This window comes from Aptenodytes patagonicus, chromosome 12, assembly GCF_965638725.1.
Source record: "Aptenodytes patagonicus chromosome 12, bAptPat1.pri.cur, whole genome shotgun sequence".
Taxonomy (NCBI): domain Eukaryota; kingdom Metazoa; phylum Chordata; class Aves; order Sphenisciformes; family Spheniscidae; genus Aptenodytes; species Aptenodytes patagonicus.
Window position 1 is genome coordinate 16,901,084 of NC_134960.1, and position 1,129,393 is coordinate 18,030,476.

At 39.2% G+C, this 1,129,393-nt stretch overlaps 4 protein-coding genes across 17 annotated transcripts; 3 read left to right on the top strand and 1 right to left on the bottom strand.

Moving 5' to 3' along the window:
- Nucleotides 1–194,779: 194,779 nt before the first annotated feature.
- Nucleotides 194,780–957,853, top strand: TENM2 (teneurin transmembrane protein 2). 12 transcript variants are annotated; one of them, XM_076350345.1, is made up of 32 exons: nucleotides 194,780–194,816; nucleotides 301,855–301,964; nucleotides 393,589–393,879; nucleotides 442,344–442,619; nucleotides 628,025–628,108; nucleotides 712,785–712,994; nucleotides 769,648–769,882; nucleotides 782,998–783,236; nucleotides 822,139–822,261; nucleotides 833,996–834,201; nucleotides 842,310–842,505; nucleotides 845,362–845,463; nucleotides 865,093–865,287; nucleotides 870,725–870,925; nucleotides 872,423–872,635; nucleotides 903,179–903,325; nucleotides 914,351–914,561; nucleotides 919,142–919,261; nucleotides 920,776–921,037; nucleotides 921,746–922,013; nucleotides 923,191–923,334; nucleotides 924,887–925,136; nucleotides 928,090–928,110; nucleotides 932,213–932,445; nucleotides 933,975–934,129; nucleotides 934,623–935,497; nucleotides 942,227–942,402; nucleotides 943,967–944,202; nucleotides 948,729–949,025; nucleotides 949,945–951,559; nucleotides 954,590–954,720; nucleotides 955,957–957,853. In XM_076350345.1, the coding sequence occupies exons 3-32, from the start codon at nucleotides 393,654–393,656 to the stop codon at nucleotides 956,716–956,718; spliced, it is 8,409 nt and encodes a 2,802-aa protein (XP_076206460.1). In that variant the 5' UTR covers nucleotides 194,780–194,816; nucleotides 301,855–301,964; nucleotides 393,589–393,653; the 3' UTR covers nucleotides 956,719–957,853. The 12 variants fall into 12 exon arrangements, with proteins under 12 accessions (XP_076206460.1, XP_076206459.1, XP_076206463.1 ...); XM_076350344.1 differs by lacking the exon at nucleotides 194,780–194,816 and adding an exon at nucleotides 235,531–235,665; XM_076350348.1 differs by lacking the exon at nucleotides 194,780–194,816 and adding an exon at nucleotides 235,531–235,665 and having other exon boundaries at nucleotides 872,423–872,608.
- A 17,461-nt stretch (nucleotides 957,854–975,314) lies between these two features.
- Nucleotides 975,315–1,049,593, top strand: WWC1 (WW and C2 domain containing 1). Of its 2 annotated transcripts, none has more exons than XM_076350484.1 (23): nucleotides 975,315–975,506; nucleotides 1,010,387–1,010,496; nucleotides 1,016,285–1,016,488; nucleotides 1,018,205–1,018,281; nucleotides 1,019,215–1,019,294; nucleotides 1,020,231–1,020,360; nucleotides 1,020,925–1,021,071; nucleotides 1,022,134–1,022,207; nucleotides 1,027,441–1,027,683; nucleotides 1,029,177–1,029,266; nucleotides 1,031,630–1,032,168; nucleotides 1,036,348–1,036,456; nucleotides 1,038,246–1,038,326; nucleotides 1,039,254–1,039,340; nucleotides 1,040,106–1,040,298; nucleotides 1,041,679–1,041,831; nucleotides 1,042,436–1,042,536; nucleotides 1,043,335–1,043,482; nucleotides 1,044,187–1,044,351; nucleotides 1,045,789–1,045,881; nucleotides 1,046,746–1,046,976; nucleotides 1,048,192–1,048,313; nucleotides 1,048,847–1,049,593. In XM_076350484.1, the coding sequence occupies exons 1-23, from the start codon at nucleotides 975,388–975,390 to the stop codon at nucleotides 1,048,911–1,048,913; spliced, it is 3,363 nt and encodes a 1,120-aa protein (XP_076206599.1). In that variant the 5' UTR covers nucleotides 975,315–975,387; the 3' UTR covers nucleotides 1,048,914–1,049,593. The 2 variants fall into 2 exon arrangements, with proteins under 2 accessions (XP_076206599.1, XP_076206600.1); XM_076350485.1 differs by lacking the exon at nucleotides 975,315–975,506 and adding an exon at nucleotides 989,314–989,412.
- Nucleotides 1,049,594–1,050,770: 1,177 nt separating this feature from the next.
- Nucleotides 1,050,771–1,069,904, top strand: RARS1 (arginyl-tRNA synthetase 1). 2 transcript variants are annotated; one of them, XM_076350375.1, is made up of 16 exons: nucleotides 1,050,780–1,050,827; nucleotides 1,052,737–1,052,836; nucleotides 1,056,624–1,056,758; nucleotides 1,057,272–1,057,460; nucleotides 1,061,236–1,061,347; nucleotides 1,062,376–1,062,476; nucleotides 1,062,960–1,063,081; nucleotides 1,063,410–1,063,530; nucleotides 1,063,844–1,063,973; nucleotides 1,064,304–1,064,408; nucleotides 1,065,353–1,065,531; nucleotides 1,066,066–1,066,175; nucleotides 1,066,888–1,066,993; nucleotides 1,068,226–1,068,398; nucleotides 1,069,134–1,069,381; nucleotides 1,069,755–1,069,904. In XM_076350375.1, the coding sequence occupies exons 4-16, from the start codon at nucleotides 1,057,308–1,057,310 to the stop codon at nucleotides 1,069,862–1,069,864; spliced, it is 1,770 nt and encodes a 589-aa protein (XP_076206490.1). In that variant the 5' UTR covers nucleotides 1,050,780–1,050,827; nucleotides 1,052,737–1,052,836; nucleotides 1,056,624–1,056,758; nucleotides 1,057,272–1,057,307; the 3' UTR covers nucleotides 1,069,865–1,069,904. The 2 variants fall into 2 exon arrangements, with proteins under 2 accessions (XP_076206489.1, XP_076206490.1); XM_076350374.1 differs by lacking the exon at nucleotides 1,052,737–1,052,836 and having other exon boundaries at nucleotides 1,050,771–1,050,827.
- A 328-nt stretch (nucleotides 1,069,905–1,070,232) lies between these two features.
- On the bottom strand, nucleotides 1,070,233–1,123,663 carry LOC143166189 (rho GTPase-activating protein 7-like). The gene is made up of 12 exons (XM_076350373.1): nucleotides 1,123,507–1,123,663; nucleotides 1,085,986–1,086,057; nucleotides 1,084,413–1,084,494; nucleotides 1,082,903–1,082,966; nucleotides 1,080,306–1,081,654; nucleotides 1,079,680–1,079,850; nucleotides 1,078,804–1,078,963; nucleotides 1,077,169–1,077,367; nucleotides 1,075,195–1,075,414; nucleotides 1,073,239–1,073,353; nucleotides 1,071,543–1,072,769; nucleotides 1,070,233–1,070,411 (listed from the first exon to the last, which is right to left on the bottom strand). Exons 1-11 carry the CDS (start codon nucleotides 1,123,556–1,123,558, stop codon nucleotides 1,072,752–1,072,754), a joined length of 2,502 nt encoding a protein of 833 aa, XP_076206488.1. The 5' UTR covers nucleotides 1,123,559–1,123,663; the 3' UTR covers nucleotides 1,070,233–1,070,411; nucleotides 1,071,543–1,072,751.
- Nucleotides 1,123,664–1,129,393: the final 5,730 nt, after the last annotated feature.

Consider the following 1,129,393-nt stretch of genomic DNA (forward strand, 5'->3'; position numbering starts at 1 on the left):
GAGATTGATTTGTAGAGCTTGCAGGCCTGCTTTACTTCAGCTCCACTGAACTATCTCCAGGTATGACATTTTATTGTTCTTGACAGAGAAATGAGTGCTGATGGAAGTATAAATATCTTGGAAGAAATAGAAGTTGTAACCATTAGTTTGACAGAGTAGGCTTTAGAGGTGGAAGTGTCTTCCATGTTTAGACAGGAAACCATGCTGCAGAGGGGGAGTGCTCCAGGATTACTGTTTTCCTGGTGCCTTTCTCATTTCACTACAACGTGTAAATGGAAACGAGTAGGTAAGACATAGTGTCAGCATCTTAAAGTTTAGTTATGAGCAGCTACCTCGTCATGAAAAATGTCTATTTAGATTCCAAAAATTGTCTTGATACTGTTTAACATCTTTTCACACTGCACACTGTATGTCATTCAGCTTTTTATTGTTCTGATTTCAGTCATGTGGAAGTGCTAAAGTTAAAAGCCACAAAGATTAGTTACTTTTCCATCTAAGATTTTTCATCTACTTTTCCATCCCTACTAAGAATTATGCTTAACGTGGTCTCTTTCCAAGCATATATGTACAACTAAATGCTGAAATGAATAAAATTCTTAAGAGTGACTGAATTCTTCTTGTGGGCTACTAATGAAAAATGATGTATAAATATGATTCGTCATTGAAAATGACAGTTGGAGAAACTGGGTCATTTGTTAAGCTAGATCTAGTAACCAGACCCAGACTTATTCTTTAGATGATATGGAAGATTATTGTGTATCAAAAGAAAAATCATGAAAAAGAGGCTGTGATGGCAGGGGTGACTGTTACAGAAGTTATCATCTTCTGACTTAGAAGGTTGATTTTATTTTTATCATATTGTGCAGTCTCCTCTATCTGGTCTGTAACATCAGTAGAGAAGTTTCTCTCTTCTTCCTCATTGATCATCCCTGATACATGGTTGAACACCTTATTCGTGTAAATCTTTCTGAAGTGTTCCACATTGGCCTCACCCCATTGTTAGAAAGCTGGCATGGTGCCTTTGAGTTGGGATCTAAAACTTATGAAGAATGTGCTCCCCTCGGATTCTTTAATGTGCATTGTGAGGGGCTCTTTTTATAGTATCTAATGAGCTGTCCCACAAATGCGCTGAACATTGTCATCAATCACTTCAGGGTGCTCCTTATTCACTTCTCCTTTTCCTCCAAGAGACAGTTAAGTGAGAATATTTGAGTCCAGCAAGAAAAGTGCTCCCTATGTAAGCAGCCTTTTTCAAAGCCATGAGAAGGATGCATATGATTTCTCTAAGACACCAGTGAGCAGGTCCTGCCTATATGAAGTGTAGTGCTTCATGGTCACCTTCCCCTTACTGAGGAATTACTACCTTTGAAATTATCAGACAGGCACTCTAGCACCGAGAGCAGAGAATTTCATTTCTTGTGTCCCCAGATGTTGTATCTATGTCATAACCAGTCAGGATGATACAGGAATTTCATAGATGTCACAGGCTGTAGGAGGTTGTAGCCAACAAATTATTTTTACTCTTGCAGCTGTGTAAAACGTTTGACATGTTAAATATTAGCAGTAAGTAGAACATAAAAACTCAGATGTGGACTGCATCATTACTGGAACAATCCCATTGTCCTCCCAAAATGAAAGCTAATACAGTTAAGTATTTCCAGTTAATGCATGGAGAGTTAAAAATTTCAGTCCTAGTTCTGCCATCAAGATTTTGTTGTTTGGCCCAAAAGATGTAATTTATTCAGTTTTAGTTTCTTTCTTTAAAAGGAGGATAATACTTGCCCTGTAGGGGATTAAAGGAACGTTTGCTTCTATAAAGGTGTAAGTAGTTGTAGCAAGAACAGTAGAGGGACTTCCAGGCAGCAGCTGCTGTTTGCATAGTTTCCTCTACCTCTTGATTAGGGTACTCAAAAAAGTGATGCTCAATAATCAGACTAGGGTAAAGTTTCTAAATTTGTACAATTATTTGTTCAAATGAAAACTTGGTTTGCAAATTGGGTAGTGAATGACCATCAAACTAGGAGGCACAGGTGAACAAAATTGACCAATGCAGCTAGGGAACTAAAATGAAAACTGTCCTTTCTGTACAAGAATTGTTGGTTTAACTGATGGCCTGCATAACAGTGATATATCTTAGTCACTGAATGAAGAAATGTTTGTCCTACAACAAAGCCCTGGAGCCCATAATTCATACCATTTTGTGCTGTACCAAGTAATTTCAAATTTGGGAATGGAAGAATACAGTCTTACTGTTCCTGCATGTTCTCCGGATTGCCACTATTGATAGTCTTCTTGAAGAAAAAGGGCTGCATGTCTTAGATTTAAAGGAGGTTATGGCTAGATTCTTGTAATTGCTAAATATGTATGCCCATATATGACCACATAAATGACTTTTAAAATCTAATCCATTACCTTTCTCTAATCACTGCAAACTACTAGTGATAAAAGTTCAGATCTATATATTGCTTTATGTCAAGTAAAGAACTATTTTTTGAAATAGTCAATCTTAAAATATTGATGGAGTTCACTGGATTTCAGATGATAAAGGTAAAGATTTCATTTGGTCTGGTAGGTGATCAGTTCATTGAGGTTTTATTAAGCAATTAAAACAGTTACCACTTTCCTTTCATCTTTTAGAGCAGCACCCTCCATCCAGTTTTGTCTTCAGTGAATAGAATTTTGCAATGCTGGCCTGCTATTGAACCACCAGTAATAGGTATATTCACAAGTAGCTGAATGACTGCTTATTTATTTTATATTTTAATTTGATCTTGTTAAGGTTTGGCATTTTATTTCAGACATTACCATTCTGCATTCTGTTTCCAAGAATGGTGAAGTTCTCTGTGCTAGAAGATGATTTGGAAAACTTCCAGGCATTGCATAAAGGGGCTGTGTCTTACGGATGTTATAGTCAGGCTTCACGATATAAGGAATATCCTGTATGTTCCTCAGTAGACCTTTAAGTGCTAGTTTTGTCTAATAAAGTCCTGCAGTTCTGCATAGCTGCTTGTTAGATTTATTTTTCTCTCCTTGTGTAGCAGAAATCAAGTTGACAAAGGAGGAGCACAGCTTCCTAGGGCCATTGCAGGGATAGTGGACTAATGTTACCTGAAAGATGAGGAGATACTTCGGTACATAATAGGTTGGTCCTCGCACATGATTTTTAATCACTGTATTTTTTGCAGTTGAATGAAGTTAAAGCATCTCATGAGCAGCTTTCATGTAGCATGGGTAGGAAACAACCACACAGAAAGGAGTTACGGAATACCATAGTGGCAGCTGTAACACTATGGCACTGCTAGCTGACCTACACTCCATTGGCAAGGCACCTTGCAGGCTCAGTTGTTGGTATTTTCCCCAGTTACAAGTGAGTTGTTGGTCAGTTGTTATGTTACATGAGCAGTTTCTATTTCACCTCTTTATCATTTAAACATTTTTTGAACTTGCTAATGCAAATTATTTGGTTGGATGATACTACATTCTCATTCAAGCATGGATTAAGTTTGTTACATTTAAATTGGTGAAAGCACAAAATTTCTTCTAATAGTAAAAATAATCTACAGATATTTCCCTGTTTCAGATTGCTGCAAGGGAGTATTTTATTTTGCCTTAAAAGTGGTAACGTTTGAATTGAAGGCAGTGAGATCAAATGTGAGAAGAATATGCCAGCATTATAAATGCCGTTTCTTTTTTTCTTTTTAAGTGTTAGATATATAAATGCATTAGCTAACAAAGATATGATTGAAGTGTGGTTTTGGATGCCAGCCTACATATTGTGATATGCAGCTTGGCCAAAAAAAAAAAAAAAGAAATAATAAAAAGGAGAGGCTTTAGCCCCTTAGGCAAAGCTTGGATTAGGCCCACTTTCCTCAGGGAAGTACTTGTCCTCATTCTTCACTCGTGCAGTTTGTATTCATTTGTATTCAAACTACTGTATCTTTCTGTCACTATGAACAAAGTTACCTTTAAAAAGTCATCTATGAATATCATCATGGAGACTGACTTTTATCTTAACCCTGTAGGTCAACAGTATAAAAAATAAGAGCATTCGGATTCAGGTCTCTTTGACCTTTTCAGACTACATGAATCTGCTTAATTTTTTTTACAGCTGAAAATCATTTTACAGGAGAAAAAAAAATTATTGCAGAATAGATCTAAGTAATAGAATGTGATTGTTGAAAATGGGAATATGACCCTTTAATTACCCATTGTCAAAGGAGGATTATTTAACTACATTGCATTATGTACATGTGCTTTTTTTCCCAGTATTATTAACACCATTGTGATTTGTTAACAAAATATTACAGGGAAACTAACCTGCTAGGAGGTATTCTGGGGGATTAGTGTGTTGCCTACTGCTGTTGGCTTTAGCAGCTGTAACTATCTTTTTTCCTGCCTTCACTGTTGGACTTTGAATTGTGCTGTAGCTCAAAGCCATTTCCTGTTCATTTGTATTCCACCAGATTATACAATTAGCTGGTTGGTGCACCCTTGTTAGCCAGATAGATTATTTCCATTTGGATTCCATCATTTTACTGAAAACTCATGAAAATGCAGATTGGGAAGCTTAGCAGATGAAATAAATAGAAGTAAGGATATGTACCTTATCCATCGCTCCCCTCAGACTAGCCTTGCAGCTTCTTCAGAGAATGCTGTCCCAGCATGAGGAAACTCTCAATCAGTTTTAGTTACATCTTGTCACAGACACAATAAATCCTTGGGCAATCCAGTTCCGCTTAGTGTTTCAGAGTCAGAAAAAAAGCCCTGGTGTACCAAAGGGAGCTATATGCACTGTTGGCGTTGATATTGCATCTCTAAATGCTAAAGCATTTATGGCACAACAGTGTAATTACCTAGCCAGGTATATTTGACAGTATAATCGAATGTTTTCTTAAGGCTCTCATGAAAGATTTTGTTCTGTTAGCTAATTTACTGTGCTCATTCATACCATGATTATCACAGAAGTAGCTAGTATACATCTCCCACGTTGCATTAGGTTTCAATAAAGATTGTGGAAGGCTCATTTCTTTTTTGATCAGAGCCCCAAAAGATAAATGTCTAAAACAATTTTAATAAGTAACTTTGTGTCTCCCGAGTGTTGTGTCCATTCCTTTTGTTGTCCCTTGATTTCTCTACAGCTCATTCAATGTAAAATACAGAGTATTAATGAAATCATATTCATTAAGAACAAGTAAGAAGCTATGAAAAATATTATTTAGTAAATAGGAGTAAACAAAGACTGTGGAATTTGGTACTTCTGTTTGTTGTTGTTCCCTAACTTCAGCATATGGAAGAAAGAGCAGGGTAGGGAATATAGCACTGTAGGATCCATTTCTCACTGTAAATTTACTCGTACAGCTCTGGGTGATGCACGAGAGTGTGTCCAGTGAAAGCTACTGAGCTTGTCATCTTCACTAACCCTAATGCTGCATCCTGTAGTTCCACACTGCTCTTTGGTCTTTCCTGCGGGCAGTCAGCTCATAACGTGTGCTGCTTATAATCAAAGAGAAGGCAAAAAAAGGAAAGAGAAGTAACAGAACTAAGGTAAAATGTAGGCACTTCTGGATTGCCTTCTCATTTCTCTCTCTGTGTTGTTGCGTGACCTGAGGCCATGCTGGGGTGTGTCTGCCTGCAGCATGTAAGTGCCCCACAGTCGGTTGTGGCTCAGCAGTGACTGTGTTGTAGCACAGAGATGCCAAAACTATCACAGTCTCTTCAGGAGCCAGGGGCCATCTAGGTATAAAAGCTATTAAAAATCCATATGTGTGCGGATTTGTCCTTTGACTAATGCAGTCATTTAGATTTGGTCTCTGGAGCTATTCTAGAAATTGAAACTTAAGTCATTAATGCATAGTGCTGATAATACCATGACTAAATTAATTTGTGCATTTATGTTAAGTAAATAAGTAAAATAATAATCCTTACAAAGGAAAAAACATAATAAAACAAATGTCTTCCAAAGTATGGGGACTCCTGGCTTAGCTACTCTTCTTCATAATGTTTTTTTCAAGTGTGAAGGGGAGGATGATCCAACTGACTGGATTAATAATAAATTTCCGTGGTACATTTATGGAAGGGGAAGGTACGTACTAGGAGCAGGCTGAGAAAAATTTCATATACTCATTAATACCTCTAAAGATCAGTTCTGAGATAGGACGCTAAATAGTTGTTTTACACCTGAGAATACGATCCTATTTATTTAGGTATTTTAGAAAAATTCTGAATATACAATTCCTTGTTTACTCTAAACATGTATTATTGATATTGCGGCAGGGAATGTCATTGCATTAGTTTGACTACTTTGAGAAAGGCAAAGACTTTTAGCTAATGAAAGATGTTTACTTTCTTTCAAGCACCTTTATCAGAACTTGCAATAAGAATTGCACCTTTGCAGGGCCCCCGCCGCCATACCCTCCTCTTCAGTCTTGCCAGTTTCAGAGAGAAAAGCCTGTCACAGAGGCAAATTGCAAAGACACTTTCACTCTTATTACATATGTTTTTACTGAACTTACAAAGCTGCCAAACCAACTATTTTGCTGAGCCCTGAAACTGTGTGTGAGCATGTGCGCACACATGTGCGCACACAGCTTTTTTCCTTACAGATGCTGTTTTCCTCATGCTAGAAAGACTTGGTACAGCTGCTGCGTTGTCATTTTTTTATCAAATCGCTCTATACTTTGGTTGCATCTTTTTCAAGTGTCTCCTTCTAAGCACAGGAAAAAAGGCATTTCTAAATATATTCAGTTAAGGAATTATTTTTGAGTCAAATAGTTATTTATAGCCATTCCCTAAAGATGCTGTTGTATGTAAGGCAGAATACCGAAGTGATGAAGACAGGTATTGATTATCACCCCCAAAAAGAGCTGGAAGAAAACAGAGGAAGCTGTCCAGCTGAAATCATACCATATCAACTCCTTCAGGGTATTTTCATTTTCATCACTGCTGCTGTTCTTTCCTTCACTTTTTTTTTTTTTTTTTTTTTTTTTAATTTGTCTCTTGCACAGGATAGAGTAATGATGTTTGGGAATTAATCTCTGATATATTTTGCAAGCTGTAAACAGTCACCTCTTCATAGTTGCATGGTAACTGTTGTCTCAAAATGGAGGTGGAGCTGGAAGAACGGGGTTTGAGATCTTAATCACTCTCATTTTGTTCTTGTATTATAACATCTTTTAAAAACTAACTTTGGTTTAACATAGTCTGCTATGCTGTCATAGGCTAGAAAAAGGGACCAAATTAACTTAGTCATAGTAAGGTGAAAGAAAAATACAGTAATGATGTTTAAATAGACAATGACTTTATGGGCCCCTTTTCATTAAAACTGTTCAGCAGGAACAAATACCTTACCTAGAGTACAGTTTTTTAGTTCTTCTGCACTCTCACATTATCATATTTAGAAAAAGCAGGTGGAATTCTCTCCATCTCAGCATTAGAAGAACCATTATCACAAAGGTTGCAGGGCTGGTCACAGGTTTCTTGCTGTAGTAGGTACTGCAGTCTACCTTCCGATTGCTTTTTGTCTTCTCTTCGCTCTCTTTTCTTCAGCAGAGACATCTTCAGTTCCTTCTGGTCCTTTGGAGGCTGAGTATGGCCCTTTTAGCCAAGTGTCCACACTTGTATCAGTGCACAAGGATGGACAAACATAATATGAGTGGGTTAAACACTATTAGTACAGATTAAGATTATTTTGGTGTGAGGAGTAGTAAAAGGCAATTAGGTATATGTTTTCAGCTGCAACAAAGGCAATCCAGTGCTCTCCTGGAATGTGAATGCCAGGGATTTCCATGGGGTGTTATATGGGATATATGTACATGTGGTTGGGTGGCTGGTAGCTGAAGTGGTAAAACAATAGATAAAGAAGGAAGCCGTAAGAGCCTGCACATCTCAGAGAAGCTCCTATGAGACCCAGAGCTACGGTTTTGTGTGTGGGTTCTGCCACGTAACTCCTGGTTAGCTTCCAAGCAAAAAAAAAAAAAAAAAGCGTTTCTGCTAGTGTTCTCTTGCTAACTGGCTTACTCAAAAATCTGAGTTCTGACTAGTTGCTACTAGTTCTATCTAGTTGCTGTATGAGATTCAACAAGGCCAAGTGCCGGGTCCTGCACTTTGGCCACAACAACCCCATGCAGCGCTACAGGCTTGGGGAAGAGTGGCTGGAAAGCTGCCTGTCGGACCTGGGGGTGTTGGTTGACAGCCGGCTGAACATGAGCCGGCAGTGTGCCCAGGCGGCCAAGAAGGCCAATGGCATCCCGGCCTGCATCAGAAATAGCGTGGCCAGCAGGAGCAGGGAAGTGATGGTGCCCCTGTACTCGGCACTGCTGAGGCCGCACCTCGAATACTGTGTTCAGTTTGGGGCCCCTCACTACAAGAAGGACGTCGAGGTGCTGGAGCGTGTCCAGAGAAGGGCAACGAGGCTGGTGAAGGGTCTGGAGCACAAGTCTTATGAGGAGCGGCTGAGGGAACTGGGACTGTTTAGCCTGGAGAAAAGGAGGCTGAGGGGAGACCTCATCGCTCTCTACAACTCCCTGAAAGGAGGTTGTAGCGAGGTGGGGGTCGGTCTCTTCTCCCAAGTAACAAGCAATAGGACAAGAGACAATGGCCTCAAGTTGCACCAGGGGAGGTTTAGATTGGACGTGAGGAAAAATGTCTTTACTGAAAGAGTGGTGAAACATTGGAACAGGCTGCCCAGGGAAGTGGTGGAGTCCCCATCCCTGGAAGTACTTAAAAGAGGTATAGATGAGGCACTTAGGGACATGGTTTAGTGGACACGGTCGTGTTGGGTTGACGGTTGGACTCGATGATCTTAGAGGTCTTTTCCAACCTTAATGATTCTATGATTCTATGATTCTACTCAAAACATGTAGCTGTAGCATCGACACGAGCTATTTTAGTTACAAAGTTTCCAAAAGAAAGCCAGATAAAGCAACAGTAAGGGAAAAAGGGGGTTGCCGGTACACTGTACTTCATCAGCTTTATAACTATTTGTCCCAATGGAAAGATGGGATCAGCAATTGTTATCAACAAATGGCTAGGAAAGTCATTGCCATGGCGATTACATAGATGTGCAAGATCCACTCATCTCCAGCATTGTTTTAGAAATATGCAGTCCTGTGCAACAGTGATGTGGAGCTCCAGGCACATTATGTCCTGTCCTGTCAGATATCAGCATAGGATGCAGCTAAGGAGGGCCACAGTCCTCCTGACAATGCTTGCCAAAGTGCTCCCACTGCTATTGCAGTTTCAGATGAGTGGTTAAAATAACCTGTTGTGTTCCAGCAACTTGAACTGTGGAGCACTAATTGCGTTATGTTGATGCTATGGTAGTTGTGGTTCCTGTTTTATTTCTTTGTAATAATTGTTACGATTTTGTATTATGTTATACCTGGCACAGACTCCAAGAGTTGGTAATTCCACTTCCCTAGTTATAGTCTCATCAATTGAATGTGTTTTGATTTCTATCTTTGGAACAAAGGGATTAATTTCATAGTGCGATTGTTTTATTTCCACTTCATCTTGTTAGAGCTGCTGAACATAGAAGGTGTAGAACAAATCAACAAACAAGAAAGGTTGAACTTTATAATTTACAGTGTGTAGTTAAAAAAAAATTGAATATGAGGAAAAATTCTGGGGCCTGCTACAAGTGTAAACAGGCTTTTGCCTTTTCACAGAAAACCATGGACTGTCTGTTTACACTGTTGTAACAAAGATCCAAAATTGGCTGAGGCTCTTGGGGGGAGCCTGGATTTCTCCTTCCTAGTCTGTTTCCTGCTATTCCCATTTGCAGGTCATGCCAATAGCGAGGCTGTGTATGTATTCCCGATAGATGCACATGTGCACATACACGCCCCCCCCCCCCCCCTTCACATGCTAGGATACATAGATCAACACAGAGCATTGCCTTTATTGGCACCCACAGCACTTACATGAACACGAACAACAACTCCTGTTCCTCCTCTCCGAATCATTAGGAAGTTGAGTATTTAGTGTGTGCATGTATATACACATATACATACAAATATATATTTATAATCTCTGTCTTGATTCACAGTCACTCTCATATTTGCGGAGCCCTCAAACCTTGGATATAAAACCATGCAGAACTGATGCCCTGATTCTTGGCCCCTCCATCTCCAGCCTGGGTTTTTTTCCAGTTTCTAGTCTCTTCCTGCTTGCCAGCTACTACAGCTTGATTGGAGTTCTCACTTCCTCAGGTGTCTTAAGCCCTACACTGGACCATAAGTCCACACAGAATCCAAGCCCAGAACCTAAGCCCTGTTTATCCTGTCTCCATCTCCAGCCTCGCATCTTTCAAGGACTTACTGGCTAGTCAAGCCTGAAGTTTGCTAGCAAATCACACACACATAAACACACCAGAGAGCAAAGTTGCACATAAAATAGGTGGATGGAGTTTCATGAGACTGCAGTTAAGAAGCACAGGGCTTGGCCAGACAAGTATACTGAACAGCAGCTTGCTTGTATGCAACCAGGCTTTTTTCTTTTCTTTTCTTTTTATATTAACCCTCCTCTCCATCTTCCCATGCTTACTTCTCCCCAATCCACCTTGATCTTAAGCATTCCTTTGCATGTTCCCATAAGCTGCTTATAACATCCCATAAATTTTGCACAGTCCCACAACCCCCCTGCAATAAAATCAGTCATTCCTGTGAGACTCAATAATCTTGTTTCCATCCCTTCTTATCAGGTCTTCGGGACTTTGAATGGTTCCTTCAGTGGCCCATCATTCAGGGACCTGAGACTTCTATCTTAGGTATTGTCTTCATCATCTCCCGGTTTTTAGGGTTTGAGCATCTAGGTGTGATTTATTGCTTTTGCTGTCTTTTGTCTTTGTTTTTATGCTGAATAGCCTTAACTGGATACCCTGTCAAGCCAGATGTCCTTACATGCCAGGTATTTTTTGTTGTAGCAGCAATTTAGTATGAATTCAGATTTCATCTGTTCTTTCATAGCCAAAACAAACCCAACGGGAAATCATAAATCTGGATGTATGGTGAACCCTGGCTAATATGACAGAAATGTGTATGCACACTTCTGATATAAATTAGCCTTGCATAATGACACAGACTCAGTATTAATTTGACTATGGAACCTTTTTTTTTCCCCTGCATGTCACTGTGAGCTTTATATGTACATCTAGTAGGGAAAGAGTAAAGCAGGGCACAATAACATAAAATGCTCACATTTTACATTGGGGATATACATAACAATTGGAGTAAGGTCAAGAGTAGAATCAGGCACGTGTGTAAGCGTGAGTCACTGGTCTATGAATTACAGGGTAAATTGACACCTCGGCTGTGAATTGTCTGTGGGATGGAGTACTCTCTTCTTTGGTTTGTACAGCACAGAATATGGTGCCATTAAAAACAGCCACTAACAACTACAACAGTAGCCTTATATTTTCTGCAATCCTGGTGGCTCCCTTGTATTTGTAGGCAGCCACAAGGACCAAAATGTAAGAGCATAGAGTGATTAAGCTGAAGAGGAAAGGAAATGAGTTTGAATGTTATGTGATTGGCGAGATGGAAGAAGCAGTGCAAGCGGCCCAAGTGCAATAGGAAGCTTTTCAGTTCAAGGTCATAAATATGAAACTTTCCCAAGCTGGCAGTGACCAAAAGCCTTAACCATCTGAAAGCAACATCACCCAGTAATGACAGAGATTGGAAGCAGGAATGTAGAAAGACGTGAAAAGCTTTTGAAAGTGCCCTTGCAGGCTAATACTGTTATTCCAGTGAATAAGTCTCTTGAAGGCTGTGAGTCTGTGGCCATTTATCTGGTAGGCTTGCTATTCATCTCCTTCGAGTGTAGTGTAAATGCACTGTATTAGGGTCATGATGAGAGCAAACCTAAAACGTTTAAATATTAGAAATGAGTTAGCCAGCTATCCAGCAGGAAAGTACAGAGTATTGCAAGCGCAAACACAAAGAAATCAGGGAAACAAAAGATAACATTTGGAAAGAGGTGGCTGCACTGGGACTTGTGATCTTACAAACAAGTCTGTTAAGGAGGAGGGACTGTTTGATGGTATATAGGACACCTTTTCTCTGGCAAAATGAGGAGAAAATATTGAGTATTCTTTTAAAAAGACTTCTCCCTGCTTCCAAAATATTTTACAGACACAAAAAACAAGAATGCACAGAAACAAAATCATGCCTAGATTGCTCAAAAGTTTAAAACGTTGATAAAGAGGAAATTGTGATAGAACAGACTGAGGAAAAGTCATGCTGCTTCTATTTCTGAAGGCTTAAGAAGGAAATACTGAGAGAATGTACAGTAGAGAAGAAAGGGTTGGAATATAACACTTGGAGTATATTTTAGTATTGAGACAGATAAAATGATCCAGATTATCTTGCCTTAATGTCTCTAAAAAAAAATGAGATAAGGAGGAAGAGCTTGCAAACAGTACTGGCAAAAAACAGGTATTTGTTCATATTTCACCACTGAAACAGCACCTCATCTCCACCTGTGACGAGTGTCTAAAACCTGAATCCAAATCCAGATATCAGTTTGACATTTAGAGTTTGTTTCTTTAGCAGAAACGGGAACCTCAAATCTACACACAGCATTTGGGAGTATGAAATCCATATATAAAACAGGAGACAGACTTTTCTTCCTGCCTTCTTTTTACCAGAAAGGAAGAGAGAGTAGTTGAAAGGCTTTTATTATTTTTAAGAAGCAGTGTTTTAATTAAAACCTGGAAAAAAATCACATTAGTGAGACTTGTATGAAAGAGGATATGGTGCTCCAGAATGTATTGGGTGGAGGTTTTACTGTCCTGTTCCTTTCTGCTATGTTAAGGAAAGGAATCTTAGTTTACTTCTGGAATGATAGAATAGTTCCTCAGAGGAGGAGTGAGTTAGCTAAGGTTTTCAGTGTCTTGTCCAGTCTAGTTCTGAATATCTCCAAGGATGGAGATACCACAGTCTCTCTAGGCAAATTATTCCAGTGTTTGAATGATGATGCCAAAGAGGAGTTAGTTGTAATTTTAATTGCAAATCAAAACTAATCTGGAGAAGGAGCTTAACAATATTTGAGATCAGAGCCTTCCTCAATTTGCGCAAGATCTGCATTTTCAACAAAATATATTAAATCTTCCTCATTGTTGCTTGGTTTGAAGGCTCTAGTTTAACTGTGTCAGTGTAAAATTCTTCTTTACAGAGGATGCAAGTTACTCTTGTTTCTAAGCTGGAGTAAGATGTAGTGGTGCATATAATCTCTAATTTGAGGCTTTGTATTGCTACGGCCACAGAGTACGTCTGGTTGTTACTTTTCACTTACAAGGTTTTCTCCCAGAACATAAGCATTACTTGGAAAGAAACATCTTTCTTTAGAAACAGTGAGACTTTTCTATTTTTTTTTTCCCCACAAAGTATTTCAATACCCTCAATTAAAATTTTTGCTGAAAAAAATCCAAAATTCTTGTTCAAAGAATATTGGAATTTTTCACTTACGAAAAATAATCTGTAACTGAAGACTTTAAGAGATTTTTTTTTAATAATTTGAAGACAATTGTAAAGAACTTTATATACAAAATGAACAGTTTTACATATAATTATCAAGAAAGAATCTTTCCTGAAATATGTTATTTTTCCTCACTTTCAACAAATCATGTTAAAATGTTTTGGTGATGTGACAGGACTTTTTTCTTTAATGATTAAAATGCTTATATATATAGAAATCTTACTCCTTATTTTGCCAAGTACATAGTGAAAGCTATTTCTGTTTGAAAAACTAAGAAATACTTTTATGTAACATCACTGACATCTGAATGAACAAGGCAAATTTCTACCAATTTTCAGTATACTGCCAATGCTTATGGCAAGTCAAGTTTTTCAAGGCCCTTGCTCGTAGGAGATGTCAAGGGAATGTCAGATACCAGTGTTCAAGCTATGTAAGTAAGGTAAGTATATGTTAACGCTGTTTAAGTAAATTCATTTAAGTATCAGAAACAGTGCTGTAAAGTTATATCAGCTTCTCATTTAAATAGTCTAGGCAGATTGGGGCACTAACAGTGATTTGCTTTTCAGTTACCTGGACATAGCACACCATTGCATCACGTAGATTTGTTTGTGGTTGCAGAAAGAAAAATTGAAAGTGTGAACACCAGAGGCCTTAATCTCACAGAGCAAATAAGAAGAGCCCTGAATATACTATATTTTAAGTGTTCCAACTTTTAAGCCATGGCTGCATTGTATATGACTTTCTATGTTTGTAGGCCCTTACAGGGTAGCACCTGTCTGTCTTCTATCTAGCAGCAGGTAGACCTGCTCTTAAGAAGAACATTTTATGGGGTATTTACGAATGTGAACAGAGGGACTGATCTCTGTAGGCTTCCAGTGTAGAGAAAAGAGAAACACAGATTTTATTCAAAGCCAAAGCCAAAATCACTCTTGAGAACTCACTGACTTGGTTGAATAGAGAAAGGGGCAGGAGAGACATGGGTTAAAGTTAACATTTACGGATATCTTCTTGTTCCGTTTTACAGTCATATATTAAACCATGTAGACTGAGAAGAGGAAACCCATTCCTCAACTACTAGAATCATAATAATGCATGAGTTTTGCCAAGAAAAAAGGGCTAGGGATGTGTAAAATGTAGCTCAACTTGAAAGAAAATGCAAAGCATGTTGAGGAAGAGTGGTACTGTTGGTTTTCTTCCCTACACTTTAAAATGTTCCTCACTTGGGTTCTGACTTTGCAATCCTTTGATTTTTCCAAAATGTATTTAGACAGGAGGCTTCATCATCAAGAAATAAACTGTCTTAATTAGTACAGTTTTTAATTGAATAAAAGCAGATTTTTCACAAATGATTTTTTTCAGTGGGCCACAAACCCACTTTTGGTAAAACATTAGGTGAAACCACACTCTCAGGTTCTAAGCTTGAAAACCTCAAAACAAAAAGTACCGCTTGTCTGGAGTGTAGCCAAGCTAAAGATGTTCTGACATTCTCTGACATGATCCTTTTGCATGTTTTTCATGCGTACTGTGATCACAAGCCTCTTGGCTCATCTGTGCTGGGCCTCTCATCACAGAGTCACTCCAATTTCTGTAACAAATTAAATGGTCATTGGGTTAGAAAGGGAATCTCTCCATAGCACAGTCCTACCAGTTATGGGTGCAGAGAGTGGTAAGGAATGTCCTTGAAAGCCTGCATCCCAGCAGATAGCCCCATTCCTTCTTGTTTTCTGTCTGCTTCAGAGGCAAAAATACACCTTAAATAGAAAGTGAAAAAAATCTCATTTATAGCCAGCGTTGAACAGGAATATTCTTGAAATCTTGAAAAGGATGGGAGAACTTCTCACATAGGAAGTTGTAATCATAAAGGATTGGTAAATCTTAGCTGTAATCCAACAGATTATAGCTTAAAACCCAAACATATAGTTAAAACCCATTTAAATAAGCAATGTATATCACCACTGACTGGAAAAAGTATGAGAGATTCTCCTCCCAGTTGTATGTTTCAGTATCTTTCAAAAACTTCAGAACAATCTTGAGAATTTTGTTATGTGGATTCCTTACGGTATTTCTTAGGGTATATCTTCTTTGGAGATGCGCACAACCTGCATTTGCTATTCTGTTTTCTGGACAGCAGCTTTGCTAAGCTTTGAAAAGAGGATGTTAGCATTTTTAAAGCTTTTTTTCCCCTTTTTATTATATGAATCAGTGTTCTTGAAGGAGTCAAAGTTCACTCCTCCTGCTGCATTACAATGCCTTTCAGTCTAATATTAGAGAGCGAGTCCCATTTTACTTTGTAATACGAAGCTTCACTTCGGCATTAATTTCATTCGGAAAGCAGCTGCACTTATAATAGATTCCTTTTAAGCAAAATGGAAAATATACATTTATCAAATGACTTTCTTCCAGTAATGCTGCAGCGGTCTTTATTGCATCAAAGTTGTCAGTAATCAGCCCATCTTTCTGAATAAAGATGTGCCAAATAATAGAAGCAGGCTTCATATTGAATAAGCAATAAGTGAATTCTATGGTAGGTGGACAGACAGACACTATCTCAGCTTTTACAATATGATGTATTTATTTATGCCCACATCACATAGCTTTAGCAAATGACTATTGGGGAATATTTCCTACATGGACATAGCAAGTGACGTTATCAAAATAAAAATCACCCTTTTCAAAGTGTTTTGCCTAGGATACTAATAACACCTTATTACAGACGAAAGATTTTTAAAATCAGCCTTAACAGCTTTATCTTTCTCTGTGGAGACTTTCTTTCTTTTTTTCTTCCAATGTGGTTATTTAATGACTAACATTTTCAGCAGAACATCAGTTTCACAGTCTGGTTCAGCACAGTTTTGTTCTGTTTGTCTTTGTAACTAAAGCAACGTTTAGATTGCATTTTTATTTTGGGGGTTTGTTTTTACTACTTGGGAAAATGCTAGGTCCAATTGAAATGTTAATTCAATTATAAATTTATAAGTTTAATTCTGAATATTCTGTGGATCGGAGTATCCATTCTTATGAAGAGAAATTACTGATAAACTATTCTTTGGTTACACAGAGAGACTAACGTTAATCACTTGATCCTGCTCTGCTGAGCCAAGCATTTGACATGAAATAAAGGATACTTCAGCATTTTTCATAGTTCATTCTATGGATTTTAGAATTCTGGAGGTTAGTGTTTTATAATCTCTCCTGTCCTTATATTAAACATCTTCAGGGACACTTATTCTTGCAGGAGTTGTGATGCAGGATTAAGCAGTGGAGATGGAAAGAAAGGGAAGATCTTTTCACTTACTCCTGATGTTCTGGTTGTAAGGTGTTGAACCCTGCCTATTCCACAAGCCCAGAAATCCCACTGATCAGACTTACACATTTATGGCAAAATCAATCTGAAAGTGTCAAAATCAATTTGAAAGTGCTTAACTAGGACAGTATATCATATTCCTATTATGATTCTTTTCCCCAGATATTTAAAATGACAGTATCATTTTGTTTTCTGACATAAAGTGGTCCCAGGGAAATAGCACGTGATAAACAGTAACAGGTTTGAAAAGGAGTTAAGGGGGAGGAGAAGTCCGCTCCTCCATACTTTTCTTTCCTGCCTGCTTGCCAATCAAGATCAAGTCTGAGTTGGAAAATAATTTGAATATTATAAAAAAACCCAACCTATAAATAAAAGCATAGTCAGTCAGCAATAAATGAATCAAAATAATCACAATTGCATCGTAATCACCAGGTTCCAAATTCCAGTGGTCTGAATATTTCTTTTCTGACTGAGATGTTCACAGTAGCTATATAGGTAGTGGGTAGAGATACCCCCAGTAAGACAGCCACTAAAATCAATGGAATTGCACTGCTTAGAAATCTCGACAACTATATTGGCCTAGGTCTCTTTCATCTCTTTAGAGCTGAGAATCCTGCTATCTTTAGTTTAATGTGTGCTTGCTAAGCCTTACAACAAAACACTCAGGAATTGCGGCAGCAATTGGATGCAGTCTGGGAAACCCCACAATTAGGGTAAAGGTCCAGCACCATCTGTCTTCTAGGTTGTTGCATACTATAAGATGCAGCAAATATCATACCCTGTTTTTTTCCTTTACTGCGTAAATGAGTAGAAAGTAAGGCAGGGCAGAGTTCAGTTAAGCTGCAGTACTTTTCTGCGGTAGTAGTGTAAGTTCCCAAACTACATGCAAAGCTTCAGCTATAGTTCCCTCCTCAATGAGCTCCAAGTCTTAGAAATTAAAAAGGGGGACACCCCCACCCCCCCCAAATCTCCAACACCTCTGGCCATAGTTGTGTGAGACTGGCTGATCTAATTGATCTTACCTCCTCAGGGAAGCTTCTCTTTACATTATTAATAGCATAGCCACTTGCCTGATAAACTGGTATCTAGTAATTCTCTTGCACAGGTCCATCAGCAGATTAGGGCAGTCCTTAACTGATGTGCAGTGCTGAAACACTACTACACTGAGCTGCAGAAGCTGATTTTTTTCGAAAGCTACGCTGCAGGTTGAATTACAGCTGGCTGGGATACAACTTCTGTAGTTGTGATTGGCTAGCAGCAAGTCTAATCCACATTGCATTTAGAGAATAAGGCAAACTCCTTGAGAGACAGTATGTCTATATAATTCATTTAGGTTTTTGCATATGGAAACAATCACTTTTTAGATAATGCATTAAATAAAAAATTTAACTATGGTATGTGCATTATAACAACGCTACGAAAATACAAAGCAAGGGTGCAATTATAACTATTGTTTATTAAGGTAAAAGAGCTTTTTCCTGTTGTATCACCTGAGTATTCATTCAAGTGAGTGTGGTGTATATGTGAAAGGATCACTATGTGCACTTGCATATGAATAATTCTGTGAAGCGAAAGCATTATTTTACTTGAAGACACAAGGGATATTTTAGCTAAATTACACTAGAGTAAAAAGAGAATGCACTTGAATACTCATAGAAACTGTCTGCTTCCTTACTAAAGAACATTTATAAATAAGATGAGGCCAACCATATACTTAAAGTGGATTTAACTCCTTGTATTTTCTTATGCTTCAAATGTTAACTATTTTTATAGGACTTCAGCAAAATAATGATCACTCTTTGAAGACCAATCATTTTAAAATTTATAAACATAGAGCCATAACATGTGTGTATCCATCAAGTAAGTAATTTAGCTACAGGCTAAGAAACCAATGCTCAACAGTTGTATATTTGCTCATCATAAAAAGATTCTTTTAAGAGTAAATTGTTAGTTGAGCGAAGTAAGGCAGTTCTCTGTAATAACTGTCTTATACTTAATCCATATAAGAAATAGATGAGTAAGGGGAAAAATTTCAGAGGACTTGCATATTTATAACTTGTTCTTCACTCACAAAATCAGCTCTACAATTATGATTAGATCATACTGAAGATCTTAGTGTTCATTTGCAGAGCCTGATAGTGGACCAGCACAGAATTATATGAGGAGATATTTTCCTATTTGGCTCTACTTGAGTGCCTACAACAACGCTTATCTGAGTAAGAAAAATGTTTTTAAAATAATTTCTTAATTTCTTGCATAGACCTCTGCCACAAGACACTGGGGTATTGGTTTGTTTGCAGTCTTGCAAAGCTTATTTTCATTAGTTCCTGTACAACGGGGGACAGAAATGACCATTCTGAGTCATTCCGTATGAAAGGCTAAGAAAAGCCAGCAACTGGCTGAAGGTACTAAACAAGACAAAGTATTGTACCCCTGTTCTTTGTGTCCACCCCTTCCCCATTCCATGGGGAGAAGAGATGAAATAAAACAGAACGACCGTGCAGGGGGTTTATTTGGTGTTTCCACAGACAAAATTATGGTTTTGAGAAAATACAACTTTATGGATAGGATTTAAAATCCTCACTCTGCCAGTGATGAGTTGTGTAACCTTCAGTTAGTTCCCTAAGCCTTCCTTTGGACTACAATTAGTTTGGGGGACTTTTTGACCAGTTTATAACTCTCTGCTATTTTTTTTTTTTTTAAACACACTAGGCTTCAGCAGTTTCCATTGACTTAAGCTCCAACTTCAATCTGTTAGCAGTCCTGAAATTTACCCCGAAAGAAAATAAAATTCAACTGGTCTCCAGATTTACTGTAAACATTGAAAATATTTGTCATCTCTTTCCCTCAGTTTTTCCATTTGTACAATGGAATGCATCTGTTTTGTAGAGAATGCTAGAGACAAAGATGAAAATGAATCTGTAGGATGATGCAAACATTTCTGGAGTGTGAAGGATAAAAGATTAAGTTTTAAAAATACTAAAAAAATAAGTTACTGTTTATTTGCAGTATAGTTAAAGAGATTTAACTGTTTTGCACAATAAGGTTAAGTAATAGGAAATAAGAAAGTCTTTTTAAGAATTATGTAATTGTGCATGGACAGGCAGATGAAAATTATTTTTCTTTCAGGTGTATAAATTGCTGCTCTTCTTTCCTTCATTTGTCTGAGATCTATCCACTAGATGGATTAACTTAGGTTTTCCATTTGTTGCAAAAAACACAAGAGGAATTAACAGATTGTGCATTTACTTGATGGGCCTGCATGTAATCTGCTTTTTTAAAACTGCATATTTCACTTTCTCCACAGTAGAATGTCTTTGGCAAAGTTCCAAACTCTTGGGATACAACTGTAAGGTGTTTTTTTTCATTTTCTTAATTATTCATTTCTGACAAGAAAAGAGAAAGAGCTAGGAAGCTTTCCTATATTAATTCTGCCATATATAAATTTTTAAGCAGAGGAATGCAACTGTATACAAATTATCCCCAAGTGCAGCTGAAGTTTCAAAGCAGGCTGATGCAGCCTCTGAATCAAGTTACTGAGGTTAGGCCCCTTCCAGGAAATATTTACATAAATTCTATGGGAAATATTTGCATTCATGAAGTTGTGTGCGTGTGTGTGTGTCATAATGCGTAATGGTGACTTGGGAAGAGAAACGCCATCACTCCAGACGTGTCCCCCCCCCTTCTTCTTCCCCCAGCTTTATATGCTGAGCATGACATCATATGGTGTGGAATATCCCTTTGGTCAGTTGGGGTCAGCTGTCCTGGCCGTGTCCCCTCCCAGCTTCTTGTGCACCCCCAGCCTGCTCGCTGGTGGGGCTGGGTGGAGCAGTGCTATTGCACTATTAAGCAAAAGCTAAAACCTCCTTGTGTTATCAACACTGTTTAGGCCACAGATCGAAAACACAGCACTATATGAGCTGTTACGAAGAAAATAAACTCCATCTCAGCCAAAACCAGTACACATCTTTATCTGTTATTTTATTCCATATGAAGAATAACTGGAATCAAATGAATGTGTTAGCTGTGCTTTATTCTGCAGTATAACTCAAACTTCTCACACTTCAATGTTAGACTAGCTTTCAAATGTCTACTTTCTTTTCCAGTGCTATTAGTAGAACAGCATAATACAATACCAACGTACCCAGTGGCAGCAGGTGTTGTATTTTCTGTTTTAAGGAAGAGCTCTGAGGCTTGTTTCACATTGCTGAGAAGAAAAAGTAACTTTTCCATGAAGAAATAAAAATAAGCAAAGAAATTACAGAAACTTTGAATTCACCCCTGTAGAGCATGTGTTTCAGATAACTAATTTTTAGGTCTTATTTTTTGCATACCCCAGTTGTCTTAGCAGTTCTATGCAAGTTTTGAGCTCTGGGTGGAATTGGTAGCACTTTGCTGTCTTAAGTGCCAGATCTGTAGGTTGCTAGATACAGCAGAGTGATATTAATTGTTCTAGAATTGGGCACAGCAAAACTGTGCTTATTAAGTTAGAGACTAAAAGAAAAAAAATCAAGCATTGGTTGTGCCAGCTGATTATTGTGAGTTAGAGGAGGAATCTATGTTTGTTAAGTGATTATTCTATAACATGATGATAACTGAAAGAAAATATGGATAATCTTATTTATCTTTTTATTTGACTCTCTTTCTCTCTGAAAAAATTAAATGAATGTAGAGGTCGAAGATTCTGAATCAGATTTCTAATAAGCCATAACTGCTACTCACAGTGAGATTTTTTCCCCTACTGGGAATAATGTTGTGCATCTTTCCTTTTTCGAAGAAAAAAGTGGAAGGGTACAACAACTCCTTATGATTTTCTGCAAGTTACTATGCATTTATTATGATTGTGACATTGAAGTCTATACTCTTTTTTGACACAAGAAAGGAAAAAGTGTAAGTAAAATGTTGGTTTAAAAAGTATTAAACTCAGAATTTTGACATCATTGCACAATTAGCTCTTACATTAAGCATTTATGGCAGCTACAAGTTCACAGCATGGTTTTTGAGGCAGTAACAAATGGCAGGGGGGACAAAACCAGAATGAGTGCAATTGACATTTTACAGTCAGAACAAAGGGTTGAAAGTGTATGGCTTGAATACAACTACTTATGTATTACACATTAGCCCCTTAAACTAGAACTAAACTCAGTATCACCCCTTAAAGAGGCTTCATGCAGTTAATTATTAGTAAATTAAGTCCTTCAATCATTCTGAAGGTTGAAGAACATTAAATTATATAGTGTTTACCAAATGATGGCCAAAATCTGACTTAATTTACACTCTGGAGTCAATGGTGTTCAAGAGGTTGTGAATCAGGGCAGAGTCTGGCCCTCTTAATAATTAAAGTAGAACAAAAATAAAGAGCTCATTCAGAATGTCACTGTGAGTCTGCAAAGCCTTATGGTATAGAACCGTACACCTCCAGGAACACAGTGCTACGTAGCAGTATGACAGAGAGGAGAGGAAAACTCACTCCACTTCAGGGGCTTTCTTGAATAAAAATTATTTGTATGGATGTTCTGCAGTTTTGCTGTGAGCCTTGGGGAATGCCTTTGATGCACTTGATTAGGGAACAAGATCTCAACCTTGTAGACTCAGTATGATCTTCACATGTTTAAATACAGATAATTAGTCTCAGTTCTCTTCTTTTTCTTTTTTTTTTTAAACTTACGCCCTCATGTTTTGTTTTTTTTTTTCTCCTTTCTTGTTCTATTCATTGATTATAAGAGTTTGTTTAATTGCCAGTGCAATACCCTGTTCCTAATTTATGCAGTATAAATGACTATGTCTAATTTTTATTTTGGAATACAAGTTGATATATATTTTAAAACAGATTTTAAAAGGGAGTAGGAAATTCCTTCTCATCTATCTATGTAGTGTAATGGAGTGAAGTGCAAAGATTCCTAATCTAGCTCCAAGCATTCTGACATATGCAGTATCATGGTGAGATCCTAGCTCAGGAGCAGCATAGCCGAGTTGGGAAGTAGGTGTGTCCTCACATAACCTGTAAAAAGTATAAGCTTCTGCTGGGGTCCACGTTTGCTACATCTTCTCTGACATGAGCTTTTCAGCAGGATAAATGTGATGTGCAGAAGGCTGTACTCAGTTCTAGTGGCATAGTTCACAGGTATGCACTGTATGCAGGGATGGGGAAAAGATTGGTGGGAGTAGTTACCCTGCACATAGCCAACAAGGTGGATGTCATTATTTAGAATGTCTGAAAATTGTATGATGAGCCCTGGGATTCAGTATGTGGTTATCCATCATGAGAGTGCTTTGGCCTACAGACTTATTTTAGTCCATGATTCTTTGCTGTCCTAAAATATGGTGTATTCTGTCAAATACTCACATGAATTCAGCTATGTAGGTGGGTAAATATGTGTGGCTAAGCCATTTTTTTCTATCATCATGGATGAAAGCTTGATTTTCAGCCTTGTTGAACATAGTTTTGCTCTGATTACTCAGCTCTAAAGAGGCATTGGTCCAAGGTAAATTTTGGGCAAAGCATATTCCACCATATCTGGAAAATGTTCTGGTAGTTTTAATTCTCTCTCCATTGGCAGACTTGATACTGACTGGTTCAAATTATTTAACTATGGAGTTACCCATTTTCCATATCTGTAAATAAATTCCCTTTCTCAGAGAGGTATTGAAAAGATAATTCACTTGCTTATTTCATGGACTTCAAACCTAATGAGTAATACACGGAGTACATTAGTCTCTGATTCCTGTTTTTCAGTATGTGCCCATCTTGTGTACGGAAAGAAGAGGATCGCAGAAAGGTTCAGAAGCCTGGCATGCTCTGAGCAACCTGATCTAGTTGAAGATGTCCCTGCCCACGGCAGGAGGTTGGACTAGATGACCTTCAGAGGTCCCTTCCAACCCAAACTAGTCTATGATTCTGTGATTCTATGCTACTGTCTGAGGGACTTTTTTATGAAGCCATTTCAAAGTGGTTTTGTAGACAATGTACAGTATGATGATTCTATGTCAGAGCATTATACAGGGAATGTATAATGTCAGAGCATTATACAGGGAGTTTACTGTGCATATTTGTTTATGTGCCAGGATGTGTTCTAGCGTTGAGGTGTCAAATCCACAGATCAGAGTCTTACCTTTAATCATGCTACTCGGGCACAGGTTAAAGTAAAACAACACACCCCTGTCATGGTTTAACCACAGCCAGCAACTGAGCATCATGCAGCCGCTCGCTCACTTCCCCCTGGTGGGGTGGGGAATGAATTGGAAGGGTAAAAGTGAGAAAACTCGTGGCTTGAGATAAAGACAGTTTAATAGGTAAAGCAAAAACAAAGCAAACCAAGGAATTCATTCACTCCTTCCCATCGGCAGGCAGGTGTTCAGCCATCCCCAGGAAAGCAGGGCTCCATCACGCGTAACGGTGACTTGGGAAGACAAACGCCATCGCTCCGAACGTCCCCCCCTTCCTTCTTCTTCCCCCAGCTTTATATGCTGAGCATGACACCATATGGTGTGGGATATCCCTTTGGTCAGTTGGGGTCAGCTGTGCTGGCTGTGTCCCCTCCCAGCTTCTTGTGCACCCCCAGCCTGCTCGCTGGTGGGGTGGGGTGAGAAGCAGAAGAGGCCTTGACTGTGTGTCAGCACTGCTCAGCAGTAACGAAAACATCCCTATGTTGTCAACACTGTTTTCAGCACAAATCCAAACCATAGCCCCATACTAGCTGCTGTGAAGAAAATTAACTCCATCCCAGCCAAAAGCAGCACAACCCCTCCTCCCAAAAACCCCAATGAAAACTGCTGGTTGTGTTCCGCTCTGATGTGCCAGTTCAAAATGGCTTTCTGTCTCACTCCACTGGTTTCTTGGAGGTGGGAATTGATCTGTGAATCTCTTGCATGATATGTTTGAAATATTTATCTGAGGTTGAACTGTCAGGTGGTGTCCAACTCACTTATTACTAGGCAGCAGAGGGAGGCTGGGCTGTCAGGAAGTTATCATTTTCATAAGATATGGCTCTCTGTTGATATTTATGGACAGCAGGTTCTATGCTTTGTTAAACTTTGCAACTAGAAGAGCTAGTTGCAAGGTATTTGATTTAAATGCTGAAAATGGTAAAGTGAGCATAACAGTAAATTATATCCAAACAATGTTAGCATTGTCATTATCTGTAATATTAATGGTCTTTTTTTTTTCTTATTTCTCTTTGCACCTTTATTCTTAGAATTTTTTTTTTTTTTGCTTTCCCTTTTCCTCATTTGCTTTTGCCCTAAGTTTTTCTTCTCTAAACATGTCAGTGACTGGCTTGCAACCCAGTGTAATTGGTACCTGGTAAATGACCTGTGGCTTTTTTCTTGTTCTGAATACTCCGTGATCTACCTGAGCTAAGTGAAACATGCCTTCAGGGTGCTACAAAGTTTGCCATGATCAAAGACTCGAGGACTTTTCTCATGGTGCAACCAGGCACCAATAAACACTTGGCTTACCTCCTATGAATTGTAAGTTTCGTTTTGCTGCAGACTATTAGTAAGAAACCATCAGATGAAATCAGACATGTCATTTTTCCTGTTGCGTGCTCTCTCTTATGCCAACATTATGCCATAATACAATACTACTGTCTGTTCTGTGGGAACATGGTGCTACATACAGCCAAGACTGAAAGGTTTCATTATATTTTGTATTCCAGGAGCGTGACAGACATTTTTACATTATATAAACTACCTAAAATTCTAATTCTTAAATGTTTTCATTGTCTGAAAGGCACATCTTATAGCTGTGGGATAGGAATGTTATCTTTAGGTCAAATTACTGTGTGCTGAAGCATGACCCAATTTTCAGTTTAATGTGAATCCTATTTTTGGTTGTGCAAAAAAATATAAGAAATACCCAATGACTGTGAGGTGCTTATTTCAGTTTTATTAAAGAGCTGCTGATTGCATGTTATGGGATGCTATAAAATTGAAACTGCCTTATTTAAAAGCATTCTCGCTTGTGCGATGGTATAAAGGTTGATTTTGTAGCTGTGTAGATATTGTGTGAGGTTATTTAGATAGTGGTTCTTCATCTGCAGATACTTTCTGTTCTTTCTCTTAAAAAAAGAAGTCCTGACACTTTTACATTGTGACAGTTAATCTTTAATTCTTCACCATACCAATTAACTGTGAACTATTAGAGAAACAATAAGCCATGAATCATCAGCTACAAGTAGGCAGAGAGTTTAATAGTCAAGAGATTGAGCATTTCTTAATCTTATATACACTCAACATCAAAGTGAATAAATCCAAGGTTAAAGAGAAAGGCTATCACATTCCCCACTGGTTTTGAAAACAACTTATTTCTTTCTCTTTTGTTCATCTGCTAATACAACGCAACAAAAGGAAGGATCTGATTCTGCAATCCTTGATTTGTACAAGAAGCTCTTATTTCTATATCAGTCACACTAAGCAGAATATATTATTAATAGACATTCACAGTATACAAATAAAATTTATGAGAACAAACAGCCTACTTCTGTAAACTTTTAGTTCTGTGGAGAGTCCTCATGAAAATGAATACTCCCATTTCAAGGGTATTACATGTGGCAGTACAGCTATTCAATTAAGAGCCTTTGAAACCTTTAAAAGCTTGTACTCTGCCTAACTATGAGCATATAAATAGTCTTTGGCTTTCATAGAGTTACTCATCTATCAGAAGTTAAGCTGGAGTTTGTGTATATTGCTGGATCGGTGACAGACTCTCCTGCGTCTTGAAGAACAAAGTTACTAGATCAAAAGGCTGAAGCCATTTCTGTGGTCAGAACTGCATGGGAATTGGGCTGTTTCGCCTTAAAGATTTTGAAAACGATTAGTTTGTGTAGTAGTACTTCCTAAATACAGTTAACAACTACAGAAGGTTATCTAGAAAGAATAGTTCAGATTATATTTATAATTAAAACCGTTGCCACATGCTAAACAGAATTGGATGCTATGCATTTACAGAAAACTAACTGTCTTCAGAGCAAGCAGCTACATTTCAGACAGGGCAAATGCAACTGGAAGAGTTTCACAAATGCAGTGTCTGTAAGTCAGGTTTTTTATACACAGTTGTAGAGCATTTCACTCTAATAGGGCTCCTGCAATGAGCTGACGTTCAGATCAGTGAGCATGCTCTGCCTGGTTGGAACTTTTTTAAAATTCTAAGTGAAGCAGGCTCAAATTTGGATTTCTGCACCTTCTCACGAGATCGGTAAGCAGAGGTAGGCTGGTATATTCTGGAGAATATTTTTCTGTAGGAAAATACTCATCAAAAGTGACAGTCTGAAGGAGAAAGGAGTAAATTAAAAAGACTGTTTCAAACCTAAATTTGGAAATGTTTTCAGTTGTTAGAAGATACTGCACAAATGGTTTGAAGAAGCCTTGAATCTCTCAAAATGACTCATTTGGGTGGTCTTTGAACATTTGATGGGAGGTGGCTTACGTCAGAGTAATTTCTTATTTCATAATCCGTACTTAATTTGCCAAATTAGCATGTTTTACAGATGTCTGTGCAAACACTAACAAAATATTCAATCCAACATTGAAATAGGAGGAAGATTGAATTTAGTTGTTGGTATATAGAATCATAGAATCGTTTAGGTTGGAAAAGCCCTTTAAGATCATCAAGTCCAACCGTTAACCTAGCACTGCCAAGTCCACCACTAAACCACGTCCCTAAGCACCACATCTACATATCTTTTAAATACCTCCGGGGATGGTGACTCCACCACTTCCCTGGGCAGCCTGTTCCAATGTTTCACCACTCTTTCAGTAAAGACATTTTTCCTCACGTCCAATCTAAACCTCCCCTGCCGCAACTTGAGGCCATTTCCTCTCGTCCTATCGCTTGTTACTTGGGAGAAGAGACCAACACCCACCTCGCTACAACCTCCTTTCAGGGAGTTGTAGAGAGCGATGAGGTCTCCCCTCAGCCTCCTTTTCTCCAGGCTAAACAGTCCCAGTTGCCTCAGCCGCTCCTCAGAAGACTTGTGCTCCAGACCCCTCACCAGCTTCGTTGCTTTTCTTTGGACACGCTCCAGGAATATCATTAAGTAGCATCCATCTAGATACTTTACAAAGACTTCTAATTTTAGCCATTTTAGATATTTTTAGTTTTGATAGTAAATGTTTCAGACAACTCTAGTGTTAATGCACCTGAGGCCAGTGCTGCTTCCTTGCCATTATGTTTCCCTTCTCAGCCATTTTTAGAGTAATTGTAGGAAATTCTGGAAGTGTTTCCTTGCTCAGGTATTCCAAGAAAAAAAATATTTAATCCGAAAAAACACAGGACTCGATTACATTCTGCTGTTGTTCTTTTTCCAAAGCAGTTTGTTGCCAATAAAATTTCCTCGATACCACTGAAGGTTCTAATGTGTTTAAATAAATTAAATAGGAGAATTAATAAAATTGTACTCTGTATCATTAGGAGTAACGAGTAGCTAAAAATCCTCCTCTGTTGGAAATGTAGAATTCCTTAATTCATATTTCAGTATCAATAATGCTGATATAGGGGAAACAAGTAAAAGGTGTTAAGGGGCCTGTTAAGAATCATTATGTGATCTAGTTCCACAAAGATAAAAGCAAATGTTGAGATAGAATTTTATCTGCATTAAGTTACTAATTTACTATCACATTAGTTATGAACCAGAATGGAAACATTCTCTTCTGATCAGGATGACAGTAATCAGAGTACAGGCTTGGAAGGGACCTGAAAAATTGTTCTGGACCATCCGCAATCTCTGGGCAGAATGTTCCAGTCTGGTATTTCTTTGCAGTGAAACTTCCTTCCAATTGCTACATTTTCAAGAAGTCTGTGAATTTAAAAGAACAAAGACTTTTTTCTCAAAAATCCCCAATGATCTATTTCTCCAACAGTCTGTGAGAATATTTGTAATCACTCCTACTTAAAAACTAATGAATTCTCCAACAGTATTTCATTTATACTGATCTTCCTTTAGCCTGCAGTCTATCAAGATTTACTCTGAATTACCAGTTTACTGTTAGGTATTGAGACAGAGTTTCTGTGTATTTAAAGTAATGGGAGCTTTGGAAGAAGGAGTTGAAAGGAGGAGTGAAAGGTGGTGTGCAGTGTTTGAAGTAAACAGTGTATTTACATGAATTCTTTGCTTTGTGATCCAAATCCAGTGCCGAGAAAACGTGTTATTTTCATGTTTAGGGCACACATTCTTCTAGGTTGGTGATTTCTATAGTAAACTGGGATCCAAGAAGCTCTCATTGTTGTCCCTCTGTACTACAACTTTTTTTTAGGGTCAGTATCCTGAGAACCTTGTCTACACAGAAGACTGCTGTATTCCATGACTAGCAGTTTCAAACCCGGGGTGAGCACAAAACAGAGTGGGGCACTATTTCTTTTCTTTTACTGTCTGAATGGAAATTAGTAGACTGTGGTTGGTATTATGAGATTATGAGAAAGAGGCAAGAATAAATCATATAAAGGCATACAGAAATAGTCAGTATGTCTATCAATGTGCTTTTATACTCTGGAAGGATGATTTCCATAAAACACTGGTGGAAAGGGAGGAGGAGGTGGAGAAATGAGTCGTTCAGGAGATGGTCTGTGCTGTCAGGAGAAGTTGCTGAAGTCCTAAATGCTGCTTAGAAAACACACTGAGAACTGAGCCAGAAACTTCCAGATAGTTTCTGGAAGTTTCTTAGATAAGAGAGATGCTACATTTTGTGTCAAAACAGCAAAAAGCTTCTATCCTTTTCCATCTCACTTCAGAGAGACCTGTAACCTAAACTACGAGTGATGGTGATAGTAGTCTTTTAATGGGAATTTTAAACAAATAGAAGTGCACATAAAAGAATACTACAGACTAATTTGGAGTTGCCAGCAGTTTTTACAATGTTTTTTGATCCTTTGCCTTTCTGAGCAATGGGCTTATTCTCTGTTGAACTGTGAAACTGAAGTATTCTTACAAAGGTCAAGTTAATATTGTATTTATCTGTGGTGGTACTTTTGTGTGGGGAAGTCATAGAACAAACTCAAGTGAAGTATTTTTCCCCTCCTTAAAATATATAATTATAATAACTTTGTATTTCATTTCTCTTGAAAGTTGAATAGCAATAACACTCCTGTAAAAGAATTTACATTTGAAAGAACAGTTTTGAAATTCTGATGCACATTTGATACACCTTTACCTCTCAAAGAACACTAAAGTTTAACTTAAAAGTCAGTTTTAATCAGAATTTCTTCCTTGGTTATTGTTATTTTTCTTTTTTTTTTTTTAGGATGGATATATATGTACGTACTATTCTTTCCTGCTATTTCAAAATAATTTAAACCTAGATATATTCTGTGATATTTTTTTTTTTCTGAATCACTCTCATTTTTAAAAATTTATACCAGACTTTTGCAACTCTCTGCTGACGATAACTGTCTGGACTATATCTCCAGTCTTTTTAAGGGCCAGAAAAAGTATTAATCTAGAGAGTTATGCTGTGGCTTAGCAATGGAGGATCACTTCTTATTTTATTTGCTGACTATTTCTTCTTGTTTGCTATTTATGAAAAGCTTTTTTACAGTTGCATGGATTTTTTGGCTATTACTTTTTGCATGGAAGGTCCAGCAGTTTACAGCAAAAAATAAATTTATGTTCCCTAACTCATCTTGCAGTTTGGACCTTAAACTCATGCCCTTTGTGTGTGGTGGGGACCCTCATCTTACTCCCCAACTAATGACATAATTGTGCTCTTTTTTTAAGCAGTTATTGCATTGTATTGACAGAAAAAGTTACTGTGATGCTGAATTACTGGCTGTTTGTTTGGGGTATTGCTTTTGTCACAGAAAGATTTTCTGTTCTTTTATTGAGGGATTTACCATCTTGTAATGATACAGTAAGAAACTGTATTTTTAAAATCAGATGCAATTACACTTTTCATCAACATTCATATTATAGTTTTTAGCAGTTTCTGAAGAGCGGTGGTAGATAGTTGGCCTGAGATGTAGAGCTACCTGCTGCTATTCAAGGAACAAAGAAAAAAAGCTTTAGCCCATGTATTTCTGAAATAAACTTTTCTGTTTTAATAACAAGCTGATACATAGTGATACTCTGTCAGTTCTAAAAAAATCTGTCATCCTCCCTTCCCTTTTCTCCTGGGGTTATGTTACACAAAGTGTTTAAATTGTAATATAGTTTGTAATGGGATAGTGTGTGTCATTGTATAAGCACTGTACACATTTCCTATCTTCCAGACTACCAGAAAATTATAATAGTGTCATAGTAAATAGAGAAGCCTAATGCAAGAATTTTCAAGTCACTGAAGAGACTAGGAAATGGCCTCATGGGATGTTTTTCTGATCCAGTCTGACCAATCCAGACTTTCAACACCTGCAATGTTACATGTAGATAAAGCATCAGATGTTTAAAAAAAACCCCACCAAAACCCAAAAAACCTCAACAACCAAATGTAATCAACATGGTTGTTGTAGTTTTTGTTGCAGCTGCTACAACAATGAGCAATTTAGTAAGGCTTATAGGATTAGGATTTAGCAGTATAGTTTGGCAAATACAGTATAATGCCATTTAAAACTCTGCCATTTCTCCACAGAATCATCATGTTATAAAGCATACCATGCATGGCATTACAAGGTAAATATCACCACATTCCATCATCAGCTCACCAAGTCTATGCTCCAGCGTATTAACATAGCTGAAAATGAAAAAATGCTTCTCAGTCCTGTTTAAAAAACAAACAAACAAAACCAAAAACCAAAGAGAAAAAGATGTAAAAGTGCAGTCAGTAGGAATTCTGCTGTTGTCGTCAGTGGAACCAGCTGACTCCCACCAACTCCCAGCATGTATAACGTTCTCTTCTTGCTGTCTTTTCATTAAGTCGGGTCCAGTACCTTTCTTTTTTCTTTTCTTCTGTCTTCTTTAATGTTTTCTATACTCATTTCAGTGATGCAGTTTCTAGAACAGCCCCTCAAATAGCTGAAGACCAGCAAATTGACCTAGGCATGAGAAAAAGTTGTTGAAAAGCAGGAGGATGGAAATTTTCCTTGTCGGCTTTCCCAAAAGAAAACATATCATGTTACTACTCCCAGAGGGTATCATTACATTAGTGTCGTGTGAATTAGCACCCACTCAGTGGGGAATTCACATCTCTGGACTCCTGCCGTGGGTTCTTTACAAGCACAAACAGACATTGGTTACACAGGTAACTTTTGAGTATTTTGATTATTTTCTGTGCAGCCATAATGTTTAGAAATTACCTATGCAGTTTTTAAAAGTAAAGCTGAGATTGAAAAGCAGTGCAATATCCCAACCCATTGCTCTTGCCATATTGATACAGGGAACATTTCTTACTCTTTGGGAAATGCTGCTGAGAGAGTAGAGACAACCACCCATTCTTGTGAATGCTGTTAGTATTTCCTAACCTTTGTTGCTGGCTAACACTTTGAATAGCAAAAGTAGTATGGAAAAAGCACTTATTTTCATTTGTGTATGTGCATAATTGTGAGCTTACAGAGGGGATTTAGAATTTAACCATATTCTTGAATGTGAGAACTCAATGGCAAAGTCTGCCCTTCAGGTTACACAGCTGCAAACTCCAAAATACATTTGCAACCGCTTTGTACTCATATGTCAAAGCCTGAAAACACAATGAAGCTCTTGAATTTTGACCCTCAGGGAGCACTGCCCTGTCATCTTGGGTCCCGCAACACTTTCCAGTGATGCCTCATTAGCATGGAACTGTTTACAAGTAGTGATTCACTGTGGAGAGGAAGGAGGGGCAGTGGACTGTGAACACATGATATGATAAGGGCTAGCATACATTGACATAGGAGTTGACATACAGGTATTTGGTCCCAGGGATCAAGCTCAGTCATTCAGTGAATATGGCTGTAAATACATGACTGTTAAGAGTTTCACTAAGTCTATAAACGCTGCTTCAGAGAGGCCTGCTTTTAGAGCGAGAGAGATACAGCAGGGTCCAAACTCATCTGAAGACTTTGCATAGATCTTACCGCACCTTCTCCTTTTACAGCAAGTGTCCCCAGAAGGACTTTGAATTTCAGAGGCAAAGTTCTACTAAAACATCTGCTAGAATCATGAAATTGCAATCAGCTTGGTAAGATAACAATCAAAGGATTGTACCTTGCAGGGGCAGTTATTTCCTCCACACTTTCAGTCCAGCAACTCATCGGCAACAAGTTCATTACATCTGTTCGGGTTCTTTGGAAAAGTCCCTTTATCCTTATTACTCCCGAGACCTAGTTTTGTTCCTTGTTTTATTTAGCAGTTTCCTCCTCTCTGCTTGAACTATAGATTCTACCAGTCTGAATGTCTCACTTGCCCCAGTGCAAAAATGGCCACCCATCCACCCTCACCCCCAATCTCAGCTGCACACAGAGGAAGACCCATCCAATCCCCTCTTCCTTTCAGTGGGTTACACCTGCCCCAGAAGCAGCAGCCAGAAAAAGTTAACATGGTCCCCCGCATTACCACCCATTCATTCACACTTTAAGGGAGGATAACGTGATGCACAGCAGATTATAAATAAGCGATAAACTCATGCCATCTATCAAGGGTGGAACATTCAAAGTGTTGCTAGTTGAGAATAAATCATAATGTTTATGTCCTGTCCATGTCAAAGGACTGATATACAAAGAGGATAATGGTGAATTTTTGTAACTGTTTGCTTTTGTGATTCAAATACAAAGCACACATTATGAATCTGAGAGTTGATGACTGTTACTTTGGGGGGAAAAATATGACCATATAAAGTCAAGCCTTTACCACAGTTCTTGTGGGTAAAACCAGCTTCGTTCACAAGGATATGCTCATATCAGCACCAAAACTAAATAATTATTTCTAAAGCTGAGTCATACAGTCAAATAGAATTTAAGTAGCTTCCATGTTACTTCGCTCACAACACATAGCAGCTCTGAATCTTGATCCAGATTGTCAGTGATGTAAATCAGTATAGAGCTATCAAGGTCAGCAGACAGTCTAGGTTCCCACCAGCTTAGCTATGTATTGGAACTGGACATGTAGCAGTGGACTCCCAGACTTTTTGGGGCAATAGAGTTTGCAGTAGAAAAAGTGAACCCAAAACATATGTCATATTAAGTTTTAATCCTGTGCTCTTTCTTCTTTTTAGAAATGGTTCACTCAGTCTCCTAATCACAGTGTATTATGTTGCTGCTTCACAATCACACTCCAAATGCAAATCACTTCGTTGGTTTCTTAGTGACAGCAAGCCCTGTCAGCAGTAGGTACTTTGAATATGCCAATAAGATTTTAACTGCTTTGAAATGGTTGCAAGGGACACTGTTTCGGGAGATTACAATCAGGGCATTCCGTCAGAGAGCTGCTAAAATAGCAGTGCTTTATTTCCACCAGCCTATATGCAATGAGCTAATAAGTGATTACTGTCTTTGTATCTTTATGTTTGAGGACTAGGCAGAGCATTTCGTTCAGTGAACAATGATTGTGTCTTCTTAAGGCATATGCAGCTTCATTAATATTAATGAAGCTTGCATGCATGCATCAGAAAGGGCTTATACCCTATATAATCACTATTTATCTAGGCAAATTTAGCTTCATCATTGTCTATTTACTAAAAATAAGCCTTGTGCAGTTGATTTATAACTTTTGCCTGGTTTGCGTTGTGAACAGTTACCGTTGTCTTGATCTCTGAGACTATGAAACCACCTTCTGCTTGTTTAAGAGAAGGAAACTAACTGTGACCTTTACAAAAGGGGTGTCCATTTGGCAGTTGTCCATCTGTCATTTGGAGAATCTGTGGACAAAGAAGGTAAAAGCTTAGAGATTAACACAGAAGTTCAACAGGTTTTGTTATCGTTTTCCTGTGATTCTAGTTCAACATTTTAAACGCAGTGTAAAACGCTGCGTGTGAAGTTGCAGTGGAGATCAGAAGGGAGCAAATGCTATTCAGAGCACTTTCGACACTACAAGTGCTTCTGACAAGCCTGTTCCTTTCATTCAGTTTGAACTGTTGGCTCGACAAGCTGAGTTTTTCTTTAAGCATTTAGAAATTATATTCGTAAAGAAGAGATGAGAAAGGGGAATCTGCCTTTAAACTACTGAAAAGTGTTCATTGACATCACAAGTGTTAATATGTGTCTTCACATGTAATTTTGATATGTATATACAGACAAATAATTTTTCTAAGTTCTTTTCACCAATTTAATTAAAAAAATAATCTATACAATTAAAAAAGTACCTTTTTCTAAATGAAGTTGATTATCAGCCAAGATTCAGAGGTACCTGTGATAGAAAACGAAGTGATGGAAATTTCTGAAATTTGGTCAGATGGCCATATATGTAGCCGTTGGCTTACCTAGTGTAAGCCATCCCATCAAGATAGATAATTATATTAAGTAGTAAACTGTATAATATTTGGGAATTGCAGTGAATATATAGCTGAATCTCAGCTGCCATTGCAATATCCCGGGAAAAAGAACATATGTAATTCTTGGGTGTGTAAATAGAGGAAAACTAAGTAGCAGAGGGATAATACGTTGATTCTCTATATGTAGTTTATAGGTCTACTAATTCTCTCCAGATTTCAAATAAATAGGAGAATAACTACAAGGATGATCAGGTACTGAAAAACATGCCTTATGGTGAAAGATTCTAGGAATTCAATCTGATGGATAGCACTTTTGAAAATAGCTACATGTTTTTGAAATCTCCAAGATCCACATTACTCTAACATTGCTACAAGGTATAAATCTGGTCACATTTTTTGATGAAGCACCTCATTTTTAAAAAAAAAAAAAGTAGGCACATTCAATCTTTTTATTCTGAAAAAGAGAGATGTAGAGTACCTGCTCTTGTCTGTCTAAATAAATCCCATGCAAATATGCCTGCATGCAGCACATGGAAGAAGCTCGAGTTCAAGTCTGACAAGGTATATGCATGGGGTTGTCATTAACTTAATTTTAACAACAGAAAAGCTCTTAGGATTTGACCTTTTCTGACCCTGAATAAGTTTCTTCATTATTCCATGCCTCAGCTGCCAATATTTGACAGGGATATAATATATTGAATCTAATCTTGTCCTGTTCCTTGAAGTTCTGGAGTTTCTGGGAGTACAGCTCTGAGAGATTCTACCCTTTCTTAATAAATCCTTTTTAAGCAGGTGGTAAAGCTAGTGTAGTCCCTAAGATGAGAGGCTGAAAACAGAATTTCTCCTTCAAATTTAAAGGAAGACCTCTGTGATCATCTGCTATTATTTTATTCTTCAAATAAACTTCTTTTATTCCTCGCTTATATAATCCTTTGTTACACTATGAATAGAGGCTGACAAAATCACGTGGTCTCTTGGATGAGTTGCTTTGCCTCTGGGTCAGTCAACTTCCAAGACTTCCAGGTTTCCATGTCACGGGCTAGTTTATACCATTCCCGATTGTCCCAACCTGAGGCTATTCTTTCAGGGACAAAGGCTTTCCCAGCAGCTCATTTAGCATAATTTTAAATGCCTTCTAGCCTTTTGGAGCACTCTGCTCTTTATAGGCCATTTGATTGAATTCCAGGTATCTTCTAAGTAAGTCCAACTACTTGTTTTAGCTGTCTTTCACAGAGAGACATTTCTCAGTTCATACTATTCTAACTTTAGCTTTTCATTTAGGTAACACTATGCCAAATCTTTTCTGTTCAGCAGTTTCCTTCTGCAAATTCACACTCTTCTATTTCTTTAGAACAATGTCCCTTGTATTAGTGTTCTTGAGGATAAACCATTCCTTACCTTACCTGCATAACAGACAAAAATGGTGTCTTGCCCCCAAATGCTCTTGGTGTTCAAATGTTCTCTGCAGTATCCTGCTATGAGAAAGCTTTCTTTTGATACAGCTTGACAGCTGGAGACAATTCCCTCTTTCTTGGTCTTTGTCTTAGCCTGCTCTTTAGGATGCTTCTGTAGATTTTATTGTCTAATCTCCGTTAGGTATCTTAAAGAGCACTTTTTGATACTCTGGAAACCAGGCTAGGAACCCCAGCACCTGGGTGCTTGGTCTTGGGATGTCCTGGTGCTCAGTTTGTAGATCTGCACACCCTAAGGTGAGGAACGCATTCTTACCTAATTGTTTTGGAATCACCCTTGACTCAAGGTAGGTCAAAGTCAGATGCAAAGAAAACAAGTTTTTCACAGTATCCAAAAACCCCCAAATGTTTGTAAAGGATGTAAGTGAAAAATGAAAACAAGCAAAGCAATAACCCATTTTACTTAAAGACATGCTTTACTTACCCTAAAATTACATCAGAAAGTCTTCTCTGTCTTTATGCAAGGACTTTCTTCACACTACTATGGCAGGGATAAATTCTTTCTACATTATTTGTGTCTTATATTTGTATTATATTAAGCTAACCTAAGTCCAGGCTGCTGTGATTTTGCCCTCACTTCTGGTCATGGTTGTGCTTTGTTCTGGTACTGGTGTTGGTGTATCCCAGCAGGTAAGCCCAGACAGGGAGGCAATGCAAATAAGAACAACCTTACAAAAAAAGTATCGGGGGACCAGAATCTTGTACGTAAAGGATTTCCTTTAGAATTTTTACTCTGGAAACATAGTGAACAAAGACTAATAGTCAAATTGCATTTCAGGTTTGTAAAAGCAAAAGACAAAAATAATATTGTTCTCGTGAATTATGAGAGGGTGACACCTGCTATTGTATTTCAAGGTGGTTACCTAATATTGTATCTAATGCTTAATTTTTTTCATGTTTTCTTTCCCAATCTTTTTCATTCAGTTATTTCTTTACTTTCAGTCAAAGAAATTGGAATTTTAGAATTAGATCCAGATTTTTGTGAATCTACTTAAGTTTCCTTTCATTTTACAATAATTGTGAATTCAGTAGAATGATTAAAAATTAAATATCTCAGAAATAATTGATAACAGACAAGGCTACATAGGTAAAAGCTAACAGATATGTGAAAATACGTACTATATGCTTTACATAATCAACAACAAACTAGGAGCTCCAAAGGTCTAGAAATTTTTCAGAAATCAGATGCAAACAGATACTGCTTTGACTAACAGGGTTTGATTTAAGTAATTTAACTAGAATGAGGTCACATTCCAAAACAAACTAGGTGGATTCATTGTGGATAAGTACTGCATGCTGTGCCTGAATCCACACAATCACTTTCCAGGTCTGAAAATAGATTCACTCATGCGGGTAAGCTTGGAGACATTATTCATCGTTACTATTACTTTTTTTTTAATAGTACATAAAAAGAGAACTGAGGCTCTTTATGTATGAAGGGAAAGACATTCTTCTCAGGATTATTTACAGTCTAACATACACTACACATTTAGAAAGGAGTGGCAGAAAAATGAAATAAAATAAATCTCTGACCCTTTTTGTCTGCCTTATTTTTAAAAATTTTTTGCCTGTTTTCTGTTACCGCTTCTACTAGGTCCTGAGCTTCCAAAAAGATCTTCCCTCCATACAAAGAGCACCTACTGCTAACCACTGCACACAAATTCTTGCATGTTCTCTGTTTCTTCTGTCCTTTATTTTACTTTGAATATTTATATAGTGTCCTCTTGTCATTCCACTCTTTTGGAGACTGGAACTCTGACCCTTTATTTTCCAGACCTGGTGAGTGTTCACAGTTCTTTCTTGGTTTTGTGTCCATTCCGTTCTCCTATAATACATGAAGGTGGACTCTGCCCGTATTAGAGATTCCACTACGTAGGAAAGAGACTAATATGCAGTGGTTAACTAAATGAATTTGAGACCAACAACACTTCTAGCACATTACTTGAGGATATGCTTGCAAATGAGAAAGTTTAGTAGTCCAACCTGTTTTTTTTTCTTGTTGCAATGAGAAAGGCGCAGTCCTGATATTTAGGCTGATGCCTTAAAACATACTAATTTAGGAGGAGTGTGGGGGTGTGTACCTATTTAATGGGCCTATCCAAAGCTACTATCTCTTAATTTGATACAAGGCCTTGACAGAGGATTAATTCCTTAGATCTATATTGAAACTTACTACATAGTACTGTCTTTTTCTTTGTGCGTTTTTGGGGGAGTTTACCCTTTTTCCCCCTTTCTAAGCTTTAACTGTAAAGCATGCTGCAGTTCTTATCAAGACAGCACAAGTTCATTCTGAAATCGATACTAGATATGAAGTGCCTTTCTAGCCACCTCCCAGTGATTATAGATCTCACTGCTTTTAACAATCTGCTTGACTATGGAGGCTAATGGTGCTTGAAATAATTTTAAAATTTAGGCCGGAAAATTCATTGTACAACTGATGATATAAAACAGGATCCTTAGATATTGACATAATCTTTTTGCATCTATAATTTCTCAGTGCTATAAGAAATAGGAATAAGTGGAGCATATTTTTACAGTCAGTGTGTGTTAGCTACTGATATTATTTCTGTAGTCATATGGTAGAAACTATACTATATTAGTTAAACTAAACTATACTACTATACTATGTTATGCAATTACAAGTGAAATTACTAGTGAAAACTCCCTAGGAAGTGAAGTTCTAATTGGGTAAAGAAATAAAAGAGGATTCATCATCTGAAGTATTCAGAGCATTACATTTTACATACTCTTGAGAGAGGCTAAGCAAAGTGCAAAGCAGTGAAGAAACAGACCTCACTCAGGCTGTGGGAGTAGTGCTTGAAGCTCTGAGAATGAAAGCAGTCAGTTTTCACGTGCTGGTTTTGTTCTGGAAGTTCTTCCAAAATGGAAGCTGTGGACCAGCTGCTTTGAATCAGGTAAGCCAAACTTAAGCCACAAGCAAGGTCTTCCTGTTCAGTGCCACAGGCCCTGGGAGACATGGTGAAGAGGAGGAGTCAAGAGCACCTTTTGGAGGAGGGTATTTCCTAGTGAGATGAGTCTTCTTGGCTTGGGCGTTCATTTTACAGTTGCGAAAAGAGAATTCAGTCTCTGCTGAATCACTTCAGCCCCAGCACAGAAAATCTCGTATTTTCCTTCAATGGTTCGAACTTGCTTATGGATTTCTTTTTAGATTATTCCCAGCAGTCACAGGCGTTGTCTTACCGATATATTTATCTCCTCTTATTTATTGCAGTGGTGCGGACTATGACACTCAACTCTTGGCTAAACCTTCCTGTAGTATTTTTTTCTTGACTAAATGTTAAAAGAAATTGATCGAGGATGATTTTTAATTATAAAAGTGCTTTGAAAAGATTTTTTTTCACCTGTATAATTAGAAGACATTTTTAAAGAAAATTTTCTAGTCAATTAGTCCCTAATGAAGCTCAATTTGTTTTACAAATTAACCTTTTCTTAAAATAACAGGATGATTTAATGCAAGAGTTATTCTGCTTATTTCAGTCTGTACTACAAGTCCTCTCTTTCACAAATATACATCCCTCCTAAGTCAGTAGGAGATAGGATTTAAGTTAATAGGTTTTTGGTCCCTAAAGCTTAACTTAAGCTTATATGTTGACTGTGTAACACTGGCATACTAAGGCTCTTCCCAGAACTTTGGTTTGAGCTCTGGCTTCATTCTTGCTCCAAACCTTGTTGCGCTGTGGTCCTGAAATCAATGTATTGACTCTCCATGAAATTAAGGGTGCCATATAAAATCTGGTTGCCAGTTTTTCAGGCTCTTCATGATTTTGCTCTCTGTTTATTGGAGTCAGCCCTGCTGCATTGCTTAGTGGCCAAGCCTACTCACAGCTTTGTTTGTGACTGTGTCTGATTCTGTCCTTTCTCTGGTGCAAAAAAGCTAAAATTTCCTTGGAGTCAGTGGGGTTAGAGGAGTGTAAGAGAAGTTTGCATTGTAGGAAGATAGGACTGTACTTGGCTGTAGGTTATACAGACTTAAGTCCACAGACCCCGTAGCCTTCTCTTGTGTACACTGCAGTTGCAGAGTGAGTCTTTCCAGGGGTGTTTGGGGTCCGTGCTGCCTGTGTGCTCTACCCCATCGCAGATGCTTCTTTGTTCTTTGAACTGACTTCTTAGTACAGCTGTCTGTTCTAATGAAGTGGGGAAGTGAAATGGTAATTGGTTTAAATGACTTTTTTATTGCATGGATTTTACTTTGAAATAATCATAGTTCATATTTTAGGGTACTACGTAAAAATGTTTTGTGTATTATGACGGTGTTCAGTAGTATGTTGTATTAATCATTGACTGAATGAAGTACTACCATTAAAGTCTGCCTGTATTTACAACTGTACATTTTTACTGCATTTAGGTCAATGTATATGACTTGTGACTAATAAGATAGAAAATAATAAACAATAATAACAGCAACTGAAATATTTGCCGTTCTCAGCCAAGTTTCATCATTGAGAAGGGGATTTTTAGAGACAGTAAGGGCAGTTAGGCATCCAGTTCCTGTTGAAAGCTCATAGAAGTTGAGTTCCTTAACTTTCCTTACTTGTGCCTATGAGAACTTTCTGTTTAATATTGTTGCTGAACACTGCCCGTGCATATTAGCAGCCGTAACAGCTTTGAGGCCCGATTCCTTTCTTTGAAGGTGAACGCATGATGCTCATTCTGTCTCCCACTGTGGTTGTGTGTTGACATGGGGGGGGGTAATGGGGAAGCGCAGTGGTGCCCCACCTCTGCTCTGCCAAGGTGGCATTGTGGTTCACTTCAGTTGCTTTTAATACTGGAATACTGCTGGGAACTGAGTCTGGAAGAAAATCCTGGGGGAATACTGATTTTGTTACGTATTTGGGAAAATGTGCCGTGTATAAAAAGGTCCTAGGACTCTGACTGGTTTGCGCATCTCTCCTATCCTTAGGAAAGGCAGTATCATTTGACTGTAATTGGACAAACAGGTCTTTCCTAAAGGGTTATTGTGCTATCTGCTATGAAGAGAGATGATAGTTGTAGGCAACCTGAATTCAGCTGGAGTTCAGCTACCTGCAGGGAAAATGCTGACTGAGCTGGGTATTGAAAGCACCTCAGGAAGCTCAGGTAAGAAAGCCGGTCTGCATATTACTCCAAGTTATTCTGAAGAGAAAACCACAGCTAACGTTTCTGCTTTAAATTTTGTGCAGCCATTGATAATTTTGAAGTGGCTTAGAACAGGAGATGGCCTTTTATTCATTTACTTTTTTGATTTGTAATGGTAAGCCAGATTTAGGCATAACTATGAGCAAGTTCTATTGAAATGAGAAGTCTGGGGCTGGCTGGTAGTTAAGTGGACTTACATTTAGAGAGTTCTGGACAGAATTAACAATTGGAGCATTTGTTTCTCTTCATCCTGTCTCCTACAGGCATTAGCTCATATTACTAAAGAAAGAAACAAAACACAGGTTAACAAGACTCTTGTTTAAAAGGAGGTTAAGACTGAAAACAGCAGATGCATTGCAAAACTGACTGATCACAATTTAAAATATTTACCTGATGAATATAGTAATGCCTGTCGTCTTAGAGATATACACTGCCTCTACCCTGTTTTTCCCACCATATTCATTCAGGGTGAGATTTTGTCTGGCACGCACACCTATTTATTTAGTGAAACGTTCACATGATGTGCCTGTCTTTCTTAGTGTGCAGAGTTTAGTGCTTCCCGGCTTTTTCCCCAACACTTTCACATTAGGAAAACTGCTGTATCTCTCTGCCTATGTACTGTTCTGTTCTCAGCTGTGTCTGTCTAGATGCCATGCTCACTGAGTATGGATTGCATTTGAATACAACCTGACACAGCGTGGCACTTACAGGCTCGGGCAGTTAGGCATTAGCGTCATACCAAGTAAAAGATGGTGGCAACACGTCAATGGAAATAGTTGCAAGTATATGCAATATAGCTGTTTAATGATCTTATCTCTCCTGTGGGATCTTTTCCAATATCTCTTTAAAAGTTAGATCATTCACAATCAAGGAGGAAAAGAGAGGAACAAATACAGTGCATCTCCCTATTAAGGACCGAAGCTTCTCCAGCTTCCAGTTTCTAATAGAAACTCCAGGTCTTTCAGTACTGTGTACATTTTATTTAGGAATAAGTGCACTTTTCAGATTTTCTACTCAGGGCCAAATAAGCTCTTCTGTTAAAGAACTGCAGTAAGAGTGGTATTCCCTTGTTTCCACCCTTTTGGATTGAAGTGACTTTATATGCTGCATGCTGAGCTGTTATAGTTGGGTCAGTGCAAGGTTAGACATCTCACCATGATTACCAACAGTGATTTTTCAAAAAGTGAATTTAACATGGCAGTCAAGAATAAACAGCATGAAAAATTGTAATTTGTCTCACCAAAACATGCAGTTAAATGGAAGATAAATATATGTCATTAATTAAGTGTAGTTGATTTAGCTGACAGTGGTAGAAATTTGAGAATACTTTTATTATGCTCTAATTCTTCTATGTTCATTCTTCAATGCAAGTACTGTACTTGAAACTAATTTTCATCTATTACACATTTCATAATACTATTAGTCTGATTAATTAATGCATAATACATCCTGGAGACTAATTTGTTTACTCCTAGCAGGCTCATTAGGACTTACTATATGAATTGGATTTTAAAGTGAGCCACCTTCTAAAGATTGAATCATATGTCTGCTTTGCAGTAAACTGGCAAATGAAAATCTGGTAATCTGTATCCCTCGTTGATACGCAGAAGCGTGTTAAGAGTTTACTGAAGCTAGACGCATAGCGAGACACTTCTCGCAACTAAAAAAATGTATTTCCTTACGATAGCTATAGCTTTATATATTTCAAACTGAAATACTGATTTATTAGGACAATTTGCCACTACTGTGAATCTGAATGGAGTAGTACATGCATTTTTATTTTGCATTCAAATGCATGCTGTATTCTCATAGGTTTTCACCTTTGTTATTTTACTTTTTAATGATATTGTCTAACCAGAATGAATGGATAGCTCTGCACTGAAGCTAAACATTCACCAAACACAGTAAAATTTGGGAGAGTTCCCTTGAGTGCTGTGAGTCAGTCTAGACTTTGTTGCCTGCTGCTGTATAATAATGTCACAATGTTACAACTGTTTGCCCAACTGACCTAAGAGGAACTTTCATTTTTTAAGTCCTGGTTTTTCGTACTAGCATGAACTCTGCATGTTTTGTAATACTGGTGCAAGCAGTGTTAGAGAATTGGGTATCATTACAGAAAGAGCCAGAGGTGGTGGCTCCTCTAGGAGTATATATACTTACGTAATTATGTATAAGTTCCCATATATATGTGTCTGTGTGTATCTATATAGCGTATATATATTTATAAAAATACTTTACTCATTACTACCCTCCTAGTTCTGAACCAGTCGTTAAAGCTGATTTGAATTCTTTCTGTTTTCTATCTGTTAACCTTTTCAATAGAAGAGGTAGCAGGTCAATGCTTTTCCAAAAGTTGTGTCTTAGGCCAGTATTCTCTGCAGACAGGTGACTTACAAATGCTCTTAAGTTAGTTATGGTCAGTAACCACAAGTTCTGAAATAAATTATGATGAACTTGGATTGGAAAACTTCCCAGAACAGGCTGTGTAATCATAGAATCATAGAATCATTGAGGTTGGAAAAGACCTCTAAGATCATTGAGTCCAACCATCGACCCAACACCACCACCCAATAAACCATGTCCCTAAGCGCCTCATCTACTCGTCTTTTAAATACCTCCAGGGATGGGGACTCCACCACTTCCCTGGGCAGCCTGTTCCAATGTTTCACCACTCTTTCAGTAAAGACATTTTTCCTCACGACCAATCTAAACCTCCCCTGGCGCAACTTGAGGCCATTTCCTCTCATCCTAATGAGACTTCCTGCTTTCTGTCAACTATACCTTTCCTACTGTGAAAATAGTCTTCTTTTCACAGTATTGGGAACCTCATGTTTGAGCTCTGCCTTGATTAGGAAAATGTGAATCCACAAAATGAAGAGAATGAGTTAACCGAGTTTTTCTTTCATCCCCCTTCACAAAGAGTTCAAGTTAAAATAGCAATAACTTAGAGGGCTTTCAGTTGTGCAGTTGTGCAGCTGATTTAGCTGTCTTTATTCTTCTTTCAGGAGGAATATTTGCATTCCTCTTCATGCTACTGTGAAATCACAGATGGCCTTAAAGTTTTTAGGTGGTGTCCCATTCTTTCTTTTCATCTTTTTTCTTCTTCTTATCACACAACCTTTTATCTCACTGAATAGAGATGATCTACAAATCAGTCTTTAGACTGAAATCTTAGCCCTGCCGAGGGAATTAGGAGGTTTGTTATTTATTTTAGAGTCTAGATTTTGAGTGTTAGCCTTTTGTTGGTCATAAAATTTGCCATGGATTTGTGCCTTTTGTTTATTTCGTGGACGTTTACCAGAAACATCTATTGTTTATGACCAGTAAAGGAAGTCCATTTTCTGAATCATCCTGGGAAGATCAGCATATTGCTTCACACATGTATGTTACATGCTTTAGTAAATATGTTAAGTTTGGATTTGAAAGAGCTTCACCTTGTTATTGTGTAGCATATGTTTTGACAGGCACATATACAAAACATAATATCTCTATCTTTTGCTAGTTGCTTGTTGTTGTGTTAATTGAATACACGGTGTAAATCTTCGGCACCAGTACTTTGTCATTGTACTTGAAACAAAACAGGTCTTGGAAAAAACTGCAGTGTTTCTTGGATTATGGAAAATGGAATTGCCCACTAATAGCTCTCAGTCTTACTAAGATGGAGATTAATATAGAGTCTCCTGTCTTTCAGGGATAATAACACGAATGCTTTTGTCTTGCAGAATTTATCTTTCTAAGTTTTGGAATAGAGAAGGGTTGACAAACTAACTCTCTCTCTCTAAATTATCTCCATCCTCCTAAATCATATTGTGAGCTAGATGTTCTTCTCCAGCAGATATTCTGGAATAGCCAATAAACAAGCAGTTCTGAACGAGATTGTCATGATTATATGCATAACCTGTAAATATGATCTCATCAACACTATTTTATTCCGGTGGTTATACTTAAAGTCAATTATTATATAATTCAACTAAAATAATTGTGTATTTTATGTAAAAACCCTATTTAAAAAAAATTAGTTACTTTTTATAAACCCTGAATTGCACATTCCTTACAGAAATACATCACTGAAAATCAGCTAGGCAGTAACCAATATTTCTGGAACGTCAGTACACTCAAATTGATGGTCAGTTTGTAAAAAAAAATTTCTTGAGGATTGTCCTGTGTTTGTTCCTCTGGGATATTATCCTTTCGGGTCATTCTAGAGGCATTCCAAGAGGTGCCTGCACTGGAAATAGTACTGTTGTGCCAAGCAAATGTAAGGAATAAGCTGGTGGCCTAATTACTCAGTATGGTTCAAAATCTTGTGTTCACAAAATTCCCTTGTTTCTCACTGCCTCCAAACTCCAGCTTCAGTGACAGAGAAATAAAAACCCACCTCTGCTCTGAGATTTGAATTTCTACTTCATAACTGCTGTAGTATACAGATGATCTTGATTTATGTTAAGAATGAAGTTTGGGACCAAGTTTATGCACCTCTGATAAATTGGCAGCTACCCAGCAAATACATCAAGAGGTATGTTTGCTCTTTTAGATGTCAGAGTAGGCGTCGTGGAGTGAAACACATTTCTCAGACGCTTCTCCTTGACAACACTATCGGAAACACTTAGAGTTAAGTCTTGATCCCTGGAATGCAATAGAGTTTTGGTTTTGCCTTGAGTGGGAAGAGAATGTGCCCCTGAAAGCAGTTAGTGGAGAGCCCAGGACAAGCTAATTTGTTTTGCTAACGCAGTTCAGCTATGTTAGAAAACACTTTTCAAAAAGAATTAAACTTTCCTCTGGTATGGACAGGACTAATGAAACTTCCTTCAGAGCCCATCAGCACCATTCTTGTATAATCAACCAGAGGCACTGCTGTCTAGTGACAGGAGACACCGTCCAATCCTAATGGAAACCAGTAGCATCTGCTGTGTGAGTGGGTAAGCAAAACCGACAGGTTAAGATGTCTTGAGAGCTCTTTTGCAGCAGCAGGTATTTTATGTGATTCAAAACAGGGTAGACAAAGCTTCCCTTGATGAGTCTTCAGCATCTGTCCTTATCTGTAATTCCATGGGTCTGAGTAAACTCCTTTACCTCAGCAATACTGCTGCCTGTAAGTTCAAGTAATAAGACTCTGGGAATATCTCGTGTGACAGTTTTAAAGAAATGAATTGTTTAATATTAAGCACTTGTTTCCAAACTGCCTGAAACTATGTAGAGGATAAGCAAAGCATATAACTGTCCTTCAGCACTGTTGATTAAAGCTTAGATTATTTCAGCTGGTTAAAACAATTTGTCTGGCCATTGATATTCCTGTGGCAGAGACCAGAGCTCACGTGCAGAAAGCAATTCTAGCATCATCCAGAAGGTTACGTGTTCAGCACTTGGTACTCTGTGCTGGGCTCCCCACAAACCATCGGGAAAGAAAGGGAAATTCAGTACTCTTCCTTCTATTTTACCAGTTTGCAATCTTTTATTAAATTACATTGCATGTAATTATTGAGCGAGGAACTTTCTTGTTAAGTGGCTTTGGGAAGTAGATATTTATGTGTCACCTGCAACCATGTTTTAGCAAGCTGCAGGTTTCTACGGAGATATATGCCTTTATTGCTAGCCTGTGAGTGGAATATTTAGCACCAGCTACAGTGAGTAGTGCAAAGAGGCTGTAGATGTGGAGTCACTTACGAATGTACACTACTTAGAATAAGTATAATTTACAGGGTCCTGGGAATCTTTGACCTGCAGAATTGAAGGATCCATAAGCAAGTGAGTATACCGGGACATAAAACACTTCTGGCAGCTCCTCACCCATTGTATTGCTTAAAGCCATATTGTTTCTACTTCTCATTTTGTGTTGCTTAGATTTACCTCAGAGACATATAGTAAGAATAATAAGTAATCATCTGGTTTTTCTTCTGTTCTTAATTCTAATTGACATGCAAACACGCACCACAAATTTTTCAGCTTTTTCCACCATTACAGCTACCAAAAAGGCATGAAATGTACATAAAGGCTAGCAATGCAGGATTTTTCTTTTTTTTTCTCATTAACATTGCTAATGGAAAAAGAAAGTTTACGCCCCAGCTAATTACTTAGAAGCTTGTCCAGTATTATTTCCAGACTAGCAGAAGCTGGGAAGTTATATTCATCCTTTGAGAAGAAGAATGCAGTGATTAAATGGGATGAGAAAGAGTTTGAATAATTTTTAAAGAACCATATTTAGCAACTCTTGGATTTGGGTTTGATATTATGGCAATGCATGTGCATTATACTGATGGAGGTGAAAAGCTATCTGCCTCTTATGGGATGGAGGTGCAGAGGCGTATATCAGAGAAAAGGGAGTGTGCATTGTAACATATACGGTAGTGACCCATGTGATTACTTTAAGGGCATTGGTGTATGTTCTTGGAATTCTAAATTACACAACTGACTTGAAAATCATAGTCAATAATCTGCTAAAAATTCCTTTATTCTGATGATCACCTGTGCAGCTGATGAAAGCATGTGTTTCCAAAGGAAAATTATTCTTTTGTTTTTTTAAACACAGAGTACGGTAAGTTGTAATGAGCATGTGCACACTAAACAGTTAATTTAATTAAGCTTCCATAAGCATAATGCAGGATGAATTCAAGGATATTCAGCATTACCTCTGGCTGATTTCAGATACGTTGCACAAGATTAAAAGGACTTGATGTTTTCAATAGCAAGATGTCTTAGGCCACAGTTTCAGCACTGCTACTGAAAAAAAGTAGTACCTCTCTCTGTTTTCCAAGCTGGCCTTTCATTTCAGTCTTTTGCTCTCTGCCACTACAAGCATTTGTGCAGCTGTCATGAAAGGGATAAGGGAGTTAATCTAGATAAAAAACAATCTAGTACCATCTAATTTCAGAAAGCTTTTTTTAATTCATTTATCTTTTTTAATGATAGCAAGACCTTAATAAGGCATTGTCAAATGCAAGAATGTTCTTCCCCTAAGTTTAGACATAAATGCTGCCTCTTACACCAAAGGCATTGGATCTTGGCTCTTTCTGAAAGCAACGCAGATTCCTTTCTATATTCTAGGGCATTTGTATGATGTTGTATTAGAAAACCTATTGTTTAAATCATCAATTGGCTTCCCATCCTAGTTTACTTCATATCATGTTCGTTTGTCAGCAGTTGGCTTTTTCTCCTACGACAGTTTATAAAAGTTTCAACATATCAACACTGCAATCTGCTCCAAATTACATTTCATAGTACACAGCTCAGTTTCCTTCAATACCGAGCGACAGTGCACTACCATCAGCGTCTACGCTGGATTCCTTCCAGAAGGACTTGTGCTGCGTCGGTGTGTGCATGGCCGTGGTGCTGTATACGATGTGCACCTCACAGCAGTTGTGCTGTAGTTTACCATTTGCCTGAGATCTGATAATCTCATGAGATTTTCTATAGAATTAGTCTGGGTTTAATTCATATCATATTCTGAATCCTCTCAACTGCCTTACAGTAATTTCACCCAGAAAACAAAGTAACATAATGTGAATCCACCCAGTATTGTAGCCACAGGGACAAGTTTATAGTTGAAAGCAGCATTACAAAAAGACTCTAAATTCAGGCACATTTTGTACAAACTTCCTGATAATGTCAGTGCCTAGTATGGATCAGACCTGGTGCCATGCAGATTGCTGCTCGCACTCTCCGTTTGTGCAGTCCTTTGAAAGCCACTGCAGTTTTTGCTGGTAGAAAGCAGTGAGTGTCATGGTTCATCTTATAGGTATTTCAGAAGTGTTGAAAACCATCAGTGAGCTTTGAGGGAATTGAGTGGACGTTTGAGTAGTCGCCTTCCCCGAAACTGCAGAACCTGTAACAGGTGAATTGCTATGGCAATGAAGGAAAAATTTTCAGTCTGATGTAAATCACTGAAGTCAGGTGTAACCCTGACTGACTAAAGCCACAGCAAACGTGGCTGTTTACACCAATAAAGACAAGACTTTCCCTCTAATCTTGCAGTCCATGTACTAAATTAAGATGCACTCTAAATGGTGTAGCTAACGAGAAATACAACTTACGTGTTTCTTTTAATTTTAAAAGAACAGTCAGTTGAATCTGCTTTATTGCTTGATTTGCATCCTTTATGTGTACTGTAAATTAAAAACTTACTTTTTTTTTTTTAGATCTATTGAAATCCTTTTTCCCTCCCCGTACTTAATACTTTCACCTCCCTCCCAGGCTGCCTTCTGTTTGTCATTGTGTGCATTGCACAAGGACAGCTTCAGACGAGCAATATTCCCAGCTTTAAACAAGAATCTGCTTAAAAATTCTCTTTGAGGAAAAAACATACGTAGAACATCATCCTTCGTAATCACATTAGTAAGAGACTAAAGTAATTTCTTATTGCCTTTGCAAATTAGGATTTCGTTAGCATGCTTTTTATTTCTTCCAAAGTTTGTCTTAATGAATACACCAATCTCAGTTAGTAAGAGAAAATGGTAGAAACGCTGTCAGAAGAATTTAATTACACTCAGCAGTAAGTATGCATGTTGACAATAATACTTTTTTTTTTTACAGATAAACACTAGATGTTGAGGTCACAAGGAAAAAAAAGAATAAAAATGTGATTCTGTTGAGAATGATTTTTCTAAAGATTTTTGCATTTAAGAATGTGAAGGTAGGCTGTAATTTTGCTTATCAACCGGATCAATAATCCATTCCTGAAATTATTTCCAATTTCCTTTACTGTGATGTTGATTTGGGGGGAAGGTGGCAGGAGTAGGAAAAGGAGAGGGAACAGAAAAAAATCATTTTTTCTGTCTGCTGATAGACTAGCGATCCCTGAATCTTCAATACAATTGCAAAACTGGAAATATAACAGAGAATGTTCGCTTTTATTCATTTTCGCAAGTACATGATTTATATAAAATTGTTACGATTTTTTTTCATGGCAAAATACAAGGCTTATTCTTCTTACTCAAAAAAAGAAAAACCACATTCATTTCAGAGGGAGCAAAACTGAGCCTGTATTTTTTTAAAGGGGTTATGATTTTTAAGAAAACTTCCACCCGTTAGGCTATGCTTCCTGTGTGTGCCAGGAATGCCCTAGTAGGATATTTGAATTTAGCTAAGATATTCAGAAGTAACTAATAATTTTGTGTTCTTCATTCTTCAGAAACCAAAAATTCGGTGCAAAAGTATCTTGATGCCCCAGAATGCGTATTTTTAGGTTCTTTTTCCTTCTTCTCCCTCCAATATGAAAGTTTCTCAGAAAACCGCCTGTTAGTTTGCACAGTCAGATCTGGTTTCTTATACTAGGTAAAACGATTTATCAGCAGATAGATTTGCACATGGGTATCATTCTTCAGAACAATAGCTTCCTTCACTTTGTAGGGATCAAAGTTGGCAAGGCTAGATTGTAACACAACAGAGATGGTTTTCAACTGCAGTGCTTGCAGTGAAAGGAGTGAAAATGGAACGTGTGCTGAACTTCCCCAGGTTGCTCACAAATGTGCTTTGGGTTAAGCCTTTTTCCTAATAACTTCCTGCATGTGGGGTGCTTGCTGGTTTAACAGGGATTCTCAGAAAGTACTTCTTCCCAAATCCCTTATATTCCTACCTGCACTGTAGCTTGTGGAGCTGTATGGGGAGAGCATCCTGTTACTCTCTAAATACTTTGGTAATGCTGAGTTTCCCCCAATACTGTTCTGAAGTGTTTGGGTAGCCAGTTCTTAAGGGTTGCTGCTTATGTAGGAATAGTATGTTTCATTGTCTGTTGTTTTCACTTCTACTGATAAATCATTCTTACTACAGACTGAGATAAATGTATTTATTTATAAAATTTGAAACTCTAAATCTTTGAAAAAGCTGTTGGCTAGGACTTGCAAGACATGCAGTTAAACCATGTTTATCCAAAGTTCGAGTTTGGATCTTGCAGACAAACACTTAACCCCTATGGTCAGACGCCGCCATGGTACACAGATACCATACATCCACTCGTTGTGTTCAGAGGAGAAAATTGCAGGTTAGCCAAGCTATGTTAACCTTTTCATCCTCTTCATTTCTTAGTGTCTTTGTTACATTTCACTTTGCTGATAAATCTTTTCTTCTTTCTCCCATTTTTTAGTCCTTCAAAGATTATCTGAATCTTTATCTCAGTCAAAAGGATTTGTTCCTTTTTCTTCTGTTTGCCCCCTCCTGGGAGTGCTAATACCAGCGCTAATGAGCATGTCCAGTTGCAATATTGCATATCTAGCCAGATGTGCAGCGATTAATTGCTGATGGGCTAATGGCTTTGCAGTGGCTTAGCCAGCTGTGCAGCAGAGTGCCCTCTACACAGGGATGGGTAGTGCTGAACTGAGTCAAGTCCTTTTGCATTCCATTTGTGCCAATAATTTCCTTATCAAGTTTCATACGTTAACATCTGGAATTAATAGTAAATTCAGATCTGCTCATACACATGCCACGTAGGTGCAGAGATACGGACACCTAAACAATGTGATATGCTGGAAGGATTGCTGGGAGGAACGTTAGTCTGATAAGAGCTTGTCTGGACACTACAGCTGGTAACCACACTTAGTTTTTTGCGAAGGGAAAATAGGAATCAGAAGTAAACACTCTCTTACTATGAGCATTTTATCTGGAGCTTACCTCAGAGAAATATGGAAAGTCAAAATACAGACACCACAAAAACACACACACACACAAAAATAAATTATTACTACACCAGCATTCTGTTGAACAAAACCTTCCTTTTCCAAAATGGGAGCTTTGCTGAAAATCCCACATACAAGGTGAAGGACAGACTGAAACATGCAGCCTGCTGATCCAACGCTTCAGTGAGAACAGATGGTATTCTGAAACAGTCCATTTGTGATCATTCCATAATAAAGATTAAAGTTGCATATTCCCCAACAGAGGTGCTTTCGGCAGCCTGCCAATTCACGAGCAAGTTCTTGGCCCTCCTCTTCCAGCATTTGACTCCTTTTTGTTTTTTTCAACTTACCCGAATCATACAATTTTTCCAATGATAAATCTTTCTATAAAAAGTCAAGATAAAGAAAAGGTTTTATATCACCATTGTTTTCCTGTTATAATAGTCTATTAACGACAGTAGGAAATTTTTTTATTGTTCCAGACCATAGTCTTACAGTAATGTTTTTAGTCATACACATGTTGGAGCTGTACTCCGTTTCCAAGGTGTGTGAGGTTGATAATTACACAATGAATGCAGGGCATTCTTGCATTGAATTTGTCCTTGTGAGCTAAGAAGTGTGGGGGTGTTATAACAAGGCAGCAGCTGTAACTGACATTCTAATCACAGTTGGGAGTCGGATATAAATTAATTAATTTTTTTTTTTTTTTTTTTGGTAAGTTGGCTGCAAACTGTTATGTTACTGGTTATAGTGGAGGTCATACCCTGACAGGTTGTATAGTAGCAGACAACCATCTGATAACCTGGGATAGCAACACTGAAAAAATAATAAGCTGCTTATAAATGCTATGTGTACAGGCATTACATCACAGTTGTAAGCTTAATGTGGTCTGAATTTTGATGCATTTGCTGTAAAATTGATATCTACATTTTCAGAGGTCCATTCTTTTCTGTTATTTTTTTATATGGCATGTCAGTTTTAGAACATTGTCCATGTATCATCTTATTGGTGTTACATTTGAAATATATATCTATATGTATGCCGAAAAAGAAGTTTTTAAAGCAACGCTTGAACTATGAATGCACATATCAGTGTATTATAATAACGCATAAGCGAATAGGTATTCAGGCCCTGATTCACTCAGTTGTTTGGAAGGCATTGAGTTCTTACTGTATTTTGATCAAAGTAGGTGTTCATTAAAATTGAAACAAACGCTCGCTCAATTACTTGCTGTTCAGTAACCACACAGATGAGGAAGCTTTGTTTGAATTCTGTAATTCTTATAACACTTGCTGGAATTATGCCAATTTGCAATCTATGAGATGGAGAATACTGATACATCAAGGATGCAGTTAAGATTAACTAGTGTCTGTATGGGATGTACGTAATACTATGTGTTTCTTTCTCTCCATAAATACTGTTTCCTATTATGTTAGATAATGAATGTAAATGCCTTCTTACTGTAAATACTATATATTATCTCTGAAGAGATCTTCTGCCTTCCACTATTATTTTAGAAACCATTAGAGGAACCTTTTTAACATTTAATACTTGGTTGCATTGCTGTGTCAGTTGCAGTGATTGCCTCATCCTTGAGGCTGGTGGCTTTGATGCCAAAAATAAGAAATGTGAATGGTAGGACTTTTGTAAATAACACTGAATGCTTTTTGAGAACATGGCCCAGCATAAAACAAAACACCAAATAAATACATTTGAAGCTCTGAAACAATAAGTAATTAAGAATTCTGGGTACTGTCTTTACTGAAAGAGATAAAAGGAAAGTAAAAAGTGCTTGGTGGCCTCTACAGAGATTCTTGACTAGTATAGCTAAAATGATAATGTTTGGTTATAGTGCATGGGTGTGTAGGGTCAAATGTATTAGTTGTATTGTGTTATTGGAGGCAATTTTGTAGCTTGAATATACCATGGCACGTTCATATCATATCATCTCTGGGCAGGCAAAGACATAATTCCAAGTAGGCCACAGCCTTAGAAAAACAAGGTTGCTAAATAAGATTAAAAGATCTTTGAAGGCAAGGCTTGAATGAGAATTGTAATACTTTGTGCTGTTGAAGTAAATTCTGTTCAACGCTAATCAGTGGGAACCATGTTAATAAAAATCGAATATGATCATTTATTAGGTTTCTCTCTGTGTGCTGTCATTTTCTCACCTAGAAGAACTAACCATTACTTTAGGTTAAATGTTTGAAACTGCTCACAACAGTCACATTTCTTTGTTCTTTGACTGTCACAATCCAGAGATCCTTCACAGAATCATTCTATAACCAGTTCTCCATTTATCTTCAGATGTCATGTGAAGAGGTGCAAAAGTGCATCATATGAGAACAGACTACATGTAAACAATGCTGTTACCTGAACTAGACTTTGATTCATGGTGTCAGGATTCTTGCTGTGAGGTGCAGCATCCGTTACCAGAGCTTCATTTCCTTTTTTCAAAGAGCTAAGAGTCCCTAGTAAAATTGCAATGGGCCACATCGTAAGAGGTTTCCATATGTTCTTCCTAACAATTAAAACATTTATAAATCTCTTTTTTTCCATAACACATGTATTTCTATGTTGTAGTTGGGAAAGACCTGAACTTTTGTCACTTTGACGAGCTTATAGCATCACCACAGTACTTAAATGTACTTTACCTGGTTTAGTTTGTAAAAGTTGCTGACTTTGGCTGACTTTGCAGTGGCCCAAGTATCGGTAATGATCTTTATGCTAAAGCTAACACAAGCACTACCCTCCCAAATGGAGCACATTAAAGGTAGGATGATTATTTCCTTTCTCCTCTTGACTACCTGGTGAAGTCAAACTCTCACAGAGGAGCACGGGCTGACTCCTTTCTAAGGGCGCATGGGCTACTCTGGCTGGTTACTACGAGTAGGTAAGTACTGTGCTCTTCCCATCTCTTGCAACAATGATGACAGAATCATTGTCTCATAAATCTGCCCAGAGGATGCTAACAGAAGAAAAGCTGGTGGTGTCTTTCCACCAGTGCAACCTCTTTTGTTCTCTTTTACAGTGCTTCCTTGCAGAGCTCCTTCCTAAAAAGTTGTCCCTATCCCTCTCTCACTTTAAATGAGCACGTGTTTTGTTACGTGTCCCTAAAATACATCATGATCATCAAAAGGAATGAGAACTTATGTGTCCTGCCATGAGAACTGTGTCCTGCCACAGCTTAGTCTCTCTGTATGGAATAGAATAGTTTGGTCTACAGACTGAGACATTTAAATTCCTCCCAGCTGTAACCTCGGAGAAGCTCCGAAAGTATCTGACAGCTCTGTTGGGCTGTACTTCTGGAGCCGTTAGCAAAAGTGTCACATGAAGTTAGCACATGAGCTGTATTAGAGAAACAGTATGTACATACATATATGCAACATGTACCTGTGTGTATTTTCATTTTATTGTTAGGTGTGAAACTTGAATTTTTCTATTCCAATGCAAACTTTGGGCCTCTTTATGTTTCCTTTCTGCTTTTCTTTTTTGTATTTTTATACCACTGTTAAATTATAGAAATAGAGAAAGCAGTACTGCAGGATCTTTAATATTATGCTAGCAGATAGCAGCGTTCCCAGTTTCTGGATTGGGCATTCCACTTTTTTTCTCTATTTCTCTAGCTGAAAACATCTGCTTTTGGAGACAAATGTAGTCATGTTGGTACCACGTGGAATCTTAAGTAGGGCAATATTGTTAGTGTAATTCCCAGAGGTGTGTGCTATGTCTAAAGCCAGCGGTGATCTAAACAACTGAAACCGGAGTAAGAGCATGTCTTTGAAAATAACGTGTAAAGATAAATTGTTTGACACAGGCTCTTTGGTGAATTTAAAATGGGTTAAAGAGCAGTAGCAGATGTCTAGTTGAAGCAGGTCTGTTTATGTCTTCTCTGATTTTTAGTCCTGCGTGTTTGGTTTGGGGGGGGGGGGGGGAGGGAGTCACTGAATGTAACAAAATAAACTGACCCTCCACATCTTCACCTGCTGTTACTCAGGGGGAATGTGATGCTGTGACATCTTCCATACCTCTGTTTTGAAATTCATCTAAGGTTACTCAGAAGAGAGACTACTTGAGTGTCTGCATCTAAAGCTGGGGAGTGAACGGTTGTCCTGTGTCGGGGGGGGAAGGAAGGTTTACTGTTAGAAATAATTTTTTCATGGCCATGCAAAGCAATTGCATCTGTTCTCACACTCAGCCAGAGTTAGAGGAAGGATGTAAGACTGTCAGAATAAACAAAGTGGCAAGACTAAGTGGCACGAAAACCATTAGAGAAATACTTAACTATATGTTTGGTTTATTTATTTAATCTTCTTTTTACTCCCTTACTTAGTACTTAAGTTCTCTCTCTCCTTAGTACTTAAGTTCTCTCTCTCCTTTTTTGACCGATTCATAATTGGTGTAATATATATCCCAGTTTACCTCACATTTTGAATTTTTCTTGATGTCTAGCTTTAAGTTGCTGAGTAGAAGTAGATGTAAAACTGATACAAATAAGGGAAAGAGCCGCTTCTCACTGGATTTAGCACTCAGTTAGGCAAACGCTTATATAAAGAGTACCTGTATTCCTTCTGAGGTTTGGATATCTACGTAAAATCAAGACTGGAATTTCTCTGTACCTTGAAGTAGACACTGTTTAGCTACATTAAACAAAGTGTTTGCCAGGAACCCGATGTGAAGCTTTCCCATGTGTGCTGCTGTTCGTCATACAACAGGAATGTAACTAACTTTAAAGCAAAGCGATCTCACTGGGAAGGGCAGACCCAAGCTGGCAGTGGGAGACGTCCTTTGGGCAGTCACCGAGAGCACTGAAGAGTAACTAAAAATAGATGGATTTTGTTGCCTTTGTGTTTTACGCTGTTTGAGTGTTAGTTACTGCAAGATGAATGGCAGTAGAGGCAAGACATTCCCCATTGCCTCTTTCTTGTGAAAGCTATTAAACAGCTTTCAAATGTGCCTGCATCATTCTTGGTTTGTTTTCTTTTAACTTGGGCTCGTTTCTCTCATCTCTGTGAGTTCATTACTACTGTGAGATCACTCTGTGCAAAGACTGATTTAATACATGGAGGTAGATCTTCAGCTGGTGTAAATCAGCCTTTAATGTTCTTGGGGTTTGACTGATTTACATCACATTATGATTCAGTCTTTACCTCCAGGCTTAAAATTTATAAGCCAAACAATTTATACTGCAACCATTTCACACTGTTTTACATAACAAATATTTTAAATCCATGGTCTCCTTGGATCCTAATTTTTGGGTTAAGTTTTCAGTTATATCCAGGCAAATGACACAGTGTTACTGATTGTGTGCTTTTCCAGACAGATTTTAATTCATGACGTTCCTTTAAACTAAGGAAGCATCATGTTTGCTGCTGCATGCCTTTGTCCACTGCAGCTAATTACCAAGCTGTGTGCATAAGAAAAAGCATTTCTGTTCTCATCATCCTTCCCTGGCTGTGATTCTTTCCAGGTTGCCACAATCAAGTATTTGTAGCATCACAGTTCATTACTGCAGAAGCGAGTTTGATGTCACAGAATCATTGTTTTCTTCTCTGTGCCTCTAGTTGAGAAGAGGAACAGACTGTAATTAGGAGGGAAGCCACTTCTGTGGTACATGTGCACATGTGCGGTCTTGGAAATCAGCAGTGATAAAGAAGAGAATACACAAAAATAAATCATTTTAAATAGAATTATTAGAAGATGTGATTTGAAGGTGACGACTGAAAAAATTATTTGAAGATGATGCTATATGAAAGATAAAAGGCAGTTCATGCACCTAAGGTTAATTTTGTCCTAAAGAGATGAAGTAGGATTAAGAGTATTTATATCCAACTTGAATTAGCTGACAACTTGATTACAGAGTATTTTGTTGACTGATAGATACATTCAAAGAGATTGAGTTCCAGTGCTGAGGAAGAGCAACTCCAAATCCAAGAATTAAAATGTGAGAAATAGTAGCATGAGTCTCACAATCATGTGGTATTTTCAGGTACAGTTCTGTTTCAGGGGTCCCTGCTAATCCGTTCACCCTGCTCCCCACTGGGTCAGTGCAACTGTTTGTTGAGTTGCATCATAACCAAAATGATTGAAATTATTACATTTAGAAACAAAATAACTGTCTTTGGTGGCAAAAAGGAAGGTCTGGATTTTTTAAATCCAGATTCTCTCCCGGTATGGCCCCACAACAGCTATGCTGGTACCAGGGAACAGCCCTGCAAAGAGCTGCTGCCTGCCCGTTGCCTGACTTGCGCAAGAATGGCTCTTTGTGTGGCCCCGCAGAGAACTGCTGTGAGACCTCAAACTGATTGCTGGGGAAAGGTTTCTGGTTTGGGTATTGGTTTTATCTGCAGATTTCACTTAGCAGTCACACAAAAAGATGTTCAGAAGCGTGGCCCTCTGATAGGTGCTGCCCAAAGAGCAGCAGGGGGCTGGTGCCCAGCAGGTGGCTTTCCCCTTCCCTCTCTTGACCTCTCTTGCCCTAAGTTTTAAGGTTGTATTAAACAGTTATGTATAATCTGTGTTTTACTTAGACTACACTTTTTCTTATTAGAGTGGATGAAGGAACTACAGGCCTGAAAGCCAGTCAGCTTTTCCCATGTCTAATCAAAGTATTAGATTACTAAATATACAGTATCAGGTTTTGAACATCAGTGCTCCTTACTCTTGTTTACTGCTCTTGTGGTATCGTGGAGTTTCCATTACCAGTAATACAAGTAGATATGCTTATGTAATCAGTAGAGCTATTTTAGATTTTTTTAAACCACAGAATTAAGGACATTAAAACCCAACATTTGCATTACTGCAGCATCAAAATTATAATTTTAATAGCCCAAAGTCAGTGCAAAAAATGTTTCATATACCAAAGAGCATTTCGCCAATTTTCTTCATACTATTCCATGCTCAGTTACGACATGACTATGAATGCAAATACTATTTTTTCAAAACCCTGTGAGGATAATACTATTCTTATCAGTGTTAGATGTCCAAATATTAACTTTGAAAATGTCAGAAGATACACACAGTGAATATGATTTAATGATACTGAGAAGCCATAAGATATTTAATTCCTGATTTTGAAGGTTTATATTTTGTCTTCGCTAATGCCAGTTCTTATTTAATTGGCACTGGGTTTTTTTAACAGCATTGCCAGCGATTTTGCCAGTATTGCTGGCAAATGACAGTGTCATTTAATTTTAGAAAGTTTTTTACATGCATTATTTTACTTTTCCTTTCAAGAAAGTTGTTCTCCTTGGAAACCAAAAAAAAAAAACCCACAAAACCAAACCAAAGACATGGAATTGTGCTAAGCCTTTTTTGACAGTTTGTAGGATCACTGGTACCACTAATAAATAATGTGAGGAAATTCTCCAATATTTTGCACACTAGCTGAAAGTTCATCAATCTCTTTTCTTTTGGTTCTACAACAGTAAGGAGATACGTACTGATTTTTACAGTCAGTTCATTGGGCTTGTGATACCACGTTGAAGCCTTATCAGCACATTGAGAACAGTCTCTCCAAATGGAGTTTAGGCTAGATTCCAGACTCAACATTTTTTGTTAAGGTAATCAGATTATTTCCATAATGTGGACTGAGACTCACATTTGATCTCACCAATAGAAAGGTTGTGGCTCAATGGGCCTTTCTGTAGCTTCTGTTACTGCTGTGACTCTGTGAGTCTTCATTTCTTGTTCTGATTTAAAGTCCCAGCTCTTGTGACAAAGTGATGATGAGCTGTACCATAGGTAGTGGTTTGCTCTGTTCAGGGTAACATCTGTTAGACCCAAAATTTTGTTGAAGCCCCACAAGTAACAAATGAGAAAATCTTGGTGTCCAATTATGTGTATGGTACTAGTGTATTATATTATACAAAATAACAAAAAAAAGCACCAAAAATTATAATGATAATTAGTTTCCCCAGCTGTGCAGGAGAATTAGGCATTTGTTAAGGCGTTAGAAAGCAGGGGGGCATAGACTGGTCAGTGAAAATATGCTATTGATCAGTGTCCTTAGAATGTGCATTTTTACTACTGGATTCAGTCCCAGAATGATTTGGCTCTGGTTTGTATAACATAGAGAACTTCAGCTCTCTTGTCCTTGATAGAATAGAGCCTTACAGCGTCACAGTTTTAGCTGGTTAACCACTATAGAAAAGGAAGGTGCACATTTCGTGAGTATCCAATTGTAGCGGATCTGGTGCAAATCAGTAAAATGCTGCCTGCAAATTAAGCCATCAGTACTCTTTCTTGTATACTACTACTATGTTTTTAAGGGTGCAAGAGAAGATGATGAAAATGAGTCCGATCTGTAGTTCCTAGCAGCTAACTGGAGTTTTTTCAGTAAGTTCTAAATTATAGCGGGATGTAAGATGGGAGCCTGCAGAGGGCGAAAGGTAGGAAAAAGGAGGGTGCAGCAGGTATTGAACAGCAATACGGATTGAATACAAATTAGCTCAAAGTTAGAGCTGGTAGGATCTTAAAAGTGATGTAGATGAACTCCATAAAAATTCACTGTATGTTTCAGTAAGGTTCCTTGAAAAATCATTCTGGCATAGAGTACATATTTTTAACACTTCACAGTGAGAGCAAAAGCAGAAGTATACAGATTTTTAAATAATTCTTCTAAGATCAAATTAAAAGATTACTCAGGCTCCTCAACTAATCACACATTTATTAAAAATCTATTTAAAGCAGTCCATTGTTCTCCATAAATATTCATGTTTATTTTAATAAGTGCTTTACAGATTTATTTTAATTCCACCTAAAACCCTCCAGTGGCTAGAAAACTTCATATTCAAGTCCAGGTGTACAGACAAATCTGGAATGTGTTTTCAACATGCTGTAGCATAGTTATTAAGAGTATTATTAATGACAGCTATTTTTGTTGTTGTTTTTGATTGCCACAAGAGAACACAGGAGCTTGCAGCTGGGATTCTTTGAAGCAACATTCTATTCTTTAGGGAGCTGTTATTTCAATAAAAACAATGAAATCAGTTAGCATAGGTAATAAAATAATTATAGTAATTTATTTTGGCTATTAAGTGTTGAATCCCCTTAGCTAATCATCCACTTAAAGCTGTTACTCAAAGTGCCCTGGCTGCTTTTGCCTTAAAGTTAAACATCATGAATTCTTATTCACTGATAAATCCATTTTTAATAAATGCCTGCTGTGCTTTTCTACTTGTGTTAATCTGAACGCTATCAATAATGTAATGTATTGTTACCCAAAACTAGTGAAGGATATTTCCCATTGTCCCATCAATAAGAACAGTCATTCCTTGACTTCTTTGTACCTGGTTACAACCGTACTTAAAGCTGACTTGCCTGCAGTTAGAAAAAGCTCATCGCTCACAAACAAGAGCGGTATTAGAGGATAGTTTGTTCATGGGGTGTTCAGAAAACCCTGTGCGTGAGCTGGCTGGACATCCTTCCTTCCAGCATGTGCATCAACAGAAGCGCTCATCTTCCAGTACTGCTCTGAAACCAGTACAAGTTGTTCTCTTCTATTAAAGTTTGCTTCATTTTACTTTGTTGTAGCTTCTAATAAGCCCTTTAAATGACCAAAACCAAAACAGACAAAGGTTAATTTCTGTCTTAACTCAGAAAATAGTGTTCGTCTCGCTTAAGAGAAGAACTGTGGGCCTTCCTTTCTTTTATAGAGCAAGAGTCCAGGGAATCTGTAAAAAGTCTGATTCTAACTCCTCTTTTCGGAATGACCGTGTTTTTTTACAGAGATCAGAATTTGAACCTTCAGAATGTTATTGCTAAAGTAGTACTGAATAAATTAATCATTATAGATGAACTGACAAGAGTCAACCTCTGTCATCTTTAGAGAAAACATCATTTTTTTGTGTTTTAACATCGTTTCCCTTGAGCTGACTCAACTACTCACTTCCTCAGATACAGGACAGTAGAAAGCTATTCAGTGAAAGCTTCGTATGACATAGATGAACACACGTATATATGGGGTATAGAATTAAGATACTATCAACTTATTTATAAATGTATGATCTAAAATCAATTGAAATCAGTAAAAAATGTTCCAAAGACTTCAGGAGACTTACAGTCAGATTTCATGGGCCATGTCCAGCAAGAGGTATAAACATGACTAAATCCAAGTATGTGAATGGTTCCAGTGAGGTTCGCCCCTGTGTAAAGCTGTCTCATTCCTTTTCTCTAAGTCAGAGCCTTACAAGCATATGACAAAATGAAAAATCCCTCAGTGAAAAACTGTGTATCAGTAGCAACAATCTATATTGAAGTTGGTACTGCAATGGTAATTTTAGCTGCTTTACTACTGTATTTTGTCTCTCAGTCCACAAAAAGCGAGAGCTTCTAAAGTAGTAAATCTACTCAAGGAAGAAAGCTGAATTTTTAAATAAGTGGAAAAGAGATTCCAGGATTTGGGCAATCCAGAATGTGGTTTCTGAGATGTATGGGCTTCATGATGATCATGAGGGTTTGGAAAGGTTGGCCCCTTGTAGAAGGGTGTTTGGGATGGCAGTTGGGTTTTTCTGTTTGTTTCTATGTTTATTTGTATTTTGCCTCATAATGCTTAATAGTGGTGACTATTTTCAGGCAGTTTCACTGTTTGGTACTCCTGAGAAGTACAGGGACGATCTTTCCTTCAAGAGTCCTCTGAAACTGAGAAGGAAACGCTGGCTTAGCCTGAATATTTTAAGGAAAAAAGAACAGTTTTCCTCTTGTTAGGTATGTCAACTTTTGCACCCCAATTAAATTTTAAATAATCCTCAAAAGTTGAACAATATCTGTGTTAGGCTGTGATAGAATTGATACGTCATTGAAATAATTCTCTAGATCTCTGCTTTTAAATACTGACTGACTTAAAACTCAGAATGTTGGGAAGGCCATTATTAAGGGATTTTGATATCCACATTTCTCTCTTTTTCAAGGGGTGTTTTTTGTTTTCTTTTAGGAGGGATATAAATCAACATCTTTTGGGAGTTTCAGCCAGGGAGTGAATAGGAATGATGCATTGCATCATTTTATTCCTTTAGGAATCATATTTTACTCACACTGAAGTACCAAAAATTGCCATCTTTCATGCAAATGGATGAAATAGACTTTTTTTTTTTTCCTCCTTGCATTTCTGACTGTTAATACCTAATGTGGATGTTTCTTTTTCTTTATTGTGCCTTTAAATCTATTATTCACTTACATATCTTGGTAGAGGCAATGTCGAGGTCCCCTTTAATGTGAAAGTGAGGGAGTGGTGAGATTACATGGTTATTGCCGGCCATGAATGAATTCTGCAATGCACAGTTTGAGATCACCTATAACATAAAAAGCAAAATAAATACATTCTTCTGCTCAGCTTTGATAACCCTTATAAAGAACCTGGAATATTGTTCTTCCATTTGAAAGTTACTCTAAATAGCCTACTAATTGTTCGTTTATCATTAATTTAATTTAAATAAGGAAGAGTTACTATTTCTTGGAAATGTAAAAAAATCTTCCAGTAATTAGTCTGCTTCAAAAATGGAAATTTAAATTCTAATCTGATAAACGCAGGTGTGACTAAATTAATGTTATGTTAGTAACTTAATTGACTACATTAGTAATAATAAAAAGTTAAATACATATACAATTGTTCATGACTTTAAAATATAATCTGGTTATTTTAGTAGTTTACAGAATGTCTTTCATATTCTGTTATTTAATTTGTAATTTTGTTGGATAGAAAACTGCAACTTTTTATGTACTTTGCAGTAACAATACAACTAGCAAGAGAAAAGTTTTTCTTAAAGCCTCTGCTCTGGAGATCATTTGATTACTGAGCATCACAGCTTTCACGTGCATAAAGAAAAAAGCTTGAAAATGTACTCAAAAATATTTTATAGAGGGGAAATAAATAAGATTACAAAAAGTACTGGTTTAGAGGTTGCACTTTGTAAAGACAGTATCATGTTGTGAAACAGCTTGCTAATGGTTTTTGACTGCTTTTGTTCATCAGTATTTAATTCAAGGTTTCCTTTAAATCTTAGACCTTCTTTATTTTCTGTTTTGATAAATGTTGGAAATGGGAAAGGCAGTAGTACAAGAAATACAAATTTGCAGGCCAAAGAGTGTGTGACTCTGGTGGTCAATTTAGGGATATCACTGTATAAAATCTTACATTAAAAAAAAATTAGAAAAAAGGTACTCTAAGCTCATTGTCAAACAGTACAGTACCCACAGACTTTTTCAGTCACCATGAAGCTTTTCCTCTCAAAATGCAGCAAAATCTGTCACTTAGAAGCAAGAAAAAATTTCTGTAAGTGATGGATTTAACACACTGGATAACCTTTTCATTAGACAATTATGTGTTTCAGTCCATGGGATATGAACTGTATATTTTTTGTAGTATGTTTTCAGATGTCAGTGACCCTATTTCATGGAATATAAGTCACACTGTGAATTTAAAGATCTGAAGAAAATCAATAGATGAGACATTGAAGACTTATATAAACTGAAAATATTTTTTTCATTTTTTCCCTCTCTTTTTTAATCTTCTTGCTGAAAGCTCAACCCAAACATCAAAAAATCATTTAAATACTTGGGTAATAATTACTAGAGTCTTGGATTTTACTGTAAAGAGCTTTTGTATCCTAGCAGTATTTGAAGTCCTAATCCACTAGGTACAATACCTCTGGGTAAGACACCAGTAATGTGAGAGAGTTAATCCATTGAGCAATAAAAAGTATTGCTCTACATCAGTTTTGAAAATCTTCTCTTACCTTCACAATCAATAAAACCCAAATTGTACAGACACAATTCACATTAAATTAATTAGGGTGCTTGACATAATTACATTTATAATTACATATGCATGCATTTGGTGTTAATAGTAGGGGAGACATTTTCACAAACATACCTTTCACTAGCGCCTTAATCAAAGTTAAAGAAATTAGAGTATCCTTTAATATGCTTCCCCCCTATAATTCCCACCTATGTGTGCAAAACAATCACCTTGTTCCTGTCTGTTTCCCACCTGTCTCACAGATTTGAAAGTTCAGGTTTGGACACTTGACATTTTAAGAGCAAACCCCATTCTCAGAAGTGCATGAATAGGAATTTAAACACGTTTCCCAGAAAAAATCCCTGGATCACCATATGCACTGATTATATGTAATCCAACAGGTTTAATCCTGAAAAAGATGCCATTTATGGATGCTTTAGTGATTGTAGGGATGCAATTTTATATTCTCTTGTTAAAGCTGTTCAGGATTTGCAAACAGGCAGAGCTTTGGAGTTCTCTGCCTAATTGTCTTGTATGCATGGATATAAACTATGAAAATCACTTTAATAGTGAAACAAGAGAGGAAACAAAGAATACAACAAAGTGGAACAACAGCCCCAGTCGAACTATCACAAATTTCACGGACACTTATCCTGCCACTTAGTCAGACTTAATAATCATCTAACCTTTTTGAATGAACAAAATGCCAGCAAAAATGGCATTTCTTAATGCAATACAAATTTAAACAGAAAATAAAAAAACCCCATCAGTGCAGGTATGCAGAGTAAGTATTTATCAACTATTATTCATTCAGTTGGTTTCTACTCAGGAAACAGGGATTGTTGGAAGGACTCTGAAAGACAGGTATGGATTAGTCTCAGGTAAATAATCATATTTACCTATGATGAAGCAAAACCCCAGTTTATGTATGGTATTATTAAAAAAATATCGCATTTATATAGTAACAACTCAGAAGTTGTTGATTATTTTCATCATTGCAATTTCTTATTTTATTTTATGCCTTTATGTTAATTTCTAGTTAAAAATATAAATAAACAGTGAGGAGAACATCTTCAGTTTACAGAATCTGGGCATATGTTTGTGTTTCAATTTGTGTATTTTTATTTTAGTTGGTCGATACTGTATTTCTCAAGTAGAATTGTGCACATAAATTGATAAGAATTCATCTTAAGGCTATGTTCAACTTAATGATACATATGGGAATGATTACACATCTAAAAAATTGCTGACAAGGTAATTAAAAAGTTAAAACATTCTAAAAATCAACCATAACTCTCAGACTTATGGCAAGCATTTTGGCTCAAAAATTGGTCCGTGCTTTACTTCTTATGATGGTTAGTTTTAAGAAACTATTCATATTTAACTTTCAGCTTTAAAGCAGTGTTATAACAACTTCATTCATTTTATAATGTGTCATTCTGCTTTCAGGTACTTCAGACAATGTCTTAGAGGCTGTGTTTTTCTAATGAAAGGCCATTAGAGGTACAGGCAGGAACTTATGCTGCGTAACAGGTCATGGTGGGAACTTCGTCGAGAACATGGATTGCTATAAAACTGTTGCAAGATATACGTAGTTTAGTGCTGCAAATTCTTCCAGCTGAGAATTTATAATGCAAAACTTCACTTTGAGAGTGAAATTGTATCACAAGCAATAAAAAGTTGCCCTAGATTTGTAAATGCCATGAAGAACAATGTGAGCATCAGACAAAAGTGGATAATATTGCAGGAGAGTATCTCAAACATCTATGTGGATGTGAAAACTGTGACCAAGGAAGATGAAGGAACTTGCTTAAGGTCAGAGTAGGACTCGGATCTCTTGTGCATCATCACTACGCGATACTGCTCATGCAACATTTCCTAAACCTTATGTGCCCAAGTTACCCACTTTTGCTTATTCAGTTGATCTAATAAAATCTGGATACTTTTCAGTATTGATTGGCGTAAGTGTGGCTTAATGGCAGAATCATTACTTTTTTAATCTTGGAACTGCCAGCCCTTACTATTCTCAACTGAAATTCGGTTTCTTCGATTAAGGACTGCCATTACTAATTGTTTTTAAATGTTGCTTGGATGGTTCTAGTTCAAAAAGTTTAGTTCTTCAGCAGTATCTTATAGTTCTACACTCTTCATAATTCATTAAAACTTTACGTTCTGTGGCATGACCAAAGCCAGAAAAGGGAAGCTGATAGAAAATCCTGGAACAAAAGCTAGAACTTAAATGATAACTTTCAGAAAATAGTGGCTTAATGGCTTTATGCATTGCATATGAGCTGCATCTTTATGTCCATTCATTCTTTGCATTAAACTGATGCGTGTCTGGTAGCAACCATAACTGAGTTTGCCTACCTATCTCACATCTACTCATACAGTTCTGGAGGAAAGGTCAGATAAGGATAATATGTCAAAAGGGTATAATTAAGATTCAGAAAGATTAATACCTGTGGTATTTAGTGAAATTGCCTTCAGGTGGAATGCTCATCTATTACTTTGATATTTAACATTTCTGCTGTTAAAATGTTAGTGCTTATAAAGTACAAAATCGGTGGCAGACATTTGGTTTATATACTCTTTTTATAAAAAAAAAAAAACCCATAGGAGAAGCAATCAGGTCGGGTTTTTTACCTGGAATTCTTATGTGTAAGTCTTTCAGTATTTCCACTATAAATTTGTATTTGGTAGGGTTATTTAAATTATGTCAATCAGTTTGACAAGTGGTGTCAATTTGAGAGGGTGGGGGAGAACATACCAGTAACAGCATCTGAGATATGTGTAATGATCTCTAGTGAAATGAAAATGATACATCTGTAGGATGAAGAGGAATAAATGTTATTTAATTCAACATGAAGAAAAAGATCTTCTTAACATGATTCAGCACATACTTAATACATAATTGAAAGCAGATGAGTAGCCTCACTGGAGTTTGTGGTGCATAGGAGCTACAGTTCCTCCAACTATTCCAGCTACTATACAAACACGTAAAAGATGGCACACTTCCCAAAAAGTTCAGTTAAGATGAGAAGACTAGTGCAAACTGACACCCCAAAGTAGGTAAAGTTAAAATAGTAACTAGTCAGGTATGAACATAATGAAGTAATAACTTTTTTTTTTTTACTCATTATGAATGTTGCAAATAGTTTTTTCTTATACACATTCCCTTCAAGTAAAAAAAAATATGCTGAAAATGATAGCAAAACAATCAAATCTGAATGAAAATCTACATCATTTTCCTAAATCCTTGTCCATTGTTTTATCTTTAGTTTCTAAAGTAAATGAAAATTTTGCTTTATTGAGAAATAGATCCTGCAAGACTTTTACATGAATCATCCTTCTACAAATGGAGCTGATAATTAAGTGAGTCATAGGTAGAGAACTTCTAGATTTACCCTGTAAAACTTCTGCATGGCTTTGCTGCAGGTATAACAAGTCTCAGGATTTAGAGTACTGGCAGTACTAAATATGCTGTATTAAATGTTGTATTACACCACACGTGCTACCATTAAATTTAAAAATTCCTGTTAGTGTAACGATAGGATCTTAAACTGCATTCAAAGCAAGAAAATTTGGAGCTATCACCACTAGAATAAGTCATGTAAGAGTTTACAGGATGACACCCCAAAATTTCTGCGGTTCTGAAAAGAGTATAATTACTGTGAGTGTCATATCACTACTTTGTTGATTTAATTGTGGGTGCATTTTATTTAAAAAAATTACAAATATGTTTAGTTAACGTAATTAACAGTGTGTGTCTGTCCTTCTTGGCCTGGGCCTGACTGTACTTCCAGCTGAGCACAGAAGGAGATTTGGAAGGTTCAGGATACTTCTGGTTTAAAAGAGCTTTCACTGGCTGTCTTCCAAAGCTTCGGGAATGTCTTTGTACTCAATTATCATGTAGGAAAATCATTTCTTTATCTGTTGGTAGAGTTTTAATTCTTTTCTTATACTGGGAAGAAGCATTCAGCCTTCTAAAACTGAAATACAACTTTTTATTTCTCTTCTGATTCTGAAAGGTTTGTAAAGGTATGATAATTATCTCACATAATCACATCATAAGCCACAACGATACATTTAGAAAACAGCTAAGATGGATATAGACTAGACAAGGTGCTGTAGGGATTCAGAAGACAGTAACTCTAGGAATTTTTAAACAAGTACATGATTTAGCTTACTGGAAGTTTCATCGTGTAAATCTGATGGTTGAATGTTATGTGATAACAAGTTCTTTTTCTGATCGTTGAAAACAGATGCAAAATCAGGAACCAAAACAACTACTTTGATGTCTTGTAAGACTCTGACAAAGCTAATAACTTTGTATTCACATAAAAGACAAGGTTATCGCTTAGGCTATTGTGAGAAGAATGTGCTGTTTGTTTGCAAGTGTGCTATAAAGGCTCAGGGTCCAGAAATACTGTGGGTTGAGATTTTTTTTTCATATTTAAGTATATAGTCCTAGTGAGTCTACTAAAATGATTCACATAAGAGTTTGTGGGATCACACCCAAAGATTTTTGCTGTTCTGTGTAATTACTATGTATGTTACATTCTAGACTACATTTTATTCTTCTATATCTACAGATAGATCTTGCTGTGATCTGCAAGTCTCCTCTACATGTTTGGAATTGCAATTTAACCTAAGAGCTGCACTCACTGTTACTGAATATGTGACTGCACTTTAAAAAGTAGAATATATTTAGAGTTGCCTTCAGACCCACAGCTGCCACTTTCACAGGAGTCTTATTGAGCCCACAATTTAATTGACACGCCTCATGTAAAATTTCCCATTAAGCGACAGTATGTTGTTTTGTAACTACTAGACGTTGCTTTGTTTAAAATGCATGGTAATTACTTATGCATCTTTTATGGCTTACTGGAAGAAAGTAACAGGAAGGGAATGAGTATTAAGGACTAAGAGAAGACTGAAAGGAAAGAGAGAGGGTAAGCTGAGAAATGGGAGAGATGGAAATTTGTTTGGAATAAATGCAGGTATGGTGTCCGGTATTCTTGCAGCTCGATGTAATGGAGTATCATGACTACAGAGGCTTAAATGGAGCTCACAGCTGAGTGGGGGAGAAAAAGTGGGAAAGTATTGGGGGGCGGGGGTGAGTAGGATGAGGGATCAGCTATAGCTGGAAAGGGCCAAGGCAATCATTAGAGCTCAAAGTGCATTTGATGTGATGGGTGCTGAAGATACAAGCAAGGTTAAAGGGTTTGCAGCCCTTCTTGCTGCCATTTATGGCATTGATTTTGGAACAGAAGGGAGATATGAGGATGAGGCTATAGCCTGGAAGCTGTTCTGGACTCTGCATTACCCCCTGAGTATAAAAAAGGCCAGACACGCCTTTTCCTTTCTGCAGCTGGCCAGAAAAAAAATGTTGGAGATGAACCTTTCTGGTTTAGACTTAAATAACACCATGCTCCTCTGGAACTACCAAATGTGTACAGTGATTAAACACCTTGTTGAATTTTACTTTAATTTGTCAGCATTTGATGGAAAAATATAAATGTTCAGTGTCATAGCTCATTTTTAAAAGTAAAATAGACAAAACAATTGAAACAAAAAAGATTTAAGGTTCTTTCATTCAGTCTTTACTCAGGCAGAATTTCCAATGAAGTGGGCAGTTCAGTAAGGATTGGGAGAGAAGTAAAAACTTTTTTATTTTAGCGACTTTGAGCTCTCTGAAAAGTAGCTAAAATAGAAACTCAAACTGAGTTTTTCATTGCCAGATATTTGCAGAATGATAGTAAGTTCTGTAAGTACACCTGCTTCGATAATGGATTTTTTTACCCCTCCCTTTTAAGGAGAAACAAGAATTAGAAATACTATCCCATGCATCTCATCCGTTTAGAATCACATATGCTTTACCTGCATGTACCGAGGTTTTCTAAGTATGCAGCAATTGCTCTTTGAATTACTTGAGTACTTGCTGATTTCCCATTGCCTGTATTATCTACTTAATTAACTAGTTGTGTCTCTTAACTCGTTATCAACTTTTTTTTTTTTTTTTGTGGCAACAAAGGCAATTGCATTGAAGACTTAAGAAGCATGCAGAGGATGTTTGTCACTCATGAAGGCATGATTTGCCTTTGTAAACTGCAGGTATCAAAGCAGCTTTTCTATTCTGTTTGGACACACCGCGTAGTAACAGGGGGATGAGAGGCAGCTGTGCTTCAGACCACATGAGGTAATTTGCACACATTTTAATTGCCTTTTAGAGAGCATGAAGGAGTTCCAAATAGTCTAATGAGTTCCAGCAAGCACCTGTGAAATGCTTTTAGACCACCATGTAAAACAGAAATTAAGAAAGAAATAAAGCACAAATCTAGCATTTATATTCTAATGGAGGTTAGAGAGGAAAAATATATTTTCTTAAGTGCTCACCACATTCGAGACAAAAATGAAGAAAACAACAAACAATTCTATATTTTCATACCAACAAAAAGTTAAAGAGCCAAATTTCAGCAAATGGTCTTTGTGGAACAGTCAATATAGGAGCCTTAGGAGTAGAGGCTTGTTTGAGGTTGCATTATAAATAGTTTCAATGTATAAATGTATTTTTAATCATTGTGTTGTAACTCAGCAAAGTAATTATGGTCAGTTTTAACTTCAAGTGTATGGGACTGTATCCACTTAAATCAGATGTGTTCTTGAGTGCTTTTTCTCCCTTGGGACTTAAAAATAACAGCAGAATCTCATTGCAAAGATCCTGCAAATGATTTAATTATATTTATGCTTATGTAGTGTTCTGTATAAATGTATTTTTGTTGGAATTGTGGGTTGAAAACCTCTGATGATAGTGAATTTGTTGTTTATGTTTAATATTTAACAGTTTAATGGAAATAGTACATGAAATCCACAGTGTAGTTGGTCCTTGAGGTGGAGCCTTGGGTAACATGAGTTATTTACCCCCATTATCCTTCAGCTCTATAAAATACAACTTATCACTCCTATCAAGAATGCCATGAGATTTTGAATGTGCAAGGACAAGAACTTTTTTGAAGTAGATCGCTTAGGGAAAATGTTCAGAAATTTAGAAAAATTATTCCAAAACCAATACAATTGTAAGCCTTATAGAAGGTAGACTTTGTGGACATTGTTGTGTGGTGGCTTGTTTTTCAAAACCTATACTGGGAGGATTTGCAGAAGGAAATATTTCTAAAATTTCTTTCTTTGGCCTTTAGTAAATGCGTAACAGTAAGTGCCCTTTTGCCTTCAAGAAATCCAGCAAGTTGATGGAAGTTATTTAAGTTGTACATTAAATATACAGTAGAAGAATACCAATTTGACAAGAAAAATTGTATGTTTGACATTTTGCATGTCTTCATTTGAACTTGCAAGACTGATTTGTGGCATGCAATAACGTTGTCTTAGGCCTCTTTGGAAATGTTATAGTTCTCAAATGATGAGAACGCTGAATGTTTGGCTTTATAGAGAAAGGAAGGAAAGTTTGCTGTTTGAATGACATGAATGAAATGACAGTTCATCTCTAGAATAAGACATTGTGCTGTGAGGCTGCTGTATCATTACTTCCTTAGCAATGAAAAATTCCATTAAAAATCATCTCTATCGCATGCTTTGTCATAACGTATATTCTTCCTCACTGGCAAGGACAAAACTGTTTAGGGTATATGAGTTGAAGGAAAGACTTTATAGATACGATGCATGCTGTTGTTTAGAAGAGATACTAAATGAGGGAGAAAATGTAGAATATCCATTCCTCTCTTCTGATTAATCCTCAGGAATGTCCTCTTTTTTTCAGATGAAGTTCAGACATGAATAGGAGATAAATTAATCCATCTTTCATTTCTGACACAATAGAGGCAGACTTGAGGAAAAAAACATTTCCCTATCATGTACAAATTAAACAATGTCTTAGATGTGGAATTTTTTTTCTGGAACGATGTAAGTTTTCTCCTGTTGTGCAGGGACTAAAGGGGTACAATAGACAGCATCAAGGAAGTGACAAGGTAGGACTGAAGTGGCGTTATGACAGTCAGCATGTTACAGAATTTGCAGCACAGTGTAAATAGCTGCCAAATAAAGTCGCAGGGTAATCCAAAAGTCTCGGGATGGCATGGCAGCATGTGGTGACATGAGGGCTGAATTGAGGACATTACATATTAACTACTGAGCAGTCGCGCTCAATAAAATTACTATTAATCAGCAACAAACACTGCAACATCGGGAATAATCCCTTATGAAACCACAGGAACTGAAGGTGAGCCTCAACGCATCAGGTATCAATACTTCCAATAAAACTTAGAAAAGCCTAGCAGGAACACATGTTTCTTTCAGAAGTAAAATGCCACATCCTCTTTTGCATGTAAGAAGGTCTCTAAATTTAAGAATGAGCAATGCTTTTTATTTTTGTGGAAACAGAAAAAGATCTATATTGACCATTGGAGATGATTAAAAGTGTAGAAGCCCTGCGTTAATACAGAGGGATTTAAGAACAAGAAGTTTTTCAATTCTAATCAGCTCAAAGAATCTTAATGGAAAAAAAAACTTTTAAAATGCTGTTTTATTGAAAACGCAATGTTTTATACTGAGTAGTTATTTTGTGAAATTTTGATTGGGAACAATTAATCTGAATAACTTAAATTCCGTTTAATTTCAGTATTAAAATATCTTATTTTGCTTGTAATATTTTAATATGTTTTGTTTTATTTGTTAATGTAATTATTTAATATTATGTATCCTATTTTATATTACAATACCTACAAGTTATTTCTGCTCAGCATTTGAATCTTGTGATAAAGTTGATTTAAACCTGATTTTTTAAGGTGTTTGCAAAAATACTGTCAATGATTTAATCATAAAATCCACACTGAGTGGTATGGAAGTTGCAAATAATAAAGTAATATAGTAATAAAGATCTACCTGAGGACATTGCGAGTCCTTTAAGTTAAGGCTTCGTAAGGTATGTTCCAGGTACTTTAAAAACAGTAAACACTGCTAGAAAAAATAATAGCCGGGGTTAACATTTTTATATTCTATCCACATCCACCTCAGGTTCATTTTCCTTTCATTTTTATCTACTTATTTTGTCTGTTCTTTTTTCCTCTCCTTCCTTCCTTCTCTGTGCTTTGAAAAGATTGTAGTGTATGAAGACTCTTCTCTCTGTTCTTGTTTAAGAATTGAGGAACTGTTACGAAAGATTCCTCTCTTTCATCCATACATTTCTTTTGTTTACCCCCTCCTTCTTCTCTGGCATGTCTGAACATCTTTTGCCACCTTTCCTCTAGATTTTGTAAAGCATCAGAGCACACTTTGCTCCAGCCATATCTCTTTATATTTTCAAGAATTTTCACCCTCTTGCTCCTATGTACTTTTAAAAGGGCTAACCACTGTGCAAACATTAAAAATCAATAAAACCATTATTCATAATTTCATTATAACATCATTCTAATTCCAAAGATAAAGAAACCCTAGTTTCCCACATAAGGAAACTGAAGCAGAGTGAGATTAAATTTGTTTTAAAATTGCTATCACTTTGACATAGCCCATATAAGATATTTTTGGTATGATTTTTAAAAATATGTAAAACTTACTCATCCGACTGATTTGTGTTAGAGGTGTGCCTAATCATCAACTCTGGGAACTATGCTTTCACTTGTCATCTCCCACAATCAAAACATGTTTTTGAAGAACTGGTCTGAAATAGCATAACCCTTGTGAATAAAAACTATTCCATGTGTGCCAAGGTGAATGTCTTCTGATAGGTTTTATTTCCATTATGCACTTCTGGACGATTTTTGAAGAGAGGGATGCGTCTTGCTTGCACAGGCTTGCTCACCATCTCATGAAGACGAGGGGTCTGGCTCTAGGGTAATCCTGAGATTCTGCAGAAACTCAGATCTACAGGATTCGGGGGTGGGGGTGGGGAATCAATCTGTAGGGATAAGGTGGTTAACTTTTGATTTCAAAGACAACCCTTATTACTTGTGAAGTACTTGAGATAGGCAGTTTTGTGATGTAGTTAGACTCTGCTTGATTGAAGTTAATTATTTAAATAAATACGCTTTTTTCTTTATTAGTATCTTTTATACGTAAGTGATTTATCTCGTTGTTATCGTCATAAATATCCTGCAACATTACCAAACACCATTCAAAAACTATTACCTCCCCTTGATAATGGTATTATCTCTTTTCAGGATAGCCTGAGGAGTTCCTTGCAGCCTGAATGCGCTGGAAAGCTTGTCTTTTGTCTGTGTTTGCCAGCAAATCCTCTTTGCCTATGGTGACTTTTGAATTTTTTTTTTAGGCTGTCCATGCTCAGTTTATTTTGAAACTTAAGTTTTCCCTTACTTTTTCCTCTGAAATTGCAGTAGAGTTTCTGTCAAGATTTGATTATGGAGAGAAATATCCTTACTTGAGCACAGAGTTAAAATAGTGGTAAGTATTTTGATATGCAAAAAGACTAAATTTTACAGTACATTACATATAAACAGAGGTTTTGCTCGGTCTGGCCTTGCAAGGGACAGTTTGGTCTATGCTATTAAAAAAACCCTAAAACCAAAACAACGTGATTTAGTGTTTCCTTAATGACACCAAGGATATTTTGAGTGTCTTAGTTAAGTTGGTGTATAAATCCTGTTTACATTAATCACTACTCTGTAATAATAGAAGGATATTCTTACTTTCAGAAGGAGGTTGGCACTAATGGCTCTCTAGAGTCTGGGGACTGTGAAATTCAGTCTGGAAAAAAATTCAAGCAGATTGATAGGTGTTGTCCAGGCTCTTCAAAGTTAAGCACTGAAGAATTGCTATCTTGTATTGGAAGTCTGGTTTAGCAAATCTCTCTCTGTCCCTGCTAAGTGGCAGGTGTACCTGTTCTACTTCTCAGGACTCATGAAAAGTAGAGATGATTTGGGAGGAGGGAATACTTTTCTATTAAAGGAGAAGCTGAAATAAGGAAAATTGACTGTTCAGATAGCCCAGTAAAGCCTTAAGTAAGGAAAGTAATCAATGACCAAGCAAAAAGCTTTAAGATATTATATACTTCTTTCCTGAAATATATAGCAGTAAAGGATTTCTAGCATGAGGGTCTTATGAGTATTCATCTCATAGTGGGGTGTAGAAAGTCAGCGAATAGATGGAAAAATGTAAGGAAAAGTAATAGCCTGTTTTTATTCTAGGTACTAACCTATACAGTTGCTAGTGAAGGGTGCACAAGACTGGGGGTGGGGGGAGAGGGAGGAGGTGTTAAACCATGTAATAGTGAAGTTTAGGTTGATCTAGACACAGCATAGTCTATATAGGCATCCTTAAATAGGGTAGAAATACTTGATATGTAACAGTGCATAATTCCAAATTGTTACAACACAGTCCAGAGGTTTGTATACCTCCAAAGAGAGTACAGGGAAAAGCATCTGTTAGAATCAAAATTATATCATTTTTTACAAATTGTTTGTTAGGGATGAAATTTCTGATTGTGGTAAACTGAGAAAAATCTGCATTACTTGTTATGACCATGCTTCGCTTTTCCATTTGCTTCTTTATTGTGATCTACCTACTATGGAGTTGCCCAAAAAGAAATCTTAAAGGAATGGAGTAGGGAAGAGAAAAAAAGGATTTGTCCCGCTTTGTTAAGGCATGTTCTCTATTTGGCTTCCCTCCAGCTAGAATGGATTATTATTTCCAGGTTTAAAGCCTGGCATCAAAGAAGATCCCATGTCCATAGTAAAGATAGGGGAACTGAGTAAATGACTGCCCAGGGTGTCAGTGAAAAGCTGACAGTTTGGCAAAGGCTTATAGAGGGAGAAAGGTAGAAAATGAAGCAGAAGCCATCTGCTTCTCTTTACCACGGGTGAAACAAACTGGTATAAGTGATAACCGTGTTTGTTGGCCTTTGCCTGTTCATACCTTTTGTCTCCCTACTTTATATTTTTGAGGAATAAGTAAATAATGCTTTTCCCTGAAGATCCACGTCACTGCAGACTTGTCACAGACTCCTAGGAGGAAATCCTCATGGATGCCAAACCCCAACTGGAACTTGTTGTCACAGACACCATAGGGAAGTTCCTATGGATGCCAAAAGCCCAACAGAGACACTGTCATTAACGTGACTGGGAACCAGACAGGTGTATTCCCGCGCTGGAGAGTGCTTGGATTACACAGACCTCTGCTGAGCGCGGTACGTGAAGCCAGGTGTCAGTCTTACACCAAAATGGAACCAGAGGGAGAGGTGCGGTTTAGAGAGAAGCTGCTGTTATACAGTCAGTCTAAATTAGGAAAAAGACAGAAATATGAATTAGTAATCATTCATCATCTTTAGTAAAGAGTTCAGTCATCTGACTTTTAAAAAAAAGTAACATTTTTCTATTAACAGCCACTTCTATCACAAACATACATAATGTTTATAACAATGTTTTAGGATGTGAACCCTCTCCCTCTACATTTTTTTTTTTAAAACATACTGTCATTCAGAAGAACAAAGTAAATGTTGCTAAATGCTTTTAGTGAAAGCAGAGTAAATGTAGAGCAAATGCTTAGACGTGTTTCACATTTTTATCACAAGGACTGCTTTTTACCTCTGCATGAAATGCTAAAAGCTGTAGCACAAGTACAGCTGAACCACAAAGCAAGACTAATTTTATTTTAATCAAGGTAGAAAATTTGAGCTTTCTAAATTACACGGGTAATATTGTAAAAAGTTTGGGAAAATAGGTCACTGTAGTGTTTGAATTGGAGTCAGGCTTCCACTGCTGGCCTTCCACCCTCAGACTTTTGGAATGTATCATCAAGAATTTACAAATAATTAAGCCAAACCAAAATATAGTCTTACATTGTCCAGAACACAAGCCTCGTACTCTTATGGTCTTTATTTGTATAAAATAAGGTGTCCACATATAGTCCTTTACCCACCATTGATTACCTAATTACACAATCACTCCGTCAGTAAATCAGCACAACATCTGTGACCCTACATGTCAACTGCAGTAGCCCCCTCTGATTCCCCAGGAGCTTTGCTGAGGCGGTTCTGCTGACATAATGTATTCATTATCCATTAGGTCTGGCACACGCTCTGCAGTGCTCAATTACAATACAATCGAGCGGAGGGCCTGGTGTCAGCCGATGTAATGACTTTCTGATTATCTGTCTTTAAATGATGAATGAAATGAAAATGTACTATTCAAACCAAATGTAAGATTGCTAAAGATGCTAAATGAAAATTTTACGTATACATTTTATGGAAAGAGGGATGAGGTTAGAGGGTAAGGGTTTGCCTCCCATTCAAAAATGAGAAGGTAGAAATCTTTTCTTAAACAACTGTAAAACCATCTGGTGGAACGATGCTGCCTTCAAAGTTGTGGTCTTGTGCCTATGCATTTTCTGACCATCCCAGATGTTTTCAGTCTCCCAATAATTCATTGGAAGGATTTATATTTCAATGATTTTTTTCAATTAATTTCATCTTTTCCTTTTTTGTCAGAGAGACTCAGTTGCTTGAGTTAACTTTGTGTGTAATAACACTTCTTTAGACTAAAGTTGATGATAATAGAGACCTGCAATAATGAGTCACTTCCAACTTCATGTATTTTTTAATTTTATGAATTATGGGAAAAAAAAATGCTCTACATGGTTTCACTTTGAAATACATGTCTATGTGGAACTCTCTATTTTATAGCTTATTGTTAAAGAGGTGTTTGGGAGCAACAGTCCTGGCCTCCTGAACATAAAAGATGTTCATGTTGTGCAATACCAATCTGTAAAACCTTGGATGACAAATGATGTCAATCACTGCCAGATGTGGTTTCTTACATCATTTCTTAAAATCACAACTTTAAACAGCCTGTAACTAAGTCTCAAAGAGTAGGCTATTATCTCATAGAGTAAACACAACGTATCAGTATGGGGAATAATATTTTAACTGAACAGTATCCTTCAAAGTAGACTAAAACAAAATGAGAGATTTCAGTATATGCCAGGATTATAAATAGATGGGAGAGTCATAAGCATTCTGCTGTTCAAATAATTGTGAAGCAGATGTTTGATGGTACAGTCATTTCTGTCTCTGTTTACATCTTCAGTTATTTTAGTTATAATTGAAAATCCCATAAAGCTGCATGTTGGAGCGCTCTTTGAATCTTACTTAAATTATCGCTTCCCATTTTACGCCCTTAAGTTGAATATTTCAAGCTTTTGAGCGGTGCGCAGCTTTTCTGGGAAATGTAGCTCTATCTTTTCAACCACACTGTGACCAGTTGCAGGGCTAATTTTTTGCCAGAATACCATCATGGAACTTATTTAAGACTTTTACAATGCGTCCAGATATATCAGCATCCTGATATCTCAGTTCTTGTACTACTTTTAATACAAAATTATTTTGACCTGACACACACTGTGGACAAATGAATTTTGTTGCTTGTAAACCTTGTGTGCATGTTCTAAGTATACATTACATGAGTAATAAATACAATTGCAATACAGAAGTCTATACTGAATGAAAACAAAGGCAGGCAGTGGCAACCCTCTGGAATTTGTAAAGACGTCCAGTTCAGTTATAAAACTTGATGCTGCACAGCAGCTGAAATAAATGTTTTTTTTACAAATATTCTCCTATTTGGGGAGCTTGAGGGAAGGAATCAAAAGAAATGTGGGTACCTTACTGGTGCTTCATGATTTATGACAAATTTATGATTATACTTTAGGCAGAAATGAATCTGAGTTGAAAGTGTCATCTCTAAATGAAGAACTACCCAAAGATTTTGTTGCACTCAGATGTGTATTTGGGGTTGAGTCAGCCCTTTCTAAAAGCAAGAGCATTGAAAAGATTTGTAGCCCCTTAAGAACTTTGGAAACTTCTATATTCCCCAGGCCCCAGGATCTCATTTTGAGTAGATACTTAATAATAAGCTTTCTGATCAAAACCAGAGAAATATGCCAACATAACATGAGATAGAGATGCTGTCAACAGTCAGAGGGACATTCTGCCCTTACAAATACGTTAGTTGAATCTAAAACAAGGGGCAAAGTTGCTCTGGGCTGGTCTCAGGGATCCAGATGGATCATACAACCTCATGAAAGGAAATTGTGGAGTCAATTAAATAAGAGGAGACCTGCTGGTGAAATAATTTTAACAAATACATTACTGTTGTTCATACTGTTCATACTATTTTAACCATCATCATAGGACCATTCTATGCCCCTTTTCTTTTAGCTTTTAAAAAATAAAGGACTGATTTTTTTAGAAGTCAGTAAATTCTTTCAGTTGAATTATTTTGTCAGATGGCAAAAGAAATGTCTGCGTGCAAACATTTACTACATTTGAAGATAAAGATGTTTCCGTCAAATTTAGTTATAGCACAGACCCACCCCCCACTCTAAAAAATAAAACAAAATGAAAAATTCCCATAATTTAATATTTTCACTTGGCTGTAGAACCCAAACATATGAGAAGTTGAAATGTCTCACAAGTAATTCTTGTTTTCTTCATTTAATTTTCTCCACTCTTTCCTCATTGGGTATAATCCTCTAGCAGCTCTGAAGATTTGTAGTATCAGGTAACAAAGCTGGGATAATGCAGCAGAGTGCAAACCCTAGGCTGTTCCTTAAGTAGAGGAGAGAGGTGACCTCTGGAAGAATAATGCATTTTAGTGCTGCTCCACTGGATTTACTCCTGTTTGTGCTTGTTAGTGTTAGAAGGCAAAAAGCCAGACAGCAAGGAGAAAAAAAAGTGTGAGGAAAGTCAAATAACGGTAAATGCTTGGAAAGATTGTAGTAATTTTATAACTTTAATATTAGGTTAGAAAATTTGCAGGTTTACAAGTTAATTGGCATAAATACACATACTAAAATAATTATAAATTAATATTGAAGGCTAAATATAGTATCTTGCTGTTTCTTCTGTAAAACAGGTGCTGATCTTCTGTGAAATAACTCTAGAGACTCTCATGAACGACATATAGTTAGTATTTGTTAGTATTTTAATGTTAGAGAATTAGAGAGAATTCATGTGAGCATTTTGTCATTCGAAGCAATTTCTTTCCTCACTTTTCCTTTCTTTCTTCCTTTCTTTTTCACACTAGAGCTTTTCCTCACTGGGGCAAGGTGCTCTCCCAGAATGCCAACCCCACTGATGCACACCCTCTGTGCCAACGTACAGCCAGTGATACATTTGATAGATAAATTCCATGGAGTGAAATTATGAAATTTAGTGTACATGCTAATTTCACTGTAAACTCCAAGGGGTTTGGCAACTGTGGGGAATTAATGGAGTACAGCCTGAAGCAGTACTTTCCTGCCCTGCAGGTCCTGACACTATACCCACAAAAGAGCTCAAGGTGTCGCCTTTGTTTTAAAGGAAGGTATCTAATGCCTGGATTTATCCTAGCCTGGGATACAACTCCCCTTGGGTTTTGAATTACCTCAAGTGATTTACAGCTCGTGCTGAAAGGCTCTGTTATATTCCCAGGCTTTGTTAGTGGCATAGGCTGAATGATTTAAGATGGTGGTTATCAGAGGTTATTGTGGTGTCTGGATAACATGAGGAGCTTCGTGCTTGTGTTTCCCACTCATGTAGTTTTCTCAACCTTTTATATGCAGGGCATATAGACTTAGCTTTCTGGGAAGAAAAAAAAAGAAAACCATTGTGACAACCAAGTAGAATTAAACTAATCTTTCAGTGGTCAGTTATTTTCCTCCATTTTGTTTAATCATACACATGTAGAAATGTACTGCATATATTTTTTTTTAATCACCTCATGACCACCTTATAATATCTTCTGACATGCGATGCTGCGCAGACAGTTAAGCTGAGAAGCACAGTCTTCAAGGACAGTCTGGAAAGCTTAAGACACCTGCTTTCCATGATATCAGCTACAGCTGCTCAAAGATGCTGTGGTCTAAAAAGTGTTTTTAGTCTCCCACGAGTAGTTGGAACACATACTTATCCATTTCAGTGATATTAGATGTCATCTGCTAGCCCTATTATTCTGCTTGCTAGTGATACAAGAATATTTATGCAAGTAAAAGCTACAACTCTAAGGCCTTTCCCCAATCTTTGATAGAATAGTGACGTGCACATTACTGATCTACGTGTGTGGGCGTATTTTAGATACCCAGAAAAATGCATAGGTGCTTACCAAAGGAGTTGTAAGTTTCTACTGAAATATATACGGATAGTGTTGGGAAACAAACAGGCTTTTAATTAGAAAACTTATATTGCTACTAATTGGAAATACAGTTTCAAGTCTCTTAATAAAAATAACATTTTAATCTCAGGTCTCTTACAATACTGATCAGTAATTTAAATACTCAACAACTGGAAGGCCAATTTTTTGCAAGCTGTGTGTGTGGGGGTTTTTGTGTGAGTTGTTAATAGCTGTTCTCAGCAATCAGCACATTTCAAAGCCAGGTTTAAAACATTGTGCTTGTGAGTCTAACTTTTCCTCTCGTTTTCATGCTTGATCACTGGTTTGCCTCAGATAAATGACAGAGACAAGTGGGCCGAATGAAGTCTTCTGGGTTTTATAATCGTTTAATAACAATACCTTATAATTTGATAAATACAGAAAGCACAACATGTCTTAGTAGCTTACAAAATAAAGTTGAATCTCCGTTTTCAAAGTAGCAGAGATTACAGCCTCTTTCACTTGGTTTTCAGGTTTTGATTGACAATGATTTTCCTACAGTTTTCCCCTGCTTCAAAATATCATGGGAAGGATATTACGCATTCCCAACCTGTCAGCTTTGGCTGCCTTACAGAGTGTTCAATTACGCTCTAATCGAGTAGCTGCCCAATGTAGGCCACATAATGACTTCCTGATTATCTGACTTTAAATGATAAATGAAATGAATATGTAACATTCTCTTGAAATACAGGATAGTCACTGAGCCAAATGAAAACTGATTTTGTGCCCTTTTGTCTGAAAAAAAATTATATTTTCTTGTAATTCCGTTCAACAGCTGTTCTGTTGCTTGTTTTGCCTTCATTAAGATAAACACGGAATGAGTTATCTAGGAAAACAATAGTCTTCATTTTTGTGTTCAAACAGATGCTGAAGGTGTTAAACAGTGTTTAGATTGTTCTCCTTCCTCTCTTTACATTGACTTGTTATAAAAAGCAAGGTCAGATTTATATGATCAGTTCCTTCTGGGAATATTTCAATACATGCTGGCACTGCAACAAGTCTGTTTTGAGTAACGTATTATACAGACAACATTAAGGTCTGAATAAATTATTTAGTGGTGATAGTGCTAGGTGTTTTTCATTTCCAGTCTGTGGTATTAGTACTAAGCAACCAATACGGCATTTGAAATCAAATAAACCTCTACCACGTCACTGGGGTAGCATACATTTATTATGCCAAAGTCAGAGCAGTGTCTCATAATGATCTTTCAAAGGCTTGTCGGGGAGATTCTCCGACCTCTTTACCCAACAGCCTATGATAGGCATCTTTCTAAAGCACTTCTGCTTAATTTTAGGTATGATAGTTTGAGCCAAAGTGATTTGTGAAAAGTTGCCTCGATATAAAGACTTAAAGCAGCTCCTGATTTTTTGACACATTAGCCTAATACTTGTGGCTTCTAAACCACTAGGAATATCATGTGATATAATAGATAAAAAGAATACTCATGGTGAAGTTCAGCTCATTTTGAACTTTGTTAATTGGCTAAAGCTGTCCAGGACCAGCTCCTAGATGAAAGATGTACTTTGACCCCATTCTGAGCATTCCATCCCTGAACTCGGTTAGCTCCTAAACTACATTCTTTCTGATTTTCAGCCTAATGTGAAGATACAACAGCCATGTAAAATTTTCCAACATGGCTGCAGCAGAACTGTCTTTCCAGTATAGTCTCTTTGTAATTCTTCTTCTTCTTCTTAGGCAGATCATGGCTGGGAGCAGGATCTCAAGGCCCACTTAATTGTTTCTTGAAAATGCTCTAGTGATTGAAATATTTGAGAGAAACATCCCCTCTTTGTAGGGCAGCATTTTGGGAAGGACCCCCTCCCCGCAGTACTAAATCCCTTTCATGAAAGAAGTTGATGGAAATCATGCAACAGGCAGATTGATGATTATCCAGTGTGTTGAGACACATCATGTCCCTGTATGTCAGATCAGATGACAGAAGAAAGCTGTGCGTGCGTGCGCGCACACACTTTCCCCTGTTTCAATTCCAGGTGTCAAGCATGAAAAATCAGGTTGACCTGATCAGCAGATCATTTCCGCAAACCAGCAGGTCTACTTTTGAAATCTCTCCTATATGTTTATGTTGTCACCCCAAGAACTGTCACCCAAAGTTTGCATTTCAGCAGTTAATGGATGTATTTTGCATGCTTTAAAATATTATAATGTAGTTTTTGCACTATTGCGTCTTTATATCATGAGAGGAGCTCTGACTTGAGGAGGAACGCATTCTGGGAGGGAAGAAGTTAGTGACCATTTCTGTAGTGCTTTTGAGAGTAGGTACCAAGGGAGTGAGCCAAAAGAATCTGGTCAGCAGACAAAATAGCACTGATGAGACAAATCAGAAAGCAGGTAGAGAGTCCACAGATGTTGGCAACAACTTCATCAAGTCAACAACCTACCATAAAGAGATGATAGCCAAGCTCAGCTTAACTTGAAGTAGCAAAGGTGCCTTCCTGTGTTGTACAGCCCTGTCAGTGTGCTTAAACTTAATGCACCTTTAGACTCAACTGTATTCCCATAATTTTTACCCAGCTATTCTCCCTATTCCGCTTCTAGTGGCTGGTAATATGTTTTACCAAATTTGAGAATTGAATTACCTAAAGAAAACTATTTAAGGTTTGAAAACAAGGTATGCTTGTGGTTTAGTAGATTGTGATTCAGGAGATCTAAACTCCTGTTGTAATTTTTTTTCCCGTGTCACAAATGGAGTGACTTAAAAGGAATTAAAGTGAATTTTTAGGTATTAAATAACATCTATTTTGAAATGAAATAAAAAATTCCCCGATTCTGGAAAGACGTCGTGTTTCTAATTAAACTTCTTGGGGCTACATTATAACAGTCTTTCTAACTACCATCTCACAGTTGGAACATAAAACAGAAGTAAAACTAAAGGTACCTGGGCTCTTACACAGTTAAAGTATGTTCAGTTGCCCAAGTTCTCTTGATTTCATACTGCTGTGCTTGTGATTCTTTAAATTAGCTACAGCTGAGTTGGCTGCAGCTAATGGATAGTTGCTGTGAGCTGGTTATTTCCTTAGTAGATCTGAAGTGAGATGGAGGATATTTCTATTTTCTGATTAGGTAAGGTAGTATTTATACATCGAACAAACAAATTTAATTAATTAAAAATGTCTCTTTTCTTCTTATTTTCTTTCTTCCCCTTTCTCTTTTTTTTTTCCTGCACTAACTGTTATTATGCCAAACTGAGGTAATGGTAGTGTATGTCTATACTGCTGCAATGACAACTCTTACTTATGTAGGCTGGCTAGTTACCTGTTCCTAACCCCCTGCACTTCAGTACAATCAACTACCTGAGTATTTGCTCTGGGTTTTATTTGTTGTTCTTGTTTTCTTTTTTTTTAACAGATAAAGTGCATTTCTATGTAGCTGCTGTGTTAATTTTAGCAGTGCTTGAGCTGCCTACTTAAAAGGGATGTCCATATGTCACAGTAATGCATGTAATGTCTATATGTCACAGTAATGCTCTCTGTGGTTTAAAAGGTATTTTGAAAAACCTAAATAATGCAAAATTAAGAAGAGAGAAAGTTAATTTAGTTGGCTCTTAGTTCATCTCTTGTAAACACTTCTTTACTGAGAGCATTCTCAAAGCAAGAAAGACTACAAATATAATTCTGAGAAATACGTTTATTAAACAAATGAGGGGAAGAGGAAGTCAATCCAATATGTGTTCTGTCTTATTTCAAAAGTTGCTGTGGGAAGAATGTGCCAATGTATTTTGCCATGCTTTATGATGCATACCTTTCCCTTTCTTTCACTTTCTTTCCTCCTCATTTCTCTACGCTGTCCATAAAGAGAAAGAAATGATGGGCTGAGAGGCACTCTCAGGTGGGTCTGAGCACTGAGGAGGGCTTCTTAGTAAAGACTGGTTGCTGCATGTTAATGGTGAACTCTGCCAGAGGAGGAAAATAAAAAGAAAGGCAGCAGTGAGAAAGGGTGTAGACTTTTCAGACAGAAAAACAGATACTTTGCCTGCTTTCTTCCTGGTAACAGCTTTGCTAAGAGCAACCCAGGTAATCTAGTCATAGGACTTTGTTAGTTCTCTAATCTAGATGACAAAATATAAAACTGATTTAGGAAAACCACTGTATTTAGCCCGGTAGCTATTTACACCTGTGTTGCTGGGTATCTCTTAAAGAGGCAAATCAGCTAAATTAAAGCTTTCTGATCTAAACACAGGCAATATGGTTCGAATTGTGTTATAAAATGTCCAGTTTTGAAGCTAAAGATGACAAAGGAAAATAGTACTAAAACACGATCCTTAAAGAAGAAAGGGGGGAAAAAAGGCAGCAGCAGAAACCTTTGTTTAGAAATACCTATAAGAGTCTTTCTTCCCAGCCTTCTGTTACACTTCTGCAGTATGAAAACCTGTAGATAGTCCAGGAGGGTATTACCCTGATTAATTCTGTAATGTTTTATTGGGCCTTAGAAAGGCTAAGTGAAGATGGCATACAAACTGTTCATCAAGTCTGGTATGAACACAAAAACACAGAGAAATTTTTCTGAACCTGTACTTAGATTGGTATGTGTGATTGGTATGTGCTCTAATGATGTTAATCAGCTAAGCAATTTGTGATACATTTTTCATTTTTGAAACTTGATTGTGCAAGCAGCGTAGTTGGTCCAGACAGAACAGAATGGAAATATCTGTAAAGGGAAAGATGACCTGTTGCTAATTCCCCAGAATGAGCGTATGTTGCTCCTTGATGATCAAGAGTGAGAGATCAGAAAGGATGATTATTTTAAGAACGATATTTGCCCTTTTATTGACTCTCTCTGAATTCAGATGAGTTAGATGAAATACATAACTTACTGTCGTGTCTACATGTAGGATTCATGAATGCTGCTAGGGGGTATGTAGCATAATGACTGATAGAACTGTGTTGGCGAGTTGTGCGTTTCTAATTCTATCAAGATTGTTTCCTCTCAGAGTCAATTACTCCATGGAAAATTCAGGTACGAGCAGGAGCTCTGTGAGTTCACACCAGCGCTCCTTGAGGGCTAGGAACCAGTGTGTAGCATTTTTTCCAGCAGTTATCAAGTGTTTAATTTTTCATATTTTTTCTAGTACTGGTTAATAAGTACCAACACAAAATTAATAGTTAGTGTTTGTGTGGTTGGTACACCAAGTCCTGTGCATTTTGAGGGATGTAAATTGTCTTGGCAGGTTTTGGATACTCAGCAGCAATCATGCATTTGTAAGTGGGGGGTAATGCAGCATATGAAATAATGGTCTCGGATCCTCTTTGAGAAATTTTGAAGGAATTTACTCTTGAGAAGGGGAAAAAGAAAATCGCGGGTGTCACTGAGTCTTGATGCATATGGTAGTTCTAAGATGTTTGGTTGGTTTTTAAAACGACTCAATAAATAAATAATAATGAAAAAATTTCTAACTTTGCAACTGAACGCTGTTTTTTGGGGGACAATACTGATGGTGTTGCTATCGTTGTAACCAATACAGGTATTAAGTAAAGTATTCATCCCTGCATATGTAGGAACATAAGTGAAATTGTGAAGCTGAACTTGACTGAAAAGCTCTAGGGTTTTAAAATACAGGAGGCCTCAAAATTTGTTTATATATTTATCAAATTAGCAACAACTACCTGAAAACTGCATGTGTAGTCTGAAAGACAAAAGGCACAATCCACTGAGAAATGATCCAGCGGTAACCAAATGAAAACTCAGTTTTCCTGCCCCAGCATGGGTCCTCTCCACAGGCTGCAGGGAAGTGCCTGCTCCTGCCGTGCCCCTGCCCTGGGCCGCAGGGGAGTCTTCTGCTGCGGTGCCTGCAGCGCCTCCTCCCCTCCTTCTTCTCTGGCCTTGCCATTCCCAGGGCTGTTTCTCGCACTTTTTTTCCTCACAGCCAGGTAGCAGCCCTTTCTGGAACATGTTTTTCCAGAGGCTCCACCAGCCTGGCTGATGGGCTCAGCTGTGTCCTGTGGTGGGGCCAGCTAGAAGGGGCCTCTCCTCACAGAGGGGCCGGCAGGCCCTGGGCATGGACACCCCACACAGTCTGTGTAAGGCATACAGCGGGATGTCATCTGGGATGAGGCTGAGGAGGTAAAATCTTGAAATGAGGAGAAGTGTAAACTGAGGTAGTAATTGGCTAGAGGACAGAAAGTGAAAATGATATTGGAAGCAGTAGGATCAAGTTGTTTAAGAACGTGTTTTGCTCTAGTACTTCTGTAACTGGTGCAAAACATACCAGCGTAGGTGACGTTTGCTGGTATAAAAAAATAAGACATTGTCATTCCAGCATACAGGAAAGCTGGATGACACTGGGGGCAGCAGTAACAGACATGGAATTTAAATCCAGTAGTATGAAATGTGGGGTATGTAAACAAGGAATCGGAAGAGTTCTGCTGTGAGTTTGAAGCTTGTCAGCTGGACACACAAAATGAGACCTGGGTGTACGGGCTGGTCCGAGGATGACTGCTAGCCACGAGTGCCACTTGCCCATAGAGTGCAATTGGTAAAATACATGCTATAGACAGGGAAGTGTTAAAATGACCTTGCATTGGGGTACAGTGTTTAAAATCTGGTTTTCCATGTTAAATAAATAGGGGGGAAAAAGGATCGGTCAGATACTGTACAATGACAATTAGGATAATGGGTAACCTGCCATGCAAATGAGTCTGAAAGGCCTTTAATCATTGGGCCTGCATGAGAAAGGATCTGAATTTATAACTACTTGTTATAAATGCATTAAGAATAAATATTGGGAAAGGGAAAAGAACTATTTAACCTGAAGGAAAATATTGGTAAAAGAACCAAAATGTACCATCTGGCCATGATTAAACTGGATTCTGTCCTACCTACTGGAGGATCCAGAGTCTCCTTTGGATAGCTTAATGGGGTGTGCGGAACTGACTTATTTTAAGACAGAGTGGTGTCAGTTTACAAAGAAAATAATAATGGGGGTAATTGCAATAGCAAAGGATTGTCTCAGTTATCCAGAATTTCTTTTCCAGATGTGTAACTGTTTCTTCAGTTCTTGAGGTGTCTTTTCCTCTATAAAAGGATACATCTAAGTCAAGACATTCCACCTCCTTTTACAAAACAGAAGTGTAGCCTTGCAGTATTAAATGTGGTGGGAGATTAGTGGGTAGCATCTTTGGGAGCAGAGAGGGGCCATAAATAATCATTACTGCCATGTGAAAAGCAAAGGACTTAAGAAGAGTGAGCTGAAGTATTTGCTTTTTTTCCTTCAACCCCGTCAATGTTGACATTTGACATAAGGTAGGAGAAGGGCTGTGAGCAAAATGTAATGATTATAAGCAACAGCAAAATATATTTAATTGCAGAATAATGTTGAATGTGGATTGTCTGATAATGTGTTAATAGTACTCTAACTATTGATAATCACTAAGACTGCCACTGGACATTATTTTTAAAGAGGAAAGTATGGCTTAATGAAGTTTTGAAGTTTGACTGTTGCAGAAATCATACGTGTTCTTTTCTGATAGTAGCTAGTGTCTGTCAGTACTGCACTTAGCTTGTAATAAAGCACAGGTATACATCTTGCCACCTTTGCACTGTACTACATCAGTTATCTGTACTGAAGTCATGTTGTGCTTTATATAGAGAGCCTCTTTCAGAATAAATCTTGGGGTTTTTTTCTTTTTCTGATGGTCATTTGAAAAATGCATATCCAGGAATATGTTGTTAATCAAAATGTTGTACATAATTATGATACTTGGAAGCAATTTGTCCAGAAAAACACACAAGCTATGAAGTAGTTGCATGTACACAGGTTGACATTCTTTTAATGTTCTGTGTTTCAATTCATTCATGAAACGGTTCTGCTTAAAATTGAAAGAGAAGATATGGCTGTTCTTATCTGGGATATGAAAATATCTGAGTAAGGTGGAGTTAGTACAGACATTTTTTTTTCTGAAAATTCTGAAATTTTTCAACCATTTATGCTTCTGTATCCTGGCTGACTTAGCAAAGTTTAAGAGGACTCTGACTATTTCATTAAACACTTCCATTTTGATTATTGGGAATGAAAATGGGGAATAAACAAGAGGAGTTAGAGACACGTGCATGCCTGCAGGGCTACAACCTTATTGGCATCACAGAGACATGGTGGGATGGCTCCTATGACTGGAGTGTTGGGATGGAGGGATACAGGCTCTTTAGGAAGGACAGGCAGGGGAGATGAGGAGGGGGTGTCGCCCTCTATGTCAATGACCAGCTGGAGTGCATGGAACTCTGCCTGGGGCTGGATGAGGAGCTGACAGAGAGCTTATGGGTCAGAATTAAAGGGAAGGCAGGGACAGGTGACATTACAGTGGGGGTCTGCTACAGGCCACCCAGCCAGGAAGACCGAGTGGATGAGGCCCTCTATAGACAGAGAGGAGCAGCCTCACACTCACAAGCCCTGGTCCTCATGGGGGATTTCAACAACCCCGATATCTGTTGGAGGGACAACATGGCAGGGCATAAGCAATCCGGGAGGTTCCTGGAGTGCGTCGATGATAACTTCCTTCTCCAAGTGGTAGAGGAGCCAATGAGGAGAAGTGCTATGCTGGACCTTGTTCTCACCAACAAGGAGAGGCTGGTGGGGAATGTGAAGCTTAAGGGCAGCCTTGGCTGCAGTGACCATGAAACGGTGGAGTTCCAAGATCCTTAGGGCACAGAGGAGGCCATAAAGCAAGCTCACTACCCTGGACTTCAGGAGAGCAGACTTTGGCCTCCTCAGGGATCTGCTTGGTAGAGTGCCATGGGACAAAGCCCAGGAGGGAAGAGGGGCCCAAGAAAGCTGGGCAATATTCAAGGATCACCTCCTCCAATGAGGTGATGCATCCCAACAAAGAGGAAGTCAGGCAGAAACGCCAGGAGGCCTGCATGGATGAACCAGGAGCTCCTGGACAAACTCAGACACAAAAAGGAAGCCTACAGAGGGTGGAAGCAAGGACAGGTAGCCTGGGAGGAGTACAGAGAAATTGTCTGAGCAGCCAGGGATCAGGTTAGGAAAGCTAAAGCCCTGATAGAATTAAATCTGGCCAGGGACGTCAAGGGCAAGAAGAAAAGATTCTGTAGGTACGTCGGGGATGAAAGGAAGACTAGGGAAAACGTGGGCCTTCTCTGGAACGACACGGGAGACCTGGTTACCCGGGATATGGAGAAGGCGGAGGCACTCAATGACTTTTTTGCCTCAGTCTTCACCAGCAAGTGCTCAAGCCTCACCACCCAAGCCACAGAAGGCAAAGGTGGGGACTGGGAGAATGAAGAGCCACCCACTGTGGGAGAACATCAGGTTTGAGACCATCTAAGGCACCTGAAAGTGCACGAGTCCATGGGACCCGATGAGATCCATCCGCGGGTCCTGAAGGAACTGGCGGATGAAGTTGCTAAGCCACTATCCATCCTATTTGAGAAGTCGTGGCAGTCCGGTGAAGCTCCCACTGACTGGAAAAGGGAAAACATAGCCCCCATTTTCAAAAAGGGAAGAAAGGAAGACCCGGGGAACTACAGGCCAGTCAGTCTCACCCCCGTGCCTGGGAAGATCATGGAGCAGATCCTCCTGGAAGCTATGCTAAGGCACATGGAGGACAGGGAGGTGATTCGAGACAGCCAGCATGGCTTTACCAAGGGCAAGTCCTGCCTGACCAACCTAGTGGCCTTCCATGATGGAGTGACTACATCAGTGGACATGTGAAGGGCTACAGATGTCTGTCTGGACCTCTGTAAGGCCTTGGACCTGGTCCCCCACAACATCCTTCTCTCTCAACTGGAGAGAGACGGATTTGATGGGTGGACTGTCCGGTGGGTGAGGAATTGGTTGGATGGTCGCATCCAGAGGGTAGTGGTCAATGCCTCAATGTCCAGATGGAGACTGGTGACGAGTGGCATCCCGCAGGGGTCCGTACTGGGACCGGTACTGTTTAATATCTTCATCAATGACATAGACACAGTGGGATTGAGTGCACCCTCAGCAAGTTTGCAGATGACACCAAGCTGAGTGGTGCGGTCGACACGCCAGAGGGACAGGATGCCATCCAGAGGGACCTGGACAAGCTTGAGAAGTGGGCCTGTGTGAACCTCCTGAGGTTCAACAAGGCCAAGTGCAGGGTCCTGCACCTGGGTCGGGGCAACCCCCGGTATCAGTACAGGCTGGGGGATGAAGGGATTGCGAGCAGCCCTGCCGAGAAGGACTTGGGGGTACTGGTGGATGAAAAGCTGGACATGAGCCAGCACTGTGCGCTCGCAGCCCAGAAGGCCAATTGTACCCTGGGCTGCCTCAAAAGAAGCGTGGCCAGCAGGGATGCAGAGGGATTCTGCCCCTCTGCTCTGCTCTGGTGAGACCCCACCTGGAGTACTGCGTCCAGCTCTGGAGCCCTCAGCATAAGAAAGACATGGACCTGTTGGAGCGGGTCCAGAAGAGGGCCATGAAAATGATCAGGGGGATGGAACACCTCTCCTATGAAGAAAGGCTGAGAGAGTTGGGGTTGTTCAGCCTGGAGAAGAGAAGGCTTCAGGGAGACCTTCTTGCAGCCTATTAGTACTTAAAGGGGGCTTATAAAAAAGATGGCAGCGGACTTTTTAGCAGGGCCTGTTGCGACAGGACAAGGGGGAATGGTTTTAAACTAAAGGGGGGCAGATTTAGACTAGATTTAAGGAAGAAATTTTTTTACGCTGAGGGTGGTGAAACACTGGAACAGGTTTTGCCCAGAGAGGTGGTGGATGCCCCATCCCTGGCAACATTCCAGGTCAGGTTGGACGGGGCTCTGAGCAACGTGATCTAGTTGAAGATGTCCCTGCCCAGGGCAGGGGGGTTGGACAAGATGACCTTTAGAGGTCCCTTCCAACCCAACATATTCTATGTTTCTATGGAAATCAATTAAGGGAGGAAATGCAGCTGGGATGTACATATCGAAGACTTTCTAGGCAACCCAAAGTAAATCTGCCAAGGGTAAATATATATATTCTGCCTTGAAGATATTTCTTCAGAGAATGGGATGTCATCTCCTAGTCCTTTGTAATACATATATACTGAGAAAAAGCCAGAGTATCCAGACACACAGAAAAGAATCCCGAAAATCACTGTGATTTCAGAATTTCAAATTAGGAAGAAAAGAATAGTTAAGTCAACAAAACCATTTGGTGTTTGTTTCCTGAAGAAAGTGGTAGCAATGCACAGGTAGTTTGTACCAAGGAAGTTTGAGCTTTGCACTTTTCGAACCTGGGCCCTGGCTCTGCTCCTGAGCTCTGCCTGGGCTCCATCCACTGACTCTCAGCATCTGCCACTGAGTTTGCCCCTGGATAAAGTCAACATTCAAAACAGCATACCCTATGTGGTGATGAGGGCTCAGAAATGAATTCTTAAAACATCTCTACAGATTTTAGAACAGGGTACGTGATTTAACACTGAAATATTTGCATACCTGCTCCTTCCCCTCCCCCCCCCCCCGCCCCTTTTCTGGATGTACGTGATAAATGACAGATTCTCTCAGATAATATTCATGTGGTACTCCAAAATAATTCTGCAGACATGGTAAAAGCTTTTAGAGACTGTAAAACTGATTATCTCTTCTGTAGCTCTTTTCATCTTCAAAGCACTTACCAACATTAACTAATTAATCCTCACAGCGTCCCTCTGAGTTAGATATCATTGCCATTATACAGATGAAGGAATTGAAGCAAACACTTTGACTAGCTCATGATCACCAAGACAGTTGGTGACAGTGATGGAATTAGAATGCACAGACCTGTACTTCCAGGTTCTCTGTTCAAACCGCCACGCCGTTCCTCTCTTGACAAATGTACATATAGGTATTAATACCCTCACTGTGGCTGAGGGCTGAGTTTCTGTTAATGAAATCCTGTTAGGAGTTGCTTTGATGGGAAATTTGTTTGTAGTCAGACAGACTATTATCTTTTTAAACTCCTCTTCTGCAACTTTTTCCTGAATGGTCCAGAGTGCAAGCATGAATGGGTTGCCCCAGAAAAAATTTACTTTGGATACAGCTATAGCTAATTTTCATCATAGAATCATTAAGGTTGGAAAAGACCTCTAAGATCATCGAGTCCAACCGTCAACCCAACACCACCATGCCCACTAAACCATGTCCCTAAGTGCCTCATCTACTCGTCTTTTAAATACCTCCAGGGATGGGGACTCAACCCCTTCCCTGGGCAGCCTGTTCCAATGTTTCACCACTCTTTCAGTAAAGACATTTTTCCTCACGTCCAATCTAAACCTCCCCTGGCACAACTTGAGGCCATTTCCTCTCATCTTAGAGAGGAATTTTAAAATGCTTCAGGTAATTACTAAAAAAGTTAAACTCTTCAGAAAATGAAAGTTGCATTTCTTGGTGGTGCACTGAAAAATTTAAGTCAGAAATAACTTATGATCTGTATCAATTCTGCTCTCTATCGGATAAATTCCTTAGCGGGGTAGCATGTCGAGTATCCTGGGCCTGCTCCTTGCTGACTTCAGATGCATTAGATGAGCTCCTGGCTGTATTCCGTTACAAGGAAGCCTGATGAGGACATGAAGAAAGACAAGAATGGGGGCACCCAAACTGTAGCTAAGTGCTATGACAATATTTTCAAATCAGATTATATAAATTTTTTGCAGCTCCTCATGTGCTGTGGGTTTTTTTTCTCAGTAAAATAGATACTTTCATGAAAAAAATTGTTTTGCTGAAAATTCTGTTCTCTAACCCCTAAAAGTTCTATCAAAACTCCATTTTTGTGGAGCCTTGAGAAAAGGCTCACTAGATATAACAGCTAGGTTACACATCTAGGTAGCCACATCTTTTATGATGAGGCTTGGGTGTATAGGCAATACTGAAGAACAGGGGAAGTTTTCGTCTGTGATTTTTCACAGGTTTTTATGAGTGATGAATGAGGAGGATCAGAACATGAACTTTAAGGCAACTAGTGAATGCGATGCTGAGCATAGGTCAATTTACAATGAACGTAAATATTACTACTACAGAAAGCATAATTAAAGCATACAGTAATGATGAGTGCCCAGATCTGCCTGGAGAATCCATGCGGAAAATCTACACAGAAAATCCTCCTGGTTAAAAAGTGGAAGGCTCCCTATTTGCTAATTGTCAAACTCCCACACTGGCTAGTGCTGCTGCTGCCCAGAGTAAAAATATATTGACTGTCACGTCCCACCTACAAGAAGGGGAGAGTGATTAAGGTCCGCAAATCCCCTCGGTGTGGACTAAGGTGAGGTAACACTCAAGGTCCATACACGAACATCAGCTTTAATGGAACGAACACTATAAGCATCAACCCTCTGTGTATTAATATGTCACATAAGCTAAGTGGCTTTGTAAGAAGTTGAGGTAGGCCTTGTGTTACTTAGCAGCATCAAGGGCGAAGAACGAGAAGGAGGAGCCGGGGCGGGGAGAGCGAGAGAGAGCTGGGAAGCGAGAGAGAGAGAAATCGCCAATCCTGGATCCAGCATCAGACCTGCCAACGGGGGTTGTCGGTGTGGAGAGCGCCCCAAGGAGGCTCGTGTGCGCCCCTATTTATTGGCCCCAGTCCAAGGTTTCTAGAATCTTCTCTCCCCCCAGCTTCAGGAGTGGTTGAGACATTAGTCAGTCAAGGAGAGTGACACTGGGCCACCCTCCCTGTGGCTGGCTTCTGGAGCTTTCTCTTGGGGCATTGTCTGTGCTCACAGCACAGTCACTTGGGCCTCGTCCCTTACATTGACTTAAGCAGAAACTACCATTTGATGTAAAACTTACTCTGTTGAGTAGAGGATGTACAGTGAGGCTGGGAGCCTATTTGCTTTAAAATCTGGGTTTGCCTCTTGGCAAACCTCTGCTCCGCAGTGTGAAAGATCATTAAGGAGATTTAAACTAGTGCAGCAGCACAGGGTGCGTGGCCTACAGTATGTGGAAAGATCTAGAAAACTGTATGACAGACTGCTGTACAGACCTTAATACAACTGATTCTTTTTTTTTCCCTTTAAATGATCAAAATAAATAAAAATCTTCAGATCTCCAGATCTGTCTCTTAGAATATAAAATGATAGCTCAAAATTTGAGGATTTAAGTTTATGTTAGGTGTCAGAAAGAGTTCAAAATGTTTCTGCTCCTTCCTCACGTGTCTGTACAGTGTTGGTTTCCTCTACAAAATTGAAAATGTGGTCTCTTACTTGCATATTGTGTAACAATGGACAAAAGATTAAGTAAATATAAATCTCACAGAGTTTAAGTCTATTAGAGCAGGAAAGCAATAAAGACTGGAGAAGGTTTGTTTATTTTTGATAAGTGGTCTAAAAATGATCACAAAAGGATAGGATTTGGAAGTTCTGTGAGTACAGAAAGGTACTCTGAGAAGGAGGGCAGAGTGGGGGCTCTGGTGTTGTCAATGAAAAGTGTACAAAGTTCAGCAGACGTGCTGTTGAAAAAATCAGGAAGTATAAAATTAATATTTAACCAGATTACTACATTTTGTCTGCTTCATTAATTTTTCATTAATTTATGAAAATGCTGTTGATGGAAATAATATTGACAGGGTGTGTTGTTTTGGTTTGATTGTTTGGTTTTTTTTAATATCTTCTGGTAAATGGAAACTTATCTTCCTTATGAACACAAACCATCTAACAAGCCGTATTGGGCAAATGCTCTAATAAGACAATAATTATTAGGGCATGGTGCATTAATGTTTTATGTTGTTCATAACTCAGCTTTAAGAGATTAATAATGGAGATGTGAGTGGAATGTTGTCTTAAGTGTTTATGATTATGTTAATATTAAGACATACTGTAGGAAAGGAAATTACTTTCAGGTAGTCACCCTTTTTTTTGTAGAGAGAGTGTTCTGAAGGAAATGTTGTGTCCATTTTCTTCCAGTAATTCTTAGGCAGTTCTGCTCAAGTGAAGTGATAGGAGCAACTCTCCATGACTACAAATCCACGAGAACCTATTATCACTGTTCTACAATTCCAAAGTTGCTTGAGCTGCAACTCTTTGGCCCCAAATTATTGGGGAGCAAGAATTCCAGAACCTTAATTCATTTCAGAAATTTCACAGTTATTCCTTCTATGTCTGAAACAAACCCTAACGCCTCAGAACTCTGATATGTTTTGAACTGTGCATTTGGATTGGCAAAGCCACTTCTGAAGAAGAATGCTTGGAAAATTTGGAGGTAATATTTAATCACAATGACAAGCTGAACAAATGTAGTAAGGAGAAAGAAAAGCAATAATCTATGTGGAAATGAGCGGAACATAGAGCATGGTGGAGTTTTGTAAATGTCTTTAACTAGTTGTGGGCATAGCATACGCATTCTGATTGCAGATATTTTTTTCCTCTCTTTTTTCAATCTTAAGCAATTGCTGAGTATCCTCCTCCCTTCAAGAAGTCACTGAAACAAAAGCGCCTTTTGTAGGAGATGAGAATTCTTTGCTGTGTATTAGAAACTAAAATATCTCTTAGAAGTTGTGTTGTGTCATTTTGATGCTGTAGGTAGAATACAAATGTATGCATATTTTTATAGCGTATTTCTGTCTGGCCCTCTTTTGTCACAGAGTATATGTATCTATGAGGTCTTCACTTGGCTCCATTCTTCTGTGTTGAATTTTTTGCTCTCTGCCCCTTCTCTTCATATCTTTATCACATTTTCTAATCAGAACCTGAACCCAGTAACAGTTGAGTTGAGCTTTTAAGATCATGAAGTGAGGTAGAAGTTAAGCAATACAAGTTCACGTATGCAGAAGTGCTCCTACTACCAGCATATCACGAGCTTGATCAAACTTGCAAACTTATTTGTGTTTTCTTCTTGCTTTTAAGTGCCTGCACACATATTGTTAATATTCATACCTAATGTGTGAAACACACAACCGTTTATCACAGCCCAGCAGGCAGGATACAGATGTTTTCAAACACCACTGTATCCTTATCTCAATAGTGTTAATATTATCCCCTGCCAAAACAGACATGATATATTGAAGTATCTGTAACCATTACAGGATCTCTGCATATTCCTTGAATTTAGCCTGCAGCAGATCTGTCATCCATGGTGATCCTGATGTTGCAGCTGATGGTGCAAGAAGCAGCTTAAAAATATTGTCAGAGCATTGGTGCTGACTTAAAAGCAGTATAGCCTCTACTGACCTGTGAATTGAGATGTCCATTAAGCTAGACTGCCTGCTTTTCCACATTCCCTACCGCGTCTTTATATTCTGATAGTAGTTCTCCTTCATGTTTGTAACCCTCTGTCAGTTAGAGATGGGGTTCAGATCATAGTCACAAGCTAGCTAGAATCATAGTTAGGGGCCAAACTTATCTAATTTTAAAGCTTATCAGTAGTTAATGAAATAGGTTCTAATCCACCAAAGTCTGTTTGAGTTTTGGGAAAACTTTCTTTTCTTTTTTTTTTTCTGACTGGATTAAACCTGACACCATAACATAGGAAAAAGACAAGTCCAATACTGCAAACCATTTTCTGTTTTATTATCTACAATATTTGTATCCTGCAGTGTTCAATTACACCACAATTGTGCAGAGATCCAATCTTTGCAACGTAATGACTTCCTGATGATCTGTCTTTAAATGATAAATGAAAAGAATATGCCGCCTTCCAGCTGCATATACAACAAAGTTTATTGCCACTCAAACCTGCTTTTTATTCCTCGGGTGGATGGGGAGGTGTAGAAGGAAGGTTAAAAATGTCCGTGTTACACTCTTTTCTAACCTGTTCTCATATGGTTACGTTACTTGGATATATTTCCAATGTTGTTCAACTTCCCTGAAATAAATCTTCCCGAAATTCAAAGGGGAAAAGTGGATGGGGTTAATCTCAGGATTTTGCAACAGAGTTTAGATCAAATCAAAACCCTTGGCTACTGGTGAACCACAGGTTCTTGATCATGTAAGTCCCTCCATCACCCACTCCAGCATGGCACTTTTGAAATGTAGAAATCTGTCACTTCTGAGATAAACCCACTAATCCACCTCTCTCCTTGGCACATTCTCTGTTCAGTGAGCAGATTTCTTATATGGATATTTTCTATCACTTTTGCCAGTGCTACCTCTGTGTCATAAGCTGATGGCTTTAACTAGTGATTTTCTGTTTTTCAGATTCAACAGAGAAATCCAAACACTGCTCTGTGAAGTGTTTTCAGAGTTCATCCCCTGCTGAAAGTCTCCTCTAAGGTAATGGTTACGAATGACAGCAAGCGTATGGTAAACAAAATTTCTGAAAAATGTTTCTTGCTCATCCAGAAAGCTTGTGAATTCTGTAGTCTGCGTTACTCCTCTCAGCCAGCCTCTGTCAGTCGTGCGGGTTAAATATCCGTACAAGTCTTTGTTCTGGTTATTTTTGGTTAGGCTTTTTAATCATACTTCCACTTTCCATGCTGTTGTCCAAATTTTGCAGTTTCATATCTCTGCTTGTGCTATCTTTTCCTTTTTTGCAGTCATCTGATCTCAATATCCTGCTTGAATTTTTCTCTGTGTCCTCTCTGAGAGGACACAGTCAAGTGTCAATCAAGTCAACTTGATTAGCGCCTTTAGCTGTTCTTACTTCTTTGCCACATCTGCTCAACTATTCAGTTTACTTCTCTGTTAAGAATATTTTTGGTGTTCAGCATGTGTATGGTCATGCTAATGAGCTTGTGCACTTTATTTCTGAAATAACTCTTAATCTAGTTCCGGTGCGGTTTGTATATAAGCTCATTGTTTGTGTGACAACGTTGTCTGTGTTTCACAAGGTTTTCGAGTGTAATGGTTACTTTTGGGTTCTCTGGTGGAATGTTTGTATGTTCAAATCCTCAAGATTCAATATGTGTATATATATATATATGCGCCTAAATCACTAAGTGAGATTCTTTTTTGAGAAGAGAGGACATTGTGATGACTGTAAGGTCCTTATAATCTATTGATCTGCTTCCTGAGCTATGTTGATAGTTTTGTGCTTTGCAGAATAAACATCATCTATTGTATTATAGCACAGGCTGTAGTCATGGGTTTTTTTGGATTCCTACTGACACTCTTGCAGCAGTCTGCTTCCCTCTTCTTGGGCTTCTTTTATGATGAAGTCTTATTATTTGAGAAAATAAAAATGTGTATGTTATTCACAACGCTTTGGCTCCTTGTTGAAAATTAAAGACGTAGGACATAATCATGAGTCTTTTCAAGTACTTGTATTGATTACTATTACTGTATTGTTTAGATTAGGATGCAGCAAGATGGTAAATTGCTAACCATGTGTCACTGTTTTGTAGTTCACTATTGTAAGGAATTACTGAGGAGGGTTTTTCTCTGTTCCTGTGTGCTACCCTAGCACTTATTTGTTTATTTATTTATTATTTCTCTAGGGTTTTAGTGGTGTGTTTTACAATATGGTTCTTTTTCACAGCAAAAGAAGATCTTGTCAGCAGAAGATTATGGCACATATAAATGGGTGACGTGAGGGGTTGTATCCGTCTGTAGCTTCCCTTTCCGCTTTCAAGTCAGGCATGTACTGAAAGACCTATTTCTGAGTTTTGAGATTCAACATAGTAACACTTAAGAATGCTACTTCCATAATTTCACTGTTTGTTTGGTTTTTGGGAGACAAGTTTTGTAGTTAGAGTTGATCACAGGATTGCTCATACATGCATGTTTCACTGCCAGTTGAAAAATCTGCAGCCTGTATATGGTCCAGCCAGGCAAAATGTGTTAGAGGACTGAAAAGTTTAGACAGTGATTATTCCGGAAAACTTAATAGTAGTCAACTTAGAGGAAATTAACCCACTTGTCAGGGGGAAGATATGGTCAGAAACCTAGAGAAACACAGAGTTACACTAATTGGCAATGGAAAATCATAATCCTCCTCTGTCACCAGACTTTCTTCATTTTGTCATCGTGTGTCCCCCTGTCACCTTCCCCTGATGACTGCCAGCCTCTGCAGTCCCAAAGACTCTGGAATTTGTTATGCTAATACACCATAACCCATAAGCAAGTTGTTGGATCTGATCTTTCACTTTCTTAGCAGCAACACCTGAAAGGTCATCAGTCTCTAAGCAGGTTTCAAATATTCAAGTGCACTCTTCAGCCATGACCTCTGGTTTTGTGCATACGTTAATTATTCAGCACTGATAACTAGGGGAGAAAAACAATTTGAAATTTGACATTTTGTATCATAGGTCATCCCTTAAATTGTATTAATTACATTAATTCCTTCAGATTCCTAAACGAATTGGTCGGATTGCTCAAGAGGACAACAATTTGGAATAAATAGTTCTACTAGTAGTTTTTAAGTAATAAATGTGTTAAAAGGAAGTGAATGCAATCCAGAGGATATGCCCCAAACAACTGGATTAGAATATGTAGTAGCAATGCACAGGGGATTTTTTTTGCATATTGTAAATTGACTAGGTGTGTTAATACAGTTTCTCATGAGGTGGTAATTACACTTAAGGAAAATGTAAGGTAAATTTCAGCGATTCGAAGCCACATTCTCTACGTTTCTTTCTTGAGATTCAGATAATTGAAGAGCTCATGGTTTATGCAAAATAATTACTTCATACTTTTCTTCTGCATGGGGATTCTTTGTTTGCATCTTTAATAACCCTAAATGTGATCAACTCAGTTTGGAACTGATACCTTAGTTTCAATGCTGGAGTTACTTAGGTTGTTTAGGTCCACAAGCAACCTTGGAGGGCAGCTAAGGAAGCTGTCTAGTTTCTTTTGTCTCTAAAAGCTTCCACTGCTTCTGTCTCGCTTTGCTGCCTTGTATAATGCATAAAAGAACACTTCAAAAAGTTTCATATTTATGGAATTGCTTTGAAAACTTGAAGTATATTGTTTTGGAAATTATTGTACAATAGAAGAAAATAATTTAAATACGAATTAAAATATTGAAATCAGTACCTGGAGGGATTATAAACGATTATAAAGGATTTTGCCCATCATGAAGAAAAAGCAAAGCTGCTGTAAAAGCAAAGCTGTCCTGTGAAAACACTGGATGGAAAGAATAAAGAATTACTGAAGTAATTATGACTTCTCAATGGCAATTGATATTTACTCATTAGTGGTGTTTGGGTTCTTTTTTTGATTTTGTGGGGGTTTTTTTCCAGCTATGCCAAATAGACCATTTTATAATAATCTTCAGCTAATGACACTTAGATTCTGTGGTAAAGCATTTGGGTTTTTTCTCCCTTCAAAGCTTTTTTTGTTTTTCCCCCCCTTTCTCATTTTTTCCTGCATATAAGTCTTTGAGAAAATATCTTGTTTCTGTTTGGCTACTGCAAGTATACTACCATTGGAGCAGGGCATCCACTTCCAAGAAATTTGGATGACAATACTTCACAGCCAGCTACAAATATTTATAACCTTGAGGTCGTCTTTGATCCTAAATCAGCTTTCAATTACCATGTTCGTTACACTGGAAAAAAATGATATTATCATTTCCAGAATACAGCAAACTCAGGAGGGTGCAGTTATTTTAAGGCTTCTATTACTAATTATAGCTAACTTATTACCATACATTGTTGCTGGCCTTCCAGAATACTTGTTTATATAGAATTCATCAGCTATTGGATTAATTTCCTGAAATTTTACATGGACCATTGCACAAGTGTTGAGATAGCCACAGTATTATTTATGAGAAAACTTTGGATTACTTTGTAAATTCTATTCCTTTCTTATCCAAGACAGAGAGCAAAACACCACGAATCCTGAGCTATTTGTTTAAAATTATAATGAATGTTAGATCAAATTTTGGATTTGTTCTTTGTCTTTCAGGATTGTGATATGCTTTGAAATTCTCAAACGTGCTGGATGCAATTTTGAGTAGGAATGTTTGCAATATGTAGAGTCAGTGTCATATATTATGACCTCTGTAAGCTCACTTGCACTGTGATGTTAAATACATCAAAGAACTCTGGTTGAATTAGGCAGGAAAGTTGTAAGAGGGTATCAGCATGAAACTGTTGTATAAAAGACCTCCATCCAACACATTTTCTAGACACACATTTTGCTATTGTAGTCTTCAAGAAAATCTTTGATGCATTAAAAATACTGTATGTCTTTTACTTGACACAAATTTTTGTGTGTCAGTATGATTCAGTCTTTATTGAAATGTGCATATTTATTAAAAACTTAAGAAATATAAATTGAAATTGAGGACTCAAGTGATCAGCACCATCTATTTATTATGTATTTATTTTTTTCTTTTTTCCTTTTTTCCCTTTTTCTTTTTTTTTTATATCCCCCCCCCCGTGTCTTCTGTGATCTGATTATACAATATGTTCGGATGAACATTTGAGATCAGGAGAAATTCAAATGCAGTTGATCCCCAAGATTCCCTTATTTACTTTTCTGGTAAAACAAACAAACAAACAAAAAACCCAAAAAAGGGAAAATTAATAAATCTCTTTCCTCTATATGAACTGTTTCCCTCATTCATAGGGCTGTGATGTGACAAATAGACAAGAAAGTTGGTATTATGCACACACTTGTAAATTAATAGCAGGTTTCTCACTAAGGATAGAAAGGCATAGAAGAAAAGATTGATTTCTAGCATGGTGGGCAAGAGACCTGAAACGAGCATAGAGCTCTACTGACTACGTTATTTAGTTACTGCTCACCAGAAGGAAGCAAACTGTCTATGTGATAGTAACTTGCAGCCAGAATAGAATGTTCTCGTTTCGGAGAAGCTTATCAATCATTTTTGAATCTCTGTTTTCGGATTAGACAGCTAGTGCTTTACTTGTTTTGCTGTTTAGCATGTTCTAGCATTGGTTCTTTCTTTAGTAATATATGACTTGATTATGTATTTGTGTCGTGCTTTTTAATAATTGCTAAAGTTTGGCTATTGAAGACTGTCAGATTTTCCTTTTTGTAAATGTTAATTGAAGGGGGGGAAGTATTTTTTTCTTTAGTCGCCTTATGTTCCTGTTGCTCTGTGAGTAAACAACAAAAAAATCCAACTTGATATTTTAACTTCCCCATATGATTAACCTTTTCATCAGATGAGCGTAGTGAAAATCTACATGAAATAGTTGTTCTTCTCTCCAGTATAACCTCACGTATTTAATGCCAAATCCATCCTTGCACCAACATCTTTAACAAAATGGAAAGGGGGGCTGCCAGTGTAGCTGTGTATTGAGCACTGATAATAGGTTTTGCCTTTTTGCCAGTGGACTTCTTCAGAAAAGTTGTTGAGAAATAGAATCTCTCTGTGACTCCTGTACCAAAGTCTACAATGATTATTATAACAAGTACTCCATTAAGAGACAGTGCTATCACATTAACGTGGAGGCTCCAAACTGTTTACTTTTCTCCCTAAAATGTTTTCTGGTGCAATAGTGAGGTATCTTTTCATGTCAGTGGTACGGGAACTTTATGGATAGATCAAAGGTTGCATTCACTTAATACTAGTCTCTGTTTTAAGTATAAAGACAAGAGGCCTGAAGTAGAATATGAAAGCACTATGATGGTACTGTAATCTCTCAAGGTGTTAATCAGAAAGTGCCAGCAGAAAACTTGAAAGAGCAAAATGCAAATAAAGAGAATAGGGAGATAACGAGTTGTGTGGAAGTGCCAGAGCATTGTGGGATATTTATTTTTACTTTTTAAGTCCAAGGTAAGTGCAGGGACTTGTTTTGGAAGATAACCTGCTAGTTTTTAATGAAATAACAAGTTAGGCGAAAAGATGGACAGGGAAGATTTTGAGGAAAGGTCTTGGAGCAACGTTGTTTTGCCTGCTATGTTGGATTAATAGCTGTACAACACCTGCATTTTGACTGCACATTACTGAAGGCACCCATTCTTCACCTACCGTTTTAGCAAGTATCTGTGATAGTGAGACTGAGTGCTAGGCAAAAACATGAATAAAAATTATGCTTAGTTGCACAGCAGCTTCAGGTGTGAGCATTTTTGCATACAGTGTGCACGTGCATTCATGAATGTGCACGTGTACAGAAGGGCATGGACATACGCATTTCTAAATCCAGGCATCAGCTTTCTGGTACTAGGAAAGGACATGTGCGTCAACTAAGGAAAAGCATTATATTCTTATGTAATATTTAAGATTATTTGCATTTTAGTCCTTCCTTTTTATAAAGCTGGAAGTTTTCTTTAGAGACATTTAAGTATTTGGATATAATTCTCTTCATATGTAAAAACCTCATCACTTTCTACAAAGTGAAGAGTAATCTCTCTGCTGTAATTCTTTGCTCCATAATCTCCTATGTATAGCTTAGCTGCAAGGTTGGTCATACCTCGTGTTCTTTAAGGATTGTTTACACAAGCAGTTTGCTCATTTATCTATTTATAAATATGATTTGTGCAAATGAAATCAAAATTTGTTCCCTTTACAGTACTACTGTTTCTATTTGCATTGGTAAAAGAATAATTAATGCGTAAATATCCTTCAGAAAATACAGAATAAACTTTATATGTACAAAATTTCAGTTTCAGATTAATTACCCTGCAGTCAGTACAGGGTGATGTTTATTTTAGATGTCTTAAAACTGTAGATTATTGCTGCTGGATAGTTATACCTTGGCCAAAAATGAATGAAAAAGTGACATATGACTGATGCTCCTGTGTGCAGATTATCTTATTGCCGGTGAAAGAAACTATTAGAGACAAGGAAATACACCTCAGAGTTGTAGCGAAGTCATCGTTTTTTTGGTGAGGATCTTGTGATTTATCAAAGAGACATTGCATTGCAGTGCACTGGGTCTTTGAGAGACAGCTCATCATAATCTCTGGGGCCGTGACCTAACAGATTAAATAGAACGATGAGTTTGTGTTGTCAGAGCAATTCTGTCTAGAGGACAAAACATTTTATTTAGGCGGTAGATTGATGGGATTAAAGCTTTAAATTTATTTACTTTACACACACAAATTTACTGTAAATTGTTTTTTATTAAACCAGCCACTGGATTGTTAAAGGAATTATTTTAGGACAGATGAGTTCATTTAAATGAAGAGTGAAGGATCAAAACCCTCAGAATTTATTAGTAAACTCAGTCCCTGCCATTCCTTTGCTCAAAAGCAACATAATCTTTTCTTATTTTATGTTTATTTTAACTTGCAGACTGTTTGGAAGAACTGGAGACATATAATCCTGTCTCTATTCCTTTTCAGCACTAAATAAACTTGGAGTGCCACAAGGTATCCCAATAATCAGAAATTCAAATAATTCTTAAGGTGGAGAGAGATGCTATTTTCTTTAAACACTTTTGAAAAATGGCACAAATAAATAGTATCTATTATTTGTGGTCCCTTGATTTGTTGTCGCTATGCAACTCTTCAGAATAAACAGAGAAACATGCTATGAAAGCATATATCCTTTTCACAAATGCAGTTCTTCACTCTAAGAAAATTACCTAAATGTTTAAATAAGCAGTTTACAGTGAGAGCCTTTTCATTGTCTTTCTCTTTCCCTGTAATGCTCAGCAGGTGTTTAAATGTTTTATTTTTCCACTTTAAACTATCAGTGTGAAGGAATACCAATAGTTTTAGATAATCCAAAATTCCCTTTGCTCAGCTTCTTAGTTTACAGTTATGTATGTGAGTTAGAAATCTATTACTGTGTGTACATCTTCCACCCAAATCTATTCACCAAGCATCAAAACTCATCAGTGAGATGGAATAATGCCATTTAATTAGTCTTTGATATACAGTTAAATTAGGTCTTAATAAGGTGTAGTGCATCCTAAAATCAATTATCTTGCTCTTCTTAATAAGAGCAACTAATTAGTAGGTAAATTGCCACAGTTCCCCTTTTATCCTACAGTTTTTACAGTCTTGTGGAGGAGATTAGGCTGAGGAAATTACTCCCCAATAGCTCAGAGAAATTTTAGGGCATGCCTCAGAAAATGCTTTGCCAAGCAAACTGTGGTACAGAAAAGAAACAAAAAAGAAATAGAGGGGGGGGGGAAGAAAGAAGTCTCATCAAAACCACTGAATTCCTTGATAATTTTGCCCAAACTCCTTGTGTCAGGTCACCTCCCTGACAAAAGCAAACAGAAACTAGGTGTTGCCCCGCCTGCAGCAATCTGTTAATGTACAGTGAGTGTCTGTCCTGGGGTTCATTTCAATGCGGTCATCGGTTAACCAAAATATCTTTTTTTTTTTTTTTTTTAATGGAAAATTGTGCAGCTGCAAACAAAGGACACTTTATGGGCCTGAAGCACAGTCTTTACAAAATACGGCTTTATGTGGAGAACGACTTTCTTTTAGATGGAGAATCCAAGTCTCAAAGAGGAAAATAATTGCCACGTCATATGAAAGAAGAGCACAGTGGTCATGGAAAAAGTCAGTATTTATCCATAGGTACCAAAATTGTTACATGGTTTAAGCACAAAAGTGTTGCATTTGAGATCTCATTTTTTAGCAAATCCTTCCAGCTTCTTCAAATGGAAGTTTCTTCCATTTTTTAATCTATATTCCCAGTTACAACAAACTAACTGCTGGAAAAAAATTGTGAGTACAAGGAGAGTATTGCAAAGAGTGCTCAGGAAATCTTCACAACTTCCATCTGTCTCAACATGCTACTAGACATCTACTGACTTTGACAGACCCTGATTTCATCCAGTCGTGTAGGCTAGTATACAGTATATTGCCATAGATTTGTCAAATTTGATGGCGCCTTGTAGAGTTTTTGCTCTCAAAAGATGGTGTCATTCTCTGTCATTGGATAGTCTTTTTTTTTATCATGGTCAAACATTTGAAGGGAACTCAAGGACACGCTTGTGATTAATCAACGAAGGGAGAGGCTTTTTTTCATTCTTTTTCTGCTGCTACTACATCCTGCACATACTAGTCCCTTCACGCTGAACTCTTTTGCCAAGCATGTCAGAGAGATTTTACAACTGTGAAAGTGTGATGTTATTGCTTCAGTTTCCCTTATGCTTATTGTTGCAGTTTTTCTAGACACTTTCTGGTGTTAGTCGTTAATGACAACACAGTGCCCCTGTTTAGAGAGCCTCATGAGGTTGCCGTCTGTTCTTTGTTTTTTCTCCCTGCTGCATTACTCCTGCTTTTTGTGGAAGGAAACGTTCTGAAGGCAGCCATTCCTCCCTGTGAGACTTGATGAAATGATGTATTCTTTGATATCTATTCCTGATTCAAATGCTTCTCCCAGTAATTCAGTTCATGATCTTAACAGTACCAGAAAACTGTGAGAAGCAGTCCTCCTATTTGACTTTTAACTGGTCTGTGACAGGTGATTATAGTAATGAATATCTGAATCTCCAGACAGTAACACTTACATTAGCATCTCTGATATTATGTCAGTGGTCTTTTTGTTGGTGATCGGCTTAAGCGGCAGAGAAGAAAACCAAACGTGCCATCCAATTCCCTTGCATGTTCTCTGTCTGTATATAATCAATACAGAATCTGTACACAAAATGTTAATATGCCCTAATATAGTGCATGTACCAGTATCTGTGCTCTGCACACATGCTAATAAAATGAGTCACAAACTTGCTGAGCACTTTCAGCGAAAGCCTATGACGGCAAGGGGGGAACCAACAAAAAACTAGTGAACACTGTATTTTGGGCTTGCCTTTGGTGCCTCAGATGAATTCTCAAGCCCCTTTAGCTTTTCTGACCCTCTCCTCGACAGTGGAAAGTTAAGATGGGGTGGAGATTTTAGTAGTCCACAATCCAGCCTAGGTGCAGTTTAAGCACCTATGTTAAGCCTGCTTCCGCTGATAGCCTCACATTTAACAGGACTGAAGGAAATAAAATGAACTAATAGTATGGCTTCATGAAGCTTTTATGGCTTCATGGGAACCATGTTTTCTATAGAAGTGGGTATCTAGTTTCTGGATGGATGCTAGTTGCAAGTTTTAAGCTATTTTTAAAGCATATACTTTAATATTTTTTTTAATCAAAGTTGGAATAGTGGATTAGACTAACTTGTAATTAGTAATGAAACACTCTGGGCAGTTCGGAAAAAGCCGTTAAGTGTGTTCCTAGCAGTCTTGTTTGTATGTTTGATTTCACATGTATGCAATTTCTTTTAAAAAATTAGAAAAAGTCAACAAGCTTTGAAACACAGCTGGAGAATGTAAAATATCAGGAATCCTTCCATTGACCTCTGCAGATTTTAGATCTGGTTCATAATGGGCACTAAAAGGTCATCATCTCCCACTCTCCCTTTTCCCCAGCTGTACATCTTATGTGAAGGCCAAGTTGGAACCCACAGGGGTCACAACAGCTTAGCTGGGTTTCAGAAACAGCTGTGCCCCCATGCCCCCTAAGCAATTTTTTATTATAATATTTTTTGACTTGCAACAATAGGTTTGGATCAAACTGTTGCCATAATAAGTACAAACAAGCTGTTTAAGGGGTAACAGAAGGTCATTTTACTGAGTGAAGATGAATGTTGATCGCTGTTTTTTCCAATTTATTATGTAGTCCTGACAAAATTATCATGCTGGTTTTACTTTCTCTTCCGTATCTCTCTCTCCTTTTCCCATTTTGCGGTGGACCTGGTTAAGGTAGGAGTCTTTGTTCTTGCAAAATATTGAAGGGTTCATGGCATGCAAGTTTGAGAAAATATCTAAGTCAATATGTTTGCAGTTAAATTAAGTTCATTTTTCCTTCATGAAGAATAGCCGAAGAGAAATAAAAGATATGTTTGTCTTCTTGTCTATTCCCTGCTACAATAGTAATGCATCTTATCCCTGCCAAGGGGCATGGTGGACCTGGATGAGATCACCAGACAGGACAAATTTCATCTCCAAATGCCCTCTTACGTTATCCCTCCTTTGACAGCTTTTATTGCTTGACCCACAACTCTGTGAAGTGAGGTGGTTTCTCCTCAGCAATATCCATCGATTGTATCTATAGATCAGTGATGCATGTTTTATTTAAAACTGAAAAAATATTGGCTAAAATTGGCAACCTATGTTCAGTGTCAGGGAATTAACAATTGAGGAGGTCTCTTCTATTCCCTGTCAATCTTGTCTCCTCAAAGGAGCTTGGACATTTTGTTGCTGTCACCTTGCTACGGTTGTATCATGATTTACGTCTGCAGCTTGTAAACAACAGTACTGCGAGCAGTTTGACAAGTGGCAGTTTCGCTAGTAAACAAATCAGCGATGCACTTAGAGTGATTAACAGGGATTGCCAGCATTTGAGGTGGAGTTGGTGCCTGAAACGAAGTTTGCCCTAAGCAGACCTTCACGTTTAGGATGCCCCTATTGGGGGGGGGGGGAAAACCGATAAAATTACCTTCTGGCTTCAGGTGTAATGCCCGTGTAAGATTCATGCTTTAATCAGTAGTTTGTGTGAAACTTTTGGTGTTGTCTGATCCACTTGCATTCTGTGGGTATTGTTCCAAAGACTGATTCCAAAATCGAAGACCAAAGATCTCTATCCAACAAGATCTTTGTGAGGCAGTTACTTGTTCATTTCAGTAAGTAAAGGAAAGAAAACGTCAGCACAGGAATAAAGCCTTGGCTGCAGTTACAGCTACAACTTGGTGCAGAAGATGAAACAGGCAACTTTCAAATTCTGTGACAAACTTGCCCACATGTACCTATTTTTATTCTGTCTTTGATTATTTGTCAAATGGATTTTTTCATACATTCCAAAGGTAACACTTCAGGCTTGTGTATGTGTTGTCTGCTGTTACCCTGAGGTAACCTTTCAGAGCCTCACCCCAGAGGCATGTTTAAGAGCAATGCTTTGACTTAAAGAAACATACAGACGCGAACAGAAAATGGAATTTGAATCATTAGAACAAAATCTCCCTGACCTTAAGTTCAAATGATCACAGCTGTAATGGGCTATGGAGTTGCTTATCATGAACTTTTCAGAATTCCACTCTTAACCTTATTACAATTCAAGTTAAAATGTTATTTAAAACCACCAGACCTCTTTGCAGGCAGAGACCAGTGACTTTACTGTCCTTTTCCCTATATGACTGTTGAATCATGCATCAGTGCAAAGTGAGTATAAAACACTACCAAAGAAGAAAGACCGTTCAAGTATTTAAAATTAACTTTGTGGTGATAGAAAGGACTACACAGAGTAACTGGTGTTAGAAATCAACTGTAGGGTGGCTGCATCCTGGTCTTCAATATTAATGAAGGGTTGTTAGTTCATCTAGAAGTCTACTTTGCTAGATTTGCTACTTCCCCATACATACCTGTGTGATTTGTCTCCCCATTCCGTGTCTTCTCCGCATTGACAATGATCTGTGCTGATTTAAAGACTAAGATTGTGATCAGAACCATGACATACCACAGGTTGAAATTTTTTTTATGTATACATCTTTTCAGCAGGAATTTGATTCCTGTCCTCCCTCTCTTCTTTGAGATAAAGCCTTCTAGCCTCTCCAGGAGTCTGGGGAAAAACAAAAATGTCAGCAGCTGTGCAACAAATTATAAATTTCACCTGCATTTAAAATTTAATTTAAAATGATCTAACCTTGTCTTATTTTAAATGCCAGCAAGTTTGATATTTCTTTTTACATTAACTTGAATTTACTTCCTAAAATGATAGATGGTTATAAATATTTCTTAATCCATTGGCTGTTAATCATTTTATGTTTCATCTCAGTGCTTTGGGTAAACAGAATCCTATAAAACAGTAACTGACAAGTAACTTTCTTATCCTGTTGCTTCCTTGCTACTGCAAGTATTTAATTCCCTGGGTTTTTTTCCTACCACTTCCCACTTATCTCTACATTTTGTCTTTTCCTTTCCCCCTTGTCTTCATTTTCTGCTTTTACTTCTCAATTTCTTTTTAATTTTACAGCCCTCTCCTCAAAACACACAAGACTAGGAGCAAAATGAAGCAGCATCCTTCCTTCCCTTCTTCCCTCCCCCCTTTCCTGCCCCAAGCATGGGGATTTGCCCTTGTCCAGAGGCAAAGCTCATTACAGCCCCAGCCGAGGGCAGCATGTAGCAGCTACAGTAAATTCAAAACTCTTCTCAGTCTTTGTGGCTCTAGCTCTGGGGAGAGTATGCGCAGCAATACATTGTTTTATTCAGTGCAATTATAACAATCTGCCACCCTTGGCAAAACTCCTTTGCACTGGGGAGGAGGCTGGGGGACCAGGATGGAGGATGTCACAGAGCAAAGCTGGGAATGGAGACGGCAGCAGCAAATTATCAGGTTAGTTTTCCACTCTCGCCAGCCTTCTTCCCTTATGCAAGTGTGTGCTTTACCTATGACTACTGTTGTCATACAGCTGGATAATTGTGTAAATAGTAATTGACTTATCTTGACCTATTGTTCCATTTCAGAAACAGGTTATTTAACAAATGAATGTCAAATGCTTTCCCCTAATTTATGAATTGTACTGCTACTGCATGGGAAGTGTTATGACTTTGAAGTTAGTTTAATAACGAAGGCATTGTGTTTTTGTTACCATCCATTATGGTCACAATTAATCCTGGCTGAATACTACACTGCCACACGGGAATCTTAAATTATGCAACTGGATTTTTTTTCTTTTGGAAATAATATTAGCAGTGTGTTGTACGTTGTCCAGTCCTGCTGGACGTCATGAGGATGGTGAGAATACTCCGTACAATTTCCATTCCTATTTTAGCTTGAATGTTTCCCCTAGTATTGTGGTGCCTTTAGACTTTCATTTGCACAGAAACACTTATCAGTATAAGTGATTTATTCAGCATTTGTCACTTCACATTACAATTATGTTATCTGAAGACAGAATTACATAATGCGCTATCAGATATGAATATGGATTGTTTTGCTGCAAAGTGGCAGATCGCGCGTGTGTGTATACTTTCTTCCATCAGATATGGAAAATGCAAAAACAAATGTAGAAGGGCAAAAGTATCAGATGTATAGCTTTTATCTTGCTAAGGAGTTCAGAAAAAAAAAATATTACTGTGATTAGTGTCCTTAGTTTGATATATTTCCATTTCAGTCAGTAGCCAATTTTATCATCTGAGTGCTGAGACCAGTATGTGTATACTTTTCTAAATAACATATTTTTAAAGCTTGATGCTAGTCTTTCCTTTCTGGAAGACCCCAACAATGTTCCAAAGGAACAAGGGGTTCAGGTCTGTTTTCATAGGATGAAGTCTCACATCAAAAGGTGCTGCTTTTTCCCAGCCTGTGGTGGCCTCTTACTCAGCTGGGCTCATGCGTCACTGGAAGCTCTAATAAATATTTTGCTGCCATTGATTTCGCATTAACTGCATGACAACACTGCTTCAAGCTTTCTAGGCTTCTACTTTTTTTATCTTTTGAGCACAGATGCAGATTACACGTCCTTCCCTTCTCTGTGCAAGCCACTGTTTGTGCTAGACAGCATGCCGCAGAGAAGGGGGATACCCATCTCAACTAATCACAGGCTAAAAGCTTCTGTCGCAGCCAAGAACTTTTTAACCTGTCTGTATATATCCAAACTCAGAAAGGAATTCCTTTACTCTTCCAATTCTGATGACTCTGAATCATTTTTTGCTGAAGCTCTGCCTTTCTTTCTGTCTTGTGCTGCCTATGTTGTTTCGTGGGCATTCTGGTAATGAGGAATCTTTCGTAACTGTGAGTTGTCTGCGGTGCAGTTCCTCTGTGTGACCAAGTGATGTTGTTTATCCCTGTTCCAGTAATCTTTAGGCTATTGTTGTGTTTACAGGAGGTTTTACCCAAAGGGGAATTACAGTCTCATATTATAAGGCTCATTTGAGTCCTGATCCAAGGGAAATTATTCAGAGGCTCTAAAGCAATGACAGATGTGACAGTATTGCTGTCCTCACTTGTACAAAGTAATTTTCATATATTTGCCCCCTGACCTTTGTCTTTATCGTTGATGTTGGATTTATCCTTGCCAGCTGCCCTGTCTGGAGTTCTCCGCTTCCTTTAAATTTTGCTAGACACTTTGTCCATTCCTTAACCAAGCCTGAAAGGTCAGGGACTACTAACGCATTTAAGATAATATTCTCCATATATTTTAGGTCAGAATCTTTCCTTCTTTCCTCCATTGTTAGTACAGGGTTTAGTGAGGTAAAATTAGATACTGTCTTAGCACAGATAATCCTACGTAGTCAAATAGGAAACAAACCTGTATGAACTATAACAGGCTTGACATTAAGATGCAAATATTATGGTTTTATTTCCATTTTGTTGTTTGAGACTTAGGTGTTCACAGTTCCAATTTTGTTTTCACAACCATGAAAACAAAAAACTTGAAAGTTTCTAGCTTGCATGGCTGATGTGTAGAAGACTCTAAGAAATAAAAACATCTGCTTGGTGAATTTGCAATATTGTTGCATGGGATATCAAGCAGATTCTGTCCTGCTCTTTGTGTTGCGGTTTTTGTTTGTTTGTTTTACAAAATTAACAACAAAAATAGGCAGGTCTGTTTCTTTCTTGGGTAAATTTTTACACCGTTTCTACACTTACCTCTCCTTTAGGTCAAGGCCTCATGACAGTTTTCCTTTTTTTTTTTTTTTTTTTACTCACAAATTAAGCACATGAATACTTCTTTTATTATCTATGTTTTTTATATTCAGTTCAGAAATACAAATATAATTATGAATGAAATGAAGAGAAATTCTGTTTACAATAAAGTCTCAAAACACAGCACTATTCTTACGATTTATGAAACACATTTATGCAAAACCTAAATATTTAAAATAATTTAGACCTATTTCTTCTGTTTATTGGTCTAGAAAGAAATAATCCATAACTAAGTGGGATACTTAAGTATCTCATCTTTAAAAATCAATTTAAAGTCAGTTACTACTGTTTGGTTTTTGGGTTTTTTTTTATTGATTGGTTGGGTTTTAGCACTCTTGATAACTATTCAAAATAACCACACAAGAAGTCTGCCCATTTTAAGCTGCTCAATTTTATGCACAGGACTACACGTGATACTGTTTTCTGTGTATTTCTTTGTGGAATACAGCAACAAACCACTGAAAGAGAAGCTGCTTTTGTCCAATAATTTTAACCCCATGGTAGGTTTCTCCCACAGTTTTCCTGTAAACAGTCATAATAATTAAGGTCTGCAAATGGTACTTCAGTAGATGGTGCCATCTTTGAAGAACTTTATTGCCATAAAATGGTCGCTTTGTGTGCAAGCATTGCAGTTTCAGATTATAGACAGTCAAATCAAGGATATGAGGGACTAAATATTGTCAGTGTGATCATTGGCCATGGGGTGGGGGAACATTTCTGCATTCATTAGTCAGTAAACAAGTTGTAGGAAATAGGTGAATTAATGTTCATTAGCAAGTAACTTATTATAAATAAATGTCATATAAATGTGATACTTGCTGAAGACGTTAAGCATACAATGTAGATATCTGTGTCTCAACTTACAAGCTTTGTGTGTGTGTAAAATAACACATTAATTATGATTGAAAACAAGATACTGTTTATCTGAACCAAGGAACCACCCCAAAACCCATCATGATTACCAATATTTTCCAAAATAACTTTATATTTGAGTAACTTTGCTGTAGTGAGATGTAATTAACTTAATTTCTCTGGTGATTTTGAATCTTCATGAGATATATCTAGCCTCTTCATCGGTGTTATAAAGAACCAGGTACATGGTATCATAAATTCAATAGTAATCATATTGACAATTAGTTTAGTTGATTTTTTTTTAATTATTGTTTCCATAGATTAATTTGGCTTAAGGGTTTTTATGAGGTAGGAAGATTCTACAGTGTAAAGCTAAATATGGAGACAGAATTATGTTGACCAATGAAGGACCAGCATCTCTCATGTCACTGTAATGAAAACAAAATTAAATTCTACTTGCACCTCCTAACTGGCTGTAATTACAACATTGGCTGCAATTCATTTGAAGAAATTTGTTTTTCAAGTAATTTGCCGATATAAATTATGACAAAAATATTTATGAAACTACTTAAGCAGTTTGGCAAAAATGTGCCACCTGATAAAGAGAAAGAAACGTCATTACAGACAAGTTCACGTGATGATTTTTAGGGTCTTCCTTTTCAGCATCATTGTCCAGGAATTAAAAAAGAGTATTTGTTGCCTTGTATATCTCATCGATAGATTATCGTAGTAAAATTTCATAATGAACATAGGGAAGTTCATTAGGGGAAGATGAAAACTCATACAACTGAGAGGAAATGCTTGTGAAGAAATAGCACTGAGAGGCCTTGATGTGATAGCGGGAAAACAAATTAGATGTTAATCTCCACAGTGATATAGCTGCAAAAGTGGTCAGTGCTACCATAAGCAGCATATATAAAGTCATCTGAGTTTTGGACAGGGGAATAAGAGACCTTTTCAGTAAAGCTCATGAAATAATAAACTCAAGATACCACATTACTGCTATGTTTGATCAATTATAATCTGCTTAGAGAAAAGCAAGCTAGATAAGGAAGCTAGAGTCAGATTTAAAGAACAGTAATGCTTGAGAAATGCTTGGGAAATAGCAGTTTCATTTGACATTTTAAGGAATATATTGTTCACCTACTCAACTACATTGCAACAAAACTGCAGGCTTTGTTATTACAGGATCAAGATGCTGAAGGCCACATTTTTAAAGCTTTACAGTGCTTAAATACTTTAGGCAGACAATGAGTTTCTTAGGCATGTATAAGATGACATGCATAATATATACTATTGTCATACAGTGCCCTCAAACAGAGTACAGTTACATGCCCAAGTACCTTCACAGTTTTCCTTTCATGTTTTAAAAGGGACAAAACATACATTTACTGTTGACTATCTGGGCCACTTACTTCCTTCTGAACAAAACTAGGTTAGTAAAAAACACAGTGAAGGCAACTTAGATTACACACACACACACACACACACATATATATTTTACATACCTATGTACAAATTAAACTAGTGATCATTCTTCCTATAGGCAATATATATCTTGTGGCCTTGTTGGAAATCAAATTCTTCGGAGCGCCAAGGAACAATATTCCCTAAGGGAATGGAAACAAACAAGCTCTTAAACTTGAATCCATAAAAATCCAAAAATTTACAGTAAGTATGTCGCCAGGAGTATTTTGAATCTCCTAATAAAGAACTTAAAAGATAAGGGCAACAGGGGTAGTTGTTACCTATGACACAAAATATTTCTATAATCTTTTCTCAGCAATCTCTTGAAAGTAACACTGATTTTTCTATGCTATTAACAAGAAGATTTAATCTCTGGTAACTTGCTAGGCATTTCACCATGTCTTCAATAGAAATAAAACTGGATCTATTTGACTCTCAATTTGTCATATGCCATGTTTGACACACAGTGTTTGAGTTGCTTAGTGTTGTGTTATTAATTATGTTCATTGTAATCTAGCAACATTAAACAGAAAGTATATTCACAGGGGATTCAGTTTCAGTTGGAGTACCGTAAGCTGTTAGGTAAATGAAAACAACAGAGAAGTTCTGGAAACATTAGAAATGTAGCCGTCAGTTCAAGTTCTGTTCATCATGAAAAAATGCAGACTAATAAAACTGAGAGAAGTGATGACAAATATGACCATGTCCATTTTAGCAGCCATCCAAAAAAGCTCCTACTCAGTAATTTCAGGACTGATTGAAAAAAGTGTGTATACTTCAGCAGAAATGAAGGTAGTGTTAGCATTGTTTGGATAATTGGTTATGTCAGATATGAGGGGACCATATGTAAGATATTGTAAACATGAACTAGACCTTAACATTTGAAAGAGCATTAATATGAACAGGAGGTATTTCTCCCATTATATTTGGGTGTAGCAAGAGAGAAAAAAAATCTATATAAACTTTAAAAATACCTACAGAAGCAAACAGGCTTGCTGCGTTTTTCTATTTGAAAATTGAAGAGATTGCAGCATTTTCTCAATCAGTGTTTCTGAAAAGTGAAAAGAAACAAAAATCTTTAGAAAAAGAAAGTATGAAAAGCCCCATTATACTATGTGAAAATATATTCTTGTATAAAAACTTGTCATACAAGAAGCAAATGGGTGCAAGTTTCCCTTCTCTGTTTGCTGAAGTGATGTGTAAAGCTGTTAGAATAAACAGTAAGCAGAATATTTTATAGAAATCATTTCAGACATAGCTGTTGCTTGCTAAAATACTTGTTCAAAACAAGCTTATGTTATATAAAACAGACCTGTAAAGAACAGAGGCACTGTTCGCCAGGCTTTATCAGAAAGGGACCAAGGTAGAAAATAAGCTTTGTGTTCATACCGTTCTTATAAGAACATGCTTTGTCTAGACTTTGTATTTACATTTTTTTAAAAAGTGGATTCTGACAGTATAGAAGAAAACATGGTAGAAAACACGGGAAATAAAGGTCCAAATAGTATCTTATAGTTTTATATTGTATCTTTCAAATTTAAATGTATTGAATAGGTTGCAAAATTAACACTCCCATTCTGAGCTTTCTTCCTTCACTTTGTGTTTTTCTGTCTCTCTGGCATGTTCCATTGACTTTTTTTTTTTTTTTTGCAATATTAATCTTAGCCAAAATGAATGAGGCATTTAATCTCTCAGCACTCCTCCCCCTTCCTCCTCACCACTTTCAAAAAGACAGTTCTTATTCAGATCTGTGAGCTAGCAGCTCTTTTGGACTTTTCCTTTTTCCCTATTATGTCAAAATCTCACAGTATGTCCCTCAACAAAATGTGTGCTATCAGGCTTAATTGCTTCATCCTCATTGTCAACTTCTTTACTGATACAGCATTCTTTGCTTTGGCTCCTCTTCAGTCCCTAATAAATACAACAAATTATTTGTCTGACCTGGCAATTTGTTAATGTTATCTCAATTCTGCAGATCTTAAGCTGTATGATGGCAAACTCAGCCTTCTCAACTCTATGTTGGTATCCAGCTCATTTATTTTTCTTTGAACCTGCCCCATCTTCCCTCATGGCACTTTATTTTGTTAGGTTTTTTGTTCCTGAAACATTGTCTATTGTCTTTTCTTTTTGAGCCCTTCATTATGAAGGACCACTTCTTTTTGAATCTTTGGAAAATGTTGGTCATACCACACAGATTTAATGTAGACAAACAGCCTAGTCTCAACAACTCTTTCTGGTGCCTTTCCCAGCTTAAGGTAGAAAAGCAAAGAAGGATGTTGTCTGCTCATAGAAAGGTACTCTATTCTGTAACTGGAAGTGTTTTAGGATAGCAAATCATGTCCTGAGCATGAACTTTTCATATCTCATTTCTATGTCAATGCAGTTGGATTATATTTTTTTTAGGATAGCCATTAAGCCGCTGAAAAAAGAAAATAGATCACCAAATTGATTATTTGCACAGTTATCAAAATGAAAGACTTAAAATTGCTGCAGATTGAAATTAGATAAATCAAATCAATTTCAGAATTTTTCAGTGAAAGCAAAGGAATGGAAACAGACTGCATTTAAGTATTATTCATGCTTTTATCTAACAGTTTGAGAGATCATGAAAGAAAAAGCCTCAAAAACAACACCCTTCTATCCCATTCCATTGATCCGGAGTTGCTCTAATAGTATTTAAAAAAAAAAACAAACCCACGTTTCAGTGACTGAGTTAATTTTAAACGCCCTTTATTTTCTTCTAATTTTCAAATACTATATCCATTTTGATTACTCTTTGAGAGAGATGAGGATAAGTGGGTTGGGCTGAAACAGGTAAGGTTTGGGTAATAGCTGTGAAGGAAGCAGAGCCAATTTGAATGTGTGATCAACAATCCTGTTTCTTTGAGTTTTTGGATTGCATACATACGTACTCCCTGTCATCTTCCACATCAAGCCCAAGGGGTCTTAAACAATATTTTAGGTAACGTACTAGACATTTCATTTTCTTTAGAAGAACCCAATTATGCTAGAAATTAATAATTAAAAATTATAAATAGAATAGAGAGGAAAACATGAATATTATATCCTACGGCTACATTTTTCAGCATGGTGTGCAGGGAATTAGGTGCAAAAATCCCATTTATGTTAATGGATCTTGCGTGTCTAATTCCTCATACACTACGGTGCAAATTTACCCCCTGGTGTCTTTGATAGTACAGAGGACCAGCACAGAGGGGGAGAAGAGTGAGTGATTTATTTGATGACCTGTCAATCATAATGGCAACTGGAGAAAATTGCAAAGCTGATTTTAACCTCTGTAGAAACAGCTAGTTAGACCATATGCTTTTTTTCTCTTGCCAGATGTCATCATTCATCAATTTCTCATTAAGAAAATGGCACTCTAAAAAAAAAAAAAAAAAAGTAAGTAAAGGTTTGTCTTTTTTTTTTTTTTTTTTTAAAAAGCGTCCAGAATATCAAACTGTAAAAAACAGGATGAGGTAGACCTTTTCATAAAGGCAACTACTCTATGCTCTTTAATTTTTGCAACTACAGGTTCAGACTGGAATGCTTAAACCTGTCACTATCTAGTTTTTTAAAAGAATTTTACATATTTACAATATTTTCAAAATTGGAGACCATAAAAAAAAAAAAATTATCCATTTATTCTGATGATCCTTAATCCTGCAGAGTAATCTAGATGTTCAGTGTACTATCTGAAGTTTTATTTTCTTTTTGTATCTTAGAGCTGGAGGTCACATATAACTACTTAAGCTCATTCAACCTGTATGGATAATAGGGGTCTTCTGGCTACTGTGGTGTGTTTGGTATTTAAAAACAAACAAACCAACAAACAAAAGTCACTGACAGGTAACAAAAATGTTAACATCAGAATAAGGCATTATTTGCTCTTATTTTCCTGAAGGCTGTCAAGAGTCAGTGTACAAAGAAGGCTTTTTAGCTAAGTTGTCATTTTTGCTGCTACACTGGTTAAATTTAAATATAGTTAAATAACTCCTTTGTTTTTTTCTTTTTTTCTAATATGTGCTTAAAGCATTCTGGAGAGCCATAGGACATCATTTTCCAAATGTGACATACCCTCTCTTGTATAAATAACATCAACACGTTGTAAGTGTTTGGTAGGCTGCCGTTAAACACCTGTTTTGTTATTAATATTTTATTGCCCTATGTTTTCCAAGATATTTTGACACTTGCTATTATTTCAAATGCAGCTTTTCTTGGAGTTTTTAATGGTTTGTGTATACCTGTAGACAGTTTCAAGATCTTGAAGGTGTCACAACATGTTAAGTAGGCAAATCAGCTAACACAGTAGTTTCAAGAAAGATAATTTTCTTTGCATAACTTCAATCTGCATCATTTTGCATGACTTATTAACGGGAACTGACTCATTGACAAACAAGGCAGATAGCTTATAGAATAGAGAATGTTTCAGAGTAGATGTCTTCAAAAAGCTAAGCACCGATCAAAATTCTGAATTTCCTGTTGCTGACAGACAGTTCAAAATTTGTAGAGGCTGCTTACGGTTAAGATTTCATTGGAAAGCTTTCCACAAGTATATTACAGTTTTGATATATATAAAGTGTTTAACTTTACAGCTGTCAGACCTTCATTCATTCAACCTCGCTCAGTAGTTCAAATCTAAATTTCTAAAGGTCATATATGGGACTGTAATTGTTTTAACATTTTAATTTTCTTTTTTCATTTACTCCTTCCAATCCTGGAGCGAGTGGGACAGCGAAGGTCAGAGTAACGGTGAAAATGGAGAGTTCTGACTTTTTATTCATATAACGAGATACTGTGCATCTGGTCAAAAATGTATGCTGTCATTACACTGCATTGCTATTGACCTCCACCCTTTTCTCCCGACTACACCCTTCCTAGGATAAGAGATGATTCACAGCCTGTGACAGCTTAACACTGAGTCTCTCTGCCAAAGACTGCTGATTGTTCCGAATCATGTGTGGTGATCAGTTTTCTGATATGAACTACTATCACAAAGCAGAACACCAAATTCTGTTTGTTTAGGAACTTGTGTTAGACAAAACAGCTGTCCTAGATGTGAAAGGATTAGTGTTTTATCTACTAAAGCAGGCCTCAGTTCTACCTTTTTCTAAAATGAATTATAAAGCTAGTAAATAGTGTTTTCACTTCTTATGTTTTATACCAAAACAAAAGTTTGAAAGAACTGTCGCTCTTCTCTTCTGTCTGGGTTGTTTGTCATGTGCTGTGATAGCGACTTCAGAAGAGAAACTGGCTCTTTTCTCCACTTCTTCACAGATGGTGGCTGTTTTGAACACTCATACAAAGCTTTAGTAGCAACTATCCAAACACACTATCCTGTGTTTGGGAGTTTTCATGAAGAGCAAAGAAAAAGCTGCCTGCATGCTTTAAAAGCAATTAAGAAGCTAGAAGTCAATGCTAAATCTTTGTCCTTTTTCAGGTAAAACTTCGTATTAACTTCAAAGACAGTGTGCTGGACTAAAGTCTTTAGGATCAAACTTTCAGCAAATAAAGATTTTGATATTTAAATCTCTTTCTGTAACTGTTATTTTGCTTAGTAGGAAGGAGGCAGCTCTTCTCACAAAACAAGATTTATCAGAAGGACTTTGAAGTTTAAAAATACGGATGAATACATTTGACTTTTTAAATATTTGAACAGTTAACATGACTTAAACTGCCTACGTGATGACACTTTGACTAAAGAGAGGTTATCTTTTTCATATGTATGCATTATAAGAACACACGTAGAGTCCAATTTTTCATTGCTGTCTGGGTACAGTGTGCTGCCTCACAGACACAAAAAAAGGTCCTTTGGATGTTGAGCAACTGAAGGTTTTTTTGCTTTATAAAACTTCTCTGCAAGCCTGACAGCAGCAAACATTCTTCAAATAGAAGAAGAGTGATTAAGCTACTACCCCATTTAATAATCCCTGATGCCAGAATGGTCCCTTGCAGCTGTCAGTAGTTGCATAGCAGATGTAGCAGTGTGGGCTGGACTAGTTTTCAGTCCTCCTTAGGGTCGTGCACAGTGCACAGTCCAGTTTCCTCTGTCACCCCTGATTTCTGACCTGGAGCCCAGCAAGCTGAGGACTCGGCTGCGTGCTCATGAAGATGTGTGGAACAGAAGAGCACTAAGGGAGTTGTTTGCAAATGACTTACTGGGTTTCATCAGCTGAAAGTATTTCATCTCTTGTAGTTACTGAAAATGGGAATTATAAAATTCAGAAAACTGATGTGAAAGAGTAGCTCACAAAAGTTTGTGGGACATTTCCTTCCATCAAGTACTTGCCTAGAGTTCATAGCGAATCTGAATATACACTAGTATAGACAGGCTTAGCAATCTACTTTGTGGGAAGATTTTAAAAAGCATTAAGTACTGCTGGGCACCCAAATTCATGCTAATTTAGGAGTGGAGCCCTACCTTACCACATTTTATGCCCAGGAATGTGGCCTCTTGGGAGTAACACTGTTATTCAGTAATATTTGTGCTTATTCATCATGAGCATTACCGAGGTTTTTCCTCCTTTCTTTTATGTTCATGTGATCAACAAGTAATTCAGTGTATTATTGTGTGTACTAGTATTATTTTTCCTGCCTGATTTAAAGAGACTACCCAAGTAGAGAGTCCTATGTCTGTCATCATCCCTGTTACATATGCTTGATATGTCTCATCAAATGGGAGCATTTCTGTAAAGGCTACTGTCTGATCTAGCCCAGGTAGAATCATAGAATCATAGAATCATAGAATCATTGAGGTTGGAAAAGACCTCTAAGATCATCGAGCCCAACCGTCAACCCAACACCACCATGCCCACTAAACCATGTCCCTAAGCGCCTCATCTACACGTCTTTTAAAAACCTCCAGGGATGGGGACTCCACCACTTCCCTGGGCAGCCTGTTCCAATGTTTCACCACTCTTTCAGTAAAGACATTTTTCCTTACATCCAATCTAAACCTCCCCTGCCGCAACTTGAGGCCATTTCCTCTTGTCCTATCGCTTGTTACTTCGGAGAAGAGACCAACACCCACCTCGCTACAACCTCCTTTCAGGGAGTTGTAGAGAGCGATGAGGTCTCCCCTCAGCCTCCTTTTCTCCAGGCTGAACAGTCCCAGTTCCCTCAGCCGCTCCTCATAAGACTTGTTCTCCAGACCCTTCATCAGCCTCGTTGCCCTTCTCTGGACACGCTCCAGCACCTCGACGTCCTTCTTGTAGTGAGGGGCCCAAAACTGAACACAGTATTCGAGGTGCGGCCTCACCAGGGCCGAGTACAGGGGCACGATCACTTCCCTACTCCTACTGGCCACACTATTTCTGATACAGGCCAGGATGCCATTGGCCTTCTTGGCCACCTGGGCACACTGCCGGCTCATGTTCAGCCGGCTGTCGACCAACACCCCCAGGTCCTTCTCTGCTGGGCAGCTTTCCAGCCACTCTTCCCCAAGCCTGTAGCGCTGCATGGGGTTGTTGTGGCCGAAGTGCAGGACCCGGCACTTGTCCTTGTTGAACCTCATACAGTTGGCCTGGGCCCATCGATCCAGCCTGTCCAGGTCCCTCTGCAGAGCCTTCCTACCCTCGAGCAGATCAACACTCCCACCCAACTTGGTGTCGTCTGCGAACTTACTGAGGGTGCACTCAATCCCCTCATCCAGATCATCAATAAAGATATTAAACAAGACCGGCCCCAAAACTGAGCCCTGGGGAACACCGCTCGTGACCGGCCGCCAACTGGATGTAACTCCATTCACCACAACTCTCTGGGCCCGGCCATCCAGCCAGTTTTTGACCCAGCGCAGAGTCCACCTGTCTAAGCCGTGAGCCGCCAGCTTCTCGAGGAGAATGCTGTGGGAGACAGTGTCAAAGGCCTTGCTGAAGTCCAGGTAGACCACATCCACAGCCTTTCCCTCATCCACTAGGCGGGTCACCTGGTCATAGAAGGAGATCAGGTTGGTCAAGCAGGACCTGCCTCTCATGAACCCGTGCTGGCTAGGCCGGATCCCCTGGTTGTCCCGCTCATGCCTTGTGAGCGCCCTCAAGATGAGCCGCTCCATAATCTTCCCCGGCACCGAGGTCAGGCTGACAGGCCTGTAGTTCCCCGGATCCTCCTTCCGGCCCTTCCTGTAGATGGGCGTCACATTGGCAAGCCTCCAGTCATCTGGGACCTCCCCCGTTAACCAGGACTGCTGATAAATGATGGAGAGCGGCTTGGCGAGCACCTCCGCCAGCTCCCTCAGCACTCTCGGGTGGATCCCATCCGGCCCCATAGACTTGTGAGTGTCCAGGTGGCATAGCAGGTCATTGACTGCTTCCTCCTGGATTACGGGGGGTTCATCCTGCTCGCCGTCCCCATCTTTCAGCTCGGGGGGCCGAGTACCCTGAGGATAACTGGTCTGCCTGTTAAAGACTGAGGCAAAGAAGGCATTGAGTACCTCAGCCTTTTCCTCATCCTCAGTGACAATGTTCCCCCTTGCATCCAATAAAGGATGGAGATTCTCCTTGGCTCTCTTTTTGTCATTAATATATTTGTAAAAACTTTTTTTGTTGCCTTTAATGACAGCGGCCAGATTGCGTTCTAGCTGGGCTTTTGCCTTTCTCATTTCTTCTCTGCACGACCTAACAAGATCCCTGTACTCTTCTTGAGTCGCCTGCCCCTTCTTCCACAAGCGGTAAACTCTCCTTTTTTTCCTGAGTCCCAGCAAGAGCTCCCCGTTCAGCCAGGCCGGTCGTCTTCCCCGCCCATTCTTCTTACGGCGGGACAGCCTGCTCCTGCGCCTTTAAGACTTCCTTCTTGAAGATCGTCCAGCCTTCCTGGACCCCTTTGCCCTTCAGGACCGTCTCCCATGGGACTCTCTCAACCAGCGTCCTGAACAGGCCAAAGTCCGCCCTCCGGAAGTCCATGGTTGTGGTTTTGCTGTCCCCCCTCCTTACTTCACCAAGAAGCGAGAATTCTATCATTTCATGGTCGCTAAGCCCAAGACAGCCTCCGACCACCACATCTCCCACCAGTCCTTCTCTGTTTGTAAACAGCAGGTCGAGCGAGGCACCTCTCCTGGTAGGCTCACTTACCAGCTGTGTCAGGAAGTTGTCTTCCACACACTCCAGGAACCTCCTAGACTGCTTCCTCTCTGCCGTGTTGTATTTCCAGCAGACGTCCGGGAAGTTGAAGTCCCCCACGAGAACAAGGGCTAGCGATTGAGAAGCTTCTGCCAGCCGCTTATAGAACGCTTCATCCGCCCCTTCATCCTGGTTGGGTGGTCTATAACAGACTCCCAGCAGGATATCTGCCTCGTTGGCCTTCCCCCTCATCCTTACCCATAGACACTCAACCGTACCATCATCACAATCGTTGAGCTCTATACAATCAAAACACTCCCTAACATACAGGGCCACCCCACCGCCTCTCCTTCCTCGCCTGTCCCTTCTGAAGAGTCTGTAGCCATCCATTGCAGCACTCCAGTCATGAGAGTCACCCCACCATGTTTCTGTGAGGGTGACTAAGTCATATCTCTCCCGCTGCACAATGGCTTCCAGCTCCTCCTGCTTGCCGCCCATGCTAGTTGAATTCTAGGCCAGGTTGAATTCTAGGTAGTTGAATTCTAGGCCAGGTCCCTGTTTATAAGTGCAGATTGGAATAGGCAGAAATTGTCATCCTTAAAAATGCATGTTTAGCACTGGATTTCACAGATGAAAAGATTAACTTGCACACCAAGTAAAAACTTTTTCTACCACTGAAAATGCATACCAACTAAGCATTCTTTGCTAGTCTTGTCTCTAGATGCACCATTACAAGGAAAGCAGTTTCAAATAAGCCAAGTAAATACTTAGCTGTATTCTACTCCTTGGAGAGTAGAGAGCAGTGGTAGTCACTGCTATAAACGTTGCAGGAATTTTGCTCCTCCTTGGCTCACTCATCTCTTCATCTTCCTCCAGCTTCTGTTTCTTCAGAGGCCTATCTGTATCCCAAATGGCTGCGGCAAATAACGCCAGTTAGCTGCTCTCAAAACACATTATGAAGGAGGAATTACTTGAAATTTCTTTGTGCATAGCTAGACAGAGTGCTACATGATAAAGCCCACAGTTCTTGTAGTCCAAATCCAGCAAGTTATGCTAAACCTTGATTCCTTACATTAAATGATGTTATGGGGTCTATGGGTAGAACATATTTCTCTTCATTATGAGTAAAGATCTTTTACCTTTTCTCAGAAGCACTCTGTGGCAAAAATGTTGCTGCAAGTAGTATGAGCTTTTTTTGACATTTCTTTATATTTTAGTAGAATTCCGTCAGTCATGTCTCGAATCTATTCTGTAAAATATTTACCGAGAAATCCATTTTGTTACCACAAAATCATGTCTGTTACTTTTAAACAATTTTGATAGTGGTTTAAACAGCAATAAAAGGTATTGTGAAAACCTTTTTCAGAGCTAGAAATTGGTCCAGACAAATCCTATAAACTGGAAGAAAATATTAGTATATTTTACAGGACTATGTTTCCTAACTAGTTAAAATAATTTCTTATCAGGGTTCCAGTTTATCCTAGCTTTATTAAAGGGTTCCGTCCAGCAGGGTGCTAAGCTCTCTGTCTTTAACTGCAAAAAAACATTTAAACAAGTTCTTAGCTAACTAAATAATCTTGTTGACGTGAGCCTACAGATGTGCTTAAAGTTGAACACGTATTTTGCTGGATGAACACTGACATCATATGATAAAATGGAGTCTTAAGTATGTAAGATGGAAAAAAATATGAGGGAAAATGTGGTTCCACAAAATTTAAAAATGTAAATTGCTTTTAAGCATCTTAAATGCGTTTCCCTAGAAATGGCTACCTTTCCCAGGTGAGTTTGATATTGCAAAAAGATGATGGCAGCCAAGGGCTCACTTGTTTCTGTTGTTCCTTGGATTCTCTTGTGAGCATACCATGTAGCAAAACACTTAGGTATGTATCTTTTAAATATGAATGTGAACCCAGTCATCAAAAGAGAATTATGTGACAGTGAACACAGAAAAGATTAAACATACAAACATTAGGCTCAGGAGAGACCTTATCGCGCTCTACAACTACCTGGAAGGAGGTTGTAGCGAGGTGGGTGTCGGTCTCTTCTCCCAAGTAACAAGCGATAGGACGAGAGGAAATGGCCTCAAGTTGCGGCAGGGGAGGTTTAGATTGGACGTGAGGAAAAATGTCTTTACTGAAAGAGTGGTGAAACATTGGAACAGGCTGCCCAGGGAAGTGGTGGAGTCCCCATCTCTGGAAGTATTTAAAAGACGATGAGGCGCTTAGGGACATGGTTTAGTGGGCATGGTGGTGTTGGGTCAACGGTTGGACTCGATGATCTTAGAGGTCTTTTCCAACCTTAATGATTCTTTGACTCTATGATTCTACAAAGTCGCACTTGAGGTTCAGAATGTCCTTAGGAGCTTTACTAAATGGCAAGCTCAGTTACAAGGTTCTTAGTGGTGCCATTAGGTTGGTCCTGTTGTCCGTGCACAGCTGCAGCAGGAATGGCATCATGCTAAACTCTAAACTATACAGTGACCAGTAGGCTGATTTTATGTATTGGCTCACTGAGGCTTTTGATTCAGGATATGACGTGTCATTGTATTCTGTAGTGTGACTGTTACTGTGCTGCTTTCCTAGGATACCTACAGTTTGTCTGCCTCAAAATAACTGTCTGGCTTTTGTTTCCTGCCCCTGCATTTTTGTGGTATGTATTATAGGCAAGTAGGATGTCTGTTGTCTTTTTGATCCTTGAGTATTTTATTAATCAAATCATTATTAATTGGAGTAGGCAAGAAGAGAGGAAAGGAGAAGAAACAGTTTACTTAAAAGTAATGTGACAGGCTCATAGAAACATTTGTTAGGCTTTTAATAATCCATTTATGGAAATAGCATGTTGGCTCAGTGGAGTAATTGTATAGTCTGTTAGCCTCCCTGTTCCTAAGGAGTTCAGCCCAGCGTTGATGTTCAGGTCAGTGCTTCATTTTGGTGTTGAGAGGTAAGCATCTGAATTTTGATTTAGTTCTCTCTTGTTCTCAGAAGGGGGGAGAACCCCTCAAGTTTCCAATGGTCATTGGGAAAACTCAGAGAGAAAACCAGTTCAAGTTATGTAGCTTGCTGCTTGAATTCAAGAACAGAGAAGACTTCAGTCAATCACAGTTAGATGTTTATATGAATAGAAGTTTCATCTGAATTTGATTTTGTGAAATTTATAAATAAATTGCCTCATTAAAACAATTTCCAAAAATTGGAAGGGGGAAAAAAAAAGAGAGTAACAGCAGCCGTATTCTCTTTTCTTTTCCTGGAATTAGATGTGCAGAGCAGATAAGCACCTCAGATATATATACAACAGTCTGTATAATAAAGAACAGTAGACTTTAAGTACCGTTATGTCATTTTGATGTCCCACTCATTCCACTCGCTTGCCATGCCCCACACCTAGAAATATCTAGTCTTTACACAGAGATTAAAGCAGAATCAATACAAAGCAAATAGAATAGCCATTTTCATCTTTTTTCCCAACTCTTTTTCGTTCTACGCTATTTTCAATGAATCACTTCTGAAATTATATTCTTGAAAGCAAGAGAGATTTTTTCCTCTCTTATTATTTTCTGAAGTTCATTGTTCTTGGGAGGTGGAAGATTCAGAATGCTATAAAGGAAAATATCACGCCACAAATAGTAGATAGGGATAATAAACTTGATTATTTTTTTTTTCTTTTAATGCATTTTAGCTAGAGATACTGGGACTTGGAGCACAAAGATTACTTGATTTTTCCATCATCAGTGGCTTTTGAGCAACTTTGAACAAACGTGTATGTTCTTGCTCTCCGTTAAGACTGTTTTGTGGTATGAATTATTTTTGACTGGAGTTTTGAGTTTTAACAAGTCATTTGAGGTGAGAAACCCAGATGCTAAGGGTGATGAAGAATTTTATTCTAATAAATAATAGAGAATTTTTTGTGGCTTGTTTATGGGGTAGTAGATGCTCATTCACTCTGGGACATTGTGTCTCAAACTGAGGGTCATGATCACCAGAGGAGTTCAAAGGGGTTATGAAGTGTTAGCTGCAGTCAAGAGCAATTCATTTCCTCCTGTGTCAGCAGTGGTTTAATTCCTTTAAGGAGGAGAGAGAAAAGACACTGGAAATGTTTACTATTTTTAATTGCTCTCTGCAGTTGAATTTCTTCTAGATGGAAAAGTAAGTGTAAATACTAGTCAACTGACTTAGACCCATATTTTGTTGCCTAGCACTGGAGGAATTGGTTTCACAGGAAGACAGATGAATCAAAATGGGTAACGCTACTAAAAAGAAATGCTGGATACACAAGTTGTTTTTAACAGGTTATATCACTGGTCCATGATTTGGGACACTTTCTGAACACACATCAGTATTATACTATCATAGCATTGATATGCTATGGCTTTGAATCTGTCCCTGGTGTTCTCTGCCAGCCCGCTTCCAGAACTGTCACATGCTGTGAGAGCCTTGAGACACGGCTCCCTTGTGAGCAGGTGAAGACCGTCTCAAATGTTGTCTCAGGATACCAGTGCACACCAGCTTAGATAAAGCCAAGTGATTCTTAGGGTGACCAGGCCTGGAATGGTCCTGCCTTACTTTTTCTGCCTTTAAGCTGTGTTTTTACCTTTTCTGTATAGTGGTAATCTAGTGATGGGGTGTGGAGAGAATTTAGGATATGGGTATAACCAAAAAATTACTGGGGAGGGAGGCTGGGTGATGGGGACGATGAACTAGATCACTACGTGTTTGTAAAAGCACAGTACTAGCCCAAGGGGAGGACACAAAAAGTCAGGGCAGGGTTGTCCGGTGGAATCCTTGCTTAAATTGCCCAAAACCACCGTGCAATCTTATGCTCAGCATGTCAGCACTCATATGCATCAGCTCAATTTTTTCTTGGAGACTCAAGGGTAATGCAAGGAAAGAACTGAGGTTTGCCCCTTAAGGAGATGGATATCGTTTCACACTATACGATGTTTAATTGCCACCTACAGAATAACATTTTTTCAATAAAGAACACAGAAATGAACTCCTGCAATCCCAGTCTTGTACATAGTCAGTGCACTGCTTAAAGAAGCAAAGCTGTTACGGACAGAGAACATGAATCCCCTGAGAAAATGAATCTCGAGCTAAACTGTAAGCTACAAGAATAAACCAGCAAAGCTGATTTGGATGAATGTTATAAATAAATAAATAAATCTTCATTTCTAATTTGCATGAGGGATTAATAAAAAACCCCCAAACAAACAACTTTAAAAAGATGAGACATAGATGCAATTTTATTTCTTGGGATTATAAAATAGAATACACAATGGAAATTCATCTAAAATTTTGCTTACATAAGGTGATTCAGTACTGTGTAATCCTTTCCAACCCACATAATTGTAACTTTGGAAATATAATACTCACGAGGCTAAGATATTCAAGTTAGTATTCAGAGCTCTTATGTATGTTCCAATAATGCACTTGATTGAGAATACAGTTGAGTCCTCTTTTTTTTTTTTTTTTGTTTTTAAACAAAGCAAGAAAACGGTCCTTGCAGGACTCTTGGGATGTGCAGTACAAATGAAAAGTGAAGATATAAATGGACCTACACTGAAACAGACATATCGTTCTTTTCAAGTCTGTGTTTGGATTGATCTTTGAAGGACAATATGAAAAATCTTTTTTTTAAATGCTTTATTTTCATCTTAAATTAACTTCTTTTTCTTTAACTCATCTTGACTATTGAATGAACCCAAGGGTAAAATGCAGATTCTGTTTTAATGTTATTTTGCATAATGCATTTGCACATTGTGAGTAATGGTACCCAGAAGGAAAGAAGCAGTGTTTAATTATATAATTCTACAGTTCTTTCTGTTACCTTTCATATTTTGATTCTATTCATTTGTAACATGTTAACAACAAACATACATGTTTTGAAATGTATTTGGGCTAATAGACACTTCTACCTTTCAAGAATACTAGTGTTAAATGTTTGTAGTCTTTCAAAAATGCTATGCAATTTTTGTTTATTTTCATTGCAGCCAGACAACATGAATGACTACAAATATATATGTGTATATCTTAAGCATATGCATGCATATGCATATTTGTTATGCATGAGATTTCTGTGGCAGGTAAGATTTCTTGATACAGCTAGTATCAAGATAGTTCTTTCGATCGCTTAATCAGAGTTTGAACGAGCACAAGAAAGTGTGAAGCTGTATAAATGCTTCTCTGTAAAGCTTTCCATATTTCAGAATAGCCAGTGCTGGTTATGTGCTTTTGCTGGAATATTTGACTGCACGAGGTGCAGAATGTTGTCTCAGACTGTGCTGGAAGCTGAGAATGTCTGGCACCTCACACGCTCCTTTTTTGGTAGCGTAAATGCAAAGACTGATGTGACTGATGTGATACTAGACTGTTGAGACCGGTGGGACTTCAGTACAATATACACTGCATCTTAAAAAGCTGACTCAGTAAAAAGGTAAGAATTTGCCTAGTATGATTAGGGTTATTCATGCATGTATGTGCCTGAATTTAAACGTTACTTACAAGCATTGAGACTGAAAATATCTAAATTTTGTTCTGTTTCTTTGTGAATTCAGTGAGTGCTCTATATATGATTTAAGGTTACATATAATTTTGAACAATTTTAACTAATGCAAGCTCTGAAACAGTTTGCTGAATGGAAGTCATTACATCTAGGGTTCTCACACACGTGTGTGTGCGTATATATAATTAAAAAGAAAGTTATTTAGCATAGTATGCCATATTTCAATTTAGGAAGGATCTAGAGAGTTACTGTAGTCCGATTTATTGTAGAAGCTCTGGAAAGTGAGGTTTATATTGTCTTGAGCTATTTCAGTGGTGTTGCTGGCATGACACTATAATCCAAAGGACAGAATATCAATAAAGCTAGGATGTACAGGAATGTAAACAAGCTTTAGAAAAAATGTCCAACAGTTTGTTAAATAGACCACAACAAAACAAGTCCATTATCATTGCAAAAACAGCTCTGAACTTAGTATGTCTAATTATCTGAATAGCTTGGAAAAACATAATTAATCCATCAGCAATATTCGGTATTCTAATTCCGATACTGGATGGTGAGTTTTATGTTTATTTATAGCTCTGTCAATATATTGGCATCTCCTAAAGATGAATAAACATAAGATTTTTTTTTTTTTTTTTTCTTCCTTATATGATTCTTAGTCTGGCTGAGTTTGGGAATGTAGTCCAAATCCCAATTTTTTTTTTTTTTGTTTAAATATAGAATGTTCTTTTTATTTAATGTTGAAGAAGGAGATTTTTGCATTAATCTCTAATATTGTTACCGTTTCAGGAAGCCTTCTCGGCAAATGTTTTGCTGCGTCTCCAAACATGGTAACTTACCTTTGTGTGCTGGATGTTTCAAAGTAATATACTTTATTTAAATTTCAAACATGCTAATGTAATGGGAGCCCATAGATGCTTGAGTGACTTGTACAGGGCTACACAGTACGCTGTTGATTTCTGTGAAATCTGGATTGCATCATAAGGAGTTGATTCAAAATCAGGTGTGAATGTAAACGGCATTGAAACTCAAGCTGATTAATCTGGTTCCAAGTTCTCTGTATATACGCAGGCAGAGTAGGTGTTTAAGTTCTTGAGTTACTGTGGCATCTGCAGCAGGAGCCAGCCGGGATCAGTTTGCAACTCTCCTCTGGGGCAGCACGTGCTGCCAGGGTGGGATAGCCCTGCCACCGCTCACTGCAGCCTTGCTGAAGCCCAGCAGAGGAACACCCGAGCCTAGAAACCCAGTTGTCTTCTCATCCAAAACTTTTACTTTGCTCTTTTAAATAGCGTTGGCATATGACAGGGTGAAGAAATGGGAAGGTATGGTATCTTTTCTGAGAGTATATATAGCTTCCAGGACCATAAATTTTTCACTAGCTTTATATATACCTATTAAGCCTCTTTATAAGTCCTTTTAAATCTAGTTTGTATTCCAGGTGGCACGTTTTTTACCATTTGCTCTTTCTGTTTGCAATCTTTTCATACTGATAATATTGAAATACACTGATCTCTTAAAACACAAACAAATGTCTTCAGAGTTTGCGAATCAAATAATATATGGGAAGAAATCAATATTTATGTTTCTCCAAGTTACAAAAAATGCCAGTCAAACCAATGCTCCTCAAACATGTTGAAAAGTAGTTTTGGGTGCTTTCTTCTATTTTCATTTTATACTATACCCTCTACTTTTCCTCTACCATACATATGTTATTGAATCTCATTGTTCTAATGACAGTAAATAAGCACAAGTGAAAGTATTACAGTATAGAAGTTCATTGTGTAAATAGGTTATCACTCACTTCACATTTGGTGTTGATTACTTCAGTCTGGCTTACCACCTATGTATACTTCGATCTTCTAATATGATTGGCTCTGTTCGGTTTTCCTTGAGGTGTGCAAATTTCATAGCCCTCAGCACTGTATGGCTTATAATGGATAGACAGTTCAGAAGAGTAGCAGCTCAACAAGATTCAGCCTCTCCAAAATCAGCCAGCCATGGAGCTGTGTGTGGTGATGACACTTTATCTTACCAAAGTGTTTTCCTAGTGGTTTACAACTCTCATATCTGTAGGAGCCTTATCTAATTGCTCTGCACAGAGTATCTGCATACGTGTCTATTTCTTTCACCCCAAATATCTTTGCTAGTGGTTTTTTTTTCATTTCTTACTTAGATGGGCTGTCACTGTCTCAGGAAGAGCTAAGAAGTACCATAAGTACAAACTGCATGTGCCAAATTGTTACAATGTGATGACAAACAGGAGATTTTTATGGCAAAAATCACACGGCTCCATGACTTCTTTAATGGCAGAGTGGTTTTTTTGCTCCTGTCTTAAATACAAGACAACTTTGAGTCAGCTAAGTATGCGTGTAACTTTTTAGTTCATAAACACACTGTTATATGTCAGCTGCCCTGCTTTGCCAGCCCCCTCATTTACAGTCTGCCTCTTGTCCACAGAAATAATGTGTGTAGTATGCACCACTCCCCACCCGTTCATGATAATAAATTTTGAATAGCTTAGCCATGAAGGCCTTTTTATGATCCTTACATTTCTGTTGCAACAAGTTTAAACGGTATCTCATTAATTTCACTCTGTTGATCATCTGTTCAGCCTTTGATTTAATTTTATGGAATTGCCTCTTTCGTCTCAGGAAACACATAGACAGAGTCAGCTTCAGACCCCGTCCACGCGCGACGGGGTCCCGCTCTGACTCTCAGACCCTCTCACTAGAAATTAGTAGCAATAACTGTATGTATAAAACTTAACAGATATAAAATATTGACCTGTAGGTGCTTGTGTTGAAAATGTTAAAAGAACACAACTCTCTTCCTCTAAATGAATGTTGTACTATATAACTGTGCTCAAAGAGGTGACAAAGCTTCTTGAAGAGGCAGATTTATTAATTATGGAAACTGTACTGGTGTCTAAATGTGGGGAGAAGGATCTGAAGTATTGTGGGACTACTGTAAAATGGAAAAAAAAACTTTGGCAAACTTTTTAAAAGTAACTGTGCACTGGAAAGAAAAGCGTATGTGTGTTTCCCAGTAATCTGGTCCCTGGCAGCAGTTTAAGACTGTGGAAGTGAGTCTTCTAATCTAGATGGTGGATGAATGAGGAAAATTTGATTCGATTTAATTTCATTTAAAAGAATGAGTCAGTGGGCCAACTCTAAAGACTCCTCAGGAGTTATTATGAAACATGATCTAAATAATTTGTTAATATATAATTTTTATCTGGCAGTTTAACGTGAGAAATATATATGCTAAAATGTTAGCATTTAGAGACCCACAGATAATGTGCAGAACGTCTACAGGAGTGTGCTCTCAAGTGGTGTTTATATTCTTCATTTTCTATTCAGTGAAGTTCCTTTATTGTCTGCTTGTCTAGTAACTGAACATATATTTCAAGTGAGAAGAAGGCAAAGTGAGTTGTGTTTTTACCTATTTGAAATAGATTTGGTGTTTTTCCTGCCTTTTGTGTAGACATGGTTTGGCAGGTCTTTTGTATTTCAGATCCTGTAACATTGATGGAAAACAAGTATTCCAGGCTTTGGAGAGGTTTGTTCCCTGAATGACAGGGACAGGATTTCAGCTTGTAGTGAAAAGAGAAAGTAATGGTTACAGGAATATTTATACTTCCAGATGTTTTAAGGGAAATCTGAAATTCTGCAAGATCTTTTTAAAACAAGAAGTCCTAGAAGTACATTTTTTTCCTGGTAACTTGGTAAATGTATCAATGATACTGATTTTCAAATAAATTTTCAAGTGGCTTCCTATATTGTTTACATTAAAAGAATTTTGTAAATTGAGTCTTCATACCATTACTGTTTTGTGATCAAGGCAAAAATACTCGGTATAAAAGCTTTGAGAAAAGGTTTAGTCCTTTAGTAGGCTAAATCAGACTCCTGTTAACACTGAGTTTAGAATAAAACCTTGGGACTTTATTAATACTTTAATTAATTTTCCACTTAAATAATATTCATAAGATAGCTTGTAAAGGAAACACAAGCTTTTTCTTGACTTCCAAAACCAAAGTAACAATGAATAAGCAATATAATAAGGGTTATTTTTAAATTTTGACAAAGGAATGAAACAATCTATTATTAGTATATACTGTACTATGATATGTGTATAGTATATACTATTAATATTTACTGTTACAGAATTTGTTTTAACATTATTTACATTGCTATTAAATGCAAGGTAAAGTTATATTATCCTTGAGGGTAACAAAGTTTCCTTCTATTTCAGTGTTTGTGCAAGCTTCCATGAGAGCAGTGTTTAGATATTGCTTTTCCTGATATCAAACAAAATCAAATTCACTAAACGTCATGGAAAAAAATTCTAATGCTAACGCGCCCAAGCTGTGGATTGTAGAGCTCGTTGTTTTGTGAGTTTGAAGTTAATTGTTCAAACCTGTTGTCTCCAGGACTGGAAAGGGATACTCATCAATAGGATTTTACTTCTCTGGAGAATATTGATAGCAGAGCTTTAGTCTTTTCTTCTCAGTTTAAATAAAACGTATCAAAAAACCCAAAGCAAAACAAACTGAGGTGAAGGAAGAAGAATAGAGTGAAAAGAGTGAACCATAGGTCCTTATATGATGAATGATCTGGGGCATCTTTCCCAAATAACTGACTGCAGGGTAGTTTTACACAATAATGGAACGAACCATTTTTTTACGGTCTTCTCCTATGTTGTCTTATTAGGTGTTCATGTAACCAGTTGCACAGATGAGCTGAAGAGTGGTTGGAATTTTCTAGTTCTTTTTCTTCACAGTAGAGCTTTAATGTACAACTATCGATAGAAGAAGATTGTAAATCAATACATTATTATTCCACATATTGTGCATTCTCCTTTCTGCTGGTCTTTGAATACTAACATTTTAGGATTATACATGTGTGTTAAGAATGCATTGAAATCATTAGCAGCATGATACTTGATTTTACATTTAATAGAGTTGCTCATAAGACACTTGTTGCTGTACTGTTGCGCAAAGAGAAATCACATGAGCATGGTGTTGGGATCTTTTTTTCAGAAAAGCATATTTTGCTCTTCAGTATAGGTTTTTTATACCCAATAATTACGTACAAACCATTCATTCAGTGTTATCCTGATTTTCAGAGCTGCTGAACACATTCATTTTTCAGTGAAACTGAAGAGAATGCTCTGTTTTCATTATTTTCAAAACTATGGCCATATATGTACAGTGGAATGATATTGCTGTACAATAGTGCACTTTTTACTCAGATTTTGCTTTTTGCTGTTCACAAGTGACTCTTGCTGGCTTATGTCAATTGTCCTGCAGGAAGATTTGAGCAGTCATCTGTTTCGTAATTGCCACTCTTTCCTAAATCATTTGCATCTGGGTTGAAGAAATTCTCCTTCTCTTGAAATATTCTGCACACATTTGGTTTAAAATCAGATATTGTCGTGTTAAAGTGTGAATACCCACAACTGAATAAGAGCATCAACTCACTCTCCACTTTATGTCCAATCACATAACATTTACTTAGCAAAAAAACCAAACCCCCCAAAGCCCCAAATTTAAAAAAAAAATTAGTATCCACCAGAAAACAAAGGAACTCTCTGCATTATCCCTAATTACATACCGTGTACTTTGAAAACCACCCACAAAAATATCACACTAGAATTACAGAGAAACCAGTCCTCATTATCTCTTTTATGGAATGAAAGAAATAGTAATTTGCAGAAAACCATACAAATTTAAGTAGCATTTTAAACAGATCAAAAAGGGAAAAGCCAACCAACTTCTTTTCTATTGTGATATTCAGAAAATGATGAAAATTGAAAAATACTTGTTTCCTTTTATGAACTTATGTTTCATTTTCAAAAGCGACTTGTATAAAAAAAAAATCTACGGTGTGTAAAGGATTGGTTAGTGGGTTGTCAAAAGTGCTTATATACTAGCTTCCTTTGAAACAAATGTAGTCTGGAACTTCTGAATATCACTGTCATTGCCTGTCTGCTTCTTCGGAACTATCTTTAAAAAGATCTGGTCTGTGGATATTTAGAAGACTACTGCTTAAATCATTTGGGAGGGAAGGAGGGGAAGACTTTGTCTTCTCAGTCAAGTGCATGCTTTTGATTTCTTTCTTTATGTCAATAAGTACAGTCCTCAGATGTTTGTCTGTGATAAAGTTTTCTTCTGAATTTTTTTTTCCTTTTTTTTTTGAGTCTTGTTCTTAAAAATGAGCAGCTTGGGATTTGTCTGCTCCGAAACTGCATTCAGGTTGCACAGCAGACTTCACAGTCTAGGCCTAGATGGGAGTTAGGGAAGTCTGATAGCTAGGAGTAGAGCTGCTAATTTTTATGTTCCCAATTGTTAAAGAATTCATAGCCATGAGGTGTGCGGGGAGGTTCCCCGACCAGTGCATGGAGAGTCCAGGCACCTTGGGACGGGGGTCAGTGGGGATTTCTACAATAGCCACAAGATGAGGATGACAACAAGGGCATATCTTGAACTTTTCTCCATGTGAAATTAGTTTCTCAGTTGAAGGATGAATTTATAGTAACTTTGTCACATGAGAATGGACAAGGACATGTGTGCGAGGATCAGCTCCCATGTCCTCTCAAAGGGGCGGTGCGTGCGGTAGCTGCCTGATTTGGCATCAGGCCTGGGCTGATGAACTTGACTCTTCTGATCAGATGAAGTGTCATCTTCCTCTTTTCCTGCTTCTGTTTTACACAGACACTTGATGTTTGCCTGCTCTGTGACTCACGTGTAGCCAGGAGAATTAATGAAATAAAACCCTAGAAAAAATGAAAAGACTGAAAATTTAATAGTTTAAATTAGAAGGAATGTTTAATTAGGACATTCCTTTGGTATTATTATTTTTTGGCAACTCTTCTATAATTCTGATGCCTAAAGAATACTTCAGAATAATCTCCCTTTAATCAACAAATATCCCTAAAAAAAAAAAGAAATTCAGGTAGTACTTCAGCGGAATTTAAAAAGCATTGTATTCTAAGGAAACAAAATTAAACTCCCCAAAATATTTGTCAGGAAAAAATGGAACAGCCTTATATGCCTTCTTTATCAAATATAAGAAAAAGGGAAATAAACATTAATTTTACTCTATTACTTTATGGAATTTTATTTAAAGACAATTTAATGATGAAATTCATCTCATTTTCTCTGAAGCCCCCATTACTCTTTTCAAGTATTTGTGATTTTCTTTATCACGACCTAATTCTCAAAAAGGAATCATTGTAAATTCTACTATATTTTTTTTGCACACAAAATATGCTTATGTTTGTTTGTTAGAAGATGTAGTTGCTGAATTTTGGTTCTTTATATTAAATACCATGAGGTTTTCAGATTTTAAAATAACAAGCTCATTCAAAATTTGAGCAAATACTCCTCCAGTGTAATAAAGGATGTGCAAATAATGCAAGGGTAAATCAATATACATTTGTCTCTGACAGTGATGCTGAAGACTTTCTCTATTCAGCATGGCTTCAAGCATGTACATCTGTGATTTTTAAGTTTTCCTCTTACTTTTTCCTTTCAATTTTTATCTACTTCTTTTCTCCACCTTCTTTCTTTCCATTAACAAATGAGATAATACAGAAAAGTCACCTTTCCTGTGGGTTCCCCAGAATTGCTTGGTTATAACAAGTAAGATTGTAATTTCTATTGAGGCTTTTTAGAACTAATGAAAATTATCAACATGTCACACAGCTGCATTTCAGTTTTGTTTGTCAGAGCCCAGAACAGAATTGATTTTATAAATAGATCCTAAATGTGAGCACAAAATGTGCATACTGATGAGTTCATGATAAGACTTCGTTTAGAAATACTTTTACAATTTATCCATGAAGAGGAAAAAGAATTATATGTCAAACAGAACAATGTACAGCAATTTTTTCTGAAGTCATTTATGCAACTCCATATCCTTCAAAAAATATCCTACATAAGTGGTTTTTGCTTTATGCTCATTGATGAGATAGAAGAAGGTTTCATGTGTATTAGAAAGAAATCACATGCTCTGGAAAATGGAACATCTTGTTTTACTGTAACACAGATTCAATGAGTCTGACAGGGGTTTTTTAGATAAAGTTAATTAAAATCAAATTGATCTGGGCTCCTTTTCCCTACTTGAATTTTTTTACAATCATATTAGAGATGGTGAAGAAGTGTCGTGGTTTAACCCCAGCTGGCAACTAAGCGCCACGCAGCCGCTCGCTCACTCCCCCCGCAGTGGGATGGGGGAGAGAATCGGAAGAGCACAAGTGAGAATGCTCATGGGTTGAGATAAGAACAGTTTAATAATTGAACTACTACTAATACTACTACTACTACTACTATTGTAATGAAAAGCAAAATAACAGAAAAAGAGAGAAATAAAACCCAGGAAAGACAAGTGATGCAAATGAAAAACAGTTGCTCACCACCTGCCGACCGATGCCCAGCCAGTCCCCGAGCAGCGGCCCCCCCGGCCAGCTTCCCCCAGTTTATGTGCTGAGCATGACGTCCCATGGTATGGAATGTCCCTTTGGCCAGTTTGGGTCAGCTGTCCTGGCTGTGCCCCCTCCCAGCTTCTTGTGCACCCCCAGCCTGCTCAGTCAGTAGAGCATGGGAAGGAAGCTGAAAAGTCCTTGACTAGTGTAAGCACTGCTCAACAACAACTAAAACATCAGTGTGTTATCAACATAATTCTCATCCTAAATTCAAAACACAGCACTGTACTAGCTCATGGGAAGAAAAGTAACTCTATCCCAGCTGAAACCAGGGCAAGGAGAAACAAGAGAAAGAGGAATAGCTCTAGTGGGAGGTCAGAGGTTTCCTACGTCCTTTTTAAGAACAGCTCCTCTTCTGCCAGTGACTTTTCTCAGCAAGGAGGTGGTGTAGCAGCTAGTTCTGATGTCTGAAGATCAGTCGCTCTTTGGTGACTCGGGGGGCTGCTCAGCTAGTCAGGTAGCTTATAAAATGTTATGGTCACACCCTTATGTAAGCCTTTTTTTCTCCATTTGCAAACTGGTTTGAGCGCTGAGTCTTTTTCCTGTTAAACTGAATCCTGCAGGTTCATAACTAACAAGTGCTTTGTCTTGCCAACCACCAGCAGAGCTTGCATATGCAATACACAATTCTGCAGAGTCCAAATATGGGGTGGCAATAGAGCTCTTAAGGTCATGTGAAGACCCTGCTCTTTGTATTAAAATATTAAAATATTCCTCCCAGCATCACTCTAAGCAGGAGTTATATTAATCTGCAGCTGTAAGAAATTTTCTATGTTTATATACCCAGCCTGAAGAAGAGAGTAAGAAGAAACTAAAGATGCTTCAGCAAACATTTTTTGCGTAGATACCGATAGGAAGGTAAAGAGATTTGTCTGTTGTTGTGTCTGTTGCAACCCAAGCAGGGTCCCAAGCTTGTTCTGGCATACCTTCTTAGGAAATGTGCCTTTCACTGCAGGTCGACTGTGGCACTCCCGTGCATCATAGTTCACAAGTTTGTCTTGGTATTTAACCTGCGTATACCTCATGGTTCCAGTCTTCACATAGCCTCACTTTTTCTTTTTTTTTTTGACATCTTGAGCAGTTCTTCTCCTCTTGAGACTTTCATTGCATTTTTCAGAATTGGAATCCAGCTCTTTTTTTCTGATATTGTTGATTCTGACACAGACTGTGGAGTCGTGTTGTCGTTCACAGAGAAAAGTTCAGAACTTCCTGCTTTTGGGGATTATGTTATGCTTTTACCAGAGGTGTGGATATTTGTAAACTGGTTTGCTAGCTGGAGTTGTGCTTCCGTTCTGAAGGAACTATGCAAAGACAACAACCCTCATCCTTCTGGGGCTTAACATACATTTGTTTATATCATGCACTGAAAAAAAATTACTGCACATGTAGAGGCTGTGTGCGTGCTTGATGTGTTTTGAAGAAGTGTTCACAGACTTCAATACGATGGTTTTGCTGGTACTGTATTATTTTGATGAATGTGGCTGTAGTATTTGCATTTGTTTCTGGTGCTATGTAGGCCTTTTTGTGACATCTATTAGGTGGAAGTGCTTCTAGGTTTTGTGACTTGATTTCATAAAATCAATGCCCTCTGCAGTATTTTATATTAGATTTTGGCTGGCTGGTCCTCCTCATTTAAGCAGCAGATTGCTATATCCAGCTCACCTTGGATCTAACTTTGAAGAGGTTGGACTAGATGACCTCCTTTGGTCTTTTCCAACCTAAATTATTGCATGGCTGGATGATTCCTACTGCTTGTAGAATGATTTAATTTCTAATAAGCAACAGAGAAGGATGAATACGTTCTTCCAAAGCCTGGACGATGCTAGTTTCCAGCGTACTCTTCACAAGGTTAATACATAGACTGGTATAACTTTCAGGGGTGTCTTCAGGATTATCCAAATTCACTGTCTGCAGTGACCTGGAAATATTTTCTGTCTAGTTTTCTTATAATAATCAGATTATGTTGAACATCAAAATATAAAAGCTGGTTGGACCATGATAATTTGGTACTGGTAATCAAAGCCATTTGTATTGAATGAAAAGAAGCAAAAATCAGATATATAGCACACTTTCCATCAAAGCTGAAATGTGCTTTGCTGTTTTGAATTATAGATCAGGTGTATGTCCACTATGTGTCATTCAGTTGCCAAGGTATCATAGAATCATAGAATACGTTGGGTTAGAAGGGACCTCTAAAGGTCATCTAGTCCAACCCCCCTGCCCTGGGCAGGGACATCTTCAACTAGATCGGGTTGCTCAGAGCCCCGTCCAACCTGACCTGGAATGTTGCCAGGGATGGGGCATCTATCACCTCTCTGGGCAACCTGGGCCAGTGCTTCACCACCCTCAGCATAAGAAATTTCTTCCTTATAGCTAGTCTAAATCTACCCCCCTTCAGTTTAAAGCCATTCCCCCTTGTCCTGTTGCAACAGGCCCTGCTAAAAAGTTTGCCGCCATCTTTTTTGTAAGCCCCCTTTAAGTACCGATAGGCTGCAATAAGGTCTCCCCGAAGCCTTCTCTTCTCCAGGCTGGACAACCCTAACTCTCTCAGCCTTTCTTCATAGGAAAGGTGTTCCATCCCCCGATCATTGTCGTGGCCCTCTTCTGGACCCGCTCCAACAGGTCTGTGTCTTTCTCATGCTGAGGGCTCCAGAGCTGGACGCAGGACTCCAGGTGGGGTCTCCCCAGAGCAGAGGAGAGGGGCAGAATCCCCTCCCTTGACCTGCTGGCCACGCTTCTTTTGAGGCAGCCCAGGATACGGTTGGCCTTCTGGGCTGTGAGCGCACATTGCTGGCTCATGTCCAGCTTTTCATCCACCAGTACCCCCAAGTCCTTCTCGGCAGGGCTGCTCGCAATCCCTTCATCCCCCAGCCTGGATTGATACTGGGGCTTGCCCCGACCCAGGTGCAGGACCTTGCACTTGGCCTTGTTGAACCTCAGGAGGTTCACACAGGCCCACTTCTCAAGCTTGTCCAGGTCCCTCTGGACGGCATCCCGTCCCTCTGGCGTGTCGACCGCACCACTCAGCTTGGTGTCATCTGCAAACTTGCTGAGGGTGCCCTCGATCCCACTGTCTATGTCATTGATGAAGATATTAAACAGTACTGGTCCCAGTACGGACCCCTGCGGGACGCCACTCGTCACCAATCTCCATCTGGACATTGAGCCCTTGACCACTACCCTCTGGATGCGACCATCCAACCAATTACTCACCCACCAGACAGCCCACCCATCAAATCCGTCTCTCTCCAGTTGAGAGAGAAGGATGTTGTGGGGGACCGTGTCCAAGGCCTTACAGAGGTCCAGACAGACGACATCTGTAGCCCTTCCCATGTCCACTGATGTAGTCACTCCATCATGGAAGGCCGGACTTGCCCTTGGTGAAGCCATGCTGGCTGCCTCAAATCACCTCCCTGTCCTCCATGTGCCTTAGCATAGCTTCCAGGAGGATCTGCTCCATGATCTTCCCAGGCATGGGGGTGAGACTGACTGGCCTGTAGTTCCCCGGGTCTTCCTTTCTTCCCTTTTTGAAAATGGGGGTTATGTTTCCCCTTTTCCAGTCAGTGGGGACTTCACCGGACTGCCACGACTTCTCAAATAGGATGGATAGTGGCTTAGCAACTTCATCCGCCAGTTCCTTCAGGACCGGCAGACGGATCTCATCAGGTCCCATGGACTTGTGCACTTTCAGGTGTCTTAGATGGTCTCGCACCTGATCTTCTCCCACAGTGGGAGAAGATCATTCATTCTCCCAGTCCCCACCTTTGCCTTCTGTGGCTTGGGTGGTGAGGCTCAAGCACTTTATGGCCTCGCTGAATACATAAAATATGACTTTAGGGAAACTGTGCACATGATCAACGTACAAAATGGCATGGTAATACAGCTGAAATCAGTGGTATCGTTCTGAAGAGCATGTACAATCCACCTAATGCTGAGTGGCCTCTAAAGCTTGGCTGACATTAAAACATTATTCTCTAAATCAGTGATTGTAATAACCATTCTGTTTTGTGATGTTCAGAAAATAATATTTGTGCCATAGAATGGTTGTGGATATCTTTGAAAAATCAACATCTGATCACTGATAGGAAAGTAAAATTACCTGTTTAGATTCCTAGGTATTTATATTTGTATTGAACATAACGAGTATGGCTGACATCACTAGTAATAACATAAGGAGCAAAAAATTGAGATACATAAAACGTTGGAGCAGAGCTGAAATGATATTTGTAGCGTGCACATGTGTTGCATTAAAGCTAAAATAATTTTGTTGGATTTTTTTTGTTTTAAAAGTTCATGCTGCCTTGGTCTATTTTCCCATTAGTTTCCGTATTATCCTAGCAAGAAGAGTCAGTCATTTTTTTTCTTTAAGTTATAATTTGTCAACTGTATTTCTCTGCCAGATTATTTTGTCACTGTTGTGCTACGTACCCCTTTTAAAGTGATTTGCCTTTTTAGTAAGCACTCAAAAATAAAACGCATGGCAGAAAAATTTTGATTCAGCCACTCTGCAGAAGTGAGCATTGTCCATGGCTTTGATTTTACAGATTAATACTTCTGCCTTCATCTCTCCAAATATAGTTTTGACAACATAGCTGACAGATTAGCCCTTTTATTAATTCTGTTCCTAAAACCTCATTGCTAGCTATGAATTTATGTGTTGTACAAAATTAATATATAGAACAAAGGCTGTCAGAGTGTGAGTATCAGTCAAAGACTTATTCAGGTCCTTTTACTTTAGTTTCTTTGGAGAGATAAAATGCATCTTTCATTTTTGAAGGAAAATTATTTTAAGTGTTTATCTGCATTCTCTTATTTTAAATATCTCATTCTCAGTAGTTTAGGCCTGGGTGAGTAAGGGTAAATAGATGCACTGATGCAAATCCATGGTTTGATTTCAAGTTGGATTGGTCCTTGTAATTCTGTGCCACAAATTTAACAGAAGGTGCCTTATACAAATTACAGCTTGTTCAAAATGTAGCTGCCAGAATATTAATTTGAACAAAATATTCATAACCCACATTTTTTTCAACTTCTGGATCTTTTGCTGAGTTTTCCAATCCGTTGATTCTGTGCTTCTGTGTATTTCCTGATTAACTGGCAAGTTCTTGAAAAAAGCCATCTTAGGGATTCCTTGTGTTCCTCTGAACCCAGGCCGATTTCTGTCTTTTTTGTCATGCTCTTTTGAATGTCTGCTCGTTAATCCAGCACATATAAATGAGTGGCTGGTATGACTGTGTCTATTTGTGAGTTATTTCGTTTTGATACAGACTGAATCGATTGATTCTGGCTGATATACAAGACATCTTTCCAGTCTCACATAACTAGACCTGATGGCCTGACTTAGATTTTCCGTGGGATTGAAGTGCTTTTAAGTGGCATATTATGGAAGCACATGTGACTTTCATATCGGAGCTGGACATGGCCCCCCCTTCCACATTCTCAGAAATACATTCTCCTGCAGAATGGCTCTGAGTACGGACCGGGAGCCACACCCTGCCTTCCTGTCTGTCCAGGATTTCAGGTGAGACTCCTAACTTGCAGAGGGCTCACACAAAGGTTGTTTGAGAGTAAACTGACAGAACAAAGAATAGGTTAAAGCTAAAGAATAATGCCTAAGCATCCGTCATAGGCTGGCAGAGAGATACCTCTGTCTTCCACGGCAAAGTAACACGAGGTATAATAGAGCTGTCCTAGCGTTGCATGGTTTGTGCAACGGGATGTGATGTATGGCTGCTGCCTCATGTCTGTGTCCAGTTTCTTATAGTCTCTTACAAAATGGAGTTCTAAAACAGTTACAAAGTTGAAGATTACCTTAACGGATATTAATATACTGGTTTGATTGTATTTGGATTGCTTCCTAAGGAGAAAATGTTATTTATATTATAACTGTCAGAGAATGGAAGAAGAATTGCATTAACAAACGCATTACATCCATTTGTTTATAGATCCAGACTCCCTTAGGGAATGCTGCCAAACATGATATTCCTCACATTTGGTTTGTAAGTTGCATCTTACAGTAGAAAAATATATGCTGTAAATGCATTATCATCCTCATAACTGAGGCCTTGATTAAATAGAAAATTTAAACACATCCTTAAATCTCACTGAGGCCAGGGGGGCATAAAAATTAGCTGAAAATTAAGTGTATGTTCAACATCTTTAATGACTTAGCTATATTCTGTTGCTGGGCCCAGAATTTTAAGAAATGTATTTTTGAAATTATTCTGATGTGGTGCAGTGTATTTATGAAGTAAACATCCGTTTTCTTCTTTTTTTCTTTTTTCTCAAACATACTCATTTCACAGGTTTGATTAATTCTTTCATACTGCTAAGTCTTTTGACTGTGGTTTAATGGTGTCCTGTTTTTTCAATATGAATAGGAAATAAATGTATAGGAGTGCTATCTTTAGGCCAGAATCTGACATCTTCACATGTCAAAAGGTGACCTACTCTGTATAGGACCATATTAAATTTATCTTATTCTCAGGATAAAATATTTCTCAATGTGATCAAGGACAGCAAAATCTGATTTATACATTAGGAAAATACTACATGCTTGCAGAGTTTCATTTATTGTACCTTAGCAACATAGGTTAGTCCAAGTGGCCATCTCAAGACAAGGCTCATAGCTGTTAGTGCTGTGGAGGCCAGTGTCAAGGCCCCTGGTTTTAGTTTTGCTTTTCTTATAGTTGCCCTTTTAAAATTAATTTCTGTGAAAGATGTTTCCATAAAAGACATTTGGGGAATGGCAGTGGCTGCTAAAGTTAAAGCTTCATGTTGACAACATGAGACTTAGTCTCATGAAATGTTAACGCAATTTTCCAAGGTGCTCTAAAATCCAATATCCAACTGAAGTAATCTTCCACCGTGAGGTGACTACTAAATTAAGGAAATATACATAAAGAAATCTTTTTATAATGTATGATTTAGAAATGTTCCTTACATAATTGATCTTTCCACATTGTTTAAATAAGATTTCCATATGCTTAATTAAAATAAAGTCAAGTTTGGGGAAAAAAAAAAAAAAATAAAAAAAATGGAACATGCGAGTTCAACACTAGCTTGGGTGAGAGATAATCATATTTAAACTGGAAATATAAACCCACTCTAACATAAACTTATATTGTACCAGAAATAAAAGTTCATGCTTTACAGAAATTGTGGAAGCCTCTCTGCTGATTTTCAGTCTTTCAGAACCTGCGCAATAATTTAAAAGAATTAGGTGTTAATCTGTGGTCTGTATATTCAGTATATAAATAATAGTTTTAATCACTGTCAGGTCCTGCATCTCTGGAGGGTAAAATGTTTCTAAAAAAGAGTCCTGATCACTTGCAAACAGGTTGTCCCAAGAGCAATGAAACAGCAAAACAGGATTTCTTCTGTGTTTCTGCTCTGGGTCCCCACGCCCTTCATCACAGTAACTCCTGTCACCTCATTTGTTCCCATGTACATCACACTACTCCCCACTAACCACGTAGCGTATCCTGTCCTGCTCGGCTGCAGGTAATGGGCATGCCTACCGCAGTGCAAACGTCTGCTCACAAAGGCACGGATTTAAATTTTTCTCTGCTACTAGATGAAATTTTATAAAACTTACAGAAATGTCATTATATTTGAAGCCTCAGATTTAGTTGAACTTGATTCTAGAAACATATTAGAGATTTTTGAGGAGGAGCAAAGGTGGCTGGCAGCTTTCTGCAGCTCGGTGCCCATGCATTATTGCTTCAGCAACTGAGACTAAAGAAGAACTTTCCCGCCCTTTAATTAGGAAGTTATTATCTATAGCTGCTTAAGGAAGCAGCTCTAAAACTTGAGGGGCATCTTCTCTGTTCATCTTCCCAAGTGCTCTTTTCCTTATTTCATCAAGGGTATCATCGTAAATGTCAATACAAGTTACATGAAAATGTCTCTTAGGCCAGCAGTTATGTATTCATGGAGTCAACGGGTGAATTTTCATGCAGTGCTGGGTAGTTTAAGGTGGAGGGAAGCTTATCATGAAGCCCTGCAAGGAAAAAATGTAGAGGCTTAAGGCAACTCTTAAATTTAGGAGTGGAAGGTGTTGGGAGTTCTAGTCTTTAGCAATAAGGCAGATGTCTTTTTTTGGTTTATGGTATGAAGTGTGTTTAAAATCATTTGGAAAGTGTTAACTGATGAATAAGCAGCTTTTACCGGAAGCTTTTAATGTGAATTTTTGGATTGTGTATTACAAGCAATGAAAATCTTGTAACACTGGAATGCAAAAAGCAATGTACCTTATCAGCTTTTGTGAAAAATAAACCATATTACATGTATTTACACTAATTGTATAATTAGACATTCAAATTACAGTATGTAAATACTTAGTAATCAGCTGAAATTTGCTTTGAAAAACAAGATAATTCCCTCAACGCAGGCTACCTTAAAAGAATGGTAAGTTAGGAGAAACCCCATGAAAGTACAATGAGAAAATTAGCCTGCAGTAATGAAAACCTCAATAACTGGGGAGCAATGTGTAATTCCATCATTTCCTTTTCTGTGCAGCTATATTTAATGATTTGAAGCCTAATCAGGTGATGTGCTGAGCACAGTGAAATGAGTAGGAGTTCTCAAGAGTCTGTAATGCTAGAGCCCAGCTCACTTTAAGGATTTGCCTTATTCCCCTAAAAAAGGGGGAATCTCTCTTTTCTCTTTAGAAGACCCCTCGCCCTTTAGAAGATGTCTTGGAAGTTACATGGAGTGAGGAGTTGAATGTGTCAACGAGCCACATCGTGAAACTACAGCCAAACATACTTAAAAAGGCAGTACTAGGCCTGGGGAGTTTTGCTGACTTAACGAAATCCTTAATATTTGTTATGGTTATTCCATCTCAGCCTAAACCTGTTCTAGATACAGTGTGTAAATAAAAACATTTCTCCCCATGGAACCTTACTCTTTCAGTGTTAAATAATCGAGCATCATTTTTGTAAATTGCTGGTTGTTGTTCTTGACTGACATGTTTACTCAGATAATGTAACAGTTTTTCTCAAAGAAATCTACTTAGTGTCTAGATGACATAAACATGTTTTTTTTGTGGAAGAAAGAATTCCCAAGTGTTCTTTACAGTTCTGCCTAATTCTCTTTCAGGCTTACAGCCTCGTTTGATTTTTTCCCTTCCTTAGTACTGGTTCAATTACAGTCTATATTTGCCTATATCTGTAAAAAGTGCATTTGGCGAGTCTAGGAATGGTGTCTGCTTAGGAAACACCTTCCTCCTGGGTAGACTGAACCTCATGAATCAATTATAGCCTGCGCTGCTGCTGCTGCTGCTGGTTTTGCTGACTGGCACGAGTGGATGCGATAAGCCACACAGTTTGCTTGACACTGATCTTCCCTAACGCTAACTTGCTTTACTTTTGTAAATGTGGCCCTTGCGGCGGTGAAATGAGAGGTGACGGACTGCAGTCGCATAACACAAATCAGCACGGCTTTCATATGAGAAAGTGTTCTTCAGGGCTAGTGACTCAGAAAATGATGGTTATATCCTGACCTGGGTGCTGACACTTCTTCACTTCTGTGGTATGACAGTAAATGCAAGGAGTGAAGGGCTGGGATAATTTGGAGATGTTGAGAATTTTGGGAAAGAGAGAAGGAGGCAAGAGTGTCATGAGATGGACCCCTATGCCAGGTTTTCTTAGCAGGTGGAAAGCTTTTAAAATTTAGTTCAGTATTACAGTTAAATTTGGAGCAGCAATAAAACTGAGTCAGTACAGTAACAAAGAGCAGTAATGCTTTACAAAAATGTTTAAACTGTTGTATAACCAGTATTATTAGTTTATACTAACATAAAATAATATATAACCAGTTATTATTATAATTGTTGTACTTAAAACCTTTATCTTGTTGGTCCTCAAGACCTAAGTGGAGAGGTTTTGCTTTTTGTGACAAAACTGGTTGATCTCAATCTGTTTAACAGACAGGGAACAACTGTGTGTTCTTTGCTCGCTATCCACATTAGGTAAGAGAGCCATTAAATAGGATCTTCAGGTCTATCATCTCATTGCCTGAATTGCTGAGGAACCCCTGGCAGGTACTGCAGCAAAATTGGGTTTTCAGGCACTGAAGGGCAGTGTGCCAGATCATGGGTTTCTTTCCCAAACATAAAGTGGGCTGGTAAAGAAATTTATCAGGCGATAAGAAATGCTGCTTTATACAGAATTAGGCTGGTAAGTGGATCAGCATCGTCCCCTGGCTCAGCTGGGTCTGGACTGCAGCAGGAGCCAGGAGCTGAGAGCTGGCCCCAGCTCCAGCCCCACCGCGTGCCTCGGCTGCGCCTTTGCCCTGGCACCTGCATTTCAGGTTGCTGAGCATCTGGTTGTAATAGAGCATAAGATTATGTGCAGTAACAACTTGGAAATGTTGAATAATGGTCATCTTGACCAGCTACAGGGAGCCTGCTCTTGCAGGTTATGGTTATGTACTTGCAGGTTATATATTCAAGAGCTTGAATTAGGTAAATTCACTGGTAAATTGAAGTAATCCAAGCATGGCAAGGGCGCATCCTTTGTAATCCAAACACATGATCAGGATAACCATGAATATGCTTTGCACTGAATACATAATGTAGCAGCTTAGAACATAGACTTGCTGTGAAGACAGCCATGATGAGCAAATTTTGGACTACAGATGATGGACATTTAGACTTCAGTGGTAACTGAGAGGGTAGCAATACCATTGTATTGTATTGCGAAGTTATTTTCCTTTGCTACTTGAGTGAAGACAACCTTAATGAAAACCAACAAATGACCTCTGTAGCCATAAACTTGATCCAAGTTTCCTAATTGATTCACGGGAAGACATTTTTGGGAAAGCAATTGCTGGTGTAGGAGACATGACAAGGATAGAGATGACAGAGACAGAAAAGACTCTGGGCAGTGCTGTGATCTCAAGATGACTCGCAGAGGCTGACGAGACTGAGTCATTCCACTTAAAAACAGTGTAGTCACTACTACTGATAAAGACACTAAAAAGATTCCTTTGACATTTCCAATATTTGGATTTTCCTATCCATCAGCTCTTAAAGAAGATCCCTAGCTTTATAAAACCAATAGGCTTTTGTGTGCAATACATTCATAGCGGTACCTGTAGAGACTTGATCAGTTTCCCAGTTCTACTAGGAAAAAACTGAATTGTCACTCTCTAAAAGAAAGAACTACAGTAAAGGATTATAATATCAAAATGAATCTGCAGGCATTTCCAGGAAACAACAATTCGACCCAACAGTCAAGATGGCAGTGGCTTTAAAAAAACTGTCCTTCGTCCCAAGATGGGAAAAATTCCCAAGATGACAGTGACAGTTTCTCCAGTAACTCAGTTGAAGGCAGTTTAGATCATTTGATCTGAGACAAAAGAGCATATTTGAACATACCAGAGTCACAGATCCAGGTACAAAGCAAAAGATGTGTCAGCTCTAAAATCCAGTGTAGTGCTTCAAGGCTATGCTCTTAGAGGGTCTCTTGCATACAGTATTTTTCTTTCTATACCACCAGCCATCAAGCATCTAAACTGCAGGCTCCTTAGTTCATCACATACTAGAAATACACACAGCAAAATACTCCAATAGTTGTCAGAGATTTATTTAAAATTAATAGCAATTCAACATACAACAGCCGAAACTTGCCATAATGTTTTATTTTTGTGTATGAAACAGGACTTTCTGGAAGTGTTCATTTTTGACCAATACATAGTATCTTATCATGTCAATCAGGATAATGGTTCTGTGTAGCTTTTCCTTATCTGAGAGGATATATTTGATCAAAAAACTCTTTAAGCATTCTTATGTTAACGCCCTCTGTCTAAAGGAAAACTGACAGCTTAGTTTTCAATGAGAGCTTTTTATTAACCCCAATATATGGATGTTTATTAATGCGTTTCCCTTGAGCTTTGCTTATTTGTAACAGAACAAAATGCTTCAAATGATAGCAATTTGAAAAATCTGATTCTCCTTCTTGTAATTTAAGGTGTCTCCTTGTCATATATATATTTGGACAAGCGCTGTTCAGAATTTGGATTCAGATCCGTTCTATGAAAAGCAATGTCTTTAATATTTCTCCAAATGCTGTTGCTCCATTACCTATTGTTGTTTTTTCATGTACATAGCTGTCAATATTGCTGCTCGCATGCTTCTTTAGGGAGACTTGATTAAAATCAATAAGTTATTGGGAAGCGCTCAATTAGCAGTCTTTCACTTCTGGTGGTGATGCCTGCTAAGCCTGTGCTTTAAGCACAATATTTCTGCATGACTTTTCAGTCCAGATGTACACATTAATCAAATGAAGAGTAAAACAAGAAACCTTGAGTATACTACTGTGTCTTTGATTAGGACACCCGACTGGATGATGGCAGGCACAGGTGTACATGGAAGTGGCAGGCTGAAATCTTGTTAATGTAAGATACCAATCACTTCAGTGGATCAGCGAGGCAATAACTAGATCCCCACAGTAAAATAAGAGAATGAACGGGAGCCAAGTCCTTTATCCTTTGCTTTCAGTTCAGTCTTTTGGATCTCCCCATCCCTTTTGTCTTCTATGCTTGCCCTAATGATACCACAAAAGAATGTGGTGTCGATTTAAATCTTTTTTTCTTCCATTAGGTTCAAGTGCACTGTGAAATCCAGGTTCTTTTTCTGTGAGATTAAATTTTAGGATTTCAATTTCATGGGCACAACCATAAGGTGCTTCCACTAAGAATTCATGCCAGTTATTTGTACTAATTAATAATCCCCTTCTGTGTCACTGTGCATTCGTGTTCCAATGCAAAATATTCCTTCCCAATTTCCCTTTATTAACCACACCTTAAACCTCATTCTAACTAAACAAAAAGGACAAATTACTCAGAAATGCAGTCTCTGTCAAACTGTCAAGCAGTTACAGGAAGATAGCAATTAAGAAAAGCTAGAAGCAATTTGAAGTCAGAGTTGCAGATCGATAGTCAAAGGAGCAATCAGCTTTCACAGACCTTTGGCTGGCCATGAGACGCTAACGCTCTGTGCAAGGCAAGCACTTGCTTTACGTTTTTGAGCAAGCACTTTCTTTCCGTGCTTCTTGGAGATGTTCATCACCTGGTGTCAGGTCGTCCATCTCATGAGATGCTTGGTTGACACATTGTTATTTTTTCCAAAGTCTAGATTATATAGTACATGTATATAGCTTGCCATATTTGGATGGGAAGAACAGAGTATTCAGAATGAGTTATTCACAGTTCCAGCTGTTTTTCACAGCACTGACTACACTTTTTTGTGAGTATCTCTTATTACCCCAGACCTGGAGAGAGCCACTAACTGCTTATTTGTGGGTGTGGTGCAGACTCACTTCAGTAGCATTTGTTACTAGAAAGTACATGGAGCTTGAAGAAAGTCACTTTTTTGGGCACTATTAAAAATTAAATGAATAAAAATAAAGGCTTTCAAGCATCTACATGTACTTGTTTAGCTTGTCAAAATATTAGCATTGCCCTGTTTTTGGCAATTTCCAAATACATTACTGTGAAATGTGTGCCATCTGCTCACTGTTTTGTAAAGTACTGCAGTGCAATGTTGAGATTGGTATGAAAGGTCTCAGCTCGGCTTCTTCACCAGTGCCATTGCACCCAGCACAGCTGTCCTCTGAGCTCTTCCCTGGGCCACTCTGCTGGCCTCGAGGCTTTCTGAGAACGTCAGCCAACCTGCCTTGCTACTTCTTGAGTGCCCTCACGGAGCCTCATGACTGCACTTGTGGGTTTGGGTGAATTGGGGTTCGAGTGAAATGTCATGATGCCAGACTGAGGAAGAGCACGTGTCCATTATACCTTCTCTGACTCAATGTAGTTTATCCTGAAAGGCAGTAAAGACAGGGACAATGCATGTATCTTCTTCCTGGAGTCCCACCCCAAGGGTCTGAAAAGCAGCTGTTCCAGGAAGCATTCCTAATTGCACGGTCTTGACACAACCCAGCTCTCAAAGCCAAAGAAGAGATCACACATTTCAGAGTTGTTGTGCAGCATAAAAATCATGTAGATATGTCTTGGAAGCCTCAGGGATATCCCACAGGTTTTCTCACGGTTGGGGTGAAGGGAGGGAAAGTCACATTGTTTTCTGTGATGAATTACATTTGCACTTCTCCTCTAATTGGAAAATGTGAGATTATATGTAGAAAGAAATCTTCTAAGAATTTATGCTCAGTGGAAATGAAAGATGTGTTTTTAATTCAGATTAGGTACCACTGTAATTTCTCTTGGCCACTCCATACTTAATTTCCCTCTGTCTTCCTCACTCATATGTTGAACTTCCCTGTTTAAAATTTTAGGATTCATTCTCTCTCCTCCAATAATCTGTCATTTTCCAAATTGATTTTTCTTCTTCTTTCATTACAATGCAACACTGTTTCTTTGTTGACATTACTTTTGGTTTCTCACCATCCTTTTTTCCTTCACTTGCCATGTCTATGCCAAATATTCTGTAACAGACTCGTGCTCACAAACACTCTCTCTGTCCCCTTGTTTAATTGCTGTTCCTTCTGAACTCTTCCAATTCTCACCTCCCTATTCTGAGTCCCATATTTCATCTGTGCCAATTTTTATTACTGCCACTTTTATCTGTGTCTCCTTCAAGCTTCCATCACCCTTTGTGTTACCGCAAACTAATGATCAAGTGGGAAGTGTATCTGCTCTTTTATTCTTTCTTCTTTCAACACCAGTGTGATTAATCCTAGTCTTTCTGATTGGCCCATGCAATGATGATTGAGCTGTCGTTCAGGCTTTCACCCTGTCTTACCACTGGTATGAAATTGAACTTCAAACCGTGAGAGCATTCAGCACTGTCAGGAAAATGTGAGTCAGTAATTTACAAAGTGGCTTTGCGTTTCATAGTCTATCCCAACTTATTAATGCAGAAAATACTCTTTAGGACTTATTAATGAATCAGGATACAGCAATGCCACTACATTACGTAATCTTGCATCCCTCGAGATGAATGAATTATGGATACAAAACCATTATCACTCCCTTTTAGCAACATTTTCACTTTCTCTCATACTGTGTACCTGTGACTTGTTGGCAATGCTGTTTCCTCCCTCCCCCAGTATATTGCAAAACTCCTGGAAGCTTTGTATTTTTATTATTTTTGTAGAAGTGCTTTCATAGTTTTTCCACTGAATTCCCTTTCCTTTTGCTGTTATGCCATTAACCTCTTAAAGCTTACATTTATCGCTTTATTCATTTTAATAATTTTATTTGATGAATGAGAAACATCATATAATGCAAAGTGTTTTCAAAATCACTGACAAATAAAATTGATACCATTAAGGTTCTTCTGTATTTATATTGGAATTTCTAATGTGGAAAATTCAGAAGTTCAGAGACACCACAAGGAAAACTGCCTTTGTCAAAAGTGTTGGTACTTAATCTGAAATATGAACATGTGGTCTAGGCCTCCTTTAAAATTCTGCTCATGATACTGGAAGAAGAATCTTATGAAAATGAAACTTCTCTTATTAATAAAAGTGAACTAAATTTTTTGGCATCTCCAACTAAGGTTTGAGACATTTTTTCTTTTAATGCAAATGTCCTCTTTTTCTGATCAAAAAGCCTGTACACCCTCCCCATGCGTGAAGTTCCTTTAATGGCATCTTTTCAAATGTATCATAGTGCATATTCAGTATAATTTATAAATAATGTGGTGTGTTAGGTCAAATCATCTTATAATGTTACATCAAGAAACGGGGATGTGGCAGCCTTCAAGGCAGAGCTCCTGTAGAGGCAAGGCACTGTATTAATCTCTTTTCCTTTTTGATTTCCACTTTTCCCTCTCCAGTTTTTTAATCCCCTTTCACAAGTGGAGTAACTAAAATGAACAGAGAATTGGAATATACCTTTAAAAAGTACAGTGAATCGGTTTCTGTTAAACCTCACTGTGTAAGAATGGGCCAGTGAAACCGGCACGAAGTCGGATGAGAGAGAGATATTAATTCATCTTCTGTCACTTCTGAGAGCAGAGTTCAAACCAATCCAAGGAGACAAAAAAGACTTTTTGCATGTGTGCTTAATGTGTATAGTTGTCAGCAGTGAGGTACTTCAAACTGCTCTGCCCTAGTTTCCAGTTTATAGAAGTATCACAACCCCAACTGCAAGGTCTTGGTTTTGGAAACAGCCCAGGAGGTGCACTCAACAAGCTGGTATTTTGTTAGCAGCACACGAGTAAGTTAAGGTGCCGCTGGAAGGGCCTGATCAAGGGATGCTATGCCAGCAGGCGAGCTTATTCTTTCGAAGACTCTGAAATTATTGTTTAGGAGAGGGGTTTGGATGTTGTGTGCTGGGAGGATGTCTGATTTAAAGAAAGTAAGCCCAGAATAAAAAAAAAAAAAAGTAATGTCAGACATTTGATAATTGTCTACTTGTTGACCATCCTAACGCAACCAATAACGTGTAACGTAAATTTGGCCATGGACCATTTACAATTTCTGAACAATGTGATCTCAGTTGTGACTCTGACCTGTGGCCCTGGGAGAGGTTAAGCAGAGGCTTACTGAGCCCAGAGAGGTCTCCCGTGGCACAGGGTGCCTGAGGCAGCTTCAGCGGGCCTCAAAATGGAGCAGTAGGGTGCGTGGCTCTCACTACACCTGTTTAAAAGTGTACAGGTTATGTTTCTTTACATGTGAGACCAGACTGGAGAAGTTAGTATTATTATCAGTGCTAGGCTAATGCAGGCTTGTGTGCAGAGATTATTTCTGTTCCCTGAAAAAAGTACTTGAATGTGTGTATATACAGAAAAGGTTACGCGTGTCCTCCAGCTTCCCTGTCTGCCAGACAAGATCAGGTACTGTCAGTACCTGCAGGAATTGCCTCAGCGTTGCTGACATTCGGCTTATTGCAATTTTGTGAGGCAATCCTATAGATTTTAATACGTCTTAATCAAATAGCATTTGATAAAATGCATTTGGTAGAGTTTTCTAGAAATGTTTCTAACACCTACAGAAAGCAATAGAATTATTATTTTATCTTTTTAAACCACAAGACATATTTCTGTAATATTACTAAAGCAATTTATTAAAGTTTTAGAAATAATTTCTATAGTTCTAATATTTTACCTTTTTCCACTGTCTTCTGCAGAATGTTCGAATAAAGGCAGAGGGCAAGTTGTCCACTATTTAACGGCAGTAGTATGGCAATTTAGAAGGAAAAATAAAGTGGACGATATGTCAGTAGGATTTAACTGGATGCCAAGAGTAGCAGGCTAGCTTTTCTGCAGCAAAAGAAAGGATGATTTTTTTTTTAATTACGGCAATGTTAACATTGCCACTTTTTACAACTCCTACACAAGATGTAATCTCTAATGACAAATATCTCTAATATTCTGTTAGGACATTAGTTCAGCATTATTTCTAAGGGAAATATGCTATTCACTGCATTTCTGTAGCAACTTCTGATAACAGTTATTTTGGTTAAAGCAAAAACTGAGGCAAGAAAAATCAGATTTTGAACTGCAAGCCAGACCAGTAACTCACTCTGTACAGCTAAGGAGCTGGACTGACACAAAGCACTGACACAGCTTTCATTAATGGTGTGTGGGAAGATTGAATGATTGGTCTCCATATTTTAAGCCCAAAGATTCCAGTCCTTTAACAGCCCTGTAAGCGTGATCGATATCTTTTATTCCATTTTTACATGTTGCAGACATGAAAGCACAAAAAAAGATAAATCTTGCATTTTTATTATTGGAAAAAATGTTCAGTTTTTAGTCTGCTAACTGGTTTATGTACAATGCATCTTACACGTCCAGTGGTACTTTACTTGAGCTTGGCTAAGGAGGCTGTGAATAGGTTAAGGACACAGCAAAGCTCCAAGAATAGGGAAAAAGCACGTGCTTTAGTCATAAGGCATATCTTGGACCCATTCTTGCTTTATTCTAAGAACATATACCTCTCTATTGTTTTCCTCTTCTTTTTGATATATTCTTGAATGATTACTTTGCCTGCATTCATAGAAGTTGCCTCACCAAGTCTGTCTGGAATTACTTTGTTCTTTTACCAAGAAATGTCGGATTGTGTCAAACAAGTTCAACAGTGAGTCTGCATATGTACTTCTGCTCAGCGTTTTGCCTGTAATTTTTCTTCTCTCCATCTGTTAATTATATGTAGTGGCTTATGAAGGATTACATTAAAATATTTTAAATAATTGATATGATAGGGGATACTATTAGTCACCATTATCACCAATAGGTGATAATTTTCTGCTCTGTCCCTTCTGTTTGGGGAGAATGGAGGACAAGTCTGCTAACAGGGAAAAGAAATGCTGAGTAGATTAAAGAAATGTTGGACTTGATTCATTTCTCTCACACGCACTGTACCTCCACTGATTTCACAGAATTGCTCCTGATTTATATCACTGTAATGTAGAGGAAAATCAGCCCCTTAAACTATACTACTGTATGTGATTCTTTTTGTGTTTTGTCATCCTATAATGTACATTTTGTATTTTTAATATTGTTACACATCTTTCAGATCACAATCACTTTATATGTAAACTCCTAAGAACAATATTATCTATTATAACATAGTGGTGTTTCTTAATACTTTAGACTTCTGTATGATATGATTTGAAACTATGGTGGTCTTCATCTTTCCTGTAAGACTTGAGATTTTAAATATATATTTTTAATATTCCTTGAGCAAAGTATTTAATTCTCAGTATATGTCAGACATTCTAACTGATGAGAGTAGAGTTTTGGACTTTAAAAGGTGTAGTGTAATATATTTGAAAATATAGAGTGTAATACAAATATTGTTAAATAAAAGTAGAACTGTACTTTTCAGAAACAAAAAGATTTCTGAACAAGAACAGATTATAAAGAGAGCTGTATGGAATTTTCTTAAGATTCCGTAATTGGTGGAAAATGTGAAAATTGCATTTGTGAATGAATAAGTAAACAACTGTTGCACACTTTTCCTTAAAAAAAACCCAGATGCCCCGCCCTTAGGTTTTACTCTAAAAACGTTTATAGTTCGAGGAGTGGGTGTGAACTTCAGCTGTTGCAGAAAGCCTCAGAAATAATAGGCACATGGAAAGTGTGTTGGAAAATTCTCCTTCTGAAGCCATGGTATATTGGTCTAGAAAGAAACCCTAAAGCAACTGTGTATGCATTAATAGCTGTCCAACATATCAAAGAGCTTAAAGAGTTGAATAGGTTGGTGATGTGTTAGACGTCGCCAGTTATTTCTTTATTCAGCTTGCCTTTTTCAATAGCGTAGCAGGGTTTGCATAGATGTTTCATTCACACATGACCTTGAAGTCCTGAAGGATCAAGTTACCTTATGTTGAACTTGAATTTCACCTTGAGGCTAGCCCTGCTTTCAGTGAGGGGCTGGACCAGATGATTTCCAGAGGTTCTTTCCAGTCTGAATTGTTCTATATGATAATATGATGCAGAGAGTTGTTAATCAGCTTCTGTTGCCCGATTCTACAGGGAACATAATTATTAAGGTGCAACGTCCCACTGAAGAGCTGAGTACATAATGAAAAACTAATTATTAATTCACAAATTCTGTCTGAAATACAAATTGCAAAATATTGCTGTGTGGATGTTAATGTATAGATGTTCCCGAACACTTTTTGTGTTTGATGAAAAAAGTCTCCTGATCCTAAAAGCGCCCTAAATTTTAGCATAGTTACCAAACTCCAAGTGTACAGCAGCCTTGACCTTAGTTTATTTTTTATTTGATCACGTGGTTAAAAACAATAAAAATCATGTAGCGGAAGTGACTGGCTGTTGAAACAGCAAGCATCTTACAGTTTGGAAAATCGTAAGTAGTTTATGAGAGAGTGACAAAAGAGGGATACATTTGTAATTAATGTTGTTCACCACAAAGAGCTTCGACAGCTCCAGTGAAAAAAAGGACAGAAGCTATATTTAGGATAAGAGTTATACAGAACCAGTATACTGTACTTAAATACTCATAATCTCCCTTCCCTGTTCTTCTCTCCACCAAAAAAAATCCCAACAAACCCACAAAACCCAAAAAGCCTCAAGAAAATTCTTCAGCATCTTTGGAAAAATAAAACTGTACCTGCATAAGAAGAGAGTAAAATTACAGGGGGGGGGATTGGGTGGAGGGGCTGAATCTGAAGAAAGAGTCAGAAAGGTAAAGGCTCCAAATGAGGTATCATTAACAAACCATGTAAAAGGCAGAAGAGCATGCTTTTAAAATGCATAAGAAGCCAGGGAATAACAAAAGGAATTGTCGGGTCTTCTGCTTAAGAAGATGGAAGGAAAAAAAATGGTATGTAGAAAGCTGAAAAGCTTAATAGCTACTTTGCGTTAGCCCTTCACTAAAAAGATAATAGTTACTGACTTAATGCACTAATAGTAGTAACGTAAAGGTGAGATGGAATCAGGAAGGAACAGGTTAAAAAGTGCCTACCAATTTAAGATGGAACACATTAAAATAATCTCTGGAGAGCCAGGCAAAATTCTCCCCGGAGTGAGGTAACATCAGTATCAAAGCCATTGGCAATTTAATTAGTGAATTCATGGAGGGCAGGGAATTTCACTGGGGCTGGAAATGAATGCCATAGAATGAAATCAAGCAGGTGTAAGAACCTCATACTCAAATTCCGCTTTTTCAATTCAGATCTTTAGGCCCAAGGGAATATTCTGCTGCTCTGAAAATCCGTTGTTCAGTGTGGTATACGGCCCTGACTGAACAGCCTGTGAACCTGGCTTGCTAATTAGTACTTATTTTGGCAGTGGTCGTTATATGGCCAACAGCCAGTCTTACAGGCTGCGGGGACGCGTTCTGCAAAGACGTGGACTTTGAGTGGCAAACGTTACATGATATCATTTCCTACAACAGTAAGTCAACCTCCCAGTCTGCAACGGTACTATCTGATTGATAACTCGCATTATTTTTTAAAGTTGAGGGACTCAACAATATTGTGCTAAACACACATGAAGAGGAAGCATGAAATTGCTGTGGTTGCTGTCCAATCTTTTCTTTATAATTATTTTATAAGCTGCCATCTGTAATTAAGTTTAAACTGTCAGTGGTTCCATAGCATAGTGGTGTCACTGATAATAACATGTACACAATTATATAATCCTTTCTATTGGGAAACATCAAAAAATCATGGCTGGGGATACATAATGCTTTTTTCAAATAAGAGAGCAGATAAAACAGAAATTTCAATGGATTCTTATAAACCAACATTCTTATTGTTGTTATCCTTCCTTTTTTCTTTTTAATCTCTGAAAACAGGATATTTTTGGATCTAGAATATTTCTATATTTCGTTTGTTAAACAATCGTCCTCAGTTAAGTTCAGGTTCCGATTTTAGAATGGGAAAGCAAACAGCAGCAGAGTGCAGGCAGGATTTTCCTTTCAGAATTTTTTTACCTGTGTCATTTGCTCTGTGAAAATTCTGCCAGATAGTTGTCACCTACTTGCACCTTTTCCAGTTTTCCTGATGTGGAGGAGGTATTAAAATCTGTCTCTCCTTTGGGGGAAGCTTATGCAACCAAGCACATGCTTCTTATGAGCCCTTAGGCTCTCTCTGTTAAAACATTCCATCAAAGCCTAAAGCAGCTGCGTATCAAGCAGTGGTAGAAGCAAAGCAGGAGCTCAAAAATGTTGCCGGCCCTCCTCAGAATAAGAGAGCATGTTCAATAACAGGCGAATGATGAATTTCTCCAGGCACTCCTCACCCCTGGGGCCCCTGTGGGAAGTCTGCCATGCAGGAGTGGTTCTCACTCTGTGGGCAAATCCTCCCATTGATAGCAGAACACAAGAGGAGTTAAGTGTAATTTGCTTCACCCTATTTCTATAAAAGATGATGTAAATGTCCTGGGTTTATAGTGTATACATAACATACACAATTATCATATATTTATATATGGTATATACGGGTATATATTTACCCATATATTTGTACACTATCAATGACTGCAGTCTTTTATAGTTTCTATTGAAACACCTGTACCGCTACATGATCCTTCCTTCTCCTTCCCACCCTCAAAATCTCTGGCTAAGACTATTTGTATTCATCTTGGCCAACTTTAGAGGCCACATATTGTCATATCCCACAGTTGTGATTCCCCTTGTAGATGGGAGAGTTTATGCTCCCTGTCCAAATAAGAGGAGAAAACAAAAGCCCTTCGAGGCTGTCTCTAGTGACATCTCTGTCTTGTGTCCTCTTCTCAGCAATCATTTCTGTCTACCTCTCATTCTGTTTGTGAACCCATCTGGGATTATGTGTTATGTTAACATAACACACAGTTATATGTGTGCCAAACCTTTCCCAATATTTCTGTAAGTGATACAACAGATCTTCAGCTGTACAGCAGCAGCTTGGGACTGGATGGGATGCCGTCAAAGGTGCGGAGGGAGTTGGCCCATGTCATTGTGAGGCTACTGTTTACTGTCCTTGAAAGGTTGTGGCAAATGGGGAAGGGAAGAAGCAGGAAAAAGCAAATGTTACAGCCAGCTTGGTAAAAGACAAGGCGGAGGGTCCCCCAAGGAGGATCTGGGGGTCCTAGTGGAAAGGAAGTTGACTATGAGACAGCTTAGCCCTTCTTTTAAAAGGAGATTTCATTAGATGATGTCAAGGTAACCTTCTAACCTTAATTTTTCTATGACTTTTTGCATTTCTCTGACATTGTTATGTATAGGATTCCCAGCTCTGGGCTTGTATGACCTCATGAGTTCATCCATCCTTAACGCCCTTGTCCAATAGCTCCCACATTGGCCATCAGCAATCCCAGAGCTGTATGTGCTCCACAGCGAGCACTGGGGAGCCCCGTGGAGGGTCGCTCCATTTGTTCTTTGCTGCCTAGCAGGGCTGCGAGGTCCATGGAGATGGCGTCAGGAAGCTGCCTGCAGTCCTGCTTCTTTGTATGGTTCTGCTGAAGGTGCTGAAAAAGCCTGTGGCATTTTTCTATCAGCTGTGCATGGAGAAACTGTCATCCCCTGCAAACGGTCTCTGAAGTATGGGGGTGGGGGAATCTTCAGCCATTTGTTGCTCTGATTGGATTCATCTGTTTTTCATGTTTGCCGATACCATAAATCGTGGCTGTAGACATTCGGATCTTTTTCTCCTACTTGGATGGGCACTTGTGTCGCATAAGGGGAGTTGGATTCCAGAGCAGGAAGTTGTTGAATTTGGTCTGTTTAATGATTGTCGATTTTTCTGCCAGCAATATACCATTTTTTGACTGATGTTACTGAATATTTGGGGAGTGACTGTAGTAATGGTTACTTTTTTTTTAAAAAAAAGGTAAAAGCAAGAGGTCTCACATATCTGCAATATATATGTGATGTTAGATATGTGAGTTACATGTTGCAGTGTAGACAGCAATTTCCCTGGGGACAGCATGGGTGACTGTGAGGGCAGGGTGGCCTGAAGATAAGGGCTATCTGCTACGTTGGCATGAAATACTAGTAGCGAGCATTTAATGTGTTTTTGCTTTCCCACTTTATTTCAAAAGCAGAATTAAAAGGATTTTGTTGCATTAAAACAAAACCTTTTACAAATTAATATCCCTGTCAATGCTTGCACTTCATATAACTTTTCCAGTCTGACAGTGAACAATGACAGTGAGGGCAGATCATTTTTAGGAAGTTGCTTTAAAGAAAAGGCAGAAAAAGAAACCTTTGTAATTATAAACCCTGATTATGTAAAGTAGATACGGGCTTTTTTGCTTGGCTTGTGTGTTTCTCTTTTAATATGTCTTGTTTAGAAGTCCAAGTGCTGAAATGGAGGATTTTAATTTAACATTTAAAAGGCAATTAAATATCTGCTTCCTTATTGTGTAGCGCTCTGCTTATAATCTTTAGAGTTAGCTTATTTAGCTTTATAGCAGCATTCCTGTATGCTGTTTGGGTCTTTGAACCTCGTTGCTCCCCCTCCTCATTTTATTATCATAAAATTCAAAATACTTGACAAGAGAAAGGACTTCAGAGACTACAGCACAATCATACTTCCCCGACATCAAAGTGAGAAAAGACTGTGAGATGAGCCATCTTGACCAACATGAAACAGGACTTTGACATTGTAATGCATTGACATCACTCTCATTTAATCTTGTTTTTTTTCTTTTTTTTATTTAGGACAATAAAAAGAGGATATCCTAAGGACACTTAGGACTTACGCAACCCATAAGTGAGCAGAGGTGTAAAAAGCATCCGTAGCCCCACTTTGCTTTGAAAAGAGAAACAAATCTACCAATCAGTATAGGGATTGCCTGGCTGAATGTCACATATAATGCTCAATGCCCTGGTGTTTCCTTGCTGGTCACTAAAATATAAAATCAGAAATTGATTTATTATACCAGCTTAGCAGCGAACAAGTAGCACGTGATGCTGATAATACACTGGAACCTAAAAACACACAAGCCTTACGGTATGCCAAATAAATGTGACTTTTTTAAAAGTTATTTTTAATAACAGCATAAAATGAAAATCCTGTTCTTTGGTATCCTAAATTCAACCTCAGTAGGCTAATGCCATTATTACTGAAAAATAGTTCCTTAAATATAAGTTGGAAAATAGTTACTAGAATCACATTGTCATTATAGGAAAATGTAGCTCTTTAGAACCTGGGAAATATATGTGTTTGAAATGCAGTTCATGGAAGGCATGCATTTACACGCTCAGGAAAATTCTGCTTGTAAAACAGATAAGTGCTTTGTACAGTACGTCTTATAATTTCTCAGCTACTGGGAGATTATCACAAGTTAAGTTTTGTGTTAGCCTGCCTGAGGACAAGAGCTCTTTGCTAAATTCTAATTGATTTGACTTATTGTGCTTAAATATATTTTGTTGTGATTATTCAATAGACGAATATGCAAAATTGTTTTTTATCGTCAATGTGACACTGATAAGCAAACAGTCTATGTGCTATATTTTGAAAGTGTCAAAGTATTAAGAGTAAAATCTTGAAATAAAAAGAAAAAATAAATTTAAAAAAAAAAAAGAAAAAAGAAAACCAAAAGCCTATCGGGGTATTTTCCGATACTGTCTGCAGCACGGCATGATGTTGTGCTGTTACTCTAGGTAGAATGTGAGCAGAGCTATAGGCAAAAATGAAGTAAGTGCATCTCGGGAAAAAAAATAGAATTTTAAAATTATTGTCATTTTAGTGTTTTGACTTTTTTTAACATTTAAGAAATGTGTTTAATGAAAATACATCTCACTGACAGTGTGTCTTCGAGCTAGAGTATTTATTTATGGGCATAACTGTATTTACTAAACATTGGACAGAATGTATTAATGGACATAGCATGACTGGTGTTATAAGTAGATTCTTATATTTTATTCCTGTTAGGTTCCTGATGGTTTTTATTAAATAAATATTTTGTGATGAATTAAATAGACGTTTCTTTTAAATAGAATATGGTTTGCTGTATATTGAATATGAAGACAAAGATTCACAGTAAAAAATGAATCCTTTAAATAAGAATGTAAATAGCATAAGTCAGCTTTGAATGGGCAACCCTTATATCTGCAAGTGAGGTATTTTTTTCTTGTCTGCTTTGTCTCTGAATGCATGTCTCTAGCACGGTTATGATAAATAATTATCTACTGAATCATTTAGAGCTGGTGGAGGGAAAGTAGCACATAGAGGACTTACCTGGCTAAACTGATAGGGAATGCTTTATAAAAGTAAGGCATTGCAGAAAAGTAATAATATTTATGCTCTTTTTTTCATGACAAGTAGCTGTCTTTATCTCCTCATCAGAATGTTTATATTATCCCGTGCTGTAAATTAGACACAATGCTGTGCGTTATGACAGGCTGAAAAAAAGACATTAAAAGGGTATGAAATTAAGACAACAAAATACTTGAATTGTTAGTGATTACTGAAAAGGATATCGCGTCTCCTGTTCTCACTGATGTAGTCAGGAATAAGCAAGTTCTGCTGTATTTCTGAAATGGGCTGATGGTGTGCGTGGAGGGAAGACAAGCACGCTGATGTATAGACAAGTGGTCACTGATTTTGCTTTAAAAAGGACTTAGAGCAAGCAAAGGAGGAAAGTCTTTTCCTGCAGTAACGCAGTGAAGTCCGTTGTTGCTATGGTCTCAATTGGGTGCCTGGAAGCACTGATGTATGTGTGAAATGTTTTCATATCACAAACATATTAGCAACTTACTTGATACCAAGCACAGAAAAAGACACGCGTACTGTTCATGCATATCCTTGTTTTCCTCTTTTTTGTACTATAGTAAAGTGAGGGTGGTTTTGGCAGCCAATTTGATGTCAGGTCTTTCTGTGATTCTTTCTTAGCACTCATCAGGGTGCCGACAGACTAAAGCCATCCAGCATGAAGAGATTTTTCACATCGCAGTTGCAGAAGCAAACTACTTCTTGCCAAGCACAGAAAATACCAATAAACATTACATATTCACATTTCCCTTTTGTTGTTTAATAAGGGAAAGGTGTCCTGGTGATTTTTCAGCCATCAAGCAGGAAAAATTACAACTTCTTTTCTTCTCTTTTTGCTCTTTTGTCAACAGAGAGTCTCCTTTCCTCAGCCTTCTGCTGTAAACTATAGAGAGCATATAGAGAGTCTCAATAGGAAACATAATGGGAAAATATGAAATTGCACAGCTCGGTTGCCAATCGCAAATGAAGGCTCCTCTCCTTTGGCTGTATGTGGGTTTCTTTGTTAGCCAGAATTGTTTCTCTGATTTTCAGAGGCCTGTTGGGATATGTCTGCTTTCTCCAAACACTCTACTGTAAGATTTATTAATGAGAGTTGTATGCGTGCAACCTAGATTTCCCCCTTTGTCTTTTTAGTAGGGTTTTTTTTTTGCTGTAACAGCTACCTCTTCTGTTGTGTCAGGTGGTGTACGGCACTGCTCCGCAAAGCACCTCCCAAATACAGAGTAGTCTGAGGGGCCACTTTTGAAATAACCAATTAATAACGTGTGTGTGTGTAAATGAAATTCTTTGCTTTAAAGTCCCATTTGCTTAATTTTAGTGCCACCACCAAGAACTGTCATCCTCTCCTTCTCCCTACTTACACTGTAAGTTTCGGCTCAGTGAGAAAAGAAATTTGCCCAAGCTTTTTTTTTTTCTTTTTTTTTCTTTTTCTTTTTTCCCCCTGAAGATGACAGAATCCAGATCCTTGTGCAAAATAGCTATGGAAATTCCTCCTTCGTTAGGCTTGAAATATCTTTACTAATCTTTAAGTCTACTAATTTACTCTGTCTGCCAACATGAATTTGGCTCAGTTCCTTACATGACACTAAACCACTGCTAAACTACTATTACTATCTTAATCTTTTTTGTATACTAGTAGTCATAATAAACAAGCAATAATAAATACCATCAGTAGACATAAATACTAATATTCCACGTGAATTTCTATTTTTCTGTTTTGTTTCATTCATGGTAACAAAGAATGAAAATTGAAATAAATATGAAGCCTTGCCATTATTCTGAAAAGTTTTGCTCTTAGCCTTTGTGGTCATTCAGTAATCTCTCTGGTAGGCGTTTACTTCTGCTGCTTATGTACGTGAACTGAACTGTGCAGCAAATATATATACTTTGTCTTTCATTTAAATGATGACTCCAGCTTAAAATGATCTGGTCCCTTCAGGCACTTGATTTTTTTCCTAGTACTTTGGGGTTGATTTATGTCTTATAGATGGCAAATTGTAGATGTAGAAAATAAGACAATGTTCCAACAGTGCTGTTCATGAACAGTATTCCAGTATTTTACTTAATGTCTGCTTCTGTGTCTCCTTAAATGTACAAGTCAGGCACCACCTCTGTTGCTGGCAGACCCTTTAGAAACTATTACATCTTAATGCTTGTAAAAGTACTGACGTACTTTTACTTCTTTAGCAAATGTAATATATTGTATATAGTATATATAAAATTTAACATTTCCAAAGTATCTTGGAAATACATAAGAAACATACAGATCAACTCTTAGGGAGTCATCTAGTGTGCTGTATTTTTCTCAAACTCCAGTTATTTTCCCAATAAATTCTGATAGTAATTTTGGTTTAGTATGCTAATATAGAAAGTAATCATAGTTTATATTTAGGATACTGGGAAGGATCCTTGTGTAGCTCCATATTAGACTACAGTCTGATTTCTCTTTTCATTCTGAGATATGAATTTATATGACTGGCTGCTCTGGGAAGTTCTGGTAAGAGTTTTCTAATACATTGCTTGGCAAAATAATCATACTGTATTGAATGAATTCATACATTAGCATGACTCACGTACAAGGCTGAGCAATTGCACAGTTAAGCCAGCCACTTCCAGTAAATAGAATTCAAAATCTCATGTTTATTTTAATTTTATTTACTGTATTGCATATGCATATTTTCATATTTTTCCAAGAAAACATGATTGCTCCCCCCACCCCGCCTCACACTCTAATTGGCAGATAGGAGTGACACCTTCTCAGATGGCTAAAAAAACCCCCAACTTTCACATGCGGAGTCATATTTTTCTGAAGCTGCATATCTTTTAGAAAACAGGTCCCTCTATGTAAATCAGTATGGAAAGACAATACTGAAAACCTGCCTGGCAGAAAACAGTTAAAGCTGTTTGACCAGGAGATCTTGTCAAAATACAATTGTTCTGTTACAGATTTGTACATTTAAAAAAAAAATTAAAAGGGTAACTAGAAAAAAAAAGGAAATATTAAGAGAGAGAAATTTGAGCAAATGACATCAACACATTTAGAGTCTCTGAAACTGTCCTGTTCTCTTTAGGAAATAATGTAAGCCTTGTTGAAAGAAGTGCTTTATCATACCGCTGTATACAAAGAGGATTTGGATTTCAGAAACTGAATTCAAATCTAAATGTTTTTCAAGATGCAGAGTTAACACTGAATCTCTTTAAACTTATTTTAATATATTAAGATTTCTGATTTAGAAAATTATTTTAGAATTTGGCTTAAGCTTTTTACTTTGGACATTTCTCTTTCCATTGAATTGGGCACAAAGGGTTCTCATGCATCTTCAAATATCCAATTTTTTTCAGTCCATTATCTCGTACAAGGTGGGATATTTATCTTGTCATCATTCACTCTTACCGTCTGCCCTGCTTGAAGGAGAGTTACGGGCCAATATCTGGCAATTCACTGGATACAGACTCAGATTGTAAAATTATATTCTGCGTAGATAAGCGTAGCTAATGTGGGGGTGAATTAGGGTGAGATGTAAGTGTCACACATCACAGTGTGCATTAGAAATGGTTTGAACTAGCTGGAGGCATCAGTCCTTAACTCGAAGTCCCAAAATTCACCCAAGGTGATTTATGAGCAGCCGGTTGATGCAAACCCTTCCTTGGGTGCATTGCTGCTGTAGCACCGGTGCGTGGGTTATCGGCCAAGGTAGGTAGTTGTTCGCACTTCACCTGTCAGTAGCTGATGCTTCTGTATTTCTCTTTCATTTTCAGACATATTAAAAATTTATCACAAACATTTAAGGAAGAAAAATGCATTGACTTTTCTGAAAGCAATTTGTTAATTAACATCAAAGGGATGAAATTTGCCTTGCATTGCCTGGTGAGTGGCATTCTTCCATCGTCCTGGTTGCTATGGCGATGAAGGAAACTCGTTTGTTCCGGGTCACTCCTAAATTTGCACATGAAAGCATTAGAGATTACTGCTGTCTAATCAAGTTATATGGAAAAGTTTAAAGGGAGGTACAATGTTTTACAGCCAGCAACCCTCAACAGAATAAAACACAATAGCTGAGAAAAAGGATTATCTCGTGCTTTTAAAAACATACTAGGAAAGTTCAAAATGGTGTGAAAGCTTTTTTAGCCAAACATCTTGATTTTTTAATGCTATTTTCTAAATGAGGAATGTAGAATCACGTTTCTAATAAAGAATTAGTGTATGCGTTGCCCAACTCCAGGGCTGGATTCAGCATAATGAATAAGGCATGTGCTATGCATTCATTAAATGATTTTACTTTTGAACTCCAGATTCTTCTGTGTCACAGTCCTTGGTATCGCCGCATCACCACTGAAGTACAAAAAAAAATTGTTGCTCTGAGTATGAATTAAATTCTCAAAAGCAAAGAAGTCAGGACTTGACACTGAACTTCCAATAGGAAGCCTCGGGAGAAGCCCTCATCTTGCTGCAGATACTTACTGGCAGCAGAGTCTGCATGCAGCACATGCGGACTGTATTGCGTCTGCGTGTTTGAAGGTATTCTGCAATGCTTTAGGAAATACCAGGTGCATACCATCGTAGAGATGAGCTTGTATTTTCATGTATGGATTAGGCTTTTTCTCTTTTTTTGGCCATTATTTTATTTATTTTTGTTGATTATTAGATTTTCATGACTTGCAATTTCCGAATAATGTGTCAGTCATAAGAAATGCTGTTTAAATGGAAAAGTCTAGAGCTTTAACAGCAGTTATGCAAAGAGCTCCATTACAGAACAGAACATTGTTACCTTAATTCTTAATATTTATGATTCAACAGTACTGTTCAGAGACCACAACTGAAGAAACATAATGAGTTCTTCAAGTTATCTTTTAAATTCAATATAAACAAGCATATAGCATCCTGTATCTTAATTATATATGAGGATATTCTTGCTATAAAATAGCATTGTTGTCATGGAAGCAATCAAGACCCAGCAACAAGGAAGCTGTGTTTGATTGACCAAGGCTGTTTTTAACAGTACATGGTAAAAAAAATAACCATGTTAAAGTAACTGCTGAAGAAATGTATCTGCTTAAACGTTGACTTATTTCTCAGTACTAAACTGGCATTTTTCACTCGTAAAGCAAAGTATAAGATATGTTTTGTGATGGTACAAATTAGTACCATGAAAATGTAGGAGACTGTGTATACACTTACGTCCTTACTAAAGAGAGATCAACTATAGTAGCAGAACATTGAGGTATGCATCCATGTTTGCCTATATATGAGGAAGGATCAATTAAGAATGATGTACCAGTTACATACATTTATTAATCCGTAATTTTTTATCATCCCATACTGCTAAGAGACTCATATCTATACCTCTTGATTCTACTTCTGACAATTTGAGATTTTTATGTGTGATTTCCCCCCTAGCATTTCCCTATGGAGCAGAAATATGCTTATGTTCTATATTAGTCTGTCTGATCTGTTTGTCTGTTCTACAACCTAGGTCCAGATACCTGATGGTCTTTAAGGAGCACACTCTATAAACATGATGGAAAGCGTTAGTATGTGTGAGAGTTTGAGATTGATGAGTTTTTTCATGTCTCAGGTGAAATACAGAATTCCAAAGACTTAATCACATACCTTGTACTCAATTTATTATTCTTTGATCTGCTGTCTTCTACTTTCTACCAAAAGATTTATCACTTCCTAAGTTTCTAGGTTTTAAGATATAAGAAGTGTATGTATCCTGTCTTATGCACGAGGTATATAAATTCCTACAGGACTGCATGTGCAACACGGAAATCCATATAGATATCTATTGTCCTTACATTTGCCTACGGAAGAAATCTGCCGTGTGCCAATATTGACAACTCAGTAGCCTAAATGCAGCCGTTCTGCTCTGCGGGCTCTTCACAAGAAACGCCTGGTAGCTCTTACCCTCTGCCCTGCAGCAGGGGCCCACAGTGGAGGGGGGAGGTAGTTGAACACTGGGGCTCTCCATTACTTTCCAGCTTGCCTAACCATCACTTCAAGGTTATTAGGTTCCAATATATGGCAAAAAGAGCATTTTACTGAAGCCAATAGTAATCTTTTCAGCAAAGTGATTAAGCGTGTGTTTAAGTGCCTCGCTGGATCAGTATCTTCAATAACACTGCTGACTCTAGTGGAGCCATGGTTAATCCTCATGGGCTAATATTTACGTGGAAGGGGACTTCTGACTCATAGTTCTCAAAAATCAAACTCAAGTTAATAAAAAAGAACAAAATGAATGTAAAAAGGAAGGTTAGCTATATCAATTTTTCTCTCAAGGCTTAGTGGTGACATTATCCATCTAACAACAAACCAAAATGACACACATGATGTTACCCATTTTTTTAGTACTCGTTATTTGTAATTATATACAAAATCACAAACACAATCATCGTCAAACACTGAAAAAAAAATCACAAACATTATTCGAATTCGAGAGGGCTTTTCTGTTCTTCGCCTTACTGGCTATTTTTAAACTGGGTTTGTTGGTGGAATGGCTGTTCTTTGTATAAAAACGGCCCTAACCACTTACAAGCAAATATATTCACACATGAGTAGGCATATTTTCTATTTTTCAGTTTAAGAAATGTTTTGCCTACGCCAGGAACAAAAGTGATACCATGATTTTAGCTGACCAGTTGCACATCGTGAATAATGCAGAGTGAAAATTCACCAGCAACTCTGATGCTGAGATATGTTCTCACCCAGGGTCCACTAATTGTGATCTGATTCATATAAGGTAGCCTGCTTATAAATGCGTTGTGAACAGAAAAAGGAATACATTCTCAACAAACAGTATTTTCAATAATTTTACCAGCTTCAGTCACAACCTTTCATTTCATTTCAAAATCCAGCTCTTTCTGCTGTACCCTATTTTGATCTGAAATGATAGAATTAATTTCTTTCCTTATTCAGCATTTAAAAAGCATCCATTTCCTAATTCAGCTTTACAGCAAATCTCTCAGTTACTTTTTAAGCATACAAGCAAAATAGTATTTTATGAAAATGAAGTAAGTATCAGAAGGACTAGATACTTACTGTGATTGTGCTCCCTTTCTTGCTGAAGGAAGGAAAAGAGAACAACATGCTAGGTTCTCCTTAGCCCTTTTCATGTCCTTTAAATATACAATTTTATATAATAAGCAGTTGGCAATTTTAAGAAAATACTGCGGTTATGAATGATGAATAACCATTGCATCATCTTGCGTTTTCATTTTTATTTTGGAATTGTGATTCTACACTGAAAACTGACTCAAAACTGGACATACTGATAATTTGATAGAAGATGAAAATAGTATTTTTCTCTCCTAGATCCGTGCAAGTGAGTAAGAATCGTTACTTAATGAATGACTTTTAGAAGATGCATTGTGAAGGAATGGAACCTGAGCAGCTTCTTAAACAAATAGAGAGCAAAAGAGATGACAAAGTTATTGTGAAGAAAGATGGGTTTTGAAATGTAAGGAACAGAAAGCTGACAGCTAAGGGCCCGACTTTTCCTTCGAGGGGCCCTCCACACGTGGCTTTTTGAATACTCACATGGGAGAATGAGCGTGGCCTGAATGCCATCTCCTTTCTCTCTCCCTGTGCTATTTTCCATAGTAGCAAGACATGGGGAGATTTTCAAGAGGTGGGGTGGTCTTTTGGGGATCGTTCACAGCACCCAACGGTAAGGGACTTAGCTGGTGAGTCTTCAGAAGCTGCTCAAGAACCAGTGGAATGAAGTAGGTTCCTCCAGAGGTCACTCGGAGTATCAGTGCTTGGCTCCGCTTGCACTGAAGTTGTGTGATCTCTTTGCACAGAAATTACTTAAAACATTTTAAGCTCCTTTCATCCCCCTTTGTCCGTATTCAGAGCAGTCTTCACAATGTCAGTGTGGATATATCATCAGAAAACAGAATGAGAGAATGTGGAGACCTTTTTTCTGTGCCGAATGACACCAGCCTCTGCTGTCCTGTCTTCGCATCCCCTCGTGGGTGCTCCAGCTGGAGCAGCTCAGAGTGTTTCATTTCATTTTCCCATGTAGATGGTAACACCCCCCACACTTATCCTATTCTGAAAATAGAATGAAGTAAGAGTAGGAATGGTTAGAGACCTTGGTGACAAGTGAAATGCAAGGATTTCTACTCCTTCATTGTTGTTTTAAAGCTGGTACAGGTTTGCAGCAGTGTGAAAGTTCATTCCTAATAGGCAAGTTCTCACATCCCAAGCCTCAGGCTACAGTCAGATATAATTAACACCCTTTGACAGTCTCAGAAGGCAGCACAAAGACCATCTGAGCTGGGGAGGTTGAAAAACCCTGTTTCCATTGCAGCTGAGATCTTCAAGGCTGAGGCACTTTGTTGAGAGAAGTGTGGAGAAGTCAGCATTGCTGCTGTCTAAGCTTTAGCTCTTCTGCTGATAATACGGATATTGGGGACTGTGACTGTGGAACCTTTTAGTAGCCTAAAAAAACCCCTTTCCCTAATGTTAAGTGAAGTATTAGAAGAATAAAAATGTGGCATAAAAGTATCAAATGCATGAGAATGTTCACAGTTTTTACTTAAATTAGTTTTGATTCTCTCAAAAGAAAAAAAAAGGCAGAAAAAAATAGAAACAGCACCATCTTACAGCATGAAATCTTTCTGGCATTGGTGGAGCAGTCTGTTTTCCACCTCTCCCAGTATTCATTGTTTGTTCCAGATTCGTTACAGTAATATTGCTTTTTCCAGTGCTATATTGTTGTGATAAATGCATGCGTATTTTCTTCAGCCCTGAATTTTGGCTTCAAGGAATTGATTCAGGCTGGTATTTTTCACAAATAAGCTATTATAAGAACTTCAGAGAGAGAAAATAACTTTCGCTTTCAAAATGAATTGGCTGCTGAGATCAGGAGCTGGAAACGTCTGGTGTGGCACCTGTAGTTACCCTGGGCTTTCGGGGTCATGTGCAGGCACGGAAGTGAGAAGGGGTCTGACTTCCAAAGATGCTGGAGTTCCTGAGAGTTGTTAGCGTTTCTGATAATTACACCTGTTTTATTTCTGGTGATTATTTTAGGACTGAATCTTTAGCTTTTGAAAATATTTTATATTAAATTTTATTATTGAAAATAAAGCGTAACTTAGTTGTTTGATTTCCTCTAAATGTTAATGAATTTTGTGAGATCTACTAACATTTCTGAAATGCTCAGAAAACCAAAATATTCTCTCGTAGCTGTTTACCTTCTGAAGCAGTTATTTACCTGCTAAAAATCAGGTGGACTGTCCAGATTTCTAAAGGCTTAATGGAATATAATCACTAATGATGTGCTAATTTTTCTCTTAAGCGTTTCGTTATACTTTAGGCTGTGAGAATGAAATCAAATGGAAACAGAAATATAAGGGAGTGCCGTGAAATGACAACTGTTGTTATACTGTACTACACATACACATACTGCACGTCTTGAGTTTACTGTCTATGAATTTCCTGACTTAGGTTACGTATTTCAGTTATTTTGGTTTCCTCAGTTCATTGGTCTGAAAAGTAGAAATAAAGCATCCAGCTCTTTACATAGTGGGAACAAGAGTCATAAGTTGCCAAATACTGCACTAACTTTTGAGTTACTTCTAGCTATCACAGATACATGCATCATTTCAGAGGCATCCTCCAGTTTTTTATCTCTGAACTCTTCTCAACTCATTCCTAATGAACATTACTAGAAGTACACTCGTGAATGTTAATAAAATACAATATAGTGTTAAGAGCTAATCCAGTTAAATGTCCATTAGACTCTCTAATTCTATCTATTTGTCATTCATGCAAAAGCAGATTTTACTGGCGTATCTTTTAAAATGCCTCAGGTTCATTTTGCGCTCTTCCTTAGCTCGTAGCCTCAGAATAAAGAAGGAAAAGTGCTGGTAATATAGACTGAAATGAAATATGTTTGTCTCTCTCTGCTTTTTTTTCTGTTCTGCGTGGCTCACAAACTGCTGTGTACTTGGCACTAAATCCACATGAGAAAGTAGAGTTATATTGTGAAATGGCAGCAGTTACTGCAGCATGGTTTCAGGACAGACTCACAGCTGTCAGCTTTTGGATCAGTCAAGTGTGGAGTTAGTGCAGGGAAAATGTTTAGCCTCAAGGGGGAGAAAGCCAGCTGCCATGTCCATTAGCACCCTTTGTTGACCATCCAAGAACACCGGCGGCATCCAAGGCAGCTTTGTCCCAGCTCTCTTTGCTGGAGGAAATTACTGGAAGATGCCCAGTATGTGGGCAGAGAATGGCATGGGTAAAAATAAGGGAGAGGTAGAAGTGCATTTAGATTTTGAGATACAGGTTGTTTGATTCTTTGGGTATCCTCAAGTGGAGACTTAATTTGCACCTGTCCTTTCAAAAAGGGATTAATGAAACTTGACAGAAGAAAAGACAGTTAGCCCCTTTGCCTTGCATGGCAGGTACAGAAAAAACAGGCCCCTCAAAAGGATAATGAACGGAATGTGCTAATATTTGAGCCAGCACTTTCAAAATCCTCAATTAATTTTGGGGCTGAGGATATTGGGTGCTCAATCTGAGCACTCCAGCTGCACTTGAATTATCTGAGACTGTAGATGCTTGGGATCTCCTAAAATGAGATCCCAGCTGTTTCTGGTTGATAAGTCTAAAATTAGTAATCACTTTTGACAATTTTATTTTAAATTAAAAATTAAGTGCTTTCATTCATTATTTGTATTACATCATAGCACTTGGGAGCCCAGTCACAAATCAGGGCCCTACATTATTCAGTACATACAGACAAAGAACAAAAGATTGTCCTTGTCCCAGAGATCTTACAGGTTAACTATAAAACCATGTATAAGAAACAAAGTAAAGGATACAAGGATACTGTGAGATACCATCCATCAGCATTGTCTCAACATAACCAGGAGCCTAAGCAGTGGCAACTTGTTGCTTTGTTTGTAAAAATAAATATTAAAAAAAAAGGGGGGGGGCAGCGGTTTAAGGGAAGATTGAAAAGAAAACAAAGCAGCAGCTCTTTTGGATTATCTGTCAAGCTATGCACTTCACATCCACTGAGTATATGGTGCTGCAGTTGGTATGGAAAGTTATTCTTATACCTGCAACGGATGGATGTCTCTGTGTTAGTATTTCAATACATTACCATTTGTTCTTGTTCTAAAATTATTGTTTCCTCTTTTTTTGTTGCTATTCTTCCTGGGACTATAATCAACAGATGAAGCATTATTTCTGTATAGATTATAGTTGTTTGAATTGAATAATAACGTATCATAAAGCAAGACAGAGAAATTACTATTGATGTCCAGATGAATATCACCCAATGAAAATTCTCACCTTTAAGAGTTAAGAGAAGTTAAGTACTAAGTAGAAGGAGGTACAGTTGACACCGTGACAAAAACTCACACAATAATGCAGTGTGTTTGTATTTTATACTAATTTCCTCATATAAGCTTTAGAGTGTGTGTGTACGTACAGTTGTGTGCGTACTGTATGCGTGGATGGAGGAAAATAAAACATACAGGGAGATATCTGACTACTTTGTTCTCCTTTTGTATGCGCGCTGCTATTATTCCCTAACTAATTCTTATTATAAGACTGAAGCATTGTATTTCAGTCTGTGAAAAATATGCCATTGTTTAAATAAACAATGTAGAGGCAAGAATTTGTTTGAGTCATTACAGAACGATGTATACACAAAGAACAAAATCCTTAGCAGGTAGCTTGATTGTAGTTATGTCAAGTCTCCCTAGCACGGATGGTGCATCCACAATGCTGTAAGTCCACAGTAGATAAAGAGTATTTATGTCTGTACTTATTCATGGCAGAAGGAGAAATTGTATTGACAATGCAGACAAAGAATTTTTGAAGAGTAGTTTACAGTTTGCTGGAGGAAAAGAATAGTACAAAACCAAAGGATAGTAAACCTATACACTCACCATTTCTGTCAACATTTTTACTTTTTAATTCATTTTTATTTATGAGACTGAGCCAAAATCCTGAATCTGATCATCATATTTGGATGAGACTGGGAAACAGATGTGAATTTTAGCATTCAGATATATCCTAGCTATCTGACTGGCTGTCTGCTGGTTATTTTTTATAGTTTTAATCACTTCCTCAAGTACATGACATATTCTTGATCTGGGCCAGATTTTTCCATCTTGGCATTAAGCGATAAGGAATTATTCCTCTGTGTAGGTGCAGGTGCAATGAAGAATTATCCTGACTGCTTATGGCTTTCTAATTCAAATGAGATAATCATAGAAGGTTGTGTAAATCTACTAACAGCTGAGAATACCCCCAAAAATATCCATGCAAACATCCTACAAGAAATGTTCTCTCATGGACCCCAAAAGAGAATTTTTTAAATCTAGAAGTTTCTTGCAAAGTTTCATTTAAAATATTATATTTACTTCAGACTTTCTTGTCTTCTGCAGGACCCTCTTAGCCCTGAAAACCTTTCTTATCCTCCTACACTCCACATTCAGCTTGTTCTTGATTACAGTTATTTTACCACTGTAAGAATTCTATTTCCAAAAATACATATGAAAGCTTTTATTTCTGTGCTATTCAGCAGAAAATAACCACAGCATGGAGGCCACAGAAAATTGTGGATCTTGTTTCCTGCCTACTTGCATTAAACAGTAAAGAACTAAGGCCACCAAACCATTTCCATCCACCTGTGTGTATATCTCCTCTGGAGACCTGATATTGAGCTTTCTATCTCTAATAAAGCCCTTCCACTTGATTTACAAAGGCTGGTCATCTCCATACTCCAAAACAATATTTTGTCTAATTACTTAGGCAAAACCAGACCGAATGTCTTCCACAATCACTTCCAGTGAGGGGCTTGTCCTGTTAGAAGGAAAGGGGAAAAAAAAAAGGAGGAAGAAAAAAGCCGTTCTGGCTTTAAATTCCTTGCTTTCACAAGCAAGATGGTCGCAATCATTTTAAAATAATTCTATTCTAGATTATCAAGGCTTTGCTTGCAGTCATGGGTAGTGAACCTTCAGCCAGTCTTAAAACATTTCTAGGAACACTTACCAATACCGTTTGATTTGGTCAGTTCCCCAGAATTTCCAGAGGAGATACTAACCCTGATTGTTCTCCATTCATGGACAAGGGGACAATGATTAGATACAACATTAAACGGCCAAAAGGGCAGGTTTATTTATTTGATCTTTTTTTTCTTTTTCCTTCAGGAATTAGTATTTCGAGAATTACCTTTAGCTGGTGAATGAAGGAGGGGTGCTGTTACAGAGTCTCTCAGTAGGGCTGAAAGGAGCCATTCTGTATCTTTGACTTCCAGGGAGTGGTTGTTATTAGCTCAAAATAAAACAAGTGTTAACAACAGGACGTGTCAATAGTTAGATATAACTTCAGTGAAAATTATTTTCAATTAAGTGATTGGACTGTTTACATTTCAGTACGCTTTAATAGAATTAGACTATTTATTGTGAAGGTGCTGTTAATATAACAAATGAAAAGAGAATAAAACTGCATGAAAATGTTGCCATGCTTGTAATAATTAATGTTTTTAAAAAGTAGAGATATAGTAGGTGAGGTTTTGTTTGGGTTTTTTTTCGGCCATTCGACCAGCCCTAACATCAAACCTATCTCTTTTAAACTTTCTAAAATATCAACATTTTGCAGCAGTAAAATGAAAGTGGTATTTTTCTCTAGAGAGTTTAATTTTCAGCAATTTCATGATAATGGATGAAAGTTTTTCCCCAGCATGGATCTTAAGCATCATTGAAGCCCAGTTTTAAGAGTGCAAGCTTGATTTGTGACATTTACATCTCTTAATGTATAAAGAAATTTTGTGAAAGACCATTTATTTTTTCTACTTGTATCATTTTGAAATGTTCACACTTAGTCACGTTCGGAGCGTGTTGAAGACTTCCCCCTGTTCCACAGCTGATTACCAGCATTTCCAGAAAGTTAATATACTCACCAGCCTTACTCCAGTTCAGCAACGCTTCCCCAGCCGTCACAGTCCTTTCACAACACATTCACTGGTCTGTGTTTCACACATTAATGTAGGCACCACGACAATGCAGAGGGCATGATGAATGAGGCTTTCCCTGGACTCCACTTTTCTGCATGCTTTGTTCATCATTTTGATGGAGTTACATACGTGAATTTATGTCAGAAGGGTCATGTAATCTGATTTCTAGATCTGTGCACAAAGATGGGTCTTTATCTAATTACTCCTGTATAAGAGGAGTGACTTATTTTTATGAATAGTGTATTTTGGAAACCCATTCAGTCTAGGTTTAAAGATTTTAGGAAATGAGAATGTACAAATTCACTTGGTAGTTCTTTCCAATGATTAATTGATGTTAATGTAACATGTCATTGGATAAGAAAAAGAGAAAAAGATTCTGACATGACTATAATAGGAAAATTCTCAGCTTCAGAAATGGTAGATATTTCATTGTGTTTAATTTTCCTTTCATTTATGAGTTACTGGAAATTTGCTGATAAACTGAATAGGAATTGGAATAGGTTCTAGTAGCTCAAGTATTTAAAAAATAATAAAGTCTGTTAACTATTCTGTTTACTATCAAAATAATTAATCAAATTAGAACAAGGTGGCTGTGGATTCTTTTTTTGTTTTATTATTTTATTTCTGGGTTTTGGGTTTTTTCATTTTTATTCTCTGTAATAGGAGTGATAGAACTAAGTGATATCTGTGGGGTTTTTGTGTATTTTTTTACGATCTTGTAGACATGTTTTCAATACAAGGATGCACATATACACCAACACAAGATGCATAGTTAGGAAACTGCAGTTTCTGCAGAGCGGAGTCCTCTGAGATTTCAAAATCTAAGTGGAGTGTTTCAAGTAATGCTTAGGTTTTGAACTAAGTCTTTGCACGGGATAAATTTTGCTGCCAGAGATATGGAACTCCAGGTGGAACTCTGGTGTACATCTAGGAGTGTTTAATAAATAAAATAAAAAAATCTTTATTGTGTCATTCATAATTTGGAAAAAAACCACCATAGTGTCAGAGGAGTTTATTGCCTTAAATTTGATGATGCCTTCCTTACAGACCGTTAATTTTTCCATTTGAACGAAAAAATGTCATGTATTCCCCCAATTGAAAACTTGTGAGACCAAGCAATTTTGTAGATTTTCTTCATCTTCTCATCTTTTAATAATTTTCTTGCTGCTGTAGAGAAGATGGTAATATAATGGGCAAAACATTATGGGGAAAGCATATAAAATTTCAAATGGTGATAGCAAACCCCTGAGGAAAAATATTTCCATCACAAAGTGTTCTCTTTTCAAGGGATCTTTGAAGTCTGTCATAGGACTCCACATTCAAAAATCTTCCTGCTTTGTTTCTTTTTAAAATTAATCATTTGAACATTTTTGGGGGCTTCAAATGTTTACTGGGTGATTATTAAGACAGTGAAGTACTGAAGAAGACTCATGAGGCTACGTATTCACCCTCATAGCCTTTTTATATTTTATTTTGACAAACCATCAATTGGAATTTTTAATTCAAACTATTCTCAAATGTTACAGCATTTTTACACAGTATATTATCAAAGTATCAAGTCCTTTGATAAGGGTAATTAAACATGCCAAGTTTGTTTCCATAGCCCTAAGTCTGCAATTGCTTGGTCTTTCATTATGTTACATGACTTGCTTCAGCTTGCTGTATTTATTTACAGCAAAGCCAATGGCAATGCTCCATCCAGTTCTACATGGTGGTATATTTATCATCAGAGTTGATGATAAAGAATTATTTTGGAATAGATAATAAAACAATGGACATTAGAAAGTGCAATCACAGAGAAATAAATGTCAGTTTTACATTGATTATTGATGAGAGTTGTCTGGATAGAACAAGAGTTTTATATGTGCCCTTTATTTGGGAAGACAGAAGAAGAAATAGAAACGGCATCCCTATTTCTCAGAAAAAAGTATTTTAATGGGTTATATGAAATAATAATTTTTTTTTAAATTAAATGAGGTATAGACTTTATGGATTTTAATGTAGTTTAAATGTAGGTTTTGTGAGGTTTTACAAACCCATACCTGCCACATAGTGAGTGTCATGACCTTCATCTCCTAACAGAACCTGAAAATGCCAACCCAGGGAAATACTCGCTTTTGCATGGTCTCCACTGTTGAAGCGGGAAACCTGCTGCAAGTTGTGGCCATCCTGCAGACAGCTTCTGCACCTAGTATGAACATTTGACTGGGGGAGAAGAATCACATTTCAAGTATTCTTCACCACTGGTAATAAGAGTGTATCTCTGTTTTGAAAAAAAATATGCTTTGAATTAGAACCCAAATGTTATGCTAGTGGGATCATTTTCCCTGTCCTCAAGTTGGCACTGAGTAAGGTGGTTTTCTTCTTTTTCTAGCCAGGGAATGAAGAGGAAATCTCTAATAATCTATAATTGTCTTGGTTTCACAACATAATACCTGCTTTGTGACACATACGCTGGCTGACCCTTTTTATTTTCTGTCTCTTTGTCAGAGAGTGCTGGAATTTCCCACTGTTGTGCCCTTGATTTTGTCATTGGAATATATCCTAGCAGAAATTTCAGTTCACAGAGCAAGGTCCTCTTTATTTTAGATTTGTGTAAAAGTTAACAAATTACAAGTATTTTAATAAAGGCAGTAGTGGTAGCTCAGGAATAAGGTTTAGACTTAATGTCTGTGCCAGGGAGTACAGTAACTCTAGTCAAAAATAAAAGCATGTAAAATGGCATACTACTGACATGAGCTGATTATGATAATGCCTTAGTACAAATTTTTGAAAATCAGATACTACAAAAATATACCATTAACTTTATGTTAATAAAATATTTTGCTTGATGTCTTTTAAATTATTCATTTGAAGTAGTCTAAAAATATAAAAGATCTCTTATTATCATTCAATTTACATGATTACTTTAAGTTCACTTTTTTGGTTTAACATAAACAGAGTATAAAATTCCCATCAAGCTTTTGGATATTTAAAATGTATCATTTTTATGCAAAAATTGGAGCCTGTTAGGATGTTAAGGTTGTCATTAGTATAAATATAACTTCAATTTCTGATTTGAAACTATTTTACACATAGAAATTACTGCGTTTGCTGATTTGACTCATTATTTCTGCTTTGATTATTCATGTGCTCTTTTGAAAAACACAGTTTTAAAAAATAAAAGCTAAAAAGCTCTATAAATTGACTTAAAGTATTATTATGAGCATTTCTTGTAAGTAACGCAGGAATCAAGGTAGCCATGGAAGGAGACATTGGCTTATTGAATATGTGAGTTGTTGTTTTTTAAGTAAGCTGAGCTTTGTATGAACAGTGGCGTTAATCCAAGTATGAGTAAGGCACTTTAGGGCTCCCCAAAGCAAGTAAAGTGAAGCAGGTATCTTTTCCTGAGATGGAAGCCTCCATCAGCCCTTGCACGGAGGCTGAGCGACCTCTCTGCATTATTTGCTGGTGGCTGAAATTTGGAGAAGGTGTTACGCGATCCTCCGCTGTCTCTGGTCGTGTGAGATGACAGATTCGTACAAGTTTCTGACCTTTATGATCACTGTTGTTTCCCAGTAGTGGCAATTTCTAGAGTCTCAGATGATTTTTTTTGTTTTCCCTTATCTATTTCTATTTGACTGTAAAGTCTATTTCCTTTCACTGTAAAGGCAATTTTAACCATGCAGACTTGTCATCAGACTTTTGAGTCTGATTCAGCTGTCTTCATGAACACCCCGTCACTTTAATACCATGGCCCACCCAGAGTCTGCACCTCAGTGCCGCATTTAAACGTATACCTGAAGCGAGCCACCCTGACTCAGCAAGCTGCTACCCGGTGCCACAAGTACACTGTGTCATGTGAATCCAAAATTGTGCGAAAAGGACGGCGGTTGCAAAAGTCAACTCTCAGCACTTAGTTTTATGGTGATGAACGGAATTTTATTTGGGACTTCCTATGGAGAGCTGTGTGCACAAAGGATTGCAAGACTAGGGAGATAAACCTTGGCAACTGGAATAAGGCCACAAAATGAATAAGCCAGCTTTTCAGTCATTCACAAGGGATACGGTCTGAAATCAAGTCAGCCCTGGATTGCCATCAGCCGGCATATGCAGGGGATTCTCACAGCTGCTGTGCTCAAGCCTTGTTTATTGTAGGTCACAGAAAATAGATGGTTTCATTTCTTATTTCTAAGAGTCATCTCCATTTTCTGTGCTATAGACTTAATCCACACCAAAGCCATTCTGGCTGAGAAACACTAGACAATGTTATTTCCCTCTGATTAGCACTTTTTCCCAAATGGTTGTTTAATCTCCATATCTAGGTTAATTTGAAATAGCAACTGAGAACACAGAGACTTCCAAGAAGGAAGGAAATATATTGTACTGCTTTGCTAAAAAATGAGCTTGACAAAGTAAAGGCATTTGGATGTGGTGTTTGCTATTAAAAGGCACTTTCCATGGCTGATACCATTTGCACGAGTGCCATACTGTCTTAAGTTCTGTTTCTAGAGTTACTGTGAAAACTGAAGAAATTTAATATGATGGGCGTTTTGCAGGTAGTCATAGAGTCTAACTTTAGGAATTCAACTGATGTTCCCAAGATAGGCAGCTTGTGTCATTGGCTATCTTTATACTCGGGTGGGAGAGGAGGATGATTTTTGAAGCATTTCAGGGAAGTCTAAGTAAAGTCATCTCTAAGTTAAGGCTCTTTCACCCTTTTTATTGCTGTACAGAGGACCCAATGGTTAATTTAGGTGTTTCTATTGGATATAAGACTAGGTAGTATAAATATTCCTCCCTCCCCTTTTTGCAGTTTAGCCATGAAGCACAATTAAACCAGCCAATTTTTGGAACGTCTTTGATGCCCTTAGAGGTTTGTTAGTGAAACAGAACTTCCTTTGTTTGACAGAAGATTCATTGCATGAAAACACTTAAACCCCAAAGATTTCATGAACATAGGTGCAGTAATGTAATAATCTATGTCTTTAAAGCTTTTGTTACCTTCAGGAGCTTGCAGAGTACAGAACAAAGCCAATAAGCATTGCAGATTATCCTGTATATTTTCTAATTATATCACTGTGTTTCTCTGGTTTAAGTTCATAAATGGCTGCTGGGTTTGATGACAGCCCGTATCTCAAAGGTGTCAGCTACTACAACACAACTTAATTTAGAACTGCAAGGTTCAGAGAAAGTTTTTCCCTTAACTTGTAAATACAGAAACCCTAGTAAAGGGATTTTTTTTCTCAGTACCATTATGTAGGCATCCAGGTAAGGAACTGTCAGTCAAGTGCTTGATAGATGCATTTTTTCATTTCCCCAGATTATGTAGCCCAAACTACAGAACATAAAAGCAATCTTCATTGGCATCCTAACCAACAAATGTATTGTGTTATATAGAGATATCACTAAAACTTGTTAATCTGGTTGCATTTTTGAAGATTTAACATAACCAGATAGAGGTATAACAGTTAATCATTTTTCACTAGTTGGCAGTTTGGCACAACTATGTTTTTGGCATTCTTGACATCCATAGCTTCGTACACAGTGTGGACATTAGTGTGTCACAGCAGCAAGAAGGCAAAGTATGTTTGGTACCTGAGGCGGTAATTACTCACAAGAAGTTACAGACAGAGAAAATGTAGCCTAAAACCTCTTCCAGGTAGTAATTCCTAACAGAAGGGTTAGAAGCAAGTTTGTGTAATATATGAGGCTCTGAAACTGATAAAGCCTGTTGGAGATGTTTTCTTTCTTTAAACTGGTAAGTCATCTTGTGATGCATGGTATCAGGTCATGTCAAACAAACAGGTGATGTGACAAAATGACCATCAGTTCAGCAGTGTAAAACAAAGTGGTTTTCTTAAATTGCCTTTCGTTTAACCTTGTTAAAAGTAGTGATATAGAGAAAAAGAGCCTCCATTATTCCGTCTTTTCTATAGAATCAGACTAATATTTTGTCTAATGAAATTCAGGGTAGAGCTATTAGCTGCTTCCATAATTGTAGAAATTGCTTGAAATATGACTGTGCTACTTGCAACCATAAAATCAACTGAGAGATGATTGATTAATAGATATGTAACAGATGTCTGTTGAATCAGCTGAAGAGAAGTGCTATGACCTACCAAGCATGCATCAATATAGCTGCTCTTTGTCACAAAATAAAAGACCTCCTTTCAAAATGTACACTTCAGGAAGAGATAGGGAGTACAACACTTTTGTCTCCTAAATACATCTGTACTCTTCATTTACAAATGTCAGGTTTCGGTGAAGGGTGTGCCACAAAACTCTCTTCCCTCTGAGTTCATCAGTGTCTGTCATTGAGCTGGTGTGTGCCCCTGGGACCTCCTGGGTAGCTTGTGTTACTAAACTGACTGAGGTGGGAATTTGCCCAAATTACTTTTCTGAAGAAGTAATGATGATGCCCTGTACTAGCTACTGGGATGAAAATTAACTCTATTCCAGCTGAAACTAGGACAGATGGGTCTTCAGGGGTTCCAGGGCAGGTGCAGTCTGCAAAGTCAGAAATGTGATGCACAGGTCAATGATAAACCTTTCCTCTCCCGGCAGTTGGAGTGGAGCACTTTCTGGACAGCAGTTACTCCCTCCTCACCGAAAAACAGGGAAACCTGGGAGCCGTTCACAGTTCTGACTCTTACATGTTCATTATGTGGAGCGTCTTATGAGGAGTCTTATGAGGAGTGGCTGAGGGAACTGGGGTTGTTCAGCCTGGAGAAAAGGAGGCTGAGGGGAGACCTCATCGCTCTCTACAACTACCTGAAAGGAGGTTGTAGCGAGGTGGGGGTCGGTCTCTTCTCCCAAGTAACAAGCGATGGGACGAGAGGAAACGGCCTCAAGATGCACCAGGGAGGTTTAGATTGGATATTAGGAAAAATTTCTTCACTGAAAGGGTTGTCAAGCATTGGAACAGGCTGCCCAGGGAAGTGGTTGAGTCCCCATCCCTGGAGGTATTTAAAAGACGTGTAGATGAGGCGCTTAGGGACATGGTTTAGTGGTGGACTTGGCAGTGCTAGGTTAACGGTTAGACTCGATGATCTTAGAGGTCTTTTCCAACCTAAATGATTCTATGATTATTCCCTGCGATACCAGTTTGGACCCATCAGCAATCCTAAAAAAAATTGACATCATTAGAAAAATAAAAAATCTTCAGCAAAGGAATTTCATACCTATTTCCACATTCCATTTTTATCTTGCATTGTACAAATGTCTTAGCTGAAAGTACAAAATGCTAAATTTGGCACTTGTGCACATACTGCACTGTCTCGTACAATACGTAACCTTGCTAGCTGGAGACAAAGCAGGATGTTATGCAATGAAAGTGTTTTTACTTTGTGCGTTAGTTTCCAGCTTTAGGGTTTTTTTAAAGTTTTGTTTAGTTTCCTTTTTAGCTCTAGTTTCTTTGTTACTTTATTCTCCTTTTCTTTTGGTCAGCTCTCACAAGACTCCTACGCCAAGGTGTGGAACGTTCTGCATTGTTTTGCAGCAGCATCTGTCTCTCTGGGAGGAATTGGAGTTTGTTTCACTGGCAACTACGAAATCACCACTGGGTCTGTCATGCGGTTAAGCTGCAGATGGTTTGCATGAGTTGCTTGTTTCAACTGCATGAAATGTCCCTCTGGACTCTGCTGTGATTCTGAGGAATATATGCACTATCAGTCACATGAAAACGAAATCATGTTTTACTTTTCTGTGACATTAATCCTCGCTAGCTATAGGTTTAGTTGTACAGTTCAGCTGCTTCTTCAGGTGGGGGAAGGAAGACGCACCAGTGGGATGCAATAGTAAGCTATAACGAACCTTTCACAGGCATCGTACAGCCTGGTTTAACCTCAGGAGATACCACTGCTGATAGTCAGGGATGGATGGGAAAGAAAATCCTCGCATAGAAGTTTATGTCAAGTATCATATCAGAAAGGAAACTTTTTTTTCCCCTCAATGGATTGCCAGTACAAAAAGGTTTCAAATAAATATAATAAACAGTTTTCTCCTTTACAGTAATTTTTAAAAGATACATTCTCTTTTTCAGAAGAGTTTATATAAAACAGAGGCTGTGGTGGTCAAGCTACTTTTCCTTCACAATGTAACATTTTTATATGCAGCCATGCTTGATGTGAAAGCCACAGGCAATGCTGCAGCTTGTTGTTGATGGTTTGTCACTCATCTAGTTTCTCTGGCACAATTTATGTATATGCAAATACAAATTCTTGTCATGCCGCTAGATATTTTAAATGTCAAAAAACTCTGGTTACCCTGTACAAGAGTAGAGGCTTACAATGCTTGCATGCGCATCATGGCTCAGAAAGAGATTACAGATCAGCTGAAATTATAGTAATATTTCACATAGAAAATACTGAATATATTGAGGAGGAGAGGTTATTGTCTTTATGAATTTAAGGCTCATGAAAGGTGTCCAGTTATCACATCTGAAGTTTCATATCTAATTATTGTTAACCTAAGACACCAGCACATTGTGGTTAGAGACAGCACGGCAATGTTTTCAAAAAGTTTCTTCATCATTTAGATACGAAAGAAATGGCCACACTTTCAAATGTTCTCATTATGTGAGATATTGACCCCTTTTGAAGGTCTGGATAGAAATGGCAGGAGGGGAAATCTTGAGTGCTGAATCCTTCTGCAAATCTCCCATTTACTCTTATCAAACTTAAAAAATCCCCAAATACACAATTTTGTTACTCATATTCATTATTTAGCTGGCTCATAGATTCTTAAATGAATGTATTTCATACTATTTTAAAAATGCTGAATAATATTTTTAGATTCCAGAGATTGACACTTTAACTGAATATTGAGATCCCGTTAAAATGGGATGTTTAATTTGACATAACACGCATGGATGGTCTGAACAGTAGGACAGAAGGCTAGACTGGTCAGCCTCTAGGTAAATAAGATGATAAAGAAACTACAAACATACCTGAGGTGAATAGGACTTCGATATATCAATCTCAAGTTGTAGATGAGATGCAGAAGTCTATTACTAAATGGTTGTTTTCATGAAAAAGAAGCAGCTTTGGGGTGAACTGGAAGCCAGCTTTCAGCATCAGGTATCAGTTGTCTGTATCAGGAGACAAACCTTCAGTTGTCAGACCTCTGTGATGTTCTGGTGAGAGGATATGAAACCACAGGCTGTAACAAATTGCAAGATTATGAATGTTGCATCTTCCCTATTTCCTCTTTCTCTACTTGAAAGACAAAGTTACAAACTAAATAGAAAAAAGAGAACCTCTGCATTTTCTTGTGAAGTAAAAGTTCCTGACTTGAACTCTTTAGTTTGTGAAAGGGGTGTGGGGTGTGGAAGTCACTTTGAAGTGTTAAGCTTTGTCTTCCTGGGGAGTAACTATATGTAAAGGCAGAGCTGCGATATTGGCTCGCCAAGTGTTGTGCCACCTGCTCGCCGTGTAAGTGACCTTGGGATTGTAACACAGTCACACAGCAGTAGTCTGACGCTTCAAGTCTGAAACTGTTTGCCGATGGCAGCTTTATTTTATTTGTGTGGAAATTGCTCAGCTCTGACATTTATAGCGTGATTGTTGCTCTGCTCAGATCCTTCTCTGATCTATTGATCTGTGCTTTCTATTCTACTGACAAAGTATTCCGTACTCATTTATAAATACTTGAAATTATCACAAGTCATCACCATAATATTTTGATATAAATCGGACATTCACAGATTGCTGAAAGGTCATGATGCCAGTAGGAAACAATGTGACTCAACCCCCAGTCTTAGCGGCATTCATCTGAAAGCAGAAGTACCTTGTATACAAGCTTACAGTACGGGCTCACATTCTGAATTTTTGTTTTCCCCTTTCATTAGTGGGATTGGAAAAGTAGCCAGATTTGGGAAAGAGCTGTCTTGCACAGTGCTGGAGAATGCAGCTTTTGATTCCATCCCACACTCTTCTGGGTGTGAAATATGAGAGGCTGAAACTATCCCACATTAGTTGCGTTCAGCTGATACGAGTCTCCTGTGCTGTACTGCCACTGAGCTCACATAGGTAGGTCTATCCTGAGGAAGAGTCCCTGTACTTCCCTCTTCTGCACCAGACAGAAATGTAGAAAAGCAGATCATGTAGAAAATAAACCAGCAGTTTGTATGTCTAAAATAGTTATACTGTTAAATATAACAGTAAATCCAAAAGAAATTTTTAATTGATAAAAGAATTGATTAATAACTGCTTGCAGAAGTTGTGTCAAATGCAGACAAAGTTGGCAGTGGCTAAAATTTTCTAATTTGAGCACTTGAAATGTTTAGTGGCAACGTGAAATTGTTTTGGGAGTTATAGTCCATGTCTCAGTTGATACGTGTCTATATTACTGATCATAATGACATATATTTTTTCATATTTGCCAAGAATAGAACCAGAAGAGCGCTCCACAGTGAGAGAATGATTTCCATCCTAACTCACATACATTATCCTTTCACCTCATTTGGAGAAGTGAAATTTCTCACTCATAAGAGACCAGGCTGTTGGGACTTACAAAATCTGTGCTGATCGTGATGATAACATACTGTGCAATACACAGAAAAATATTTTGCCAAAAGCTTCACTAGAAAAAGGAGATTTACTTCATTTATAAAGTCTCAGACCTAAGACACTACTAATGGTCTCTTAAGAAAAGAGAAGAGATCCTGTTTGAAACACAACATGGATTTCTTCAAACAACATGGAGGGTTAAGACGGTAGGAGAAAGAGAAGTTTTACAGGAACTGTTTACTTACTAACCAAGGCACATAGCCTGACTCGTGTACTCTGGAAGTAGATCAGACTGGCAAAAGACCAAGGATCATACAGAAGCTTAATATGATTTGCTATTTTTTTGTAGGATTCTGTCTCATAACTGTTGAGAAGTAATCATGATTGCTGCCATAAAGGAAAAGAATAGCAGCTTCCCATGAAGCAAAAATTAACAATAATATGCAGAAAATATTGGAATACATGTTGGATGCCAACAAGTAAGAATAACAGAAAAGCACGACTGCATGAATAAGAACTTCTTACTGCTCTTTTAATAACACTTTTAGAGCAATTTGGAACTGAGTTAGTGTACTGATAAATGCTTCCTGGAAATAGTCAAAATGGTTAAGGTTTTTGTGGTGGTGTTTAAACATGTCTGAATTTTAAGGATAGAATGTATATATGAAGAGAAGAATAATTCAAGAATTCATGTACAGAAAAAGGAAAAAAAAAATTAGGAAACTAGTGCTAAAGAGAGAAAAACTCATGAGAATTAGATTGAAAATGATCTTTAGCATTTACCATTTCTCCTAGGAACTTACCATCGTTTCCAGCTGGTGTTTTTATTAAAGGCTTTGCACAATGCGAAACATTGGGAAAACTTGCAATGTATTTTCCCGCTGTTTGTTCCTCCTAATTTAGTTGTTCAGTCATAAACAGAAAAGGATGCATAACATTTCCTCATACTTTAGATATAAGCAAAAATTGATGATCGGAAAAATTCTCATAGAATTTCTATCCTCCACCCTCATTTTCAGACGATCAATAAAACTAAGGAAATAAAAGAAGGCGGTGGCTACTATAGTTGGTAATAAAAAGACTTTTGTGACTCTCAGTGACTTATTCATTGCATCAGTGACTGTCAAGTGTCGGGTGCATAACAATTTCTCCTTTTCTCAGACTAATATATCCATAATCAACAGCTGGTGTTTGCGGAAGGATTATACAGTTTGCAGATCAGGCAAAACATGAGTGTAGACACTCCTAACCTGGCTCGACAAATGCCATTATATCTTAAAAAATCAAGGCCAGGATGAGCTTTGCCTGGTGCCCCTTGGTCTGGGGCCCACTCAGGGACCCCAGCTGGGTGCATTCAGTTATATCACAAACTTTTCCTCTGTTACATTTTCATGTCATGTTTTTGTACATAACTTGTCATGAATGAGATGGATGGATTTCACAAGAGTGATGGATGTTATCCATCCTTTTGGTTAATCCAAGTTATCCTGCCACGTTTATTGTCTTAGATACTTGTGCATTAGTTGTAATACTGTTGTGCCTGCAGTCCATTCTGCTGTCATTAGAATAGATGTTTTGTTTGGATGTAAAATATTCTGAAAGGTATTTTCATCACCTCGGAGTCAATGTGGTGGGTCCATGCCATGTTGGAGAAGGAAGACCTTGTATAAATAACAATAGAAGACGTAACTGTCATTTGAACAAATTCTTAAATAAAAACATTTGAAATTACACTTTGTGTTAGCTACAGAATACTTCCTCAGCTCTTCATGTTGAAGTTCAGCTGCATATGGCACTGTCATTTTTTCAGAGAAGATTCTCATTCTTCCAGAAAGAATATGTATCAATTTTTAAAGTTATATTTACAAGTAACCTACAGAAGACCTGCTGATGTCTTGAATTTTCATAAGGCATTCTTTTATGAATTACAGATTCATAAAACATCTCAGTAATTGTAGCTTGGGTATTTGAATGTATCATGGCTACTCCTGGTGCAATGCATTTTCCATTATAAATAAGATTCTGCTTATAAGGCCTGTCCCCCAGTAAACTGCAGTAAACAAGATATTGTCTCCAATTGAAAGACATTCAGCTTCAAAACAAAATGGATGATAAAGGCCTGCTTGCTTTTCCTTTTTTTTTCCCCCCTTTTTTTTAACTGTGATAAAATCTCTTACGGTTTATTCTTCATCCACGTCTAATGCACTTTAATATTTTAATTTATTTAAGGCTCCTAAAAATACTGAATTGTACAATATTCAGAATTTTTAGCTGAATACAGTGAGCAGAAGTCTCTACTTGAATATGTAACTGAATATATACTGCTAAAACAGGAGCACTCTAATGAGTGTAATAGCCAAAAATGACTTGTGCTGTTACAGTTCATAAAGCCTTGGTTATCTGATGAGGAAACCATAATCGTGAACTTAATACAAGTGGAATCTAAGCTATTTAACATTACCAGTCCCTTAAATGCACTTTGAAGAAGCATTTGCTTCTTTAACTGTCTTACAACCTGTATCAGAATTGAATAGCCACACTCATGTATGTTCAGTTTCTGCTTAGTATTTTCACTCAGTGTATTTGGATGTGGTTTATATACATAGTAAATAAACTGTTTATCATTTATATTCCTTTTGAAGGTTTTTTTTTACAATTTGAAACTCATTCTTAAGTATGTTAAGGAAGAAAACACATAATATGAAAACAGTTACTTCAGTTGCATATGCTATTGTCATCTATTTGCATGCAAGTTAATTTGCAAGAGTGGTTTAACTGATAACTGAACTTTTTTAAACAGATGTACATATGCTGTGTGTCTGTCGTAAAAAAATGGAAGTCCTCATTCCAGTTCTTGGAGAACTGAATGTGTAAATCTTCTGTCTGATTCAGATGGCCCAATTTTTCACATGCAAAGATTCATCAGAAACCTCATGAAATCCCTAAGTTCCTCTGTAAAATGTCACAAATGAATTTTCATACTGTAAAAATTACTGATCCAAATCAGAATCTTAGATATTTATCCTTAATAAAAGGACACTAAAAAATTCAGGTTATTAAAATATTGTGACTTTGGGGGGGAGATGGTGATTATCTTTATGAGGAAAAGCAGAAAAATTATCCACTGCCACCATATTTAGTTTACAGACTCTCTTTCTTAAGATGAAGGTATCCTTCTCTGTTAAGAAGAAAGATAATTTGTCTAAAAAAATGTAGGAAAGAAAGAAAATGGTCAAAAACCTCAGCTATTATTATATGGGTAGCTAGAGAGAAGGGATCAAATTCCTAAGAGTTCCAGAATTTTTATTAAATCTACTAACGTCTTCTCTATTTAGATGCATATGAAATAATCAACACATCAAATTTAATATATATATGTAATCAGTGATCTGATAAAAACTGTAGCCCTTATGCCAAATTTATACGCGTTATTCCCCCTTTTATAATTATACTGATATTCTCCATTGTGAGAGAAACACAATAGGAACTCTCATATTATTAAAAAACCCCAAAACTATCAAATTTGTAGAACAATTATTCACTGTAGTTGCCTGTAATCTTCCAGAATCTTTATTCTTTGTGTGTAGATACTTTCTTATAAGTACATTAATAAAGAATAAATCTAAATAAGATAAGGAGAGAAAATTGGAAGCCTTCTCAATACATTTTCTTCCCCACAGCAGGAATTACAAAATAATTTTGTTTCTTTTTTCCAGTTCTTTGCTGTTGCCCAGCCAACACCTGAGGGATCACGAACAAACCTGGGAGTAAGTAATTAAAATTCAAAGCTTCAGCATTCAGATACTTTTTACACTTTCTTTTGCTTCCAACTAGCAAGGAATTTTCCAGACAAGCTTTTAATTAACAGGTGAGTTTAATTGCTATGTGAGTTTTCTGTAAATGGAAAGGATATCAGCGAGAAGTATGGGAGGACTCTCTCATACTCACAGTTTAAGACCATTAGTTTATTTGTACATTGATGTTTTTGTTGAATCAATTTTCTTTAGTGAATAAATAAAACAGAAGATACAAATAATGGAAAGAGCTGATGGAGAGTTAACCAGAGTGATGGCTAACTTTCATAGCACCTCCTAACACAAAACTCTACCTCAACTATACCTGACAGAGATTAGCCTGCTGTCTCTATTAAAAAATAAGTGATGGAACTTCATAGGCACCGTAAGCAAGCTGTTGTGCGTAAATAAACTTCATGTGATTTCATTAGGTTGGGACTAATTTCACCTAACTTTGCCACCTAAAATACAGGTGTCAACCTGTATTTTACAATCCAATACTGGACTTGTATTCCAGTGAGTGGAGAGTCAGAAGTGTTGTTGAACCCACCTTAAAATGAGAAGAGTCACCTTCTGTAGGTGGCTAAAACCCTGGCTTCAAAATGCCTTAATTTAGACAACAGAAATTAATTCCCTAATGTTTAACATGAATCTTCCTCATTGCAATTTAAGACTGTTGGGTTGTTTGGGGTGGTGGGGTTTGTTTTTTTTTTTTGCTTACTAGGGGTATGGAATTGTAAGTGTGGGTGAGGTTTTTTAGGGCTTTTTAAATGGTTGATTTCTGAAGGCAGACCAAAATATTGTGAAATCTGATAATGTACTCTTTGTTATGAAGCCAGCCATTTTAAGAGATTAAGCCATGCTGTGAACTGGAGGTATTTTATGAGTTAGAGAAGCAACCAGCCAAAGAGTTTCTTGTGATTAAGATAGTAGTAGGACAGCACACAGATTTGTTCATGAAAAGATTTATTTCCTCCTCCATCATTACTGCTCTAGCTCCATATGAGTCTGGTGGGAGAGTTGGGGAGAAAACAATGGTATAGTGTAGTTAACATGCTCTTGACACCAAGTTCCATATTTTCATCTTACTGCCACTCTTTCTGAGTGTTTGTTGCCATATTTATTTGTCTCGGTATACTTATGTGTATAAGCAAGTGATTTCTACCTTGAGCAAGAGTGACCTAGTTGGGCATTTCATATAAAATTGTCTTGTAATTGGATTGTGCAAGCTCGTACAAGAATATTTATAAATTATTGCGTTCATATGAAGACGGCCTAGCTTTTCTGTGAGAGTATTTGACCTGTCTTTGTGAAATACGATCTTTCAAGGAAGAAAAATGTGGATAACATTGTTTAAAAAAAAAAGTGTTTTTCAATGAGGTACATTTTTCACAATAAACATTAAAATTACTCCAGCCTTTCAAATAATTTTTAGAATTTCCCACCTTATGAGCATTATATAATTCCTTGCAGGTAGAACTAAGGATATGGTTAAATACGACATTTATTACATTTGTAAGGAAAGACCAAGCAGTTTGCTGCTGCAGAAAATACCAGGTATTTTCGGAAAAACGCCAAGCTGTCTTTGCAAAGGTATGGGTGTCCCTTACAAACTTCATCCCCCCTTTCTACACAGGCCCTGAAAATGAATAGTCTTTCCTGGGGACTTTCTGATGTGATGGAAACAGGAGACAACTTTTCTCCGTGTGTGTTAATCCGGGTATCATCTCATTCTGGCTGTAGGATAGACTTTGTGTTGGTTGCGCTTGGCATGCTATAGCTTTGCTGGTTATGTTTGACAGTGAGGCGGGGGTTTTTGTTTCCTTTAGGGTTTTTTTTTAGTGTACAGTTGTATCTATGGATTACTTGGAGTAAGCAAAGGTGAGAATTATGTTAATTTCCATTTAAGACCTCTGAAACGTAGGTTTAAGATGTTCCTTTCTGTCTTGATGGCTTTCTTTTGTTTGATATCAATGACATTTATTTTTTTCCTGTTCAACATGCATAACACACTGCTCAGAGAGATTCTTTAATAAAAAAAAAAGCGAAGTGGGAGGAAAATGACGGTGCAATGCAATATGCTGATTCTACTTAACTCCATTTCTCAACATATGAAAACCTGCCTGCTTCATGAAAAAAACAACTCATTTAATTAGGCCCTCATTTCCATGAATCCCATCATCCAAATGTATCCTCTTGTCAAACGGGCTTGCCTTTATAACCTTGCAATCCATCATGGCCATGTTAGAGGAAGGGCTTCTCTAGCTAGAGAAGCATTTTGTTCTCCAATTCCTAGTGCCTACTAAAACTACTTCCATCTTTTCCATTTGCTACGTGTATTTATTTCTTTAGAATTAAACGTGAGCAATGATCCCTATAACAAAGCTGTACATGTACAGGTAGTGTTGTATTCAAGTACATAAACTTAAAAATTTGAGGTTCAGAAAGGAACTTGAGAACTCAACTACCCAGCTAATTACCAAACGCTTGTCTCCATGCACTGACCAGCTAGGGAACATGCCTCTTTTTTCTTCTAAACAGATGGTGCTTTCAGCATACTGTAAGGTCACCAAATTCAAGCTGTTACAAACCAAAAACCAATTCCAAAGTTTTGCAGCTCTCACAGAGATGGCTTTGCCAAGCAACCCACTCTGTTATAATGTGGAGGAACTGGTGTACTAGGCACACTAGTGGCAGAATGTCACCGAGCATCCGGGAGGCTGATCTAAGTCACTCCTTGGGACTGATCCAAGGATCAGAGAGTAAAGGCTTAAAGCCACCTTTAACTTCCCAGGAGCTGAACTGGGCATCGTAATACTAACCCGAAGAGCTGGCTCAAAGCTTTATGAAATTGTAGAATATGTGAAAGCAAGCTGTGAAGACTTAATCCAGATAATATCACAGTGGTGTAACGCTGGGCTGGGGCAGCAACTGGGAGATTTGGCAGGGGCTATGTCGCAAAATGGCCAGCATTTCCTTCTTCAGGTTTATTATTTCTTTGTTAAAATAAAAGATAGGTTGTTAAAACAAACATTTTCAAAGTATTTCACCATATACTGAACAGTGAGCACTGCTGTACACTGAGAAACAAATTAATGAATCAAACATTGCAGCACTATCCACAGGGGCTCGTTTAAAAGCAAATGCATGACAGAGCTGGAAACCAGCTTAAATGCAAATGAGCCAATGTGACGAAATCTGTAATGTTTGATTCATTAATTTGTCTCTCATCGTACAGCAGTGATCATTGTTTAGTGTGTGCTACTAATGAAAGACCCTTAAAGACAAGGATTTCCAACTTTATAGATGAGCTTTACTTTAACAGAGAAGCTCTGTCACAAAACCTTTTATGATGTGAGATTCTTGCAGCATCTGTACTAATTAGTTTCATAAAAAAAGTAGTATTTAATATATATTTTAGTTTCCTTATGATGCAGGCTAGCAGATGGAAAGAAGGAGAGCCAGCATCATAGGATCCACTAGCTTTCCAAAGGCCACCAGCAGCTAATATGTTATAGTTAAAAGGAGAAAAATACTGGGGGGAAAAAAAAATCCTGACTATGTGATGAAATAGAAAAGACCCCCTCCAATCTTTAGATACAGTTACTTTCCAGAAGATTTTAATCCACTGTAAAAACATGATTGAATGCCCAAAAGGGGTGGGGAGGTGGTTACCTTTATTGTTTACCTTTTATAGAAGTTAAACTATTAAATGTCAGTTTTGATAGATATTCTGGTAATGTATATGCAATCTTGTATAACAGTGACATCAGCCTCTATTTGTCAGCTCCTTTACTCCCAGCCTATAGTTGTGTTTCTGTTCTCAGTCGTTCACATGACTATAAGATCGGGGAAGACAGGACAGAAAAGGATTATCGAATTAAATGGCCACTGTAAAGCATATCATGAAATATAGCAATCTGGGCTCCAGTGACAAAGAAAATTCTACCTGAGTCGGTCTCAGCATTTACAGCCATAAATACAGAAATTTGTATAGGCTTGTTTTTGTTAGGATTCATCGATATGATGATGGCTTTGATTAGTAAGGATCTCCACATGTCATTTTTGAGAGATGGGTGGCACTAGCCTCACAGTGTACTGAAAAAAAGAGAGAGAGAAGTCTTTTGTAGCTTAGCAGCAGCACATAATAAAAAATTGGCTCGCTTAGGATTCACATTTTTGAGATTCTTGTTCCAAATCCAAACAACATGCACTAGGCCAATCTGTCTGTTTATTTCCATTCTGTATTTACAATGGGGTGACATTTAGGCAAGTACAGTGCTAATTGCCTTGCAGGTACCTCTAGGTATTGACATCTACAATTAATCACAAAGCAGGTACACTCTTGATTCAAACATACCAATTTTTATCACGTCACCATAGAAATGTGATTTATTTACCAGATTCTGAAGCCATTTTTTCTGGTAGGACAGCTTCTGTTCTCTTGGCTTTTTCTGAGATTGCAAACTAAGATGTCAAATATTGTCTGCTACAAAACAGCTAGGTCTTGAGGGCAACTAGAGAAGGTTGTAACGTCATTAGTAATGACATATAAAGGATCTTTTCCGTGGAAATGACTGTCTAAAATCAAATCATAGAAAATCTGGCCCTGCTGTAAACAGAATTTGGTTTTCGTGGCATACTGTATACTGAACCAAAACAATATACACTTTTTCAATGTCTACCAAAACCACTCGAAAAAGGGGATTGAAATAGGCGTTTAGAAATGTATGAATCATGATTAAGATTTTTCTCAGTGAAAAGTTTCTGGAGTCTGCTGTCCTTAGATGTCCTTCGATGTGGAGTAAGCTGTCAGGATGAAACTTTGGAAAACCAATGAACCAAAGAAAAGAAACCCACGTGCAAAGACATTAGAAAGTAAATTCCACAAAAGTTTCATTTCTGTTTTCACCTAGCATTGAACATGTGTTAGACTTCGATTTTTCACTTAAATCTCTTTTTCTATGCATAGTTTTCTGTGTGGTAGCCACTTAGTTTTCAGCTTCCCCAGCACCATTTAATCTCCATTTCTGTCTACCATCCTATCTTACTGTAGATTAATGGTGTTATATATCTTCTCTGGATTCAAAATTACTTTGAAATTTCTAGGAAGAAAATAGCTAATTTTTTAGTCCACTAGTTTTGTTTTGCTAAAGCCAGTGGCAAAAATCCTCCTTGTGTCAATGATTCAGAACCAAGACCAAAGAATGCTGCAGAGTAGTTTGCATAAAGCCATAGCTTTACCTGCCCGTTTTCCTTTAATCCAGTTAAAAATAATTTTTGTGGGTGTTTTTGAATTTAGGAAACGACTATTTCTTGTAACAGCAGCATCTTCTACCCTAGAACGGGTATGACATTTAATTACCTATTCTATGCTCCCCTTTTGAACGCGTTGTCTCCTATTCTCTGTGATTAGAAATACAATATTGGGTGGGCTTTCCACCCCGGGCACAATGATTTGTGTGGCTTCTTTCTGAAAAGGCAATTGTGCATTCTGTGGGTAGGCATGGGAGCAGCGGGATAAAGAGCTGGGCAAGGTAGCTGTTGTGCCTTCCAGCCGAGAAGTAAACTGCAGGTGTGCTGCTAGAGATATATAGCGGGGCGAAACACAGGATGGAGGGTTGAAGAAGCTCAGGAGAGGAACTGCGGAGCTGACTGAAGACAGCCGACTGCTGTGGTGTTGAAATATTTATTCTCTTTAATCACTAAACTAGTTCCACAGTGCTGGCACAAAAGGGTTAACAGTAATACCAGGGACATAGAGTAAGTTGATCTTGTGGTTAGTATGATTTTTTTGGTCTCTCTTCTTTTGTATTTTTTATATTATTAATTTCTGTCTATTAGATCTTTTCTAGTCTTTGAAGTCCTACCTAGCACACTGTTTTTTTTTCTTCAAAACAATTTTTGCTTATCTTGAGATTCACAGCTTTATTGTGGCTCTTATGTTGATGAAGCATTTTCTCGTGGTTATGTTTATTTCCATTCACAAACCGTTGTGTGTCTATTTCTTCCCTTCTGAATGTCGTTCCATTTCTTAGCAGCCTCTTTTCACCATCTCTTTTAGCATGTCCAATCCTTTACATCAGTCTTTCGGATGGTTTAATTCCTCAATGCTTCAACTGATGGTATCAGACCTGTTTATGTTACTAGGCGCAGCCAAAGATTTATAACTTGTATGCGCCGTTCCGCTTCATGCACATGTTTATTAGTAAGCTGGTAATGTTGTAAGAAGTTGCACTAGCCATTGCCTGATGCAGTGTACAAAAATTACAGTATAGTAATTCAATAATATGTTATCTCAAAAGAAGGTTGTGCTTATGAACTTTTACTCTCTATTCAAGCTACAGCAGGTGGTTTTAGCTAGTTAAACAAAACTTTAAAAACTTTCTTCTTTAGGTTATTTTAAGATATCGTAGAAGCTTTACAAATCAAAAGGTGGTGTTGCTAAACAACTGAACTAAATACTTCACAAGCCACTAGAGATTTTATTTCAGCATTTTCCAAAGTGTTTCCGTTGAACAAAAAAATGTGGCGCCTTTCTCTTTACTCACATTCTATTTTAATGTTATGTAAAGTAGCTTTCAAAAGTGACAGTCACTGCTCCTAGCCCACAGTCTACACCCAAGAACGTTTTTAGTTTTTCCCTTAAGTGTTTAGGAAATAACTTTGTAGTTTAAGTATAGGCATGAGAAAACAAAGAAACTGGAGATAACAGAAGAGATTTAAAATTAATAAAAAAGTTGCAGTTGCTTAAAACTCTTTCCAAGGTCACCGACCTGTATGTTTAAGATCTTGAAAGAGCAAGCATTGGCATTGTTTGAAGGCTCAGACGTGGTCTGAACAGTTCCCTGGTTACCACACCACACTGCAGACGTGGTCAGTCAGAGGAGTGCAGGGCAGAGATTGCTGAGCTAACTGAAGGGGTGTCGGTGAGCACAGGAGACAGGGCGGGATTCCTGGCGGGGCTACAGCTGCCTATGTACAGCGCTGCCCGCGTGCCACTGTGCCCTGACTGATGTAAAAGAGATTCCGTACGCTAATACTGTTGCACAAAGGCCCAAATGGCAGAGCGGTATATTAGTTTTATTCTTGTCAGCCTTTTTAAGGATTCTGCTCTAAACAGACTGACAAGTATATGACAGAAAGGTTGACTGAGTAGTTTGCTTGGAGTGTAAATAAAACTGGAACAATTTTTAATTTAAAAAGAGCTGTAAAAGAAGATGATGAGTAATATCTAAACCCTACTGAGAAATTCTGCTATCATGGCTGCCTTCTCCATAGCCATAGACATTCCTTGACATAAAGAAAAAATCCTCACGCTGAGGACAGTCCAGCACTGGAGCAGGTTGCCCGGAGAGGCTGTGGAATCTCCATCCGTGAGTTTTTCAAGTCTGGAACAACCCCTGTGTTGAGCTCAGGGTTGGGACAGTTGTTGTCCTCTTCTCTGATTCATCCTTTCCATGAATGAATCTCAAAGTATCTCTAAAAAGAGATACAGGTGATTTGGGGGATAATTGGGACAGAGTGAGCTGAAGCAACTCGTTAAAGGTTACCCAGCCGGGCAGTTGTGGAGTTGGTGATAGCCAACAAATCTGCTTTCCAGTGCTGTTCCCTTTACACATTGCACACTCTTGCGTAATTGCAGAGATGCATGAGCTGGCTGAAGGCATGTTCCTGAGCCACGTGGCATCGTACTAGTGACCGAAGAGGAGAGCAGCTGCCGAAGCATGGTCCTGCGTCCATGGTCACACATACTGCTTCTCAGCAGGGCTAATTAGTTTGGAGGCAGCACCAAGCTGACACAGGCAGACTGGTTCTGGTTCTGGGGCTGGCTACCTCGGTCTGGGGTAACATGAGTCCACCGCACCACACTCAATTGTATGTCCTGGACTTGTCTGTAGCTTTTCCGTGACAGGGGCAATGCAGTTTTGTGTTCATATCATACAGATGTTATTAGAATTTTTTTTTATTATATTTTACAGAAAGTTTTCTGAGAAAATACGGAAACCTGATCAGTATTAAAAAGAAAATCTCTTGTCTGTCAGAGAAAGCACGGGAGCCAGCACTGGCCTCTGAACCAGACAGCTGAGAAGCTTAAACTGCATGAAGAAAACACAAAGTGAAGTCCCCCATGAAGTTTGTAACACTAGATGAGCTGTAGCACCCTATCACATTATTCTTAGTGCCTTCTAGATATTTCAGGAGAGCACACAAGAGCTACCCTGTGACTGTTACAAAACCAAGTAAGTGCTCACAGCATGCGAGACTGTGTTAGGATGAGTTATGTTTGGTGCGTGGTGCTTCTTCAAGGCCGGTTTGACCCTTCATGTAAGTTATGTGCATTATTAGCAATAGAAATTGATCCCATGAAAGTAGCATAACATAAATAGATCAGTTCTGAAGACTCATTACCAGGATAAGCGAATATCATGTATTATGTTTTGTAATGTATTCTTTTATTTCATTTTTAAGTACCGCATAGCTGCTTAATCAAAAAGCAGTAGTGCTGCCCATTTTCCTCTTGTGTAAAATTTAATTTAATTCTTGTGAAGAATCTTTAAGAAATAACATCAGGAATTGCAGTATATGTTAAAAGACATCGTACAGAAAAACCTCACAGACTTCCTAGTTAGTTAACTGGTCTTTCTTTAGATCTGAGTTTCCCCTCTTTGTGTTGTAAGACATATGACTAAACCAATTTGGTCTTTAATCCATAGAACATGTTGTCAGCCTCGCCTGTCTGTTTTTGTGTCAGTGCTTACTTGACTATGACTACAGATGTGAAAAATTGAATAGTAATAAGTCTCTTGTTTATATTTGATATGCAATTTTTAGATGTTTTATGCTCTTTCCATATATACATTTGCTGAGAACTAGTCTTTAAAATTACTTTTTACTTATCTTCATGACTCTAGACTTTGAAGTAATACTTCAATGACAGGTGAACTGAGACATTTTAACAGTTTCTGAACAGGGTCTGAACAGACCTCTCGGTATTCTGTACCATGCTAAAGAACTCCTTCCCTCTTGAAAGTTTTATCATGTAGGAGGCTATTAAAGTTATGAGTTTAGGCTGAGGCATGAATAAATCCCGAGTCTTACTGATGATGTCATTATAGCGGTCAATAAAATACATAGAAGCAAACGCTTTTCATGGTACTAAGATCAGCTAACTAAATCAGGATACACGAGCAATTAACTCTTTAATTAAGATGAATGGATGACATTAGCCCTCCTTAAACCCTGCTCGTCAGCATTTACAAATAGAAAAAGACGGATGTCTCCTTCCCAAGAAATCTAGCTTTTATTTTTCATTCTTTGACAGCATCTCATTCTTTCCACTTTGTAAACAGATTCACTGATGAACACTGCCAACCGCAGAGATTTAAACAGCCCTGTTCAATCAGTGCTATTTCTCATTGCTCAGAGGTAATGTATATGAATTTAATTCATTTTCTAGGCAAGTTGCATTGAATCTGTTTCTAATTGAGAAAAGGAAAGGGCTTTTGATGCCTATATATATAAGATCATATGAATTCAATCAGCATGACATGTTAGGGGACACATAGTTAAGTACTATGAAACTTCCTGCCTTTGAACTGTGTTACTAGTTCTAACAAAGGTGTGTGTAAATTGAAGGAATAAAGTCTCTCAGTTCGCTGTCCTTGCAAATCAGAATAATCTGTCTGGAAGCACATAGATTATCTCTCCCTACATTTAATACACGTATTGCAGTATATTTTCAGAAACATTCAGATTTCCCAGTGATTGAGGTGTTATTGCCCTTTTGTAATCCTACAAAATTGCAGGTTTCCTACTAATAAAGTCAATTTATTGCTACTTTCTATTTTTAATGCTATATGGTGCATATACAAATTCTGGAAAGGAGTAGTCTGTTTTCCTACTACATGTATTCAAATAGCATACCCCACATGTGTAGGGGACAGATTGGAATCAACATTAACTACTGAAAACAGGAATTTGGTATTGTTTTCACTCATAATTCTACATGTGTGTCATGTTTCGGGTACAGCTTTTATCTGTATTGATGCTACTGTTGGTAATTTTTCTGAAGCAGAATTTTGCGAGGCAATATTAGGATATTGCTTTCTACTTTTGTAACAAGTCCTTTGTTCAGAGTCAGAAATGCTGGACATGTATTTAAACCCAGCCTCTCTGAAGAATAGAAAGTCTGTAATGATCTTTCCTCCCGTAGTTGCACCATCAGCTGAGGGAAAAAAAAAGTTCACTGCATGTATTATGTTTCTGGTACAGCAGTATAGGGTTGCAGCAAAGAAGCAGAACAGTTCTTCTTTGAACATAGGCAGATTTTTGCATAGTCGTTGGTTTAACAGCAGTTAAGAATAATGACATTTTCAGCTTTCATGTACACTTACCCACACACACATTAAAAGTAGTAGTCCAAACGTTTTCCTGAAATACGTTAGCTCTCTGGCCTGACCTAACGCATCTATATCCTGCTGCTGGTGTCAGGTACATGAAATTATTCAGATAATTTTCTTGTCCCTGTTGTGCGATGTTCTGTTAACCACAAGCCCCATCCGCAAGATGATTCTTACGAGATCCTTTGCCAAGACTATTTTGGTTTCTTTTAATTAAAAAAAAAAAGAAAATAGTTCAAGAAGGTGGAGACATATATATAGGAACGAAGTGGGAAGTTGTGCCATTGCAGTACAGACTACTGAAATTTCTAGCAAACATTTTAAAACGAGGACTGAAAACAATGTTTTATGAGTATTAGTCACACAGGTACTGAAGAAAGAACATAACAAAGGAGTCAGACACGAGGCAGTTTGAAAGCATACAGCTACGCTGTGATCAGCAAGGCTGCTACGTGTAGTAAATCAGCACATGCTGCTCTTCATGTTGCTCCGGCCAGTGCTGCTGCTCGTACCCAAGCGAGCGAGTTTAAAGTTTAGCTTCGCATCTCTGTGTTACGCTGCTGCCTACTCTTTGATGCACCCTGAGAGCTTGAGGCAAGTCCCGCAGATTTCAGTGCACGTTGGATCACCGGCTGCACAGGTGTGGGAAAACACGACATGAAAGCGTCTCCAGCCGAGCGGTGAGGGGGCGAGGGCACAGGGACCGCACAGGCTGTACCACCGCGTTCTTACAGGAGGCCGGAGGCTGCACGGGCATCAGCCCGCACAACCACGCTGCTGGCAGCCGAGCTGCGCCTTCGCAGACCCGTGGTGGGAACGGGTGGGAGCCTGACGCCCGCTCCGCAGCCCAGTGGGGCCAGGTCAATTCCTGCGCTCGCCCCGCTCCCGCGGAGAGGGGCCGTTTCCATTTCTATGGTAACGGGCCCCTCATGTGCCTATCGGCTCCCAGGAAAACATCTTACCCACTGCACAGGATGGTTCATGGCAAGTCTTTTACTTCAGTCATTGTTTCTGGTGTAGATGTAACTTTACAGCGTGTCGGTATGACGGCTTTTGATACTTTTAATGCTTACTTATCATTAAACTTTCCATGAAGTTCCCATGTTTTGATTATAATTTTAGTCATTTTGGTTTTAGAAGGCTTGAGAGGATTGCGCTGAGATGTGAGGATGCTTTTAACCTCCAAGTCAGCCTTCTAGGGTGCCTCTTAACCTTCAAATTGCTTGTATGTTCGCAGGGGTGATCCTTATAGGTTGGTACGTGTTCAGTTCTGCTGAAATGATAGCCTGACCACTTGCCACGGAGCTGTGGTTATCTGCATTGATATATTAGCTTTATTACTGATAGCTCAGATATAAGTAACGGTGAAGACACAGCAGCACAGGCTGGTGCAGAGCACAGACTGGCTCTGCCAGCGTCCAGCAAGGAGCCCGGCTGTGCTGGCACAGCCTGCACTGCCGCCTGGTTAGGCAGACTGCCGCCAGCGCTGGGTGCCTCCGGGCGCTCCGCTTGTGCTGCCCACTTGCAGCATGAACACAGACAAAGGACTGATTTGGTAAAATAATTCTCTGTAGTTGTAACTTTGCTTTGAATATTAAGTGCCAGTCAGTGCTTCTAATAAGGACCATACCTTCAAGATCAGTTTGAAACGTTAGGCCTCTATATCCATATGGACATGTACATAAAGCGATCAGATCGCTAACCTCTAGGGGACAGGTCTAGAATTAGGTGTCTAAATAAGAATTTAATTCTTTGCTGTCTCAATTTGAAGTCATTCTGCTCCTTAAAGTCTTAATAGGAAAACCGTTGGAAATTTTATGCAGAAACCTTCTTTGACAGAATATCATTGCTGACAATTAAAGACGGAGATGGGACTGTCAAAGCCCAAGCAACTTAGGTAGTAAAACCTGTTCCAAAATGAATGTAACTTACGCATCTGTTTGTTAAACAATTTTTTACAATCCCATTGCATTTTAAAGCAGGAATTAAAATGATTTTCATATATACCTAAGCATATGTTGATATATAGAGATGTAGATATAAAATTATTTTCAAATACACATATATATCTCTCTAGTTATGGGGGAAAGAAATTTTGCATCCAGCTGGTTGGGAAATTAGTGCTTATGAAAAGGCAGCACTCACCGCTTATATATTTGTAAAAAAGTGAAGTAGTGCTATTTAAAAAGATAAGAGGACATTAAGATGGAAGACGTGAAATAAATAACAAGTCCATAGTGGAAATGGAGAACAATCAGAAAGAAAGTTGATTACTTCATTTTACAACTGACAGTTCCGTGAAGTTTCTGTTTTAATATTATGTGCAAGCCAAACTGCCAGGTTTTATTTATCATCTGATATAACTCTAGCTCTAGTCCAGGATACTGGAAAACCTCTCTTGTAGAGTTTTCCCTCTTTAACCTCAAATGAAAACTGGCATTCCATCTGGATAGTGTCCAATGTGTCACATTTTGGTAGTCATCAACCAGCTCGCCTTATAAATCAAGAGCACTGATTAAATAATCAAGATTTTTGAAATGCCTTGAGGGAGCTGTACGTTTTTTGCATCAGTGATTAGTATTCAGTGGTAACACTGAAATCTATTTGAGCTGCGGATATAAAACTGCATTTTGCATACTAGGCATAATTAGAGAGATTATATGCAGAAAGTGTGCTTCCCCTAAGACAGCAGAAGGTTATGACTTTTGCCATGGCTCCAGTGTTAGTTTAAGTGAGCTTTGTCCTTGCTGTTGTACAGCCCTTCATTCACCTGAATAAAATCTTTTCTGCAGCTGTGTACTGGGAAAATGAAAACTCTAGGTAATAACTTTCATAGGGCAGCTGGTTAAATAAAACTCTAGCCCCTGAATGGAAAGCAATTTTAATTAAAGATCTTTTCAGTTACTAAAACTTATCTTATATTGTATCATTTCTTTTGTTGTTACAAGTAAGCATTTTGTCATTTAAATCATTCCCTCAAAACACATATTACTGGCAACAAGGGGGGACTGCAGTCTACAAAAGAGACAATAGTTATTGGTTGCAAAAGAGTCTGGTTAAGAAATAAGCTGTTGTTCATAACAAAAAATAGAATCTAAGCCCTAAATCCAGTACAGAACTTACAAGAAGTATAGGAATATAAATCAAAAAATGCTTTCCTGAAAACCCGTGCTCAGATTGTGCCAAACTTTGCAGGTTGCGTCAGTTGTTTTTACCCCCCTCCTCCTTTCAAACGGGTCAGTTCTGTGTCTCTGGATACCCACTCGGATCTGAGTGACGAGAGCAAACTCTGCACAAAATGTAGCAGTGACTGAGCGCTAAGCTGCCCAGAGCCTGCGAGTTCAGGTGTATTCCCCACAGTCATGCTGCCAGCTACGGAGTTTTCCTGGGCAACACTGAGCAGTGAGAGACTCTCCCTCCTTGCAGACTGATCTTCCCAGCTCCCAGACTGACCGGTTTTAGCTAAATGAAAGTGTATCGTGTTACCCTTTAGGTAGGCTGGAGAGAATGTCTGGAGAGCACTGTATTTCCCCAGGTTTGAGACCACCGCTGTTGTTAGGATAGCGTGCCCTGATGTTAAGCAATTATATTTAAATTACCCTTACCTCAAAAATTTAAAAAGTACAAAAAATCCTTGCAACTGTCAAAAGAATGTTTGAGCCTTGCCGTACATCGATCCACGTATTTCCTATAACCTCGCAGTGTGATGTGTAATCATACTTAATGCAGTCTGCATAAGTGGGCTTAATGCATGCTCATCACTGGCCTGGAGGTGATTAGAGATGATGATGTATAATCATTCGGAAGGGCGAAAGGAATGATGACTTGGGGTTGATCTACCCCGCTTCCTAGCCCTGTCCTTGCTGGATACTCTGACAGCCTTCCGTATTCATTCATAGCCCACTGGAAGGCAACGGTAGTAGTACCAATGCTTGTCCTGCCTACCAACAAACCTCCAGACCTGAAAAAAGGTGGGTTTTTTTGTCTCGCTGCATCAATTAGCCTTAGAAAGATAATAACTTCTCCTTCAAACTTTGCTTATACCCTTAGATTATCACGACCACAACAATACCATTGCTTTATCTGCTATAAAAGAGGGCTCTCTCCCAGAAAATGGAGGGCCTGAGTTCATGGTCTTTTTTGATGGGGAATTTCCCTTTCACGTTTTTCTCACACTCCACTTGAAATTCTGCTATGATGCAGAAGGGAATTCGAGCCTTATTCCACCGGTGAGAAAGGGCAGAAGAAGTAGCATGGACTGGAGCACAGGAAGCCCTTCCTTTCAGCTTTCATATCTCTGTACTGTTTTTGTATTTTATGTTAAATGGTTATTGGATAAAAATGCATTACGTGAGGATAGGGTTCTGTATAGTAAAGAAAATGGGGCAGACTCTGGCATGACATCATTCGCATGCATACAGCTAGATTTTCGTATATTGAAAACAGGCTGGGTGGGAATGGTCTTTGGCCAATGCCATCACCTCAACTGCATGCAAGAGTTGTCTGGGAGAGCGCTAGCAGACTTAGGCCAAAAGCACATTGAGGATCACGCTAAACACGCTCACACCCGTGCCTGGCCCAAGTGTAACCTTCACACTCCTGTCTGGTGAAATCCTTACCAATTAGGCATGTAAGCACTTCACTGAATCTAGCCTTAAGGCAGCAAGCACTATTGCGCACACTTCTGTAGATGTGAAACTAAATTAAAGCATGGGAAATATTTTCAGGTTCCTGGATGAAAGAAACTGCGTAACTGAAAGGTGTTATTGCTGCATTGTTTTGATAGGTATAAATACATAAAAACATTGATATAGACTCACACAAAATACTGGCTACAACCAGAAAATGACTTAAGAGAAAAGTGTGGCTGTTAATATCCCTACCTTCTCCTTGTCCCATGCTAGGGGTGGCATTGCTTAATAATCCCAGTTGTGGTAAAAATCGTATAGTCATTAAGATCCAGTATCTGCAGTAGTTAAGCAGAATTTAACATTAGGTGGGGAAAAAAAAAGATTAGGATGTAAATGTAGATGTTCTGCAATTTTAAGCACATACTGTTTTTTTCTAGGTCAGGTTCATAGCTAATTCCACTGACATTTAATGTGCTAGAGTATGTGGAATGTGATCTCTGCATGTTCCAACTGAATGCTTCTTCATTTCATACAGTAAATTGGAGATTAAAGATGTTTGAACATATCATACTGTACTAGTTTTGGTGTTTGATGAATATACTGTCCTTCAATTGCTATGTTAGTCAGTTATCTGTTATTGATGCAGGCTTTGCTTGTCTCGCTTTTAAAGACAGCTACATTTTTACCCCCCATTTCTTCCTGATTTTTAATAATAAATAGCATACATTGTGAGAAGATCAGCTGCTTACTTTTTAAGTTCACTAATATTCAGCGCTGGTAACTTCTAAGTTACTGCAATTACCAATTTCCTGTTAATCAGTACAGTATCTTCTAGTATGGCTAAAACTTCCTCATCTTTATTTTCAAGAAAATAATACTATAAAATAATTTGTCATTGACCCTGGTTTCATAGTATTGCAAGTCCCTTTCCTTTAGTTGATTTCATCCTGATTCCTGCTGTTGGCATCAAGCAAAAGGTTGGGACCATTAGCTCTCGAGGTAGGTATTTTTTTCAAATATTTTTGGGGCAGACCTCTACAGACTTGTCATTTAGCTACTCCGCAATACCACTTTTCTACATAGTGATTCTTTTCATTTCCTGTTGGTCCAGTAGGTCCACTATCTCCCTTACAGGCTTTCTGCTTGGTAGCCTGGAAGCATTTTTTACTAGTTGTTTTATGGCTGTGACTAATTGCTTTTCAAGTGTTTCCACAGGCCTCCAAATTTCAGTCTTCTATTTCACCTGAAATATAAGCACTTCTCATTGGCTTTATCTGAGTCTCTTTATTAAAGACTAAATTTTTGCTTTGCCTTTAACTGTGATATTTTCATTCTTTAGATTTAATAGCTGGAGTTACATCTTGGCATATATATAGAGGTACAGTACATGGGCAGAGAGGGTTCTTAACAAAAGAAGGAGAGAAAGACAGTTTTGTGGTTTGGTAGACAAAAATCAACTTTAGAGATTTAAGGGCTTATTTGCAGGGTACAATACATTATTAGCTGATCTTCTCAGGAAAATTCCCTGCTGAGGTTTGTGAATGTTTTGGTGGGAGTGAGTAGGGAAGACTGAACAGAGCCCATTGATGTGGGTATTTTAATCCGTGTGCCTCTTAGCTTAATACAGAACATTAAATTACTCTGCTGAATAATTAGGCATTTGTCAAGGAAAATAGATACTTATTAATGGATGATTTGCCATGTTTTATCCTCTCCACAGCAGACATGCTTACTATTCTATTATTTAGAGAGTGCAAAAAGTTCTCTGTATTCATCTACTTGGTTATGAACCTGAAATCTCATTCTCTTCATTTAGTGATGTTTCTATGTAGAAACTTCTGGCTCCACTTTTCTTAATTTTTTCAAACTGTAAGTTCTCATAATTCTTTTACATTATGCTTTAGTTTATGTATTATTATGAATAAATGTTTCCCAGACTTGATCCTTGCAGTAGCTGGAGCACTGTGTCCAGTTCTGGGCTCCGCAGTACAAAAGAGATCTGGAGCTACCGGAGAGAGTCCAGCAAAGGGCCGCTAAAACGATGAAGGGACTGGAGCATCTCGCATATAAGGAAAGGCAGAGAGCTCTGGGACTCTTCCGCCTATTCAGCCTAGAGAAGAGAATGCTCGGGGGGGGATCTCATCAATGTGTACGAATCCCTGAAGGGAGGATGCAAAGAAGATGGAGCCAGGCTGTTTTCCGTGGCGTCCAGTGGCAGGACCAGAGGCAATGGGCACAAACGGAAACACACGAGGCTCTGTCAGAACATCAGGAAACACTTTACTGTGAGGGTGACTGAGCGCTGGAGCAGGTTGCCCAGAGAGGTTGTGGAGTCTCCGTCCTTGGAGATATTCAAAAGCTGTCTGGGCATGGTCCTGGGCAACCAGCTCTAGGTGGTCTTGCTTGAACAGGGGGGGTTGGACAAGATGACCTCCAGAGGTCCCCGCCAACCTCAGCCATTCTGTGATTCTGTGTGATTGTGTATGATGATGGTCGAATTCACCAGACATGGACAAATGTAATAAAAAAAGCTGATGCCACCTTTACGTGGACATGCATGACTATATCGAGTACCTGCAATTCACAGTAAAATATGGCCACACTGCAGCAGTTAATTTAATAAAATACTAGTTGCTAAAATATCATTTTCTAAAATAAACATAAGAGATGTGGTGTATTGTAACTAAAAGCATGTGAAAGCCTTTCACAGTGATATCACATTATCACAAATATTTCTTGTTACAGGAAAAACACTATTTTTTGCTGATACTAGTGACAGCAGAAGCAGGAGGCAGTAATAGGATTGAAAAGGGTTGAAAAGGAAAACAACAAAAATAACTGGTCTGAGGTTTTTGGATGTTCTACCTATTGGGGGTTACATGTAAAGAATTATCTAAGAAATAATACATTCAGCAGGTGACATAAGTAATTGAATTATACAAGGATAAAGTGCTCAGTTTCATCAAGGGTTTAACTCCATGCCCACTGAATGCAGTAGCCAGACTCTCATGGGCTTTAGATCAAACCTCAAATAAAACAGTTTGATTAGTGCTTTTTGACCAGTATAGCAGCAAGTCTGTGTGAACTTAGTCTCATGCTGTGTTTTTTAGCATATTCAAACGGATTATAACATAACGATCAACATGCTGTATGCCTTCAGTCTAATAAACTTAGTGTATGCCAATTTTAATTAATGTAAATGCCCTCTTGCACTTATTTTAAATATTGATGGATGTTTGGATCTCCTTTTTTAATTCATGCAATACTAATTTTTATCACCTTGCAAACTAATGTTCTCCATGATGACCTGACAAGGTAAGTTGTAGATGTGATGTAATGGGAAGTTTCTTGTCATAAATGTAGCTGCTCAGGACACATACAATTTCCAGCCATTCAATCCCCTGGCAGAACTAGGAGAAAATTCTGCAGGTTATACCCAGATAGTATACTGACCACACATCTGTATCAGGGATAAAAAAAACCCAACAAGTGATAATGTTTATAAAAAGATTGCAGTGATAGAAGACTAAACTTTATCAGTGTGCTCCAGACCGGCCCGTCACTTCTCTGGCAACACTGCCATAAAGTGGTCTAACGTGTTTCTGCCTCCGAGAATCATTCCAGTAATAAAGTACAATACCATTTTGTGCATTTATGCTCACTTAGCTGCGTTGTTTCTCCACACAGAGAGGAGGGATATCTCACCTCCCTCTCAGAACAACTGCACTCCAGCCGGCAAACACTGCTCTAGCTGAACAATTCGGATAAGTATTTATAATAAGCTATTGCAACCGCTCCAACTCATTCTTTGCTTTTCTATATCAGATTTTGCATTTAGCATTTTCTTTTCTCATTTCATCTGTTATACTAGCTAGATTCCTCACAGATTCACTCCAAATAGCAACAACAAATTAATACTACCATTAACAGAATTGTATTATGTTTCTACTAATAATGGAATATTTTTCTACAATTTAGGGTACATAAAGTGGAATAAACAGATATTCTGCTATTCCTTGGTGGCCTTGTTTCTTCTCTGTAGGAGGCAGCAAGTCTTTCATTTCAGCATGCTGTCCTCAAAGTTCATGCCATTTGGAGGCTAAGCTGTGGATGACAAACTGCAAAGCTGACAGGAAAACATGCAAGGTTGATATATAAAACAAGCTACGCTGTTCGTGCTTTGGCTGTCATCACTGCTTTCAGGAAAATAAATAATACTGCCTCAGTCTGTGCAACGCTCCTTAATAGTTTCTTCAGCTTACGTGGGGAATACTACAAATTTCTTTTGGATAAATTTGGAATCTAAGAACTGCAGTTTTCTAAAACAAATTCAGAAAAAGAAGTATTTTTTCCAAACAAATTCATAAAAGAAAAAAGCTTATATAACTTGTTCCCAAATTGAACAAAGCTGACAGAAAAGTGATGGTCCCTTTCATGAACTGTGAAAAATGCCGTAGATATTTCTCTGGCTTAACAACCAAATGAAAACATTCTCTATTCACCACTAGTTCTGCAAATTTTGCTGCAAGCTCCAACAGCTTTACACCAAGAAGACCCAAAGGAATTTTCCATCAAAGCAGAAGTGTGCACCACATGAGCAGGTGAAAATGTGATGGAGAAAGGTGTGATGTCTCTGTGTTTGCTATAAGCGTAACCCATGCCAGCCTTCATCTAATATACAATATTTTGTTTTATTTTCAAATTCCTGTGGATTTAGTAGATGAACGTTATCCTTGTGAGAAAATTATTATTTGGCATTCACGTACATAATGTTATGCTAATATATCCTTAAAAAAAACAGAATTCATCTTGTCTGTTAACATGCTGCAAAACACACATGTAATAGAAAGGGATATTTAAAACAGCTTTATTTCATTATCTCATTTGTTATGTTGTAGGTTGGCAACTAATTAGTATAGATATTTGAAGTTACAGATCGAGAGAAACTAAATTACTGCGCTCTAATATAATTAATCATAGAAAACTTTTGTTCAGCAGCTAATCTTCTGTTAGCTACTTCACTTCTTGTTGATACTCATAACTTTGATTAAGATTTTTGCTGCTTTATTTAACATCATAGCTTATTAATATGAGATTCAGTGAAGTACCTGCTGCCTCTGGAATAACATTCCCAGAAAGATTTGGAATGAAAATCCTCCTGGTGCTAGACTTCAACAAGAAATAGCATATATAAACCACCAAGGGTCAATGTATGCTAGCAGCCCATTGGAGAAGAATTCCTCAGGGTATTAGACATTCTTCCCTTTTATGCCCTTCCCTCTAGTTATTCCCCTATGCTTTCAGATGTTCAAACTACTAAGTGTACAGCCACAGCTAAAAGGGATGGAAGACAGTAGTAATCCAAACCAAGACCAAGGTTCTTGCTAGCCCCTTTGGAAACCTACAGCAGCGATACTGCAAGGGTGGAACTCAGTGGCATTTTGTGAGTGTCCTTCAACTGTTAACATGTACGTGAGAGAGTGGGATAGGGTCTGCATACTGTATCTGACTCAATATGATTTAAATACCTCGTCTTACTTTACTCCTAGAGTTGGTATGCTGTTCAGCACTATTTCCTATCCTTTCATTTACCTAGACAAATTATCTCTGTGAAGCAGAAATATCTGGTAAGATTTCAAAAGTGAAAATAAATTATCCCATAATAAAGTTCAGTAGCATTATCCTGTTACGATTTTCTTTTCAGGTGAAAAAGTGACAGGATACATAGGTCTATGTTATTTCATAGGCATAACCTATCCTTGACAAAAATATAAAGCCACTTTCAAGAAGCACTTGCACATACTTTAGTGTGCGCCTGTGTTCTGGCTCAGATCATTTCAACAGCCTTGCTTTTGATAACAATGGGAATGCAGGAAGCTCTAAGAAACTTTGAATTTACAGTCACTGCTCCCTAGAATCTTCCTGACTGCAGCCCCTCTACCGCAAAGAGATCGTGAAGTAGTTTTCTCCTCATTATGGTTACAGGTTGGGTTGGTCAGTTTTTGCTTTACAGTCTCCAACATGACTGCAGGTTTATCACACATCTGTACGCAGGTCTCTATTTCCAAAATGTTTTTAAGGAAGATCTGCTCATAAATTCCTTTGGAAATATGTGGTAAGCATACTCAGTGAGCTTGCTTGCTGTCATGGTATGGAAGAAGGGATAATATCTTTTATTAGGCCAACTAGCATTGTTAGCTTTTGGTGGTTCAGGATCTGAAAAAAAGACTTGTATGTCCACAAGCTTGTCAACTTTTTCAAATAATGTTTGCTGGTCTAATTGAAAATACTATTTCAGAAACAGGCCTTACCTTGCCTGTTTTATTGCCAGTACAATTATAAAGAGGTATTAAATTAGGAAACTAAACATGGACATGCTTAATCTGTATGTTTTTTAATCTAAAGGATTTTATCTAGACAATTTGTTACCAATTGCAACACTCAACATACTGTTGTGGTTTAACCCAGCAGGCAGCTAAACACCACACAGCCGTTCGCTCGCTCCCCCTCCCCCAGTGGGGTGGGGGAGAGAATCGGGGATAAACAAAGTAAAATTCATGGGTTGAGATAAAGACAGTTTAATAGGACAGAAAAGGAAGGGAAAATAATAATAATAATGATAAAAGAATATACAAAATAAGTGATGCACAGTGCAGTTTCTCACCACCCGCCGACCGATGCCCAGCCAGTCCCCGAGCAGCGGCCCCCCTGGCCAGCTTTCCCCAGTTGATGTGCTGAGCATGACGTCCCATGGTATGGAATGTCCCTTTGGCCAGTTGGGGTCAGCTGTCCTGGCTGTGCCCCCTCCCAGCTTCTTGTGCACCTCCAGCCTTCTCAGTCAGTAGAGCATGGGAAGTTGAAAAGTCCTTGACTAGTGTAAGCATTACCTAGCAACAACTAAAACATCGGTGTGTTATCAACATTATTCTCATCCTAAATCCAAAACACAGCACTGTACCAGCTACTGGGAAGAAAAGTAACTCTATCCCAGCTGAAACCAGGACACATACGAATAAAATATCTGAGCAATCCTTTAGAAATGCCAACTAAACAGGACGACAGGCTATTGACCAGTCAGTTGGGAAACACTGTTTAGTCTGTTTACTAAATGTTAGAATATTTTAAAAATGAATTGTTTTTACTGTAACATGGCATTACTCAGAATACACCAACAGAAAATAACTAGTTATAAAATAGTACCTTTTGTTGGGGTAACATATTGATAAACATTTTAAAATTCCTATTTTTTATTTGATTTCACTGTGTGTATGAGTCTTTTGGTGTAATTTGACACAAGTGTAACCTATATTCATACGCTAACCGTGTATTTATGTTGATAGTTATTTGCAATTCATGCTTTAGTGGCCATTTATATAGTTTTACTTATCATGTCAGCCAGCTCTGACGTTATCACGACTCCAATTTGTTATATGCTTTAAAAAATGAATAGCAAATAGGCAAGGACTAAGCAAAGCACACACCGTTTTAAGAATAACAAACCACAAACTGATACAGTAGTAGTAACGAATGTATAACAAACACTTTCTTTTAACCAAAATCCACTTTATGGGATGTTTGCAAATAGGAGGAAAGAAAAGTTATTGGACAGATTGTCTGCTGAAGTAATATTTACGGCTCAAATAATGATATTAATACCATTGAATGGGGAAATTTGTTATAGGAGATAAAAAATATTTAGAAAGTAAAAACAATTTTTCTCATTCTATTTTAGTAAGTGGATGATACGTTTTCTGCTATATATCTGAAGGTTTTTTTTTTCCCCAAGTATCATTATACTGGGATTAATTATAGTAAAAAGTAGGAAATACCATACAAATAACGATTGTGTACTGGTGAACAGCTTCAGGTATCTTTCAGGATTTTATTTTGAAAATTTGATAATGAGGAAAAGCTGTTAAAACTCTAACACCCAAAATATTTGTAAGAGCAGAAGGATATACATAATATAAATGCAAGATTTTTCCCTTCTATATATTCTGCTGGATTTTTAATTGCATTTTGTTCTTATCCAAAATTAAGATTTGATATTACAAGTTTAAGTGACACAGAGATTTCTTTAGACACCAGTTTTATATATGTAGATATAAAATGAAATGCACAAATGTAGAACACTAGGCTCTACTAGGCTATAATACTTTATGGTTAGTGTCCTGCGGTATTTATTATTTTCTTATTTTCTTAAAGATGCTTGAAAACAAAAAGCCAGCTGCATCATTTTATGAAGTACAAAATAAATGTCCATTTTACAGAATCAGGAGTCAGAATCAGAAATGTGTGAGCTCTGAATTGTGGTCACACTGTATTACACTGCTTCATTTCTTTGTAAAAATTTGTTTGATTTGCATGGAGATCATCCGTAAAACGTTATGAGTCAACACATTAATGGACTTTTTCTTTGTAAATCAAAATTCCCAGTGATCTCACCAATCTATCTCTAGCGAGAGCTATGATGTGAATGTTAACACATAAAGAAGTGCCAGTATTTGGTGCAAGTCTCTGGAAAAAACATTTTTTGGATGTTAGTGACAGCATCTGGGACTTTTCTGTTCCAGCTCTCTTTGTTGCTACAGAGAAGCTGCACTGGTAATAACAACGGTGGGAAACAGTGAACAAAAGATTTCACTTTATGCTTTCCCTTTAGGAAATTAATATGCCTGTTCTCCTCCTCAGGCCTTGATCTCACCATGAAATTAAGAACATGCAAGTCATAATTCTGCTTAAACACATTTTTGCTGACATAATTCATGGACAAATACTGTGAATAATCATGCACAGGTATTATTACTGTGTATGGTCTCTTATAAATAAATCAATAGTAGTACATGAATTACAGACTTCCAGCAAGAGTAGGGTTTCACAGAATGACAGGCTTTAAGGCCAAAGGGGATCATTAGATTGTGTAACCTGACCTTCTCTATAGCGTATCACATAATTTCATCCATTTACTCTGTACTGACTCCAATAACTTATGTTTGACTAACACATCTCTTCTATATTTGCCTTTATATTGAGTTTCTTGGCCAAAAATCCATTACCATTTTTGTCAGGTCTACCGTCACCTAAAAGAACTTTTGAGGATTTCTTTTACTGTATTACAAACCTGTCATTGGGAATGTGGTGCCAAGTTCCTTTAAATGGCAGTGATTACCCTAGAGTCTACAGTTTTGCATGATCAGTGGAGTTTGTGTTGGGCTTTGGGATTCTTTTGAGTGAAATAGGCATCAAAAATATACTACTGCCTGCCGTATTCTCTTATTTATAGTTTTTTGTTAGGAAGTTTTAAAATTTTTCAAAGAAACTGGTTACGTTAGTAAAAAAACAATGTTTCTGCCATTTTCAAAAGAAACATCATATACTAAAAATGCATTCTAACACCATCCAGACCCTTCCTCTCAATCTTTTTTTATCCTATATAATTCATAATGACATCTGGTATGTTCCTGCTGGCATTGTAGCACAGATGATTAGAGAAGTATTTTTAAACAGGAAAGGGAGATTTGGGGACACATACATTTGAACTGTGTGGCTGTTGCTCCCAAGGTGGACATTGCCAGCATTCTTCAGCCTCCCAGATGTATATTGGCACGCTGAAATAACGGTATTGTGTTTAAATCATCCATCTCCTCCAGGCTGTTAGAGATTTGCATTGCCAGAATTTATTGTCTGTTTGTAGTGAATTAATTTTTGAAGAGATGTTTAAAGACATGGCTTTGCTTTACGTCACAGATTATTCTTCATGTTTTTTTCAGGGGAATTTTTAGGCTAAACAAAAATTACTTTGGATCATCAAGATATAAAACTACTTTAAAGTATTTCTGTAAATTTGATTCCAGTAATATGTTCCTTACGGTATTCCTTATCTTCCTTGTAAAAAAAACAAATAGAGAAAACCCCAAACAAATAAACAAAAAACTCCCTCAAAACAAAAAATAAAGTGAAGAGCAGATATTCTTCTTGTCGATCTCCTGTAACTGAATAGAGGAGGCTTTTTTCTTGCTGGCTCTCTTAGAGCTCTAAGAGGACTCCCTGTAAAGGTAACAAAGACTCAAAAATTCAGTTGGAGCATTTAAATTAGGAGCCTTATTCTCTTCCTCATAATACAGCTTGTGTTCCTATAGATACTTAAGTGTCAAGTCCGATGGTGTTGAATACCTGTGTGCAGGCTGTGTTCCTGAATGCATTCGGACGGTACCCAGACCCAGCTGTACAAAATACACCGAAAGCATGAAATGAAGTCCGTGAACTAGCTCTTTTACTAAATTCTTTATACCCTGATTGAACAGTCGTATGATATTTTCAACAGCAAGAAGGCAAACAACGGTAACTTCACGCACAAACTGGAAGGTTTTATCTTCATAGATTAGCATATAAGGTTTAAGCATCTTGTAAAATTAATTGGAGGGGAGCTAACAGTTCCTGAACACTTCTCATGCCTGCCATTACTTCTAAGGTTTTGTTTTGCTACTTATTTAAAGGTGATCTACCTTTTTGGCAAACCTAGTGCTTTCAGATATTTTTAATAAATTCACAGTACAAAGTATCTGAAGTACAGAGATTTTATAACGAGCAACAAAAATGAGAGAGATTTTATTAGGCTGTGTAACTACCACTTGCAGATTAATTTTAATTGGTGAAATAACAAATTGCTGGTTTAGCTCTTTAAGCTTTTGACCTAATAACTGCACTGTTTTTCATGAAACATCTCCTTTGGATGTAGCTAGAGGCTTTCTCAGTCGTTTCGTTCGCAAACATATAAATTACTCTCTGGTATTAGTTATTAGTTAACATACTTTTCTAACTGTACTTACGATTCTCTAGTGACATGCTACTGTTCTCTTACAGCTTTTTGTGTGACTTTTCAAATGAAAAGATCTTTGTCAACCAACTCCTAAGCGCCACTTCACACAGAAACACTTGCATTGTCTATATTATGAATTGCAGAGCAGCATTGCTCCTGTTCGTCCCCTCTCCTTCCCTCCCCTCCTTGCAACCCAGTCTTTGCCACGTACAGACAAACAATTCAGTAAAAAAAAAAAAAAAAAAAAAAAAAAATCTGGACCATATCTCAATGTATTAATACTGCTTGTTATGTAATATCATCTTACCACATAGCGATGTCATTTTCATACAGATTTCTTTCTTGATGTTCTACACCCCATCCAGGATGCGGGGTTTAACATTCACTCTCTTTTGCTATATAATTGAAGAGCGTATAAATATATATCTATAATCTGATATCCCTGAGAGCAGTTGTCTCCAGCAATCTGAGAAACTCATCTGTTGATATTCCTTGGCTTTTTTTTTATTAAATTAAATGTGTCACAGTGGAGTCAGAGACCTACTGAGTTACTTCGTCGAATTATTTCCCCCTCCTCAGACTGTTCCAATATTTAAACAGAATTCTGTATATTTTCTTGCTTTTAAATGAGACCATTGTTATTCATAACTTTATTAAATAGGAAAAACTGTCCTCTTAAATTGATTCTAATATAAAAAGCTGTAGATGTACACTGATCTCTTTTCTTTGACCAAAACAGAAATTATCTTATGAATCATACTCGATTGTTACGGTTCTCCACTTTGAAACAAGCTAGCCCGTATAGCAAACTAGGCTTCGCAAAAGTGGCTTTACACAGATTTTTCCTGACGGGGAAAACCCATACCTGACGCAGTCAGAAAGGATTTTGATAGACCCAGGAAGAATGGATTTTTGTCTGTAAAAGAGGACCAGAAACCTTAAAAAAAAAAAATCCTTTAAGATACTATTTTAGTCAAGCAAAAGATTTTTCTCTCTTTCTTTATCTAGTCAATCTATACAATTGCTGCAGAAGTTCTGTGGACAGAAGGATTACAAACAAAGTTCAGGTGTCCTACCACTAAAGCACTGGCATCTGGTTTGTAGTCAAGTGTTATAGACCAATTTAATTTAAATTATTAATTAATTAATTTATTTACCAGTCCTTTGAAAGCGTCCTAAGATTTCCTTGTAGCAGTGCTCATTCTGAGGGAAGTAATGCATTAATTTGTAATCCATGTAGACATTAGTCTGACGATATTCTCTTATTAGAAGAGAAATATTAGTACAAAACTAAAGGAATAGCCAAAAAAATGATGAAACCATGTCGTTAACTCTTTCACTTTTAAAGAATAAAATGAACAGAAAAGAATAGATACCTAGATATTTTGTTAATATTTATTAAGGACTCAAGATAGCTTTCCAGTTTTTACTGAAGTAACTACTGAGTACACATTTCTGGTTTAAGAAATGTAAGAGTGATTTTATAATTTTTTTGGCTATCCCTTTTTCTGAGGATTTTTTAAAATAGAAATAGGTTTGCTGCTTTGTCAGCGTTCATCACTTCTGATTGGTTATTCCTTGCATGGCCAACTTCAGCCCTTGGGTAAGCGATGTGGATTCTTCCAAATGAGGAGATTGCTGACTGATTTGTAGCTGCTGTGAGCTACACTGACCTGTTTCCAGCTACATGTGATGTTTAAGCTGGAGACTAAAACAACTTACTGGACAGTAAGACAGACAGAACGTCTCGTAAGAAAAATTCTATTATCAGATAAATATTTTTAGTAATGAGAGAGCAGGATGTAGTCATGCTAGATGCTTAATCTGAATGCCAACAACTCTTCAGATCACAATACATTTATAACATTTTCCATTTCCAAACAATGAGCAATCAAACATTAGCTAATTAAAATGCCTTCAGTGGTGAAAGAAAATATAAAAATACATGAAATTATCAAACAAAAAAAAAAGTGACTAATTTGTCAGCTTCACCACCACTTTACAAGTAGCAGCAGCCAAGTTATCCCTACACTGCCTATCAATCAATTTCACTTTTTACAGCTGATAAGATATTATCTAATTAAATTATGTTTTAATTGACTTTGACTTTTAATGCAAGGAAAATGGCATATGCTTTCCATTAAAATACTCCCTACTCATTTCTGTATGCTGTGATTGTCATTATGCAGTTAACAGTTGCTCCATAGTGGTATGGAGTCTCCACATTTTCTCCTTAAACAAGGATCCTGAAATAAATGCGGAGTTATTTTCTGTACCCTAATATAATTCTTTTAATTGTTGGCAATATTGAGTAATGCCCACTTATACTCTGTTGTCATTCTCGGAGTTATTCAAATAGTGTCTTTAGAAACATTTGTTTCCACGTGTGACTGCATTTACAATTAGAATGCCAGTCCTGGAAAACACAGTCTCCCTATTTTTCACACTGAGTTACTTACTAATTACCTTTCAAAATATTTGGTTTTTATAAGACTGTAATGAAACGCATAGATAGAAGTCGTATTCCTGCTTTATGATATGACAGTTAAAGTTAATTACAGTACAAAAACGTGTGTTAGTAAGAATGTGCCAGAATTAGGACTGTAGATCCCGTTGAGCCTCTCAGCGCTGGTATGGTTGTCCTGCATACGATGGCAAGCATACAAGGGCTGTACTGATAAATAGACCAGATCCAAGATGTAAAATTTAAAGAGGACTCTTCTCCAAGTATCTCTTCTGCATCTGCAAAGCAAAGGGTGGGAAGGAAGCAGGCAATTTCTTGACAGTTCCTATTCTTCAATTCAGAAAATACAGGAGTGTTTTGGGGGCTGGTATTTTGGACGATTCAAAACACACTTCATCTTAATTCAGCTCAGAAGTAAAAAAAGGTAAGCAAGCTATAAACAGACACCGCTGCAAGATATGAAAGCAAACCCAGAAAAACAACAAAAAAGAGACAACTTTTTTCTCTGGGCTTTGAGATAACCAGACTGGAGGAAAAATCGAAGTGCAGCCATGCTGCATATAGTTTACTGTCTGACCCCGAAATTAATTTCTAGACCAGTTGCAAAGAAAACATCACCTCACTTGTACATGAAGGCTTCTGTCACACTATCACACAATTACTCAACATTTAGCAGTCACTCATTGCCATATGGACCTAATACTATGCCCCTTGCACCTGGTTTGCAAACAAAGTAAGAAGTGCTGCAGCTGTATTTTCCAGCCATTCCTTCGGTGAACAGATAATGATATAGCCAATGCTGAGATATTTAATGTGCATAGTGGACATTTTAGTCCCTGCACGAGTCCTTAATCTCCCTAGGATCCACAGGAAGAAAATTATTTGATATAAGAACCTTTGATATTACAAGTTGTATTTAACATTTCAAGGCTCATTTGAATCAGCTCAGCTCACTGAACTGCTCAAGCATACAGGACAACACATCCTGTAGAGAGGAAAAACCTATAGATATGTTTTGTAGCCTAAAGGTATATTACAAAAAATCACGGAAAAATGAGTTGCTGAAGATAAGGCCCAAAATTTTATTGGTGCCATTCATTTCAGAAGCCATCTGACAGCTCAGGCCTGGTGCATTACAGAACAGAAGGGTAGATGGATCAGGAGCAAAAAATAGTACTGAGATTTCCATGACACATTGGGGAGCTTAGAATCATAGACTAGTTTGGGTTGGAAGGGACCTCTAAAGGTCATCTAGTCCAGCCCCCCTGCCGTGGGCAGGGAGTTAAGACAGAAATTCTGTTATGACATGACCCACAAATACCTGTAGAGCATGAGTCGATGAAATTTCGTATTGATGCAAACTACTATATCATAAAACTGTATCATGATTCCTTTTCCCCTGCTGTAATCCATTAAGATGCTAGCAAATTTGAGTTTTCAGTGGAGATGTGCAGGCAATAACATCTACCTACTGTGCCTTGGCAATGTACTAATGGCTATTGCCAAACACTTACTGTAAGTATTCAGCCAGGTTTCTGCCCACAGCAGAAATAAATGAATAAATATGCTTTTACACAGTTGTGCTACCCATGTTAACACATTGTTTTGTAACCTCAGTATAAAATAGAAAAAAACAAATCATTTCAGGGGTTATGTATTTTGTGGTACGTTGAAGATGGCATCCTAAACGGAAGGTTTTATGCCTTTAGAAAAGTCTATCTTTGTACTACTCAAAGTGCTTGGCTTCCAAGTGTAGCACTATAAAAAGAGTGCTTTCTGCAGATCTGTCTTTTTAACGAAGTATATATGCTGATAATGTTGAACCGATCCTGGGGCTTTACTCGGGTGACATTCTCAGTGACCCAGTGGGACAGATTTGGCCGGGGGGGCATTTCTGTTAACAGGCCTGAAGGATTAAACTTCCATTTGATTTCTACAACCAGCACAGTTTGTGACAAGACGCTTACATTTCTATAGGTGGCATAAAGTTATTGCAAGGAAAAGGCATGATAGAATGTGCACATTTTCTTCTCGCGGTGTTTCTTGGAGAGACAATGCAAGTCAGTGGTCAAAGAATCAAAAAGTCAGAAAATCCAGTGAAAAAAGATATATTTTTAGAGGAAATCAAACTGCCTGATATATAAGCTTGTCTTTGTAGAAAGAATAATTATATATAACTATATATAGCGGTACCTCCTAGGAAGGACAAAAGGACACAGTGATACGCTGCCCAGTTACGGTAGGGGAAGGTCTGGTGTGGGCTCTTGGAAGCCAGTAAAATGCTCTGTGTTAATTCAAATCAATTGTGGGTCATGTCTTAGATTTGTAATAATTACATTAAAAGTATTGTGATTAAAAACAAACCCTAGCTCTTTCAATATATATAAATACAGTGGGAATTAACATACACCTTACAAGATCTTTCACAAATGCAGTTAATTTTCACGTTGTTTTTTTTTTTTTTTATACTAGGCAATACTCAAAATCCAGAGGAAGAGGTTGCAATCTACAGGAAGCTGGCAGGTCAAATTTTAAAATTATGTAAACTCTAGTATAATTAGGCTGACAAAACCGATATAAGCAGTAAGGTAATGAAACTTGCATTTACTGGGTATTCAGAGAATATGCAAAATCATTTAAATTTACATACTGAGGGGGAGAAAATGTGGTTTAGCAGAGGCAATTAACATGAGAAAGTAAGACAGATGCTGTGCAAATAATTCATAATGAATAATTTCTTTGCTCCATTTTGTGTTTGCAAGTTTTCCAAACAAACTAGTTTTTCTGATGTATATGTTCAAACTGTTTGCTGAATAATATCTATGCATAATTTTTTGTCTGTAATTCATTCATAAGCAGAGCTTTTTGAATATTCAAGGTTTTTTTGAATGGGTATGTAGGTTGTACAACACATTTCTCTTTTCCAATTGGAGAAACATATCTTATAGGTTCTGCTATGAATAATCACAATATTTAACAATATTTGCTTCATTATTTTACCAAACATTCCTGCTAGTAAACTCATTTGTTCAAATAATCATGGAAAAAGAGATGCAAACAAAAGCAAATAAATTAGGCTGGCATCCCCTCTTTTGTTTCTCATTTGAGAAAAAGAATTGTACTGTCCGTAATTCTGTTTGTCTTTAATTAAAATACATGAGGAAACTGAAAATACAAGATCACAGTCTTAAAGACGCTCAGGTTTCACATGGCTGTAGTGTGGAGTTACACTTAACCACGCAGAGTTCCTTGCCCAAATGGCTGTGCTCTAATTTACTTCACAGGTTCCTGTTGGCTGGTTTTCTGCCAGTTGTGCAGAGCCACCAAATGGCAAACGGGCGTTTCTTGACTACGGTCTGCTCTTTAAGCTCACCGTCCGAGTAACTGATGGGATGGGCGGCTTGCGCCTCCACTTATGTTACGGCTGAGTTTCCGTCCGTTCTGTAGCCAAACGTGGTATCAGCTTCTGCTGTATAGCATAAAGGAAAGACTCACATGTAGGTAGATAATGAAGATAAATATACTATTTGTTGGCAGTCAGGGTGATTAATTGCAAGAGGCGAGCTTAATTATGCCAGTAGTAATAATTGGTGTCATGGACAGACACCAGGTTTTTTATGGCCCATTGTTAGAAATGTGTTGAAGCTTGAATATGAACGCATTGATGAATTAGTACAAATTGTGTCTTCTTATGTAACAGGTATATATTCTTAATTACATTTAGAGTCATATTTATTTGGAACGCTGGAAAAGTCAGTTTTTACTCTTTCTGTAAGTGAAGCAGGTCATCAGACCTGAGGGACTGCAGCATTCTTATGAGAAATTGTGTATGATGAACTCGACGATGAGTAAATTCCATTTGCAGAATCTTACTAGCAATGTAAAAAAATTTATTTGATTCTATATATTTATTTTGTACATGTTTTTATATTTAATATATTTATATTCCAGTGTTTCTATTTCAGTTTACTATTTCAATAGTGGTAACAAAAAAAAAAGTAATCTTGGAATTAGTGAGCTAAGTTTCACATTCCGAAGGAAACAGTGGGAGAATTTTAAGTTCCCTTTTTGAGGTACCTTTATATCCCATTTATACACTGGCACTGAGGATCTGACAGTCTCAACTTACACCTTTTTTTCCTCAGATCAGAAAGCAGCCTGGGAATAGCTTATGACATGAGAAATACAAAGGATCTCCCAAACCTTTCTCACACTAATAGGACAGGAGAATGCAGAGAACATAGAAATGCAGTTTCACAAATGTCAATTCTGCAAACATGTATCAGTGGGAAAGTTCTGCCATTCTCATATTTCACATTGAAAAATGTGCGAACACCAAGGCAATTATTTTAAATAACTGAAGTATACCTATGTGTCTTTGGAAGAGAATGGAAATAATAGAATAACTTGCTCAGTAAGTCCTGGTGTAGTAGTGTGTTAACCAGCAATTACAAGTTCCTTTGGGTACAAAGAAATGATGTCTTTAATGAGCATGGCAAACTAAACAATTGTTTGAAAATACAGAAAAATAACAATGAAGTGACATTAAAACTAGAAGGAAATTGTACTTCACTAATTTGGCAGATGTTATATAGCAAACATGATTTCATTTTTTTAAGTAAGATATATAAATTAAAGTAAGAAAACAACAGAAAAGAAAACATTCATTAAAATAATCTAGTTCAGTATATGTTCTCACTGTTCCTTAGGTTACTTGCCTTCTCTTACCTTTTTCAGCATTTCAAATTTCAACTTCAAAAAACATCTAGACATAGTAAACCTTACAATTATTATGTTTTGTTGTCTTCTTTCCTATTTATCTACAGTTTAAAAGAACATGTTTTGGTATTTCATTAGTGATTGCTATAATACATTATTTTTGTAATCTTAAAACAGACATTCTAGATGATACATCCCTGCAAATATAATTCCTGCTCTACCTTCCCATTCTTCTATGGCTGCCTTCATTTCTTTTTGCGCTGCAGGAGTTCTTACTGGTAGGAGTGATAAATGAACATGTTTCTTTGCAGTATACATATTTACAGTAAATAAACTGTGTATACCATATCACTTTATAAATCTATTGCCCGGTGCTGTTATAGCCAATGCATTGCGTACTGGGCTTCTCATGGACTGCTCACTGCAGTTTGACACAACAGGTAATGAAAGGAGATCAGGCATGAAAACTTCCTCTTTATCTTGCACCTTTCGTCACACAAAGTCACTGATAACAGCTAAGTTCATCATCCTTCTTTCATACAATATTCAGGAAATCAGGCACTTAAACCATGACCTTCACAGAGGAAGGACTGTGTCATCTTGTTTAGTCAGTAGCAAAAATTGGGGCCCTGATCCTGAATGGAGTTGTTGGGTTTTGTCAGAAGACAAATGAAGCAAGTGAATAATTTTGTGTGCTTGTATGGAACTTCTTTTCAAGGAAAATATTTTGCATTAAAAGAAAAGAGGGTAGAAGAAGGCACAGAGCATAAAAATTACTCCTGAAAGATGGGGCTAAATTTAGGTTAGGCAAAGCAAAAATAAAATTGTTTAACTAATAGCTTACTTAAAATAAATATCAGTTACATAGCCTCTATTATTTCATTATTTTATTAAAAATGCTATGCCGTAACACAGAATTTATGTTAACTGTTGGAAAAAAGTTATCCTGAGAATTTTGTGTTCGTTTATTATTATTTAATATTTCTCATTGTCTTGGTAATTCTTGCATACTGAAAAAATGAAAAGAATATTGCTCAATTATATTTTCTAATGCCGAGTCAGCCTACAAAACATAGTATTTTTAGGTAACACAGTCAGCTTTTCCTCCCTCTGTTTAATTCCTCCCCCAGTCTCCAGTGTGGTCTTATTTAAAAGGAACAAATGCTGTTAGTGAATTTGCATTGGCATTTTATGTAGGGACAGAAGTGTATCACTTAGAAGGTAAACTGTCACAAATCACATTCCCTATTTTATATATAGTACACTTCCATTTTTACTTTTTTTTGGTTCTCATAATTCTTTCCCCGATGATTCTTTGCATTTTTACATGCACCTTCCAGTGGATGGTTTGTCTGCACCTTTTTACATGCTTACTGCTGAAGCAGACTGCTAACTTAGTATTGCTTTTGAGTCAGACTTTAAATCTTGTCCTGACTGAATTAATTTCAGTATTATGCAAAATAGCTACTGTATCCTTTACACCTTGCTAGCTTCTTTTTCTCTTTTCTTTCTCTATGTATTCTTCCAGACAGATCATTCTACCACTTCTTGTGGCTAAAACAATTTAACTGACCTTTCACCTAGACTAGGTACTAGAACTGTCTGTGTGTGTTGCCCTTTACCTAAACTTAGTTTCATTTACTCTTGTGCAGAGTATGTATCTGCGGTGTACCTCATCCACACCAATACCACTTCATGCAGAGCTAAGAAAAAATACTTCTGATATCAGAAATAAATGTAATTTTATCCTTAGTTCACTTTGTCTGTGAACTTATTGTTACTAACCAGCATGCTCCCTGACCTCCATGGTTTTTATCATAATCACCTTGTAGTATTTTCTCCCAGACCAAAAATGCAGAGGCATTTCTATATACAGACAACCACATAACGCATATACTTTTTCTTTAATCTAATGGTTACAACCTCTCAGTAATTACTGCAGGAAGACAAGTGAAACTGTTCATCCTCTGTGGTGTTAGAGTCATTAAAATGGCTAAGAGAATTAACATTGTAATAGCTTGCAATTACACTCAATAGCAGTCGGTAACTTGCAAAACCAAACTAAGGGCTAGTTAACAACTGTATCTTCCATTTATGTTACAACAGTAATGAGAATACAGATCTCAGTATTCAGGAACTGGAATCTAAAATGTGTATTAGAAACCAGTATGACTCCAGTAACTGCATGGGCCAGAAGAAGGTAAGAGACCTGGGTCCTGATTCACACCAGTAAGCATTGCCCTGATACTCGTGTATTGAGTTTAACATTTGTATTAGCAGTTTAGGATTATTACATAAGCGCTCTTCGCACGGTAACTACAGGGGAAACAGTGCATCCCACCAACTCTTCAACAGCGACACCCAGTTTCAATACCCACGAGGTGGTGTCTCCCGAGAGCTGGACAATTTGAACACAAAAATTCTTCTCAGACCCCACTGAATTCTCCTCTTGATCTGCCAGATGAGGAAAGGCTCATCATTTGCTTAGAGATGGCACTAGTCCGCTTTAACAATGAGTTGGCAGCCATATTCCTCAGAATTAGTTTGACAGGTTTGTGGTCAGCAAAGATAATATAGGGGAGAAGGGGTTTAGGCATGTCAAGTCTGGAGTTTCATGTATGTAGAACACATTATCGACATGCACCAGGACAGAGAGGTGGTATTCTGCTGAATTTTGCATGGGGATGGGGCTTCATTAGGGATGGCTGTGCGTACCGAACGTGCTCATTTGCAGACAGCAATTTCTCTGACAAAAATTGATCCCTCTTTCAGTACAGCGGTGTTCTCTGCCTGTGAAAGTCTGCACATTTTCTTTACTTTCCGCTGAGCAGGTATTACCTACAAAGACTTTCCATCTTTTTTCCTCCTCTTCTTCTTCCAGAACTGCAAACTTGTTGATGGCTTTGAATTGTTCAGAGCCGTTCAAGCATATAGCAAGCATATAGCTTTCTACCTGCTCGGTACTTCCATTTGAGCCATTTCAAAGACAGGCTGTAATTCTTACAAGGTAGATGGGCTGGCTGGAGAAGGGAAGGGGGAAGAAAAAAAGGCTAAAGGGACTTGAAACTACCTGAAAATACTAGTACAATTGCAACACCTTTCTCTTCTTTTTGTTTGACAAATTACAGACAGCTTCTGGCAATATTTAAGAGGTGACACGAACTCCCTTATTTTAATGTCAAACATGCACCACATTTACTGAATTACCAAAGATGGTAATTCTGGTGTGTTAAAATTCTGTATCTTGCTGCTCCTCCTCTGTTGGTAGCTCACTGCATGATACTTGGGTATTTCTCCCGTACCACTTCCTTGAAACAGATACTCCTATGCGTATTGCTTTTTTAATAATTTTTTTATAATTCAGACTACTGTTTGGAGGACGTATTTCTTACTGTGCAATTGCAGGCGTAGGATTATGAATGAAAATAGGACATCTAAATCAGGTGCAACTAATGATATTCCAGTATATATAATAAATGTGGGAAATTGTACCAATTAATAAAAATAATCCTCTTTACAATGTGTTAAAGCGTTTGAGAGGCATTGTTCAGTAAGATAAGCTCTCTCTTTATTCTGAAGAGTTGAGCCTTATGTTGTTACGGTGGATCATTGCATATGACGATTTATAGCTTACAGGGTTGGAAAAAACTATGCTTATCATCTGGTGTGACCTCCTGTGTCATGCCAGCCAGTGAACTTCACCTGAACTTCACCCAAGTAACCACTCCATCAATCCCATGACTTATATTTGAGATGCAGCATATCTTACAGAAAGATTTTCAGTTCTATTTAAAGACTCCAAGCAACACAGAATTCACATTCCATAGGTAAAATGTTCCAGTCATTAATTAGCTGCAGTATTAAAATTTCACCTTCATTGTACAATGCATTTCCATAGCATCAGCTTCCAGAAACTGTCTTTAATTGTGGCTGTTTTGATCAAGCTATAGCAATGCGCGTGGTGGAACAGCTACATACTAATAGAGGAATAATGATATATAGGGACACATTGAAAAATCAGCAGTTCCAGGTTAGAAAATTCAAACACGTGCTTAAAAGGCAAGGGGACAAGCATCCGGCATTTATCTCCAGTAAACTGCAACTCTTTTTTATTGTCTCCTTTTTCCTTTCCTTTCAAATCACGCTGAAGGTCAATTTTTCAAAGAAGCGTGAGAAAGAGAACCATGGCCCTTCTGCAAGTGGACAAGATGTTCTCGTGTCAGCAGGTTCTGTGAGTGACAAGGTGATACTGAGAGAGACTCCAAAGACATTAGGGACTGAAGCTAGTAAAGAATGCAGGTTCTAGGCTGTGTGCCACAGGCCTACCTTTTAAGCATCTCAGGCATGGAGCAGTAACTGATATAGCCAACAGGAAACGGGACAATGATACGTCTGCAGTCCCATTCCTCGGGCACTTTACTAAAGTCTGAAGAAATACGCTTATGTTCACTTGGGATTCACTGCTTGGAACTTGTTCTTGAAGGTAGGCACTTACATTCTTTCCTCTAAAGAACTAAACAGAGCTAAAGGATTTAAAACTTGCTAGAGGAGGAGTAGTCTGTGGTCACCATTTACTTACTAACCCAGTAGTTAAGAGTTCTAATCCAAGAAATGAAGTATTTGGTTTATTCTCCTCAGCCTCATGCATATTCAGTCTCATGTCTCCCATTCCCAGGAGAATACCCTTACCACCAGATTAAAGGGATGGTAACAAACCTCTCTTCCGTCGAAGCTGTATCACCACATCTAAAAGAATCCAAGATCAATTTAAATAGAGAACAAGAGGAAGAGAGCATGGCTCCCTGTCTTCTATTTAGGACTCTCACTTTAGGGAGAAGACATGGTTATTGTCTCTCAGATACTCTAATTTTTATATAGTTATCATTTATCCTAAGTGTGGACACAAAGCCAGTATTCCCACATTGGTCTTACTAATAATGCCTAGACATGTAACTTCTGTTTACTTTTGCGTCGATACTCTCTCCGCTACCTGTCCACTCACAGCTGTCATCTTTACTAACCCGTAACAGTGGGAGCATATAGCCACTCATTCACCAGGACAAACTGATGCTGTTTACTGTAAACTGCCTTCCAGAAAACAATCCCCCAACCTGAAATCTAACCCGCGTTCTTTTTCACTGGATACCTGACCTTGACTTCAACACTCCTGTTGAACAAATGAGGCCACCTTACCAAGGCGTCTAGATTGGTCTACACCATTAACCCGTATCCGTCATAATTGACCATCAACAAATCTTTGTCACGTGGCATTTAATCAGCCACTTGTTTGTTCTCTCTCAAATCACTGGTGTATTAAGTGGCTTTGTAATATTCTGTGTATCACTACTAGAAATACTCCAGTGAGATGAAGATTTACAAATATATTCGGACTGTATGGGCTAAACGTATTTTGGTTTTTGCTAATTTCTGTTTAATCATCATAAAGATCAAGTCACATGCTTTGTGGACTGCTATTACAGACATTCCATTACCTTTTTCACTGAAATTTGCGTTGCATCAAAATGTAGTTTGGCAAGATTTGTTTCCCATCTGAGCGTAATTCTCAGTCTTTCTTCCTGATAGGGACAACTCATTACTTACCTGCAACAATCTTTTTAATACATCTCTAACATCCATTTTTGCAATGTAGTTTATTTTCAAGCGGAGAGATTATTTCCAGTAAAATGACTATCACAGAATCTCCGTACAGAAGTCTCTCTGCAGAATCAAGACATCACCATGCATATTACATTAAAATTTAGACCACAGCATTTGAGACAAGGACGCATCTTGAAATCCGTGAAATGCCATAGACAAAGGTGAGGCCAGGGAGAAGTTGTGGCTACGTGGATCTTCTTCACCCCTGTGAATAGATGCAGTCCTCAAGCTACAGCATTGTATGTAATTTACCAAGCTCTACTATTATGCTCAGCTCTCCCCTCTTCTCAATTAACCTTGAAAAGCTGAGAGATACTTCCCTGCTGATTTCTGGATTGCCCCTTAAAACTCCTGCTCTTTGTTGACGGTTACAAGACTACAGTTGCAGTTGGAGAATTAACTCTGCTGTAGTTTCTCTCTAATCAGACATTTACAGTACGCTTTTCCCAGCTACAGGTAATCCAATGTGCTCTCGTTTACTTCATTTCTCCACACAGATTTTCTATTTTATGGAATACAGACATGAAGATTGTTATGTTTTAGCAGCACTGTTAGCCCTGCTGCTGTGCATTACCCATGTCTAAGTCTCCTTTTCATTGCTGTTTCCGTATATCCTGGTTAATTTAAGTTGCTACTTTCCTCCTGGCCTTGCCAAGAATCGGTATGAAGTCTTGTAGGTTGACATCAGCTTGTGTCTAGCCGTTCACCATTCTCTCGTTTCCTGATCTACTTTGCTTTAATGCTCCCTTTTTTTGGTGCCATTGCTGCTTTCACAGATGCGCAGTAAAGGGGGGGGGGGGGAATTTAAGGTTAAATAATAGTCAACATTTAATTATGCTTTACAGAAAAGGTAAGCATTCTGCGCAGCATTTGGAAGTAACATTACATAGAAGGCCATGTCCGAGGCTCACCCATGGCCAGTGCATTGAGAAGGGGAAGGTTATGGCTAAACTAATTCCTTCCTGAAGAAGTGCAGAAGAGTTTGTCGAAACGTTTCTAACTTGTGGCGAAAGGATGGGAGCAATTTTTTAACAGGTTTTTTCCCGTGATGAGATTTTGCGGTTGCTCCCTCTCCCCGTTGGCTCCTCGCGGCCCGGCCTGCCCGCAGCGGCAGCCCGCACGCTGAGGAGGTGGGGCGGCGGGAGGTGCGGGGGGCGGCTGAGGGGCCAGGCTCGCCCGCGCCCGCCGTTACCTCAGCGCCGCCGCCTCCTCACGGCTCCGGCGGGGAAGGGCCGGCAGTGGCCGCGGCCCTCCGCGGGGGCGGCCTCCGTCCTTCCCCTCCCGATCCTCGTCCTCTCGCCGGGGCGACGGGACAGGCATCCCGACGCCGGCTTCGCCCGCCGGCAGCACCGTCCCCCCCCCCCCCCCCGCCCCGGGGCCGTTAGCCCGGCTCGCCCGGCGGAGGCGAGGGGCCTCCCCCGCTCCCGCACCTCTGCGGCAGCGCTCGGCTGGGGCAGCCCGGCCGCTCCGCCGAGGGACGGGCGCGGCGCGAAGCGCTGACGCCCGCTATGCGCAGTAACGGTCAAGGAAACAGGGACACCCGCACAGCGCCGCGGGGGCCCGCGGCGTGACGGCGAGGTGCCGCCGCCCCCGTCGCCGCGCGGCAGCCCTCAGAGCCGCTCCGCCGCCGGCGGCCGCCCCTCGCCGCGCCGCCGCCCGCCCCGGCGGCGCGCGGGGGCCCTGCGCGCGCGCGGCCGGGTGCCGAGCGCGGGGATTGGCTGGCGGCCCCGGCCGCGGCGCGTGCAGCCGGGGGCCGGCGGGGCTGCAGCCAGAGCGCGGCTGGCGCAGGCGGCTGCCGGGGCCCGCGCTCCCTCCGCCCGCCCTCCGCGGCGGCGGCGGCGGCTCCTCCGCTCCGCTCCGCTCCGCTCCGCTCCGCTCCCCGGGGGCGGTGGGAGGCTGCTGCTGTTCCCGCTGCTCTGCTCCTCGGGGGAGGGACGGGACGGGAAGGGAAGGGAGAGGAGAGGAGAGCAGAGCAGAGCAGAGCAAAGCGAAGCGAAGGAAGGGAAGGGAAAGGAAAGGAAAGGAAGGGGGTGTCCCTCGCCAGTGAAGGAATCCGCACCGGTGCTAAGTTATCTCCCAGGGACGGTGTGAGGCACTCGGGCTGCTCAACCTGCTGCTGCTGCTGCTGGTAAATGCTCTTCACTTCTTACTTGCCTACATGCTCAGGGCTCTCCTTACGGCTTTTCGTTCGGCAACAGCGCCTAAAGCTGCAGCGTTTCTGTCTCTGTCGCTCCCGTCCTTTTTACCTTCCCCCCCACCCCCCCTTTTCTGTAATTGCGTTAGTGGAGTTGACAACTTCTGATATGTGTCTCAAAACCAGGCAGTAAGTGTTTTGTTTCCTGGAGCCGTTTAATTCAGCAGTTGGAGAGGTCATTAGTCGCATGAGTTCCAGGGAAAGAGGATTCTGTGCCTCTGCAATAAGTGCTGCTGCTGCTTTTCTGCCCATTAATTCTCATCCTTGATGGCTGGTATTTCTTTTATTTTTACGGCGTTTTAATGTTGCCTTTGTTCTGTAAGCTGTTTCTTTTTTTTTTTCTTTTCTTTTTCCCCTTTCTTCTGGGATTGAAGTACAATTTTTTTTTTTTTTTTTCAGTTTTTGCCAACAGTGTGGAAAGGTATCTCTGATTCAGAAACTATTGTCCACAGTGCGTCTTGGTTAGGAGCAGGCAGAAATAAGAGAAGGCAGGCATTTGTATTCCGAAAGGGAGTTAAAGAAAAAAAAAGCTGCTTTGCATCATTGCTGCAGATTTGCAGGAAGCAGTAAGGGACAATAATATTATGTTGTTTGCAAAGATAATAAACATAGAAGCGCTTTGGTGTTTCACGTATAGCCCTGCGACTGAGCTGTTTCGAAATTGCACTTAATAAATTCATAGCTGTGGCGGAAGAGCTTGCTGGCATGTATTGCATACATTGCTGAGACAATGTAGCAACGTATGCTAACACCAGACCAAGTCCCTGTCAGACCTTACGTGGAGTGGCAGTTTGACAAGATGCTCTTTTGTTTCTTGCATGCTCCCAAACTGAAATTTAAATAAGGTGGCTTAATGGATGTGAATTGAGCTCTTAACTCTTTATTTCTGAACCAGGCTCCTTTTTCAACACTTCTTGTCAGGATGCTTGTACATGCTAGTGTAAACATTTATCTGTAGCAATTTCAGATGATTTAATACTACTGATGTCTTAATGTGTGCTTTTTATGCTTTTTTTTTTTTGTACTTCCATACTTAAGTGTTCTGTCCTTTTAAAAGGCTCAAAATGTAATGGCAAGTATTGTCTCTGTATGTGTATATGGGTGTACATAAATATTTATATATTTATATATGTAATGTTTCACTTGTACTTGTTTAAATTTACCAAACCTCGTATTACATGGAGAAGACAGGTATTATAACAGAATTGAAATGCAGGAACACAGAATTAAAGGAGACTTTGTTTATAATATTTAGTTGTATAGTTAAAAGATTATATAAGATCAAAGAAATTCAAAATGCATGCATTCTAAAGAAGTGAAGTCTCGAAGTAGTAGTATTGTAGCAATTTAAGAAAATAAAGCTTGACTGAAACAATACGGAATGCAAGTTGTCAATAAGTATGTGTAGTTATCTAATATTCTCGTAGAGCACTTTATGGAATGCTGTTTAAAATCTGATGTATTTAAAAACGTACTCTTTGTTAAGTGCAGAGTTAAAGAAAAAGTAGTATCACCTGTTAATATGGTTACTTTATGCAAGTTTAATAGCTAACCTTGGTTGTACATTCTCAAAGTTTTTCTCAAACTTCAGAAGAATGGAGAGAGAGGTGATTCTGTCTTGAAGACATTTGCATTATCATTCAAATTATACTGATTTGAGAAACTGGTGAATCTCCACCATTTAGAACGATGACAGGTATTTTTCTAAGCGGCTTATTTAAGTGCTAGGTAAAGTGGATTTCTACAAGGGGCTGACAACCTAAAGATAGGTGGCATTTCTTGCATTGTCAAGGTTTAAAATATATACAGACAATGTATTTGGACATCATTTTCCTGTGCATTGGCAAATCGGTAACCAGGTTGATGATTAATTTAGCTTGGCCAATATGCTGAGGTTTCTAGTCGCTGAGTAGTAAATAAAAACTATTCATATATTACACTGATATAGATTGTGTGGTATTTAAAAACCCAGCTGTGAGGTCTGAGCTTTAATTCATTTAGAGAGGAAAACTTTTTTAGCTGTGGTTTCTTAGTGTCCTGGTAAGGTCTAAGAACACACAGAAGTATTTTTTTTCCAATTGTTAACACATGCTCAGCATATTTTAAAAAAAAAAAAAGTTTTGATCCAGATAATCTGTTTGAATTTTTATTCTGCTTATTTTTAAACATTTCCTACTAAGACAGTGCTTATATGAAAACAATAATCTTTTAATTCTCTGTGTGCTTATTTTTCATGTGGATAATGAAAATAAAATAATCATGGTTTTGTGTCATTAGATTTCAACTGTTTATGTAGCTTGGGTAAAATTAACACATGAATATCACCAGTGATATTTTCCTCTAATTAAATTGAACTATATTTTCATTTTTAATATTTTGTACTAAAAGTCAAAGAGCTGCATGAGAAGATAGAGGAGGCACTTTCTCTTTTTAGGTCACAGAGATTAACGGTGGTAGGAGCATTGATTTGAGGGGGCTAACAGTTAAATTTCTTTGCCTTCTTAAAGAACATTTTTATTTCTGGGAAAAACAGCAATATATATGTATCGACTAGTGATATATTATGGTCATGGCTTTGGCATTTTCCTGTCAAATACTGTCTTTTTTGTTTGTGCAGTCAAAGAAAATTTCTTATGAACAGTATTGCTGTTAGAGTAAGTAATGGTGTAAGCTGTATTGGTGATCTTGTGCTTAAAATTATTTAGAACAACATAGAAAAGGAAAAATGTTTGTTCAGTTCAATCAAGGTCAATGTCTAGACTTTCTTGTCTGAGAGGTCAAACTAAACTGAAGGTCAAATTAGATGGAGACAAAGCTCAAGCCACTGTTAGACCACTCAAGTCAATATACCGATGTTTGAAAAGCTGTTTTGTGTTTGTTTGCAGTTTACTGTGAATTTAATCCCTCAATCCTTAATGTTTTTGGCAAAAGGCGCACATAGGAGCAGCACTACTGAAGTCCATGCTTAAAGACGACACCAAAAATTTATTGGACTGATCCTTTAAATAAGAATTTTTTTTTATATAAATGCGTAGTTGTAAAAAGTCTGCACTCCCCCGCCCTGGATCCGTAACAGGAAGTACAACCTTAGAATATAAATTAAATTCATTTCTACTAAACTGATTGATAAGAGATGTTTTAGTCCTGGCTTGCTTTTTCAGAAGGTTGGTATGTAATGGAAATGGCAAGTTTTTTCCAGGCTTTTTTTTTTTTCCTTTTTAACTATACTTTACTTGTAATTTCAAAGGTCTTTATCAGGAAGAATAGTTTTATATAATACTTACTGTGCTACAATAGAAAAGATAGCTTTGCTGGTACTAAACATATGCAGAACTGGTCCATACTTTCTGACCTGAGGTGTCACATCCCAGAGCCTTCATACCAGCTGATAGTGACTCATCTTTCTAATTTCTTACTGCACAAAACAGCTCCTGTACAGTGTACTTTTAGTTTATGTAGGAGGCAGAGTATGAAATGACTCTGGCTGCATCAGACTGTTCCAACCATAGACCGGACCAAATCTGTGTCCTGGTCGTCTCTGTAGTCTCAAAGAGCCCCTTGTTCTGATCCTTATTCAGAGTCACTTAGCTGAGTGGCTACAGCAATGTGTAAAATATCTTCTGCAATACAGTCTCACCTAATCCGCATATGGATTTAAAAGATACTTTGGGGCGTTCTCTGTTAGCTGAATTTTGTCTCGCAATTATTGGTCTGCATTGGGATCTCATAATGCTGTTGAAGTTCAAATATGTTGTTTTAAATCCACCTTGCTGACTAACTCAATATTTTCAGATAGCCTTTTCGGATAAGCAGCAAGCGCGCTAAGCTTAGATTTTATTCATTTTTTATTATTTTTTAAATAGATTCTTTTTGGTTGAATTGATTGACATTCAGTGCCAAATAGTAATAAATTGTCTACTTTCACGTTTATTGCTGAACACTAATAACCTAGTAGTCATCCAAATAGGGATGTAGTTATGAGATTTTTAGCAACAAGCTGCACAACACTGAATGAAAACTCATGTTTAGCTGAGCGGGTTGTGAATGGATACATGGTGCGTATACTGCCTTACACCAGTGGCAGTATTCAGAGGCATTCTGGGGTAATAGTTAAGGAAACAACTGATTTTAAGTCACGCTTCTTTCTTTAACTCAGGAACAGGTTTTGTAGAGGATACGTTTTATTGTCTGATGAACGGAAAGCAAAGTTGCACTGAGGTAGGGGCGTTTGGCTTCGGGGTTTGAGGATTTTTTTTGTTTTGTGTTTGTTTTGGTTTGGTTTTTTTAACTATAACGCCAGTCAAGCAGCATGGGGAAATTAAGAACAAGGTATCACCCTTTTTGTTTTTGGATAATAGTCTTCATTCTAGTTTTGTTGTTAAGGGGGTTTTTGGTATATAAATGTGTACATTTAGCCAAAACACTAACCGTAAGCCTTCAGAACTATAAATGTGTGTTACAATTGTATAAAATACATGAGTAGCTGCTCTTGAAGGACTTCCATACTAGTTTGGGGCACACCGTAGTTGCCTTTGTGTCTTTAGTAGGAGCATTTAAAGCTTTCGGTTGGTCTCAATTCTCCAGATTTATCTGTTGTTTTTCAGCCCAGGCAGGCAAGGAAAGCGCCAGGGATCATTCAGAGGGGTATGTGAGCCTATCAAAATCATTAATGAACAAATCAGTGAAACGCTTTATGGAAATAACTTCTGTATAAAGTCCTTCTGGAAGGTACCATGTGAAGTATGTGGAGAGGCAGCAATTAAAGCCCAGTACTGTACCTGCACCGCAGCTGTGCGGACAGGGTAGGCACAGTAAGCAAGGACAGCATGTAGTTTGATGCTGATGTGCTGTTTGGGGGAAGCAGTGTAAGTGGTAGGGGCAAAACTGCCTTCTCTTGCTTATCCTTGTTCACGTAAGGCTTTTGTGGGCACAGTGATATCAGCTAGTGTAAATTTTTGAACCACAGTCTGAGAGCCAGAGAAGCTTTTAGTGCGGATATGAATCCAGGTCTGCCTAATTTTAGCGTAGCACCTTAACATTGCGAGTCATCTTTTTACGTCAGTGTGCATATGTACAAGAGCAAACAGAGCCTGTCTCCATGTGTGTACTTCTGTGGTTAGCTATGTAAGAATCTAGATGCCTCCTGGGAAGTTTTATGTGTCTTCCCTTAACTCTGAACACAAAAATCTATTTTTTTAAATTATTTTTGTAGTGGAGAAAAATGAGAATGTTTAGGAAAGTCATGTTTCCTCAACTAATGAAGTTAGGAGTGTTGGTTCTGTTGTGTTTTTGAATGGCTCTGTACAGTGCTACATGTAAACTACACTGTGGAAAATGTAAGTTTAAAGAGGTGTGGATGAACGTATGTCGGTGGTAACTATACAAATTCTGTTCTGAAGCCGTTGTTACATAGTAGTGTAGCGCTTACGTGTAAACACATGTAAAAACAGTAAAATATAGGAAGTCCTGTTAAATGTAAACAACAGATTTTTCCAAAGCTTTTTGTGAGTATAGATTGCCTAGTGACTTTTCTAATCTCTCTTTAAAACGCAGCTATCTACAGTGAAATAAGTTATCATAATAGTGTGCTCCAACATTGTACCGCATACTAAAGAAATGGTAAGCACCTTTTTCAACCAAAAAAAAAAAAAATAGTTGAGTATTCAGAAAGGCAGAATACTTGGTGTTGAAATACAACAGTGACACTAGAGACAAGATTTTTGATATTGAAAATAAAGTTCATTTCACTTGCTACACTTATCTTGCTAATGTTATAGGAAATACGGTGTCTGAATTGGATTCTGGGGGAAAAATGAGGTGTTGGCTTTACACCGATTGAAATAAAGTAGCAAGGATAAATATTAAATGCATCATAGTACATAAAAATACATTCTCTGGGGAGGAATGTTACGCACTTCATACTTGCAACATTAAATGAGTTTTCTGAACCAAATTAAAACAAGTGATATGCAGCTTACTAAAGGAGTATAAAATAAATCAAATTTCATTAAAAATGCCTATCAGTGCACGCTGTTTGCCTAGTTCTGCTGTCACTGTGTAGATACCTACTTTCACCATTACTGAAGAATTAGGCATTTAATGAAAATAACTTTTCATCTTAGTTCATATTTACATAGATTACAGGTTTGGATATGCATGTGTGCAAGTTTTTGGTGCATTTGGTTTTGTGCCTAGGGACATTCAGAAAGTCATGGTCCGTCTGGAGTTGGCAAGAGTATAGTCTGGAACATAGAACTTTCTCTTAAGGCATGTTTTCTTGTCTAGGCATTTCTTCTAACTTTCCTCTACATCGTTTTGATACAGAGAAAATGGTTTTATCATTGTCTGTGGTTTTTGAGAGAGTGAGCTATGGCTGGTATACTAGTTTTGCATGAGAACACACAAATGTGAACATCCACAAAAACATAAGCCCATAAAAGGATAGGGAAATAGTTTTCTCTTCCACTTCAACATAGCTGACTGGGCACTAAAATCAAAAGGATTGTTAATGAATCTTACAGAAAAATAGTCTGCCAATTGTTTTGGCAGACTCCTTCCAATCATGGGGAAGTTTTGGACAAATCTTAGTTTATAGAAGAATATTTGAATGAGTTGAAACTTTATACTTGTAACTATAGCTGTAAGTAAACAGAACAGTACCATGAAACTGGATCTGTAATTTTAATAATCTTGTAACAGTTTGATTTGTCTGAGTGTTTATATGACACGTGTACAGTTACGTAAAACCTGATTGAGTTTATGTAAACATTTGTGTGACACAGGAAGGCCTGCTAGCAATGAAGATACAGAAAATTTCCATGGTGAATGGTTTCGATCAGTTCCTTCTGTTTTGGGAACATGTGGCCTAAATATCAGCTAAAGAACACTGTTGAGGGAAACTGTAAATGCGCAGATTGCAATTGGAAGTGAAGCAATAGAGAACAGATTTTTAAAGAAAGTTGACTGTTTAGAGATGAGTGGGTGCCTGTAAGATGATCAAAACTTCCTATTAGCTTTATTCACTTTAAGATCAATTCTTAATGTCCCTCTGGACTTTATCCTGCATTTGTAGCTGCGGAAAATCCTAGGTATTTCAGTTAAGGCACCTGAAATAAATGCGTATGTTTGGTGGTTAAGTCTTTTCAGGAAAGATTTATGAGAAGTAGACTGTCAGGTAGATTATTATTAATCTGAAAAGCAGGGTATGGTAACAAAGATTTGTATATTGCCTTGGTCACAAGAGGAACTAAACCTTTTTTTTTGTGGTTTTTTTTTGCTGAGAAGTGAGTTGGCTTTAGTTGTCTCCCTGCATAGAGACTAACCTAAATCTTGTCCTTTTACCTTTATCCAGCTGCTTGTTGTGGGAACAGAGCAGTCTGAGAAAAAGTCTCTTAGTGCAGTGCTAGATTTGGAGGTCACAGCTTTATTAACCAATACTGAAGTACATGGTATTCCAGTGCAAATCTTAGCTGGGGCCATTGGTGTCAGCTACAGAATGAAGAATAAGCTGTGCGGCTGTCTTTCTCCAGCTTCCCTACCTGCTAAGGGAGGATGAGTGAAATCCAGAATGTTGTCACCTTCTTTCTTCTGTGGAACCTACTTGAGGTTGAGAGATGACATGAGGGTGGAGCTGCACAGAGCATATCTTTTCAGAAAATCATATCAGTGGTCGGGACCAATGCCTAAGTGGCTCACTGTGCAGCAGAACTTGCTGCAGCATTTTTCTAGGGAATCAAAGTCACAATTATTTCAGTAATCCTTCTAAAACAGGCCCTCTGGAAGGTGGAAATATCTTCATGGTACTTTGACTGTTTCATTATTGCAGGGCAAAGGAGAGAAGTAGTATCTTTCAGATCACAACGTTGACAACCAGCATGCCTTCCATTGGTAACTGATCTTACCGTCACAGGAAAAAAGCTGAAATAGTGAATCCTCAGTGGATCACTGTCATTGCTCTCTTCCTCCTGCTCCTTGAGGATCATTCCCTAGCAAGGTGCTACCTCCTGCTTCGGGAGCCTGGCTACAAACAGCAGTTTCTTTCCTTCTAGGGCATGAAGAGGGGGGAGCAGGAGAATAATGCAGAAAAAATGTGACCCGAATATTGCCTCACCTGCCCTGTGGTGTGTCTTTTCTCTTTCAAAAGTGTATTCGTGGCCTTTGGCTCCACCACTGCATCGTTGTTGCTAGGGTGAGTGCCTACGAGACCTCGAGCCCTGCGTTCTGCCTCGGAGCAGTAGAGGGAAGGGCTGGCAGCTTCTCCTGGTATTGTGCTCCTTGTTGTATTACCAGTGAGGATTGCTAACTAATGAGTTGAATGAGAGAGACCTTTCCCTTCGCTTTCACAAGCAGCTGTCACTGCTGGAGAGAAGAAGTGGCGAGAGGTGAGAAGAACCTGTGGATTGCCTGTGGAGTATTTATTCTTCTACTGAAGCTCTAATTACCTAACTGAAACTCTTCTTCCATCTCTCCAGCAATCCCAGGGGCCTCCATAGGTTCCTCTAGTTCAGCTGGCATTCTGTATCAGCTACCTCCAGGCTTAAATTGCCTTTCTTTTTCCTGCATTGTTCCTTTAAAGGTGCAGTAATCACTTCCCCCTGTGTTTCTCAAACCATCCAAAATATAAGCCCTTAATAGATTGGTCTTTTACAGAGCAGCTTATGCATTTCCTCAATGCCTGTCACTCTTTGCCCATAACCTCCGTTGACTGCAAGTATTGGAGTTTATACATTGTCAGTTCTGTAGATCTTGAACTTAGCGCATGTTACAAGATTAAGATTTATAATTGTACCCCAGTTAGTTTAAGGCCAGCTTCTGGATGGCCCTTCCCCTTTGCACAAGGGTACTGGGATAGGGAGAGCTGCGTCATTCTGTTTGCCTCAGCAGTCGTCTTGGGGAAAATCAGAATTCAGGTTCTGTTGATACTCCCAACATAGATGGTCATTCCCTTCTTCTTTGGTGATGCCATGCAAAGGAGACAGCCACAATACTTTTTCATTCCCTTGCTCTTATAGAAAAGAAGCAGTATGAGGTGTGAGGTTTAGATCTTTTGAAAAGCTGCTTCGATTGCTGCTTTCTACTACCTCCATTTGCCAAAGGTTTTCCATCTAGCCCTGGATACCAAAGAGTCTCTCTGATTATTGAAAATTTCCTGGCCCCTAGAACAAAATGTTAGAAGTCCTATGTATAGTCAGATTGGGTTAGTCCTAGCGAGGCTGAAACCTGGTGGGTATTCCAAAAATCTTTAAGCAGTTTCCGTGAAAACAAATAATTTGTCCCTATGAATTGTAGAGTAGGAGTGTCTTTAAATTTGCAACATAACAATACTTAGATATAATGATAGTTAAGCCTTAATTAGGTATGTTTGAATAGTAGGGTCTGATCCTGTGAATAGTCATTATTGTCCTGCTGTTGTTCAAATGACTGTGTGTGAGAAAGGATCACCTGCTTAAGGCAAGCTCTGCTAGAACATGTTCTTCCCCGTCGTCCATTTGCAGTTTAGTTTAATTGATGCATTTGAAAAAAGGACACTTAAAAGATGGTTAGATGTCACTTTAATTTTGCTAATGAAATGCTGTTTAGTACTTAGTAGGCCATAATATTGGCACAGCAGAATCTATCATTCATAGCTAGCAAGTTTTATTTTCAAAATAAGCAGCAACAAACGTGTATCAAGCTTGAATTTGTGGCAGTTGAAGTTAATGGATGCCTCGCAATGATTGTAGTGACTTTGGATCAATCCTTGCTTATACATGCTACTTTTTTAGCTGGGTAGGGAGGCTAGCTTTCTTTGTTTCTAGGTGTTTTTCTTTAAAGAAAAAAAGATGGGGCCTGGCACCACACATTACACAAACAATTGCCAAGATTAAAGGAAAAATACTCAATACTTAAGAATGCTCTCCATTCAGGCAGTGCAAGCAGAAGTAGAACCAGGGACCCTTCTGGTAGTTCAAGAGCAGCTATGTGTTACTCCATCTGTGTCTTATTCTTTTTTGCAAACAAGGTATTGGCAGGCATGGCAGGCTGGAAGGACCATGGCCTGTGTGCTGTTTCCTGGGTCCATGTGGTGAGCTAGCAAAAATGTGGGTTAAAATCTTTCTTGCTGTCTTCCTTCTCACTTCACTTATCTGCTCTAAACTTAACTCTGGCACAGCTGTATTTTAAGCTCCAAGACATAAGCTCCATGGCCAAGAGTTATTTGACTTGGTTCAGTCAGTTCATGAATATTTTGGAGTATAATTCCTCAGATTTATTATGAACAGGTCTGTCCGTGTCAGAAGTCACGGTATGCATATCGCTGTGTATTTTAAAGTAATGCTTTCTGTGTCAGGTGGTTGGGTGGTGAATTTATCACATTTATGCTATGACCCTAAAAGGAATCTCTTTGGTTGGATGGTGGTACTTTTTCTCCCTTCCACCTTCCTTCCTCCCCCTTCCCTACCATGCTCCCCTCAGACATGACATTGATAGGGAAGGTTTTACAGGTGTAGTTTAATGTTTGTAGTTGACTATCTTATTGCCAGAAGTTGTATGAATACTTCGTGCCACTTCTCCTGTTGCGTATGAAATCGTATTTGTGTCTATTACCAGTAGATCGTAGCTAAATGCTGAATGTTATAAATTAATGTTTATTTCCACTTTGATTACTTTGGAAGTCCATAGAGCTATTATTTATCTTCCCTACTTAGCAGTTATTCAACATATCAGTTTGCTCACATAGTAAATCTGTAATAGCTTTTTGTATTATGGAAAACAATCCTTCCTTTAGTAGGGAAGCAGTGGTGCAGGATAAGCTAATGCACTGAAAAATAGGTTTAGTCTCCACTTAGAAAAAGGGCTGTTGCGGTCCCTCAGATAAGGGTCTGGATCCGTTGCTTCTGAACAGCAGACAGAATTCTGCTGGTCAGTTCACCCACTCAGCTTACAAACTGCACTTTCCTTCCAGACCCGACATAGTAGATTCAGTTGGGAACTGTATTTACTGCCTGAAATGTATCAGTTTTGTGGAAAGATGCATGTCTTTAGGTTTGCTAATTGCGCAGCTTTTGCTGCCGTGATTTTTTTTTTTTAATGCAAATGTTTCAATTAGAAAGTGTTTTGGAAGATGATAGAAGTTGGATGAGGTTCCAGTAGTGTAGGAGGGAAAGAAAAATTAATCCAATTTTTAATTTCAGATAAACAGCTTTATTATAGAGGCTATCTTCTCCCTTTGCAATTAGTCTGAACATGGACACGAGTCTTTTGAAATAACTAAAATGGCTATATTATATTTGGAATATATGGTAGCTAAGTGGCCTGTTCACTGATTGCTTTTAGCCCATTATGGGACCATATTCTTCTTTCAATTACCGAGGCTCAGGTTCAGTAGAATAATGAGTGCCCGGTTTAGCCCTTCTCTTTAAACTTCTACAAGATTGAAATCCTTCGGTGAGCAGGGCAGATGTACCTCACTGGTGACCATGACTATGTCATATAGTGCAGAAGCACCTGTGCTTCTCCCAAATGAAAACTGGGTGGCAGCACTAAAATCCCGCCGTCATCTTGTTTCCCATTTCCTTGCCATCTTTGAAGATCTGCGTTGACTAAAGCTGAAATTCTGGAATGTAAGAGCTGAGCTCCTCTTATTCCTGGGACACACCTGGCAAGGACTATTTCAGTCTTCTTATAAGACTTAATCCATTATCCCTGTGGATAATGAAATACAGTGGCTCACAGTGGAATACAGTGTCTCGATGGGAAGCATGCTTTTGGGAAAACTGAGTAAGGTGTAACTTGGAGCTACCTGCTTTTCTTTAGTGGTTTATTTATAGATGTCTCTAAGTCTGTTGTATATGAGTTATTCAGGACTTTGCAAGATGAATTTCTACAGTTTTGTTAGCAGAGAGTAGCTTCTTTCACTGTAAGATAGACTTCCCCCCCATCGTGTGTGTGTGTGTTATAGTTAAAGCTCGCTTCCAGGACACCGTTATCTTCTTTTTTGAGTGCCATGACTTAAAATGGCAAAGACGTTATACCTACATACAAAACATGGCCACAAAGGAACTCTTAATCTGCCTCCCCAATTCCTAGCTACCACTTCAACAACCTTTGAGTTATGTTCATCTTAGTTTTGAGGTCCACAGGACTTCTCCTCAGACCTTCTCATCTTTCTGCTTTCCCACCTCCTGGCAGGAATTCCAGCCCAGAAAGATTATTTGTTCTTTTCCACAGTCGCCACAGTGCTTCACTTCATGTACGCTTTGCACAACCCTGCTCTCACTTAGGACTTCCTTAAAGCTTGAATCTTTTTCACCAGAGAGACTGAGGTTAGAAATTGGAGAGAACAAACAAAACGAAAACGCTAAATCCCTTTTCAAATGATAACAATAGTATATCTGCGGAGGCTGTGAAATCCTCACCGTTACTGATGATATGGCACAGACTAGCCAAACATCCATCTAGGATGATAGCATTACCATTGATACAGTCTTGCCGTTAGGGGATAGGTTAGGCAACTCTGCAGTGGGCATCTCTCCCAGCTGTATTTTTCTGCAATGTACTGGACTAGCACTTTATGATAGAAATAGGTGGATCTAAACAGATGTCTACCAAAAACCCTCCAACTTTTTTTCCAAGTATGTTTCTTTAGAAATTTAATATATTTTTCAAGTTACTGCACTGGAATTTTGAGTTAGGACAACTGAAAACTTAGATAATTTGAGAATGGTAAAAATGGACTATAGCAGTTAGTGCTATTTGAGATTAAATAGAAATGTATATAGGTATCTGTGCATGGATGCGTGTGTAAGGTTTTGCAGCTTGCATACAAAAATCCTGGTGATTACAAGGTGGGAATATTGTGGTGTTTTTGTTAAACTGTTTTTCCCTTTTAAGGCTTCCTGTCTAAGCAAGCCCTTAATGTATGGAAAGAGGCTAAGATCACCAGTAAGATAGCTGTTTCGCTGAGCTGTTCTGTGAGTGCAGCAGCACCCTTCTAACTCCACAGTTGAAATTTTGCACTAATAAGTATTTATATATTCCAGGCAATTCATTTGGCATCATGCATCCTAAGAATAGCACCCAAATAGCTAATGAGACTTCATCAAATACCATGTAAAGAAAATGAAAGTGTCCTTATTTGGTAAATGAACCTGACATGAGAGAAATAAAAGTACAGAAAAGAAGATCATGCTTTAGATCGTACAGAAATACTGTGAGGAGAGGGTAATGGGAACAAAGTCTTCATGGTAGTCCCTAGAACGCACATGAAATAGAGTAAGATGAAAGATTTAAGCTATAATAGCTTTGTGAGGGAATGCCCTGCCTCTTTCCTTGTTTCCCTGTATTGCATCAGTACTGATCTTTTTAAATGTGGAAATAGGTGCCCTCTGTGACTACCACTGTATCAGTACTACAGAACAGCTCCTTGAACTCTGAATTCCACTGAGGTATCCCCTGATGCCCTAGATACTATTGAGGCTTTCCCTAGAAAACAAAATGGTTCAGAAGAAATGACCAATCATCCAGGCTGGCATAACCTTCCTGCATGCTTTTATAATATAAATTACAGTGGAATTAGGGAGTAAAATATTGAATATTGTCTCTTTTAATGCTATCCTTTGAAATTAATGGTAATGATGATTCCCCAGTTTGGGGAACATGGTAGTGGCTTTCTAGTGACTAATTGCTTCAGTCAGTAACGTAATAGATTTTTTGCAACATGATAATGAAAAAAATTCTAATGAAGGTCAGATAGCAAATGGCTACTGAATCGTTAGTTTTAAAAAATCTGTCAAACTTTGCAATAATTTTTTCAGGTTTTGTTAAGCAGGCTTTTTCACCCCTAGTGACAGAGCTGTGATCATTACAGATATTTCAGTGAATTTGTTGGAAGAACAGACCTAATCTATTAGGCTCTTGAAGAAGAGAATTGATGCTGCTTAGCTTGATGCATGATTTCAAAGCCCAGTTCAGTTTTCAGACTTTTTAGGTGAGATGGCATTGTTGAGCCTGACAGTTAAAACAGGACTGTGTGAAATCTCGTTTTGCTGTTTTACGTACTGGTTGAGTAGCCATCACAGATAACCCGATGGCATGATGCAGAGTGAATATATCACTATGGAACTAGCAAATGCTTTCCACTATATGTCTTTACTGTAGGTGACTAAATCAGTCACTTAGTGATGCAGGAATATCTAACTTTTAGACGAAAGTTTTGTTTTTGTAAGTTTGTAGGGTTTTTTGTTCGTAGTGGTAGTTTTGTTGGTTTGGGTTAGCGGATGAGGCTTTTCGTGTTACACAGGTAGAGGACTTTTACAAGGACATTGGAAGGAATGTGTCTTGTCTTAGAACATCTTGTAAACATGTTTCTAAATTGTGGCAAAAATCAAATGTGTTTTCTTGCTGTAGAATTTTTTTTCTCATTTGCATTTGTGAATCATTCATCTGTTTGTCATCAGCCAGTGATATTTCTGTAGTAAGTGAATTTGTTAGCTACCTACAAAGTAATTTTTTTGTACAGCATGCTGATTCCTATTATGGCCTAGTTATGTTAGCTACAAAACATTCATCTATGAAGCATTAGATAACTGTGATTATTCCTCTGAGTGATAGAAAGTAAACACAGAATAAAAGTTTAAAAAAAAAAATAGTCTCAAATCTTTGAGTATTGAAAGAAAAATGATGAAATTGCCTTCTCCTGTGAATCAGTAGTTTAAAGTGAGGGTAATACTACAAAAGTATAGTTCAAGTTAAGACTTGGCAGATAATCTCACATAAAATCCTTGCTGCTCAGAATCTATTTTGGAGAAAGCACAACACCATATAAGCTGTTATTTTGTTCCTGTGTTGAGATAAATTTGTTTAACTTTTGGAAGGATATGCATGTATACATAAGATTTCCTTCAAAAAAGTAAGTGTGGGAAGTTAAATTTCTGATTACTGGTTCCATGAAGATGGAAGAGAAAGTCTGAAACATTCTTGTTAAGAGGAGGTATTTAACTATAGAATTATTATTGAATTAAATAATTCCTATCATGTCTGTTGAGCTTTTTCATACCAAAATATTGTTTCCCATTTTAAGATCTCTGTGTGAAAATTGGAAGGGAATACAGATACTGACATTTTATAAAACCCCTAAATCTTCATCAGATACTAAAAGGCTTCTAATGACAGATCTGAAAAAATTTCCATTCAGTATATTGGAGAAGGGGGTTATGTATTATTTCAAAATTTAAAACCAGAACACAGTATAGTACAACATACAATATAGTACTTGATTGTACTACACATGCATAATATTGTTTTAGTATTCAATTTTTTTAAATTAAAAATCAAGCAGGTTATAACTGCTGTGAAGAAAACATGTGTGTACCTCATTAGGTTGCATTTAACTGCTATAACAAAACTAGACAAATAAATACATGCAGTCTGCAAGTCTTAAATTTACTATGTCAGAGAATTAAAAAAATACTTTAAAGCTTTACTAATTTTTTTTTTCATTTTCTAAAACATTTGTCTCTCTAATTTGCTTCTCTGTTACACTTTCACAATATGCATTTCTGGGGCAAAACCTATCCTAACAGGTTTCTTGTATATCTTCAGTGTAGCGATTATTTTTGCACAATGACTGTTAAATCCTTGATTATGTTGTGGGAAAAATGTAATGAAGATATCTAGCACCTCGTTTGAGAAGGAATAGCTGTTGTGTTGTTAATACGTTCAGTGTGGTGCTTATGCTTACCTTTCTGAGGTAAGATGTTAAGAAGGAAATTTGTATATCGTTCAGCTGCTATACTGAAAGTTACAAATTCATGGCTGATGCTAGGTGCGTTTGATTCTTGCGGCCATGCAGCGTGACAGGAATGCAGGTTAGAGGGCAGAGTTAATGGTCTTGCTGGTCTGGATTGCTTATGGTCCTAATCTCTGTGATTTTTCATCTCTGTGATGCAGAAAACTACACAACTTGCTTTGTCTGTTGAGCAGTTCACACTGCTTCCTAATGACCAAGGCATGTCAAAACCAATTCCATAACATGGTGTCGTCATCTAGTATTTACCTTTTGCTGGTGCAGCGTGAGCCAGGCATGGGTGTTGGCAGAACTGCTTGGGTCAGTTCTGTGTGACAGCGGGATTCACTTTATTTTGGTATCTGTTGCCTTTATAATACGTGCCCGTCATAAGAGAAGTGTCTGCCATGCTGCAGCTGGGGGTCTAGCCCTCTAATGGATCTATGATATGAAGTGCTAAGTGAATGAATTATGGTGATTCAGAAGGGTAGGAATTCTTAGATTTGTTATTGCGGTGAGTTGTTTTCTCCTCTCACTTGATGCAGTAGTGCTGTCCATCACTGGTGTGGTACCCTGTATGAGAAATTAAAGAGTGGATGCCTAATACCTGCAAACAGATCTTTCATTTTGTAATCTATGACAAGCTGACAGAACATGAGAAAACGTGATGGCCTTTCTGCTTCAGACATATCTATCTGTCTGGGTGTGAGTACCTTGTCTGTGACAGCAGCCAGCTCGGAAAAAAGTTCATGTGATGGTTAGATACGCATGGATATGCCTGTGCATCTCCAAATTAGATGTATAAAGTATTGTGGACAAACTTTTTAAACCAAGTGTGTTGTCACAGGTCTTTCCTGAACAGTTTATGAACTTGATCTCAATCTACTGGCACTTTGAATTCTGGGCTTTTCCAAGCTGTATGGAATGGTGAAGCAAGGTTTATTCTTGTTGCCGTATTCTCTGGGAGTGGACTTTTTGTTTATTGCATATTCTTAGAAGTGAAATTCTGAAGCCCAGATAGTTGTACCCTGATACCCTTCCACAACGGAAAATGCAAGCTTCCTGTTAGCCATGATTTCTCTCTCACAAAGGATGTGGCAAGTGTGGCAAATACCGTGAGCGGACTTAAAAATCTAATCTCACCTGCAGCCAACCCTCTTGATAGATCTGAAGAAAATGAGGTATTTCTTTATGCTGGCCACTTGCCAGTATCATCTAAAATCTGCATAGTAAGCACATCATTTCAGAGGAGCTTGGTCATAAAAGGTGGGTGGTTTGTCACCTTGGTTAAAGGTGATGAAGTTCAGAAACAAGAAGTTACAAGAAATAGGAGTTCTGTGTGTGGTTCAGACTGCAAGTACTATGGATTTCTTTCATTCTTTCACAGTTCACAGAAAATATATTCTCAAAGAGGCTGTATTTCATAATATTTAAAAAAAAGAAAAGAAAGCTATGATGGCTATATTGGATTTTTAAGTCAGCTTTGATTCCTGCCCCGCTGAACAGAAACGAGCAGCCTAATGTGGAGTCTTCAGAATGCTTAGCAAGTGGTGTTCAAACACCTGGTGTTATATCTAAATAGCTCTACCTCAGACTCAAGGAAAATGGATTAAATCCTGTATTAAATAAACCACTACAAGATTGGACTTCCCTGTTCATTGTGTATGAATGGTAAAGGCTGGGTCTACTTCCTTCTTGTAAGTTCTCTATTGTTTTTGTCTAAGTCATTACTCTTACATTTTTTTTGCAAACAACGTTACCAGTGTATTAGTGTATTACACTTTTAACCAGTCTGTTGGTTAAAAAGAAGTAAGGCTGTGTCTGGACCAGTTCTTGGCAACTGGCATCCCTTTGATAGCTAGGAATTGTGAATACTATATTAAAGTGTTTTCTTTTATAGCCTGTGCTTTGTGGAGATCCATTAGTAACCCTCCATTTGGGATGTGCTGCTTCTGACTTTGTCCACCGAGTTCAGCATTAATTGGAGGATATCTTTGCTTATGTGACTTGAATTCATACAGTATAAATGCCTAAGTGTTTTCAAGTCACTTTACTATGTACAATAACTTTTTATGTCTCTCTTTAATGGTAACACTTCATTCTCTTCAGCTTTTTAACAGCACGTAGAAACGAAGCAGATGACGGTAGCACTCGCTGTTCTATTCTAGGTTGCGTAGTCTTGCACGCTTGGGACTCTTCTCTGAACTTCTGCCATTTAGTTCTGTGGATAAGTAATCTCCTGGTATAACTCGGGAGGTGCAGTTCAGCTTTAAGTCTGTTAAGTTAGAACTTTGAAAATTAGGTAAAATCACACATCTTCACCACAGTTTTCATATTTTATGGGGTAAATTGATTTTTAAAACCTCACAAAATGTTTCTTGACCTGCAGATGTCAACAGACGATTGCAGTGTCTTCAGGAAGACAAATGCGTACGCTCTCACCATATATAAGAAACTTCACAGTTTAATTTTAGCAAAGTAAATACAAAACTATCTGATTCATAAAACGGAAAACAAACAAGTACTTGTTATTTGACCAAAAAGGATATGTTTTGGTATGGTCTCTTATGCATAATTTTGGAGAAACATATGAGAAAAAGTTTCTTTTTTGGATTTCCTTCCCAACATTTATGACAGATGATCGAGAAGCTAACATTTCATGGTCTCACAATACTCATTGTTGTAGAAGATTTGAAGGATTGCATCCCCATCTGGTCATTTGATGGAAACTTTTTGAAGCTTTGACAGTTGGTTTAGATTCTACAACACATCACAGCTTTGAGAGATCTTCCCCCAGCGTTATTCTGCTATCTGATTGAGTCTGCATTTACTAGAGATTACAGCTGTGATTATATAACCAAGAGATACAGGCAGATAGATAAAGATGAAAATCCTTTGTATTATTTGGCTTTGGTTTTGTTTTGTTGTGCATTGTTTTGTTTTGTTTTTCCCTCCCAGATTTGAGTTGAATATAGAAACTTGAGAGAAAGAAGTAGAACACAGACTTGGAAAAAGAAGACAGTAAATTGCAGTTAGAAACCGTATAAATCAGGGTTCTTGAGAAGCTGTGTCACCTTTACTATATGTATATTTGTCTATGTGTCTATACATACATAAGTGGAAAGGCTTACAGTGCAGATGCACTTGCTGTGAACTCAATAATGACAGTAAGAGTATTTTTTCTATGAAATGTAGGTTCCTTGTTAATTCTTAATTTGTATCTGATCATTTTTTATTTGGGTGAAGATGGTAGTGGTAAGTAGTTTTGCAGTAGAAGAATTCAAACTTAATTAGCAAAATGCAAAGCTATCTTCTTAGCCATCTTACTCTTTATCAAAGTAGGATTTTACACACAGCAACATTAATTACAATTAACTATAGCATTCTAATTTGTTGACTTTATTCAGAACTCTATTAGTGTTAAACAATTAATGGTTAAGTTGAACTTTAAAGTGGGTAAGAACATCATTCTAAGCTGTAATAGCTTAGTGGATGAGCATATTGTCCTAAATTGACTTAGCTACATCCTTAAATGGTTGCTGTATACAGTGCGCGTAATTATATGATGACTGAATGCTATTAAACGTATTGCTCTTTTAGGTACACGTCACAATATCATAGCAAATGTTTCTAAAATTTCCAGTTATGAAAAATTGTTGTTTTGGGCACTATCTTTAAGTGTTCACTGGACGAATTCTAGATCAATTTACAAAAATATACAGGTCAGAGGATTTGACTTATTACCTAAATCTGTTTTTGCATGTATGTTTACTTTTTGGCAATATTACTTGTCATTTGTGCTGGTAGAAAAATTATTTCAGACTTTGCTCAATAGCTTAATTCTCTTTCCATACGCTTTCAGTTATAGAGGATTTGCATTCATAACATATTTTTCTATTTAACATGCTTTATATTACAGTAGGAAATGGAGAAGAGAAATCGCTAGGCTGTTTAAAAATTCAAATAAATACGCTTGTCCTGTGAGTTACATTTGAATTCATACTTTTTTTTTTTCCCAAACTGCTAAGTGCAGTAAGGACACAATCCAATGATGTAGTAACCAGTTTTCTAAAATAAAAATATGCTAGCACACACACTAAAAAATAAATGTATGTAGGAAGGATATTTTCTCTTTACTTTTGCATTAATGTGTGTGGGAAGAATATTTTCTCCTTACTTTTGCATTACAACCACATGCACACAGACATATCTATTTCTCTCTCTATATTTATAAATACAGGCTATTCCTTTAAAGCCATCGTAAGGCAGTGTATGTAGTGGGAGCAGTCCAAGGCAGAAATAGTGTGACTGAAAACAGCTGTTGCATCCTGGTTCCCCCACTTGCTCCCTGGAGAAATAATAGGTTGCTTATCTCCGGACGGTAGTTGATTATTTTCTCCTACGCGTTCCTTGGCTGTTAGTGGGCTCATGGACGAGATGAGGCCGAATCACAGCACCATGTGTCTCTGCTTAACTCAGAGAGGATATAGTGTCCTTTCTAGTCTGTTCTTCCCCGTCAGAAAGCCAGCAGTGGCCTACACAGGAGAGTAACTAATTCATGCTCTCTGACCTTCTGCATGTAAAACAGGCAATATTATCATCCTCATTTGCACCTCTTTATTATTTACTATAGTGATAAAATCAGAGGTCCACAGGCAGGTTTGAAGTGCTGTTGTCTTGGGTTCTGCGTATGTAGAAACTGGTGGCAGTTACCAGGAGGATGAGGTTTCAGCGCTGATACGACAAACTCCCGAGGGACTCTGAGGCTCGGGTGTGCTCCCTGCTACCTCGCTTGATGCCCCAGTGCCGTGGTGCTTCGCCCCTGCTCTCCAGACTACAGTGGCTGCTCTCCTGTTCCTTGGGATGCCAGCTCCCCTCTGGGCCCACAGGGCTCCTGTGCAGGCACGTTCAGCCTCCGGTTTCATGGATTGCCCTGTGGAATATCGTGTACTAGGGAGTTAAGAGGCTACCTCCTGCCTCACTTCATAGACTGCCACAGCCTTGAGAGGGGATTATTTTGTGTTTAACCTGCTATCTTGAAATCACCTTTAGCTCAGGTCAGGCAGAGGACAAAATGCCAACTGAAAGTAGTCACAGCATCCAAACGAAACAACACAAAAGTTGCTGCAAAGGGTGTAAGTGAGGAAAAAGATTCTTAATCAGTTTTTAATGAAATAAACTCAGGAAGTTCTCCCTCACCTTCCTACTGTCAGCTGACCTGTAGGTTTTCCTGGCAGTGTCTCCTTTTGCGTTCAGTATGTTTTAAGATGCCTGTTGCAGAGAACTACTTCTTGGTGAAACGTAGCATTTACTGCCAATCCCATTGTGAAGTCCTTGGCCTTAAAGCAAAAAGCTGTTTGCCTTCTCTCCAAACCTAGTTTATTTCTTATACCAGAAGATAGCGCAGCTGTTCCTATAATTTAATGGGTTTTGTCATTTTCTTGAAGATCCCTGTCTGTTACTCCATGTTTTGTTCCCTGTGCTTACTGGCTGTGGGTGACTCCTCCCTTCCTCTTTTGGTGATTCAGTGTTTGTTTCCCAGCATGAACTCTGTTGGTTTTTTTCTGAACTTAATATTTCTGTGTCTATTCATCCTTAAACAAGCATAGTTGATACAGATGTCAAAAGTGGGTGAGCGTAGGTGGCTCATTACTGGCTCCAGATTGAGACTGAGCACCATGGTAATCACCATTTTGTGGACACCAGGGGCTTGGAGCAATTGACCTCCTCCATCTCGTTTTCAGCAGTACAGAAGCACAGGGTTTCAGAGGCGAGCCAGAAGCACAAACCAATGGGTCTGAATTAATTGCCATTTTAAATGATACCTTTTCAAATTTTCTTTTGAATCTGACCCTCCCTGGACTTTGTTAAGCAGTTATCCAGAGCGCTCTATCAGTGTGACTAATGATGTTGAACATCATCCTTACCATTGTGGTTAAATTGATTATTATGAACCTGTTTGAACAGATCACCCTAGCTATGAGTGCAGTTACACTCCGTTTTCAATGGTCTATTAAGACCACTTTCAATAAGCAACCATTTTTTGTCAGGATGTTAGTGTGGTTTTTTGTTTGTCTGTCTGTTTACAAGTGGCACAACAGCTCTGCTTTTTCCTTTGGATGCTTATAGCAAAGCTCAAGATTGAGCTTGTTTTGCCACATCACAAGTATTTTGTAGTCCAGAATCAGTCTGTGTTGATCCACAGTCAGTCCGTGGGTTCTCTCTGTGGATTCAGTTTTGGAGGAAAAGGCAGGCTAGATGTGGCATCATGACCCCGCACTCCTTCATTGCGTAAGAGGGAGAGCTAAGCATGCGTGCTCAGAGGGAGCAGATGTGGACAGTTAATTCTGTTGCCCTGACCAAGTGATTAAGGGAATTAAACCTGGCCCATTCCATTATGCTGAGTGTCCTTACACCCACTCCTGTTTAGAAGCAAAATGCTGCTTAAAGTGAAGAGTTATTGAAAAGCAGAGCACAAACCAAACATTATCAATCACAGATGTGACATCTAACCTCTGTGCCTAAACACATGCCTTCATGAATACGAGATTCCATTGCTGTGACCATTTGAATTAGACTATTCAAAAAAGGAATAGCGTGAGACACCCATTTGAGTTGTGATTAGATTTCATGAAAATTGCATCTATTAAAAAGGGCTAGGGTAGTAAATGCACACAGAAAAATTACAGTGTGTTTTCTCTCTAGTGTTGGGATATATTTTGTTACTGGTTTTAAAGAGTATTGCTCTACACTTTTCTATCAAGCTTTGCCCTAGGGTGATGGTTTAGAATTTTTAATTTAACTTTGTCTGTCATGACAAATGTAAAGAACTAGACAGCTGGGAAATTGTAAAAGTCGGTTTAAAAGGGAATTACCGAGTCCCTCCACTCCAGTGGATGTAGCAAACCAAATTTTACAAGAACGCTATTGATTATGCTCGCAGAAGTAAGAGCACAGTCTTGTTTGTAAAAAATGGGCATGCTAATCATTACTAATTTTTCATAATTAAAGGACCATAATGTTCCAGAACTGCTCTCTTATAATACTAATAGAAGATTAAAGATGGGCTGCAACCTTGAACTTGAAGCTTCGGCGTCAATGTTTTGAACTTTGTATAATGTGGTAAATAGAAAAGGAAAGGTTACCAAGAGCTCGATTGGGTTTTCAAGACCTGAAATGATATTAGTTAAACCCTAAATTCCAGTAACTGCATAATGTATGAGGTACTCCTATTTTGAAAATTGACGCACTCGGCCAAAAATAGATGAAAGGGAGGAAAAGGGTGAAAGTGGGTGGCAGGTAAGTTCAGAAGCAGTATTTTATATAGAATTTTACTTCTCCCATCAGAAGAGAGTGCACTGTGGTGTTTCTACCGTACCACACCCTTGGACATACCTTATGCTGTCTGTAAAGGCAAGAGTTCAACTTTTATAGCCACTTCAGGCACGTAGGCGTTCAAGAAATACAATGGTTCAAGAAAAGCAAAATGGCCTCTCTTACTTCAGCTCAAAATCTGTGAGGATGCAAAACTACTGTTATGTCTTTACCCTCTCCTTCAAAGCCTCCTGCCTATAGGGGAAGGCAAGAAAAGGTAGATATGCTATTCTCTCTGTTCCTCGTACTCTCTGCTTCTCTGAAGGAAAAAATTTGTGTCCAACCCTATGACTTTCTGAAGCAGTAGCTGCAGCATAAAAAATAAACTGCAAAACCTTCTGCACGTTTCTGAACAAGAGCTATGAAACTAGTCTTTGCCAGTTGTTTCATTCTAGTATTCATCAATATCCTGAGCTACAGGAGAAGTGCTGGAACTGCCCATAGATTGAGGAAAGCAATGTTGTAGCTGTGAACTCCCTGTTAACTAAGTGCTATCATTGAAACTCTGTGGATAGAGGTGTTGGTGTTTGAATTTTACAGAAGCTGATAGCTTAGACCACTGCTCACTAGGGAAGTATGTTCAAGTGTATTTTTCAAGTGTTGATACGTTAGACGGCTTAATTTTATGGTCCTGTGACTGAATGTAATTAATAGTTTTAAATTAATTTCAAGCAACCTACTTATCATTCTGTATTAGTAGGAATTAATGCTAGTACCTATTTTGTTTTCTTATGCACAATTATTTTGCTAATATTTGCTTTTGTCACTGCTTTATGTGAACAAAATGAAAGCTTTTTATTTTAATTGAAAACAAAATATCTGTTGTTCAAAACTAAGTCTTATGAGAATTTTTGAACAGGAACTGTATTTCAGCATTAAGAAACTTAAGAAAATAAAACTACTTTTTTTTTTTCCCTTATGATATGCTGCAGAGTATTCAATGTCAACTGTATTTTCAAGACCTTGAAACATTTTGGTTCTCTCTTACTATGGCAGTGGCTACAGCCTCAGTCTTTTGGGCATATCTTAGACCTCTTGTCATCATGTTAGGGAGTGCTGGGGGTTTTGCCTTTCGAGCTCTTGAAGGTGCAATGTTATGTGTGAATCTTTGAATCAAAAACATTTCTAAACAAAATTTTAACTTTATATACCAGGTGCAATTGTAGTCTAACATAGTTGGGTTCTTGCTGATTTCGGGGCTCATCTGTTTTGATTCTGGCTATCCTTTATTTCTGCAAGTTTTGCAGCAGCACATATGTTCTTACATGACTTTCCAGAAAAACTTGTAGAGGGAAGATTGAATTAAGTAATAATGAATGGAAATGCAGTGGGCTGTTCCTCTCTGTTCTTAAATGGAGGATTTGTGAGACTGAATCAGCTCCTCTATACTCTTCCCTGTTCTTTCCCTTGCTGTACCTGGGGCTGGACAAACTAGAGAACCCCTTGACTTTCCTCCCCTAGGCCATGAAGAATGGGCCATGACTACCCCTGCTTTCTGACACTGAAGAAGTCTAAAAGCTCTCCCTGTCCTTGCATTTGTTACTGCTCCCAAGTCAGCAGAGTTTGCTGCAGCCGGCAGTCTGTGGCTGTGTTGTTAATGAAAAGACCTGGGATGGTACACAAATTCTGTCTGTTCTGCCATTTACATGAGGACTGAAGAGCAGGCAGAAGAATTGTGCAGGGAATTGATCAGAATAGGAAAAATTTGAAGTGAGATTAGGAAGTATGACTTTTGTTTTTTTTAACCTGTGAAACAGGATGGAGTTACTTTCCTTTCTTCTCATGTGGACTTTTAGATAATAATATTCTTGGATGTTTTCTAACAGAGTAGAATGACCCAGTAGGCCTGACAGTGGTCCAACAGGCACATGCTTTCCAGTTTCTGCATTCCCTGGGAAGGTAGGAGAGTTAGTGAAGCTGTATGTAATGATTAGTGTAGAAAGATGGAAATATTAGGAGGGCGCATTTGTGTGTGTGTGTAAATGTATTTACTTCTGATAACATCAGTTGTCATGGAAAAGGTTAAAATTCACTAGTATAAATTCTACAGGTTTTTGGTTTAATTACCATTTTTTTCTGATTTCCCTACAATTTCACTTTGAATTAAGTGTCCAGCTGACGTTACACTAGGATGGTCTTTCCTAACTTTAGTTGCTGTCTTTTGCCGTACGATTGTTGGTGTGTTCTATTAATCCTGCAACCATTGTCCTTCTGGTGGTATGCTGTTTGATTTGTATCCTGCAGTATGTTGGAAAGAATGATAGAAGGAAAGACGAAATGCAAAATTATAGAACAAGATGAAAGAAGAATTTTGGATCAAATGCTTCAGTAGCAAACAGCATTTTCTTTTTATGTCATCCTGAGTCAAACACAAGATAGAAGTACCCGGGATACTTCTCGTCTAATAAACTAAACCATGAAACCAGTGTGGATCTATTCATCTGCTGCAAAGAATCTTCTCTGCTGGTTATTGTTACTATACTGGGAAAAGGAAAGAAAAAGAAAAGAGAAAATGCTTCATTTTTTTCACTGCTGTCATCACTCATCCTAATGAGGACAAAAAAGGTTACCTCTACTAGGAGCATGATGCTTTCATGTACTCTGAAACCCACCTGCTCACTTCTTAATGAGAATGTAAGGTTCGGCGATGCTGTGGTCGTGTTAGGTTATTTCTGAAATACATTACACAAGAAATAACTGTCAGCTGCCTATTTGGTAACCATGACTTTTTAAATTCAGACATCTTATGAAATGCTCTTGAAATAAATTTTGGAATCCTTTATTCTAACTGTTTTAGACCTTGTCAAGCGTCAGACACCAGCAGTATCTGTGTCTTGGGGGTTTATAGGTTGCATTTTACACAGACATGTTTCAGCATCTGCATGTATAATGTGTAATATATATGTATGTATATGTAAATAAATACGCAGATCAGCACTGTGGTTTGAATTTAGAAAAGATCTGACAATGCCTATGTGCTTTCAGAGACTATTAGTAAGAGGAAATGATTTTTCATAAGGTATTTTTGACATATCTGACCCATAAATTTCACCTAGTGTTCTGCTTCTGAGTCTGTGTATGTACCTTGGAGTTGAAGTGTCATCACCATCCTGTGCTTCACAGCTGGGGTGTAAAATTATTAAGATGAGGAGGAGATGGTTTTATTTTGAGATAGAAAGCTGTGGGTGAATTTAGAGAGGCTTTTTTTTTTTTTTTTCCCCTTTGGAAGTTAGGGCATAATGCATACCATATTTCATATACCACGAGACATACAGCTTGTTTTTTTTTCCTGTACCTATCTGTTACTCCATTTGCTGTTAAGTATATAAAACATAAGAAGGATATCTGTAAACTTCAGTGGTTAAAACCTGCTTGAAACTGATAGCAACAAGGTGTTACCACCTCATTTGTGGTCACTTGAACAAAACAACCAAGAGAAAACATCAGCTTTGGAGCTTTGTCAGTGATCATAAAGTTAACCAGCTTTCTCAAGCCCTGACTGAATATGTTTAAGCACAGAATGTTTTGCTGCAGTCTCTCCATTTTGTTCAGGCGAGTATCGCTACTGTTAAAAGCGGTGCACAGAGGGAGAGCTAGATCCTCTACAGCCAGCTGCCAAGTCATTTCAACACTTCTGGGGGAAAAAGCAACACTTGGACTTCCATATGCATTTTTACTTACAGTAAATTTGAGTTGGAACCAATTATTATCTTTACGGCTGTAGGTCATTTAGATTAGGTAGTTCAGGGTTGCTTTTAGTATTTATATTTTTGTTTCATTTAATTAATCTGCTTTATAACCTAACCTTGTGACTTTCAGTGAAACAGAAATTTTTTTCTGCCTACTTGATAACAGATAGAGCTGGCTATCCATAACCAGCGTGTGGGGTTTTTGTTTGTTTGCTTTTTCATTACTTAAATTGTGCATGAGAAGAAATCAGCTTGTCAGGGAGGCGCAGGTTTACAGTAGCAATCAATTGCTTCCTCTAACACAATACAGTTAAACTTGATGGAAGAATTGCTTAAGTTGATTTGTGCTGAATAGCTGTCCGTTGTCAAAAATTCATTATGGTCATTGGTCTGCTAATAAAAGTAGCTCATAGAGCAAAGTAATTTTGAGTTAGAGGAACAGATGTAGGCTCATTAGTGTCAAGGAGTTCACCATCAGGAGTTCAAGCTGAGTAATGATTAGCCAATGGAAAGTATGACTTAAAATCCTTAAAATTCTTTTAACCCTTGCAAATACAAATCTTTTGAGGGCCAAATTGACTTGCTAATTTACAGTGCAGTCAGGGCATGCCAGACTCTAACAGCTACACGAGGGGTGACAGGTGGGCTTAACTGATCCTTGAAGAGACCAGGTTAATGCTCAGTGAGGGGGAGAACAAGGGGGGCGCATAGTCTTCCCCCTCCTCCCCCTGTTTTATCAAGAATTGGGAGGGGGATTCGTACTCTTTATCCCTTTAATTCTCCAAAGGTCCTTAAGCAGCAGCCGTGGGCTTCACCCTAACTCTGAAAGTGGGGTAATCTGTCTGTGTGCTTTTGGGTTGTTCTTATGTTTCATTTGAAGGGAGCAGAAGGAAGAGTGCTTACATGGCAAGAATTAAGTTTTACAGGGTTCAAAATCTGTCCTTGCTATGGTTGCTATTATTTAACAGATTTTTAGCCTGATTCCAGATTCTTGACCTAATGTTTCTAATACAAGGGCTCTTCTATTGCCTGTTGAGTCTTTTACTAGCTGTCCAGCCTTTAGAAAGAAGCACGCTCTCAGTGCTGGGGCTCCCACCAACTTACTGCTCCATGGTGCAACACCTTTGCTGTGACCTTAGGATAACGGGTAGATGATTACAATACTGTGATAGTTTGTTTCAGAGGGTATTAGCTTCCTCCAGTGAGTTGTGCTGTTGGTCTATGTAGGGGAAGTTAAAAGGGCATGGCATAATGCCCGTAAATATATATATTATTTTTTTTTTTTTAGTCATTTAATTCTATTTAAACCAGGACAGCAACTCTGAATCACTGAATGAAGAAACAAATGAAGATTTCTAATATTATTACAGTATATTCCCTCAGGTCATAATAGAAAGATTAGTGTTACATAAAGACTTTCATCATAAAAATTCATACTCTGATGAAAAAGAGATTGTGTTAATGACATGAAACTACTGGAAGACAGTGCTACGCAATCATATGTTACAGAAATGTAACATTTTATCCTTCAACTTGTTTTCCTTCCTACTGCATATTGTTAGTTCAGTTTCACGTAAATATTTCCTGTACCTGACGGATAAACTCAAATAAGATGTTTGATAGCTATTAGTTGGACAAAAACTTCTGTAACATAAGCATAACTACATCTTCTCATCTGCCTTTTAACTGTGATTTAGCTGAGAGTTTAAGCACAGTCGGTTCTATCAACGTTAAATCAAGTCTGTAGGCTTTATACTAAGATTTAAGTGTAAAAACTTTTATTTTAAAGCTTGCCAAACTCCACCCCTGTATTTTCTTTCTCTGGTAGGAGCCGATAACATCGCTAACACCTAAGTAGAATTGGAACAGTATTTTTTTGTGGTGGTTTAAGCGATAGTGATAATCTCTCTTCTTGCTAGAGAGACAGAATGCTCTAAGCTTAGGTCTGCGCATAAAAATAAAAAAAAATGTTTCAAATACATTGTTTGGAAATATATGGGTTTTGTTTTAAATTTTTCTTCTATAAGGATTTAGTACAGTTTGTCTACAAATAGAAAGTTATTTTTTGGTTATACAGTCTATAAAACAATGATGGAGAGTGACACAACAATGGGAGGTTTATTTGGTACTTGCTGAAAATGGAAATTATTATAATTCCCATTATTAGAAAACTGCAAAATGAAACAATAAGTACATAGCAAAATACATTTGCTTAAAAAAAAATGCTGTGGACTGCAAAGTAGATAAATATTCAGGATAGTTGTAGATATAGTTTAAGCTCACTTTTTTGAGAAAAAGATTATCTTTTAGCACAGAGATGTGACAAATGACTTCATGATTTCATCCCTTCCACTGAACTGGTACGTCTGTATTTCTCTCTGTGAATGTATGTGCAAATTTCTTCCTTTTTTTTAATTATGTTTCTGGCAGAAAATAGACAATGCTTTATCCACACTTGTGTCCCTATATGGTCATCTACATGTCTTTTTGTAAGTGCTTGATGTTTCACTTCTGTGACAACCATCTATATTGATCTATTATACAAAAAAGAATGCTTACTCTAAGATGATGGTTTTGTAAGAGATGTCTGTTCTTCAGTCTACTTTATCAATGCAGTGCAAATTAATTTTACATATCAAAAAATGCCATTTGTTGGCCCAGAATAAAACTGTCATGAGCACAGATGGTGAAAAGCATCTTTGAAAAAATAAGGCAGATCTTGATCTTTTCCACCTAGCTAGTGAAAGCATCACTCCATTCCATTCCACTGGTCTCCAAGTCTTCCTCTCTGGTCTCTGCTGTAAGGGTATAACAGGACAGAAGTTTTCTAGGACAGAGAGACCACATTTTTTATTTTTTTCTGTATTTTAACTTTTAGGTAGGCAATGTGGGAAATGTTAAGGGGGAGAAATTACGGGGGCACTGGAGAAATTCCTGTAATGGGATTTTCTGATGTGCGGAAGTATAAACCCATCATCTGCCAGGCATAACAAAAATCAGAAGATAAAAATAACTAGTAAGAAATTGCTTTACTCTCTCCTCTCTTTTTAATAATTTCTCAATTTTTATCCTAGGCTCTTCTGGCTTATACATCATAAACTGTTAAATAAAATTAAGAATAGCATTAATGTATGGTATTATTATAACATTAAATAATATTTGGCTCAATAAATGAACTGTTATCTATTACAGTATCTGTCGAAGATAGGGACGAATGTGTTTCGCCTACTGTTTGTGTATGGTGCTCCAAAGAGTATTTCAAACATGCATGTGCCCAAATTTTTAATTCTCTGTTTAGATGTTTAAAAAAAAAAAAGTGTGTGAGCACATTAATATTTTAAAGACATTTTCATAGAATAAACTTCCAGCATACAGTCAGGCTAAAATTCTATATTCACTTTTCCATTTTTATTAAAGCAGAGAACTGTGTAAACCACAGTTAGATGCTCAGTTTACCCCATAAGATCACTGCATCACGCTGAAGTGCACCCGAAATCCATATGCTCTACGCTTACTTGCTGACCCTGTACTGCTATCTGTAGAGTCTGTCTTGCCTGTGACATTTTATTTAGTTCTTATCCCTGCTATGCTCACCTTGGGGCTGCTGGGCAGATGGGCACAGAGTCAATTTGCAAGGGCACACAGATACAAGAGAGCAATCCTGCTCGCAGATCTGGTTTTTTGTGTGGATGCCTATCTTTTAAGGATCCTGCACTTTGTAGAACAACCAGACTGCTCAGTGACTAAAAGGGCAGGCCACAGGATGGGTTAGCTTTGGAAAGTTGGAGTTTTGTTCTATGAAAAAGGCTTGTTATTTGGTGATTGACTGGCAGATCTGGTGAATAAGATGGTGTCGGGAATACGCTTCTGGTCATCTAAAATCCATCTGTGTTTGGTGGAGTATTAATAAGCTTTTTTGAAAAATTGTGCTGTGGAAGTACAAGCGTGAAATGTAAAATTTCAAGGATATGACAATCAATCCCACTTGACTTTCTTAGCCTTGATAAGGCTGTGTATGTGCCACCTTCCTTGGGCTTGGGGCTATGACTGCTCTCTGAGGTGGCTGCTTCCAAATGCTCTAGGCTGGTACAGCCAGAGCTAAAATAGACTTACTTGTGCTACTATAGATGTCGGAGTTATCTGTGACTGCTGGCTGTGGTCGGGGAAGCAGTGGTCTGGGAGTATGGAGCTCCTCATGGATTAGTTTCTGTCATTTCTTTGAGGCAGATGCTGTGTTGCTGTGCTCTGAAGCAACTAATACTGGATTTAGATAATTTAAAGTTAGCGCTAGCTACACTTGACTGCAGGCAAACACTGATGAAGTTATTTCCTGCGTTCCTGGTCCCAGACAAATGTCCGTTACAAATATCTAGCCGTCCACCGTGAAAAAAGGACATATTCTGAGGTAAGTTGGGGCTGGAAGTCATTTACAGACTGTATTGTACTACATGGTGGACTTGTTTAGGATAATACATAAAGCTTTATTTTTCTCAGTTTCTTCCTTCTTTTAGCAGTCTTGGTAATGCTTTTCTGCATAATTTTATGCTTGTCAATTGTACTGTGCTGCTGTTTCACTAATGAAGAAATGAATATTATTCTTGGTACAAAGAGAGCTGAAGTCTTATATGGGTCATAAATCCTGTTGCAGTTTCTAGAATTCAAACCTAGTTGTCGGACCAAAGCATTTAAATTCCACCAAGGTACTCCTCACCTCCTTAACTTTATGACTTTTTTGTTTTTGCAAAGGCTGCATATATAGTATAGTATCATACTAGACTATTTGGATATTCTTTCACTAAATGTTGGCAGTGATCCATATTAGCTGATACTTACATATTTGTATTTAAATTTTGGTGATAATACGTCTTGTTCTCTGTTAATCTTTCTACTAACTAAACTGAGACGTTTGTATTTTAATGTTACTTTATTTTACACCTTATTCAGCTTTTAATGTTTATTTTAAACAAATCCTTTCTTTGCTCGAGCAGCACTGTACCAGTATATACAAAGTTATATAAATATAAAGCTAGTTAGGTTAGCTCAGTGCAGTAAGCCATGAAGATGTAAGTTCCCATTTTCTATTTCAACACGCTTTCTTCAAGCTGTTAATAAACGTAAATAGTATCATGTTGTATTCAGTAGTATCACAGATTCACTGGCACTATTCACATTCCTTCATGAGATGAGTAGGGGTAAACACATTGGAAATACGAAACACTGGAAATCAGTTGAAGTCAACTAGCAGGAAACATTTAATATAAGATTGTGTGTGCACATCTGTGTAACCCTGTTGATGGCTCTCATGTAAAAAAGTATAGCTGTAGTAGAAGCTTTTAAACATTTTCTTGACTACTGTTTTTCAGAGAGGTGATTTTAGTTAACTTCAGGAGAAGAACAGACCTTTACCATACCAACTTGACGGTCTTATGTGCTTGCTTCTTGTGTGCGCTTTTTAAAACGTTAGCTTAATACTGCAAGCAGTGGGTTTACCATCTGATGGTGTGTTACCTTCTGATGTTAGCTGTCGTTGCTGGATTCTAGGACGGCTCATGATAGAAGGGTTTGGGGCTTGGTATCTGGGTGGCTTTAAAGTTTGGTACTTCTGCCTCGCTCCGTGCTGCCGATGTCTTTGTGTATAACCGAAACTGTAATTTGATAGTCCAACCACATTCGCAAAAATCCTTACTAATTGTTTGTTAACATTGTATGCCAAAGACCCATGGAACTTAATTCTCGCCACTGAAACAAATGGTGCCTCTAGGGCAGATTTTTAGACAAAAGTATATTTGCGGTCTTCTTCCTCCACTCGGATATCTTTCTGAATCAGTTTGGATAGTGCTTTTTGAGGAAAGAATGGGATTTTTAACAGTATTTCTATGATTAATAGAAAATAATTGTTTCATAATTAAAATTTTTTACTACTTGATTTCAAATGCTATTTTCCTGGTAATATTAAAAGGGATGAGGTGATCTCCAAACGAAGCAAAAACTCTAATTTGAAGTTGATATTCGATTCACTTCACACTACTATGAATTTTTACTTTTTCCTTTTGTTAGAATCAAGATTAACCTCTCCCCCCATGAATCAGACACTGACCCCCATCATCCCTCCCCGCCCCCCATGACAGTGTTTTTCTTACAGACCTACTCTAGAGGCTTTAGCCGCTATACGGTACTCAGACAGCAGAGCAATGGTATCAGTTTCTGAGCTCTTGCTGGATGTTCAGGTAGTTGTGGTTGTCAGGAATACTGTTTGTTATTTGCAGTTGCCAAGAAAGTTTTGTTTTTAATTTTTTAAAAAAACTTTTCTTTCTTGGTTGATCATCCTTCACTTCCATTACAGGCAGCAACTAATGGAGGGTGTTTTTCCAAGACATTACATTTTAGAGTATCTGGAAGAATAAGATGTTTGAATAGCTCTGGCTTTGATGTAAACAGTTAGGATCTCAGCTACCTCATAGCTTGATCTTTGTGTGTTTCTCCAGCCGTGGAGGTGTTGTTATTAATGAAACTTCCAACTGGTGGCAACTGAATGCCTTCATCTCTCCTGTTTTTCCTCTTGTTTTACTTCTTTGAAAGTCCTTTGATCAAGACAGCGTAAAGTTCAGAGCCTGCTGCAAGCTCTTTCTTTCCCCTTACTGAGGGAGCTGGCTATCCTTTGGGGAGGAGGATGGAACTCAGTCAAATTTTGGAGACCTGGTGTAAAATGTTTTCTGGCTCTTAGGTGACTCTGAGCTACTTGTCTTTCATGCTCAATGTAACACTGTATTTGCACAAATATGTTGAAGTTAGCAGAAAAAAATGTTTAAAAAGTAAATGTAGATTATTTATGATTAATAATTCTGCACCTTATGTTAATAGAAGACGACTATTGGCATCTATTAATGGGGTAGCAAAGAAGCAAATTATATAAATGAGCATCAAATGATTGATAGAGATGTTTATCTGAAAGCTGTGGTAACATGTGTGTATTTTTTTCAGAATTAAGTTTTTTTCCCTAATGAGATTAATAACCAGATTTCTTCGGGATTGTAAATTAAGTATCTTACTATTTCTGTTAACACAATGTGCCAAATTCTGCTCTGACAGTTTATTGTACACTTCTGTGGTGCTGAATATTTTTCTCTGAGCTTCAATATTGCAACACGGGTTATGCTGTTATAATTTTCATTATAATTGATTATGTAAAGATTTCAGATATTCAACAATGAAAAATCGAGTTCTTGAATCTCCTCAAAAGTAGGTTTAATTCACACATGTATTTTATATATTCCTGTCAAATTAATACCTATGCATTAGTGTGCTCATTAATGACATTAAAAAGAAATTCTGTATTTGGATGTTTTATATTCCTAGAGTTTTACTTTGTATTGTTCTCTACATTAACCTTGTTAAAAGCGATGAAGTTGTGCATCACAGTTCTATTATTGTAATGCATTAGGTTAAGTAATACATATCTGTTTGTTTTAGAGGAGCTGAACTACTAACTGTAGGTAGCTTTTCAGGCTGAAGTTGCTTGAGTACCTATGTATATGGCAGTGTATCAACGCACAGTCCTCAGCCTTGTAATTTTAGAATTCGGTGTCTTAATAGGATCAAATGGGTAATTATATACAGCTCAGCCTGCTGCCTTCACTCACGTTGAGTTGCAGTCTACTCTGGGATTGATTGTAGGGGAGGAAGGTGCAACGCAGCATTAAGAGGGATGGCATGTTTTGGGGTCTTTGTTTAAAAATTCAGCAGCACTGGGTAATGAAAACTTGTTTGTAGCTATTAGAATCAATCAAATTAATCAAATATGGATAGCTTCATGGTATTTTTTCTTTTCATACTTATTAATGTTTTCACAGAAAACTCTGTGCTGTTCTCTGATTAAGCTGGAGGTGTGTATAGCTCTCTGGGAGAGGTGGAAAGACAACAGCCTTAGCTCTGTCACAAAGCATTTTCATTTGTAGATTGAGGGTGCGAATAGCCGAGTACTGTCAGGATCACTACCACAACCTTGGCTATTACCTACAGGTAGAGACAGGGAGCAGGGCTAACTGGGCTGGTATGTCTGGGGGTTTTTAGGTGGAATGTTACTTGAGCCGTGTTGCTGGAGTTTTGGCATACGTATGACTCTCTGGATCGTCAGTACCCATAGGCAATGTGTTTGACCTGTGGCCTTTTTCTGAACAACGTGTTCCTGCCTTACATCAGTTCTTGACTTCAGCACAATTTAGGGTGTTCGCTTTGGCGGTTCTCTTCACTGGGATTGTCACAGCAGTATAGAATGAAATACAGTGGTGAGAAATGAGTGAATGGAAAATGATACTAAAGGGCAGTATTTCGATGTTATTCGGCATCTGACGTTCAGAATACTGGGGAGCATTCAGATTCTTACAGAATTTATTGCTGAGTTACCACAGTCTCCTTTCTAAAGATAAACTAAAAATGTTAAAATCCTATAGTTGGCTCTGTATAGGGCTCAAAAAATTTGTCAGAAGGAGAAGGGGAACCTGTTTTGTCTACAGTGGACATAAATTTGAAAGGCATTTTTGTGCATCCTAATATCCTAAGACTTCACCAAAAAAATTACGTCCTTAACTGTGTTAATGCATCAGCACTGGTACTGTGAACTGTTCTTACCATGTCTGTTTCTGTTCAGGAGATGACATGGTAAGAATAGTTAATGGTAAGAACTTGGCAAAATCAGATATTCAATCCATAATTATTCCAAGTCTCTCTGTGTCTGTTTCTGTTCAGAAATCTTCTGTTCCGGAGACAGACATGGAGAGACTTGGAATAACTGCAGATTGAACACCTAGACAGCAGTCCTGGGAAGGCTATGGGGAATCTTTCAAAAGACTGCTTTACAAAGAAATAAGCAATAGGGATGTAATTCTCAGTATGCGTAGCTTTACAGGAAATGAATCTTGAGCAAGCTCTGTTCCAGTATTTAAAGAAGTTCGAAGGTTTGGCTGATAAAGGTGAAAGTGTAGCTGTAACAGCCCTTTTAGAAAGACAGTTCTTGGCATTGCGTGACATTCCAGTTTGAAAAATAGCACTGTCCTGTATCAGTGAAGCACAAGTTAAAGGGATTAAGAACTGGCCAACTGACAAACCTAAAAAATTAGTCATAATAATAGAGTGCAGCTCCATAGGGATCAGCACTGTGCTTGACACCATTTAACAGTTTCATCATTGATCTGAAGTACATGGAACTGTGATAAAATTTGCAAATGACACAAAGATTCCCAAAGCAGTAAATAATGAGGGCAGGGAGTAATATAGAATTATCTATACTGATCCTGCCTGTATTCAAACATAATGTATTCTGATTCAGTCAGATGCTGAGCTTTACAGCTAAGAAGTAAAGGCGTATTAAGTGAAGCTAATAAGAAATGGAAGAAGTGAGAAACTTCAGGACTCAGAAACCGACAGATCAGCACTACTTCTACAAATACAAGAAAGGGCCCAAACAGTTCTTACTTACGTAGACAGCGAAATAGTGAGTAATGGACTGATCTGTAAGCATTAGGATCAAGTACCAAAGGAAATGGTGAATTACCCATCTCTCTGAATCTTTACATCAAGACTAGGAGTTCTGCCATAGTTTAGCATGGATTATTGAGCTCAAACCAGGAGTAATCAAATGAGATTTCACAGCGTTTTGATGTACAGGAGGTCAGGCTGAATGAACTAGGATTGCCCCTTGACCTTGAACTGTACCTATAAAAAAAAATACTAAGCTGACTTGCCAAACTGTTTGAAAAACTTTTCTGGAGAAGCTGTTGTACTTCTTATGGGAAATTACTTGTCCCTTTAATTTAAGGTTGAAGCTGTATTTTTAGGCTCCACTAAAATGTGCTTCTTCCCACATGCTAAATTTAGACAAATTAAATTGTCAATTTTTCTGGCACAATAACATGCTAGTCTAGAATGTTGGGGAGTTTTTTGTTTGTTTTTCCTTTTAAGTTTGAGGCAAAATGTGTATACAAATTAAAGGCTTCCCAGAACAAGATATGTTTTTCATACTGCTTTTGTGACTTGTGATAATAAGACATTCTGGCCTGGTTTATTTTTGACATAGGGAGAGAACTTCTTTCGAGACATGGAAAGTAGGAATATTTATTTCAAAATGTCTTAAGAGTAGATTTAGAGTTGAAACCTGAACACCTGTTGTCAGGCTTATACTAATCACCTGTGAACTTGTAAGTAGGGTGACGGTGCTGTGTTGTGATGTTCATGTTTCTTAAAGAACTGGTTAATGTTCACAGGGACTGAAATTCTGTTGTGGCAGCACTGGAAACATGGAGGTTCTTCCCACTCTTTTCTAACATGTTTTGCAGTGGCAGATATGCTCCACAGTCCCTGCTGTTTCAGTGTTTTATCTTTATCTTGCACTTTCTGTGCATCAGTCCCTATATGGAGCCTTCACAGCACCTGGGACTCAGCAGTGTTGCTGAAGGACTGACAAGTCCCAGACAAGTAAGTCTCAACCTTGGCAGCGCTCGCTATCTTTGCAAACGTAGAAATGCCTTCTGAAGAGCACGGAGAGAGGATCTGCATGCTCTCCCCTCTTTTCCCAGTTACTTTTCCCAGTGTCCTTCAGGCTTATGATCCCTCATGTTGCTCAGTAATTCCTAGTATTTGAGAGGCATTCATGTCCCCTAACAAGAAGCTGCCAACTTAAGTGCCCGTTGCTAAGAGGTTACATTTTCTCCGGTAGTCAGTGAAATATTTCAGGAATGATTCAGACTTGGATGTAGGTTAAGGAAATATTCTTTAGAAATTTTACAGGGAGTTTAAGTGCCTGTCTTGTCTTTCTTTAAACTCGATGTAATGTGTTACCATTACATCCAGTATAAAAAGTTTTCTATTAAAGTGGGGGTTATATTTTTAGATACAAAGATAAAATGATCTCATCTCAGACTTGAATTTTTTTTGTACTCATTGAATAAAGCAAAAATAAAGGCTGTTGCATTCACCTTTCTGCATGTTTTGCTTTGTTGTGGGTTTTTTTGAAGTGTGGCCTGGATTTTTGTTTTCTAGCCCTGCCAAAATTTTAATTTCCTTTTTAAGTTGAATTGCAGTGTTCTTTCAAATCACCTTCCAAAAAAAGGTTTGTACGTAGCAGCTCTTCAGAGATTATCTGTGTGTGGCAGTGGTGTTTGTGGAAGGAGGGAGCGGCAGGGTGGGGAGAGGTGTGTTCTATCTTCCTTGTGAGTTAATTTCAGTCTTTATTATAAGTAAATTTCCATTAAATGTGATGAATTGAGCTGCTGGGCAAAACAAAATGGTGTCCGTGTATTGCAAGACTGTTAGCAGGATGAGGGTGTCCTGCTGCTGAAAACCACAGGTGGAATATTGCGACGGTCATTACCTTAGTAGCCTTTAAGTGAAGTGTACAGTAATAAGATGTGCTTTGTTTTCTATAGAAGGCACAGATGCACAAAAAAGTATTGGAAGCCATAAGAGTGAGATGACAAATACATGATGAGATTAGTGTTATGTTCAGAGGAACAGCAAAAAAAATTTTCCCTCAGGAAAATTGGAGTTGCATAGTGTGAGATTCTAATACAGCCATGAAAAAGCAGAGCCAAGGAGGAATTTTCTGCTCTCATTGAATAAGGCTCTACAGAGCTTTTATCTGGATTCAGGCTCAGGCATATGATTATCGTGCTGACTCACTTGGTAGTCATATGATGTGAGGCCTGTTAATATTAACCCAGACATGTAAAAACATTTGAGTTTTTCTTTAAGGTAGGGGGAACTTGGGACACAGAAGTTGGTAACAACAAAGCACCAACTTTAGGATGAAGGTGTAGAACTAGGTGGGAGAGGCCAGGAGAATGTTCTTGGTTCTTTTGTACCAATTAGGGCAAAAAGAGGTAAAATCTTGGAAATAGGATACCGGGAATGATGTCGTGAGAAGAGGTTTTTCATGGTATTCTAGTAAAGAGCATAAAATAAATCTTGCTTGGAGTGCTTGTGTCTAATATAGCAGCATGGAGGTGTTTGGAGCGTAGGTGGAGAAGTTTGTGAAATTCAGGCCCAAGCTAGGGGTTTGAAGGTCAAGTACACCTGAACATCTGAAAATAAAACACACAGCATGAGTAGTAAGAAAGAGAGAGATCTTTATTTTACACGTGGAGATCCCAGCTGAAGAAAGCAAATGAGCGTGCACAGAAGAGCTGTACTGCTGCGGCACGTGTTCCAGGTTGCAGTCCTAACCGGTGAACTATCGCTTATTGTGGAGTTTACATAATGCTTGAAAGGCTGAGCACAGTATTTCACTCATGACTACTTGAAAATCAGAAATAAAGCAGAAACAAACAAAACAGTGATTCACACCCAATGCCATTGCATTTACTATTGCAAAAATGTGGTTGAATGTTGACGAGAATATAGCTCTCTGCTGGCGCACAGCTGCCTTCACGTTCCTCTGTTCCCACATCAAGAGTGTGGGGAGGTTAACTCGAATCTTTGAATTAGTGCCATTGAGTTAAAGTATTAGTTCTTTTCAAAACCATTATAAAATCATACATTTTTCCACTGATTAAAGCTAAATACTTAATTAGTGTCAGTGGGAAACAATACATAATTGATATAGTTGATCTATCTACTCTTGATTGATATCAATAGTGGCTCTACTATTGATATAGTAACTTTTTTTTTAACCAAAGGACTTCATAATGGAATAATATGATTTCTGTGAAATACCAGCCCTCATGTGAGGTGGTCTGATGCTTTGGAGCAGACTGAATTCTTAACCAGATGTGCTTGTAACTGAACTGGTTTGGTCTGAGATAAATCTTGTCAGAACCAAAACCCCCACCATTTTAATGCAAATCATTGCAGGAATTAAAGGAAAAAGGAGAATATTCAGATTTTTTGAAATATTTTTATAAAGACTATAAAAGATTCAGTCTCTGTGTGATTCCCTTCATTACTGAGAGATAAGTGTGATAAACCTTCCACCCCCCTGCCACACGCACGCCTGTACGACACTTTGAGATGGTATAAAATCCTCATGCTGAACATGGGCATTTGGCTATTCTGCAGATCAGGGCTGATCCAAAAATGCACAATAGTGTATTTTACCAGCCAGCACCATTCTCTGAGTTTTAGGATGTGGCTTCAGCGAGCTTTACGTTGGACTTTACCCGTTAACCTCTCTCTGCATGAGGACTGCCACTGGTTTATTGGGATTCAGGGCATGCTTGAATGACATCGAAGGCACGAGACCCACTGTTGGAGGTAAGGATTTTAAGGGCAGTGAGTTGCAAGCAAAACCAACTAATGTTTGCAGTTATGACAGAGTCATACAATGTTAGATAACATTGCAACCTCCAGCCAAGCAGAAATGATAGGATCATATAAAAATAGGACTGGAGTTGACTTTAAGAGGGACTCTGCTTCGTTTCTTGCCTGAGGACAGGATACAGTCTCCTTAATGTCATTCTTATCAGGTATTTGGCTAAGCCATTTTTAAAGGCCTCCAATGATGGTGAATCTATGAAACCTCTACCCACCTACCTAAATCATTCTCTCTATCTTTATCACTAAAAAGTATTTTGTAATCTCAACCTTTACTTTGGTTTGTGCAGTTAGATTTCTTACTGTTGCAAACTTAATAACTACATGAATATGACTAAAACTCTTCTTTTCCTTTTTACTTTTGCATTGTATGCAGTTGAAAATGTGTTATCTTGTCCCATCCCCTTCCTCTACTGTGTCAACTCCTCTTTAGACTAAACAATCTAGATTTTTTTTCAGTATGGTTTTATGTAGGTCATGTTTTCTCTGATGATCCTTGTGGCACTCTTCTGGACCTTGTCTGGCTTTCCTCAGTCTTGAAGTGCAGTGCTGCAAACTATGTGCAGAACTGCGACTGAGCAGAGTTGGAAGGATTATTTCAGAGTCTGTTTTCTTGTTTATACAGCCCTATATAAATATAAACATAATATATATTTAGAGAGTGAGGAACAGCATGATATTGTTGGTTCATGTGCAGCTTGTTATCTGCCACAGCCAACAGCTTTTTTTAGTGCAGAATTACTTGTTTCTCATCTGTTTGTGTGCAGTTGAGTATTTTTGCATAAAGGAAAAATCTTGCCCTTTTTCTCACTGTCGTGGATTCTTTTTTTCAGAAACATTTTGCCCGTATGTCAAGCTGAATTTTAATTTGAAACCTGTCCAGTAGCACTCTACTTTGTCATCTTTATCTTGTTTCTAGATTTAAATACTCCAGATTTTAGTCTGTAAAATGACAGAATAATTTAGTTTGGAAGGGACCTTGGGAGGTCGTTTGGTCCAACCCTTGCTGCAGCTTCTCAATCAAGGTGTTTGTTGCACTAGATCCAGCACACATCCCTACAGATCTCAACACAATGTGTTCTTGTATTTTGACTGTGACACCTTAGATTATTCTGGGATGGAGTTTTCTGGAAGTAGCTTTCTCCCTTTACCCCTTACTTGTCTAGCTAGACTGTGCTTTGCTAGCTTGGCCAGCTTGTCCCTTCTGTTATCAGATAGAAGGTCAAATTTTGAGTTTTTCAGAAGAAAAAACTCTTTAGTTTCTCACTACTACTTTACTTCAGGGTCTAGCAATAGCTTTAGGTAGTCTATGTAAGCATTAACTAGTTCATAAATGGAGGTTATTAATTTGGCTTTTCCTTGAAGCAGTACCTGCTTGTTAGTTGCACGTTCCCAGGGCATGGTCTTATTTTGGGACATAAAGCAATTTCAGCTGCATCCCCCACTAAGTTGGGAGAAGCCAGCTCCTTTCCGAATGCCAGGTTTTGACATTATGAGAGGAGAGGCCATTTGGAAAAAATGTATTATTGGTGGTAGTTGTTGCTATAAATCCCTATCTGCGGTGAGCTAAATTTGGGTAAAGATGCAAATCCTTATTTTGATCAAACGCCTATTAGTTAGAGGCAAATCGAGAGCTGCCTGATGACTTCGGCTGAATTTGGCCTTTAGGAGGTTGGTGCCGTGTTCTGTGGGACATATGTCAAAGAAGGTAGAGAGAAGCAGAGCTGTGATTAGATGCGTTTCAGCTTGGGCTTACACTGCAAGGAGAAGTTATGCAGCTTTATAACTGCAGGAATAATTATCAAATATGGTTAATGACTTGAGAAAAGATTTGGCCACATGTGCTATGATTGACTGAGTCAGGGCCTGTGTTAGGATTTGGTCCTGAGGTTGTAGGATGCTGTGGAACAGGTTTTGATGGTGGTATTGGGCTAGATAAGCAAACTCATTTAAAATCAGGATTTCAAATTTCTTTAACATAGACCAAGTGTTTTAGAGCTACTTAATGGATGCCTACTGCTCTACTTTTTTTTTTTTTTTGTACAAAATGTTCTGTGTGCTAAGCACTCAGAAAGAGCTTAATGGTAAGGTTTGATTTTTTTTTTAATTTTTTTTTTAATAAGGTGTGATTCATCTTTGCTATTCTCTAGTCTAATTAAAGATTAAAAATCTGCAACAGAATACAAAATTGTAACATCATTCTACAATTGCATAATTTTGTAGCAGCTTAGAAAGCATTGTTACCAGTTCTTACCCTGTAAGTATTTGGATGAGTATAATTATCCTGTACTGCCCCACGGCATGGCCTGCAGTGCTCATGCTTTTCTCAGGCCAAATTCCCTGGTAACATTGCTCCCTTAGTCTTATGTGTAAGTCCAGTGGACTTGTTGGAAAAGCTTTTAAGTACCTTGGGAAATTCGGGGTCAGGTCCAAAAAGCACAACCCCTAATCGTGTACGTTCCTGTGTGTTCAGAACAAATGGATGTTTTGCTTTTCTGGAAACTTGGTAAATTCTTGCCAATGCAGGGTGATAAATGCTGCCTCTGAATAACTATGACGTTACCAAGTGATTTCACTGTGAAACAGGGGCATGACGTATCGAGACCTTTAACAGTAATACCTGCAGATTTAGCAAAGCTCACTATTGATGTGTTTTGATGTTGGGGAGAAATGCTCAGAAGAGAAAAGCTTTAAGTGTTCTAGTGAAATTATTAGTCTTTACAGCCTGTATCTTTCTTTGAAAGACTGTTCTGAGAAACTTAGTTGTTTGTGTATGCAGTGCTCTATTCTAGCGTGGTCTTTTAAGGAGATCCTTTCTTGCTAATACTGAAATACTAAATTTCGCGGAGGAGGTCATCAGTCCTTGTAAATGCAAAGTTTTTATAATGGCTAATTGGCAAAAGAGCCGGAATGTTTTATTTTTTGTTCGTGGGTTTGGGTTTTTTTTTATGTTACAGATAGCAGTGTTTATCATTCAGCCAACCAGAGAGCCTTTCTACAGACATCATAACAAAAAGCCCTAATAATATTTTTAAAGCAGATTAGAAATAATCTTCCTGTATGACCTTGCCCAGGTGACCTCCTGGTTTGTTGCTTTTTAGTTGGGCACTGCATCATCAAAGCTACATTTTGCTGTTTAATGCGGTGTACGTGAAGTGGCATTGTGTCTTTATCTATACTTCATCACCGGAGAGAGAAGTAAGGCAGTACAGCACATTGTACAAAAGTCTGCCTGCTTTGTGTAAAACACATTTGGAGAGCAGTGTCACTCGGATAATTATATGCTCAGTGACACTGCAGCAGACAGGAGCAAAAGTGAAAAATACAATACAGAGGATCTTAAAAACTTCTTTTAGTTTAATTTAATATGAACTCAATGTATAATTATTTAGTATGATTCCCTTGTTTACCAAGTAATTATAGCTTTAAAATCTGTTTGGGTTAGCATTTAGCTTCTCTCCATCCAAGGGGATCATAATATTGATGGAATATGTATTAGCCTGTTCTTGTGAGCAAAAGTAATTAAAAATATATCTTTATTATTCTCGGTATGATAGTAACCTATAATAAATTTTGAAATGAGCTGTTCAAACAAAATATCCAAGTAATGTGCTTCTCTTCCTTTGCATATAGAAAATTAAGCTAAACCTGCTTAGTTTTACAAGGTTTTAATTAAATTAAGGGCTTCTAAAATGACATAAATTATGGAAGTGAAGCATGAGCAGTTTAGTATTGGGAAAAAAAGTCCTGACACCAAAATTTGAACAGTATAATACAAATATTAAAGTGGCCTTCAACAATGACTTGAGGATTAGAACTATGGATATCAAGAATTAAAGGACTTTAAAGGAATAATCTTCCTGGTTTGATTATTACAAGCTAGTACTGATATATTTGACCTAAAGGAAAAACTTTTTCCTTTAGCTATGTACCATCTAATAGCTTTTATTGTTGTTCTCATTATAAAGAGAATGTCTGTAAATGAGTGCTTGAACGTTTGCTTTTTTTCTTATTTGGCTGCAGTAACATTGGGAGATAAATACAGAAAAGTAATTATTATTCCAACTTAATAGTACAAGCTTGTTCTTAATGTACACACTTTCTAGATTTCAGTAGACGAAGATTTATATTCTAAAACGCTGATTGCTGTAAATTGTCTTTTGAGGCTTCAAACATGCTATGATATGTAGACAAACCAGAAAACTACCTAATTGTGTTCTAACTTACATTGTAAGTAGCTGAAGTGATAAGGTAGATTCATAGATACTCTTATCTTTCTAAGCTCCTACAAAATATGGAATCTTGAAGTTCTTAAATTGACAGTAATTGTTTTACAATAATGCTTATATTAGGCTTTCTGAAGTGAAGTATTTTATTACCTCACATCTGCATATGCAGAAATACAGGCATGCTGTAGGAGAAAATTCTAAATATAAATTTTAATGAATTTTTTTTATAGACTGGAAAAATACATGAGGTCAGTTTCTGGCCATTAAAACTGAATGAGAATTTGAGACTTGAGTTACAATTCTGAATATTCTGAGGAAGGAGAGTGTGCAGTGTTCCAGAAGTCATGATAAATTGTCAAATATTTTTACAAGTTCTGTGGTACTCCTAGGTTTTGTGGTTTTTTTTCTTTAAAAAAAAAAAATCACTAATATTGTTACTACCTTTATGAAAGTGTTTTCTATAAAATATACATAGACACAGAAATATTTAACAGGACAGGGTCTTGTTGTATGAAGAACATACTGAATTACGTGTATTCCAGAAGCACTTTGTTCAATCCTAATGTTTTGAAAAAACTGGAATATTGACAAATCATTTTAGTATCTCATACTTCTGCAGATAAGTTCATTTGTAAAGCGCTTGAAAAAGGAAAAACGTTAGGAAGTGACATTGTACAAGGCTTTCTCTCTTTTCTTTTTTGCTCTTTTCCCAAGTATATGCTTAAAATGTCATTGTTGATGCCTCCTTTCTGTACTTGGCCTCCCAAAAAACCCCAAACTTGAATGTCAGATATTTTCTGCATTTTGCCTAATAGTCAGGAGGTATTCATGCAAATGAAAGGGTTTTTTGAATGCAATCTAAGAGTAAGGACAACTTCAGTATAAACCTGATCCAGTGTCATCTTTATTAATTTATTGAAAGTATAGATCAAAATAAAACCAGCTTGATCTTTCTTAAGGTTAGTTTTGACTGGTCGTTACCAAAAATGCATTAATCTTGTGTGGTCATTCATCAGATACTATGTTTCAAGTTTCCTCTAGCTTTGTGTGGTCTCAAACTCATACATTTATAAACATTTAAGCAGGTCCCAACTGTGACTACAAGATATTCAGGTCAGGAGGAAGTTTGTATTATATAAAGCCGGCCGTTTTGGTTCAGCGTGCCACATCTTGCTCTAGGGATGAATGGCCTGATGCAGTAGATTCAGTGATGCCTTCAGACATGGGCACATGCTGGCCAGGATGGTCATCCAGTGTATAATAAATACAGGCATCAGTTGGATCTCTGCTCGAGGATGTGGAGGGCTGCAGAGATGAGGCTCTCTGAAGGCACCGTGAACAGGTGAGGAGGACCTTCATGGAGCAGGTGATGTCCTCCGTGGTAGTTGGATTGAGGAGGTGATAGAAATTGTTCCCGTTGGTGAAGTGCACCCTGTATTGTACTTCACTCTCTTAGTAGCCAGTCCACGCTCTTGCAAACAGTGACCGAAGTGCTATAGACTTTGAGTGGGTGCATAATCGAGCCTTTGCGCTGCTTTTTTATTTTGGAAAGAGCTTGGTTTTTGTTTTTGTTTCCCATGAAGAGGGCTGTTGTTGATGGGGGGAAAAAAAAAAACAAACAAAAAAACAACTTCCACATGAATGTCATAGGAAGTATAAAGTAATCATTGCTTCTAGTGAGGCAGCAGTTAAAAAGTATCCTTAGCTTTTTTTTGTTTCTTTTTTTATTTTCTTTTCTCCCTTGGGGGGAGGTGGCAGAGACATGGGCATACCTCCTGACATTAATTGTCGTCTTTACTGATTATGCAGTACTGAGAGGAGTGCTCAGTAACTCTGTTTTGCTTATTCTGTGGCTTCCTCCCCCTCCGCCCCCCATAATGATATTCAGGCTGTGAAGGGTTGAAATATCAACCTCATATCTGAAGACAAATTTACATTTCACTCCAAACACCATAATTTAATGAAGGTTTTATGCTGTTGTGGGTACTTAATTATGCTAGAGGCAGAGCTGAAATTTAATATTGTTCCACATGCAGGGAAGATTTACTAGTAGCTTATTTTCAGAAGTCCTCTAAAAGACTATTGCTTACACAGTCTACTCTTGTTGTTTTTTAAAGCAGATTGGAATAACCCAAACTTTGATAAATAAAACTTCATTTTAATTGCTCAATGAAGATAATGTATGTCTGTTCAGTTTACGGGTTTTTGAGAAGGAGATATCTGGATTAGCTGGCTTTGCAGCAATGATCAATGCAACATTTACTGCCCTTAGCAGCTAAACCTTGATGATCTACATGGAAACAAATGTAATCATTCAGGACATGTAATGCTGTACACGTTCATCTTATATATAAATCAAGACAACAATTTAAAAATTATTATAGAGCACACCTGTTGGTATCTCCTGTAACAGTTCTTCTCTTGCACAGCAGAAGCCTGCCTTTTCAATCTTAACCTACTGTGTTCCTCATAATAAATGAGAGCACACTACTCTGAGACATCACTTTCTCAGTTTTGAGTCACAGCACCATCTAACTTTGTACAGCACTGTGAGTCAGTGGGGTAGAAGATGTGGTAGCTGTTGTTATTAGGGGACTGGGGGGTCACTGTGATGGGAGCTTTCTGAGAGACTGAGACACCAGGGAAGTTTCCAGACTTCAAACAAGCGTGTGTTTATGTACAACTACTAGGCAATCTATCCGATAACAATGAAAAGCAATCAGGAATTACAAATATTAGTCAAGCAAGCCTGAGCTATTTTATACCACGTTGGCTGTGATGGTTGCTGAATTTGAAATGTCCAGACTCAAGAGCTCTTGGAGGGAGCTGGAGCCAAAGTGGGTGTCGTTGCTCTACCACAGGCTTCACTGCTTGGCATACACGTCTTCTGCAGATCAAGACCAGTCTTTCTTTTTTCATGGGTCAGAGTCAGTCTGTTCTGTCACTGAATGGATGTTACCTCCTGACCATTGGTCAGTTCCACCTGCTGCAGATGAGGGTTCCCAACTTGCAGACTGAGTGCCAGCCATCCGAGTCCTTCAAGTAGTTGCAGACTGGATACTGTTGTCATAGGTTTCCTGTGTTTATACACCTACGCCAAGGTCATTTTACTTCTGGCATTAAATGAAGCTGTCTTGAGGTACGTCTGGGGCCAGAATGTGTTAGAATATGCTACAAAGACACAGTTTAAACATATACAGGACAGTAATGTGAAAATATAAACTGGAACTCTAATGGTAAATGTATTTATTAGTAGGATTTATTGCTGACATATGGGCAATGTAACTGAGAACTCAGTGAAACTTGTGGTGTAACCCAGCAGGCAGCTAAACACCACACAGCTGTTTGCCCACTCCCCCTGCCTCAGTGGGATGGGGGAGAGAACCAGGGGGGGGTGGGGGGGGGAAGTAAAATTCATGGGTTGAGATAAAGACAGTGTAATAGGACAGAAAAGGAAGGGAAAATAATAATAATAATAATAATAATAATGATGATAAAAGGATATACAAAACAAGTGATGCACAATGCAGTTGCTCACCACCTGCTGACCAATGCCCAGCCAGTCCCCGAGCAGCGGTCACCCCCCCCCCAGCCAACTCCCCCCAGTTTCTGTACTGAGCATGATGTCCCATGGTATGGAATGTCCCTTTGGCCAGTTGGGGTCAGCTGTCCTGGCTGTGCCCCCTCCCAGCTTCTTGTGCACCTCCAGCCTGCTCAGTCGGTAGAGCATGGGAAGCTGAAAAGTCCTTGGCTAGTGTAAGCACTGCTCAGCAACAACTAAAACATCGGTGTGTTATCAACATTGTTCTCACCCTGAATCCAAAACACAGCACTGTACCAGCTCCTGGGAAGAAAATTAACTCTATCCCAGCTGAAACCAGGGCAGAAACAAAATTTGATGTGATTAATGTCAGAAGTTAGTAATTTTATCTTAATTAAAAATAACAATTTCTGCCCAGTGCATCAAGATACTATATGGGGTTGTTGGGTTTTTTTTCTGCATGCGTTGGCTGCTGCTACTCTGTTAGCCAGATAGCAAGATATCTTGACTGTTTGTTTTCGTTTTCTCAACTGGAGTTGAAAGAACTGAGTATTTCTGCAGTTCAGACTTCTTCTAATGAAGCCTTTAAAACAAAATCTGCTGCCCTTTTTTTGGGAACATTTTTTATTCAAAGCTATCATCTCATTTAAATGTGTGACATTTTCACGTCTGATAGCTTTTCTAGTAATTCCTTATCACTGAGAACCTAAATATGACAGTTCCTGAGTCTTAGATGTCCGGTTTGTTGTCACTGGGTAAGAGAATTAGACTGAGTGACTTCAGCTGGGGAAACATCTGCTGTAGTTATGAGCTGATTGCTGGCTTTTGGCTAAGCTCAGCTCTAAATCATTCTGTATTTAAAAGAATCCATTCTGGTTATTTAGAATTGAAATCATTACATGGGTACCAAGTCATAAAGCAGTTTTTTTTAAAAGGTGAGAAAACTTTCTAGCAATTTCATAGATGCTTCATTATTATTGAAACATTTTATATTTGGAGGATTTCTTGGTAGGAGGCATCTTTCAGCACAGCAGAACTTGGAGTCAATGTTTCTTAGATCATGGTGAGAATCCCCAGGTTTGGTACAGTAAGGGAGGTGCTATTTTATTTGGGCTGCATACCCCCTGCTTAAAAACATATTTACTTTTTGCCTTCTACCAGTTGGGGAAGCAAGTAAGTTCTCTATTAAATGTTTGGCTGTTGCTCCAAAACAGAAAGTATATGTTTTGGATATGTGTTTCAATTAAAAGAAGCCCTGTAGCAAAATGTGTTAGTCACAGGCAGAGGCCAAGAGTATCATTATTCTGTAGGAACAGCAGTCAAGATAATGAACGGCTAAGGACAGTGGACAATGGAAAGTGAAGCATGTCTTGTCAGCGCACTGTCAACAGAGTCTGGGCATGCTTTGCATTAGAAAGTGCTGTGAAACTGCAGGAATGTGGCTGATCTTTGGAGAAAGAGTAGAAGGTTGCCTAATGGCATGTAGTAATTTTAAGACTGATTTAATGCTTTTGCCATAATAACCAAAAGACTTAAGAAAATAGCTTTGGTGTTTAATTCTTTCCTTGCTTTGAGACAAACAGAAGTTGTTTCTGGGCTTCCAGTGCGTTTTACTTTGAAACAAATTAAAATCCAAAAGAGTCTTAGTCTGGTATACTTTTCTTTCCTATGAAGTATATCCCTTATGTAAACAGCTTAGGTGAGAAGCACGTTATATTGGAGTTGGGACTTCAAAAATTACACTGGAGAAGTGACAAATCTCAAAAACAATGTTATGTACATGATCAGCCTCGTAAATACTGAGCTCAGGATTCTGACTCTGTGTTGCAGCTGTTAGGCATCTTCGCAAAATCAGGACTGCAGAGCCAGCATACCACTAGAGGGAGAAGAAAAGGTAGCAGCACGTAGAGTGAATGTTGCGCAGAGAATGAAACTGGTGAGTTTGGAAGAAAGAAGAAAGAGAATGGTGGTCAACAAGTTGAAGGGGGAGAGTAGCAAAGTGCTTATTTTGCAAGCTAAGAGGATGTGTTGTTTGCCAACCATGCATATTATCTACAAATCTGGGAAAATATAGAAATTGAAGGAAAAAATACGAATATTATGTATTTTAACAGGTCACAAAAAGGTAGCTGAAAATGCTGAAAGAATATCTATTTTTAAAACTGATTTTTTTTTAATATTAATATTATCGTATAGATTGCTGGAGCATGTAGCGTGTTTATCTGCTTGCCACTTGTCTAAAGTAGCATACTCTTCAAAACAATAACAACATATTTCTGTCGAGTTTCTAACTGTTGTAAAAATGTGTTTGAGCATTATTACAGTTTAAAATGGAAAACAAAACAACTGCAAGATGTAATTTCTGTTCTGTTTAGGGGAAGCAGAAAAGAAAATAACTAGCCATGCTTCCCTGCAGATGTTCCACTTGAATATAGAACGATATGGTGCACAATAGATACTTATGAAAGTGGTATTTGATAGTGCCACCTTTTGCTAGAAAAGCAGAACTAAAATGAGTATTTTTGTTATGTATATGTCTAAATAGAGCAGAAAAATGAATGGTACCTGTTCATCTTTTAATTATTTCAAGGTCATTTTAGCTATGTGCATATAAGTTTGACCTTGTTTTTATGGCTATGAAATGGACTGTATTTAAAAAAAATGGATTTATTGTACAGTAGCATCAGAGATGGTGTGGTAAGTTTCTATTCCAGACAGCTTGCAACTGTTGGCACGTGGTTGAATGCTAGTGGCTGTATTTTGGCTACACCTATCAAGCCTGTTTATTCCTCCCCCGCCTTTAGTTGATGACATTAAAGTTCATGTAATGCACTAGAAGATTGATCCTAATAATCCTAAAACTGCTTTAGATTTAGCAAAACACTGAAAGTTAGTTTTTTCTAGTGCTTGAGTTTTAGTTTTATATTAAATGTGAAGAAAAAAAAATGTTTTTTTAACATGCATCCAAAAATTCTCTGGAAAGTAACTGGCTAATGATGAAAATTCTTTGAAGGCAAAGACTTAGTGATCTGGATGCATCTTAATACTTAGTATCCTTTATCAGGTCTTTCAGTTAGCAAGCATGAAAGCTGCTTTCTCCACCAGGCCTTTTGAAGGATGATATTTGTTTTATTATAGAAGTCTGTCTAATGCTAATGGTAAGAATAATGGAAGATTTATGGGGCAGCCTGAGATCAATTTTAAGTTTTAATTGTGGTTCTTAGCATTACTGATCCTTCTTACTGCCTCAGTCCTGTTGTTCATCTCTACTAGAGAAACACCCTACCCTAAAAAAAAAAATACACATTTTTTGGCTTGTAATCTTTAAGGGAAAGAAAACACGTCTTCTCTGCATTGTTTTCCTCATGAGGGATCTAGATGGCAAGGTAAGAGCAGGAAAAGATGGAGCAGCTTGGGAGTAATTTGTTCTTTCTCAGGTCCAGGCAGGTATCACTCAGGAGTTTATTGCTGCTTCACATAACTAATGTTCTTTGGCTGAAGCTGTCCTCCTTCCTCAGTGATAGAGAAGTCTCCTGGTACCCCTGCTGAGCTTCTGAAGAACTACATTGCTGCAAAGCTTAAGGGAATCAAAGGAAGCAGCTCTCGAGTATACAGGCATCTGTAGATTTAGAGAAGGTTCAGAAGGAGAAATAAAAGATGACCTACCTATCTCCTGACTGGATGGAGAAATGATGTGGAGAAATCCGACTTCATCATCCTAGTTATGCTCGGGGCTGAAATCTAATTCAGCCAAATGGAAAGTCTGTCTTTATTGATTCTTTTTTTTAAACTTTTTTTTTTCCCTTTAAATGATGTCTAACTTCTTTTCTCCCAGTTGCATCTTAGACCTGAATTTGAGGTAATTTGTGTTCTTTGTCCCTTTCTCCACTGATCCAGGATATACTTTCTCTTCGAAAACCTGTTTTAACACCTTCTTTTTCCCTGTATTTTTGTGTTTAGCCCCTCTGTCTTTCTCATCCTGAATGTTGTGACAGTCAAAAGCAGCATAAAGCCTTTAGTAACTACACTTTGCAATATGGAGAAGGGGAAGGATGTAGCTGCCTAACAGTCTACTTCATGGATGGATTTTTGTATGCTCTCTCTTCTTGCATCTCCATGCTGAATCTCTTCTGTGGTCTCTGTTCATAGACATTTAATCTTTTATTTTGTGTTTGTAGCTACCTGCTCTCTTGGTGTTCCTTAGCATTGGTCCACCTATTTTGTTGTTTTCTTGTTCATTCATCCGCCTGCCATCTATCCACAGAATTAGAGCATCTGAAGAATTAGAGCATCTGAGGAAAGCCAACAAAGTTTCAATTCTTGGTGCAAAGTTTAAAACCCCTTTATAATTTTCCCTAATGCGGATCCTGTTGATGTAAAAAGGAAAATAATTTTCAACAGTTAAATTATATGCCTTTGTAGGAGTCTGTATGTAACAGACGTAAGTTACATACAAAATGCATGAGCAAAGGCATCTGGAATCGTGTCCGTATGGGTGAGCGATGGGGCCAGCAGAGGGCACTTCGGCTTGAAAATGAGAATGGTGCTGAAAGCTGTAGTCTAAATACCTTTAAACTGGATATCTTTGTTTAAAAATGGAATATTTAAAAAGAAAAAGTTAATGAGAATCGTGTAGGCAAGGGGTATTTGCATTGTGATCGGTGCTTTGTTGGCATTGTCTTCTACAAACTATGTCTCTGTGGCCAAACACCATTGTACCAGGGAAAAATTTTGGAACTGAAGGAGAAAAAATGCTCCCCATATAGTTTAAGATGTGACTTTACTGAAAGAAATGATAGCTTTGTTGTGACCTTGTATCATCGAAAATTGAACATAATAGCGTATGTTAAAGCCATGCTCTAAAAACTTTTTTTCCCCAAAGTGGGTGCTTCTGCTTTCTTTTTAGTTGTGCTTTGATTTATTCTTTTAATTAAAAAGCAACTGAAATTGGAGAACACTGCAACCTATTAATTGATTTTTGTGAATGATGGTGTAAATGACTTAACACCAAATAGTAATCGATTTCCCCTTTCAATTCAGTGCCGATATTCTTATCTTGTAATACAATACTAACATACGATTATATCTGCCATTAATGCATTTAATAGTAGATGACAAATTTTATTAAGATAAGAAGGGCCTTATGCTCTTCCACTTGCCTTGGTGTAAATCAGAAGTCACTGCCTTGAATTGAAAAGATGTATTCTTGGGTAAGAACTTACTGGTGTAAATTAGGAAAGTCAAGCCTGACATGTGGTGATGTACCAAATTATATTACAGGATATTTAAATTCTGTCTCCCACTGTGAACAGCAGGATACCGTTTTTATTCTTCCTGCTGAATGCAGAATCACTTTTCCGTTTATAAATTGAGCCTGAACAGAGTGCTCTCAGTATTGGCTGTTCCTCTGTTACTCCGCAGACAGAATATATTAAGACACCTGTTCATCCTTGTAAGGCAAACAACAAACAAACCAAAATACTTTCCTGTAAACAAATTGTTCTGTGATTAGCGGAACTAATGAAGCTTCACTGCCTGCAGATTTCTGTCCTTCATCCCTGATCCCCTCAGCAACCCTCCCACCAGAAGGATTACCAGTTTCTCTCTGCTCATATTCCCTATGATCTTCCCCTTGTCCTTTTCCCCCTACAGTAATGCCAGTTCCTGTTTTCCTCCATCCTTTAAACCTTCCTGCAATACCTTCCGCAGGTTCCTCCTGCCCCCCGTAACCATCAGCAGCACTTCTGCCTGGCCCTGGGTGACTCGGGTGCTGAGTGGCAGCTGGTCAGCTAGCAAACAGTTATTAGCCTCAGATTTCTCTTCTCAGAGGTGATGCTAGTTCGAGTCTCTTGTTTTACTATCTGACAGATTTTCTCAGAGCTCAGAGGAATTTAATAGCTTCAAGACAACTGCCGCCTGTTAAATTTCATAGAAATGGATCAACAGATATTAAAAGCATGTCTTTATTCCCTCCTCCTTGTTCCAGTGATTGGTCTTTGTTAGACTAATTTCGATTTGTTTTTGTAAACTGCTGCTCTTTCTCCTATCTTGCTCTCTCTTGTTTCGCAAATCAAGTGCAGTGGTTACCACCCCTATAATGATATTAGTAACTGGATAGAAAGCAACCACAGATCAGGAAAGGAGTGCTTAGCCCCTTATTATTTTTAAGGGCATGTATGCAACTTCCATTAATAAACTTCCAGATCTTGCACTTGAGGACAGTATGAAATGATTGCCTTTAAGCATACCAAAAAGAAAAGGGGAAGATGAATACTGAAAATCTTTAGCTTAAAAAAATAAAAAATAGGAGATTGCACAATTACAGCATAGAAATGATACTGAAATGTAAATAATAGTGGAATGTATGAGGCTGGAAGGAACTTCTGGAGTCGTACCAGTTTCTCCTACTTCCAGAGTCCCTCTGGAGTCCTAGTCCGGCTCCCTGCTCAAGCAGGGTCAACCAGAGCAGGTTGCTCAGGACTGTGTCCAGTTGGGTTTTGAATATCTCCACAGATGGGGACACCACAACCTCTCTGAGCAACCTGTTCCAGTGTTTGACCACCTGCGCTGGAAAGCAGCGTTTAACCGCAACGTCCTGTTTGTGCCCATTGGTTCTTGTCCTGTCAGTGGGCTCTTTTCAGTTACACCCTCCCTTCAGGTATGTGCGCTCATGGGTGAGATCTCCCCTGAGCCTTCTCTTCTCCAGGCTGAACAGTCCCAGCTCTCTCAGCCTCTCCTCATACGTTGTAATACACAGAAGTGTGTGTGATGCACAAATGTGTCCTGAATATAATTTGACCACCACAGTATTAAGGAGTAAATGTCACAGAATAAAGATTCTTACTTGAGAAAGAACAGTTCTGAATAATAGCCTACATGTGAATATTTGCTTTTCTGGTGAAAGCAGGAAAAGGTGTAAAAATCTGAGAGCTGAGCATCACTATGTGAGAATAAAAGTTGGATGACAGTCTGTCCTCAGGATGGTTTCTTGAGGTTTCTTTGCAAGTAGCATGATAATGTAGAAAATATTTAAAAAACTTAAACCCAGCAGACATTGAGTCAGAATTTGTTAGCCATAGCTATATAAGGTACCGTGCTGGGTTTGGGTTTTTTTGTCATGTTACGAATGGTTAGCCATTATGTTTATAAAGTTTTGTACTTTGTATGTCATATATTTTTTTACATCAGCAATATTTGTTTTGGATTTTGCACACCTGGGTGCAACTCGTGGTATTCTTTTATAAACCAAGTATTGTTCAAAAGGTCATTGAAATTCTGTACTCTGAAATTTAGATACTAATTACGTTTTCCAGAGGTTTACTACCTAAATATCCGTGCATCCGGCAGGTCAACTTTTAAGGTTACTATTTTCATTGTGAGGGGGAAACTGTTCAAACTTCTTGCCTATTACTGTTGTATGTTAGCAAAGCCAGGAGCAATCAGTGTCCTTTTAAGCTCCACTTTTATCAGTGGCTATGTATAGATTCACTGTCTTAGCTTTTAATACTTGAAAATCCTAACTAAGTGTATTTATGCTCACTTAGGTGCTATCCAGTATTGGGTATCTGAACGCCAATACTCTCAATTGAGGCCTTTAAGCTTGTTTGTTGCATTGAGTCTTTTCTGTGTTTTGTAAAAATGAAAGCACGCACAGTATTTTTTATCAATATGTATTTAATGAAAACGTCTGCAGGTTTTAAAATTGCCCTGTTTGCTCAGTGCAGAGCACTGGCAATAGAAATAGCTGGGAGCAGAAGAATTACCCTGTGCTTGGCAAGATGGCTTTTTGCTTAGCCTCACAGCGCCAAATCTCCTGGTGAACATCAAGTTGTTTTCTCTATGCATTACTTTCCCAAAGGTGTATTTAAAAAAAAAAAAAAAGTAATTTTTATCTCAGTAAATACATTTAAAAAAAAAAAAAAACTGATCTTTTTAGACTGTAATGGTTACCATATAAATATACTGAGCAGAAATTTTTTGCAAAGAAATAAACCACAGTCAGTGAATTCTATGCTGGCAAAGAATGTACACGTGGCTCTTCAGGGACTAATGAACAAATGAAATTATTTCCATTAATGAGGGACTACTGATAAGCCATAAGCATTTACAGATACGTGTTTTATTGCTGTGTTGTATCAAGGTCCTGGCTTAAGCCCTAAGCTAAGGAGTTGACAGGTATTGTAAGAGGCCAGGACTAGAAATAATAAACAGAAGCTACATAATAAATGCAAATCTGTCTTTAAACTACAATTTGTAAAAGTAAGTTGGCTTCAGTCTTATGATAAATATAACACTTACCTAAAAAGCAACCAGCAACTCGCTTCTTATTTCTCTGAATATTTGGTACTGCTTACTTTAAAATTAGTTTGGAAGCAACATCCAATACATATGCCAGATTTTTTATCATTGTTTTGTTGTTTCTTTTTTTTAAATGAACTGTGAAGGCTCTTGCCTTTTCCACTTTCATAGCTGAGAGATGATAGGACTTGAAAAAACGTAATATTAAAATATTTTATGATTTACAAATACTGTATTTTTATTTATGTATTTATGTACATCATTCTGTAAAGGTAATTAGGTAAAAAAAAGACCCAATAAAAAGATGTATGAATTTCTCTAAACTGCTTAATGAGGCCTAATATAAATCTGAATTTCAAATCACATTACGGTTGTCGTATGCCCTAATTTCAAATGACAGTTCTGGCTTGCCACTCAGTTGGCCTTTTATTTTGTGTCACAAATTAACCAACCATGTGGTTTTATGTCACTTTTATTAGAGCAGTGCTATATTTAGAGATGGGGAAATTTCATTACAGTAGTTTTGTTAGAACACAACTCACATTTTGGGGGGGAGGGGAATAAAGGCAGTTTCAGGGCATATTTAGATATTTTAAATATGGATAAATATAGAGGAGTGAAAAATCCCTTCTACTTTTCCACACTTCCTAACAATACAGTTTAGTGCAAAGTGCAGTTTGTGCGCATTAGCAGCAATGTATCAGCATCAAGGTGCCACATTGCTCTTCAGCAGCCGTTGCTGTTAATGGATGACTAATACTGTATATGGTAGAGAATATATTTACAGGTGAAACAGTTCTTGAAAATGTATGGTGTTTGTGACACTTTGTAAAACAGAGTGTCTGCTATCTGTAATTGAAGGAAGAAGATCTACTCAAATCATGAAAGGACAAAAAGCAACTGTGAACCTGTGTGGGGTTTTTTTGAATTTGCTGCTTGCTGAAGGGGATTAGCAGCTCATAATGCCTGTCTTTTTGTTCTGTGGCTTGATTCTGTCTCTCAAGTCATACCATCTTGTGGGTCTAAATAAATAAGGTAATACATAGTTTGATGCGCTGACTTAATATTCTGGGATTGGATTAATAGTCTGGGGAAAGGTGAAAAAATATAACTTCTTGTCTTCATTTGCCAGTGCAAAAGGCATTATCAAGATGAGCTGGCAGGTATCAAGCCAAGTAATTCTTTTCTGTCTCTGTCTAGAGGTAGAGAGATGCTAGAAGGAACGAGAAATAGAATATAGGCCATAGTGGTTCAGATCGATGGCCATAAGTGGATACCTGGGGACAGTAAAAGAGGCAATCATAATTTAAATGCCACTTACCCTTTCCCAGGCTTTCAGCCCTTTTGGTCCTGGGACTTCCTGGGCTGGATGTGGTCTTGGCTGCTTGGGAAACCTCAGTGGGGTTCTCTTCTGTGGATCTATCTTGCCTTTGCTTAAATCCTCGTAAACTTGTGGCCTCCCCAGCAACCTCTAGCAAATATGCATTTGCTGTGTAAAGAACCACCTCTTCTAAGGAGGGGGAGAGAAAGGGGAAAAAAAAAAAAAAAATGTTTTGAACCAGACTACTGCTAGTTCTATTTGATGTCCCCTGGTTCTTGTATGGAAAGAGTCAGGAAGGTTGGGATAACATACCTTGCAGCTTTCTCTGTGGTACGATTTTGTCAAAGGGGAATATGTTAAGTGCATTACACGCTGTTTGCTGTACTGCTGTTTTCAATGCTGTTCATGGGGTGGGACGAGAAGGCGCAGCCCTGTGGCTTTGGGAGGGGAAGCGTTCCTCCTAACTGCCAGGGCAGGGGAAGGGAGGGTGAGCACTGCTGTATTGCTCATTCTCTTCAGATCTGATCAAAACACACTGGGATTTTGACCATTTAATGTAAAGAGCTGTGGATCATGGTATTGTTGTTGTGGTCTAGGCAGTTTATAGGAATGCATTACCACCTGTGCAAGATTAGGTAAACAACAAAGGCATTCTTATTCAGGCTTTCAAATGCACAAGCCTTCAGAACTCATTTTAGCTGGTCTTCATATATAGAGAGGAGTGTGTGTATCCCTCTGAAAAAAATTATATATATATTTATATACACACACACTTATGTCTCTGAATGAGAGAGACACTCCTGGAGTTACTTTATTCATTCATCCCTTTTAAAGGGACAATATACTGGTTATCTCAGTATGCATGTAAATAATAACTCTTATCCAAAGACAGTGTTTGGAGTTGCAATTACTATTGATCTTTCATAAAATACTGTTGGAATAGTTCTTCATTTATTGGAATGTTAAGTTTTGCTTATATCCAGACCAAATTACACTTATACTTCTAGTGGTGCCTGGTGATGGTGCTGTGAATGGTTGCAGGGTTTCTTTCATCCCACCAAAACAATGTTTCTCAGTGCTTGAAGCTGCTTCAGGTGCCTCTACATTAGCGTGTGGTGCAATGTAAAGAAGGAAAGCCCAGGACTTTATATGTAGGGTGTGTTACGATTCAAGGCTGTAGATCCATTGTAGGTATTGATCAGCCATAACCCTGTGCCAGCTGCTGCTCCTAGCAGCACTAAATGGCTGACAGAGACAGGTCTTCTCCCTCCCCTGCTGATGTTCCCTTCACTTTCTGGTAGCCCTAGTTCCTTTCATCCTTAAGTGAGCAGTGTTTGGCCTAATAGGATTATCTATGTCTTCTGTTCCCTCTCCCCCTCCCCTGATGTTTGCAGCTTCACCTAAGAAAATGTCTATTGTTGTTTGAATCTGGTTACCATGATGCCCATCTTTGAAGCTTTGCAGTAGTTCTGAAAGTTAATGATATTCTGGCATTTTCACTGTAAGTTTTATTATTTTCTCCATTTTATTTTATCCTTTGTAATTGGAAACTCTCAGTGTAAAGTAATGATAAATACAGTCTTATATTTATTTTCATGCTTACAAGTGAAGCTCCTGATTCATTTGCTCTGGTTATTATCTGCTTGGCTGTTTGTTTATACCATTTCAATGAATCCCTCGGACTTGGTTGAGTCAGACTGCTAGTTGTGGTGTTTGTGTGTGCGTGTATATACGCTAACAGCTTGCACCTTTTAGTAGTTGCTCAGGTTTATGCTGTAGTCCATACTCTACAGTGACACTAATTAATGTTTTGCTTAGTTGAGCTATTTAAAAAGAAAAACGAAACCAAAACTAAGTATCAAGAGATAGTGGTTTTCTCGTTGGTCATACAGATTGAGGCTTTACTGAGTCACAGGCTGTGGTGGGCACAGCCCAGAATGTGTTTCTTTCTGGTCTCCTGCACAACACCAGAGTGCCTTTCATGAATCTTACTCAGACCCTTTGATTTCTCCTTCCAACTCCTTTTTCTTCCTGTTCAGAAACTAATGAATTCTTCACAGTTGGCCTGTTCTTCACTCTCCAAATTATTGATAGATGTTTTCTGTTTACCTCATGCTTTCAGTCCTTTGCTTTGTTTTATTTGCAAACAAGAAGTATTATTTGTAGGTGTTAAATACACACTGTACCTGTTCTTGAAAAATTTAATAAACTTTCCTTTCAGATTTGTCTTTTTAAATTCACGGGAAACTATTTGTTTTAGTAATTTCTCCTCGAGTTTTTTGGGTCTTTTTCTTTCAGGTTCTTCCCCTTGCAGTTTTAGGAACTCGTGATACCCTGGAATAGGACAGAATCTTTGAAGGTTGTTATCCAGGGGTTTGTAAGCTATCTAAAGCACTGTTTTGTAACTAGATATAGACCATGCATAAAACACCCAGCAGTGGTGGTGAATGATTTTTTTTTTTTTTTTCCTTTCCCCTCCACTGAGCATAATTTTGCTTTATTAGTGTTAGCTCTCCTGATTTGTATGTTAGAAGAGGCTTCTTCCTGCAGGGATAGCACTACAGCTGTTGCTTCTTAAGCACCAACTTTTAGTGTGACTCCCTTGTAGCATTTTTTATTTATTTGTGGAATCATGGTCTCCTTTGTGTTTTGGATGACCACATTGCTTCACTTCAGCTTCTGCATTCTTTCTCCCTGCTCTTCTGGATACATATTTCAGTAGATATGTCACAAAGGCTGGTATAGTTTTCATTTTTACTGCTTTTCTTTTTATTTGGATTTAAAGTTGCTGTGTCTCTGAAGATGTGAGCAAAGTTACTTCTCCGGTGTGTTGTGTTTTGTACTCTGCTATGATTCAGTTGCGATTTTCAGTCTGTGCCTCTTGCAAGCAGTGCTGTTAGATTTTTTGCTATGACCTTTTCTGTTACCGTCAAGGACTGCATTCCTGTTCTTGTTGACTTTGGTCAATATTCCTCTTGAAAATTTAAACTGTTACCTTCAACTATTACTAATATTCATTAGAAAAAATAATTATTTTTTTTAAGCTAGAAGTTTGTAAAGATGTCAATTATGAAGTGGTGCAGAACTTATATACTTGAGAAATCTATAATTTCTTCTTTTTTGTAATTTCATTTCTTTTTTTGTTCTACAGCTGTAATATATTGAAAAACTTGTGTTTATAATTTCATGGCTGTTAAAAGCTGCTGCTGCTATTATTATTATTATTATTTATTATTATTATTCATTACCCAAAATTCCATTAATTTCTATTTACTAATCTACCACTCTCATATCTTTTGCTGGCTAATAGGAAGAAGAAATAATTTTTTTTTTCTTTCAAGTTTGGCCTGAAGCTCACAAACCAAATTTCCATTATATGTATTGATGTCAGGATGAGGAAAAGCGTATCTTGAAAGTTTTACTATAATTTGTCAAGGGTGTTAGGTTTTGATCAATATCACTTTCAGTGATTGGCATCTATGTTAAATATCAAGTGTATACAAATTCTAGATATTCCTTGATTTCTTGATGTTTTATAAAGCATTAGTTTCTTGAGGATGGTACTGCTATACATTGAATATAAAGCTTGCAGTTTACATTCGAAGTGAGTTGACATAAAAGTACTAGGTTTCTTCATTTTTTAAATGCCGTGTACCGTTTTTACTTACAAGTAGACTGTCTGCAAGCATCTATCTGTCCTTATTGAAACATGGACTGTGTTAGAGTGCAATTATTCAAGTTGCCAAAAAAAAAGGGGGGGAGGCAGAAAGTAAAGGACTCAAAGAATAGCCAAAACTAACATCTTTAACTTGAATTTGTCCTGGCCTTTGGGTGAAGTTGCATGATGATATCTTTTCCTCAGGACACTTCCTTTATGCAGTATTTTGATCAGATGCTGTCTAAGAACAAATTAGTCTTGCGAAGCCAGGTATGGTGTCATTTTAAGATCACTGGTTTGGGGTTTTTTTGTGCTGCTGGGGTGAAGTCAATGAAACAAATAGTTCAGGAGGGGGATCATCTTATGTAAATGGTTGCGTGTTCTCTTACACTACAGTTCTACCATCAGTCGTCAGCACCTGATCAGGACATCCCTACCTGCTCATTCCTGCCTGTGCAACCCCCCAGCCCCATGTGCTGGCATTACATACTTACATGGCAATACACTGAGGCGGATTAAAGAATGGATGGAGACTAAAACTGTGGCAGGAGGAGACAAAAGAAACAGGAATATTTTGGTAAAGTGCCCAGTCAGGTTCACCGAGTAACCACATCAGCTCCTGTCCTAGCTCAAAGGAGGGGAGATGTTGCAAAACTAGGAAGCCAGTTCCTGAGGTAAGGAGAGAATTGCCTCTGATAGCAATATTGCCTCTTTTAGCCTGCACACAAAGGTGATGACTGCATCTAACGTATTCATGTGGCTGCAGTGTTGAGGAGAGAGGCAAACTGGAATCCGTGTGTCCCGTAGCCTTCTGTATGGTGATAGATAGCTGTATTGAACAGACTGTGGCATAGACAGTAAATGCTTACTTGTTCCTTATTTACTGGATACCTTAATTTATAAAAATGTTTATCATTCTCAGCTTACAGCTGAAGGCACTCCGGAAGCTGTCCTATAGCACACAAAGCGCTGTATAATGCTAAGTGCTATGAAAATTGGGCACATGGTGTTAGTGGACACTTCATCTTCAATCTTCCCATGCCAAGATCCCAGCCAGTTAAACTGGACTAGTGGCCTCTCGGGTGAACACCGAGTTGTTAGTGCTGCAGGGCACCGGGCACTGCAGTGGTGAGTCAGGGGAGGCTGCCTGGCTTGGGGCTCCAGTTTCAGAAATGAGCAGGACAACGGTTTAGTGACGCTCCATGGGTGAGCACCTTGCGCTAAATGATTTAGTGACTAAAAAAAAAATTAAACAATATTAGTACTAGTCTATACTCGGTATATATGTCCAGGACCAAATACAGATTGTCTGTGTTACGGAGATTTTGCAGTTTCCTGGCTTTTATATGCTTGCAGCTGTGATATTCCACTTCTATCATTACTGCTTGTGTAATCTATAACCTTCATCTAAGAAACACAACTCGTTAATTAATCATTAACAAGGGCAAGACATGCAATAGCACGAAGTGTGCCAAATCCTCTCTCAAAGTTTTTGTCTGACTGCTTGTAGATACCATCTCAATAGTACTGGCAGATTACTGTGTAAGGACCAGATCTTGCAGCATATAGTAAATTTATGGATTTTTACATCAGTTGCTCCAGTGGCACTCAAAGCAATTTATGACCTTTCTTTGCATTTAATTAGCCCTCTTTGTACTCTTATTAGGTGCACTGTTACTGTGGTTACTAGCACTGTTGGTCTTAGCTGAAATTTAAATGGCAACATAGATCGTGGCCTAAGTGTGGTAAGTATTTGTACAAATAGGCACCCGCTGGAACCTTTAAATCTTTACATGTAACTCATTTTCAGTAACATTGAGAAGGATTATGGAAACGTGCAGACTCTGCTGTAGCGGAGTGTCCTGCAGCAGGGCTGTTGTGGAGCCGGCCGGAACCGGCCGGAACCGGCTGTGCCTGGCACGGGGCAGCCCCGGCCTCTCCTCACAGAGACCCCTGCAGCCCCGCTGCCAGCACCTGGGCACGGACACCCCATAAAATTAACAAGAATGTAACTGGCACAATTACCCTTTTTTACTTTATTTTCAATACAAACTTAATTCTCATTTGTCGTCTTCACTGATTAATTGACCGTTTGATGACAATTTTGTCATAAACTTGCAGTATGGGTGTGAAGCAAATAGATGCTTTCCCAGGTACTAGAAAGGTATTCCCCTGTTCCTCCTGCTACTTAGAAAATAATCATCTCTCATCATTAGATGCTGATAAATTGGAAGAGAGACAATCTCTCAGACTCCAGAAATGCTTAGTGTCAGTGACAGGCCGGTACATGGGACGTGCCTTCTCTTTTGAGAAATAGTGTACTCTATTTTTATGTTGGTTATGTAGTATTTCCCGAAATTGTTTTTAAAGAATCTGGTATTTGTTGTTGTTGTTGTAAGAGAAGTCTGAAAGGAACAACTCCATCCCATCTATTTTTTGCTTCTTTTCTTGCTTGGTTTTGCTTATTTGTAAATGCTGGTAGATGTATACAAATATTTCACACCTTTCCTCTTAGAGAAAGGCACATCAAGGTAAAAAATTATTTGTTAGAATTGAGAGACACATTCCAACTTGTCGGATTGCATTTTTAGCCAGTCTTGGTAACGAGTAGCTTACTAAAAAGCCCTATAATGAAACATGAAACTTGTTTTTATTTTTATTACTTAAGTAATTTACTACATGGATTTAGGATGGTTTCTTGGGTTTTTTATTCAGTTATAGCTAGACTGTTTCATCTTTCTTTGGATCTCTCACATGTAAAACAGGCCAAAGGAGAAACTGAAAACAGTAATTGTAGCACTACTGCGTTTTTTTTTTTTACAGTGTCAGAGGAGAAAGAAAATCAAATGCTTTTAAATCTCCTATGAGTTTAAAAACCTCTGTACTTACTTTAGTCTTATTATAAAGTCATTTTTGCATCATCTTTTGTCTCTTCCCTACAAATTGCTACATGAGAAGACATGATACCAGCAGCACAATGAGAGTCAAACAAGAGCGGGTGTGCGTGGCTGGACTCCAAGCAGTCAGCCGTTCCTTGGCCGGTGCGGTGCGTGAGGGGATTAGCGGGCTGACAGGCACCTCCTGGCGAAGGGCTCGGCTCAGCAGGACCCCTTCCCTCCTGGGCAGGCAGGGCAGCGTACTGTGCCATGGCTGAGGCCTGAGCAGCGCTGTGTGCTCCAATTATTTTGGCTTTCAAAGTCGAAATACTTCTCAACTTTAGCTGGGAGCGGCCACCTGTGTCCTTCTGTTAGTCGACAGCTCCCCATTATCAGTTTTAAAAGCCTGTATAAGATGGTCGGTCTTGAGGATTAAAAGATGATCCTGCACATCCGGATCTTGCCAGTTTTTGCATGAGTCTGACTCGAGGTGGGTTTTAGCACTCACAAATTACTTAACTGTTCTTGTTCTTGTGTTCTTATCTCACTGTAACCTAATGCTGCTCTTATGAATGTTTCTGTTCCAAATTCAGCAGTTCCTGAAACAGGGAAGGTATAAAAGAATTAGCAATTATAAGCAAATACTGTAAATGGCACAGAATTACCAAAGCGGGAGGTATGTAATAGAAGTGTAATTTGCATTGAGGCATAGGTTGATAGGATTGCACAAAAGAAAGTAAGCATAATAGTGAAAATAAGGAGATTATGAAAGTAAAGACTGCATTCCAACCCCTAATTAGTGAGGTTATCTGTATTTCAGCTTTCGCATTTGCGAATTAAAAGCACTGAGTTTTTTTTCACATTGATTCATATTCTTAGAAGATCTTATGCCATGATTCTGGCCTTAAAGATTTTACATGATACTAATGTACAGTGTGTATTGAATTCTTTGTCTTATTTAAATAATTGATGCTTTATGGAAAGCTGTTGGCCTGAAATACAATTATGCCTATTCATTTCCAGGGAGATAGACCCTCAGCAGTTAAGTAGTGCTAGTACATCAAGCTTCTTTTTTAACCGAAATAAGTACCATTAATTTAAATTCAGTGAAAGCAATAGATAAAGCTGGCAGTGTTAAATACTCTCAATGTTAAAAGAAAATTGCTTAAAAGTTGCATGCGTAACAGTGGAAAGCATTAGCTTCTCTTTATAGGTTTTTGTATGTGTTTATGAAATATTTGGTTCTAGTGTTGATGGTTTGCTTGTCTGCTCCCACCTCCAGCTTGTGGTGATTTTGTATTTTTTGAGTGGGTGGGTATCAAGTGTTCAAATTTCCTTGGCAGCGTGACCAATCACTTCTTCACTGTTACTTCTTATTGTTCAATTTCATAATGCAAGGTGAAACCTACGTTTTTTCCAAGTCATCTTACTAGTAGTTGTGGCTCTACCTGGATCATTTCACTGACCAGGTGAAAAATAAATCAATTTCTGAGGCTAAGGACATGCTGGGTAACTCTTCTTTTCCAAAAATATTTCTGAGGATAATGAAAATTCTGAAGAAAATGTGGGAACCAACAGGTAGTATCAAGTATTGCATACTGAGAAAGAAAAGAGTAAATTGACAGAGGAAGCAACAAGCGGTCTGTGAAGTGGTGACATCTAAGAATACTTTAAACTTTTCACAATGAAGATACCTGGAGGAAAAAATGTCTTGATCCAAAAGTTTTGAGGAATGCTGTCCAAGATTGTCGTGTCCTTTCTTTGGGAATTGAGTAGAGAGGACACGGTCCATTCCTATCTGCTAGTTTTAGCAGTGTAAAAATTAAATGACTAAGCAATCTCATTTCTTGAGTGTCTACATTCGGGGCAGGGAGGAGGGGAAAATGAGAGGCATAAGGAAAGATGCCTCCAGAAGATTATTTTTCGCATCCTAGAGTGGGTAGTTTGTGTTGCTTTTTTGGGCAACACAACTGAGAGATAAGTACCAAAATACTTTAAAGTCTTTGCTTATTACTAGTATTTTACAGTTTGTTTTTTCTGAAAGTTATACTTTTTTTTTTTCTTCCTGACAGATCTGTTTGGTTTTCATTGCCCAATGCATTAAGAATTTTCTCTCACCTGATGAGCTAAGGACACAACCCATAACGACTGCCAAATAGAGCATTGTCGACTTCCCCTTTCAGTGAGTAGTCACAACTTCAGTTTTGTATGTTGTTTTGCTCTGAGATGTGTTTATATTGTCGACCGAAGTGCTTCCATCTATGCTTGAAAAATGCCTAGAAAGATCTCTGCAGGAAAGTGTTTTTGTAGAGGAAAGCAATTTGTCTCAGCACTTTCCTTTACAGAATCTACTTCAGTCTTTTCCAGCCCAACTGAATTACTTCAGAATGCGTCACTAAAAGAAATACGCCTTTTTCCTACCTACCTGGATTTTCATTTGCTGGAGTTGCCCATCCTGACAAATTCAGGATCAAATGAGGATGTTAGGAATTTATTGATTCTGATATCAAAAGAAATTTTTCCTCACTCACGTGGGCCTCTTATTCAGATTCTTACCACAACAAAAACTATTTAGTCTACATGAATGGCTGCATATCATAAAGTTGTACATCTGCGTATCCTATAATATATGCTGTGCAAAGAAAAGATAAACAAAGAGAAGAACCTTTCAAAGTATCTGTTCTTTTGTGGTGTCTCTCACTGCTGGACAGAATGCTCACAAGACACCCTATAATTTAATTAATGTTGTACATACTCTCTGGGAATTCATGTAATTACATACAGTAACACACTTATCCCAATGTGTCCAGCAGAGGAAGTAGGCTATCTTGCTTAGGAGTAGCTCAAGAGTAAAGGGAATATAACCTTCAGCTGATCAATTCCCATAAAAATTTAAAACTTTTTTTTTAATTTTGAGCTTTTTATTCTCTTACGGATTTTAATTTTACCAAATACATTTTTTTGTGATACACCTGAGAATTCTTACTCAAGCCATTTAATTCAGTGGCAATATCTCTTAAGAAACTACTTCTAGATTGTGCCCCTTGTAAAATAAATCTTTTAATTGGAGTTGGTTTAATATAGCATTTTAAATTGTATCATGTCTTTCAAAGCATAGCAAAATTGTGGGGTTTAGATATGGCAAGCACCAAATTCCAAGCCAATTCTTTCACTCACACTGAAAAAATCAACATCATGTTTTGCATTGTTTGCAGTGGGTCAATTGGTTGACATTGTATATTTTCAGCTAAAAGGTTATTTTCTGAGTCCACGGCTCTGTATTTCTTCAGTTTTTAGACCATTAAGATCTGTGCTCCCTACTTATAAAGTAAATTATTCTAAGTGCCTGAACCTTTGAAATTTCAAAATGTATGTAGTATAAGAAAATTAAAATGAGAAAACCAGAAATGCTTCAGTATAAGTAATTCTTCATATTGGGAAAGAAAATCTGATGGGATTGTGGAGGTTTTTGGTTTGTTTTTTTTTTTTTACAAGTCTGAGTTTCATGACAGTTTTCAGCCAGTTCTGCATAATTAGAAAAATGCAATAAGGGATTCCTGAAAATTGTTTTTACTGTTATAAATGTATCTGTATACTCACTGTAAAAGTTCATATATTTGTTTTAAGGGATCTTCATAGCCCGTCTTCAAATAGTTGAAGAACAGATTGACAAGTACTTCTCATACCAAATTCCTGGAGAACAAACATTAAGTGATAAAAGATATTGGTCCAGAAGCTCTCACTTTTGCTCTGTATCTCAACTGCAGTTTGTCAGGAAAAGGTTGCGGAAGTAGGTTCTCAGTGAAAATTTCAAAACACCTGATATCTCAATCTCAAAATCCCCTGCTGTAGTCTTGGTTTGTTTGTTTTTGCTGCCTATTTTTTACTAGGGAACCTGAATAACACTGAGTGATCTCCCAAGGTCAGACAGCAGGTCAGGAGCAAAGCTGAATGTGAAATCGCATTCGTAATTCCCTGCTGTAATTGAGGTTGAGAATGTGTCCATTTAAACCTTTCACAATGGTGCCTAGATCCTGTATATTGCTTTTTTACGTTGCTCTGGAAAACATTGAGGCCAGGAACGATTTTCAGGTACTGAGGAAAAAAATTCCTTCCTACTACTCCCCATCGTAAGGCTGTGGGAGTTTGCTATGGGTTTGATTTGAGTCGAGACACGTGCTAGGACAAGAGAGCTTAATGCTGTGATGTTTGTAAGGAGCAGAGCCTTCCTTCACTAGCAGTGAAGTAGTTGCTTAAGAGGATTTCCACCATTTCCTCCAGCTTAGGGAGGCGTCTTCACAGACCCCCAGGATGGGGGAAGAACATAAGTACCACAAGAAGATCACGTGCAGTATATTACTTCAGCTGATTTGGGGTTTTGTTTTGGGGGGTTTGGGAGATTTTTCTGTCTCTACACGGCACAATGAATTTTCCTTAGCTGCGGGTTTGGGGTTGGGAATTTGTCCTGGCTTCTGTCCCAGGTGCTGGTGACATCTCTTGTTTTCAGCCTGTTGTGGGCTCTGCTGTTGACTTTGCAGTGTTGAACCAGCACTGTCCGTTCTTTATTTCCCTCATTAAATTTTTGTTCCTGTGGTTTTGCTGGTGTGGTGAAGAAGTGCTGGTAACATCTCAGTTACTTCCCTTTTGTGTTGTTTGCCTAGCCTCTGAGCACTGCCTGTTTCTACCTTTTGTTTTGTTCTTCTTTATACAACTGACACAGACTCGCCATCAGTTCCCAAACAAATATCAAGACTCATTTCCCTCCATTGTGTCCTTCCCCAACATCTTCTGTGTTATTCAGAGGCCATTCCTGTGACATCAATGTTTCAGCATATTTGTTAGGTTTGCTTTTTGTTTTGGGGTTTTAATTTGTTTTCTTTTCTACAAAGGCTGCTATCATCCCATCATGGTGGATCAAAGCCTTTAGAAAGTTAACTACCTTAAAGACAAAACAAGTTTAACTTCTTGAACAAAGCCCTCCTGGGCTTATCCTGAAGGGAGGATTCCGTTTCTTTGCCTTATGCATCTTGACTGTAAATTCCCTTCTCCTGTGGGATTGGGAAGAAAACAGCCTCTCAATCACTGCCATCTTCAGTGCTCCTCTTAGTCCTCCATCTGGAGGATGCAAAATTTTTTGCACTTTTAGGGCTGCCACTCTGTATGAAAGAGCATATTCTGTATGGTTTGAAAACCTTCTGTAAAGTCTCATTGGTATGAATCATCAAAACTACTTGAGAAAATTGCTGAAGTAGCCCTCTTCTTACTATCAGGCTTACATGCCTCTCTACCATGTTGGATTTGTTAGTTTCCAATGATTTTTAAAGTGAACAAAAGTATACAAAATAACGTCAAATGTTCATGGATCTTCTAAGTCACAGCATCCATCACCAACACTAGTGCTCTGGTTTTGAGCCTGTAGATCAAAGACTTGTTTGCATGGTTTCTGCCAAATTCCAGGGCTACTTCTGCCAGTCGCACATACCTTTGTATCCTGTAATACGTTTTGGCCAGCTCCCAAGAGGTACCTTCAGTGAGAGTTAACAGTAATTTCTACTGTGCTTGTGCTTACTGCTTTTCATAATTGTTTATTTTTCTGGCTCCTTTGCCCTTTCTAGTGTAGTTCTGTGCTCACACCCCCTCCCCACCCCCCCAAAAAAAAAAACCACCCAACCACCAAAACAAACCCCAAACCAAAACACAACCACCAAAAAACAACCCTCCCACAAAAACCCAAACTCCACTTCTGTTGAATGGATTCATTTCCGTGAGATTGCATAAATGCACTTCTTTGTATCCTTTAAAGATACAAGATACTCGTTTTGCTAAAATAGTAGTCAATAGATGTGAGGAAAAAGTCTATATTCTTTAAATATGTAGTCTTCTAAACAATTTTATTTTTAAGTATGCTCTTATCTTTCCCTAAAGCAAATTATTTCCTTTCCATTGATTTTTTTTTTTTGTATACTTGTGTTTTTGAATAGTTGTGTCTTTTATTTCCTAAGCAGCAAACTCACAATGAGAACTTGATAAATAAAATATTTGCACTCAGAAGTGGAACCACAAAACCAATGTAACTTCTGCTATTGATTTTTCTCCTGCGTAACTATTTTGGCAGCAAAGGCAGAATACCATCCTGTGTAAGCATAAAACTTAGAGTAAATTACTCTAAATTATAAACTAACCAATAAATCAGTATTGCTACAGTGTTGTTCTCCCATTCCTCACCCCTCACCTAAAATCTGTATCCCAAATAAGAAACAATGCATCGGAAAATTGTGTTGATTTTTTTTTTTAAATGAATACAGTAAAATGGATGCTTCCTGGAATTATCAGCAATAGTTCAGCATGATGAAAGAGCAAGGATATATATTGAATTAAAGTGGATCATTGTAATATGAATGATGATTACAGAAATAGAATTAAGGTGTTACCCATGCGTATGTAAATTATGCCATATCACCAATTACTTGTTTTACTAAAACGTATTTTAAGGAAGAAGAGATGCTATTTCTTTACATTTCTGTCTTTGTTATGGAGTTTAGTAGAATATTAATGGGGTTTAACTTATTTAGTTCTAGGAGCAGCTTTAAATTTATCAGGACATATGCCCATACATTGGCCTTAGCACTGCAAAAATACTTGTTGAGAGAGTAGTTTATTTAGCACCATCTCTTAAGACCCAAGATTTGATTTGAGGAAATAAATGAAACACTGTCATTTCTCAAGTCCTGCATGAATAGATGAGAAATTGAATCTTATTTTGGATAAATTCAGGCCCCTGTCAGATGTATGGAAATGGGAATAATTCAAGCAGAACAGTAAGTCTAGGATGATTTACAAAAAAAGGGAAGGATTACTGTATCTTAAAATATTTTTAGTGGACTCTAGATATGATTATTGAGACTGAGAGGCTGTAATGAGAAAAACTACCTGTATAAAAACTAACTGTATAAAAACATAAAATTGTCACTAAATGTCAAGTAAGAATGTACTGGCAAAGATAACTAGGCATTTGAAGTACTGGATTTTTGACTGATTACTATGTAGTATACAAAGTTGAGTCTTGATAAATAGATGCTGATAGTATTTGGTATTTTATAAGGATTCTCTTGGAGTTAGGTACAGATTTTACTAACAATAATCTGCATTCTGTGCCATGAAGTTGTACAATTCATATTTTTTTCATACTTCAGTGGGATATGAGTTTTTGTATAAAAAAGGCTCTGGAAAAAAACAAAACAAAACACATTTGAGCTTTGACCTTTGATTTTTCTAACTAAGGGCAGGTTTTAATATATGTCATAATTTAAAAAAGAAAACTCATCTTTTTGCTTCTATGGGAATATGGGCCTGTATCAGAAATAGCGTGGCCAGCAGGAGCAGGGAAGTGATCATGCCCCTGTACTCGGCACTGGTGAGGCCGCACCTCGAATACTGTGTTCAGTTTTGGGCCCCTCGCTACAAGAAGGACGTCGAGGTGCTGGAGCGTGTCCAGAGAAGGGCAACGAGGCTGGTGAGGGGTCTGGAGAACAAGTCTTCTGAGGAGCGGCTGAGGGAACTGGGGTTGTTTAGCCTGGAGAAAAGGAGGCTGAGGGGAGACCTCATCGCTCTCTACAACTCCCTGAAAGGAGGTTGTAGCGAGGTGGGGGTCGGTCTCTTCTCCCAAGTAACAAGTGATAGGATGAGAGGAAACGGCCTCAAGTTGCGGCAGGGGAGGTTTAGATTGGACGTGAGGAAAAATGTCTTTACTGAAAGAGTGGTTAAACATTGGAACAGGCTGCCCAGGGAAGTGGTGGAGTCCCCATCCCTGGAGGTATTTCAAAGACGAGTAGATGAGGCGCTTAGGGACATGGTTTAGTGGGCATGGTGGTGTTGGGTTGACGGTTGGACTCGATGATTTTAGAGGTCTTTTCCAACCTCAGTGATTCTATGATTCTATGATTCTATGACTGTGGGTGAAAGGGTAGGGGGAAAATACTGTACATATTCAGGCTGACCTAGAATGCAAGCTTGAGGGACATATTAGGATAACTGACTACTTCTTAAAGTGAGGCTGAAATGGACAGATCTTGACTAGAAACTCTGAAATGGCATTCTGTGTCGGTCCTTGGAGAGCCCAAAGAAAAGACTTATAGCTCATCACAGATGATGCTCTATGAAATACTTCCGTGTAACCAGCTACAAGCACTGAATAATGGTATCTGACATGAAGGAAAATGTAAAATCCTGGCTGTGGTGCTCTTGGTAATCTGTCCTTTATTTATGACTTTATCCATTCTTTCCTGTACTGAATACTCAGTACTGGCAATTCTAGATTTTTGTGGAACCGATTCTGATGTCTTACTGGAAACTTTGGTGTGATTTCAAAAGAAATTCTGTGTGCTTGAGAATGACGTAGCCTTTCATGTTTGATGATGAATCCTGAGCTGAACTATTTCAGAGCTACCTCGGGAAAAGGAAAAGGTTTGCAGTCAGCATCCTTCTTGGAAGGAACCCTTTGTTTGTAATTACTTTGTGACTGGAGTTTGAGGTAGTGTGACTGTGTAGGTGTCTGATAAATGTTTTTGGTGGACTAGAGCACACATATGAGGAATGAGTGGATAAAGCTGCATTTCAGTTCCATTCATTCCAGTCCAGGCTGGTGCCTTTGCCTTCATGAACAGCTTATTTTTGTGTATTTAAAGAAAAAGAAAAAAAGAAGTCTTTAAGAGAAGGGAATCTTGTGTAAATAGACATTTTCTTCCAGGTTTTTCCTTTGCTTTTCATTGCACTGTTTGTGTTTATAGAAGTAGCAGGTAGAAACTGGTTCATTAGGCTTTGAATGCCTGTTATAAAATACGCTGCGGTTCTGAATCAGTCTGAAATCAAATCACGAGTTAACTTTTAGTCGGCAAGCTATATCGGCTTGGACAGGATCTTCAAAAACCAGGTTTTATAGGAAGAAAACAGAAGAAGTAGATAGAGCTAAACGGCCATCACAGTGAGAAATCAAAATGTTCAGCGCTTACAGACATTTTGGTATTGGGAAGAGCTACCGCCATCAGTACTCCATCTGACAGCTATATATATTTGCCACTGAAGCTGGGACATGAATCAGTTACAATAAGCCTGAAAACAGGCTCAGATGTCATCCTGGAGATGACTGCTATTGACTGCAGGAAAGGAGATATTAGAGTGAGCAAGATACCTTGCAAGAATAAATCACTTTTGAGTAATAGGGAGTCCTCCAAGGGTGCTAATAATGCAGTAGAAAAACATGTCAGTAGGGCATTGGAGAGTGACAAGATTACGCTGCGCTGTAGCAGTGTTGCAATTCCAGTAGGTATATGAGGCAAGATGATTCATACCACAAATAATTTTTGTTGTACACTTTTATTCTTCTTTGAAATTTGAAGTTGTATGCGGGGAAGGTTCTGGTTTGCTAGTTGTCTTCAAGCTATTATTTATTCTTGGTTTTACCATGCCTTATACAAGTTTGTCATTTACATAAACATTTCTCATAATGTTAGTACGTTTACAGTGACTTGAAGTGGAAAAACAGTATGACTACCATTGTCTTACATGATCTCCTATAGAAAACCAAAATATACCTAACTTTCAAAGTATGGGTTTCAGCAGAATAATTTTAAATTATATTTTTAGTATAATAAACTCAATGTAACTTGGGTTTTTTTTGTGTTTTTTTTTAAACCTAGCACCTGCTCACGTGTTTTACTGGCAGATGGGTATAATCTTGCTTTTTGAGCATGTACAGTAGAAGCAGTTTTACTTCATACAGGTCTTTACCGACCTAGCTTTTCATAGCCCTGGCAATCTGGTCCATGCGTATACAACACCATGAGGTTAATTACAGTAATGTGAACATGTGCATTAAAACAATCTGTCTGCTGGTAGAGATATTTTTTTGTTTTGCAAGATTGTGTCTTTCTTCTTATTTTTTAGTATTAGCTTTGTCATAACTGTAATGTGGCACATTTCACAGACAGTTGAAGTTTCCCTCACTTTAGCAGAAATCTAGCTTATTATGCAGATATCCGCTTTTGACAATGAGCATCTGCAGCTACTCAAGACACAGAGATGCTGGTGTATGTGTCTAGGCATCTTCATTTATTATGCTATGTTGTCCCAGAATAAATATGCAGAATATATTGCAGTAGAACAATCGCAATGCAAAAAAAGAAACACACTGGTGTTTTGTTATGCTAGCTGGCTGTGCGGCTGGTTATAAAGCAAGTAGTTAAATCCAAGTGGAAGGAATTTTCCTTTTAAAAAAAAATATTCTAAATATTTGCTTTATCTTATTTTTTTAATTCAGTCTCCTTAGCAACAGAAACATCTGTTTCTTTTCTCTTAGTCATTACATTCAAAGAAAGTAGCTGCTTCGAAAATAATGAAAGCAATTCCTATGAATTGGGTAGCTATTAATTGTTGCCAAGATGTTTTAGTATGATAATAAGACATGCAACAATTGGCTTTTTTCTTTAATTGAAATACAGCTATCTAGTTAACCTGTGCTGGTTAGGTGAGCTATAATCTGTCAGCTCTTATAGTGCATTTATTGTGTGATTTTCTGTGTGACAGAGACAAGAGTGAGCTTGACTATTTCTGGTTTGTTTAGGAGATACTTAGTATCAACGTGGGGATTGTTGTTGCACTTAATGTTTTATTAATTTGCAACTTCAAAGCAAGTCAGTGAAGAGTTTGCCTTGAAGACAGAGGACTAAATATGCATGGCCTTACAAATATATATTTTTGTACGTCAATCCACAGTGTGAAACAGTATAATTAATTCGAAATATAGACTGTTTTATAGTGATGCTCTTTCTCAAATTACTGTAGATTTTTCTGTAGATTTTATAACCCAATTTAAAGCTGTTATTTGGTTTCAGAAGGTCTTACTGATCCATAATCTTTGTCTGTACGGCCAAGAGTGCATTCCTAAATCACAAGAAATTGGCACATGTGAGATTTAGAAAGAAATGAGTTAGGAGTGGAGGATCAGGATATGAACTGGTCTTTCTAAGCCAAGAGAAACAGACTTACCTTTGCAGTGTTGAGAGGGAAGGACCTTTGCAACTACCATAGTCTTGAGTGACTGTCATTTAGAGCTAAGTGCACGTGGATGGACCTGCATACATGCTTGAAAACTAGTGAAAAAAATGAAACTTATTTCTTGATAGTTGGAACCTACTCAGCTCATCACATGGAGATTAGTAACAGTGTTGGGGGGGGGGAAATGTTCAGATGGGCGAAATTGGAAAGGCTTAAGCTCAACTGGAGCTAAACTAGCAAGGGCTAGCAAGAGTAACAAGGAGGGGTCTTACAGGAATGTATGCTCATTGCAAAAGGAATTGCTAGATATTCATGGGTCCCCTGATGGATGGGGAGAAAACTTAACGGTGGACACTATGGAAAACGATAAAGTACCTGATGCCAGTTTTGCCTTGTTCTTCACAAGCAAAGTCTAATTCCAGACCTGTGTGTGTACCATCTTGGTTTGAGGAGGAGAGGTGCAGCCAGACTGATAGAAGGCTAATTTTATGCCTTTTGTACATGATGGCCAGCCTAACCTCAGTCCCCGGAAAGATGATGATTGTAGATTTGAAATCCACTTGCAAACATGTCAAGAATGAGAAGGTAATCAGTAATAGTGTGGATTTACTAAAGGGCTACTAGTGTTTTACCAATTTGATTACCTTCTACAATGAAATGAATAGCTATGTCAGTCATTGTACAGATTTTAGTACCAAGTTCTTCTTTCAGTGCACTTGCATACTAAAGCGACACAATAGATTTTCTTGGACACTTCTTCAAAGTATGTATCTTGTGGTTTTTCTTCTGAGTGTTTTTGTTTGTTTGTTGTGGTTTGTTTTTTTTTTTCAGGGAGGAGGGGGCATGTTCTCTTATTGCTCATAATGCTCTCTGGCTATAGCTTGTGTACAGCAGGAAAAAGAAAATAAAGTCTTTGACTTGAATTTTACTCCAAGAACCAGCAAAACTTTGAATTAGAGAAGGAAAAAATAAAGAAGATTACTGTTATGCTACAACCTTTAATCACGTTTGTACTGTCCCAGATGCTTTATTTTTCTTTGTCTCTCTCCAGCCCTGAAAATAATAATTCTGCATGAGACTGCTTCTGGCACATGTAGGTGGCAAAAATGGTTTTAAGAAGCTTTACCAAAGAACCGTCTGGAGCCTGTATGAGGGCCAAGAACACTGAGAACTTCCTCCATGGAAGAACTGATGAGCTGGGTGGAGCAGCGAGCAGTAAACTATGGCTGTAATCCTTTTAACTGGCCAGCACATCAGACAGATGGGCAGGCTGCCCAAATGCCATTTCCCTGGAAGTTTTAGATAGCAGGCCATACTCTAATTTCCCCCTTAGGTTGTGCTAAAGCAATAGTGGAAGCCATCTGCATTCAAGTTAGATGCACAGAGTAGTCCAAAATACAAACATTAACATGTTCCTGATTCCTCAGTAAGTGCACATTCTTTGTATCCATTGTATGCTGAAAGTGGAGCTGGTTATCAGAGCTCCTCAGGGATGAGGTTGCTGTACGCGGGTAAAGAAAGACTGTTTCGGGAAGGCTGGGAGGGGAGAGGCTGAGTTTTAGTGAAGATGGGCACCATTGTCTATTCATCCTACTGTAACCTTTGTGGATGGGGGAGGAGGAAAGGTATCTGTGGGAGGACCTCAGAAGGGAAGGCTTTCATCAGTTGTAGTCAGGGATAGCGTTACAAAAATGACAGGTATTGTTGCAGGGAAGAGCCTTATGAAGGTACCAAACCCTGGTGTCTTGTTGTGCAGGCAGGGAGGCATCACGGGCTGCCGCAATGGATGTCTGCTTCTCCGTAGGCAGTCTTCTGCCTGATGCTGGCTGCTAAACTAGGTAGATGGTTATTCCTATTAGGTGTTGAGTTTATTCAGTTTATCCCAGGTGAAACAAATACTGATCCTATAAAATAAGAGTAGCTAAATACTTGAAATTTTACTGCCAGTGTCATCTTCTATAAACGTATTTAGAACAGGTATATGAAATCTGTGGTCATGCGTTTCATGTGAACTTGCACATACAGTTCATTAGGTTAGCTTCTGACTCTTCTAGTTGAATTGTTGGAATAGGAGGCCTTTTCGTGGAAGCAGGAGATGGTGTAAATTCTCTTATGACAGCTGCAAATCAGGCAGTGAAGAAACACTGTTACTTGGAGAAATAATGCAGTCATCAGTATGGTTCTTTGCAAGATGCCCTAGTTCTGTAGGAGTGCCTGAAAGTTGATGGCTGCAAGGTGGAAAAAGAATAAGTTGGTGTGAGATAAGAGCAGAAACTGCAGTTACCTGATGTCTCCTCTGCTGACCATCCAGCCATTTCAAATATGAAAGGGATTTTTTTTTTTGTTGCTTCTTCCCACTTTACCCTTCACTGAAAGGCAAAATTTCTCTTGGCACCAGCTGTCTCAATGTTTCCTAGATTTTGGAAAATCATTGCTTACATATTGGTGCTCTTTCTTAATAAATATAGGTGATTCCTACAGAGTATTTCAGAGTAAATTGCACATTTTCTTTCATGCTCTCTGTGTGTGTAGGTTTCATATGCAAGCTATCTGTTACTGCCCATGGGTTTGCTTACTTGCTTAGGATGGAATTTATTTAGATGAAAATGACTAATTCTTTTATCATTAAAGTGGAGTAAAAAAGTAACACTGGGTGAAAAAGAAATAGCAAACAGGGTGCTTGACGAAGATAGCACTCTCAGTAGCAGTGCTTCCACCTATGTTTAATGGATATAACTCTTCAAATGCTTCCATAGCAAATGGGTGCCTTTTTAACCTTCTCGGTAAATTACCCCTAAAGGTAATAGCTGATAATTCTGCAGCTCTTCGTGATGTCTGTCCAGAAGTTATTTTTAAAGACAGACTTCTCAGGAAGAGTACTTCTTTGATATTCAAAGAATGAATCCCAGTCAGTTTAATGCTAATGTGAATAAGACACAATTTTTCATGTTTCAAGTTGAATTCTGATTTAACTTGAAATTACTACAGTTGGTAACAGAGAGGAGAAAATATACATATAAAGTTAATATTTTTGAAATAGTTGTTAAAATGAGTACTTTAACTGGACTGAATATTCAGAATGTCTGTTTTTTTTCTGATCTGTTTTCACAATTGCATGAAAAATGTGATCATAATTCAGTTAATTTCTTGCAAGGATTTTTTTATCTGTGGTTTGTGTGTGGTTTTGGGGGGGTCGGGAGGGTTATTTTGTTTTTTCATGGGTTTTTTTCTTTTGTTTGTTCCTAGGCTAATTTTAACAAACTATGTGAAGTAATCGCCTTAAGTTGGATCTAGGTTCTGTCAGAACATTAGAACAGGTTCTGTATAGAACCTACTGTGTGTGGAATCCATTGTCCTCTCCAGAGAAGTTTAGAATATGTGGAAAAATACTTTTCATCCGCCAAAGGCAATAGGGTATTTGACAACATGCATTTGTCTACAAAATGCGAAGCAATATCTGATGAAATATGCTTTGTCAATAAAATAAATTGCCAAACAAAATGTAGTCCTTCCTCAAAATACATTTAGCTTACACAGTGAAATAAGCTACTTCCACAAAGTGCATTTTGTTGCTTGAATTACTTTGATTTGCTGTCTATCCGAATCTGTAGATAAAGTGTTTTTTTGTCAGACACTGCATATCAACCTTTCTTTATTATATATAGATAAAATACATTTAATTTGAAGGTAGACATTTGATAGTACACCTTAAACTGGTACTGGTTTAGCTGAAATGATAAACTGCAGACATGTACTGTTTGTGGTGTGAAAGGCTCACTTCTCTTCCTAACTGTGCATATAAAACAATGCCTCTGTAGTTTGTAATTCAGCTACTGTTGCTGTGACTTAGGTGTATTTAGGTTTCCTGTGGTGAATAGGTTCCGTGAATTGCTCACTGTACTAAAGCAAAGTATGTAATTGTTTGGCCGATTGATGCAAATGTCAGTACTTGTTCAAATTTTCATGCTTTGTCAGTCACGTCGCTTGCATTACCTATATCCCCATGTGAACCACAGCTAAGCCTTTCCCTGACTTTTATGGAGCCATACCAGATTCTTATCTGAGTAAGAATTTGCAGGATGGGAAGGGGGAATGTCTGAGCTGAGGAACAGCACTTCAATTTCTAATCAATTAAAAGTTTTTGCATTATTGTAATTCTGTTAGAAGATACAATAAATTTTTCTTTTTCAATGACAATTTCTTACTGATCTCAAAACTTCAAAAAGATCTTCATTGTGTATATGCAAAGCTACTTTAGCCCTTATGTAGCTATTAAGAAAGGCATAATGCTTCTTTGGAAAAGGTTCCAAAAACTGAAATCTCTGTAGACAAATACAAGACTCCTGCTGAGTTTTTGAACATTAGTGTATGTTGAAGTTTGTACTACATGGTCTAGAGTTCAGTTTTGTAACAGAATGTTCAGAAAAAGGATTACAGAGTTTCCTATTTCATAGTTCTTGTTAAAGTTAAAATCACACATGAGGACTCCAAATTTTCATGTAAAGTCATAAAAGTTAAGTTACTTTGAGACTGTCTTTGTATCAATCTAAGAAATACGAGTTGTGCCAATAAGTAAATGTGCAAATTGTTCAGTCATAATTTGGAAGTACAGAACCAAAGGCGAAAGCAAAGGAAAAGTCTCCAACCCAGGTGAAGTATCTCCTGAATTAGAGTGATTGAAGGTTGTCTTTACTCAGAAGAAGTTAACAAGATCATTCTTGTCATTGCTTGCTTTCTTGATTGTAAGAGTATTAAAAGAAAAAGTCTGAAGAGCGTAAAGGCTTTAGTTCAGCAAAAGAACTTAAGTGTCTACTCAAAAGTTAAGTTTGCACTAGAATGTTTTGAATGAGAATGGAATTACTTATAAATTTAAAGAAAAGTTGAGGTCTGTTGAAAATAAATGTATTTGAATAGAAATTAATGCTAAGCTTTTGTCTTGTGGAAAAAAAATATACAGTGCTACAAATGGAAAATGCATCGCAGGTCTGGTTCCTTCACCTTCTGTACAAATAATTTCCCAGTTGTTTCAGGAAGAACTGCATGGATAGAAATAAGTTTATTTTTATCATGTGTAAAAAAGTAGAAATTAGATTTGTTTTCAAACGTTATTTCATGTACAATAAAATAGAAGCTCTATAACTATGAAAATGCATGTATATGTAGAAATGGGCAAATGGGACTATTAGTATTATCTGAACATTGTTAGGAAGTGCATGCCTCCTTCCTTTCCCCTTCCAAACCAGTATGCTTCTGTTGTTAACATTATTTGAATGAAGTGTGTCTACCTGAATGAAATGATTAATGTAATATTTGTTCAGATCTTTTTTACCTTAATTTGGAGGATATCATTTCTCTCGTCCCTTTTGCTGCCATGTTTCTGAACTAACACAATAATCATGCAGTATAAAATACTCATTAGCTTGGGACATCAGAAAGATTTGACAGAGAGCTCACTTGGCAAGAAGCAGACTAATCTATATATGATATATAGGGGCTGTTTTTTCTCTGAACAACTTCATTGCTGAAATGAGAGATGAGTCCAAGTACCTGAGGATAACTTGGGTCCTTGGGTAAATGTCAGAGCTGTTGCATCGCTATTTTAATGTAAATCAGGATTGCTCCCTCTTTCCTTGTGTGATTTAATGCAGTAAATCTTTATAGGAACTGTCTGAAGATTAATAGCTGTTGTAGAAGAAACTATGTAATAGATCTTTAAATTATGTTCTTGAATTATTATTTCGTATTTTATTACATAATTGTATATAGCACAACTAACGAAATACCAATTAAGAAAAAGACAGTTGGTTTTTGAATATGTAGCTATTGAACATCAATCCATTCTTTTTGATTCAGCTTGTTAGTGCACCAGGTGTTACAGAGCTGAAGTGTGAAAGTGGCCTATTATGTTTTCTCTTCATTGCTTAAATTCTTGGTTGGTCCCGTCATGTTGCTGCTTTCATTGAAGATACTTCTTTAGACTTAGGTGTAATTCTATCTCTATTACTGCATGTGTCTGTGTGGACTTTGAAGACAAACTTCTTAGAATTACCCTCATGCAACCTGATGCTGCATTTTTCACGGTTGCATCTTGCCATGAATCTGAATCTAGGTTATTTGTGTAGTGTTTTATGTTTCCTGAAAGGAAGGGTCCTTTGGCGAGTCAGTCATACATATTCTTTCTAGCTCGTTTCTGTTTAGGGGCAGTAGACAAAGGAAGGAAGATGCTTAAGCACTGAAAATCAGGCATGTGAGAAGTTAAAGAATTAGAGCCACTTCATTGGGAGAACTCGGAGCCTATTGTGCATGTAGGGAAATACTACTGGAAGAATGAGGACTATCTGCAGGTATGAATGTGAGAAATAAGAAGGTACTGCAAAAATGAGTAACTAATGATTAATATGCAGATAATACTTTTACTATGTAGAATGCTAGTTTGGTTGCAGATAGGAAGAAGTGAAATGCACAGAAAATAGTTAAGTCTTTTTACGTTGCTGGAAAATGTTCTTTCTGTGCCATAAAAATGAAGTAAAACTGGATGAAAGAGTATAATAGTAGAAATAGTCTAAGTTAGCTTCTGCAGCCCATTGCTCAAGCTAATGCTAAACCTTCATACTGACACGAAAACCCAACCATTAGACTTTGCCTTTGGAAAGTTCTCATTAAAGAATGTGCAAAGTAGGCTCACTCTTGCTCATTAAGCCACTAGAAGTATGTGTACAAGTCATAGTTATGCTCCTTTTTATTCTGTTGAGTGTACAATTTGCATTCAGTTTTGAAAAAATGGTAATTTCAGAAAGCTGCTTCTTGAGTGGTTAGATACAATTATGCTTCCCACTTAATACATTTTACAGTTCAAATAACTTGAGTCGCATTGTTCTATGTGAGTTTGGAAGATGGGGGTACTAACAGAGATTAGGACTGAAAAGTTGCTCTTGAGGCATTTTTAGCTGCTGCATATGGTAACAAGGCTTATGAGATGGTGTTTTCTGCATCTCTGTCAACTTCTTCAACCTAAATTTTGAACTTGTTCACCTTGTCCACTGACTTTGATTAAAGGCTAAGAGATCTCAGAAATAACTAATTTCCTGCAAAATGACAGATAACTTTCAAGTGCTTGTATTGGGGGGAGCCCTCGGAAGAGAAGACAGATTTCAGAATGCTTCAGCTCTAGAAAAGTGTCTGTCAGTGAACGTACCTTGTAAGGCACCAAAGTCAATCAGCTCTCCCCCCTCCCCAATATCTTATATATCTTATCAGCAACTGAATTTCATTAGTTCCATTGCTCACAGAATTAATAGTTTTTGTTGAGAAATCAACAATGCAAGGTTTCATCATCAGGGATTTAAATTTTTTTTTTATATAGTTTACATGTTATTGCTAGAAATGGTAATAGAAAATACCTCTCAAAATGGCTATGTTGAATTTTCATGAAAAAATAATGTAAATACTGGGAAAATTGGACCTGATAAAATTTGGTGAGGTTGTAGTGTAACGGTAGATAATTCTATATCCAGTCTCTGAGGTGGTTTGTTGTAGGCTATGCTATATATTTGCACTTAGATGAAGAAATGAAGTATCAGATTCTTTCCCAATGTACTGACATGGATTAGAGATAAACAATACCTGAGTTTAATTAGATTTAAGGAAGCCTAATAATTGGAAGCCAAAAATTAATATTTGAGTCCCAGTGTTCAGAGTATATAGAAGATGCTGGAATTTTCTCCAGGTTACGTTACATGCTTACTTACCATTTAAGCACTCTAATCGTTTTACAAAGAGAAAGGAACTGTGCGTGTTCATTTGGGTATGTTCATAAGGTGACATTACATACAGAAAACTGAAAACACTTCAGGACTAAAATGCCCTGCATCAATTTTTAAAATATGTTTCTAAAATCTTGAAATGGTGAATATTAAAACAGATTTATACATGCTGCTTTAGTGGTTTTTAGCAGCTGGCTGAAGTGATATAAACCAATTTGTGTGTGTCTGATGTCATTTGGTGTTAGTGTGCTATCTCAAGGTTTTCACTGTCAGTTGATTCCCTGTAGCAACAGTTTCTTACACTTGGGTTATTTTCTCTGAAGGAAATGAACCAACCTATTTCTCAGTGATAATTAGCTCTATCTTTTGTTGATCATTGATAACAACTCCATGAGTTGTAGTGTTAAGAATTGCTCGTCCTGAGTGTCATTGCTGAGAGAAAGTGAAAAGTGAGGAGCAGTTGGTGTTGTTTAGTCTTGGCCTCCTACATCACGTCAGGTGCTCTTGTGAGTCCATCTTCAGCCAGTCAAAAACCGTTTCATGCCACCTCTAGCTAACAAGAGGATAAATTGACTTGTAAATCTTGGTTGCCAAGTGAACCAGGATCTTGCATTTGTTTATGAAGGATAGAAACCACTTTTGTTGTTCAATTTCAGTGCACATGCACTGTTGCCATTCCCTTTGCAGTTCAGGTTTTGCATGTCCTCTTGCATTTGTTGTTGACCTGTCATCTTAAAAGACTGTTTAGGATGCGGTAAGCCAGTAATGCAGCTGAGATTGAGATGAGCACTAGCGCGATGGAATTAGACATCCATGTTTGGCTTGCATTTCTCTTGTGCACAAAAAATGGGTTAAATTTGCACAAGTCAATTTTAAGGGTAATGATATTCCCGTGTTTTCCTCACCCCACCTTTATATATGGGAATTGCTGGAATTAAATATTATTTTATTCATGTTCATAGATTTGTAATGTAAAATGTTTCCTTAAGTATGTGTCCCTTGCCATGTCTTGCACTTACATAGATGAACTGATGGGAAAAGAATGAGATATGAACATTCCTAGTTACTAGCAAAGCATGTAACAGTGTTTTGTGGATAAAACATAACTTGGATTTTTCTGATATTTCATAGAAAAGCCAGGGTTGTTGAGCAAGCAGAGGTGTTTCTTGGAGCTGCCACTTAAAGATTAGCAAAAGTTCCTTATTTTCAATTAATAATTAGTCAGTTACTGAACTTGTTTATATTACTGTAAGAGTAATAACATTTCTAGATGGACTTCCATCAAATTTTGCAGTTAACTTAAAGAAGGCCCATCCTCGAAGACTTGGATAGGATCCTGCAAGGATTTTGGCATTGAAAGATGTGTACATATTTCTATCTGGTTTTTAGTGCATTTTTCATTATCTTAAGTGCCAGAGTCACTTCTGTCAGTTAAACAATTCTGTCAGTTTTAGTTTTGAGTAGTGTTTCTCCGTGCTTTATTATATTGCTTCTTCCTAAAGCCTTTAGTCAGCTCTTTTAATCTGAGCTTTTCACTATGATGGTTTTGTAGCTTCTTTGGATGTGAACTGTGTTGACATGGACGAGCTGCTTTTGCAGTACAAGCCCATATTTGCTCCACAGTTGTGAGCAAGTAATTGCATAATGTGGAAAGCGCCTTATACTGTAATTTTCGGTGTGAACTCAAAATTCTCTTCTTTCCTGTGACTGTGACGTTTTTTGTCACAAAAGTTGTCAGGGACCAGTGGTCCTCAAAGTGATGGAGCTTAGTGCTTTGGTTTGCTGCTCTGTCTGAACAGGCTTCCAGCACCCATTGTGGATACAGGAATTATACGCCATCAAACTGGCACAGTGATAATACATGCCTTTTGAAATTCTCTCTTTCCGTATCGTATGTGCTTCAGTTGCTGCAGTTTTTAAAAAAATTATTCTGCAGTGTACTTTACATGGCTGCTTTTTTCAAATGGCTAATTTTTTTTTCTTTTCTGTGTGACTGTGTATATGCAGGAAGGAGGCCTAGAGACCTGTGCCTCATAACATAATGTATGTGAATTCCCCTGACTTCCTTTACTTCTCAACATTAATTGTCAGAGTTTATTTGGAAAGAGCTACCAAACCCAGGAATTATAGACAACACAGCTGAGATAGATTGAAAATGAAACTTTTTGTCAGTTGTGGGGCTCTGACTACACTGGAGAAAAACGATATGATAGTTTTCTTAATATAAACCTTAGCATATGTGTTGGTAGACAGTATGTTAGTGCTGAAATTCTGAGGTGATTTAATTTGTTTCTGTTATATAAATATCCTTAATGTAAAATAGTTGGTTAAAAGTTGAGAAAATCGAAAATATTTGTGGAATTCAAAAGATCCTTGATAGATCTGGGAGGATTCAATAGTACTCAATGACTCTTTTGCCTCAGTCTTCACCGGCAAGTGCTTGAGCTGCACCGCCCAAGCCGCAGAAGGCAAAGGCGGGGACTGGGAGAATGAAGAGCCGCCCACTGTGGGAGAAGATCAAGTTTGAGATCATGTAAGGAACCTGAAGGTGCTCAACTCCATGGGACCCAATGAGATCCATCCGCGGGTCCTGAAGGAACTGTCAGATGAAGTTGCTAAGCCACTATCCATCGTATTTGAGAAGTCGTGGCAGTCCGGTGAAGTTCCCACTGACTGGAAAAGGGGAAACATAACCCCCATTTTTAAAAAGGGAAGAAAGGAAGACCCGGGGAACTACAGGCCAGTCAGTCTCACCCCCGTGCCTGGGAAGATCATGGAGCAGATCCTCCTGGAAGCTATGCTAAGGCACATGGAGGACAGGGAGGTGATTCGAGACAGCCAGCATGGCATCACCAAGGGCAAGTCCTGCCTGACCAACCTAGTGGCCTTCTGTGATGGAGTGACTACATCAGTGGACATTGGAAGGGCCACAGATGTCGTCTGTCTGGACCTCTGTAAGGCCTTGGACACGGTCCCCCACAACATCCTTCTCTCTCAACTGGAGAGGGATGGATTTGATGGGTGGACTGTCTGGTGGGTGAGGAATTGGTTGGATGGTCGCATCCAGAGGGTAGTGGTCAAGGGCTCAATGTCCAGATGGAGACTGGTGACGAGTGGTGTCCCGCAGGGGTCCGTATTGGGACCAGTACTGTTTAGTATCTTCATCAATGACATAGTGGGATCGAGTGCACCCTCAGCAAGTTTGCAGATGACACCAAGCTGAGTGGTGCGGTCGACACGCCAGAGGGACGGGATGCCGTCCAGAGGGACCTGGACAAGCTTGAGAAGTGGGCCTGTGTGAACCTCCTGAGGTTCAACAAGGCCAAGTGCAAGGTCCTGCACCTGGGTCGGGGCAACCCCCAGTATCAATCCAGGCTGGGGGATGAAGGGATTGCGAGCAGCCCTGCCGAGAAGGACTTGGGGGTACTGGTGGATGAAAAGCTGGACTGACCGGGCAATGTGTGCTCGCAGCCCAGAAGGCCAACCGTATCCTGGGCTGCCTCAAAAGCAGCGTGGCCAGCAGGTCGAGGGAGGGGATTCTGCCCCTCTCCTCTGGGGAGACCCCACCTGGAGTCCTGCGTCCAGCTCTGGAGCCCTCAGCATAAGAAAGACACGGACCTGTTGGAGCGGGTCCAGAAGAGGGCCACGAAAATGATCAGGGGGATGGAACACCTCTCCTATGAAGAAAGGCTGAAAGCGTTGGGGTTGTCCAGCCTGGAGAAGAGAAGGCTTCAGGGAGACCTTCTTGCAGCCTATCAGTACTTAAAGGGGGCTTATAAGAAAGATGGGGACAGACTTTTTAGCAGGGCCTGTTGCGACAGGACAAGGGGGAATGGCTTTAAACTAAAGGGGGGTAGATTGAGACTAGCTATAAGGAAGAAATTTCTTATGCTGAGGGTGGTGAAGCACTGGCCCAGGTTTTGCCCAGAGAGGTGGTGGATGCCCCATCCCTGGCAACATTCCAGATCAGGTTGGACGGGGCTCTGAGCAACGTGATCTAGTTGAAGATGTCCCTGCCCACAGCAAGGGGTTTGGACTAGATGACCTTTAGAGGTCCCTTCCAACCCAAACTATTCTGTGATTCAGTTCTTGGGAAGGGCAACTGCAGTCTTAATCTGTAACATAAGAAGAATAATAATTTGCAAAAGAAGGTCAAAATAAATGTTCATTTAATTAGTTCTGCAGAGGAACAAAATATAGGAAAAAAACATTGACATAAAAAAAAAGTACACTTTTAAAAGTATGATTTTAAATTAAGCTCTAAATGAGAATTGCAGTATTGATAAATTGAACAAAAGCAACTGTCTAAGGAGGACTCAAAAAGCAATGTGTACAATTTATCAGAGTACAATAGCTTTATGCAAACGTGTTTTGACAAATTATGTTGAAGTGAGCATTATGAATGCTTTTTTGAATTGAGTAATATGCAAGTCTTCATCTAGGAGTGAATATCACCTGGAAAAAGGACCGAATAATCTCCATGAAGTTTTTGACAATATGAATATAATTGCAGAAAGACTAAAACATAACCTTAAAATTAAGTCAGGGAGCTTACAAGAAAAATTAAACAACCAGAAAATAAACTGATTAGCAGAAGGGAAGAACTTAAATACGTAGGAATGGAAATAGTTAATTCAGTTAACATGAGGTTGCTCATTATATTAGTTTTATATTAATATGAGATTATTATATACTGATTAGTGCATATGCTTATTTATTTTTAAAAAAGAAGTCTGATCCGAAGGAGTTTCATTGACCTTATGTCCTGGTTTATTGCCTGGTGTATTCCTTTAAATGTGAGAATGTATGAGCAGTCTGATGCAAGCCTGCAGTTAAGTTCTCGATAAAACAAGTTGTTAAACTAAGAAAGAGTTTTTAGGGGTTAATTTTTAAAATACAGGGACAAGTTAGCACTTGGTACCAGTTTATTCTTAAGCCAGTGAAACTTTGCATTTATCTTCCTAGCCTGAATATTTCAATGCAGAGTGTACAGCAGAATTCTGTTCTATGTGCAAGAGTTATTAAAATTAAAATAAATTTAGAGCAAATTCATGCATGTCAATAAGGTCAGATTTGATCCATGATATCAAAATCTAGGTTCTCTGGATCACAAAGGAGAAAACATTTCTTAATTTATGTGATGGCCTTAAAAGTTCTTGTGAGATTGTTCCACTTCAAAAGAGGAGAGCAGGAGGGTAAAAGAGTTCAAGTGATGCAATAATTCAGTGTGATTATTCAAGAAGGAATTTCTTTTGTTAGGCAGATGGAATATTTTTTTGCTTTCTGTAAAGTAGATACAATTTGTATTTCTCAAATGTTGTATTATAATCAGCCTATCAAAACATACCAAAGAACGTAAATACGTAACAACACTCGTAGTTCTGGTCCCTACAGTTTTGGTCCATTTTTTTAAGATATAAACCTTATCAATATTTGTTATGTGTAGGGAGGGTCCAGATGTGTCTCCTACATAGTCCAATGGATGACACGTTCAGGTGAAGCATCTCAGTTTGCGTTCCTAATTTAAAAAGAAATTTTGCCAACTCAAAATCAAATTCCTTATAATATGGATAATTAAGTTTATGGCTGCAGATGACAAATACTCAACTAAAACAAGACATTTGTGAACATAACATACCTGAAATACTGCCGTTGTAAAAGGAATTAATGAAATAATAGTTGCCCTGTGTAATAGAAGAGAAGGTAGCTTGAACTCTTGAAAGCAGGAGATATGTGAAATAGTTATTGATGTGAATGAGTAATTGATTGATCAGATAATAACTATCCTAATTTAAACCTGACAAGGAAATTGTTAGTTGATATTGTTAAATACCCTCTAATGAGGCAGAAAGGGGACAAAAGAAATCCTAGAGTTGTGTGAATGTGGTATGAGTGTTGCTTTGATAAACAAATGCAATATGGAATGACTGGGAAACAATACGAGATGATAAAAGGTACAATTTTCTAGTCGTTTTTCAGACAATAAGCATTATGTCTAGCATGTACAATGGAGGAAAATGAGGGAAATTACTGAAGCTAGGAAAACATGGCATTATCCTTGGTTTGCAGTGAGTTTGCATGTGCCCTACGTTGTGATTACATCCTAATTATTTTAAACGAGCTCTATAAAAGTGTTATGTCATTCCTAAATTTCTTGGGAAGTTTAAGCATCTGGGTTCTGTGAATTTTTTGTTGTGTTTTTGTTCTGTGTTTTTATTTGTTTTTCTCACATCAGATATGTGGGATTTGCAAATAATTAATAGATTTAACACATTTAACAATGTCAGTATGTAATTTCTACTTCTTGGTAAGTTCTTGCATAGATCCCATGGTGCATGTGGAGGAGGTCATAAAAAAACGCCACAACAAAGAAATTCACAGATTTTCTTTCACTTATATTATTGTTGGTGTACTTTTAAAATACCTAACTGAAGGCAGAAAAAAGAAGACATAAGTTCCTGCTTTTTGCAGTTACCTAATATATGCTTGTAATTTGGTAATCTGCTGTCCTGGGCAACTAAAAATGCACTTTATTCCCAGAATTCTAAGGGAAAACAGAAAAATTTCAGTGAAGGACCAGACTGTGTGGATTAGCCCCTAAGTAAGGGCAAATAAATTTATGGCTTGTAATAATTGTGATAATCATTGTACTCGAGTAACTAAGGAACCCTTTATTGCTCATGTTAATTATTAACAGCTACTGAAGATGCATTCTAAAAATGTTCACAAAGTTAGTCTATCGTACCAGGTTTCTGTTTTCTGGATTTTTTTAATGAAAATAACTTAAAGGAATGTTCAAGTTAAAATCAAATATAATTTGAATTACTGTAAAAACGAAGTACTCTGTTGCGTAACTTTATGACTAAAGAGTCTGTGCTACATCAGAATTGGTGCATAGATGGCAAAACTAAAAAGAACAGCAGTCCGAATTAAGATGACCCTTTCTCCTGTGTGGTTAGAATCCCTCCCCCCTCCCCCCCCCCCAATGTAAATTCTACTTGCTTGAATTTGAAGTTTTGTGTGTTTCCAAAATGAACCAAAGCTAAACTGTGTTTTTCTAAGATGGAATAGTTAGCATGTTATCACACTATAATTTTTTGTAACTCTTGCTTTGGAAAAATGAGAATTTTGAGTGGTTCTTTTAGGGGTACTCCACTGGGGCTTAATGTAATTAAGAAACATCACTGTGATACAGATAACACTCTGTTATAATAATGGCCATTATGGAGGTAGAGTATGCTAAAAATGAAGTAGTTAAGCTCCAACCTTATGTTCATAGTAGAAAGAATAAATAGCATAGAATTATTTGATAAACATTAAAATATGCTCTCATGGCGAAGTTACTGAAGATTTTTGTGTGTGTCACAGAACTTTATAATTTGGATTAAGAAAGTCTTACTATTTTTAGGGGTTTTATATAGAAATTTGTGTGCAAGAAGTATAAGAGGTTACTGATACATTTAGGAGGACTCTTATTTCAGTGACTCTAACTCTGATCCATAAAGCAGTGTGTTTCTACTGTGCTAACTTGCATATGTTCTGTGAATGTTCAGAAGTAAATGGGGAGTAATCACAGTGCATATGTAGAAGTATTTGTAGGATATGAACCTGGAGTGTTTTCTTAGGTCAGTAAAAACACCTGGCAGATAAAGTACCATTAAGGTACTGTTGAAGACTTATAGAGTGGGCTCTTTATACTTCGGTTTAGATTCCTCGGATTTTTGTACAGATAAAGTGATGCTGAGTACCTCTAGGGGCTGTCAATCCTGGGCATAAAGCCAGCTGATGCCTCTCCAGCCAGCTGCCATTTTCAGAACTGCTGGACAGACAAATATCCATCGACTCTTGCCCCATTTCAGAATATACATGGCTGAATAAAAGCATCAAGATGCCTCTGCCAACTTAAAAACAAGAGTATAGTGCTCTCATAAGGTTACGTATTACTGTGTGGAAGATCAGCATTGCTGTCACTGTTATTTTCTCCTTTCCTCTGTCTTACTTTTTAAGGAGAATTAATGACAGGTGCCTGGTTTGTGCTGGATTTGTTGCTGCACAGAGGCACTGCCTGTGTTCTGGGTGTAGGCAGTGGCCCTATTGCCACACTCCTTAGTCACTATGAACCTTAGGTGTAGACAAAGTATTGCCATGCATGCGTGAAATGTTTGGGCAGAACGGCAGAATAGGAAAGAGCTAGTGAGTTTTATTTACTCCTATGGTTAGACCGCTATGGGACGTGGGTTTTGGCATTGCTTCTTTAACTGAGCCATGTAAGTGCAAGAGAAGGGTATTACTGTAAAATGAATTGTGCTTACTTGAGTAGTATACTATATATGAATTTTAATAGAAATACTCATGCAAGAGAAGAAGAGGATGTTCTTAGAAAAGTGAACTGAAGTGATGAAACGTATGCTCAAATATGTGCATCATTGGGAATTATATGAATGAGGAAAAATCTATGGTGATATATCAGTTGCTTCCATCAGCTCTTGGTCTGAAATGGTTCTCTTTTATCAATGCATTTATTCAGAGATAATGACATCTCTTGAACCAATCAGTTCTTATTGCCAGTAGCACTTAGCTCCTGTTAGCACTCTGTGGAACCATCAGATCAAGTGAATTAATCTGTGACATGCACAGTAAAGAACAGCAGCATTTATCATCTCTAAGGTCATCCCTCACAGCAGCATTTTCAAAGCAGCAGTCCCTTCTCATAGCAGGACTTTTCACTAAATAAGTGACCTTGATGGCCCATGTGTTCCTCCTTTATTTGTTTCAGATGTATAGCTTTCAGAGCACATAATAAGGAGGATTGTACAGAAGCAGCATGGAAAAATATTATGGTAGTGATGGCATAGCAGAACAGACTGCTAAGAATAGCTAGGAGGTGGTGGGGTTGTTTTGGTTTGTTTTGTTTTTTACATTTGGAATGGAAAGTCCTGTTGGAACATGAAATTTTGGAACTGGAGGACAGAAAATTCAGGCCAGAGATAAAATGACATATCTTCCAGAACTGCAACAGTAGTGTCCTGGTTTTGGCTGGGATAGAGTTAATTTCCTTCCCAGTAGCTGGAACAGTGCTGTGTTTTCGATTTAGGATGAGAATAATGTTGATAACACACCGATGTTTTAGTTGTGGCTAAGTAGTGCTTACACTAGTCGAGGACTTTTCAGCTTCTCCTGCCCTGCCAGCGAGAAGCTGGGAGGGGGCACAGCCAGGACAGCTGACCCAAACTGGCAAAAGGGACATTCCGTACCATGTGCTGTCATGCTCAGTATAGAAACGGGGGGGAGATGGCCGGGGGGTGGTGACCTCTGCTCAGGGACAGGCTGGGCATTGGTCAGCGGGTGGTGAGCAATTGCATTGTGCATCACTTGCTTTTCTTATATATTTTTCTTATTATTGTACTACTATTATTATTATTATTAGGATTTTATTTTAGTTCAATTATTAAACTGTTTTTATCTTAACCCACGTGTTTTCTCACTTTTACTCTTCCAATTCTCTCCCCTATACCACTGGCGGGGGGGAGAGTGAGCGAGCGGCTGTGTGGTGCTCAATTGCCAGCTGAGGTTAAACCATGACAAGTAGGAAGAAAAAAAAGAAAAAAATAATTCTGAATATGGTAGCAAACACCATAGGTAGGTTAGCTGACTTTGAAGGAAGCTAATATACTAGAATTCCTGAAAATAATGATAACTAGTTAAATGGGCAGAACTGACATTGACTTGAAAAGACCATGAATTTACCATCTACTCACTAGGAAAACTTTATATTCCTCAGCCTTGTGGCTGGCAAGCTTTTGACAGCAGAGGGTGAGGGATGTTTATTTAATTAAAGATGTTTATCCTTGGGTCTTAATGTGATGATGCTGTCAGTCTATCCCTATTTTCCCTGCTTCTGCCTCTCCCTTACTGTCCTCACTCACTTTTCAACTTTAGACTGACTTCTTCCAAATTTGACAAAAGAGTGAATGTCCTAAAGGTAGTTAAATTCTGCCAAGCTATAGGACAGAAGATCCTGTAAGCTTGAGGGAAGACTGGCATTATTTTGCCCATTGCTGGCAAATGGAAAATTTATCAGAACTTTCCTGGACATTCTCTCTCTTTTTCTTCATATGGATTTTGTTTGGGTGGCTCTTTTAAGGCATCCTTTCTATGGCCGAGGTTTCAGACGTGGCAGCGCTGTGTCTGAGGCCATGATTGCATCAGGTCAGTGTCCTGTAGCCTGCAGGCATGCACAGCCAGTTTGGAACCTGCATGAAGAGACTTGCAGACCAAGAGCAAGTGTAAGGTGTTGGAAGTATGTGTACCAACCGTTTAAAAAAAAAAAAAAAAAAAAAAAAGTACTGAGACTGTGCTACATTCTATACATGCAGTGTGTATGTCTTTTGGATGATACTGTGGTAGAAAGGCTCCCTTATCCACAGGAACCCTGGAATGAAGCCTGTTTTCCTGGATTACAAGCTCTCGCTGGATTTTATTTATTTTTTTCCCCCCCTTTTTCTTTTTTTCCCTTGTGGTTGGAGCATTTATAAAGTTTCCCTCTCAAAGGACATGCCCAATTTTTTCTTAACTGGAGAAGAAGCATCAAGTCTAATGTGATTATCTTCATAGGAAAATCTGTGTTCAGTACCATTTGTGCTTAATGGTCTGCTTCTCTTAATGATTTCCTTTAAGAAAAAAAATGGTAAAAAGAACAAAAAAGGCTTCTGCGTGAGTGTGCATAAGTCTCAAAGACAGTAATCAAACTACACTGTAATCTGTATATCTCCTATATTGCGGATAATTCAGTTGTAATGTATCTCATTAAAACTATGCTTTTTGATAGAAATTATAACATTGGACATACAATGTCAGAAGATAAAAGATGAGAAAAACCTCAGGTAAAGTTACTGCTTTTCTTGAGATTCTTTTTATGCTTTTGGCTTGTTACAGCAGGACTTTGGTACAGTGAGACAGAGTAATGGACTTCTTCAGCATCTGTTACGCCTGTGCTTTTTCTTTACAGCTCTCATATACAGTGTCAGTATCTGTCTCTGATTGTATATATTCCCTAACTTGCATGCTTTGTTTCAGTCTGGTGTCTAAAACAGGTGTTTAGTCTTTGTGTTTATTTAGTCCTCTTTACTTACTCAACAAAAGTTTCATTGTTTGTATAGTTGCTCTTTTTATATGAAAGATGAATGCAATCTGCAGCTGTTACAGAGCACTCTTGTATCTCATTGAATAATGCACATCTGTGAATATGGGCGAGACTCACAGAGCTGATAACTCTCTTGACCAGTAATATCATCTTATATGATTGTTTTTATAGGAATACCTATCTATATAATGATTTAATTATATTTTTGGTCAAGGTCTGTTAGTCAAGTGATTTGCCACTCTAATGTCAAACATTTGAATACTAGTTCAGTACATTTTAAGTAGATAATGTCAAAGTAGCAGACTTGTAATCAAGCTGAATTGGACAAATTATCAAAACCAAAATGTCATTAAGTCATTCTTTCAAGGAGCACTTAAAATTCAGTTTAAAAAAAAAACAACAAACAAACCAAAATTAGACTGCACCAATTTTTATGGTATAGTCTTTAAACAACACATTGTGTTTGTATGTGCTTTGTTTGATTCCTGTGTTTGTGTGTGCGTTTTTGGGGTTTTTTTAAAGACAATCTCTTTGACATTCATAAGCTTTTTAGTAGGGCTCTTAACAGGTTGATGGTAGTTTGACTGTTGCCTTTTCCAGGCCTGTGTATTCACCATCAGCTGCCAAGTGCACAGAGATGAGAAATAATATAAAATAAACAGTTCTTTCATTTGTAATTATCTTTGGCTCTCATATTTCAATGACGTTTGCAACACTGTGGCCTTTGGTATAGCTGTAGCCTGAATTTAACAAAGTATTCAAGTCAGTGCTTTAAACCTGCTGGAGATGCCTGTATTCTCCAAAACCCTGAAACATGGTCTTAAGTTTGTTTTCAGCAGGATGTTTCTCTGTTCATGAGTTTCTCTGTTGTTCATATGCTGAATAGTTTCATATAAAGACTGGCAGTAATTACAGTTGTAAGAAATAGATATATGATTTTCAGTGGGCTGGTGTTGTATGCGTAAATAATAATGAAAACAAATTGAGAAAGAATAGTGCCTCAACTTCAATGGATGCAGGCACTCTCATAGTTAAAGGAACCAAATGGAGCTCATTTATTTTGTGAGAACTTGAGATGGGACATTGTTGGCAGAGCATTGCCTTTCCCTACACTGATAACGGCAACTGAAAAACCTTGCACTGAGGCACGTACATGCGAGTCCTTCATTGGCTGAAATACAAACAGTACAGGTATTTTAGTAAAACTGAAACTAATTTGATTTTTTGTTCATGAGCTTCTTAGACCTTTATCATATGTAATTATGGACTTTCTTCAGTAGTACAGATAGCTTGGATTAGGCTCCCTGCCATGATGTTGAGAGGGACATTCTTTTTGTGTGTAATGTTTTGTGGGTTGGTAGTGGTTCATCCCTCATGTGCTACGACAAAGGAAGTAATCTTAAATGGTGTATATTGGTTTTAAAGTTAAATATTTTGGAATTTTTTTTGAGTCAAGACATTTAATACTTTCTTATTTTTCCTAATCCTTCTCGCTAGGGCTAAGCAGGCAAAGAACAAAGGCTGTAAATATCAATTCTGTATTCACAGCAGGATTTGCTTGGTCCTAGCGTAGGGTTCTCGGCCAGATGGCCAACAGCAGTTTAAAGGAAGCTATATACATCAAAGAATTTACATGTATAAAGGCAGGTCAAAATTTTTTTAAAAAAGTATTTTGGGGTATAACTTATATTCCAGTTATGAGTTTGACATTTCAACCATATGATCCATGTCTCAGGCAATGCCAAAATCACTCAGTCCAAGTTGAATGGAAGGAAGGAAGGCGGGAAATTGTGCCTGAAGTAGACTCTGCTCTTCTGTTCACCAAACCGTATGTTGATGGGTAGCTGCTCCCATGGGTTGGTATTTTTCCCTGTATCAAGCTTGCCCACTCTGCCTAGCATCACTTCTTACTGAGCCCTGGGCATAGATGTAATTGATTGTGCTCAGCCTTTTGCAATTAGATGTTAGATGTCACTAAGTATGGCATGTCCAAGAGGCAGTATTCAGTCAGTACCTGCTGTTGAATCCAGCCACATAATGCATCTTTTACTTCATTATTGGATGCCCAAACAGCTGTGAATGAATGTATTGTTCAGTAGTGTTGTTTAGATACCATACTGTTGGCATACAGAACAATTCTTGTGAATTTATAATTGTGTTTGTGATTTTGCTTTGATATGACTAAGTTCATTTGTATAGAACCATTTCTTCAAGCAAACAAAGCATATGTCTGGCCACATGAACCTCAGTCTTTTATACAAAAAAATTTTAAAACTAGGTCAGAGTTGGCCTTTAAGTAGTCCTTAGGTTGTCTTCTCCCAATTAAGGAGTAACAATATCAAATGATTCCTGGCTCCTTGTATCTTTATAGAGATAAGATCAGCAGTATGCACTGTTCCCGAACACCTCTGCCTTTGCTGAGCTGCTACAGTATGTCTTAACACCGTTGATGAAGCTAGGTATAGTTGACTTCTGTCTTCTTTCTGCTATTTTGTGAGTTTGAATTAGCAAGTGTTCATATATCCTCACTATTGATTTCTCATAGATGAAGTTCTGCAACAAAGAAGGCACTAAGTGCATGGTCAAATGGAAAGAATGGTTAAATGAAGGAGAAAGCATCTAGGTAGCAGGCCTGAATCAAGTAGTAGCTGCTGATTTTCTTAAGGGTCTGATCAACAGAATCTGATTTTTGACCCATCTCTGCTGAGGAAGGCAAACAGAAATCCTCATGATGCAAGAGTCAAGTAGTGACAACACTGAAACTAAAAACTATCTGAAAAACTGACTCTCTTGCTATCGACTAGAAACTGGTTAGTGAGTTAAGTGAGCAAAATCTTAATCATTTCTGTTACATTTTACAAACTGGCCAATCCATATATCTTGCTGAACTTATTTTAAAAACATGTTGAGACGAATGCACTTGCCCAGAAAGGTTCAAGAAGGAAGTCAAGGAGACTACATGAAATAAAACACCTTCTCTGTTAGAGCTGCATAAAAAAGAATTCATCCTCACCGTTCTCATGAGGCATTTGCGCCATTTACGCATGAAAAATGACTATGTGAATTACTAAGCAAAATAACATGAAGTCCTGCATTTGGAATAATATTTCTTTTTTTGATGAAAACATTCTTCTACCTTACAGGAAGACATTAGTTTCCCAGTTTCCAATGCTGGACATGCATGGTCATGGACTCCCAGGAATCCACAAGTGCCAGATTTCTAACTCTGTTCTCTGAAAGCAGAACAGATAATCTGCTCTGCTGTTTTTCAGGAGAAGCATATGCACAGCACAAAAAACCAGAATGTTATATCACGGCCAGGGAAGCACAAAGTCTTCACTGGCCATATGGCCCTCTGGGGGCTTGACTGTTTTCCTTTTGATTATGTATACTACTACACTGCTTGTCACACCATAAATTAACCTACCTTTTCTGAAACTCTTCCAACTATATTTGTTCCTAGATTGGAGGAGAATTCTGATAAGGATATGTGTTTTGTAATGCCTGCTTCCTTCCATGATTCTGAGCTTGTTGGCACTTCTTTAAAAGAAAGATCAAGTAGAAGCCCTCAGGCGCATCCTGCCAAGCCTTTAATGCTACTGTCTGTCACAATCTGAAGAGCATACTGACATCCCTTTAAAGTGGTCCTTTCTTCCGGTGCTAGTCATTCTCATATAGTGACATGCTTCCTCCCTGGCAACAGTGGCTCCTGCTAGCATTAAAAATTTACCTGGGGCAGTTGCCTTGAATATCTGTGGTTGTTTGAACATGACTTTTGAAGCTTCTTTTACCTCATGACTCAAGAACCAAAGAGCATCTCTGTTATCCTAAGAGAAAGCAAAAGGTACTTAGCCTGGCGTTTAGCTTGAGTCTGAAGTCAGTCAGTATATAGGTTCTTCTGCTGGGTATTTTTATTAAGGAACCTTTTGTGGCATCTCTTCCAATCTTGAAGACTGTTGAGAGACTGTCAGGTTGCCAGTTCACTTGCCTGCAAACAGAATATTGTTGGGTAATGAGCTACCTGCTGTAATCTCACTCTCTGAGTGCCACTACTATTGTTTTCTGTAATAAAACACAGTATAGAAGCCTGTGACCCAAAGCTACAGCCTGGGAATGTCTGGGTGGCAAGAGGCACCGAAGTCACTGAAGTTTACTCAACATTGTGTATCGGTGGCATCCTGTAGTCTGGGTCGGGTGATACCTTGTGCCTCAGTTTGTGTATTGAGGCAGATCTCTGATTTGGATGAAAAAATAAGTCTTTAACATATGACTGTAGATTTCAGAATGGCCTGAATGAGTCTGTACTTATTAAATATCAAAATGTTATTGGAGATTTAGTCTCTGAATTGCCAGTCGTCTTCTATGACTCTCTCTCTCTTATGTGCTTTCCCCTGAGGCACTACCTGAAACCAACTTGCCATTCTCACTTGTCTCTCTGGGCCATTGGTGTCCCAAGCTCAGACACTCTGCAACACAAATGCCACACCACTTCATCTGGTTCCTGGGGTGTGGCGGAACAGAATGAGGCTCTCTCTTTCGCTCAGCCAGCTGTTCCTGCTCTCCCTGCCAATCTCCCACTTGCCAAACTTGCACTAGACAACTGTCTTTTGAAATCTACGGCCATGCACTACATAGGCTGCTATGTTTATCAGAGCTTCTAGAGCAATGTTGCACATCCAAAGAAAAATGAACATTATTTTTAAGGCACTAATAACTAGGAGATACCCATTCTCTAAAACATCACTCACTCAGGGGCATCCTTATCCTTTTTTCTTGACTCAAGCAGTTGCTGTATTCAAGGTACGTTTTCTCTTTCCAACTTTCCATCCTTTCCTGTGTGAATTCAAAGAGGATGTAAGTTAAGGTAGTGTTGATTGCTCATGCTCTGGGAAAACATGTTAGATTTTAAAACTGAGGATAGTATTCTTCCCTAAACTGCCATTTAGACAGACCAACTTACCCTCTCCAAGTACTTTAATGAGAGATGCATTGTATTTTTATTTTTTTTTTAATGCAAGAAACAGTGAAGGAATAACCTCTGTGGCATAATTAGAAATACAGTTGTATTGCTGTTGTGACATTGGAAGGAGATGTGTAAGTATTGCTTACCTAATAAAAATTGGCAGCCCTTCTGGTACTGTATTTTAAGCCTGTTTTATTTTAAGTCAAACTGAAAATAAAATTGAGCTATTTTCCTACAAATATCCACAAATATCCAAATTTCCTGCAAATATGAAGACAAAACTTCAAATGAATTTTAGTGTCCTCATGTTTAAATGTATATTTTTTTTTTTTCTTTGAGAGGGAGGGTTTGGTCCATTCTTCATAATTAAAATTACTTTAAAAAAAAAAAGAAAAAGAAAAAAAAAGCCTGCTTTAAAGGATTAGGTTTCTGGGGAAGAACATAGGCTAACATCTTGTATTCAGATAAACTGATTTTATAAGGACCATGAGCTTTCTCACTAAGAATTAAATTAATTTATCACCTTTATTTCACTAGTTGCCACTATGTTGTGTCTAAGATTCTCTCATTTTATTAAAGAAATATCTGTGTGTATGTGAAGGTTTGCATGCATGGTTACTTTGTATGCATAGTCACCTAATTCTGTTAGTAATAACTTTACATAGAATAAAGAAAATTCTCTTGAACATTTCTTTCTGGAGCGTTACAATCAAATGTGCTCAAGTTAATATTTGTATATCATGCATTTTCTCATACCTACAAAGATTATTTCTACTTTTTTTTTTTCCAAAACTGATTTCAGGGAACATGGGTTGTCTTGGTAGACAGAATGACCTTATTTTGGAGCCTTCCAAATATGTATATAAAAAAAGAACATAGCAGGTATTATTGTAGACACAACATAAACTCATTTTCAATCCTAAAAAAAGTTACTGTGTATGCTGGATGAAGATTGACTAGCATGGTAGTGTCTCTTTAAGGTTATTGTTGAGTGTAAGAATGTATGAAAATGATTCACCAGGGCTGCCGCTTGTCTCCAGGTTCCTATAACAGGGAGATGATCTCAATCTGCCTTCATGCTGTTAAAATGATGCATAAGCCTACCAGCATTCTCAAATGATGGAGTATTATTGCAACCTCTTAAAAGTTGGGCACTGAGATAATTTGGCTGATGTTGAAGAAAGAATGTACCATAACCCCTGTGGCTCAACTTTCATTGAATAAATATGGCATGCTGCTGCTTTTGTTCTCCTTGTGTATGGAAGAACAATTAACATGTCAAAAAAGAAGAATCACAGAATGTTCTGGCTCCTTCCTGTAAAAGTGCAACTCCACACTGAGCTGTGTTTTTGAAGTTACTGCACAAGATTCAAGGTTTTATCTCCAAAATATCAGAGGTAGTCAGTCCTGTGCTTCTTATGGAAAGATATGTTACTGAAGTTGGAAGAACTAATGAATACCTTATTACTTTAGCACCTATCACATGTTTTAAGAATAGGACTTATTTTTATTGCTAGATGTAAACAGGATCTGCAATATGACTACAGCAGTAGAGTTGTAAAAATGTTTTTTTTTGTAGAGGTAGAAGATGGCTATGATCATAGTTGCCTTTTGTTTTAATTAAATAAAAAAAAAAAAAAAGCTGCTTCAGTTGCCCACAATAACTTATTGTGGGGATTTGTTGATGAGCTGAAGATTTCCATTCTTCTCTTTGGCTGTAGGAGAGATACTGCGAGAGGTATTAAAACCTTTTTAAGACTTGATTATAGTTTTACATATTTTCAGGCTCTTGGCAGTTATGACCTTAACTATTTTTTTTACAGTAGGAAATTATGCCTTCTTTCTGTGTTTTCTCTTTTTTCTCCCTTTCCTTCCTTTTTTTTTTTTTTTGTTGCATTAGCCTCTTCCCCTTATTGTTGAGGGAACTTTGTTTATGTGTCCAGCAGTATAAAAAAGCTTTGGTGAAATATAACTATTTACAGCTTCTAGAGAAGTTTGATCTTTCTAGTTCATAGTCTGAAATTTGCATGAGAGAAGCTGTGAAGAGCAGGTTCATTAGGTGTTTCTGTTGAAAAACTTGTTAATTTTTGGGTGGGTGTTTCTGACTGTGGAAAAGTTCTGCATTTCTGACATGGATATCGTTTTGGATATGGAAACGATACGGAAACTTAAATTCAGTGTAACACAAAATCAGTAGAAACCAACTTTTGTAATTTCTAATTCTCTTAAGTGAGACTGAACAGTGATTAGTTCTTCTTAGGGTTGTTTGGATTTTATTCTGTCTAAACCGGATACAGCTTGCCAATATCAAAATAGTGATTGGAAGCTAAGTGGTAGTGGATGAGAAGCAAGCATAGTTTTATATTAGTATATATTTTGCGGAAGGCAAGTGAACTAGTCTGCTTTTCATGATTAGAGCTTCCGTAAAGCAACTTGCAAATAAAATGGTTGTATAATGCCCTATTTTGTAAAAAATAGGAAATTAAAAATCTTAGAATTTGCAAAAAGTTAATAGTCGGTCGCAAGCTGCAGTTACTAAATATTTGTTGCATCTTTAAATAATCTGTGCAAAATGCTAACAATATCTAATTTAGCAGGACAGCAGTCTTGTAAGACAGTATTTGAAGTAGAGTTTGTGTAACTTTGTAGCATACTCTCTTCTTTGATAACACCTCTCTGTCTTGAAGCATACTTTCTAAATCACTTAGGAGTTCAAAGACAGTTTTCTTCTGAAATACATTATAAGATGTTTTTTACCTTTATTTCTACTTGTGTTTAACAGGAGAACCCTGAGAATCATAATTTCAATAAATCAGAACATAAATTTTAACATGATTGCATTTATCTTGAGAAAGGTTTTGTTACTTCTTAAGGCTTTTCTTAGTGCAAGTGCAGCTTATAGGTGACTGCAAATTGCCTTTGTTTGAGGCTGTACATTGTATCTTGCTACTGGTGAAGCTCAAGTGCTTAGTGCCATGAAAAGAGCAAGAGAGGCATACCCTTAGTTTATATTGTTCTGTCACTGAAAAAAACCCAAGATAAATATGTGCCTTTGTACTGATAAGAAAGCATCTATAACATGTACTCAATCTTTAACTTGACAGGTATGATGTACCCTGGTTATTAGGTCTTATCCTTTCTCTGGCCTGAGTGCAATTCTGAAATCCAATAGTTTTCCCTAAAATGAATTGGGTAATTCTGAATTCCTGTGGCAATACCATAACTTCTGTTTTGTGAGGAAATATTTTTCATTGTACCATGTTTCAGTGTGAGGAAGAACATGAGATGATGTAATCATGCTGAATAAAAAATTACATCATCTTCTTTTAGTAACATCCCTTTCCACATTGCGTGCAGGGTAAAACTCAGGTTCTGGAGTCTTCAAAATACAAAGTGTTTGGAGATACTGTGATCAAACGCGGTAGATCCACTGCTGCATCAACCACCTTGTATCCAGATGGGTATACTTTAAGACTGCGATACAGTGCTTCAGAACAGCTTCATGTTTCCCCTATGTCCTGCTGTACTAATTGTTTCCGCAGTTCATAGTGATCACGTACTTTCTTATCTGCTTAGCAGTTTTTGACAGTATTGGGAGGTTCATGCCACTTGTCCAAACTGTTGTTCTCAAATTTAGCCTGAAACTCCCAATCTCAGAACTGTGCCTCAAAAAGTTGTGCTTTGCAAGAGTCAAGGATTTGCCTCTTAATTTCTAGATTCCTAAGAGCTTCCTCTAAAGTTTGATCACAAATTTCTGCCTCACTGGATTTCTTGACTTACGCGTTTCCTATCCTTGATTGCTTGGAGGGCAAGTCTTGCAGCTGCTGGCACTGATTGGTTTCTAAATATAGGGAAATCTTGTTGCAGGAACTTCTGAGACAGTTCTGATAAAAGAAAAGGTGAGAAACTCCTCTCTGTTATCAGAAAGTGGTAGTTGGAGGTCAATTTTATGTGGGCCTTTATAATTTATCTAGCTGCTACAACTTAGATGAAAGATAAAATCTACTCTCTTCTGCGTAGATCTCAAGTAATCAGTCTTTGGGTGAGGAATTAGACCAGATTTCTAGAGTTAGTATTTATCTTTTCACCTTTTATTAAGGTGGACTGCTAAGTAGCATTGTAATTCCTCTGTGATTCAAACAGTGAGTAACACTAGTGATGACGCTTTTCCGTTCTCCCCGTAAGATCTTGCACAGTTGCATGTCACCTAGCGCTTGCTTTTAGGGTGGACCCTTGTGTCATCTGTTCTCATCCTCCACAAAGCTTTAACTCTACATGAGTCAATTTACAACTTTTTCCTCAGTGTGCTTTTTCCCCTCAGTTGAAGTCACTGCCCTTGCAGTAAATGTCTGTGGGGCTAACATTGCAGAAATGTTTAGTTAAGTGTGAAATCATTACCCCAATGTGATAATTTGACAATCTGTTGTGGCAGGAGAAAGTCTTCTGTGCTAGCCCCAGTGGCTATATGACATCATGCGAAACATGCCCTTCATACTGCGGCTGCTTCTCCATGTTTCAGAGGTCTTGTTTTGCAGGTGAGACACACCATTTATTCACAAAGAATAGATCAGAATTAAATTCAGATGGTTTATATATAGAAAACCACAACAATCAGGAGTTACTTTAGCCATGTCACAGCTTGGAAGCTTGATTACAATTATTCTGTACTTAACTGTGAAACATAATCCCATTGTTTTTCTTGTATGATGGAAACATAAAAATAAATATTTGAGTAACTAAAGATATGAGGACAGAAAAATATTCAAAAATAAGCCTATTGCATGAGGACTAGAACCTTCTCATTCCTGGGCACAGGAACCATGAAAGCAGTATTTTCTTCTGTTTCCTACTTTAAGAGACATTTGGAACAGTTCACATCCAGATTTTCAAGCACGGAGACTTTTGAATTAGGAGCTTTGAAGCAGCTCACTATAATGGATCAGTGCAAATTAACGGCTTTCTGGGAAATATAAAGCTTACTTTAAGAGTTTAGAATGTAATGTAGTCTGAATTGGTGCTCAGGACAATTTTGATGTGTGTGGCCTCATGAAAGGTAGCCTTAATCAGAAAGAGGTGCCAACTCTCTGGAAGATGACTAGGATGAGAACTAGAACCCAGGCACAGGGTTGGTTTTTGGCTTGAACGTTAAAGCTTGAAATTTGCTATAATTTGATTAGAAATGAGCTTTAAGAACTCTAACTGAGGTGGATACAACAGATAACTATGATCTATGTGTTGCTACTGAGGGAAGAGTAAAGCCAAGTTTAAAAAAAAAAAACCTACTGGAATGTGTTATGAGACTGTTGGAGAATATTTAAATATGTTCCTTCACTAAATTGTTTGTTTCCTGGCTTTTAAATGTGATTTTCTTTTTGAAGGATAGAGCAGGCTATTTTATATTGTAACTTAAATGTTAATTCTTGATTTTATTTTTTTCTTTATCATTCAGTTACATGCCTTTTAAAAGTGTATTATGCTTTCAGTCCCTAATGCAGTTTCATTTGTTGGAGAGTAAGGTACGTTCTGTGTAAAAAGAAGTATAATACCCTCATAATTGAAGTAATAATACAGACTAGAGGAGCAAGACTCATGGAAATGGTGTTATCCAGGGTGTTTTCTGCCACAAATTTATGTATTTGTCAATTCATATTTTTATTTAGAGTAATAAAAGGCTTCTCACATTTGCAGGGAAAAGGAGGAAAAAGATGTGTCTGTGTGTCCATAAATACATATATATAAAAGACTCAGATAAACTAGTGACGAGCATTGTGAATAAACTTCTAAGTAAAGCTTAAAATCACACAGTCATGAGTGCTACCATTATTTCCTTTATGTTGCCTTTTATCTTCCTTTTTCCGTCCTCTGCCAGAAATGTTTGGTACCTAATACCAGATCTTAATGATTTATTATTAGATAAAACTCTTTAATGTCAATAATGTTTGTCAGTTTGTCATGACTGCAAAAGGAATGCAACCATCTTTGATTTAGTCACAATTTTGATCTGCTTCCTTTTTTGTAAATTTTTCGTAAAACACCATGCAGTCCTTTCTGTGTATTTTTTCACCCCCAGGACCAAATGTTTCAGTGTTCCTTTTTCTGTTATAAAGATCAATGCCAGAAGCCTGATGCTCATGAGCAATCCTATTACCGCAAAGCAGTATTCACATACACTGCAAGAAAACAGTTTAGTAAAGAAACAGATTTAAGTTTAAAGCTTGCAAAGGATTAGTACAAGCAGCATAGAAAAATAATTTTTTTGAAAATAATTACAAGTATCGTAAAATTATCCCTTTAATGTGATTTAAACATGCCTTTGTGTCTGTAATAAGTATACATTTAATTTTGATGAGCTACTTGCAAATAAATTTACGAATACTAGAAATGAAGATGCTTTTTCAGTCACTTCTGTCAATTGCAGGATAATTGGCTGATTCTTCAGAGGACTTGTGGGAAAGGCGTTGGAGCAGTGTCAGCATTTGACTATGCTTTTTTATTTCCTTACTGTAAAGTACCCATAATTCAGCATAAGTTGCAGTCTCTAACCACAAAGATTATTTTATGCTAAAGAGCCTCTAAAAGCAAGGTCAAAATGCTGCTGTGTGGACTAGGTGGAAAAGTCAGCTACAACCTGTGTAAAAGCTGAAGAGGAGAGTGTGTGCTAAATAGATCCTCTTACTGCATGGAGCGTGCTCACATTGATAGAATGCATTAATCAACAAGACTATATTGATATATATGAGAACTAAAATGTATCTTTATTTTTACTAGCTGTTGTGCTGTTATGTGAAAGTGATGGTTAATACAGCTAAAAAGAGAAAATTATGCATCTCATCTTTAAATCCAGATCTGCTCCTTGAAGACAGACAGGCACCTACAGAAAATGTTACGGTGTTAGGTGCTTGTGTACATGCAGTACAACAAGAGCGTTTTGGGTAAAGGTTACAAATCCGGACAGATACTCCTGTTTTAATCTAAGCTATTGTGTCTGGTGGAGGCAGGGGGTGTGTAAGTTGCAGAGCAGTAGAAGACCATAATAAAGTGTCAGCATGAATTTTTGTCTCTACTTTTATCTGTTTAAGAGTTAAAGACAGACCATTAATGTTATTTTAACATAGTGTTCTCTGGTTGAATGTTCTGTTACAAATACAAGTTGAAATACGCTTGTATTTCAACGTGATATAGTGTACTCTGGAAGAATTTGAAATGGATGGATAAGCTTGGGTACTCAGAAATAATCTTTCTTCCATTCTGAGTTTGAGAAGAATACTACTAAATAAGGCCTTCATTAGCTGTTAGTTAATTTGGGACAAAATACTGCACTTAATATTTAGTAAATGGAAATGAAGGTGTCTTATGCTGATTGATTTTATTTCCCTCATACATTTTGTCCATTGCTCAAGCTGTGGCATTTTTGATACCAGCTAATTAGGTTCATTCTGTGTAGATGGACAGCCAAAGTGACTCAGCAGGGCAGAGTTAAATTACTTCCGTCCATCCTGCTATGCTTGTTAGCAAGTCATGAATATCCTGATACTGGGTTTTTTATTAGTTGGTATGTTTCAGTATTTTCTTCAGAGAAATTGTGAATCACGGGCTAAGAATTACCTTAGAAGAAGGTTTTAGATATGTTGAAGGTGATTATCTTTTTCCTTGGAAATATCCTGTAACCTAAGGTTTTGCCTAATGCGTTTTGATGTTGTAATACCTACACAGACTCATTGAAGTGCGGCAGCTTTTTACAAAAACTCTTTGCAAACATTTGCCATGTGAAGACCAGTAATATAATTAACTTGCCTTAGAATAAATAAATTCTGTATTTCCTAACTGTTTAAAAAGATGAACTGTTACAGAGTTGTTAACACTGGAAAATCTTTGAGAACTAGAATCCTTTGGAACCAGGAAAAGGTGCAAAGGCAGGTCATTCTTGTCTGTTAGTGACTCCAGGAAAAGAACAGGTTTTATTAGGAACATAGCTAAATAGATGCACCTCAGGGACAAAACTGGTACAGTGGTTTTATATTAAGCATAAACATAGTTTACATAGACAAACTGGTCTTACAAACCAAGCAGTAGAGGCCATGCTGTTAATTTCTTTGTCATGAGACACTTTTATCATTTTGCATTGTATTTTTCTTTAGCATTCAGCTAAGATACTTCCAGCATCTTGAACACCAGTTGTTCAATAAGCAGCAGCTGTTCCAAATGAATACCACTCCAAAAATGTTAGTTTATATTTACCATTTCTTCCTGGATCTTGATAGCTAGCTGGTTATGCTGTTTGCTAAGCAGTCGTCTTGATTCTCCCGTGTATTACCTTAGATATCGGTTGGGTAAGGAAAGCTGTAATGGTGCCTCAGATGTTTCGCTGTACTGAGATAGAGGATTGTTTGTGGGCCATGGTAGCAACAGTAGACCTCTCTCTGACCGAATTTCCTGTTCACTTTAATTAGGCAAAGCTTGTGAGGTTAGCTGGTGCTAAATGAGTAAGCACTGGTCCTCCACATACAGCTCCCTGTGAAAAATCACATTCTGCTGATGGGATCTTAGTATACCAAAGAATTTTTCTTTCGAGGGGAACTTGTTCTGTTTTTTCAAGTATGACTCAGTAAATTTCCAAAGCAGATGTGTGTAATACTCACCCATATATGCATACAGGCCTATCTGTTAACCAGCATTTGCATAATGTCTGTATGTTCAAGGCCTACTTGATGATCTTTTAAGATGATGAGGGGTTTTATTGTAAACTATATATAAAGCCACCTTAAACTGAACATAAAATATTTAATCAAACTGAAATGCCTGGTATGATAGATTCTGCTGGCATAAAACACATTTGTGTGGATGCTAGTTTATGTTCACGGGTAGAAATTTCCTTTAAAACTTAGCATTGTTTGCTTGAAAATACGGTTGTTTTTCTTTCAGTGAAGTTTTTTAAAAATGTAATTTTTGAGAATTTCGTTCAGTGAAATGTTAACTATTTCCAGAATCCTAACTTGAAGAATTCTCAGTGAAAGTACTTTTTTTAAACATCTCTAGCACACTGGTAGGTGCTGTGGGTGCACATCTGCTTTGGAAACCCCCGATGGCATGAAACAGACTGGTTTCCTACAAACTGCTCACCTAATGGCTCTTAATAATTGTTAATCTCGGGATGTTAAACTTCTTGCTTACTCAGGGGTAGAGCTTTCTCCTGTTTTTAAGAGGAGACTGGGAAGAGGGAGAGATGTGCGCACGGAGTTGCAATGCATGTAAAGCTTTGGATAACATAATTGAACTGCAGATACAGAAATTGAAATGGCTACTCTGCTATACATATTTCAGTGGTTTGAAAATACTATCTTTAGTATATATTGAGCAATGTATTTAGGAAATACTAACAGAAAGATAACTGCAATAATTGCATGTTTTTTTCAGTTTATTTATCTCAGCTACATAACCAACACTGAGTGGTTTTTTCCCCACACAATTTTCTTTGTTCCAGCAGGATTGATGAAATCTGATGAAATATTACTCAGCCCAGTTTCAATAGTCAGCTTCTGATAATTGCTTTGGTTACTAAATACCTGACATGAACTTTTTGTTTCCCAGATGGATTAGATTATCTAAGCATTGGGTTCCCTCTGGGCATTGAATTTTTCAGCTGATTTCCATCTTGATTTTAATGCTTTTGTAATGATGAATAAAGTTGGTTCAGCTGAAAATGATTGATATGACCAGAAGGATGTTTGAACCTTGGAGGGATTTTATGGTTTTATTTTTTTAAGCCTTTTTTTTAAAAAAAAAAACTTCTTACTTGGCTATATCAGAAATGTCTGCTAGAGTTAATGAAGGAAAAGTGAAGCTCTACTGCTTATCATATTAATACAGTTTTGGGTTTCCCAAGAGAGGATTTCTCATTTGTCTCAAGGTGATTTTTTCTGTTGTACTTAAGTTGTCTGAATGATAAATAGTGCCCTAGGTAAGTTGCAGGCTGTATATGTAACGAAAAGTAAAATTGCATTTGAAAGTTTTCTGATAAAGTGGAATCCAATTTTGCATTGAAAAGCTAAGATGAATTTTAACCACTTTTTTGCTGAAATTTCATCAGTCAGGGCTTATTAGGAAATGAGAAATTGTTCATTTAAATCTTCAGTGATTAAGGACTGACAAGATTATTATATTAGAATCACTTTTTTCAAGTAAAGGTAGAAATGATCCTAATTTATTTATGTTATTTTATAAGCATCTATATATAAATATTACATATAGATATATTTTATATACATATAGATATGTACACAGCAATATCTATAGTTTTATATATATTTCTGCATTGTTTAGCATAAGAAAAACTTCAGACTAATTCTGAAGTCTAATCATTTGGGTGCTAACTAACATTAGTATGAAATTATTTCAGTCATCAACATGTTTTCAGATAATGTTGTTATTTTAATTGGTTCCACTTTGTAACAAGATACAGTGAACAAGAGCTTTACTAGCACTTCTGGCTCTAGTTTTACAGTTCATCTTCAGCGACACCATGACACTCAATTCCATAAGTAAACTATATCACACATACGATTTTGCAATAGCTCCGAAGAAAGCTGCTCATGCCACCTGCACTTAGTTGGATGGGAATTTTAATAATTGGCTCATAAAGTGAGAGTTCTGCATATCAGTAAATGACAAAATAGTCTCTAGCAATCTGACAGCGCGTATAAGAAACCATAGGGCAGGTTAAAATGGACAAAATTGTTTCATGTGTGCAATATCTATTTCCCACAGCTAAAGCCAGCGAGAGAAGGAATATAGTAGCTGTTTTATAACACTTAGCAAAAGAGCTGGGATCAAAAATAACGTCCACTTTCCTTTGTTGCAACGGGGTATGTGTACTGAAAATGAGTAAATGTGGTATATATATTAAAAATACTTACTTTGAGCATGAACAAAAATCATAATCGTATGCTATTCTTTATAGCACCTATAGTATATAGTACATAGCATACTATAGTATATAGTATGCTATATACTGAGGGGGATCGAGTGCTCCCTCAGTAAGTTTGCAGACGACACCAAGGTGGGCGGGAGTGCTGATGTGCTCAAGGGTAGGAAGGCTCTGCAGAGGGACCTGGACAGGCTGGGTCGATGGGCCCAGGCCAACTGTATGAGGTTCAACAAGGCCAAGTGCCGGGTCCTGCACTTGGGCCACAACAACCCCATGCAGCGCTACAGGCTTGGGGAAGAGTGGCTGGAAAGCTGCCTGGTGGAAAAGGACCTGGGGGTGTTGGTCGACAGCCGGCTGAACATGAGCCGGCAGTGTGCCCAGGCGGCCAAGAAGGCCAATGGCATCCTGGCCTGTATCAGAACTAGTGTGGCCGGCAGGAGCAGGGAAGTGATCGTGCCCCTGTACTCGGCACTGCTGAGGCCGCACCTCGAATACTGTGTTCAGTTTTGGGCCCCTCACTACAAGAAGGACGTTGAGGTGCTGGAGCGTGTCCAGAGAAGGGCAACGAGGCTGGTGAGGGGTCTGGAGAACAAGTCTTATGAGGAGCGGCTGAGGGAACTGGGGTTGTTTAGCCTGGAGAAAAGGAGGCTGAGGGGAGACCTCATCGCTCTCTACAACTACCTGAAAGGAGGTTGTAGCGAGGTGGGTGTTGGTCTCTTCTCCCAAGTAACAAGTGATAGGACGAGAGGAAACGGCCTCAAGTTGCGGCAGGGGAGGTTTAGATTGGACGTGAGGAAAAATGTCTTTACTGAAAGAGTGGTGAAACATTGGAACAGGCTGCCCAGGGAAGTGGTTGAGTCCCCATCCCTGGAAGTATTTAAAAGAGGTGTAGATGAGGCACTTAGGGACATGGTTTAGTGGGCATGGTGGTGTTGGGTTGACGGTTGGACTTGGTGATCTTAGAGGTCTCTTCCAACCTTAATGATTCTATGATTCTATGATTATCTCTGTGTAATAAAAGCACTTATATATCATTAACAATATGCAGTATTTTTACATGTAATCACACTTGGTTTTCCAGGTTACTTTACTCACTAATTGCTCTGTGTAACTAGCACAAATCTGTATTAATAAGTCTAAATTCTGAATACGTTTAGAGCAGAAACAGCTGATAATGAAGTTGTCTTACAGGATTGTTGAGTATAAGACAAGGTGGGTTTTTTCTTTATCATATTTACAGAAAACTTTGCTTATGGGATGACAAAGTGGTTGGCAGGAGCACTGGGTATGGTGGGGAGAACTGAGGCTGGGAAAGTCTTCAGTTCACTAGGAATCACTCAGTATCGTACCCTGGCTGACTACCCCTGGGACTGGATGAATTCCTTCTCCTACAGCCAAATCCTGGAGGCTGATTCACAGCCCATTGGTGCCAATGGAAAGACTCTTGTAGGGTTTTGGATCAGGCCTGAGATCCCACAGCGTGGTTAGTCAAAGGGGCAGGGATGTGCTCAGACATCACCCACGCGTGGGAGCAGTGGGGGCCTCTTGGCCTCCTGAGTCTTTAAACATCTCACCGTCTGTTTTGTTGTCTGGAGATAATAGTTTGTCTATTTTGCAGCCTGAGGGGAAGAAGTTGTTGCAGGGTGAGCACTGCAGTTACTGGTTCCATGCAGTACCTGTATGGAGCTATGGTAACCGACAGTGCCCGTTTCACTAACAATGGAAACAAATGAAATGTGTTTCTTTAAAAATAATATATTTGGATATATTTGAAATATTAAAATAAAAGCAATACATTCAAACTAATATTTCAGAAAACTTCAAAAGTTGTGTACATTATCTGCATCATGAACAAATGCGACATGTCTGCATCATATAGAGTTCTTTCAGAAGGGTTTCTATCTGCTTAATCATTAACAAGGCTTTTCCCTGACAAGAAATAACATGCTTGGTTTGTCTTCCATGCTACTCAGACTCATAGCTAATTGCTGTTTAAAAAGAAAAAAAACGACCAAACAGCAAAACAAAACAAAAGTCTGCTCCCAAACAAAATAAAACAGCACACAAAAAGGTTACAATTCTGAAGTCCAGACAGGCAGTGTACTTACATCAGGTAACCTTTCACATTCTGTAGCTTGATTTGAAGTTTCTCTTGTGAAATTATTAACGTATATATACTTTAAAACTGTGCAGTTACGGAAACATCTTTCTAAGACAATTAGTTGTTCTTGAGAGTTTATTTGAAAAAAAAAAAAAAATTTGAATCCCTTTTTTGGATTTCATTGTAATTACTACTTAAAACTAAACTTTGTTGGAGAGGTGAGGCAGTTTATGTTCCTTTGTTAGGCTGTGCATATTGCGCCATTTGCACACTATCACTTTCACATTTTATAACTTCCCATTAGGAGGCAGAGTATTGTCATTCCGCTGTTAGAAAGTGTTTGTAGAAGGTATCATAATGGACCACTGGAAAAAAAATCAGCACTGGATAGTCATTCCCCACACATGCTTCCCTTTCTCCCCAAAAATGCTCATGACTGACTACCGTAATTGTCCACAGATCACTGCTTTGAGAAACATACCCATTGCGTCCAGACACAGCTTCAGGTATAACCTCATGGGATTTAGTTGGTTGCAGGTAAAAGTGGAAAAGGGAAGGGTGAAGAGATGCAGGTGATTGATTTGGCGATATGGGAGGAAAAAAGAAGATACAAAAGGGAAATGACATCTCCTACAATTGGTGAGAGCAGAGAAGCATACTTACATGATAGCTTTCTGACCAAATTCAGTAGGTTTAGGGCCTTTTGAGTTAATCAGTGTTATTTCCATGCCTCCTTTCACTCAAACAGCTTTGGCATTTGTCTGTCTCTGTCTCCAAACGGGTCATTTACTTTTTCCACCTGCTGCTGTCACCTGTTTTTTAACTCTTCTGCTTGCAATTTCATGCCTACCTCACTCCTACATTTCATTCTTTATTAGTTTGCACCATTTTAGAGAAACTCAAAAGAAGTTTCTTATCTCAAACTCCAAATAGTCTGAGTGAGAATATGTATATTATGTGCCACTTTTCAAGGACACACTGTACAAGTGGCTCACTGTAATCTGTCCTAGAATACTTAAGTTTTAAAGGGCACAAAGATTTTCATAGTTGATTTTGTTTCTATATGTGTGTATTTATATTTCTAGCACATTTGATAAAGTACTATTACACAACTGCCTCGACTCCGGTGTTAGTCTTTGTACCAATGTTTTTTAATGCTTTGCAATGTGATTCTGTAGCAATCCATGTGTGTATTACAAGAAGGTTCCCTTTCTGCTATAATAGCTATATCATCTCCACCTTTGTATCATCTACCTGCCATGCCCTTCATGTCTGACTCAAGTTTAAAACACTTGTCCTAATTTCTGAAACTTTTCTTCTAAACTATATTTAAAACTTTGTATGTTTTTAGCATCCTTCTCTTTTCTTCTCTGCTGACTTTGTTCCAGTCTTCATCTTATGTCTGCACCACTTAAGTGCCTGTGACTTTTTCCATGCTACTACTTATGATTGAAACTGTTTACTTCACTTTGTGCCCAAAATACCCATCTCTTCAGATCTTTTTTCAGACAGCAAGAACCCTCTTTACTTATAAGTCAGGTTCTCCTATAGAGAATCTGTCATCAGTACAGCCTACTGGCCTCACTAAAATCACCCGCACGTGATTTCTAACAGCCCAGTTTGTGCTGAAACAGAAACTTTCATGTCATATGCTTCTATAATACCAAAGAGAGTTGCCATTTGATGAAATTCACAGGGATAATATATAGCTCTCTGGCACTGTACTTCTCAGTTTTAGCAGCACGATTTAAAAAAAAAAAAAAATTTATAACATATTGTACCTACACTGTGTGCTGAAGCTAGGACCTGTGTTCAGCAGGGCTTGTGAATATATTTTTGTTTTAATAAACAAACCCTGTAATTTAACAGAATATTTTTTATTTTATGGCTCTTACAGAAAGGTAGCAACTATAGGGCAGGAGCAAGAGGGGAATTTTTACACACCTCTTCTTGTCTTGTTAGTCCATCACTATGTTTTAGCCCATTCTCCCAGCGGGAAAGTGTGAAACATAAGTGCAGGCAACTGAGTGAAGCTGGAATGTCCCGCAGAGATTCACTATCACAAAGGGTAATACTGCTTTATCGATCCTTTCTGTACCATCTCCCACAGTTGTGTTAAGCCTGTAGCAAGTACAACCTTTACAAAACAAGATCAAGAGATATGCCTTACCATTTAAGTTGAATACTGACTTTAAAATAGGATAAAAGGATGTTTCTTAGGCATGACATATTGTTGGCATTTTAGTATATCCATGATAAAAAATCCACAGAGTGGAAGTTTGCATTTATTGGAATAATTATTTATTTTTGAGCCCTACATCTGTGGATGCAAGTGATAGGGCCAACTTCACTTTATATAAAGCATAACTTAAAAAAGAAAAGAAAAAGTATTTTCAACTTTGACCAGACAGCTTTCCTAGAGAATTCAAATTCCCGTTCCTCCCCATATTCTGTGATACATTACTTAGTCATTATTTTGTTATTTGTACTGTAGGAGTGAACAAAGATTGTCTAAGATTTAACAAATAACCATCAGACATCTTTTAATAAATATTTTTTGTTATTCCCACTTCTGTTACACACAATTCCATTGCTGCAGCAGTTGCAAAAGATGCTTATAAAATTTTTCACTAGTGCTTACTTAGAGCATTAGTACCCCAGGCTTTCAAAAGAATGCTGAAGGACTTTCAGTTTAGTAGTGCAGATTCTTGCTTCAAATGTTGGCCTGTACTTACTGAGAAATATATTAATATGGTCGATCTTAATTTCTATTTTGAAAATCACCAGAAAAGCGTCAAGTGCTGTAGATCTGACCGGATGCTGATACCCGTTATTCTGTGCCTTACTGGACTGCACATTATCTTCGGATGACTGAGGCAGAGCTGGGGTCAGAAAAAAACAAATGAAATTGGCTGACTGTTCTGTTCAGGTGCTAGCAGTGGTGTTTTGACATGTCCTCTCCCCCATAGCTTAAGTGCCTTATCTCTAGAACCAAAGGGCATTTGTCCTTGAATGCAATGCACAGGCTTAGCGTTGCAGCTTTTGCTTGTATGCTGTTTTGCAGGCCTTTATACCTGTGGAAGGAGCTCTTCTACAGCTTTGCCTTGACTGTTCAGCCAAGGCGAAATGCCTTGTGCTAAACTTCAATTTATCTTAAAGTTATTTCAGTAACTGACTTGAAGAGAATGCTCTTTAAAAAAAAAAAACAACACCAAAACCAACAACAGCAGCATAAAAAACCCCCACGACCAATAAAACCCCAAACAAAAAAAACACCTCAAAACAACCAAAAAACCCGACCAAACCCCATATCCTAGACACCGATGTATCTTTATTTCTTCACTTTTGTTACTAGAATAATGTTGCCACTTGTACTCTCAAACAATGTGCAAACAAGTATTATGTGACCTGTATTTTAAGGAAGGTATGGATTTTCCGTATTGATGATGTGGAAGCAAGAATACAAAGACAAAGGAAATAGCAGAGTTGCAAATAAAACTCTGATCGTCTCAGTCAGTCCTGTGTCTTATGATTAAGACTGCTTGCCCCATAGATGATTTGTCCAGATGAGAAATTCAGCAATGAATTGGGAAGAAGCCAGTAGCTGACTTCAGACAGGAGTAATAGGAAATACCTCTCAGGAAACAGTATCTCGGATAACCCCCTCTGACTGTTTTTCAGGATGGCTGAGTCTTAGACTCTTCTGCCTGTAAGTTGTTATAATGAATAACATGAATAAGCTTTAAAATCCCTTGTATTCAATTTTAGAGGTAATAAAAATAGTGAAGTACGCTGATTGTAGTGCAGTGATCCACTGAACACGTTGTTTACGTAGATTACTATTCACTAGCAAAGCAATAGGACTGCAAACAGGTAATTGACTGTCATTGAAGTCAGACTTAACACCATACTCTGTTCTTTTTGTTTCATATGGTATAGGTATTTTTTTAGAAAAATAAATATTCAAGATGAAATGAGTTGTTACAAAAATCAATTTTGAGGGCAAAACCCAGGTAATCGTAATTTTTTCCATTATTTCGACAGTGAATAGATTAAAAAAGATCTCTGGTATGCGCATACCACATGAATGGAATTCACAGAGCTTAGAAAATACAATGTATGCCGTGAAGTATCTGATAAATAAGAGCAGAATTCTTTATTTTCTTAAGGAATCTTAACACAATCTTGAAGCAACGTAGGGAAGCTCTTCATTTTTTGACGCTTCTGATTCTCCGGTGCTAATGACGTAATCATTAAATCAGTACTGAAGTATCTAGCTAATTATTATTATTGCTGTGTAGTATGAAAATAATAATGTTAAAAATATTTTATTTCTATGTTTAAGTAAAGAAAATATGCACCTCAATAAAGCTTTTCTTTTTCGTGACCTAGATTGCAGGTCTGATAAATTCTAGTACAATTAATGAAAATCTGAGAATGAACCCAGGCCTGGAAGGGTGGACTGGAGAGATACTGGCTTAAAATGCAACATGTAGTTTGCAGATAAGTGCCCTTTTAATTAGATAGCTGAAACTTTTTAGGGGGTGGTTGATAGCAAAAATCAAAATCTGCTTATAAACAGACTATTAGCAAGTATGGGTACTTACATGAAAAATGTTTCTGAGAATGTACTCATTTTTACCAGTGTTTATAAATGATGAATGTGTGTTATCTCCTTCTGAGTTTATCTACCTGTGAAATGTGATCAAGAATATTTACAGAGGGGGAAAAAAGGTGATAGGATGTTTAGATTGGTAAATTGCAACTGGAACAGTTGTTGCCTTTGCTACTGATATATTGCAATGTGATGGGTAAGCTAGTTAATAGGACTGTGCCTGAAAAGTAAAAATAAATAAATTAAAAACCCACATGCTTTTCAAAGTCACTAAACTATATTGTGACTTTGGATAAAAAAACCTTATGTGGTAATTTTAACAAAAATTATTAAATTGATGCCACTGCCTTAAAACAGTCATACAATGCAGCATAATCACAATACAGTACAGTTGCTCAAATACAGGAATTCAGGTTTTAGGGAAAAAATTTTACTGTGTTATTATGTGTGCGTTTGGTAGTGCACAGTAATGTGCAGTACTTTGTTGATCTCTTAGAAGCTTTGTACCAAGCCATTAGTTTTTTATAGTGTTAGAGGAGAGCCACACACAAGAGTCATTTTGCTAATCCGTGGCTGGAAATTATTCCACCTTCAAGACTTGGTATATTGTACATGTGCATGTAGAATATACTGCACGTCTTGTGTACTTCAGTTGCTTTGTGAAAGACAGTGGCTGGGAGTAAGTAGTTGACATGAGGAATTTTATCCATCCTATTCCCAGGCACATTGTTTCCCAGAGGCTCATCGCCATCCCCTCCCAGATTTGTAAGGGAGATGCTGCGGTGAAAGATGTCACTTGCGAATGGGCAGATACTGGTGCCAGTCCATTAATCTGTACTTCTGACCTTCTCTGTCCTGAAAAAAAAAAGCTTTCCGAGTGAAGATCACAGGCCAAGATGAATAATTCCAGCAGACTGAAGGCAGCACGTGTTCTACAAGTTAAGCGCTTCTCTACAACAGTTGTTCCATAGTCACCGACAGTGCTTCAACTGTGTATTTAAGAAGTGATGTGGTTTCCATGGAGTGGAAACCACCCATGGTTTAGGGTTTGGGGCTTTATTTTTAATTAATACTCATAACATTAAAAAGTATTAATGAGTATCTGATAAATTGAGAGGTGGTAATCACTGGATAAATGGTATACTTGTGTTTGAGAAGCATTCTGAATAATTACTCAGTTCTGATATTCTGGTTAATTCCAGTTTGTTTTTTTTCCATCTGAATTATTTACAGCTAGCACAAGGTACATCCTTTTGAGACATTCCAGTCTATTGTGTATGTATTATGCTTTTATGTATGAAAGGCATAGATACAGTAATAATCCTTTAAATTTGTGTAAAGAATATTCTATAGTCATGATATATTGAAAGAATGTTTTGGGTTTTCTGATGTGGTGGCTTTCAGAGAGGTGTGTGTATGTGTTTGTATGTCAAGGATTGCAAAATATATGTAAGGTAGAAGAACTGATGCATGCGTACACTTAAAGCTCATCCTGACCCTGAGTCAAACTGCTTTTGAGATTTGGAGGGGGAAAAAAAGTTCTATATTATAATTTTTGCACAGCTTTGCTATTTGGTTCCATTACGGATTGGAAGTGTGGAAATATTATGGAATAGTGGCTGTCAATCTGAGCAAAACCTAGTAGTAGTGGAAGTCTCATTAGCCTGTCTATCAGGTGAGATCTAAAACTGAGGTCTTGACCACTTGTGGTCGTTAAAGAATTCGCTCACTGTTCACAGGAGTAAAGGTGTTAAATGCAGTGTCTTGGATATATTACGACTTGTGAAATTAGATTTGGTCTAAATTCCCTACCAGTTTAATTCTTTGCTTCTTGTTCTTAACTATAGTATAATAATGTGTTGAGTTACTAAACAGCTGCTCGTTTGTATCCTAAGCATGTCTGCTTTTCATCGATAGGAAAAGTTTTATAACAATGTATGTTATACCTTAATGAAGTAATATAGAAAAAAGTTATAAGCAGTCTTAAGTGGAAACTACAGCGTTAAAGCTTTAACATGCTACAACTTGTTCATACATTGCCAAAAATGTATATGCTGTGTTCATTACTGGCTCTTAATTTCTGAGCCAAACCCCACAGGTTAGTAGCAAGCCATCCTAACACTGTGGTAGGATGGATGCGGAACCAGTCTGTGGCACATAATGCTATGTTACTCTCAAAACACACCCTTCCAGCACATAGCGTGTAAAAATGTACAATGGAAAGATCCATGTAACTCTAGAATACATCCATTTTCTGATCAAGTTCACTTCCATATCCTGCATTGCTCTCTAGGCCTGCCTGCAGAGCTGAACCGTTGGCTGCTAGAGCCATGTGCAGCTTGTAACCATCTATAATCCCTGCTTAGGGGTGCCTGTATAAATTCTGTATCTGTAGAGATTAAAGATGTATTTGTTCACATACATATTTGTCTCTACATACTAACAGCAATTTGTTCTCTCTGTCAATTTTCCTTCTGGGTGTTCGTTCTCATTTAGCATACCACGGGGCTCAGAGACCCAGCGATACCTCACCAAGACATAGAGGGCACGTAGGCATTCTCCCCGTGAAGGAGAATGAGGACGTAGCAGCAGGCCTTGGTGTCTTCCAGTAACCTCACAGATCACAGTAGCACTGAAGAATCTTTCCAGTCCTCAGAATAAGGCAGTCATAAATTATCTCTTTCCCTCCTTTCAACTCCTTGGCCGACAGCAGTTAACTGTGTATGGAAAGTACTAATTCTCAAAGTGCAATCTGCACTCATTCATTCACATTTCATCAAATATCTAAGGACTTCACCGGCTTTCGTTTTGTAAGTGTTCTCTTCACATATTGATAACACTGTCTTATTTAAGACATGGAGACTTATCCTCTCATCTGCCAGGGACTAGGGGAATAAGAGTGCCTTGATTTCAGCTTATTGGTTTCTTCTGTACCTCAGATAAGTTAGATAGGAAATACCAGATGCAACATACAGTGAAACGATGGTTTACAAGTGGAAGAGCAGAATTAACTGCATTCAGGACCGGGGGAGTGGCGTAACTCTGTCCCCTTATGTATACAATCAAAGGAAAGAGCTATCTCATTTCAAGTATTTAGAAACGTACCAAACCCGTGTGTTTAAGCATCTCCTTGCATTTCATATCCACAGTTAGCATTTCAGACATGGGCACATTATCAGGTTATTGCATAGTAAGTCAGGCTGTTTTCACAAGTCATCCGTTCTGCGGTGACTGACTGATCATGTTCTTAGGCTACATCAAATGTTTTTGTCACTTATGGGTAAACTACCTTATATCTTCATGGAGTACAAGTAGTTACACAGTCATATCAGACTGTTGATACAGCATGTTTACACCAGGATTTACTTTCCGTAGTTTGAGTGTCCCTTTCCATTAGTTATATGAGATGTTTGGGGTTTTTTTCCCTGTTATCTTGTTTAAAAAAAAAAAAAAAAAGCCATATTCTCATTTTTCATATGCTGCCTATTTCCTACATCCATCCAAGTACTTTTTAGTTTAGGCTAGTTCTAGCCTCTGATTTATGCTTGTCATTCAGTGCAGCACTTAAAACATTTCAGTAGAAATTACATTTCTAAGTCCTTTCCTCAAAGACGTATTTCTGGAACATTAGTGTGCGCTTTGAAATCCAGTGAGAATACACTATAGAACCAGAAATGAAACACGTAGATAAGTAAAAAATTATGTATGAGGATTTGTTGTTAATATTAGTCATTTTGCAATACTCACAGGAATCCAAACAGTTTTCTCATGCTTGCAAAATTTCATGTATTTTCTTCTTAATCTTTCTTCTTTAATCTTAAAAGGTATGCTTACAAACATACATTATATAGAACATCTAGTTTCTTCAATATGTTATTGTTCTCCCCATCTCTTTGTACTTTAATGACATGGTAAAGTGGGTGAAAAATAAATCAATATTACTAGGAGAGCCATAAAAATATTTTTTTTTATTTTATTAAGTTATTAAGTTCATTTGCAATTACTCAAATACTACAGTTATCAAGTGGAACAAGTCTTTACATTGATGATGTATAGTTTATAAAACTACACATATTTTATATCTTCCACTGCTCAAGGTAGTACAAGGGCTTTGTATTGTGAATGATGAGGAGCGCCATTTAAGATGAGAACTATGTGTCAGTAGAGTTTTGTCTGTGTTTAAGTGTTCGCAGAGTCAGCACTTACATATGCTTCTCTCTTAGTCTCACTGGGGCAGATAACAGTATGAAAACAACTTATTCAACTCTGAAAGGATTTTCAAGCCCTACCAGGGAATGCAAAAAAGTTGTCTTTATTTCAGTACTTTGCTTTTTTGTGGTTTACTCAAATATTTGCCCAATTTGCATATGTATTTTGGCATGTGACTTATTTAATTAATACTTTGTCTCATTAATGCATTGTCCAGTAATACCTACCTCGTGTTGATATACCTCAGTAGAATGGCAATCAGTTTCTTTGAAAAGAAAGCCACATGGAATAAAAGCCTATTTCCTTTTTCTGAGTTTGTGCATGTCTTACCAGTTTGGTTCAAACATTGTACAGTTGATGGGAGTCAAACAGAAAGGAATCTAGCAAATGACTTTTTATTAATGTTATTACAAATGGAGTGAATTCTGTAAAGGATTTGCATGCTTTTATATGGATGCCAGCTTTCTTTCTTCTTTCTGCACTGCAGCTTGAGTTATCTTTTAATTTTACTCTTGATTTAATGTTTCAAACAAACAGGGGAGAATGAAGTGGGTGGGGGTCTTGAGGATGGGAAGAAAAAAGTTCAGTGGCTCCTTTTTTTTTCCTTGGCATGTGTGAACACTGCATGCCATGACATGTCCTGAGCTGGTTCACTAGCAAAAGTGAGAAGTAATTACTGTACTTTTATTATACAGCCACCTGGCTACTTGGTATGCATCTCAAAGATACAGAGAAAAACTAGGGAAACCATCAGTCAGGTCTCCCTAAATGAAGTGAGAATTTTACTTTTCTGAGGGTTGAAAAATATGCCCCTGAACCTCTGCCTAGTTAGGAATTAATCATGATGGATCTCCGAGGAGAATTGCAGTCGCCTCTCATAGGATTAACTCAGACATTATGCCCATGTTTTGTTGGATTTAAAACTGGTCCGTTGTTAGAAAAAAATATTTTCTTAGTCATTCCCTTTCCTGTTCGATAAGCGAAATAGCAAATATAGTGTAAGATTTAGGAAGCTGTAGGATATTTAAATTGGTGAAAATTTATCTTGCTCAGGCATCTGTTCATTCGCGACAGCTACGACTGGCAGTGCTGGGTTTCAGTCTGCAACTCAAAAAGCTTAAAATTTACCACAGGAGGTTTGGGTTCTGTCCTTCTAGGAACTGTTGTATTACCGCTGATGTAAATCATGTTGTCTACAGCCAGGCAAATGAAAATGCTCACGCATAATTTTTCAGGTACTCTGTCGGAAACTAGACTTTTTTTTAATATATTATTGATTGATTGATTTTTAATAACTGTATCCTGATATATTTTTGTCCAATTATCTGTTGCAAGAAGAAATTTTTTTTTTTTCATTTAAAATTCCAAACTATATCCAGGGTTTCTTTGTTTAGCAAAAGAATCTTATTTAAGCTACAATCTATCTAATCTACCGGCTACAAGTTGAAATCGTATTGCCTTCCTTAAATTTATGAATAAAATAATGCTGTAGACAGATTTTCACATATGAATTGCCAGCACCTGTAAAAGCTGGGAGATATGTTGGATATTTAAGGTAAGCTGGGTTTAAAGTGAAAATACTCTCCAAAACATAATAATAAAGTCTTTACTATTTTTTCATCATGTAAATGTATGAAGATGATAGATGGCAGTGTTACAATGTAGGAATAATATTTCCAGTATTACCAATACAAAATGATGGAAAGACATTTTTATTATTTTTAATAAATTTAACTTAATGTCCAGTTCAGGAAATAATTGATGACATGCTTAAGACACTGAATAGTCCTGCTAGCTTAATTGGGACTATTAATTGATTTAGATTTCAAGAAATATGTAAATGTTTATGTGATAGCATCCCTAGGCATAAATAAAATATTTCGGCAATAAATTGTGACTTTAAAATGATGTAGGTATTGAATAGCTAAATAAATTTGTGAAAATCTAGGAGCTAACTCATTAAAAGAAGAAAAGTGAGACCAGAGGCCAGCCTTCCTAAGTGTATTCACAGGAGTGCATAGCTGGCAGAAGTGGTGGGCTAGAAAACAAAATAGTAAAGTTTTCTAGGCACCAGGAAAAGAGAGTCCTGTGAAAGACAGCTGTGAAATTAATTCTCCTGCCTTTAATCCTGGTGTGAGTGACCAGATACCATGTGTGGATGCTTCTTCATTTATTCCTCATTTGGTTTTAAAGCACTTATGTGAGATGTTACCACACCTTCTCTTTAAGTACATAAAGTATTAAAGGAAAAATATTAGGATGTAATTTTTGAGACCTTGTTCTTTACTCTTGATTTGAGTGAGGAATGTATTGATTATACACAGCTTAGAAGAACTCTTACGAAAGTCTTCAAGGCAGGAATTGGTTACTCAGTAAGCTCCCAGAATCTCTGGGAATTTGGCTTTTTTTTTACCTTCCTCGCAATCATTGTCTTGTGTTAATGTGCACATTCCAGTTCCACGGGTCAAATCCAGTATCGTGTCCCTGCTTGCACTCTAAACCTGCTCATGGTTCTGCTGTATAACAAATTCAACATAATTGGTATTCAGTGCTTAGGCAGACCTGTGGTTAAACGTGTAAGAAAATGGAAGTGTCTGTTGTCTATAAACAGGTAATCTCATTAGATTAATGATATTCTGTGCTGCTGCTGCTAGTATTCTTGCAATGCCTGCGTTACTTTGAGTTGCATACTTTGCTGTGAATATGTATTCCATGTTAGCAATTTCTGCTCTTAATGCTCTCTTTGTAAAAAGTATGACAGGCAGTACAGGCAGAATAACTCCAAACTCAGACCTTCATTTACTAACAGAAACAAAATTAGTTAAATCCCTAAATGCTTGGTCTTGTTTGTCTATAGGAGATCATACTGACTATACTGCTGAAGCTTGGTGTTAAAGATTTTATTTGACAGTAGAATATTTGTGCAGTCTCAAATCTACTGAAATGAAGGCATCCCATAGTTTTTCTGTGCAGAAAAATTCTCATTGAGGCAGAGATCCCAAAGTTCAAGTAACTAAACTAACTAGAAGGTTTGGCTAGATCGCCTTCCCTGCCCCCCTCCCCAGTTTTTATGTATGCATACAATGAATTACAAAGGTGTTACTTTATTTCACTTTTAGAAGTAGCAGAAACTGAGGGATAAAGGTTATGTCTTGGTTTTGCTGTAACATCTGCTGACTAGGATACCTGCTGTTCCTTGGTGAGTCACTGAGATTCTTTGACTGATTTGGGAAATACGGCTCAAAGATTAGATTATGTGAAATAGCTTGTCTGCATCAGAGTAGTGAATCCCAAGTCTCCTTGTTTCTTAATTGCACAAATTAGACATGGATACGGCAGGCTGACAGAATGATTTTTAGCACAGAAGTGGCAACAATGATAGGTTGATTTTAAACATGTTAAATAATCAATAAAATCTGGGAATTCCATCATGCTCGCAATCCATGTTTTCTCATCAAAACCTGAAATGGAAATTACATGGGATAGAGTGTTGTCATCCTTGATTGCCAACCTGTAGGACAGTAGCTAAGTTTGTGGACTGTGAATGGATGGACCAAGAAAGGTTTGAATATGGTTGAGTTGCAAAACCCCACCTCAAGCACGATGTGTGGCATTAAAGGTTACTGCAGTGTATTAGCATGGAGCTGCACACCATCCCCCTCTTTCTGCTTCTCCTCCTGGTTACTAAAGCTTTCCTGCTTCCACATCTCTTACCTCCTTGCTACCCTCTTCAGGATTCTGCCTGTGTTCTCTAATTAATATTGACCGATAGCACAGAGTATACATGGCTGCTCTCCACAGCAAACTGACCACAACATTTTTTCCCCAAGTCTGTGATGCTTTTTGACCATGTCCTAAAATGGTGGCACTGTTCCATTTGATGAGCAACTGCTATATGTTGTGTTTGGTTAAAAAAGTATGGGTGGGCAGCAGAAGGGATGGCTATATCTTTACATTTTTCTGGGTGCTGGATGCTAAAAGGGAGGAGAAGACGTGGCTCTGGAGCACCCTCCAGAGGAGTGGGTGCCTTTTTCCTTTGGCAAAACTGAGCACGCTTGTGAAACAGGAGCTTACAGGTCAGAGGGTACAGCTGGTGTATATCCATTTTCAGTATTCAGAAAACCAAAAAACCTTACCCTGTTCCTTGTCATAATACACAGTCTTTCTAGTGTGCTCACAGAAGCTGCACAAAGCTGTATTTCAGAGTGCAAACCAGCTTCTATCAGGGTCTTGGAGACTAAGCAGGGGGTACATGTCTTCTCGCTGAAATCAACCAGTCAGCACATAAACTTTCTGCTCATCTGTTGGCCTTAGAGATACTTGATACTACCCCCTCCCCCCCCCCCCCCCCATTGCTTACCTGCTCAAAGGGTAGTTCATAAGCCCCTGGACAAACTAAACATACACACAAATTGCTTTCTTTGCTGGCATGATGATCAAATAGCTGTTGTGGTTGGGTTAGTTAGGTTGCAATCACTGAAGGTCTCCATTGCACACTACTGACAGGTCATGTGTTCATTCAAACTTGATCCAGGGGCCTGATTTACCTTCAACCTTACATAGTCACACTTGGAATTAATAAGAGCTTAGATTTAATAATGACTGATACCCACCTATGAAGGAGTGTCAGTGATTACTCAGTCTTGAAGGTGATAGCTGAGCCTTGCCTGTTTGTCAGGCTGGGTTGTATCTGTTGCTGTTAGGGGTCTTTCTCAAGTTATGTAAACCTACCTTTAAATTTCTTTTCTGTCTATAAAGTATTAATGCTTATTATAAAGCTTGTGGAAGGAAGCATGCAGACAGAAGGCTTCACTTGGTGATTTTTCTCTTTTACTACAGGGGTTTTTTTATACAATTCCTTGTACTCTTCTGCCTTATGATGATTTGGACCAAACCTTGGGGCTTCATCATGTGTAATGCAGTTTACACAGCTTTAGCCTGTATCAGATGATGATAATTTTAGTTAGGAAGCAATGTGCCCTTCCAGAAAAACACACAGAATGATGAATGATTGAGCATTTTCTGCTTCTTTGAACAAACAAAAAATCCCTTACATAAACAAGGTGGATATACCATATAAATTGTAAAGATAAGGAAATCACTTTCCCTTCTCTTGGGGAGTATGTACAAGCAGATCCTGAATATTTGGCATTTAGCCTGATGTTGAAAAAGGCCCCAGAACATGTCAGAAAGTATTTAATAGATGATTGCTGATGACCAGCTGCCAGTCAAATGTACAAAAAACAAACCGAGCAGGTAGAAAAACAAGAGACTTGGTAGTTGTATCTACATCCTCTTAGATTACATTAGGCCAAATACTAAACAGGAGGAGGAAAAAAGATGGGGTGAAATGGAACTTAAAAACTAACAATTACTTGATTGAGGGAGTTCCTAATTGTTTCCTGTATGTGTCTGGGTTGTGCAGCAGAAGTAAAATCCTAGTTCAGAACGTGTAGTTAGAATAGACAGTTGGTTTTATTTTAACTGGAGTTTTGATGCCTGTGGAATGAAAATAAGTCTGTAGGTTTCTGTGATTTGGGGGGAAGGGTAGGAGGGGGATTTTCAAACAGTAATGTTTTTTCAATAATTATGTAAGGACTAGGATAAGTTATGGAAAAAAATAATTGGTGTTCTGAAAAAAAATAGAATCTGCTGTTAAATTGCTGCTCTACAATGGTTTACATTTAAAAACAAGACAGTTTGCCACATTTAAAAATGGTAGGGGAAGCATCTTGACAGCAAATATATCATTTTGTATTTTAAAAATAATAGCTTTGGATTGTCCCAAAAGTAATTCTTGTTTTCATTTCTCCTTCTGCTCTCCAAAATGTAGCATACCTTCTCATGGATTTGTAGGGACTGTATTTGTCTTTAGAAATGTGATATATAAGGTAAAAACCAGGGTCAATAAGCATAAATTGGACAGTGGTCTGGGGACCAACTTGACCTAATAATTTCCAGGAAGTCTTAAATGCTAAATAATTCTGTTAATTTGTGGTCTTTACAACATGTGTAGCATCTCCTACAAGGTTTCACAACAAAGAACTTGCTTTGGCCACAGTAGCAATTCAGAAGGAAACAGGGTAATGATCTGAAGCTTCTGAAAGGTTTGCAAGAGGTATTGTAGCTTTACAGTTTCTGTCAGATGAAGCATTATCTTCAGCTTATTTTTATGAGAGGTTTGGTTGGTTTGTTCTTCTAGTCTGGTGGTGGGTTTTTGTTTTGGTTTGGGGGTTTTTGTGTGTGAAAATGTTGGTGCGTCATTTATATATGCCTGTAATACCTGAGTGGTCGCTGTTTTTACTTCCTTTCCTGCAAATTTCTACTGACTCTTATGTTTAACTATTGAGTAAATTTCAAGTATTGCTGGATCAGAGTGTTTGAGACTCATCAGTTATTTTGTGATTAGAAAGTCAGGTATAGCTGAGGCTTTGCTGCCAGGCCTGTTGGGCTTTGTGTCTTTCCATTGTTAACATGCTTATGAAATAAAACTAAATGTTCAAAAACTTGTAATTAGTCTTTCTTCTCTATGTTAAACAAGTGTTGCTGTTGCCTTTTAAGGGAGGGTGGCATATTCCTCCCTTGGAGGCACAGTGGAACAATGGAAGGAGTCGGTGGTCAGGAAAAGGACGATCATCAATTGAAATCAGATGTCATAGGGAAGATACCTTTGAAAGACTGAGACTGGTGAACGGCTCCAAAAAGGCTTAAAAGTGCCAGACACTGGAAACTGTAGGGTCTCTATATGCTTACAATGAGGTGCATAAAACATAAAGCAGTATTACTTTGCATCGTCACTATTTTACAAACTACTTTGTCATACCCACCCCGAGCTCCAAGAGAAAGCTTGTGGTCCCAGCTGTCTCATTGATCATATGCCACTAGTTGTTGCAGCACACACAATTGAATTGCTTTTCCCTCAGGGAAACAATGTATCCAGGTGTGCTAATAATAAAATTAATAGCTTAGAGAAACTGCTTGCCACAGCAGCCGTGGCTCTACAATGAGAGGATCGATTCCAGTGTTTAACTGTCCTAATTCCATAGTGGATACCCGACTCAGCCACCGCTGAGATACGTTCAGTCTCACAGTTAATCAATACATCCCTGATTTAAAACAAAGAACCGAGATTCGGGATTAGAAGTCTTTCTGAATAAAAGGATGTAGGTTAAAACTGTCAACACCCTTCAACTATTATCTTAACGTAAAAGTTAGGAGTGGTTTAGCTAGCGCCTCCAGAGGAAGTAAACGTGATACTACTGAATATATCCTACTCATTTTGTGAAACATTAGCTTCTAAATATTAGAATGTAAAATGGCACTCAAATCATCTTGAGCTGGCATTTTGTAGAGCTTCATGAATTTTGATTGTAATTGATAATATTACTTTAGTGTGGATAATGTATGTAGTCATACACCGTAGTTATTACTCTGTCACATAGTGCTGCTGTCAGTAGCCACAGATTTGACCGCCAGCAATGTGTCTTGAGGGGCACCCGTGCTTTTCATACTGGATTTTGAGGAGATCCCAGTTCTGAATGCTTATAAATGTCAAGGTTTGGCCTGTGTATGAAAGAAAATATGCATTCTTATATGTTGATAGTGGGAAGTGAAAGAGCATTACACATTACTGTGTGGGACAGGGAGCTGAAATTTCATGACAGCTTCTTAGTTGCAAGAGGAATGAGAAATTTGTTAAAAATCACAGCTTGTTTGCCAAAGCTTTTTTTTAACCTACAATTTGGTCTAATGACAGCCATTATTGTTACTTGTCTTGCTTATATCCTTAGATGATTACAACTCCACCACAGCTACCTACCACAACTTAGTACAGTTAGTGAGGGAGGCAGCTGAAGAGGTCTGAGACATTTCTGTCAGCCATTAAGCATGGCAGTTTCCTGCAGAGGGAAAATAAATTCTCCTTTCCTCTCCGTCAGATTTCAGTGAAGGGAATCGAAATCAGCTCTCCCTATTGCATTCAATACCACCAGAGGAGTGTGGCTTCGTTTGATTCTTTAGAGTTTAAGAAATCTAAGGCTAACAATTAGAAGAAGTTTGAGAGTGCTGCCCTAATCTGGTGGAGGCTTTGTAGGTAATGAGCAATTGGAGATGGTACCAGACCTGAAAAAAAATAAAGGAGTTCGGGAAGGAAAGGCTTCTAAACAAATATAAGTATTAAAATGCTGTTCATAACCTAGAAAAGATTGATGTATGTGATATGAAACGTATAGAGGTATTGCTGTTAACTTGCTTTACATCACTTGGCAGAGGGAGTAGGGAAAAAACTCTCCTGTAACAGAAGTATATCTGAGCTCTGAGCTACACCATGATGTTATCACCCAAAAGATCACACCACCACTCTCATACCACAGCCGCTGTACTTGGCAGTAATGTGACTTGTCAGGGAAAGACGAGAGAAATGAGAAAATCCGTTACAAATGCGTGTTTAAAAGAGGCCTTCAGCCACCTCCTATTTACACCAGCAGGTAAAACATCGTCTGTATGGATGGGAAGCATCAGCACTCACAAAGTGCTGGTGGGATCTGCAGGCCTGTGAGGTGCACGCTGTACTTTGTCTCAGACCTGTTGCTTTTTGTCTCAAGACTCTGGCCTTTTTTGCATTAGCTATTACAACAGATGTGGGAGAGGCCTGCGCTTCTATTTTTATCAAGTGTGTTTCAGTGACTTGGCTTCATAACAAATTGCTACCATTTTTTAGTCTCTTAATGAATGAAACAATGTCCAGAGATAAAATGTCTCAGGATAAATAGTTTCAAGAGAGTATCTAGGGCCGTGACTGGATCACTAATTAGTTGTTTCTTCTCTTCTCCTCTGTGTCCTAGTGTCACACACTTTGTATACAAAGGTTGAGGGAAAGAGATAAAGATAAATTTGTTAAGCAGCAGCAAACTTTTTCCTAAATGAGGAGCATGGCCTAGTTATGAGGGCAGGCAGAGTCTGAGAATGAGGCTATATGGCATATTTCTGAGGCAGTTAACTTTAAATGATTGCTGGGAGCTATCGGTAGGAATGAAAGCAATCCTTTGTGGTTTTGATTGTTTGAATAAATAAATTTGTTAGGAAAAATGTGCTTTGAGTTACTCAGATACGCTGCTGGACACAGGCTTCCAATGGGGAAGCTCTTAAAGGTGCAAATTAGAGTTTGGCCTGTTGCTTCAATGCGTTTGCAAGTAGCGGGGCTGAGAGTCTGAGTAGTGTTAGAGATCTGTAGGACTGTATTCTGGAAGAAGTCCAAGAAATTGGTTTTATCTGAAGAGCAGAGTTCGGATGGGAGATTAAAGACATCATGCTTCTCCTACCATGTGAGCACGTTGGTCTGAATGAGAAGTCTACATTAGGGGAGAAACTTAGAGGTCCCAAACACAGAGACAATTTTTTTTTTTTTAGGGGGTGTCATTACAGGTGAAGTTTTTCATTGATCTATGGAAAATTTGGATTGCATTTTCTGTGTTAACAGCTGCAAGCATTCAGCTCTTTATTTATTAAAAACTGTCATTTTCAAGAAATGAGTGTATGCTGCACTAGTATACCTAAATTGTCTATTGTTCTGTGTTCTGAACTTGTGCCCCGAGGCAGGAGTCCTCCTGACCAAACTGATACATGATTGCATATTTAGAAGTGTAATGTAAGAAAAAAAACTCCTCATGCAGTAGCACAACAGCTATTTTGTCCTTGGTTATTTCCATTTTCATTAGTTCTTTTCAGAACATACACATTACAGTGAAATGTTCTCTAAAACTATGTCAGGTAAAGCATATCCTTCCAACATACAACTACAAGTTGCTTGCTTACTCCAAGATATATTGATTTTTATTAAACAATAATATACCTGTTAAGCATCCTAGTTATGTGGATGTAGTTTTTGTATCTGAATTTTTTGCATAAGATAAAGTGGATGTTTCAGAAGTGGTGTGTAAGTCACATAGTAGTGAGTCACTATAGTAAGTCACAGTAGAGCCTGTTGATGGTATTAGCCTACCATTTTTTGTTGCATTAGAAAATGCCATTGAGTTTTTATTGTGTTTTAAAATATATTCAGCTTTAAGAGAACTAGTTCCATAAGCTGCAGAGGAGCATCAGTAACTGAATAATAAAAAGACACCATTTAGTTTTCATGAATATTACACTTACTAGATTAAAACAATGAATTTTTATTAAATAGACTTGTATAAGAAGTCATTTCGATTAAGACGCTGTCTTTTCATATAATGGATGCTGGTTCCATACAGAGTAACAGATGAAAATTGCCTCTAGAAAAAAATAAAAAATGTGTATAGAGAGAGGGAAGCAAAGGTTTTTCTTCATGGCTTGCCAATACTCACAAACATGATTTAACAATTCTTTTGTCTGCTTTTAATTTTACAGAATTAACAGTTGGCTTAGGGTCATGATGTATATTTAATTTGTTAAAGCACTTCTTTAGATGTTCTGCTTTATATCTAATCATTATTCTCATGTTTTTGAAAATACTAACTAGAGAGTTTTAATATCATGGTGTAGACTTGAAAGATGCTGACAGCAGGTTTAAAACCACAACAAAAAAACTAATTAGTTGCATTGGTACGTTAGGATTGAGTATGTCTACCTGTAAATAAGAATCAGTGTGTGGATGTGCGTTGGTTTCAAAGAAATTCCAAAAAGCATAGCACATTGTGTCATACACATCTGTAATAAACCCTATCAAGATTCTCATCATAAATTGAAACCTGAATTTTCTTTGCAGTTGAGCTGGACTTTGGCTAGCTGGCATGGAAGGAAGGTGAGCGAGCTGGACAGCAAGCGGAGTGCAGGTGCCAAGTTCAGGGGATACCCGGGGGGGTCCCTCTAGGTCTCGGTTCCTTCATTGCAGTCCAGAAAGTGCCCTGCTTTGTGTGTAGGAAGAGGAAGAGGAAGAACAGCTGGTGCCGCTGCTGGTGCAAAGCTGTGAGTTCCATTATTACATTTTAAATTTAGAGAAGGCGGCAGCTCCGCGGGAAGCTTTTTCCTGCTACCTCCATCTATCTCTTTGTACCTCCTCTGCATCCACAGGGCCTCAGTTAGGGCAGCAGAGAGGGGACCCGTCTCGAGAAAGTTCATCCTAAATTGTCATTATTCCTATTGTACTGACATCATCTGTGTGCAGCCAAGAGAAGGGGGTGGGGAGGGGGAAGCAAAATTCTGTGCTAAAGCTGTGCTGAAACTAAATAAACTCTCATAAGGGGAAGAGACATGTTTTCTTTAACCTTTAGGCTATCTCCTTGATAAATTTCAAAGGTTCGCTGTGAGCAACAGAGGTGTTAGTACTTCCTAAGTAGCTTGTAAAATGTGAAGCTAAGCCTTGAATTAAGATGTTAAGCTTTGTACAAGTCTTCTTATCAATCCCTCCTGTAACATCCCAGTATAACTTCCCAAAATGGAAAGTTTTGATTTGTGATGGCATTAAGAAGATAGTGCCACACAAGTGCAGATCCCTGTCTTTGATTTTATTTTTTTAAATAATTTATTTACCAATAATGTAAGTGCCTTTTGTGGTGTGGAAGAACAAGTGTGTTGTATAAAAAAGAGCATTTCCTTTCATTTATAGGCTTGGGCTCTAGTAAGAAGAGGGTGTTGTCAGGGATTAATTGTAATCATATTCACACTTTCATCTCTTAAAAATTAATTTGACAAATGAATCCAGGACAGACAATATTTTCAGTCATTCCTATAAAATATGGCTTTGTGTTACTATTCAAAGTATAAATACCTATACGCTACAGTTTGAGAACACAGGCATGGAAAAGAAATATAAATGCAGAATAATTCAAAGGCTGTGGTCTTTATTATCCTTTTAATGAATAGCTGAATTACACTGCAAGTTTATAAGCCTTCTGTGAATATTTTGCTTTCTTGCACAATGACTGTTTAGTCTCACTTGACCTCAATGAAATTATATGAGAGGTGAAGCTGATTATTAGTTACAATCTGAAATACTCTTTGATTAATTTTGTCAGCTTTACTTTTTCCTGTGGGACAGACCCGTGTTCCTGAAAATGGCTATAATACTTTTATAGGTTTTCCTTTTTTTGTTTTTGTTTGTTTTTGGTTTTTGTTTTACATTTTCCATTGCTGGAGAGTTAGAACTTAGGAGAAGGAGGATCTTCTCTCCATCCCTAATTTCTTTGCCAATTGTTTTACTTTCATTCTGTGATAGCCAAATGCTATTGCTTGATAGCACGTCAGAGCTTTTGTCCATCAAAATTAAAGGATGTGTAATACATACTGTGCTTGGAATACTTACAGGAAAAACAGCATTACAAACATGGATGCTCAAAAGGCAGAGATCCAAGCTGCTAAGTGTTGCTGCACTAAGTTACTAGGAAGAGTCTTTTTTAGACAGTTACAGAAAGAGAAGACTGTAAAAGTAATTTTGAAAGAATAGTAATATTTATTACATACTTAATGTACAAAAGATAAGGCGGGCATTTCATTTCATAGATGCATTCCTAAGACTGTAGAACATCAGCATCTTAGGAAGGGAAAATAATTTATGTAAGAGCTTTAGGTCGTAAGTGTGAAATAAACCCTCTCTCTGTCATTAATACCAGGTGATGTCAATCACTTCTCTCATGCAAATAATCACTATAAATAGAGCAATTACTACATAAGCAGTCAATTATAAACTGTTCCATTGTGGAAAAAACGCAGTACCTTGGCTCGCTGTCATTTCCAGAAAGGGTTTAACCTTTTACTAAAAAAATAAATAAGTGACTATGATTCAGTGGGAAAGATGTAGAAAAGCTGCTAAAAGGGAAGAAGAAAGTGGTGTTGCTTCACTTGCATAAGAGTTAGAAAGTTCAGCGTTCCTTAGCTGAGTTCCTTTTCTTTCTAAGATTTAGATTGAGATGCTAGATTGAAATGAAGATCTTTTGTCTTTGCAGGGCCACAGGGGCCACAATTACTATTTGACTAGTGAGAGGAAAAGAGTTTTTTGAGAAAAATGTTCACAGCTGCAGTTAAGTTCCTCAAGCATTTGTTCAGCAGGGTGGCACAACACTAGGCATTGCAGGACTGACTCAGCTCTTCAGCAGATGTGGATTGTTTACAAACCTCTCCCCCCCCCCCCGAGTAACTTTCCTTATGTGCCTTAGAAGAATTCAGGCAGGCATTAAGGTTACTGAGTGACGAACCACAGTTGCGGAAATTAGCATTCTTATATGTAAATGTTAATACGATAGACCAAAATAGAACCGCCCTCTGTATTATTTAACATTTCTGCAGATTACATTGTTGTTACGGCTAGGTAGTGTCATGGTAAGTACTTCTTACTGTGTTCCAGTGACACAATTAGTTTCTTCACTCTGTGTTGCAGAATTAGAAACACCCGATATGGGTATTTGAAACACTCAGACTGTGATTGTAGAGGATTCATTAGATATGTTTGGACACCAGAGTGTCCACCTTCTGCCCTAGAAAACCCCAAAATAAACAGAATTTTCAAATAATAAAATGTGGAGCGGTGGTCAAAACTGGAAAGAAAGAGAAATGTGGTATGAGTACTAGAACATTAAATTAACCTCCTAGAAATAAATGGTAAGGTAAGTTAGACAAGAAAACTGTTTACATGGGCAGGCAATGGAAGCAATGACATCAGGTGTGTTTGTAACTAGACTGAAGAACTTTTGGACAAGTTTACTTCTGATAGCGAGGGAGCAGCCACGTGTCCTCTACTTTCATCTATAAGTCTCAGTGCTGTGATTTTGAGGCCTGTTAATTGACTACTCTGCTTTTTTATTGAGTTGGGACTCTGTACATCTCAGTTAATACTCTGTAATGAATACAGTAAATGTATGTGCATCATTAGTAAAATCTGAGAAGAGAGATTTGATACGTCTTCATACATAATCAGTGATTCTCAGGTCCTTAACAGTCTGTTTCACAGTAAAAACAAGTATGTTGTCCTTGTATTAATATTATAGTAAGAGCTCCTCTGTATCCCCATTTGGATGTGTGTTTAAATGAAGAAGAAATTCTCACTGTATTACTTACATACGCTGCATAATACATAAGCAGTACTCACTGTTGAATAAGCTGAATTTAACTGACATTGTATGTTATTGTAATTACTGTAGTCATAACAATACTGAAACTTTTCCTAACGGCTTTCTGTCATTGATGCTTTTTGAATAGGCTGACTTACCTTACTTGGGAAAGCTTTTTTGAATTGTAATTGAAGTGACTGTGTGAACTGAACAAGTTTTCCTTCTTGAAATAAACATTGTACAGTGTGAGACGTTCCCAAAATTCTGTATAGGAAAATATGTGTAACTCTTGATCATCTGTGGTAGCTACAAATAATTATAACTACTCTGTGGTGAACATGTAACTTCTTAAACACAGTAGCATTTAAAGGGATCAAACGATTAGAAGTAAGCTCTTCAATCAAATACATCCTAAGACTAAAACAGGCTTTAAAAGTACGTACCTCAAACACTAGGTAATTCTGTTTCTGAGATGCAGAGAAAAGTGAGGTCAGAACCTACATAGAAGTTAGAAATTGTGTAATACCAAAGAACAGGGGTGTAATACTGCAGGATGGAAACAAAGTCTGACACCTATTTTGTGAGCTGTTTCATATAATGCTGCTGTGCTAGAATACATGTTCTAGCATAAGAAATTTAATTTTGAGACCTTTTATGTATAAGGAATATAGTTCTTAGGAGGTGAAACTAAAGGGGAAAAAGAGAACTGTTTGTTGTTTAAATTATTATTCAAAATGTTTGAGTTGGTTGTTTTGAAAAATGCCTGAAGTGAATCAGATACAGTGAAGAAATATTTGGTGTTTAATTACACAGTACTGCCACCTAGCATCAACTCACAGATTTGTATGTGTGTTTGTAGATGTACAACTGTATCACTCTCAGGCTTTTACTTAAATTTATTTTTCTGTAGAACATTTTTATGAGCTTTAAGAGTATAAATGTCAATCCTGAAAAAAGACATTTCTTACATGGTAAACCTCAAATAATAATGTTAAAAGCTTTTTCATTCAGACAAATGGAAACAGGAGTTGTAAAAGCTTTTTTTGTTAGATAGATATAATAATATTATAGCTAATATTAAGTTGCCAAATTTGTCTTGGTAGATGTAGATGCCATGTTAATAAATGTTACTATTTTAGCAGCTCTCAAAATAAAATGTTGCATTTTCAATTAGTGATGTCCTTCCAAAATCAAGCAGAAAATGGAAAATGAAAGAATCTCCTCATGTTTTTAGTGTACATACCCTAGTTTTACATGTTCCTAAAAAGAAAAATGTCTGTGGGGTGGTAATAAACAGGGTCACAGTAATCAAGACATGACTGATTCTGTATGTGGCAGCAACTAGATATTTTATATTTGGAAATTTGTGAGATTTGTTGAGATATTTCATGCTGACATACAAAGGAAGTACCAGCTTTCTTAGTCATATCCTTTTCGAATAGCACAGTGTGAAGTCTTCCATCGTGTTACTCTCAAGTGTAGTGTGAAGTTAACACATCCAATCAAAAAGCTACTTTTCCTTAATAATCTTTTAGTGCTTTGTTCTATTTTATTTCACATTATAATAAGTAAAAAAAAAAACCCCAAACCAAAGAAATACCAAAATATTATGTTTAGATTGATGCTGTATTTAATAAGTCCTTTATAGGATGTAATACCAAGTGTTAATCAATAGATGTGCCAGAATAACTTCCAATACAACCTTGTAGAGTTTTTTTTAAATTAATTCTTATTAAAATTATTGACTTGTTGTGGTTTACTGGGGTTTCAACTGGAGCAGTTTTTCATCCTAATTAGGAGGTTAGGTTCCACTGCTCAAACTGCAGATAATAGTGTAATGATTGTCATCTTGAAACATAAAAATCAATGTGCGATACTATCAAAATCTGCCGACTGTCACAAATTATGGAAATTTTTCAGGGTTTTAAAAACACTGCTAAATAGTGTTTCCTTTTATTCTTTATAACCTATTCAAGCACAGCGCTTCAAGAGAATGTCTATTAACATGAAGCAAATATCAAGTGGTGCTCAGATAGTTAGGGCCACCTCTTAATCTGTGATATAATTTACAAATATTTTGAGAGATATGGAATAGTCTTATTTTTTATAGTGTTTAAAATCAAATACCTTATTAGAAATTATGTAGCAGGATTATATTGTAGTTAACACTGCGCTCTTTTCTGGTCAATTTTATTTGTTTATACAATAAAGAAACTGGAATGTGAAGGTAATGACCGCGTACACGCCTCTACATCTCCTTCACTGGTAACATCATGAGAACTGGAAAATTTTAGGTCATTCTATAGACACATATTCCATCTTCTCTTTTACTGTTTTCACACTGCTATGTCAAGGGGCAAAAATGAGAGAAAAAGAAAAAAATGTTAGTTGTCACTGGCGCTGTGCTTCAGTTAGAGGTTATTTATAGTGAGATTGTTTTTAATATTTGATGTACACAGACCTTTCCATCTCAGTCAGGTGTAAATCTGAAAAACTCCTCCGCTATAATTGCCTTTGGAGGTCTATGGGAGGTTTTAAAGCCTCGCATAGATTCTGAAAATAATCTGGAGACTATTTTCTATCTATTCACATTAAATATCCATCAAGTAATAACAAACTTGAAGGTTTTTTACTAAACCTGCCCAGAATATTTGCTTGTAGAAAGAAATAAATATCCAAATACATGACATGCACAGTTACAGAAGTGAACAAGATACATGCTATTTGATTAGTCCATTTTAAATTACTATATAGTTTCCCATTCCATCTGCCCTGTCTGCAGAATTTATTCTACCATCCTCTTATGTTCCATAATGAAAAAAGTGTTCTGCATTTGAATGTTTGTGTATGTCGTGTAAGGGGAAATGAGGAGCAAAACCTTTGGGTTCAAAAGATAACTAAGCTAAAGCTTGCATGTGAATATTCACCAAGTTGCCTCCGTGTTGGTCATTGTCTCCTTGGAAGTATCTTAAAGCAACTAATTTCAAGTTTTGTAATGAAGCACTACAAGTTCTGGGTCCAAATCTTACATCTTATTTTTCATTTCCTCTTTATCATCTATGTACACAGGGAATTGCTGACAATTCTTCATAATGGTCTTTTAAAAGAACATACGATTTTAGAGATAAAAAGCACAGAATCACAGAGTGGTTGTGGTTGGAAGGGATCTCTGGAGGTCATCTTTCCCAACCCCCCAGATTATGTAAGACTTCTCAATTTTCTTCTTCTCTTTTTGAAGACTTTCTGTTAAAGTCATGAAGTCCATGCCATTTTCAAGCATGTTCAGTCCCCATGTGACCAAGTATGGGTTCCAGTTGGAGTTAAAATGAACAAATGAAAGCGGTTCTTCATACAGCAGGTAGCCTGGGTTTGTGAGCCTCCATGCCAACACATACTGTGGCTGCAAAAAATTGATACAGGCTCCAGAGGAGACACTCAGCTTGAGTTACCTCACATCAGTTTGAGTAAATCCTGAGCTAAAAAGACTGAGTTTGGATCTATCAGACCTACATCCTCTCTTCTTTCTTTTCCTTGGATTTCTACTTACTGCCACTGCTGCAAACAGGGTGCTGGGTGGGCTGGACCCGTTGTCAGAAACACTTCTGTCCTCCTCAGGTACTTACTGGGAAGCAGTAGGTGTGGGGGAGAAGGGGGAGAGGCCCTGTGCATGAGAACTGCAGGTTTCAGATCTCAGTAAGATTACCAGCTGCCTTAATTTTAAATTTCCATTGTCTCTGCTCTAGCAGTGTCCTGTCAGAGAGAAATTGGCACCTTCCATTGCTGCTGGTAGGATATCAGCATTGTTTTGCTGTGTTTTAAGTATATTTGAAGTTTAAGAAATGGAGGGGCCTTTTACAGAATTGTAGACTGGGATGTGATACGGATCTCTTTCCTGAGAAGTATATGTTTTCTTAGAACATTATTTAAGACAACACAACAGTTCACAACTCTCCACTTTTTAGATTTTAAAATGTGCGTACACCTGAGTTTGCAGATATAGTGTGAACATGGCATACATGTCCAATGACATTGAGATTTTATTGTTCACTGTTGCTCAGACATTTAGAATCAGCTGGTATGCAACTCTGTACTGTGATGACTTGACCGAAATTCTAAATGGTGTATTTAAATTTTAATGCAAACGTATTTTTGACAAAACCAAAACTTTTACTGGTATGCAACTTTGCATTTTCACTGTAAAAGAGCTTTCAGAATGATGATGCTAACCCTGCTTGGGGGCAGAAACTGGCAGAATTCTCAGCTGATGCAAATCAACATATCTCCATCAACTCAGTGGAGGTGAAGTGATTTATAGGAGCTGCGGAGCTGATAATCATCATTATCTTTGTGTAAAGAAGATAAAACTGGCTCTGAAGATCTACGCACTAGATTATGACATTATTTGAAAAGTGTTTATTAACCTTGCACTGTTAAACAGAAAGTAGCTTCTGATATCTTTTATAAGAAAATAGAAGATTTAACACTTGAAAAGGAAACAGTAACTTTGGCCTTCTCATTAACGTTACTTATAGCCTAAACCAGCTGTGCCCATGGTTTTGTAGGCTTTTGAAAACATGCAGTTGTGTCCGTATTTGGATTCAAACCTGCTAGCCTTAACTTACCTGTCAGTAATTCTTTGAATTGCTTGGATGATGAAACAGAATTTGTTGGAAGAAAGCCTCTTCTATCAGCATTCATGCCATATTCCAAAATTTAGGTCTTACTAAATTCTTTCTAATACAAAACAAGGAGAATTGTGACTACAATAATTAAAATCACAGTAACTAGCACAGGCTGCTTTTCTCTATTATAGTGTCAAATTCAGTCCTCAGTGTGACAACAAAGCAAAACATAATTTTATTTAAATGTTTGTTGAATAAGAAAAGAAATATTTTCCTTTGTAGACTCTTTAGAAACAATTAAGCATTAGCTCTGTCAAGTACTGAATTATACGTGAATTCAGTTTAAAGTATGTGAACCATGCATTCTTTGAAATTTGCCTAAAAAGACTCATTATAAAACTAATGCTGTGAAAAAGCACTCCTTTTCAAACTGGGTAGAGCACCTGAATACTTTTTGTAAGTGGTTGCACATGTTTTGAAAGCATTCTAGTAATGCCTAAAATCCTTCCAAAGTACCTTTCAACCAGTAAATTTCATATTCAGTACATCTGTGTTCCTACAAGACTTGTAGTAATAATCAGATTGGTTAACCATACTATTTTTTTTTAAGATTGATTTTAATGCTTTTATCAATTTGAGGCAGATAAACTCAGTTGTGCATGAAATCTTTTTTATTTTGGGACAAAAGGGAATTGAGTCTTGGTAGAAAAAATCTTACCTTCCAGGGAGGAAAAGTCTTTAGACTTCACTTTTTAAGGCATGTTCAGCATACTTAAAAATTCATAACTTTGGTCAGCATTACTTGTCGGATATAGAGTTTGGTCTATTAGTGCATTTTGGATCCAGGACAACAGTTACAAGTATTATCGAATAGTATTGCAGATACAGGGATAGTGTATTAGTTATTTTTCTTTTACCAACCCATTTCTCCAAGTGACTTTTACTAGCTAGTAATGATTACTTCAAAGAGTTGCATATAAATATACACAGTAGAAACTCATTAATTTTCAGTAATTTTGGAAATGCACATGAAGAATAGCTGAATTTTGCAAATCTGTGTTGTTGCCCCATGCTGGATTCATTTATAAAGAGAATTGTAGATTGTTTCAAATGCAACTCCACCTAGAATTTGTGAAACCAAGAGAAATGAAGGAGTAGGATTTCCAGAAATGCAGATGGGTTTGGAGAACAGTCAAAATTAAGAAGCTTATAAAAGCTGAGAGGCAAAAATGGGTCAAAATCAAGTAGCCGAAACCCAAGGAATGTTAATGAAGTTCTGACTATAAATGGAAAAAAGAAAATCTTACAGTATTGTCAGTAAACTGCTGTGAAATGTGTGCACCATACTCTGACCTTTATTAGTTTCCTCTTATTTCCTTTTTTTTGGTAATCTTTTAGTTTTACCTGCTGCACAACAAATTTTGTACCTAGTTGTCCATTAAATCTGTTTTGGGCACTTTCAGTGTGACTTGTTTTGCTTTTTGTCACACACTGATCTAGAGCAAAGTTCTCTGCTGCCCTGAATAATTTTCCATTGTTGTTACTCTGTCTTTTGTTACCGTACAGGGCTCTAACGTGAGTTAGAGAGGTTTGGTTTAACTGTGGAGCTTGAACACAGCATTTGTAATCTAATGTGCGTATGTTTTAGTAGACATTATGGGTGGTTTTCATGATATGACACCTTGCTTTTCCATAGTTAAGTTCTAACTGGGAATGATAAGGAAACATGCTTTTGGTTCTTCTGATAAATTATGTTACTTAGCAAAGTGAAGATTAGCCTGGTTCTACATAGATAAGTAGACTTATCCTTAGACTTATCTGATTTCTGGAATTCTTAGGAAGTATGGATGAGTCTATATATATAAAGAAATAACTTTTAAAAGCATTTTTATTCTTAATTTAAAAAAAAATCTAATTAACTGATATGTCACAATTTCATGTTGAATTACAATTTTTAAATCATACCCATTTGAAGCACTGATCTGACCATCTGTCTGGTGATGCACTTGCACTGTATCAGAACTAATATTAGTGCAGTCTAAATGGAGTCATGGAACTGTGGACCAATTTGTATTTCATTCTTATCACTCAAAACTCAATTTCTAAATAGGACATTTCCTAATTCTGTAGTCTTGATTATTGAAAAGTATTCCAGTAGCCTCCTATAAGTTTTTTATACTGAATATAAAAACATTTCAGATGGCTAAATGACTTAAAGAAAGACAGATATCTAACATTTTTCACCTCTGCAAAACAGAGGGGAAAGTTCGCTTGTTCAGGCTAGAATTTCTGAAAACTAATACTAGTTCTGAAAATTTAAGCCAATCCAACTGGAAAACTGAGGATTCCATCAAGATATTCTGTGAGTATATAGATTTTCTTGAAGATATTTATAGTATGGAAATGAGATAACTAGTTTTATCTTATGCTTAAGAACCACTACTTTTGAGTAAATCTTATTCTACCTACATAAATTCAGTTGCAATTTAGGTTACTACAGGTCTTTCTTTTGGGCAGTTGCCTAAGTCTTAGGCACTGAGATTTCTGTGTTGTAGAATCTCTCCTCTGAAGATCTTGTAATATATAAATGTAATCACCAATTCTAAATTGCAAAGAGATAAACCTGATCTGCAAGCTACTCTTAAGGAATTATATTTCTTTTTCTTGTGCTCTTTTTTGCATTTTATTATTTTAGTGTGTGACCATGTTATTACACTTTAAAAAAAAAAAAATTGGAGTTGAAAGTTGATCTGAAGCTTAAAAATAAAATTAAATACTTAAAAAAAAAACAAACCCCAAACACCTGAAAGGAACAAGAGTTCATGCAAACTGCTTTAACAAAATTTGACTGCTTTGTCCTTGACAGTATTTTTATGAGACTGAGGAATTGGACTTATAGCCAAAGTAAATAAATAGCTTGTTTATTTATTTGGAAGAATACCCTATGCAAAAATTCAAGCAAGGAAATTTCTAAGTTGTGTATATATATCAGATCTTGACTAAAACTTACTTTTCAATCAAAATTGTGGAGTTGGATAGTCTTGCTAAATTGCTGAAGCTTGATTTCTGTTGTTTCTGTTCTCAGTTGTTAACTCTTAGTGTGCTTGCTCAGTCTGGGGGTTGTCATTCTTTTAGCTTGCCTCTCAGGAAATGGGAATGAAACAGGGGACAGCTGAGTGATCTAAATGGAAATCCTTTGTTCTTATGGTAGCTGAAATAAAAAAAAAATTGATCATGGTATCTTTAATGGTGTTAGAACTGAAATTAGTTTAGTAGTTTATTCACAGATTCTTGGTTTGTTTGGTTTTTAGTCTAATTGCATATGATTGAACAAATGCTTGTTTTCTTTTTCTGGTTTAAATTCTAGCTGCTTGTATAAGCACAAAACTTGTCTGTAGAAAGTTGGCTGTATGGTTCAGGGAGCTGTTTTTTCTAGAATGAAGTCAGTATGAATTACTAATCAAGGAGGTTTTCTTGCTGCCTAACGCACTATGTTCAGATACAGTCTTCTGTGTCACCTGTTATTCTGTGTTACTGGAAAGACAGAACTAGAATTGTTCAAAGTCCTTCAGTAATTTCTGTCTTGCATGAAATCTTTATGGTAGTGCTGTAAGAGATGTCACTTTAAGTGGCTTTGGCTATGCCACTTACGAAATAGTCAAACGTACACTTTGAAATCCTGCTCTTTTTTGGGTAGGAGGCTCTGTTTTGGGGGAGTATGACAGGTCTAAGGTTTGTAAGAAGCTCTTTAGTTCTAAGGTACCTGGAGTCCTCTTGTCAGTACCCGAGGACCACCACCTTACCTGCCGACGGACTGAGCTCGCACATCCGGCACCTCTGGGAGTTGGTAGTCACAGTCTCAACCACTGTGCAGAATTTGCTTTTGAAGAGTGACATATTCATACCACTGAAAATGGCATCAAGAAAGAGATTTCTTTCCTTTACTTTTTGCTTTTTATTTTTTATTTTAATAATTCATAAAAGATTTCATGCAAGTTAGAAATTACTGAGGTAGTTTGGACAACTGAGTAAATTGGTAATGGTATATGGATCATTTTACCTATAGGTTATTGTGTGTCTCGGTATTGACCTAAATTTACAGTCTGATGCCTCTTAATGTATATGAAAAGCTTTGTCAGATATCTTTCCAATTCTGTTTCCGAGTAAATTAGGTTAAAACTGTTCATAGTTTATTGATTTCAGTTCAGGATAATAAAGCATTCATAGTGTTTGTTTCCCGTTTCCTTCCTGCTCTGAGAGGTACAGAGATAGGAGACTCTTCTTCCCACTGCCTGTAAGGCAGAACAACCTACTGAAGCTAAGGGAGGCTTTAAGTAGCAGGGTTGCTCCATGACTTTGCTCTTCTCTTTGCCTCAGTAACTTTATGTATTAAAATAAGGGATTGCAGTGCTTTTCTTTGTGAAGAGGAGAAATGCTTTAAAGGGTGGAGCATTAGTGAAATCATTTGCGAAAGCTGTAGTAGGATGTTACTTAAAGTAGTCTTTGTCCTGGGGATTGAGGTGCATGTGTGACTACCATTAAGCCAGACGTGTGTGTCTGGGTGATCAAGTTTCATGAACATAGAAATATAGAGCTTGAAATTCTGGACCTATCAACATCGATGGCAACTTGTCTCAGACACAACTGCAAAAAAGGCAGGTTACAAAGGAGATGGTTAATTAGGACACTTTATTGACTCTGCACATCTCAAGAACTACCAACACTAGTTCATGTAATGTATCTAAGTATTCCTTCCTTCACAATTTCTGCTGGCAGAAATTGTCCCTAATTGTCCCTAATCCTCCACAGCTGGTCTGCAGCTCTTTGAAGAACTTGTAGGAAAGTGAAGGTGCTGGGGAAAAGGTTGAGTATTTAGTTAGTTTGTTTGCTTTTTCCACTAAAGCAATCACAACTCTTTGATGCAGTTACCATAGGTGATGCTCTCTCCAGAGGTCAGCTCCAGTTCTGTTGGTTTTCCTTAAGAGTGTGGTGCGTAAAAACTGGAAAATAAAACAAACTCCCCCAGAAAATTTCAGTTGGTTTTCTGACCTACTCAGAGGACAACGGTTCTTTCTCTGACAATAACTAAAAACTACCTCTGGTAGCAATGGGCAAACTCCTTCCTGGTTCACCAGGACATCTGGGTGGTCCTGGGAGACCAAACCTTTCCTATACTAATCCCAAGAATGCAGTTATATGACTGTTCCGTCTGTATACCCTGGCCTAGTAGCTTGTGTTCTCCACACACAGAGAATGACCCCTGCTTTGAATTAAATACAGCAGAGAGGAAACGTTAGCCCCCCACCACCCCAGCGTATTGGGTAAAATTAACAAGCCTTTTGCAGTTTGGCAGACAGGATTATACAGGAAGAAAAATGACCATTGACTTCTGTGGGGTCATGGGTTCATACCTACTATCTGGGCCGTATTCTGCAGTGGAAATAGAAGTGGAAGGATTTCGTAGGTAAATCACCATAACAACTTCAGCTTTTGATATTTTTTTCTGTTTTATGACAATATATAGATTTTCAGACAGAATGATGTACCATATATCTGAGTATCACGCGCACACAGCTAAAGTTGGTCATTGGCCGCGTATCTATAGGATAGGCCCAGATGAATGCCATGCTTGCTGGGCTGCCAAACAGACAAAATCCTCAGTGGAAAAAGAGTATGTCTGCATTGATTTACATGACATGGGAATGTGGCTGTGACTGGTGGAGAGGTGGACTCTTGGGTGTTAGAGGTTACAATTCCTTTTCATGCATTGTTTTCTTTAGATTTATGGTAGTGTCATTATAACATATGTCAGAGTTGTTTTCTTTTGGGTTTACTTTCATGTTTTTACTTTCATATTTTGACTTTCAAAGTCAGCACTGTCAAATGACATATTTGGAAACGTATGAGCACGCAGTAAAGTCTTGGGAATTATGATAGAGCTTATGCTTGTTACTTTTGTTAAACTGTGCTTTCCCTGTAGATTTTCTTCACTCTAGAACTGCATTTCGGGTATTTTCTGTTCCCTCAGTTAGTCAATATTGTGAAACTGAAGAAGCAACAAAGCCCATTCTGCTTTCTCTGGCATACCATTTCTGCATGACTTCCTTCTGTTCTGTCATCGGCGTGACTGTGTAGCAAGTGATGTTGCTACTGCAGTGATGTTTGCTGGTCCTCTGTAATCTGCACGCGCATGCAGACGTAATGTAGCCTCTGCCTTATTGTGCTATTGAAGCTTTGAACTAAGCTTTAAACCTGCAAGCTTAGATGAATTTTCTACTTTAAAAAACTCTGACTTTTTAAGCCTGTGTGCTCAGCTTACAAAACTTTAAACATGTGTTCACTTTACAGGCTTGTTTCCTAAATAAATACTTTTTTTTTTTTTAATGACTATGGAACTTTTCCTAAATTAAGGAGTCACAGACCATTGAGGCTGGAAAGGGCCTCTGGAGCTCACCTAATCCAAGCTTCAACGCTGAACTGAGACCAGGTTGCTAAGGCCTTTGTGCAGTTGTCTTGAAAACATGCAAAATTCCCCAGCCTGTGCAGCAACCTCTTCCAGTGCATATTTGTCCCCATAGTGTTTTTTACCCACCTCATTTCTAATCAGAACTTCCTGTACTTCAGTTTGCACCTATGGTTTCTCACTTGCCTTTGGTTCCCCTCACTGAACACCCTGGCTCCCTCTTCAAGTCTCTTAGGTACAGGAAGGCCCCTGGTAGGTCCCGCTTAGTTATCTCTTTGGCAGATTAAACAAGCCTAGCTCCTTCATATCTCCATGCAGATCACATGCTCCAGTCCCTTGAGACATTGGTGTCCTTCCCTGGACTTGCTCCAGTTCATGAACATCTTTCTTGTTTTGTGGGGGGAACAGAACTCGATGCAATATTGTTGTCATCTGTAAAGTACTGCTAAAAATAGTAATATTAAGAAATTATTTACCTAGGTAGATAATACAGCATTGGAACAAAGACAGCATTTTAAGGCTTGTGTTTAACTTTTAACAAGTTGGTTATGACTGTAGAGAATTCTAGTTTCATGATGTAATTCTTGTTAAACTGCGTTATTTATTTTTTTGTCTGTACATAACATCTAATCCTTAGTAGAAGGATCAACTAAGTTTTGGATCTCCAGTTACTTTTCTGTTTTGAAAAACAAAGCTATAAACTTTATCAATTCCAAAATCTGTAGAGAATAAGTAATTTTAATACCAGTTTTAAAATATATTAAATTCCATGTACTGTGGATGTAGAACAGGATGTCCATATAGCTGTACACATAGAATACTTAGTTAACACCAAGTGTCTTCATTGAAATTATAAATTTTATTTTGCAAGGGTCAGTGATCCAGCTGAATGTGGTAGGTGAAACAACATTTGTTTTACATTTGTTTTAAATCTTTCTTGCCAGGTTCCCTTAGGTTTGATCTCTATCCTTGTCATAGAATGCTGATCCTTTTGCCTGGAAATTTTGACCATGGCAGTCAGAAGAATGTCGGCATCTCTGTTCTGGATACACGGCGATCTAGGCACCAGATGGCAAAATTGTGGGGGCTGGCTTTAATGCAGTGAGCTTAGTCTTGAGAAGAAATTAGACATTGCAGCTTTGTTATTGTTCTTTCTGAGAAATGGCAATGGAAGGAAAGGACAAAATTGATTTTTGTAAAGATTCCTTGCAGTTTTGAGGGTGTTTTTTAACTGGTTACTTCCTTGTGACTGTTCTTGCTTTCTAAAACTCAGCCATGCGTGGTGAATAGGAGATGGTTGTTTGCATTTCTTATGCAGTAGCTTGTCTGAGAATATCCCTGTGTGAGCTCCCATGTTCTGTGCTGGTACAGCTTAAGACCTTGCTGTCTCCAGGTGCCTTAAGGCACCTCCTGCTAGGTGTTGGATGAAGATCACATACAGGGTTGAGAATTGTGGCAGCTGAGGAGCCAGGATGGGCTTGCTTCTGACAACTCAGCCACGTGAGCGGTGACTGCTGACAAAGTGACACAGAGGAAACCTCTTATCCACCAGCAAATGCCAGGCTTTCTTTGGAGATACCCACAGATAAAGGATAGTAAGCAAAATGGTGATCCTATCCAAGAAGTCTGCAGAAGGAAGTTGCAGTGTGAGAGTATACGTTGGATTACATGTACTGTCCTAAATGCTAGGTAGCTAACATGTCTTGAAGCATGTGGCCTTTCCTCTAGAGTGATATTCCTCCAGAGTCATGTGGCCTTTTTCTTCATGATTTGGAGATTGAACAGAGGATATAGTAATGTCTGCACAGTGACTGTACAATATTATGAGGTGTTTGCCGCTTCTTGCGGTCTTGGATCGGTTGATTTAATAGAAATTTATTTTTCTTGACTTAAATTATTAAAAAGATTTCCGTTTAGTCAAGATCACCCATTTTGTCCTCTTCTGCTATGATAATATGCAGAATTTGCATTGCAGGTTTGGGTGGATGAGTTTTCAGGGTGACGGGACCTTAATTCTGTCCCTGCCAACCCCTTGCTGTGTGGACACTGGAAATTCACTTCAGAGATTTTGAATTACAGTTGGTCATTTTATGTAATAGTTGTATTCATTTTATCCGTTGCTGCAAGGTTTAATTAACTTTTATAAAGCAATTCATTTTCCTTTATTGAAAGATGGAACAACACTTGAGGTGTAGTTGTTAGCTGAGAAACTTATAGTGCAGCCTTCTTACTTCATTATGTGAAGTTTTATGGCTGTCTGAGGTGATCTAGAACTTAAAATGTTTCAGAAAATACTTTTATGGAAGCTGTTGAGATATAATGTCATGTACTTTGTGTGCCTTAACACGATGTTCCATTGTCTTCCATTCATATTTCTTTTTTCCCTTTAACTTTTTCTTAGCTTACCTTGAACTTTTAAAACAAAGGATCACTTTAGGAAGTTGTTATTTCTGATAAAATCTGTGTGTTTACAAAGGCAGAGAACTCCCGAGGAGTAAGGCTAATAGTTTACACAAATGAAAGGACTCTTTCTTCCTTTTTTTTTTTCCCCTCCTGCCCCCCACCCCCACCCCCCAATAGAGGGGAGTATCAGAGCTTAGCTGAGTGCGTTATTTACTTGTGTAATTGGGAATAGCTGTCTTTATTGAAATTCTACTAAATACTATTAGGCATTTTTAAATATTGTTGCATTTTATTACCATGATAAGTTTATACAGCCTTAAAAATGGTGTCTAGTAAAGCCTTCTTCAAAGAGTATTTTCCTAGGTTGATACTGCTAGCAGGGGGAAAGCATATTAAAGCATCTTGTTAATGAGCATATGAAAATTGTTAGTATCAAATTGAGGTAGGAGAGGTTCCATAGAAGCTTTAAAGAAAGAAGGGGAGTGTTTCTTGGACAGAGTATGAGAGAATGATGTAAATTTAGAGTCAAAGGCAGGTGGTGTTCTCAACTGAAATGATAAGTAAAGTATGTAAACTCATAACTGTTTGCATGATTACTACATTTGATGAGTTCTGAGAATAGTTTTGTAGAGGTTTGAAAATCGCTGAGAAACCTCTTCAGCAACAGATTCTTACAGTAGCATCCTCTGATGAGATGTACACAGGAGCTTTGCTTGATCTCAGATTCTGGAAAAGTTCCCCCTTAACAGTGTATTCATCTATTAAGAGTAAACAAGAAGTGAAAGATGCTTTCCTAATGGTTTTCTTTTGGCTGATCTTTTACCCAGTGGTACAGCTTCTGCTATTGCCAGCAGGAATGAAGGTGCCCAACAGGTGTAGAATTACAGAATGTTTTAACATAAAGAAGTGGAGAAGAATTAGGAAGGAACTGTCTTAAAATTCTTGGCACTGGACCTGCTTGGGTGCAAGAAAAGTACAAGTCCTTTCATGTCAGTTACATTTCTCTGACTTTATAGAACAGTCATATGTTTAAAATCAAAACCCTTGAGTCTAACATGGAAGCACAGTACCCAGAAGTTCCCAGAGACAGATGATGGATTGGCCTGGGTGGGAAGGAGAAGGCTCGTGGAAATGAACAGCATTCAAATCCATAACTGAAACTATGGCGATAAATAAGGTTTTTGAGAAAATGGAATGACAGAGGAGCTGAACAAGAGGACAGAACACCGGAAAATGTTGGTAAAAAATTAAATGAACTAATGACTAAGTGTTGGCTGAACATGAGCCGGCAGTGTGCCCAGGCGGCCAAGAAGGCCAATGGCATCCTGGCCTGTATCAGAACTAGTGTGGCCAGCAGGAGCAGGGAAGTGATGGTGCCCCTGTACTCGGCACTGGTGAGGCCGCACCTCGAATACTGTGTTCAGTTTTGGGCCCCTCGCTACAAGAAGGACGTCGAGGTGCTGGAGCATGTCCAGAGAAGGGCAACGAGGCTGGTGAGGGGTCTGGAGCACAAGTCTGATGAGGAGCGGCTGAGGGAACTGGGGTTGTTTAGCCTGGAGAAAAGGAGGCTGAGGGGAGACCTCATTGCTCTCTACAACTCCCTGAAAGGAGGTTGTAGCGAGGTGGGGGTCGGTCTCTTCTCCCAAGTAACAAGCGATAGGATGAGAGGAAATGGCCTCAAGTTGCGGCAGGGGAGGTTTAGATTGTACGTGAGGAAAAATGTCTTTACTGAGAGAGTGGTGAAACATTGGACCAGGCTGCCCAGGGAAGTGGTGGAGTCCCCATCCCTGGAGGTATTTAAAAGAGGTGTAGATGAGGCGCTTAGGGACATGGTTCAGTGGGCATGGTGGTGTTGGGTTGATGGTTGGACTCGATGATCTTAGAGGTCTTTTCCAACCTTAATGATTCTATGATTCTGTGATTCTAAAGCAAAAGAAAGGGGGAATGGCTGGAGCACAACTTGTGCTCCAATCAGCTTGATGTCTCGGCTTCATTGCTAGCAACGTTAAAAATCCCATTGACTTAATTAAAGACAGCATTGTACTCTAGGATTAGAAGGAAAAAAGAACATCACCAATGGACAATTAAATAAAGCAAGTTGTCATTCATTGCATTGGCATTTGGATCTATCTCGCTTCTATAAATGTTGACCAGTTTGATCAAAGACTTAATCAAAAATTATTTAGACAATTATTTCCTGATTCAAAAGTATTCTCTAGTGATAGGAAACTATTATACAGAATCGTTAAAGCATGCTTAACTGCATTGTGTTAATTATGCAATGATAAATTATTCTACCTTTCTTCATTAACAGCATTTTAGCAGTAGATAATAGTATTGTTTGTTCTTTCTAGGCAGTAGAAGAGTAATAATGTTCTTTAGGCAATTATTTTTAGCAAACTTCATCTTTTGAAGTAGCCAGTTCATATTTGATCTTTAAATCCATTTTGTGAACTTGTTCAGCTATACTAATTTTAAGTAATTACATTAATTGAGACGTTGGCTTGTTGTATTGTTCTGTGGTGACTTGATTCTTTTTTTTTACCTAACTGCATAGAATGATGGAAGTATGTAGATAACAATTATACTGTGAGCAGGAAACCAAGAACTGGAACTCGGGGTTCCCAGTGTTCAGCAAGCTCATTGTATGACCTCAGGTGGGACACTTACCCTTTCGGTGGTTAACTTTTTCTGTGGAATAAGGATAATACAGATTTAGTTCTTATGGCTGTCCTAAAGCCTAATGAATATTTGTAAATAGAATCATAGAATACCAGCTTGGAAGGGACCTCAAGGACCATCTGGTCCAACCTTTCTTGGCAAAAGCACAGTCTAGACAAGATGGCCCAGCACCCTGTCCAGCTGAATCTTAAAAGTGTCCAATGTTGGGGAATCCACCACTTCCCTGGGGAGATTATTCCAATGGCTGATTGTTCTCATTGTGAAAAATTTTCCCCTTGTGCCCAATGGGAATCTCCCCAGGAGTAACTTGTACCCATTACCCCTCGCCTTTTCCATGTGACTCCTTATAAAAACGAGGTCTCCATCTTCTTTGTAGCCACTCTTTAAATAGCTTTGAGTTAGGAGTGGCAATATGTTATCCCAGGATAAAACCTCTACTTTTTTTATTTGGGCAGTGTTTGGAATGGGGGGGGATGTTAATGCCTCATTCAGAAAAGAAGAAAAAACACTCTCCAAGAGGAAAAACTTGAAAACTTCACACGGTTGAGAAACTCCAGGACACACAAAAATTTTTATTCTGTCACTTTCTTTTCTTTACTTCTCCTTCAAACTCTTTCTACTGTTTTACATCTGTGTATCTAGGAAGAAAAGTAGATGACATTTCAGCCTCATTTATATAATTAGTAATGTTCTAAGAAGTACTAATTTGGGTGGGTTTCTAAGCACTTCTCTGAAAAATTAGTTAAATTTTTTGCTATTTGTAAATGTCTTTACTTTTTTCATTGCTTGTCGTGTTTTTACAAAACATGGCCATCTTTTTGAGTCAGTGTGATGCAATCCACTTCTAATGGCTGATGCAACATCTAGGATGGGAATCAACATGATAGTTGCCATACTCTTTCGATGACCAGCTTTATATGTAGGATGCAAGTAATATTTTAGTGAGTTTAAAATAACTTTTCAAGAAAAATCATGTAAATATACTTTGTGGGCTAATTGAGGCATTAAATTAGTTTTATGTGATGGAGGCTTAAAGGCCAATATTTTTCTTCCTGCTCTGGAACGCATCACATGTTTGTGAAGCTTGCTATTTCTTTTGTTGTTCTCAGAGTGGGGAAAAGCACAGAGTTCATAGCAGATGAAATGAAAATGAAGAATTGGTTGGTTCGTATGTGCCACACACTGCCTCAGACCTTGAAGACTGGCAGATGCTTAGCTAATAGTGAAAATTTACTGGTACGGTTTCCGAATCTATGGTGAACCCCAGCTCATGAGGTTCATAAACCAGAAGCCACATTTAATAACATTTAGGAATTTGTATCCCAGTTTGTCTAGCTGCTTTTTCAACTGACATAAAGTACCTTTAAGAAAGAAACTCCCCATTTTTCCTCAGTGTCAGCTAGTCAACTGTGATTCTGAAGCCTCTCAGTACGGAGAAGAGGATGTGCTTACATGTATCAACCCTCACTGCCTGACACTCAGTGGAAAATAAGGGGTTAATCCTTAGCAGTCAGTGAATGATATGAGACTAAGACAGAAAGCTGTCTTGTAGCTCCTGGGCTTTTCATCAGTTCTTGATGGCATGTTATTTTCTTAATGGGATGTTATTTTCATAATAGATTTAAACAGTTCTGGGATTTGTAAGAAGTTCCTGGAGTACAGAAATCTCAGAAGATAGTCTGGAAATAAAAATACGTATATTTAAGTAGATAAAAATAAATATATGATACAAATATTTGGCACAGTGTTTGATTTTGTTGTTTTGTTTACAACTTTGACTGCCCTTAGTCTGAAAATATTTTCTATAGCTTTTATTTACTAAAAGAAAAAAAAAAAAGAAAAAAAAGCTGGTTTTCTCTGCTGTAAAGCACAACCCAGAATGCCTATAAGCAGTGTATGTCTTCTATTACTTAAACTTGAATCATTCATCAAAACTGTTCTGAAATAGCTATTTCACATGTTATACTAAATACCTCTAATTTTCAATGCAATACATAGAGTAGCTATACTAAAAGGAAAATTCAGTATTCGGAGAGGGAAAAAAAAAAGAATATGACAAATCAGAAGACAGACTTATCAATGGAAAATGAGGTTACATTATTACACCAAACAGACTGTCCAAATATACTTTGATTTTTGACCCAAATCAGAACCAGCATACTTGTCATCAACATTATCATGTAAGAAAGTGTACATACTATAGTATTATTTCATTAAAAAATTGCATTTTATTTATCGCCTTTTGTAAGTCAGAGGTGATCCAGAAGTAGAGATGTACTTTTTCACTGATATTAAAATCAGCAAAAAATACAACAGTTAAATAACTCTTTTATTTATTCCCTGAAAACTTGTACTGTGCCAAAGCTGAATCATTGAATTTACTCATTTCAAAAATAGTCTTTGCATAAAATAATGAACAGCATTTGAATCTCTAAATCACAAGCTTATTTCCAATTGATGATGATGAAAAGAAATACAGGCTTTTAAGAGACCTGTTTTTTAATGAACAGATTGGTACATGGTGTACTACTTCTTTAAAAAAAAAAAGGAAAAAAAAAGACTTTCTAATATTGTATGCACTATGGTAATGTTTTGATCTAGTTGTGCTAGGTTATTTAGGGGCACAAAGTAAATGTAAAGTGCTTTGTTTTCTCTTGAACTTCCAAGTGATTACTGCATTCTGTCTATTGTGAGTGGCAGTTCTAATGGCCATGTATGCTGTAATAGTGTAAGGGATCATTAGAAAATGCAAGAAACAAGCACATAACTTAAGTAAGATCAGTGTATGAATCAACTTCAAATTTTAAAGAGAGTTTTAGTGTAGGCTTCGCTATGCCATTAAAATTTGTTTTGAGTCCTCCCTCCATGCCTCCTATTGATTGGACTTTGCTAACACAAAAAGAAGTGGTCAATTTTTTTAAAAACTCCTAAACAAAAAAATGTTTTTCACTTCTCTCCTCTCCTCTCCTCTCGACATACAGTGTTTTAATGCCCTTGGACTACACCACAGTTACCACTTACGCTCTTGTTACCACTGCTGTAGTCATGTCCAGGTAAATAGTTGCTGCACACGAACACAAGAAATCTTATATTGGGTGAATAGTGAGTCCAAAGTTTATTAGACACATGTAACTTGCGGCACATGTGATACATGTCTGTGCATCAGCAGCAAGTACAGCATGTCCCATTTATTGCTTTAGATTTACTATCCGTGGAAGGTCTAGATCAACTGAGACTACACACCTTTGAAACTTGACCAAAACTTTTGCAAGCCATAAATACCTTATTCAGAAAGTTTGATGGGGGTCGTATTAGTGCTTCATAGATAATTAAAACAATGATAGATGAGAAAAACAGTTGAAGGCAGTTGTTAGTGGTTGTACTACTCTGTAGTATAAGTGGGTCAATATGAGCAGTCTTAGTGAAATCCTTTGAAACAAAAGAAATTATTAAATCAGTTACTATTTAGGTCGATTACTCAAAATAAACCATTCACAGAGTGCCCTTGAGACAGGCAAGTCAAAGAGTATCAGGAATTTTAAATTCAAATTGAATCTCACCATGATTCTCGCTTAACCAAAGCTGTCACATTTTACCTTTCCAGGAAAACCTTACATAAAGATTTGACTAACAGGGAAGGTGTTTAGCATTGAATTGAAATAATATTTCAACTATTTAAGGTAAGTATGAGGAAAATGTGAAACAAGTTTTCTAGGAGTGTGTTACAACTTCATTTCGTCGTATTTTAAGCCATGTATGGTGATAGGGTTGTCTGAATTTTAAGAGTGCTTTGTTGACAATGCTATGGAACTGCTTTTTGCCCGACTGTTTTGTTCATAGAAATCCCCAAAGCAGAGATGAGGATGAGAGAAGAATCTATGAGAATATTTTGTTGCATTTAGGTAGATGTATTTAGCCTCAGATGCTTGGGATTTGTTCTCAAAAATCAGAAAAAAAAATCAGAACAACTGTAATAAATATGAACATATAACTGAATAAAAACCCCAATAAAAATGTCTTTCAAATTACCTATAATATTTTTAAGCATCTCTTTAAGTTCAAGAAATTTTTAATAGTGTAGTATTATAAAGGTAAGTTATTCACCAAATTATTATGACGTATGATTCTTGTAACAAGATTTTCCTTAAGAAAGGTCAAACTAAAGCTTTTGGGATATATTTATCATATTTCTACGTTTATTTTCATGTGCTAACCTGTTGGACTTGTCATGGTAATGACAGTGCAGACGTTGCACCTTGCATTCTGCACATGAGGGTGACTGAGGAATATTTCTTGGCATTATCAACAGCAGAACATTGTCTTACCATTTCCTTTTATTTTTGTATTTGTAGGGTAATTGCACCAAACTCTACGAAAAAATGTTTATTAAGGGAACAATTTCAAAAAATCTTGTCTGTCTGAGAAGATGCTTTAATAAGCTAATATCATGGAAATACTCAGAAGTTCTATCCCGGTCATAGTAAATCCTTCTTTTAACTATAGTAACAAGGAATTAAATGTTCTTTCAGAAACAATAGAAATCAGGCCAGACAGCTTAAAGTTTAGCAATCATAAAAACAAAAAGCTGTCTGTTTTTTCTGAACTGATAGCGTGAAGACATCCAGAGAGTAATTGGCAGGTTTTGCTCAATACTGTACTGTATTCATCTGTTTCTGTGTTTTATAATTGTGATATATTGATATCTTAATTTGATGAGATAGTATTGAACTGGGATCAAAGAGCCAGACATTGTTAATGTAAACAATCACATATATCTCCGCAAACTTCAAGCAAGTGTTCGTGCCACCAGTGTTAACATGCTTTACAGTTAACGTGCCTTACAGTTTAATAAATATTACAGGCCAAAGAATTGAACTAAATAATTCAGAGATAGAGAAGTCAGCTTAGCCACTAGACGTTCAGAGCGGTGAGAAACAGGAGTGTATATTGAGTCTTCCTTTCTCTTTAATCTAAAAATTCTAAAACTAACTCTCCCAGTTTTAAGTGCTGAATGTCTTCTGATTTTGTTTTGGCTTTTTTGTGTGTGTTTTTTTGTGATTTTTGGGGTTTTTTTCCCCCCTCTGAAAGGTACCATCATAGTTAAAAATAAGAGAAAAAGGAGGAAAAAGTAAGCATGTTTACACTTTTTATCGCTCACAGATTGCAGAGTACCTGTGGGTGGCTTAAAGCAGCTGTTTCTCTTGGTTACCTAACTTTCTTCTTTAAAATATAGAAACAAAAAACAAAACCCCACAACAAGTCTAAATGTCAGAGTCTAAATGAAGCCAAGAAACCTTTTCTCAAGTTCACTAGCTCCTCTGGCCAAGTACATTTATTCTCTCTTAGGGACATAATATATTCCAGCCAAAAAGCAATGATTTAGCCAATACTTATGCCAGTGTTATGATCTCCTCTCCTATGGGTGCAAACAACTACAACAATGAAAGACATGACTGCCTTCTGGGGTTTTTATCGTCTTCGCTGGAGTTTGGTACCTTGGTGGCAGAGGCGGCAGGAGGAATCGTACTGTTGAAGTGCTTTGGTAGTTTAAGACTCTGGCCTGGGACCTCTGACTGGTGTAGCTGGCGTGCAGGACCTGCTCCTGTTCTGCTGGGTGGGCTTTCAAGTAGGCGCCTGAACTGAGAGGGGACAATGGGAAAGAAAATGTCTTCAACTGTCCCAGCTAAATTTGCGAAAACCATTTCTTCACCTCCTTAGCCACATATAGAAAAGCAGAGGTTTTGTCCCAATTTTTGCTTGTTAGCAAATCTGGGTATTTTTTGTGTGGGAAGATTTCATTTCCAGCAAAAAGTTTTGTCGTGAGGATTTCTCAGGACTAGTACAGACCTGCACATAGGGTGCCATGAGAGAAAGAGATACATACAAATACCAACTCAAAATACTTAGTACCCCAGTGGTTAGAGTGCTCATGCTTAGTGTATTTCTTGCTTTCTACAGTGTCTTTCATTTTGCAGTTTATGCATGCTAACTGTGCATATATTAAAGTATATATGCCACAGTAAGGGTGTCCTAATTAAGTAGACTGTAAGAATCTATCCCTTTCTGGTCCGGTGAGCAAGAAGATATTTACACAATTTTAAAGAGCTCCAATGGCTGAGATGGATAAACTGGTCACCTTGGGGGATTGTGAAGAAGATCATCAAGTCATGTTCTGTGGTGCCCAAGAGCAGCCAATTCCCAAAGCGTATTCAGAGAACCATAAAAATGCAGAAATGTCGAGGCTGGAAAGAACCTCTGGAGATACCGGGTCCAACCTTTTGCTGAGAACAGTGCCTTGGATTATGTTATCCAGGAGCAATAAAATCAGTTGCTGCTGCTTGTGAACACATGGTTAAAGGATAATGTACACCTTTGTAATGCATCAGTGCTGAACAGGTATAATCTCCTCTATGCAACTCTCCTGCATGCTTCATTCTTAATTGCAAGCCCTCCTGCAGGAAGAACGGAAATAATTAAGGCTGGTTTGAGTCTGCTTTTCTTTGTACTGTTGCATAACAGGAACAAATGTTATTCTGTCAGTTCCGTGTTGTTATCAGTGCTCATTCAAAAATCAAAAGATAACAGTGTTTTTGTTTTATCATTATTTTTTAAACTCTGCAATGAGATGATAATTTAGATAGAATGCAATTCTCTTACAGCATTTGATTTTCTTCCCCCCACCCATTCAGGTCAATTATTTCAATTTCTGAGGATGCATCATGTGGGTCTTCTCTTTGTTCTCGATCCGTGCCACATTGTTCTTCAAGGATAAGTCAGGGAAAGTAGAATAAAACAAAATGCAGTAGCAACATTGCTCACTCTTTTGTTATCCTTTCCTGTTTTAGGTGTCAGTGACTGACCGCAAATATAAGAGTGGCTTTTCTGAAAGCGTCCTACCTGACTCAGAATAATGGATATAAAAGATAGAAGACACCGTTCTCTGACGAGGGGCCGGTGCGGAAAGGAATGTCGCTATACAAGTTCTTCACTGGACAGTGAAGACTGCAGAGTACCAACTCAGAAGTCTTACAGCTCAAGTGAGACACTGAAGGCGTATGATCGTGACACCAGGATGCACTATGGAAATCGAGTTTCTGATCTGGTTCACAGGGAGTCGGATGAGTTTCCAAGACAAGGTATGTTTAAAGTCAGAACTGGTTTCTTTTACAGTAATCCTTGGCACACAATCTCTGTTGCTTGTTAAAGTATACCAGTGTTATAAGGAGTTTTAATGAAAGAACTGTAGGAGAATGGATGCCATTTTACCATTATTTCAACTGTTTTGTGTTAAATTAGGAAGTTCTTCGTCTTCTCAGATTTCTGGTATAGTGAATAGTCGGAATTCACTATTTGTAAATGAGGCAAACCAGGATCCACTGTTCAAAACATCTAGTGACCCTTAACCAGATGTTGTATTTGTCGTGGATCTCAGGGTCGGCCAATATGCTAACTTTGTATTCCGTTCCCTAGGTTCATTTTAGAAATAATAATGGCATTTTCAGCTAAACTTGTCTGTGTCTAACAGAGTACCTGTACTGAAAAGATAACTAAAACACTGTTATGGTAAAAAACCATATGGCCAACTCATTGTTAATCAGGTGCCTCGGAATTCCTTTCCTGTTCTTAACTGCTGTGTAATTGAAACGTGGGAATGGGAATGCTGTTTCCTCTGACTTCATTTTGTCACTGCTTGCCCTTACTGCTTACCCCTCACCTCATAAAAACTGGAAGGAGGAAACCCGTCTAATTACTTTTATAATTGGCTATAATATGTTATCGCAGCTTCAAGATCCTAGAACTAATATTTTAAATAACCTGCCTGTGTGAACTTGTAAGTGAGGTGAAGTAATATCTTCTTTTATAAAATGTTCCTCACTTTACATACCTGTTATGTCCAACGAATTAATGAATTAACAATCTAAATGTTTTTAGTTGGAAAAACTGTGATTATGCCTTTGCACTGTACACACACATAGTTTTACTCTCATTCAGGTATTTATTTGTCTCAATAAATCATAAGTCAGTGTGTTGAAAGCATTAGTGAACATTGCTTCATAGGAACAGTGTTTAATCATCTGGTTAACTTGACCAAATAGCCTGATTAAATTGTCACTCAGTCAAAAATTAGATATGGTTTTAAAATAAATTACTTGGTTTAGTTTCAGTTGAAGAATCAGATATGGTTTATATCAAGCAAGATATAGGCAGTTTTGAGGCATAAATATATAGCCCTTTGTGCCTCTCTCAATGGAAGGTAAATTATCTAGTACATCTTTAATTGCTGAAACTCTACTATTTTTTATATGTGCTTGTTAATCGCATATGATAGTTCTCTACTACACATTTCTAATATTGTGACTCAGGAAATTCTAAGTTATCACACTTCTCTGTGGAGAACATTCAATGAAAGGTCATTTTTTTTGTACTTGATATCATGTCATGCAACTTGTTCAAAGCATTCTGCCAGCAGTCAGTGTCTGTCTTCACCTTTAAATCAAAATATCTATTAATTAGCATCACTGATTAAACCCTTGTCTAATCCCTTCTTTCGCTCACATTTGTGTACAGACATTTGGAAGTGTTTGCATTGTGCTTGGTCTATCAAACACCCAGTTCTGTTTTCTGAGGTAATCTCTGTTCTTGTAGGGTCTTTCTTTGCTTATAGGTATTTACCTAGAGATAACGCATCAAACTGCAACTAGATCATACGAGCTACTGGAGCCATTTTCACTGTGGTTTGTTCAGCCTTTGTGTACAGGAGTCGTCTAAATATTACTTTTCCCTATCTGGATGATTGATGCTTCAGTTCAAGTGCCTCATTTTAGTTTCCAGGTCATTATTCGGCATTTCATGAGGGTGTTCTTTTTCTCTTGATTACTGATTTGACAACTGTTCATCCTCCTCCTGCTCTTAAAGTCTTCTTATCTGCCCTCTTTATGAAGGGGAGTGCAAATTGTTGGTAACTGAATTGAAACGCCCTGAAGATTTTTTTTTTAATTATTTTTTTTTCTCCCTGCTAGTCTGTTTTGTTATGTCTAGATGAATAAAGTTTCTTTTAGAGAGACAAAGGAAGTTTTTTGTTAAATAATATGAGCAGTAACTCCTTATTTTCCTGCTTTTGTTAAGTTTGGAAAGCAAATTTCTTTAGAAAATAAGTCTTCATGATGACGCTTTGTATTTGAATGCTTGGTATCTTTCTAATTGTAAATTTCCTCTGCTGACATGAAATTTGAGATAATGTGGTAAGTAGATATAGATTAAGACTTGGTATATGTTCGCACTTCCTACATTAATGTTATGTGGATAAAAACGTGGTTCATATAGTAGGAAATACCGTTCATTACATCTTATGCATGCGGTTTCCAGCTGCAGGCATCTAGGAATTTATACATGTAAATTTATTCTAAATTTGAGTGGGTGTTTTGATGGGATTAAATTCTGTAGGAAATAAACATGCTTAAAATAAATAGTCTTTAGAGAATTTTTTATTCTTCTATTATAAAAAAGCTTGACATTTTTTAAGCAATTGTAGATATTTTCCTCAATATTTTGTCTCTTTTGTTTGTAAAGCTATATGCATTTGACTTATTGAAAAGTATCTGGTTTAACCATGGCACTGGAACTGCTCAAAGCAGTTGTTTTTAGCTGCTGCCTGATCATATGTTACTTGGTTTTGAAAATCTGTTAAGTGTAAGACCATGTTGTGCTACTTCCATTTTTGTTTATGACGGTTCGACAGTGAAATGCTAATAACAAAAACTATATTCAGAGCTCAGAAGTCTGAAACAGATCATCTTGCTTTGCTTTAGTATTTTATTGTCCATCTGTTCTGACTTGTATGTCTCATTCTTCATGAAAAAGCAGGTCTATGAAGTATAAATACCTCTCTAAGCTAGTGTGAATCAAGCATTTGATAGTGTCATGGTTTAACCTCAGTCGGCAACTAAGCACCACGCAGCCACTCGCTCACTCCTCCCCACCCCCCCCCACCCCCGGTGGGATGGGGGAGAGAATTGGAAGAGCACAAGTGAGAAAAACTCGTGGGTTGAGATAAAAATAGTTTAATAATTGAAATAAAATGATGATAATAATAATATGATAATAATAATAATACACAAAGCAAGTGATGCACAGTACAATTGCTCACCACCCGCCGACCGATGCCCAGCCAGTCCCCGAGCAGCGGCCCCCCCGGCCAGCTTTTCCCAGTTTATGTACTGAGCATGACGTCCCATGGTATGGAATGTCCCTTTGGCCAGTTTGGCTGTGCCCCCTCCCAGCTTCTTGTGCACCTCCAGCCTTCTCAGTCAGTAGAGCATGGGAAGCTGAAAAGTCCTTGGCTAGTGTAAGCATTACCTAGCAACAACTAAAACATGGGTGCATTATCAACTTTCTTCTCATCCTAAATCCAAAACACAGCACTGTACCTGCTACTAGGGAAGGAAATTAACTCTATCCCTGCTGAAACCAGGACAGATAGGAAAATTGAATGTTGGTGGAAGGTTAGCTCTGAGAACACAACTTAAAAACTTTGTCATCATTTGCATGTTTTGAAATAAGCTTTTTGTGCTAATCGCTGACAAATGAGCCTACCAAAGAAATTACCTCTTTGTCGTAGATGCTATTTTCTGGTGTGGTATTTGGAAGTTTTGGTATAAAGGCATAAAGGATGACATGACTGTATATTACCTGAAGCACCTTAGTCTGGCATTACTTCTACTGTGCTTTTCCTAAGATGTTTACCTGTAATTTTTCTAAGTAATAAAATTCCCCTTTTAAAGTCTGTTTTTAACATATCAGTAATAATATTTGTACAAAGTAATTCAGAATAGGTTTAGTGTTTTTGTGTCAAGCTTATTTTCCGATCATCTTCAAAACAGGTGTTCAGATTCTCAGCTAAAATGACAGGTCCAATGCATGCTTGAGCTGGTAATTTGTCTTAGGTTTTCCCTAATATAGATAGAAACGTATTTGTAATTCAGTACCTGCACTGGATATTCATTAGTCAATCGATCTGAAAAATACAGTCCTTCATTGGATCTGAGAGAGCATTCAAACATTACAAGTTTTATTTGAAGTTGAGGAGTCCTGTTTGAATGCTGTATTTTAAGATTAAGAGAAACTTTTCTACTTTCTGCTAGGATATGTCAGAAGCTTGATAATAGTTCTGACACCTCTGAATGTTTGCAACATTTTACAATCTTCTGGTAATATGTGAATTTCTCTATATGCCATGTATTTTTCCACCAAAGAGAACCAATTATCAAACTTCATAATATATTTTTTTTTTTAAAGAAAATACCTTCTTTCTGACTTCATCTGCTGATGCAACATGGTGAAGGTAGAAGTCCTTTAAGGCAAAAAATGAGGATTTTGGAAAACCGTTCTTTAAAGTGGTTGCTTTGAAGGGCAACTTTTCTTCAAGTATACTTGGTAACCAAATTGTGCTTAAAAGAACACTCTACTGAGTTGTTAAGAGTTTTAAACTGGGTTTCAAAGGGGTGATTGCAAACCTTACTATTCCAGAGTTGCTCACTTGGCATTCATAGCTCATGGATTTTGTATTTCTGCCTGAGACAAATGCCAGGCTTCAGCAGATGCAAAATTTATTAGCCAATAGTTATACTGAATTGACTGCTTTGTCATTCTCAGGTCAGATCTAGTTTAGCAGTAAATCTCTGCTGTGAAACATTAGAACAACTAGAGTATATGATTGAAGTTATTAAAAATAAGTCTAAAAACCACAATCGTATTAAACTGGACCCAACAGTCTTCTGAAATATTTTGAATTTTTTTACCACAGTTGAATTGCTTTGTGTGTGTCACAGCATCTCTTTTTGTACGACGAGATAATTTCAGTAAAGAACAACAGCCAATACCTTTCTGTATGTCAGCTCAAATTCCATTTTTTATTCTTTTATACTTAAAAACACGTGCTTTTTGTATCCTGTTTAACACTATAGGTATGTTAGCGGGAGTTAGAAAAAAGTAGTGACAATGATTATAATAAATCCCTTATAGTGTCCCTTAAGGTTGTCCAGTATTTTTATTAATATCAAATAGAAAATTAAGTTATCGCAGTACAGTCCTCAGAGAGGGGCACTTGGGAAGTGTAATGCGCTCAGTTTTCTTTCACATGAAGTTGTGTTACTATGCCGTACTACTCATCATCTCTTGGGTATTTCCTACTGCATCTTTTCTCCATATATATTGAATAGGTTTCTTGAAGAAAAAAGAAAAATATCAACACCACCCCACCCCACCCCCCAACCACAAACCCAAAGCAACCCAAGTCAGTTTGATGAATCCACATTTTATTTTTTACAGCCTACTGTAGGGCAGCTCTGATTGCTGAGAAAAATGAATATTGTTTTATCTTCTTGTTCTTCACATCATAAATCTGTCACCAAATGATTTACTGGGACACATTCGAAGAACCACACTGCAGTAAGAACATTTCATAAGAGGATTTAAGCTTGTTCAGATTTAAAGTTATTGTGGTCAGGTATTCTGTGTTCAGCAACAACTGATGTGCTGCTTTATGGAGGGGATAGTTGCTGTTACAAGTTCCCAGGCTAACTAGACTTTGTCTCACTGCTTGTATTCTCAGTAACACCAAGACGAGATTTTGGTCATCTTGTCATCAGACATGAGTCGTACTCAACTTTTAGGGTCAAATTAGTGTATCCCTTCCAAATCCAACTTTTACTAATTTTAGTTTTAATATTTCTTTCCAGAACCTATGACCTTTTGAAAATTAAATGTTCTCTATATAGATTTGGATTAAAGACATTAAAGACAACTTTTTCTTGTATTCTGGTTAGAGTGGGAGCACATTCTTAGTTTTCCTTTGTCATGTTAGGTTTTGAGTGGCATTCTGCGATATGTTGCTTTGTGGTATATCCATACACTTACATAATCAAACAAAATCCAAGGTAGAGGCAGGCGGCAGAAGCTTAAGGAGGAAGCCGTTAACATGGAATCAGATGTAGGGTAGCTTGTGTGGGGGAAAAAGGCCTCAAGGCAAATTTCCTGTTAGAACCAGTACACACGTGTAACTTGCACTGCTGTTGAATCAAGATTTGCTTTGGTTTTAAAGGTTACCTGAGAGATACGCAATCCCAGTGCAAAATATTTGAGGTGAGACAATTGCATTCAATTTATCTTCTCTAGAAAGCACGGCATTAGTGAGAAATAAAAGTTATATTTTAATAGGTATACCTTATTTGATAAAGCAAAGATGTTGAATAAAAACTCCCTCCCCTACCTTCTCACTCCCCAAATCATAAAAGATTATATGGTTCTTATTGTTATGTGATTTAAAGACATGAAAGCACTTTTCATCTGTGCTTTCATCTGTGTTGGTATTGTTAATAGTGGAGCTATGTAGCAGCATTACTAGACTAGCAAATAAATAAAAGTACAAACCTTTATAACACCCTTTCCCCAATATGTTTTTAGGAAAGAAAAATGTAAGAAAGTCTAACCCAAAATCTGACATGCCTCCTCTCATTTATACTCTAGCATCAGTCAAGTGGCCTTTTGAGCTGTAATATTAAGATCTGCTGATAAATAGGAATGAAACTAAAACTTTGTGTATTTAGATCTGAGTAACAATAACATAGAATCAGAAGGAAATATCTTTAGAAGTGTTTTTTCAGGGAAACATCATGGAATAGACTCACAGTCTTTGGGGTACATCCAAGGTCATATGCATAAATCGTTTCCTCTTGCTCTTTTGTGGTTTGTTTGGTTTTGTTTTTTTTTTTTTCCTCCTTTTGAGCAGCAAGCTCCCTGATTTGTAAATGGTAGTTTAAATCAGTTGTTCTGATAACCTCTTACTTTCCACTTCCCTTTCATTCCCCTTCCATCCTCCTTTCTTGGCGTTTCGCCATTTGATATCTTCATACATTGTGACTTAATTTGCTTGGTGCGGTTGGTTGCTCAGACCTGCTGGAACTAACTGTTGAGAAGTCAGACTGTCTAACACAGGCTTGTCGAATGAAGGGGTAGCTCTCGCTCTCTTACCTATTTGCCTAGTTGAGCCAGCTTCTAGATCAGCATCTTGGTCGTTAGGAGTCCACTCCTCTGAGAGAGCAGATACTGAATGACAGGAGGTGTATTCCAGCGCGGCAATTCAGAGGTGGCGGTTGCAATACAGCATGTTGAAGTATTTCAAATGTCATTGCTATGGAAAGAATGTAATCAACTAGCAAGCTAAATACACAATGTAATCAAGTAAAGTATTACTGGGAATCTTGTTCTAGGTGAACACAATAAAGATGAAGTTGGAGTTTAATAAAATACTGTCTTCTGATACTTTGTATAGAGAAGCTATGATGCTGACAGAGGACTCCAGTAATAATTAACATGACCAGTGCTGAAAAACACAGTACTATTCTAGTATTAATATGTATTTGTAGAATAAACAACAAACGACTAGACATAATATGTGAATTCTGTGTACGCACACAGTTTCTCTTGGGGAATAATTTTTTTATTCTTGACAGTGTCTCTCTAGTAATCATTATTAAAAATCAGCATTTGTTTACAGTTTAAATTAGAGAATCAGAATGCAGGGATTTCCGATATAAATATATAGGTATGTATATATTTATATTTATATAAATATTATTTATATATTATTTATATATTTAGGCTTTTTTCCTAAACAGTTATTTAGCTTTCAAAAAGAGCTTCTGCTTTTTTTACTGCTGCTGTACTGGACTCCTCATTAGTTGATGATTAAGTTAAACAAAGTTCTATTTTTTTAACCATTTACAAAGTCATGTAAACATTATGTAAACTAGATATAAAAGGATAACTTCCAAAAAGCAGACATTATCAATTCATGTAGTTAGCGCACACTGTGAGTAAAAGAAATTTTAAAAAACCCATAGGTCTACTCTAGAATAGGCTTAGCAGCCATTTTAATGCAAATACCTTTTCAAAAGCACTTCAAAATTAATAGGAATTATACTTCCTATACTTTATAGTTACAAATTTGTATCAAGCAAAAAGATCTTGTGCTTCAAAATAGACGAGTAGTGTTTGCTTGCCTTATAATGCTAGGGCCTAACTGAATGCTGAAGAAAACTTATTCTTTGTATACTTTTTTCTCCTCATCCCTTTGCTCCGCTATGTAATAGAAGTCTAAGACTTTGGATACTGAAGTAATAATTTTTGATCCTACAAATCCTTCTTCATTTTCTCATGCACACACGTGCACACGCTCTTCGAAGAAGTTTGTAATATTTAGGCACATCCATGTGGATGTTCTTTCTCATATTAAAATCCATCATAAAGGGAAATGATGTACTCCAAGGAGATGAAATAATATTTTTCTTTTTAAGATAAGATACTCTAAATGAAAATACTTATTTCTTGGTTAATCCTACTAACAAAAATGGCTAACTTGTGCAAATTCTGCAAATATTCCTCCCTCTCTGGGTTCTTGTCTTCAGAAGGATCTGTGGTTTAACAATGATATTTTTTAGGGTGTATTTTCCAGCAAGAGGAGTTTGCAAAGGAGGCTGATCACTTGTGAGTGTTCTCAAACTGATGAAAGGAAGAAACTCAGATGCTTTTCTAATACACCTATTACCATGAAAATCTCAGATTTAAAAAGCTTTTACCCTTACCTGGGTTTGCATTGGGCATCTTTGTCCCTGCATCCTAGGCATGTACCAGAAAATCAGTCTTTAGAAGTCATGTAGTCCAGAATTTGCATCGGTGAATATTGTCTTGTTTCTGCTGTGAACTTGGGAACCCCTCTAAAGCTTGTTTTCTGGTAAAGAGAAATTAGGCCATTTGCTTCTCCTTCTCCTTTCTCATAACACAGGAAGAAAGAAATATTTAAATAAAATGGAAATCCGTAAATTTTAAACTGACAAAAGACATTTATTTTGGATTATACATTGTTGAACTCTCTGATACCAGATGTTTTTAAGGTCCACATCTTCAGAAAAATAAGGAAAGGATTAGACATTTGTTTATTTTTGGAGTGTGTGGGAGATGGGTTAAGCACCAGAGTGTATGCACTGCTCCAATGCACAAGTCAGTTTTCAGCTCAAATGCATTGGGAACAGGTTTTAGGTGTTTATTGTGTTTATTCTGTAATTGTCTTTTACACCTTATTTTTTCCCCACATTCTTTTGAAATTTCTTACTATTGTTGGGGACTAAATTCTAGACTCAGTGGACAACTGGTTGGTCTGTGGTGATGATTACTATGTTTATATTTGTTTTCTTGTCCATGTTTGTTCTCCTAATATCTCAAATGGATTATGTGATTTTTAGAAACTTTTCAAATATTGTGACTGGACCCAAATACACACAGTTTACTTAGTAAGAAAAACATAAGGAAGCTTTCAAACAAACAAACAAACAAAAAACCCCACCATCCAAAACTCATTTTCTTCCTTAGAGAACCATGGACGTTTTGGAGTTGGGTCAAAGTGCTGATGACCAATTCACTTAAACCCTATAAATGGGAATCAAAATTAGTAGAAAAGAAAACGAGAAGCAAGTATGATGGGGTAAGCAGGGCCCAGCATTTTTTATTTGTTCTTTTTGTTTTATATTATTTGTCTCTGGACTCAGAGTTTAAGGTCAGAAGTCCTACCAGTTATCTTGTTTCGCCTCCTATCCAGTTACTCATTAACTTTCATCAGATTATTTCTACATTGATCCCAGTAATCTGTCCTTGAATGAAGCACATTCTGGAGTCTTGAAAACATCAACAGGCAGAAAATCCATCGTTTCCACTGGCGGGCAGCGTCTGTGGGAAGTCAGCCTCCATCTTAAAAGCAGATGCCAACTTCTCTTTGGATTTTGGAAACTGGCTTTAGTTGCTAGCCATTAGGTCTGGTGATTCTGTTTTATTGGAACACCCGTAATACCCAGTGTTTTTTCTTTACAGATTCAATTAGGTGCTGCAGTTAAGCCAGTCATCTTTTCTATGAGCTCTGTGTCTGTCTATGTATGTATCTAGGTAGAGCTCTTCAAGCATCTGCCTGTATAGTGTCTTGTCATGAATTCAGATTTGTTGCTCATTTCTAAGCCTTTTCCTATCTTTCAGTTTTTCTCTAAAGGAAGCAAAATGTACCATAGCAATGCCATATATGCCTCAGTGACATGGATAAAGACATGTTGAAGAGACAGTGACATGTATAAAGATAGCCTTTTCATACCACTTTCATGTTTGTAAATCCAAACTTCAAATTAGCTTTTTCTGGTAGCAGTCAGTTCATGTTGAGATGCTGGTCCTTCAAGGTTCCTAAATTTTTTCAGAGTCTAGATAGCTGACTAGACAAAATAGCATGCAGATATTTTTGTATAATATTGAAAAACAGTACCATAAACATGTCCAGGGGCTTAATTTATTCAGTCGTTTTGTGGAAATATATATATTTGTATATTGCTACTTTTTTATATGAATGCTTAGCTGGAAGTGTCTTACAGTGAATGCAAAAGTACGTGTCTGTGAATGTAGACCATATTGGAAACAGAGATTTACTGTCCCAAAGTGTAATGCTTACTCAGCCATCTGATGAGATTTGAGCACTAAACAGTTTGAGAGGGATGCATAAAGCTGTTTTATTACAAGATACTGTTATGAATTGTAGCAGCTTTCCTTATGTTATACTGCTGTTGCCAAACAAGTTACATGAATGTAAGCAGTTTTATTTGTAATTACTTGCTTACATTTCCTTAGAATATTTGGGTTATAGCTGTTTGTGATTCCTACTCCTCCGCTGGTGGCAATCCCTACATCCTGTTTAATTCAGAATCAAAAGATATCTTTTAAAACCATTTGGAGAAAAGCCTCTCTGAGGAATGCTGTTTCTTATAGGTGATATAGAATGGGTCTCAGATGTTTGTATGTGTGTGTGATAGAACCTTGTTAAAATGCATGCAGAAAGCTTATACAGGAAAACTCAAAAAAACAGTTCTTTGTTTCTTCTTACTGCAGTGTAAAGTAAGAGATTTCATTTTAGCTGAATTTGAGCAAGTCCAGAAAATGGAGAGAGGAATTACCCGCCTAAAGAAACGTTATGGAAAACACAGTAGTTAAGAACTAGGCTATTTTCTAAATTTTAGTCAAAAACTGGATGTTACAAACTGAATTTGACACTTGAAAATGTTCTTGACATAACACTAAAAGCAGTTCCTGTTGTCTTGCTTATGATTCTGTTCTCTGAGCTCTGTGTAACTACCATCGTGTTCGATGATGCTAGTTAGCTCTGTTTTCCTTACGACAATCAAATGTTTTCACAATCAGTACTTTCACAAAGTAAGATACTTGCTTGAAGTAGATAACAAGAGAAGAACAGTTTGATCATCAGTACTGAAATATCTCTTCGGTGTAGTTTGTCCGGTGTGATTTTGAAAGTCAAACTTTGGTCTTCTGTTGATTACCATGCAAAATGCTTTTTCAGCTTAATAAAAATTTTGCTTGGAAGATCTTGCCGATATCCATCCTGTTCTATTCCTTGCATTGCTTCCTTTATCCAAGTTATCAGCCGAGGTATGCCTTGCCACTCCTAGTATTGTAAATATCTTTCAGCTGCATGCACGTCACTGTCCTATTCCTTCATTCCTTATCAGCTCATTTATCCACTCTTAAGTTCTGAATCTTGATAGTTGCTGTCACTGTGTTTCTTCTCTTAGCGAATCTTTTGAATGTATTGATACGTGACCTAAACTTCATGGAAAGTTTCATGTATGGTGGGATTACACAAAGAGCTACAGCTGAGGTTTTTTGGTTTGCCAGTTCCACCAGCTGTTGTAAAATGTAAAGAAATGTCTAATGTTAAGAAAATTTAAACAAATATCCAACATCAGTAGTATTTTTTCCAGTATTCCATGTGAAAAAGGTAGAATAGCATTTGATCAGTTTTTACCTAGAAATTAGCAAGTTGTGTGCTGGCTGCTGTCTAGAAAGAAGTTTAAATTCTGATTATATGAAATGGCAAGTGCTCAGTTGCAGGGTGACTCAGTTCAGTACAACTTTGTCTTCTCAAATACACTAATCACTCCAGTTTTTATAAATATTGGAGTAAAAAAAAATCAATATTTTAGGTTTTACTACTTAAGCCAGAGGCAATGTTAAGGCCAATAATTTAAAAAAACAAAACAAAACCAAAAAAACATCGTGTAGAACAAGTTGCATAAATTTCATTCCCTCAAGCAAATGGCCCGTTCTGTGGTAACTGTTCTAGCACAGTATTCTAGTTTTTTTGAATTACTTCTAGTAGAATACTGTGTTTTAAAGATGGCAGTTTAAGCTGACATATTACATATTATAAATGTCATATTAATATTTCAAATTATGTAGTTACAGGACCAAAAAACCTTTTTGTAATATTCCATTCGATTTCATAGTGATATTCAATTGTCTCTTGGAGTTTTCCTATCTGCAAGATAGGCATTTGAACAGTATTGAAGCAAAGTGAAAATAGTGCTTAATCTCTGTGGGAAACTATTACCTTCAATGAAAATTATTCACAATATGCTAAAAGTTTACGACACAAAAAGTGATAATCTGGACGTCATTCTTGCTTAAGTAATCCTATCAAAGAGGTGGGGAGGGTAGTAATAGTCAGATACTTTCTTGTTTTGGGAGTTTGGGTTTTAGTTTCTAACTAGTCTGCTAAATTTGGTGCAATTATATTTTGGCACTAATTTTAAAATCATGACAGTGAATAAAATTTTGTGTATGGATATGCAACTAAGTGTGTGTGCTCCTATTAAGTTTTTTTCTAAATTCTTACAAACACAAAAATAAAACTCGTAAGACATTATTACCAGTATCTGCTTCAAGCAGTGAATTTATAAAGTAGATTGTTAATAATATGAGGAATGATATATCACAGCTGTAATGCTGTGTCTTCCAAAGTTAATGAACAGTTATAATTTTCATAATGAAAAATTAAAATAAGGTTAAAGTGGTTTATAAGTCTGCCTACAGATCTAGCAGCAGTATAATTAGAAGAAAGAACATTAAATTTGAGGGACTTGGAAATATATATTATCTAGTATTGATAGAGGACTAAAATCCTGTACTTGTATTTAGGATTGTTTGAATGTGGGCGATTCAACCAGAACACAGCACAGAAAAATGAAATGTTATTTGCTCTCTGAAATCACTGTGTACACAACAGATTGTGGTTTTAGATGTCTGCAGTACTTCAGTTATGTGATTCTCTCTTGTTGACTCAGTGCAAAAATCTCTCATCTGTGTTTGCCCATTTCTCTACCATTTCTTAAGTAAAATGAACCTTTGTGCTTGTTTTTACTATTAACAAACTGTAATGAAGCTTTTGTTACTGTGCATTGCCTATTCTGGGGTAATTGCAACAAAGCAACGCAGATGAGGTGCTGGCTTAGTATTTAAGGTCTTTTCGAAAAAGTCCGCTACCCACAACTGTTTGCCTTTGAGAGGCCGTATTGCACAGGTAAGGCTTAGCTTGATTTTTAGAATAGACCCTTAAAGAAAACATCTAACTTCAGTGATGACATTCAGCTTCAAACCACAAGAAGCTGCTATGACATGTTTTCCGTGTTCTTGCATTGCCCCGAGTATCAGTGCAGGGGTGGGATGTGTGTTGCACGGTTGGAAGCTGTGAAACTGCCTTCTCTTCCCACAAGTGTTTGCCCAGGTGGGAGGTTGGGGGGACTCCATTACATGTAGGGAAGCTTTGAGAGGTTGACAGCATAGAAACCGAGACGAGCATTGTAATACCGCACTTCCCTGAATGTGTTTTTTCATTGTGTGTAATCCAGAATGACTGTAATTGAGAGTATATTTGGAATAAGCAGGCTTTGTGGTTATCAAATATGTCAGCTTTGCTTTTTATGTTTATATGTCGGCTTTCTAACTCTTATAAGCTGTTATTGCATGACAGACTCCTCCATCTTAAATTCAGTCTCTTAAATTCATCTTCTTCCTTCATTTTTTTGACAGCATAACAATGTTATACCTTAATCCAAGTATATCTATCCCACACAGGGGGTTTTCTGTGTGGCAGGTTTTTTTTATGGACATCACTACAGTAGGCAGAGCAGTCCTTGTTAATAAAATTCCTCTGAAATATTGTTTTAGAGTGAATTTTCTGTTGATCTGTGTGTTTCCTTATTATTTCTACAGCTTGCAAAAACATGATGGGATATGATTTATCCAATTTTTCTCCAGTATCTCTTTTACTGCTGAGGATCTTAGTATCCAGTTTAAGAAAATGTATACCAAAAAAAATTTCAGAAGTGTGGCAACCTATCCTCTTACCATACAGATGTGGTATTTATAAAACAGAAGCTTTGGCATTATAAAACGTGACGATCATCTGTAGAACAAGATGGGGTATCTGTGCATAGGAACAACTTAGAATAAATAGAATGACTTGGCAGATTAAAGAAACCCAAAAATAGGAGGTGATTTTCACAGTTGTAATATTGTGTTGTAAAATATACAAATATTGTTTAATAGTCCTGATTCAGTTATTGAATCGAAAGTATCAATTTGCTCAGCTGTTCAGCTGTGGAGTAGTGGATTGCGAGAATAGGAATTTAATTTAGATTCAAATTTGTTTTCCTGAAAATTATGATTTTTCCTAAAATATAGTGGTTTTGAATGCTATTCTAATAATATTTTAATTACCCCAGCATCACTATTTTTGTATCCTCATTGTTTAAGCTATAGTTGGAGAGGGTGAAGTTGATACTCTTTTTCTCCCTCTTTCTCTTCATATCTTCCAGATAACCCAGAAATTACAGTAGTTAGTGTATTTGTTAGGCATGGGAAAGACTTCTATACTTGTGTTCGCACCAGGAATGTGCAAACATTAAACAAATGGCTCAAATTGATAGAGATTTACCTTAGAGCCTCTTCATGTGACTTAAATAACGTTCTGCAAGAGAGAAGATACGGTAGCATATAAAAAAATGCTGTTACCAAAATGCACAGTAAATTTCCACAAAACGATTGAATAAATTAAGCCCCTGGACATGTTTATGGTACTGTTTTTCAGAATAGGAATTAAAATCTATGTCTCTGGAGGTCATATGACTACTTAGCAAGGAAACAGACTCGTAGTTATTGGTAGCATCAGTGAATATCAAGTATGTTTTTTTTAAAATAAGACGTATGGTATCTAGTATGTTTCAAGCCTACATTAAGTCCAGAAGTATAACTTACTTGGAGCTATGCTTATACAATATGCCTGAAAAAATGCCAAATTGTTCAGTTTACACTAATCTCATTCGTATCTAATGAGATGTTTAAAATACGTACTTTATTTATTGTTTGCTCATGCAAGAGAAATTCTCTCCTACAGAGATGACAAATCTAAAAGGCCTTTATCACTTCAACTTTCAAGACAGAGGGTGAAGTTGAGCTAAATCTCTGCACAAACTTTACCTTCCTACAGCCTTTTTATTAAAAGATATTTTTCTGTTGTCAGCAGCTCTGAGAAGAGAGTATTGTGGTTTAATTCTGCATATGATCTTTGGCAGCCACAAACCTCCCCCTGCCCAAAGAAATCTGTTAGCCGTTTGGGCACCTAAAGCAGTAAGTAGACCCTGTCGCGTAGGAGGGCAAACTGTAGATCCGTATCATTTAACTTCTTCCTGTTCCACTTAAAAACACCTTTGTATGGACTATCTTAAATTTCTGATGACTCAAGGTTGTAAATTAAGATACAGCATAATCTGAAATGCAGATGAGGGGAGAGAGGGCACTTGTGGAAAGTGGCTTCTTGTCTTACCGTCAAGGAGACTGTTATGCTTGAAGTTTTATATTTCTGCTGAAATCTGTAGATATTTTTGGATATGCAGGTGGTAGAGTCTGTCTGTCAAATTTTCTAGTTCTTTTTTCTTTCAAGGAATTCTTTGCAAGAATCTTTAGATTCTTAGCAAAATATTTTGAATGCATTTGTGTGTCTTCTTTTTTCTCTGCATTTACCAACCAATGACATGATTTTCTCATGTTGGTTGTCCTTTCTTAAGGACTCCTAACCTGTGCAGAATGATACTGGTAAATAAAGGCTTTTAAAATCCTGGAAAAAAATTTTCTAGTGAAGCTAAATGAAATGGCAGTATCTTCAATGTTGAAAAGGCAAGGTAAATTTTGAGATATGAGGATTGATACGGAAGAGAGTTACCAAGATAAAGAGAAGTTGAATAAGGCTAGTCAGGAGCAATGCTGAAAGAGGGGTAAAGAAACAAAGGTATCAGTATGGGCTTTAGGGTGCTAACTCTGGACAGAAGCAGCAAGAAGATAAAACATTAGCAAATTTTTGGAACTGGCTCTTATCTGGAAAGTTTTATCAATAAAATGGCCATCCTTACCATGGAGAGAACTGGAAATAAGGCTTTGCAAAATAGCCTGGAAGGAGGTAAAAGGTAAGATGGTATCAATTGGCATTGCTCTGTACAGCTTGGGAGCATCAGCTGGTGGTGATGATACAAGACTGGGTTTTGCTTCTTGCCTACATAGTAGAATTGCTATGGACAACATTAAAATAGATCTGTGGGAAGCCAATAGCATGGCTGTAGATGGAGGCAGTACCCAGGGAAGTACAAACAGTACACTCAGGAAAGTGATGGTGCCCTTGTACTCGGCACTGGTAAGGCCACACCTCAAATACTGTGTTCAGTTTTGGGCCCCTCACTACAAGAAGGACGTCGAGGTGCTGGAGCGTGTCCAGAGAAGGGCAACGAGGCTGGTGAGGGGTCTGGAGAACAAGTCTTCTGAGGAGCGGCTGAGGGAACTGGGGTTGTTTAGCCTGGAGAAAAGGAGGCTGAGGGGAGACCTCATCGCTCTCTACAACTCCCTGAAAGGAGGTTGTAGCGAGGTGGGTGTCGGTCTCTTTTCCCAAGTAACAAGCAATAGGGCGAGAGGAAATGGCCTCAAGTTGCGGCAGGGGAGGTTTAGATTGGACGTGAGGAAAAATGTCTTTACTGAGAGAGTGGTGAAACATTGGACCAGGCTGCCCAGGGAAGTGGTGGAGTCCCCATCCCTGGAGGTATTTAAAAGAGGTGTAGATGAGGCGCTTAGGGACATGGTTTAGTGGGTGGTGGTGTTGGGTTGACGGTTGGACTCGATGATCTTAGAGGTCTTTTCCAACCTTAATGATTCTATGATTCCACCCTGAAGCTCATCAGGACATACATACTTTCAGCAGCATAGGCAAATGCTGCTGTAACCCTGCTTACCTTCATACTCCTGTTGGATCCTCCTCTTCCGTTATCTGCAGTATGTTTCCATTTTGGGAAGTGGAAGCCAGGAAAACAGATCGTGTATTCTACAACCTGGGAAGCGTTATCTGACAATGTCAGGAGAAGGATAGAAGGGGGGAGGGTGTGTGTCCGGAGGTTTCCGTGGACCAAGCCCGGAAGAGGTTATGAGTGGTGGTGGCAAATATAATGGATGTTCATACTTCTAAATCTTTCTCTGCTCTTGTTGCTTAGTGCATATGGCACAACTGATGCTTAAGGTTGGCTGAAACGTAGGTGGTTGGCTTTATTTACCTGAAGGTGACATGACTGAACTGCATTTAGCATTCCTTCCTTTCTTCTTCAGCTTGTGAGTTTCTAATTTAACGAGAGCTAATGAGGTTTTTCAAATGATCTTGCTGCCAGCTCTCTTAAATTGTCATTTGGCTTTTTGTGTTAATTTGGAAAAAATAGTGCAAAATGCCTTTCCTAAAACCTTAAGAAATTTTCTCCTGGTACAGACCCTTTTTAGTAATTCCTGAGTTCAGTGGTGTCCTTTAAGAAGTATTTAGGCTACAAATATAAATACTGTCTCAGCTCTTGAGGGAAAAAGCCTCTTAAATTCATATTGCCATATAGTTGTTGTTTATTCTTTCAAAACCACAGACTGACTGAAGGAAAAATCAATGGTGTAACTGGGACTCGCTCTGAAATACAGTGATAGTCAAGTCCATATCTATATGGGATACCTAATGTGCAAGATTTCACGATAACCCTATGTTAAACATACAATTGTCACAATAAAACATAGATTTAACACAGCAGGCTTCACCTACAATTGCAAGAGTGCTCTAACAGACAGGAACCAGAGAAAGCATTATCTGAGAGGAGGGATGAGGCACAAGCAAATGACTTGCCCAGAATCCACAACCCGCACAGTGGCGTGCTGAGACCGGTTTTGCAGGTGTGAATGGCAGGGTACCTTGGCGTGGGCTGTGGGACAGGTGAGTGGTTGCTGGCATCTTGGAAAGCAGTTCCACCTAACTAAGTCGAGTTCAGAAAAAAAGCTTTCCTTATTAACTGTGAATCAATTAGATCATTAAATAAGAATTTAGGAGGAATGCTCAACTGTTGAACAGAAGCAAATGTTTTGCTAGCACTATGTGTTTTTTCCAGTTTTTGTCAACCAACAATGCATTAATATTATAGAAAATTGAGGAATTAAAATATCAAAATATTATGAAGTAGGTATGATGATTCCACCTTCCAGGTCATTGTATGTTTATTTTGTAGGATAGATATAGCTAAGAGTGCTAGGCTACTAAGTGGCATGCTAAAATACCAATACATTAAAATGCTCTGAACATACAAGTTGATCTGCTAAACTTGCCCATTGGGGGAACACCAATTTGGAGACAAGTTTTTTTGTTTTTGTAGCCAGATGAAGTTTCAACACATCCTGCTGACAGGTAAAAAGACCATGATGTTTATATTATTTGGAGATTATTTTTTGTCTGTTTTCCAGAACAAATCATAGTAAGACTTTCAAAAGCAATTTGGATCAAAAAGTAAATTGGAGACTGGAAAAGGACAAATGGCATAAATAAAGCAAAAGATCACAAAACAATAAGTAATTGAAATGCTGTATATATTTACCCTGCTGAAGTTTGCTGATGATACCAAACTGAGTGGGGAAGCGGGCACTTCGGAAGGGAGAGCCACCCTGCAGGAAGACCTGGATAGGCTGGAAGAGTGGGCTAACAAGAACCTTATGAAGTTCAACAAGGACGAGTGTAAGGTTTGCACCTGGGAGAACATAATCCAGGAGTGCAGCACAGGCTGGGATCTACCCAGCTGGGGAGCAGCTCTGTGGAAAGGGACCTGGGGGTCCTGGTGGGCAAGCAGCTCAATACAAGTGGACGGTGTGCTGCTGCGGCCAAGAAAGCCAACGGGACGCTGGGTTGCATCAACAAGGGCATCAGCAGCAGAGATAAAGAAGTCATTATCCCACTCTACTCGGTGCTTGTCAGGCCACACCTGGAATACTGTGTTCAGTTTTGGTCCCCACTATGCAGAAAAGATGTGCACAGGCTGGAGAGGGTCCAGGGAAGGGCCACAGGGATGATCAAAGGACTGGGAAGCCTGCCACATGAGGAAAGGCTGAGAGAACCGGGTTTGTTCAGCCTTGAGAAAAGGCGGCTTAGGGGAGACCTTATCACCATGTTCCAGTATTTAAAGGGTGGCTACAAAGAAGATGGAGACCTCGTTTTTATAAGGAGTCACATGGAAAAGGCGAGGGGTAATGGGTACAAGTTACTCCTGGGGAGATTCCCATTGGGCACAAGAGGAAAATTTTTCGCAATGAGAACAATCAGCCATTGGAATAATCTCCCCAGGGAAGTGGTGGATTCCCCAACATTGGACACTTTTAAGATTCAGCTGGACAGGGTGCTGGGCCATCTTGTCTAGACTGTGCTTTTGCCAAGAAAGGTTGGACCAGATGGTCCTTGAGGTCCCTTCCAACCTGGTATTCTATGATTTTTACATCAATATTTTGTCACTGTGTTTTATCAACCTCAAAGGTTCAGTCTCTTTTTAAAAGACTTTATGATCTGGGAGCATGTTGTTCTTTAGCAGGATAAGGATATCTGGGGTCACCTGACACCCTTTACAGAGTTTAGGGGGTTTTATTTGTTGTTTAAATTTCCAAGTGCATTTAAAAATACGGTATGAATTCACATATAGCGATAAGCAACATAAAAATTAATTTTATGAGAGCGCTGTTGGGAGTGGAATTGTGTACTGGTTGGTGGACAAATATATTTTTTTCCCCCAAAAAAAGCAATTTGTGAAGAATATGTTTAAAGATGTTTTTTAGATAACTTCAGTGCAGATCTAAATTAATACAGTACTGAGACCAAAAAAATACCAAGGTACCTGAGTTTATTGGAGGCAGAGTTAGTGTGTGATGCATTATTAGGTGCTCTTCTCAAGCTCAGGCAATGCTGAACTCAACAGGCAGTGTTTGCATAGACTTCCATGGATTTTGAATTGCTCTTGTGGTATCATCTTTCCCCACCTAAGTTGTTTTTTTTCCCCACAATCTATATTTGTCATGTCTGTGACTGAACTCAGTGAGACTACTTCAGAGCTTGAAGTACCCCGCTGCTGCAGGGCCTATAGCTAGAATGCTGCCTTTTTTTTTCCTTTTTTTTTTTTCAACCCTTAATAATTAATAGCCATGGTTTATCTGAGTTCACTGCAAAAATCAGCCATTTTAATTTTTACAGTTTTCATTATGACATTATTAATGCTTGCTTACAATGATTTTGTGACTGTTTGGCCACCACTATTTTTCATGTATTTGAATGCTCTGTTCACTTTACAGTTCTCCTGCATTGGGGCTGTGTATAAAGCAACTGTCACTTTGCTAATGTGAAGTGAAATTTCATGTCAGCAGGACAATCATATGCTAAGCTTGGTTTTATTTGTTCCAGAAGAATGTAATATATTATTCTCCTAGGTAGTGTACAAACATTTGAAATGTATTAATAATGGAACTTGTATATAAATCTGTAAGATGCAGATGACATTTTTCTCTGAATTAGGATTGTTACAAGCCAAGAGTAATTTTTCAACTACAGTTCCCCACAGTACTGTATTTAGAAGCACCAAAATGCATTCATATCATAGCTTTATTTATATAATTGTGTTTATTATTTATTTTATGTAGACATCAGTCTTACCTTCAGAAAACAAATATGATGGTACTTTCCAACAATGAGCATTTATTTACTTAGAATGTAAATTTTACTTTCAGAGCTTTTTTATTAGAAAGGAAGAAAAGCAAACTGATTATTATGAACTATAAAATTATTCAGTACTGATTTTATTAACCAGTAGATAATCCAGGGCACTTTAAGGTGCAATTCTTTTTTCATCTTTTTAACAGGCCTCTAAATGATAATGAACTTGTCTGATGTGCATGTTAATTTGTGGTGAAAGGTGGTAAATGAGAAGAGTTATCCAAGATTTAAAGTCTAAGGAAAACAACTTGAAATGCATCTACTTCATCTTTTATGTAGCTGAAAATGATATAAAATGGAAGAAGACAAAGACTCAGTTGAATGCTTAAGAGTGACAAATGTGTGTTTTAAGCAATTCATAGGGTTTTTTCCTGAAGAGAACAAAAGCTAAGATTACATATGTCATACTGATGTACCAAATCCTATTTAAATAATTATGAGATGTTTAAATTTTGTTATTTTTTTATCTTACTCTAACTCACGTATTATACCATTGGGATAAATTATGTTGGTTCATTCCAATTTTACAGACAAAGTGCATGAGAAAAAAAAATTGAGTGAGTTGCTTAGGGGCATGAGTAACATTGTGAGCAGAAAAAGGAAAAAAAAAAATCTTTGCACTTAGATTAGTAATACATTTTTATTTATATTAGCTAATATTTTCACTGTTGTTTTTTTCCTTCCTTATCTATTGTCTATGTAGCATGTATTCTTAACTAATCAAAAATTATTTTGATTCTAAGCAAACTTCTCTGATTAGTGAAACTTCAAGCCATCCATCACAAGGGAGAATTTCGCTTCAGTCAATTCCATGTGTCTTGCCTTCATCTAATTTTCTAGTGTTTCTGGCAAATACATATTGCCTTTATCCATCACAGAAATGTAATAATCATTTAGAAAAATAAAGCTTAGAGTGCTTTATTTGTTGTTACCAAATAGAATTTAAAAATATGAAGGTGAAGTCAAAGACATGCTTTTACTGGGTTTTATTAACATAGGAATTACTCATGTTCAAGCAGTTTGACAGCTTTATTAATATAATTTATTTAATAAAGAAGCCTGACACTGCTGAGTTGAGAAGAACAAAACATAGTCAAAGAAATGGGAAAGGTAGGCTTCAAGAGGCACAATAGTGGAGGCTGAGTGAGGACTCTCACACCTTAGATGTGAAAAATGAGCTGAACTTGCCAAAATTTTTAGGAATCGTCTAGCTCTGACTTATAAGCGGGAATAAGATCTCAGAGGTCAGTGATAACCATGTCTTCCATTGTGAATCAAAGTCCATTTTCTGACTGTGGTGACTGCTCAAAAAATACAAATACTACTTGATTGAGCATGTTGTAAGAAGACTTTTGCCTTGCTGGCTAAACCCAGTATTCGCTATGCAGGATCTTTTCCAGAGATAGGATTTTTTGTTGATTCTCTGAGTGATACTCTAAATGAAAATTTACCACAGTCTCCATTATAGTAATATTCTCTTACTTATTAGTGTCCTGTGGTGTCAGGAGATCTAATCATAAATCAGCTTTCCATTGGGAAAGGCATCAGGCAAAATGCAGGCCCTGAGCTGAGCATGGCTGTCCTTGCATCACGAGAGAAGAAAAAAGATAATGTTTAGCATGGCACGGATATGGCCCCTTTCACATGTGGAAGCCCTAGCACAAGTATTTCAGCCGCCCTCTTGGTCTAAATCTGAGGGATTTTTGTTATTCTAGCAGATGAGCGCTTTTGTGGTTGAAGTGCAGAAGGAAAATTGTTTCAAGTATGCTGTTGTGGTCACTTGATCCTTTGCAATACTAGTGTTGATAACAACTTACATTGCTTGTGCCAGTATAATTTGCAGTCCCATGTGCAATATTTACACTGTTTAGCAAAAAATGAAGTAGCTAAGACTCCAGACTGGCTTATTCAGATTATTCCATCCTTCTAAGCAATGTAAATCTTGCATTGCATTCATTAAAAACCTGAAACAAGATGATTTTCTGTTTTTCTGAAATTCAGGGTGCATCTCACTGTCAAAAATAAATATTCCTTTTAGAGAATTATCTAGCCAACCTTGATTTAAAACATAAAGTTAAAATGCAGGGTTTGTGGTGGTGTTGTACTTTGGCCAATAATCCTTCTAAGTCTTCAGGCAAGCACTCGGTTAAGAGCTCTGTTTTCCTATCTGTAATATAGAGAGTAATGATATGAGTCTCTTCTCTGTGTGATGCTTCAGTATATTTGCAAAGCATGATATAGCTTAAATATGGGCAGTGCTAAATATACCTGTATAGATTATAAGTGTGGTGGCCAGCCTCATCTGTCCCTGAAGAGCAGGAGTTTCTTTATCCACCCATTTATATTGAGAAAGCAAGAAAATATCAGTTACCCTCGGGTAACTGTAAAGTGCAGGATAAAGTCTGTAGAATTCATGGAACTTTAGAAAAAATGCATACAAGAAGTATTTTAAATTCCAGGTAATTTTAAATGTACACGGTTAAACAAAACAATCCCATCCATACATAATCTGAGTAACTTTAAAATCTCTTCATAAAAGTCGAAACATTTTATATGGAGACAATGCTTGTAATTATCAGTGCCTCAAAAAAAATTAAACTATAGGTGTATCTAAAGGAAGACACTGAAGAAAAAAATAACCATAGGAGTTTAAAATAGTACTTAAACTGTATTAATTCGCTTTGTGGGCACTCTTATTCAGAATTTTAGTGACCTTACTTCAGTTTCATGAATTGATTTTTGGAAGCCATCAAAGTAAAGGTATTACATTTCTAAAATCGGAGTTCATATAGGTATATTTATTAGTTTAATCTTCAAATTTTCTTCTTAACATTTCTGGGTTTGTGCAGTTAAATTCGTACCCAGACTTATTTATATAGATAATTCAGTTTTGCAACAACTTTGGCTATCAAGTATTTTAAGGTAGCAATCCAATGCAGGAGTCCCAACAGAAGTCAAGCTCCTGTTCCCATGTCACAGTTGTGGCTGCAAATGATGTTCAGCTACAGAACTGATACCACAGAATGAGAGGGGTGAATATTTTGTTCAGGAGCTTCTAAATAATAATGAGATATGTTCCGAGTAAAACTAAATGTTCTGTATAAATAAGCACTTTAATGGCACTGTTCTATGAAGAATATATGTTCTGACCTATTTCGTGAGACATTTGGTGATGATTTTTTTTCTGTTCAGAACAGTTGTAGCAAAAACAAGAAACCTAAACCAGAGTTCTCTGTCATGTCCTTTACACTGTAATTTACCGTTAGTTTCTCTTCTAGTCTGAAAAAAAGGCTTGTTACTATTCCAGTTTGGAGGTGCCATTAACAAATTTAGGTCCAAGGGTCACTGTCTCTTTTCAATTCATGTACATGAAGCAGAAGGAATCAAGGCACATCTGATACCATCTAGATCCAGTCCTACATTAGTTTTGACTTGCGTGTAATACAGTTTCCAATTCATAGCAGCCATTAGCCTATTCTTTCCTGGCCGTGAAACTGCGTCACGGTGAAGACGAGACTGTGGTAGTAGGGTACAGAAGTTAAGTTTCTGGTTTAATACTGACCTCCCTTCCTTTTCTATCTTGAACCATACCTTTCATGTTATATGTAAGTGGTATGTTGTGTATCGTTATTTGTGTTTTCTGATGAACTGGACCAATAGACTGGAATTATGCAGCTGCTTTTTCCAGTCTTTCTTATGATGGAATTATATTTTCCTTGTGCTTACAGTTTTCTGATGGACAGGGCTATGACTGTTTCAGTCCTAATGATGAATGTGATATAGCTGGTCACAACACGACTATTTCTATACCACATTGCTTTTAAAATGTAGGCATAATGTGTTGCCAGTTAGGAAGTTAGTCTAAATGTGACCTTTGACTAAATGGTTAATCTGAGTAAAAACTAATTTAATGGATTCCTTATTTTTTTATGCCAGGGTTTATTTTAATTCTAAAGCAGGAGTGAAAGTTTACACGGTGCTTGGTAATGTTCCTCCCCCACCTGAGAGGATCGCAGTAAGTGGGAAGAGAGCCAGCTGTCAGCTTCACGTGCCTGCAATTTCAGCTGGACTGTTCCTCTCAGGATCTCTTAACATAGCAGATATTGACATACATAAATGGGATTCAAATCAAATAGAAATTATTTCAGGTGGGTTTTTTTTTGGTATGAGTGTAATTCACAAAGCTGAGTCCCTATAAACTACTATTAAATTTTGAAGTCTTTTTTTTTAATATATATACTGATGCATAAAGCATTACTAGCCTTCATTTTTTATTATAATGGGAAAATGTTTGGGGAGCTAAAACAATAAGCTGTAACTGATCAAGCACTGGCAGATGAGGATTTTGTTTCCTAGTTGATTCACCTCCCTTTCCCTTTTTCAGGCTAAGAAAGCAGTTAGAGGTGGCTTGAGAGTAGAATACGTCTCATTGATAGGGAGGATTTTGCGGAATTTATGGCGGGAAACTGAAAATGTGCTTCAACAAGTGAGGAAAAACAAGGGGAGTAAGGAGAGTAGACTGGGGTGTAGGAGTAGACGTGCCTTTACTGGGGTCTGTCCAACCGTTAATAAGTGCAGATTTCAGTCCTACTGGACTTCAATTAATAGCTCTTTGCTGTGAAAAGCAAACTTGCTAAACAAGTGGTTAACAACTCCAAAGAAGAAAGAGCTAATCTGACAAATATTATCTCTACAGGCATACAGAAAAATAAATGCTTTGTTGTAAGAAATAGACCATAAATAATTTGTGATCTTCCTTGATAAAGCGACAGCCTAGGGAGGTCATTTTTGACTCTCAGAACAAGTGCTGTACTGTCATCATTACTGCTTATTTTGCTGCAGTTCACAAGGCTTGTTTCCTCATATAATTTTACTTAAAGAAATGGAGTAAGCTATTCTTGAAGTTAGCTTAATGGAATAAAACAGATATCACGCTCTTGAACTTCATAGTGTTACCAGGGTTTACCTATAGTTATACTAGAAGAGACAATTAGAATCCTTAATAATTTCATCTTGGTGAAATCTCTACCACTGAAGCTTGACTAGTAAACACATAACACTTTATTTTTCGAACTGAAAATGGTGTTCTGGTTGCCCAGCTTTATAGCTAAAGTAAGGCAAGACTCCAGGTAAGCTATATTGACTATAACTGTATCATGCAAATGAGATGAGGGAAATTTACCCCTATATGCTTGTTCTTTTACAATACCTTTAAAATTCTTTTAAGAGGAGTAAAGATTGAATTTATTCTGTTAAGAAATTGCATGGTGTATTTTCTCTTTGTGCTTTCTTTTGCAGAATATTTTCCCTGTGCTTTTTCATATTTAGAACATGTTTGAGTTTGAAATGGAAGCCTAAAGGTTTTTCTGACGAATTGCTGGGGTCTATTAATTTGTATGGTTCGTTTGTGCTCTCCCTGGGAAAGCTGAATTTGCTGGTGCATACTTTGGTTGTGTCGGAAATGCAGTTAATATTTTAAAGTGATATCTAGTCCCTGTAATATTTTTTCTATCAGTGTCAATGTATGTGGAAGACTGAGTCTCTGTAAGGTTGAAAAGAGTCACTTCAGGAAATAAAAATAAATTGTAAGAAGTTTGCGAAGGGAAGCTTCAGTGGCTGGTGAAGGCTGTTACAGGCGTACTGAGGGGACGAGAGGAGCTGTTTAATACCGACTCTTCCTGTAGCCTGTCAATTTATTCATGCAGTGGACCTTGCAAGCCCAATCCACAGATGCTATTTTCTGCTCCTTACTGAATAAAACTCAGCGCTGGGTCCTGAGTGTAAAGATTAATTAGTCAGTGAGTGTTAAAGGTCTGTTAAAGCCATTATGGCGTGTGTCCACAGAGACAAATAGGGGCTATAAAACATTGTGTTCGAAACCTAGTTTTACATGTGTATTTTTCATTAATAATAATGATGGTAGTAATAACTATAGTCTCTTCATCCTGAAAGCTCTCGAAGGACTAAATGCATAGTGCAGTGCATACTGTGTAGCAAGGATCATGCTTTCCATCACTGAAATGCAGTCTTTCTGAAGGCATCCTTCAAGTTATGTTGAGCTCAGGTTATTGTTGGCCATTGCGCAGACAACTGTGCAGTGCAGGTCATCCAAGTAAGCGTTTTTTATCCAAAAGTAATTGTTTCCTGAGTTGAGAGTACTAGAATATATATACGTCACTTTGTTGAAAATGGCAACCAAAGAAGTGCATATGGTTATGTATATTTTACTTTTTTTAGTTTGACTTCAAAAACATATTCTTCCAATTGGTTGCCAGCTTTCAAATAAGCTCTGAGTTACGACGTTGTTGAATGTTTGACTATTTATCAGAAATTTTTAGCTAATTTAATAATTTTTAGCTACTGGCATAAATAGGAAGAAATTTTTGTAAATATAAACATATGCATGAGTTGAAAATATTCTTGCTCATTTCTCTGGACTAAGCTGCAGCTCTTCTGTGTGTACTGAAAATGAATGCCTGCATTACCAGCAGCTTTAAAAGTGAAGTGCTCCTCTTTGCACATTTTGCAGACTTCTGCGGGGTTTTGTGGCATTCTTGTGTATGTGTTTTGTTTTGTTTTGTTTTTTTGAAAACTGGTGAAGCTTAAGGCAATTCAGATGAGTGAACTAGCAGATATGGCCTCTCTCTTACAGTTATAGCTGTTCCAGTATGTAGAACTAGAAGTGGCTATAACACATGTAAAAGCATTCCTTCTTTTCTCTCCACAGAATGAGATTTAAGCAGGGAAGGAAGTCCCTATATATGCTTCCAAAATATGTTGTGGATTTGTTTACCTCATTAAGTCCAGCTATGTGGAACTTGTTTGATTAACATAAGCCTCATTTACAAAACTTAAGACAGAATCAAAACTGATTATATATAACCTCTGTCTGGTTACAAATGAAAAAAATTGTCAACATGATTGGAAGGGAACTTCGTCTTCTAGGTTGGACACTTGTGTTGCCTAGTATTTTCATCACAGTGCCATACTTGGATCAGAATATGCCAAGATATATCTTAAATATAGAAGAAAAAATATGGCATTTTTTGTGTCAAAGCAATGGACTGTCAGGTCAGATTCCCAGATTTTTATGTCAGAATGCTTTCCAGACTCCTTGTTATACATTGATATCTTTGGTAATTTTAAATATTTGTTGGCTCTCTCCAGTAATGGAGGGAAAGGCTTGCATTCAACAGTACGTGCATAAGTGTTCTGGGTTTTTTTCCTCTCTTTTAAATTGTCTAACTCCTGCAGTTTTTAATGGAAGCTTTGTTCCTTTAGGAGCAACAGTAAGCTATTGTTTAAGCAGTTGTATTGATGTGAAACCTGGAAAGCGTGGACAAGAAACGGAAAGATGATGATTTGTTGAACAGGCTTCCAGCGGAAAGATAACTACATAAAAATAGATAGAGATGATAGTTGTTTTAGTCTCTGTTAAATGAAGCTATGGTGCAGTAAGGAAAGGGTATTCTTGAAGGGAAGATGAAAAGAAAAAATTTCAAAACTTACTGGCTCTTACCAGATTTCTAACTGCAATTCCATAATTAATAACTAATTATATGACTGTTTTGGAGCCTCTATGAATAGTCATACTAGAGGCTTCAAGAATTTAGCACACTCTCTAAAGAAATTGAATTAATCACTCACTTTAGCAATGTATTTATATTAGCTAGCGAGTGAATGAAGTCAAAGGGCTAATAGATCTAGTGAGTGAAGCACTTGCTTTTCAGCTGTAGGTCAAGCAGCAACTGCAGATCTCCAAGGAGCACTTATCCTGGAGACAACTTGGTTTCGGTGTGCTGAAGTGACTGACAGAGCCAAGGGTAAGACTGACAGCTGTGCTTTTTGGACCTCATCAGAATACCTAATGCTGCTTGAAGCCCTATCAAAATATTTCACATCTTGTAATGAAAGCTCAGTAACAGAGGTATAATCTCTTAAAATAACATTAGTTTATAGAAACAGACTTTATTTCTAACATAGTTATCATCGAAAAGGCTTGTTTATTTTAGGGTCTAGTTCTTTTTTGAAGTATCCAATTTTACTCATATGTCTAATATTAATTAAATTGCATATGAATTGTGAGTGCTGCAGAAGATCTTGTGAAGACTTTCAGTAATTCAGAATATTTCAGATGTCTCATTTGCCTTTCAGTGTGGCAATCTATCAACAGTACCCTGGAATAATACATGTGTTAAAATTAATACTTGTACATGACAGTTTTTTCAGATATGTGCCAAGATGCATGCCCATAATTCCTTACTTGTATGTATGATAATGATTTCTCACAAATATTCAAAATAGTTACAACCAGTTGCAATTTGGGCCAGAGATTTTTAATTTCCATAGAAAGGGTAATCTATAATAAAAAATTGCAAAATTGAAGAATGCCTGTTCATAGTCATAAGCTTTGATTTAGTTTTTGGCTTTTTCAGCACTTCCCCATTTTGCTCAGTATTTGTTGCAATTCATGTATTTGTATTTTGACATAAATATATATTGCTTACTAGTGACTAGAAAAGCCAGTGCAGACTATTGACTTTTAAGATGGGAATGATCATATACAGCAGAGAAGGAAGAGTGCTCACAATATATAGGGCAGGGTCAAAATGTGTTTGCAATTTGCAAACGATAAGTAACAACAGTAAAGGTTTTTAACAATACATGCTTCTTCTCACCATTTCATCGTTTCACTGTATGCTTTTTTATAGATGCTAGCCTCTTGATTTTTATTGGCAAAATAAAAATATTTGTGAGTGCATTTTGAACACCACAAATTAAGCTCATTTTTTACTGTTGCTTTTTAAATCTTAATGACGTATGTATTATTGTATAAATTATGTGAATGGCTTATGTCTAATGTTAATAATAGCACTACCATTAACAAAAGAAAGCGAAGTTGTGAGTGGTGGATCTTGTATACTTTATGTATGGTTATTTCATAGGGAGTAGCGACTAACAAAAGCAAGTAACGATGTATAATTTAATACATACAGTATGGCTAGCAAATAAAGTGCCAGAAGCTGCATCTCAGTTTAGGCAGATATTTGCTGGATTCATTCTAAAAGCCTCCACAAATACTACAAATGCAGGTTGTGAATGTAACATTGTAGGGTAGCAATTTATTACACCGTAATTTTGTTTATAGAGCTACTGATTAGCAGTTTCACCGTGGTGGCTAAAAGCTCGACTTTTTGTGGAATAAATGTTTTATGGAATAGCAATGGCCAACAATTACACATGCCACAGTTTTTGTTGTTTTCATATGGGTATCATTTATTAACAGCAATATCTAAATTAGCATTTCAGAGGTTGTTCAGGCTAGATGATTTTAACTGCTCCTTCTCGCATGAAAGTCTTAAACTCCTTCACAGCATAGACCTGTGAGGTATAGGAAACGACTATAGGGGGTCTGTACCTGATAAATATGCCTTCTAATGAGGGTTGTAGCAATGTGGACTTACTTGGGGTGATAGTATCCCCTGGCCAGCTTCTCCTCTCCCCTCTCCTTTCCCCTCCCCTCCCCTCTCCCCAGAAGGTGAGACATGTCTAGCAGGTAGAGCCAGGCAGTAGAGGGGTCTGTGCCACAAATGCGTGATGCAGTTTTGCAGTCAGGAGCTACTTGTGCGAACATCAAAGGGAACATGTGAGGCTCAGTAGTGGACTAGCCCAAGCCAAAAGGGCTCACCTGTTTCTCCATGAAGCTCTATTAGTAATAGCTGTTCCTGGGTGGGTGGGAATGGAGCTGTTACTCCCCAAACTCGCGAAGGGGCCCTGTGGGTATGCAGATCCCCACAGCAGCAGGGCGCTGTACCCAGCTCAGCAAAGGCCCTCTCTGGCTCTAAGAGTCTTCCTTTGTTTGCAGATCCAAGGCCTGTGTTGCCGTGCCAGTGATAACTAGATAAAATATACATCTTGGCTTTGGCCTCCTGTAAAAGGTTTAGATGCTGGGGCCTGTTCATGGTTTTGGAATCAATCTTTGACGTATGTCATAGTTGTTAAAGTAGGTATTAACACTACACAAATTTATTGTTTTGTATTCAACTTTTCTGTAGCTGTCTATCAGAAAGTTCTGAAGTGGATTTCTTTAAAGACTCCCTGTCTCCTGAGGAAAAGGGGATAAGGCAGTGTGTCCCTGGACAGGATCTATGACTCATTATGTCAATCAAACTCCACTTCAGAGGGGAATAAAGAGATTTGTATCTCAAAGCTGTGCATAACGACTTCTCGGCTTTTCATTTCATATTTATGAGCGGTTTACTTTGAAGTGTTTATCAGGCAATACGCAGAAACATGAGAGAGCATTGCCTGAAACCATGTTCAAGTGTCTAATCTGTTAAATGCTTGCTGAGCAGGCTAGTTCATCAGTGCATGCAATGCAAAAAAGAGAGGAAAAAAATAAACTTTCTGGGTTTTTGAGGTTTTGAAGCAGAATCTTCTGATTATGGATTAATAATGCCAAGCATTTTGAAATAAATGTAATATATGAAACTTACAGAAGTTTGCTATGTTCTGTGTTAAGTAGATAAATAGTTCTTTGCTTGAAAGGAAGCTTGACGGTACTTAATACCAAAACTATACAGTGCCACATCTGCTCTTAAGACAGGAGTATACAGTGACCACAAGATTCTCACTGTTAATTTTGAAGGCTTGAGGCATTCATAAAAGCAGGCTTCTGCAGGGTTCTTTTCCCCCCTCCAAAAAGGGCAATTTGCTGATAACAGAAGTGTTAAAAGCTGATAGAAGAATAGCAGTGGCATTAGCCTGCAATGGAAACACATTTTCGGCAGTATTATCCATTTGCTGTGTGCTGTGCCTGCAGTGGAACTCTGAAGAGGTACATGAGTGTCCATGCATGTTATCCTGCATTTAATTTTAAAAGCAACTTCACTTTAGAGCTCATTTTCAAACATATTCGTAGTTATTAGTAATTTTAAAAAGAATGAACAGGGACTCGATGATCTTAGAGGTCTTTTCCAACCTCAATGATTCTATGATTCTATGATTCTATGATTAGTTCGGTGCTTGATTTTTACCAGGCCATCTTTCATACCATTTTATGATTTTGTGCAGATCATTTCTGCTTTAAAAAAAAAAAAAAGTATCTTTCCCCTTTACAGAGAACATAGTTGGCTTTGAATGTCTTGATTTGTGGATCCTACATTTTGGATTTCTTAAAAGTTATCCCTAAAATGACTTAGAGGACCACAGTTGATCAGTACTGTACACTTCTGATTATCTAGCTACAGATTTCTCTTTTGACTTTCCAGATGAGAAATCCCTGAAAACTTTTGGGTTGTTCACTATTTTGGGTTGAGGGATCTTTCTTTTGGCTTTCCCATTGAAGGGTAAAATGGCTTTCTCCTTGATTATGTATCCATGCACATTGTTTGCCAAATTCCCGGTTTAAAAAAAAGAAGTATAAAAAAAAAAAAAAGCTATAAAACATATGCTGTGTTCAGTTTCCATGACAAAAGTAAGTTGTAGGAGAACTTAAATCAAGGGTAGTTTTCCAACTTGTATGCCTGTTCCCTGTTCTGAAGTCATTAAAGAGATGACAAAGAAGAAAATAGAGCAACCAAGTGCCTTTGAGAACCACAAATCTGAAATTTAAATAGATGTGCTGGCAAGTTTTAATAAGCTTAGCTGAATCAGAGGTTCATCAGTCTGAAAGTGATGGATAAAACTGTGAAGTATCCAGAGCCTGCCATGGTAGCTTAAGCCATCTGAAGCTACTGGCCAGCTTAGCTCATGTGATCTATCACACCGGTAATTAAGAAAACAATTTTTTTCAGATGAGACAGTGACTGAAAGGCCACAGGCAAGAGATGTACAACAGTACCACACAGCCACAGTATTTCTGTCAGTATTCACATAATGGAAGAAGAGACTGGGAGCAGAATGGGCAAGCTCTTTCATCCAAGGTATCCTGTAAGCAGGAGAGAGGAGATTTTTTTTTCCATCCCTAGTCTTCAGTGCTGTCCTTACCTACTCCATACTCTCTTTAAAACAAACCTGATTTTAGGTTGACAGCTGCCTGTGACTCCCATATAGCCAAAAAGGAAATACATGAGCTAGCCTAAAATGCTTCTTTGCAAATGGTTGGTAGGTTAAAAAGTGTGAACTAATGTGAGGATTAATGAATAATCCAATCTAATCTCTTTCTTGTTAAATCCAAATAATTCTATAATTGGAGTCTGCAAAATTAAAAATAATAATAATAAAAAAATAATGGCATCATATGGTACCTAGGTATACTTGATCTTTATCAGTGAGATATGAATTTACCATTTCACCTGATCTGCAAGGCACTTATGAAGCAAGTAAAGGCACTTACAAAGTGAGATGGTGCGCATGTTAATAATAGTCAGATAACACAGTCTGCACAGTAACTCTCTTTTCAAATGAACCAAATTTTGGTCTGTCTTTCTTTGTAGTATTTACTGTGTTATCTCCTAATAATAACGCCTCACTAAGATTTTGGTTTTAGACTGAAGATTTTTAATGCAGAACTAAGCAATGAAGAAGGCCTAGGCAGTAAAATGTTTTTTATTACAACTGGTTCTTGTGTGGGAAAATCAGTTTTTTAAAATCAGTTTTTAAAAATCAGGGTCAACATTTTCCCACACATAAAAGAATATTTAACATATCATAGTTTTAGTTGAGGTATCTTGATATTGCCTCTTCAGAGGATCAATGCTGAGGTGGTGGTTGGAGCTTAACTAACTGCTTGGCACATTTGCATCTCCATTCTGTTATTAACCAAATTAAAGTCAGTGCCAGCAGTCCTTCAAATCTTAGACAAAAATGGAAGGGAAAGGACAACGGAAGGGTAACAACTGACCCAATTGTTAAAATGGAGTTTTATAAAAACAAAGACATCATTTCAAACAGCAGAAAGTTAGAATAAACATAATCTATAAGCTATTTATTGGCATATACCACAAATCTTCACTTCTGTTAATTGAAGAAGAAGGAGGGAAAAGTAATCTAAATTAAAATTTAAACACTGGAACTGAAATTCTAAACCACTGGAACAGACAGAAATTTAGATAAAATAGGGAAACAGATTGCATTAACCAAGGAGAGCTGTGCTTCTGAGGTAGAAGGAGAACATTGGGAACAGCATGTGCCTGCCAGCACAGCGGCCCAAGTGCAACAGGCTAAAATGAAGATGTTGCACTTGGATATACAGTGACTAGCAAAAAGGAAATCAGAATAGCAGCTTGTCTTGTGGGTGTGGAAAATGCCACTGTAGGGAAGGAAAAGAGGTGCATGGAAGGAGGTCATATTTCTTCCTTCCATAGTTCTGCAGAAGCCTGGTAAGACCAGTCAGTTCCAGCAATGGAACTGATGGATTTGCTGCGCTGTTGCCTATAGCATTGCAGCTGTTGTACATGCTGTACATGCTGTACATGTACATTTGGGGAGGTTTACACGACACCGGGCCTGCTGGCGACAGATGGAGTTCAGCTGTCTCACAGGGGGAAAAGGATTTTCGCTCGTGAATTGGCGGGGCTCATTGAGAGGGCTTTAAACTAGGTTCAAAGGGGGAAGGGGATAAAACCAGACTCACTAGAGATGAGCCTAGGGGTGGCATGCCGATGCTGGGGGCGAAATCGATAGCCCAGCTCAAGTGCATCTACACCAATGCACGCAGCATGGGCGGCAAACAGGAGGAGCTGGAAGCCATTGTGCAGCAGGAGAGATATGACTTAGTCGCCGTCACAGAAACTTGGTGGAGTGACTCTCATGATTGGAGTGCTGCAATGGATGGCTATAAACTCTTCAGAAGGGACAGGCAAGCAAGGAGAGGTGGTGGGGTGGCTCTGTATGTTAGGGAGTGTTTCAATTGTCTAGAGCTCAACGACTGTGATGATGATACGGTCAAGTGTTTATGGGTAAGGATGAGGGGGAAGGCCAACGAGGCAGATATCCTGCTGGGAGTCTGTTATAGACCTCCCAACCAGGATGAGGGGGCAGATGAAGCATTCTACAAGCGGCTGGCAGAAGTCTCTCAATCGCTAGCCCTTGTTCTCGTGGGGGACTTCAACTTCCCGGACGTCTGCTGGAAATACAACACGGCAGAGAGGAAGCAGTCTAGGAGGTTCCTGGAGTGTGTGGAAGACAACTTCCTCACGCAGCTGGTAAGTGAGCCTACCAGGGGAGGTGCCTTGCTCGACCTGCTGTTTACAAACAGAGAAGGACTGGTGGGAGATGTGGTGGTCGGAGGCCGTCTTGGGCTTAGCGACCATGAAATGATAGAATTCTCCATTCTCGGTGAAGTAAGGAAGGGGGCCAGCAAAACCGCAACCATGGACTTCCGGAGGGTGGACTTTGGCCTGTTCAGGACGCTGGTGGAGAGAGTCCCTTGGGAGACGGTCCTGAAGGGCCAAGGGGTCCAGGAAGGCTGGATGATCTTCAAGAAGGAAGTCTTAAAGGCGCAGGAGCAGGCTGTCCCCATACGCCATAAGAATGGGCGGGGAAGACGACCTGCCTGGCTGAATGGGGAGCTCTTGCTGGGACTCAGGAAAAAAGGAGAGTTTACCACTTGTGGAAGAAGAGGCAGGTGACTCAAGAAGAGTACAGGGATCTCGTTAGGTCATGCAGAGAGGAAATGAGAAAGGCAAAAGCCCAGCTAGAACGCAATCTGGCCGCTGTCATTAGAGACAACAAAAAATGTTTTTACAAATATATTAATGACAAAAAGAGAGCCAAGGAGAATCTCCATCCTTTATTGGGGGAACATTGTCACCAAGGATGAGGAAAAGGCTGAGGTACTCAACGCCTTCTTTGCCTCAGTCTTTAACAGTCAGACCAGTTATCCTCAGGGTACTCGGCCCCCTGAGCTGGAAGACAGGGACGGCGAGCAGGATGAACCCCCCATAATCCAAGAGGAAGCAGTTAACGACCTGCTACGCCACCTGGATGCTCACAAGTCTATGGGGCCGGATGGGATCCACCCGAGAGTGCTGAGGGAGCTGGCGGAGGAGCTCGCCAAGCCACTCTCCATCATTTATCAGCAGTCCTGGTTAACGGGGGAGGTCCCAGATGACTGGAGGCTTGCCAATGTGACGCCGATCTACAAGAAGGGCCGGAAGGAGGATCCGGGGAACTACAGGCCTGTCAGCCTGACCTCGGTGCCGGGGAAGATTATGGAGCGGTTCATCTTGAGGGCGCTCACAAGGCATGTGCGGGACAACCAGGGGATCCGGCCTAGCCAGCACGGGTTCATGAGAGGCAGGTCCTGCTTGACCAACCTGATCTCCTTCTATGACCAGGTGACCCGCCTAGTGGATGAGGGAAAGGCTGTGGATGTGGTCTACCTGGACTTCAGCAAGGCCTTTGACACCGTCTCCCACAGCATTCTCCTAGAGAAGCTGGCGGCTCACGGCTTAGACAGGTGTACTCTGCGCTGGGTCAGAAACTGGCTGGACGGCCGGGCCCAGAGAGTTGTGGTGAATGGAGTTCAATCCAGTTGGTGGCCGGTCACGAGCGGTGTTCCCCAGGGCTCAGTTTTGGGGCCGGTCTTGTTCAATATCTTTATCAATGATTGAGTGCACCCTCAGTAAGTTTGCAGACGACACCAAGTTGGGTGGGAGTGTTGATCTGCTCGAGGGTAGGAAGGCTCTGCAGAGGGACCTGGACAGGCTGGATCGATGGGCCCAGGCCAACTGTATGAGGTTCAACAAGGCCAAGTGCCGGGTCCTGCACTTTGGCCACAACAACCCCATGCAGCGCTACAGGCTTGGGGAAGAGTGGCTGGAAAGCTGCCTGTCGGAAAAGGACCTGGGGATGCTGGTCGACAGCCGGCTGAACATGAGCCGGCAGTGTGCCCAGGCGGCCAAGAAGGCCAATGGCATCCTGGCCTGTATCAGAAATAGTGTGGCCAGCAGGAGCAGGGAAGTGATCGTGCCCCTGTACTCGGCACTGGTGAGGCCGCACCTCGAACACTGTGTTCAGCTTTGGGCCCCTCACTACAAGAAGGACGTGGAGGTGCTGGAGCGTGTCCAGAGAAGGGCAACGAGGCTGGTGAGGGGTCTGGAGAACAAGTCTGATGAGGAGCGGCTGAGGGAACTGGGGTTGTTTAGCCTGGAGAAAAGGAGGCTGAGGGGAGACCTCATCGCTCTCTACAACTCCCTGAAAGGAGGTTGTAGCGAGGTGGGGGTCGGTCTCTTCTCCCAAGTAACAAGCGATAGGACGAGAGGAAATGGCCTCAAGTTGCGCCAGGGGAGGTTTAGATTGGACGTGAGGAAAAATGTCTTTACTGAAAGAGTGGTGAAACGTTGGAACAGGCTGCCCAGGGAAGTGGTTGAGTCCCCATCCCTGGAGGTATTTAAAAGAGGTATAGATGAGGTGCTTAGGGACATGGTTTAGTGGGCATGGTGGTGTTGGGTTGACGGTTGGACTCGATGATCTTAGAGGTCTTTTCCAACCTTAATGATTCTATGGTTCTATGCTAGAAAGGCCAGGATGCACTCGGTTTCTGTGTTTGCAATTGTATATGCAGTCTACAAATTATAGTTATTGGTAGATAAAAGAAATCCTGTTTTAAGGGTGTATATTTCATCTGTAGCAAAGTTCAAGCACCTGAATTGGTGCCAACTCTTCCATTTATAATACCACAACTGACTGGCTGTGAAAATAAGTAATTATTTTACTAGGATTAAAAATTAAAAGCTGAAAGCACTTTATAATTCAATCAAATAAATAAAGACGTCTCCTGATCTCTTCATAAAATGAACACAAGTGATGAATAAAAGAAAATGTGGTGTGTCTGTTTCTTAGTAAGTATACTGTCTCAGAGCTTAATCTGTTTTCCTTGATACCTGATTATAATATATATATCTTTTTCTTCAAAATTATAGTGCTCAAATGATTTTAATCTCATTATTCTTTAAGTTTGGCATAAAGTTTATAGATTTGTTCAATATGCTTTTTTAATTCATACGGTGCTGCATTTAAATTGTTTGAATTTTTTGGGAAGCTCTTCTTTCCATTTTAGATGAATTCCTTTATCAGTCCTCACTGTCATTCATGTTAGTCTACTGATTGTCCTCCTAGCAGGATTAGAAATGCAGAGTTAAAGGCTGGCATCTCTGGCATTTCTAAAACCTGTTATGAGTAACATCATTCAGAATGTAAACACAGAAGTTCTGAGTCGAATAATGGTTTAAACGTCTTTTATTCTACTGTACAGGAAACAATTTACATTACCATTATTTCTAGGTGACATGTTTACAGTGAAGAAGCACCTTGTGACTAAACAGCTGACAGCTGCTAGTGCTAAGAAATCTTTATATGTGCCTGGGGACCTTCATAAAATATAGAGTATCCATGTTCGTAACTTGTGAAGCAAGGTATAAAAGAAAACAATTAAGGTTTCATCTGTGATGACAGCTGATTCAGGTTTTTTGAGAGTTCCCAATTAAACAGTTACGAAAGTATGAAAGCTTATTACCTGTGACTTCTACTGGTTTTTGAGAGCAGAGTTTATTTATCAAGTCATGAACAGTGGATTGTTTTTTACTGTTTCTAAATCTTGATTTAGCAGTAGAAAGATAAGAAAAGGCTTTTCATGAATTCAGCAAATTATCACCAGCTAATTTGTCCCCTGGTAGTTTCCTGCACATTTTCATAGAAATCTGCCTTAAGAGTTGAACTCAGGTTCATGTATCAATGAAGATTAGTAGCTGTACAGTGATTTTATCCAAGATTACTCATATCTAGATATTTATGGTCAACTGAGAGGTTTTTTTCTGGAGACCAAGGAGAACTCACTGTCCTTTTCTGACATAACTAAAATATTTTAACAAGAGAAGACCAGCATCTTTCTGAGCTAAACTAGAATGCAAATGACTCATACCATTTTTAGTGGTGGAAACTGAGATCTTAGATTATGTGGGTACCATGGTCTAATTATTGTACTTCTGTGTGCCAAATGGGCCTAACTGTGCATTTCAAACATGGATAGTCAATACAGATACTAAATGCTAGCTTTTCTCTATTGGGATAGCACTTCATTCTTTTCGTATACTATCTTTAAAACTGACTCCTCTTTGAAGTTTGCGTTTTCCATGGAGCCGTAGTTGTTATTCCTTCATAGGAAAATACTGTGCTAGTGTGACAGGAGATATTAGTAGGTGTTGAGCAGGTTGTTTAACATGAAAAAGCGATTTGAAAATAAATCTTTCTGTGTTCTTTTATGGTAGCTATCACTTCATGTACACAAATGCAGTATATTCTTAATCTTTTTGGTGGTTCTGTGGTGAATTTTATTTAGAAATTCATGATCTCTAAAAAGCCATACAACGAAATTATTCCATAGTTTGAGTCATTTTGGACTGGGAATAGAAAATATGCACTCTAACTGCTTTTCATAAGATTCCATCCAAAAATACCCAACCCAAACCGCCTCCAAAAACCACTGTTACTTTGATGGTGTTTGGACTGGAGCTGGGAAGTTTGCAGCAAGAACATCATTACTTGCCATGAAGCTTCACGTTCTGTTCTTTCTCTGCTGCTTGTAAAAGAAAAAGTAATAGGTACTGAATTTTAGTCATTGATAACCACATTCTTGTTGGAGTGTATCACAGTACATAGCTGTGAATTGGTACAGATTTTATCCCAAAAATGCACTATTTGTCACTGCAGAGGTATGTTAGATCGTTTGGACAGTTGTGTTAGCACAATGTTGTTGTCTACACTTTACATATGAAAAGAACAGAATTTGTGCTATTTTTCCTCCAGTCACAGTTTTTGTGGGTTGCTTTCAGTCTTTCTTTTTAATGTGTGGAAGTTAGTTTCTGCTAGTCCCCAGTGCTGCACAACAGCCCAGTTGTTAACTTTGTACTTTAGTGAATGTATTTTGGCATGATTAATGTGGCACAACTAATTTCAGAATGCTAAAAATATCTATTATCACATCTGCAGAAGCATTTCCAGTCTTGTTCACATAGGACAACAGTGTATTGTTGTAGTTTTAAATATAAAACATTTCTCATGTTTTCTTGTCACTTTAACAAAAAGTGCAGAAAATCAGTTTAGAGTTGGTTTAGATTACTGGTCATACTCATGGTCTCGCTAGGCACTAAGTAGCCCTAAAAAGAGCAGATTTTTTTCCCTTCTGCTGGAGGTTGCCCAGGAAGCCATCACTGACACAGGACATACTTATGCAAATACACATATGCATTGTGCATGTTAGCACACAAAACCCTGTGGATTTTTAATGTGATCACAAAACAGTCATTGCCTTCTAAATGATAGATGATACATTTCATTAGAGATAAGTAGATACATGGAGAGGCCTAAAGTTGCTTTGAGAAAGGAGGATCTTATTTGCATGTTAATGTGTCGTGTATACTTGAGTTTACATACATTTCGTATAATAACACCTCAACACTTCAATAGATTGAACTTATTTAGGTTGAAATTTGCCGTGAATTCTGTCTCCTTCGGGTTGATTTGTTTGGAGACGCACAGGGAGTATCTGACTGGTTCTGAGAATGATGCGAGAGAAAATACGTTATTTTGCCTGCAGTGAAAACATCACATGACCATTGTGTTGATTAAACTAAAGTATCTCCATCTTTGAATCAGAGATTCCAAGTTTGGAAAATCTTTCCCTGCTATCTGTCTATGCATCTCTGCTGAAATATGATAGAGTTACTGGAGTTTGACTGTAGAAGCGATGAAAGCTTGCATGTGTGCTGAGGAGCTGCTGCCGGCCTGCGGGGTCAGGTCTGAGCAGGACTTTCCCATAGCTGTTCTTCCTGCCCTGCTGCCAAGCACTGGCATGGGGAATAATAGGGGAGGCTCAGCCCTGAATTTGCTTTCTGCTGGCACTTAATCAGTGAGGAGGAGGAGGAGGAGAAGTGCGCCTAGGCAGAACGCAGAAGGGCGAAGCAGCAGAGGAGAGCAGAGCAATTGCTTACAGAATCGCATACTTTTTTCCTGTCTCCTTCAGGTTTCAGAATGGGCAGATCTGTAGGAATAACAGATCCTTTTGTAATAAATGAAGCTGTTCTCCTTTTACCATTCCTCAGAGCTTGAAAAAGTTGGAAAGCTTACAATAAATGAAAGACTGCCTAAGGAAGTAAAACGTTAGCCTGAAGAATTACATTTTAGGCTGGGCTGTGTTGGGTAGATAATAAATAATAATCATGCTTGCCACCTAGCTCCATCCTCTTGTCCTCCCAAATCTGATTTTGTCCTTAATCAACATCGACATTTGAGGAGAAAACGATAAATGCAGACTTTGCCCTAAACCAGCATATCATTAAAAAGAAGTTCATCACCTTAAGGTGATGCCAGAAATATAATTTTTATATGGTGCTTGTTCTACCAAAACTAGTGTGTGCTCTGGAAAGTGGCTGTTCTATTCTCCCTTTCCGTAGTTTAAAAGCTATAAAATGGGGATGATAAAAGCTCGTCTAGGAGGTGAAGATAAATAAAAGCTCACAAGGAGGTGAAGATAAATCAAGTAGTGTTTGAGATGTTCTCAGAGACTACATTCAGCACAACTGTAGAAAATGTGTATGAAGTAATTAAAAATATTGTATTTTCTATTTGGTATGTAAAGACTGAATGAGGAAGGTTAAAAAAAAATGAGAGTAGCTCCACAGTCACTGAAGGAGGAAATTTTACTGAAAAAATAGTATACGATCACATAACTGAAGATTATATAATATTGTGAGCTAGAGTGAAATCTCATTAGATGCCTGGTTTTATAAGCCTTATAAATTTTCTAACTGGATATGAATCTACTGTATTAATACTGTCAACAGACTTATTGTCAAAAAGAGAAACATCTGTATCCTGGTATTAGGCTTGGGGATCTCCAAGTCAGAAAGAAGCAAGGCAGAAAGAGGATTATAAAAAAGACAATTAAAGGATTTTGCTGTCATTGATGAGAGAAGCTAGAAAATATATTTCCAATTCAAACCACGTGTTGTAATGTGTGTATGGATTTCTTTTTGCTGCTTCTAGTCAGTTTGCTGCAGAAGGGACCGAGGCTGCCAGAGTTTCACTTTTAAGAAAACCATTATTTTTCTGTCGAATTTTAAAAATTGTTGTTTGCGTACTACTGTATTAGTATTTGTAACAAAATTTCACAATGTACATGTATATTCTAAATGGTAGTATTACCGGAGTGGGGTGTGTATGTATGCACGCACGTGCGGGCTGGGTGACAGCACGTTGGAGATGGGCATCAAGACCTCTGCCGTATTCTCATACTTCTCAGTAACATCTATAAAGCGTTTCCTGATGCCTTTGTCACAAACGTGCTCTACGAAAGTAAGATTTATCATCATTAAGAGTTAAAGTTAACATTCACTTAGTTATAAAATTATATAGTTATAAAATATATATATAAAAAATATATAGTCAGCTTTCCTGACTAGCAATACCTGGAACTTAATAATCTTAAATGAAAATATGTCATCCGCAAATCTTCTTAGTAGGCAGTAACAGAAACGTGCAGGAAGCCCTGCTATTGTTAACCCCAGCTATAGACTTTAAAACCTAGAACAAGGTATAGCTTGTTCATTATTGTTATTTTCTAATTTCTAAGGAATCCGTTCTCTGGTATTTTTAGTGTTTGATCAGTGGTGAGTTTGTTCCACAGGAGCTTACACTGCCCCTTCCCCACACTTCCAAGGGACTATTATTAGGGGAAAATGGGTAGAGAGTTAGGAAATAGGAGTGTTAGGAGACTTCAGGTAAACAGTTCAGTTCATGTAATAACTTTTGTGGATATTATAAAGGGGAGGAAAAGCTAGCCCATAAACTTGCTGTAGGTTGATGAGTCTCATGACTAGAGTGGCTGGTATCTCCTCTTTCTTACCTGGCCTCCCAAACCATGGGACGTTTCCTCTACTTGGAGGGATCACAGTGAAAGAAAAGCTTGTCTTTTCCTTGTGCTTTTCTTTTTGAATTTGTGCTTTCTTCAGAGATGGAATATTGCAGTCATTGTAATATCGATGATGTTGAGAGAGAATTTTCCAGGCATGTTTCATGCTAATATTAAATTTGCCACAGAGGCTAGTCATTGTGATTACGTGGTTAAAATTCCTGTATGTTGCACAGAAAAGATACTTCTGATTTAAGTAGATTTAAACAACCAGAAAGATGCAGTATATTTTATAATGATGTCTCAAGGAGGGAGGGGGGAGGGGAGGGCAGAGGGACGGGCAGAGGGACATTTACAAAGGAAAGGGTTTACATTAATATAATTTTTTTCAAAAATCATAAATAAAATAGTAGAAAAGCTTCCAGAATGCAGGAAGACAGTAGTGTGTATCCCTCAGCTTAGGTTTGGAGTCTCAGTTTGAAGTATCTGATAGTGTAGAATTAGAAACAAAATTAAGTAAAACATTTTGTAGAACAGGATCTTTAACCATGGGAAAAGAACAGTATTGAAACAGGTGAAATACAAAGAAGGATTAAAAAAATGGCAGTCATTTATCGGATAAGGAAGATGAGTAAAAGGGGTAAATGTTAAAAATGTGTACAATAAGTGGATAAAAAAATGAAATTGTAATCATCTGTTCTCCCTGTTATAATAGATGAGAATAACATATAATAAATTAATAAAGAATTGAGAAAAATCAAGCATGCATCAGAGTTTGTTAAAAAGAACAACCTCTTCATATACCACAGATTGGAGCTAAACTGTGGTACTCGTGCCAGCAAAAATCATTATAGCTATGAACATAACAAAAATTTGAGAAAGGATGGAATGCCTTAAATAAATGTATTCTTATTATCCTTACTTCTTGTAATTGATTATAGTAGCAAAGAATGTAAGTGATATTTATCCTTTTGATTTTAGACTTAGCCCAGTTTTGAACTGCTGATCTAGTGTTGAAGGCAGATTTATCATATCTGTGCATTACTGGTTTCAGATATTTTCCTCTGAGGCATCTTGTAGCGATCACAGCTGGATTAGATTAATCTTCAGAAGGGCAATTCCTGCAATTTGTAATTACCCAAATGAGACCTCTGCCTAGAGGTTAGGTGAAAATAACCTTTGCTTATATGGTAATGCTTTCTAGTCTTTGCTGAGATAATGAGTAAAATTGTACATCGTTGAATTAAACACGCTTTTAGTAAGTATTTATATACTAAATAACTTAAGTAGTAAATTTCTGTAAAAGGAAATGTGCTCAAAAGATGATAGAAGTAATGTATTAATTAAAAGGAAGACATCTTTTCTACTCTATTGATAGACTATTCACAGCATGTAGATTATGGGCAATGATGATCAGGTATGTAACATTATATTACACCTCTAAACTAGTACACTACTGGTCTATTTTTGTATGAGAGATTACATACACTTTAAGGGAGCAGCTGCTATTAACTGCTTTTCTTTAATGAAAATGGTCTAGTGATTTCTGCAGGTGGGGATGAAGGGATTGGGGATGAAGGCTAGTAAGCTCTGTGGCATATGAAAAAGCAAAAAACCTTATGACTTTTTTTTTGTGGTGGTGTGTTCTTCAAGAGAAAGAGGTTTCTTTCTTTTCCACCAATAAGGATCTGATGTTATTTATCTCTTTTCACTTAGTGTCACCAGCGATGTAGTAGATGCTATGAGAATCTGAAAGAAAACACCCTTAAGTTTTGAATGTGCGAGAATAGATTCTGCCTGCACATTTCAGTCCTACTTTGCAAGTGAAGTTTTCAGTGAAATGCGGTTACTCTCAACTCCATGGAAGCCCTAGAGATAGAGTATGCTGTATAACACTGTAAGAAGCCATCCATCTGCCTTGACTGCTAGTGCTGGTAGCGCATTTTAGCTCATGGACCAGATTTCTCTCTGTGAATACACAGCAGTAGAATTTTAATTCCCAGGGTATGGCAAGCAACAGGTTCTGCTGCCCTCCTTCCTTTGTTTTTCTTCTAGAAGGCCTTGATTTGCTTGATCTCCTAATCACTTAAAGAGCTGTAAGGAAGATACTTCTTGAAGGAGACACTAAATCTTAACCCCGGGCCAGGCTGTGTCTGTGTTTCCTTGCTCCAGCTCATAGGTGCTGTAGTTTCTACTGGCGGGGGGGGGGGGGGGGGTGAGGAAGGCTGCATTGTTCTTGGTGACCTTTTTGTCATTGGAATCCCATATGGAGTATTCTGCCAGTATGAGTGGCTATGAAATGTGTTAGACATTTTCTCATTGTTTGTGAGACTATACTTTATTTGCAAAGTAATAGTAGGGTTCTTTCTGCTATGAATTATTGGATAAATGATTTCTGTGCATCCAGAACTACATTTATCCTCTATCTGAATTTACAAGGGTGATCTACTAATGCCATTAATACCTTAATGCGTAATAATGGCTGAGCAAATAAGAGAATATTGTATTAGTGAAAGCAGTTCATATGTTATTCAAGAAATCTGGACAGTTTCATTTTAGGGAAACGAGGCACGTAGGAGAATATGATCCAGATCAAGAAAAGGTCTAGAGAACATAACTATAGTGTTTCTATCTCCTTTTCTTCAGATTTTACAGTAAATTAAGGGCTATGAAGATATCAGGAAGTATAATATATATAGATACATTTTTATATATTTAGATATAAAATATATATCTGAAAAATGCTTTTATATATGTATGTATATAGATGTGAAAAACATCTCCAAAATATGTTCTTATGTGGTTACCCATGGATATCCAAGGACAAGTTATTCTGCCATTGTATGGTGTCTTAGAGAACACTCTCAAATAATATTTTGCAGAAGTAAACACTGAAAATGAATAAATAAAACTAATTTAGATTCTAGCAGAGAAGAACATGTTTTTTGCTAGAGAGGGAAATCTCTAGAATATTTCATGTCTATCATCAGGATGCTTGAGATTTTCTGTTGTAAGACTGTAAGGAGATTTCTGAGAAGCAGCATAGAAAATCCTCTCCCAGAGGCTGAGGCTGATTCCATTTGTGTTCTTGAGTTGATCTCATCCACTTCTCAAATTTTTAAAATTTGGTCAGTTTTCAAATCCTCTGCATTTCTGGAAGATGCCAGGTTCCCAGATAATAAAACTCAAATGGATGAATGAATTCTGTGAATACGGTATTTTCCTTCCACTTGCAGTGCCTTTACCGTTTTCCTCAGACAAATGAAGTAAGAATTTCTCTGAAGATTGCTCTTTGCATCAGCTGTTATAGTCAGATTTTGACATCAATACAGGATGCTAATCAGAGTGAAATCATCAGGGCTTGTAATGGCTGTTAAAATCCAAGAATATCATTAAAATGTTTTACCGTGTATGTAAAACAGCTTAATTAAGCTAATATATTCGTAATTGGTGTGTATTTGTAGACATTTATGCCACCAGCAAACAACAAAACTTGAAAAACTTCACTTTTGTGATGAGTTTAGTAATTTTAACATGTATCTAATGTCAACATGTACTCTACCTGTGTAGGTCAGAAAATGCGGGGCTAGTAGGCTTCAGTTCACTCTGTTTTTTATATATATTTTGTATTTTGGGTTGATTTTGACCTTTTTTTTAATAAGTTTAAGGTTAGTTTGCTAATATGGCTAAAACAAAACTTTAATCAATCAAGCTGGTTTTGTTAAATGTCTTCTACGGAAATTGCACATGATTAAAATTTACATTTTCTTTAAAAGTAACTTTGTTTCATCTAACTGTCATGCTAGAGCTCTTATTTTAAAAAAAAGGCAAAAAATCTCCAGACTGAAGTGCAGTTGAGAAGCTCATTTTTAGGACTGTGCAGTTCATTGCTTTTGACTGAACCACAAAATTTCTGATTACTAGAATAAATATTAGAAGGCAGGTTAAAATATACTCCGAACTAGGAGGGTTCGGGTTAATTTGGTGTTGATGAAAGAGAGCTGACTTTTTTAATGTCAGCCTTTTTATATTCTTTTTAAACATTGCCACTAAATGCTTCGTTTCTTTAGAAGCATCCAGTCGGTGATACTTCTTTACCTGATGTTGTTGGCCACTCTCCCGCTGCTGGCCTGTTTACTGGTTAACCTAGGGGTGAAAGAGAGCACGTCTCCTCCTTCTCGTCATGCTCTGTCTTGCTGTCTAGCTGTTGCTGGTGAAGACGTAGCTCAGTCTTCCGGAAGAAATCAATCACCTTCCTTTAATTGATGAGCTCTAGGAATAAATGTTAAGTAGGGCCCAGTTTTACTTTCTGTAGATGTGTGCATACATCCCATATCCAAAAAAAACTTTAACAGCTAGGTGTGAGACTGGAGAGGGCTGATATAGATAGATGAACCAGATAGATTTAATACTATATGGTCTTTCCTGGCTAATCTGTGAAAGAAGTTGTAATACTTAAAAAAAAAAAAAAATCCAGTTAACATCCTTATTAATAGAAGACACTTAAGGATGTTTTTTATTTAGTGAATGAACTTCCACTGTATAGCTTCATTCTGATAAATGTATAGAGGAAGAAGGGAAAATATAAACTACTTTTGGATGAAATAAAACTACCATTTTAGAAACACAGACCACAGACCTAGTTTCCCTGTGAATTAAGACAATAGTTAAAGAATTGGCAGTTATACTGCCAGCGAATTCAGTCTGTCTTTGTTCTTAATTTTTAGCCCAACGTAACAAAGCTAAAATCACTTTGCTTTTCAAGACCTTTCAAAGCCTTAGAGACCAGTGAATATTTCCCTATATTTTTTTACCGTCCTGTTCATTACTGTAGGAAACAAATACATAAGCAGAAATCAGCCAGCAAGTCTATACTTCCTGAGAACCCATGTGCTTTAAAAGCCTACGAGACTGTCCACTGAGTCATTATTAACTGCTAAAGGTCACATGTTTTGCCATTGTTCCTGAAAGTTGCCTTTAAAGCCAGTGACCTCCTGATTTTGGTGTCGATGCACCCTTTTTTCTTGAATATGGTGAAAAAAGGTAGAAAACAATTACAATGATTATGAGGGCTATCTTGATTTCTGTAGCAGAAATGGAAAACTACCAATCTCACCAAATGTAAAAGTGCAAAACTGGTGACAAGGTTTCATGTTACATCGCTGATAGGTTTGCATTCTTTCAAGTGATCCATATCTGTAAACTCTTTTCCCAAATAAGTGGTTTTTTCCTATGAAATAGGAAACTATATGAAAATTAGAATTAAAAAATCCTATCTCTGTGTAAGACTCACGTATGAGAAAATCAGCTTCATAAGAAAAAACTCCTCTTTTTGAGTAATCGAATGCTCAACTTCAAAGCTCATGCTCTGGTCCTACAAATATAAGGTTAGATACATAATAAAGCAGGTCATGTCATTGGAACTTGTGATGAGCTTTATGTTCATCACATACCTAAGTGATTAATTATTTGGGGCCAAAATAGTAACCTAAAATTTAGAGACCTTTCTTACCTTTGTTTTGTGTATTTCATCCATTTTAACTATATTCAATATGTTCTAGTTAAGTCTTGCTAGATCTGTGCACCAGAGATCTCTGTGTGTAATTCATTAAAAAGGCTTGGCATACAGCGTAGTTAAGAGAAATTAAAAAGGTCTGTTATTTTCAAACTTAATTTAAAAGCTGGGGGGGGTATTTTATTTAACTTATTTTTTTTAATTGCCCTTCTAGGAACAAACTTCACCCTTGCAGAACTAGGAATCTGCGAGCCCTCTCCCCATCGAAGTGGCTACTGCTCAGACATAGGAATACTCCATCAAGGCTATTCCTTGAGCACCGGCTCTGATGCTGACTCAGACACGGAGGGAGGAATGTCTCCAGAGCATGCCATCAGGCTGTGGGGAAGAGGGATCAAATCCAGGCGAAGTTCCGGTCTGTCAAGTCGTGAAAACTCAGCGCTCACGCTTACCGACTCCGACAATGAAAATAAGTCAGATGAGGAAAATGGTAGGCCTTTTTCTTCATTGTATTCTTAATGCACATGTATGAGAACATGATCATACTTAAAAATACATGAGTATTTTTTTAAAGGTGAATTTTTCACTTTTCTTCTCAGTTTGACTAAAGCTGCTTTTTAATGTTGGTTTCGTTTTTTTTAGCATCAGTATCAGGAAGCTCTATTACATGCATATCATATAAAATGATATATATTGTGTTTTATCTTACAATTTACTTTCCACACAATAATCTTTCACAGAAGTTTGTGCTCAGAGTACATTAAATTAAACTTAATGATGAGAAGCAGAAGGAAATTTCTTAAGAGAAATAGTTTCTCGTATGAGATTTTTATACACAGCTTGAAGTAATATTACTAATCTACAATATGCTAGTAGCTGTAACAATGGTGCTACTTTGTAACAATCAGATTTAATTTTGTGTGTTTTTTCATGTTTTTGAAGTTGTAAAAAAATAAAATTAATGTGCTGTTTGTTTATTGGTAAGTATTGGGGGGCTTTTAGAAAGCAAACCTGTGCATCAGACCGCGGCAAAGCACTTCTGTTTAGTATAGTTTATTAAGTTCATAGAAATGAGACTTTAGACAGTGCAACAATCATTTGTGACAAAATACCTAGACATTGGTTGATTCTCAAAGTAAACTGCGTTAAGCCAGCTGTCCTTTCAAATGCATGTAACCCAGATTCATGTTCTTCATATGTATCAGCTAAAAATTTTTACCTGGGGAATTTTCTGTGCTCACATATTTCTAAATTAAACTGAAGAGGAAAAACAGTAAAAATGGATTTGCAGGAATTTGTCCTCCATCCTATAGGGTGATGAAGGTGCAAACTCAGCTTAGTTTAAATATGAACTAAAGGTTTTGATACTTGCCATTCTGAGAAGGTGAAGAGGAATCTCCCTAACCTTATACCCTCAGAGCGACTATTCAGGCAGCTGATACCAGCTAATGAGACCAGCTCTCTGCTATGCATATTACTTGTGATAAAATTTACTTTGTTACATGTTGGGTGCCTCTCAGAAGAGGATATTTTTCAGATGTTTATTTTAGGCTCCTCCCCACACTTACTGACAGTGGTCTCAGTTTCAGCAAAGCCGGTGTGCCAGGCACTAGAAACACAAGCAACTGCTTGTCAAAGCAAACAAGGCAAAACTGAATTACAGTTTTTATATTGATAGAAAAAAGTTCAGAAAAGTGCAACTGATTTTGTTTATAACAGCAGTCTTTTTTTGTTGATTTAAATTGAATCTTCAAGTAATTTCTCCTCTCCCTAGGCATAGCAGGATACATTTCTTCATCAAAACCAAAGAGGAAATGTATATTTACTAATAATGGTGCATAGAAGGAAGCCTGTATTTTAAAAAGAATCAGTGACTGATTAATTGATTTTTCCTTTCTTTTTTTTTTTTTTTTTAAGTAATACCATTCACAGAAAATATGACAACTTCCATTGACTTTAGGATAGTTTTGATAAGGCTACTGTGCATTATTTCAAATAAAAAACCTGCCTAATGAAATTCTGGCATTATGGAACAATTTGGATTCATTTCTGTCGCATGAATTCACTTCTCTGAGGGTGATTGTCTCCATTTCAGTGGAAGCACTGTGCCACACCTTTTGTCTGAGAAAATTTAATCTCAGGACCTACCTTCATACATACCGTTGCAGACATTGATAAAGGAATGAGTCTGCTTGCTTGCATTTCGTTTTCCTCCTTATAATAAGTGAATTATTAAGTAATTGGAAATACAGAGCAGTGAATCCATTTTGAATAGGTAATTTTTCTAACAGTGATGTTAATAAGAGAAAGAAGGACATGATCAAACAGCACGCAAGAAATAAACCAGTATGTGGAATTCATTTTTACTTGGAAAGGTTTTTGTGATAAGGGTTTCTGTATGTTTGGTTGTTTAAAAAACCAAACATGCAAGTATGAAGCAACTATTATATACACAGAGGTGTTAACTTCAGTAAACTTTTTAGTCTTGCTCTCTCACAAATCCTGGTTAGCTCAAAAATCAATGCTTCTTCACATCACTGATTTTATGAAGTTTTGGGATGCATTATCATATAGATTGACAGTTGCCCCACTGGTTCAGCACCACGGTGTGGACACTTACAAAGCCATCATTAATTTCTCATGCTTGTGCCCAGCAGTGGTTTCCTACATAATAAACACTATGTCCTTCAGAAGCAGATCAATAACCCGCTAGGTATTCGTCTTGAAGGGGAAGTAACAAGAATCTACACATCAAGAGAAATTCACTCTCTGATATGGTTTCAGATTTGCAGGTTACTAGCATAAAACAAGACATTTCTTGGTATGAGATTTTGTCCATTTATGCCTGGCAATATTAGAGGGAACTGATGATGCATTGACCACTGAATTTATTTAAAGTACCGTTGAAGCTTCTTCTCCTGATACGGTTCAGCTGTTGTGTAACAAAACAGTAGTTCAACTCCAAAAGGTGATTTATTGGTTTTTTTAATATTGAGATGCTGTCACATTTTATATCATTGTACTTAAAAAAACCACAACAACAACAAACCATACCTCTCACTTTTCTTGTAATGTTAAATCTATTTTGTTGCTTTTAGTACATCTCTAAGTAGCACAGAGGAGGCTTACTCTAAAAATTGCTCTGACAATATGATTTTGTTCCCATTGAAATCTATTCACAAAGCTTATGACCATTTTCTGCACTTCTAGATTTAGTATGATTTAATTTTATCATAAATTAGAATTCTGTGAACCTTGAAATATTAGCAGGTTTGAAATGCTTATAGATAAATTGAAATAATGGAAACTCATTTAAATTCAGTGTTTTACTTGGTGTACTAAAATCGTTCCTAACAAAACACCTTATTGACAATCCAGTTTGAAGAGCACCACTTTTATATTCACAAGTCTGATTAGGCTCTAAATTCTTATCATAGCTCGCAGCTTTTACTGCTGTCTCGATCTGGCCATCTCTTCTTTAGACGTGGTAATGTGAATATATAACAGCAAATCTGTCACCAAATTGTAACTCAACATGATGTATTGAGTTGTGAGATTTAAGTAAATTAATCTTTTTGTGATACATACAAATGTAAAAAGTCAATTGGAAATATAGCTCACCTCTGATGTCATGTGCCAGCTTTGTAGAGAGAATTATTTGCAGGGACCCACAGGTACGGAGTATAGGGGATATACCGCAGCGTTCCTGAATGCTTATTTTTTCTTTCCTTTTATTAAATCTCATAACTGTTTATTCCAGAACATCACAAAAAACTTTTCTAAAGTAGCGTTTGTCATCAGTTGTCATGTGTTCTTTCCTAAGCCTTCAGTATTCCTATTTCCAGAGTAAAGCTTAGGTGCTGATTATGTTTAGGTAGTGACCTTGAAGCAAGTACTCTTCCAGGGCTATTTTTTTTTCTTTTTTAAAAGTAGAGCGGTTGTTCTTTTTTTTTATGTTGAGTTGAAAATTATGTTCTTCTCAAAAATATAAAACCCGTTGTAAAATAAAGTAACTTTCAATTTAAAAATCCATGAAAACGGAATGGTCATAATTAAAGAGGATTGATGTACAGAATGCTTTTGCAACAGATCTGCAATCTTCTCTTTTCTTCGCTTCACTGTTATTGAATGACCAGTTACAGGCTGTTAGGGAGGCGACTAAACTCAACCGACATTAGACAGATGAGAGTGAAAAGCTGAACAAACCTGTAATACAGAAGAGAAAACATAATCCTAGGTAGAAGAAAGGAGAACGGAAAAGTAGCATGTAAACTCAGAGCAGATCTCAGTAATATGTCAGAGTGCTGAAATGAACTAACAGACCCAAAGAGAATCCACAAAGGAGGGCTTTCAGTTTGATATGAATTTAGATCATGTCAATTCTCCTGTTGTAAAAGAGAAAACATCTGGAATGGTGTTGGTGACTTTTTTTTTTTTTTGGTAGAAGGTTGTTACCTTGACACTTTTTGTATTACTACCATTATTGTATATAATGGATAACATCACTGGTAGAATGGGACATAACAGAAAATGTTTATCATGAGGTTTCTACTCTGATATTGTAATATCAAACACTTGAGATGTTTCTGGTTTACATTTGTGTGTCAGAAAAGAAAAAAAGCGTCTCTTGGGGGAGGAGGAGAACTTCCAGGACTGAAACCATGTTATTAAAATAATGTCAGACCAAAAAAGATGATCCAGGAATGCTTTTATCTTACTAGTAGTGATTCTGAGTTGAGTGGCAAGACAAGAATGAACGGGAAGAAATAAAGCAACCTCAAACTTCAACAAAACAAGGGAAATAGTTCAAGGTCATACTGTGGCAATCTGTGTGTATGGTTTAAAGAAATCCGCAATAAAACACTGTGATTTTGGTAGCTCTTTTTTAGTCAGTGCCTAAGAAAAGCAAATAATTTTGAATGTACGGAACCGTTTCTGTGTTGATAGCCCAGCTGTGCCTGGTGAGGTGTGGAAAAGTGGTGCATTATTGGAATGAAGCTGGAGAGTCCTGATGTTGAATCCGGTAGTGCCATGCACTTTCCCTTCCCTCACTTCATCTCCCTTTCTTCCTGGAGAAGATCTTCCCTACTCCACTGGAGCCAGGCTGCCTCCAGCATCGGGTGTGAGGATTTGAGTCACATGGAAAGGTTTTGTAGGATGCTTCCCAGATATTTTCAGGTTCAATATCCATCAGTATTTGCTATGCTAGACATATTGGTGACAATGAATTCTATTCTTTTTTCCGCATTACTTTGGTGGTGTTTTTTATTGTAGTAATTAAAAGTTTGAATACTAGACAATACCATGTGTGCATATCACTTATTACAGAAAAATAGAGTACCGTGAATAAAGTAAAATGAAGTTGGGAAAATTGTCAGATAAAATATGAAAAACTGTATTTATGTGTTGTACTTCTGATTGAATCTTATGACAAAATAGGGAAATTATATTTTCCTTTTTTTTCCCCCCTGCTATGAAGTTTTCAGTGGTGATTTCATATAGTAATTTCTCAAATGCATATGTAAAGTAAATCTTAAAAAAACAAACAAAAACCACCCCATAATTCAAACTGACCTCATATTTTACTATTGCTTCAATTTTATGAGCGTTACAGTCTGGGCTTTTCCTGGGATATTGTTGAATGACAGACTTAGACTTACAATGGAAAAGAAAAGATATTACCCCATCAGAGGAGTATACAGAGAGGCACCAGACCATCAGATGACAGCTGAGGAGTTTATTTTCTTGTTTTTACTGTTTTAATTTTGGCATGTTGTTCTCAATATTTTATTACTTCAATTTTTATTCAGCTTTCTATTTCACACTTCATAATTTGCAGAAAAGGTTATGGTGAAACTGTGATTCTACTCCTGAGAAGATTTTGATTTTGTTGTACGCATGCTAATGTCTCTGAGTGGTAAAACCAGTTTGAAAGTAGAAGGTTTTAACCTTCCTGGTGACAGAATTCTGTTTGGATTAAAAAAGTTAGAGATTAAGCTTGCTTCCTAAATATTCCCACTAAGAAATACTCTTTTTCACCTATGGGAAGTACTTTCCTTGTTAAAATGGGGTGTTTAAACTGTGGTGATACAGTTGGAGCAGATCTGTCTAGTCTTGGGGAAAAAAAGATAATATGCCCTTATTATTTTGAGATAGTATATCTATGTTTTGTGTACAAGAAGCAGGGAACCTGTAGACTTACTCTATATTGCATAGTAGAGTGCTAATTTCAGCTGTTAGTACTGTCTGGGAACGTTGTGCCTATTTCCCTCCCAGATCGACCCACGTAGCTTGGAAACAGCAGGAGGGACAGATATGAAAGAGAAGAGAGGGAGAGCTGCCACAGTTGTACGATCTGTTCATAACTGAGAAAGTGTCCAGATGATCCTAAAGAAATGATAAGATTTAAATGAAATGTCATATACTCAGAAAATGGAATCGCATACGTCATACATCAACTAGACTTCTTAAGAGGAGTGCTAGGGAGGTTAGCTCATGCATGGGCATACTTCGTCTCTTCTTTAGGAAGGCTTGTAAAGTACTTTGTAAATGACAAATTTAGAAAGTCATTAAGCAGAGTATCAAAGCTCGGTTGCTTAAGTGGATCCAATTTTGATGTGCTCTCAAAACCTGAGGGCACTTCTGATAGGAAGCGGTTTCCTAATGAGGGAATTCACTAGCAGGAACGACTTTTAAAGACTTAACTACACATCAACTACAATTTTGTCCAGGTAAATGGCTTATGCATTCAGTGCAGGGGGAGGCTAGATGATGGGGTTAAGGACAAAAAATGAATATGTAGTACTGGTAAAATTTAAAGCCTTGTGGAAGACAAGAATATGAAATGTCAGTATATAAAAACTTAAACATTTGTTACAATTTTAATATAACCCAATAACACTAGTGTAGGTCGGCAGGGTGATGCAATGGAAGTAGTGCTAAACATACAGGTATATTGAAAGAGCGAAAGAAGTACTATCTGGAACACAGTGTTTGGTGATATTCTAGAGAATAAGGATGCAGATGTGGCAAGAGTGACAGCTCTGCTTAGGTGGCCTAAAAGGGTAAAAAAAATGCCATCTTGACATTCAGTTGCTTGTAGCTGGCATTCAGCAATTTGGCAGCCATTAGATTTTTCCATTCAGTTCAGTGTTGACTAGAGACATGTACACCAGGATATCAGGTTTCATTCTCCCAGACAAATATGTATTTCTAGCCCTCATGATTATAGAAGAAATGGATGGAGTGGTGAGGTCTTACGCCATGGGTGTCTGTAATCTTCTTGCCTATTCATTTCAGTCAGGGCTTCAGTGTCTGTAAAATTTGTAAATTGTTATTTCTCTGAGGTGTCGGTGATTTCAGTACCTCTGCCACAGTCTATGCCACGCTCTGGCTGCTGGGCCTTGACCATTGTGCTTTTTGTCCATGTACCATAGGAGAAACTGGCTGAAGTTGTGTCCTGTTTTGCAGTCTGTCTCTTCAGAGTGACTTTTTTGGATTATATGAATGACCCCTACATAATTGCATGAACCAAGGCAACCAGGAATTGAGACCTGGGAGATGAAATCCAGTATTTAGCCAGGAAACTGAGGAAAACAGAAATATAGGCTGGTGAATTAAGGCTACCTGGAAAAAGCTGCAGCAGCTGTGTTCATAAAGTGCTGAGGCTGGCTGTGATCTTCCTTTTTCCTGAATTCATAGGGAAAGAGCTTTTGCGTGCAGCTGTATCTACATCATTGTGTGAAGGTCACAACATGGAGAGCTTTTTAAAAAAACTCTCAAAATAACCATGAGATTTTTCAATTAATATTTTAATTATGAGCCTTTCCATCTACTAAAGAGAAATGATGAAACTATGTTTAACAAGAACTCCATTACAGCACATCATTCAGTTTGTCAATTATTAGTTTTAGTAAAGCAAACTTAGATGATATAGGTCACCCTGGTAAGCAAGCAGCAGCGCCTTTGTTCAAAGTATAACTGAGTTAGAATAATGCCTTTTTATACTTTTCTATAACAGAGATGTGTATCTGATAAAGTTAATCCACCTTGGTAATAAATGCATTGTGAGTGGCTGATGAGTGATAAAACCTTCACAGGAAGGTTTGCCTGTACATGGTGTTTAACAAAATTTATCATGGTGAAACAAAAAAAAAAAAGTATTTCACATTTCCCTTGTAAACTGAAGCACACATCACAGGAAACCATACAGTGAATTTATTTTCTGTCTTTCCTTTCAAAGACACTAAAATTTTACCAAAAGCCTCCTCTAATTTTGTCAAGCCAGATACTGGCACCTTTGCTCATGTAGCATATCCCACTATTAATAATCTTCCTAATTACAAAGACTTGCATATTTCACTGATTAGTGCATAATTAGGTCAAGTTACCTACTGTTTGTTCTAGTCAACCCTTCATTTATGAAATTTGGCCTGAGTCTGACCAGTGAACTCTGTTTGATAGTACAGTGAATGCCTATTTACCATACATGTAAAGCTACACACGTATATGGCTGTTTAAATATTATTACTGTTTCTAAATATTTCATTTGATATGCTTTGTGTTTACACTCTGCACACTGTTCTTTTCAAGTAATCTGGCAGCTTGTTGAAGACAATGTATTTGAACTGATTGTTAACGTGATGTTGAAATATAAGTCTATTCAGGTAGAATAGAATTCATCTTCAGTTAGAAAATGGATAGGAAACTATACCTTAGCTCTTTTAGTGCCAAAGTTTTAATATGTATATATTAGAATAAGCAGAACTTGTTGAAAACTAAATAATCCCATAATTACTGAGTTTCAAGAGAGATTATTATTACTTTACTCTCTTTTATTAAAAAACTTTTTTACTTAGTTCTCAAGTAGTAAATGATGAAGATGTGCCAAAGAGGAGAGGAAACCTAATTCATGAGCCCAAGTTTTATGTTTTTACCCCTAAAGGTTTTTTGTGACTCAACTTTTTGCAGAAGCTCCTGGCAGAATTGGACTACTTCTGTCAGGTACTATAGGAGCAATCTGGTAATCAACTGTTTACTTTTAATTTCACCACATTTCACATGGATTAAAGGCAACTTTGTGCTTGATTTAAGCTTTTACACATTCTATGACAGTCTCCTTCCTTGACATTGATAAGGGAAATACTTTTATATATTCATTCAGTCTTTCTGTAGCATTTGAAATTGCTGACTCTCTGACATTCTTGCTTTAAGAAGCTATGGGGATGATTGGCAATGCTTCAGAAAGGCTGAAGTTCTGCCTCTCGAATCAAGTGAAGGATTTCTTATGAGCAGCTGTTTGTCCACTTCCAAAACACTCGCCTGTCAAGTCTTTGGCTCACAGACCTCTCATCAATGTTCTTCAGCATCTGAAAAGCTGTTGGTAGCACTACAGAGATCATGCTGAAATCTTAACCATATGTGAACATGAAATACTATCTATGATAAAAATGGAGGACTGTTTTTTCAATTTATAGTTTGTCTATCTGATGGTTAAAGAACATCGGATTAGACTAGAACCCATAAAAAGAAGATACAATGGTACCGGAGAGATGGAAGTATTTTGAAGAACTTGCCTTTTCAGTAAAGTTGCCTGCTGTTGAAGGCTAGTTATCATTGTTCTTAAAAATAACCGCCTACGTTTTGCAACTTGCTGTAGGAATGCTTTTCATGTAATAGATTTACGTGAAGCAAGAGCTTTAAATGTTTTTCCAGCCTGAATAATTTATCTCATTATAATGTGTTACTGTCTGTCACCAGAGGGTGCCATTGCTGTGATCTTCCACATTCTTGTGCTAAAACCCACTGAATTTTGGAAGAGGTACTGCTTCTAAATAGTATCTCTTCCTTTAGTTGTGTAAAGCAATGGCAAGAAAAAAGTGGCCATATGGAGAGTAATTTGGACAACTGGCAGCAGAGCTGTGTGTAGATTCAATTCTTCAGGTGCTGTTGCTCTCAGGAAATCAAGCAGTAGTTGGAACAACCAAGTCCTAAAAAGGGGCTGTTTCCTGGTTATCCACTTGGGTTTGTTATGTAAATACATTTAACTAACACTGCTTACACTATAGTTGTGTACAAACTCTACATCTCTCATTTCTTAGCAAGAAAATCACCTCAAGTTTCTAGATAGTACTGTGCAGCAGAACAATGCTGGTGTCAGAAAAGAGGCAGTTTTATTTGTGAATGAAGTCGCAGAAAGAGGTATAGTTACTACAAAATAAGTTGCTGATACACTCTGTGCTAGCTCCTCAAGGCACCCAGTTCAAGGTCCCTTTCCTAATATTAAAAATGCTGTAAGAGCCTTAGGCTTGTATGTACTATCTGTCCACCTAAGTCTGTGGTTGCACAGTGATTATCCATCTGTGATCAGGTGATGGAGTCTGAGAGAGATTTACACAAGCCAGACTCTAAGAAACTTAGTTGGTTCATGAAATATATCACAGTTCATTCACAGAGTATATCAGACTGTATTTAGATGCAATATGAACTCATATTTATACCTTCCATCCTTTGATATTTTCTCTGTGCTCCCAAATACACAATGCAGCTGTCCAGGTAAATGAAATAAAAGTATGAACTTATCAAGCTGCTTCTTCTATAGGCTAAGATGGAAGAGGAAATTTTGGTAGGTTTTTTACTTTTAAATTATTAAGAACCATGCTGGTATTATTGAGGGCCTTCAAATAACATCCCTCTGGGACAGATTTTACAGCTGAGCAACAATTCAGTGGAAAGGATGGCTTTTGTGATTTCTGAAGTTATAAATATCTCAGAAGTTGCTGACTGTTCAGGTTGTTCTAAGGCTTTCCAGCAGCGCGTTGCTGATACAGAAAGGAAGACCGTTCAGTTGATGAAATTGGATTTGCCAGGAAGTTCAAGACGCCTATGGAAACTGATGCTTCCTTGCCATGTTTGCCCTATTGAAACTGAGATACCATCTTGTAAGAAGGCATAATATCATTCAATTATAACAACATGCCTGTAGGCAAGGCACAATATGTGAGCATCATTTGTTTGCTTAGAGCCATGACTGTCATTCAGAAATACTGAAAGGTAGCAGTTGGATTTTTTCACACAAATGGTTAAGGGACTTTTCTCAACATCAAATTAGTGTTCAAGAGTGAAAATATAGCTTCTGTTTCCTCAGATGCTGAGCTGTAAGAATGAGTAATCATGATTCTTGGGGGAAAAAATGTTTGGGGTTTTTTTTAAAAACTTGAGTGGTACTAGATAAGAAATGGGTTTCTCAGTTTTCCATAGAACACTTCTATTTAGTAAAGTTGAAATAAGATGAATTACAGTGAAGTTACTCTTTTTTCCAGTTTTCTTTTGAAAGAGGGGAATTATTTTTGAGGAGTCATATGCTATTTTTGTACCTCCCACATAATACTATCGCTTTAAGCTGTATTACACAGTATGAATAAGGACAAAACAAGGGAATGGATATAATTGCTTAACAGAGTGGAGTTTGTCTTTTGTAGCTCTTTTTTTTTTTTCTTTTCCTTTTTAAACTTCTTTTTGCGAAGTAAAACACAACATCAGTAACACTTGTGCTAAAAAGTTGTTTCTGAATAGGTTTGTACAATGCATAGAAAGAAGGTGTGGGGTAGGAAGGATTAGGTAAAGGCTAAGACTGTGACCTCCAGTGTGAACTAGTGGGTGAGAACAAGTAGTGGGACATGAGGTGCAAAGGAAAGAGGAGTCCAAGGAGGCTGCAGAGAACTCATCAAATGCTTAGGTTTAGGACAGCCAATGAAACAACACACCTGTGCAAGGAAGTAGTAATCTGCCCATCAAAAATGTTTTTACTAACCATGTGTGTGTGCTGTTTTTCAAAAGCATGCTATAGCAATGCAGAGAATAAGTTTTGATGGTTTTCATCTGTATATAAATGCTGATATTCACTTTAATAACTTCTTTTACTATAGCAAACCTTCTAAGCTGTTGGCCTTGAGGGTTTAATATGTCAGTGAACGCCACAAGATTGCTAGGAATTGAATACTTGTATTTGTGTTACATGTTTGTGAACAAGATACAACTATTTGGAGTTTTATTTTCTTTCTCATTTTTATGCATTTTATAGTTATTTTTAAAGCTAACAATATATGTAAATAATTCAGTTCATTTCCTTCCTTTGCAGAGTTCTCTACATTTTCAGTATTAAATAGTGAAATAATAAACGTTATCTGCCCAGTCCTGTCAATATATTCCTGGGTAGCTGTTCAAAGACTCCTTGAGTCTTGATCATCTAGATTAATTTGCCAGCTCTAATTTTCTGCATAATTACTGCATATTTCAAGACCACTTCTACTGTGATACTCAGCCAGTTTTTATTCTTTGGGATACTTTATTTCTTGACCTATAATTTGACTTCCCTAAGAGTATCTGAAAGATGGGCACCCGTATTCAGTTTAATCCTAAATTTTGGGACTGGATCACGCTCCAAGCCTGTCCTCTGTCTGTCTCAATCAGGACTCATTGTCCTCTCCTCTGTGGACTCTCTATTTGTGGACTTAATGTCCTTACCCAGAAGTAAGGACATTCTATACATAATGGAGTACTGTATCGGCTCTCTTAGGTGACAGAATGCCATCTAATCTTTTCAAATGAACGTTTCTATTAATTTAAAAGCAGAATTTCTCCTATGTTTTCAGATTTCTGGGTGGTTTGAATTAATTCATTACATTTTACTTCCATAGATATCAGGACAGATGAAGGCAGCCTGGTGTGATTACAATTATGATATTTTGTGTGGCGCTTTTTTTTTTTCCAAGAGAAAAAGATAAATAAGAGGCCTATGATAAATGTTAGAAGACGGACCTATAACCACAGCAGGCAGACATTAATAATCAGTGTTTTCTCTCTTATCCTCAGTCCAGCTGTTTTGCTAAAGATCCTGAGAAAACATGCCGGGAGCAATCAGTACTGCAGCACTTTAACTTGAAGGCTGGAGTTATGGGGGAAGGATTTGAACATAATTCTGAGGACTTCACAGTCAGCATCATTAAGAAAAATAATTGTACATGGTGAAGTGTAAAGCAGGTAGACCAGATAGCTGTATGCTTTCTATGGCTTTGGTCAATCCCCTGATAATTTATATTAACCTTTCATTTTTTAGGTATTTTATTTTTTTATTGGTATTTTTCACCATATTTTTCTCCCATCATTTTCAGTCTGGTAAAAATATTATGGCATTTGCTAGTCTTTGCCTGAAAGACCATCTATTCTTCCTTTCTGCATTTTTTTTTTTAAGACAACACAGTGCCTTGAGCATAGGACTTTAATGTGGTTCCAGATAATCTCCTAGTTTTGTTTGACACATGATGGCTTAAAAGCACTCTTTATAAAGCAGAATATTACAGTATGAATGTGCAAAGTGAGGGTTATTTTTTTTTCCATGTATGATGAATTCTTTGCATGGCTTAAAAAAAACCGGAGGAACAGATCATCTTACAGAAATAATGATCATCTTACAGAAGCAATCTGAAGAAATCAATATTTTTTTTTCTCTACTTTTGTCCCTCCTCATTTGAGTCTAGTTCACGAAATAACTGCATGTTGGAAATGCTTCAAAACACTTCTGTGATGATAAATTTTGACACTTTTTCAAATATTGGCTTTGTATATTTCCTTTTTGTTAGTCTCCTTGTGCCATATGTACTGCAATAGAACTCTCATTTTTCTTAGCGTGAAAGAAACGGGTTTTTTAACAAACAAAAACTTTTCAAGCTATTTTAAATGTGATTTGAAGCTCCTAAAGTCTTATTTGAGCTCTGCTGTTATGTCTCAGAGGAGTAGAACATACGTGACAACTTCTCCAGAAAGATCCTCTCAAAAGAACATATTAAAGATGAAATATAAGGATTTTTAGATCAAAAGCTTAATGATTTTTTAAATTCTTTACTATGTGATAAATTAATCAGAAGGTATTATAAAGATGTACAAACTTGCACAAGAAGAGAGAAGAGAAAGTAGACAGTGACTTTGAAATTAATATAGGCACAGAACTAAAGACATACTTTCAGAAGTTTGTTATAAACCAACTGACAAGGACTGTAGCATATGCACTTGTTAGAAATCTGAACTGTGTCAAGGTGAGTGTGATGAGAAAAATTATTGATATGATCACAAACACCTTATTTTATCAGATATTTTATTGTATTTACAGAGATGCTAAAACGCTCTGACATTAGATAATCGGGAGTAATGCAATGACTATTCAGAAGCCCAGCATTAGCCTTTGGTGTCACTCAAGTCTTCCTATGCAATGTAAGCTGTATACCAAGCAGGGTGAATAAAATTATACCTTCTTGTAATTTCTTTAAGGAAAAAAAAAAAGTGATTCTTAAAACTGAATGTAATTAGCTAATATATATCAGTATGGACATAAGTTGCATATTTCCGACAGGAATTCTAACCAACAGAGTTGACTCTAATTATGAAAAAATTCTGCTATTTAATAAAAGCCCAACAGACTTTCATAGCAATGAGACATATGTATCCAAAGGCAGATGCTGGACCAAAACACCTAATATGATGATAATTTCCGTTTCACATTTCTTTTGTGAGCACGTATATGACTCATTCATGCTGAAAATGCATTTGTGAATGGATTTATCATTTGGGTAGTTAATAATTTTTGCATCAGAATACAAACATAGTGCAACCTGTTCTAACAGATCAGCTGTGACAAAAGCTAGCAGCAGGAAAGGAGAGTTTGCATTGTAGCTTTCCATATGAGGTTCATAGATAAGCCTTACCTGCCTGTCCCCCCAAAAGAAAGATACACTGTAATTAAATTTATAGTCTTCATTGCAGTTTATCTAATTTTTCAAGATCTGTTTTACTTATTTACGGAAGGCAAGGTAAATTCCACAACTCTGTGACCTGTTATGATGCTTATGTAACCACAGTATGTTGTAATCAGGTTTAGTAAATCTTAACATTCAAAGGCATTTTGCAAGAATTAGAAACAAAAAGCTTGGTTCTGCAAGTCCATTTAAGTTTTAATTAAATAATACTAATGGCATTTTAAGAAGGATTTTGAGAAATAATCAGAGAGTAACTTCATTATTATGATTTATCAATAATAAGGAAGGAAAGTTCTGGGTTGCATACATACAAATTGTGAATTTATGTCAATGCTATTAATATGTGATGATTGTAGATATGGTACCTAGAATAAACATGCACAGTTCTAGCAGTGCTGAGTGTACTAACGTGTAGTCCATGCTCCATTTATTTGCGCACTAAAAGTATTCATCAGTCTGGGAAATGGTTGCAAACCTGATGAAATTAGTTCTGTACACTGATGGTCTCAAAATACTTGACTTATCTTTTAAAGAGTTTCTGAAGTCTGAGGAATTAAAATGACAGAGGCAACATTTTTTACAGACTTCTTCTTATGCTGTTGAAACATAAAGTTCAATAAGTGAATTCTGGTAATTTTGTACAAGAATTTCTATGAAAGATCCATCCCGTTAGGTAAATTCATTTCAGCTGCTATTATGAAAGAGATAATATAAAGCCCTTGCCAAGAAGCCTTTATTTAGCAATAGCAAGATCGTCAGGCAGGTTGAACACGTGCTTGAGTACTGGTTCATACTCTAAATCAAATATTTGGAAGAAAAATTATCTCATGGTAATTTTGTTACATCAGAATTGTTATCTATCACCCAGGCATAGTCTCACATGGGACCATAACAGGCAGCAGGTGAACTGCGTTCATACCATGTGCTTGATTCGAACCTAAAGCAGTGTCTAGTGAGGCTCCGAGCATCCCTGCTTTTTATGTCCCCATTAAGGATGCCCTTTGATGGGGTGATGGTATTGCACAGCCCTTCGGCTGAGGCTCTCCCAGCGTTCCGCTGCACCTTGTCTCTTTTTATCTTCTTCTGCATTAGAAGAGAGGTACCCGCACAGCCTGTACCGGTTTGAGCTGAGCTGCCTCGTGTTAGTGTGCGGTGACCATCACTTCCCACCTGCGACTGCTGAACTCCCGATGCAAACAGCCCTCTGTGTTAAAACTGAATGTCAGCTGAAGGATGTTTATTTACCAGTTGGGAGAGTGTTTGAAAGACCAGCTAGTCTGAAAGTTCAAAACAAGACTCTACTGGATTGTTATTCATTAACAATAAACATGTAGTTCTTGGTCATGCTTCACTACATACTTGCAGAGCTGGTGCTCACCAGTCTCACGCTGAGCCGGCTGTGCACGTGCAGCACCCAGGGCTGAGCCTGTGGCTGAGCTCCCCCACGCTCTCCGCTGCCGAGGGCGGGCCACCGGCTGCAGAGATCTTGCGAGTGAGGAGCTGGAACCAAAGCGAGTAACTTTGCCTTCCCCATTTTTCCTCACTCTTCCTCAGTGTTTTTATGCTGCTTGTCCTCCTCCCCCAAAAGCAAGGATCTCATTTGCTCCCAGCGTAACGTATCTTCTTTTAAGGACCATGTTCCTCTGGACATCTTTCCAGCTTATTCTACAGCCCTTGTTCTTACCTTGCAGATGTTACTTCTTGCACAGCTTTTCCTGTGCCCCGTTTGTCCAACTGTATCACAGCTCTCCTTTTGCCCCTGTGTGGTTATATATATTATTTATGTACTTAAACAGTGTTACAAAGCGCTTCTGCGCTCTTGCTGGTTGTGCTCCTTGCAGTGTTACAATGTTAAAAAATATTCATATGCTGTTGCAAGTTGTGCAGGTTTTATCCAGAGCCCTTCTGTCTAGGCGGAAGGCAGGCGTCCAGCCTTAGGGATACAGCAGCCTCTGCCTTGGCTGCGTTGTCGCAGGGCAAAAGAAAATTCAAAAAAGAGTAGCTTAAAATGCAACTTCTAAAACAATTTTTTTTATGTCATTACAACCTTCATATAACCCATTTCTGTCCCTAGCGTACAGAAAAGGGAGCTGTTACAGCTGCCGGCGGCTGCCTTGGGCTGTCCTGCCATGCGGTGGTAACCAGGGGCACGGAGGGCAGCGCCACGTGGACCTTTCACTGTTTGAGGGGGTGTGAGTTAGGAGTCAAGCTCTGGTTCAAACGCTGCTTTGATTAATGCTTTAATTAATACAGCTATTAAAACAGCAGAAAAGTGCTGTAGCAATAAATCAGTTCCATAGTATACATAGGACTTGGGTGGTGAAAGCTGTTTTTTATTTAGTTTTGTTTTTTCACCACTTGTGGTTTTCCAGCATGCCTTTGACTATAGCTAGGATTTATTTTTGTTCAGCTCTGTTGTAATGTGCTGAACATAATATGCCCCAGAGTCCCAAGTGAAGCTTCATGTGATTTAAATGAACAGTGATATTCACCTTCTGAGTCAGGACCGGACTGTACAGTGTTTCTGGGGTAGCGATAGCTGTGTTATTTTATTGGCCCCTATGACTGATTAGTCCATTGATCGCTGCTCCCGGGCTTCCCTCCCACTTCACGCTGGATTTGAAAGAGATACTTGGTGACTTAAGAAGTAGATGCATAATCTATACACTTATCAGTGGGAATGAAATAATCGTTTTGGTTCAGACACAGGTGAGTTACTGCTTGTGCTGGCTTGAAGGCTACCAGTGAAAAAGATTTCCCTAGAAAATAACTAGACAGGAAAAAAGAGTTAGACTTCTGAGGATTTGAAGTATAAAATATGTAAATTACAAGAATTTGGCGTAGTCAGGCTTACACTTTTTCCCTTGATATACAGAATTTGTGTGATCTGCTCAGTCCAGCATCTTATTTGTGATATGTATTTTTACAATGAAATTTGTGAGTGGCTTCCTTTTTTATTTTCTTTTTTAATGTGGGCATTTTATGAAAGAAATTCTAAGTCCAGTTTGGAGTGTTATGCTTTAGACATCTGTCTCCTTAAAGCTTGAGTAAAAATACAAGATGCCTATTTGAATAACACAGTGTCACCAACAGTACTTGAAAGTGATGCAAGAGGTGATGGTGCTCCCTTATGGTTCTTTCATCGTATATCATGTAGTACATTTGTGCATGTATGTGGGTAGTTCTTTGAAAACGAATAATAAACACGTCCAAGATGTGATGTCAGATCTAGTTAATCAGTGTGCTAGAAATACATTACCCTAAATCTTGGTAAGGAAAATAGTAATCGAAGTCTTGAGTTTCTTCTCCTTTGGGGAGACAGATGGTATATCTGCTTAACGGCAAATATCCAAAAGAAATTTTTTGAAAATCCTATCTTTCAAAACATGGCAATCAGAATCATCTTGGAAAGGAACTATTAAATTTAATAAGCCATATGTTCAGTGAATTTACTTATTTTGTTCTGAAATGTAGACATAAAATTCACCTCTGTGTCCTTTTGTGTAAATTAACTGCCTTATTGTCTGCTACACAATTAAGGTATTTAACAAAGTTCCAAATGTGCAATGTATTATTAGCCAAATACAGCAACTAGTTTTCATGTTGCTAAAATAAATGCATTTAGGTGAACAGTCTGCAGTTTACCAGAGATCCCTCTGTGGAGTTCAGCGTGTTTGAAGATCAGATTGACTGGCAGCTTCCTTGGTATACATAAAACAGATCTAAAATTATTTCAAATAGAAATTCTCTGAGGATTGTATCATCTTTGCCATTCTGTTGTACTGAAGATGCAGATGTGCCAGACTGTTCTGCAGGATTATAAATACATTAGTGAAACCCTAATACACTCTCTAACAAATATATGCAGTGCAAGAGGTTTTCTTAGCCATCTTGTACCCACTCATTTTATTTATTTCATGTAATTGGCATGTTGTTCTGCTTTTATAGCTTGTTAAAATGAGATGTGAAAATGGCTGTAGCTAATGGCTGCTGGAAAATCTTTTCCCATGGTAGGCAGGAAGAACATTTCAGAAAAAATACACGGCAGATTTTAAAGCACAGTGCTCTCCCAGTGAGAAGCAGAGATTAAAAAGATGGATGTAATGCATTGGTATGTATAGCAGCAGCAAGTTTTAATGACCTTGGATATGTAAATTAACATCATATACAAATGTCCAAGTGTTGAAACGGCATCGTATTGCAGGTGCAAGGATACCGGTGTAAGCCAGGGCTCCTTTGCACTGCGGTGCTAATACTGAGGCATAGGTGTGGTGTGAAGAGTCTGGTGGTAGTGGAAGGGGTTTTTTTCTTTCCTCCTTCGGGGCAAATGATAAGAGAATGCCTGGAACGAGGTTTTCTGAGCATCTTCCTGCTCTCCCTTTCTAGCAAACAGAGTGTGTTCCTTGATTGCATTTTCCCACCTCTCCTTCTTGGGTGCAAAGTCTGTGTCACCTGATGATTCCTTAAAAGCTGGTCCTTGCTGCCAGCCGCTGGGCAGGTGTGATCCAGAGTGGGAGTGTGCAGGAGTCATTTCTCGTGACTTTTCCTATGCAGTCTGACTTACATTCCCTTGCACCATGAAAGTCAGTGTGTTGATCTGTTCTAGCCCTACCCTTTCCTAGAGAGTTTGGTTTCTTGGTTTGCCAAGGGCTAGGTCATTCAGCACAGTTTGTGGTTTGGAAAGGGTCTTTTTTTGTTGCTGCTGTTTGTTTTGGTTTCGTTTTTTCCCTGCCAGTATAGCAAAATTGGAAACATGCTGTACAGACTTTCTTTTTACCCTTCAAGAGTCTGCTGCCTTTATATCTCCCCTTGGATTGTTAAAACATGGGCTATTGGTGCACCGGTGAAACCTGCCCAGAAACTTTTTTGCTGAAGGAATCCGGGAGAAATGGACCCTGTAGGTTAATGTTTTTAATAAGGTTACGTCTCCATATTATGGTCTTTCTCTTCCCCCCCCACCCTCTCTCTCGTTTCTGTCTCTCTATGAAATGACTTTTAGCCGGACATTGACCTTAGCTGTTAACATGAAATGAAGTTTTTCTTCAAAGGAAAATTGTCACAGTCCTCATGATACTGTTCTGTGGGCTTTAGTCAACCAACAAGTTGCTTCAGTTCTAGGGAATCCTTTCCATAAATTACTGTGGCAGTGAACTCCTTCAACTTACCAGATAAGATGAATAAAAACATTTCTCATTTAGAGAGAGATAATTATTATGTAACATACTTTGTAGCACGCTCTCCTTTTTCCTTCTCTTTAACTATAAATATTTCCCACTTCCCACTGTCAAAATATAAATCTGTATGTGGTTTGTGCAGAGAAAGTCAGGACTCAGGATTATAGTAAAAATTGGAAGATAAGAGCATCTATTTTTGCTTGCCAGCATGTCATTGTGTTTTGGAGAAAAATACTGTGAAAGAATACAAGTACCACTGTGTATATAGTAAACTCTACAACAGCTAATTTGAGTATGATTATATTTCTTATCAGTCATTTGGAATTTCTTAACAATTGCTGTTGTTATTTCTCTGTGAGTACAGTGCACTTGATAGTCTTTGATGACTGTTCCAAAAGGAAAAGAAGGACCTATGGACCTCCAGAATGACAGAACTCTCTGCACTGATGCATCTTCTAGAATAGATAGATCCTGCCCCCAGGAGAATTTGTTTCTAATTCCTAGCACCAGATGATAATAGTTTGCTAGCAGAAGCACAAAAAATCAAATGCCATAACATATTTTAATAATGCATAGCATAAACTGTATTTTAGCTTCACAATAAATTCATAATAGCCATAATAATAAATCTCCTACCATAGGATGTTTGCAGTTCTAGTTGATAGAAGTTGTACTGAAATAATTCATTGCATCAGGACTCGTATGTAGTAGTTATCCGAGTGCATAGGCAAAGGCTGCATAGGCAGAAACAGAATGCGTTTTCATTGCCTTCCTCTAACAAGGCCACGTAAAAGTGGCTTTATTTGTGATTTTTAACTCACCCGAATTAGACCTGTGCAGTCATTCTGTATTTATTAACAAAAGCAACTAATGAAAATAAGTTCAAAAATGAAACCAAGTCAGTATAAAATGTGAGGCCTGATAAACCAAGCTTACTTGCCTATTCTAAGTCATGTAAAACCAAATTCAGTTGTTTGACGGTGCCTCATTTAATACATTTCATGGTTCATTTATGTTTTGGCTTTATTGCTGTAGTGGCGGGGCTAATTCTGAACTGTAAAGTGCAGCATATACTGGAATATAGATCTAACATGTACTTCAGAAAATGTAGGGCTTAACTCCAAGAAACTTTGACAGGGTGCACTGTGGGCAGATGAGTACAGTGCCTCCTCCCCCAGAGTCAGGACACTCCAGCCCATTGGGATGACATAAATTAACACCTTTTTATTCTGCTATAGCAATGAACTGTTGAGGTATGATTAGATAGGAATCCATGCAAATGCCCAGTGTATACATTGCTAGTTTTAAAGAAAAGCTTTCTTGTTTTTCTCCTGGATTACACTGTAGATACTGTCAGATTATTTTGTGTGATTTGAATTGCTATCAGAAGAAACACACAGTCTTTCCTCTGATTCTTATCCATTTAGTTTCTAAGCTATAGTGACATTAAAAAAAAATTACAGTGCTGCACACCGTGATTTTAAATGTCCTTTTCAGTCTTTAACCGTTCTTGGAAAATGAAAGAGGATTTTGGTTTTAGGATTTCACCTGAGAAAGTAGAAGACAATAGAGGAGGTCTGGTGTAACCGTAGTGTCCTCTGTCACTAAGGGCATTACACTGTCTTGCTGCTGGCTCATTGTTTGATCTGGAAATTTGCCAGACTGGGAAAATCTGGTGGTGCTGGTCAGTTCAGTGGTATGTGAGGCTGTTTTGTACCTGTTTGGGGAATGAGCTGCCCACTCACTGCCCCCAAGTGGGATGGGGAGACAGTCAAAAGAGGAAAAGTGAGAAAACTCATGGGTTGAGATAAAGACAGTTTAACAGGTAAAGCAAAAGCAAAGCAAAACAAGGAATTCATTCACTCCTTCCCATCGGCAGGCAGGCGTTCAGCCATCCCCAGGAAAGCAGGGCTCCATCACGCCTAACGGTGACTTGGGAAGACAAATGCCATCGCTCCGAACGTCCTCCCCTTCCTTCTTCTTCCCCCAGCTTTATATGCTGAGCATGACGTCATATGGTGTGGGATATCCCTTTGGTCAGTTGGGGTCAGCCGTCCCGGCCGTGTCCCCTCCCAGCTTCTTGTGCCCCCCCAGCCTGCTCGCTGGTGGGGTGGGGTGAGAAGCAGAAAAGGCCTTGACTGTGTGTCAGCACTGCTCAGCAACAACTAAAACATCCCTGTGTTATCAACACTGTTTTCAGCACAAATCCAAAACTTAGCCCCACACTAACTGCTGTGAAGAAAATTAACTCTATCCCAGCCACAACCAGTACAATGATGAAGGGAAAAACAATTCTCATATTAACTATGGATGACAGTTGTCTTGAAATATTTTGAATGAGCAGTGACACTACCATTGTATGAAAAAAATATGGTATAAAATGCTGAAGAGAAGCCATATTTAATGAAGCGAGTAAAAAATTTTTATCTTGCCATGTGGTCTAGGGACCTGTGGTTTGTTTCATGGCAAGAAATTAAATTGCAAATTGGAAAAAGAATAAAGTTTCCACTTACCAAAAAAGCATACCTTGCAGAGCACTGGTTTTCTGGCTTCTTGTACAAGAGAAAGTTTATTCAGATACTTCAAAAAAATAACAAAGTAAGAAAAGTTTTTCCATTATTAAAACATCTTAGAAGTTGCTGGGAAAGGGCTTGGTTTTTATTCTGTATAGCAATATCAATTTTTTAGAAAAAATATTTACAGTGTAGCATTTGATTTCTAGACAATAGCATAGCACCTGCTAGATGTATTACGAAGAATCAACTGTTGTGTGCCTGTTCCAGTGTAAAATATTGGTAAAATGAAGTATATCAAACACATTTATCTACTGCAAATCAGTTTGTCTCAGAAAAGACTCAGTTAAATTTTATGGAGCCTAATTTTGTTACTGATACACCTTCTGAAATTTATCTGATATACTGTATTTTTCTTCCCCGATAGGTCAAATGAATCATCCTTTTCTTTCTCTTCCAGAATGGACAGTAAAAATAAAGCCACCGTATGCCATTTGTGTATAACTGGCATGATTTACTGCACATCTGAATATAAAATCATAAAACTTACAGGACATGGTTAATACATAACCATCAAAATAACAGAGTGCAATTCTAAATTTATGAGGCTGAACTTAACACTGAATATCAAATAAGAACCACATTGATTTCTGTAGCGCATGGCTTAAAAACACATTAGGTGGCATAACTGCAAGACAGTACATCGATTTAAGCGTAAAATGCATAGCACTCAATACTTCACCACCTAACGTTTCCCAGTAATGAACAAAGCTGTTGTATATTGATGAAAGGAAAATTATTTGTTTTGTTAGATTATGGTACTCAAGCAGATGCCTTGCTTTTAGACTAGGTAGGCATAATTTGAATCGCGCTTAGTAACAAGTGACGTTGGACACCTTAAAGAGAGAGTACGCAGTGATCTCTGCATAATGTGTTTTAAGAAATATGTATTTAGTCTGGCCTTCATGTAAGTCTGAATTCAGACACCCTCGTTTCGGGGAGAGTGCTTTGGCAGGTACAGATGATTCATTGCATTTTGGAGGCCTCTAATCGCTTTTAAAATGTTAAACATTTGCCTTCCTGAATCATGGCCAGAGAGTAAGTCTATAAATCTCTATCACCCTTGCTCACTGAGTTTTGCCAAAATTAACTCTGTTTACATCAGGAAGCACACTTTTGCCTTGTTTCAGGACCAAATACACAAAATGCCTCAGCAAGTGAAGAGATTCATTGACTTTAGTCTAAGCTCCCCAAAAGATTAATTGGATTGACATTGGCAATTCATCTAGATTTAATCCTTAGTAGAAAATTCTACGTGGGGGTTGAAATCGGGTCTGTTGAACATTATTTCCTCACAGTACACCATATCCAGAGTGGCATCCTTGTCCTTTTTAACGCTCTGGTAGTGCAAATGGGACTTCAAGCAGCTCGGTCAGTGGCTTCAGGTGAGTGCCGTCCCTGGTCACTGCCAGGACCAGGGAAGAGCCACCCACACAGTTAGTGCTACCCTCCATGCGGTTGTATGCGAGAGCTCTGCTCCTCATCTTGTGAGGACAGTAAAGCAAAAATATGTTGGTGATGAAGGGTACAGCTACTTTGAACATACACTTATGTATATTAGGTACTTGCGCGCACACACACATATATATCAGAATAATGTTGAGAGCTGGTAGCACCTTTTGAAGTAAGACAAATTTTTACATGCCTATAAAGTATGCCTGTCCCCGCGTTAGGTCTGTGGCATCTTGCAGGATGTGCCCTTTGGATTGTGTAGCTTTCTTAGCTGAAGAGAGCAGATACTAGATCAGAGTCTGTGTTGCATACTCGAAAATTTCATGGGGTGCTACTTTGATCATCAGTGTTTTAGAAGCAAAAATTGGATACTGTCTGCATTTCAGTTTTGCCTACATTTTGGGTTACTTTTTTTTTTTTCTTATCATACAAAGTTTAAGTATTAGTCTTCATGACATGCAAAATGGACTGAGATGTTAGAGAATAATGTTTTTAATCATCATTGACATTTTCAGAGAAGATTAAAATTTAATAAAATTAATTGTCCATGTTTGAATGGCTCACTTTGGAGTTAATCATACACCTTTAGCTTCCACTACAGATATATAGTTCTTTCCTGCAGTGTTTTTTTACCTTGAAACTTACCTACAGTAATTATGATAATGGATTAAATAGTTGGTTATAATTTTTTCTTCAAATTAATGCAATATAATTGTAAGTTATGCTTAGTGTGACATAAACTGCTTTTTTAATCTTGTTGAAAAAGACCTTTTCTGAACTTCTACAAATATTTTTTTCTTTTCCTTTTAAAGGAAAATCTCCAGCTTACTAGAAGAATATAACTTACTGGGGTTATATTTAATGCCAAGTACAGAATATGTTGCTTTCACTGCTGTGCATCTCTAGTAATATAATTTGAAGTGCTAGGGCCCTTTGCATCCATTTCTGAATCTATTATTAGTTGATTAAATTAACTGGCTGGATCAGTACAGTGAGAAGAGACACAGTAATGATATTACAGAATTAGTATGCTATGATGAATTGTCAAGAAAAGTAACTGTGACAGCCCTGTGGCCATATGCACTTAGCCATGCAATTTATAGTCATTTGAAAAGCCAAGGACTTTTCCGTTTTGGTTAGGAAATTTGTTCTTGCTTTTGACAGAAGTTGAGGGATATGTGTGTATCGAACAAGAGGGGGTTTACAGTGCCAACATGAAAAGAAATCAAAGGCTCTCTTCAACTGCTAGCATTTGGGTGATTTGCAAAGAACAAGCTACAGAAAAGGATGACTTTTATTGTAGCTGTGCCAGTTCTTTTAAATAGATTGTGATATGATAGTGCGTAGTATATGATGGTGCAGTTCCTTTACAGTTGTAGAAAATAGTATTACTTAGGGTAAGATAAAAGTGAATGCAATCTTGCAGCACAATTTCAGTAGTTATAGAGCACCACAAATTTTGGTGCAGCAGGGCCCTTTTAGGAGGACAGTAAATACAGCTGGTTTTTATTCTTACAACTGATTTGAGGCTATTTAAAAAGTCTTGTTTTGCCTTTATGCAAATATTTGTAAGTAAAATAAAGATCGCCAAACCCTGTCAAAATTGCTGGTATTTACAGTAGGTAATCAGTATGTAAAAATTGACTCAGGGCCAACGTTGTAGCAATTCCCACTCTTTTCAGCTTGCCCTGCTTAGTTGCTGGACACTTGGAATTTAAATTTAAAATCTTGCCACTTTAACATTTACCATATTGTGGGTTGGCTCTCTCTGTAATGTTCTTAATCATTAAAGCCAGTTCAACAAATATATTTTCAAAGTAGTAACAGGCAGAGCCTGAATATAAAAGCAAGCAGACAACAGATTGTATAGCGTACTCATGCTTTTTGTGAGTCTAATTAAATGGTATATCAGTAGTACTATGGATATATAATCTTTGCTGAACACCAGACTAAAATTCTTGTTGAGCTTTATGAAGTGGACTGTTAAGTCATTTTTGTTAATATTGGTTATGTCAGTTAAAACCCTTGTAAAGAAAAGGAAAAGCATGAAATACTCTGTTATATTTTTAGTAGGTATATGATGAGCTGTAAAAGGAATTATTAATTTTATAGATAACCACTACATAATTTTTGATCCCTCCTGGGATCGCTTTCTGGTACATAGGTGCTGGAGATGATTCTTCAGACTTCTGTACTTGCTACCTTGCGCCCAGATAGCAGAACTGCTTTTGTCTTCGTGTCTGCTCCAGCAGATTTTTCTTTACGCATGTTGTTAGACAGCTTTACGAACAAATCCAATTTTTTATTTTCATAAAACAATTTCACATTCTAATTTGACATTAGAGAAACATTTTCATAGCTATAGTCTGAAGTAGAGCTCTAAAGATTACTTAGTCCACAGGCAAGGCATATCAGTTTATATGCATGATGAAGACCTAACCACTTCTAGTCATCTGTTCCTCTGTTTTGCTATCTTTGTCATCAGAATGTTTTTCTTAATGTTTAAGTTGAGTCTTTTTTACCACAATTGAAGCCCACTCTTGTTTGTTTGTTTTTTAATGAAGAATGGATTGTTCCTTCTGCTTAAGATTTTCTGTCTTCATTTAATTATTAGATTCATTTCAAATCTTGTGTTTAAGTCATATATATTAATTTTTTAGAGTTAGTACATTAAGCAAAACATGTAGTATAATGTAGCCATAAAAATAACGTCCCCACCACAGTTTTCAGTTATGTGAACTGGCAACAGTTTTGTTATTTAATGGTAGAAATCTTAATATTAGTAACGTGCTAAATACTACTGTAAATACTGGTGTTAATTAAGAAAACTATTTATACAGTTCTTTAAGCAAATAGTCCCTTGACTTCAATGTAAAATAGCTCAAATACTCATACATTTAAAAGTTAGTAACATACATACATATTTTTGTAGACTAGGATAAAGTATTTGTCACCGAACAAAATGAGTTCTTAGGGCTATTTATTTTTTCGGACTGACCTGGACAGAATCTTCCCTGAAGTTGTGACCTAATAATAATAATGCTGGTTGCTGGTGTTTTGGTTTTGGTTTGTGTTTTGCCTTTGTCATAGATATATTAAAAATACAGTCTGGTAAGCTAGTGGTTCCATAATTATTGCATCTATTTAGCTCTTCAGATGTCAATCAGTCCATGTTTCAGTGAGACTTTGGCTTGGTCTCATGCTTTATTCCTGCAGCATTGTGAACTCTGTATCGCTACCTGCATGCAGTCTAGGTAGTGAACACTGCAGTCACACAGTAATTTCCTAATCTTCCTGATCTAGGTACTGATAACAGTTAGCATTAAGTTACTCTCATGCTTATTTGCTACAGCAAACTGTGAATGTGTTTAAAAAAAAATCTAATCAAACAAACAAAAAAACTTCCCACACATAATTATAACAGACAACATAATATTTCATTTGAGTTGTTCTTTTTGCCATATTTACAACTTCATTATTTGAAAATACTTTTTTTGGTATTACAATAGAAGAAGCTTCTTCTGAGAAAAGATGATCAAAAGCTGCCCTTGTGAAACAAAGCAAACTTCTGTTGATTTTAGTGAGTATTAGTGAGCGTAGGACTGGGTCCAACATGTAAGCTAAGTAAAATTGAAGAGATACATGAGATGAAACTTTTTTTTTTTTAATTTGCCTTGCTGTATGTGGCAGGGGGTTTTTATGATTTGGGTGTTTGATTTGGGGACATGTTACACTTGGGTGAACTGGAGTGATTAGACTTCGGCTCTGATCTCTGAGTCACCCAATACATAAGCAGATAAGCATTTAAGATCTTGCTTATAAGTGTGTACACAAAAGTGCTTGGTCCCTTTTGCAGTGTAGTCAGACTTTTGAATATTTGTGTTTGACAGTAACTTTTCATAGACAGATCACCAGCTGGAATAAGGAAAAGATTATTTTGTTTAAAAAGAAAACAAAAAAAGCTTTGTTAGTAGAAGCTGTTAGGAACACGGACAGTGAGAAATAGGAAGCTGCAGCTCTGTAGCAAGCATCTTTTCCATATTGATGGATATTATGTGCCTTGACCCAGAGAAGGGCCTCTCAACTCTCCAGTGCCTGGATCACTATGCTAAATACTCCTCAGGAATAACAGAAAGTCAGAATGCTCTGAAAAATATTGCCCAGAATATTTTGTCGCCATATTCTGTATTTGGAATCTACAGAGCACTTAAACCTGAGTGGGATAACGATAGTTGCACTGAAGAGTCCACTCTTGCTACCCATGGAAACGAATGCCTTTGATGTCCGTTCACTGCAGAGAAACGCAGTGAGCAGCTAAATGCCTTAATGCATTCTGCCACTGAGCGATCTAAAAGCTTGCATGTGCATCGTGGAGCTTGTGCAGTAAGGTTTTCACTGTCAGCAAAGGAAAATGAATGCCTTTAGCTTTAAAGTTTAAATGCCTTGCTCAGCAGGGAGCCCAGAGAGATTTGTTCAACTGAAATGAGCTTATAATAAGGCTTTCATCCTAAGATAAGTAAGGACAACATTCAGTAGCTTTGTACTCCCTCACCAGAAAATACAAATAGCTTTCTCTATGTGTTATGATGCTGTTACTGTCTTTCATGTGATATGTTGCAATTCATGCTAATAGACATTTTCCATCGTAGACTGCAGTAAGGCCATGTTGTAACTACATGCTATTTAGAAATGCAGAAAAATAAGAGTTGCGCTTACATATTAATTTGTTTATTTATTTTACCACCAAAAAATGAGCATTAGGATAATATCTACAGAAAGACTGGCAATAGCAAGATATTTTAAAACATTTAATTGTGCTCAAACTTTACAGAGGCTCAAAATACATTTAGAGAGATTCATAGCAGAAGAAAATCCATCAGTGGCTATTAAACATGAAACACCACTCCTGGCTTAGGCAGTCCCAGAGCTGCAGATTGCTTGAGGCTGAGAGAGCATGCGGGAGCTATCACTGTGCTTGCTGCTGTTGGAGACAAGAAACTACGCTGGATGGACCATTTGTCTGACCTGGTGTGGCGGTTCTTATATTCTTACTCATGTATCTGCTGATTTTCCAGCCCCACCCCAATCATAATTATTTCTTACGCAATCAAGATGCAGTTTTTGACCTGCCGGTTTCAGTTGGGATTGTTAAAATAGAATTTATGACTACAGTCTCTGTCCACTCTGTTGTTTTGTGTGTGGTGTTTGTTACAGGGTTTCAGAGTCCCTAATAAGCTGTTAACAAGCTGTCAATTATAGTGTTCATGCAAATTAGTGAAACAGACAGTGAGGGAGTGATGTGTACAGTATGCTAGCTCAGAGGATGTAAACTAAACCCTTCCAATTTTCATCACTGTCCTTGCCGACACCGTCATCTTAATGTCTATAAAGCATTCATCTTGTCTTTTCCTTTGTATCATGTTTACAAATTGAATACAGTAGTTAAATATCAATTAGTACAGGTCATATTTTGTGTAAAATACCAGGCACCTAAAAATAGAACAATGACATTTAGATACCAAGGACTATAATGAATCTATCTTCATGATGGTTTAAGTGTGTTATTTACAATTCGCTGTTTTTCTGTAGTTCACTGGAATCATCTTGTTTTCGTTTCCACCACCCCACTCTGTATTTTCTATTCGCTTGTTTTCAATATATCTTTTTTTTGCTTGGAAATCCATTATTTCTTGGACTCTCTTTTTTAACTCTTCCCCAAGGGTTGCAAGCCAGGTATAAGTCTCTGTACACCAGTCATCAAAACTTCCGTGGCTGCTTATTTATTTATTTTCTAAGTAATTCTCAGAAATGAAGTCTCATAGCTCATACTTCTTATCTTAGTCATGGTTCCCTCAGGAGCATGCCACGAACCTAATCTCTTTCAAATTCTCCATCAAAATATCAACATAAATTTATTTCTGTCCCCCTTGGTATTCATTAACTCTTGGAATACTCACCCAATGTCATTTCATACCCCATGTTACTAGACTTGGCTGCGTAAGCACGGATCATTTTGACCTTACTAGTTCCAGTTAAAATTCAAATGCTTCTTTTTTGTGCTTACCACTGCAATGTTTTTTTCATCTGTTTTGAGGAAGTGGAACAAAGTAGCAATTGGTTGACTTTGCTTTTTGACTGTTGAAAGTGAAATTACTGATGGAGTAAAAGTATCTAACGCCTGACTGTGATGTTTAGCAAGATTTCTATTTAGTAAAAATGTCTGGAAGATTTTGAAGGGAGTTGTGTAGAAGCTACTTTTCTGGTGAATTTTAAAGCTAAAATGATCATCAAAAGCCTTTTAACTTGTGAGTTTCTCTTAAGTATGTATGCAATCTTAACTGAGGAGGGGAAAAGGTAGGTAACCTGTGATACAACTGTGAGCAGAATTAAGCCCATTCCTGATTGTTCGCATCTCAATTGGAAGTGTAAACATTTTATGCACCTGGGACTTCACAGAGAATTATGTTTTATGGGGGACTGCATAAATAAAACAAATCAGATTTCAAAATACACAGTTCTATTCTAGCTTTATAAAGTTCTTTTGAACAACCAGTTCTCTTTTGTGGGCTTTTACTTCGGAGCTACCTAGATCTTTTTATTCATTTATGTTTTAAAGAAACAATTGGTGTCCTGGGCTAAGTCTGTGTTAAGGAGCCAAGGAACATTTGAGGTTGGAAGGAATGGCTGGACATCATCGAGGCCACTATCTCACTCATAAAGTGCTTTATTCATCCTGCCTTGTGTTCCCTAGCATTGTACAGACTGTCTACTGTCTTCAGCGTGGTGATTGCAGAGGAAGGTCCTAGTCACCTCAGTAAGTAGAATGATCCGATTTCCTTGACTCAAGCCTGTCAACAGTTGTGTGACTGCTGGATCAGAAGGAAGTGATCTTTCACCATGTAATATTTGGCTCTTGAATTTCAAATATTTAAACCCAATTTTAGGAGTGCATAGGCATCTATTTAACTAGAGTTAAATACTCTTAACTGAGTATTCAGCAGAAATTGAGTGGGTTACGTGCCTGCCGACTTGATTCTGCTGCATCAATATGAAGGACTGTTTTTCTTCTGTGAGCTGAATGGAATCAGGATCAAGTGCTAAGTAAAGTTAAACAGGCATTCATATTCATTCAGGAGCAGTACAAAGTATGTATTCAACTTGGTGCCATAATTTTCGTGTGATATCTGGTAAGCTTATTACTTAGCAAGAGCTATTAGATCAAGTTAGGCTCACAATTACAAGGAGACCCAATCAGGCTTTTGCTTCACAGAGCGTGTATGACTGTAGGAAGCTGATTAGGATATTTGTAGGATATTAGTGGGAGGCTGAGGAGTTGTCATTCCCTTTTCTGAAAAGATGGATTTATTCAAGAAGCTATCTAATTGGATAGATAATTGATTATCTGAGAAATTATATTTTCAACAAAAAGCTCTCACCAGTCTGACAAAAAGCTTGTCCTTTACGGGTTTTTGGAATATAAGATATAAGGACAGATGTCTTCCAGTTATAATTTACCAGCTGGAACTCTGTAAGAAACATAGGAGTTGTAAGAGAGCATCATACTGTCAGGATGTGTTCAAATTTACATTTTTTTTTAATAGTCAACAACAACTGGCTGCAGCATCTGGCATTACTGTACATTTTTAGAATTGTTAATTCTACCAACTTTGGGAATGTTCAATCACATCTACAGGCAAAGGTTTAGAGCATTTTGTTTTATTTTTAAAAACCTCTTTAATCCAAGCATTGCCATTAAGACAATGCTTTTGGATTTCTTTTTCTGTAAAACAAAGTGAAGAACAGGTAGATCTACTTCAAAGAAAAAAAAGTTAAGGTTATTTTATTACCATGTAGTTTAACCGTGTAAAATGATAGAAATAGCATTACAGACGAAAAACAATACAGCTTCTCATTGCTTTTCTTTTTTCATGAAAACTTATTTTATTTTCAATGGTTCAGATGTGCATTTTGTAGTTAAAACAGGAACCTTAGTGTTACTGATTATATGTTTTGGGGCAACTGAAGAGAACCGGATACGGTGATAGTATGTCTTCCCGTGTAGAAGACAGCAGCAGGAATTACGTGTCTCCTCTGCTCCCTCATGGATGTAGCCCCCAGAGAACTGGTGCAGGAAATCAGTGGCAACGCTTTACCCTTATCTCATAGTACTGCAAAACTCTTGCTCACAATAGGAATGCATTTAATTTTAACTGGTTTAATGTTCACTCAACATCTTGAAAGGCTTTCTTCAATTATTATTACCATGGGGTTTCTGGAGGTGGTGGTGTTTGGTTTTTAGGGTGCTAGTTGCAAAGATTTCTGACCCTACTAATGATTTAGAACTGTACATCTTGCACGACCGGAATTAAGTCTATGTCCGGGTAGGTATTGTAGAACTCTGCAGAAAAAAAGATCAAATAATACTTTTTTGGGTCATTCCACTTCTCTTTTGAATAATCCAGTCTCCCAATCCTGTTTGTGATGAGTCTGTGGGGTATAGCGCTACATATTCTTATGTTCTATATTACTGTGGTACCTGGCTGCTTTTCATGCATATGCTAATACCCATTTTCAGATCCAGCCATCAAATATGTATATAGTTGAAGGCACAAACTGAAAGGCCGGATTTGAAAGTTTGACTTTTTTTTTCTTTTTTTTTTTCCTGTTAAGCCATTGGAATTGATTTAAAATTTCACATGTGGAGTCTGATTACCTTGCTGTAAATCAAAAGTAGCTGCATTCAAATGAATGAAGTTGTGAATGGAGGTTAAAATAAGTAATAGCAAGCATTAAGAATGTTCTCAAAAAATTAATGTTATAAAATCTCCCTCTAATTTTGTGCAGAAGAGTACTTATTTCTTAACCCATTTACAAAAAAAAATGTAAAGGTAACTTGACTACATTGGGGTTTTTGCATGTTTTACACTTCATGGACATGGACTAAATCAGCTGTGCTAAACATACTTATTAGTATTCAATTTATTTCTCAGTCTCTTTGAAGGAACCATGCAAATGTTTGGGCTTCTTATTTTGTTTTCTTAGTGTAAAATTGTATCCACATAAGTAAGCATGCACTGAACAGCAATAAATCATTATTTCTCAGATGACCAATATCAGCAGGAATCTCATATACTTCACTGCTGGAGTTGATTTCTAAATTCATTGAATAATTATTGGTGCTGCTTTTCATATGTGACAAACATTCTTCTCGCTCTGATTCTGTTAAGTCTTACAATGATGTTAACACACACACACACACCCCAACATGCAAGGGTTGTTATTTTAGGATGTGGGAAAAGGAAGGATGAGGAACCAACGTACATTTTAAAAGAACAACTTATAATATATCGGGACCTTTGTACTATGTAGTTTAAGAAAAAAAATCTGATTCAGGTTATTTTAATAAGTTTTTAAATTTTGTGTTTTGTCAAAATGCAGATATTTTATTGCAATGTTAATATTCATGTAATATCATGAACTGTTTCTGTCATGAAGAATAATCTTGTCAATTTTAAATTATCATAACAAAAATGCAGTAGTACAGGATAAAGTGCCTCTACTGAATACATAATTTGGTGAAGCTCCTGAGCAACAATTAAGCAGATGGTACTGATCAATGGTTGCATGAAATTTTATCTTTTGCTGTAGATCTGACACCAATTGTATCAGTGTATTTTGGAAAACGGCAATTGTTTTTATACTTTCTGGATCAGGAAAGCAATCTGAATTCCTGCAGATCTGCTCTACCCACACAAGTTGTGCTGTGTGTCAATGGGTTTATTTACACAAAGCAAGCAGATCGAGAAGTAAGGGTCTCTGGAGTTGGTGCTGAGAAGGCTAATCTTACAGGGGTCTGAGGGATATTAATTCACTTTAGTTGAAGTTAATGTCACCTCATCAGCACCATTGATGCGTTATCAGGCAAAATGGGGGAAAAAAAAGCGATCGATTCTCAAAATAAAATTGAAAGGAAAGTTCTTTATAATTTAAAAATAGATCTATTATATATGTTAGTTAAGTCTATAACACCTTTGCCTGTCAGACCAGTACAACAAATTACTGTTTCATTCATCAAAGGGTTAATTGAATTTTTAAATAAAACACTGCAGAAATTCTCTACAGCAGTGAGACATCAATTCGTTAGAGGAGAGAAATCCTTTAATAACCTGTAACTTAAATAGTTTACCACCAAAATGAATTTATTGGGTATTGATTGGCTCCCAACTCAGTTTTAATACTGATTAAATATTACAGCCTCATTTCAACCCCCCTGCTAGCTTTTTTCTTTTTTTTCTTTTTTTTTCTTTTTTTTCCCCCTCTTATAGAAACCTGTGTAATTGGCTTCAATTAATTTTAGAAGTTAAGTTCAGGATAAGACAGGTGCAGTGAGAAAAGCCAGTCTGTTTGCAATGACTTTCCTTTCTTGCTTGTGAAATATTGTTCCCTTCTTAGCCCATGGCAGCTGCCTTCCGACCAGAGATAGCAATTCTGCTAAGATTTCCTCTTCTAGAAGCTGCTGCACTTAAAATAGCTCCATATTTTTCCATTTGTTTACCATATTACCTTTTGCTGGTATCAAAGCCAAATCTTTTGAAACCAAAGCAAAGTTTAATTTTCTCAAGGCTCAAAAATGTTGTACATTTCAGGATTTTAAATTAACTTCCATAAACTGGAATGTTCTGGAGTTGGTTTATCATCAGTTAATGTGTCACCCTCCTGAATGACAGAGCTGAAATGTTTCAGAGAATGCTGGTCCCTGGGTTTTATTATCCCTCACTCAGCTGTATAGCCTGTGTTGCTAGCATCACTAGTCTATATGCAACTAACTCATTAAATAGCAAAAATAAATCTTATTTTATTTCTCAGATTATTTATTGAATTTCCAAATGCAGCTTTCTAGTCACTCTTTGGGAACAAAGAGAGAAAAGAGAAGGTAGTTGTATCAGGCAAGTTGTATCAATTAACAAAGTTGAAACGAACTTTGCCATCGTACCTCTCGAAGCAGTAAAGCCTACAATGCCAAAAAGGTGAGAATTAGTCTCCACGCTGCATAGCCAGACAACACAGCTGGTAATCCAGAAACTGGAGACATTATCTTGAGCTGTTAAGTAATGAAAGCATACTGCATCTCAATATTGACGGGGATTGATCTTAGTAAGAAGTATGATAAACTAGATTGAGCTGAAATTCTACCAGATTTGGTAAGGCTGGTTAATGATCCTGGGTACATAGAGTGTGTGTCTTTGCTTCTTCAAGCTTCCTTTGGGCAAATGCACCCTCACTTGAAACGCTGTTTTGGCTACATTACACTGTTTTGTCTACATTATACTTTATTAAAAACCAGTAAGTTTGTTAAGATGGAACTAAGCTTCTTTTTCTTTTTCTTTTTTTTTTTAATAATCTGTAGAAGGCATGGATGTGTTTATTAAGAAAAGCTGTAATTATTAAAACGTTAATTGAATCATACTTAAGAGTATTTGCATTTGATGGTCTGTTAGGTTAATAATGACTCAAAATGAATGTCATTGTTTGTTCCTTGAGTATTCAGCATAATGTGAATATATTTTCTTCTTCAGCTGCTCAGACTCCAAGATCCACTTTTAGTATTAGACGGTGGTTAAGGCTTCTGGTAAAGGTAAAATAACTCATCAGCTCCCTTACTGTTCATTTTAGAAGAGGGAAAGGAGAGCAACATGACTTAAAATTTGTTCTTTTTGCCCACAAATGATTGAACCTATCACCCTGCCTCAGTGTTGCAGTCACCTCAGTAGCTGACTATGCACGGGTAGATGAGTTAGTGTTACCAGCGTCAGCTCATTGAACCAGCTAAGAAGCTATATGAGGCAGCTAACAAAGTCGAGAGCTAAATAGTCGTGATCGAAAGGTTCCAATTTAATGCTGTGCTGTGATGACCAGCAGTGTTTTACATCTCTAAGCGCTGTCATTCTGGGTGACTCTGTATTCAACAAGATGTTCTTGCATCTGGGTAATACGTGAAAGGTTAGCCCTTCTGGCTGTGATCACAAAGAATTTTTTAAACTTATACTTTGTAGTACAATTATACAGGAAATTTTAAAAACTCTTCAGATACACTGTAACATGCATCTGCTTCTGCCCACAGTACATTGTCAACCCCATGCTGTGAGAAACTTGTATCTGTTTAATTTTTTTTAGATATAATTAAAATATTAGCGATTCAAATAGCATTAGCTTATGCAATTTATATGTATGCATTTTTTTGTTGCTTTGTGCCTACATTTGTATGACTCTGCATTTCCATTATAGATTTAATACGTTACACCTAAATAATGCTCAGAAAGAGCTCTGAAATAAAAGGTTAGCATAACTTCCAGCACCCTACAGGATTCACTAAAGAGAGCCAGCCTTCCCAGGCAAGGTCTGTTGCTACTTCTTCCTTTGGCCTCACAGTAGTTGCTAAAAAGTTGTGGGATTTTTGTTTGTTTGGTTTTTGTGAAAGAGAGAATGAATATTTACACTTTCCTTTATTTCATGCAGGCACATAAACATATGTAATGGCATTTCTTATCTCCTTTGCATACAGCCGTATTGCAGACACTCAGTGTTCCTGGGCTGTTCAGGTTTGTGATACTTTTGGAAATAAATTTGGCAGCATTTCTTCGTACATCTTTTCCAGTAACAGCTGCAGCTTCTTTGCCTGTTGTGTTTTCCTTCTGTGATGGGTTGCAGTCAAGTGTAGTTATGGGAGATGGCTGCTTCCTCTTGTAAGTGTCTAAGCCAAGCAAGTTTGGCTAAGTTTTTGCTCCCCTTCCTTCTTTCTCTTTCCTTCTCATTCTCTCCTCTCTTGTCTTTTTGGCAGTGTGCTGTGGGAGCAATAGCTATAGCGAAGTTGCTATAGGGCAAAAGACAGAAGCTGCCATTACTGAGTCTTATATAGTTAATACTGATGTACCTTTTTTAACAGTATGTGAGCATTTCACATGTTACATCTGTCCTGTAGTTTTAGAAATATTTGTGGGTTTGAATGGATGCTCAGGGTCGTTTTCTTACTCTCAATTTTCTGTGGGTGGGACTAGATGCCCCGTAGCGGATGCAAAACAACAGACCTGTCAGATTTAGTGTGTTTTGCAGGCTCCTTTCTTCACAGGGTGCCGCATTCAGTGGAAGGAGAGGGAATCAGGAGCGAGTGTGGCTGTGCTGAAGGGCTGCAGGTGTAGCCCAGCTTACTGCAGGATGCTGGTGGGGGCAGTGGTTTGCCTACGCCAGAAAGCTGTGCTGAATGTCTGAGCTCAGACTGGATGATGTGAAAGCAGTGACCTTCAGAATGGTCCACGGGTTTGATGGCGGGGTGATGGTGTCTGACATTTAGGGCAATGTCAAGGTTGAAGGAAGGCATTGCTGCAGATGGTGATTTGCAGTCCCTGCTAGAAAGGATACTTAACTCAAAATTTAATATCTGATGCTTTTAGCTCTGGAGATGTGTAATTCAGCCATGTGTGTCAACCAGGATGATGACCTTCACAAAACCCTAAGCCATTAGTTAATTCAAACAAACGTAAATGTTTGACCAGTCATAAGTACCACAAAGGTTGAATGGGTGAAAAGAAAGGAAAGGATATTAGAAGCTTTATGTGTATATAGAAATCACCAAGTTTAGAATCTTAATGGTATTTAAATGATTCATTTACATCCAGATGGAAAGATACTTCTTTTTTATGCATGATTATAAAGTTATTGCAACATACCAATTTATACCTGCAGGCTCAGGTCTGACAGGGAGCACCAGGTTTGTGGTGTTTTTCATTGCTAGAGGTCTGTTTGTTTTGGTTTTGCATTTTTTCACTTAAAATATAAATAATACGTACAGAATACTTTATCAATGACTAGGGTATCTTAACAATGCTATAGTTTTTAAGCCAAGAATTAAGAAATCCAGTTGCATTCTTTTTGTTAGTTACATAGTAAAGCTAAATATATATGTATTTTATTTTTTTAAATATACTGCACCAGAAGATATGAAATCAAGCTCACCTTCTGGTTCAGATTTAATGGTTTACATCAAGGTAAAATTTTCACAGGACTTAAGTGAGATTTTTACATACCATCAGATGCAGACAGGAATTTCAGACTCCCACGAAAATTGATCTGTTTCCAAAATGAAGATTGCCAAGTCATGTAGGTACTTCAGAGTATTTTATCCTGCTCCTTCCCATAATTTAATTGTTCATGTGCAGTGACTTGCCTGAACAAATCTATCTGTGTGAATTCTCCTTTTTTCCAGAAAGATCTCTGTCAGAGGGCTGTCTCTTGTCCAGTACCATTATTCCAGAGCAGCTTCCCTCTTCCCTGCGTAGCATAAACAGGGAATATCTCCCCAAACCATGGCTCCAAAGCAGTTTGGATCTATACGAGCAGCGCTTCTTCCCTGTGTAAGCTCTGCCCTTTTTTACCCAGCTCTCCAACAGAGCAAAGCCAGTGGTCCCCCTTTTTTTCTCCTCTGCACACATGCACTCAGCTCCCACTCTTTCACCAGTGGAGGCTGAACTGGACCAGTGGTTCTGCAGCTGACCTGTTGACAGTGGTCAATGGATCGCAGTGAGCCCTCACTCCCAGGGAGCTCCTGAAGCATCACGACCCCTGACTTGGCTCTTGGGGCGGCATCCCCCCTGAGCTAGTGGATCAAACAGGCTGGATTCATCTCACAGTGGAAGAGAAGGAGGCACTTCATGTAGATCTTCACAGCAAACCTCGTAGGATGGGAAATTGTAAGGCAAAGTTTTGGAATAACTAGTCTTTACTCATTGCCATTTTAAGATGAGCAGATATTACAGTGATCAGTGACTGGGAAAAGGCTGCACAGTTACAATGACGGTGATGAAGACCTCTGGAAATTTAAAACAACAGCCGCCTTTTACCTGCATTATACTTATTGCCAAGATTTTGGCAATGTAGATTATGCAATTAGATAATGGCTTGTGGAAAGTTTTTTTTCTATTGTTTAGCTTAGTGTTAAAAATTTGTCCCTGATATCCTCTAACATGTTATTTTTATCCTAGTAATTCAATTAATTAAATAAATTGTACTTCTTAAAATAAAATTCTACATATTAACATTCCTCTGCAGCTAAATTTTAATAAATGTTAAATATTTTCTGACTTCACAAAACTAGCAGCCTAATGATAAGGAAATATCTTGAAAAGCCTCACAGTATTTAGTCCTTACCTTTCAGCGAGCTGTTTTCACTACAGTCGGTAAGCTACGTTCTGCCTTTGATTTACTTTCTCTAACTACATTGATTTCTGTAGCCTAATATATATTTAATTAGTAGGGATGTGATTGCAGCTAATATTATACAGCTTTTAAAGGACAATAGATTCCAGAATGTGTTTTATAGATTTTTATTATTTTTTCTACTTCAAGTATTTTAACCACTAAGGAAGGTATAATTTATCTTATTGTTAGACTTCCATGCTTTTTTTTTTTTTATTGTAACTCAGGTTGCATTGAGATTGAGTGGTGTGTTCACATCTTCCAGAATGCGTTCCAACATAGTTCTCTATTTTTAAACTGTTACCTAATTTATAAACTAATTTGTAATGGAAAAGGTTGTCTTCCCTTGAAATTCAGGCTGATACACAGTTCCTAAAACTCTGCATAGCTCAGCTGACTTCCAAAAGTTTGGGATGTACAGCTAACGTGGCCCTTCCTTGTGGGGAAGGAGAGGAAAACTGCAGAGATACTTGAAAAATAATTTGTCCTTTAGGTTGATGTTTGGGATGTTACCTGCAAGGAGGAGTTTATTCCCAAATCTAAAGAATGGTCAGAGAAAAGTGGAGGGAAGTGTTGGAACTGCACTATCCAGGACAACTGTAATCTGTGTGGACATCCAAAGTCATGCCATAAGGGCAGCAGGGAAAGTTACTGCTTTATAGAAGGGACTCCACAAGCAGGCATGTAATCTGAGACCATTTCAGCGTGGACTGCATTATTTCTTCAGGGATGGTGGTGGATAAGTGATTAACCTTTTTCTATCCACTCCTGCTGTCAAATGGCAAAACACCAGGCAAGTACACACAGGGCTGGCATAGATACCTTTCTCATGCCTCTCTGACATATGTTGCTGTTCACAGCTGTCAAGTGGAAGGGTGTAGAGAAGATGAGGCCAGCTTGTTCTTCAAGGTGCACAGCTATGGGACAAGGTGCAACAGACACAGGTTGAAACACAAGACATTTCAATTGATATAGGATACATTTTGTTCAACATGGTCAAACACTGGAAAAAGAGCCCAAAGAGGATATAGAGTCTCCATCCTTGGAGTTATTGAGAACTTGACTGGGCAGGGTCCTGAGCAGCCAGGTCTTCTTGGATCTGCTTTGAGCTGGGGGGTTGGACTAGATGACCTCCAGAGGTCTTATCCAATATAAACTATTCTATAAATCTAGGGTAGCTTTTGTACCAACCTACCTGTTTTGCTTAGTTTCAGAATGAGGTTTCAATTACCTTGGTTCTGGCTTGTAATGCTAGTCTTTAGTTTTGACTATTCATGCTGTGGTGGATTTAACAAATACTGTGAATATGGCAGGGTATAATTACAATTTTATAGAATTGTACTGAAACTTGCATTTTGTAATTCAGATGTCTTAGCAATAAGATAATGTATGCCTTAGATTGTAGATTCCCATTGTACGTGAATTTTTATAGCTGTGTTGATAAATAGTGTTGACATAGGTGCCTTAGATTGTAGATTCCCATTGTACGTGAATTTTTATAGCTGTGTTGATAAATAGTGTTGACATAGGCTGAGTCTTTCCCTCTTAAATCCCTAAGAAAGGATAACCAAAAGGAAGTTAAATACCCCTATCTGATAGCAAGAGAGAGTTGCCAATTGGAGGAGCGAGAAGGAGCTTTGAAAGGAGGAGGTTTGTGATTTAGCATGGCTAAAGCTAATTTGGATTTATGGAAGGAGATGAGGAAGTCTACACTAAGCAGAGTGGCTGCATATGGCAAATGTACTAGATCAGTTATTGCCAAGTATGGTAGAGAAAATGAAGAAAAAAGAAAAAGTGGCTTAGAAATTTCTTTTCGAGTCTGCTTATCAACATGAAACATCTGCTTCAGCTGCACTGGCTCCCACTGACAGTCAACATTACTGATACGGTGAAATTCCTACCTACATGCAACACAACACCACTACGCTTCCCTGAGCTGCATTGTAATAATTTATTTTTGTATGCATGTGATGTAGGGTATGTTGCAGGTTAAGATGTAAATGGTTCCAGTGCACTTGGATGAGCATCACATATGGAAATTAGCATTGGCACAATTAATTTTTGTTTGTTATAGTCTTAATGTTGCTAAGCTACAGAAGGAAATGGATCATGCTGAGGAAATCTACAAGTTGCTGACTGTTTGCACAGAATCTTTTTAAATGTTACACTAATCGTGTGCTACAACTTAGCTTTTATTTAGTGTAAATAAATTGGGTACTTTTTTTAAAGCCACCATCACAGTTTTAAAATATTCCTGTCGTTACTTGTTATGAGAATACTTGTACCTATAAATAGCAAAACAGCTATGCTTAGATCAGCTCCTTCGTCAGAGAAGCTTCTTGGTCAGACATGTACAGACGTGAATATGATCAATTCCTGTATAGTGTGAAAGAACAATAAATTTTTATTTAGGAATTGCAGTTACTTCCATTTATATCTAAATAAAGTAGTTTCACAGACAACACAGCCCAGGTTCGTACCCACAAATAAATACAGGCTGAAATACCTCATGTTAATAATATTGCTTCCTAAGTTGAAGTGCTTAACTTATTCCCCCCATGAATTCCCAGGGCAGCCATGGATTATTAGAGCTTGAAATATAAAAGTTAAGTGCTTATGGTTTCATAGGCTGATGAAATGGCTAACACTGTTCAAAAGAAGAAAGGTGAAATCTTGACCTTGGGATGGAATAGAAGCAATCTATGAATTCTTCCTTCCCTCCCCCCCCTCAGAATATCTTGTGATACTTTTGTAAAACTAAAAAGGGGGGCTTGATTTTCTTTGGATTTTTCTTCTTGCATTCACCATAGATTTAGTCTATTTGCATGATAACACAAGCCCATTTGACGTTAAAGATGAAAAACGTTTTAGGGAGGGAATAAGGACAGACCTATGGTGATACGTTTTTACTTAATCCTCTTGTTTTGAGCTGTTTATGAAAACATTACAAAATCTTACTATAGATAGCAGAATTTGTCATGTGATAGTAAAATAAGTTTAAATGTCTCATGTTTAAGAGTAGTAGTAAATGCATTTACACAATTGTGTGAAATATTTTTATTGTTTATACTTCTGAAAAAAAAGCAAGTTTTGAGCCTGAAAGTATAGTACTTGTTTTGAAAACCTCTCGCTGTTCTCAGGTCAAAATTTACAGCTTTCTTGCACTGCAGAGACCTGTATCTTTGTATTTTTCTGTTGCTTCAGCTTACTTGGCAGTGCCTTACTTTAGAGGACAAGGAGTATTTTGAACAGTAACAGACTTTTCACCTGTATTTCCTGAATGAAAGTTTAATTCTATAACAGTTCTGAGCTAATGAGTAAAGTCTAATGAAGTAGATACAATTGTGTTAAATTCTACAAAGGTATCATTATCAGACTAATTTTATATGTTGTGTAAAATATATGGGTTTCATTTCAGGGCATATTAGAGGAGATACTTAGATGGTACCTCCTCCAGACGTAATTAAAATTATACTTAATATTAAAATCATATATTAATTATTTCTAGGCAAGGTACTTCATTCTAAAATGGATGCATTCTTTTTAGCAGTGGAAAGCTATTATTCAGCAAATAAGGATTTGCAGTAAACTGAGTATTTATCACATAGCAAAGCATTATGAATCAATTGTTTAAACCGTTACTATATTTTAAGTCTATGAATATAGTATCTTCACAGACGATTTATTTTACGGATGCTTAGACATGCCGTTCAGTATCACATGGGAATTGGACTCAGAAGTCAATTTGTGGCTTTTAAATATTAGATAGTTTTAATTTCCTAGAAGGAATAAGAACCCATATGTGCTAACAAATACTTAGGTGAAGAGTTCTTGACCCTAAGGATGCAGAAAATCAGTACATGGTTAGCACATGAGACGACTCAGTCAGAGCCAGTAATGAACCCACTACACACACCGCATGGTTTCAATTACAGCTTTATATGACTAGACGGCATGGTGCCAGAAACAAAAGATTGAAACAATTTAAATGATTCTCCTCTTCATGGTTCAGATACTTGAGCCTCTGGTTTCTGTTCCGTTATTAATGTTCACTTTTATCTGTGCAGAACTCAGACTTGGAAAATAGGAATTCACTGCTTGAATATGTAGAATGTCATCTTGTTAAAGGACGCTATAGTAAGATCTGGTAATATATCAGTTAATTATTTGCTGTGCAATAGTTGCCTTCAAGGTTTGTGTGCTCAAGGTCAAGAACTATTTCTGGAAATTGTCTAATTTGTCCCAGTCAAAATTAGAGAAGTTCTTCTAATAGACAGTTAGCAAAATAAAGGTCGTAGTCCCCTCTTCATATAATTACTTAGCGGTTAAATAATTTACACCTCCAGCGGTGTCATCTCTTCACCACCTCCACAACCTGAGGGAGGGAGGCAAACACTGTGTCACTTTGTAGGATACTGTAGTCTCTATTCCCCTTGTTGAAGATGTCTCACTGTCCAGTGCTCCTCTGAGAAATACAAATGATCATTGTTTTAGCGTGTGGAGATCCACTGACCAACCACTTGTTGCGGGATTCCTTGCTGCTCGCTTGTCAGACTGCCAGCTGACACAGTGGGTTTAGGTTCGCCTCAGTTCAGGTCAGCGGGCAGTGGTAGTAAGTTGCCGTAGTGCTCCATTTCTGCTACGGTAGATTATTTTGATGATGATTTATGAGAAAGCCTGGAATTGTAACATCTTTGCAGGCTCTTTGCCCTAAACAACTAGCTTTTTCAAGCTTATACATCACCTACTTCTGTTGGTGTGAAGGGATACTGAGGTTGCATAGCAACTGATTTTTTGGCGTTGCCATACACTTTATGAAAGAGACTGTGTGCAGAGCCATCTGTCCTAGGATGCCCAACAAAGAGGGACATCGTGGCATCCAGGGTATGCAGACCCGTCCTACGGACCTCTTCTATAGGGATTCATCTCTATTACAGAGCAAGTGGCAGAGGAATGGAAAGAGAATGAATCACTTTATCAAGCGCTATTAAATGTTTTCTAAAGCCTTTGAGCACGCTTTTAAAGGAAGCAATGCTTTCTAATATCCTCAGATTTTTTCTTTTTTTTTTTTTTTTATACAAGCTGTTTAGGCATAATAGATTTTAATTTGTAAGGCTTATTAAAATGGAAGAATAATATAGTCAGGTTTCCAATTGCAACTCAACTGAATTATTGTTGTAATGATTAAGCAAAGTAGGAATTGTAGGGTATTTAGTACTTTTCTTAAAGTGAGACCATCTAAAGTAATTGAAGGTATGCAGATGTGAGCGGAAGGTATGCCTTGATGCGTAGGTTGCTAGATTTTGCTTTACATAAAGCTTATTTTCTTTGTACAGTTGGAGCAAATGAATAAAAAAATATTGAAAAGGTAATTCCCTACTTGCCTACCTGTATTAGCATTTTACAACATTTTGCTTTATAAAATAAGCTATGTTGATGCTTATTAAATCCAGTGATACATATTTGCTTTTAAAAAGTTATATTTGATTGTATTTCATCAAACTCATTTTGTCAGTCACGTAGAGTTGCTTCTGTATAATTGCTACCATTATAAAGGGCTGCATCTTAAGGATTTTATAGGAATCAGTCATAGTTTTGCAATATTTCTAAAGCCATTCTCAACATACATTCTATTACCACTATTGCACTTGTTTGTCTTCTCATCCTGGAAGATTTGTCTGCCATACACAACCTATCTAGCATAAGAATTTGACATTTTTGAGCTAGCCTTTTTTGGCCAATATGCATCTTAACTCCATCTAAAGTGGTTCTTCTCTTGCTCCCAGAAAGTCTTTGTTCCTTAAAATACTCCCCCCCCCCCCCCCCCCCCCCCAAACAGGAGTAAAATACCATAAATGCGTGGATAAATATGGGTTTGGGGATGCAGACTATTAGAAATGTTAATGCTGCCAAAAATAATCTATTCTTTTCAATATCTGATTTCCATTTTATTAACCTTGCAACAGTATGCCTTCTCTTTAATATTGCCTTTCTTTTTCTTTTTTTTTGTAAGACCAGACCATAACCTGACATCTAAATTTTTTCAGTCTTCATTTCTTCTGTTCTTCAGTTATCACAATTATTTTTTAGTTGCTTGAATTCAAATCATGACAATGAGTTCCTTGAGCTTATTCAGCCTGTTTCTTAAATTGACATCTATCATTTTTAAGTACTGTAGCTTCAATTTTATATGAATTCTCATATCTCAAAATGTGGGATCAGGATGAGAACTCTGTTTCATCTTTGCTAATTTAAACTAGATCCAACTGCTTTTTTTCTTGCTCTGCTATGTTAAACATAAAATAAGTCATTAAAGAAGTCTTTTAACTATGTGGTTCCTTCCTTTCTGTAAAATAGTTTTTACTTCTGGAAAAGGTTAAGAGTGAAAATATGTAAGGTGAACTGATGGGCAGGCCTTTGTGGAATATGAAGTGCTTTTGGACTTAAGACTTAAACCTTCATATCAAACTTATATCTATACTTTCTACAGTAACCTTCTGTTGTGGTTTAACCCCAGCCAGCAACTAAGCACCACGCAGCCGCTCGCTCACTCTCCCCCGGTGTGATGGGGGAGAGAATCCGAAGAGTAAAAGAGAGAAAACTCATGTGTTGAGATAAAGACAGTTTAATAGGTAAAGCACAAGCAAAGCAAAACAAGGCATTCATTCACTCCTTCCCATGGGCAGGCAGGCGTTCAGCCATCCCCAGGAAAGCAGGGCTCCATCACGTGTAACGGTGACTTGGGAAGACAAATGCCATCACTCCAAACGTCCCCCCCTTCCTCCTTCTTCCCCCAGCTTTATATGCTGAGCATGACGTCACATGGTGTGGGATATCCCTTGGGTCAGCTGGGGTCAGCTGTCCCGGCCGTGTCCCCTCCCAGCTTCTTGTGCCCCCCCCAGCCTACTCGCTGGTGGGGTGGGGTGAGAAGCAGAAAAGGCCTTGACTGTGTGTCAGCACTGCTCAGCAACAACTAAAACATCCCTGTGTTGTCAACACTGTTTTCAGCACAAATCCAAAACTTAGCCTCACACTAGCTGCTGTGAAGAAAATTAACTCTATCCCAGCCACAACCAGCACACCTTCCTTTCACAGGATTTATCACAGTCAGGCAAAAGAGTTCTATATATGTAATTCTCAGCTTTTCTATAACTTTGGAAAAAAAATAACACTTTAAAAAACTTTATAAAGTAAATCATCAATTTAATTTTTACTAGAAATATCAAATTAAGATAAAATGGATTCATCTGTACTTCCTAAAACAAAAGAGAAGAAAATAACAGAGAAACAAGTCTCTTTGTTCTGTGTGAAAGAGAATACTTAATCACACATCAGCAGAGAATTAAAAAACATAGCAATACATGAAAGTATTCTTTGTTTCTTCACTGAACAAATTAATTGCCGGCAATGGAAAAAACTACAAAGTGCTGTTTAAAAATAAAAAATACATATCTTAAATTTAATAAACAGGAGCTAACACAGCTAAAACGAAGCTCCAAAAATCAGCTAGCAACTGGCAATTGGTTTTGGGTCTCATCAGCTTTAAATACATATCAAACAACTTTCTTGTAAAAGCAAATTTGAAAGAGTAATGCTACATGCATGATTTTCTGAGACAGAGTCATCGCAAAAGCTTCTGTATAAATGCCAAATGGACACTCTCTCCAGTTTAATTCATTTCATAGCTGAAATCTGGCCAAACGTGGAGGTCTTAAACCACCTAATAATATTCCTCGTAATGTTCCTCATAATATTGTTATTATGCTTTTGTCAAATAAGTAGGAATAGTATTCATTATTCACTAGGAACTAGCATTTGTATATCACTAGATATGCTGACATGTGCAGAAAGGGGTAAAGGGAAGAAATTATTACCAAGTGGGTGAGAAGGATGCAGGATAATTACCTCCTTATCCACTTATACTGACCTACAAGAAAGCAATATGTTGCAGAAATATAAGGGATATAAGCTTATCTTGCAACTGGAGGTCTCTGAGAAATTGCAACATTTATGCTGTGTAGTCATACACTTCTCTCCTTTTGGGGATAGGATGACCTTAAACATGATATTCAAGGAATAATCACTGAAATTCATTCTATACTGCAGATATGTTAATTCAAGTCCACTTTTATAAAATACAGTGCTGGTTTTGTTTTCCAAGATTCTCAAAATACCCAAGCCAAAATAAAACAAAGAATGTTTTCACAAAATGCAGGAGCGTGGACAGAGCTGAAAGGTCCTCCAGGAAAAAAAAAAAATCCTTCAAAATTTCTGGTGGACATGTTGCTGGTACATACTGAATACCTCCCACTTCCCAAAAGGGGACAATAATGAGAGAGAAGGAATAGCTAGGGCACGTCTGGCCTCAGAAGCGTTAAGTGAGTGTATAATAACCCAAGAGAGAACCATTACCAGCCCACACAAACAGGGAGTTGGTCTGCAATTTACGGAGATGAAAATTAGAGTTGAGTATTGAAAAATTCTGGAATTTGTCCTTATTTCTGTATCTTACTGATTATATTGGGAGAAAGTTCTCAGTCACATTTGTCTGCTGGTTTTATTCAAATGTAGAGAACATCTTTCAATAATAAGTTGCCCTGTAATGTCTGAGATGTACATAAAAAATAATTTGGGCTGCTGCACATTTTCCCCAAAACACAAGAAATAGAGAAATGCACATTTTATTAACTTTCTCTTTTTTTTGTTGCTTTGTGTGGCTTAAATGCTTATCTCTAACATGGTACTGGTATTTTTAGCAGCATAGTAAGGGGATTTTTACTCACTGTCATACTACTCACGGTCCATCAGACTGCAATAGATCGGAATAGATCAGATCTAGCTGTATGACTAAAATTTTGTGCCAAGTTAGCCTATCTGAGATGGCAGTTTAATTGTCCTGAAACACCTTAATACTTGAAGATAGTAGTTTATTAAAAGAAAAAAGTATGGCAAAATGGAGCTTTATGTGTTGTTCACAGGCTGGATGACTAATGGGGATTCACCTTTCTGACTATTTTAATCTGTTTCTCTTCACTGAGCAACACCCATCAGCTTTCCAAGGTGGGTTTTTGTGGTCTTCTGTCAATACTGTTTATAGCAAATCAAAATTTCATTGTGTGGTTTAGTTTCAAGTATTTATTTTAAGCCAGCAAGTGGGATGGTTTTGACTTCCACTAGTCAGGGCTGGTAGCAATTGATGAAAAAAAAAGATTAGATTACTGCTTAATGATGACGTCTTCAAAAGCCCTGGAGTGACTGAGGAAGATAAGTCCCATGGAAAATCAATGAAGCTTAGGCTCTGAAGACAGTTAGGTGAGTAGAAAATGTTGATCTAATGACCTAAATGGTCGCTCTTTCTCATGCTCTCTCAGTTGTAATATACAAGAGAGAATAGGTCTGTGTAAAAATATCCGGCATCTCTGAACATTTTTAGGCTGTTAAAAATCTGAGTGCTAGATCTTTATCCGATTACTGTCTCTTGTTCTTACCTAACTTAAGCAGCAATGGGCTAAAGCATTTGGGGGGGGGGGCGGGAACGGAACAAAAAAAAAACCCCACCCCAAAACCCAAAAACAAGACAAAAAATACCCCTTTAAAGGAAGTAGTGGCTATTCAGATAGTAACGAAAAAAGTATGTCTTTTAAACGATACACATTATTAGCTAGCTGTATTCTTTAAGTTCTTGGTTTTATCACCCCTAAAAGGTTGCTCTTTAGTACGGATGCTCATTTCACACATGCAGTTGATGTTTGTTCACATTATACAAAGAGGACACGATTTTCTCTTACAACTTGCCAGGCATCACAGATTTCCAATTTTTAGGTGGTGGTTTTCAGTTCAATCCCCTTAATCATTTATGTGGTTATTAGGCTGCTACTCTGTGAACCCTTTTGGGAATCTGTTGTTCTCCTTTCTAGCCTCTTACATATCAAGAATACGTGTTTGCTGCTACTGGTCCGATGGCACAGCATTCAGATAATGAGGAGGAGGAGGAAGGGCAAGGAGCTAAATTTCAGTCCTGGTAATGTTTTTCAAGAGAGAAATGGTCAGTTACGCGTACGATGTTGGACAGCAATACAACAGTTATGTTACCTTGATATTTATCTCTGTCTCATGAGGTGTTCCTTGAACCATACTCCTGTGTTACAGAAGTTGAACGAATAATGGCTTAGAGCCTTATTTTCTGCCCTATTATCAGGTGGTATAGCACAGAAACTGTTCCTAGTCTTCCGTGTTCTGCCAATTTCTGCCTTTTTCTTGTTTTATAAAAATCATATATTTTTGTACCATGTCGAGCTCCTATCATAGCTAGTGGATATTTGAGAGTACATCAACCAATGACTTACCTGACACATGGCTGTGACAAATCTGATGCATGAAGGAGAAAATTAGTATCAGAGATGTGGGAGCAAGAGCCATCCCTTTTAAAGATACGTAATCCTTTTTGTTAGCAGGCCTTGTAGCAATTAATGTGACTCAATGACAGAGTGACGTATCATTCAACTGAAGCTCTAACTTCAGTCAGACTCTGTTTGAGGCAAAAGACAAAGAACAGACTGGAGAAGCCTCACAGATCTGCTCACTATTCATGTAACTGAGATGCTATCTATGACCAAGGCAGATGTGCACACAGTAGCTTCATTTAGTGCATGTCTGGAGCATGTGACATTAGAAGAGAGACTGTGAGAATTGGATTTGTTCTCCCCTAATAAAAGATCTTATTTCTGTTCACAACTACCTAATGAAAGCATGAGGGGGGACAAACCTCTTCTCAGAGGTGTACAGCTGTAGGACGAGAGGCAATAGATGCAAACTGCAACATGGGAAATTCCAATTCAATACAAGGAAGAAGTTTTTACCATGAGGGTGATCAAGTACTGGAACAGGTTGCCCAGAGAGGCACCTCATTATCCATCCTTGAAGAAACTCAGAGCTCCACTGGATGGTGTCCTGAACATCCTGCGGTATTTGGACCTGCTTTGAGCAGCAGGTTGGACTAGATGACCTCTGGAGTTCTTTTCCAATCTACAGGATTCTATGAATCTTTGGTATATCCATGTATTTGAGGAAGGTTAAAGTCTAGATTTAGTTATACTGGGCAGTGTGATCTTTTGCTGCTTTGGGTTAGTTTTTTTAAGCCTATATTTGAACTCATGCTGTGTGATTTTCTTCCATTACAATGACACAGGAAAGCTCAGTGGGCAGATATAATACAAATTCATTGGTTTCTCAGTAGTGTTAGAAACAAGGAGATGGGGCACTTGCTGAGTAACTGGCTCTACTGGAACACTGGGGTTTGCATAAATAATAAATGCCCCTACGTTGGGTGATAGTAGTCCCCATTGTGTTGTAGATAAAGAGCATCAAACAATGAATAAATTTTCTTCCTGTACTATCGCTTTGATGCCATTATTATGAACACTTGCAGTACAGACTGGAGAGGGCGATGACATATGGGAAGAGATTTGTCCAAGGCTGCGTAAGGCTGTCATTGAGTTGGGAAATAAAGCTGGGACTCTTGAATTCTAGCTGAGTGTACTGCTGCTCAGACCATCCTCTCTGTCCTTGGTTCAGACCAGCTCTGTGACAGAATGAAACAACTGTATTTTCTGATAGTGTTTTATGTATTTTTGTGCTGAACATTCTGAAATGATGCTTCAAACAATAGGGAAAAGTGTGTGCAGCTACACAGATCAAACTAAAGGACTTGATGCATAAAAGTAAATCTTATCTTAATTGCAGCTTGCTTGTCAAGGATGGATGCTTGAAATAGAATATTCAATGTCTGTGCAGGCATCTTCTTTTTTGTCTAGCTTGGTACATTGACCTTTTTATCCCTTTTGTTATGAATTCAAATTCAACTGGGGTATGAATTGTAGTGAAGATTGCAATGAATTTCATGATCTTGACAGTAGAAATCATTGTGTCATTACCAAGTGATGAAAGTGTCATAATTCGTCATTTTAATCTATGTAATCAAGTCATCTTGGTACCTGAGTATTAGCTATGATAAACTTGATGTTATTGCATTTTTGCCCTTCTATAAAGTTTTATATGCAGTTGTAATAAAGATACATGCAGTTACAAAAATGGGCACAAAGTGGAAGAGGATTTTAAGGATTTTATTTTTGTTAGAAGAAATGCTTGAGACTTTTCTTTCTGGGTTAAAAATTATCTTTGTTATTTAAGTTTGTGGGGACAAATTTGTTTTGGGGGTAACTGCAGTCTATTGTTTTAGAAAAAAGGTAACTCTTGACAAATGCTTCTGGTAAAAGTAGGGATTCCTTTTAAGTGAAGAATACAAAAGCTAACATTTGTTGAAATGTAATGATTCATTTGAATGACCAATTTTCTTAATAGTTTTTTTTTTTTTACTAAGATCACAGAATGATTAATAGGTTGATCCACCCTGCATTTATATTACATTCTAATTCTGCATTATATATTCTCCAATGTCAAAGAGCTAAAAGTTCAAATTGGACTCATTTTCATTATCAAGTTAGGGGTGGGGAACTGTAAATTATTCACCTCCACTGAGGAGACCAGATTTATAAATTTATTCTAAGGAAAGTGAAGAAAGGTTTCTAACATATCTTGAAGATACTAATTCGTATCATAATTTCAACATGTGGAGTTTACGGCCAATAGCTGTTTTCAGACTAAGGCTAGATATCCTTTCACCATTCATATTCCTTTCACTGGTATTAGCAAGAGACTAACTTCTTTCAAAGTAAATTCTCCTAAATTGTCTATAACGCTACTTTTGCTGGAAATGTGGAAAAACTAGTTAAATTTAGTAAGAGAATCAGTATGGATACTCTGTGTGTGTGAGCAGGTCCTGTGATCCATAACATGATCCTCTGTAACGGCATGCCTTACGGTTTTCATGTGTAATGGTGATCGTATACCTTTCTGCGGTTTTATGTAGATATAAAAATATGTGCTGTGAAAGTAATAAGAGGATGAGCCTTATTTTGAGCGTTCATAAGCCCTTTCAAGAATACCTGATGTGTGTGTGGAAGAGGAGAAATGAATTAAAACCAGAGTCTGTATGTGTTGTCCTTCGTTTCCCTTGAAACATTTATCCTATTTTGTCATAATTAAAAAGCGAGTTAAATGCTCTGCATTCTTGAAAATCAAGCAAGTGAAGCATGCAGATTTGTTTTTCACCATGTACATTTTCTGACCAACTGTCATCAACATGTTTAAACTGTGCTTTGTGTTGGATTGAATTGGAGATTACATTTATACATAACGGTGAGATCAGTTAGGCCAAATTCTGAGCTCAGATTTTCTTAAGACTTTCAATAATTCTGTTGATTTAATGCAGAAACTCAGAGAAAAATTGGTCAGTTTATCTTAGACCACACGTGGATATTGTAGAATCGTCCAAAGCCATATAGAGAAGATATTTAACAGAATGATAAGCTCTGAAATAAAAACAAAACAAAAAAGACCTCATGTTTTCTAAGATAAGGTGAGCTATGAATTTATTCTTACACGCATGATATTTTAAATACCTGCCTATTCAGCTTTATGTGACTCACTTAACTGTTCTCTTCCAGCTTTGAATATCAATAATGACACGTTTCCTGACATCTGGGTTAAGGTGAAGCTATTGGACCTGTCAGTTAACCTCTTTTTTGTCAGCCTGCCATGCCGATAATTTTGTGTGTATGGTAGAGTCATTAAGGTATTCTCTGTCCTCTGGCAGAATGAAAATTTAGGTTTCCCATTCAGTATGAAGACATTTTTTATTTCCTACACGAATATGTATGCTAGGATGCTTCTAATGTATAAACTGTATCCCAAGACATCCGATGGAGGCAATGCCAATGTAGCAAGCATACTCCCTTTCTCACAAGTGATTTAATTTTTGCGAACTTTATTACTAAGTACAGCAATAACTATTTATTTAGCAGATATTATCATGCAAAATTCATTACAGTGACAATGTTCACGAGAAAGTAATGCCATAAGTACATTGTGAGGTATTTCATAAATATATAAAATACTTGTGTCACTTTATACTTGTTTTCAACATGTTTCACTTCTTTACAGCTTGAATATTAAATTAGTGACATTTAAAGTGTGTTCTCCCATAGCTTGTGGCATCTTGCAGGTTATTTGGTTTAAAGTAATTATGCTTCATCACAGATTTATGTTCCAGTCAGAGATTCAAACACTATTGAGCTCTATGGTATACGAATGGTTGCAAATTTTCAAAAGAGGAGAGTTTTTGAAGGTGTCTGTGTGTTAAGTTAAATTTCTGAATTAATAGAAACATCAAAGATACAGCATCTGGGTCAGAGAAGGACCTCAGCAGAACTGCTGTTTGAAGCCTTTCATTCTTGACCTCCAGGACTGTAATAAACTTTTAAATAATTTTCAAGGGCACTTCAGATACTCTGTCAATTAAACTGCCATGCAAGCCCTTTTCCTGTTGGCCTGTAGCCATTATTTAATACAGTCATTAAAATTTAGTTTTAGGAGATATTGTATGGCACATGAAGTTTTTTCATCAAATGGCTTTCCCTACAAAAAAGCAAAAATAAAGGGAGGTAGAATATTTATTGAAAAAAAAAAAAAAAATACTGTGATTGTTTAGAGGAGCATTTTGAGAGAATATACCTCTCGGTTACACTGTGCTTTTGTATTCAGGTGCTTAACTTGCATAGGTCAGATGTGATGAAAGCATGCAATGAGCTTAGGAGGACATGCAATACTAAAAAAAAGAAAAAAAAAATCAAAAAACTAATAGTGAATTCTTTTGCCATTCTGGAAATCCTCATGTAGAGCATGCAATGCTGTAGACACAATCTAAGATAGGCCTGCTGAAGACTCAGTTGTTCTGAGATATATTTCCAATATTATAAAACAGAATATTGTGATGAAACCAGAATTCTCTCTTCTGAAAGAAACATTTTTGAAGTGATGTATGCAGTAGCAAAGGGTAGAAGGAAGCATTGTCTCACAGGGTGCTGTTGCAAGAAATTATAAAGACCAAAGAAGAAGAGGAGGACTTGAGTGCTGTTCCTTGTTTTGTGACTGTTGTGACATTGGGGATATTTTTTAGTCGTTTTATTTCTTTTTTTCCCTTGTCTGAATTGTAGGATTGCAGTAATAGCAGTGATATCTGCTAACCACAAGAATGCTTTGAGCTGTAAGATACTTGTGTGTAAATTTGTTCAGTGTCCTTCAATGGAGTGTACTATGTATCTACACAATATTATTGTTATTGGACATAGCTAAAGGGCTTCAAATGCCATTTGCCAATGGGGGCTGATGTGCTGGTTCCACTCATAAGCCTATAGTAGTTCTCTGTGATACTGTGACTAAATCTTCAGCTCACCTTTGTCAGTAGTTAAGATTACTTCATCTTCAGTTCAAACATTAATGACACTATCCAAATAAAGAGGTGGGGACATTTGATAACGTACCAGTAATGTTACCTGTGCTCCACTTTCAGCAGAAATTGAGTTTTAACGAGACCCCTTGTTGCTTGGCCAGATAGCTCAATCTAAACAGAGATAGAGGTGATACGGTCACGAATAGAGTGAGTAGTATCTTGTGACACATAGCTGAAATACATATTTCAGCAGCTGTTCCTCTTGTCCTCTTGGGGAAAAAAACCAAAGCAAATAAACAAAAAACCCCCAACAAACAGACAAACAAAAAATCCCCACAACACTGGCATTGTCTTGCTTTCAAAATTTCACCTTAATTTCTGGCCACAATTCACAGCATGTATGAAGACAAGTCTTACAAGCTTGTACTCTGCCTTAGGATCTTGATATAGTTCTTCACTTGAACTTAATATTTATGTGTTTTTGAAGGCCACAGTTTCTAAACTTTAAAATTAAAATCAAGAAAGCTGTTTCCATGGTTCTGAAATAGCAACAGCTGATATACCATTCATTTGGGAATGGAAATTTTACTTCCTTTCTGGCTTTAGCAGAGCTTTAGGGAACTCTCAAACCCTAAACCCCGTTGCACTGATCTCCTTAGGTAGGCTTCCAAGTTTAGGCCCCATGTTTTATTCCCTGTAGCTCACACTTAATTTTGTTTTGCTGTGTAGCAGAGGATATACAGTCAAGATACCAAGATTTGTGTCATATTGTTGTGCATTGCCTCCCTTACTGTCTCTCCTATACACAGAGACTCAGATAGGATCTAAGGATCCTACCTTCTAGAATAAGTTTAACCTTCAGTCATTTGCTACACAGCAGAAAATCTGCTTAATGCTGGATACTCCAGAATGATTTTTTTTTGTTTGCTGCTCAGTCAATTGGTTGATATTTCGAAGAAGCGAGAGTGTGAAGAAGTGCCACTTTGTCCGTATTTATATATTTATTACTGCAGGCATTAATATATTGCTTTGTTTAGTCTAGTTCACAATAGTCTGTCTCTCCATGAAGTTATCTTTCCTTAAGCGATTAGGTTCTGCAATCTGCTGCTCATTGCATCTTGAAAAGCATGATATAAATTCAAGTCAGGGACATTGTACTCTAGTTAAGGGACTGAGAGGATCGTAAAGAAAAATGAGAGGTATAGCAAATGTGTTTCCAATCTCTGTAGTACCTATAATAGAAGGTTTTATTCTACAATTGTCAGAGAGGATCTCATTAGAGTTCAGACTTTCCTGTTCCTGAAAAAGTTCTCATGTTGGGTACTTTAAAGGAAAGAGTTCACAGAGTTAAGGGCATAGGCTTCCTTCTAATACAGGGAACTGTGATCACAATAGACTGAAAAGTTCATAAGCTGTTTTGAAGACAGTAGTAATATGTACAATTTGCTTTATTCAGAAGCTCCTCCATGATGCAAGTGCACCTGCAGAGCTGCAGGAGGAAAGGAATTTTCCATTCTGTTGTCATCCTGTCATCTGCTTGCCTCCAAAGGTAGCTGCCTAAAAATAATGGACTGGAACAGCTTTAACTGATTTTATTTTTATTTTTTTTTTAAATCAGAAACCTACCCAGGACAGGCTGAGGAACTTAGGAGCACAAAACCCTCAATTTGAGTAACCCAGTTGCAGGGAGTTTTAGCCATTGGTGAGTGAGGTGTCCAGAGCTGTCTGTTAACAACTGTCAGAACTCATGTGCTCTATGTTAGAGCCCCTCTCCAGCTGCTGCTGGGAAACTACACTCATCTCTACACCTGCAGCCTCAGAGAAGGCTTCCACAGCCTTCCTGTGGTTGTGCTAACTTGCACCCATTGTATGTGCCGAAAATATTAATAGAGATGTTGTTACATATTTTAGAAAACTAGAAAAAACTAGTAGAGAAATCTGAAAAATCTGTGTTTGGATGTCTTGTTCTAAGCCTGACAACTGGAATAAATAAATTGTCCCTTAGAATCTATCTCCCAGCAGTGTTTTAAAGAGAAACAGGTGTCCCCAAACAGTACAGGTTTGAGTCCTTAAAATAACATCTTGAAATGTAAGTAAGTTAATAAATAGATACATAAACTAAGAAAGAGAAATGATGGTGGGAGTTTCTGGTTCAAGTTCAAGTAGGCTTCTAGCTTTGGAAATTGGGTTCTTCAATTTTTATCGTTGTAGTCTACTGGTTTTTTGCTTTCCTTTTCTGTTCCCTGTCTCTTCTGTCAACCTGCTGAAATGGTTTATTCATAATATTTTTCCCCATTTTTTTGAAAAGCCCAAAGTTTCATTTTTAACAACCTTATATTTTTAATATTCAGAATTATTAAAGCTCTCTGTCCCAAAACAGACTCTCCTTTCCCAGGTGGGTGCATATATGTTTTAGAGGGAAGATGCTTTTTGCTGGTGCCACTGTCTGAGAGAAACGCTGTTCCTGGCAGCTGACAAGCAGCTTGGGCACCAGCACGGCCCACAGCCTCCCTGTGCAATGCAGGCAGCACTGCCAGCACATTGCCCACTCAAGGACGTCTTTATCTGAGCTTCTTGTCCAGGTGATGCCCCTGCTAGAGGTAGGAATGGAAAGGAAGATGGAGGCTGTTTGCATTCCGGCAAAGGAAGTGCGTGCTTGGTCTCTCTCTCTGTCTCTCCCCTAATACATTAGATTTGGGGGGGGGGGAATTTCCCACTAGGTTTTTTCTTTTCTCCGCGTGTATATCAGAGGTATTGGGCTCAGGGCCTATGGAGAGATTCACAAAAGGATTGAGACCCCTCTTTTCTATTTCCTGCTGTGTTCTAAATTTATCATTTGGAATTGGTTCAGATCATAATACAGCAAAATATTACTGAGCAAGCTGAGTAGCTGAGCCTTTTCCTTTAGTTTGGCTGTTCTTCCAAAAAACCTTTAAAAAGTCCTTTTTCTCCTAATCATAAGCGACCTTTTATCAGTATGGTGTTTATTTTTCTAAACTGAAAATAAAAATAAAACCATACTTTTCTGATCTGCATTTAAAATGAAACATTCTCAAATTGTTCTTTCAGATCTTACACATATTCCTGTTGAACTCGTTAAACCTCTGCAACAGCTTTAAATTAAGAAAAAACAAAAACAAAAAACCTTGAAATTGATCAGATGTAGGGAGGCCCAGCTACTGGACAAATTAGCTCCAGCCTGACATAGTGAACACTTACCATATGTTTGATTTTAAGGAACATTTTGATAGTTTCCTTTATTTTAATTCACAGATGGGTATCATATATAGCCAGTGTGAGAATAATCTTTGAAAAATCTGTTGCTTTTTAAAATCAAATTTCTGAATTTGAAATATACTGACAACACATTAGACAGAATGCTGGAAGCTGTTCCTGGTAGATTAGGTCGTCTTGTTTTAATATGAAGAATATTTTTAAAATTCCTAATCCAGTGTAATTTGGGGTAATTATTAAATGCTTCTTAGGCTTATAGTGATATATCTAATTATTTGCTTAGAGATCTCTTAGGTAGTCCTCCTAACTGCAGAATGGTTATCTATGAAGCCATTATTTCATTGATTTCTAAAATTCTAAAAGACAATTTTCACTTTTTTACTTGTTTGTTTTAATTACAATTTCATGCCATAATACCTTTAAAACAGCAACAAAATACCATTTTTTGGAGGAATGAGCTGATCTTAGTTGTTTTATGGTCGTAGCTACTGAGGTGAGTTTTCCTGAATGTGCAAAATAATGTGAATTATGACAAGCTTAGCTTGTGCTAGAAAGCAAATAATTGCTTCTACCTTCTAGATGGCATGAAAGCTGGAGATTTGAGCTAGAGCAGATTCTACTGTTCATTTCTAATAAATATGTGACAGCGTACTAGGATATGTGGCTTGTTTTCATCATGGGTGAGACAGATGGTTGTGTAAACTGGGTAGCTCTGCTGAGAGTTTTCCCCATGTAAAATATATGCATATATATATCATTTGCATATAAAGACAGATGATATAAAGATCTTCCTTGCTCCACATTTCCCAATACTGCAAATTAGTCTTGAGTAAATATATCCTTTTAGCTACAGAAATGAAGTCTCAGAATGTTACTGTAAACATTGTATTGGTCAGCAAGTGTCAAACTCATTGCTATTGGAAATGACTTCTGTTGGTACTTACTAAATACAGAGAGAAGGGCCTGGACTGGAACCAAGATTGACATTTGGACTTAATAATATAATGAGGCTTTAATAAGCCAGTAATAGGCAGCCTCACAAAATGAAATGAGCAAAGATTACAAACACATAGATCAGTTCCTTGGATCTTAAATACATAAATTGTATTAATCTGTATTGATAAAAATTAATTGCTTATTTTATATGGTCCAGATGTAATTATAGATCAAGATAATATTTCTTAATAAGGCAACATAGCCTTTCAAATTTCAAACCTTATGAACTATGCAACCATGACTTTAGGAGACCTGGGGCACAAGTTCTATTTGCTTCTTTATTCTGGCTTTTTTTCCTGCCTTTCTCCACCATTCTCGTGTGGTGCCTATGCCCTTTCTGCCTTGACTCCGTTTGTTCTGAACTGTTGTACTCTCTCTGGTGTCATTATATTTAGACCTGAGTTTGAAAGTCTCTCTGTATTGGAGGTTTACGTTGCAGTGATGTGATGGCCATATCAGGCCTCCAGAAACTTTTGTTTTCAAATTTAAGTTTAGTAAACTGAGTATAGGAACAGTCCAATTGACTTTACCGCAACACATGTATAAATATGTGCAGGTTTATGGTTGGAAATCTGCTCTGCAGACTCAAGTTTACTGCAGTCCCATCAAAGGCAGCGATACTGGAATCCTTCCACACAACAAATCAATATGATAGGGTCTTAAATAAGCAGAAATAAGGAAAATTGGAATGTGAAACTTTTGTTATAATGTACTGATTCTTACCTATTAATTTCTGAAGGTCATCTGTCAGGTTTTTTTAATGTTATTTTATCATACCATTTTTAGTGTGAAATATATAGGAGGACTACAGTGTGAGCTTTTAATTATTATTTTTTATAACGCTTGATTTTTTCTGGCCAAGAATCAAGTCTTCCAATTCAGGTCTTGTCTGCTCTGTAGGTTTTGGTTTATCTGGATGACCACTGATGGGATTGCAGATAGATAGCCTTATTGTGTAAGCGTAGCTCTTGAAAAACTGAAGAGGTGCTTTTAAAAAAAAAAAAGTCCAAAATTTATGTATTCATTTATACCAAACAGGTCTAAGCAAAACAACAGACAGACGCCCTACATGGATTACTGAAGATCCTTTTTCCTCTCTTGCTCAGCGTCAATTTTCTGCGAAGTCACTGTTACACTTTTCTGATTGCCGTAGTATTTTAAGCTTTCTGCCAAAATAGGTGCTAAAGATCTTTTGTAGAACAGAATGTGAAAGAAAAACAACAGTTAGACGTACACTAAAGAAAAAAAAAAACATCATAGCCAAGACTTTTCCTTTACTGGTCTTGAAAAAACCCTTTTTTGTGCACATTAACCTCAATACACACAGTGTGCACAATGCATGTGAGCTGTTATGGTGAGGTAGTATTTTTTCACAAGGCTCTGTCTGGGTTTTTTGGCAATATGTATTTTACGTGTAACACTCGAGTTAGTGTTTCCTACATGTATAACAGCTACATCTGAAAAACAGGAAGGATATATTCTGTATAAAAAAACAAATTCCCAGTTAATTTAATTTGGATTACAACATGTTATTCCAAAATTAATGTAAAAAGTGCACCTTCATAGTCACACGTTTATTTGACAGTCCTATTAAGACATCTTCACTCTGTAAAGGTGTGTAACAAGGAAAAAACAGGGATTTTGAACATGATCAATATTTTCTTAAATTTGTAGAATTAATGTATACTTGTTTTTTCAGACCTCTCTGACTTTATCAAATAAATTGAGAGACGTGTCCTGGGGAAAAGAAAAGCTTATGAAAAAAGAAGTGATGTGACACATGTGTTTTCCTAGTGAGAGAAGAGCAATTATAAATCACTGTTTTCACAGAGGCATTTTGCTGATTTTTACTTGCCTATATATACAGCTATTTTTTGTCAATGTTGTAACTAGAAACCTCGAGCATGCTAAAGCTGACTTGGTGGATTGGAGGTAAAAGCAATGATCAACTAATGGTAAGATGGACATATTTTAATGATGCTGGGAATACGTAAAACTGAATATATTGTTGGCTCTGGTCACAAATGCATCTCCTGTTGCTGTTTTCCTTGCTTTGTTTTGTTTTTGTTGAAAACTCTGCATTGTTTCTGCTCATTAACATAACTGGAATAAGCTTCATATCACCATTCACCATTCCCGCTTGACTTGACATTTTCGTAGTTCAGATGAGGCTCTAATAACCTTTCTGAGCTCTGCTCGCTCTAATGATGTCCATTCAATAAATGAGATTTGAGCACTGCTGCCATGGTAAATAGTATACTTGTACTTAATTACAAGAAAAAAAAGTGCCATGAGAATGAATATTTAGCATTTTAGGCAAAAATACAATCAAAATACAATCAAAAATGCAATTTTTGATAACAGGTACAGTTGCCTTGATAGATTTGTTTTTTTTCCTTTGGAACTTGATTGTTTTGCTGTACATCACTATTTGCCCCTTTGTCTTAAAGTGATAGTGATCCAGAAAATTTGCTAATGTGATAACTCAGTTTCGTGTTGAAATTGCCTTCGTCTTCCACAGCATAAGAAAATGGTGTCAGGAGTTATTCTGAGGTTTAGTCTGGCATAGTTTATGAATATAACTGCAGAGCATTGCAGAAAGGATGATGAGAGAGGCTTAGATGCTGCAGGATTTACTTGTGGGGGCCATAGCTAATGGCATGCGTCAACTCGAAGGGTATAAATAGTAAAAAAGAGAAGGGGAGAGAGACAGGAAAAAAGGAAAACTTCCCAGTGGTCAGCTGGGCGGAGGAAAGGCAGGGTCTCCCAGATGAGTGCCTTCTCCAGTGCTGCAGGTTGTCCCCCTCCATGTACCTGTCCCGCAGGGACTATATAATTCTCGTCAGGACCTGCTCAGGCATCCCTGAGCTCATTCCTGCTTAAGATGCCCGTATTAGTTGCAGCGTGGGATGTGACCAGGGCGGGTGTCGCACACCCTCTGGCTGTTAAGCTTTCTGCAGGCATATTATTGGGTCATGGTTATCGCCTGCTTAAATGACTATTACCTACCTTGTTATTCATTAAGTCTTGTTTTCCTCTAAAGACAGGAGAAGATACAAAACAAGGGGTAGGAAAAGGGGGAGGAAAGAAGTAGTAATTTTCATGCCATGAGGAACCCAACATAACAACAATATCAGGACTTGCAGCTGCAAAGCCATGAGATAACAGGACAGGAACATCAGCATGGGAGCAGGGGGAAACCTCTGCCCCGCAGCTGGGGGGTGAAGTCACAGGGCAGCTACAGAACTGCGGAAGGAAGGCCCTTAGCATTGCAAAGGTTAAGGCCCATCGGGCCCTGTGGAAAAAGAGACTAAAAGTTAGAATAGCCATGGCAGGCAAAATATTCTACAGGAAAATATAGTAGTCCTGCACACTTATTTTTATTCTTTTTTAGTAATTTTTATACTTTTGTTTCAACCCTTTTCCACGCTTTACTAAATGATGGCTTGAGGAAAGACAGCCAAAGATATTTTTACTGTACAACTAAATGTGCGAAGAATCTAAATGGCAAAGAATACTCCTGGAGAGAAAATGAGAGAGTAGATGCTCCATCTGTGAGGATTTTCTTGTTTGCCACAGAACTCTCTCGGGCCTTTTTACTTCTGATGTTCTGTGTTTGTAAACTGGTAACTTTTTGCAAATCGTTCAGTTGAAGCAAAGAACCCTTTAGCCAATATTTGTTGCCAAACACTGAGAGCTGATGGTGAGCGTGCTGGTAACCTTTAATGGATCCTGGAAAAGCATAAGCTGAGTGTACGCTGAATGGCAAAGACACTGTGTAATATACTCAGGGTATGGAGAGAACGTGCGAAAGCATGCGCTCCAAGCATCTGAGCTACAGGACACCTACAGTGATGGCATTCTCTAGTCCCTGTGTTATTGTTGTAATGAGAGTTAAATGCAGGAAAGCTGTTACTCAGAGGGAGCGGAAGAAACTCAGCTCTCGTACAAGAAATGACCCTTGCCCCCATTGCCCTATTTGCCAGACTGATGAAGGAGACTTTCACATTGCATGAGCACAGCTGTAGCAGTACCTGGACACGTGCTCAATCCAGCAGACTAGTCACACTATTCTCTGACTTAAGTTTTTCTCCGCTGTAAGATGGTACGTATATATATTCCAGGAGCCCCAGCAGTCGTGGGAAGATGTTCTCATTGTGCTCTCCAAACAAACAAAATGTGCATTTACATGGTGACTTTTATAGCTCTGTTTTCTCTTCAGCCTCTCAGAACACTGAATTAATTACATGTTGAGGAGACAGAAGTCCTCCTACCCCTGCAGTCATAGATAATTTCTGTAAACACTGATTTTCTTCAGATCACAAGAGAAGAGAAAACAGAGTTGTACTCAAAATCAGAAAAAACAAAACAAAACACTGAAGACCACATTCCCTTTCTGACACCTGGCCATATCAGTGAACAACAAGTTGATAGTGAAGACACCTAGCTGGGTGTAGGTCTTCTCCATACATTTGGCTGCATGTGGAGATTTTGCCTCAGAATGGTTCAGTTTACACCCTAGAGGAAGAGTTTGATCATATGTATAATGATATGAGTAAACAAACTAGGTCTTATCTCAGCAGAATCAATGCCAAAAATAGGCCATTTTAAATGGGAACTCCCAACCTGAGCAAGAGCACCAGCGGGCGGAGAACCTGGTGTGGAAGCATGCTGGAAATTTTACGTTCCGCTCGACACGGAAACTTTGTCAGTTCTGGGAGTTGAGGGGCGGACCTTCAAATCACAGGGTCCGTGTATGGAAATAACCAGTGTAGGCATTATGTGAGGAGAACCCAAATATGTTACCCTTTCTATCTAAAATAGCACCCTGTGCATTTTAGTGTAATTAATTAATTTGGGCTTGAATGGCTGTGTTTGGATAGAATTGGATACCAATTGGCACCTAACTATTTGAGCGTTTCTAAAGGTATGGCAATATTAAGACAGACCTAAGCTTGAAATGGTAAGTAGTATTTCTTTGCAAAGAGAAAGACAGACTCAGAGATAATTTATGTGTTTGTTTAATAGAAAGGACAAAGCATTTTTAACAGTCAGTGAATTAGTATCTTGTTTAGAACACAGGATGTTTTTTACATCCTCTGGCTGGGTATGGCAGCAGCTTCTCCCACCAATATTTATATGTTAATAAAATAGTAAAATAATAAAACAAAGCCAAGAGTGCATTTTTAACTTACATTGCTCATATTAGATCCTGCTTACAGACAGTTAATGGTTTTTTCCCTCTCCAGCTTTACATATTGAAAGATAGTCATAACCATAATAAGAAAGCTTCCTTAAATTTGTTTTCAGTAAGTAAGTTATGTTCACCTTTTAAAAAAATGCTGTATAATTTGTTCATCTGTTTTCCCTGCCAAACTGGTTGTCTTATTCAACAATAAATTGAATACAAAGCTTCCCCCAGGCAGAGAGACAGAATACTAACCCCTGAAAGTCTGGCAGCTTAATTGACATTTGGTGGTAGCCTTAGGCAGAAGTTAATTTCTACCCTGTTTGTATATACACATATACTTTTCATAAAGCATGCAGGCAGTACTGCAGATTAAGACTAATTCATATTGTAGTTCCCAGGTACACACTTGTTGAAAAGACATGAAGCCATTTCATTTTATGAGTGAAGGAGTTCCTCACAATTAACCAAATCTGTCAGCCTTGTAGGAACAGTATGTTTCCAGGCAGTTGTATGAGGTTTTCAGAGCGTTATTTTTATCCAATCGCCATCCAGTGAATACAGCAATCTCGAAAAGTAAAACTACGGGTTTCAGACCTTATTCCCAGAAGATGTCCCACCTACCTGAATGCTGCTATTCATGACTAATAGTTACCAGACAGGCTGTTAGGGCAAATGTAAACTTTAGTCATAAAAGCAGTGCTATGTATGCCTAACTCATGGTTTCAAATAAGTGCCAGGCAAGCCTCCTTAATAATGCGTAATCCACAATCAGCTAAGAATAGAAATATCAGGCCATTAAAAGGTAAATGCAGGATTTATTTAAATTATTTGATTTAAATTACATTTTTAATTGTGATCTATTTCCTTTGTCTTTGTGAATTGAAGTCAGTGAATGAAGTCCAAGCTCCAGTAATAAAACCTCTGCCTTTGCGAAGGAACGGTTTTGCTCAATACCAGCTGTGGAGTTGGTCCATTTCTCTTCCTGTACCAGTCCTTCATATATATCGTGATGAAAGTTCTGGCTTTATAAGGCTAATGCATTAGAGCTATTTGATTATACCTATCAGTGCTATAGGCAGAGAAAATGTTTATGAAACTGATGATCTAAAGTGCAGTATTTGAAATAGATGTATACGTTTTTAAAAACAGTATCTGTCACCCTGGTAGGGAAAAGTCTGTAAATCAAAGCTTAGAGAGTTTTTTCTGTAGTCAGTGAGACTCTGTATGCTTCTGAGTATGGGAACAATGGGAGGAAAAAAAACCAAATCTATTTTTTCAAGTACTTTAATGTAGATACCATTGAATATCGCATTCCTAACTGACAAGCAAGCAACTGCTTGTTCTTAAAGTGAACTTACTTTTTCTTTGATTTCACAATACACATTGTCTTGTTTTGAAGAAATTCTGTGTGAGAAAACTGTTTTGATGACACAAATCATCAGCTACAATAAAAATCTTTAATAAAGTCATCATGGGGTTTGGGTTTTTTTGAACTATTGAGGAATTACAAAAGGCAGTTATTACAGTAACTCAATAGGAGCATTACTTTAACCCAGACACAAGTCACGGAGCTGAAAATCTGCTTGATGATCAGAGACTCAATAGTAGCAGCTAATTTCTAGTGACTTGCTCGTAGGTAGAATCACAGGAAATCGGGATATGCTTAAAGCATGTTTGGCAACAGCTGGGGTTTGAGAGTCTCCCACTGAAGGCAGTGGGACCAGCTGTCATTCCACATGCAGCGTCAGGATATCAGGTACAAAGTGTTAACTGCATCATTACAATAAATCACTAAAAGTTCTCCTTTAGTTCTTGCTTTGTGTAACACACATACTCTGATTATCATACTATTTATCAGCATACCTTTGACCAGTCTTGCTCAAAGATGCAAAAGAAAACTGTTCTTTAAAGGTGGCATATGATAAAAAGAGAAGTTGGGCAGTTACCTACAACTGATGTCGTGTCAACTGCATTACGAGGTCTCACTGTATTTAGCCCTTTTCTACATATGAATATATAGAACAGGGTGGCACAAATAAGTTACTCTCCTGAGTTCATGTTGTCCGTGGATTTTAGTTGCCCGTCAGTGATGCTGTTCATCAAGGAAATGTGCCAGCCGTGTGTGTGATAGCATGTTAGATATAGAATCATAGAATAGTTTGGGTTGGAAGGGACCTCTAAAGGTCATCTAGTCCAACCCCCCTGCCGTGGGCAGGGACATCTTCAACTAGATCACGTTGCTCAGAGCCCCGTCCAACCTGACCTGGAATGTTTCCAGGGATGGGGCATCCACCACCTCTCTGGGCAACCTGGGCCAGTGCTTCACCACCCTCAGGGTAAGAAATATCTTCCTTATAGCTAGTCTCAATCTACCCCCCTCTAGTTTAAAACCATTCCCCCTTGTCCTGTTCCAACAGGCCCTGCTAAAAAGTCTGTCTCCATCTTTTTTATAAGCCCCCTTTAAGTACTGAAAGGCCGCAATAAGTTCTCCCCGAAGCCTTCTCTTCTCCAGGCTGAACAACCCCAACGCTCTCAGCCTTTCTTCATAGGAGAGGTGTTCCATCCCGCTCCTGATCATTTTCGTGGCCCTCTTCTGGACCTGTTCCAACAGGTCCGTGTCTTTCTTATGCTGAGGGCTCCAGAGCTGGACGCAGGACTCCAGGTGGGGTCTCCCCAGGGCAGAGGAGAGGGGCAGAATCACCTCCCTCGACCTGCTGGCCACGCTGCTTTTGAGGCAGCCCAGGATACGGTTGGCCTTCTGGGCTGCGAGCGCACATTGCTGGCTCATGTCCAGCTTTTCATCCACCAGTACCCCCAAGTCCTTCTCAGCAGGGCTGCTCGCAATTCCTTCATCCCCCAGCCTGTACTGATACCGAGGGTTGCCCCAACCCAGGTGCAGGACCTTGCATTTGGCCTTGTTGAACCTCAGGAGGTTCACACAGGCCCACTTCTCGAGCTTGTCCAGGTCCCGCTGGATGGCATCCCGTCCCTCTGGCGTGTCGACCGCACCACTCAGCTTGGTGTCATCTGCAAACTTGCTGAGGGTGCACTCGATCCCACTGTCTGTGTCATTGGTGAAGATATTAAACAGTACCGGTCCCAATACGGACCCCTGCGGGACACCACTCGTCACCAGTCTCCATCTGGACATTGAGGCATTGACCGCTACCCTCTGGATGCGACCATCCAACCAATTCCTCACCCACCGGACAGTCCACCCATCAAATCCATCCCTCTCCAGTTGAGAGAGAAGGATGTTGTGGGGGACCGTGTCAAAGGCCTTACAGAGGTCCAGACAGACGACATCTGTAGCCCTTCCCGTGTCCACTGATGTAGTCACTCCATCATAGAAGGCCACTAGGTTGGTCAGGCAGGACTTGCCCTTGGTGAAGCCATGCTGGCTGCCTCGAATCACCTCCCTGTCCTCCATGTGCCTTAGCATAGCTTCCAGGAGGATCTGCTCCATGATCTTCCCAGGCACGGGGGTGAGACTGACTGGCCTGTAGTTCCCCGGGTCTTCCTTTTTTCCCTTTTTAAAAATGGGGGTTATGTTTCCCCTTTTCCAGTCAGTGAGGACTTCACCGGGCTGCCACAACTTCTCAAATAGGATGGATAGTGGCTTAGCAACTTCATCTGACAGTTCCTTCAGGACTCGCGGATGGATCTCATTGGGTCCCATGGAGTTGAGCACCTTCAGGTTCCTTGGATGGTCTCGCACCTGATCTTCTCCCACAGTGGGCAGCTTTTCATTCTCCCAGTCCCTGCCTTTGCCTTCTGTGGCTTGGGCGGTGCGGCTCAAGCACTTGCTGGTGAAGACCGAGGCAAAAATGTCATTGAGTGCCTCCGCCTTCTCCATATCCCGGGTAACCAGGTCTCCCGTTTTGTTCCAGAGAGGGCCCACATTTTCCCTCGTCTTCCTTTTATCCCCAGTGTACCTATAGAATCTTTTCATGTTGCCCTTGACGTCCCTGGCCATCAGGGACTTAATTCTATCAGGGCTTTAGCTTTCCTGATCTGGTCCCTGGCTGCTCGGACAATTTCTCTGTACTCCTCCCAGTCTACCTGTCCTTGCTTCCACCCTCTGTAGGCTTCCTTTTTGTGTTTGAGTTTGTCCAGGAGCTCCTTGTTCATCCATATACAGAGAACTACCCAGAGCAAATCACCTGCAGGTAATCTGCAGAACACTTCTATGCTCCGTTGCTAAAATTAAGTTTATGGATAATTTATCACCCACTTGTCTCTTGAATAAATAACACATACAAATGAAGACAGAAAAACTATAACAAGTGTTGCTTTTGGCTCTGGCAATTAGGCATGTGAGACTCTCATCAAATATCTCACAGACTGTTGTATTTAGCAGTTCATGATTGTGAACAAGTGATTCGTTCTTGTAGCTATTGTTTTTGCAGTACAAACATGAAATATTCTTTCACTTCCATGACAACTTAGAAATTATCTATTATATTTGACATGTCAAAACAAACTCTGAATTATAAAAAAAAAATAAATCAGGATTTACTTTCAGTAAGACTGTAGCTGCGGTTAAAAATTTCACAGTTATTTTGCTTTCAGATACTGTCATTTGCAACTCTCCAATGTATCTTAAATATAAAGATGTTACATTATATTTTAAATACAATACTTGTTTCCTAAGGTTTTTTCCCCAGTTTCCCCAGTTTCTTCTCAAAGAGATATTTTCAGGATATTTTTGTGGTCTTTTTCTTGTTTACAAATACTATTGTAGGTTTCTTCAACGTAAATAATGGCAAAGGAACCAAATGGAATGAACTTTGGAAATTGCCATGATAACAAATGCCCCATTGATTTTGTATTAAACTACACATGTACGTTGTGTAGTACTGCATTAATCAATAGATCTTTTTTTAAATTTCACTTTTATAAAATCTTACTTCCCATAGATATTCATGTGCTGTCCCTGAGAGTTTGCTTTAACTCCTTGGTCCCGCACTAGGTCTGTCATCTATGTTAAAAGGCTGTTCAGAGGCCCGGAGGCATGTTGAAATCTGCATGTATTTTATTCTTCTGCAGCGTAAGGATGAGAAACACAAAGGGAATGCCCCAGATTCTAGAGGTAGGTAGAAGATCAGATCCCTTTCTTTGCTGAAAACTTGAGAAGTTTTTCTTCAATTTGAAGATTTTAAAGATTCTTTAATTTAGAGATTTTTTTTTTTTCTTTAATTTTGTTTGCCTTTGGCCAGTTCAGGTGTTTGAGCTCATTGTTCAAGTCTGCTGGACTGATGCTGTTGCCCCCTGCAGCGCAGCTCTGCAATCTTGCTGCTTGCCAACCGCACATGCAGTGCTAGGAACTATTATTTTAAAGCTCTCAGCAAAGTTAGTACAGCTGTTCACCTGCACATTACCCTCCCACTCACTCATTTCATTCCAAAATGTCAAAAATCATGGGGAGCTTGCAAAAAAACCTTAAAAATAATGGACTCAGATTCTTGCTGTGACAAATACACAAAGTTAATGATTAGTTTCCACAAATAATTATACTGTTAATGGAGCAGAGAAAAAAAAAACAGCTTATACAACTGGAGTAAATGACCTTAGTTTTAAGAATGTTGATATTCCTGAAGTACCTCATGCCGTCATGGTTTTTTTGGGGGGAAAAAACGACAACACAGAAACCCCCCAACTATTAACCAAATTTGATTATTTATAATTAATACTTAGATTTTTAAGTGCTTAATTTTCTTTTTACTGTACGTGATTTTTGTTTGCATTTTGCATTTCACTCTCTTTGTGTTTTAAGAGAAGACCAATTTGTTTTTTATTTCTTATTTTTAATTTCCTTGAGCTACCCTAATGAAGCTACGTTTGGGTTTGCAGTAGAGCAAAGGAATCTCACCCGAGATGATTCTGCATATCAGTCAAGTCAATATCTTTTAGAAACCCCAAAGAATTCAGGGTGAGATACTACTAATTCTCTTCACTTCATTAAAACAAGTGGCCTTAAAGATAGAGTATGTCTTTCCTTTTCCAAAAAGGTTCTTTTACACAAGTTTTCTGCTTGGATGATTCTGTCTGCCCAATGCCATAATGTAAAAATGTTCTGCTGATGGTTATGACCAGCCATAAGAGACAGCTTCTCTTCCCGTGATCGTATCTAGAAGATCATTCCTGTTTTTTACAACTAATCTTTTTATAGCCCTTTAAGTAGACTGTAAAGCTAGGTAAAATTAGAACTGTTTACATCAGGTCTGATGACTCAGTTTTCTGTTAAATAGACAGAAATAGAAATGTCAGGATATGAGTATTTTTGACAAGCTATTTCATGGAATCCATTCAAAAGTAAAAAATGCATTTTATTTTGAGTTTCTCATTTTGATATAGGTTGTATAATATAGCTTAATTCACAAGTGGATGAGTAGATAGTACATGATAAATAATCACAATTATTCAAAGTAAATATTCTTATGAAAAAGGCATTGCAGTATCTTTGAGAAAATATCTTTGTTATATGTTAATCTATGCAGAAAACCTGAAATTTTAACTTTTTATCATAAATCATGCTTAAAGGGAATCTTAAGATATTACATTTTTCCATTACTTAAAAATTTCATGCACTAATTATCTATAGTAAAAAACTTGTTAGTACCATCTGTATGTTCAAAGTAAAATAATGTAATTACATATTCAGTACATCATTCTCTTATAACACATTCTCAAATATAGTGAGTGTTGTAAGACAGACTGAACCTAAATGTATACCATTTCTTTTCAGTATTACTAGAAGTTTTGTACAGATTCACTAATTTGCTATATAGTAATAGTATCCTGTGTCTATTGGAATTTGAGAAGAGGAATTAAAAAAAAAAGTAAAAAAATGAAAGGTTTTAATAATGAGAAGGTTTCTATGCACTCTGCTAGTGGGGTGGGAGACTAGCAGTTTAAAAAAAAAATCCAATTATGTGTCATTTGTATTATTGCCAATATAACTGTTATGAGCTGGATTTGAAGCTGAGCCCATGCAGTATGCTACAGTAAAATATAGCTAATATATTTATGTGAGAAAAGTATTCAGACAGTTTAAACTGTGCTGAAGTTGGTAATCATAAAGTTTCTAATAAAAGAGGGTTCAGTGTGATAAGATTTCCTGAGCGGGAGTTAGTGTAATATTTAGAAGTAGGGATTTGTCTGCTGAGGAGTTCATGAAGCTTCTTCTACAATGTAGCTGTACTTCTCAAAATCGTAGTAATCCACAAGTGTAGAACCATCTAGGATTTTAATAAGAAACATAATACCAGGATTAAATTTTGCTTGACTCTTCAAGCAGTGCATTTGCAAAAACAAATCAAAGGTAACCACCTGGTAAAAATACTAGTCAACATTATAGACCACGACTCTGATCTTTAAAGCTGAATCTTGGTGTGTTGTTTTCTTCCTTTTTTTTCATGGTGATTTGAAGATTATGTAAAGACTTGTGTAACCAGTGCTCTCCGTTCTTCATGTAAGGAGGAAGATTTCTATTATAATGTATGTGGGGTTATCAGTCCTGTCCCTAAAAAATTTCCTGCCCCAAACCTGGACAGAGGTGTTCTCTATCTGTAAAGTGCTCTAAGTGCTTTGACTTCCCTTGGGACACAAAGCTTTACAAAATCAAAATGTCTTATACTAAGTGAAAAGCTACCATAAGAGTAACGCAGTTTTAGGGTTGAGAAATTAAGCAGGTCGGTGTTGGAGAATTCTAAACTAATAATCTCTTCAGCCTTTAACAGAGGCACCACATGTATAACTATACCCTGTGTACCTATACAATGTGTTTCTCAAGTGTCAATATTTGAGATACATGAAATATTTATGTTGTTTCCTTCTTAATGTTACAGTAAGTATGAAAACTTTGTTATGTTTGTCTTAACTGCTGAGTCTGGTCAAAGAAGGCACAAGCAAGGTAAGCCATTTGATTTCAGTGTTCTTTTTTTTTATTTGGGACTGTATATTTAGACCAAGGATTATGCACAATTTTCAGAGAAATACTCTGAGGCAGTCATCTTGAATCGGTTTAAGGAATAGTAGCAGTTTCATGTATGTACCATTTCTATCAGTCATCATAATTGGGGATTGAAAAGTCTAGGCAAGGAAAAACTATAAATTTTGCACTTAGGTTTTTTTTCCCTAAAATTCTGTTTTCTCACTTTTTCCTCCTAAATAAAGTAAAAAATCCCACTGAGAAATCCTGACTGCAGAATGCTTGAGCTCTTTAGGTAGGAGACACTAGGCTGCATACATTGACATACTTGCTATATGTCAATAGTCTTACATAAACCAGATTGAAAATACACTTATAAGCCTCACAACTTCTGCTCAAACTCTTCATAATCTGTGAACATTAAAACCATTTTCTCTTTAGATTTGGTTAGGATTTTCTCCTTTGTTGAAAAGATCCAGGAAAAGGTTGCCCAAAAAAGGCTGGAGACATCTCTATCCCTGCAGGTCCTTAAGAAGCAACTGGAGGAAGCCCTGGGCAGCCGGGTCTCCAGTCTGTGTTGAACCTGATCTGAGCAGCGGCTCGGAGTAGATCATCTCTGGAGGTTCCTTCTAACCTGAGTGGTTCTGCAATTCTCTTATCTCAGTTTTGTCAATGGGAAAGCAAGAAAAAGGAGGATTAAATAATCAACAGTAAAATAAATCAGAACCCAGATCAACTGGAAACATTTCAGTTCTTTTACATTACCATTATGATGTGCTGACTGGTGTGTACCTAGTGAGATCTGCCCTACTCTATCAATTTTAGTTTAAAGTCATTACTTTTCTAGGTGCTTCTCCATCATCTTGATGAACAAGACTTTCTACCTGAAATTGGTGACCTCTGCTTTTCTAGTAATTTTTTTATGGGTGCTAGTTCTGTATTTCTTTAGTTCAGATTTTTGTTGTACTTGCAGATACCTTCCTTGGTTTGTACTTTTTTTTTTCTTTTTTTCTACACCGTAAGGCTTTTTGTAGCATGAATGGTATTGCTAGTCATGTGTCTTAATTTTACCTTTTAAAAGACTCTTCCGTCATATAAAAATAACAATGCTGGGCATTCCTGTCATCTGTAAAGGCTGAGCTGGGGAATCATACCACTAGAGATCCTGAAGTGTCTTCTGTTTCTTTAGACTCTACAAGATTTCAGAGGCAAAGAAAATAGATTTGCATGGGACTTAACCCTGTACACTCTCCTCCCAATTTAAGAGACAACTTAATTTCTTTTACCAAGAGAAATCAGAGAAACAAATTTCAAAATGAAGTAGAGTAAGATCTCCTTTTACAAATAGCTGGTTGATTTTTTGGGTGGGTTTTTTTAGTTTTGAGTACACTGAGTATATTACAGCTGCTGCAACTATCCCACAAGCTTTCCCAGTCCCTTTGGCCTGTCCAAGGCCATGCTCTTGAAGATGGATTCTTTACTCCCCGGGAGGAATCAGGATAGTTTAACCACTTCACAGCCATGCCTTTGTAACAAAATGTCCTTGGGTTTTTGCCACTCTGGGCCATTATGGAAGCTGATCAGTGTGGGCTGTCATTGAGGGGCACTGGGAGAGCTCAGTCAGTTTTCCTGGATATCTTACCTGCATTTTGTACACTTATGGTTCACATTTAATCACAAACTCTGTGATACTGGCTTTGCGTGCTGGATGCTGTTACTTACCACGTCTTGGTGTGAAATGAATCCATTACAAATCACTTAAGTGTATAGACCATATAATTTGTTTTCTATTCTTGTTATCAGTTCAGGGAAAAAGGACTCAGGTAAAAACGTCAAGGAAAATGTGCTATTGTTAATGACATTGCTGTCTAGTTATGGGAAGTGTGGAACCTGGAAAATCACTGATGTTGGTGAATTTACTTTAATGTCTCGTGCCTAAGGTCTGAAATGATGTGTGAATGACAGGTATGTTAGAAATGGAACATCAGGTACAGAGTACTGATTTCTAGTATTTGTTCATACCAGTTACCCTTTTCTTACGTGTTGTAACACACTCTCCTACCTAGGAAATAAAGCTAAAATATGGACAAGCCAGAGTGGTAATGGGAGTAAAGTGAAAGTGAAGAACATGAGTTGAGAAAGGCAAAGGATTTAGAAGATTGGCAGAGAAAACAGTGGTCTGAATAGGCGCAGAATAGAGCTAGGAGGTAAGGCAGAAAAGGAATGTGGTTATGAGGCTGTTCAAGGAAGGATTTATCTCACCAAAAGCAATGCTGTTTGTCAGTCTCTGTATTTGTTAAAGCTCATTCAGTATTCATGATGATATATGGAAATAATAGTAGAGGGAAGAGGAACACTTAGAGTGTGATACTTTTCCTTTCGGCTGTTTTTATTTAAATGAATGGGAAACCCTGCCATGTGGTAGACTTCTCAAATGAGCTTCTCACGAATTACTTAGTACTCCATAACTTAGTACTGATGAAGTAATACTTTCTTTAAAAGCAGTTATTTGTATGTATGAGAGTGTCAGCAGCTTGTGATGTACCATAGGCGAAATTAGCGTACTGCTAATGGAAGTTAGCATACTCAATTAGCTAGACAGAGCGGTGTGCTAGCTGGTGTGACCTATTTCTGCATTTCTTGTGGGAATTAAAACAGAGGAATAGTTGTAAGAAAATCTTTGACCCCAGCATTGCTTTCATAATCAGCTCCCAAGTAGTGGGATACATAAAACACCAGCTCACGAGGAAAGAGAACAATAAACAAGATTTGTGTGTGTCACTTGTAACCGTAACTGTCAGGCGTATTTTTTCTGATTTCATTTCTGCTTCTCATTTTCAAGAGATTAAGTTGTTGTTAATATGTTGACATCTACTGCTTTATTTATTGTACTCCAGTACTTAAGCAACAAATTTCATCTCTCCTTCATTGTCTGTATTGTCTAGAGTGAAAACAGTATTTTATGAGACCTTTTTGTTGTGTAATGCATTTCTGTATGGATTTCAGGACAGATGAGTGAAAAAGTATCAGCTTACCTGCCGTAATATAATCTTCCATAGGTGGGAACCAAGGTAATAATGAGTTGCAAGTAAAACTAAAAATATTGCTACTGTTTTAGTTTCTAGAAGGTGTTGATTTAAGTTGCAAACCCCTAATAAAGTATAATACTGTTAGAGGTTTACAGATTTAAAAAAAACCAACAAGCTATTATAAGACAAAGTGGAATTGTGCAGGAGGATTGTATCTTGCTTTTTTTTTTTCTGTAGTTTTGTAAGGACTGTTATTTTTTCCCTTATCCTGTTGCAGGCTTCAGGGTAGTGAATACTATAGGTGGAGGTCTGTTGGCACATCTCTGACAACATTTGCATGCTTCCTATGCTTGATGGTAGTAGAAAAATGGATTGGGATAGAGCAAATTCTTTGGGATTATTATAGGGTGAAAATACATTTGAAAAACATTTTAAGCATCTCTTAAATTAATCAAGAACTCAAAAATAGCTGATGAAAATGCCTTCCAATCTCCACATGTGATTAAATAATCCTTAATGAGAAGTAGGTCCTTCGTTAGACACTATGTCTCGTTAATTGACGAAATCATTTTTGAATACACTCCAGAGCACATGAATGAGCAAGCATGGACTATACATGAAGATGTTTATTACTTATTGATATTTAAAAGTTGCTAAATTAATCTTATTTAACTGACTGTGCACAGCCAAACCAGTGTTATGGTAATTGTACTGTATAACTTGAGGGGTTTATTTTGCTTCAGTGTAAAATTTGAAAGTTCAATGCATTTCTTGAATTTTTTTCCTGCAGTTCATTGTTGCTGTGATTAATTCATCATGGCTACTTAGCTATGCAGAATCTAAATACTACACGATTTTTCTTTATTTTGTTTCTTGAATATGAAGCTTGTCTTAAAACCATAGTATGAAAAATCATGTGCATCCTGCAGGAGAAAATATTTCTTTAACCTGCCAGTGCGAAGCAGTGACTAAGGGCTCCAACACAGCACAGGATTGTAGAAATACTGAAGTTAGACAAACCTGGGACAGCCCCACTGCCCCCCCAGTCTCTGGTTGAAATCAAGATTTCATTTTTCTTCCATGTCCATGCTTTTGATCAGAAAAAAAATGCCTTTGGGTTTCCTTTCCCCCTTGGTTGTTTTGTTTAACTGAATTCAACTTCCTTATTTCTTCCCACAACTGTTTGGATTGGAAAACCCAGTATGTACTGAAGTGTGGGGTTGGATGTGGTGTGGTCATTTCTATGTTCATACGGTTGTGGTTCCACCAATAATCAAAACCCTGTGGCTGTGGGGGAGACAATGACTGGGCCAGTAAATCCTAAGCAAGTCACAAAATGGAGAAAAGTTTTGAAACACAAACGTGAGCTCTCTTTGCTGGGCTGTTTTACTTGCCATTTGACCAATAGTTTCCACTGGGAAGAGTCCTTGAACTCCTGATATGAAAATGTAAGTTTGAAGAGCCAAGAGGAAAAAGCAATCAAGTTTTTCTCATCTACTGCTTGACAAGCGGGTGGGGAAGGCGTACAGGTAGGCACAGGCTAATAACCCCTCAGGCTAATACTCTGAGTTTGGTGGCTGCCTTGAGTACACTGCTGAACTGTCTGAGGAGGCATCAGCTACTTGTCAGAAAAAACTGCCTGGCCTGGTCTAAGAGTAGCTGAAATTATGTTTTAGGTAAATCTGTAAATTTCTCAACCCTTACTTGCAATTAATTTATTTTCTGCATTTCTATTGAACACGATACTTTGTTTTTGCAAAATCAAAGAGGGATGAAGAACCCTGGGCCAAGAGGCATATCTGTCCCTCTGGGCTGAATGGTGCCGCCCATGTCCACTCCCTGACACTCTCATCCCCAAAGGGGGACCTCTCTGAGGTGGGTGAGGAGGGGGTTGGAGAGGCTGTCACTGACTCTTCATTTACGCAAAGATCCGCAATGTGGCAGAAGTGCATCAGTGCTGTAACCTGAGCACGGGCACCTTCATCACATGCTTTCAGCAACATGAGGGAGGAGCGGAGCTGGGTGACTTGTCCACAAGCTCTTCCATAAGAGACAATGGGATCTCGATGCACCTCACTGTTGTCTCCTGGTTACTTCAGTGTGCTTTGCACAGAGCCAATGGTTTCTGACTAGCGTTCTGCGCAAGGGGAATTCCTCACACCAAGCTTTTGAGGGCTGGGATAATCACTAAGACCATAATCACTAAGACCATTGCAGATACTGCATGCAGAACGCTTGCACTAATAGTTAATAATAAATTAAGATGTATTGGGAAAACTATCACAAAGGTTAAGCAAAATTCGTGACTACCACAGACAGTCTGGTATTTCCCTGATGAAAAAAAAATGCGGAGGTGAGGTTGAGAGTTTAATCTCATACAAGCAGAGGTTAAACCAAGATGCTTATTAAAATAGAATATAATTAACCTGTTGCAACAATGCTAGTATCTAGCCTTATTGAAAAGCAAAACACTGTAACACAAAACAAGGCAAGAGTGAGAAAACCAAACCCTTGCTTATCCAGGGAAATGCAGTGACCATACTTGCTCACGCAGGGAAATTGGGCGGCGTTAAGTATTTTACTTTTCTTCATGAGTGATTGGAACCAGAGGTGGTGTTCAAGAGTTGTGTGTGCACGGGGGAGAGGAGAAGAGCAATGAGCAGTCTCATCTGCAAGGTGCTCCTTTCCCTTGCCTGGAGGGGAATAAGCAGGTGGTGTTATTTATCTATTAATATGCAAAGATTCTTCCTAGAAGGAAGACTTGCCAGGCCAATGTGACACCTTCTTTCTTCCATTTCTCATGCAGCATGAGGAAACCCCGTTGTTTGGAGCAGCTGAAAAGGTAGCCAAAACAGGGAGCTTTTGCCATTGAAGGAGTGTTTCTGAGATTTTGATGGGGCTCTCTGCCCTGCAGCTAATTGACTGTCAGTTCCAGCTGGCTCCTTTCCTGCCCTCATTATCTTGGCCTCCTTCTAGCCTTGCCTTGGCCTCTTAATGCTGCTACTTTTCAGGGTTTCTCTCCTTTGACTTTTCATGGCTATTTCCCTCTTAAATAAACTTCTGCCCTTTCTCAGAAAAGGTCAGAGAGGAGCATGGAGACCAGTGCTGTGTCAGGCTCTTCCTCTCATGTGCCGTGCTTCTTCCCCCAGTAGCAACATGACTCCAGAAGTGCTGTGATGGACATTTAGGTGTCCTGGTACAGGCAGGTACCAGCGGTTGCTTGTTATGCTGCTTTTTAATTTCATTTTCTGTAAGTACAGATGCTGGGTGTTCTTCTGAAGTGAGTATCACTTAGTAAAGAAGGGGCAACAGATGGTTATTTGCCTTTTCTTTTGAAGACGTCTCTCCTTTGTACAGTGAACAGGTTCTAATGTTACTTGGTCCTGAGAAAATACCCTGATGAACATGAACAGCAATTGAAGCAACTGATAATGTACTAATTATTTGGTATTTTTATTGACATGTAAAGCAGAATAGTGCCTGTAAGTCCTGTCATCCTCACACACTACCTAATAAAGTTATCATTTTTCCAGCCCAGCTGTCATACACATGACAACATGAAGTATGTGCAAAGCTCTGTGAGAGTGTGGGAAAAGCTTTCCCTACTGGGATCCCAGAATAATATGGGCAGTCAGTGTTTTCCAGTCCTTATTGGAATGAAATTTTTCAAGTGTTTTATTTTGGAAAGTCCTTACCGATCCCACGGAAATAAACATGGATTCTCTGTCCAGGTTCTTCTGCTACTGGTTGCTCAGATTACTGCTACGTATGTAAACCTGACATTTTACATGAACTGGGGATTGTAAGAAGTCTGAACCAACTAGCTGTAATTTCATAATAAAGCTGTTTTCTAATCTGAAGTGTTTTGGCAAATACTAATTTAGTTTGAAAAATAAATAAATAAAAATAATCAAGCAACTGATTTCCTGATATCAAAATTGCTTCACATAACAAGAGTCAAGGATTCTCTTGAATACAAGGGATTTTAACAGTGCCTAGCTTGGTATTAGGATAAGTGTTTATATTCGAATGCAAAAAGAAGAGTTGCTCTTAAAGCTGCCGGTTCAATGGTTTTGTCTAATTAAATTCTTGTTTAATTTTTAGGAGGAAGTCGCAATTGGCTTAGGTTAATTCAGAAATCGTGCAAAATGTTACTCTTTGAAACCATTTTAAGATTTTATTTTCACATTTCTAATTAGCATTTTGAAAGTTATACATGCTCTTGATTCTAAAGTAAAATAATGAATGCCAAGTTAAATTTGTTTCAGTTTGGGCCTGCACCTGTTTAATCATTCAGTCAGAAGATGTATATGGTTTTTATTACATTTAAAATCACTACTTAATTATTAATACTACTAAAATGCTATTAAAACATAGCAAGTTGCTAGAAGCCCTTTCAAAAGGTGTATTATTGGATCTTTAAAAAAATGGGATAAGTAAAAGAAGTTGGGATTGTGCTCTGCTCATTTCATTTCAGTGTAGTGAAGCCCAATACTGCTTTCAAGTAGGAAAATTGCTACTCATCTCTGAAGAAGTTTCTAATACTATGAGAAGATCACTGGTGATAATGTTCCACTATCTACAATTTCTAGTACAGTACCAAGAACAAGGAAAGGACAGTAGGATGGTGATTTTGATTATCTGTATAAATTAAACTCTTTGCTAGAGTCCTGTGATTGAAACTCATTGCTCCAACTTTATTGTTTGGTTATGAGTGTAAACGACAACCCAATTAAATTGGAAAGGATGGCTTCATAGATGCTCACAAGCCGAGGCTTTCAGAAGGAAAAAAAAACTGTCAAACAGTTCAAGATGATCTTGTTGGCTGTGCTTTTTTGTCTCTAAACCAAAACATGCTATTGGATTGATTATTTGCGGCAGGAAAAAAGAATTCTGTGTTGCATAGGATGCGAGGTACTAGAACCTTCAAGGAAGTAGACTGTCGCATTTTTACTGTCTGCATGGAATTGTGCTATGTGTTTTCTTATGAGTCTGGATATGACCTCATCGAATTGACGCAAATAATGAGTCATTTGGGATGTCTCCAAACTTCACGTTGTTCAGCATCAGGTCTTTCTGTGGCATAAGAGCATGAAGCTCTGACATGTACCCTAGTATCTTATACCCAGTAGGACTGGCCAGGCCATTCTTAGGTATTTTTCGTATGTGTTTTTTTAAATGTAAGTGCTACAGAGTGGTGCTGGCTTTGCCATCAATGTATTCCATAAACCATTACTGAACAGGTTCCCCTGGGTGGCTCCAGAGGCATGTTACACATCCGTAAGGATGTACAAGTTTGTAAGTACTCAGGGCGCATGACTATTAGAAAACCTACAGAGCTCCTTCTGCAAAACAAAGCAATAAAATAGACCATTAATCCTAACAATCCGTGGAAGTATAGTCTCTTGTTCAGTTGGAAAGTCTTTCACTGATTTCAATTGGCTAAGGAAATCATCTGTCTGTCACTGTTGCCCAGACTCCTCTATGGGTAGGGTAGTTTCACTATAAGGATGATGAGGTCAGTTTTTTGCAGTGCGTAGTTTGAGAACTATTGTGAGGTCCTTGTTTGTGTGCAATTATACTGTGGATGGGTGTTGCCTGCTACGTATGTACAGGCTGCATTGTATGTACATTGGAACAGGCTGCCCAGGGAAGTGGTTGAGTCCCCATCCCCGGAGGTATTTAAAAGACGAGTAGATGAGGCACTTAGGGACATGGTTTAGTGGGTGGTGGTGTTGGGTCAATGGTTGGACTCGATGATCTTAGAGGTCTTTTCCAACCTCAATAATTCTATGATTCTATGATTCTATACAACATACTGGCTTTGTAGATACAATATGGGATTTCACACGTTAGTCATTTCTTTGAAAAGAAGCAAGATGTTGGCAAAGCCTTGTACCACTACTGTTATGGGGTGACTGGCACAGGCTGAGTGAGCTCCTCCCTTCCTTTCTCTCTTTCTCAGACTTACGTCTTTGCTGACACCAAACTTTTTGTCGTTATGGTTGGTGGAGAATCACTTAACAAAAATTAGCTGATTCCTTCATTAAATCCGTTTCCAGTCTCCTTCTGCTGGAGACTAGTACCAATTCTTGTTACAGTTGTAAAGGTATTTGAACTCCGTATTTCCTTCTTTTTAGAGAAAAATGTTGATAATATGCAGCTACACTCAGGGATCAGTTTATACGGGGTTCCTCTGCAAGCAAGGTCCTCATTAAGATGTGATGACCACATTTTAACCTTGATCTTTGTGTCAACTCAGAATATTCATCAAAGGAAGTTGCACAAGGCTTCTCTAGTTTTAGCCCACCAAATATAATTAAAAAATGTAATTTGTCACTCTCCTGAATAACTTCGATATGCCAAGCATATGTTCTGCACATGATTTTTATTTGTAGAGGCTTGAATGATGTATTAATTTACTTGTGAAATAAGTAGTTCAGAAATAATGAACTCCAAATACTTCTATAAATAACAAGTACTTGGTTGTTTATGAAAAGTGTTGGGTTTAATGCTTTTTTCCAGTCTGCAAACTTTCAAACAAGTTTTTTTTTTTTACCATAAGCATCTCTGCTTCCTCAGTGAATTCATTCCTCAATCCCATCTTCTAAAGTACTTCCATTCCAGTAGTCTTTTAAAATATGCATTTATCCCAAGCTTATGGGCGGGTTTACAAACATGATCTCCCTCATATTCTGAACAGTCTCTGCTACCCACTGCATATTTTAAGGAATTAAGTTCTCCTATGTGGATCTGTTCATTTTAAGGTAGAGCTGGATATGTAGTTAAAAGAAATGGTTCCTAGAAATGACAGAGGAATTCATAACATCTAGTAACTCTAAACAGCTCAAAATTGCAATTGTACATTCCAGAAACCTGAGAAAGAAACTAATAATTTAAGTGCAAGGCCTATTTATGGCATTGCAGGAATGATGACAATAATTGCAGCAAAGAAAAATAATAGAGCCTATCATGGATATAAACCAGTTGCAGCAGGAGTGATGGTAGTGTGTGTATGATGATACTTTTGGAAACAAAGCACCATCCTTCTGTTTGTTTTTTAAGATTTTCTGACTGATGCTAATATAAGCAAGTAGCGAGGAAAAGACTGTGACAAACAAATGAGGCCCTTACCCTGAAAACATTTGCATTCTTCAGCAGACTTGCTTAGCTCCATTGAGTGTAGTCACATACAAATCTTGTTTGCAGTAGGGTTGCCAGATGATTCAATAATCAGGCCTCCAGTCTAGCAAAGCAATTAAGCACACATTTTATTCAAGCATTTCTACAGTGCCTTTGTAGTCCATTGTACACTCTGAAAGTTAAGCACGTGCTTAGACACCTTGCTGGATCAGAGCACTCAGTATCTCTGTCTTACTCTGTCTCTGTCCTGTTGTCCCAAAGAATTTTCTAGCTACGTGTCTCTGTGCAAACAGTCTAGCGTTTATCCTGAATGGTGGTGTCTCAGCTGCAGTCTTCAGTGCACAGCACTCTTGACTGCCTAATGTTAGGCTGAAGAACATCAGCTTTCATGATACAGTTTATGGGTATTTGGATATAGTTACCTTGGCTGCTGTTTCATTTCCTATTTTGCCCTGGCATAAGAAAAGCTTGTATGATTTTTTATTTGAAAATGGCATATTGTTTCTAAACCCACTCCAGAAAAGCATATACTGTTTTCAGTTTGTTTGTGTGTATTAGCCATGCAGGATTATCTGAGCAGCAGTTTTAGGTTTGTCCTGCATATTTAGGTGAAACATCTGACATTTAGGAGAAGAAAAGAAAATATGAACTTCTTAAATGCTAGCATCCATTGAGAGAAGGCAGAGCTGATCTTTCTATAAATAATTTGAAAACATTTTAATATTTATTTAATATTTATTTAATATGTATCTCTCTGTTCTCGTGTGCTGCTTTTCTGAGTTTTCTAGGGCTGAAAAATTGTATATTCAATGGAAATAGATCAGAGCGCATGTTAGTATATGCTTTACAGACCTTGTGGATTTTTTGTAACCCGAGCGAAAACTTGAAGTTGTCGCTAAATACGCAACATGCACTAATTAATGTACTGTAAAGTCAGTTACTTTCTCAACTGACAGTTTTCCAGGAGAGGTGATAGAAGGTAAAGAGAGGCCTATTTTTACTAGATATTAGTTGCACACAGCAGTCTGTGCTACTGTACACTAGCATTCACAGCCAAGTCCTCTCTTTACCCATTGCAGTCTTGATTCTCTTCTTTCTTTTACATTCTTGCTGTGTAATTTTTATTAGTCTTTTGTGCATACTTCTTTTTAGAGTGCTGGAAAATAATGAAGTTGTTCCTAATTTCATTGCTGTGTGAGTGCTCTGTCTAATCATGAAGCTGGTCCATCTTAATCTCAATTCTAAAGGGGCTTTTCTTTTTAACAGCTACCCAAGGAAGACCTACATACAATCTCTATTGGAAGCTTTCACGTCATTCCATTGCTTCATGAAGAATTTATTAATTTTATAAAGTATGTCTAAGCAACGCATCAGTAATTTATGAAGCTTCCATCATCATTTTTGTAGACTGAGGGCATGTGGGAAATATAATTTGTGCCACTGGAATGATGCTCAGAAAACAAAAATGAATACATCTAACAGGCTGTGTTACAGCTGTTTCCTACTGTACCGTTTTTGGCTGTACTTCAAATATGGAAATCCTCTGAAAGTTATTTGTGCTTGTAAATGAAATCTCTGCAAAAAAAAAAAAAAAGAGAGGGGTGTTTTTTACATCTTACTGTATATTTTCCTTCATTTAAGGACAAAGTTTGGTGGGCCATTTAGTGCATTAGTGACTAGAATAGGGAACTTCGTATGCTTACCAGCCGTTATTACAGCAAAGTCAATGACTATGTTGTCTCTACCTCTTTTTCCAAGTCACTGAAATCCAGACAAGATGCCCTGCATGGCCAGGTGATGCTGTGCCGTGCTTCTCTGTGGTCCAAGGGGAGATTTGTGGGGTTCCCGTTCCCCAGCTGAGGTGTACAGCTCCCACCTGGAGCTCTGGGAGCGGGGCTGGCAGGAAATGATTTTATGTGGATGAAGGAAGGACAATGCAGTTCTGATGTCAGTTGTAAATTGATCTCTCTGGCTTGGGGTATACTGTTTTTCACAAGACCAGCAACTGATAAATTTGATGTTGGAAATTAGGTGTGTATTTGTGCAATTTTTAGTTTTATCCTAGTGAGGAAGGGAAGAAAAGCTAAAGATTCCTTTGGGACAATTAAACATTTCTCTTTCGTGAGTTGCCTGGAGTAAGTCTTTGAAGCAGTTGATTTATAGACATGCTCACGCACTGGTTATTGCCAAGGAATCAACTATAAAAAAAAATAAAAATAATAAAAACAAATGTATACGGTCCTTTTGCTTTGATTATTCTTTTACATGCTATGGAAGACATTATGGAATGAAATGGAAATGCTATAACAAGATCATTTCCTTGAAGATCTGAGCATTCTGAACTGAATTAGGGAATTGGCAGAGTGTAAACTATTAAACCTCATGCATTTTAATTTTAAAGGGCCATTGCACTCGTATTGTCATTTAAATATTTTAAGTGTTTTATTCTCAAACCTAAAGGGTTAACTAACTTTCAGTTACTGATTATTAGGTGTTTACCACACAAAAGCTATAACTTATGTGCAATAATTAGAAGGGTTATTGTTCTCCAACCGAAAATTGAGGCACTTAGTTTTCATTTACTGACATTTCTTTGGCAACACTGTCAAACTCCTACCTACTCTCTGTAGGCAAGTGATTAATATGCAACGTTTACAATAGAGTTATTTTAAAATGTAACTTAAGCGGTATCTATAGCACACTAATGCTAAAACTTCAGAACGTTTACTTACTCTGAGCCTGGGCTTTACTACTGGTAACTTTTGTTGCTGAAATCGGTAAGAATACAATCAAGTACTCATTTTCCATTAAGCTGGTGTTAGGGCTTCCTTTCCTTTGATTCAGCTTAACTAAAAAACAGAAACACGGAAGAAGTTGTTGTTAGAGCAGGTTTGCATTTGAATGTGAGACTGAAAAAAAAGCATGCATGAAAGCCGTCTGTTGATAATTGAAACAATAATATCTATTCATAATGGCAATGGCCACACACTTTAGCTGGATTACACTAATAGAGATTTTGAGAGAACAGGGAGTTAGGTGAAACAGGTTTGGAAGCAGAGACATTTATTCTTCTAAAGAAACCTTGTAAAATCACAATTTGTATAATTCATTTTACAAATTGAAATAAAAAATCCTAGTGAAAATAAAGCCTGTGATACAAAGACATCTATGAAGCTTCTTTTATTTTCATCAAAATAAGATGCAATTCTAATGCTCATGTTTTCTGGGTGTATGTAAATAGACGCCTTGAAAATATTCAGTATCCACAGGAATATCCAGATAGGAACTGTTGTTGAGATCACCAAAATACCCATTCAAGCTATTCTTCAATATCTTTCTAGAACATATGTTTTGCACTAGATTGTAAAGTGTTAACAAGTACCCACTTGGTGCAGAAATCCCTAACTATACATTAAAAAGCTTCTTAAGAGAAAAATTCTGTAAAGTGCTCAGAGATGATCTTGTGTTCATGGCTGAATGAATATCCTTGGCACCACTGATCTTCAGCTGACTAAAGGGGGAAATCAGGAGCGCTAAAGAATTAGCTAAAGGTGATTGGCAGTTTATAGAGTGAATACTTGCAATACAGATGTACCCACTGTATGTGTTGTATTGTTCATGAGCATTGCAAGTAAGTCATATAAATTATATTTTTAGTGCAGAAAGTGTGTTCAGGTCACAGGTTTTCTGCATCATGTATTGATTTGAATGTGATTGGGAGAGGTGGGTGTATGGAATAATTTAGAGGTATTCATCCCGAGGTACTCTTGTTTTTCCAGTTTCTTGGTGTTCTGTTTTTTTCTTTTAAAGAAAGACCAGAGTATATGGCCAAGGAAAATGAAACTCACAGTCACCTTTCCCACCACCTACATGTATGCTTTAAGCTATAATAATAGAGGCATTTTATGTGTGGGCTGGCACTTCAGTGTAAGTTGGTGTAGTTTCATTATATTTGTACTTACTAAGGCATTGGTGCATACCTTTTAGTTGTAGGTCCTTCCTCTGCGTACTAGGATACAAACCGGAATTTCAACATACTTTCTCTTTCAATTACTCGTTTTCTTTTTTTAATGCACTTTTTTCAATTCAGAATTTTCTTAATTAGGCTTTACCAAGTTTATTTCCATTTATTTTTTTCAAAGCTATAATAGCAGGGAGAAGAATGAAAGTGAACAGGAAACGTCCTTAAGGTTTTTATAAGATTATCTAAATATGGAAAAATTTAATTTGACATAATTCTAAAAATATGTAAATCTATCCAGAAAAACAACAGAACTAAAACAACTCTGACAGAAAATAACACAATGTATACAGTATGAAGGTTAAAGGCTTAATGAAAGGATTAAACCACTCCTAGGAGTATTCTGTATGCACCTGCCCTATGTTTTACGAGTTTTGCTGTTGAGAGATGCACTCCGGGTTTACCCCTGCTAGAGGATGTTTTGTGTGGAAGCTGAAGCTGTCATTTATATATCCATAGGATACATACTCTCACATACATAGGATATGTATTCTCACAGACGTACAAATATACACACACACACTCTTTTATACATCCATATGTCCACAAGGACACCAGAAGAGCACAGTCCTCCCCCTCAAATAACATGTGACCACATTTTCCAAGCACCTTTTGACATTTTGGGTTTCAAACCTTGTCCTGGCATTCTGGATTTTTACACTTTCTAGGTCTCTTCAAGGTGACAGCCAGCCAAGCCAGTAAAGCTGGCAGCAGGCTGGCAGCCTGGTTTTCCCAAGGGCATCTCTTATTCAGGCTTCCTGAAAGTTCTCACCTGGACTTCGCATGCCGTTTCTGGGGTATACCCATTGCTTGGCCATTTTACCTTCTCTGCTTCAGGAAAATAGTCAAAAACTTGTCCCTCTCTATTGAAAACTAGCACAGCCCAGTTGATCGGACTGTTCTGCATTTGTATTTGAGACTGTGGATCCTCATTCTGTGTTACAAATCATGTATCCAGTGTCATCAAAAGAGATTGTCCATTGGTGTTATAATGAACTTTACGAAGGGAGACTGCTGCTCTTTTTCTTGTTCTGACTTCTATACCTGAATTTTTTAATGTAGGTCTCGCAGTAATGAATAGCTCCCTCCCTCTACTGTTAGTGCTATGACATCTCTCATTAGCTTCCAACGTCAGAAACCCAAGTGGATGTTGCTTCTAAGGCTGAGCTAAAGAAATCCTCTTTGTGTAGAAGTAATTTTCTATGCTCACTTTTTGAGGTTTAGAAAGTAAACAGCATATGTCCAAGAGTGTGTGGGAGGCAAAAAATGCATACACTTAACAACTTGTGTGCTTCACAAAGCATGGACTAGATAGCTGCAGAAACACAGTACTGATACTGAGAGTATGTGCTTGACAGAAATTTGTAGGAAGAGAATAACCTTAATAAAGTGTGTGGTTAATTAACAGTCTAATAGCATTATACTAAAATAGTTAATTCATATAAGGCAAATGTCATATTTTTGCTCAAAATATTTTTTCTCTATATTTTGCACATGGATTTCTATCTGATGCAATCATTTTACTATTACTAAAAGATCCACTCCTGTATTTACAGCCGTGCTTAACTTCGAGCTCACAGATACCGAAACAAATGCTTTTACAAAACTGAGTATATGTGCAAGTGCTCATTTAAACTGTGCACAGAGATGCAATTTTTTTCTTCCATCCTTTCCTTTGGCTTAGTCACATGAGTAAAACTATCTAAAGGGCAATTGGTGTGGTGTCAGTTTGGAAGACCACTTTCAGCCCTTTTCATTCACGCCCGCCCAGATGTACTCCTTTTAGTAATGCCCGTGTTTGGTTTGCAGCCAGCAATTTTGTTATCAGTCAGAAAAAACTTTCCTGAGATACCAGGCTTGCAAGAATTTTTTTTTTTTTTTCAAAATTACTTTATTCCTAAATGTCAATCACAGAATGTCTTTGTTTATAATCTTTTAAAACTGTTGGAGAGGCTCTGTGTGAATGTAATGATAGGAGTGATTTGAATGTTATCTGGTGTGATAAGGATGCTTTTAGCTCCTGTTTTGGGAAGGTCTCAGAGCTAGCATCAGCAAGCCCACACAGAGGCTCTGTGCCATCTGCTGCTAGTACAGGAGAGAATGGAGACTGGAGGCTGGATTAGGTGCTTAGTGAAGATTTTTCTGCTATTGTTACTAAAACGTCAGACTAGACCTTCACATAGCCAGCAAATCATTAAGAAATTTGCATGTTCGAGCAGCAGGAGTCGGACAGACCAAAGGCAAAAATGATGAATCCCCCTTTGAACCAGCCAACCCCACCTCTGAGGGGCTTGTCCGGAGCATCTGACTCCTCTACCGCAGACCCTTGCAGTAATCAGCTCCACTGACACATTGCAAAACCTGACTTAATGACTTTCTATATCACATTCACTTGGTATACATTAATGAGGATTTTTTAGTTGTGTTCCTGCTATTTGTCTCTTTTAAGACTACTTTCAGTGTTTTAGCATCATGTTCAAAAGGCTAGTCAGACTTCTGTGCTCGCAGCCTCATTAAAATTCTGTTCTGCACATCCTCTGACTCACACTTTATAATCTATCGGAACACCTGTTTTCTTTACAATGGCCACAAGGCAGCTCAAAACACTGTGGTATTTAGCATTTAATAATGAGCACAAGATATGTATTTTTTGACACTTAAAATTTCCTTTAGAAAAGTGCATGGAAAAAATCGAGGTTTGAATGAATTATCTGAATTCTCTCGTCTTCCCTCCCCTCCTCCCCGTGTTTCATTATTTGAATTTTGACAAAACTCAGTAATTCTGTAGCAAATGGAGAATTCCTGCATGACATTAGGCAACGGTCATGACTTGAACTGTGGTGGAATCCATGTAGCAATCGCTTTACCTGCAGTATTAGCAATTTTTAAATTTGTTAGGGCAGGAAGTGATTGAGATTTGTATCTACATTTAAATAAGAGCCCTTCACAAGCAGTTCATTGTAACTCTACCCCTATGAGGATGCTTAGAAGCTTAAGTATATTGTTAACATCTGTCTCTTTATCATTCCATTACTTAAATCCATAGTGGGCATTGCAAACAATTTTTCTTTTAGTTGCAGGCTTTTAGAATTGTAGTATTTAGCTTAATATTAGCCATTTGATACAGAAGCAGTTTGAGGGCTCAGCATGGGGTGAAAAATGTGATCTCAAAGGGCGAAAGCCTGTCACTGTTATGTAAGCGAAGAATCATTTCCCAGTGGATATGAAATGCGGAATCTTTAGTGCCCTAATAGAGGACATACTGCAAGTTGATTATTGTAATCCTACAGTGTTATCTCATCAGTGAGTGGATTAAGGGAGTTCTTTCTGCTGAGGGGTCAGAATAAACATTTTCATTTACTCCCTGCTGTGTCACAGACAAATAGAGGTGTTATCTAAGAACGGTTTACCGCACATGGTAAACAAAACTATAGTAAAGTATCAGTGATTCTTCTTCCAGCTTTCCACTGTCATAGAAAATAGAATGCATGCTGAAACTAAAGTCAAGAAATTGTCACTAAAAAGGAAAAAGGAGTTATTATACTTAATGAAGAAGCTTGCATTCCTCTCTAATTAAATTAGCTCACCTTGCTTCAGGTTAGTAAAGCTTCAGGTGCAGGATATTGTATGTCATTTTTAACAGGGAAATGAGTTCACTGTCTGAATTGGTCCAAGAATCAGGGATGTTGTAAAGTATTTTAAAGGAGTAAGTTGAAAAGATGAGATAAGGAAATAAATGTGCAAGTGGAGGAGATGCATAACATAGGCAGATTTAACATTCTGTCTGTTGGAGAACAAAATTTCCAAGGAATCTTATGCTTAAAAAGGCATTGTGCTTTAGTTGCTTACCCCATATACTCCTCAAGGGAATTTTCATAAAATAACATAAAGGAATAGTGATTTTTCCTTTCCTGCTAAATGTTGTTCTTTTCGAAAACTGCTATTCCCAGGATGAAACCTCCTTCTCTGAATTAAATGATTGCAGGGCACGTTTTATTACAAGAACTGTTCTTGGTAAGCCAGCAGCCAAATTCTGTGTGGCACCAGAGCACTGGGAAGATCAAGGATGGCGGCAAATGCAAAGGAAGAACTAGTATCACATTAAAGTAAAAGACCTGGAGGTGCCTAATGCGGAGGGTTCCTGAGTCCTGTAAAGCAGGTGTCAGCTTAGCTCTGTGGTCTGAATCACTCAGTAGCTACTGCAGGGATTTTATACATGGAAGAACAATTCTCTTGGATGACTGTGGAGTTGTTACCTTCCAGTAATTCTTAGAATGGATTTCTTCCCTGTATGGCATATATTTATAAAAATTGTTAAAAAAAATAGATGGGTAATATTCATTGACAATACATAGAGAAAAAAACGTGCTAAAAATGCAAAATTGCCATGGAATACTTCAAAGATTCCATAATCTGCAGAGTGTACCCATCTTTCTTCAAACACAATGTAAAATAATGGATGGATGTCGTGATATATATACTGAACAAAGTATACAAAGGAAACGGAGCTCAAAGTTGAAATTGCCTTTCTATAGAGGAAGAAATCTTTAGCATAATTATCTTCTTTGGGGAACATACAGGATCATGACCTTTCACTTCTAAGATGCATGTTGTCCCCCATCACCTTCTTGCCCTCCAGGCAGAGGTCTACACTAACGATCTCTTCCAGCAAGGCTGATTTAAGAGCCACCTGCCTAGTTTCTGCTCAGCTTCTCATTCCTGCCCCCTATGGCAGTTCCTGTAGTTGTGCAGGTGAAATTTCCAGGTCAGTTTATAAATGACACTCAGTTTGGGGTTTTTTGTGGGGGTTTTTTTTGGGGGGGTTGGTTGTTTTGGGGTTTTTTTTGAGGAAAGGGCAGTTACTCTGTTTAAGTCAGATCCTCAGCTAATATGTTTGCAGTTGTCTCCCCTTCTCCTGCCACTGTCATCAGCATAAATAGCTGAGTGTGCCGAGCGGGGGAGAGCTGGCAGGACAGGCAGGGATGAGTGGGTGCAAGAGGAGGAGAGCTGGATGTGTTTACACTGGGTTCACCACCAGTAAAAATTACAGCATGGAACTGCACTCTCAGCAGACAATTTGATTACTGAGGCAGTGCTCCAAGCACATGATTTATCCATGTAGCTCAAAACAGATATGAATAGAGCCAGTGTGCTAATGCAAAGTAAGAGTTTCAAACAGGTTAATCAGATGTGACAAAATAGAATAAAATATAGGCAGAATTAAACAAAACGTGAGTGTTGTATAAAAGTGAACTTAAAACACTAAATAGACTAAAACATAAAATACTAGTTACATGACACACTAAAATCTGTTTGAATGTCATTTGCCACATGACAGGTTTCATTATATCATGCATTTGACAAAAACAAAAAAGTTTTCTCCAGGGCCTAAAAGCAGCAGTATTGCCAAGATCAACGTGTATTAGATTTGCTAGTGCATGTCGCAGAAAGAGGAGTGATTCACTTCACTCACGAGAGAAAAGCAACAATATATTTTATTGATCTAAGACAATGAGTTAACAAAGTTCAATGGTAAACGCGACAGTGGTTTAACAAGGTTCGATGGCAAGGTACACTTGATTATTTACTACATAGAGGACAGGGTCAGACAAAACTGTTAGGGAGACCCTTCCGTTGAGCCATGAGGTTCAGAGAGGACCCCCTTGCATTCTAAACTTCTCAGAGAAGAGTCTAGGTGTGGCTGGATCCAGACTTAGTCTCAGACTTGGTCAATGGTTTATATCTAAAGGATTATATATGCGTAATCAGTCCTTTATGTCACTTAGCTAAGATTACAAAGTTTCAGCGCGCTTATTCCCAATTCACTTACCGAGTATCTGACGCGATAAGGATTCTCTCAACCTCGAGGAGTAACCTTGAGAGGCATCCCTACTCAAGGGGAGATCCCACCATGCAGCCCGCTGCCGTGCAGGAGAGCTCAATGGGCCCTGGGCTGTCCACTATTTATGGAGTAAGCTGATTGACTTATAGTCATATTTGCATACCAGCAAGCCATCTGGGTGACTGTGCCAGACAGCCCTTGGCTACTGTGTTGCCATCCGTCTCCCCAAAATCCAACTTAAGCTGGATGCAGCCACCATGACCCCCACTGATGGTTATTGCTTAAGCACGGGTCGGGGGGAGCACGCCGCCACAGTGCAGCAGAGCATAGCCATGACTGCTGGGGTTGTTGAAGCTCTCGGGACATCACACACATTACTGGGTAAGTGTTGAGGCTCCACAACGACTGGCACAGTAGTTTGCTGGGTAACTTCTGTATCTGATGTAGGAATCAAAACTGCACCTAAGCTGATCTAGCTGCCAGCTCTTGGTCTTTCCAGTTCCCATCAGAGCAATGCTTATGGAGTACTTGTGTTGGCATAAAACAAACCTTGTCAAGATATCTCTGCGTGAGATTTATGCAGAGTGAAATAAAAGTGTGACATGGACACCTGATGCGTGAGTCTTCTGTATGAAGCATGACACTTGGCAACAGAGATAGTGCTGAGCTCTGCAGACCTGCCAATTCGCACTCATTTGGAGTGACTCAGTCATTTTTTCCTGTTGGTTGTGCGCAAATATCTAGCTAAATAGCTCCTGAAGTTAGAGATTTTTTTATGCGATGAAACATTTTTCTAAAGTATTTTTTTAACAGTGCTTCTTTAGACATATGTTTTCCTTCTGTTCTTTAATCACACTGTTAGCCTTTCAAAACAAAATCTATATGGATTTTGAACATGAATAATCAAAAGATTACATTCTGCTTTTGTCTCCTTCTCTTATAGAAGCATAAGATGATTTGGATCTTCTGTTTTTGTTAAAGCTCACAGTTCCACTGGAGAACTGGGGACCTAGCCTTAACTGCAGGTTAGCTCCTTATTTTTATCACCCAAGTCTTTGTTATGGACAAAAAAGAAACACAGCCATATGTAAAGTTAATAATTTATTGTAAATGTAATTGAAATCATAACAGGCTAATAAAAAAATACTGGTAGGACAGATGTAGCTACTACTAAAAAAGAAGGAAAGGGAGAGGGAAGAAAGCTATTATAGGAAAAATCTCAATAAAAAAACATGAAATAATACAAGTCTCAATAATAATACAATTAAAATTGTTGCACACACTACCTAACATCTACCCCTTCCTTTCTTACGTTATGCAACACTTCCACTGCCCCTGGGTCCCAAGGCTGTGGATTCCAGTCCAGGAGGGAGGTTTTGGTGAGCCATTTGTGTTGCAGGAGGTGTATGGCACTGCTGGTGAGGAGTTAGTCTTTCTCTTTTGCTGGGAAGAGCATGATGTTATAGAATCATAGAATAGAATCATAGAATAGTTTGGGTTGGAAGGGACCTCTAAAGGTCATCTAGTCCAGCCCCCCTGCCGTGGGCAGGGACATCTTCAACTAGATCAGGTTGCTCAGAGCCCCATCCAACCTGACCTTGAATGTTTCCAGGGATGGGGCATCCACCACCTCTCTGGGCAACCTGGGCCAGAGTTTCACCACCCTCAGCGTAAAAAAATTTCTTCCTTATATCTAGTCTAAATCTACCCCCCTTTAGTTTAAAACCATTCCCCCTTGTCCTGTCGCAACAGGCCCTGCTAAAAAGTCTGTCCCCATCTTTCTTATAAACCCCCTTTAAGTACTGATAGGCTGCAAGAAGGTCTCCCCGAAGCCTTCTCTTCTCCAGGCTGAACAACCCCAACTCTCTCAGCCTTTCTTCATAGGAGAGGTGTTCCAGCCCCCTGATCATTGTCGTGGCCCTCTTCTGGACCCGCTCCAACAGGTCCGTGTCTTTCTCATGCTGAGGGCTCCAGAGCTGGACGCAGGACTCCAGGTGGGGTCTCCCCAGAGCAGAGGAGAGGGGCAGAATCCCCTCCCTCGACCTGCTGGCCACGCTGCTTTTGAGGCAGCCCAGGATACGGTTGGCCTTCTGGGCTGCGAGCGCACATTGCTGGCTCATGTCCAGCTTTTCATCCACCAGTACCCCCAAGTCCTTCTCGGCAGGGCTGCTCGCAATCCCTTCATCCCCCAGCCTGTATTGAAACTGAGGGTTGCCCCGACCCAGGTGCAGGACCTTGCACTTGGCCTTGTTGAACCTCAGGAGGTTCACACAGGCCCACTTCTCGAGCTTGTCCAGGTCCCTCTGGATGGCATCCCGTCCCTCTGGCGCACCACTCAGCTTGGTGTCATCTGCAAACTTGCTGAGGGTGCACTCGATCCCACTGTGTCTATGTCATTGATGAAGATATTAAACAGTACTGGTCCCAAAACGGACCCCTGCGGGACACCACTCGTCACCAGTCTCCATCTGGACATTGAGCTGTTGACCACTACCCTCTGGATGCGACCATCTAACCAATGCCTCACCCACCGGACAGTCCACCCATCAAATCCATCCCTCTCCAGTTGAGAGGGAAGGATGTTGTGGGGGACCGTGTCAAAGGCCTTACAGAGGTCCAGACAGACGACATCTGTAGCTTTTCCTGTGTCCACTGATGTGGTCACTCCATCATAGAAGGCCACTAGGTTGGTCAGGCAGGACTTGCCCTTGGTGAAGCCATGCTGGCTGCCTCGAATCACCTCCCTGTCCTCCATGTGCCTTAGCATAGCTTCCAGGAGGATCTGTTCCATGATCTTCCCAGGCACAGAGGTGAGTGACTGGACTGTAGTTCCCCGGGTCTTCCTTTCTTCCCTTTTTAAAAATGGGGGCTATGTTTCCCCTTTTCTAGTCAGTGGGGACTTCACCGGACTGCCACGACTTCTCAAATAGGATGGATAGTGGCTTAGCAACTTCATCCGCCAGTTCCTTCAGGACTCGCGGATGGATCTCATTGGGTCCCATGGAGTTGAGCACCTTCAGGTGCCTTAGATGGTCTCGCACCTGATCTTCTCCCACAGTGGGCAGCTTTTCATTCTCCCAGTCCCTGCCTTTGCCTTCTGCGGCTTGGGCGGTGCGGCTCGAGCACTTGCTGGTGAAGACTGAGGCAAAAAAGTCATTGAGTACCTCTGCCTTCTCCATATCCCGGGTAACCAGGTCTCCCGTTCTGTTCCAGAGAGGGCCCACATTTTCCCTCGTCTTCCTTTTATCCCCAGCGTACATATGGAAGCCTTTCTTGTTGCCCTTGATGTCCCTGGCCAGATTCAATTCTACCAGGGCTTTAGCTTTCCTGATCCGGTCCCTGGCTGCTCGGACAATTTCTCTGTATTCCTCCCAGGCTATCTGTCCTTGCTTCCACCCTCTGTAGGCTTCCTTTTTTTGTTTGAGTTTGCCCAGGAGCTCCTGGTTCATCCATGCAGGCCTCCTGGCGTTTTTGCCGGACTTCCTCTTTGTTGGGATGCATCGCTCCTGAGCTTGGAGGAGGTGATCCTTGAATATTACCCAGCTTTCTTGGGCCCCTCTTCCCTCCTGGGCTTTGTCCCATGGCACTCTACCAAGCAGATCCCTGAGGAGGCCAAAGTCTGCTCTCCTGAAGTCCAGGGTAGTGAGCTTGCTGTGTGCCCTTCTCGGTGCCCTAAGGATCTTGGAACTCCACTGTTTTGTGGTCGCTGCAGCCCAGGCTGCCCTTGAGCTTCACATTCCCCACCAGCCCGTCCTTGTTGGTGAGAACAAGGTCCAGCATAGCACCTCTCCTCGTTGGCTCCTTTACCTCTTGGAGAAGGAAGTTATCACCAACACATTCCAGGAACCTCCCGGAGTGCTTATGCCCTGCCATGTTGTTCCTCCAATAGATGTCAGGGTAGTTGAAATCCCCTGTGAGGACCAGGGCTTGTGAGTGTGAGGCTGCTCCTATCTGTCTATAGAGGGCCTCATCCGCTCGGTCTTCCTGGTTGGGTGGCCTGTAGCAGACCCCCACTGTAATGTCACCTGTCCCTGCCCTCCTTTTAATCCCGACCCACAAGCTCTTGGTTGGCTCCTCATCCATCCCCACGCTGAGCTCCATGCCTTCCAGCTGGTCATTGACATAGAGGGCAACACCCCCTCCTCATCTCCCCTGCCTGTCCTTCCTAAAGAGCCTGTATCCCTTCATCCCAACGTTCCAATCACAGGAGCCATCCCACCATGTCTCTGTGATGCCAATAAGGTCGTAGCCCTGCAGGTGTGCGCACGTCTCTAACTCCTCTTGTTTATTGCCCATGCTACGTGCGTTTGCATAGAGGCATTTAAGTTGGGCCCCCGATGAAGCTGTCTTACTGCCTGGAGTTCCTTTGTGCTGCTCTTCAGGCGCTCTCCTGCTGACCTGTGATCCTTCTCCAGGCTCTGGGCATCTGGGCATCTCCTGGCCCTGGCATCAAACTGGTAGGAGTGGGGTGGATTGAGGTTCCCCTCCCCTGGCATCTCTAGTTTAAAGCCCTCTTCACCAGCTTGGCAAGCCTATAACTGAAGATGCTCTTCCCCTCCTCTGACAGATGGAACCCGTCAGCCCCCAGTAGACCAGGTTTCCTAAAGCGTGTCCCATGGTCTAAACAGCCGAACCCCTGGCTGTGGCACCAGTCCCGTAACCATTTGTTGGTTTGCCATCGATGCTCGCATTCGATGTTACTGTCAGTGGTTTTCCATCCTCCTCACTCAAGGGAACGCTTGGATTTCCTGTTAATTTTCTGACACGCTTTTGCATCTTGCTCCTTCTTCACTGATCTGCAGCTCTGTGTAACTTCTGAATTTATTGTATATGCAGTGTCTCATATGTGGTATAGACTCGTTCATTGTTTTCTTTGTTACCCTTAAAACAGTTTTGCTCACCTCCCAGGTCTGTTTTTCTTTAACTGACCTGGAGCGTTTGTAATGCTGGGGTTTCCCATGCCTACCTGTGCCCCTCTCTTTGCAGTCATGCCTGCGCTGCAGCGTGCTATGTCGTTACACCAGGGTCAGAAATACTAACTGCTGCCCAGACTAACCACTTGTTATTACAGTTCTTTAAAAATTATGGTTATTTCACACGAGTATACAAAGCTAAGGAAAAGTAAAACAAATTAGGCAATAGCCACTTGGTTATTAAAAAAATCATTGTTAGAGCTAAAAGCAAAGCTCCGGCAAGGCCGGGACAAGTGTAGACAAAGGCTGGCAGGGCCAGAGGCCCGTGCTGTTGGTTAGCATAAAGCCTGGTGCTTTCACAGGCGCTGGCAGCGCCTCTTTTACTGGTATCCGCTGCTGGACGAATAAACAAGTCAGCAAGAGCTCTGCTGTCTGATTTTGATAGCATTGTCCATTGCTTCTGTCTTCCCTACATGCATTTATTTACACTGATGATAGCATTGATCATAGTACGAATAATAACAATGTGATAAGAATATTTTTCACAGATTTTTGCAGAGATGGAAAGTGAATGTATATGTTTTCTTAAACTCAGTTTGTGAATGGAGGCTGAAGTTAATCCTTTGGGTGTAGTGAATGTAAAAACAGTAGAGGAAAAATAAGTTTTAAATAGCAAAAATGCCATGAAAAATTGCTGTTGATCATCTGAGTGGCTCCTTCAAAATCTGTCACATTGAAGTTACAAAAGGAAAATCAGTCATGTTACGAGAAAAATTACGTCAGTATGGTTGTATTTTATAATCCTAGTGCTGCCAAACTCCTTTGCACCATTGTAGCTACTATCTATAGCCTTGTCTACACAGCTCGTTTAGGGGCTAATCTTTGTCTTGCAATTATTTATTACCATGGGAATTTTACTGTTAGGTTAGGAGGTCGCTGCAACCAGTTAAGCTTCTCTTTCTACTAGTCATGATGGCAATTATGTCATAGGAATATTTAACAAATTACAAAAGATCGATATAGATATATTAAAAAAACCTATAAATATGTAGATCGTTAAGTGGAAAAATCTAAGCCTTAGGGAGTTATTGGTGGTAGCATGAGGATTTATACAGTTTACCATTTTTATTCCTTGTAATATTACTGTGGATGTTTCTGTTTGGTGTTTCCATATCAAGTGGATTTCAGCGTTCAGGCGTTTTATCCCAGTGATAGTGTGGCGACGAGTTCCACAGGGTAACAGTACATTGACATTAGTTGTTCAACAGCTACCTTACCGTTTATTCAAGTGTCCCAGTTTCCTGGGCTGGGTAAATGTGTAAGCAGGAGTATGCAGCTGAACGCCCCGACTCCTTTGCTGTCGTATTTCCTGTTCCTCAGTACGTACTGAGCTGTACTATTGCCTGGGCTCTCTGACAGCACATCTGCGCAATGGGTTGTACGGGACTTTTTCATACTGCTGTGCTCCTCCTCCTCCCCAGGAGTTCAATCTCCCACAGTAGATTAATATTATCTAGCAAATATTATTATATATAAAAGGATAACTGAAGAACAAAAAAAGTGAAAATAAATATGAAAGCCATGAGTCTTATATGTACTTAGTCTATTTAATAAAACTTCTGAACTCCTTATGGCAATACCTATTATCTAATAAATGACATCATTGAAATATTTTATCATTTTTATGCTCTGTACACTCATGTATATAAATATGATATGAATGTATGTGATTTTTATTCAGTTTCTCTTTTTCTCCAGAACAGTTCCTACCATTGACCCTTCATTAAACATCCACATGAGTATGATAGAATAGAACAGTCTCCCAGATCCATGGAGTTAAATTACATGAGATCAGTCTTAAACAGTTGTGGCCATAATGGGGACACAGAAATGTGTTTAATTTCCTGAGCACAGAACCTTTTTTGCAACAAACTTTCTTAGGACCAGTGGAGGAGAGCATGTGGGTATTGGCTCTGTGGGGTTTGGTGATGATACTACTGTACAGCTTATCAGCTAGCTCTTACCTGTCACTTGCGGAGTCTTTTGGGGTTTAGGTTTGGCTGGGTTTTGTTGGGGGCGGGGGGGGGGGGGGATATTTTTTTTGTGGTTTTTTTGTTTGTTTGTTTTTTAACACATTCTCCATTTGATCCATTAAGAGGAACATTAAAGCAGAATGTTCGGCTCATTAAATTTCAGTCATGCAAGACTTTCATTCTTAGAATAAAAGCTCATGCACTTGGAAATATGTGAAAAAAATGAGAATGTAGAAACTTGAACAGTTCCAAAGTACAATGGAATTGTGTGAAAGACCAAAATCCATTTGATAAAAAATAGCAGGTTCTATGTGCCAGGAAACATTAGGAGAGCATGCAAATGCAATTGGGTTTTCAGGCTTTCCACCAAGGTGTAGAAAGATCTGCAGCTACGTGAATCCAAAGCTATTAAATACTTTTAATACCTACTAAGAATGTGTTCCTGTTATTCTTTGACAGCTGTATAAAATCAGTCTTCTGACAAATTCTTCTTCTCCATTTTTTATTTAGATAAAAAGTTCAATAATTAAACTTTGCCAATGAAAGTACAATTTCAGTTAGTGAAAGAAAGAGAAAATGTAGAAACAATCATTTATTACACAATATAATACCATTTCATTTTCATAGAAAGTGAGTTTCATTATCTTAAAACTTAAGCTATTACTCTTTCTCCAGACATTGAAATGAATAAACGTTTGGTCATAACAGAAACACTTTTAAAAATTTGTTTTTATTTTAAGTAAAGCTGGAATTTTTTTCTGCTGTGATTTTCTCTATATTCTTCAGGAAAAAATTCCTTGCTAGTTAAGTGAAGCGTAAGAAGATTCAGTTAATTCAGTATTTTGCAAGGAAATGGCAGAAATAGCACAGAAAGCGGTGCACTGCTATGAGTTACTAGATGAGCCTTTTCCTAATCATATAGATGATGGCTCACACAATAAGTCTTATAAAAAATTCATTTTAATTAGTGGATTTTTTTTTAAGCCATACAGTGAGGTTGATTAGCCCTACACTGCAATCCCATACCTTGGCGCTGTAAGAAAGAGTGTCAAGAAAGCAGCTGAAATTAAAAGAATTAGATACTGAATGCTAAATATTTTTAATATATTAATGAACTATCTTTAACAGGTTGTAAGACTGATGAAAAACAGAAGAACACAAAGGTGCAGATTATTAGTATTCTACACATCAATGATGTAGGTTTTCTTTGAAGTTACCTATTAAAAAAATAGAGCTTGTTGCTTGAACTACATGTTCTCTGAATGTAGATACATTCCTGCCCTTCCAAGACTTCTCCTATTTTTACATAAGTAAAAGCAGCTTGAAGGAAAATCTGATTTGTCCCTTGATCATCCCTGGTGAAAATGTTTCTTACGGACTGCTTCAGGACAGCAGTTGCTACTACTCTATTGATGATACAGTAGGTAAATTTTAGCAATGAGCATATGATCAGTCTTTTTAGGACCATAAAGATTTCTACAGGAAACAGCAACTTGTGCTTACCTCAGATAGCACACTTTCTTGACTTCACTTCTCACAGAGGCAGCTGCACAACCTAACTGAACTCTAAATGTATTGGCAAAACTTTCATCAAAAATATGCCAGCACAGACTTTTTATATTATTTGATAATGCTTCAAAATGCCCAGTGATTCCTTTCAGTTTTGGAAGTGATGTGTTTGAACCAGAATCAGTTTCTGTATTTTGTTGGAAAGATATCCTCATTGTATCCAGAGCAGTGAAAAACTGGATTATAGGCGTGCTCAGTACCAGTTTGTACTTCCCTGAACGCAGCAACTTATTAAAACTGAGTGGCTCTTACACCCTTTTTTTCCTAACAATTTAAACATTTGTCTAAGTACCTAAATTTTCTTGCCTTTTTTCTTCCTAATAGGTGCACCATAAATACGGTATTTGTGAGACGTTTGGCTCTAACCAGTCATTTATTTTGCAGATGAAAGAAACAAACAAGTAGTGGCTTTTTCACTCCTTCAGAATATCAGTAGTGCACAACTAGATTAATATGTGCAGAACTCACAAATGTAAAGCTTAATTATTTGCAAGCATTTTAGCTCATGTTAATTGGCAGCTGAGTGCAAACCCTATCTTCACCAGCTAAACAAGTCTTGAATCTAGAAGTAAAGTAACTAATGGGCATTGCGTTTATCGGCAAAGGAGAGAACTCGATGTTCTTTACAATGAAGTTGCCTTTGGTGACTTCTGTCACTTCTGTCATGGACTTGGAAGGAGAATGATTCCTAAGGCAAAGCTGAGGAAGGTTTGCCATGCGTAAGGGAGTATGTAATAGGAACCCTGAAACTCTTGAGTTTGGTGTACCAAAATGCAAAAAAAAAAAAAGTATATGGATGTCCTGTATCATGTCATATACATCTGTCTTGATTGGTTCTTGTTTATCTGTGTAATCACAGAAAAAGTAGTCATCTTCCGTCTTAGGCTTCTGTCCACCTCAGTGGACCACTTGTATGTAGGTTTGATCAGAACTGTATTGATTTCCTTTGTATCCCTATCACTGTCTGTTACAGAAGCGATCTTCAGGGTTGTAAATGGCAAATATTTCAGTATATTCTAGAAGGTAACCCATAATGTTTGTTAAGGAAGGAACAGTAATTAAAGGTAGAGGGCATAGCTGTTGTAGCTGACATTAATATGTTTACATCAGTAAGCAAACAAATTTAAGTGAAATCAGAATTTGCCGCGAATATCAGTGTGAATAATATTGTGATGCTTTAATTATGAAAGTTAGATAAAGGTACCAAACTAATGTGAAGTATAAATTACTGTCTCAGGATAAATAGACATTGAAGAACTTACTCTTCTGTTGAATATGTGAAAACTGAAAAGCATATTGTATTGGTAGAAAAGGCGGTATCTATTTCAGAGACACCTTTGGGACTAATGAACTGCCTAACTTCAAGCTGAAGTGAAGAAATTTCATTGAAAAAGTGTAATGCAAAATTGTAGCTTCACTTGCCGTATTTTATCTTGCCTGTGCCTGTTTTATTCTGGTTCTTAGAACTTGCCTTTTACTATCATTCTAATCATCTTGATCGGTATTATTATAATCACAAAATGTCAGCCTGAGGAAAGTGATAATCTAGTCATTATTATATTTCAATGTCACCTTTGTCAATTCACACTTAGCTACCATTTAAAATTTTGTTATCAATCCTGTGACTAGATATCATTTGTGATATGGCCAGTATTTACAGGTGAGCAGTTACAATAAAACAGCACTTCAGTATTCCTGTTCGGAATTAACTTCCTCATCTGAAGTTATTCACCTGTGTCAAAAATGATTTTTTTTTCTTTGAAACTAATTCTTGGATCTAAATATTAGTATTCTGATAGATAAATACTTTTGTATCATTAAATGACACCGGTAACTCTCCCTGGCAGTTTGGAACAATTTTCTATACATGATCAAAGGTAGATGTTGTTCCAACATCTGTAGTATAAATTTATAAGTTACTTTTCAAGACACTATTACATTGTAACTATTCTAACATTCCAAAACATTTCCTGGAAATGACCAGCAGAGACACTAGTTTGATGTTCTTAGTATCTGCTTTAAAAAAAACACTATTTCATCACTTATATTTTATTCCAGATACATTTGAAAGGAGATAAATTTAGCAAGATTATTCAGAAATGTAAAGGATTATTCAACACTGTTTTGCATTCTTCGTTTCAGTGCAATAAACTATTAAAAAGAGGGACCAGTTAATGCAGCATAAAAATGATGCATGAAATGTGACATCTCTTTAACATTGAGAGAAAACACTTCCCTCCATTGAGTGCTTTACACTAAATGCAAAATATTGACACAGCCCTATTATAGCAAACAATAGACTTCTTTCAGAAAGATAATTTTATAGAAGGGGTAGTATCATGTGATCTTATTAATATTTATGAAATATGATAACAGAAAAAAGGGACTTGGGATAGCGCTGCTATCTTTATAGACCCTATCCATTTCAGCTTCAAAATGTTTTTCATTTCACACATCAGACACTAATTAGCAAATATCTAATTAGTGTTAGAAGAGTAATCGCTCATGGGAGTTGTTGAGGCTTTGAGCTTTCATGCATGCAAAAATAGTAGCACTTTAGGTACATTTGTTAAGGTACAGTAACTTTAACTTTTATTTTTCTCTGAACTGCATGAATTAAAATAAAAAGCAAAATTAAGCTCCAATAATTGGGAGTGGGAAAATGACTGTATTGATAAAGAGTGAAGCAAGATCCAGAAAACTTAAAATACAGGTATTTTGAAACTTCTGCAGGTGCTGGTACATTCACCAGACAGAACAGAACATACTATTAATTTGATTTGTTTTTACTTTCCAGGTGAAAAACTATCTGTAATGTTCCTATTTACAAAATAGATAACTATATATACCCTAAATCAGTTGAACACACAATGCAGCTAAGGATGGAATAATCAAAATGCTATAGGGATTCTACCATTTTGAAGTTTTATAGCTCAAGTATGTCTTGTTGATGAGTTTCTTGTTATGATAGTTAATTATTAAGTTATATGGGGTTTATTTTGCATTTTTCTTTTATGAGAGACATGAATTATATATAAACAAAATCTACCTTACTAGTAATTTTGCCACAGAGCAGATAAATGCATTTTAGCTAGAAACATAGATAGTGCTCAGTATATAGCATTGTGCTTCTGTCAGCTTCAAAATTACAAAGGTGAAGGAGGAAATAAAACCAGCTATTTTTCATTCCTGGTTTTCACTCCTGGTTTTGGCAACACTTCTAAGTTCACTCTAAAATAACATATGCAGGAGCCCTATTTGGAAAATAACCATACTGTAGGAAATGTATGAAAATAATGTCAACGATAAAATACTTGTATACTGTTTAAATATGCAACAAAATATTAAAAAGTGCTGGAGGACTGAAGAATTAGTCTTTTTTGATTCTATTAATTTGATAATGCAACCCTTTTTTGCTCAACTTCCTGAAAGTGAAATGTCCGTCTGTCGAATCTGGGTGCCTTCTAATTCATATTCGTAAACATTTTTCAATAACTGTTTATATCAGTTTAATTTTAAAGATAATGTGGGTTCCAAATGTAGCTTTTAGATGGATAGAGAAAAAAGCAATTATCTGTGATCTCCACTAAATTGATTTCCATTTCCGTGGAAATGGCTTGTACTGAAGTTTCAACTGTCCTCAGCAGAATGTTTCCTCCAAATGATGCAATATTTGCACAGTATCAACTTGTCATACTATCCAGAATCTGGTTCCTAAATATTAGAGATATTCAGTAGTCTATTTTGTTGAAGGAGCTGAATGGAAAACAGATGTAAATAAATAGCATAAAGGCTGGATGTGCTTAATTTTTTTTTTTCTGTTCAGGCAGCCAGGTCTGCATGGGGTTTACACCTATATCCCAAGTTTATTAATAAAGCCATCAATATGTCAACAACACCTGCCATACAACAGGAGAAGTGACTGTCAGCTTTTTAAAAATCTTATCCATTAGACTGCTGAGCAAAGTATTTATTCCCTGTATTCAATCCCAGTGAACTCTTAATTTCAGGCTTTTATTTTATGTTGCTTTCTGTCTTAGCCTCTTTTTAAAACCACTGCATATTCCGAAATTGTGGGTCACTGAGTACAGCTGAAATTTTTAAACATGTGAATGAAAATGTAAGTGTGAGAAACAGTGCTTAGATTATAAAGACCGGGTGAGGTCTTCATAAAAATGTTGGAAAAAAATGAAAGTTTAGAAAGAGACCTCTGGAAAATGAAGCGTATTTAGGAGATGGTATTTCTCTGCATTGAATCTGTGAAAATGGAAAAATGAGTGTGTTTTAAGGAAGCTTCCATGCATGGCTTAACAGCATTATTGGAAATGGACTGATTTACACGGGTATGGTCTGCTGATGTTCCTTAGAACTTAAGGGGGCATATCAGCACATCTTCTTCATCATCAAAACGCTGCACAAATAGTTTGCGTAATGGCAGTTTTCCCTATATTGTGACTTTTCTAATTTCAACTACTGTTTACAATAATGATACTTAGCTATTGCATGCAGCTTGTAATCAGTTGGTTGCAAAGTGTTTCTATGGGAAAGGTTAGTGTCATTATCTCCATTTACAGCTGAGAACATTGAGGAAGAGGGAGGCAAATGACTTGAAGCAAATTTGAGAATACAACCTACTTTTCCAAACTCCAGTTTTCTCTAGTCACTTGTCCTCGCTACCGTATTATCTGTACTAGAAATAAGAATTTCTGAACCTTACTAAAATATTAAAGCGTATACTGCTGATTTTAGGTAAACAATCTTGCTTTACAGGTTTTTCCTTGTTTTTAAGGCTGTAGTTGGTCAGGAATTGCTACACAATAGATAGAATACATAATGCATTTTAGCATTTTGAACTTTTTTTTAATATGTGTGTTTAGTTTCAGTTTAGTAGTTGTAGGGAAAAATTCAACACAGAAGGGTTTTCTTGTGTTGAATAATATTTTTTTTATTGGGTTGTGGGTTTTATTTTTGTATTTGTTTAAACTTGGGGGGAGTCTTTTATTTCTCTTGAATTCCTCATGTTTGTCAGAGCAGGGCATGTTTGTCACGGCAAGAATTTTGTCATACTTTTGGAGAATGTCTGTCTTAAAACACCACTCAGAGGTGAAAGAAGAATCAGTTGATAGCGGGTATTCTATAGGACTCTGTCTTTCTTCTTTCCTCAAAGACTGAGCTAATCTCTCTGTCAACTTGAGTGTCCTAATTTATAACTCAACACCCTTAGGCTTTATTCCTGCTCCCCTTCCAAGTAATTGACATGTCAATGAAAATGCAGGAGCAACCCCCCCATGGGTAATAGGGATACTGAGACACTGCTGTTATCTTCTCTTCAAAGGACCTCTAGAAATGCCTTCAATTGATCCGGTCCTGTTTGCCACCTTTTAGTTTGTGTCAATCCAGGAGCAAGGCGGGGCGGTTTTAATTTAAGCCCGAATTTTTTTTGTGATCAACATGAGATGTGCTACATATACAAAGATTTATTGTTCTGTGTTGATTTTATGTAGCAGAATAATAAGCAAAATGAAAATAGTCAGTATTGTTGAATCCTTATACTAGTCAAACCAAAAATAATAATAAAGAATACCTTCATTAGTAATGTTGTTCAGTACTTGTAAGAAGATTTCTGTTAAGTTAAGCAGATGGAATCAAGCTTGTAAACACCAACGTATCGTAGGTTTTGCAGGTGTTTGACATCTGTCTCAAACATTTGATGGTATTTCCACACAGCCTAATTAGCAAGGTCAAAAATCAAAGATGTGTATATAAAGCAACAATGACCAGATCGTAAGTGTGAATCGTAAGCAGATTCTTGATATCCCATGATGATTTACTACTTGTGAGAAAACTTCATCTCCACGTTTTATTTCATTTTTCTCCTTCCTGTTGTAAAGATATACTAAAAAAAAAAGATATGTTGTGCTTGATGTAGTGACATAGCATATTTAAGATATGTAGGCAAAACCATTCTTTTGGGTTCTTTATTTACTGTATTTCCTACTTTTTAGCTTATAGCCTCCTTGTGTTTTTAACCTTTCTCTGTTGTAAAAAGTGACTCTGTAAAAGTCATAAACATAAATTTCAAAACCTTTTTTAAGTCACTTCAAGGTGTGGCTTCACCAGGAAAGAAACTTCATTCCTTTAACTTGACTTTTCAATATTGATTCTAGAGAAAGTTGTTTTTGAATAATCTGAATGTACTTAGACTTTTTCTACTGTTTATTTTAAAACAAAGAAAAAACAAATCTTAGAAATAAACTATTCTATTTTGTCTTCCAGAATTCTTTGAGTTAACGTTAATACTATTCAGCTTGTAGAAATTATGTGTTGCCATGTTATTTCTTAATCAAAAAATGGGACATATTCCCAATTAACAGAAAACAGAAAAGATCCAACCCAAATGCTTCTTTAAAGAAGAGTTAAAACTGAGTCAGGGTCATGAAATAACAGGTGTTTACTTAGTAAAAGGTGACAAACTTGATAAAGAATCTGGAGCAGCTGAATGTTGTTCCTGGAGAAGCAAGTTTTCCATTTTCAGAACTGCAAATTTTAAGTCTGGATTCAATTTCACAAATACATTGGCTTGCCACAATATGTAGATCACAACTAGAACAGGTAAATGCAATTTATATAAGCATATAAATCAGAGAGTGTAATTTTAAGTACCCTTTTGTGAATTAGATTTGTCTCATAATATTCCTGTTAAGTAGGTAAATATCGTTGATCTTCATTATTTAGAGATCAGGCAGCATTAGCAAACACACATTATATTTCAGCAACAGATTTTCAAGCTTACCAGTTGAATGTGAGGATCTTTTCTAAATCAGTAGTAAGTAGCTCCTGATCTCCCATGTAATTTAATCTCTTTATTTTCTGTTTCCTCTTCTGTAAAATGGTAACAATAATATTATATGCAAATTCAATATAAAAATGCACAGAACAGTTTTTGCCACTTGTGAGATGCAAAATGGATATAGCCAACTGTGTTATACTGTTTTTAGGAAAATTTCTCACTGTGTTAAACTTATTTTAGGCAGTATAACCCACTGAAGTCATGAAACCATCAAAATGGTTTCTATGATGATGGTTGAATCCCAAAGCTTCCTAAGATTTGTAGGTACCAGTGCTAGCAACAACAGCTTTAGTTAAGCTATAGTTATTTCAGTTTCTTCTACAACCAATACAAAACCAAAATTAAACTCTTTTGCAGCTATATGTATATATGGACTATGACAATATACTCGACATACAAAAACTTTTATTTAAGATATGCAAAGCAAAATAAAACAAAAATCCTAGGTTCATATTTAGCCATACGATAATCAGATTTGCAAGAATCCGTATGGGTTTCAGGAGACCATCTAATTTATTTCTCTCATGTAAATTAATGCCTTTAACATATAGTCTCAGATAATGTTCTTTTATTCCAGACTGTAATGTAAATGATAGTGTGTCAGTTTTATTATCCCTGGATGTGTTTACTTCCATGATCAGATTTACAACCAGGTGGTACCATCTTCTCACAACAATTTTACTTCCCTTTGAATGAGAATGGCTCATTTGAAGTTTGTGAAAGGCACATCCGTATGGAATTCATAGGATTTCGTGTTGTGATACAGCAAGGAGACTTGCTAGAAATTGCCTGTTTCAGGCTGATGATGCAAAACTAGACATCTGTTAAATTAACATCTATCTAACATTTTTGCCTTTCAGTCAAATGCATTCAAAAAATTTAAATCTTTTTTAGCTGTCAAAACAATCTGTCACGAGATATTTATTTTTTTGTATAATGGGTTACTTAAGGAAAGCAGCATATGGTTGAGTGAGCTGCACCTATGCTGCAGCTTTCCCGGATCTGTACTACGTATGAACTACTGGAAAATATACATACTTAAATGATTACTTTTGAAAATTTACATAAATAACATAGAGCGCTCTACTTTTTAACCTATTGGATCCCTTTCTAATTTGTGTTTCAAACAAAAACCAAACTTCTAATGTTAATTTTGGTAAAAAGCTTAGAAAATGTTGTCCTACCTTTTTGTCTTAAAACAGTCCATAGGATGATAAATACTTCCCTGCGATAAATCACAGCGTGAACAACCCTGCATTTACCTACAAGCTTGTTTCTTTGCTTAATTTAGGACATTCATTACTTCTCACATAGAGGAGGATATAATAACACATTATCAATTACAATTATGTATAATTTTAATAAAAACCAGTAATAATAGATCCTAATAATGACCAAAGCAGAAAAGCCTTCAATGAAATATATAGCGCTGTATTGTGCTGGATTCTCATTCCTTCAAAATATGGCTTGTGTATCTTGGTGACATACTCAGTACGCTTTTATGTACCCCTTTCAATCATGTAGCAGCCTGCCCTGCCCTATCCTGCAAGAATAGTACTGCCATTTTTCCAGATTAAATTCATAGTGAAATCCTGGCCTCATTAAAGTCAATGGGCCTGCTACCTCTAAGTCAGTGAAACCTAAATTGACTGCTTGCTTTACTGTATTTTCTAATAGACAGATGCACTAGAAGCCCAGTGTTAGAGCTGTTTAAATTATTTCTTTCAGATGAATTTATTTGTATACATTTCTTCTACTTTTAGGTTTTGATTTAGGTATGCTTGAAAAATGGGGTTTTGTTTTGCTTTGCTTTTGTTAGTCCCATAGCACATAACAAGCATGTGTGAATATGAGATATTTTTCTCTGGGAATAGTCAGTAGCTTTGCAGATGGGCGAGATTGGAAGTACGGAGGATGTGACATACTTCACCTCTGGGGAGACAAGAAATGTGTCACCCACACCACTACAGCTCTTCAGGGAGCATCTTATGTTGCTCATTCATGGTGTAGTTTCAGATTTAGTTTCAAAGCAGGAAGAGCATTGCATAAAAATATTGCAGTAAGTCACTGTATTTCATTAGTTATTAATAGAAAACTTTTAGGTGCCCCGAAAGGAATCTCTGTGGGCTTCCATGTCAGTATGATATTTTCGGAGACACAGCATTTGAACATTGAGAACATATGGGGACATAGACTATGGAAATCATTCACTTAAATGTCACTTTTATCTTAGATTTGTCATCTAATTTTAATATGTTGAATGCCATGAATATGTTTAATTGTAGTTTGCCTTACAGTAAGTTGTATTTCTTACTACTGACTGCAGCCAAAATACATACATGTTAATTATAATTTGGGGTTTTTTTAAAGCTAGTTATTTTATTTTTGCTTTGAGAAATATGCTATAACAGGCTACAGAAACTGATTTAGGGTTTTGGGGAGAGTTTAGAAACAAGTTTACTCTAGTAACGACTTAATTACAGTGAGATAAATGGTGCTAGTATCAGAGAAAGGAAAATGAAAACTTCTAAGATCACACTGTAAACTAGTGTACATTGCTAGAGCCCTACTGACTTCAGTGGAGCGTACAGCATTTTAGGATTTTGGCATGTAGGAATAAAAAAAAAAAACCACCAACCCACACCTGAGCATCACCAGCCAGCAGCACCCTCCGTTCCCCTGTACCCATTCACAGCAGTCCTCCTTTCCGCCCCCCTCTTCTTACCCACAGTCCGTTGGCAGGACGCAGGCTGTCAGGTTTGGAGCAGGTTGTATGCAGGTCGGTACGTGCACGCCGATGTGCCAGGTCTAACAGAGCAGGCTATTCTTGGATTGTGTCAAAACCCTTCTGTCAGAGGGACAACAACTTTGGTACCTGTTCTGTACTCATCTTAGGTTTTTTGTGAAACTTTTAGGAATTTCAGACCTTTGAGATTCACACAAATTTGTGTGTACCTAGCTGGCTAAATATTTCAAGGCAGGACTGACAGAGAAGCAGATTTTCTCAGAGAGACAGAGTAAAAATGTACCAATGTTAATGTTTGATTTCTAAAGCCATTAGTCTTCATTATAGAAACTAGAATTTCCTTTTTCCTCTTTTTTATTGCTATTGTGTCTATTCTTTAAGAGTCATAAAACGCTTTGAATGTATGATAATTTTGAAGTGTTGATATTTTTAGGTGCAACAGACTGTGACAAGCTGAAGCATGACCTTTGCCTTTTCTGGGCAGAGGTAGATTGGCTATAATCTTTAGTAAAGGTGACAATAGTCATTACAGCCTCAAGGCTATTCTCAAAGTCCACTATAGGAGCAAGAAGCGTAGGTATGAAGTTTTTTTTCTACACTGCTTAATAAAATGAAACCTGTGCTTTTGTTTGATACGCTAACAGCAGTCCCTTTTTGTTTGTTAGGGAAATTGTTGTTATGTTGAAGCTTCATTCTGATCTGACATGGCCGTAAGCTAATCCATGGAAAGTTGATCCTAATATCCCATGGTGCAAGCACTGCCAGTCAGTCCCCATAAGAGTGCAGGGTCACTGAAATTCTCCAGCTTACCAGTGCCAAGCCATACATGCTCCTAGCCTGGGCTGCTGCTGTCATCCTGTCTTGTCTCTTCCTCTCCCCGCGTAAGCCTCAGTCTGTAGCTTCCTCTTCACATTCCTCCCACCTCTGCAGAAGGTACTGCTGGCCAAAGGCAGATAGCTGGCTTTTCTGAAAACTCCTCTGGGAAATGGATTTGCCCAACTTGAAACTGAGGACATATCATTCCTAACTGCAGCCGAACACTCGCCGTTACCTACAGCTGGAATTACATGTGTTCTGAGCAGCGAGCTGCACCAAAGAGGTATATATATATTTTCACTGGTTGGCTGCCCATAAGCACCAGGACAGACCGTATAGCATGTGTTGTCCTTTAGCCACTGGCAGGCCAATCAATGGAATTTTTTTTGCTGACTACAAAATTGTGCTGGCCCTGTTAGGAAATGCTATTTCAGCTAGGGTAAAAACCATGCAAACAGTAAAGCCCAAGAACCTCCAGCGTTCAGGAGTGTGGGCAATGTACCTTCAGGCATAGGTGCAAAAAATCTGAAGAGTAAGAAAATTATTTTAAAGTGCTTTTTCCTTAAAATGGGTTCTTGGCTTTCCCTTTATCTCTCTCTTCCTTTTCTTTTTTTTTCTTAAATGAATACTGTTCTGAAGAAGCAGATTTTGGGACCATTGTGCTCGGACCAAAAGGATTCTTTCAAAAGATTTGTTGCTCAATCTTGTTTACAGGATTTTTCTTTTCCTGGGGCCTTCTAAAGTCTTCTCAATTATTTGCTTCCCTAATGTATTCATATTTGCTAGAATAAAACCTTGCTCTATTTTGAGGAGGACTGTACCACGCGCAGTGGTTCTCAGTCTTTTCTGGGTGAAACATTTACCTGAGAAAACTGGCAATGACATTTCTTTCCCCAGATCTCTCTCTGTGTCCTCCCATTTTCACCTGGACTCCTGCTACTTCCTCACTTCTTCCTCTGTCTCAGGATTGCTGCGGCTGCTTCCTTGGTTGTCTGTGCTGGGACTCCTGCTGCTTTCTCCTTGACCTCACCAGCTCTGCTGCTGCCCACCAGCAGAGCTAGCAAGTCACAATGCTAAGTCTAAATGATTCAGGCTGACTCTAAATGGGGCTTTTTAAGGCATTTCAGAACTGTGCTTGCTAGCACAGTTTCTTTCCAGCATTTCCTTTTCTAGCACAGTTTCCATGCATTATGACTTTTAAGTTGGCCAAAGCGATTTGCGTAGGCGCCATGCCATGCCTTTCCTGCCAGGTACCCATAATGTCATACAAACATCATGTCTTGGCAGGTGAGGAACGATTGCACTTGTGCATGTGGCATTAATAATAATTATGATCATAATCATCTTTGGGAATACATTAATATTGTTTTCTTACATATGTATTAGGTTAACACTTAGCTAAATAATCATAATTAGCAACTTGAAAATTCTGTGTAAACATTAGTTATTAAACCCTTAAATGGGTCCTATGAGGTATCATTACCACCATTACATAAACAGCAAAAATTGACCACATCAAAGATAATTGTCTTTCCCAAGTTCCAGCAGCGAATCACAAACTGAGATGCAATTTGATCTCCAAAGCTCTATTTCAGTCATGGATTTTGCATGCTTTAACACACTGACTCCCAGGAGTTCAACGTAACTTGTCTGAACAATAAAAATATTATTGTTTACATTTTATTTTCTAGTCATCACACCAGAAATAAGTTGTCAGTACTAGCCCTGTGTTTTTTTGGGGGTGCCTATTGCAAATAAAAAAGTATTTTTTTGTATTTTGGATGACTTCTATAACTGTATTAGTAGTTGTGATCTTAGGTGTTGTTTTCCACTTTGAAATAAAATTACTGAAGCAAGATATTGCCTGAAAAATGAAAAGCTATGTTAGAATGCTGTTGAAAGTTAACCCAAATGGTACAGAAATGTCATATAGTTGATTATAATCATGCTTCTGTGTAGAATGTTATTTTTGTGTACTGCTCTGGTCTGTTTATAACCATTAAGAAGGGAATTATGCATAGTAACATGTCTAGATTCCAAGGAAGTTATTTGGCCTGTACGTTATCATTTTTATTTGTTGTTTGGCTGCAGGACAGTATATGGAGTCATTATCCACTTAATAAATGAAATAGATGCAACCTCCCTTTCCACTCGCTGACTGTTGGTATGGGAGTAGGTAGCATCTGTCACCTGTGCAGACAGACTGGGAGGTGGAAGTTCAGTCGGGGCTCTCATTTCTGCCCTTTCCAAGAAGGGTTGTTTGGTTTGGTTTTTTTTTATTTTGCTACCTAGAACATGTAGGTGATGCAATGGCAATGTGCGTTTGCACTGGTAAAGAGAGCACGCTCCTGTCCCTTATGGCCCACATACATAAGGCTCATCAGCGTACAGTGGATGGTATGTTGCATGTCTAGAATCTGGGATATGCATATGCAAAAGTATGAAAGATGCAACCGAGGAAATAACTTCAATGTACTTTGAGGCCATAAGGGAACTGGCTGAGGTAAGATTCCAAGTAAGTGCTTTGCTTAAAGACCGAAACACTCAAACGTTGAGTGAGGTCTTTGTAGCTAGAGCAAAAACATGTCCATGTTCGCATATTGTTCTTTGGAACGTGTACTGATTCTGCATGTCCCTGTCTCCCTCTGTTGTTCAGTTTCCTACTCTTTTTTTGTGTGCTTTTTAATGGTTTTTTGGTTTTGCTGAATTGTAACTGAGTGGCTAACAGGGCAACTAAATTTTAATAAGTTTTATTTGATTATAACAATTTAAAGCTTTCACTTCCGATTGGACTCATGTAAAAAGTAGGTTTTTTCATTCAGCAGTGATGTAGTTAAAAATTAACTGGAATCCTGTGTTTAAACTTGTTAATCTAAGGTGAAAACGATACACCTTAATTGTTCACATTACTAGCAGCTATCAGTTGTGCTAATTTTGGTTTTTATGCATGAGCAAAGCCCACAGTCTATAGCTGGCTCGCTAAGAAAATAAAAGATCCGTTTCTGCAGGCACCTACAGCATCAGCCTTGTCATGCTGATGACTGTGGCTAGACAGAATTGCCATTCGTGTTAGCCCTTTGGCATCCCTTTTTGATCAGTGAGCCCTGCCGAGCTGTTCAGGTATTCCTTGCACATCACAGCCGCAACTGGTATCCAAAGGATCTCTCCGCTCTTTTCTTTCTGGAGCCCTTTCTCCGTCCAGACATTGCCAGTTCTGTTTTATATCAAACACTGCTCTTCTCTCTCCTAACTTTTCCTCAGAAGGGCCGTCCTGGGAGGCACACACAGTTCCACTGCCTTTCAGGTCCAGCATCACACGGCCGCATAACGCGTTTGCTGGTGCCCAAACGTTACTTGAGTTCGTCTGACTAACCGGTGTGCCAGTGCGAGAAGTTCTCGGGCTCTTTCGTGCCACCTTCTCGTGGCACAGGATGTTCTGTTCACTTTTCCGTGTTCCAGAGAAAACCTCGGTGCTGGAAACCCCCTTCAGGTGGGTGTTAAACTCGGGGGCAGTGCGTTGTGACACCTGCCCGCCGTCAGCTTTCCTTCCCTCGGCGGTGCGAGGGCGGCGGTCCCCAGCGGGAGCGAACACCGCCCCCGACTGCAGGCACACCTGCTCAGGGGAACCGCCGCCCGCCCCCGCCCCGCAGGTGCCGCCTCTCAGGAGCCTGCGGGCGGCCGCCGCCTCCCCTCGGCGCGCGCCCAACCGCCGCCTTGGCTGGGCCCCGCGGGGGCGCGCCCGCGGTCGGGGTGGGGGGGAGCCGGCCGGGGCGCCCCCGCTTCTCCCGCCCCCGCGGAGCGAGGCCGGCGCCGGGCGAAGGGGAAGGCAGCGACCGGGGGGCTCCCGCCCCGCCCGCAGGTGTGTGCTTCGTCTTACCGGGGTGGGCGCGGGGCGGCCGGGCGCGGCGGGGGGGGGCACCGCCCGCTCCCCAAGAGCTGTTCCGCGGCCGCAGCAGGACGGTGCCGGGGCCCCCGCGGGGCTTTTCCCCGGTGTCGTCGGGGTGGGGCCTCCCCTCCGGGAGGGCGAGTGCGGGAGGGGGCCGGGCCGCCGCGCTGCCGGGCGGGGAGCGGAGGGCGGTGGCCGCGGCCGGCAGCTCACGCCTCGCCGAGGGTTGGGGATTTTCTCAGGAGCGAGGCTGCTCTTACAGCTTCTGGGTCTAAGTCCGAGTTAAAAAGAAAAACAACCGCCAGCACCCAAAAAAAAAACCCAACCCCAAAACCCAAAAACCCCCCAAACAATTAAAAAACCCGCAAAAAAAAAAAAAAAAGCCACAACTAAAGCAAAACTCAGGATTGATTTCTTCCTTCTTTTTTTGTCCTTCCTTTTCTCCCTGTTTGAAGAGAGACCGCGTTCAGCCCAGTGCTAAAGGGCACGGGGCTGGGGGGGCAGAGGCGGCAGGCGGCGGCGGGGCTGCCGGGGGCTTCCCGGGGCAGGCGGCCGCGGCCGGGGCCGGGGCGGGAAGGAGCGAGCTTTGGTTTCTTTTGGCCCGGAGAGGCTCCGCCTGAGAAGAGTTTCAGTGCTCCAGCGAGCGCTGTGTTGGAGGTGAAAGTATCTAGGGTGAAACCTCAGCCCGCCGGCCCTCTGGATGGATGCCACCCCTGCAGCTGCGCTGAACTCGGCTGTAATGGTTTGGGGGGCAAAGCGCCGCGTCTGCAGATGAATAGCTTGAGCACTAGCGTCCTCCTTACGTGCCGTTTTAGCGAACACCGGGTGTCATAGCAAAACGCGTAAATGCACTGTGGACTCGGTGATTAACGGAACTCCAGTTTGGCAGGCTCGGTCATTCTGTTAACCTTATCTGTGGAGGTACGTCGCTCCGTTACACCTCGGCAGACCTCATCCCGGTGAGAAGAGGCTGCTCGGAGCGCGACGTGGCAGGGCGCGGAGTGCTCGCCGAACTTGGCGAGCTGCTCTGAGGCGCTGAGGCAGGGCGGTGTAGCTCTGCCCCCGCCCGCGCGGGGCCCACGAGGGCGGCGGTTGGGCGCGCGCCGAGGGGAGGCGGCGGCCGCCCGCAGGCTCCTGAGAGGCGGCACCTGCGGGGCGGGGGCGGGCGGCGGTTCCCCTGAGCAGGTGTGCCTGCAGTCGGGGGCGGTGTTCGCTCCCGCTGGGGACCGCCGCCCTCGCACCGCCGAGGGAAGGAAAGCTGACGGCGGGCCGGCGTCGCCTGCCCGCGCCCGCAGCCTGGGGCTCGCCAGAGGTGCTCTGTGCGGTCCACGCGGGGCTGGGTCGTTTCACCGCATTTAGAGCTACCGGAGGATGGCACCTAGCTCCAGAAATGCAGGGCTGCGAATTGATTTTGCGTGGACGTTATTTCAATAGCGTATGTAAGAGAAATGCATATGTGTCTTTAGTGTCAGGCGGCTATCCTGGACTAACGTTTTCTTCCTGATGCCTTTATGGTAAACACTTATTTTGTCTTGTGAGCTCTAAACATCAGCAGATGCTGCAAGTACTTCGATAACACCCTTTCCTTGCTCTTAGAGGACTCCCTGACAAGCATAAAGAAATGTTTCCATTCTGTTGAATACCAGAAAATGTGTTGGAACTACTTAGGCCTTGAATCAGGCATTACCTGTGATGATAGAATGGGTTTGACTAATTCTTATCAAACTGAGAAGCGTTTTTAAAATGCAATTCACAGTACTATATGTTTCTTCACACTTTTTTTTTCTTTGTCATGAACATGTATTGGTTGATGTCAATTAATGCTCTGTGAATTTGGTTAACAGAAAATCTGTTAGAGTTGAGACAAAAACTAGGTGCTATGATAGATATAAGCAGGGCAACAGAATGTTTAAAACATCCTTTATGATTTAAGAGTTGCATGACTGCAGTCATATCCTTTATACCAAAAAAAATCACAACAGCATAGTATTGCTTTACATTATTATAGTTACTGTGAAACCTTAATCAGCAGAAAATCTATCATGAATAAGGAGTAAGGTTATATAAAATTCCATCAGGGATCTAAACGTTTTCCCATTGAGGTCAATAAGCACAGTTTTAATGGTGAAAAATGGGGTATTTTGCGGGGGGGGGGGGGGAGCTAAAAAAGTTGGGAGGGGTCTTTTATGTGTTGATACCCCTCTCTGATCTCTTTAACAATAGTTTTCAAAGTACCCTTACAAACCAGCTGTTATCTCTATATTCTCTTCATAGATAGGGGTACTGAGTCAGGGAGAGAGGAAGCGTATTTTAAAAAGCCCTAAAAAAAGAAATCAGGAGGTTCAGGGAAAGAGGAAATGGAGGTTATTGAACAATTTGAGCATTTATAAGATAGTGTCTCTGTTTTTTTTTTTCCAAGATTGGACCCCTTAAATGTCATGCTTTTGGTGTTGTGCATTAAGACGAGCACTCTCCGGGAAATGTGTGTGGTGACTCCGTCATATTGTATAGCATAGTTCATATCTATTCCTGGCGGCTTCCAGAGGTTTTTTTAGGTATTCAGCATTTGAAATTGTACCATTTTGTTCCACATTTCACAAGTAAGAATCAGATTATTGTAAAAGAGTGTTGGCTGATAAGTAAAGTTTTGAATTGCTTCTGTGATTGTCACAGGAGAGAGAATGTCAAAAAATGACAATGGTTGTAATAAACTGTTTGGCTGAAAAATATTAAAAGTAAAACTAGTTAACACCTCTTTTTTTTGTTAACTACTTTTTTCACTTTGTCAGAAACTGTTTACTGGAAAGCTTTTGCTCTAACGTCTCTGACTTCATAAAGTTGAAGAACATTTCAAATAACAGCCAGATAGTTCACCAGTGCTTTTAGTCAGCTGAGTGGAAGAAATGACACAGTCTCAACTGAGTTTCCATGGAATCAAAATCTGTATCTTCTAAAGAAAAAAAGATATAGGAAAAAATATTGAATGTTGTTATTAAATTTTGTTTATTTTTAAGTACAGCCAGTTACTTATTATGTATATTTTTAAGAAAATTAACATACCTAAAAAGCCACATCTTGCTATTTATAATGTAATCTGGTTGCATTTCAGAACGCAGTGAAACAGTTGTCTTAAAACCAAAACTGAAATGTGCATATTTTTTTTGTTTTGATCATTTCTAATGTAATGTCATCTTCGCTTTTTATAGAACTTTTAATATACATATGCTTTTTTGAACATTTCTGTCACTTTTTAACAATTTACTTAGAATACGATGTCTTAAAGTTCTCAAGAGTCAATCACATCGAGTTCTTGCTGTTCTCAACATTCTAATCAGTACTTTACGTTTACCAAATTTTTTTTTTAGTCTTTTGCTTCACTATGCGTTCTCTGTTAGTGGTGTGACAGGGATAAAGACAGGAACAGCTGTTCTGGTTCATACCAAAGGTTCATCAAAACCAATATCCTATGTCTGATGAGAGCTGATGGCATGCCAAGAAAAGTGTTTTAAGGGTGCTTTTAATGCCATGTCAAGCCTTCTTGGTGGAATTTTACTCCATATTCTGAACCACAACAGACGGATGGATAGTAAACCAGACTTTCTTGAAACTACCCACACTTTTTCTTATCTACTCATTTGCTTGAGTCATAGTGTGATACGGCATGAAACTGTTTACAAAAAAACCTCTTGACTCATGTTATAGGTAGGACTCGGTACACGTGCAGGCAGCAAGTAGGGATTGTGCAGGTTTTTTATACACTGTTGTTATGGCAGCGCTTGTATAGCAGTATCTCCAGTGTTTCTTACATCATCACTACTGTGGTAACTGTTGGTGTATAGTTAACTGTTCATCATGGGTCTGTTACAAATGTGCAGAAATTGAAGTCTTCGGAATTCTTTAGGGGTCTTTCAGCTGACCTAGTAGACTTAGAGGGCTTTACAATTTTGTTTCATGAGATAAGTGGAATTTTAGGCGTTCTATTATGGTATATGACTATTCCACTTGATCATTACTTGAAATAGTTTGAAGCGTTTAATGAATTGTCAGCTGTTACTAGTAGGGTAAGACCTAATCCTGTAAGACTTCTGTACTATAAATGTGAAAACTGGAGTTTTGGTGCAAAAATTGTGGATCAGGACATGAGTAAACAGGAGCAAGCATTTAAGACCTTTGTCCTGTTTTCCATTTCGTCTACCATGCCCTGTATTAGAGATGGAGAGCCATTTTTCTGTTTTCATCTTGGAACTTGGTTCTTTAATAGCTTTCTTTTTTCCCCTCTCCCTCTCCCCTCCTTCATTTTTTGGTTGTCTTTTGCAGGCTTATTTTCCCTTTTTAGGAAAGCCTTCCCCATCTGAAAGATTTTTAGGCATCCTTGGCCCATGGCACAGATCAAGCTCAGCTCCGGGCAAGTCAGCAGGTTTTTGGACCCTGGCATAACAACAAATAATTTCAGGAGCTTTCTAGATTTGTTTCTGTGCTTCCACATTATCAAAGAAATATGCTTGTGCCAAGATTAGCTCACAAAAAAAGCATGTTTTTTGACGAGCCCTGGTTATTGAGGAACGACAGTAGTGGCCTTTTAATTTGTTGACATCCTTCTGCTTTTTGGCATCTGTATCATAGGTGTAGCAAAGCAACATATATAGCATCCGGTACTGAATTCACAGCAGAAATAATGTCAGAATAGAAGTCATCCTGAATATAGGTCAAGTTAGTGCATAAGAAACCAACACATCTTCAAAGCTGTGGCTCAGAGAAGTACTGAATGCTCAAGGGTATACTTAAGGCATGAATGTTGCATATTAACTCAGAGGACTGGGCAGTAAAGCTAGGCTTTGTTCAGTTTTTAAGTGTGTTGCCCAGCACTCTAAAATAAGTTGTACGCTCTGTGAAGCTACGTACTCTATTGACTCAGTGTAGATTTGTACTTCATGTAGAGAACTTAAATTATCTAGTAGTGAAGAAAATCCTTTACGAGCCATACAGCTCCCTCTTGGAAGCTGGCCTTTGTCTTTGCAAGCAGAACATATCTACACAGTGTGAAGGAGCTCTCAGCCCATGTTATAGGAAGAAATCACGGCAGGCAAACCTGTACCTTGTAGGTAAGTTACTCTTTCCATCCCTAATGTTAATTGAGGCACAGGAGGGTCACATGAACGGCTGCCATTTAGGCACAGGTGAAGGTAATCAGTTTACTGCTGTTTTAAAAAATGTAAATCTTTTGTGGGAGATACTTCAGGAATTGTTTGACATACTGATGACAGTCTAAAAGGCCTTAGCTTGTGTGACTGTATTCTGAGCTATAGTTGGAGCAAAAATTCTAACCAGAAATGTACCGAGCAGACAGTAGTACAAGTTGGTGCCATAGAAGTCTGAATTTTGAAATGTCATTTTAACGCATATTCCTCTATGGTTTTACAAGTAAATACAATGGGGGGAGGGGGGGAAATACATGTCCTTTGGAATTATTCTCAAATAACCAGGAACATACTGATTCTCTCCTGTTTTAGTACTTCTGTCAAGCAAAATTTACGAAAGTACTGATTTCCATTTATTCATGAAATGACTGATTTCATAATACATTAACACGTATTTTATGAAATAGAGAAAACTAAAAATTACCTATATAAACAAATAAAAACTTAGGTATTAGTTATTATCACTTACTGAGTTGACAGTGGTAAGAATCAAAGATTATTTTCAGTAGCCGTTAAGAAATCTGTATGACTCAGAGCCAAATTACAAGCTGCTTCTACTGAAGAAGCTTCTGCTGGTATTTTCTCTTTGTTTCCTTTGCATGACACTTGGCTATTTCTTCTATCATGTAACACCAGTGGTCGTAGATAAATTTGTTCAACCATGCATATAGTGAGTAAGGTTGTAGCGTTTGGACCAAATGGAGGTCATAAACAATTTTAATTTATAATGATGCTATCACATGTATTCGGTTATGCTCAAAAAGCAGTATTTAGGTGGTTTTATAATTCATACCAGCAATAGCATCACATGTTTTCCTTCACCCTGCCAGGATGTTACATGTAGCTTATGCTTGTGCAAGGTCTTTAACTTGTGCCTCTCACCACTAAAATTATGTCTGATCATGACACTTCTTTTACCGCGCCAATTTCATTTCTTGTCATAAATTGGACGCTGGGAAGTTAAGTATGGACAATATAAGACACGGGATTTTCTTGTATGCTCTGCCTCTGTTCTAGCCTTTGTGCTACTCTGTTGTATTTCCTCTGAGCAGTGAACAGATCGCAGTCTAGGGAATGGTGGTTGGGGAGGGACGAAGGGCCTCACAGTGCTGTTCTACTTCTATAGTGGTTGTGGTGTAAGAGAAAGATCCAAAGGTGTTATTGAAACAAGCTTTGCGGGGGAAAAAGGTGGTATGCTTTATTAAACCAACCGACATAAGTGGAAAAAAAATGGATGCTTTCAGACACAGTCTTTCTTCAGATCTGAAAGAGAAGAAACAAAAACAAAAAGTTGGAAAAATGAGTTCTGTGTTCATGCCATCCAACTAGATAATTGGCAAAGAAAAAGTCTTTGCTGGATGTAAAATACAGAAGGATATTGGTAAGAGAAAAGTAGTCATTAGCTCTTTTGCATAGCCAGAGGCTTTCATTTAACTCCAAAGGATGTGTAGTCAATGAGTATTTCTGGCCAGTAGTCCCCTTAATAGGCAAGAGAACTTTTGTAGTCTTTTGCCACTTTATTTCCCCATAATTTGCTGTCATGACCCTCCATGTTCTAGAGAACACTGTTGATGCGTTTTCCCGGCGGGGGTTGTGGGGAGTGGGATTTCAGCATCACTGAAACAATGCAATCTGTTGAATGTTCTTCACTATTCCATTGCTATGCAAGTTTTAAGTCACAGGCATAGAGTCTGCGTTTATATGCAGTTTAATGAAATGCTAGACCTAAAACAAAGAGAAGAATGATCCAGATTTCTAGTACAGTAGAGAAGTAAGGGATCCAGAGGTTTTCTGTGATTAAACTTGGCTTGGCTTCCTCAGGTAAGATTGAGGGAAAGCTCTGATTAGTTGTTTTCTCTGTAATGGTGACAGTATAAAAAATGGGCTGGAAATCAGTTATTTATATCTCTGCACAAAATGACATTACTAATACATTTCATTGTGTTCATTTCGTGTAATGTTCTGTGGTGTGGTGCCTGTATGCTACTGGAATACTGCTTGAGGAAGCTTAAGCGGAAGCACATTTAACAGCAGTAAAATACAGTTTTTGCATTCACGTTAGTCAAAGACCTAGCCTGTCTTATGGAAATGTGGCTGATCTATAGAATAACTTGCTTCCATAGGAGAATAACTTGCTTTGCTCACTGGAGCTGTCAGGACTCAAGCAGTTCAGTGTCCAAACATTTTTAGTTCAAACACAAGGTCAGTTCTTGTAGAAAAGAATTTATGTAGTATAGTATGTAAGCTTATGCTTAGTTTTAGCCACACAATCTGGTATCTTTCATGAAAACAAACAAACAAACTGCATGCATGTTTTCAAGTGTTTTGTTGACCTTGGATGTAAATACAGCGTTTTGATTGCATTGTGAATTTGTAGATAAGCCTGTGAGAATGAATAAATACTTCTAGAAGTATGTATATATGTTTGCTTTTTTTGAAAATTGTTGTCATGAATATAATCTAATACATTGTAAGATACATGGAAACTGCTTATCGAGACTTCCATGAGAAAAGCAATTTACCAATAAGGGTGAGAAAATACAAAATGAAATGGGAAATAGACAGGAAAGATCTCTTCCGTAATTGTTACTGTTACTCATTTTAAGTTAAGTGTGCACAGGCATGTGCCTATGCACACACTACATAGGCAGAGTGAGCTTCTTAGAGGAACTTGGGACTTCTTTTTTCTTTCCTCCTTTTTAAAAGGCAGCTAGGCACTTCCATTAGAGTAGTTACTAATACTACTCTGGAAAAATTTGCAATAATGGAACACAGAGATCCCTATTTCTCCTTCCTCCTCCTGTCCCCTGAATCTTCAGGTGGTGTTTATTTTCTTCATGTCTGGAAGAGAAAACAGGAGGCCTTTAAAGCAGCTACACTGCTTTGATTAGATTCCTTACATCAACAGAGCAAGGAGAAATACTTGATGTAAACCATCACACAAAATGGTCTTCTGCTAGGTCACATTAAAGCTGTATTGGTACACATATGGAGAGAGGTTTAAAAGCCCAGCATTCATATGAATATTTTTTTCCTTGTGGTAAATTTTACTCTAAGCTCATGTGATGAAGGTTGCTCAAGAAGGTTAGTGAGAATCTGATTTTAATGGATCAGTATTTAAGTAAGCGCATTGCCAACCCCCAGGGGACAAAAAATAACAGGTAGCAATTACAAAAACCCCAAACCACTGTAGCAATCACAAATGTAGCAATAAGTGTGGGGTTTGGGACAGTTTTCAAGTTTCAAGAGTTGTTTTTCAAGTTTTACTTTACAAATATGAAAACTGGATTCCGTCTGCCCAATGCTTGATATGACGGTTTGTGGTGAGATTCAGGAGGTTAACATTCATTGAAAAAAATCCGTTCTTGTAAAACTTATGGTACAATAATGATACATAAGTACTCAGTGTTGAAATTGGCCACTGATTCCCTGATAATCATTCATGGACTCATCTTCATAACCTCCTCTCTGGAATTGGGAAAGCCTTACAAAAGGGGATAGCGAGTTGTGTAGGGCTGTTAAAACTTTTTTTTTTTTTAAACTAGCTAGGTTCCTTAAGACACAGATGCCTAGATGTAGCTCTATGTGACTTGCATAAGCTAACACAGAAGTATGCTATACAGTTGAGATCTAGATCCAGATTTCCAGAATCTTATGTCACTGACATAATCCTTCCTTTTCCCTAATAGAGTTGAGATACTAGGATCCAAATAGGATGCTGCAGCAAAGAGAAAATATATGTTCTTTTTCAGGTTTGTTTACATTTCTGCTGCCCCCTTAACCTTACATCTCCATGTAATAACCAAGTCTCATTGTGAACTCGCGTTGGTTCTGCAGGCAAGTATTATGCCTTTTGGCCAGCTGACCAATTGCCAATTGGCTAAAAGCCTATTTGCATTTACCTTAAAAAGGTAAAAGGTATAAAGAGAGCAAAGTACGGAAGCTGTCCTAATGTTACAAATGGTGTATATAGTTAAAAAAATCAAAACAAAAACCACCAACTAACCAACCAAACAAAACAACCTTGCAAACAACCCCCCCCTCCTCCATCTTGCATGAAAGTGAACCCTGGTTGTATGAGGACTTAGTGTGTGGGTCTTTTTGAAATGAGTAGGAATTCATCATTGAATTTGAAATTTTAAATTTAGTTCTTAGCTTGTATTGCCTTTTAAAAAATTTGAAGTCTGATCGTATCTCTGATTCCTTTAAAGATGTTAGTTCTGGGTCATGTTTTTTCTCCTCCTCCTACTTAGTGCAACTTCATATAGCAATAACAAGATAAATAGAAGAAAGAGTCTGCAATACCTTTTTTTTTTTAAACACATTTATCAATGCTAATATGTTTTGTTGCTATAAAAACTCAGTTATCAACATTAAACATTTTTTCAGTCATTTGTTTATCAGTGGCAGTTTGTTAGTAGTTATAAGTAGAATTCCATCTGCCAGTTAAACTATATTGTAAATTGATGTAGAAATTAGCAGCTCCCATTTTTTGGGATTGGGGGGAGGTGTCTTTCCTAATGAATGTATGAACTTAATTGCACATACAGGCATCTCTAGGAGATGGTTGAGGGGAATCTCAGGTATACTGCACACAAGTATGCCAATCAGGCAAAAACAGGCACACATTGTGATTATCTCAGTTTTCAAACCTGGAAGAGACAAGAATGTGTTGCTAAATGAGAGAGGAAGTATGTCATGCTCACTGAGATAAAAACAGAAGCTGCCAGACACTTTGGCTTTATTCTGTGAATTCTTTGCTTCAAAACTCTCCTATCTTTTCTTCATGCTTATTCTCCCTCACATTCTGATTCTTTCTCTTTCTCTCATTGCTGCCTCGATCTCTCTCTTATTGTTCTCTCCCTCTTTTCCTGTCTTTGATGCACATACGTTGTCACATTTCATTGACTCTCCCCTCTTCTCTGTTCTTACACTTACGCCTAGTGGTGCTTTAGCCAGAGCTTGCAGCCTCTCAGGCGAGTTTTAGTCATGTGTGAAGCTCAGTTTGATCGAGCGCTCCTTTTCTGCCTTTTCACTCTTGCAAAAGATTAAAAGGTGGCGTCACATCGCTCCCCTGCTCTTTCCCGCAGGAGGGACTTAAAAGGGACAACAAAAACTAATCGCTTCCAATAAGCGTTTTCTTGCAAAAAAGGGACTTAGCTGTGCAATTTGAGGCTGGTGGTGAGGATTGAGAAGGCTAGAGGATGCTTCATACTGCTAACAAGGGAAGGAAGCCTTCAACTGAGGCAGGTAAGAAGTGCCTGAGTCCGAATGTTTTATGGAGTGGCTTGGTCAGAGCGGTAGATTTTCAGCATTTTGTAACTGAGGCAAGCAACTGCAGCAAGAGGCAGCATCGGTGGTGTATCAGATTCCTTTTGTTTAAGATGTAAAGTATGTGCTATAAATTGAATTAGAAATGGGTTTGTGAAGATGCTGTATTCACAATGAATGATTGTTTTCCCCCCTTTCTCTGTGTATCAAAGTAAATCAGAGAACCAGCTTTTGTGAAAGCTGGACTTTGCTTAAGGTTAAATTCAGTGCTTAAATCTTGGTATAAGAAAAGCTTTGAGTCTTATACCCCTCAAGGAGCTTGGCATTCTGCAATTTGGTTGCAGGAGCTGAACTAAAAATTAATTGTACTTATTTACTCTTTATTTAGTAAGGTAAAATCTAGCATTGAGTTTAGGTCTAGGTGAATATGGTTTGTTTGCCTGGCATTTCATCGGATGAATAGCTATACCCTTTTAGACATACTGTAAAACCTATTTCGTGTTTATGTTTTGCAAATTGAGATTAAGTAGCATCCTGAATGAAATACGTGACTAAAACTCATAAACTGCATCTGTGTTTAGTAAAGCAATCATCAAATTAGAATAATGGATTTATGTCAGTTGTCAAATGGAGTTAACTCTGAAAGTGCTGTCCACAAGTGCACTTGGATTACAATGAAGGACTTTCTGTTTAACGGTTATTGAGAGGAGCTAATTTATCAGGCAAAGCTTCTGAACTTAAGTCTTGTGATAATATAAAATTATATAGCTTGAAGTGTTTGTGGTTTTGGGAAACATGCCCTTTTATTCTCTATAAAAATACATTGAGGCTCCATAGGGATTCCAAAGGCAAAAATAATTTTAATTACTTTTAAAATGTTACATGCCGATAAGTGCTTTTTATTCACAACTGGAATATTTAGCTGTTGGGACTGCTATTTCTGGTCTTTGCTGGCTTTGGTGCCTTTTTTTCTCTCCCTACATTTCTGCACTTATATTTTACAGTTGCTCTCTGTATGAGCAAACTAAGACTTGAAATAGAAGGAAGGGATTCTATGAGCAGCAGCGATGTTCTGAATTTCATTGCCATACGGAAAAGTGAACAAGCAGTCAAGGATAGTTAGACCATTATTAGGGATTTAAAGGAAAGCAAATAATATTGCAGTGATCAGAGTTATTTGTAAAAGCAGAGTACTAATTAACTGGCTCTGAAAGCAGAGCTATGAAAAGCTAACTTTATAAGCTGTCATAGAGTAAACGTTGTTTGATAGGTAGATTTTAGTGTTGCAGACCTACAAATGAGCATACTGCAGATAGAAATTAATATGTTTACTTGAGAACTTTTGTCTTTATGCAAGTTTACCCTAATGACTCAATCCTGCATGCAGATGTACGAATGCGCAGTGCTATGTACCTTGCAAAATTCAGTGGCAGTGCTTTCTGTGTATATTTGCAGTAGCTGATTTTACAAGATAGGCAGTGACAAGCCACCAGGCAGCTGAATTGGTTCAAGCCCCCAGGGAAGCCTAGCCTCCCGTCAGTGTAGAGGGCCTTCACCCATTACTACTTCTACCTTCAGTGGTAGTTAATCGTACATATTCATCCTCATATAAAAGGACAAATTTTTTTCTGAGGACTTAAACAAAAGAACTTCTACATGTTTCACTGATTCATAGTGGACATTTTTACTTTTTAACTATAGCTTTGCTGAACTTGTTATTGTTTATTATTTGGCGTTGGAATTGCCATTACACCCCTCTTTCACCTTTCAAAATGTTTCTATACGTTCTTCCAAGCTCTTTTTATGCTTCAGATCTGTTTAAGCGCACGTTGGATCAAACTGAAATTAAGAGTAACTTGTCTGACAAAAATGGAAGTCCTAGATGTAATGTGGTATTTTAAATGATATTTCGTGACTTAAATAAAGTATGTTTAAGTGTAAATGGTAGATGACTTTCGATATGAATTAGTCATAAAGAATTTGTTCCTCATGAAATGGCAGAAAACTAGAAGGTTGAAGACAAGCTAACTTGATCTGTTTGAACCCAGAATGCAGGATCTGAATTGCGGATCGTTTATCTCTCCTTTTGGCATTTGCTAACTCTGCCCTGCTAGATGTTAAATGGGTGATTAATATAAATAGCAGCATTTTACTGATGTTCCAGTAGATGTTGCTGGAGAGCAAAGTAAAGATTACTTCATAGGGGAAAAGAAATGCAGTGAGATTACAAAAGCCAAAGAAAAATCTCAAGGCAAATGGTTATACAGGCTGTTGGTAGTTTAATAATATGAGAGCAATAATTTTTTACATCATCATCCTTGGTTCTATTCAATCTGAAAATAAGAGGTACATGTCCTGAAATGAGGCACGTGTAGAGACAACTATCTGTCTTTTTTTAAGGTTTTTAGTTTTTACTTGCCAGTTTTAACATTTTATCACTAGTGTTAACATTGTTTCACATGCACGTTTTCTCACAGGAAGGGCTGAAAGAGTATCCCTAAAGGTTTGTTTGTGTTTTTTTTTTTAAATACATTCACAAAATACAAATGTTTAATTATAAATTAAGAAGTGAAATGCATGCAACCTCAACATTAGAATTCCAATGCAGTGAAGTTGCTTTCCTTTGAGAACAGTAAGAGCTTACCAGATCAACACATAACATAATTAAAAGCAAAAACCCACCCTCTTTCTTAATTTGTATGTTTTTTTATTTGTACATATTTTTTTTTTTTTTAGCTATGAACGATTGTGAGTTACCATCTTTCTATGTGCTTAAATTCTGAGAGAAATCCTATGATGAGTCTCAGATCAATAAATTGTAGAGTAACTAATGGCAAATGTGTGGATAGAAAACTGTGATGTCCTACGCTAAAGCTACTGTTTTATTAATTAATCTGATAAAATGATAAAGCAGTCCCAAAGGAGTGGAGGATTCTAGTATGCAGGCGCTAACTGATGCAATTTCAGGCAGCCACTGACCTCTATCTGTGGGAATATTTATTTTTGGAGATGATCATCAACCGTAACTGATTTCAAATTCAAAACAGTAATGTGTGTTGTGTTATTTTTTTTAATCCTAGCTTTTCATGTAAGTAGGATAAACATGCAAAACTTAGTCATAATAAAAATGTGATCTTTCTGCATTCAGCTGGTTTGTACCTATTTGTACCTTAAATAAAAAAGGAAAAACAAGAACTAGTTGAGGACCTTTTAGAGAAGAGATTTCAGTTCTTAGAATCAAAATTACTATGTTTCACTGAATTTTATAATACATAGCAGCATGGATTTATTTAGTTTGCTATGTAAGAAAATTTCAGCTTCTACTTATAATTGGAAAAAAATGCAGATAGAAAAATGTGTGGCAGATCTCTACAGTCATCTCCCCTGTCATTTGCGTTGTAGATTATTTATTGTAGTTTGGTTTTAGTATTTTTATGGGTTTTTGCAGATGCGTGTGCCAAAATTTCTTTAATCTGACAAGGTTTAGGTTGACGTTTTTTTCCTATTCAGAGTCGCTATTGCCAGTAGGGGTTTTCCTTAATATATTGCTGCTTTAATTTATTGTTGAATTTATGCATGCATGCAACTGTGTACATACTAAGGTAATTCCTTAACCTTCAGAAAACTGTTTGCATACTTTATATGCAGAAGAAGTGAAATCTTCCTGTGTTTCATGAGTATGGTTTGGAAAACGTCAATGCTATATATATTTATTGAATAGTCATGTGTAGTTTTTTGCGGGTTTTTTTTTCTCAAACTTAGAAGTTCCTAGGGCTTTAGAGGCAATTAGCAATTGATATTGAACATTGTGCATCTCAGCTGGGCATGGCCAAAAGTTCATGAGTACTTTTACATTTTTACAGTTCTATGTCATTCAGAAAAATAAGCCTGACTGTTACCAGTGAGATAATATTATCAGAGTTATGTTCTTGTACCTTCCCTACTTTGGTTTACTTTCAGACTTGTCAGTTCAATGAAATAGTACGTAATTTAGTTTAAAAGATAGTAATATGTCATCAGTTTCTAAAGAGAATTCTCTGTTGAAAACATTGGCAAATTCAGTTTAAAGGCTTATGACACAACATAGCCCTAAGGAATAAACTTTTATCTTTGTATTTCTCAGTTCTCAAAGTCATGAAGAGAAAAGCAAGCATACTTGTATAGTGGAATTCTATTTATGAGTACACTATGAAAAGCTCAGAATAGCTGAATAGGGTAAATAATTCTGGCCACAATTGAGTCTAGTGCCACATTTCTCATTAGCTGCAATATTGTATTTCTAGGTTTGTCTATGGATGCTTATGTATGTATAAACAAACACACAAATCTGAATCTATGTATTTTAATTTAAGCCCATTTCAAATTTAAAAATACACACCTAGTATTACATTATTGGAATACAGGAGGAATGGATGTCGAGGAGTTGGCAGTAAGTTATTGAAATATAAAGCCATGATGTGTTCATAGGAAAATGTACTGCAGATAAGAGTAATTTAATGACTTCTTTGGGAAGCTTGTTTCAAATGCATCTATATAATTTGTTCCATCACTGTGATAGTTTCATTAAAATTTGATATAAGGTGAATAAAAATAATTAAAAAAACAGAAATAACTTCATTGCCAAATCCTTTCTTAAGGATGTAACTTCTAAGGGAAAAGACATGGATGTATATATCTTTCTCATTTATGCTGAAGTAACTTCTGAGTAACTTGAAGCAGTGGATGTAGGTTCTCTTTTAGCTGTATTGTGTAAAATATATTTAGCTAACATGGTTCTTATTCTAAATCTTTATGCATGCAGTTTTCGAAAGATACAGAGTTCAGTTGCTATCTATAGCTTATACTGACTTAACAAAATTCAACCTGTAGCTCATAGCTGATTCCAAAACGAATAAAATTTGTATTCTGTTATCATGTGCAATATGATTATAACAGTGTAAAACGTTGTATTAAGAAGCTTTATCCCCCCCACCCCCAAAGTAAAAAAAAAAAAAAAGCTAAAAAGATTTTAGCTAAAGCTTTTTGAAGTAGGACATTTTTTTCAGATCATTCTCCTAAACTTATCTTTGTCTGTGAGATTCCAGAGGATAAAGTCATATGAAAGTATCTTACGAGTGGTCCTTCTCTATAAAACATTAGCAATATTAGAAAGCGCCTTGTATCTTTTCTGGGCATTTTGATATGAAACTTAATACAAAGTATTTTCAGTTGGAAAATGTGCCTTTAAAATTTCACATGTTGATTTTCTATATATTTGTGGTAATTAGTATTACCAAGTAATGGCTCAAAACAATGTCAGTTTTGCTAACATTGTTATGGAGGAACATAGTCTTTTCTATTCCCCTCATTTCTCTTTATTATTGGATTAATGTCTATTTTGAATAGGTTTTAGTTGACAAATTCAAGTCCTTCAGCCCTTTCTGTTTGGTCTAAATGTCAAACCCAACACAGGCTTTTGTACAGTTTTTTCCCTGGCAGCAAAATGGAGACAAGGAAGCTGCTGCAACATGTTATCATTTGGTGGGGGAAGAAGTGTTGATACTGAGTTGTGAGAGATTTTCTTCTCTCCCTACATACAACAATGACTATTTTCCAATAACTAGGAGCTTCTGGGTTTGTGGCGCTCCCTCCCCGGCAGGTATTCATGCTTACATGAAACCTGGATTATCTCAATATTTATATTGATATTCATACTCATAGCTTAATTCTGCACATAACAGATAAAGAAGACTATGGTGTGTTTGGGTTGGAAGGACACAGAGAGGAAAGGGAAAAAATAGCAAGAGATTCTTCACGTCTAGAAAACACAGGAAAGAAAATGTTTCTAAGAACAATTTGTGATTAGAGTAAAAACTAACATCAAATACTGCATACGGATTTCTCTAAAGTCAATCTATTGTGACATTGCTCTAGTATGTGTACATGCACATAAATAATGTATATGTGCTATACATATATACATACAGTCTCTAGAGGTCAGTAGAATGTAAGGAATGGGCAGATGTTCAGTTTTCTAATATGAGACTTCGAGATGCAGCATATCAGTTGTTGCTACCTAGAAAAGATGAATATGTTTCTAATGAAATTTGGAAGTGAAGTAATTAATCAGAGTTAACAAAGAGCTGAATGAAAGAGAATCATGTCTTTCTTGTTGCAGAAATGAGTGTAAATTATTTGTTTTGGGCAAATTTCTGATAAATGCTTATTTACATTCCAAGAAACTTGACAGAAATCCAAACCATGATTATTGTATTATAGTTCATTATATTGCATCTCCTTACTACCTTTTTTTGAGAGGATTTTTAGAATGGCTGAAATAAAAATTAAACTGGTCTTTTGAGACAGCATATGTCAAATGCTAAGCAAATCAGGACTGCAGTGCAGGCCACACATTTTCTTTTCATGTTTACTGAGTTACCCTTGGCCAGCCTTAACAAATTAATTGTTTTATCCTTGTTCACCGCCTTCCAAAATGAAATCTTCTGAATGAACTGATCACTTATGGTTGAAGGCTCTATCTTCTTTTTAAAAAATGTTTTGATAGTTTCTTATTACAAGCTGCAAGTTTGGGGTTTTTTTTAATATTCCATGACTTGATTTTGTTTTATTTTGTTTTCTGGGAAACTAAGCAGATGTAGAGCTTTTTTTCTCTGAAGGAATTGATTTGAATTCCAATTTATGCTGCAAGTGAAAAGGAGTTTTGTGTTTCTAGTGGTGTTTTATAGATCTAACATCAAAATTTAAAACAACTATTCTGTGCTAAAGAATAGTTGAGAAAGGTAGGAAAGGGTATTATAGATGAAGTGTGAGTTAACACTGATATGGTCCTTTCAAGGAGATTGATATTAGAGCAGGCAAGCAGGATGTGCAGGGGTTTTAATTTGTTCTTTGTTTGTTTGTTTCACGATTATTGTGGTTTGGGTGCAGAATTTTGAGTTATATGTTGAAAAAAAAATCAACTTAGACTGTTCTGAACAATAAAAGTATGTGAGCTAGCTGCATGAAAAAGTAGATGTTATAATAGATTTACTGATTCTGGAACATATGCGAGTACATTGTTTTATGTTTCCATCCTTTTTGGAGGAGAATGGTAAACTGGTTCATTACATTATGGAACTGATTTTTTTAGTCAGTATCAGACCAAAAAGATACTGGAATCCAAGTCCATTGTAGTGAACACAGAAATAATAAGCTTTATTAATCTGATGGCATTCTGCTAGCAACAATTCAGTTATGTGTCGATTCATAGAGGTGATTCCATGATGGCACCTGCTGGGCGTGTTTGATTTCAGTACTGTCTAGATTGTGGGGTTTTATTTCCTTGTTTTTACTAACATCATATTTTTCCTCATCTTTGTAAGAAACATCTGAAAAGAAAACAAAACACTTCTAGAACTTACTCATATTCACCAAATGTTAATTGACCAACTGCTTATCAAATGTCTTTCACCTTTAGTCCAAAAAGAAAACACAACAGTTCTTAAAAAGTGGAACTGGGTAGTATGTATCCATAACACACAAGTTATTGTTCAATTTGGTAAATGATTGTGCTGCAACATAGGTCCTTTTAAGGCATACTTGCATGGGAAAGTGTACTAATGTAGCTTTAGCACTCTCTTTACACCACTATGGTTACACATGGCTTTTAGTATCTTTTGAAGATGCTTGCAGTTGCTACCTATAGCAGTATAGGTATGGGTATGGTAGTATGGGCAGTATACCCATACTACCTAAACTCAAAAAAACCCCCCCCTGATTCTAGAGTCAGGCTGTGTTACAGTGACACATATATATTGTTGTATAAACAAGTCCTTAGAAATTACTGATTTGTATGCTCGCTGATTTTCTCTTCAAAGAGGCTACTCATGTGGCATTTGATATCTTTCTTCTGTTCATGTTGTAGTTATGTTTTGTATTGTAAAATATTGATAGGACAATTCCTGTCCTAGAATTAGTTAGGTCATCAATTCCCTTTTTACTTGGCTTCTAGTGATTTCTGTTAGTTTGCCTGGAAGATATGCTTCAAAAGTCTCTATGATGTCCCTAGATACTCTGGAAGGCATCTTTCAAAATAGCGTATGGAACTTTTTTAATAGTGAGCTAAACATAGTTAATTATTGCAGGAATCATTCTGTTTTTCTTCCCCCAGTGTTCTTTGAGTGTACTGAAAACTTTCTTTAAGCATTAGATGTGACAAAGCAAAGAAGATGTGGAAGCGGAGCTCAAACTTCAGTGTATCTAGTTTTGGAGGAGCAGGAACACTATCAACTCTAAATTTTCATTAAATGTATGCTTTTAACACAAACTGTGGAGGTAATGAAAGATGTACTTACATTCATTATTATGTTCTGATAAATAGTGAATATGCATGGTCCTTACTGAAGTCTGGTGGCTCTTTACATAAACAGTACAGAAAAGTTTGAAGATCAGCCTGGTCCTGGTATGTGAGGTTGCAATATCTGAATATATGAAAGCATCACCTCAGAAAAGAAGACTGGATAATGTGCCTGCATGAAAGAGGTCTAGGTGCAATGCCTTTCCACAGCCAAACATAACTGTTTCTCATTCTCCGTTTCTTGGGTTCCTAGAGACAGACATGCTGAGAATCGATGCTGCTGAGAAGGCAGGAGACTTGTGGAAAAGCCTGTGTTTTTAATCTATTGCAGAGAAACGTACAGTCAATTTGGTGTTAAACCCTGAGATTCCTATTTGTGCCTCCTTACTATTTTTCAGGGAGCTGGCAAGTTTTTTGTTTGTGGGTTTTGTTGTTTTTTTTTTTTTGTTTGGGTTTTTTTTTTTTTTTAGTAAGCTGGTGAGTTCCCACTCAGACGAAGTACCTCACTGAAATACGGGACAAGATTCCATTTCTAGAAAGAAAGCTAGCCTGAACTCAGTTTTCCTTGGATGCTCTGCTGGATTCTGAGAGAGTGACTTACTAGGCAACTAATATCTGGAGAACCACTGTCTTGGGGAATACCTGCTTGTTTTCTATTTTAAGCACAAAGAAACTAGTATGGCCCCTCAGAATTTTATATTGTGGCCTTTAATACAGAGTTATTTCATGCTGGAATTAATGCTGAAGAGCGTGATCTCACAGTTTATCTATATAACACTGAAGACCAACTGAAGTTGATATAAGCAAAAGAGAAATATTACCTCTGTAAATGGATATTTATTAAAGTTCAAAAATGTGACAGTTGTCAGAGATACTGAAAACAAATGATGAAGAATCAGTTTCCTTGGTTTGAAATGACTGCAGGCTTTTGTTTTTAGTTGTTTTTTGTCTGTATATTTTATTTTGCTTACATGTTGTGTTTATGTGATTATGAGCTCTCGGGCACGAAATTATTATACTATAACAGCAGTGGTCCATATTTTCAGATACAGTGGCTCTTGTCTATCTCACTGAGAATTGTATGAATGTTTGTGGGGGCAAAACTGAGTCTCAGAATTATCACTTCTAAAAAGTGCATCAATGTTCTTTGGGATTTTTTTTTCCACATCAGAAATGTAAACAGAAGAATAGTGGAAAGGGGCATTTTAGATCCAGCAGCGCTTAGGGTGGGTATCTAAGTGAGGTATATTATTGGTTTCAGGAAAGTAAGGAGTGGATTGGGTCTTCTGTGGACTGTTCTTTATGTCCCCAGTCAGTTACATAAGAGAATGGGGAATAACTGGATATGGCAAAAATATAGGTAATAAGATACTATCTTAAAAATACCTAAGAAAATATTCAGCACATTCACCTTTCAAAACCAAGGGTGTTTTTAAAGAATAGTTAAGGTAACAATGGGCAGAGTAAGTATATAATTTACACCTTACACTTCAAGGCATGCTATTGGAGAATGATGGGTTCTTTGGAATCTACAGCCTAGTAGACAATCCATCTATACGTAATCATAATATAGATAATCACACAGACAATTTATTAATGATTGTGGAGAACTTGATTTGGTGACTCATTTGGTCTCTTCTAGTTCTGTGTTGACTGTTTTATTTCTTTGTGACAACAGGTGTATGCTTAGAAAACAGGACAAAAGTGCTCGCCTTTAACAAACGCCACAGAACTCTGAGGGAATTATAAAATCATAGAATAGTTTGGGTTGGAAGGGACCTCTAAATGTCATCTTGTCCAACCCCCCTGCCCTGGGCAGGGACATCTTCAACTAGATCAGGTTGCTCAGAGCCCCGTCCAGCCTGACCTGGAATGTTTCTAGGGATGGGGCATCCACCACCTCCCTGGGCAACCTGGGCCAGAGTTTCACCACCCTCAGCGTAAAAAAATTTCTTCCTTATATCTAGTCTAAATCTACCCCCCTTTAGTTTAAAACCATTCCCCCTTGTCCTGTTGCAACAGGCCCTGCTAAAAAGTCTGTCCCCATCTTTCTTATAAACCCCCTTTAAGTACTGATAGGCTGCAAGAAGGTCTCCCCAAAGCCTTCCCTTCTCCAGGCTGGACAACCCCAACGCTCTCAGCCTTTCTTCATAGGAGAGGTGTTCCATCCCCCTGATCATTTTCGTGGCCCTCTTCTGGACCCGCTCCAACAGGTGCGTGTCTGTCTTATGCTGAGGGCTCCAGAGCTGGACGCAGTACTCCAGGTGGGGTCTCCCCAGAGCAGAGGAGAGGGGCAGAATCCCCTCCCTCGACCTGCTGGCCACGCTTCTTTGGATGCAGCCCAGGATACAGTTGGCCTTCTGGGCTGTGAGCGCGCATTGCTGGCTCATGTCCAGCTTTTCATCCACCAGTACCCCCAAGTCCTTCTCGGCAGGGCTGCTCGCAATCCCTTCATCCCCCAGCCTGGATTGATACTGGGGGTTGCCCCGACCCAGGTGCAGGGCCTTGCACTTGGCCTTGTTGAACCTCAGGAGGTTCACACAGGCCCACTTCTCAAGCTTGTCCAGGTCCCGCTGGATGACATCCCGTCCCTCTGGCGTGTCGACCGCACCACTCAGCTTGGTGTCATCTGCAAACATGCTGAGGGTGCCCTCGATCCCACTGTCTATGTCATTGGTGAAGATATTAAACAGTACTGGTCCCAATACGGACCCCTGCGGGACGCCACTCGTCACCAGTCTCCATCTGGACATTGAGCCCTTGACCACTACCCTCTGGATGCGACCATCCAACCAATTCCTCACCCACTGGACAGTCCACCCATCAAATCCATCCCTCTCCAGTTGAGAGAGAAGGATGTTGTGGGGGACCGTGTCCAAGGCCTTACAGAGGTCCAGACAGACGACATCTGTAGCCCTTCCCATGTCCACTGATGTAGTCACTCCATCACAGAAGGCCACTAGGTTGGTCAGGCAGGACTTGCCCTTGGTGAAGCCATGCTGGCTGCCTCAAATCACCTCCCTGTCCTCCATGTGCCTTAGCATAGCTTCCAGGAGGATCTGCTCCATGATCTTCCCAGGCACAGGGGTGAGTGACTGGCCTGTAGTTCCCCGGGTCTTCCTTTCTTCCCTTTTTAAAAATGGCGGCTATGTTTCCCCTTTTCCAGTCAGTGGGGACTTCACCGGACTGCCACGACTTCTCAAATAGGATGGATAGTGGCTTAGCAACTTCATCCGCCAGTTCCTTCAGGACCCGCGGATGGATCTCATCAGGTCCCATGGAGTTGAGCACCTTCAGGTTCCTTGGATGGTCTCGCACCTGATCTTCTCCCACAGTGGGTGGCTCTTCATTCTCCCAGTCCCTGCCTTTGCCTTCTGTGGCTTGGGCGGTGCGGCTCGAGCACTTGCTGGTGAAGACCGAGGCAAAAAAGTCATTGAGTACCTCCGCCTTCTCCATATCTCAGGTAACCAGGTCTCCCGTTTCGTTCCGGAGAGGGACCACATTTTCCCTAGTCTTCCTTTTATCCCCAGCGTACATATGGAAGCTTTTCTTGTTGCCCTTGATGTCCCTGGCCAGATTTAATTCTATCAGGGCTTTAGCTTTCCTAACCTGATCCCTGGCTGCTCGGACAATTTCTCTGTACTCTTCCTGGGCTACCTGTCCTTGCTTCCACCCTCTGTAGGCTTCCTTTTTGTGTTGGAGTTTGCCCAGGAGCTCCTGGTTCATCCATGCAGGCCTCCTGGCGTTTTTGCCGGACTTCCTCTTTGTTGAGATGCATAGCTCCTGAGCTTGGAGGAGGTGATCCTTGAATATTGCCCAGCTTTCGTGGGCCCCTCTTCCCTCCAGGGCTTTGTCTCATGGCACTCTGCCAAGCAGATCCCTGAGGAGGCCAAAGTCTGCTCTCCTGAAGTCCAGGGTAGTGAGCTTGCTGTGTGCCCTTCTCGGTGCCCTAAGGATCTTTCAACTCCACCGTTTTGTGGTCACTACAGCCCAGGCTGCCCTTGAGCTTCTCATTCTCCACCAGCCCCTCCTTGTTGGTGAGAATAAGGTCCAGCATAGCACCTCTCCTTGTTGGCTCCTCTACCTCTTGGAGAAGGAAGTTATCACCAACACATTCCAGGAACCTCCCGGATTGCTTATGCCCTGCCATGTTGTCCCTCCAACAGATATTGGGGTGGTTGAAATCCCCCGTGAGGACCAGGGCTTGTGAGCGTGAGGCTGCTCCTCTCTGTCTATAGAGGGCCTCATCCGCTCGGTCTTCCTGGTTGGGTGGCCTGTAGCAGACCCCCACTGTAATGTCACCTGTCCCCACCCTCCTTTTCATCCCGACCCACAAGCTCTCGGTCAGCTCCTCATCCATTCCCAGGCAGAGCTCCATGCCCTCCAGCTGGTCATTGACATAGAGGGCGACACCCCCTCCTCATCTCCCCTGCCTGTCCTTCCTAAAGAGCCTGTATCCCTCCATCCCAACACTCCAATCACAGGAGCCATCCCACCACATCTCTGTGATGCCAATAAGGTTGTAGCCTTGCAGGCGTGCGCACATCTCTAACTCCTCTTGTTTATTGCCCATGCTACGTGTGTTTGTATTGAGGCATTTAATTAATTTAATGTAACCGAGCCCCCGGTAAGCAGCACACCTCTCTAGAGACTGTGTCCAGTCAGCAAATGGGTGCCTCTGTACCTCTCGTAGTAGTTGCCTACTACTATCACCCGTCACCTTTTCTTCGTTGCGCTGGTTGTTATACAGGGGGCAGATCGGGCTGCATTACTTGGCTCCAGTGTCTCTCCTGGTGTGACAGGTCTTTCCTCTTCGGCCTGCAGAGTGGTGTAGTGGTTTTGCAAGAGCATCTCAGGCTTCAAGGGAAGTCTCTTCTTCCTGCTGGTCCTTGCCTTTGCAACCGCCCATTCTTCTGCATTATTGGCCCCCCTCGCTTTTGCATGTGCCAGTGGGGGAGTTATTGGTTGTTTGGCTGTAGGAACCAGCTATCTAGCTCCTTCTCTGCCTCCCTGATGTTATGCAGCCTTCTCACTGCCTCCTGCAGCTCAGGCACCTGCTGCAAGAGGTCCTCCACCTGGGCACACCTTTTGCAGGCAGGTCTGCTGCCTGTCCCTGCCCCAGGAGAGAGGTCTAGGCACTCCCTGCAGCCTGAGGTCTGGGCTGCAGCCTCTCCCTTCAGCAGCTCCGACCTGGGTGGAGGCATCGCCCGCCGCTGGGGTAGGTGGTGCAGACCCCCCAGCTGGAGCCGCGGCCTTTACCCTCAGATGAGTGCCCACCATTCTGCCCTGAGGGTCGGGTAGGAAAAAAAATGTGCAAACTTGAGTAACCATGACACTTGGATGTAAAGAAATCTGAAATGACAGTAATAACCAGTATCACTGTAAAATTACAAATTATTTCAATTTAAGTGGTTTCATTTGTCGACACACATTTTAAAGTCTGTCACCATAAGCTGCTGACTTCATCTCGAATGCATCCTGCAGTTTTGATAGTTGTTGTGGATTTGTTAATACTAAATCAGTAATTGTTGGCTTTGAAGAGGGATCCAGCATCTTCAGCAAGAGCTTATTAAACTGTAAAATATGGATTGCCTTTACCCTAATGGCCTCTGAATCCTATTACCATCCCATTAGAGAGTGTGGGATTTTAGTAATTCTGTTGTTGTTTCCAGTGGGCAGCAAGTACAATGGGGAAGGGCAGGGGTTAATGCAATTCATCTCCTGTAATAGTGTAAGAGTGAGTCCTTTATCATTCAATGGGACTCTTTTCCTTAATGCAGAGAGAATGGCTTCAACCAGACCTACCCCCTACCCCCAAAAAAACCACCAAAAAAGCACTTGAGATTTCCTTCATTACCTCCACTTTGTAAACATAATAGAAATGAGTAAGTTGATAAATAAGCAAGTGCCAAGTAGGCTGCAGTCTAGAAGGCTTTTTCAAATGCTATCATTATGCCAAGAGGTATATTGAAATACCTCTTCAGTCAAGATCATTATGTTTTTAATTATTTAATTGCATTGATACTGTAGTATTCCGATTGGTTTCCAAAAACATGAAAGCACTTTATTCCTTTCCTCATGAATGTACAGTGTGAAAAGTGTAAACCAACATGTAAAGCAAACAAGGAAATCAAGTGGTATAAGTGGTAAGAGTGAAACTTTTGTACATGGAATGGTAGTTGCTTATTTTGATCTGTATAAACTACCTCCAGTGGTAGTACGGCTTACTAGAGGGATGATTTCATAAAAATTCACAGTAGAAAGGAATGTGAAGCATTAATAGTTATTAGGTGGGGGTAGAAAAAGTCACGTATAGAGGTTCTGTCTGCCTTCAGTAGTGAATGAAGCCAGTATGTAACTTTTTCAGCACCTGGTATGATTTTTTTTAAGTGTTTCATGGAGATTGATTTAACAACTAAATTCCAAATGCTAGAGGCAACTTGCTTCTGATTTCAGAACAGGATCAAAAAGGGGAAGATTTCAAACAAATATTGCACGATAAGTTGAGAGGGACTTGTCAGTGTAACTTTTCAGATAAACAATATCTGATATACTGATGTGCATACCATATTGAGTTGGGATTAGTTTGATTCATGAAATGTTTCTAGCTAATACTTTTCTTTTTAAATAAAGACAAAAGGGTTTATTATTCAAGGCAGTTACTTTACCAGTATTTATTTATTTATTTAAGAAATCAGGAGGATTGGAGTCTTCATAACTGGTTTTTCTTTGTTTTCTTCAATGTTTGTGTTTGGTTCTACCATAGCGTTGCCTATAAATACAGTGGTTCACTTTAATATGAGTAGCTAGGACATTGCGTGTGAGTAGTAAGAAGGGCTAGAGAAGGATCTGATAGAAGAGAAATGGACTGTTTTTTCTGAAAACGCAATCAGTAATAGTCACGTGGATAGCTTTTTATGTCCTACCTGTATTTATGCCTCCTACATGTTTGATAACAGAACCCAAGAAAGCAAAAGAGATCGATCTTTACAGAAGCACTTGAGACTGAGTGCTCTATAAGTATTAAATTAATTATCTTTGCAGTATTCTCTTGGTTAAGTTTGTGGGGCCTTCCAGTTGTTACACATGCATGTTTGCTCACATGTGGACAGGCACTTACCTCTGCTTTCTGTCACTGGTAGTACTGGGTCTTGGAGAAAAAGGATTGGGTAGCTCCTTGTCTTTCTGCATTCATTACTTCCCAGAATGGAATGTCACAATTGCTCATCCTTCCTATGAATGTTGGAAAGAGAAAGCCGAAATTCATATGCTGTACGAATTGCACCTAGGTAATCTGCCTACTTAAAATATAAATCGGGAAACAGTAACCCAGTTTCTTCACTGTGGAATAGATAGGTTGTCTTCTCTTTTACAAGTAGTGAAATTTCAATGCCTTGCAGTATGTTATACAAGTAGGTCAGTGTTATAGCTGGAACCAAATCAACTGATTTGCCAGTAAACTATTTTCCCTGCTGAAACCACCCTCTTCTTGATTTACATTGGGTAGAGTCCGTATGTCTCAGTACATCAAAGTCTAGCTGTGTTAAGTACTGAACAAGTATGTGGAAAGGTATGATCCGTGCATTGTTGGGTTAATAGTCTAATTATAACCTACTTACATAAGGATGTAGTATCTGAATATTTTAAGGGTTTTCTTCTTGCTTATGAGCAATTTGAAATAAGAGGCTACTAACAGAAATGTGCTTATTTTAGGAAACAACTTTGTTCTACTAAATCTCAGAATGAATCTTTGATCTAATCAGTAGGACCTAGATGATAATGATAGAATGAGGAAGTATATATTACATTTCTTTCTGAAATTAATACAAAATTCAAATAATTTTGCTACATCCTTTCAGAACATACTTAGTAAAACAACAATTCAGTAAGTAGCAGTACTGGTACAGTTCTTAATTAATTTGTACACTCATAGGTTCATAGAATAGTTTGGGTTGGAAGGGACCTTTAAAGGTCATCTAGTCCAACCCCCCTGCCATGGGCAGGGACATCTTCAACTAGACCAGGTTGCTCAGAGCCCCATCCAACCTGACCTTGAATGTTGCCAGGGATGGGGCAAGTATACAATCAATGGAGGTCAATAAACAAGGTTTGGCAATACAGGTGTTGCAAAAAAATTTCATTTTAATGACAAAATTGTAACGAAGGGCAACGTTACAGGACTTTTGCTCGCACTTTTGTGTGAACGAAGGAGATATGCATGATGACCATCACAAGAGTAAGGAGGGTTTGATTCTGCATTGTGCAGGTGCAAAGCGTAGTGCCTGCACAAAAGAGTAAGTGAAGTGAAACATGACCATTTGAAGACTAAATTTTTTTCAGGGATGTAATGACCAGTAAATACATGAATTATCTAACTGCTGTTATCTTTGGACCCTTTAGCCTTACTCCATTTGGTTAATGCTATTTTGTGTATATAACAATGTGGTTCAGCCACTAGTGTACTGATACATCACAAGTGAGCACAATACAGTTTGATTACCTCCTATGATACAACCAGGTTTAATTTGAAACCCTTATTTCATACGGGATTGTGTTTTGTAGTGCTACAGGTTGTTAGGAATATAGCTAGTAGAAGGCCTTTTCTACAGGCGGCTTATCATTACAACTTTTTTGTTTGAAACCTACACTACTATATTTTTGTTTATATGCTTCTAAACTGCTGTTTTAGAATGTGCTATAAACTAGAAATGCTGGTGTGGATTTATGTTTTTGGGTTTTGTTTTTTTCAAATTTGAGTTTTAGTTTCATTTAAATACATTGTGATTAAACTCAAATTAATTTTTTAAAAAAGCTTTAAAACAATTACATTTTCTCAGTTTGCTTTTTGCATTGGAAAGCTGACCTTGTACATTAAGTACTAACATTAGTCTGCCATCAAGATCATATTGTTTAAACATTTGACATATGCCAGAGAGGTGGAGGGGGAAACAACAAGCAAATAAAACGTTTGTGCCAAAGAGCTGCGTTTTACATTGACAAACAGCATTGGTCTCTTAGCCCAAATGTAATTATAAGAGAGCTGAACCTAATAAAGTATTCAGTATTTTCATTTTAATCTGTAAAACAAAAATGCAATGCTTAGCAGAAACACTCAGGGAAGGTGGAAGTAGCTAAACATAGAAGTAAAGAATTGCATAGTCATGAATGAAATAACTTTCAAACAGATTTAGTGGTCAGTTGTTAAACCCAGGGCTAATAATTTAGGAAAAAGGTTGCAGACTAGTTTCTATAATGTAGTAAAGTAAAATAGTGTATCTGACTGTTGAAGATAATTGATTCTACTTAGTAATTGTTCTTTTGAATTGAAATTTGATCCTCAGTAGCATTTGTATTTTGCTTAAATTTGGCTCAAAAGGAAGATTGAAATCTAAAAAAGTAGTCTAGTCCTTCTAAACCAAAATAAATTTTAACTGCTAGAAAGAGCTTTCTACAGCTAACATTATTTTTCTGTATACTTCTGTTACTAACCAGTTCTTTATTTCAAATGGCAAAAAATGTATTTCCAAATATGGCTTCAGTTGTGTGGGTTTGAATGAAGAATCGAGAACTAAAATGCATGAATGCTATGCACAGAGGACTATAACCTGCAGCATCCGTTTATATTTAAAGAGCTAGATCATGCCCATTTGTGTGTACTTGGTTGAGTCATTTTGTCTGCATGGGACATTTAAGCTAAGCAAGATGATCTGTTCTTGTTTGGATCACAGGTTTTGTTTTGGTCGTATCTGAAATAACTTCCTTAGAAGAACTAATCTGGGAAGGATAGAGCCTTGTTGTGGGACAGCAAGTAACCTGAAAGGTTGAGCTTAATATCTAAAAATAACTGTAAATTAATAAATTCTTTCTTGCAGTTTTCTGATACTGGCATACCACATGGGGGAAAAGCCAAGAAGCTGAGTCAGGATTAGCTTTGTTCTAACTGTAATCCAGCAGATATTTCTGTTATTTTTCAGAAAACATCTGCTAAGCAAATGTCAGGATTCCTAGCAGTTTGAAAGGCATCATTCTCCTCCTACCTCCCACCCCCCATTGCTTTAAACAGCAGGAACTGCAGTTTCAAATTGATCAGTTGAAGACTCCTTCCTGGAAAGTTCAAGAGAGATCTTCTTCCAGGAATGTTTATTTGAAATGCATACGTTTTGAGGGTGGAAAATAACCCGTCCATCTATAATTCTATTATCAAATAAGAAGTGGTGATTTGTTCTTGAGATTTTTGTGTGTGTTGGTGACCAGCTAAGCATCCTTTCACAGTGATGTGTAAATCGTAGTCTTGCTGATTTCAAGTTAGCTGAACAGCGTGACTGGACTTTTTAGATAGTTAAGGCTGGCATGGCAAAGGACAACAGTCTCTGTTCACGTTTTTCCATGTCAAACTCCAATAATTTTCGACACGATACCACATTTTTTGTTACAGGAACTTTAGGATTGTTGCCTTTACCAGCCATACTTATCCCAAGTGCAACTCGTTTTATTTTCTTGCTAAAATGTTTTCATGAGCTTGCATAAGTAGTGAGCCTTTTTCAACCTCACTAGTGGAATTGGTATTATTCATGATGATCTGAATTAATTTAATGTTGTGAAATGCAATATCCTTTTTGCAAAGTAGGAATGCTTTCTATGCAATCTCGGCGTTGTATTTCAAAACTGTATTAAACTGCAGTTTTTGTACAATGTGTTTGCAATACCTGTATATTAAACTAGAGCTATGCAGGTATCAATAATTTTGTGTGGTGGCGCATGTAGAGTTTTTTAATATTTATTCCTTCCCTGCCTTCTGATGAAAAAAGAACCTTTCATCTATGTTAACAAAAAGCCCGTCTGCATCAGAATGTCTGCTTTTTGAATTAAAACATGCAGTTTAATTTGTGAATGAATTTGTACCCTGGTAGCTCTGGCATTTGTGAGAGACACAGGTGACACTATTGAAGCAAGTATCTGATTCAAACTGAAGATTTGAATATCCTAGGCACTTCTGACACTGTAAAAGCCAGGCATTGCGTATGACTTGTATATGCTTGACGCCAATGTTCTGACCATCAAAATGCAGGAGGTGGAAGAGTCACTGTTGGTTCCCCCACCCCCCGCTATAATCTTTCTCCTTGCTCCCCCAAAATGTATCTTAAGCAGAAGTACTGCTGCAACTAATACATCTTTGTAAAACAATATTCTAATATGTTCCATTTACTTCCTTAACAAAAATGTCAGCACAAGTTTATATCAACCACTTACAGAATTGTTCTGTGTATATATGGAGAAAGTGTTATATACAAATTAGAAACCAGATTTATAAAATGAGAATTGAGGGAATTGGCATTTTCTTTTCACGTTGAAGTCTGCTAATTCAGAGTCACTCAGCACTATAAGGAGTTAAATCCCTCTTTTGGTGTTTGCAATATAGCGTTTTCATTCTGCATTGAAATTTTGAATGCATCTTTCAACTAGTACAGAATTAGCTTGTCTTTTTGTGTGTATAGGCATTGGGATGATATATAGTCTATTTTCCCCCTCTGTCCTGTTTGCTGACTACGAAAGAACATAATGTATCAGTGGCTGGTTTGATACCGTAAAAAAGAAAACCTGCAGTTGTACTGGCACTACAGTAAATTTGAAGGGAAGGTGCTCTTTGTTTATATCTTGACCTGCGTGGCTTAGTCATGGTTTCTTCTGGTATATGTTGTCACTGTTGTCTGTATGGTACTTGGCCTTCAGGAGATACTCCTGTGCTGCATTGGCTTTTTACAGAAAGGCTAGTTTAAAAGTTCGGATCAGTACTGCAGTCACTGCAGTACGTTTCCTTTTCATTTGTATTGCTACCAGGTTTTGTGTGATTGTGTTGTGTATTAGATTACTGATATAATCCTGATAAAAGGTATCCTTTGTCTCCCTGACACAGTTTAGGGGAAGGGGGGGGGGAAACAAACAAAAAATCCCCAAACATGGGCATTGTTATGCCGGTCAGCAGAACTACAGGTTTCTGCATGTTGTGGTTGTAGAGAAAAGCTTCATCGCATGCCTGAATCTAAGATCTGAAAGGATCTGAAGGACTCCAGATTTTTTTTTTTCTCAAACTTTGCTGTCATGTAGGTTGTTTTTCTTTCCTCCAATGCTTTGGCAACACTTTCACACGTATCTAGCTACTAACTGTAGGACCTTGCCTTTTTTGTGTAAGTAAAGTGGATTTCACCTTGAAACAGTAAACTCATTAGCTGTTTTGTTTGTCTGTTTAGGAAAGTGTATTCTTCTAAGGTTTGGGGTTTTTTTTATTTTTTATTTCAACTTCTTTAACATCAAATTAGCAAAAATAATAGTTATATTAAAATCATGAGAGAGAGTGAGTTCCTGCTTTTACGTGAGCTCAATTTTCTCCTGTGCTAAGTCTCCTGAGATCTGTAGACATCAGTGCCAAGATAACACTGGCACCATTTTCTTATTGCCATGGTGATCTTCAGCTCTGCTGAATACTCAAGGGAGACTATGGTATTTTAAAGCAAGTAGAATTTTGGTAATTAAAAAGGCTGGAAGGAATAATCTTTCTAAATTTTGCCAGCTTGGGTAAATAAGGATAATGAATTATGCCTGAATAGGAAAGTTATTAGTCTGCTTTACTTGATTAGTACAGAATAATAGTCAGCTAAAAAGACACTTGGGGGGGGGCAGCAGGTAGTATCTCCAGTGTACCATCAGTGTTTAGAGTCTCTGAACTGAGATCTTCAGAAATTTTCCCCACAAGAGCGCCGGGCAGCAGCTGTGGCTCCCTGCATAGAAACAACGCTCCCCTTTGTTGGAGGGTGACTGGCAAGAGGGCTGCCGCCTTGCTCCGCTTGTCTGTCGTCTGCACGAGGAATTAAGGACAGGAATATGTTCTGGAAGATTTTCTAATTAAGGCTATTGCTTGCAAGTTGGACTCCTCCTTTGTATGCTGTTTTATCAAATACAAATTTTATGTGTTACTGAAGGCAGTGAGTTTTTCAGACTTTCTATCGTTTTCTCTGCGGTGGCCTAGTTTTCAGCTTTGTATGGTTACAGCATGAGTCAGCACTTCAGGTTGTTTTATGATATTCTCAGATATTCCCTCCGCATTTTTTTTGGTCCTTTCTCTTTTATGACCTTTTCAAGTATACAGTGCACAAAGGCAGTGTAAAGCACGCTGACAGGAAGGATAGTGAGACACCTGCTATGCTAATATGTTTAGGGTTTTTTTGGGGAAAAAAAAGTTATGAAATCTTTGTACTCGCATGATTTCAACCCATTATTTCAGGTCAAATTTAGCCCTTCAGCCATAGTAGCTATCTTTGCAAAGCTGTGTATTGTCTTTAATGTTTGTGTAAAATATGCTTTTGGCATGCAAATAAGCATTTAAAATGAAACTTAAATTGTTTTGTGTTAAACTTCTTGGATATTTTGTCAAAAAATACAAATGATTGTGTCAATTCTTTTTAACTGCCTCTATCCATATGCGTTTGCTCATTGTTATCTGTCACAAGTTACCTGTTAATACTGCTTGTGATTTGGGGGCGCGGGGCATTTTTAAATATTTCTTTCATAATATATTATATTTAAGTTTGTTAAGTTGCAAAGTAGAAAAAGAAAGCGGGATTATCCTTCATTGTACAGTTTAATCATGTCATGTCTGAAAGACCCCCATTGTGCTTATTAAGTGTTAAAAGAGATTTCAGTCTATTTTGTATGTTAAAAACCTATTTCCTTACCAGGCCGGATTGTAAGGCCTGCTGAAGCAGAGCTCCCACTGCCCTAGTGACTTTAGAAACGTATAAATGTGGTTACTTCAAAATGGGATCAGCGTGCATACGACTTTTCATAGTAGTTAGTTTAAAAACTTTAGGTGATCCTAATTGGACTGGTGCACGCTGACTCTCTAGGAGGAAATTCTTTTTTCGGCATGGGAAGCAGGGAACACAGAGCCACGTATGAGCAAGTCATTGCTGGTACCACTCTTCAAGATAACTGTTGTGTCTCTCTTCCCTGCAGTTCGATATCGATACTGTGAGGTAGATTGTGAAGAAAACAGATTTGAAAGATTTGGGATTAAACAGGAAATTTGTGTTTGGTGTCAAATGGGTACATGGATATTTACTGGTTTCCTTTTCTGTATGTGTCAATAAAAATAGCTGTATTCAGGGGATAGACTATTATTTCCTTCAGGGATCTTCATATTGGAGCTATGGAATGGCATCGCTACTGTGGAAGCAAAGGTTTGGCAGCTTTGCACGCTCTCCAGCACAGTCAGCTAACGAAGAAAAATATCGCCTTTCTGGGGGGAATACAAAGCAGGTGTTGTGCACGTGTACATACACCCACCCTTTATCCCCCAGTTCATCTGTAATCCTCCTGATTCGCATTGGACGCTATTGCCCGATCCTATTCTGTGCCAATATGTGTAACAACACAATTTCACTTTTGGAGAGGTAGGTGGATTTGGACAGCTCTGTATCAGTTCCTGAGGACACAGAGTAACTTTCCCAAATGGTTCAGTCTGTAATTAATGGGCACAAAGCCTTGCCAAGAAATGCATTTCTGGCAGAGCTCCACTTTCACTGGGTGGGTCAGGATTTTCCTGATTATTATTACTGTACTTCATATGTGATTGATTTTGTTCAACTGAATGTAATCCTCTAGTTTGCTTGTTTTTTTCATATTAGTGTAAGTGAAGTTAATCTTTGGTGGGGTAATCTTTTCAAATTTTTTCTGTTTGTTTTGTAGGTTTTTTGGGGTTTTTTTTTTCCTTTTGTTTTTATGTATTTCAAAACGTTTTAATGAAAGCAGCCATTTAGGTAGATTAGAAGCATGCCAGCTTCTCTAGTTACTTGCATTACTTTTTTATTATTTAAAGACTATAGTCTAACCATGCTTTACATTTACCTTCCTTTAAAAAGGATAAACCTGTCACTCACCTGGGTCTGAGCAAGGATTACACTAAATAAATAAGCAAAAGTCTCTGTCTAGTTATTTTTAGCTTAACTATACTTCTTTTCTTCTTACTTCAGTTCAAGATGAGATGAGAACTGCCTAAATTAGTCTGTAGCATTTATATCTTGTTAAGTTTCCTGCTTTGGAAAATATGCAGGAAAATGATTATACGTGGTATTCATCTAGAGGCTGATGAGTTTGTTATAATTACGAAGGTAGATGTAATGAGACGAAAACATCTCTTTCTTTAGGCTCTCTGAGGAATTCCTTTTCTCCATAGTGCTGTTGGGTTAACTATTTTCTAACCAAAGAGTGCTTCAGCATTTACTTCTGATATTTTGTGGAGTTTCTGTTGGGTTAACTATTTTCTAACCAGAGTTCTTCAGCATTTACTTCTGATATTTTGGGGAGTTTCCTCAGTTACTGTGTAGGAAATTGATTGGCAGCTCTGGTATTAGCATTTATAGGTGATAACTAATTAAATTCTACATGCACATGGGTGGATAATAAAGACCCCTTCGCATCTCATTTATTAAGACAAATCTCCAGTGTAATTATCATTTTACCATTATTTAGCGTGCTTAATAACTCTTCTTTGTCTGTTGAATAATTTTCTAGTTCCTTCTAAAATACAGACTGAACTGAAATATATCTCAACTCTTCGTCTTGTACAAAGTTACAATTTAGTATTTTTAGTTTTGGTTTATGCTTACTTTTATCTTTCAGAAAGTAAATTTTTGTTGTTTCAGCTTAAAGTTTTTCAAATAATGTGGTAATTCCTAGACTGTCTTCAAATATTTAATAAGCAGTATGAAGCATTTAGCTGAGGAAACTGGAAGATATACATGGGTTCAATTTATCACTTCCTGTACAGGGAATAGTGTTAGCAAGGAATCTGTGAGAATGAGACTATGAATATTTACTATTTGATAAGGAATGCTGAAAGAGCTTCCTTGATATCAATGTAAGAGTAGATTAGAAATTGCTCTTTTTTTTGTTTTGATGATGATAATTTTTGTTTATGTGGCAATTTTTTTTTTTTTTTAAAGCTCCCACATTCTTTATTACTTCTCAGTGTGATTAGGTATTAATTTTGCTGATTGATATTGTACGCAACCGTGAAACAAATTATTTTAGGATTGTTCTCAAGTAAAATTTCACACACTTTAACTTTTAGACCTTGAATTGCTGCTGTTCTGTCTCCAAAGTCCTCCCTTCCCCAAAGGATTCTGTCTGTATGTTTTTTTTCCATGTGCATTTATTTATGTGTTAGTAATGTGTATGTTTATATACAGTTGTCCAAATGTAATCTGTACAAGTGCTTATGTTTGAGAACTGGTTATGACACCCTTATTTTCACCTGAGGAGAGATCTGGAGAGATTTAACTGAGGCTGGCAAAAGCTTTCCGTCATTGTGGTTGATGAGCTTGAAATGTTTTTATGATAGGATTTGCATATGTATTTCTAAAAATTAGGGAGAGGTATATACATAGTCATACCTACATCCTGAATGCACAATTTCATTAATCTTTGCTGCAGTTAGATTTCTGCAGTTTCTACCCATCAATGTTTTTGTTTTCTGTTTTCAATTTTTTTTCCCCATGCTGCTTCTCAAGTCTTTTCATTCAAGCTTAGCTGCTTTCATATTTTTTGTTTTCTGGGCATCCACAACTTAAAGTACAGCAGAACAGATATCCTTTCTTTCTGTCCCATGCCTATTGTTACTGTAGTTTCACAAAGGTTTAGTTGACTTACGTGGTGATACTGATTTCTAAAGGAACATAGGCTTTGGGGATATCCTTCTGCTGTTTGTACATCTCTACTGCACCTGTACAAGTGGTAATTTTTGGAGTCTCATACATTGTTTTGGTATGAACTTTTATGACAGCAGATGTTTCACCCACAATTGCAGGACGACTGTCTAATGTAGAGGTATTCAAGATTTCGACGGAAGAAACAGCACGAGTTCGTCTTTTGCAAGAAATTGTATTTTCCCTTAACTATATTCCTAGATGCTGCTGTCGCATTTTTCTGAAGCTTCCCAGAAATTTGACCTAGAATAAAATGTTTTTGACAATCTTAACTATGTAGATATTCAGTTGTTATTTACCTTCTATGCTTATAGTAATGCCGGGCCACAGCTTGCAGCCAAACAAAGGCCTTCTGTGCCAGAAGGCATGTTTATATTTTTCACAGCAAGTTGAAATCACTGCCTGATCCAAATTTTTATTAAAGAAATGGTCAGAAGAAAAGCAGGAGACCTTTAAAGAGAGTCTAGTCAAATGTCTTGGTGGGTTTTTAACATGTTTTATGAGAGACAGCCATTCTTGGGCTAGATCAATTTCTAAATAAAATATAAACAATATCTACCTTTTTTGGTTTCTTGACTTTCTAACATCCCTTTTCCTTAATCCTTGGATCTCTCTTGATGTGAAGTGATGATATGCCATAGAAAAAGGAAGAGAGTAGTTTTTCCGTGGTCACTAAAACAGTAAATGTGTATTTACTTTACAGTCATAGAATGAATGTCCACTCAAGTTAGAGATAATGCATTTACAGTATGTGAAGGTTTTATCAAACAACTCAGGGGTGCTTGCAGTTTAGGATGTGAGTAGGAGCATTGAGAGTGACTTTGCAATAGTAGAGGTTTTCTAAGCTGTTGTCAGTTCATCTGGGGCTCTGGAGGAATGCGTAGCAAAAAAGGATATAGCATCAATGTTTATGAACTAGACTCTCTTTATTTCATCTTTGCAATCCTTGAAAACAAAAATAATTGCCAATAGGATTGGGGTGGATGTAGCTGTGAGAGTAACTTTGCTCAGGGCTGCCCACACCATTTGGGTTTTTGTAGTAGGCAAAAGATTAGTGTGGTTTGATTTATCTCATTTTCTGTTATTACAGCTACTTTCTGCCTATGTATCTTATGGCTTTTTTCCTTGAATGATATTTTCATACAGGCTTTGGTTTTTGTCAGTCAATAATCAAGATTTAGGATGGAGCTGTAGGCAGGTGTGTGTGTGCCAATTTGTATACGGCCTCATGGACAAACTTGTATTATGCTTCTTTAAGTGATAGGAATTATATGACTTAGCTATTGCATTCTGGGTTGATCTGTACACAACTTTTTTTTTTTTTTTTTTTTTTTTTTAGTAAGCTGTTACTTCAAAAATGCCTTTGGTATAACTTTTCTCTCACATTTTGCATTAAGGTCACCAACGAAGTTCTTGAAATTCCTTAGTTGCTGAAGACCAGGTTTTTATATAAGTGACTGAAAATACAGATAACTTGTTTTGTAAAATGCAGAAGTATCTAAATCCCATTGATGTGTTTATACTTTTGGGTGTTGGCACAAACAAATGGAAAAAATTATTTAAAGGAAAAAAGCATACTTAAGAACTGGAGGCTGCTATACTGCAAAAAAAGCTTACAATGTGCTCCTAGATGACAACTAGCGCAGAAACACCCGTTTTCTACATTTTATGTGGTAGAGAGTATAGGTTCTACTTTTCTCTGTATTTCTGTATCTCTTGGTTTTGGAGACTCCAGTTTACTCAAAATTTCATGATGATATACAGATATATTTGTAGATTCGTCATTTTGATCTTTTAATCATTGTTCCATACTGTGTTGTCTTTGTATTTTAAGGTGTTCTGGTGGCAAAAGTCCTTGGATTGCTCAATAATTCTTAAATTAAGTCTGTCTTGTGAGAACTCACAAGCAGAGATTTACAATAAGTCTGCATTTCTGAAACTCCAAATTTTTATTTTTAGCTAGCTGTGCAACTTTTGCTTCAATGTGCTTCTATTTTTATATTTTAATTTAGTATTTGGTAACAAGGACATTTTGCAAGAACTTTTAAGGACTGCTTAAAACAAACTAAATGCCGTGAAGACCAGGCCATTCACATAGCCAGTAAGGATGAAAATTTCATTGGAGAGTTCTCCTGTCCCTGCCAAAGTGACCTTGGTTGGTGGAAAGATGACAGAGTGCTTTCCTGGCTGTGCCTGACAGCAGTGCGATAGCAGCACACTTGACAAATCGCTCACATTAAAATGGGGGGCACTTTCGGCAGCACTGGCGTCCCTATCCATCAGTCCTGATTACTACCCGAACGTCAGCCGTGGCACAGAGCACATTTGTCAGAGGGAGTAAAAAGCAGTTGTTAGTAAGAGCACTACCTGTCATACTAATGGACTAAAGCTTGCTACGTTGTGACTCGCAGGAGCCAGCAGGTTTGCAAAACGGCTTGACCAGTACTTTGAGAAAACAGTTTCTGTTTGCAGAGTGCAATGGGCTAATTAAACAGGGAGGATTACAGACTTTCGATAAGGATGATTGAAAAGTTTCTTGAGTGCTTTGGCTACCTGAAGCATATTTGAGAGACTGTATTCTATATAATGTTAATGCAGTAGGGAATCAAAATGCATACTGTAAAAATTCTTCGAAATGCCTAATTCAGGTGGTTTGTGAGGTTTTTTTATGCTAATGGAGACACTATAGAATAGGAATTCATTCAAAAAGATAAGTAATTGAAGAATTGGATATGGATTAATATTTTCAGTCATAACTACTTATTCTTGCATCTTTCACCCATCTTTCTTGAGGGTTGTATATGCGCGTCCAACCATTGGGAAGTTAGGAACTTTATCATAAAAGGTGGATTTCTTTATCATAAAAGATAAAGTAAATCTGGAACTGATTTATTTCGTTGGAAAATAGGTCTACCTTAACTTACAGTGCTGGTTTAATTTTGTCAAAGAAAGATGTTTTGAGTACTTATTTACATAATTCAACTTCAGATATGAGCCTGTGCTGCTTCATTTTTCACCTTTAGTCGTCTTCAAAAACTAAGTTATCCTTCTTCAACACAGGTGGAATAAACCTTAGCAAAAATAAATGCATGTAAACCTGAACCCCATCCAGTATAGTGGATACATCAAACTTCAGATGCAGATTGAGAGAGTTAGTACATCCATTTCTGTCTGTAAGACAGTAGAAGCATCAATGAACAATGTTTGACTTTTCAGAAGGATTCTCTGTGTCTTGACTATAACAATGTCCATAATCCATAAGTAAGTTTATGAATACCTTTAAACCAGGTGAGCAGTATAGTGATTTCTTCATATCTTGGTCATATGCATAGTACCCTAGTCTAGGAAGTAGAAGTCTAGGAGAACATTTACTGAAAATTTCTTGTATCATATAAAGTAGAACCATTTTCTGTGGTGATTGATGTGACTGTGGTTTGCTTTTATTTGGTTTTATTATTCTGTATAATTCATAAAGGATAAAGCCCCTGAAGATTTCTGTGTAATAATTAAGGAATTCTACAGAAAGATCATAATTTTATAGTAAATTATATTACTGTAAATGGTGATTTCTGTACAGACCAACTGATTTTATCTTTATTGAAGAGAGTAGGCTTATCCCATAAAGAAACAGCAGAAGCCTGGTATGACTTCTATATTGTAAAACTGCCATTCCTAAGAGCTTATCAGAAACAGAATTATTCTGCTTTTCACTCACTCATTAGTAAGTATTCAGTGGACAATAGATTTAATAAACCTCCACTATCTAAAATAATTAAAACTCTGATTCTTCCATGCTTCCTAATGTAAAACTCTGAAGGAAGTTAGGGGTTATTTTTTAATATATATAATCTCAGCTCAGTTTAGATTTCCGGTATCAAGTTTCTGCTTGTTGTGCTCAGTTCCACATTATATTCTCAAAAATGAGGTGTTATAATGGAATCACTTGCATGGCTGTAGTCATGCTACTTCTCTAACTGTAAATCTTTTGAAAGTTTTTAGCAAATAGGTATTTAAAAATCACGTTTGTCTTCCATTTGAAGAAGATCTTGCACAATAGCCGGAAAAATAGTGCTAGTATTCTATGATGTGGTTTCTGCTTATGTGAACTGTTGGTCCTACAATGAGTATAATATGAGTGGACAACAGAGCCCATCTGACAGAGCTACTGAACATTCTAATCTAATAACTAATACTGGTTATATAAGAGATGTTTTAACATAAAATATTGTTACTATGTCAAATTGTTACGATTTCAAATCTAGATCATGGAACCGTGGAAGATTCTTTTGAGAAGTTCAGAAGTAAATATTTCACCACCTATGACTGCATGTTAAGTGTCCACATCCTTATGATCCTCTGTTGCACAGCTTTAATACAAAATAACTATCTTTTAAAATGCCAAATATATATATGAATGAATGTTGTGAAACTTAAATGTGTTGTAAAGGATTTTTCTCATAATAAATAGGACTAATTTTATTTTCATCAGATAATCCGTAATTTCTGCCCTGGCAAAGAGAAACTGAGCTATCTATTTTCACCAGTAAAGTCTTCTGCGTTTTGGTGAGCTTAAAGATGAATACAGGCACTGCTTGTCAGTTTACGGTTTTATCAGGATATCTATGTTGAAGACGGGCAAGTAAGAAAATTATTATTCTTAGTTTATAGAATCTTAAACATAGGATTATTCTCCTCACAGGAAATTGAGAATCATTTTTGGGGAAAAAAAAAAAAAAAAATCCAGAAAAAGCGAGTCATTTAAGTTCAACCATGTTTACATTTGAACTGTTTGTGGGTTTTTTGAGAATCAGTACTTTATATTTTTGGTAATGCCAATACTGTTTTCAACACAGCTTTTTCTGTAGAATTTCTACTTCAGATTTCAAACCTTTTGTCTTGACTTGAAAAAGAATACAAAATATGTGATATAGAGTACCTCACGGTGAATGAATAAAATAATATTGCACCTAAGAAATCTCAAAAGCCATCAATTGCTAATTTATTTGCCCATATGGAGTTTTTGTGATATGTTGGTTTTGTTTTGTTTTCCAGAAGTTTCATCTCACAGTTGTCCTACCCTAATTATTACCACTTTAAACAACAAAGCCTTTTCCTGAACACTGTAGTTGCTAACAGAAAGTTAGCCTGGGGGAAGGCTGCGTTTGATGTTTCAGTTGCACACAAGTTCTTGTGTGGGAAACTTTCTTAGGTATTAGTTTTCCTTTTCTGGGTGGTTAAACTTGCATTCATCAGGAAGGAGAAAAGGAAATTCATCTGAAGTGGGAAAGACGTTAGTATTTCTGTGGGTCTCCCTGAGATACTTTTGACTTTGTATTGTGGTTTAGAAGCTCAATATACAGAAGTCATTACATACATTGGTCCAGCTGACTGATATCTTTGAATGAATATTCACACGTAATTGATTGTTGTGTATACTCTCTGTTTTGAGTTTAAACTTCTCTTCTGCTAAATAGAAAGTATCCATTTCTTACGTTGCATGGGAGACCTTTCAACCTTCCTCCAGTAATTTAAATTATATTTAGAGCACTTGATGCAGTGCAGCATTTGCTACCAAGTTGAAACAATGGGGAGATAATTTTGAAATGTGTCCATTCTTCTTGGTGCTATTTAAATAAAACCAAAACACCTGGATTATTAGTAAATGTGTCAGGTGTGTTACCTGGGCACATCATTGCTTTATTTCTTTATAATCTTCCTGCTTTGGCAAGTATTAGCATGTTTATTTTCACTGTCTTAATTAAATTAAGAATGGATTACTAGAATCAAATCTTTTCTTAAAAAGGTAATTGCAGTGTGTTTCAAAATGTAACACTAACTCTGTTTTTAGTTACTGAGATGCCATTGAAACAGTGTTCTAAGCCTTTCTTACATCTTCAAATGTGTGGTAGTAATTCTGTACCAAAACATCCAAACAGTTTTTTACTAGAAAGATCCCATTAAAATTAGATCTTACTAGTGAAACGTGATTACTTAAGATTGTTTTGAACCTATGAAATTAAGTGAAAGATTATCTAGGTATTATGTATTTCTCACTTTATTATATCCTGGTATGCATGAAAATGTCGATTTCTGTGCTTTGGTATTGATAGAACAGTGCCTTGAGAAGATAAGTGTTCCTTCCATTATTATGGCTTAATTGCTCTGCCATTCTCTTTTTTTTATCTGAGTAGATGTAATCAGTTGTGTCCGTATTTACTTTAACAAATGTAGGCCACGTTTAGCTCACCAAGCTTGATAAAGAATGTCTTTAAATGTTATTTATTATTGGAATTTGCACACAACCAAGAACATATGACTTATAATGTTTAATAAGCTAATCAAAATCTGCAGTTGGCTCTTTGAATTTGATCTTCTTCCAAAACAGAGTGAAAGTCAGGTTGTTTTTAAATTTTCTGGAAAATGGAAATTTCCATAACATTTCTCTGCCCAAAACAAACCAGTTTGGGTAAGAAATGAAATTCCCAACAGTTTCATGCTCAGCATGAACCCTGAGCAGTCTGTCAGATTCTCAGATCAGCTGCTGCCTTAGGAACGTAAGGTGGAGTTTGAAACCTGTAGACATTTTCCTCTCTTAAGGCAGTTTTTCCTCTCTTAAGGCAGCATGGAGCAATTTGTAAGGCAAATTCTGGCAGGCTGTCATGGAATCTGTTGAAAATAATTAACTGTGACAGCTGGGTTTTCCAACTAACTCTCATCTTCACCAGTGAACTCCTCTAACAATATTTTTACTGCATTCCACTGCATATTGGAATACAATTACAGGGATATATGAGGAATGGCTAACTTAATGATTGTTCTGTGGACTGTTAAAGAAGCCCTGAGGTTTATAGATTGTAGCATCATTATGCCTCAGAAGTTAATAAGGGAGGGGTGTGGTCAATAGACTGTTTCAAAGGCTTTTAAAGTAAGTTCGTTAGTGCAGCAAGGAAACACAATGATAGTCTACGCTTTGAATTTTGTTAATGTCAAGTATTCATATGGCAGAATAGGAGTAGAGCCGTATGAAACTGGTAAAGGGGAATGTTAGGTAAAATAGTGGGATACTTAGAACTATTCTGCTACAGTAATGGGAGGAATCTCTTCAGGTACAAACCTTTGTGTTAATGAAGCTGTACTTCATCTGATTATTGAATTATTTATTTCAGAGTATTTTCTTTATACGTAGTTTATGGATATTGTCGCTTGCATACTTCATCCCAGTTTTGCACGTGCTTTATGTATTTGCATACTTTTCATAGAATGCAGATAGGGTCATCCATTTGCACATGGTTTATATGGATAAATGTGTTCTTTCATTAAAATTATATCTCTGGCACAACCAGCGATAGTGTGCTAAAACGTGAGAGACTACATTCGTTCAAATGTCAAAACCGGAGAATTAGGCCTTAGCTGATCTTCCCTATGCTAAATTCATACATGTGTCTGATTTTTCAGACTTTTCTATTTATATTAAAATTTCAAGGAGACAGGAAGATATTGAATGCGTCAGAGTTCACTGCTAAAAATCGATATTTTGTAGAGCACAAGCCTTTTTTCCAATATACTATGTTTTGAACAAACATTAGTAGATTCATAAAAATTTGCACACTTCTGTTTGTACGTAATTTTGATGTTTCCTTGAAAGGAAGGTCCCTTTCTTGGAGGTCTCATTATTTAGTTTGGAAAATTCACTTGTCCTTTACTTTGCTAGCGTACTTCTCTTTTTGTAATAGGCTGCCTGAAAATAGTGAAACCATAGTCTCTGTAACTGTATGAGTTCAACTCCTCTTTAGGTTTTGATGAAAAATACTGCTTGCTTATGTACAAAATTTCATGCTGTGTTCAAAATATTCCATAAAGGACTATTAAATCTGATACAGAAAATTAATGAGACATTTCAACCAACAAGTATGTTCTCTAAACTATTTACAAACTTGTTCTTAGTCACATTATATTAGTTTTCCATTTCTTACAACAGTGTAAGTTTATACTTCATGAGCGTGTTGAGTTAAGGAAGTTGACAATGCTTTCTTTTTTTTGTACAGGTTGACCTACCTGATTAGATAATAGTAAGATACTACCTCAAGGGGGTAAAAAAGATAAATGCTTTATTTATCTGTATTTTAAAATGTATGTGTATGAAGGAATTTGGTCAATAAATTTAAGATTCGGTGACAATTTTGCTCTATTTTATACTGTTCTAATTCAAGCTTTATAGTACGTTTTGTTAAAAAAAGGGGAGGGGAGAGGCAAAGAGATCCTCAGAGATGACAGTTGCTTAAAGTGATGTTTGTAGTGATGGAAAAGACAGCAGTTCCCCAAGGAAGGAAAAACAGCCTTACAGTTATTTTATTCTCTCTATGTACACATCTGAACAGCTGAAGAGGCGCTTGAGTCGGGAATCATCACTTTTGTTGATGATTGTTTTGTCTTTTATTTATCTCTGTATTTTGAAACTGCTGCTAATTTGCCAGTATCTTTGTTATGGTTTTTTTAATGAGATAGTATGGATCCCCCCCCCCAAGACAGAAAAGAATATTCTGGACAAAGTGAAATTAAATTTCATTTGAATACTGATTTCTCAAATATTCAGAATTGTTATTTTGCTCATCATTCCTCTGATGTGAGTTTGGTGGACTTTTGGAAACTTGATAAGACGTGCATTGCTGTGATGAGATATTGCCAGCTATTGTATCCTTAGCATTTGAATTTGTACTGAAAAAAATCAGAGATTCTATGCAAAATATTCTGAAACAAGTTGACCTCATCGCTCTCTACAACTACCTGAAAGGAGGTTGTAGCGAGGTGGGTGTCGGTCTCTTCTCCGAAGTAACAAGCGATAGGACGAGAGGAAATGGCCTCAAGTTGCGCCAGGGGAGGTTTAGATTGGATGTAAGGAAAAATTTCTTTACTGAAAGAGTGGTGAAACATTGGAACAGGCTGCCCAGGGAAGTGGTGAAGTCCCCATCCCTGGAGGTATTTAAAAGACGAGCAGATGAGGCACTTAGGGACATGGTTTAGTGGGCCTGGTGGTGTTGGGTTGACGGTTGGACTCGATGATCTTAGAGGTCTTTTCCAACCTCAATGATTCTATGATTCAAGCAATAATTCCAAAAAAGAATTGTAATCTTATAATTAATATAGGAATATTAATTTGATAGGCTGTCTGTTATTAAATTTATGAGAACCCTTTGGTGCAAAGAATATCTTTCTGCATAATGAAAAAACCCTGTTTCTTCCTCCTTTCTGGTCAGATAGGTTTTTTGCTGTTGTAGAGGGTTTTTTTGTTACAATTACTTCTATTCTAGTGAAGTTACATGCATTTGCCCATCATGAAAGAGCCTGTATTTGTCTTTAGTCTGTCTAGTTTATATTTATCCTGCAATGGGGTCTAAGATTGCTAAATTTAAACTTAGTTTTCTGAAAACAGTAAGGAAATAAAATGTGATTGTTAGCGCAGTAGAGTAATATTCTGTTAAGGATGCAGAATTACCTCTATGTTTGGTTCTCTTCCCATCTGTTCCTTACTCTCTGTTAGTTCTTTTCCTGATTGTGTTGTAAGTATATGTGGAAGAAAAAAGATACCTATAATACTTCTCTCTGCTACAGATACACAGCAGTAGTAGTCCTTAGTTACAGAGCTTTCGGAGTCTGTACAATGACAGCAGGAATGCAGTGGGTGAAGTCATCTTCGACTGAATTAAACGACAAACTTAGTTTTATATCAGCAGATAAGAATTTTGCAGTCAATGAAGTTAGATATCATTGTGGAAGTCTATGCTCTTTGCCAATATTTCAAAATAATTCCTAGCGGGCAAACTCTCTTACCTGCTTCTTGGACTTGGCAGAGTGTGGTTGTAGTGGAAAGATACTGGTGTGGGATATGGAGTAATGGAAGAGCCTGGAAATGGGGCATACAAATTGAGGTTACTCTTCATGAGCAATGCCAAACAGAAGGCTGTTCAAGATTGAGAGAGCTGATGCCTGCGCTTTTCGGTCAAACTGTAATGCATATATAAAGGGACAGGTACCGTGAAAGTTACTTCATTTGTGAAAGTAGTGATGCAACTACAAGGTGGCTTTGCTATTAATGTGGAGTCATGACTGGGATTTTTTTCACTCTCCATATGAAATTGCCTTTCAAATTTCGCTAAATGAAACATTTTCTTTAATAAAGGAAAACATTCTATTTTTGCAAAGGTCACTGCAGCCCTTTCTGCTCCACATACCTGCTCTGGAGATTGCTCTGTGTATGGAACTGACCAACAAAAGATGTTGCTCCTGCTTTACCTGTAATAGCAAATGTCATTCCAACTGAGGCATCCCAGTTGAGTTAAAGGAGTCATTTGTATCTGTATGAGCAAACTATGACCAAAGACGACTTACAATAAATGCCTCTTATTTTTTTTCTTTTTTTAATTTCACAAATTTACATCTCAAGAAATGACAGATGTTTAAAATGTGAAAGTAATGGGATTGTTTGGCTTTGGTTTTGTTCGACATTTGATAAACTAATGAGAAATAAGGAACAATGAATGCAGTAGTTCAGCACAAGTGTGTCTGTAAATGAGCATTAACAAAACAGGGTGATAGAAGTTTTTGCAGATGCAGCATATTTCATTGGGTTAACAAACATCTATGTGTAACCATATCAAAATTCATTTTTTTTCTGAACTCTTTATCAAAACTGCAATATCTAATCTAAATATTAATTAGATAATACTACTTTGGTTATGAATGAGGAGCTTTGGTACTGAAATATTTTTGTGCCCAATTTAAACATAAGCATTCATAGTTTCACTTTGGCAACAGTAGTATAAGGTGACTAGCTGCCAGCAGGGGTGACTTGACTGAGGTGTCAGGGTGCGGCAAGAGGACTTCAGATTGACTCATCTGAGACTACGGATTCTGAAATGACACACTTAATCCCTATGGGTAGGGTACTTGGCAGTGCAGTTTACATATTCCCTCCTAGTAATCTGAAAAGTGGCCATGACATTGGCTCCGGAGGGAGTTTCTTGGCAGCTTTCCCTGTGTGTGTATGTGAGAGAGAGAGAAGGTGCTGTAATTAGTGACAATAGAATGTGGAGAGGGAATACAGAGGAAAAGGCTGAATTTTATCAAATTAAATGTTTTTATCAATAGCTAAGCAGCAAACCACATGTAACACTGTGAATTAATTATGGAAAATATTTGTTCTTCTGCAATACGCTTGCTGTGTAAATACTACTAACAACAGTAAAGACAGTTCTATGTTATACATAACATTGCTATGAAATAAAGGTTTATGAAAATGGGATAGTATAATTTCTATTAATTTTATTTCTCTTCTCAATAGTTTTTCTTTCTCTTTGAAAAGGAGAAAATAAGCTTGAGGCTCTTTGCCTTTCAAAGATGTACACCACAGATAGTTGCTATATGTATTAGATATGTAAGAGTTAAAGGGTTTTTTTTGTTTGATTGTTGTTTGGATTTTGGGGGTTTTTTTGTTTTACTTTAGGCATGCTAAATAGTACATAGGTGTTTGTAAATAACGTTTCCCCTGACAGAAGTCCTAAAAATACAATGTAATTCATGACAAAAGCTGGTAATGATTTTCACAGTAGGAAAATAGAAATGGCTTATAAGCTAATTTAGCATTAAAATATATTTGAGATTTGAGGGCTATAAAGCTGTGGTAGTGATGTCATTGCATGTATACTCAAATATTATTCATCTTTTTTTTTTTTCCTTCTGATTTTTAAATACAGAGTTCATTTTGTTAAAGTAACATCTGCACGGCAGGCCATGTATTTTTATGATGATTATTTCACTTCCCAGGCTATATAATGCTACCCAAAGGCATGCTGTGCTAACCTAGAAATTAACTTTTTATGTCTTGTTGGTTCTGAATAACTAGATGAACTAATAATACTCTGAAAGTATATAAAAAGTGTGCTTAGGTTGAGCGAGGTAATGGTGTCTTTATATTTTACTTGAAAATTTTAATTTGTGAATTAAGCAAAGAAAAGTAGCTAGGATGTTTTATAGCAGGAGTTATGCGACCTTCTAATGTGCAGGCTGGGTGTACAGCACAGTAGGAAAAAGGCGCTTTACATCTGCTAGCAGGCTTTTCAGTGCAATAAAGAAATGGGGTTTTCATCCTTCAGAGAAAATGTCAAGTCTTTATGTTTGAAAACAGCTCTCCAAATTAGGCTTCGATAGGTGAAAAATAAGTGTAACCAAGTACCTAATTTTTTGTGTGTGTGCTGAAATCAGACAGCATTATTTGCACAGTGCTAAACTGTGAATGGAGACTGACAGGTTTTTCTGTGTCCAGGAGATGTTAACAAAGAGCCAAGTTAGTTACAATATATGGTAAACACCACCGAGTGTTTAAAGCCTAGGCTAGGCCTTGGGATAACGTGGCTTGTAATAACTGCATAGTATTGCTTATCTGTATGTTAAGAATTGGCTTACTTTTCCAGCAATCCTTTCATCACTGCCTGAGAAAATGGAGAAGGTAATGCATGTGGAACGTCAGGGTGTCTCAGTTCCGTTCCCCGCCTGACGGTTCAGTTTCTGGGATTTCCCATCCAGGCCAAAGTTGTTATTTTACCATCACAACAAGAACTCTCCAGATTTGTGACAAATAGTATAATACAAAACAAAAAATCCTTAATACTGCTCTCTGAGTGTACTTACAGATCTGGAGGCAAGCTTTTTAGCATATTCCTGAAATGGTTGCTGTCTACGACTTTTTCAATGATGCATTCCTCTTCACTTGGTCTGTTGGGTAACAATTTAAAAAATGTGGCACATCTGTTTCCCGGTCACCTCAAAATAAGTTTGAGAGATGCAGGGGAGTGGGGATTGCTTTCCTTCTGTGGCTTCTCTGGCAAGTCTTATTTTTCTTCATGTTTTTCTGAAACACTTTTTTCTTCTTTTCACTTGAAAAATCTCCACTGTAGGAACTGTCATAAATAATATTTATATCATAATATAATATTCATAGAGTATTTTTAAATGTAGTGTATGTTTGTGGTATGCATGATTGAAAGGTACACGTGGATTTTATTCCCTTTCTTCGAGTTGGATCAGATGTTCACTTGTTGATTTACTGGGTGATTTCTGAAAGACTTATTGTCAATTTAAAAAAAAAAAGAAAATCTAGATACCACAGTCTCTTAGGATAACCAGCTCTAAAGTTTGTAGTCCTTTAAGGATAGAAACACTCTACAGTATCTTTCAGGAATGACTTGTTAGTCCTGTCTTGGGCCAGGCATCTTTTCCTTGTCTTTTCATGGTGAGGACTGAATTGGTATAAAACACAGAATCTGGTACACTATGTTGAAATCCTTTCCAAGAGTACCGCATCCCTTTTAGCTAAAGAAACAAATTTGAATTGGTTCTTAATTCACTCATAACAAATCTACGTTGACTGTTCCTTATCTTCATTTCTTATCTTCACAAAATTCATGTTTAGCAATTGGTTCCATGTCATTTGATATCAGAGTTAAGCTGACAGGCCTATTAATTTCCTTTCTCCCCTACCCCTCACTTTGTAAAGGCAGATATTGCTTTCTGTTCCTCTGGGACGCTTTGTCCTCTCTGAGTGTTCTGAGATGATCACTACTTGGTTAGAGATTTATTTTTTTTCCTTGAGTATTTCATTGAAAGCTGTAGGCTCAACTTTTGTTATTCTTGGCGTGACTATGTCTGTGATACCAAAATATTCTTTAATTCATTGATTTTTAAAAAAAAATTATTGTACACAATTTTTATTTTAATTGTTTTAATGATAACGTATTGCCTTTTTGAAGATAAAAGCAAAATCGGTGTTTAATAATTCATCCAGTTTTAGCACAACTTTGCTCCTTTTCCCCCCCCTTTATATTTAAGGGGTTTTTTCCTTCCCTTACAGTTTCTGGCTGATCTGTGCTTTACATTTCTAATGATCTGGAATAAAAGTACAATGTATAACCTTACTCTGTTATTAACAGAAATAGCATAAAACCCCCCAAATAAATCCAGAACAAATTAATATATAAGTTGTCAAGATTGAAAAGGGGTTCCAATAATGAGAGTTCATAACACACAGCATGAATGTATCAATTGTTCTGTTATGGAAGCTGACTTGACTTGATGTATATACAATTAAAACCCTGAAAATTTAATTTTTAAATATTCTTCGCATACATGAAATACTGTGCTATCCACAGTGCTTTTGTTTGTACTTCCTAAAAACTGTCATATATAGTAAGAATAACTTTAATGGAAAGAAATGAAACCCAGAAAACTGTATTTTTTAATTTTTTTAGCCAAGTGCAGAACATGCACATTTAATCCCCTTGTGATTAAAACACTTTAACATGCACTTATCTTCATGTGTGAGTATTCTCAATTGCTGAAATGAGGCTGCTTGTGCTTAAAACCTTTAGCAAGGCCATATGAAAGAACAGGCTTTGTCCATTGGTAACTAAATAGTACTGATGACTGTTAAAATGAACATGCGTACAGTATCTTTGAATTTATGTCCTTCTTGCTCCCATTTTTCAAATTTAAAGTATTAAAACAAATGCAAAGCTATCTGCAGCTTTTAGAGTAAAGCAAAAGAAAAGAAGCCTCTCATCATAAACCTGATTACTTCAGTTGTGTCTTTCCATCCAACTAGATAATTCTGAAGACACATAATATAACTCATGCAAAGGAGCAGAAGTAAAAAAAATTAAATCACACTTGGTCTGTTGTGCCCAGCCATATGATAGTAGTTTTAAGGTCATATTTTGCAGATGTCTACTTACTGTTTTTTAAAGCTTACATTTTGTAATAAGCTTTGCATGGAGCTTCAGTAAGGTGTTGCATGGCTCAGTCATCTGTCATACTGTACCTACTACAAGTTGAAAGTTTTAATCTTTCTTTACCTTTTTTTTTAAGGGTATTGGCACTGTATTCTTTAAAAATACTCTCAATGGTGCTCAAGTGCTTGTTGAGTGCCAGTTAGGCTTTGAGACAGTATTTTTGTTACATACTGAATAAGCATGAAGTGTCCTCAGATCTCATCAGAAGAATATGTAGTATTTCTTCTCTAAGTAATCTTTCAGAATAATTACAAGGGAAATGTAAATCACCTATACTCATTTTTGGAAGCATGGTTAGGCTTTTTTTTAAATCCATTCACAGTGAAAGTTTTTGCATTGCATGCAAGTTCTTCATATCATTTTTAAAGTCTGTCAGTTGTTAGTAATGGTGATAAGTATATCAATCCATGTGCAAGCTTATAAATCCAGTCCCTATGCTAGCACTCTTCTGCAATAACTTAACACAGTCTGGTTATGTTAGTAATTTCCATGTGATTTTCCCCTTAATTATTTTTTAGTTAGTCATGTTTATAATAATTAGTAAGGATCTTGAAGTATCAATAGCAAGAGCAGACTCTGAGTAGATTAAACCAATATTTTATCACATGCATTCGTGCAACTCCTTAAGCCATACTGTGGAATTTTCTATTCTTGGCCTATTGTTCTTTCTTATATGCTCTAAAGTTTTGCCTCAGCCATGCCAACAACACTGCATGAGGCCATGCTGTAAGCTGAAGGACTGAACTGTTGAGGTCTTTAGCTGTTTGCTAGATTTGGCTAATGTTCTCTAGTGATTTATGGCTTCGTATTAACCATTTAATTATACGAGGTAGGTAAGAGATCTTAGTGCTAGTTTGGGAAGGTTAATATGCTAAAAAGTTACGTTTCGTAACTTTTCTTTTTAAGGAACTGCCTCATGTTTAGATATACAACAGCAATGCCTAGAGAGTAGGATTTTGGTTATAATGGTGATTACATTCCTTGTGCTGCTGTAGATAGCAGCAATTCAGCATCATGATGAATTTTTCAGTATACTGAGAGGCATAAGCAGCAGAAGAGGTAGTGGACTCATTTCATACCGCTCCATTTCCTACATAACGTTGAGTAACGCTGGTGCAGGGAGGAGAGTGCGATCTGGACTGTATGCCATTCACACACCAGATTGCTCTTGGAAAAATAATCCAAGAGATCATGACGTATAGACAACATCACCACTGTTAGAAATCTTTTGGGTCATTGGTGTTCTCTTGTTTTGCAGTCTGAATTGTAGAAGCATGCTCTTACTCTTACTTAAATATTTTCCATAATGGTTTTGATTAGGGCATGGAAGCAGATAATCTTTAAAGGTCTCTTCCAACCCAAACCATTCTATGGCTAGTTGTCTGAAAAGAGTTTCTTTCAGTTGTCAATCCTCATCTCATTTCTGTTAGAAAATATGAAGGACTTTGTCGGGAAACTGCAGGGCAGGGAAAAGAGATTCACTCTCTTAAAACAGGCTTGCTCCCTTATTTTTTGGTGTCAACAATCAGAAGTTCTTAAACTCCTAACAATCACCTGGGTGAAAGAAGAGCACCACTTTTGCTGTAAGATTTTAATCCCAGGTGATCACATCCTAAACAGGATACAATTCACAGAGGCACAGAAATGACCACAAAATTGTATAGACTACTGTAAATCTTGCTACTTTTTCATGACTATGACAGATGTTCAGTGGGGAAGTAACTTGTCATGCCTACGAATTTTAGAATCGCTGTGTCATTTGGAAGAGCTCAAATGTCATTGTAAGGAAATAAACAGGAAGATGTACTACAGAGAAGCAATATCGAATGAAAATTGGCTAAGAGGATATAAATGTAATTAGTGAAACACATTTTCATGACTAGTAAAATTAGCACCCATTTATACATGTTATACACTTGAACCCTTGTTGACACCTGAGGCTGGGAAAATATATCTGCTAATCAAAACATGTAATTATATCCTATGAAGCTGAAGTAACACACTGAATCCTTGCTCTTCATGGTGTTAATGATTTGGGAAACTCATTTACCCGATCATCTGTTTGTCCTTTCTTGCTGTATGTCTGTTCCCCAAAATAGTAAGGTCAGGGACATGCTAAAGCAATTAAACATTAGATCTATGAAAGAGTGAACATCGCATAGATTGTTAGAAAGTATTGATATCATTAAAGAAGGTGCTCTCAACACTGGGAAAAACCTCTAGTTGTAAAATAAGCAAAGCAAGATAAATTAAGTATTAACTTGCTGGAGAATTAAAATTCCTACAGACCTTTAGTATAGTTGGGGAGTTGATAACTTGTAATTTCTTAGTGGCATGACCTTAAGTAGCTGTCTTCAGAGTCCAGATCTACATTTAATTGAAGATGATGATGGTCTGACACAAAAAACATACAGGGGGAAAAAAGTATAAATGATTGGTTATGTAGGGGTTTGGGCCTATACAGGAGAATTACCAAGGAAAAATGGGGTCTAAAAAATGCTTACTAAGTTTAATGATACAGTAACAGATTAATTTATTTTGTTTTACACCTCAATTCTAAAGTAGCATTGTAGAGATGTGAGAGACGAATAATCCTAATGTAGAAAATCAATTTATTTACTCTGCAAATAGTAAAGTATGTCACTGTCAGTGAAAGGTATGCTGCCATAGCTATAGATACAGTTCTCTCTCATCTTTTGTTTTGTGTATGCAGTTAGCACAAATTAGAATGGGGGGGGGGGGAGCAAGGAGGGTTGTAGATATAATTGTTTGGTGATGAAAAGCAGAACCAGAAATTAACTGATTCATGGTAACATTAAAATCATCTTTATCTTTAGTTCTTGCAGTTCAGCAGAATCTTCAGGCTAGTTAAATTATAAAGGTGATTGTAAAAAGAAGGAATTCTTCTGCTGTAGGACAGATGTTATCCGTCTTGATTATGCAGCTCTGGCACGTACATCTGAATAACCAGTCCTAAATATTCTTTTTAATCATCCTGTTTTTTAATACACCTAGCTGTCTTAGATGAACCAAACAAAATGAAAACATGGAGAGTTTATAACAATGCTACTTTACCATTCCTTACTTGCATCATTTTTAGACTAAGTGACATTCAATGAGAACGTTTTCTTTCTTTTTCTGAAGCCAAGATAATTAAAATTTAAAACCGAATAAACATAGTACGCATAATGTTTATTAACCACAAGGTCCTGTGGAGAACATTGTAGCATAAAAATGCATTAACTAGTACAGGTACATTAACATATTTAGTATTAAGATGATTCTTAGAAAGCTGGAAATGAGCAGAAAATTTACTGCTTCTAATATTTGAAGGTAAATTAATTCAGTATCTCATAGCTCTGTTAATATAATCTTCCTTTGTACCCTAATTTTATGTAAGGGAGACTGCGGCAATATTTACATATTGTATTTGCTATATGCAATGTAGTTACTGTCCTGAATTTCCCACTTAGATCCATTAATCTCATATTTTTAGGTGAAGACTCATGGAACGTCATAGATGTTCTGGGAAAATCCACAACTTAAGTCCTCAGAAATTATATTAAAAAACTTCCTGTGCATACCTTGAAATAAAATTGGGCAGTCTAAATAAATTGTCTAAATAAATAGAAATGATAATATAATATATAATACTGCATTGAATCGGTACGTATACATAAGTAGTCTAGCATGTGAATGTTTTGTTAGTTACTATTATTTATCTACTGGAATTGTAGTAAGTGTTCTCTCAGTATATTCTCTCTGTGTTGGGATATATGGCAAATCCTGTCTATAAGTTGACAGTTACTCAAAAAGTCAGTGTGTTACTTCAATATTAAGGAGGTTCCACTTCTCCATTTAAAGAGTCATTAGGTATGATTTTCGGGTATGAATTTAAAATTTTGTGGCCCTTTATATGCATCTTACCTCAAACCCATGACGTGTTCTGGAATGTGAATACCTGTGCAATGAGCGGACTTCATTGGACATTCAGAATCTAGGAACAAAGCAACAGGAATGTGGTGAAAAGTAGTGGAAGTGGCTCTCTACAATTTTCTGACATAGTGGAGATGTAGGCTCAATCACAGGCCTTGAGTTCTCTTAGTAGTGTATCATTGCCTGGGCTGAACAACTCATAGCTTAATGCAGCCAAGGGTTGTTCATGCTTAGTGACATTTAAATTTAACATTTTCCTTGTCTGCTGTATCAATTTATATTACCCAGTCATGCAAGAACATTTTTTTAGCAAGGTTGTTTTCACACTCTGTTCTGGGGATTAAAAGAACAAAGTGTCCAAAGCACAGGTTTAGTCCACGTAATTCTGCGCCTAGCTTGTGCTTAATGAAGCAATTTTGCAACTAAAGCTCTTGATTTCCTTATAGAGCCAGTAGAAAGTGGTAGACGCTTTTGGATACTTGCCAGAGGAAGACCATTCTGTCTTGACTTCACTCATTTAAGTTAGGTAGAAAAGATCTCCCTCTGAACATGTCTCTGGAGTGCTTATTTCTCTCCGCTGACTCTAGAGAATAGGAGGTTTGGCTTCATTGTCAAGAATTTGGGCATGGTCTAAGTGCCTAAGTATCTAAGTTGGGTAAACAAGATCCTACCCATAGGGGTTTTTTAATGCATGCTGGAGATGTTGACCAGTAAGTAACAGCTTAAAAGGGTTTTGTCAGTGTCAGCTTGTAAAAGGAAAGGTCATAAAGATAAACTTTGACATACTGTTTTTGAAAAGGCTACTTCAGCTGTGACATTGCTTACTTACACCTTTCCGAAGTAATGTGTTCCACCTTGTAGTTGTACCTTTTGTGAAGTACTGTTATTATAGGTGTGATTTTCCTAATGGAAATCTGTACCAGATAATTATCTAGGGTCTGTCATTACTGAAAAACAGGATTTGATATGTGGAAACGTAAATAGTTGCAAATGATTGAGATGAAATAATAAGACTGAGTAAATCTAAAAAAGCTAAGACAAAAAAGGCCTTTCAGTTGTGAAAGACTAGTTAAAATGTCTGAGGGCCATTGGTTGCTGCATCAATGAATCTATGAATTGTATTATGCTATGCTAATTTATAAAATTATTATGTCCAGAGGTGAATTAGTGCATTTGCAACTTCCGCTATAAAGCAGAGGTTCTGCTTTGTCATAATTGCTAAACTCTATTTGCTCCCTAGTTCAGGAGAGTGCTGGGTGTGTAAGTAAAGAAACTGTAAGTTTCTTTGTGTTGGAACATGGTCAGCAACTATATAGACTTTATGAACGATAAACGTCACTGCATACAGTAAAGGTTTGGTTTTAAATCCTATTTTCTAATTTATGCTTTTACTTCCAGATCATTTAATACCTTTAATGCACGACACAATAGCCCAACTTGTTGTACAGCTCATGGGCCACGGGTGACTGGTGAAATATTTAGCATCCTAGTTTAATGACCACTCAGTCCCTAGCTGACCACATCAGAGGTATTGTGATAAAAGAAATTAAGAAATGACAATTGGGCGATTGCTACTGGGCTGAGGCACAGTCTTTTCACTGTTGAGAAAATGGGTTTCTAATGACCTGTTCACTCACTTCAATTGTCTTCTCCTGCCTGTGTTCTCGTATCTCCATATAGCCTTCTAAGAAGTCTGGAATACATTTCTATTACCTTTCTCTTGTCTTTCTTCAAAACTAAACAGGAACCAGTGGTCATCTTGCTGGCAGTGCTTACGTAACATCTCTCCTTGGAAGAGTCCTGTTACTGCATCTCTTCATTCTGCTTTCTTGACAAATATATAAAAATTTCTGTCACACTGTGCATGTTAATCCCTTGTTCATTTTCATGCACCATCTAGGAAACACATTTTAGCATGCCTGTTTCTGAGGGGAGATATTGTGTCATCTTCTCTTATTTGGGAGATATGACGTACATTGAAAGAGGAAAATTATTTTTTAAAGCAACTGTTCCTTTTTTCAGACTGATGTAAATTGGTCCAATGGCTAGTACTAAAAAGAAAATCTAAAAAAAAAATTACTGGCATGTGAAAGTTTTTTATTATGTTCTTAAATTTATCTCTTGGCATATTTTTACATTAGCTGGAGAACTAGAAGTTCCATGTAGTATTTTATAAATAAAGCATGCTTTCTGTCCTAATGCACTCTTTGGATCCACTGAAAAATAGTGATGTGTTCAGTATTTGTGCCCAGCACAAAAAGAAGGTAGAAGCTTGTACCGAGAGTGCCATGCAGGAGTGTCAAGGAGAGGAGATATGGCCTATATATGGGGCCAGCCCACTTCCCTGCCTCATTCTAGAGTCCTAGGGTTTGGACGGTACCTAATCCCTTATCTGAAAGGATGTGTGAGGTGTTAAGTTTATTTGTCTTAGAGGAATAAAATGCTCAGCTACACCTGTTAAAACCTGAACATATTTATTCAGGACAGTCCCCTCTGATTCTTGGTCCTTGGAGTTTTTGAGTTGTTTTTTTTCCTAGATCTAACAGAAAAATGTTGCATGTTTGTTTTCTCACCTACTTAGCTGTCTTTTCAGGTATGCTGACTCTTACTCCAACTTTTCCTGCGGGTTTTTGAGCTTATTGCTCCTTTATATGCTGGCATGGAGTGTGCAATGAGCAGGCAGAAACTACCTATGTAGTTTCTTTTTTAGCAGTCTTTCACCAGGAACGCTAGCTGTGAACATGAGGTACAGTTTTTGTATGAACATCTAAATTAATTTGGTGTATATAGAGGGTGAAAAAGGAGAACAAGGAACAGGATCTTTCTTTGAAGGATTTGCTGAGCTTCTGTCAGACGCTGTGATGGCTAAAGAATTGAACTGTTGCACTTTAAAACAAACAAAACTGTTTTTTACATTCAGTCCTAGAAACAGAGTTGGAATGGACACACTGACTCAGATCCACAAAAGAATTTGTATACACGTGCTGTACTGAGTGCTGTTTCTAATATTCCTTGCTTCTGGAGTAGGATTTGCAGCCTCGAGTAAAGTTTGTCCACCGCACAAGGAATTTAAGCACAAAAGTCAGGTGATTAAAAAGCTTCAAGGGTCACTATACTGAGCAAGAACTTGCTCAATAAGTAGAAAAACTTGGGACTTAGGTTTCTATTTACACCTAAGGTCATCCCTGTATGTATTTGTTTTGGGGTTTTAAATTTTTTTTTTAGACCGATGATCCTCCATCCAAGGTTGCTATCCCTTGGATAGTTCCCTGACCTATTCTTGGAAGCGTTCAGCGACACTGGCTCTACAAATTTCTTGGTAATCTGGTTCATTTGTTAATAACCTCCTGGTTAGAGGGTATTTTGGAGCATTCAATATCAATCTGTCTTGCTAAAATTTAAGTCGTTATTTCTCCTACTGTTAATGGGCATGTTGAGTGATTGATCACTAATACAACTTTTTTTTCCTAACCTATAGTTGGCTTCTTCAGACTAAGCAACCTTTTTGCAAGTCTTGTTTTATAAACACCTTAATGTTCAAGTTATTTTCTTCTGTATCTTCTAAATTGTCTACATCATTAAACTTCAAGTTTGATACATATTCTTCAGCTGAAACCTTTTTACTTCTGGTGTGTTACGTACAAACTTCTGCTAATACATCCAACAGTGCCTTCCTTGCAGTGTTACTTCGTTCAATTTGTGGTTTTGCCTTTACACCTTCATTGTTCCTGCAGTACACATCAGACTAATTACTTTCCTTTACGTAGCTGAACATTAGATCTCTTCTGCCTCACCCCCTAATCTAGAATTTGTTTTAACTGAATTTTATCTTGCGTATCTCAGACTGTTTCTTCGATTTGTAATGTAATAGAGCAAAGATGTAAATGCTGGTTTTCTTTTATGGAGTATTATACATGTTCTAATGGAAGATTGTTGAGAGGGGGAAGGGCTTATAGCTAGGAAGTATCACAAAATGCTTCTCTTGCTCTTTCACTCTTTCGTAGGTGTCCAGAATGGCAACTGTAGGACACACAATGCTGAGTTAAATATAGAACATTCAATAGTTACTTTAATGAGTCTCACATTGATACCAAGGTCTTAGTGAGTCATGAGTGGTAAAAGGTGAAATCTTTTCTTTTTAGGTGACTAGCTGAGTTCACTTGAAAGAGGCAGAGTCATACCATCACTGGGATGACTTCTTGACAGTCGGATTTCTTGTTCTCATTGGCATAGCTTTGCTCCTGCGTTAGTTTTAAATACTGGGACTGCGTCTGTTCAATGCCTCCCCAAGCTACTGGAGAGGCAAAAGTTCTTTCGGTGGAATACTGGACCTTACTACTTTCACCATACTCTACCTTGTGTACTTCAAGTTCTAATTGGCTTTCTTCTTCCTTATCCTTCTAGGCAGACTAGCTAACTCGGAAGCACCCATGCTGCCACTAGTTTTAGACAGATTTAGCTGCCTTTTGTTGTGGGGATGAACAGGGGTGTCAAGCCAGAGTAACATTATGTACCCTCAGTTTCTCACTTACGAAAATAAGTATAATGGTACTTACTTTAAGGCAATGGTTTAATATTAAATAAATAGATTCATAAGAATGTTTAGTTTTATAGAAATAGGTTCTCTGTTTTGGCTGAGCTATTCCTGATGCAAAACATCACAGACAAAAAAAGAACCACCAAAAACACTACCCACCCCCCCAAAGACCTCTTATGGCTTATTCAGATTAGCTTTTTTTACACCCTACTGCCCCTGAGCCCCAAAGCCATTGCAGCAGAATTGGAGTAGCGTTCTGGTTACTTTTTCTTCCCTTAACTATTTCCTCTGCCACCCAAGCTACAGCTGATATAGGTGTCCTAAAAATAGGAATTTGAGGCACGGAGATGGATATTTTTTCTACGCTCTCAGAAAGCTATTTGACTGTAGTTATATTTTTGTGTTGCTTGAGCTGCAGTAAGAAATCCAGCAGAGCTGTTTGTCCACTATCATTGTTATCTTTTGAAGTATTGTTATCAGAAATAGTAACTACATATTTGTTTAATCTGTTTTAGGTCTGTGTTTGTAATCTTTCCAGCCTTGCCCCCTACCTGGGAATACATTTTCTTCTGGGTTAATGAAGTCTCATTGTGTCTCTCCTGATATCTTACCAATCTTGCCTCTTCCTATAAATTGCTCTGATATGGACACTGATAAGATAATGAATTTGGACCACATCCACAATCATATTTTCTAAATAAGTATGTCAGACAAACACTGTTAGAACAACGAAAAGAAGAAAGAGGTAACTTTGGCTTAGTATTGAAAACAAGACATGTTGAACATAGACTTGTGAACCTGTAAAAAATAAAACAGTATCAAAAAATGAACTACGGATTTTTATCTATAATATGTCAGAGATGATAAAGGCAATGCTGAGTTTCTGCAAAAACTAATGAATGAGAACCATTTAGAGTAGACAGTACCCTCAGTGATAGAGGAGGAGACAGTTCCATGAAATAACCAGTACATGAATATATGTCCTTCTGCCTTTCGCAGACATTTAGCAGCTTATTCTAGTGGAAGAACACTTAGTTTTGTATACACACACACAAAAAAAAGAATGTTACTGCTAAGCTAACAAAAGAGAGAAAACTACTTAGAAACATCTGGTTCTTCTCTGTAAAGCTGAAAAACATAAAACCTGTCATTTACATGTTCTTGATTTTTTTGTTGGTGCTTTTATTTCAATGTCCTTCGTGTTCTACACATCCTGCTAGTCCGTATAACTGAAATACTAACAGTTTCTGTGAGTTGATCAGATGTACTGACAAAGGTTGGTCCTGTTTGATTGTAGTGTTCATCTTAGTCTTTCAGTAAGGTCAGCCACCATCATTTTGCCCTCAGACTTTCACAATTCTGGGAATAACTTGTTACATTATGAACTCTGAATACTGTCTGCATTATGTTCACAGATACCCAAATTCTTAATGCGGTTATGTGATATAATGAAATGCACCATTTAATAGGTGGAAGAGATTCCTTTTAAAATAGCAAAAAGCCCCTGCTGACCTGTTGCAATATTTTTATCCAAGCTAGTTGAGGATACAGGATATAAATGAAACTTAAATTCTCTCATTTGCTTTATGGTTTTCCTTATCTTGGACCTTAAGAATCACAATACAAAAATAGCTGCCCTAAGAGGGAGCTGGGGAGTGTTGCTAAGATGCAACAGTCCTTCATGTACTATGAAACAACATCAGGCCAGTTATTCCCAAGCTGCTTATTGACGTGTTTGCATGCTGTGATCCTATCTCTGTCTTCTTCCTGCGCCCTCAGTCTCGCCTCTAGCTCTGTTTCTAACCTTCTCTCATGCTAGGGTTGGCAATGAGACATTGTTTTAAGGTAGTTTGATGTCTCCTGTTCATATCCTAATTATTTTTCTCTTAGTTTTGAGACTACTTTGGCCCATTTATCGCTTTGTTCCTTTTTATATGGCATAAATGGACAATGATGGACACTTAAAAGATGGATAACACTTGAAAAATTTGTCATAGGTTCATATATGGTCTATTTTCAAATGCCAGCCTGTTTCAAATACTATTTTATGTTAATCTCAACTGGTGCAGGAAATATTCAGCACTTCTAAAATTCAAGTCACTACTTTGCCTTTTTCTTGCCTCCTCTTTAATGAAGACTGAAACTTTCTTCATTCTGTTCCCTTTAAAGCAGAAAGATTTGATTTAGATTAACACTGGCACTACTTTTCAAACTCCTTCCTTAATCCCACAACAGACCATGTATAGGATCAAATGGCACTCATTTTGATCAACTAAAATATTTGGAGACAAGCTGTCTGTGTGCTGTCTTATGCTTATGGCATTTCTATGATAATAACTGGGGGGGGAATCAGATTTATACTTTTTTCCCAGTCATGATTTGTCATTATAAGTGAACATTCTTTTAGGTAATATAGTCGATAACACAATTAACGCTAAAAGGCAAGTTTGGCATAATACCAGTTTTAGCCTTTACAAAATATCACTTACAACATTTATACAGAGTAAGATGCCACGACGTTCTTAATTGCCAGGATTTATAAGAAAATACTTCAGTATGCACTGATCTTTCACTATATACACAAATAGTGATGTATGCTGTCATCATTGTGTGTGTAACAGAGGCCAGAATTTTGTCTGGAATGTTTTGTGGGGGATTTGGTGATTCTGTGTAATAGCACTGTCTTCTGCTATGGTTTAGATGGCTTTTATCTATCCACTAGAGGTTATTTCAGGATAAATTGACAACCTGCACTGTATCTTTTTACTCAATCACTTCTATGTGCAGAGTGCCACTAGTATTTTCAGAATAGCACTTATGATACGGAAAAAGTAGGCATAAATGGGCTGCTGAGAATTTATTGGTACTCCTAGTTCTGTTGATGAGGAGCCTTGCCAACATAGTGACTCAACTGCCTGTTTAGTGAACAGGTAGAGCCTTTTATAGCCGGACTATTTCTCCTCCTCAGAGATAAAAATAAGAGTTGGTGACTTAAGGATAGAGTGAACAGGAGCTAAGACAGCTTGTCATTGCTGAATCTTGTCCTGACAGCTGCCTTAGCAGAATGCATTCGATAAACTGTGATTGACAAAATACTTGAAAACTGCAGCTTAAAACTGAATTTGTGGAGCATGCGAAAGTAGGCAGGATAAATTAAGAATAGTCTTAAGAGCACACAGAGCTGTCATCGCACACATAACTCTATTTAAATTTGAAAAATAGAGAGCTGTAGCGAAACTTAGACTGTCCTAATATAATTATCAAGATCATTACTGTAATTGACCCTTCATTTGAAGCTAGGTCATTATGCAATATTTTGTGCTTGTTTATTGTACAAAATCTAATGTTGTAACTTAATTCAGTGGTAGAGAAGGGGCAAAACAAAAAAATCAGCTACTAATTGCTCTGAACTTTTGGAGCCCATAAATAAATTTTGAAGTTTAATGGTCCATTTTGATACTAAAAAAAAATTGACGACAGTGGACCTCATTTCACTGACTTTACATTTCTGGTTTGAGAACAATTAGAAGTTTCCACTTATTGCAAATTAAGCTCAGAATTCTCCAAAAATGAAACCCTTCTAATGCATCTTCTGCACGGTTGGAGGCACTCAGAGGGCTTTTTTCTTAGGTGGGTTGTCTTTTCTATTTCAAATCAATATAGTCTCCTTAATTAACTGCATAAAATGTTATATGCCATTCCACAAGGTAATGGAAATGAATTACACCACTTCTGTACAAATACTGGGATGATTTTCAAAGTACTTTGGTATAAGTTCAGTTGCAAAAATAAGATATACAGAACACTGCTAGTATTGCCAACTGTAGAATGCTGTGGCAGTAAGCAGAGAGCACAGTAGTCTCCTTTCCTTTGTTGATTGTAGTCATTAGACTGCACTACCAGTTGATGCATTTGTTGGTGTTCATTCTCTTTCACATTTGCATTTAAATTCCTGTGAAAGAAAGATAAGATAAAGAGGTAAACAAATGATGCTTATTTGCTCTTCAGTTGAGCTCCTATTAGAAGTATGACTTTAACGCCTAGGTATTCTTTACAGAGCATCATATGTCCATTCAGTCTCCAGCAGACTTCAAAAGGACGTATCCCTGAGGTTTTAATGAAAACATAAATCAACAGGGAATAACTAAAAATACACTGAAAATGAAAAGTAAACTAGGTCACTCACCACATGACTCAATGTTTGTAGCTTAGATAGAATATATTGCAGTGTTTTTTCACATCATAAATATCCTTCTGGTACATGTAGAAAGTATTGTCTATGTTTACTTACTCTAAAATGTTATCCCTTTTGAGTCACTGTGTCTAATGCTTTCTCTCTAACAGCGCACAGCATGAACTTGTAATATGTTTATGTATGTCTGTCTTGTCCAGGCAATTCTTCTGGCTCTTCTAAGAACTGCTTGGCTTGTAGAAACTGGGCAAAGTCCTTAAGGCTAGATTCTATCTATCAGGAAACAGATGAGTACATCTATTACTAGCCTATGTTGTATACAGAGGGAAGCAGCTACCATGATGTGTAAGTGTCGTGGTTTAACCTCAGCCAGCAACTAAGCACCACGCAGCCGCTCACTCACTCCCCCCAAGTGGGACAGGGGAGAGAATCGGAACAGTAAAAGTGAGAAAACTCATGGGTTGAGATAAAGACAGTTTAATAGGTAAAGCAAAAGCTGCGCACGCAAGCAAAGCAAAACAAGGAATTCATTCACTCCTTCCCATGGGCAGGCAGGTGTTCAGCCATCTCCAGGAAAGCAGGGCTCCATCACGTGTAACGGTGACTTGGGAAGACAAACGCCATCACTCCGAATGTGTCATCTCCCCCCCCCTTCCTTCTTCTTCCCCCAGCTTTATATGCTGAGCATGACGTCCCATGGTATGGAATGTCCTGGTGGCCAGTTGGGGTCAGCTGTCCTGGCTGTGCCCCCTCCCAGCCCCCCGTGCACTACCTAGCAACAACTAAAACATGGGTGCGTTATCAACTTTGTTCGCGTCCTAAATCCAAAACACAGCACTGTACCAGCTACTAGGAAGGAAATTAACTCTATCCCTGCTGAAATTACAGTTATCAATTACTGCTACAGTTATTTAACTACAGTTAAATTACTGCTGAAAAAACAGTTATCACTACTGTTTTCAGCAGAAATCCAAAACATAGCCCTGTACTAGCTACTATGAAGAAAATTAACTCTACACCAGCCAAAACCAGCACAGTAAGGTAAACGTACATTGATACATAAAAGAGCTGAATTTGTCTGTTTTTCTGAGTGTATTACAGCCGCCTCCTGTGCTTTGTTGTTCCATTCATGGAGCAAACTTAATTTTGGTGTTTTTTTTAAATGAGCTAGGAAAGCAGATACATACTGAGGTGATTGTTTTCTGTATGCCAAGTGTAATCCAGGGTAGTGAAGACAAAGACAGTGAAAAATTTCCTGAAGAATCTCATGATGCTGAGTGGGTGGGAGAGAAAACAACGGGTGAAATTGATAATTAATGAGGATATATGATGGGCTCTGAATTGTCTATTATTATTCAGGAAAGTTATGTTATTGCGGCAGTGGACAATCCTATGAAAGGATATCCATATCGTATTACAATAATGCAAACAACCCCCTTCTTAAAATAAATAGGAGGAACCAGTGGAACGTTTATATAAAGAACAAAACAGAAAATATCATCACTGCCATTCTGTAAAGGTGTGGGATGTCCATACCTTGAACGATATGTTGAATTGTCATTCTTCTGTTTAAAGAATGATATAGTAGAACTGCAAAAGGTAAGAGCCAGCGAGATGGGTTACCCAAAGTATGGTATAGTTTCCTTGTGAAGAATTACTTTAATAGTTTAATATTCTTTAGCGTAAAAAAACCAGCAACTGGTGACATGATTGGAGTCTGCGCAGTGGTGGGTGACACAGATAATGTGAATAAGGAATGATTGTTCACTGCTTTTTCCTCATATGGTCATTGTAAAACATCAAATTAGCAAATGGCAGATCCAAAACGAGCAAAAATCTACTTCTTCATATAACATTCAGGGAAGTTGTTGGACTTCTTGTCCCTGGACTTTGTAAATACTAACAGTTTACACTGATTCAAAGACAGACTCGAGAAATTACGGTTGGACTCGATAATCTTAAAGATCTTTTCCAACCTAAATAATTCTATGATTCGAATTGATGGAAGAAAAATCCAACCAGGGCTGTTGAATAAAAATTTTAGGAACTCTGAGAGAAACTCCTGGAGTTTCAGAGGCTATTCTGAAGGATTATCTTTATATGTTTACTCTAGCTTTATACTTTTCCTTAGGCTAGAGATGTGATAAAAGATCTGTGATCTGACTCGCTACTGGTTGTACTTACATTCTTTGTCAAAGGGTACTGAGAATAAATTTGTTTCAAAGCTATAGGTGATCTCATTATAGACGCTGAAAAGACAGTTGGTAAAATTTGAGATTGAGATCTTGTCCTTTGTAATTTTTTTCCCCAACAAATAACACAGTAAGACAGTAAGTTTGTCTACTTGTCTGCTTGTGAATTGTGTGTTGGTTCTTAGTTCTTCAAAATTGTTTACAGGCACAGATGACAAATTAGATTTTACCTACTACATTACTTCAAAGCTGTAATTTGATTTTTCTTTTTCACTAGTAGAACTTGCTGTAGAAAGAGAATAGAGATCAGTAAGTAAAAGTAGGTCTAAAGGTGGTTGAGGCTCATCAATTAATTAACTTGCCTTAACAATTTAAAAACAGTAATTCTTAACAGTGAAGAACATAACTGTATAATGAGAAAGATGTTGAAGTTACTACTTTAAGAGCTTTTTTGTTTTGTTTTGTAAGGCATTATTATCGCTAGAATATTGATCTCAATCACTAGCTCCCTAGGAACGCAACTGTATGTATTTGGTTTAGGTTTTCTTTTTATTTTTAGGGGCCGCCTTAATTTTAAATGAGTAAGAAGCTACAGTGTTAGAAGTATACAGAATGTTGTAGGGCCTATGGAATATTCAGGTCATTGAAAAACATGCCCAATATGTCAGTAGGACTAGCGTGGTAGCACTTTGGTCCTTCTTACCTTTTTTGTCCATATGTCTTAGCTTTAGACTGTTCTTTTGACAGAAGAAATCATGTTTTGGTGGTTTGCTTTTTTGTTTGTTTTGGAGGAGGGATGGGGTGACACAACGCACAACATGTGGTTATAATAATTTAGCGCTATTAGAATTGCATGCTGGAAAACCTTCTTTTCATTGTTTTATGAATCCCTTAATGTTTATTTCAGAGCTGTCACAGTGCTCCATTCTGCTGGCATTAGTTGATAAATTAAAACAAGTGCAATCTTACCAAAATCAGCTAACTTTGCTTTATTCCCTTACTCCCAAAAGAAGCAGCAAAGTAGTATGTGGCAGATAATTTTTAGTATGTGGCAGATAATTTTCACTGTAGCATTTTGGTTGACTTATTCTTTCTTTACGCTTTCAAGCCGAAAAAGTACAGGATATCAATATGTATCCCACAATAAGGAGAACAATTCTTTTTAAGGAATTCTTTTTAGAATTCTTTAAATTCTTTTTAGCCTTCTCTGTACGGTTTTTATTTACACAGTTTTGTATGCTGCCAAAAGTGACAAAGAACAGCAGTGGGTGCTTTAATTGAAGTGTTAATTGGTTGTAGTACAATGCATATAGTCCCCTCTAAATTTAAACTTTGACCTGACCACTTTTGTTGTAAAACTTGGTTAATGTGAATTTTGTCACCATATTTATGTAAGGATACTGGTTTTAATCAGGTTTTTTGTTTGTTTGTTTGTTTGTTTGTTTGTTTGTTTTTCAAATAACTAGATTTGAAAAAGTCATACAAACTTTCACCGGGAACTGTTTAGTTTGTACTTCAGTAAATTAAATTCTCCCCATTAGCCTAATAATTCAGATATTGGTCTTGCCAGGCAAAAGTTTTTGATCTAAAAACATAGTCATTGAAACAGGGGCTGAATAGTAAAGTGCTATTTTGGAGAAAGACTTGCATGGAGGAGGTATCAAAGAAGGAGAAAGCAACCTTAGAGTACCTGTAGTTGCTAATTGAGACTGAAGCTTTCCTTAGTTTTTAATAAATTATTCCCATGAGACTTGTGGCTTACGGTTTTATAAATTATGGGGATATTGACCCGTAGGTGAGTCATTGACCCGTATGGGGATACTAACCCATTCCTAACAGCGTGAAGTAATAGTTGTTAAATTGACCCTTACTTTAAAAAGCAAAGCAAAGCAAAATCAGAAGGAAACAGCGTGAAGAAGAGAAAAAAGTTTCACTTAGAGTTTTTCTTTTGATGCGAGTCAATGACCATGTTGAATTAAGAGGCAGTTATGGATATTTTAGATGTTAGGGCGTGACTGTTCAGGGGCATTTGCGAAGATTCATCCAAATTACCAGTGATTTTTGTGGCATGATTTTAAAGTGGTATTGTGAAATTGATTGAAACTTCTATGTAGACATACTTGTTTGGACTTAAGAAGGCCTGTATTTAATTCTTTTTGGAAATAGGACAAATTGAAACCATTTAATTTGACTTAAATAAATCCACTTGAAATTTAGTTTCTGTTCACTTAAGTTCATAAGTGTAGACAGACTTCTGCACAAAAAAATAGACGTCTATGCACTCTACTGAGTGCTGATCTGAATTATGCATGTCCCTGTGATTCTTACAGTACTAGTACATCCTAATGATTTATTAGTCCACAGGAAATGAAAATACAAAATGAAGGTATTTGTCGTTTTAAGTCCTGTACTGTTGTCTCTAATGTAGCTAGTTGCTTAGTTGATTCTGTGCAAGAGACATGGGCAATGCACTTGGAAAATCCAGCTCCTGGTGCAGTAGATCTGTTGCCAGTCATGTTTGGTAATATTTAGGACGTTATAAATAGCAATGTGAATCAAAAATTCTTCTGACTCCCATTTTGTAACCTTGCCTTTGGTAGACAGAAGAGAGGGAAAATGGTGTATTTGCTGTTGAGTTCACGGAACTGTAATAGGCTTTCAAATGTACTTGAACTAATATTAGAGCATTTTTCTTTGTAGTGTTTGTCATTCTTGCATGAATATTTGGTGGTGTGTTAACCTATTAAGTGTGTACTTTCAAAAAATATGTGTTGTGGATGTTTTGTATTGGAGAATAATTATGCTTGAAAGCTGCTAGTATACTATGCAGGTAAAGCTTTTTTAAGTTTAATTGGCTTGGTGAATGTGCTTCAGAGGAGAGAAAATTAATACAACTTTTGTAAAAGATCAAACAAAACATTGGATATAAAATGTGCAATAGAACATAATAGAGTAAAACAGCAGATAGTATTTCTGTCAAGACAATATAGGACAAGAAAAATCATGTGGCTCTTTTATTACAGAACAGTTCATATTCCCATACTTTTCTGCGTGATTTTTATATTACTGACTTTTTTCTGTTTTCTTCATAATCATTATTTACCTCCAGAAATGATATGCATATAGGTTAAGAGTACCGCATTTGTTATGTCTGTCCAGTATGCTTGATCCAAAATGTTAGGGGAGAATGTGATGAAAAAACAAAACCAAAAAAGGTTATTTGCAGAAAACCTAGAGCTTTGACCTGCCCAGTACTGAGAGACTGTTCTGTCAGTTGTTACGGTTTTTGTCCTATTCCTCAAAAACCATAATGATCAGTAATAAACGTTGAGCAAATAGCAATGAAAATGTACTAAGGTATTAACAGAGGAGCAACATCTGCTCATTGGAAGGGTTCAGCAGAGAGGAAATCGGAGACAATTGGGACAAGCCTCAACCACATAAGTGTGACAGAAATGGAGCAAGTGTTTGTTACTGGATCTTTTTGTGTGAATATTGGGAGGGAGGGGAAGCAGCTTGAGAAATTAAAGGTATTTATTTGTAAGACCCTTTTTTTTTTAATGCTTCTGAAATGCTAGTTTATAAAATAAACCATCTTTTTATTGTTTATTACCATAAAAATTGGGTTATGCCCTTTGATAAATAGAAGAGGGAAAATCAGATCAGAGCTTAGGAGGATATTTAGGCTCTGGTCATATTTAAAGTTCCGCAGTTATTTTCTAGATGAATGTTGACAGAGAGGCTTAAGAATTATGGGTGGAGAAAGCAAGCCTTATAAAATGCAAAAAGGTTTCATGCTGTTAAAAAAAAAAAAATCATAATCAATGTGCTATCATCTCAGGATCAAATATCCCAAGGTGGCCACAGACAGGTAAAGAGAGAAAATAGCAGATTCAGTAACATACACAAGCTTAAAGGGTAATGTGATAAAATGTCAATAGATAAACTGTTGATAGATTAATTCTGTTTTTTTCCTCTTGAAAGAGAAATGAAAGCAAAACTTTATTAAAACAAAATAGAGACAGTAAAGATTTCAAAAATTTGCATATTATAGGGTGTGATATAACAGAAACTGTAAAATTGCAAACTACTAAAATTGTCTAATTTAATGGTAAGTGCCACAGAAGAACTGCACTGTATTTAAGAATTTGGTCCCATTTTCACATAAAAAAGGAAGGGAGAAGGAAAAAAAAAAATTTAGTGAAACAATTCCATGACTTCCTTTTTGATATATTCCTGCGTGTTTACTTATGTGTTTACTTATGCATGTGTTTACTTATATTTAATTTCTCCTATTTTTAAAATATGATACATATAAAATAATCTCATCAACTTTTAGTATTTTGGGGAAAACTGCTGGTAACACTAAAATGAAGAAATTTGCAATGATTTTTTAAATTTATTTACCAAAGTTTTTATATTGATAGTCATTGTGCTCCGCGCTTCACATATCTTTTCTTCACTTGCGTATTGTTCTTAGAATTATCTTTCAGTGGATCATTCCTGAAAATCTCTTGTTTTCCTTCTTTGCTTTTAGATCAAAAATCTGTATCGTCAAAAGTAACACTGAACTAATTGGACATGAGCCAAAATACCTGAAAATGTCTTATACCCTATCAAACTTGAATTTCGTGTGTGGCAAGGAGACGTTTAGGCAGTTTAGTAAACTCTAGATTCCGATGAGTCTTGGGTGCAAGATTAAATTTTTATCTTATAAAAATTATTAAGGATTTGAACCTGAGATGTACCAAGTAAAATAATTTCCTAGTGAAGCCTTAAAGGCAGTGAAGAACAAGAATTGAAGTGACCATACATTAATTATTAGGCTTCTTGTCTTACTGGTTTGTGCAAGGAAATTCATGTAAATAAATAAAAACAGGTTTTATGTTTCCTCTTTATTATATCTGAAAACTCTCCTGTTGTTATTATGAAATTCAATAACAATTTTCAATTGATTCTGTGCTTTTCAAATGTAAGAGGACTCTCTAATTACTTCATGTTTTCAAAATCCAGGTATATTTGAATTAGTTGTACAACCGAAAGAGACCTGTTTTCTTTTTAGTCAAAGAGAAAGACTATTCAAAGCTAAAGGATTTCTCTTTTTTTATATATATATAAAAATCTGTCTTCCTAAAGCTGGAGAGTTTTTAAGAGACAAAAAAGAAAAAAAATTGCCATCCTTCCAGCAGTGCAGTTTCACTGCTTCATGTCTAGTTGAGATGCAGCAGAATAAGCCTGATTATGTTGCTAGTCAATGTAAAAGTCATCATGCTGTTGCAATAAACAAGTAAGAAGTGATTTATTACAGCTGAAAGTGTCCATTTTCCAAATGTATCTTAAGAGGCTGTTTTTAGATAATAAAAATTACCTTTTAGAAGGATATAATGATATATAATTGGCTGTAAGAGTAATAGATAATATACTGAAAATAAATTAGTATGACCTTAAATACCTACTGTACAGCATGTACGGAAACTCTCATGGACTTCAGGTTCAATTCTAATGCACGTATTATAGCCAGTTTTATGCACTCTGTCCTTTTTCATGGTTAATGATACCGACAGTGGGTATGTGTACCTCCTGCAAAGCAAGATTTCATCAGTACTACTGCTACTCAGTATGCCTTTTTATGTGTCGTTGATAATAAGATAAAAGAATTCTCAACCTCTAGATAATAATGAGTAATGTATTTTTTATTATTCAGGAATGCTTTGGGTGGGAGGAGGTGAAACATTCTATTGGCTGTATTACACCAAAGGTGAATGGAATGGAAGAAAAGGAGGAAAAGAGCCATCTCTAAAATGTATTTGTTTTATTTCATTTAGATTTTCACACACACCTTTCTGAGAAATTGAAAGACAGACAGACAAGCTGGCAGCAGCTGGCTGAGACAAAGAACTCTCTAATACGTAAGGTTTTTATCTTGCTTAAACTGTATTCCTTGTAAACTTAGAACCTAGTTTAGAATTTGTGGGTTTTGCAATGGTTAATCTAGTTCTGTTTATGTTCTGCTTATTCTGTGTTGTGGGATTTTGTTTGTATTTTCCTCTTGGGTATTTATATTCTGTTGAATAAACCTGATCTCCCTTTACTGCTTATTTCTATTTCATTGTTGAGTATTACCTTCCTGATTTGATTGAACTAAGCAAAGGTGGTTTTTTCACTGGGAGTCTTCACTGAGTGGTAAAGGAGCTGCATTTTGACGTTGCTTCATGGGACCAGGCTCATTACATGGAGAGAAAGAGAGCTAAGACATATAAAAGATGCCAGATCTCGGTACACACAGGCATAAGTTAAAAACAATATGATACCTGTATCTAGCAGTATTTTCACAAAGGCAATTACATATGTTTTATCCCATTGGTAAAAGCTTGCATGTGATACATGTTGCTTCAGCGATTCTTAAATCTGACTTTCTAATGAAAGATTTGGTGATAGCTGTGTTCATTTTTAGTCTTGATTTGAATTTTTTTGATCTAAGAGTTTCAGATTCACAGTCACACTTGGTGTGACACTGAAGTTTTGTATCTTAGGGGCTGTACAAAACAGTCAGGGGGTTTTCTTGGGGTTTTTTGGTTTTGTAGGGAATAACCTCATTTATAGACTTTTTTTTTTAAAATAGCACTACTCCCCCAACACACACATACCTTTTGTTTCCCTGAGAGCAAAACTCCTTTGGGAGGAGGAGGATATTTGGAAAAAAGCTTGCAATGTACTTTTTAGCAAAAGAAAAAAATAACAAGCTGTAGTAATACAAAACAAAAGACATCTTAAGGAATTTTAATACAAAGATAATGATTCGATGACATCTTCCTCTTGATGTTTCTTGAATTAAAAAAATGGTTTTCATTCACTGTATATGTACACTTATACTAACTATAGTGTCGGTATGTGCCCTTACTAATTTAGCAGGGGCCATTTTTTATGAAGTCTTTTGTCCTCAACACTGCAATTTTTGCCTTGTATTTGACTGCCTAATGAGATGAAAGACATACTTTGATATTTCATTCTTTTCTTCCATTGCAACCGTAACCTAGTACATACATGAAAGATACCTTTCCATTTGAGCTTTTCATTTAAGCACTTGAGTAAATGCTTTGCTGAATTAGGGCCCTAACCAGAAATAATATTCTGCTTGCTTAATATTTAAATGAGACATAAAACAAGGTTTTCTTGTCACCCCCAATTTGATTTTCTGATATCCTTTCCATAATTGCTTGATTGTTGGTTAAAAACTAGTGAATGGCATTACGCTTTGAATCTCAAACAGTGTCTGAGCAAATACTGGGACAGTTTCTTACATCAAATTCTGGAAAATACTGAGCGTCTGTGACCATTTCGTAGTTAATGCAGCCCAAGAATGCTCAGTGTGTTATCAAACTGGAGATAAGGACAGTTTTTTGTATTTCCATGCTTCTTAGAAGAGTGGGAGCCAGAGCATTTGGTAGAGCGATTAAATTTCCGTGATGCTGGTATATAATACTAAAAATTGCCCAAGGTGGCATGTGTATGGTTGGTAATAAAGATGAAATTAATAAAGAACAGAAATGATCTTGTATATATCTCTGCATTTCTGAAGCATTCATGATTATTGGTGTTGCAGAAGGGATCTTGGCACAGGTAAAATGAATGGGTTATGCTATTTAGGCCATACTAAATCTCAAAGTCTAATACTTGAGTGCATTTTCTAGGATCACAGAGAGTTTTTGCCCTACAAATTGTGTCCATCTGAATAATGTCTCTTCTCATTTGAAGCTTTGAGGCTTTTCATCAAATACTGTTTCTCCTTGGTTTAGTCCTTTTCCCTGACAACCTGATACCCTTCCCAATTCAAACAAATTTGGTTTATATATTGCTTTTAGTTGTTGGTATTATGTTTGTTCAGGGCTCTAGAAATTAACAACAACATGAGAATGTATTAATAACTATATAGCAACTGAGAAATATTTGATGGTAGTATTAATTCTCACCTCTGGCTTGACAGTAATAAGCATTTAAGAAAATAAGAACTGAGACAAGCAATAGCAAAACTTAGTACTTTTTATGACTTTTATGAGTCTAATTACTTGGACATACTACATCTGATATGGCTAGTAAAAGAGTTCACTGCATGCTCTGAAAGTGGTAAGAAAGATGCAGTAAGCATATAGATCCAGATGTGCTGACTGGCATTGATGTCAGCCTAATCTATTATGTTAATAATTCAAGGGAATTGACCAAAATCAAGCTTTATCTCTGTTCCTTTTAAAAAGTGCCATAGGATCTTTTTCATCAATCTGGATGCTGCCAAAAACAGACAGATGGCACTAACCTTGGTTTAAAGCCTCAGCTGGCTGAGAATGCATCTGAATAGTGTTGCAAAGCTTTCAGTGTGCATGTTGTGTCAACAGAAGAGGACTCTGTATCACCGTAAGCAGAGCCCTCAGACTTTTCATTTTAAAGGTACCCAGTTATCGAGTGTGCTCATTTAGCGGGTGGATTGCTTTGCTGTGTTCTAATAAAATGTTAGGTTTCTTGATCTATTCAGCCTTTTGCTTTGCTAAGGAGAAAAATGCCGCTGGTGCAGACCAAGAGATAAAGGGAAAAAAGGAGGTTAAGTGCTGAACATGGGTATTATAAGGGATAAAAGCCTCCTATAGGAAAATCTCTCTCCTATGTAGTATTTGGAGTAGACCTAAATCTCGCCTTTTCTCACTTCTCCTTTTCTGGGAGAAGAATTGTTAATAGATTAAAAAAAAACCCAAACCACCAAAACAAAACAACCCAAACAACAACAAAAACCACACAAAAAAAATCTCAAATCTCTCATACTGAGCATCCAGAATTAAAAACAAAAACAAACAAGCAAACAAAACCACCCTGGGTTTCTTTTTATAGCTGTGAAATAATGTAGCAAAAGCTCAGAGATTTATCAAAACCAGTAATTAATGCTTTTAAAGCATTCATATAGTGTAATGTTGAGCAATATGTAAAAGCAAAAGAAGAAATTTAATAGCACTCAGAGTATGATTTGAGTAGGACACTAACAGAGGCCTGTGCTTCTCATTAAATAATGAAGATAAAAGCATCGGTTCCTTGTATTGTGTGTGCAAGCCAACCAGAACATTAAGTGCAATAGAAGACTTAACAGGGAGGGAGAAAGGATTAAGTCAAGTGATTAAAAAACATACTGCAGTGCAGTAACAGTGGTTGTCCAGGCAGCCTTTCTTCTACCATTTCCTATCTTTTGGTTAACTTTGCAGCCATTGTAGTGCAGTTTAAGCATCTTCTCTGTTTGTTTCAACGTGATGATCTTGAGTAAGCTGTGAACATACAAATCTGGACATTGTAGTGGAGTCCACAGTCTCTGAGTTCATGTTTAATCCTGTCAATATCAAAAGGAGATTTGAATGACTGTAGTTAATAAGCTGTATATTTGATACGTTGTTGCAGCAAGCATACAACTATCTCAAAGATCTATGGTAATCTGTGATGTGCAAGGAAGTTCTTAAAGTAATTTTGGGACGTTATCAATTGGACTGTAATTTAATTAAGATAGGGATTATGCCTTTTCTGGGGGAAGAAAATAGATTGGATTTTATCCTGTGCTTATGACATTTAGATACAGAATGCAACTGGTTGTATTGGGGATTTGATATTTAGGAGGATGATTTCTCTATGGCATGACATTTAAAATCATCAGTGAGAATGGTAAACTGCTGTCCAGTAGCCTTCAGATATAAATAAGTTATTTTATTTTGTTGAAAACTGTATTTAAATACTGTGTATGGATATTGCAGATAGTGTTTATAATAATTCTGTTTAAATCACAGTGGTGAGGAATTTAGTTCACTCTGCTGCTTTCAATGCGGGTTCGCCTTACTGAGGATTATATGGGTTTGCATTCCTGGGAGGTTTTTTGGGTTTCCATTTTAATGGAAATTCTTTCAAAAATAAATGAGCAAAAACTGGTTTTATCATGGGATTTTAGCAATGATTTCTTTAAGTAGCCAAGTCCAGGTTGTACAATTTCTTTTCATGCAACATACTGTTTTGTTAAGAAACAATCGACGAGAGAATGTAAACCGCATAGCCAAAAGCGTGTGTTAATATAAAATAATGAGAGTGTAGGCAAAATTCTGAGGGGGAAATAAAGCTCTCTTGCATATTGGGTCCTAGAAGAAAACAAGCTGACGGTTCTACCAGGTGCCTTTCCTAGGAGCAGACTTAACACTTGTTACAGAATTTGTCTTGAAAACACTGGTATTTGAACTAAAGAATTTACAAATTTGCTTGAGAAACAAAACAGATTGTGTGTTGAAAGACTGAGCTGCTAGCAAAATACTTGATCATGTCAGATTTATACAAACTGATCTCCTGTGTATTGCACCATGTCCTAGAAAACTGGAAGCCATGAAAACAAGAGCTTATATTTTAAGGAGTTCTATGACAGCTTATAAAAAATAGCTTTTCCACTTTTTACATGAAGCTTCTACCTTAAAGAAACTGATGAAATAGGTGGTAATTTTTAACACAAGCAGTGACAAAATAAACACCATCTGCTAGTGTTGACTTATTCCATAGTATTCTCATGCTGGGTGATTTTATTTCACTTTATTTCAGAAATAGTTAATGACACATCTGCTGTGCGGTGGAGGTGCACTTTGGGTGATTAAATGTGGACATAAGTTTAGGGAAAACAATAATGAAACTTTTTCAGGAAACTGAAGGAAATATTAAACTACCAAAGGGAACTGAGAAAATACATAGCTATGTTGATGCCATTTATTTTGATCCAACTTATTATTGCATCAAAAATGTTAAAGGTATATTTATTCTTTCAAAATACCTGGTTATCATGGAAAACTTCTCATTTAGCCTTTCTTTTACCAAAGCAAAAATCTTTCCACAATGACATTCTTAGTCCTCTAAGCAAGCCTAGTTTTCTGTCGTGTCCATGAATTTGGGGCTGTGAAGACAGAACAGGTTCAGGTGCCGTGTGGGATCAGTGTCAGATTTGTTTACATGGGAGAAAGTATTTAAGGGAGCATAATGTACAGTGCCATCATTGCAACTGCAGAACAAAATAATGAGGTTTATCTCAACATCCAGTTGAATACTGTACAATAAGAAATTCTACATATATGCAGAGTTGTTTACTTTTATAGAGTATGTCTTTATCCTGTAAAGCTCTGTGAAGCTGTCTTTCCTCCCAAGCAAGGTTGTAAGACAAGGTGTAATCGTCTGGTGTCCCTGGGTTATTCAGGCAAAGACATAATTCATGGCATTTTGTGTTGTGGCATGTTTTCTTCCCTTTGGTAGAGCTTGGCAGTCCTGTTGGTTTGAAGATTCCTCTCCTGTGTCCCTGAAGAGCAGTCTCTTCCCAAATAACCCCAGTATGTCCTACCTTTTCCTTCTCAGCCAGCAATGAGAAGTCTTTGTTGTGGGAATTCCTATTTAGCACTTTACTGCAGAGGTATTAGCATAATGATCCACTATACAAAATCCAAGCAATTAGGCTGTTAAACCTGTGTTTACCGTGCCAAATCATATGTCCCTATGCTGTTATCAGTATAAGTAGATTTTAATAAATCCAAAAAACTGAATGTCTGGATCTCCATATGGATGGGTGGATATTTAATTCTGAGATAGAAATCAAAGCCATGGATTGGAAACCGTAGGAAAAAAAACAACTTTGGCTACCTTATTCTTTAGTAGGTGAAAAAAGAGGTTGGAGTCCACAGTGACATGAATTCAGACTCTTTGTCTAAAACTTTAAAAATCTCAAGTAAAAACAAATTCAATGTCTTCTCTTCCTGCCACCAAGGTCTGTTTAATGGTATGAAATCCTTGTCCTCCTTCTATGGTTTCACAAAGCGTTTTGACAAGTTATGCAAGTAAAACTGTATACAGTATAAACAGAAAATTACGTCTGGAAAAAAACATAATATAAACAATTTTAAAAGGACTTGCCGTTTCTTTTTTTTGTTCAGAGTCCTGAAACATATAGTGAGTATAAATGAAGCTTTGCTTTGCCTCCTTATGAACACTGGCTAAGGAAATATTGATAGAAATATGCTTAAGGGTAAACTTCTGTACCTCTAGGTATTTTAATACTTTTATTCAAACTTCATTCAACTTGTTATTTTAGTAATGAATGTGTAGAAAAGCAGTGCCTGTGAAGTAATATGTGATCAATGTTAATTGTTCTGATAAAAGAAAAAAAAAAGAGCAATCTGACTTAGTGAATTTTTGTCTTTGCAGACTGCATAGTAATTAAAAATTGGAATGAGAATTCATGCGAATTGCACTAAATGTGTACTGCATATATTAGATAGTGAGCATTTGAAGTCATCCCGTGTTCCTTAGCAGTGATAAACAGATTTACATAAGTTAAATACTTATATTACAAACCCTTTGACTTGACCTGATCTGTGTAAACATTGCATTTACGAATTATCAAACCTCTTTGAAAGACAGCCTTATGTATGTGTATTATCATTTATGTTAATCTGAAACATTTCTCAAGCTGCTGTGCATGAAGTTAGGGTGAAGAATCCCTTAGTTATTCATACCCATATGTATGCTGTGAAACTTGAGTAAGGAGGGAGACAAGAAAAACTGTTTTTAAAAAAAGAAATTACACACATTTTTTATACTAGTGCCATAATTCCTTAGTTTAGGTTTACTTATACCCACTGCTAGTGTAAAAGTGGAGGAGGCCTGACCAGTGCTTTCTTTGAGAATTTCTGTAGCTTGCTTTTATAACCACTTCCTTTTGTTTGGATTATGAACTGGAAATATAACGTGCTTTATTCCAAACTGGATCTGCATCTGGGGCAAAACTTTTATAGTCTCTAATACCATAATAGTAAGTAAAACAAAATTGATTAAGTTACATTTTTTAATGCAGAGAAGCAATGAGGAAATAATGACAGTAAATTATTTTAAACTATGTTACTTGTGAACTCTTCCTTGTATTAAAGATTTTTACATTGACAATACAGAACTGCATTCAGAAGTTGTCAGTGCAAGGCCAAGCATTTTGATAGAAATGTAGATAGTGGATGGGATTATTGTATCTGAAGAATTAAATCTGCTTGGGATAATAAGCAGAGGTGAAAAGCTGAGACTTATACAGCACACTTCTTGATATCCATTTCCTTACTGGGACAAGCGAGATCAGTATTTTCAACAAACTTCTCAGTATTTCTCCTGCCAGTACGACTTACAGACGTACCTGGTAATATGTTTTCATGCTTCTTCAAAATTTATTTCCTTAAAGAGGATCGTTAGGAGTTAGTATTTGATCCTGATATAATTGTTTAGATTTTGAGTGATGGTTCAGTAGAGTGAACGTGCTTCAGAGACAGGTTTTTCTGTAGTGTATATGCTCAGAATCTGGCCATACTTGATTGTACTTGGTTCATTTTTTTATTTAGAATGAAAACTTTGTTTTCTCAAAGTCTGGGGCAGGAAAATACTGTGCCTCAAATCCTGCATGGCTTGAACTACCTGGTCCCGATTAGTGAAAATATTGAATGTCATGTTAATGCCAGGAGGCCCCGAAAGGACTTACTGAACTTACTGACATAATGGTTTTTTTTTAAATAAAGCATGATTTTTATTTGATTAAATAGCACGTGGAAGTGGGAAATTGAGTGCATTCTGGAAAACTAAATTATCTGCAACTAAGGAAAAAAAAAAAAAAATCAGGTGGCCTCTTTCTCTTTAGATACCAGAAATCTTCATGTGTTACCTGTCTAGCTTGCAAAATCTTCAGCCTTCTTTGAGCACTGTAATATATTCATTGTTAGGGCAAAACTGTACTGCTCTGTACTCCCTCCTCTTTCCACTCAAAGGATACTTGGCGATTCTCAGGATTAGTTGTAGATGTTGCCCCTGAGTTTTGATTCTGAATTTGACTTTGTGTATTATGTGATAATATCATCATTTTGGGGAACATATATTGGTGCTTCTTTTCAATAGTAAAAACAGCTTGTGCAACCTCCCCGACAGCTTATTACACAGTACGGACTGAACAGCCACATGTTCTAATTTACCAAGTGCCTGGTTTAGTCACTAGAATTGACATATTCCGAGTAATAAAAGGCATCTCTTTTTTTTTGCCACTGTCAGGCCTCGTTCTCTTTATAGAAAGCCTTGTCAGAAGTAACAGAACTGCACTTGAAGTCAAACTTCTCATTGTCTTCTACTCTTAGCAGTAAGGTTTGGATCCTTCATTTCATAGATCTAACTCAGTACTAGCTTCATTGTAGGTTGGTTTCTGAGCATTATGTCTGATTAAAAGTTACTTTTGTAAAAAAATTGTGAGCTCCATATCTTAAAGGCACTATTCAATACACATGTATTTTTGTAGCTTAAGTTTAGGGTTTGTATCAACAATCTCTTGAATACAGAAAGAAATTAAGACCAGAACTGCCATGACTGCGCGGTACTGCTACATGTGTTAAAGGCTAAAGGATTCAAATTCTGCAAACAGAGGCAGAATTGAAATAAGGAAAGTATGTTTCAGCTAGATTTAGGTGAATCTAAGGAAGATAGGTAGGATTGACATGTACTGTATTGATTTCTACATTTTCTAAGTCACTTCTGCAATATGCCTTATTGACATTCCTTTTAAGGTGGCTCAGAGTTGGTCAAGTCTGCAGTGTCAGGAAGCGATGTCATTTCAGGCATGTGTAATTGTCAGAGTGGTTAATACTGCTAGCTAAGTAACAAAGTAGCAGTAATATGAAAAGTACCGCAAATGTTAATTATTACCAAAAATTTAAATGGTATTTGCTTTCCTTTACTGTGCTTTTTCAGATATGTCCTTCTAAACCTGTGGTGGTAGTAGAAATCAAATTATCTCAAAGTTAAATGTGAAGTGATGGGAAAGGACAGAAATATCTAAGTGTGAGTACACAGATACACTAAATACATGTGGAGATTCATGCAGACAAAATTTGAAATCAATAAAATCCATGCAGTTGAGCTGCTTTATATGAATTAAGAAATGTTATATGAAAACAGCTGCTGCTGTTCACCTTCAGGGATTTTAAGTGAAATCATTCCTGAGCAGGAGCACTTGGGTTGTAGCTGTTTTGATTGGGGAAATGTTAACTTCACATTTTAGTTATGAAGTTCAATGGTTCACTGGGACTTTACGGTGGATTAGCTCTCTAGAGTGAGAAGTTGGGGTGGGAAGATGTATTTGGATCGGTAAAGCATTAGAATAGTTCTGTGATCAGTTTGTTGGAGTAGATTGTTGGGGTACAGACATTATTATAGCCTCAAACCTTCCTGATGTGATCATTCCTCCATGATTTAGCTTTATTGTAACAATATAAAAGGACTGAATATGAGGTATTGAGGCTTCTAAGTAAATTTTAAACTGTTTTGTTAGAAAATTTAGAGAATTTATGTTAACAAGATGGAGGTAGCATAATTATAGAATGCTTCTACCTCTGTTTTCCTTGTCAAATTAATATAGAAAAATGTATTTTTTAAAATTTGTACACTGAATATGTGTACTTAGCTAAATTCCTTAGTCTGCTTTTAATTAATTTAAATGCAATTCTTAATTTAGTTCCTTGACCAGGCCATGCTTCTGAGCATTATTTTACATGACAATCAAATTAGCACTTAGAAATGCCCTTTCCTTCACCTTCATTATTCTCATTATAGAAATATCTACTTCAATATTCATACTTTTTTCTAACCTCAACCTGAGGTAGGAACTCCAGGTGAGAGTTCCTGGAATTCCTGTTAAATACAAGTTTTCCAGAAGAATTGGATGGTATTAGGTACTCGGACTCTTTCAAGATCCCATTGAAGTGTTGTCCCTTATGGTTCACTTCCTGTTACATTGTGGATCTTGAGAAATTGTGAGTTCTGAAATGTGCCTTTTTCTCTTTCACCCTAGAGTGTGTTGCAAAGACTTGACTTCTCATTTGCAATGAGTTAGCCAGCTAAGATTAGTGTTAGTTGTAGTGATAGAATTCCAGTAATAAATACTTACCTAACTTTAAGTTTATAACCTTTGGCTAGATAGACCACTGGAATGTATGTCGTGGTTTAACCCCAGCCGGCAACTAAGCACCACACAGCTGCTCGCTCACTCCCCCCCAGTGGGATGGGGGAGAGAATCAGAAGGGTAAAAGTGAGAAGACTCGTGGGTTGAGATAAAGACAGTTTAATAGGTAAAGCAAAAGCAAAGCAAAACAAAGAATTCATTCACTCCTTCCCATGGGCAGGCAGGTGTTCAGCCATCTCCAGGACAGCAGGGCTCCATCACCCGTAACGGTGACTTGGGAAGACAAACGCCATTGCTCTGAACGTCCCCCCCCTTCCTTCTTCCCCCAGCTTTATATGCTGAGCATGATGTCATATGGTGTGGGATATCCCTTTGGTCAGTTGGGGTCAGCTGTCCCAGCTGTGTCCCCTCCCAGCTTCTTGTGCACCCCCAGCCTGTTCGCTGGTGGGGTGGGGTGAGAAGCAGAAAAGGCCTTGACTCAGTGTCAGCACTGCTCAGCAACAACTAAAACATCCCTGTATTATCAAAACTGTTTCCAGCACAAATCCAAACCATAGCCCCACACTAGCTGCTATGAAGAAAACTAACTCTATCCCAGCCAAAACCAGCACAACGTAGAATGTGTTCAACCTCTGGAAAACAGTGCTGAGTTTTTGATAACGTTTTTAATGTGTTTCCACTAAAACTGCCAAAAATAAACTAAATAAGGATAGGGGTTGTTTATTCTAAGCCCTCTTGACATGAGGAGTTACTAAGCCTCCTTGTTGAGGAGGCATGTAAGCACAGAATTCTATGGAAAGTTATTGTTTATACATATTCTGTACGCTTAAAAGATACGTTATGTTTTTTTCCCCTACACGTAAGTCCTTTGCGGTTAGCTGTTTTCTGGAGTTATAAGGGTTTCTATGAAACTGTCATCATTAAGGTGCTGTTGCTTTCAGAAGTGCTCTACCCAATATATCAGGGATCCCCCAAGAGAGTAATACAGGGCAGACCACTGTGCTGCTTCTCTTGACATAGTGACCTATTCTCCTTTTATTTTTCCCATATCTGCCATAAATTTATACTGCCCAAGTTTAAGTCTCTTGGCATTAACATAAGCAGGCTAGAAATATGTTTAAGCCTGACTTCCAAAGGAAGAAGAATAGTGCAGCACGTGTGGTTTAGCCTGTATCATCAGAACTATAGATATGTGTTCAAAAACTGTTTGTTCCTACAAGCCACCCTTTCTGGTGTTACTGTCAAGTGATATTTGCAATGATACACTTTTATCAGTCACAGATATTTTTGTCTTTTCAGCTACATCAATATATTTTTGAAAAGGAAGATAGAGTAGTACCAGTATTTTCATAAACCCCTAGATTTCTTTTTAGTATTTGGTTTTGGTTTATTTTGTTTGGGGCGTGTAGAAAGCCATTTCATATAGAGAGAGGAGGAAGTCTTTTTAATTTCACTGTTTGATCCTTTGGAGCTCAACTCAGGCAAACCTAGAATATGATTCATTTCAGAAAATTAAAAAGAATTACATTTACCTGATCTCTTTAAAGATATGCAATTTCTAAAATTAATCTGGAAATCCTAGAATTTATTAAAATAGCCACTTAGCTTTCTTCAACTGTTTACATAGAGGTGTTTCCCAAAAGCTGTTCTTGGATTAGATTTTAATTAGTTATTGAGGTTGCCTTTAAAAAAACCCAACAGAACAAAACCCCCAAACAAACATATTTTCTGCAAGTTTCCTACTACATAAAATCAGAAAACTTTGAACACTTCAGGTAACCACATATGCGTCTTTTAAACTTGTAACAGCAAAATATGAGAGAAGTTGAGGCTGGATAACTTTTCCTACCCAACTTTAACTTTGTATACTTTCATTGTAGTTTCTCATTTGCTTAGTTAGACCTCCCAATTGAATTTCTTTAATTTATAGATGAAAAAAATTCTGTATGTGCAAATTACAGGAGAGTGTGTGTGTGCTTGTAGGGTGTCAAGAAGGTGACATGCATAGCTGTGGTTTTGTGTTATACAATATACAGAAATATATTCTTGATTTATATTTATACCCAAACTTGGAAATACAGTGGAATAATGCGTACTTCTCTGTGTCCCTGAACTCTGTGGCACAGTTCCTGTCGACTTGAGCAGGGCCAGCCCTTCAGCTAGTATACGTAGAAGGTGGGAGATGACTGCAGAGCAGTATTTCATAGCTGGCTGCAGGACAATGGTTAGAGGTACTTGTCCGAGAAGATTCCAGGCACAGTCAAGGGGCCTCTAACCAGTGATACGCAGTTTCTTATTGTGTAGTAGACAAAATGATTTCTTTAAACCTTTCTGTTCTTAGGCTACTTAAGTTTACAGCCATTATTAAGCTAAAGGAGCATAGCCAATGAATGTTTTGTGCAGTTGAAAGAGTACAGGTCATATAATGAGAGGAGACAAAGCTTATTGAAATGTGAAGTTTAATTATAATAATTTGTATTTAATAAAAATGAATCTTTTCAGAGTAACATCTCAATCCATTCATTTTCTGGTGTCATGTACAGAAGATCTTTTTGTCTCGCTTACTGTAATGCACAGGACTTGAATGGCTTTCTGTCCTTATCTTAATATCCATCTATCATCTGTTGCACTGTGGTGCAGCTCTTTCCGAGCCTTCTTTACATTCACAGGAAAGTCAGATTGTACAGTCAGCATAACATGAGTTGTTGTGGGTTTTGTTGTTTTTTTTTTTTTAAACACTAGTCTGATTGGTATTCAGATGTACTGTGTGAACCTGTGCTTAGAACAACTCTCCTGCTTAGAGTAGAAAATGCAGGTAATACTCTTGAAGTGGTATCACTTAATAAAAGAGTGACAGATGACTGCTTATTTTAGTTGGAGGGGAATGCATAATATAACTTCAATTTTGTTTTATAGATACATATGCAATGAGTTCCATTCTTCTGTTATTTCTGATAGAAAAACATACAGAATTTAACTTTCTGAATTCCCAGAATGGTGTTAACTTTTGAACTTAATCTGTCAGTTTTTTCTCTTTACTCCAAAGTAACAGTATGTCTCTTTTTCCTCTGTATCTTGTATGTAGCAACTATTGCTGTCTGTGATGTGATAAGGTAATTGTTACATTCCGTTTTGAGGGATATTGGCTAAAAATAAAAACAATTTGATTTCATAATCCACATCTTGGTAAGCTCCACTTGTCAAAAGTCAGGGTTAATTTTTTTCTATTTCACCTTGCATTTTTAGATTCCCCTGTGTCATCTTATAGCTGGTGGTTCCTTTGCAAAGCGCAGCTGTCTGCTCCTGTCCAGGCAGTGCATCTCACAAGCGAGCACTTACTAGTCAGCAAACGCATGGCACTGGTTCACTGCATGGTTAATTCTTAATCATTAATTTGTTGAAGTAATGGTTGAACCTATCAGCTTAAAGGTAAATCAATTGTTAAGCATGTTACATCAGAACGTGTGGTTAAAGAGGTAGCAAAATTATATTGGTTTTAAACTGTTGTTTCTTTATAACTTAGAGATACAAAACCAAAGGTTTTTTTTCTATTATGGAAAAAGGTTACGTGTCCAGAAACTGGTGGAAAAATACACTGAAGAGTGCTATACTGTAGCAATAGGATATCTAGACACAGTTTACATGTATATAAACATCTTCTATATAGTAACAGATACTGATGGAGAGTTTGGCTACTGAGAACGTAGAGAAGCAATGACAAGCTGAGTATGCTTCCTAAAGAGGGCAGAGTAGTTGAGAAAGATAGTTTTTCAAGATTTCTTAACGTTCCTCATGTGTTCTTTGATGAATATTATAAAAATGTAATTTTCAAGTAAATTGCGCTGTTCAACAGGTACTTGGTTGGAGGAGAATAAAATCTGTGGTAAGCTCACACCACCCTGTCTTTACTAGAATGCCTATCATATGTGGGCGCTTTTTTGTTAGTTGAAAACCTACATCAACTTAGTATCCAAAAGATTGTGACATGAAAAATAAACTTCCATTAAAGGAAAACTAAGTTGTGTTTCTAGTGAATTTACATTTTTAAATAATAAAGATGTGCATGTAGTTTATGAAGTGTTTATGTATACCTCACAGAATCCACTGCTTTCACAGTGTTTTGTCGTTGTTGTTAAGTATGGTTCACGCTATGCAAAAGTTCATGAGTGGTAGCGTGAGCGGGTGTTTATTGTTCCAAAATACACATGCAAGTGAAGACAAAGGACTGTACACCTGGACTGCAACACAAGTTGTGCTTTCCGGAGTGACCATGCTAAGAGGCATAGTGTATAATTAATCTATGCTAAACATGCACAAGATGTAGATGAGTAAACTAAGTACTAAACATACTCTAGCAGCTGTTTCAACATAATTTCTTTTTCAATAACCCAAAGCATTTGTTGAAAAGGAGTCCAGCATACACTTTGTATTGGATTCTAATCAGCCAGTTAAGGGACTCAAGAATTAGTACACTAGAGGTGAAAATTAATCAAAAGCTAGCAGAACTGTGTTGAAAGCAAGCGGTTTATACATTGATTGAAACAGTACTTAGGGGTTTTTTTAGCTGGGAATATAATATACATGGTTCTTTTAGTTCAGTGTAAAAGCGAAGCACGTAAATCAGTAGGATTTTCATGGATGCATTTAAGGACAGCATCTGCCCTTCCTGTATAATGCTGCCTAACACAGTTTTATCTGCACTGTTTTTCTGGTGGTCCAGAAGCCTCTAAAGCATATGATATTTGGTTCCCATGAGTCTTAACTATCTGCCAGATCTTAAGTTATCCCAAGGTGTCTTGTTTCTGCAGCTGGGTCAGGATATGGTTTTCCTTGGCAGAATTTTTTTTTTTTTTTTTTAATTTTATTTCTTAAGTCAGTTAAGCTTGGACAGCTACATACATCTTTGAAAGAATTTTAAGTGTATCTTTGTAAGGCATGGAAACTGTTTAATCAATGGTTAAGAGCTAAAAGGTACCTATTTGAAATACAAATATCCTATTCCTGTTTATATAGTAAAATCAGAGGATGTCATAATTGCTTGCTCAAAAACAAGACTCTGAATTTAAGACCTGCATTTCCAGATGGTAAGAATGATTTATTCTGTGGATTTACATTTTGGGGTGGGTTATTTTATTTTTCTGTCTGGGTTTTTTTCGTTGTTTTTTTCTTTTTTCCACAAGAAGCTTAGGCCCAGTCAGCATCATGGTAACCTCTAACAGCTTGATTGTTTGGTTTTTTTGGTTTTTTTTTTGAGAGATCCTAGTTGTTCTTACAGTGGAAGAAGGCATTAGCCATTCAGGTTTTTGTGTCATAGCAGGTACATACAGAAGAAGATGTAGTGGTGATTTTGAACTTTCTCTTATTTGTGTAGATATAACTTCTGTACCTTAGTCCTTGGATTAAAGTATTACTTTACATGCAGCATGACCTTCACTTTTCTTATACATCTGAAATAAATGCTACTGAAGTTTCAATAAAGGAAATTTTGTGTGTATGTGTAATATGATATTAATTATATTTGAGTTTTGAGTTTTAATCGAAAATCTTTTTCTTAAATTCAGCTCAGGCATTAGTTTATACTTCTTCAAATTGCTGATTTGCTCCCAGCTGGCATTTCCTATGTAGCACTGAGATATTCATACACTTGGTTATGTTGGTGACTTTGTGTACCATACTTCGAGTTTTCACATATCCGAGGCAGTTTTGAATATTTTTTTTTTTTCTAGGATGTTGCTATTTAAAATATTCCTATGAGGTTGCATCAATTGGCTTTTGACACATTAATATGTTTTGTATAAATGCAACTTTAATCATCTTTCTTCTAAATTTGTCTGTACTTAGACATCTGCAACCCTGGAGTTCCATAGCTTGGTAAGGTTGTTCAATCCCACTTTTAATTTTCATCTTGATATATCATAAATTTTACTTTGCAAGTAATAGCAGGAGGGAGTACTTCATGCAGCAGTGCACCTGCTGATGCGTGTTGGTGTAAGTGGCACATATTTCAGTCAAGTGATGTGACAAATTACTTTATTATTGTTTCATCATTTCTTTCTAAAGAAAAAAAAAATCTGACCTCAAGGAAATGTCAGTATTTCTTGTAAATGTAACTTGCTACTCATAACTCATCTTGAAAAAATGCAAGATTTGCATTTAGATACCAATAAAAAATTGAAGACAGAATATTAGTTAACGTACAAGAGTTGCTAAAAACATAAGAAGAAATGGAGAAGGTAGGTCCTTTTTTTTAAATCACAGTTTTCAAAGTTATTTTATTATATGAAAATGACAACTATTTCTTTAATATATGCTCATATTCATATATGTTCACATTTCTTTCCCTCTCCCCCCCTTCCCATCCATATCACGCATAGATTGGGAGAGTCAGGATTACTAGCAGATTTCTTGGTAATGAAAAGTGGTGACACTTGCTGTATTGTTCATTGAAGGCTTTCTTCTGACGGAGATAAATGACATGCTTGGGGTTACCAGGAAAATGTGATTTCATCATTGAATGGGGGAGCTTTGAAACAGCCTTCCCGATATACAAATAAGTTATGAATGTGCCAGATCTGACAAAGAGAAACATTTATTCTAATGCCTGAAGCTCCGACGCTGGAGTCGCTTGAACATTGTGTCTTGCTGTCATCTGTTTCATACAGGTTTCAGTAAATTACAAATTTTCAAGTTCTAGAAATAATCTCCATTATTCATGCAAAAGCACATTGCATAATTTGTCTAAACAGAGAAACATAGTGTGCACAGAAAGAGTAGAAGACTGCTTATTGTTTAAGTGCATGTGTGAGAGGATCTGATATGCTTGTGCCAACAAAATTTAGACCCCTTATGTAGTCAGTAGCAAAGGTGAGGGCTCTAAGCTCATCTCTTCCTCTTTCTGCTCCTATCTGAGGCACCAAAAATAGGTATCTGAAGTTACAAAATGTGAGTATTCCTATCAAGAATGATCATGATTGAGAAGTTAACCGTGTCTAACTTTGAGATTGTCGCTTGAGGCTGGTGTGTTGCACTGGATGACCTTTAGAGGTCCCTTTTAACCTTAATTGTTCTATGAGTCTGTATTATTATCTCCCTGTATATCTCTGTGGTATAGAAAGTAGATAATTAATTTGTGTGAGTCCTGTAATTTTTTCCTGAAATCATAATAATCTTGACCTAAGTATAGGCACTTATGCTACTGAGCCTTTTACCATCATTTTTGGAACTTCCCATCTGTTCAGAACCCAGATCATCGCTCGGTCCACTGTATCACTGCGGGTTATTCCAGCGGCATGAATAGCAAAGGAGTAGAGACCCACCATTCTGAAAAAAACGGCACCTGTATCCCAAATTTCTAGTATTTCCCGGAATTGATCTTATAAAATATCATCAAAAAATCTTACCTGATCACAAAGTTCTCTGTTGCACATGAGACAGCAGTACTTCAACTTCTGCATTAATTAAACATTAAATTGTATGAGGATGCCAGATGATAAACAATTGCTTTTTCCTAGACTCACAGACTTCAAAGGCAGGCCTGTTATGGAGCCCTATTGCTATTTCTAACAAAAGGTTCATTGCCTCATAACATGATGTCAGTTCCATACAGAAATAAGAATTAAAATACTAGAAATTACCCTGCAAGTAAGTAATTAACAAGATCAAAATCCTCCTGTACCTCCCACCTTGTATTTGAGAGAATTGGCTGATCTTTTTCTGCATGGCATATATTTAGTAAATCTACAAAGTGCAAGGAAAGGTCAGCAGTAACAATTGCTTTACAAACTGGCAGACTGCCAGCACTGGATCAAAATTGTAGTCTCAGAATGTTTAGTGTAAATTTGCAATGGAGAGTCTGGTGCTGTGCTAAGTTTCACAAGGCTGTAACAAACCGTTTTCTTCATTCTCTTCACATTAAGTTCTCTAGTAGAGATGTTACTTTACATACCTGAATGTACCAGGATTCTGACAAAAATTGCTCATTTCTTGTTATTTATCGGACAACAGTACACAGCTGGTAAATTCTCCTGTTCGTGTCCTGTCCAAAAGTGTTGAAATGGATGCCTACGTATACTTTTGGAATATGTTACTGAAGAGATAAATATGTCCATGGGAAATCAAACCAAAAAGCTGGCTGGTTTGCACATGCTCTTCACCCTTACATTAAGAAGGTTTTCTTAGCTTTCAGGATTTGGTGTGGCTCTTCATAACGTATTTTATGGTTTCATTGTTATTCATTGCTATTTCTTTTCATTTTCATTGAAATGAGTAGCTATGGTTACTGTATGGCTACTGCAGTCCCATGCAGTGAGGTTGTGAGGGTTTTTAATTGTTGTATGATGTATGTTTTCAGACTGCAGTAAGAATTCTTCACCTTCCAGCCCTAACTCTTATTTCTTGGGGAAATAAAATTTGATCACAGAAGTTCCGTAAGCCTGCCTGAAACAAGGGAATTTGGTAAAAGGCGATGTTTGAATAATGATGATAAGCCTTTTGAGAAGAAGCATGTATTCTTTTTGTCAAGGGAATAGAATATGGAGGGCAAAACTGTTTTAGTAAATCCTGTCATAGTTGCAGGTCACTATGAAAAATTGAAAACTTGCTCAAGATAAGTGCTGTAGTGGTTAGACTACAGCGGGCCAGCATGTCTGGGAGAACTCAGATGATATCTGATGGGGAAAAGACATAAGAGAAAACTGAAGTAACAATACCCATGAGACGTTTCTCAGTGCTGGATAAGTTGACTAGTATTCACCAAGATAAAATTGGACATAAATTGTTGGACTCACATTCAGCATAATCTAAAGCAAAACAACTGTTATGCATACTATATGCAAAGGGGTTGGAATCAATTGTGTGAGCTCCTGTGTCCTGTGTTATATTTTGTTTACAGAGCCATGAGATCTATTTAAAAAGAAAATCGGGAATATTACTTAAACCATTAGGGCTCCTCAGCATTGCTTTGTGAGCAAAGCAGCAGCAAACATACAGCATCCATATGGGGTACCTGATAACACTGGATATTTTCCAGGATTAGTCATGTTCTCTCACGGTGAGTGTAAGGCTACCATTCTGTGCCACACCATTCTGTGCCGCTGTTGCTTCTGGCGTAAGGTGGCATGTCATGGAAACAGGGTTTATCTGAGACTTGACAATATCATGTTAATGTCTGGCTGCCAGAGCAACTTGTTTGAGCCACAGGAATCTACATTTAAATCAAGAAAGTCATTAAGCTCTTTCACATTAGAAGAGAAGCTAGTAATTTCAGTGCATTTTATAATATTTTCACACTGTGTGTGTACACTCATACAAAACTCTCACTTATTTAGTTACTTTTTTATTATTTTATACATATTCCTGATTTTTATTGAAAAAGACACCCGAGTAGTTAGTGTAAATAATTTTATTCTTGTTCATTGATTAGTAGCTAAAAAACAGCAAAAGTAAACGAGATTAACTTGCTTCTTTCTGATAACAGCTATTTGTTGATTTATTGGTAATCAGCAAAACAAATATTTAGTATTGTAATTGTTGACAAATAATGTAAATTATAGTTTTGATGCACCAGTTCATGTGTAGTGCTTTGCTGCAGGCTGCCTGATCAATGCCTTCACTGTACGTTCTGGTTTTGGTTTTTTAAACACATACAATACAATGAGAAAGGAAGAAATTGAGGAAAGGAGATATGCATATGCTGAAGGGACACAAATAAGCTTGAATTCGTGGGAGGGATGGCACTTCAGAAGTAGAACATGTTGGACGTGGGACGTTTTATCAAAGGTAATGGTTACAACAGTTTTTGAAAAGAACACAAAGCTGACTGGAACAAATAATAGAATATTAGAATATATAGAATATAGTGTTAGAAAATCTTCCCGTTAACTGAACACAATATGCAGGAGCAAACATATGGATCGGTCTCCTTAAGAACAAAGACAGTTGTTTGAGATGAACCTCAAAGGGAAGAAGAGAAGTGGCATTTCACTTCGGGAAAGACAGAAGAATAATGGGGTTAAATTAGAGCAACATCACAGTATCACACTGGTGGAGTTTAGACAAAGACAGAGAGTACAATGCTCTATGTGGAAAAACAAGAAGAAGAAAGGATTGAGTCTGTTACAGGCATAATGAAGTTTTGTTTGTTTTTCGGTGTTTCAGTGTTAGAAAGCTCTTTCCAATTTGTTTGGTGCTATGGTTCTGTGCAGTTTGGGCAGTGTTGGTTCCATAGACAGTGCTGCCACAGAGAATATCCAGAAGAAACCCTCAGCATTGAGTGTAATGTTCCTTTTACTCCTCTCATGAGTTTGCTTTTCTTTTCCTTTTTTAAACAAGCTAGTTGCTAAAACCTTTATATAATCTTTGGCCCTGATTCCTCAAGCTGAATGCCTAGATTTTAATTGATGAACTGCAGGCATTCAGCTGTCTTACTTGCTCTGCTTTTTAGTTACAATAGCTTGGACATGTTGGTGACCTGTATGTTGAAATGTATCAACTGTTTTTCTTGTTGAAATTCATCTTTCTGTGCCTGACTGTGGCACTTCACTGTACATTATATATACACTATGTAGGGAATATGAGTGCCTAGAGCATTCTTTAAGTGGCACCTTTAATGCAAAGCATGAAAAAGCCCATTTACAGGTTAGCATCTGAATTTCTACCAACGCTAACTCTGTACTAACTAGTTACCTGGATGTTAGTAAATAAAACAGAGAAAAGAAATAGTAAGATAAAAATATATAAGAAGTTTCTGTGTCTTCTTTTTGTCTCCTTCACTTCAACAGGTCTGTGAATGCTGTTAGATATTTGTAGGGGCACAGCAAGACAGGTTTGCTGTGTCTGATGTAAGACAGAATTTCTCAGATGGGTAGGCTTGTGTTTTTCACATTGATCCCTAAGTCAAGCAGACAGATACGCTTTATCATTCTCTGGTTAAAATAAATAAATTAGTCACAGCTTTTTCTTCACTGTGCTTTTGAGCTCCCTTGTCAACAAGTCTGGTTATCTTATGCGCTGTGTTCCTTTCTTTTGTTGAATCCATGAGTTCACTTTTCTTCTTTCTCTCCCGCTCCCCCACAATTGTATTCCCCTGCATCTTAAATAGTTCCTTTAAGAAGTAGCAGACTTCCAGAGGAATTTTGATATGATCTCCCATTATGGAGACTTCAATCTGTTACACAATCACGATTCAATCTGTTAGCTAGATAAGAGTTTAAGAAATTTTTTAGGCTTTAAGAACTTTGTAACACAAAGAAGCAATTTAATATGCAGTTAACAATACAGTATAATATTTACAGTAATGTTTTAATAAAAACGTGATTATATGCCAAGGAAATAAATTACTCAAACTGAGATGATAATTTAAAGGACCCAAAGATAAAAATTACAAACTGCAAAAAATCAGGGTTACATCTAAGCCTTTTAAGAAATATGTGCCTTAATATTAAAAAGAAAAGAGGGGAACGGGGGAAAAGAAGTTTATTCTTTCAGCTCCTGAGAATCCTGTGGTGTGCAAAATCAGTCTTCTGTAGCTGTGATACCTGTTGTAACATTGTACTACCAGGTGCTGCAATAGCATGCTGCATTCAGTAGGACTGGACTGTGCAAAATAAGGCAAAAATGACACCTGTACACAAATATTTATAGCACTAGCACAGGATCTGCTACCTGGCCTGAGGTTACGTTGTGTCTGTTAGGAATGATAAAACTGATTTTTTTGATTTATTTTATTTTTTTTAATTACAGAAACCAGTAAGTTGTTGTTTTGGGAGTATTAAGCACAGTAGGAGACTAATGAAGTCAAACTTCATCAGAAAAAGTCTCTAAAATAACTTCACTTTTCATCTTCTGCAAGTATAGAATACAGATCACATAATGATAGTATGTGAATGTCTTAAGTATGTGTTAAGAGATAAACAATTGATCATTTTGATATCTTAAGAATTAGTTGGATACATGGTTATGTTGTCCCTAGCACACAAACAGTTTGACAAGACAGAACCAAGTATTTATTTAGATAAATAAACTTTATTAACCTTGTCTCAGAGTCAGGGGCATTCAGAGTCCCTGATGAGACAGAGAGCCTGGAATCAGTCAGTTATCAAAATTTTGTTAAAAATTATCACTTCTGGAAAACTTCTAAAAGAGGTTAATCCAGAATGTATTTCTGGTGAAAGAAAGCAGGAACAGAATATATCCATAACGAAGGCCAAGTCCTCCTATCTATAGCCAAGAGTAATTGATGAAGTTTAGCTTGTGAATTGGAGTGGTAGTCAGGAAGGTGTGCAGGTCAGAACAGCGTACCAAATGTTTGATCCTGACAGGGGAAAAAAAGGAGTTCAACTCCTGAAGTGCGTGTTTTCAATGTAACGCTATCCTGGTCATGAACATGAGGCCAGTCTGAAGTTACTCTATCCTCTCTTATGTTGCCCTCGCCACTATATACACCTAGCATGTCTGGCATAATAAAACAAGCTGTTCTAGGATTCCTTTCCAGTGGATTGTTGGAGAATTTTGTCTTTCCAAAGCATATACAGAGAATTGCAGGAAGATGCAGGGAAGCACTGGATGCCAGATTTAGGGAATAAATACACATTTTTTTGTCAATTCGGTTGGAGCAGTTTAAGAAGGTATGGCTTCACTTATACCTTATCCCTTGTCAGGAGGCCACTGCTACATCATGCGTGGGGCATTAAGGAAGTGTATGAGTGCTCCAAGTTTATTTCTATAAATGTTTGATGAGGTTAACTCAGATGAAACCAGATTAAAAAATATCACCTGTAGTGCATATGTTATAGTAGTCTATTGGTTTTAATGTATTTCAGCAAATTATAATGACATGGCTATCTTACATCTAAATATGTCATAGTTCTTTTTCCCCAAGTTTACTCTGTAATTGCACCCGTTCCCGTGCACCGGGGATAGAGCTCTTCTGCATAAGGGCATTGAGCTTGATTATCTTCTGTTAAGTAGAATTATAAGCTTCATTTCCTGTGTTGATTCATGAGAAATATTTTGAAATATTGTGATTTCAGTTCAAGCAAAAAATATTTTGATGACAACGTTTACCGTCCTCCTTATAACTCTGTCAGTATATATTGTGAGTTAGAAGGAAAAATGAGTGGTTGTGGCTGGGTCAGATAGCAGGAATTTACAGAGAACTCGGTGTTCTGTGTTGCATCCAACGAAGTCTGTCTTCCTTTGAAGCAGGAATGACCTCTCTGACTGAATACCAAGGAAGTTCAAAACCCTCTAATTTTCCTTGAAATGTATTTTTATCATGATCAGGGGCGGGCAAAGTTAAAAAGTACAAGACCGACAGTACAGAAAGGAAAAAATGCCTTTACTGAATGGTGCAGATATTCTGTACCAGAGTTTAAAATGCCTCTGTTTTTTTGGGCTGCATCATTTTTATGGTACGCAGCATGTTACTGGGGAATGCTTACTCATTCAGTTCAATTTCTAAAAGAAATTATAGTAATTTATGAACTCCACTGCAAAATCATAAAGTTTAATTAGTATCAGTGACTGTTACTGTCATTGGCAATACCATTAGTATTGAGAGAAAAACATATACTTAATGAGGAGAAAATATTTCAAATAGGAATTGAAAAGCATATGTAAAACATATGTAAATGTGTGTAGATATGTATATGTGTACTAGAATTATTTTGTATGAAGCCAGATGTACAACCAAGGGTCTCTTTGGATGAGTTACATAAAATCACTTTCCATGATTCACGTTTTAAAGTTGAGGACTGACCTACTGTCCAGAAGCATTTTAGAAGTTCTGAGAAAAATTAGTATAATGTCCATTGTGTGTAATGCCGTAAGACCTTTTGGAAGATGTGCACAAAATCTGTTAGGTACAGTTTTAGTACTGCACTTCTGCAAATACTATACACTGCTTCCTAAGAAAAATTGTTGTAATGACTCAACTGCAACAATAGTTGACTCACCGATTCTGTGTCTGTGCCAGATCCCTCTTTGGTTTGTGTAAGGTCCCAGCGGGGAATTTGTACTTGCATGGGAAAAAAACAGAAGTAGGGGAGAAATTGCTTTAACACTTGAAAATTTTGCAGATTTTCCCAAGGTCTCCTACTGCAAAGAATAACAACATTAAAGAAGGTATGGTGTTAAAACATTTTCAGTGCTGCCCCTGTTAAATCTGTCAATCATGTTGATTCTTTTCAGTTTTTAACAGTTCTGTTGTATATGAAGAAGATAATATTTGCACATTTTATACCATCAGTCAACTGAAATGTACCCATTGATTCCAAAAAGGTATTTGACCCTCAAAAAGCAATTACTTCTACTTAAATCAAAAGACAAATGTGGATGTGGTTTCCTGAGTAAAATAACATTTTAAAACATTATAAAGTGGAGATAGGAAGGCAGCAATAAACACACATTTTAAAAGACATATATTTTTAAGCACTTGTCAGAAACGTTAACCTGGTGAGATGTGGAAATGTCAGACACATTACATGTGCAGGACGTGCATTTGGCATTTTGCTGTCAGCAGGGGAGTTCTTCTACAACTAATTCCTCAGGAACCACATGCTGAGTCTGTCTGCAGGGAGGAAGAAGGGCTAGGGGTAGTAGAAGCATATATTGTTTATTCTGTGGAGGCATATTACAGGATTTTTTCTCTTTAAGGGAAGACCATGAGTTGTGTCAGTCATGCTGTACAATAATTTTCTGGAGTTGGAATAAAATCTGTGTTTTATGCAAAACATGAATTAAACTGTGCACCTTACTAGTCTTACAGGTACAAATGGGCAAATACTAGTATGCTACATATAAAATTGGTTAAAAATCTCTTCTCTTGCAAATCAGAAGTGTGTGATAAATATTTTCTGCTGCTGAATTATGACTGTTGTAAGAGGACCTGTACAGCATTGTTTTATTGGGATCTCTTTTCAGGCATAAGAAAAGGGAGGAGGGAATTGATTCCCTGGTTTAGCCATTTTAGTTACTTTCCCTCCTCTCACCTCAGTTCTGCCAGATAACAAAAAAACCTGTTTGCTGTACTATTGGATTTAAATGGGAATGTTGGCCCCCATAACATGCACTATCCCAGCAGTACTATTGACGATGTGACAGTTGTTTATTTCAGCTACGGATATTTAATTTTACACTATGGGTATAGTATGTAGGCTTAAGAGCATGGTAGGGAAATGGAATTTAAGTATCACTGTAAACTCAGAACCAAATCTCCTGCAGGATAGTATCACATAAAATCAATATATTAATGAATACACAGAATATAGTTGGTAGTTATAATTTAAGTTTATACACCAATGTTTCCCGTAGAGAACTTCATAGGTACACCATAAATGCAAAGAGTTATGATTTTTAACCTCTTTTAGATTATAAACTCTAAAAATTGGAATCAATATTATGCAAATTTAACAGTAGTATTAAATAGAGGAGCAACATTGAATGGAAAGTTGGATTCATAGCAAATAGTCTCCTCTCCTTATTGCATTTTTTTCAACTTTTTAATGTTTATTATTATTTGATATAGTCTTGGTTACCACTGATAGATGCACTTTTTTTATAATATGGTCAGAATGCAGTGAAAAGATAACAGACCTCGTTTACGTTAAGAAAAATTATATTTGGCGTTTTAAGTATGCCTTTGGTTCAGGTAGATATGGTTTTAAATTTTACCCTGCATGAACAAAAATTATATAGGCTTTAGAGTTGGAAAAATGTCTTTTTCAAGTTAGTGAGATGTGTTCTGTTATTAATTTTGCTCTCATTAAGACTGTTTTCTTATGTGAATAAAATGCAATAATTGAGTGCATCTTGATATGAATCCAGAGAAGACAGAAATGGAAAGAAGAAAAAAAAACTTTTTGGTTTCATCTAAATAAAATAATTCTGTCTCATTCCTCCAGGAAGAAGTCACAAAATTTCTTCACAAACCTTTGTGGAATCATAGTTTTATTGTAAATAGGAAAAATTATTTCTGGAACTTAAGATCCTTAAGTTTCTTTAAAAAGTGTGTTAAGACCCTGTTGTGGTTTAACCTCAGTCGGCAACTGAGTACCACACAGCCGCTCGCTCACTCCTCACACACACCCCCACTCCCTGGTGGGATGGGGGAGAGAATTGGAAGAGTAAAAGTGAGAAAAACTCGTGGGTTGAGATAAAAACAGTTTAATAATTGAAATGAAATAAAATAGTAATAGTAATAACAATAATAATAAAAGAATATCCAAAGCAAGTGATGCACGATGCAATTGCTCACCACCCGCCGACCGATGCCCAGCCAGTCCCCGAGCAGCGGCCCCCCCGGCCAGCTTTCCCCAGTTGATGTACTGAGCATGATGTCCCATGGTATGGAATGTCCCTGTGGCCAGTTGGGGTCAGCTGTCCTGGCTGTGCCCCCTCCCAGCTTCTTGTGCACCCCCAGCCTGCTCAGTCGGTAGAGCATGGGAAGCTGAGAAGTCCTTGACTACTGTAAGCACTACCTAGCAACAACTAAAACAACGGTGTGTTATCAACATTATTCTCCTCCTAAATCCAAAACACAGCACTGTACCAGCTACTAGGAAGGAAATTAACTCTGTCCCTGCTGAAACCAGGACAGACCCTTAAATTTCTATTAAAAATGTATAGCTTTCCCTCATGGACAATTGTTCCATTAATTTTTTTCAGGATTAGGCCAAAATTCTGATTACTGTGCATTGCAGCTTCGCTGACAGCAAATAGATGCAAATGCTGAACCACATTTAATCTCTAGCAGTAATCATTATTTGACTTTAAATGTTATGCAGCAAGACTGTATTTCTTTTTCTGGGTCCTTAGCTGTAGTTAACTACATAGGCAAAATACAAGTAGGAAATAGTGAAGCTCTTTTTTAATCTTGAGAAATAGTTTATTAGTAGATGAAGGATAAAAGCCTTTTTTCAGAGGTTTTCAAAGCATATACTCAAAGATATTTAACTTAGTGGACTGCATATTATTGTCAAAAAGGATATAAAAGCTGAATTATCCCTGTCTTTCGATTGAGACAGCATAGTTGGTCCATATTGGTAAAAATGTTTGTCGTTCTTTATGAAGTCACCAGTGTGTTGTCAAGCACTGAAGTTCGTTATGTTTTCTTCAGCTGAAATCCCTTTCAGTTAAGTGCTTCTGGTCTCCATACACCATATTCCTGATCCCATCTCTGCTACACCAGCATATGTGGAAAATAACATGGATTGTGATGGTTTATTGAGCTGCTATATCAGATTCTCCCTGTGAAACCTAGTCGTCATTCTGCTGTTTGAGTATCTCCTAAGATTGGTGCACGTCAGCGTTCACCCATCAAAACGCCTCCTTCCTAGGATGTTACTGCGTTTTGTACAGTCTGTGCAGCACTTCTTCCCAAATTTCTAACTCCATGTTCTTGCTACCATCTCACATACAAAAGCGGCTGCATAGTGAGTATGCCTTAAGGAAAAGGTGACTCAAATAATGATATGCTTAATTTTTATCTAGTATCTTGCAGTCATAGATTTCTGAACAACTAGGAGTTTTGTATCATTATGCATTGCATGAAACTGAGCAAAGAAAAGTGCAGGACAGTGAAATAGCTGATGATAAACCCCAATGTTAAAATGATGGTGAAATGTTACTGTCTGTTTCCTATCAGGGAGGCATATGGGGGTTTTGTTTTGTAAGAACTAACTGCTGTCACTCAACTTGGAGGAAAAATAACTTTTTTTTTTTTTTAAATAGGAAAAATAATTCAGTTATTAACTGAAAACAAACCGCACTTTTGTCGTGGTTTAACCTCAGTCGGCAACTAAGCACCACGCAGCCGCTCGCTCACTCCCCCCCACCCGGTGGGATGGGGGAGAGAATTGGAAGAGCACAAGTTAGAGAAACTCGTGGGTTGAGATAAACAGTTTAATAATTGAAATAAAATGATAATAATAATATGATAATAATAATAATACACAAAGCAAGTGATGCACAGTGCAATTGCTCACCACCCGCCGACCGATGCCCAGCCAGTCCCCGAGCAGCGGCCCCCCCGGCCAGCTTTCCCCAGTTTATGTACTGAGCATGACGTCCCATGGTATGGAATGTCCCTTTGGCCAGTTTGGCTGTGCCCCCTCCCAGCTTCTTGTGCACCTCCAGCCTTCTCAGTCAGTAGAGCATGGGAAGCTGAAAAGTCCTTGGCTAGTGTAAGCATTACCTAGCAACAACTAAAACATCGGTGTGTTATCAACTTTGTTCTCATCCTAAATCCAAAACACTGTACCAGCTACTAGAAAAGAAATTAACTCTATCCCTGCCGAAACCAGGACAACTTTCTATATAATGCAATAATTATTTGTAGCCTTACTGAGGAATAGAATTAAATGAATTAGAAAAATAGCTTGAAAAATATCACAAATATCTTTGGGCTTATTTTTAAGTTTTCTTAAATGGAAAACAGTAATAATTATTAATACCTCTCATTCTTTTGTCACATGATGATGTTGCATGATTCAAGCTCAATTGTGTAAACACTTGATTAAATGTAAAGCTAAAGATTCTGACTGTAAACTTCACTGCATCTGAGCAGAGAAGAATATACAATGACATATAAGAGGATGTGGGGAAAAGATGTAGTAATCACATTTTATTTATAAAATTGTAGTTTCATGGAAACACATTTTTATTTTAAAAAAACCCTGAAACTGCACAATTTTACTTTGGTTTATAGTCTTTCTCAAATGAAACCTAAGCACAACTGTAACTAATGTGCTTATCAAGGAAAAAAAATTCAACAGCTGTAGTTCTTCAGTGTGCTTGGGGCTAGCCTGAGGGCCTTACTGTTCCTCTGAACCATACTTTGATTCCCACTCTGTCTGTTGGGTTGGGAAATAAAAGTCATTTTGACCATTTAAACTTCTGGATAGAGAAAAGTCTTTATTCTTTGGTGTTGTAAAAGAAGGAAGAGAATTTGATAGTTTTGGGATGCTTGCGGAGAATTTCAATGACACCTCTAGATCCTTTCACGTTCTTTATCTTGGTGTTGAAATTTTTCAGTGGAATCTTAATATTTGTTACAATGGGTAAATATGCTCAGAGTTATATTAAGAAACAAAGGGTAATGTGTAGGACTAGACTTTACTTTTTCAGTAATTGCTTCTAGTTGTTTTGGTTTCTTGTTTTTGAGAAAAATATCTAGCACTCCATTTGAAGGCAAACAGCTGTACCAGCTTGTAGGTGGGGTGGCTTGGGGGTACACTTCTCCCATAATCTCATGTAGTAAATGATTTAAAAAAAAAAAAAAAGGTGTATGCTTCTTTTATTCTCTTCGTATTTTCCTCATCAGAAATATTTCAACGTTCCTGATGGAACTTTATGCCTTTGTGGTACCAGAGGTACCCACATTAAGTTTTCACTTTGACCAAAGTTTGAAACATCCAATAATGATGGTTAATAAAGCATCAGTGATACTACATGGCTGCCCATATTTTTCATATTCATTACCAACTGTTTTATTAAACCACTGTAAAGCTCTTATCATTCTCTTTAAAGAACCATTAACATACACGGGCAAAGTTACGGAATGTCACAACTTCTGATCAAAACTCAGTATGATAAAAGCTCAAGTTGTTATATGGTTCTACTTGTTTTCCTTTTACAAGAAATTATTAAAATATCTTGGCTTAAGAAGAAATCTACTTTCACTTCAGTTTTTTTTTTCCTCTTCTGTAGTTTGATTAATAAAATGGTAGTCCCAAAGCTGAGATATTTGAACATGGAATCAGGCATAGCTTAGAAAGCTATGCAAAAACTGCTAAAGTTCCATAATACCATTTTTTAACTCCCATACTGAATGTATCAGCACTGAAATGCACCTGTGGCTGCATGCTAATAATGGAAACTGAGCACCAACGAAGAGAAGGAACAAATGGAAAAGTATTTTGAATCCTTTAATGTTTAAAAATAGTGTCATTTTCATGAAGCTTTCTGTAACTGTTGCTGAATGATGGTCTGAGTCAGCGTTAATGGGATTTGAAGATGCAATTCCATGGTGCTCTAATTATTTTAATCCTGATTTTCAGACAATGTTTTATTAATGGTATTGTGTTAAAAGCCTGATAAGTTACTCTTAAGTGTGGCAGGAAGAGGGGCCTAATTAAAAAAGGAGAGAGAGAGAATTATTGTTTACCCTGAAGATATCATGGAGGTTTTTTTAGTGGGAAACATTACCATTTAAGACATTCCATGTTGGAGTAAAGAACTTCAGTGAGTACAACTTATCCCTAGTGCTTGATCCTTCACTTTCTCAGGCTTATGTGTAGAGTTGTCTCAAGTTATTTAATAGAATGCTAGCCTGGCTTCTCTGTTCCTCCAGCCTCATGGTGCTGGTATTTGTGTTTTCCTTCCTTAGCTTTGTCTTTCTGCAATTTAGAACTTGCAGCGTTCAGCTTACCAGATGATCAGTAAATGTCAAACAAATCACAGCGTTGCTGCCAGCAGAGATATTGAAGTGCTGCATTCTGAATGTGACTTTTTTTAATTGATTCCTGAGAGGTCGAAATAGAAAGTGCCAATGCATGAGCATCAGGGATTCACAGAAACAGGGCCTCAGCATCCCAGCTTTTTTCCTCCATGTACTTATCTGTGCTCTCCTTACCTTGGGCAGGTGTGAGCACCTGCTTGTGCTCATATATATAATCACCCTAGGAACTGTTAACATAATTTTAGTTTTGCTGAGAATTAGCTTATCTTATACCTGGGAAGACAGTTCAGGAAAACATATCCTAAAACTGAGAGGGGAAGACGTTTAGCTGAGTAGCACGCATCCTTCAGAAACAGCAGGGGCATATTGCAGGCTCTAAGCTACCAGCATAAGGTGTCACCAGTGGTCCCCTGCTTTCCCTCTTCTCCCGCATTTCTTTACCTCTTCATCTTAGTGACGGCTGCTTCCTCTTCGCTTGTCTGTTAGGCTGAGAAGTATTGCCTGTGCCACTTGAGCCATATTTTCTTCCTCTCGCCAATCTGTATGTGGTGTTTTGATAGGCCAACTGTCAAGCAGCATACTATTGAATGTAGTGATACTTGTGTATTCCAGCCAGTAGATGGCAAGCACAGTCCCGTCAGCTCTGCCCAGCCAAGAGATGTGTCCTGTGGGTCAAGCCACTTCCCAGTTCTGTGAAATGTGACATAATTATGACTCAGCAGAGAAACAGGGACAAGAAAAGGATAGCATTTACTATTCTTTACATATTCTTTACATTGAATTAATGGCAAATGGCTTCTGCATTTTTTCCTAGACTCATTTCAAGATTTAACTCCTTTTTCTCTCCCCTGGCTCTCTTGATTCTTCTTCCTCTTTTAAATTATGTATATAATTTTGCTTTCCCCAAGGTCGCAAACGTACTAGTCCTAGGAAGTTTTAGCATAAAGAGAAGGGGTTATGACCCACTCTGCAAAACATGGTTTGTATGTTTTATATCTCCACTTTGCAACCTGTCTGCAGAGCGGCAGATAAACATACAGTTAATAACAGCTTCCTTACTAAAAAGTTGGTCAAATCAATTTAAGCTAAAATATAACTTTCAGTATTATACTGCGCTGCTTCCTACTCTGATTTATCCGAATAGTTACATTTACATGTCAGATGCAGAAAGAAGCTGATCCCAAAAATCAGGCTTGCTCATCTGTATAATCATTTTTGAGCATTTTCTAATCAGAGATACCTTCTGCATTAGCATTGATGATTTTCAGTTGCACTGATATGTTTGTTCTATATTTGTGATTAATAAAATGCTTGCAATATTTTTCCACTGACTGTGTGAATATGTTTTCACCTGTACAAAAAAAGCATTGTTACAGAGGTTCCAGAGAATGTCCTGCATTTGTCTGTTCTCAGTGATTACATATTCCTGGAAAATACTTGGAAACCGTGGGTTTCTGAGGGTAGGTTTCACTACTCTTTGCTATTCTGGTCTCCATTTGCATACTGGGATGGAAGAACGTTGTCAGAATACATATTTATGATTGCTGGATAAATGTTCATGCTCGATGTGTCAATGGAGAGCTCTACCAATCCTATTCTCTTCTATTTTTTCTGCAACTTACTGATATGTGCATGCAAATAGATATGTAGATGAACTCTTCAGCTTCCACAGTAAACTTCCACCGTGAAGTTTATCTAGTACAGACATAGAGTGATAAAGCTTTGAGAGATAAATTTTACCCACAGCCTGAGATTAACATCTTGGCACTTGTGCAATGTCATGTGTATGCCCAAACTCTAAAGGTGATGATGAAAGGAGCTGGTTTCGCATTTGCTGTTTTAGCAGATCAGCCTTTACATATAGCCAATATGCCTTCAGTACTGCAGTGAAGTTAGGCAAGTGGATGGAACTGTGCAAAGTTTCCCCGCGCAGGACAGCAATTGAATGAAAGAATGACCTAAAAAAATACAGAGAAGTCACTGATATGATATCATACTAGCAGGGAAGTTACTGGGGAGAAGCAGCCCTCATCTTTCAATGTATAATACTAGTAAACATGCAAATTAGATGTCGGTGTTTTGTCTAGATGATTCTGTGGCTGTCATCTTTCTTTCCATCAACAAGGTTAAAATATATGTATAGTTAATTAACAGGTCTAAAAATAAGGAGAACTTTGAAGTGCAGGTTATGGGCTAAGTCTGACAATATCATGAGCGTATTTTCTATAAATGGATTATTTTTAGAGGCCTTTTCATTTTAAATCCTTAGGCTACACCCACATCCTTTTTTAAAAAGTCTTTTCCTGAAGCTAGGAGGATTGTAACGCTGAGGCTTTCAAATAATCAGCTCCTTCTAGGAGCGGGAGCTTGAAGCAAAATACTAAATAAGGAGGTTAGTCACATTAACAGAATAGAACAAACATGACTCAGTAGACAGCGCCAAATTCAACAGGGTAATAAAAAGCAGCATATGCTAATATGTTAGAGATTAAAGGGAGGTGGCACAAGTGACATGCTAAGGCAAATTACATTGTTCTACCGTTCTATAGGCTCCAAATAACCTCTGGCCTGAGGGCTTAAGATTCTTATTACTTGAAAATAAGAAAATAAAGATAGACTTCATCTTGCCTAATTTGCGCTAAAAGATATGCTCTTAATCAAAGTTAATCATCAGTAAAATAAGACAGGCACTTACAGAGTGATGCCTCCTGCATGCTTCATCTTAGGGTGGCATGGGAGAAATTTCCCTGTTGTGGTGCGTATCTCTGTTCATTAACTGCAGAGGTAACTACTTGATAATTATAGTTAGATAACTATTCTTAAATTGTTAGAATTAGTTGAAGCCCATCCTAAACATCTAAGTTAAGATAGAAGAGTGTGTTTCATCTGAAATTCTCTCACTAGTTAATTGCTCTGCACTGTCCTGTGGCATCAGTTGTCTTGCTGCCACCCACTTCTTCATGGAGGGCAGTGGGAGACCAGAGGTGCTAATTTTTAGGTGCTGCCACTTGTAGGGTCTTTGGACACATAGCCCAAATTTGGATATTCCCAAGATTTGTCTTAGTTTGCAAATATTCTCAAGAAACTGGATAAGAAACAGTTAACCCTATCTGTAATTTTCCCTTGACTTAGCTTTTATTTTAGGTAAGTTTAACAATGGCAAGTAAACAATTTCCAAAGCAATAGCATTGCAAACCTAGAAATGGAGTTATAAAAGTGAGGAATTAACATATGTTATTAAAATACTTCCAGACAACAGCATTTATCACAGTTGTCATTTAAAGATTTTTTGAAACAAATCTTGACAACAGAAGTGGATATCTTGGTAGTCCTTCAAAAAGTCCTGTGCTGGGGCACAGTCTCCACAGTTATGCTTCTCAAAAGAGCACCGAAGCTAATGCAGGTAAGGTCTTTTGAAGGAATTTCTTGCAGCTTGAAGACAACATAGAGGCAAGTAAACGTTCTTGAGTTTGTCTGAAAGTGAGTCTCCTTAAGTTTAGCTGGGAATTCTTCCAAGAAGTACTTTCAGCGGTTTGGTTTTGCTTTGTTTCTCAGATGTTTACCTTTTGGGTCTGGAAGTCAAATTGTAGTTATGAACTCATATTACATGTTGTTTGAGTTTGTTGGTTTTCTGTGTCACTTAAGAAAGCCTTGTGACAGAGTCTGTACCTGACATCTCAGTAAAACATATGTCAGTTTTGGGAATACAGTATTTGAAGCAAATGTCTGTCTGTCCTCGGTGCACACGGGAATCCGTTTTAGAGATCATGCGTTCTAATGTCTATGGCACAGCACCCATAGTATTGTGTTAGGAAGTATATTGTTTGGTGTGTACCACCGCTGGTTTCTGTATTTGTGGCACTTATGCTACTTTGTAATTTACTCCCATTTTATGATAAATTTAAAACTTTTTGTAACAAAGTAGCACTACACATACTCTGATGAATTTGAATTGATGTCATCCATGGAATTTAACTTTATTTTGTCATTATGTATAGTTAATTCTAGATTCATATGCACTTATGTTTTGATGAAAATGTAAAGATTATTCTTTAGAGCCAGGGTTACTTGTTTTTATAAAATACATGTAGTTTTATATCTCTCATGATTAGTATTCATCTCAGTCTCCATTATTAGTACATTTTATTCATGATTATGCTTTAACTGCCTATTTACACTTTTTTTTTTAAAAAAAAAACATTTCATTTTTGTAGGTAGGGTTTTGGATTAACTATTCTAGGCTTGTAAATTTAAACATTCAAAAGTCTAGATCCTAGACGAACAGACATGCATCCTGCAACGCCGACTTGTGTGCCTGTGCTTTTGCAGGGAAGGAGAGGTAGGATGGGATTTGGATACTTTAGTATGCTCCGTGCTTCCTGTTGACTAACTCAAGGCAGTTCTATGAGAAGCCTCCAGAGCTTTTGTTGCTGTTTCTTCTCACGCTTCTGAGTTATCTAATTCTTGCCGTATTATCTGTGGAGAATAGCGGGTGCCTAACTGGAAGCAAGTGCTACGGTGCTTAACTGCAAGTCCTTGTGTCTTTTATTGCATCTAGTTTTAAATAGCTAACAAGGAAATCATCCAATCTTTGGAGTCAATTTAAAAATGACGACTGCCGGGTATTGCTGAAACTGGTATTTACTAATTGCTTGGTATAAAGGGCAAGAATTAAATGGACTTAATGATTATTTTTTTTTTAAACCAACCTGCATACAATTGTATCCCTAATATGATATTTGAAAACTGTAGTTCATTTATTTTTTCCTTGCTTACTGAAAGCAACAAAGAGGATTCTCACTTGGCTGCAAAGGCCCAGGTCACAGAGTAGAGTTTTGTGAATTTCATAGAACTAAAGAAAGTAGACTTTAGCAGGGCTGCCACTCAGCTATTCACTTCCCAGCTTGTACTGGTGCTTGGGATTATTCCACACCTTTGGAGAACTCTGTGTTTCCCTGCAAAACATCATGAGGCCTCTGTGGGCCATTCCTCATGTTTAAAGGTTCCTCTGGATTGAAATGATGCAATTCGTTGTGTCAGCCACTCCCCCAATTTAACACCAACCAAAAATATACTGGCAGTGTACTCTGTCTCTTTGTCCAGGTCTCTGATGAAGAGCTTGAATGATACGGACTCTAGTACCCCTGCGGTATTTTGCTTGCTATTGGGTGCCAGCTGGACATTGAGGCATTAATTCCTGCCTTTTGAGTCCAGCAATTCAGCCAGTTTTTGGCTCACTGAAAAGTCCATTTGTCCAAACAATATTTCTTCAGCCTGCAGTTGAGAATGCTGTGGAAAAGGGTGTCAAAAGGTTCCCTAAAAACTAAGTGCAACATCGATTGCTTTCTCCTTGCCTCCATAGCTAGTCATTTCATTGTAGAATGTAATTATTTTGGTCACGCGTGGTTTGCCCTCTGGTAAATCTGGGTTAACTATTCCTGATTATCTTCTTGTCATTGATGTTCTTGGAAAAGGTTTCCAAAGAGATATAGTTCAAATTCTTTCCAGGAATCATTCTAGGTGAGACTGATCAGCCTATAGTTCCCCAGGTTCTCTTTCTTGCTTTTCTTAGATGAGCATAACGTTAGCAAGGGCTTGTCCCCACGGCAATGATTTTTCACAAGTGAATGTCACCTTACGACAATATCCATCAATTTTATCAGCACTCTTGGCAAACCCTATCCAACCCTCTGCACCCATCCCTGACTCACTGCCCCCTCACTGTGTGCCACACCTCTTGGGCGCGTCCTTCATGGCTGTGCCCCAGGAAGTTCTGTCTAGCAATGCCTTGACTACACTGAAGCCTGCTCTCAAGTTCAGAGTCCAAACTTTTCCTAGTTGCCTTCCCAGGCTTTCTCAGGATCCCAAACTCTGTAATTTCATGATCTCTTCAAACTGGTGCTCTGTGCAGTCAAGTGGTAATCCCTCTCCTTCTCATCCTTGCTTGTCCTCTGTAAATCAGTGGTCCTTTTTCCAGTCACGCATGCTCTTCTACTGTGTCTCCATGATCACGTCACAGATTTCTGACTGAACTTGAATTTCTTGCTCATTGTTGCCCAAACTGTGCACAGTAGTGAACAGACACCTGAGGAAAGTGTCTGAATGCCCTCACTTCTGAGCAGGAATGTGGAAAGTGCCTCTTGTGGTTTTCCCTCTTGCATCTCTCCTCCACTTACAACTCCTCCTCCTTTGCTTTTGAGTTTCACTCCATGTTGCATGCTTGTACTCCTACAGCTATGTTAATATATTCATTGACAGCTTTGGTAAAAATCTAGTTTCACAGGTGTTCATGAGCATATACGCATGTATAACATTATACTGTATTACTTCAGTTTTTCGTTTTCAGCCATGTTTATCTATAAACAAACATATAGCTCCTATTTGGTTGTCTGACAAATTTTAGTTGCAATTAAAAAGCATAAATATAATTGTCATATAATCTTGGCTATGAATTTTTAAGGCAGGTGTCAGCCACTGCTAGTTAGCATGCCTTCCCGCCGCCCTAACTGGCCAGAGCTCTTGGTGTTGAGCTGTGTATCGGAAACTGTGATAGCGTTTCCAACTGCTGCTCTGGAGCCTTTTAGAACTTACAGAAGTTATATCACTGGGAATTAAGCTTTGAAAGTCCAAAGGAGAAATTGTATTTTATTTGAAAGTCTTTCAATGCTTTTAAGAGTCTGAAATAATTCTTTGCAGTTCAATAAAAAAGAAATATTCCTGCTTTATAAACCTACTTCGGGGGGTGTGGGGGGGTGTTTCCCCCCCCCCAACGTTCCCTTTGAAGCTTACCACTTGATAGATTAGCCCAGTGCTAAAAAAAAATGCCCTTTTTCATGTGTGGAAGCTTGGTAATTGCTGCAAAAAGATTCTTAGTGGCTCATAATATACATATAAACAGATTAGTTTTGAATTTTATCTCAGCTGACATTGTAGGAGTAATCCAATTCATGGTTGTTTACCTCTGCTTTTACTGGTGCCTCAAAGGGTGCAAGCAAGCAAGGCCACATCAGCATCTGAGTAAGGAGGGCAGCTAGTTTTGTGGTGCAGAGAAGCAGTAGACTTAAGCCTCTAAGGAAGACATGTTTGAAACTATTGAGACTAATCACAGTGGTTTTGGTATATACTACTTAAAACTCAAAAGCCTGCTTGTGCAGTTAAAGTCTCAAGGCTAATACAATTGCATAGTGAGAAATCTTTCTGTAAGCTGTAAGTGTATGGCTACCTCTGATACTTCGATTGATTCCAACGTGTAGGACTTCTAAATACTGCTCTTCAAGAGAACAACTGTCATGCAGCTGAAGTGTGCGGATTGCAAATACGCTTAAGGAGAGATTAAACTGCTGAAGTTTCTGGACACTCTGTATGTAACATGGAAGCTTGGGTAAAGACCAAACCTATGGGTTCTCCGGGTCTTTCAATAACACTTTTTTCTACTACTTTCACCTTTTGTGGAATTTATTCCTCTATGATAATAGCTAATTATGAGATTGGAGGGAACTCAAATGTCAGTTACAGCTTTTAAAGTATTTTATTTTATTCATCAACTCCTTCAAATGAGTCTCAGACTTCATTGTAGTTGAAACAATTTAACAATTCTTTCTTTTAGTCATTCTCTCGCGCCTTGCCCAAGCAGTCTTTCATCGTGTTTTGTTATAGTCTCAGCTTCAGCTATTGTAGCACAATGGGAGAGTTGATTGGTTCAGGTGCTGATCTTATAATTAAATTAAATTACGTTCAGAGCAGGGGAGAGAAAGACAGGAACTAGCCATTTTAATGTGATAGTGTGTACATATAATTGATTTAAATGAATTTCAAATTCTAATCATTAAAGATTAATTCTGCTTTCAGTAATAATCAAATATACATATTTATTAAATGTAATATGCGTGAATTAGTATGTGTCAGTACATGTATACAATGATATTTAATGCCTTTTGAAACTTACGTATTGGGAATCTGTTCCCGCTATCCCAGGGTTATGTCGCAAGAAATATTTTTATATACTTGGTATATTTTTATGTACTTCAATTTTTTGTCTTTGTAATTTTTTGTAAAACATTTGCTAAAAGAACAGCTCTCTGGTTCTTAGTGTTTAACTGCGAGGTATTTGTAATCTGCTTGATACAATTACACCTGTACTGGCCACCTGGCCACAAGGAGAGTACAGGTATATATACACTAGTAAATCTTGCGGTATATGGTCTATTGAGATTTTAAAAAGGAAAATATTTTCATGTTCTTTATATTATACATATTTGTTAGAGTGCCAACAGGTCTTTTATTTATAAGCTTTATTTAACTGTAAAGTATTGAAGGTTTTTCATTTTTCTTGAATGGTAGGTTTTAAAGCATTTAAAATTTTAGCTGCTCTCAAGTGTTTGGCAGTGTAGAAACTAAAATAACAAAATACAAAATTAAAATGCCATAGTAAAGATCTGCTTCCTTCTGTTTATTATTCATTAAGAGATAAAAGAGGTGTTGTTCATAAGAATAAAGGGATTCATTGTTTCAGTTTACTTGTTATGTCAACAACAAAAAGTCAGGAGATACTTAAAACATTCTTTATAATGCATGGGGGGGTGTTTTCTGTAGCAGAATTCTGTTTTTGAAACTTGGTTAGACTGCTTGGATAATGTGAAGTTATTTAAATTGGAATTTAAAAAAATACAGAAATGTATATTCTGCCTACTTGGACTATATTTTAAAGATACCAGTACTTCAAAGGAAATTACTGAAAGGAAATCAGATGCAACCAATTCTGTATCCAACCTAGCAAAATTATTTCAAGGTATCCTGGGGTAATGCTAAATTAAAATGGTGTTTGTGGTGTCAAAGCACACAAAAATGGTATTAATGTGTTCTTTTTTTTGTCAGAATGGAAGGAAAGATGTAAAGGTATTTTCTCATACCTAGGAAGATAATGGTAAACAGTGTAACTTGGTAGATATTTGGTTAGGATACGTGATGTAAAATCCCTTCTCCTCACCGACTAAAGACATGTACTGATATTCAGTCTGCTGGAATTGCCGTGTCTGACAGAGGGGGTGTCTTTTAGTAGTCCGATATCTCTTTTCTTACTGCAGGATAAATTAGGTCTCAGAAACAGCGATGTGTGCACAAGTTCTAGATGTGGGAAGCATTTTGGGGGTGGGGTGAGGAGTAAGGTTTTGTGGGGTTTTTTTTAATGACACCAGAGAGATGGAGCGATCTGCTTGATAATAAAGCTTAACTTCAATGCCAGCTCCATGCTGTTAGAGCATATTACTAAACAGCAAGAAATGTGGCACAGATGTTGTGGCAGCCATATTTTACACCCTCCAAAAGGTCATGTCGCTTGTTATTACATTCAGAATCAATATTAAGTGAGCGTTCCAAATTTCAGCTGTCAGTTGAATTTATTGCTGCAAACCAAGGCTGAAAGGTTTTCAACTGTGATTCGAGCAAGCTAACAAATTAATAATACAGAAGTATGCATGGTGGAGCAGGTGATCCGTGTTCCAACAGAAAAGGAAGTTTAATTGAAAATCATAGAAATCAGAGCTGGGATGTTTAGTCCATTCCCTCTACTATAGTGGACTCGTAGTGTCTGTGTGAGCGCACTGTAATGGTCACTGCGAGGGAAGATTTGCAAACAGATTAAATTGTATGCAGTACAGCGACATACTACGTATATGTGTGTGGTACCTTTAAGTATCTATCTTGTGAAATATTTGGATCTCTGACACATGAAAATCATTTGCAAATTCCTATATTCTGTGCGTGAATGACAATTCTGTTTTTTTTGTCGTTGTCTCTGGTAACAACAAAACTGAGTAGGTCTGAGTGGGGCAAGTGGCCGGCAGTGGTCCAGGAGAGCTGCAGCCGAGGGTCTGAAGGCTGAGTTTGCACCTGTGGTTTCACTTTCTCCAGGGTAAAGATAAATTGCAACATCAGAACAGTTTTTGGAACAGAAAAGTAAATGTCGTCCAATGGGGATGGTCTTGTGGGAAGGGTTCTTGTGCTTTTCAGTAGCCACAGTGCTCACAATTCAAATCTTTCTAGTTTTGGAAGATGTTGGAATTTCTTAAAGTTTCTAGATGTTCGGTATTTTTGATGCTGCTTACAGAGCTGCTTGGAAAACAAAATGAAGAAAAACTCTTGCAGTTTAGAATTTCTCTTTTGTTTTCAGTAGGTATTAAAGTGACTTTAGTTAGATGAAAAGCATCCTTTCAAATCTGATCTGTGTATCTCATGTTTTGCTCTTTCTTCCCTATGTTCAGATAGTTCCGTTCTGCCAGATTTGCATTTGCTTAAAGGCTTTTCCACAATAACTACAGTATCTCTGTGGCATGCTTTGTTGCTTTTCCTCCTTCTGTTCCAGAAATGGTGGATTTTGCTTCTGACATATCTGTGAAGGAATGTTCTCCATTTCAGAGTACAACTGATCAAAATTTCAGCTAATCTGCAGAATGTCTTTAATTCTCTGAAATTTTGCTTAAATTTGAACATTCTTCATCCTACTTCATATAAATTCCTCAGAAATTTATGGCTTTTGAAGCTAAACATGTGAAAACAAGGAAAAATTACAAAAGAGCAGTCAAACTGGAATGAGAGCAATATGAGAGACAACATGTCTCCACATCTGCCTTTTGTGTACTTTTTCACGCAAATTGTGGGTTGTTTTTTTTTTTTCAACTTTCTATTTTAAACTACCTTCTTCTCATTTGTGCTAGTGCCAAGAGAAAAGCAACAATGCAAAAGTGTAAATACTGTTGTACCCTTCTGGCTTCAGTAGACATCTGATTGACCAAAAAAAAAAAAAAAAAAAAAAAAAAATCATTTTCCTTAAAAATCATTGACAGATATAGGGAAAATATAATATCAGTTTATTCAGTACAGATTTTGGAGAAATAAGGGGTTAATATGAATGGAATTAAAGACTAAAGGGGGTAGCAATGGGGAAAATGTATTAATATGCCAAAGGTATTTTGCTGCACCACTGTGTACTATTTCTGGACAAAGCATAAATCATGGTCATTTAAAATAGCCTATGAGGTTTATGGAGCTGACTGAAGTTATCCTCAGTCTACCACATGACTTATTATTGCAAAATAGAACTAGATTCCAGCTTTCCTGCTGCAAGGAAGATAATTTCTGTCACATATCTTGTTTCTTGTCCTCACCGCCACTGCCATTGTTATTCTTCTCATTGTTTCTGTTTCCTCAGTAACAACTATAGCTATTTGCATTCGCAATGGTCTTTTGAGACTACAAGCCCTGAAAGGATCAGACATTTGTATGTACCTTCAGTTTTAGTGAAATGGCGTTTCAAGGCCCTTGTAAAAATCCACATAGTTTTTTTTTCTTCTAAAATGCAGAAAGGAAGCCATGGATACATCAAGAGACAAGCAGTGGTTTTTTTCATCAGAACATCTCTATATGGATGAGAAATGTATTTCAGTGCTTAAGTTTAAATGGTTAAGCTGTAGCATAAACTGATTTTATCTAGTGCTGTCAGCTTAAATCTAGATGAAAACTTCTTGTGTCCTTTTTTCTTTCTGTGTACCTCAGTGAAGTAAATACTTTAGGTTGCATGGCAGCCAAAATCTGGCACATTAAAATTTACAGATGGTAAAAGGCATGTCTTTTCATCTGCCAATGTGTGATTCAGATAGCACAAGCAGACTTCAATCCACTTGACCTCAATAGAGTTGGCACAGCCTTCTTTCTCACTCTGTTCCCAGGCTTGTTTGATAAAGCAAAGTCAGTGATGCTTCTGTGTGAAAAGGGAGTGTAGCTTTTAGATCTAAGGTAATTAAAAAATACTTAAGAAGTATTTATAGAAAAGTTTAATTTTTGTGTATATGCAGTTGAATTCTGTGGATACCAGGGGTGTATGTCGACTAGTTTGAAGCACTGTCTTTCTTAGAAGATAATACTAGCTTCTAAATAATTTACGTGTCAGAATCTGAGGGCAGGTACACATTAAAATGGATAGAACATCTTAATTCCACCAAATTAAGTCAAAATTGTAGAGCTAAAACTATAACAATATCAAATTATTTAATTTGTGTTGTCAGGCTATAGAATGCATATATTTAACCCTATACGAGTAAGCGGACTGATGCAACATCCTATTACGAAGCTACAAAAAGAAAAGTGGGGGGGGGTTAAGAAATTATTTTGATAGAAATTTTGTGGGAACCCTTTACTCTGCTGGGCGTGGGGTTTTTTGTTTGTCTGTTTAGAAAAAAAAGTTCGAAAGCACATGGATTATTGTAGTTTCAAACGACTCTGCATGCCATAATACATTCTTAGAGCCCCTAGGTTCATTTCACAAAGGTCAATTTTTCATTCAGCAATACACATCAGTCTCTACAGTCTGACATCCAGATTTGTGTTAAGGAATTGAGATTTCTAAGATGTAGACTTTTATTTGATGGAGCCCAATAGGGAGCTTGGATCATGTAGAGCAGTAGTTCTCAAAATTTAAGAATCAACATGCCACATCAAAAAATTTAGAAGTGCTTATTATACCACCTGTAAGATTTTGATTAGTTTAATTATAAATCTTTCTTGTTCTGATTTTTACTAACTTGCATACAGCCTGATTACATCTCACCAGTAGTGTATGTAATACAGCAATATATTGTACTCTGAATTTTTATAACCACTTTTGCAGAAAGATCTGTCTGCCTGCTTTGGACAATTACATATGTTGGTAATCTCCTCTTTCTGTTTTTCTTACTGTTACTTAAATATCTCTGTAATAACAATGCTATTTTACTAGATCAGAGGTGTACCTAAGTGGTAGTAGGATCATGAGCAGGAAACCTTGAGAAAATGAGACTAAATTGAATTTTAAAAGGCAAAAAGCAAGAGGACTGTCATGTGTGCAGTCCTGGTCATGTTGAATCTAGGGGCAGGACCCTGAGTTCATGCTGCTTCCTCCATTTGTAGAGTTCTTGAGGGCAAAAGTGTTCTCCTTCCTCATGCCAACCAGCATCTGCCTTCCCGCATCTCCTCTTATGTTGAAAAGCTGTGTTTAATCATTCCCTCCTACACTCTCTAAGCAAAGCATTTGTTTCCACCTGTTTTTACATAGTCATGAGGCTAGTAATTCTACTCTTCTTGAGTAAAGGTAATGATTCAAAAGCGGGGGGGAGAGTGAGCAAGCGGCTGTGTGGTGCTCAGTTGCTGACTGAGGCTAAACCACAACACAGAGTCTGGTGAAGGTTAGTCGATGCTTTGGTCAAACCATTTTGGCACGGGATGGAATAAACAGTGGTAAGACTGAAGTTTTGTCATTCCGGTAAGTACTGGACTTGAGTCAGGAATTGTGCATCAACACTTTTTTTTCTTTGTTTTTTCCTCTTCTTTTCTAAACTTTCTTTGAAGAGAATCCAGGTACCACTTTCAGCTGGGCTCTTTAGGTATATTCTGGAAGCAGTTTCTGGTTTTATAGGTTTTTCTGAGAGCTGAGATTTTAACAACCCAGAAGCCGGTTGTTCACAGTAACACAGACAGCTTCTTGGTAGTTTTTCTTCCATTCAAGAATTCAGTGATTAAAGATAATTCTTTAGCAAGACTTGATAAGTATGGCACTTAATATGCTCAGAGTTGCATAGGGCTTTCAAAGAGGGGATTCTGGGATTAGATACTTGAATAACTGGAGAATGCACAGGTTTCAGAAAAATGGCATAATTTATTGCATGCCTCCATGTTACAATCCCAAAAGCATAACAAAACAGAGAAAAAAAAAAACGTTTTACAGTTAATGTCAACACTTGTGATTTCTTTTTGTTAATGAGTATTTTTCTTCTGTCTTGTGCTGATGAGTTGCAGTGTTTAGGCTGATCTGCTCTGAAACTTCTGTCTCTTGTACCCCACTCCCCTGCCGTTGACTAGCATCATTATTACAGTAGGTGGTTAAGGGAGATCATAAATTTATGGGAACTTGTGAACTTTCTGGATTATCCTGTAGTTAATACATGTGAATGATTGAGATAAAATTTTGAATAGAAAATTTTATCTGTTTATTTGGGGGACCGAAGTGGAGAGCATCGCAAGGTTACATTTTTGTAGCAGCATGTATATGAATTTCCAGGATTTACTCTTTTCCCGAAAGCGTGTGATTTATTTCCTTGTTTAAATTCTTTGTCTTGCTGTCCTTTTTTTCCCCTTCTGACTACAAAATTCTGTCTTACTCCTTCAGGAGACGTAAGTTGGTGGAGACTGGAAAAAATTTATTGGGAAGCCTTACTATATAGTTGTCTTATATACTTTTTTCTGGACATACTTGTTACTGTTGAGGACAAGATACAGTGTTGATGTAGTGTTCTGGAAGTTCCCATGTTTGTATATTCCCATGCTAATTTTGAATATTCTGGTTTTTTTTCATTTTTGTGGGTTTTCTTGTTTTCTATTTTCTCAAATTCACTCAATGTTTTCTCAACTAAATCACACAAACATACCACTTTTGACAATTCAGATCTAAACATTCACCTCATTTCATGAGGTGTTTATAGGCAACATTCTAAGTCAAGCCTCTAGCAGTCTGTGTTGTGGCAGTAGTAGCTTTGTTGCCAAAAGATTCACGACTGTCAGCCTATCGAGAGCAAGATGAGATTGCTCATGATTCCCTGTCTGTAGGAAAGTCAAAAGTCAAAGATCACTGGGAGGATTTGGAAGGAGAACAGAAAGCAAATGTCCCTTTTTCAATTATAATTTCACAAAAAAGGATGCTAAACAAGAAAGAGACAAAGTTTTTTACTAGAAACAAATAACCTATGGAAAATAGAGTTGTCTTTTCATGGGGGGGTGGAAATCTAGTGGTAGCTAGGACACTACATTGAAAACAGTCAATGACCATTGGTTGCAATTACATAGAAAATCTAATAGTCTGGTGGTAAATTTATATATATATATAGTGTACAGGGAGGAGGGAAGGAAATCTGTCAAAACCTGTAAGAAATGTCTGGGGAAAAAAGGGAAAGAAATTAAGCTTCTTGCCAGTAATGTTGTTATTCAGAGACAGTCCAAAATTCTTTCAGTCCCCAGATTACATTAAAGGACTCATAAAAGCAATTAACATGTAGACTATTTTTCTAAGTCACTAGAAGATTCAGCATCTAATTACCTATTATGTAATAGCTGGAAGCCAGCAGATAAACTGCAAATTGTTGATGCCCGAGGATGATTTAAAATACTTTGGTAGCAGTTGTGCTTTAAAAAAAAAAAAAAGAAGTTTTAAAAGTATATGGACATCCCTTTAGCATGCATGTGCTAAACCATTTAGGGACATGGTTTAGTGGGCATGGTGGTGTTTGGTTGACGGTTGGACTTGATGATCTTAGAGGTCTTTTCCAACCTTAATGATTCTATGATTTTATGTCTTCATTTGAAATTATTCAGTCTCAGGTTGAACATCAAATGATTCTGATTACCTTGGTGTTACTGGTTTTTGATTTTGTTCTGGTGAGTTGGAACTCACCGTGTAAAAATGGACTGCTCCTATAAAAGAAACGGGAAAAAAATGAGTTTGATAAACTGATAGCAGAAACTGATAAAATGCAGTTATTGATCAGCTGGGCAAAAATTACTCTGTCCAGTGCAACCTATTTATTACCTGAAACAAGGTAAGAGATTTTGGTGGTGTTATTCTTGCTTTAAGTTTTAGATTAGCGGTGTCGCCATTATATGGTAGACCTTAACTCTCTACAGATTGAAAAGAGAGAGAAAGAAATGATCTAGTGGAAAACACTGTAAATCAATAAGGTAACTGAAATGCTAAAATTAATTTTGTGATTTTTTTACGATATTCATAGTCTAATTTTCTAGCTTTCCTTAGTGTATTTTTATGTTATGAAACTAGTAGTCTCCAAATAGGTGAAATACCATTTTGTTGGTTTCATTCTAAAGAACAATTTGTCATCTCAGTGCTTATAAACATTATTTTTGAAATTGCCTATAGTTTGTTATATTTTGATTAGTGCCACTGTTGCCCTTGTTCACTGAAACATTTAAACATAATTTAAATATATTCCAAAAGTTTAACAAATGCTTATATGCTTGCTGAATGTAACTGAAAGCTACACTTGTTCATGAATTTAATATTTAAGAAGGAAAAAACTCATCCTGAACTCCCAAGAACTAAACTCTATTTCTTTTCCTTCTTTGTCTTTTTGGTTTTCTTTACCTTTAGCCTTTTTTTTTGCTGTATCAAAAGAAGTTCCTTTTTTTTTTTTTTCCCCTTCCTTTTTTCATCTAAAAGTAAAGCTTTGAAAATATCAAAGGCAAATGAGCCTGGTAGTTGCTATTTATTTTCTATTTAAAACCTTTTTTTTAATTAGCGTTCTAATACAGTACAACAAAGAGGATATGATGTCCTAAGATTAAGATACTTGTCTGGGAGTCTAAAGACAAAATTTTCTACCCAAGTCCACCTATGGGTATTAATCATGATCACTAATGGCATGATACGTGTGGAGACTTGACAGTCACAGTGCTCAGCACCAGCATACAAAATGCTTCTTATCAGGATCTACAAGGCTCTCAAATGCGTTCTGTAAGGGCATGAGGAAGGTAGTTTTTCAGGTCAGATCTTTGTAGGGTCAGCAAAGGATTGCTGGTGAATGCCTCTGTGAATCTCCTGCAGACAGCTGAAGAACAGGTGTCTTTTTTGGCACTTGGGTTGGCTGCTCTCTATCTGCATGTTATTGTAAAAAGGGGACATGAGCACTTCAGTACTTAACTGAGATGTTTGAAGAATAGTAGGAGAACAAGCACATCTTGCAGTTTTTGTGTGTTCATTGGAGAAGTCGGTGATGAGTTTTTAAAGTCAGAATATCGGGTATTTCATTTCAGTTGGATTCCAGTTCAGTTTGGGTTTGGCACAGTTAGAATACCAGCACGGTATACTTTTGCCAAAGGCTAATATCCTTGCAGGGACATAAGCATATTCTTCTGTCAAATTGCTGTCCTTCTACTTACCACACTACCTTCCATATAAACATCTGTATCCTAAATGGGTATTACTCTCAAATGAAGTCCATTATTAGATTACGTGTAATGGGTACCTGTCAGAAAAGTTTGTCTAGTGGTTACCAAAGAAAGTTCCTTGTAAACAAGAGACCTTTTATCATTAGTTTTCTCTGGGGATGTGAAAGGCAGACATTGATGGATTTAGGCCAGCCCATTAGGTTGCATTGAGTTAGTGTTGTAAAATACTATATAAGCCAAAAGCTAAAGATATATTGAGAGTAAAGGATGGATTATTTAAGAACTCAAATAATTTTAAACGAGTATGGAAAAGCTTGCAAAGAGACCAGTCGGCCAATAAATGTAGAACTAGAGGAATATGCCTTAAAACCAGAAAGGAGCACCGTTATCCAATCATATTTGCAAAATGTGCAGTGCTTTATAATTTTTGAAGTAAGCATGTATAATACAGTCATTCCATAGGCAATCATTGACTATTGCAAGTACAACATGAGAAATTTATTAGTTAGGCCTAATTCTACTGGTTTGTGTAATTAAAAAAGGCCGTGATAAGCACAGATGGAAAAACTTGTCAGTTCCGGAGTTTAAATGGAAAGAACTATTGCCGTATTAGCACCTAGAAAAACAGATGTATGTGTATGTAGAGATAGAGATAAAAAAATGAGCAGTAAGTTCCTGAGAAGAACACAGGTTCTACCATCCAGCCAAAGGTGGATCTTACAACTGGAACAGGTGTGCATACAACTCGAGGTTTGTTTCCACACATATATCATAAAATGAGAAAAGTGGTTTACATTTTGCTTTTGATCATCCAGGATTAGTCTTTTTTATATTTACTGGCCGCTGAGGTGTTTTTCTTTTGTCTAGTCACTTGCTGACCTCAGGTAAACTCTGGCATTTACAGTATTTTATAGGAAGGAATTCTACCACTTAGCTATAGGTACTGCAGGGAACCCCTTATTTTATTTGTTTTCAATTTCTTACCTGCTGTTTTCATTTGAGATGCCCTAAGCTCTTCTACACCTGTGCAACCTCTGGCAGGAGACAGAAAAAGCTGTGAGGAAATGCAGTTTTTGTCCAAAACGATTAATGGCTGTTTTACAATTAAAGATCCAGTTAGTGGTTTGTATATAAAAATGTATATAATATGTATTTATCTGTACAATATATATGCAATATTATACAATAAATAATATGCTTCACATACATATGTAAATGCTTTTCATATATAAAACATGCTTATATAATATACATATATGCCTCTAATATAGATATGTTTGTGTGTATATGTATATAGTGTTGTCTATGAAAAGCATGTTTTACATATACATTAGGGCACATACCTGAATACCATTAGTTTGCATTATGCAGGCTTTAGCTGTATGCCCACTCACATCCTAAATGCTATTTTTTTTCTGAGCTGGTTGCTAAATAATGGAACAGCGTGTGGTTAAGTACCGTTTTCACTGAGATAAGCAGACTGAAGCCTGAGAAGAAAGAAGAGGTCCTCAGTGAAAGAATCTCTAGGCCAAACATGGTCTAAAAAACTCAAGGCCTTTTAATTCATCTTTATATGGTCGGTCTGCAACAAGTTGCTCCAGGTCATGGGGATTAGTGGTTGTGGCCGAGAATGTTTCATTTCTAAGAGATTTAGTCTGCAGTGTTTTGCTCGTTGCAAAACCTGCTATTCGTGAGGCGCTGCAGAAGTTTCTCGAGTCCTAGGTACAGGCTGCAGAATTACATTTATTACTTGAGACTTTCTTCTTCCTTCTGAAACAGGGAAGAAGGATTGTGTTCACATTCTTAATACAGCACTTCATTAAGAGAAATGCAGTAATCTTTCTACATTACAGACAAACCAGTCAGCTCTAGCTGTCAGAACTGATGGAGAGTATGAAAGAGTACTCTGAATTCTGTAAGGAGGGCTTTCCAGTAGTTTTCTGGTCTCTGTGCTTGCATCTGAAACATGTTCTACTCGATCATCTTATTTATTGATTAATCCACATCAAATTAGGGATTTTTTAAAATATTTTTCTTATTGGTTATATTTAAACACATTTTAAGAAATGGTTGATTTCTCCAGTGCATTGCTTAGTCTTTCTAATATGGAGAATGTACTCCAAAGATGACTAGTAACTTTGACCTCACAGCAGCTTTTGCAGCAAGTTTAAATCCTAACATATAGTTGTGGGATAGTAGTACGTTACTTGCCAAATACATTAAGTTTTATTGAATATTTGAACTGATAGTCCAGTATGCATGGTTCTTCCAGGTCACCAGTGAGAAGTGCATTGTAAAGTTCAGCCGCCAATAGATTGATTTGCTGTAAGCTTTCCTAAAACCCTGTGTAGTTTTCTCTGCCCAGCTGCGACAGTGATGGTTACCTTCTTTTGTTGCTTTCAGGTCTTACTTGTGTTTTAAGCCCCATTTTAACTTCAGATTCACTTCTTTCATGCTTTCTGGTTTGCTTCTGCTTTTTATTCGTTGTCTTGGTAAACGTTTAGCAAAAGAGCATCTCCGTGGCATGCTTTCAACTTTGTGTTACAGAAGTCTTATAAATTTCATCAAAAATTAATTGATCTATGAAACAGACTCTTGTCACAACAAAGGAATGTTTTCTTTTTGCTTTGGTCAGTTTAAATTTACCCCTGCGTTGGAACATAATGGTGTTAATACTTAAATATGACTTACTGGTTGTGAGTGGGCAGCACTTGGCTTAATGGAATTCAGTAAAGAAATGTTTTTCTGCTCCACGCACTGATCAGCCAGAGAGTCTTCTCTGCATTGCCTTTGAGCTTGGTAATGAGCTTGGGTCTCTCTGAATAAGTGTTGGTGTGTTCTAGCACAACTAGTGGTATGTGAACAAGGTGCTTGCCTGTCACCTGTATTCTCAGACATGAGAAGAACAGTTGTACATACGAGCTTTCAAATACATTATAAGCATTTTTCATCAGCTCTACAAATGAAAAATAGGAGACTTTTGAAGTAATGCGTAATGATTAACATTTATTGTAACACTTAAAGTCACTCTGTGACTTAACATTTGGCTTGGATTGTGTGCTGTAGGTCAGTTCATGAAATCAGCTGGTTCCTTTCTGCTTCTCCTTATTTTACTTGCATCTTCATGTGATTGAACTTCCAAATGGCAGAATGCTAATGGAAAATTCCCACTTACCTTTCTAAAGTATGTATCATCTTACCTGTGTGATAGCACATACAAGAGGTCCAGAAAGCTTACTTCCTCAGGTTCTGAAGAGCATCTTCAACCTTCCTAAACTAAGTATGTGTGAACAAGTGTATGGGCTCACTTGTTGATCCAGTGAAGTGCTGGTGGCTGTTGTGGAGAACAGTATTGGCATGCAATTTATGCTGAGAAATACATTATGAGGATAGACGCTTACTTGAAGGAAAAAGCAGTCAGGGGAATAAGTTATATTTGTGAAGTAGCTCAGAAAGATGGAAGTGAATCATAGAACCATTACAATTCCTCATTCAAGAGCTAAGGGATAGGAATTAGTGTAAATATTGATTTTTCTTTTTCAAACCATTACTCCTGAAAGGTGTCAGTACTCACACAGTTTCCTGCTTGACATGCTATTTTTTCATCACCTCTACTCCATAAAGGCAACTAGGGTACAAGTTCACGTTAATGTTCCCACCTATGTCTTGTTTTCACCTTATGAGCTTGAGAGTTGTTGCATTATTTATTCATCATGTATACAGTATTAAGTGCTTTTCAGTGGCTGATCCCTGCCCTGATGGGCTTGTGGGCTACGTTAGACATAGGGACAGCAAGGAAGAGGACAAGTTCCCATATTGCCTAGGAGCACATATAACTGATTTTCAATTTCATAACAGAATGTTCGAAGGAGTTGTTTTATTTGTTTCTCCATTTCTTTGTTTTTGATGGGTGTTTTTTGGAAACAGTTGTGTTAGTGTCTGGCAGTAGAAGTCAGGCACAAAGGTTTAAGAGAAAATATTTTCCTCTTGAATAGGTATGACCTCACTGTATGTGACTTTTTTTATTTCATAAAGGTGCAGGGGTTTTTTTACCTCCGTGCTGTTCAGCAGCGTACAACATGTTATGCATACTAAAGCCTGTGCAAACTAGACAGTCACTTTGCACCTACCAAACAGACAAATGTCTGAACAGCGTAAACAAGACAACATTCCAAACATGGGGAATAACTTCTTTTCTGCGGGAGTAGAAGAGAAATGGAAGAACAGAGTGGAGGGTTATTGGAAAAAAAAGCAGTTGTTGCAGATGATTAAGATCCAATGGAAGAAATGACTATCTGGTTTTCTCCCAAAATAATATGAGTTGCTTTCTATGAAGCAGAGTAATACCAATTTTTTTAAACATAAACTGCAGTTACAATATTGACAAAGAACGTGGAGTTGTATTCCTAATTTGAAACATTCTCTTATGAAAATTACAATAGTTCTAACATTTTAATATTGAACTTCTTGAGTTGGACTGATTGAAAGTTATCAGAACGGTTTATGTTTTCAGGGTTTTGGTAGAGGCAGATGAATTCAGCTTAGCATTTGCTACTGGTAGTAAGTTCCAAGTAAGATCTTAGTAGTACTAAAATAAAATGAAATCCTAATTATTAAATTTTAAGCCTAGAATAGTAAACTTTATTTAATTAACAGTCAAATCAGAAATTAAATTCATCCCCATATTTAAAGTACAGGAGTGTAGTCAACTGTAAACGTAACAATACAGTTGTTCTGTACCTTCCCGGGGCTGCAGGACACTAGTATAGGTTAGTATATCTTAGCCACACACTTTACACAGACTGTGATGTTATGCTCAAAGGTGTACACATATAGAAGCAAGCTGTGAACTCTTCAGGGAAGGTGATGTTAGTCCTATCCAAAAATAAAAATCTATGACTAGAGCAAGAAACTTGTACTTGAGATGGAAATTTATAGTTCATATGAAACCAAACATGTAAGGAAAATTTTGAGACTAAATTTTGAGTTGGTAGAGAGAGACTGGAATATGGAGGCAGTAAACATTCTCAGCCATAAGCTGAGAAAGATGCAAAAGAAGATAATTAAGTCCCTAGAAGCAAAACAAAATGCAGATTTGAGAAGGTTGGGAATTACTACATTAATTATGCTGAGTGCCACGTTTACAAGTTCCTCTCCCATATGTGAGTAGTGGATGTAGGCATGCAGGTCAGATCTCCGGCAGACAGCAACTCTCGGGAACCAGTAATCCTCTCTGTCACTCTTCTCTAAACGCTATTGTTCATCTAAACCAAAATGGTACTAAACTACATGCTGCTGGCATTTAAAATATAAAGATTATCAAAAGATCTTAAGCTAAAGACTGGAAAAGATTGACAAGTGCAAAAGCACACATCATTCAGGATTCATTCCTCCAGACGTTCAATCATAAACTATTTTCTATTAAAAGAATGAAACATAAGTTGACAACATGAAGACAGGAAATGGCATGGATAAGTATAACCGGTGAAGCCCAAATTACAAAGGTACATACACATTAATAGCGAGATCAAGAGGAAGTGTGTAAGTATTTCTGTATAAATCTGGGAGGCCTACAGCGAGAACACTTAGCACATTTTTTGAAATGACAATATCAGCCTCTTTGTAAACAGATACAGAAACTGTCTTGATGGAAGGGAATGGGGGGCTTTCCAGATGAGTCATAAAGGCGAGACTTGGGAAGGACCACCTGTGCACAGTGTGATTGGAACAAAGGACCTAAAAGGCTAGTTCCTTCTGGATCCCAGCAAACAGTAAGCCTGCCTCTCAAAGCAAAGGTAGGGATGTGCTGCATGTTACCGAAGATGCAATTTTCTCACTTACAGTTTCAGGTCATGACGAGGCTGTGACAACCAGGAGGTTCTTCTGGTCTTTATCATGGTTTCACCTTAAGGGAGATGGAGAACTGTCATGGTTTAACCTCAGCCGGCAACTGAGCACCACACAGCTGCTCGCTCTCTCCCTCCCCCCCCACCCCGCGGTGGGATGGGGGAGAGAATCGGAAGAGTAAAAGTGAGAAAACTCATGGGTTGAGATAAAGACAGTTTAATAATTGAAATATAATAATAATAATAATAATAATAATAAAAGAATATCCAAAGCAAGTAATGCACGATGCAATTGCTCACCACCTGCTGACCTATGCCCAGCCAGTCCCCGAGCAGCGGCCCCCCCGGCCAGCTTTCCCCAGTTTATGTACTGAGCATGACGTCCCATGGTATGGAATGTCCCTTTGGCCAGTTTGGGTCAGCTGTCCTGGTCGTGCCCCCTCCCAGCTTCTTGTGCACCTCCAGCCTTCTCAGTCAGTAGAGCATGGGAAGCTGAAAAGTCCTTGGCTGGTGTAAACACTACGTAGCCACAACTAAAAACATCGGTGTGTTATCAACATTGTTCTCCTCCTAAATCCAAAACACAGCACTGTACCAGCTACTAGGAAGGAAATGAACTCTATCCCAGCTGAAACCAGGACAAGAACTAGTATATTCATCTATGCAAATCTTCTGCAACATCAGCATACAGCGCAGTCAATTATATTCAAGATCTAGTTTTGAGCAGAAAATAAGTAGTATGCTAGTAGACATAGAGTAAAGCCTGAATATAATAAGGCACTTTTTTTGTTGTTTTTCTTCTTAAAGGGGGACAGGTAGCTGAGATGTTAATGAACCTGAATCTCCTACCTGATCCAGTCTATGACTGGTTTAAAGAACTGAAATCCAGTCTGTGACGGGTTTAAAGTATTTTGGTATCTCCAATACTGGAATCAGTTTATGCTTGAAAAACAACACTTGCATAGAGGTCACATCCTGTAATCCAAATCAAAAGCAGAGCCCTTCTTGTCCTTTTGCTTGTCATTGTCAATAGGCATCTTGGAAATCTGGTGGGAGGAAAGTAATCAACAGTACGCTGCAATGTCAGGGGATAAAGAGTAACAAGAAAGTATCATACGAAAGGGAGAGCAGCCCTGTAAAGCACTATAAGGCAAACAAAGCATGTAACCAGGTAGAGAAGTCCAGTTTGTGCCATCGAATCTTTGTGGCTTGAAATTCCTTGCTGAAGGTGGCAGAACACAGAATGACGGCTGTACTTCTGATCATCTGACTAGGTTGAGGATTGACTGCTAAATGTCAAGGAAGATCAGAGACTTTTGTGCAGGTAGAAAGCACTATAATGATGCCTTATAACTCGCTCTGTAGATTAAGTCTCAAATGATACAAAGACTGACTTTTCAGGTGCCACAGATTACTGCTTTTTGGAATCCACCAAAGCTTTTGCTTTAGCTTTTAGTTGCATTTGAACTGCTTCAAGATGTAGGTATGATAGGGAAGCTTTCTGTAATGGTGACTGTAACTTGCTTAAGCTGTCTTTATTTCAGGATGGTTTTATATGTTTCCAAAATAATTTTACAGTCTCCCAAAGGTTTAAGTGACTTAGTTTGGAGAATCATTTGCTGATTGATGGGGGAAGGGAAGGCAAGGCAAGGGGATTACTAGCAGTGGTTGGGTAGGGAAGGGGATGGACTAGATGACTTCTGATGGCCAACTGTAGTTCACTTTTCTATCACCAACTACTCCCTGAACTAAAGGAATTGAAACTTAGGAAGCGAAGGTGATACATTCTAAGTGCAGCAAATCTTTTACACGTCCTCATAGCTATATTGACAGTGCCACTGAAGAAATTGGCTATGATTGTGAACACTTTTGTAGAGGTGAGCGGGGTAAAATATGTGCATATTTCGATGATCACATTTCAAGATAAAGCCTTTTAGAGAAAAGTATGCTCTGTGTTTTTATTAGGCCTTTATAACAGGATCTTTGAAGAAATGGCTAACTCTGCTTTCTGTTACCTTCCTGTCTTTCTACTAGAGATGTCTCTATATAGTATAGGCTTCAAGTGACTGCAGTGCTAAGTAGGGCTTGTCAGACAGCTCACTGTCAAAAGGTTGAACTTTGATGGTTAAAACCATCTAATCCAAATCCAAACATGTTTCTCTGCTTCTCCTAGAATACACAGGGTGAAATAAAATAAAAAAATTTTCATGTGTTTTTTTCTAACTGTGACACTAATAGCACTTTGTTATTAATACATCTCCTAATGAAAATATTAGATTTAGTACTTTAAAAGGGACTTTATTCCTGGGGGACACTTTCCAATGTCAATTCACTTACCTTTTATTATGTTTCTAAGAAATCCTTGCCATATATGTTAATTATGCAGTAGAGCTGATGTTCACATCAAGGAGCCTCATCTCTTGTGCTACTCCTTAATATGGGAAAAATAAGAAGGCTGCAACACTTCAGAGTATATCCAGTGCAATAACTGGTTCTCTGTGTCGTCTTTTCAGTGTAAGCTTTGTGTGGCCGTGACCATATCTTTCCCTGGTTTACAGCTTTGAACATGCTTGTTGTTAATATACCTCTTACCAGCTAAGAGTCACTTTTTGAGTGTAAGACATTTCAAATGTAAGATTTTGCTCAGCTGTATAATGAAATCAAATAACATGGTTGCAGAAATAATGACGTTAAATGCGTTCTTTGAAAATTTGAGGTAACGGGGTAACAGTTATTTGCTGCCAATCGCTATTGCTGTAGGAAAACACATTTCTTCCGGGATATTTTTCAGGGTTTTTTTTTCTAGTGTGTGTATATATATTTATGAAGCAAAAGTTGTCATTATGAAATGCAGTGTGACATTAATACCAAAATATTATCAGAAAAAGTTAAGATGTTAATAAGCAACAGCATTAGAAAGATAGGACTGGTCAGGTCTTCTCTTCATTATGCCACAGGGTTGTTCTGCATCCTTGACCTAGTCTTCCTTTTTATGCAAAACTAAGGCAGAAAAATATACTTACCCAGAGGGATACAGAAATAGCAGTACTTGAAAGACTTTAATGCAGAAGAATAGAAACAGTTTCGGTACCTTTTAAACTAAAGTACCATTCTACCGCAGTACTTTGGCTGAAAAGAGGAAAAACATTTTTCTTCTTTAAAGGGGGAAAGAAGAGAAATTCTCCTTTCTGAGTAGAGTTGGTTGGAAAATTATGAAACCTTATCAGTTAGATGCACTTTATGCTTTTGAATAATACTGTACAATTTCTTTATTCCCATGTATTTCTGAGAGCCGCTACTGAAGAACAAAATCAGTACTTCTATCAAGTATTAACTATTTTATTGGTAATTGTGTGGAATACTAAGTGAGTACAGTCTAAAGAGTTTAATTTTTATTTTACACACACACATATCCCTTAGTAATTTTTTTAAGACTTCTGATGCACAGCATGAGAAAGTACTGCTTATGTCAGCAGAGCAGCGACCTCATCAGTGGTGTGAAACTGAATAATTGGTGGTTTTGTTTATAAAACCTGTTTCTGTTTGCAGGTTTTCTGGCAGATATGTATTGTCCTTGTTACATTTTGACCATAAAAATCCAGATAATTGACAGGTAATGAGAAAAGTACAAATAATATGGAAAAAATACAAAAAAAGCAACTGTTGTAATATAGTTGTATTAGTGCTATTGTATTGCTATGTCCTTGAACCACAGAAAACAGATCTTATGTATTTGACTTTGAATTGCCACATAGTTTTCATTATCCAACAAATAGTTGCCTTTGAAATATTCATGGTTTAGTTTTGTATTTCTCTGTGCTTTCTGGCTCATGGAAAGAAGGTGGTATGTATAGGTGTGATATGGGAAGGTATCCATGTGACTCTTCTTTCTTTTCAATTAAGACTGGGGAGCAGGCGGAAAAAAGAAGAAAAGAAACAAATGAATAAAGCTCTGTTTTCCTGTTAGGGTCGCAGTGGAATGCCTATGAAGCTAGCTCATCATTCTTCTTTCAACTGAAATAACGTGTTTATAGGATGACAGAACTACTCTGAGTTGGACTTGGGGTGAGGAGGGAATCCCCGCTGTCCCATGTTGTGTAAGAGGCTCACTGCCATTTTGGGTAGGAACCATGATGAACGTTGTGCCTCAGATAGATATATATATATATACTTGTCACTGAAAGATAAAATTTAATGTACATGTTTCTTCAAAGGGCATATCAAGCTCTGTGGATTTCAGGAAGAAAAAATGCTGCTTTTGAATCTGGCACACCTTACTTTTCAAGTCATGGCAGTGTGTATACTGGAGAGATATTTTTTTTTCCTGATAATTGTAATTGGAAAAATGTCCCTGACCTGCAGAATTCTGAAAATTGATATTACTGAGACTTGGAGCAGGTGGCTCCTGCTTCTCCTGCTGAACTTAGAATGTGTTGACATTTGGAGTATATTTTCCCTCTGAAATGCTCCTTACCACATACCCCGCTCTCCATAGTGGTCTGGCATTCTCATCAAATGGGTGTATTTTTCTGCGATGGGTCATGAAGGCAGTGCTACCAAACCTGTCAGAAGTTACGCCGTAAGTGTATGGCTAATAGATGAGCTATGTCTCATTGCAGTCCACCTTGGAAGAATCTTCTGAACTTAGACTTTTTAGACATTCCTGCCTTACTGGTACAGGCAGAATATGCTTTATTGTGCAGAAAAGCCACACGTTATATCCTCTAGCAGAAGCTTATTGTAAAGGATAATCTCAGTTGTTGAGATGAGGGTAACAGGTGACACCAAAGTAGGCTAGCAAATGAATCCATTACATACAGGCTTTTCTTTCCCAGTCGTGCCATCTCTCTTTAATTTTGACTGGCATTAGCAAGACCCTAGATTATGCAAACAGTGCAGCAATTAGTTTAAAAAAAAAAAAAGAATATCAGGATTTTCCTTCTTGAAAACCAGGTTTGAGGCATTCTTTATGAGAATAGCGGTTGTTATGTTTATGCTGTGGTGGTTTGCAGAGGCATCTGGAGGAACACTGCATTCCTCCTTTGAAGTTTCAGGAGGAATTTTGGGTGAGCAAAGGGTGATCATTGTGGTATAACTTTAATTTACTTCAGTCAGCCTTACAGATATAGAATGAGATATCTAAGTCTCAGGGGTTGTAAATAGCTGCAGAAATGTTGCAAAGATAATTTATTGTTGTATCTTAATTAAAACTATAATTAACAAATAAACATTTTGCTAATAACATGCTAACAAATTTTCTGAAAGGTAATATAATCAGAGACTTGATTCTTATTTTTCATACCCTTTACAGTGGTGTGTTTCCATTGACATATATTAAAAGACTTGTAGGGTTGGGGTTTTTTTAATATTATCATAGTTAGAATCAGGACCAGAATTTCTAATTAGAAAGTTGAAAGTTAGTTTCTTGGACCTGGAGCAACTATTGGTTTTATTTCTCTTCAATGCGTTTTTCCCGTTAGTAGTAAATGTTCTGTCTGCAGTCGCTATCTGCAGACTAAAGTTAGAATGCAGCCTTTTTACGTACTTTTGACAGAAAGAGGACTGTCCTGCACTACAATAATAGTAAAGTATTTCTATGTGGCTTAGTCAACTGACAGCTAGAAATTAGCGGTCCTTATCAAAAAGAAAGGTGTTATCTTCCAAAATACTTTTACATTTATTGTATTTTGAAACAGTAGAAGACTTTGATAACATGATGCATTTGTACAGCTACTGCAAACACAAATTGGTAAAATAGATTTTTTTTCATAATACAGTATTATCTGATTTTCACAGGTTATTTACTTTTAAAAGTATGATTGTTCGATGAAGCCACTTATAACTGTTTATTTTAAAAAATCCTTTACATTTGTAAAGTGCTTTGTGATTCTAAGCAAATTGGAGCTCTGAGAGTGTAAAGCATATTATTAAATGTTTTGGCCTGTAGAAAATGTCTTTCAAAGGCTTTGTTCACCCACAACGTTGTGAAAGTACACGCCAATAAAAGAGCATCATCCTCTGACTGCATGGAGCTAGGTTCTCTAACAAAAGAAGTGACCTGGAGGAATTAGAAGAGGTGATAGGACATATTTTGGCTGGCAAAGTCAGGGCTTCATGTTTAATGTAAAAAAACATTAACTTTTCATGTTTAATTTAAGGAAACAGTAGAATGTTGGGATTTATAATCCTAATGATACTATGTCAGTGCTACATGATGTTGGTGGCATGCCTGCTGTACAGGCTGCAGATGTATAGAAACATTTTACTAAAAATGCCTTTCTTTTTGTTACTGAGAAAAAAAGGAGGAAACAGCTAAGGCAGCAACAACAAAAACAACACATTAGGCATGCACTACTAGTCTAGCTAATTCTAGGGGTGCTATTAGCAGACATTTAGGCAAATCTATTAACATTTAGCATCAGCACAAATGCAATTGCATTCCTACTTTTCATGTTTCTGGCAAAATATGCATGGCCATTCAAGGGAGGAAAAGGACATTGAAGCCATTTGTTAGGTAGTACAGCCTAAATGGGGAAAGAAGTTTCAGGGAAATTGTTAAATTGAAAAAGAAACTTGACTCAAAAAATGTTATTTAAAAAGGGAGCCAGATTTCTTGAAGAATAATGCTGATCAAGTGTTTGGTTGGCATTTTCTGTGCATCACCACTGATTTTAATTTTTAAACAAGTCTTAAGCTTTTAGCACACTTTTATATTTAACTTTTTTTTTTTATTCTTGGAATCTGGGAATACCTTTTGAAAAAGGTATACAAATTAGTCTTTTTGAGGTGTATCCATTGTGCAGTTCAAGTTAAAAAAATTTTTAAAAATATTTTTCATCTGCTAAGATTGTCCTTGTTTTGGCTGGGATAGAGTTAATTTTCTTCCTAGTAGCTGGTAGTAACTCTATTCCAGCTGAAACCAGGACAAAGATATACCAGACAACTCTACAGCAGAACAGGCAGAAGGGGTAGCTACAGTACTTGTCTTATTCTTGACAGTGACAAAGGGCAAATGCTTTATTATGAGTCATAAGATATCGATAGTGTACACAGATTGTAATGTGATGCTTTAAATGAGAAAACTCTTCCTAACTAGCTTAGGTTTTTTGTGGGTTGACTGACATCATAAATTATACAATAGAAAATTCCTCGTCAACTTTACAATTAAAGTAAAATATTTTGGAAAAAAGCTGTCATGGATTCTAACTATGATTATTTTTTTTAAGCACTGACGTTTATCATGTACCTTTTACTCAAGGCTCAATACTTTTTAAATGTCTGGCTGTATAGTCCTTATTACAAATTTACCATCACTGATATTACAGGGCTTCCCTGTTTAAAAAAGAAAACAAACAAATAATCATTATTTCTATTTTTTAAAATTTCAGTTTGTATTTTGCTGGTTACCTTGTTCTTTGAGCTACCCAATTTGTGACTTCATATCAGGAAGGAAAATTTGTGAACCAAAATAGAAGAGTCCCTATGTGTACTTAATTGTTATAGATACTTCCGTTACGTGCTCTGCCTGGTCCTCTGCTCAGTTCCTCTAAATGGTGTTAATTTATTGTGCCCTCTTGGTCCTTTGGAGACCCCAGAGCTCCCAGAGGCATTCATAGTGCTTGTTGCTTGTTCAGGCCCTTTTGTTTTTTCCAACTATGTAAAACATTAATGTGTGGAGAAAAGATTTCTGACGAAGTGTAGCATTAATCCTTTTTCTATATTGAGAGTTGTCTATATTAACTTTTACTATTTTTCTCTGTCTCCTATTCCAATACGTGGGTAGGCCTGATTTTCATCTTCATTTCAGTACTGTATATTGAGTTTAATTGTATTGAATCAGTGGAGTTATAGCAAATGAAATACTAAGTCTTGTCCAGGGTTTTTATTATATTGGTTTAGAAACACTTTTTGTTGTAGGGTTATGCTGTTAGAATGTTTAAGATCTATTGCAGTAGAAAGTCATGGGGTTTGACTGATTTTACAACTCTACGCTTTTGTTTTGTCCTTTTCAACTTTACCATTGTGTTTTGAAAGTCTTTCCCACACAGCCCCACCCGATGCCCCTTGCATCCTTCCATCCGCAAGGAAAGTTTTATAATTCAGGATAAACCAGGTCTCAAGAGCTGTGGCCTGGAATGGCCTGTGGCCGGGAAAGGTGAAACCTGTTTGGCTCTCTGTCACTGTCTCCCCTTCCAGACTTGGCTGCTTGGTCCTTTCTCACACCTGCGGGGTGTCAGCTTGGGGATCCGGCTGTGGGGAGGAAGAGGTGGTACCTAACACAGGGGCAACGGGCACAGAAACGCCAGGGTGTGCTTGTGAGCCCGTGTTGGTCTCGAGGGAAACTGAAACCTGGAGCCACCAAAGAATACAGTGTTGTTGACAGCTAGAGGAAGAGATGGGGAACTGGAGAGTTTCCGAGCTGAAGTGCGGGGCCATGCAGTCCCTTCATTTTCTTTCCTCTGAGGCTTCTCCAGATGAGCCCCTTGCTTAAGTGTTTATTCACCTTTTTAAACTTTCTTCTTTGTTACTAAAATTCTGTAGGGCTTCGAGGTATAAAATTCCTGTAGCCATTCTAATATTTTTTCAGTAAACATACTGTACTTGCTTGTTTAGTTATCTAATTCCTCAAGCAGTTGCTTTGTTTTATACTACTACTACTTTTTTTTTTTTTAATAATTTCTTCTCTTTCAATGAGGGAGGCAAGAATCCCATTTGTGTGAACCAGATACTTTGCTATGCTAACACATATTTTGTACTTAACATGTACAGATTTAAGTCATTATTTATATAAAATGTGTGAGAATAAATTCTTCCTCTGCTTGTCTGTTGACTTAAATTCAAGATTCTGAATTTTTCTACACACAGCAGATAATGATTTAATTTGTATTGGTGGCAGCTTAAATCCTGTCACTGCTGAAATGGCATTGACTGCTGCTGCAAAAATACACAACCGTGAAATATATCCCAGATTGATATTAAAAAAAAAAGTAAACCAGCTTTAAATATTTCATTTCTCAATTAGATATTAATCTTGTAAAGTGAACTGCTTAAATGTAAAAGAGTAAATAAACTATTCTTACAGAATCCTTCAATGTATCTCTCAAAATTCAAATTTCATCTGGAATACTAGTGTTACATTTGTGAGTTTCAGAGGATTTGGGACCTTTTAAGCTGTCTTTTAAAATTTCTCTTCTACTTTTTGACACATTTTGGGAAGGCATAATGAACTTCTGTTGAAGGCAGCGGAATTCGAAAGTGTTCAACAGTATCAAGCATGATGCCAGAAAGAGTGCAAGGTCTTTTAAGTGATCATAATAGAAGTTGATCTAGAAGCCCCCCAATTTTTTTCTTATTTTTTTCTGAGGCATATGTCACATAGGAGCTGATTTTCTTCCAGCACATCATAATGTATTTCAAGGATTGTGCTGACAGCATCGTAGAGACCCCAGAAATTGCAACCCACCTTAGAGCATGGCACTGAAGTGATTGCTAGTTTTAAAATCTTCGAGGAGGTAAGAAGAGACTTTGGGGAAAAATACTCATTATAATGAGAATGCGGTACATGCAGTCGTCCTCACGCAGTTAAACCTCTGCACGTAGGTTAATTGCTGAAAGAGGGAGCAACAATTTGAATTATCACAATGTCATAATGGCTTTCAGCTGCTTGCCTGAACCTGATTGTTGTCTACAGGCAAAAAAATGTTAAAATGGCAATTTTCCTTTATGAGCACTCAATGTATAAAATTTTAACCACATAGAAAGTTTGAAATGTCAACTTGATTCTGTTGTTTCGATCACTTGGGACCTGGGCAGACACAAAGATGGTGGTGTTAATCTGCATTATAACTGCATTCTTCACCGAGAGGGTGGTCAAACACTGGAACAGGCTTCCTGGAGAGGTGGTCGATGCCCCAAGCCTGTCAGTGTTTAAGAGGCATTTGGACAATGCCCTTAATAACGTGCTTTAACTTTTGGTCAGCCCTGAACTGGTCAGGCAGTTGCACTGGATGATCGTTGTAGGTCCCTTCCAACTGAAATAGTCTATTCTATTCTATTCTATTCTAACTCTTAAACCAAAACCCAAACTTTGTGGTAAACTCCCCAAAAGCTTATTCTTTGACCACAGTCCTCAAAAAATTAGTACTCTTTGTCTGGGAAAATGAAACTATAATCTTCATATGCAATAACATGGCTGAAACCATCCATTGTTAAGTGAAACTGTTGAATTTGTGGGGCACAGCAATAATTTCCGCTAAGGCTGTTTCTTCCTTGGTTATTGAAGGCAGATCTGAGGTTTAATATAGTCAGTACCACACATATTGACGTAGCAATGAAACAGATAACCAGTGTCCCCGTGTGTCCGGAGGACAAACCGTAGCAAAGCTGAAAGCTTTTCTCAGCCTGTGTAAGGGTCACTTAGCAACATCTTTGAAATGGATGGGAGTATTCCTTCATTTTGAGGCACCTTTCTAATAGTGACACAGCAACGTACTACCTTTAGCACATCGTGTTTTAAATAACTGTCAAGAAGCAACAACAATGAACAGGCTAATGCAGAAAAGGCATCCCTTAGTTACTTCTAGGTTGCAGAAAAGCTGTAAATGGGCTTGTTCCAGAAAAATGTTGCCAATTTTCATTTCTTTGTGTAGATATTTGAATGTGAATGTTGCTCTGTTAGAGGTTGTTCAAGTTGATGAAACAAACTGAGCTTTGACTTAAAGGCAAACTCTTGCCTTGTTTTATCGATCTAACTGTTCTAATATCAGAATAGTTACGCAATCACTGATGTCAGCTTTTCCTCAGTGATGTACCTGTAATATTGAACATAATATCATTTTCATAATGAAGACTCTTTTCTGCCTGCTGTCTTTGAGCTAGCTGCTGTACTAAGTCTGTGGTGGTGGCAGAAGATAAATATGCATAGATAACTTCTGTTAATACTGGGCAAAGAATGAAATGGATACTATAAACATTTTCAGTCCTAATAATTTCTATAGGATGGATATAGCAATTCATGTAGTTGTTTATTAGTTTGGTTTTTTTTAAAACCATTCTCAGGGGTATCGTTACTCTAACAAAATTTTAATCAAGTCTTTCTGTGGCAATATTGAATTTTAAAAGTTACTAGTTACTGGTTACAGCATGACTTCGTTAGTATACAGGAAAATCATTCTGTGGTGATTAACATCTATTCGCATCTTGGAATGCATTATGGGCTCTAAATTATCATAGAAATTAATGCAATCTTCTTGAAAAGGCTTAAAATATGGTAATAGATACAGCGTACTAGCACCTGCAGCTCAAGGTACCAGAGTTATTAAAGTTGGATAGAATTATATTTATTTTGCAAGCATCTAAATGAGGGGGAGAATGAGAAAAAAGTTTAATAAAAATTAAAAAGATAGGCACTGAATTTGAAGTCAATATAGATTTTTTTAAAATTTTCTTTTATTTATTGCTATTTCTGATGCATGTGAAGTCAATAGACTTTGTAAAGTCTATTTTAAAGTTCAAAACCTGTGGAAGAATTGTGACATTCCTTGTACTGACTTCATATTAGTAAGTTCAGTCAACTGGGTTGCTTGTGATTTACACCAGTAAATCAAGGAGGAGAGAAATTTGTTACACAAGTTTAATTTTTCAAGGCTGCTTCTTCTTAAGTGCGTGCTGTGCTTGTATTTGTTTTAAGGGTCACTTGCAGATTAATTTTCTAGTAGTCTAACAGAACAGGAAGTGTGAAAAACGAAATATGGCAGCTGTTTGCAACTCAGTTTCTGGTTTACACCTATGCAGGTATCCTGTAGGAATGGGCTAGCAGAGAGCATCAGCGGTACCTGAAAATGAGCAGGTACAATTAACTTGGGGCTCGTGTACTGTAGCGCTTTGCTGATTTAGAGATGCAATACATTGGATAAATAAGTAACTGATCTAAACTTGACTTCAGCTCCCATTCTGCAATTAAATTAATGGAGCTAGCCAAGAAATAGAAGTGCTTTTTTGCAAAAGGTTATGATTATTTCCCCAATGTAGAAGGAAGGAAATATATATATATATATGTTTCTGTTGAATATCTGTGGCATAATAAGTAGATACCTCCTTATTCCTTATCTCCTTATTCTTTAGATGTTTTATTGAATGAATCCCTGCCTATCTTTAAGATAACAAGAAAACATGCTGACATTTGATGTGAGTGTTCATTGTGCATAAAGTGAAGCGTGTACAGCACATTAAGTGCAGAGTTGGAACGCCAAGAGAGATTTACAGATAACAGGAATTAGCAGAAAATGCTTCTTATCATCAGTACAGAAAAGCTGTATTTTAAATGACAGCCAGATGCTTGTTTACTATGATTATAATGTTAATGGTAATATTCTGTTCGCAGTTCTGTGTGCATAGCAGCTACTGAGGTCATTGGGAATTCTGGGAGACTTTAACCCCTACTTTTTTTTTTACTTTTTTTTTTTTTAAAGTAAAATGATGACTGCAGCTCACAATGCCAAACAGTATGAAGTAACGTAGAAATGGTAGCTATTTAACGAAGTTTTCAACTTGTTTTTTTTGGGGGTGTGTTTTTTTGGGGTATGTGTGTTTTGCTAGACATAGTACAGGAAAGCAAAATCTTACAGACTGAAAAATTATCATTCATCAGTACTTTTGTTTCAATTATCTCAACAGTTCCTTCAGCACTAGATGCTTTTAAGCATCTGTTGGTGTTGTATGATGATCTTAATGAGATAGAAAAACAAGTTTTTACTGCATAGGAATGAATTCAGAATCTTTTTTCCCCCATTTAGAATGAAGTTAAAATTACAATTTAGTCCTTATGTAGATATCCTTGTCCAGCTGTAACACTTGAGATTTACTTCAGCTTTAAGTTTGAGACTAAAAGTAAGTAGTGAAAGAGAAAATGGAATAAAAAAGGGATTGAAAAAAAAAACCAAAACAAACCACACCCCCCTCCCCAACAAAACAAAAAACCCAAGGAAAGTCAATAAACAGTGTAATAACTAATTCATTCAGAAATGAGAGTAATGGTTTTCTAGAGTGAAATGACCAAATCCAATAACTAACAGTTTGTCAGGGCAATAATAATGGTATTTGTATCTCTTTTAATTGGCTTTAACCTTTTCCTTTGTGTGGAACTATTAAAAAATTAAAGGGGGAAGTATTTAGAGAGACAGATTTATGTTAGCTCATGGTTTGCACCATTTTAATGAGGTCAAAGCAATAAAGAGTCTCAACAGATCTTAAGGTCTGGATGATGAATGACTGTCTTCCACTGCTGATTCACAGTGTTGTGCTCAAGTCTTTGAGTTGCCGTTTAAATATGAAAATATAAATTTCTACTGTTAGGAACTATTCTTGAATGATTTACTCTTTCTCAGAAATATGTATGCAAATGTATTTGAATAAAAATGAAAGAAGTTTTGCTTCTTGGCAGGAGGAAGATTGAAGTGGTTGGATTAGAGAAAATGTTTTTAAGGTGTGGTTACTTTTGACATAAATAAATAAAACACATATGCACACATGTGTGTTTAAATATATCTACTTAGGGTATTCAGGCATGTCTCCAGTAAATTGATCATTAATCGTATGTAGTAAAGTTATGATGAGAATTTAGCAATTACTAAATGTGCCGTTTTCTTACTGCAAGGTTACACATGTGATGGATAAGTAAGTGGCAGTTTTAGTGGAAGTGTGGATAGTAATTATTGCCTATTGATCTTTCCTTAGCGGCTTCATTTATTAAAGGTGTTTGTTTTATTTGGTTTGGTGGAAATCTACGGTGCATCAAGCTTATAATTGAAAGATGATCCTTAGGATTTCTTGGTCTTATTTTAAGCCTTAATTTTTCCATTTTTTCTTTTGGTCCATTTTATTCCCTGGGAAAATATCTGAAGTAAAATCTGAAAGTGGACGAGCAGCGAGTCCCCGGTTCACATTCACATATGCATTAAAGTTTATGTAGTGAGCTGCAGTATCTAAAAATAGAGTTGGTAAAGACATGCATGATTGCTGACTGTGTTCCTAAGGGAAACTGAAGTTGCTTGAGAAAGGAATATAGCTCCCTGTGCACTTAGGAGCACTGTGAGATATAAATCCCATGTTAGCTACCTTCCTTTCACTAGCAGTATCTTCACATATCATTCAGAAAAGAAAAAAACACTATAAAAATAAAATAGATATTACTTTCTGTGACAAACAACTGCATTGTTGGTCTGAAAGTTTTATTAACAGCTTACATTTGTATATTTTTATGATACTTTTAAAATAGTGAATTATGAATGATTGAAAATACCCTCCAGCTTAATTGAGAACCATTATGTCTAGTAATTGCCAGTGATTTCAGAAACAGACGTTGTTCTCTGGCCTATTAACATAATTTGAATTTTTTATTGCACTTCATAGTTATCTGTTGGAGTTAACAAACAGGCCCATTTACTGAAGTGTTTAAGAACAAAAGCCCCAAATGGACTGGATTGTGATGTATTATTTCTATTACCCGACCTTGCTGGAACAGTTTTGTACACGAGGCTTTGATGGGGTCATGGCTTCTGATAGAAGAGGAGTGTGGATTTTCTAGTTTTCATTTCATTAAGTGTAGGTAAAACGGCATCTTTTAAAATTGTCTTTGACTCTTTCTTACAGATCTACTCCATTTAGTCCTCACTACCACTTCAACATGATCTCCATGATAGCCAGAGAGAAGCACTATTTCCGCCTTATATATTTAACAAATTTCATCTGTTCACCATGGCAAGTTAGCAAAGACAGAATAAATTTCATCCCTGCTTAGTTTATAATATTTTTAGATCAAGACTCCTTTTTAGTTCTGTGATTTGTAACGAAAACAAGCTCCTTATCTATCAATTAGATTTCTATGTACTGCAATAAAAGAAATCACTGAAACTCACTGTCTTATTACTGGTTTTCCCAGCACATGATCACATACAGCATACCGTCATTTGTAATATAAAAACCTCCAGTGACAGAAAGATCTCCTAGTTATTCCTGTTTCTGTCATTCTTCTTTGTAGAAATCATTTTAAGCAGGTTTTTCTTCCTTGAGCGTTTAGGCCTCGAGCCTTCAGGTAATCTTCTCAATTAGTCCCTGGGGCTGCAGAGAGACAGGAAAGTGCAATTCTCTTAGCAGCTAAAATTGCAGGTTCAGGTTAAAATTAAGGCACAGGCTTTAAAAAATCTGGTATTGGGGGAAAAAGAAAGAGGATAGGAACAGATAGAAATCCTGGACTTTTGGCTAACAGTAAGGTTAGTGAGATATGTGATCGACTTTTCAGAGAGAATTGTAACTAACTCTTCCTTTGTAACCCTCTGGCAGGTGATATGTCAGGCTGTGTACGCTGCTTCTCTATATATCGATCTTCTCTGTCCTACTAACTTCATCTACGTTCCCCTAAAATCCATCAAATGTTGTGTTCAGTCTTTGTAGCGCTTAGATGGACTTAATGGAAAGTCTGAAAAGATTTGGGGGACAGAGGACCTGGGGGTGGGGTGGGCAGAAAGGGGACAGTCTTCTAACCGTTTTGACCTAAGCCAATTGCTTATTTAGGGCATTCAGCTATCAAATAATTTCACCCATCATTTATTGCTTCTTTCTATGGCAGAAACATTTTACATTCCCTTTTACATTCGTAATCAGAAAGCGTATACCAAGAAATTGGTATAACTGTTGGGAAAAATACATTAGTGATGAAAAGACAATCTTTGCTATGAGCAAAGAGAAACAGTTCATAAGCAGGTGTAAGGGTTTTTATTTGTTGTGTTTGTTTTTATTTTGGAGGAAATGTCTTTCCAATAAATTGGCAGAGCCCAGCTGTAAACCTACATTCCAGACATGAGCTTTCTGCAAGCTCTGAGTAACTTCCACAGAGCTGAGAGGACTGTAAAAATACCATGCGTGCCTTGGCCAGCGGCAAAGTTTAGATTTGAGTAAGCTCAGAGCTTTCTGAGGATTAAAATTAGATTTTTTTCTTCAGGGATGTTTTAGATATGTGAGCTGGAATGAATGGGAAATTTCTTAATACGTAAGTGTTCTCCTATCATTGAAAATGATAAAATAAATGTTATATAAGTGTGATTCATCATGCTTTAGTGTGGGAGGCATCTTTCTGAAGACTAGGCAAGAAAATCACCCATTATCTTTTGTCATGAGTTAAGCCTAAACTAGGAATCTGGAATTGTTATACTCCCTTTATGATAATTTTTATTGTGGGCTACCAGCTATTGTTACTGAAGCATATACTTACATCATTTTTGCATGAATCAGGCTAACTGGTTTTGCCTTGCAGGAAGCAACTTTTTCTTATCTCTATCTTGCTGTTTGTTTGGGGATTTTTTTCTTAGTGACATCAATATAAAGTAAAACATACCTCTTCCTTCTGATGAGTAATGAGAAATTTCTTGTGAAGATAACTTAAAGGTCAGCTCTTGGTAAGGTTAGGGTTAGGACACCACATATCCTAGTATGCGTACACATATACTTGTGTGTGTACATATATATTTGTATGTGTTTATATAATATCCACATCTGTGGTATACAGCTAACTCTCACATATTATATGGATTTTCTTTCTATCCCTTGCAGCAGCCTAAGGGGGAAGATCCTTAAACTGTGGACAGCCTCACCCCTAGTGAGGATAAACAGCAAGAGGTTTTTGCTTCTTGTGAGACTAATGTTCTAAAATGTTTAATATTTCTTCTTTTATAATTAAACTAGTACACTCTTTATCCAAAAGATAGTGAAATACAACCCATTTGAGTTGTATCATGCATTATGTTGGCCAAAAAGACTGCTGTAAGGATTTTTAAATACTGCACAGGACAGGACTGGTGATTATATATGCCTTATAATATGCTTGCTTTATTTTTCAGTCAGTCTTTGACTCTGTTATAGGTTTGTTATGGATTTTATCATATGTGCTACGGATTGAGAAGATATTAGGTCTCATATAAAAGTACTAGCAAATGAGCAGGGACATTGCTGTCATGAAATTTTACAAGGTGTTAACTACAGGCAAATTTGAGACCTTTACATCAGGCATCCTTTCTAATAATCTAGGCTCTTTTTATACTTTTATAATAGCTGTAAATTGTTGACCGGAGAAGGAACTGATAATTTTTTGTCTCTTTCAAAAGCCATTCATTTTCTAGCACATGTATATAGCAATTTATTTTCTAGGATAAATATAAATGTATATATATAAAACATATATATAAAAATATATATAAAATAATATATATGCTATTGAGCGGGGGGGGGTGTGTCTGACATCCTTGCATCATTTAAAATTAAAAAGGGGAGGAATGGATAATCTTATTAATAAGAAGAGTAACAAGAAGACATAGCTATAGCCACTCTCTTGGTCTCTGTGTTATTAAAGGAATACGTCCTCTGTTTCTCTTATGAGATTATTACTTGTGGGATCTCAGGGGTTGACCTGACTTGCATTTTCTTTTGTTGCTGTTGTATGTCATTGGATTTAGTGTATGTGGATCTAATAGATAACGAGATTAAACTGAATAAATTGTTATTGTCACTCTATATCGTTGTAGCACATATATGCGTGCTTCAGGTATTCAATTGCCATTCTAACTCAGAAGACAGTAGTTTTATGCTCCACTGTTGTGAATGATCCTGTGGTTAATTTTGCAATCTGTGGTGAACCTAAAAACTGAAATAACGCAGTAGAAATTGTTACATAGGTATACATATGTATACATACATTGTGCGCAGTAGAAAAGTTACATAGGTATTGTTTGTAAAATCAAGTCTTACTGTGCTGAAAGAAGTCCAAGTTTTAAAAAATGTATTTGCTAAGCGGTACGTATAATGATTGTATGTTGTTTCAATTGTTCATCAGGTAATATTATATGTTGCAAAGGAAGTTGCTTCTGCAGTATTTGTCTACCTCACTCTGCTTACAGGCGATGCCAAGGTAGTCCCAAGGCTAGACCTGGGGTTGCTGTGGGATTGTTTTGCCTGGATGTGAGAGGAAAGCTGTCAGTGTGTTTAACATAGTGCCAAGTTTTTAGTTGGGAGACTTGATTTTCTTCATACTTTTATATGTGACATGCAGTTATAGTAGTTGATCTCCTTCTTACCTTAAAATGGCAGTGTATATGAATATTTGAAATAATTATCCTGAGTTAAGAAGTTCAGACAAGTTAGAACTTGCTTTTGTGGTGTGGAAACCTGAATTCAAGCCAGAATGAAAAAGAAACAATCCCATATTACTTAAGTACTTTTTAATGTTCTCTGTCTCCACTGATAGACTGAATTTTTGACAGTGAAAGCATATACAGTTATATTCAGTTCATCTTCCCTGACTGTTTTCTCCAGAAGCCTTCAGCTGGGTTTAGTTATGACTTATAGCTTGAGCATGGCATTTGGGAAAAACAGAAAAAGTAGTATAAATGTAAATGTGAAAAGCTACAGCTCATTCTGTTTTTTGAAATTGTTGGTGTGAAAAGAATTCAACAGTGTTTTATTTAAACAAGGTCTGCTTCAACCTTGATTGACTTGCAGTAAATTGCCTGGTAGGAGAGGCAAAAGGAAGTGGATAGAAAAATGGCAATCAGCACCAAATGTTTCACATATTGATTGACAAGCACCAGAGATGTGCTAGAGTAAGATAAATTGGCTAACAGAGCCCATCTTGACAGCTCCTGAGATGGGAAAATTGTTCCTGTTAATTTGCTGCTGGGACCTTGTCATTTATGGGGATATATATTTGAGTGCCTTCTAATGGTGTAAACAAACTTTGGATTCCTAAGTAGCGTATTTCAGCTTCAGTTGCTTTAATTCTTCTCCGTCCATGTATTTCTGAGCTGTATTTGTAAAGGGCTTTAAGATCGAAAAGATGAGAGAAACTGTCCTTATTTTAAAGATACAGTTCATGCTGAAATACAGAATAGCACATTCAAGCTATTCTGTAGCCTGTTTGATTTTCAGGGCGGTTTTTGCTTTACCAAAAGGCATGGAACAGAGCCCGTTTGTTTTCAGGGGAAGAACATGTATCTTTATTCCTTCGTTCTGGCAAATTTAACTGTAACTATAATGAGAAGACTTCTTACTTTTTTAACGTATCTAATCTTGTGCTTGCAAATGCCTTTTAATCAGGTTACAGGTTTTCTTAGTACTGCAGAGTGAAGCTCCCTTTTCTGTATAGTAGTCTTTCATGTCCGTGATTTCTTTTCATTGAAAGGAAATTTATCTTTTTAATTTCCTGTACTGTTCTCCCAGAGTGCCATTAATTATGGCGATAAACAGCAGTGCTAAAATAGTTAATGGTCAGATACCTGTTGTGTTGCAATCTGCCACTTAGGCTTTGTTTTGGCTAAATCTTTTCACATAAAGTGAAATTTGACATAAAACTCACTCAAGAAATCAACATTTTTCAGCTTTCATGTAAGGAAAGTGAGCAGATTCCAGTGTTCATTTAAGATGTGGCTCACAAACAGTAGATGATATTGTCCTTGCTTCCGTAATTTATATTCTGTTTCTTTATTTGAGTCTACTTCCCAGACTCTGAACTGGAAATCAACTTCACAATATTTCAAACCTTTTTCAATACTGGGAGTGAACAAAATTTTATCTGCACTTAAATTGCTCATTTGCAAGTGGTTTGGTAGTTTTGTCCATAGTCCTGTATGTGGATACTTTCTCTATTCCATGTCTTCTTCAGGGAATAGTCAGCTCTACCAGAAGACATCAGAGAGATTTTTAAAGGGCTAAGTAGGGCTAGCTCCGTATTAGTGATGGTATTTCATTTCCCCCTTTGATATTGAACTGCAGTTTAGCTCCAAGCTGTAGTTCTAGATCTGAGCGCATTGGACCATCCTGGATTGAATGAACAGCAGCAGTCTGGTATTCCGGTCAGGAAAAGACTGCTGTTGGGGGAGCTGCTCTCTGTGCAAAAGCTTTTTAGGACTCTAGGGTGAAATCCTGGCTGTGCTGAAGGCAAAAATACAATTTGTATTGACTTACGTGGAGCTGAGATTCCGCTGTGGTTTGCTATTAAACGGTGGAATGTTCATCCTTGAAGCAGGATCTGTTGCGGGGCCCGATAACTTCTTGTCAGGCAACACAAACGTTCAGTGCAAAAAATCGTAACAGTCTTAAACATTTGTAGCACTCATTAAATGTTCAAGAAAAAAAGATGTTTAGCTGCCTGAAGATGCAGCAAGACACAGGGAAGTTAAATGCTTACGCGCTTTTGTGCTTTGGAAAATCCTGCCAGTGACATACATGACTGAAAAGTCAAGCCTTTAGTTTCCTTGTACACCCAAAACTCCTGCTAATGTCAATACGGGTTGTGTAAGAAAAGCAAGATTGGATCTTGAGAGAAGAAACCAGATAAAGCAAGAAAAAAGTAAATATCAAGATAATATGTAAATGTAAGTATCAGTATCAAGAGTAATGGAAGATTAATTCCCGTCATACTGATACTTTTCTTATTGCACCTTAGTATCTCCCAGCACTAAAATACAAACATCTCTAGAGTGTATCACAGCGGATGTTTAGCAGTAATTCAGAAGTGCATTCTACACGCATTTAGAAAGCAAATAGGAATACTGTATTCAAACTATAGGTGTAACTAAGAAAAGTAGGTTTTAATAACCTGAAGCAGAATTAGCCAGAATATAGCACTGGCACTGCACTATATGATAGAGCAGATTTTAAGCATATTATTTAAATTATTTAGCCTTGTGAATTTAGATCATGTGAAGCCTTGTGTTCACTTCACATTTGTTCACCAGAAATTAGAGCTGCTTTTTTAGTAGGTTGCAAAGAGTTAACACAAACTCTCTAATCATTATCCAGCTCCCACCAATTAGTACTATCTATGCATGACTTTCACAGAGTTTGTTAAATAATTACAGGTCAGAGTTTTCTCATGTTTGTTCAAGATAGTGTTATTTTCCCCATCTATTAGTGATACCAGGCACTTGAATCACTAAGTGTTGCAACGATCCTGGAAATAAATTTCTCTAATAGAAATAAAGCCAACATCATTCAGCGGGATATGTAGTGGCGATGGCGTGAGTTGTTGTTTAACAGTATTTAGAATTGCAATAAAATAAGGTGAAGGTAAACAGGAGGTGTTTGTATAGTGGAAACAAGTTTGCAGCACAGCATAGTCTGAATTCCCTGTCACTAGAATAAAGACCAAATCGAGTACTTGTAGATTTATCTAAGGAGGTGGATTTCATAAGGTGCCTGGTAATTACCTACGTAGGGCCTGATTGCAACCCTTTCATTAGTGGAATTCCCTGGCACAAATGCTTAGCTGATAAGATTGATAAATAGGAAATTTTCTTTCTTCCCAATTTTTAAAAGCTGCACATATTATTAAGGTACTATAAAGGTGGAAATGCAGTCACATATGATGATGGTTGTGAATCTTCCAATAATTTTTTTCTAAATACATTCCTAATCTTAGAATGTTATTTTTGTCCCACAGGGAACAGGCGGTTGATGAGTTGTTATAATTTAATGTTAGTTATAGTTAGTTCAGTAGAACCTTTTTTAGGGAAGTTAAGTTAATGCAAGTTCACGTGAGTTATGCTCATGTGGATTTGTCTGTTCTTGCTCTGATTTTACTGGCTAAATCAGAGGTACAGTAAGATTAGAGAAGACATTTTGACTTTGAGTGATGGGAAAAAATCATTGAAACAAATTACTGTTTTCCAGCTATGAAGGGTATCAAACATATGCCAAGTAATCAGCTTGCTAGGGTAATAGGTTCATGAAGGAAAAGAGTTTTCTAATCTTATTCACTGATGTTTTTCCCAAGACAGCAACAGCTTTTATAAAATGAGGCTTATAACTTCTCATTACAGAATCTAATCTGCCCAAAAGACACTGAACAGCTGCAAAACCATAACATCTTCTAGCTGTAAATTGTTTTTATTATTTATCTTTGTTTAACTAAAAAAGAAAGGGGCATCAGATGATTTAACAAGACAAGAATTAAGTGACATTAGCTTTTGACAGCAGCAAATTATTCCTTTACATACTGAATAGGTTTAGATAATTTTTAAGTCATGACTGTCTACTTATTTTTAATATCCAAATTCCATAACTGATATATTTTGTGGATGGATTGCTTAGGAAAATTAATTTAACTTTAACGCTGAAAGTCAGAAGAGAAGTGATTGGTTTCCAAGTTAGTCTTATTCTTCTGCATAGGTTTTAGTAATGATAGTATCTTGCATTGGTACAGTGATTTTCATATTCAAGAATTACACGTGTGCAGTAGTTCAGGAAATACAGAGGTCAAATGGTTTAAGGAAGATAAGAAAACTTGAACAAGCTTGTAGAACGCATCTGTAATAAAAAATAAAGACCAGGACTTGCTGGTTCTTCATTCGTCCCTTTTCTATTATCTACAGTTCTCAAACTGTATTCCTGGGTGTGCAGTAAATGGTTCTACTTCAGAGGACAGGGAAGAGGAACATATTAAATATGAATATATTTTAACATTGGATTTTTTCCTTTTCTTTGTAACAGAAACTGGTTGCCATTTTAAAATTTTTCTTTTTTTCTATCACATGTAATACTTTATAAACAATTTCTTGTCCTGCTGGCAAAATTTAACTAGAACTACAACAATGCTAAACGAATGAGACTTTATGCATTACTGTCACGAAGAATCTGGGATTATTTTGTTTTCTTCGGGATTTTCTTGACTTATTTCCAACACCCTCTCCCCCCACCCCTCCCGTAGGATTGCTTGGAAATGAAAATATAAATTATAACATGTACCTAAGAAGAAATAGCCTTGAGTTTTAGGATAATTCTATTTAAACAACATTTTAACTTCTAGACTATTAAAATGCTATACCTACACAGGTAAGATCGTGATTTCTAGGATTATCTTTTCTAAAGAAATACACTATTTTGCTTGTACAACGTGAATTTAAGAATCTTTCCAACCTATATTTTATGCTGCATCAGATCATCCTATGTTACTGTGTTTCGTATTTTCATAAAGGAGGTAGAGATTTTGGCAGGTATGTGTTAATTTCTTCAGTGCCCTTTTCCTGAGGGCTTTGGTCCCCTTAGAGTTGATTTTGCTTTTTGATGTTTCACAGAAAGGCTCTAGGAAACATGGGGGTGGTTGAGAGAAGAGTTAGTTCCATTGCCTGCTTGAGAGGGGAGAAAATGGATGTTGCTTGCGCTAAGTTTGGCTCCAGTATTGTCTTTGGAGATCTTGCCAACATAAATGCTTTCACTCACCCTGAATGCAACAGGAGTTCATGTGTGGATGCTGTGATGGAGCTGTGCCTCAGCAACCCTGACGCTCGGCTCCTGCTGCTCTGGGGAACTGCAACACGAGCCTTTCAACATTGCAGCCACCTTGAAATGAAAAACTCACCAAAAAAAAATAAAGGGAGAAAGGTCTTAGGGCTTCAGGGGCCCAAGTGAAGTCCTTCTGAAGGAACGTAGCTCCAGGCAGCCCCAGGGAGCAGAGTCGACAGTAGCCAACCCGTCACACATGCAGTCCGCAAGGATGTAGTTGTAGACATAGACATCTCACTCCACAAAGGGCTCCACCGTTTCTTACTTGGCAGAGCAGAATCTACAAAGTGTTGGTGAAAACAGCATAACCAGGCTCTCTGTGTGCGCCGTGCAGGGCTCTGCCATTCTGCTCTCAGAGGAGCTACTGACCAAAGATACAAATCTTCCTTATACATTGATAGAAGTTGCCTTTGGGGGCATATTCTTGCCTGTACCGTAGTTAAATAATTATTATTTTTTTATTATCTTCACTCTGTTCATGCTGTTGCTCAGATTTTATGCTTTTTTTGCATAACAAAAGTTTTGAAAAAACTAAGCAAGGCACGTAGAGTGGTGTTCATTTTGTTAAATGGGAAAGATACAAACCCATAGTACTGATTTGTCTTCTCTGGTTCATTGTTATGTAAATCACAGATGATGACTTACTGTGTCTAGATCTCTTTTTTGGCATTCTCTTTTAATTGTTTCAAAGCCACCTGCTATGTTTCCCCGGAATGGTATGATGGTATCAACTTCATCCTTAGCTGCTCTGACTGTCCTTTTTGATGCAGAGAAATACCTAAAAACATCAATAAACAGGTCTGTGCAGGAATATCAGCCCCGTGCTTTTTTCTCCTTTAACTCTTGTGAAATAGACCCTGTGAAAAGACTCTTCTCAGCTTGGCTGGTTTTGTTCATTTGTCGCTTTTGGAGAGATAGGAGCTTTGGAAGTACTGGAAGTACCTTTCTTCAGTGGTAACTCTCCATCATCCAAATCCTGATTTATATCTTTCTTTTTTGCTGTTTGAAGCTTGTTTGCCTTAGGGAAAAAAAAAAACAAAACAACACAACAGGAGTTTAGGCAACAGAAAGCAACTTGATGCTGAGGAAAATGATCACAAATTGTCAGATTTCTTTCCCTCTTTTTCTCGCGTACTTCAGTTTGGGCTTTTGTTTTGTCTTGTCAACTTGAAATGCAGCCTGATGAACAAAGGGTTAACTGAGTCCTCTTTACAGATAAATTAGCATTGCTACTTGCCAATGAGGTAACTGTTAGGTGGTGTCTCTTGTCTGTCTCCTGAGAGCTGGCAGTACAGCCTGCTTAGCTCTGGCGGAAAATGACTTTCTCCCCTGAGAAAAGCTTTGCCTGGTGGGGCTCCAGGCTGGCCCCCGGTGCGCTGAAGTACAAATGCCGGTTTAGCTACGAAAATAGTAGATGCTGTTACTATACAGAAAATGGGTGATTTTTCCTGTTGTCAGTTAGCTGTAGTAATTTCATCAAATCCAAAATATTTATATTCCTTATGCCAGTTATGACAATATATATTTAAGTTATTAAATATGAGACTGCTTCAGACTGCCCAGCCCATTGGCAAGATGTGCTTTGCAGAAATATTTGAAGGACAGGTTTTCTTCTTGCAGAAAGCAATTATTCTGGGGAGGAATAGGAAAGTCTGCTGAATGTGCTATACCTCAGGAAAGTTTTACCTTCATCAGCTGCCTGCTTAATTTATAGTGCTTTGCACTGCAGAAACATGCATCTTACATTATCTAGTTGTTTCCTGGCACATTTAGCAACGTTTCTCACTCTTTAAAATGAACTTAATATTGCTGACAGTGTAGATGCTTCGGTTAGGCTGACTTGGAAATGTAGTGAGAATGCCTGTGCTGCAGGGGGAGGAGGGCAGGGTGTGTGTTAGCCAGGACCCTGCTGTCAGGGGTATGTTCCTTGTATTGATTCCGTTTGGCTTTCCAGCTCCGTTTCCTGAAGCAAGGGAGAAAAGGAGGGGGGATATCTGATCCTTCTCTTTTATCACCTGTAGGTAATGTCCAGCCAATGCCATTACTAGATAGCCTTCCTTGTATAATCTTAGTAAATATGAGCAACACAGCAACTGCTGCTAATGATACTGTCCATCATTTAAGTCACTAACATACTTTTATGGGATTACTTTATATAGGGTTCTATACTTTGTATTGGTGTAACATGAATATCAGCTTCAATCAGTAAATGTCAAAATCTTAATTGCCATTTAAGTGTTCTACAGCTTCTGTTATGATGCCATCAGTTATGTAGAAACAACTCATCTCCTTTCACTTTTTACTTCCCTAGCTTCCTGCATTAATACTTGAATGCTACTACATCTTCCAAACAGTTGTTTTAATACGAACAGTTATCTTAAAGTTTCCCTTCTTTCTGCAATTTAATGTGTCGAGGATTGCACAGTGAGTTTCTGGCTTGCATATATCTTTTCTATTTGAGTCCTGGTCCTTATGACCAGAGCTGTAGAACAAACACGTAAGTGACTTTATTGATAGTAATACATGTGACTAACTGAAGTTATTACAGATCATTTATGTTTATTTTGTGCATGAATAGCAGGTAGTCTAACTTAGAGAAGTACAAAATAGTTATAACCGCTTGTTTATGAAGATTACCAGCTGTTTAAAGCTATTGAAACTGGATTTTGCTTATAAAAGCCTCTACACATAGGAAGATGCCTTCATAAATGTAATTTATCACTGAAGATATGCTGTTTAGGTATATGAAATCCTCAGTGTGACATGCTGAAAATGCATGGGGTTGAACAATCTACACAGATTTTTTTTGTTACACAGGTGCTAACCTTAGAAGTGAGATTCTCCTGGTGGGAAGAGCTTGAGAATTCCATTGCAAGTCTAATAAGCTTTGAGATCTGTATTTACCACCTCTGGGATTCAGATCTTTTCTAACAAAATAAGTTTTTATATTGAAGTGGATAACTTAGGAGTGTGGGATGGCAAAAAACCAAGTTGTGATCTCCCCCCTGACAAAGTTAGTGGCAAAATGGCTATTTAAAGCGTCTGGATTGATCCCTTAGACCTCTTAAAATAATCTTTTTTTGATACTATGTGTATCTATCTAAATGTGTGTGGGTAAATTTATTTAAATATATAAATATTTATATAAACATAAATACAATTATGTTTCTTATATGTTGTTAGGCAGTAATACTATACTATAGTACAGTTAGCTGAAAGGTTACTTAACAACTCTTCAAGACGTACTTTTGTAAATGCATATTTACACAGTGACTCCTCATGCGTCAAAATTCTTAATTTCTGGTTGTTTTTGTTGTGATTTTTCCCTGCTTCCTGTCATGCACCACGGTGGAAGGTAGAGGCCAGGGTTTTACACACACATAGGCTTTATTCACCCACAAAACTCCATAGGTCCTTTGCAGGAGGAGGAAGAAGGGGGAGTATGGAGAGCATATTGCAAAAATCCTTCAGTAACTGATAAGCAGCCTGCTTTTCTTCTTTGGTTGTGTCTTTTATTTATGTATATTAACGCTAGGAGCGATTGCAGGCAGTCCTTCCCACCCCCGCCCCGATGATGGGTTTTGGTCTTTTAGGATAACAGCAACCACAGTATCTCTTTCCCAAATGTGTTATTGTGATTAAGATGAACAGAACTCTTCTTAGCTGTCTTGTGAATGTCTGGTCTTGAGACGGTCTGCTCTGTCACTCCGTTGCCACATTATACCATGACCACACACGGCAGGTTCACACCGGTAAGCTTGTGCCTTATTCAACCTCTGTCTGGCTGTGAAGCTGTCCTTAACAAGGAGAATAAAGGAATTCCTCACACCTGTGTCTAACCTGCATACCCAGCTTTTGTGGATGTCTTCCTGAAGATGGTTGTGGAGCTGTGGCATCATTACTACAAGCGTGGCACGATTTTTTAATGTTGATTCTATGGCAGATTTTAAGCCTTTAGGGACCTAAACTGTAGCAGTAATTGAGGAACGGTTTCATAAAAGTTCCTGGGCTGATGAAGACAGATGTGAATCTGTTAAAAAGAAAAAATGGAAATAATAAGTCTATGCTGTCTGCTATACAATCTTAGGGGAAAAAAGGGAATATAAGTGATAAGAGGGTAAAAAGGCCCTTGCAGAATGAGGTGCCATGTGGCATGGAAGCCCAAAGCTACCCCAAATCAGAATTGCCCTCCAGAAGGAGAGTTATCGAGTTTTTTCCTTCGCTCTAAGTAGTAAGATAAGATAAATGACAGGAGAACGTAATGAGGGGAAAATAAAAAAAGGAGAAGGTTTTTTTGTTCCTGTCTGCTGCTTTTTTTGAAAAATGCTTTACAAATACTGTATTCAGTGTCTGTATGAGTATTTGCAGGAGCATATGCGGTATGAACATGCATATGAACAGATGTTTGAAGAAAAACTAATATTAACTTTTAGTATTGAAATTGTAATGTATCAGCTTTTAGACTTTGGTTTCCCTTTCTAGCATTTATATCTGGTTTATGTTTCTTTGGGTATGGAACATAATTCCATTATTGCTGTCAATAGAAATAAGTATCTATTACATAGGGTTTGTGTCAATGCACAACTAGATAAAAATTTTATTCATAGAAGCTTTATCATATTAATATATGAAGAGTAGGCACAAATTGTATGAACTCCTGTTTACATTATGCATTTAACTATTGAAAACAGTGTAATAGAATACTGATGTTACCATACATCACAGTGTATTTTATGATACTGTAGGGTATTGCAAGTCCCATTGTGAAGTGATGGAAATTTAGAATCATTTCAAGAGGTGGGGAGTTTCAAAATACAACTGTTAAGGTATCTGAAGGCACATGAATGGGTCTGGCAAGAAGCTCAGGTTTAGAAAACCTGTAAAGCTTAGTCTGTTATTTTAAATGGTACAATAATACATTGAACTTATTTGACCAAGATACTAGTATTCAACAGTATGAATCGAACCCATTATTTCTAACTTAAGAGTATATAGTAACAAATAAATTGCATTTATCGTGCTCTTTATAGCCTAACTGCATGCATTCAATTCTCTTCGGTAGTTTCACAACCATTCTCTCAACTGTGGTACTGCAGATAGTTACCCTTTAGAATCATTTCCTAAGGCAACAAAGCTATAATAGTATCTCTTTCTGTTCCTCTTCAGTAATTTTTCAACTCACTTTCCACCAAATTTTACAAAAGGTTGCGTGTCTTAAGATATTCCTGTGTGTTTCGGGGAGTGGGGATGGAGAGCCATACAGAGAGAAGACGCTCTACTAGAGCCCCACTACGGTAGAGTGAAGGCTGTAGTGAGAGTTTAATAACGTTTAGTAGATGCCAAAAATCAACTTGATAGAAAGATCAAGAATGCCCCAACCACAAGAAAAGTTTTAATCAAATTTGGCAGCTTATTAGGAAATCTAACCACAGGACAGATTGGCAATAGGTTCTGTGGGTCACGGACATCGATGTTTTTCAGTTAACGTGCTTATGGACAAATCTTTCTCAAGAGCCAACTTCCCACCAAAATAATGCAACGTTTTAACAAACAACTTGATACCTTCTGTTTCCTCTAAGCTACAAACAGAGCTGTGGTAATTAGGCATTTTACCTTACAGCCAGATATTTGGGCTGTGTTATTTCATGAAGGTAACAATGTGATTAGCAAAAGAATTCTTATTTTTTTTCATTTGTCGCAATGTATTCTGCAAAAACATACCTAAATTGCTCTGAAATTCCAGATGTAGTTTACACAGAAGGCAAAATCTTTTTCCCTTCATCTCATCACCTTACACATCCAACATTTTTATAATACAGTAATATTTCCATATGATACAGTAAATGCAGATTTTGAATATATAAGCTGCTTCTTTTAGCTTCATAATGTTGAAGCAGAGCCAGAATATGTGAAAATTAAATGCACACAAGGGGCACAGTGTCACATTCCTGTCTGAGGTGTGTCAAACCTCAGCCTCTCTGCTTGTTTCCAACACATTGCAAAGAAATAATTAGAAACTGGTTTTGTTCAATCACTTCCCTGCAATGTTTAGGATATTCACTGTAGTATTTCATAAGAATAGCATAATCATGAATAATGATAGTAATTATTCCTGTCATCAATATTAGAATTATTTCCTCATAAATGCAAGCCCACAATGACAATATTCAATGTATATTGAATTTTCTCTAGCATAAAAGACAGTAGATGTGGGTTACTATGGAGTAGCTTAAACCCATTTCTGCCATATGATAACTTGGTCATTTAGTCTTATCACCATTTTATCCAGTTCTAAAAATATAATAAAAAATAAGCATAATGGTCACTTGCCTACCTCGAGTTATTTATTTTATTTTAAACTTTTTGAAGGTAAGAAAGTAGTTCATGCTATTTGCTGGTACCATGCAATGAAAGTTTTTTTCAGTTTCTGTGGGTACCTTTGGTTGATTGCTGCTCCCCAAATATAATTTATATGTGATGGCCGGAATTTTTTCATTTTCATTTTCTTTTTTTTTCCCTCCTTTGGAATTTGATGTGTGACTATAGAAGATTACCTAATGGTATAAACCTTAGTGTAATTCGTGTAAAGTGAGGGGTTCTTGATTCCACAAATGAAGATGCAACTAATGAGAAAGCCAGTGTGTATTTGCTCTGCTACTGTTTCTTTAAGAATGATGGAAATAAGGATGCACCATTTTATGTTGTTTTGCTGTGTTTTAACATTTGTAGCTACCATGCAGCACATCTCTCTCTGCCTCACAGACTCTGGCAGTATCGCAGAGGTCATATTTTCCTATGTATAAATTATTCATGAACAATTTCTCCAATGCACTAGACAAACTTGCAGAGATCAGAACGCGTGTTTCTCTTCTTCCTCTCATCCCTACAACTGGTCATATTCTAATAGGCAATGCAAAAAAAACCCCAAAACCTGTCTTCATCTGTGTGCATTTGATGGAATGGATTGATATGAAGTTATGAGAGGGAAGTTCACAAAAGCAGAGAATAAATAAGTATGAATGGGTTTTTTTGTTGACTTGATACCACTAGTTTATTTGACCGAAAATATGTCGTTACAGTGGGTTGAGGTGTATCGTACACATTAAGGATGGGGTTTCAGAGTTGAAATTAATCTCTCTGGTGAGCTAGGCAGGAAATTGTCCCGACAGCACCGGTGCAGAAAGAAATGAGAGGGAAAGGACAGGAAAGCTTGGAGTTACCAACCCATATGCCAGTTTAGCCCATCTCTACAAATGGAATAATTCCCTTTCGGTCCTGCCGTCGCCTATGCTTCCTGTCACATCCGTCAGTGGGTTTTAGAAAGATCTGCAACAATACAGGAGGAACCTTAGCTTGGAGGTAGCCTTCATATGGTGCTTGTTACATGCCTCTCATAGATTCCTGTACTGGAGCAATTTCCCTGTGAAAAAACCCACAAAAATTAGAACACCACCATTAGTTTAAGAGATGATTACAGACATGTGTTGTAATTCCAGGAATCAACTCATTATAGTCCCTTTTCTCATTGGTCTTACTTAGCCAAAAAAACTATTTCTGTGAAAATTCTTCTGGTAAAATATGTAGCTGATGCGTTTTGGAGCATCTGAGAACGCAGCTTGGGGCCTTTCAGCGTTTGGCTGCTGTGTGTGTCAGTGCCCACGCAGAACGGACTGCTTCTGATCCAGTGGTGTGCAGTTGCTCTCATTCACCCAGCATCTGTTCACCTGATAAGTTACAAGCTGATGCTGTGGAGAGACTTTTGGAACGAGTTCACAACATAGCCGCTCACAATGCCTTGAATATGATACAAAGGGACAAGTTCGTACCAGCGGAGAGATTTTGTGGCTCTGCGCAGCAGTAATCGTATGTAACGATGGACAGTTACAGTGCAATTACTTGGCTGTTTGTTTTTTTTCATTACATTCATTGCTGATCTTTGATCCCTGTGTCCTCTTTCCCAGGTCGTCCCATTCCACCTACATCCTCGTCTAGCCTTCTCCCATCTGCTCAGCTGCCCAGTTCTCATAATCCTCCACCAGTTAGCTGCCAGATGCCATTGCTAGACAGCAACACGTCCCATCAAATCATGGACACCAATCCTGATGAGGAGTTCTCTCCTAATTCATATCTGCTAAGAGCGTGTTCAGGGCCACAGCAGGCTTCCAGCAGTGGTAAGAAAATTGCAAACATATGGAGTTTGTTTGTGACATGTTTGTGCCGGTTTCATGCATTTTTTTGCAAATGTGTTCTTACATCACCACAAAATTGAGAGCGTATATGGAAATGAGGCAAACAAAAATCTTACTGCTTTCTTTCAAGGAAACTTTTTGGGAAACACCATACATCATATATGTTTTTTCCTTCGTTTTAATGTAGAGAGCTTTTTCGTTTTAGGAGTGTTACAAGTAGTGTAAAAAATATTATTGAATTCTTGTCATCAGAGGGATTTATTTTTGAAAGTAGGTTTCCTGCTCCTTGATGCATCTTGTAACAGAGAGGTGTACACACAATGGTTCTTTGTTCTGCACAGGCTAGTCCAATATTTCATGTAGGTGATGAGGTTCTGTATCTAAAAATGTGTGTTGCTTCTGCCATTCTATGTCTGTTCTTGTTTCAGAATCTGTCTGATTCTATACTCCCAGTGTCACATTTAACTAAGATACTGCTATTTTTCAGTAAATTAATTCTTGTCTTTCAGGCCACTGTTTTAAAACATTTGCAACTCTGCTATCAGTCATATAATCTGTAGTGCTTAGGGTTTTCTTTCCTTTTTTTTTTTTTTTTTTTTTTTAATTTTTATTAACAGATGCTGACTTTTCACTTTGACAGCCAAAAATTGAGAAATGAAGATGCAATCCCTTTTTAGAAATAGAGGCAAACCAAAAGAAGGCTATTATAGCTCCTTATGTTTTGCTTTTTGAACATATGTATCTATTGTGCGGGTCCCATCTATTTAACTAAACACTGTAAGTTTATATCTTATATGCAGTTTCTGATCTGCTCAAGGTCGCTCTTTCCTGTGACAATACAGATCTGAACAGTATTGGAGATAAGTATGTCGTGTGGAACTGTTGGCCTTTTTGGGTGCATACAGTAGACTTGAACGATGCCCTTTAAACAGTGGCTGGTGGTGCGTGGTGGGAGGATGTGACAATGAGTAGAAGTTGAAACCTAAGATCCAGAGTCGATATAAAGTAAAACTTTTTCCCTAAGCGTTGGATTGGAACAGGTTGCACAGAAAGCCTGTGCAGTCTCTGTCCTTGGAGGTTTTCAAGAACAGGTTGGTTAAAATCCTGAGCTACTTGGTCTGACCTCAGAGCTGCCCTTGCTTGGCAGGAGGCTGGACTAGGGACCTCCTGGGGTTCCTTTTATCCTGACTTATCCTTTAATGCTACGATCCGTTCAGATATGTTAAAATATAATTACACAAATAATAATTCAGAGATTGAGCATGCTTCCTTGAGGTACTTGAGGTTTAAGGGTGGAAAATATGATACCAGTTTTGAGGTTTTTGGGGTTTTTTTAAGAGGTTCAGGGGGATCTGGGGAGCTTTAGACCTCAAAATCTATAATGGGCAACTCAGTAGAAACAATAGAAATGGAGGGGGGGAAAAGTGGATATGATCTATCTTTGATGAATCAGTACAGCTTCTGTAAAGGGTAGTCCTGCCTTAGAAACATTTAAGAGTTCTTTGATGGGGTCAGCCGTTTCCGAATAAGGGTGATCTAGTTGATGAAGGGCCTTGGTATTTTCAAAAGGGTCTCAGCAAAATCTGTTACTAAGTGCTTTTAAGGAAACTAAACTAACATAGGGTAAGAGGGAAGATTCCTGCATGGTAAGTAGTTATTTGAAAGACAGTAAGCAGAAGCTGGAGCTCCCCAATAAATTTTCATGGGACATGAAGATACCTGGAGAAGATGGTGAGCTGTGGGGTAAGAAAGGTAGCTGATGGCAGGGTGCTGAGGACGAGGTCATACTGTAAAGCATCACAAAAGGAACTTGTGAGACCAAGTAACAAGGCAATAAAACGTCAGAGGAAATTCAGGGCGGAGAAACGTAAAGTGATATTCATGGAGAAAACAGTGCTGGTTCACTGGTTAGTGATGGACCATTACCAATCAGGAGTGGGTCGTTGGGGGCGTGCATGCTTCATCTCGGAGCTCAGGAACAGGTGAATGTTGAGAGCTGAAGAAAGAAATAAAGACCAAAAGAGAGAACATTGTCTAAAAGATGTGGTGGATCAAACAGTTTACGAGGGTTTAAAAGGGAATCGGAGAAGTAAATGGGAGAGAGATGCAATGAGGGTTGCTAAGTGGAAGAAAATCAAGGTCAGGGAATGTGAACCGAAAAAAGAGACTTGGAGGATACTTGAATACTTGGTACTTGGTATTTATAGCCGCTGTTGGAGACTGAGTGAGCCAGCATGGCTTTTCTTATGAAGCCAAATGAAGGAAGTTGCAGTAAAACAACATCTGAAAATTTCATGGAACAGCTCTTTATGTTTCATTTTAAATAATAGTCATTGTTTGTTTATATCCTTAAAAACTTTGTGTTTCACACTTGTTACTGTGGACTAACCCAAGGAACCTTTTTGGCATGCTCAGATATGCTTTGATTTGCTTATGAATGGCTGATTTGTTCATTCTACATTTAACCATTTTTTTTTTCCCCCAAATATTCCATTTCCTTCTTTAATAAGTAGTCATATAATATATAATGACTTTTAATTTTCAGGGTATAAGAAATAGCTTTTTTTTTTTTTTTTTTTTTTTTTAACCACAGACACATGCATAATTGTTTGATCACCACTGAGAGTATTCTATAGCATGAGCTCTTCTGGACTTGATACATCCTCTGGAAACTAATAAGCATTTTCTAGTGATCTCATGTTTCCTTTAGAGAGTTTATAAGAAAATACCACAGATAGTGACATATACCTTAAATTGGAAAAGCTCGCCTTTTTTTGTGGCTCATCCTTATTCTTGAAAGATTTTCAGAGTAGCTTTTACCATCTATGTGATATTATTTTTTTTAAATATTTTTTAAAATCTATATTAGTTCCTATAGAAACTTAGCAACATAAATCCAGATATTTAGGAGACAGTAAATAAAATTAAATATCTTGTTTAAATTTGGGGTTGGGTTAAAAAGGAAGATTTGAAGATATTTAGATTTAAGGCTTAGATTCCAGATAATCTTTGATCATCATGGGATAAAGCCCTGGAGGGAAGAGGGCCCCATGAAAGCTGGTTAATATTAGGATCACCTCCTCCAAGCTTAGGAGCAATGCATCACAACAAAGAGGAAGTCCGGCAAAAACGCCAGGAGGCCTGCATGGATGAACCAGGAGCTCCTGGGCAAACTCAAACACAAAAAGGAAGCCTACAGAGGGTGGAAGGAAGGACAGGTAGCCTGGGAGGAGCACAGAGAAATTGTCCGAGCAGCCAGGGACCGGATCAGGAAAGCTAAAGCCCTGATAGAATTAAATCTGGCCAGGGACATCAAGGGCAACAAGAAAAGCTTCTATAGGTACATCGGGGATAAAAGGAAGATGAGGGAAAATGTGGTCCCTCTCTGGAACGAAACGGGAGACCTGGTTACCCGAGATATGGAGAAGGCGGAGGCACTCAATGACATTTTTGCCTCGGTCTTCACCAGCAAGTGCTCGAGCCGCACCGCCCAAGCCACAGAAGGCAAAGGCAGGGACTGGGAGAATGAAGAGCCGCCCACTGTGGGAGAAGATCAGGTGCAAGACCATCCAAGGAACCTGAAGGTGCTCAACTCCATGGGACCCAATGAGATCCATCCGGGTCCTGAAGGAACTGGCGGATGAAGTTGCTAAGCCACTATCCATCGTATTTGAGAAGTCGTGGCAGTCCGGTGAAGTCCCCACTGACTGGAAAAGGGGAAACATAACCCCCATTTTTAAAAAGGGAAAAAAGGAAGACCCGGGGAACTACAGGCCAGTCAGTCTCACCCCTGTGCCTGGGAAGATCATGGAGCAGATCCTCCTGGAAGCTATGCTAAGGCACATGGAGGACAGGGAGGTGATTCGAGACAGCCAGCATGGCTTCACCAAGGGCAAGTCCTGCCTGACTAACCTAGCGGCCTTCTATGATGGAGTGACTACATCAGTGGACATGGGAAGGGCTACAGATGATGTCTATCTGGACCTCTGTAAGGCCTTTGACACGGTTCCCACAACATCCTTCTCTCTCAACTGGAGAGGGATGGATTTGATGGGTGGACTGTCCGGTGGGTGAGGAATTGGTTGGATGGTCGCATCCAGAGGGTAGTGGTCAAGGGCTCAATGTCCAGATGGAGATTGGTGACGAGTGGTGTCCCGCAGGGGTCTGTATTGGAACCAGTACTGCTTAATATCATCATCAATGACATAGTGGGATCGAGTGCACCCTCAGCATGTTTGCAGATGACACCAAGCTGAGTGGTGCGGTCGACACGCCAGAGGGACGGGATGCCATCCAGAGGGACCTGGACAAGCTCAAGAAGTGGGCCTGTGTGAACCTCCTGAGGTTCAACAAGGCCAAGTGCAGGGTCCTGCACCTGGGTCAGGGCAACCCCCAGTATCAATCCAGGCTGGGGGGTGAAGGGATTGCGAGCAGCCCTGCCGAGAAGGACTTGGGGGTACTGGTGGATGAAAAGCTGGACATGAGCCAGCAATGTGCGCTCGCAGCCCAGAAGGCCAACCGTATCCTGGGTTGCCTCAAAAGCAGCGTGGCCAGCAGGTCGAGGGAGGGGATTCTGCCCCTCTACTCTGCTCTGGTGAGACCCCACCTGGAGTACTGTGTCCAGCTCTGGAGCCCTCAGCACAGGGAAGACACGGACCTGTTGGAGCAGGTCCAGAAGAGGGCCACGACAATGATCAGGGGGGTGGAACACCTCTCCTATGAAGAAAGGCTGAGAGCATTGGGGTTGTTCAGCCTGGAGAAGAGGAGGCTTCGGGGAGACCTTCTTGCAGCCTATCAGTACTTAAAGGGGGTTTATAAGAAAGATGGGGACAGACGTTTTAGCAGGGCCTGTTGCGACAGGACAAGGGGGAATGGTTTTAAACTAAAGGGGGGTAGATTTAGCCTAGCTATAAGGAAGAAATTTTTTACGCTGAGGGTGGTGAAACACTGGCCCAGGTTGCCCAGAGAGGTGGTGGATGCCCCATCCCTGGCAACATTCCAGGTCAGGCTGGACGGGGCTCTGAGCAACGTGATCTAGTTGAAGATGTCCCTGCCCACGGCAGGGGGGTTGGACTAGATGACCTTTAAAGGTCCCTTCCACCCCAAACTTTTCTATGATTCTATGATTAATAAATATTTGCTAGCACTTTCTAGGTTCTTTAAACATTTCTATCACAGTCTTCAAAGTACGTGCTGAAGATGAAATATGTGCAGAAGTCTCGTACTGATTACATTATATAATAAGTGTCCTCTTGTTTGTCTGATTGTACACTTATGCTTGCTTCAACCTCTACAATTACAGGATAGCTTCTCAACAAGTTTAAGATGAGTCTTCTTGGATATGAGGTGATAGTCATCCACATGTACTGCCCTGTGCCCTTCACAATAGCCATTCTTGATATGTCTGGAAAATTCATTTGCCTAAAAAAATTACCTAATCAAATCTTCCATCAAATGAGCAATCTATTGTTGATATTATAAAGGCCTTTAATCTACAATAAATCTTTGTTAGAACTCATCAGAGCTTCCAGTTTGAGAGAAATGTGATTATAGCACTCTTAAAATGACATTACATCATCGAGGTGATTGGTTTATCATTTGGAGAAGCGACATCAATCATAACTAGCATAACCACACAGTAAATGAATTCAACCTTTCTGCTGCAGAACAATGACACAATAATTGCTTAAAATCAGACTTAAAATGAAATCAGAAAATGCACTTTCTTTAAATATGATGTTAACCTAATGGAATATATTATTAAAAATCATGTTTGAGGAAATTCTGTGTAATTAAAACTGTGTGAAAATGTATTCCTTTTTTCTCTCATTAGAACCTGATTTCAGTTGCAGAATCATTTTCTATGCAACAGATATTATGCTGTTTTTAATTGAACTCCCATCACTTACATTCCTCTGCTTGTATTTCTTAATATAATATGCAGCACAATTATATGTGATGAAGGACAAGAGGTTTTTGAAATCTGGTGCACCTGCTGATAGTATTTTGAAAAACACAAATATTAGAGAAGGAAATGAGACATTTTATCCATGAAAAGTTAGTGGATTTTTTTTTTTTTCCTTTTAAAAGCAGGTCAGTTCCTGTCACACCATTTTCTAGAATGGTTTCTTACATCTAACAATAGGAATAGGTTTATTTCTTCTTCCTGTACGTATTGTATGTATTTTCTTTCTGGTAATATAAGGTGACTCATCTTGTTGGAATGCCATTTTAATGGCTTCAATCATAATACAACATAACAGGCTGTTTTTCAATCTTACGTAGAGAAAAAGATAAGGGTTTTTGTTGCCAGCACCTTTGCCTTTACTTTTTTTGTATAGGATTTATTTCTGTTAAACCAAATTTTGGAATCCCAACAGAAAAAACTGTTTGTTTGTTTGTTTTTCAACCTGAGTAAAACACCTAGGATATATCTACTTGCACAACAGTTTTTGATATAATGTATCCGTAAGTGTATACATTCATCATCTTCAACCATTCTGACAATGAGAAAGTAGATGCATAATGATTTTTGGAGTATTTTGATTTGGGGAAAATTCTAAACTGTGCATTAGATATTGCCACGATTCACGAGAAGTTACTGAAGTTGAACTGGAAAGGGGATCACGCCCAGTTTTTCAGTGTTAACGTCTTTTTGGCTCAGAGACAATAATACAAAGCAGTTGGCTCAGTGTAATGATATTTGCCCACAGAATAGTTTGGACGCTGCTTAGAAGACAGGGTTTGCTTTGATTGTTTTTCACAAACAGTTGTTGACAGTGAGGAGTGAGAGGAATGGAGAAATAGGTTGGCTTGAGTGAAATAATTGTTGTTTAGTGTTGTCTGTGAGTTAGAGTTGAAATCAAGAATAAGATTCTTTATGCTTATGACCCAAGCTTATGTTAATTTATTATGTAAAATATCAATATTCATTATATTCAGTATAACTATCTAGAAGGATCTCCTGCATTCAACAGATATTAACTCTCTGTAGGATTTCATAATTGTTAATGTATAATTACCACCGCCTCCTTGCAGTTTGATCCAGTATGTAAAAATCTTTTCTTTTTCTGAAAGAAGCCAGAACTTTCATTAATGCAGTGTACCTGGAGGTCTTATTTGAGATCCTCTGCTGGGAGTGCTTGGAAGTGTATGTTTTATAACCCTCTACAATCTGGCATCAAATAAACAGATATTTCCAGTTTCTAGTGTATAATGTAAAACCATACAGAAGATAGTAATCTTTAAGAAATAAATGAGTCCTATAGAAAAATAATTACATCTCCTTCAGATGATTAAGTATACCCCCTACTGAATGGAGAAAGTACTTTCTGTATCTACCAACTTACATGACAGAAAATAAAGTAGCAACAACAAAAATCTAGAATGCATAGCACTTTCTTTTTTTTTCCTCATAAGAGATTGACTTTGGCTTACTTAAGAGACTAAATAAAAGAGTTTGCCTATCTCAGTAGGTAGCACCTTCATCTTATTGCCAGAAAGACATGGGTTTAAACTGTAGATAAGAAACCTAGGCACGCATAGCTATCCCAACATGATATCCAGTTGCTGGATTGCTGGAGGAACTATTCCACAATTAACCAGGCTCAATACTGAGCATTAAACATTCTGATGGGAATCTCATGGAGTTCAACAAAGGGAAGTGCAAAGTCCTGCACCTGGGGAGGAGTAACCCCCTGTAGCAGTACCTGCTGGGGCTGACCAGCTGGGAAGCAGCTATGCAAAAGTGCACCTGGGGGTCTTGGGGGACAAGAGATTGACCACGAGCCAGCAATGTGCCCTGGGGCAAAGAAGGCCAGCAGCACCCTGGGCTGCATTAGGCAAGCCCTGCCACTGGGATTGAGGGAGGTGATGCTTCTCCTCTGCTCAGCACTGGTGAGACACGTTTGGAGTGCTGGGTCTAGTGCTGGGCTCCCCAGTACAAGAGACATGGGCTTACTGGAGCATGTCCAGTGAAGGGCCACTAAAGTAATCAAGGGACTGGAGCATCTAATAGACTGGGAGAGGCTGAGACAGCTGGGACTGTTCAGCCTGGAGAAGAAAAGGTTTAGGGGGATCTTATTCCGATGGGGAAGAGTAACGACAAGGGAGACAGGCTGGCTCTTCTCAGTGGTGTCCACTGACAGAACAAGAGGCAATGGGCTTAAACTGAAATATAGAAAATTCAGTTTAAGCGTAAGAAACTTCTTTTACCATAAAGAGAGATCAAGCATTGGAACAGTTTGCCCAGAGAGGCTGTAAAGTCTGCATCCTTGGAAATGCTCAAAAACATCCACCGTAACAATTTCAGCAGTTAGTACCTTTTACAGGTTCCTTATATGGCACAAGGCTGGCCAGAATTTAGTGAGTATGTTTGTGGTAGCTCCTTGTGCAGCCCCAACAAAAGGTACAGATCACTCCATTCCGCATTCCACGCTCTCAGAGGTTTTGTAGTTTCCCAGTATTGACTGAGATTTAAATGGTGAGACTGAGAATTAAATGGCGAGATTTAATTCTGCTCAGATCCAAAGCAACTTTCTCATGGTGACTCAAAAGTCCATGGGCATTCTTTCTTGATCCACACAGTATGGCGTCATCAAACATGTTTTGGTCATATACTGTCATTGCAGGTGGTAGAGATCTTGCCCACACACTTGCACAGAAAATAAGCGTAGGATGCTTGGTCAATATTTATTTTTAATTTTGCAGAAAGTTTTTGTTTTGGTTTGGTTTTTGCATTTGGAATACCATAAACAATTTTTCTCTGATGTCATTTTACAACAATGCAAAAAAACCCCCAAAACAGTTGCAGATTATCATTTTAATTTCTATTTCCAAATTAAGAGGAATTATCTATGTTTGTTTCTGGGTCATTGTTGTGATTATTACTTTTGAGAATTTCAGTGCTATAGGCTTTTTTTCTACCTTGGCACCCATGGCTGTTATGCGCTGCCCCAGAAGTAGAAGAAAGCAACGCTAATTTGAAGAATTCTATCCTTAATGTTTAATGTAGCTGAAGAACGTAAACCACCTTATGTTTCTCAAAGGCTTCTCTTCAGCAGGTGACAATGTCCAATAAAGATTCCTCTGTTACAGTAGATAAGATTGAATAGAAACTATAAACCTGTTGATTCCTAGTGTTTATGCTATGAAGACTGGCTCCTAGCTTTGAGGTTTTCAGCAACAGTCTCTTTCTATGCATATTGTTTTAAACAGTGTATATATTTAATAGCAAGGTCTTTAAATAGATTGGGGTTTTCCAATTTGCTTTTAATACTTAAATTCTCTAAATCCTTAATGGCCAGTCACATTCTAATTCTGTTGCATCTCTTGAGCACTAGGTATAATTTTAGAGGTTTGGATTGGAATTAGAAATGGAGGGAACAGCATGAACTATGTTATCCCATTGAAACTGAAGGGTGTACTTTTTCTTAAGTATTGTTCCATGTTGCTGCAACCATTGCTGGTATTATTGCTGCTGCTAATCTGTGTAGCATATGTTGACATTGCCAGCAGATGTCTGAATTTAAGCCAGAAGACGTGATTCTAGATATTAAGATATTGCAGAAACATTGTATTTATTTATTTATGAATTCATAATTGTAACAGACAAACAAATCTCAAACAGAAGGTTCTGTGGTAATAAAAATGATAATGCATTACAAAAAGCTATAGAATTGAGAACAGATTCTAATTCTGTTGTTTCTGTATTTTTCTTAAGCTCACCATGGTTTTGAGAGCTGCTTTTACATCATTTTAGTTTAAGGCTTGTAAATGTGTTAAACTGGCAGCCTCTGTAGTAATAAAAGCAGCACAGCCGAGCAGCTGCGGTACTAACTTCCCAAGGTTCCTTTCCTCCAGCTTGTTACTCTGCTGTTTTCTGATGTCTACCATAACGTTTGGGAAACCACTTAGTTACTACAGCCAGTCCGGCCTTGTTTTTTCTCATTACTGATCCTTATTTTGTCTCCTAGCAGCTGGTTTGAGATAGCAATAAATGTCATGCACTTGAAACTTAAAGACTAGATAGTGTTGCTCCATGCCGCTGTGCCAAGAAAATGGGTGCCTAGACTTTGTACCTTGCTTGAAAGCTGAAAGGCGCTGGGGATATTACAATTATAAGCAGAAAAACTTTTTTTTTTCCTTTCATATGCTGAGTCCAGAAGCTGTTTGTGTGTTTTTCCTTTGTGTGTAGAAAAGCCTAAAATTATTCTTGCTAATGCTCTCTGCTGTAAGTTGTGCTCTATGGGAAAGATTTTCTCAGGCTTTCTAATAATTTTGTCTTTTGATACAGAGTTTTGAATCTTCTGAACTACGCCTCCTTTTTCATTGGCAATGACGTAGTCCTAACAACTTCCGTAGTGGATTCTGCAGCTCTTTATATGGAAAGGCAACATTTAGAAAACATATCATGTTTTTAACTGTCACCAACACAATTTGGTAGCTGATTCAAAGTGAAGAGTCAAGCACATGTAAGCCATATGTGCTTCACAGATTATAAAACCGAGAACCTAAAGTTTAGGTTATAATTTTTTCAGAATTCTTTGCAATGTTTGTGCATAGGAAGTTCTGTGGGGTGTGCGTTTGGTTTTGTAATAACAAAAACTTTAATCACTTCATTCTTTCTCCCTACAAATCTAAATAAGTGCTGTTACAAACACTTAAAGGCAAGGAGACACTTTTCATCTGAGTCAATATCTTGTCTTATGGATTTCCTGATTTTGATTAAGAGAAAGCCATACACTTCTGCTTTATTTAAATGATAAATTGTCAGTTTATCTAGTGCTTAATTATTATTCCTGGTTATAGAATTACTGCAATATATTTACAGTTATATAATACCTATTTCTAATATGCTTATAAATATTAGCATCTTATCAGGCAAATCTGTAAATATGTGTCATCTATTTATCACATTAACATCTTTAGAAACTGAGTTTGTCTTCATCTAATGCATGATTAAATCAATATAAATTAGGACTTTTTTCCTTTAGAGGATGTTCAATCTCATTCTAAAAACTACAAGAGATGGAGAACTCACCACATTGCTGGAGAAACTGCTCAGTGGTTATTAATTATTCTCACTGTTGGTTTTTTTTTTCCCCCCATTCATGCCTGACTCTTTGCCTGACAGTTCTCCCATGCATGTGTCTCTCATCCCTTCAGCATAAACAGAAAGAAATCTGAACTCCGCCATTTTACTCTGAATATTTTTCCCTTTCTGTTTCCCTGTAACAGCCCTGTTGCCCTCTGGGAGTATGTCCACTAAAAGGGTTTGCACATACAGCTTTATTGACGTAACCCTCCACTGAAAATACAGTTCACCCAAGCAAAATATGCTCTCCTGTTACTTCCTAATCCAATTCCTCAAATGGATTAAGCCATGTTGTAAAGAGGACTCCTTTGCTTGCATCACTGCATCTTCTGCTGGGTTTTGTTGCTGCATGCTTTTGTAGACCAGGATTTTGTCTTTCTTACAATTTCAACTTCAGCAGCAACCTTGTGCAGCCACTGTTACAGTGGAAATGTAATAAAAGTATGTGGTTCCTCCATTAAACAGCTGCTTTATTTTGATGCAGATTTACAAATGTTTCCTATAGAGGGAGCATGATGGAGGTGCACGCCATGGGGTTTATGATGCGAGGCTGAGTAAATGTTCAGAGCCTTTGACATTGCGGGATGCATTCAGAGCTGAGCACGGCATTTCAGCTTGGTTCTGTCTGTGGTGATCCTCTTTACTTGCATCATGTCTGTCCTGATACTGCCTGTGGATAGCTGGCTTACACCACTCTAAAGCTTCAGGAACTGAAGGAGTTTGAGTGCAAGTCTTGAACTGACCAGTTCCTTTGTTTGTCATTCCTCTGTTGTTTGTAATAATGACATACTAAAACTACAGATGGGGGGCTATTTTTCGCACGTAAGCTAATCAACCAAACAATATTGCCTTCTTTATTACATTACAAATAGATGTAATTTATTTTTCTGCGAGATTCTTACACAGAAAAGCTGAGCACTTTGAATGTTTGTAAAAGTTAATTACTGGCCTGAGTAAATGCTTACTTTTTCAGATATCTTGACATCAAGGCATACAGGGAATCCTGTTCCATTTTATAGAATCATAGAATAGAATCATAGAATCATTGAGGTTGGAAAAGACCTCTAAGATCATCGAGTCCAACCGTCAACCCAACACCACCATGTCCACTAAACCATGTCCCTAAGCGCCTCATCTACACCTCTTTTAAATACCTCCAGGGATGGGGACTCCACCACTTCCCTGGGCAGCCTGTTCCAATGTTTCACCACTCTTTCAGTAAAGAAATTTTTCCTTACATCCAATCTAAACCTCCCCTGCCGCAACTTGAGGCCATTTCCTCTCGTCCTATCGCTTGTTACTTCGGAGAAAAGACCAACACCCACCTCACTACAACCTCCTTTCAGGGAGTTGTAGAGAGCGATGAGGTCTCCCCTCAGCCTCCTCTTCTCCAGGCTAAACAACCCCAGTTCCCTCAGCCGCCCCTCAGAAGACTTGTTCTCCAGACCCCTCACCAGCCTCGTTGCCCTTCTCTGGACACGCTTCAGCACCTCAACGTCCTTCTTGTAGTGAGGGGCCCAAAACTGAACACAGTATTCGAGGTGCGGCCTCACCAGTGCCGAGTACAGGGGCACGATCACTTCCCTACTCCTGCTGGCCACACTAGTTCTGATACAGGCCAGGATGCCATTGGCCTTCTTGGCCGCCTGGGCACACTGCCGGCTCATGTTCAGCCGGCTGTCGACCAACACCCCCAGGTCCTTTTCTGCCAGGCAGCTTTCCAGCCACTCTTCCCCAAGCCTGTAGCGCTGCATGGGGTTGTTGTGGCCGAAGTGCAGGACCCGGCACTTGGCCTTGTTGAACCTCATACAGTTGGCCTGGGCCCATCGATCCAGCCTGTCCAGGTCCCTCTGCAGAGCCTTCCTACCCTCGAGCAGATCAACACTCCCGCCCAGCTTGGTGTCGTCTGCAAACTTACTGAGGGTGCACTCGATCCCCTCATCCAGATCATTGATAGAGATATTAAACAAGACTGGCCCCAGTACTGAGCCCTGGGGAACACCGCTCGTGACCGGCCGCCAACTGGATGTAACTCCATTCACCACAACTCTCTGGGCCCGGCCGTCCAGCCAGTTTTTGACCCAGCGCAGAGTCCACCTGTCTAAGCCGTGAGCCGCCAGCTTCTCTAGGAGAATGCTGTGGGAGACGGTGTCCAAGGCCTTACTGAAGTCCAGGTAGACCACATCCACAGCCTTTCCCTCATCCACTAGGCGGGTCACCTGGTCATAGAAGGAGATCAGGTTGGTCAGGCAGGACCTGCCTTTAATGAATCCGTGCTGGCTAGGCCGGATCCCCTGGTTGTCCCGCTCATGCCTTGTGAGCACCCAATTTTGTCAGCTCCACAAATGTTTCCACAGCTCAATCTGTGGCATTCACACAAGAACAAAATTGCATCTCTCGCTCTGTTCTGTTTGTTTGTATTCTGTGTTTTCTTCCAGTCTCTAGCAATGCTGCACTTGCTCCCAGTTCCCTAGGTTGCTTTTATTGCAGTGACCTTTTCCATCTATGTAGGGTGCTATTTGTCATTCAGCTCTCCTTCAGTCCCTGCCTCACCCCACCAAGGTATTGCCTTACATGTCGCTCCTTTACAATAGTTCCTCTCTATTTAATGCATTTGTGCTGGGTATCAAAGGGTTTTAACAGTGTGATTTTCAGTAATTGAGCTTTTCGCTCCTTTTATTCAGGTCAGGTCTAACGATTTGTGAAATGAATAAATAAATAAATACATACAAGCAGAAACAACAGCATCTTTATGATTATAGTGATAGCTGGTGCTTCTCTTGCGTATCTGGGATCTGAAAAAAACCTAGTAAATCAAAAGGAAAGAGAATGGGCAACTTAGTATGGAGGTTGTATTGTTTTGAGAAGACTTCTTGTCCTTCATGCTCTGTTAGTTTAGCAGCAATAACTAGATCACTGTAGAAAATTAGAATGACCTTTTATAAATGATAAAAAGCAATGTGTAGGTATAGAAGCCTATATAAACCAAAACCCTAAAAGCTAGGAACTCTTACTCTGCTGCTAGATCTTTCAAAATCTGCCAAAGAGGGATTGGCTTACTGTGAACTACCATGCCTCAAAACTTCCATTCATAACAACAACAGAAAAGTTCAGTATCGTCTCAGTCCTCCCTAAGAAAAAGATTTATGACCTTGTTATTTTGAAACATCCTTCTTGGTCTTGAATCTCCAAACCCGGGGGACAGTTGTTAGCATATCATAAAATGGGAAGTCCCAACTGTTAATTCACATGATCTGGGGAGAACTCAGAAATCTGGACTTCAATATTGCACACTGGATTAATTAAATCTGTAATGTACAGGCAATGGTAATTATTTGGGGTTTTACAAATCACTTTTTCTACTGGAATCAGTGGGAATTTTGCACACCAAACACCAGGCTAACTCCTCAGCTAATACACGCTGTAATGAAGTGTGAAATGTTCTGTCTAACAAAACACAGTGTTTGAGCATGTTTGTTAATATTTGTTCCCACAAACAGGTGGATAATTATTTCACTTGACACAAATCTGTCAATTATAGGGACTAGCAAACATGAAAAGGTGTAAAATCTTCGTAAGTTTGTGAGCTCCAGGTTTCTGAAAACATAATTTACGAAGTCAAGAGAAGGGAGTCTGGGGAGTTAGAGCTCAAGTGGTAAATGATGGCTTTGAATTATTCTATTGAGTGCTGAGAATGAGGATTGGGACTGGGATGGTTTGTGGGTGCATGTAAATCCTAGTGACTCTGCGGTACAACTTTCATCAACTCCTGGCACCTTCAGTTCCAGTTGTCCTGGTTTCAGCTGGGATGGAGTTAATTTTCTTCCTGGTAGCTGGTACAGTGCTGTGTTTTTTAGCATGAGAATAATGGGATAACACACCAATGTTTTAGTTGTGGCTAAGCAGTGTTTATGCTAAGTCAAGGACTTTTCAGCTTCCCATGCTCTACCGACTGAGAAGGCTGGAGGTGCACAAGAAGCTGGGAGGGGGCACAGCCAAACTGGCCACAGGGACATTCCATACCATGTGACATCATGCTCAGTATAGAAACTGGGGGGAGTTGGCTGGGGGGGGGTGACCGCTGCTCGGGGACTGGCTGGGCATCGGTCGGCGGGTGGTGAGAGGTTGCATAATTTTTTTTTTCTTTCCCCTTTTTTTTGGTTGTTTTTCTCTCTCTCTCGTTGTTTTACTTTCTATTACAATTATTTTTTATTATTATTATTATTAATTATTTCAAGTATTAAACTGTTCTTATCTCAACCCACAAGTTTTCTTACTTTTTGCTCTTCCGATTCTCTCCCCCATCCCACCGTGGGGGGAGCAAGCGGCTGTGTGGTGCTCAGTTGCCGAACTGGGGTTAAACCACGACACCAGTGTAGCTGAAAACTTGCTATAAAAGCAAAAGGGAGTAACATGGAGGCAAAACAAAAAAAAGGGTAATTGGTAAGGCTTATGTGGAATGAAAGAAGAAATTTGGACTTTTTCAATTAGCAAATTTGGTTAGGAAGAGCAAAATGAATTACTTCAATCTAAAGCAAAATGTGGGTTGGTATGTTTTTTTCATTTTAAGTTTCAACCTTTTTGTTTAACTTTCTTTTAGTGTGGGTAAAAAAAAAACCAGACACAAACCCTCAAAATGAAAGGTGAAAATATTTGCTTAAAAATCTTCCAAATGAAATGGTTCAACATTTCAAAAATGAAATAATTCTTGTTTTAGTTAGATGTTTCTGCATCTTCCAAATCTCTTCTCCCTTCCTCCCCTATCTTTTTCAGCTGAAAACGTAGCAAAATTTAATTAAATATTAATGAATAGTTTGTCTCCTTGTGGTGTGAAGCAGGCACTAGGCGGCAGAAACCTGTTAAAGAATAGCTATTTATTCTAAAATCCATGAACTTAGTAGTCATGGTAAGGCCAGTCAATTATACTTGTGAGTGCTCTATGCAGCTGGAGAAGAGGATGCAGAGAAAACCAGACTGCCTTGAAGAAAAGGAGGAATTTCCAAGACTGAGTTTCTGATTTGAGACTGACTTGAAAGCATGATGAGATTATGGAGACAGATGTCTATGAACAGACTGAGAATTGGTGGTTCTGCTAATGCAGAAAGGCTGGTGAGGGACTGTACTTATAAAACTAATCTGGGGAAAAGACTGAAGAGACTGGCTATAAACCAAACTTTTAAAAGCGTACTGTCAGCAACTAAAGCCCAGTCCATCTACACAGGTAGCACAGCCATTTCTTCCAAACCAAATCATTTACAGAAAAAAAGTTATGTAATACAAATCACTAGAAATTGTCATCCAGAAATAAATAGATGGCCACAAAATTATTTATTCACTCGTATTTCCAACCACACACCAGTTCTTCTAAATATCTTTCTTCTTCTTTCTTTTCATTGTTGACAGCTGGAAAGATTCCACATTCTTCATTCTTCGGTTCCTCTGAGATCATGCCAGAAACACAAATGCATTAGAGAGTCTTGTTTCCTTTTCTTTTTTTGGAACAATTTCCATTAATATCATGCTATCACAAAGCAACTGTTTCACAGCTCTTTATCATGGCAGTTTTATTCTGGGGAGCTACAGCGATTGCTCATTGAGACTGTGAACCCCAACAGCGTAGCTGACTCTTCTGGGTAACATGGAAGTTAAACTGTTCAGTCAAGTTTAGTTCGGATGATAGCAACTTCTTAATATTTAACATTTAAATTTCTTTGAGGAAATTAGTACTGGTGGATCCTGCTGGATCAGCAGCCTTTGCATTCGGTGGTTTCTTCATAGGATAGTATCAGTTGGTTTATAGAATAGTATCTTCTTTATAGGATAGGCAGATTCAATTCAGATTTCCAAATTCCTAAGGGGTCTGCAGGCCCAAATTCAGTTTCTGGATAGCTGGTTTGATGTTTGTTCTCTCTAGGTGGTTGGGTTTTGTTTGGTTTGGGGGGGGAGGGGAGGATGTATGTAGTTTTGGTTGTTTTTTTTTTTTCTTTTTTTTTAGCTAGATGTTTAAATATATACATTAAATATTTTGTCATATTTCTGAGAATCTTAATTTTGAACTGTTTTTTAATAACTGATATGTTAGGTTAATTTGATTAACAAAAATGTACATTGCAGTTGGTTCTTTTAAGGAATTAATGCTCTAGCACGCTGACTTATATTAAAAGGATCTACAGAAATATCACCATTAGGTTTCAGTCTGTGCAAAAATTCTGCAGTTTAATTATTTCTAGTCCCCAGAAAATCCTCTCAGGTGGTTTTATGAGAAAGCACCTAAAAAGTTTAAGGAAACTGTAGTGAAATTATATCATTTCAGATTTTGTTTTAAGCATAGTGTTATCAAAGAAGAGAAAAAGAAAAGAAAATTAAAATAAATAAATAACACAGAAAAGAAAAAAGAGAGCTTTCCTCTCTGTAGTTTTTCTACCCCCCCAATGTGTTTCCCAACACCAAAACTCTCTGTATCTCCCCCCATTAGTCTTCAGTCTGAGCTACTGTTGGACTTCTGTTCCTTTTTTCACGTAAAAGTTTTTATTTTCTCACTGCAAAGCAAACAGAGAGCAAATGTCACAGATGGGCAGCACTCAGTGCTTCCCAAAGCCACTCAACCATGAGAGCAGGATTCTCGACTCGCCGGGCCACCGTGTTCCTATAGAAATGGCCAATTTCTATATGAAGGTACATACATATTTTCATAAGATTTGATGCTTTCTCCACCTTCAATTTGCATTTTGAAATCTGTTGAAGATCTGAGACATTGTTAATTTAATTGTGTGATAACAATATGTGAACACTGCTAAATATTGCCCTGAGTAAAATTCACAGCAACGGAGAATGTTTAGAGCAGACATACAGCAAATCGCTCAGACACGGTACAACCTGTGGCACAAATCTGCCTGCTCTAACAGGCTTCATAAAATTAAAGATAACGTATTTTCTTACTGCTCTCCCAGCTGCTTTTTATTAATCTGTGTTATTAGGTGATGGTTAAAGGCTCTCTAATGATTCCTTGTTTGTACCCTATTCATTAAAATTCAGGTAACGAAACTGTTTTCCTGCTTTCATTTGTTCTTAAATCTTGTTTGAGCCACTAACTCAATGCCTAGTGCTACTTTTAGCACTTTTTCATGTGGCGATCTGTTTCAAAACTACAAAATGTAAACCAACAAAGGAATGTGCTCTATAGCTGAATTTTCATTGCTAAGCAATTTGAAGTAAGGATATTAAAATCACTTATACTTTACAAGTGATCCATATCAGAATATGGATAGCTTTTATGCTGTCTTGATGTAAACCTTAGGATTTTTGCAGAAATTTTTATGCCACGGTTCTTCAGCTGAAAGTGTTAAAAGCTTACTTACAGGATTTAAAAAAGAATAGGTAATCAAGCTTAAAATAATAGTGATTTATTGGCTGATCCACTGCAAACATTATATATTTAGTCAAGATATAGAGGCAGTACTGTGAAGAAGTTTTTGAATTTAGAATCAAACTTGAGGTTCCTGCACTTCCATTTATCTCTGTTGAATCCTTTTCCTGAGACGTTTGAGATTCGATATTGATGAAAATTAAATCACCAGGGAAAAAAAAAAAGTTGAGTCTTCACAAAGATGAGACAAGTAAAAGTAATATAATGCTGTTGCTTTTAATGGTAATAAAGTTAGGTTGCTTTTTTGAGTACTGGAAGAGCTCCAAAAAAGCAATTGGTACTTACTTTGGGAGTATTTAAATATCCGTGGCTCAGAGCGACATATAACTCTGCTATGTCATTATAGAGAATTGTTATGCTTCACATAAGCATTATTTGGCTAATCAATTCATCAGGAATTTGCATCGAATTAAAACTGCATAGTAAAGATTTTAGGAAATAAAATCGCCTATCAACTTATAAACACAACGCACATCTGATTAAACAACATTTAAAAATTATGTAATGAAGCAAATTAAAATAGTGATGGATTTCTAATTGAACTTGGAATATTCAAGTTTCTTACGCAAAAGTAATGGAATACACAAGTGACATTTACTCACGTAATTTGGATGTTCATTGCTATGTTCAAATATTACATCACCCAATGTGTCATGTGGTGAAGCGTACATTTTGTGTCCTCTGGAGATCTTAATGGAATATTCAGACAGCTGTCAGTAAAGCAAATATTGTTGTCCAGTGGAAAAAACGATCATTATGAAGAATAGGATAATTAACACCTATGCTTACATGCTTCACTGCTCCAGCAAATTGATCCAATAGACGCGATACATATGCAGGGGATGAGCTAGCAATTAAATAGGTACACATAAGTATTGTCTTTATTTCCTAAATCTTCAAAATCTTACAGCCCTTACTTTTTATGGTGATCGTTACCTTAAAACTTTTATCTGTAATGTGACAGAACATTTTGAAAGAATTTCGCAGAATTATTCCATAGAAAACAAAAAATTTTAAGTGTCCCGCAGAATGGTTATTGTGTTAAAATGTTTGCACTGTCGAATTTGCCTGTTAAGAATATGTTTGAGGAGTCTTTGAAGATGAGTTTATTCTCAAACATGCTGGACTTTATAGCATTGATCTTATATGTGGCCATTCGTTTAGGGAAAAAAAGCTATTTATTTTGAATACTTACTATTCTTTTTCATGGGGAAAATAATTCAGTCTCTGTTTTTAAACTACTAACCACTATTTATAACCCCATCGTTAAACTATTTCAAGGCTCTTATAGTATTTTGCTATTAGTAATATTTCAGCAGATTTATTTAGTAGATAGTGATATTGCTGGATGTGTTTGGTTATTGCCCATATCCAGCCTGGAGACCTATATAGTTTATAGGTGATTTTCATATCGAACGTGCATATGTACATGCACATAACCCCTGTGAGTCATCCTCTCCTTCCCGTATATATATGTACTTAAGTGGTGTTACCCAGAGTGGAAGAAACGTGCTCTACTGCTCAGTTTACTTGTCCTGTATTTTGTCAATGCTCAGCAGATGGTGGAGACTATATGTCTAAGTTAATGGAAACAAAAATTGCATGAAAAATACTATGTCCAGAAAAACAGTCACATAAAAAAAAAAAAAAAAATCAATTAAAACAAGCCAAGAAATGATGGAAAGGTGGGTGATGACTGAGACGTTAGTGATGGCAGGACTTTGAGGCATTCTTAAAAATTATATTCTGTGCCAGATTTCTCAGGACTTTCAGCTGTCATTTAGTCACTCAAATCAGCTTTCAGAGTTTCAAAGGGTCAGAAGAGAGAGAGTTATAGTTCATTTTGAAAATGTGCTCATTGTTCAGGTTACCAAAAGAGGCTTTACTCTTAAAAAACCTTACTCCACAATATTGAATAAGCTGAGATTTGCAGTTTTCAGATTTCTGTCTGAAATAATCTTTGGAGGAGTTCTGCTTTAATCTTATATTGTTCCTTATTGAGGGGAATAAGGAGTCCTGTAAACTTGTTTCCAGATTTTTTTCATGCCAGAAATGGTGTGACATCTTATACATGTTTTATTTCCATTGTCTGATGTTGGCTAGAAATTATATCTTACACTTGGTAATATAACCTTGAAATTCATTAGGCTGGTAGCTGGGACGTGTACAGATGGTGGGGTTTGGCAAGCCAGTGTTTTTGGTAAATGTCTTCTCTGTTTGAAGTCAGTGATTTGATCGTTGATTTATTTATCACTGGTTTATTGTCATTTAAATGAAAACTTAGTTAAGCGAGCTTTGATTAAAATTCCATATGAAGAATGTAAACATTGGTAAATGAGAATTACTTTCAGAATTGCTGAAGTATTGCAAAAGCTTAGAAGGTCTCCTGTTACCTGTCTGGCTGTTTTGTTTTAGCAGTTCCTTTCCGACTCCTCCACTGTGTTTTTCAGAGAGCACTTTTGTGTAATAGTGTTCTGTCGTACCAGATTATAGAATGGCTTAATTACAAACAGCCTCTTCAAAACCTGGGAGCGAACATCAAATTTTAACAATTACATATATTAGTTCTTAGAAATTTCTGCTGTTGTCATTTATCAAGTGCTTGAGCTTATTCAGCATCAATAAACATAGAATCGGGGCTGTAAATTTTGGGGTTTTGATGTTTAGGTTTAATGATGGAAAGGAGAGCTAGAGGCTTAAGGGAAGAGAGCCGGAGACCTCGAGTTTATTAAAGTGGAAGGTTGAGCGGAAATAAGGAAATGTTGTTCGGGGCAATATGGGGCTGAATTAGAAAAGGTGTAGCGTGCATTTGTAATGCATTTGAAGTTACCTCCGAGGACCAATCAGTGAGTAAAATCCTTACACAGAGTGAGTACAACTTAATGGTATTTGTATTTACATTTAGCACTGACTGAACCTGTATCAACTGTAAATTATCTCTGTATATGTTGATGTACCTATACACTCATGTCCATGCTCGCGTGTGTTATAAATATATAATGTGCTGTATACATAAACATACTGTACATATATATTAGTATGTGTATGAAAAAAAATGAAGGTGGAGAAATTGGTTAGTTGTGGGGTTTTTAAATTAGGAAGAGTCTGGGTATTTGAGAAATTCTTCTGGACAAAAGCAAGGAAAAGGGCATTATCTGTAATTAGAAATAATAATGTATAATTGGTTCATTTGCCATATTTCTGCAGTTCTGATTTAGTTGAACAATGTGATCGTTATGCTACCAGTTTTCAATGGAGGTGTCACAATGAAAAATAATTGCAATATTCCACAATATTAACTGTACCCTAATTGCAAAAGTTTTGAAATATAATTACCATGAAAGCTAATGCGACAGGGAACATTAAGCATAATTAGTGTATTTTTAAAAAAGGGAAAAACTGTTAGAAGCTTGTTATTGTCTCGTAAGGTAGCTTCAAATTAGCTGGATGCAGAGCACCTTCATCTAGGTTTTCTATAATTTTCGTTATTAGCACAGACTGCAATAAATTTATTTGACATAGCCCACACCTGCTAACCCTGCAGGAAAGAATTTCTAATGCGCACGGGTCCCAGGTTTCTCACAGAATCTGTCACAATTTCCTGGGAGACAGCAGTGGGTAGGATTTAGGTGTGGGTTGTTTGGGGGGGGAAGTTGTTGGTTCGTTTTGTTGGGTTTTTTTTAATGGTCAGTCATGCTGCACTGCTCAAATTGCACTGTGTTTTAAGAAATTTCTGCAAAAAGATACACAAAAATGCTATTATGAAGCACTTCAAAGCATTCATTACACATCATAACCATGTTCTGAAAAAATATATAGTATATTAATTATCTATTTTCTTTAACAACTACATGCTTTCACATAGAGCGTGAAAGTTCACCCATATGATTAGAATTTCTTTTCTGAAGTAAAGAAAAACAATATATCGCGCCACTTGTATACTAGAAATGTTTCTGTGCCCACGTAGCAGGGGATAGGATCCAAGCCGTAAGAAGCAGTGCTGATTTTCTTTAAGATCAAATTTTCAGCAAGAAACATCTATGAGATTTTCCTGTGGTTCTTTGGTAACATTTTGCAGGTAGAAACTAATGTTTTTCTGTTTTTTCTGTGTTTCAAAATTATTGAAACGTGTTTTGGAATAAGCTAGATCCAAACAAAAATATACGGAGGAACACCACTAGTTTAAGTGTTAGTGGACACAGTTTTAAGAAACGCTTGTATTGCTTGGTCTTAAATTACTATTTACCACTGAGGCTACTTTTTATCATCTATAGATGCTGTTATTGCAGATGTGTAACAGATTTCTTTTTGGAAGGAAATTAGGTCATACACTAGATAAAATTTTGGATTGGCTAGTACAACTCATTTTTCCCTAGAATCATCCCAGGAAAAAAAGGCATCTGATGCTATTTTTTGGAATTATTGTAACTGAATATATTATTGAATTATGTGTAATTTATGAAAACGTTTTGTTTTCGGTTTAACTCATGTGATTTTCAATCTATCCGGTGTCTGTCTATCACAGCAAATGCTCTAACATTGCTGCTAGGACAATTTAAGATCTTACGGAAACTTGTAAGAAAGGTTCTTGGGTTTCTCCCTCAAAAGTAATTCTAATTTCATTCAAGCCCAGGACAGAGCTTGTTTCTGCAGAGGTAATGGAAAGTTTAAAACTGAGGAAAGACATTAAGGTATGGAAATCCAAATGATGTTTACATCGTGCATTGTGGAAGTCAGCCATTTGAAAGCAAGTAGGAAGAATAGGAACCTGTTCTTTCTTTCAAAAGGTAAACGGATTCATTTATTCAGCCTAACCCCATTTTCAATAAATTTCTATTCTGCAAGGGGTGAGGTGGGTTTTTTACGTTCTCTTAAACTGTGGACATGGAAATCCTTTTATATAATCTTTCTGGGTACTTTCATGGGTATTTCACTTATGTTTTGAAGTGCTACAGTAATTTGAAACGTCTGCAGATATTTCTGAACAGCCATTTGGTATATATGTTCTGTAGGTTATCAAGTCTTACTCGAATACTTCCCGTTAGAAAACAGCACTGCAGAGCTATCGAACCAGGGGGGCCGGGATCAGAACAAGAGGCGGGAATGCGTGATGTTACGCTCCGAACCGATGGCCAGCCCACAGAAAAACTGAGTTAGATAATAGTAGGAATCATACTGTGTTCTCACTTATATCCATTACACTTAGATAAAGCGAAAAGATTACAGTCTGTTCAGAATTTTGTTTAAAGAAACTTAGCCGCCCTAATTTTTAATTTATAGTAAAAGACAGCAAAAAGCATTATACCTGAGCTACAGAAGAGTATGCTTACATTATCTAAAATGAAGAACATGAGCTCTAATGTGTAGGGCTGGAATACCTTTATTCCTTTGTTTTATTGGATATGTCCCCAGTTTATTTTATTAGTATGACCCTTACGCTATCTCCCTCAGCATGCAGAAATACAAACCCAATTCAAAGGGTAGGTCTGCATAGTTCCTTGCCATCCTGCTCTGCCCGTGCTCCTACTGACCAGGAGCTGTGCTACCACAGCGTGAAGATACATTCAGGTTAATCAGCGTTGCTGACAAGCAGCAAGTCTCAGATCCAGGCTTTTCTAAAAGGCCTCCGTTTCCGAGTGTCTCAGTCACGATGCCTATATTGAGAGCCTTTTCTTTTGATTATTCACCAGTGCTGAGACTTATGGGCAAAATATTGCCGTCATTTGGCAGCACAAGTCAGCTCTGGTCTTGGCTCAGACTGAGCTGATTGCTATGAGCAGCCGTAGCTGAACACACGGAGCTGAGCTTCCCCGCCCATCTAGAAAAGGAGCTGACTGATGTCACTTCTACAGAAGACTGACACCTTTTTTTAAAAATGCATTAATGTTTCTAAAGTGCCTCGTTTTCATAAAAGTGATATACAGCTTCATGGTATTATATCTATAAATGCAGCCTGCATGTGTCTCCTGTTAAAGTGCAGTACAATATTGGCCAAATAACATGTTTGGTAAAGTTGAGAGCCTTTATAATGACTTAAAGAGAGTGCTGTAGCCAGCTGTGAAAAAGTTCATATATAAAGGTTATTTCAGTCTTAGTTTAGTGTCTTACAAAAACACACGTTATTATCCAAGTCTTTTACTACTAAAATAGGTACTTTACAGATGCCATAAATTTTAATTATCAATATCCTATTATTAAATCATCTACACAGTGAAATAATCTCTAATAATCTCTAATATTAATTCAGAATTAAAATATGACCCTTTTTAGCAAACTAAACTACTCAGGAATTAGTAAAAGTATAGAACATACTGAGTGTGTGCACACATGTGTGTGTCTGAATACACCATTGTGCCAGAAATTTTTTGTCCGCTTGTACAAATGTCTTAAGTCAGTGGAGTTTATGAATATATGTACTTCAGTCATAAGACCACTGGCAAAATGTTTATCCTTCAAAATGTGTTAAATGCATTTACTCTAATATTTATTAGAATATTTTTTTTCTTCTTTTCCCTCCCTAAAACTACAATTAAGACAACTTAGAATTTTTTTTTTTTTTGGAGGGCTGCAGAAATCTTTTTTCTTGTTAATGATTTACTTAAAAGCCTAGGTCTTCTGTAAATAGTACTTAATAAAGCAAGTGAAATAACAGTACACGTAATTAGTTATACATAATCTCTCATGCTGTGTATTTTTCCATGCACCTCCATGTGGCTTGAGAACTCCTTACTCCATTTCCTCTGGCTTTGGCAGGGCGTCAGGATGTGGTTTGACAGGCACCTCTGCTGCTGAGGTCAGTGCACGCGCTTGCCCGTGGGCTGTGCATTCCTGTCGCCATCCCCACCTTGTCTCATCACCAGTACTCCCAAGAAAGGGCTGACCCATGTAGATGATAGGAAAATTAATCTCACCCCCAGGGAAAAAAAAACCAGTGCTTAGTTCACAAGCTGATAGCTCCCGGCACCGGTTTCCCACACGGTTGTACAAGCATTAAGCGTGGTGCAGGAGAGGGTGGAGTTTGGTAGCAATCCAAAGTCAGTCAGCTGTTGGCCAGGGAATCCCGTTGCTGATCCATACCTTGGGGTACATTTCCATCATTGGCTATCCCCAGCCGAAGACTGTGCTGCTTGTGAAAGCCTCATCCCTGTTTTCCCTGGCCTCTGGCTTCGCGCTGCTGCCGCTCTCCCTTCCTTTGTGCCAGCTTTAGAAACTGTCTAATTAGTTGGATCATCAAAGTGGTCTGACTGACAGCTAGGCCGGTCCGGATGGCAAGATTTGTTTTCAGTTGGATTATCAGGCTGGTTTGACTCAAAGCACGTTGGTGGTATCACTTGCCAACAGAAAGGAAAGAGGCTGGGGGGGAAGGGCTGGGACCAAACTGCCTCTTTTGGCAGCAGTCTGGACTTTGTCAAAACAAGCTGGAAAGCTGCACTCTTACAGATATTTGTGCAAAGATGAGCTTGTAATTACCTCTGCTTTGGGTCCACTCTCAGTGTCTCCTTTGGCGTATGTCCTACCATGCTGTGAGGTGCTGCTCCTTATTTGTCTTTTCATGTGTAAGTCTAAACTGATTCTCATTACTGGGCTCTCTGGACCACACGTCAGAAACATGCCATGCCTGTTGCTAGTCCTTTCTCTGAGAAAGGACTTTGTACTTTATTCCATCTCTTCTATTTTTTGCCTTTCTGCACTGTTTTTGGTTTTTTCTTTCTTCCTGCTTCCTCTTATTCTTCCTTCGTCTAGAGATCTTGAACCTTAGTAAACAGTTCTTCCTTATTGCAGCCATGGCAGAATCACAGGGCCTTCGGCCAGCAGGTACAAAATAGGAGTGATCACCTTTCCCAAACAACTGAGGGTTCTGCTTCATTTTTAAAGATCAAACCTAACATATCTGTTCTTTTGCAAACAACTTTAAGCTATGTGTTTTGCAAGAATTGCATTGATTCATTATTTAATGCTTACTGTTAACTCCTTGGCTTAATTCCCCTGTTATTTATTATATAAAACATTATTTCATTAACTAGATTGAAACAGATGAGAGTGGAGAACAGAGCTCTGACAGACAAATTTAAATATGTATTCAATATGCAAAATCAAGCTTTAGATTTTCAGGAATTAATCTCCATTTAGGCTCCTATATGAAAAAGAAAGATTTCTTTCTTTTTTTCCTTTGCTCTCAAACATGTATACAACTACTCATGCATACAAAGAAGCATGTAAATACCGAAAAGTGTAGATTTTAAAAAATAGACTGTATATAGCATAGAAATTGGGCCTCTCATTACCACCACGACAAACATTTGTTCTTACTACTGTTCAGCCTATCTAGAAATGAGGCTTGCACATTCTTGCCTTTTGAAATTGGCTTTGAAAGTGAACATTATCAATTGTGGTGCTAAAAGCTTGTATTTGCAAAAAGATTGCCTTGGTGGGGAGCAGCAGCCCTGATAGATGCAGTGCCTGCAGAAATGCTCACAGCACTGTTGCCGCCTTCTTGCATTCTCTATCGGTAGCATAGAAAAAAATGCTCAGATGTATATTTTGTTCTTGATGTATTGGGGGTGCGCGTGTGGATTTTTAACTCGCTCTATTTCAGCTTGCTCAGTGGTTTGGAACAAAAGAACAGTCTGAGGGGGAAAAGTCACATTAGATCTGTGAGTCAGTCACCTATACCCGGTGTTCCCCACAAAACCTTTGCCAGCATGTCACTGAGATTATCGGTCCTGGTGAGCACGTATAGGGATATTCTTGTCTTCAGTTCCTTGATGAACTAACTCTGTGTCCCTACTATTTGCAGCAAACCAAAAATTAGATATCTGAATCTTCTCCGATCTCTCCCTTCTTTTGTCCCTTTGCTGCATAGTTTACATCAAGAGGGTATTAAATTAAGATGCCAAGCCCAGCTTGCTTTGCTCTCTTTGTTGAGCAGGGAGGGTACCTTCACTAATTAACATGAGAATTAGTTTAGTCATAGTAACACTTGTGATTCAGAGATTACTCTTAGCCCCTAAAACATACAAATATAAGGGAAATATCAGTAACTAATTTGTGTTCTGTGCTTCGCAATGTACAGGAATGCATGTTCTTCTTCTCATTAAGACTTTCTATGTATTTTTCATGTATGTTTGAAGTCAGACATTTCCTGTTGGGATTCACTGCCATAAATAGCTGTCCATTTTGTATTCCCACCAGCTGTGCGTTTGAGTAGCACACAGCAAAGTTTATGAATCACTTCTCCTTGACAGATCGTAACAATCACAATGTTCTGCCACATAGCCAACAGCAGCAAGTGAATGATATTAGCACTTAACTCTCCAGAAAACTCTGTTCAGTAATTAAACATTAAGCCTCTGATGCCTATCATCATTCAGTGCCAAGACCCTTTACAATACAGGTTTGCTGTATTCAGGTAATGATATTAGAGATGATATTTTATTCTAAAAATGTAGCTATCTGAGAAGAATGAATTTACTGAAATCAGAATTTCATTTATAAGCTGGCTTTTCAGGACTTTTCTCCTAATTCTGACATTCACCATGCAGGAATATTTGTTTAGTTAAAAAAAATCCTCTGAATGTAGGATAATTGACAAAGAGTGATGAAAAGAACAATATTTAAAACTGTGGCACCAGTAGCAGTGTGTAATATAATGCAGAAATCTGCCTTCATTCAATAAGGACAAATGATCCAGCAGCACTTCAAGCTTTGGGCATCGTTTCCAAGTTAATCTGCTCTGCTTTGGTGTCAACGTAAAATTGAGATCAACTCACTAGCTAACAAAGAAGCTCAGGAAACTTCAAATAAAAATTCAAACTTGTAACAAATACAGCACTGCTGACAGAAACTGTGAAGTCTGTTTTCCATCAGTGTATGTGCATAGCTTATTTAGTATTATTGCGATGAGAAATAATAGGGATAACCGTCAAATAAATTAATAGCTGTGTGTTATTTGGTAGCAGCCGCAGCTCCTGCTCACCAGCTGAAGCTGTAGTGCTCTGTTCACTGTTAGTAATTTTCTGCTTCACAACAAAATGGCCAACGAAAATAAAACACACAGAACTTAAAAAGATCTCAAGGTTAAAGTTGCAAAATGAAGCATGCAGAAGCTTGCTAATTGTCAGTAATAAGGTTGTCTATGCAATTTGAATTTGCTCAGTCTTTTACGTTATAATGCAGTGTACAGAAAGCTGGAGCACTATTCTGGTCCCCTCAGCCCCAGCAGCTTTGTGGCCAGCCCCGGCGTGTGTCCCGGGGACCAGGGCTCTCTTCCCACCATTCTCATGGTGGTCTTTTTCCAGCTTTCCTATTTATTTAGTACCCAGTCTGCTTGTCTATCCAGTCCTAATTCTCATTTTCCTTGCTCATCTTCTAGTGTTTCTTATGAACTGACTTCTACACTCTTCTTTGTCTGGCTCTGCGTGGGGCTTTTTTGTTGTTGTTGGGTTTTTTGTTTTTTTTCTTCCTTTCTCGATAGTTTTCAGTCCCTCTTTCTTTTACTGGGATCTTCAAGTGTGTCTCTCTCCACTCTTTGTTAGGTCTATCTTTCTGTCTTGTTTCTCCCAGCACCTTCATGTGTTGTTCTCTCGATGCTTCCATCACCCTGGCTGACAGCTTTCCATTTCCCAACTCCTCATCCCACCTCAATCTTTTCTAGCCCTTGGTCCAGGCTTCCTATTCTCTTCAGTCGGAGACAAGTCCCAGCCTCTGTTCAGGCTAGTTTCAGTGCCCTGTCCCCCCAGCCTGGCATCCCTTGGCGGCTTCCTCTGCAGGTCTGGTTCTCATCTCTGTGTAGTATTGCACAGTAGGATCTTCTGTCTCTGTCCAGCTTTGGAGAGTGCACAGTGTGCAGCAGCGTCTTCTACAGCACTGACATCAGGAAAAGTCTCATGATACCGTTTGACCTCTTGGACAAGGGCTCATTGTGAGTGGAGACCCTCTTCTCTAACTCTTACTCTCCTCTCCATAACCCCTGGTCCTCCCAATCTCTTCTGTAGGTGGAGGTGTAGCAGGACTTGAATACAGAGGACTTCACTCCATGGCAGAGACTGCAGTGTAAGATAGAAATGGGAAGCACTGATGTTACCACTCTGGGAGATGGCCATATCTCTACCCCTGCGTCACCCTGTCCAAGACCCTCAGACTCTGTGGATTCCACACGTTCATGTGCCCCTACCTGCTACAGTTGATGGCTGGAGAAAAAGGAGTGCTGCTCTTGGAGCAGGTGGTAGCAAAAGGTTAGCCACTTCTAGTCTTTCCTCTATGTGCCGTCACTACTGCAGAGATGCTTTGCTGGTAATTTCATCACCAGTCCATGTGAGCAGAGACACTGTAAGTCAAGACAACGCAGAGGAGGGTATAAGGCTACCAGTTCCTAACAATTTTGATAGCATTTGTTGCCACGTACGTTGAGAAATGTGATACTGGTATGATACTGTTGTATTGTCTGTCATAAACGTATGGTTTGCAGTAGGCTGGAGCCCTGGTTGCAGGGGAGAGAGGAAAGCCTTTCTTTGATCCAGGCAGGCAACCGACTGCAGACAGCGTCTTTAAAAATGTGAAATTTTCAAAGCAAAATAAAGCTGTTGTGTACATGCACACAGGGATGGCAAGAAGCATTTCCCTGATACAGAGTCACCACACTTCCACATCTTCTCTGCTGCGGGGCACAGGGTATTCTAGCTGTTCAAACAAAACGTTCCTCTGTTTTCTTTAATACGGGCAAACCAAAACATTCCTGCTGCCTGTCTTCCAGAAAAAGTGTAAGCCTTTTGCCTGACATTTTCCAAAACAAGACTAGGCCGATATGTTTTTTGTAGAATGATGACCAGGCAGTTTGGGGGTGTTCTAAGAAAGAAAAACAGAATATTCGAGTAGGCGATACAGGACAAGGTTAATAATTGGTGGAGTTTGTAGTGCATGGGATGTATGTACAGATGGAAAATTGTCAGAAATGTTGAGGACGTAAACTTACGTATTTCTTTTTTCATTCAAATTCTTTTATCGATTGTATTAATCTTTAGAAAAAGGGTATAGGAGCAGCTACATTGAAATTAATCTTTATTTACATCTTTAAGAATAAGACAAATTTTTAAAAATTGCTATGCAGAAAATAGTAGAATGTTTACAAAATAAATATAAATTTTTGCTTGGAATAATGATTAATAGATGCAGTATTTGAAACAGCTGTATTACATATTGAGATTTCCTTTTAATATATCTCTAGGATACAAGCAAAAATTAAAATACTGAAAATGTAAATTATCAGTGCTGTTTGGTTGTAAACAAAAAGGAAGTTTATGTTACTAGAATACGGAATAGTTGTGAAAGGCAACCTTACGCTGTCAGGCAGATTCAGCAGAAGCTCACATTTCTAAAAAAAACACTTGAAAGAACAATATTACGTCCTTCATAGTATGAGATTAACACAGCTAATTCTTAATAACCAAAAGTGAGTTTGTCTTGCAAGATGTTAGATGTTAGGCAATATAATTGCCTAATCGCAGAGTTTTGAACCAGTACCTTCCCCTACTTTAGAGAGCCTTCTGGAGGACTCAAATGCAACAGCAGTAATGCCATACTACATTATTCTAAAATTTTTCACCTAATAGTTAGAGACTATATTTCAAATAGCAGTTGAATTTCAGACTTGGAGAAATAAAACGTCTGCCTGTAAGTTTTCATTCTTTCCCACCTCCTCTCATCTCTCGTGTTTGAAGGTAAGACTTTGAAATGTTAAACTAAGGAGAGAGTTGAGTCAACAGGGAACTGTAAAGATGGTCACTGTTATCATTTGGTATTGCGGTCTGTAGCATGGTACTACCTCCAGGCACCTGGGATATATGATTATTTAAATGCACAACTCGATATAGCGGCAATTCTGTCATAGCTATCACGGGTAATTACACTGACTGAACGTGTTTGAGAGTATCTGTGTATGTCTGTATATGCACAGTTTTTGGTTATTTTGTTTTTGGGTTGATTTTTGTTCACATCAAAAGATTGATCTTGACAGGTTGATGTGTGTCTGCAGACAACCCCAAATATAGGTCAAAATCCTAAATGAGGTATCTCCCAGTTTGGTGGTACCGCAGAAATTTTTGTTGCAGTACTGTGCTTTAGAAACGGATTACTAACGTGTAGCTTTTGACAATTGTATTTGTATTTGTAAACTTTTTGGTATTAAGTTAAATTTAACCTTCTTAGATGTCTTATGTTCTCATAACAAAACAAAGTTTTGGATCAGCCAATGGTATCGGGTAGAATGTAGCAATATTACTGCCAAGGAGGACTGTGATGAGTGCATTTTGGATAGGTCTTTTAACAGGTCTGCGTGACTAGTTGTTAGGTCATAGTTTGGATGAAATTATTTGATTTTTTCGCTAAGGCTAGATATAGGAATAAGGTTATTTAAATGAGCTTTGAAACCTTAATTCATCTGGCAAACTGCTGTAGGGTACTAGAAAACATTAAGGGGTAGAGGAGAGGAAATTCTGAAAGCAATTAGAGAAACCTTTTGACAGCTCTTTTCAGCATACAAAAAAGCCAGCTTCTTGTGAGAAGGAGTCTCCTGGCATTGGTTTCAGTGTCTTATGGACAGTTGCGCCATCAGTATGCAAATGCAGGATGTCGGGGAAGGCACGTTTAGAGACCTGCGGATTATTCAAAATTAAAACAAAATTACGAAGAGTATAAATAAGATTTTTTTTCCTTCAAATATAGCAAACTTTTTTGAAATTGTTTGGTATTTTAATTTGAAATCTAGTTTCTTGAGCAATCAACCCTGTGATTGGAATTTTTCCATATGCATATTCTTATGTGTGTTTACATATTTGTTTGTTTATTGCATCTGGTACTCCAGTAATGTGTAATTTCTATTTCTTCCTTTTGTCTGGAGGCCTCTCATATTACATTTAGATTGTATCCTTTATCATCCCAAATTGACATTTATGCTTTTACTGCTATTGTTTGCCTAGCTCCTCTCTGGTATGGATCAACAATTTGTTTTAATCTATGTCACTTCTCTTATCTCCCTCTACACAGAGATGCAGTCATTTTGCACTAGCGTACGCCTACGGAGATTGTGTTAGCAACAGTGCGGTGGCTGCCCCCTCCCCTCTCCGAAATGCCGGGGAATCTTAATTGCTTTTCCAGTTCGTTTATAAGAACGCAGAGACAACAGTATGTGCGAGACCAGTTTTGACGAAAGTAATGGTATGCCAGGGCCTATGAATAAATAAATCCGATTTACATAGAGGAATACTGTGGCAATAGAAAGGAAATCACAGAATGAAAGGAGATGATGGTTTAAAGACGTTATTCCTTGTTCTTAGCAGGGAGCTGAGTAAAGTGCAGAGTGCTGTAGAGCTTTCTGTGGTACTTTGCTTTACAGGTACGATTGTAAACAATATTTTTTGTTTTAATTTTCTAAAATGACTAGCTTCAAAACTTTGAGGTATAGAGGAGAATTAAACAAGAAATGCTTGAATTTCCAGAGGCCTCAGGAAGCTGTTATGCTTCCTGTGGATTTTTTGCTTTCTAATAATCATTTTAACAGTTTGCGTTCAATTCCTTCCCTAAATCTCTTCAGTTAAAAGCTGTGATGTGAAATAGTGTAGTAGGTAAGAAATACTAGCATAATATGTATGTAGTGACAGATTTGGAGCTATAAGCAAAGGCTTGAAACGAGTCAGATTTACGTACTGAGTAATGAATATCTCTGTTGGAAAGAAGGAATAATGAGAGCAATCAGAATAGCCTAGCAGAGAGCAGGCATGGAAAAAGGGTTCTGCAACATTCGATAGACCGCTTTAGGTATGAAGGCTGATAATGGAACCTAATAAAATAATCAGAGGTGAGAAGCGAGATAGCTAGGGCACCTGCCTGTTCCTTTTTTCCTGTCTATAGAACAACGCCCGTCACCCGCTACACAGCCTTCGAGTGACTCGGTGACCCTTCTGTTTTGCTTGGGGTAAATTTCATGCACCGCGAGTTCACCATTTGTTACAAACTGTGGTGGTGGCGCACAATGCCTTCTCAGGAGGAAAACATGCTGCACTGTACGGAAGAACACGGTCTGGAAGGAAAAGGTTATTTGCAGTCATGTACATCCAGGGATAAATACTGACTGATTTGTAGACGACAATCACCAGCTTGGTAGGAAACAGTACTGATGGATATGTTTAGGAGAGAAAACCTCAGTGTCAAAATTTGATAAGTAGGAGAAATGTCATAAGGAAGTGCAATGTGCATTTAAACTCTTTATTGAGTTACTTGGTAATAGCAGCAATATATATATATATATCTACATACATAGAAAGACAAACAAAGATAATATTCACCTGCCTCGTTCAACTCTGGAAGCTCTAACTTAGTGAAACATCAAAGCAAGTCAACACATTTTGTGTGTTTCCTCCAGCAGTGTCCTTGTCAGTGACAGCGTTTCCCACTTCTATTTCCTTCCCTTATTTTTTCACTTCTCTCATGTAACGCTTATTTTTGTTTTTCCTTCAAGAAAATAAAAACAGTTTTGGAGAGTACATGGTGTTTAGAAAGAAAAATAAAAGGGAAATAGATTTTCCTTTTTCAGAGGTCTCCTGTTCTGTGGGATGGGAGTGAAGGGAGCCCAGCAGTATGCCTGCACAAGCCTGACAGTGACGGTGCCAGATAGATAATTCAGGGACCACAAATAAACGATGAGCTATTTCTAGCTTTTATGAATTGTGAGATTCTCCCCCCCCCCCCCCCCCTAAAAACTGAGGCAGACAGCATGCCTGTCTCTTACAGTCTTATCAAATGTGAATAAATGCCTGTGGCACTGTGGCTCTTTAATTTATGATCTAGAGAAGCCTTATTCTGTTTTTAGTCTGCAACATCTCCTTGACCAGCAGCGTTATTTGCAGTTGCACTGGGCTTCTAATTGCTTGGAGTTAGAAAATCAGATGTGTAAACTAATAATATCTGAAGAACAAATGTGCTATACTTGCATCAGAACTGGCTAGTATGAATCTTGTGAATTACCAAAAAATGAGAGCGGAAGAGTATTGCCTCTTTCACTGAAGAATTATGAAGTGTTAGAAAATTGAAGACAGTGTATTATTGTGTATCATTTATGACAGTAATATAAGTACTCAGGCTGTGCCTAAGCAATGCTTTTGTTTTTATTTTGCTCTGTTGATGCTGCAGTTCATTTGAGTAACATATACAAATAACTGGTTTGACTCACAAGTGAAAAGAATAATATATAATGCAAAGTAGTTGGATTGAACAGGAAGCTCTAACTTTGTTTATGCGGTTTATGTCCAGCCATAAACTGTGCTTACAATATGGGCACAGGACTCCTCCGTTTGGAGTTGGGCATCTCTGTCCCTTTGACAAGTTAGGGATCTTTTGGGGTGAACCAGAGGGACTCTGAACTCCAGATGTCTGGCACTCATTGTAGAGCTCGGAGTGCCCCAGGCTGGCCTCTGACCTCCCCGCTGGGCACCGGTTCTTGACCATAGTGCCCACACTGGAAAAGCTGCAGGAGCGATAGGTGCTGCGCAGCCACACCTTCCAAGATACGTTGCTGCTGAACCGTCTGCAGCGACGTTCAGTTAGGTACCATCCAGCCGGGAATCTGAGCTCTGCACAGTAGATGTGTATGCAATCTTTTTTAAACAGCTCTGCACACTTACAAAATATATTGGGCTTGATCAGTGGATCCAACTGTTATTGTAACCTGGTGTTTGGGTTTCCCGCATAATTGGTTAATATATGCCAGTAGAGAAATACGTTGCTGCGTCTGTTTTGGCAGCGTAGATGATCTCACAACAGAAATGCTGGGCCATGACTGCTAAAAGAATGCCTGTCCTTCTAAGCAATAGCAGTGTACCTGATTGTCGGGTCTGAAACCAAATGATCGTATTCATGGCTTCCTGCTGTGTCCGGGGAGTCAATCACAAGCAACCTTTTGGCTACCTGAGCCTTTGGGTAAGTTTCTTTCCTTTATTAGTCCAAGACATATCACTTCACCAAGCCAAATTCTGTGCTTGTCACCTGATGGTGACATTACAGTAAGTGCCTGTTCTCAACTGCCATGGTCAGATAGGCACGCGTCTCACTAAAACACTAGTATAAGAATTCACTGGAAGAGATTACTGACTGACTTTTAAATACTGACTTCACTCAGCTGAGACTTGAGCATCAAAAATGTGTGTCTGCACACCTTGTAGTTTTTCCAATTCTTAGTTCTCTAACAGAATCAGTAAGATTTCTTACCTAAGTCCACATTATATACATAGAGAGAACAAACTTTTCAGGGGCATAGTCAATAAAGAAGTGGTGGGTTTGCGTCTCTCATACGCAGATGCAAATGCAGAGAGCTATAGGAGATTTTTGGGAACACATTTGGCACTGTGACCCTAGATACCAGCAGCCTGTGTGCCAGCCAGGGGCGTGCGTTAAGGTTGTCTGTAGTTCTGAGTTTACTCCGCTCCCAGTGAGTGTGGATCAGCTCTATCTGCAGCGGAGGATGCTATGAGGTTCACATTCTAAATGCTAATCTAAGTTTACAGGGAACAGTTGTGTTAAGCAGACATTTTAAATCTTTTTGCTTTTTTCACAACGCTAAGCATGAATGAAGCAGGAAGGATGTAAGATAACACCTAACACTTTCCACACAATGTGAGCGAATGATGCGGTATTTCCTAACTTGGCATATTCATGCACGTTAACACAAGGTACGTCCTAAGTCAGCCAATGATTGTCTTTCACTTCGGTAATAGGGATGCAGCGTGCAATCGCTTGATGTCAGAGTTTAGCAGATATGCTGCATTTTTATTTTCATCCATTGTTATGCATTTAGAATGTTATCCTTCATTGGTCTCTCTACAAAAATTCATCCCTCCACAGCTTTTTCTTCTTAGAGTTCGTTTAGGTAGTTTATAATCAGTAGTTAATAGAAGACTTTCAAGTTGCTTTTGCATTTATCAACACTGAATTGCATCTCCTATCCCACCACCTGTTATGTAGCTTTACTTCCTTTTGAAGGACCGCATAGTATGTTGTATTTTAATTATTTTTAACAAAATATGATAACTTTTAGACTTAGCAAGATTTGTTCCCTATATATCTTCTCAATTTTCAAGACCACCTTCGTTAAGTACTCTCTACTAGACTTTTTTCCATTCCATAAACATTTTCCAAATAATGAAAATGTTTAACTCACTGTCTGATTATTACCTTTTTCTTTCTATTTCTATCATAAATTCCTGATCTATATGTTTAAATCTAATTGTAGTTGGCATTACAACTCCTGTATTGATACAGAAGAAGAGCTCCTTGATCTCCAAAATTCCCATGTTTTCATTTTTATATGCTAATGCGTGTAATATATCTCTGCCCTATGATATTATAGCTGATTTTGATTATGCAATCCTTAATTCTTATTCTTTGAGCAGCTTAGCCATCTTGTTCTCAAACTTGCTCAATATTCTTGGTTTCAAGAATGTGTAGGCCCTTTGACATGCTTCTCAAATTGTCAGTGGTATGCCAGCTATGTTGTGTGCTCTAGCTTAGTTTTTAATGTATCTTGAATTTCTGTTTTATATTGAGTGCTGTTTAAAAAAAATAAAAATTGTTGAATTCTGAATCTTAGTATTTAGAAATTAAATTAATGTAATACCTAATATTTTCTGAAAGCATTAGCATTCAGAACGCATAAATAACTGCATCTAGTGGCTTTCCTGTTTCCATATCTGTATGTTAAGGGAGAAATAACATTTGAACAAGTCATGGAAGTTAGTGAATGCAGCTGTCACATTACTTGATCGTGGTATTGTTTCCTTATGATTATATCCATTGGCTTGCTCATGTCTGTCAAGTATATGAATTTACAAACCCTGTATTTCTTGGCCTTCCAATACAAAACCTGATTTGGAACCTGGAGCTCCTGCTAGATTTATTTTTCATAATATTTAACCTGATTTATTTGCGATGTGGAACAATCTCGTGGTGTTCCTTGCGTGTTTGACCTGTCATTTAGAACTGCTGTATCACCAGCACAAACAAAATCTGCTATTAACTCTTCGACCATGAACTATTTCTGTGGTTCCAGTCTACAATTTCTTCTCATAATGAAACAATGGCAGTGACACACAAGAGAGGAGATTGCCTTCTCAGTTTGACACCGGCAGCTGTATTAGACTCTCTGCTTAAGTTTGCATTTTGTTTAACTGTAGAAGCCGTATCTTGAAATACAGTTTGGTAAAGTTAATTATTTTTGCTTGCTTCCTGTAATATTTCAAGATATGTGAAAATGAATCACAATGGGGGTTATCATATGCTTTCCTAAAATCCATAAAGTTTATAATGGGTAAATATTGCTTTGTTGTGTTATACCATTTATTATCCTCTGTTCGTGCCATAAATCCTTTTATTTCTTTCATTTTGACTTTAGGAGTTCTGTCTAGCTTGAATTATTTTATTTAAACCTTACTTTGTTTCCTTCATCAGAATTATAATTAATCTTCTTTCTGCTTGTTGAGGGGTTTGGATTGTAAGCAGCTTGATACCACCCATTTTGGGTGATACAGGAACACAGAGCATGCTGAAATGCAATCCCATTTAGGGGATCCCCTTTGTTATCGAAAACGGCTCAGAAAACTCAAATGGCAGTAAAACTATATGCTAACGGCCACGCTTTCAACAGTGCAGATTTTCACAGTAAGTTTTGCTTTCAAACCAGTGCTCCTTCCTCCCCACCCTGCCTGCCCCTCACACCGTGTCCCCTTCGTGGAGCAGCAAACGTCTCAGACCACCCTGCGAGACTGGGGAGGCTCCTTTCAGGTGGGAGCTGGGGCAGTTCCTGGCTGCTGCCTGGATTTCCCCGTGACAAAGCCTGCCCCCATCCCCGCTCAGCAGCGACGGGGCCACAGAAGGGCTGGAGGCCCCAAGCAGAGAAGCAAGCATGGGGCAGGTCATGCTGGAAGGGAAAAGTCAGGTGTAAGTGAGGGGGCATGAAATGCTGGCTTTGCAGGACACTGCAGTGAGTTAGGATAGATGTCCTAAATGGTCCTTATAGCTACCATGAACTTAATGTGAAATAATGTTCAAATGTCTTTAAGGAAAAATAGAGGATTCATACGTGCAATGTATATAGGTAGGTGTGTAACTTCTGGAGAGAAGGAGGAGAGGGAAGGAGAAATACATTTTGCCATAGGAAATTTTTTGTATATAATTTCATACAAAGAACTGGAAGGAATCTTCTAGTCTACAGCGTGGAGTTCTCCCTGGTGGGAACACATGCCTTTGAATGGGAACACACATCGGGAAAGGAGGAAACCAAGTAAATGTTGTTAATCCTCATCAGAACCATACAGTCATGATCAGGTAAAAGACTGTAGGCATATGTGGTATTCATAGTTTGCCCCATCGATGCAGTTTTCACATTCAGCCCTCAAGAAAATTTCTTTTACTATCCAATTAGTTTTTATTTTATTTCTAGTGAAGATTCGTACTATTAATTACCAACATAAAAACAAAGATGCAGTGCACTGAAACAAATGGATGCATTTTTATGCCTAGACTAAAATATTACTTGTAATTGTTTACAGTGAAATCTCCTTGCTGTCACAGTGGTGTTAACAGGGTTATAAACTTTTAAGTTCTTAAAAGGAAAAAAAAAGTATGTTTTCTTCTAGCTATGGTGTAATCTACCATTAGTTACCCCAATATTGCTGCATTTATACTGTATCATGTGCATATCAAACATCTACATGACTCCTTAACTATTTCCAAAACAAAAGAGTCATTATTTACCCACTGTGAAAATAGCCTTGTGTTAGTGGTATTAGAAATCATTAGCTCTATTAAGTCCGTTATCAGCTATGCTAGCAGCTGGAAATATCCTGCAGCTCAGGAGGGCTCCAAAATGTTCCCCAGTCATTATATTCTAGATCGCTTTGTTTTCTTGTATGGTGAAAACAGATTATAATCACATTCAACCACAGGCAAAAATAGAAGCTGACAACACTGGTAGAAAAAGATTTATGAAACTTTTCATTGCTTGGGGCAGTATTTTGTAACAAGATAACAGTGTTGTCCCTTAGATAGGAGCATGAGTGAACAGATCAGCTATGTCTTTCTATCATCTCGGTGCACTGTGTCTTAAAATGACACAGTTATCACACCATAAATACAGCCCAAAGCATTACAGATGTCTATAAGCAGGGTCCATATTAATTGTAAATGAGTAAAGAAGAGACAGATCTGTTTATGTTAGCTTAGGAAATAACGATCTCTTTCTTTGAAAAGTATAGAATATATAGAAGTATCAATTTTGTCTTGCCATTGCTTGCTTTGAACAGGATTGACTCCGAAGATGGTATCTTGAAGTGTTGGGGTTAAGATAATTCCTTTATCAGTCTTTGCTCTGGGTGAGGTTGACCCTTCATGTTCATTGTATGCCTAAGTGGCAGGCTTAAAACAATTTCTTTAACATGGCTTAAGATCACGGGTTTGGGTTTTTTTCCTTAGCAGAAGCATTTTTTGCAAAAACTGCTACTTCTTGAGAAAGACTAATAATTTAGTCTTCAAAAGCTACAGTGTTGAAAAAACAATTATGTGTCCATGAAAGTATCTTTTAAGTTTACTGTACTACAGGTGTATAGCTATTGGCTCCCTATTTTTAAAACCCTCTGAAATAGTCCTGAGGTTTAAGAAGTGTATGTCATAGGGCTTCCCAGTAACATCTCTGACTTCGGAAACAAGATAGTATTACTGGGACTAAGGGAAAAGGTGTACGTTACACAAGCTGCTGCACATTTGTAGCACTAATCAATAAAGGACGGGTACGTATTTACAAGTAATTACAGGTACAGATATGTCTACAGTATGTGATATAGCTATATGTGATATAGCTACATGGGTATGTCTAAAGTGTGTAGTTAGAGTTTACCCTGTTCAATACGGCATTCCTCCTGCCTACGCAATTCCCTTCTCCCGCCCTTGACAGCTCTCCTGGTTGTTTCCCTCTCTTTTAATTTACCCTGAATCTTGCCTGAAGAGAAACGCTAACTGTCTTGGAGGAGCTCTGCACCTTTTTCTTTTCCTCCTTTTTCAACTTGCCTGCTCTGCTCTCGTTGTTCCCCGTCTCCTTTGTAGCTCCCTCTCACTTGAGAAAGGTGCAGCACTCAGCACCTCAGGGAGGCGGCTCCTCCGCTGCCTTTGCCACCCTGCTCCTCTCCTCCTCTTCCCAGCAATGTTCCTGCTAACTCCTCTTTCCTCCCCTGTTGCCTCTGTGGCTCTGGGCCATCGGGGCCTGACACCGTCCAAAGCCGGGGGTCATCCTGGCCCCTGCCCCAGCAGCCCAGTTCCTGCTGCTCGGCACAGAGGCTCTGCTGGGAGCCCAGCTCAGGGCCAGCAGGATTTATTTGCTTCACCTGCTCAGCCTTTGTTCCTGAGCAGGTGGGGATCATTGTTGTATATCAGGGTGTCGTCCTGTGCATTTCTGAATGCCCAGTACCTGTATATGCCCAGATAACTGTGTGCACCTCGTCAATTGTTAATGCGATATGTACAAATTCCATCACTTTACAAATTCAACTTTGTCTATGCTTCCTTTTTCTTTGATCATCTTAGGGTAAATTAGTATAGGACTGATTGAAATGGAATCTGTAACTCTCCCTGATGTTCATGTGAAGAGCTGAAATCTGCATCACTTGAGCTCCTGTCTAGAGCATCATCTGAAGTATTTTTAACTAAGGACCTAAAAATGTTACAGAGATAGGAGCATGCTGTTTCTTTTTATGCAAAACCCACTTCGGTATGACATATCTGGAGCAGTAGGAAAGGCTAAAATGTTTATTTTGCCAGCTGACCCGAGTGAACAAATAGGTGCAGAAAGATTGGAGTGGAAATTACTACATTTTATATGATGAATCAGGTTTCGAAACAGGCTGAGGCTCGTTTGGTGCTATGCAGGGATGTCAGAATTCCTGCCAGTTACGCAAGATGTTTGAATCTTATGCAAGAATTGGAGTAACGCTCCACACACATGGGAGGAAAATTCTTAGCAGTGTTTTATCTAACTAGGGAGTAAAATTGTATGAAATTAAGATGAAGTATATGATTTTGCATTTCTACGTCACCAAAAATTTATGGACCTTTATGTTATTTGAAAAAGTTTCTCCAATGTATGCCAGCGAGTGGGAATTTCATGTTTCAGTGGATGCTACAGAAAGTTTTTATCACTGTAGACGTGTTTAAGGATACTCTCTTTAAAGAACAAAAATCATACTTGTCACCAATTATGTATTTCAGCAATGGAGTTATACAAATTAATAAGTCCTTTGTGATGCTGTGGTTTTGCTAGGAGTTTACGATGGATGTCTTTGAGGATAGATTGTAAGAGATGGTGAGCCGAGGGGTAAATCTGAACTATGCAGACTCAGTATTACTGAGGTGGCAGGACAGGGAAAGAAATAAAAATTACAAAAGGGAAGCATGAGAAAACCCACAAGCTAAAGATAGTAGGTAGCAGAAGGAGAGGGATGAGAAGGAATGGGGAGCAATGGTATTTAATGATGAGTTCTTCAGACACCCTCAGAGCTCTGGCACTATGAACCAGTCCGTTAGAGCAGGATGGTGCTGTATTTGTGTGTGCTGTTTCACTCCATAAAAGACATTGCGCCAAAGTGCTGTCTTTCTCTTCCGTTTCTTATTCCTTTTCCTTCTCTTTTCCACCTCTGAAAGGCTTTCCACGTCACTAACATCGTACAGTTCCTTTTTCTTTCCAATAGCACCTGCACCATTGCAACCGTGAAGGTGGAATATCCCTTCCTGACCATGGGTGGTTGTCCACTGTGCCGCTGGACAATGCTCATGTTCAGCAAGTCCACAGTACCTGCTCCTGAGAAGATCTCAGGCTGCTCTTGAAATTTTCCTGTATGTACCCACCCAGCTCCCTTTGGGGTCTGCAGAGCACTTTTCTAGTTGATAAACAAGGAATTGTTTATCAATACGTGGGCAGAGGGTGACTCAGTGAGTCAGACACCATCCTCGCCACTAGATTCCATGCTCAGCTAAGGCTTTATTCAGTGCAAATAATATCTTTCCTTGAGTTTTGAGCTTACTTCAGTGTATTTGCACATGGCAGCACAAAGTTGCCCAGTGGCTGAGATGCCTACATTCTAATGTCGTGGCTCCAAAGTGCAATAAAATCACAGCACCTTTTTGCCAAAAGGCAGGGGTATGCAGCTTGTGCCAGCCACACAGTGATACCCAGAGTATACCCACCTTACTCTTCACATGAGTCTGTCTTTGTCACTAGCTCCTGAATTTGACTCTGAGGCTGCTTTAGCAGCAGGTTCCCTCTGTTCAGAGAGTATTTTGCTGCCAAAACGTACTTTTAATGAGAGGACCAGCTGTTCTCCCTCAGGACCAAGCTTCTACTTGCTCCTTAGTTTGCTTCTTAATTGTCTTATCACTGATGAATAATTTAATAATTTTTTCTTGAGTATTTCATAAATTTAGAGTTTTGTGGAGTCTCAGTTAATAAAAAGACAATGTACAGCAACAGAGAGTTAGTTCTCTTCCCCTCCCTTCATGGAACAGCTTGCCATATTTCCCTGAGCTTGTATCAAACAATATGCAAGCAAATTGAAATAGTGAAACCGTATCAAGATGTCTGTCAGCATCCTACACAGATATGTAGTTTGGGTTTTATTCCAGACCACTTTTTTATGATGCAGAAAATATGCATGGAACAGTCTTTAAGCTTTAACGATGATTGACTTGCATGCCCTGTAGAGGGTAGCTTTTGCTCTTACATTTCTGTTAAAATGTACTAATTAGACGTTAGCTTAAAAATGTAATTTCTCATCTACTGATCTGTTTGTATTGTGCCAAATTACTTGCTAATCTGCATATAACCTATACGTATAACACACACGATCATCAGAAGCTTCCTTTCTATGTAGAAGACTACTTTCATGCTACTTTAAGAGCTCATAGGACGTATTTATTTAGTGTCTTTTTCCCTTCATTTCTGCTGACTCTTTCCCTGCCCCCATGTCCCAGAGAAGCAGAATTCTTTGACCGCTTCAGAATCCTCCTTATCTCCTTTTCTTCTCTGTCATGATTTCACCAGTCAACTTCAGTGTCAAAAAGTTTTGCCCCTTGGTCTGTGGGTTTTCTGAAATTCATCTGTTGCATTATGGCTTTAACTGCCGTGAACCTTTTCTGTCCAAGGGATTTCAGCAATTCACACACATTTTAAAACAGAGATTTCAAACATAGGTTTTGATTACTTCTCATCATTAGAAAAAGCTGTTAGCAGTTTTTGCAAGGTGGCAGATGTTTATCCAGAGGTTTTAGCCAAACCGCAATCTTGGTATTTAACTACTTTCTAGTCTCCTATGACTTTAGTTGGATAAAATATTGGGGTCATCCTCTTTTCCCATTTTTAAATTCTTCTCTCAGTCGGTGAGGCACGCAGCTGCGGCAACAGTAGGTTCTGTGGCTGAGCGATAGATCGAGGTGTACAGGGGGGTTCCCGGAGCCAGGGCAACCCGAGGAAGAGCAGAGAGCCCTGCCAGGAGCCACAGCTCTTGCGAGTAGCTGACGTGGCTTGGGCATTGTCAGGAGCAACCGCGGGAGATTTAAATGTCCCTAGGGAGCGCGAGCAACGAGGAGTGCTGCGAACAGGGCGTGCAAACATGGCTCGAGAGGGCGCAGCAGTTTGCACAGAAGGGTGCGTGAGAAGGGCCGTGCGCCCTGCTTGTAGGTCCACAGCCCAGAGCAGTGCTCTAGGTCTCTGCCATCATGGTGGGCACTCGCCTCAGAGTTAAAACCAGTGTTTCTACAGAGAATGCCCCCGAGATGTCTGATGCTTCCACCCAGACGGAACTGGTAAGGAAGGAGACTTCAGTACAGACGGTTGCAACGAGTGCCCCGACCCTTTTCCTGGAGAAAAGGTAAGTACCTGCAAAAGATGTGCACAGATTGATGCTCAGCTTGAATTGAAATTGGCCAGTGATGTCAAAAACTACAAGAAAGGGTTCTTCAGGTATGTAAGCAACAAGCAGAAACAGAAGGAAAATATTGGCCTGCTGTTAAACAGGAGAGGTGAATTAGTCACCAACAGCGCTGAAAAGGCAGAGGTTCTCGACACTTTCTTCACCTCTGTCTTTACCAGCACTGTTGGGCCCCAGGCCTTAGGAACAAAAAACCAGGTTGATTCAAACACAGACCTGCTGTCGGTGAAGGACGAGTTGGTATGTGAACTATTACAGGAGCTTGACCCCTACAAATCGATGGGCCCTGATATTTTCCACCCAAGGTTGTTAAGAGAGCTGGCTGGTGTCCTTGTGAGGCCACTCTCCACAGTCTTTGAGAAGTGGAGATCGGGGGATGTCCCAGAAGACTGGAAGAAGGCTAATGTCACCCCCACCTAAAAGAAGGTCTTAAAGGAGGATCCAGAAAATTATAGGCCCATCAGTCTTACTTCAGTCCCTGGGAAAGTTATGGAACGAATCCTCCTGGGGGCTATCACAAGTCAAATGAAGCACATGATTGGGAAAAGCCAGCACAGATTCACCAAGAGCAAATAGCGCTTGACAAACCTGATCACCTTCTACAACAAAGTAACCTGCTCAGTTGATGTGGGGCTAGCAGTAGACGTTGCCTACCTGGATTTCTCCAAGGCTTTCAATATGGTTTCCCACAGCCTCCTCCTAGAGAAACTGATGCATTATGGTTTAGACAAGTCTGTGCGGCGGGCGGGGAACAGGCTGACAGGCCGCACCCAGAGGGTGGTGGTAAATAACTCCTTTTCAAACTGGCAGCCTGTCACAAGTGGGGTCCCCCAGGGATCGATATTGGGCCCAACGCTGTTTAATATCTTTGTAAGTGATCTGGATGATGGGATCAAGCGTACCCTGCTGAAGTTTGCTGATGATACCAAACTGAGTGGGGAAGCGGGCACTTCGGAAGGGAGAGCCACTCTGCAGGAAGACCTGGATAGGCTGGAAGAGTGGGCTAACAAGAACCTTATGAAGTTCAACAAGGACAAGTGTAAGGTTTGCACCTGGGAAAACATAATCCAGGAGTGCAGCGCAGGCTGGGATCTATCCAGCTGGGGAGCAGCTCTGTGGAAAGGGACCTGGGGTCCTGGTGCGCAAGCAGCTCAATACGAGTGGACGGTGTGCTGCTGCGGCAAAGAAAGCCAATGGGACGCTGGGTTGCATCAACAAGGGCATCAGCAGCAGAGATAAAGAAGTCATTATCCCACTCTACTCGGTGCTTGTCAGGCCACACCTGGAATACTGTGTTCAGTTTTGGTCCCCACTATGCAGAAAAGATGTGCACAGGCTGGAGAGGGTCCAGGGAAGGGCCACAGGGATGATCAAAGGACTGGGAAGCCTGCCACATGAGGAAAGGCTGAGAGAACCGGGTTTGTTCAGCCTTGAGAAAAGAAGGCTTAGGGGAGACCTTATCACCATGTTCCAGTATTTAAAGGGTGGCTACAAAGAAGGTGGAGACTCCCTTTTTACAAGGAGTCACATGGAAAAGGCGAGGGGTAATGGGTACAAGTTACTCCTGGGGAGGTTCCCATTGGGCACAAGGGGAAAATTTTTCACAATGAGAACAATCAGCCATTGGAATAATCTCCCCAGGGAAGTGGTGGATTCCCCAACATTGGACACTGTTAAGATTCAGCTGGACAGGGTGCTGGGCCATCTTGTCTAGACAGTGCTTTTGCCAAGAAAGGTTGGACCAGATGGTCCTTGAGGTCCCTTCCAAGCTGGTATTCTATGATTCTATGATTCTTTAATATTGCCACTATCATTACTGTGAATACAGCATTGCATCTGAGAGCGGTTCTCCCTCTTTCTTTTCACAGTACTAAACTCCACTTAGTACCGTGGTGGTCTCAGACATTCTGAAGGAAGAAACACTGTGTAATTCAATTATCATAGCTAATTTTATAGCTTAAATAGAAAATGGAATCTGTTCCCTCATTGCTTAATTAATACCATATTTCTATGGCTCTTTACTTGAGCCTCTTTGCATTTCTGGTCTTCTCAGAAAAATAAAATAATGGCCTTAAGACAAAGAAGGACAGGTAAAGATGATGTTTATCTTATTACCTGTGGTGAAGCTGTGTTTTCGAAAATGTATGCCGTATAGATAATGGGTAGGACTGTGCACTTGCTCTCCCCTTGACACTGGGAACAAGTAGCATTGCCGAAAGACATTACACTTCCCCTGCGTTCTGTTTGTTCTAGTAATGTGGGACCACTTCAGTGTTTGGTGTCTGCCAGTATGATTACACAGTCCCTTCAGGTTGTACATTCGATTGCCTTCTCCATGCTGGAGAATTAAGAACACTGTGTATTTAAAGTGGCAGCCCAAAGCTTATAGTTGCATTGTAATTATGGCATCAGAGGTAGGCTGGGTAAACTGGGCAGAGGATGTCAGATAAGCGAGCAGCACAAGGCCAGAGGATGAGTAGTGACGGCGTTTTCTTTTTCACTAATCGTAAGTGATTAGACAGGTGTATTTTAACAACAAAAAAAAAGAAGAAAGATGCACAGCCTTATTCTGAGAGCCTCTTCAAGCTCACGTAATAGAGAGTTGCACTGAGGTTTAACGTCTTGATGAGGATTAAGTTTCTGCAAGATGTTGGTAATGCTATTTAGATAAGACAACACTTGGTCTTCTCCAGCCAGTCAGTTTCCAGTGGGCTGCTTCATTTCTGCTGTGCTGGAGAGTGTTTTTCTAGCTTGTAGTAAACTTGTTCAAGGTAAATGTAGCAGCAGTTAAGTATTTGATGGGGTACTATTGAGAGGATTGCTGGACAGCATAAACTCAGTGGGTGCCTCATCACAATGGTGTTAGTCAGCTAATTTTCCTGGTCTCTGAGCTGACTGAGAGCCAGCTGCAGTCTGAAAGCTTTTTGCTCTTAGCATGGAGCTGTGCCCAAAGCGGCATACCTTGCCCCTCAGGTGTGGGGAGGTGGTTCCCAGACCAGCGCTGACGTTCCTCATGCTGGCTTGGTCTCAGCTCAGCTGCGCTGGCGGCTCCGCTCTGACCGGTGCTCGGAGTCCTTTGATCCCTGGGCAATGCCTGCTGGCATCCGCTCGGGCCTGGCTTTCCCTTAGCTCTGCCGTGTTGAGGGTCAAGGGCTGTAGGTTGCCAGGCACCCGCATGGCACCGAGGCTGTAGGTGACGGGGATTGGGATCAGCCCCTGAAAGCTGGTCACATCAGACGTCGTATTTTGAGAAGTTATAGCCCAGCGGCAGCACCCAGTGACACAGACCGATCATTTTCATAGCTGAAATTCTCCTGTATTGATTTTTCTGTTTCGTGATGTGTGACTGGGGTTATAGTTGTTTTTTACTTTTGGGTTTTTTTTCCCCTTCACACACTAAAAACTCCAATTCAAAACTTTTATAAGGACTGCTGGCTTAATGTTGGCTCATTTGCTGTGGGGTGCTAAACTGTGTGAGGGCTTTCATACACCACCTTATTATACCCTGTATTTTTACTCATTAACCCATGGTTTCATATTCTGAATAACAGAACCTGTTGTTTGTGGTAGCTAAAGTTAACCTCTCTGGTACCTTGAAAAGTCAGGCAACTTTGACAGGACTTCTTATTTGAATGATTTGTGACTTTTTTTTTGTCCGATACCAACCAATAAAGAATTCAAACCAAATTCAACTGGTTTGAAGAAATGCCAGTCATGTAGTATTGCAGCTTGCGGTACCCTGGAGGCAGACAAATGCTTGATTTTTTTCTTGTACTTTTTGTATCTTGCCTGCTTTTAAAAAGAGAAATAACCTATTGAAAAGTCTGTTTTGATGCAACATATACATTGCATTATATTTGCTTTTCTTTACCACAGCATTATGCAACATTCCTCTTACTTTTTCCATATAGTCTACACAAAGTATTTTTACCTGTTCTACATGTTGGGAAACAGATGGTCCAGGTAGTAAATAACTGGCTTCCCAGGAGTTGTGAAATTGAATTGTCCCAGGAAGCTCCTCCAGGAACCTTGTATTTGCTGGTATATGTCAGTAAGTCTTCATGTTAATGGTTCTTATATATCAGTGTTTATTTCCACCATTTGATTATCAGGTGGTTCAGCCTAAAGGAAAAACTGTATTTAATTATTATTTTCATGCTTTCTTTGGGCTGAAGGGGTAATATTGTAAATATTTCTGAAAAAAGTGTTCTAACCCTGAAAACTCATGGAAGAGCTTTGTGGTAAGATAGAACATTTTTTTTTTCTTTTAAACAAGAAAACTAGTGTATTTTTGTTGATGCTGCTATTGAACTGAAAAAAAATCTAGATTGGTGTGCAGTATGCATTATGTTGAATCATCCCAAGGCAGTAGTATAAGATGGAATAATAAAAAAATTCAGCAGTTGACAAAAGTTAGTGCTGCTGGGAAGTGATGATAATATTGCCTGAGAAACAGAGAAATTACTTGATGCTGAAAGCCCTGTTCAATATATTTAGTTTCATTAATAGTTCAGCTGCCAAACTTCTCAGTGGTGAGCCTTGACATTACAGACTCTTAGAGCAACAGAAGAATTCAAAATTGTTACTCTGCTGATAGACCTTTCCTTCTTAAACGATCTGCAATACCTGGAAGGCTGATCTGTTAAAAGCTCACCTAGGCATCGCTGAGATCTGTCTCCTATTAGATCTTCTCTCTGACACAGTTACTTTCAGTAATTTATTTGGAGAGACTCTTTCTTGTATAAAATTTTATGAGGTTAGGTTTAGCAAAAAAAAAAAAAAAAGATTATTTTGGACAATGTGGAGTATGTTCTGTGACGTTTCTGAAATAATCAAGATAACGTGTTGCATAAAAACACTTGTGACTAGCATTTCTTTTGCCCTCTTGGAAAACACCTTTGTGTGCTACCTGACTGGGTTATGTAAAATCCAAAGTACTGCTGTTATAGCTTCAGGGGTGACTTTCTATTGCACCTGACTCCAGACTCACAATGAATTGGAAGTCACAGTACAACTATTCTTATGTCACTATGAAAATTTTCAGGCTCCCCCTTGGACCATCCAGGGAAACAGCAGTTTTCAAGCTGTACTCCGATACAGAAAATGTCACCAGGCTTACAATGCTGGCCTAAATATTTCTGTTCAGAAATTTCTGCATGTTGTTCAGAAAAATGTATGTCTTCACTTTCTCTTTGGTGTGATTCTTGGTGTATCAGATCGTGTAAGCATTGGAGAGGGTTTGTGTAAGTCTCTAGATAGGGTTCAACTCTTTCCCATCCTGCGGAACCAAGTCTATAGAGCAACATTTAGCACTCTGCACTGTAATGTTCCATGGTAATGATGATGGTAATGATGAACTTTATTGCTTAGAAATATATATGTATGCTTTTCTTTTTAGTTCTTCTTACATCAGTGCCTTCTTCAGACAAAAGTCATATATCTAAGCTAAAGAAGAAAATACACCCTTAGTCTCTCTGAAATATGTTTTATATCTGTTTCACTATTGGAAAACTAAAGAAAAAGGTTGGTTGGAAAAGATGTGAAATGCATAGATTGTTTTTTAATTGGAAAGAAGACTCTTTTCTTTAACCTCTGACTCATTTTTATGATATGTAAAAATGGTAATAGTATGCCTATCTTAATATACACACACACATATACATATATAAAGGCATCACAGGACACTGAGTCCACCTAATGCATTATTATTAAAGCAATGTGTTTTGCCATTGGCTAGCCATTATTTTATGCAGCCAGTGCACCTCAGGCAGTGTGATAATGAATATTTAAGTGATGTATTTCAGCAAATATAATTAGTACATGGTATCTCAGATAGTACTATTTTGTAAGGCAGTGGTTTTTAACCTTTTTGTAGGTGACCCTTACTTGAGAAAATTGGTTATATGACTGTAAACCCTCAGGTTAGGCTCCTGGTGAAGTGTCCTACTTCTTTGCCTTTGCTTGCATGAGTATGCACACCACTTCTTCACAACCAACCAGCCCATCCGGTACAAAGACCAAATCTGCCATTTCTTTGGCTCCAGCAATGCTGAGAACAAGCTGATATTCCTGCTCCAAGCAGGCAGATGCACTTGGATGTCTGCACAAAGCGCCTCAGCACCTCTGGTTTCAGGAGCGTGACGGAGTAGCAGTCGCGCTCCATGTACACAGCAGCAGCTCAGGTCTGGCAGAGTTAATTTGTTTGCTGCTGCTTCTGCCTCCCATGTGATGAACTCGTGCCCCGCAGGCTGGGAGCCGCAGACCAAACCATTTGACTGGCTCATGCTGCAGTAGTATCTGATTGCCTTGTAAGTGGTAAGGTAATTTACCTTCAGCACTCCTGTGAAGGGTATGGATAAAGACGCTTATAGATAACAAGTGATTCGGCCACTATCGTTCCAGGGTTGCCTCAGTCAGATTAGGATATAGAAACTATGACAAAATCCTAGACTTTATCCATTAAACCACCTTTCCCCTTTTCTGTGATTATCTGGATGTTGTGGGTAAGCAATAGGGTATTTTTTGTTTGTCTTTTTGTTGTTTCTTTTTGCCACAGCAACATTTAATTTTCTATTCTAATATTGTGCTGAGGAGATGGCTGCAGTGCACTGGCAGAGACTGATAAGTGACTTACAATTTTATACCGCACGTTTACTGAATTTTCAGTTTGAGATGTACAGTCTGGGATGACAGCCAGTCATTCAACCTATTCTTGCCTCAAACACTGTAAAAACATGTGGACAAAAGAAGGAACACCTGGCAAATGTTTTGGGTTCACAACAACAAGAGAGAGAAGTAATGATATCTGTGGTTATGAGCGAGATAACTTGCTTCTTTACAGCACATGTTGAAAACATTTTCAGAACATTTAGATTCCATTTAACTATGGCCTTGCACAAAATAATTCAGAGAATTAAAGCAAACAAACAGAAGAACTGAAGCAGACACAGCATAAAACAGAGTCTGTATTGTTTGGGAAGGAACCCTGGTCCCACCCCGCCAAACTCAAATGAAGGCTGAAATCCCAGGGTGAAAGCTGGCCATGGAGACGGCAGCTCCTTCTGATACTGTATTATATTCCTGGGTGTTTCAATGCTTTCTTTTCTTCCTGACTCTACGTCATGTGATCTGCCTTTGAAAATGAATTTAGCTTGGAAGGTGGCCCTGTGGTTCTGTGAAAAACCTGTTACTCATTGTGATAGCAGATGATGTGGTTTCCTTGAGAAAACAGTGTGGTAGAGTTATTTGAATAAAGAACTAGGAATGTTGAAGACTGGGTTTCTAATGCTGGCTAACAAGGTTTTGCTGTGGGTTTACTTAATTCATTTTTTCTTTCAATGCATCAGGTTTGTTATCTTTGTGTTCAATATTTGTATCGTTCAGATGTATAGGGAAATAGCTGCATCATTATTCATTTCAGAAAAATAATATATGTTTGGTTTTTTGCTTTTAGTTCTTTTGTGAAAAGAATTAATGAGGAGGCATTTATGTGTCTCTTTAGCATTTAATCATGGCACAGAGGCTCATTCAGCACAACTAAGATACAATCTACATTACTTTTTAAGGCAGTATTGACGAAGAACTGGGATGCAGGGAAGCGATTGCTTTGCTTAGATTAGGGATACTGCTGATTCTGCTTTGAATTTAATCTCCGAGGTGGGAGATTAACTTGTTCTCCTCAGATCGTTGTATTGCATGGATGTAGCGCATGTGTTAAGTGAGCATACCAAAGCCTTGGAAGAACTTTGAAAAATAATTTGACCATGTTAAAGCAGATCTGAAGTTTCACTTCATATTCTAGGCAACGTTTGAACTGCAAAAATAGCTGAGAAGTGGTGTTTGGAAATGCGTGCTCAGGAGCACGCGGCCATCGTTATTGTACCTGTAACGCTGTGACAGCCGGTGGCTTTTCCTGATCCCTGAGGTTGCCAGGCTCGTGCCAGAATAAGACTGTTACGATGCAGCGGCACAGGCTCCCAAGGGCTCTGCGGCGGCTGCCCATCACACAGCGCTTCCCGTGGCGCTCCTGCTTTCACCCTGCGTCGTGTACAGCAGGGCAAGGGCCATGGGGTTGTACTTTGGGCTGCAGATCCTTTAGTCTCTCTCGTGTATGCAAAAGAAGGGAAGACCATAGTGACAGGATTATGCTCAGGCTAGTTTTTTGGTGGTTTTTTGCTTGTTTGTTTTTAAGGAGACAAGTGCTATTTTGCATCTTTCTTTAGCTGAATTTTACCTCTGTGCTAGCCTGATTTGTTTAATTGTTTTACTGGATAAAAGAATGAACAGAGCAAAACATCTTTTTTTTTCTTTTTTAGCATTTTGGTTCTGATTAAACCCAAATAAGTCAATTGGATAGCTTATGATTACTTCAAAGATATGTAGATCAGACTTTGTATTCTCAGATTACTTAATTAGAACACAATTTATCCTCACTCAGCTTCTAATTTGCACATTTGAAATGAGCATTGCTGATGTTCTTGACGGCAGTAAGATCTCTTGAAGAATCGCGTGTTGATTATATGGTCATCAGGCCCTGATTTTTCATAAGTGCTCAGCACAATCAATGTGTACTAAAATTCATTTGAATTAGGTATGTTTGTCTATTTGTGACTTTAAATCAGAAATTAAGAAATAAAAAAAGCCAAAACATGGAGGGTACCAGTATTTCAGATTTCCAGTTCTCTGATTTTCATCGTGGTTTTAAGAGACTTCTCCTTAAATCCGAAATGTTTGAGATTGTATAGTGTATTCTGGTGAAACCCCTAATTCATGTAATAATTGAGAAAAGGCATAATTTCTTCAGTATTTTTCCCCAAACCAATATTGGCAACTGCTATATCAAAAATGAAATCTCTTTCCTGATGTAAAAAGCCAGCTGTACTCCACCAAACTACTTACTGTGTTTAAGCTTCCAAATAATAAAGCAATCGGCAAGAGGCCACAGAGCATGTCATATTGTAAAGTACGTTGTGCCAGTCCTTTAGGCTGCTGATCCTTTTATTACAGGACAAGTGATTTGCTTTTCTGAACTTCTGAGCTCAGCAGATTTGCAGGTACTGCTGTTGAAGTTTTAATTTAGGCAAAGATGCTCATGAAGAAGTGTTCAGATGTGAATCCAATTTTATATCCCTGGCAAGTTCAATGGTGTTCAGCTTCTGCTTTTGATTCATTTAAACAGGTTTATGAAGAAGCAGTATATTAAGCTTTTATCTCTCTCATATATAGATGAGTGTGTTTGCATGCTCCCTAGTTAGTACTTTTTATATATATAAGCTTTTATATGTTTTAATATAAACTATATAATATCTATATGATGTTGATGTTGGTATTTGTTTTATTATTCTATATTCAATACTACATTCATCTTACACCAGATTTCTGAGGTTTTGCAGCTGCAGTATATGTTCAGTTACTTATGCACAGCTTTTGTGCAGTACATTTTATTTACTGTGTGGGAACGGAGTCTTGAGGCAGATTAAATTAATTTGTGGTAACTTGAATTCAGTTCTTGCGTCCTTAATGTTACAGAAATTCTGTTCATTCTTATTGATGTACGGTTGGCTCACTTTTAAGAACAGCCTCTATGATTTTATGGTTGCAAGATTCAGAGTCTTTATATAGCTGGCACTGCTGTGTCTCTCGGAGCAAAACTTTTTTGTTTATGTGAGTGTGACTTTTCCATATTTATCCTCCAAAAGGAAAAGCTGCATCCAAAATAAGTTGAGAAAATATGAAGCACGTGAATCTTCTGAAGTAATTTTTAACACAAGGGCACACGTTTGTATTTTATCACTCATAAATATCCACTTATTGAAATCCAAACATGCGTTGTTTAAAGCCAGAACACAGACTAGGAGAGTAATTCCACTTAAGCTTCTATGCGTGTGGATATTGTCCAAACACATTTTCTTCCTGCTGTGTCTTTCTCCACATGCTGTTCGGGAATGGCACAGGACCTAGTGTAGGTTTTAGGAGGTCCAAATGGGGGTTTTAAACACTAAGTTTGCTGGGCTAAACAGTCTCTTCCAAGCTTAGGTAAGACATAGCTGAGGCAAGGATAGTGAGGAGAGCAGCACATATGATGGCTCTAAAATTTAGGATGTGTTCATGAAAGGTGTCTTTGTATTTAAAGCAGTTGACACTACCATAGGGTGAGCATTCAGGCAACAGACATTCAAAAAAGATGAAGAAACTTCTGTGCAGATTTAAAGCAGCATGTGAAGGATGCAGAATTTATTACCATTCCCTCCTTAACATTTCTTGTCACAGGACAACTTCTACTTGCCCTGCGCAAGTCCCCGTAAACCTGTCTGTCTCTTCATCGGCCTGTGCTTCCCCAGGCCCACAGAAACGCGTGAGAAAATTAATGATCTCCCTCCGAAAAACTCTGTTCTCTTTCTGTTCCCTGGTTGGATTGCTGTTAGGGGTAGGCGTTTTCATTGCTTTTCCCTGGGGCGGGCAGTCGGCCGAGCAGTGCCAGGTGAGGAGCTGGTCCCAGGGGCGCTCGGGACCAGGCAAGACACGGTCGCTGCTGCGGCTTGGGGTGCCGTGCCAGCTCGCCCCTCTGATCGCCAGTGTTTGAGCTGCAATGTCGTGTGGTTTGCCCTATACAAAAGAAAAGAGATGGTTACTTCTCCTCTCTTGGATGGCTTGATATGAGAGTCTAAAATATCCCCCTGACCATGAAAGGTGTTTTGGTAAGAACTGTAGCATTCGGAAGCTTGAAATGATGCACCGATTTCAGTTCCTGGCTGCGTGGCCTGATTCTCAGTTGGGATTAGCCCCCCTTGAATGGTTTGTTGTTTTTGGGGGTGGGTTTGTTTTGGTTGGTTTTTCTTTTTTAATATTGGCCTTAATTAACTTACAGTTAATTGATCAGTTCAGCAGTTTTTCTATACTTCATTGTTTCATATAAAAATAGATCAGTCTAGCTGCAAATGGTTTCCCCTTGTGATGTTTTCTTTTATTGTTTGATTCATTAAGTACAGAATGTGCTTCGGTTTCTAAAAACAAACATACATCATTATAATTATCATTTCACTAATACTACTTTTTCTGATTATTGTTCACTAGAAAACTACAACTTGATCTAATGACTAAAGCATGCGGTTCATAATACACTTACAGTGTTTGTTTTCTTTAATCTCTTTTGCTATTTTTATTAGAATTAAATTATTGCAACATATGGAATGGGACTTAAACTTATTTACCATTCTGCATTTATGTTTAGAAAAGTGACTATGCTAGAATGACACCTGCTTATTCTATTTGCTTCTAATGTGCTTTTTATTTTAATCCACTTGCCTTATTGATTAGAAAAATGTATTTTCATTATCAATGCAAACATGTCAGTACTTAAAGAACGAGAAAAGTGTATAACCTTCTTTATCTCTAAAAAACATGATCTGTCATTTTTCAATGAAAGAGGCTGAAAGAGTAGCATAATTTTCAGATCTTGGTGTGTGTTTGTGGCATTGCTAAATAGAAAAATACGGGCCAAATCCTGATCACGTGGAAGAACATGAAAGATATCATCATTGCATTGTTGCTCTCTTTTCATATTTGGAGTTTAATCTTCTTTCACTGGCACAAATACTGTTCGTTTGAAGCTGATTGGTAAAATAACAGCGAGTGACAGATTGAGATCTCTGATTAAGTTGTATAGAAGCCTAAAGACCATATTCTCAAAAGCTGGTTTTAATCCATTAAGGTTCATCTCCTTGAAATCCCTGATAGAAACAGGGAGGAAAAAGTTCCTCTGGGTGGATGTACAGCACGGTCAAGCTAGACGGCTGTCCTGGCTCCTCCACGGAGGAGCCTTTCTCCAGGGAGAATCCATAAAGGAGTATTTTCAAATCTAAATACAGTCTTCGCGAACATCCCAACTGTGCAACCTCAAAACACTGTTTTATATCTCTGATCTCTAATAATCACTGATCTGATTTAACCATGTTTTAATGCCTACAGGTCCAAAAGGCATGCAGGCTTAGTTTCCTGTTTGCAGGGTTTGGCTTTTTTTTCCAGGCAGTGGTCCCTTGAAAATGCCAGGGAGAATAGTATCATCAACACACATTTGTGATTTATTTTTCTTTTCTATTTTAGGCCCTTCAAATCACCACAGCCAGTCAACGCTGAGGCCGCCTCTCCCTCCTCCTCACAACCATTCCCTGTCCCATCATCATTCTTCTGCCAACTCCCTCAACAGGAACTCGCTCACAAATCGCCGGAACCAGATCCATGCACCCGCTCCCGCACCCAACGACCTGGCCACCACCCCCGAGTCCGTGCAGCTCCAGGACAGCTGGGTGCTCAACAGCAGCGTCCCGCTCGAGACCAGGTGGGTCGCGTGGATGGACACCCCTGGGGGGGTGCCACTGCACGGTTCTCTGAGGTGCACAGAGAAAACCGCCTGGCTTGTTAGGAGATGGGATTTCGTTCACTTTGTGTCAGTGATGGTTTTGGCTGACACAGCATTGGGAGTTACTGAGATTAGAATACCTACAAGCCTCTGATGTGCTTTGCGTGGGAAGATAGAGAGGTGGACATCTCTCTGTTCACGTGTCCCATTTTAAAGCCTTTTATTCATTTGGACCACCCTTGCGTACACAACTCATGGTATTAGTACAGCATATTTTACTCACAGGCTCAGGGACAACTTACTTACAATTCATATTGTCTGTGTTGCTGAAAAATTATACATTTTGCCTTTCCTGAAATAACAGAGGCTCATTTGAAATTATGCATTTTGTGAGACCTTGAGAAACAATCCCAGATTCAAAAGTGACAGTACTATAATTTTAATTTAATTTTCATCCAGCATGCAAGCTCATTTTAATCTCTTCTGTACGTGTTAACAGCTTGATGCCCGTGGGGCAAACAGTTGCATATAAATGAAAAGGTGCAGCACTTAGGCCTGCCAGATAAATAAATAAATAAATGCCTGACATGCTGCAGTTCTAAATATTCTGGTTTGTTGTCATTTGAGGTGTGGAATGTCAAACATATTTAACTTGCGCTTTAAATAGCGGAGCTGGCAAAGCTGATCTCCCAGAATTTAAAATTAGCCATTGTGGTGCTGAGAAAAGTGATTGGAATAGCAGGGTGTTCTTGCTTGCCCAGATAGCTATAAACACAGCGTACAGGTAGAGGAGCTGGACTGCTTGTAACACTGTCTCGTGCCGTGGTTTCAGCTGCTTGGTTGCCACAGCTTCTGAGAAGTTACGTTTGAATTGCAATCTTCCGGGAATTTAATGCCGCTCTGCTGGATTACAGCCAGAGTAGCGAGGTATGGTATAGTTACACCGCTGTGCAGTCTCAGCCCAGTCCCTCCCAGAGTTTGATTAAAGACTGCCTTCTGGTTTGGAGCTCTGGGAGGAGCTGGTATAGCTGGATTGAAGCTTACAACACCCAGGCTGTTGTTATCCAGCGGTTAATCAGTGGTTGTAGCACCATGGGGAAAAAATGAGACTGAAAAGAGCGGGGAGTCTGTGCCCAGTCTCTGCTCCTGTGCCGTTTTGGAACACTCACAAGAGGCTTCATTCACATTGCCCTACTTTGCTGAAAAGGTAACATGGGTGCCATGAAGAAGTCAGGGGGCTGAAAAGCAAATACAAGTTATCTGAAGCCTGCGATGTCCAAAAAAAGAAAGGAAAGGGATCCTCGCTTACTGAAGGTTTGGAGCCAACTTCGGCCAAAAAAACCCCTAAGAGTGAAGCTCTGCTCTTAACTGCTGCTTCTGTGAAAGCATCTGCTACTATTTAAAACTTAATTTTGGCATCCTGGATTTGGTATTTATTACTAAGTACTCGATAAAAATGTTGGTCGGCCGGGCCAGTTGGTGCTGTGTCGTTCATTGCCCAGGATTATAACGTGCCTTTAATTCTAGTGTGGAGTAACCCCCTACTGTTCCTTCTCTATCTGTTTTCGTATGAAGTTGTTCTTGGGTACAACCGTACCTGAAATATGTCATTTCTGATGGCTTAAGATTGTCCCAATTTACCAAACACTTTATATGGAGGGAATTCCTTGGGATACTCACAAAATGATTCTTTGTCATAATACTGGCATCTCTGAGAAACAGCTCTGCGCATTTGCCTGGCTGTTTTTCTTGTACTGTCTGATTTTGTGACTGTTCCCTGTATGTGGAGACTATCAATTCCATTACCAACTTTGGTTCTTCTCCTTTTCTTTTTTTTATCATAAAACCCCTGGGGATATATATATGTATTCATGCTGATGACAAAAGGTTACTTTGTGAATACTGTTGTTTTTGGAGGCTGCGAGATACCCGGCAGTTAATTGGAGCTTTTCTGTAGATAGGTTTGTCATAGGCAAGCATTAAGATATTGGAAAACATCCTGACAGGATTGCTGTGTTCTAAGACTATTCCAGAGTTGCTTCAGGATCGATTTTTCTTCTTTTCTGAAATTACACACCTGACAGGACTTGATGACAAGTTTCATCACAAGAGTATTAACTCAGATGATGATGATTTTTTTTTTTTCTGGTTTGCAGCGAGTTTTGCTGAAATTGACGTCTGCAGAATCATTGGAGACTTTCAGAATTAGCCTCTAATTCTTTCACTTTAAAACTGGTATTTCATCTAAATTCATACCAGTAGCCACAAAAAAGAATTTCACCTTTTTGCTAACTTTTTAGTTCAGTCTTTACTTTATAGCTTTGCCTTGTTGTGAAACATTGATCCCTCTTATACTGCCTCTTCACAGTGCACTACTCTTTAATTTTTTTTTTCTTGTTGTCAGTTCATTAATCTCAGTAGCGGAGTGCTCAGGAGGCAAAGCCAGCACTGACAGCACCTGCTTTATCAGGAAAGAGTTTCACAACTTTTAGTTTTCACCTTTCAGTTACCTTCAGTAGATTCTGCTCTCAAATGAAATTAATGTGCAAGTGGTCACATTACTGATTATGAAACAAAAAGCAGTACCTGAGCTGTCTGGAGGGAACGCTTTATGTCAGCACTACAAAACTCAGATCACAATTTAGATTCCAGACGTCTCTTTATCTAACAGTACCGAGCACGGAAATAATTGAATAATACAACGTGTGTCTGCATGTTGTTATTTTTTTTTCTGGTAAGAATGTTTTTCCCTTCCCTTCTCTCCTTTGCTGTCTTAGGCAGCTTGGGCTAAATTCAGACTGTTTGGAGAGGGCACATTTTCCAAATACATCCTTTCTCCACCTTTTGTTTCAATATTGATGGGGGGGGAATCACATTTGTTTATTTTCTTTGTGATGTAAAGTATACTTTTACTGCTTGCACATGTTGTCATGTACCCTCTTCAGGCAACTACACCCCAGGTCTCCATGTACCCTTTGTGGTTCTGTATTTTCTACGTAATTATGCTTAGCTCTGTTGCAGTAGCTTGTTGCTTTTAGTGGAGTTACAAGATTGCAAAATGCTTATACGGAGTTGCTAATTACACTTTTTTAGAATCCTAGAATCATAGAACGGTTTGGGTTGGAAGGGACCTTTAAAGATATCTGGTCCAACCCCGCTGCCGCGGGCAGGGACATCTTAAACTAGATCAGGTTGCTCAGAGCCCCGTCCAGCCTGACCTTGAACACTTCCAGTGATGTGTGCTTGATTTTAGTGTGCTTGTTTCTGGTTCAAGGCAAACAAATATGGACTTCCCTAGTCTGCTGCTTCTTTATGGCTGCAACAGGCCCCCAGGCTGGCTATGTAATTGTTCTGTTTTCTTTGAAATAAGGGTCCGTAATGGAAGGGTTGAAATATCTTTAACTAAGGATGCAGTAATGCATCGCCGTAGCATTTTTATGGTGCTATTTTTATGGTTCATTTCTGCAGTACTTAGCTGCTTTACCTTTAGGCTCGGAGCTGCTGTTTAATGCTCTTTAACTTTTATTGTCCTCTTGCAGCCCGTTTCAAACCATCTCCTCCTCCTCCTTTCCAACGTGCTGGTTTCTACATTTTCCAGTTAAGAGGTGTTCCTTTAGTGCTTCCTTAATCATCGCTTTCGAAGAGGATGAATGATGAAAATACTACCTTTGAACATCCCGGTGTGGGTCTCATTACTTCCAGACAGCTAGAGAGGCAGTGCTCTGCTTTAAAGCTTGAAATGCTTTGAGGGCACAGGGAGAAAGGTATGGCTTTGCAAGGAAGGTTTGCATCACTCTTTGCACTGTAAGAGCCCTTTCTGGTACGGGAACCTCACACAGGGCCATCCGCAGGCGCCGGTCAAAAACGGAATGACTCATGAGTGAGGATAACAGAAGAGCTTTCATGGATGGATGTTTGACTGGGATCGCCTAATGTACTAATGCCTGTTCCGGTACTTTATATTGATATTAATTTAGTTGGTACCATTATAATTAATAACACTTAATCCAAGAGAAAAAAAGACAAAATTAAATAGAAATTAGTCTTATTCTTTAGCCTCATAATTAGTCTCATACTTTGAAATATTTTCAGCCCAAGTCTTTTAGTTGTAAAGATAATTTTGTATGTATGTCTATAATTTCTTTGAGCTTGCTCACAAGGATCTGTTACTGGGATTCAATCAAGAATGTAACATACTAATGTTTCTCCTGTATTTCAGGAGAAAGGATGATGGTCACTTTTATGGTGATTATGAAATCTGTTTCCTTAGAAGATCTTGTGGGCTGTAGTATAAGAGTAGTGGTCCAAATATGGGGTCATTTAAGCAAAGTTCAGTTTAAAGATTGAGCAATCTGAAAATTAGCCTTAAAACCCCTCCTCCCCCCCACGTTGCTCTTCAAAATATTTGCCTGCTCCTGGGGTTCAAGCTATATTTCTTTCTTTGCCAGTCCGATTCCAACCCAGTCACTCTGGGTGAGCCGAAGGAGAGAGAGCTAGGACAGAAATGGGAGATTAATGGATGGAGTAGCGATGTGAGCTGTGTCCCAGTCTGTACCAATGCAGCGCGTGAACTCAAAATCATGGGGCATCATAGCAGGGAAACATCTGAGCTCAGCGTTTTTGTAGCTGCAGCCTTCCAGGCGGTGACGGAGTGAATGCGGTACACAGTGGCTATGCATGGGCTAGAGCAGTCATGGCAAAAAAGCCAAGAATAGAGTACATGAAGAGCAGAATTTAGTGCTGAGGTTGTTTTGTTTGTTTTTAAAGAAAGAAATTAAATATCTGAAATGTTGTTAACATTGAATTCGGATGCTCGACCATATTAGGGTGTCAAGATGAGCTGCAGAACTTCTGAACTGAATATGTAAACTTGAAGTTTCTGAATGTGTTTCTGAAGTTCCAAGTTACAGCTGCTCTCCACAATTGTCTGCCTGTTTTGAATAATGTCTCACTATTTTGATATCTTCATACATGATGCAAAATGTTCTGGAACAGAATAGTGAAACAAAATTTCTTTTCCTTTTGTTAATGCAAATTTCTAGGATATATTCGGCATAACAAACAACTTACTTGGAATAGTGAAATAACTCCTTACTCTTAATTTTGCTTTGTCTTATGTGGCTTTCTCTTACCACTTACTTAAACTGTAAGGCCACAGGCACATATGCTACAGCAGTTCAGTCCTCTGAGTTTGAGGGCTGGGGCAAGAACCGAGTCCTTCATTCTCTTGTTCCTGCATGTGAAGGTCGCAGGAAGGTTGTGTGGACTTTCCAAATAAATGGGATCTGCATAGATAGATTCTGGACCTATCTAAAAATCAAAAACAGTTTAAAGAGTTGAGTAAAGCACAGTCAAAAGCATCCCCAAGGATTTCACACACATTTGGGCCATGTACTTGTAGGAATTCCAAAAATATCGAGAAAGGTAATTTTTAGCAGGCTACTGTAGTATTGTTTTCATAACAAATGTAGAGTCTGATAGGAGAGAAAAAAGGATGAAGGAAACCACTACAAAAGCAGGATATGTAATGATGGCTCAGAAAATCAATCTAGATGTACTCCCACTCGGATACACATAAGCTCAAAGAAGTTTTTCAAGATTGCAGATAATTGCGTGTTTTCACAATCTTGTTCATTTGCATTTTTAAGTTTTGGGTTGCGCAGAGTGCCTGACTCACTCAGGCAGCATGAGTGACTGTACAGGAAGAGGCAGGCATGTTCAGGGTGTTACTTTTTATTTAAAAAAAAATTAATCTCAAACGATGTGATTTAGGTTTCTATTTTTTAAGTTTACATGTAGACTGATAAAATTATTTTAGAGATTTGAGTTTATTATTCTATACTATTCTTCTATTATTTATAGTCTATTATTTATAGACTTGAAATAGCACTGTTGCTAGTACTTTTTCTTTTTTTCTTGTTAAGTGAGTAGTTGAATTAAGAGATAGTGAAGAGCTTACCTGTATGCCTTTTCAAATAGAAGTGTTTTGAAATTGTGTTCATTAATTGATGTAGAAAGCTAAAAATGAACAGACCTATTGAAATGCAAAATACTGTTGTCATTATCATCATTACCGGAATAACAAATGTGGGCATTATTGGATTTCATCACTTTGACTGCACTATGCAACATACTACTCAGAACTTTACAGCAGAACAGACACAAGTTTTTCCACTTAAGAAGGGAAAGGTCCTATAGTTCGAGCTGATTCAGAGCTGCCTAAATCTTCCTATAGCTGCAGTATTGATCCTGCTCCCGTTTAATGTAACACATGCAGAGTAACTCATTTTTTGTGTTTGTGTCTGTAGGTATTCCTGTTAGTTTTCACTAGCTGTTAACTAGCAGTTTCATCGCTGCATTCCTGGAGAATAAACAATAGCGCAAGAAGGATATGCATAAATTTAAAGGGTAAAGCAATTATTTGCTGGCTAACTAGGACAGGCTGAGTGAGCATGCTCGCCGCCTGTTGCAGGGCACCCAGAATCTTTTTTGGCCACACAGGCACCAGTCAGGAAGGTAGGAGGTGGCTCCTGTAGCTCCCTGGGGCCACCAACTCCATCAACACCAGCCATTCGACCCAATGCATCCTTGCCAGCCTTCCCGGGTTTTCCTCTTTCAGATTTTATGCTTTTCCATGTTGGTGTTCTCCCTCTCAAATTCTTGAGCTACTAATGATCCCTGTCTCAGCAATCCTTCCTCTCTCCATATTTTTCACCTTATTTTTCTACAGACTTTCTCACAGCTCTTTGTCACAACTCAGCGGCTTTCTGAGCGGCCTGAGCCAAGGTTGTGCCGTTGGGACGTACCAGAGCCAGGCCTGGAACACAGGCAGCGGGAGCCCCAGGAGGGTGCTGGAGGGGGGCAGCTTACAGCGGGGATTAGAGAGAGAGAGAGAAGGTTGTAAAAGCTTATCCAACAGGGTCTCAGTTAACATCTTCCAGATCAAATGTAAGTTGTCCCGTAAAAAGATATCTGGTCCAGAGCTAATGCTGCAGCTGTGGCGCAATACAGATGTTTTGCCTTTTTTTACCTACTCTGTTTTCAGTTGGGGCTTTGTGAACATTGCCTATTTGTTTTTATTTAATAACATGACAGATCAGGGTGCCCAAAGGCTGGCACCTGCCTTTTTGTACAACATCCTACCTTCCTGTCAGGCAGCTTTCAATTACTGTGCTTTTGTGTGTCCAACTGTGCCTTTGTTAAGAGCGTGGAGATGGCAGTGACAAGCTAGTCTGGTACTTAAGGCAACATCGGTGACACTCTGCTTAACACACTGCATTTTTTAGAAGACGCTGCCTGGGGATGTGACAAACCCAGCCTTTAAGGAATCATGAGCCTTTCAAGAGCTGGGAAGCTGGTATTAGAGCTGTGCTGGAAGCTGGGTGGCTGCTGCAAGGTTCAGTTACGTTACAGTGGATAGAAGCGTCCCACTGGTATTGATGTGTTCATTCCGAATTATTGTTTCCGTGCCTGATAGCGTGTCCTTAGTTCCTGCACCATGCACAGTTAGTTACAAATTGATTATCTGCAGCAGGCTGAAAAACACTGAAAAAGTGTGTTGTCGTGAGGGCTGTCCTCTGTTTGCGACAGGCATTTGGGTGTGAGGGTGCCCATAGGCACGCTTGTGTAAAATGGCCGGTTCCTTTATGTAAGTGTGTATTTTGAATAGTTTTCCACTGAAAAATCTATCTTACTGAGTGTAGTCTGTAGATTCGACGCGATTGAGACAATTTCTTGTAACTATACAATTTAAGCACATATAGATAACATTTTAAACCTTTATTGCTAACTTTAGTGCATTTGGGGAATACCTAATACCTAATCCCTGTGTTCTAGACACTAAAATGAGTAGAAACTTCTGTGCAATTTTACCACATCAGAGAGCTCATCTGTGTAAACCTGGCTGATAATCCTGTGTTTCTCTGCAAGAACCCGAGAGCAAGAACCTGCAATTAAATCTCATTTGGGGAAAGACTGAGAGACCCTTACACAGGTAACCAAAGCTTGCACCAGTCTAACACTCAGAGTTCATTTTAGCATAAAAGGCATAAGAACAGCTTGTAGTTTCCTTAAATCTTGGTTGCTTTTTGTATGGAAGTCAGGGAACTGCCATAAAACTTCACTGTCGGAATTTGGCAGCCACTTTGAGGCTTCCACTGGCATAAAATGACTCATGGCTGCTTTTCTGGAGGACTTAGAAGACTACAGAAGATTTCCCCCCCCCCCCCCCAATGAAAGCCAGCGTGTTACGGTCTATATTTCTTTTTTTTTTTTCTGCTAAGAATAAATGTCCAATAAAATTATAGACAGATGTGATTTTTCTACAGCTTGAAGTTATTTTTTAAGTCCTAGAACCACTAAATTGAGCTGTTACTATTCTTTTCATATGTATCTTTTCTATTTATTAATTACTATTAAAAACCTATGAAACAAGCTATGAAAAAAGACAATTTAAGCATTACATCTCTCTATTTCTTTTTTCATACAGACTAAGCTTAGGGTAGCATGAGGAGGGAAAGAAGCAATTTATGTTAGAAAGTAGCTTGTTCTTCCTTTCTATTACAGTTTTTCATCGCAAAAACCAATTTTTTTTTTCTCAACTGATTCTCGCAGTGTGCTGCCATGACAATCGGCCAGAAAGGAGGGGGGAAAAAAAGATTGTTCTCTCAAAGAATATGGAAGTTAATACAGTCTCTGTCAGATCACTATTCCCTGAACACCAGAGGTCCTTTTGACCTGGGGGAAAATAAATGCTATAGAGAGCTCTGAATTAATGAAGAAAGCAAAATATAGCTTTTTCCATTTACCATTAGTCCACAAAACTGTGGACAAATGTCCCCTTGCAAGCTCAACTTTCATAGATATCGCCTTTCTCCTGGCGTCGGTGATGAGGTCCCCGTCTGTGACCCGGCGCATCAGTGGCACACACTGCTTAAAACAAAGGGGGGTGCATTTTACAGCCCAGAAAGCTGCAGAGCGCTAGAGGAGAGCACTGAGCGAGCTACAAGGTTAACTTATTTTGTGTGAGCAGCATGCAAGCTCCTTCCATAGCTTTCATGGATGCTTAAATTACTGAATCATTGTACACTGACAATCATATTTTGTAGTTTTCCAGCATAGAAATGTCTTCATGATGCACAGAAATTAGGGAGACTGGCCCGAGACTTAGAAAATTTACTCCCATGTTTTCAAAATAGAAATTCAGTCCCAATCGAATGCTAATTGTGAGGTAGAAAATACGTTTTTCTTAATAGTGTTTAAAAGGTGAACAGGTAAGACAGAGAATATACAGGTTTTTTAATTCTAATATGGAATATATTTGAAATTAAGTGAATGGGTACAACTAAGATCATTTCTTTTCATAAGCAGTCATTGTACAATACCTCCCAGTCTTACCACTGTGAGACTGTAATTAATGTTGATAAATGCTCATGTTCTCTCTGTGCAGCTTGGGCCCACAGACAATTGGTTGTACCAGAGCATGTCAAATCCCACATAAAAATATAGCTATAGATCATTGGGTTTAGGGATAGAGTTGAGACAAGTCAATTTATTTCCATTAGTAGCTGAATCTAGACTTAAAACTCTGGGGGTCCAAGTATTTTGTCCGTTATGTTCTCAGTCTTTCTGGTGTGCTTTACTATAACTTAAGGTATTTCTGCTCATCTGGTCTCCAACTTCTGAATGCAGTGCCAATTTTCCAAAATGGCTCGCTGGATATTTAACATATCTTTAGTTAAATGTCTTTTTAAAACTTTTGAAGGCAGAATTTCTGTACTTGAAGATGGTGTGCTATCTTCTAACGGTTGCCACTCTGTCAGAAATCCTCATACAGAGACAGTAAACTTTCAGCTTTCAAAATACATGGGTAGGACTCGTAGGTGTGACAAAATTCAGAGTTTATCCAATGATTTTTTTTTTTCTTTTTTGCTTTGAGAATGACACCGTTCCACGTATCCATTTCAATCGGCCTTTTTTGCTTCCATCAATTTCTGATCAGTTTTAACAATATAATAGAGATCATGTTTGCATGGATAAGTATTTTGGTTTTCTTCATATACTTTATGTATCACAAAGTGGATCACAGTGGAACTGTTTTTTTCTTCTACTATTTTTCTTCTCACATGAAACAGTATATGATTGACATGTTCTATTAAAACATATCTAGATATTCATTAATTCAATTTTAATGGGAGCAGAGTTTCATTATATATCTAAGTTTACTTTAACAATGCTTTATATTAAAATTTCTGTTGGTACTGTAGCTGCCTTCTCAGCTAAAGAGGACATAAAATTCCTGGGTTTAAAAACCTTGACACTTCAGATAAAGACAGTGTCAAGGACTGCAATTTCCAGTTTGATTCTGTGAGGTCTGCCTTTGGGCAGGAGAAAGGAAAGAACTGTAAGAACTGTTTGTTGTAGACCCTTAGGTCCAAACCTGAAAGGGCCGCTCACGCCATGAGGATTTAGGAGGAGAAGGGGGTCCTGGGCTGAGGCAGATGCAGAGTTAGCCTGAATGGGAAAGATGAGCCTTCCCACCTGCCTTTGTCTCACCAGATCTCTCTTCCTTCTGTCCTTCCTTCCTTCCTCATGCTCCATGTCACTTCAGTCCCTAGTTCCTGTCATGGAACATGCCCAACACTGGCAAGCAAGCAGAAAGGACTAAAACTCCTTCTGCTAGCAAGCGTTAATCAGGTTTTAACCAGAGAAAAGGAACACAAGTGTCAATAGATCTAGAGTAACACAACCAGCCTGATAACATCCTTTTCCCAACAGTTATTTTAATTGAATTGTTGCAAAGTAAAGAAACATTTAAAATGAAGTGTTCATGAAATCAGACTTTCATTATTTCTTGCTTTCTTGTAAGTGGAAGGTGTGGTTTTTTAATTTAAAAGGCTAGGTAATTTTGAGGGGGAAACCCTTTTAGCATTTGCCTTTACTGTGTTTTCTCATAGATCATGTACAGTGTGCAGAAAAGAAGCAATTCTAACGTCTAATGAGCCTCACTGGTAAGGAAAAAGAAGGGCAACTTTATTTGAAAAAAATGACAGAACGTTTCTATTAAATAACTGGTTAGAATATTCCCATTTTATTCTACTTCTTTCTTTGTTTTACAAATACTGCATTTAAAAAACAAAACACAGAATTAATCTGCTTGAGATAGTTAGGCTTTGAAAGTCACTTCTGATTGCGTACTTGTGTGTCTGAAGTTTTTTCTGCGGTGTCTCCAAAGCACAAAGAAAAAGTTATGACAGTGAATGCTGCCACTATCTTAGGTGACTGAAATATTTTCTGAAACAAACTAAATTTTGATCACTGTTGTAAGGGGTGTACAAGGTCATTTGGGGTTTAAAGAAAGATTACAACAAAGGCACTGTGAAACCGAGTGACTTTTCATGTTTGTTAATAGAGTTTATTAATGACTGCATGAAAAAAAGACCATATTTTCAGAGACTGTCTTCAAATGTGAATGCTTAATCATAAAACTGGGAAACCTAGCCAGCCTTCCTCTTACTGTACTGTCTTCTACCTGTATGCAAATTCGATGCAATTTATTATGCTCTGGGTTTCATTTCAAAGCAAATGCTTTAATACTCTTTAAAATCACTTTGGTTATTCTGTATAATAAGTAAACAGTAAACTCTATGCTTGGAAGTATGCGCATGCATGATGATGGGTTGGAAAATGTACTTAGGAAACACATTTCAGTTTCAAACTTCCAAATCATTGTTGTAATAAACAGTGACTGAAATTTATTTTAAAGTTCTAACAGGTGATTTGAGAGTGACATACTGGATTCTGATCTGAATCAAAATGTTAAATATTTTTACATTTGAACTAAGATGGGTTATTTTAGGCTATGGTTTTGATTTTGGAGATTATCTTCATTCTCACTGATTCCAAGAAGCACTTGTTTTTCAGAGCTGTGAAGGGATAGGGTGTGGAACGGATCTTCAGAGCTCTTCTGTCTCAAAACAAGTGGCCTTCTTGAAGATCACTGCCTTTATTCTGTGCTTCTCTTTTATCATTTACTGGGAACATGCTTGTAGTCAGTTCTTCCTGACTGTGAGAAGTTAATCTAGAGAAGCCAGTCTTCTAGTTTGCTTTCTCCATTTCCTCTATCTGGAATGTGTTGGCAGCATTTTCTGAGATTTTGTTAGGTAGTATATTTTGTCCCCTATTTTCTTCTTAACAAATGTATGGGCAGTTGAAGTCCTCTTTTTTTCTCCTGAGTCGTGTGCTTTTGGTGATTGTCTTAGTTGTTCAAACCAAACCTGTGTACCATTAAAAAAAAAAAAAAAAAAAAGGTTAATTCTAATTCTGGCAAGATCTTTTGTTACAGGACTATGGTTTTTGCTCAATATGTTCTTAATCTTTTTTTACTGGCAGCTTTTGCCAAAAGTGTTAATGAGCCTCATAATTTTTTTGTCTTAGAATATTTGTTGGGTAGCGGATTCCACAGGGAAATCACGTAAACCTGTGAACTCAGAAAGGTTGTTTTCTTGTAAAGTTAAGTGTTCTGTTATACTAATAAACGTTACAGGTATTTTGTAGTGGGATTAGTTGCTTTGTCCTAATGAAGCACAGGCCAAAAGGAATTGATAATGACGTCACCTCTGAATATGAGCTTTGTTAGTAGACTGCTCGCACTTCTTACCGGTGCAGTCTCAACTGGTACTCAAAGACACTCCATCGGTCATAGCATCGTAGAATAGCTTGGGTTGGAAGGGACCTCTAAAGGTCATCTAGTCCAACCCCCCTGCCATGGGCAGGGACATCTTCATCTAGATCAGGTTGGGCCCCGTCTAACCTGACCTAATGCTGGTGTTTTAGCTAGTATCTGGTCAAGTTGCATCTAATTACAGAAAGGATTAAGCAGATATCCTGACACTGTGTTTTAGTGACAGTTGTTAAGCTCTGGTAGCAAAAAGACTATGAGGATTTTCATCTCCTTATTTCTTCATACAAAATCCTTTTTCTTTTTAGTCGAATTTAACACATTATGGCAGCTGGAATGGAATAGGAATAGGAGATATTCTTTCTTAACTACAGGACTTGCTATTTTCAACTGTGTTCCTTTTTATGTTTTTCAGGCACTTCTTGTTTAAGACATCTTCTGGAACTACTCCGCTGTTCAGTAGTTCTTCCCCTGGTTACCCACTGACCTCAGGAACAGTTTATACTCCACCTCCCAGACTGTTACCTAGAAATACATTCTCCAGGAACGCGTTCAAGCTGAAAAAACCCTCCAAGTATTGTAGCTGGAAATGTGCTGCTTTATCTGCAATTGCTGCTGCAGTCCTGCTTGCCATCCTGCTAGCATATTTCATAGGTAAGTCTGTGTTTTCTCTGTCAAATCACCCAGCTATGTCAGCAAATGAAAATTCAGCTGATAAAAGGATGGTCAATCCGTTTCAGAAATTTGTGTTCTTAATGAGCAAAGAAAATTATTATTCCTTATACTGATTAATGAGGAAAAATAAAATGTTCACGTCCTGTTCACTGTCATAAGAGCAGTGGAAGCAAGAAATCGATTTAGGATTCTCAATGTGCAGCATTAACTTTAGGTGTCAGATATGCATCTCTCATAGATGGTCCAAACAGAGGGTGATATAATGAATTTTTGATGTACTACCATATGTTTAAAAAATACTTGGAAAAAATTGTGATAGGTGGTGAATCTGTATAAGTAACAGAAGCTACTGGCATCTGAATTCAAATTTTACCATCACATGCTGCCTTTAGATAAAAAACACAAAATCATTTTGAATAATAAGTCTCAGCCTATATCTGTCTGTGTGCCTAAATTCCTGGTGGTGTTAGATCTAAATAGTTAGATAGTTCCATTTTGTGTGCTGTTATTTTCCATATTCCACACAACCTTAGTATTTTGTAAGCAAAAATATAGAAAGGAAATTCTAAATATTATGCTTATTTCCCGTGATTAATATATTAATACTCCCCACACCATGTCCTAATTCTTTCTGTGGTCTTTCAAGGTTTTTTTAACATGCTTCTGTTATTTTGTCTGTCTTAATTTAATTCATTTCTGATTCCCACCCCCTCCCAGTATCCCCCTCATTGTCTGTTGTTTTGGAGGTTTTTCTAAGTGTCTACACAAGCTAGCTGTGTATTTTGTACCTTTTACAGTGCCTTTGGCAATACGTTGATGACCACGACATGCTGCACAAACTCTCTAGCTTCTTTGAGTAAATGGCAAAATTACGGTAGCTTGTCAATATTTTCTGTTAATACTTTCCAGACCTATTCTGTGTGGTTTTTAGTTCATCTCTGAAACTATTCTCATACACAGTGCTCAAAAGACCTATAAAGATGTACTGAATTTTCTCCCTATTCTCTCCATTTGAAAAGAATAATTCTTTTTTTTTTTTTTTTTGGATCCCATATAATCTGACTCAACAGGATAGACACTATTTTCTAAGGAAAACCATTTTTTATACTAGTGAGCTTCTATATGTAATTAATATATACAGTAGTAAGAGAGAGCTGCCTGGCTACTTTATTGCTGCTGTTTCTTTAGGCCGGGCCTACATCCCAGCATACCCAATACTACAGAGCTAACCATCTTTCTATATTTCTTATGTAGAAAACCTCAGAAGAATAACAGGCTTAGTTTGATATATAAATAAAAAGATTGGAAAGCACATGATTTATTGAACTTGACAGTTATCATACAACAGCTCTCTGTTTGAGTGATTATGCACATGGGAAATGATATACTGCAAGTTGAATATTTTAATTATGTGCATACCTTTGAAGTGATGGATTATGAAATGCATTTTTCCTTGGTATTTAGGTTACTGTAATCTAAATCAAAGCTTCGCAACATGGTTATTGCTTTATACACTTTCATATACTGTGTAAGACGAGAGAATGTAAGGCAATGCATTGACTCTTAATAATTGATGAACGCTCTATCATTTCAAGTAATGACATAAGTGATCCGCTTTGACGGAAGTTTTTGAGGTCTTCTTTCCTGACTAGAGAATGATAAGCGCAAAAGAGTTGGCTAGTGAACACGAGAAAGCAGGTTTTAGGAAGAGAGTGTTGGCTCAAGGATTAAATAATGAGAAGTTACCTGACAAGCTTCATGCCATACACAGTAAAGAATAAGAATATTGAGGAGTAGCTGTCAGAACCAGAAAATAGCTGCAATTAAACCTGTGAATAAATTTGATGGATCCACTGTGATCATAATTTAAAGCGATGAAAAAAAGAGAAAAGAAAAGAAAAGAAAAGAAAAGAAAAGAAAAGAAAAGAAAAGAAAAGAAAAGAAAACAAAAAAGAAGTTGCATTGCCTTAGGTGCATGAGAACAACAGAAAGGTAAAAGGGATATGCTTTAGTTAGGCCATTCATTAATTTAATTCCCTCACTCTCAGCATAAGTTCATACGATTCATTCCACATGACAAAGAGCAGGTGTAAGACTATCAGCTATAAGGTAATCCACCCATCAAATTGCTGGGACTTGCTGTCCTCCAATAGTATGACTTAAGGTGCTTGGTACTTGAGGTGCTAAATCATCTCCTTATTTAAAAAAAAAAAACCACCTTAAGAACTTTTCCTTGTTCTGCAGTTCGCTGGGGGGTTACCTTCTCCTGGGTATGTGCAGAACTTGAGTCCAGGGAAAACTAAATTTCCTCTCTGCTGGGGAAAGAGCAGCAATGTGAAATACTAGCTGTCCCGCTCTTCTGCAGCTCTTTGGGAGCTCCGGACCTACTAATCCCTGAACTGCCGTGAAGACAAAATAACTCTGTCTTGCTCTGTCAGGAGGAAAAATGTTTTTCAGTTTTCAAAATGGGTGACCAGAATAATGTTCAGATCAGACCAAAATCCCAATTCTGTCCTAATCATTGAGACAGTGGGAAAGTGAGAGCTGTTAATCTACCAGGAGAGCTGGCAGTCTTGGGATGAAGAAAGATGTGAAGTTCCCCAAAGGCGTGCAGGAGGAAGGGAAATACTCCGTATTGCGGTAACTCCTCTTGATGTATTTTGCTGTCAGAACTTCAAGCATAGGAGAGGCTTTAAAGGTGCTGATAATGTTTTTCTGCCGTATGTGTCCACAGAGAAAATTTCTTGGTCTTGCCTATAGCAGAGGTTATATCATTGGGGTTACATTAGCTAACAGTAATAGTTAACGGAAAAAGTCATCAAAATTTGCAGCAAATGGTTCTGCTACTTCGGTTTGTCAATATATCTAGGCTGTGTGAAGATGATCATATCAATGCTAATCAAGACTACTGCAGGACTAAATGAAAAAGGCAATGCTGGCAAACATGAGATAAATTATATTGAAAGAATACTTTGAAGTTCTCATAGTCCTCCGGATCTCTAAATGAATTGTCCTATAATGAAAGAGATGGGGGAATTGATACAGATCGATCATTGAAAACATGCTGTCTACACGTTTAAACATGGGTCTTTCAGAGAACTGCCAAAGATTATGGGTGGTGTGAAAAAATTTCTAACAAGGGGTGATTTAAAGAGACAAGCAAAAAAAGTATCATAACAGATAGAAAAGAATAAATATTTAAAAAATTACTTAGGCATTCCTATTGCCTTTCCGATAACACACAAATAAAAATACAGTAAATGAAATTAAAAGGCAGTATGTTTAAAGCTTTAAAAATAAATTTGTAGTGCATAATAACCTTTGGAGCTTTTTGCCACGCTACATAATTGATATTAAATAAAGATACTACTGAGATTTTAAGAAGGTAAACATTTGTCAAAATAATGACAATATGTCTTGTTAGAAGGAAACTTTGGTTTTTATTTTCTTTTTAAAGATACATGTAGATCGATGGTTTAGATCATAAATGCCATCGATGTTTGGCCGTTTAGATAGACTCTTCCTTTATAGGCCAGTCAGTACCATTGTTATCTGAGTTTTCCTAAATCTTCCTCTGAAACTTATCCTGACTGATGTTTGGGAAAAATTCCTGCAGGTCTGCATTGCATTGGTGTACTGTGATATGGCATGTGTACGCACAAAATATGCTTGGGTTTGTATGCGTAGTTTGCCATTCTAGACATACTGTTCTGTACCTGAATTCCCTTACCCTGCTGGAGCTTCTGCAGAAACTTTGACACACATCACATTCACCAGGTTGAAAATAAATCAAGCAACTTTGGGGTTTTTTTTCTTAAAGGAATAGACAGAGGCAAAAGAATTTCAGATCATTTCCATGAAAAAGAGCATTTTAAGATGTTTCTATGGCTGAGTGTTATACTATTTTTAATGGCAGAGAATAGGAAAAATTCATTTCGGTTAACTTTTTCCTTACGTGGTATACAAAATGTTGTCTGCTTATTCAAAGCCAGGTTTATCACTTCTCCTGTTTCTTCAGTAGCCAGATGTAAATGAAATGCAAAGTATAAGTTGGTAGTATTGCACAACGTTTTGGTAAATCCAGCATGCAGTATGTAAATAAAATTGTCCTGCAATCCTGTCTGAGACATACGTCATTTCACAAAGCCCAGGAGTTATTCCTATTACCCTGGGGTGACATATGAAGAATGTAGAACCAGCCATTCAAATTAGGACATCCTGAAGATATTGGACTAGCGGCAAAACCCAGTTACAAGAAAGTAATTTATAAAGTGTCAAAAGGAAAGCATATACCGCACATATTGTCTTTGTCAGAGCGTTCACTTCAGAGGTTAAGGGAGTGATGAAAGCATTTGTCATGTTAAATTAGTTTTTAGCTCTTTAGATTCATGCCAAACTTGGAGGGGAAAAAATATAAAAAAGAAGAAAGAAGGAGAGGAAAAAGAGTCACCCTGTGTTTTTCACAAAGTAATTGCTGCCAAACATAAATACCACATTTTTGTAAGCCCCTACACTGCTTTGATTTCTGCCAATCTAACTTTGAGCATCAAAGAACATCTGACCATCAACACGTCAGTACATTAAAAATGTGGTAATCTAAAGTATTTAGACTTTCCTTTGGAAAAAAAAAAAAAAAGAACTGTTATTTCCTGTGGAAATTAAACGCCACAATGGGTTTAAAGATGGTCCACTTGAAAATAGTATCTTGAGGCCCATACTGATAACTTTTGGAGTATTGATGCTGTTTTATCTACGCCTATCATGTGCAAGAAGATACAGGAAAAATAAAAGGAAAATGACAAAAAGAAATGATGAGAAAAGCATGCCTGCACTACGTCTTTAGTGCATATGTTGCACATGAAAATGTTATTACTCCTTTATTCGTCAGTGTTATTTGGCCTTAAAGACACACAAAGTTTAAGATAAATTTCAGTTTTCTGCATAAACTTAAAATAATACATTCACTTCTGTGCTGTAGAAAGGGCTGAATTGCCAAAGGGTCTGACAGTTAATTAAGCAAATGGATATGTCTTTTTTTTTTTAATTATTCCCTGTATATATTTAAAATTAGAGCCTGAAAAATAGCTGTGCACAGAACAAATATTTTGGTAAATTTCTTGCTATTAGAAAGCACCATAGTAGGTGTTTTAAGGATAAAAGACATATAGGCAAATAAATGGTTAATTTATTTGGTTATCCCTGTTGTACCCACAAAAGTATTCATTTGTTTCTGTGACAGTCAGACAATAAAATTTATGGGGTTTCTGAAAAAATTAGATTTGGAAGTAGAAGTCTCATCTTTACTCTGCATCAAATACGTGTACATACCATAGTTTGCATAAAATTGTATTTTTCAGGTGTTGATATCATCTTGAATTATTTTCTTCCCACAAATGAGTCAGATATTTGCTAATGTAAGTGCTTGTGTGATGTTTCTTGTTCATTCATATTTGTAATTTCTTCCACTCATAAGTCCAGTTGTCTTTTTGACCTTATTCCACAGATCAGGATTCATCGAAACAGGCTGCTGAAGTGGCTATCTTATGAATCAATCGATTTTTTTTCTCTCTCTCTGACTTGTTTTTGACGAACGGCAACCTACATTTCATTTGATTTCTTATGTTGCATTTGTTGTTTTTTACTTGTAGAGTCAGAAAACCACTGACTTCATCTTGTCCAGACTTCACTGAAATCAAATATGCTAGGCATTTTAGAACCCAAGACTGAAAAAAGGGAAAATCATGCAAAGATGGAACCTCTGAGAGGCAGAGGTCATCTGGCTGCCGATCCCTGCTATCAGATTCACTTGAAATCAACGTAAACCGAGGGAGCTCTGCATCTTGCAAGATTAGCTGATGACAGAAGGTTCCATTCTTAAATTTGCATTGAAAATAGGTGTCAGTTAAGGGGCAATAATTAAATTTTAGAATATGCCTGTCATATTCTTAATTGATTCTTACTGACTGATGTCAGTCAATCTGAGAGAGAAAAGAGTAGTAGTAGCTCGGTAAGCTTGTCTGATGCTAACTCTGAGAAGAGAGGCTTTGAGCCTTTCAGGGAAAAGCATCTGGCCCCATTCCATAAGAAAACTATGCACTAGTGCTGGGAATCGTGGAGCCTGGCTCCAGGAACTTTAGATGTGGCTTTCTAGCCTAGCAAGTGTCCTACTTCACAGCCCAAAGGTGTGAGAGATTCATTAGGTGAAGGAGACAATTTTCCTAGAGACAAAATATTCCAGCTGCTGTATATGCATAATGCCACAAAGAACAGGAGGATTTTTATGGGAAATTACTTGGGTATAGTTTGCCTGTGCTTCTTCTGAGTGAAAAATAAAAGCTTGATCTACAGATTTGTTCCAAGAAAAGCCAATGTACCTATTGTTTTGCCTAGCAGAGATCTCGGAGATAATGGAAGTAGCTACCTTTCAGTGTGAAGGGGCAGTCTTATCAGCCTGTTCAATTCTCTTTGTCTTTTTTGAGGATTTTCATACAGTAAACCTCAGCACTTGAAACTAGAGTGAGACTAACGTTTCCGTAACTCACAAAGTGCTTTCATGTGCTTAGCACTTGAAATTGAAAACCCTTTCTGCTGAGCTACCAAGTCGAACAAACATACTCTGAAACCTTGGCAAGAAACAGGAGACCAAGAGGATGTTTTCTTTTGTGTGTTATTGGGGTTGTGTTTTGGGGGGCACATTTTTGTTTTTTAGTGCATATTGCACAACACAATCCAGGGTGGGTCTGAGAAACCAGTTTTCACAGGTGCTGGTAGTGTTTCCCAGAAGCTGTTAAAATATATTGCTGTGAACTTGAGTAAAGTAATGCAACTGCCTAGCTGATGCTAGCTCTACTAGCTGATGCTGCACTACTCAAAACATGTGGTGTGGTAGAGGTTAGTATCACAAAAATGAGCCATGTGATGTAATAGGATAGCAAAGGCTAACCTGGAAATTTGAGAGAGAGAGTGTGTTTAAAATTAGTAGTTTAGTAGTACATTTATTATATATACAGTACAGGTTTTGGCTTTTTCTACTCAAAGATGTGAGAATGGCTTCCTCAGAGATGCTTGCTTCCCCCCCCCCCCCCCCCCTCAATTGTGAAGCACATGCTGTGCTTCACGTGCACTGTCATTGTCCTGCCATGCACAAACTAGAAAATATCCTGGGTTTTCATATTGGCGGTAGAACAGAGCCTATTCTCACTTTCGTCAGTGCAAATACTGAATATTTATTATGATTTTTTTTTTTTTTTTAGTAGTCTAGGATTTAATCCCAGAATCACAGGTATGAAGTCTTGTCAGGCCAAAGAGATAGCAGAGACAAGTAGACGCAAAACACGTCTTGCAGGAAGTCAGGGAGGGAAATGATGAAAAAGCTTTGAGATACTTTAGTGAGACATGCTTTATAACCTAGCCCAACATACTGAGATGAAACCATTTTTCAGGGGAAGGGTGAGCATAAGGGACATTGAAGATTAAATTTTGCTAATATAATGTCAAGTCAGAGATACCTATCAAGTAAACCTGTGGTCATTCTCTCTGAAAAGTCAATGTTCCACATCAGTGTAAAATGTCTCATTTCTCCCTAGGGAAACATTGCTCTTAGTTAGCAGCTATTTATATTGAGATCACCAGTTGATCATTTATGGATTCATTTATACTGATTATTTGTCGCTGTGCTTCTTTGTTAACGCATTGTGTTGTTCCGCACTTAGTGCATTTACGGATTTTATTCATTTAAGTGTAGAAGCACATGTTTGCTTTAGGAATATAACTATTGCTCGATGCCATAATAGCAGATTGAAAGATGTGACGTGGATTTTGTAAGTGTGGCTGATGTAGCTCTTACAACACTATTATGAAAGCCACGAAAAAACCATAAATAAAAAATACTTAAGTGTACTAAAGAGACAAGAGAATATTCAAGGAACTTGCAGGAAGACAAAATATAAAAATAGGAATAAAATTCAAGTTGTGAAAATAACAACACAGGGCAACAGACTACAGAAATTATGGAGCAAAAGAAGTTGAACAGTAGGAAGAGATATGACACATCACTATGAAATGACAGAAGACTTTAGTCACCATATAATATGGCGAAATTACCTCCTTTCAGTAATTTAAAAAACTGTTTAAGAAACAGTTTTCGGGTTCATTTCAGCTTTTGCTTATTCAGTTTTTAATTCTATGTAGTCTTGCTGCATTGTACTTTGAGCTACCTGCTCACTTCACTACTTAGATACAAAAAATCCCAGCCATCTTATATATTCTATATGTCCAGTAATAAAGTCATTGACTTGCCAAGGTCAGTGAGTTTGAATACCTAGCACACCATATTCATGTTATGTTGTGCCTTGTTATTAATTCTTTATATGATAGCCCTGTAGTTGTAATCAGGAAAAATAGCATCTTCCATGACAACCTATCTGATCCCTGGGGCAAATTTTGCACTCCAGGTTTAGGTTTACAAGGTTATAGGATAATTCAGGTCGGAAGGGACCTCTGGAGGTCTCTAGTCCAATCTTCTGCTCAAACCTGGGTCATCTCTGAAGTCCAGTCTGGTCTTGAAGATCTCCAAGGACAGGGATTGGGCAACCTGTTCCACTGCTTGACTGTCCTCATGGGGAAAAAGTATTTCCTTATATCCAGGTTGAGCTTTGTTTCAATGTATAACCTTTGTCTCTCATGCTCTTACCATATACTAGTGTGAAGAGCCTGGCTCTATCTTCTTGATTATCTGTAGGTATCGGCAGGCTGCTTTTAAGCCCCCATAGCCATCTCTTCCCCAGGGTAGACAAAGCTCCCTCAGCCCCTCCTCCCAGGGCAAGTGCTCCAGCCCCCAGCCATCCTGGTGGCCTCCCTGGACTTGCTCCGGTTTATTGATGTCTTTGTTGTACTGGGAGGCCCAAAACTGGATGCAGTTATCCTAGAACCAGACTAATGAGTGCGGAGCAGACGGGCATAATCATGTCCCCCAGTCACCTGGCCGTGCTTCTGTTCCTACAGCCCAGGATACTGCTGGCCGCCCTTGCTGCCAGGGCATGTTGCTGGCTCGTGTTTGGCGCTCTGTCTGCTGGGACCCCAGGGCCTTTCCCACAGAGCTGCTCCCCAGGCAGTCAGTCCCCAGTTTGTACCACTGCAAGGAGTTATTGCCATTTCTAGTGATTTGAGGCATTTTTGCCTGAATAATGATGAGTGCTAAACTCTAAGACATGTAGTCCTTTCACTGAGTATGAGTGAATGTTTGTTTTCCACAACAGAATTTGACCATGATGGGTATAGGCGAGCCAAAGCCTATTTTGTTTAATAGAGTAAGGGGTGTAGGAAGGAGAGGCTCCTTTTTCGGTTGATGCATGTATACTTTCTTAATATTCAGGGAATTCTGTCCTACTTAATTTCTCATAATTTTTTCTGACATCAGAAGCTTGAATTAAAATGCCAAAATGAAGAATGTAGTTGGTTAGAAAAATCATGTTTTGACATGTATGTTGAGCAGATTTCATAATGAGAGAATCGCTGTTGAGCCCCACTGTGTGATTATTAGACACTAGTGATGTTTTTATCTTGGCTATTACTAAATAATTACTAGAAAAGACAAGCATTAGTATTAATATAGTTCCTGAACGGAAAAGGAATTTCATTCTCTTATGTTGATCTTATAGGACCTTACCTAAAACTTTAAATATGCTCTGGGTTTAGTTTGTTTTCTTCTCTGGGATGTCCAGATTTATCCCCCTGTGTCGTGTTTAATTTTTAAGAGGTAATATACATAATACATAACAGTGCTGCAGTTAATTTAATTTTAAGCTTTTCTTAATTTGCTGGTCATTGATCAGTTGATTTCTTCCATGGAACAGAAGATGTTTTCGCATACTAATGCCAGTGTGGCGGAATAGGTTCCCCATTTGCTGGATGAGGAGGAGTACCCTGTTTCTGCGGCACTTTATTTGCCTTGCAGGAATTGACCTGGATTAGACAAGACTCTTTGAAAGGTCAGTCAGTTTATTGCATGTATGCTGCCTGTACCTGTATGTTAGCAGTTGTTTTGTTTAAATCTGAGTGTACTGCACTATTTTTGCAGTTACGTTTTATACTTTGTATATTTGCATCTTCTCCTTTCAGCTTATTCATTCCTCCTGCAAGAGACTTCCTACTTTCTGTGAGGTGCAGGTGACTACATATAACTAATGTAGTAGTCAGAGGCTGAAGAATTATACGAGGAAGGCAGGAGATTATCGGAAGGCCCTATCCGTGTCTGCTCCAGCAGGAGGCAAGGCATGAACTGCGGGTTCTCATTATCCTAAATTGGCCACATAAACCAACTTTAATGCAGTTGTACCAACGGCAAGTGCAAAGCCAACCTGCTACTATCAAAAGGTTTGGCAATATAGCTGAAATAATTCTGTGTAGTCAGAAGAAGAAAATTACAAATTTGCAATTTTAAATCAGGAACTTTGTGCTACAGCTATGCCTCCTAAATATGGAAACCATGAAACACCTGTGTAATTCTAGGGGAGCTAGTTTGATCCAAGGCACGTGGTTTATCAGCAAACTCAGGTTTCACTCCTGAGAGTTGCAGTCGGTCTCAGCTGCATTGGAGTTGTGAGGGTAATGTTTTCTTTTGCAGAAGAAAGGAGATTCTTCTTCTGTAAGAATGTACTGTTACTAGAGGATTTCTGTGTTCAGTTATTAAAAGTCTTTGAAAGAGAGGAAAACAGTGCTTGATATGCTGAGAAAATTAATAGATGCTGGAAAAATGTCAGGAGCACACAGCGAGTATCCCAAGGTAATGTAAGGGCAGGTGTGAACTTGTGACATCTCTGCTCGTCTGTGGTAAATGCAAAATGCGTTAAAGTGAAACAGAAGTTAAACAATTTCACAGCAGGCATACTAACGGTTACCAGAGAAAGGCAATGCAACATTGTAGTCGCATTTACCTCACAGTAGTGGGTTATTACGCCTGTATCATAAAAGGTCTTTTCCGAGGAGAGAACTGTGCATGTTTACAAGAACGTGGTGCAGAGCTGGGACCTAAAATTAGAGAATCGTGTTAAAACTGGCCACAAGGCAGCAGAGAGCACAAAGAGAAAGGAGATGCAATTTAGGCCCGTAAGATGTATTCAGCCTAAAAGTTTATTTCACTTGTTGTTTCTTTCTTCATATATATCCCCTTCTACATCTTGAGACTCCACTAATCGCCGAAATGCAAAACCCCAACCACGTGAGAACAGAGAAGGGAAGGCCCCTAATGGAGCCTGCTCATTAAGAAGAGCTCAGGGGTCTGATTACTCTTACTCTTGCATGGGGAGTTTTTAATTTTTTTTTGACATTTTTATGTCATTTTAACTCTTAAAATTATATTATTGTCTTTATAGACAGTACTTATTTTGAACCTTAAAAACATCAAAGTTCTTTAACATGGGTTAGGGATTCGGGGCTGGTTCATTAAGAGTATTAGGGTCTTTTGCACAAGGAGAATTTTTCTGCACCTCTGGAGGCTTTCTGAAAATCCTAAAATAAATAATAGAAAAATAGTGATTTAAAACCTAATTTCTAATACAAACCAAACCTGGCTGTCTAGATGAAGAATAAGCTTCAATAAATGGGAGACAGACGCAAGCCTCTTCTGTATAAAGAGTAGCGAGGATGCAGAAATAGAAATAGGTTTTTCATTACATGAGGGATTATGCTTGGGCCAGAAATGCCAAATATTCTGTGGACCGCAGCTGCACTTTCTGTCTGCTCTTGTATTAGCTGGTAATAGTAAAACAATGATGTGATGGTAGAGACAGCTATTTGTTCTCAGAAATACAGAAAAGTTGTTTTCCTTTTCTTTGCTTGGATTGCCATGTTGTACTCCATGGCACATCTTAAACTTCCATCCTTTTGCAGCAAATGGGCTACAAATTAAAATATACATTCTCCTTGAGCACCACCTGAGGATGCACATGTATGTGCTACCTTAGCCAATTTTTTCTTCTGTCGTTCTGACACTCCTTAGTCAATTCAGGGACTCGTTATTTGCTTGCACAGCCTGGGTCATTGCAATTGCCTAAGCAGCCACGGGCAAGTGCCGCCAATTAGGCCTGTGGCTAAGGAAGTGTGTTACTGTTACTGAAAGCAGTGAATTTATAGACGTTCAAGAAAACAGCAAGATACATCTTGCTACTTGATTGGTTTTCTGGCATTTGATCAGCACTACCCACTCTCATATTATCAGAGAGACTGGAAATAGTATTGGTTTTCAGGATGTAATTTGGTGAAGGGTTTCACTCAATCTCATCTTAGAATATTTGTAAAGGGAAATTACTGAGGTTGAAAAGCTCTGATTTTCTTCTCTTCTTTTAGATTTTATATAGATCTCTGAGAGAATGAGTTTTATCTTTTGCTTTAGGACAAATAAAGGTTTAGCAACATCTAATACACAGAGTCCTCTTCATCTTTAGATTTTTTAATTTTTTTCCTGTCAAAAATCTATGCATGTTCTTTCTATAAAAATCATTGTGAAAACAGTCTGCTTAACTCTATTTCACCGTGCTATGAAGTATTGTTTTCATATGTTGTTTGACTTTTTAAAGTGAGCATTCATAAATCACTCATCTTTTCTCCTATATTTACCAGTAGAAAACTGTAAAGAGCTAGAACAGAAAAAGTCTTTTAAACACAGTGTAATTTGCTTAAGATTGATTTGAAACTCCTGGAATACTAGATACATGACAGGTAAATTGAAAGAGTGGGAATTTTCTTTGCTTTGACTGTGTGTGCATTTGAAAATGTACAGTTTTGACTGTGGTTTCCATGATTTGAGGAACAGATATTTAGTATGGAGTTCACCGTTTTGGAATTCCTGGATACCAGTTTCAAAGCTATCCGCATCCCAACCTCCATTTCAACCCGAGTCTGAAGTAGGAGGCCTTTTAGTAGCTACTTCTAGTAGAGTAGTGTTTTGCTGATGAGTAGTCAGCACAGCTGAGTGGTTTAGGTCATTGGGCCGGTGTAGCCTGCTAGAACAATCCATGCGGTCCCTGGGTTCATTCTGGCTCTGTCTTTTTCAAGGGCCCCAGAGACACAGGGAAAGAGTGAACTGCAGGTTGTGGATTGTGCTACAAATCCTCCCCTGCCAAGCACTGGCAGCTCTGTGGCCTGGACCTTGGACTGTCAGTTCAGACGGTGGATGCCTTTGCCCTCTGCCTGTGACCAGCGTGCACTCAGGCACTTCCCAGGGAAGGGGCAGCACACGGCCCCTTGGACTGACTTCATAAAATCCATCCTATGTTTTACCTCTTGAGTATGGGGCCTTATCCTGAGCACAGATCTTGGCTTTTCCTGATAGAAAGGTCCAAACCAAAGCTCAGGGCCCAAAGCGCAGGAATTCTAGTTCTCTTAACATGTAGATTATTTTTTTTTTTTCAGCTTTCAGCTATCCTTTACACACTTTCAGCAGATTTTGTTTTAAATGCTCTCCATTAACAGCTTCTGCTGCATGCTACAACTTGTATACTCTGACAATCCCAGAGCAGTTTGCAAAAGATGCAGTGGTTGCATATATTGCATACTTTGCTTTTTCTTTACTATAGTCATGACTCTGGAATCATATATATTTTTTTTATAGTTGTACAAGCGGTTTCCTAAGTTCAGTACTCAGGGGTTTGACACACGGGTAAATTACTGAACACGGTGGATCACCAGTGAGTTTCTGTGTGGATGCCTTTAGCCAAAATTTACAAGTGTTCTTACTCAGTTTTACTGTGTGACCCCAAATCTTTCTGTTTCCAGAGACAAAAGACTTTTGTATTTCTCGCAAGGCAAAACAGGCCTCAAATACCAAGGGTAAGATGCGGGGTTTTGGAGGCAGCAGTAATTCAGTCTTTTATGTTGCTCAGTAAGGTTGCTCGTTAAAATCTTCAGACGAAAGATTTACTGATTCGATCAGAGGGCAGGAGACAGGCTTTGAAAGTAAGTTGATTCTTTTAAGCAGTCACTGTTTAACATCCATCATAATGGTTAGGCTCGTGGGTACTTGTAGATAAAGGTGAAGGCATACAATTGTATTGAAGATAACAGTGACTCTGTTTCCCTTGGCTGGAAATTTAAACACAATCATGTCCTTTCTTGACTGAAGGAAAATACAGAAGCCTAGATGCTTTCTCCTCACTTGAAGTGCCTGTAGGGCTGTGGGGCTTCTTCCTACCCTCTTTTGCTGGGATATCTTTTGTTAAATACGATTTACGTCAACATGCGTGTGCATTGTGCAACGTGTGTTCAGTCTTTAGTAAGTCATGCTACTTATCAGTGCCAGCTGTGGAGTGGGGGAGGCCTTTGAAACCCGTGTGTGTCACCTTCGTGAGAATATCCCCTTTGTCAACTCAGGAACTGGAAATCATGCAGTCATTATCCCTGGTTTTCAGTAATACGGATGCCCTGCATGCCATTTACAAATTGAGAGATTATTGCTTAGTATAAAATGCTATTTCGGTTTGAACTCTCTGACTAGTCTGGTAAGATAAAGATAATACTATTCTATGATAGTTTTACCTTTTAAAGCTTTTCCTAAATATAAACAGAGTTTTTCCCTAAAGACTTTTCTTGGAAATCAAAGGTCTGGATTGAAATGGCAAGTTTATAATAGAGTTTGGGCTGCAGATTATGAAAAGTCAAATTTCTAGTAGACAGAATTATATTATACATGTCTCTAGTTTGCTTATTGTTTGTGTTTATGTGTATAGATATCTACAAATTGAACTGATTTCTCTGTATATATTTGACTGTTTTCTTTCACCTGCTTATTGTTGTGTGTTACTAGATGCACTTAAGTCATATGTAGATAATCTTTTCTGTTGTACTAAAAATAACTGATATTGCTATAATTTGACAGAAATGATGAAAATATTTCCCCTATTTTTTAGCTTGCTTATTTTATGTATTTCTCAGAATTTTACCCTAGGCCCATTCTTGAAAATATTCCACGTGTACCTTTCTGAAATTTGTTGGAAATGCACATGCAAGTGAAGTCAGGAATGGGAAAATTAATCATAGTTTGTGTAGGCTTTTCTGCAGCAGGGGGGAAGTTTACAAAAATAGCTGAAGCAGTAACTGGAAATACTTTTATTTTCTTTGGCAAAATTAACAGTATCTCAAAATGTTTAATATTTTGGAGTAATCTAGTACATATTGGCCACCAATACTTACTGATAAAGAATTATGAAATTGTACTCTTTTATAATGAGAAATGTGACTTAGACCCAGCGTTGCTACAGGGTTGGCTGTAGTTTCAGTGCAATGTTTTGTATAAGTTTTAGTATAGCGTATGTAAGGTTCTCCGAATGCTAAATCTAGGCTCTCCCAACAGATTTACAGATCAGCTGGGTCTGCAGAAAACTGCCGTTCCCTGTGTACATTTATGTGAAAGAGGGCACTAGAGAAAGTCTTGAGGCAAAAGCCATTTAGGACAAGGCAGTTTGTCCCAGTTATGAAATTGGGGGAAAATCCCTCTAACTCTCATTTTGACAGTATGGATTGAAAACCAGCCCATGGTTGGGCAAAACTCGAGCTGAAAGTGTTCTTAGGCACCTCTAAAGCTTTAAAACAAAATTTTCCCTCTGTTTTGCTGGCTGAAGGTTAGATGCAATCTCCTGCAAGCATGGGTTTAGGGAGGAGGTGGGGGGGACAGTGTAGATTTTTTTCACTTCCTCCTCTCTTAACGTAAGATCATCTGGATTTGACCATCCGTTTCTTCCCTGCCCTTGGCAGTGGTGCAGGCACCACTTCACAGTGTCTCTCTGGCACCATCAGTCTGTTGTATGAGCTTGCAAGTCAGAAATGGGCTGGGATGCCGTGCTAGGAAAACAAATATCACTAGTGTCCTAGCCAAGGGCTAACAGATGGGGCTAAATTCTGCTATCCTCTTAGTAAATCTAGCTAGAAAATTGATAACCAGCTTTTTCAACGTAAACTGAAATAAACTAAGTCCCAGGCCTACAAAAGGAATTCCATGTACCACCTCATAGCACTTGCCTCTGTGGTTGAAGTTAGGGTTGATAGATTTCTTTTAATCATAACTTTTTTTTTTCCTTCCTCCCCCTCCAAATTGTATTTCCTTGTGGGGATTTTAATTCTTGGTGGTCTGGACATCTTCTAGATGACCCAGATATTGCTGATGTCTTTCAAGAAAATGCAGTTTTAATTATGCACTTGGATTTTATTAAGGGAAAACACATATTCTGTGGCACTCTCATAGTTAAACAAAAGTTTGTGTAGAAGCCATTATTCTAAATGTTATTTTCCTTAAGAAAAAGTGAGCATCTCATTTAGGAGCAATAAAAATTTTGTAAGTTTTATTTATTTGTAAAGCAATAGCTGCTGTGATTGAAATTAAACATGGAATCATGCTGCTTCTGATTAATTCTAGCACAGAAGAGCCAAAAAAAGGCCTTGATTTTTCTGCAAATAGGCTAAATTAGCTTCTGGTAAATAATGATAGTTGGAGGAATTGAAAAGAAAGACAAAAGTTTTATTTCCTGCTCAATGAAATTACTTATTCATTTTTTAAAAATAATGCTTGAAGTTAAGGCTATGATTCACTGTTTTCTAGAATTGAGATGAATAACAGTTAATGCTGATTTAGCTTATAAGCACTTTACTGTGAGGAAAGTAAATGTTATTATTCCTACCTTCCAAATGACTAAATTGAGTTTTAGTAATGTATATATTTTACATTACTGTAAAAAATGGATCTTGGGTCTGCTGGTTTTGAGTGTCTGTTTTGAGTAGTATCAGGCTGTATATTCTGGTATGTAAAAGCAATGTAATAACTAGATCCAAGGAAGAGCATTGGGTTTCAGCAAGAAATCATAGCAGAAGGTGGTAAAGTATGATAGATGGTTCATGCCTATTAAGACAGCAAAGCACGACAGGCAATTCATGCCTATTTTCAGGTAGTTCAGGAGGAGAGATCTGTGTGTGTGAATGTTTGTGTCTGTTGATAATGAAGCGACTTCTTCACCAAGTGCTGGAATGATAACATGAGATTCACTACACTCACTTTCCAAAGAATCTGGGATGTTCACATCACATTTGGAGCAATGTTTTAACATTGTTTTCCCTTACAGTAGACAAAATAATTTGTTCTAGCTAACATCTCAACACCTTTATTTGTGAATAACTAACATTTTGCTAGTTATTTTAATGAAGAATTTTGGTATACTATTTAAGACGAGTTCTGATATTCTATTAAAACTTAATGTGAGGTCAGCTGAGCTTTGAGGGTCTGTGTGTCAGAGTGTTTTTCTCACTGTCCTGCTCCACCTAACCACTTGTTCCCCAGCTAGTTTGATTTTCCCAGGTAACTTTATGCAAGGAGAGGGCTGTAGCCTTGGGTGCTACCAAAGCAATTAAAATCTTCCTCTGGTCTTTTAGGATGCAGGACTTGGTCTCCCAGCACAACCTTATCTATCCATTTTTATTTCAGGACCCCAAATTATTGTCCCTGTGGGGCAAAGTATTGCTTTTCAGGCTGTTTGCTGGGGAAGCACTGCTCCTTGGGGTAGTGCAGCTATTTCTGCACTTTTTCTCCTCCTGTAAGCTGAGCACAGGGGAAATGGAGATCAGCACTGCCTAGCTCTGAAGAAGGCTCTGTTGAGGGGAACCAAGCCCGTGATATGAAGTGAATCCACTGGTTGTTGCCAGGATATCAGGTATGACACCCTTTGCCCACACTCAGTGCTAAGTCACTTTTTACCATTATTTTAGCTGAGGTATGTTATTTTTCCAGAATAGACAATGATAAAGGAGCAGTTTCTTCAGGATAGGAGTGAAGCTGGACCACTTGGGGAATCTTTCGGTGCTACTCCTATTCTGAGAATAAATGGCAAATATCGCATTCTGGGGATGTTAGTCTAGTGTCTTCTATTAGCAGGATATTCACCTTAAAAAATAAAATGAGTTAAAGTACAATCTAATGTGGCGGAAGCTGTAACAATAATAATTAAATATTTTACATTAATGCTCTGTTCTGAAGGGAAGAAGGGGCTCTGAGCAACCTGATGTAGTTGAAGATGTCCCTGCCCATGGCAGGGGGGTTGGACTAGGTGACCTTTAAAGGTCCCTTCCAACCCAAACTAGTCTATGATGCTATGAAGTTTTATTCTATTTCCCATACAACTTCATGAAAAGAACTTTATGGAACGTGGAAAAAGAGCAGTGTGTTATTTCTGCTTTCTGGTTGATTTTCTTTCGGAGGGAGCAGATCCCAACCCCCTAGTGAACCCTTCAGAATTACTGTGCTTGCACAGTAATCTGCCCTTTCCCACCTCTGGTTTATTCATCCGTCTTCTAATGCTGATACTACACACTCCTTCTTTCAATGCTGTCACGTGTAGGAGTAGTTCTGTTTTGTTGGTGTTACTGTTAGTGGTGATAACGTGTTTTCTCATTTAAGAATCTGCAGGAATCTTGAGTCTGATTCCAAGGAAAGTAATTTGTATGTTACTACTGAAAAAAAATTATAAGGCCTTGCAAAAGAAAGATAAAATATAAGGAGATGTGAATGTTAGCAGTACCTATTTGTTTGTAATGTTGACAATTCTGTTTGCCAACATTCCCAAATTGCTTTTAAAAATTTTAATAGTTGTTTTGTAGAGAAGACGGTGAATACTTTGATCCTGACAGTAAGATCGTGATTTCATCCAAATAACCTGATACAGATTAATTGTGAGAGATGTTGCAAAGCTGCTTTAAATCGCTTGTGTTTCCATCATACAGATTAATAAAACTAGATTTATTTTTCTTGATCTTCAAAGTTTGACTCTGTAGAATTTTGTTCAGTTTTTTGATAGCTTTTTGTTCTTTGATTTCTCTGTGGAATTAGTATAGAAAAGTACAAGTTTTCTTGTTGATGTATATGAATTGAAACACAGCTGGGTACATCTTATTTTGCTGCTTTGAAGATTGCTCTTTAAGTGCTTGTATTCTGGTGCAACAGCAACGGTATGCAGTGTATTGTGCTACTAAAAAATTCAATAGCTTCAGTCTACAGCATTCGTATGCCACTGCCTGAGCATTTGTGCCAATAGGTCTTATGTGCAAAGATAGTCAGAGTCCTCCTCCTTTCTGTCTTTTCCTCATCCTCTCCCCAGGTTCCATATATTTTGTCAGTTATTGACACAGCAGGTGTCTTACGTCAGATAGAGGCCCAAAAAAATGTGAATGAAGTAGCACATGATCTAGCAATTGATTTACAAAGCAGACACTGAAGGGAAAAATGCTTCTCTCTGATATCAGCGGGCAACCACTAAATCATCAGCCTACATGAATGCATAGTACAGCCATCCATGAGGAAATTCTAAGGTAAACTAAGCTAAGCAGCATGCCGTGGCTAGCAGCTGGAAGATGTCAAAGAAGGGTAACTAAGCGGAGCCTGTTTCTGTGTCAGGGTTAGTCACGGGGACTGGGTCCAGGACCGTGCACCTCCCGCCCGGCCGCCCCTCCAGCAGCTCCCGGGCAGGTGTTCACAAGTCGTCGGTTTTGCATCCCTGCCACAGCTAGTTGTCCTTTGCAGTGCTTGTGTCAAGAAAACTTTTTAGTAATGATAAATTCATATTTATCTTTTAGAAAAAAAGGAGGAAAACCAGCAGTTTTATGCTTTATCTTCTACCTTTTGGCCAACTCAGTCTCCAGGATGCCAGTGCCTTAGGTACACCAGAGTAATGTTGCTGTGGCCGCTTGAGGTTCAGATTTTTAGTTACAGCATTTGGGAGTATTTCTGACAAATCCAGCGTGAGGATGTTTAACGGGATGTTTTGCTAAAGTCGTTTCTTACGTGTCTACTGCATCGATATTTACATTTACTGAATCACTTGCACTCCTTCCCACATTTATCTTATGTGGTTCTGGTTACCGGGTTTCTGAAGTGGCAGGGGCCATGTTTCTCCCGTTTCTCTTGGGGAACACGGAGCCTTTGGCACTGCTCGAGGCAGTGCAGAGAAAGCCCGTGCAGTGCTGGTGCCGGGGCGCGGGCCGGCCGGTGGCAGGGCAGCGGAGGGAGGGACGACAGGGGCCGAGCAGCCCAGAGGGACGTGCCCCGGCCTGGCTGCCGGCCGCCACAGGCCTCCCAGTGCCGGCGAGAAGCCATGAGGTGTGTGAGGAACTAGGGGGTGACTAGGAACATCTGCGATGTCAACCTGATGCTAATAAAGAAAGAAATTAGTTTCCCAGCTCACAAAACATTTGTTTTGCCCACAACAGGTAAGGAGCCCCAAAGGCTCAAGCAGAGAGGATCTGGCCCTTTTTGTAGCTGAGTGAAGGCCCAGGCTTTCCTGAGCTGTTTTTCTTTTCACAATACTGAGCTCAGGGTTAGAAGCTTTAATTTAAACTCTAAATCATACAGAAGCTGATGAAGAGGTACTGAGGCTGGTTCCCAGCGTTCTGATATTTTAAGGGTTGCTAAGTTGCTAAGGTACAGGCAGAAAGGTAAGTTTACTTAATATATTTGGTTGGATAAATTTTATGAAATATTACTGTGATCTGTGTTTCACTAGGTTATATCTGAGGCTTTGCTGAAGTGCAATTGTCATCAAAAATAGTATGGACTTGATTCATGATTGCATTATTCCTTTTTCACACTGATATAGCTACATTGAAAATAATTGGCTTACACCAACGGGGCATGAAAAAGATGCAGGGATGAATTTGGCTCTGTATCTTGAAATGAAATATGTGCCGTTTTCTGTTCGGCATTTGCTGTACCTTAAGAAAAATCATAAGGCAAATTACATCAAATCACACTATTAAAAGAAACATTTTCTTGTTCTGTGCAGTAGAACTGATCTGAAACATTTATGTGTTCAGAATTTTCTCAAAAGCACACTTTTTTTCTTGCCCTGTATTTAAAAATTGATAACCAAGGGGAAAAGACTGTTGAGTTGTAAAAACAGGTTTTTTCTTGTAATTGTGTCATCCACTGGTAAAACATAATATTGAACTCAAGGTTTGCATTTGCAAATGACCTTGACTAAAGTTTTACAATTCAAAGAATTCACTTAATGACGGACTATCTAGAATGCTAGAATCACTCTACGGGGCAAAACCTGTATAGCTCCCACTGAGGACCCTGTATTTGGCAAAGTCAGGCAGTGACTCTTTCTGCCTCTTATGGGATGATTTTAGGCTCTGTTTACAAAGAAAATCAGTATGAGGCAGCAGTTCAGAGTGAGGCTGAATGATCTTAGGAGTCTTGTTCTCGACTATGGCTTGAAGAACCGGCTTGTAAACTCTCTGGGGGTACCTGGCTTGCCAATCTCCTGGAACCGCTAGACCTTTATTGGCCCCGGCTTTGGGAATAATCTTCACTCCATTGCTTTCTGTATACGGAGGCTGGTTTATGTCACGAGGATGACATTGCTGGGTTGTGCATGCTCCATCTTCCGAGCACTGAAATAGTTCCTACAAGGGCAAAGATGGCTGTAGCATGTGTGCTTGGTGGATGTAATTCCCTGGCTCACACCGCTATGCTATATTGGTTATGGAAAGAATAAATAACGTATTTCTGTCTGGCAGCTTCCTTTGCTCCCTCCGCTCTCCTCCCTCCCCAAAGAAGGCTCAGGTTTTTATCTTGATTCAAGTTTTTAAACTTTGTTGGATATTTCTGAGTGCAAGAGGAGGGAAAAGAACAAGAGAATGATTACGTACCTTTAAGTGCCTGAAGATGAAAATCCTCAGTCTTAATTTCTCACCTTTAAGCCACTATTCATTTTCCTCTTGAGTAAATTCTTTCCCAGAAGCACTAGTGGCAAAAGCAGTTGTCTGCATGGATGTCCCCCTTGTAAGCATGTCTTAGGTTTTATCCCAGTGGTGCTTACCCAGATTTGTGTCGTGTACTGAATATAGCATAAAGCACTTTGGAGAGTGAATGTTCATTGCAGATTTGAAGTACAATCACAAATTGTTTGGAATATATGTTGTTCTTTCTAGCAAGTTTCTTTATAGTTTATTCTTTAGGGATCTTTTAAAAGGCATAAGTCATTGGATTACGATTGCTATTCAAAGTAAGCTGCCTGACAGTATCTGACAGTACCCTTCCCCAGATTCCCCTTTTCTGCCTCTAGCTCCCTCACCAAGCTGTATCTTCCTGTGAGTGTACTCGTGTAGGACAACGGAAGAGGGAGAAGAAGAAGATGATAAAAATAATTTCTCTCTTTAAGAATACTGACTCCCAACTAGGGTAGTTACTCGTACAAATAATATGGGTGCTGTTAAAACCCACAGACAAGAGAAGTAGGTACTAGTTATCTGCTATATAATTGCTCCAGACAGGGTTGTGTATACAGACAGTCAGGGCAATGAAACAACAGAAATGGATATGCAGCTCGCTGACTCCCTGTTCAGTCTGAAGTGAGTAAGTGCAAGGCACCAGGCTGGGACCACAACCACCTCAACACAGTTCTTGCAAAGGTTTTTGGCTGACATGCTCTGCTTCCTCTGGCTGAGGCTCTGGCTCCTGGTTTGATAGCCAGCCAGGTATATGTCCCAGTAGTTTTTAAGCTTGTATCTGTCAATCAGGCATATTCTAAATGGACCATGGGCGTGGACAACTGCTAGATAGGGCATTTAATCTTTTGCCTCTGCTTGCTGGAAGAAGAATTGGATGGCATTATGAGTGGGGAAACATTAGTGGTTTCCTAGCTGGCAGTTCTGGGTTATGTTGGCAGTGCAGAATCTGTAGGATACTCAGCCCAGCGTAACTACATATGTCCCTGGGCATGAAGGTATCTTTTTTTTTTTAATTATTATTCTGCCCTTTCTGGATATTTACAGTTCCGCTGTTTTGTAAAAGCAGAATTCTAAACAAAGGGACCTTGGTCAAAATGTAGTATCTGTTTACTGTAGTCTTGCTCTTCGTCTCTGTGTCCCTGCAGGACTTAAACGATGCTGTGTATACATATATTTCAACATCACCTGGGATGTTTAAGGGTATTGAATATGATTAAGCAATGGGCATTATTAAAAATATTACTAGAAGGGAAGGGTGTTATAATCATGCCTTTGGATTTCCTCCTTTAGGGCAACCCATGTTTTAATGACCTCACTGGAGTTTCATAAACTTGAAAGAGGCCTCAATCTGCTAGATGTTGGTTTCTGGATTTCTTAATGCATCCTCTTGTTAAGAGTTCACGTTCATCACAGTCTGCTTTTTATCTCCACTCATATAGATGCTTTAAAATAGATGAAACTCAGTGACCAAATAAATGCTTCCTTTTTAACCTGGAAAAATATACATGATTTAAAAAATAATTTAAAATGGAACTTCCCATTATTACCAGTGCTATTCTGAGAATTGGGCTGAAAGCCATACAGTTCCTTCCTTGCCAAAATGGGGCATAACCAAGTTTGTTTAGCAGGCTCCTCATGAGTGTCAGTCTTCAGATTGAAAGCTCCTATCCTGTCACCTGTTTTTAAATGTTTCAAATTTAGGAAGCCTGCTGCAGATGGTATCAGTAGTTTTACTGATCTGAGGCCTTGGGCAAATTCATTTGAATTGCTTTGAAACTGCGTATTCAAAATTCAATAAAATAAGAGGGTCTGATGGTGCAGCTGCAGCATATCCCCTCCAGCTGGGTAAGCTGAGATGTTTCAAGGCCCTGGACTAGTAAAACCTGGGTGTGATATACAGATTATACAGATAGCTGCCAGGGAAGAGGTTTTGGCAGGCTGGGTGCAGCAATACGCCCTGCCAGCAGACTTGGGAGTAACAGTGGCTTTCGTGCTATGTGGCACCTTTTGCTGGCTTTCCTAGACAGAAATTTGTTGGTGCAATAGTGGCAGCAGGCCAGTGGGAGGGGATTGCCTCAAGGGTAAAGGGATGGAATGTAGGAAAAACAATAAAATCAAAATGCTCCAGTTGTTTTGAAAGTGATTGGCTATCCTGAATGCCTTGGTATGGATCCAAAACTATCTGCTCCGTGGGCGGGTTTTGTTAAATTGCATTCAGAAATCATATTTGCCCTTGGGCAAATACCCTTGCTTTTATGCATACGAGGCAAGTCACGTGCACCAAAATGGAATTCACATGGTGCTTTAGTCAAAAAGCTAATGTCAGTCATCATACCTTTTATGCATATCCAGTCCCTTGGTTCTTTATGCCCATTTAAATATGCAGAAGTGCTTTTTATTATTACCTTGCCTGTAAAGCACTGATATACATATATAGGCCACGTAATTTATTGCAGTATAGACCCTTCTCTGCATATGTATTCAGCACTTACAAATATAAATTAAAATCATGAGGCATAAAATATTTTGGTTGTTGGGTTCTGATTTTCTGAGATTTCTGCTGTTAAACTGTGCAAGTAATTCCTTTATGCGCCGTGTGTCCACGCTTTCCAAATAACTACTTCACTAGCAGTACATGGCTTATCTTTGTAGCACTGTAGTGCCTTGTGAGCTTCACAGTTCTGGCACAACCAGCACAGTGCCTAAAGGTGGGATAATCAGAGAATACATGCAGGGACGTTATTTGAGCACCGTATCGTTGGACTGCACAGTATGGCCCTAGTTACTCAAAGGGCTACCATGAAATTTAATTTAGAATTTTACAGACGCATTTTGAATTGGAAATCTCTGTAATAACTTTCCCTTTGCTCAGCCTTTTAACTGTGAAATTCAGTTGGGGAGTTTTGAAGCAGCAGGTAGTGTCGCAGCACTCGAGGGATTTTGCCAAAATTCAGCTAAAGTGCTTGCGAGTGTCATTTCCATATTTAACTAATTTCAGTTTTTAATTAGCTCTGTGTGAAAAATGAGAGTTCACGCTGAGCTAAGCTGTCAGCATAGAGTCTTGTTTCCTTTCTAGCCTCTCAGGACAATTATTGCAGCATCCTCTGGTTTTTTCAATGAGAGTGCTTAGCCACTGCACGCTCAGTCCCTCCCATTGTTCCCTACAGGAGTCAGTGAGTGTGTTGTGTCTAGCTTGCTAAAATGGAGAAGATAAGTTCTGAAAATATTTCAAATACAAAATTGGTTTAGTAAAGGTTCAAAGAACTTCATAGGTCTGACTCAGAAATATACAGCAGAATATAACACGTTCCTTCCTCAGACCTCACTGGTACTGTGCAGTCAGTTACATTGTTCAGAACAATATCTGATCATTTCAGCTTCATTCCTTATTGCACTGGGTAATACTACGTTTTCGAAAGCACAGTGTGAAAGCCGTTTTTTTCATGGTGCTTTCTGCAACCTGAGTGCTAACAATGCCACGCTCCAGAGACTGTTTCGTCCCAAAGTCCTGTGGTCCTCTATTAAAAGAGAACTGCTTTTGCATAAAATTCCATAATGTAGTATAGGGATGGAAATTTGTTAATCCTGCAGCTGAACTGAAAATTTACCTCTGAGGACTTGAATGCAAATGTTAAAATACTTTTCAAGAATGAAGTAAGAGCTGCAGTTTATGTGAACTCTGCAAAAACGTGGGATGTGAAGAGATTTCTGAAATAATTTTATGAACTGATAGCAATCCTGAGTTACATTTACATGACAGTCATATAATACCATTGTTATTTTTGAAAGAATGCAGTCATTAAATTGTCAAAATCACATTTAAATGGAAAAATTGGTGAAATAACTCTGTAGGTGTTATCACAGTTGTGTTTTGTTTTTTTTTTTTAAACCTATCCTAGAAGGTGAGATTTGTAAAGATTTATGAATAGGTTTGGTAGTGTCTTCATTTTAATTTCTGTTCATATTCTAGCAAAATAAAGGTTGTGTGTATTTTATTTCTCACTAATTAGTATGGACAACCACTTCCAGTAGACAGAAGCAGATTTTCTCTATTAGACCATAAAATCAAATGCATCTTTTTCAAATTGAAATGGATGGAAAAAAATCTCAGCTGTAGCACTTTCTGGGTACTTAAATGTTAGTAATGTTGTGAAAGAAGAAGGTAAATACATTGCTGAAACTTGTCAGATACAGTGACACTGAGGAGTTTCTAGTCATTTTTCTTTTAAGTTATTGAGGAGCAGCTTTGATACCTGCTTCCAAGATGAAGCAAATTCTTGAAAGGAAAAAAAAAAAGGAAAATAAATTTCATAGTGAAGAGTGAGGCTGAAATGCTAGATGGATTTTCAATATAGTTTAGGGTTTGGGGTGGTTTTTTAAATACAGTATTTACTCTTTCATCTGTCAAAGAAAAAAGATATATAATCCTGATTTGGTTGCTGGCCAACTGGGTGTTACAGACATGAAGAAGTAGAACTTGAGCATTAGCTATGAAGTACTAATGTGTAGTTCTAGCTACCATATATTGCTTTTTGCCCCTTGTAGTGTAAGTTGTCTTCTCTTTGAAGGATAATTCCTGGTTATTTTATTGGTATTATTAAGTAATATTGTTATATATGTTAAAATTTATTGTATTAATCATTTAACGTAATTCAGTTATGCTTTACAAAGTGTATGTAATTGAAGCCAAAGGTTTTTGAGGGTATGTAATCTAGCTCATATTTTATTCTATGATTCATTAATTAATTGTATACAGTGACGCATATGCTAATGCATTACCACTCATGTCCAATTCACCCTGCAATTTAAACTGTTGACTTCGGAGGGTAAAGTTTTTTATGGGCTGCATTGCTGTTGCCTGTAGAAAACACTATTTTTTCAGGCATTGTTACGATATTCGCAGTCTCAAATACTTAAAATAAATAGACGAGTTCTGAAATGAAGCTCTCTGCACTGAATTCAGTGACAATTTTGACCTTGATTACAATGGGCCTTGATTTTAAACAGCTCTAAACTGACTGATGAGCATTCTGCATTGCTGACCTCAGACGGTGGAATTGGCTTCTGCACCATTTTGTATGCAAGACGGAAAGCTTCATTAAAATGGTCAGGTATCAGATGCTCTGTACAACAAGCTGGCTTCATTTTTCTGTTGTGGACAGCAGCTCCATCTGTAACAGTGATTTCTACTATCTTTGCTGTGAATTTTGTTATATCAAGAAGAAGATCAAATTGAGCTAGTCTTAAAAACCCGTATTATAAAAGACAATTTAAGACATAATAGATAAAGAAAAGTAATACAAATATTAATATTTAAGTGTATATTATGATGGTGTTCCTTAGATGAATCTGGATATAGGTATCCAAATTAAATATAATTGTCTTCCATTATGCATGGTGCACAGTGCTTCAAATAGACCTATGTAGACTGGTGTGCTATCATGATGTTTCTTGGGACTTAAAATGCATGTGCAAGCTTTTCTTCATTCCTATATTGGCTGATGAAATTGTATAACAGGATGTCTTGGTGATGCAACTGATAATCATATATGAACACACACACACACAGAGAAATTCTTTGTAAAATGTATATTGCTGCAGTCTAAAAACTTGCAACTCTGCCACTTCAAAATAAAGCAGTGATCCAAAACTAAAATCCTGGCACCATATAAACCCTTCATTGATTTCTCTGTTTTCTAATGTACTTCCATACTGGTGTGATCACACTGAAATCATGCCCTCGCTTGCAGCTTGCACTTCCTTACCTGCTCTAGAACTCTGGACGGGAAGATGAGAAGGCACGGATGCAGGAGGGCAAGCTTTCAGTCTCTGCTTTGTTAGAAAAATTATTTTTCCTGTGAAGGCAAAATAAGCAAACTTCAGACTTGAAACCTGCCAAGAATAAGACAGGTGTAAGATTAAAAATAGAATATATCCCAGTTATAGTAAACCCATTATGGGAAATGCTTGATAGAAATCATGTAAGGACAATGGAAAAAAAATTCTCAAAAACATAACTAAAGTCTAATTTGATAATTGTTTATTTTTTAAAAAGTTATCATTAAAAAAAACCCACAAAGCAATATGAGTTACAAGGTTGTAACTGACTGGTGGTGTAAGATATTTATCAAATAAAATCTGTATATTTGATTTTCATATATGTTTCTATTCTGGATCAGTAGGACATCTAATTCACAATACATTAATAATGTCAGCTTTGCAAAAAGGTCTAAATCTGCCTGGATGCTAAATATAATCTGTACTTTTAGCTCAATATCAAGATACGATTTAGGCTATGTTTATATATACCTTCTGAAGCATACCGTGAAAGAAGTATAAACAGTTAATAGAGTTGAAAATTAATGAGAAGCTTTGGGAGAAGAAATCGTATTTACTTTTCATCTTTGGATTTATTTCCTCTTTGTAATGAACTTTTAACTCCAATAATTACTTTGTGTAGAGAGTAAAACCTTAAATTTTATCATTCATGCAAGGTTTTACAGTCAGGTGATTAAATTAAACTATTCTGTAAAATTTCTATTAAGAGAAGAATATACTCTGTGATTAGAAATTATACTTTTTTGCACTGCGGACAGAAATTTGGCCATTCATAATCATGCAGTTCCACTTCATTTAGTGTATGCAAAGGAGTAATAAAGGTAAAAACTATTTTCTTATCAATATGGCTAACAACCAGAGGTTCAGTCAAGGTCTGAATGCTTTGGAACAGTTAGATTATGAAAATCTTGTTCAACACGTTTGTAGAGATTAGGGCAGTTGCAGTTTCGGAAGATGAACGTAGTCGAATAAATGTTTGACGTGATATTCCTTAGGCTTACAATCAGTATTAAAAGTAAACCAGTTATTCTAATTCTTCTAAGTTCAGGCATCAGTGATTTAAGAGAGTGTATTTGTGTCTGTATTCCCTGAAATGCCAGTTTCAAGTCTCAGCTAGGTTCTTCCTCCTCTTGGAAACAGAATAAAGACGAGCTGGGTACTTTGTTCATGATAATGGAGTCTTTTAGGTGTGAAATTAAAATCGGATTCAATTTGCTTTGTATTAACATTAAATGCTCACAATTGCTCCAAAAAATGAGGTTTTTCCATTGTGTTTTAGTCAAGAGCATCCCTTTCTGCTATTCTAAGCCTATTTCAAAAGTGGCAGTATTTTGGCAAGGCTGGTAAAGTGGATGTTGTATAATGTGGTTTGGGACCTTCCAGGCTGAAAGATGCTGTATTAGGTAAATAAAAAGATAAACACTTTTCTTATTCATTACAGCCATCTAGTTCAGATGCAAGACCAAAAAGATTGCAGCCTTGACTCTTAAAATTGCTGTAAGAAGTGAGTTCATTTTATACAGTCTCGGGAACTGATTAATCTTGTGCCAGTTTTCTATGCCCCGTACAATCTAAGGCCTGTCACGAGAATAAATGAATGTGCACTGTATTCTGCTTCTCTTTTAAGGTCTTTGTCGTGAGATTCCAGATTCTGAAGGTAGCGTGCAATGCTGTTACCCTTCTTGTGACAAAAAGATTGCTCAAAGTGGCACAAAATCAAAACAGTTCAGTAAAGAGGACTGAAACAAGAAAAGTCAAAAAGTCTAAACCAGGGATTCATTCTCAGTCCCAGTCAGAACGGTGACTGGGGAACCAACAACCACCCAAGGTACAACTCTCGTTCCTGCAGGCTGAAGCTCTGCTTGCCTGTTGTTATCCTTGGAATTGTGAGCCAGGTCTTCACATCCTCCAGTTTTCCCCACCCCCAGAGTAACTGTAAGTGTGTGTAAGCTTTTCAAGTATTTTTGGAAGTAGAAAGAGTGAAGTTGGGCATAGAGGAATGAACTTTCAAAGCATTGCATGGCAGATAAGCACACAAATCACATTACTACTAATGGGATTTGTGGATATATCTTTCATGCTGTGCTTTGAAAATTCATTCCGTTCAGTTCACTGATGTGCATGGGGAAAGAAATCAGTCAGCTTGGAGGGGGGGTGTGACCAATTAAAAAAAAAAAAAAATTGCTTTTTTGGGGTCCCCTATTTCTTCCATATGAACACAGTGACAATGAACCATCTTATAGCCCTCCTTCTCTCTCCTTTTTCATCTTTAACAACACTTATTCAAAAGAAAGCAATTAACAAATCCCAGCAGAAGTTTTGCTGCTGATTATAACAATACGCTCATTCATAGATCCTTTATGGTATTTCTATAAAATGCTTGTTGGGCTAGATGCTTCATAAAGCAAAAGCCCTGTTCTAAACAGTTTATTGTCTAAAAGAGTTTACATGCTGAGGGTGAAATTATGCCTAAGGATTGCTTTCTTATGTTTAAGATTGTGTGAAGTCAACTTTCCTTTCCACTGTGTTTTGAAAAAGGCACAATGTCCCCTGTGTCTCCCTGGTGAGCGGAAAGAGCATGCCTGGCATTTCTGCCATGGAGGGGAGGCGCCGGGCTTTCCCCTCTTACACAGCGAGCACTATCCTTACAAAGAGCGCAGAAGCAAAGATAAGGGTCTGCCTCTCTTTCCCTCTGCTATGTCCCAGAAAGTGAGGTGCTGAAATTCAAGTTTGACTGTGACTGTGCTTATAGGATCACTCTTGGATTAGAGAAGCACCGAGCTGTATTCTCTCTGCAGCTGTGAGAAGGTAGCAGAACCGGCAGCCTGACATTTATTACGGTCATTGTTTCATCAACTTACTGGGTAATCAGTCCTCACGGCTTTCCTCATGTAGTCAGAAAACACACTCTGTCTTTCTCTTTGGAAAGTTACAAGAAGTTGTTGTTGTTATTTTAAGTAAAACTATTGAAGAGCTCAGGCACAGTTAACGAGTAGAAACTTGTAGGTGGGTAAGGTATAGAAGCTTGTATGTGGGTAACAATATCAGCTTAATTCAATTGATGGAGAAGTGGAAAAAAACATGTTACAGGATATAAAAATATGCAGCAGTGCCATTGGAGTTAATGGAATTCTCCATTTTTAACATAGTAAACTAAAAAAAAGTGACTCTGAGAAGTGAAAGGTCTTGTTTAATGTTATGTGTAGGATAAATAAGACAGGAAAATGGTTCTTTATTGTGCTCTCTAGACATAATACAGGCAAACCTATTGTTTTAATGAAAACAGTGTGATCTGTTAATTCTTAAAGTTGTGTATTTTGGTAATGTTTTAAATGGAGTTCCCAAATGAACTTTTAATTTAAATTTATTAAGAAAACATAGTGCATACCAAATAGCATACTGATGATTAAGATGATTTACTGAGAATGAATGACCTTGAAAGTAAGCCATCTATTCATTGTTGAGCTTCAACGGTCACAGTCAATAAGCTGTACTTTTTGCATACATTCTACAACAGTGATATTAAATTTAGATCAAGTGATCTATTTTTGAAATACTACTTTAACCTTTCCTGCAAACAATTGAATGCTTACAATTAGAGCAGACAATGTGATCAAGAGTACATCCAAATGTTTTACATGAGATCTGTAGGATCTTAGTCATTAATATTACAACACGAGTTCATAAATTCCCTAAGTACTGGTAGTCCAGAGATTTTTTTTTTTTTTTTTTTTTTTGCCTGATCTTTCATCTCTGGTATCAAATGTAAAAGTTAAATTCTTATCTCCTGTGTCCATGAGATCTCCAACAAAATATTTTGAAAATATGTCTCTTATAATCATAACTGACTTTGCTTTGCTATTAATTAACTAGAGTATTTCCTATTCTGCTGGTGAATAACTACACTAGGTTGAGAAACCTGCACAAACTTTGTGGCGTGTCAGCAACTGCCATTTTATAGACTACGTTCTCAGCCTATTTAAGTGTACTGAAGCTTATGTCCTAGGGTACCTAAAAATCATACTGCTTCTGGGAAATGCTTTGTGGCATAAAAATTCAAGGGTTTGCCTGTGATGTGTTGATCCAAACATTCCTTAAATTGTCTGGGCTGGTGGATAGGTAGGGACATGCTGTGGTACAGCGTAGGGCATAAAAATGCATCAAACACTTCACGAAACATTGGGACTACACCAAGGAGTGTTGTATACGTGTAGGAGCAGCTGTGTTGGGTCAGATAAAAGTCAAATAATCCATTAACTTATCTCCAGCATCCAAAAGTGGTTGTCTTGTAAGAACAGACAAATCATATGTGTACTTTTCCCTACTGATCTTCCAACCTCTGGTTCTTCTAGGTCCTTCCTGAGATGAGGGGAGGTGGCATGACAATATTACTTGCTTTTGTTCGCTCTTCTCATAATGATTCAATGTTTGACTTACTTGAAATTTTCAGGGGACTTTATCGTCTAGCCTAAAATTTCCCTTCAGTTTGATAATAGCCAGCTCAGAGCTCATTATTTTATGTGTGGAGTTAAGATTACTCCTCTCCAACATATATTATTTTATCTTAACTGGGTTTGAATTTCGTCTGCCATTTTATGGCCCAGTTGCTCGGTTGCATTATGTCCTTACTCAGTTCTCGGTCAGCACTCTTCTTGAATAATGCAGTATCAGCAGCAGACTGTGTCACCACCCTGCATGGTCTGTTTTCCATTTAGAATTTTATCTTATCATTTATGATAGGTTTGAATTTTTTTAAATACTACTTTAAACTTTCTTGTAGATAATATATCAAAAATGGCAGATGTCCACCCAGCAAGCCATATGGCTTTTGTTTTGCTTTTAGAAAAAGGCCTGGGAATGTGATGAATTTTTCTGAGATCTCTTGGATACCCTCAGGAGGACTCTGGCATCCTTGTCACAGTCACACTAGGTATTCAAGGAAGAGTAGAAAATTCTGGCAGTTAGTCCTGAATTTTAGGAGAGAAGACATCATTGTTTCTCTAGCAAGGAAAGGTGATACTTGTTCACATTGTTTATTTTAAGACTGCTTCTTTTAAGTAACAAAGACTCATATTCTTTGGTAATGATTTTCCAAACACTTTAATGTATGTTGAAGTGGAGGAATCGCAGATTAGAACTTCCTGGAGACACTGTCCCTTTCTGCCGGTAACAGAATATGAAAGGACATTAGTATAATTGTGAGTCCGGGTCCTTGGATTCAGCAGCTTTCTTTGAGACAACTGCCCCAGCCATCATTTAATACGAGGAGCTGTATATTCCCTCCTAGCTGCATACTGACAATGCTTGTATTCCTCCTGCTGCAAATGTGGCTAAAGGCTGGCCACCAAGATTACCGAGCAACGGATGGTGTCAGCCTCTGTAAAACATCTACGACTTCCTGAAATCTGACTTTGTCAGGCATATTTGTTGCCAAGTCCACATTTTGTGGGAGAGGACTTTTACTGATGTCCACAATGGTGAGATACCTTGTACATAAATAACGCTTGCAGAATTGCCCACCTGACAAAGCCTAGCTGTCCTCTGTGTTCAATTTCCTTTAATCCTAAGACATGTTAGCAAAATATGGATCTCAACTGGGATTTAGTTCAGCAAATTCTGATTGTATGTGTATTTGTGAACTGTCTTGTAACCTCTTCAGATGTGAGAGGAGTTAGGGAAGGCTTCTTACTTTTCTTGTTACAGCTACCCAATAATCTGTGCTCCTCAGATAGAGACCTGAAAGCACAAGTTAGAATCAAGTGTAGTGTTTTCAGGCACCATGCAAGTTTTTCCCATGCAGTTCCTCCTTTGCTCTTTTCTGACCTTCAGACCCTTGCTATTCCTGTCTCAGGCATCTCTTGAGGAGAGGTTGTCAGCTGTGATGAATTGTGCATTCATTTTGTAAAGGGGGCAAGTAATCACTAGGGAATAGGCCTGACACACTCATTTCGCTTGTGACTTGGGTTGAACTTGAACCTATTTCTCCAGAGGAATAGTAGTAGAACATTAAACTACTATGTTTCTAGTCTTTTAAGTAACTTATTTTATGAATACTAACTGAGATCAGTAAGATCAATTTCTGGAATTCCTGGAGTTCTGTTGCATGATCAAGAAGTGGTAACTAGTAAAGAACCACGAGTCTTGGCTGAATAACATCTAATACAATGTAAGCATGCAATAACGTTTAATTATTTTTTAATTTTTTCAAGTTATCCAGGTTACCCATCTATATGCACACAGAAGTGTAAAAAACACTAAACTTCTTTTGCTTCATACAAATATTGTGGTGCTTTAAAACAAAATACAGACCATAGGAAATAAAAATAGATGTGCAGATAGTTGTTTGAGTATGTATGCTATAAAATTACAGTCTGCTAAGATTTCTTAGGTACCTTTTGTTTCATCATGTCTGTGATTCATTAGGCCTGACTTGGAAATCACACTGATGTTGCTCAAGACTAAGTAAGTACACTGGAATAACAAGAGTTGCATCATTGTTCACCTCATGAGTGGATGGAAAGGAAAGTTCTAGTGTTTCCACCCCCCTATAATACAGTAGTCTACATACAGCAAAAGTGCTTTTAGTGCTTATTTGTTAATGTTGTTAATGATATAATGGACCAATTTCTTTTTCACATGAGAAGAGGCTGCCCTGCTACAGTTAAACATAATATGACTAGATATATCCTGACAAAGTGAGATCATAGTTTGATGGGTTCATTTTGCATGACAATAATTTAGGGTTTAGTAAGCATGACAACTTGGAAAATTAATATATGGAAACATTCTGAATTCTGTTCACTTTTATAATCTTCCCATCTTTCTGAGTCACTTAGGGAATACTGAATTTTCTAACAAGCAAGTGCTGCATGTCTCCCAGACCTCAGCTGGGAAGATGCAGTAGGAACAGGGAAAATGGTGGATTGTTAATCTGCATATTTCTCCCTTTAAGAAGGAAGACCATAGAGTAAAGGGATAAGTGCAAAACCTGATTCTGCCCTGCCTATTGGCAGACACTGAGTTGTACTACAGGGAGATCTCTAGCACATGAAGACACGAGAAGTCTCTCATTTTAAAAATACATGGTCAAGAGTGACAGGAGAGCACAAAGGGAAGACAGAGAGCTTTCCGAGCTTGGAAACCATTGTCCATTAGGCTAAACTCTGAATGGAGTGAGCGTGGGGTTTATGGCCAGAACGAGAGAAGACTGAACAAGAGAGGAATCCGGGGGCACTACTGAGTCTTAGCGAACGTTCAAGAAAGTTTTGCATGTAAATTTTGTCATTTTTCTGTGGATTTGTATGCCTTTGGGGATTTCTTAAAGTAACGTGTGATTCACTCTAGCAACTTCTATCTTATGTAAGTCTTAGATTGAGCCGTGACAGTTCTACCACCTGGACATCAGAACTAGTTCTCTGCTTTTGTTCTTGATGGGCATGCAGGTTTAGCTTCCAGTTTGAGGTGCTTTGGCCCTGTGTGTATGTGTGTGTTGCTGGGCTGGGAGTGCAAGGTTGATTATTACTTTTCACATAAACCTCAAAAGTTTTACTTCAGAATTTATTGGTTTTATATTCTCATATTTTAGAGAATATAAACACACAGTTCACTATCCTAAGTTACTGGATGTTAGTGTTAAATGAACCAGATAAATTCTGACAAGCTCAACATTTAAAAATCAGGTATTAGAGACAAGAACTTAGAAAATATGCTTAAATGTTGAAGGGAAAAAAGCAAACAAACCCAAATAATACCTACAAAACATATGTAAGTGCTCTGTAAAATACAATTTATTAATATACCGTACATATAACAGATGAAATGGCACTTTTTTGTGTTTTAAATCTTCAGAGGTGTGTTTGTCCCTGAAGGTTAGTCTATAAACAAATGGGGAGCTCTGGAATTGTGTTGGAGTAAGTGGGCTGTTTTGGAAAATCAGCACTTATCTTGACAGTCAGCTTTGGATCTAGCTGAGTATCACCAACTGGTGAATATCCTTTGGAAAAAATGTAGTCAGTACTATCATATCTGATGAAAGTGTGTTGTTGGGGCAGAAAGAAAAGCCACAGCATCACAGATTTAGTTGTAGTTTCAAAAAAAAAACAAACCCACCACAATAGAAAAAATAGGAAACAGGCACAAATTCACGAGCCCAAAATTCTCTTCTGACACACATGCACTCAGCTTCTGAGTGGATCCCTGTATTTCTAATTAAACGGGCTTCTACTTATTCCTTTGCCGGAGGCATTTTTGTTTGATTAACAGAACAAAAGGTTAATCATATAAATTTGCCATCTCATAGCGTTCTGAAGCAGGAGAGAATAGGTGGCGGCTCCTTGTTCTCCCTGCTCGGATGCCATTCAGGTTTGCTATATGCAATGCAAACATGGAGCTTTCCCCTCAGGCCCCCGTGACATACTTTTCTGGAGGTATTCTTGGTAGAAGGTTGAACGTTCCTCATGTTTCAGTTGTCTTAGTGGAAGTCTGTAGATCACATAATGGATACGCGAGCTGGGCAGGAGATTGTCGTCTTTTCTCTGCCTCTGTAAGGGACCAAAGCAGATGTGCAAATCCCTGCCCCATTAGGAAGGAGCTCTAATTGCTCCTACCTCACGTGCATCTATGATTAAAACACAGAGCAACGGCGTTATTAATGAAATCATGGTGTACTTGGAAGCAGATGGATCAAAGTTTTTCTTAAACCATGTTAATAAGATCTTTTTTAATTCCTTGTCTGAATTTACCTGGTAATTATAAGTTAGCAACTATGATTCTATTGGACAGACTAGTAGTTATGATTTCCTTATCTCTTTGTTGTAAGGAATGGCTCACACTCGAAGCAGCAGACTTTCATCTCTGCAAATGACCTACATTTATGGTTACGCTTGCAATAAAATAAAAAAAATTGCAACTTTGAATAGACACACTGAGAGTATAAAACACAAGCCTAATTCTCCTCTATGACTTGTTTTAATTTGGGGGCTCTGAAATTCACTTAATCATTATGCACTCTTTGCATACGGGGGTGGGCCGGCTGAACTCTGTCTTTGGAGCCCTGGTGCGTGCGCATCGTGTGGGGAATTGCTGACAGCACAAACACACCACAAGCTGCTCTGCTACCTGGCGTCCCCTGGCCCTCTCACGTCTACAGCACAGATGATGTGTCTCACCCGATGGGGAGAGTCTGTATGAGCTAGCGACTTGTTTCTTGTTTGAGCTTTATGAATAATTTTTCAGTTTCATTGCCATACTGAAAAGAAAATTAGTTGCTTGAGATTAGATGGAAAAGCCTTTTACAATGTTTGTTCTGGCAAAACAAAAAAGTTGTAATTGAATAAAACATTTGATCCCACATAAAATTTTTGTATATTTTCCAGGAATTCTTAAACATTCCCTAGAAATAAATTTTGTGTGTTTTCTTAGCAAAACATCCTTTTCAGGTTCATACTTGGTATTTTTTAAAATACCAGATGCTTTAATGTATTTTCAATTTTTTTTTCCTACTAGAAAAAAATTTTGCAAATTCAGCATGAATGCAAAATCTGGCAACTGCCCTCTTCACACAAAATGTCTCCTGATTTTAGTTACTGTTCGTAGACATCTGCTTGGTCTGTAGGTTATGTCTAGGGGAAGGTGATGTTACGAAAGCTGTCTTGCTTCTCAGCTGCTTTTGTCAAAAATACGGAGGTTAACCTCTGCATAGATTGTGAGCTGAGGGATTTCCAGGAGTTGGGACAGATGGATTCTGGGGCTGGGGGGTGCTTTGTTTCGCTTTCTTGGGTTTTAGGAATATGTCTATGAATCGGTCACGCCTAACTGGATTCCCTGTATTCAGAGATTATCCGAGTGATGTCTCAAGCACTGTAAATTGCAGTTCCTCTGATAAGTCTTTCGCCTTACCTATCCTCACTGTTTAATCTCTGAACCCTTAGCTGTGTGGCCACTGATGGTCCATTTGTGACCACACCAGCTCTTCTACAATTGCTTGTAACTGGACGCAAAATATCTGCTAATCTTATGTGGATCTGACACTGCAGAAGTGAACAATTGAAAGGGTGCCCATAATCATATATATTTTCTGCCCCTAAACCAACAGTGAGTCCCATCAAACACCATTTTAGTATATAACTGAAAATGCTGTTCTGTGTGGTATGTAGGTTTACGTACCTCCTGCGTCAACAGGAAGAGTGCTGATGGTGGACCTAGAGAAAGTGGATAAAAACAGCTTTGTGGGCTTTTCTATCCCTCACCACTCCTCTATGTTGGGAGGATGCCATAGGGATAATACAATGAAAGTATGGAGATGTATTCAGGTAGCTTCTGTTTATACAAGGTGAAGATGCACATAAATCCACTAGCTGAATGATTCAGACCTGTCAAGTCTCATGCATTATGCACGGGACTTACTCAATTAGCCCCTACCACAGTGCCTATAACTCATGCACTTGTGAAGGTGGTGCCATGGCCTTTCTCCCACTCCATACCTTACGTGTCAGGCGCAGCTGCATGGCCTCCGCCGTACCTGCGGGCCATGCGGGCCTGCCTCCGGCTTAGGGACGGCTAGAGAGGCCACGGCGCTGTGCTGCCACCAGAAAGCTCTGCTAATAGGCAAACCTTCCCTGGCCGGGACTGCGCCTGGCTCTTTGTTGTGTGGCCCAGGCGGCTGAGTTTCATGCACTGGATTAGAAGAAGTTGTGAGGTCAAGCATTGGCAAAGACCTGGTTTTGTCAGGAAAGTTTAATCTATGAAATGAAGACAGAGGCTGTTAAATCTGTTGGTTTAAATAAGTTGTAATAAACACAAAATAATTGCATTACAATGCCATTAGTATACATAGGGCTAAAGCTAATTTTATCATCAACGTATAATTATCACATATAATTTAAGCTCAGAGCTATTGTTTGCAGTAGTGCTCTGTTTCCACGACTGTATCCCCCTGTAATGTGTGAATCGGAAAGGTAGCGCGCGATGCCAAAGTCTGAACAAAATGCTCGCCTCTCTGTTTTGATACTCTGGATTGTAAGCAATTTTCCTTTTCTGTTTCAGTAATTTAGAAGATCTGATAACTGAAAAAAAATAAGACAGCTTTATGTGAGTCATCAGGGCTGTCTCTTGGATTTTTTTTCCGTTGCTTTTTTTATTTAGCATATGAACACTCCTCTGAGACAAGTTGCTTTACCGTGTTTTCCAAAAGATGCTGAACTGAAATGAGCTGTAGTCTCTCCCCCAACGCTTTCGTCCGTGCGCGGCGTATTTAATTTTGACGACTTTGTGTCTCTGGCAGCGATGCACCTCCTGGGGCTGAACTGGCAGCTCCAGCCCGCCGACGGACACACCTTCAACAACGGGATGAGGCCGGGCTTGCCGGGCGCGGAGGACGTGGCGACGGTGCCATCTGGAGGCAGAGGTGAGGCTGCGGCTCCAGCCGCTCGGCGCTTCGGCTCTCCTGCAGTTTTATCGTATGTGTACGCGCACCGAGATGTACGCAAAACCTTTTTTGAAGGCTGTTTTTTCACACCGCTGGTGTTTTCTGCATTCTGCTGCTGGTAGTTGTTTTGCCGGTTGGCTGCCCAGGTACGGCTGTTCTTACTCCGTCCCTCTATACACAAAACCATGTAATTTCTAGAACCTCATCTACTAATGCAGAAGTGCTCCCTCAGATACTAACGCAGAAGTGGTCGGTCAAAAAATACGTGTACGTTTTACTAGGTATGACATGTCCTGTTTCCATGCATAGCATAGAGGTCTCGGAGAAAAAGCTCGACGTAGTGGCAGAAGTACGTTGTACTGCTTGGGAGAAGTCAAGAACTTTGGCTTCCAGCCAGGACCAAATTCCTGGGTTTTTTTCTTTCTCAGCTGTAATTCTAATAAAAAACATCGAGGACAGCATAATTTGACCCATCATAAATAATCTGTCATGTGATATTAGTATGAGCAATGTAGGCAACAAATGGATTCTTCTTTTCCTAAAGAAAAACTGCTCCAGTGGAGGATGACAGGGCAATGAGAAGAATGAGGGAAAATCTAGAAACAGAAATACTTTCTTAAACTGAGAAAGTGTATAATAAAAATACAGAGAAATTACGTGTCATGAAAAGGATTTTAATCATTTAAATTTAATGCTTTTTACTGGTGACGTTCAGGTGTTTTCTTTGCTACATCGCGATAAGGCTTTCCCTGGTTATTACAAAAATTATGACAAGAAGACAGAACAGAACGTTTCAATTAGTCAGAGCACCTCACAGGCCTTAGTGTACTGTGAAGGTGGGATGGGGTGACTGAAACAGAAGAGAGGTAAGAGCAGTTGCTATTGGCCAACAGAAGAGTTTTGTTCAGAGCTGAGCATCGTCTTGCTCTCGGGACCTGTGGCTCATGTTAAACTTGCTGATTGCCGTTTAGAAACAAATGCTAACACGCAGGATACTTGCATTGGAAGTATTGGAAAAAACGCATTTAAAATAGAGCTGGGAAAGGAAGCTGAGTTGGTTTTTGGTGTGCCAGATCATTTCATAGATTTGCTTCTGTTTTCAATAAATGGTGCTGCTGCACCTCAGCTTCTTCACGTTTTCCATGGAGGAACTAATTTTGGCCGCCTCCTTTTCATCAAATCCTACACCCTAGTGGTGGGAAAAACCTGTAGATTTTCAGACAGCGGTTTGTTGGCTTGGCTCTCATCTCCGACTGACTGTAGGTCAAACTGGACGAACAGCACATCCCTAAGTACAAGGCAGAATGTTTATATTACTGCTGAACTTCTTCCAGATTGTGCACAGGTGAGAGACCCTATGGTTTTAGGCAGGAACCTGAAGGGCTCAGGTCTGCAATTATGGTCACTTAGCAAACAACTGCAGTGTTTAACACGTTTCCAAATTCCCTCCCCTGCAGTTTTTTGTTGCCATCTCTGTGCAAATATAGGGCAGCAGGATTGTTGAATTGGAATGTGCTCAGCTGCCTGGGGCACTTCAGTGCAAATTCTGGCAGTTTATCCCAGCCCCACTCTAATTAGCTTTGCACATTTGAAGAGGCTGAGATGCCGGCTGTTTTGGGAGTGGTAGCCTCCTGTAGAGGAGACAAGGAGACAGAACTGCTAGTTGTGTCTTAAATTGCTGCAGTTAGCTTTCCTCAGAGCATGTTGGAAAAGTTTACTTGCTCTTCTGACATTTTGTAGAAGGTTGCTGAAATGTTGAAAATCTGGGGGAAGGGGGGACAACAATATTTAGGCATGTAATCTTCCACAGGGGAATAATATGAATGGCAGGTTTGGATGAACACAAGGAATATCTAAAAGACAAATTCTCATAGCAGGGAAGGGTGAAAAGTTTTTCTATCTCACCTTTCCTTTTATTGTGTCCAAGTTAATATTGCTATCCCAGCAGTTTTTAGGAAAGCCTCTGACAGCTTTTAACACAACAACACATTTCAGGGCTCAGGGCTCTGGCTGTAGAGTGACCTTTCTATAACTGACACAACTCAGGATGAAGCCATTCTTTTCAAAACATTGGTCTCCCAAAGAAACCTTTAACCCCCAGACTGAGAATGGCTACTTAAACGCAAGCTGTGCCTACTCAGCAAGCAAGGCATTTTAAAGTAGAGCAATTTGGAAGGAAAAAAAAATAGCAGATACTTCAATTTGATCTGCTTGTTCCTTATTAAGAGACTAAATTCTGGTATGAAATAATAAAACTGCAATTTAAGAGGAATGTAAATTACTTTATTACTGCATTTTCCTATCTGAATGAAAACAAAATTCACTGTTAAGATAACGCAGTTGCAGGTTTTTTGTAATTACACACTACATCTCGCTGATACCGGGGATGTCTGAAAGAAGGAGGCAAGCGCAATGGGTAGAACAACCCTCAGTGCTGTGGTAGAACTGCAAGTGAAGTCCACCATGCTCTGACTGTAAACAAAGCACAAGATACTTTTTTTTTTTTTTACTTTAGGCTCTAGAAGTTGTGCTAAACTAGGGATTTAGATTAAGAGACCAAAGTAAAGAAAAATTCCTTTCTTAATACAAATGATAAGGTAGTATCCCTTCATAGTACATAAAACCCAAAAAGTTGGCACTGCCATGGAATTGTGGAATTGCTACAGGGATGAGATAGATAATAATGACATTAAAAAAAAATTTCTGAGAGTGAAGCCCATTTGTTTGTTACAGTTGCATAAGGATAATATTAGAATTTTGATGTAATAAATCTAAATTAGGGGGAAAAGTGAAAAAAGAAAGCACATTTGGGAATAATTTCTTTTTCACAAAGAAGTGAATTAGATGACCTTATGGGGTTTTTTTTGTACCTAGATTCTGTTAATCTATGCCAAAAATATATTCTACATTTAAAATTATGTAGTGGGCTAGACACACATTTCCATAAAATATGTGACTATCTATGTGCTGTTTCCTTTCTAATTGGCAGAATATACTATAAAAGTCAACTTTAATCTTTTCAGAGAGCACCTAAGATAAACTACAATTTATGTGGAAATATCCAAACTAACACCAGCTGCAAATCCAAGTAAAGAATGCTTCAGTGTAGAGTTTTTTGTTTATGACATATTGTCTTTGGTGTGCTCACAAATTTAGCCGAATTTCTACTAATTCAAAATTGACAGTATTTTTTAATTTGATTATTTGCTATAGTAAGGTTCTATAAAGCTGAAAAACACAGTAAGAGATTGTGGTCTCTGATCCTAGAAACCCACATTTTAAAAGACACCAAAGATAATTATAGGCAAGGATTGTGGACCTGAAAGATCACTTTGATTACCATAAACATACTGACTAATTGGAAAAGGTAGATTTGAATGTGTGTTCTGATACTCGCATAATCCAGGGTTTGCGTATCTTTGGACCAACCAGCTTGATCCAGGTTCGTGCTCAGTTTATAAGATATTTCACTAAGTTTACCACAGTATGTGGATTTCAAAAAGACAATTACAGTTAATTAAATGGTAAAGTATTGAAGTATCATGAAAAATACTTGTTTCCAGTTATCGAATTCAGCATTGTAAATATAATGGCAATAATGAAATGAAGAAAGTTAAATTTGCTGTTAAATTTGACACCATCTTACTTGCTTGAGGTGAGAGAGGGGAAAAACATAATTTTACTGATCTAGCAGAAATTTGCCTTGAATAGATATGGAAAGCTGAACTCAGCAACCATTGTGAAGCAGTATAGGTTGTTTTCAGCTCTCTCCAAATGATGTTGAGACCTCTGCCAGATGCTGCAGCTCCGAATCACATTTTGGTTTGCACACAGAAACGATTATTTTCTAATAGTTAAGGTATTTTATTAGCAATGCAGCAGACAGGCCAACGTTAAAGGAATAACAAATTTATTAAATGGGAAGAGTTGCCACTCTTACATGTTGATGAGTTGGGGCTCAGATGCAAGTAGAATAGGCCCTGACTTGACTGCCTGAGACGCTGGTGCTACCCCCAACTATGTTCCTGCTGAAACCTAATCCTACTCATCGGACAGTATAAGGACTCCGTAACAACTGGAGGGAACTCGTCGTCATGTTGCAAAAGATAAAAAGATGAAAAACTCATACCTCATTAACAACGTAAACATGAATCTTTTGGTTTCTACTATTTCCTTTCAGACGCTTTGAAGCAGATGATCAAAATGTAATAACAATCAATGTATTTTAAATGTCACTTCCGTTACCTTCATTCAATTTAATCAAGACATGCCATCATTTTCCAGGTGGATTAATCTTATTAAGTAGTTATGTGGCTAATGTAACGTAGATCTTAATTAACACTTTAGCAAGCAGAAGTATTAATATGGACGCTATGAAGGCTTGCAGATATGGTCTTCTGAAAATGTACCAGGCTCTAGGGCTGCCTTAGCAGAAGCAAAGTATTTGACTAAGTTCAGTAGAACAGAAGAGGAGTTTTATTTTTGTCATTGTGTTGATGGTGATAGTATGAGTTGCTGTGTTCAAAGTTAGGTGAAGAAGAGTATTATATACCATCAGAGATGATTGTTATGGTGATGCAGAAATCCATGCTACTATGTATTTGTTCTTTGTGAAATGCAGTGAACTAACAGATCTTAATTTCATTTCAGCTATAATTTGCTTTTGATTCTGAAAACAATGCATCTTGTGAAGCCATGCCGACAAGAATGTGAAGATGTGCCCAAATTTTTAGGTGTATCAGGATATTAAGACATGTTTCTTAACTCCACCTACAGGGCCAGATTGTTTGACTGCAGCTGAGCCAGAGCAGTGGTCCTAAGCAGATGCTGTCCTTGCAGAATTTCTTTCCTTTCGCCACTATAGAAATATGGGATACTGATCAGCAAACCTGAGTTTTTTATTTTGTTTCAGAAGCTGTTTTACTGGACTCCTGAAGGCTCATACAAATTCAGAAGGTTCCTTCCTCCTCACTTCACAAAATAGAGCTCATTAGTACCTCAGCATCTTCAGCATAACTGAAGTTCAAGATGTGTCATAGCGGCTTCTCCAAACTCTCATTTCCTGGCTTTTTACTTTATTATAGCTGTGGGAATTTGTTTTGCATCAGCAGTCAATCTATTGTACACATTTCAAAGAGAATCTGTTTTCACTTGGGTCCTAGGGCACTTAGGTATTAGTAGTAGATATTGTGAAGCATAAGTTCGTATAGGAAGTGATCAGTGTGGTAATAGTGCATAGCGCTGATTTTTCCACTGAAGAAATTTGTATAGAAAAGACATTTTCTACTTTTTCGTCTGCCTTTCTGAAACAGTAAAAAATGTCTGGTCATATAAGTAGCAAATTTACCCGAGCAAAAAATCAAGCTATCACTGAAAACTGTAGTAATTCCCACGCATTCTTTTTTGGCAAAAAGTCAGTGGAGTGTATTTTTATAGTGAATGGTTTCCTTTACACAGCTGTACCATAAATTTCTTTGGAATTCCGAGTCATCTGTGAAAATCCCTAACTATGTAGCAAACAACAACAGAAAAATAAGTTAGATAAAAAGATAAGGAAAGCTATGTCTGCAGCAGTGATTTATAAGAAATGCAGAGGTACAGGAAGAGAAGTGAAAGAGAATTCTCTTTAACCAACACTGGTGATATTTATTCCTTGTACTTAATTTGAAATTGTCCAGATTATCTTGGTAGTTCATTATGGATCTGTTGGAATAGTTATTCTGCTAGGTATTTTTCAAGAGTGTTGTCAAGACACAATTTACAGTCATCACCTTTATAAAGGCACACAGTCAAAGCACTGGAGTTAATTGCTATTTAAATGTGATGTCTGTAGCGTGACACTGCTGGTAGCCAGATTTCATTTTTATTTTTTAATTTTAACTACAGTATGGGAGAGGAGCCTATAATAAATACTCAAGTATATCTGGTTTCAGTGTAGATACAGTTCTGCCTCCATAGCTGATGCTGCTTGACATCAGTTGAATTAAAGGCTGACCGGGCACGTCCTATCAGCTGCCACCTTGAAACTGACCTCCAGCTCGAAGATGAGGCCTGCTGACAAGTTAGCAGGGGGAGTTGCATTGCTGTTGTCATGTGTTGCCTATTTGCTAACTTCAAAGGCAAATATACTTGAGCGCTAAAACAGTCTTTTCAAATGTATATACCAAAATAGTAATTCAACTGGGTAAATAACACAGCAGTTTAAATGAGTAAGTGTTATTTAGTTGATAAATATACGTTTGACTGAGCGATTGAAATGCCTCCCCTGGGTAAGATGAAGAAGTATGCTTTTAAAACTCTCTTTTGTAGATGTTTATAGAGAGGAAATCACAGAAAAAAAATCAAGTATCCGTGGCGTTATGAGATAAACAGATGAAACTCTAAAACTGTCACCCACAGCAGAGATAAGGATGTTGGGATTTATTTGTTCACAATAGTATGAGTTGTTTGGGTTAGTCTTTCTTCCCAGATTTGTCAGTTTGTCACATCTGTAACTTCACTTAAATGCAGTTGATGTTCTTTGAATGTGATCTGCAGCAGTCCACCAAAATGGAAAAGCTTCTAAAAATAGCTGAAGGGAGTAAGTCAGGTGGCAAGATACATTCTCTACATTAGGAGGTGAAGACCGAAGGGAGCTATAAAAAAAGTTTACTTTAAGAGTCTCTAGAGACAGAGTTCATAAGTGAAGCTGTTAGTGCAGAAAAAACCATTGCAAATGTAAAGCTAGGATGATGTTCTGCTTTTCAGGTTTAAAAAAATAAACTTAAACCTATTCACTAATAAAAGAGGTTCAGTGGTCATATCTACTTTGCATTTCGTTTCTGTATTTCTAACTTGGGGAGGAAGGAACATGAAGAGGCCGATGTCGAGATACCTCCTGTAGTATTTTTATGTGACTGCTCTGCATTACTCATCTTCAAGGTGAGAATTTTTAATAGGTCATTGTTAATATTTCTGTTTTACAAGTCGTCATCTGAGAACATCAAGATCATGACCAACTCAGGTGCACTGGCTGTGTCAAAGCAAGGACTAGAACCAAGACGCTTTCACTAGTTTTGTGTCTCATACCAACAAGAGTAACTCAGCAGGAATTTATGAGAGTGTGATTCAATAATGCATAATCTTTAGAGCTCTGATAGCTTGCTAGGCTTAAAACTTTGTAAGTTGTTAGTTAAATTTGCAAATATAAAACTTATATTTTAGTACAACTTCAAGCATTTCTAAATTGTGTTATTTCAGCATTATAATGTAGAGCCATAAAAACAGGATCTCATGTATTAAATTCTTAAAAGCAAAAATAAGGATCCCTTTTGGCATGCCAGAGGTGAGGCAGCAGCTGTTTCTCACAGATATGGCACGGTCTGGATATAGAGCAGAGGCACGCCATACTACTGTCCTGGTTTCGGCTGGGATAGAGTTAATTTTCTTCCCAGTAGCTGGTACAGTGCTGTGTTTTGGATTTAGGATGAGAATAATGTTGATAACACACCGATGTTTTAGTTGTTGCTAAGCAGTGCTTACACTAGTCAAGGACTTCTCAGCTCCTCAGGCCCTACCAGCGAGAAGCTGGGAGGGGGCACAGCCAGGACAGCTGACCCCAACTGCCAAAGGGCTATTCCATACCATACGATGTCATGCTCAGTATATAGACTGGGGGAGTTGGCCGGGGGGCAGCAACCGTTGCTCAGGAACTGGCTGGGCATCGGTCGGCAGGTGGTGAGCAATTGCATTGTGCATCACTTGCTTTGCATATTCTTTTATCATCACTACTATTATTGTTGTTGTTGTTGTTGTTGTTGTTGTTATTATTAATTATTTTCCCTTCCTTTTCTGTCCTATTAAACTGTCTTTATCTCAACCCACAAATCTTACATTTTTTTCCCCGATTCTCTCCCCCATCCCACTGCGGGGAGGGGAGTGAGCAAACGGCTGCGTGGTGTTTAGCTGCCTGCCAGGTTAAACCACAAAAATACAGACTTGAAAATAAGGGGTCATCCATCTGTTCCATTCTTTGTTGTAGGTTAAGTATATCTTGATGACTTGTGATAGTTGGTCATCTAATGTGCTCTTAAAATCCTCTGCTGTGTTCAACCCCTACAGCTGTAACAGTTGTCTTCCTGGGTAGATTTTCCTGAGACACTGAAATCTTCCAGAAGGAATGGTTTGGACAACTAGAAACCAGATCATTTATGTTGTAGAGCAAAAAAATAGCATCTACGGGGAGATGCTTCCCAAGATAATGCCAAATTGAACTGAATCATTTCAGTATTAGGAACCTGAATCATGTCTCTAGGCTGATTGATAATTACAAAATCAATTGTCTCATCTGCTTTTTTCACCAATTTTTAAGCTAATAACTTCAAAATTTTCATGAGAAATATAAATGAATGGTCTTTTTCTAATAACTTTTTGTTGGGAAAGTTTGACATCCAGTATATATATCCAATATATTTGTTTGCCTGTGAGGTGCATGCTGAAGTAGTGTGAATGTAACTCTGGTTCTCTTGATGACTGGAATAGTCTCTTTTTAGCTTAATTGATGTATTTGAGGATTCTTGACTCCTGAAAAATGTCCTTCCCCAGATAGAAATAGAAAACAGAATTTTGGAAAACCAAGGGAGGCTAAGGCTGAATTCAACCAGAAATACTAAAACTGGAGCCTCCATAAGAATTAAATTTATTTGCAAAGCTACAATTCTAGGGAACATATACTCAGCAGACTTGGAAGCAATGTAATTAGCAAAAGTCATTGATGGTGGTGTTTTGGAGCTGCTTTAACAGCAATGAAACCATAATCTCCAACAGAGACTATGCTGGCCTTGCCATTTGCATGCTCAGTAAGCTTGCTGCACTGGATAAAAGTGAGGTACAATGGCTGAAGCCATTATATTCAGTATAATTTCTATTTGATGTAGGTGAAAAACACATGACTCGGTAATTTGTAAGGCAGATGTATGCATGAGGGCATTCTAACACCATGTTGCTTCTTAAAGTGTTCTGAGAAGGATTCATTTTTCTGAAACTTATTCTGTGGCATATGCTATTTATGTGTGTTAGTAGCCATTTCAGTACTTGATAGCCCAGATAGATATATGTTTTTATATATATATGTTATATATATGTTTATGACATGAGGTAAGTGACTATAAGCTGCTTATTTTTTAACTAATTGGAATATTAGATTTGTGCTGCTAATACAAGCCATATCTCTGAATGTACATGACCACTGCTCCACTGTAAAAAGTATAAAGTATTGCTTAAAAAGAAACTAAATGAGAAGCAGATTCCAACATGGGTGGGGGGGGTGGGGGGGGTGTTCTGATTTCAAATAGATCTAAGCTCCAGATTCCCACCAATTTTACGTGTGGATTTCAGAAATAGTTTACACTTACTGACTTCAGTATTCTTTATGTCAAAGATTTCCACTAGCTTCCGTGGACTGGAGCAGCTTTATTGTAGGCATGAAATTAACCAAATTGAAAAAATATATAATGCAGATAATTCATTGAGTATAAGGAGTCTGTGGACAGAGTCAGAATACTGGAAGAGGCACTGGTCTATTAATCTTCCTACCTTTATCACTTATACACCTTTTATCATCATCATAATAATAATGCCTACTGTAATATTTCCTGGAAATAGCTTTTGCTTTGACTGTTTCACGTTGACTATGGATATACTGATCCTGAAGAACAAGGTTCTTCAGAGTGTGTCGAGGAGTCTGTTCTCAGATTAGATACAGTTGATGTTCATTTAAGTATGCACTGTCTGCTTCTAAAGAAATAATTTACAGCACACTTTTTAAGAATGTTGAAAAAAATTCATCATTTATTACCATAACTTGGAATTGTGAAGTGAAGTAAGTGTAATGTTGTACTCAAAGGAGATGAAGGAGCCCTCAGCCTTCGGCTGACTTCCCAGCTCTGCCAGTGATTTCAGTATAGCATTCAACAGGTGATTTTATGTGCTCTGTACCTGGTTTTCCTATCCATGTGGGTAAGGACTAATTTAAATTCTAGTGAGATGGTGCCTGACTTCATTGAGGTAGGAACTTTGAAATATCCTCTGTTGCAGTAATCCGTAAGAAAGGAAATCATGTAGTTTTTTTAAAACATTGTGTGTTTGAATCTGGTTGATATGTCTGTGTTCTTGGGCGGCTCTAAAGGCACATTGCTTGACATTCTCGGCCATTTTTCCTTTCTTTGCAGCCTGTCTTTGCAGCTTCTTCTCCTTTCTTTTTTTCTTAGTGCTGTGATGTTATTGTAGACCCACGAACACAGAGAATGAAAAAACAACCAAGTTGCCAAAAGCAGTTGGTATTCAGAGCGTTCTTTTACCATTTCAAAACACTGCTAACATAATATCTGTTTCATTATGTACAAGTGTATGTGCTACTAACATAGATAATTTGGAATCTATAATTGAAACCATGCTATAGCAGCTCTCTCAATTAAAGATAGTCAAGACAGAAAAGCTATTATGTACTTACCTGCTGGAATTTTATGTCATTCTGTGCCATCCTGTTACATTCATGCAGTGCTGGAATATATTTCAAAAGTAACTTGCCATTTATTGAAAATAGCATTACATCATGAAAAACACATGAAGTGAACATTGAGCTTTTAACAAATACTGTCAGGTTGTATCAGAGGTATCACTACCATCCAGTGTGTATTAATAGTTATATTAATGAAACCTTCAAATTTCTGTGATTGTTAACAGATATTTTCTGTGGTTTTCTGGTCTTTATAGTGTCTGTTGTAATAATTTTAAAATTGATTTATCACCATGTTGTTTGGGAATATGGAACACAAAATCAAACATTGCTGTATACTGTAGCTTGAAAGAGCTAACTCTTCACGTGTCGCACTCCATGTTTAAAATAAGTGTAGCCTTAGAGCCATCCTGTTCGGCTGGGACCAGAAGGGATTTGCACCATGTTTTAAAGGTTGACTATTTCATGGGCTGGAAGCCAGAGCACTCAACCAGAAAGGTCTTGTATCTTGTCTTCAATGACGCATGCTGAAGAACCATCAAATGATGGGTTTTAACTAACCACAGCCTGAGGGAGAAAGACCTGTGTATAGTCCCTGCTTCAAGCAGAGAGAACTTAAAAGGCAGCACATTGAGTTGTACTAACTTTCTTTCAAGAGGGAGAAGATGCATGTTAGAGTACAGACACTGTCCTCTAAATCCTTTTCTGTGCATTTCATTTCTTCCGTCAACTCTCTTGTCTATGACCTGGAGTTTATTGGACTACTTTACTATATAAAACAACGGTAAGAAAAATTTGCAATCAGTTCATTTAGATTGAAGTTACCCCTTCAGTTCGCCTTTCTGATAATTTTTTTATATCCTGGTTGCATACAAGATGCAGCTGAAAAGAGCACAGGGAGATTCGTACGTGCTCAATTGACTGTCTACTGTTACTATATTTGATCAGTAAAAAGCAATCGCAGAATTCAAGGGTTGGAAGGATTAGAAGATTGCAGATGCTCCACAGAAAAAGGTTCACAGCCTTCTTACTTCAAATATAGGGGCCAAATTCTTACATAGCGATTGAAACAGCAGGCAAATTGCATCAGAATAAGAAAGGAAAGTTACAGTTTGATTTAAAAGGCAGCACTGCCACAGATGTTCATCTTGAATGAATAAAAATACCTGTATTAAAAGCAGTTATCTCATTTGATTTATATTTGCTTTGATTTTACAGGACCATGGGTCACTAGGAATAGCAGCATAGATAGCGGAGAAACAGAAGTTGGCCGCAGGGTCACCCAGGAAGTGCCCCCTGGCATTTTTTGGCGGTCGCAGATCCATATCAGCCAGCCACAGTTCGTGAAGTTCAACATATCCTTAGGGAAGGATGCTCTTTTTGGTGTTTATATAAGAAGAGGACTCCCACCATCACATGCCCAGGTACTTTATCAATGTATTCGTTGGCTTTAAATGTCAAAATGCAAAAGTCTAGAGCATCTATGTTAGATTTATGTTGGAGCTTATGGAGCTCAAGTTTAGGGATTCTGTGCAGTATCCTGGGAATTACTTAATTTGTGATATTTGACTGAACACTCTGATCTTAAGATTTCTAGGTTATTGCGTACCTCAACAGTACATTGATAAAAGCATTAATCAATGATGATCATCTTGCCATTCAGGTTTTTAAAATAACTTGCAGTTTTGTCACTCAAGGTTTTGAGACAATAAAAACCTCTGACAAAAGCTTGGCCCCGATTGGGATAAACCTATCCAGTAATACACCAGTCAAAAATGATGAGTGATGATGGTCAAACTCACAGCACCAAAGCACTGTATACAGTTGGAATGCATGCACAGCTAGATGTGTTAACATATAATTTTCTATTTTCACAGAAGTTTTAATCTCCACAGGCCGTTGGAATGGCATTGCTGGGGTATGCAACAGGCTTTGGCACCACTGCTACCCGGCCTTATTAGCGAACATAATGTAGTGGCCATGTGTTTGAGAGCTTTAATTTTACTACTTTCCCCCAAGGACGGTATTTAGGTATAATATCTGACTCAGACATGGGGCAAGTCTTGCAGTTGGGAAACCCAATTCTTCTTGATTTCTAACCAGCCTCAGAGATGAAAACTCAGTAACGCGACATTTTTACAGTGGCCCTGTAGTACAGAGCTAAGGGCTGTAGGTAAAGATAGTTTTAAAGTTAGTGAGACCAAACTTAAGTATCTTTTTTTCTTCTAGGTTGGGCAGTGGGTGTTTTAGTTTCTTTGCTATGAGAAGATATAGCCATATTTTCTGTTAAAGAGAGAAATTTTTTTATTATATTGAAAACTCATTAATGTGAATTGAAGGATTCCCATTTACTTAGATTAGAACTGTAATGAGAAATAATTGCAGTTACACATACTGAAAGGAAAGAGCCTCCATTCTTCACAGAGCAAGGGAAGCAGAAATAGCAACCAGCTTTTGGAAAGGACCCCTTCCTTCATGCATATCTTTGCTGCTAAAGATCAGTTCTTCATTCAGAAATTATCACCTAAACTTAAAATGCTATATTTAGTATATGATTTCCAAAAAGCAAACGTAGAACTCCGTGATCCCTTTTGGGAAAGCCCTATTTAACATTTCTAGATGCCTTGCCCTGATTTGCAAAGAACTACTACTACTTTTTTTTTTCATTTGGCAAAGCAGACTGCAATTACATAGATGGTTGAAATGCATGATCTGAGCTAAAAGTCCAGAGGCTTTAACATAATTGCATTGCTACATATTGCCTGCAAGGAGATATCAACCCTAAGTGAAGTGTGTCCATGTGCATGCACAAACTCGTGCTACAAATAGTGAACCAATTAATTTTCTGGGGAAAGCTACACTTATATCAACTGAATTTTGGATCTGCTTCCCAATGTGAGGCAAACTTACAGAACTATTCTGCATGGCCTCCTGTTCCTTGGTGTTTATTATTGCCTGTAGTCTGAATTGAGAATGAAAATCTTTAAACCGAGTTGGGAGGAAAGTAGATGAGGAGGAAAGTTGAGTAGATGAGGCACTTAGGGACATGGTTTAGTGGACATGGTGGTGTTGGGTCGACGGTTGGACTCGATGATCTTTGAGGTCTTTTCCAACCGCAATGATTCTATGATTCTATGATTCTACGAAAGGAGAAAAGAGGTTTACATAGGTTTATGACCTCTACTTCTAAGAATTTGCTAACAAGGAGCTTTGACTATCCACACTCCATCAACTTCCTGTAGTATGCTGTTTTAAAATGTTCTGTGAGTTATTGAATGGATATATCCAACTGGTAAAGAAATAGGGATCAGCAGTCCACAACCCAAGGAGGGGAGGGCAAGTGGTCAGTTTTCCTTGTAGCTAGAGGTTAGCATACAGCATCCTGAAGTTCTGTACAAAGACTAGATAAATTGGGGAAATCGTAGAGGGCTGTTGACTAATTTTCAGCCGTTGCCAGACATCCGTGCAACACAGAAGATATCCACAGAGAATACATTCCAGGGCGGGAGCCTTTCTTAAGAATGTTTTGATTTTGGCTGTAATGCTTCAATATGTTGTCTTGAGGGCGAAATTATGTCTATGGATCTTTTACTGTTGCAATGAGGTAATGGCATAATTCATTGAGCATGTTTCATTTAATTCAGAATTTTGGCGCTCACTTCCCCTATCATTCCACCATGAAAAAACCAGCAGTTTAGTTGAGGAAAACAAACAAAAGTATAAATCATGAAGTGAAAATGGCTTAGGGCAACCAAAGCTCCTAAGCAATCATCAAGGTTTGCTAAAAATACAAGTTAATTATAATTGTCTGACTAAGACATGATGGAGGTATGCCTGTACCTTTTACAAGAAATCCAGCTGGATGTAACTGGTAGTACAAAATATTTTTTTAATTCAAGCTGAACTTTAATTTCTGTTGCACTGTGATCGAATGTATTTGTTCTAGATGTCATTATGATCCTCTCATCTGAGAAGGCTATTCTCTATCTAAGAAGGCTTTGCCTGAGAAGGCAAAGTTTCTCTTCTTTTTTTCACTCTACCTTACATGGATAGGATATAAATTTTGTGACCTTCCTGTTAAACTAAATAATGAGAAATATCAACTGTTTCCTACTGAGCTGGATTTCTCCTCAGAGAACCTGTTTTCCAGTCTTCAGAGGAAGCAATTCCAACCCTCTTCCATAACTGGAGTTAAGGAAATCCATCAGTATAGTCTGCAGAATTACTTTCCCCTATTCATGCAGGGTTCTGGTGCTTGTCAACAGGGTGGTACAGCAGAAGATTGCTTGGCATTTTTGCCCAGCAATCAAAATTCAGCCAAGCTGCTACCAAAAGAAATGATTTTAGAAAAAGAAAGGCAAGCTGTTACAGACCTGAGTTAGTGAAAAGAAGCCTTGTTCTGACAGAAAGGAGCAGAATGGTTTTGTATTAATGAAAATAGTCTGAAGTTGACACCAGACGATATTTTAAAATTGAAATTTAAAATCCTTGTTTCTGCAGGTTAGGGACATGAGCTGTAAAGCAGTGAACAACTACACTTGACAGTTCATCACTGATCAGTGCTGATATGTCAAGCCAAGTAAAATCCTTTGTGGGAGCAAGTCAATAATCAGCAAATTAGGTACATGATTAACCTGAGACAACAAGATGCAGTTCCTGTCTGAGAGCCCTGCTGAGATTTAACCTTCTCAGTATTACTGTTTAGCAAATATTCCAAATGCCTGGTTTAGTCAGTCAAACTTATGTAGCTGTAAACTTGTCTAGAAGCAGCCTTGTGTGCCATGTGCATAGGGAATGGAGCTCTAGAGGAGAGGTAAAAATGCAGTTTTGAGCGGCAAGCAGACTAGAAACAGGAATGCATTGCTTTCAAGCAAAATTCTTCCAACCTGTGTAGTACTACATAGAAATAACAAAATACACATTGCAGGCTTGAATGATCAATAGGAAATTAGTAGAAGGTAGTCATATTAATAAAATTGATAATGTAAAGAAAATGAACTGTAAATGTCAAATAATGCATGAAGTGACTCTACAGAGATTACAGCAATTATGATGTTACTACACGTTGGTAGATCATTCCAAATGACGCATGAAATAAGGTAACCTTATAGAAACATCACTGTAATGTCTGGAGAAGGCAGTGCATGGAGTTGTGTTGTTTTCATTTCCAGCAGTGTTTTATACTTACAATTTTTTTATGTCAAAATGAAAACTGTTTTCATTTACAGTGGGAAATGGCTTTATTTGAAGCAACTTGAATAGCTGGGCAGCTTCAGTGTTACCGTGTTTTTAGCCAGTGCTCAAACACATTTAGGTGCTCTGACCACCTTGAAGTTATCTGGTGGCAACTGTGCTGTTATTACTGAATGCTGTGCTGCATTGTACTGGTTGTGTTGTGTCACGTTCAAAGGTTGAAACAAATCAGTTGGCTGTCACTGTGGGTATCAGATGTTTCATGGGTGTATTTTAATGAATAATTACCAACTGGATTTTATGAAGAGCTAATTTCAAAGCACTTTGTAAACAAGTTTCCCTGATATATGTTTTCTTGGGTGCTTAGGTCTTACCAGCACTTTGGCATAAAGACGAATGCTAGCCACAACGCCAAACATGTCCCCCCCCCGATTTGAATGTGCATCCGTTCTTAAGACAAGAGCTCTAAGAAATCTTTCTTTTCAATTCCTAATTTCAAACAATGTTAGGGATTTTGTGGAGGCATGCAAATAGTTTCAAGTCCAAGAAAAAACCAAAGATTATGCAGGCTCTCTGCATTTTCAGTCTTGACCCCTGCAAGCTCACTTTGCTTCGCCGTGCTTTCACAGCTAGTTCACTCCCTGTATGCGACTGGGCTTAGTTGATCTGTGCTATATGGGTGCATTGTGCAGTGTGGTCACTACCTTATATGTAAAGTTCCAAAACATGTTCCCCATGTCTCCCCATGGTTACTGGAAAAAGAAAGTCCTTATTAGCCTATGAATAAAATGCATCAGAGGAGGACAGAAAGCACTGAATGGGGAAATTATAAAAACAAATCACCCAGAAAGAACTCAGTGTGAGATTTAGGGTTGTAAATAAAAGTATGCAGTAGGGTTTTGGTATGCTGTGTAGTAAAAATAAAAATACTCACTGAGAATGTGAATTTGGAATTTGTTTAGAGAAGTAGGCTGGCAAGTCACTTGCTTATATGGAACTTTAATCATAGTAAGTACTCCCCCCTGCAAAATTGAACTCTGAAGATGTAGTCATTTGGGATTTCTGGTACATTTTGTTTCTGAGCAGTTTTTGCCATTTTTGTGTGACTTTCGGTATGAAGCCGTGAAATATAAAGGATCATAAAAAAAAAAAAAGTCAGTGAAACTTCCAAATTACTTCAGAGATTTAGTTTGGTTTGACAGATCCATTCCCTAATTCATGTGATTTAGTTGTCTCTTCCTTAGCAGTTGTGTGTGTTAGATTAAAAATTCCACAGTTGCTTTTTAATGATCATGAAAGTACTTTCATTCTTTTCCTAGATGGGTCTTTTAATCTATGTGTATTTGTCAATAAATAGCTTTAAAGCAAGAGTGATATCTTCAGCACAACATTATATAAAAGTAATTAATCACCCAAGTGTGGTAAATCAGAAAATCAACTGGGCCACAAGAAGCAAAACGATGATTCAGCCAACCACGTGAAGAAATCTTATCTGGTTATGAATTCACGGTACTGTCTTGGTGACCCTTCAGTCAGGGATTTTAGATTTTGGGGTACATATACCTAGTACTTGCTGACACATTAAGATTTATACACCGGGGGAACCACCAGCAGATACATTATCGTCCTTCTTTTTTCCCTCAGTCCTGAGGAATCCAAAGAGGGATAAAAATGTATTGTTATATTCTGTATCAGTTTGCACCGGTACTTCACCATTCATAAAGTTATTCAGGTTTAGTCATTTTGCTTTTGCCTGAGCATGCAATAGTTCTTCATAGTCGGATTAAAGAGGGGCAATACCAGTCTTAACTTTACCAAAAGTTAAAATTGTAGCCTTATAGGGAGTCATGCCAAGGCACCTGCTCTCACTAGGTCACACCCCACCATTGTGAAAAGAGTTTCTGCAGCTAAAACTACTTCAAGCAGTTTCAGCCTGAATACTCTTCCCCTTCGATCTTGCCAACTGCTGAGCCTTCTCTGCTATATGAGGTAGAATCAGCATCAAACAGAGGGGAGGCAGAGGAACCTGCCAGCACAAGCAGAGATGAACAGCATGTTGCCAGTGAGAAATGTCAGCTTTTATTGCTACTTCCTTAGTTGACCCTTTGCGAACGATTGTTCAAAATTTCTTTTTCCCAAGATGTTGCCCGAGTAATAACATTTCCCAAGGAGGTGATGAGTCTGTCCTTAACCTCTGACTGTTAGACGATAGGTTTTAGCAATATTTCCAAATGTCATTGATTTAAGAGATAGATATATGTGTGTTTGGCACCTCTGATACTCTGAAAGTTACTGACATGCCAGAATTTTCTAAATCTCTGGCGTGCGTTGGCTTAAACGTACTAATTTACCTGATTTTCCTTCTCCTGCAAAAATCTGAAAAAAGGCTCAAGTGGATGGCAATCTGATATTAACAGTTTGGTGAAACGTTTTATTCCACTTCTCCTGCTCTTTCCCGTGATTAAAGGCATAGGAAAGAGTGAATAATGCACTTACTGTGACAATAGCTTTCAACATTAGTAGACCTGGGCTCAAACTCCTACCCTGCCATGGATTTCCTTTGTGGCTGCATATTGGTGTCATACCTTCCTGTTAAACACGTGGAACTAATAGTACTTCCATGTTTTCCCTTTGTTGTAAGGCTAAGTGTATCGAGGACTCTATATAGCTCATATATAACTGGTACAAAATCTCAAATAGAAAGGTCAGCTTTTATACTCCAGTTTTAGTTGGATGTGTAGCATGGCACTAAAGTGTTACATCAGTCCATCTGTTTGTCTCTTCTACTAGAAGGGAGAATCTTCATTATTTTATCGCATATTGTGTATTATTTGCTAGAACTCACCATTAATGAGCGGAATACCGTGTACAAGTCAGCCCTCTCTGGATGTTGGGTCTGTTTAGGATGTTTTCTGTTTAAACTGAAAGCAAGTGAAGGTGTATGTTTTCTCAGAGCTGTCACAAGCACAGGCTGTATGTGCTAGAGATAACGGAGGGAAATGCAATGAAACTACTGGCAAGCAAGCACATACTATTACTGTATTTTGTTGAACATACACGTCTTTCTTTAGACATGTCTATCTCTATCTACTCCTATATAGATGAATGTGTCTAAAACAAGATGTGTTTTCATAGGGGACTTGTTATACAACTATCAAAAGATTAGATCTATTGTTTTTGTTGTTTCTTAAGGGCTTCCCTTAGATAGGGACTATGAGAGCTAGTAGGTTGAGCATAGCATCAGCCTGAGAGCTCCAGAATCACAGACATTAAAGACAGAAAAAAACCCTATTAGGACAGCTAGTCCAGCTGCTTTGTTATGCAGACTTATTCCCTGTTGTAGATTAACCAATATTTCTTCCAATCCTGTTTAATTGTGTGATGCAGTCGCATCTCCATTGGGAGGCTATTACTGAGCTTAATAGATGGGAAGCTTATCTGACATTCATCTTGAATTTCTTTCTTTTTTTAGTTTCATGCCATTAATGGTGCCATCCCTCTTATACTGTAAATAATCACTTGCTCTGTTTGATCCCTTTTCCAAAGATTAATGTAATATTCTACCTTACTTGGAAACCATCCAACCAGAAATTCTCAGTTTTCCTTAATATAAGTTCAATACCTTCAGCCACTTGATTTGTTATTCCTTTCCATGCTCCCTCTGGTTTTTGTATCCAACTTCCCCCTGATTGTTCCACATACAAACTCAGGTAAGCAACTCTTACTCTGTGATATAAAACTTGTACAGCGTATTTTTATGGGGTGCTGAGTTACCTAACATTAGACAAACACATTGCCTGTGTGTGCTGTTCCGGTTTGTTTTCACATTCTGGGGGCTTCCATTCAATATGTCCGGAGCTATATCTGAGGCTTCTGTTCCTCTTGCAGCAAGAATTTATTGTAGGTGATGGCTTAGAAAAGGGTGTGTCTCTCAGAGGTCAAAGGTTTCCAGCTTTGAAAGGTGTGTAGGAACCTAAAATTTGATGGGTCAAATCATTGATTTCAACTTCTTTCTCAAAACTCAGCCTGTCAGGAAATACCGTTTGTACATTTTTTTTTAATCACCTATGCAGAGCAAAGATGCATAATTCTATGTCACTGTTTAAGAAAGGATGAGAGTCGCAGAATCTCTGTGTGTTCCATGGTCAACTAGTAAATATTAGTTTCACATTGACATATCTTCCAGAAATACCATTTTATGACAAGGTAGAAGAGAAAATATAGTGTCAGATTTTGAGCTGAAATATCATTCTGTATTCAGGTCTGTTTGTTTGGGGTTTTGTTTGTTTGTGTTCTTTTTTTTTTTTTTTTCCTTTTTTTCCTGTTTTTTACCCTGCAGTATGATTTCATGGAACGCTTGGATGGGAAAGAGAAATGGAGTGTGGTGGAGTCCCCACGGGAACGTCGAAGCATTCAGACCCTTGTTCAGAATGAGGCTGTGTTTGTCCAGTACTTGGATGTGGGTTTGTGGCACCTGGCATTTTACAATGATGGCAAGGACAAAGAAGTGGTCTCTTTCAGTACGGTTATTTTGGGTAGGTATCTCCACAAGCTGAGCATTTTCCCTCTCTGCTTACACCTTCCCTTACTTAAAGTCATAATACTTTCTTGCAGTCTTCAGTATTCGGCCTGTTTATCCTTATGCTATGTTGTGCATTTTTGTTTCTCAACACTGCTCTGTCAAAAGGTCTGTAATGGGGTGCTGATTTTAATTTGCTGATTTCTCTTTTAAGATTTTTAGCATTCCCATAGACCTTGAGTTTAGTTCTGGAAAACAAAACTCCGATAAGTTCAGTCTGGGTTGAAGCATTCCCCAGTTAATATTCCTCTCCCTTATCTTTGTCATTTTTATACTTCTTATTTCCTTCTCCTGATAAGCCTCTTTACACCCAGGCAGAGTAGTATCCAACAGAGGGAGAGCTGTTTAATCTTAGTAGAAAGACAGCACAAGAAACTGACACCTGCGAACGAGGTTATTGTTTGCAGTCACCCCAGAGATTAATTGAGTCAGTTAATTAGCCATATGCCGTCTTACAGCTTACTACTCACCTAATAGTGGGTCATCTCCTCAACATGGTGGAATCAAGAGCAGAACAACATCCAGCCTATGATCTGAGAAGCTTTCAGTTTTGTTAGAATAGGGTTCCATTTAGTTGAAAATCAAACTGGGTCTAAATTCTCCAAGCTTTATCAGAAGATTTGTTGAATTTGAAGCACTTGATGAACTTTGCTGCATATCTTGTCACACTGGCATAAAAAATTCTGATAGTCTGTGTGCTATTCCATCCTGGCTGGTGAAGTGTTAAATGGCACTATATTGTATAAATCTGTAATTCCTATTAGTTTAGGGAAAGAGAAACTGCAAAAAGTCCAAGTGAGTTTTTAAGCTTGATGAAAAATAGTTGGAGGTCTTTTCCAGTCTTGCCTGATTAATGATATGAAGCTTAATTTTTTCCTTTTACACCAGTATAAAATTCAGTTTGTTGGCTTAAGTCCCAAAGGGTGTAGGGGGATAGCCAATACTGTTTCATTAAGTATGAATATCATTGTTTCTGTTAACCTCAATTAAGGTGAAAAAATGATTTTTCTTCCATAGCTCATATGTGGTTTTGTAAGAGTTACTAGGTGCTATGCATGTTGATATATATATTTGCATATTTGCCCATAGAAGGCTTTTTCTGTTTCTCCAAAAACAAGAACATTTGTGCTTATATCTTGTTATGCCCCTATTGTGCTTAGAAAACCTTCAGATATGATAAGCTGTCCTTAAAAGAGTTGCCTGGTCTAGGCTACAGCTTTCAAGAGCATCAAAGGTCTAACAGTCAGGTAGACTACTTGATAGTGCAATAATAGTAATTGGACTGAAATGTAGAGAAAAGTATAGTGTTTTATCCAGTTCAGAGGTGGTTCTACACACACCTAGTAATCAAATGTTTCATAATCAAAGGATCTGAGACAGCTGAAAGTTTCTCTGATGTGGAAGAGGAGAAAGAATAACAGAAATGTTGTTAACTCCCAGACAATACTAAATTTACCATGATTTTGAATACATAGAAAATGCTTTTGTGTGCCCTGAAGCAAAATAATGAGTAAATCTATAGACAAGCTTCTTCATGAGACAAGCTGATATCTTTGAGCATTACGTTTCAATTTTTCTTTTCATTGTTTACATGAATCATTTCAAGAGGCCAAGCTAATGACATCTCTTTGAAAATTTTCTTTAGGGTTTTTTTATTTAGTGGCCTGCAACTGTGAAATTAGATTTAAAGTTGTGCTTGAATCTTTCTCCTCTTTTCAGTTTAATTTGACAGAAAAACACTCTGTATGGTTCTGCTAGTTCCAAATCCAAAATTCATTTTCTGTATTGTACAGCTGCTATTTGTTTGGTGTCTGGAACTGACAGAGCCATTTAGTTTGGGACCACAGGTCGCACAACAACAGGGAGTAGTAGTGAAGAGTAACAACATTCCAATTAGATTTTTGTTCCAATAATTCAGTGTTGAAAATATGATCCACTGAAATCCAACACCTTTCAAATGAAAGTGATTTTAACAATTATTAATTGTTAAATTTCAAAATTTCAAAATTGGAATTTTATTTCTAGGTTGTTATTATGCAAAGTACTGTATATATTATCCAAATAATAGCAGAAATTGTGGAAAATAAATATTTTGGTACAACTGAAATTTTATCATCAGTCAGGTGTGCTTACTCTTCTCAGATTATTGAAGTCATCAACACTTCAGTCGGTCACTTAAGCTCTGGTGTTAAACCTTGTCCTCTGTTTTTACAGACCTCTTCTTCATCCTTTTGCATAGCTACTTGCACCATTTTTATTAATTTTTTTTAGGATAAAGAATATTTGCTGGAGCAAAAGAGCTCCTCTTTCTCACGTTCAGCAGACATTTCTGTCAGCTTAATTAATGAGGCTTTAAATGTCTAGAAAGAAAAGAAGATACAGTCCTTGGGATAATCAGTTTCCCATGGAAAAGTGGTTGTGCAAGATCAAAGTCTCATTGCAAAAGGGAGATTGTTGATTTTCCTGATAGCGTTATGCTTGCTACATAATATGAATTCACACATAGCTGTAGAGGTCTTGAGAGGCAGTCCTGTCTACCTGTTTGAACAGAGGACTTGAGCACTATCAGAAGACTTTGAGTTCTAATAGTGCTCAAAGACTTAATATGTGACTTTAGTATCTCACTAGATCTCTGCACTTACGCTACCATGAAACTTGGTACCTTTCTGGTTCACCTGAGCTTTGTGGTGTTAATATTATTAGGGATTGTTCTTCTAAGTATTGAACACAAAATAAACTGAAGAAAAATTAAGCAAAGAATTTGTAGCCTAAATAGGAACTAACTAATGTGCCTGTGATGCTTGTGTTTCAGATTCAGTGCAAGACTGCCCACGTAATTGTCATGGGAATGGCGAGTGTGTGTCCGGTGTCTGCCACTGTTTTCCAGGATTTCATGGAGCAGATTGTGCTAAAGGTATCATTTTCCCTATGTTTACAAATAACCACAGTGTGTGTTTGTGATGTATGGATTTACAGTGCCTGCTAGTTAGCATGGCTCCAAGCTAGATTCAAATAGATCAATATGCACTTTTTTCTTAGATCTCTTAGTTAAATATGATCAGGTGGAAGTGTTGCTACATTGCTGATGAGCTTGCATAACTACAACTTTTTTTGTGTCAAAGGTAGTAGGCAGAAATGGCAGAACAGATTTATTTTCTGTGAAAGTGGATGAATTATCATCAGTGCTTTCTGATAATCATTAATTGGTCTGCAACAGAAGACTGATTATCATCATTGATAGCATGTAATGTACATTCTGGCTGAGCCTTACTTCTAGTTCATAGCAACTTTCTGGCTTACACAATTACTCTTTGACCAAAGGCAGTTCACCTTTTTTAGGAAAATAAGTAGGACTTGATAAAGTCTTAAAATAAACTTTTTCTTAAGTGTCAATTGTAAATTTTAACGACTAAAACTGGAAGATGCATGATAATCAAGGACTAAACAGAAATCTAAAAGACAACTATGGATTGGCAGTATGTGTTTACTGTTTTTCTGAGAGTTTGGGATAGCTGTCGTAGTGAAAAGATGCATAAAGGAGGGCCTCTTTAGTTTATACAGCTAGTAGCACATATGTTGTCTAAATCAATGGCTTGGTTCTATTCCCTGCTGTTCCTGAGCACAGTCACAACATTTTACAGTTTGATTCCTCCTTAGTTTGTGTGAGATTTAGGCACACTATCAATATCATGTGCCTACCATTGTTTTCCACAGGGATAGGGTTGTTAGTGTTCAAAGGGGGAAAGCCTGGTGTTTGCAAGCTTTTTGAAATGCCTTGAAGGATCTTAGAAATGTGCTCATTTCTTCTTAGACTCATGATCCAGTCCTGAGGACAGTTTGTTGTGCCCCACCTCTTTCACTGGTGTAGCAGGGTGGCATCCAGCATACCCGTGCGTGTCTATGAAATACTCCTTGAATAGCTGTTATAGCCATACTGGAGAGAGTCCTTTCCATTTTGTGTCTCTGTATTTGGCTCTTGGAGGTGCCCCAGTACAAAAAAAAAAAAAGACCCCAAGGGCCTCGGAAAGCTAATGCTGTTATTTCAGTGCTCATTCAGTACTCATTTTAAAGAACGCTTCAAATACAGCGTGCATGTTGCTTGATTACCTGAGAAATTAAGACACTTGGCAAATATATAGAGGATATATTACAAAGTAAATGGTGTGATAACGTGCGCTATAAATACACGCTGCCAGCTCTATGCATTTCTGTGGTGTTAACCTGTATGCATGCAGTGACCGTGTCCTTCACTGCCACTCTTCACACATACATGGCCATTAAATCACGTCATTTGCATTTTGAGTTGTGGAGCAATCCTGCATTGTGTACGGAACCTCTGTGTAACACTGTATTCTATGTTAATGCTAGAAAGTACTTCATTCAGGCTATGTCAGATAAATAGCTTTTTTATAGGGTACTTGTCAAACTGTATCTATCAGGCTTCTCCTACCCCTCAGTACATTCCCTCTGCTTCCTGCTTTGTCCTTTCTGTGTTGTCTCTTTCCCCTCAAAAGTGGAAATGGTTTCTTGGAAGCTTCTTTCAACTCCTTTACTGTTTTCTTGTCAGACATCATGGTATTTCTAAAGAACAAAGCAGCTTGAAAAACTACATAAAATGACAAAATGGGTGTGTTGACAGAATTCTTATGTTTCTGTGCAAGCACATAGCTGCACATCTTTATACTATGAGACATACCCAGAAATGTGCGGCTGAGTTAGGGTGTAAGGGCTGTATGCCTCACCCATTTCACAGGCACTGTCATGCCTGTTCTCATGTCCACAGATTTTTCTGCTTACTTGAATGCTGATTACATGTGAGAGCAGTTTCAGAAGACAGAAATCAAAATTGGGATTGTATGCCTGGTAAAACACGGTAAAACAAGATAGAGAATTCAATCTTTTCCAGCACGTAATATCTATGGACACATGTTTAATATACATTTACCGTAATGTTAAATTCAAAGCTGTCACAAGTATGGAAGGATAATGATTTTCTTTCCATCTGATTTTTTTAATTATTATTTCCCTAGCAACACATCTTTCAGTGTCTCAGTTCTCCACTGTAAAATAATTTGAGGCAAGACTTAAATAGAGAAATGTGGAGAAAATGTGAACAAGCTCCTCAGATGGCTTTTAGAACTTGATTCATGCCATAACACCGCAGTCTAAGAGCTTCACATTGGGTGAAACCCAACTTTGATACATATGAAGCATGATCCTTTATACCAGTGAATCCTCGGTTTCAGGGCTGAAACTCCGTTACTTTACTCCATCCATGTAGTTCTAAAAGATAAAAATGAAGGAAATCTATGAGAGACAGCACAGATTTGACTTCAGATCCATTAGCTCCAGGGAAATACCATGAAAATTATTAGGAGGGATGAACTTTTGGCCCAACCCACAGGCTGAAATACACTTTCATACCCTGACTGAAGTGGAGGAAATGTCACCTTATCATATATTCCTGCCAAATACTGGGGGGTTTTATTTCTCACCCTTATCTGTGGAAATAACTTATTCTCAGGTAGCTAGTATCAACAGATTTACTCCATCCTTGCTTAGGCAAAATTCCCTTTGAAATCATTTGGAGTTTAACCTAATTAAGAATTCCGTCTACCACACAAAGAAGGTAATGATACATTTTAATCGCATGTGGATAAAATATGGCATCTAACGAAAAAGAAAGTCTGATAATCAAAAGATAATTCAGTGGGTGGAGATGTATCCTGATAAAGAAAATGTGTATAGTTAAAGCCAGTGGAAGATTTGCTGTAAATTGAACTGCGCTGTGAGTAACCTTCTGTCCACAATTATCTGTAGGAGTTATCGATAAGAAGCGATGCTATGGCCAAAGATCGATTAAAGAATCAGACGTGCAGCTATGATTATGTTATTTTGGTGTGTTGTCACTTTTTTATATTCATCTCTCTTTTTCTGTAACCTCTATGACATAACCACCCAAGTATATCAAGATGTCCTTCTTACTTAGTGTTCCCACTGTTAATGTCTGATAAGAGTTTGGTCTCTCAACTGCCAAGTTCTGTGGTAAATCTGCAAGCAGGCACCCTTCGTCGTGTCCTGCTTTTCACCATTCGTAGAGTTCAGTGTTACAATGAGTTGGGTTCCTAGAAGCGACTCGGAGTTGCCTATAATTTCGTTTCATCTCGTAATATATTTGAAGGGCATGCAACTCTTCCACTCCTTTAACAAAAATACTTCCAAAGACACTGACATATACTGTTTTGCAAACGTGCTCAGAGCCTCCTTTAATTTTGCATTTTAAAATACTAGGATTTGCATCATAAGCATATTTCGCTAATCTGAAAAGGTGAAGTAACGTACCTTCACACGGGATTTCTACATCGACACGATGAGCATGGCCTGTTAAGAGATGGTGTCTGATTTGTAAAAGAAGGAAAAAAATTGAGTCAAGTAGCTCATGTCAGCTGCCATGAAGTTGCCGTTTAGCAGATACTTTTAGTTGATTATGCAATGTAATAAGAAACATTTAATATTTTAATCTAAATGGATTGAAGGCTTTTGGATTTTTTAAACCAGATAATTTGTACCATGTTTGATCAGTTGACTTTTTAATCTGATTTTAAGAACTCTAATGATTCAGATTTATGTTATTCACAGTTTCTTTTCCTGTTCTCCTTGTGTGGGTTTTTCATTATTTTATTTTCATTCTGTTTGTTTTTGGCTTACTGGCAAAGGACGACGCCACTTTAATAAGTATAAAAAGAAGGGTAGGTTTTTTTAAAATTTCTTTTTATTTCTTTTGCGACATCTATTTAGTTTGAAATAGTTACTAAGCTGTAAAGTGTAGTCTATGTCTTTTTAAATTTATTCTAATGGATTTGCTGTTTCTGATGATTGCCCGCACCACAATGAGAGTTCCTACCACTGCCATTTTCTTTGTTATGTGCGTACTGTTAATCTCTGTTTAAAAATGTAAAAAGCTGTCAATTATTAGGTAAGTAAGGTATAATTGCTAGAAGTAGCAACTCTTGCTTTTTCTCAGTTGTTATTCAAATTTCAGTTGTTGGGACTGTTCTTGGTCTGAGGTTATTCAGAGGCTTATTGCTTGGGCAATAGTGCATAAAGTAATGTTTTTTCGTCGATTGAATACTCTGCTTGAAACGATTCTCTTAGTGCCATGTCTAGAATGCTCCCAGTGCCATAAGAGGTTCTGGGAGTGATTGCAGTGGGGAAAACATGAATTTTGGAGTGCATCTTGCTGAATAATTCAGTACTCGGTTCATTGCTGTAGAGCGTGTGGCCCACAAGAATGAAAGGTGTCCGGCATATGCTGGTAATGTATAGGAGTTAGTATTTCCTCTCTATGCGAGTAAGGAAAACAAAATTTGCCTTCATAACTTGGCTAGAAATTTTAGGAAGTGAAAATAGTGCAAGCAGACAGAAGCTCACTGGACTTTGAAGGGAAAGGTGAGAGATGATACTGAATAGCCTTTCTCCTTTGCCTGTCCTGCACATGATCGTAGCCTGACAGAAGAGATGGGACCCGTGGTGAGGCAGCACTTCGGGTCTTCCGTGGCACAGTCGAACTGGTGAATGTGTGTCTTGTACTATTCAAGTGACTCGCTGCAAATTTGTGCAATAACAGATTATGGATCAGACAAGTGAAGTAGTTGGATTAAACATGATGGTACCCAAAGCAGATTGGTTTGGCAGAGAAAAGAGTGGGAGAGGAACAACAGTGTAGGAAAAACGCCATTTTTATGGCATTATAAAGAGATTGTCATGAGCAATAGTACTTGTTAAAGCTGGTCTATTGTGGTTAGTGCTTTACAAGCAAAACAAATAAATAAAAACAGCACCTACCTCCAGGAATTTACCCTGTCAATACAAGTTGAAAGGGAATGAATGGGAACCAATTGACAGATGTGGAGATATAAGGAAAAAATGTGATACGCAGTGTTATAAACACACTGGCAGTGTGACTGTTGTCGGTTTTGGGGAACACTGTGGTAAAAGACAGTTTTAAAGAGGGATAATGGGGTAGATAGATACCATCACGTGGATAATAGAGGGCAAACGGGGCCTCCAAAGAAGACGGAGCATAGAAAGGAGCTCAGAAAAGCTCTTTTTAGATTTGACTTTCAAAAGCATTGTAAGTCACAGAGAGGTTGAAGTCAGAATTCTAGCAGTGAGCAGTCTGGGGTGAAGCGGGCCTGTAAATGAAGTTGGAGCATGAAGTTCATGTTCCATGTGATAAGAGGAAAGGACCTGAAACAGGACTGGGAAAGAAGAGCCACACAGCTGAAGGGTAGATTAACAGATTAACAACATGATTTTTGCAGCACTGTTTCACAGAGACATGACTGAAGAAGACTGAATTTCTCAACACTAGAGAAAAAGGTGTTGATTTAATGTAGATTTTATTTGCTGAAAGCTAGGGCAATAATTCTGACAGAGATGCAATGCAGAACAAATCTGTAAGACTTTGTCAAAGCCTGAATGTGAGGTGAGGAAATGGATGAGTCAAAAATAATATCCAGATTATGAACCTTAATGACAGGTAGAATGATGGTATCGTCCATTGTGATAGGGCAAGCATGCAGGGGAGGGCTGAGAAGTAGTGGGTTAGAGAGGAAAGAGAAATTAGAGAAACAACAACTTTATTGGCAAGCATTCTACGTGTTCATAATCATAGCATGTCTCATCACTTACACTGTACTCATAAAAAAAAAAAAGGAAAAAAATATGCTTTTCTTTGAAAATACTGCGTTCATGACTTGTCACCCACACATATCTCACATCCTTGCTTGCAGTTGACAAAATTCAGCATGTTCGGCTTCTCTTTCAGTATGTCTACCTGGGTGGGTTTGTTTTTGGGTTTTGTGTGTTTGTGTGTGTATGTGTGCCAACTTGTGTATGTGCTGCAGCAGCAGCACAGCCCTGGCTTGTCACTCAAATCTTCCCTCGCAGTGGGTGGAAGCATCATTTTGATACTTGATCAGACAAGGCTGTCTTTGGCAATGTTCCTCTCCAGCACTTCCCACCTCTCTGACTCAATACCTTAAAATGCCTTTGTTATAAATTTTCTTCTCGTTTCCCCAGTCTCATATTTTATTAGCAGACGTTTTTCATTTCTGGCAAACTGGTCGTGTCCTCACTTGCCTTCCAATGAGTTCTATGTACAGGGCAGTACTTGCCTGTCTGCCCTCAGTTTTCTTAGTTTTATGGAACTGCAGTACACTCTGAAAAGGGTTTTGTGCCATCAACTGTGCCTAAAATAATTACAGAATAAGTAAATGGACACGTAACCCATTTTGACAATGATTGGCAGTCATTGCTGTCTATCAGCTGCTAGCTTGCTTGCATGAAATGAGATGGTAGCTTTGATCCAGCGTCAGGTAGACAAGTAGAGCCAACACAAAATCCACTACTGGCTCTTTCTAATTGGCAATTTAAACAGGAGCCAAGAACTGAAGGGGTCACAGGCTGAATTCTTTCTGATTGTTAGTGGTCATGGCTCCAAAAGGGGCTCAAGGCACACGGTCAGTAGTGCGACAAGGAGTAGAATACAGAAACCATTGTTTCTAGTCTGCAGCTTTCCTCATCAATCCTCATGAGCTCTGCTGGAGATTAGAGGTAAAAACAGGGGACTGGAGAGTCTGGACTCCTGAATTCTACAACAGATACCTTGAAAGTTTCTGTTACAACACAAGTCATTTAGCATCCTAACATTTCATTACTCTTTAAAAACATAGAATCATAGAATCATAGAATCATTGAGGTTGGAAAAGACCTCTAATGTACCTGTCCCTATAGTACATTGTAGATTAAATGTGAGGATTGCCAGACGTTTGCAAGGCATGTGCTGTTAGTAACAGGATGGTGACATAAGAGTACTCGGATTACTCCCTAGCCTGTGCCGGGCTAGAAATTGGTGCTTTATATCCTTTGCATTCTTTGTAAGGGAATATTTACAAAGTTGAAATAGGACCCAGGAGCTACTTTTAGCATTGTGAATATTTGAGAAAACAGACTTAAAAAATATGGATTTCAACAGGCAAAATATTAACTTCTCATTGTTCTTAAAGCTTTTATGGCTTCTGCTGGTTCCAGCATTGAATTCAGGGTTATAAAGAATTTATCTACAGAAGAGCTTGTCCTGAATAATTTCAAGTGGGGATGCTCGTGTTGTTTAGAAGCATGTCCTTCCTTCTGTTTGTTATAGTTGCCTTTACAGTGCAGCAAAAATGCTTTAAATTTTTTTAAGATATTTATTTAATGTTGTTAAATATACCCAATACTTGCATCTAGTATAGCAATTTAATTAGCATGTTTTCTATATTAAACCACCAGTAAACTTACAGCCAAATTTGTGCCTGTGTGTTACACTGCCCTTTCATATGTTCCTAAATTCATGTTGCAGCATATGAACTTGAAATTATGTATGACTCCTTTTCCCAAAGCGCTTGCAGGATAGTGGTGCACCTGAGAAGGTAGACTTATTTCTGTAGGAGAAAATTTCAAAGACAAAGCTAAAAGGATTAAGAAAAAAATGGGGAATGCTGAGGAATTCAGTAATGAAGGAGGAAGGAAATAACTAAGAAAAGTTGCTAATGCCATTGCTGGACAAAACACGATAGGTAAAAAGAAGTGGGCATGTAAGTAATTATGAGTCTCTGATTTCAGTGAACACTAGTGCATCTTTATCTGATCACTCATTACCCAACCTGTAGAAATTCAGAGACCAAAGACAGAGCCACAGGCACTACTGCAGCTGAGGTCTACAAACAGGAACCAAGTTTTGTTGGCTTAGTATGATAAGGAAGTTTGCTTTGCTTATGTCCAAGATGGAAAGCATACGGAAACACAGTAAAATCTTATTAATGGATTTTTCTTCAACAGCATTGTAGTAATATTTTCATACCTATTAGAAGCAAGGTACATTCATTTGATCTCTCACAGCTGCTTTTGAAGCCCGTTCTATTATCAGTTACTTCGTTTTATCTTTCTTCCTTTCTTATACATGTGCAGCAACAGCCCATCTATTTGCACAAATATTTTCTGTTTCAATGGGATTCCAATAAATAGAATATTTCAAAAGGTTCCCAGTGCAGCAAGGAGGTGGACATGCATACAAATACATGCAGGATGCAAACCATTGTGCAGCTTAGTTTCTGGCAAGCCAAAAATCTTTCTTCCAATCTTACAATACTTCCATGGGTGGCTCTCTGCTCTAACTGTGCTCTGCTGAGCTGAATTGTGCTCACTGTGATGTATGCTTTGTAATTTGTTTTTGTGTTTAATTGCTTAGCTTATTTAATTGTGGTGCAATCTACATTTTGTTTTTAGATTGCATTGTCTCCATGGACTTGTACTGGTGTTTGTTTATTTCATTAAGTTCTAAGAGTTTGTCTTTGCAGTTGTGTTGGGATCATCTTGGAGTCCTTGCGATGATGGTAAATGTCATTGAAGCAACTATGATTAAGTAGTATTGCAAATCACGTTATAGAAATACAGCTGTTAAGAGATCCTTAGACATTTGCCACCCCTGAAGAACAGAAACAGCCCTGAATCACAGCTTCAGATTTCAGCATGCGTGACTTTTTTCATGTCTACATTATATCTAGATTTGAACCTGTAATTTAGATCTTCTCCTATATTTAGACCTTATTTGGGTGAGATTAAATTCAATTAGCTGTCATCCCCCTTCGCTTTCTCAAACAAACAAAAAATTTCTAATTTGAATGTAGAAAAATGTTTAAATGTCTGCAGCTAATGTGGAACTGTGCAATTAATCATGTTATGATTTAAATCTCTTCTGGTAAATTTAGTAAGGCAAACAGTAGTAACTAAAATGAGAGCAAAGCAGCCTGGGTTTTCAATACCCTGAATACTGCAGCCTATGGGTGCAATCCTACATCTACTGCACTGCTATTTAGCCAGAGATGAACTGTTACCAGAGAAGTAATAGTTTTTACATCATTCACTGGGAATGGTGAATATTTGAAAGAAAAAAATATTTGAAGAAATGTTTCACTTTTTCATTTCTTTTTCTAGATGCATAAACGACTTCATGCTGTTAGTGCTTCTCTGTTGTGAATCACACAACACATATATTTGGAAGGATAATTCTGGTATTTGGTGTTTGTCCTTACTGCTGCTTTTTGTGAGCTTGAAGCATCATCTCTTTGATTCCTCACTGGATCTTTCCATTGAGATAGCTCCTGAAACCTCTGAAATAGTTTAGTTTTCCCTTCCTCCTCAGTTTTTCTAGTGATGAAGTCATCAAGACATACAAATGAAGATCTACATGCTTGTCTATGACAGGAGTTGACTTCAACATCTGTTTATTTCCATCTGTTGGTAGAAAGTAAAATTTATTTCTCTGCGTGTTCTTGTAGTTGTATGAACTTCACTGCTTATATCTAACGCAGGAATTTCACAGCTCTGATTCTAGTTCCCACAGAAAAAGAGTTTTAGATTGTAAGGCAATGTTTTCAGGACATTTGTATCCACCATCTGCATTTTCCTCCCATCCCATGTATCATGCAGAGAGTTGGAAAGAATTCTTCACTCTTTTTTTTTTTGCCTTTATTTTCAAAGACACAAAATATATAGCAAACTGATGAGTCAGATTCTCCTGTGGTAAACCAGAACCAGCGCAGGGTAACTTCCATTTCCTTGAATGCATTGATGCTTATGAAAAATAAATTGAACTATGCTGCTCTTTTAATGATGTAGACCCTGACTGGATTGGCTGCAAATCAACCTACCATTTTGCCAATCGTCTTAGTGTACTGCATGGAGAACTACGCTCTTTCCTTTAATACAGGTAGGGAGAGTTGCAGAGCTTCTGCAATAGTGGAGGGGGAGCAAACAGGCTGACAAAGTGTTGAATCCAGAATGTACTGACAAGAGAAAGTCCTCATGACATTTGAACCTTGGCACAGCTAGCTCATTTTTCAAGTGTCTAGCTGAACTCAAATGTCTTCTTTTCTCTCTGTCTCCAATTTGTAGTTTGTTTTATACCATTGAAAATCTTTTTTATGTTCAGCTGTGGCTTTTCCAGTGAGACAGTACAGCGGCTTTTTTCTGTCTCCCCTCAGGACTCCAATATCTTCAGAGAACTAAGACTTAGATCTTTGTTGATGGCTAGCTAGATTGTCTAAGCTCATCTTCATGTTAACAGTAATGGGGCTTCAGCCCTTTCAATCCACCACTAAATTAGTTCCAACGTATCTGACGTGCTTAATTTTTATTTTCCCTATTCTTACAGACTGCATTGTTATTGTTATTAAAAATATTATAAGGGTCTATTCATGAAGCATAATTTTCTTGTACCAAGTGACCAACCTCAAAAAGATAATTTTAAAAATTTGCTGTGGTTCTGGAAATTGCTGCTAGATAGTGTGGGAAGACATATTCATATTTCTTACACAGATTTTTTGTAATAGTTGTAAGCAAAGCAGTTATCTAATGGAAATAGCTACTTTTTAGAATGTAGAGGAGGGAACAGCAAGCGTTGTCTTTTTGACAGATAATGTCACACTGAAGGCAATGAGAAAAACTATGACTTTTTTGATAAATATTGGCCAAAGCAGAAGTTTGCTGAGTGTTCAGAAGAATGTAAATATTCATTGTGCAATTAATGCTGTTCAGTCACTTCTATAAAAATCCTGCCATTTTTTTTTGTAGAACAGCTTAAGTACTTATCGATTGAGAACTTCTATAACTCCCAAAATGGAGGCATCCCCATATCTCTACAGGTATTTTAAATGAATTGAATTAATCATAGGCTTAAAAGTCTCTAGTGATCTTCGTTAACTTTCCTGGGTTTAATTAAAACATCTGTGTGCTTTTAATTTATCGATTCATCCAACTCATATGTCATGTTTTTAACACACCCCAGCATGCTCTGCATCATTTTAAACCCGATTTCCACTTAACTAAAGCAATTAAATTCACCCCGGATTAATTAAAGCATCCATACTTTAGTGCTTAAGTCAGCGTGTGCTGCTTTCCCCAAATGGTTTCTGAATGTCAGAGATTTGACACACCTGATGGGTTTTTTGTCCTTCTGGAAATTCTTCTGTGAATCTCTTTCTTGCTTACGAATGTGCAGTTTGACAGAGCTAGACGAGGGAGCTTGGTAAGGCTCGGGTTTGGGCAACTGACGTAAGGATTGCAGAGCACGACTATTATGAAGGGCTGTGTATTTCTTCTTAATACTGACCTGATGCCTGCAAGCATAGAGTAATACTACTGTTAAATCATTTAAATTATTTGTGTGTTCTGTAGTCAAAGTAAACAGTTTCCTGAAGGAACTAATAAAGCATATAATGTCAGTAATAGTTATTCATAGTTGTTCATTCTTCTGCTTCTGGGTGAATTTCTACAAGATGACTTCTGCTTGGAAGAGCACAAGGTCTTAGAGCAACCTAAAAGATGTTCTAGATCTTCCTAATTGTCACTGTTCTTAAGAACGTTTCAGCCTGACGGAAGTTAGTGATCTCTGAAGCGCAGGCAGTCTAGTCAAATACCATTCTTTCTGACCAAGCAAATATCATGTTTTTGAGGCATAAAGAACAGATGAGAGCAAATGGGCCTGGATTCATTCAATCTCCCATTCCAGAATGATTTTCTTGGCTAAGTTTGCTAGGGGTGGGGCAGCTTCTTACCAGGAGAGTACCATAAAAATAGCATAAACTAGTAAAAGTGAAACAGCGTAAACCATGGAGTGGTCTTAGAAGTTATTTCAGATTTTCATATCCATAAATGAACTCCAGTTAAAACTAATAGGCATGCAGACAAGTAGTGAAATGTCCACCCAACTGATTAAAATAGGTTTAAACATAAAATGTGAAGGAAAGTGTTGTCAAACAAAACAATTGTATTTTTAAACTACAAATAAGAATACTCATATATTTAATGTTTCCTAATTTTTAGAAATATGGGCAAACACTTGGTGTAACAAGGGATTTGATAATTTGTAATGTTTCAGTACTGTCTTGTTTAAAATAATAATAATGTAAAGTCTAGAGCCAACGTTTTGAATCAGGTTGTCAGAAATTAACTTCTTAAATAACTGGGCTGATTTTCTAAAATGCAGATGTTTGCAATTCCTTTGGGTTTAGTGGTTTTGTGGATTTTAAGCCATTTAGAAATTAAGATTGTTTATATCTAAGTAGGTATAACTTCACTTTAGGAGGTTGACTGTAGACAAGAACTTGGTTGTAGCTTTTGGAGTGAATCTAAAATTATTCAGGGCTTTGGTTATACAATTGCAGTAGGATTCAGCTCTAGCATCAGTAAAATATGTCTTCACCTGCTTACACCTTAATCTGTTTTGTCCATTGAAGAGAAATTAGCATTTGTAGACAAAATGCTACGTATGCGTCACCAAGATAAAGACCAAAAAGAGAAAAACATCAGTACAGTGTGAGCCTATTCATATTTTTTAGGTATTTGGAACCAAGCGGTTGTAGGTGACATTGGTTTTGGATCTTTCCTGTATTTCTACTGCAGTTTGGAATGCATTATTGGTTTCAGATTAGACTGTCATAAACAGTAATCCATCTTCTTTATATAGTGGCAAAATCATGCATAATCTCTCAGCAGTAGCAGCTTAATCTCTGCTAAAAGGAAGTCCAAGTGTGAGCTATTACAGAGTCTGAATTAATTATCCCGTAGAGGAACTGCACCCAAAAGATTCACTGGTAAGGTGCCTTGGTAAGAAGTTTGACCTACATCTGTCTTCAATACAATTCCCAGTGGGCGGTGAAACAAAGAACAACTTGATTTCTGTTATGCTAGTGTGTGTTTCATTTTTTTATATAACTAGGAATTTGTGCAACTCTGTCCAAAGAGCATATCAAAACTGCCCAATCCGTAGGTTCAGATGATTTTTGAGACACAACTATAGAATGTTAATATGGTGGTATTAAAGACTTGAAAAACATTTACTCTGTTTCATGATAATGACTTCCCCCAAGCTTAGGGACACTGGGCTGACTTGCCCTAATGAGTATAGGGAAGAATTGTTTGGGCAAAACCAGACTCAAAAAATTTGGAAATTCTTCTTGATGAGAAGACCCAAAATGTGTCCATATGCTTGGAAGTAGAACCAAGTTTTTGTCTGACCCCAAGTGAACTTTGTGTAAACCTCAACAAGTGCTATACATGCTAATATTAGTGCATATCCTCCACTGTTGGATCATACTAGTTACAGCAGACCAATTAGACGTACAAGTATGTGACCACATGTACAGAACAGGTGATCCTTATGCAGTTTTGTCAGTGCGTATGCTGTCAGGCACATTTCTTTTAACCTGTGCTCTTTAGCAAAAGCTTCAGGACTGAAACTCACTTCCTCCTCCTAAACAGGAACATCTACAGATAAAAATAATCTTTATTTCTCTTAGGTCTGACAAAGTTCTGTACAGTTCAACAAGGGCTGAACATATCTTACATAGGAGTATAAATAGTGTCTCTTCAGAATGTTTTATTCTGAATGTGTGCGTTTGTATAGAGGTTATATTACGGAAGTAAAGCTGTGATGGCTCCGACCAAAATTCCATTTTACCCAGGATTTCAGCTCTGATGGTGCCATACAGCAGATAGTTGAGGAAGAGTAAAAATTGTACCTGCCTTTGATGCTTCTCCAGTAAATTCTTTTGGTTCTAGAGATAACTTGTGTTAGGACTTCCTACAGTAGATGATGTCTCTTTGTGTATAGTGGCCTTTGTAAATTTTCATTCCATGAATTTGTCTAATTATGTGTTCAAACAGGGAATGTTCTTCCATGAGTTTTAACTTTTCAGATAATCTTGTTAAAATTGGTTGATGGAACAGTTAGCAGTACTTAGGATGTAAGGGCACTTTAGATGGTGTCTAAGTGCTCTGTTAGTGCAGCCTTAAACTTGGACTTCAAGACTCAGTCCTAGTTTTCCTTACTGCTTACATCGTGAATGGGCAGTCAAGCTCATCTCTTATGCACACCAACTCGTGGTAAGAAGAATCTGGTTTACATGCAACATTAGGGCTTATAAGCATTATGGATACAACCATTCTGGTCCTTACTCAAACACTACCCCAACAGGCTTGATGCAGTTTTCTCCATCCAGACCAGTGACACCCCTCACCAACCTGCCATGAGCATCTCACCACAAAATTCTGTGGTACATATGTTGAAAAACTTTGACTTGATATGGGGTGACTCCTGACAGCTTGTCTGGGCTCTGAATAAGCCTGTAGATGGCACAAAGGAAGCTAACCTTCTTATGCCCCATTTGAAAATTTACATTTGGATGTAAAACTGAGCTGCTTGCAAACTAAGAGCAATATAAGGGCATTGCTTGTGACCTGCTCCAGGACAGGGAAGCATTGCAGATGCAAGTTCAAAAACCTTTCAAGTCTGCATATTTCTGTGCCCAGAAACTCAAATAACTTTCAAGAGAAGTATACCAATTTGTCTATTTTATGAGGAGGAACTGAAAAAAGTCTGCAGTAGAGAACTGACAGCCTAGATCCTAGTGGTACAGGACTCTTTCTGCACCAGGGTAATGTTTGCTCTACAGCAAGAGGAACCAAGCCAGAACTCTGCCTTCAAATCCTGTTTGGAACTTCAAGTAGCAGGGAAAGGCCTCTCAACCAAGCAGCTGTGTTACTAAACCGAGTTCTGCAACAGCCTCCAAGAGTTTGACTCCACAGATATCCTTTACTGGTTTCTTGCCATGCTCTAGAAGAACACCTTTGGTGAGTATGTACGTGTGAATACCGTAAGGGTGGGTGAAAGGAGTGTGTGCACAGACTGCAGCTGGGATACCTGTGTGTTAAGTGTCACTGGGAAAATGGTGGCTTTTGATGCCAGACCATTTGGGCATTATCCCTTACCATATCCCCTCCTAGTCCATGCGTAACAGGTTGTTATCAAATCACCTTTCCTCATGCATCAGGGAATATTAACATTACTCCAAAATACCTATCCAAAGATAACCTTTAGAGAGAGAGAACTTTTAGATGGATGTTTGGCTGGTCTTTCCTGCTCAGTTCATGCTCTTAAACGTGTGCAGCCTACAGGACTCAAAGGTCTGTAGTATCCTTTGATCAGCTGAGACCCATGTTAAGAACTTAGTCTGGTTTTGTTCAAATACAGGTAAAGGGCAGAATCACATCACCAAAACCACATTTAGGGTTAATACCTATTGTGCTTCAAACTTCACTCAGGAGATATACCTTTGTGCTTAACTTACTTGAGTTTTGACATTACTTCTGAAGACCTCTATCCACTTTTTGACAGTGCTGGTGTGTGATACATGGTTGTCTTTATGCAACCTATCTGTCCACAGAAATGAGGTGGAATTTGATTGTTCCATTACATAAACCAACCTTCCTTCACCCCCCTTCAACAGACTTTGAACAGTCAATTCTGCTCTGGAATAGGGGCCATCCACTTCACATGGGGAAAATAAGCAGTCCTAGCTAACAAGAACTCCAGAAGACTCTTGAGGTGTTTGCAAATTAATTGAAGCCACCTGGTTGTAAAATTAGAGTGGACTGTGGGTCTTGCCCTGCAGCAACATGGTCTAGCAAATAAGCATAGCAGACCTCTTTTTAGACTGCCTGCTTCTGTTTTCTGTGGAAGAGCAGCTTGATTCTCTCTCTATTCCTCACTTAGGACAGACTATAAACCCATAGCAGAAACATTAAAGAGCAGCTATTTATTACAGCAGTGACAAGCCAGCTTCTTATAACCTACGCTTGCTTGCATTCTTGCTTACGTGTTTCTCCTGCAATCTTAGTGACATGGCAGTCTTGGAAATGCCAAAATCTGACCAAGAACCTCTGTCATTTTCTTATTCTTAAAGCGATATTCCTGTTACATAGTTTGTAGAATAACCCCAGCAGAGGGTTGTAGATTAAACTTTGTGGCTTTAGGTTGCAAATGTCTTAATCTTATCTGTATTCATTTCATCCCTAAGGTTAAATGACAGATTCTCTCATTTGTCCAAAGTCGGTTCTGGTGTCAGTAACATCTCGGCAATGTGTACTGCAGTGGCAGACCACCAAAGGCAGATTACTGTTCAACTTATATACAAGCTTCACAAGGACTGAATAGATTTATGAACCATAGCAAGACCTCTGACCTGGTAGAAGCATGAAGAGAGGAATGAAAAGCTGTGACATGGCTTTGAGCTTAACTTAAATTCCTGAAGCACCATAGCAGAGTAAGGGAACACTAAAAAAACTGCTGAGGGAGCTCTTTAGCCCAAGACCCAGCACCATCTAGTAATCTTTCTTCTGCTGTGCCAGTCTCTTGTCTTCCAGAAGTTGAACCCTGCAAATTCAGATCAAAAGTGAAAGCTAAGAATGGCCTTCCCATAGACATGTTCCAAATAGCAGATATACATCTCTTTTAGCTGGACCACAATTGCCCATTGCTTAATGAGACTTAGGGGCAAGGCGAGGAGAGAAGCAATCTTACAGCAGGTGGCTGGCACAGTATTATCTAGCTAGGTCTAGAGTGGTCACAGCTAAGTTGCTTGTTGGTTTTTGGTTTTTTTATTTATTTTAATAATGGATTTATTTCAGCTCAGTCCCTCTTGCAGGGGGCTGTGCTGTTCAAATAGAGTTATTGCCTTTATTTGAGTTTTGACTCCAGAGGAGAGGTTTGCAGAACAGAAGTCCTTTCAGGTGTTGAATGCCATGTTGACCTGTAAAACAACAAAACAAAAAAAGCTATTCCTCACTTGTATCCAGCTTGTAAGTCAGCTCTAACTTTTTGTCTTTTTAACTACTTGAACAAATGTGGTTTGTCTGAAGAAACTCTACTGCCTACTGATTCATTTAGCTTTCCTGGGACCTTTTCTTTCTATGCAGCTTTATCACAGCATAGTGAGGAGGTTGATGGGCAAAAGCAAGCCATATGCTGGTGTGTCCCAGTGCAGTTGGAGAATCCGTGTTGAGCAGCCATTAATGACAACACTGAGTGTCTGCAACGGTTCGGGAGCATGTAGAGAATTTGCATCCAACAATATCACTTCCTTCTGTGGTGGACTTGAACAAAGGGACTGCAAGCTTAACCACCACGTACAGGAGCTGAGAGGTGCCTTGTTCTAGAGAGAGAGATTTTTGTGTTAAGATGAGGCCCAGATAAAGGGACAGTATCTCTACAATGTGTCAGGGTGTGGAAGGTGGCACCAAGAAACTTGCCACTCATGATTACTCCAGGTCTTCAGGACAAGCTGCCTTCTGATCACTCACCTCCAGATCCTCTGCACCATGGCAAGTAAAGAGAGCAGGACTGAAGTGATTACCTTGCTTACAGTGATTTCAGAAAATGTATCAATGTGAGCCCAAACAAGACACTTAATTGCAGTGAAACGGAGAGTTATGGACAAAGGAATTGTTTGTGTCCCCAGGTCTTCATACGTGAAGAGTGGAAGTGGTCCTAGTTTGATCCCTTTCTTTATGGCTCACCTATATGACTTGCAGTGCCAGTAGTTAGCATATCTAGGCAGTGCAAAGCAGTGCATGCTGAGGAAGTGAGATAGACTCCATGATGTAGTGCATGCAGACAGAAGGAATAATTAGTCATATGGCATTCAAGTTGCTACTAGTTCAGCGTGTTGTGTATCATGGAAGGGTGTTTCATGATGACGTGCAAAAAGATGTAAAACAGGCTGTCCCAGAGTGCAATATGGACATAATGGATATTTGTCTGTATTGTAATTCAATCCAGCTGGTTCAGTAAACTTAATTCTGCAACCAGCTGCAAAAAGCAAAACCGGTAGAACTTTAGCATAAACTTTTTCACTAAACTCAGTAAAGCACTTGTGAACGTATGTCACATCTGAAATCAGAAAGTTGCTGCTGGAAATTATATTTTATTCAGATTTGTATTCATTTTTGGAGTGAGGAACAAAAAGATTGAACAAGACTCATAGTAAGAGAGAACACCAGGAATGAAGTAAAATTAAGTCCTGTTGCTACCAAAGGATGGACAATATGGCCCGAAGACAGAGAAGGGGCAGCAAAAAAACCCCCAAACTTCAGCATACAGATATTGTTATTATTCTGCTGCAGAAAAAATAGGCTAAAAAGATTATACATGTGACGTGGCCCATCAACCTGTAGTTTTAATTGAAATAATTCTCAGCAGTCTAAATTTTAGCTAACATCTCAGGTTACAAATCTGAATATATTTTTTTCTGATCAGTTTTTTCCCACTTCAAATAAGAAAATTCTTGAAAAAAATCTATCCTGAAATGTGTTGTTGCAGCAGATCAATGGGACAGCTAAGATTAATAAGGGTTACAGGACTGAACAGTGGAGAAGTTGTGTAACTGGACAATTACACATTTCTTTGTAGGAAATCAATTACTTGGGTTCTTCTTGATCATTCAGGTTAAAGGGATAATAGAAGCAGGAAGACATTAGGACCTTTTAATGATTAATAGTAGCTTGTGAGTATTTTTTTTGGCACTGTAAAACTAGCTGTAAGTTTCTAATTACTTTGAAGGGTGAAAAGACAAGGAAATACTTTTCTGTCTTTATCAAACTGCATCAGAGAAGAGCACAAAAGCGTACCTTTTCTCAAAGATTCACTTCATTACTCCCATTTTCTGTTATTCCTCTGTTATTTTTTCCATTTCTCTGGCTAGTGACCACACATTCAGTCTTTGGCAGGCGTGCAAGTTCGCAGACTGCCATGTGCACATGGGAGACGTGGGCATATAGGAGTGTGAATATGCCTTAGAGTAACATTTATGTGCAACTGGCTTTTAATAAACCACTTGTTTCTTTCCATTGCTCTGCATATGGACAACATCTGATTCCTGGCATCCAAGACCTGCTGACTACCTTTATTATTCATAGGCTTCACTTCATTTGCATAAATGAATATTTGCTCAGAATGTGTCTTACCCCCTTAATAATACAAGAGGGAGGGATAAGGGTTGATGGTGTTTTCTTGCCAATACACACAGGGTAAAAGCAGTCACTCTGAGGTTTGGGAAAACAAGGTTCAGAAGGGATGTTGGTGGCAAGGTGCATTTGTTGTAGATGTTGTGTTATTCCTGTGTTCAAGATTCTTACACTGAAAAAACCAAGACAAAGGGTCTAAAAAGTTTTTGGGACATTACATTGTAAAAGTGCTATGGAAGAAGAAAGATGCTATATAATAAAATGTTCTGGGGACTGAATGTTTTGTGTTCTGCTATCTGTGAAAATTGGATGTTACCTAGTGGAACAAAGCCGAGTAATTTCAGACTCAAATCTGTTCACATTACCTCATTAGTTATCCCAAACATCATCAATAGTCTATAAAGAATAGCAGTTGTATTCTCAGAATGCCCAACACGTGTGCTTTATTAAGTAGTAATCAGATGATTTCTTTGGGAAATGAAGAACTGAACTACTACGAATTATCTTAGATGTTTTCCCCCACTAAATTAACATATTTGAATATATCTATAAGTATTTGGTAGTGGATTTTTGGTGCACTTTTACATGAATACATGTATGACCCTGTATGCTGTTTTTCTTTGGTTCAATTTTCCAGCTGCCTGCCCGGTTCTGTGCAGTGGCAATGGTCAATACTCTAAAGGCACCTGCTTATGCTACAGTGGCTGGAAAGGTCCAGAATGTGATGTACCCGTCAGCCAGTGTATTGATCCCTCATGTGGAGGTCATGGTTCCTGCATCGAAGGGAACTGTGTCTGTTCTGTTGGCTATAAAGGAGAAAACTGTGAAGAAGGTAGGACATTTTCTATGTTGTCAGTTTGTTTTCTGGGGTTTGGAGTTATTTAATGGGTAGAAAAAAAGGAAAGAACAGAATAAAAATTTAAATGTAAAACTACTGTAGCAGATTATTGTAAGAGAGGGGTGAAAAATGTAGTCCATCACAATTTTACTGATCTATCAAAGTTCAGACAAAACTTCTGGCCTTCTGTATGCATTGTTTTGCAGTATTAAGAATGTCTCCCGCAAGTAAACCCGAATAATTCCATTGTTGAAGAGTGAAGATAAATCTTTTCTTATGGATTATATTTATTGAACAATTTAGATGTGAAACACAGAGGAAAAAGGAGCAGCGGTAGACAAAATTGTATAGCTGCAGCTCCACACAAAGCAAACATATCAGTCACTATTAAGACAGAAGTTGATGAAACAAATTTGAAAGACTTAGGTATCCGTGTTACTTACAGACTTCACGTAGGGCAAATTACCCCTGTTAGCTGTAATCATATGGGATTAAAGAAAGGTAGATGGCACACACAAATGATAACTGTCCTTTAAATGCAGAAAAGCTCTTCAAGTTGAAAGTGTCCGATTCCTTGTGTACGTAGAATGAGCAAATTTAACAAAATAACCCATGCAAAATGTGGTCATAGATTAAGCTCGATATTGGTTTTATTCAGTGTTTTCTGTCAGAATGCACAACATAAATTGGACTGCTTTTCTTCTTAAAATACATTATAGTATGGTTTTAAAAGCGAATTTAACTCCCCAGACAAGTGCTAAATAGACAGTTCAGCACATCCTCAGAGCAGTAATAGTTCAAGCTACTTTATGATGACATTCCAGAGCTTATTAATCCTCCAAAAGGAAGAGCAGTTTGAGGACTAAAGTGCTAGGACTGGAGCTGCATGGTTTTATGACTAGGACTAAAGAGTCTCTATGGACTATTCTGAGTGGGATGCAGAGCTGTCCACCACGTGTATCGATTTTTATCGTACCCAACAGTAAACAGCTGTTTCTCCTATCAGAAAACAAAGGGAAGAGAACTGCAGGGACCTGAACCACTAAGGGCTTTATTCTTTGGGCGTGGACTGCAGTCGTCGCCTTTAGGACATGAACTTGCATTAGTCTGAGTGAACTTATTTTGCTAAAAGCAAAAAAAAGCAAGGATCCTCACTAGGGGGACTGGCAACACTGAAACTGTTTGTTCAGTTCATTCCTGTCATCTCCTTCCAGAAAAGCTTCACAAGCTCTAATCCAGACCTCAGTTGAAGTCAGTAGAGTTTTTCCATTGTTTTTAATGGGTTACGTTTTCAGCTATATCCAGAAAATTCTGTAACGTCCTTTTTGTCTGCTAGAATTGATGGTTCTCAGTTCACCCTGTGTGTGTGATTATAGGAAATACTCAAAAATTCTCTGAAATGCCTTGCTATAGCTAGCATTCTCATTGAAAGAAAAAAAGGAAAAGACTGTCTTTAGCATGCTCTACAACATCCAGTCTATTCCCCGGGAATGCAGAAGCTCTCTTTCCGGTACTAACTGCAATTGTTTCCTTAGTCTAATTAAGTTATATAAATTTCATCATGTTTTGCGTTGTCACATAAATGCTCGTATTATTAGAGAGACTATGGTGGATGGCCTAAAATTATCTTTCTTTCATTTGATTCTGTAAATTTTACCTTGTAAGCAGTTCCTCCCTCATCTTGATTGTAATTTCCAGCTACTTACATGTAATTCTCTCTCCACTTTCAGTTGTCTGAATGGCTGTGGTATATCTGAGGTAGACATCTTGAATCCCCTATAACTCCTATAAGAGAAATAGGCTCTTGTAGTGCTTAATTCAGCTTATCCTAAGGTGAATGTTTGAAATGGGTGAAACAAACACATCACCAACTCCAGAGAAGTTTATAGAACAGGCTAGTGCATATCTTCTTGCAAAGGTGTTGTTAACACCATTCAAAGTTGGAAACGCTACAAAACATTGTCAGTCAACAAAGTTTTTTGGGAGGTGAATTACTATGTGAGGTGAAAGGACATACATTATTTAATCAACAGTGTGCTTGAAAGGATAAGTTTTTTCTTAAAAAGATAAATGGATTACAAAGGCAGGGGGTATTGACTGCAGACTTGGAAGGGGCCAATAACATGACAAGAAAGGTTAAAATAACCTTTTACATACATAAATAAGTCAATAAATTAATTTACAAATAAATAAAAAACAGCCATCATGTTTCTATTCTAAAATTCCATTTCTTCTGTACATATTTCTCACATTAATTCAAGAGCTACAGGAAAAAGGGTATAATATGAAGTGGTGTCTCTCCAGTTGCAGGTAATCATCTGATCTTATTCTAATTCATGCAAAAACTTTAAATTCTACCATTCTAATGGTAGAACGATACAAATAAATATATCTGTATTTATATATAATATATGAAATTTCCTCTATTGATTTAAGCTTCCAAAAGGAATGGCGAAGGTTGATTCATTCGCCATTTTCCAACTAGGATATTGAATTAGAGCAAGTGGGTCAGCATTTTTTTCTTCCCGTTAGCTTTTTATTTCTGATTTTCATCATGGTCATATTGTTCAAACAATTTACGTGAAATGAAAGTGGCACCAAAATCAATATTTGTGATGCACAGTTTTTGCAGCATAAACACTGTTGTTCTATTAACAAATTTGCACACAAGATGAAGTGGCATATTTGTCAGGTTTCGTTCAATCTGGCTTAGGGGGAGACAAGTGAAATTGCCCGGCTGGGTTAAGTTAGGGGTGGGTTTCTTGTCAGTTTCACAGTCGAGTCATTTTTCAATGACATTTAACTTTGTAAGTCTAATTCATGGCTCTTTGGGGGTTTCATGGTACATATTGTTGAGAAAACTCCTTGACCTCCTTTTTTGTCCTTCGGGATATAAATTGTTTTCAGTACCTTTTTTGTCAAATCTACAGAGGGCCCAATACTAAATGAGCTCTAATGATCCGAGCTGCCAAGGGGCTATGAGTTCTAAGTCTAACGTACTTACATGCTAAGGCGCGTTCTCCTTTGTTTAAACACCAAAGAACCTCCATTTATAAATCCTTATTAAATACCATTGTAAACCCTTCTAAAGACTCGGGGCCAGAACCTTTGCAGCATAAGTCAGTGTAGTTCTACTGCAGGTAATCATGTTATGCTAATTTTAGCAGCTGAGGATCTGGCCCAAGATGATAACTCTAAAATCACGTATTAAAATAGAACAAGATTTGAGTTCAAAGCAAAAAATCCCTTCAATTTAAACTTTGAAAGCTATTACTTACCCATATGATAGAACAAAACAGCTATGAAGTATAATTGTCCAGAACAAAGGTGGTTAGCGTGTTATTCCATAAAACAAGGGAGATTGGAGGCTTAGGGGTATTGATAAGCTTATTCTGTGGAAATAAGTCTCAGCTGCATGAATACTGTAATTCAGGATAGAGGAAAGACAGTTAATTTATGTAGCAGAAGGTGGTGTTTTTCATATACTCCACATTGCTTTCATTAGTACTTTCATTTGAGAAGGAAGATGATGCATTTCTGACATGGAGAGTCCATTAGGACTCATCAATATCTCCTAAAGTTAGCTGTCCTGCCACATGCAGTGTTATACACAAATTACCCTTTTAAATTTTCCATTAAAATATCATCATCTAAAAAAAAAAATAGAATAGACTAAATTTAGGGGAAAAATGTAACCTTAATCCTAAAAGTAAATTGACCATTAAATCTTTGTGTTCTTTATTTCTTTATTCAATCAGATTGTTTTATCACAGCTCTGTGTCTATTGGGTTCAACAGAAATGGTATGAAAGACATATTCTAAACTTTGGACAGTTTCTAATCGAGCATTCTGGATAATTTTAAAACAAATTATGAATTTATCAAATCTTATCTGAGCTGAACCACAAAACAATCTTGGTTTACCTATAAATACGAAATTGCATTATAATATTTTCATGTCCAATTAACTAAGCATTAAATCTTAAAAAGAAAAAAACTATAGCCAGTGTCGTCATTAAAATGAAAATCTTATAAGAAATCTTATAGTAATTTATTCCCGTGCTACTGTAATCTGAATTAAAATAAAAACTATTATGATAACTCATATTATTGCATCTCTAAATGTGCCTGCCTCAATCCTATGTGTCGTATCTAATCTATATACTTACTTTAAATGTTCTGCAACTACATAAAATAATTTGACAAGACTTTATGTTTATAGAAAAGTTGAGATTTGAAAGATCAAGCATTGTTCACATAAGGTAGAGTGAAAATGTCTCTGCCTTAATTTAGAAGGATCAATTTGGAAAAGATGAGATAAATCACTTTCATTATAAACTCAGATCTTCCTGGAGCTGCAAGAGAGAATGCCAATCATTCTTGGTCCTGCTGTTGTGAGCTAATATATACCAGTCATGAGATGAATTCATTTTATTTAGGACATGAATTTGACCTTGGCCCTCAATTCCACAGCAAAAGGCAGTTGGTAAAGCCTCTATGTTGGTATTTGTGATAGAGCATAGTATACTTCTACAAATTCATGATATAAGATAAAAATTTGGAAAACCATAATGTTACTGATAGAGTTTATTTGAAAGACAGCTCATAACATTCCTTTATTTATCAAGATTGAAATAGCAACTGAAATTTCATTGGATGATTTTCCATCATAACTATTTTCACTTTCTTATTCTGTTATTTCTGGGTTGAGAAAAGATGAAATCCATATCTATATCTGTTTTTCTTTATTTCTTTAAGAGGAATTATCTGCTGGTTAGAATATGGGTTGAAGTAACTAGGACTCTCGATTTCACAGCTCAGCTACTAATAGACCACGAATCAAATATTCAGAAGTGCCTGAATAATTTAGGAGTCTAAATGAAGCTGAAAGCCACTGATATTTTGACTTCTAGGTACTTAAAGTGGATATCATAATGTTAGTCTCACAATGCTCTAGCATTTCTATAGTAATAATAGCGGTATTGATGAATATACTCCAAAGAAAAATATCCTTTAAAAAGTGCAATTTATTCAGTTATTTTTTTATTTTGTTGTTTAAATACAGTACATGATTCATTGGAACTTCAATGTATTTCAGAAGAAATGTCCCCAGGTGAAGGCTTATGTGCGGAACTCTTAGTATATATATTTAAGTGTTATTTTTAAGTCTTCGTGCCTCTTCACTACAGCGTTCCTGCAGTAAGCTTTCATTGTTCAGTCACACCCTGTTTTATTTGGAGCTAATGTAAAACACAAATTACATCGCACTTTCCCATTCTCAGACCAGGTGTTAATATGACTTGAAGAACTACATCAATTTGCTTTATTTATCACAGTGATACAAACTTTTCAGAGCACGCATCTACATGTTTTCCAAAGATCCTATTCTGTGAACTGACCTTTCTCTACGTTGTTTTTGTTTTCTTCTGCAGTTGATTGCTTAGATCCGACGTGCTCCAACCACGGGGTCTGTGTGAATGGAGAATGTCTCTGCAGCCCAGGTTGGGGTGGAATAAATTGTGAGCTTCCCAGAGCCCAGTGTCCAGACCAGTGTAGTGGGCACGGTACCTACCTGTCTGACACAGGTCTCTGTAGCTGTGATCCCAACTGGATGGGTCCTGACTGCTCCGTTGGTAAGAAAAAGATTTTTTCCTGATTTTGCAATGATGTTCTTATTTTGTTAAAATGTTAATATCTATGGCAAGTTTGAAATGCAAATAATTTAGAAAATTGTCTTTGGAACACGTTTGGTCCCGTTTAGCTATGTTGGGAAGAAACGTGTATCTATCTTAGATACTATTTTTTGTGACATTCTTAATTTGGGGCTGTCAGCTGGGGGCGAGGGTGATGCAGGTTAGGAGTTTGTATTTCATTCTAATACCTGACCCTCGTTTGGACTGAAAAAGTTACTTAAGTGCTTCACATCTGTTTCCCAACTATAAATGAAAACTTCCATAATTTATAAATACGCTTATGGCATTTGGGGAATGGAAAACACTACAATTAAGTATGTTTCTGGGGTTTGCCTTACTGCATATCGAAATGCTACTCCAAGAGAAAAATCTCTTTTCAAATAAAGGGTATTTTTCCCTTTTCAGTCATACATGGAATATTTAAAAAAATAGTTTTAGAGCAAGAACACTAAAAAGCAGGCGCAAAAGTGTAGGCTAAAAAATTTCATCCTCTCCAAAGCTACAGTTGTAAAACTTGATTATTCTAACAGAAGGAGCTAAAGAGAAAAAAACAGTTTTGACAAGACAGCGAATGTTCTATTTGTGGGGAAAAAATACTGGGAATTTTGCATATATGTTGTAAGTTGAACCTTAAGACAGCTGTAGGCCATAAGCAAGTCTCTCAAAATAATATTCCCAGTTTTCAGACATATTCAGTTATTTCTTGAGATTAATGACTTAGAATACCCCACCAGTGAAATGAGTATCAAGATGTGTTTTTTCCGCTTCACACATCAGCAGCCAGAAAAATTCGTGAATGAGTTTCACTGTCAATTTCTTTGATGATGCATGAGGCAAAAGACCCCTCTGTTTGCTTTCCTACAACTTCAGCTGGCAGAGAGCAGTAGAAGAATTTTCGGACTAAGACACCAGATAACCAAATGTGTTAGGTCAGAATAGGATTCCAAAAGGTCTCCCTTGAAAGTGTCTTTTACCCATCACTCCTAGAGTCTAAGTGACCCTGAATTGTCACCATTCTCTGCTGAATGAGTTTTAGATGAGTTTCAGTCTCATTCTTAGCAAATCAATGTCTGTATCAAAATCACCAGAGGTCCAGGTTTGAGTAAAACAGAGCTACGTGCTCCCCTTCTGCGCTGCTGACAGGCCACCTCTGAAGCTTGTGTGTATCTGAATAGAGAACGCAGCTCCACAGCAGTTTGTCCGGCATACGTTAGCAGATTTTTTTAAACGACTTTTTAATGTAATTTAGTTTGTTTTTAAGCAAAAGTTAAATGCTGGTTCTGATCTGAGTGTGAACAGGCCAGCTTTTGACAGCATACAGTTTTCAGCAAAAGCATACCTGTTCTACTCACTTTTCCCTTCATGGCGAGGTTGCTGCTTCTGCCCCATTGCCACTGACATAAGCTAGCTATAATCTGTATTCTTTTCTTCTCCTAGAAGTGTGCTCTGTAGACTGTGGCACTCACGGGGTGTGCATTGGCGGAGCATGTCGCTGTGAAGAAGGGTGGACAGGAGTGGCGTGTGACCAGCGTGTGTGTCATCCCCGTTGCACGGAGCACGGAACTTGTAAAGATGGGAAATGTGAATGCAGAGAGGGCTGGAATGGGGAGCACTGCACCATTGGTAGGCAAACGACAGGCACCGAAACAGGCACATATTGCTTTCTTTTCATAAATCGTAGAAACATAGTTATTGTTGTGTATTGTAATAGGCTGTTCCTTTAAGGACCCTAGTGCTTTCAAATATTATGTCTGACTCAAAATGTGTTGGGTGAAATGCAGATGAGCTCTTGGAATCATTTAAAATCACTAACAAACTGATTTGTAGAGGAAAAAAAAACCCAACAACAAATTCCACAGCAAATTAACATTAGTAAGTAAAGATGTAACAAATGGTCCATCACGGTATCATCTGAGCCAAGATTTTCAAACTTAACTAAACATTCCTTTGTGTGAATGGCATCTTTTTTAATTTCCTGGTCTGATGCATCAGTGCCCTCCTGCTATCCTACATCACATCTGAAACACATCAGCACCATCACCGCACAGAGCAGGGGTCAAGTTGCGGAGGGATAAGTGTTCCTGGCGTTACAGAAATAGCTCCCTAGCATTCTCCTGTGCTGTGCTGTGACAGTGGGCATGGTGTTTGCATATAGGCAATCCCAGCATGGGAGGGCCCTGTCGGTAGTGCAGCATGCTGCTGTACCCTTTCCTAATAGCGTGCTGCTCAGTACAGCATTGGCATCACGCAGAGTGCCGTGACTAACACGATTGCATCTCAGCTGTGATGTGTCAGCCTGGGAAGTTCAAAAAGGTTATACTTACACAAAGCAATGTTGTTCTACCCTCTCAATTACCGTGCTTGAAAATTTATTCTGAAGGGGAATTAATTGTTCCTAAATGAAGTTCTTTATTTTGTCTCTACAAGCAGTCAGGTAGTATATTTGGATTATTTTGTAAAGTTACTGAAAACAAAGGAAAAAATTGTTATTTTACCTATGCTGTAACCAAAAATGGGAAATTCTGAGTGATCACGTCTCTTCTGAGAAGTCTGAGCAAAATTATCTGGAATAAGAGTATCCAACTGCTGAGGCAATGTGAGACTCAGGCGAGTGTATTTTTCTCCAGAGAATTTTTGGTGGACTGTGAGGTCCTCTAAAGAACCTTAAACATACCTTAAAAGAAACCTAGTGAGTCCAAATCCAAGGTCATATTGGTTTAATGATCTTAAAGTGGTAAATTTAACAAAGAAAAGGAGTAGGTCAATTGAGATTTTCATGGCAATCAGGGACCCTAATGGGACAGTCCTATTACAAGTGAATTGTTATTTCTTTACTTAAAAGTATGGTGAGATTCTTGCATCCCTCAAGCTGTTTTTCTTTTTCATTCCCCTCTGATTTCTCCCTGGATATACAAACCATTTCCGATACACACATGAGTTGGGAACTGAAAGTATACTATTATTGGAGGAAAAAAACAAAAACCCAACATATTTTTGGGGCATATCCTTTGATGTTGTGGTGCTGCATGCTTCCCCCACACTATGCTAATATGATTTAAATCAAAGCTTTTATGACTGAACACTTTGTCACCAGCATAGATGCAGAGTGTTTTTTCACAATTGCTTTCTGACTTCCATCATATCAACATATCTTTGCTAGATTAATCCAGGCATTTTGTTTTCATATTAAGTACTTCCCAGGCCTTTACAAAATGCCTAGTATATTTTTTTTTGCATTAAATTGTGTAATAATTGCTTATTTTAAAAGTTGCTGCTTTGCGCAAAATTTGTTTTGCTTTATAATCTTTTAGTAATACGCCTGTGTTTAGAGGTAACTAGTGTACTTAAAGTCTTCATTACTGTGCACACAAAAAGATGCCTTGTACTGAGATCTTAAAAGAATTCTGAAAGTTACAAGCTGAACTAGTGAACTCTGAAGTGAGTTTTTAGTCTAATTTTCAGAGCTGTGAAAGAAATATTTTCCCTATTACTGAGGTATATAATAAATTCTTCTTTTCAGGGAAAGGGTGATACTGCTGAAGTGATTAAAATATGCATAAGCTTTTTTTGTTTGGTATGTATTAGAAAGATTTCCTTGAAACTTAATGTGAGTCTGCCTGCGGCAAAAATGAGACTGGGGCAAAAAATTTAAGTTTGCCCTTCTAGTTATATTACATTTAAATTTATGCAGTCATAAGTTGCCTGTTGCATGTAGACAGATATATATTCTTGTGGCAGGCCTGTATTAGTAAGAATTTTCATATGCTCATATCGTGAGGTCTGATTGTGAGGCCATTTACAAAATCACAACGCATGATGCTAGAAATGGAATTCAGTTCAGAGGGACAGCTCAGCTTGATCCTACTGGTTCGTGTTACATGGGGCTGAAACAGAGAGAGAATTTGGAGGATAAGGGTGGTAAAACCAATTTTTGTCAGTATTTGTACAAAAAATGCTACAAGTTATCACTGGAAAATTTGTCCTTAGAGTGAATTGGTACTTTGGAACAAGGATGAGTTGCTCAAGATGTTTTAAACATGAGTGTGAAGAACTAAAGTGTACTTAAATTTTACGGAAACTCATTTTAATTTAGACTACTCCCTTTATGGTTTAGCTTTCAACTGAAAGGTTGACAGACCATTTAATGTCAGAACTACTCACTGAGGAGTGTCCACCTAAAACGATAATATTCAGGAATGTAAATCTGATGTATTCAAACCTTGATTTTTGAATTTTTTAAAAAAATATTTTATTTTTTTAATCCAAAGCCATTGTTTTAGTCCTGTTTGGAAGGTACCTGGCAAACTGCACAGTCTGTTTGTCCTAAGGCAAAGCCAGGCCAGACCAGAGTAAAATAGTATATAAGCAGAGGTTGAATCTGTCCCTTCCCGGTACATAGTTTGGATTTTTGAATACCCACATTAGGTCTTCAGGAGCAATGAATGTCCAGACTTACCTCACAAGACATTTGAGAATTTCTCCGTATGGGCTTCAAGCAGAAAAATGTGAATCTCGTGGGAGAGTTTATTTCCATTTATTGCTACACCTAGTCTGAAATCTCTTGAAGTCCGTAGAAAAACTTGCTTTGATTCCAGTGACCTTAGGCCAAGCCCCCTTAGAACAAATTGATCTAATCTGTGAGGAGAAAAAACAGGTTTCTATACACAAGCCAAAATACATTTTCTTTTGTCTGTGTTTCTTTACCAGTTTCATGTGCTATATTCACATGGCAGTGGAAAAGAAATCGTTATAGCAACCTGCAGGTATCCAAGTTCATTCAGGTTATTTTATTCCATTTAATATCAAATTAGGCCTTTATAGATAGTTGACAGAATGCACACTCTTTGGCATTTCGATGTTGAGTATCTAAGCTCAAAAAAATTACCAAAAATGCAGTTTCTCTCTGCGTTACTTGCATTTTAAGAAAAACACTCTGAAAAGTCTCCCAGAATGCCACTGTTAGCTCAGTGTTAACAAGCTGTTTGTGCAAAGCAGCTTTTACCTATGTGCAGCAATAGAATTACTTATAAAAATCAGTGAATGCAAATTCCGAGTTACACAGATTTTGATAAATCTATATCCAAATAATATAAAAGTGAAAGGGGTGGTGTCTGGTCTTGCTCAAATGCTGTACGTAGCAGAGCAGAACTCTACACCAGGCACTACATTTCACTTTGCTACTTCAGGTGAGAAGAAAAATTGCTTACTGATGATAAAGAAAATGAATCTTTTCCCAGTGCAAAAATAGACCTGTCAGGATATGTTTATTAAGTGATTACTATTCATTGATTGCAATTATGGAGGAAGTTATAACTAAATAATAGTGGGTAATCTAGATGAAGAAAAAAGTCTTGGAAAACTAATAACAAAGCAAAAGACTAAGATATAGCAGTTGCTAAATCTTGAAGCAATTTCATGCCAGAATTTTAAGATGGAGGATTTGGCTTTTGCTTGAATCATGTGAGTGTTGTTAAAGCATGCTGTTATAAAACAGATCTGTTACTTTCACTGAAAATAGTATTTGGATGTTTAAAACTGTTGGGTTTAAACTGTTGTGGATGGTGTTCTCATATAAACTATCAGGATTGTATGCTAAGGACAGTGTGATATATATGGAGAACTTAAGAAACAGTCAAACCTACAATTTTAAAAGCGTAATTCTATCTGTAATTCATATCCCTGCAGCATGAAATATGACTATTATTAAGTCATTGGTAAAAAATCTCACCGAGAGACCAATGAAACCAGGATTTAATCCTAAATATTTATGAGTAAAATTTGAAAGCCTGCAAACATATTGTATCTTGCAAGGTAAGCTCTCACCAGAAGACGATATATGAGGTTTTCTTTGTGGCAGCCTGTCATATTCGCAAAGCCTTGCTCTTGTCTGCTCGCGTCCTATGTTAGATGTAGGTTAAGCAATCCTGCTTTCAGGCAGAAAGTGGCAAAAGACTGTAGTAAAGGCTATTTGATAAAACGGATACTCTGCTGCAGATTATGATCAAGACAATTCTTACCTTCTTTGTTCCTTTTTTTTTTTTTTTATTTTCAATGCAAACGAGCTGTACCCCCTTTGACAGCCATAGAAGCTGAACCTCCAGCTACCTCCAACTATCTACCTGCTAGGCAGAACACAAACAGGGATGATGTGTGCATCTCTGCAGACTCTGCTTCCTGGCCTTGGTACTGCCTTTCTGAATCTAACCCCAGAGGTGGGGATCTGCCACTCCCCTTCCTCCACTGGGTCCTTGGCCTCTGTACTGGAAATGTCAAATGGTAGGACCTGTTCCTTGGTAAATAATGGATTTGGAAATCTGTATTAGCCCTATGCCTTATCTTCTATGTTTTCAGGGCCTTGAATAAAGAAGAAAGATTTGAAAGCAGCACGATCCTGTCACCTATGTGGTGGGAGATAACGTAAAATTTTCAATACATAAAAATGCGCAGGAAAAAGAGAGGACTCTCCGAGCCCAGGGTGATTAAGATAAAATGTTTAAGTTACAGTATGGGAGACTTGGGTTAGGTGTTAGGAAATACCTTGTACCAGTAAAAGAAAAACTGAAGTAGATTGTCTAAGGAAGTTGTGGAATCCTCATCAATGGAGCTTTTAACAATTTAGACAAACATCTGTCAGGAATAGCAAAGAGGTAATTCATCCTGCCATGGGGCAGAAAGCTGACTAGAAAATCATTGAACTATATGAGCTCTCTTCCAGTCTGATTTTAAATGAGCTTAAAAGGAAGCATTCTTTCTAAGTACCTTATTTTATAATGGCCTATATTAAGATTTGTACTGTCATCCCCTTTAAGAATCTAATGTCGCTCTTAGAAGTAGAATTGATCATTTCTCCACCCAAGGAGACTAATCTGTGTTCTGTATTTGCAGAACAATGGGTTGTCAATGTATATATTGAGCCACTCTGAAGCATCCAAACAAAGAGCAAATATTACGCCCGGTAGGTAAATACTTCAAATCCTCTCCCTTTGAAGCACCAAGACTCACCCAGCTGAACACTAGATGGACAGTATTCCACCTCTGTTTTTACTAAAAAAATGTTTACTACAAATTTTTTTTCCTTGAGTGTTTTGGGATGACTGTGCCCTTTCCAGCTTTTAGACATGTTTATATTTATTGTAGACTGGAAGGAATACCACATATAAAGTGTAAAGAATTAGATTTTTACCTTATCATGAAGTCAATTATCGATAGAAACATTAATAATGCAGCATTGTGTTATCTTTGGATACAGCAGGATATTTTTGTCCCATGATAATGCTTTTTGTGTCAAAGATTTTTTTCTTCTACTACTGATTTTTCTTGTTGTAATTACAATGGTAATGATTCAAAGATGAGGCAATTTTCAGGAGAGATGGAAAGTGTGTGGGAGGAGACAGTGGAAAGCCATCGTATCTGACAACGAGCAATTTAGAAGGAGCTAGATGTATTAGACTTCTCCAATGCACTTCTAACTTAAAAGTAATCTGTAACAGTTTATAACCTATCAAGGCATAAAAAAATCTCTAATGATGGTGATAGAAATTTAGATTGCATGCTCTGTAGAGGGAGGAACACATTTTTTCATTTTATTTGAAAAACGCATAGAATATTTGGGTCATGACCACTTTTCATGACTGATGATATAGAAATACATTGGTAATATATATGATGACATGACCAAAAATGTTAGAGACATTGGCTGTTTCTGTATCTGCAGATTCAGGTTCATCACCTGTATAATATTGTCTTTACACCTGGTAGCAGGTTTCTTGATAAGCACATTTGTGCCGCAGTGTTTAAGGTACGTGGTGTCAAGCTTTCATTTGGAGTGTGAGAGGGGGTGGTTCCCTCACCATGCATCTCTTCAGCAAAACAGAAGAGTAGCAGATACCTCATGAATTAATCTGAGAGATTCTCAACGATCTCTGTCATTCTCTGCACATAATTTACATTTTAATTTCCATCATGCAAGCATAGAGAGACTCATAAGGTAGAAGTTTTCCTTATAAAGTGACATTTTGGTCACGTATGTTATATTATATCATGTTACGTTTTATAGCCAAACCCAGGGAAATGTACTAGTTAATTAGACCAGTGGTCATCTAGTCCAACATCACCATGCTTCAGTAAAGATGCAAGTTCCCAGTAAATAAGCAATTAGAAATTTCTTCCTGGAAAGATAATGCTCTTTTTATCTTAGAATCATTGAATGATAGAATCATTTAGGTTGGAAAGGACCTTTAAGATCATCGAGTCCAACCATTAACCTAATACTGCCAAGTCCACCAAGAGGCCATTTCCTCTTGTCCTGTCACTAGTTACTTGGGAGAAGAGACCGACCCCCACCTCGCTACAACCTCCTTTCAGGGAGTTGTAGAGAGCGATGAGGTCTCCCCTCAGCCTCCTTTTCTCCAGGCTAAACAACCCCAGTTCCCTCAGCCGCTCCTCATCAGACTTGTTCCCCAGACCCCTCACCAGCCTCGTTGCCCTTCTCTGGACACGCTCCAGCACCTCAACGTCCTTCTTGTAGTGAGGGGCCCAAAACTGAACACAGTATTCGAGGTGCGGCCTCACCAGTGCCGAGTACAGGGGCACCATCACTTCCCTGCTCCTGCTGGCCACACTATTTCTGATACAGGCCAGGATGCCATTGGCCTTCTTGGCCGCCTGGGCACACTGCCGGCTCATGTTCAGCCGGCTGTCGACCAGCACCCCCAGGTCCTTTTCCGCTGGGCAGCTTTCCAGCCGCTCTTCCCCAAGCCAGTCTTTTCCAACTGCATTTGCTATTGGGGTGCTTTGTTGGTTTTGTAAATGTGTCATCTTTTATTTCACCTCCAAAACTTCTGAATAAAATCTCTTGGCTGTAAAGTCCCCAGATTAGACACTGTCTAAATAGCTCTTGTTTTGAGTCTCATGCTAACTTTTGTGTCTGTTTTATAACTGTAAATTCCTATCCCAGTAACTAAAATATACTTCGCGACTTTCTGTATCAGGGATGAGTAAACTTTCTAAACGCTTTCTGTAGCGCTAAGGAATCCAGAACTACCATATGTATCCTCTTACTTTATCATAGCTGAGCAAGATAGCTGATTATATATATTTGGAAAGAAATATTCTATGTAGAGATTTGTATACAGTGAGAGTGGTTTGACTTTCAGGGAATTTAGGAACAGAATTCCTTTTCATCTGCAGAATTTACACGGGGCGGCTGGGGATCTTTTTTGCTAAAAGGCAAGCTTATTCATGAGAAAGAACTTTCCTGTTTGCATTCTTTGCTGAGGGCTTCCTGTAAATGATTGAAATATGTCACAGTGCAGTGTCGGAACACTTGAGCGGCTTTTTTCTTTCTCTGTATATTGGATATTTGCAGAACATGACCTTACTTCTTCCCTTTCTAGCCCAAAAAATTTAATGAGTGTGTTTTCAGCAAAGCTTCCTGCATTTTGTCTGGTACAAGATGCACCCAGCAGATACTGGTGAATAGTTTCCCAAACTAAAATCACATTTCTTTTTTCTCCTTTTGGAGGGGCTTCCACATGTGTTATATTGATTTTCTGGCCAATTCTTGAACTCTTAAAAGGCCACAAAAAGAGGGGGAGGGCAATCAATCAGGCAGGTGATCTAACTTTTGAAAAGGCAAAGCTGATTTTGCTGTTCATAGGAGTATTCACAGCGTCAGGCAATCTTCTCTTCTTCCACAGATAATGTTTTCTGTGTTATTTTGTACCCTGTGATGTCAAGCACAGCTTCAGCAAGTGAGTGAATTACATGGTGTTGCCGGATACAAAACAACAAAGACACAGGAATGCTTGTGAGAGGTCAGTGACATAGATTGTATAGAGGTAGAAAGGTAGCACCAGATCTTGAGAAATATATATGTATATACATATATATAATATTTATACTTACTAAGAAACAAATACAAAAGAGAACAGTGTCTGCCCATCCTTTTGAGGCCTGCTTGTTAAAGATCTTTTCCTTAATCACTTGCATTCTTGCTTATACATTCTCAAGGTATAATTCTTGTATCTTCAATATCAGTTTCACATAATCTTTCATGCTTGAAGATGCTTGAAGATGCAAATAAAGCCAAATGTGGTTCGCCTGACTGCTGCAAACTCGATGGAATAACAATTCAGACACAAGGCTTTACCTTTTCAGCTTCTTGTCAATTTTGTCTCCGATTCCTACACAATATCAAATTAACAGTAGGATGCATTAGAAGTTAGAGGCTTGTCTTCCTGAGATATTTGATGCTTTTGAAATTCTCTACTTAATATTTTCTTAGTTTAATGTTGTATTAAAAATATTAGTGTCAAAAAGAAAAAGGAAAAAATGGCCTCCGTAGCATCTCTGAAGTGTCAGTTCAGGATTTTGCTGTGTGATCTATTTAGGGCTTTGGGGAAAAAATGAAACTATTGAAAGCTTTCTCTTTAAACTGTCAGTTCTCTCTTGTGCGGTAACTACTCACTGAGGATGAAATACACACTGGTGTTGAATATTGATACATCCTTCTTTCACTAAAAGCCCTTACTAAGACAATTTTTTAAAAGATCTTAAGGATTGAATGTGAGGACTTGTTCAGCGTACCATCTATGAGGTATCTTGAGCCATTCTTATTGAACAAAGTTTTTTACAGAATTTATGTTATTCGACTCTTTTCTCTTGTTCTTTCTTTCCATTCCTATTCTGACCTGCTTATGAAATGCTTATTAGGATAACCTCGCTTCTGGAGATTATTCCTGCAGGTAGCCTCAGTCTATTTCATTTTAGATTATAGTTTTTCTATATGTGTAAAAAGAAGCAAAGTTTTCTGTCCAACAGAAATCATCATATAATGTAGTATATCTCGTTTGCTCAAAGAAATTACAAACATCATTTATGTAACTGAAATGTAAGAACTAAATACAAACCTGAGTGTTCTTGAAGGTGTTCGGGTCTGAGGTTATGGTCCATGTTCATCTCTGTATATTGAAAGTGCAGATAGTTGGAGTAATACTGGGGTCATTATTACCTGATTTATAGCTGCCGTGAAAATTGGAACTAAGTGTTTAGATTTCTGCAATTTCCAGGACATACTTCTGTAGTGTTTTCAGCGATATAGTATTGATTGACATATAACTGTCCATCTCATTCTGTCAGTTGTATTCAAAACCCATCCATGCTGAGACAGATAGGGACAAAGCAATACTGGTGTCTCATTAGTCTAGCAGCAGTTCACAGTCATAGTGAACTTTTTCCTTCAGCTAAAAGCTGAAGGAAAAGTGGGACATGAGAAATTAAGGTTACTGTATTTATCCTCATTCTCTCTTCATTCAATAACAGGATTAGAGCAGAAAGGATTCATGGTCCGGCTGTCTCCTTGAAGATTTTCAAATCTGAGAGCTGACCCTTGGCACTGGGTGCTACACACTTGACTTGAATATTTCACTCTAAATAAGTACCTCTCCTAAACAGTTAAGCGGTTTTCATGGAAAAGTAGTAACTTTTGCTTTCATAAAGACTTCAGTGTGACATGGATCATAACATTATACCTAGTGAAAATTTAGGCAGAGGAGACATGTTTGCCTGCTTATCCGTGTAAAGCTTTTCTCCCTCTTATTCTATTAAACTTAAAAGATACTTTTACTCCCGCCCTACTGTAATCTGCCAGTTCTATGGCCCATGACCGATGTCTAACCTCTGGGATTCATTGCCTGTTCTTGTGCTGTCTCATTGGTTATTGGGAGCCACGCAGTGAGTCCCAGATGTTCAAGTGTAAAACAGTTTCTGCATTCTCTCAAACACAGCTTACATAATGGCACCTAAGTCCTACCCAACTCATTTGTATTTCCTCTGTTGTTCAATGCCTTTTAAAAGGCTGTGAGTTTCCTGCATTCTGTAAATAGGGAGCCGTAATTTTGACAAACTGCCAATCCATGTCAGGGTTTATTGCTTTTTCCTAGTCCCATTGTATTTTTAGTTTCTATTCACAGTTTTTAACAGTCCAGCGCGGAGCAGGTTGATCAACTCAGCATCAATAGAGTGTGGCCTGCTTTTAAAATGCTGCAAAATAAGATATCATACAAAATAGCTGCAAGGAAAGGTTTAACTATTTCTTCTTAAATGTTCTGGAGTGGTTAGGGTAGACTGAACTACATGAGCTGATAGTTAATCTTTCATATAAGTAAAAAGTACATACACTTTTAACATTTTAGTATATTTTTACAGAAACCCCCTACAAAGATGACTCTCTTCTGTATTCATTCTATTTAATTATAAAATTGCAGATGAGATTTGTTTTTAGGTAGATGTTGAAAGAGTAAAGTTATTCATGAGTGTGACAAATGAGTAAGATTCATAATGCATCTAGACCACATATGTTTTAATTTGCCTCCAAATAGTCAGTTTTTCAGAGCATTGAACAACTGAGCTAAAGAACCACAGTGAATCAAGATGCAGTCCCTGTTCTGAAGAGAAATAGTAGTGATAATAGCTTTGTTATCTAAGAAATAAATATAATGTTGTAATCATGATTAAAAGCCATTCTTTTTAATTAAAAACTAAATCAGTTTGTAGTGAGAAACATTACTAGGTTGTGATTTTAGGCTAGAAACGATACTAGGAGGACAATTATCCAAAAGAAGAAATTAACCAAAAAAAAAAAAAAATCAGTTTAGGAATAACGTGTTTACTTTGGACATGGTGATTCATTGATCTTAAAAGTAGTACTGCTTCGAATACTGTGATTTTCCAATTGTTAGGAATCAAAAGGGATTGCTGAGCTTCTTGTGGAATGAGTTCTTCAAAAATAGCACTGAAGTTATTTTTGTAAACTCAGCATGCACAAGCACAAAACCCTAAATGTCCCAGAAGATGCTGATTCTCCTAAAACCAGAGACACATTAGTACAGATGAGAGAACTGACTTTTTGTTTTAACCATGGGGAATACCAGAGAGTAGAACTCAGTTCCTAATGTAGCAAGGTGCCATCAACTTTTCAGCACATTTTAAATATAAACTGATCTGACTTCTTTGCTTTCCATTTAATAAAGCAAGGCAAAATGTGTGTGCGCTGGGTTACAGATCACTTCTCTCTGAAATTAATAGAGGAATTAGCATTATAGCATATAGTTTTACAATGCAAGATAGCGTGCCCAGAATTAAGCAGTTCTAGAAAAGGAAGTTGGGTCTCTCTCTCCCTCTTCCCTATTTTCTTTTATTTTGAAATTGCAGCGTCACCTGCATTTGAACAAGAAAAGTATTACTGAAAGCAGGAAGCCGTAGATCATTATTTACTGCTGAAAAGTGAAAGCACAATATGAATATGTTAAAATGTTAACAGATTCTGATTAATTCTACTCCTTACATGTTTTTTTTTCCCAGAGTAATTTGATAACAGTACAGGAAAAATAATGGCAATTTGCCTTTTCTGGTTTCAAAAAAAATTGAAAAGATGTTTTAGACTTAAGACAGAAAATCACTGCATAGGAGTTTGTTAGGAATATGAAATGAAGGTTGACATTGCTCACTATGCAGCATTGTTAATAGATAGTTGAATTGGGCAGGGGGGCGGGGGGAAGTATAGTGACATAGATTTTTATATCTAATGCATTTGTTTGTTGGCTTCTTTGGAAACTAGGGGTAAAATTGCTTTTTGTTACTGCCTCCCTTGGATCGTTATTAATTGATTCTTTATCATGAAGCCAATCCATATATATCTTCATTGTGTCCTGTGAATGTTTGAACCTTTTTTTTTTTCCAAAATAAGTCAGAAATATTGATTTAGAATGGAGAAAGCCTTCCATATTTAGAGAAGGGGTTATTAGAGTCAAGGTCACTTTGTTTGTGAAGGCTGAGAGGGCAACAGTTGCTTGAAGGAAATACTAGGTGAGTGTTACACTATAGAAAATGTTAAGCTTGCGTAAACAGGTCTGCACTCACTGTTTCTGCATTATTCCTCTACAGAGATGGTTATGAACCAGAAGCCTAAATAATGTATGTACTGTGTTACTCTCGCATAGGTAGGTGGAAGGCTGAAGGGGAAATGAAAAAATCTATACTGACGCCCAAGCATTAGCTTGCAGTTGCAGCTCTCCTTCATTCAAATCCAGAGGGGCCTGTAGAGGTTATCAGTTTTATGCTTTTTCATTGGAATCTTTTGTTATATATTCTATAACAATTTTGATTGCTTATATGCTGAAGAAAAAAGTGAATGAAAATTGGTCAGCCCCCCTCCCTTAATTTCAAACAGTAGTTCATATCCTTTATCAAAAGACTGACTTACGTGTGGGATATCACTCAGATATCAAACTTTGTGGATACACTGGTGTCTCCTGAAATTGTTTATATTTTCATACCACATGAAATGTTGTTAAAATAAAATGAAGGCAGCGCTTATTAAAACGCGATGATTTCTCCATTCCTTTTAATCTTTCAATCTCCCACACACAGGGAATTCAATAAGTAAAGTCTGTCGTCTTTCACCAGTATTTGTATTTCTAGTTACCGTGAAATTCCTAAAATCCTTATTACCTAATTTAAAAGTGTTACTGCATGGAAAGTTTTAAGTATGAGATGCTTTGTAAAGGGAAATATTTATTCAGCAGAATTGAGGTATTTTAACATATTTGCCTTCCATTCAAAACTGCATCTGTTTATTCAACCTTTATAGTTACAGTTTCCTCTGCTGTACTAAGGATTTTTGTCAGCGTTTCTGAGATAAAACACTGTATTTTTAAAAAATTTCTAGCAAGGTGTATATAATGTATCTGATTTCTTAGGGTGAATGTTCCTATCGATATTAAATGGGAGCTTTCTTAAAAGTTATTTGCAGAATATGCCCCTAGATCTTAATTATTTATTTTATTTTTTTGTATTTTATTGCTTGAGATAAAGATGTTATTAAATGTGAGGAGAGGTGTCATTCAAATGTGAACAAATGACAGTGAAGTGAAAAGGAAGATGTCTGTTCTTTACAGCATTGCTTCTATTTTTTTGGTCCTATGACTAAAAATTACAGGTTTATTAAAGATAATGTTTCACAGGGCTACTGCTACTGATCCCTTACTTGAATTAGGTAACGTCATTCCAGCTTAGGAAATATTTAAAATTAGTAAGCTGTTTCATTCAGAATGAGAAGCAGGTATGCATGCTGGAAAATGCGCTTAAATGTCTTCAGTTTACTGATTTGTACCTTGAGGAGAAAGGCGATGTCATTAAACTGCAGGATGGTTTGTCCAGTGAGTGATACCCAGTTAAGAAGGATTTTTGCAAAAACTTCCTAACCGCTTACAGAAGTTATTACAGTAAATTGGATATGCACTATGCCTGATTAAACATATTCCCACATACGTATTTACTCTGAAACCTAAAGCCATTCCAAAGTTCACTTTGCTTGATGAAGACCCGTGGAGATCTCATAAAGTCAGTAGAGTCAAACTGCATCAACCCTCAGGTGAGAGACCTTCGACTAACATTTGGATGTTGCAAGGTGTTCTTTCGCTAGCTAGTCATGGAATATAGAGTGGAGTATTATGGAAGTCCTCTGCAGTTGAAGTTAGGGCAGTACTCCTCGCTGTCTGCTCTGAACCGATGGAATATTGCTGTGCAGTGGAAAAGGCTGCTGTATACTGCTCGGTTTCACAGCTTTGAACAAATCGTTATTGTCTCAAGGAAAGCCTAATTAATACGTGTTTCTAACATGTTCCTTAGAATGTGGTAACAGTTCAACTATGGGTAAGAAATGAGAAATTATACTATACCCAATTGAAATTATGGGAAACAGGCAGAGTACGCCAACCAAACTTATAATTTTATTTGAACGCTGAGGGTAAATAACGCTAATTAATAACCTGGATAGAAAACAGAAAAGTAAAATTTCCTTGGCATCTATTTGATATGTTTAGAGATACTATTAGCTACTCATGCTGTATTTGCAGTGTTGCAAAGAAAGAGCAGATTGCACAAAAGTGTAGCAAATTGTCCTTTAGATGTCCCATGCACAGATTTTTTTGTTGTTGTTTTGGGGTTTTTTTGTTATTGGAAATTCCTTTTGACTGGTCTTTGTTTTAATAATGTTAAGTCTGCTTTGCCCTGTTGTTTTTTTTAACCTGAAGCAAATATCGTGACAATAAATGGTTGTGCACCTTTTCACCTGACGTGAATCAATTAAGTGGATTAATTCAATGTATCGATCATACAATTGTATTGCAGCCGAGGCAGAGCGATCTCTAGATTTCTTGGCTGCGTCTCCAACTCTCTTAGATATTGTGTTTCTCCTCCTGAGAGAAGTGCTCCTAGCAAACAGTCCCATTATAACTGATAACATCCTGCCTGTCCCAGCACGGCTTAAAAACCCTGTCAAATATAGATGCAAGGCAACCAAGCTAAAAGCCTGGTTGGTGCTTCTGATGGCTTCAGTGGAGAAATGGAAAAGAAATATCCTGTCTATAAGCAGAAAGACTTCAGTGTTTGTTCCAGAGAATTAAGGTCACTTCTAGTGAGGCTGGGCAGGAGCAGAGCTATCAGTTGCCAGATAGCAAATATTTTTAATATAAAGCAAGCAGAGCTTAAAGAGTCTTTTCTCTTTCAAATTTCTTCCAAGTACAGATTAAATACTCTTGGCTTTCTTGGGGGCGAAATGGTGAAGATGATCTCCCTAATAGATCAAAATCAGTTTCCCAGATTTATTTAGTATTTAAATATCAAGACAACTGGCTATGTTTGAAGGATTATGAGGGTTTTTTCCTTCACCACTTAGGCAGATAAAGAAGGAACAAAAAGAGAGCTATCCTACGCTTTGTCTGTGCATGCAGGATTAAAAACAGTTTGTTTGTGAAAACAACATTTTTATTTCTGTAGCTTTTATTAGTTATTTGTGCAGTTGGTAGATATAAAAATTGGAAAATTGCATGATATTCATGAGGCTTATGTATACTGAAAAGGGATGCAGAATGGATGCCTAGCACTTTAGAATTAAAGGCATGTTTATAAAATATATTTTATGATGTCGTGAAATATTCATCTTCTATCCTACATCTGCCAAACAATTCAGTATACACAAATACTCACATAACTCAGAATGCTTTGTTGATGTATTTTAATTTGTTTTACACATGTTGCCTATGTGGTAGAATACTGCTCCTACGTTGTGGGCATTATTTCATCCTTTACATTTGTATATATTTAAAATCCATAAATTCTAGCTCTAACAAACACGTGAGATATATTTAATATTCAAATACCCATTATTTTTTGTCACTTCTTAATCGTATTTTACTGTCATGAATATTTAGGATTCCTGCAAGCCAGAAGGGGTATGAGAAGCATTTCATGTATGTTATCAAGGCTTTTTTCATTCCAAACTATCCCATAATACTTCTAAAAAACTTCTTTTTTTCTTCAGCTCTTTCATTTGATTTTCCTTCGGGACAGCTGAAATGTTTGGACTCTCTAGTCTGAAACCATACAGTGTGCAGCCATTTATTGGAATCCATGTAATTAATACTTTAAGAAGATCAGCTGCAAAATATGATGCATCTGTCTATATAGCACTTTTCATCCTGAAGGGGTTCCAAAATTCTGTACTAAATTAAGGGATATTTGCTCATAGAGCATACTAATCTGTTAACGTGGTAATGGAGGAAAATGCTTACTTATGTTAAGGCTCATATTTATTCTTCTGATAGAGACAACCTGCACACTTATAGAGGATCTGCATTTCCATACCTGAAAGTTAATTACTTAATTATAAATTCTATGCAGACATCAATATCTGATGAATAGCAAGTAATTATTTTGTAATAATGCCTGAGAAAACTGGGATTCCCTGCCCTGAGAATTATGAATTATAAAGCTCTAAAACTGAAGGGATGTCAGGAGGTCATCTAGTCCAACCTCTTCCTCAAAGCAGGGTTAGTTATGAGGTCAGACATTAGGCTCAGGCCATTAGTTTTTAAGGCAGACTTCCTACAACCCTCTTTATTGTACATGGGATGGGCTGTTACTCACCACTCGGTGCCCTAGCTAAGCATCTTCTATAGCATATTGAGCAACATAAGTATATAATATCTGCTTGTTCTCACTATGGTGCCTTACTTGTGTATGCATGTGTGTGCACACATCCCATTCCCTCACATCTCTGAATTCAAATAGGATTAGAAATACCGGTGTAAACTACTGTTAAGTAGTACTGACATAAGGGAAACAGTTCTGTTTGGTCACTGTAAATGCTGGCTTAGCTTACTAGAGCATTTTGGTTGACTTAAACTCCTCTGCTTTGTAAAGCTATTTGTATATAAAGGAGTTATGGTCAAAGAAATATGATTTATATTTGGAGCAAAACTGGATAATATGTGAGGTGGTTTTTTTTTTAAATATATACGAAAGTACTTACTTACGGAGTAAAGGAATTCATTGCACAGTCTTGAATCGGCTTCTTAAAATCTCCACCTCCTACACACATCGAGCTACAGATGTCGTCTGTCTGGACCTCTGTAAGGCCTTGGACACGGTCCCCCACAACATCCTTCTCTCTCAACTGGAGAGGGATGGATTTGATGGGTGGACTGTCCGGTGGGTGAGGAATTGGTTAGATGGTCGCATCCAGAGGGTAGTGGTCAACAGCTCAATGTCCAGATGGAGACTGGTGACGAGTGGCGTCCCGCAGGGGTCCGTATTGGGACCGGTACTGTTTAATATCTTCACCAATGACATAGACAGTGGGATCGAGGGCACCCTCAGCAAGTTTGCACATGACACCAAGCTGAGTGGTGCGGTCGACACACCAGAGGGACGGGATGACATCCAGAGGGACCTGGACAAGCTCGAGAAGTGGGCCTGTGTGAACCTCCTGAGGTTCAACAAGGCCAAGTGCAGGGTCCTGCACCTGGGTCGGGACAACCTCTGGTATCAATACAGGCTGGGGGATGAAGGGATTGAGAGCAGCCCTGCCAAGAAGGACTTGGGGGTACTGGTGGATGAAAAGCTGGACATGAGCCAGCAACGTGCGCTCGCAGCCCAGAAGGCCAATCTTGTCCTGGGCTGCCTCAAAAGCAGCGTGGCCAGCAGGTCGAGGGAGGGGATTCTGCCCCTCTACTCTGCTCTGGTGAGACCCCACCTGGAGTCCTGCATCCAGCTCTGGAGCCCTCAGCATGAGAAAGACACGGACCTGTTGGAGCGGGTCCAGAAGAGGGCCACGACAATGATCAGGGGGATGGAACACCTCGCCTGTGAAGAAAGACTGAGAGAGTTGGGGTTGTTCAGCCTAGAGAAGAGAAGGCTTCAGGGAGACCTTCTTGCAGCCTATCAGTACTTAAAGGGGGTTTATAAGAAAGATGGGGGCAGACTTTTTAGCAGGGCCTGTTGCGACAGGACAAGGGGGAATGGCTTTAAACTAGAGGGGGGTAGATTTAGACTAGATGTTAGGAAGAAATTTTTTACGCTGAGGGTGGTGAAACACTGGCCCAGGTTGCCCAGAGAGGTGGTGGATGCCCCATCGCTGGCAACATTCCAGGTCAGGTTGGACGGGGCTCTGAGCAACGTGATCTAGTTGAAGATGCCCCTGCTCATTGCAGGGGGGTTGGACTAGATGACCTTTAGAGGTCCCTTCCAACCCAAACTATTCTATGATTCTATGAGATAAGATTAGTTTTTGTCAGCTTAGCAGAGCTCTTGACCCCAGTTTCCATCCCTGTACCTTAGGCAGCCTCTTAAATATCCTGAGCCTGCCAGATAAGAAGTAAGGCCTTGAACTTGATTTTTAATTTCTTTAGTAAGCCATTGGTGAGAGAATTAAAATAATATTTGATGTACCTGTTCTTGTTAAGAAGAAATGGTTCAGTATTCACTTAGCTCAATTTGGCTTACGCCCGTATATATCGCGTTGCTGAATGGACTGTAAGGGAGGTATGAAATGGAGTCTGACAGTCCCTCCGAAGTGGTTGATAGCACAGCTCCTGTATGCCCTATGTGGAGGGCTTGTGAAGTGAATGAAATTATTCTGAAGTTAATGACTGAACTGAGAACTGTGTCTTCCCTGAAAATCCAAAATTGCATTAGGTCTAGAATATTAGTTTAGTTTTAGTAGGACTTTATAAAAATGTTTGGAAATGGAAAATTTGGTGCTAGTGATATTTAGCTAGAATGGATGCATCCAAGGGTTGTTTCTTTGTGGAATGGTCAGGCTCATGCCAGTCTGATGAAAGGAAATCTGCGTTTCTAAGTGATTCATTGCCTTTCAGACAGGAGAAGCGCTAGTTATCCAGGACCCTTTCAGGAGGGAGGAAGGGCTGTAAAACCACCAGCAGCAGTTTATAATCCAAGGGTTTTTGTCATGCTTGGTAGTCAGTTAACGCGTAGGAACCAGAGAAAATCCATGCTTTTCTGAAGAACAACCAATATGTTAATTTTAACTATTTTATGAAGGGCCCAGGTACACCAAACTGCCAGGAACCTTGAGGCTGCACAGTAGCTGATTGAAATCCATGTAATTCTGTTGAATTTGGCTGAATTTTGCCAATGTGGACCAGCTTGTGTCCTAGCCCTCAGCTGGTAGAACCGAGAAGGATGAAGAGTCAGTCTGGTCAGTGAAGAAGGATGTGATCCCAAGAAGTCTAGCCACTTCAGATTTAACGGTTAATTTTACATTATAGCATGTCAGTTTTTCTCAGACAGGTGAACTTTTCAATATTTGCAGTATACCTTTTGTTAGACAGAGCTACTGCCGAGGCCTTGCCTGTAGCGCCAGCTTTCATGTTCCGCAAAACATACCTGTTTGTGGTTTTGCTGTTCTCCCTGTTTCTGTCTGTGCATTGCTTCTGAAGAGACCGGAGTTTGAAAGCTTGCCTTGTTATCATTTTGTGTTAGGCCATCGTTGTTTGCAGAATGCTAGAAATAATTTTATTGTTACCAAATCTGATTTAGAGACCTAGTTTCAGGTGTAAATGTGTGAGCACAGCAGAGGACAGTGTTTCGCGCTTAATTACAAATATCCTGTCTGTAGGATAGTTTTAGGTCTACGTAAGTCCTAAAGAATTACTTTAATGTGGTTATATTTAATGTATCTATACCTTGCCAGAAAATGTCTGATTTAGCTTGGTTTGGCATTTACATTCCGGGCCTCTGCACTGAAACTTTGTTGCAACAGATGTTGCTTAAAAATATTTTCTGAGCAGTAAAGCTGTGATTTTCCTTTAAAATTTAAAGTATGAGAAATGCTGGGTGGCATTTGTGTCTTGAGAAAAGCTAGCCAGTGACAATGTTGTCTCCTCTGCTGACCCACTGGGGCATTCACAGAGAAAAAGTACATCTGCCTCACTGGAGGGTTTTCAATCAAATGAGAGATCTGGGAGTAATCTGTACTACCAGACAAAGCCTTGGTAGCAACAAGCGATCCTGCCCTTTTCAAGCCTGATCATCTGTTTTTTATATCAGCAGGGTCTTAGATTGTAAATGTTTGAAATTAGGTGCTACCTTTGTGGCATCTTGATGTATACAGGGATTTTAAAAGTTCATATCTGAGGAGGTGAAGGGTAGGGCTTACCTCTAGCTTTACACAAGCTGCATTCACAGTATCATTAAATCGGGTTCAACTTTGGATAAGCGTGGCACCATGCCATCTCCACCGGCAAGCTTAGTCTGACAGGGAGCACGGGGTGGAGCAGCAGCATCCTTTGGCGTCTGGGCTCTGTATGAAAACTGCATAAAGGAACATGAAAACAGAAAAACCTTTAAACCCACGTGACTTCATGCTTTCCTCCAAAGTTAGAATAGAATACTACAGGTACTTCAGTAAGCTGGGTGTGATTCTGAGCTCATACATCGTCTTAGCTGTTAAGAACTGCAAAATTAGGGCTTTGCATTGTTTTCTGTCTGAAATACGGAAAAATTAGGTAATTTGTGTTGAATTTTGTAAATTTCAGCTAGCCAAATGAAACTGAACTTTTGAAATCTAATGTCTGGGATTTGACAGCACAATATCAAATATCCTTTTGCCAGATACAAATATCACTTAAGAATTACATTGCTTTTTTCCTCTTTGTCTCTCCCTATGACATGAAGAGGATAGGATGGGTAAGGAGTGTGGGAATGTGACGCAACTTTCTGAATCAGCGTATATGAGATCCTTGAAGCTTTGTAGCTAATAAGTGTATCTAAAAGTATACCCACACTTTACCAAAACATTTATTCAAAAAAGTTCAAGTGCATATTTTTGAAAAGCTATGGCTGCCACATATTTCAAATAATAAAGCAAATTGCATTGTGTGCAAGGAGGTTGCGTAGCAATTACTTTGTGAATCCTAATTTTTATGAACAAATGACTGAAACTCCCTGCCGTAACACTGTGATTAATGTAGGGATTTTAGTTATCACATTTTAATTAGGTTATATATTCTTTTAAATATGAGGTCAATGTTTTGCTTGTTACTCTTCAATTGACTGAATTCATACCTCCTGTCTGATAGGTCACTTTATCATTACGCTGCCACTAAACTATTTATATAGACGTTTTAGAGATAAATCCAACTTGAGGCAGCTTCTTTCTCAGGAGCGATATTACCTATTACAAAGGATGATGCTGGTCCTTGTATCCCATATCAGAAACATTAATACAATAAAAGATTATGGTTGTGGTACTGGTTTTATGAATGCCATTTCACCCAGAATTATATTCTAAATGGATTTTGTTACAGTAAGATTAATTTGAAAGAAGCAGCTATCTTAAACAGAAATTTTACTGCATCTTTAATGTATCTTTTTATTGGGTATATGAATATGAGTTAAATATGAGTCTTGTTTGAAAAGAATACACTGTGTAACTTGAATGTGCTGCTAGGGTCAAATTTTAGCTCTCACTCAAAATCTCAGCAAATAATCTGCTTAGCCTGTAGAAGAAACTCTGTAGCTATGCTGTAGCTTTTGGGCTGCAGCAGTGTCTTTACTTATGTCCATATGTTTCGTATAACTACTTTGCTTATGCCGGTACACATCTGAAACGATCATCACCTGATCATTGATAAAGCCACCATGCAGAGAGTTGGTTTCTGTGCAGGATGTGATGCATCTTCTGTGTTAAGGTTAGCAATATCGGGGCATGCAGACAGCACGCTGCCTGCGCACCGCACTCGTACCATCCCTTACCCCTGCCTGCAGTCTGTGGATGTTGTGGGGGCTGTGTGGAGACAGGATCCCATAGACATCCCACATTTGCGGGGCTGGATCTGGACTCCTGGCTACAGCGGAGCACTTGGTCTCTTAGCATTGCAGAAGCTTCTCAGTCTTATAACTAAACTTCCTATCAGTGCAGTCTCCCTTCCTTCTTGAAACTGTCTTTTAGATACATAAATAGCCCAAATTCTTTGGCTCAGCTGAAGCTCTCTGTGTATACTCAACCTGCTGAGCAGACAGGGATTTTTTGATTATTGATCTGTTTGGTTTCTGTTGTGGTTTAACCTCAGCCAGCAACCAAGCACCACCCAGCCGCTCGCTCACTCCCCCCCAGTGGGATGGGGGAGAGAATCAGAAGGGTAAAAGTGAGAAGACTCGTGGGTTGAGATAAAGACAGTTTAATAGGTAAAGCAAAAGCAAAGCAAAACAAAGAATTCATTCACTCCTTCCCATGGGCAGGCAGGTGTTCAGCCATCTCCAGGACAGCAGGGCTCCATCACACGTAACAGTGACTTGGGAAGACAAACACCATCACTCCGAACGTCCTCCCCTTCCTTCTTCTTCCTCCAGCTTTACATGCTGAGCATGACGTCATATGGTGTGGGATATCCCTTGGGTCAGTTGGGGTCAGCTGCCCTGGCTGTGCCCCCTCCCAGCTTCTTGTGCACCTCCAGCCTTCTCAGTCGGTAGAGCATGGGGAGCTGAAAAGTCCTTGACTAGTGTAAGCACTGCTTAGCCACAACTAAAACATCTGTGTGTTATCAACTTTGTTCTCATCCTAAATCCAAAACACAGCACTGTACCAGCTCCTGGGAAGAAAATTAACTCTATCCCTGCCGAAACCAGGACAGTTTCCTCAAGTCTCAGGACAGTGTAGCACAAACTGTCACCCTCTTTTCACTGCCCAGCTGTTGGCAGCTTGAAGGGGGTCACACCAAAAGCTGGTGATAGTTAGAGAACTCTGTTGGTCGTGTGGTTATGCACAAAAGGGAGACCTCGAGGGTGTCTCCCTCCAGGAAAGTAATGGGAGCCCATCTGCTTGAGTCGCTTAAAATGAAGTTGGATAAAACGGAATGTACTGCTGGGAACAATCCCTTGTTAACAAGGCATGATGCTCTGACACCCGTGGGCTTTTTTTCAATCTCAAATTTTTGCGACCTATATTGCAACATGAGCTTTCCTCCGTCTTTTGTGTGTGTGTGTGTGTCTGTATCTTTTTTTTATAGGTTTTTTTCTTCAGGAAGATGCAAATGACTTTTCTTGAGACTTCCTTTTTAATACCAGCAGTTCCCCTTTGTGTGAGGTTTACTTCTCTTCTTCTAAACAGTCGCACATGTTTTTCTCACTTTTTCCTATTTCATTTGGAAAGCTGGATGTTCTCCGAGTTCCTACCTTTACATGTGAAGACAGAAATTGCATAGATATATAGTAAATAGAAATCAGAAGGAAATTCTGTTATGGCTTACATATGCCAGGCAATTTAAGGAACCTTACTTAACATTCATAATTGTCTGCCTGCGCAGAAAGTATTAGAGTGGAGGAAATCAGGATTCTGGACTCTTGAAACTTACTTCTTGGCCTTTCCATTTTTTTCAGCCTGTTCAGTAAATAAAATTGTAGCTGGCCCATTCTTTGGTTTTAACTCAGGCATGTATTCGTCTCCCCCAACACATCTGCAAATAGTTATTTTTTCCATACATTCTTTTGTTTGATATCTAGCTTAAAGAAATATTTAAGGTATTGGTTAAGTTTAAAAAAAAGTTTTCTCTAAAAAATAAAAAAGAAAAGAAAAAGAAGCAAGGAAGCCAGTCAGAGGATTTTGGTGACAAATGTTTCAGTGCCATGGAGAAGCTCCTGCTCTGTGTCAGCACTCTCTGGAACCGCAAGCAGCACTGCTGTGGTACTTGAGCAGTGAAGTCGGGCTTTTTATTACACTGAAATTGTTAATTTTTAACAATTTGTCAATCTGTGTGACTGTCCTGCTTCGAAGACCTGAGCTAGTGCCTCTGCATGGCTCTCTAGCCTGTTCTGGAACTGTCCAAACTCACTCAAAGGGGCCTCACCTCTCACTCAAGCAATACTATATTGCATTGACATATGTTTAGTTACATGTTTTGGATTTGAGTTTATTTCAGTTGAAATATTACTCTGTAGAAAATAACTTGTGTGTGCCTACCGTAATACCATGTGTCATTTTTATTTGTATGCCCTTTCTTTGGCTTTAACTAAGCCCTGTAGGCTTTGGAATTGAAGGATTAAAAAATAACAATAGCAAATAAAACACATAATTTTATTTTCAGTGTTGCTAGGTACCTCGTTCTACGTACCTCATTTATTATTTGCTAGATAGCCGTAGGCATACCAGTAACTCACTGAAGGAATGTGCAAAACATATGAAAACAGTGATTATCCTCTAAAATCCAAATTAAACAGGCTATTATCATTACTGCTTTTAAGTCATTTCTCTGTGTTCTGTAGGTACCATCATATCCCAGACTATTTGTATTTGCTACAGTTCTGTAGTTAACAGCTGTAATGAGGGGGATTTAAATGTAATTTAAATGTTCCCCGTGAAACTCATGTGAGCGAGAAAACACTGTGCTGTACAACAGACTCTTTACCGCAGGGCATCTTCACCCATAGGACCACCTGGTCCGGTGTCAGTTCAAGTCGATGAAAAGACTCCACCGACTGCCAGCAGGCTTTGGATAAGGATGTGTAAAATGGGGTTAGGAGGAAAGATAAACAAGAGATACTACATTCCAGAGGATAGCTGCACTACATGCGTGCTAAATGGGGAGAGGTGCTGGGAACCCATTCTATCTGCTTGAAGATATTGTTTGGAGGAGTTTGGAGGATAGATGGCTGATAGACAGCTTTGGATCAGAAGGACTCAGAAGGTGTAACCTCTTGATTTACATCTGATTTTCCGTGTACAAACTGAGTAGAAGCTAAAAACATTGTCCTCTTCTCTAAGTGGTTACAAGACATCACCTAGAGAGATTTTACTTTTTTCCCTCCACCTCTCCTATTCCCCTTTTTCCTTTAATTATTCTAAGAGGCTACCTATTCATTCGAAGTTTGAAAACGTTAAGAAGAACAAGATTTCTCTAACTTCTTTTTCCCTGGCTGCCCTTTCCCTTCCTCCTTTTTCAGAGTGGTTGGCCCCACCGTAACTGGGAGTTCTGATGATTATTAAGGTTTAGACTGAAACCACAATTTAATTAGACAGTGTGTCTTTATATTTTGATTTACTTAAAATGTTTGTTTTGGAGTTTTAAAGTAGTTTATACAAAGGAAAATCTATATATGCCTGGGTAGCTGGGTACACGTGTATTTGTATACCTGGGGTTTGTGCGTATCAGTGGAATGAAAAGGAACTCTGTGCAGAATTTACCCAAAATTGGATTACAATTTTTGAGGTACTGCCTAGATCCTGGAAATTAATTTGCTGAGTTAAAAAATGAATTAATCACTTTATAATTTAGTCTCAGAATAATTTCGTTGTAGGTAAAACTTACAAGTATTCTCTCGTAAACATATCCAGTACTATCACTTTCTTAGAAACAAGTACTGTCCATGTTGATTTTGCTTACTATTCGTAATGATTCTGCAGACTTTCTTGTTAAATTCAGCTTTTCATAAATCTCTCATAAGTTTTGAAAATATGAAACCATAGAAATAGATAAAGCTTACATAGGCCTGGAGGAAGCAGTAGATTTAATTTTGCTCACAATGACCTCAGTAACAGCAGTGTTTGTTGTTTTCTAGACTATTTATTTTTCCGTTGTTGCTATGAAAAACACTTTAATTTGTATTGTTATAGCATCTTGTAGGCCCCATCATGGACTGTGGCAATGTGGAGCTCTACAGACAAATAACAAAATCTAGTATTTTAAGCTCATTTTGTCTTTTGGTTTATAAAAGCTTTCAGACAGGAGCTTTCTTTTCCTATCGTGTCTAACCAAAGGTCTCAAACCTTTTCTCCATGAATATTAATAATGTGAAATAAGATGAATGTAATAATTTTATATATATAGTAGTAGTTGACTAAATACTCCTCTTCATATTGACACGTTCTCATTTCTCGTGGTGTTTTGTTAGTGTCCTGTTCTTCTGATACTACATTATTTACTTAGCATCCATGGTAGATCCTCTTCCTCTTAGTCATAGGCACAGTCAAGAGACAGAAATCTGATTTATTCCTAGAGGAAGGACCTCAACTATTTTATGGAAAAGATACCACACTTTTTTTTCTTAAGCCACAGTCCTCTCGTGTTGCTACTGAGTATTCATTTGTACTATGTACCACCAAAGTTCCTTTCACTGTAACGTACTGCCCTCATACGTGCATTGGAATGGATAAGCTGAGGAAACGCAAGTGGAGGGCTCTCAACTACTGAGAAACAATGTAGGTATATAGGGGGCAGGTGTCCCCGTGCACTGAAACAGATCAATTTGCTGAATCTCTGCGTACCAAATTGTAGAGTTTCAGAGTTGTCTTCAAGCCCTTGTTGCGATCCATGAGAGTCAGCGTTCTCATGCGAATTACCGCTGTAGATGTGGTATGATTTTAACTCGCCAAGAAATGGGCTTTTTAAACTATGAGCAAGTTAAGAATGTAACAGCCTCTTTGAACAAAAAGGAGCAAGAAACCCCATGAAATCCATTAATGTATTTGTTCTGTTACTCCAGTTTAGTTGGGTAGTTGGAAAAAAAAAACTAAGAGAGGAAATAAATTCAGGCATTAAACACTAGCCCTACTGTTCCAGAACTGCAAGATCATAGAGATTGTTCTGTTCAGTGAGAATGCTAAAAAGTGTTTTGGGATCTCATATGTGCAAAACACCAGTTTACATCATTCTCTGTTAGATCCAGAGATATAATGCCTTTATTTTCTCCTTTTCCTTTACCACTGCCTTCCAGCATTCGCTTTACATGGACATTTTGTCTGTCTGTGGTATGGAGAGGAATGAATTTTAGTATTTTGATTTTGAAACCTTCTCTTACTCTGATGGTCCCTCACAATGCTAGTCACAGATTCCTGACGCTACATTGCAAAAAGTGCTGAAATCTTTCTTGCTGTTTTAATTGTAAATGCCTATGTACCTGTATTAAAGCTCCCAGTTACCAGTCCCACAAGCAAGTTGGAGACTGAAAGAGAAGGGGGGCTGCATTAGTGTTTCACCTCTAGCAGCAGCAGCCTGTGCAGAGACACTGCTAGAAAAGTGTGAGACACTTGAACTGCTGTTGCCCGTACTCTGCCTGTTCTGTGAATAAATAGGTTGTCAATCTAGCACTTTAAACAAGCACTTTCTTCTTTTTTAACCTAGCTTTTTGACATTTTCCATTAAGCATACTGTAATAGAAAAGATGAGTAGAATTTCTCTACACACCAGAAATAGCAACCTGTCTGCTTAGCGTGAAGGGCCCTTTTCTGTGCTGTGACTGAGAGCTTCATACCATGGCGGATTACTTCTTAAGGTTAGATGTTGATAGCCCTTCCCTCCGTGACTACCTTACTCTCTCTTTGACTGCCTTACTCTGTGAGTGAATTCATAAGACAGCCAGGAGGTAATACGCTGCTCGGAGTGAGCTAGGGCTGCAGAATGAAAGCAAGCTTTACCCATGCACTTGGTGTTAGGATATGCTTCATACAGTGTGCATTTCCAGCAAAGACCATGTGTCCAGCTGTGAGCAGTGAGCATTTGCTGAGACTCTGAAGGCACCTCAGTTAGGCACTTTGTGACCTTGTCCACTGTCAAAACCCCTTGAAGTGCATCAAGGCCCATTAGCCACGTGCAAATGCTATGTGTGCAGAGGATGTTCATCGGTACTAATCATTGCCCGCATGCACATGTAGGAAGATTTAAATAGAGATATCCAGTACACTGCCTAAATATAACCTTTTTTAGAAGAAAACTTGTTTTTAATAGTTCGTTAATGGATCATAATAGACCAACTTGTCTAGTTGGTCAACAGGCTGTTAGAACAAATATTGGTCTAACAGACTATAGTGCTATGTAAGTATTTGCTTGAAGAAAAACAGGCATGAACAGAAATGCATATATGCACACACACGTATGGAAACACACATAACCATGCAAAATACCTAAATAGTTGTCCATTACTTAAAGCTGTTTTGAAAGTTAATACGTCATTAATTTAAAAGATCTTTTAAGGAAGACATTATTGTCAAAGTACTTGGATCTTATTGTAGTCTACTGCTGTTTTTTTCCCTTCCTTATGATATTTATGTTATTGAAACACGAAGTCTGTCTTTGGAAGGCCACAGTTAAATAAACTCTATAAAGGTAGCATAGTGTTTCCTAGCAACATCATGTCTATACCAGTGACGCTTGCTTCTCTCTTTAAGCTAAACACAAAGTCATGTCCATTAACCCCCAGCTGCACATAAAACTTTTCAGAGATTTTGCTAGCACCCTACTGTTCGTGTTTTCATCTTGCTCATACGCTGCAAAGCAAACTGCTTCAGTGATTTAATTCTCTTCAGTGTCTCAGTATAAAGCCAACTGTGTGTGTATGTTCACAATTACTATTTGTTTTTCATTTAAAACAAATTTGTCCTACAGTATGATGCCTCCCTCAAACATTATCATTTCGGTCATTCAAACAACCTGACAAATGAAAGAGATAAAATAAATGCCTTGAAAATATATTCCCTGTGCTGCAAAAGTAAGTGCAACGTTTTATAGCTAAGATATATAATGCCAAAATAATCCTACATTTACGTGAAAAGGGGCACTGTATGTTTTTAATACACAACAGCATTGAAATAAAACTTCTAGGACTTGTTTCTACCTGCTGATAGCTTCTGTGTAAAATGAACTGAATGGTCTTGGCCCTGTTCACAGAGGTGTGGTATCTTACTCCACAGAGCTTTGGTGGAGATCAAGCTGCTGTGCCAGTGCTAGAAATGATGCAGGTTCAGGCACCCTGGCAGGACAATGCACAGAAACTTTGATTGCTGTTATCTACAAAGAGCCTTTTCTGCGGGACAGCTGAGGTCTCAGAGGTCTCAGTCCAGCACCTTCCAGAGGCCCAGCATTCTGGTTTTGTTTTTTTTTTTTTTTAAATAGTAAAGGAAACTTTCAGAATTACATCGAAAATTAATGTGGCTGTGGACTACTTAGTCCTATTAAAATTTAATTAATCAGTATGAACGTATCAGGTAACAACCCAATGAGGAAAAGTGAAAGTGAATGCTTACGTATTGTGATACCAGTTGTGTGAGTACCGGGGATACGAGGCAGCTCACTTTCCCGCATGGGAAACTCCTTCAGCAGTGTCAAAACCAGTATGGGGTCAGAGGAACGTCTCTCTAACATCGCCTGGCTACAGCAAAGGCAGCTGGGAGGAGTAGGAAGAGACACAAACTCAGAGCTCTGGCTTTCTGAACAGGTTTATAGAAACACACAGAGAGTCTAAATTAGTGATTTCTGGAAGGCTGTTCAACCTTTCAGCACTAGTATGAAAGCTGTGCTAGCTTGACAGTTGCTCCTATTCCCAGTCACCTGCAGAGGCCAAGGGGCACAAAGGCAACATAACGTCATAAGTCTTTCTCCAGTGCTGCACATCTGAAGTGGTGCTGCTCAGACAAACATATTTATTTGCTTTCAGGATATTTCCAACTGCTGCTTTCCTCACTCACAGCTGGTGTAAAGAGTATCCACACTCCGGTAGGGTGCCCATTAGTTCCTTGGTGCTCTTAAAATGCCAGGGGAAGGGAGTGGAGTGCTTAATTAATAGTCACAGCTTGGGGTCACGGTGGCAAATGCAAAGGACTGACCCAGCCAGTCGGTGAGACCTGAGAGGGCTGCAGCAGGTCCCTGCACATCTTGATGCCGACAGTGACCCATCGCTGCTGGTGGAGGGGAAAATGAGAGCATGAAGCTTTGTGAGCTGTTTTGAGATTAAATTTTCTGCCCAAGGCCAACAGCAATGAGGTTAATTATTCCGTGTTCTCTGGTGGTTGTAGAGATGGCAGGATTAGACTGTATTTCCAACCCAAACGAGACAGCTGGTGAATGACTGGGATCCAACATCTATTGTCAGTATGGCAACACAGCCTTCTCCTCCTGCTCAGACTAATGAAAAGGTGCTGAGAGATCTGCTGCAGGACTCTCAAATCTTCTCTCACCTCCACAGGCAAATACACATGCTTGTGTGGATTGGGTGTTGATGGATTTGATTGTATATAATGAGGCTGAAATTTGGTTTTCTTACTCTTTTTCATAATGAATATTCAGTAAGATACAGTAGTGCCTCCTCCTGAGACTCATTTAGTTTCAGGAAAAAGCAGTCGAGGTATTCTATTACCTGTGGACATTTTGTTAGAATGTATGAGCACCTTAGCTAATTAATATTTTTGTTCCTAATTCAGCTCTTGCTATACAGTGAGTCATGTCACACCCACAGTCAATTCAAAACATACATCTTTTGTGGGATATCTCTTCTAACGTGTCTTTCAGAAAGCATGAAATGTTACATCATATAAGCAAACTTAGTGTTAAATAAGTAGGTCTTTTAAAATGACTGTTAAAGAAGGAAAATATTTTCAAAACTATTTATTTAAACTTTGTGTTTAGAGAAGCTCTGGAGAATTATGCAATGCGCAATACAAAAGGCACTCTGAACACTGACATGCTTGTTGAAGAAGACATTCTCCCTCATATATGCATATACACACACATACAGCGGGGAAAAATAAGAAGCTGTGATCTTCTGCCAGCAGACTGTAATTTCTGTCATCTCAAGATCTGAACCTTTACAGGGTTCTTAAAACATGTATTATGGCTGATGGTAGGACTCCTCCTGCCTTTTGGCTTGAGTTAAATCCCCATTTCTCTGAGGTATCCCCTTTCCTTACCCTCCTTCTCCACCCCAGGGCTGTGGCTCTGGGCCAGGAGAGCGTTTGTCCCACCAGCAGGAACGAGCCTTTTTGTCTGCACAGTAATATTGTCAGAAGTCTGAGTGGCAGTGTGAATGAGTGCGTCTTGTACTTACCTTCTCCATTTCTTCAACCAGATGGCTGCCCTGATTTGTGCAATGGCAATGGGAGATGCACACTGGGTCAGAACAGCTGGCAGTGTGTCTGCCAGAGCGGCTGGAGGGGGCCTGGATGCAACGTTGCCATGGAAACTGCCTGTGCCGATAACAAGGATAATGAGGGAGGTGAGCAAAAGTCTTTCAATTCCCAGTCCCTAAAGAACAGAGGGTTATACACGTTTTCTTTATGAGTCATTTTCCTTCAGAAAGGCTTCGGCTGTCATTGTTGTCAAGTGTTGTGGTTACATTTCTTTTGAAACAAATGAGACTGAGCGAGCTGTGGCCTTGTGGAGAGATGTGGTGACCCACAACGCCTGCGTCAGGAACGAACAGGCAGACTCAGTCCCGCTCCGCATCCCACTGAAGCCCACGGTGGAGAGCATGGCCCAGCGGACCAGAACTTCTTCCTGTGGGCTCTTGGCGCATGTGAATTGCAGAACAACTTACTGTGCCTGTGTGCACAAGCAGAGCGGCTGATTGAGCGGGATATTTAGCAATATTTTTTCTGCTCTGTGCTAGAGGCCAGGGTCATGCTCTCATGTACAGAACCTGTGTAAGTGGTTGTAGCTTGCTGTCATATCGCGCGGTTCACGTGCCAGACTTTAAAGGGCTGAGTGAGGTGCGCTGAACAGTCGTATATGGTAAGGCTCTGAGATCCCAGTTCAATTTTCCCTCTCCTTTATCAGGCATATCCCTGTTAAATACAGAATTTGTGTTCTGTGTTTACCTTCAAAGACGGCTTTAGTTTATCTCATCTTGTAGAGCCTTCCATGGTGTATTAGGCTATGCTGGGCTGAAAGCAGTGCTGAGAAGCTGTGCCATCTAAATAAGATTGCTTAATCTGTCTCCTTCATTTGAAGCAGCTTTCTTATACTTTTCATTACAGTGTCTTTAGTAAGTCACTTAAAGTCTTTTTCACTTACTTTTGCTCTTCATTAAAAGTCAAACGTCAGAGACAGCTTTGAGACTCCTTTGCTTTTCTTTGGCCAATAATTAATCTAAAGAGCGCATCTGTTGTTTGCCGGTTAATAAATGTTTTACTCATGGTATTTCCTAAAACTGCAAAGAAACATTTGGCTTATTTGAATGGCTGCTTCTAGGGTAAAATTGTCATTAAGATGAGTGCTTTAATTTTGTATCAAATTTCAGGGTGTAGAAATTGTTCATAAGTCCCAATCTCAGGAACAGGTATATTTGGTTTTGATTACATGATATTAACCACATCTGAATATCATCCACTAGCTTTAATCTGAAAATCCTCTGTTAGTTCCTTGGTTTCACATGTGATCAGTGCTTATAGAAATATTTTAAAAGAGCTGGAGCTGATTCAATTTCAGAAAACGGGAACTTGCTTTATAGCCGTTACGGAATTGTAAAGAGCAGAATCTAACTGCCAGATTACATTATTTGGCATTTAACTATACAACAAAGCCCACTAAAGTTGTGGTAAGATGCACTGTAAGAAACTAAAAGGTGAACTGCTTAGGTTTGCAGTTTTTACAGGCTTTGAAGAAAAATTTGAAAACGGATATATCATCAGATTTTCCTCAAAACAAGACATGAGTTTGAAAAACATTATTAGAAATACTGGAATAAGATGTTTACTTACTTATCCAAGACAATATTCTGCACTTGTAAAACAGATAGGCAAACAGGGGAAAAAATGACCAGTGAGACCATTCAGCTGTTCATACCAATTTAAAATTGCAGAATTCTAAAACGTAGTTCATGGAAGGCAAGTCGAAGTCAAAGAATACATAGAATAAATATGCCATACAACAGACATATAACATCAATCAGCATTACCATGAAAGGTGCCTGGTTTCTGGTTTACCATAGTCGCACCTGAAAGAAAACTGTTTAGCCTAGCTGAAAGCTAGAAAGATTAAGGGGAGAACTCTTCAGATGTTCTCAACGCTTGCAGGTTGAAGTTGTTCTTTTTCCAGAGGCTGGAGAGGTTACTGCTCATTGCTTCTTGTGGGAGTGTAGATAGTTTGAAAAGCTATGCATGTTCCAAGGTCCAAACAACCTGAAAAGTCCGTTTGACTCACACGTTTTCACATGGGGATTTTATGAAAAGGGCAGAAATGAATCTCTTGTCTTCCCACCCTTAGCTCAGTACTTTAATCTGATGATCATTACTGCTCTCTAATAGTCTCATCCTTATTACGTTTCTGTAGAGTTTTTCTATAAGGGAGCTTAGGTGATGTTCAACGCCTGTTCAGCTAGCTGTTTCTCCACATACTTGCAGGGTATACCTGAAAAACCGAACAGACAAACCCTTTGATTCAGGCACGCTGTGTTTTGTACACGGCGCAGGTGGCGCAGGCTGGGAGTTACCCACAGGCTGTGTGGCACTGCAGCGCTCTTCTGTCTCTCTCATGCCTTTGTGATTTTTGCTGTTTCGGTTTGCTTGATTATATTTTGAGTTTCAGTTTTCTTTGAGATGGCATGGGGTCCTTTCCAATATGCGCTGTAAGGACAGAGTCATTGTCATTCCCATCAGTTTGCCAAATTGTCAGTCACAAGAGCTATAACAAAACTCAAAACTGAACATAACGTTAATCTCTTAATATTTAGTATCTTAGAGTGCAGTTCTGCCTTTGCCTTAAGCTGTACTACTCTTTATGTGTCTGGTTCACTGCACATCTGGCCAGGAACACGTCCTGTGACCTATACGTTTATTAATGCTATCACAGGGGGGACCACAGGAGTGTGCAGGAATGGAGAGGAAGGAAGGGATGTGTGCTGTGTACTTCAAGTTGCACCTTTATGTAATTGTGACTGTGTATATAAAGGAACAGATAAAATTAAATTTTCTCATTAGACAAAGCCGAAAACTGTACTATGGGAATCAACGTTAAAGATTCAGCTAGTTACCAGAACCCCAAGTTTCACATAAAATGCAAGATTATTGAAAGTTAAAGAAATCGCCTCTTCTCCTAGTCTCTTGTTTCATTTGAAACTCAGCTGAGTTTATTTGCAGCAAAATGTTGAACTCATTTGCTGCTCCATTACCAACGTTGCTCTGTTAACATAAGCAAGTAGTTGTGGAGTAGTACTGAAGATGCAAGCTGTTCTTTCGAAAGGCAGTAGGGTAGCTAAAAATACAATTTTTTGCCTAAATGAGATCCTTAGCTGGACAGCTGAATCTCCGTCCTTTTCCATCCGTCTATTCATGTTGTTGAAATATAGTTGCTTCAGCGTGTCACTGAAATGCAACTATCATTTTCCGTCTTCCATTCTTCCCCATGCGGCAACAGATTTAACATATTTTGGTGCTTGTCCACTGTTCAGCCATTCTTATTGCAATTGTATCTCACAATCAGATTCAAAGGCCTTAGGCCAAGTCTTCATTTCATGGATGTCAAGAAGAGCATTGCCACTGACTCCAAAGGGATTCCCATTTGTCCTGTTTTGTCTTATTATCTGCCACAATGCGAATTCCATACCATAGTTCAATAAGAGAAAAATGAAAGATTATACTTAATATTTTCTTTCAATTTTAGATTAATACCCTTTAGTTGGTTTATTCCTAGAAGAGGCAGATGTGTCCCTGTCTTGTTGAGACTTACAAATCTTCATTTTAAATGAGATGTCAGTGTGTATTGCTCACATAAATAAGACAGGATTCCAGAGCAGAGAGAGGAGAGCGTGTCCAGAGCTGTTTTCTCCTCTTAGAGCTGTTCGAGTAGAGCTGTGCCTGACCTGAGGGAGCACTGGCAAATTCACCTGTATTTGTCCTTACCATCACATGTCAAATCTAGATATGGGCTTAACTGGGTCTTCATTATGAACCTGTCTAGGGTCGCTACGGTGCATAGGCTACTTTGCTGAAAAAGCTTGAAAGTCTCTTATTTAACTATTTATTTGTCTATTTATTTCTCTATCTATTTATTTATTTATTTTTAAAGAGGAAGCCTAACTGAAAGGTAAGGGTTTTCTGGCACTGACGCACTTTTAAGATCTTTTTTAATTGGAAAATGCTTCTGTTTTCCAAAACATGTTTGGATTACATCATTTACTTACTGTGACCACTTCTAACTCTAATCCCTTTCCTTAATCAGTCCCTCAGTAGTCTAATAGTTACTAAGCATCTTTTGGAGGAATTAGAAATAGCTTTATTTTAAGACCTATACTTGTGATTACAATGTATAATCCCCCCAACAGACATGTATGACCCATTTAATTCACCGTGGATCTATTTTAGGAAATTAAGTGATTAGAAATTATATTTTGAGGAGTGGGAGAAGGTACATTTCTTTTTAAGTTCATATTTCTTTTGACATATTGCATAAGGAAATCACTACAGGGGCTATTTATACCCATCTTTTTACAATAACTATTTTGTAATAGTGTAGTTGTTCCTAAACTGCAAAATGCTTTTAGTATCTTGGAACAGTCTTCATAAATTGTGTATGTTTAACTAGACTTCACCTTAGATCTTGGACTGCTTCCAAGTAAAAGGGACAATGTAATGCATAGCAAACATCATAGTCCTTTTCTAAAGAATAGTTTTGCTAGATGTTGGATGCAGTCGATACCAGGAGCTCATGTTTGAGGGGCCTTTGTCCTGAATTCTATGGGATAATCTGGGAGAGATATTTAAGAACTCTGGCTTCTGCAGAAGCAGCCCTGGCAGGAGTCCTGTATCACCCACTTGGGTTACTCTTTCTAGGCTTTTCTTTTCCTTCTTTCTCTCTTCTCCCACCTTTTGCATCCTTTCAAACTTACTCTACTCATGTTTATAATTTTTATTGACAAGACAGTTAAATTATGTAATCTCAGAGAAAGGAAAATAGCCAAAATTTTGCTAAATTGGTTTCTTTCAGATTTGATCAGGATGGAGAGGGCAGGTGCAGGCAGGTTAAAAAAAAAAAAAAAAAGCTTAAATGCAGTCACTGCTTATATCACTTCACAGAGCACATTTCTCAAAATGTAATTATCTGGACTAAAATTGGGTGGGGAAGGAAAGTAAGCAACCCGTAGCAGTACAGAATACTAAGCTAAATAGAATGAGGAATTCCTTGTTTGTTATGCAAAGTGGGACATTCTTTTTAAAATTCATTTTAATTTATTTCCACTTGGCTTTCCAAAGAGAGTTGTACATATCTCAGAAGGCAAATTTTGCCCTTCAGTTTGTTACTATATAGCTGTAACCCTACCAAGACGTACAGTTGGCAGTAATTCTGCTTGGCACAATACATTAAAGATAATGAATGAGAGAAAGCCAGCTATCTGCTCCAGTATGAATTCTCTTCAATTCATGAGAAAAATACATTTCTAGAGAAGTTCACTGTCAGGACAGTGCACTTGACTGATTGAAAGGCTGTTTATTTGAGTTGTCTTAGAAAACTCATCTCTGAAATTAGACAGAAAGAAAATAGAAAGAAAAGAGAAGTGTCTTCCTGCAATAAACATTTAGTAAAAAATTGCTTTTAGAAAATTACAAATCCTGTGACTTGATACTGCATCAGGCTCGTGACATTTAAGATAATACAAGTATTTCACAGCAAAAAAGCAAATCCTGTAATTTAGCTTGCCTCAACAAGCATTGCCTCAGCAGGGGTCTCTAATTCAGCACAGACAAAAGATTTTATGAACTTCTCAATATAAATACCCAGAATACTTTTGGCGCAGAAAATACCTTTCCAGAGCCTGTACAATAGTCAGTTTTAGAATATTAAATGTAATGAGTAGTTGAAATCTGTTGTGGATGGGGGCCAGAGTGAGTCATGTAGGCTCGAGTATAAAATCTGTATCAAAACTAGACATTATGTAAGTTTGACAAGAGCTAATGAGTGTGCTTGTATGCGATTTTGTTAAAACTTCATGTCAGCCTGTAATCGCCTTTACACACATTAGCCAGCTTATCCTTACACTGTCCCTCACGGGATATGTTACTACAATAACATGCTCTTATAACCCATGGAGAAGCGAAAGCAAGAAATTCAGTGACGGCAAATTCCACAATTTGAAAAGCTACCGGTTGCTGCGTAGGTATCCATGCGTACACTGGAACTGAACAAACATTTTTTTCAAGATTGTTTTCATCTTGGAGCCCTCTAGGTCAACTCTGCTCTAAGCAACGTGTGGTTTGAAGTTGGAGCACCGATAATCCACCAGTACTCACAGGTTCTGAAAGACCACCACGCGCTCAGTGCGTAGCTGGAGCTACGCCTGCAGTAGTTTCTTCCAGCTGATGCTCTTAGGGATGAGGGTTTTCCTGACTGCCAGAGCTCTGGGCAGCACGGGGATCCTGAGCGGGCAAGGGAAGTGGGGCTGTTGCTCTACCAACGTCATATTCCAGGGTACTTTAAAACATCATTAGGGAGTGTTTGGGGCATTTGGAGGCACGCCCAGCTTACACAGAAGCCAGGTTTATTCCACTTTACCACAATGTGAGATTTATAATCCAACTTTTCCTGAAAGGCAGCTTTGGTTTAGGCTTATGGTTCAGAAAATACGCTGTTGTGCTCACAGTTTGTTATAAAAGCCCGTGGTATGATGGATATCCTGACAGTTTACAGAGAGGCTTTCCAGTTTGGCTAATGGAAGAACAGGGCTGGAGCAGGATTAGGAGCATTTGCTTTCTTGTTAGCACCAGGAACTTCTGAGGAATTATTTTGAATGATGTATGACAATATAGCTAACAGTAATTAGATCAAGCTACAAAAGTGAAAATTTGGGTTAAATATTAGATAAAACTTCCTGGTAATAAGATATACTGGGCTGTGGAATAGCCTGTCTGTGGAAACAGTTCTGCATGCAGTTTTAGAGCTCAATTAAAATATTTCTGTGTTGGCAGAGAGAAGGCCTACTCTTTTGATGATCTGATAGAGCATCTCTAATTCTTTCACCTTGGGTATATTAATACTACACATAATTAAAATCGGATCATGATAAATTAACTAATTTGCCCTTAGAGTGATCAAAGGCCCTTTTGCCCTCAGGGTTCGTAATAGCTGCTGTTCCCCCCCCCCTCCCCGCCTCTATTTTAATCATCAGTCTGAAATGTTTATTAGAAAAAGAAAAAATTCCAGGAATTACGCTCTGAAAGCCACCAGCTCCCGAAGCTAGTGAAGTGTAAGGATGCCCTCTACTGAGCATGTGCTCAGAAGTTTTGTTTTGGAAACAAAATTGTCCCCTGCTGGGTACGGAAAGCATTTTCTCAAGCAGCTGGATGTCAGGTCAGAGTTGACTCATTCTAACGTGTATCATGAATTGAACCTGAAGCACAACCTGCAAGTATTTGATGAAGAGTGGAAACTAAAGATAATTTACTCGTAGGATTTAGAAAAAAAAACAAAACAATCCAATAGCTCAAGCGTCAACTTTCCAAGGAAAGGTGTAGCACAATTCTGGAACCCAGTCACCTGAACATGGTAAGAAATATATTCAGTGGTGAAGGAAGACTGATGATGAGAGGTTCTAAATACATTAGGAGTAAAATATATCGTTATTTCTACTGAGAGCTTTTTAGGCCTTGTAACGATGTTCAAGAGGAACACAATAATAAGGTCATCTTAAAATATGGCGTGCACGAGTAGATTATTCTACTTACATGTAATACTTTTAAAATTTTCTTTTTGCTGTATAGTTAAGTCTGCCAAAAATCTTGTGGAACAGCTCATGGAAAGTCAAGAAATGTGTGTATCCATTAGCAGAAGTGAAGTCTTCAAGAGGAATACCATGTCACTTGCTTTGTTTCTGAAAAGATTTGGGAATTCAGAAGAACTGCGAACAGCAATGGAGAGCTAATCCTGTGCTGCCAGTTTAAATCAGATCAAAATTTCCTACTTCTTTCTTCTCAGTTAAGGCCAAGTCAGGACTACTTTTGGTCTCAAGTTGTTGGAGGAGGTTCAGCAGCACCTTAACCCCCTCTACAGTCTCTTTCTTTTAGCATACAGAGTTTCAGAGAGCTGCTAACTGGCCACTTTAAACTCAGATGTGTATGCTATGAAAAGCAGCAATATCTTGGTGAGGCTAATGGTGAGGTTTTTGTCATTGAATTAACCATATAAATAATTCAGTGTGCCTGAGGAAATCTGGAAGATGACAAGCTCTGCAATATATATTAAAAAACAAAGTACTGAATTCTAATTAAAATTCATGCTTATGGCAGAGTTTTCTCTTACAGAAGGTACATTTTTTTCCTAGCCCTTGTTTTAATCAACTGAGTCTAATGCAACTAAATGGTTCTGTAACAATTTACTTCATATGTAATGGTACAACATGGCTGGAGAAATGGGCTGATAGGAACCTCATGAAGTGCAAGGTCCTGCACCTGGGAAGGAACAACCCCAGGCACAAATGTATGCTGGGAAACACTTTTTTTATCATGAGGGTGACTGAGCGCTGGAGCAGGTTGCCCAGAGAGGTTGTGGAGTCTCCATCCTTGGAGGTATTCAAAAGCTGCCTGGGCATGGTCCTGGGCAGTCGGCTTTTGGTAGCCTTGCTTGAGCAGGGGGGTTGGACCGGGTGACCTCCAGAGGTCCCTGCCAACCTCAGCCATTCTGTGATAGTACGTCCAGATAGCAAGTTAGGCAAACGTGACCTAGAAACAAATACATTCTGACAGTAATCAATACTCTCTTATACATGGAGTCAGAGATTTCAGAGCAACAAAGTAAACAATAGGAGCAATGCAACTATGAATGCAAACAGTATAGCGATGTATAAGCCTTTGACACCAAACAGCAGTGCCCGGGTTCTGGCTGCGTGTGCTGAACAGACCCATACCTCAGCTCTGCTGTTGCAACAAGCTGGATCAACTAGTTGGCATAAGGTAAAAATATCCTAACTCCCAAATCCTGCCATCTGGGAATAAATTAGTACGGGGGAATACAGCCATATATTATAAGTAATAATGTTCCAAACCAGTAAATCGTGTGTATATTTATGTTATGGTATACGCCTGTCTCTTCTAAATACTCTTGTAAGCATCTGAAAGTGTGCAGGCCGGAATTCCATAATTGCACAAAAACCTTCCAACATGAAAGGAATCATACACAGGTTTCTCCCTGGTATTGAACAGAGATGTTTCTAGCCTCCCAGGTCCTGAACTGGCAATTCAGAGCAGTTTGATTGCCTGCTTGATTGTTTGTGAGATAACGGCGAGATTGGCAGTGACAGGGTAATTTACTGAAGATTGCAATGTCAGACTATATCCAAGGGGGCTTGTGAGCATAAAGATGTGATTCGCATGACTGACAGGACACTGAGAGATTGATATGCCAATTGAAAGTTCATGGTGTCATCAGAAGCATTCGGTCACAGCATCCCATAATCTGCTGCATGATGAGGTCGTTACAGACATAACATATGCTCACCTCTAATAACAGGTATAGCAAAAATATGATGCAGCTTGAACAGGTAAATGTAAATTTATCAAAGGGAGTAATTTATATCCTGTGCTTTGCTTCTGTTATTTCTAATGTATTGATAGGATTCTCTTGACTGGTGGTCATCTGAATAAAAGAACTGAGCGCACTAAACAGTGGGCAGCTTTAAGTTCATAGTCGCAGAGGCGTCACAAACTGAGAAAGAACGCAGGATGCTGAGAAAAAGTTCTCAGAGCTTAATAGGAAAACTGCCTTGAGTTATAATCTGAAGCTAACGGTGTCCTTACAATGATTATATAAAGTGGGTGGAAAATGGACTGTAGCAAAAAAGAAAATTCCTACCGCCACATCGGAAAGGATTGCAAGATGAATGGAGCTCTTAATGTGAATAGGCAACTGACCTTAAAGCAACGTATAGGTCTCGCAACAAGGTAGTTTGTCTAACTTAAATTTCCTTAGAGGGCCGAATGAAACACTGTCAGCCTACCTTGGCAATTTTGTTTTTAAATCAGAAGCAGTCATTTCAGGCACACACAATCTGTTGGAAATACAAGGCTAATTGTAAAATAAGAAAGCTTTTTGTAGGTTTTGGTTTGGGTTGCTTTTTCTTTTGTTGTTGTTGTTTTTCCAGTTATCACTGTGTAGGGTAATGCTGGTCTGTTGTGCATTTGAAGATCTCAAAAATACATTAGTCATGATCTTACTCTAAGGTACTTTTGCCAACTAACCTACCGGAATGTTCTCTCTTGTGTATGATATTCAGAATGTGCCCAGGCCACATTTGTATTCAAAAATCAGATTAATATGTCTTGGGGAGTCTCTGAAAGTTTACAAACCTGAGTAGATTGCGGATTGAATGCCTGATTCTTGTCAGAGTAGATGAACAAATGTTTCTAAATTATTAGAGATGATAATATTTTAAAGTAAATGGTTATTAATCTCTAAATTACAGTAGAACTCCATTGAGAGAACATATTTCAGTTAAATGATGATACCAAAGGAAAGGATGATGCTAGAAGTTTTAACTGTATGTGCTAAAAATAGTCAGTTGTGATTTATCAAAGTATACAGATTGATCTCCCCATTGAGGATTCCATTTAAATTTCTGGTGTTTAAATTCTAATTTTTCTTAAAAATACTTCTTAAGAAATATTCTTGATGGACAACCTAATATGTAATACGGTGGCTGAACCCACCAGCTTTGTGACTGATCCTTCCTTATCCAAGCATGTGAACAAGTTCTGATTCAGATATCTATGGGAGGTGGGAGTTCCAGCAGCACTTCCCTACGAATTGCCAAAATGGGTACAATGTAATTTTTATTTTACTTAGGTAATGATAACTTACTCTGTCACCCCCATCTCCTTCCCTCATCTCCCCAAACGGAACAAATGAAATTAAACAGCACAATTCTCAAGACTTTCATAGCCCAGCAAGGAAATCTAAAAACTTTGTTGGAAAGATTTTAAAAAAAGCACAAACCAACTGAACAAAAAATGTAAACAAAAAATCCTGTACTCCTTCCACTAGGCCTTCTTCCTAGTTCCAACCCTTAACAGATTTCTTTGGGATTGATTCTCATCTAACACCGGTTCAAATTAATTGTAGCAGTAATGGTGTTTAACCAGTGTACTTGAGAAAGTCTCATCCTCGTTGCATTATTGGTTCAATTACCAGTTTTATGGCGTAGAGATGTTATGAAGAGTAAGCGTTAACATTTTTTCCCAGTGCCTTAAGATGTCCATTAGATACTGTTGCTTGATAGTGCTGTGCAGCCGGCTGAATCTTGATGATTCTTACTTTTCAGATGGCTTGGTTGACTGCCTAGACCCAGACTGCTGCCTCCAGTCTACTTGTCAAAATAGCCTGTTGTGCCGGGGTTCACGTGATCCTCTTGACATCATACAACAGAGCCATTCTGGTTCACCAGCTGTGAAGTCATTCTATGATCGAATCAAGCTCTTAGTGGGGAAAGACAGCACTCATATCATCCCAGGAGAAAATCCTTTCAACAGCAGGTAGCAGCTATAAATATGACACTGTATCTGTGCAGTTGCATTGTATGGGAGAATTTCTCCAGATATTTTATTCATGTTTTAACATGAGATGCTGGTTTCAGGTGCTTCATGTGTTTGCATCTCAGGCATCATTCCCACTGAGGGCACTCTGTTGCAATTTTTGATGTGGCCTTTATTTTATAACACTGAGTTCTATTAGCATTTTAACATATTGGCAACACCTAGAAGAAGGTTCGTTCCGCTGAGTAGGAGCTTCTGAGGTTTATATTTTACGAAGACTGCAGTCTAGAACAAAAGAAAATGCAAACTAGTTTCCAGTTAGAAAGAGATTGCGTTTTATTTAGTGCCGTTAACACAAGTTGCAATAATGGAATAACATTTCAAATTATTTTAAAGATACGTTAACTTAGGGGGTTTTATTATTTATTCCTTATATAAAACTGTTTTACTTGCGTCATCAATACATCTGACCAGGTTTTCGTTTTCTTCTTGGTTTTCTTTTTCTACATCTGTTCTTCCTATGATTATTAATTATATATTTATAATGAATCTAAAAGCCAGCACATCATTAATTGATATTTGATGCCATTGTATGCTTACAAGAAGAGTGGTGTTCCCATTTATCAATATTATTTAAATATGTCTCCATGGAAAGATGCTAAGAAATTGATGAATATGTTAATTACATTCATATTGCCAAGATTAAAACTGAAAAAAGAACTTCATTTGAGATAACGCCCAAAAGATTGGACTTCATTACAGGAAACTGTTTTTTCAGTCAGGATTTCATTATAGGCTTACTGGATGATGTAGAGCAAGTCACTAAATATTTGTCTGTGAAATGAGGATCATAATGTTTCTGGATACACCAGGCAGGTCCCCATTGTATTCATCCCTGTGATGCTCAAATAGCACAATGATTTCCATATTCTATCAGAAAAGCCCTGTTGGATCCTACTCTATATAATAGAGAGTTTATTCTATCCTATAAAATACTGTATGCGTACACACATGGAGTTGCTTGGAATAATGGTGGAAAATTGTTCTGTTTTCATCTGAATTTGCTGTGATTTTTTTTTTCCCTCATCAGCTCTGTAAAAATAAAATGGGGGAATTCTTGCAATTTTCTGCAATGTTGCACGAAAAGGAAAACAAGACAAGAGAGAAGCTTACTAATTCATGAGGCTGAATAATTTGTCCAAAATTTTACGGCATAAAAAGCAGAGAGTCCGCAGGCTTGTTGGTACATGCTGCTCTGTATATGTTACGGTCAGCAAAATCTCCTTGAGTGAAGAGGAGCAGGCAGTTTCCTGTTACATATTGTGTGCTAACCAGTGCTTGAGCTGGTGCCTCATTAAGCCACCCAGAGTGAAAATGAATGTATTCCCTGTATCTGTATTTCACTGTCATCTGATAATGTTTAGTTGTGTTATTAACATGATCCAACACTTTATTCCTAGAACTTGAAGTATTTTACAAAAGCAGGTGATTATCATTCCAAATTTCTAGATGAGTATAGTCGTATGCAGACATTCTTGTGCCATCCAAGAAATATTAGAAATTATATTAGAAATAATCAAGCTGTTTATGTATGGATATGGGTTGGAGTCTTCAAACCAGTCTAAGAATTAGATGTCTAGACTAAGCACGAGCTGGGCACTTCAATCCTGAGGCTCCTTTGAAAAAAACTCATTTGGAATTTTAGTTGGTTTTTTTTTTTTTTAAATATGTTTTCTAGGGTTCCTGGTGGCAGGAGTCTTAGTGCTGTTTTATTCATCTGAAGTACGTCGTGTATTTTAACATTTTTTTGCAAATGGCGTATTAATGACATTTTTAAATTGGCCTTAGCCTCTAAGTTGTGAAGGTGCTTTTGAGAATTCTACAGCTCAGCTGTTATTTTTGGTACCAATTTTAGGCAAATCTAATGTATAATGGCAAATTGAAAGTTTTAAAACTAAGATTTTTGACTTTAAAAAAGTGCCTCAGGGTTAGACTCCAAGTTTCATCTATACTGAAGCTGCCATAGTCTTAAGACGTTGCTGCCATAAAAGATAATGGCCTCTCCCTTTTCTTAGCTCAACCTCTCATTCCATGGAAAGAGATGAAAAAGTGGGACAAAATAGTGGTTATGATTTTTTTCCGGTACTAGTATAAGAAAAAGAAGTTATTTCCTACACTGCTAAAGCACTAAATAACAAAATGTATTGATTGCAAAATTATTTAGATCTCGCTGATCGTTTCTGTGCAGAAACAAGATGAAATGAAGTTTTCAGGAAAAAAAAAGCGCTATGTGTTTTTACACATTTAATTTCCGTGTTAAAAAAAAAGGATTTAATGTGCCAACTTAGTTGGTCAGTTACACTTCTAAAAGATTACCAAAAAAAAAGGTTGTCCTATGTGTGACTATTAGTCAACATATCACTTCTTGAAAATCCAGATTTTAGCTACGAATTTTAATGTCCATTGTGTTCCATATTTTGGCATTTTAGAAATAAAAAGGAAGATTTCTTATTCAAATTATTTCCTGAAATAATAAAATTGAAGGTAGAAAAAATTAAGTCCTGAACATTATTAGTTCTCTTCTGCCATATGATGATTTCTTTCTAAATCTGCTTTCTGCGCTGTTCCCCTATAGAAGCTTGAGTGACTGTCTTCCTAAAACTGCTTCTGTGTGTTTGTAACTAAATAATTCAAGCAAAATGAAAAATGCCAAGACAATTATCTTGGTCCAACATATTCCCAAGTAGATGTTCTCAACAGGTATCAATTTCTATTAAATTCCATGTTCCATATTCTGTTACAAAATGTTGATTTCAGAAATTAAAATTTGACCTGGAGGGTCAAGAAATGGTTGAAAGTTCTAAGAGAAAAGTAACAGAAATGGCTCATTTTCATTAATTAGTTTATTTTTTATGTAATATTGAAGAAAATGCTACACCTTGTTTGGAATAAAAATGAGAGGAAGTAGTTGTTAAATAGCCGGTAAAATACAGTCGGAAATTTACACCACAGCACCTTGAACATTTCAGAGTTAATAGAAAAGACCTGAAAACAACCCCTGATATTACTAATGAAAATAGATGTTCTCTGATAGGTACATCGCTTTAGAAATGCAAGCATAGGGGATAATGCGAGCGTTACAGCCGGCCCAGAATTCAGCTGCATTTTGCCAGTTTTCGGCAAAACACAGCTCACTTTAATCCCCTTGCCCTGCAGCTGGGACCGGGCCCAGGAGTCTGTGGTGTCGGGATGCTGTGCCTGTTGGTGTGCCTGAAGCCTCCTAGGCTTCAGGGGCAGGTCTGGCCCTGCCAGCGCAGAGCCAGTTCAGAAACGGGGCTTTTCCTTTTCTGGCTCTCCCTATAGCTACAGCTGAGAGTTGGTGGATCATGCTGGAAGCACACAGTGCTGAAATAGAAATCTTTTCACCTAGGGCTGCGGCAAAACACAGTTTTGAGGTCCCTGAGATTATGGGTTGCAGCAGGATTTAACTTTCTCCCTGTTTCCCAGGATCGCCTTCTCCTTTTTCACATTTCCAATGTAGAAATGGAAACCATCTGCAAGGAGCTTCTCCTTTTCCATCTCCCCTGTACCATGCAGCTTCCCCCACTCACCAATCTGCTTCTGTCAGGGTACAGGGAAGGTGGAAGGGAAAGGAGCCAGGGGATGGAGACTCCTCTCCAGCTGCGAGAGGAGAGGAGAGGAGAGGAGCGGAGAGGAGCGGAGAGGGGCAGGAACAGACTGGCCGTGCCGGAGAGCAGCAGGGCAGGGAGAAGTGGGGCTTGCTACCTCCAGTGCTCAGGAGGCTGAGAATGCAGCCAGGCGGGCAGCAGCAATTTCTGCCGGCTGTGCACTTAGCAGCAGCAAAGCACTCTCAAAAGAGCAAAAGACTGACTGTGCCTCTTACGGGAATAACCCGTCTTCGTCTCCTTTAGGTTAAGCAAAGTTGCTTAACCTGTTGGTGAAGAAAACTCTTTATTTTGCCTGTGCGTATAGCTGGTCTTAAAACCAAATCCTTTCTCCTGTTGACAAAGTGAAAAGCAAGGGTTACAAATCAGGACCAAACGCAGTGTACAAACATCAGTCACTCCCGAAGATGAAAGAACGTGAACCTTAATTTGGAAAATTGGTTGTATAAAAAAGAGGTATGGCATTACACCATATTTTTCAAGTGTATCAGGCATCCACAGACACGCTATTGTACCCAGGGAGGTTTTTGAGAAGCGCCCAATCATCGTTTCAGTGAGACTTCAGGGTCACGGTTCTGGCTTGGCTGAATGTGAGGTAGCTTTCTACTCTGCAAAGCCTCATTAGACAATGAGACAAAGCCTCGTTAGACAAGGAAGGCACTAACTCCCATTCTGTATACACAGACCTCGCTGCATAGATAAGCAGTTTCTTGATTTAAGTATGTAGAGGGAGCTGGGCAATATCGTGGTATCTTCAGTATTCTAAAAATCTTTGGAGTAAATTGGATTTAGAGTAAGGAAATGAAGCACAAGTGTGCCACTACTCAGTTTATAAACAACGTAACTTTGCTTTTGTAACTAACTTTAATACCTTTAATTATCTTTCTTTTTCAGTCTTGTGTCTCTTATAAGAGGCCAAGTGGTGACTACAGATGGAACTCCTCTAGTTGGGGTCAATGTGTCATTTGTCAAGTATCCAAAGTACGGCTATACCATCACTCGTCAGGATGGGACGTGAGTTTGCTTGCTTCATTGAGTACCTATTTTGTATGTAGTATCTTTGCTGATTAACAGATGGTGTGATCTAATGGAACCATGTGGTACCATGCATGGCATTCCTCCCAGGGCAAAGAGCTATTAAGTAAACACAAAAGTAATTTTTCACATGGCATTTTGAATACTAACTGCAAGTAAATATGAAAAGGCTGACTTCTGATAATAATGTGTTAGCAGGCAGACTCCTTTCAAATAAATTGCTCTGTATCTATGAAAACATTTGTGGACTACAGTAATATCCAGCCGAGACCAGAAATATTTTATTTTAAAATGCAAGGCAGGCTAACGCTGCCAGAAAAAAAAAAGTAGTATCATTATAGAATAGTATATTTTGTTAAAAGTTCCTTTCTGCCTCTCTTTCCTTTTGAAGATCCACTATCTTCTGAGTTTCTTCAGGGTAGAATGTAATCAAAAGATTCTAATTGAATATATTTAGACAATTTCCTGCTGTGCAAAAAAGCGCTTTTTCCCCCTTGTATCAGCTGATTTGAAATGCACACAAATTCAGATAAACAAAAATCAATGTGTCATGGTTTATCCAGTTTATTGGCTGTGGTAAATAAAGAGTGCATCTGTGACACATGCACTGTAAACATTTGCCATTTTATCTTGATCTTGCATGCAAACAATTGCATTGAAATAATTAATATGAGTCAACTGAACTACAGGGAGTATTTCATTTCCACATTTCCCAGAATATTATTCTGCTATAATAAAAGTATAATGTTGTTGATTTCAGTGGTTTAATACTGCAGTAAATGGTGAGCTGAACTGTATTTAGATCTGAATAGATTATTGAAATCATTGAGTAATTAGTTACGTTGCCGGCATTTACATGAAACAACTGATACCTACTTCTGTTGTCAGAACAACCTGGAGGTCTTCTACTCATTTAGGCCAGATTTCAAAATGCCAGTGCAGCTCCACGTTATTGCTAAGATTATGTAGGGGGTTGGGAGTAAATACCTAATCTCTCTGCAAAATGACAGATCAATTGTCCTGGGGTCGGGAATTCTTATCTTATTTGTAGAACACAAACAGCAAAACTTTTCATGACTATTCTCTTACTGTCATGTGTCCCATTCTGCGCTTGATGGACAGCACCCTTTAGGAAAGGGATAATTCAGTGTCCAGCTCAGTATGAACTTGGCTTCTGTGCTGGTTTTATATATAAGGGTGACTTGTAATAATAAAAGTGATGATTTGTTTGTTGGGTATTTTTTAATTATTTAATGCAGATTTTGTAATATATAGGAAGAAGGTTTGTCCGGGTGACTTCAAATCATTGCTTGTCTTGGATGGATTTCAGTTGTTTAGTTGCCAAGGTTCACATCCCATTACTGATCATTTGAAGCATGACACTTAAAATAGACCTATTGCTATAGGTATACCTATATACCTATTTCATTAGCCAGGAATGCTATTACTGGAATTATTCAGTCTCGTCACTTCTAAAGCCCACGTTTTTCTAGATTTGACTTGGTTGCAAATGGCGGAGCATCCCTAACCTTGCACTTTGAACGGGCCCCATTTATGAGTCAGGAAAGGACGGTATGGTTGCCGTGGAATAGCTTCTACGCCATGGACACGCTTGTGATGAAGACAGAGGAGAACTCCATTCCCAGCTGTGATCTAAGTGGTTTTGTCCGTCCTGATCCAGTCATCATTTCATCACCACTTTCAACTTTCTTCAGTGATGCTCCTGGCCGGAATCCCATTGTACCAGAAACCCAGGTAAGAACAGTGTGAGTGAAAAGGATATAGAAATCAGTGGTCGGAAGCTAGTGCTGACCTGAGCACTTACACAGAGTCACCGTTTGTCCCCTGGAATTGCTGTAGCGATGCCTCTGTAGAGCTGCATTCATTCTGACAGATACCAGGTTTTCTAATGAGGTCTGCAGGAGATAGCCTAGGTTTATGTCACCCAGACACATTTATCTTTGACTACCGTGCACCTTCTCATTATCATACAATATATCAGGTATATCTCTGTATTTCCGTTGGCAGCTTAGGTGTTTCAAGAGAATTTTGCAAAGGCTTGGTGTGTACTGCTAACCACAGGCTGTTTTCTTGTATGTTGTGTAGGACAAAGGAAAACTGCTGGTACTATTGCTTCACTACTTTATTCAGTTAGTCTTTACTTTATACTAACTGCTAGTGGAAGTTGCGGGTTCCTGTGACTGTATTTCTTATGTTCCCCTTGCATATAACTTGCAGTAAAACTACTTGTACTTATTTGCACTTTTGCCAGCAGTGTCGTCTGTACACAGATGACAAATAATTGTTCAGAAATGTCACCTGAACTGCATCGTTGCACTGATTTGAGGATAACCATTCCCAGTAGGAGAAAGTCATAAGTTCATAAGAATATGCAAGGTGATATTATTCTAAAAAAAAATAACAAAGCACTAATGTAAAATGTTTGATCTTTTTCCTGTTCAGGTTCTTCATGAAGAAATCGAGATCCCTGGCTCTAGTATAAAGCTCAGCTACCTGAGTTCCCGTACTGCTGGATACAAATCCTTACTTAAGATCGCCATGACTCAGTCACTTGTGCCGCTGAATCTAATCAAAGTTCATTTGATGGTAGCGGTAGAAGGGCATCTGTTTCAAAAATCATTTCAGGCATCTCCCAACTTGGCATATACATTTATCTGGGACAAAACAGATGCGTATGGTCAGAAGGTTTATGGGTTGTCAGATGCTGTAGGTAAGTCAGCATATACAAGCTCCAAAACTTTCCAAATAACACCTGTAATTCTTGGTAAGAAAACTGCAAAGATTTCTTATGGAGAAGCAAATACAGACTAAACAGTTCTTGTCTTCCTGACACAATTTATCTTTGTATTATGTTTCTCTTACACATTAAAGATCACATTCAGAGGGTCTAAACTCCATCAACATGCCTGTGCTTCCCCGTTGGTAGCTGACTTAGAAGGTTTAGACCAGACAATGGGAAAAACTGGCCACAGGAACTTAGGTGAAACCTAGTCCACCACTATGTTTTTATTTTCTTTCAGCTAACAAATGAACCTCATGCTGGACTGGCTGGCATTCTTCAGTGCATTTGGATTTTCATGCATGCTGTTACTTATAGCCTCTTGTCGTATAATACATTTGACATGAAAATGGTGTTTTTCTAATGCTGTTCAGTCTTGTAGTTCTACAGCAGGTTTTAGTTCGCTTGGTTCTAGGGGGCGGGGAAAAAGAGCGATCATCATAATATTTTTAAGTTTTCATTTGAATATCAGAACAATTTTGATACAACGGTGCTAAAAATGGGCATCAGAGCTGTGCCAGTGTGGAAAGAAAAACTTACTTTTAAAATCTTATTTCAGAAAAACTTACTTTTAAAATCTTATTTCTTTTCTATATTTTCTAAAATCTTCTTTGTGATAGCTTTTCTTTCTTACATTATTGCATAAGGTATTGCTTTTCTGAGTAATCCTCACAGTGTGTGTGTGCGCTTAAAAGCACACAAAGTTTTCACTACTCCTTGGTACATGGTATGTAAAATGAACACACTAAATAAATGCTTTGAACGTCTGGGAAATTAAAAGTTTGATCTCGTCCTGTTATCTGATAGAATAATTTTATTATATTTTAAAAATTGTATTTCTCACTCTCACCAAACCAGTCACTTCCCAATGCCAACTCTTCAAAGAGAAGTGGTCAGATCCCTGCAGAGTACATGTGAATGAAGTTTCAAATTTGTGTCTAGTCAAAGATCTGAATTTAATATTGTAGAATAAGAGAGAGGAATATAAACACTCCATCTTCTTGAGGGGGCTGGGGAACTGGAATGCTAAATGATTTGAATGTGCTCTGGGCATTTAATTCAGTGTTTGTTCAGCAAGTATATTAGATTTTATTTTATTTTATTTCAGTTTCTGTGGGTTATGAGTATGAGACTTGCCCCAGTCTCATTTTATGGGAGAAGAGGACAGCACTGCTGCAAGGATTTGAACTTGATCCTTCAAATTTAGGAGGATGGTCTTTGGATAAACATCATGTACTTAATGTCAAGAGTGGTGAGTTAGTTAATTCCGTGTGTTTTCTGTGCTATATGGAGTTTTGTCTGTGAACACTTTTTATTTGTATTATAGTTACACTTTAAAAAATGCAATTTCTCCACTCTTTTTGTTTCATCTTTACCTCAGTAAGGTGTGGGACGTGTTTCAGCTGTCAGTAAATTTTTGTAGAATTTCAACAGCTATTTTACTTTAAGAAAGTCCAAATCTTTATCCTCTGTTCTGTTGTTCGTTTATTCCCCTGTGATGCCTTTCTGGCTTCCTTCCCTGTTTTTCTGATCTTAACCACACCTGTTCCTGGTTCCTCTTGTTTGACCTTTTTCCCCTCGCCTCTGACATGGGGTTTAAAAGGAGTATAAGTCTGTGATGAGATACTGAGTCTCATTTGTCGTCTTCTTTTGTCACCTATTTGTTTTTTCCTCACTTCTCTTTGTCTTTACGTATCCTAAGCTGAATGTTCCTGGCCTTCATATTTTACGAGAGACTCTTAGGGAGCTGAATGCTTAGCATATATTTCATTTGATCCCTGTAAAGTGTTTTCTACAGCCTCCCTGCTGATCCCTGCATTAACAAATTGCAAACTGTATTGTTGCTCAAGAAATCTAAAGTAGCGTTCAGAATAAGCAAGATCGGGCTATTTGAACACAATTTAAGTGCTGTGCAGAGGATTAAACATCATTGAGATAGTCATTTGGATAGTGCATGATATTCACTGTCGTCACCAGTGGAGAGCCAGTTACTTTACATTAGGATCATACAATTGCATTTCCCAAGAGAACATGAGGCTAAAAGTTTCCGGCCAGATATCTACAATCTTTGATACACTGAAAATGGTCACTCTGTCAGAGAATCCACTCCCTGCTTGGAGCAGGGGTCTGCTCTTTGAAGAAATATTTTGAAAAGAAATCCTATCGTAAAGGCATTTCTTGAAGCCTAATAAAGATCCTTACCACTAGCTTCCCTCTTGCCTTTCATCACTGATCCTTAGCAGCCCTTCTAGGAGTTTCATCTTTCTCCTATCTTTTAATTTTCTGTGCTATCCTCTTCTCTGGCATCTCCATTTCTCATTTTTCATTTTCCATGAAAAAAGTGTGAAAGACTGCGAGGTGGAAAGAGAACAGTAAGGTTGGCACAAAATTCCAGCCAAAATGTAACATAGGAAACTGGAGCGAGAGGATCCAGGGACACAAATAAGGAACGTGTCCTCTCCACTGTTTGCCTTCTCACTTCCCAGTTAATAAGACAGTCTAAACCATTGTGCCAGGCCAGAGGGATGTATGGCAGCGTTTTCTTTCGTAATGAATACCAAAGGACTTTGGGTTTAGGTTTGGGTCTGTGGTTGTGTATGTGTGTCTTTTTTAACAGAGAATCTTCGTTACACCTTTATTTTTACTACTGCAAAGCTCTTTCACTCTTTTTGCACCGTTGAAGAACCAAGCGCTGGAGTCATTTCAGTGTACAGAACTTAACAGCAGCTGTTGAAAAGAGAACTACCTGAAGTTCCCTGCAATGAATGATTGTAATAACCACTTCTTCTCCTCTTTATTATTAGGTATACTGCACAAAGGCAATGGAGAAAATCAGTTTCTGACTCAGCAGCCGGCTGTGATAACCAGCATTATGGGGAATGGGCGCCGAAGAAGCATATCCTGTCCTAGCTGCAATGGTCTGGCAGAAGGAAATAAGCTTTTGGCCCCTGTAGCACTGGCAGTGGGTATTGACGGAAGTCTCTTTGTTGGAGATTTTAACTATATTCGGCGTATCTTCCCATCCAGGAATGTTACTAGTATATTGGAGCTGAGGTAAGGTGTTAATCTTAGCACTTCATTTCCGTAGCCTGTGCTCAAATCAGCCTTTACCATTACTTTTTATAATTTTGTAAAACATTGTCACTTTCAACCTATTTAAATTCCAGTGGAGAAATGGGGCACAGAAATGCATAGTTCAAAGTCTGTAGCTTATCAGAGCAATGGCTAATAGAGAAGGACTACAGAGTACAAACCAACTCGTACAAAAAGTACAAACCACCTTCTTCTGTCCTGTTGGCGATCATTTGATACGATCTCCTCTCAGTACTATACATCATTTAGTTTTGTTTGAAAACTACAGAATTGACTGCCCTTAGGTATTGAGCCACAGTGGTAAGCAAAGGTATAACAGTCTTACAAGGTTAGAAGGAAGGTTTTCCTATCAATGGTTTTGAGAGTCCCTTTCCCACTTCTTATCCATACTCGTAAGTCTATTTCTATAGGTTGGCAAGTGCAAGTAAGGTTGACAGACAGAGTCACTTCACATCATCAGAACTCTTTTTAAGATTGTATCTCCCCCCCCAACATTAAGATTTGGTCACTTGATAGGGAAGGCATGAGTGCAGAGTGTACCACTTCACCCATTTCTGTTCCATCTCCTTTTTTCATTATTCTAGGAGAGGCAAGAGCTATTGCTTCAAACCGTAACTCACGTAACTGGACCTTATAGTTACAGCACTGTTGAGTATTTGCAGAAAAATGAGGAAAAGTAGCTTGCATTGGCTGTCTTCTGATACTTCTGCAGACCACAAAGGCAGTAGGATTAGTGCTCTTGTAAATTGGACATAGCTGCAAGGTACATTGAGTGAATTTAGGTCATTAGCCTTTTTTTTTCATGATATGGCCAATAACCAATTCCTCTGCTTCCACCATACTTCTAGTTTTTAATTAGTGGGACAAAGCGCAAAATGATTGGACTGTTAGAGAATAGGAGGCCTAGCTCTATTTTACACCTCTCTTCCATTCATGTCATTCTGTTGATGTCACTGTTGTGAATTCTGATTTATATAAGAGAAAAGAGATCCGATTCAGGCCAATTCTACTCTGAAATCGCTCTCTGACACCTACCTCATACACCATCAGGCTGCCTCACTATATTTAAAAAAAAAAAGGCATAGATCATCCAGTGCTTTCTGCTAGCGGCTCAGTATAAACCACAGAAGGTAGCTGGTATGGATGTGTGACATGCTATAAATATTTCTACCAATATACACTATAATTCTGCGTTATATAGAATACGCTGATTTTTTTTTTTTCTAATTTGTTCAGTTCTGTTTAGCTTTCTAGTAAACAGGACTACAGCTTTATAGGTGAAGAGGAACATTTTCAAATTAGGATACTTAATATAAGGCCTTTATATGCACCTCACTTCCTAATACCAGCCAGTGACAAAGTTTCCTAGCACACCTGATATTTGAAAATATCTCCACGTTTACAACAGTATTAGTCTGAGTACTTTGCTTTCTCTCTACGCGTGACAGAACTTGGGCTTTTCAGCACATGTGAGGGAAAATGGGAAAGGACATCAGTAAAGAAACAGAAGATGGCCTTCTTAATCTGCTTTTGTCCACTTTCTCTTTTCTTTTATGAGAGTCTGTTTTCCATAGTGTAGTTTCTTTAGCTTCTGTTATAACTATTAACAATGAACAATAAAGCTATTGTATTTTGAGTGCTGTTGGACAGCTGCAAATGACTTGACACACAGATTTTTATGATTTGCAGTGATGTCTTTTGCCCCCTGTTCCTCTAAAGGGAATTAAGGTCCATTCCAGCAAACTTCATCTATAGCAGTAATTGTGATTCAGTGGTCATCTTAAAATCTGTATGAGTTACACGGGTTAAGAGTTTGAAGATTTGAGCCATTGAAGTATGAATGAGAGCAGAGTCTTCAGCTAGTATCAAGCAGCTTGAATAACGTTGCAAATAGTATGTCCATAAGTATTGCAAACCAAGTACATCACTTTATTTAGATTTCACAACGGCTGTAGTTTTGGTTTTACATAAGCCAATATAAATCTTGAGTAACTTTATAAGTCAGAATATCCCACTGTGCATATTTGCTTCACGCTGTCCTTTATGAAGGTGCCTGATCTGAGTGGCTAATAGGAATTTCGACTCAAGAGTGTTGCGTTTCACGCTTAACGTTGGTATTGCAAGTTTGGGGCTGTGCATTGAGTGCTGCAGCTCAGGAGTCATGCATCTCTTTGTTACATTCAGTGGATATTCCTAAATGGAATTGACAAAAACACAGTGAAACACTGTGGTGTGGAGAATGGATTAATTTACTTCTGGGAAGTAGAGAACACTTTTCCTTTGACTTTGTGTCTAGACAGTAAACTAGGGATCAATTAATGCTATATATCTCCCATTGTACAGTATCTTACTGCTCACTTAGAAGGTTTCTTTTACCCTGAGAATTTGCTTTGATGGGCTTAAATAGATACCAAGTAGCTTCCAAACTTGCTTTAAGCAATTATTTTAGAGACTGGGGGGAGAGGAAAATAAACTCTGTAGTAGAAATTTGTTTAGAAATAGCCTGTTGGAAACCTATTTTGATTAAAGAGGTTGCCTCCAACTGGCAGACAATATCCTAAGGCCAATGCTTCCCCCTTCCCAGTTCTGTATTCAGAAAACTGCCAGTTTCTCTCGCTCCTAGCCCACAAGCTACACATATTTCCATGTGAAAACTCTTTCAGTGGTCCAGAAAGTTTCCTGTTAAATACATGGGGGGTGGGGGGTTGGGGGCAGGGGTATCCTACTAGGGAACTATCTTGCAACTCTATCACTCCCAGTTGCTCTTCACCCGTAAACCAAGCTAAGGCTAGTGCTGAAAAGAGATATCTTCTCCTGTGTCCTTTTGTAAAATAAAACAAATACTATGTTTGCTTTACCATCTATTCTTCAGCTAACTGTTTGTTCTTTTTTCTTCTGTTCCCTTTCTATAAAGAAATAAAGAGTTTAAACATAGGTAAGACACGAGCTCTTTCCCATATAATTTGATATGGTTTGTTTGCTTCATTGTGTTTGCTTTTTGTGTTGTGCTTCTTGTGTAATGTTATGTTCTTCATGTACCATATATAGAAACATTTTTATGTGCTAATTGTGTGTTATGAATATGATAAGCATTAGCAATTATGAAATGCAGTCAAAAAGCAACCAAATAAGTTCTGACAGCAATTAGAAATTTCTAGTAGAATGCAAGTATAATGAAGCCCAAGCTAACTTCTATATAAACACTTCTCCCTGCTGTCTATAATTGGTCTAAATGGTTGAGGTAAACTACAACAGCAGTTTTACAAATGCCAGAAATGTTCACAAAAGCACTAATGACTGCAAATAGGTCAAAAACTCATTTTCCAGTCATTAATGATTTTCTGAACCCTCTGTCCTTTTTCATAATTTAGTTTCTATTTTCTTTCATCAAATACATTTAACAGTCAGTCAGCCTGTGGGGCTGGTCGTATGCAACCACTAGATGCAGTCACTGTAAGATTCATGAGGGAGGCATAACCTTTTCGGATGTTAGGAGAAAAGATTTTTCATCGTCTCACCCGAGCAGTAGGCCTTCTGGATGGCAGCAGCATAGGAAACGCTTGTACCTTCTTCCACGCCACACCTGGGACGGGGGGGGATGTTTACCCTGGAGAATATCAAAGGCAAGAACAAGAAGGGCTGTTGTAAACTATTCCATAGTGTCCTGTGCATCACCCTTCTAAAACCATACTTTCCATTTCTATAATACAGGTTAGATGCAAAAGATGTCAGGGCTAAACAGTATAATTTCCCCTTTACAATATATTTTGGTATAGCAAGCGTAACTCCACTAAGTTTTCTTATCTGGACGAATTCATTCACAATTTGCTAATGATTACTGGTGATGCTGGAAACTCCTCATTTGCAACTTTGGGCATGGTGGTGTTGGGCTGACGGTTGGACTCGATGATCTTAGAGGTCTCTTCCAACCTTAATGATTCTATGACTCTATAAGCTTAGCTTTCAGGTGCTTAGAGATTTGCTCTGGGCAGCTTCTCTTTTTGGTTAAATTGAAAGAAAAGCTATTGTTGCACTGTTGTGAATTTGATGCACGTATGAGAAGAACAGGGAGGACAAGCTGATCCTGCCTGTACTTGCTGTCAAGGCACCAGGCTCCCTCACAGACCAGAGTAAGGCTGCATGTGGTGGTAACAGCTGTGTCCGCCGGAGAGGGCTAGAGGAGGGGATCTTACTGGCAGAGGCCTCTGAGCAGTACCGAATGTTATGGAAAATCTTTTAAAAGAAGGTAATTTCCTTGGCTTCCTATACCTCGAATAAAAGATTACAGTGGCACGGAGAAAAGAGAGGCAGAGGTCTTTAATTGCTCAGATGCCAGTTTGAGAAATATTTACTACTCATTTATAAAATGCATCCCTGTTTGAGGTAATAATCTCGTAATTTCTTTGGGGACATGGTGAGTGCATGTCGCCTTCCACCCGTCATTTTCTGCCAAAATCCCTCAAATATTTTATGTGGAGTCTTCCATTATCTGTTCCCTTACCAAGCTCGGGAAAGAGCAAAGGGGTGTACAGCAGGTCTGCAGCTCCAGCGAGTTGCTCCCTGATCTGGAACAAAAGCTCATGACTGACTGCCTGGTAAAACTGCCCTGAGGGAGATTCCAGAGGGGAAAGGCAGGGTGAGCCCCATGGACACACCAATGGCTGCAGGAGAGGAGAGGGAAATAAGCCCATGTTCTGCCATTGCTCTTTACCCTGACTCATACCTTATCCCATCCTGGTAACAGTGGGACATACCCAAGGCTAGCTGTGGGCAGAAGGGAAGCAGCAGTGTGCTCACTCAGGAAGGCAGGCACAGGCTGCAAATCATGTCCGAAAAGAAGAGAGACCCTTCCAGTCTCGCTGAGCGGCTGCTGCTCCATGTCAGGCAGCAGAGCAGCTCCCCCAGGCACTGCTGTGAGCAGCTCCCATCCCTGAGACCAAGCAAGGCCCCCGCCTCCGGCAGCAAGTAGCTATGTCTGTGCCCGGCTCCAGTTTGTACCTGCCTCAGGTCTCCCCGTTCAGCCAAGGCGGGGGTGCCACATGTTTTAGAAGGGCCAGACAAAAGGCACTCTGGGCCGGAGCCCAGCAGGGAGGCGGCAGCAGCGAGCCTGCAGCAGTAGCACTCAGTTGTTGGCTCGTCTGCTGCTGTTGCAAAGCCTTGAGCTACGTTTGGGTGTAGTTGTGAAGTACGGCACAACACTAGCGTCACAGCAAAGTTTGTTCTTCAGTGTTACGGGAAAAGCATGGTGGAAGAATAGAGCAGAATTTCAAAACAGTGACAAATGTGCAGGTGTTTGTATGGCTCAGATACTCGAGAGACTGGAGAAATCTTGTAAATGGAAAGAAATAATTTTATATGTGGCAAAGGAGATGGAGCTTTGTTTTGGAGGGATGAGAAGGAATGTGATAAGGGTCTAGTGAAGAGGTGCAGTCTGCTGCTGAAGATAAGGAGAGGAACTTGGGGAATAAAGAGATTGTGCTCTAATCTCAAGCATGTCACTAGTCTCCCTGCATAACTTTGTCTATACCACTTAACTTCTCTGTGCCTCAGTTTCCTCCTCTGTAAAATGGGTATAATACCCATCTTTTTAAAGTACTTTGAGCTCCATGCATGAAATAAACCTGCCAAGTATTTTTTGTTTACTGTATTTTTTCATCTCTAATTTCTACACTCCTAGACTTCAGCAGATGGTATTACCTCTGCCTACTGAATTTTCATCAAACCAATCTCCTTCCTACTTTCTACAGTTTTAGAACAAACTGTTATTGACCTAAAATCATGACACGTCAAAGACTGGCATAGAGGAAGATAACTGTAGAAAGTGATATTTTTGGGCCTCCTCATTCCTCCAAATCTGGTCATGACCGCACGAACGCAGTTGTCTTTGTGCTGCTGATAATCCATCTGCCGAAAGTGGCCTTACTATAGTTTCAGCGAGTCTGATCAAGAAATGGCTTATGTCCATCATAACTTACCTCTGTGTATCCTCACTCTTGGAGATGGGCACTTTTGCCACATGAAACTAGGAGTGTGGATATTGGGAGGCAAATATCTCTGGTTACTGGTAAGTGACCTTCATTTTTTTTCTTCCTGTCTTCATTTGTCTTCTATGCTTTGAAACCACCATTGACCTTATTTACGCTCACTCATAGGCTCCAAAGGCTGGAAAATTCACATCATGCTTAAAATCCAACTAAATTGAGTTAAACTAGCCAGGCAAGATTTTGAAAATATTTCTGCACTGCAGTTCTGTGTGTGTGAATGTATATATATGGCAAAGATTGACATTTCTCAATTTGCAGATGATTTGCTAAAGTAGCTCCAAAATGTGACAAGCTGTCAAAAACCATATATTTCAGAAGAGAAATAGCTTTCCATATGAGCACCCATTCTAATCGCAAACTGAGGACCAGTTTTTCAATAACAGAAGGTTTGGAGTTAAAGTCAGACACTTGGGGTCTCCGGTTTTAGTTATATAACCAACTTCATCTGCCGTAAATGAGATTCTTGATAAGAATGAATGAGAACAAATTTGCTTTAGAAATAAATTTGTTATGCCTCTGCCTCCTATTTATACAAGACCTCACAAATCTTGTGGCATAATATAAGTAACTCAGAAGCTGATTCTTTGATCTTACTCCTATGACTTCTGCTTTCGAGGGAAGTTAAACAAGGTGGCGGGGAGGAGGAGCAACAGGTAGAGATAAGCCAAAGAGAATTGACCTGGAGCAGATCTAAAGGGCTAAAGAGATCAAGAGGAAAGTCTGCTGTGCAGCTTTGGCTTATTGGGCTCTGCTGTGCAAGGTTTGGTGTAGCAGGATGAATGAGATTTAAAATGACAATCCTTCTGAAACACTGACCAGGCCCTAATCAAGTTAGGTCTTCAGATGGTAGTCCTTCAGACCCCGCCTCTGTATGAAGGTGTCAGACTTTCTTTCCAGATCTCTCTGTGCCTGATGAGTGTCTAAGCTCTGAAAGCCTGTGAAGTTTCTAGACTGCTCAGCTGTTTCTGTTTTATGCTTTCTTTTTCTCTAAAGCAACAATCCCGCTCATAAATACTATCTGGCCGTGGACCCTGTTTCAGGCTCACTGTACGTATCGGACACCAATAGTCGACGGATATACAAAGTCAAGTCCCTCACTGGCACAAAAGACCTAGCTGGTAACTCTGAAGTGGTAGCAGGGACTGGAGAGCAATGCCTGCCCTTTGACGAAGCCAGATGTGGGGATGGAGGGAAGGCAGTGGACGCAACCCTAATGAGCCCTCGAGGTACAGTAGGAAAAGAAGCTGGAGAAAATGACTGCATGAGGCTAGGCTGGCTGTGGAAATAATTATCTGCCAATTAAATCACTCCTTGCTCCGTAATTTTTATTCTGGGCTTTAATTACAGCGGATTGGCAAGTGTTCGTGCTTTGTTTAGTTAAAGCAAACTTTGATACCCCAACACTGAACGCTGCAAAAGGAGAACAGAACACAAATTAGCAGGGTACCGCTCACTCCAGGAAGCAAGCATGTAAACTGGGAAACAAGTTACTCTTTGAGATACAGTCTTCAGGGAGAAAAACTGCCTGCTGTGGCTTTTTTCTGAGGTTTTATTCTGTGTATCCCCTTTTTCTTCAGAGGCAGAGGAAAAATAAAAGGATTTTTGCCCTTTCCAGTTTCTAATTTTTAACAAAAAGTTTTCAAGATGATGTGGAGATTTGGGGATGTGTTTCAAGATTTTTTTTTTTTCCCATTGTTTCATCTCGATTGTAATGATGAATTTATCAGGTGTATTGCCAGGTGTTTCAAACATCTTTGGGTTTTATTTCAATGATTGAAAATAACTAGATGATCGTAAAAGCAAATAAAAATGAAAGGTCTTGTTTCTTTATATAGGTAATAGTTTCAGTTAATACATACAGAGTATATTAACAGGACAGAGCTGCTTGCATGTTTTAAGTTAAGCCTCTACATAGACGTTAAGAAGATAAAGCTGTATCTTCTCTCAGTGCCCAATAGGATGAGCACTGCAACCATTTGAAGGCAAAATTTTTAGATCAATATTTTATTTTCAGCCCAAGAAACAGACAAGGCAGTGCGCCAAATCAAAGCAGGAAAGACAAGTGAGAAAAAGCCTGCCCTCCTTCCCACCAGGCAGCAGCATCCTTCTGTTCCTCCAAGGGAGCACCCTTTCATTCTGTGCCTTTCCTCTCTAAGGACTCCCAATGTGACAGGCATTGAACCTTTCCTTTTTTCCTAGGCTGGAAACCCCTGTGTCTTCATCTGGAAACACCAGATGTTCTTCCCATATTCCTCACTGCAACAGGTCAAAGAATTAAAAGACATCTTGGAAGAATATAATGTCCTCTTAATTTTTCAAACGTTTTAAAGCAATTTTAAAAGATTCCTAAAAATTCTTCATCCTCATTAGATCCTTCAGATGAAGAGAGCAACGCCTCAGATTTCTGAGATGAAAACTTAGGAGATAATTTTTTTTATTGGGTTTCTGTAATATATCATACAGAGTTTGAATTTAGAAATAAGCTGATGCATTCTGCTGGCTCTTTGGCATGTTTTGGGGATTTCTGTGGTTTTCTTTTCTTTAAAGCGCCAAAGGATAAACCTGCTTGATGCCATTTAGTCAGCAGAACTCCAGGCACTTGGAGGGTTCCAGGACCTGTGCTCAGGTTGGAAGGGAGGAAAGAACAGGGGAAGTGAACAAACATCACCATCTTGTAAACTTGTTAATAAGATGAAGCCTGCCTTGAAGCTAGGAGCCTCACTGCCTCGCTGATGCCTGGTTTTTATATTTGCAGGAATTGCAGTGGATAAGTATGGACTCATGTATTTTGTTGATGCCACTATGATTAGAAAAGTGGATCAGAACGGAATTATATCGACCCTGCTGGGCTCCAATGACCTAACTGCTGTTCGACCTCTCAGCTGTGATTCCAGCATGGATGTCACCCAGGTAGACTCTTACGCATTTATTTTCTTCTCTGCCTTAGAAGAGATGGGCATCTATTTTGGATGACTGCCTGGCCATTTAAGAAATACATTATGCAGCACAAGATGATAGCATATTTGATTCATTACTGAAATGAGTGAACCATCCTTTTACTGTGGCTAACACAGGTTATTTATGCAACTATAGAGAAATAAGGCTGAGATAATGGGAGTTATTGTCTTAATTGCCTGTTTTTCTGTAATTATTGTAGAGCTTCCACAATGTAGCATTCATTCTTTGCACAGAAACACAATTAGCCAAAGTTACCACTGCACGTAGCTTTAATATTTCCGAAAAACAAAATCATTGTTTGAAATAGTTGCCGTTCATGACTTGGTTTCATGATTTACGCTGATAAACCCCTCACTAATTTGCTGTTGTTACACATGGAATTTTAAACACTAGAAGTGTACTTTTCAGTTATGAGTTTTACAGTAATAATTTGTGCAACTCATAGGTACGGCTGGAGTGGCCTACTGATCTCGCTGTCAATCCCATGGACAACTCACTTTATGTCCTAGAGAACAATGTTATTTTACGGATCACAGAAAATCATCAAGTTAGCATTATTGCTGGACGCCCCATGCACTGCCAGGTTCCTGGTATAGACTACTCTCTTAGCAAACTGGCTATTCATTCTGCACTTGAATCAGCCAGTGCCATTGCCATCTCACACACAGGAGTTCTTTACATCAGTGAGACAGATGAAAAAAAAATTAATCGGCTACGCCAGGTAACTACCAATGGAGAAATATGCCTTCTTGCAGGGGCAGCTTCAGACTGTGATTGCAAAAATGATGTCAACTGTAATTGCTATTCTGGGGATGATGGGTATGCCACTGATGCCATCTTAAATTCACCATCTTCCTTAGCTGTGGCCCCAGATGGTACCATCTACATAGCTGATCTTGGAAATATCCGCATTAGGGCTGTCAGTAAAAACAGGCCCATTCTTAATTCTTTTAACCAATATGAAGCTGCATCTCCAGGAGAACAGGAGCTGTATGTCTTCAATGCTGATGGGATTCACCAGTACACTCTCAGCCTTGTTACCGGGGAGTACTTGTACAATTTCACCTATAGCAGCGATAACGATGTCACGGAGGTGATGGACAACAATGGCAACTCCTTGAAGGTCCGTCGGGATGCCAGTGGGATGCCCCGCCATTTACTGATGCCGGATAATCAGATTGTCACGCTGGCTGTTGGCACTAATGGTGGACTCAAGCTAGTCTCAACACAGACCCTGGAGCTCGGATTAATGACATATAACGGAAACAGTGGTCTCTTAGCAACGAAGAGTGATGAAACAGGATGGACAACATTTTATGAGTAAGAATGTTTTTGGATATATTAAGCGTACATTTATTTTTCAAATGGTAGTGAGTAGGCCCCAAACTGACCCTACTGAAATTTGTTGTAGGCTTTTCGCTGATACTGAATAAGGCCGTTACACCTCAGTCTGGTATGATACTGGAAATGATTAAGTGGCTTCTTGCTTTCATCATTTTTGCTGGGTCCTTTGGGTGGGTACTGAACCACCTAAATTCCCGCCTGCAGTCTGAGGCCAGTGGGGAAGCTCACCCACCTCCAGCACGAAGGACTGTGCACCACATTCAGAAACCCGTGTTTGATTTACCAGATTGGGCCCCTGCTCTTAGTCATCAGCGAGGCTGCAGATAACTCACATCCAGACCAGCCCCCAGCAATCTATGGCTCCTACCGAGCTGCCTCTCTCTAGGAACCCTAATGCTGCAGTTTCTTTTGGAACTCAAATTATCTATCTTCCTGTTCAGACTCATATATTACTCATGGTTGTTAAAATGTTGATTAACTTCACTGATTGTTCATTCTTGAGACAAGTGAGGAAATTAGATCCCCGGCGATCTGTCAGACCCCTGGTGTAACTTCCATAATTTGTAGATAACCCAAAAGCACGCGGGTGTTCATGAGCATCTAGATGAAAAAGACAAAACTTCCTCTTTCAATGAAATTCATCAGAGATGAAGTTCAAAAGTATATTACAAATCTAGAAAAACTAGTCAGATTTTTATTAATAGTTATCCTATTCTTAACAGTTTTAAAAATAGAAGCTAAACGACATATTGAAAATATATATAACTTTTAAGTATGGCAAGTCTGATGACATCTATTTTGTTTGGAATAGTTAATTAATGATTACTAAACACCATTTCTCAAATTAGTGGGTAGAAAGTATGAATAGGGCTTTATATTTAATTTTAAATTGTAGGCTTATTTTTAAGGTTACAGACTAGCAATGACGCACACCTATTTTAGTTTATTAATGCATTCAGCTTGGCCACCACTTACTTTCTTTGTAGAGAAAACACAAGTAACGCAGGAATAAAAAGAACTGTGTTCCATCTGCTCAAAATACATCTAAATCAGCATCGCACATCGGTATTTTGTCCACCCTGTGTTTCGTTTCCGTAAAAAGGAACGCAGTGCCCTCTCGTGGTCCCCTTCTGATGTGGCCCTGGAAATTGAACCGCCACGATTTTTCAGCTAGACTGTGGGTAGAGATGGGGAGGTTTTTTCTCCTTAATATTTTGCAAAGAGTATTTCTTTGCCACACATTAGTTACAAAAATAACCCTGTTATGTGAACGCATGAAGGTATTACCTGCTGATTACAAGATCGAGTAAAAGCTCACTGTACTAGGCGGTGGTAAAATCTCACGTTATTGCTGATGAGATGTGGATGCCCTTCTAGGTAGGTTTTTGTTGCTGTTGTTTTTTCCTCAATAGCTAGCTCAAGATTCAGATCAGAAGTCATATAAACTAGTTATTTCTCAGAACACCAGTAATTAATTGTAGAAAATTAAATAGCAAAGTAATTTAAAACTCTGCATGAAAAATCAATGAAACATTAAAAAAGGTCATCAGAAAGTTACAAGTTACAAAACTGCTATAACCGGTGGCTGAGAATCACATGAAGTACTAAGTTAGCACGGTTTATTAGAAAAATTGTACTACGATTCCTAAGTGAATATAGAAGGTGCTTTACTGAGATGCATCTGAAAATATAATTTAATGTGTGTATAGTGCTGACACGTTGACTAGATTTTTTCCCAAGATCAAATAAGAAAAGGTGTGCAACCCTTGCCTCAGGTCAGCGCAAGTTAAGTACCATATTTAGATCTAACTAGCACAGCCTGAGGTACTGTCTTAGATGATTAGTAACTTTGATGAGGCAGCTTTCTCCCAGATTTGTACATACGTTCTCATAAGCATAGAGCCCATAGACGAGAGGACAGTATAGACATTTTTTGCATTAAAAATGCATATACTTTATAATGCATGTATAAAATAGACTATACGTGGTGACTGTTATCTAGGTTAGAAAAAAAAACCATAAAATGCCATTCACAAAGACGTTAAAAGAAGATATGTATCTCTATATGTGCATTGAAAACCCTATGTGAGGACTAGAAGTTAGCTGTATGCGCTGGAGATGCTCATTACAGAATACCAGAAAAATAGAGGCATCTCCTTTAGGCTGATCCTAAGCAGCTGACTTACAGTAACTCCTTAATACGCTTTGTCATCTCACGTACCCCCACAGTTGAGGGATTTATTAATAAGATTATGAGAATTATTTAAATCAAATTTTCAACCCTAAACAATCACAGTCCACAGTCTCTCAATGCTGGTTTCTGGTTTCTATTTGGTCTTCAAAGCATCTCCAAGGGGAAAATTCTGTATTCATCATTACGCAATTTACTTTGGTAGCTATAAGTTAATACCAATTGAAGATGAAAGAAATACTTAGCAAACGAGAGATTATAAGGACAACAAAATAGTTTTCTGTGCCATTACATTCATGCATTCAAACAGATAATCAATACCCAAAATTGTTAATATGGCAGCAGAACTGGAAAAGAACAAATGTCTTTTAAGTAGTAAAATACTACATGAGCTAAAGTTGTTATGAAAAATTTATTTCAGTGCATTTATATCAACCAGACGTTGAAGTGCCGTGCTATCTTACTGGGTATATTTCTTTCTTTTATCTGAAACTGTACCCTGAAAATGCTCACGGAATTAAATTTGTGCAGTGTATCTAGGTACGCATACGTATATGCAGAGAAATGCATGCACAAACTATTTTTGTGTGTGTGTATACACACTCCATACATATATTATATATATAGTGCATGTGTATATGCACGCAGTTCATTTGCAGTAGGAACAGGCAAGGCTCGTCAATAATATAACAGCTACCAGCAGGCTCACATGGGGTGATTTAAGCTTGGGTTTGGGCATGAAGCAGAGATCTTTGACGTGGTCCTACAGTGGTATTCCACTTGGTCTTGGGAGCATCCTAAGAGAATGCTGCAGTTTTCTTCTTGAATCAGCTTGGGTTTTATAAGGGAGAGAAAATAGGGATATATGTAAATGTATGTGGATCTGCACCTTGCCCTGCTCTAGGTTAAGTCAAAAGCTGCTGTTAGCCCTTTCTGCGGTACGGTATATGGCACTGTCCTAGCTACTCCCACCTACAAGCTGTCGAGCAGTACACGTCTCAAACCTCAAAGACCAGAGTGCTAGCAATAAAAATTGCATAAGATATAGAGGTGCCATAATATTGGACATGGGAGAACAGCCTTCAGTGCGTTATCACAAGCCTGCTGAAGGAAAGCACAGGTCAGATATTTGTAGCTACCTGAGCAGGCGCCAAACAAGCGCTCCGCTGTGTCTCACGGTTGAGCTATAGCTGTGTTTGCTGTCCCAGCACACGCGAGCTGGCTGCAGCCGGCTCAGAGCCGCCGGGCTGTCGGGCACCATCTCCAGGCTGCAGGCAGAATCGGCCGACGGCTTTGGTGTCTGCCCCGGGCGCCAGTGGCTGGTGTCACCCCGGGCTGTCCTGGAACTACGGTCTTGGAAACCTTCGCCTGCTCGGGGAGACTTGGTCGCAATTAGCAGTATGTCAGCGAGTTAGTAGTGGGCACAGGGAGATGCTGGTTTTTTAAGATACTGGGATTAAGAAAGGATCTCTCCCCTTATAATTTTATTAGTAGAAAAACTTGGGATGAAACCTTACTCTAACTGAAGTCGGTAACAAAAGCTCAGGAATTTCAGTGTATCCAGAACCCACCTCATTTGAAGATACAAAGATTGCCTTATCAAATCTGATTCATCTAGCCTGATGCTGTGTCATAGACTGTGATATGTAGTGGCTGCTTCTGAAGAAGATACCAAGACGTCCCAGGTCGATTAGTATATTTTCCATTGCAAAATTTTCTTTTTTTTACTTCATTAGACCCGGGTTCATGTCATGAAGAAGAAAGGTATATAACCATTTAATTCCTACATAGCTTTATTCTTATTATTCAGATAAATGTCTGGGTGTTGTATTCTGCTAAGCACTTGCTCCCACATAATACATAAATTTAAAAAAAACCCCTCAATAATATGTCATTTCTAAATTTTGTAGTACATAAAAGGTTTCTGTTTTATTAATTTTAATTTTTTTACCTTTAAGGTATTTTTTTAAAATAGGATTTCATTGATGCAATGGATAAAGTAGAAATGCCTTCTTTGTACATTGGTATTGCAGTGTGTGTTTATATCATTTAAGTAGTGAATTTTTTATATGTCTAGCTCGTAAACTAAATGGTCTGCAGATCTTCATAGAGAGTACTTTTGTATGTATCGCTTTAAGTGTGCCCATCACTTGCTTATAAACCCTTTTATCTCTGCCATTGCTGACTTCAAAGATTGTGACCAGCACTGGGAAACATTGCCCCATGGCAGGGGGCAAAACACTGATTTCTAGAAATAGCATTAGCATCTTGTCATTTTTCTGTTTCGGTCTCTGTACATCCTCATCCATATTTACTTTTTAGACTGCCCTTGCACTTTGAACAGAGATTTTCAGTGAGTAGCCCACAGCAATCCCCAGGAATTTTTCCTGGGTTAATTAAAAACCCAGCAATGTGAATGAAGAGTTTAAATTACTGTCTCATTTGCATTGCCTAAAATATATTTGCTGATGGGGAATTTCGCCAACCGTTTTTCTGGATGTTCACCAAGCTCTGCATAGCCACGCTGAAGCCACTCAGAGACTTTTCTAGTTCGTCCTAAATAACATTGTCTCTTTGTAATATTTGACACCTAAGTAGTCTCTTCATCACTCCGTTAATCACTAAATGTACCAAAGTAGTCCACATACAGACTTTTAGGGCGTATCTCATTATTAACCCTTGAGATTTTTGAAACTGTCCGGTTTTTGTACTTTTTGTTTTTCCTTGCTAGATGGATGCCTGACTGGATCAAGTTCTTCCCTCATCTATACTTTACGAGTACTTTTCAGTATTTTTTTGTGAAGACCTTTATATAGACTTAACCAAACCCCCTTTCATAGATTATCTCAACGTATTATCTTTTATCCAGTATCCTGTTGATATGGTAAAAAAAATTTAGAGAAATATATATATGCCAGTAGAAACTTGTGACTATTATTAAGAAAAATCATGCTGCTTAATCTTTATTTGATCCTGAACTGCTTAAATGAACACAATATATTATTGGTCCCTTTTAGGTCGCATGATGCTTTGTTTTATTGATTTACTTCTTTGCCTAATACTTCCATTGGTTCTGGTAAGGCTTGTTGCTCCACAGGTGATTTTTTTCCTTCCTCCCCAATGTTCAGTTGAATGGGTGCAACCATTTGCAATGGACTTGAAAGGCATGTTTTATATCTGTATTAACTGACGAGCCAATCTGTGTATTAATTTTGGAGATAAGCTATACAGTTCGGGTGGCCTACTTTGAGGTTTCTGAATGATTTAATTGTAAAAAGTCATGTTGAAAGCACTGATTTCTTTTCATCTTTACAGCTAACCACGACGTACAAAGAACTCGGCTAGCTCCGTGATACTAAATGTGCTCCTCTTCTCTTCTGTTACTCTCAGGCAGTGCAATGGATTTACCAGTTCTCTTCCAGGCTTCCCGCTCCCTGGATTTCTACACTCGAAGGATGACCAGTTGGTTTCAATCTCTACCTAAACTTTTCCCTTTATCTACACAGGACATTTTTTCTTGCCTTTCTGCTGTTTAGAAGTATGGGCGCTTTGGTAGCGGCTGGGTGAGAGACTCTTGCACAAGTAGCGAATTGCAGCAAGCAGAGTGTCAGACCGGAATACTGATTTTGTTTCAGGTCCCCATTTCTTGCCCTTAAGATCCAAGAGATTGCTTCTTTAGCATACGTATGCACACAAATATAGCATACTAAAGGAAAGGGAGAAACAGTACGATTTGATTTCAGGCAGTATTCCTTCTTCCCCCCCCCCCTCAGGCTTTATACCTCTAAATAAATTTAACTCGGTAAACTCACGGAGAGCCCTTTTTCTTTTATTTTTTTATCTTTATGCCTCTGGAGCACTTAATTCATCTTCTAAGGTATATTCTGAGTGCTGACTGCTGCCCTTTGTGCAACTCCAACCTATCCTGTGCTTTAACTTCTCATCATTCATCTTTATGAGCCAAAATAATGACCCCAAAATGCAGTTCAATACCGCAGATAAGATCTAAATGAAATTATTATGTTCTAGAGCTGATGTCTTTTTTAATCTCTTATGGCAAGTTTATTCCTTGATATGTCACTTAAGACCACACTTAGTTTCCACTAAGTATTCAATTGCAAATGTGCAGTGTATGCAATTGTATATTGTAGTATCCATCATAAGTCCACTTCCTTAGAGTGAAATGCAACTATAAAAATATAGATGAATTTACTAATTATAATTGTTTGCGCCAAATATCACTCTGTATATCTGTAATAATTTAACTAATTAATTTAATAATCTAAAAAATGCTAGCCTGGATTTACACTCATGTAGTTGAGATCAGTATCTCTAAAAATAATTATTTCATCATTATAGACTCTTTCAAGAACAGAGAAATAGGTACGGCCAGGATGTTCTTGAAAATCTGTTTCATTCTGGGTTTTTTGCACAAATGTGAATTATTAACACATTCGGTTTTGAAATGAACATATATCCTCATGCTTTTTTGCTCTCACTAACTTTTCTATTAGCTATGATCATGAAGGGCGTCTGACCAATGTAACACGTCCCACTGGAGTGGTAACTAGCCTTCATCGAGAAATGGAAAAGTCTATTACCATCGACATTGAGAATTCTAATCGGGATGACGATGTCACGGTCATCACAAATCTCTCCTCTGTGGAGGCTTCCTATACAGTTGTTCAAGGTACCAAAGCACGCTTCTCAGCACATCTCCTAACCACACACACCACTTGAGAAAGCAATTCACGAAAGATTAGTGTCATTAGTACACTCATGAGCAGGGGAAAAACGTGTAAGGTTTGCAAGAAAAACTCCCGTAAAGCTCATTCCTAAAATGACAGGTCTTCAGGACAGGTAAGAGACATTTCACAATCATGCTTTGTGTCAAATATGTATGGTCATTAGCTGCTGGTGTAAGTTAGCCCTGCCGTTACCTCTTGGGTCAGGTTCACTTTACCCACTCACATATTTCTCTGTGCTTCACCGCAAAATTGGTTCTGCCAGAATTGGTTCCACAGAGGTGCAGTCTGACTGCTAAATGTGGAGATCCTTGTGGAGAGAGAGGCTCAGGTAGCCTCCTACTATTAGAAACGAAATCTTCCACATTTACACACTACCATTAAAGAAAATGCAGAACAGTCAGGGCAGTGGATGATCTTGTGCCACAGTTAGCACTTCCGAGAACAGTGTTACAGCCCAATATGGCAGGAGAGGTCAGCAACAAAGTGGTTAAAAGTTTGCGTAGAACTTTCCAGCACCGCCCAGGCATTGTATCTGATGAAGCGAAAACAGTTACCAAAGATAGACTGAAAGGACTTTGCTGAGTGATGGGGGGTTTTTAATTAAGATATAACGTCTCCGGAATAAGAATATCATCATTGAACAATAGTATCCTCCTGACATAAATGTCAACATTTATAGACTATTATACCGTGATACGTCTGGTTACAAAGACTTTATTTCTCTTATACCGGATGATTAATTATGTAGATGCTGTCCTTCTGTCAGACAAATATTGATGCTTTGGTGACAGTTGCACACCGTAGCGCTCCATCCTGGCTGAGAATGGACTTGGCTGTGTCAAACAGCTGGAGAACTGCACGGCCGTAAAAGTACGCGATTATTTTTATAACTCTTCTCCGACAGGCAGAAGGCCGGGTGTGCACATCAGGCTGGTGCGCCTCTGGTGGGGTGGCAGGAAGGCGGGCAAGTAAAGGGTTGCATTGCTGCAGCCTCACGCCTTGAGGATTTAAAGCCAAACTGTAATTCTGTACAAAGCCTCTGCTTGGAGATAGTTTTTAAACAGAGGGAAAGAAAAAGAAGAGGCGCTTACTTCTTCCTTCTCACAAAGAGTCCAGCAGTCTTTTTTTTTTCTTTCTTTCTTTTTGTCCTGGAGTTTAATGGTTTGTTGTTTATCCAGCAGTTCAGTTTTCAGGAGTTTTTGTTCAGATTAGAAATAAACTACGTGGTTGAACACGTATCACTGTGCATTTTGATTCACAATTAAGACTAAAGGGAAAACGTAATGAAATAAACACAGTATCTCTCTGCAGGCTCACTGTTACACTACTGTTCTTTACATGAATCAGTAACATCTGTAATTTCCACCATAGTACCACGTAAATGGAAATTGCAGGCTGACTTCATTTAACATCAACAGGAGTGCAATAAAAAACCAATCAAATTAAGCTATATGTTTTCTTTATGACTGGAGTAGCTAAATTATTTTCTTTTCATTATTGCTGTAGATCAAGTGAGGAACAGCTACCAGCTCTGTAATAATGGTACTTTGAGAGTGATGTATGCCAATGGCATGAGCATTAGCTTTCACAGCGAACCTCATGTCCTGGCTGGGACTGTGACTCCCACCATAGGACGATGTAATATTTCTCTACCAATGGAAAACGGTTTAAACTCAATTGAATGGCGTCTGAGGAAGGAACAGATTAAAGGCAAAGTGACTGTGTTTGGAAGAAAGCTCAGGGTGAGTAGAATCTGTCATTACAATAATGATCTTTTCTTCTGTGGGCAGAAAATTAATTTTCCATTTTGAAGGACCCGTCTTTCCTATTTTTACTTGTTAAAAATGTACAACTCTGGGATTGTCTTTGGTATGACAATCTTTTCTTGGTCAGTTAACTGCATGGGATCATCTGCTGCAACCAGCTATAGAAGCTTCATTACTAAAAGTATTCCAAAAGAGGTCGGTAAAAGTACTCAGAATACTGCTGCAAGTCGCTCTGCTTCTGAAGGTGGGGGGAAAAAAAATCCGACCACTCACCATTTGTAAAAATGCTATGGCACGCTTACCACAGTTAGTCCTGGGGAGCAAACACAATTACAGCTTGAGCGGTTACGTTCTGCTTCCGTAAAATCCCCCTACAGATTCACTGAGGCAGGCGCATTGTGTTTATTCCCTTTCCCAAATGGCACGATTGGAAAATAATTGCCATAATTACAAAGTCATAAGCATAGGATAAGACAGACACTCAGGTCATGTAATCCATCCCCTGCCACATTAAAGATCTGCTGCAGCCGGATTAATCCCATTCTGTGCTTAGCTGGCCTGTTTTTCACCCCTTAAGTATCTAAACTTTCACTGGCTGCTTCAGTATATGCAGTTTTGGAAAGGCTTTGAGATGCTGGGCAGAAAACAAATGTAGCGCTGATCGACTCCTGGCTCTTTTAATAATTCTTTCAACATCATTGGACATGAGATACAGTTCTGTGTGGTCAAGATGGTATATTAAATGCACTATATGTAAACAATTATGTAGTAATTTACAAAAAAATAGTAAGACTGGGAGGTTAAATCTTGGGATTTTCTGATTGCTTAACATCTAATTCACAGTGTTGAATTAACATGTCTCTCCTTATTCTTACAAATGCTCAGAATGCACCTATTGGGGAGAGGGGGAAGGTTAGACAAAAAATGGAATGGCATTAGCAGCTAATCCTTAATGACTAAATTTCATGGCTGTGTAATTGATTTTTCATGTGTTGACCTGCAGAAGTTGATTGTAAGTAGAAAATAGATCAGCTCTGCATTTTGACTAGGTGTTCAAAATAAAAATAAGTAGGACCCTGAAATGAAATTGCTGTAATCCTAACTCTCAATACTAAAAATTTAATAGAGGTACTTGTGGTAATTAGCTGAAGTTAAACACGTCTTAGAGCTGAAACCTTGCCTGAGATGGGTTTTCTTGCATCGTGTTTATGCAAATCAAAACACTGCTTTATCTAGCAACACCTCAACATTTAATTGTCTGGTGTTAGTTCCTGTAACAATAATCACATATCCATTTAGCTCTTTTAAATGAAAATCACTATGAGATTATAACAGGTTGAGTGGACTGAAAATGAAATTTGAAAATGAGGGAGAAAGCATAGAATTTATTTGCATCTCATTTATTCTAATTCATCTTTATAAATTGTTTAGCGAATGAAATAGAGCAAGTGTGTTGGAACGCTGGGGGGAGCGGGTGGCAGGCAGGGTAGGCCACGGCAGCTGGGACAGCTATGGCACGTAGCGGTACAGACGGGGGGGCACTGCTGCAGAACTAATGCAGCGCTGGGGCGACCGGTGAGAGAGCGTGCGTTCCCCAGTTCAGAATCAAGTATTACTGAAAGGGATTGTTGTTATATGGGATTCACCTCTTACAAGTACTTACTGGAGCCCATACCCCTTTTCTTCAATACTTAAAGGGGGCTTATAAGAAAGATGAGGGCAGACTTTTTAGCAGGGCCTGTTGCGACAGGACAAGGGGGAATGGCTTTAAACTAAAGGAGAGGTAGATTTAGACTAGATGTTAGGAAGACATTTTTTACGCTGAGGGTGGTGAAGCACTGGCCCAGGTTGCCCAGAGAGGTGGTGGATGCCCCATCCCTGGAAACATTCCAGGTCAGGCTGGACGGGGCTCTGAGCAACCTGATCTAGTTGAAGATGTCCCTGCCCACGGCAGGGGGGTTGGACTAGATGACCTTTAGAGGTCCCTTCCAACCCAAACTAGTCTATGATCCTTCAGGTAGTACTGCTCCCTGCGCCCCCCAGCTCTGCTCATCCGTGCTGTAGGCACATCACAGCTGTACGTGTCGGCCTCTGCAAACATGCCGGAGCAGACTTCCTTAAGCCGAGAAAGGAAGACCTGTGCTTCACCTTTATGTTAGCCCACTTACTGTCCGCTACTATTTTATGCACCATACGTTCAGTGTCTTGCGGTAGTTTCAGATAAAGTCTTGATAAGATTCCCTTCGGAAGAGTTTTTGTTACAGCGCAGCATCACGTAAGTGATTTTTGTTGCAAGACCTCTACCCAAGGCACAAAGGGCTCGTCCCTACTGCCGCTTGGTCAGCAGCAGCCAAGGGAAAAACAGATGTGCACGTAGGTAGTGGAACAAAAGAGAAAGAGCTTGTTAGGTAATCTTCAGTCATGGTACTTGTAATCGTGTTATTAGTGTTCCCAGGAAGAGTGGGAGTTAGTCATTCTGTTTGGGTTTCTATATAATTAATATGACACTACAGTTACACTCTCTGGTTTTACTTATTTTACGAATGAAAATGAAGTTACTGAATTATCCAAGCAGGTACTTCTTTATTCTCCAAGTGATGGTTGTGTGTGTGCGTAGCTCTGTTCTGTGTAATCATGAAAAACCCCCTAATACTTCAGTTTTCTATGGCAAAAAACCTAATGACCTTTATAATGTTTTTGAGAAAAGGGAGGATACCTGCAATCCGACTTTCCTACGTGCAGATTACAGTTGCAGTTACTGCAATGGAGGGAAGAAACCCCAGAAATCCCAACTGCTTTATGAACCTTCAGAAATTAAAAAAACAAAACAAAAACAAACGAACCAAACCCCAAAAGCTAAAATTCATTTTGTAATCTTTCTGAAGATAACATTTATAGCTAAATGTTTTTGAGAAGTGAACGCTCTCTTCTGCTTCCCCAGGAGCTCTGTGAAGGAAAGGGTTTTGATATGTCTCTGTCGTGAGGATTGATCCTGCACTTAAAAAACTAGAGTAACCGGCTGAGAAAGTACTGATGTTGAGTTTGGCTTCCCTGGCTTTGTTTCCGTTACAATGGGAGAGCAGAACGTGATTTTTTTTGCCAAGGTGTTTTAAAAAAAATACCCTATCTTTTCTTTGAATCACAGAAGTTGTTGCTGGGATAACCTTCAGGAAAACCTACAGAAAAGAGCTTTTTCTAATGATTGCCCACTGAGGAAATGCAAACTGTTAAAGAGCTAAATTTTATTAATGGAAAAAATTAGGATAATGAGTGATAATTTGAAATAATTATTTCTTTACAAACACAAAATTGTATTAATTTTAAATTTGCTTTCTGTATTACTGAATTCCTACAGAGTTGGTTGGGATGGGAATTGGATTTACCCCTGTCAGTGAAAATATCTCAGAATAACTTTTATGTCCTCGAGAAAGGCTCAGGGTTAATTTACATATTGTTTGATGTGCAGTTTAATTTTGGATAAGAGAAAACGTTGCTTAATCAAAGCTACAGTAAAATGTAAGCTGAGGAACAAATTCCCAGAAACTGATGAATACTTTTTAAGTAGTCATTGCTCTCAAATTATATCTAATTTAAAGACTTCTACTTCATTAATGATGCATCGACAATTAAATTACTTAAGAAGCTTTATCAGATTACAGCATTAGCCTGAATTCTGTGGCTTAGCCTCCAGTTGAATATATTTATGTATCTCTCATTATAGCACTCTCACTAGAAGCCTCTCCGTTTGGCATTCTTATGCTCCTTTGTTTCTGTTTTGCTCTTTTATTATGAAAAAAAAAAATCTGGGACTGAAACACTTCATGCTGTACTTTGATTTGAAAATTGTAACTGAAAAAATGGAAAAAAAATATTTAACCTAATTATTTAGCACTTTTGTTTCTCAAAACTAGAAGTCTGTATGAGCAAGATTTTTAATCGGAAGAAATGAAACCCATCCCAAGTGATCGGGTTGCTGGGGGATCTATTGAATATTTGGAAAGTAAATGAAGAAAGCATTAATGAATGAATTCATAAGCAGGGTGTTGCAGCTACAGAACCTAAGTAGCTAAACCTCAATGAAGACACTTCTTCTGTTGTTCTTGGAGTCATTGTAGGGAAAAAGGCTAAGGATTACTGATGGCAGAAGTAGAAAAATTACTTCCATGCAAAATAATTCGTTTCTCTGCAAAGTGCTAACACTCTGCACTTTAAGACCTAGGTGTGCAGTATGTCTGTGTTCTGACAATAAAGGAAGCCTTTCTCTGTAAGATTACAGCTCCCGTGTTGCAGGGAAATGGGAAATATCCCAGTAAATACTGAAAGTTACATATTTGAATATACCGAGAAGGAGAAAGCAAAAGGCAGTTAATAGGAAGACGTCCTACACTTTTCAAAAATGTGGGGAAACGGAGGTCTCCGTTGTGCATGCTATTTTCGTGCTGAAAATCCACAGAGGCGTAGTGCCCACTGCTCGCTGAATGCAGCCTTCTTTCGTTCAACAGGTACACGGAAGGAATTTACTGTCCATTGATTATGACCGGAACATACGCACAGAAAAAATCTATGATGATCACCGGAAATTTACGCTGCGGATAATTTACGATCAGCTAGGACGGCCTTTCCTTTGGCTACCTAGCAGTGGCCTGGCTGCTGTCAACGTGTCTTATTTCTTCAATGGGCGCCTGGCTGGCCTTCAGCGCGGTGCCATGAGTGAAAGAACAGATATCGATAAGCAAGGCAGGATCATATCGCGCATGTTTGCAGATGGGAAAGTTTGGAGCTACACCTATCTAGAAAAAGTAGGTGATGTTGTTTTACCTTCTGACATTAGCTACAAAGAGACAAAGTAAAATTCGGCTTCATTTTAAGCTCTGTACATAAACATACACACACATAAATTATCTAAAATTTGACATATTCCGGCTGTTAAGAATCCCTTTGTACCTGGTCTCAAAATTCCTTATTTTTCAATTAGTCAACTGAATTTGACTAATTTTTAATGGGACATACTCTGTTCATGGTTTCTGTCTTTTGATATTTTCCTGAAAGTGGTTAGGCTGCCATATAATGGCATAAACTAACACAAGGAATTGTGCTTAATTAAGACCAAATATGCATGGCTAACCTGACAAAAGGTTCAGGTAGAAACAGGTAATTCATCTCTAATCATTATTTATTAAATGAAAATATGGTAGTGCATTTTTACTTAGCCTAATAAAGACACTTCAATCATAAAAGCGTCTTAAGTACTTCAAAATTGCATATTATTTTCCCTTTCCCTTCTTTGAATCTGTTGTTTTAAGCAAACCAGAGCTGATGTTCTCTGCTTAGTTTCGCACGTATTTCACAGCAATAGTTGTGAATTACAGCTGCTAGCAAAAAGATAAATCAAGTCATTTATCTAACTCCTCTGCATCCCTCAGAAAAAGAGAAGAAGAAGGAAAAAAAAAAAAGTCCTACTAAAGGGAGGGTAGCTAATAGGTTGCTAACCTATACTTTCTCTGGAGTGTCACCATATTGATTTCCAAGTAGCAGATCCTCTCATCTGGCAATCTGACAATATTCCTGAGCAGCTCTGTGGCCCTAACTAATGCATCTAATTCTCTTTTTATTCATTTAACATTAGCGCCTCTTCAGTAAATTTTTCGTTTCTTTAATGCCCTCTCAGAGGTCACGTGCTGAAAGCTAGTAACTGCGTATTAATTTTTTTCCCTATAGTCGATGGTACTACTGCTGCAGAGTCAACGACAGTACATCTTCGAGTACGATTCTTCAGACCGACTTCATGCTGTTACCATGCCTAGCGTGGCTCGGCACAGCATGTCGACTCACACCTCTATAGGCTACATTAGAAATATTTATAATCCTCCTGAAAGCAATGCATCAGTGATTTTTGATTACAGTGATGACGGGAGGATTTTGAAAACGTCATTTTTAGGTACTGGCCGACAAGTCTTCTACAAGTATGGAAAGCTATCCAAATTATCTGAAATTGTTTATGACAGCACTGCAGTTACTTTTGGATATGATGAAACTACAGGTGTCCTAAAAATGGTGAATTTGCAAAGTGGAGGATTTTCTTGTACAATCCGCTATCGTAAAATTGGTCCTCTCGTTGACAAACAAATCTACAGATTCTCTGAAGAAGGTATGGTCAATGCAAGGTTCGATTATACATATCATGATAATAGCTTTCGAATCGCAAGCATCAAGCCCATAATAAGTGAGACGCCTCTTCCAGTTGATCTTTACCGTTACGATGAGATTTCTGGCAAAGTAGAGCACTTTGGCAAATTTGGAGTTATTTATTATGATATAAATCAAATTATTACTACAGCAGTTATGACACTGAGTAAGCACTTTGATACCCATGGACGCATTAAAGAAGTTCAGTATGAAATGTTCAGGTCCCTGATGTACTGGATGACTGTACAATATGACAGCATGGGAAGGGTAACCAAAAGAGAACTGAAGCTTGGTCCATATGCCAACACAACCAAGTATACCTATGATTACGATGGAGATGGGCAACTGCAAAGCGTAGCAGTAAATGACAGGCCAACCTGGCGTTACAGTTACGATCTGAATGGAAACCTTCATCTCTTGAATCCTGGAAACAGTGTCCGACTGATGCCTCTGCGCTATGACCTAAGAGACAGGATTACGCGCTTAGGTGACATACCATACAAAATTGATGATGATGGATTCCTGTGTCAGCGAGGCTCAGATGTATTTGAGTACAACTCCAAAGGACTTTTAACAAGAGCTTACAACAAAGCAAATGGGTGGAGTGTTCAGTACCGTTACGATGGACTCGGCCGAAGGGCTTCCTGTAAGACTAACCTGGGGCACCATCTACAGTACTTTTACGCTGATCTTCACAATCCCACAAGGGTAACTCACGTCTACAATCATTCCAATTCAGAAATTACCTCTTTGTACTACGATCTGCAAGGCCATCTCTTTGCAATGGAGAGCAGCAGCGGGGAAGAATATTATGTCGCCTCTGATAACACAGGCACTCCATTAGCCGTGTTCAGCATCAACGGCCTCATGATCAAACAGCTTCAGTACACGGCATATGGGGAGATTTATTACGACTCTAACCCTGATTTCCAGCTGGTTATTGGGTTCCATGGAGGGCTGTATGATCCTTTAACCAAACTCGTCCATTTTACCCAAAGGGACTATGATGTCCTGGCTGGACGCTGGACATCTCCCGATTACACCATGTGGAAAAACATTGGCAAAGAACCCGCTCCTTTCAATCTGTATATGTTCAAGAGTAACAACCCTCTCAGCAATGAACTGGATCTAAAGAATTATGTAACAGGTGAGACTTCATTACATTTCTTATAAATAACACTACAGTTTGGAAGTTGACTTGGGAAAGAAATCAGACTTCTCCTTACCAGCCATTTGCCGAGTCCTCCCATCCAGGTTGTGCCATTTTCCTTTTTGTGCTATGAAAAGGGCTGGCCAGTCCTGATTCTTTGGTACTGCTCCTCCCCGAATGAAGGGCGCTAAATGAGAAGCCACAATGAAGGGGGGGGACTTGCCTAAATATTCAATTTCAGCACAGCCATAGTGCTCTTCCTGTTGAACTAGTACTGTATGAAGATGCTTTCATTCTAATTTTATATAAAGAAAAGTGAAGTCACCTACAAGAATCACTGGCAGGTTAGTTGCAGAATCGGGAACCAGAGCTGCTCAACATCTCTTCCCTTCAGGGCTACTTTCAAAATTAACTGCTGACTGAGCCCATGGGCACATTATGAATTAGCACCAAGAACGGATTTAATTAAACCTCTTTTTCCCATTTAACTTTTAATATGCAAACAGTCTTTAGTCTTTAAAACAAAAATCTTGATTTTTTTAAAATTCCTCCCTCCTGAAAGACTAAAAAATTTTATGGAATGTGTATAGCTGAGAAAGCAAAACAATAAAGAAGTTTTGATCGCGTATGTTAGAATTGGGTAAAACTTGTAACCTCTTCTTAATTAGTAATAATTTTTCACTTAGTAGGATCACACAGTACTTGAACTAGCTGCTGGCAATTTCTAAAAAGAAAGGTAATTAACAGGTCTTCAGGAAAAGCTTTTTTCAGAATTGAATACGCGGTACACAATAATTAGAGCAGTGATATCATTTTTAAAAAGGAGCTATCTTAGTTTTAGCAGTAATTTGAATTTCAAGAAAAGCGTGCATTTCCTTCAAAGAAAGTCATAGCAAGTTTCGTTAGTATGTTGGGACCTAATCGTATGCGTAACACGCCATAGGTTCTACTGTAGCTACTTTGCAATTTGAAGACAGTGCGATTTGTATCTGATAGTGTGAAAATATTGGTGACTAAAATTACCTTGGGATCAAATTCTGTTGTCCTAAATTCAACAAAATTCCTATTTTCATCCACCACTGTTTGATTTAGATTTTCAGTGTCATCTTATGATATTTTGCTACGTTCTGAAATTGCATTCATTTAATTTATCCACCCACTGGATGAAATCTAGGAAGATATATTGCATTTTGGTATAACACACACCTTGTCTGTAAAAATACTTCATTGGTGATGAAAATATTTGTTGCTGTATGGACTAAACAGATTATCTTGCACAAGAAGTGATTATGGTGGCACCTTGGTTGTCATAGTTTAAAAAAAAAACCCAACAAACAGAAAACAAAAAAAAATCCTTCCCCGCCCCAATCCATTCTTACTGTTAACCCCTGACGCTGCTTTATTCGCAGGTTTTGCTGAAAAGGAATTCCTGTAGCAAGTGCAGTGCTGCAAAGCACATTAGTTAAGCAAACTAGTAACTACTTTGTATATAGGTCCTTCTCTTTTTTTGTGAAATCAGGGCAGCTGAAGTGAATTGTTCGGGAGATACCATTATACCATAAAATAAATTGAAGCCTTAAAAAGGAGCAGTAACCCTGTGCTGTCCAAAGCTAGAGGAAAAATATGGTAGGCACTGTGTCACGGGAGATACATACAAATATCTTTGCAGAAGCAGAGTATTTTACTACTTATTTTAGTGTCAGAATGGCTAAGAAAAGAAGACACTTGCTGTCAAATGTCCACAACCAAGAAGTATTACACCTTTTATGATGCAACGTTAGCTCTGCGAAAAATTTTGGGAAAACAGGCCTTGCAACAGCAAACGGGTGCCGTGTTGTGGCTGAGCATGTGCCGGAGGTCTGTATGTACAGGCGGGTGCTCTGCAGGCACTCTGCGTGCCTGTGGGCAGCAAGCAGAGCCCCCTGTGCACCTACCTGCTGCAGACACCGTGCCTGGAGAGGCCTAAATTCAGCCAGCACCCCTTGCGTCGCGAGTGCCTTGCCACAGTCATGTCTCTCCTCAAACACGGAGTTCGGCTCACACGAAGAAGTGGCAATAGCAGCATCAGGAGCCACTGTGGGCCAGCGAGGAGAGAAGGGCACTGGAAAAGACAGGAGAGATTTTTAAACATGAAACGTCATGAACGTAGGTCCATATCAAATGAGAAGCGCCCATGCTCCCACACTGCTGCTTATCTCCGTGACCGCCAGAAAAGAGAAGCAGGAAACAGAAATGTAAAACGGGGTCATGGGCTTTTTTTTTTATCTTCCCCATTAAAAACATCATTTTGATAACTAAAATACATCATTAGTTCTTAATACCTGCTGAGGGAGAATTACTGTTATTAATTTAGTTACTTAGCTTTTTCAACTAGACATGAAGACAGAGTTTTCCCGGTCGAACCCAGAGCTGGAACTTCCCGAAGCTCACCCCAGAGCTGCGCGGTAACCCTCCCATGCAGCTCCTACTTTTCCATACTGGGCCTGGAGGGATGGGGAGGGTATTCATGGTACCTAAATTTAGACATCTGAATTACAAGTCTAGGTTCTCGCTGCATTTAATGGAGCCTCCCGAGACCTGGTGACAACTAATAGAAGTAGGACATAGAAGAGAAGCCATGTATTTTCCCAAAGGACTTTGGAGACGTTTTTAGGAGTACTAACCTAATAAAACATTTTTATGTTTTAATAACATAATCATTTTACAATACAGTTTATAGGTGTCAGAGATGGAACAAGTATTGCATACAGTAAAATGTTTGGATAATCCATGTGCTGTAATGGAAAAAGAAGGAAAGAGGTGGTATATCCCTGATGAACTGTTTAGGGTAAATTTAAAGCAATATTTTCTGTGCCTGTTCATGGTGGATTACTACAATTCTGTGAAGTGCCACGCTGTAATATAAATTATGAGTTCCAGTGCTACTTGAAATTAAGGAGGTCAAGGATGGACTTCCTAAATTTTTTGATTTCTTGTATTTGTTACACACATTTATTTCTCACTTGCCTGCTTACTTTTGATTTTTAGATGTCAAAAGCTGGTTGGTGATGTTTGGATTTCAGCTTAGCAACATTATTCCTGGTTTCCCTAGAGCAAAAATGTACTTTGTGTCACCGCCATACGAGTTGTCTGAGAGTCAAGCATGTGAAAACGGACAGGTAGGCAGAAATATGAAGTTATTTTTCTTGATGAATTTGCCCCACTCTGTGAATAGAACTGCTGGGCTCTTCTGTAGTTACAGCAGAAGGCCAAGTATTTATTTCAGTGTAAAATGAAGTGAGTATAGCTAGATTTTATACTAATGAACACACACGCCTTTCTTGCCAGCCTTCGTTGTTATCATAATTACAGTGTCATTAGTTTGTCTTTTATTGAGTTCTTCCTTGATTAACAAGTTGTAACTCGATTAACTTGATTAGCAATGACAAAGGGAGACTTTGTCAGGGTAATTTATCATCTGTTGTACCTTTGGTAAAACCATCCTAATAACGTATGTGTTGCAATAAACTTAGGTTGGTACTTGCTGTACTGCTAAGAAATGGTTCTACTTCTCACCCTGTAATAGGATTTCTCATCATTTTTTGACTGACGCTTTTCATAGAGGCTTTGGTTTGCTACTCCAGTTACTCCAGTTAACTTCCCTTACAGCCTTCGTACTTAAACTTGTCAGGTTAAGGTGGAAAATGGTATATGCTTTTGACCTTTATAATAAATTCCAACCCATTTAATAAACTTTAACAGAGTACTAGGCCGATTTCAAATGAAGTCTATGCCAGGCTCACTTCACATTTGTGGTAATACAACTGAAATGGTCATGTAAACCTAAACATACTGCTTTCACGTGCTTCTAAGTCATTTGAGAAGCTAAATCCCGTCTTCAGGAATTGCTTTGGTATTTTGGAGCCCAAATCTCATCTATTTGCCAAAAGGCTTAAATTCATAAGCATTTTAGTCATACATACTGGTTGAAATCTCCGGGCAAAAGTGTCCAGAAGTTCAGTGCCATCTTTTAATAAATCGATTCTGTTTGCTTTAAGCTCTGATTAAAATTGGGCTGGACTTGGGTCTCACTTATTCTTGTAACGGACATCATGTAATTTGCCAAAATTGAGATTTGTGGTACATATATGCTACAAAGGGCAATTAATGAGTAGTATTTTATTTGGTATTACTGATGATAAAATAATTTGCCAAATGAGTATTTACCTGACTCTGAATGAGATATGTATGGGGTGGGTAACTGAGGGCGGTCTTCCCATTGCGTAGAATTTTTCACTGCATGGCTTTCCTTTAAAAAAGCAAAGCAAAGCAAAAGTTAGTATTGGTCTCTGAAATGAGTATTTTCAGATCCATATCTTCTTTGGTGTTTTTTTGTTCTGTTTTGTTTTCCCCAGCTAATTACAGGAGTTCAGCAGACGACAGAAAGACACAACCAAGCTTTCATGGCTCTTGAGGGACAGGTCATATCTAAAAGATTACATGCCAATATTAGAGAAAAAGCAGGTCACTGGTTCGCAACAACCACTCCTATCATTGGGAAAGGAATCATGTTTGCTGTGAAGGAAGGCCGTGTAACCACTGGCATTTCCAGCATAGCCACAGATGATAGCAGAAAGATTGCCTCTGTCCTTAACAGTGCTCACTACCTGGAAAAAATGCACTACAGCATCGAGGGGAAGGATACCCATTACTTTGTCAAGATAGGCTCGGCTGACAGTGACCTGGTCACCCTCGCAATGACCAGCGGGCGGAAGGTCCTGGAGAGCGGAGTCAACGTCACCGTCTCCCAGCCCACTCTCCTCGTCAATGGGAGGACTCGAAGGTTTACGAATATTGAGTTTCAGTATTCCACCCTGCTGATCAACATCCGCTACGGACTGACCCCCGACACGCTGGACGAGGAGAAGGCGAGAGTGTTAGACCAGGCTCGGCAGCGAGCGCTGGGATCAGCCTGGGCCAAAGAACAGCAGAAGGCACGGGATGGCCGAGAGGGCAGCCGCGTATGGACAGACGGAGAGAAGCAGCAGCTTCTGAACACGGGAAGGGTTCAAGGTTACGAGGGATATTATGTCCTGCCTGTGGAGCAGTACCCAGAGCTAGCAGACAGTAGCAGCAACATCCAGTTTTTAAGACAGAATGAAATGGGAAAGAGGTAACAAATTAACCTGCTGTCATCCTTTGCTGGATGAATCAGTAGTCATAACTGTTATCTCCTCTCCTAAGGAGATGAAGACCTAAATGGGGGCACTAGGCTGAGCTACTTTGGGATAGTAAGTGGCAAAAAAGCTCATATTTTTTGAGTTAAATGCTACTGTTCAAGTGATTAAAAACCACATCCTGAAGTGGACTAAAGCCAGACTGAAAACTCTAACCATACAAATTAAAAAGTACCCCTGAAATATTACCCACTTGTTCTGGGTCTAAAGAAAAACAAAAAGAAGGCCTCGTATTGTATTACCTCACTCCATTCACACGTGAGCAAACTAAGAAATCCAAGTGGGCCACTTTCACTAACCAGCTGATGAAACACAGATGATTCAGACTGCTTGTTTGATAAATATCCAAGAGGTTTTCATTTAAAGCAAAATACAGGTGCATTTAAAACATGAATTTGGGGTGATTTGTGTGTAGCAACTGGAGGACAATGAGAATGCAAGTGAGAGCGCACTGGAAATAGTAAAGAAAAATATATTTAAAAGTAACAAAACCACACTTGCACTCTGACCCTCCACTTGTCTGGCCTGAAGCTTAACTTATTCAAAGAGGGCAGAGTGTAAAGTTACATTCAAAATGGTGGCTATAAATCACTACAAATAAATTTCATACTCTGTTTGTCTTTGAAGATTTCCATTGTGGACAGTATAACACAGTTACAGGGTGTAGTCTGTTTAGATTCAGTAGTTTGTTGGTATCAGTTCCAGTAGAGCTGTGGGCATTGTGTTACACTATTGCAAATGGGCACCACGTCAGATCACCCTGTACATACATCAGCCAGAAGGCACAATCACTGTTTCAGATTTAAAAATTATTAGTGTGTTTGTTTGGTCGAGAAACTGAGACAATCACATTACAGTCACCACAAAAAAAAAAAAAAAAAAAAAAAGAAAAAAAAAGTCTAATAAGAACTTTGGTACAAGAACTTTTTTGTAATATACATGTATGAATTGTTCATTGAGTTTTTATATTAATTTTAATTTGCTGCTAAGCAAAGACTAGAGACAGGCAAAGATAATTTATGGCAAAGTGTTTAAATTGTTTATACATAAATAAAGTCTCTAAAACTCCTGTGAATTACGTGTCTTCCATTGTGAAATCTTTTAAAAATGAAAAAATATTAGTGTCTCGCTGTCGCCTAATGCACACAGCTCCTTATACGACAAAATGACTTGCTGCTGTTGTACCGTGGATTCTACAGAGGGCTGGTCCTTTGATTTCTGGGTAAGCAAAGTCCTACATACACCCCCCCCAAAACTGTTCAGGACACAGCAGAAAATTGGTAAATGCTTTAGAAATTCCCTCTCTGCACCTGATGACTAGCAACCCTCAAACTGCCATGTTTCAATCCTGGAATTAGTTTAATTGCACTAAAGTAACATCCAAACAGTTTGAAAATGCAGTAACATAACATTAAACGGAACATGGAAGGCCGTGCTGTGAGCCAGGAAGTCTCCACGAAAGCTGCCGCCTTTGGGAGATTGCTTATTTCTACCACATTTAAAAACTTGGAGGTAAGATCAAAGACCCTCTCCTAAGCAAACCGTCACTCCTGATGATGTTAAAAGGGAACCATCCATCAACCAGAGCCCTGCTGCTTTTATCTCATTTAAGTATGTAGCTAGGGAGCTCTACTTAATTTTGAGAACGGTTTTGCTTTTGGGGTTGCAAATGAAGTTTTTAATGATTCATGATATCGACAGAGATGCTCGAGTTGATTATGGGCATTAATTCACTCCAGGGCATTTTTAAAGCAGAACAGTTCCGTGGCTGTGTTGTATAACACCACTAGCACTCAGAAAGTGCAGCTAATGTTTGCTGCGCAAACAAGAGCCATCCCGTTCTGACCGGAGCGTTACACCTGTGTGTCAGCCTCACGCAGCGCACGCACTGGAACCCCAAGCCCCGTTGCCCATCCTCTGAAGGATGAGTCTGGGTGCATTTTCAGATGAAGTCCTGTATGTCCATCACTGCAGATGTTTTTTTGTGCTGATGGACTTGAAGTGCTGTTATGTTATCAGACTCTTCTTTACAAGTGAAACCTCTTAAAGAAGCATTGTTACTTTTTTTTAATGGAGGCATAAAACATGAAATCACAAGGTGGAGACACTTTTCATTACCACAGTTTTTCTGGATTACCCTTGCCCTGTACTGGTAAGCTTCTTGGGCCATTTTTTGGAATGGAATTTTTCTTGCAGTTGAGAGGGTTGAAATGAGAACCTGTTGCATGGTCCCCGATGCCCTTTGTTCTGTTACCATTCTCCTAAAGGTGAAACTCTTCAGAATTAGAGATTCTGCTACTTCACAAGGAAACTTAGTTAAACTAAAAGTGAAGTACCCTTTTTAATATTAACTACTATGGGAGGAGATTTGCAGGGGATGCACTCCCTACCCAGCTCCTTTGCAAGTAACATATACATCATCAGGATGTTCTTAAACACAGCTTTTGAAAGTGGTCCAGTCATGCTAGCTAAACGCTCACCAGACACCATTTATCCAGGGCTATCTATGGTTTCCAAAGCCTGCGTGCAACTCGGCACAGGTCACGTGGAAAGCCCCAGGAATACACGAGCTCTTAGATCCAACTAACGATTGTGCTGGACCCGACCGAGGTCATTCCCAACCTTCCCTCTCGGCTCTGCCGCTACACTTTCTTTGTGTTTCTATACAGACTCCCTGCTGCTTTTAACAGCGTATCTACGTGGGCAAACTCTCCCCGCCTGTCCTTTTGGCAAGCAAACTGTAGTATGTCCAGTTACTTAGAAAACCCTTGTGTGGTGCATCAAAGAGATTGGAAGAATTACCTTATGTTATACTTATGACAAAGAGCTAGATGCTCTCGTGTCTGGAAAAATAGCTGACTTTTAGAGGCCATACTAAAGAGCTTTTCACTTAAGGAATGGGGGAGATAACTGGACTGATGTGGCCATGGCCAACCACTTACTGCCTCCACTCCGCTGGTCCCATCTGAGTTTCCCCTGTTTCTTGAGGTATCTTTTTTCTCCCTTTTCCTTTCTACAACCCTCTCTTTCCTCACTCCCCTCAAATTGGTATATCCTGTTCCTCTCAAAGCTCTTGCTTTTCCTCTCTCCTTCTTGCTACCCTTTTCCGTATGGAATAGGTGATTAACCTAAAGCAACGCCAGGGAGACATGAACTGGGATCCTTCTTATGGGAAAGTAGCTAAGTGGTGGCTTTAGCAGTGACATTGTGGCTGTGTGCCCAACAGTGCTGCGACCAGGACAGGCTGAGGGCAGCCACGTAAGGACCTGGCCTGAGAAGCGCTCCTCGCTGTGGGAAGACGCAGTTCACGAGCCCAGGCCAGCCCAAGAGCTACAAACGTAGGTTTGCCCTTCTAACTCACTCGAGCGTAAGCTGAGGTGTCTGCAGAGTCACCACAAACCCAAGAACAGGCTTCTGTTTGAAGCTACAACCAGATGGAGAATCAGCATTAGAGTACGTTTCCTTTTTTCCTATTGGATTGCTGTAACTGAAGGAATCTGGTATTTATAACCTTGCCTTTCAGCTTGAAAAAACTGTTTTGCTTCCTGACTTAGCCCAAAACCTGGGACTTGGCTGTCGGTGTAGGCGTGTGTCTCAGCACACCCTGCTCCTCACCACCGCTGCTCTTTTGCCTCTCAAGGTTGCACCCTGCTCCTCACCACCGCTGCTCTTTTGCCTCTCAAGGTTGCACTCCACAGCATTTTGGCCGCATGATGGCGGTTCTGCCCATGAGACGCTCAGAGGTACCGGCCTTTGCCTCCTTGCACTGCCTTGCCCACGCCAGTGCCCCGGCACTGCCGTGTTAGCCTTCCTTAGTGGCCTCAGTGTGTCCCAAATAAAGGCACCAACAGAAGTTCCTCCTAAAGCTGGGCCAGACCAACGCATCCACAATACTCTCATGGGAACAAATGTGGGGAAGGAAGCATTTAGACCCTTGGGGGTTTTTTCTTTGCTACCTGGAGTGCAAGGGCTGACACACACACACACACACACACTGCTCTGAGAATGCGCAGAGCCAGTCTGAAACCTGCATGGGAGCCCGGCTCTGGTATTGTTAGTTTTCACCTCCCATCCCGGGGGTAATGTAGCCTCTCGGAAGTTTCCTGCCAGAAATGAATGTGCCAACAGCATTCTGCCTCTGTAATACTACCCTGTAAGCCCCTGATCTTCATGTAGCCCAGGGTCATCATTGCTGTAAGAGCAGAAGAGCTAGATATCCCTCATCTGCACTGGACATGACCGTAGCACCTCCTCCCAAGGCTCTCCCATGTTTGTTGGTCAAGAGTTTCCTGTGCAAACAAGCATCAGCCTTCCCCGGGAATCCAAGAAAACCACATCAGAACTGAGTGCCATTGAATAATTTGCATTAACTGCTTTGTGCTATAATGTCTGTCAGGTTGACTGTTTTGCTGACAGTCTTGCAAACACTTCTAAAGCACTCAGTGATCATCAAACATGGGAATATGTTCAACATTCAGCTTTGAGGCTACAGCCCTAGGAAACTCAAAAGGTAAAGTTTCTGTCACCCTAGCGTACTGTCCTGGGTTCATCTGGTGATCTTGCATGAGAACCACGTGTTAAGGTCAGTCATATACTCAGGTGGCCTTTATATTAACTGTGCATCTGTTCAAAGGTGAGATCTTACCTTACAAACTAAGGTAGGATGGCCTTACAAGTCCTACACCATCCAAATGTTAACCACAAGGCCCTTCATCTCAGGAAATACAGATTTTATCCAGAAGACAAGACCTTCTATAGCTATAATTTTTTCTCCAAAGAGGAACTAAGAGTAGATGTCCCTGGACAATTCTGAACACGGGAATGGGGAATGAGGCTTTACTACCCAGGTGTAGAGCATAACAGGCTCCCTGGCTTTAGCTAAGCCAGGTAACTAAGAGATATCGGGACCCCACTGCCTCTGAGCTGCCTCTGAGCTTTTCTGCCAACAAGGAAAGTTCCTTCCCAACCTCTTCAGGCACAGCCTGCAGCATAAAGGTTTCTTACTTACAAGGATTACTTAGTTTAAACCTTACTCATTGCATTTGAAATCTGCCACTCCTCTGGAATCAAACTCACTTCTCCACCTCAGTGGCACCCAGTGTTGAGGGCTGCATGCTCACAGAAGAGTTTAAGACAGGGTCATCCTCCGCCACAGTACAGTTGCTGAGGCAACTGCAAAAGGTATTTTACTCACCAGATCTCTGAATTAGCAGAGAGAACTTACAGCCTTACAGCCACTTTCAGCCCATGGAATAGTGAAGGAGTGCTGGCTCTAGCAGGTGGCTCCATTGGGCAGAGGCTGTCACAGGAGGCTCCTGGTGTTGGTAGGTACCAGTATGCACACACTGTATGCTGTAACTGCTTCTTTAGGTCCATAATATCTAAACAATTCTCTCTGCCTTGCCATGTATGTCTGTCGTCTCCCTAATAAACATAGTTTTATGCAATCCTTGAACATGACCAAGAACTCTAGAAAGGCAAATACTATTGCCAGTACCAAAGCACAAACTCCCCTGTGTTGATAAAGCCTTTTCTGCTTCTGCCTAACCCAACGCAGCAGTGCTGGGCAGATCTAGAGTCACGGTCACGAACTGTGTGTGTCTACAGCAACACCTGACAGGTGATTACCCTGAGCTACTAGGAAAAGCAAGTGGTATTTGGCACCATCTGGACAGGCTGGATCGATGGGCCGAGGCCAACTGTATGAGGTTCAACAAGGCCAAGTGCCGGGTCCTGCACTTCGGCCACAACAACCCCATGCAGCGCTACAGGCTTGGGGAAGAGTGGCTGGAAAGCTGCCTGGCGGAAAAGGACCTAGGGGCGCTGGTCGACAGCCAGCTGAACATGAGCCGGCAGTGTGCCCAGGCGGCCAAGAAGGCCAATGGCATCCTGGCCTGTATCAGAAATAGTGTGGCCAGCAGGAGCAGGGAAGTGATCGTGCCCCTGTACTCGGCACTGGTGAGGCCGCACCTCGAATGCTGTGTTCAGTTTTGGGCCCCTCACTACAAGAAGGACGTTGAGGTGCTGGAGTGTGTCCAGAGAAGGGCAACGAGGCTGGTGAGGGGTCTGGAGAACAAGTCTTATGAGGAGCGGCTGAGGGAACTGGGGTTGTTTAGCCTGGAGAAGAGGAGGCTGAGGGGAGACCTCATCGCTCTCTACAACTCCCTGAAAGGAGGTTGTAGCGAGGTGGGGTCGGTCTCTTCTCCCAAGTAACAAGCGATAGGATGAGAGGAAACGGCCTCAAGATGCGCCAGGGGAGGTTTAGATTGGACGTGAGGAAAAATGTCTTTACTGAAAGAGTGGTGAAACATTGGAACAGGCTGCCCAGGGAAGTGGTGGAGTCCCCATCCCTGGAGGTATTTAAAAGACGAGTAGATGAGGCGCTTAGGGACATGGTTCAGTGGGCATGGTGGTGTTGGGTTGATGGTTGGACTCGATGATCTTAGAGGTCTTTTCCAACCTTAATGATTCTACAATTCTATGATTCTATGCTTTAACAAGCAGCCGAGACTGGGTCACACAACAGTCATCACAACATGCTTTGCAGCACCCTCACAGCTGGACCCATCACACCAATGGGCTAAGTTGGTAATTTTAATCTCAGCTAACCAAGAGCTCACTATGTCAGCTCAGCCTCCCCACCGTCACCACCAAAAATAAATAAAAATGAGAGGTGGAAGCACCGGTGTGATGTGCTCAGGTACCCGTCAGGCATTCAGCCAGATGACCCAGGCAAGGAAACAGCTTGGCAGAGAAGGCAGGGACTCGACCCTGCCAGCCTCTCCCACACAGTGTTTGGGTGGCTGCCTGTGAGCACCCTGCGCGCTGCAGGCTGGTCAACCTCTGCAGCCACCGGCCCCAAGAGCCACTTCTTAACCTGGGGAACGTGAGGTTTGTGTCAAGGCAAGAGCCAGTGCCCCAGCAGATGCCTTGCACCTACCCATGTGCTTCAGTTCACCTGCAGCTCAGCAGGTGCCACCAGCCCTGCCCAGACTTCCCCGTGCCTCCTGCAGCAGGAATGGGGTGTTCCTCTTTCCAGAAGTTCTGCAGTAGCTCTTCAAAATACATATCTAATGTAACAGGTTAGGCTTTCCCTTATTTCCTTGTTCATTAAAATACTTGTGTAGCATCTTAGCCTCTACCAAGGATTTAATAGTTCTGGGGTTAGAGTCAGGCTACTTCTGTGGTGCTTCTGAGCCAAGGAGGAAAAAAAAGCAAGTAATAAAGTAAAATGTGGTAAAAACACCATGGGAGAGAGCCATGTGCCAACTTTCAGAGAGAAGCAAGTGAATGCAGCCAATTTATAAATCCTTAACAAATAGGATTTACAATAGAAGTGGCAGTTAAGCCATCATGAGTACAGAAGGTGGCAGGCAGTATACTGTAACGCTGTCCATGCTGTGTTACAGCAGCTCAACAGCATTGCTATTGGAGAAATTATATTTACAGAAGTTTTACATCTTTAGATGGCAGCTTCTGGCAGGCTTTAGTCTAATTTTGTGGTTGCATATAAAAAGAAAATCTGCCAGCAGAATTGTGTTGGCTGTACTACTGCCTATTCTGCTAAAGCCCAGGCCTTGTGACTGTTTCAAATACCTCTCCCTCCCCAAACTTCATTAACTGAAGCAATCATGTAAATGAAAATAAAATATTAAGAAACATTACGCGGTGCTATAAATCAGTAATCCAACTATCTAATTTCTAGTGGTCAGCAATAGTCAATGACTCAATAGGCTCTTCTTGATAAATCAGACTTTTTCATCTGTCAAAAGTTCTTCATAGAGATAAAAATCAAATTCCGGTTTGCCTCTGTGGGCTGTAGTGATCTTTTTGAAGACATCCCCATCTTAATGCCTTGGTCTCTGCCCAGGTGGGGAAGGTAGGCCATTAAAAAGCCCGTGACAAAATGTCTGAGAGGCGAGTTTTCACGCCTGACACAGCACAGGGCCCTTATTAAAAAGAGGGGGGTGGTGTGGGTGGAGGCTGATGGAGGTCTTGGAGCTCCTTTCTTTAGGTTTCACAGAGTCACAGGACGGGTGAGGCTAACATGCTGTTAAGAGCAGGGGCTCAGAACCATGTCCACCCGGGTTTTGAATCTTCAAGGATGGAGACCACAACCTCTCTGGGCAACCTGTTGCAGTGCTCAGTCACCCTCACAGTAAAATTAGTATTTCTTATGTTTAACCAGAATTTTCTGTATTTCTGCCTGTTGCCCCTTGTCCTGTCACTGGGCACCACTGAGATGACCCTGGCTCCCTTGTCGTTGTTCCTCCCTTCAGATGTTCGTACACACTGATCAGATCGCCCTGAGCCACCTCCTCTCCAGGCTGAACAGTCCCAGCTCCCTCAGCCTCTCCCCCTACGTCAGATGCTCCAGTCCCTTCATCATCTTCATGGCCTTTTGTTGGACTCTCTTCAGTATGTCCATGTCTGTCTTGTACAGGGTCACCCAGCACCAGACCCAGCACTCCAGATGTGTCTCACTAGTGCTGAGAGGAGGGGAAGGATCACCTCCTCAGCCTGCTGGTGATGCTCTGCCTAATGCAACCCAAGATGCTGTTGGCCTGCTTTGCCACAAAGGCACATTGCTGGCTCATGATCAACTTACTGTCCTCCAGGTCCTTTTCTGGAAAGCTGCTTTCTAGCTGGGTGGCCCCCAGCTTGTACTGGTGCTTGGGGTTGTTCCTCCCCAGGTGCAGGACTCGGCACTTCCCTTTGCTGAACTTCATGAGGTTCCCATCAGCCCCTTTCTCCAGCCTTTCCTCCTGGACGGCAGAAGACCCTCTGGTTTACCAGCCACTCTGACCAGAACCTCCCCCAGTTGCCAGGACCCTTCAAAGATAGCAGGGAATGGCCTGGCAGTGCCATCGGCCAGCTCCCTCAGCTCTCCTGGATGCATCCCAGCAAGTCCCGGGGACTTGTCCATGTCCCATTTGTTGCTCCCTTACCTGATCCTGCTCCACCAAGGGCGTCTTCCTTGCTCCAGACTTTCTCCCTGCACAAGCTGAAGGCAGATCATACCAGGAAAGACCAGAGGCTTTGAAGGCATTGAGTATCTCAGCCTTTTCTGTGTCACCAAGTCCCCCACCGCAGCTGGGCAGAGAGCTCGCGCTGCCGTGCTGATCTTTACAGAAATACGAAGCGTCTGCGCTGCCGCGTCGCCCTGCGCTGAGCCTCACAGCAAATCACGCAAAGCACCTTCAGCTGGGGGGGGTGGCCAGGAGCCCCAGCTCGGCACCTGTGTGCTCGGCCCAGCTGCGGCCGTGCCGCCCTTCGCTCCTCCGGGCTGGTCACAGACCAGAGCTGCCAGGCACCGCCGGGCACCGCCGGGCACCACCAGGCACCGCTGGGCACCACCAGGCACTGCTGGGCACCACCCAGCACTGCCGGGCAGCGCGGCCGCTCTCTCCCACCTCTGCATGGGGAGCACTGCCTGGTCAGCAGGACACGGGGCCGCTGCACTGCTGTGTTTTCTACAGCCCCGTTACTCTCCGTAAGGTTTGACACAGGTAAAGGAAAAATATTGTTCTCGGTCATATTTGACATCAGGTAATGTAACTGCAAAACTTGCCGTAACATACAATTTATGCCTGTTTGCCTGAGGAAGTGGGTCTAGTTTGTCAGGTTTGTAGTTTGTCCTTCCACCGGCCCCACCGTCCGCCTCCACCTCCCCTCCCGCCCGCTGCTCCCCGCAGCCCCCAGCAGCCCCCGACAGGAGCAGCCGCGCAGATTTTTCGGCTGTTGCATCCACCTCGGTTCAGCTGCCAGTACCTGGCCTGAAGCGTGACAGGTACAGGCAGCCATCCTCTTACCACTGGTAGGAGATAAATGCTGCTGTCCCTGTGGTCACAGGCCTCGCCTGGCTTCACAAGAAGTCTCCTGTCCAGTGCTACGGGGGCCCTTGAGAGGAAAGGTGGATAGCCACACCGCCGGTAAAGCTCAGTGCTGCGTTACCGGTCGGATGGGGGTGAGCAGCAGCTATAAAGCAGTGTTTGGATTACTAAAGCATGGAATAAGTGGTCCTTAGAGTCCTAGCCACTTATTAAGTATTTTCTAAGTGAAACTAAGCTGCTTTAAATGGACAGTTTTTTCTTTAGTGTCTCTGATTTATGTAGTAAAGTAACTAGGTGGGGTTTGTTGGTTTTTTGGGTTTTTTTCTTTGCTGCTGCAGCTGTGAGGCTGCCGTGTGCTGGACAGGAGCAGTGCTCTGACTCCGCAGGGCTGTGGACACGCGTTCATCCAGCAACACCATCGCTGCTGCGCTGGCTCACGGCTGTTCAGCCTCTCGCCCCCTGCCCCATGTAGCACAGGGAATAAATCCCTGCTGCACTGCAGGTATCAGCACCACCTCACCAGCCTCTGGGTGTCAAATTCAAGTTCACGTCTGACCGAAACAGCGTGCTTCTGAGCAAGTGAGATGCACATAGGTGGGAAGGGAAAGCCTTGGAGAACTTGCTTCTGCCTTTGCGGTACTTTGCCCTTCACTGGTACAAGTGGTCTTGTCCCCTTTGGGACCTGCCGTGCCACGGACAGCAATAGGCACCCCGCGGTAGGCACGTCCCTGCGCTGCTCCTGCACTTGGCAGCTGCAGACATGCCGCCGGACAGACTGCCAAGGCGGCAGGACAGACTGCCAAGGTGCCTGGCTCCCGTCCCACTGCCACCTTGCTGAGCAGCAGCTGGCTCACGAGAGCAGCCTTGGTGTCCCTCACTCGGCCGCTTCCCACTTTGAGAGGCGATGGCACCTGTCCCTTCACCATTCATTGCTACCAGCTGCTGCCCCCAACTCAACAGCTGAAACTGTTCGTTAACGCGAATGGGAGGCAGAGATTTCACAGCACCTCATGGTAGACAACAGAAATCCCACCTGCAGTGCCCTGTTGTCGCTATCGCAGTGTAAAATGAGCCCCAACAGAAAAGTCACATCCATCAGGTTAGAAACGTAATGCATGTTGGCAAAACTAAATATATTTCGCTCCCCTTGCCCTGGGTCAGGCACATGTTGCCATGCCAGTGGCGCCTGTGCAGCTCCGGTCTGCGGAGTGCTTGGTGCTTCTTTTGACGTGGCATGACGATGGCACTGCGGTGCTTTTACAGCTCAAGACCGACTACCAGTATCAGTGCACATGGACACATTTCCTTTTACGAGCGTGCGCACGTGCAGGCTATTCCCTCCTCGTGCACAGCGAAAGGCACTTGTCACACTTGATAAGGATGAGCTCCGGCCGTGCTGCATCTTGTGCACGTCCCACCACCCCGCTCTGCTGCCGTGGGACACCTGCACGGGGTTGTAGGTGACTCTGGGTTTGGGAGTCACAAGCCACGCTGGCAGGAATGTGAAAGTTCGTATTTTCAGGCAGCAGAGTGGAGTGCTGCGGCAGCTCTGTGGCTGGTAAGCTGACAAATGACCAAGAGAAACCTGCTTATGGGAGGAGGCCTCCCTAACTTCTGAACAAATAATGTGCCAGTAAAAATAGCAACTGATACCAAACCAATTGATTTTTCTGTCATGTGTGTTCTCCATGACAGGTTGATGGAAATTTTTAAACTTTTTTTTTTATAACTGAGAGCGACTGAGCGTTTGGCCCCTTTCCTAACTCCCACCCTCAGCACCAGGGCTGGCTGCCGAGGGCGGACCTGCCTCTGCCTTTACTGAGGAGCTCAGCGCTGGTGCCATGGCCTTGGCTCCCACCAAGCTCGGCCAAGCCCCATGCCGAGCAGCTGGGTGGGCAGCTGGGTGGCAGCTGCCAAGAGCTGCTGATGTCCCACAGGGGACAGCCGAGTGCCTGGGGTTTGGCACAGGGGCTCACGCTGGGATCAGAGACTCTCACTGCTACGAGAGCAGCTCCAGCTTCGCTGGGATGGTCTCCCATTTAGGTTAAGCAGCTCCCAATTATTGCACGGTAGAAAACACACATTCGGCTCCTAGTGTACATTGCAAGGGATGTCCACACCCTCGGGGAAGCAGAGGCCCAATCTTCCAGCACTGTCAAGGGAAGATTGCAGTGCAGTGCTTCCAGTGGGCACACAAGGGCCTAATAAAACAACAGAGATAAGGGTTGTTTGGGGGGAAAAAAAAATTCCTGTTTTGTTTGTAGGTGAAAAAAAAATCTCAGAGCACCCAAAGGTCATAGTTAGGAATTTATTCCCTCACTGCAGGCTTGTTTGCTGAAAGATAAAGATCTTTGATGCAGGTGTACAAAGTGCCAAGGATCATGAAGGCGACACAGAGTAAACCTATGGCTGAGTGACGTGCTCGTGGCAGCCCCAACAGCCCCAGGAATCAGGAGGACTGTCCCTATCACAGGTGTCCCACGATGTATCCCGTTCTTCCGAGGCAGAGCTCAGCTGATAGAGGGTTTTCCTGCCTGTGGGGGTTAACGATGCTGCCGTGTTAGAGCCAGCCTTGCCTGCGGCAGGGGATGGCCTGAACATTTGTGCTGGTGTAAATATTGACCTGTGGCTTGGGAGAACCCTGATTCAGCAGTGGCTGGGGACTGTCCTACAGACCACAGTATCTCGCCCTGTTTCATAAACAGCCCTGTCTAACGGCCCCGCCACACACTCACTCACAGCTCCCGATTACGGCAAGCGACTTCTAAACAGAGTAACCAAAAAAAAAATACCCAGAGCAAAGGATTGGAAAAAAATTATTTCAGACCTGGCAGTTTGTTGTTCAAGCGTGCAGTGATGCAGCTGTAGCTCAAAGAACATCTGGTCAGTGCAAGCCTGAGAACTCCTGCATCCTCCGTCACATGAGGCGGTCAAGGCTTGAAGGTTGGGGAGGGGTCAATTTGGACAGAGTCCTACAGGCTTGGTGCTGCAAATGCACTTGTATTTTCACAGGGCTTGCAGTGGCTGAGTCTTCTCAAGGCTGTAGCTTCCAGACTCACCTCTAGGTCTCTTGCCTTTACTTTTCAACCTTGTTTTAGCTGCCATGTGACATATTCTTGACTTTTTTCCCTTAGATAGAAAATTTTATGCTATGCACTTACAAAAGTAGGTAATACATTTACTACTTAATAAACAAATGTGGGAGATTCTGCTCAGTTTTTTTCAATGCTTAGGGTAGCATAAAGAACTGCATTATGTTTACTAATGCTGTTCATGATAAACAGCATGACAAAGGTTGCTTAAAATTTAACATTAGAAATCCAGAATCCGCTGCCTGAGGCTTTGATAAAAGAAGGCTGAACTAAACTTTCCTCTTTGTCAGAAACATTTATTTAGTTTGATTGGCTTATGATGAGCAGATCTTAAACCTTCCCACTTATTTTCCAGCTGCCCTTTTTATTTTATTTAGTTTTTTAAATTTCTTTATTGATCGCTCTTTCTCTTCCACTCTCTGCTAGCATTGACACAAGCCCATTGAAGAAGCCTGTGTGGTTTAAGTCAGTTTGTTGGCTGCTTCACTGTGCAAGTGCAGGTGTCTGGTGGGTCGTGCTGCAACCCGGGATGATGGGATAAAAGAAAAAATAAGCAACTCCTGAAGGAGAGATCAGGGACCGGGTGGTTTGTCCAGGGGAGCGGCGATATTTCCTACGCACAGCTGTGCTAGGGTGGCCGGAGCTGCCAGTAAGGGTGAGAACAGAAACAAAAGCTGGAGGGATAGGAGCTTTTTAACCCTGTGTTAAGGTGCTGCCACCAAAGCCAGCCACCAACGGGACTGCGAACTCCTCACTCGGGAGCCACAAACTTTTCCGAGTCTGGTTTCCTGATGCCTGGTGCAACCAGTGCCTCTGTACATTTTAGGCTTCTCCTTCTACGGTGAGCTTGGGAGTCAGATACAAGGGCCTTTTTACACTAGAGTACCTTGGGTATGTTCAAGAATATTTGCTAACAACTGCCTCAGCATTTTATTTCCTGCATAGACACCTAAGAATGTATGAAACGATAAATCAGGAAACATAATCAAAGATAAAAAGTAGGTTTGCTTTTGATACAGCAGGATGGTTGTACGCTCTCCCAATACACTTTGGGGGACTACGGAAATCCCCTGCAGTTTAATCAGTGCTGCCAGCTCTGCTCCTCAGTAATGTGAGGTGGGAAACAGGAGAAAAAATAAGATTGTCAGAAAGTAAGACCTTAACTATGGCCTAAAGGGACAAAATATCCCAGAGCTTTGTTTTCCATACAACAAAGTCAGAGTTAAGCGGCCTTGTGTTGGATCACTAAGGATGTGCCCATGTAGCAAACCTGACCAGAGTAGCATCCCACTGCGTGGATGCACTTTGTGGGAGAGTGATCAGCACGTTTCCTAAAGAGCAAGTCCCAGGTGAAATGATTTGTTCCAGACAGTGCCCGGTTAAGGCATAGTTAAACAGGGACATGGTGGTGGACTTGGCAGTGCTAGGTTAATGGTTGGACTTGATGATCTTAAAGGTCTTTTCCAACCTAAATGATTCTATGATTCTATAGCATCTTGTTTCACAAACAAACTAGTCGGGGACCTCTTATGACCCTCTTGCGAGAGGCGAAAACACAGCAGAAATCCAGCCAGCAGACTTCCCGGGGTAGTGGGAAACCCAGCCTGCTGCACAGGTCCTATTTAACAGTCACCTTGGTAGACGAACCTGAAACTCTCACCGTTCCTCACATCTCACCTAGGCTACACGACCCTGTGTGTGAGGAAGCATTGTACCAAAGGCTGCGTGCGTACAGAACAAAATGACAGACGCTTCGTCTGGAACAAAGGGTGCAGGGACTGCCGGGACACGGGGCAAGACGCAGCCGATACCTGCCAGAGCAACAGGACGGCTTTGCAGATGTCAGCTGCTTTTTTTTTTTTTTTTCTTTGTAAGGCCTCCAGCAATGGGTCTTTTAAGAAGTAGTCTGAAAGAAAACAATGAAGCGGCTTTGCCAATGTTTACAGAAAGTTCCTTTCATGTTGGGACTGGAAACTACAGCAGGCTGTGTGCGCTCTCCCCTGCCTCGTGGGCACCTCTGCTCTTCCCGCCGGGCTGGAAACGGCTCCTGAAAGCGGGAAGGCTTTGGGTTACTTCCAAAATGAAGTGTCCCATCTTTTCAAACCTGGTTTTGACTTTTTTTAAAAAAATAAAACGCCATTTGGAAACTGAAAAAAAATTGACATACAGTTTGGGGGTGGGCAGGGTGGGGAAGAGGCTTTCAAGAAGGATAAGGTAACCCTCCACAGAAACGATACGACTGCTTCAAGTTGAACAATGCTGGAGGTTTTAACCGAAATGTGGTATTTGAGGTAAATGTAATTGTTTCCTGGCAATTGAGTCTAAACCTATTTTTCCTCCTATTTCAGTTCAGACACCTGAAGATTCTGGCGAAGAGACCAATAGTGTGCTCTAGCAGCTTTTGACATTTCTGTTTTTGTTGTTCACAGTCAATTAAGAATAGAGCTTTAAGCACTGAGTACAATAATACAGACTTTTGAATGTGTTAGGAAAAAAAAAACCCCAAGCAGCAAGCAACCAGCTTCTCCAAAACAAAAATCACCAACAGAAAATGGCTGCTCTTGTTGCTGAATAATTTGTTACCCGGCCCGTTGTGGACTCTGCAAAGCTGGATGGGACAGCGGTGTGCAGCACATGAGGTTATGCTGGAGACATTGACCCCAGGGCAAAAAAAATAAGGTTTCTGCAGACTTTGTTCTCTGCTCTGTTCTTCCTTTTCACATAGGCAAGAGCTTACCTACGAACCAAACCTTCCCTTTCTTTGCTCATGAGAAAACAATCACCTGTTTGTTTATTGCTTTACAGTTCAAACAGAAGCTGATAACACTGAATTCTTTTGTTGTGAGTGTAAGTGGTAAAAGGGAGTAAGTTACCACACGCACATTCCTGATTACATTCATAAATTCACATGGTTCAATGAGAGGGTTTTTTCCAAGTTAAAAAATAAAGAGGAGTGGAAAAATAAGATCTTTCGACTTGAGTCAGAACTACCTGCAAATATTTTCCGAGGTACTTATATCAAAAGCAATTACCTTTAAAAAAATTACATAATTAATTTCTTCACAAACACAGTTGATGACATCTGGAAAAGAAAAGGTATTTGGTCCGCTTCTTTACCTATAGCCTTTCTCTATACGATCGACACACGTTCTGAAAATTTGAAAAAACACTTTAAAATGAAACATGCCTTTTGGAAGTATCTCTGTGCTTGAACATAAGACCACAAATACAGGAACATGAAAATACACATTAATTTGTTATCACTTTGTTATTCGCTGCTTCTCTTGTAATATTTAAAAACATTAGTTTTGCGGATTTTTTTTCTATTGTTACAGTTCCCCCTTTTAAATGTCTTAAGTACTTTGCTGAGTGTTTTACAAAGACAGAAACACCATTATCCACGAGATTAAAAGCAGTAAAGAGAAAATGACGGCCGCAGTGACTAGCCCAGTGCCCTGCAGAAATCCACTGCACACCGCTGGCATCAGCCCAGGACTCCCGGCGGTCCTGGTGTCTGCTTGCTGGAGCAGCGCTGCTCCCAGCGCGCCAAGTCTTCGCTTCCAAAAGAAACCACAAGCTTCGTTTAGAGTTGTGGACAGATACAGTGTTTATTCCCCTTTTCTTGCTTCATTATTAATTTAAAAGCCTCGTGTATGGTCCTGTTCACAAAAGCAACACCTTTAGTGGCCCCTCCAAGTTTGGCTTCAGATAAAATGGGGTTAAATCAGGCTATTTTCCAAATGCCTCGCTTTCAGTTTTACTTGTCTTCATTTTCTTCCCTGCTCAACCACTTCATCAGCCAACTGCTACTGCATTCTGCTTCGGCCTCCAGAGAATTAGCAGTTCTGACTCCCAGCAGGCTGTCAGAAAGCCTGAAAGAAGTTACCTTACCCTCAAAATCTGGCACAAAAATGAGATGTTATTTCTAATTGTCTTTCTCGCCTTTACTTTCCCTCTCCAGCCCTTCGGGGCTCCCCTCTTCCCATCCTCCAGTTTCCTTTTCCACCCCTGTGCTTGGCAGGGATCCCTGCTCCATTCTGCTGTTTCAATAGCTGGAGCTCTACAAAACTTCTTGCTTTTCCCCCACCCTTGACAGTAGGAAACCGGCGTCGGCTGGTGCTCCCCAGGGAAAACACTACCTCACGCAAAACTCCCCTCATCGCCACGCTGTGCAGGTCACCCGCATTAGCTCCTGGCCTGATCACATGCCATTGCATGAGCTTTTATTGTGACATTTTGTCATGGGCAGTCTGTTCAAGCCTAAATTACTGAAATCTGGGGACAGAAGACTGGGGAGAGCATGGCCTCTTAGCTCCTTCCACACCGCGCTGCAGCTACGCCCGAGCCATGCTCAGGTACTGGCAACAGCCGAGCCGCAGTAGCAGCTGCTCTGGAACGGGCAACGTGCCACGCAGTGTGGACACCATCACCCACCCTCTGGCTTATGGCTTGTACCTGGGACTTTCTTGTGCTGCCCTAACTTATTTTTAGCATCCTGCCTTCTGGTGATGGTCTTACTACATCTACACACCCAGCTGCAAAGAGCTTGCGCTCTTGAAGCCGCATAAATGGAAAAGTCACCAATGTCACCCCTGTGCAGACCCTCGCGGGCAGCTCCGTTGGCTCTTCGCTTACCGCCAGCAAACACGGCCTGGCAGCGGCAACACCCGTGGGGAGCCCAGCCGGCGCCGGGAGGCCCCGCACTGCCGGGGGCCAGCCACGGCCCGGAGGGCAGCGCACCCGCGGGCCGGGGACGCCTCACAGCCGGAGGGATGTCCCCCGGGCCGGGGAAGAGTTCATGTGCTTGTCCGTGCGAGTGCCAGCACCCCTGACACCCAACGGCCCGCGTCTCCCCGGGGGCACCGAGCGGCCCCTGATCGATGCTTTCGGCCACCCTCATCGCACCCCTATCCTCCACCTCGTTTCTCCTCAGAGGGGCCGAGCTGAGCGGCCCGCCCTTACGTGCACGAGAGCGGTTATAAGGGCAGCCCTCCGGTTTTGGCCTCCCGGCTCCCGCCCGGCGCTGGCCCCCGAGCGCCCGAACACCGGTGCCCCTCCCGCGGGCCGCCTCCCGCGCGGGGCCCCTCACCCCCCGCGCCGCAGGTGCCCCCACCCTCCCCGCCGGCAGGGGGCGCTCTCGTGCGTGCGGCGGCGGAGCGGCTCTGCCCCGCGCGGCGGCGGGGCGGGGCGGGGCGGGCGGAGCCTTTAAGAACGGGCATCCCCCGCCCGGGGCGCCGGTGATGGGCGGGGCGGAGCCGCGGGGGCGGAGCCGCCCCGGGACTCGCCGGGCCGCCGCCGGAGCAGGAAATGGAGGCGTGAGGGGCCGGGCGGGCCGGGGCTTCCCGCGCCGCAGGGCTGACCGTGGGCTCGCCCGCCGCCCTCCCCGGACCGCCCCCGCCGCGGCGCGGGGCCGGGCGCCTCGGCCCGCCTCGGCCCGGCCCGCCTCAGCCGGCTCCGCGCCCCGCCCCCGCCGCGGGGCCGGCATGTGAGGCTGCCCGGCGGCGGCGCCTCCCTGCGCGGCTGGGCCGGCGCGGCCCCCGCACCGCTCTTCGCTGCCCGCGGCAGGGGAGGGGAGGCCCGGCCCGGCCCTGCCCTGCCCTGCCCCGGGGCCGGCCCCCCCTGCCGCCGCCGCCCCGGCGCGGAGCGGAGCGGTGGATGGGGCAGCGCGGCCGGCTGTGGGAACGATGCCGCGGAAGGAGCTGCCGCTGCCCGAGGGCTGGGAGGAGGCGCGGGACTACGACGGGAAGGTGTACTACATCGACCACGGCAGCCGCACCACCAGCTGGGTCGACCCCCGCGACAGGTGGGCGGCGGGGCCGGGGGAGGGCGGGCGGGCAGGGCGGGGGGCGCCGCTCCCGGGCCCTCTTCGCGCCTTCCCGGGGCGCGGGGGGACACCCGCGGCCAGAGGTGTGCCTGCCGCCCGCCGGAGCCCCGGCGCGGCTCCTCAGCGCGTCCTCTCCTCGCTCGCAAGTTGCCCGGTCGGTAACTGCTGCCATCCCTCGGCTGCAGCCTGGCTCCAGTTTGGCTCCGCGGGAGGGGAGGGCAGGACGGGCCGGTCGTTTCGTTACCCGCGGCCCTGGGAGGGCACTGGGCGCCTGTGTGCTGCTCGGGAGGTGAGGGATGGAGGGAGGCCAGTGAGTTTTTTGTTGCTGTTTTGTCCTCTCATCTTCTTACCTACCTCCTCTCCTGTCTCCAGACATCTTGCAGATCTGCATTGCACGCTGCCCGTAGCACGTGAGTGTAATGCAGCTGGCGTCAGCACTGCCATCTGAAGCGTGGCAGGGGTGGGGAGCCTACCTGGGTCACCCCCCGAGAGCAGCGGTGGTTCAGTGGAGTGGGGAGGGACTGGCAAAGCAGGGTCAGAGAGGTGTCGGTGGGTCGTATCGTGGCCCACCTCTGCGAGCAGCTCTGTGGCCTTGGTGAGCGTGGCAGTGACGGAGGTCACTGACTTCAGGGTGTGTTTCTGATCACCCCTGTCTGCCTCCTGCTTCCCAGCACAGTCTCCTCTTGCTCCTACTTGCTCTGAGGAGCTCTTTCTCTATATTGCTCGCTTTAAAGAGTAAGAGAGATAGAAAACAGTCTACTGTTCAAGACAGAGGTCATTTTCCAAGCAGCGCCTTGTTTTAGCACGTTCTAGGTCCGTGCTTGAGGCAGGTATGGTAAGCCAGCATACAGTAGCTCAGGCACGCAGGAAGCTCAACTACTGGGTAGCTGCTGAAATCAGAAGTGTCTAAATTTCACATTTAATGCACTGTTAGCTGAAGTTCCTGGCCACAGCAACTAAAAACTTCATCTTGATGAGCTGGAAATTCCAGCAATCTGAATATGTGGTTTGTTGTTGATAAATTTTACATGCTTCCCCCATCTGACAGCGAATGTTTTCCTTGTTATGGGGCAGCTAGTGTAACTCCTGAATTTGTTTTCCTTTCTTCCCCTTGCCCCAGCAATCAGTTCTTTGGCAGCGCTTCCATTGTTGGTGGGATGTCAGTACTTTGCCTTCTCTTCAGTTCTACTTCGATGTTTTTTTGTTAAGCATGGAAGTGAATGATTGTCGAATTTTACAAGATTTCAAGGAGTGTTCTGCATTCCAGGAATAATCCTTGTGTATACTGTACACAAATGTAACCTGCTGCTGGCTGGGGGTTGGGAACTTGTTTTGAGACTTCTGTTTCGGTAATTTGGTCAGGAAGAGCTAACAATGCTTGTTTCAAGGTGTGCTTTTTAACCTTTGTAAGTCAATACAAGCTTAAATTAGGAGTGCTTTCTTGGCATCTTTATTTTGTTACAGAGAATGAAGGCAAGCGAGAAATCTAATAGGCCTAGTAGTGGCTTATGAAAATTCTCATCTGTCCTTGGTTAGTGATTCAAAAATGACAGAAAGGACTAAATGGGTGCCTTATTTACTCATGTGTACTGAGCTGTCGCAGAAACGTTACCTACTCACCACTGTTAAAGGAGAATATTCAAACACATACTGATAACCCATATCACATGACATATTTGTTGTGCACATAGAAATACACCTGAATACACATGGCCCTGACAAGCTTTGCATCTGAGTCATCTTCCAGTAGGGCTACCAAGAAAACAAGCTGAATTAGACACTCCCCCTGAAAATCCTCAAGGTTTTGAAGAGTTTATTGGTCCAGCAGTAGAACAACTGTGTGACACAACATTTACTCATCACCTGGGGGACCATGTGCTTGCATGAGTTGAAACCCTGCTCTGACATATAGGAAAGAAGTTTCTCTTTCAACTTATTACTGCTGTCTGTGAAAACCAGCTGATGGGGAATTTCTCATCAGCTCAAGTCATAAGATAACTGCTCCCTGTGGTAGTAAATTTGGGTTTACGCGCTGATCATTGAACTCTATCAGTATATTTTAAGTTTAAATATTTGTAAGCCTAGCCTTTTACAAGTCATCTTTAAAATTGCTGCAGCTGAGAGGTTGGTTTGTGTATTTGCTACAGTGCTCTCTGTGTGCTGTGCTTACACATGCTGTCTTTTACCCAGCAAAAAGCAGCAGATATTAGGAAACATGGCTGTAAAACTGCAAGTTTGAGGGGTGTGGAGGAAGATGTATGTGTTAGGGCTCACTCTGAACCCGGTTGCTTCTCAGTGGGACTGTACCTTTGTAATACCTGATCAGTTTATTCAGGTCGCAACAACTGGTAGCTAAAGATAGAATGCACAGGTTTTTAAACCTTCCCTAAACCTTGCATTCTAGCTTAATTTAGTGGAAATAAACATGAGCAGGGATACCATCTAGCTTCAGGGCGTGGGCTTGCCCGTTGTTTTTGTGACAACAGTTGGTGTCAGGTTTGTAGTGTAAACCAACTGAGGTTGGTTTAACAGGCTGCTAGGGAAGCAGGCCTGGCTGAGGACACACAGGGGGTGTTGGCAGCAGGCAAGGGGCGGCAGGGGGTGTAAGGTGGACCTCAGCTGGGCTTGGACTGTATGAAATCAAAAGCTGGGCTGGTGAAGCCGGTGGGGCTGGTGGTTTTCCAGCTCGTGTGTAACGCATGACACCAGTCCTGCAGATGGACTGTTGGTAAGAGGGGCCGTTAGACTTTGCCAGTAGGAAGTCACTGGCACCTGGTAGCATCTCACTCTCCTGTAAAGCTGGCTTGAGTGATGCTCAGATGCCTGAAATCTTGATTGAAGCAACTGCATGTCAGAGCACTTTTACGTCATACCTTTTAAGGGTATACTAGACTTCAGGACAGTCCTGGGAAGCTTGTGGATGTTAGCATTTTGGGAAATCATCTAAGGTTAAATAATCTGAAGAGTTTTGTGACTTAACTGTTACTGTACCTGTGGTATGGTGTGACAGAAAAGAATCAAGGTACCTTGTAAGCAAGGATTTCGGGTTAAAAAGCTGTAAGGCAGTTCTAGTGACCAGGTGGAGGGGAAAAAAAAAACCCTGCTGTGTTTTTTCCTTCTGTGAAAGGAAGCTCGCGTAGCTGACTTTTTTGTAGATTTGTTTGAAATTAGATAATTCAGGACTTGGATACTGTGTAATGGGAGATCAAACCTTACTGAGCTAGGGGAAGAAACTTGTCATTCTTCGTTTTAAAAGCAAGCATGATCTTTCAGGTATGCACCAGTACATACCATTTGGTAAAACATGCCAGAGAGTTGTTCCAGTTGCTTTCTTAACACAGAGGGTGTGTCTGCACTGTAAGCTCCTGAGCTGATGACCAACTAGAAAATAAGAATGGTGTCTCAAAATGTTAGCACCAGCTGCTGCCTGTTCTTAAACATCAGTGTGAATCAGGAATTGCAATGACAGAGTGCCCCGAATGAGATTTCTGCTTTCATCAGACATGAGGGTTAGAGGTGGGTATCCGGGTTCCGGTGGGTGTGCTGTCCTTGGTTCTTTACACTGGGTTTAGGGGAACCTCTACTCTCCCTCAAACTGTCTTGGAAGAAGATAGTTTTTTTCCACTTCTCCTTGCCTTTCAACTCAGAAGCTTTCTGATTGCACTGAGGATTTGGAGATGCCTGATAACCTGTCCTGCTCTCCAGTATTTGTGTTCTCGTACTCTTCCTACTGGCATGGTGGTGTAAGCAGTTTTTTCTAGGTTATTTTAGACGGAGCTGACTGAACTTCTCATTTTACCCCAATCACTGGACTTCTGTTGAGAGTGAAACCTGGTGAAATGGGAGCACTTCTAGCTTAAACTTGGTGAAGCTACTAAACAGCAGCAGATGTTTTCAGTTTTGGGAGGCAGCAGTGCCTCAGTTGATGGCCCTTCATTTCTGGAAGGCTCTTACTGATGTAAAGAGTTGGAGACGTTTATTAAATGAAAGCCCAGATTCTGCAGTTGCTGCCTGAAATCCCTTCCCACTCTATATGGAGGTTTTTCCAGTCTGAACCTCCGAAGTAGAGCTTTGGTAAAGAGAATTAGGGAAGAGATTTGCAAAGGTTCAGGGCCAATAGGTGCCAATGTATGTATTGTCACATGTAGAAGACCTTGTGCATTTAAAATAGTTAGGGCCACCTGTTTACTCAGGAAGATTCAGGTTTGCTGAGCCTGAGGTTCTTACTGAAGAAAAGCTAGGCATGTCATATAGAGAGCGCAGTCATCTAGCCATGTCCCTCTAGGTCTGCTTTCTAGGCTTGATGTGAAATCCTGCAGAGTATTTTCTCCTCTGCATTATTCTGATCTTGAAGCTTTTCATCCCCAGTCTGCTCTGCACACCTGTATTAAAGATTTAGAAATGTGAGCATCATGCTAAAATTTCACATGTAACTGTCCACTCCTTGGATTATTTGCCTATAGCATAACTATAATCACTGAAATAAAGCTAAATATAGCTAACTTAAATGTGGGCATTCTCCAAAATAAAAGGGCTAGAAGAAGGAAGGGCAATGAAAAGCAGCAAGAATAAAAGGAGCTGTGCTCTTCTGTAGATGAAAATCACTAAGCGTAAGGAGAAAAGAGGAAAATTCTCAGATGGAGCGTTTCTCTTCCCTAGGTTTTTCTTTCATCACTGGCAGCAGCATAGGTCACGCAGCTGAAGGCTGCTAGTTTAATGCCTGCTGTTGCCTTTCTTTACTGATAGCTAGTCAAACACCCTGTCATATGTATGTGAATCTGCTGCTTTCACGTTTACATTCCCCAAAATAGCTGATTATTTTATAAAGATCAGGCAGTTCAGTGTGTGCCCATAGAAGCCGTTGATAACCATTTTCCATGAGTACAGAAGTGAGTGACAGAAATGCAGTCTTCATAGTCATCTAAGTGCCATCTCTGGGAATAGGTGTCTTAATGTGTAGGATTTGTGCTGTTCTTACAATTTTTTTTCCACAGTAAATGAAAATTAATTGGTTTATATAAGTGCTAATATATAAGGAGACAAGGACAGCAAGTAAGATTTTGTGACACTTGAAATTTTTTTAAATTTATTAATATCAAGAGTCTTCCAAGATGAATTAACACAGGCTGCACCTGTAATTGGAAAAAGTGGATTAGAGCTGAAATCAATCAGACCTCTTCAGTTATGAAAAATCAAACTTTATTGTTTTGATTTTTTTTTCCTGAGACTCTCCAGACAAACCCTGTGGTAGGATGTATTGATTGTTTTGGAGTCTGCAGGGACTGCCTTCAGAGCCGGTGTGCTTCCTCACTTGTGTAAACTTACTTCAAACTGGGGAGGGTAGCTGGAAACAACAGGTATGATGCTTTTTAACAAGGGCATCACTGCTGAAGGTGTGGTACGCACACGTGTGTAGTGATGAAGGATGTTGGCAGTGACTTTAGAACTACTAAAAGCATTATTTTATCTTCCCTATGGAACATGAAGAAAATGAAAAATGTGAAGCTTTGTTCAGCTCAGCAGCTTTTTAATGCATCTTGGGGGAATTCTGAGTCTTAAAAGATCAGAATTGCTTTTGAAGAAATCTCTGTAAATCACATTGTTTAGAAATATGTAGGTTGAGCTTCATTTCTGCTCTGGCAAGGTCATCTTGCTCACAAGATCAGTCCTTTAATTTTGCCTCAAAGACTGACAGCTTGTGAAGTTAGTGACACTGCCACGGAGTGGAAACTTATTTGCAAGGGGATCAACAACTTCATCTCTATGTAGGTCGTGTATTTTCATATCGAAGTCCTTATCTTGATCTCCATCCAGTGGAATGGCAGAAAATCGGCTAGTAAATCCAGAAGATGTGGGTGTGGCAGGTGAGAGGTGGCTGCTGTGTTGGTCACCTGGGGTGGGTGCTCGGTGGTGTTGTTGATGGGGCTCCTTAAGCTGCTGCCAGAGTAAAATTCTGTATCAGTGCAGGGAGCGAGGTCCAGAAGCTGGTCTGGCTGAAAAAATGTTATTTTACTGTCTGGGTTTGTCTTACAGAAACAGTTCATCCATGTTGTATATGCTTGTGCAGAAACTTGTGCTGGCGTAGCTGGGGCTGAGCGGGAGGCTAGGAGGTGTGGGAGTGGGGCTGGCTCTGGTGGCAACCTGGGAGTGCTGCTGAGGGTGCACTTGTGAAACTGTCCCCAGGCACTTGACCTGGTCAGGCTCTCCGCCAGCCCAACCAAGGAGGTGTTCCCAGAGCTGGAGGTGCTTAGCTTTGCCCTGTGATTTCTGACCGAGTTTTACAGGGAGAGTGGATTTTCACTTGCTGGAGCCCAGATGAAACCAGCAGTGGGGTAGAGCATCTCCTAAAGGTGTAATTCGTACTGGTGTCTTCATAGCTAGCACAGTTACAGGAAGATGAGTTTGCAGCAAAGTTTTCCATGTCTGAATCTGATTTAAATTCCTCTAGCTTGCGCCAGAGAATTTATTAGAAGACTTGGGAAGACTTGTCCAAAAAATTTTAATGAGGTAACTTGTACATGAAGTGATGTGTGCTAGGTGGCTGAGGGTGGTCCTGTCACTGATCTGCCACACCGCCTTTTCAGAGTGGGCTTTTATCTCAGTTACTGGAGGAATCTATTAGTAAATGATTGATTCATATTCTGTGCTCCTGAAGGTGACTGCACACTGCCAAGGCTAGCCTTGCACTCTGCTCAGCATGCCGAGAAGCATCACCGCCCCATAACGCGTTCCTGCACGTGTTATGGAGACTCTGCTGATCTCGCTGTCTGCCAGGATTGAAATGTTCTGGGCTTGACTTGACACCTGGTTTTGTCAAGTATGGGAGAACTTCAAGTCTTTCTCAAAGAGGGGGGGAGAGATCATACAGCTGGCTTGGGAAAGCCTTGCTGATGTTGTCCCTGTGCCGGGGCTGGCTGCCTGAACCTGGTGGCCTTGAGTGCCCCACCAGCAGGGCAAGTGTTAGCTGAAAAAATAAATGAATAAAGGGGGGTGGCAGCAGCTAAGCAAAGTCAGGTGGAGGTATGTAGACTAGTGCTACTACATTCACACATATGAGAGCTATGTAGATCGACCACTTCCTTGGAGAGAAATACTTTTTATGCTGGCTGGTTGCCATTTGAGACCTGTTTAGTAAGGTTACATGCTTTGCTTGTGGTAATGAAGACTTAGTTTTAACTGCTCAAATAAAACCCAGAGTTCTTGTTCACAGAGCCTAAGGTTACTGCTCCCCCCTCCCTTTTAAGCTACATGCATAGATAACTGGCTGAACAAACAACAGACAGAACTGCTCCCAATAGAATAATAACTGCTTTTCACTGCCACTCATCCAGTCAAGTGACATCTGGAAGACTCTCTAGATAGTCACAGGAGGTTTGGTGTGTAACAGGAAGATGCAAAGAAGCCAAATCCTACAGCTGTCAGTGTTCTCTGGTTTTTCATGCTTTTGGATGGGTTCTGCTGGCTTGGGCTGTTCTCTGTTTATGCTGGTACTTATGGCTTCCACACCAGCCACGATGTTCTGCAACATGAGTACCCAACACATTTAAAAAGCAGATGAATTGCTTTCTTAATCTTGTAGAGGTGCTGTGGGGATTAATTAGTTCTGACAAAGTGCTTTCTGGCTGGGATGTCAAGCTGATGTTTCAGGACTAATGGTATTGTTCAGTGAAACTGTTTAGTTCTCCTCAAATGCCTAATCACTGTTTTAGAAGAATTTACTCTGTGGAGGAAAGCTTTATTGATTTAAAGCATGCAATAAACAGTATTGATTTGCAAGAGGCAGTCATTCATATCTGCTCTATGCAGAGTTGAGATGTAAAGTGGTCACATAACTATTTGAACCAAAATATCAGTGAAACTATTGCTTAAATCACCCTGCAACAACTTGCAAATTTCTCATATGTGACTTACAACTGCCTTAATAGCCTTGTACTCAGAACAAGGGCAGTCCCCTGCTAAGGAGAGGGCTCTCTGCTGTTTCATCTGTCATAACCCTACCACAGGGAGGATGGCCTGCAGAGGAACAGCAGTGGCCAAAATAATCTTCTGGACCCTTATAGCAGCACAGGAAAATATAGGTAGCCCCAGAACTGCTCTATAAAGCTGTGCTGTGGATAACTTTGCAGTTCATTTTGCTTGTGCCAGGCACAACTTTTGATTTCAGATGGCATCTGAGCCAGCTGAGCCTCTGCAGCTGCTAAAGACATGCTGGTGGCCCAGCTGTGCAGGCTGTTCCCCTGCCCATGCAGCCTCCAAGCCATCCAGCGCACGAATCCTGCGGGACGTCCTTTGAGGGGCTCAGGCAGGTTGGCATCATGGGTTGGCAGCAGCAATCTGTTGGACCGTGGCACCTAACTCCTGAGTGAATGGGAAGAGTCATCTCACTGACAGCTTCATCCTGGACACTTGAAGTTCTCATAGTTGGACTGTTTGAAAGATTGAGTATGTTTTTGAGCTGCTTATCCAAATTATCTCAAAGGGAATTTGGGTGGGGATGATAATAGAAAGTATTTGATTGTCATGTGTGGTGCAGCTCTGCAAATTATCCAGTCTGTTTCCTGTGAAGTGTCTCAGGTTGGTGGCCTGTCTTGAGTGGTGCTGGGTCAGCCAGCCTGATTCAGGCTACAGAGGAGCTCTTAGTAAGCCCTTTGGGAGGTAGAGTTTATCATATTCCATCGGTAGAACCAGCCTGCTCTGTAGCTGCTGAAATGCAAGGGAGGAGGTTCGTGGGTGGGAGTGGGGTAGCAGGCAGCACCCTGGGAATGGAGCAGCTGTTGTCCTGGGCTGGCAGGGATGGGGCAGTCAGGTGAGGGTGGGTTTGTTGCCTGCATTGCAGCAGTGCACCTGGGTGTTTCATGGTGCTCTAAAGCTGAAACCTCTGCTCACCCCAGTGCTGCTTTCCCTGAGGGGAAATCTTCAGCCTGTCTACTGCCTGCTCCGTAGGGCTCCCGTGGTTCACTGGGGGTTTATTAGGATTTCTGAGGCAGCACGTGTGTGCTGTGCTTCTGCGTCTTATGTCACTGACCTAGGAGATGTGGCAGTTCTACTGCAACAGTGCACACAGGGTAAGGTCCATGCTCAATTAGTGATGCTGCTCTAGTTTTTAACAGCTGTTAGATTGTTGCAGTGCTCTTTAGACAGGCTTTTGCTGTTCAGACCCGACCTTTGTTCATAATGGTGCCACTTCTGTTCCTCAGCATCTGATGTGACTTTGGTTCAGTCTTCTGGTTGCTGCTTATGACTTCTGCTGTTTTGGTGGCAAGAGAGGGGCTCAGCTAGCTAGAGACCTTCCTTAGGATTTTTCCAGATGCTCCCTATGACTAGTGGAGTGATGCTAATGATGCAGCTTCATTGACTGCTGTTGCTCTGAATGAATTCCTGTATAGCAGGGATGGAAACTTTTCTCAAGGGAGAACTTGGTATGAAAAGAAAGTATTTTTAAGATAGAATGGTAAGGGTTATCTAAATTAGGATGACCTGTACTGTATATAGTGTTCCAGATGAGCTTTTCATATTGAATTGTGTTTAAAAAAAAAAAATCCTTAACATGAATAACATTTTTGTATTGCAGAGTTTTGGCATGGTTAAACTTGAAATCAAATCAGCACTTTGAACAGACTTTTTTGTTGGAGCATGTATGTGGTGATGCTCGGGTGTATTTGATTAGTGGTGTGTGTTAACCCTGCAGAGAATAAGAAGGTTCAACTCTTCTGTTCAGTACCTTATTCAACATTTTTCAACATCTGATCTCTCTTGTTTAGATTTTTCTGAAATTCCTTGAAGTTATCTCTACATCCAGCTAACCTAAATAGCTTGTCAGCCAGCGAGGCAGTAGGCCAGACTTGCAATTTGTCTTTTCTTATGTCGCTAGTAAGTATTTCACACCGCAAGATCTAAGCATCAAAGTTAAACAATCTGTTGCCTTGATGGGATACTGACTATTTAGTTCTTACGTGGACACATACATAGAAGGCTTTAGGCTGTTTAACAGCTAGTTCTCAAAAAGTAAGTTTTCCAATATTCTAGACATAGGCAGATTTGTCTGGTAAAGAGATCTCCTTACAGTCCCCAGTGAGTGTTATTCTGTCTTATTTTAACTTATATATGTAGGACAGTGAAATGTCATGGCTGCTACCATGTCCCATGGCTTTCTGTGGCACCACGGTTTTGCAAGATATCTTAGACTTCCTAACTTTGCTATTTTTTGCTTTTTAAGTTTGAAATCAGTAGCTTCCAGATTTAACTTAAATCCAGTCTGTCAAATAACAATGTGATATCTTTTCAGTTGAGATGGTCTAGAATTCTGAATAAAGGTAGATATATTGTCATATGTCATCTGTTAATTATTCATAGACTATTGTGTGGCGTTGCTAGTTTCTCATGCAACTGGCTCACTAGTAATTCAATTTAGAAGGTATCTGCCATCGTGGTCTTTGCTTGATGCTAAGGGGAGCATAACCTGAATGTAAATACTTTCTTAAAGCACATGTTTGCTTGCCTGATCTCTTATACTCCTTGGACACTACTCCTCACTTCCTTTTTAAGATTTCTTTTTTGTGAGAAGAATGTGTAGGTGGAAAGGGAGGGGTATGTGGCCGAGGAACCTGGCTTGGTCATTTGCAAAAGGTTTGCATGGATAAAAATCTCAGTTTGCAAAGACGAATTTGCAAATTCTGGTCACACAGAGTCCTCCACTCAGGCTTGTTTTCACACATCCTTTGTAAATGCCATTCTTATCCCTAAAGCAAATGTTCTGTGTTAAATTTTCTCATCTTTATTCTCTACTTGTCCAGTAGTCTTTAGCTAATACCCCATAGTGCTTCCTGGTTTATTTTCTATCTGCTTCCCAGACACAGGCTCCTGCAGTTTTGGATGGTAGTTCTGACAAGTTGTGTTGCATCTTCGGTAGCTTAGATGGGCTGGTGGTCCTTTCTAGCGTGGTCACTATGGGTTTTGAGTCAGGTGCTGTGGTGGTTCTTCCTTCCCATTGGGAAGAGATCCCTCGATTCTTGGAGGGAGACATGACTGCAGCTGAACATGCTGCAGTTCACAGGCTGGTTTAGATGTGTGAACAGGCAATGACTATTTGGGGGTGGGAGGACTTAGTCTTGTGTCAGGCCATGTCCCATCATGTCTCCGTGGCTGCTGCCAGAGCCCTTGTGCTCTCTACTGCAAGGTAGCAAGATGGGGGCTGGGACTCAACGGCTGCTCCCGTTTTCTGAACAGAGCCAAGTGACACCAGGTCCTTGAAAGAGGAAGGCAGCTGGTACAGTTAACTCCTCGGTGTTTAGGGTTCTGCTGTGTAGTAACAAAAATTAGAACAGTCCAAGTGGTAATTCACACCTGTAATTGTTCTTGGGAATCTGCTTGTGACGCTTGCTTCTGACAGTGCTGCATGTTGGTGTTTTTTCACAATCAGATTTATTACAGAATAGATTTGCAGTGAAATAACCTAAATTAAATCATTTTAACAATGACCTTTAAAGGCATTATTGTTTGAATTACTTCCCTGGAGTAGTTGGGCAGGTGTGTGGCAATACCTCTCTGAATGACAGTAGTGCCTCTTACCAAATATATTGTTGAAGACAGGCTGAAATGCTGCTTTGATCCAGCTGCTTTGTGACCAGCCTAGGTACCTGATGAAAGGTGTAGGGAATAATGGAGTTATGTCATTATGAATTAAGGATTTTGCAATAAGAGTTTTATTATTTATGTTGCTTCCTAGATGCTTATGAAGGGTTTACTTCCCCTTAGCTGGTGTCTTTCCAGTCGAAGGCAAGCTGTTGACCTGTCATTTCACGTGTTTGTGTTTCCAGCTCTGATGCTCAGAGTGCTCCTTTTTCCAGTGGTTGTTGCTTCTACTTTCTCTCTCACAAGCTGTATGACACTGTTGCTTAGTGCTCTTATGGCCGTGCTTACAGGGTCTTTAAAGCCTTTCATGAAGTAAGCGTTTTGCCTGATGGGAGAAAGGTTTACAGAGTTTTAAAAAAAGGCAAGAAATACACTGTAGATAATAGATTCCAAAAATGCAAATTTGTTTAAGGAACTCCTTAAAAAGAAGTGAGAGAGGAAGGAGTTGAAGATTAAAACCTGTGTTTATATACATGTAGAAGCTGGAGGCAAAGCAATCCATTCATAAATATACAATAGGATTTATGTCATGGTGAGAAGTGCTACATGCATATTCATGTGTAATTTGCAAATCCTTTAGCGATTAAATACTTTACTCCAAACTCTAGAGCTAAATAACCTTCTTGTTGAAATGAGATGTCCAAAGGCTCTAATGCTTCTCCAGTGGAGAGGAAAGGCTGGGTGGTGTAACAGATCTGATACTCTAATTTTCACTCTATTAAAAGATTTTTGGTGTGCTTTGGGCGTTATTTTATTAGGATACTCAGTAAGTCTTGAACAAAACGTGAAGCAGAGACTTGCAAGAAATATTGTAAAGCTTATCATGCTAAGAAAAGCAAATAGACTTGGAAACTTCTTAGGATGTTTTTCTCAACTGATTTTGATGTCAGATATCTTTGTCTAAACTTTCATATCCTGTAGGTAAGGAAGGAGGCAGATGGGTAATAGAGCTTGGAGTGCCAATGTCTGAAAGAAGTAGCCTTTGTACAAGTGAAGTGAATTGCCTTTAAAGGATGTAGCCTCAGTTCTTCACATAACGCTAAAAAAATGAATATTAATGTACTGTTGCTGATGCTTTTGGGTTTTAAAAGTTTTACAGTATTATAGACAAAGTATATACCTTCCAACATCATGAATGGGGAAAAATACTGCTATAGAATAACTGTTTCCTGCAACTTGGGTTGTTATGGCCAGTGAGTGCTCTGTCACAATGTAGAGTTTCTGGGTAGGGTGGGGTGATGTGACTGCTTTATCTTGCCCTTCAGTCATGGGACTTAATGATACCGTGCAAACGGGACAGCAACTGACAGGCATCCTGCTGAAAAATCAGAGTTCGGCGTATGCCTCTAACACTACCGTGATAAGGCTGGGACTTGTCATGCGATTGTGTTACATGCTCTGTGCCTGCCCTCGCCTTCCTCGGGATCCTTTCACAGCTGGAAGCAGCAGGCCTGTGTCCTCTCTAGATTCACCAGCTGCTTTGCTTGTGCAGCAGACTGGTGGCCAGGTAGCAGGGACTTCTGGGATGGCAGGTGTTTCTGTATTGCTATGGTCAGTTACTAAAGAACCACATTTCTTGGATTAAAGTTCTGCTCAGTTCTTAAAACTGGACCTAAGCATGTTCAGTTACATCAAACTAAATCCTTTGTTTACCCTTTGGGAAAACTGTGGTTTATTCTTGTATCTGGACCATCACAAAGTGTTGCTTACTGTGCTCTCTCCTGGTGTTCCTGATGGCTCACTTTGTAATTGCTTTTTTTTTGTAGCTTTATGAGCGCTTTCTCCTTTGCGCATCAGTTTTGTGTTGGGAAGAATATAAAGTACATCCATGCTGGATGGGAAAAGCCAGCAAAGTTCTCGTGTTCTCTCCTCCCCACTGAGGTTAGTCCCTCTTTGAAAGTTGTGTTGTCTGATTTAGCTTTCCTGCCCCTGCTTTGTAACAGCCCGCTTCTGGGATGCTTTGATTCAACTGAACAAGGAAACAGGGCAATGCACTCAATTCACTAAGGACTACATATGCATTTTTCTGGCTGGCACAGGTGTAACAAATTGCCCTTTTAGTCCTGTTTACTTGTTTTTCTCATTCGGTCACAGGTAGGTTCTGCTCCTTGGTGATCAGAGAAGAGCCCTGGATTCCCTGTTGCTGTCTTGTGTTGTGATCAAGGAGGCATGTAGCAGAGGTGATGTCCCTTTGGTGCTTGGGGGCTCTGCTGTACAAAGCTGTACTTCGGTTGATTTGAAACGATGTTTCCAGGTAACTGTGAAAAGTTGTTGCTTTTACAATGAGCGCTGAGAATTTGTCATCGTCTGCCATGTCAGAGCATCAGCCTGTCTAAGCTGGTGGCTAGTCACATAAGGGGATGAAAATGCAGCACTGGGTACTTGAAGAATATGAATTGGTTTAGTTCCATAGAAGGGACAAAATTGGGGTAAACAAACCCAGTCCTTCTTAAACTGAACCCTGAGTGGGTGACTTGTTGGCTTTATATGGTGGACACTTTGCCTGTCAAGCGGTTCAGGTGCAGACAGGGGAATGGCTGATGTGTGAGGCATGATGTTTCTGATTACTGTGAGGCTGTATGAGCTGGTTTTATGCCAGTATTTTTTATTATATGTTGAGAAAAAATAGAAGGGATTAATTTATTAACAAACCTCACTTTTCAAATGAGTGCTGCTGAGGTAGAGGCTGGATGGGATGTGAATTTGATTGCCTGCCCCCCCCCCTCATTTTAGTAACCATAAATGATTGCCTCTGGATCCATCTCAAAAGAGTACAGTGAACCATTGCTTACAGTATTGTAACCACTTGTACATTTGCTGGTGGAAAAGGTAAAAAGCTTTGCCCTAGAGCTTGTTTGTGGCTGGAGTGCATCACTTAACCTTGCCTTCTTGTGCTGCTGGAGGTCTGGCTGTAGGCCTGAGCACAAGCCCCACTGGCAGGGCTGGAGCAGGCTGAGGAGCGACTGAGCCTTCTGCCCTGAGAGGTGGCCGTTCCTTCAGCCCTGGTGCCCATCCATCTCCTCACTAAGCTAGCTGGCACACAGAAAACTGCTCCCTCTTTTTCTGGGCACAGTTTCTGCTGCTGCAGTAAATTGAAATGGCCTAAGGACTGTCTTTTGCAGCAGTGACCTTCCTGCAAAACATGGTTCCCCTAGAAGTCATGACTTGCTCCTGAGCTGCAGTCGGTGCAGTTGCGCTGTGCTTGCCTGGCACTGTGGGTGGTGAGCATGGGTTCAGTGAGGCAGCCATGTCACTTGTAGTTTGTCTTTCAAAGCAGACAGCTTAAATATCAGATTGATGCTTTCTCAGTGCTGCGCTGTGGGCTGTAATTTCATCTGCTGCAACACTGTGAAGGTGACACCTAAAAAGGTATGTGCTTCTTTCTGGATGTCCTCCCTGTATCTTCTGCATGCATAACTGGAGGCACCATTTTACCTGCATGTTGGCCTTGCTCAGCATGTGGTTGCTTAGGAGCCTAGCAAAACACTCAACATTTTTCTCTGAAATGCTGTTAGAGAGAATTTCCATGTCATATTTCATTCATCCCAAGCACTGCAGTTTCTGCAATATCGCTGTCCTTTGTCTTCTCTGGTCTGGAACAGTAGAAGCATCTGTTTATGCCATTGATTTGGCAATTATTAGAAGGACACTGAATAAAGGACATTATTAAAGGAAAGGAGGAGTATTCAAAGACCGCTGCCAGTAAGGTCTGTGTTTTTAATAGTTTTGCAGATTCATCACTGATTTTGGAACTTGATAGCAAGTTGGTTCTCTGGATCAGTCTGTAGGTTAGCTTAAAGATACTAGACAAGGGCAACAGGAGTATTTTGTTTGCCAGAGAATTTCAGCTTGGTCTTTGCAGATGAGCTGAACTGTGGATAATGATTTATTTAGCTGAGCTGATAGGAGTAAGTTAATATACATGTTGAGAATTATGCACTGATGGTGTATGGGTAGAAATGAATGAAATGGATAATACAGTGAAACTATTTGGTGAAAAAATTACTGGCATGGGAGTTGCATTTCATTTAGGTGCTGATGGTGAAGTAGTACTCAGTTAAGCAGCAAATTTCAAACCTGTGAGCTCTCGTGATGGCTTGCTTGAGACCAGATGTACAGTGCTATAAGGCACAATGTCAGATCCATTAAACAGCTTTGACTTAAAAAGAAGGATGGAAATGAATAGCTGAGATATTTTAGGTAATTGCCTTGAGCAACAGTGATGGTTGTATTGGAACAGCTTCAGTAAGTTATAAACAAGCTATGGCTGAGGCTAGCTCAGGCAACTGATAATTTGCATAGTGCCTGGCATAATTTGGTTGGAGAAGAGCACACATGGTGTATGCGGGCTGTACTTCTTGGTGTCTGCCCTGAGCTCCCTTACAGGGGTTGTGTGTACCTGCAGAGGTCTGGTTCTGATAACACTTCCCATCTACCCAGCTGCTTTAGTTTTACCTGAAGTATCTTGCTACAAATACTGGTTTTCACTGAGTAAGACTTAAAATGGGGTTTTACCCATTCAGCTGCTTCTTGTCCTTTGGCAGCTATAAAGGCTACAAAAACTGATAGTTATGGAGAAGAAATGTTATTGAGGGATCTTGGAACAAAATAGTATTTTACACTATGGAAAAAAAAACACCCAGATTTTTTCCTTTTTTTGGATGGGTGGAAGAAGGGAAACATGAGCTTACATGAGGTAAGCTGGACAAGGATGGCTTTCTGACATTGTCAGCTATACAGGATTTGGATTGTGCATAGAGAAGACTGGCTCTGAAATCATTTGTTTTTCAGAACCTTGCTCTGTAAATTTCAAGGAAGGGTACTGTTTAAGGTAACTGGAGATGAGAACAACCTAAATGTATAGAGAGACACCCTGTTCTGGAATTGGACATATCTTGACATGTGAGCATCTCCTTGTGCAGGTGTTAGGTTAGAAATCCGGTGGTGATTTGAATGGTCAAATTTGTTAGTACTTTCTTGTGTGAACAAGGTGGATGTATAAGAGTTGAACATAGTAATTGAGTTGCTAATTAACTTGGCTCTTAAGCATGGCTTTTTGGAAAGTAATGCTGCCTCTTGTCCCATTCCTCACGGAAAGGCAGGGTGTGCTCTGGCTGATGTCCATGGTGACCTGGGGCATTTCATGCCCCACAAGAAAATCTCAGGAGTGAAAGTCTTGTGCCTTAAAGCACTTGCAGATCCTGTGACTTGTTTGCTAGGCTGCTCCAGAAGGAGGACCTATTTTGTGAAGAGAGCATAGGGATGTCTACACCACCTTTTTTCCCTGGTTACATCCCCTGCATTGAAAACTGAGACAAAATACCCTGTTACAGAGAAGCAGGTGCTGGGGTTTGATATGGCATAAAGAAAGATGTGATTTCCTACTGCACTTCGCTAGGTTTGTGTGGTCTCTACTAGATTTTTAAGAGCTTATTTTGACCAAGAGCACTTATTTTCCAAGACAAACCTGAAACTCATACAGAGTTGGTGCCTTCTGCTGCTTCCCCTGACTTGCAGGGAAGAGAAACATGTGAAAATGGAAGTGGTTTGGCTTGACTCATTACGAAGCCCCTAAATAATACTTTGTGCCTCATGCACCAAATGCTTAAAATCCTTCTATTTTGGAGTTCAAGTTAAATAATCAGGCTAAATGGCAAAGCATAGAAGGTAAAAATGGAAAATCCAGTGCAGAGTACATCCCTTTGAAAGTATAGCATAAAGTATATGATTCCTTAGGATAGGGCTTTCCATAGGATGGAGCCGTGCTATGGGATGAAGCCAATTGAATTAGGGGGGGTAGAGCTCACCTGCAGGTACTGCTGGATATTTGGAGATCTGAGAAGCTGAAATGAAATCTTCAGCAGAAGAAATTCTTTTAAAAATGAGAAATGCCAGAAACATCATATAATCCATGAAAAACATAGCTATTGCTTTCCGTTTTTACGTAAAAAGCACCCAAATGCTTTGTTAATGAGAAGCCAACTAAAGCGCTGAGCACAGGTAGATCTGTGCAGCCCCGTGGTTTTGTGCTGTGTGCCACTTGTCATTAGCCTTGCCAGCTGCTGCTGCGTGAGGCTATGTGCAGCGTGGAAGGGAGCCCTGGTCAGAGCTGCAGAGCTGGGGCTGCTGGGTGCCTCGCCTGGGGTGCTCTGGAGAGAGCTGTTGTGTTGCAGTTGATCTGCCTGCAACCAGCGGGAGCAGAACTGGGCACTAGTAAACGAAGGCAAAATGACTGAAGGGAAGAGACAGCATCTCTGTGCCGCGGCATTATCTGTCTGGCAAATACCTAGGACAGGGATCTCCATCTGGCATGGGCTTGGCTGTCGAGGAGTGGCTGCTGCCATGGGAACAGAGGTCCCTTCCTGCCGGAGTGCCAGGGCCCTTCTGCTGGGATTAAACCCGGGACAGCTGCATTATGGCAGGCAGAGCTGCTGGCTCCGATCTTGAGCTCTTTGTCTTCACAACCCATCACCTGCACTGCTGCTTTTTCCTTGCTAACATCACTCTTATTGCTTCAGAATATGGGTTAAACATTATGCTGTACTCTGCTTTCAGATGCTTGGAGTGGTAAAAAAGGGAATAGGGATTTTAAACATCGTTGGGGGAGCAATGTGTGCAACTGGGGTCACACACAGCCAGTCACTCTCGCAGGGCTCAGCTTTGTATTCAGATGTGCTGGCTGGCGAGCTGCAGACATTCCAGATACTTGTGTTCGTTTTGGCTGTATCCAGGCACGCACTCACAAAGAGCAAGATGCGTGCAGTGAAGTATAAATCCCGTCCTCTAATGACTGAAAGCACCGTTGTGTGCGCATACATGCTTAACAGATTGTATAATTAGCTGGCTTTGTAAGCAGGCAGCATGTGTGATTCTTCAACAGTTATCTAAAATCTTATGTGGTGTGAGGAGTGTCTGCGGGTCCTTAAGCTTGTTGTATCCATGCACCGGTGACTGCTGGGCGGAGGAGAGGGGGCTGCATCCCCTGTGCCTGGAGGAGAGGGGCTTCCCAGGCCCGCCATCATCACCTCTGCCTTTCCTCTGAGCCCTGGGCTGGCAGGCAGCTCTTTCCCCTTTGGCTGCCGGTGCTGGGCTGGTTTGGCTGGCTGCTCTGTGGGTGTGGGGACAGGGTGACAGGGGCTGTCCCCAAAGGCAGCCTCCATGCAGCGCCCTTGAAGACAGGCTCACCAGATCATGTAGTCATGTGCTTTAGTGTGCACAATGTGAGTTACAGCTAGAGTCCTTCTCTTGGCCTGTGAGTTTGATTAGGCTTTGGCTCAGGCTGCAACCTGATTTTATATGAAATATTTAATTCAGAGATGTTAATCCTGGAGGTCACAAGCCTCACTGCAGAGTTATCCTGACCCTGCAGCACAGGAACTGTTGGGCCTGCTGGCGAAGCAGCTGCTGCTGCAGTGCTGTGCCTGCTTGCTCTTGGGAGAGAGGTGTTGCTAACCCCAGGGAACTGGTTGCAAGCAAGTAGGAAAGCTGGGGTTTACTGCTGTGGAGGAATGCGACAGGTTGTGCCGGTGTCCAGGAGACGCGGAGGGTGGGAACGCATAGCAGGGCCCAGGGCTGCGTGCTTGGGATTTCACTGGAGCCGGGGAGGAGCCAGCAGGGAAGCGAACATGACCTTGAAAATCCTTATCGAGATGAAAAGGTGCAGTCAGGGAGCACATTCCTCTGCCGGCTGTGCTGCGCACAGTGCGCAGCCCAGCTGGGCTGACAGCGCACGCTGCGGCTGCACACAGCTCCGACAAACAGCTCCTTGTCATGTCCCCAGGAGATCGCTTCCTGCAGTCGGTGGCAGGGTGTCCGTCGGTCCCACGGCAGGGCTGGCGTGATCTAAGGGTGCGCGTAAATCTAAGGCACCAGCTTCTAAAGTTGACCATTTCTATGCGCTTCATTTATAAGTAGTAATGAGTCTGAAGGCGGTAGGAAGGCAAAGTCTGGCAGCTGGAGAAGATGGGCCACTCGAGAAGACCAGTTTTAATTATGATTCCGTGGCAGATGAAGCTCATCTGTGAGTTTGGTGCCCAGGAATCTGGTGAGCAGCCAGACAGCTCATCACAACCAACAAGGGGGCGTTGTGGTTTTCTCCAGTGCTGCTTCTGTTCCTGACACTCCTCTGTCGCTGGCATGCTATTGACTGCTAACCCAACTGTAAATTGACTCGGCAGAAAAGTCTGGGTACTCTTGTGTTGTGTTACTGAATGGAAGCAGTTCGTGGGAGGGCTTGGAGGGTGCAATAGGGGAGAGCAGAGCTGCTGGACTGGGAAGAGGAGCAAGGAAAAGGTGTGTAGGGGTGGAAGGTGGGAGAGATGCTTTTTATGGGAGTGACAAACCATTAGCCTGGCTCAGTTGCTGATGTCTTTGTGCTGTGGATCCGACACACTTCTCCCTGCCCCTCCTGTACTAGCACGTGTCCTTGTACAGTCATATGCTGATTCAGGTTAAGAAACTGCATTGCCTAGAAATTGATCCTTTTTTAAAATGCTTTTTGGGTGCATTTAATCCTGAAGCACATCCCAGGAAAGTGTCACAGTACAGATAAAGCAACTCTTGTAGTGCAAAAAAGAAATCAACACTTACTACTACAACTATGAACATGTGCTGCAAAATGATAAACGCTGCATTCCTGAAGAAATCTAGGTATCATTACAGCTTGTCTGTGACTGTGGCACTTCTATTGCTGAGACTGTGCTGCAACTTTGGGAGCAGATACTTAAAATCTGTTGGGGTTTTTTTTCTCTTGACAAGGATAGAATAAAAACCTCTCTTTCTCCATGTCTATATGAACTTACTCTTGTGTGCTGTGTGTTTTTTGTTAGAGGAATTCAGGTGTTTGCCAGTGTGTTTTAGATAATGCCTTTCTAAATGCTTAGCTTAGAGCATTTGGGCAAAAATCTTGTCTTGCTTATCAAATTCAGAACCTTTTCAGTTTTAGAGGATCTAGATGTGTGCTAGGAATTTGCATGTGTGCTAATGATCTTGGGAAGTCTGTTTTTTAGCTACTGTGGAATGGTGTGGCCTCTGCTCAGGGAGATGGAGCTTGGCTCATTCTTGCTGGCTGGGGCAGTCCATTCACTCTAGTACGTGAAGACTTGTCTTCCAGTTGAATGAGCTGAACCGACTTGCTGAGGAGTGCGATAAGTAGTCTTGCCGTCACCTCTGATGCTCTTGTGGGAGTAGTATTTGGTCCTGTTGAGTGGCAGAGCTGTCAGGATTGGTAGGCTGGCATGTGCTGTATCTAGTTGGGTTACAGAGAATAGGCTGCGTGTCCACAGCCTGCTCCTGGGCAAAGCATGGGATGGCACGACCACACCATTTCTCTCAAAACTGGTGGACTTGCTAGCCAGCTTCCTTGTTGGTCTGAGCTTGATGCCATAACCACAGCTTTCGTTTGCCATGATACTTGATTAAGATGAATGTAGCATCTTTGTTTTTTTTCTTTGAAGTTACTCAGCTTGTGAGGCCAGGATGAAGTGCAGCCTGTTCTGCTGCGATTCACCTCCTTCACTTCTTAATGTGGAGCAATTAGTATGGTAGTACTGAAGCTGGTGTCTCTGCTGTCATACGAGGCAGGAGCTTGAATGAGGTACAGAACCTTTAGAGACTTGTTAGAAGCTAACTTTTTTGGCAGGCTATCATTATAAACCTTGAAACCACTGGTACTGAAACAATAACCACCAGGCATTCAGTTACGATGAAAATTGAGGGGAGAGGATCGTTAAGTGCCAACCCACCTACATCCTTCCAGTGCAGAGTTTGTGACCTGGTTTTCTGAGGAGTGAATTGCCTGCAGGACCACTGGCTTGCTCTCAGCTTGACTTAGCAGAATGCTGGTTGTCTTCTCACAGTCACTTAATGCAGCTGCAGGCGGCCTTGGCTGTTCTCATTAGCTCTGTGACTTCCAGCGGTGAATGGCCAGTACTGTTGAGGTGAAACTTTCCTGTACTATAGCACCAATGCCAGTAAGGTTATAATGTCATCACCAAAACCAGAATTTAGTCTTCAGGGGCTACTCTGATTTTATTTTATTTTGTTTTATAAAAACTTGTAATCTTTTGCTCTTCCCTGAGAGGGAGTGCTGTTAATCTGGCCTTTTTTTTTTTTTTTAAAATGTGGAAGAAGGTTGCTATTTTTTCCCAAAGTTTGGAGGTATTGCTAGCAGAGTTGGCTCTCTGGAAGAGCAAGAGACTGACTACGGAGAAAGATGAATTTGATAATGGTGAGAAGCTTCAGCACACCAAAGCAGAGGTAATATGCTAAGACCATTGACAATTGATTTCTTTTGTCGAGAATATTTCTCTTATGAGAACTATTTCAAAGTATGTTTTATTGCTTCCAAAGAGATTTAGAGTAGTTGATGTAACTTTGCTGTCAGGAGTTGATAATCTTTCAAGGTGCAAACGAGTTTGGCACATCTGTTGTATGAGGAAGAAGCGGGGATGGGAGAAGTAGGAATACAGCGATATCAAAAAGACACAATCTAAGGTGGTTTTAGTCACCTTCACCAGAGTATATTGGAAAGAGGAAGATTGTTCCTTGGGAAGGAGGTTCCTGTGCTCTTTTCTCATACACTAAAGTAAAAAAGTAGCTAAACATTAATAGTAAGACTATGTAAGGTGTGTCTCTGACACATACCTAGACCATGAAGTGTGAGCAGCAGTGATGAAGTGGTACCTATGCTGTCTTCACTTAGCGGAAAGAAATGCTGTGCATTTTGAACTGAGGAATAACTAAAAAGCTTTTGATACCTGGTACCTCTGTAAGGGTCTATTGGACACTTAAAATAATTGATACACTGTATTAGGTAGAAACTTGGTTAACTGCTTCAGGCCAAAACATATAGCAGTCTCTTCTCCACAAGGCTTTTGCAGCAAAATAATAGTCAGTTACCCCATGGTAAAAGATGACACTTTCACACACATGTACGCACATGTTTAAAGATGCCACCTTGCTTTTTTGGCAACCAGTTATAATTTGGGATCAGGATATCGTTTATTGCTCATACTTAACTGCTGAGCCCTTCTACTTACATCCTCTTTGAACAATTGATACCAATGGCATCCATGAGCTTGTGTCCATAGAGATCCTCAGATAATACTCCCTTGCAATGATATTTGAGTCGTAAATAGTCTTGGGAAATGAATGTTTCATAAGGAGTTTTCCCTTGAATTCTGAAAAATGACATGTTGCCTCTGGGACCAGGAGGAGCATTTTAAATTTTGAGTAAGACTAAAATGCTTCTCCTGATCAGGAGACGAGGCAACTCAGTATAATGAAACTTGTGCTGAATTCAAGAGTTACTATCCCCTTTCTCAGTCTCATACACCAATGCTTTAGGAAGACTCATTTATTTTGCCTGCGGCTGTGTAAATTCCATGCAAAGAAGAGGGAAAGGGTCCCCCCCGAGTACAGTGTCCCCGGAGGAGACTGTTGGCTGTGGGCTGGTGTTTCGGGAGGGAGTGGGCAGCTCTCCTGGTGTCGCACACGCTCCAGCTGTGGAGACTCCCTGTGCACGGGGGTCTCCCTCACTGCTCCTGGACCTGGCAGCTAGGAATTGCAAGGGGTGCTACGAGCAGTATCCCAGTTTCCAGATACCATGGTGCTGATATGTTTGACTTTGCCTGTGATGAAATGCATGTTTGTCCTGAACCTGAAGACGACTTTCACCTTAGTAGCACTGTTCCAGAGTCTTGAAAGTAGACAGTACCAAAACCATAGTCCTTCTCCCAGTTGAGCTGTGGTCCCTGAGTCTCTGGCTGTGCCTCTCTGCAGATGGACTATTTTCTTTCTTCCTGGGCTGAGTGCTGGCCATGCAGATCTTCAGCAGGCTGCTTGTGCCACTTTGGAGCTGGCAGAAGGACTGCAAGGGGGCTTTAGGCTGTGTGAGGCAGGTGGGGAAAGGGAATACAAAGAGCAAGTGGTGTTATAACTTCTATGTTAACACAAATAAATCTGTTGGCAAAATATATTGATAGTGGATCATTCAAAATTAATTGATTTACTCTTACAAACATCATTTAACTCACTTGGTGATGCAAATCTCATATTTTGCTGTCCTCAAATGAGTGAGCAAACTTCAATAGTTGTTGATTTGTATTGACCTCCTTGCAATGTGTGAAGTACTGAGCTATGTGTTGTGCTTTGTACAGTTCTGTCTATAAACGCAGTTTGGAATAATTTTTTGTGGCTTAACTACATAGTAAATCAAGGCCTTGTTACTGTGGATGAAAAAGGTACTAAACCTATTAGCTTTATACTCTTACGCTTCTAACTCTTTGCATCTCTTAAAGCTTTACTCTCCTGAGGTGGTTTTAGACATCTGTTCTTGTTTTGACATTTCTTGTTTATTTTTATACAGTATGTCCTTTCAGGAACTGAGAAGGCATTGCATCAACACTAGTAGATAGTAAAGCCGATACTGTGAATTCCAGCTGCTTAAGCGCTTCAGCAGTTGCTGCATCCGTGAGCCGAGTGCTGCGTAACCTGGCCTTTCTCCTCTTCGGACCAGAAGTGAGGTGCCATGCCTTCATTTCCAAAGGCTGTCTTCAGTGCTAAGCCACAAGGCTGAGTCTGTTGAAATAGCTTTGATTTGCCCCTCTTGAAGGACATGGCACGCATTACAGTTTGCAGGGCAATGCCTATGCTTAAGTATGTGTTCTGTATCTTGAATTCACAATTGCTTTGCAACTAGAAGGATTTTTGTTCTTGTGTGTTCTCCACTGCTCCAAGATCATCTTGACCAGGCATCTCCACTGATTCTTACAGGCAGCCAGAAATACTCCTGTTCATACCTGGTACTGCTGAGTTTACGACGGCATTGAAGGGGCCCATGTCCTCCTATGACTGCACTTAGCCTCTTTGGGGTTCGCTTGACTTGGCAGCTTCCTATGTGTAGCTGGATTCAGCTCTATCTAGACAAGGTTTCTGAGTTGACAGGCTGCTGTCAGATCAGAGAGCAGTGAAGTAATGTTTCCAGAACTGATCTAGGCATTGCTTGAAAGCAAAGTGGCTGCAGCTGATCTGTCTTAGGGCAAAGAGCAGAAGAGGCTGTGGTGATGCCCTGCTGCTTGCCTAGACTATGTGCTGCAAATGATGCAGAACAAAGCCTGCTAATGTTGCTGTTTGGGATCGAGAACATCAAATAGCTATATAACTCAATAAGAACATGTAGAATGCAGAAATAGCAAGTAGGCAGTCCTACTAAAGCTGCTGTACAGAGTTAGCAATTAGCCCAGTGCTAGTAGGTGAACCAGGGAGCAGCGTACAAACTACGTGCATGTAAAACCAGCCTCCTGTGCTTCCACTGCCCCTTTGTAAATAGGCTTCCATACTAGCAATGCTTGGTTTCCACACTGGGTAGACTAGGGAGCCTAGATGAGTCCAGTGATGCCATCCTAGAGTTGTCTATTTTCCAACTTCAAATGCCATGTGAATAAAGGGCACAGGAGCTGGTAGTATTGCAGGAGGTATTTGCTGTCATACTGCTCTTTTTCACAGTAGAGAGAGAACGTGCTGGTAAGAAATATAGCAACATGCATTGCTTCTCAAAGAATTAAGGTTTTTAATCACCATACATGAAGTGACAATTCAGTGCCTGATGAAGTCAGGTTGTGGGGTGAACCGCAGATTCGTTCCCCTCTATAGATATGCAGATGGTCAGCCCAGTGCTCCCTCTGGGTCGCATATCCATGGGATAACGTGTTCCTGAATGCTGAGGTACAGCAATTGTTCAATATATGCCTTGTTGCCAGAATCTCAAATGTTTATCTTTTTCTGACAGTAGCTATTGGTTCCCTGCTATAGGAGCTGTGTTGTGGGGGGGAGTCTGTCCTATACACCTCTTTATCTTGAGGCATCTTGCCAATGTAAACTGCTGCCAGCCACACTGTAGGCAGCCTTTCAGAGAAGTGGGAGTGCAGGCTGCAAGAACAGAGACAAGCCTTCCAGTTCATAATCTCCCAGATATGTCAAAAACTAGTTTAACTACCCTGGATGTTTGGTAGACAATTTACCCCTTACTGTGAAGTGACCAGTCGCCTTCTTTGAGAATAGTCAAACCTCTGAGTGAAGAGGGAGCTGACTTGGTTTTAGTTAATCTATTCAGGCTGTGCAGGTGGCAAGGCTGCTTCTCATCCTAGAAGAACTGAAGGCAAACTTAAACCTCAACTATTTAAAGACATTTGAGTTACTTGCATGGTTAAATTCCAACTCTTGCATGCTTTTAGTTTAGTAGTGTTGCACTGTTCTCATTGAGTTGTACCTTACGGTTTTATATCTTTTCTGCTTAATCGGTTCAGGAAAGTATGCAGGATATACAGGCTGGCAGGCAAGTTAATGTTGTGAGAAGCCTCAGCTCCCGTTTCCTGACTTTTTAACCTTGAACTATCCCAGGAATGTTGCGTTTGAGTGATTAAGAAGGTATGACTGACCTCCTGCCTCTCTCCTGCTAGCAGAACCAGTTTGTTAATCTCTGGGAATGATCTGAAATCTGTAAGTGGTTTTTGATAGTCTTCTCCTCGCAAATACCTTAGTAGTTCTTCGCTTCCAGGAGTAAATGATTTGTACTGAAAAGAAATGCATGGGCAAACAGACTGTCACTGTGTGCAAAGAAGAGCTTGTAAACATGCAAGCCTTTTCAAAAGTGGATAGAACAAGCAAGCAGCTAATCATATCATAGAATCATAGAATGGTTTGGGTTGGAAGGGACCTTAAAGATCATCTTGTTCCAACCCCACTGCCATGGGCAGGGACACCTTCAACTAGACCAGGTTGCTCAAAGCCCTATCCAACCTGACCTTGAACAATTCCAGGGATGGGGCATCCACAACTTCTCTGGGCAACCTGTTCCTGCACCTCACCACCCTCATAGTGAAGAATTTCTTCCTTATATCTAATCTAAATCTACCCTCTTTCAGTTTAAAGCCGTTACCCCTTGTCCTATCACTACATGCCCTTGTAAAAAGTCCGTCTCTAACAGCTAACTGTTAGACTGATACATAGGAGGCATGCTGGTGGGGTGGTAAATTGTCTATTACAGCTCAATGCTCCCATGAATCTCAGTAATAGAAATATATTACTATTAAAGGTATAAATGTATTTGTTTGGAATGCTTGAAATACAGGCCATTGCCTGACTTCAGGTGTCTTTGGTGTCTCCTGATCTGCTTTATGTAGAATCTACTTGGGCAGCACATGACTGATTTCTGTAGGAAAAGAAGAATTTGGATGTTACCCGCTCATGTGAAAGAAAGAGGGTCTAAATTGGCAAATTACATACAACTCAAGATCACCTTAATAAGGTGCAGGGGTTATTCTCATGTTGCTGGCCAAAGAGCAGTAGAGGACATCATTGAGTTCTTGAGTGTCACTAAGACTGTTTACAATTAAGATAGCTTGGAAAATAAGCTCTGAGGATAAATGTTGGGCTTGCTTATCCCAGAGGTGGCCCAATGCATGGAGCGCCAGGGGCCAGGAGGAGATGCAAGATGAGATCTTTGGGAGGCTGAGAAGATGCTCAATAACCATGGCAACAAAGGAAACCACTTCTGAAAAGAAAACAGCTCTGCAGTCTGAGTTGCTTGAGAGGTTTTGTTGCTTTTTTAGGGTGTTGCTATTGGTGATGTTTAGGTTGTAGTTTAAGCAAATTTGTTTGGTTTACAGCAACAACTTCAAGTAAGCTGTTTTTCTCAGACTTGACTGCATTTTACTGTAAGGGGTGTAGTTCTGTTCCTAGTTATCCTTTATCACAGCAAGACCGGGACCAGGCTGCAATGCTTGGAGCACAGTTAAGAAGCTTCCCAAATTTATGGGCACTTCTTAAAGGCTTCTCCTTGTTACCTGGGAAGCGCTTTCCCATTCATAGTTCTCTGCTCATGGTGGTCCTGAATTACTCCTTTCTTCTCCCCTCGGTGTGGAGGTCTCCCTTTCTAAAACCACTGTAGTTGCTGAGGTTTTGGTGCAACTGAGGGTGTCGTTGGCCCAGAGCTGCCTGTTGTGTCACTGCTGAGGATACTGGCTGTTAAGGATGAGCTGTTCTCATCACCTTTTCCCTAAATTGCAGTTGGAGTGGGGATCCAAGGGAGTGTTTCATCGTGCCCAGGTGTGTGGTGGCGGGGTGAGGAAAGCTTTGCCAGCAAGATCATAAAACAGGGCCTCTTCACTGCCACACCTCCAGCCTTCAAGGGCAATTCTCCCTGCAGTGAGAGAAGATGCTCCCAGGGAAAATAGTTACTATAGTGACGGATAGCCCTGGTGTGTTTGAGGGCTGGATCACCAAGTTGAGTAATAAATGTGTAGGAGTCTATTTTTAAAAGCTTTTGTGAAGAGGAGATTGGTGTAGTCCTAGAAAATTTGTCTGCAAAGTGATAGGTTTTTCCATGCTGAAGTTTAAAAATAATCATTCTGTCTTGAGAATGAGATGACCTCGTTAAAAACAAAGAAGCTTGTATGTCATTGTGTCGAGACTCCTGGCAGTGGTTCTTGCAGTAGCCTTCTGAGTTACAGTAGGAGCTCTACCCATTAACAGGTTCCTCAAAACTCAGACCCATGGGGATTTTGTGTACAGCTACCCCAGTGTCACAGCTGGAATTGAGGTGCTTTTAGCCCGGTCTGTGTAGCACATCCTGGCACATAATGAGCAGTGAGTTTTATTCAAATGAGAAATGAAGAAATGCTGTGTCTAAAAAAAAAAAAAAAATTTGAAGTAGAAGCCACTGAAAATAAAACCTGACTCCAAGCTTCTCCCACAAAATGCTGGGTTTAAAAACTATTTGGTTTTGTAAGAGAAACGGTATGAGTGGAAATACCTGCCAGAACTCAAAATTTCGTTATCTTGCTTGACTTCTTGCCCATGAAACCTGTATGCCTCATACACTCGCTGTGTACCTGTGAGTGCAGGAGGGAAGGGGTGAAATGAACGGAGCTGTTAAGCTGTTAGGTTTTGGTGGCTAATGCTGTAGCTGTAAGAGGAGCTGACATGAAGGTCCTGAGTGATCCAGGTGCTACCTTTGTTCCTTATGCAGTGAGCCGCTGCTATTGGTACAGTAAACTGTAGGAAATCCCCTGGTCTGTAGTCTCACCCGTATAGACTCATGAAGGATTTCATATAAGGCCATGTGATCGGTACTGAACTGATTAAAATAAGGCTCTACTGTTTAAATGGTTTCGCTGTGTTATGGGGGTTTGAGGAACCCTGCAAACATAGGGATTAAGTGGGTTTACGTACAGCATAGAAACTTGACAATCTACTGTAGGTTTATAAATGCTTAACATCTTGGTGACCCAAGCGCACTGTTTGCTGTCTGCACATGTACGTACATGCACATACGTACTCACAGCCATAAGCCTGACTAAAAAGCTGCGTGTGGGTTTGCTAGATTGCTGTAGGCCACCAGTTGGCACTGAAATCCAATAATTACAAAAATAACACTTTCTGGTTTAAGAAGTTCAGAACTGATTTCTGTTACCTTTGTAGTTATTAGCTCCAGATTTGTAAGTGGCACAGTTCACCCATCTCCTGTTCCTGTCAGGAACCTCTGTGATCTTAGAGCCGTGTTTAACAAACCTTCTGTCAATCAAAAACTTGTTATACAAGGATTATTTGCCTTCAGTTTCCTGTGTAATGAGGTTTTTGATTGACAACAGTGGAGTTAAAGACTATAGAAAGGCTTTCTGAATCTGAGATGAGCAAATTTCCATTTAATAGTGTTTGCACATGATAACATTGGCTTCCAGTTTTATCTGTGAAAGAAGCTGAAGGTGATAGATCAAAAATTATAAGTAGTATAGAAACCCTTCTCATTTAAAAATGATGTGACTTATAAACTAGAGCTAGGAAACTAACTTTCTATTTCCTACTGTGGGAAAGGGATTTGAACATCATTTGCCATACAAATACTTGAGCTATTTGGGGCAAACGTTTTGCAAAGATGGAAGTGTCTCAGTGTGTTCACTGGCTGGTAGGTGGGCAATGGCTTTCCCTCAGCCTGCCTCTGCCTGAAGACCATAAGATACTCCTCAGGTTAGGAAGTTGGGTGATGCTGTTATCTTTTACCTCTGTTATCAGGATTACTTTCTGAAATGGTGTCCTTGACTTGCTGTGTGCAGTGGTTGCTGAGGGTACCTGGTTTCCAGGTGTCCTAATGAGCAATTGCACTTGATCGAGTAAATTTGAATTTCCTGAATGAAATCAAATGAAAAAAAAACATTGAAAACTAAGAAGATATGATGGAAATTGATAAATCTAGGTGGTTGTGTCTTTTTCAAAACACTAAATGTTCCTAAAAATGACCCTGATTAAAACTTAGCTCATGGGGGAAGGGCAGTCACAGGTAAGATGAACATGAGATACAGGTGAGTTGATATGAGATGAACATGTGAGTTACTTTTTGGTGAGCTAGAAGGCCAGAGTTAGGCTATGATTTACAAGTATCTTCTCTAGCTCAAGCTGGTTTCTCTTGTAGGAACTCCACACCAAGTTTAGCCTCCAGCTTAGAAGCAGATGAAGCACTTCAGGGGTAGTTCTGGTCTCACTGATGCTCTAAAGGGTATTAGAGCAAAGCGAGCACGGCTGGAAGATGCAGACAAACTCATGTGCCTGAAAGTGTCATCTCTTAACTAGACTAGTTTGGGTTTGATAAAAAATGCTATACCTACAGACTTTAAGTTTTTCCCCTTGGTTCCTTCTTTGTGACTGGAGATCAGAAGTCAAAGTTAAGATTTTCTGAACTTTTTGGTGCATTGCTTTCTTTTGGAAGCTGGATGAATGTATCTGGAGGTTTCCCAAACAGAGGAGGGTAAGGGATGCATAACCATTTTGTAGGTTTCCTTCCTTAGTTATAAGCACAGTGGGTGAAAGGGGTCCGTTTTTCTAGATTGCTGTTTTGAGCCTGGCTACAGAGGGGACCTACTATGTGATAACGTGGTTCGACTGAGTTGACGAGATTTTTCCAAGGCTGCTAGGCAGCTTTGAGTTGCAAAGGAGATGTTTCAGAAGAAATAGTTCAGCAGATGTGCCCTAGCTTTAACTTCCCAAATGCAGAAGCAGTCCTGTTTTATGCAGAAATAATACACTAACTGAATCATGTCTTGCTGTGAGAAAGAAACTTTACCTTTTGCTCGTTTAATCTGTCATGCTACATTGTGAGTGTGCTTAGGGGAGATGCTTGATTTTGGACCCCTTCTGGAAAATTGGTTTATTTCAGTCTTCATAACAACCCCTAAAATCATATCTTAAAACAAGGAAATAATCTTCTTTTTCTTTTTATGCTTTATTCATAGTCTGGCTACACAACATATTGCATGTCTTTCATCTGTAATTGTAGCATTGCTTCTTTGATTTGTGCCAGTTTTTCCCACAACAGCAAGGGAAAGGAGTTTAGAAGAGTAACTAATTTGGTTACGAAGCTGCAGTTATTTGGGGAAATAGCTATATGGCATATGTTTTCTGTAATAAATGGAATTACTCTCTTAATTCTAAAACTAATTACTCTTCTGTTTGCTAGTTGAATGACAGATTTCTCCTTTAATGAATACTTACTCCTCTGTACAAATGGGATAGTTGCAAGCTTGCGGTCAGCCAGGGAGGACAGCACCAGTCCGTGCTTGGTGGTGGGTGCTCCTTGTGAGATATGCTGAAAATCTGAATCTCAAAGGTGAAATTATTGTCTGTTTCTGAGCCCTAGTAACTGGCAAGTCTCCTGTTGGCTTGTGTCATTGCTATAGCAGACTGATCCTGCCTTGCTTTCTCTCCCCTTTTTTCCAAAACTCCAACTGAAAGAACTGACTGGCTGTAGTTCATGCATTATACTTCATATGGAAAATAGGAATAAGCATCCTTCAGTTGTTGCTTGGTCCTGACTTCCTATCGAGTCTGACAGTTCCTGAGCATGTCTAGAGGGGATTCAGCTGCTTCTAGGAAAGTAGGACTGGACAAAAGCTGAGCAGAAGCTTTGAGTTTAGTATTAAACTTTGGAGCATCGAAGTTGGCACTACGGTGCTATTCCCTGATGAAAGTAGTCCCAAGTCCTGGGGCTGATAGTGCAGCTCAATGCGGTTGTTAAAAAATAAATCTGATTTTCATCTTAGATGTGATTCTTGAGCAGAATTCTGCTGCAGAAAACTCCGCTCAGTGTGTAATACAAATTAAGCTACTGAGCTATGTTTTATACCTGCAGCACACCCTCACCTAATATACTTCAAGTGTGGGTTTAATTACTGCCCCATGTTGAGGGATGTTTGCTTGCATCACTCGCCAAAAATGTTGACCACTGTAGCTGGGACATGGGAAATGCATGGTTTCTGGTTTAATCAGTCCATAGGGCTGAATGGAAGCTGGTGTGCAAGGTTAGAGACTGTGCAAACCCAGGATGAAATGACACCTCTTCTGGTAGAGCTCTCTATAAAAGTAGCAAAACAGCAATCATAAAACCAATTCACAGCAATATTTTGAGTGTTACTAATCAAATGATGCACTGGAAGAGACCACTTGGACTTTGTGTGGCCTAGATGGCACACTCTGTCCCTGCTGACTTTAAATATATTTTCACAAATAAACAAATAGTAACTTTTCTTCCTTTCCCTTGTTCCAAATAACATCTAATAAGCATTAAATCTAGGCTTTATCATGGACTATAGGTGAAAATTTTTCACTGAATTTTTTTTATAAAATATTTGGCCATGGAAGAACAATGTCATGCTTATCAGGGCAATGAAATAATTACTACAACAAAGTCCTCAGCAGTTACGTTGAAATATCATCAAGCTGGTTTTCCTGATGTGTATGAAGTTGAGACCAGACCTTAGCCCTTTTAAGTCAGCTTGATTCTTAAGTCCAAGATGAGCGGAGACCAGTTCTTGTGGCTGTCTCTTGTTCTGTTTTTTGCAAATGCATGACCATCCTGAAGACACCGAGGTTTTTCTGCATTTGTTTTGATGGGCTTGAAGGAGAAAGCAACCTCAGGAGCACCCCCATGTCTGCAGGCACCATCCTGCTTTGCCCAGGGGAGCTCAGCTGTGGCCGTGCCCTGCCATGTGGCACAGTGGAGATGCCAGGGCAGGGCAAGCTGTGTTCCCCATTACCTGCCATGTCGTCCCAGTGAGTCTGTGCTACTCTAAGGGATGAGGGCAGGTCCTCCGGAGTCCAGTGTTCAGCACTGCTCCTTTCCTCTTCTCTACCTGTCCTGCTTCCACTTGCTTTTATTCAATGTTAGCAGTTCCATTTTCAGAGAGGTGAAAGTGTTAACCCTAGTGTTTAAGTTAAAATTGCCAACACGTTTGCAACAGCACTTTCATCTGTGTTATCTCCAGAGAGTTACTTGTATCCGACCTTGCTCTGCATTTTTACCCTTGTGCATCTTTGACTTGATCAACTCAGAGCAGCACATACTGGCTACTCTTGGGTTGAAGAAACAGCTTGATCCACAGGGAAAAACACGGGATAAGGGATAGCAATCAGATTGCTATTGAGATTCTATTTTACTTTCAAGTAATCTCTATTTTCTATACAAACGTGCTTTTGGTACACAGTCTAGATTAAGAACAGTAAAGATAAACCTTTCAGTGAAACTTTATTGAGAAAGTTTCACAGTTCTGTGTTGTGAAGCTGAGTTCTTTTTTGCACTGCAGAGCTTTAAATTAAATTGAAATTTTCTGAGAAAAGTGATTCAAGCACTGCTTCAGATGGCAAAGGCAATGTGTTGAAAGTGAAAGGCAGCAGCAGGTAAGTAGAGATCTTAGTGGCTTATGTAGCTTTTACAGAAATGTTTCCACCTCGTTCTTACCGTGTGCCAGACTTCCAGGTCATGGTTTGGGGGGGGGATTGTTAGTCATTAAATGTTGATTTTGTGTTGAACCTTTTATGGTTGGAGGCTTTTTCCTAAAATTCCCCTTTACACTAATGAGTGGCTGTAAGATGTTAATATGAGGCTACCAGTTGATTACTCAGTGCCTCCAGATGAAGTATGCTCAAGTGTGCTCAAAACTTCGAAAACTCTTTATCTAGCTGCCAGCCCTGCTGAATTACCTTTGGATATGAAAGACTTTCTGCAAACCTGTTTGGTCTCTTACAGTGGGTTGGAAAATTGCTTTCTTTAACCACGTTACCTTCCTGTGGCGTGCCGCTTGTATATGGCAGAGTTCGGTACAGTTCCATGGCTGCTTTTTGACCGAGTTGCTCTTGGTATGTGCAGCATAACTGCTAGAGAGGGGCTGTGGTGGTTTACGGTGTGTCCTGCGCTTTCTGCCCAAAGGGCTCTTCTGGTAAGTTTGACTCACAGGCCCCAATGTGAAGTCATGACCCTCCTTCCAGATAGGCCACGTGCGGTGCGGTTGTGTCATAGATCTATGGGCCTGTGGCATACTATGCTTTTGGCAGCTGGATATGTGAGATACCTGCAAGATTAATTCTTCCTGGCTTGTGCCTCCCTGCAGTGATACACTTGGTTAGTAGTTTTGGTGCAAGCTGAACCTTGTTAGCTTAGAGTCAAAGGGAGAAAAGGGGCATGGTTTTGGTGACTAAAATCTGTGGGGTCACCCAAGGAATGGGTACTCTAAGCTTTGTTTTTAGCCATACAAGCCTTCAGACTGTTGCTGGATGTGGTCTCTAATAGGAAAAACTCATCAGAGCAGTATTGCAGAAATACTTCCTCATTTGGATGGAGTGGGTTACACATTCTCGTGATTCTGAGAAACTAATCTAGTTTGTCATTAATGAAACAGAACATATTGCAATGCAAATGAGTGGAGTTGCATGACAAGTGGTCCCACAGTCCTCAGCACTTGCTATTGATTGTGCAGTCTTAATTATTCATGCTATGCAAATTGCATTTCTCATCTTGCTCCTTCTTGTCTACATATTTTTGATACAGGACTTGCCTGCAAACAGTCTTGTTCTTTCAGTTGAGAGACGAGGATTGTTTCTGGCAAAGTTCTTAATGTTCCTTTGTCGAGCAAGTACTGGCTGAGCCAGGCAAGGCTTGGGAGCTCTGTCAAAATGAATTCATCTTGCTGTAACTTCAGATGAAGAAAGGGAAGAGTTTGTGGAGTATTATTTGATAAGAACAAAAGCCTTAAAATAGTCTTCAACTTTCTTTTGTTTTCTATACTGCAACTTTCTTTTTTTCTATACTGAAGCCCTTGTAGTACTTGTTTTCTGGTCAGTTGTTTGGAATAGACATGTGGGAGTGTTCTTTTATTCATCCTAAATATTACTTTGCATTTCAGGTATACCAAACCACTAACCTTTGCAGACTGCATTAGTGATGAATTGCCGTTAGGATGGGAAGAAGCTTATGACCCTCAGGTTGGAGTTTATTACATAGACCACAACACCAGTAAGTGACATGTTATTGTATTTTTGCAGAGTGATTGTTCTGTGCCTGTGTTAAAATACACTGAACACAAAACCACAAAATCGCTAACAGCATGCTATAGAGTAGATGAGATCTGCAGCTCGTGAAATCGAATCTCGTCCTCCATCGTACAAATTACTTCCCTCTCTAAAACAGGAATTTGAAACCTTTTGGTTTTCCGTCCTCAAATCAGCAGTCATGTTCAAGCTGATACTATGGACACACCTCTGTAAGATTTGGCTCTGCTGAGGAGTCCGACTAGGTAGCAATGATCTGGAGTTTGTTCTTAGCCTGGAATTTGTCCTTGTGGCAAGACCATTGGAAACAGTGCAAAGGTCTTGTGTTTATTTCCCTGGCAGGGATAAACTGCATGAGCTCCCTGAGCTGTAGCAGTTCACACTGCCTTTACTGGAGAGGAAGCTCTCAAGTAGGCTTGGGATATCCTGAAAGGTGTGCAAGCTGGAAAAGAGTTAAGTTCAGGCTTGTGGTGTTTTTTTCTGTATCTTCAAACTAAGCCATTGTTTACTGTCTTTGTTAGATTGCTTGATGGACCAGAAGTGTTAAGCTTTATAAGCTCATTTGAATTATAAGAAAATACAGAACTTGATATATGATTACAGATGTTGTTAGGAAATGTGTATTGGGTTGTGCTAGAACAAATCCCCTGAAAAAAGCAACAAACAAAATAAATCAGTGACTTTGGTCCTCTTTAGAGAACAGCTCCAATTGTAGTCCAGAAGTTCACAGCAGAACCATGCCCAGGCCTTTTTGAGGGTGTTTGTAACTCATGCAAAGAGAAACTTTTAAAAGACAAAAGTGCCTTGAAGTTTTTTTGGGTTTGTTTTGTGTTTTTTTTTTTTAAATCTGCTTCTAGGACTTCAACTGAGAACTTCGGCAATTTTTCCCTGCAAGTTACAAGATTTTTTTTTTAAAATAAAAATGTGGAAGTCTGGGGTTTTTTTTGGCTATCTTCACACCCTTCCCTTTTTCAGAAAAGCCACATTTTCACCTGGCCTGAGAATGCACCTTCCAGGTTTTAGCAACTTCTCTTGGTTATTAAAAATGCAGAATGAAGAAAGCCTATTCTCAAAAAGCACTAACTCCCCTCTGCAATACAAAGATCAAACATCTCCAGATGTGAAGGTGACACAAATTTTTATTTAGAGCTTATGTCATCCCAATGTCACAGTATTTACATGTCTTCAAATGGCTTTATCCTAACTATTTTTCTGTGAGGCAGGGGATGTTGATTTTTCCTTTTACAGGAAAGGATAGTGGGGAAGAAGGGGTAGACAAGTGTACAGAATCACACAAAACAAATCTGCAGGGGAGAGGACTGGACAAACTTTGGAGAAGGTGCTAAATTGCAAGACAAATTGGGATCTCCTATAAGTCTGTAAGACCATGTCTTGTGTCCATTTCGCTTCCACAAGAAAGCACTCTGGAGAGTTAATGATGAGGTTGCTTTTTAAAGACAGTCTGAATCTTAATGCTTTTTCTACTCTCACTTGGGACTGGGTAAGAGTTCTTTTTACCTCCTTCCAAATGATTTCATGTTTTCATGACTGTGTGCAGCCAGGAAAGGAGAAGAGCCTGGGCAAGCTCTCCAGAGGAGTCAAAAATATGGTTGGACTTCTCTTCCCTTCTCTGGTGGTTGGAGGTTTGCTGTATCAGGTGCTGGGATGTGGGAGGTGCCTACCAGGGTGCTCCAGGCCCAGACACAGGGATGTGCCACCTTCCAGGGACTCTGAAGGGCTTTGCTGTGTTAGGCAGCAGTGTTGGATTAAGAGGTTCCTGCCAATTCAGTTTTACCTGTACAGTGCTTTTGGGGAAGCTGTTTGTTCCCTGTCCCTTCCTAGTGAAATGTCTGTGGGGCTTGGTGTTGTTTTCCCTTGGATCAGTTCCCTCCTCTGGCTTATCAGGCAGTGACACGGACTGTTGCAGTAGAGGTAAGCCTCTGCAGGTGCTGTGGGAGCTGGCATTGTCCCCAAAAGAAATAATCTTCAGCTCACCTTCTGAAGTAAACATCAGGGTCACCTCTGATGACAGGAAAAACTCGGCTCAAGTAAAAGGAGAGGATGTTTCCAAGACTCTCTTCTTTGTTCCCTCTGAACTTTCACTTTGGTTTGAGATGTATTTTTATTTTCTCATTTGTCTTCCCCTCCTATCCACACTGGAGAAAGCTGAGCTCTTGTCACTGTGACCCATCCTAGCCAAAACTGGGGCATTAACTTACTCCACTGGCTTTTGCCTAAACAAGGATGGCTAGCTGTGATCCTGGGGGGACACAGTCCAGGTACAGGAAAAACCCCTTGATCTGAAGCCTGCTGTGGGACATGGAAGCTTGTCGGACCTCCTGAGTGTTTCAGCTGGCAGTAACTGCAGCATGTAGGTGGGACAAACCAAACATGATCTTAGTTGTACATTTGAGTTGGCCCCAGGGTGAATGCACAAAGATCCAGGTCTGAGCCCTGTGTGGTCTGAGGTAGTTACCCCTGGTCTGTGCCACTCGAAAGCACCACAGGCTTCAAGGGCATGCAGAGAAGGCTTCAAACCATGCTGACACCTGCTTAATAGCAGTTGCTCTTAAAAAGTTTCACTTCTATGGGATGCCAGAGGCTACAAGACTTGACCTAGAATTTCAATTAAAAGGTTGAAAAGAAGAGAAACAAAATCATGACCCTATTTCTTATGCCAGCTCTAATCCAAATCATGATAAAACAAACCATATCTGCTTACCTTCAGCTAATCAAGAGGCTCATCTTTGTGGTTTATGTTGAAGTATCCTCTGGAGGGTGTCCAAAACCGTTGTCTTCTCCAAGGTCTCTTGCAGATTCCCTGTGCAGGAAGGAACCGTCATCAGAGGGTGTGAAGGGGATGGAGGCATGTTGGTTCTTGCTGCACACTGGAAGTATTTGAGACTAATTATCATAAAGAAGCCCAAGGACAAACCTAAATTAAATCTAAAGCCAGGAGCCATTAAAAAAAGTGAGATGGAGAACACTTCTAACCTTCTCTCTGAGGCAAAATAAATACAATTAAATTTAATTGAGTACCAAGAATATTCCTAATACAGTATTAATGCATAGCCCTGAGTGTCTCTCTCTGGGAGAACTTCTTTGGAATTTGATTTGCACAGAGAAACGATGATTTTCTTGCCAGATGCTGATGCAAGCATAGTAAGACTACATTCTTCAAACATGAAACAATCAGATTTATTTATGACAAGCTCAACATTAAATTAAAAATACACAAGACAACAAATGATGTAGCAGCATGCATTTCTGTAGTCCTTTCATCTGACTTTTGAATGTATTTTGCATTTCTCAGTAGCTGGGACAGATCGAGAGCCCTTGGCCAATATTTTCATAGATTGTTATTACATGTTTGAAAATCAAAGCTCAGAGCTGCAATCAAGGGGAATACAGTTAGTGCTGTGATTACTGAAAAGGTTGACGTGAATATTTAGAAAAATGGGAACAAAGCCGTTTCAGTACATAAGTGGGTTGTCCATCCTCTCCACGAGCTGGCTGCCAGGTGTTCACTTTGTCAGGTGGTGTGCGTGTTTGGGGCAGTGTCAGTGTTTCACCACCTAACGGAGGTGTACAGGATGAGGCAGATTTTGATAGTCGTCTTCCTAGTCACTTATAATGGAGGGATTTCCCTGCAGCAGCTTCCACTGCCTTTCTTGCAATTATAGGAAGAATGGGCTGCTAGTTTAAGGGAAAGCTGGAAATACCAAGCTTGAAGAAGCCACAGGTAGACTTGTGCCCCAGTGTCCTGAATTAGACTTCAGGAGTTGTGGGTACTTTGCCAGCATACTCATTAAGCTTGAAATTAAGAGTCCTGAGTCATGGTTGCTGGTTGCTGGTCCAGGGAAGCTGTGTGTCTGGGAATATGGGGGGCAGCTCTCTGCGTAACTCGCAGCAGACTTTCCCCTTCTGGTTCAACTATGGAGTAAAGGGAGTTACTCCATCTGGGTGTGGGTAATGGTTATCTGGAAAATGGGATCTGGAGGCAAGAATAGAGGCAGGAGCCTATGGTTTTTGGACTGTTACAGTTGATGCACTGCTGTGTCTTCCTGACTTCTCTCTTAGGGGGAGCAAAAGAAACCATAGTGCCGTCTGGGAGGGCACCAGCACCTACAGTTGGCACAAAGTTCACAACTTTAACTTTCTTCAAGTTATTTTTGGGCAGTTTTTCAGGTCCAGGCTTAGCTTTAATATTACATCAGTTGAAATGTTGCTTCTGCTAGCAGGACCTATAAGGGACTTTTTGTTGAAATGCTTCTACAAACTATACTGTTAGTGTCTAAAAGTTTGGGGTTTTTTTAATCATCTCTTGCAGGTTCTCTGGGTTTCGCTGTGTAACTTGAAATGCCATGTGTTCTTTTGGATCTTGAGATACTGTTAAAACAAGTTTTTGCTGGCGTGTCCTGTTAATTTTCTCCTCAGCATGATCATGGACAGCTTGTGAAAATGGTTGAGTGTCCATCCCTTGGGTAAAATCCTTTATTTCTAGTTCTGCTCCTAGGATTATTGTCAAACTGTTCTCTTCCCTACATCCTGCGTATTGCGGTGTTAGTCTTATGCCCGACTTGCTTAAGAGCTGCTCATACCTTCCACGGTGGCAGTTTTTACTAAATATTTAAAGAGGCTCTTAAGATATGCAGATTAGATTCCTACTGATAGTTTCAAGCAGCTCCTTTTTATTAATTATTCATTATGTGGTAACTAGGCATCCTTATTCAAGCATGGTAGTTTAGACATTTTAGAGCACTTAGTCAACTGAACATTGGAACCTGTTCCAAGCAAGAACATAATAGCCTTGAAAGAGAAATGAAAAATATTTTGTACACTTCTTCACAAAACTGAGACAAATACTGACAATAAATTTGCCTAATTAGTATTAGGACTAGCTGCATGTCTGTGACCTTATGCCTTTTTCATGATTAGAAACCTGAAAAGCAATGTATTGGTTGTGTTGGGGTAATGGAGATGGAAGTGGTGTAGCTGTTCATGACTGCGTTGCCTATGTTACCAAGAAACATTTTCCTTAAACTCCGCCTCCTGTATTCTGCAGTGATTTACTGCTGTGCCTGCTTTCAGTGAAAGAAATGTTTACTCCCCTTCTGAGATGCTGTTTATATAATGTCATTTGAGATGCTTTCATGAATACGTTCTGTGAGTTAATGAGTCTTTATTTTTACTTACCTATGGAATCTGAGTGAGGAGGCTTTCTTTTCCCTTTTTAATAAAAGCCACTTGGCAGCCAAAGAGGACGGGCAGAGCTGTAACCGCTTTCATGTTGTCAGATGCAGTATAATGCAGTCATGTGGCAATGATATTTTCTGAAAGTTTATCAGTGAAATAGTAGAGGTATTTTATTAGTAATATTATAAAGCAGTTACAATAAAGATAAGTCTAACAGTCAATGTCAGTATCTTAGAGCTTGTGTGTGCACATGCTTGTGTGGATGTGTTAAGAGGCAGAACCAGGATGGCTTCAGCAGCAGAGGAGTTGGCAAGTTGTATCATGATTTGGTCATGAATTGTTCTATACAGTGATTCAGCGTGGCAGAGCTCACTGGAGTTCATTATGGATCAATGGTCACCTCCTAAGAAAAAAGGAAAATGTCCTTATTCCACTTTTTTATTAGGGGATGGGGCAAAGGGCTATTTTAAAATATTTCCATAAATGGTGGAGCTTCTCCAGGCAGCAGTACAAACCTGCTTTCCATTGATCTCGCCTCCTTCTGTTTTCTCTCTAAGAAACTACACAGATAGAAGACCCTCGTGTGCAATGGCGGCGGGAGCAGGAGCATATGCTGAAAGACTATCTTGTCCTGGCCCAGGAGGCGATTGCTGCACAGAAGGAGATCTATCAAGTGAAACAGCAGAGGCTTGAATTGGCCCAGCAAGAATATCGGCAGCTGCATGATGTTTGGGAGCACAAACTGGGCTCTCAGACCAGCTGTGAGTAGTTAGCGAACTCTTATCCAGTGACTTTCTCAATCCTGAACCTGCTAGGACAGTAAAATGCTTGAAGCTGGTCCTCTGATAGAGCACTGGGATGTGTTATGCCATGTCACTCTCCACGTTTGCTCAGTCTGTCTCAAAAGCAATAGCTGCCTAGCACCTATTTGGTAAAGGATAATTGTTATGAAACACTATTGTGGTTGGCTCAGTCACTGGAGCCAGTGTGCAGATTTTTCAGCATGGGCTTCAACAAATGTGAAAAAATGTGGTGGTTGTCTCAATGTGAAAAAAATGAAGTTATGTGGTATTTTCCTTGATTCCTCTGTCCAAAGTATAGAAACAAGGCAAGAAGGCTCATCTCAGATAGCGTTCCCAGGCCCTTTTGGAGTTTAACGTCCCAGGTAGTTGAGTGACTGTCTCGGGGAGCTAAGGGTCTGTATTTTATGCCATGTAAAAGCTAACATTGGTGGATACCTCTCTGTGTGTGAAGAACGTTGTTTTGTGCTCCATATTCTTTGTCACACAGGAAATATCAATACCTCTTGCTTCAAGAGTTGGTGCAGAAATGCTTATAGAAGGCCAAATTTCCTCCTTTTTGTTAACTAGTTAGGAGCTGGAAAACATCCAGAGGAGGATTTATTTCCTGCAAGTCTTCTAGAATTTTTTTATAATCCTTAGTATCACACTTTTTTGTTCTTGCTAGCCATGTCAATGCACTGACCTTCCCCCACTTCACTCTTGCTGAGTTATATCTTACGGTGATGAATTCCACTGGCTAATGCTGTGCCTGATGTTAAAAAGTATTTAAGTAGATTTCTGTCAACTGAAGGATTCTTATTTGACTAGGGTCCTGTCCATCATCTCTGAAGTACAGTTTTTGGTCTTAAGAGCACTCTACCTAAATACTAGTGTACCAGAGCAGTACACTAGGAACGCTGTGAACATGAATTACATCGGTGTAATGCGATCTGTCTTTAAAAATAGAGCCAAACAGAAAGAACTAGAAATGCTTTCCCATGTTTTATAGGGCATAAACTGATGGCTGCAAGGATCAAAACATCTCACTTGCCTACAGCTACCTCTAACAGCATTGCACATTGGGGAGCTTCTGTACCTTCTGAAGCAGAAGGGTTTTAGCCGCTGCTGAGAAGAGAATTCTGCTCTTAATGGGACATTGATTTAATCCAGTGTGACACATTGTATGATTGGTCATGTCCTCAAGGCTGTGAGATGCTTGCATCACATTTTTCAGTTTCTTCTCATTCTTTGCTTTTCTTTGTTTCTAAACATTCAGTGGATTGTTTACTCAATGAGAAAGTCTTAAAAAAAAAAAGTAAACCTTTATGCAATGCCTGACCCTTCAGTTCTGTTAAATGCCTTTGGAAATGCAGGAAGCCACACTATTGCATGGAGTGAACGTGTTTGGGAGCCTGAGTTAAGTGTGTTAACCTAGAACAAATCAAGACTTTGGAGATGCAGGACATGCTCTGGCCTCTTTAGTATACACTTTTTATGGAGTACTTGACTGCACTATTGCCTTTCCCTGCCTTTTGAAGGGTGAGAAGAGATCTGGACAATGGGTAAAAGGCCTACACCAGCAATGTGTGGAGATCTGGGTGCGCAGGAGTATGGGAGGTCTTGATCTGTGGTAGGGCTGGTAGAAGAGTAGGGAGGAAGGTAGAGCTGTTAAACTGGCTGTTGTACTTGTTCTAGTGCTCTCTGGCTCATCATCGAGTTCCAAGTATGACCCGGAGATCCTCAAAGCGGAGATTGCTACTACAAAATCCAGGGTAAGTGGTATGAACGGACCTTTGCTTGCCACGAGTAATCTTCAGATATTTCCAAACCTCATGGCAAATACTAAAGGAGATGCCAAAGCAGTTGAAAAAGCTAATGTTGCCTTTCTTAATCTAGGAGATAATTTATCAGGATTCTCAAACGTTGCAGTCTTAAGAGTTTGAAACACTTTTTTCCCTTAGACTTTAGACTTCCTTGGAAGCTGGCAGTACATACTGCTGTACAGATACGCTGTGGGGTATTCAGCTGTGTGCTGGCTCCTCGGTGTGCCGCAGCACTGGAGAGCTGCGAGTTCTCTCCAGAGACTGGCAGCTGTTTTGTCCTGGGCTTAGTGAGGGTTGTTAGCAGCAGCAGTGTGCGCTCTCATGCAGAGCTCAGTTTGGGAAGAAGAAAGGACAAAAGTAAAGTAGGTCAGTCTGGCCTCTGTGGAGGAATATAAAACAGCAAGCTGTAGGGTCAGTGGATTTACAATATGTATTACCATCTTGCTGTGTTACTCATGCAGTGGGGCCTTTCAGTTTGGTATCTTGGAGGATGGCTTCTATCGATGCAGTGTAACTCCTGTCCTGATGCTTAACGTTTTTTTTTAATGACTGGGAAGGTTTTAAACATTACTGAGTAAAATCGACATGTGTTTCGTTCCTGTCTGTTGAATTTTTCTCAGCTTTTCTGCTTATGAGGTTCAAACTTCCCTTGAGCCCCTTATTAAGTGGTGTAATATCTGGGTACTGCATAAATCCCTAGCCAGTGATAATGTCCTGATGAGGATGCAGTCAGGGCTGTTAGCTGCTGTTGAGATGAACTGATTATCTGGAAACTTTGTTTGGAGTACTGTCTACACTGAGTAAGTTTTGAATTGAATGGGTAATGCTGTACCTAAATGTTCATGTAAAGTTTCATTCTAAAAATGTGACACCTTGTTACAGGTTAATAAACTCAAGAGAGAAGTAGCTCACATGAAGCAAGAGCTTCAGTACAAAGAGCATGGATTTCAAACACTGAAGAAGTGAGTTTGTTCTCAAGATCTTATTTTCAGTGTAGAACATCTCTGGCTTGTAATGCATCCCCCTCTACGTTTATAAATAGGTGCCTAAATAACGTAAGCTGAAATATGTTGCTGCTGCTATCTTTAGGCATATGCAACTGAAAGCAGTACACAGACATGGGGGTAGTTATCTCAAATCAATGCCTCTATGTGATCGACCGCATCATAACTGACTTCATGGCAAAAAGATTTTGAACCAGGATCTCGCCAGTTAAATGGTATTCTGTTTTACTCAGTATTGCTCAATATGGATGACGCAGTACAGCCTATTGTCTTAACTGTAAGAGCTATTGTTTTAGGGCACTGAGGAAAAATTTGGGGTGGAGTGGAAGGGGAGAAAAAGTTTCAGGTACTTACCTTTGTACGAATAGACATCTGGCATGTTTTAAATAATGTCACTGGTTAATATCTTATTTATTATAAATGTCAACTGTGGTAGAATTCCTTTGAGGAGAGGGAAGGATGAGGCAGCTTGTAATTAGGTTGTGCAAGCAAATACATCTGTGCATGAGATCTATGCCTGGTTTTTGAAATCATGGCTGAAAATAAGGTAGTTCTCATAGATGGCTAAGTTGATCCTCTCTGGGTTAGAAACAAGGTAACTAGCAGTGATCTGCCCAAACCTACTGTTTTGGGGGTTTCGTGTGCATCTTTGTCCTCCCTAAGGAGTCAAAGAGATGATATGGCTAAAATCAGAGTTCTGAAGCTTAACGTACTTCTGAGTGGAGTAACTTAGGTGATGATGAGTGGGGTTCTTTGTTCCTTCTGCTGTCTTTGTTATATTTCGGAGTGTGTTTTTCTTAAAACTTAATGTCAAGATGCCTGCATCTGGGATGATTAAATTAACTGGACTATGAAGTGTTAGCTTACTGTATTTTTTTTTACATTTCCATGCAGAATTGACATGAAAATGTCTGATACTCAAGGTGGCTACAAACTTGATGAAGCACAAGCCATTTTAAGTGAAATGAAAGCTCTCAAGAAGGCTATCACATCAGGGGAGAAGGAAAAACAAGATCTCATTCAGGTGTTGAAACAGGATGACTTTATAGTATTTCGTGTCTCCATTGCTATCAGATTGAATTTCTGAGAAGTAATTTAAGTATTTTGTATTTCAGATATGTGATCGAGATTTTTATTAACATAAATTAGTTCTGTATTGTGGTTGGACTGCAGCCTTTTTGTTCTTCAGATCCTGGAAATAAGAAGTATAAAACATAGCAACTAACAGCAGTAAGCACTTGCTTAGAGATGAGTGTTTGTCTCAGGGTTTATTGGTCAAGAATGAACCGGTGTGACTGTACTGCTGTCAAAGAACAGATCTGGAGAAGCCATGAAAACACTGTGGCTCACTTGGTCTGCCATCTGCAGCACAGAGCCTGTCTGTCTGGGCAAAATGGTGTGCTAATGCCTGTGGGCTGGTTCATGCTGTGGGAGGTGCAGTCCAGCCATGCCTGACCTCGTGTTTGCGGGGTCTGAGTGCCCACAGTAAACACGGTCAGATCTTAATCATGTAGTTTAGGCTAAAGCTATGGAGCTGCCAAGGTACTTTGAGCAGAAGTGAGCTCACCTCATGACTTTATGGTTTTAGAGCTTAGCCAGGTTAAAAGACAGCTTTGTGAATGACAGAGGATCCCAGTCAGACCTGTGGGCCAGCGGCGTGTCTGTGGAAAGCTCCAGCCCTTTGTTACCCCGGCAGTACCTGGATGTCAGCTCCCAGACGGATGTTTCGGGAAACGTGAGTAATGTGTGAGAAACCAAGTGCATGTGGAGACATTCCTCTGAACTATATGTAGTACTGCCTTAGTACGAGTTTCCAAGCATGGGCAAGTATTTATGAAATGGTACCTTCTCCTGGTTTAAACTTCAGCGTGACATTCATTTTTGTGTGCAGTGTTAACGTATCTCTAAAGGCAACCTGCTGCTTCCCCACACTGCCTCTATTAGAACAACCCAGGTGGGAATAAAAGGGAAGGAAGTTTTATTTTGCCTGTAGGTGTAGCTTCTTGTTATACAAATATTCCCTTAGCTCTTCGTAGCAGTGATATGCTACTAGGCAAGAAACATTCAGCAGCTACGTATGGGCTAAGCTCTAATGAGGACTCTTCCCTTAAGAGTGCATTTGGCTTTTAGTGTGTTACGAGGGAGAATGATAGCATATGTGCAGATATTTTGATGCTATCAAACATGTGTAGTACTCATAAACCTTCAGTCCTCCTTGTGCAACAGGATCATAACTGTCAGGTTGGTGCCAGCCTGAGCAAGGACTCGATCAGCGCTGTGGATACATCATATGTCTCACAGGACATCACGGAAGCCTCTCCTGTGAACTTTTACTTAAATGTTTGCAGCCGCTTTCAGTCAGGGCCACACATGTGACTAAAGATCTGCAGATTTGGGCGTGATGGGATGTCCCTTGTCTTTAAGACTTTACAACCAAAGCAAGATATCATCCAAAACAAAATGCAACGCAGCATTTAAAGATTGCAAACAGCATTTAAGAAGACAGATTACAAAGCTATTTCTGTTTGCATGAAAATAGAAGCCCAAGAGAGATGTGGTAAACTTTCTTTTTCTGATAAACTAGGCCAGAAAGAGCCTCTGAATCTTGTGGGTTTTTAAGTATTTGAAGCAATCATGAAAAATTTAATCAAAGGCAAAATTTTCCTATTCTGTGATTGGTTTAACTAGTAAATGAGTTTGACAAGAGCAAGTGTAACTTGTATCATCATCAATTTCAATAGGGAATATCAAAAGAGGAGTGGTTACTAACTTGCTGATTTTATATTTTGTGTCTCAGTTTATTACCAGCAGCAATAACCAGTTGGCTGAGAAAGTGAGATTACGCCTTCAATATGAAGAAGCAAAGAGAAGGTAATTCTTTAGACTGTACCTTCTGGCTGTCACACAGCTTATTCTGAAGATATGTTTCACTAGAAAAGGTGCCACTCAGATTGAAACCCAGCGTTACTGCTAAACAAACATGGTAATTTCTGAGCAAGTGAGGCAATAGGCTTTCTGGGCCAACGTTATCATTCAAGAAATAAATAACCATCCTAGAAATTACTAAGGAGTGACTAATACATGAAGAATTCAGTCTGGCCACACCTGTGGGGACATAAGTGGTTTTGCTACCTGTTGCCAATGCTTCCCCATTCCTAATAAGGAGACTGTACTGCAAGGCATCTCCTTACCTTATTCAAAATGAAATGAATGCTTGCATGGCTTTAAGTCAGATAAGGAGGAATGTATATTGTGTTAACACCTAACATATCAAAATATGGTCAATGACTACAATTTCAGAGCTCGTCTGCTTATCTGTAAGAATGTATGTTTTCACCCTTGCCCTCTCATCTGAGATGAATGAAGAATAGATTTAAAAAATTCATATCTACTTAGCATGCTAATTTAGGCAAAAGTTTTCTGGGCTTTACTTTTTTAATAGATAATAGCTAACTCAACTGTTTAGATAGTACCTGTATTTTTATGGATAAATACTCTAGTTAAATGAAAAACCACCAAGTGATATTTAGACTTTGGCTGGGCTAGTCCTTGTTCAGCAATGTAACCATCAGTGGTGGTGATTTCAATTTTAACTGCTCTAAAGGGATTTGCAATTCCAGAAAAACAAACTTCAGATGCATGGTACAATCTGTACTTGCGATATATGCAAAGAGAAGGGTTTTTTTCTCCAGTTTCTGGTTAGAGATAAGAGCTTTAAGGCTGAGGTTACTCATAACGTTCTCTTTTTAGTGTATTGGCATGGTCAATAGGCCATGTTTCTCAGTGGCGTAAAATTTGATCTGTATCTGTGACAGTTGACAAAGACTGTATGCCCAGTTGCTTTTTGACATGAGCTTACTTTTCTTCCTAGGTTTAATTTTATCAGAACTGTCTATTTTGCCAATCCAAGATGAACATCTACCTTGATATTCAAATCTTTCTGTGTCTTTTTAAAACAACATTAATATTAACCCCCCAGATGCAGTAGTTAATTTTTCAATGTTAAAACTGCTCTTTACTTTTAAGCTTTGCTCAAGATTGCAATTTAATTCACACTGACTTTGTATCTTCAGATTGAAGTGGAGCACTCTTACTTTAGCCTGTATCTTTTCCAAGGAGGGGCGAGTGAATAATGACAAACCTGAGATCATTAATACGCTCTTTAAAAAGAGACAGAACTTCATAAAGGCAGCACAATAATTCATTTGAAGTAGTGACGAAGGGCATACAGCACTGCCTTGCAGTTAAAGAAGGTTTGATACCTCATGTCTGTCTTAGATTATCTATAGATTTTCTCAGAGTTTAAAAAACATTATCATGAGGAAAGATGGGTCTGAATAGGCATGAATAATTGATGCTAAAATGAAAAGATCTCCAGCTATCAGAGCACTGTGGTTTTGGCATAGTCTTTAGTAGGAGCTGCAGAAACAAATACCTTAACTGGTTTTAAGCTGGAACAATACTATGGATATAGTGACTCACAAGGAACCTTCTGCTCCTGTGAAAATTCCTCCTTGTGATGTTAGAAGTATTTCCTGTCCCCGCAGCACAATATTAAAATACGTTCCAAAAACACAATAGAAGAGCAAGTACTTTGCCCATGCACATATTATGAAGGGAGCCAAATGGTGGAAATACATCTGTCTTATTAGCTCTGCAATATCTGGAAAGATAAAACTTAAGGCCTTGAAGTCAAGATGATCCCATATTAGTTAGGTTAGAACTACTAGATTTATAAAGGGATGGTGATTTTGAAAGTGGACTGTAGCAGACGCTGTTTATAGTATTGTTGTGGACCAGTCTAAAGCCACAAATGTAGGTGAATATCCTGCTGCATTTCACCACGCCAGAACTGTCAGGGTACAATTCTGCCTGTTTCCTTACCCACCACTAAGTCCTTTTCTTTCACGACTCGATGAGACAAGAGCCCTAGAACAGATAACGTTAAACCTGCAAAAAAGAACAAAGAGCAACTGCAGTGACAAACCTTTAGCTTAATTGGTTTGGAAACTGATAATGGGTATCATGTCAAAAGAGATGTCAGTACTACATCTTAACAAGGAGATAGCTACTGCAGCATAAATGTAATCAGAGATGGAACTAAATTATGTTGTACAATTTCAGACATAGAGTAGTAACTCAGTTGTGTAGCACTTGCACTCTGTGCACTGGTTTAGTTCCTTCAACAGTTAAACTGTCAGCTTGGGTGTTGTGTGACTGGTGGTAATGCTGAGCTTTTAAAAGTATATTTTATAATCTAAGATGGAATATTTCAAAGTCACATTTAGCAGCATTGCAACAATGGTGGGTATTTGACTGGTCAGTTTTTAGACCACACCTCCCACTTTTTTTTTTCTGAAGAACAGAGGCTGATCTGATATAGGATTGTTAATTACTGGTTGTGGATGCACATCTTAATGTACGCTTCTGTGGAGACGCATGTGCTCTGAACGATCTCCGAAGAGACTAAAAATTTTACATGTTATGCCTGTATCACAGATAAGTGCCAGCTTTCCCCAGTTAAAAAAAAAAAGAGACTTGATATGACAATGAATAAATCATCTAACTACCTTTTCCAGGTAAGAAGAAAACAGTTAAATAAAACTTGAGCTTCCTGTTCTGTGTTTTGTTCAGTCTTGCAAGCTAGTGGCTATTCAGAAAGACTGTGTGACCTGAGCCCAGTATTGCTGGTTTCTTTGCAATGCAAACCTAGCATGGCTCGGCAACGATATAGTTCAGACTCGGTCAGCGAATGCTGAAGGGCTGGAGTCTTCAGCCAAATGCCAGGCAGTCTGCAAAGCATTTCTTTTGTAATGATGCTGTTTTATTGGAAAAATAGAATACATAAACCTCCTTTTAACTGAGAAGGGGAAAAAAATGATCATTTACAAAAGGTAAAACTTGAGGTTAGTTTAACAAAGCTGTTAGACTCGGAAATGCATAGGGAACAAATTCCAGTGGAAAAGCCATATCCATGCAAATGTATGCCAAAAGTGATCAGATTAATGCCAGCCAATCCTCTTAAACTCATATCCCTTTAAAATGCACAGAGGAATTCTTGGATTATGAATTAATGCCACTGTTAATTCTTCATTGGAGCACAGTGTTGCACTTAATCAGGCACTCAAAAACAAAACAGCTCCTAAGAAGACCTAAAAATAGCTGAGCTGAATATCTATCAATTATGGAACTTTAATTAGAGTAAGCAACCTGCTGTGGGAAATGGGTTTACAGAAAGTGAGGCTTCTCTTCAGAAAGGTGATCTCTAGTCTGTCTCCTGTGATGGAGGAGGCAGGTCAGTCTGTGTGAGCCTAACCCTTCACAGGCTCTCTCGGGGCTCGAGTTCTTCTTGGCCTCCGGAGCTTGGAAGACAAAGCTTTATTCTTCAAGGCCATTCAGCAGTCGTGTAGCTGCTGCTGCCCAGATCTGCATCTTATTACTTCACACACTTTGATTTTGCTAGTTGGCATTCAGTTTGCTCTGTGCCTGCATGTGTGCTGGTTTGCTGGAGGAAGTGTGCACCATCCTGTGCGTTTCTGTAGCATAAACCAAATTCTGGAAATCCGCATCTCTGGAAAGAGATTAGTACCCGCAACTATTTGTTGTGCCCAATTTAAGTCCAGTAATTCTGTCACCAGATCACAAAGCCATTTCAAAGGGAGATGAATATTGGACTTTCATTTTACATGTACAGCATTTCACTTCCATTTCTTACGTGTTTGCTAAACCTGAGTGAGAAATTAACCCGAGTTAATCACATGAAGGGGCATGTATGCCTTGGCTCTCTGGTCTTCAGTCAGGTGAATTATTTTTGCAAATAACTTGCCTTGTATTGCAAAATACTTTTTCTCCTTGTTTGCCTTCTAAGTTTTTGTAATTTTTCCACCCCAGCCCATTCTTCCCTCCCCATTCCCTGCTCCCCACTCGATCATTTTTGGTTGTGCGAGTTCTAGAAATGCAAGTCCTTGGTAACTTAGCTTTAGCGGTACTATTGTTTCTCACCAGACTACCATGATCACCCCATCAGGTCATGGAGAGTTGTAGGTCAGTGAGTTCAAAGGAGACAACTTGCTTTGGGAAGGCTGACATTACTACCATTGGTTCTGTATTCTGGCCTGCTGCTGATTTTTTGCTTCCCTCTGTATGTTGCATTGCAAAGTCGATCATTTGTGGAGCTAACTGAGCAGTTCAGATACTTGGGAGCTGGGGAATGTGCAGATAGTTGAGGTGAGCAAGCCTCCTTACCTGCCACAAGCTGTGCTCTCCTCTGCTGTCCATCAGAGCTCTTGCTAAATTCTAGATGTGTATTGCCCTTGCTTTTAGTAGTCATCTTCCTGCTTGAGATAATGTGGTATGGTGCTGCAGGATTAGTGAACCAGACTTTAAACTGAAATCTGGAATGATACCTCTAATGAAAATAGACTTTAAATTTCATGCAAATAAGCGGCTCTGGATGTAGGTAGGTTCATATTGCCTCTTCAGTTCTTCACATCCTCAGGTGTGTGTTGCACAAGAAGTAGCGTAGCTCTTTAATGTGTCCAAAATGCTTACTGTTGAGTCAATAGTTGGATTCTTCCAGTAGCAGCATGCAGATGATTAACTTCCTCATTGTAAAGGCAAAATTAGTTTCTAAACTTTTGAGTAACCACTGCTTTTTATCAGCCTATCTGAATCGTATATGGAGAGTATACAGTTCTTTTCCATAAAACTGATTAAAGATCAGATATCTACCACATGAATACTCTCCACACCAAGTACTGTGAGGTCATTAGCTGTAAGGCATATGAAACACCCTGTAGTATATCTGACAGCTTTTTTCGAGATACAGAGCTTCTGTTACACTATTCCCTGACTGGTGGGCACTGCAGGTTAGCTAGAGACTTAGCTTACCATTGAGAGCAAACCTGAGTTAAAATCCCGTTCTGCGTGTCAACCTCCTGGCGGTGCCATCACTTGACAGCACCCTGGTAAGGAGGGCATGAGGGTGAGGGTAGTTGTCCCTGAGCTGAGAGTCGTCTGATGTGGTGGTTGTGGTGCACCTTTGTGTCTGGAGCAGTAGCTCAGACACTCCTCGTGGAATAACTGCCTTTTTTTTTTTCTGCAGAATAGCAAACCTGAAAATACAACTGGCTAAGCTTGACAGTGAGGCCTGGCCTGGTGTGCTAGACTCTGAGCGGGATCGTCTGATGTTAATTAATGAGAAGGAGGAGCTCTTAAAAGAAATGCGATTTATTAGCCCCAGGAAATGGACTCGAGGGGAGGTGGAGAGACTGGAGATGGAGAGAAGGCGCCTAGAGGAAGACCTTCAGGCTGCTAGAGACACTCAGAGCAAAGCTCTAACTGAGAGGTGGGTTACTGGGCGTAGGACAGAGCTTGCCTTGTTGGATGAGAGGTAATTGGGAACAAGCAGCAACATACCCTGGCTGAATGCTGATAGCAGCGTGCCCTCAGCTTTCCAGGAGACCATTTCTACTTACAAGGTTTCTGAAATCATCTCCCAAAAGAAACCGCCCTCAAGTCTTACTCCCGAAGTGGGGAAAGGTTGTTGTTCCTACAAATGGATCCTGTATGAGAATGTAAGAAATGCTCAAAATAGCCCAGTATAATGTTTGTGTACTATAATGTTTCTGTGTGCAGCCAGCTCCTCGCAGCGGCTTCTACAGTTGCTGTGCAGTCTGGAGCTTGGTAAATGTCAACAGATGGAATTTTAAATTTTAAGAATTTGTTGTTTGTTCTGAGCATCCTTGTATGCAATTCCTGTAGGAACTGGTATTTGACAGGGCTGTGGGAGTTGCATGGAATATCCTGTGAATCTGAACTAGCTGAAAAAAATGCCAGCTATCCTCCCTAATTTTACTTGTATTGCAGGGGGAGATCTCATGGGGATGTACAATGAGGATGAATGGTGTTCATCCTAGGCAATCTTAGGCATTGCCTACAAGCGCTTTACAATCTGGATGTATTAATGTGGGTGGCTATGGTAATGTTACTTTTAGCTGCAGTCTCTTGAATATATATGGAATAGGTGTGTTGCATTCACTCTCTGTGGCTCTATATTTTCATTTCTTCTACATGCTCAGTGTCCAGACTACACCAATTTTCTACATAGTCTTTTGATGGTTTTATCATGCTGGAAAAATGTAGGCATTTCAGATGTTTCAGCTGCAGGACTTTTACCAGCCTGAAACATCTGTGGTTTGACAAATGTTTCTGGTCTTGCTGTAGGACAAACACTTCCATTTGTGATTTTTAGGAATATGGTCCAGTTCTAGTGTGCCAAAGAAACAGTATGTTTCTGGAGAAGGATTTCTTGTCCAGAGGCCTGTTAAGTTAGAGAATGAGCACCCAAGTGCATGTGTTTGTGTCTTGAACCAATTCAGGTGTGAAATAAAACTGAGATGTTGCTAAAGTCCGTAATTTATGTAAAGTTGTAATGCGATGGTTAATAACTAAATCATGTAAACCTTAGTCATCCGTGGGCCTTACTGAAAGCAAATGAAAGCATTTACACCTTTATTAGCACAGTAAGTATAAGAACGCAATGGTGTATAGCAAGCAAAATCTGCCAGACTTTTTTTGAGGCCTGATCCTAGAAACATTAACTTTTATAGTACTAGCTGTAATTATTTTCCCTGTTGTGAATGTTTGCAGGATTGAATTCTGCAGAGTATTGGAACTTGGTAAACACCTATGCATCTTGACCAAATTCTGTCCCACGTTATACTGTGTATTCTTACTAACTTTTGTAGGATTTCATAGAAAAAATAGAATTTTCCTGTACTCCTCATTTTAAATAGTAAATGCTGCTTTAGCTCATCTTTTTCTTCTATCTTCTCTTAGATTGAAGTTGAATAGCAAAAGAAATCAGCTAGTCCGAGAACTGGAAGAAACAACGCGATTAGTTGCAATGTTGCACACTCAGCTGAAAAGGTATGTAACCTTTTACAGAAGTTATAGGTCCTTTAACTGCACATGGTATAACTGCCTTTCTCTGCTAACAATTTCATCTCCGAACAGAGAGGTCTAAAAGGCCTTTCAGTTACAGTCGTAACCTCAGACCCCTGTGTAGTCAGTGGAAAGCGAAGTCTTGAGGATTATATGTCCCACTCAGTTTAGATGGGTGCTTTAGAATGGGATAAATAACCTTGTGGTGGTGCCTCTGACTGACAACAGAAGGAGTTTCTGCAATCCCTTCTATTTTGGACATGTAACATTAAAGTGACTAAGGATAGTTGAGCTTTTTTTACTAATGTTTGAATTACTGAAGTATTATATTAATAAATATGTTAAGGACAGCTTAACAATTCACACAGCAAGTGAAGTGAATCAGTAATGCAACTGCTGTTAATGTATGAGTGTCGTGATACTTCTATAAATTAAATTAATTCCAAGTGTGCTGTTGCTTGCAATGTATTGAGATATCGCTGAATCTGCTGTGGTTCATGTGGTATATAGAAATGTTTCTGCAGTTGTAATGTGGGCTGGTTGTTCAGGCTGTAGTTTTGGAAGAGCATAGGATTACTCTTTCCAGACAAATGCGTGACTGCAGGCAGTAAGGCCAAATCATCATTAGCTAAAACTATGGTTTTATTTTTTTGATTAGGAAGAGAGTTTGGTGGGGGTTTTGTTTGGTTGAGGTTTTTCCTATCAGTGTGTACTGAATTTACTCTGTTTGTAGCTTCTGCTCCACTTGGATTCTGTTTCATGTTGTGAAGATGACACCGAAAAGACTGGAAAAATCATAGTGCGAGACTGACATGTATATAAGCCACCATGGAGAATAGCTATCTGTGATGCTCTTATGCAGTGGAAATGCGTCATATTTTCACTTCATCTAGCTGATTAGGGATCTTTTGAGGTGACCAAGAAGCATGTGAAACTAATTTCTTCCTAACTATGTGCCCAGTGTTCTTGGCATGCTCCTTCATAAGAATAAGCATTTGTTATTAACCCCATAATGCAAAATGTCTGGCATTCAAAGGTATGCACCAAATGAAGTTGAGCCCCCTTTTGATAGTGAAATACACTGACAAGCTGTAAATTTATTAGTCCTCACCAGATCTATATATACTGCCAAAATGTAAAAACATTTATCATGTTTCAGTTATGTTTCACCCAAAAGCTTTCTTGAAGAAACATGATGCAGTGCACATCTGTCATACAAATGCAGAAGACATTTTGTGCCAAAATTATACTAAATTCTGCATACTTGCCTTTTTCGCATAAGGTCATGGGCATAATTGTATGAATACAGCTTCTAGCTTTTACCCCATAAATAATAAATAAGGAATTATTAGGCTTATTAACATCCTCACTGTTTTTCAGTGGGGCAACTTAAGCCACTTACACATATGCAGACGTTTTTCAATAGCTAATCCATATCTGAAGTGAGGGTTAAAGGTCTTTAAATAGTCAGTAACGAGCAAGGTATTTAATGTCTGGAGCAGGAGTGTTTGGTTTAAATGGAATTTCTAGGGATTGTATATGTTGTAGTCGGTACTGCAGGATTTGTTGGGTCTTCTGAGCAGAAAAGTGTGCTGCGGTGTCTGGGCTTTCTCATTTGAAGAGACTTCTATTCAGCACCTGCTTAAAATTAATTTTGCTGTCATTTATCTTCTGAAACTAGATTTCTAGGGATAAATAACTTGTGTGAACTGATTTCACAGCCCAGCCCCAACTCTTTCCCTTCCTCTCCTGGCCCTGGATTTCATGTAGCAGTCTTTCACGTAGGTAAATCCTGCCAGTTTTCTGGTAACTGCTGGCTGTTGTGATCTCTGAGGGCCAGCTCCAGGCCCTCAGGCAGCTGTGGTATTGCCTTTTGGCTGGGGGTCCAAGACTGAGGCAAATGGAAGAAAATTTCCATACGGACAGTTGGTTGCAATAACTTAATCTTCTTGCATGGGCCTTGTTGGTTTTTTGTGGTCTGCTTTGGAGATTAACAGGAACTATAGATTTTTTTTTTCCCAGGCAGATGCAGGAGGAGAATGTTGTTGCTAATTTTAATTAATTTGAAACAATTCATTAGAGTTGTTTTGGCTAAACAAGGACTCTTATGAGGCTGATATGGTGAGTAGAAAAATGTGTATGAACTACATTATTTTTACTGAAAATTGACCCAACTTTTCTGCTGGGTAGACTGGTTCAGGATCGTTGTGGGGACTAATGCATATGGCCTAACCTAACAAAGCAAAAGCCCACTGTACCACGTGGGCTTAGAGATTTGGTGACATTGCAGTGTTTTCCTGAGAAATCAGGAGATACGGTATAATGGTTTTCTGACTTGTTTCCTTCAGTCTCTCCACCAGCATGCTTTCCCTCTCCTCGAGCAGCAGCCCTGGTTCTCTTGCATCTAGCAGAGGATCTCTTGCCACCTCCAGCCAGGACTCATCCACCTCAGCCAGTTTCACTGATCTCTACTACGAGCACCTAGAGCAGTTGGAGCAGTTGGACTCGGACTATCAAAACAAGCTTGACTTGCTCTTAGAAGGAGCCACTGGATTTAGACCGTCAGGCTGTATCACCACTATTCATGAAAACGAAGTAGCGAAAACACACAAAGCAGACACCACCAGTCGCATACAGGCTCTGAGATCATTGTCTGGTACTCCAAAATCCATGACATCGCTATCTCCAAGGTCATCTCTCTCTTCTCCATCTCCACCTTGCTCTCCACTGGTGATAGACCCACTCCTAGCTGGTGATGCCTTTTCAAGCCATATGGATTTTGATGATGCAGAGATAAGTACAAATCTCTCAGAACTCACCCTTAACACTGGGAGTGGCAACTGTAGGCTGGAAGAGCCTAGAGCAGGAGATAAACATCTAGGTCAAGGTATGGTAACAAACTATTTGCATACACATGCATGCATTTATTTTTAATGTAGTTTATAAAGCATTGAGAAGCAAGTATTTAAAAAACTGTCAGTCATCTTGATACCTTTGTGTTGAAAAGTGTATTCAACTGTGTGTTCTACCTTGCTTGGGAGAAAGGGTTGTTATTTTAATTTGTACACAAAAAATACTGCTGATCTGATGAGTCTTGCAGAAGGCTCTATCTAGGTGTGTTTTTAGTGTACTTGTATGCATGTGTACACAAATTACAGGGATTTCATGTGCAAATATAAGTGGTTGTGGTGGGATGCCTCATTTAATTTGGCACTTAGCTATTCAGAATGTCATCTAGTGTTTTGGGTCTGAAATTGGGAGGCATGTAATGCCATATTGACACAAACTTTTTGGCCAAGCTTTTGAGGAAGACTGGAAAAAAGGCATTTAGCTTAATAGTTAACAAATTATAATAAAAATCCTTCCCTGCCACCTCAGCATACACAACATCTTGCTCTAGTTCCCAGTAAATCAGTGGCAAAGAATTTATTAACTTCAGCTGAGCAGACATGTCAAGGCTGTACTTGAATTTCTGCTGCTTTGAGGAGGATGGTCTCTTAGCAACAAAAATGTGTTTAGATGGTGAGTGTGATAAAATAAGACACTTAGAGATAGTGGATGTTCTCATACATGCATATGGCTTATTGGTGGGTGGGAAGGGTTCATCCCTTTTCAGAATGATGGCCCTGCTGAAGCGGATGGAAAGCAGTAGGCAGCAGTCAGGGCACTCGTGCTAGGGCCTGTCTGAAGCCCTTGCGACTGTAGTTGGGTTAAATCCAAAGGAGATGAGTGAAATGAGATTTGTAACTGCAGTGAAGAAGAGCTTTGAAGGCAATATAAACTTGCCAGCTGTAGCCGTATGAACCAGCAGTGCAGTTTGTTTGTTTTTCACAGGATTATAAAACAGCCTATGTGAATAAAGGGAACTAGCACCATGTTATCACTGCCTTCTGCATTAGGAAGGCTGATACTATTTAAAATACAAAAGAGACATGAGTGCAGTTCTTCCCCTTTGAGCTACCATTTTCCTACAAGCAAAAGGTATTATGCATTTGAGTAGGAAACAGTAATTATTCTTATTAGAACTGGGCGCTGATTAGTTTTAACCTTTTTAGTTCTTCAAGATTTGTCAAGGCTCAGGTGTTAAGCAGATTAAGTGATTATTACTGTTAGCCAGTCAGCAGACAAAATAATCGCCATAAGTAGTTTATTTCAGGGCAATAATGAGATGAGATTTTATTCCTCAGGCATTTTGTGGGGGGGTTCAGTGTAACACCCGAAATGTGGTGGCTGGATCTGGGGTGGTCAGTACTCGGCCTCATGGGCAAAGCATGCTCACGTGTTCCTGTAAGTAGAGCTGAATAGTATATATCTGAGGGATTTGCTTTTTGTTTCTGTTAGAAGATGTCCCTGCTACCTTTGAGGCTGAACTAAGGCTGCTTCTCTTACCTGAGCGATGTAGGTGAAACTAATAGCAAGCCCTGGAATCTGGCAGAGTCTGGCATTCTCTGAGGAAATGGCGCGGATGTGAGGACAGTGCATGACATGGTTCTTCAAGGCCTCGTCATGGTGTGTCCAGGAGAGCCCATGGAAGGGGAAATGGCAGGAAGTGAAGAGCAAACTTCATATTCCTGATATGAGTGGGGAAAAAAGGTGAAAAAACATAGGAAGTGCTATCTGCCTGCTTGAAAATATAGAAGGGAGTTGAGTAATTTCTGAACTCTTCCATAAACTTTTTTTAGCGTGATACCTCTTTAGAGACTTAAAACAGAAAATCCAAATTTTGTGTTAGTCACATGAAAAAGTTACAGGTTCAGTCTGTGTGTAAAACTTGCAGGGCTGAGCTTCCAAGTCCTTCGCAAAAAAAGTAAGGAAAAGGATGGCTGCACGATGAATCCTTGTCAGGGAACCCGTTCATCTTTATTCGGGTTTACGCTTTAGCATTGTTGTACAAACAGATACCCACTTCGTTGCTGGGTTTTGTGCACCCTCTGTATTCACCTCCCTTGGCCACACGGTGCTCGGGTGAAGTGGTCAAAAATGAAGACTTTCTGGGTTGAAATGAGTAAATGGCATTGGCAATTGAGGGAGACAGAGGTTGAGCCTGCTGGAGTCTTACCTGCGGTGTCCTTCCTGGTAAGGAAGCCTCATGCGGAGGGATTCCCGGAGTGGCGTTTCTGGGAGCGGTGCGTAAAACTCAAACAACTTGATCTAGAAAGCCAGCCAGTGGGGAAGAAATTATTTTCATATTAAAACCATGGAATGGGGGGCTACAAAGCAGCACTGAGGAAAGAAGAGACATAGTTCTGACCCTGCCCGCATACCTCCAGCATAGGCCAGGGCAAGTGGAGTGCAGCAGGGGCCAGGCCCTTGCACACAGCAGGAGGGAGGATGGATTAAACTGTGAATGCCAGTATTAAATGGATCCATTTGTTTCAGTTAATGACTGATATATTGTGTTACAGATGCTAACTTTTATTTATGTGGTTTGGCCTGTGGGGAAAAGGTCTGGACATTTTTTTTTATGTCCAACAGTTCCATGGGAATACCAAGATGAAAAATACCATTCAGTGGTGGTGTCAAAAAATACATGGATAAATGGGCCCAGATTGCACATGTGCACTCAATATATTGGTTTTACCTGTAGCACCCTCTACTGTTGATTGTAGAACAAGTCCTTATATTATTCCATAAGCCTATGTTGAGCTTGCACACTTTTTGCAGCAATGTTTTTTTTTTAAAATGCATGTTTAATTCTTTAAGTGGCTTTGAGTCTGTGCAAAAAAAAAAACCCCGCAACCCACTTTGTAATAAAGAAAATACGGCATGGAAACCATATATTGGTTTGGGGGCATGTGCTTTCCTAAGGCTATGGGAGAGAGGGACCACTTTAGAAAGATGAAAGCCCCTTGGAGGGGAGTGTGTTGCCACATGTCTGCTATGGGGTTACAGCTGCTCCCACTGTGACAATGTGGCACCTCCTTGTCCTTGGAGCAGGTGCCCCAAAGCCCTGCCAGAGAGGGAGAGCCAAGAGCTGGGTAGGTCCCAGCCCTTGTTAGCCACCTTGGCAGACAGGGCTCTCCAGACTCTCAGCTGAAGCATATATCTGCAGAAATGTGATGGTTCAAGTGAAAAGATGCAGAATTTACAGAAGTTTCCAGGGCATATATTTTCCTGTGTTGTAGCACAAGAAAGTGAGATAACACCTCTGTGCAAAACTCCTTGCTTCAACTTCCCCAGTTTCTCTTCCCTATCTCCTTCTCCCTGCATTCCTGTGTGTGGCTGCTGTTTTGAATCCTATAATCTCTCTTTCTCTCCATGTTTAGCCAGTTAACCTGGTCTTTCTAGACCCATCTTCTGACCTCTGTACGTCAAACTTTTGGGTTCAGGGGTAGGCGGGTGTATTTTTTTGCTGTTTCCCCTTCTTGAAGCTAAACTTTTGATATAAGCTCTCCAGGTGGGATATACCCCTCGGCATAATCCGTACTTGGCCAGAGCTTGGTCAGTAGCGTTTGCCTTGCTGCTGCTCTCTGGGTAGCTAGGACCAGAAGGCCTACTGCCTGCTTAAGGGTGAGTTGCAGTAGAAGCTGTTTTATTGGTTCATATTTATAACTTCACTGGAATTCACAAGTTCTGCTTCTTCTGCATGTTGCTCATCTTGTCATGGGTACCTCCCTGCCCTTCAGGTGCTTTGAAAGCCTCTCCTCGCGTTGTCTGCGAGGACCTGCACCCATGGAGGTGGCAGGGGTATCCAGTTGTAATGCACTCAGTACAACCAGCGTGTAACCTCAGCCTGTGGGTACGCTACTGCAGGACCCAAGTATTAAATGGGCATTGACTGTGCAATGAAGCCCTACTCTCACCTCCACCACATAGGCTGTTCCTCTGGGCTTTTTGTTCTCCAGGGCAGTCAGGCATGTTCCTGAAGCACTAACTTGACGGTGGCTGTTGAGCACAGCCTGCCCTACCTGTGTTCTCTGTCTTCAGAAATGTGCTGTTGCTTAACAATACTTGGGTGGGGAAAAAATGCAATTCAAGGGGAAGATAAGAAAAAAGCTGCTCCTGATCCAGACAGTTTGTTTTCATTAACACCTGTTTTTGATTTTCCTCTGTGCTTTTCTGATAGGTATAAATACAGCTGGAGGGACGGCACTGAAGGTGGCGTGTGTGTCAGCTGCAGTGTCTGATGAATCTGTTGCTGGAGATAGCGGGGTATATGAGGCGTCTGTACAAAGGTAGACATCAGATCTCTCTCTAGAAAGAAGCCAATGACTCAGCTTTGCACACAGGAGTCAGCTGGAATAATGCTGGTTATGATCTCTTTTGTAATTTGGTGGCTAAAGTTCTCAATCTCAGATTTCTTAATACTTCTGAAAAAACTAGGAGCAGGCTGAATTTGATTATCAAAATGACCCATGCTTCCCATAATAGAAGTAGCTGAAAGCAAGCTCACAGAGAACTGTTTGAACAGCTGGTCTGTTTGTGAAGGTGCTGGTAAGCTGTGACTGCTGCCTTGATGGGGGTAGTGGAGCCATCTGGCAGGTGTAAAGTTCCCCTCCTGTCAGTCAGCCTGGTGTCAGTGACAGCCCTCAGTCAGTGTGAGAGGACTTTGGGATGTTTAAGGAAGATAGCAGAAGCACCTTGAACTGCCTCATGGATGTGTACGTGCTGCGATGCAGTTCCTGAGTGCTTGGATCCAGTATGTGATTTCTGCAGGACTTTTCCCCCTAAGTGCATAGCTTATAGCCAGAGCTGGGCATCGCTGCTCTTGCTGGGTTTCTGGACCTCCCTTACTGCTTGCTAAAGCTATCTGGGGTAGCTTGACAAAAAGTTCTCTGGAAGGTACTGATCTTATTGATACCTGGTTTGGCTGCATCTAACATGGATTTTCTCACTATTTTATTGGCATTGAGAAGAATTATGGGGTCATGTGTTGCAAGACACAACTGTAGAGGTGAAAAACTGCTCATCTCGCATCCCCCTGTTCATTCATTATCTTCATTAATTCTCTAGATAAGTGAGTAATTTTTTGTTTACAGCACAATTCACCTTACAGAAGCATTGCACATTCTTGTCAAAGCAGACCTCACGGGTGCAAGCCAGGCAGTCAGACAGTTGGGTGTCTTAGGGCCCCTGTGTCCCCTCAATGGGACAGGGAGCTCTGCGGACAGGGGAGGAGGGATAACGTGTGACAATTACAGAAGGCATCCCATGCACACTCACGTGCCTGATGTTACTTAATGTTCTTTAGGTTGTTGACTTACCAACCTTTGTAAGGACTACAGTATCATTTTGATGCCTATAATAAATGGTGAGGGTAGGATGAGCAATGCATTTGTCCTCTGTAGCTGAAATGTAATGAAATACAAGAGAGTGCTAAGTAATATGGAAAATACTTTGAAGAGAAGAATGCTAATCCTGTTTTAATGTGCTGCAGTATAGCCTCTGAGTCAATTAGACAATGAATGTAGCTTTGGGGACTTTCAGTGCATAAAACTTTGGAGGAGGAGTACATTGGGAGGAAAATGATGCAGGTAGCTGTTTCAAGGAAGACCAGTCAGTGTACTCTGTCACTTTTAATGTGCTTAGGGAAGTTTGATTTCTTAAAGAAACAAAGGAATGACTTAAATCTAATCAAATTTGAGAATTTTTGCTGTCATGGTGCAGGACAGGATTGCAGTTGTTAAGTCTTATTTCTGTTGCTGGGCAGTCAGCTGTCTTTACTAAAATCCAGTCAAAGGAACCCTGTAAAAATCCCCCACTGCCTTGTTTTTGTACAGTCTTTTGTGTGGCTTTTTTTGGCAGTGAAGGGGAAGGCATATGACTTTCTGCTGATAAGCACTGTAATACATACCTCTAAGGATGATTGCACTTACTTCTTAAATGGGCTTTCTTTTAGCTGCTAATTTTACAAAATCCATATACCCAACCCCTGAATGGAAGGGAAAAGATCTTGTATCACCTAAATGCTAGCACTTCAATAGGAGGGAAATCAAGTCCTTAATTGTCTTTGATTTCTTGCAGACCATGTGTGTCAGAATTGATGGTGTTTGACAGTGATGATACAGAAGCAGTTGGGACAGCTAAAGTGCAAATTGCAATGAGGTAAGCACTACACATTTTTACTGGATTTTCCTTCAAATTGAAAGAATGATATATGGGATTTAAAAGATAGTGCTTTCTGTTTTCTTATCCTGTTTATCCTGTCCTATTAGTATTAACTAACTAATGCCCTCTTTGTAGTGTAATTGAGAATTACACTCGACTCTAGGAGGTCCTTGGCCCAGTTATCCTCTTTCATGTCAGTGGAAATCAACTGGTGATAGTGTGGTATGAGGGTGCAAACTAGCAATGGGAGCACTGACAGTGCTGGGCTGGAGAAAGCCGCCTGCTGGCTTGCAGTCTCCTTTGCCATGCAGCTTGTGGGGGAAAAACTGCTGAGAGTAAATGGCAATCGTAATCATAGACCAAACCTTAATCCCACAAGTAGTGGGTAAGGCATGGGAAGGTAGGCACAGAGGCATCTTCCTTAAATGACTTAGTGGAAGATTATTTATGATTTGAGGGAAAATAAGTAGCGCAAAACTCTCGTCATGGCCATCAACGGTAAAACAATGGTTACCCATAACATCTTCACTGTTGTACTTCAGGTATTTCTACTTGTAACTTTTTTATATTACAGTCATTATATAAAGCCTTTCAAAAGGTTTTAGTTACAATACAGCAACTTGGCTAGACCCCAGGAAAAGCAATGTGTGTTAGGACAAATCTGTAAATCATTGTGTCTGAATTCCTAAGTTCTCGATGTTCTGGACTGTTCTAAATTCTGGATGTTCTGGTAGCAAAACTTGATGTAATATGAAACTCGTTTTGTTTCAAACTATAGGCAAGCCATGGTCCCATTATAGTGTTGTCCCGTTTGTAAATTCTTCGTTGTTTGTTTGTGTTAATGAAACAAGTGGAATACTTGTTTATGGAGTGCAAGGCAGACTTCTCTGATGATAATAATGCTTTTTTGTCTTTCCAATTCAGATATGATGACAAAAATAAACAATTTGCAATACTGGTCATCCAGCTAAGTAATGTTCCAGCACTGCTGTTACAACAAGATCAAAAAGTGTAAGTGGGTGAAATAAACACACTTGAAGTATTTGTATGAGATTCCGGTGGGAATTAAACAGATGTTGGTTTTTGTTTTTTCACACTCTTAAAAATCTAGCCTTTCTGAAATGCTTCTACACTTTGTTATGTGTAGCAACATTTGTGAACTAATAAACCCACAAATTGAAATAAGATACAGTTTTTCTCCTTAAAGGCCTGTATTTGCTAGGGAAAGACTTGCCTGGAATTAGCACTAGCCAGCAAGGTTCTTAACTGTAGCAGTGCCCAGAGCAACTGCATCGAGTGGAGAGGGGGCGTTTGTTCTCCTACAGAACTCACCCTGGACACCTGCACAGATGCATGTGTGGGGAAATGTACAGCTTCTGCTAGACCCATTCTAGGCACAAGTTTTTAAATTCAGCTGTGTGCTGAATAAGCTGACAAAAATTTGATTTCATTTTTGTGTAGCTGTTTCTACCTACAAAAGGGTTTCTTAGCAGGGTGACAAGTTGCACAGATGTAAACAACCATGTAAAACATAATCCCATGATGTTCGATTGTAAGTTCAGAAGGATGAAGTCTACGGCAACTCATGCCACTTCATGTCTCTGATGTTGTGATGAGATGTTCCTTTTTTCTCAGTTGACTGATATTCCAAAGAATAGGATAGGGCAGTAATGTCCACAGTGCTTAGGATGAATTTCACTTACAGATTTATGGAGCTCTTGCAACGGAGGGAACCGTAATGTACGGTAGTACTGATTGCAATGCTTTTTTCAATAGGAACATTCGCGTGGCTGTCCTGCCCTGTTCAGAAAGCACAAGCTGCTTGTTTCGCACAAGACCGGTGGAAGCTTCAGACAATCTTGTGTACAATGAACTATTTTGGGTTTCTATCTCTTACCCAGCTTTACGCCAGAAGACTTTAAGAGTTGATGTTTGCACTGTAGATAAGTCTCACCTTGAAGAATGTTTGGTTAGTATTAATCGCTATTCTAATATCTTTGTGTTTGTTTCCTCTTTTGAGTTAGGCAAAACTTTAAACTCTGAAGTATGGCAATTTCTGTGAAGGTTTTCTTGATAATCCTTAGCTATATGATCTCTCCCAGATAGCGTTCTTTGCAAATAATGATTTTGATCAGGAAAAAAATAATCTAGTAGATAAATGTTTTGTTACGGAACTACTGCTGACTTTGTCAGACTACTAGATTTCCCTTCTCTCATGATTTAATGTGAAACCCCACCTATTTTTCTTCCTTTTGGAAACATTTGTTGTAATGTAATTGAGAATGGACTTCTTACAGGAATTTGGAAGCCGCTGTAGAATATTCAAGATCTCTAAAGGAGTTTTTAAAAACTGCTATTAATCTACACTGTTAAAATCTACATGAGTATAGTTTTTTTGAGTGCTGGTATTGCCATAAGCCAGCCGCCTCCTATTGTTAGAAGAGCTTTTTTGTTGCTCAGTATTACCTGAGCAAGTTGATTTTAATAGAACTATTTCTGGAGTATTGTACTCCAGAACGTGAGTAGGGTGTGTTGAGCTGGGACATAAGCAACCATTAAGTTACAGAAAAGTTGATGTTTTGTCCTGCACGTGTTTTGTAGCATCTCCCTTGGCTGGAGGGGTACGTGTTTTATGGTGCTTCCGCATGTCTTCCTTCACTTGCTTTGCAAAGCACGCTTTGGTTCAGGAAAGCATCTGTTTTCCAAATGGGGTTTTTCTTTTGGCAGCGCGTACAGACCTACAGTACCTGAGCTCCAGGTGGGAGCACGCTAACTTGCAAGAGGTGTGCTCAGCATGCGTTCTGCTGGACTGCGTTGGTGCAATGGAGTACACTCAGACGTGGATTAAATAAATTGCAAATCAGTTTTACTTTGGTTTTGAATATGTCAGGATGTGTACTAAATGTAATGCAGTAAAAAAAATGACAAGGTAGATGAAGGGGAATGGGATATACAAAACTAAAGCAACTCAGTCTGAGACAGTCATTTTTGTCAGCCTTGCAGATTTCTTGAAAGGGAGTCTTCATCTCCTGTTCCTTTCTCTTTTTCTTTGAAGCTCTGGCTGTAATTTATGCTGGCTGCAGTAGCACTGTTCATACTTCTGGATTCTTGTACGCAGGAGCTGTAGTGAAGCACTTGCTACTTGGATTGGAAGTCCTAGATAATGTTAAAAATAATTAAACATAAAGCATTACTAGTGCTGTTGAAATGGGGATAAACAGGGCAATTTTTCATTTTGTCAAACTTGCCGAAGTCAAGTAGTCCTGGATTTTTGCTCTCATTTCTTCTTACTGGTGTGGTAGTGGTTCATTTTAGTATTACACTAAAACTGTGGTTTTGCTCTCAATAGGGTGGAGCACAAATTAGCCTTGCTGAAATATGTAAATCCGGAGAGAAATCAACCCGTTGGTATAACCTCCTTAGTTATAAGTATCTGCAGAAGCAAAACAGGAAAAGTAAACAAGGAAACATTCACTCTGAAGTACCCTGCACTGAAAAAACAGTAAGAACAACTGCTTAAATCAAACAAACCTCTTCTAAACAGCACTAATGAGAGGGTTTATGTGGCTGAAGAACTATTACAGTAGATGAGAAGTGAAGGCTGGTGTGTTTATATTTAGAACTTGAAAATGTTGTTAAGTGCAGCAAAATAATTAACATGCCTATTACAGATATGCCCTTGTCCTGGGCTAAATACTTACTGAAATCTGCTTCTCACAAAGCTGAGGGATGTGGTACGTGGTCTGGTGTGAGTGATGTGTGAGCTCTTGCCTTTCTTCCCACTAGACAGTTCACCTTGCTGCAGTGGACTTGCTGAGCGAGTCAAGATGCAGACTTACCTTTGCACGTGCATGGCATGCAATACGCTCAGCCAGTAGCTGCACACGTGCGTATGCTAGCGTAACTGGGGAGGTGGGCCAGGTGTGCTCACACAGGCTTGACTGAGCAATGTATGTGCAATAGGCCGCTTGAACAACGCGGGTGTAGAGACTACGACTGTCTCCTGCCACCAGAGGAAAGCTGGTTGGGGCTGTTCCGACCAGAACGGCTGGGCGCTTTGCAGTTTGAGAATCGTATTTTCACAAGAAGCCTCTTGGTCTCCTCAGGACTCTGTCTCAGCACTCTTAGAGCAGACAGCTGTTGAACTGGAAGCTGTGGAGAAGAAACTGGAGGAAAGCAGAAGCACTTTAACTAGTGGAGAGAGCTGGTAGGTAGCATCCTACCATCTTAGCGTTGTGGGATGATCAGAGCACTTGGGGATTCAAGTGCAGAGAAAAAAGCAGATGATACAGAGCTGCGGGAAGCTGCTTCTGTCTCTTTCTGTTTTGGTGAAAAAATCCTGTTTCTTCTGTTCTGGAGATTGTGCTTGGGAAATGAGAACAAAGCTGATAAATGTTGAAAATAGTCAAGAGCACTAGGCTAATTTTGTTATTTGTACAATGTTCTATGGACGTCCATGAAAGCTCCACTGTATGGTGCGAGGTTTTGCTTGAATATTAATTTTGGCTGTTGTTTACATGGTTCAGATTCAGATTTTATTAATGAAGCCCAACATTTGAAATAAAAAGCAAGCCTGACCAATGGGTTTGATGGAGAAGCCAGCTGTGAGTTCAAAGGAGCTGAAAAGGATGTTAAAACAATGCTTCAATTTTGTCCAGCATCACTTTTTAAGCTAAGATTAATGGCATCCTGAGAGCTCCACTTAAGATGCACTCACCTTAAGCTCAGACCACATGGCTGAACCCTCAGCTTGCTTCTTTTGAAGCAAGATCAGTATGAAGTTTTTGGCTCTAATGGTTGCCTTCTGGTGCAGCTTCACTCCAGTTTCAATTATTCCCTTATAAGCCTGTGTTCGCATAATCTCAGTGGCTACAGGACCTGCCAGGTACAACTGGCTGCCTTGGGGATGTGTTTCTGTCCAGCAGCTTACAGGAGGTAACTCCTGCTGCAACACCAGAGTATTGTGCGCAACAGGCCGGTTCAATAACAAAGCTGTTCTTAACAGGCAAGACGAAGAGGTTCCTGATCAAGAAGAACAGGACGAGATCAGTGAAAATGAAGCAGAGGAGGAGGAAGAATTCTGTGCTGGAAAATCGCTGTGGGAAACAGAAGAAAGTCTGAATTCCCAGCTGCACGTGGAAATAGCAGTGAAGGTAAAGTCAAGGGCCTTTTGAACAGAAAGACGAGTTAAGCTTCCCATTGCTCAGCTGACTGGGTTGCTGTTGAGCTGGGCAAGGCTACAGCAGTTATTTAAAAGTTCATCATTGATGTTTAAATGTTTACCTACCTGAAATATTTTTAAATACCTCTACACGATCATTTTGTCCCACAGTTAATACAGCATCGTTTCATGCCTTCTTTTTGCTGCTCGTGAAAACTGTTTTCATTAATGTGACCGTGGCTTTGACCTTGTTTAATTCTGAATGTAGTTGTAGTCTAACAAACATGCGCTGTACACATGCTCTCTGTGCATGTACATACAGCGATTTGGATCTTTGCTGCAGATGCACAAGTAAGGGAATGGTCTTTAAAATCATCTCTGTTCTGTGTGAGACTGCCAGGTCACATTGATGTACTGGATCAACAGGCAAAGCTCGTTGGAATCGATTGTGTGGTACAGCGATCAATAGGTGGGGAGCCCTTAGGGAGTGATACAGTTAATGTAGCAGCTACTGAGTTCAAAGAGCGAAGTGTCAGGACACCCTGCATGAAAAGGGCTAAAGAATACCTGGTTTTGAATTTGATGCCTCTGGGACTGAAAGCAGAGATGTATCACAGGTGGCTGTCAGACAGCCTTGTGTATGTGTCGTCGGTAAGATGGCAAGCTGGCATTTACACTGCAGTATCTGTCTTTCAGGTGGATAAAGAGACAAACACAGAGAGCCTTGCACAGTCTTCTACTGTAGTTCGTCCGAAAGACAAAAGAGCAGCAAATCCACCCCAAACTCAGTTTGTCAGAGGTAGCACTATCATCCGCTCAAAAACATTTTCACCAGGACCACAAAGTCAGTATGTGTGTCGGGTAAGGAAAATGCAATCCTCAGGTTATAAATGCTGATTTTCATTAATGAATGCATGATATCAATGTTCACTTAGTCTGAATTTTTCAGAGAGATCTGACAGTGCTTTCTTCTCCCCCCTTTGACTTCAGAAGTTGCTCTGTCCTCACCTCCTAGATGGTATCTTTCTTTGGAACTAATACTATTAAGCACAAATTTATAAAATATGTATGTGCACATATATTTGTGGTACGTTCAGCATGTTGAGATGCCCAAACTAACCTGGAAGGGCTGCTCTAAGACAGTGATGAATAAGCTGCATATCCTGCTGCTTTAAGACTGTTCTGTGCTAACTGGAACTGAGTTAGCTGTGTCCACCTGACTTTAGATGAGGTGAACGTGTAAGTTTGATAGAAATGGAAAGGTAAGTACCTGATAATGTCAACAGAAAAAAATAGTGGAAGCTTGAGTCTCTAGTGTGCTTTGTCTGAAGGTAATGAGCAGGCCATGTACTGGGTCAGGATGTCACTTCCACTGCTTTGAAATGTTTGTTCACAATTATTTCCTGGACTGAGGGTCAGCCTAAACTATAACTAACTCGTCTTTTAAATTGAATTGGCAAACAAGCAAGCACTGCCTTTTATCACGCATGACCTGTCCTAAGTGGACACGCTCTTAATACAGCTGCACCGGATTCGATGTGCAGGTTTTCTGATTCAGAAGCAGGTGCTTCCATAGAAACAAACCTTACTTAATTTGCAGCAGTGGCCTGCGCTTGGATGGCAGAGGTACTGTGTCCCAGCACATGCAGATCCCACATGCCTGTTCCCCCCCCCTCGCCCCCAACTTTGAGAAGGAACATGAGAAGGGAATTAAACCCTACTTGAGCTGAGCTCTTTTTAAGGGTCTAGAGACGATCACAAAAGAAGGCAGGCTGTATGTGTGTAACATGACAACTCTTAAGTTGAAAAACCCAGGGGGACAGTTTACAGGTAGACCTACCTTTTGCACCACTAGCTTAAAATACAGGTGGATTTTAGAAAAGAGAAATCTCTAAGAAAATAGCCCCATGTTTTACGGATGTTAGAAAAGAGTAATTTTTTTTTCTTACATAGAGCTCATTTTTTGAGGCTGTTTAGCCCAGCCTAGTTACTTGCACAGGAGAAGGGCAGTGGGGTAGAGTCCCGTATTATACCCTAACTTAGTGTCTCTCTTTCCATGCAGTCTATTCCCAAAAAAGGACAGAGTTCAAGGCTTGTGGCGGGATCTGGCTGTGCCAAATGGATTGCATGTTGTGTGCTCCGATTGGGGTGGCAGCTGTCCGCTGTAGCCTTTCACAAAACTTCATAGTTCTGCTTACATCACCGCTTATAATCACTTACAGAACCCTCTGATCTTCCTAATAATGTGTGTATGCACTGCTATATTTCTTTCATGAAAAATGTGGTTTTCATTTTCAGCTGAATCGCAGTGATAGTGACAGTTCAACGCTATCCAAAAAGCCCCCCTTCGTTCGAAATGCAATGGAGAGACAAAGTGTCAGAGTGAAACGGGTAAAAACATCACCACTTACGTGTTTTTCTCTAGCATAGACACTTGCAAAAACCAGAAAACTGTTTTAAAGGAAGAATTTGCAAACATAAATCAGTTGCCATCTGATTTCACTCACAACCTTTTCTTTGTGTGTGAGAAGTCTCTCAAGGCTACTTCTCTTTGATAGATCAGAATATGACAGGAACGTTTAAGTTGGAACTCATTTAGAACAATCAATTTAGGAAGATGGTTTCTGGTATTTTCCATCTTGTCAGAGCAGAAGTAGCACAAACAGTTTTGCTGTGTTTATTGTTGCGAGATTCTTAAGTACTCATAATAAATGTGAGGAGCTGGGGAAGAGGGTGAGGAGAATGATGTCTCAGATGCTCAGGTGACCCTGTTGTAGTGACTCTGTGGCACACAATGAACCCCCATGCCAGTTGTGATGGCAGTCACTGAAATTTCCCTGGGATACTGATGCTGAGCTCCTAAGGAGATGGTTTTCTTGAGGCAGCTTGTATTTGAAACTAGCAGAAGGCAGCATAATATGTTACTGGAAAAAAACAAACCCAGGTTTTTCTGCTGCATTGTGGATTATCTAAAGATGAGACATTAAACTTAAGAGCAAGGTGTGCAGGCAAGACTTGTTTGATTTGGAGAAGCTGCCAAGGAAGAAATTTAGTAGAAACACCAAAATCAAAAGGCTTATCTGTAAGACCTGAGTTTGTGCTCCATCTCGAGATGGATTGGAAAGCAGGATCGATAGAGATGCTTTGTGCTAAGACAAGTTCTGGAAAGATGGGTCTCATGATGTGTTTGGCCCTTCATGGAGGAGTGGTCGGGACAGTTCTCATCACTGCGTTCATACACCCCTTCTTTTCTAGCCTTCAGTCAAGTCCTTCGGTACGGAGCGCCTAATCCGCACTTCGCTAGACCTGGAGCTGGACCTGCAAGCTTCAAAAACCTGGCATGATCGGCTGGTTCAGGAGATCTCAGTGCTGAGAGAACTGAAGGAACAGTTGGAACAAGCTCAAAGTCAGGGTGAAAAAGAGTTGCCGCAGTGGGTGAAGGATGATGAGAGATTTCGCCTGCTGCTGAGGCTAGTGGAAAAACGAGTGAGTAATAACTGCCCTTGGATTTTATTTAAGATGTTTGAGAAACGTGATTTGAGAAACCAGGGTACTTTGGACAGTCAGGAAACGAAGCCTTAGCACTACAGTCACTCGTGTCTTCCACTTACGGCTCCATGAAGCAAGTGGTTGATAATGGAAGCTGCAGTCCTTGAGTGTCTGGCTGTTCTCAGGTGCGGTATTTACAAACTGCAGAGTCTGTGCTTGCCTTCCCACAGATACGAGGGTTAGGAAGATAGCACTTATGTCTCTTGCTTCTTCTAAGATAAATAATGGCTGCATAAAACCTTGTGCATGGATGACACTTGCCTTTAGAATAGGATCCTTATGCATATGAAGTGACAATATAAGTCAGCAGACTTCCTGGCTTTAAGAGCTTAATAGTATCTATCTTTCTGCTTTTGAAGGGCGGACTGCAGGGCAGGGATGGAAAGGAGACAGAACTAATTACCAAGAATTTCAACAAACAGTCCATTAAACTATTGTTTTCTTTTATGGTAGTTGTTTTTCAACTTTGAAAGCATTATCACTTTTGCTGGAGTTTGACCCCCTTTTAACTTCCTGTAGAGTTCTGTTAGTCCCAAACTGTTGTGTGCATTTACCAGCACAAAGATTTCCTGCCTTAGCACAGGTGCAAGCATGAGAAGTCACAAATACCATCTGTTTTGTGAAGTGCAGCCTCCCAATCCATAGCAGCTGTGGTGTGTCATGGTTAGTGCTTACCTTACTCTGCCTACATCATACTCTCCCTCGTGTACAGGGCTCCTTCTCAACTTCTGTGATTTATCGGTGTCAGCACCTCTGCTGACACCAGGCAGAAACTAAGTTCTTAGGGCACCGGGTGTAGGAGTGAGTTGGTACAAGGTGCTCTTTGGGGCACAGCTGGAACGTGGGTTGCCATGTTCTTGCGTGAGCTGATCTGCTGGCTTAAAAAAATATACACCGACAAGACACAAAGAAGGTGCAGATAGCACCCATGATTCTTACCAAAGAGCTGGAAGACGACCTTAGAAAAAGCTCTCTCCGTTACAATGGTTAGCTGACAAGCCTTCAGTTTAGCTTCTGTGGCTTGTGATTCCAGAGTCAACAGTTTCCAAGCCCCTCTGACCTGCAGCTGAAATACTGCTGTATTTGGAAATTAGTTAGGATAAAATGATTCCTCCTGGAAACACAAACAGCTTTTTTCCACTATTTGTTTAGGTGGAAAAAACAGAACACAAGTGTGAGCTCAAAGCTGATAAAATGATGAGAGCTGCTGCCAAGGATGTCCACAGGCTGCGAGGGCAGAGTCGGAAGGAGCCTCTGGAAGTACAGTCATTCAGGTAAGTACAGGTCACTGGTAAAGGGAAGGAAAAATTGACTGCTACCATGATTTTTCTATGGGCGACTAAGATGCTGATGAGGAAAGCTAATCTTTGTAGTAGTAGTAGTAAACTGTTCTGCTTAATACAAAAGTTTCCGTATTTTTATATGAAAGTATAAGGTCTGAGAGTTGAGGAAACTAGCTGCAGCACTGCATGTGACCTCAAAGCAACTGGCAGCACTCCAAATCATTCCCCACCTGGCAACAAATACACAAATCCTTTGTTTAATACAGAAGCAGCCCTTTGCTTCCCTAAGTAACATGCCTAGAAAGCCAAAAACCCAAGCCTTTCTGAAATGGCTTTTTGATAAGGTCAGTGTTGTGAGTTTAATTGTAAGGATGCCTCAAGTCTGGTATGTAAATAAGAGGTGTAGGTTGTGAGAGGATGCTGCTGCTCCTTGTGGTGACAGCTGGTGGGGTAAATTTTAATGTGGATGATGGACGTTTCTGGCAAGATTTCTGTTGCATTAACAACCAATCATCTTTTTTTAGAGAGAAAATGGCATTTTTCACACGGCCGAGGATAAACATTCCAACGCTCTCTGCGGACGATGTGTGATCACCATAAAGTATTTGCTTTCCGGACAATTCTACAAATGCAGTTTGGGTTTCGAAGTTATTTATGTGGTTTTATGAAGGTACCAAGGCATTTGTATATTAGAGCTTTTGTCAGTATGTGGATGTTCTGAAGATTTTTAGGTTAAAGTTCTATCATCACAGAAACCAGCATTAAAGTGACAAGATTGTATAGTTTGTATATTTAGGAATGTATTTTTTGGGAAATAGAATTTTAAATAAGAACAAATGCAGCGTAAGGTGCTGTTATTCTTAAATAATGCTGTTTAGACTTTTTGTACAGCTCTACCTTTTAGAGGTTTTACTGCAATAAAATAAATTTGAAGGAACCTCACCCCTACCTTCTACGATGCTCTGCATCGGACTCTCCTCCGAGTGCTGTATTTTGTATCCTGTGGGGAATGCAGGGAGCCGGTTTTGACTCCCAAGTGCTGTGAACGAATTCTCTGTGAGCTGTGAAGCATTTGTGTTTCCTGCCAGGTCATAAAAGTGGGTGTGAAGTTCAGAATACTTGCACTTTTAACCATTTGTACTGCAGCTCATGTCTGTAATGGGTCTGTTAAGGTAACTTGGGGAGCCCATTGAAACCACTGCTGTGGGAGGAGGGCTGCAGGTTTTAAGTCCATTTTAGGTTTTTCCAATAAAGTGACCTTTCTGGACAAACCTGCCTTCTTGCTTTTTGTCATGTGAATCTTCTCCTCCCCTGGCACCTAAATTGCAGGGGTTTATTTCTGTCACTGGCTGGAAGTATATCGCTTCTAATGTGTCTTGCTCTGTACATCCTTCAGACCAGGCGTTTTTGAAAGGTAGCTGGTGCTTATACGCTGGAGTAAGGGTGCTCCTGGGCTTTTCCCTTCAGTTCTAAATACAGGTTTCACTAAAGGGGCTAGAGCTGTAACTCGCCTGCTCCCTGGTTTGTTACAGAAAAATATTATTTTGCACGTAGCTGGGTAAGAGCCACTTGATGCATTGCTAACCCCAGCATCTTTGCGCCAAGCCTCCCCTTGCTGTGCTCATGGCTCTGGGAGGGGGTGTTCCCCACCTTGCAAACAGGCTTGCAAACACTGTCACAGGAGCTGCTCTGCCTGACAGCACCTCTTGTTTCTCCTCCCTGCCTCAGTCCACGTGCTGCCTTTTCCCAGGCGTTCACTGTGCCCCTGCTCGCGGTGGTGGTTCCCGTGCTTCGGGCCCCTGTTGCCTGGAAGGAGGCATGAGCAGAGCCCCAGCTGCACCAAGGAGATGCATTAACAGCCAGACGTCCATTTTCTACCCACCCCCGGACCCACCGCGGCCTGGAAGTCCCTGATAAACGTTTCACCTTTGGCAGCGCTGGCTGCTCCCACCTGAACGGGGGCTGCTGGGGGCCCTGGGCGAGCCTTTCCCTTCTCAAAGCCCGCAGTGAAGTGCGAAACTACCCCTCCCCATCGCCTTGGACTTGTGAAGAGCCACAGGCGGGAGCGCGGCCGCGGTTCCACCGCCTGGGCGCTTCACAGGGAAGGAGGTGCGAGTCCCAGGGAGGCCCCCGGCGCGGCCGCGGTTCCACCGCCTGGGCGCTGCCCAGGGAAGGAGGTGCGAGTCCCAGGGAGGCCCCCGGCGCGGCCGCGGTTCCACCGCCTGGGCGCTGCCCAGGGAAGGAGGTGCGAGTCCCAGGGAGGCCCCCGGCCCCCCCCGGCCCCGCCGCCCTTCCCCCGGGGCGCGCGGGGCTCCCTGCGGCCCGTGCCGGGGGATGACGGCGGCGGCAGGACGCGGCCGGGGCCCTCCCCGCCGCCCGGGGGCGCTGCTCGAGCCTCTCCTCCCTCCCCCCGCGCTTTCCGCCTCCGCTCGCGCCACTTCCGCTTCCGGCCGCTCGAGGATGGAGGCGCGCGTGGCGCAGTCGGCAGCAAGGCTGGCGCGGCAGGTGCGGGCCGGGCCGGGCCGGGGCCGGGGCCGGGGCCGGGGCCGGGGCCGGGGCCGGGGCCGGGGCCGGGCGGGCCGGGGGAGCGCGGCGCGGCCGGGGCCACCCCGGGGTCGGGCCCTGCCCCGCCGGCCCGGGCGGCTCTCCTTGGCGGGACGGGCGCCGGGCGGGCCGCGCCGCCCGCGGACAGAGCGGGGCCTGGCGGCACGTCCCGGAGGCCTCCGCCGGGGAAGGCGTTGAAGGTCCCCGGGGCTTGCCGGGGGCCGCAGGCGGCGGGCGAGCCCGTCCTGCGGGGGGAGGGCGGGGCTCCCCAGCTAACGGCTCTGCCGAGAAACCTCGGCAGTACCTGGAGCCCGAGGCGGGTCTCCGGGCAGCGGCGAGGGGCCCGCCGTGCGCTCGGGGGGTGCCGGGGGGGCGGAGGGCTGGTCTCGGGCGGAAAGGGGGAGAGCAGGCAGGGGCTGAAGCAGGTTCCTCAGCTGCTTTCATTTCTCTTGAGACAAAGCGCAGAGCAGAAGCCCTCTCGTTCCCGAGCCCCCGTGTCATGGGGTCGGGGGGGCGGTTCCGCTCCCGGCACTTTCAGCGAGGGGGAGGGTTCAGGGTGAAGTTCTGCAAAACACTTCCAAAAACAAGGCAACGGGAAGACGTCAAACCCGGTTTTGTGTGTTACCGCCCGAGTCCTTTGTGCCGTTACTTGAGCTGGCTGCTCGCTGTGGTGGCCTTGCCGGAATCGCCCTGCTGCCCGGCGGGGCCGTGGGCAGAAGGGTGTCCTCCCCTCGGGAGGGGCAGCACCGGGTCCGGTGGGTCCCGGGAGCCCAGAGCAGCCAGGGAAGCGCTTTCAGGGGACCTGTTGGAGAGCAGGAATGCTAATGGCAGTCCTGGCTTTCTCGAACGGGATTATTGCGGCCATAAAGTGCTTAGGGTTGGGAAAAAAGATGGTCACAACCCTTTCCCTTTTCACTGAGTCAAAAGAATAATCCGGCTGTCGGGTTGTGCTAGGCAGTGACTGATGCTGGCAGTAGAGAACAGTGGCAGCTGCAGGAAAACTTTGAATCCTGCAGGTTAACTTCTCATACATTGCCCCAAGAGCATGTCACCGAGAGATTCGGGACATTTGGCTTGTGGTTCTTTGCCTACCGTACACATGTGTTCTTAAGCAACTTTTCAGTATGTTTTCTACTCACAATTCAAACATACAATAAACACTGTCATAAAATACTGAGATAATAAATCTGGCTGTTGAATGTCTGCAGCTCCCTTTTGCCTTTGTTTTTGCGTTTCTCCTTTGTAGCTGCTAGGAGAGGAAGGGCATCTCAGGTATTCTGGCAGGGTGGTTCTCCTTTTGCCGTCACTGCTACCTGGTCTTTAGTCCATAAACAAATTTCAGTCACTCTGAAGCGAAGCAAGAGGGTCAGTGTTCAGCTCTTTAAGTCCAGGAGGCTGAATCCATGAATTCCATGTGGAATTACTAAGCCTGAATCTACCTGTCACCTTGCTCCCTGGTGCCAGCTCCAGCGTGCCCTGGAGCCCTTTGTGAACCGGCTGGCAGGAATCATTAGCTCTTCAGGAAAACAACAAAGAGCAAAGAGTGTGTGCCTAGTTACTCCACTGAGCTGGCTCAGCAAAGGCTTGGCGGAGTAGTAGCAGAGATAAAACCGTGCAGGAGGCAAGAAGGAGGGGAAGGAATAGAGGTGCTGTGACCCCTTTGCCATGCTTTCTCAGGCCATTTTCTTTTTTTTGTTTGTTTAAATGTGATGGAGAAAAGCTCTATCGCATTAAAGCCCAGAGACAGAAGCTTGTGCAAGTTTCATGTTAGTTCGTTGGGGTCTTTGGAAGACATTCTTACATGCTAAGGGAAAAATGTAAGGATGATTTTGGTCCTATTGAAAAAGCTATAGTTTTTTTGTATTCACAGGTGAGGGGAAGATTTCTAGTACTCAGCTGACCAAAGAGCCCTTGGAGATGTCAGCATGGCCTCATGTAATTCCCGCAGCTTCTCATGAGGTGGTCATCAGGTATGACCCTTTACTGACAAGTTGTGATGTGTCCAGGGCTGTGCAGGTAGAATAATCCAGGGGGTGAATCTTTATGTCCTGAACAGTAGCTTTTTCCTTCCTTTTCTCAGTTACACATTTTGTAGATCAGGGGTGTACTGGCATTGCCTCCTTTCCTCACTTGGATGGTACTGTGAGAGAGGAGTTACGAGGGGTATCTGTAGTTTAATGCAGTAGTTTAATGTAGTTTACTCTGAGGGTAACCATATAAATGTAGAATTTATAATATCTCTTTAATAACATCTAGCATTCATAGGTGATTTGCTAGAGAATTGGGTTTATCACAGGTTGCTGTGATAAGGGGCGTTTATAACGTGAACGTCTAAAGAGCTTTTTCCAGGCAAGCCTGGCAACATGGTTTTGGGTGTGGGAGTCACAGAATCATAGAATATCTCCAGTTGGCAGGGACCCGTAAGGATCATCGAGTCCAACTCCCTGCTCCTCACAGGACTACCTAAAACTAAACCATATGACTAAGAGCATTGTCCAGACGCTCCTTGAACTCTGACAGGCTTGGTGCCGTGACCACTTCCCTGGGGAGCCTGTTCCAGTGACCGACCACCCTCTCAGTGAAGAACCTTTTCCTAACGTCCAATCTGAACTTGCCCTGACACAGCTTCGTTCCATTGCCTCGTGTCCTATCGCTGGTCACCAGAGAGAGGAGGGTCGTGAGTGGCGTCCCCCTCCTGACTGGCCCATGAACCGGGGTGCTGTTGTCTCCGGTTTTGGAGCCGTTACCTGTACTCAGCCGTGCGGCTGTCCCAGCCCGGCTGTTGTGATCTTAACCCCATTGATTCTGGAACCCGGTGTAATCATTGCTGAGTTCAGGCTATTCTGCTGGGTGGTTTTGAATGAAAAGTTAAATTTCATCATCTGTATTAGCTGTTGATGAGCACAAAAAGGGAGACTTAAATCATAGAATCATTAAGGTTGGAAAAGACCTCTGAGGGTAACCGTCAAATGGCAGCAGCAATATTGGGATAGGCAGCTAGACCACCGTGGTGAAACCTTTTGCTTTCAGTTCACGCTCAAGTAACATAAAGACTGCTACTGAAACTTTCTGCAGAAGAGGAGCACAAAACACGGTAGGAAAATGTGCCAGTCTGGGCTGACACGTTGGGCTTGGTCAAATATGAAATGGGGCCAGCCTGAATGCCTCCTATCTGCAGGTGTCTGTGCTGTGAATTTACTGTTTTGATGCAGTCATGGGAAAGAATTAGAAAAGACTTACTGAACCGTGGCATTCTTTTAGAGTTTTTAACCTCCTGGCCAAATCCAAGTGGTTAGGATGCTTGTCGTCACCCTGTATTTGTGTGGGAAAAGCTGTTTGGGCCAGCTGTCTGCCCCAGGGGTCGGTGATTCCCAAGAACCCTTGTTCTGGGTTCTGGCCGTGCACATGGATAAACCTCTTTCCTCATCCTCTTTGTAGTCTAACAATATGGAAAGACGGTCCAGTAATATACTGGTCATCTCGCCTCCTGCGAGTCGTAACTTGGGTGGCCAGAGGCATCTGTGATTATGGAGGAAAATCCAAATCTAATTCCTGTTCTGAAAAGTTTGCCAATGGTACTGAAATATCTCGGTGGCTAGAGCTTTTGGGGAATCTTTTAATGCAGGAGGAATAAATGTGAGCTGCTTGTTGGCTTGGATATGTAGTGATTTTAATTTCAAAAGCAGAATGCAAATTTCTGGATCTGGACAATGTTTGTCCTCACTGCAAAACTCTCCTAAGGGTCTGACTTGCTAACCTGTCCTGAAGCTGGTGACTTTGCTAGAGAGAAGGTAATACTGGGTGGACACAGAATTTACAGATAATGTGATATTAGGAGTAGAACATATCTTTGTGCTTTTCTTAAAGCACATTCTAGGGTGGAGGGGGATGAGTTATGCATGTCACTGCTGTGATGTTCCTTTAAGTCAATTTGTAGCAATAATGCTTACTTAAACTTACAGTGAAACAACTGTAAAACAATGCAGTGAAATCTGTCTTGTGCTATTTTAAACTTGAAGTTCAGTCTGAAAATTTTTCAGATTGGTCTGTAAGTTATATGAAACGCTACCAGGTCGGGCCAGTAAGAAAAGTCGAAAAGAAATATATTTTCTGTTGGTTATATGGGGGGAGGTAGGTATATGTATGTGAGAGAAAAACAGTCTGGTTTTTGGGGGGTCTGCCTTGCGTTAAAAAAAGAATAGGCTGCAAAAGGAAAAGCTGCGATGGACTATTTGAAGTGAGTTATTTTTGAGATACAGCTGTGCTGTTCAGTGATTTTGGTTGGCTAAATGCCAAACCAGAGGTTTTGATAAAGGTGTTCTTTTTTTCTAAAAGTCCTGTTCCTTCGCATCTGAACCTGCAGGGAGCATCCTGTTCTCCTGTAGCAGAGGAGACCTTGAGGCTGTAAAGTGTGCTGGAAGCTGAAGCGCAAATGAAGAATGACCTCCAAAGTACTCATTTTGAGCTTGCTCCGCAAACAGCCCAATCTTAGATTGTTTTGGCTCAGCTTAGGTTTTTTTGAGCATCTGCAGTTACTTACAGTGGTATTTGTGGGAGCTGTTGTTCAGGTGGACATACAAGACCAGGAGATCTGATGGCCCAATTTTTTTCTTCAATTAAATATTCTGATTGTTTCCAGAGCAACAAAGTAAATGAGCCCTTTTTGATAAGGTTTGGTGGCCTATTTGACTACAGTAATAGCCTGAGCTGCCTCCTGCTGTGGGAGTTCTGGTAGAGGAGAGCCTGAAGGGGTCAGGTGAGGGGCTCGTGAGCCAGGGTGGGGAGTGCTCACTGCTGCTTCTAGCTGCCTCTCCCTCCCTAGTGGCATTGAGTCGCTTAAATTTTCAATAGCCTCCAGACTTCTGTTTGTGAGCCAGGTTTGTGGCTGATGGGCACAAAGCCCATTATGGGGGAAGACAAGAGATGGACAACAGAGATGAAGTTTCAGATATTTGGTTTCTTTAGGCGATGGGGTGAGGACAATTACTGCTCCTTGCAGCAGCTTCCAACCATTGGGCTAAGACTGCCTGTTGAAGCATTTGCCTGTGTCCTGGGCTGTGAAGTCTGGAGGGGCACAGGGAAGCGTGGGGAATTTTGTTTATTTGGAGCATAGAGGTCCACCTGAAATTCCTGATGGTTCCTGAATACCTTATGTCAGTTTTAAGGAAGAAGCCACGCTGGAGGTAGGGAAGGAAAGGTTGTGTGGTGAGGTGGAAGTGAGTGCACGCTGCAGAAATGGCCCTATGAATTCATTCCCCTGTGAAGCAGCACGCTGTACTTCGTGGCATTCCCGTCTCCAGTTGGCGTTAGAGCTTGCTGGGGTTGTGTGAGTGATTGTGGTTTCATCCTCTGGAAGAGAAACTGTGGCCTACGAGGTGGTGAAACAGGTTGAAGGAGGCTTTAGGGAATGTTGAGTCAAAACATTTTACATCTTTATTAGATTTAAAAAGCTGGAGAAAGAGCTTATTTTGGGAATATGTTTTATTAGCATGACCTGTTGTCTTTCTTGCACTTCTGTCTTGATATTAGTGAGATTATTATCTTACTGACTTTTTTTAAGAATGTTTCAGAATCCCTGTTTTTGACACAAATAGAAACCACCTTTAAACATTAATTGTTTGGAATTATTCAACTTACCTGTCATTGCTGTTACCTTTATGAGGCAAAACTAGCACTGTATCTGAGATCTTGCAGCTCCTCACCTTCTGTCTCCCCCACTCCAAAAACTATGGTGTGACCATTTAATTTGCTTTTCAGGAAAACGAGATCAAGTTGCTAACTGCAGAAATTGAGCGTCTGAAGAACTCTGGATGCTTGGGAGTCTCCCCGAGTTTGGAAGGGTTGCGAGACGAAAACGCAAAACTTAAGTATCGGTTAAATTTCCTTCAAAAGGTAAGGGAGTAAAGAATTAATGCTGTAGTATGTGTTTTTGTTCTCATTAAGACAAGCTAAATAAATGATGTCAGTTTGTTACAGCTAGTGATGTGTGACAGCGTGCTCACTCTGCATTCTGACGCCTTAATTGTTGGTGACACATCGGATATTTCTTGGTTCCTTAAACAGAAACCTACTTTATGAAAAATGGCAGTAGGTTAATAAGCCCACACCATCAGGTCTTGGCTAGTCATGTAACGGGCAGCCCAGCTGAGGTCTCTACCAGGATCACTGACAAAAGGCGTGAGAAGTAATGCAGCCCTGCATTCGGGGGAAGTGTTTGTGCTGGGAGCTTCAAAGGGGGAAGCAGCTCTTGAATCACATCATTTTTATGTTGTATATGTTGCTCCTCTGCCTAGAGGTGTCAGCCAAATCTGTCAGCCATGCTTTGCCAGGCAGCCAAGGAAAAAAGGGGGATGTAACGGCTCCTCAGGTGCTGTGAATTTAGCCTTCTGGATTTTGTTTTTTCAGAGCCTTCAAGAGGAAAGAAGTAAAACAGCAAAAAGCATGATTAATATCAACAGCTGTCTTCAGGAAATCTTTGGAGCGGCTATTCAGGCTGCCTACCCAGATTTAGAAAACCCTCCACTAGTAGTGACGCCAAGTCAGCAGCCCAAATTTGGGGATTACCAGTGTAACAGCGCCATGGGCATAACGCAGGTAAAGCTGAATGATCTTACAAAGAAAGGAAAAAATGGTGATGTCGTCTGTTGGAAGCTAAGTGATAGACAGCAGAGTGAGAGTTGCAATATTGGACCTGTTTCAGGCTTGTTGCAGGCCTCTGGGCTGAGAATTCAGTGAGTATCTAATGGCATTTTAGGGGAAGCATTGGCCTTCACAGAGTAGACCTTTAAACCTGTTTAGATGATTGGGATGAGAGAGTTACATGTGTGTCACACAGAAAAACTGCTCAGTTCATGGGATCTAAATCAAATCAGGATTTAAGTGCTGCATTGATTTACTAATGATGTGCAATTAACTACCAATTAGTGAGCTATATGTTTGGAACTAATACCAGCAAAACAATAAATCACAGTTCTGGACAGTTACGAAATGTTGATAAACACCTACAAATCTCTAAATGCTCTTCTCTAACGCCAAGAAAGCATGATGTCCCCACACACGTTTGCACAGAGTTATGTGCACACACCCCCTTCTCACAGGGCAGGTGGGTTACAAACACGCACCCCATCTCTAGGAGTGTGGGTTCCCCTCGTTGCACACACCTCCTGTTGGTGTGGGTGCTGCAGCTTCCTACCGCCCGCTAATGCACACGGCAGTGAGAAGGGGCCCAGGCACTCCCCCGTGCGCCCGAGTGGGGCGCGGGTCCCTGCGTCCTGCATCCTGAGCTGCCCTCCGTGAGGTCTGGCGCGGGCCACTCGCGGCACCTGGTGGTGCGGGTCATTGTCGGGCCTGCGCAGAGGCTGTGGTGCGCGTGAAGCACCTTCTCACAGTGTCCAACCAGGTGTAGACTACTGCTCAGGCACCGTCCTTCATACTGCTCTAGCTGACTCCTTTGTTTCAAAAGTTTCTGGTTAATTCCCTGGTTACAGCTGAATTTGGCTGATTGCTGTTGTGTTCCTTTAAGCATTTACAGTTTTGTGACAAATGCTCTTTCAGACAGATTTGAGTGCGCTGTTCCACACACTTTTTGTGCTCGTGTTCCTAACTTACTGGCTGTTGTTATCCAGGCATTTGCTGAGGGGAGGCTGTGTGAGCATCCCCACGTCCATGGTTGGTGGCATCTATATTTTCTTTTAACTGAGCAAAAGGCAGGAAACATGATGTTTTTGTTATGCTGTTCTGATCTTTGAGGTTTTCAGGCAACTGTAAGAATGGTTCCAGTTTACAGAACACCTGTTAAGCGTGTGGAAAGGAAGGAGTGGGGATTTTTTAACCTGGCTGGTATCAATAGTTACTTTGAAAATTATGGCATTGCTGCTTTCTGGAAGATATTTGGCCAAAGATGACCCAAACAGAATAAGAGGCACTTCAGGACTTGCTCAGTGGGCTGGGACTGTGCTGAAGTAAAACCAGGAGGTGAGGGAGAAAGAAGGTAGTGCATTCTAGCTTAGGTGCTACAGTGCCCAAACTTTCAATGCATTGATGCCTTTGAGTAAATAGATAGACTCTTTGTAATTACAGATCTTTTATTTTGCAATCTCAACAGAAGCAACTGTTTTTTAAGTGTTCTGTTGTCAATTCACCTTTATTAATCTATTAGACTAGTAATCTTGACATCGAACTTGTACTGACACACATGGAATTCTAGTCTCCCAGGTTGTCATCTGCAGCCACTGTCTGTTGTCCTGCCACAATGAGTTTGACTCCCGGGCAGCATCGATACGTGCCAGCCAGCAGGCTCTTGGTCTGAAGTGCCAAGGCGGAAACAGCCCTCACAAATACGTGTCGTCTTCCCTTTGTCTCGTTAGCGTATTGTGACTGGGCTCCAGCCAGAGGAGCACCCTGGGTGACTGCACTGACACGGGCTTTCAGAGCTTTCCCATTTTTTTGACCACTGCTTTACCCCAATTAAATTGCGGTTGGGATTCTCGAGCAGTCCTGGTTTCTCAGTGTTGACGTTGTTCACATAACTCAGTGTCTGAACAGTCCCCTTCAAGCCAGGGTTTCAGGTTCCAGATTGTCAGCTGTACTGGTGAATAAGGGTTCCTAGTACTGGGCTTGGCTATAGAGTTTGTTCCCTGGAAAGGCACGCCATGTAAGCTGGGCCTGAGCTTGGCACATGCAGCACACGCTCGAGAGTGTATCAGCACAGCAGAGCCAGGGGATGCAGTGCAGTCATTTCCCTCCGAGAGCAGCAGGTTATGTACTTTCCGTCGGCCTGAGTTTAGGGACTTGACTGTGGTGCACGTCTGCCCGTAGAGCCTTGCTCCCCCAGGGTGTCCCCTGCGCAGAGCTGGAACACCGGTCACCGCGACCGCCAGAGGAGCAGGAAGTGCCCTGACTCGCGGGCAGCCCTAGTACGTGCCAGGCAGCAACCTCTCCCTGCAATGCGCCGATGTGGAAACAGCCCTCACAAATGCATATTGTTTTCCTGGGAGCTCGTTAGCATATTAATGCCTGGGGTTTGAGCCAGGAGCTCTGCTTGCTCCTTAGAGTAATAGGAGTACTGTCACTGCTTCTGGAATGGTTCAGATAGATGTAATCTGGTATAACATGCCCGTAATCTGGTTTTGCATTTATTTTTCCTGTAGTTTGCACTTTGAGTAGCATTAAAGGCTACAGAGGTTTTCTTTTCTTGCGCATTCTAAGCCTTTACCATCTTGTAAGGATTCTGTTATTATTAACTGTATGACAGGTTAAACAGGAAGCTGAAACTTAAGTAGAAGTCACATTTTGCAGCAGACTGCAAGTTAGCAAATACAAGCGGTAGTGAGTGTAAATTCTGAATTGAGAGAGGTGCGTTCTCTTTGCGGCCTTGATGGGAGTGAGGTGATAGGTTATTTTCAAACACATCACAGTAAGAATAGAAAATCATGTGCTCAAAAACAAATAGTTGTGGTAATTCTATACAGTGTGAATGTAGTGTTTTGCAAGGGACTAGCTCACAGAGTCCTCCTAAAGGGTGTTTTCTAAGATTTGCAAAAAGCCATGCGAGAAGATGCCTTGGGAAAGGGCAGAGAAATTGTGGACTAGATGATCTTTGAAGGTCCCTTCCAACCCAAACCATTCTGATTCTACCATTGTATGTGAACTTGCATCGTGTTATTGGAGCTCCTCACAGTGGGCCATTTATGTCTGGAGGGAAAAGGAGAGCTACTTTACCAACAGTTTTTCTGATGCTCGTTGAAGAAAATTGGGCAGTGTTAGGATTATCTTTGGTTGCTTGGGTTGTTGGATTTTATTTATTTATTCATTTACTTATTTATTGAGTCTAAGGTAGGACTGGAGGCATTTTGCTTTGGTTGCTTTTAATCATAAATCACCCGACTTGCTCTGAAACCACACTCAGCATATACTGTAGGCACAGTTCAAAACTTCAAATATGAATGCTGGCGGAGCTGAAGATACCCGTGAGACTGATGAACAGGATTTTGAAGCAATGTGAAGGACTGTGCCAGCTATGTTGATTTTTAAAGAGTTTGTACGTTTTACTAGCTTAGAGAAATATAGATTTGCCAAACCACTTAACAGGTTTTGAAAAATGGCCTTTCTTCTGACATAAGGACTACCCTTTAATTGCCCTTAGCAGAAAGGAGTGAACGTGTTGGGTCTAATTAGAGTTCTGCTATGTAGAAAGAGCTGATCTAATCTGTAAAGTTTGCTAGAGATGTTATTCTTTGTGTGTGTGTCTGCATTATGAAGCTAAAGGATCATGAGGATCTTTCAGTGCCGCAGTATCTATGCTTTCTGTTTCACTCTGTAGAATGTTTTGGAGGATTGAATTTTACTTGATCTTCTTGTTGTGTGTCAGATACTGCTCAAAACCAAGGAACAGAAGGTTAGCCCAAGAGAAATTGCTGAGAAAATATCAAAAAATATTCCTGCCAACGAATGCATTGAGAAGGTTGAAATTGCCGGTCCTGGTAAGATAGTTTCATGTTACACGCTTGTATGTTTTAAAGCTGATAGGGCAATTTTATACTGGATGGTGATCGGGGAAGCTGAGTTGAGTTCAACTGTTTTGTGATTTAAAACTGCAGTTACGGGGTGAATTAGCTGCTTCTGTCTTGGTGAGCTTTGTAGCCTCAGACTTGAGCAGCAGGAGAAAATCTACCTCTGTTAGAACTGGCAAGTGCAATCCCCCCCCCCCCCCCCCCCCCCCCCCCCCCCCCCGAGTCCTTTAATTAGCTCAAGGGACCAGCTTTCCCCCTTCGAATACTGGTGCTGGCTATCAGGCCACAGTCATGAAATGACAGCAAAAATCAATATGCCCTTGTTGCTGTTGTTTGCATGGTAAGGAGACCTTGTCCTCTCAGCGCTGAGATGCTGGACTAGCAAGGAGGTTATTAGTTGCTGCATCTGTTTTGTCCCTGTGACCCAGGAAGAAATACAAGGGCTCATATTTCTTCAGGCTTCAGCATAAACACAAAAACCACATGGCACAGCCCTTCGAGTGCTTGGGCAGAAGCTCGTTCATTAGCTCTGCAAAGCAGAAGTAAAACAGTATATTTCCACAAGCATGGATTATCCCAGGTATAACTATGTTTTAGCATATTCATTTAAAAAAAGGAGACCAAGCAGGATTTGGTTTTGCATTCTGCAAACCCTGGCAAGATTATTTATTTTCTCATTAAAAAAAGTTTTTATAAATTCACCTTTGAGTGACAGTGGGCAAAAAGGAGTTATGTCAGTGGACTAGCTTGCAGAATGTAACTCCTACAGTAAGGGTTATAGTGGTGGGAAACAGACTTTTGTAATCTGGGAACAGAAATTGTCTTCTAGTGGCAGCTTTGTTGTCCTGTTGCTGAAAAAATTATTTGTTTTGTCAAGATAACTTCACATGCTCTTGTCCTTGATGCGAGGAAACAGAAATCCAAGGGGGAAGGAGACAAAAAGTGGTTTGAGGCACTTCTGCAGCCCCAGCACTCATTGCTGGTTTTCTCCTCTAAAGGTTTTATCAATGTCCACTTGAGAAAGGATTTTGTATCGAAGCAGCTGAGCAGTTTATTGATGAATGGAGTTCAACCACCAGCTGTTGGCAAAAGGAAAAAGGTATGGCAGTAAGCGCACAGGCATCCTGCTCCCATATAGATGAAATGCGCTGGACTGCAGGTAGCTTTGAAATTCGCCCCGAAGTGATTTGTTGAGCAGATGTCCATGTCAGCTGGTTGTTACAGCGGAGTAAATGGGATGTGACTTAGGGACTGGGGGCCATGGGATAGGCTGCATGTACCTGGTGGGTGAGGAACAGGGCTCCCCGGGGACGGCGTGTTGCGCCAAGGTCAGTCTGGGAGCGATCCCTGACCCTCTGCTGGGCGGGTGCAGCAGAGCCCCAGGCTGGAAGCCTGCTCTGGTGTCCCCCGCTGGGCCTTCTCTGTTGCTGTGTGCTGTTGGCAGCAAAGAGGGGGTGAGGGTCAGTGGAGGCGAGCCTTGTTCCACCCTGCTCCCCCCCCCCCAAACCCCAGATTAAACACATGGGGTGTGGTAACGACTGCTGCCTTTCATTCATTTTTTTCCTTTGGTGCTGTCTCTAAGGTGGTGGTGGATTTTTCATCCCCTAACATTGCAAAGGAGATGCATGTTGGCCACCTGCGGTCTACCATCATTGGAGAAAGTATGTGCCGACTGTTCGAATTTGCAGGTTATGATGTTTTGAGGTGAGAGTCGACTTTTGGGTGGGGTGGACTTGTTTGACTAGATTTATGCAATACCTATCTCTACGCTTTGGTCTGTATTGGTCTTTTTTTATAAGCACATAACAAATAATCCTTTACGTGTAGTAAGATACTAAGCTGAGCAAGTGTAGCAAGGTTAGGAATCAAGATGGGCAGCAGCTTCATTGCAGTGAAATTAGGGGGACTTGCCTGTTTTTGAATTCTGATATTATGTGTGTTTCTTCTTTTAGAACATATACTTTTAAAATGCATGTATTTTAAAGCATATGTTTGAGAAATCATTATTATTGTGCTCTTCAATTGCTTCAAGGTTAAACCATTTAGGAGATTGGGGCACCCAGTTTGGAATGCTTATTGCTCACCTCCAAGACAAATTTCCGGATTACTTAACTGTTTCTCCTCCCATTGGGGATCTCCAAGCTTTTTACAAGGTATTTGTGGCAAATAAGTGTGATATTTATGTCAACATCTGAAAAGCAGATTGAGGAGCTTTACAAATTGCAGCGTAGTTTTGGAGGAACAAAGAATTGAATCACTGTTAATAGATTATTGCAGTAACCTGCCACTGGGTAATGAATTGCAGTATCTGGTATTGAGTTGTCTGTATGGGGCATGATTAAAGGACTTTGTAAGCATGCTGCCTCTCTGTCTTTTGAGATGAGTGTGCTTGGAGAGCCCGTTACGAATGTGAGCTTGTTTCGGGGCAGAAGGAGGTGCTTTTTCATGTAGTGTGTTTTACCGTAGGAATCCAAGAGGAGGTTTGACACAGAGGAGGAATTTAAGAAACGTGCCTACCAATGTGTGGTGCTGCTGCAGAGCAAAAACCCAGACTTCATTAAAGCGTGGGAACTGATCTGTGACGTGTCGCGGAAAGGTGACTTTGCCAGATTCGGAAAGACGTCTCAGCAGTATAACAGTGTGGCTTTCCTCACCTTTATGTCTGAGTCCATCCTCTAGTTTTCTTTTGAAAATCACTGCCACACTGCTATGAGAAGCTTAAAGAAAAAAGCCGGTACAACCAAAGTACTGGGCTGTCTGTGGAGGCTTTCAGCTAAATCTTTTGTCTCCCGAGTCCTAGTCTGATGGCTTCACCAAGAGATGGAAAATGCCTTTAGGCACTTGCTGTGCCCGTTGGTAAACATATGCCACTAATTCCCACTGTGTGCATTTAATGGAAGTATTTTGTTCTGTTTTCCTCCTCAAGAGTTCCAGAAAATCTACAACTGCTTGGACATCACACTCATAGAGAGAGGGGAATCGTTCTACCATGAGATGATGAAAGACATCGTGAAAGAATTTGAAGATAAAGGTGAGGCTTTTGGTCTCAGAATCAGAAATTCTGCAGCTGTCAGGATGAGCGAGGTAACCTCACTCCTCTTAAGCGAGGCTTAGGACTGATGTTTTTGAAGTTGAATGTTCCCCACCCTTGCTCTTTTTCTCAGGCACATTTCCTGAGTGGATCTTCTGTGGCGTTTCCTCCCAGAGAAGCATTAGCAGAATTGATTCTTGTCCGTTTCATTCCAGAAAGCTTGAATCTTTCTTGCTGACACCAAAAGCAGTTTGTCTGTGATATTTGTAGGCAATAGCATGAGGTACAACTGGATTTTATTGTATCCTTAGTAAATAGTCAAGGAGCAATATATGACAGACTTCCTGGTCTTAGTGTTGTGCCTGTATGGGAACTTTGTCTGAGAAATCTCTGTGAAGACAGTGGCATTTTTGGATTGTGTTGACTTTGAGACTGGCAAGAAGCCAAATGGAGCATAACAAGTCTCTGGTTTTATGTGTTTCCTGTCTGGATTTGGCAGTTGTTGAATCTCACCATATGAAGTGTTCTGACTAGACTTATCTCTTAAAGACTTTGTGCTAAGTCCTCGTTGCGTCTCCGTAGAGTTTCTGTTGCCTTTAATGCCATACTTTGTGATGCTGTTTTTGTGGCTGTAAAGGTGGATCTGGATGCCAATGACAGGAGTTTTAAAATCCAATTAGGTCTCTTCTGGTAAGGCCAGATCTGTACAGATCCGCTTCCTTGTGCAAAGTGTGAGTTCTGGAAGTCCAGTACAGAATGTGACTTGGTTGGCGAGGGAGTTCTCATTTAGGATTTTTCATATTTTGAGCCAGTAATTATTTGATAATGTGAGTGCATGGTCTTTTCTTTCCGGTAGCATCCAGGAAGGCAAGTGTTTCTGCCTGCTCTGGCCCACAAACCTCTCCATTCAGTACGACACAGAATGTTTTCCATTGCTTTTCTAGGATTTGTCCAGGTCGATGATGGCCGGAAGATCATGTTTGTCCCAGGTTTCCCTGTCCCGTTGACGATCATGAAATCAGATGGAGGTTACACATATGACACATCTGACTTAGCTGCTCTTAAACACAGGCTGTGCGAAGAGAAGGCTGATATCCTTATTTATGTTGTCGATAGCGGCCAGGTGAGTATGCCAACCTCTGCTGTCACTGCTGGTACAGATCATCAGAAAGTGTGTTAAATGACAGATGCAACAGTAACATAGGTAGAACGCCATAGGGGTTTTAGTGTGGTATATTTACTCTTGTCCTTATCAGTGTAATGGTGAATCTAGTTTGGTGGCTGGCGGTCTCCATGAAAAGCCCCTAGAACTGACTGGTTAGGGAGAGACCCAGTTACCGCTGGAGGTGGGTGAAGCCTAAATCTCAGTAGATCTGGAATGAGATTTGTACTGCTCATACTTGGGTCTCTCCTTACCTGAGGAAATGCAAGGTTGTCAGCTCTGTATCTGAGCAGTGCTGGGAATTTGCCGGTTGCTGCTTCTGTAAGACAGGAAGACTCTGAAAGGTTGAACTTTCTGAAGTGGAATTTTTCTGTGGAGCTAGAAACATTTTAAGTCTAATTGTGAAAGCAGCATTGTGAAGGAGATAAAGCTGGGAAGAAAACTGTACCTGGAGGAGTGGGTTGAGAACCAGTTGCTGGTATTTGTTCCTTGCAGTCGGTGCATTTACAAACAGTGTTTGCAGCTGGACAGATGATCGGCTGGTATGATCCCAAAGTAACCAGAGTGGCCCATGCCGCGTTTGGAGTGGTGCTGGGAGAAGACAAGTAAGTCTTTGGATGTAGTTTTTCCTCTGTATGTGCTCTGAAGAGGATGTTTGAGTGAATGCAGAAGACTTGCTCATTTGTTGACAAGTATGTATGTGGCATGCCAAAAAAAAAAAAAGCACCGCATCCATGCTGTTACTCATAACTGTGTCATTTCATTGTGTGTCATGGTCCTTGATCCACATAGTCACTGGTGCTGTAGTCAGGTTCCCTCTTGGGCCGGGCTTCCGCTGCCTGGCATTTGGGGAGGGGCACTGGGAGTGGCTGGTGGAAGTGCAGTGGAAGCTGATGTGAATACTGGGAGATGGCAACGGTGAAGGCCATGATTTCTATTATTGTCTACCTGCCTCATGGTGGGTGAAATGAATGTTGGGAGAAGAACCTCTGTGTCCTGGTCTGTAAGCCAGGCCCTTGTGCTCCAGAGTTGTGTCTTCTTGTTGCTTCTTGTGTCTGTGAAGGTGTGACTAAACCAGTGTGCTCTGACGGTCACGTGCTGTTGCGGACTGGGTGGTTTTGCTGTAGCTTTGTTACAAAAGCAAAGGTGACTTGCTGGGCTGGGCAGGGGTCTGGCACTGGTATTGTGTCCTGCCTAATGTCTGGAACTGGGACAGTTCTGACTGTTGGTCGCCCCTCCCAGCCACCCCATGGGTGTTCTCTGAGATTCCCATGTTTTGTGGGAGTGCAGGTGGTCATTTTGGCTGTGTGTTTTCAGGAAGAAGTTCAAAACTCGTTCAGGGGATACAGTGCGTCTTATAGATCTGCTGGAAGAAGGGCTGAAACGAGCCATGGACAAGCTGAAAGACAAGGAACGGGACAAGGTAGTTTGTGACAAATTGCTTATCTTTCCTGAGAACTTCCCAGATTTGTTCACAGACTTACAGTTTCTGCATCCCGGATGTGAGCTGAGAATATGGACACTGCCAAACCGCCCAGGAGATGCCATGGGTTGCGTACACAATCAGTGTGTACTGTGATAGCAGTTCGGGCAAGGTGCTGTCATGGGGAAAGAAGAGCATCCCTGAGTACATAGCAGTGAGAAAATGTGAGCTGCAGGCAGCATGCTGGCCTCTGGCTGGTACTGCAGAGCTTTTTGAGGACGGGAGAGGAGAGCTCGGCCTGGCAGCATGGCTGGCCTTGCAGGTACCATCAGGTCTCACTGATGTGATGGCAACAGCGGTGACTCCCCCAGGATGCAGGAGGTGGTGGCAGAATATAAAGTTGCAGCCTTGGCCTGCTGGGCTAGCGGTGACTTCTGGTGATGGATGGTTGGGGATCTGCAGGGGGCTTTGGCATCAGGCTTCACCCTTTCCCTCGGAGGCTGTGGCTGAGTTTGCTGGAAGCCCTTTGCTTAATGAGATTTCTGTCTGTCTTGAATTCTGATGGCCTGGAGAGAACTGGACAGTGTGGGACATGGACTGGAACAGAAGGACCAAACTCTGTCCAAGCACCGTGTGAGGCAGTGGAATTGGGAAGTGCAGCTCCTTGGTGCTGTGCAGCGTAGGGTGAAAGTGAAAGGTCCGTTTTTAAACACGAACACGAGGAAGCACAGAAAAAAACCACCTTGAAAATCTCCCAAGGGCTCATATGAGTCAGACACAAAGTGCTTTGCCATGCTGACAGGGCGCTGTTCCACCAGGCAGGGGGTTTGTGAGCGTTTGGACTGCCCCAAATGCTCTAGAAGGATAGGAGGGCCAAGCGTTTGTTATATGTACGCACAGTTTGTAAGAAGCAGGAATGTCAAACCTGTATGGCATCACGGGGCACAGAAATCCTGCAGGCCTTTAGGAGTAGAGGGAGTCAGCCTGAACCTGGGCAGGGCTGCAGTGCTATTTGCTTGCAGGAGAAGTGAGGGGCGGATAGGGGTTATCTGGTGTCTCAAGGTGGAAAAGTGGGTGTGAGCCTTTCACTGAGTACCACGTGGGTAAAATCCCCTCAGCAGCCTGGGCTTTTCTCTTGAGCTGTGCTGAGTGACCGAGGCTGCGTGTTGCGGTTTGTGATGCCAACATAGCATTCTTCCTCATGACTGTTACCTGTTTTGAAATTACAACAGGTTCTCACGGCAGAAGAGCTGAAAGCTGCCCAGACGTCAGTCGCTTTTGGATGTATTAAATATGCAGATCTCTCCCATAACAGACTAAACGATTACGTATTCTCCTTTGACAAGATGCTGGATGACCGAGGAAACACAGCTGCATATTTGCTGTATGCCTTCACGCGGATCAGGTAGGTTGAGTGTGCTGGGAGTCGCTTGGAGTTCGTCTCTGATGCTCTCTGCATCTTTATCGCAAAGGGAGATATCTGCCCCTTTATCGTGGGGAAAGGGGCGACTGTTGCATCAGTGCTGTTAGGGGTAGTTGGTAAGAGAAGCCAGCTACACTGGTATGTGCTATAGGCAAGATTTTGTTTGTCATTGGAAATGGTGTCCTCTGCTATCTGAAAGAGGGCTCCTCCATGCGACACGCATCCCGGGCTTTTAGCTAGCAGGGAGGGAACCGTAGGAGTTTCTGGTAATTCCATTAGAGGCTTTAGGTGGTTGGAGAGGGGTGAGCCTGTGTTCCAGCAGCTGCTCACCTCAGGTGTCGCCATATCCCCCACAGTTTTTCTGGCACCTTGAGCCCTGGTTTGCTTGGCAGCATCAGCTGTCCTTGCCCACGCATGTGCCCAGAGCACATCCCACCCTATTCCTCTGCAGTGCCCTGCTGGATCGCTGTCCTCCGTCCCTCCCTGTTCCTCTGCAGTGCCCTGTTGGATCGCTCCGAGGACAGCGCCTCCCCGCGTGTTCCCAGGGCTGATTGCTCTCTTCTGGCCTGGTAACCCAGGACTGGGCAAGTGAGGAGATCAGCGGGTGGCCTGTGCTAGCCCTGAGACAGGCCAGACACCTGACCAACTGCAGGCTGGCCCTGGGGCAGGTTGAGCAGTGAGACCCTCACAAGCAGACTGTGTTTTGGATCATTTCAGGGCTATTGCTCGCCTGGCCAATATTGACGAGCAGATGCTGCGGAAGGCAGCCAGGGAGGAAGTGCTCATCCTTGACCATGAGAAGGAGTGGAAACTGGGCAAGTGCATCCTGAGGTTCCCTGAGATATTGCAGAAGATCCTGGAGGACTTGTTATTGCACACGCTCTGTGACTACCTTTATGAGCTGGCCACCACCTTCACTGAGTTCTACGACAACTGCTATTGCGTTGAGAAGGACAGGCAGAGTGGTGAGTGTTGGCCTAGGGGTGCTGCATGGTCCTGTGTCACATACTGTGGTACAGACAGTCTGCGGGGTGTTTCCTTGTGCTGGGAAGGCTGTTGTTGCACTACTTGCTGCTGCAGAACTAGTGTTGTCCATGTGGGAGGACTGAAGGTGGCTGGCACAGACTGTGTCATCATCTGCCTGTGAAGCAGGAGGGTTGAGTTGCGAGCAGCCAGGCACCTGGAAACACGAGGGCTGGTCAGTCTGCCTGGCTCGGGGAGAATGGGAGGGGGCTCAGTGTGCCCAGGGCCAGGTTGTGGGCGGATGGGGTTCCCCTGGGGAAGGCAGCGTTAGTTGTTCTGAGCAGCTCCTCCAGCTCCTCCGTTGGTGTTTTGCAGGCCAGATCGTGAAGGTGAACATGTGGAGGCTGCTGCTGTGCGAAGCCACTGCCACCGTCATGGCCAAAGGATTTGACATCCTGGGGATTAAGCCTGTGCAGAGGATGTAGCTGTTCCCTGTGGGGTGACAATAAAGGGACTAAAGAACTGGAGGTGTCTGTGTCTGTTGGGGTGGAGTAAGGGAAGATACTCTAGGGGAGCAGCACCCCCTTAGGAAAGAAAGGAAGGAAGAAATGAAAGGTAAGGAGGAAGTAAGGGAAGAAGGGCCATGGGCACAACTCAGAGCAGTTCTCTGTGCAGGAACCAAACCCCACAGGCCCATGCCCAGACCTGCTCTGCTTCAGTCTGCAGAGTTTAAGGACTGAGAAGTCAGAACACCCAAGAGCACCTCCAGGAAACCCTCCAACCACAGTGCAGTCACCCACACTGCCAGAGCCAACCTAACTCTGATGACTCCCACCGTCCTCTTTACCTTATTTGCCAGGTGTGAGCAGATCACCCAGCTTTTGATGTCATATCTGGCATCCCTCAGCAGAGCACAGAGCTCTCAAGGGAGCCAAGCGGTCTCATCCCAGCCTAGCAGTGTGAGGCCCCGGTGCTCAGGATGCTTGTCTCATGGAAGTTGTTAGTGAGCTGATCAAGGCAACAGTCAGGTACCTGCAAAAGAGACTGAACGTCACACTCAAGGACTGAACTTTAACACACCAGGGAGGTGTGAAACAACACACACTTACCAGGACAACAGAGTCAGGCTGTGGGGTGTGCCGCCTACAAGCAAGCACACACATCCGCATCAGTGCCCCGTGCAGGTGGCCTGTACCAGCCCTCAAAAAAGGGGCGGCTTCCTGAGTGCCTCTCAGAGGACAGCAGTGTTCGGCTGCATGCTGTGGGAGCAGCACCATCAGCTGCCAGCAATGCTGGTGTAGGCAGGCAGGCAGGCAGCGGTTTTACCTGGAGGAGCAGGAAGCCCAGGGGAGGAGCAGATCAATTAACTTCATTCCCTCAGAGGACGACACAAGGGAAATGCCTTTCCCTGCAGCAGCAATGTTTTGAATCCCTACAGAGTCGGCAAACGTCTTTGCTGGGTGTGTATCGATCTCGAGTTACCCCAAGGCCAACTACAAGGCAGCGGGCCATGGCTCCTGCCTTTGCTTTGGGATTTGTTGGAAGCTGCACTGTGCGAAGTAGAGCAGCACAGAAATGCAGCTTTGCTACCACTAGAGAGTAGGTGTTGCACTTGATTTAGGTGCTCAGTGGCGTATGCGTGTGTGTATATATGTACATATACATGTATATCTGTATATACAGATACATAGATACAAAAGATACACGTATCTATTTATCTGATGTCCCAGGTTCTTTCCCATATAGACAGCTGTGGGGAGGGCTCGGCTATGACACTTAGACAGCGCCTAGCACCTGATGGGCATGGGTCTGGCACTTAAACAAGCACACATCTGTGCAAACATGCGTTCCTGATGGCTGTCTGAACAATGCCCACAAAGACCTAGCTCTGGTGCCACGCTGGCAACAGCATGACATCCATATGTGCTGGGGGCTTCACCAACTGCCCAAACCATGTGCTGTGCTACATGACCATCTCCTGTGCACACACATGCACCCGCACCCGTGCCATGGTCAGGCAGGAGGCCAGGCCCCTCTGGAGCACCCACTATGGAGTAAGGGAGCAGCAGGGGCCGGCTGCTCCAGGGGACTGGGGCACTGAGTGCAGTACCATGGGGTAGGGCTGGGCAGCGGCTCACCAGCCAGGACCCCGTCCCACCGTACCTGAGGGAGACGCAGGGCAGGCCCGGGAATGGCAGTGGCGACCAATCGAGAGTCCCAGTCGCAGGTGCATCCATCAGTGCCGAGGCGGGGACGAGGCCAAGCCAGGCAGGGTCAGGTCCAGTGGTGGTAACAGCATCAGCCGCAGTCCAGCGATGGCCAGCAACGGCCACAGTGACAGGGCAGGGCCAAGCGTCGGGGTCCAGGTCCAGAGCAGCAGGTGCGTGTCCCATGGGCATGGTGAGGCCACCCCGCGGAGCTGCCTGCAGCCTCTCCTTGAGGTCACCAGCAGAAGGGGGACAGTCCTCTCCAGACGGTCTCTGGGTGCTGGCACCAAACCCCTCCCCTGGCAGGGCAGGGGCACACCAGCAGGGCCCTGGCACCCCTCGGTGAGGGGCAGCCCCACAGCTCACAGGCATGGCGTCAGCGGTGCTTGTTGTGAAGCGCCCTGGTCGTAGCAGGAGCATGCAGGATGTCCGTGGGTCCAAGGGCCACTCAGAGTCCCTGTGGGGCTATTTCGGGGGGGGCCATGCAGGGATGGGGCTAGCTCCCATGTTGCCAGGGCTGACTGTAGGGTGTGGGGCAGGCAGCAGGCGTCAGGACACCCCAAGGGGCCTTAGGGCTGGGCAGAGGGGTTCAGGCCACCACTGAGGAAATGGGGACCCACAGTTGGGCTGGGAGTGAAGGGTGTCACTTAGGAGCCCTAGCCAGGTTGGGAATTGATGCCATGGGGAGATCAGACCCCAGGCTAGGCTGGGGGGGTGGGTGTCACTCAGAAGCAAGAGGCTGGTTGGGGGTCTCGGTGCTGGGGGAGCCCTGAGGCAGGGCCATGTGTCAGTTCAGGGGAGCCATGGGGCATCGGCTCCTGCCCAGCCGTGATGCTGGAGCAGAGTGCGAGAAGGCCCGACCTGACTGTCGGGGTGCACCAAGGACCAGCGGCACCCCCAAGGGAAGGGGCCTGGGAGTCGAGTGGGGTAACAGGGCTGGCAGGACAGCCGCCCGGTCCCACAGTACCTGAGCTGGGCCAGGGACGGCAGCCAGGGTCAGCCAAGAGTCCAGATCATCAGACACGTCCATGGTGATGAGGTCTGAGGTTGAGCCAGGAATGTGAGTCAGCAAGGGAGGTCAGGATCAGGTCCGGTGACAGCAACCAGGGTCAGCCACAGCCTAGTGATCGCCAGGCAAGTCCATAATGACGAGGAAAGGCCGAGATCAAGCCGGGAAGTCAGTCTGTGGGTCAAGTTCCGGATCCCGATTACTGGGGTCCATGGCCAAGCACAGGCATGGCTGTTGCTCCGGCCAGGCCCCAGGAGCAAAACCTCAACTTCAACCTACTCCCACAAGAAGGGATGGTCGGCCCTGGCCGGGGCCTCCCTGCAAGAGCATATGGCAGCCTCTGCCCCACGGGTACACTCTAAGTTGGCCCCAAGCCCAGGGAGTCAAGCTCCCATAGCAGTTGGGGGTTGGAGGGAGAAATGGAGGAATGCTCTCACAGCCCTTACAAATAGTTGCGGTAAAATCTGCAATGACATTAATTTTCTCTCTACTGGTGTCAGCAGGACTCACACCTATCGCAGGCTCAGAGAAACAGCTGGGCTGGCAGGGACCTCAGCAGGGCTCTGGTCCAAACTGCTGCTCAAAGCAGGCCACCTACATCAGGCCGCTCAGGGCTTTTGCTTTGCTACAGCAAGTGACGTACCTGGAAGAGTCTGTTGCACTCCATTATCATGTGGGCCAAGCCCTGCGTTGCTGCCAGGTTCTCATTCAGCTCCCTCTGGTCTGGCTTCCCCAAGCTGCACTTCCTCTGACTAGATCTACGGAGAGGGGAAGGCGAAAGGAAGACTCTGTGAGCAAGGTGCTGTGAACCGCAAGTACAACATGCCTACTCGGCTGGCCTGCCTCGGGGCTGGAAACCGGCAGCTTCGGCAAAAACACACTGCATTGAAGGTCCTTTAGGTGCCATGTAGGGGCTCATGCCTGCCGGTTACTGCAGCAAGGTCCATAGACAGCATTCCGTCCCAGCACACCCCGAAAGTGCCCGGGGCAGTACTGACCAGTAGTAATGTATGCCCAAGAAAGGCAAGTCAAGGCTTTTTATTCCCCAAACACGTCATCACACACTTGGCCAAAGACAGCCACGACTCCAAACTGATTTGTGCGTAGCCTTCAAATATCAAGCTCCTTTGATACTCTGCAAAGCCTATGCAGAACCTTTTAAATCCTTTGGCCCAAACCACACCAAACACGATTCAAAAGCAGTCCCCTCTTTTAATTCATAATCATATGACATCATTAATCCTGGCTTCTGATACTTTTATCTATGTGCATTCCTGCCAAATGGCTTGAAAATTGGGTGGAAGATAAGAGTCCTCAGCACTGCTCCTCAAAGTCAGACCTGTCAGCTTCTGCCCTTTGAAGTCGGAACCCTGCACTCTGGCATTAATGCCCAGTTACAAAAAAGCTAAAGCTTCAAAGCATCCTGGCTTCTAAACAGTGACAACAAAGAGAAAACAGTTTCTATTTTTGGTCCTAGTATTTCAGCATAATGTTTATGTAAACCAAAGAGGTACAACTCCCAAAGTATGATTCTCAGGTGCTCAAACACAACTGCAATCTGGGAAGGACGTCGCATCCCCAGCTGCCCTCGCAATGGCCACACGGCCCCCGGCCATGTGCCGGCTCAGCCCAGGGAGAGCTGGGCAGCCCTAGGCTCTAGTTACGCTTTGGCATTTCCAGATGCTTTGTACCATTCAAAAGACAAGTCCTTGGTGTTTTCTTTCCCCTCTCTGTGCTATCCAGAGCCTGCATTATTATCCTGAAAGATGCCAATAGCACTTCTGACAGCTTCTGCTCTGGAACTAGTCCTCATCTTTAGATCCCCATGTGAGGTGATGAACTTGCTACTCTGATGGGTGCACAATGTTTCCATCAAACTCAACTGTCCTTTTCTACCCTGATACGTGTTTGTCCATACACAGGAGCATGGAGTAAAGCAAACAGCCCTGCCTCAGAAGACCAGATAAGGCATGAATGCACTCAGAGATTATTTGTCTACTTTGGCCCAAGGGCACCTTCCTCCCTGCACGTACAAACAGGGGATGTTATGCAACCCAGATACTTCTACTTACTGAGATAAATTTACAGAATCCCTGTGGCTCGGTTTGGCAGGAACAATCCCCTTATCACCCAGCAGAACTAGTGCCAGCAACTGCTACAATCTGCCAGATAGCTGCAGGGCCTTAAAGCTGCACCTGGGCTCAGGCTGCCAGTGCAGGAGCTACGTTTTCAATGGCCAGCACCACCTTAACGCAAACAGTGGGCCACATGCTGGGTTCCTGGGCAGCTGGACCTGTGGGCAACTGCAAAGAGTACAGGAGTTGCAAGGGAGGCAGGCTAGCTCGCATGCAGATGAGTCAGGAGTACGACAACGGGGCCTCACCATTGTTCTTTACACTGGACAAAGAGCTGCTGGATCGCTGCGTGCACCGTGGTCAGCTCCTGCTGGACCTGAACAACCGTATTTGAGACAAACCCCAAAACACATACACTATTTCCCCCTTAAAGGCAGACACTGATCCTAGGCCAGCTACAGAAGACATTGTTTCAGCAAAGAACACTATGGGCAGCAGCAATGCCAGCATTAGGATGCTAATACCTAGTGGAGGAGGAGGAACTATCCCTTCTCAGGGTGTTGAGGTGAAACAAAGAAGGTGCGAGACAGACAGCAATGTTGGTTGGGGTCATCTGGTTTTCCTCAACAAAAGCAACCACATCTCGTAGAAAGAACAGGAGGATTTTCAAAGCTTCTCGGTTTTCCTTTGGGAGAAGAAGAATAGCAGCCTGGACAGCCTGAAACTGCTGATCCTTCGGCACGTCTGAAAACAGAAAAAATGATGAAAATCACATGTGACTTGCAGAGGAAGCATCCATCAACAGAGTCCCAAGCAGGGTATTGAAACTGTAGGTTCATCTATTTTCCTGTCGCTCTAGCTCGCAACAGACAACACAACGGCCATTATCACAGTCACATCACAGGAGTACAGTTTTCTCCTATTGCCTGTCAAGATGCACATTCACACCCAGTGATGCTGGTGCTTGACTTGCGATTTACCTTGAACACCATGCTAATGAACGTATCCTGAACCGGCTCTGGTTACAATCCAAATAAGGGCTTGTCTCCCCATAAAATATTACTCTGGAATGATACTTTGGAGGAGATAGCTGCTCTACTGTCTTTTCCTTTCAGCTTCAGGCATGAAGAGAACAGATGGTCACAGATAACTCAATTGAGAGAACAATGTTTTGCCAACAGATTTTAATTCACACTGAAACGCAGTGAGACTGTGTGCCCAAACAGCTCCCGCAGGAGCGTAGGTATGATTCAACCTGCCACGCACCCCCCCATCATAAGGATTTCTCCAATTTACACCACTACAAAGGGTAGAAGATCACTTCTCTTTCCCTTCAAGTAGAAGCACACACGCAGACCACACAAAACATGCTTTTTGGTGAAAGCAGCATATTTCTTATCTCCAGAAGACAGTAATTTAATCACGGCACTTGCTCAAGTCACATGTGGCACAAAATGGGTGAGTAGGGTGAGTAGAATTCAGTCATTTGCTGTTTCTTTCCCAAAACAAGAGACGGGAGGTGGACGGTGGCCAGGTTATAATAAATGGAAGAAAACAGTTCCACATCCATAGGACACAGGAATTGTGGACCCCCTCACAAAAAGGATTTGTGGATGCAAAAAGAAAACTTGCTTCAAACAAATAAACAAACCATTTTCAGACAAAATTCTAAAAGCCCGACAGGTTAAAAAATAAAACCCAACCAAACATTCACGAACCTGCACCATATAAAGGACAGCAGCAGCTCATGTACTCATGTCAATAGAAGTCACATAAAACAGGCTAAAAACCAGTCCACTCAGAAATCCCATACTTTGACTTTCAAAACCTTTTCTCAAGAAGAAACTTCCCTGTAGCAACATCATCATAAGCCCCTACAGCAAGTTCCTTCCCCAAACCAGCTGCTTTTTGAAAGTGAATCCCTTGAGGGCAAAGTACCGGAGATGGAACCTGTTTAAAACTATGTTCAAGGATAGATTTCAGCTTGACATTTCCTTCTTTTCCAGGCTGAGTCTCAAGGATGCTCTCAACAGTGAGAGCCCAGGCAGAAAGTTGCTGGTGTTTCCAGGCGCAGACGCTGTTTCACAGCAACTGTGCTTGGGCACCTTAATAAAGAAATTTCATCAATATAACATGACTTCTTGCACAAGGAGCTACTTCATACCATGAACAAGGGGACTGGATTCTTTCTTAATTCTGCAAAAGGAAATGACCGTTTAAAAACGCAGTTTAGGAGGGCTGCTACAATTTATGTAATTACACTCATCCTTCAAAGAACAGAAAAGACACAATGTTAGGAAATAGCTGGCCCATAGCATGCAGATGGGAAGCTCTTAAGTCTAGAGCCACAACGAACTCATCTGTTCAGAGACGTCCTGCCTGACTTGTCTCCTCTGACTACAAGGGGACATGGCCCTAGTCCTAGTCTGGCCACTGCCTTGTACAGCTGAATATTAAGATATTCAAGGAACTGGAAAACTATAGCTTTTGTGACCTACATTGATAGATGTGGAGGAAGGATTCACAGAGCCTGCTAGTAAATATAGGCTCGGGAAGGTCTCGGAAATACTGCTTCACCATATCGGCCACATCAAATGCTGACTGCCCTTCGTAACATACGTTGCTGGGGTTGGTTTCGTTCATTTCTCTTAAAGACAGAATCCTGGATTTAACACCGGATTTTCGGAACAGGCCAACCTACAGGTAAAAGAAAATATTAAAGACAAAGAGAGGGTTCATCAGGAATCAAACCTCTGACAAATAATTGATCCTTCACTTTCCTTTGATAGCTAATGGTATCCTATGGTAGTGAGATCTAACACCAAAATATTTTTGTATCATTAGAAGCAGCACGGATATTCCTCCCAGGCATACCGTGACCGACACCCACAGAACCAGCTGTGAAAGACATATCAATTTTCATGCTTGTTTGCTTGCTTTTTATTTAATGCAAAATTACTCTTTTTTACTTTTAAAATCATTACTATTGCCATCTGTCAGTTTGCTCGAGCAGGCTATGTTCACACAGTAGAACTGCAAGCTTCTAGCGCACCAATGTGTGTTCATCCAAAAGCAAATGCACATTGATGCCCATGTGGAGCAAACAAACTCAGACTGTGAGATCCACCAGGTTTGGGTTTAACATCTGATATGTCTGATGCATCTAATACGTCTACAGGTTGGCAAAGACCAATTGCCATTCTGAGGGAAATTATTTTATTTTTAATATGAATGTCAATCCCGTTTCAGACAAAACCTAGATTTAGAAGTTTCCCATGAACTTGACCTCAACAAAGCTTCTGCTGAAAGTTTCACTGTGTGCCACTGAGACAGTATTTACATTCATTGTTCTATTTATATTAACTGAATAGATACCACGACCTCAAAATGAAACACAGTGCCTTCATAAGAAACTGACTGTTCACACTCCAGTTTGTGCCACCAAACTGCGTTGTAACTTCACGGAATGCACACATTTTTGTGCTTTGGCATAATAATAATAACACCTATACAACTGCAAAGCACAGAAAAAAGAAAGCCCTTTCTTTAACTAACATGTCTTATGTCATGGGGTCTCCCATTTCTGCACCTATGCTATAGAAACAGCATATGTAACATACGCTTTCACTGCCATGCACGCATCTCCACTTAGTGGATAAATACGGATTTGAGATCCAGAAAAAGATGTTACAGGCACTGGTGTAATATGTTTTATCTCTGCTTAGTGGTACATTTCAGCTGAAACAAGATTAATTATTAAATTAGCTCTGGCACTACCAGCAACCACAGAACAGAGGGAATAACAACATTGTGTGGCAGATTTACTTCCCAAGGGAGCAGAGGCATGCTACCTCACCAGGAGAAGACAGCTTGACTGCCTGCACCAAGAGAACTGGCTGCAGATGATTTCAGTGAGGCAAGGCACAAAAATACAATACAGGACTAAAGGCATTCCCAGAAGGAAACAGCATTGGTATTTCCTCGCAGGCCACCCGCTCAGACCTACACCTTCCTGCCTATTCAGAGCCTTAAAAGGCAAGAAAGTCCCTCACAAAGGCTGGAAGCAGAGACTGGTTCCCTGGAGCAGATCCGTTTACGGAACAGAGCTGCCCTGGGCTGCCTCAAGTTCATACCTGGTCAAGAAAGTGGCTTCTTAGATAGTCCAGTGCTTGCAGTATGCCGTTAGGCAATGGGTGGCTTGTTCGCTGAACATTCAGGAGCAAAGGGACCCCAAACACATTTTTGTCCTTGTAGTCAGAGGCTTTTATTTTTTTAATGAACTTTGGTATGGACCTGAAAACAAAAACCAGTGCATCCAACTCATTAGCTCTCCAGCACAGTTCCTGCTACTTCAGTTACATGCATGGGAAAGGATTTAGTTATACTTGCCACATCCCCTAATTCTGCCACATGCCTGTACACGTAGCATCGTAAGAGAGAGAGAAAATCATTAAGGGCAATTACAGGACTGACTTCCTCATTTCAAAACTGAAATTAGCTTTAATAAAGCATCCTGATGTGAAATATGTTCCATCCCTTTAGGACACTGCAGGCTTTTTTCACTTCTTTCTACATTCAAGTACCAGATCCCTATCACAAGACGCTAACTGATATTTCAAAGTCCTACGAGTGACTGACTTTGTGATTGTTTTAGTTCAAACTGGGACTTGATGCTGAAGAACTGGATTCTCAGCCCAGCCGGCTCTCACCTCAGGTCCTGCAATCTCTGTGAAGGAGCTCTGACAAAGCCCTGCAAATGGGCAAATTTAAAGAGGAAACTATAACGTGCTTTAAAATCAGTAACAACATGACCACCAGTGAGGAGCAAAAGTGCAGTCCATAGCAGAGGAAATCCTGGAGCCACTGAAATAACCATGAAACTGCCAGCAATTTAACAGGATGAAATTCCTCATCTTGAACATGTGTCATCTAGGCAGACAAGGAAATTCAGCTGCTTACATCAAACCCTCTCTTTCCAACACAGGTTGCTTTAATATTAGACAACTTACCAGTTCCAACCCTGCTTACTGGAAGGGGAGTATCTGTCCATTAAAGCAGTGAGTTTCAACAAAGCCAGCTTTTGTGTCCGGGCTAGCTGGGCAGCTGACAGGCTATCAGTCTGGGTGGGAAGGCTTTCCAAGTTCACGCTCTCTTCCACAGACCAGTGTTGCTTCCCGTGCCTACGGGATAAATACTGTTTAAGCTTAGGACTATTTCCATTGTCCCTGTTAGTTTTCTGCCTGCATCTGTGAAGACTCTAAATGACCTGCAGTTCCCAAACACCACATGGTTAGTTGCATTTAAACAAGGTACTTCCCATCCAGGAGGTACTCTGGCGATACAAAATGTTTCAATAAGAAATACAGCAAGCTAGCCATAAAGTCAGATTCCAAATGTCTAAGTGCTCATGCAGGTTGTGAGCGCCCTACTTTCAACAGAGGTCAGAGCAGATGTAGATACCAGACTGCCTACAGACCAGCAGTACCTGACACCAGCGGTGCAGACCCTGCTACCCAGAACAGACTTACTTAAGACTTACTTTGTTCTGGAAAAGCAATTACATTTTGAGTGGAGAGAACCAATGGGGAAATGTTCCCAAGGGGCAGCCTACTAGAGAAACCCAAGGATGGCTGACCTGTTGGTCTTTTTAGAGTCTGTCACGTATGCCAGGTCTGCAGAACTGATCTCCTTGCCCAGTTCACAGCTGCTCTCTCCCTCAGTGGTTGGGAGGTCTGCTGTTGAGCCCTCTGTTTCAAGACAGATTTCTTTAGGTGAGGATGGATACAAAGAGGTCAAGTCACTGGCAAAGTCAGAATCCACATCATCTGAGTACTTCTCTGTCCACTGATCAACCAACTTTTTGAGACCATTGACATCTTCTATAACATTGTTCAGTTCTGTAAAAACATCATCATCGCCAACTTCTATTGCCTCCAACTTATCAAGTTCAATATTGGGCATGTTGTCATATACACTTAGCCTGTTATCTGTGCGTGAAAGGGGACTCCTGGGGGCTTTGGAGTCCTTGGAACCGCTTCTGCTCTGGCTCCTTCTGCACCCATGAAAACTCCCAGTTCTCCAGTTGACGGAAGAGTTGTCTACGAGAGACAGGGAACTGTTTGTAAGTGCTTTGGGGAAAGTGCCAGGTTTATGGCCTTGTGGTATTTGAAACATCTGGTTCATTCGTAACTTCATGTCATTTTTTAGATTTTGCTGAGATAGATCATTCCACAGCAAGAGCTTGCTAGAATCCACGTCCTCTGCATACACCCCCCTTCCTTCATAGTGGCTTCGTGGTTTTATAGCAGGACTTGGAGTGCTCACTGTGCTGCTATTTTCAGACCGATTGCTGCTATTGCAACTCTGTAGAGAAAAGGAAGAATTGTTCTTTGTTTGGATGCCAGAGAGGTCAGAAATATTTACACAGTTCAGCATCTTCATCTTTTCTTCATTAAGTCCCTCCAGAAGAACAGGTTCACTTATTATGGGTTTGGCCTTTGACTGACCACTCCTTAAGTTGCAGCTCCTTAAATGCAACTTCTCCATTTTCTTTAGAAGGCTCTTCCTCTTTTTACCTGGTGATTTATCCAAAAGCTTCTCCTCGCTGGTGATATTTAAAAATTCACTGGGGGGAGGGGAACAATTAAAGGTAGAGTCCAGTGAAGCCACCTTAATTGAGGAACATCTTGAGGAACTCGTGCTGGTTTCCACATCTTCAAAAGGTTTTGGGAAGCTAACAATGTCACTGTCACCACTGCTAGTACTGTGAATTGAGGACACATCATGTTTCTCGCCATGATCCAGAAAGACAGAAGCCTCGTTGCTGATGCTTTTCAGTATTGGACTGCTTGGGACTGATGCACTAGCACCTTCCTCTCCTGGGAAACCTTCTAGGCTCTCGATACGAGACCATCTCTGACTGCACCTCTCATAAGCCCATTTGTTACTTATTGCACAAGGTTCATCATCTTCAGAGTCATCACTCTTAGAAGGAAAAAAACAAAAGTACAGTTCAAGGGCAAAGTTTGGCAAACTTCAAATTATCAAAACATGTTAACAAAAAAAGGAGACAATTTTTCTGCCTACCTCCAAAACCCCCTAGACCAACATATGGAAATGTGACCATTCAGTTACTGAAGGTCTGCCCTGAGTTCTGTTCTGTTAGTTGAAAAACATGCTGACAAATTACTGAGCATGCTGACAAATCTGGTAAGTTTACCACAGGAAAAGATTTGATCTGAGGATGAAAAATTCTGTTTTGTGGCAAATCCAGAGGTTTTGAAAGATAATTGTATTGGGTTTACATGGCCTTTCCTAAAGCCAAACAAATCAACCACTCTTTCATGCTTCTGTGACCAAACCTCATCCATTTTCAGGTAAAGAAGCATTTGGCTGTGGGACTGTGGCAGCATCAATATCTGGCGCACCCTCTTGGAGACCTCAGCCTCACCGGCCATTTGCCCCAGGTGCTCCATTTGCTGTATTGTCCCCACTCCAAGTGAGTGCCTGGCCAGCAAACTCTTAGAGAGATGGGAATGACCTGTCTCTTCTCTGTGGACCTTCCCTTGCCCCGTTCTTTCCTGACAGCAGAGTGGAACTTGCCAAAAAACTAGACATTTTTCCAAAAGATGACATTATTTTCTTGCTGGTCCTGCAGTTAATCCATGGTACCTAAAAGGCTTTACAATCCTGGTGTTAACCGGTCAAGATGTGGCTGTAACTCTGTTTTATCTACAGTACTTTTTTGCAGGAGAGGACAAAGCCAGCACAGCTAAAACCTATCCAGCTTCTACTGGCTGGTCATTTGACATTGGCTGACACTATCTGGATTGTCCATTTTAATTTTTCTTACCCTTCATTCAGTCAATAAGAGGAAATTTCACTTTCAAGCCTTAAATAAGATGTGAAGCTACTTAGGAAAGCAATAAAAGACATGCTGAGGTGGGGCCTTGGTGCAACTATTGGACAGTAGTATGTGTCAAATTAGTTTTAAAAACTGTTTCAAAACACACCCCTAACCTACCTTACAAAGTTACAAAATGAACATTACATAAATTCAATTGCTATGTTTTTCAGTGGAAAATGCAAATGGAAGAGCTTTGCAGGATGGAAAAGAATAGGAAGAAAAGTCCAGACCTTGCTAGTCCTTTATAGGCCTTTTAAAAACAGGTTTTTGATATAATAGCGAAACACATTTTTAATGAGAAAATTACCCGTATTTTATAAACATACCCGTTTCCTCTGACGGCTTATTTCCACTTTCATTGATGCACACTTGTTCAATGTGTTCAACCGTCTAGGGTATAAGAAAAAAGGCAGAAGTGTTAAATTTAAACTATTTTATTTCTTAAAAACAAACATACATATACCAAACCAGCTGTGAACTTCTACGATGGAGTCTTCATTATTGGTGTCAAAGACTGACATTCTGTTAGAGGTTCTCCATACGTTTTGCTAAAAACAACGCCAACTGACAACCCCATGATGTTCACAGCTCCAGCTCTGCCATCTTAAAATTAGAGAAGAGGGCCATAATTAATCAGTTAATTAAAAATCATACAATGAGCTTTAATGATTGTTAAAAACTGTATATTGATTTAAGATTTTGAAAATGAAAGAAAGTCTGAGTGAGCTTCTTAAAAAAATAAAAAACCCATGAAGTCATTAACCTGTATCCTTGGAAGGACTTTATTATCTATCATTTTAATTAAAACTTGTGGAATCAATAAGGCCCCAAACTAGTCAGTCACTTAACTGTCAAATAAATATATGGCATCAATAGGGAGGCACACTGACAGCCTTCAAGGAACACTCAGGACAGAAGTCATATCAAGAAACAAAACATATCCGAAGTTCTCTAACATCTGCTGTGCATTAGAGATGTATATGCAAACAGCTCCTGTTGGTGCTCCTGTTACAAGCAGAATTTGAATTCAGGTGACCTAACAATACAGAAAAGGACCAAACCACTTCGCCAGAAGAGGAACTTTCCAGTCCCTTAAGAGTTAGAAATTCTTATTGCGTCCCTTGGATCGGCCAAGCGGTGTGGCATGGATAGTCTGGAGTTCACTTCACCTGCTAAACTATCTCATGATGAGAAGGCTTCAATAACTGCAGTGAGTAGTGAAGTAGAATGCCTCTACACTATCCTGGCACACCTCTGTTGGGAAAGGCCAAAGAGCAATGAGTTTGACTTTGCACTGATGATGCAATTTCACTTGTGTGCTGTGAACAGCTGTGGCAAAACAATAATTTCAAATCAATACCTTTGCTTCTCACTCAAAAACAATGTCAGGAAAACAAAACAGAAAACGTATCTCTTGTGCAGATCGGTTTTGCTGTTTATCTCCTGGAACAGCTCTGGGGAAGATCACTAGTCAGAGGAAATCCCTGCACTCTGTAATATGCAATTCTAAAGAGCAAACTGTCGTGCTACCTTATGCTTGCAGGGAACTGATTATTCTTTCTCAGCCTGCAGACATTTCACATTACAGAAAATACAGATTTGATGCTTAGCATAAGGTCACTGAGACCTTGGCTGAAGAAGACGTGCAGACACATGCTTACTTTACCTTTAAATTCTTAAAACAACCAGCTTCAGTGGTACTAAAGTATGTGCTTAAGTGTTTTCTTTCAGTCGTAGCATTGATGACTTTGTTAGTCTCTGACAAAAACTAAGGCGTGAAAAGATGAATGACAAATAACTATGGAGTATTAAAGATGATTCATAATTAATGTTTACCTGAATAGTGATTCAATTGCATCTCCATCTAAAAATTCATGATCTTTCCTCACAGTTTTTACATCAATAGGAAACTGCATATCTGTAAACAAAGAAGTTGAATCTGAAATCTGAGTTATAATTGCAAAGACTTTGAATTTTGCAACATATTTATCATCATAGGTGAAATAAATCTAAATCTATTTCTATAGTTATATATTCACACAAATGTCCTTCAAGTAAGTGAGGACCAGTTCCTTAGAGCAAGTGGGAGAATAAATGTAGGTATTCGCTTGCTATTAGCTACAGGTAGACAAGCATTTGCTGTGTTTCACTGCTGCTTACAGTGACTAAGTACTATAGCCAAGAAATACAAAATTAATGTTTTGCCTTGGTTAGGTTTGCTGCACCTTCTGCCTCCAAGTACAGTATAAAACTAGGAGTGCTTTACATGAGCTTTCGCTGGTGGTAAGGTACAATGCAGCGCGTGACGTACGCTCTTTGAGGTGTAGTGAGCCTGACAAATCGATACACCAGCTGAAGAGTTCAATGATCCAGCTTCTGAGAGTTAGCCTTGCAGATGAGGAACCGATGAGATCCATCAGTATTTTCTTGGCTTACTTTTTAAACTTAATTTACCTAGTCAAGTCAGGACACTGCATAAACAGCAAGGTAATAGAGAGGATTCGTTATCCAGAAGCATGACAATGTATGCTTCCAACAAGCTGTAGGATTGACAGCTTATGATGTAATAAAATCTACTGTAGTCAAACGGGAAGCATTTCCGTGAGACATCATGTTTCATAGCATACAGCTTCCAAATTTGGCTCTGTTGCTTGACTTCCAATTCTTAATTTTGCAATGAACAGGGGAGGTGGGAATGAGAGTATGGAGAAGTTACTGTTCATTCTTTTAACTCTAGTTTTTTGATAAAATCTCTCTTAAAAATAGATTAGCTTTTGTTACATTCAATGCCTGTAACAATAAACGTATTTTAAAGAAGAACAGTTTTAAGGTCAGTTTAAATGTCTGAAAATTAGACCAGTTCTCAACAAATCCCTATCTCCCGCACAAGTAATAAGCACTCTTTGTAGCTTTAACAACATGAAAACATGCTGAAATTGCATTGTTTGGCTGCTTCTGAGTATCTGTTTTAAAAGCTTATGATTGCAAGATGATTTTTCCAACATTCTTTTTCAATAGAAAACAATCTTGCTCAAGACCACAGAGCCTTAGATGAGTTTTGGTTGCAATCAGCGAGTCGGAAAAAACCCCAACACTCCAAGGAAAAGGGCCTGAGAAAATTATAAGCAACTAAAAATCACAAAAGCAGAAATTTGACTGAGTTGCAGTCTAACAATAACCAGGAAAGATTTGGTCCTTTACAGAATTCTGCTGAGTCCGTGCTAAGCTAATTAAGATGTCACTTCTGCAAGAAGACACACCAGGTTACTATTTTTCTACAGGTTTGCATGAAGATATTACAGAATTTGGAAGTGCTTCCATCAAAAGTGTCAGGTTCTGAAAGATTATTTATGTAAACAATTCTACTTGAATTCAGTGTCAGCTGCTTGACAAGTCTTTGGGATCATACCTTCAAATAGCTGAGCATACTGGGGAAAACCAGCAGCTCTCAGCCAGTCGCAGGCTTCTCTGGCTTCAATTCCTGCAATGAGAACATAAAATTGTTCACTTACAGTGCTCACAAGAGTCAGTGCTTTCACAATATAAGCAAGCTAATTTTATCTGGTGGATTCTCAGAGGATCTTGTATATGAATGTTTTGTTAGTATATTACTAAAAAGAAAGACGTTCTGGTATCCAACGCACTTATATGTACATTGCTCTGGAGTAGTCATTCCAACATAGGATAGATAGCAAACATACGAGAGTCTAGATATGAGCACATACTTGAGATGTCATACATCGGTGTACATCAACTACCCCTGAGATCTGGACAGTGAAGCATCTGTTATATGTCGAAACGAGTGACTAGAGAAGGGTATATGATACACGTCTATGCCCTCGCGCAGCAAAGCCCATTCATGCATTCCAGTTCTGAGAGATGGTGATAAGACACAAACAAATCCTATAAATAAACTTAAAATGCTATCACAACTTTAATAACACTGGACACAGCCTAAGCATTCCCAGAACAAGAGTTCTCAGGAGTACCTGTTGCTAGGGTCTATCAATATTTATTTCCTTGCCAACTACCAATGCAACTTGGCAGTCACTTCAGCACAGCAGATGTCAAGAATCAACTGCTCATTTTGTGACAATTCATAAAGCCCTATGGCCAATACTGTAACATTCCCACAGGAGCAGGAGCAGAATATAACTTCACAAAAATCACAGAACACTCACCAGATGCCTCAGAAACATAAACATGTTTAGCATGAGTACATACCAGCAGGCTCTAAACTCTGCAAATACTAGAAGTTACTGGGTCTATTGAGGAGGAGAGGATTCCCATACTACACCTCTTGTATGTCTGCTTATACTCCAGCACACGTTACAACAGACACCAACCAAAAGGCAAAGACTTCTTTGAAAGAAATGTTATAAAAGTACCTTAAAATCAAGCATGCTCAGTAGAGAGAAATGTTTTTAAAGCACCTTAAAATGTCGCATGCTAGGCTAGAGGAACAGACCTGTTTCTTAAAACTATTTTCTTTACACGTACACTCCAAGGTTAGGATTCTAAGGCACTTCACATACATACCTATTCAAATTCACTGCTTGCTTTGCCCTAACTTCTCAGTTGTAAGTCATCAGTGCAACAGACTGAAGAAACTCATCAAAAAACTTACAGAACTTCCATGATTTTATTATTCTACTTCTAAACTTTAAATTATTTCCATTATCACTTGATTCATTTGGACAATGCCATCCGTAACAAAGGCTTTCCTGCACAAAACTCTATGGCTTTTTCATCTGAGAATAAAGCGATACCACAGGATGATAAGGATATTTCTACATAAACCAGATGCATGACTCCTTTTTTTTTTTCAAACCGCAGAACAGAAACTAATTTCTTCCACAATAGCCTATATACACTATGCCTACATTTATTACTACACTTAGTGCCATAATTTATCATAATCTTTATCATAACACAGCATTTACTGCATACCAAGAGAGGGGACTGATAAAACACAAGCATTGTACTCACAGAGCAAAACAGGAAAGAAAATAAATCTGTAGAAAAGACCCAGGAGGATGACCAGTCTAACACTAAAAGTCTTCACAACGACAAGGTGATTTTCGCTTAGGAAAACCCAGTAGACTCACTCACCAGCTCAGCTGTGGAGAAACTATAGCTGTCCTCATTCCAGACCTCACTTTAAACTAGCCAACTTGAGCCTTTGCACAGCTTTCCTGAGCTCACACAGGAGAGTGACTGTGTAAGAGTTGAAGCTTCCCCAGTTGCCAACACGTTAAAATTACAACTCTATATTTAGAGCAAACCAAGCCATGAACAGTGATGCAAATAAGAACAGGCTAGAAAATATTCTGCAGCTAGTGATGACATTTTCAATGAATATGACTGAAAATACAATGACATTCTCACACTTAGAGGTGGCCTCTTCCACAGGACAAGGACACAGGAGCTGGGGGAATCTTCTTTGCTAACATAAATCTTCAGGCCTCTTAACATACCTTTGCGCAGTCCCATGGTGCAATGCCACTGCTGTGTTAGGAGACAACACATGGAGCACTACTAAGTTCTTGGCCTGCATGCCTACAATTATTTGCCACTAGATTTGCTGCGATTATTTCACTGTTAAAATAACTACCAAAAGTGTCCTACTGATACCGCTGTATTTCAGGGACGTCTATGCTGCCTCCTCCCAATCCTACTGGAAACTGAAATCGTGAAGGGAAAATGGATGCCTAGGAATTTTACTCTGATGAAAGGAAATTCCCAGACCAGCCTGTATTCCTATGGTAATGATCAATATGAGAGGAAGAAATAAAAAGGAAAAAAGAACTAATTGCTCAAAAGGAAGTAACTGCTCTCCATAGGGCTGCCCTCAGTACTGACGTGCAAGACTGCTTTGCTTTTATGGCATGTGCAGCCTGAAGGACAAGTGAAAACTTATTAGATAGTGACGGCAGAATACAGATGAAGCACCCCGGCAGTGCTCTCCGTCAGGGACCCTGAAGAGTTCTTAAGATCTGGGAATAAAAGTCACAGAGATGTAAAAGAAGAGCAATAATCATGAGTGGCAGTAATGGCTAACACTAACATACCCACCTTGGGCAGCAACTGTTACAAATGTGCAACAGATGCTTATAAATCCTGCCCTAATGGAGGTGCTAAAGTAATGATCACCGTTCTGGCAACTTGCATGATGCTTTAAGGCATGCATTAAAAAGCAGCCAAAGTTCAGTTTCTTATGTAAGATTCCTTCACGAAAAGCAGAGACAATCTTCTTGAAGACTCTTTGGGGCTATTGAAAGGACCCTCACATTATTTTTTTGGCAAGACAAATAGTACAGATGAGCCATTTGTGCAAGAGACCCATTCCTAGCTTCTGATCCTACCCTGGCTTCACAGCCTGTCTACTCCGCCTCGCCATGCAATGATGACATGCAGCTTCCCAGCCAGGCTCACTGACTGGTTAGAATTTGCTTTCCCATTTCTGTAGTCACACAGTCACTACAAAAGAATCTTCCAGGTTTACCAACCAACTTTTAAAATAGAGGTACTAACAAACACAAGCTGATAGCAATTGCTTTGTTTTTCCTGATGTTAGAACAGCTGCTCAGGTGGTTGTTGGAGAGAAGTTAGCTCTTCCTGAACAGAAACTGGAAATGGGGGAGCCTGCAGAAAGCTGGTATGGAGCAGCACCCCCAAATACTATTGCAATTGCAGCATATCTGCCTGCGAGCCAGATGTCATACAAGAGGATGACAATTTTTTAACAGATCCTTTGGGCACTATGCGCAACTGAAATAGCAGAGCAACCTAAACATGTCACCTCCTTCTCATGAGCTGATTTCATAATTAAGCAGACGAAAAAAAATCATTTCCTCCAAAGCTTAATATTCTCTCTTAGAATAGAGGATACCAGCAAAATTTCCATGCCAAGCCAGCTGTTTCCCCATGGGCTATGGGTGATAGGTTACTACCAGATGTTTATGAGAAACAACACACAAGTAGATGACCTGTGCAATCCTATGGCTGTACTAGTTACACAGGTCCGTTCTGTGCTGAAGAGGATTCAGTCCAGTCCCAGTGAAAACAGCGTCCAAAATGATGGCTGGGCCGCAGCCTGCCTGTCCCAACAACCCCCAGCAAAGCTTGCCTTCCACGGCTGCTGCTCCTTTTGCTCCACTGCGGTGCCATTCTGTGCTCTGCTAACCCCGTCTCTCCGGAGCCCCACTATCTACATCAGCTTGGCTGACACCTCCTCTCCTTCATCCACTTGGGCTTAAGACCTGCAAAACTGCGTTCCCCCATCGGAGCACTATCTTGTTTGCAGACTGGAGAGCAAACCCAGGTTCATCAGGTACTTAGAAACCAGATGCTACAACGTGTATTAAACCCCTATCAGAATGAACATCAATGTTAACAGGAACGTTTGCAATAATGAAAAGACATCTGTGCTGAGATTTAGGCATTCTCTCTGAGATGTTTTCCTCACAAGAAGCAGCACTTTCCTAACAACAAGGGAGAGGCAGCAACTGAAACCAGCGAGAAGCTGTATATGAAAGTCAGTCTTACTACAAGATGATCACAAACTTCAACTAAAGAAGAGTGTCGAATTGTACCTCAAATTTTTAAAAATACTTCCTTTAGATAAAATGGGAGGATACAAATTTCTACTTGGAAGCATAAGTACAATGAACCTTATTCCCAGGACGCAGCGTGACTTTTCAGTTGCACAGATCTGCTGCCAAAGCAGGCGTCCTGTTTCTTTCCTTTCCCCTGACTGCATGTTCCTCCCCCTCCTCACCAACACTGCTGCGCCTGTGCGAGCAGGCCCAGCCAGCCAAACTGGCAGGAGACGATTCACTTTCTGTGGCGTGATCAGCTTTGTGATGCTTTAGCTTTCTGAGTTGGCTACCACACGTTCAGATGAGCACCGGTGGCGGGACGAGGGCAGCGGTGGGCACACGCAGGGAGAGGCATGGGAGTATGCAACTGCCCACCGGTGGCCGGCAGCCCTTAGGGCAGCTCAGCGTAGTATGGAACCTTAGCCTAAATGTATCATTTTTCACAGAGGTCTCACTGTAGCTCTCCTATTTTCAAAGTAATTTTTTAGGATATTTTTTAAAACCATGGTAGATGCATTACTTTTACTTCTGTCTTCATATAAAATAGTTTTCCAGTTTTGAAAGGTAAGAATCACATGGTGATCAGGTCTTAATTCATTAGAGGGATTTGCGTTTAAGTCTGAATCGTCCAAAACCATGCCAGCGAGCAAACAGTTTGGGAGGTTTTCTTGCTGTTTGCAGCACCCCTGGGTTACTCCAGGACCCTACTTGTCCACTTTTCTGTAGTATGCAAGCGCAGTGCTTGCAAAAAGGAACAGATTTTCTCAGCATGCCCAGCTAGGAGGCACTCACGTAGCCTCTCCTCCCCATGCCATGCGAGTACAGACAGGAGAACAGAAAAGAGGGTAGGACCGACTCTGACTTTATTTGACTACATATTACACCAATCTGAAAGGAAACAGAAAAAAAATCCAAAGAATTTTGTTCTTTCCCAATCTCTGTCATTATACAGGGAGATTTTTTTTCCACATGGCACTAACCCTCCTACAACAGCAGACAAGCAGACGCCCAGAGCCCCCGCCTCAAAACCTGCTTGATGTGGCACGGCACAGCCAACTGTTTCAGCACAGCGAGATGCTGCTGCCTCCTCTCATCACCAACAATCCCGAACTATCGTCCCCCGAGGCCTCCTCCAGAACTGGAGTCAACAAGCACCGGGCGTGCTTGGCAGCCACATGTCAAATTCTGCAATGCATTTTTCTTACAGCTCACGAGCCGTCGTCTGTGAGCTGGCAAGTCCTTTACGCAGTGACTTAGATCCTGTCATTGTCGGTTGTGCTGGCAGTGGTGGAAGCGACAAGGCTTTTTCAGGGTCCATTTGAAGATAAAATTACGAGTTTCCCATTGCATCTTTCTGGTCTGTGTATCTTCCTGGGGCTATAAAAATTTGTATTACCCCTGCTAATAAGGTATTTCATTTTATACACGCTCTATGAAAAATGCATTTGCTGCGCTAGAACTATGATGTCCTGAGGATGTTCGGAACCGCATTATACCTGCGACAGGATTTTCAAGAACTTTTTTTTCTTAAGTAAGTTATCTCCTCTTACTTAAAGGGAGAGTCTGAACATGTTGTCCACTCAATGTTGAAGGCTCAAATGGGATGCTTTCAAAGCAGGGTGTTTGCACTGACCAGGGTGAGCAGTCAGGGACTTGTAAAACTGTCAAACTCTCCAAAAGCTGAGATGGATCATAAATAAGTGGAAATGTTTATTCTGTTGTCCCTTGTGAAATGCAAAATAGAAAAGCTTAATTGTACTATATTAACCCACTGGAGAAAGAGAAAAAAAAAAAAAAAGGATTATTGCTTGGAATTTTTCCAGGATAATTTAGGCTCCACGCAGATAGTGAATATAAATGTCTGGAAGATGAAAAGGCCAAAATATTTGTCCTTTCATTCCTACTTTACTATCATGCTGGTGTTTTGGAACCGCTGCCAACTCTTCAGTTATCACAGCTGGGAACGGCAATGTATCCCAGTACTTTGTGGCAACTTTGATTGCATCTTTATCCAGCTCCTTGGCATTAGCTTCCCAAGCTGACTACCAGGAGTCCCAAGCTGACATTAGGATCTTTACTCGGGTCCTTGTCATTAGCCTCCCATGTTGGTTACTGGGACCTAGGCAAGTTTAAAGGCATTTTCTTTGCAGACCACATTAACTAGCTTGACAGTGCTGGCTGATCTTTTAATTGCGTCTACATAAGTTAGAGAAGGTAGTGTTTGCTCTACAAGAATTTCAAAGGGCTCAAGGGAATTAGGTATCTAACTCCGATCGGCTTTAGGAGAAATGAGAGCGTAACTCTCTAATTTCCAAATCCACACTTGAAAATTCTTATCCAAGTAAATGGAGCAAGAGACAGGGGATTTAGCTCCCTGCAGTGTAATCCCAGATACATTGCGTCTCCGTGCTTCGGTCTTGCTGGCTGTGAAACAGGAACAGATACAACATTTCTCTGACGCAGCAGGTCCTTATGGCTGTTTTTTTACAGGACCTTTGTACGTGATTGAGAAATATTTGATGTAAAATTCCTAGGAGGAACTGTAACAGGAAGGGTAACTGCTTGCTTCCACTAGAGCCAGTATCAATAAACCTATAGCACAGAAGTAGCAAAAACCAAAACAAGCGTGTTGCCCCTGCTCTTTCATCGTGTAGCACTAAGTTTTCCTTAATTCTACAAAATGCCAGTAATAGCACTGCATGTGATATAGGTTCAACCTACTATTTAGGTTCCTATTTATTAGGAACTATTTAACCCAACTGGCCAGTAAGTGATTATATTTAAAAGAAATCTAGTTTCTCAGCCCTGCTGCGGGTATGCTGTGCTGAGCCTGCTTACAGCTGTTGAGTCCAGGTCCACAGACAATCTTTTACTTGGTCAATATACCCTGACGAAGCTTGTTGATATTCAAAGACATGCAGGAAAGTCAGAAAATCTACTAAGCGTTTCCTAAATGCATCCAACTATGAAGCAAAAGCAACAGCTACTAGAAGAGCATGATCTGAAGTGTAGACAGCCCAGGAACTATTGTTGTACTAATAAAGTAGCAATATTAAAGAGGAACGGAAGGTCTCTGCAGCACCCACCTGAATTCTCACCCAAGGATGTCAGCTACCACAGCACAGCCAGCTGAGCCCACCGCTGCGGGCCTCTCCTCTCCTCTTACCTACTCCTCTTAGGTACGCGACCCGGCCTTTACCGGTCGGACCCTCTTGCCCCAAAGGACAGCTGCCCCCTCTCACAGCCCTGCCCCCGCGGACAGCTCCACACCGCTCCCGCCTGTGGCCATGGCCGTGGCCGTGGCCGTGCCCCCATTCTGTGGCCATTCTGTGCCTCTCTGGTCCTCACCCGCGGGCCAGGGCACCTGTGCACGGCGGGGCACCCTGTGCAAGGGTGTGCCCGCGCTCGCTTTGTTCTACCACCCCGCGCTCCAAGTTGCGGTCGCTGTAGGACGGTAACGGCGGGGCTCTGGAGCAGGCTCGGGCGCCAACGCCGGTAGCGTTCTCCACATGGCACAGCTAGCTCGGCTGGCCTGCAGCTGCCTCCCGGCTCCAGATGGCACCTCTCCTCGCAGCGTGAACACGCTGTACGGCACCCTATTGCACCGTCTGTACCGCAGGATGGATGTCTCATAGACATCTACCTACCCAGCGTATCTGGCTATGCAGAATAGTTACCTCATTCCGATTACCTGCATTCGTTCAGAGTGAAGGAGTAACTGAAGGCAAAGCAACACTTCATGGCTAAGCTCACCTCAATGTTTCAACATTTTGCCAATGTCATTTTCATGGATTTCTCAAATTTTTACAAAATTAGCTACTGTTCCATTTTTTCCCTCCTAACAAATACCCAGAACAATGCTGCCTCTACCCTGCACACAAAAAATTAAGACTGGCGTTGCATCCTGCAGAGGAGATACCGTGCCGAGCAGCAGACTTTTTCTTTTTGACTTTAGATGGAACAGAACAGGAGCTGGGGTCTGTGATTAAAGCCCATGTCTGATCCCAGCTACTGAGTGTGACCCAGCCACACGATGTGGTTATTGTGTTGCAATTAGGTCCCTTGCCACAATAGTTTTCATGGAACAGACAGAACCTTTACTTTTACTTTGCTTATATGGACTTAGTCTAGACAAAAAATAGTTTGTGGTCTGAAAAATTCGTATGCAGTTGAGCAATGAATCTGTGTGCTAAAAACATTAGCACGCTTCGTGACCTTTGCAACTAACTAGATTTCTTTGCATTTGCTGTAGTTCATTGCTGCTATGATTTTATTTTCTGCTTTTAATGACGCTGTTTTACTGACCTAAACTAATATAGCTCCCCTTCCCCAAGCTCTAAATGTAGATGGTCTGTTTTGTCACATTAAATTTATTTTTAAAAAAAGAAAAACTTTTGAGCTGATTTTTAAGCCAAGATGAGCAATACAAAATTGTAGATTTCTAATAAAACTACATGATCAGCCTTTACAACCTGAACAACCATTGTGCGGGGATACTCAATGAGGTGTCATGTAGGCTGGTCTCAGAAGAACATATCAAAAGTATTAATACATTTAAAATTATTTCCCTGGAAGCTAACTTTAAATCACTACTAATTTTATATCTGCTAGACTATTAGGTATTACAGTTCTACAGGGCAGACATGAGGATGGGATGCTGTGTTAATTTACAGAAGTCAGAAGATAACCACTCCAGATAACCAGATCAGGCTCTAAATTTCTTAGGACAACTTCTTTGCCTATGTTTAGGCTCTAACAGTTTGGAGCTTAAAACACAGCAGAAAAAAAAAAAGAGATTGAATGCAGTGGATAAGCAAAAATTTTCTATTTAAAACAAGAGTTCTTCTGCATGTGGCTGGTTTTTTTTTCATAAATGAAGATTTAAGAAGTGAAGTAATGCATTTTTTCTGTTCATTTCATTTACCCCAATCTCATTTAGGATCATTATACCCTAATGAAGTTGCAATTTATGGGTGTGTTTCATTATCATTAGATTTGTTTTCTGTATAACAACCAAATGCAAAATTTGCACAGACTTATGATTTATTTTTCGTGCAATTGGTTCCTAACCTGGCAATTTGTATGACACAATAAAAAAGAAGTTTGATATTGGCACTGGGCTACACAATACAAAAGAAATTAAGGTAGTGTGATATATAGCGTCTAGCCATGATTAGCTGAGAAAATGCTTTTTGCCAGACCCACCCAAAGCAATATAAAGAATCCACACCCTGCGCTGATTAAATTCTCAGCTATGTGCTTGGGTTGGGGAGACAGAATGTATAATTTAAATCTGGGGATAACATCAGTAGACTGCTTCCATGTGATAGAAATGCTCCAACTAGACCGTGCAGTTTCTCTTTCCCACTCATTTTCCTTCGGGCATTTGCCATGAGATGACAATGCATAGCCCTAAAATGCTCATTTTCTCTCTCTTTTAGGTACTTAAGTTACTTTAACAATAAACTCATGGCAAGCTTCCTAGTGTTGTATGGGTAACTGATCAAGAAAAGGCCTGCAGAAAATCTTATGGGGGGACTACTTCAGTATGACATAGCATTGAGTGGAGAATTTCTGAAGGCTTTTCAGGAATCACATTCCCCTCTCTTGATCATTTTATCCATCCTATAGTACAGTGAACCTGGGGGACCCTTGCATCAGCCTCTGACTAGAGGAACTTCAGCCCACACACAGTAAGTTTACACTCTACAGGAGCTGGTCCTTAGCACCTATATCTGAAGTAGGAATTACTGTTTGCACAAGGATGTCTGGAATAATGATGTCTCGGTTTCAGAAGAGGCATTTGGGTATTTTTGCAGCGTGTCAAACCCTCCACACCCAGCCGCCTGGCCGCAGGCTTGTGGGGCTGCTGATGGAGGTTGCCATGCCAGAGGGAAAGATGACAAGAAAATCCTTTTCCTGCTCACCTGGGCTTTTCCATTCCCAGCTCTGCAGCTCACCAAGGACCACCCAATAACAGTACTAAAGCCCCAAAGCTTACGCCATTGTTTGGGACTGAAGCCTGGAAAATGGAATCTTTTCCCCAAACGGTCATTAGTGCTTGATTTCCTCTTTTCTGAAACCACTTACGCTTGCTGAAGACTCTCCAGAACCTTTCTGACAGGTTGCATTACAAGCTGACCTAACTTGACCAAAAAAACCCCAGCCATCAGCCTACTGTAGGTCAGCACATGTAGGGATTCTGTACGCAGCGTCTCCAAACCAGCTGCATTCCACCTTGCTCAAATATGGTGGAAGACAATCCCAGAGCCAGTCATTTTAAACAACTTCAAAAAATACTGCATGAATAAAATTAATCATTTTTATAAATGAGCCTGCCACTTCTAAATCCCTCACTCATACTTAACCAAAACTGTACAAAAGCTGGAGTTATTATTTCAGACAGGCACTGTGTCAAGAAATGGAGTCACGTCTCATTAAAGCCAAGCTTCTTGCATATTTTAATTCTGATGTCACTGGAATATTTCCCATGCAAACACATTTACCAGAGATCACCTCACTCCTTTCTTCCCATCGCTCCCTTTTAGTGCCTCCCCCAACAAACACTTTTCAGGAATCAAAGCTGAATGGAATTTCATTTCTGACTTTCTCTTAGTAAGAGCCCAAAGCAATTGTTTTCCATTTTCCTTGCTGATGATCTTGAGTTAACATGGGAGATCAAGAAACCTAACTTCAGCTGTGACTGTACCAGTAGGCATCAAGAAAGATATTTCTATGGAAACACGTTGTTTGGAGAAAAGCTGCATGATTAATTAAGGAGTTAGACCAATTGGGAGGAAAAATGCAGAACAAAACACAGGCAATACATTAAGACAGAGTTAAAAGAGATGAATATTAAAGGTAGAAGAATTGTCAGTTACAAAGAAGAAAATTAATAAGCTCAATAGAAAAGGATTTAAAATAGGAAATCATCAGATAAAATTAAGAAAAAAGACAGGTTAACAAAACCAAAAACTTCCTGACAAGGAAATCCATTGATTGAAAAGTATTTTCCCAAGGACAAAGACTGAAACTTTATCATCTATGATGCAAGGCAGATTAGACAAATTGCTTGTATGTGTATTTCAGGGAGCAAGATGTATGAGCGAAAACCTGGACTGCATGACTATTTTTCTTCTCTTGTGACAAAAGTAAGCTGAATAAAGTCTTTAACCTTGCTTAAAAAGAGGAAAATAATATGTTAAAAACAGATTCTTGGATACACTAAAGTGATGTTGAGGCAAAGACGAAACATTAACCCATCATATTATAAAAGTAGCATCTAGTTATCATTCTGGTCTTTCTGTCAGAAAGCATCTGTGTCAGAACAGAAGGATGAGAAAATAAGGCCCCCTGAAACTAACAGCAGATTTTCCCCTGAAAATCAAGACAAAATGGTGCGGCTCCAAGTCAGTCAAAAAGCTGTTGGATTACAGCAAACATATCCTCATGGTTTGTCCAGGCTGCAGTCATTCAAAACTACTCAGACCTGATTTTTACAGTCTTCACCATCAAAATCTCAAAACATCATTAAAATCTTTTAAATAGTTTTCATAGTATTTCTTAGTATTTTCTCCATCTCCCAATGAACTTTGCTTGGCTGGGACCTTCCAGTGAAACCTGCAGCAGGTAAAGCTCTCACATTTCCACGCTCACCTAGGAAACACAAACCTGAAATCTAGAGATACTCCTGCTATGGATTTTGGTCCGTGACAAGGTCAGGTAATCATTAATTCTCATTTTCATGTCTTCCTTTCCAAACTCAGCCTTCAACAATTAGGTGACAACAACCCACACTGGTAGGAAATCTACCCCTTACCTCTTCTAGAAATCCCTGCAAAATAAAAACCAGGGAGAATTCCCCTTCTAATACCAGATAGCAGAACTAAGATAGAATAAAACACAAGCCCTTTTTTTAAAGGGAAAGGTAAAGCATCCTTGTTATCCCTGTATTCCTTCGAAGAAGTTGGTCCTTTTATATGGCTGTTTACCTGCTGCTACAATAATCACAACTACTCTATGTTGTTATGAAAGGAAACATTGTGGAGTTGCTGACCCTGGAAAGCAGCATGGAGTGTTGCCGTGTCTAGCAGGTGACAGTGACTTGGTTTGATCTTCACTCCTTTAAATCCCTGTGCCCCTATTTCCATTAAAATTGTGCAATCTGCTTCTCATTAGAGCAGGTCAAATCTCAAGCTGGAACTTAGCTTTTGTCTTCTGTTGTTCAAAGTAAAGCGTTTTTTAAAGAGGAAAACACTATGCTATGACAATGAATTCCAGGGATTTTCTCAAGGAACTTTTCTGGTTAGACTAAACAAATTGAAGAATTCTTCCAGAACTAGTGAAGTTCCTAAAACGTGGGTGAAAGAATGTAGCAACAAAGAACATGACATCTTGTTTCACAGATTCACCAAGAACATTTAACTTCAAGAAGCTCGGGAGAAATGTGCTTGTGGTGGGCGCATGGAGTTCCCTGAGGAGTCTCCCCTCCAGGGATGTATATCCACGTCAAACCTTCCTGCCTGGGAACAGCGCAAGAAGAGTTTAACTGCCTGGTGCAGAGAACAGGGTACCCAGAGCAAAAGCACAGCTCTGACCCCCCGCCAACCGAGAAAAATGAGCAGACTAAACACTGATTTTCTCAATCACTTATCTTTTTCTCCTATCTCAAGAGCCAATCACAAAGGCAAAGGTAACACTAAAGGCAGAGCCACCGACACTTCTGAAGTCTCTACACAAAAGCATTAACACCACAAAGTATTGGCCCAGATGCTTGAGGAACACAGCTCCGCAAAATCTGTCTTCACAAACAGAAGTCTCTGAGAAAGGAAAGCACTCAACTACCTGATAACACAACCTTAAAGGCTTAATTTCAGTGCTTTCTACCAAAGTGTAGTTTTGGATAAATAGAATTGGTTTCAAAGCGTACTAAATTCAAATTAACAGCAACTTCTAACTGTGGAAGCTTAAAAAAAATCATTTTGCATATCTTGCAGAAAAAAAATATGGTTGTTGCTTGCAATTTCTTACTTTTTCTACTCCCGGTAAAGTATCATCTCTGAAAAGTTTTGCCATCTCTGTTATTAAAGTGCATTTCTAGAATCGTAAGAATACTTGTGCTTGGTTTATTTACACTCCAGCTAGAGGAGGCTCTGCATAGTCGAATGAATAAGCTGTTGAAATGGTCCTGAGGAAGCTTTTAGATCACACCTATTTATATTTGGACCTGAGATATTTGGGAATAGATGACTCTTAACTCTTTTCACATGCACCACACATGGGCCCTTACAGATTCCCTGTCATTAATGCTTGTTTTTTATTCAAAGTAGTATTATTTCACAAATGACAAAATGCTTTTCCCGGCAAAGCAATCAGGCTGGGATCTGCTACTCTCCATAGTAAATTTTGGAAGCAATAACATGTTCCCTAGAAGGGAACCCTGGAGGGATTTCATGTGAGAAACAAATCCGAAAGAGCAAGCCATGGCATAGCCTTGGAGATGTGTGCCAGTTCCCGTTCAGGCATTAGCGAACACAGTGTCCTGCCTTGGACAGTGGTGATCATTGCCAAAGACATTATGTAAAATGGGAGAGCCAGACGATCGCGTGGGAGGAGTCAAAACGTCAAGAAATACATGAAGCTCCTCTACTTAATATGCGTGGAGTTGTATGGAAAAGAAAAGTATATCTTCTTTCAACTCTTCCCACATAAGAAGCCAACAGATTGTAATTAACTTCGACTCACAAAGTCTTCTTTCACAACCCCTCTGCCCACTGCTAACTACCTCCTTGGATACAGCATCTGCTTCTGTCAGGTAAGCCCGATGGGACTCTGACATGGAAGAGGTGATGAGTGATTTGCCAGCTACCTGGGCATGCCAGTTCTGAACAGAGATGGGGATTGTTGTATTTCCCTGGCACGACTGCTCGGGTTTTCAATATAACGCCCCACTGCTTGTGAAAATTGGTTGTGCTGGTTATGAATTTGAGTCCACCAGACACAAGTTCAAAAAAAAAGGGAGGAAGGAAATCCAGCAGCAAGTGGTCATTCCTTGCCCAGATTACCAAACTCACTTTGATTACCTAATATACACACACTGGTGTAAATGGTACTCAGCTGAGGGGGGTGGTGGTGTCATAATAATAATAATAAAAAAAATCAGAGCTGCTGGTGAACTAGATGGAGTTCAACACAGCACTCAGCTTGCCACTATTCAACATTCAAATTTTACACGGAGGAAGAAGTTAGGGAAAGAAACAGCTCATCTTCATCTCAAATCTGAGATGCAGTCTATAGTCAGCGATGTCCCATGTCTTCTGAAGTGATTCTGAAATCACCCACCGGCTCTTCCCAGGACACCTAGCCAACAGCACTTCTTTTCAACTCGGAGTGACTGTCGGTTCAGCAGCACAGAGAGAGAACAAACTCACCGGGACATTTTGAGCTATTTAAGTAAATAAAATCAGACTGCCCACTCTATGTCTTACCCACGTGCCTCCAAAATGGCTGAGACTTAAGCATGAATGGATGATCCATTCTAGAAATGACAATTTGACACTTGGGAAGTAAAACTTTTTGTATAAAATAACTAACAAGAATCATTTCTATGCCACTGTGTCCCTCTGCCACGTAGACCAGGCCTGAAGGTGTAAAGCTGTTCGAAAGTCCATTCTAAATTGTTCCTTTCCCAACGCAGAGGCAGCGCGAGCTGCGTGCCAGCAGCACTGATGCCGCAGAGGTTGCGTGCAGACACTAACCCTTCGGATGGCAGCACCACCCCTGCACCAGGGTTTGGGCTTAGTGTGTAGGGAAACGGTGTCACAGATGAAAATTCCTCAAGAAATTGCAGCGTGCCACCATCCCTCGTTAAGCAGGTGATGTAACGTACAGACTGACAGACAGACATGTCTTTCTCTCTGGAATTCAGACATTGCTGTGATATTGCTGTGAACCAAGACCAAGTTAAATAGGATCCGTATCGAAACTCTGGATCATCTTTCAGTCATCATTCTTGAAACACAGCTGTTTCCTGCCTGACCAGAAAAGCAGAATAGTACCTTGTGCTTATTTTTCTTCCTATCCTCATTATATCTAAGCTGTTGAACAAAGCAGCTGGACAGAGGATTCCTCAAAGATCCAGTGCATGCTCATTCCAGCAACAAATAAAGCAGCTGGACAGGTCAATTTTTTTCCAATCAGTACCTCCTAATTCTAGCAGATTGATTTTACACATGAAAAGACAGTAGCTGGTATCTAACAATATGTCTTAACAGCTCAGGAAGCAGCAATAGGCAAGTGCCATACTAGATCAAAGACTATCCCAAGCTTATCTGTACAGGCAGTCAGATCTGCTTGGTTGGAAATCTCCTGAGAACAGGTTTGCTTGTGAGTTTTTCCAAGAACTTCTTGCTTTTGGTCTAAATAAATGTCACAGAATTAAAGAGACATCTGAATTTCAGCATTTTGGAACTGGTGGTCCAGTGTTATTACCATCAATGTGGTATTGCCATCAATGTGAGCAATGTGATGCAAAGGGACATGTAGTATTTTATTGCAGGACAGCTCGGTATGATAGTTCACAGGAATAAGAAGCACTAGAATATATAAACTTCGGAAATCTTGATAATTTATTGGTGAAATTTCTCATTAGAATGGTAAAATCTGAAAGATAATGAGGTTTTGATAGAATACTGATTAAACAGAATTAATAAATACTTGCTTGAATTCTCCACAGTAGTTCAGCTTGGCCACGTTCACATCCTTGTTTCATTATTTGCAAGCATCCGTGAAACAATACTTTTGTTCAGATGAATAACTGGGGACCAATAGATCTTACCTACAGCTAGCAAATCTGCTGTTTGGTGTGAACAACTAATATCACAGCAACTTTGATCAGTTTGCATTCCCCCCATAGGCTGAAGCTATTTTCAAAGATATTTGATGAGTGTTTATCAATCTATTTCCAGAAACGTGTCAACAAGAGAGAAGGAAAAATTATAGATTATGGACTGATTTTATAATATAATTTATGTCATTTGCTATTTTCCCAGCTCAAGTTTATCATCAACAGATAATTCTCCGAAATCTTTGAGACCTTTCCAGAAAACTCCACAATTCTTTTTCTGTTTGTTTTTTTTTTTCTATGCACTCTTTTCTAAGACATATGCTTAAACTTTTCATTTGAATCACTAATGTTAGGCCTATAGTAAACTTCTGAAAATGCAATTACGGTTTGGGAGAAATAATAGCCAAAAGATGTTAATGAATAGCCTCAATAAATTCCATAAGTACATGTAGCATTTTCATCTGAAAAGCAGAACAGCTTGTATCGGGACCTCAGAGAAGCTGAGACTCATTTTGGCTTTTCACTTTGGCACTTTAAATGAGAAGAAGATGTCAAAGAGAACAAGAATAAAGCAACCAGTAAGGGGGAGGAGGGGGAAACAAGAGACTACAGATCAGAATCTGTAAGGCAAAGTGTAAAATTGCAGTAGTAACTTGTAAATCCATTTTGAAAATGTACAAAATGCGCTGTCTGGATCTCCCGTTGCAGCCATTATATGGATTGTGACAAGAGCCAAGAAACAGGTCAATATTCTGAATGCTTTAAAAATAATTTCCTTTGTAGCAATTCTAAAAAGTGGAAAAACCTTGGAAAGATGACAGTGGTGCTCTAATCATCTCATTTTTACAATAGGTCTGGAATTGATGTCAAATCAATTTAAAGGCAACATAAAACTAGATTCAAATGTTACAGTAGGCTCAGCCTCTTTAACAGGCTGGAATGTATCTCAGCAATGCCTGGTAGCTTACTTTAATCTCTACATGGTAATTGTTTATTGAAAGAAGAGACTACGCTTCACATATGAAAACAGCTTTTAAAGCATTTTATGAATATTTTTAAAGCTCATTAAAAATATTTAATGTAATTAATAGATAATGTCCAGCTCTCACATCTATCAGAGGAATCCCATTTCCCCTCTGTCCAGCACCCACCTGTCCTGACCTAAAATGCTCCGTCTAGTAATATTGAGAAGAAACTGCTGAAAGGCCTTAATCAGGTTGGATTGCAAATTCATTCCCTTGAGCTTCCTAAAATTTCATTTCCTAAAAATGCAGATGGGCATCAAGCAGGGGAAATATTAAGAGCGCCTAAATATCTCGAAACTGCGGCAGGGATGCCTGGCAGCCCCAGCACAGTTTGCCCGTCCTCCAGGTCCCAGAGAGCATTTCTGCTTGCACACCCACGCTCCCCCAGATACCAAGCACCAGGACGTGCTGAAACCCTGGGCAGCCGCCCCCCACCCTAGCTGTGGACCTGCCGGAGGGCGGCTGAGCATCCCTCCAGCCAGGCTCGAGGCCAGCTGCAGATGCTCAGCGCCACTGAACTCCCTCGCCTCGGGCCCCACATGCACTGGGGCTTTCCGACGGGGGACTAGTTTTGCTCTGTGTTTTATGGATCCAGCGTGTCTCTCGTCAGAGTTTAAGTTGTGTACATAACTCATGCTGACCTCTTCCTTCTTCACCGAAGCACTCGGCTGAGCCAGATATCTGTCAGGCGTCACAAGGCTGCTTATTTGACGCACTATTTTTAAATAACTCACAAATATTTAAACAACATTTCTATCAGCATTACATGTTTAGAAGACATCCAGAAATGTCAAGAGTACCCAAGCTGGTTGGCCCAAAGCGAGCACGGCACTGCAGCAGCTTATGGAGTGGCCTGTGACTCACACCAGCGTTCGCAAAGCCCCTGGCAAGTGCCTCGGAGGCTCTTAGCACCCTGGCAAAAAGTCCTTTGTGAGACAAGCTAGGTACTCACAGTGCAACTGTCTGAGACACCAAGCCTTAATCACAGTTTAGTTATGATTTGTGTTTTAGGGGATAACAAAGAACCCAAAGTCACTAGTGGAGATATCAACACCCAATTTTGGTTCTGTGATCTCTGTCATGTCCTTCAACCTCTCCCAGCTCCTCTCCTGGAGGAGCTGAAAGCACCTATTCTGGCTAACAAACCTCTGCCCGTTCTAAGAAAGGCTGTTAGCCTAAGTCTAAAGACTAACTGAGCCAATGGTCCTATCCCACACAGCAATGTGAAGTCAAGACAAAAGCCCAGCTGGATTTTAATTCTAGTTTAATATACATTTAAGATACATGGCTGTGTCTTCCATAACGTCTCTAGTTGGCCACAAGGTGCCTACTACCAGGTGATGGGAGTAAAAGGCATCCGCTATCCAGGTATACCACTATGGTAAACCAACTTTATAACCAGTTTCTGTTTTGGAAACATAGCAAGGCCAGTAAAGCTTGGGTTTAAGACCTTAAAGCCTTTGGGTTGTTATTGAACTACTTTGCTCTAACAGACTTTCAAAACTCAAGAGTATTTCACACATTTTGGATTTGAAGAAGATTGCTGTTAAGCTGTTCAAAATAGAAATACTGACACTAAAACACCCAAAGCACTAAAACCCATTAATAAAAGCACTTCAGATCAAAATATCTTGATCTGCCGTAGCTCACTTCAGATTTCAGTAGTACCCACTCCTTGCTTAAGACTGAAGTAAAGCTTGGTGCCAGCCTACTTACGATGGGAGGCTGCGCACGTTCTTGTTTGTATCCAGGCGTAACACAACTCCTAGCTTACTGAGCCAAGCAATTTTTCCTTAGATGGCTTGGCTGTGTAGGCTATTATAGGACGTGGAGCTGGCAGGTCACAACAGTATGTGTTGTCCTGGGAGAGAGCTGGCAAGAAGTATGAAGCGGACTTCAATTCTTCACCTCCTTTTTTAAGCAATGAGGCAGATAAAGGTGGCTAAGTCAGAATAGTAGAAAATACACTTGCCATTTCCTCTGCTTGCCAAATATCTACAAAATTACTTGAGCCAAATGTCATAGGCTGGTGCAGAGTAATATTTGGAAGGTATAAAGTACACGCTGGCTACCTAATCAAGGTAACAAGTCTATTATGCATTCCACATGTAAAAGGCTTTAGAAGGATCAAGAAAAAAAGTACATTAACCTGTCAATACTAGGATGTCAGCATATGCAATCACCTTGTAAGTTGTGCCCTGCAGCAGAGCTCAGTTTCTCACTTTCTGCAAAACATCTTGACCTAATATTTTGGATAATACAAGCCTTTTACATATTTCTCAGTAAGATCTAAATCTGTTTTGCAAAGAAGATACCATATCTATGTCTACCACTGGCAGTGAAGTAAAAGGATTCAGGCTGCCCGATTCCAAATGCCCTTTCCAACACATTGCCCCTACAAACAAAGCAGGAACCCAGATTTCAGCCAAGGTCAGTTGTTAGATGTGCCATTTTCTGTAGGTGTAAATCTGCCAAGAATGAATGGGTAGGCAAGTATGTACCGCAGTTCATGTGTTGCTAAAAGTTTAGGGACATTTACCTTTGCCTAAAAAGCACTGCCACATATTTCAGTGACAGGAGGATTTCTCTTGTCTTCCCACATTTAAGAATAACTATTGCTGTCAGGTTCCAGCTGGACCCAGGGAATGCCACTAGCTGTGGCATTCAGATAGTCCTTACCTCTGATAACACAGAGTGAGGGAGCGTCTGGGCTGATAGGAGCTGATGGGTTGGTTTACATCAGTATCACTTACTCAGCTTCACTTTACCTTTTTGCAGTTCTTGTAAAGGAGACGGTATAGAAATACAAAGTATTCATACACTCCCTCTTTTCTCCTCTCCAGAAATGCCCCACTTCATCTTTAAGAAGTAAAAACAGCAAAAGAAAAAAAAAAAAAAATGGGCACCGTTCCCTTGCAACATCAAGCCAGCATAAGCAGTGACAGCACCCACATGAAATATTTTACCATTAATGGCTCCCATAGAAAGCTTTCTGGATGATCTATGGAAGCCCTGCAATCAGAAATATTATAAGCTTTGCTCAGCCCCATTTCAAATTGATGGTTCTCAGACGAGAGGGGAGTTGCCCTCACTTGTACCATCACATTTAGAAATCCATTTAAGTCCTTTTGATGTTATTTGAATGATCACTTCTGAAAGGTTGTAAAAAATGCAGCTAAGCCATATTTGTTTTTTCTGCGATGTTCGGAAAGTGTAAACACTTAAATCATCAACCAAGTGCATAGCATTCATATTCACCATACCTTTTAAAAGCATACTTAGCATACCACTGAGAAAGATTACTCTGCTGACAGAAATCAAGCATCTGGATTAATTTAAAGGAGTGCATTTCACAATCCATCATTCCAGAATAGGAGAACAAAGAACTGCTCAGTTAAATTAAATGGTGAGTTACTACGGAACAAATTAAAGGAAATTCATCTCTGCGCTGTGTCTAGTTCAGACATGTAATTCAGGGCTGATGCTATTAAAAGCCAAGCAGTCTAGCTGGATTTCATAAAGACTGCATCATTTTACAACCAATATTTATTTATTTGCACGCTTGCACAACATGGGAAGTAGCAGGATTTGTGGCTTGTAACGCGAGTTGGCAGTTTCAGGCCAGCACTCTTCAAGGACTTTTTGAAGGAGAACAGGTGTGGGAAACCAGCCTGGGAGTGGTGGGCCAGGAGCAAAACCCTGGCAAACCAAGCGGAGAGCAAATACAGAGGATGCTTGCTGCTCCCGCTGCGGCGGGTTTGAACGGGCATCAGGGCCTTCTTACAGCACGGTCTTTCCCTGGGACGCTTTGGTGGCCATCACCGGCTGGATCTGGTCCATGTCCGTCAGCTACAGGGCTTTCCATTAGACCCTGCCCAGCCCATGTCCAGCTGGTTCAACGGGGGCATTATGGACTGAAGGCTTGCTTTCTTCTGAGAAAAGGATTTACTTGATAACCCAAGAGCCCACATGCAGAGACAACCAGGCTCAGGCAAACATATGATCTACTGAGAAGATTTTACAAACAGTAGAAGGAATGAAGAAACTTAATATGAGTGTAATAAAGAATAAACATCTGTGTAAAATTCCTTGTGGTACCAATTGGCTCTAGCTTTGCAGATATTACCCAAAGCCTACATTTCTCAAAGTGTATTTTTAACCTTCTCCTTTTTTCCTTTTTTTTTTTTTTTGGTATCTTTAAATAACCTCTGCCTATTCCATTTTCTATCAATTCTTCTCCTTAATTTTCACTTTAAATTTTCAACTTTTTCATCCCTGGATCTGTATTTAACCCAACCTTCTCATAGCAGAAGAAAGAGTAGTTTGAAAAAGAATGCTCTGATGAGATGCAAACTCCTTTAAAACCATTTACTCTTCAAAAGTAAATCAGAATATTATCCTCATAGTGCTACATCTGACAACATTCCAGGCAAAAAAATGGCATATTTCATTTACATTCATTTCCCTAACTAGGTCTCATTTAGGCAGCGAACAGCAGAGTCGTAACAGTACAACTGATCATACAGAAAAGCAAACTGGCTCTCACACATGAAGACCTTGAAACCTTGGTTAAAAAACCCCCACTTTGAAATAGGGAGGACCTTAGCACCTTCCGGAAACCACAGGCAGCGATGACTGGGATGTGGCTAGTACAATGAGAGGTTCCCACACAGCTTTGGCGTGCTTGCAAGCCAGCGTCTCTCAGCCCACTAGGTAAGAGTGCTGCCACTCTGCCTGGCAGTGCCATATTACCCCACCTCCCGAATCTGCAACCCCCCCTTGGCACCCACGTCCCTTCTGGGCTGCGGGCTCCCACCAGGGGCTGTGGCTGTGTTCTCTAGGGAGGAGTCCTCCTATTTTCCCATCTGCTTTGCTCTCTTGCTTCCTTTTTCTCACCATGCAAGGCCAAGAAGCAATAGGGACAGCAAGCAAGAAAACAAATTCCCTCGCACACACATATACATCCTGGTGTAGAGGAAATGTCTCGCACCCCCACACCTTCCACGTCAGGCTGCAGGCAGTGGCTGTGGCCGGTGGAGGAGTCTGCTGAGGAGCGAGAACATGCACGTCTACCCATTAGTGACCTTAAAGGTTTAATGGGAGAGCGAGACTTCAGCCAGCTTGAAGCATTCGAGAAATCCTCGGAGCATAAAGCTCCCTTTTTCCAGGTGGGGCAGACACTGGAAGGCCAGCGAAGCTGCGCTTTGGACTGGCAGATGGACAAGTGTGAGGAAGCAGCCAGAGATGAAGTCACTTGCTCAGAGGGAACCTGCGAGAGTCAGCAGCACTGCTCTGGCTTCTCTCCCTGTAGACTGAGATTGCCTAACTTTTCACCGTAGCAATGTATGCCTACAGGCTAGCGTGATTTTGAGAGGCTGTGTCTCTGAGCTGAGAAGTCAGGCTGTGAGTCAGTCCTCCTACAACCTTACAAGCGTGAAGTAACAGCCACACGCTATCACCTGAAGCTTGTCCAGGTGCTGCAATTAGCAAACATGCCAAGCGGATTGGTAGCAGTAGCTTATTCCTCTATTTGCTTCCAACCTAATGCATTTAGGCGTATCTCGTAAATCTCGTACGCTAATCAGCTTGAGAGTTAATATTTCTGTAAATTCTGATTTCCAAAGTGCTGTGCTTCACCATAGCAAAAGAGGCATCTCAGTTCCCCAGGTCCTGTCTGCACACCCTAGAAAGGACCAAAATATGGGGGGAGGTGTTGCTCTGGAGAGCTCTGCTGAATCGGAGAAGGCAGAGCGAGATATGCTGCCATCGCACAAGGTCACCCAGCAGGTAAATGGGCAATGCTGAATGCAAAGCCTCCTTACAAACCTCACCCTTTAGGGCCAGCTCGCTGCCGCACACCGTCTTTTCTGAAATCAGCATGGTATGTAATTTCCATCATCTTAGTGTGATTAATCCTACTCTATTGTAAATGGGAGCTTCTGCTGAAATACCAACCATTTGTTTTTATACGTTTGGCAAAACACCTTTTCCTTTTATTGTCTTGGCCAAAATCAGCCCAATTTTTCAGGTTGATTGGGCATTTGGCAGTAATGCACCTAAATGGCTCTCTACCGCCGTATGATAACTGAGCATTGGCACAGGAAGATTTATAGCAGTGAGCCCCAGGTAAGGATGCTCCATTTTCCTGCAGACTGATTAGTACTGTCTATTCCAGTGATTTAAGTGTTTTTTCAAAGAACACATCTGAAGAGCTGAAATGGATACATATTGTCAGCTTCTGGCAGTTTAAGTGCAAACAGCTGCCCTGAAAGCTCTGTGCAGTACCACAAAGAGATGAGCCTCTATGAAAGCTAGTCAATCAAAGAAGATAAATCTTTGTGTCAGGTCCAATTATTGAGATACTCCAGTTAACTCAGGGAATCATAGACATTAGACTGGCTTTAAATGCCCATGTGGTTGGGACTATACCATTGCTCTTGGGAGGCAATTTCACTGTCTGACAGATCAAGAGGCTTTTCTCAGCTAGTTAATTCCAATTAAGTTTTTCCTCTCAATTTCATCCTACTATCCATTATCCTCAGTCAGCTACCCTTAGCAATTCCTCTCCTGCCATGCTGCTCATGCTAAGAGTCCTGGAAATGGTGACATTATTACAAGTACCTGGTGATGACACCCATGAGACCTCCTAGCGCTACAGCCTCAGAGCAAAGATGGTTTCTGTCTTAAAGAGCTTCTTCCAGCTGCTAAGGCCTTTAAATAAAGCTATAGACTTTAATTTAGGTATACCAGTAACCTCCGCTCCTTGTGTTTTGCCTCTTTTGTCCCCTGATAAGCTTTGTTTCTTCTGGCTACCCTGACTTCAAATACACAAGTGTGAAGATGAGTTTAGATGGTGTAACACTAGAAAAGAGCTGCTGCAGAATCGTCTCCTGGTATTTCGCTAGAATGCTACAAGCACCAGTGTCCTGGAAGACATTGCAAGTATAGATAACATAATACAAAAAATGATTCTTTTTCTGGCATACTGCTGTGTCATGAATCTTACATAAAGGAAAAATTACAGGGAATTCCATTAAATAATTCCTTTCCTTGGCCCTCCAAAAATTAATGGGAATTACAAAGTGGATTGGAATCACTGGTGTCTTATCTCCGATCTCAAAATGGGCAGGTCACACAGCTCCCCCGCTCCCCTTCCCTTAACCACACTGGTGTCTCTCTCACATGCTCAGGAAGACAAATGAAATTAAACAATCTGTAAACATTCCTCCAGCTCAGGAAGATCAAGGGGTTTGCAAGTTTATTTCAAGAAACAAGAGGAATTCAGCCCTTTTTTCAACACAGCAGTGAACATCAAAGGGTGGCATACTCCTCTGAGGAAGCAGATCCCCTTACCAGAGGGCAGGTGGAGAAAGCCCAGGGAACTGGGCTTGAGGAGTACTGAGGCTACGAACACACCTTCAGCTGGGGCAATGAACAACAGGGGACCCGAGCATCCCAGCTTCCCAGCTGAAGGGTTGTGCTCTTTCTCTACTCAGGAGAACACTCGATACCACCCTGGCATGTAGAAATAACTAGTTTTCACCCTGGCTCTCAGGAGCTGAGAGTAGGAGCCACTGCTGTCATGATAGTCTTCAGACCATGGCTGGTGGTTCCTGGGCCATGCATTGCACGCTCCCCGAGGGCCCTTGCTACTGCTCAAAGCTCAGCTAAGCAGCAGCAGAGTCTAAAAGGATCAATACAGTAAGCACCAACTGCAGGAGATGTAAAGAAAGATGTCTCCATGTGAGAACCAGTGTTAGGGCATGCCACAACTCGTGAAGATCGCCATACGTTCACGTGAATACAGCCTCCCCCTAATTCACTGCAAACTTGAGCAGTCACTGTTTATAACATGGATTTTTCTAGGCACGAGGTGGAGCCAGCATATGTGAATGAGTGGGCCGTACTGCAGGGCCTGGTCACTTTATGGGTTTTTAGGTAGAGTTTTTATTATTTTGCTTACATTTTTTGCATCAAAACGAATTGAAGAGATGACTTTTTAAAAGCAGAGTCAGGCTTGCCCAAACTCTAGAAAATGGACAAAAGAGAGTGTGTTGGATCAGAAGAATCTCTGAAAACTGGTGTTTCCTCTGACTGCACCTAGAGGAAATCCTGGTGGGCTGCCAGAACACCAGCCCCCCAAGGCCAGCTTCATGTCATGGTTAGCACGGCGCATCCTGGTCTTGGTATGCCAGGCAGCTCTCAAGGTGGCAGGGAGAAGGCAGCCTGGCCTCCTCAGCCTGGCCACGCTTTGACCCAGCACACGGACCTCAGAGCAGCCCCCGACTGCCCAGAAGCTCTTCCTGCTGCCAGTCTTCTAAACCAGACGTTCCTCTTTCAATTGCATTTTTAGCATCTTCACTTAACCATCAGTAGAACTTGAAATTGGCCACCGTATGATAATACCTCATACCAGCATGCTCCCACCACATCTTAAATATTCACTAGTCTTGAATCATGAGGGCATAGGCTTGGAGACAGGAGTTAATATAAGGAGGAGACAAGTATTCTACTCATTATTGGCAAAAAGAACATCTACTTTAGCCATTCAAAATGCATAATCAGTTCAGCAGCAGAATAAGCTGATTATGAAACCTGTAGGTATTTTCTCTGGCAGGACAGAGAGACTTATTACTAAGAAAAAGAAAACTGGAAGAATTTCAAAAGTATCAGTTTATTACCAAATAGCTGCTCTTGGCTAGGACCTCCATGGTGGGTACAGCAGAATGTACTAAGCTAAATTTGGCCTGTGTCACACCAGCTAGAGTCCAGAGGAACTGCTCTGAGGTCATCTGAAGTCAAATTCGCAGAACTGGGCAGAAGTCCTGCGTAGATTTACACCCGTGATTAATTTTATACCACATGCTGTCCTGCTGAGATCCCAGGGATAAAGTGTGTGTATGGTCAAGTCAAGGTTTGAGCTCCAACCTAGATTTACACCACTGTAAAGGAAAGCACTACCCAGCCCAGTATTTACATTATTCAGGCCAAGGAAAAAACATAGTGGCAGCTGCGAACAGCCTGAAAGACAAAACCCTGATAGGAGGACCTTCACACAGAGGTTTGGTTTGTTGTTGCAGCTGACTCTCTGCATCTCCTTTATCTTTTTTTTTCTCCTTTCAGAATGTTTGACCTTAAATGCAAAAGGATAACATGGGTCAGGAGGAGTCTTTATTATGTATGAGCTATTTTTCTTTCATGTTAGCAAAATCCTTTTGTAAAAGTTGGCAGAAGTCCTTGTTACAGCTAAATTTCAGACCCATGGGTGATCTGGAATTTAACATTATTTATGTCTCAGTATAAAAAAAGCAATGAAAAGGAAGCAAATTCAAAGAAAATAATCAGAACACAGCTGAGGTCTGGTAGCTTTACTTTTTTAAACCATTTAAGTCTATCACCGCCCTTGTCTTCACTGATGTCATATAACTATTTCAGTGGTTTGAGGGCTTGCTATGTAGAAGCTGGAGTATTTGTAGAAATTACACATCACACTTACTTCTATGTTGTTTCACAGGCAAGGAGCATGAAGCATGTTACAGATTCAAAGAACTAACTTGCACGGCAGAGCTCCCATTTACAGGTGTGCCGACACGAGCTGCTCACAACACTAATGCATCAATAGCAGTGCAGGGATTTTGCAGTTTAAATCCTTTGCAATACAGGTACAGAGAAGAACACTGAGTGGGGATGAAATCCTGCTGCTGCCGTCACTGAGGTCCCACTCCAACCTCTTGTCGCCCAGCCCATGGCTTTTCATTGGGTTGGGATGACAAGCAGCCAGACTCTGCAATCCTCACTCACTCTATGTGGTACGTGGTTTCTCAGCAATTCACCTCCTGGCTCCAGGGAGCTATTTGTACCAAAGAGTAACTGCTGAGTATGAACAAGAGCTAAAGTTCAGCCCTTGACTGCCAATGTTGTCCAGACTTACATCCTTGCAGAGAAGATCGCTCCTGAAGGGTGGGGTTGCAAAGAACATTTTTAGGAAAGGGTTATTTGTGTTTGCTTGTTCCCAGAAGGGTGCCAGGGTAAAACCCATACTGGCTGCTTTTCCAAGCCTCGTTTACTTTCAATTAACATACACCAAAACCTAAGGTACAAGTTCTTAAAATATTCAGAAAACAGGTTTGCTTCTTGTCCATGTTATTTCACAACGATCTTCTAACTAAGTTAAAGAAAACCACAGTTGCTCCTTACACAAACATGCACAAAAGAAAACACTCTCAAAAACCTTGTACCATCACAGGCAGGGGCCAATCCTAGTGACGGGACAAGCTCTACCCACGCTTCTCCCTTGGCCACTCATTCTTCCAGAAGACCTCTCTTCAAACAGACACCACTCCTCGATTCACTAGCTCATCTCTTCAATGCACAGAACATACAGGTGACTAAAATAAGAAAGCAAGCGGTACCAGACAGCCCCTCCAAAATGGCTCCCAGGAGCTGGAGGAAGCTGTTACTACTCAGCTTGGGGTTGAAATGAGCTCTGAAGAAGAACACATTTAAATGCACAATAGTTTTCACTTTGAGGCATCCTCCCCCTCCAGCATTAGTAGACATTAAATATGCAAATACTTAATGCTTTGCAAGCTCCGCAGCAATCAGGTTGGATCAGCAAAGGGAACTTGCCTTAGTAATTCAGGTGTCTGTGTAATGTCAGACCCTGGAGGTACAGCTAGGGTGACATTTTCAGAAGTAAATTTCTTAGACTCTTCAAGCTCCACTGAAACTCACTTGAGGTGAATTTGAATGGAACTTAGGCTCCCAAATCTCTTTTGTATTTTAGAAGAGGTTACCTTCTGTCTTTAAATTTCACAATAAGTAACAAGCAGACTCTGCTTGGAAAGTTGGGTATAGAGCACAAGTTTGAACAGCATGATCGTGAGCATAAATGAGCACAATTCCTTTGAATATTAAAAGTATATTTAATGTGGTGCTCAAGGTCACACAGCAAATCAATGGGTAAAACTGAATCATAGCCCTAAGGGCGTATTACTTGCAATCAGATGCAGGAGTAACTGAGTAATTGCACAGAATTAAAAGCAGCATTACATCAACTTAACATATAGCTAGAAAGGGGCTTGGGGAGGTTCAGTGATTTGCTGAAGGGAAGAAAGAGTCAAGAGCAGGGCTGACATGAGATATGAACACCTAACTTCATCACACATGTAACCTGGCAATGGAAAGTCCGCTACTAACTTACACTCCATAAAACCTCTGATTTTAGTGTCATAGTTTTCAGTATCCACTGCTGGAAATACTAAGAGTCCCCTGCTTGAAGGACGCATCTTACTGACTATTGGCACTACGTTGGGAGAACCCGAGATGAAAGACACCCACTGACTTGGCTCCGACGTTCAAGCTGGCACAACACTAGTAACGACTGCTGAGTAGGTATGTCCCTGTGCATGGCAATGAGAACATGCCCCTTGGCTGCAGAGCTTCAGCACGAGCTGCTGGCCCAGCAGCGTGCTCACCAGCCCTACCTGACAACTACTTGCCTCTCATTTCAGCTGTCAAAATTATATTTATGCTAGTGCAGTATTTCCTGTTTCCTAATTTGGATGGTTCCCTCAGTCATTTTTCCACTAAAATGCTCGAGCATTTTTTTAAAACATCTAAACAGGAAGAGACCTGACCTCTCCTCCCTGAACATCGTGTGCTCTCTTCTCCTGGCAACAGAAGATCGCTCCTGTGCCAACTGCTGCAGCGACTCCAGGACAAACCGAGGGGTGGATCCCATACCTTGGGACTGCACGTGGGCTCTGCTTGTGTGCGTGTGTGAGCTAAAGAGTGTGCACAGCTTGTCTTGAAACGTTCAGCAGTCTCAGAATTTCAGTCAAAGCCCTTCCTATTCACACTCAGCACGTCCCCCTCGGTCCAGCTCACTGCCATGCCTGACCGTGCAGATGGATCCTGGGGTCTGCTCGGCAGGTCATGGAGGAACCACCCCACAGCTCTGAAATCAAAGGAAAAACACCCATTGGCTCAATTGGTCTGATGTTGAGCCAGACACTTAATTCAGGTAGATACTGGGCAGCTCCTCTCCAGTGCACTTTCACTGGGCACAGAATGGTTTTGGGGGTTGTTTCCACTTGGAGACCTGCTGGCTCTGGGGCATCACTGCCACCTCCTCGTTTGGAAACGCACAGCCCCTGAAGCAGAGCCATCGCCTTCCCCACCGTCCAGCCGCTTCCAGTAAAGACCCCAGGGAGGAATTTCTCTTTCCCTGAGATGGACGAGCTCTACACCTCAGGAGCCTGATCTGTGCTTGGAGTCCCTTGCCGTTGAGATGATGGATGCAGCAGGCGCAGAAGCCCTGTTTGCTGTGCATGCACCAAGCCCAGCCAGGCTGCGGAACCCATGGGGTGCATGGGGTGCCGGAAGGGGGGCCCAGGGGCACTGCCCACCGCCGGGCTCCGGCACCTTTCCTCAGAAAGGCAGTGCTGCCCTCGACAGACACCATGCACCAGGGCATTTAGATTAGGCAAACTCCCTGACACATGGCATTAAAATGTTACAAAGTTGGGCAGCTCTGAAGGTAGAGCCTAGAAGCAAACTGAAAAGGCAGCTTCCTTACAACTGGTAAGTGCAGACTCTCCTGGCACCAACACATCACAGCTTCAGGGCACTGTGCTCAGCCACAGGGAAACCAGCGTGAGCCTGTATGAATCCAGAGGTCATAGGAGCGGGATAAATGGCAAAAAGTCAGGTTCTGACTGCAGGAGGAGGAGAAGCTAATGCACTTCACGTCCAGGAGTATTCACATAGCCTTAGGAAAGGAGCGAAGCAATGCTAACGCCTCCGTCAAGCTGCTCAGGGCAAGCCACTGGGACCGTGAGTTTCCCACCTTGCAGCCCCTGGTGCCGGGTCTTCCCCCCGCTACCCTCCTCCTGGCAGCTGCTCTGGGAGCTGTGCTAACCACACGGCTCTTTAACGTACCCTGGGCTTTCCTTGGTGAGTTTTAATTGCCAGGCTCCAGATTCAGCTCTTTCACTGGTGTAAACCAAATGCTGACACATCTGAGGGTGACAGAACAGCACAAGGGGGGGGGGAGTGAAAGGAAGCTCGGAGCCCTGCATATTTCTGTGCCCACACGTTGTTCCTGCAGAGCACTTGGGCCAGCTGCCTCCCAGCCCGCTCCTCTCTGCACTCCCCTTGAGAAGCCCTGATTTGTCCGGAAATCACATTTAATATATATATTAGTAGATAATAAATATAGTAGTGTGCAGCAGTTTGGCATGCTGCAGAATTAATCTGAGATTGGTGATAACTACAGAAAATTAGATTTATGTTAAGTGTTGGGGTTTTTTTCCCCGAAGAGTTGCTGTCCTAAGTCCCAGCACGCTCCTACAGAAGTAAACCTGTTAGACTGTGCCACCCTCCCGCACCACCTGTGTCTCCGTGCAGGAGAAGACTTCCTCCCTTGCGCTCCGGCAGTAATTGAGGCTCGGGCAGGCGGTCTCACCTGGCATTGGCTGCTCAGAGCAGGAGCTGCTGCCCCGTGGGCTGATGCTGATTCCCTGGCCACCAGCTCCCATCTCTGCCCATGCCTCAGACCCAGGTGAGCACGTGGAGCCGGCGTTGGGCTGCTCCCTGCTGCAGGGATGCCCTATTCACCAGACTGGGGTATTTCCCCCCAGACAGGGGAACACGGCCCAGGCCAGCCCCTGGGAACTGCCAACAGGCCACAGAACATGCACCACTGCCTCCTCCGCAAGGACCTCACTCAGCCTTAAGACACTCAGGCGGGACAGCCCGGAGAAGCTTTTACTGGTTTTCTTGGTGTTTATATGTATCTCACCTTTTCTCCTCTCTGCATGTAATCCCAAGCATCCATCCTCCCACCCCCACTGAAACAGGGTAGTGATGCTTTTCTGAACCATGGTGAGGCTACGCCATTTCCCCAGACCTGGAAGTGGACTCCCACCTCCCAGCACCGAAGGGTGGCCCCTGACCAATAAATCCTTCTTCTCCAGAGGAGCAACCTCCCCTGCTCAAAGCACCTTTTGCTGTGATAGTTATTGCAAGTAGGCGGGAATGATAGGGGTGGCTCAAGCCTCATTCTCTAAGGAGAAAGCACAGTAAGTATTTTGGGAGACTCCTACTATTGAGGCACAGTCACTAACTGTGACTAAATAAGATTTGTACATATGCTGGACTGGTGCCAGGGGAGGGGGGGGAGGCAATCCCAGACAAAGCAAAATGATAATGTGTTATTGGTCAGAAAGATTCATGTGGTGAAAATCAATAGTAGCGAGTGGTTTGCAGCTATACCCCATCCATCTTGTCTGTTGCAGAGAGAACGCACTCCTCGGTGTATGTGCAGCACGATGTCTGACATTCAGGTCACAAGCTGTAATTTAAATTTCTCCAAGTTCTTCTTTGTTTAATGTCCTATCAGTTTGGAAGCAGTTGAAGGAAAATCCCTGCGATTCTCCTTCCAGCTGCTTTAAACAACTCTCTAGCTTCTGTAATTAGTAGCCTAATCAGTTAAAGCATTGAACATATAGAGTCTTCCGCTACACTGGTCTGATGAGACACGCTGGGTCCACAGCGTCAGTGGTGACTGCAAGAGCAAATCATCTGCTACATTTTGAAGGACATTGAGGTTCAAAATGAGTTTTCTTTCTAAATAACTTTTGAAAACCAAAGGCTTTTCAGGAATGTTTTTATTAAATTATGGACCCTTTTGAAAAACCCTTACACCCTATGAGAGCATCTTCACGTGCTGACATAGCAGGTAGAGCCAGCATGGGACCAGCCCTGTTTTCTGGACATGGGGAGAAGAAAAGAATTGGATACATACATACACTTGAAAAAAAAGTGTGATTTATGAAGTAAAACATTGCTTTGCCCTTTTCCTTTTTGACAGTGGTGTCTGATGGGGAACTGCTCACCACGGCCAAGCTGGGAGTGGGCTCTCGGTCTTTCAAGGTCACTTGTAGGGCACCTCCTGTGGCACAAAAGTGTGTGAGCTGGGGTTGGTGTGCAGCTGCTGTTTGGAAATATAAATCTACTACTCATACGCACATACCGCCTTAGCGGAAGCTAAGTATGTAGCTCCCCACAGACTCCGGGGTACCTAGACTAGTAGGCACTCTGCTGTGTGTGAAGGTCCCCAGATCCATCCTGACGGGAGGAGACAGAGGGCACAGGCACACTGCGATCCAGGGGGTCGTGGGCAGCGGCCCACTTCCCTGCGCACACGGTGCATGAGTCCTGCCTCCCCCCGCAGCACGCCCCCGTCCGCCCGACTTCTCCGTATGTAAGGAGGGAGCAGGGAGGGAGCAGCGTCCTGTCCGGGGAGCTGCTCTCCAGGTTGAAGACCAGCGTTCAGAGCACAAGATCTCCACTCAGGCTGGGCAGACCCTAGTCTCAAGATCAGCGATGCTACTGAACACGAGTAAGGCCTACCACTGTCTATCCTGGGTAACACCTGGATGTGTCATTTGTTCAGTTTGAGATTGTCAAAAACATGCTCGTTTCTGATGGCGAATGAATGCAGCAGAGTGATGCCATCGTTACTTCAATAGCCACACTTCATCGAAGAACTGCCTGGGTACGGGTGGTGGTGTGGCCTTGCCAGTCTGGGTCAGTACATCATTAATCACTTCCAGGAGGGGGCTTTAAATGCTGTCATTCATTTATTTATTCAGCAAATGCATCACACTCTAATCCTCTTCTAGTCTTTTAACAATATACCCATTTTTTTTATAAAACTGTAACAAGTTTAGAAGATGACGTGCCTATCTCGTTACCAGCCTGCCCAAACCCAACCACGTACATATTCTACTACTGCTCAGCGCAATGTTCAATGAAAAAGCACACAAAATTAATACTCCCTGCGCTGCCGAGCTGCCTAAAGATTCAGCTCAAACGAGAGAGGAAGCACAGGGTCCAGCACGGTTTCCTGTGTGCCTATAAATAGCTGTTTGATATGGTTTAGGCAGAGGTCAGTACCAGACAGCTGCACGAGCTCTGGCCTCCATTTGCCTCGTGCAACGGACTGATGGCAAAACGTGTCCCCCTTAGAGCAAGAGCTTTTGAAACACATATAGTGTGCTCCTGCTAAATTGACTGCTGATGAGAGTTTGCTGTTTGCTGCAATGGAGGAAGGGCCACTGGATACTGCCAGGGGAGGGGTCCTGTCGGGGTAACCCCTGCGGGCTGGCAGCCCGCGAACCTCTTCATTCACCTGTTGGTCTCTCTGACTTTGCTGAATGACATACGAAATCTAAGAATGTTTCCAAAATGCTCTAAAAGAAAAGAACAGACATAAAGATGCTATTTATTTGCTTCAGCCCAACAGAGGGACTTCAGGGAACAGCCTCGCCCCCACTCTGGGTGGGTTGGGTGGGGGTCCCCAGCACCGGTGGCACGCCTGGTCCCCAGCCGAAAACCCAAGCACGCTGTGACATCTAGTGGCAAGTTACCCCAAGAGCCTAGAGAAAGCTGTGTTGGACAGGTCTTTCCCACAGTCCCTGGACAACCAGCCATAGACGTGTCTGCATTTATTACACACTCTTCAGACCCATCTTTATGCATAATTACATATTTATGTGTAATGTCGAGTATGACGGCTATTTCTGCTTAGGCCAAGATGTGCTGGTGAAAGGGACAGTATATCCACCTCGGTAGACAGCTCTCATCTTCCTTGCACTAGGCGGGAAAGGTCCTGTCCTCTTCCCGTTGCGGGTAGCCATCGAGTGAACCGCTCTGCCGGCATCACCTCCAGAGCCATGGCTGCAGCTGCACAGTGCCACAGGAGCTAGGTGGGATTGGATACAAGTTTGGTCATTCACTGTTTGACATGGCTTCCAATTCGTGTCCCCCAGCAGCAACCGGTGCTGGTGTTTGACCAGCTCAGGCGGCCCTGCCAACACTTCCCAGAAGCCGAAGGCACTAACAGCCTGCGTGCAGCCGGAGAGGTGGAGCAGCAGCCACGGCACCATGTAACCTTATTGCACATTCACCTCCACCTCCTTCCCGTCCTTTGGCAAGCGTTTATTTAATATTTCACCCTTTTTTTCAGACTCTGTTCGATTTCATGCACCATCATCAGTGACATATTCAATATTAGCTTGAATAATGATACAGAGATTAAATCAATAGGCTTTGCCTAACAAATAGAAAGGCCCCATCATGCAAGGCCAGGTAGCATGAGTCAGGGACGTCATCTGATTACTGTGCTGCTTCGTGGAAGAAAGGAGGAACAATTACCAAATACAATGAGTAAAACTGAGAAAAAAGGTCAAATTTCAAGAGGATCCTCATTCTTGTTTGAGAGTTGGGAAGGAGAGCAGGAAGCTGCCACGCAGCACATGAGCACCGGCCTCTTCCTAAAACCACCCTCTGTGCACCCACCACAAACCTCTATCCCCCGCAAACGCCCCACTCCTGCCCCATTTCTGGAAGACGATGGAAGCAGCAGCAAGGTCTGCAGTACCACAGCCCTGGAAAGCTGAAACCAGGGTGGCCAGGACCAATCCTACTTCAGATGCTTAAGGTCGCTGAACCAAGCTGAGACTCACAAGTGGTCCCCAGGCTCCAGCAGCCAGAAGATGTCAGGCACCACAGTAAAAACGTACCGAGCTGTCAGTAGGGCCTTTCCTTTGTCTTTTGCCTTTCATAAAGCTTTGTTTTAATGCATAAAACAGCTACTTATTTGGTATTATTTATTCACCAGAGAAGCCGGGTTCCCTTCCCACACAAGCGTGCCTTCCAACAGCTCCAGGTCCTGCCTTTTCCCAGGAGCATCGAGGGAAAGGGGAAGAGGCAGAGGAGGGACAGGTACAGCAGGCAGTGTGTGCGCGCTCAGCCTTTGTTGCACAGGTCTTGCCAGACCATGTGGGCCAGGTTTTTGGCAGGTGTCAGATAATGCTAACCCTGGAAGTGTTCGTAAATGGTGGACTTCAGAAGCTGGAATGACAAATTTATACCAAAAAGAACAGCAATCCACATGAAAACACTTCCAGAACCACCTCCCCATCTCTTAATAGCTCTCTGACCACAGGACGAGCGCTGAGGACAGAGGGTACCCCTGCTCACGGCCAGGAGCACTGCCCCCAGCAGCCCCACAATCACTCGGGGGGCCTTTGCAGCACCCCAGAAGGTTTTCCCACCACTGCACATCCCGAACGGGTACTGCTGGGACCTGGGTCGCCCTACTGCCTGCCTCAGGCTTGTGCTTTGTGCCGGGCACTTCTACTGGCTTTACAAGCAGCTCTCAGCAGTGAATGCAACGCATAGGAGAGCAGGTAGATGGTGGCTGCCTGCCTGCTGTGGCGCAGCAGCCGTGGGGCAAGGTGGGTCCTTCCCTGCCGCTGGGCATGGCATGGCCAGCGGCTTGGCCCCTCCTGCCCTCCAGCCAGCATCCCTCTGGGTCACTTCCCACCACATTTGTCGTATCAGCACTCAAGTGCATAATGTTCTTACGGTGAATATCTGGCAACATAACCCATTCTCCTCTTATGACTTTTAGCTTATGTCAACAATTTATTTATTTCCAAAAGACAAATGATTTTCTACCTTAAAAAATACACCTTTTCCACTGCCTGGAAGACCTGTGTGTACCAACGGATGGATGCTCACCCCGGCCTCAAATGCAGCAAACTAATTGTGTTTCTTCTCAGCTCTTGTGCTCAGGACATCACCAGGGTGACACAAAGCAACGAGAAATAAATTGACTCAAAACTTGGCCGGAGAGCATCAGCAAACAGAAGGTTGAAAACTCAGCTTGATTTATTTTATAGAGAGGCAAAGGACAATAAATGCAGTGTTATTCCCAGTTGTGGTCCTGGCAAACAGTCCTCAAAGCCCACGCGAGAGTAGAGCTGCCGGCGAGGCTGGGCAGCCACAGCCCTAGCGGCCGTCTGTCAGGGGAGCGCCGCTGGGAAGGACGACATGACACTAATTCATTTTCTGAAAACATTCACTGTAACACTTCCATCTCCTGCCCAGAGAATACAAAATGTTTTACATGGAGCAATAAAATAAAAGCCACCCTCTGACATGCAGACACTTAATACCCTCCTACAGATCTGTCAGAGTTACTGTAGGATTTTTTCAGCATTGCAAAGCGAGCCTTTGGCAAAGGCGGGAGCTGAAGCTGGCCCAGCTGATGGCTGGAGCAATGCCAGGATTGCCCCAGCACAGGGGCATCAGCTCCTGCAGGCTGGGGGTGCTGCCGCGGGGCTCCAGCCCTGCCAAGGGTACCCAGGCGCAGCAGGAGCGAGGCGGGAGAGCAACCGAGGGGTCAAGCCAGCTGAGACGCAAACATACTCAACCCGTACCCAAAAACCTCCTCCCGCTCTGAGGAGGAGCCAGGAGCATGGCTGAGCGCTGAAGCCTAGAGCAGCACCCGCTGCCCCTCACCAGCCCCTGCTCGGGCTGGGTGCCGGGACAGCCACCCCGCTGCTGCAGGCTTAGGGCACCCACCCCAAAGGTCCCCCTCTTGGCTTTTTTCCTCCCACTAAACGGATCGCTTTCGCCATTGCTTTTCAGGACGAGGCATTGGTGCTCAGGGGGCCTTCTCCTCTGATGCTGACATTTTCCCAGGGGCCAACATTCTTTCCCCACCACAACACACTGCTGCTGCTTTCCTGGCTCCCATGCTGCCCGCCACCCTGCTTCATCCCCTGTGGGAGCCCCTTCCCCTGCCCTGGCTGTACACGCACGGGCAAGGACAAGACTTCAGCGGCAAGCACTAAAGGTCCCAGTGATGGAGCCCTGTGAGAAGTCTCCAGTGCCCTCTCCCGCTGCCCTGCCTACCCTGGGCTGACACTCGCAGTGAGACACAGAACTTTTTATCTAACAAACTAAAACCTCCGTTTCTTGGCCAGCAAGTGGGATTTCATGACTAACGATCCGTGGGACATACATACAACAAAATAAACCACACGCACGTGCATATATTCATGCACACGTGCATATCTCCCCCCCCCCCCCCCCAAAAAAAAAAAAAGGGCTCTCGAGTCCTCGTAGGGAATCTCAGGCGCTGCAGGACCGCGGGGAGCTGAAGCCGTGCCCCTAAAGCCGCTGCAAACCGTGCCGTGCGCTCCCCGCGCAGCGGCTCCGGCGGCAGCAGCGCGGGTAGCTGCTACCCTCTAGAGGAGAAACCTCTGCCGAGCACGAAACCCTCACGCTGTGCTGCGTCCCTTCAGAGATCAGGCTTTGCTGTAGCATTAAATGCCCTGCGTGTCACGGGGCTGCTCAAGCATTAGATTTCAAAATTTCTAATAATTGCATTTTTTTTCTAAATCCCAAACAAAATCTATCGCTGGGAAACTTTCTGTTTTCCGTCTAAACGAGCACAGGCAGAAGCAGCACATCCCAGGAGGGAACAGCCTGACCCACACCTTTGCCGTTCCATCCCCCAAAACAGCTCACGCCCTGTTTCCTGGGATTAACATTAAAGAAATAGAATAACCAAGGAAAGAAAATAAACCTCCTCCTACCTTCCATGGGGAGAGCGAACTGCAACGTATCACTGTCCTGTGCAGAAGTCATTCCTGTGTCCCTGCAAGCGAGCAAGTCCTGCCCAGGGCAACTGAACTCCAGCCCTGTCTGCTCAGCTTTAAGCAGGACCGCCGAGATCCCACCCAGGATGGGGTGGAGAATCGTCCCTGGGAAAGAGCAGCTCGGTCACAGCCTCTCCCAGCCACTCTTCCCATCTCGCCGGGGCTCTGACATGCTGTTTCCTTTCTCTTTCTCTCGGTATACGGCAGCAGCCCCTTCGGCTGCCGTCTTGCATCAGCATCTACAACCGAGCTTGCAATGGGGATTGAGTTTGACAGTGCCAAAGGTGTGGGTGGCACAGGTCCCTGCAAGAAATACTGTCAATAGATAAATACAGGAAACATAGAGTTTAAATCAGCTGCGGGACAGAGGGGAATGAAACGCGCAGAGGTACTCAAAGCATTGGAGTTACAACAGTGAGAAATCCTCAATAAACTGGAGCGTGGCCCAGCTGAATGAGCTCAGTGCAAAGCACATTACTGAGCACTATAATGCGGACACCACCCCTGACACTCTGCTCTAGTTTTGCCAGAGGCAACGGGAAAAGCATGCTAAAGCTAGTGGTTTTACACGGAAACTCTCTTACACAGCAAAGGTTATTTTCTTTAAAACAATCATCTCTCTATCCCATTCATTCTGGCTGGAGAACAGGCAGCTGATCACGGTTTGAATTTATTTTGCAATGAACAGTCTGTACGGTGAGTGTGGCCGGGCGTTGCTGCACGCTGGGGCAAGGCTGGCTGCAGGAACGCAAACGCAAGCGGGTGAGAGGGCAGCACCGACCTCCCTGCCAACCCACCCGAGTGCTGGGTGGTTTGGGGTCCCCTTGCGTTTTCAGGCGGGTAGACACTAGAGGATGCTAGTAGCATATTTGGGCTTTAATGTGTTTATGGCCCACCATGTGCATTTATTCAGTTTTGGACCTATTCCCTCTTCGCTTGAGATAGAACTGCCCAGCACCAGGCAGTTCCCAGAGGCCCAGGGAGAGCAGCTGATCCCTGGCTCCCACTGCCACAGCTCACGTAGGGGAAATACTGAATTTACAAGTACCGTGGAGAGACAGACAAACCAGGTAGCGTACAGCAGCAGAGATCACTGCTGTTATTGCTGGGAGACCAGAGATGATCCCTGGTCTCCGTTTTCAGCTGCTCACAGCACACAACAGATGCCTGATGGGGCACCAGAGCTCATTACTGATTAACTCTGTGCCGCAGAGTCTCGCACCAGGTAACGAGGTTAAGCACTAATGAAAGAAAATCCAAAAACATTCCAGGTCCTCGTGGCTGCCAGGCATATATAGCAAACCAAAATAACTCCTGGTGAGTTTCTAGTTGGAACATGCTTCTGCATCACTTGTGGAGGGAGACATCCAGACACAGGTCCTGGTTATCCTGACCGGGCTGTGGTTAGGACAGCCATGGACTTCAGCAAGGCACACTGGTGTGATGAGAACAGAAATTAGCTTTTAATTGCTTCTGAAATAGGATGTCTGAAAGAACAGTCTTTTCTGACTCCAGAAATCAGAGGACATGGAGACACATGCCTCACACAGGGCACCCTTCAGAAAAGGGGGCCCGAAGACAGTGTTACCCCTGGTTGACTGGGGGTGGCACCGCCTGGAGAAGGCAGCATTTTGCAGGACACTGCTACCCGCACTGCTGAACCCAATGCATGCAGTGATACAGAAAAGAGAATAATTACTCTGCAGAAGAGGAGCAGAACCAAAGCCAAGCTTTGTGAGCAGTCCCACCACCCCAGGCTGCTCCCTGCTGCTGCACCGGGCTTCTCACGCAGCTCTGGGGCTTTCCAAGTCGCATCTCCTGCACTCTTGCACAATTAGCACTAACCTGAGGAGACCTGGCACCACTGACTCACCAGGGCTGGGGCAGCTGGACACCAGCGCTGTGTCTGACGCCTTGAGTCTTCTAGCCAGCCCCCGTTTCTGCAGAGCCGGAGGGGACCATCCCGTGGCTCTGCGCCTACGTGTGATGCCTGTGCCTGGTCCCCAGAGGCAGCCTGACCCCGGCTTCCTTCCCAGCCTCTCTGAACTCCCAGGCCCTTGGAGAAACAGCACCGCGATATTTTTAGCCTGTTTACAAAGACAGAGCAGTACATTTCTGTGCGGCTTGCAGTGAACGAGTTGTGTAGTCGGTGGGTCAGCTGGCAGCCATCTGGGCAGCAATGCAGTGGTGGTTTGCCTGGGTAGATGCGGGCATCAGAGAAGGAAAGAGAACCAGAAAGAGCACCAGTAGAATATCACCATTTTGCCTTTCCTTTAATAAACTTCTCTTCATCTGAGGCTCCTCCGAGTGCCAGGAGTTTCAGTCTCCCCCCGCCAGCGACCTGGCTCTGCAGGAGCAGCGGCACCGCGGGAGCACCGCAGGCTCCTGCTTGCTCCCCTGTCATTGCTGGAGACCAGGAGGCCAGAAGGAACTGAAGAAATCCAGTAGCTGGATCGCCTACGTGGTGTCCAGTGACAGCATTATCCACTTTACCAATTTCTTTTTTGAATTGCGATGCTTGGGCTAAGCACAGCAGCCCAGGAGCAATGGCAACGGTTGTTGTCAGAAAAGTAACCAACCTTCTTCAGCTCCTCCTTAAAGTCTCCTGGAGTCAGTGCACACACGTCATGTTAGCATTTTGGCCATCCTGTCATACACGGAGCAGCATGTCATCTTCCCCTTTCTTTGCAGACCTTTTCAGGGTCACTCATGCCCATATCCTCACATCTTAAATACTTTTTAATTGGAGTGGTATTGTCATGTATGATGTTTGCATACAGGTGTGCTTCTGTAGGCTTGGAGTCCCCATGCCTCTGCGTCTGGCCAGTACTGGGGAGAGGACACCAGGTAGGTGCCACCCGGTGTGGTTCGCTATGAACACACTAAAGCTCATGTTGTAACACCAGTGAATGCCATTTGTCCTTCTCCCAGCACTTACAAGTGGTGAGGTTTTGTTCCAGTTAGCAGGTTTTGGTGTGGACAACGTTGTAGTTCCTTCACCAAATGCCTCTTCAGTCCTGTAACACTCGCCCGTGTTGCAAGGGATGGGGGCTGCACGTGGCAGAGCACTGGCTGATGTTTGTCACGCTTCCCTGCTGTGACCTGGTTGAGTGGGGGGACAGCCTTGTCCCGTTCCTGGGTATGGCTGGCTGCCTCCTGCAGCACCCTGAGCATCTCCAGCCCAGGTCAGGTCTCTCCTCTCTGCCACTCCCACCAGACATGTTCAGGGCTCCATGTTAGGGCTCTGCAACGTGCCCTGCTGCTTACAGAGCTGCCGGCACAGCGAAAAACACTGCTCCTACCCCCTCCGTTTTGTACAGGCAAGGCAGGAGAAGAGAGCACCAGGTCACAATGTAAATATAAAGCCTGCGGTGACCTCCCTTGAACACAAAGCAACCTCTGGCAATGCCCATGGGGGAGCGCGCCCACCCAGGGTCTGTCAAACCCCAGGAGAGGATCTTGTGCATTCAGCACTGCAGGCATGCTGTGCAGAGGCAGCGCGGGCAGGGGGATAAGTGTCTCTGCCTGGCCCGGCTGGACTGCCTTAGCTTGGGGACGGGGCTGGGGCAGGTATCGCTGGGGGAAAGGGAGGCAGCATGGCACAAAGCAGAGGGAGCCCTCCCCTCCAGCCAGCGCTGCCTCCCAGCCACCGCCCCGCGCCACGGCAGTGGGCAGGGATGCAGCACGGGCTATGGCACGCTTCATTTTTTTAGGATTACGTACAGCTTTGCCGGTCTTTGGGCAGAAGGGGAGGGACCGCTGTCTCCCTGGGTGCTTGTGACAACACTGCAAAATATTTGTCAAGGCAACTGGCGTTATGGAAAAAGCCCCCAACAGACCAGGGGAGAAGAGCCAAGGGGTGCACCTGGCCCCCCACTCTTTCCCAGCGCGGCAGACAGGTGTCTCGGTCCCTCTGCTCCTGCGAGCCCAGGGGAGCCGCCTGAGAGACCTCCGGCACGGAGCACAACCTGCCATCCAGGAGCCAGCCCCAAACACGCTGCTAAATCTTTACTTCCCAGCCCTTTGTACTACGCAGCGGTTGGACTGGCACAAAATGATTTGTTTCGAAAGGCTCTGGCTTGTTTCCCCCTCAAAAGCTCTCGGTGTAGTTTATATTATGTCCCAAAATAGAAACAAATGGTTGAAAGTGCGGCTCGCTGCAGGAGTTTCTTCCCTTTCCAAATGCAGCCCAGACCTCAAGGTGCAATGGAGGGATGCCAGGACCAAGCACAGCTCTGAACGAGGTGTCACTCAGCGCACCGAGTGACTGCAGCGTTTGGCATCCTGCTGGGCTCTCACTCTTGTGGAAGGATCCCCACGGCCATGCTCGCTGTACTGCCCCATGCCCCCCAAGCCTGTGGGTGCTGGGGCATGCAGCCGCTGGGAAGGGCTTGCACAGCTCCCCTTCTGGGGACCCAGCTAAGAGCAGGTCTGATACCATTCTTGGGGCTTTATTTTCTTCTCCTCTGCATTGACTCAGAAATACAAGCGTACTGAAGAGTTCCCTAATTCCTTCATTGGAAAGCCTTATCACAACATTGTTTTTAGAAGAGAACAGGCACAATAATATTAGGCAGAAGAAAATGCATCTTTTGCTCTACTGAATACAGTTGCTTTCTTGGTGTTAGCTTTGGTTTTAACGTCATTAAGTAGAAGAACTAATAATATCTCAGGCATGATTGAACTCAGTCACAATAACTTATAATGCCTCTGTTGTTGTACAGAAAACAATACAATTAGAGTATGAAGAATTACTTTGTCAAAGCAAGGCGTTTGTCATGCCTAATTTTCCCCCATCTTTCTCTAATGTAAGTCTATCAAGCACACTATATTAAAAATAATTTTTCTCCTCTGACAAATAACAGGTCATGTTTGATATCTACGGAAACTTGAAAAAATGAAGCTCTAACCCGTATCACCAACAACGGCACGCGTACCAGCACAGCCCTTGGGACAAAGGCCTGTGCTTCTGGGGCACATGCTACTGCAGCAGGGAACAGCTTTGGCCAAATGCAGTGCCAGAACGGCTGCTGTGAAAGGCTCAACAGAATCAAAATATCTTAAAGAGCAGAGGTTCGAACTGCCAAAAGCCCATTAGCTTGTATTTGGAGTAAGAGATGATCTCTATGGATTTTTAAGATAGCTGTAGCTTGAGTTTGTAAGAATTACCTAAATTGTGTCACCCTGGGAAGGGATAGGCTGAGTTCAGAGGTATGCGCTTTTTCATAGGAATCTATTGAAAGAGTTTCTATTTTTTTGAAGTTTTATTTTCTAAAGCAAAACATATTTTGATATACCATTTCTCTCAATAGGTGCATGTGTGCATGTATGTGTGTATATTTTCCAATTAGTATCAGGATTACTATTTTACAACTTCTCTCTGCGAAACCCAGAATTGCAATAAACTGTAGTCCTGGAGGCTGATCTTTGAGATACGCTCCGGGACCAGAAGTGGGAGATCATGCCTTTACACCACCTGAGGACAGAGGGATAACGCAAACCTTCCCGAGAAACACCAAATGCCTGAACTCTGAGCTCCTCAAAAGGCTTCCTGATCATGCTGAGCCTTATTCATACCATCTGGAAGAGTTGTAATTTAAGTTCTGGCTATTGTTTTACAGAAGAAAGAGACCATCCACCTGGCAGAATTTGTGTTACTTCTGCTCCTCAGTAACATTCATGTTCGATACTCCTACTGACCAACACATCTTGTACGTACACGTGATAAACCCTCACCGCTTCCAATGGACTGTAATGCTAGTCTGGCGTGATGGGCTCCACAACTGCAAGCAGCGACTATGGGTTTGGTGCTACCAAACTCAGC

Excerpts from the sequence above, each read along its gene's own strand:
- TENM2 (XM_076350345.1), top strand. The coding sequence starts at position 393,654 with ATGGATATAAAAGATAGAAGACACCGTTCTCTGACGAGGGGCCGGTGC. Across the intron at positions 712,995-769,647 it reads ACAGCAGGCTTCCAGCAGTG|GCCCTTCAAATCACCACAGC; the intron begins GTAAGAAAATTG and ends TTTCTATTTTAG. Across the intron at positions 934,130-934,622 it reads CCAGCATGGATGTCACCCAG|GTACGGCTGGAGTGGCCTAC; the intron begins GTAGACTCTTAC and ends TGCAACTCATAG.
- WWC1 (XM_076350484.1), top strand. The coding sequence starts at position 975,388 with ATGCCGCGGAAGGAGCTGCCGCTGCCCGAGGGCTGGGAGGAGGCGCGG. Across the intron at positions 1,021,072-1,022,133 it reads AGACGGATGTTTCGGGAAAC|TTTATTACCAGCAGCAATAA; the intron begins GTGAGTAATGTG and ends TTTGTGTCTCAG. Across the intron at positions 1,040,299-1,041,678 it reads CTCACCTTGAAGAATGTTTG|GGTGGAGCACAAATTAGCCT; the intron begins GTTAGTATTAAT and ends TGCTCTCAATAG.
- RARS1 (XM_076350374.1), top strand. The coding sequence starts at position 1,050,783 with ATGGAGGCGCGCGTGGCGCAGTCGGCAGCAAGGCTGGCGCGGCAG. Across the intron at positions 1,056,759-1,057,271 it reads GGTTAAATTTCCTTCAAAAG|AGCCTTCAAGAGGAAAGAAG; the intron begins GTAAGGGAGTAA and ends TTGTTTTTTCAG. Across the intron at positions 1,065,532-1,066,065 it reads ATGTTGTCGATAGCGGCCAG|TCGGTGCATTTACAAACAGT; the intron begins GTGAGTATGCCA and ends TGTTCCTTGCAG.
- LOC143166189 (XM_076350373.1), bottom strand. The coding sequence starts at position 1,123,558 with ATGACTTCTGCACAGGACAGTGATACGTTGCAGTTCGCTCTCCCCATG. Across the intron at positions 1,086,058-1,123,506 it reads GTTCGCTCTCCCCATGGAAG|GAATTGAAGCCAGAGAAGCC; the intron begins GTAGGAGGAGGT and ends TTCTCATTGCAG. Across the intron at positions 1,082,967-1,084,412 it reads GCAATTGAATCACTATTCAG|ACGGTTGAACACATTGAACA; the intron begins GTAAACATTAAT and ends CTTATACCCTAG.